Here is a 1,091,979-nt window from a genome sequence, read left to right as displayed (position 1 = left end):
CCGAACACACTCGGAGTGAAGGACCCACCGAAGACCCGCCGCCGCTTCTTCTGCTCTGGGTCTTCGGCGGCAATTCGGCGGTGGGGGGTCCTTCCGCCCCGAAGATCCAGAGTGGAAGGACCCCCGCCGCCGAAGACCCCAAGCCCCCTGAATCTTCTGGGCAGCCCTGGCCATACTAATGGGTCCTGGCTTCCTATGTTATCTCACCCCTATTCTTTAAATAGCACTGTTGTCCCAGCAATTGGGGCCACTCTTTTCTCCCTCAGGAACGGTGCCATTTGGGCCTCGTCCAGTACTGTCAGGGGCCTCCTGTCTAGCTGGTGGAGTGACAGACCCTCCCAATCTCGGCAGCATCCTCTCATGCTAGATGGGTTGTGTCACCAACAGACAGATCTGTGCAGCTTGAGGAATCAACCCTTGAGTGCACAGAACCTGCAGGGGACTGTATCCACCGACATTAATCAAAAACGTAGTGTATGCTAACGAGACACAGTGAGAGAGCACATCGCCACCATGCCTGGAGACTGGTCAAGACCTTCATCCTTTCAGGAAACACAGGACTTTTTTAACAGTGGCAGGTGGCTGGGATTAGCTCAAAGCCAAGTCATCTTGTGACTCACTGGCCCTGAGAGGCGTCAAAGTGTAAAATTCAGCATTCCACCCACTCTGCCAGCCACAGGCTCCAAGCAAATCCCTGAAGGAATCAAACTGTTTCCATGGCAACAGAGGCAATCATCTTGGGACCTCTTTGGCCTTCACCTGTTAGCATTTTACACATTTTCCCATGAATGGCTGTTGGGGGCGGGGGTATTTTTCCCAACGTCGTAGTTTGTTTAAGCACTGATTTTAAATTCTGAGAATAGAGGGTGTTTGCTAAGGAAATCAACAGTGGCATTTTCAAGGCTTTGGATGGATCTTCCTGAATTTCATCTTTTAACAACATTTGATAAGCGATATCTGATTCTGTTCCTTCCCATGATACAGGTAAATCTTCCTCACCCCACCCCACACTGCCTGGCTCAATGTAACATACAGGCATGTAGAGCAATTCTCCTCTCACACTGGCCTAACTCAAGTGACTTCTGTGGTGTCACTCCAGCCTTACACCGGTGTCAGTGAAAGTGGGACCAGACCTACACAGGGACCCAGTGCTGTCAGCTGCTGAGCACCCTTGAGGGTGACCCCACAGCAGGCAGGAGGTCCTCAGGTCCTCATAGGATTGGGCCCTCAGACACACTGGGCCAGATCCTCAGCCAGTGTAAATTAATGTGGCATCATTGATTTCACTGGAGTGAGATTGTTTCATGATAGCCAAGGAGTTGGCCCATTGACTTCAATGGAGCTACACTGGTTTACACCAGTTGGGATCTCACCCATTGATTTCAATGGATCTATGCTGATTTACACCAGTGGGGGATGTGGTCTATTGCTCTCCACAGAGCTAAGCTGATTTACACCAGGTGGGGATCTGGCCCATTGACTTCAATGGAGCTACACCGATTTACACCAGCCAAGGCTCTGGCCCACTGGGGCTGATTCTCTTCTCACCCTTCTGTAAATCAGGAGTGGCTCCCTGCAGCCAATACAGTGGCCCTGGGGTGAGTGAGCGGATATCTTACTCTGTAGCTGGCGTTTCTGCCCCCTCTCTAATGGGTTGTTTCTGTGGAGTTGGATGTGGTGGCAGGAAAGACCATGCAGGAACAAACCACCATCTCCATCAGGAGGGTGGGAATCATCATACCCACATTCCAGTGCCAGTGCATTTCAGAACTGGACCCTCTGGATTGGGAAGAGTGCGTGGGCATGGATCTGGGCAGCCCAGAGAATACCCTCACATTGATGGCACAGCTGGGTCCCACTGAGGGAAATGTGCCATGTTGGTATTCACATAATCCCTTTGCTGTTGATTCTAACTGAGTCCTGCTGTTGTTTTCAGCTCCATTTCAGTCCTTACATAACATGTTCCTTGGCCTGTGTTCAGTATTAAAATGTACCTTGCAATCATTGCAGTGGGGATTATTTATATTGCATTTCTATGAATAAAAACATACATTATTTTGAACCATGATTCTGATTTTTATATTTTCAAAGCACTGAGAGCTGGATGCTTTTTGGCACCTTTTACAAATTGCTGGGTTTTGAAGTTTTGCCATAAATACTGAAAGCATCGGAGCAGGGACCATGGTTATTATTCTGTATTGATCAAGTGACAACCAGTGCCCAGGCCTGATCTGAAGGGATCAGAATAGATTATTGGCTGCATTTACCACCCCCTCCTCCTTGTGTTGAGAGGGAGTTATTCTGGGTGGTAGTTCTCCAGCAGGTGTAAATCAGAGGAGTGCCATTGGACTTAATGGCGCTACCCTGATAGACATCAGCTGGGGGGTCTAGCCCATTGACTTCAGTGCAGCTACCCTGATCTGTACCAGCTGTGGATCTGACTCACTGACTTCAGTGGAGCTACAGTGATTTACACCAGCTGGGGACCTGGCCCATTGACTGATCTAGATATGGAGATGGCATGGGCAATGAACAAGTTGCCTCCCCAGTCAGCAATCTCCAGTCGGTCACCAGGGAGCCAGTCGGCCAGTCGGTCACCAGGGAGCCAACTGGAAAACCAAAGCCACACTTGACACCTAGAGATTGTGAGTGTTTGGCTGGGGCCAGGCACCTCCAGAACAGGTCAGCCAGGAATGCGTTTTCAGTGGAAGCCCAGATGAGACTTGAATGGGATGCAAACAGACACGTACAAGTAATAAGAGCCTCAGTCCTGTATCAGCAGACAGATAGCAGAACCCACCATATCAGGCTTGATCACTTACTGACAGAGAGCAAATATGCCTCTGCCTTAGGACAGCAGCATTTCCACTTTTCCAGCCATGCTGTGTTGCTCCTCCTCTCTGATTGCCCAGTGAGATGCTAGTTTATAATCCATGTCTTCCACCCATATCATCTACACAGCAAGGCATTTGTAGAGAATGGGTGGCTAGGCCCAAACTCAGCAAAGCATTTAAGCACATGCCTAACTTTACATTAATTCTGTGCTTAAAGTTAAACGTACTTAAGTGCCTTGCTGCATCAGGGCCTGCCTGTAGAATAAAGTCTTACACAGAGTTTAGGTCCTAGTACACCCTAGCTTCAGCTGCTTGACCTTGGATTGTTTGTTTAAACTAAAAAGAAAAGGAGGACTTGTGGCACCTTAAAGACTAACCAATTTATTTGAGCATGAGCTTTCGTGAGCTACAGCTCACTTCATCGGATGCATACCGACGGTATGTAGCTCACGAAAGCTCATGCTCAAATAAATTGGTTAGTCTCTAAGGTGCCACAAGTACTCCTTTTCTTTTTGCGAATACAGACTAACACGGCTGTTACTCTGAAACCTTTGTTTAAACTCTGATTCTTCCCTCCCCCATGACCAACATCTTTTTTCAGCTTCTGTTATTGCAAGGATGTTGCTGTATTTTGTGTTGGAAAAGGAAAAGGAAAAGGAAGTTCTCTGAGTTTCCATTTTCCTTCCACCAGAGCTGAAGACCTTAAACTGAGAGACAGGTCAAAATGTATTCTCAGTGAAGGGAAGAGGACTACTCTTGCGATGACTTTAGATGCCAGTGTTGCCAGTTCCCCCAATTTTATCCTAAGGCTTGCAGTATTTGCTGTTTTTCTCAAATCCCCAGCTCCTGGAGTCAGGTGATTACACGAGAATCTCAGTTTTAATTTAAAAAGGAAAAGGTTACTTTCTAGCCCTCATGGGAAAAGCTTCAAAACAGGAACCCAAACAGCTCAAAAACCAGAGGCAAATAAAATGAAAGAAATAATAAATTCTGGGTCCAACCTTGTGATTGTTAAACCAGTCACAGGATTTCTCTGGGCCTAGTGTGTGAGTTTGGAACTTGTGTCATTGGCAATACTGAGGTGGGCCTGAGCAGCTGATGTATTGAGAGAGTTACTATATACTGAGTTACCACTACATGGCAATATTTGACAGCTGTGAGCAAGGACATACAATCAGGGAGAAAAATGGAGACACACCTTTGAGCTCTGTTGAAATGTGTTGCTCTTCGATAGGGCCCAATTCCTCCAAGATTGACATATATGCTTACCTCTGTGCATGTTAGTAGTCTTCGTTGCAGCTCTGCACATAAAATTAACCATATGCATACAACTTTGCCAGATCGGGGCCATAGTACTTTAGAAGGACAGGGGGATGAATGGTAACTATTTTGCATTAATAAGAGCTAGACATTATTATTATTTATTAAGAAAGAGAAACTGTCCTGCCTAACTAAGAATCCTTGATCCTGTGTGGATGTGACTGCAGGATTGGGGCCTTTAAATGTATATGCTCATCTAATAGATTTGTAAGTCTGTAGCAATGTAATGATTATTATCTGTCTTGTCTTACATAGTTCATATTTAATAATCAATTAGTGGGGCATTCAGCATGAAATAGCCATCTAAATTGAATGCATATTTAGGCATCTTAATTGCCAGCGTCACAGGGTTTTTCTAGCTCTGTTAGGGAGCTTTGTGCTGCTTTACTGGGATAACTTGAACTTTCTTGATAAAACGATTTGCTGATGATAACTGTGGATTTTCTCCATGGAGACAAAGAGGCCCTTGAGTCTAAAGCGTAACCTAAAACATAACATTGCTGAAAAGAATTTCCTGATAATATTTTTAGCACCTTAAAAAAAAACACACACCATTTTTTCCTTCTTTGCCTGTGTGGGATGTTAAAAGAGAAGAAAAAATGTAATGCCCAAGGTGACGTCTGTTGGGTGCCAGGATCTAGCAGCAACAACAAAACACAGGCATTAAAGAACCCAGGGAACAAGCAGGGCTGAAATCCACTCCTACAAGCACTGAAAGCCAGAAGCTTCCCCCTTCCCTTACCTCACGGGAGGGGAAAGGCCCTCTGTTTGGTTTCCTGGCACCTGAAGATTCCAGGCGAATTCGTGTTTGAAAGGGACTCTGGGCCGAGGCAAAATTTCTTGGGAGGTTGCATTTTTCTGCACCAGAACTTTGAAACTCTGACTGGTCTTTTCTAATTGTACAGAGAGTCAGTGACAGAGGGGAGGTGAAGGACCTGACAAGTGGCTTCTGTTCAGCCTCTTTCATCCCAAACTGTCACTCCCCCTCTGGACCAATAACGAGAGTGGTTTCCAAGGATTCTGAGCTTAGGGGTCTAACAGAAACCCCTTGGTGCTTCTCACCTTCAGTGGGGCTTTTGTGGGCACGAGGGCAGTCCACGTGTAGAAAACTGCATATGGATCAATGTGCACCAGGCCATCCCCGGAAATAGGCAGATGGCACTCCTGCTTTCAGTCGCACACATGCAGCTTCCCCCTGCTGTCAATTGCTGTTGCAACAGACTGACTGGTTGTGTAGCCTCATAGGAAGAGCCCTGGCCTGGAACTCGAGAGAGCTGGCTTTATTCTGATGCTGTGTGAATATAGGCACCTCCAGATCCCTCTCTTTCCCTGTCTGGCTTGTCTGTTTAGAGTGGAAGCTCTTCAGGCTGGAACTGTCTCTCCCTAGGTGTGTGTACTGCTCCTAGCACAGAGGGGCCCTTATACTGGAAAGGCCCTTTAGGCCTTGCTGTAATACCCTATAAGGCCTGGCCCCAGGGGGCTCAGGAAGCCTATCTCCTGGGGGCGCACAATGCAGTAAGGACAAGCTGATGGTGCTGCTGTAACAGCATTTCAGGCTGTGATGGTGGCTAACAACCCCCTGGGTGCCAGGTATGTGGGTACAATTTTAGACAGGTGGCCATCTTATGGCGCACCCACTTATGTTAGCATACAGCTGTATCCTATGGAAAGAGCAGCCAACTGCCCAAGCCTAGGTCCCGTCTCCTGAATGAACCGGCTAGGTCTTGACCTGATCGTGATGTTATCTGAGAGGACATTTTCTCCTGCCACTGCAGCCCCAGTGGCTCAGGCTTCAGACTGCCCCTGTCCGAGCACTGGTAACAGAGGAAGGGAGCCTTGCCAAACATCAGATCCTTGCTGTACAGCCATCCTGGTCCTCACTGCTCACGCTCACAGAGCAGGGACCCCGCCCCAATGCCCTGCCCCCTACACCTGTGGCCGCTGAGCCTCTCAGCCTGTGAGAGGGGGCTGAAGAGCCAGAGGGGCCAGTCTGACACACACACACACACACACCGCCGCTCCCCCCTCAAGCTGGCCAGGCTATTCGCTCCAGACAAGACAACCCCTGTTCATGCACTGCAAACGCTGCATCCATGGGCAGCCCGGGCCTGTGGCTGAGGCTCTGTAGGGCTTAACATGCCCCTGGTCAGCAGGGGGCAGACCTGGCAATGACACAACTACAACCCTATCCCAGCAAGGGACCCCATGTCAGCTCTGCCTGGGGGGTCCTCCCAGATTGGTTGACATCCCCACTCACATGCCATCTAGGGTGTAAACAGCCAATTGGATCTGCTGCAGCAAGTGGGTGGAGCTCTGGCCCCTACCCTCAGGAGCCCACGCTGTTCTCATGGGCAGGATGGGGGAGCTAAGGAGCCCCACAGCTCAGGGCAGCTCTGCCCCCTCCCCTTTCCCCGCAAGCACCCAACCTGAAACAGGGAGAGGGGCCCTGCTTCAGCTGCCCCCTAGGCCTGGGAGAGGGGGTGAAGAGCCTCAGGAGCAGCAGAGGGGAGGCTGGGGGGCTGAACCGAGGGAGCTGGGGGGGCAGAGCTCCTTGCTGGGCAGCCGTGGGGTGAGAACTGCTGCAGGCGGCCCGTCTCCCCTCACCCAGTGTGTGTGGGAAGGGGGAAGTGTTGATTTTGGAGGGGCAGGACAGTTCAGCCATCAGAAGACAGGCCATAGCTACGCCTGTGGGGCCGACGGCGGGGGTGATCTCTGGACTGGACATAGCGAGGGCGTGCAGAGAACTCCGTGGCCCTGGTGAAGGGTGGGCATTGCTGGGGGCTGAGTGGGCTTGCACAGAGCCACCCACACCATTTGTGTATGTAAATGAGAGCAGAGCACCTTTGAGACTCTGGCCCCTCACTCTCTGAGCCCAGTGCCACTAGGTGTCCAATGGAGCTAACAATCCTTCCTTCCCCTGGGGTCTATCTGGTTTCTTTACCTGGGACCTTCTTTGGGGCAGGGCCTGCCCCTCATGTATGTATGTATGCAGCGTGGCCCAGCCATCCTACAAACACTAACACCAGACTGGGGTGTACTGGGTGATTGCTGCAGCAGCCTTCCTGTTCTCCCTCCTGCATTATGCCTCACGGCCTGTCTTCCTATCTTATAGCTCAGTGGTTTGAGCATCGGCCTGCTAAACCCAGGGTTGTGAGTTCAATCCTTGAGGGGGCCATTTAGGGATCTGGGGCAAAAATTGGGGATTGGTCCTGCTTTGAGCAGGGGGTTGGACTAGATGACCTCCTGAGGTCCCTTCCAACCCTGAGATTCTATGATTCTATGATTCCCCGGGACTGGTCAGGCATTCCTGGGCAAGTAGTGCTGGGGAGCATTTGACAGAGGAGCCTGGGGCTGCCTTACTTTGCACATCATCAGCTCTATCCTGCCCATGTGTCATCATGGCACTTGGGGCACCATTCCCCCAGCACGCTTACATTCCTCTGGGTTCTGACCTGGCTGGGCCCAGCTCCTGCACAGGCAAGTCTGGCCTCAGGGCATAGCCCCAGCATACCTCTCCACACTTCAGCCTGCACACAGACAGGGCAGGGGGCATTTGCTGCCTCATCAAATTCTGTTCCTTTATGATTCCCTTACTATAGCCCAGCAGTGTGGCCAGGAAGCACAGCCCCTTGTTTTGGACTGTAAGCTGTTACGGGCAGGGAGTGTGCCCACCTCTTTGTACAGCACCTCCCACAATGGGGGGCCCAATCCTGAATGGGCACCAGGGTGCCACTGTAACAGACAATAAGAGGCAATAATAATAGTAATACAGAATGATAAAAGCTCAATGAGACAATTCCAGCCCCAGTGCCCCAAGCCCATTCAGCTGCCTCTTTCCTACTGATTGCATCATGCAGAGACTCTCCCTGACACAGCCAGCAGGATGGGGCCAGGAGCCCGTGAGACCAGATCCCTTTGTGGTTCATTCATTTCTTTGTTGCCACATGGGGAGGTTAACAGCTGGACAGTAATGGACAGCAGGAATTCAGGCAATGGGAAAGAGAAAGAAACCAGCAGCCACGAGAATACAACATACCTCTATAAGGCTGGAGTTCTGATGAGAAGCTTGTTGTTGGCGGGAAGGTAACACCCACGCACACGCACACTTACACGCATACATATAAATGCATATATGAAACACACACGGACATTCACACAAGTACACACGCACACACAGGCATTCATATAAATGCACGTACACAGCACACACACACACATATTGCTGTGCATCATGTTCACGCACACACGTTTACCAGACAGCAGTTTTGCATGGGATGTTTTTAGGTGCGCCAGTCATTAAACCAGGAGAAATTAATTAAAAAGCGGGAGAATATGGACATCAAGCTCCAAAATCCACTTGAAACATTCATTTGCTTTGCATAGCCACTTGGTTGCTCACTATCAGTGTTACGTTCTGGGATGTTCACAGGTTTGGCCCTCAAAGAGTTAATATAAAAGGCTTTGGAGGGTTCAGTGTGTAGCCTTTATAAAAAAAAATTGCTTCCTGCAGGGAGTTTGTGTTAAGTTGTGAGAATCTGTCCCCAGCTCAGCCTCTAAAATTAGATTTTGCCTCTTTAACCTCTTCACTCCCAAATCAGACTAAAGGCAAGCTGGTTTCTCATCCATGTTTCTGTGCTATCCAGGGTGACCACAGGGTGATGCTGCCCAGGGGAAGCTGGCATCAGCTCTGACCATAGGTGCTGGAACTAGGGGGCCTGCGGGGGGACTGCCGCACCCCCTGTTTTCCATCATATCCAGGGTTTGCAGTTTGGTTCAATGCATCTCAGCACCCCCACCATACAAATTGTTCCAGCACCACTGGCTCTGTCCTCTCCGCGTGGTCTGTGCCATCATGTCTCTGTCCTTGTGGGGCTGGTCTGAGCAGGACTCTCCCACCCAGTGTTGGCTTCTCCCTTGCAGGATGCTGTTCCTAGAAGCCAACAATCACAATTGTCCCTTCTGGCCTTGGAACCTCTGAAGCTATAATCCTGCCAGCGGCTCAGCAATGGGAATTCTGGCCTTGGGATTGAACCACATGCCTCCTGTGGCTCCTACCCCATGTGGTCCTTCCCCCCTAACCTCCCCAAACCGTGGGAATCCAGTACAGTCGTGAAGCATGGGGTGCTCAAATTCCTGACCTTGACTGATGAACAGGATGATATGACTCAGACAGGGTCACCTTTGAAGTGCTGTACTCAGGGTTGGCCATAAGCACAGTCAAAGCAGATGACTACTTCTGGAGTCTGCAAATTCTAGCAGGCCTGGGCCAGCTCCACATTGCTCTCTTACTGGGAGCAAACGGCTCCTTGCCAGCCCCTTCCTGCAGCAGCACCAGTAGCAATGACAATGTAGGTTCTGATCTCCCCTTCTGAACTCCCCAGACCTTAAGGCTGGCCCTGGACTGTGCCTGTATGCTCCATAGTCTGGACAAGCTGCTGAGAAGCAGCTGCAGGAGTCTTTTGCTTTCTACGCTCTCCATTCTCAGGGGCCTCTGGATGCTGCTGGCACAGCCTGTCAAAATGAATGGCACCCATTAGTAATGTGGGTGAGTGGCTGGGTAAGTCTGTAACCCCAGTGTGCTCTGCTTTGAGCCCTAGGGCACATAATTCTGCCCTCCCACCTTCCAAAGGATCAGAACCATCAGGGTTCTCGGGTGGGGGGGACGGGGGGAGTGAGGATGGTGGTGGCTTGGCCAAACACCAGAGCCCCAGGCCCAGTGGGGTTTCAGGCTGCATGTGTGAATGTGGGCTCTGCCCCTGGTGAGAAGCAGACCCATACTTCTGTTAGCTCCCTGGGACTCCTGCCTGTTTGAGAACCCCGCAAACCCTGAGGCTGTGCCCGAGTACTCCCTGCCAGTGAAGCCTCCAGAGTATTTCATCCCCATGCCAGGATGACCCATCGCACCCTCCCTCTGTGCCCTGTTCCCCAAGTACGCTAACCCCAACCCCTGGCACAGGCCCTGCCCCTGCCCCCACCCCACTGCAGGAGCAAGCCACGCAGGGGGCACCTAAAAGTGAACCCAGCCCTTCCTTCTTCCCCAACTGCTGGTTCTGGCCCTCGCTCTTTAAGAACAGCCTTTCATTTACATAGCCCCACCCCTAAGATCCCTGATTGGCTGGCCATGTCCTGACTATTAAAGCATGGCCAGCCGGGGTGGAGTTTGTTCTGTGAATGAACCCCCCCCTCAGCCCCCCCCCTCAGCTAAACAGAGACATTAGTGTAGCTGAGAGTGAAGAATCAGTGGAGAGAGACCCACAGCGACTGGCCTGCGACTCTGGGACCTTTCTGTTTATACAGAGATTCTAGCTCTCTTCAGTGGTGCCTAACTCTCCCCACGCTACACTGCCTAGGAGGGGGGAAGCGGGGGGACTCTGGCTTTTCCACCATTGAGCTCTGTGCCTTTTTATTCCTGCTAGGGAGTTTGCAGCTCTGCCTGTTTTTTTATCGCATTCCCCTCCCTACTCCATCCCCTCCAAACAAAACCAAATCGTACCAGCATTAAAAACCCAACCAGCCTGCGCGAGGACAGATAGAAAGGTTTTGCAAAGTTCTGCTTGATGAAAGCCAAAAAAAAAAAAGTCCCGGTGTAACTCTGAGTTAAACTAAGCGACAGCCAGTGTGTTGTGGAGATGCGGGGCCTGGATGGCTGGCTGGTGATCCTAGCCCTGGGGAAATGGGTTTGGGTCGAGGGTGTTGTGCCTCTGGCTGACTTTTACCCCTTTGGCTTGGAGCAGGGGGACGCTGTCACTTTGAAACAGGATGATGGAGGCTCCGGGCTTCAACCGATCTCAGTGAAATTCCCTTTCTTTGGAGTGGGACACACAGGACTGTATGTAAGTAGTAGTTTCTTTACTTGGGTTCTGGAGGAGGCTGAGGGCTCTGGGTGGCTTCTTGGCAAAGGGGCTTTGCTCGGGCATCACATTGTGCCCTGCAAGCTGCCAGTTCCTGGCACGATGGTGTGGCCAGCCCGCTGCCCATGTTGGGATGCTTATGCCCCCATGGCAAGCCCTCTATGGAGCTCGCCCAGAGGGAGAGAGACTCCGGGCAGAGTTTTAGTTCTCTTGAATACCAAGCTGAGTGGAGAGAAAGAGCCAGGAGAAAAAAAGTGACATAGAGTGAGTGACAAGTTGCTTTTGGCATGGAAACAGCCCCCAAGGCAGGTGAAGGGACCGGGCAGGGTGGCACTGGGGAGCCTACACTTTTCTCCCAGACCCTGCTCTGACTTTTTCTTTCCACAAGTCAGAGCCTGGTGCCTGTGAGAGGGAGCGAGATGCAAGGGGAGAAACTGAAGTTGTGCAGAGTCTGGGTCCAGTACAGCCTGCTGCAGTGCAACCCTTCCCCGCAGCTCCACCACTCCTGGAACTGCAGGGAGAGAATCAGTCCATCTACACAGGCGCTGGTTTTAGGGACATGGACACCTGTCCATTGGGAACCAGACTGAAACTGCCACCTTATTCCAAACAGGCTACTGATGATACAAAGACTCTGTGACTGAAGTACAGTCTAGACAAGGAAGGGTTTTCCAGGATAGCTATATAGCTATACCAGCAAACCCTCCTAGTGTAGATTCTGCTTACACTGGCTAAAAAGGCCTTTTGCCAGGATAGCTTATACCAGTTTGGCAAGCGAAACAAGCTATGCTGGCAAAAGGACTTTTAGGCCCGTGTAACTGCATGGACACTGGGGCTTGTGCTGGTATAGAAATGTCCTTTCGAAATCACAACCAATCAGTGGGGCTGCACCAACGAGTGCTTTGAATGTAGATCAGGCCTTGGTGTGTCTGAGGGCATTTGGGGGGTGGCAAGTCTAGCATTATGAATGATTGGTAGTGTGGGTTTTGCCAGAGTATGGACAGTGTTACAACCTCCAGCCATGGCACTCTGTTTCTGAAGGACACCTGTCCAGCATGCCTCAGACACTGCCCAGCTTCGTTCTCGCCCACCATTCAAATATTATCATCAAGCAAGATGATTAACCCTGGCAAGGAATAAGACACAATGGGCCAGTTTTTCTGCAGATGTAAATGGGCTTTGCTCCACTGAAACTATTGGGGTGACTCTCATTTACACCAGCTGAGGATCTGGCCCATTAAGAGTCCAGCTCAGGAGGAGGGGGGCAATAGATAAATGAGCAGTAGGGAGCGTATCAGATCTGAGCGACCAGGGTCATATTAAGAGATAAGCCCTGTGAGCAAAGCTTTTGAGGTGTTGGTTCCATGCTGAGCTCGTGGTTCTGAGTTGTTCCCAAGTTGGAAAGTTTGAATTCACAACAGAAAGTGTTCACCAAAAAAATTTTGAATTTTTTTTGCAAGTGTAATTCACAAAGGTTGATGGAAACTTGTGCCTTATTTTTCACTTGTCCCCATTCAGTGAGCAGTCGTAGGACGAGAGGATGGAAATGGATGCCAAAGGGGAAGCCAGGTCTATAGGCCAGGCTCTCTCTTAGCAAAGGCCCAATCTCTCACCAAAAGGCTGGGGCGGAGGATGCAGATGGGGTGACAATCTGCAATGCAGGTAGAGCCTGCACCTGCAAACCCTGGTGCCATCTCCTCATCTCACCTGCTTTTGAGCATTCATTTGGACTGAAAGATAGACCTTGACCAAATGCCATTCATGGATGGTAACTCAGCAGGTCCTTGGACAATCTAGGAACAGGCATATCTGCTCACTGTATTGGGTTTTTATCAGTCCACTGATATAGGTCCATTAGAGAAGCTCTTATCACTTGTATATGTTTGTCAGCTTCCCATTAAAGTCTCATGTCTGGGTCTCCATTGAAAAAACCCATTCATTCCCTGCTGACCTGGTGTGGAGGTACCTGGCCGCAGCCGAACGCTCGCAATTGCTACATGTTGAGAGTGGCTTCGGGTTGCCCGCTTGGTTCCCCGGTGACCGACTGGCATGGAGATCACTGACCAGGGAGGCACTTGTTTCACTTGGGGCAGCTCTCCTCCATCAGTTCCCTTAGGATGAGCAGGCGGGGGGGGCCAACAGGGAGCACAGCGAGTGGAAGGAGCGATTCAGTCGCTCATCCTATTTCCATCTTCTTGTGCAAACAGACAGAATTTCCCCCAATTACTGTGTTCCAAAATGACATTCCAATTTAACATTTACATTGGTGCAGAGTTGGTGGGAAGGTACACCAGAGAACCCCCACAAAGTCTCTGTGGCAGTCTGAACTAGGGACTGGAACATAAGAACAGCCAGACTAGGTCAGACCAGTGGTCCATCCAACCCTGTATCCTGTCTTCTGACAGTACCTAGTGCCAGGTGCTTCAGAGGCAACGAACAGAGCAGGCAATCATTGAGTGATCCATCCCCTGTCGTCCAGTCCCAGCATCTGGACACCCAGAGCCCGTGGTTGTGTCCCTGACCATCTTGGCTAATAGCCATTGATGGAACTATCCTGCATGAACTTACCTAACTCTTTTTTGAACCCAGTGATAGTTTTGGCCATCACAACATCTCCTGGCAATGAGTTCCAAAGGGTAACTGTGGACAGACACACTTGGTGTGTAGTGTGCACAGAGGGTGAATCTAGCATCACATCCCAGATGAATTAGGGTTTTCACAGCTCTAGAATTGGTGTTCATGTTCAGGGAGTGGAATGCCCTTGCAGTCACCAACTCCGATCTGGACGAGCAGCCAAGGTCAAGACCATGTAGCCACCCTACAGCTGTGCAAAAGGGACCTACAGCTGTCAGAAGCGATTCCTGTGATAGGCAACGTCCAGTGGTGCAGGAGCATTTGGGGGAGACGAAGCGGTGGCTGGAGCACGGTCAAGGGGCATGGTGAGAGCACAGTGTGTTCCAGTGGTTCTGGGCTGGCTGAACAGCCCCTGTGGAACATGGGCTAAAGTAGCCCTGTGACCATTTTCGTTACTTTCACTAGACCAGAGCCCCCTTTTGCTAGGTACAAACTCTCAGTGAGAGAGTCCCTGTGCCAGAGAACTTGCTGTTAAAAAGACTAAGGGTGGGAGGAGAAGCAGAGGCCCAGAGAGGCAGAGGGACTTGCCCATGGTCAGACTACAAGTTGGTGGCAGAGCCAGGAATGGAACCCAATTCCCCTGAGTCCCTATGCAGCACTAGACCAGAGATTCCTAAGCTTTTTTTTTTCTTTGCTCCCCTTCTCTGTGGGAGTCACATCACAGTCTCCCCTCCCCCAACCAACTCCTGCTCAAGGACTAACTGAGGGGAACAGGCGACTCATGGCCGGGGTGGCAGCATGACACAGCTGGCTCCATCCCCAGAGGAGCCCATGGCAGTATGGTGCAGAGGGGCCTGGGGCTCCTGGCATTCCTTCCCCCTGTCCACAGCCTCTCATTCCCGCAGGCTGTGGAGGGTTTGAAATACGCAGGGCTGCAGTCAGGTCAGGGCAGCAGGGAGAAGACACAGGAAGTGCCCAGCCATCTGGGCGGGGAGGAGGGGGAGCAGCAGGCTGCTGTCAGGGCATAGCTGGGCAGGGTGGGGCTACGCTCTCGCCCACCCTGATGACTCCCTGCGTGCCCTCCTTGGTGTGGCACCCAGCCGGCCGTGGCCCTGTGGCCCAACTTCCGTCCCCCTGATGCCTTGTCGCATCCCACAGTGTGAAAAGCAATGTACTCACCACACTGCCTCCTTACAATCAGTCTGTGCAGTGCTTGGTTAGTTAGGGCCGCTCCACTCCCATTGATGTCAGCGTGAGCCACGCGCCTGGGAGCTTGCTGAACTGGGCACGTGGCATGAGCCATATTCCTTGCCCTGAAGGGCTCACAGGGAAGACCCCATTCTTGGACAGGTTTCCATGAGCAAGGACCTGCGGGGCTCCAGTGGGACTTGGCCTAGGGCTAAGGATCCCTACTTCAGCTCTCTGGGCAGGTGCAGGGCCTGTGCTGGACCAGGCAGGTACAAGTAGTCAGGAAATGGGGGGGAGCACCGGTGCGAAGCAATGGCTAACTAGGATTCCTGACAGCAGTGGGGTTGAGAAGGGGTGGGAAGGAGAAGAGAGGGTGAGTGCTCCCAGGGTAGGGAGAGCAGACTAGAAAGAACCAAGCTGAGGGTGGCCAAAGGGTAGGGAAAGGTTTCGGGGGGACCCATTATGGGACAGTCATGTGGCATTGGACAAAGAATGGTAATGTCTCTGTACGGCTCAAACCACCCCACGTGAGCCTGTTCTCTGCAAAAACCTGAAGGTTTGGGGAGTAATGTCTCAAGACCCCACTTCCCTTTCCATAACACCCTGTCAGGTTCCCTATTATTTCCTGTCAGACTTGTCTGTCAGGGGTGTGACTGAAGAGAAGGCAGTGAGCTCAGAGACATAGGTAGAGCGAGGGGATGTATGCCCTTAAAGGCGGGGGAAGGAGGTGCTGTGACAGAGGGTAGCAGCAGGAGAAAGCTAATGGTGGTGCTCAGAGTCTTGGGGATTCATAGATTCATAGATATTAAGGTCAGAAGGGACCATTATGATCATCTAGTCTGACCTCCTGCACAATGTAGGCCACAGAATCTCACCCACCTGTGAGTCCTGTGATAAACCTCCCACCTATGTCTGAGCCATTGAAGTCCTCAAATCATGGTTTAAAGACTTCAAGGTGCAGAGAATCTTCCAGCAAGTGACCCGTGCCCCATGCTGCAGAGGAAGGCAAAAAACCTCCAAGGCCTTTTCCAATCTGCCCTGGAGGAAAATTCCTTCCCGACTCCAAATATGGCGATCAGCTGAACCCTGAGCATATGGGCAAGGTTCACCAGCCAGATACCCAGGAAAGAATTCTCTGTAGTAACTCAGATCCCACCCCATCTAACATCCCATCACAGGCCATTGGGCCTATTTACCATGAATAGTTAAAGATCAATTAATTGCCAAAATCATATTATCCCATCATACCATCTCCTCCTTAAACTTATCGAGTTTAATCTTAAAACCAGATAAGTCTTTTGCCCCCACTGCTTCCCTTGGAAGGCTATTCCAAAACTTCACTCCTCTGATGGTTAGAAACCTTTGTCTAATTTCAAGTCTAAACTTCCCAATGGCCAATTTATATCCATTTGTTCTTCTGTCCACATTGGTACTGAACTTAAATAATTCCTCTCCCTCTCCGGTATTTATCCCTCTGATATATTTACAGAGAGCAATCATATTTCCCCTCAACCTTCTTTTGGTTAGGCCAAACAAGCCAAGCTCCTTGAGTCTCCTTTCATAAGACAGGTTTTCCATTCCTCGGATCATCCTAGTAGCCCTCTCTGTACCTGTTCCATTTTGAATTCATCGTTCTTAAACATGGGAGACCAGAATTGCACACAGTATTCCAGGTGAGGTCTCACCAGTGCCTTGTATAATGGTACTAACTTCTCCTTATCTCTACTGGAAATACCTTGCCTAATGCATCCCAGCACCTTGAGATGTTACCAAGGGCAAGCTGGGAGGAAGGAGAAGAGGGGAGGCGAAAAGTCACTATTACAATAGCGAAGGCAAGCGGGGATAAGCCATGGGGGCAGGGAGAGGGAGGGAGCTGAGTGAGGTTAAAGAGGAAGAAGTGCTAGAATGTGAGACGCAGTATCATGAACTCATAGAATATCAGGGTTGGAAGGGACCTCAGGAGGTCATCTAGTCCAACCCCCTGCTCAAAGCAGGACCAATCCCCAACTAAATTATCCCAGCCAGGGCTTTGTCAAGCCTGACCTTAAAAGCCTCTAAGGAAGGCGATTCCACCACCTCCCTAGGTAACCCATTCCAGTGCTTCACCACCCTCCTAGTGAAAAAGTTTTTCCTAATATCCAACCTAAACCTCCCCCACTGCAACATAAGACCATTACTGCTTGTTATGTCATCTGCTACCACTGAGAACAGTCTAGGTCCATCCTCTTTGGAACCCCCATTCAGGTAGTTGAAAGCAGCTATTAAATCTCCCCTCATTCTTCTCTTAAAGAAGTATGGGCTGGATGAATGCACTGTAAAGGTGGGTAGAAAGTTAGCTAGATTGTCGGGATCAACGGGTAGTGATCAATGGCTCCATGTCTAGATGGCAGCCGGTATCAAGTGGAGTGCCCCAAGGGTCGGTTCTGGGGCCGGTTTTGTTCAATATCTTCATAAATGATCTGGAGGATGGTGTGGATTGCACTCTCAGCAAATTTGTGGATGATACTAAACTAGGAGGAGTGGTAGATACGGTGGCAGGTAGGGATAGGATACAGAGGGACCTAGACAAATTGGAGGATTGGGCCCCCCTGATTCTTCTGCAGACTAAATAATACCAGTTCTCTCAGCCTCTCCTCATAAATCATGTGCTCCAGCCCCCTAATCATTTTTACAGGTTTCAGAGTAACAGCCATGTTAGTCTGTATCCTCAAAAAGAAAAGGAGTACTTGTGGCACCTTAGAGACTAACAAATTTATTTGAGCATAAGCTTTCATGAGCTACAGCTCACTTCATCGGATACATGCAGTGGCAAATACAGTGGGGAGATTTATATACACAGAGAACATGAAACAGTGGGTGTTACCATACACACTGTAACAAGAGTGATCGGGTAAGGTGAGCTATTACTAGCAGGAGAGCAGGGGGGAAAAAAACCTTTTATAGTGGTAATCAAGGTGGGCCATTTCCAGCAGTTGACAAGAACATGTGAGGAATGGCAGGGGGCCGGGGGGGTTGGCCTTCTTGGCAACAAGGGCACACTGTTGACTGATATCCAGCTTCTCATCCACTGTCACCCCTAGTTTGCAAATTAATTCCAATTCGCAGTCTCTCGTTGGAGTGTGTTTTTGAAGTTTTTTTGTTGAAGAATTGCCACTTTTAGGTCTGTAATCGAGTGACCAGAGAGATTGAAGTGTTCTCCAACTGGTTTTTGAATGTTCTAATTCTTGATGTCTGATTTGTGTCCATTTATTCTTTTACGTAGAGACTGTCCAGTTTGGCCAATGTACATGGCAGAGGGGCATTGCTGGCACATGATGGCATATATCACATTGGTAGATGTGCAGGTGAACGAGCCTCTGATAGTGTGGCTGGTGTAATTAGGCCCTATGATGGTGTCCCCTGAATAGATATGTGGACACAGTTGGCAATGGGCTTTGTTGCAAGGATAGGTTCCTGGGTTAATGGTTTTGTTGTGTGGTGTGTGGTTGCTGCTGAGTATTTGCTTCAGGTTGGGGAGTTGTCTGTAAGCAAGCACTGGCCTGTCTCCCAAGATCTGTGAGAGTGATGGGTTGTCCTTCAGAATAGGTTGTAGATCCTTGATGATGTGTTAGAATCATAGAATCATAGAATATCAGGGTTGGAAGGGACCTCAGGAGGTCATCTAGTCCAACCCCCTCCTCAAAGCAGGACCAATCCCCAATTAAATCATCCCAGCCAGGGCTTTGTCAAGCCTGACCTTAAAAACTTCTAAGGAAGGAGATTCTACCACCTCCCTAGGTAACGCATTCCAGTGTTTCACCACCCTCCTAGTGAAAAAGTTTTTCCTAATATCCAACCTAAACCTCCCCCACTGCAACTTGAGACCATTACTCCTTGTCCTGTCCTCTTCTACCACTGAGAATAGTCTAGAACCATCGTCTTTGGAACCACCTCTCACGTAGTTGAAAGCAGCTATCAAATCCCCCCTCATTCTTCTCTTCTGCAGACTAAACAATCCCAGTTCCCTCAGCCTCTCCTCAGAAGTCATGTGTACCAGACTCCTAATCATTTTTGCTGCCCTCCGCTGGACTCTCTCCAATTTATCCACATCCTTGTTGTGGTTTGGGGCCTAAAACTAGACACAGTACTCCAGATGAGGCCTCACCAATGTCGAATAGAGGGGAACGATCACGTCCCTCGATCTGCTGGCTATGCCCCTACTTATACATCCCAAAATGCCATTGGCTTTTTTGGCAACAAGGGCACACTGTTGACTCATATCCAGCTTCTCGTCCACTGTCACCCCTAGGTCCTTTTCCGCAGAACTGCTGCCTAGCCATTCGGTCCCTAGTCTGTAGCGGTGCATTGGATTCTTCCGTCCTAAGTGCAAAACCCTACACTTATCCTTGTTGAACCTCATCAGATTTCTTTTGGCCCAATCCTCCAATTTGTTTAGGTCCATCTGTATGCTATCCCTACCTGCTACCATATCTACCACTCCTCCTAGTTTAGTATCATCCACAAATTTGCTGAGAGTGCAATCCACACCATCCTCCAGATCATTTCTGAAGATATTGAACAAAACCGGCCCCAGGACCGACCCTTGGGGCACTCCACTTGATACCAGCTGCCAACTAGACATGGAGCCATTGATCACTACCCGTTGATCCCGACAATATAGCCAACTTTCTGCCCACCTTATGGTGCATTCATCCAGCCCATATTTCTTTAACTTGCTGACAAGAATACTGTGGGAGACCATGTCAAAAGCTTTGCTAAAGTCAAGAAACAATACATCCACTGTTTTTCCTTCATCCACAGAACCAGTAATCTCATCATAGAAGGCGATTAGATTAGTCAGGCATGACCTTCCCTGGGTGAATCCATGCTGACTGTTCCTGATGACTTTCCTCTCGTGTAAGTGCTTCAGGATAGATTCCTTGAGGACCTGCTCCATGATTTTTCCGGGGACTGAGGTAAGGCTGACTGGCCTGTAGTTCCCAGGATCCTCCTTCTTCCCTTTTTTAAAGATTGGCCCTACATTAGCCTTTTTTCAGTCATCCGGGACTTCTCCCGTTCACCACGAGTTTTCAAAGATAATGGCCAATGGCTCTGCAATCACAGCCGCCAATTCCTTTAGCACTCTCGGATGCAACGCATCCGGCCCCATGGACTTGTGCACATCCAGCTTTTCTAAATAGTCCCTAACCACCTCTTTCTCCACAGAGGGCTGGCCACCTACTCCCCATGCTGTGTTGCCCAGCGCAGCAGTCTGGGAGCTGACCTTGTTAGTGAAGACAGAGGCAAAAAAAGCATTGAGTACATTTTTCCACATCCTCTGTCACTAGGTTGCCTCCCTCATTCAGTAAGGGGCCCACACTTTCCTTGACTTTCTTCTTGTTGCTAACATACCTGAAGAAACCCTTCTTGTTACTCTTAACATCTCTTGCAAGCTGCAGCTCCAGGTGCGATTTGGCCCTCCTGATTTCATTCCTACATGCCCAAGCAATATTTTTATACTCTTCCCTGGTCATTTGTCCAATCTTCCACTTCTTGTAAGCTTCTTTTTTATGTTTAAGATCCGCAAGGATTTCACCGTTAAGCCAAGCTGGTCGCCTGCCATATTTACTATTCTTTCAACACATCGGGATGGTTTGTCCCTGTAACCTCAATAGGGATTCTTTGAAATACAGCCAGCTCTCCTGGACTCCTTTTCCCCTCATGTTATTCTCCCAGGGGATCCTTCCCATCAGTTCCCTGAGGGAGTCGAAATCTGCTTTTCTGAAGTCCAGGGTCCGTATTCTGCTGCTTAGGTTTCTTCCCTGTGTCAGGATCTTGAACTCGACCAACTCATGGTCACTGCCTCCCAGATTCCCATCCACCTTTGCTTCCCCTGCTAATTCTTCCCGGTTTGTGAGCAGCAGGTCAAGAAAAGCTCCCCCCTAGTTGGCTCCTCCAGCACTTGCACCAGGAAATTGTCCCCTACATTTTCCAAAAACTTCCTGGATTGTCTATGCACCGCTGTAGTGCTCTCCCAGCAGATATCAGGATGATTAAAGTCGCCCATGAGAACCAGAGCGTGCGATCTAGTAGCTTCTGCGAGTTGCCAGAAGAAAGCCTCATCCACCTCATCCCCCTGGTCCGGTGGTCTGTAGCAGACTCCCACCACTACTTCACTCTTGTTGCTCACACTTCTAAACTTAATCCAGAGACACTCAGGTTTTTCTGCAGTTTCATACCGGAGCTCTGAGCAGTCATACTGCTCCCTTACATACAGTGCTCCTTTACATACAGTGCTCCTCCCCCACCTTTTCTGCCCTGCCTGTCCTTCCTGAAAAGTTTATAACCATCCATGACAGTACTCCAGTCATGTGAGTTACCCCACCAAGTCTCTGTTATTCCAATCACGTCATAATTCCTTGACATCACCAGGACCTCCAGTTCTCCCTGCTTGTTTCCAAGGCTTTGTGCATTTGTATATAGGCACTTGAGATAACCTGCTGATCGCCCCTCATTCTCAGTATGAGGTAGGAGACCTCCCCTCACAGACGTTCCTGCCTGTGCTTCCTCCCGTTATCCCGCTTGCCCACTTACTTCAGGGCTTTGGTCTCCTTCTCCCGGTGAACCTAGTTTAAAGCCCTCCTCACTAGGTTAGTCAGCCTGCTCGCAAAGATGCTCTTCCCTCTCTTCGTTAGGTGGAGCCCGTCTCTGTCCAGTACTCCTCCTTCATGGAACACCATCCCATGGTCAAAGAATCCAAAGCCTTCTCTCCGACACCACCTGCGTAGCCATTCGTTGACTTCCACGATTCGATGGTCCCTACCCCGGCCTTTTCCTTCCATGGGGAGGATGGACGAGAACACCACTTGCGCCTCAAACTCCTTTATCCTTCTTCCCAGAGCCACGTAGTCCGCAGTGATCTGCTCAAGGTCATTCTTGGCAGTATCATTGGTGCCCACGTGGAGAAGTTTTAATTGGGGGCTGAAGGTGATGGCTAGTGTCGTTCTGTTATTTTCTTTGTTGGACCTGTCCTGTAGTAGGTAACTTCTGGGTACTCTTCTGGCTCTGTCAGTCTGTTTCTTCACTTCAGCAGGTGGGTATTGTAGTTGTAAGAACGCTTGATACAGATCTTGTAGATGTTTGTCTCTGTCTGAGGGGTTGGAGCAAATGCGGTTGTATCGCAGAGCTTGGCTGTAGACAATGGATCGTGTGGTGTGGTCTGGATGAAAGCTGGAGGCATTTAGGTAGGCATAGCGGTCAGTAGGTTTCCAGTATAGGGTGGTGTTTATGTGACCATCGCTTATTAGCACCATAGTGTCCAGGAAGTGGATCTCTTGTGTGAACTGATCCAGGCTGAGGTGGGTGGTGGGATGGAAATAGTTGAAATCATGGTAGAATTCCTCAAGGGCTTCTTTTCCATGGGTCCAGATGATGAAGATATCATCAGTGTAGCGCAAGTAGAGTAGGGGCATTAGGGATTGAGAGCTGAGGAACCACACACCACACAACAAAATCACTAATCCAGGAACTTATCCTTGCAACAAAGCCCGTTGCCAACTGTGTCCACATATCTATTCAGGGGACACCATCATAGGGCCTAATCACACTATCGGAGGCTCGTTCACCTGCACATCTACCAATGTGATATATGCCATCATGTGCCAGCAATGCCCCTCTGCCATGTACATTGACCAAACTGGACAGTCTCTACGTAAAAGAATAAATGGACACAAATCAGACGTCAAGAATTAGAACTTTCAAAAACCAGTTGGAGAACACTTCAATCTCTTTGGTCACTCGATTACAGACCTAAAAGTGGCAATTCTTCAACAAAAAAATGTCAGAAACAGACTCCAATGAGAGACTGCTGAATTGGAATTAATTTGCAAACTGGATACAATTAACTTAGGCTTAAATAAAGACTGGGAGTGGATGTGTCATTACACAAAGTAAAACTATTTCCCCATGTTTATTCCCCCCTTCCCACTGTTCCTCACATGTTCTTGTCAACTGCTGGAAATGGCCCACCTTGATTACCACTATAAAAGGTTCCCCCGCCCCTCCTGCTGGTAATATTTCACCTTACCTGATCACTCTTGTTACAGTATGTATGGTAACACCCATTGTTTCATGTTCTCTGTGTATATAAATCTCCCCACTGTATTTTCCACTGCATGTATTCGATGAAGTGAGCTGTAGCTCACGAAAGCTTATTCTCAAATAAATTTGTTAGTCTCTAAGGTGCCACAAGTACTCCTTTTCTTATAATTTTTGTTACCCTCTGCTGGACTCTTTCCAATTTTTCCACATCCTTCTTGTAGTGTGGGGCCCAAAACTGGACATAGTACTCTAGATGAGGCCTCACCAATGCTGAATAGAGGGAAATGATCATGTCCCTCAATCTGCTGGCAATGCTCCTACTTATATAGCCCAAAATGCTGTGAGCCTTCTTGGGAACAGGAGCACACTGTTGACTCATATCCAGCTTCTCATCCACAGTAACCCCTAGGTCTTTTTCTGCAGTTTGCCACTCGGTCCCTAGTCTGTAGCAATGCATGGGATTCTTCCGTCCTAAGTGCAGGACTCTGCACTTGTCCTTGTTGAACCGCATCAGATTTCTTTTGGCCCAATCCTCTAATTTGTCTAGGTCCCTCTGTATCCTATCCCTACCCTCCAGCGTATCTCCCTCTCCTCCCAGTTTAGTGTCGTCTGCAAACTTGCTGAGCGTGCAGTCCACGCCGTCCTTCAGATCATTAATGAAGATATTGAAGAAAAACCAGCCCCAGGACCAACCCTTGGGGGACTCTGCTTGATACCGGCTGCCATCTAGACATGGAGCCTTTGATCACTACCCATTGAGCCTAATGATCTAGCCAGCTTTCTATCCACCTTATAGTCCATTCATCCAGCCCATATCTCTTTAACTTGCTGGCAAGAATACTGTGGGAGACTGTATCAAAAGCTTTACTAAAGTCAAGGAATAACACGTCCACTGCTTTCCCCTCATCCACAGAGCCAGTTATCTCATCATTGAAGGCAATTAGGTTAGTCAGGCATGACTTGCCCTTGGTGAATCCATGCTGACTATTCAGAGACAAAGCTCTTGTTTTCATTCCAAATATCCCTGAGGGAGAAGAAATATAAAGATATGACCTATAAATTATACCCTAGAAGATTGAATGGGGCTTGATTCTCCGCTCCTTGTGCTGACGTTTACATCAGATTGCTAGCAGAGCAGAATGGCAGAGAGTTACGCACTCTCTGCACCAATGTAAATGACAACGCCAGGTGCAGGGCAAGAATCAGCCCCACGTGTTCCTGATCTACCAATCCCACCATGTCATCACAGGTCTGGAGATTCAGCACCAAACCATATGCCTCTACTACTTGAGCTAAAGGAATAACTTTATTTGCTGGTAACAGTAATAGGCTCTTGTCCTCCATGTGGAACCAGTCACTGAGTGGACTGACACTCCTAGCTAGCATCTAAGTATCTAACCAGTGAAGGTAATTCATCACTGGAACAACTTACCCAGGGATGTGCTAGGTTCTCCATCACGCAATCTATCAGTCAAGATGGGGTATCTTTAATGGAGATGCTGTAGCTCAGTGAGAAGTTCCAGGCTTGATGCACAGATTATGGCTAAGGTTCTCTGGCCAGACTAGATGATGGCAATTGTCCCTTTTGGCATTAACATCTGTGAGTCTATCTGAGGCTCACAGGAGTTCAGATCTCCATATTTTGCTGCCACCTTCACCACCAGGGGCCAGAAAGGAGAGAACCAGGACCATTGCTCCTCGTGTTAAGGGATTTCCTTTGTCAGTGCAGCAGGATCCAGGATCAAGGGACAGCCCAGTCCTAAGTGGGTAAACTAACAAAGATTTTGTCTAATCTATGTAATTTGTTAGAAATCCAAGATGGTGGCAGCGACAGAAAGGGCTGAAGAGCTGGGTGTTTCAATGCACATATCTCTGTGATCGCTTGAAACCCCAGCTGGTGCTCAGTCTCATGTGAGAGCTCAGCATTTCTGCATGGCTGTGGGAATGTCAGCATTTGAGCAGATGTCATAAGGCTTTTGCCAGATTGAAAACTGACATGCAGATGTTGAGGGCTGGGGGGAGGGCCTTCCAATCCACAGGGAGAGACCGGAACCAAACTGGGAATAATAATCTGCATCATTGGACTGTTATAGCATTGTGCTGCTTCCAAGAAAACTGCAAGAGCTTTTTCTTCATGGGACTGGGCCATCCCTCAGTCACACGCTTTGTGGGCTCTCCTACAGCCTCTGTCCAAAGACAATGTCTGGTCCATCATAAGGTGCACATGTGCCATCAGCACTGCAGATGCCCTTCCATGCAGTCAGTCTTCCACCTCCAATCTACTTCTCCCATCAAATTGTACAGCACAATTGTAGGCCATGACCCAGCAGAGGGATCCATTCTCATGCTCTGTGGAGTTCCACAGGCTTGATGTTTAATCATAGAATCATAGAATATCAGGGTTGGAAGGGACCCCAGAAGGTCATCTAGTCCAACCCCCTGCTCAAAGCAGGACCAATTCCCAATTCCCAGTTAAATCATCAGTTTAGGTCTAAGGCATCAATTCAACAAGGCTCTGATTCAGGAAAGCACTTGCCTTAAGCATGTGTGTATGTGCAGTCCTGAGCAGAGCTGCTTTCCTGAATCAGGTCTGTTTTTGTAACCCAAAGCACATACTGGCACACCGTGCTGAGCTGAAGCCCAGGAGAGGCTTGCTGGAAGCTTGCATTTAGGACAAAGCATGTGCCTGGAAATTAGGAGCTGAAGATTTGAAGCTCCCCCCTGCCGCCAATGTGTTGTGGGGCTTTGGATACATCACCCCGCCTGTCTCTGTACCTTTGTGTCCCATCAGTAAAATGGGGCTCAGGCTGCCCTACCTAACAGGGTTTGGGCTATTGTTTCTGAAGTGCTTTGAGAGCTTTCAGTGGAAGAAGCAATGGAAATGCCTAGTGTTCTCTTTATTACATGTAGGAGTGCTCACCCTGCATAGGATCCACACTGCTCCGTAGAAACCCTCCAATCTCCTGGAGTTCCTGCCACACTCTACCAAGATCGTTCTGTTTGTATGGTGACTAGCACCATAAGCACCACCTTTACACTGACTTTCCAGGGCAATAGGAGACGTGTGATTATTCAGATAACTCTGGGCTGGATCCAGATACCCTTACTCATGTGGAATAATGCCTGTGTGACATCCTGGCCCTGCTGAAGTCAATGGGAGTTTTGCCATTGATTTCAATAGGCCCAGGATTTCAACTCATGAGAGCACCTATGGAGTAAGATGGTACCTAGCATGAGTAAAGGTCTCAGAATCTGGCTCTTCAAACCAAGCAGCAAAAGAGTTAACTGCTTCCGGAGTACAGATTTGTATGTTCCTCTGCTTTCGCCTTGCCACTTAGGAGAGACACTAGGCAGGGGTATTAAAATGCACAGGGACAAATGTTGGCATCATCCAGTCCTTAATACTCAGGGAAACAAGTGTGGAAATCAGTGGTCCCAGCCCTGGTTCCACTGATGCCAGCGACAAAAGTCCCTTGACTGTGATGGGACCAGAATTTGGTCCAGTGGAACTTTGCCTGACTAAGAACTAAATCCAGATGGAGTCCAGACATCAGGACTTGGCCCATGGAGATGATGGCAGGGCACTGGAGGGAAATGTGAGGAGGGAAGACATGTGGGGGTAGACTTTTGGGTACTCATCATCCAGCATGAAGGGTTAACTTTTCAATAGCTCAGTTGCCATTTGTCTCAGTGCGGGGAGTCTCTGTTTGTCTCAATGGGGGCAGATGGATGCTAAGCTCTTGAAAATTGCCCCCAGTTGTGAGTGCTGAGACTGTCTGAAAATTCTGACCCTGAGGACCCCAAGTGAAAATGTGATGAATTTCAGCTTGATCCTGCTCCCATTAAAGCCACGGGCTAAAATCCATTGAATTTATGGTGCAGGATCAGGCCCCAGGTCAGCGTCGGTCATGGCTCTATGGCATGGGCAGTGCCTGCTTGTTAAGCTGGCCTCTGCAGGGGTCCTAGGGCTTCTCCTTTCCAAACTGTTGAGGCTTCTAATGAATTAAGCAACATTAGCCATTCTGCAGTTGGACCACACACCATGTGTGTGTTGCTAATTGCCAGGGCAGTTACTCATGTCAGGTAACAGTTTGTCACTGAACTGCTCAGAATTAGCAAATATGATGTGGCATCCCAGATTACCCTCCCCATTTCATTTTAGGACCAGCCTACAGGACATAGGAAGCTTGTGTCACTGAGCAGCATAATCAGGGCTTACACTGGGCTGCTGGAGCACAAACCTGGGGGCTCAACAAGGAGGGGCAGCATAGGGAAAGAGACAAGTGTGCAAAAGGGAAGGTGGGCGACAGGATCTGCCAGGAGTGTGGCAGATACTGACCCCAGTGGGAGTGGTCATGCTCATCAGCTGGGGCTCCAGCTGACTGCTCCTGCTTCCCTCCCTTCCTTGATTTCAGCTCTTGTTGGGTGCCTTGCATTACTGGCCTTGTACCCTATCGCGGGCAGCCTGAGTCAGCCAGCAACCAAGTTCAGGCAAGGGATTTCTTTCTTTTTTAACCTCTGGGATTAAACCTCTGACTGTTTCAAGCCAGTGCTCTGGGGGAGCTGAGGAAATCAATGTGTTTGGAAAACCAATGATTGATTGAAACCTGAGCCAAAACATTGCAAAGCAGCTGCAAAGCTGCAGGGAACCTCTGAGGAGACAGGCTGGGGGGTCCCCTAGGGAACCGTGACTGCAGCTTGCTGACGCAGCACGGATAAGCAGAGAGAACCCTTCTGTGCGGAGGAGCCTATGAGCGGACATAGCATGGGGTCATGCCTGCCACTGCCCGCTTAGGTTTTTCTACCTGCCCTGATCCTGTGCTTTGCCAGCTGGGGATGATAAAACCAGACCCCTTTAAAGAGCTCCTTGGGGTACCACAAGCAGGATCAGGGGGAGAGAGTTTTCACTGAGCTCTTAGGTTATGTAGAACACTGAAGCCGTCAGGGCATGTGGCTAGCAGAAGAGAGGGTGAGAGTGCTGGCAAATGGAGGGGGCCCATAGGAATGGCTAGGCTTGCAGTCTTGGGGACCAAGTTGCTGGGTGATGAATTGACAGAGAGCAGGCATTCTCAAATGCTCCTCTTCCCTTGGGTCTTAGAGTTCGGTATCCACAGAAGTGTCTGGGAGGTCCCAGAGCTGCACGATTCCTAGAGGCCAGTGATTTGGGTACATACCTTACATGCACCCTGAATCATTCCCTGCTTCTCAGTATTATTCAGCCATCAGTCTGTGCCTATGAAAATCCAGCTCCATGATGGCTAAGGTCCCGCTGGTGACCCAGAACCTACCAGGCCTTCTGTGCTTGCAGATCGGTCAGTGCCTGAACTGGGTTTTAGAGACTCAATTCACTGGGCTAAATCTAGATGTGGTTAAGCAGGCACAACTCGGCTGACTTCAGTAGCATGTTACTTGCTTACACCAGGTCTGAATTTGGCCAATCCTGTAGCATGGGAAGAAACCTGTCCCGCTTCCAAGCACCACCTCCTTCCCATGAACGATTCTTCTGCTACTGGAACGGGAGGTCACTCATCCCTGTGGTGATGTGCTGCAGGGGGCATGGGGGCAGCACAAAGGGAATACTTCTAAAGAGCCAACAAGTCTCTGTGACTGGAATCTGCATTCCCCGCTCCTGAGAGTCAGGGCCAGGTTTCACAATGTTATTTCAGGCTTTGGTGACTGTGAGGGGCCATGCAGGGGCCTTGAAAAAGGCTGAGGCACCACTCAGCATCCTACTTAAACACTGTGGGCCTCAAGTAAGACCTCAGCGGGGCCTCAGCCTTGCACTGGTTCTGTGCAGGAGGAAGGAACGAGGTCTATGATTGCTACTGATGGCCTCAGGGGGCCATATCCCCAGCTGGTGTACATTAGTGTAACACCATTGAGATCAAAGTACTCCAGCTGGGGATCTGGCCCATTGACTCCAATGGAGCTGTAGATGATTTACACCAGCTGGAGTACTGGCCCCAGTCATCCAGGAATTTTTCTATACAAGAGCAAGGGCTCAATTTTTCTATACAAGAGCAGAGGTAACTGGGTTCTCTGGCCTGTGATATACAGGAGGTCAAACTAGATCAGTGATACTCAGACCTCAGTGGTTTAAGAGCCAACTTAGCGATCAGCATTACCCAAAAGAACCACAGGAGTGTGAATTCATTGTTTATTTTCTTTAGTACCATATATTCATATTTAAACAGTACAGCACGGAAATATTTAGTTTAGTATATATGTGTGTGTGTGTGTATATATATATATAATTCTCCCAGCAAAATGACTGACCAAGTATTATTATTTTATTAACTATAATTGGTTAATAACATAGTAAAAGCACATCCTGACTGGTTAATAACTTAGATTGGTCAATAATTAAATCACATGGGGCTTTAATACCATCTGCTGCAAAGAGCCACAGGAGACGCATTTTAGAGCCACTTGTGGCTCACGAGCCTCAGTCTGAGGATCACTGAAGTAGATGATCTAATTGTCCCCTTCTGGCCTTAAAATCTAGGAGAAATAACATGACCTTGCAGCTCGGTGCTTTTGAACAGGAAGAGAGCCTGTCCTGCCATGGGTTAAAAGCTTGGTGCAGGTGCCCTAGCTCAGCTCTGCCTGATCCGATGTCTTCCTCACCTTGCTGAGGTGACCAGCTGTCTGGTAGGGGTATTACAGCAGGGGTTGGGCTTTATCTCCTGAGAAAAAGGAAAAAGACTGGGAAATTTTTTGGAGCGCTATTTTCCAATTCCATGTGCCTCCCTTTTGAAAAGTGCTGCAGGAGGGAACAAAATTCTGTTCCCCAGGCCGAGAGCAAGACTCCATGTCCTGGTTAATGAGGGAGGTGCCCAAATGAGAATCGTAACCAGGGCACATTCAAGTCAGATATGGGATTTAATGTGGCAGAGATACAGCTGTGCTGGATAAAACCTATTGCCAGAAAGACTCATGCACTTCTATTGGTCATGCAATGTTTGCACAGCACTAAAAGAGATGCATGCACATGTGATATATCTGCCTGTCCTCCACTTCCACAATGGATAGAGACAGCTTGACTCCTTGCTTCAGTTCAGGAGCCAGTCCCACCCTGTCATTCTGCAGCTCTGCCACCTGTCTACTTTATGAAAGTCAGCCTGCCCTTCAGCACTTCAGCAGAGAGCAGGTGTGTTTAACATTCAGGTCATTGCTAGCCAAAGTCGGCACAACAGGGAATGACCCCAGATTCCAGCTGCTAACTCAGGCTGAGAAGTGAAGGTGCTGTTACCAGGGGGTTGGTTTGCACTGGAGTTTACTTTAATCACTGATTGGGAGGTCTTAAAATTACCTGCTTCGCTATGGCCTTTTTACATTGTGGGCCAGAGTCCCCATTGGTGTAAATTGGTGTCACTCCATTGTAGTCAGTTGGGCCAGATCCCCAGCTGGTGTAAATCGGTGTCACTCCATTGAAATCAAGGCTGATTTATACCAGCTGGAGATCTGGCTTTACAGTTACCTCCCTCTTGGAAAAGCCAATCACAGCCCAGTTGCACCTAGCCTATGTTCTTGCACATTTTGTGTTTGCCTGTGTAGACCAGACCAACTCTTAGAGCACCATCTGTAGCCTACCACACCCAGCCATGGTGCACTTAGGACAGCACTTACTAAGGCCTCAATGTCCCCCTGCTACCACTTCCTAAAGACAAAGGCCATTGAGGAGGAGCTGCTCCTTCACCCCTCTCCCCACCTGTCTTGCTGGCTCTTGTTCTCTCTTCCTGTTATCTTACTCTGGGCCAAAGTCTGTGTGTAAGCGGCTGCAGTGCCATTGGCTCTGGCAACATGGGCTGAAAGTGTCTCTCTCTCTCTTCTTCACCGTGCTTTTGTTTCCTTTGTCTCCTCACACCTATCTCATTCTCCCCTCCCCAACATCCTGAATTGTCTCCTCCAGTTCATGCCTTAGCCCTTCTCGCTGTGACACCAGGGCCGTGCTGCCGTCCACTTCACGCCTCTTGTTTCCTCATAAGGAGCCCCTTGATGCTCTGGGCAGGGGCAACAGAGGATGCTGGGATGGCGCAGGAACCTCCACTCCACTCCACTTCCATTCTAGCCCTTCACAGTTTTCCCTTCTCTTTGTATTTGGCGAGGCAAAGGGAAAAGGGGGGTCTAAGCTGTGCGGGGGTCCAGTGTGTTAGTGGTGGAGGCCAGCTGGCCTTTGGGGATGATGAGAACTTGTCAGTTCTTCAGAGGGAAGCTGGTGGCTTTCTCAGGACTCTCAAAAAGACAAAAAAGGAAAAGCTGCAGTAGAGAAGATAAGGTCTCCCTGCTTATGGGAAATACATTCCTGAGGAGGAGGATGTTCTGTGCCCCTGAGGAATACACAGGGTTACGCTTTCAATACACATTCCCCAAGAGGGGTATTTCCCCAGTTCTGTGTGAGACCTTGTTTCCTCACTCGGATCTCCCCCTCCAGAATACAAGGGATTAAAAACCTTCAAACCAGGCATTCCTGCGCAGCGTCAGGTTTACTCATCCACCTTTGGTTAAGAGTGCTTTTCCCAGCTCTTGTTTAGGGGCTGTTTTCACCAAACGGTCTCTTGCTTCAGCACAGAAGGGAAACGTTCTTAATTTCTCCTTACCAGAGAGAGGTTTCTCCCTTGAGAAGAAAGGGGACGCTTTTCTCAGGCCAGTCTCTCCTGTCAGAACATGCAGGGGTAAGCTTTCCACCCTGAATTCTTTAAGGGGAAGAGAAAGCTGTGATCCAGTCAAGGGATTCATCTTAATCCCAATTTCTTCAGAAAGAATATTCCCCAAACTGGCTCATTCTGGTCCAAACTGCATGGACAGGCCATTTTCAAGGACATCCCAATGTCCATTTGCATCAGTGCATTCTCTGCCTTTATAGAGTAAAGGCAGAAAACTTTGGCTAGCTACCATGGGACCCTAAAAGGGACACTGTCAATTTGAAAATCCCAATCCATTCTACCTAATAGTACATGTACAAGTAACACCTAACAAATACAAGTAACGCCAAATGCCCGTGATTCACCTGTGAGTTCACTCTGCGTTGTGCAGTGCCTAGCACAATAGATTCAATTATTAGGGCCCCTGGGTTCTACAGTAGAATCATAGAAATATAGAATATCAGGGTTGGAAGGGACCTCAGGAGGTCATCTAGTCCAACCCCCTGCTCAAAGCAGGACCGATCCCCAATTAAATCATCCCAGCCAGGGCTTTGTCAAGCCTGACCTTAAAAACTTCTAAGGAAGGAGATTCTACCACTTCCCTAGGTAACGCATTCCAGTGTTTCACCACCCTCCTAGTGAAAAAGGGTTTTCTAATATCCAACCTAAATCTCCCTCACTGCAACTTGAGAGCATTACTCCTTGTTCTGTCATCAGCTACCACTGAGAACAGTCTAGATTCATCCTCTTTGGAACCCCCTTTCAGGTAGTTGAAAGCAACTATCAAATCCCCCCTCATTCTTCTCTTCCGTAGACTAAACATCCCCAGTTCCCTCAGCCTCTCCTCATAAGTCATGTGTTCCAGTCCCCTAATCATTTTTGTTGCCCTCCGCTGGACTCTTTCCAATTTTTCCACATCCTTCTTATAGTGCGGGGCCCAAAACTGGACACTGTACTCCAGATGAGGCCTCACCAGTGTCGAATAGAGGGGAACGATCACGTCCCTCAATCTGCTGGCAGTGCCCCTACTTATACATCCCAAAATGCCATTGGCCTTCTTGGCAACAAGGGCACACTGTTGACTCATATCCAGCTTCTCGTCCACTGTAACCCCTAGGTCCTTTTCTGCAGAACTGCTGCCGAGCCATTCGGTCCCTATTCTGTAGCGGTGCATGGGATTCTTCCGTCCTAATTGCAGGACTCTGCACTTGTCCTTGTTGAACCTCATCAGATTTGTTTTGGCCCAATCCTCTAATTTGTCTAGGTCCCTCTGTATCCTATCCCTACCCTCCAGTGTATCTCCCTCTCCTTCCAGTTTAGTGTCATCTGCAACCTTGCTGAGGGTGCAGTCCACACCATCCTCCAGATCATTTATGAAGATATTGAACAAAACCAGCCCCAGGACCGACCCTTGGGGCACTCCACTTGATACCAGCTGCCAACTAGACATGGAGCCATTGATTACTACCCGTTGAGCCTGACAATCTAGCCAGCTTTCTATCCACCTTATAGTCCATTCATCCAGCCCATACTTCTTTAACTTGCTGGCAAGAATACTGTGGGAGACAGTGTCAAAAGCTTTGCTAAAGTCAAGGAACAACACATCCACTGCTTCCCCTTCATCTACAGAGCCAGTTATCTCATCATAGAAGGCAATTAAATTAGTCAGGCATGACTTGCCCTTGGTGAATCCATGCTGACTGTTCTGATCACTTTCCTCTCCTCTAAATGCTTCAAAATTGATTCCTTAAGGACCTGCTCCATGATTTTTCCAGGAATTGAGGTGAGGCTGACTGGCCTGTAGTTCCCAGGATCCTTCTCCTTCCCTTTTTTAAAGATGGGCACTACATTAGCCTTTTTCCAGTTGTCCGGGACTTCCCCGGATTGACATGAGTTTTCAAAGACAATGGCCAATGGCTCTGCAATCACATCTGCCAACTCCTTTAGCACTCTCAGATGCAACGCATCCGGCCCCATGGACTTGTGCACATCCAGCTTTTCTAAATAGTCCCGAACCACTTCTTTCTCCACAGAGGGCTTGTCCTCTCCTCCTCATGCTGTGCTGCCCAGTGCAGCAGTCTGGGAGCTGACCTTGTTCGTGAAGACAGAGGCAAAAAAAGCATTGAGTACATTAGCTTTTTCCACATCCTCTGTCACTAGGTTGCCTCCCTCATTCAGTAAGGGGCCCACACTTTCCTTGACTTTCTTCTTGTTGCTAACATACCTGAAGAAACCCTTCTTGTTACTCTTAACATCTCTTGCTAGCTGCAACTGCAAGTGTGATTTGGCCTTCCTGATTTCACTCCTGCAAGCCCGAGCAATACTTTTATACTCTTCCCTGATCATTTGTCCAATCTTCCACTTCTTGTAAGCTTCTTTTTTGTATTTAAGATCAGGAAGAATTTCACTGTTAAGCCAAGCTGTTCGCCTGCCATATTTACTGTTCTTTCTACACATCAGGATGGTTTGTCCCTGTAACCTCAATAAGGATTCTTTAAAATACAGCCAGCTCTCCTGGACTCCTTTCCCCCTCATGTTATTCTCCCAGGGGATCTTGCCCATCAGTTCCCTGAGGGAGTCAAAGCCTGCTTTTCTGAAGTCCAGGGTCTGTATTCTGCTGCTTTCCTTTCTTCCTTGTGTCAGGATCCTGAACTCGACCATCTCATGGTCACTGCCTCCCAGGTTCCCATCCACTTTTGCTTCCCCTACTAATTCTTCCCGGTTTGTGAGCAGCAGGTCAAGAAGAGCTCTGCCCCTAATTGGTTCCTCTAGCACTTGCACCAGGAAATTGTCCCCTACACTTTCCAAAAACTTCCTGGATTGTCTGTGCACTGCTGTATTGCTCTCCCAGCAGATATCAGGGTGATTGAAGTCTCCCATGAGAACCAGGGTGTGCGATCTACCACCTCCCAGGGTGTGCGATTCTACCATCTCCCTAGGTAATGCATTCCAGTGGTGAAACACTGGAATGCGTTACCTAGGGAAGTGGTAGAATCTCCTTCCTTAGAAGTTTTTAAGGTCAGGCTTGACAAAGCCCTGGCTGGGATGATTTAATTGGGGATTGGTCCTGCTTTGAGCAGGGGGTTGGACTAGATGACCTCCTGAGGTCCCTTCCAACCCTGATATTCTATGATTCTATGATCTAGTAACTTCTGCGAGTTGCCGGAAGAAAGCCTCGTCCAACTCATCCCTCTGGTCCGGTGGTCTATAGTAGACTCCCACCACGACATCACCCTTGTTGCTCACACTTCTAAATTTAATATAGAGACTCTCAGGTTTTTCTGCAGTTTCATACTTGAGCTCTGAGCAGTCATACCGCTCTCTTACATACAGTTCAACTCCCCCACCTTTTCTGCCCTGCCTGTCCTTCCTGAACAGCTTATATCCATCCATGACAGCACTCCAGTTATGTGAGCTATCCCACCAAGTCTCTGTTTTCCAATCACATCATAATTTCTTGACTTTGCCAGGACTTCCAGTTCTCCCTACTTGTTTCCGAGGCTTTGTGCATTTGTCTATAGGCACTTGAGATAACCTGCTGATCGCCCCTCTTTCTCAGTATGAGGCAGGAGCCATCCCCTCTCACACGCTCCTGCACGTGCTTCCTCCCGGTGTCCGACTTCCCCACTTACCTCAGGGCTTTGGTCTCCTTCCCCCGGTGAACCTAGTTTAAAGCCCTCCTCACTAGGTTAGCCAGCCTCTTTGGAAGATGCTCTTCCCTCTCTTTGTTAGGTGGAGCCTGTCTCTGCCTAGCACTCCTCCTTCTTGGAACACCATCCCATGGTCAAAGAATCCAAAGCTTTCTCTCCGACACCACCTGTGTAGCCATTCGTTGACTTTCACAATTCGACGGTCTCTACCCAGGCCTTTTTCTTCCACAGGGAGGATGGGCGAGAACACCACTTGCACCTCAAACTCCTTTATCCTTCTTCCCAGAGCCACGTAGTCTGCAGTGATCCGCTCAAGGTCATTCTTGGCAGTATCATTGGTGCCCATGTGGAGAAGCAGAAAGGGGTAGTGATCCGAGGGCATGATGAGTCTCGGCAGTCTCTCCGTCACATTGCAAATCTTAGCTCCTGGCAAGCAGCAGACTTCTCAGTTTTCCCGGTTGGGGTGGCAGATAGATGACCCAGTCCCCCTGAGGAGAGACTGATGATACAACTGATAAATACGAATCCCAGTGCAGCCAGTTATGCATGCCTGTAAATTTTGGCTGGACCAGGGCCTAAGATGCTAAAAGGAGTTAGTTAAAAAATGAATGGTCTTTGTTTTTTCCAGTTTGTTTACTTGGGGCATTTGACAGCCCTTTGGCCCAGATCCTCAAAGGTATGTAGGCTCCTAATTCCCACTGAAATCCCTGGAAGTTAGGAGCCTGAAAACCTTTGAGGATCTTGGCCTTTGTGTCTAACCAGTTTCATGTTTCTCTGTCAACTGGTTAGCAAAAGACCCTTTTAAACATCAACAGGGGGGCATGAAACCCCTTATACAAAGCTGAAAGGGAATTTTAAAAATCTAATTTAAAGGGCACTCTCCCAGAAGAGCCTGGAAATTAGTGAATATTTTTAAATACATAGAAGCTAGTCCCTTTAACTCTCTGGATAAGGATGGGGATTTTATTATTGCATGAGGATTTCCCTGGATTCCTGCCTTTTAGATTTCTCTGCCCCCTTTTCTTTTAGGGGAGATACAAAACAGCTCTTGGAGCAGAAACACCCAGGAGAGCCATATGTTTCTGGAAATGTGCATGTGCTTTTGGGGCTGGGGGAGCGGGGTGGACATTAAGCTCCAGTAGCCATGCATTGCCACATTGTCAGAGCTGGCCTCTTTGTTCATGGGGCTCTGCCCCATTTCAGGCCAGTGGCAGGAGCATCTGGTCCATGTTGGCATTGCCCTGCCCAAAGGGGAACTGGATTAATCTGTTGCATTAGTGATTCTAAAGAGGCATGTCAGGGATAAGAGGGTCAGGACATGGGGAAGGAGGGGCACTAATTTCATAGATTCATAGACTTTAAGGTCAGAAGGGATCATTATGATCATCTAGTCTGACCTCCTGCACAACACAGGCCACAGAATCTCACCCACCCACTCCTGTAATAAATCCCTAACCTACATCTGAGCTATTGAAGTCCTCAAATCATGGTTTAAAGACTTCAAGGTGCAGAGAATCCTCCAGCAAGTGACCCGTGCCCCATGCTACAGAGGAAGGCAAAAAAAACCCCTGGGCCTCTGCCAGTCTGCCCTGGAGGAAAATTCCTTCCTGACCCCAAATATGGCTATCCGCTAAACCCTGAGCATGTGGGCTAGACTCACCAGCCAGACATCCAGGACAGAATTCTCTGTAGTAACTCAGATCCCACCCCATCTAACATCCCATCATAGGCCATTGGGCATATTTGCTACTAATAGTCAAAGATCAATTAATTGCCAAAATTAGGCTTTCCCATCATACCATCCCCTCCATAAACTTATCAATCTTAGTCTTGAAGCCAGATATGTCTTTTGCCCCCACTGCTCCCCTTGGAAGGCTATTCCAGAACCTCACTCCTCTGATGGTTAGAAACCTTTGACTAATTTCAAGTCTAAACTTCCTGATGGCCACTTTATATCCATTTGTTCTTGTGTCCACATTGGTACTGAGCTTAAATAATTCCTCTCCCTCTCTGGTATTTATCCCTCTGGTATATTTATAAAGATATAGATATAGATATAGATATAGATATTATCTCCCCTCAGCCTTCTTTTGGTTAGGCTAAACAAGCCAAGCTCTTTGAGTCTCCTTTCATAAGACAGGTTTTCCATTCCTCGGATCATCCTAGTAGCCCTTCTCTGTACCTGTTGCAGTTTGAATACATCCTTCTTAAACATGGGAGACCAGAACTGCACACAGTATTCCAGGTGAGGCCTCACCAGTGCCCTGTATAATGGTACTAACACCTTCTTATCTCTACTGGAAATACCTCGCCTGATGCATCCCAAGACTGCATTAGGTTTTTTCATGGCCATATCACATTGGCGGCTCATAGTCATCCTGTGATCAACCAATACTCAGAGATCCTTCTCCTCCTCTGTTACTTCCAACTGATGAGTCCTCAACTTATAACAAAAATTCTTATTAGTCCCTAAATGCGTGACCTTGCACTTTTCACTATTAAATTTCATCCTATTACTATTACTCCAATTTACAAAATCATCCAGATCTTCCTGTATGATATCCCAGTCCTTCTCTGTATTGGCAATACCTCCCAGCTTTGTGTCATCTGCAGACTTCATTAGCACACTCCCACTTTTTGTGCCAAGGTCAGTAATAAAAAGATTAAATGAGATTGGTCCCAAAACCAATCCCTGAGGAACTGCACTAATAACCTCCCTCCAGCCTGACAGTTCACCTTTCAGTATGACCTGTTTAGTCGCCCCTTTAACTAGTTCCTTATCCACCTTTCAATTTTCATATTGATCCCCATCTTTTCCAATTTAGCTAACAATTCCCCATGTGGAACAGTATCAAATGCCTTACTGAAATCGAGGTAAATTAGATCCACTGGGTTTCCTTTGTCTAAAATTTGTAGGGCCTCGGCACTCAAGAGGTTGATCCAGCCCTGCTGGCATGACTGTCTCCTAACTCGTGTGGGCAGCTTGGGACAGCTGAACTGTCTCAGCAGATTGCTACAAGATGGCATTAGTGTGGGGAGGGATTCTCCCCCGGGGAGCCTGGTGATTTAATAAGAACCCAACCGTGGGCATACACAATGAAGGCTGTGTGCTCAGAGATTAGAAGATTCCTGGAGGAGCACAGCCTCCGTAATTATATCAGGCACAAAAATTTCTCACTAGAGAAAAACTGCTAGGTGCAGCGCAGTCCTCTGAGAGAGCTCAGGGTGACAGAAAGGTGAAGGGTGAGCTTAGTCTGGGAAGCAGGGGATTTCTGTGGCGTGGGACAAAAGTGCTGTCAGTAAGAAGCCGCCTAGCCTTTGCTCTTCTCTACTCAGACAGGAATAACAACAGTGCTTAGCATTTATAGAGCACTTTACCATCATTCACCCCTCACCACATCTCTATGATCAGGCCCGGCATGGATCTGACTTGACTTACTCAAGGCCATGCAGTAAATTAAATGACAGAACCCAGATTAGAACCCCCGCAACCCAGTGTTTATGCCTTCAGATCACACACTCTCTCTCTCTCGAAGGAAGCTTGGCACCCCATTGCATAGCTAGTCTTAGTGCCCTCACTGTGCTTGCAAAATATCATCCTGTTCTCAAACCATCTAAGAAACTATTGGGTTCATGCTGGCACCTGGATCCCAGGTGGCTGATAACACACAGCACATTTCCCCACCTGCCTGTGGCCTCATTTGCATCATGTTAAAAAAATGCTAACTCCTCCTTCCAATCAAACCTTTAGCCAGAAAGAAAATTAGCAGTAGGTTGTTTGTATCTACACTGAGACCAAGTAATGACCTTACAACATTCAGTGTTTTTTCTCCATATTCCTTTTAACTCTTTACAAGTACACTAGTTTGGCAAAACTAGGGCCCCATCTCACAGTCCTTATTCAGGCAAGAAGCCATTAGTTATTGGCTCCAGCCTTGTCAACTCTTGCATGGATGAAATTGCTAGCTCAGGCCCCTAGTTCTCTGAAATGCTTGTTCAGCTGAACAAGTTAAAAGAAAACCCAACCCTTTGCCTGCTGCCCTGCTGGCAGGTTAAAAAATGCCCTGTCACTCATAGTTTCCAGTACACACTGCAAGGAAAACATCTGAGATTGTTGAGACTGACATAGGTGGATCTGGCAGCCTTTCCATGTTTCCTTGGATTGGGAGAGCTTTGAATTTGGTCTCTCTAAGAAAAAGACTGTTGCGTCACTGCTATCTGAATAAGTCTTTGTTATGGATCAGGCACAGCTCTACAGTGTGTTTGTCAGATAGGGAGGATCTTCAGCCTAGATTGTGCAGGTCCACTTTTCTTCACGTGCCACTGCACCCTGAGATGTGGGTGCATGTCGGGTTTGCGTGCACAACCCTCCCTGGAGTTGTCCATGTAAATCAGATGCTGGTTACCAGGGATTTTCCTAGGACCACCCCCCCATAGGGGGTGTACACCACCCCCTGAATTTCCCCAACGCTCCCCCCATCCAGTTACATGCAAGTGATGCCAATTTAGTCATTGGTTAGAAATTTGAATTGAAATTGAAACATTCATACACACTTTAAAAGCATATACAATATATGAGAAAATATACAGTATATGAGAAAGTACCTAAGAAATCATAATGGGTTTGAAAAGTATAAACAAAGACTAGCTTCCTCATATAGCTGTTATTTAGGAGGATGTCAGCACATTTGTTTTGGCTACAATTGGCCTACCTAATAATTTCAAATGATTATTTATAAGCAAGTGTGACAAGAGGGCCAATGTTCATATGGTGGGTCCCATGCTTTTCTTGGTGTGGGGGGACTAAGACACCACCCCTTGCTCCTGGTCTTGGGTGCCGAGGGCCCCACTACTGGCCTGGGAAGCAGGGGAGAGGTCTGGTTTGCTCCTCACTCTGAGTCCCAGCCCCTCTCAACCCCTTCAGTGAGGTTACTCTCAGTCCTTAGACACTGCGGGAGGAAGTCTCCCTTACTTCAGTTCTCTGGTCTTTCAACTCTCACAACACACCTCCAAGCTGTAGTCCTCACTCTCCTTCCCCCTCCTCCCTGACTGCCTGAAGCAGGGAGTTTTAATGGGTTCCTGACAGGGCCTTAATTGACTACAGGTGTTCCAATTACCCTGTAGCAACCCTCCCTAGTCTACAGGGAACCACACCATAATTAGCCTAGCGCTCACCCGCGTCCTGCTGCTCAAAAGGACAACTCTACCACTGCTCCCTGGCCCTCCTGTATCACACAAGATCTGAATGAGCTCTCCCCTGACAGCTAGTGATGAGCCAGGGTTGGGTGGAAAGGCTTCAGGGCCAGATTGTGTTTACATGAACACACCTACTCTGCCTAGGTATCCACCAGACAGAGCTGTGCTACCCAAATGATCGATTTTGGCTGGTGTTGAATTACAAATCACTTAAGTATTAAATGAGGGGGTCATGAAATGTTGTTGTTCTTATTGTATGATTAAAGGGCAGCAGAACTGTACTTAGCCTGACTGAATGAGGGGATCTCCCTCAGTGCTTAATTTGTGCTAGGGCTTGCCAGAGCTGAGCCCCAGAACCTCTAGGCTCAGCAGTTCATAGCCCTGGGATCTCTGGGCTTGTCACATTAGTTATGAAAGTAACAAACTTGCTTGAGTCCCAGCACCTCTTTCATTACAAATTAAGCACTGGTCACCCGCAACTGAACTGCACTCCCCAAGCAGGAGGTTTGGATGCCAGATCCTAGTGAAGAGAGAGAGGGTGGGGCACAGGGGTTTTGCTCCGTGGTGTGGGCTCTGCCTAAGAGTCACAGGCACTATTTGACCTGCCCCTCTGTCCTGTTTAGAGAGCAAGCTGATTAGGCTTCATAAGTGACCACTAGAGCTGAAATCACTGGTAATCAGGTCTAAGTGCTTAGACCTGCTGTGGGACAGTGTTTCTGTGGAAGAGACAGCCCAACCTGCACTAGCAGCAAGGTTCCCTCCTGAAAACTGAAATCACTGAGAGTTGGGGTGGAACTGCGAGAGACTGACTTGCAGAGGTCACAGTGGCAGGTGGCAGAAGAAGATGAGAGTGCAGGGCCATTGGGGATGAAGCGGTAGAGTGAATGGTGGCATGACAAACAACAGCGGCCAGAGCATTGGACTATGTTTTAGTGACTTCACTACAGAATGTTAGATTTGTGACTGGGAAACTTATATAAATACTTTTCCTAGTAGGCCAAGATTTTTAAAATGCATTATTTGCCAAGGTCATTATCTCACATCATTGTTATCTCAATAAGTCATTATCTTGGGGAGTTTCTGTACTAAGCTTTTCTATTATAATTATTTTTATGTAAGAACGGCCATATTGGGTCAGACCAATGGTCCATCTATCCCAGTATCCTGTCTTCGGACTGTGACTATTCCAGGTGCTTCAGAGGGAATGAACAGAACAGGGAATCATCGAGTGACATCCCCTGTCATCCACTCCCAGCTTCTGGCGAACAGACGCTAGGGACACTCAGAGCATGGTGTTGCATCCCTGCCCACCCTGGCTAATAGCCATTGATGGACCTAACCTCCATGAACTTATCTAGTTCTTTTTTGAATTTTGGCCTTAACAACATCCCTGGCAAAAAGTTCCATGCGTGACTATGTATTGTGTGAAGAAATACTTCCTTTTGTTTGTTTTAAACTTACTGCCTATTAATTTCATTAGGTGACCCCTGGTTCTTGTGTTAAGTGAAGGGATAAATGACACTTCCTTATTTATTTTATCCACACCAGTCAAGATTTTATAAGCCTCTATCATATCCCCTCTTAGTCATCTCTTTTCCAAGCTGAAAAGTCCCAGTCTTTTTAATCTCTCCTCATATGGACTCTGTTCCATACCCCTAATCATTTCTGTTGCCCCTCTCTGTACCTTTTTCAATTCCAATATATCTTTTTTGAGATGGGGTGACCAAAACTGCAATGCAGTATTCAAGATGTGGGCATATCATGGATTTATATAGTAAAAGTGGAGGAGCTTGGTTTGCCAGACTGATCAGCTAAACCAATACAGACAACCTATATGAAAAGGCTGCAAAACACCATGCCTTTGGACTGCATCAACATGCAGAAAGCCTTATGAGCCAGTCACTGTCAAAGCCAATTTTAGAAGAACTTAATGAGGCTATTAAGAATGCTGGAGACACAACTCAGTTTATGTGAACCAACATGGCTGTTGCACCATACTTTCTATTTAAGTCAGAGATACCACACATTACAAACTGGAGGCCAATGTAAAGTGCATTGTCACTTGTTAATCCTGAAGTTGGACGCTGGTTTCTAACAAGACGGGCAAATGCTCACTATCTTTCTGAAAAAACTCAGCTGACTCTCTGGAAGCATGCAGTGCAACAGTGAAAGACTCAGCAGTTGAAAAAGTGAAGAACTCTCTCACCATATTCAAAATATGTGCATACATGGCTGATGATGCACCAATGCAAATAGGCATCAAGTATTAAGTCATTGTGTATGTTGTTTTGATGTCCGTGGTAGGCCAATAGATGCATTCTAGATGTTCAGGTTATAGAAGACACATCAGCTGCATCTGTGACATCTTAGAAGAGTTAAATGCTTGTAAATTGAACCCCAAACAGATGGCTGCTTGTGCATTTGATGGAGTTACAAACTTCTCCGGAAGACATAGTGGAGTACAAGCTTTGCTCAGAGAAAAGTGTAACCCTAATCTCTCCTATACACACTACAGAGACCATCTACTCTAGCTAGTGCTAGTACAAGCTGCAGAATCTTAAAAAGACATTAAAAAGCCACAGATTGAATGGCTTTTTTATACTCTTTTTTTCAGCAAGAGTCCAAAAGGACTGAACGTCTTGGAAACAAATAGAAGATACACTGGGATTGAAGTTCAAATTAGTCCAACCTGGGAAAACATGCGCTTTCTCATGAGTGATTCTTGGCTGTTGTCCTAAAATTACTGCAGCTGTTATTATTGGCTTTGGAAAGTATCCACCAAGATAGGACAGATCTAAGTAGTGAGGTTGGTGGACTACTTTTGTTACTAAGTTCAGAGAAGACTATCACAATTCTCTCTCTTGTAAATCTACTGTTGAAACCACTTGGGTCATTAAACAATGTAATCCAGGCATCTGCTTCAACAGCAGTAGATCTTTGTCCAGCAATAGAATCTACCCTTGGATCAATCATAAATATCCATTGAAAATGTACTGGAAGAAGCAAAAACTTCAGTCCAGAAGTTAACTAATGAAGGTACTTATATTGACTCCTTAAGTGAAGAGGACAAGAAGTGCTTGCTAAGCCAGCTGAAAAAGTACACAGACTTGATTCTTACAAATCTACATTAGCAATTTCTGGAAATATAATACAGATGCCTGTCTTATAAAACACCTACAGTTGAGTGAGTGAGGCACTACCAGCAATAGGGCTGCCATGTGATCAGGACAGAATAGAGAATTTTGAACACAGAGTGGAATATCATATGACAAACGAATGAAGATTTAACTTCAACTTCTTTCTCATCACTAGTAGTTCAGCCCAATCTTTGTGCTATGTTTCCTGGGATGAAAGAAGTAGGAATCCATCTCTTGCTACTCCCAGTAACAAGAGCTACAGCTGAGCATACTTTTTCTTCATGGAATAGAATTTTGTGTTCTGAAAGAAGTCACCTTATGTCTGATCATGAGCATATCATGAAGGTCTGGAAGTAACGGACACACAAGAAGACACCAAAGAGTGCAAAATTACAACAAGAAACCAAGACAGGTGTAGTGCTTCATAGCAGGCTTGGGTAGCCAACTTTAATTTTTGTGATGATTTTAAAACATGAGTTAAATCTGATAAAATGGTCATGAAACATTTTTCAGCTTTTACTATGGTGCCATACAGCCCACCTTTGCCCTCACAGTCTCAACCCTCATCAGCCCTCCCTCGCTCCCCCCCAAATATTCCAACACCCCCCCCCAATTTCAATTCTTGGGGAAAACACTGCTGTTTACCCTGCCACCGTCTTTACATATATAAACAGCTGGTTGGGTGACCAAGATGGGGGTGGTATGCACACTTTGAGTCTGCCGTTAGTTGCTCATGCAAATATAGGTGTAGTCCGCACTGAGAGGGTGGCTCTTTATCCCAGTCTGTTGGCTGGTGCACGTAGGAGATTTCTGAGTCTACCACCGCTACTAGCTACCACAGCAAGCTCTGTAGCTGAAGCAGCAGATGCTCATGCTGTTAGTTCTGGAGGTTCCAGATAGAGGTCCTCCTGCTGACCTGAGTGGGGTCAATTATACAGGCATGCAAAAAGACCAGCCAGAACTGGCTACTTGGCCCTCTAATTGGGTTGCCACCCCTGCTTTATCCCAGTCGGGGGTTTTGTGGTTATGTTTTTAACTTTTTAAAACTTTAAAACAAAAGAAATTGGAAGTATGAGGTAGTTGCTGAATTTGGATGCTTTATATGTATGTGAGTGCTTAACCCTGGGAAGTTTAAGGAGGAATTTACTCGTCTTGAGGCCTCTGGGTTGTAGATGTAAGCTGAATTGAAATCAATGGGAGTTAAGTGCCTAAACATCTTTTGAGGATCTGGCCTATGACTCCTTGTCCTCTCCTCCTGATTCCTTTCCCTGTGAATATGGGCCATTAGCAGAGCTGTCCTATGTTAGAAGTCATTGGCAGCCAGAAGGCAGGGAAGACCTACGGAACCAGTTGCCATTGTTGCTGGTGAATGAATTCCTATAAAATGTTGTGCATAAGCACCATGTTTTTCTAATCATCCATGACACACACCTGATTTGTATCTTCCTGTTTAGGCTCTTGGTTTCTGTGGCATTATACCTGCTGATGAGCAGGCCCAGGAAGTGTTTTGGGGCTCCCCTAGTGTCGGTTAGTAGCTTTCATACCCTGAAGAGTTACTTGCTGGAAATATTATATATCTAAGCCTGCTACAATAAGGACAATCAAATCGACGGCTGCATGGCAAGCTTATTGCTGCAGGGATCAGGAAGGAATTTTTGCCCGTGCACAGTGTTGCACAATCAGCCAGGTGCATTTGGAGAGGTGCTGACCTAAGGAAGAGGGAGCGATGCTGGCTGCAGGGAAGGGGACAGGTTGGGACTCCTAGGACCAGTGAACCTTGACCTGACCTGCCTCCGTCCTGATGAGAAGCCTCTTTCCTTGGCCTGCCCTCTCTCATGACCTGCCTTCCTTAGCTGTTGGGCCCTGAGCACTCCCTTGGCCTGGGAAGGAGCTGGGAGGGGAGATCAGGAGCTGACGCCTTGGGGAGCTGGCATGGGACCCAGAATGGTGGAGCATAGCATGGAGATGTCAGCCAGTCTTGCCAGGGGTGGGGGCAGGGACTTTGACCCTCAATGAAGGGATGGGGCAGGCTGGGGAAAAGAGAGGTGCTTTTGCTGATGGAGCAGAGGGGCTGGGTCAGACTCAGTGACATATATTCCACTCCCATCCCTCCCTAAAGAAACCTGGACTCACAAACACTCATCCGGAAGGATGGAAGAGTTAAATGTACACTGGTATAATTGCATGCTTGATGGGATGAATAACTATCTGCTATCGGGCAGGCATCACAGCAACTTCCAAAATGTTGCCCCAGGTGACTAACGGGTATTGGTGGTAGCCTGGGAGCAGACTGCTTGCCCAGCTAAATGAGTCACTGCTATGTAATCACTAGTATTGGTGAGAAGGGGGTCTTTTAAATGTTTTTTCAGTGAAAAAAGGCTTTTTCATCCCAAACAACAGTTCCACAGGAAATGGCTGTTTTCAAGTCATTTATTTCTCCCCCAGCCCCTGGGGGGTTGCTGAAAAATGTTCAGCTTTTGGTGACCAAAAATGTCTTGAAAAAACTTTTTTTGCTTTTTAGCAACCTAAAGCTGGAATTTCAGCTGATTGGGCCAAACTTTTCACTGAAACCAAACCTCCCAAAAGCCTCTGTAGGAAACTTGCCAAAATTGATCATTTTGTCATTTTTGTCAAGATGTCACCTGGGGGGAAAAATCCTGAGCAGCTCTAATAATCCAGTGATTCTCTTGTGATAAGCATGGGCGAGGGAGATTCGGGCTTAGCAAGGAAAATAGGCCTATAAAGCAGTAAGGAATTGACGATATATATTATTTGCTGGTCAGTTTTTTGGCATATGTATGAGTTTTGCACATCTCACGCTCCACCACTATCTAGGTGCGTCTAACTCCTCGGCTTTGGTGAGCTCCACCCCTTCCCTCATGTCTCTCTGTTATTGCCCCCACCAATTAGCAGCAGTCATGGCACTTGCAGTGCAGCAGCATCTCCTGCTGGAGGGCTGAATCCATTATCCGTTCTTTGTTGTTTGAAAGAAGCAGTGAGGGCAAGTGACAGGTGATCAGTGATGTCTTGGTGGGGTGAACACTGCACTGGGAGACCCCCCTCCCCCGACCTAATCTGAAGAGATGGGCTGTTTTCCAGAGCTCTGGCGAAAGGACAAGTTGCCTGAGAAGTGTGCACTGATGCCAGTCCTAGAGATGCTGCCCTTCAAGTGCAGCTGCAAACCCAGGCTCCTGGTTGGTTAGCAGAAAGTTGCCTCTGCCTGCCCTGCTCAGTGAAGCAACCTCAGCATTCCCATGGTGGAGAGCACTCAGCGTGGACTGGGCTATATCCTCAGCTGCTGTAAATGGGTGCGGGTCACTTGAAGTCAATGGAACACCATAGATTTAGAGCAGCCGAAGCTCTGTGCATAGTTGCCAGTTACATTGCCAGTAGTGCAGCTGGTGGCCATCTGCCTGCCAAAAAGGCCCTTGTTTTGTGCCACTGGCAGCATGGGGGCCCCAGAGCAGGGGGCTGTCACGCAGTTTCCATCCCACTTCAGCGAGCCAAAGCACAGGAGAGTGAAAATGCAAACACACTGTTTGCATGTGAATCCTGGACAGCTGTGTTTGGTTCACTAACCCAGCATTGCAGCAGGAAAGAACGCAGGGGCCAGCTTTTCTGTTAGGGAACTGGAACCTGTGCAAGTTTAGCCCCTTGGGGCCAGCTTCCCAACTGCCATGTGCAGCCCCCGACCCCTGTGCACAGTGGGTGTAAAATGCTCCTGCCAGGGGGAGTGAGTTGAGTGTTCAGACTGTGCACTGGGGTAAATCACAACACAAGGAGCTGGGCAGCAGCAAATCAGAGCCAGGGAGTCCCTACCATTCACTTTCCATAGGTCAATGGAGGAGTGAGGTAAGTGTCTGAGCATAGATTTGTCCTTTCCCCCTTTTGTCGGACTCCTAGAATCATGTGATCCTGTAAGAATCCCAGCGTACTGCTCTTTTCTACATACCCCTCTTGCCCTCCATGCAGGCAGAGAAAAGTGTGAAAATGGGAACCCCGAAAGGCAAATTTTATTGATTTTCTTTCTTTTAAATGTCATGATTTGTAAGACAATTTCATGACTTCTTTGGACCCTCACATAGAATTTTTGAGCACTTGGAGTTGGTAATACTGGACTTATTCCCATTTGTAAATATGACCTGTGTTGTGATCCATACATAGGAGGAGAGATGGCTGGGGCAGGCTATGGTCTCCTGTGCTGCAAGCCTAGAATCTGTCACCTTGTACATTTGATGACTCCATTTCATAAAAGAATAAGTGATTGTGGAGAAGCTACTCACCAGGCATGTGTGCTTTAATGATAGCTCAGTGTTCTGAGGAACTAACAGAGACAATTCAGTGTAAATTCAGATACCAATTCACTTGGGGTGTTGAAGAGAATTGCACTACAAAGTGGTGACTAGTCCTGAGACTCATGTTAAATACCCCTGTCTACCTGTGTGAAATCTGCACTTCAATCTGTACATAAGACATTTTGGGGGGTAGTGGATTCTTTGAGTTGAAGTAAAGGTCCAGGTTTCTTGGTCTGGTATGATTGAATATATAAATGAGCTACATAGTAAAGAGGATAGCTGGCCTCAACAGCCGGAGGAGTGTAGTGGGTATTTACTAGCAGTCCCTGTATGTTGGGTGTTTCATTCACGGAAGAGGTGCCCAGCGGATAGTGTAGGGGTGTAGATATTCCTTATAAATTTGAACAAATATAAATGAATTATTAACTCTCTGTATTATGGTAGGGAAGGTCATGGGACCTTCCAAGGGAAGGTCATGCCTGACTAATCTAATCGCCTTTTATGATGAGATTACTGGTTCTGTGGATGAAGGGAAAGCAGTGGATGTATTGTTTCTTGACTTTAGCAAAACTTTTGACACGGTCTCCCACAGTATTCCTGTCAGCAAGTTAAGGAAGTATGGGCTGGATGAATGCACTATAAGGTGGGTAGAAAGCTGGCTAGATTGTCAGGCTCAACGGGTAGTGATCAATGGCTCCATGTCTAGTTGGCAGCCGGTATCAAGTGGAGTGCCCCAAGGGTCAGTCCTGGGGCCGGTTTTGTTCAATATCTTCATAAATGATCTGGAGGATGGTGTGGATTGCACTCTCAGCAAATTTGCGGATGATACTAAACTGGGAGGAGTGGTAGATACGCTGGAGGGGAGGGATAGGATACAGAAGGACCTAGACAAATTGGAGGATTGGGCCAAAAGAAATCTGATGAGGTTCAATAAGGATAAGTTCAATAAGGAAGAATCCAATGCACCGCTACAGACTAGGGACCGAATGGCTAGGCAGCAGTTCTGCGGAAAAGGACCTAGGGGTGACAGTGGACGAGAAGCTAGATATGAGTCAGCAGTGTGCCCTTGTTGCCAAGAAGGCCATGGCATTTTGGGATGTAAGTAGGGGCATAGCGAGCAGATCGAGGGACGTGATCGTTCCCCTCTATTCGACATTGGTGAGGCCTCATCTGGAGTACTGTGTCCAGTTTTGGGCCCCACACTACAAGAAGGATGTGGATAAATTGGAGATAGTCCAGCGAAGGGCAACAAAAATTATTAGGGGTCTAGAACACATGACTTATGAGGAGAGGCTGAGGGAGCTGGGATTGTTTAGCCTGCAGAAGAGAAGAATGAGGGGGGATTTGATAGCTGCTTTCAACTACCTGAAAGGGGGTTCCAAAGAGGATGGCTCTAGACTGTTCTCAATGGTAGCAGATGACAGAACGAGGAGTAATGGTCTCAAGTTGCAATGGGGGAGGTTTAGATTGGATGTTAGGAAACACTTTTTCACTAAGAGGGTGGTGAAATACTGGAATGCATTACCTAGGGAGGTGGTAGAATCTCCTTCCTTAGAGGTTTTTAAGGTCAGGCTTGACAAAGCCCTGGCTGGGATGATTTAACTGGGAATTGGTCCTGCTTCGAGCAGGGGGTTGGACTAGATGACCTTCAGGGGTCCCTTCCAACCCTGATATTCTATGATTCTATGGTAGCACCAGAGACTGTGACTGAGATCAGGGCTCCAGGTGCTTGGTGCTGTACCTAGTAATAGACATTCCCTGCCTCAAAGAGCTTCTAAAAAGACATCTAGAACTCTAAATAGACAAAAGGTGGGAGGGGAAACTGAGGCATAGAGGGGGAAAATGACTTGCTCACAGTCCCACAGCCAATCACCAGTAGAGCTGGAAATAGAACCAAAGTCTCCTGACACCCAGTGTCCTATCCACGCTGCCGCTCTGAAGTGAAAAACCCTTGGATTTGTCTTGAGGATGGTTGCTCCTAGCTGCCATTACTACTGGATGTCATGGGATGTACTGTTAGTGGTATTCTCTAGGGGATAAAATAGTGATGTTACTAAGAATAGTGGTAACATACTGGCTGTCCAAAACATGAGAAGCACACCAGAGCCTTTTTGCATTGTTTTGTCCGCATGATTCAACCAAGAGACATTGGGACTACATTCCATAGAAAATAACTTGGCATAGGGGTGGGAGGAAGCAATAGTGAAGAATTGTAAGTTACATCTTGCACATATAGTGGCGCATTGAGAAACTCTGGACTTCCATTTATTTCATGTAGATGCTTGTCCCTGCCAATCCCCATGCCCGGCTCTCCAGTTGATTTCTAGAATTCTTATTCTGAAAATAAGAGATTCGACCCTTGGCTTTAGAAATCAGGGCTTCTGAGAATAATGTGTGCAGTACTAATTTATATTCTGATGGCACATGAACCTAGGTCTGAATTTCAAGCAGGGTAAGCAAAGGTGTGGTCCTTGATTTCCATTAATGCATGAATCAAGACCTAGATCCTACACTAAAAAATTCATGCTTCAGTGGTGTTTGGCTTGGCAGCCAGCAAACCAGGACAGCTTAAAGGAACTAGAGTGCACTAAAAGGAAGAAAGGAGTGTGCTGAAGGGGCCCTCTAACTGGGTGTAACTTGAAAGGAAAGCTTAGCCTTTCATTAGCATAAAGAGCTCTGCCTGCCAGCTCTGGCTGTGGCACAAGTAGCCATCTGCTGGAGCTGTGCAATTGCATTCTGTCTCTCTGTGCTGCACAGAGGAGCATTTGGTGAGCTGTGTTCCTTGAAACATGGAACATTTGGTCAGCCTCAGTCGTGCACTACAGACTTTGTTTATATATTTGTATGGTGCTTGGGTGAGACTCCCTGAAGGACAGCTCTGAGAGCATACGGATCTGGCCAAAGCCCAGCCTGCTGTTGGTCCCAGCAGCACAGAGCAGTAATGCTTGTGTAGACAAGCTGCCAACAGCTTTTCACCTGCAATGTGCCAAGCTGGGACGCCTGCTGCATGAATGGCAGAGATGCCAAGGACCAGATGTTCCTGATGACTTAAGTCGGAGCTGTGGATCCTCCCCTCTTAAAATTAGGCAGAAGGGCTCCACTGAAGTCAATGGGGGTTTGCCATTGTCTTCAAATGGGGACGGGGATTTCCCCCGAGATGTCTCAAGTGGACACCTCAAATTAGGCCAGACCCTGCATTCTGATAGGCCTGGGCAGACCGTTTTGCCTGTGCAGAGTTCCCTGGACTGACTGGTCTGCCCAAAGGGATCAGACTGCCGGATCGGGGCCTTAGCACTCTAAACCCGACCTGCCCCATCTCTGTCCCTTGCCATGGGTACTGGCCATGTGCAGCTGTCATTTTGCTTGGTATGGTATTGACTATGGCATTAAGGGGAGATTTCAGTAGGTATTTGGTGTCTCAGTTCCCACTAATCAATGGCACCATTTCGGGGGAGGTGATTCACTTGCTCATACTTCCACAGGCCATGGAGCTGGGGGTGGCCATAACCCAACCACTAGTAAGCAGTGGTCCTGTACTAAGTCCAGAGTGTCGCTCTGGCTGTGTGGGCACACCACCACTCAAATTTGACCTGGCTGTCCCTCCTTCTAGACAGAGGTGAGGCTGGGCCAAATGGCATTGTGACCTGGTGAATTGAAAAACACTATTTATTTTATTTATTTTATTTATCATTTTTACAGTGCAAATATTTGTAATAAAAAATAATATAAAGTGAGCACTGTACACATTGTATTCTGTGTTATAATAGAAATGAATATATTTGAAAACCTTGAAAAACATCCAAAAATATTTAATCAATTTCAATTGGTATTCTATTGTTTAACAGTGTGATTAATCGCAATTAATTTTTTTAATCACAGTTAATTTTTTGAGTTAATCACGTGAGTTAACTACGATTAATCGACAGCCTTAGTTCTAACTGTAGTGGGAGAGGCCCTCTGATTCCTAATCACACTGCTTGCCGTGGCATATTTAGCTTGAATGGATAGTTTGTATTGCCTGAGCAACTGGTGTGTGAAGTGTGTTTGTCTGAATGGTTCTTGTTTGATCATTTTTCCTGGATGCTTTTTTGTTTGTAGTTTGTTTTTTGGTTTTGGGTGTGGTTTTTTTTTCTCTGTAGGGGCCTGACATTAGGCACCCACCTCTCCTTTAAAAACCTTCCCATCTTGCTGCAATAATCAGAAGAATGTTGCTCTGTGGACATTGAAAGGTTACTAAGAATTTATGGAGCACTAATCTTATTCCCCTTAGTTATGGCAATAACTCACCATGTGTTTACACAGGAGGGGCTGCCTCAGCCAGAATACTGCCTGGAGAGCTCTCCGCACCAACCCCCAGCATTGCCATGTGCTCTGCTTGACTGTAGCCCTTTCACAAGGAACTGTTATGAGGAGGCTGGAAAGCCGGACTAGAGGGAATTAACCATTTCCAGTGCTTAAATGTCTCGTCTGAAGAAACAACCATGGATCCAGCTCTAACACTATGAGGCTCTCTGGGTGTGCCCAAGGGAGTTAGGAGCATAAGTCACACTGATTTTTCAGTTGGACTCATGTTTCTAACTCCTTTTGGCTGTTTTTAACCTCCACCCCTTGTCTTTATCTTCTGGGTATTCTGTGTTTCTGTATTTTATCCTTATGTCTCTGAAGGAGGCAGGGATTCTGTTCTTTGCTTGGCCTGTGCTAGCTACTGGAAAGGGCTGTGTGCATTCCCATTACATAGAATGGTGGAGTTTGTTACAACAAAAAGAAAAGGAGGACTTGTGGCACATTAGAGACTAACAAACTTATTTGAGCATAAGCTTTCATGAGCTACAGTTCACTTCATCGGATGCATCACGAAAGGTGCATCTCTAAGGTGCCACAAGTACTCCTTTTCTTTCTGCGAATACAGACTAACACGGCTGCTACTCTGAAATTTGTTACAACAGTGAGCAATTTTTTGGATGCCCAACTGGAGATGCCTTAGAGCAACGTTCCTCTGAAATCAGGCTCCTAGGTGTCTCTTGTTAGGCACCCAAATCACTAACTGCATTAGAAAATGGGGGCTGATATCTATGTTGAATCATAGCTTCCAAGACCCCACATTAGGGAGCCATCATCTAGTCTGACTTCTGCACAGGCCATTAAACCCCACCCAGTTACCCCTGTGTGGAAAAAATATAAAATAGTCAATTTAAAAACCTGTGTAGAAAGAGTCCTACATTTGCAAAGTGTAGCAGGAAATATCAACATTGAAATTGCCTGTACCAACTTAACTCTGCCCCATTATGTGTGTATGCTAGGAGAGAAGGCCCAGTACTTGGGTATGGCTGAGCCGTGCTCATGCAGAACCCAGGTGGTGAGGGGACAAATCTGGCTGTATGCTGCCTTTGCATTAGCATAACTTAGAGCAGCCTCAGAGTTGCTCTAATTCACACTAACTATTAATGGCTCTCTACGGACTGTTGTGCTGGCTGGGGATCCTTCCCACCACACCTCCTATGGCAGAGGGGATTGGAAGGGGTGTTATGGAAGTATGTCAGCCCTACACTAGCAGGGATTCTCCTATACTTAGGGAAGCTCTCCCGCCTGGATCTATCCCCGGGCATTAACCAGATATTGTGCTTTCCCCAGAACTCTACCGGCGGGTTGGACAGAGTATTAGCAATGCACCAGCTGCTTGGCTTTTCTCTGTAGTCCCTCTGTGCGGCGTGTAGGCAAAGAGCACCAGCCTGGATCCCATTCCCCTGCTGCTCTCACAGGGCCCCGCCCAGCCTGCTGACTGAGGCTGAGTCGGGCCTAGCAGACACAGTCTGTATTTGGGGCCATGAGGAGCCAGGCATTTCCCCAGGGTTGTGCAGGCAAGAGGAGTCACTTGCAACAATGGCCCTTTTGTAGGGTGCAGCGTGCTCTCCTCCATTCCCTGCCCCCCTCTTCCCCCCCACACCCCCTCCCGAGGCATTGGAGAGGTGGGAGCCAAGCCATGTCTCTGTCTACTTAAAGCTTCCTTTGGGGGGAAGCACCCTCCCTTCCCTGCTTTCCCAGACTTGTAGCCCCTTCACTCAGGGAAGCAAACATTTCCCTGCCCGTATTTGACCTTACCTGAGAGTGCTGTGCCACCCCGGGAAGAATTCCCCTCCTCTCCATTAGCCACCCCCTCCCCAACTTGGTCCCAGTGGGGCTGCCTCTCCTCCTTGCAGATAGTCCTGAGAAAGTGTGTGTGTTGGAATGGGAAAACGAAGGAAGAGCTTTCCCCAGCCCCCTGCCCTTTGCAACATAGGGACCTGTGGCCCATGAGCTGGGGGAGAAGGAGCATTTTGGCGGCATCCTCTTGTGAGTTTGAGTCCCAGGCTGGAATTCTTTTTCCTGATTTGGGCCAGAAGATTCTGTTTTCAGGGCTAGCATCAAGACACCCACAGCAGCCACTCTGCCCCCCAGCCAGGGGTGATCAAGACCCTAGCCCCCATTCTTGCCCCCTGATCAGTTATTTATGGTGTTTCCAGTTCTGCAGGGGTTTATTCTGGAGGGGTTCTGGACAGTAAAGCACTTTGGGGCATGTGACACCAATCTCCTCCTGGGATGTAAAAGGACTAGACCACATTCTAAATAAAGCCTTGTTATTTCCATCTGTCAGTGACAGATTCTAACACAAGCACCTCCAGAACCCTCAGGTCCTCTGGGGCCCAGCAGGGCACCATGGCTGCTTGCCCCTATGCTGAAGGGGAGGCACCCATTTTGCAGTGATGCATAACTCCACCCTCCCATCTGACAGCTCTGTGGACAGCTGCCCATCAGGGCAGTGGTGATAACCCTGGGGAAAGCAGTGAGAAAGGGGCAGGGCAAGGTGCCTGACCATCTCTCCTGAAATGGAGCTGCAACCCTGTGGCCTAGGGACAGGCAGGGCAGCCAAAAGCTTCACCCTTTTCCTCTAGGGCATTTGGGGAGGGGTGCAGCAGAGAGCCCCCATTGGCTACTCTCCCACCCCCACCCCTCCAGCCAGGGATGATCAAGACCCAAACCCCCAGTCTTGACCCCTCCATGCCTGCCCAGGGTTAAACTCCAGGAGCAGGAAAGCCTATTACGTGATGTAGGAGTGAGTCTCTGCTCTTGAGGCATTGCATCATTGGCCATGTTCTCCCCTCTTGCGGCATTAAAGCAGTGCTGTGCTCTATTCTGCTAGCTTGACGTGGGCCAGGAGTTGGTCTCTAGCCATCACTAATTAATTCTTTGAAAGGCCAGCTTAAAAAAGCAAGTGACCTTGGAATACAGTGAGCTGCCAAGATCAAGCCATGAGCCATGCCTGACTGTCCTGGAAGTTATGGTTGCTGGTTGGTTTTGATGAGGTGGAGGGAATATGCTGGGAAAATGTACTGCCTCTTTGGAAGGTAGCTTGGCCTAGTGGCTAGGACATGGACTGAGACTAACGAGCCCTGGGCTCTGTTGCTAGCTCTGCAACTGGCCTGCTTGGGGGCCTTCTCCATATGTCCCTGGGTTTCCCCACCTGTAAAATGCGGATAGTGATACTGACCACCTTGTAAGGCACTGTTGGGGTCTACCCCTGGAAAGTGCTAGTTATGGTTATTTGATTGATTACTATTGTGTGTCATTTGAGCCCCCAGTAGTTCCAGCTCCTGACTGATATCTTGGGACACAGGTGTATTTGCATTTCAGGGTCAGATCCTGTGCAGACAAAACTCCCTTTTGGCCATAATGAGGGTTTCCCATGCAGAAGCGGCACCCTTCTGTGTGCTGAGAACACATATGGCCCAGTTCTGCCATCGGTCACACCCTGATGGAATTGCCACTGGAGTCCATGGACGCTGCCCTCCTGAGACTCTTTGGCCCTGTTAAGTGTTCTCTGGTTCTTGTCGGGTAGCGGAGGGTGCAGGGCTCAGTGACAGACACTCCAGTTGTCACTAAAGGAGAGGCAGATGCCAAAAGAGCTGAGATGTACAAGCAATGCCACTGATGGAGAGGGAGCGGCCCCTTTGTAATGCCTCTGCTCCTTGCCCTTTGGCTGCCAGGAAGAATCTGTTTGGACTTGGAGGAGGCCATGGGTCTGCTCCAGAAATTCAGAGCTGAACAGGAAGGAGGTGAGGCAAATGCACCAACCTCTCCACCTGGTGGCAGCAAAGCCCAAATCCGACCTTCCAGCAGGCCTTGCTGAAAGCTGAGCGCAGCCTTGGAGCACCCTGGAGGGAACTGGTATCAGCTGGCATTGCTGCTGGGTCATGCACAGAACACTGCTGAGTGATGGGCTGATGATAAAAGGGAATGCATCGCTCTCTCCTATTAGCAGCCTCAAGATTTGATTGGTCTCACAGCAAAGGTGAGATGAGATTGGTCTTGCTCCTGTCACTTGGGGGTATAGGCAAAGCTGTGCCGTGATGCAGTGCTCTGTAGGACTCAGTCCTAGACTAACGGGTGTGGGTCAGGACTGCCAGGGATCAGCAGGAGGCCCAGCTCTGACATGGCAGAGATGTCTGAGGTTCAGGTCTGCAGCTGGAGGGGCTGGAGCTGGAGTGCAGGGTCAAGTGCAGCAGGTCAGCACTGAAACGTCTGTGGGGCTCTGAGTGTGAAAGGGCTGAGCAGCTCTCCGCAGTGCTGCGGCGGCTGCTGGGCAGATCCCCATTCCAGCAGCCAGCCTTGAACAGGGAGAGAAAGAAAACCTCCCCCTCACGCTTCAAGATGAATCCCAGCCTATTTCAAGGGAGGAAGTGAAAGCCAGTGAAAGCCTTCCCTCCCGGCGACGCATGAACGATCCAAGTGAACTGGGCACTGCTTGTTTAAACTGCTGTGGCTGCTGCAGTTTTCTCAGCTGTTGCTCCTTCCTCTGGCCCATCTCCGGCAAGAGAACAGAGCCTGGTTTGTTCTGTCCTCCTTCCCAGACCCCCAGGCTATGGCTCTGCAACCCGCCCCTCAGTCACAGCCAGCGAGGGCAAGGCGGGCAGCAGAGCGAGGGGGTGGCAGGGAGGGGCGGCCATTTCCTGGCAGGGCCTCATCACGCTGTTTTTCATCTGCAGCCCATCAGCACCTAAGTGAGGGGCAGTCTGTGCTTCAAAGGGCAGGAAGGGGAAAAGCTCAAATGTTTATGGAAAAAACTCTCTCAAATAAGAATCCAGCCCATGCCCTGCAGCCATCAGGCCATTCAGTCAGCCACAGCAAGGGAAGGCAGCTCTCTACTCCAAAAGGTCAAAGTATGAAAGAGTCACTCAACAGCTTTTAGGGAATGATTTATGTTAGGCCCTTTGGCTCATTACCATAGTAATGAGCACCTCACAATCTTTACAACATTCCTGGGAGGCGGGGCAGTGCTAACACCCCATTGTACAGACAGAGAACTGAGGCACAGATAAGCTAAGTGACTTGCCCAAGATCACACAGGAAGTCTGTGGCAAAGCAGGGAACTGCACCCAGGTCTCCCAATTCCTAGGCTAGTGCCCTACCCACTGGGCAATCCTTCCTCTCTCACACTGGCTGTCTCTTTCTCCCATGTCTAATTCTTCTTCTTCCCCTAACAGGTAAACAACAATGGAATCATCTCTTTCTTGAAGGAGGTTTCCCAGTTTACGCCAGTTGCTTTCCCAATCTCCAAAGACCGGCGTGTGGTAGCAGCTTTCTGGGCTGATGTGGATAACCGACAGGCAGGCGAAGTGTATTACCGGGAAAGTAAGGACCAGACCATCTTGCAGAGAGCCACCAAGGACATTGGACAGTATTTCCCTGAATTCCTGGAGTTCTCTGCCCTATGGGTTTTTGTGGCCACTTGGCACCGGGTGACCTTCTTTGGAGGAAGTTCCTTTTCTCCAGTGAGTTGTTGGCATTCAATGCTGGGTGGAGGATGGGATGGGAAAGGGTCAAGGTATGGAGTCCTACATTATACTCTCTGAGTTGCCCAAATTAATTAAATTTGACCTAGCTAAGACCCCTCAGAGTCTAGAACTCAAAGGCAGACCCCTCTCACCTGCACAGCTGCACTTAGGAACAAAGGAACTGTGTATATTAATGAGGGAGTTTATATCTGAAATTTCATGGGAAGAATGTGAGTCATAATTTGGAATAATTTAAGAACACCTTACTACATGCCTAAAAAGCCACAATCGAATCATAGAATCATACACTATCAGGGTTGGAAGGGACCTCAGGAGGTCATCTAGTCCAACCCCCTGCTCAAAGCAGGACCGATCCCCGACTAAATCATCCCAGCCAGGGCTTTGTCAAGCCTGACCTTAAAAACTTCTAGGGAAGGAGATTCCACCACCTCCCTAGGTAACTCATTCCAGTGTTTCAGCACCCTCCTAGTGAAAAAGTGTTTCCTAATATCCAACCTAAATCTCCCCCACTGCAACTTGAGACCATTACTCCTTGTTCTGTCATCAGCTACCACTGAGAACAGTCCAGATCCATCCTCTTTGGAACCCCCTTTCAGGTAGTTGAAAGCAGCTATCAAATCCCCCCCTCATTCTTCTCTTCTGCAGACTAAACAATCCCAGTTCCCTCAGCCTCTGCTCATAAGTCATGTGGTCCAGTCCCCTAATCATTTTTGTTGCACTCCGCTGGATGTTTTCCATGTTTCCACATCCTTCTTGTAGTGTGGGGCCCAAAACTGGACACAGTACTCCAGATGAGGCCTCACCAATGTCGAATAGAGGGGAACGATCACGTCCCTCGATCTGCTGGCAATGCCCCTACTTATACATCCCAAAATGCCATTGGCCTTCTTGGCAACAAGGGCATACTGTTGACTCATATCCAACTTCTCATCCACTGTAACGCCTAGGTCCTTTTCTGCAGAACTGTTGCCGAGCCATTCGGTCCCTATTCTGTAGCGGTGCATTGGATTCTTCCGTCCTAAGTGCAGGACTCTGCACTTGTCCTTGTTGAACCTCATCAGATTTGTTTTGGCCCAATCCTCCAATTTGTCTAGGTCCCTCTGTATCCTATCCCTACCCTCCAGCATATCTACCACTCCTCCGAGTTTAGTGTCATCTGCAAACTTGCTGAGGGTGCAATCCACACCATCCTCCAGATCATTTATGAAGATATTGAACAAAACCGGCCACAGGACCGACCCCTGGGGCACTCCACTTGATACCGGCTTCCAACTAGACATGGAGCCATTGATCACTACCCGTTGAGCCCGACAATCTAGCCAGCTTTCTATCCACCTTATAGTCCATTCATCCAGCCCATACTTCTTTAACTTGCTGGCAAGAATACTGTGGGAGACCGTGTCAAAAGCTTTGCTAAAGTCAAGGAACAACACATCCACTGCTTTTCCTTCATCCACAGAACCAGTTATCTCATCATAGAAGGCAATTAGATTAGTCAGGCATGACTTGCCCTTGGTGAATCCATGCTGACTGTTCCTGATCACTTTCCTCTCCTCTAAGTGCTTCAGAATTGATTCCTTGACGACCTGCTCCATGATTTTTCCAGGAAATGAGGTGAGGCTGGCTGGTCTGTAGTTCCCAGGAACCTCCTTCTTCCCTTTTTTAAAGATGGGCACTACATTAGCCTTTTTCCAGTCCCCCCGATCGCCATGAGTTTTCAAAGATAATGGCCAATGGCTCTGCAATCACATCCACCAACTCCTTTAGCATTCTAGGATGCAGCGCATCCGGCCCCATGGACTTGTGCTCATCCAGCTTTTCTAAATAGTCCCGAACCACTTTTTTCTCCACAGAGTGCTGGTCACCTCCTCCCCATGCTGTGCTGCCCAGTGCAGTAGTCTGGGAACTGACCTTGCTCGTGAAGACCGAGGCAAAAAAAGCATTGAGTACATTAGCTTTTTCCACATCCTCTGTCACTAGGTTGCCTCCCTCATTCAGTAAGGGGCCCACACTTTCCTTGACTTTCTTCTTGTTGCCAACATACCTGAAGAAACCCTTCTTGTTACTCTTAACATCTCTTGCTAGCTGCAACTCCAGGTCTGATTTGGCCTTCCTGATTTCACTCCTGCAAGCCCGAGCAATACTTTTATACTCTTCCCTGGTCATTTGTCCAATCTTCCACTTCTTGTAAGCTTCTTTTTTGTTTTTAAGATCAGGAAGGATTTCACTGTTAAGCCAAGCTGTTCACCTGCCATATTTACTATTCTTTCTACACATCGGGATGGTTTGTCCCTGTAACCTCAATAAGGATTCTTTAAAATACAGCCAGCTCTCCTGGACTCCTTTCCCCCTCATGTTATTCTCCCAGGGGATCTTGCCCATCAGTTCCCTGAGGGAGTCAAAGTCTGCTTTTCTGAAGTCCAGGGTCTGTATTCTGCTGCTCTCCTTTCTTCCTTGTGTTAGGATCCTGAACTCGACCATTTCATGGTCACTGCCTCCCAGGTTCTCATCCACTTTTGCTTCCCCTACTAATTCTTCCCGGTTTGTGAGCAGCAGGTCAAGAAGAGCTCTGCCCCTAGTTGGTTCCTCCAGCACTTGCACCAGGAAATTGTCCCCTACATTTTCCAAAAACTTCCTGGATTGCCTGTGCACCGCTGTACTGCTCTCCCAGCAGATATCAGGGTGATTGAAGTCTCCCATGAGAACCAGGGTGTGCGATCTAGTAACTTCTGTGAGTTGCCGGAAGAAAGCCTCGTCCACCTCATCCCCCGGTCTGGTGGTCTATAGTAGACTCCCACCACAACATCACCCTTTTTGCTCACACTTCTAAACTTAATCCAGAGACTCTCAGGTTTTTCTGCAGTTTCATATTTGAGCTCTGAGCAGTCAAACTGCTCCCTTACATACAGTGCAACTCCCCCACCTTTTCTTCCCTTCCTGTCCTTCCTGAACAGCTTATATCCATCCATGACAGTACTCCAGTTATGTGAGTTATCCCACCAAGTCTCTGTTATTCCAATCACATCATAATTGAGGAAGAAGACCTAGGTTAAAAAATCAACCTGATTTAGAGAAGAAGTGAAGACAGTGATTTGGAAGAAGAGGGAAGTTAATAGTAACAAATATAAATCAGAAGTTAGGAACGTAGAAAATTGTTAAGGGAACCAAAGGGACATGAGGAGAAACGTATGGCCAGCAGCATTAAGGACAATAAGAAGCCATTTTAAAGATATATTAGGAACAAAAAGAATCCTGACAAAGGTATTGCTCCATTACTAGATGGAAATGGTAGAATTATCTATAATAATACAGAAAAGGCAGAAGTGATCCAAAAATATTGCTGTTCTGTATGTGGGGGAAAAACAGATAATATAGTCTCATCATATGGTGATCTTTCACTTCCTCTAGTATCTCTGGAGGATATTAAACAGAAGCTACTAAAGTTAGACATTTTTAAACTAGCAGATCCAGATAACTTGCATCCAAGAATTTTAAAAGAGCTGTCTGAGGAGCCTGCTGGCCCATTAATGCTGACTTTCAATAAGTCTTGGGGTACTGAGGAAGTTCTGGAAGAAAGCTAATGATGTGTCAATTTTTAAAAAGGATAAATGGGGCTACCAGGGTAATTATAGATCTGTCAGCCAGACATTGATCCCGGGCAAAACAATGGAGCTGCTGATACAGGACTCGATAATAAGGAATTAAAGGAGGGCAATGTAACTAATTCAAATCAACATAGGTTTATGGAAAACAAAGCCTGTTAAACTAGCTTGATATCTTTTTTTGATGAGATTACAAGTTTGATTGATAAAGGTAAAAATGTTGACATAATATGCTTAGACTTCTTTGAGAGAGTCAAGGTGAGTGAGGTCATATGTTTTATTGGACCAGCTTCTGTTAGCGAAAGAGACAAGCTTTCAAGCTCACACAGAGCTGCTCTTCAGGTCTGGGAAAGGTATTAGGATCATCACAGCTAAATACAAGGTGGAATAGATTGCTTAACATAAGGACTTAACACATATTTCAAGGGGCCATTCAAAGTGCAGTGGCCTGTTAATGCTCCACCATTCATAGAGGGGGAAGGAAGGGGGAAAGACAGGTGGGAGGAGTTGTTAATGGGTTGTTGTAATGAGCCATAAATCCAGTCTCTGTTCAGTCCATGGTTTTAAGTGTCTATCAAAGTTATGAATTCGCATGTAGCCTACTAACAGCCCCCCCCTTCCAAGCTGCCTCACTTCCTTTTCCCCCTGTAACTGGAGGGGAGTTAACGAGCAACTTCACCTTGAATGGTATTCCTTGAAATATGTTAACTATGTGGGGATAAGAGGCTTGGGGAGGCTAAACCTCCCCAAATGGGGCAAAAAATGCCAGATGCAGCACACCTCCCTTTGGAGGCACGCCACCTGCTGCCTTTGGAGCACCACAGCCGGAAGCTCCCAAGAAGTGGGGGGGGGGGGGGCCACCAGTGCCTGGACTGTGGCCCCACCTACGCACCATCCCCTTTCCACCCTGAGGCCCTGCTTCCACTCGGCCTCTTCCCCCGTGGCCCCACCCATGCTGTGCCTCTTCCCCACAATGCCCCGCCTGCACTCCGCCTCTTCCGACTTTTGTTCCATCTCTTCCCCTGAGGCCCCACTGCCAGCTGCTCACTCCTCTCCACCCTCTTCCCGCCCACCGTTGCTCACCCTTAAGGCAGAAGGGGGTTGAGAGGAGCAAGCAGCAGGTGGGGGGGTCTTATGGGCGGAGAGGCGTGGGTGGGGGGCCTCTGGAGAGGGGGCAGAGAGGAGCAAGTGGGGGGAGCCTCAGGGGAAGAGGCAGAAAGGGGGTGGGAAACGCAGAACGGGGGCAGTGTCTTGGGGTGTAGCCAGGATAGAGTGAGGGGCGGGGCCACAGTTCTTGCACTGGTTGGCCCCACACAAACACTTCTAGGGAGCTTCTGGCACTCATGCCCAGCCTCCCCAAATGCAAAATTCACGCACTACCTATGCATAGGGTTGCCAATTTTGGTTGGATGTATTCCTAGAGGTTTCATCACATGAATCTTGCCCATATGCTCAGGGTTTAGCTGATCGCCATATTTGGGGTCAGGAAGGAATTTTCCTCCAGGGCAGATTGGAAGAGGCCCTGGAGGTTTTTCGCCTTCCTCTGTAGCATGGGGCAAAGGTCACTTGCTGGAGGATTCTCTGCTCCTTGAAGTCTTTAAACCACGATTTGAGGACTTCAATAGCTCAGACATAGGTGAGGTTTTTCAGGAGTGAGTGAGTGAGATTCTATGGCCTGCGTTGTGCAGGAGGTCAGACTAGATGATCATAATGGTCCCTTCTGACCTTAGTATCTATGACATAATCTTTAATTAAAGATTAATCTTTCATTCCTGGTGATTTCAGGACAATGCTAGAGGACTGGCAACCCTACCTATGCTTATGCTAAACAATCTGTTCCATCTAGTATTTAGCTGTGACACTCTGAGTACGTTTCCCAGACTTGAAGAAGAGCTTTGTGTAAGCTTGAAAGCTTGTCTCTCTTACCAACAGACATTGGTCCAATCAAAGATATTACCTCACCTACCCTCTCTCCAGTATCTTGGAACCAACATGGCTACAACAACACTGTAGACTTCTATAAGGCATTTGACTTGACATCACATGACATTTTGATTAAAAAACTATATATAACTCTCTATATAATATTAACATGGCACACATGAAATGGATTGAAAAGTGGCTAACTGATAGGTTTCAAAATGTAATTGTAAGCAAGAAATTGTCATCAAGTGGGTGTGTTTCCAGTGGAGTCCCATGTGGATCAGTTCTTAGCCCTACATGGTTTAGCATTTTTATCAATGATCTAGAAGAAAACATAAAATCAAATATTCACTGATAAAGTTTGCAGATGACACAGAAATTGGGGTGGTGATAAATAATGAAGAGGACAGGTCACTGATTGAGAGAGATCTGGATCACTTGGTAAGGTGGGGCCAAGCAAACAATATGTGTTTTAACACTGCTAAATGTAACTGTATATATCTGGGAACAAAGAATCCAGACCACACGTACGGGATGGAGGGTTCTATCCTGGGAAGCAGTGGCTCTGAAAAAGATTTGGGGGTTGTGGTGGATAATCAGCTGAACATGAGCTCCCAGTGTGATGCTGTGGCCAAAAGAGCTAGTGTGCTCCTGGGATGCATAAACAGGAGGAATCTTGTGCAACTGGTGCTGGAATACTGTGTCCGGTGCATAATTCAAGGACACTGGCGAATTGCAGCCACAAGAATGATTAAAACAACGAGGAGTCTGGTGGCACCTTAAAGACTAACAGATTTAATTGGGCATAAGCTTTCGTGGGTATAAAACCCACTTCTTCAGATGCATGGAGTGAAAATTACAGATAGAGGCATAAATATACTGACACATGAAGAGAAGGGAGTTACCTTACAAGTGGAGAACCAGTACTGACAAAGCCAATTCAAATAGGGTGGATTTGGTCCACTCCCAATAATTGATGAGTAGGTGTCAATACCAAGAGAGGGAAAATTGCTTTTGTAGTGAGCCAGCCACTCTCAGTCCCTATTCAAGCCCAAATTAATGGTGTTAAATTTGCAAATTAATTGTAGCTCTGCATTTTCTCTTTGAAGTCTGTTTTTGAAGGGTTTTTCTTTTCTTTTTTTTTGTTAAGTATGGCTACTTTTAAATCTGTTGTTGAATGTCCAGGGAGATTGAAGTGTTCTCCTACTGGCTTTTGTATGTTACCATTCCTGATGTCTGATTTGTGTCCATTTTTTCTTTTACATAAAGACTGTCCGGTTTGGCCAATGTACATGGCAGAGGGGCATTGCTGGCACATGATGGCATATATCACAGTAGATGTGCAGGTGAATGAGCCCTTGATGGTGTGGCTGATGTGGCTGGGCCCTCTGACGGTGTCGCTAGAGTAGATATGGGGACAGAGTAGGCAATGGGGTTTGTTAAAGGGATTGGTTCCTGGGTTAGAGTTTCTGTGGTTTGGTGTGTAGTTGCTGGTGAGTATTTGCTTCAGGTTGGGGAGCTGTCTGTAAGCGAGGACTGGCCTGCCTCCCAAGGTCTGTGAGAGTGAGAGATTGTTTTCCAGGGTAGGTTGTAGATCGTTGATGATGTGCTGGAGAGGGTTTAGCTGGGGGCTGTACATGATGGCCAGTGGTATTCTGTTATTTTCCTTGTTGGGCCTGTCCTGTCGTAGGTGACTTCTGGGTACCCATCTCTCTCTCTGTCAATCTGTTTCCTCACTTCCCCAGGTTGATATTGTAGTTTTAAAAAGTCACCTACTACAGGACAGGTCCAACAAGGAAAATAACAGGCCCCAACCCATCACAAGCAAAGCCAAGAGGGATGCATTCAGCTTTCTCCATAGTTTCTCAGTGCTGCCGCTGGCTTAGTGTCTCCCCTTCCTTAGCCAGCCACTCCACAGAGCTATCTGCAATGATACCATCGTGCTCTTAGTCTCCACTGGCCCAAGAAACAAGTGTCATCTCTGAACCTCTCTGCCTGTCTCTGTCATTGTTTCTGTCTCACAAACAACAGTGACATAGTTAGTTGTAGAGGGCCAGAACCAAGCCATGGTCCTGTGATTCCTGAAACACTTGGGTGACAACCGAGCCAGCTGGGTTCTACCTCTTTAGATTAGTTATATGTTTTACTGTACCCTTATTGTGACAATGAAGGTTTACAAAAAAACCCTCCCCATCTAATTGGAAGGGAAAATCCTGACCAATGAAAAATTCCTGCTCCTACCCCCCAGAGAGTGATTGGTTACTACCAAACACCATCTGTTTTAACTCAATTTGATGTTGTCATCCAGTTTTCACTCTTAGGCTATGTCTACACTAGTACATTTGTCAGCATAACTTTTGTTGGGCAGGGCTGTGAAAAAATACCCTTGACCAACATAAGTGTCACTGACAGAAGCACCAACGTGGACAGCGCTATGTCAGTAGGAGAGTGTCTCCTGCCAAAATAGCTACCGCCAGTGGTTGGGGGTGGTTTAATTATGCTAGTGGGAGAGATCTCTCCTGCCAGCATAGAGCAGCTACACAGGAGATCTTGCAGTAGTGCATCTGCAGCAGTACAGCTGTGCTGCTGTAAGGTCCATAGTGTAGCCATAGCCTTAGTTGCAGTGATAATTCCTCACTTCAGCGGCAAATCTGTTCCACCTATTCAATACCCTCCCTGTGACATAATACCAAACTGTCAAATCTACCTTTTGTGTGCCCCAAAAGGGTATGAAAATCCTAGTGTTCTCAGATTTCAGTGGGTGTGCCGACTGGAGTTTGACTAAACTCCGATTTACACAAGGAGTGCGTGCACTGGGAGTTGTGCACATCTTAATCAGAGGATTAATGTTGGCTTTTGCAAATCTGATCCTAAATTCTTCCTTCTTAACTTAGATCTGTGTCATCTTATTCTGATCTGCCAAATGACCTCATATAGATACTTCTTTTTATAGTAATCCTTATTTTATAGCCATCACTTAATAATAACCCTTGGCCAATATGTTTAGGTTTTTGATTCCAAGATCTAAGCATCCAAACCCAAATTTAGGTACCTAAAGAAGTGGCTTGATTCTCAGAATCACAAATCCTAGAGAACCTAAAGGTGTCCTTATCTTTCCTCCCAAGCCCAAATTCATATGCTTTGATCATGTCCCCTTTTAATAGTCTCCTCCCAAGACTAAATAATCCCATTGTTAATCTCCCTTTCCATGTAAAACACTCCATTCCAGGATTCCTCTTTAGTTTTTTTTACACTGAATTCCTGAGAGCTGATTGAAAAATCGAATTGTTATCCCGTGGAGAGTGTTGAAAAATCAACATTTGTTTTCATCCCAAATCAGGACAAAAAGTCTAAATATCAAAGTTTTTTACACAATGAAAAGTTCCAAAGAGTTTCAATTCAATTGAATGAACATGTCAATTGAAATGAAATGTTTCGACATTCCACAGGCAGAGACTGCAGTGCATCATGGGAGATGTTGTCCAGCCAGGGAGCAGGGTCAATAGGTTAGAATGCAGGCACAAAGGACCCAGAACTACAATTCTGATAAGGCACTGCAGCAGCAATGCAAGAAGACTTGATGCTTAAGGTCAACGCAAAACAAAACAAAACATCTCATTGATTTTCTTCATGGAACATTCTGTGGAAATCTATCTTTTCCCATGGAAAAAATTCAGTGCAACAAAACCCCATTTTCTAATGGCAAAATGTTCCACCTGAATAGATTCCACTAGCTTTAGTCCTTTCTAAAGGCAAAGTGTCTTTCTCCAATGAGTTCTCCCAAACTAAACAGGCTGACCCAAATGGGTCAATCTATTTTCTCTCTATTCCCGGCTATTTCTTCCTCTGCCAGTCTCCCTCCTCTGCTGTAGCTCCTCCTTCCTTAACCTGGATGTTTCTCCTGCTCTTGTAGGTAAACACCTTCCAGATTGTCCTCATCACTGATGGTAAACTCTCCTTTACCATCTTCAACTATGAGTCTATCACTTGGACCACAGGAATGCATGCCAGTAGCGGGGGAGATTTTGCTGGCCTGGGAGGCATCGCAGCACAGGTAAGCTCTGCCATTGCAGACGCCACTTCCTTTCCAATGCCTGGCACCGTAAGTCTTCAGAGCCTCCTGGTGCTATTTCTTTTACTATATTATTAATTTCTTGCCAGGATCATGAAGCAACTGAGGAAATTTAGATGGATTTTTTTTTCTGAAGTTCTTAAATATCCATGTGTTCTCTCCCTCGTTGATGCTAAAGCCATATAGGGGGCTTTGTTATAGCAAAACCACAGTTCTTTATGTAACCCTTCTGCCCGTCAGAGTTGGCAGCAACAAGGGCCGGGTTCAATATCTAGGGGATCCATTCGAATAACACAATGCAAACCGGCTCGAGCCCCCACCCAGTGACCTGGAACAAATATATACCACCCCCGCTGGACGCCTCCAAGAGGCAATACTTCCCCTCTCGCAAGCACATAGTCTGAGTGTAGCAAAAGCCTTTTAATAACAGAGAGAAACAATGTGGCATTATGTTGGGGAAACACCACCAACAGGATTCGTAACACAACCCATGAGCAAAAAAAAACCCACCCCAAGCAAATTGGGGCATGCCCTTTTCCCTTTGGTTCTTGAGTCCAGCAACCCCAAATCACCCAAAGTCCCAAAAGTCCAATGCCCCAAAAGTCTCTGTCCCTGGTCAGGGCAGCCCCAGAGTTCGAAAGTTTATCTGCGGAGCTTTACCTCCCAACCTGGGTGGAAATGGGACGGGGGTAAGAGGCACCTTACATGATCTGAAGCTGACCGCCCCATAGCTCCATAGCAGTGCTCCGCTCCGCCAGCCGCCCCACGAACTCCTTCACTCAGCTCCACGGCCCACAAGCAGCTCCTGCCATCCACAAACTGCTCTGCGTCGAACTGCTTCACCAGCCGGTCCGCAAGGCACTCCAGCCGTCCCGCAAACTGCTCCACAATATATCTTCAGGCTCTCCCACTACTTAACACAACACTCAGTGATTTCAGCTCTTAGGTGAATTCAGCTTGTAGTAGGGGAGCCCCAGTGCTGGTGCACTGTCAGCCCAAAATGAGCTCAGCAGCCTATAACTAGACTTCTAATGAAATCAAAATTAGCTCTGATATTCCACAGTGGAGAGAGGAGGAAGTGCAATTAGCATGTAAGGCCCTCATCAAGGGGCCCATGCCACCAAGTATTAATACTTGTCCCCAGCCTCTCTCTATTCACACAGAGTTGGAACCCATGACCCTTGCCTAGCGAGTGCTACTTAGTTGATGGTGAATCCCTCCATCATAACAAAAGGCCACGTACAGTTCCAAGCACAGTTCCCATAATCAGGGTAATAACAATTTATTCTTTCTGCCCCAATAACAGAGACACTGGGGATCCCACAGCAGCCAAAGTGACCATTTGGGCAGCTATGGTCTCATTCTAGGCGTGGTGGGTGTGCCTATGCAAATGAGATCGGCCCCTGAAGTTCTTTTCCACAACTTGCCACACCTCACCACCAGATGTCAGGGTGGAGCTCATCCTGACACTGCTTACATCTACATTGGCCAATGCCTCTTAATTCCTTTCCTTCTTAACCTCAGACTTCAAGAGCAGCCCAGCAGCTGTAGCAGCAGGCATCGTTTTCCATTGTATTTTTATTCCAGCCCTGTGTGGTGGGGTGGTGTTGTTTTTTTGAAACCACTGTCCGCTCGGATGTGTGAATTTCCCACAGTTGCTCTGTCCTTGGCCCGTTGCCTGCTCTCATTTGAGAGTCTCCAGAAAGCAGGAAATCACAGGTGTAAAGGAAACGGACACGTTTCAAATCCCAGAATTCAAAAGTGTGGATTTTATGGCTGTTATCAGAGCAGTAACCACATGCCTTGGAAGGCAGACAGCGTTCCAGGAATACCCCACCCTAACACTGGCCAAAGAGAAGGGAAGTCTCAGAAAAGTCTCACCCAGTGGCAGTTTGTTAGTGAGTTTGCAAGAGTGAGCTGCAGCCACTCAGAGTGAGACAAAGCAGCTGGGCTCTGTTTAGGAACAGCAGGGCTCCACATGGCAAAGGAGCCTGCTTGGCCTTTGCTAGCAGAGCTGTTCCCCGGACTTCTTTGTGTCCAAAATTTGTCTGCACACACATAATGCCAGGTGCAGAGGAGAATGAAAATAGAATAGACATCATATGCTTTTTCCAAGAAGTGAGTCATCAACGTGAGGGGATTGCTAAGACAGCAAATGCTTCTGTTTGCTGAGGCTGCTATGCTGAGCTGTGCAGGAGGAGTGTTTCAGTGGGCAGGCCTTTGAATTCCCTTTCTTTTAAAGCTGTCATCAGTAGGTAGACTGGCTCTGTGTCCTGCTCTTTATTCATAACCATTTTGTGTGCAGCCATGCAGGACTTCCTACCAACCAGGATTGTGTATTCCTTACATTGTTGTTTGTGTTCCTAGAAGGCCCAGCTGAGATCAGGGCTTTGTTGTGCTGGGTGCTGTGCAGATGTGTGGGATACGCCTCCAGTGCACCTGGAAGTGTAACTTCTAGGCAGGTAGATGTACATGCGCTAGCTTTGATGGAGCTAGCATGCTAAAAATAGCAGTGAGAGCGGGCAGCACGGCCTAGCCACCTGCATACAATGGTACTCAGGTGGCTAGATCATTGGTAGAGCCAGGATTAAAACTGCCTTAACTACTAGACCACACTATTTTCAGGGCCTTGTTGTGCTGGGCCCTGTATACATGTGACCAGCACCCCCAGAGCATAAGCTAATAGTGAGATGATAGTGAAATAAATAGCAGTCAAAGAAACCAACTTCTTCCCTTTTTTATTTCGTTGTGGATTTCTTCTTCTCAGGGTGCTGGACCATGGTGAAAATGAGGCATTCCTGTCTCTTTCCCTTCCCCCCACTAGAGTTTTCACTTTCCGCCCTTGTCCTCCTAGGCAGGTTTCAATGCCGGTGATGGAAAGCGCTACTTCAACATTCCTGGATCCCGCACTGATGACATCGTCGACGTGGAGATGACTACAAATGTGGGTATCCCCGGGCGCTGGGTGTTCAGAATCGATGATGCCCAGGTGCAAGTGGGGGGCTGCAACAACACAAGTAAGAGGACAGCAGTTAGGTTTGTTTAAACAAACAATTCTTCACTCCCTTCTCTAGGTTTTCTTTCTTTCCCTGGGTAATGCCAGTGCCCATGAAAAGAGGGAAGAGAGCAGCCATGCAGTGGGATTTATCAGGAAAAAGAGCTAAGGGTATTGTGGGAGGAAATCCTAGAAACCACCAGCCCAATGAATGGCTGCAATAAAATAAATGGCCAACAGAATACTGGATGCATTGACATAAGGCCAGAGTATAAAGCAAACCAAAGTGAGGTGGTTACTGTACCATGCACTGGCTGAGCCAAGTTCAAGGCCATACACCTCTTGCCGAGGTCAATGGGAGTTGTCCTCCTATACCATGGCTGAGTGGCTCGTTGTGTTTGCTTATGGGAAGGCTGCTCTCGCCCTTGAAGGGGGGCACCATAGAACAATAAGGCTACATCTTTAATGAGAAAAGGGCTAATGATGTCAGGCCAAATTCAACCCCCTTAAGCAAGGCAGGGCTCTGTTGCAATGAATGGAGTTGTGCCTGCTTCTCCTAGGACTGCATTTGGCACATTGGCCCTCTCTGCATTGGGGAAGAGACAGTACAGGCAGAACCCCCAATTCATCGCAATAACTACTGCACTTCAGAGTTGCACCATACCTTATGTAAGCGGGGGGTTGGTCCTGCTATTGTGGGGAACTTTCCTAGCTTCTGCACTACCCTGGTGGAATCGGCTTGCGAAAGGATCTGAGTCCTCACTCCCACTTCCTTTACCCAGAGGCCTGCCTGACCTCAAGGACTCCCCTTCCTCCCTCCTGTGTGGCAGAGTCCTCATGACCCCAACAAGTCTGGGCCCAGGATTCCTGGGAGGCTGAATTCCCAGTCTCGTTATGGTCACTTAGGATAGGGGCTAGGGTGTCCCCACTATGTTCCTAGGGTGTTCAGTCTGTTCCTCAGCTGTCCCAGGCCTCCCCCCAGGCCCTGGCTGTGCTGCGGTGACACTACGGATCAGATCCTGCTCTGGCGGTGGTCACACACCCTCAGGCGCTAGGTGGTAGGGACCCCTCTCCCCAGTGTCACCATTGGGATCATGTCCCCCCACTGAGTCCGGCCTGCAAGTCTCCCTGCACTGGGCCCTCTGCCAAGGGCCCCCCTCACTCTCTGCAGCTGCTAGCCATGCTTGGCTCCAGTGTTATTTGTGGCACAGCTGGTGTCTGCTCCCCAGCTCTGGGCCCGCAGCTCCCGCAGTAGCTCAGCCCTGGCTCCCCGTTGGCATGGCAGGTCTGTGCGGTGCCAGCTCCGGCTGCTCCAGCTCCCCAGCTCTGCCTCCTCTGGCTCAGAGCTGCTGCTTCTCTGCCCCCAGCTCAGCCCTGGCTGCTGCTCTCCCCTTAGCTCTTCCCTACTCTTGTTCAGGCAGCTCCCGCTCACACATAGGATGGGCCCTGGGCTCCTGACTCTCTCATTGGCCTGCCTGCCATGTCAATCAGGCTGACCTGGAGTGTGGCCTCTCCCCATTGGGCCTGGAGGCTGTCAGTCTCAGGATCCTGATTTCTCTTCATCCCTTCCCCTTTCTTTTGGTACTGGGAGAGGGCTGACCAAAAACCCAACTATGTTTCAGGGAGGGGCCAACAGCCCCCCACATTTATACTGGTATGTCCTATATAGATAGGCCCCTAGCCACTCTGTGCCTCAGTTCCCCATCTGTACAATGGGGATAACAGCTCTACCATGTCTCCCAGAGGTGCCGTGAGGATAGCTACATTAAAGACTATGAGGTGCCCAGACACCATGGTAACAGGGGCCATATGAGTACTATAGCCAGAATGTGTTGCCAAATAAATGCACTGAAACAAACCAAATAGCTATGTTATGGCATGGCTGGGGCTGGAAGTCCCTAGGCATGCAGGAAGAAGTTGGTTCAGTCCAATGCTATTGTTGCTAAGACATATTGTAGGAGTCCTGTGGCGCGCGTTCTCTTCCATTAAAAGGTGTGCTACCTTGGTTTGCAGCCTCCGTGTGTTTGACGTTACGCCCCTGTTTGAATGGGGGAAAGTGTATTGAGGACTGCATCACGGGAAATCCCTCCTACACCTGCTCCTGCCTTGCAGGCTTCACGGGCAAGAGATGTCATCTTGGTAAGTGCTCTCTGCACCATCCTGCATGCACATGTTAATGGGGTACAAACATTTCTCCTCCCTCTGAAGCTTGCACCTCCATGTTAGCATCTTCCCTTCTGGAGACCTGCCTCAAACTAACTGCCATTATCCTGTGCTGCTTAGAAGAAAATTCTCCCAGTCCCAGGAACAATTAGCCAACAAAAGGGTACTTCTGTTCCATAGGAAGGATGGTCTAGTGGCTAGCTTAGGACTCAGAAGACCTGGGTTCAGTTTTTGTGATCTGCCTCAGATTGTCTGTGGAATCTTGGACAAGTCACTTAGTCTCTTTGTGCCTCAGTTCCCCATCTGTACAATGGGGATAATGGCACTGCCCCGCTTCTCAGGGGGCGTTGCAAGGATAAGTAATTAATGATTTGGAAGCGCTTGGGTACTATGGGAATGGGGCCTGTATACGTACCATACAGTCTGGGAACAGGAAGATATGCCTGGGATGGAATGATGCTTTCTGGTCAGCCAGCCACAGGCCGAGAATACCAGTGATGCCCTACTCATCCTTATGGCCCCCGTAGTCTGTGGCTGACGTATGACAGAAATGGGGACAGTTGTGGGGGTGAAGCGGAGTCTGTCTGTAGCTCTGTTCTGCCCCAGGCCAGGGAGCACTCTATGCCACATGGAGCGATAGTGACCTGAGATCTGTCCAGGTGTTGGTGAGCATGAGCGGCAGGTGAAGCTTCCCTTGGGGAAGGCTAGCTCCCTGTCCTGCCTCTTCTGCCCATGGCCCCTTGCCCTCCCCACTTACCCCCCCCAACAGCCACTTGCCGCGTCCCTCCTCTCCTCCACATCCCCTCTTCCCCCAAGGCCCTCACCCCTTGCACTCTCTGTTTCCCTCCTCTTCTCCACCCCCCTCCACCATGAGGCCCCTGCTCCTGCCTGCAGGGACACAGCAAGCAGCGGGGACCTCCGGAGAGCAGGGGTGGAGTGCAGGAGAGGAGGGACTCATCCATGCAGCGGCGGGTGGTGGAGGTCTCAAGGAAGGGGCAGAGAAGGGAGGGGAAGAGATGGAGCGCAGGCAGGGCAACCATGGCCCAGGCGTCTGGTGGCAGGTCTGGCAGCAGCTGTGCCAGGGGAGGCTTAGCCTCCCCTAAGCCTCCCCTAACCTGTTATATCCACCACCTATGTCGGTGAGCCCTCCTGGCCATGGGGCCGCTCTGGTGTTCCATGTTTCTTTGCTGCTTTTCCCCTTGCCACAGGGCGGGTGTCACATGCCCCTAACCCTCGGCTCCACCGCTATTCTCTTTCAGATTTGGATGAGTGTCTTTCCCACCCGTGTCAGAACAGTGCCACCTGCATCAATGGCATTAACAGCTTCAGCTGTCAGTGCCCACCAGGGTTCAAAGGATCCATGTGTGAGACAGGTGCGTTGGGCTGCCCAGCTAGACATGTGGCCCACAATGCATTGCAGATGGGCTAAAAACCAAATACAGCTTGGCTGAGAGAGTGCAAACTCAGTGCACTCTGGGAGAGGATCCTTTGTTCTGTTCACACATGGGAATGTGGAGTGAGGAACCTCCACTAGTGTCTGCCCACCTGGGACCGACTCTGGGCACTGGCTCGCTTCCTGCACATGCAGCTGGATTCAACAGCTATTCCGGCCAATGGAAAGACTTCCTTTAGCTGCACAGGGCTTTGAGTCAGACCTTTTCCTTGGGAACATGGCAATGCCCCCACAGTGAAGTCCTCTGCATATAAATTGGTGGAGTGGAAACACACACGAAGGAAAGCCTCAAAGGCTGCATTGATTGTATTCTAAGGCTTGGCTTCCAGTTCTAGTCTAGAGGCAGGATAATGGGATGGGGAGATAGGAACTCCTGAGTTCTGATCCCAGCTCTGACACGGACTCCTGCTGGGGCCTCAGACAAGTCGCTTAGTGCAATGTTCTCCCATCCTAACTCTCTGTGACATAAATGGGAACGCTCCCGGAGGGAGGCACCAAATCAGCATGGGTAAGAGTGATTGGAATGGGCCTTTAACCTCCCACTGTCAGTTTCCCCTCTGTCAGAGGGGGATAACAGGACGTACCTTTCAGAGTGGACAGGCAGCCTGTGGAACTCACTGCCTGGGGATGTTGTGAACGCCAAAAGCATAACTGGATTCAAAAAAGAACTGGATACATTCATGGAGGATAGGTCCATCCATGGCTATTAGCCAAGATGGGCAGAGATGCAACCCCATGCCTTGGGTGTCCCTAAGCCTCTGACTGCCAAATACTGAGAGTGGATTACAGGGGATGGGTCACTCAATAATTGCTTTGTTCTGTTCATTCCCTCTGAAGCATCTGGCACCAGCCACAGTGAGGGAGAGGATACTGGGCTAGACGGACCATTGGTCAGACCCAGTATGGCTGTTCATAGAATCATAGAATATCAGGGTTGGAAGGGATCTCAGGAGCTCATCTAGTCCAACCCCCTGCTCAAAGCAGGACCAATCCCCAACTAAATCATCCCAGCCAGGGCTTTGTCATGCCTGACCTCAAAAACCTGAAAGGAACGAGATTCCACCACATCCCTAGGTAACCCATTCCAGTTCTTCACCACCCTCCTAGTGAAAAAGCTTTTCCCTAATATCCAACCTAAACCTCTCCCAGTGCAACCTGAGACCATTATTCCTTGTTCTGTCATCTGCTACCACTGAGAACAGCCTAGATGCATCCTCTTTGGAACCCCCTTTCAGGTAGTTGAAAGCAGCTATCAAATCCCCCCTGATTCTTCTCTTCTGCAGACTAAATAATCCCAGTTCCCTCAGCTTCTCCTCATAAATCATGTGCTCCAGTCCCCTAATCATTTTTGTTGCCAATTTTTCCACATCGTTCTTGTAGTGTAGGGCCCAAAACTGGACACAGTACTCCAAATGAGGCCTCACCAATGCCGAATAGAGGGGAACGATCACATCCCTCAATCTACTGGCAATGCTCCTACTTATACAGCCCAAAATGCCGTTAGCCTTCTTGGCAACAAGGGCACACTGTTGCCGCATATCCAGCTTCTCGTCCACTGTAACTGCTAGGTCCTTTTCTGTAGAACTGCTGCCTAGCTACTTAGTCCCTAGTCTGTAGCAGTGAATGGGATTCTTCCATCCTAAATGCATCATCAGATTTCTTTTGGCCCAATCCTCTAATTTGTCTAGGTCTCTCTGTATCCTATCTCTACCCTCCAGCATATCTATCACTCCTCCCAGTTTAGTGTCATCTGCAAACTTGCTGAGGGTGCAGTCCACACCGTTCTCCAGATCCTTAATGAAGATATTGAACAAAACCAGCCGCAGGACTGACCCTTGGGGCACGCCGCTGGATACCGGCTACCAACTAGACATGAAGCCATTGATCACTACCCGTTGAGCCTGATGATCTAGCCAGCTTTCTATCCACCTTATAGTCCACTCATCCAGCCCATATTTCTTTAACTTGCTGGCAAGAATACTGTGGGAGACCGTATCAAAAGCTTTGCTTTGCCGTTCTTATGAATGTGAGGGACAAGGCTGAGGCTGGGCAACTCCCTTAGGCTCTCCTGAAAAGTTAGGGTCAGATCCTCCCCACCCCCCACTCTCCATTGAGTAATATCTACCTCTGCAAATAACCCCACTGAAGAAATGGGCTTCTTGTGGAACGAAGCGTGGCTGCACGAAGGGGCAGGATCTGGCTCTTGAGGCCTGTCAATGCTCTGTAGTTTTTATCCAGCAGGAACCTTCAACTAGCTTAAAGAAACACCCACCGAGCTCAGTGGCATGGTCCAGAAGCAGTTCTGAGCTCCTTGTAGAGAGCTACATGCATCCTGGATTTGGACTTTGCAAATCCAAATGAAACTGGTGTGGCTGCAAGTGCCTCTTATCTGACACTGATGGTGCATTTCTGAGCAGTCTGGGTGTTAGCACAGTGCATGTCAGCAAGTCATTTTGAAGCCCTCTCCACTGTTGGTAGGTCCTGCTTAATGAAATAAGCTAGGTGTTGTTTAATTAGAATGCAAGTGGCCCTGCTCTCTGCAAGACTTTCACCAGTTCAGGTTTGGTCCAGAGCCCTTTGAAGTCAAGGGGAACCTTTCCATTGGTTTAGTGAACTTTGGCTAAGCCCGTGTTGTACTGAGTTGAGGCTAATCCACGCAGCAATATAGTCAAGAATTAGCATATCCACCCAGTCATGTGACATGTGCAGACTCCTCTGGGCATGAGGATGGCAGCAAGGGCCATATTTTAAGAGCTCAACGGCAGATGTTCAAGTTCTCAGCACCCACAATCAGAGCCAGATTTTCAGAGGAGCTCAGCTTCCCTTTAGACACCTAAATAAGGGGCAGAGTTTCAAGAGTGCTCAGCACGCAGTGTGGCTCCTGAGTCTGCATCCTTTGTCATGGAACCCCATCAAGACACTCCAGCCTCCAGGCTGTGTATTTTATAAGAGGGTATCTTATGTGCCCTGGGACAGTTAAGCCAATAAACAGTGAGGGAAATTCTGAACCAACCTACTGAAAAATCAGCCATCTTATAGGCCTGTGTAAGCCTCTACAGAGCTGTATCCAAAGAGGAGACCCATTCACTGAGTTCTCAGAGATCTTAAAACAAAGAACAGAAGCTTAGCTCCAAGCTATTCAAGTCTGGACACATCCGTGTCCATGTCCTCAGCCATCCTGTCTGATCTCCTGATCCCTTGGGACGGGAAGTGGTTGGCATTCTCTAGAGAGGCAAGAAGATATTACAGCCCTGGCTGAGTTCTCCCTTGCAGTTGGACACCAGACTGCTGTATTGGATCCAACCTTTGGATCTCATGTACTTCCAAGCCTACTGAGTCTGAGCAGTGTCCAGACTCTGCCTCTAAGTCTGGCTTCTCTGGAACCCTTCCAAGGTACAGTCCCCTGCTGCCTTCTCAGGATGTGGGATCCCACGGTCCAGCTGCCTAGACTCCAAGGCCAGTGCTGCTCCATAAGTCTCCCCAAAACTTAAGCATGTCCTCCGCAGAGCTTTTCCTAAAGTTTTTTCTAATATGTAACCTAAGTCTCCCTTGCAGCAGATTAAACCCATTAATTCTTGTCCTACCTTCAGTAGATGTTCAGAGTAGTTAATCACAGTCCTTTTTAAAACAGCCCTTAACATATTTGATTAGTTATCAGATCCCCCTCAGTTGTCTTTTCTCAAGACTAAACATGCCTAAGTTTTTTAGGTCAGGTTTTTAAAACCTTTTATCAGAACTGGACACTCTGCTCCCACTGAGGCCTCAGAAATGCTGATTAGAGCAGGATAATTACCTCCCGTGTCTTACATCCCACACTCCTGTTCTATAATTTCCTGGGTCCTCTTTGTTCCTTTTTTTAATGATCGGTACTGTTTGCCCTTCTTCAGTCCTTGTGACCTCACCTGTCCTCCAGAAGTTCTCAAAGATAATTGGTAACAGTTCCCAGATTACTTCAGCTAGTTCTTTAACAATCTTAGGATGAATTTCATCAGACACTAATGACTTGAATATATCTAATTTATCTAAGTATTCTTTAAACTGTTCTATCCTTATTTTGGCTTCTGTTCCTTCCTTCCCTTTTTACCCAATCGGTCCTTCCTTCCATAGAGAACCATACTTCTCTATGCCAATATTTCAGTCATCTAAATTGCCAAGCAGATTTCCCTACTGATTTCCCTCTTGTTGCTCCTATGATCCATGCACTTCCAGTGTGTCAACCTTCAGAAGTGCTGATGCTTCTCCCCTTCAGAGCAGATGAGGGTGTTCAGAGGCCTAATTTTGGAAAGGTGAGGCTCTTGTGATAGCTCAGCTGAGTGGTGATGGGACAGCAGAGGGCAATGGGGTAAATCTGCAAGGTGTGAATATGCTTCTTGCCTTCCAGCTGGGGAGAGTGAGAGCCGGCCAGCAGGGACAATTCAGTGGCAACTGGAGAACATTGGAGAGGAGGGGTCACAGAGGCTGGGTGCCTGGGGCCCTGGGAGGACCGTGGCAAATGGGGATAGGGTGTCCACCTTTGTTGGCTGGAAATAAGGGAGAGCCACATGAAAAATAAGGGACAACACTTTATTTTAAGGGACATTGCAGGGAAACACCATTTCTCTTAACATAGCATGTATTTGTCTCTCAAGTATACATTTCTGCTGCCCTCAAGAATACAATGCAATTGTCATAAATTTCAATTTAATGTTTCAAATGGTAAAGGGACAGTCCCTTAAAATAAGGGATGGCTGGTCCCCCTAGTTGGGGTATGCATATCTGTCCCATAGAGCCCTATAGCACATGCCTCAGCTTTGGCCACCTGGGGCTCTAGAGGGACTGTGTCAAGCTTATGTTTGGCACCCCGCCCCAAATGAGTAGGGTTCCCACATCCAGGTTATAAAAGACCGGGACATCCAGGGTGATCCAGAGTCCATACAGCTGAACAGCTGGCATTGTGCACTGAATACTCATCCCAGGCCAGCTGTCTAAAAAGGCAAGGTGCTGTTCAGGATGCACAATGGTTTGATGGGGCCCACAGTCATTCTACGAATCCAAGCTGGAGGGGTTGGGGTGCATAAGAGCTGTAGGATTGGGGTCGGTTGTGTACAAAGCATGCTGCCATGGCAGATGATGATTCTGATATTGGGGCCTCATCTGGAGCCGACTGAAATCCAAGGGGTCTTTACATTGACTCCAGTGGGCTTTGGCTCAGTTCTTTACGGGGAGCCATCAGGCAGAAACTGGACAAAAAGCTACACCTGCCTGGCAGGCAGCTGTCATTTAGGGTTAGAGCAAGCCAAACATGAGGGCTTCCTTCCAGAAACACCAAGCAGGAGAAATTGCAAACAGACACTGACCAGAGTTTCTATTGGGGGCTGTTCTCAGAGTGACATATAGCTGCACCTGCCCAGTGCAATGGACTCCTCTGGATGAGCCACCTCAGTCCGAGCACAGGCCCATGGTACTACCACGGGCCTCAGCAATTTTCCCTAAATAGCTGCAGTATCTTGGCCTCCAATAAGATAACTTGTCCTAGGGAGCGAATAAGAAAGTGGATGTTTACTAAAGGAAAACACATCCAAGAGCAAACATGGCACCAGCACCCAAAAGAAGAAGGTAAATGAACCAGCTGAACTGTCTAAGTCAGGAATTATTGTCTGATTTGCCCCAGTGTGATAATAGCATCCTACATGGTCCACATCTCTGTATAACTCCTTCCTCCTTGCATGTCACTGTTGAACCAGACTTCAGGGGAGCAAGTGCTAAAGGGGAGGGAAATGTAATGCAAAGGTACGTGATTTACTTTAAAAAAAAAAAACAAAAAACTAATGTGTAAGAATTGGAGAGAGTTAATTAGTGCTGCCCCCTGCTGGTGTGATGGTGCTTGGCTCCCTGGGATGGTATGATTTTTGATGGTAGGGCTAGTGGCTTCTATAAAGATGAGCAAAAGACCCTACACTTTGAGGACCTGTCATTCCATAAAGGCCCTGGGATTCACAAGCTATCCTTCTCCCTTTCTCCAGCAGTAGGACTTGAATGGGAGGAAAAACACCAGCAGTCCAGTTCCCTTTCCAGCCAAAGTATCTGATGGGGAGGCAGTGCCTGGGAGACGGGTCCTTATGGCAACCATGGGGGTGGGCTTGGAAGGTGCGAGGGCTCCAGGTTGGGAGGGGAATGTTCTGAGCTTTGCGTGTCATTCCCCAGCACCAGATTCAATCTCTCGTTTGTTTATTTTGAATATTGCAGTGGAGTCACCCTGTGAAATGAAGGAGTGCCAGAATGGCGGGCAGTGCCAAGTGGCAAACAAGACAGCGGTGTGTGTGTGTCAGGCAGGATATACAGGAGACTCCTGCGAGATAGGTAAGAAGTCAATTGGATGACCATGTGTTGGAATGGCCTCAAGTGAGAGGTGAAGTCTTAGGGTGAAATCTCATATGTTCCACTTGAACTGAGGTGACTTTATGGGCCTTCCAGCAGGTGTCGGATTGTTCCCAGGGAGGTACCCCCTGCATGTTTGGGTTGGCTTTTCCTACCTCCCTAATTCCTCAAATTAGCAGTATTGGGAGGGCGACGCTTTGTATTATTGTATGTTTAGTTGATTTTCAACTCCATCCCTGCCCAACTGGGTCCATATAGATCATTACTCTCCTCTGAAAGCATTCACAAGGATCTTAGAGGAAGTGAAGACCCCAAAAGATGTATGTGTAGGCCAGAGATGAGACCACACCTAATACCGGAGAGGTCCACGTGGGTGGGTGGGGGGTCAATAATGAAAGTGGAGTGAGCTAGATCAAAACGTGCCTGAGGGCAGAGACAAAGAAGTACACTAGAACTGATGCATAAAGCAAGCATCTGGGAGTCAGAGGAGGGTAGAGTGCTAGGTTTTCGCTAGGAGACAGTGCAGGGGTCAGAGGCAAGTCAGAAATCTAGAACCTGGCAGATGCATTCATCTGAAGGAGGAGCTAGAGAAGAGATCTAGCCCTAAGGAGATGCACACACGTGGAGTTGGAGTCAGAACAAGGATAGAGCTCTAGAATCATAGAATATCAGGGGTTGGAAGGGACCTCAGGAGCTCATCTAGTCCAACCCCCTGCTCAAAGCAGGACCAATCCCCAACTAAATCATCCCAGCCAGAGTTTTATCAAGCCTAACCTTAAAAACTTTAAAGGAAGGAGATTCCACCACCTCCCTAGATAACGCATTCCAGTGCTTCACCACCCTCTTAGTGAAAAAGTTTTTCCTAATATCCAACCTAAACCTCCCCCATTGCAACATGAGACAATTACTCCTTGTTCTGTCATCTGCTACCACTGAGAACAGCCTAGATCCACCCTCTTTGGAACCCCCTTTCAGGTAGTTGAAAGCAGCTATCAAATCCCCCCCTCATTCTTCTCTTCCGCAGACTAAACAACCCCAGTTCCCTCAGCCTCTCCTCATAAGTCATGTGTTCCAGTCCCCTAATCATTTTTGTTGCCCTCCACTGGATGCTTTCCACTTTTTTCACATCCTTCTCATACTGTGGGGCCCAAAACTGGACACAGTACTCCAGATGAGGCCTCACCAATGTCGAATGGAGGGGTCTCTCGATCAAGTCCGTCGATCTGCTGGCAATGCCCCTACTTATACCGCCCAAAATGCCGTTAGCCTTTTTGGCAACAAGAGCACACTGTTGATGCATATCCAGCTTCTCGTCCATTGTAACCCCTAGGTCCTTTTCTGCAGAACTGCTGCCTAGCCATTTGGTGGGATTCTTCTGTCCTAAGTGCAGGACTCTGCACTTGTCCTTGTTGAACCTCATCAGATTTCTTTTGGCCCAAACCTCTAATTTGTCTAGGTCCCTCTGTATCCTATCCTTACCCTCCAGGGTATCTCCCTCTCCTCCCAGTTTAGTGTCATCTGCAAAATTGCTGAGGATGCAGTCCATGCCATCCTTCAGAACATTTATGAAGATATTGAACAAAACCAGCCTCAGGACCGACCCTTGGGGCACTCCACTTGATACTGGCTGCCAACTAGACATGGAGCCATTGATCACTACCCGTTGAGCCCGACAATCTAGCCAGCTTTCTATCCACCTTATAGTCCATTCATCCAGCCCATACTTCTTTAACTTGCTGGCAAGAATACTGTGGGAGACCATATCAAAAGCTTTGCTAAAATCAAGGAATAACACCTCCACTGCTTTCCCCTCATCCACAGAGCCAGTTATCTCATCATAGAAGTCAATTAGGTTAGTCAGGCATGACTTGCCCTTGGTGAATCCATGCTGACTCTTCCTGATCACTTTCCTCTCCTCTAAGTGCTTAGGAATTGATTCCTTGAGGACCTGCTCCATGATTTTTCCAGAGACTGAGGTGAGGCTGACTGGCCTGTAGTTCCCAGGATCCTCCTTCTTCCCTTTTTTAAAGATGGGCACTACATTAGCTTTTTTCCAGTCTTCCGGGACCTCCCCCGATCACCATGAGTTTTCAAAGATAATGGCCAATGGCTCCGCAATCACATCCGCCAACTCCTTGAACACTCTCGGATGCAGCACATCCAGCCCCATGAACTTTTTCTCGTCCAGGTTTTCTAAATAGTCCCGAACCACTTTTTTCTCCACAGAGTGCTGGTCACCTCCTCCCCATGCTGTGCTGCCCAGGGCAGTAGTCTGGGAACTGACCTTGTTCGTGAAGACCGAGGCAAAAAAAGCACTGAGTACATTAGCTTTTTCCACATCCTTTGTCACTAGGTTGCCTCCCTCATTCAGTAAGGGGCCCACACTTTCTTTGACTTTCTTCTTGTTGCTAACATACCTGAAGTAACCCTTCTTGTTACTCTTAACATCTCTTGCTAGCTGCAACTCCAGGTGTGATTTGGCCTTCCTGCTTTCACTCCTGCATGCCTGAGCAATATTTTTATACTCCTCTCTGGTCATTTGTCCAATCTTCCACTTCTTGTCAGCTTCTTTTCTGTGTTTAAGATCAGCAAGGATTTCACTGTTGAGCCAAGCTGGTCACCTGCCTCTAGGAGAGGGTTGGCCTTTTTATACGTCCGGTGGTAAGAGACAGAGCTCCAGACACAGAGCTAACAAGCAGGGGGCCTTAACCACATCCATAGATATGCATGTTGGGTTTTAGCCTGTCCTGGAGCCAGGGTTAGCCCTGAGCCCCTTGCTGTTCTTCACCTACAGAAATAAACGAGTGCGAATCCAGCCCCTGCCTGCACAGGGGGCGCTGCATCGACCTGGTGGATAACTACACATGTGTGTGTGTGGAGCCCTTCGTGGGACAGCGCTGTGAGACAGGTGCCCTTCTCTTATCTGCTCATAGCAAGAGCCCCAGTGTAGGGCTGGGATCAGTCCGTGGCTGACCCTTCGCCATTCCTGCCTGCCCATGTGTGGCTGTCCCTCCCCAGGCTCCATCCAGCCATGCTCTTAGCACTCCTGAGTCAGCGGGGCTGAGCCAAGGCTCCCTCTCTCCCACTCCAGACCCCTCGCCATGTGAGGACAGGAGCTGCAGGAACCGGCAGACCTGTAACTACATTCGCCCAGGACGCTACATCTGCACATGTTCGCCGGGCTACTACGGCAACAACTGCCAGTATGGTGAGCTCGGCCTTGCTCCTTCCCCCTCAGCCATGGATGTGGGGCTCGACTCTGAGCAGCTTTGTGCTGCTCCTGGTGGAAACCCCCTTGGGATTTACCCTGGGCGGGAAACCCCCAGACAGGAGAGCTTTATGTCACACCGCCTCCCAGCACCCAGAATCAGGCCTGGCCAGGGAGAAGGAGATTGCCTGGGCAGTCCCCAGCCCTTGGGGGTCTCTTGGCAGCAGGCTGTATGCCATGGATCGGATCAGCCCCCAGCTGACCTCAGGGGAGCACAGAAGGGATCCTCCCCAAGTCCTACCCCCAAGCACCACTCAGGGGAGCGAGCAGCAGATTCGGTAGAACTCCTCCTGGACCGTGGCAGGAGGTGAAGGTGCAGGGCCAGGTGTCCCACAGAGGGACTCATCTGAAATGAGCCATTTCACCAAGGCTCCTGCCAGGTCACTTGTGGGAAGCGATCACAAAAGGGTTATGGCCGGGGTTCTCAAACCTTTCAGGGGTCACAAGGTTATTACATGGAGGTCATGAGCTGTGAGCCTCCATCCCAAACCCCCTTTTCCTCCAGCATTTATAATGGTGTTAAATATATTAAAAAGTATTTTTAATTTATAAGGAGGGGGTAGAATTCAGAGGCTTTCTGTGTGAAACGGGTCACCAATACAAAATTTTGAAGTCAGCTGGGGGCTGATCCAATCCGTGGCATGGCAACCAGTGTTTTCCGGGAGGACCTGCCTGGCTGTTGGAGCTGACCCTGCTGGCCAATCTGACCCGATTCATCTCTGGAGTTACTCCCATTAACATCCTGGAGGGATACTGTGGGGTGTTTTGACCCCTCCTTGGCTTAAATGACTGACTTTTCCTGCCCAGTCTTTCATTGATGTTCACTCTTTGCAGGTGGGCCCAGAATGCCAAGTGCTTGTCTCTCCAGTCCATGCCAGCATGGGGGGAACTGTCTGGAAACCGAACAAGGCTATGTCTGTGAATGCCCAGAGGGATATACGGGCACTGACTGCAGAGACAGTAAGTAGCAGAGGTGGGGGTTTCTTGAGCCAGAGGTTGATCATAGAATCATAGCATATTAGGGTTGGAAGGGACCTCAGAAGGTCATTTAGTCCAACCTCCTGCTCAAAGCAGGACCAATCCCAAACTAAATCATCCCTGCCAGAGCTTTGTCAAGCCTTACCGTAAAAACCTCAAAGGAACGAGATTCCACCACCTCCCTAGGTAACCCATTCCAGTGTTTCACCACCCTCCTAGTGAAAAAGTTTTTCCAAATATCCAACCTAAACCTCCCCCACTGCAACTTGAGACCATTACTCCTTGTGCTATCACTGAGAACAGTATAGATCCATCCTCTTTGGAACGCCCTTTCAGGTAGTTGAAAGCAGCTATCAAATCCCCCCTCATTCTTCTCTTCCGCAGACTAAACAATCCCAGTTCCTTCAGCCTCTCCTCATAAGTCATGTGTTCCAGCCCCCTAATTATTTTTGTTGCCCTCCGCTGGACTCTTTCCAATTTTTCCACATTCTTCTTGTAGTGTGGGGCCCAAAACTGGACACAGTACTCCAGATAAGGCCTCACCAATTTCGAATAGAGGGGAACGATCACATCCCTTGATCTGCTGGCAGTGCCCCTACTGATACATCCCAAAATGCCGTTAGCCTTCTTGGCAACAAGGGCACACTGTTGACTCATATCCAGCTTCTCGTCCACCGTAACCCCTTGGTCCTTTTCTACAGAACTGCTGCCTAGCCATTTGGTCCCTAGTCTGTAACGGTGCATGGGATTCTTCCGTCCTAAGTGCAGGACTCTGCACTTGTCCTTGTTGAACCTCATCAGATTTCTGTTGGCCCAATCCTCTAATTTCTCTAGGTCCCTCTGTATCCTATCCCTACCCTCCAGCGTATCTACCACTCCTCCCAGTTTAGTGTCACCTGCAAACTTGCTGAGGGTGCAGTCCACGCCATCCTCCAGATCATTAATGAAGATATTGAATAAAACCAGCCCCAGGACCGACTCTTGGGGCACTCCACTTGATACTGGCTGCCAACTAGACATGGAGCCATTGATCACTACCCGTTGAGCCCGACAATCTAGCCAGCTTTCTATCCACCTTATAGTCCATTCATCCAGCCCATACTTCTTCAACTTGCTGGCAAGAATACTGTGGGAGACCATGTCAAAAGCTTTGCTAAAATCAAGGAATAACACCTCCACTGCTTTCCCCTCATCCACAGAGCCAGTTATCTCATCATAGAAGGCAATTAGATTAGTCAGGCAAGACTTGCCCTTGGTGAATCCAGGCTGACTCTTCCTGATCACTTTCCTCTCCTCTAAGTGCTTCAGAATTGATTCCTTGAGGACCTGCTCCATGATTTTTCCAGGGACTGAGGTGAGGCTGACTGGCCTGTAGTTCCCAGGATCCTCCTTCTTCCCTTTTTTAAAGATGGGCACTACATTAGCTTTTTTCCAGTCTTCCGGGACCTCCCCCGATCACCATGAGTTTTCAAAGATAATGGCCAATGGCTCCGCAATCACATCCGCCAACTCCTTGAACACTCTCGGATGCAGCACATCCAGCCCCATGAACTTTTTCTCGTCCAGGTTTTCTAAATAGTCCCGAACCACTTTTTTCTCCACAGAGTGCTGGTCACCTCCTCCCCATGCTGTGCTGCCCAGGGCAGTAGTCTGGGAACTGACCTTGTTCGTGAAGACTGAGGCAAAAAAAGCACTGAGTACATTAGCTTTTTCCACATCCTTTGTCACTAGGTTGCCTCCCTCATTCAGTAAGGGGCCCACACTTTCTTTGACTTTCTTCTTGTTGCTAACATACCTGAAGTAACCCTTCTTGTTACTCTTAACATCTCTTGCTAGCTGCAACTCCAGGTGTGATTTGGCCTTCCTGCTTTCACTCCTGCATGCCTGAGCAATATTTTTATACTCCTCCCTGGTCATTTGTCCAATCTTCCACTTCTTGTCAGCTTCTTTTTTGTGTTTAAGATCAGCAAGGATTTCACTGTTGAGCCAAGCTGGTCACCTGCCATATTTACTATTCTTTCTATACATCGGGATGGTTTGTTCCTGCAACCTCAATATGGATTCTTTAAAATACAGCCAGCTGTCCTGGACTCCTTTCCCCCTCATGTTATTCTCCCAGGGGATCCTGCCCATCAGTTCCCTGAGGGAGTCAATGTCTGCATTTCTGAAGTCCGTATTCTGCTGCTCTCCTTTCTTCCTTGTGTCAGGATCCTGAACTCGACTATCTCATGGTCACTGCCTCCCAGGTTCCCATCCACTTTTATCTCTGGATAATGTCTGTCTTGAACAGTTTTACTGTTACATTTGAGATCAGGTCAGTTAGATCAAGGGTTGATCAGAGTTCAGGATGTCCTCAGATAAGCAGTGGCTCTCCTCTCCAACAGGGAGGTGCAGCTAGCTCGGGATTTGCCATCTCCTAGAGGTTAATTAGATTAAAGTTCTGATGTCCTAGATGAAGAAAGGGGAGGTTCTGCTGGGAGGCTGAATGAAATGCAGGTTCCTCTCTCAAGGGAATCTGTGTGGGCCTCCATGTTTACTCCTCGTCAGAGTCACTTGGTTTCCACAGTGATGAGCAACTTGATAAATACCTAACTATCTAGCTAGAGCATGGACTCAGCTGTCCGAAAAGAGCCTCCATTTGCCATCTCTGTCTGTACAGAGCTCTCTGAGGACTGCGAGTGTCGGAATGGGGGCAAGTGTCTGGATGGAAACTTCACCATCTGCCAGTGTCCACCCGGATATTTTGGACTTCTCTGTGAATTTGGTAAGAGCAAAGATCTCCCAGTTTATCAAATGCCCATATTTCCTTTCTTTCCCCTTTCTTTTATAATTGAAAATAGAGAGAGAAGCTAGGAGTCCTGCGGGTCCCACAGCCATTGATGGAGTGCTAGCCCTCAGAGACTATTCTCTATCACAGACATCTGCTGTTCCACCAACCAACCTCTGCTCTGCTCTAGAGCCAAAGGGAGACTACATTCCGAGGTCCTCCCCTTCCCACTCTTCTCCACTGGAGCCCCTGGCTGAGCACCAGAGAGTCACCTCCTCTGGGGCAAAGGAAAATAGACTATTTCCCATTTGTTCAGTCCTTAGCTCCACACCCTGCAGCCCGTGGACCCTCCCTAACTTGGCTGCTTTCTCCTGGAGGAGAGGAAGGTTTGGGTTTCCATACACATTCACTCCTGAGCTCTCCGCACTGATCCAAATAAAGCTGCAATAGCCCCGCCTTGGCAAGAGGGATGGTGGGATTCGAACAGGGTCACTTCCTCCTCCAGCTCCTTCTTAGCAGAAAAAGAGTAAAAAATCGCTGTAGAATGTCCTTCCCAGGCCCTGAGCTGGCTGAGCAGATGGCTGGACTCTGACCTATGGCTGGCACACTGTGGGGGGTGGCACTCACTGGATGTTGGCCTCTGGCTGGCACACTGGGGGTCACTGACCAGACATTGGCCTCTGGCTGCTGCACTGGGGGGTCACTCACAGGACACTGGCTATTGTTGCTGTTCTCACAGAAGTGACCACTACACCTTGCAATATGAACACACAGTGTCCGGATGGGGGCTACTGCATGGAGTACAGTGGGAGCTACCTGTGCGTGTGTCATACGGACTATGGCACCAACCACTGTGAGTCCGGCCTGGTCTGGGCACAGGGAGGGGCTGGGGGGCGATGGAATGGGTGCAGTGTGACCTGGGCGGGGCAGGCACTCGTAATATGGCTGAAGGGATCCGAGCTGCAGGGTGTGGGGCTGTCAGAGTGCCTACAGTGATAGAGGAGCAGCAGAGGAGAGGGCAGGGCAGTGGGTGGGGGGAGTGGCAATGGAGGAGGTCAGGCATTTGTGACATGGCTTGGTGAGCTGCTACAGCACAAGGCAGGGACAGGGAGCACATCAAAGGGATGAGCCATCCCGGTAGGACAGCGTGGGACACCAGGGAGCCAGACTCCTAGCATCTCCTATAGGGAGTAGATCTCCCCAGCCCCACTCATTCAGGGGTGTCAGAGGCCCTCATCCTCCCTCGTGTCGCCCAGGCAGTGTCCCTGAAGTGGTGGTGATGACAACACCTCATTCCTATCTGGACATGCTGGGTCAGCTCTTTGTCCCCATTGCACAGCTGGGCAGAGCAAGGTGCCAAGTCCTGCAGAGAGGGCCTGACCCACAACTCAATGGGGAGAGTCCCATGGGCTCTGGGTGATTTGCTGTGTGGGACCTGGTCATGCCACTGCAGGAACTCTGGAAGCTCGGCCTAATCCTAGCAGCCCTGCAAATGGCTACAGTGTAAACGCTAGTGGCCCACAGTAGGGTGCAGGCCACAACAAGCCCTGCAACGATAAAGCCAGGGAGGAACACCAGGGAGCCAGCCAGCCAGCCCTGCCACAAGGAAGGAGCAGATTAGATGCACCTGTGGGGTTTTGCCACTCTGACCTGCTCTGCCTGGTAGGACTTATATTGATCATCTTAACTGTTTGGTCCCATCTGTGGTTTTTCAGCTGTGCCATCTCCCTGCGACTCAGAGCCCTGCCTGAACGGGGGGTCCTGCGAAGCCCATGATGACTCATACACCTGTGAATGTCCCCGGGGCTTCAACGGCAGGCACTGCGAGAAAGGTACTCCCGAGGCATGGGCTGGAGAGACGGGGCAGGGAGGGGTCCTTGGCATATCCCACCTGCCATGCATTCTGGTTAGTCTGTGTTCAGGAGACTCCAGCCCCATGCAGCGTAGCAGCACAGGAGCGGGAAACATCTGCATCCAGCATTCCTGCTCCCCTTCCTGTCACTGTGTTGGGCAGCTCGGTCGAGCTGGGGAATGGTCACCTACAAAGAGTTCTGGCTACAGACCAGAGTTTGGAGCAAAATTAAAGTCCCTTAAGGCAGATGAGTAGTCTAGAGATCCTTCTGCTGTAAGAGCCAGTGCAATATCTCCTGGCTCTTCATAGTGGGGAAACTCCACTCCTGGCTATGGGGGCAGGGGAAGGTGAGAGATTGGGACAGAACTAACAGCCTTGGCCTCTAGGAAACCACCGAGGAACAGAGATGCTAAGTGGGACAGTAAAATCAGAATGGCGCGTCAGCCTGTTCAGGTCTCTTCCCTTCAGGACATCTCTTGGGACTGTCTGGCTCCCCCAGCACTGAGCAGATTCTGTAGCTCATTTCAGGACGGAGTGAAAGATGCACCCGAGGGTCCCACCCTGCTTGCATTCCCCTCTGCCATGGCAACTTCGGTCTCGGGAAGCACAGGTGGCTCTCCCAAAGCTATCGGCTTTCAATGGTTAATCCGCTCTGATATCTGAAGTTGTGCATGGCTCATGTGCTATGCAATCCATCCAAGGAGTCTTTGCCTCATTGGGGAGCAGTGGGTGACTTGCCCAGTTCAAACGATAGACAGGTGGTAGCATTGCTGTGCAGGGCAGATATACATGGGAGTCGCTGCAGCTGCTTCTGATGTAGAGCACAAGCTGTGTCAAGGCACACAGCGACGCTGTGGAACAGCTTAGGCGAAGAGTGGATGTGCTGATTTTCCAACACTTTCAAACCTAGGCAGGGCCTAAAGTCAGGATCTTAAATCCATATTTAGGCTCCTAAATGTTTAAGTGGCCTGTGTGTCCACAGTGCTGAGCTCCTACCTGCAGCGCCATTGGCTTCCGTGGAGCTGTGCGTGCTCTGCGTCGTTGACAATTGGGCCAATCAGGTACCTGACTGGATTTCTTTAAACCTGACTTTGCGCCCCCAGATAGGAGATTGTGGCTGTTTCTGAGTAGCTGGAGAATGTAACCCCCAGTGGCCCCACCAGGAGGGGGTGGCTGGGCTGTGGGAGAAGCAGCCAGCCCATGAGAGGGGGTGAATTGAAGCCATCCCCGCTCCTGTTGATGAAAGCACAAGGGGTGATGCTTTCTCACACGTGGCCCCTCCACCTGTGTTCTCTTTCCTCAGTCAGGCCAAGGCTGTGCAGCTCCGGGCCATGTCGGAACGGGGGGACATGTAAGGAGGCAGACGGAGAATACCACTGTGCCTGCCCCTACCGATTCACTGGGAAGCACTGCGAGATAGGTACCCACAATGCTGAGCGCTGGTGAGGGGAAAGCTGGGAAGGCATTAGTTGCTGTTTAACATGGCTTTCTTTGTGCCCACAGGTAAACCAGACTCCTGTGCCTCTGGGCCATGTCAGAACGGGGGCACATGTTTCCACTACATCGGCAAATACAAGTGTGACTGCCCCCCAGGCTACACGGGCCGGCACTGTGAGATAGGTACGAGCGTGGCAGACTGGCAAGGAGGAGAAACTAGGGGTCTGGCTCCAATGCTCAGCTCAGAGCCACTGTCCAGAGACCCAGTGTCTGCCGTTCAATGCTTGGCTACTAGGCCGGCAATCAACGGGCTTGGAGTCATTCACGGGCTCTGAACATTGACCAGGGGAGCATCCTCAGCTGGAGAAGCCACAGTCAGGCAGTTTGGGGTACTGGGTGCCATTGCCCAGTCAATGGTGTCTCTGGCCATTTAACAGAGGGCGTGTGTTCAATCCCTGATTGCTGAAGCACACAAGCAGAGAGCTGTGCTCAGTCTGTGGCAGTATCCACAGAGACTGAGTTCAATGGCTGGCTAGTGTAATCGCTGCCCAGTGAGTCCAGCACCCATCCAGTCGTAACCCAACTCCTCCATAGCCCTGGCTGGGTGCCCTAGAAAATCCTCTGAGAGCTGAGTACGCTGGCACTGGTTTGTGTTAGTGGAGTTGAAAGGCAGTTGCTTTAATGCTCCTAGGAACTCTTCCCTACATCCCCATGGCCTGGCAGCGTCTCCAGGTAGCACTGTAGATGCAGCACGGAGAGGGAGGAAGGGCTCCAGGCAGCTTGTCCATGGCCATTTGTGATACTCTTTTCCAGCCCCTTCTCCTTGTTTCCTGAGTCCATGTGAAAACGGAGCCACCTGCGAGGACAATGGCAGCAACTACACCTGCGCGTGCCCTGCAGGATATGTGGGAAAGCTCTGCCAGTCAGGTAACAGCCAAGAAGCCTCAACACCAGGAGCAGCCCAGAGAACTAACCCTGCTCTTGAGCAAGACCGGCTTAGAGCGCTTCCCAAGCCTGCCCATCGACAAGGGGAGAGTCCTGAACATCAACCCTCTAGCATTAGACAGCCCAGCATGGCTCCATCATCCTGGCTGAATGCAGGGGGTGGGGTGGAGTGGGGGTGGGGGTTTGCTAGAGGAAGAATGGGAGTTGGAAGACACGGCTTCTCTTTGCAGTTCTACACAAATCCCCAGGTGATCTCAGGCAGTCCCTTAATCTGGCAGTGGAGTTCCTCTGAACCGACACCTGCATAACAAGCAACAGTTTGGCCCAAACTTCATACTAAAGGTGCCATCTTCTTAAAGAAGAAAACTTTTTAAAACAAAGAGATCATGGAAGCAAAAGGCCCTGTGAAGATGGGTCTCAGGAATGTCTCAGCCCTGTTGACAGTGTAACTTCAGCCCTAGAAAGGCTGTTCTGTGTATCCCCAATATATAGGTACTTCACTGTGGCAGGGCTCCCCCTTCCCCAGATCATTTATGGCCTGGTGCAATGGCACCATGTATTGAATAGTTTCCTCCCTGCAAGTAATGTCTTCGGCAACCATTGGAGGTGCTGGGAGAGGGTGGGAACCGAGGCCACTGGTGCTGTTCCTGGATCCCCACAACCCTACCAACAGCAGTAGGTGATTAGGAGCACTAGTGAAGGCGCGTGGGTTCCTAATGCCTGCTGCTGGGCTTTCCCATGCCTCACACACACACACACACTTGCTTTGGCATATTTCAGGGCATGAGCATGGTGCCAATGTCAACTTCTTTAAGGGGATGCTATAGAAATGCCTTGGGTTGCAGCCCCAGCATTGGAGTCTGCAGGGTTGTCTCCAGGCTCAAGCTGCTCTCTGAGGCCAATTCTCGGGTACGGCAGGGTTCACCTCCCCAGGCAGAGCCAAGGTTCTGTGGGCTGGAGCTGGACAGCTCTCTGGAGCTCACAAGCACAGCTCTGGACTGCAGAGCCATCATGCTGTCTAGACTTGGCCCAGCTTGCCGCCTCTTGAAGAGAGAGGGAGCAACTGCTCCTTAGACAACTGGGTTCCAGCTTTGGCTCAAGGATGCCTGCTGTTCACATGCCTTGTTATTCATGCTTCTCCTCTTTCCCCAGAGGTGGACTGCGGCATTCCCAACGAGGTGAAGCATGCCCAGGTGCTGTTTAACTCCACCCGCATGGGCTCTCTGGCTGAATACCAGTGTGAGCGAGGCTACATCTTGAGCCCTCAGAACAACCCCCGTGTCTGCAGAGCACAGGGCATCTGGAGTGACCCCCCAGAGTGTGACGGTAAGTTGGTGCGATGTGGAAAGGGGCCTAAACAGACTGAGCTGTCCTGCCAGAATGGCTGCTTCCTGGGGCCTGGCTGGGCCTGGAGCCCCCTTAGCAGCCATGAGATGTGGCCATTTTTTCTTGTGGCACAGCCTGTGTGGTGCCCCTGGGGATGCTCAGGAACACCCCTCCCTGATTAGACCAGACTTTTTTCAGCCTGTACTAAGATACCCAGGGCCCCATACCCCCTCAGAGGCAAACAACTCCTGGGGGGACATAGGGTCAGGATGTGTTCTTCGTGCTGTCCTTGAGACCTCTGCTCGATGCACATCTCTGCCTGGCAGCCACGCTTCTGGGATGTGCAGCACCTGCAAAGGACATGCAGCTGCTGGGAAAGGAGAGATCAAGCCACTGTTCCGTGTGGTACCACGGAGCGAGAGGGGAGCAGCATTGTGGGGGCAGATTGGGATCAGCAGAGAGCAGGTGCCTGCAGCACGGGACACAGAGGATAGTGCTGACGGTGTCCATCAGAGCTTCCAGAGGAGGGAAAGGATGGGCCTCCTGGCAGGAGCACAGTCCAGATGAGCAGCACTGTGGGATGGAATATCACTCCAGACCAATGGCTGGTTCACTATCACTAGCCACGCTCCCCTGGAAACCACTGCTCTGGCCCACTCCTGGGCTGGCTAGCTGGTGTATCTGCAGCTGGCATGTGTACTGGGCAGCACTGCGCTTTACCCTCTGCTCTGTCTCCGAGTTATGGCTCTGACTTGGCCCTATCCTAGCTGCCATCCACGTCCATGGTTACTGTCACTACGATCCCTTAGTGATCCTGGTGAGGTCCTCAGCCATGTGTCCTGCTCCGTTTCTGAGTTGCCCTCCCAGTTTCTGTACTTCATCCAAGAGACAATAGACCAAAAATGACATTGCCTTCCCTGTGCCCATCCCACAACTCTCTCCTCCTTCTCCCTTTCAGTGACTCCATCCCGTCTCCTGATCCAGTGACTCCATCCCATCTCCTGATCTCCCTGTGCCCACTCTTATCCCCGCCCTCACTCTGCTCCAGAACCTCTCCCCCCAGATCTTCCACTCACAAAACAAACATGCTTTAGCTTCTCCCAAAGCCACCTTCCACATCTTCCTTATCTCTTTCACCTCTAAGCTCATTGAATGTGCTGACTAAAATGGCTGTTTGGAGTTCCTCATCTCCAGTTCCATCTAGCACCCTACTCCAGGCCTGTCTCCGTCTGTCCAAGCTAAAATCTCAGCCTGTGTCTCTGACATCTTGGGTGCGCAGCCATCAGCTCAAACTCAACACGGCTAAAACAGAGCTCTTAATTTTTTCCCCTCCCAAGTCCTCCCCATCACCTCCTTTCTCAGTCACTGTGGACAACACCATCATCCTGTCTGTCCCTCAGACCTGTAACCTGGGCACCCTCTTCAACTCAGCCTGGGTGTGAGTGTGACGGGTTCCCCCCAGGGTGCCACCTGGAACTGGGGTACCACTGAGCCCTCTGACCCACCATCCTGGGCTCCCTCTCACACTTAGCTGCTGTGACAAGCTGCAAAGCCCTCCAGGCTGCACTTTCACCAGCATTCACACAGGTAAGGACACACCCAGCTGCAGTTACATGCAGACTCTCTAACCACCAGCTTCCCAGCCTAGGACCCCAGAGCAGTACCATCCTGCCCTGGTCAAATCTGGACAGTATATGGGTTTAGCACCCACCTCTCCTTCAATGTGAAGAGGACAATGCACACTTGTGGTAGCCAAGCAGAGATTTTCCCTGAGCACTTCAGTCAAAGCCCACTGGTTTAGATTAACACAAAGAAAGTGTATTGACTACAGAAGATAGATTTTAAGTGATTATAAGTGATAGCAAACAGATCAAAACAGATTAGCAAATGAAAACTAAGCTTAATATACTAAATAGAGTGGATATGAATTAGCAGATTCTCCCCCTGAGAAATGATACAAACAGGCTGCAGATTCTTAGTACCTTTGCAGCTTGGAATTCCCAGGTTTCAGTCTTTGGAACAAGTGTTTCCAGGAGTCTTCTTGTGTGGGGAGTGAAGATGATGTCATTCCCTGCCTTATATAGCTTTTGCATATGGTGGGAACCCTTTGTTCCAAAGCTGTGGACAAATATTGGCATCCCAAGATGGAGTCCGGCATCATATGGCCTGGTCACATGTCCTTGTACAGTCATAGCAGCCATCACTCACAGGCTGTCTGTAGTGTTCTCAGGAAGGCTCACCAGGTGGGAGATAAGCTTCTCCTAAGGCTATTGTTTTTAATGGCCCCTTACTATGAATAGGTCCTTTACAACCAGCTATTTAGACTGAAAGCATCTTGTCTAGGGGCTGTTACCCAGCTGTAACTACATTTACAGTATAGATACAGGTTTCAGAGTAACAGCCGTGTTAGTCTGTATTCGCAAAAAGAAAAGGAGTACTTGTGGCACCTTAGAGACTAACCAATTTATTTGAGCATAAGCTTTCGTGAGCTACAGCTCACTTCATCAGATGCATCCAATGAAGTGAGCTGTAGCTCACGAAAGCTTATGCTCAAATAAATTGGTTAGTCTCTAAGGTACCACAAGTACTCCTTTTCTTTTTGAGTATAGATACATCGTGAGTATTTATAACTTCAGATACAAAAATGACACATGCGAACAAATAGGATAATCATATTCAGCAAATCATAACATTTGCAATGACATCTCACGTGACCTGTCTTGCATAAAATGCATCATAATTACTCTATAACCATATCATAGTAATGCCACTATGAAGACTATGGTATGCAGTGTTACAGTGAGGACCTAGAGAGAAGTCTAAATCTTCCTGATTCTCTCTGCATAACCCCTAAGGAACAGCCTTTCCTATCCCTCCACACATCTAAAGCTCTCATCAGCTCATGCCTCAATTACTGCAGCATCCTTTCACAAGTGGAATCCTGCCCTGCTCATGTCCATTCAGACTGCTGCTGCAAAAATTGTTCTCTTAGCCCAGCCTTTGTCCATGTCATGCCTCTCTTTGCATCCCTCCCTTGGCTCCCCCTTCTCTAGTGCATCGAACATGAGCTACTTCTCTTCACTTCCAAGGCCCTTTACAGCCTATCACCAGCCTGTGTATCATCTCTCATTCACAAATGAGTGATCAACTCCCACCACCGATCGGTCCACAAAGCCAACCTTCACTGCCACCGGTTAAGTTTTCAAACTAGTCCTGTGGGGCTGTCATCCTCCCAGGATACACAGGCCTCCCATGCTTCCCCTTGCACATGGGATAAGTGCCTTGCAAGCGTGCGATGCATTCCATCTTCATCCCCTTTAAAGTCCTCCTCAAAACACTCATCTGCTGTGAAGCCAACAAAACAGTTGCCGGTGGTTAGGCCATGGCTGCTCACAGCACTGACTCATAGCCTCTCATTGTTCCTTTGTGCTCCTCAATTGTCTGTCTACACCTGCTGGGTCCGGTCTTAGATTCCAGCTCTTATTATTCTCTTTTTGTATGGAACTGATGCAATGGGATCCTAAGCCATGATTGGGGCTCCTTGGTGTTACCATAAGACGCCTAATAAATAGTATACGGCACCTGGTGCAATGGGGTCCTGAGCCATGACTGGGGCTCCTTGGTGCTACTGTAATTTTTCCCACCCATGTGCAGAATGAATTTTGTTATGTGATATGTGATACATCACCTTCATATTGGTGCAAATAACAAAATTCATGTGGTGGGGATGAGGCAGAGGGGTTCTGAGTGTTAGAGGAGGCTCAGGGCTGGGGCAGTGCATTGGGGTCTAGGGGTGTGAGGGTTTCGGCTGGGGGTGAGGGCTCTAGGGTGGGGCCAGGGATTAGAGGTTTGGTGTTCCAGGGCTATGGCAGGGAAAGAGACTCCCTCCAGCTCTCTCTCCCTGCAGCAGCACCTGGGCTGGTGGGGAGAGGCGCCTTTCCCCATCACGGCGGCTCTGGGGGTAGGGCCACAGGATAGGTGCCTCTCCCCCAGCCGCGGCAGGTCCAGGCCAGGGGAGGAGCGCTGCAGCAGATCCGGGCTGGAGCTGGGTTCGGGCCGGGGGAGGGGCATCCCGGCCACAGCTGGATTCGGGCCGCCTTGGCCGCGGCAGAGTTGGGGCTGGGGGAGGGGCACCCCTGCAGGGCTGGGGCTAGGGCTGCAGGATAGGTGCCCCTCCCCTGTACCTGGCAGGTCTGGGCTGGGTTTGGGCCAGGGGAAGGGCGCCACAGCAGGTCTGGGACGAGGTGCCCGAGCCGTGGCAGGTCCAGGTCGCAGCAGAGTTGGGGCTGGGAGAGGGGTGCCCTGGGCCAGGGCAGAACTGAGGGCGTGGGAGGGTGCCCAAGCCACAGCAGGTCTGGGCCACAGCAGAATTGGGGCCAGGGGAGGGTGCCCCAGACACAGCAGGCCGTGCTACCCCTCCCCTGGCCATGGCAGGTTGCGGGCCTGGCTAAATTGGGGCTGGGGGAGGGGCACCCCTCCCCCATCCGCAGCAGGTCCATGGGCGGGTTCCCTAAAGTCAACATGGGCTGTGCTTGCTCCTTTAGGCACGGTTAGCAGTGAGGCCTACTTCACTGCATGCACCTCTGTGTGGGATGGGACAGTCATGGCCATCAAAGATGGTCCTGTCTGGCTTGGATATTTCACTGACTATAATCCCCTCTCTCTCTTCCCCCCCATGCTTCCCTCCCCAGAAATTAACGAGTGCCTTTCTCAGCCCTGTTTCAACAGAGGCTTATGCAAGGATCGTATCGCCGAGTTCCTGTGCCTGTGTGAAGCAGGATACACAGGCCCCCACTGTGAGTTGGGTAAGAGAATATGAAAAATACACTTACGGGGACCCCATCCAATGGTGAGCAAGACAGGGAGATACCCCTGCCTGGATTGGCCCTCAAAGCTGCTTCAGAAATGGCCTGGGAGGGAGGTGTTACCCAGGGATGGCCTCACCCAGCAGCCCATCTGGAAAGCATAACAGCCAGGGCAGCCAAAAGCCAGTTAGGCAGCTCCAAGATCCATACCACTGGTGCTGCTCCTTAGAGTCATATGCGCCTTAGAGTAATACCCTTAGCTTAGAGTCATGCAAGAGCTACAGTACTCATAGAATCATAGAATATCAGGGTTGGAAGGGACCTCAGGAGGTCATCTAGTCCAACCCCCTGCTCAAAGCAAGACCAATCCCCAACTAAATCATCCCAGCCAGGGCTTTGTCAAGCCTGACCTTAAAAACTTCTAAGGAAGGAGATTCTACCACCTCCCTAGGTAACGCATTCCAGTGTTTCACCACCCTCCTAGTGAAAAAGTTTTTCCTAATATCCAACCTAAACCTCCCCCACTGCAACTTGAGACCATTACTCCTTGTCCTGTCCTCTTCTACCACTGAGAATAGTCTAGAACCATCCTCTCTGGAACCACCTCTCAGGTAGTTGAAAGCAGCTATCAAATCCCCCCTCATTCTTCTCTTCTGCAGACTAAACAATCCCAGTTCCCTCAGCCTCTCCTCATAAGTCATGTGTTCCAGACCCCTAATCATTTTTGTTGCCCTTCGCTGGACTCTCTCCAATTTATCCACATCCTTCTTGTAGTGTGGGACCCAAAACTGGACACAGTACTCCAGATGAGGCCTCACCAATGTCGAATAGAGGGGAACAATCACGTCCTTCGATCTGCTGGCTATGCCCCTACTTATACATCCCAAAATGCCATTGGCCTTCTTGGCAACAAGGGCACACTGCTGACTCATATCCAGCTTCTTGTCTACTGTCACCCCTAGGTCCTTTTCCGCAGAACTGCTGCCTAGCCATTCGGTCCCTAGTCTGTAGCTGTGCATTGGGTTCTTCCGTCCTAAGTGCAGGACCCTGCACTTATCCTTATTGAACCTCATCAGATTTCTTTTGGCCCAATCCTCCAATTTGTCTAGGTCCCTCTGTATCCTATCCCTGCCCTCCAGTGTATCTACTACTCCTCCTAGTTTAGTATCATCCGCAAATTTGCTGAGAGTGCAATCCACACCATCCTCCAGATCATTTATGAAGATATTGAACAAAACCGGCCCCAGGACCAACCCCTGGGGCACTCCACTGGATACCAGCTGCCAACTAGACATGGAGCCATTGATCACTACCCGCTGAGCTCGACAATCTAGCCAACTTTCTACCCACCTTATAGTGCATTCATCCAGCCCATACTTCTTTAACTTGCTGACAAGAATACTGTGGGAAACCGTGTCAAAAGCTTTGCTAAAGTCAAGAAACAATACATCTTCTGCTTTCCCTTCATCCACAGAACCAGTAATCTCATCATAGAAGGCAATTAGATTAGTCAGGCATGACCTTCGCTTGGTGAATCCATGCTGACTGTTCCTGATCACTTTCCTGATCATCCAGCATACAACCCTGCTAGCAGCTGGGGCAAAAAGAGTTCCGAGGTGCTTATCATCATGGATCTGTGCCTTACAGGGGGGATGAACATCCATGCCACCACACACGTGTGTGATCAGTCTCCTAGAGCTATAGAGGAGAATGTGGCTGAGTTTTTCAGTGCAGCCAAATGGATTTAGATTCATAGTCCCCTTTTAAGAAAATGGGAATTGTGTGTCTATATCCCCTAGTCAGCTTTAGGTCTGTATGTGTTGGGGGTATAAACAGCCACATGTACCCTGCACCTTCTTATTCTCTTTAATGGAGCTGATTGGGACTTTGTTTTTAGAAATGTTTCATTTTAATAATTGTAATATTTTTGAGATTTCATTTAAAAGAATGGCCTTCGGCAACCAAAAACTGAAAAAATTCAGCAGGTCAGGAGAAAAATATTCAGTAAAACCAATAATTTTTTGCTCAGTTTTCCAAAATGTTTTGTTTTTTCAATGAAAGTCTGAAAAATGTGATTGAAATTGGACACTTCCCGTGGGCAGCGGGGAGGGGGGACCCAAAGCTTTCCCCCAGCTCAGTTCCTTGTACCTGCCCGGCTTGTGCTTGTGCCCAGTGTACTCATGAAGAGCACCAGCCCTCTTTAATGGGTACCAGCCTAAGGGAGCAAATTCTTTCTGTGTGGTAGGAGCGTTGGCAATGCCCTTTTCAATGGGGCATGTGTATGTTTTAATGGCACAAATTACACACACAGCTGAAGGGGAGCTATGAAAAGGAAGAAAAGTGGCTGTGTTCTCTAGGTGCACCATGGGCACACACAACCCAATGTCAAACCCACAGCATATACCAGCAAAAATACACCCCAATATTCACAGTGTCCCCCCTGAATAACAAGGCATTTGATTGTGGTTTCAGACTGCTCCTTCCCTATGTGAGGCTCTTGTTATTCAGACAGGGTTTTAATGACTGTCCAAGCCTGAAATCAGAACTGGATTAACGCAAGTGCCAGGGGTTCTAGCACAGCAGCCTGGCCTTTCAGGACTGACCCAGTTGTGCAGTTCTTACTCATGTTGGTGAGCACTTAAACCAGTAGCCCCAAGTCAGTGAGGCTACTTGTGTGTGGGTAAGCGCCCAGGGTGGTGAGTAAGGGCCATCCGATCTAGCTCTGTGTTGTCAGTACATGCTGTGCTGAGGATGGGTTTCTGGTCAGTGCATGAGTGTTTCCTTTTGCCTCTACACAGAGATTGATGAATGTCAGTCTGACCCCTGTAAGAACGGAGGAACCTGCAAGGATCTCCCAGGATCCTTTGCTTGTCAATGTCCTGATGGCTTCATGGGAATCCAGTGCGAAACAGGTAGAAATTTCACAGGGTAAAGCTCAACCCAAGTCCTCCAAGGCCACTGCTGGGATTTCCAGTCTGATGCCCCTGGACTAGTCTAAGAGAGAGCCATGGAGGCAATACTGGCCTGCTCAGCCTAGTCCATCCTCACAAAGCTTGACAGGGTTGCCTGGAGTTTCCAGGCATGCTCGCTTGTAGGAGGACAACCTTGTCAGGGCTGGGATGGGAATTCAGCAGCCCTGCGCTGTCCTGCTGGAGCATGAGTTTCAGTTTCCATGCTCTTGAGCTCCACCAGCAGGCTCTGATTCTGCCCTGGGAAATGCCCCTGCATCTTCCCTGCAGAGCGGTGTAACCTGCGTCCAGTTAGCCTGCCCAAGGTCACCCAGGCAGTCTGGGCTACAGCAGGGACTCAAAGCCAGATCTGCAGTGTCCTAGGCTGGTGCCTTAACTACTGGCCCAGCCTTCCTCCCTCAGTCATGGCACTGTCTTAGCTAGTGCTGGGCAGTCCCCAGCACTGATACTTTTTTCACATTTTGTCACCAATGGGGAGGTGGGAAATTTGGTGACATTTTTGTGATTCTCCCCCCCCCCCTTATTTTTCAATAAACCCTAGAGCTGGCCAGCATTTATTTTTTAATTTTGAAATTTCAAATTTTGACCAAAAAAAAGTGAGGAAAAATTTCTAAAATCTATTTTCTGATTTGTGTTGATTAATTTTTTACCAGCTGTGGTGATAAGCATGAGTTGCTGACCGTGACCTTTCAGTGGCTATCACTGTGCATAGTAAGCTCCATGTATCTGTGCATCATGTCTGTATTGAAAGACACCTGGTCACCTTTTAAGCTACCTTCTGCTTGGGTTTTTGATGGCAATCAAACATACACAGTGACTTTTAAGTATCAGCCCTGCCTCTGTGCAGAAGGCAGGGGCCTCCTTGGGACTCTCATTCACATCAATGAGCACTTAACCAGGGGGTCTGCTGGCATCAGTACGTGCTCACCCGCCTATCCCGGTGAGCAGACAGAGGCAGGTGCCATATTCAGTGTGACCTGCTGACACACATTACCAGTTCCGTAGTAAGCTTTGATTGAGTGGTTTTGAAATGGGACTAATCAAAGTGCATTAATGAACTGTTAACATGTGTCAGCGGCCTGCTCGCTGCACACTAACTGTTCGTGCAGACCAGCCCGCACTGTGTGATGATTTTGCCCTACTTTCATGAAAATGATTCCAGCGAGCACACTGCTGTGCTGTGCTGAGACCAGGTGTGCTGTGCCAACCTCAATGCCCCACGTCACCAAGTCCTTACCGTCACTGACATTTGTGGGGTTTTTCCCAAGAAATGACCCAGAGCCTGATCCAGAGCCTACTGAGGTCAATGGAGAGAGTCTTTGGACTTTGGATCCTTCCCTAAGTAGGGACTTGAGGCTCTGGTCCACAGATTGTAAACAAAGCAAATTACAGTCGGCTAGTAAATAGATTTAGCTAGTGATCTACAGGATATAGGCTCAATTAGCTGGATAATTTGATGTTGGTTCCAAGACATACCTTTCTCCCCGCCACCACAAAAGACTGTCATAGAAAAATCTATGCACTCAAATGGCTTGTCTGCATGTAAAAGTGAATCTGGAATAAGGTAGGATGTGATGGAATAAGAATTTCCACACATGAAGTTAAATCAGGAATAGCTATCAGGAATAACTCCCCATATAGACAAGCCCTTAAATTAGTGCAGTGACACTGAGTTAGCTTTTCACCATTGGAGTAATGCGTGAGTTTTGCAGTGAGATCATTCATCATAAGTAACCAATAGACAATGATCCTCCTGTGTCAGTGTGCTGGACTTTGGGCAATGAATTCTGGGAGCTGTAACCCAATGGTTTGGGACACTACTTCAGAGCTTGGATATGCTGAATGTGAGGGGCTCATAGGATGAATATGTGTCCTGCATTTAGCCCATGGGCTGCACAGTATGTGCATCTGGACTATCTTGAGTGAGTCACCAATTTCACTTCCCCTGGAAACAGATGCATGTTCTGTGCATGGCCCATGGTTTGCACAAATACTTCACCTGCTGCATCTGCAGCAAGAGTCCCCACAAGGGATCCAGAGTGTCCTCTAATGTCCATGCTGTCTCTGGCAGATGTTTGACTGAGTGTTTCTGTGCCCTCTAGAAGTGGATGCCTGCGAATCAGCTCCCTGCCGTAATGGAGGGGACTGTGAAAACTATGGTGGTTCCTACCTGTGTGTCTGCCCAGAGGGTTTCTTTGGCTACCACTGCGAGACGGGTAAGCTTTGGCTAGGTGTGAGAGATTTAGCTAACGATCTCCCAGAGCCCCTGTTACATTAGCACTGGCTGGTTAATGCAATGTGGTTGTATGCACTGAACCTGGCTACTAGTTTGCCAGCCTTGAGCAGTAATTAACATTTTTTATTCAGCTTTCTTGGGCAACGCGAGCCATAACCCTTGATCTTGCTCCTCTCCCCCAGCCAGCGATCCTTGTTTCTACAGCCCGTGTGGGAGCCGAGGCTATTGCCTGCCTAGCAATGGATCCCACAGCTGCACCTGCAAGGTGGGCTACACAGGCAAGAGCTGCGAAAAAGGTAAAGGGGCTGGATGGCTACTCAAGTGAGTCCGGTCTGTCACCACAGACAGCATACGCTGCCACATGCATTGCCAGGATGCAGCCGTGTGTGCCCACTGTGAGGGGGAATCCATGCCTGGGCGAGACCCACTGACAACAGGCTGGCACTGCCGGGCTTAGCCATCAGGGCAAATCGCTGCCTCGTCTTAGAGTGTGGTGATACGCGCAGACAGAAGGTGTCAGAGGGGCTTGATCTTGCTGGGTGCTGAGCAACTCCTGGAGGTGCTGAAGTCAGTCTGAGAGAGGAAGGATGGTACTGGACTGGCACTCGCGAGGCCTGGATTCAGTTCCCAGCTCTGCTGCGCACTCCCTGTGTGAATGTGGGCAAGTCTCTGTGTCTGGGCCTCAGATCTCTATCTGTAAAATGGGGATTGATAACCTCTGTCTGGCTCATCTGCTTTTAAACTGCCAGCTCTTCAGGACAATGCCCATCTCAGACTGGGTGGGTAATCCCTAGCACAATGGGGCCCTGATCCCAGCTTATGCCCCAGGGTCCTTCTTCAGGACTCAAACAGGATAATAAGGAGCAGCAGGCACCAGCCTTTGGGCCTGTGTGAACCCCCTGGGAGTGTAGAGCGCTCAGCGCCATGCAGGCTCATGCCCCAGCAGTGCACACTCCCTGCGCTGTGCATGACTGTTGTGCTGTATATCAGTGCTGCTCTCACAGCTGCCTTGACACAATCCTGTCAGCAAGTGTTTGTGTGCTGGAGGGTCAGTCCCAGGGGTTTAGTGCCTAAAGATTTACCATGTTACTTCTTCCCTTTGCTTTGATTGATATCCTGAAGAACTGCTGCCACCAACATCATTAAAGGTGGTCAGGGTGGAGGACACAGGGGTGTCGATTTCTTGGTACCCCCCCGAAGACCCAGTCGCCAGGCTGATGATTGACGGCTACGCCGTGACGTACGTATCCTTCGACGGCTCTTACCGCAGGACAGATTTTGTGGACCGAAGTCATTCTGCCCACCAATTGCGGGCACTAGCCTCTGGCAGAGCCTACAATATTTCTGTCTTTTCAGTCAAACGCAACGTGAACAACAAGAACGACATCAGCAGGCCTGTCATGCTCATCACGCGCACTAGTGAGTAGTGTCGGAAGGGGAATACAAACGTGAGCATGCACGCCTCTGTCCAACACCTAGGTTAATGCTCCAACGCCAGCTGGGGGCTGCTACTGCTCAGACAGCTCATGGAGACCCACCAGCCAATGCTACCTCCTAACGGATGGCAGGACCTGCTTCCCAGCTATCCAAGCTTGCTTTCCACCACCTAACGCTACAGCAAAATTTTCAGCTAGCTGTGCACGGGTCTAAAAGCCCCCTCAGCCCACAGGACAATCTGTCCTGCACCACAACCCACTTTGGAGTGCATTAGGCAACATGGAAGCTCGGGGGTGGCCTCCGAAGACCAGAAGCTGTATGAAAAACATTATGTTTTGCATACAAATATTTTCTTGCACCTATGAGCATTATTTGAGAAATATCAATTTAGATCTAAAACCAGCATCCTTATGTATACATAGCAACCTCTTAATGAAAAAGGCCCTCCCACCAACCTAATAGCCCAGTGGCAAGCCTCTGGCAAGGAAAATCTCCTCATTCACTGAATGTGTCAATAGACTAGTGTCTCAAGGAGAACTGATTGAGATCATTGAGTTGGGCTTTTGAAGTGTCTGTTAAGGAAACTAAGCAGCCACAGATTGAGAGGTGACCTATTGAAATGGATCAGGAACTGGCTAAGAGACAAGAAGCAAAGAAGGACTAACAGGTCAATTTTCATATGGCATAAGGTTAGCAGTGGGCACCTAGTGGCTCCTTGCTGGGATCTGCAGTTAATATTATTTATTAACGATTGGGAAGGGGGGGGCAGCAAGGTTGCACAGTTTATTTAGATCAGAGAGGACTGAGAGGAACACCAGAGACCTGAGCAAGCCAGGGGAATGGGCACCACACCAGCAGAGGAAATTCAGTGTCGATAAATGCAAAGTAATGCCAATTGGAAGGAGTGATTTGAATTACTCCTACACTGCTCAGGGTTGTAAGTTTAGTGTGCCAATTCAGGAAAGGGACCTAGGATCACTGGAGACAGGTCAATGAATACCTCTCTGCTCAGTGTGCAGCAGTGGTCAAAAGAGCAACAAAATGTTGGAGTGCATAAGAAGTGGGATGGTGAATCTGTAAAATAGTCTCATGCCTTTAGAAAACTCAGTGGTGCAGCCCCACCTGGGAACTGTCTCCAGGACTGGTCATCCCCTCTCCAAAAGCGTACTGCAGGACTAGAGGGGAGTTCAAAGCTGAGCACTGAAAACAATTAGAGCCCTGGAAAGAATTCCCTATAAAGAGAGGGTGCAAAGATGGAGGAGACAAATCAGAGCAGGCATGGTAAAGGTGCATAATGAGTGGTCTAGAGAGGGTATCTCAGGGACTTCTGGTCGCCCTATCTCCTAGCACTAGAACAAGGGGACGTTCAAAGAAACTGAAAGGCAAGAACCGTAAAAATGACTAGAGGAAATACTTTTACCCACCACGTAACTGACCTGTGGGATTCCCTGCTACAGGATATCATTGAGACCAAGGCTTTCTTAGGGTTCAAAACAGGCCTGGACCTCTTATGGACAGTGAGGGGATCAGAGTTGCATGACAGACTAATGTAGAAAGGATCAAAATCCCCCTCCATCAGGCATAAGCCAACCACCAACTGACAAGGGCAGGAAAACACTTCCCTGAGGGCAGCTGATGCCATGGTTGTCCATTCTGGGGTTTCCTGTCCTCCACTGAATCAGCTGGTGCTGGCCACTTTTATAGGCAGAGTAAATGGGCCACGGGGCTGATCCAGGCTGGCAATTCCTGTATTGCCCAGAGTTCAACCATCCTGCTAAAGCTGGGGCACAGAGAATGGTGCCCACCTTGAGCTTTCACCCCTGGCATGCTGTTTGGAGAGAGAAACAGTGTAGCCGGCTCTGAGCAGGCCCTAGAGGGAAGGGCAGCCCTCCCAGCTGGTAGGGCGGGGGCACCGAGGATGATAAGAAAGGGTGAGTGACCATTGCACAGCACCCTCCTGCTTTCAGCAGAGTCACCCATTCTGAGTCAGATGGGAGCCCCCCCTTGGCACATATTTAGCCTGGGTCCCCTGCACAGCCTGGGTCCCCTGCACAGCCACTAAGTCATTAGAAATCGGAACATACTGAGCACCCTGTGCGCATCAGCTGAGAAAGCTCCCGGTTGGTCTGGTCCCGCAGCAAGCTGCAGGACTCCTCCCAGCTGTGTGTTAGGCCACTGCACAGCAATGCAAGTACAGTCCTGAGCTGCATGTGAGCATTAGCAGGGTAGAGCCTGGGTCTCCTCTGGGAACAGAGTAGCAGGCCCCAGGCTGATTGCTGTGTTCTCGCTCTCTGGCAGGCTCACAACTCACAGCTCCTTCCAGCTACTGTGTATCCCATTAATGCGGAGTCCATTTTGCCCTGGGTTGGGCCTGTGCTCCCTCAGCTCCTACTATGTATTTTACAGTAGCACCTAGAGGTCCCAGCTGAGGATGGGGTCTTCTGATGAGAGACAGACAGCAAAGAGCTTACTGAAACAGCTGAGATAGCCAAAAGGTGGGAGGGGAAACAGAGGCACGGGGAGGGGACGTACTCACTCAGCTAGGAACAGGACCCAGGTGTCTTGAGTTCCAGTCCAGTGCTCTACCCACTGGACCACACCATCTCCCTTGCCCTGTTCTAGGAAACTCCTGGCCCTTTGAAAGACAAGTATTTCAAAGACTGGGAGTAAGCTTTCCTATCCTACAGCCACCTTCTGGCATGTGCACCACAAACCAGAGTAGCCTGCTAGGACTCAGTGAGGGTGATGCCTACCTGATTAGCACTGCCATGTGCCCACACCCAAACTTTACCCAGCTCCCCTGCTGGAGTGCAGAGACTCCCACACAAACACACAGGCCCGTGCCCTGTGCTGCCGGTTCAGCTGCTCTTTCTCTCTCTTGCCTGGAGAGCCGAACTTGGTCCTGAAAGTCCTCAGGAAGCATCAGAAACGGCAGCTTCTGGGTTCTCTCTCATTGGTGCCGTTAAGTGCCATGCTGGCAGGCCCCAGGCTGGTGCTTGGGGGATGGGCTCGGCTGCCTTGCAGGTACTAAGGGCCAAAACAGTGGGGGATGGGAGCCTGCCCAGAGATGTCACTATGTGCTGGGCTGGCGAGGGTCAGGCCCCAGCCTTCGGCTGTGCTCCCTGGCACCTAGTGGAGCGAACCTCCCACTCTGTCTGTCAGCAGCACTGCAAGTGCTGGGAGGTCCAGGGATGCCTGGCCAAGCAGCTGGGCTGAGATGCGATGCTCTGACAGGAAGATTTCAAAGGGGCAGGAGAAGAGTCGTGGGGATGCACACATGGGCACAGGCCCCATAGGGATGGGAGGCAGCACCATGTCTGGCTTCCGAGGGGCTCTCGAGGCTATTGTTCACCGCCCCTTGCCTTCACTTCCTCCCCCCACAGGACCTCGCACAGTGGAGGGATTTGATATCGCCAACGTGACGGCCAGCACCATCACGGTGCAGTGGGCACTCCACAGGCTCCAACACTCCTCCATCAGCAAGGTGCGCATCTCCATCCGCCAGCCCGGGGACCTGGAGGACCGCACCGTGGAGCTGAACAGCACTGTGGCCAAGTACACATTCAGGTGAGGGAGGGCATGGCACAGGCTAAGAGAAGGGGCTAGACACTGAGAGAAACAAGGGAAAATAATTCCCCAAGTTCTGGGCTGTGACTGAGCTGAGCTTGGCACCGGCCTGGGGCTGCGGGCAAAGGTGGCCATCCAGCAGATAGTGCAACTGGAGATCAGTGCTCTCTAGCCAAACTCTTCTCTCCCTCAGCTGCTCCCCAGCCCCTCCATAGGGACTGTGAGTCAGAGGTGGCCTAATGCTTTGGCTAGAGTTGCCCCTGGTGGGGATCTGCTGGCTTCACATACCCAGGATCCTGCACATGGGACTGCAGCCTAGGGCAGAGTGCGGACCAATGAGAGTAGGCAGTTAATGATCCTAGGAGAAATTTAAAGGGATGCTGTTGACTTAAGAACCACCAGGCTGCCTGAGCATTGCTTAACCCACTTCTGTAACAGGTATCTCTGAGGAGTCCTAAAAATGGAGAGGAATTATAAAGGAAAAATCTCTCTCTCTCTGTTCAGTGCATTTGCATCATGCATTTTACAGCACTTTATATCTAATCAGTCCCACTGCTTTCTTGGGTAACTAGTCACTGTTTGTGTGGGTAGTTCCTGTTGCCAACCTGGCTGATTCCTAGGGGAACTCCTGTTTTGTATGGGCCTTTTCACTCAGCAACAAGGCAGAAAGAGAGAACATGGTTGTAAAACAGAGGAACATGTGATTGTAAAACCCACAAAACTGGCAGAGAGGTTGGAGTACCTCCTTCTTAAACTGACCACACACTTCAATGTGATGGTCTCCCACTGGACACAAACTGAAATCAGCTTCAATGTACAAGTGCATTTATGTTCGGCAGACAGGGAGAGATCAGTGCTAACCCAGGGGTTTACCTTCCACCCAGTTTCTCTTCATTAAGATTTTTTAACCTAGTTTTTAGTAAGCTGTTGGCCATGTGAGGCTGTGAGCGCTGGTGCTAGCCTACCTCAAAAGGGCATTGTGAGTGAATGTCTCTCAGATGAAAGGTGCTGGGTAGCTACCAAGTATCAGCACTAAGCAAGTTTCAGGATGAGGTGAAGAACCAAGCAAATGCAGTGATGCTGTAATTTCTGCCATGCTGGCAGACGGCTGTGTACAGGGAGAACCCCACCAACTTTGATGGGACTCTCTTCAGGTATGTTGTAAATTGCAGGATTGAGGTCCAAGCTGTTACATCCCCTCAATATTGTTAATAAGCAGACACGCTAATGTGCTAGTGATGCTGACAGCGGCCTCTCTACCTACCAGTGACAGACACTTCAGACCCAGCAGTCAGTTTGGGTGCTTGAGAACAAATAATATCTGACAGATGTAAGCCACATTGCTCAATGCCCTACTGGAAGGTGCTCAGTTCCTACAGCAATAAGTGGTGTATAAGAATGTGTATGCAACAGAAGAAGGAGCCCTACAGTCAGACAGTTTGCGTGATTCCTGACCCTTATCTATTTGCCACACTTGGTTTCTGGAACTCCTTACTCAGCTAGTCCAGCTCTCAGTGGAGCTCCAGTGGGGTCAGGATCATGCTCTGAATCATGGGCTTGGGTGTTTCACAAATGTAATCAGTGAAAAGTCCTTTGCAGGTTCTCATCACCCAGGATCTCGCGACCTGTCTGTGATAACTTAGCTATTCCGTGGGGTTTGATTGATGTGTTTGTAAAGCACTCTGAGATCCTTAGGTGAAAGGTCCTGGAAGGGTAAAGTGCTGTTTATGGGTTGTGTCTGTTGTCACGGCAGTGATGGTGAAACCAGCCATCGTAGTCACTGCAGCACATGCTCCCCGCCTTGTCCCGGCCATTGGAAGCAGTTGCCAGAGGGAGCAGACTGGCTCCTGCTCTAACTCCCTCTCCTTTGCTCTCAGCTCTGGACCCTGCTCCTGCTCCTCCATTCTAGGGGGATGCGTGACAGGCCCCTCTGTCCACCCAGCCCAAACCCACTACAGTGCAGACAACTGCAGTGTGAAAACCACACCACGTCTGCAGGGAGCAGCACACACCGGCAGAAACCTATATCCCACATGCTCAGGACCCAGAACCCCCCTCACCCCTTCCATGGACTCTCGTTACAAGGGGTGTGCGGAGGACCACAGCTGACGGCACTAGCTGTGATCACATGCCCACCCATGCTGGTAACAGGGAGAGTGGGCAACGTGGCTCTCCCTGCAACACTACATATGGCAGTAATTTAAAACCGATCCCCCGCACACACACACGCACACACACACACCCATGGTGCAGAGACTGAGTGACCATGGGGACACTGATCGCCACAGAGAGGTTGTGTAGTAAAGAGTCTATCACACTCTGCAGTCAGGTTTCTGCCCCATCCCAGGCTCCTTGGAAATCATATCAGAGCTCCTGCTTTCTTAGCTCGGGGGTCAAAGCTACTGGGGTTGAGGAAGCGTAGTGAGTATTTCTGTCAGGAACCCAGTCAGGGGCCCGTTCTGCTGGGTGCCATCCAGACATGGGGAAGATGCAATCTCTGCCTGGAAATCTCTGCCATAATAGCTAATCAACCCTACGTTCCTTCCCTCTGCCTCCTCTGCCTCAGGGACCTCCAGCCAGGGGAGAGGTATCTCATCCACGTGTCAACCCTGAGTGGGCTGGAGACGGAAGATCATCCCTCAGAGAGCCTGGCCATGCCACCCTTCCACGTGTGGACTCGTGAGTGCGACCAGATGTTCCCTTGCCTCTTCCTCAGGGCCGGAGCCTAAATGGCCATTCCCTGAGGAGGAGCCTGTGCTGTCCCAAGGGATGTGAGGGACTCATTCCAACCCCCTGGCCCTTCGGGGTGCCCTGCCAGCGTAGAGCAGCCCAGCCCCAGATGGCCTGCATGGCTGAGGCTCAGTATGGAGTGGCTATGTTTAGAAGGTGCTCACCACATTTTGGCTGGAAGCCGATGGGACCATAGGGCTAAAGCAGTGAGCCCACAGACAGCAGCCTCTGCTTCCAGCTGGAGAGCGGGCACCTGCTCAAAAGCCAGCATCCCACCCAGGGAAGGGGAAATTCTGACCAATGGTCAGCACATCCAGCATGATGCACACACCCAGCCAGCACCTGCTCACACTATCCCACTGCCTGGAGAGCAGTGACAGCAGCCACTGTTTCTCTGGGCTGTGTGCCTCTCCCTGGACGCAGCATGGCTGCCTGCACTGCAGGGGGGCTGGTGGGACCAGTGTCATTGGGTCCATGCTGCATCCTGACAAACCATCCTTGGTTCCACTTCTGAGCTTGGTCTGGTTCTGGAGGGTGTCAGGAGCATGCTGTGGCTGTGTATGGCCCACGGGCTGGTGGGGGCTGGCCCACTGACCCATGCTCAGAAGTACCCTTTGCTTCCCAAGGCCCTGACTGCTCCTTGACCGTCAGCAGGGCTGTTCCACTGGCTGACCTGCTGCACCTGTGTCCAATCTCACACGAACAGTGATAGACAGAGACAGGGGCAGCCCCACCCTGCCACTGGCTGTGGGACCATTTGATGCTCCCCGGATCCCCAGATCATGGCAAAAGCAAATTGCTTGCCAACTGGCTTAACATCAGGGGGAGCAGCCACTCCCTGAGACAACCAGCCCTCGCTCCAGCCTAGCTGTCCTACCTAGGGGCCCGATTCATCCCTCGAGCCTGCAGGACCAACTCCATCAGCCTCAGTGGAGAAGGCATTGTTCACAGATTTGCTCTGATTTGAAACTAAGTGTGGGGAACAGAAGAAGGTATCTTCTGATATCTGCTGGGAGAGCAATACAGTGGTGCATAGACAATCCAGGAAGTTTTTGGAAAGCGTAGGGGACAATTTCCTGGAGCAAGTGCTAGAGGAGCCAACTAGGGGGGGCGCTTTTCTTGACCTGCTGCTCACAAACTGGGTAGAATTAGTGGGGGAAGCAAAAGTGGATGGGAATCTGGGAGGCAGTGACCATGAGTTGGTTGAGTTCAGGATCCTGACGCAGGGAAGAAAGGTAAGCAGCAGGATACGGACCCTGGACTTCAGGAAAGCAGACTTCGACTCCCTCAGGGAACGGATGGCCAGGATCCCCTGGGGGACTAATTTGAAGGGGAAAGGAGTCCAGGAGAGCTGGCTGTATTTCAAGGAATCCCTGTTGAGGTTACAGGGACAAACCATCCCAATGAGTCGAAAGAATAGTAAATATTGCAGGCGACCAGCTTGGCTTAATGGTGAAATCCTAGCGGATCTTAAACATAAAAAAGAAGCTTACAAGAAGTGGAAGGTTGGACTTATGACCAGGGAAGAGTATAAAAATATTGCTCGGGCATGTAGGAATGATATCAGGAGGGCCAAATCGCACCTGGAGCTGCAGCTAGCCAGAGATGTCAAGAATAACAAGAAGGGTTTCTTCAGGTATGTTGGCAACAAGAAGAAAGTCAAGGAATGTGTGGGCCCCTTACTGAATGAGGGAGGCAACCTAGTGACAGAGGATGTGGAAAAAGCTAATGTACTCAATGCTTTTTTGCCTCTGTTTTCACTAACAAGGTCAGCTCCCAGACTGCTGCGCTGGGCATCACAAAATGGGGAAGAGATGGCCAGCCCTCTGTGGAGATAGAGGTGGTTAGGGACTATTTAGAAAAGCTGGACGTGCACAAGTCCATGGGGCCGGACGAGTTGCATCCGAGAGTGCTGAAGGAATTGGCGGCTGTGATTGCAGAGCCATTGGCCATTATCTTTGAAAACTCGTGGCGAACCGGGGAAGTCCCGGATGACTGGAAAAAGGCTAATGTAGTGCCAATCTTTAAAAAAGGGAAGAAGGAGGATCCTGGGAACTACAGGCCAGTCAGCCTCACCTCAGTCCCTGGAAAAATCATGGAGCAGGTCCTCAAAGAATCAATCCTGAAGCACTTGCATGAGAGGAAAGTGATCAGGAACAGCCAGCATGGATTCACCAAGGGAAGGTCATGCCTGACTAATCTAATCGCCTTTTATGATGAGATTACTGGTTCTGTGGATGAAGGGAAAGCAGTGGATGTATTGTTTCTAGACTTTAGCAAAGCTTTTGACACGGTCTCTCCCACAGTATTCTTGTCAGCAAGTTAAGGAAGTATGGGCTGGATGAATGCACTATAAGGTGGGTAGAAAGCTGGCTAGATTGTCGGGCTCAACGGGTAGTGATCAATGGCTCCATGTCTAGTTGGCAGCCGGTGTCAAGTGGAGTGCCCCAGGGGTCGGTCCTGGGGCCGGTTTTGTTCAATATCTTCATAAATGATCTGGAGGATGGTGTGGATTGCACTCTCAGCAAATTTGCGGATGATACTAAACTGGGAGGAGTGGTGGATACGCTGGAGGGGAGGGATAGGCTACAGAGGGACCTAGACAAATTGGAGGATTGGGCCAAAAGAAATCTGATGAGGTTCAATAAGGATAAGTGCAGGGTCCTGCACTTAGGACGAAAGAACCCAATGCACAGCTACAGACTAGGGACCGAATGGCTAGGCAGCAGTTCTGCGGAAAAGGACCTAGGGGTGACAGTGGACGAGAAGCTGGATATGAGTCAGCAGTGTGCCCTTGTTGCCAAGAAGGCCAATGGCATTTTGGGATGTATAAGTAGGGGCATAGCGAGCAGATCGAGGGATGTGATCGTTCCCCTCTATTCGACATTGGTGAGGCCTCATCTGGAGTACTGTGTCCAGTTTTGGGCCCCACACTTCAAGAAGGATGTGGATAAATTGGAGAGAGTCCAGTGAAGGGCAACAAAAATGATTAGGGGACTGGAACACATGAGTTATGAGGAGAGGCTGAGGGAGCGGGGATTGTTTAGCCTGCAGAAGAGAAGAATGAGGGGGGATTTGATAGCTGCTTTCAACTACCTGAAAGGGGGTTCCAAAGAGGATGGCTCTAGACTGTTCTCAATGGTAGCAGATGACAGAACGAGGAGTAATGGTCTCAAGTTGCAGTGGGGGAGGTTTAGATTGGATATTAGGAAAAACTTTTTCACTAAGAGGGTGGTGAAACACTGGAATGCGTTACCTAGGGAGGTGGTAGAATCTCCTTCCTTAGAGGATTTTAAGGTCAGGCTTGACAAAGCCCTGGCTGGGATGATTTAACTGGGAATTGGTCCTGCTTCGAGCAGGGGGTCGGACTAGATGACCTTCTGGGGTCCCTTCCAACCCTGATATTCTATGATTCTATGATTCTAAGGTTGTGGGGATTGCCTTAAACTGGGAGCTGTGTGGCAGATTCTTCATACGCCCTTGTTATTTGTAGTCAGAAAAGGGGAGAACCTCTAGGTTCGCTCCTTGCTGTGCCCAGTGAATACCGAGTGCAACTGCTTGCAGCTCTCTTCCTCCCTCCCTCCACTTGACGCTGATTCTGCACCATCCCTGACTATAGAGCCATGCTGGAGCTATGGCCAGCCTGCAGCTGGGCTGGGCATCACCCACACCCGCTGCCCCGGGCCCTGGGGTGGTGGTGTAGGAGCTGACCCCACAGTAATTCTGTGCCGGGGCACTCACCAGGTAGCCCTCTAACCTGGCGTTGCAGCACCATGGTGCCGCTGGTGCGAGGCTGAGGATCTGGCCCTGCATTTTCAGCTCTAGACTAGAGATATCCTGGAGAAGGGGCTGAAGCAACAAAACAGGAGTGCTGCAGAGGTCTGGAGATGGACCCCGTCCTGGCAAGTGGGGTGCTGGAGGGGCTCCCTAGAGTTGTCACTCGCTGTGGGTCCTGGCTGCAGTCAAGACACTTGCCCCATTGTAACTACATTGCTGTCGTTAGCCTGGCACAACCTGTATGTGGCCTCGCTGCAACAGTGCAGCAGGGTTTACATCAGTGCTGCTCACTTCACTGCACCAGGGTCACCCCTGTGCTAGGGTCTGCCCCAGACGGTTACAATGGTGCCCATTGCCAGGCTCACAGCTAGCCCAGGCCTGAGCATCCAGATTAGCCTAGCCTGGGGGTGAGCAGCCATGCTGCACAGCCAGAGCCTGTTTACTGGGTCCTTGCTGCTGCTGTGTCCCCTGCAGTCTCACTAGGACTGCTGGGGTCATTCCAGCAGTGAGCTGAGCCCCTCTCTGAATCCGTCCCAGTGAACTGGGGGAGAACTGGGCACCTGGCAGGAACTGTAGAAAGACATCAGAGGTAGGGTGACCAGATGTGCCATTTTTAAAGGAACAGTCCCATTTTGGGGGACTTTTTCTTATATAGGTGCCTATTACCCTGCACCCCCTGTCCTGTTTTTTCACAGTTGCTGTCTGGTCACCCTAATCAGAGGGCTTTAGCCAGTGTGAAAGCAGCATGTGGGCTCTAAGCCCTGCCCCCACCAGGTCGGCAAGGCTGGGAGCACGAAGCTGTCCCAGGAGCAGAGATCACAGGCAGCTTGAGCCATGTAATCAGCGAAGGGACACTCCATTGAGACCATTCAGACTGATGTTTCCTTCCCACCGGCACAGGGCCTCTTCCTCCCCGGAACCTCACTGCCTCCAGAGTCAGCGCCACCTCTGTCTACATGACCTGGGATCAGCCGCTGGCGGGGTCTGTGGAGGGTTACATCATCAACGTCACCACTAACCAGAGCATCAAGAGCCGCTATGTGCCCAACGGGAAGCTATCGTCCTACACGGTGCGTGACCTGCTTCCCGGTCAGAGGTATCGCTTGTCCATGACAGCCATCCAGAACACCGAGCAAGGCCAAGGGCACAGTGAGCCAGCCCATGTCTACATCTTGACCCGTAAGTCCATGATCCCGACATGGCCTTCCCTGAGCCTGGCAGGGAAATGTTATGCTAGGGGGACAGAGCATACACAAGGGAACAGGTGCCTCTGCTGGAGGAGTTCTGATGGGGAGAACAGGCATTGAACTAGTGATGTGACAACAGGGCATGGGAACATCAGCTTGTCCATGAGAGCCAGCATAGCCACCCGGGAATGTAAATTGCCCACGAGCTGGAAACGCCATGCACTGCAGGTTTTCCACCGAGCTGGAGGAAACACTGCTTCCATGCAGTGTTCTCCACTTGAAAGCCAGCAGGGAGCCTGTATGGTTCTTCCTTTGCTACATTGGGTGTGTGAGACCCCTTCTGTATTTGGGCACGCAGTGAGATGAGGGAGCTCTCTCACAAGGCACGGTCTGGCATGGGGTGGAAGCAGAGCCATCATGGTGGTCTGGACATTTCCCGGGGCCATGCTGGCTGTACATATACTGATTCTCACAGATGCCATGGCTGCTCAGCGGGAGAATCCCCAGCCAGTTGGGGGTGGGCTTTCTCGGAGGCTGTGGCTTGATGGTAGAATTACACTCCATTTATTCCACTGATTCACTGCTTCGTCCTGGCTAAGCCTAATCCTTTGTGGCCTGCAGTGCAGAGGGATGGGACCCCTGAGAGGCGATGGGGCCAAGCAGGACACCCACGGGTGCTCAGGAACAGGCTCCTCCCAGCATTGCTGCCAGAACTGCGCCTGCTTGCTGATCATGACATCCTGGAGGAACCCTCGCAGGCCCCCAGGTAGGCTCAGCAGCAATTGCACAGCCCTGCTTGAAGTCTGAGCACTAACAAATAACATGTGGTGGTGGGAGCTGGATGAGAGCGGGAATGGGCTACTTCTGCTGAACCCTTGTGTTCCAGTACAGATCAGGTCACATGTAAGCCACATTTCCTGGCCACATTTCCTCTAGTCCTCAGTGTATATTTGGCCACATCACAAACCCACTGTATAATCTCATGATTGGTGGCCAGCACTAGAACAGTCTGGTTAGTGCATGGGGGATGCTCCCAGCAAATCCCCTGTCGCCCTGGCTCTGATCCTTGGGAACTGGAGAGCATCTGCCTCTCCCACATGTACAAAGGGTGGGTGGGATGTTAACAGCTGGTGGGTGGCTCTGGATGCCTGATTTCCATTAGTGGCCTGAGCATCCAGCCCCACTTCCATGGCAGCTTTAAACAGCCCACCCCAGGTGCCCTATTCAAATGGAACCTCTCCTTGAAATTGCTACAACTTATGCAACCCAGTGCTGATCAGTTGCTCTGCTGTTTGAGCATGGAATCTCTCCTCCCTCTGCCCACCCCGGTGGACACTGGCTGCCTGGCCCATGTTTCAGATCTTCAGCCATCTCCTTACTGCTGTGCCCACCTTGGATCCAGCCTGCTGCACCCCTTCCTGGAGCCAGTAACACAGACCAGGCCTGCTTCTCCTGGGCAAGGGAGAGATCTGCATTTTAAATAGAAGCTCTTTAGATTTTTTAAGTGGGGTGAGAAGCTGGAGGAGACGGAACACAATCAACCAGGAGGAGAAAATGGATACTGGGGTGCAGACTGGCTGAATGCCCTGGAAATGCATGGTGGGACACAGGAGAATGTAGTAGAGGTGCCCTCTGCTGCACAATGCATCTGTATCATGGCCACATACACCCTTTCTGCTAATCTCTGCAACTCCTCAGACAGGAAACTGTCAAGGGCAGTCAGACTCCAAAACCTACATGAAGCGCCAGATTCCACAGTGGGCTATGTGGCAGCCAGTGTAGCTGCCATGTGATTGGCTCCCCCTGGCAGTTATACCCACATCACTGAGTAGAATGTGCCCCTAGTTATTTGTCTGCATCTCAGTTCTCACTTGCTGCAGTGTTAATGCAGCACTTCAGGAGTGTGCACCTCAGGCTTCCTGCATTGATGCTGATTGTTTGTGTCCCAGTAGTGCCTTGAAGCCCCACTTGATAACGGAACCTCTCTGTGCCTGCATGTCACGAAGAGGAACAGTACAGGACTGCGAGAGCAAGTTCACTTTGCAAACAGCCTTCACTTTGCAGGCTCCAGGATGGCACTGGAAACAAAACAAATTGAAACAAGATTTTGTGCAGTTTAAATGACCAGCATATTCATCCCCTGGCTGACGCTCCGCTCAGCGTGGTCCATCACAGTTCCTTTCCACAGGCTGCTCTCTGCACTCAGAATGCCACTGCTAGGGCCCACCAGCTGAATGAGCAATCTTGTCGGCAAACCATATAACTGTGTGCTGTAGCCCACTGATTTCTGTGGGGGAGCACGAACGCCCTCTGGGCCACTGTACGAGGGCTAGTAATTCTTTCCTTTTCCAGGTTTACTGAGCTGGTGGATGGCAGACGGAGGATCAGTGCCAAGTTCAGCAGCTTGCCAAGCAAATCCGTCACTGTGAGAACACGTAAGTACTCTCCATCCTCCCCAGCCCCTTGTCTGTTGCCTGGGCCCCTGTCCCACAGAGGGTGTGAAAGCAACACTGGCACAGTTGCCTGCTGGACTGCAGGAGGTGTAACTCTGAAACGGTTATAGGATTGAAGTGTGCAGCACCTGACCCACAGGGGTGTGAAAAGTCTCTGTCTCACTTTCTCTACACACAGCCCCCAGCTGGCTTTAGAGAAGGGCCAATCCCACAGCCCAGCACAGATGTGAGGTGACTCCATGGGCAGGACAAAGCCGGGGGAAATGCTGGCAGGGGCAATGGCTCAGCTCTCTAGAAAGAAGATCCCTGGGTTGGAATGGCCAGGGGTCCTGGCACTGCATGTGTGAAGCCACAATGCCCTGGCGATGAAGCAGCACAGGCTGACCCTGAATGCCATGGAAGAGCCCCAGAGCCATGCTGCTTCCCCACCAGTCTGTGGCTTGTTGGGGCAGGGGTCACTCCCAGCTGACCGCTGCAGGGCCTGGTCCATACCTGCTGCTAAGAGCATTGTCAGACTGGCGCTGCCCAAGGTGCAGCTCTCCCTGTATCCTGTCTCGGACAGTGGCCGGCTCCAGCTGCCTCTGAAGAGAATCCTGCTGTAGGCAGCTGCCCCATGTAACTCCCTGCCATGCTCAGACACGGTAACCCTCTGAATTGTAACCAAGGCCCAGGATGCAGATGCCCAGCCCCTGCCCCCCCTTCCCCCCCGCCAGCCCAGCCTGGGCTAAGGGATGGAGACTGGAGAATGAGAGCGGAAATGGGCAGGGTGCCCGAATGAGCAGCTGTGCTGAATACAGTCCTGCAGCCATCTTTTGACTCCCTGAACCATGCACATCACCAGGAGGTTTTGCTGGCGGTAGCTGTGCTGGGGTTTACATGCAGGGATGCAAATCCTGTTGCCCCACATGGTGAAAGGGGAGGGAGATAACATGTCTAGAAAAATGTAAATCCCATTTGGTGTACCCCTCTGAAATGGCACCTGGCTGTGTCTCCTGAGGGGAGAGCAGGGCACCGAGTCACCTGAGTTCTAGTCCCAGTTCTGACTTCCTGGGTGACAGTGGCTAAGTCCCTTTCTTTTCTGCACAATGGGGCTAGTTGTTCTCCCCCGCCCTGAGGAAGTGCTGAGAGATCACTGTGGGAGAGGGTCTTTGGAGAGGAGCTGAATATGAATGGCCATGCCAAAGGCATGCAGCACAGCAAACGGTATGTGAAAGTCAGCAAAACTAAGAGCTGAGAAAAGGTGGCAATATCACACACGCATACCCCTACCCCTCCCTGTGAAACTCATTGCCACAAGAGATCTCTGAGGCCAAGAGCTTAGCGGGGTTCCCAAACAGACTGGACATTTGATAAAAATGGCCAGAATGACAGGAGCCAGGATTTAAAAAACAAAAACTAGGCATTTTGGAAGGAATAAATCTTCATGCTTCAGACCTTAATGCAGCCTCTGCCTGTTGGGGTTTAGGAAGAAAGCGTCTTTCTGAGCAGATTACAGCTGCCTCCTGTGGGGTCCTTCCACCTGCCACTGAAGCAGCTGGTGCTGGTGACTGGGCTGGATGGCCCTTGGGGCTGATCCTGTCTGGCACTGCCTAGGTTCTAATATAAAAGGGATACATATTCTTGGTTGTTCTCCTAGAATCTGAGGCACCAGTGAAGCTGGAAAACATGGAGGAATCAACCAATTGGGTTGGCCTGGCACTGCAGTTGCTGGAGTCTGAGAACCAGAAGGGAAACTGTAAGTCTGGCGAGTGGGGGATTTATGTTTGCAGTTGGGACTCTACTGTTAAAGCTGGTCCCAAACCATAGTCCCTGTGCTAGACAGCCCCAAACTTTGGGGAGATTTGCAACCCAAACCTGAATCCACAGCTCAACTTTGCAAATGATCCAAATGGTTATTGTGGGTCAGACCCAAACGCTGAGTAATAGCCTTGGCTCCCTGGGGATCAGCCCTTTACAGCGTGGCTGCGTCACCCCACATGTGCATGAATTGCTGTCTCTGGCCAGCAGCATGGCCCAGGGCAGCTGTCCTGAACTTGAGGGCTCCAGCTGCCATGAGGACAGCTGCCAGGTTCAGGGAAGAACCAGTGGGAGACAACCCATTGCTTGGCTGGCAATTTCTGATTTTCCATGCAGGAGGCTAGAGACTAGTCCTTGGGTGCAGGCAGCTCACTGCGAAAGTGCTAGCCCAGGGGGCACCCTTAAGTCAGGGCCTGATCCAGAGATTCTGAGCACCCACAACACTCAGCACCTCTCGGGATCAGACCCTCCATGCCACCACGGGGCTCTCTCTGAAGCCTCCTGCTCGGACCTCTGAACCCCTGCGTGAGGGGGTACAGCACAGCACTTTATAAACTCCCCCCTCCCAGACCCCACCCCACAACCCTCTGGCTGGGTACACTGTGGCACTCTGTCTGGGCCATACACTTCGTCCCCTGGATGTGCGTCCTCTGCCAAAGGCTGGAGCGGCCTGATGTTGGTGTTTGTGTTTGCAGACGATAGCCGGAACTGCTCCACAAACCCCTGCAAAAATGGGGGGACCTGTGTCCCGGGTGTCGAGGTCTACATCTGCGACTGCATCCCCGGCTTCAAGGGCAGACGCTGTGAACTAGGTGAGGCTACAGCTGCCCTGCGTCTCAGCCCTAGCCCAGCTGCCCGCCAGCAGTAAGACAAGAGAGTGGGAGGCGGGGGTGAGCCAATGCTAGGGTTGCAGCAGTCAGTCACACCAGGGAGCAGGGCCCAGGCCAGCAGGGAGCCCCTGTCCTGCAGGCTGAGGGGGCGCCAGGAGCAGCAGTGCCAAGGCAGGCTATGGTGTGCAGAGTCAGTAATGCCCAACAGCAGGCTAGAGGCCAGGAGGGGCCCTGGATTAGTGAGTCCTGTGCTCACGTGACTGAGGACAGGCTGCTTTGATGCTTGCTGGGCCAGAGGAAGAGAGAATTCCACCCTCCCGGGCTCCATCAGACTGAGCAGTCCCCAGCCCCCTCACCTCTCCTCCAAAGGCATTAGGCTGCTGATGCTCAAGGGGAGAAGAGCCTGCTTGCTGCTAGCACCTGTTTTGGGAAGGGCAGATTTGAGACCCAGCCTGCCCCTCCCTCCCAGAGAAAAGCTTGCTTGTATGCCCCTCCCCTGCTGTCTGGCACAGCTCCCATCTGCCCCTGGAGCACTTGTGTCTGGGATTTGCAGCAGCTGCTGCCTCCTGTCCTAGGTCTCCTCAGAGATATCAGGGCAGTGCTGCAGCCCCCAGGCAGCGGGATTAGAGCCATTGTCCCTGAAATACTCATCTCTGCTGGGAAACCGGGGCTATGGACCTCAGGCCTTGTCAAATTGGCAAGCGCTGTGGGAGGTGAGAGCAGCATTTCAGCAGAGGGGGCGGCAACCTGGGTCAAGACTAAGGGTAGGGACAGGAGCTGCTTTCTCTGTGCACAGTGGGGCCTGGGTCCCATAGCTAGCCCTGTATGCTGCTGGAGGGGTTAGTTCATACCCCACGCTGGGGTGTACAGTCCAAGGAGCTAGAGTTCCTGGAGATGGTGCCCATAAGAGCTGGGGCTAAGATTTTTCAAGAGTGACCAATGACTTTGGGGATGGAGCTGGGGGCACCTCAGATGGGCCTGATTTTCAGAGCGGGCGCTCAGCCCATGCCAAAAGCCAGGCCTCCCTGAGTGCCCCAAGTCACGTGCTGCTTTTGGAAACCTTCTGTCGAAGTACTGACATGGTCCAGTTGGGAATTGAATGCAGGTGGGCCCCTTAAGCCTGTGCTCTAGCCACTAGCCCCTCTTCCCTGGCCTTGGGCCCAAGGTCTTACTTGGAGTCCAGTTCTACCCCCACCCCCCCAGGTACCATAAACCTCTGCAGTGGTAGTCGTCTCGAGCGTGGAGCTGGTGCCTTACTTACAGCAGCTTTACCATGGCACCTTGGGAAGAGCAGCAGTGCTTCGGTCACCATCAGCCACTGTGCTGATAACATGCACATTATATGGCCCCCTGGCTAAAGAAAACTCAGCCAGCCTCACATAACAAACCCTGCTGGGCAGCGAGCCCCCTGGGCTGCCGGCCCTAGGAAATGTCACTGGGCATGTACTGCCATCCAGGGCAGGAGCCTGGCGCTAAGCCATGCTGTGCAGCCTCAGATGTCAGGCAGGCCCTGGGATGGCACAGAGTACAGCACGTATAAGGGCAAATATTTCACAGATGCACAAAGGAAATTCAGTGGGGGAATAAACTCAGCTGCCTGATTTCTGGACCCCCTCATGCAGTGCTGCTACCAGGGCTCTCACCCTCTGCTTGGTGTCAAGCAGAAAGCAGGATCAGTTTTCCTGTCCTCAGCTGCTAAGTCCCCATCTTGCTTCCCCCTTTATAGGCCTGCTTTAAAACCCAGCCCCCAATTGCCATGCACCCAGGCTGGGACTTGGCTGGCTGGCTGAGCAGTTCCTGGAGGCAGGGAATATGCCTCGCTTGGGATAAATGTATGCTGCTAGGAAGGTGGGTTTGAGCAGTTAGTGTTATTCATTTCATGACCGATTTTTCTCCATAATTGGGGTGTCCTGTTGCTAATAGGGCATCAAATTAACCCTTTCTCCCCTTCTCTCTGCTTAGCCTGCAAGAAGTTGCCCCACTCCTGCACTCGGCTGTACTCAGAAACCAAGTCGTTTCCTGTCTGGGAAGGCGGCATCTGCCACTACCTGTGAGTATAGCTTGCCTTTTGCACTTCCCCCTTCCTGTTTACATTTGGCCATGTGGAGAGCTCGTGGGCAGTGGCTGAGGTTTGGAAACCCAAGGAGGAGGAATGAGGATCAGCTGCTTCCGGATGTAGTTTGTCTCATTTCTGTTACCTTGTCTGGCCATGTCTTATGGGGGGGGGAGGGGAAGCTGCAGTATGGGGGCAGCTATAGCAGCCAAAAACAGTCCACATGCTGTCCTAGCACCTTCACTGATGTTTGGCATAGGTGTGGTTCTGCACTCAAGGGACAGCTCCAGGCTGTGCTGCAGTGGGTTGGGTTTTTATCAGTGTGGTGAAGGCAAGTGGTAGGCTAGTGTGTGATACTAGAAATGTTGGCTCTGTTGGAGCATCTAGAAAACGTGACACTGTACCACCCCTCGCCTCTACCAGGCATTGGGGTGTTTGCACATGTTGTACTAATGCAAAGTCAACCAGTGCCTTTTCCCCCAGGAGTTGGGCAGGGAGGAGGGAGAGAGCGAGCTGGTTGGAGGGTGGCTGGCTGGCTGTCATCTTCTCCAGTTTCCCTTTCTCCCTTACAAGCAAAAGATTTCTCTCTCTTGCCATCAATTAGGGCCACAGCCAGTCTGACAGCGAGTATTTCCCATCCGCTGAACCCGTCTCAACATGCTCTCCCACTCCAGAATGCAGCTGGCACTGCTGTTTCACTAGGCAGCAGTGCCGATGATCTTCTAGTTGTAATCATGGGGTCAGTTACTCAAATGTTTCTGGGCTGTAGTTTGACGCTCTTGGCCCATCGTCTGTCTGTTTGGCTTCCATGATCTATCTGAAGCGTTGTGGGAAAGGCTAGCCATTAAGCATGCAATAGCAGAGCTGTGTTTTAGTTGAATTGCGCTGTGGTGCTTAATTTCTTTAAGCATTTCCATCTATATAAGGCATTGTTAACCCCTCTCCTCCTCGCAGAATAGAGAAATAAAGTAGCTGACGGTGCAGTCATATTTTAAGCAGGGTGGTAACCGGTGGGTCTTTAATGGCAGCCAGACCCTAGAGTCCAGGCTACGTTTGTTAACTGTGTTACCCTCTGTACCAGCCCCCTCTTAGCTATGCCCCAGACCCACGCACCATTTCTGGAAGGGTCTCGTCTCACTCCCCAAACTGTGCTGCCCTAATTACCAGCCAGAAAACTGGCTCCCTCCCCCACTCTAAGAGTAGCTGGGATTCCACTAAGAATTAGGAGTCCATTCTGAACCTGGCCAACAGACCCTGCAGCTGGTGGTTGAGTGGCCAGTGCTCTCCCCTCACGGTGCTGGTGGTGAGCTTGACCAACATTGGACATGACACCAGTCTTTTGATCAGGACTGACCAAACCCCACTGCACAAGCGACCTCAGGGATCCAGTGCTTGCGGCCAGGCAGGGAATTTCAATGTCTGTCTACAGCAAATTGTTCTGCTGTGTCCTCTTTGTACTAACAGATACAAGAGGGTCTACAAAGTCCACCAGGACATCTGCTACAAGGAGAGCTGTGAGAGCACTGCTTCAAAGAAGACAGGCAGCAGGTAGGGTCGGTTGACGGCTACTGCAATGGCTTTGCAACACTGCAACGTACAGACACAATGGAAAACAGCGCTCACATTTTCAATAGAAACTAGTCATTATGGGTGCGCAGTCTGAGACACAGTGACAGGGGGCTGATTTTCAGAAAATGCCGAGTGCCTACCTTCCGGAAACCAACTCCTTTAACCCAGCTCAAAGTGGGCCCCCAAAATCAGTCACAGCTGAAAATTTAGGCCTAGATGCCTGAAGATGTAGCAAGGGCTGGTACACCAAAATTGTTTGCATGGGAGGCTGGTTAGGATCAATAAGTGTGTGCTATCGCTCCTCCTCAGAGCATGAAAATACAGAGCCGAGCCCTAGGCTGTCTGGGCATTAGTCACCTTGGAGACAACATTTGTGGGTGTCTGCCATTGTGAGCAACATTAGTCCTTTAGAAATGATGAGTTGGGTTTATGGGATAACTTTCAGAGTCATGAACACTGGGAGTCCCATTAATACAGGGACTGAACTGCTGAATTGCACCTCACTTCTATGGAAACGTACCTGTTAGTGTGAACAAAAAGAAAAAGGTCAGCTGTCTTGTATACTGAGACCTCTCTCTTTCCTTCTTCCAGAAAACAAAGTAACAATCACGCACTGAAGAAGCCATAGAGTAAGTGATCTTTCTCCCTGAGAGGCTTTTAGAAGGTAGAAGGGTGCTGCACTGAGGAGTCTGCCATCATTCGTAGCACCTGCCAAGGACAGATAGTTTCACAACGGGGTGGGGTGTGAGACAATCATTCTCCAGGGTTAAAAGGGCAGTCAGGCAGCCTCCTACCTGGAGAGCTGTAAAAAGGACGGCTGATAGGGCATGGCCCCAGTCTGTAACCACAGCAAGCATGTCAAAAACCCATGACATGCTGCTCACTGGTACCTGTGATGGACCCCCAAACTACTCCCATGCAGAAATGGCACATGGGCAAGACCATCTCGACTGAAGATGGCAGAAAGCTGAAATCCATTGCTAGAGTAATGTGGAGCGCCCTGGACTGAACAAATAGTGCCCTGGCTCCCTGGAAGTCATCATCAAGCTGGTATTTGCTATGGATTCTGGCCCCACTGATTTTCTATGTTGATTTCCTCCCCCTCACCGCAACACATGGACCAGCCTCTTACAGACAAACATTTTCTTGCTAGCTTCAAATAAGAGTTAAGCCTTGGTTTCAAGACCTTAAACTTCACTTGTGTGTGTTTGTGCAAGGCTAATGTAAAGGCATAGCTGGGGGTCAGGTAAGCCACCCTAGACTAGAAGGATGGCTCTGAGAGCTCTGGGAAGGGGAATACTGACCATTGTGCTTAAGCTGGTTAAATATTGCCACAGATACCATCCAAATCATATAAGCATGCAGTGCCTACAAGGAAGAGTGTGCACTTACTTTATTTGGAGTAGACTCAAAGTTTGACCCCTCAGTTCATCTTTATTTACTGTAGTCGAGTGCTGCATGGTCCTTGCTTCCTATTATCCTGGTGCTTTTGTCTAGAAACTGTGCATTCCATCCACCTCCTCCTTTTAAGAGAATGCTTGCTGTGCTGTCGAAAGTTAATCTAACACCTTTTACAAATCTGCCAAGAGTTGTTGGAGACTATCCTCTAACAGGCCCAACTCCCACAGACCCTTCCCTGGCTTTTGACAAAATCTGCCATGCCATGGATGCAGCAGCCACCACCACCCACAACTCCACTTCTGCAGTTGACTGCTGGAGCCTTTTAGGTGGGAAGGAACAGCCTGGAGATGCAGTGATCCAGTTTCTGTTGGCAGGACTCCTATAGAGCCTCTGCTCCCATCTATCTAGCCTCCCTGAGGATGCCCAGGCCAAGGCAGTAGTACATTATTGTTGTATTTGTATTATGGGAATACAGAGCCCTAAATGGCCTGTGGTTTGTGATGTCAGAATTAGCCAGACAGAGTTCCTGCCTTGCAGAGCTGCATATTAGTGAAATGAACAATTCAGACAAAGCATGGGAGGGAAAGTGACTTGCCCCAGGTAGAAATCAAGGAAATCTGAAGGCACAGGAAAAACTGAAATATCAACAGCCATTACCTGCTTCTCAAAACTAAGCTTCCTTTACTTCTTTCAGAATGAGAAATGTATTATGTGTACTTCAGTTAGCCCATAAACAAGTGCTGGTTGGAGAAGTATATATTCTTTAGCTTTGATATGAATAACAACAACAAATTTACCTAGTGTGAGAGAGGAAGTTGCAGCTGCACCCCCTTAGGGTGCTCAGATGCATTTTTTCCAAAATCTCTTTCTTGAGTGGGGTCTGAATTAGCTGTTACCAGTCAAGAAAGAGGTCTTGGAGTCACTGTGGATAGTTCTCTGAAAACATCCGTGCAGTGGCAGTCAAAAAAGCAAACAGAATGTTGGGAATCATCAAGAAAGGGATAGATAATAAGACAGACAATATCATGTTGCCTCTATATAAATCCATGGTACACCCACACCTTGAATACTGCGTGCATCCCATCTGAAAAAAAAGATATATTGGAATTGGAAAAGGTTCAGCAGAGGGCAACAAAAATGATTAGGGGTATGTAACAGCTTCCATATGAGGAGAGATTAATAAGATTGGGACTTTTCAGTTTGGAAAAATGACAACTAAGGGGGAATATGATAGAGGTCTATAAAATTATGACTGGTGTGGAGAAAGTAAATAAGGAAGTGTTATTTACTCCTTCTCATAACACAAGAACTATAGGTCACCCAAATGAAATTAATAGACAGCAGGTTTAAAACAAACAAAAGGAAGTATTTTTTCACACAACGTACAGTCAACCTGTGGAACTCCCTGCCAGAGGATGTTGTGAAGGCTAAGACTATAACAGGATTAAAAAAAAACTAGATAAGTTCATGGAGGATAGGTCCATCAATGGCTATGAGCCAGAATGGACATGGCTAATGTCCCTAGCCTCTGTTTGGCGGAAGCTGGGAATGGGCAACAGGGAATGGATCACTTGATGATTACCTGTTCTGTTCATTCCCTCTGGGGCACCTGGCATTGGCCACTGTCAGAAGACAGGATACTGGACTAGATGGACCTTTGGTCTGACCCAGAATGGTCATTCTTATATTCCCTAGTGGGTGGCATATAGGAAAAAGAAATGTAAAGTGTGAAAGATGGTTATAAACAAAAGGGAAGGTTAACTAAATAGACCTGACCTGCCACACTCACACAGAGTACAGAAGAAACTCCCGTTTCTAGAGAGAAAGCTCAGGAAATGAACCTCCCTAAGATGTAATTTAACCGAGCATAATAATAAGGACTACCAATAAATTCAGGTATATACCCAAACTTTATAGTAACACCACCACTAGACTCTTTAGTAGTGGAGTGACGTGCGCACACACACACACACACAGAGTAAATGTGGTAAATATAGACAAAACTAGCCATCCTGTGAACCACTATAATATCATGTAAACAGTTACTAATGTCGCCTTGGATATGCTAGCATAGTTCAAGCATTTCCTTTTTTTTCCTTCTTCTTTCCCTGTTAATTCTGAGAGAAAATATTTCATATAAGTTTCTTCACAATTTTTCCCAAAATTTCAAATGTTTCCATTCCAGGTCTTGAAGGTCTAAAAGTTTCCACTTGTTTTCCAAGACCTCCCCCAGGTCAGCAGCAGAGCTGGAAACCGAATCCCAGTCTTCAAGGCCTGTTCCTATGGCCTTTCCACTCCCTACCCTTGCCTCCTTGTGGCAGAGCTGACCCAGGCACAGACATTTCAGGGTGCTACACAGGGGTGGATCTCACATACTTAGAGGCCAGAAGGCACCATCATGATCATCTCTGACCTCCTGCACTAGTTTAAGCCTGCAAGTGACCAGTGTCCCATGCTGCAGAGGAAGGCGAAAAACCCCCAGGGTCTCTGCCAATCTTACATGGAGAGAAATTCCTTCCCAACCATAGAATCATAGACTCATAGAAGATTAGGGTTGGAAGAGACCTCAGGTCATCTAGTTCAACCCCCTGTTCAAAGCAGGACAAACCCAACTAATCATCCCAGCCAGGGCTTTGTCAAGCTGGGCTTAAAACCCTCTAAGGATAGAGATTCCACCACCTTCCTAGGTAATCCATTCCAGTGTTTCATCACCCTCCTAGTGAAATAGTTTTTCCTAATATCCAACCTAGACCTCCCACACTGCAACTTGAGACCGTTTCTTCTTCTTCTGTCATCTGCCACCACTGAGCACAGCCAAGCTCCATCCTCTTTAGAACCCCCCTTCAGGTAACTGAAGGCTGCTATCAAATCCCCCCTCACTCTTCTCTTCTGTAGACTAAATAAGCCCACCTCCCTCAGCCAATCCTTGTAAGTCACATGCCACAGCCTCCTAATACTTGTTGCCTTCCGCTGGACTCTCTCCAAATTGTCCACATCCTTTCTGTAGTGGGGGGCCCAAAACTGGACACAATAGTCCAGGTGTGACCTCACCAGTGCTGAATAGAGGGGAATGATCACTTCCCTCAACCTGCTGGCAATGCGCCTACTAATGCAGCCCAATATGCCGTTAGCCTTTTTGGCAAAAAGGGCACACTGTTGACTCATATCCAGCTTCTCGTCCACTTTAATCCCCAGGTCCTTTTCTGCAGAACTGCCTCTTAGCCAGTCGCTCCCCAGCCTGTAGCACTGCATGGGATTCTTCCGTCCTAAGTGCAGGACTCTACACTTGGTCTTGTTGAACCTCATCAGATTTCTTTTGGCCCAGTCCTCCAATTTGTCTAGGTCACTCTGAACTCTATCCCTACCCTCCAGCGTATCTACCTCTCCCCGCAGCTTAGTGTCATCTGCGAACTTGCAGAGGGTGCAATCCATCCCATCATCCAGATCATTAATGAAGATGTTGAACAAAACTGGCCCCAGGACCGACCCCTGGGGCACTCCGCCTGATACTGGCTGCCAACTAGACATCGAGCCGTTGATCACTACCCATTGATCTAGCCAGCTTTCTATCCACCTTATAGTCCATTCATCCAGCCCTTACTTCTTTAACTTGCTGGCAAGAATACTGTGGGAGTCGGTATCAAAAGCTTTGCTAAAGTCAAGGAATAATACATCCACTGCTTTCCCCTCATCCACAGAGCCAGTTATCTCATCATAGAAGGCAATCAGGTTGGTCAGGCATGACTTGTCCTTGGCGAATCCATGTTGACTGTTCCTGATCACTTTCCTCTCCTCCAAGTGCTTCAAAATGGATTCCTTGAGGACCTGCTCCATGAGGATTCTCCTTCTTCCTTTTTTTAAAGATGGGCACTATATTTGCCTTTTTCCAATCATGCGGGACCTCCCCCGATAGCCACGAGTTTTCAAAGATAATGGCCAATGGCTCTGCAGTCACATCAGCCAACTCCCTCAGCACCCTTGGATGCATTGCATGGACTTGTGCATGTCCAGCTTTTCTAAATAGTCCTTAACCTGTTCTTTCACCACTGAGGGCTGTTCATCTCCTCCCCATACTGTGCTGCTCACTGCAGCAGTCTGGGAGCTGACTTTGTCTGTGAAGACTGAGGCAAAAACAGCATTGAGTACTTCAGCTTTTTCCATATCATGTCACTAGGTTGCCTCCCCCATTCAGTAAGGATCCTACACTTTCCCTGACCTCCTTCTTGTTGGTAATATACCTGTAGAAATCCTTCTTGTTCCTCTTCACATCCCTTGCTAGGTGCAATGCCAATTGTGCTTTGGCCTTCCTGATTACACCCCTGCATGCTTGAGCAATATTTTTATACTCCTCCCTACTCATCTGTTCAAGTTTCCACTTCTTGTAAGCTTCCTTTTTGTGTTTGCTCACTGAAGATTTCTCTGTTAAGCCAAGCTGGTCGCCTGCCATATTTGCTATTGTTTCTGCACATCGGGATGATTTGTTCCTGCGTCCTCAACAAGGCTTCTTTAAAATACAGCCAGCTCTCCTGGACTCCTTTCCCCCATTAGCCTCCCAGGGGATCCTGCCCATCAGTTCCCTGAGGGAGTCAAAGTCTGCTTTTCTGAAGTCCAGGGTCCATATTCTGCTGTTCTTTTTTCCTTTTGTCAGGATCCTGAACTCAACCATCTCATGGTCACTGCTGCCAAAGTTGCCACGAACTTCCACTTCCCCTATCAAATTCTTCCCTGTTCGTGAGCAGCAGGTGAAGAGGAGCACAGCCCCATCAGCACTTGCACAAGAATGTTGTCCCTAACACTCTCTAAAAGCTTTCTGGATTGTCTGCGCACTGCTGTATTGCTGTCCCAGCAGATGTCAGGGTGATTGAAGTGCCCCATGAGAACCAGGGCCTGTGATCTGGAAACTTCTATTAGTTATCCTCAGAAAGCCTCGTCTACCTCGTCCTCCTGGTCTGGTGGGCTATAGCAGACGCCCACCATGACGTCATCCTTGTTGCTCTCACCTCTAACCCAAAGACTCTCAACAGTTTCAAACTGGAGCTCTGAGCAGTCATACTGCTCCCTTACATACAGTGCAACTCCCCCACCTTTTCTCCCCTGCCTGTCCTTCCTGAACAGTTTATACCCATCCCTGACAGTGCTCCAGTCCTGTGAACTGCCCCCACCAAGTCTCTGTTATTCCAATTACATCATAGTTCCTTGACTGTGCCAGGACTTCCAATTCTTCCTGCTTGTTTCCCAGGCTTTTTGCGTTTGTGTTCAGGCACCTAAGATAACTAGCCGATTGCCCTACTTTCTCAGTATGAATCCAGAGGCCTCCCGTTCCATCCTCCTCCTTGTGTTTCCTCCCAATATCCCACTTCCCCACTTACCTCTGGGTCTAGGTCACCTGGCGAACCTAGTATAAAGCCCTCCTCTCTAGGTTAGGAAGCCTGCCTGTGAAGATGCTCTTCCCTCTCTTCGTTAGGTGGATCCCATCTCTTCCTAGCAATCCTTCTTCCTGGAACAACATGGTTGAAGAATCCAAAACCCTCTCTCCAACACCACTTGTGTAACCACACATTTACCTCAACAATTCAATGGACCCTACCTGGGCCTTTTCCTTCAACAGAGAGAATATGGTTCTTTCAACCCCAAATATGGTGATCAGTTAGACCCAACAACCAGAAATCACGGAAAGAATTCTTTGTAGTAGTAGTAACTCAGAGCCCTCCCCATCTAATCTGCCCCATTATCTTTATTTTAAATATTACTTGTCAAACAGGAGAAGCACAAAATCAAATGCTCCGACCCCCCTTGCTTGTGCGTATGACCCTGCATCCTATAGCTTTGCCTTTCTCTGCTAGAGCAAATAAATGTGCACTAGCAAACACTAGGGGCCAGATTTACACACTTGTCACTTGCAACTGTAAAGAGCAGCAGCCCAGAAATCTTTAAGAACCAAAGGGCCAAAACCACCACTGACTTCAATAGGGAAAAAGGGGATACACAAGAAAGCATTAATATGGTTTCCAAGCTCTTATGGGGCAAGTATACTCCATCAGCCAAACTGCATGGGAGCAAGAGTGGGTCACTCCCTCAGACAAAAAGAAATTGAAGTTGGAGTGCTTTCAGCTGATTCTAATGTTCTCTCTCTCTTTCATAGGGTTCAAAGCACTAAGAGCTTCATTTTACCAGATCTAAGGGCTTTCAAACACCAGGAAGATCGGATCTACAAATAATGGGGGAGACCTTCCTACGTGGAGTCACTGCCCTTCCCTCTCCTCCAGCCTGTTAGGGACACACTCAGACTGGCACACCACACAGCCATTTCCCCTCCGGGCAGCAGGCGCACCGGAGCCCTCACATGGGCTTTCCTTATTGCGGGCGCCCTTCTTCCCATCACCAGAATCCATGTAGGGACAAGCAACATCACATTAGAATGGCTGACTGTCTTGTACGGGGGTTAGCCTATCTTTGTAACCCAGGCCTGTTCATGTGAGTCCCTCCTCTGCATGGGCATTTACAGGGCTGAAATCCAGCCCCCTCTTACCAGCATATGCACCGATCTGTTAAATTACAAATCACCCATAAATCAAGTTTAATACAGCACTACGCTCCTGAGCTATGAACTGACACCTGACCTACACAGCCCTGGCAGAGAAGTAAAATATTCCCCTGCAGAGTCAAGTAAAAGAAAAATCCTAACTATTTGAACAGATTAGGGTGGAAAATAAAGTAGAAGACACATTTCCCCTTCTTTTGTACCTTAAATATTTGGGTTTTAAGAACACTGTGCTGAACAGCAGTCAATATTGGTTATTTTCCTCAAGTTATTAATGTTTTAACTGAGTTTCAGTGGGTAACTTAGAAAAATGTCTACAGCACCTAACAATGATGAAATTCCCCCCCCCCCCCAAAAAAAAAAAGGTGAAGGCTTAGAAATGGGTTTGCTCCCATACTCATTTTTATAGCACATGAACACACTGGTCACTGAAATCATTCCAGGGCACTATAGCCGTGTTCAGCAAAGAAAATGTTTAAAGTCCTCATCTCCAGCTGAAACAGATTTAGTAAGTGTCCAAAGCATGTCAGCTGTAATCCACTTCTCTGCAGCTGTATATTTTAAACCAGGCGGTACCAGGAAACTGACACACAAACACTGATACAGCTGTGACACCAACTGGTATCCAAGCACTAATTCCCTGAATTACAGCAGAGCTGGCTGCAGTGGTGCTTAGATATTGGCAGCAATACCAGCTGGGCAGGCTCAAGGAAAGCACGTCTGGCTTTTAAGATTTCCTAGCTTTTGAGAGTTTGTATGAGTATGACACTAGTTACACATAGATTTGTGTATTACTATACACAGTGTATATTATAAATTAATACATACCAGAGATATAGTTTAGCAATGGTACTAGAGTGTTGTTTCAGAAGCAGTATATGGGTGCACCGCTAGGAGGCTGTTTGTGACTCATGGCGCAGGATACAGCAGCCTTTCCCCACTGCCTAGAGCTAATAGTCAAGGGGGTGTAAAGTGTAAATACAGTTTCTTTAGCGAAGGAAAGAATGGTTCTGAGCAGAACACAGCACAGGCGTTAAGCAGCTCCCCTCAGCAGGTGTCCTCCCCATTCTGAGCACCTCGCCGAACACCCCTCAGAGCAAGAGAATGTCAGGGTGCTGAGGAACCTGGCCAGCCACAGCAGCCAGCTGGAAAATCAGGCTCCTTTCCAGGCAGTGAGGGTAATGCTACTACCCACAAGGGATGAGGAAAACCCAAATCACGGATCTCTGCTGCAGTGGAATATTCCCTTTGCCTCCCAACGCCATCAGGCCACTGCTGCAAAGATCAGGCACAAGAACGACCCATTTGAGAGATGCTGCTGGAAACCAAACTGGGAAGTGGACTGGTTGACAGGTAATAAAGCTTCCTAAGGGCCCACCCCACAACTCTAGAGTCTCAGTTATTCTGAGCTCATTTCACATGGGAAAGCTTAGAATCACTAGCCCTTAAACGCCCTTCACGTGGTCATGGGGGAGGGGTGGCGGCACTGCTTCTGGGACATGGGAGGAGGGTGTCAGAAATTTGGAAAGCCCTTGTCATTACCTGGGGAGAGAAGAGAGTTGAGACCAGAACCCCAGGGGTCAAATCATCCAGCATTCCAAGTCAGGACCCCTTTCCCCAGGTGTTCTGTCACCTGAGTCCAAGATGGTGGCGGTGGCGAAGGACATGCAACCCTTCTGCGACGTTGCCTGAAAATAGGATCACTGAATGCATATGCAGACAGTGTGGTTCAAAAGAAGCCTGCAGCTTGTTAAAATCTCGAGTTTTCATGCAAACCTTTAACTGGAAACTAAAGCAATCCTGCAAGCAGACGGTGCATGTTCCCTTCCAGTCCACCTATGGCACCCTTTGAGCTATAGGACAGGAGAGTAGACTCTCACTGCAAATCCAGGAGTTGGCACTCCCACCCACCTCATGTTCCCCCAGCAAGACCACCATGTTCACACGGACCGTCAGCCTGAGAGCTGCTGCCCAGAACAGACCCATGGCCCGGCAGCAGCAACGCGGTTGCAGCAGCTTGCTTCCCTTCTGCCATACAAGGAGTCTCCACTCTTGGTACGTGTTGTAATGTAGCTACCTGAGAGCTAGATCCAGGTCAAACCATATGCTACACAGAGACTAAGCACAGTATGTAACGCAGCAGAAAAAGATTTTATCTTGTTCAAAAAAGTTAGTTATTTTGTTTTTTAAATAAAAATACAATTGCTAGCCATTGGGTCCTTTGTTTAGTGGGTGGTGGAGAAGAGGCAGAAGGAAGGGGAGAGTCAATCCCTTTTCCCCAACCCACAGTGCCCACATGCACCAGAGGCATCTCCTCAACACCAGCCACACACACACGTGCCTCACATCAAACCCCCCAATCTACTCACCAACCTTCTCAGCCCACAACCAAACCACTTTTCTCAAACCAGCAGTTCACCTGCTCACACAATGTCTCCTTTCCTGGGCCCAACCCCAAGCTCTCTCCTCCTCCCTTGACCATTTGCCCCACATCCGTCTCCTCTCCTGCCTCTGAAGCTCAGTGGGCTCTTTCCTTCCACAGCCAAAAAATCCATCGTCTTGTCCTCCTGAACTCTGATCCTAAGCTGCCTCATCGCCTCCCCTCATTACAGAGCCCAGGTCTCTCAGTCTCCAACCCCAAAATCCAGCTTCTCTCCAGGACCCCACACAATCCAGCCCCTCTACTCAGGGCCATGCTAAACATTTACACTCCCTAAGGCAGCAGACAGCTCTCACGTTCCTGGCTCCTAGCAGGGGTAGCCATCCCTTCTTCCACTGACAGCTATCTTTGTGGGGAAAGGTTTGGGCAGGACAGACCTGTGCTTGCGCAGCATTTCCTAGTGCTGGCCCTGGCCACCATTGCTGGTGTGGCAGTGCCATTGGCGGGGCAGCCCCACCCCCGTCAAAGAAGGCTGTGCTGTAAAGGGTGACCAGGCGAGAGCTACCAATGCCCAGAACTACCCTCTGATGTGTGGCAACCAGGGCTCGTCTACCAGCTGCACCAACTTTGGGCAACAGTCCCCAGCCTAGAGTTGCCCCTTCCCCTCACTGAGCCCATCTGGCAAATAGCAGATTCCTCTTGAGCTGGGGTGTCCCACCACGCTCGGGTGGGGAAATCAGGCCAAGTGACAGAGAAGGGCACTTGCTTCCTGAAGGGTCTGAGCTTTATTGGTTTTACACAGCCACCTGGAACAAAGGCCTCAGCTCAATGAGGAAAACAGGGACAGGACTGTCGGCCCCCAGGCAGCAGTCAAGTTTCAGGCTGTGGCTCCGGGGACCTGTTTCCAGTGAATGTTTCCGAACTAGTGATGTCATGGCAACACCATTAAACACACAGGTCAGAAGGGAATGTCTAGGAGCAGCCAAGATGTGTGGTAACCCCAGCAGCTGGTTTCCACCAATGACTCTTTGGCCAAGCCCTTACTGAAGCTTGAGGATAAGAGTTCAGTTTCCTTCTTCGCTGTCAGACCTTTTCCCTTCCCTTTCGCTGGCTGAGTCTGTCTCTTCAGAGGCTATATCCTGATCCCCCTCCCCCTCCCCCTCCTCCCGAGCCAGCAGCTTCTTAAAGACCTCAAACTCCTCCAGGGAGGAGTGGGCTATCTTGGCCAGGAAGTCCCTTTCCGAAACGCCGATGATTTCCTTCAGTTTCGGGTTGACGATCTGGGTCTGGCCTTTCTTGTCAGGGGTTTGATAAAGCCCCAGGCGCTCTAAGAAGATATGCCGGTTCTTGACCTCAGCTATTGGAGTTCGGAAGAGACCAGATTTCACCACTGCTTTGTGCTTTACTCCCATTCTGAAGTGCACGTACTGCAGGAAAGACAAAGGGAGATAAAAATATATCCTGTTTAGCTGATATCAGCATATCCCAGGAAATACACTGGGTTGGAGCTAAGGTGCTATAAAAGTTGTGCTTCACTTTTCCTATAGACATACACAGGTAACTAGCCGCAGAGAAATCTGAATCGAGGACTTCTAATGCACCTACTCTGAATGCTTAGTACTGTGCACACTGGCAGTACATTTACCAAGATACAGTCCCTGCTCCATAGAGCACTATATCAGATACACACTAGGTGACGGATGAACTCAAAAGAAGAGCAGAGGTCTTGATGGGATCACTGCTGATGAGGGTGTTTTGAGGAGGGTGGAAGAGTACATGCATTAAACACAAATGCACTTCAGCTGTTACATTTTGGAGGTCATCCTTTTTTTATGAAGACTTGGGGGAGAACAGTGGAGCAGACACCAAGCAAGTAAAATACTGCAGCTCAGTTCCTCTAACCTGGCCTCTGTAAAAGAAGACAGCACTTTGAAGTATTAGCATCAACAGTACAGTCAGACCCAGTTAAGCAGAACCTGTCTGCACACTGCATGTGTATCTCCACTGAATTCACATGCATGCTGCTCCATGCAGGCCAAGAAATTGGTCTCTCCTTCAGATCTCTCAGATTGAGAGGCACGAGAGAAGCCAATCCCATGACACTCAGATGTCGGTGTGCGGCAGAGGACAGATACATGTGGGGAGATAAACCTGGTGATTCCCACTCTGGTTTGATTTCTCCATGTGCCACGGAGTTTAAACCACCAGCCAGACTTTCAGATGGGTTCATGCTACTGCAAGCCCTTAAGGAAGGAGTTCTGCAGCCCCCCACAGGCCCAGCCTCACCTGGAATTTGTACTCCAGGTCATGCGGTTCCTCCAATAGGACATTGGAGTAGCGATGCAGAATCTCCGTCACCTGATCTGCTGTGAAAATACACTTCTCCTTGAACACCCGCACCACTGCATCTATTTTCTTCCAGGACAAGGTGAAGATTCTGGGGCAGTGGCTCACCACTTGCTGCAGGTTCTCTGCGTCAGAGGAAAGGGCAGATAGTGAGATATGCTCAGCATGCAGGAGAGGATGATTTACTGGGGACAGGGATTCAGGCAATGGAACTGCACAGTCAAATCACAGAATCACAGAATCATAGAATATCAGGGTTGGAAGGGACCTCAGGAGGTCATCTAGTGCAACCTCCTGCTCAAAAGCAGGACCCATCCCCAATTAAATCATCATGGAGCAGGTCCTCAAAGAATCAATCCTGAAGCACTTGCATGAGAGGAAAGTGATCAGGAACAGCCAGCATGGATTCACCAAGGGAAGGTCATGCCTGACTAATCTAATCGCCTTTTATGATGAGATTACTGGTTCTGTGGATGAAGGGAAAGCAGTGGATGTATTGTTTCTTGACTTTAGCAAAGCTTTTGACACCGTCTCCCACAGTATTCTTGTCGGCAAGTTAAGGAAGTATGGGCTGGATGAATGCACTATAAGGTGGGTAGAAAGCTGGCTAGATTGTCGGGCTCAACGGGTAGTGATCAATGGCTCCATGTCTAGTTGGCAGCCGGTATCAAGTGGAGTGCCTCAAGGGTCGGTCCTGGGGCCGGTTTTGTTCAATATCTTCATAAATGATCTGGAGGATGGTGTGGATTGCACTCTCAGCAAATTTGCGGATGATACTAAACTGGGAGGAGTGGTAGATACGCTGGAGGGGAGGGATAGGATACAGAAGGACCTAGACAAATTGGAGGATTGGGCCAAAAGAAATCTGATGAGGTTCAAAAAGGATAAGTGCAGGGTCCTGCACTTAGGACAGAAGAACCCAATGCACAGCTACAGACTAGGGACCGAATGGCTAGGCAGCAGTTCTGCGGAAAAGGACCTAGGGGTGACAGTGGACGAGAAGCTGGATATGAGTCAGCAGTGTGCCCTTGTTGCAAAGAAGGCCAATGGCATTTTGGGATGTATAAGTAGGGGCATAGCGAGCAGATCGAGGGACGTGATCGTTCCCCTCTATTCGACATTGGTGAGGCCTCATCTGGAGTACTGTGTCCAGTTTTGGGCCCCACACTTCAAGAAGGATGTGGATAAATTAGAGAGAGTCCAGCGAAGGGCAACAAAAATGATTAGGGGACTGGAACACATGAGTTATGAGGAGAGGCTGAGGGAGCTGGGATTGTTTAGCCTGCAGAAGAGAAGAATGAGGGGGGATTTGATAGCTGCTTTCAACTACCTGAAAGGGGGTTCCAAAGAGGATGGCTCTAGACTGTTCTCAATGGTAGCAGATGACAGAACGAGGAGTAATGGTCTCAAGTTGCAGTGGGGGAGGTTTAGATTGGATATTAGGAAAAACTTTTTCACTAAGAGGGTGGTGAAACACTGGAATGCGTTACCTAGGGAGGTGGTAGAATCTCCTTCCTTAGAGGTTTTTAAGGTCAGGCTTGACAAAGCCCTGGCTGGGATGATTTAACTGGGAATTGGTCCTGCTTTGAGCAGGGGGTTGGACTAGATGACCTTCTGGGGTCCCTTCCAACCCTGATATTCTATGATTCTATGATTCTATGAATTGATCAAATTAAAAGAGAGGCAGCTCTAGGCAACTCCACAGCCTGTCGTGGCTGTAGCTTCACGCTCTCCCAGGGTTCCCAAAACAACTACGATGAAATGCTCTAGCTGCTGTGAGTGGAGCGCTCTATTCTGGGCTGCTGTGATGATAGCAGGCTCCCTCCCGCACATCATTTAACACACAGAGGTTTAAGAGTCCTGGGGTAAAATTCTGACCCTGCTAAAACCAATGGAAGTTTTGTCATTGCCTTGAGTGGGTCAGGGATTTTACCCCAGTCTGTATACAGGTGCAGTGTGATGGCCACCCAGAGCCCTCTGCCTTTCTCCAGCGCAGTAGGTGGTTTGAGAGCATTAGGGGTGGGACAGGGAGAAGGTGCGCTGCTTAGCTCTCAGAGGGAGCACAATGTGTTCTCAAGGGCAAGAGGAACTGAGGTCCAGATCCTCCCAGTCCATGGCAGTTAGGTGCCTAAATACTTCTGAGAATATGGCCTTAATCCCAAAACCATCCGCCCTGGGTTAATAAAACAGCAGTGCACTACGGCCGGCACAAGGGTAGCTGAGGGCAGCCTGTAAGCACGCAGCCCAGTGCATTTCTGGCAGTGCGCACAGCAGCCAGCCTGCCTCTCCCTGCCCCGCTCATAAACTCCAGGCCACTGCCTAGGAAGGGTTTTGTTGCATTCCAGGCATACCACTGATCTCACATACTAGCAGCTTATTGATTTGTAGTCCCAGCAGCAACTCTTCCTTCACATATGCCCAGTCACTGCTGCAAGCCATTTCCCAGCAGGGCACCAGGCCCTGGGACGTGGCTTAGAGGAGAGAATACTGTTGCTCTTGCCCTCTTTCTGCAGTTGGTTCAGTCTCCTCTTCTTGTCAGTTTCATGGTACAAAGATTTGTTGTTTACCCCAGTGTCTGGCTCTACCCTTAGTGTTGGAGACAGCTCCCACCAGTGGTGAAGGAGGGGAGCACTGATCAGGCTGAACTGAGGGAGAGATAGCTCAGTGGTTTGAGCATTGGCCTGCTAACTCAAGGGTTGTGAGTTCAATTCTTGAGGGGGCCATTTAGGGATCTGGGGCTAAAATTGGGGATTGGTCCTGCTTAGAGAGGGGGTTGGACTAGATGGCCTCCTGAGGTCCCTTCCAACCCTGATATTCTATGATTCTATCCCAGCCAAGGCTTTGTCAAGCCTGACCTTAAAAACTTCTAAGGAAGGAGATTCCACCACCTCCCTAGGCAACACATTCCAGTGTTTCACCACCCTCCTAGTGAAAAAGTTTTTCCTAATATCCAACCTAAACCTCCCCCACTGCAACTTGAAACCATTACTCCTTGTCCTGTCCTCTTCCACCACTGAGAATAGTCTAGATTTGAAGCACAGGTGGATTGGTCTGCCTCTCCCTTCTCACAAGCAGCATATCACAGAATATCAGGGTTGGAAGGGACCTTAGGAGGTCATCTAGTCCAACCCCCTGCTCAAAGCAGGACCAATCCCCAACTAACTCATCCCAGCCAGGGCTTTGTCAAGCCTGACTTTGAAAACCTCTAAGGAAGGAGATTCCACCACCTCCCTAGGTAACCCATACGGAATCAGGAGTCTCATGCAGGACAAACAGCCTGAGCTACCTGCCTCTCCCAGCAGGGTGCTCTGTAAACAGATCCCAGACTCTCTCTCAGTTATCCGCTAAGACCTGGACCGCTACCCCCGTCCTCACACTCACTGGTAGAGACCCCTCCCCAGAGCCACAGGTTTGCTAAGCTGCAGGAGAACAGGCAGTTTGCTACTATGTTTAATTAGTGGCAGAAGCATAAGGGGGAAATTTACAGCTATAGAAAATTAGTCTCCATCAAATGAAACACATTCCTGTCAGGGCCAGGGGAGAGGGGCGAAGAGCACTGCAACACACAAGTAACGCAGGGATTGATCTGTCAGCAGCAATTCAGTTGGGACAGAGATGCTTGGGATGGCAGAAATGGTCTGAAAACAGAAGCCCTGCCCCCTGGTACAGATCAGCATTTGCAGAGGGCTGGAGAGAGATGGCATACATTTCTGGGAGGTGGGGGAGAGTAGGCTGGAGCTGGGATAGTGTTAATGAATCTGCTGACTTTGCTTCCCATAACCCTGACTCTGTGCGATTTCTGGCAGCAGGAACAACTGCTGAAGCACTCAAGGTGCAAGTACTTTCACACTGGGTGATTATATGAACCCCACCATAGGCAGAGCTAGAAGCTGCTTGAGTTCTTGTTCATCATTTTGGTAGGTAACATCGCTCGGGTCAACTCTCCCATCTCTTACACAAGAGTTTTTTCCTAACATGCTGCAAGAGATCTGAGGGTGTGCTGCCAGGACACCAGAGTTAAACAGCTCTCAATCCAGCTCTTACTCCAGTAACTGCAGAGAGGGGATCATCTGAGGGCACCAAGTACTTTTAGCAGCATTTCAGCATTGTATCTCATATAAGGCAGAGAACATGCAACACCGTGTTACCTTCTCCGAGGTCCAGTCTCCGCAGGTAGTCTGCACGATGCCTCAGTTGCTGGGCCGTCATCCTTAGCACCTCAGGGCTCTTCTGCAAGGCCCTCAGTGTGGAGTCAGCATCCAAGCCCAACAGGAGGAGCTCGGAAACCAATGCCAGCCGTGTCTGAGGAGCCAGCTTGGGCTGCAACCCGAACAGCTCCATTATCTGGGCATTACTGAATCCCATGTCAGAGAATGAATCCAACATCTTCCCCAGCTCTGAGCTCCCTATATCAGCTTGTCTCTGCTGTGCCGCCAGGGACAGACGGACAGCTTCCAGGAGCTTTCTACTCGGTTCTGGCTCATTGCTGTCCTGCTCCCAACCAGCAGAGGACAAACTCCCACCACTCCATTCTGATGAGGCTACAGATGCCAGTCTACAACCACTACTTAACAGAGGGCAGAAAGAGGCAGGCAATCCAGCAGATGGAGAGGCACACAACCATGACTGTCTTGTAACAGGGGGATGGGTGCTGGGGACCAGCCTGCATCCCCACAGGACCTGCAGAAACACACCACAAAACAAGCTGATTGGAAAGAGTCAGTGTGACGGGTTGGATTAGAGAAACCCCCTTGGGGCTGCCAACTGATGTGCCAAGACTACTTCTGCTCCTGCTTTCCCTGCCCTCCCATCTTAGGACTTCAGTGTCCTGCCTGGTTTGAGCCAGACCCGCTAGCCTGCTGCAAACCCAGACCCAGGTCTGAACTATGTCCCCTAACAGCTGTAGGCTTAATTGAAAACAGCTTAAGAAGTGTTCCTGTCTTTAACACTCAGGTGCTCAACTCCCAATGGGGTCCAAACCCCAAATAAATCCGTTTTACCCAGTATAAAGCTTATACAGGGTAAACTCATAAATTGTTCGCCCTCTATAACACTGATAGAGAGATATGCACAGCTGTGTCCCCCCCCCCCGGGGTATTAATACATACTCTGGGTTAATGAATAAGTAAAAAGTGATTTTATTAAATACAGAAAGTACCATTTAAGTGGTTCCAAGTAGTAACAGACAGACCAAAGTGAATTACCACGTAAAATAAAATAGAACACGCAAGTTTATGCCTAATACAGTAAGAAAACTGAATACAGATAAAAACTCACCCTCAGAGATGTTTCAATAAGTTTCTTTCACAGACCAGACACCTTCCTAGTCTGGGCACAATCCTTTCCCCTGGTATAGCCCTTGTTCCAGCTCAGGTGGTAGCTAGGGGATTTCTCATGATTGCCAACCCCTTTGTTTGGTTCCACCCACTTACATATCTTTTGCATAAGGCGGGAATCCTTTGTCCCTCTCTGGGTTCTCACCCCTGGTTCTAAATGGAAAAGCACCAGGTTAAAGATGGATTCCAGTTCAGGTGACATGATCACATGTCACTGTAAGACTTCATTACCCACTTGCCAGCACATACATATACAGGAAGACTTACAAGTAAAACAGAGCCATCTACAGACAATTGTCCTGGTTAATGGAAGCCATCAAGATTCCAACCACCATTAATGGCCCACATTTTGCATAATTACAATAGGCCCTCAGAGTTATATTTCATATTTCTAGTTTCAGATACCAGAATGATACGTTCATACAAATAGGATGAACACACTCAGTAGATTATAAGCTTTGTAATGATACCTTACAAGAGACCTTTTGCATGAAGCATATTCCAGTTACATTATATTCACAGGTTTCAGAGTAGCAGCCATTTTAGTCTGTATCCGCAAAAAGAAAAGGAATATTTGTGGCACATTAGAGACCAACAAATTTATTTGAGCATAAGCTGATAGAACCTCCTGTGGTTTGTTTTTCACAATTTTGCCTTATATGAAGTATCCAAGTCAAAATAAAATACATCCTTTCTGAGGTCTATTATCTAGTTTATGCAATCGGAAGCTCTATCAGACCAGAAGTCCAATAGTTAAGATGACTGAAACTGCTCCAGTAAACACTTGATTATACAGACTACTACGTTACAACTAAAAAAGAAAAAGAGTACATGTTAAAAGTTCAGGTTGCAAAATCAAACACTAATAAACTAGGAAATGCCTGGATTAAGGATACCCTTGCAACTTTAACAACAAGGAGTCCGGTGGCACCTTAAAGACTAACAGATTTATTTGGGCATAAGCTTTTGTGGGTAAAAAACCACTTCTTCAGGTGCATGGGGTGAAAATTACAGATGCAGGCATTATATAATGACACATGAAGAGAAGGGAGTTACCTCACAAGTGGAGAACAAGTGTTGACAGGGCCAAATCAATCAGGGTGGATGTAGTCCACTCCCAATAATAGATGAGGAGGTGTCAATTCCAGGAGAGGCAAAGCTACTTTTGTAATGAGCCAGCCACTTCCAGTCCCTACTCAAGCCCAAATTAATGGTGTTAAATTTGCAAATGAATTGTAGCTCTGCAGTTTCTCTTTGAAGTCTCAGAATAGCAGCCCTGTTTGTCTGTATCCACAAAAAGACAAGGAGTACTTGTGGCACCTTAGAGACTAACAAATTTATTTGAGCATAAGCTTTTATGAGCTACTGAATGCATCCGATGAAGTGAGCTGTAGCTCACGAAAGCTTATGCTCAAACAAATTTGTTAGTCTCTAAGGTGCCGCAAGTCCTCCTTTTCTTTGAAGTCTGTTTCTGAAGTTTTTTTTGTTCAAGTATAGCTACTTTTAAATCTGTTATAGAATGTCCAGGAAGATTGAAGTGTTCTCCTACTGGCTTTTGTACGTTACCATTCCTGATGTCCGATTTGTGTCCATTTATTCTTTTACATAGGGACTGTCTGGTTTGGCCAAAGTACATGTACAAAAGCAGCTTTGCCTCTCCTGGAATTGACACCTCCTCATCTATTATTGGGAGTGGACTACATCCACCTTGTTGTTTTTGTGGATACAGACTAACACGGCTACCCCCTGATACCTGCAACTTTAGTTTGGCCCCCTTGTGCACCATACACATTATGAAAGTCTTTAATTCCATGATCACCTGCTATTTTTCCCACAGGAATCCTGCTCCATTCCGTGCACAGGATGGACAGTGCTCGCTGAATAGGTGGCTGTTAGGGCTGTCAAGCGATTAAAAATATTAATCATGATTAATCGCGCAATTAAAAAATTAATTGCGATTAATCAGACTATTAAAAATAATAGAATACCATTTATTTAAAAGTTTTAGGATGCTTTCTACATTTTCAAATATATTGATTTCAATTACAACACAGAATACAAAGTGTACAGTGCTCACTTTATATTTACTTTTGATTACAAATATTTGCACTGTAAAAAACAAAAGAAATAGTATATTTCTATTCACTTAAAAGAAGTGCTGTAGTACAATCTCTTTATAATGTACGTTGAACTTACAAATGTAGAATTATGCACAAAAAATAACTGCACTCAAAAACAAAACAATATAAAACTTTAGAGCCTACAAGTTCATTCAGTCCTACTTCAGCCAATCGCTCAGACAAATAAGTTTGGTTACAATTTGCAGGAGATAATGCTGCTGGCTTCTTGTTTACAACGTGACCTGAAAGTAAGAACAGGTGTTCGCATGGCACTGTTGTAGCCGGCATCGCAAGATATTTACATGCCAGATGCGGTAACGATTCAGATGCCCCTTCATGCTTCAACCACCATTCCAGAGGACATGCGTCCATGCTGATCACGGGTTCTGCTTGATAACAATCCAAAGCAATGTGGATTTACGCACCTTCATTTTCATCATCTGAGTCAGATGCCGCCAGCAGAAGGTTTATTTTCTTTTTTCGTGGTTCAGGTTCTGTAATTTCTGCATCTGAGTGTTGCTCTTTTAAGACATCTGAAAGCAAGCTCCACACCTTGTCCCTCTCAGATTTTGGAAGGCACTTCAGATTCTTAAACCTTGGGTCGAGTACTGTAGCTATCTTTAGAAATCTCACATTGGTACCTTTTTTGCATTTTGTCAAATCTGCAGCGAAAGTGTTCTTAAAACGAACAACGCGTGCTGGGTCATCATCTGAGACTGCCACAACACGAAATATATGGCAGAACACGGGTAAAACAGAGCAGGAGACATACAGTTCTCCCCCAAGGAGTTCAGTCACAAATTGAATTAAGGCATTTTTTTTTAACGAGTATCATCAGCATAGAAACATGTCTTCTGGAATGGTGGCCAAAGCGTGAAGGGACATTAGAATGTTTAGCATATCTGGCATGTAAATACCTTGCAATGCCAGCTACAAAAGTGCCATGCAAATGCCTGTTCTCACTATGAGGTGATATTGTAAATAAGGAGAGCAGCATTATGTCCCATAAATGTAAACAAACTTGTTTGTCTTAGTGATTGGCTGAACAAGAAGTAGAACTGAGTGGACTAGTAGGCTCTGAAGTTTTACATTGTTTTGGTTTTGAGTGCAGTTATGTAAAAAAAAAAATCTACATTTGTAAGTTACACTTTCACAGTACAGAGATTGCACTATCGTACTTGAATGAGCTTAATTAAAAATACTATTTCTTTTATCATTTGTATAGTGCAAATATTTGTAATAAAAATAACAATGTAAAGCGAGTACTGTATTCTGTGTTTTAATTGAAATCAATATATTTGAAAATGTAGAAAAACATCCAAAAATATTTAATAAATTTCAACTGGTACTCTATTGTTCAACAGTGAGATTAATCGCGATTAATTTTTTTTAGTTAATTGCGTGAGTTAATAGCGATTAATCAACAGCCCTAGTAGCTATTCAGTATTTTGCTTTGTCTTCATCATTCACTGTGTGGTCCCATGTCTTAATTGCTGCACACTATTCAAATCCTGCACTGAGTACAGAATTAATCCCTCAGAGCCTTTTCTGTAGCACTTCACAAACACTGACTAACTTCCCAACATCCCTGTGAGGTACAGTTTGTATCAGTATCCCCAGGTTATAGACAGGGGCCTGAAGCACAAGGGATTAAGGTCAGAAGTGTCCACTAATTTCAGGTGACCAACTGGAGACACCCGAGACCTGATTTTCTTGGCATTACATGTTCTATGTTCAAAGCACAGCTCCCAATGACCAGCTGCAACAGTGAGTGCTCTGCATGGCTGCAAATCAGACTCTTTGGGTCTCAAGTTTGGGGTGCAAAAAAGGAAGAACACCTGTGAAAATTTGCATGTAAGTGACTTGCCCAGAATCACATAGAAACTCCGTGGCAGAGGCAGGGATAGAATCCACTTCTCCAAGGCAGTGTTCAAGTGCAATGGGACTATCCTTTCTCCTTCTGGAATCCCATACTTCATTCCCTACACACCTTCCAACTTCTGCAACAAAACAGGCAGGGGGCCTTCACTACACAATCCTGATGCAGCCATCACATGTAGCTGTCCACCCCATGCTACCTGTCGGTCATGTGCTCCAGGTGGTGAGGGCAGCCTTGCCTCCTGCTTCTCTTGCTTTCCCTTAAGCAAGCCTTGCAGGACTTTGCTCCCTGCCCGCCTCTCACCCCTGGCCCCCCAGAACATGCCATCGGGGCCATCCTGCAAGTCTCCCCAGCCACCTCCAACATGCCACCAGAACCAGCTGCACAATATCCAGCCAGACCACCTCCAAACTGTGCCCAAGAAACATCTGTACACACCTCTCCTCCATCCTATTCACATCTTCACCCTCGTGTCTCCCCCCAACACCGAGCAATGGGGCCCGCTGCAACCAGTGGAGAGCAAGGAACCCAGTGAGCCAGCCTGTACTCCATTCTGATCCCAGGGCGCACTGGGGATATCAGCTGGTGGCTTCCTCACGGAGCTGTGAGTGCAGGCGTGTACCTGGTGTGGTTTACAAAATCCCCCGATCCCTGCCTCTGTTGTGTGTCCTCTCGCTCTATCTACATAGGGTGGGACAGGCTGCAGCCCCTCTTCCAGCTCTTCCAGAACCTCCTGCACTGTCCCCTGCACCTCCCAATTCATACACAGCCTATCTGTGGCCCCACAAACTTGCTAAACCTCCTCGTCAACCTACTCCTAGTTCTGGCCAAGATAGACATCCACCACTCTAGGAGGAGAAAGCTGGATGGGGAGAGCCTATTTCCTTTCCCTAGTACAGCCATGTCTCCATGCAGACTTGCTCTGGGCAGCGTCCACTGGACTTCTCTGAGGAGCAGTGGCTGTTGTCGGAGCTCTCTGCTCCATATCCCCCACTGGATCCCTGAGTTTTGCCCTGTGACCTTCACTCCCATTACTGTTTTTTCATTTGTTGCCCCCTGTAGTCAAGTGGAGCCTGAATTTAGTGGTTCCTCCCCTTTGTGAAGGGCGAGGGCCTTTAGTTTTGGGCAGGCCTAGACCCACCCATACCAGTACTTCAAATAGGGCACAATGCTGATTCATCCACAGCGGTACCAACTTGGTACTGCATTCATCTATTCCTCTCTTGGTTGTCTCCATGCCACCCACCTATGCACAGCATGCCCTCCCTACTGCAGGCCACTGAGATGCCAGCCCAGGCTCCCTGCTCAAGACTCACCTCATCTGTGATAGCGACTAGAAAGGAATCAAATCACATTAACAATGTATTTTTAAAAACCACAGGCATTCCCATGCACTCTCACTCGGGCTTGTTTAGACTGGAAGCTTTTTGGGACAGGGAACAGTGTTTATATTGCAAATCAGGTCTAACCCTCCTGGGAATAACGTCCAGAAGGGTTCAGTCCCTCCCCGCAACGGAATGTCAGCGGGCCGGGCAGACGGATACCTCTCTCCATATAGACTGTGAGTTCAGGAAGGATTCAGCAACCAGCAGGAGCGGTGGGTACAGGTCAAGGACAGGTGGGGGCTGAGTTAGCAGCTGGTGCTTAGGGGCTGGGCCCAACATGGTGAGACAAGGGGAGCCCGCCCGGACTGTCATGCCTACGCGTTCAGAAACCAAACTGGGGGGAAGAGTTTCCCTTCTCTCCGCATTGCAAGGCCGGGCCGCGCCGCTCACCCTGCCCCGCACTCTCCGCATTGCACGGCCGGGCCGCGCCGCTCACCCTGCCCCCCGCTCTCCGCATTGCACGGCCGGGCCGCTCACCCTAACCCCCGCTCCCCGCATTGCAGGGCCGGGCCGCGCCGCTCACCCTGCCCCCCGCTCCCCGCATTGCACGGCCTGGCCGCGCCGCTCACCCTGCCCCCCGCTCTCCGCATTGCACGGCCGGGCCGCGCCGCTCACCCTGCCCCCCGCTCCCCGCATTGCAGGGCCGGGCCGCTCACCCTGCCCCCCGCTCCCCGCATTGCAGGGCCGGGCTGCGCCGCTCACCCTGCCCCCCGCTCCCCGCATTGCACGGCCGGGCCGCGCCGCTCACCCTGCCCCCCGCTCTCCGCATTGCACGGCCGGGCCGCTCACCCTGCCCCCCGCTCTCCGCATTGCAGGGCCGGGCTGCGCCGCTCACCCTGCCCCCCGCTCTCCGCATTGCACGGCCGGGCCGCGCCGCTCACCCTGCCCCCCGCTCCCCGCATTGCACGGCCTGGCCGCGCCGCTCACCCTGCCCCCCGCTCCCCGCATTGCAGGGCCGGGCCGCTCACCCTGCCCCCCGCTCCCCGCATTGCACGGCCGGGCCGCGCCGCTCACCCTGCCCCCCGCTCCCCGCATTGTGCGCTCACCCAGGCCGCGTGACTCGGTAACCACCTTATCGGGCCCAGGCTGCTGCTGTGCATGTCGCAGGGCAGATGCAGCCCGCAACCCGCCTGGAAACTGGAAGCGGCGCGTTCCGCAGTCCCGGGCCACACTCCCTGCGGCAGCGGCTTCCCCGCCTCTCCCGCAGGGCCACACAGGCCTCCTTCGGCGGCAGCTCCCCCGTGCGCGCCGGACTGGAGGCGTCCTGTGCTACAGCCCTGGGCCTTCGCTCGGCTCGCTAGAAGCTGGCCCGTTTCCGCAGCTCTGCTGCCCCACAGGGACGGGACGGGGTGAACAGCCCCGCCAAGCTCGATCACAGCGGGCCGGGGAACACGGGGTGTGAGGGGCTGCGCTGAGATCGCATTGGCAATGGACCCACCAGGCCGGGCCCGCACGGTGTTGGGTGGCGGGAGAACACCAAGCCATGGTCCTAGGTGTGCACAGTTTACAGCAGTGTGCTTCTTAACCTTTTCCTGCTGGCGACCCTCTTTGGACTTAAAAAATTATCCCTCCCCCTGCGCCTTAAGCTTGGGGTTTCAGACTTCAGCAGCCCTCCCAGAGCACAGGGTTCAGGGTTTCACCCCAGCATAGGGCTGAAACATGTAAATTAGCTTTCTGGGGCCTCAGGCAATTGCCCTGCTACCTACCCACTCCTGCTTGGGACCCCCTTGAAGTTCCCCTTCTGCAGCCCCCAGATTGAGAAACACTGGTTTAGAGAACATGCATAAGAACAGCCATATTGGGTCAGTTCAGTGATCCATCTAGCCCAGTATCCTGTCTTCAGACAAAAAGAAAAGGAGTACTTGTGGCACCTTAGAGACTAACCAATTTATTTGAGCATGAGCTTTCGTGAGCTACAGCTCACTTCATCGGATGCATACCGTGGAAACTGCAGCAGACTTTATATACACACAGAGATCATGAAACAATACCTCCTCCCACCCCACTGTCCTGCTGGTAATAGCTTATCTAAAGTGATCATCAAGTTGGGCCATTTCCAGCACAAATCCAGGTTTTCTCACCCTCCACCCCCCCCACACACAAATTCACTCTCCTGCTGGTGATAGCGCATCCAAAGTGACAACTCTCTACACAATGTGCATGATAATCAAGTTGGGCCATTTCCTGCACAAATCCAGGTTCTCTCACCCCCTCACCCCCCTCCCAAAAACCACACACACAAACTCACTATCCTGCTGGTAATAGCTCATCCAAAGTGACCACTCTCCCTACAATGTGCATGATAATCAAGGTGGGCCATTTCCAGCACAAATCCAGGTTTTCTCACCAACCCCCCACCCCCATACACACACAAACTCACTCTTCAGACAGTGGCCAGTGCCAGGTGCCCCAGAGGGAATGAACAGAACAGGTAATCACCAAGTAATCCATTCCCTTTTGCCCATTCCCAGCTTCTGGCAAACAGAGGCTAGGGACACCATCCCTGCCCATCTGATGGACCGAGCCTCCATTAATTTAGCTAGCTCTTGTGTGTGTATTAAGACTCATTTTAGGATGATTTTAGGAGAAGGAGTTTTCTGACCTGATGCTTCTCTGCTTTCCCAGGGAACACACAAAACAAAGAGCACAAACAAAGCCTTCTCCCCCATCCAGATTTGAAAGTATCTTCTTTCCCCATTGGTCCTTTTGGTCAGGTGCCAACCAGGTTATTTGAGCTTCTAACCCCTTAGAATCATAGAATATCAGGGTTGGAAGGGACCTCAGGAGGTCATCTAGTCCAACCCCCCGCTCAAAGCAGGACCAATCCCCAATTATATCACCCCAGCCAGGGCTTTGTCAAGCCCAACCTTAAAAACTTCTGAGGAAGGAGATTCTACCACCTCCCTAGGTAACCCATTCCAGTGTTTCACCACCCTCCTAGTGAAAAAGTTTTTCCTAATATCCAACCTAAACCTCCCCCACTGCAACTTGAAACCATTACTCCTTGTCCTGTCCTCTTCTACCACTGAGAACAGTCTAGAACCATCCTCTCTGGAACCACCTCTCAGGTAGTTGAAAGCAGCTATCAAATCCCCCCTCATTCTTCTCTTCTGCAGACTAAACAATCCCAGTTCCCTCAGCCTCTCCTCATAAGTCATGTGTTCCAGAGCCCTAATCAATTTCGTTGCCCTTCGCTGGACTCTCTCCAATTTCTCCACATCCTTCTTGTAGTGTGGGGCCCAAAACTGGACACAGTACTCCAGATGAGGCCTCACCAATGTCGAATAGAGGGGGATGATCACGTCCCTCGATCTGCTCGCTATGCCCCTACTTATACATCCCAAAATGCCATTGGCCTTCTTGGCAACAAGGGCACACTGCTGACACATATCCAGCTTCTCGTCCACTGTCACCCCTAGGTCCTTTTCCGCAGAACTGCTGCCTAGCCATTCGGTCCCTAGTCTGTAGCTGTGCATTGGGTTCTTCCGTCCTAAGTGCAGGACCCTGCACTTATCCTTATTGAACCTCATCAGATTTCTTTTGGCCCAATCCTCCAATTTGTCTAGGTCCCTCTGTATCCTATCCCTGCCCTCCAGCGTATCTACCACTCCTCCCAGTTTAGTATCATCTGCAAATTTGCTGAGAGTGCAATCCACACCATCCTCCAGATCATTTATGAAGATATTGAACAAAACCGGCCCCAAGACCTGGGGCACTCCACTTGACACTGGCTGCCAACTAGACATGGAGCCATTGATCACTACCCATTGAGCCCGACAATCTAGCCAACTTTCTACCCACCTTATATTGCATTCATCCAGCCCATACTTCTTTAACTTGCTGACAAGAATACTGTGGGAGACCATGTCAAAAGCTTTGCTAAAGTCAAGAAACAATACATCCACTGCTTTCCCTTCATCCACAGAACCAGTAATCTCATCATAGAAGGCGATTAGATTAGTCAGGCATGACCTTCCCTTGGTGAATCCATGCTGGCTGTTCCTGATCACTTTCCTCTCATGCAAGTGCTTCAGGATTGATTCTTTGAGGACCTGCTCCATGATTTTTCCAGGGACTGAGGTGAGGCTGACTGGCCTGTAGTTCCCAGGATCCTCCTTCTTCCCTTTTTTAAAGTTTGGCACTACATTAGCCTTTTTCCAGTCATCCGGGACTTCCCCCGTTTGCCACGAGTTTTCAAAGATAATGGCCAATGGCTCTGCAATCACAGCCGCCAATTCCTTTAGCACTCTCGGATGAAACTCGTCCGGCCCCATGGACTTGTGCACGTCCAGTTTTTCTAAATAGTCCCTAACCACCTCTTTCTCCACAGAGGGCTGGACATCTATTCCCCCTGTTGTGATGCCCAGCGCAGCAGTCTGGGAGCTGACCTTGTTAGTGAACACAGAGGCAAAAAAAGCATTGAGTACATTAGCTTTTTCCACATCCTCTGTAACTAGGTTGCCTCCCTCATTCATTAAGGGTCCCACACTTACCTTGGCTTTCTTCTTGTTGCCAACATACCTGAAGAAACCCTTCTTGTTACTCTTGACATCTCTCGCTAGCTGCAGCTCCAGGTGCGATTTGGCCCTCCTGATTTCATTCCTACATGCCTGAGCAATATTTTTATACTCTTCCCTGGTCATATGTCCAACCTTCCACTTCTTGTAAGCTTCTTTTTTATGTTTAAGATGCGCTAGGATTTCACCGTTAAGCCAAGCTGGTCGCTTGCCATATTTACTATTCTTTCGACACATCGGGATGGTTTGTCCCTGTAACCTCAACAGGGATTCCTTGAAATACAGCCAGCTCTCCTGGACTCCTTTCCCCTTCATGTTATTCCCCCAGGGGATCCTACCCATCCGTTCCCTGAGGGAGTCAAAGTCTGCTTTCCTGAAGTCCAGGGTCCGTATCCTGCTGCTTACCTTTCTTCCCTGTGTCAGGATCCTGAACTCAACCAACTCATGGTCACTGCCTCCCAGATTCCCATCCACTTTTGCTTCCCCTACTAATTCTTCCCGGTTTGTGAGCAGCACAAACCTTACAGGTAAGGAGGAGTTCTAAGCTACCCTTAGCTGTATGGTTATGACAAGGCTTGCACATACTGCAAGGTAATGCACCAAGTGTTTACAATGCTCACAAAAGCAGTGTGCAGCTGAGCAGGCTCCATGCTTGCTGTGCTATGGTGTTTGCACGGATAACCCAGGAAAAAAGGCACAAAATGATTGTTTGCCCTTGCTTTCAGGGAGGGAGGGGAAACTGACAACATGTACCCAAAACCACCAGCAACAATGTTTTTGCCCCATCAGGAATTGGGAGCTTAACCCAGAATTCCGATGGACAGCGGGGACTACCCACAGTGCACCACTCTGAGAGTCGATGCTAGCCACGGTGTTGAGGATGCACTCCACCGACCTAATGTGCTTAGTGGGGACATGCACAATTGACTGAGGGCAAGGATAGCTCAATGGTTTGAGCATTAGCCTGCTCAACCCAGGGTTGTGAATTCAATCCTTGAGGGGGGCCATTTAGGGATCTGGGGCAAAAAATTAGGGATCAGCCTTGCTTTGAGCAGGGGGTTGGACTAGATGACCTCTTGAGGTCCCTTCCAACTCTGATATTCTATGACTGTATAAAATCAGTTGCTAAAGATCGACTTCTATAAAATTGACCTAATTTTGTAGTGTAGACATGCCCTCAATCTCATCCCTGCCTTCCCTACCACTCACAGCACATGCTGCAGAGCATGTCACTACACATACACACATGTGCTGCATTTGCCAACCTGCTCTTCACATTCCCTAATCACCATGCACAACATGCTTCACAATGACAATTTGCAGCTCTTGGCTATAGTTCACCTCCTAAATAGGGCTGTCTGTTTTGGTTGGACATATTCCAGGAGATTTCATGGCATGACAATCTAATTAAAGATTAATCTTTAATTCCAGCAGACTCCAGGACAATCCTGGAGGATTGGCAACCCTACTTCTAAACCAACTCCACAAACACTGGGCAAGACCCTTCAATACTCTGCAGCGTTGTACTTCAAAACAATCCCTCCCCCTCCTCAAACCCCCGCAACCTAATTCAAGACATACACATGATTAATGTGGCTTGCTCCATACCGTCCCATATATTTCACACACCATACATACAATTCATAGTGCTTGCTGCATGCCCTCCAGAATTAACACACTTACACACACACACTTACACACACCTACACACCCACACACACCCCTCTTCCACCCCTGGTGAACACAGAGGTCTACACATGGCCGATTACCCCATAAAAACCACAACACACACATTGCAGTCCCTTCACTCACACACAATTCTCTGTCCCACCCCCTCAAAAACATCTACACACAATAAATGTTGTTTGATCCAGTTCCTCCCTAAAACATCCCTCACACACACCCCTCCCCAACTACACCCACCCAACCTCACAGTGCAGACCCCGCAACCTTGCAGTTCATACACACAGACATGTATTGTATAATGCCTTCCCTCCCTCTCTCTCTCTCTCTCACACACGCACACAAATTAGTACAACCTGCAGCTCCCTACACTCAATTCATACACACCCTCTGCAGACCCATCCCTGCACAGTTCTGTCTCTCTCACACACAACCCTTGCTGCTGCCTACTGCATTTCCTCCATATTTAAGGCTAAGATTTAGTCATGGGTATTCTTAGTAAGAGTCATGGATAAGTCATGGCAATAAACAAAAACTAATGGCCCCTGACCTGTCCATAACTTTTACTATAAATACCCCTGACTAAATCTTAGTTGCTCCTAGGGTGGTGCTGCTCTGGGGGACCCTGCGGGCCAATGACTGGCTCCTGCTCCAGGGACCGACTGCCTTCAGCCACCCGCTGCTCCAAGGCCCCCCAGGGACCGCTCTCCAATGGTCTCCGGGGCTGCCACTCTGGCCGCCCCCAGGACCACCCACTGGTCATGGCTCAGGCCGACCCCAAGACCACTGGTGCTCTGGAGGTCCCCGGGCCGTCCCTGGGACCGCTGCTTGGCTAGTGTGGTGAAGTGGGACTGTTCTTAATGTTTCCTCTGAATAGTGTGGGGGTGCCTCAGTTTCCCCTATGCAGTTCTTAAGTATCTAGGTGGTGGGGTAAGGGTGTATGATCATTGCAGAGCAGAGGGCAGGTGTGTGCAGGGGTCTGGACAGAGAGAATGGCCAGCACCCTGTTTCCTGGCAACTGATGGCCTGGCCCTTCCCCCCTGCAAGGTGAGAGCTAAAGGGTTGGAGAACAAAGGAATCAGGTGACCTCCTGGCCCGGGAAAGGGGAAAGCCCAGAGGAGGAGGGGCTGGAGGGAGTTTCAGTTTGAGGCTGGCTGGGGACATGGAGTGAAGTACAGACATGGTTGTCTGGCTCACTGCCCCACAAAATGGACCCAGCTGAGGGGTCCTGTTCTCTGCACCTACAAGCTCTGTGTTAGACCATGTGTCTGTCGTCTAATAAACCTCTGTTTTACTGGCTGGCTGAGAGTCACGTCTGACTGCGGAGTTGGGGTGCAGGACCCTCTGGCTTCCCCAGGAGCCCCCTGGGTGGACTCGTGGGAAGCGCACGGAGGGGCAGAGGATGCTGAATGCTCCGAGGTCAGACCCAGGAAGGTGGAAGCTGTGTGAGCTTTGTGTCCTGCAGACAGTCTGCTCACAGAAAGGAGACTTCCCCAGAGTCCTGCCTGGCTTCGTAGGGAGCAGTTCCAGAGCATCGCCCAGGGACTCCACCACAACTGCTGGTCCCTGAGGCCAGCTGCCCAAGCAGTGACTGGTACGGCTGGCCCCGGGGCCGCTCCAGCAATGGCCAGTGCAGTTGGCCCCAGGGCCAGCCACGCTGGCCGCTGCAGCTGTGGAAGTCACGGAATCTGTGAATTCCATGACCTCCATGACAGACTCACAGCCATAATTAACACATCCCTCACATACTCTGCACCACATACACACACCACTCTGCACACAATTTATAAATCCTACACACTGTCATCCCCCTTGCACCCAACTCTCATATACTGCATTCCTGCTCTTCCACAATTGATGCATCCCCACACACTTTGCAAACCTCCTCCTCCTCTACACCCACTTATTCCTGCCCCAGAGAAGAAAGCAAGGGAGCGGTAGGACCTCCAGTGGAGGGAGATGGAGAAGAAAGAGTGGAATTTGAAGGGAGGCAGTGGTTATGTTCTCCTTGACAAGAGCTTTCCTCTGCAAGCAACTGATATTTCCAGATCTGCGTGCAGCATACCAGCTGCTTTTGACTGGAAATGGAGGGTGGGGGAAAAGGAGGAAGCAAGAGAATTTGTGAGGTAGAAAAGTGGGTTCGAGAGGTGACTGCACAGGTGGGTTTTAGAAGTGTAGCCAAAAGCCTACAGCACCAGGTATTCCCAGTCAGTTTCCTATACAAGTACTAACCAGGTCTGATGCTGCTTGGTTTAGAGATCAGACAAGATTGGGTGCATGGACCTGGCTGCCTCAGCTTTAAACTTTGCCCCTTTTCAGCCTGATTTCGGCCTCTCCCCTGCCACTCACACAGTGCCCACTGCAGGACACATTGCGACACACACACAAAAATCTCACTTGTTCTCCTTACCCATGCACATGCCCCATTCTTTACACACTTCCACATATGCCAGACTTCACAACCGCAACAACAATGGCTCAAACACATTTCTTTGCAGCTCTTGGCTACAGTTCACCGCCTAAACCAGCTCTAGGAACAAATCCTGGAGAAGACTCAGACCTGTCAATAGACGACATGACTTCAATTAAAAAAAAAAAAATCTCATACACAGTCCAAACCATTGCATCCTTCAAACCTATTACAGGATGCACACAATTAATGCTGCCCTGCTCCATTCCCTATTTTAGTCTATGCAAGTTCTTATACCATGCTCTTCATCATGGTATCTGAGCACCTTCCAGCAGTGCATAAAACAGTGTCACTGCACATGTCACACATTGGTTGTTCTCTGATCCTCTCCCCAGAGGAAGAAGCATGTGCAGTGGAGTGTCATCTTTTGATAGCCTGGGGGTGGGGTGGAGGAGGGTTCTTGTTTCTGTTACATAATTATACCGTTGCAATGTGTTTATGGTACAGGAGGCAGGTCAAAGAAATGGACCTTGCACTTGGAGCAGAACATGAGGAGGTTTGGGGTGGCCTGTAGTTGCTGGGGGAATTCACTCTAGTGTCTTGGACCAGCCCCCAGGAAAACTCTCCCTCCCACACAGATGGCCTTTACTCTATTGAGAGCTCCATTATGCTAGAGGAGCATAGTCAGTGTTGCCAACTCTCATTTGATGAGCCATCAGGAAGGAACAAAACCAATATCTCTCTCTCCGTCCTGGGAGGCGTCCGGGGACATAACTGTGACACTACTAGATCAGGTGGTCTTGTCACCTGATACTAAACATTACCTAGGACTTCTTGTAACTTTCCACTGGAAGGAAAGTTTGGAAACAAAGGATTCCTGCCTTATGTAAATCCTATTTAAGGGTGGGGAGGAAGGCAAATGTGGCTCCTCCTCTCCATGGCCTGTCTGCCCAAGAAGAAAGACTGCTAAAGCCAGATGAAGGGAAGGCTGGGGTGGGGGAGGAGGGAGTCCAGACTGAGTCAGGGGTACAGTCTGAAAAGGAATATAACTGGAACTCTGAACCACAGGAACTTTGCAACCTACCTAAATAATATTTAGGGTAAGAAATTACATTTTGTAACCTGTTTCTTTAGTATATTGAGCCTAGCTTGCGTATTTTGCTTTATTTGGTCAGTAATCTGCTTTGTTCTGTCTGTTCTCTCTTATATTCATGTAAAATTCAACTTTTGTAGTTAATAAACTTATTTCTTGATTATAATATAACCCAGTTTATGTAATTTCAAACGGGGGGGGGGGAGAGTGGAGGAGAAGTTGTGCATATCTCCCGCCACATTGAGGCAGAGGGCAAATTTAAAAAAACCTTTGGGTTTGTACCCCTTAAAGGAAGTGGGCATGTGAGCGCTGAGGGAGCCCTCCCACACAGAGCTGACTTCAGTCTGTGTCTGCAGCAGGGTGTGGCCCTACCCGTGTGTGTGCTGCAAGAGGCCCAAGAGCCTAACCCAGCAAAACACTAAAAGGGAATCCAGGCTAATTGAGCAGGTGTGACGTTATTGACATAAACTGTGACTGTATAGATTATTGTTGCAACCACTGTTATATATTTTCAGCAAATATTGTACATGGGTTGTTGTGTAAGGTATCTATGAAGAGGTTATGATTTACTGGTTATGATTATGCTATCTGTATGTATGTACCATTTTTGAAGTTATGAATATTGGCTATGTACTTGTATCTCAATGTGTTTTGATTCTAAGGGCTTGTCTACATGGGCAATTTACAGCATTGCAACTTTCTCGCTCCGGGGTGTGAAAAAACACACCTCTGAGCGCAGCAAGTTGCAGTGCTGTAAAGCACCAATGTAGACAGTGCACCAACTGTGGGAGCCACGCTCCCAGCACTAGTAGCTACGCCCCTCGTGGAGGTGGTTTTTTTTTTAGCCATGACCACACAAGGCATGTTAATGCGCTGCCACGGCAGCACTTCAGCGTTGCCAGTGTAGACTAGCCCTAAGTAGCCTCAGTGAAGCATTTGGTCAGCTTCTTGAGAAAGGACTATTCTCAGTAAGTGCCCAGTCGAGAAGTACTTAACTGACAATGAACTTTGGGAGATGCCAATCCACATCTGAGCTTTCCTGGGAACATTCATACTAACATGTAAACAATGGCATCGGCCTGCAAACTGAGTCATAGAATCATAGAATCATAGAATATCAGGGTTGGAAGGGACCCCAGAAGGTCATCTAGTCCAACCCCCTGCTCAAAGCAGGACCAATTCCCAGTTAAATCATCCCAGCCAGGGCTTTGTCAAGCCTGACCTTAAAAACCTCTAAGGAAGGAGATTCTACCACCTCCCTAGGTAACGCATTCCAGTGTTTCACCACCCTCTTAGTGAAAAAGTTTTTCCTAATATCCAATCTAAACCTCCCCCACTGCAACTTGAGACCATTACTCCTCGTTCTGTCATCTGCTACCATTGAGAACAGTCTAGAGCCATCCTCTTTGGAACCCCCTTTCAGGTAGTTGAAAGCAGCTATCAAATCCCCCCTCATTCTTCTCTTCTGCAGGCTAAACAATCCCAGCTCCCTCAGCCTCTCCTCATAACTCATGTGTTCCAGTCCCCTAATCATTTTTGTTGCCCTTCGCTGGACTCTCTCCAATTTATCCACATCCTTCTTGAAGTGTGGGGCCCAAAACTGGACACAGTACTCCAGATGAGGCCTCACCAATGTCGAATAGTCGTGCATGGACATGTGACTTGCCCATGTGATTCCATCTTGCTGCTGTGATTTTCCACAGTAAGAACAAAGGGGTGTCCTTCCACGGGCAGAGAATATAAGAGGCCCTGGAAACCCCTCCATCTTGTCTTCAGTCCTGCTTCTGACCTCTGGAGGAACCTTGCTACAAACTGGAGCTCTTAACAAAGGACTGAATGACCCATCCCAGCTGTGGATGTACTACAGAAACTTGATTTGAACCTGCAGTTTATCCCACCACTGCTACAAGCCTGAACCAGGAACTTTGCCATTACTATATGTAATTGATTCCATTTAACCAATTTTAGCTCTCATCTATATCTTTTTCCTTTTATGAATAAACCTCTAGATTTTAGATGCTAAAGGATTGGCAACAGCGTGATTTGTGGGTAAGATCTAATTTGTATAGTGACCTGGGTCTGAGGCTTTGGGATTGGGAGAACCTTTTTTCTTTTACTGGGGTATTGGTCTTTGTTAGGACATAGATATTCAGACCTGTCTGCAAAGGCCTATACTTTAAGAATTTAGGTATATGTTTATCATTTAGCTAGTTATAGAGGTATAAAAGAAAGAATCAAAATTACTGTCTGACTGTATAAGGCCTTTTCTCACTGTGACAGTCTGAGGCCCTGGTCTTAGGCTAAGGCCTTTGGCTAAGCAGCAGAGGCAGCCATAAGCTGGGAAGCGAACGGTCACATCCTCACATTCCAAACTAGCCACATTGAAATAAGGTGCTATTGGGCTGTTAGGAATACAATCCTGTCCTAATAATGCCTATCACCTCCAGAGAAAGGGAAGTGCCTAGAAGATGTAAAAGGAAACTTAGTTTGATAGCATCCTGTCTGGCAAGAACTCACTTATGAATAGCTGGGATGTGAAATCCTCATTTCTGTGTTGTTCTATCATTGTTGTCCCCATTTCCCTATTGTTTGTCTGTATAATCTGTCTGGTTCTGTGATTGTTTCTGCCTGCTGTATAATTAAGTTTGGTGGGTGTAAACTAATTAAGGTGGTGGGATATAACTGGTTACATAATCATGTTACAATATGTTAGGATTGGTTAAATTTCAGTAAAATGATTGATTAAGGTATAGCTAAGCAAAACTCAAGTTCTACTATACAGTCTGCAGTCAATCAGGAAGCTTTGGGTTGGTGGAATTGGAATCATGTTTTGCTAAAGGGGGGAATGGGAACAGGGATGCTGGGAAGAGGGACACTAAGGAAGGAAACTGGAATCATGCTTGCTGGAAGTTCACCCCAATAAACATCAAATTGTTTGCACCTTTGGACTTCGGGTATTGTTTCTCTTTGTTCATGTGAGAAGGACCAGGGAAGTAAGTGGGTGAAGGAATAAGCCTCCTAACAGTCTCCATAACCATTTGTTCCCATAATGAGTGGCACTGGTGGTGATACTGGGAAACTGGAGTGTCTAAAGGTGCTTGTATGACTTACGGTTAGCCAGTGGGGTAAAACCAAAGTCCTCTCTGGTTGACTGGTTTGGTGTGCGTTAGAAGTGAAGAAACCCCAGCCTTGGGCTGTAACTGCCCTGCTCTAAGCAATTTGTCCTGAATTGATACTTTCAAAAGTGTCCCACCAAAGGCAGCATCATTACAGCAGAGGAAGCTCAATTAAATCCCAGCACATCACAGGGCATCCCAGAAGAGGGGTCCAACCCATCACAGTGGCGTAGTCGAGCAGGATAGTGTGCACAGTTTGTTGCTCTTGGACACTGGTGGTGATTCTAAATGAGTTTTAAGTGTGGTGACTAGAGAACAGACAAAGTGGTTACTAGCTTGTTATTTTCTGTTTGCTTATTTCGGGCAAGAGAAGTAGGGATAGAAAAGTAGGAAAATGAGTGAAAGTTGGAGCTCTACAGGTTGCAGGTAGAGGAAAATGAAAAAATACACCAGAGACAGATAGAATTAAAACATATGGAAATTTAATGAGCAAAAGGCTGCACACCAGAGAGCCATGGAAGCAAAAAATGCCCAGCCAGACGCAGAAAAAGCCAGACAGAAAGCTGACCACGAGAGAGCCATGGAGATCCAGAAGCAAGCACTGGAGTTGAAAGACAAAGAAACTGAGGCACAGAAGCAAGCCATGGCACTGAGACACAAAGAAATGATACATGAACTGGCTGTAATGTAGTGGAGGAGAAAGAACCCCCCACCAGGGGACTCCACCTCTCCAAAAATCCATGAGTGGGAGTGACTGCATATAGTGAATCTGCGGACATTGCTGAATACTTCATCACCTTTGAGAGACTGTGTGTATGCTCCATGCAATTCCTGACAATCAAAAGATGACCACTTTGGTTGCAAAATTGACTGGGAGAGCTCTGGACTTATTCAATAAGATAGCAATGGGTGATGTTTCCAATTATGTTAATTTTAAGCATTTGGTTTTGAAACAGTTTCAGATTACACCTGAAATTTATAGAGTAAAATTTAGAAGCCTTAAGAGAGGGGCTGGATTAAGTAATGTGGCTTATGTGAACCAAATGAGAGATCTACTGGATAAGTGGGTGAGGGGAAAAGCAATTACAAACTTTGAAGGAATGTGTGATTTGATTGCACAGGAACAGTTCCTGAATATGTCTAGTGATGATGTATAAAAAAAACCAAAACAGATACTTACCTTCTTGTAACTGTTGTTCTTAGAGATGTGTTGTTCATGTCCATTCCAACCAGGTGTGTGCGCGCCGAGTGCACACCAGCTGGAAGATTTTCTCTTAGCAGTGTCCGTAGGGTCGGCCTGGGCGTCTCCTGGAGTGGCACCTTCATGGCACCCAATATAGGGCCCTGCCGACCCTCCACACCCTCAGTTCCTTGCCGGCTACTCCAACATAGGGGTAGGAGGGTGGGTATTGGAATGGACATGAACAGTTACGAGAAGGTGAGTACGCATTTTTTCTTCTTCAAGTGATTGTTCATGTCCATTCCAATCAGGTGACTCATAAGCCAAAGCTCAGGAGGTGGGGTCAGAGTCATCCACTGATTGGAGCACAGCTCATCCAAAGGCCGCATTGTGTCTGGCCTGTTGTGTAATCGCATATTGGGTTGTGAATGTATGTATCGAGGATCATGTAGCTGCCCTGCAGGTTTCCTGAGTAGGGACTTGCGCCAGGAATGCCGTAGAGGAGGCCTGGGCCCTGGTGGAGTGAGCAGTAATTGGCACAGCAGGCACCTTCGCCAGACCGTAACACTCCCGAATGCAGGATGTGATCCATGACAAGATACGTTGAGAAGAGAAGGGATGCCTTTCATTCTGTCCACCACAGCCATGAAAAGTTGGACGGACTTCTGGAATGGCTTAGTCCTTTCTATGTAGAAGGCTAGCGCCCTACATACATCCAGTGAGTGAAGCCTGCGCTCCCTATCGCAGGAGTGTGGCTTGGGGTAAAACACTGGGAGGAAGATGTCCTGGCTCATGTGGAACTGGGAGACAACCTTAGGGAGAAAGGACTGGTGAGGTCTGAGTTGGTCCTTGTCCTTATGAAAAATTGTAAGGGGGCTTGGACGTGAGGGCCCTGAGCTCTGACACCCTCCTAGCCGAGGTTATTGCCACAAGAAACACAACCTTGTACGAGAGAGAGAGCGAGCAGGGAGCACGCTGCCAGTGGTTCAAATGGAGGGCCCCTAAGTTTGGAGAGGACCAGATTAAAGTCCCAGGCTGGAACAGGCTGATGCGTTTGGGGGAAGAGTCTGTCCAGACCTTTGAGGAAACAGCTGACCAAGGGGTTTGCAAAGACCGAGAATCCGTCTGCGCCCGGATGGAAGGTGCAGATGGCAGCTAAGTGGACCCTTATTGATGACAGGGACAGGCCTTGTTTCAGGTTAAGGAGGTAGTCCAGTATGAATGGTATGGGGCGAGCAGTGGCGACTGCCCAGATGGAGAACCTTTTCCACTTGGCAAGGTATGTAGCCCTAGTGGAGGGCTTCCTAGTGCCAAGGAGGACTTGCCTGACTTGATCTGAGCAGGTCAGCTCCACAGTGTTTAACTATGGAGCATCCAGGCCATGAGGTGGAGCGACTCCAGGTTCGGGTGCCGAGTTGGCTGTGGTCCTGCGTGATCAGGTCCAGTATCAAGGTAGCGTGAGCAGTGCCACCACAGACGTTTCCAGGAGCGATCTGAACCAATGCTTGCGCGGCCATGCCCGCTATCAGTATGACCCGGACCCTGCGGATCTTGAGGAGCACCTTGTGGACCAGCAAAATCAGAGGGAATGCATAGAGCAGGTTGCCCCCCAGCCCCCATAGGAGAAGGAAAGCATCCATGATGGACCCTGGGCTGTGATTCCTGAAGGAGCAGAAGAGATGACATTTCTTGTTGCAGCAAGTGGCAAACAGGTCTATCTGGGGAGAGCTCCAGAGACGGAAGATTGAGCTCACTAAGTCCGGCCGGAGGGACCACTCGTGGCCATGAAAGGTCCGGCTGAGGCGGTCTGCCAGCTTGTTCTGCACTCTTGGGAGGTATGACACCTGCAGCTGTATCGAGTGCTCTATGTAGAAGTCTCACAGCACGAGGGCTTCTTGGCACAGGGGAGAGGAGCGTGCACACCGCCCCCCATTTGTTGATATAGAACATCGCCAAGGTGTTGTCTGTGAGGACGGAAATGCACCTGCCTGCTATGTGGGTTTTGAAAACCTGGCATGCGAGGCGAACTGCTCTCAGCTGTCTGACATTGATATGCAGGGACAGATCTGCCTGAGACCAGAGGCCTTGAGTACTGAAGCCCCCTAGGTGAGCCCCCCAGCCCAGGTCCGAGGCGTCTGTCACCGATGAGAGAGACGGCGGAGGGCTGATGAAGGACACACCCGAACAAACCACCTGTGGCTCAAGCCACCACAGGAGGGAGTCTGACACCGGGTGGGGCAGGGTTACAATGCTGTCCAGCATGTCCTGGGCTGGCCGATACACCGACGCCAGCCAAGACCGAAGTGGGTGAAGTCTGAGTCTGGCATGCTACACTACGTAGGTACATGCAGCCATGTACCCCAGCAGTTTCTCACTGTGGTCATGGGGAACTGTCTGAGGCCCCATATAATGTCCGATAGAGAGTGAAACCTGGTCTCCGGGAGGTACGCCCTGACCTGAGTCGAGTCCAGGACTGCACCTATGAACTCTATCCTTTGCATCGGGGACAGAGTGGATTTGGCCTCGCTGAGGAGGAGACCTAGTTTGAGAAAGGTCCTTCTTATGAAGTCGACCTAACCCTCCACTTGGGCTCTGGAGCAGCCTTTGATCAGCCAGTCATTGAGGTATGGAAAACCCTGTATCTGGCGCTTGTGCATGAACACTGCGACAACTGCCATGCATTTGGTGAGGACTCAAGGAACTGCCAACAGGCCGAAAGGGAGGACTGCAAACTGATAGTGGCCGCTGCTCACCACAAACCTGAGGTAGCGTCTGTGATGTGGGATTATTACAAAGTGAAAATACGCTTCCTTCAAGTTGAGGGCGGCGTACCAGTCCCCTGGATCCAGTGATGGGATAATGGAGGTTAGCAAGACCATGTGGAATCTGAGTCTTTTTACAAGCTTGTTGAGCTGCCGCAGGTCCAGGATGGGTCTGAGGTCCCACCCTTGGCTTTTGGTATTAGGAAATACTGGGAGGAGAACCCCTTGCCCCTTAGCTCCCGAGGAACCTCTTCCACTGCCCCCACTGAAAGGAGGGACTGCACTTCTTGAATTAGAAGTTGCTTGTGAGAGGGGTCCCTGAAGAGGGATGGGGAAGGGGGTTGGAGGGGTGAGAGGGTAAAGAATTGGATGGCATATCCCCTGTCTACCATGTGGAGCACCCAGCGGTCTGAAGTGATGCAGGACCAGGCACAGTAGAAAGGAGATAGACGGGACAAGAAGGTAAGAGGGGAAGGATCCAGACTCCGTACTGGTGAGCCGTCCTCGAATGCACCTTCAAAAGGGTGGTCTGGGCCTGTACGGAGGCTTGGGCTGGCCAGAGTTTTGCTCCAAGGAGGGATGTTGTCTCCTTCTACCATTCCTGCTCCACCTGCACGGAGCATCCTGGTGGTTCTGCAGCTGGGAAGGCCGAGGAAAAGCTGAGGGCTAAAATGCCTGCGCTGGGTGGCTGGTGTGTGGCGCCCCAGAGGGCGCAGAGTAGCCCTAGAGTCCTTCGAACTGTGAAGTCTCTTATCAGTTTTCTGAGAGAAGAGGAGGGAGGATCTCTCGAAGGGGAGGTCCTGTATGGTCTGCTGGACCTCATGGGGCAGTCCAGAAATCTGTAGCAGGAGCCCCTCCTCATCACCACCCCCATGGCCAGGGTGTGTGAGGCTGCGTCCGCCACATCTAGGCCCACCTGCAGAGAGGCCCGGGAGTCCAACTTCCCCTCCTCCACCAGTTCGGTCTTCTTGGCCATAGGGGCCAGAGAAGCGGGGGTCTGCCACAAAGTTTTGGACATGTCTACCACTGTCTTAATCAGTGGCAGAGCAACCCTTGATGGACCAGAGGGAGAGAGGATGTCCACCACAGGGTCCAATTCCTCCTCCACTTCCTCGGCCTGTATTGCCAGGCTTTGAGTGGCCCATCTCAACAGCTGCTGGAGAACACGATTGTCCTCGAGAGCTGGGGCCATCGATTTCCCCACAACTGCTTCATCAGGTGAGGACGAGGATGAGAGAACCGGCGGTGGACCCTGCTTGCTGCCTTCTGCCCCCTTCGGGTCCCTGGACACATGGCACTTGAGCTGTGGTGCTGATGTGGGGTTCGGTACCGCAGCCAGTACCGGGGCCGATAAATCTGGCAATGCTGAGCCCGATGGTGCTGACGGGGTCGAAGCTGGAGCCCTTGGCAGTGCCATTGTCTCAACCTCAGGGGTTCCCCTGGGGAAAGCACTGCATGTTGCTAATGCTTTTGCAAGCATCGCAAAGCATTTTGGGGAGGGTCAAAGGTGTGAGTGGGGAGTGGAAGATTCTTTTGCAGGCTGCAAGAGGCCAAAGGGGGAGGAAGAAAGAGAGCAGAAAACGGGTTAACTCAATACTGCAGCTAATAAGCTCAGTCCAATGATAAGACGTTGGCCCCATTTGGCCCCAGTCCTAGGTCATGGCCCTAGACGAGAAGTTTATCTCTCGCCCAGCCACGAGAAAACCAGGGCTGCAGAGATGGAAAACACAGGCGAGACGATGAGGCGGGGAGGAGAGCTTCACATCCCTGGAGCCGTTGTGTTTTGGGAAAGCGAAGACGACCACAGAAAGCTGATTTGGACTGGCACAAAGAGCACCAGAAACAGAGGTCGCGGAATGGAACACCCCCAAAGGAACCCTCCTGAGAGCTGGAGTAATTCGGAGATCACAGCGGACCCCGGACGACCTGGGCCCAGGACAGAACTCCTATCCACCATTCCTCCTCTTCTGCTTACGTTACACCCAGGCTTGGCCAGCCTCGAGTAGAGCGTGTGTGAGTATGAAAGTGGGTTAGGGCTTGGGACACTAATGCTTTCTTCCTTCCTCTGAGTGACATGGGGAGCACCCTCACTCTCCACTGTTTTATTATTATTTTATCAATAAAGCTTTAAAATTCAGACATTTGGTGTGTTTCGTCATCTCCTCCCCAAACGATCCTGCAGCTTCAGCCTGATCACCTGACACCTCAGGCAGATTGGTAACAGAAATCTGTCACAGTTTTGGTGGGGAGATGGTACCGGAGCTGATTGTGCCAGCGGTGCCGCTCCCTGAGACGACGGTACCGCTGTCGGCAGTGCCAGCATTGTCTGTGGCACAAAGGAGGCTGAAGACACCGAGGCTGTCCTGGATCGCGAACTGTGGACTTGACCCTGGCTCTGGTGGTAAGCCCAGGGTGTCCAAAAGGGCCATTGGGCAGATGGCTGCCGCTGCTGCGGCCATGGTGCCGGGTATGGCTGGTGACTCCAGCGTGACCTGGATCTCCTACTCCACGATCTGCTGGAATGATAAGAGTCCACCTCCGACTCTGAGGTCTCCGAGTAGGAGGACCACGGAGGAGCAGTACCCTGGGTCGCCGGCGAGCGGTGCTGTGAATCCAGGGAATGGTGCGGCCCTTCTGTCTGCATGGGTGGGACCGGAGGTGCTGGGGATGGAGAGTGACGGGCCCCTGGAGTGGAATGGGGGGCATGCAGTCACCAGCGACTTGTCCCTCCTCTGTGGGGAGGACGGCACTGGGAGGTGCATCAGGTCTGTGGCCGCCTCGAACGCCTCCGGCGTCGATGGGAGCTGTATGTTCCCCTGGCGATCCAGGGACTGAGGAGGGTTCAGACTCAACTGGACCCCGGCTGGGGCAGGAGTCAACAAGACCCTGGGAGATTGCAGGGAGGGGGCAGTCTGCCCCGATATGCTCGTGGACACCGCAGGCCCCTTAGGTTTTGAATTAGGAGACCGACCCCTCTCCAGCCTCTTCTTCTTTACTGGCACTGGAGGTTGGGAGCGGTGCCACGCTGAGGTCTGCTTCTTATGGCCTGAGCCGTGGTGGTGCCGGGGGGGCCTTAGAGTCCTTAGTTGGTGCCATTTCGCGCACCTTTGGCACCGGAGCACTGCACACTGATGAGGACATGCTCAGTGCCGGATCGGCGGGTCCCGGGTCAGAGTGTGGCCTTAAAGCCGCCTCTATCACCAGAATTTTTAGTCTCTGTTCCCGGTCCTTCAGGGTTTTGGGATGGAAACCCTTGCAGATACAGCACTTCTCTTTCTGGTGACTGTCTCCGAGGCACCGCAGGCAGGAAGAGTGAGGGTCAGTCTTGGGCATAAACTTGCCACAGTCCTCGCAGAGCCTGAACCCTGGAGACCCAGGCATACCCCAAAAGGGGAAAACATTGTCGGGGGGACCCCCCAAACCAACTAACTACTACAATAAAGAACAACTATTAACTAACTGAGAAACTATATACATGGTATACTATGAGACACTGCTAGAGCGCTTGCTATAGGAGCAAGCAGTGTTCAAACTAGCCATCACTGGGGGTAAGAAGGAACTCAGGGGGTGGAGGGTCGGCAGGGCCCTATATTCGGCGCCATGAAGGCACCACTCCAGGGGCCACCCAGGCCAACCCTACAGATGCTGCTAAGGGAAAATCTTCCGGGTGGCATGCACACACCTGGTTGGAATGGATCTGAACAAATCACTTGAAGAAGAACAGTATTTATGGGATATAAAGGTGGAAATGGTCAATAAATTTGCAGTTTTTGCAGATAAATTTGAGCAATCACAAGCACCTAGTAGGAATAAACCACAAGGAAAGGGGTTAAAGTTTGGTGGGAAGCAAGGTCCTCGTTTTGCCCCTGGGAAGAAGGAGGGTGGATGGGAGGCTGGACGCTCACCCCACACCCCCAAGTTCACTCCTCCAGTCCTCATCCCAAATCTCCTGTGAAAGCAGAAGAGCCCAGAAGGTGCTATCATTGTAATTCCACTGAGCACCTGAGGAATAAATGCCCTGTGCTAAGTGGGAACAGGCATCACGCAACTCCTGGAAATGCTGCTACTCAGAGCACAGAGGCACCTCAGGCAGTTGCCACTTATCACATAGGATTTGTAAAGGTTGCCACTGCACAGCCAGGCAGTAAGCTCATGAAGGTTGTCAAAGTAAATGGCAAAGAACCCCCTGCATGGAGAGATACTGGTGCAGAAATCTCTGTGTTCAGGAGAAAGACATACTGCCAGGACAGATGGCAGAGCTTTTGTTAGTAGGGGGTCACAAAGTCCTTGTGCCTTTGGCTAAGGTGCACATGGAAACTGAGGATTTGCAAGCTGAGTTGACCGTGGTTGCAGTTTCTCAAAATCCTACACAAATTCTTCTTGGAAATGGCCTTCTCAATATGGCTAGGGCTATCCAAGGATCTGTCAGCAGCGAGGAGAAATCTTGTGCTGAAGCCCCAGTGGGAAGGAGCAAAGCTACAGAAACTGCTGAGGAAATGAGTGTCTTTCTAATTCCTCTACTGCCCTGCAAGGGGCACAAGGGGTGGGTAGAATCAGCTCCTGTCCGGTGGCTGTTCCCTCAGGGAAGGGGAACGTTTTGCCTGATGGTAGGGAGACTGTCCAGGTTGCTGGCTGCCAGGAAATTGCAGTTAAGCAAGGGATAAATCTGGCTCTAGGATGCATAGGGAAATGTGTCCTGGAAGAAACCCTAGAGGGGGAAGATGGAATCCGAGAAACTGCTGTGGGGGGTGAGGATTCTATGGGCTCTGTAACTGGAGGCCAGCCTAATTCAAAGACAGAGTAGGGTTCAGGGCTTCCAGTGAAAGGTCTGTCATGGCTGGTAGCTGTGAGCCCACAGCTGAACATGGGACAGGTTACCCTGAAGGAGACACAGGTGTGTATGCCTTGGTGGGGGGCTCAGAGAAAGAGATTAAGAAGGAATGTTTGGGAGTACAAGAGTTTCTCCCCACTCATTACAGGGAAGGGTTTGCCCAAGAGAAATTTGCTGGATCTGCATCTGTAATTCCAGGCACCTCACCTGTGGCTCATGTTTTAAGGGGGAAACTGTGTATCTGACCTCCCTAAGGGGAGCAGCCATACAGCTGACCTCTTGGGAACAGCAAGAGGGGTGATCAAGGGTACCCCAACCCAGGTCCCACTTTTGAAAAATGTTTTTCCTGCTGTACTTGTGAAAACTAAGCCTTGGTCTACACTAGGAGTTGAGGTCAAATTTAGCAGCGTTAAATCATTTTAACCCTGCACCCGTCCACACGACAAAGCCCTTTTTTTCGTCTTAAAGGGCTCTTAAAATCGATTTCCTTACTCCACCCCCGACAAGGGGATTAGCGCTGAAATCAGCTTTGCAGGGTCGAATTTGGGGTACTGTGGACGCAATTAGATGGTATTGGCCTCCGGGAGCTATGCCAGAGTGCTCCATTGTGACCACTCTGGACAGCACTCTCAACTCAGATGCACTGGCCAGGTAGACAGGAAAAGGCCCGCAAACTTTTGAATTTCAATTTCCTGTTTGGCCAGCCTGGCGAGCTGCAGGTGAATGCAGAGCTCATCAGCAGAGGTGACCCTGATGAAGTCCTAGAATCGCAAAAGAGCTCCAGCATGGACCAAACGGGGGGTACGGGATCTGATCACTGTATGGGGAGAGGAATCCGTGCTATCAGAACTCCATTCCAGTTTTTGAAATGCCAAAACATTTGTCAAAATCTCCCAGGGCATGAAGGACAGAGGCCATAACAGGGACCCGAAGCAGTGCAGTGTGAAACTTAAGGAGCTGAGGCAAGCCTACCAGAAAACCGAGAGGCAAATGGCCGCTCCGGGTCAGAGCCCCAAACATGTCGCTTCTATGATGAGCTGCATGCCATTTTAGGGGGTTCAGCCACCACTACCCTAGCCATGTTGTCTGACCCTGTGAAAGTAGAATGAATTATACTGAAATTATAATTCATTAAAGAAATGCTACTTGAAGGGTTTGTTGAAATATAGTTGTCAGGAAGAGAAACATTAAGGAGTATGAGACAATGGGTCCTCAAACTAATTAACTTAGAGCTCCTACTGAGCTAGGAGATTGGTAAACGTTAGTATGCAAATAAGATATGTATGTATATTTGTCAGTTTCTGCTTTCTTTCGTCTCTTATATTAAATTGGTTTTGGCTTAGCTGTATAAATAAGTTATCTTGAGCCTCAGAGAGGGGCTCACATCTGGGTGCATTGGCAAAGCAATTTGCTAATAAACAGAGTGGTCTGACAAATTATGTGAGTCCTGAATCTGACTTTGACAACCCCTTCAATGAAGATGGAGGCAACACGGAAGCAGGTTTTGGGGACGAGGAATATGATAATGATGAAGTTGTAGATAGCTCACAGCAAGCAAGCAGAGAAACTGGTTTTCTCGACAGCCAGGAACTGTTTCTCACCCTGGACCTGGAGCCAGTACCCCCTGAACCCACCCAAGGCTGCCTCCCAGACCCGCCAGGCGGAGAAGGGACCTCTGGTGAGTGTACCTTTTAAAATAGTATACATGGTTTAAAAGCAAGCATGTTTAATGATTAATTTGCCCTGGCATTCACGGCTCTCCTGGCTGTACTCCCAAAGCCTTTGCAAAAGGTTTCTAGGGCGGGCAGCCTTATTCCGTCCACCATGGTAGGACACTTTACCACTCCAGGCCAGTAGCACATACTCGGGAATCATTGTAGAACAAAGCATTGCAGTGTATGTTTGCTGGTGTTCAAACAATATCCGTTCTTTCTCTCTCTGTGTTATCCTCAGGAGAGTGATATCATTCATGGTCACCTGGTTGAAATAGGGTGCTTTTCTTAAGGGGACATTCAGAGGTGCCCCTTCCTACTGGGCTGCTTGCCTGTGGCTGAACAGAAATGTTCCCTGCTGTTAGCCACGGGGAGGGAGGGAGGGGTGAGGGGCTAGCCACGTGGTGGTGGGACGCAAAATGCGACCCTGGAACGAAAGCACACGTGCTATCTATGTAATGTTAACAGTAAGGTTTACCGTGAAAGAGTGTACCCACTGTTCTATAAAATGTGTCTTTTTAAATACCACTGTACCCTTTTTTTTTTCCTCCACTAGCTGCATGTGTTTCAAGGATCACAGGATCTTCTCCTTCCCAGAGGCTAAAGAAGATTAGAAGGCGAAAAAAAAAGCACTCACACTGAAATGTTCTCTGAGCTCATGCTGTCCTCCCACACTGACAGAGCACAGACAAATGTTTGGAGGCAGACAATGTCAGAGTGCAGGAAAGCAAAAAATGACCAGGAGGAGAGGTGGCGGGCTGAGGAGAGTAAGTGGCGGGCTGAAGAGAGGGCTGAAGCTGAAAGGTGGCAGCAGTGTGATGAGAGGAGGCAGGATTCAATGGTGAGGCTGCTGGAGGATCAAACTAATATGCTCCAGCATATGTTTGAGCTGCAGGAAAGGCAGCTGGAGCACAGACCGCCGCTACAGCCCCTGTGTAACCAACCGCCCTCCTCCCCAAGTTCCATAGCCTCCTCACCCAGACACCCAAGAACGCGGTGGGGGGGGGCTCTGGCCATCCAGCCACTCCACCCCAGAGGATTGCCCAAGCAACAGAAGGCTGGCATTCAATAAGTTTTAAAATTTTAAACTTTTAAAGTGCTGTGTGGCCTTGTTCTTCCCTCCTGATCCACCCCTCCCGGTGCGTCTCTCCTCCACCACCCCTCCTGGGCTACCTTGGCAGTTATCCCCCTATTTGTGTGATGAATTAATAAAGAATGCATGAATGTGAAGCAACAATGATTGTATTGCCTCTGCAAGCGGTGATCGAAGGGAGGAGGGGAGGGTGGTTAGCTTACAGGGAAGTAGAGTGAACCAAGGGGCGGGGGGGTTCATCAAGGCGAAAGAAACAGAACTTTCACACCATAGCCGGGCCAGTCATGAAACTGGTTTTCAAAGCTTCTCTGATGCGTACCGCGCCCTCCTGTGCTCTTCTAACCGCCCTGGTGTCTGGCTGTGTGTAACCAGGGGCCAGGCGATTAGCCTCAACCTCCCACCCCGCCATAAACGTCTCCCCCTTACTCTCACAGATATTGTGGAGTGCACAGCAACCAGGTCAAGGTGCCCCTGACAGACCTCACCAAAACGATTGTCGGCCATTGATTTCATGGAGGGAGTGGGGAGCAAATGAGTACAAAACAAATCTGGTCTATTTCTTGTTTTGATCCACTCCATCTATCTTTTACATCTTTGGCTGGCAGCAGACGGTGCAATAGGACTGCTAGCCATCCTCATCTCCTGCCTGCTCACCATAAGATGGTACAATAGGACTGCCTGCAGGACTGAAGAGAATGACCTGGTTGAGTCACTCCTAATTTAGTCCCTGCGCCCATGTCTGCCCAGGTGCTCCTGACTGACCTGACCCAGGAGCACCTCAGACACGATGAGGATGGTTTTCAGGCCTATTGCACCGTCTGCTGCCACAAGGCAATGGGTTGCTGCTGCTGTGTAGCAATGCAGTACCACATCTGCCAGCACCCAGGAGACATACGGTGACAATGAGCTGAGCGGGCTCCATGCGTGGTATGGTGTCTGTACAGGTAACTCAGGAAAAATGGCACGAAATGATTGTCTGAAGTTGCTTTCACAGAGGGAGGGAGGGCCTGACGACGTGTACCCAGAACCACCTGCGATAATGTTTTTTGCCCCATCAGGCATTAGGATCTCAACCCAGAATTCCAATGGGCAGCGGAGACTGCAGGAACTGTGGGATAGCTACCCACAGTTGGAAGTCGACTCTAGCCTCGGTACTGTGGAAGCACTCTGACGCGTTAATGCACTTAATGCACTTAGAGCATTTTGTGTGGGGACACACACAATCAACTATATAAAAACGATTTATAAAAAGACGACTTCTATAAATTTGACCTAATTTCGTAGTGTAGACATACCCTAAGTCTGTCTCTTTAAGATGCGGTGCGGAGATTCTTCCAAGCATTTTGATGTCTGTGAACATGCTAATGACCCACCTGATAAAGGGGCGGAGACAGCCACTTCCCAGGCAGGTAAACGCCGCCCCACAGCTAAGCATCAGACACTGCGTGATGGGTGTGAACAACACAAAGGAATCTCAGGAGAGGGGGTGGATTCTTCACATGGGCTTAATCCTGGAGAGGAAATGCAACTCCCCAGGGGATGGGCCAGTAACATACAAGGTCTCCTTGCACCCTTTCCTTGCCAAAGACATACCCAAAGTAAGAACCTTTACTGAGGGGATGAGAAATACAATGAATGCTAAACAAACTGATCTGTTTAGACAAAAGGTGCGGTATGATGATCATACTTGGACGTGCTTCTCTGTCATGAATTTTGCTGGTAATTTTAATGTCTCTTACTACACACACTATGGGTTAAGACAAAGAATTTGATACTGGTGGTAAATACTTTAAAAATTGTAACATGCATAATTTTTGGAAGAAAAAACAGTTATTCACCTTTGTAACGGTTGTTCTTCGAGATGTGTTGCTCATATCCATTCCAATTAAGTGTGCGCGCGCTGTGTGCACGGCCGTCAAAGAATTTTTACCCTAGCAATAGCCGGTGGGTCGGCTGTGGAGCCCCCTGGACTGGCACCTTCATGGTGCTTGATAGATACCCCAGCCGACCCAGCGCCCCCGCAGTTCCTTCTTGCTGGCTACTCCAACAGAGGAGAAGGCGGGAAGGGGGGAGGGTTTGGTTTGGAATGGATATGAGCAACTCATCTCAAAGAATAACAGTTACAAAAGTAACTGTTTTTTATTCTTCGAGTGCTTGCTCATTTCGATTCCAGTTTAGGTGACTCCCAAGCCTTACCTAGGCGGTGGGGTCGGAGTGAATCAATGTGAATTGTAGGACTGCTCTACCAAATGCTCCGTCGTCTCTGGCATGCTGGACGATGGCATAGTGCCAAGCGAAAGTGTGTACCGAGGACCAAGTTGCGGCTCTGAAGATCTCCTGGATTGGCACCTGGGCCAGAAAAGCTGCCGATGAGGCTTGGGCCCTTGTGGAGTGAACAGTGAGGGGCGGGATCAATACACCGGCCAGATCATAGCAAGCGCAGATACAGGACATGATCCACAAGGAGATCCGCTGAGATGAAACTGGGAGGCCTTTCATCCGGTCCGCCACCACGATGAAGAGCTGGGTCGTCTTCCTGAACGGTTTTGTATGCTCAGTGTAGAAGGCGAGGGCCCTACGGACATCGAGGGAATGCAGCCGCTGTTCCTGGTGACTGGCGTGCGGTTTTGGATAAAAAACTGGAAGAAATATGTCCTGGCTGATATGGAAGGCCAATACAACCTTCGGAAGAAAGGCCAGATGAGGCCGAAGCTGCACTTTATCTTTATGAAAGATAGTGTAGGGTGGTTCAGAGGAAAGGGCTCTGAGCTCGGAGACATGCTGCACAAACGTGATAGCGACAAGGAAAGCTGTTTTCCAGGAGAGGTAGAGGAGGGAGCAGGTGGCCAGCGGATCGCATGGGGGCCCCATGAGTCTCGAGAGGACCAGGTTAAGGTCCCATGTGGGGACTGCGTGTCGAACTTGTGGGTAGAGACAGTCCAGGCCCTTAAGGAACCTGCCAACCATGGGATTGGTGAAGACAGAACAGCCATACGCACCCAGGTGAAAAGCCGAGATGGCCGCAAGGTGAACTCTGACGGAGGATGCCGCCAGGCCCTGCTGTTTTAGGCCCAGTGGGTATTCCAAAATGAGAGGCACGGATGCCTGGAGAGGGGGCGTGTTGTGCTGAGTGCACCAGCACGAGAACCAGTTCCACTTAGCTGTATTTGTGGCCCTAGTGGAGGGCTTCCTGCTGCCCATCAATAGTTGTTGCACAGATTCTGAACAGCGAAGTTCTGCAGGGTTCAGCCACGCAGCATCCATGCCGTAAGGTGGAGAGATCGTACATCAGGATGGCAGAGGTGACCGTGATCCTGAGTTATCAGGTCTGGAAGAAGAGGCAATGGGACTGGAGCATCCACAGAGAGTTCGAGGAGCGTGGTATACCAATGCTGTCTGGGCCACAAGGGAGCTACCAGAATCACTTGCAGCCTGTCCCTGCATACTTTGAGCAAAACACTGTGCACTGGGGGAAAAAGGGGAAAGGTGTAAAATAGATGACTCATCCAGGGGAGCAGGAAGGTGTCTGTGAGAGAACCCAAGGAGTGGCCCTGGAGGGAGCAGAAAGCTGGACATTTTCGATTGCTGCTGGAGGAAAACAGGTCAACCTGGGGAAGCCCCCCACCTTCAGAAGATTGGGTGGATGACATCTGGTCGAAGGGACCACTCATGTGAGTGGAAGGATCTGCTCAGGTGGTCCGCCAGCGTGTTCTGGACCCCAGGTAGAAAGGAAGCCACTAGGTGAATGGAATGGGCTATACAGAATTCCCACAGTCGAACAGCCTCCTGACAGAGTGAGGAGGAGCGGGTCCCGCCTTGTTTGTTGATGTAGAACATGGCTTTGGCTTTGTCTGTGAGGAATGCCACACAATGACCCTGCAGCCGCTCCCGGAAGGCTTGACAGGCAAGCCGCACTGCCATCAGCTCCCGAATGTTGATATGAAGGGAGAGCATGGACAGGGGCCATAGGACCTGGGTCTGAATGTCCCCGAGGTGGGCACCACATCCCAGAGCTGACGCATCCGTGACCAGGGACAAGGAAGGTTGCAGGCTGTGAAATGGGACTCCTTCGCAAACCACCTGGGGATTTAGCCACCAGCGGAGGGAGGCGAGGACCTGCTCTGGGACAGTGACCACCAAGTTCAGGCTGTCTCAACCTGGGCGATAGACTGATGCCAGCCAGGCTTGTAAGGGGCGGAGTCGAAGTCTGGCATGCCCGTTCACATATGTGCAGGAAGCCATGTGGCAAAGAAGACTCAAGCAACTTCTTGCTAATGAGGTTGGGAAGCTCTGAAGGCTCCGGACAAGAGCCACTAAAGTCCGGAAATGGGCGTCCAGCAGGAGGGCTCGTGCCTGCACGGAGTCCAGAACCGCCCTGATTAATTCTATTCTCTGGGTCGGTTCTAGTGTCAACTTTGCCACATTGAGAAGGAGGCCTAACCGAAGAAACATGTCCCTGACCAAGCAGAGGTGGGACTGCACCTGCTCTTTGGTGCTTCCCCGGATAAGCCAGTCATCGAGGTAAGGATATACCTGCACCCGCTGACTATGAAGGAAGACCACCACGACAACCATACATTTGGTAAACACTCCGGGGGGGGGAGGGGGGAGCGTGGAGAGACCGAAGGGAAGGGCCGTGAACTGATAATGTTCGCGGCTGACCACAAAGCAGGGGAAGCTTCTGTGTGCCGGATGAATTGCTACATAGAAATACGCGTCCCTCATGTCGAGGGCGGCGTACCAGTCTCCAAAGAAGGCATGATGGTGTCCAAGAAAACCATGCGGAATTTCAACTTTACTATGAACTTGTTGAGGCTGCACAGGTCCAGAATGGGCCAAAGCCCTCCTGTCGCCTTGGGGATTAGGAAATATTGGGAGTAAAACCCTCTGCCCCTTAGCTCCCTTGGGACCTCCTCGATAGCCCCCATGGCAAGGAGTGTCTGAACCTCCTGAATAAGGAGTTGCTTGTGAGAAGGGTCCCTGAAGAGGGATGGGAAAGGAGAGTGGGAGGGTGGGGAGGAAGAAAATTGGAGAGCGTATCCCACTTCCACCGTGTGGAGGACCCAGCGGTCCGTAGTTATGTGGGACCAGGCACGGTGGAAGCTGGATAAACTATTCAAGAAGGGTGAGGTAGGATCCTGAATGAGGTCCGGTACATCGTCCTCGAGCATCCCTTCAAAAGGCCTGTTTTGAGCCTGACGAAGGCTTGGACAGGCCCAGAATGGGGATTGGAGGGCTTCCTCCTGCCATTACACCCCCATCTCCTATAAAAATCCTGCCTGGGTCGAGGGGGAGGATAGGAGCATCTTTGTGGCTGCTGGGGTTTGAAGGGTTTCCGCTGGGTAGCTGGTGTGTGCACGCCCAGGGACTTCATTATTGCCCTTGCGTCTTCAAGGCTTTGTAGCCTGGAATCGGTCTTCTCCGAAAACAGGCTCTCTCCATCAAAGGGGAGGTCCTGCAGTGTTTGCTGAAGCTCCGGTGGCAGGTTGGAGGCTTGCAGACAGGAGATACGCCTCATTGCTATCCCTGAGGACAAAGTACATGCGGCAGAATCCGCAGCGCCCAGTGAGGCCTGCAACGAGGTCCGTGCCACTGTTTGCCCTCATCAACCAAGGCCCCCAAACTCCTCTCTGGACTCAGGAGGTATTAACTCCTTAAATTTCAGCATGGAGTTCCAGGAGTTAAAACTGTAGCCGCTCAGGAGCGCTTGCTGATTAGCGATCCTGAGCTGAAGACCCTCCGAGGAATAAACTTTGCGCCCAAACAGATCAAGGTGCTTGGCATCCTTTGATTTGGGAGCTGGGGCCTGCTGGCCATGCCGTTCTCTCTCGTTCACCGATGCTACCACTAGCGAACAAGGCTGTGGGTGGGTGAACAAATAATCGTACCCCTTTGAGGGGTTCTGCTCCCCTTAGCAGTCAGTGGGATGGATGTTGGTATTTGCCAGATTGTTCTGGTGGTGGATTGGATAGTCCAAATAAGGGTTAGGGCTACCCTTGACGGAGCTTCCACTGACAGAATATCCACCACCGGGTCCTCCACCTCTACCACCTCCTCTGCTTGCAAGTTCATAGTGCGGGCCACCCTGCACAGGAGGTCCTGGTGGGCATGGAGGTCTATGGGAGGGGGGCCCAAGACTGTAGTGCCTGCCACCACTTCGTCAGGGGAGGACGGGGCCACCGGGGGGAAGAGGGTCATCTAAGGTCTCTTGGGGAACTGGGCCCAGCTGTCTTGTGCCAGTGACCTAAAGGCCCAGAGCAGGAACTGGTGTTGGAGGAGGTCCTGTAGCGGGAAGAGGAGCCACCATGGTCTCCATGCCTCCTAGGGCAGGCCGAGTGGTAGCGGCTTCTGACACTCATGGCTCGGACGGGGCTGAGCGAGAAGCCCCAGATGGAGCACCCTGGGCCTGGTGGTACACCCAGGGTGTCCAGAATGACCATTAGGTGGGCCTTTGAGCAGGACCCTGCTCCTGCACCTCCCAATGCCCAGCCCCTGACCCCAGGTGGCTATAGTCCACGCGGTGGCAGTCCGAGACACGCAACCTTGCCTCCAATCCCGAAGAATGGGAGATGGAACAGGAAGGCCAGGTGGTGCCAAGCGAATCTGCACTGGGTCACGCCGACGGGGCGATGGTGAACGGTGCCGCGACACTGGGGAGCGGTGCCAGGACCTGGAACGGTACCAGGACCTAGAACGGTGTCTGGATCTGGACCTGGATCTAGACGATGAGCAGCGTTGAGAGCAGCATCGGGTCTGGGATCTGCTCCTCGATGGTGACCGGTGGGCAGAACAGTGCTGCGAGCGGGACCAGCGCCGGGAGTCAGAACGGAGCCGTGAGTATGACCGGCGCTGGGACTGCGAGTGATGCTGGGAGTGCGAGCAGCATCAGGAGCAGGAACGGTGCAGAGAATGAGACCAGTGCCGTGGCTCAACCAAACAGTGCCTACGGGTAGATCAGGGCTGGCTTGCCTCGGGATGGTGCTGTGCATGCAGGTATTGGTGCCTTGGCATGGGGCTGAGGGGATGCAGATTTGCCGTCATGGCAATAAGGTCCCTTGCAGACACAAAGGTATTCGGAGTGGACGGCAACTGGACCTCGACCACGCTGCATACTGGGAGTCCAAGGGCACCGGACTCAACAACTCTCCTCCTGGGGCCAGAGTCAACGATGCCAAGGCCATAGACTGTGCCCCTAGATGCTCCCCTGCAGGACGCGCCTCCAGAGGTGGTTCCAAGGGGATGGCCTCTGTGGAGGTGGGCCAGCCTTTTCCAGGTTCCAGTGCCGCTTCTGGGCAGGAAAGTGGGAGCGTTGGTGCCACGGGTCTCAGTCTGAGTCCAACCGCGGTGCCGCTCCTACCGCTGCCGCCAGGGCACTGCGCACCAAGGCGCTCGGTGCCGGATCTTGGCATGCTGCAGGAGGTTGAGGGCTAAGAGCCACCTCCATAAGGTTGAGACAAAAGTCCCGCTCCTTCTTGGTCCGGGGACGAAAACCTCCGCAGATCCTGCACTTGTCTGCTTGATGAGACTCCCCCAGACACTTTAGGCAAGAGTCATGGGGCTCACCCGTTGGCACGGGCTTAGAGCAGGAACCACAAGGCTTGAATCCCGGAGGTCTGGGCATGAGCCCAATAGAAAATCAGGAAGGAAGGGAAACCCCCCAACCCACTAATACTAACTAACTACAACGAAAACTGTGAACTACTATCAACTATGAACTATTATAAACTAAAAACTGCAAGTGCTAGGGAGAGTGGAGACCACCAAAGCCGAACTCCACAGTTCCAATGACCGTCACGGGTGGTAAGAAGAAACTGAGGGGGCGCTGGGTTGGCAAGGGTTTATATTGAGCGCCATTAAGGTACCACTCTGGGGGGCTCCACAGCCGACCCACCAGGTGTTGCTAGGGTAAAAATTCTCTGACAACCACGCACGCAGCATGCACACAGCTAAATTGGAATCGATATGAGCAAGCACTTGAAGAAGAATCTTTGGTAAGGACTTGGAGTGGTAGCAAAGTCCTATAACGATACTGCTTCTCAGATAGTACCTGTAAACAGGCTTAGAGCTGGGCAGAACAGAGAAAGCATAACCAATCTAGACTTCTGTGTGGAAGGGAAAACTGAGGCACGCTGCCTCAATGCATTGGTGGCTAAATGCCAAGGCACCTACACTTTAAAATGTATTGACAGCTGCATTATGTACACAATACTACACACCACAATGTTTTCTGGCAACCTGGGAACAGAAATCCAGAACTTTGCAAAAGCACCTATGAATGACATTTACAGTGTTTTGGGGAGAGGGATAGCTCTGTGGTTTGAGTATTGGCCTGTTAAACCCAGGGTTGTGAGTTCAAACCTTGAGGGGGCTATTTAGGGATCTGGGGCAAAAATTGGGGATTGGTCCTGCTTTGAGCAGGGGATTGGACTAGATGACCTCCTGAGGTCCCTTCCAACCCTGATATTCTATGATTCTATGAACAGTGGGAGGTTGTACAATCAATGCCAAAAAGGGATTTTAGGCATACTGCCTCCACATTGGTCAGTGACCAATCCTCTGGCAGTAATCTCTGGGGGAAGGTGTGACGTTTCACTCCATATTCTTTATGAAAATATGCTATGATATGAATATGACATAACTGAGATATACTTAATGCAAGATGGGACTTGTAAGGTATCATTTGGAAGGTTATGATTTACTGAATGTGATTATCCAATTTGTATCCATGTATCATTTCTGCATCTAAAGTTAGAGATATGGACTATGTAACTATTTTAACTGGGTGTGTATTGGGAAGACACCCACCAGATGACAGGCCATCAAATTTGATGAGCCATTAGGAAGGAACAACAAAACTATGAAGATACTAATTTCTCTCCCTCCTGGGAGGCATCCGGGGACCTAACTGTGACACTACTAGGTCAGGTAGTCTAAACATTACCTGGGACTTCTTGTAACTTTCCCCTGGAAGGGAAGGGAAGGAGGGGGGGCAAGTTTGGGAAACAAAGGATTCCCACCTTATGTAAATCCTATTTAAGGGTGGGGAGGAAGGCAAACTTGGCTCCTCCTCGCCCTGGCCTGTCTGCCCAAGAAGAAAGACTGCTAAAGCCAGCTGAAGGGAAGGCAGGGTTGGGAGTCCAGACTGAGACAGGGGTCCAGTCTGAAAAGAAATACAACTGGAACTCTAAACCACAGAAACTTTGTAACCTGCCTAAAGTTACAAAATGTAATTTCTTACCCTAAATGTAACATGTTTCTGAAGTATATTGAGCCTAGCTTGTATATTTTGCTTTATTTGGTCAGTAATCTGTTTTGGTCAGTCTGTTCCCTCTTATATTCACTTAAAATTCACCTTTTGTAGTTGTTAAACTTGTTTCTTGATTATAATATAACCCAGTTTATTTAATTTCCAATTTCCTGCACATTGAGGGAGGGGGCAAATTTCATAAAATCTTTGGGTTAAAGGGAGTGGGCACGTGAGCGCTGGGGGAGCCCTCTCACACAGAGCTGACTTCAGACTGTGTCTGCAGTGGGGTGTGGCCCTACCTGTGTGCGTGTGCTGCAAGAGGCCGGAGAGCCTATTACAGCAAAGCACTAAGAGGAAACCCAGGCTGATTGAGCAGGAGAGGCTTGGTTAAACCACAGCAAAACAGGTGGCATCCTAGAAGGGGGGGTCCAACCCATCACACTCATCACTACTCATTGTGTGTGTCCCTCCAGAAAGAACTCTCACAATTTTAGTGCGTTACTCTGGACCCCCTGCCACCTCGCCTTGTAGGCAAGACAACAGAATTTCATGGTCAACAGGACTGAATGTTGCAGAGAGGTCCAGGAGGATGAGAATTGATATCTATTCTCTAGCCACTGAAAGGTCATCCAGAAGTACCAATAACGCAATTTCGGTTCTATGTCCTGGCCTGAATCCAGATTGCAGCAGCTGAGAGCTCAGTTAGGTGAGTTTATAGCTGGCCTTCTGCTAGCTTCTCTGTGAGCTTGCTCAGGACTGGGAGGTTTGGCACTGAGCAACTGTTGGCTATAACTGAAGTTTGCAGGGTGGGTTTCTTCTGCATCAGTCAGCCTATGGCAGGTTTGAAAGAGGAAGGGAAAATTCCTTCTCTCAGCGAGATGTTGGCTATTTCAGTCAACAGTTGACCAGTTAAAAGAATGAGGAGTACTTGTGGCACCTTAGAGACTAACAAATATATTTGGTCAGAAGCTCTTGTGAGCTAAAACCCACTTCATCAGATGCATACAGTGGAAAATACAGTAGGAAGATATATATATATATATACACACACACACACACACACACAATGAAAAAATGGGTGTTGCCATACCAACTTTAACAAGACTAATCAATTAAGGTGGGCTATTAACAGGAAAACAAACTTTTGTAGTGATAATCAGGATGGCCCATTTCAAACAGTTGACAAGAAGGTGTGAGTAACAGTAGTGGAAAAATTAGCATGGGGAAATAGTTTTTAGTTTGTGTAATGACTCATCCACTCCCAGTTTTTATTCAAGCCTAATTTAATAGTGTCCAATTTGCAAATTAACTCCAATTCTGCTGTTTCTTGGAGTCTGCTTTTGAAGTTTTTTTGTTGAAGAATTGCGACTTTTAGGTCTCTAATTGAGTGTCCAGGGAGGTTGAAGTGTTCTCCAACTGGTTTTTGAATGTTATAATTCTTGACGTCTGATTTGTGTCCATTTATTCTTTTGCGTAGAGACTGCCTGGTCTGGCCAAGGTACATGGCAGAGAGGCATTGCTGGCACATGATGGCATATATCACATTGGTAGATGTGCAGGTGAACGAGTCCTTGACGGTGTGGCTGATGTGATTAGGTTTTATGAAGGTGTCCCTTGAATAGATATGTGGACAGAGTTGGCAACGGGCTTTGTTGCAAGGATAGGTTCCTGAGTTAGTGTTAGTTGTTCATGGCTCTCTTTCATAAGCCAGGAAGGATATAGGTCAGATTAACAAGCCTTGGGGGAAGACTCCTTTAGGGTGTCCAGAACTTCTTTTATGAGTGAAGGTACTAAACTCTGAGAATACAGGTGAGCTGCTTGATTAGTGAGTAGGCAGAGTGGATCCATGCTGCCCATTCCTCCATAATTAACAATTCCCTCACACACATAATTAACAGATGCTGCAGACCCCCTAAACCTCACACACATATATACCCCCCAGAGAAGACAAAGAGGGAATGGCAGGGCTTTGGGTGGAGGGAGATGGAGAAGAAAGAGGGTCCATATGAAACACTTTTCAGGGCTGCCCTGCTCTAGAGGGGAATCTGAAGGAGGGAATGGTCATGTTCTCCTCAACAAGGGCTTTCCTTCAGCAGCACCATAGTGGGTGCGATATCTAGCTCTGTGTGCAGAGTGTTGGGTACTTTTGATTAAAAATTGGACAGCAGAGGGGAGAAAAAAAGCCAAAGAACTTGGGAGGTAGAGAAGTGAGTTTGAGAGGTGGCTGGGCAGGCATGTTTCGGAAGCATGGGCATAAGCCAGTATTCCCAGAGAGTCTCCCAAAAAGCACATACCAGGCCCAAGGCTGTTGAGATCAGGTACATTTCAGGGTGGAAGGGCAATAGACAGCCTCAGCTCTAACTTTTCCCCTTTCCAGTCTGGTTACTGTCTCTTCCCTTCTGCTCACACAGCACATACACTGCAGGGCACAGTGCTACCCAGAGCACTGTGTCTCCATAAGGCCTGCTGCCCACTCAGGTGCTCTGCTGCTTGCTCCCCAACAGGCCTGCTGGGGCTGATCTTACCTCATTCACCCTGCTGCCAGCCAGGAGGCACCGCAGGCACGCAAAGTTATACTTTCTCCTCCTGTACAGCCTGGTTTGAAAATCAGACCCAACAGCTTCAGTCTTGACAAAGGCAGGGGAACAGAACCCACCTTCCCCCAGCAAATTTAGGACTTGGGAGGGTAGGCAGAGAAACACCCACCCATACAAAGCACATTCCCCACAAATCATCCCTTTTCCCGAGAGGCTCAATGCGAATGGCAGAATTAGTAGGGGAAGCGAAAGTGGATGGGAACCTGGGAGGCAGTGACCATGAGATGGTCGAGTTCAGGATCCTGACACAAGGAAGAAAGAAGAGCAGCGGAATATGGACCCTGGACTTCAGAAAAGCAGACTTTGACTCCCTCAGGGAACTGATGGGCAGGATCCTCTGGGAGAATAAGATGAAGGTGAAAGGAGTCCAGAAGAGCTGACTATATTTTAAAGACTCCTTATTGAGGTTACAGGGACAAATCATCCCGATGTGTAGAAAGAATAGTAAATATGGCAGGCGACCAGCTTGGCTTAACAGTGAAATCCTTGCTGATCTTAAACACAGAAAAGAAGCCTACAAGAAGAGGAAGATTGGACAAATGACCAGGGAAGAGTATAAAAATATTGCTCAGCCATGCAGGAGTGAAATCAGGAAGGCCAAATCACACCTGGAGTTGCAGCTAGCAAGGGATGTCAAGAGTAACAAGAAGGGTTTCTTCAGGTATGTTAGCAACAAGAAGAAAGCCAAGGAAAGCGTGGGCCCCTTACTGAATGGGGGTGGCAACCTAGTGACAGAGGATGTGGAAAAAGGAAATATACTCAGTGCTTTTTTTGCCTCTGTCTTCACGAACAAGATCAGCTCCCAGACGGCTGCACTGGGCAGCACAGCATGGAGAGGAGGTGGTGACCAGCCCTCTGTGAAGAAAGAAATGGTTTGGGACTATTTAGAAAAGCTGGACGAGCATAAGACCATGGGACCAGATGCACTGCATCCAAGGGTGCTAAAGGAGTTGGTGGATGTGATTGCAGAGCCATTGACCATTATCTTTCAAAACTCATGGCGACGGGGGGAGGTTCTGGAAGACTGAAAAAGGCTAATGTAGTGCCCATCTTTAAAAAAGAGAAGGAGGATCTGGGGAACTACAGGCCAGTCAGCCTCACCTCAGTCCCTGGAAAAATCATGGAGCAGGTCCTCAAGGAATCAATTCTGAAGCACTTAGAGGAGAGGAAAGTGATCAGGAACAGTCAGCATGAATTCACCCAGGGCAAGTCATGCTTGACTAACCTAATTGCCTTCCATGACGAGATAACTGGCTCTGTGGATGAGGGGAAAGCAGTGGATGTGTAATTCCTTGACTTTAGCAAAGCTTTTGTTACCATCTCCCACAGTACTCTTGCCAGCAAGTTAAAGAGGTAAGGGCTGGATGAATGGACGATAAGGTGGATAGAAAACTGGCTAGATTGTCGGGCTCAATGGGTAGTGATCAATGGCTCCATGTCTAGTTGGCAGCCGGTATCAAGAGGAGTGCCCCAAGGGTCGGACCTGGGGTCAGTTTTGTTCAGTATCTTCATTAATGATCTGGAGGATGCTGTGGATTGCACCCTCAGCAAGTTTGCAGATGACACTAAACTGGGAGGAATGGTAGATACGCTGGAGGGTAGGGATACAATACAGAGCACAGGTGGGCAAACTACGACCCGTGGGACCGTTCTGCCCAGCCCCCGAGCTCCAGCCTCCTCTGCTGTCCTCCCAGCCCCCTGCAGCCTCACCTCGCTGCACCGCCAGCGTAATGCTCTGGGCGGCAGGGGGGGGCGCAAACTCCTGGGGCGGGGCAGCTGCAGAGCCTGGCCTGACCCAGTGCTCTGTGCTGCGTGGCGTGGCTGCTTGTCCTGGTGTAGCCACGCTGTCAGCCACTAGTGCTCCAGGAAGCATGGTAAGGGAGCAGAGAGCAGAGGAGGGGAGTGGTCAGAGGGCAGGGAATAGGGCAGTTCAATGGGGACAGGGGTTCAGGAGCAGTTAGGGAGAAGGGGTGGTTGCATGGGGCAGGGGTCCTGGGGGGGGCAGTCAGGAATGAGAGGAGGGGTTGGATGGGGTGGCAGGGGACAGTGAGGGGTGGGGGTTCTGGAGGTTGTCAGGGGACAGGAAGAAGGGGTGGTTGGATGGGGCAGAGGTCCTGGGGGGGCCATCAGGGAACGGGGGGGGTTGGATGAGGCAGGAGTTCCGAGGGGCTGTCAGGGGTGAGAAGCAGGGGGCAGGCCCATCCTTACCCATACGCAAAGCACACAACAGCGTAGAGCACCAGGAAATTTGGACCACCACATATCCTGGTGCCCTGCACAGCTGCGTGCTGCTCTAGCCCCTGCTCTGGCTCTTCCCCAGGCCCTGCCTCCTGCTCTGCCCCGTCTCTTCCCTGCCCCAGCCCCAGCCCCACCCAAGCAGCGTGGCTGAGGCCGGGTCACTGCACTTCCGCTGCCAGCCATGCCTGGCTGTTTGGGGAGGCACAGCCTCCCGTAACAGGCGCTCCATACAGTTTCTGAAACCAGATGCAGCCCTCAGGCCAAAAAGTTTGCCTGCCCCAATACAGAGGGACCTAGACAAATTAGAGGATTGGGCCAAAGGAAATCTGATGAGGTTCAACAAGGGCAAGTGCAGAGTCCTGCACTTGGGACAAAAGAATCCCATGCACCGCTACAGACTAGGGACCGAATGGCTCGGCAGGAGTTCTGCAGAAAAGGACCTAGGGGTGACAGTGCACGAGAAGCTTGATATGAGGCAACGTGTCCTTTTTGCCAAGAAGGCTAATGACATTTTGGGCTGTATAAGTAGGGGCATTGCCAGCAGATTGAGGGACATGATAGTTTCCCTGTATTCGACATTGGTGAGGCCTCATAGAATCATAGAATATCAGGATTGGAAGGGACCTCAGGAGGTCATCTAGTCCAACCCCCTGCTCAAAGCAGGACCAATCCCCAATTTTTGCCCTGATCCCTAAATGGCCCCCTCAAGGATTGAACTCACAACCCTGGGTTTAGCAGGCCAATACTCAAACCACTGAGCTATCCCTCCCCCCAAGGGGAGTACTCTGGAGTACTCTGTCCAGTTTTGGGCCCCACACTACAAGAAGAATGTGGAAAAACTGGAAAGAGTCCAGCGGAGGGCAACAAAAATAATTAGGGGGCTGGAGCACATGACTTATGAGGGGAGGCTGAAGGAACCGAAATTGTTTAGTCTGCAGAAGAGAAGAATGAGGGGGGATTTGATAGCTGCTTTCAACTACCTGAAGGGGGGATCCAAAGAGGATGGATCTAGACTGTTCTCAGTGGTACCAGATGACAGTACAAGGAGTAATGGTCTCAAGTTGCGGTAGGGGGAGGTTTAGATTGGATGTTAGGAAAATCTTTTTCACTAGGAGGGTGGTGAAGCACTGGAATGGGTTACCTAGGGAGGTGGTGGAATCTCCTTCCTTAGAGGTTTTCAAGGTCAGGCTTGACAAAGCCCTGGCTGGGATGATTTAGTTGGGGAATTGGTCCTGCTTTGAGCAGGGGGTTGGATTAGATGACCTCCTAAGGTCCCTTTTAACCCTGATATTCTATGAGCTGACAGGGAGCAGGAGACTCTTTATTCAGTAAAGTCTTCTGTTTTCCTGCAGTAGGTGCAATCCTGGAGCAGGTGTGAGCTCCAGCTCTCTGTGCAGCATGGCAGGCACTGAGTGCTGTCCCTGAATTGGAGAAGATGGGGAAGAAAGTTGGTCTACGGATAGGGCTCCTAGTACTAGAGCAAGACACTTAATACATAACTCAACTCAGTTAGAAAAGAGGTTGGAGAGCCTGGGCAGGTGATCGCAACAAGGAAAAGCAAAAAGCTTACAGCACCTAGTATTCCCAGCAGGTAAGTCTCCCATCCAGGTACTAATCAGGGCCTGACCCTGCTTAGCTTCCAAGAACAGGGGCATTCACATCTCCAGCTAAGCCCCTTTTCAGCCTCATCACCACCCCCAGCTGCTGCTCACACAGCACAGGATCTCACTCCACGCGAACACAACTCACATGTCCTCTCCTTACCCACAACCTCTCCACATTCCTTACCTCGCTTACCATGCACAACACGCTTCACAACTGCAGCAGCACCAACTCCTTATCTTATTCATTGAGCTCTTCACTCCAGTTCCCTGCCAGAACCAACTAAAGCAACAAACACTGAGCAAGACAGACTCTTCAACACAACATGGCTACACTGAGCGGGTGGGAGGGGAGAGGGGAAAACCAGCGCACACCCTCTATTTAATACAGGATACACACATAATCAACACTGCTCTCTCCATAATTAACACATCCCTCACATGGACAATATGCAGACACACACTGCAGACCCATCATCCCCAACACAGAGTAGAGCCCCACCTTGACAATTCATATGCACAATAATATGTGCAATTCATTTGCTCCATAAATGCATTCCTCAAACACTACTTACCTCCCAAAATTCTCACTTATTTGTATTGATTTTGTGCCTTCCATCACATACACATTGCCCCTTTAATTAGAACCACCTGAATCTCCCCACTCCTCAAATTTCACACTCAGACTGCACACCCTCTCCCCCACTTCACACATACAATGCGGCTCATTCCATTGACCTATACTTAATATACACTGACACACACTGCAGACTCCCACCATACAGAATTCACACCCAAACTCCTTCCCTCCCCACAATTCTCATACTGCAGACCCCCCACTCGCACAATTTAGACGCACAACTCCCCCACCAACAGTGCAGATCCCCATCCCGCACAATTCTCTCACGGATGCTGCACCTCCTCAGCCCCACCACACCTAGTTCATCCCCACACACTGATTATTTCCATTGGGGTAGTGCCCAAAATCCTGAAAAGAGGAGCAAAGCTGTGTTGTGTGGGGCACTGCAGACAAGGAGACTTTAATTGCCCCAAGGAGGTAACGTGATAGACCCCTCCCTGCTCACACAGTGGAGACCCCCCTCCCACTCCTACAATTCACAGACACACTTGTTTGTATACTGCTGCAGTGTTTTCCCTCTCACATACAACTAGTACTATTTGCAGTTCCCCACCCTAATTTACACACACTGCAGCAGCCCCCTCATGTGCATAGTTCACCACACAATTAATTATGGAGGGAATGAAGTGAGCAGCATTAACACATCCTTCACCCACACTGCTCCCTACACACCATTCACACTGCAGACCCCCACCTTCATTCCCCAAACTCCTATCACCATCCCAGAGGAGAGAATAAGAGAACTTCAGGACCACAGTCGGGGGAGATGGAGCAGAAAGTGGTTCAACATGAAGTCCTTTCCTGGGCAGCCCTGATCTACGGGGAATCAGAAGAGAGGAATTGTCGTGTTCTCTTCGACAAGGCACTGCCATCTGGAAGCAGGTGTGATTGCCAGCTCTGTATGCAGGTTGGCAGATGCTTTCAACTGGAAATCAGAGGAGACAGGTAAAACATCCAAACAGCTTGGGAGGTAGAAAAATAGGATTGAGAGGTGGCTGTGCATGCAGTTTATGAAAGTGAGGGCAAAAGCCTACCCATCCAGTATTCCTAGGCAATCTCCCATCCAAATACCAACCAGGCCCAATCCTGCTTGACTTCTGAGACCAGACAAGATCAGGGACATTCAAAGTGGTATGGCCATAGATGGTCTTAGCTCTAACTCTTCCATTTTTCAGCTCCAACACAGCTGCTTTTCTACTATCCTCATAGCTGACTTTGCATAGTACATGGCTACACATACACTACACCGCACCCTCCTCATTCATGCACAACTTACTCTTTTTCCATAACTTTTGGACTTTCCTCTTTCAAGCAGCAATTGAACATCAAGTGGAGCTTTGCAGAGTTTTTTCAGCTCTTTGTTAAATTTGACCTGCAAAGGAAACTACAGGAAACAATAAGTAAGCATGGCCAGAAATTCTTCATGAGTCTGGCCTGGCCAGTACTGAGGGTATATCTGAGCCAGAGTATAACATCTTTTATGAGGGTCATCAGAAATCAATGCAGCAATATTAATATGTGACCAATATCTATAAACATAGTAGCCACATTACACATAGCCTCATTTGAATGGCCAAGTTGAATGTTCCCTAATGAGGGTTTCTGAACCAAAGGCAGTCCAACCTCAGTATCGTACTCAGGCTAAAAGTTAAACCCTCTTATTTGTGGACTTCTGAGCAGTTCAGAGTGCACAGAACAAAGTCACACATGACAAAGATGACAACTGGAACTGAGAGCTTTTTGTTTCTTTAACCTTCTAGGTAGTCTTGGAAAAAAGATTATAAATCTAGAAATTCAGATCTATCCTACCCAGTTTTTCCTGGCAGAGTCTATGGATGACTAGAGAACTATTAAGTTTATGACATCACAGATACCAAGTGGAATTATGGTTGAATTGAGAGGGGAAGTAATTTTTATTCTGCATGTTTCAACATTTGTATTTTGGTTAAAACCAGGCTCTCTGTTAGAAGGAAGAAAAAAATCCCAAACCTTAAATTTAACATCTCAGGTCCCTACAAATTAAGGGCTAAAAGCTTCCAAGTGAGGAGCCAGTGGAGTCCTCTGGCAAAAAGAGGAAAGAGAAGACCAGGCTTAATTTTATATATATATATTTTTTTTTTTTTCTCTCTCTCTCTATATATATATCTATCTATATCTATCTTTATTTATTTATTTTTAAAGGAAACAAGCCTTTCATCGTAAGTCAACAGTTCACACAGCAACACAAGTGAAAGACACAACCAAAGAGATACTTTAAGAACTAAAATGTTTATTCTGTTCACTTTTAGGAAACAGTGAAACAGCACAATTTGGATAAAAACATAGCAAATAAAAATATATTGCAAAAAACTAAACAGGGTGTTAAAATTTCTTCACTTTACATTTTAAAATGTAATCCACTCAGTAGATTAAGAGACACACATTGGCTATAGGATTTTCCTGAAGAAACCTTTTAGATACAGCTGCAGTCAGTGTAAACAGAGTGATTTTGCTACAGGAAAACAAGGTTCAAGTGAGGTTTCTCTTGTACCTTTCATTTGTGTGCACATCTTGTGTGCGCACGTGTCCAGAATCGTTCAAACCTGCAGCATCATACATGAAACATCTATTAGTGAGGGCAGCTATACAGAGTTCAGTGAGCAAGCCAGTCCCATAACACTGGAATTATGTACTGCAATACAGCATCTACAAATACGTATTTAGATGTATAAATCCTGTTACTGCCCTGGGCTTTTGTATCCAATTCCACACACAGTGCACTAAAATCAGGTCCTTTAAATACTCTCTCTCGCTCTTTTATCTACAGAATGACAGCTCCTGGGAGGATGGAGGGGAGAAGGTATAAGTGAGATTTTGCAGCACAGCCAAAATCTGGGAGGTCACTCTGAGGAAGTGTGACCTAGGCCTAGACAAAAAATTAAAAGAGAATTAAGAAAAAAGTCTAGTTCAGTAAAAGACTCGACTGATGGAGCTATATTATGGAGGCCTCCGTGCCATTTGCCCTAGACAAAGCCATTCATTAAATCTCTTTTCAGCATGTGCACCCACCACCTTGTTTACAGAGCAATAAACAAGCATTCAGGCTTGATTTGATTTTGTGATGCAGCATGGATCACTTGACAAACCAAGCTGCATTTCTGAAATCCTTAAACCAAGATTTACAAGAGAACTACAAACCAAGTAAGTCAATTTCTAAGCTTGACATCTCAGTCTTTCTGTCGAGAGAAAAGCACCACCACACGCTCATATTCCTGAACCAAGTGCTATTAAACAGAGAAACAAAGTCAAAACCAACTGACCACACTGGGGTTTTCCACTGTATGGATTCTGTCAAAATCCAAGCCCCTTGAAAAAGGGGCTGACTCAGCTTCCCACTGCCATTACAGCGACAGAGGATGATGATCAACTGGGGTACTTTCCATCCTCAGCTTCAATCAGCAAACATTAGGACTCCAGATTCTAGACGTGAATGAGCTAAGCAACAGATAGTAGCAAAAGTAATCTTTCCATTTGCAAGAGAATGCTTGCCTCAAACCACATTCTAACAATTGCTGCAGGAAGGCTCATCCGCAACCACTGTGCCAAGCCTCATTCACAAGAATAGGATTTCAACCAGAGTCCCAACTCTTGGGAAGAGCGCATGCCCTGCAGTCTCCTGGCCTGAGCTAATTTTACTTCCAAACAGCTACTGGTGGGAGAGTTGCAGTTTCAGATAAGCAGAGGTTTGGGCCAGACCAGAAACTGTATCTGAGTGTGTGGTGGTCTCCTGAATAGAACTCAATTTTACACTAGGAAGACAAATCCTAAAGTCAGATGGGTAAGTGTACTGCTGGATTCTGTTTCATTAACACGATAGACGTCTCAGGCTCACAGGACCTGTCCAGATGAAGTGCTGATGGCTCAAGGACAGTAAGAAAAGAAAGGCACATTTGGATCCAATCAGTGCTAGGGATATCCAGAAAAGCTCATCTGGAGAAAGTGAAAAGCTTCTGCATTTAAGAGTCTAGAATGGATCAGCCTGAAGTCAAAGATTGGCTCTTTCACGTGACTATCAAACCCCTTCATATCAAAGGCCTCTGTTACAGTAAGCACATGAAGCAATGGTGTACCAGCGGAGAGATTTCTCTCAACAGTGAGCAACTCCTGTCTTCTAGTACCTAAGGTTGATCTGTCTGTTAAAACAGAAGTGCTTAATGTGAAGCTTCTTTTAGTTCTTGGGAGGACAGTAATTGCTGTCCAGATGATGACTAGGGAGCTGTTCTCCAGCAGGTGGGGAAATCTGCAATATGCGTCCTCCGCATGTCAGTCCTAACACTGAAGATAGGCCAACAGATCTTGTTCCAAAGCAGTGGCTGTTCCTTCCAGTTGGGGATCTATGAGCTCACTGTCACAGGCATCATGGCTCAGTCTCTGCTCACTCTGCAACCAAAGAGCTGGTTGGCTGGCTCTGCGGCTGTGCTCAATACAGTGATTTCTGAAATTATTGCTTTCTGAGGAGGAAGAAAAACAAAGGGTGGAACAGGAATTTAGGGATGAGCCATAAACACTGTTTATCAGCCAGCATGTACGTAGGTGATGAGTTTTTCTTTTCCCTGGGGGTGCTCTACCCCTGCTCGGCCCTAAATACACACCCCTACTGCACCCTTCCCCAAGGCTCCGCCTCTTCCTGCCCCCACTCCTCCCCTCACCCAAAGCCCCACCCCACTCTGCCTCTTTTCACCCCCTCCTCTGTCCCCTCCGTGAGGCCTCTGCCCGCTCGCTGCCCTCCCAGCAAGCCTCGCCACCAGCCACCAAACAGCTGTAGCTGGTGGGTGCTGAACACCCACTATTTTTTTTTCCTTGGATGCTCCAATCCTGGAGCACCCATGAAATCGGCACCTATGAACATGTATCTCAAACACAGATGCACAGATTCCAGAAACTAAGCCTTAATCTGCAGTTAGGAAGCAGGTAGGAGCCAAATCTCTGTAAGAACTAAGGTCTATCTTAAAGCACTGCCAACTGACATGGCCTAGTTATTAGAGCTGTACTAATACCAGCTATGATTCTAGTTATATGAGCTTCCCCACTACACTATCTTCTCTACACCAGCCAAGATTCCATTAACATGATGACTGTACCTAGTCTGCACCATTTAGGATTTCACTGGCAAGTGTTTAGCAGAAGTCCATCTATCAACAGCAGCCATATTTGAGACAATCACAAGAGTAACTTCCACACAACTCCTATTCACATTTCCACCTCCTCTTGAAAATCTTATTCAAAAGATACTTTGGGGAGAGGTGGGGAAAGGAGTCATTTTCAGAATGATGTCTTACCTGGCCTGGCCGAGACATACACCTCTTCCCATGTATAATTAGCCAAGTTCACAGGCTGCAGCACCCAAGGATCCTTTATTAGGTTTTCCAGGGTTGTGCGCTGCTCTGGAGCAGCTTGCAGGAGCCCAGACACCAGAACCATCAGAGCTGAGCAAAAAAATATATATATACACACACATAAAGTTAGAGACAATAATAGGTGTGGCTTTGTCTTTGTCCTAGGTGATGTCTACACTGCGCAACTTAGAGTGGCACAGCTGTACCGCTAAAGCCTTACCACTATAAAGCATGCAGTGTAGCAGCTCATTGTCAGCAGGAGAGCTCTCCCGCCAACAAAGTGCTGTCCACACCTGCCCTTTTTGTTGTTAAAATACTTGGCAGTGACCCCACCTCCACTGCAAAAGCCACTGTGGATACTTTTGTGGCTCGCATACCAGTTGACCAAGCCAGTAGGAGGAAATCTTGGATGAGGATGTGGAGGGGGACCAGAGGCAGAGAATGACTCGGAGGACAGCGATGCATGCCTCTAGGAGCTCTTTTCTACCCAGAGGAGGCTAGCCAGTCACAGCTGTCAGATCTTGGAGAAGCACGAACAGGAAAGGAGGCCCATGGTAAGTGGATTTGATTTTGGAAACCGCTGAAGTCTGTAGCAGTGCACGGGATTCTTCCGTCCTAAGTGCAGGACTCTGTACTTGTTCTTGTTGAACCTCAGATTTCTTTTGGCCCAATCCTCTAATGTGTCTAAGCACAGCTGGTCGCCTGCCATATTTACTATTCTTTCTACACATCAGGATGGTTTCTTCCTGCAACCTCAATAAGGATTGGAGAAGACCCTCCCTTGATTCCCTGCTCAGCCTCAGCAGCAAGATATCTTCCATAATGAACACAGCCTGTGGAAAATGTGGGGACAGGAATGATTATCAGGCTCCCTCTACAGTGCTGACTCTCCCGAAGAGCCATGTGCCCAGTATACAGTAGAGTCCGGGAACACTGATTTACCCTGCCCCTGAGGCTACTCACCATTTTGGGGGTTTTTTTGGGCTCATGTGTGCTTGCCTGGAGTCAGCCAATTAGTGACAGGTATGTGAATAGTGGCTGTGTTTTAAATCACTGTATCAGTGTTCTGTGTGTTGCAAACAATACTGCTTCTGTAAAATGTTGCGTTTTGGCTTCACAGAGATGACCTTGGGAGCCCAGCCTCCCTCTTTATCGCTGGCTGAACAGCTGAGCAGAATTAGAAAGAGTCCACAAAAAACTAAAGAGGGCTTTCTGCATGATGTTATGATGCACTCCGCGGACAAAAAACAGGAATTGAAGGAGTTGCGGAACAGCGAGAAGAGAGACCAAAAGGAGAACGCGGCAGATCAGAATGAAGCCACGGAGCAGCTCTTAAAGATTATGGAGCGCCAAGCAGACATGCTTCAGGCATGTACTGTACTGTGATACTAGCACTGGAAACCCAGCAGCTCCGCGCCTGCCCTCCCCTGCAGCTGCTGTCACAAAACTCTCTCTCATGAGTCCCCCAGATGCCGCCAACTCTGATCAACTTCCTGGCTCCAGTCTGTACCCGCGGCATTCCATTCCTCCCTCATCACAGTCCAGCACTACGGACTCCCAGTACCCACTGCACTCAGCACCCATCCCCCTGCAGTTTGGCCCTGCTAAAGTACAGTACCCGCTGCACTGTACTCCAAAGGAGAAAGTTGGTTATGATCCCTGGACATACAAAAATCTTTAACCATCCCAGGACCCCACCTTCTCCTGTGACCTTCCCTTCTCCGACACCCCTCAGTGCTGATGTGTTTTTTTTGATTGACCTCTCCTCTGGTTGTTGTTTTTTGACAAAAGAATTGTGTTAGTTTGAAAGCAATCTTTATTCTATTAATTGAAAGGAAACAGAGCCCTGCAAAGCAACAGACAACTATCTTAAGCCTTCATATTGCATCGTCTGCATCAATCACAATCACCTCCTAGCATTATAAGCACTGCACTCCCAAGCATAGCAACAAATATTAGTGGCTTTCAGCTTCAAATTGCTGCCTCAAGGCATCCCTGATCCTTATGGCCCTGTGCTGCGCCCCTGTAAAAGCCCTGATTTCTGGCTGTTCAAATTCAGCCTCCAGGCACTGAGCCTCAGCAGTACAGCCTTGAGTGAAGCTTTCATCCTTCCCTTCACAAATATTATGGAGAGTACACCACGCGGCTATAAACATAGAAATGTTGTCATCAGCCAGGTCCAGCTTCCCATATAGACAGCGCCAGCAGGCCTTTAAACAGCCAAAAGCACACTCAACAGTCATTCTGCACTTGCTCAGCCTGTTGTTGAACTGCTCCTTACAGCTGTCAAGGTGCCCCATGTATGGCTTCATAAGCCACGGCATTAAGAGGTAGGCGGGGCGTCTCCCAGGATCACAATGGGCATTTCAACTTCTCCCTGGTGATCTTCTGGTCCAGGAAGAAAGTCCCTGAATGCAGCTTCCTGAACAGGCCAGTGCACTGAAAGATGTGTGCATCATGCATCTTTCCAGCCCAGCTTCCGTTAATGTCTGTGAAACACCCATGGTGATCCACAAGCACCAGGAGAACCATTGAGAAATACCCCTTCCAATTAATGTACTCAGTGGCTAGGTGGTCTGGTGCCAGAGTTGGAATGTGTGTGCCATCTATCGCCCCTCCGCAGTTAGGGAAGCCCATTTGTGCAAAGCCATCTGGAATGTCACGCACGTTGCCCAGAGTCATGGTCTTTCGGAGCGGGATGCGATTAATGGCCCTGCACACTTCCATCAACACAAGTCCAATGGTTAGACTTTCCCACTCCGTCGGTAGGAGTCTGGAGTAGCCAGCTTCCACAGTGCAATCGCCACATACTTCTCCAACTGCAAGGCAGCTCTCATTCGCGTGTCCTTGCGCCACAGGGCTGGGGCGAGCTCACCACACAGTCCCATGAATGTGGCTTTCCTCATCTGAAAGTTCTGTAGCCATGGCTAGTCATCCCAGATGTGCATCACGATGTGATCCCACCACTCAGTGCTTGTTTCCCGAGCCCAAAAGCAGCGTTCCACTGTGGTCAGTATCTCCGTGAATGCCACAAGCAATTTCGTGTCACAGCTACTATGCGTGGCGAGATCAACGTTGCACTCCCCTCGCCTTTGTAGTTTAAGGAATAACTCCACTGCCACTCATGACGTGTTAGTCAGAGCGAGCAGCATACCGGTCAACAGTGTGGGATCCATTCCTGCAGACCAAAGAGGCAGAGCGCGCAGTACACAAACCGTTGAAAGATGGTGCCAAATGCGGAGGGAAGCACAGGGATTGCTGGGATGTGAAGCAATGTATCACAGGGCATTGGGACAGGACCCAGGATGCCCCACGACCCTATCTGCCTTCCCACAACTCTTAGCGGCAGAAGAGGAAGAGATGCTCTATGGGATAGCTGCCCAGAGTGCACCATTCCAAATACCGCAACTGTGAACACGCTATTGCACAGGCAGTTAACAGTGTGAACACACAAGAGCGGTTTCCCTTCAGTGCTCTCTGAGCGGCGCTGTAACTCTGTCAGTGTAGATATACCCTTAGTAAATTAGGTTCAATACCCATAAGTAGGTAAAATTGTAACCCCAGATCCCTCCAGCCCTTCTGCCTTACTGTCAGGATTTCTCTGTCTTGTTTCATTCACTTAGGGCTGTGTTTGCTTGGCTTGGAGAATGATTTAAGCCTTTCACATTGTGTAAATAGCAAACTGAAAAGAGGTAAGACACCGGGGGGGGGGGAGGGGAGGTAGAAAGAAACAGACAGACAGACTATGCATGGAAGACTTTTTTTGGACACCATTCCTTTTATAACTTTGGTGCCCCTCGTGGGCACCCACCCACTCCAAGACCAGTCCTTTTCTAGACATTCTTAAATGAGGTCTTATGTTTTCTTTCCAGGGCATATACCAGTGGCTTAGGGAAAACACCAAGAAATTCCTAACTGCAAAGCTATAGAGGCTCTTTATGGGACTACAAGACTCCTAAGATCACCTACAGAGAGGTTGCTGATGAAAGATGCATCAACCCACCACATGCTTGTTCTCTTCAACACCTCCACCAGGAAGCAAGATGAACAATATCTTTCTTTTAGTCCAGATCATGAAACAAATTCTGAAGCTACAAATGCAAACAAACACCCTCCACATTCCTAAGGGCCCCACTGAGGCGAGGAAGTTACCAGCAAGATCTCTTAAGCCAACAATACTGGTTGGCAATGGTTAAATCAAGGAATTATGATGTGATTGGAAAAACAGACTTGGTGGGATAACTCACATGACTGGAGTACCATCATGGATGGATATAAACTGTTCAGGAAGGACAGGCAGGGCAGAAAAGGTGGGGGAGTTGCACTGTATGTAAGAGAACAGTATGACTGCTCAGAGCTCAGGTACGAAACTACAGAAAAACCTGAGAGTCTCTGGATTAAGCTTAGAAGTGTGAGCAACAAGGGTGATGTCGTGGTGGGAGCCTGCTATAGACCACCAGACCAGGGGGGATGAGGCTTTCTTCAGGCAACTAACAAAAGTTACTAGATCACAGTCCCTGGTTCTCATGGGGGACTTCAAACACCCCAGTATCTGCTGGGAGAGCAATACAGCAGTGCACAGACAATCCAGGAAGTTTTTGGAAAGTGTAGGGGACAATTTCCTGGTGCAAGTCCTGGAGGAACCAACAAGGGGCACAGCTCTTCTTGACCTGCTGCTCACAAAAAGGGAAGAATTAGGGGAAGCAAAAGTGGATGGGAACCTGGGAGGCAGTGACCATGAGATGGTCGAGTTCAGGATCCTGACACAAGGAAGAAAGAAGAGCAGCAGAATACAGACCCTGGACTTCAGAAAAGCAGACTTTGACTCCCTCGGGGAACTGATGGGCAGTATCCCCTGGGAGAACAACATGAGGGGGAAAGGAGTCCAGGAGAGCTGGCTGTATTTTAAAGAATCCTTATTGAGGTTACAGGGACAAACCAACCCGATGTATAGAAAGAATAGTAAATATGGCAGGCGTCCAGCTTGGCTTAACAGTGAAATCCTTGCTGATCTTAAACACAAAAAAGAAGCTGACAAGAAGTGGAAGATTTGACAAATGACCAGGGAAGAGTATAAAAATATTGCTTAGGCATGCAGCAGTGAAATCAGGAAGGCCAAATCACACCTGGAGTTGCAGCTAGCAAGAGATGTCAAGAGTAATAAGAAGGGTTTCTTCAGGTATGTTAGCAACAAGAAGAAAGTCAAGGAAAGTGTGGGCCCCTTACTGAATGAGGGAGGCAACCTAGTTACAGAGGATGTGGAAAAAGCTAATGTTCTCAATGCTTTTTTTGCCTCTGTCTTAACGAACAAGGTCAGCTCCCACACTACTGCACTGGGCAGCGCAGTGTGGGGAGGAGGTGACCAGCCCTCTGTGAAGAAAGAAGTGGTTCGGGACTATTTAGAAAAGCTGGACGAGCACAACTCCATGGGGTCGGATGCACTGTATCCGAGGGTGCTAAAGGAGTTGGCAGATGTGATTGCAGAACCATTGGCCATTATCTTTGAAAACTCATGGCGATCCGGGGAAGTCCCAGATGACTAGAAAAAAGCTAATGTAGTGCCCATCTTTAAAAAGGGAAAGAAGGATGATCCTGGGAACTACAGGCCAGTCAGCCTCACCTCAGTACTAAAGGAATCAATTTTGAAGCACTTAGAGGAGAGGAAAGTGATCAGAAACAGCACGGATTCACCAAGGGCAAGTCATGCCTGACTAACTTAATTGCCTTCCATGATGAGATAACTGGCTCTGTGGATGAGGGGAAAGCAGTGGATGTGTTATTCCTTGAATTTAGGAAAGGTTTTGATATGGTCTCCCACAGTATTCTTGCCAGCAAGTTAAAGAAGTATGGGCTGGATGAATGGACTATAAGGTGGATAGAAAGCTGGGTAGATCGTCAGGCTTAACAGGTAGTGATCAATGGCTCCATGTCTAGTTGGCAGCCGGTATCAAGTGGAGTGCCCCAAGGGTCGGTCCTGGGGCCAGTTTTGTTCAATATCTTCATTAATGATCTGGAGGATGGTGTGGATTGCACCCTCAGCAAGTTTGCAGATGACACTACACTGGGAGGAGTGATAGATACATGCTGGACTGTAGGGATAGGATACAGAGGGTATAACGATGCTGGTTCTGATGGGACCCAACTGAGAGTGCCAATTCAGGACAAATTGCTTAAAACAGGGCAGTTACAGCCCAAGGCTGGGGTTTCTATGCACACCAAGGCAAACAAAACCACCCAGACAGAGAGGACTTTGGTTTTACCCCACTGGATAACCACAAGTCACACAAGCAATTTCCTTAGACACTCCAGTTTCCCAGTATCACCACCAGTGCCACTCGTTATGGGGACAAATGGTTATGAAAACCAATATCCCAGTAAAAGAGAAGAAGTTCTCTCAATACCAAAGAACCAAGCCCCAAACCCACGTCAATATACAAATCAGATCTTACCCACAAATCACGTTGTTGCCAATCCTTTAGAACAGTGGTCTCCAAAGTGGGGTGTGCAAGACCATCCCTGGGGGTGCTCGGCAGAAGGAGCGCCGCCGAAGGAGTGCCGCTGGCACGGTGGCAGCAGCGCTCCTAGACCTTTGATTCCTCGGCGGCACGCCAGCAGCAGCTCCTCTTTTTTTTTTTGCTTCCCTAGAGCTGGCTCTAGGGGTGTGCGATCCAAAAAGTTTGGAGACCACTGCTTTAGAATCTAAAGGTTTATTCATAATAGGAAAAAGATATAGATGAGAGCTAAAATTGGTTAAATGGAATCAATTACATACAGTAATGGCAAAGTTCTTGGTTCAGGCTTGTAGCAGTGATGAAATAAACTGCAGATTCAAATCAAGTCTCTGGAGTACATCCACAGCTGGGATGGGTCATTCAGTCCTTTGTTTAGAGCTTCAGTTTGTAGCAAAGACCCTTCAGAGGTATGAAGCAGGATTCAAGACAAGATGGAGATGAGGCATCAACCTTTTATAGTCATTTCCATGTGTAAGAACACCTCTTTGTTATTACTGTGGAAAATTACAGCAAAATGGAGTTTGGAGTCATATGGGCAAGTCACATGTCCATGCATGACTCAGTTCTTTACAGGTGGCAGCCATTGCTTACATGCTACCTTGCACGTCCCCAGGAAGACAGCTTATGTGGATTGGAGTCTTCCAAGATCCATTGTCAGTTAAGTTCCACTGAATGCATCCGATGAAGTGAGCTGTAGCTCACGAAAGCTTATGCTCAAATAAATTTGTTAGTCTGTAAGGTGCCACAAGTACTCCTTCTCTTTTTGTCAGTTAAGTGTTTCTTGATTAGGCACTTACTTGCACATTCCTTTCTCAAGACACTGACCAAATGCTTTACCAAGGCTATGTCTACACTACGAAATTAGGTCAAATTTATAGAAGTTGATTTTTTAGAAATCGATTTTATACAGTCGATTGTGTATGTCCCCACTTAAGACCATTAAGTCAGCGGAGCGTATCCACAGTACAGAGGCTAGTGTTGACTTCCGGAGTGTTGCACTGTGGGTAGCTATCCCACAGTTCCCGCAGTCTCCACCGCCCATTGGAATTCTGCGTTGAGATCCCAATGCCTGATGGGGCAAAAAACATTGTCGCGGGTGGTTCTGGGTACATGTCGTCAGACCCCCCCTTCCCTCCATGAAAGCAACAGCAGTTTATCATTTCGCGACTTTTTTCCTGGGTTACCCGTGCAGACGCCATACCACGGCGAGCATGGAGCCCGCTCAGCTCACCATCACCGTACGTCTCCTGGGTGCTGGCAGACGCAGGACTGCGTTGCTACACAGCAGCAACTTTGGAGATGTTGAAATGCCTTGTGGCAGCAGATGGTGCATTACGACTGGTATCTGTCCTTGTCGTCTCCTGGGTGCTCTTGGCTGGCCTTGGCGAGGTCGGTCGGGGCGCCTGGGCGGACATGGGTGCTCCTGGAAGACCTTGGTGAGATCTGTCAGGGGCGCCTGGACATAAATGGGAGTGACTCAGGTCATTCTCTTCTTTAAGTTTTGTCTAATGGAGATTCAGTCTTGCCTGGAATATCAGCAGAGGGATAGCTCTGTGGTTTGAGCACTGGCCTGCTAAAACCAGGGTTGTAAATTCAATCCTTGAGGGGGCCACTCTGCATCAGGCTGCTCTCCCAGCCAGCAGCACTGTGAGCACCCAGGAGACTATGACAGCTAGCAGTCATACTGTACTGTCTGCTGCCAGCCTACCCTGTGCTCCTCCCTCCGTGAAAGCAATGGCCAACAATCGTTTCATGCCTTTTTCTGTGCGGGCGCCATATTGCTGTCAGCATCATCATCCACCCACTGCTTCCACTGCCACTCTGCTCTCGCCATACCATGGCAAGCATGGAGCCTGCTCAGATCACCACGGCAGTTATGACCATTCTAAACACCACGCGCATTATCCAGCAGTATATGAAGAACCAGAACCTGCAAAAGCAGGCGAGCAGGCAACAGCAGAGCGGTGAGGAGAGTAATAAGGACATGGACACAGACTTCTCTCAAAGTACGAGCCCCAGCAACGTGGACATCTTGGTGGTAATGGGGCAGGTTCATGCTGTGGAACGCCAATTCTGGGCCTGGGAAACAAGCACAGACTGGTGGGACCGCATAGTGTTGCGGGTCTGGGACGATTCCCAATGGCTGTAAAACTTTTGCATGCGTAAGGGCACTTCCATGGAACTTTGTGACTTGCTTTCCCCTGCCCTGAAGCACACGAATACCAAGATGAGAGCAGCCCTCCCAGTTCACACGTGACTGGTGATAGCCCTCTGGAAGCTTGCAATGCGAGACAGCTACCAGTCAGTCGGGAATCAATTTGGAGTGGGCAAATCTACTGTGGGGGCTGCTGTGATCCAAGTAGCTAACGCAATCACTGAGCTGCTGCTACCAAGGGTAGTGACTCTGGGAAACGTGCAGGTCATAGTGGATGGCTTTGCTGCAATGGGATTCCCTAACTGTGGTGGGGCCATAGACGGAACCCATATCCCTATCTTGGCACTGGAGCACCAAGGCAGCGAGTACATAAACCGAAAGGGGTACTTTTCAATGGTGCTACAAGCACTGGTGGATCACAAGGGACGTCTCACCAACATCAACGTGGGATGGCTGGGAAAGGTACAGGATGCTCGCATCTTCAGGAACTCTGGTCTGTTTCAACAGCTGCAGCAAGGGACTTTCTTCCCAGACCAGAAAATAACTGTTGGAGATGTTGAAATGCCTATAGTTATCCTTGGGGACCCAGCCTACCCCTTAATGGCTTGGCTCATGAAGCCATACACAGGCACCCTGGACAGTAGTCGGGAGCTATTCAACTATAGGCTGAGCAAGTGCAGAATGGTGGTAGAACGTACCTTCGGATGTTTAAAAGCGCGCTGGCCCAGTTTACTGACTTGTTCAGATCTCATCGAAACCAATATTCCCATCGTTATTACTGCTTGCTGTGCACTCCACAATCTCTGTGAGAGTAAGGGGGAGACGTTTATGGTGGGGTGAGAGGTTGAGGCAAATCGCCTGGCCACTGATTATGCGCAGCCAGGCACCAGGGTGGTTAGAAGAGTACAGGAGCGCGCAGTGTGCATCAGAGAAGCTTTTAAAACCAATTTCATGACTGGCCAGGCTACGGTGTGAAAGTTCTGTTTGTTTCTCCTTGATGAAAACTTCTGCCCCTTGGTTCACTGTACTTCCCTGTAAGCTAGCCACCCTCCCCTCCGGCCTTCCATCACCGCTTGCAGAGGCAATAAAGTCATTGCTGCTTCAAATTCATGCATTCTTTATTAATTCATCACACAAATAGGGGGATAACTGCCAAGGTAGTCCAGGAGGGGTGAGGGAGGATGGAAGGACAAGGCCACACTGCACTTTAAAACTTATTGAATGCCAGCTTTCTGTTGCATGGGCAGTCCTCCGGGGTGGAGTGGTTGGGTGCCTGGAGGCCCCCCCACCACGTTTTTGGGCGTCTGGGTGAGGAGGCTATGGAACTTGGGGAGGAGGGTGGTTGGTTACACAGGGGCTGTAGCAGCAGTCTGTGCTCATGCTGCCTTTCCTGCACCTCAACCATACGCCAGAGCATATCACTTTGATCCACCAGTAGCCTCAGCATTGACTCCTGCCTTCTGTCAGCAAGCTGACACCATCTGTCATCTTCAACCCGCCACCTGTCCTCGCATTCATATTGTGCCGTCCTGGACTCTACCACTGTCTGCCTCCTCGCATTCTGCTGGGCTCTTTCAGTGTGGGAGGACTGCATGAGCTCAGAGAACAATTTGCAGCTGCAGGAGGAAAAAAAAGGGAGAGTAGTAGTTAAAAAGACATTCTAGATAACAATGGATAGACTCTTTCAGGGTGAACCTTGCTGTTAACATTACATAGCACATGTGCATTCGGTACAAGGTCGCATTTTGCCTCTTATATTGAGGGTCTGCTGGTCTGGTGTGAGAGATCACACACGCAGGGCTGGCAGGCAACAGAATTCAGCTTGCAGGTAGCCATGGTAAGCCACAGTCTTTTGGCTTCTTTAACCTTCATAACATTTGGGAATGATTTCAAAACAGCAGCGCCCTCATTTCCCATACCAAACAGACGTTCGGTTGGCCATTTAAAATGGGTTGGCAATTTAGAAGGAGGGTCTGCGGTTTTCGGGTTAACATGCAGCACAACCCAACTAAACCGCCCACCTCCCCCCCACCACACCCAATTCTCTGGGATGATCGCTTCACCCCTCCCCACACCGTGTGGCTAACAGCAGGGAAGATTTCTGTTCAACCACAGGCAAACAGCCCAGCAGGAACGACCACCTCTGAATGTCCTCTTAATAAAATTACCCTATTTCAACCAGGTGACCATGAATGATATCACTCTCCTGAGGACAACACAGAGAGATAAAGAACAGCTGTTGCTTGAATGCCAGCAAACATCAGGACCATATGCTGCCATGCTTTGTTTTGCAATGCCCCCAGACTACGAGCTACTGGCCTGGTGTGGTAAAAGTGTCCTACTATGGAGGACGCAATAAGGCTGCCCTCCCCAGAAACCTTTTGCAAAGGCTTTGGGAGTACATCCAGGACAGCTTCATTGAGAGGATTTCCACGCCATCCCCAGACACGTTAACAAACTTTTCCAGTAGCTGTACTGGCCGCAAATCAATCATTAAACATGCTTGCTTTTAAAGCATGTATTATATTCACAAAGGTACACTCACCAGAGGTCCCTTCTCCACCTGGTGTGTCCGGGAGTCCACCTTGGGTGGGTTCGAGGGGTAACGGCTCCGGGTCCAGGGTGAGAAACAGTTCCTGGCTCTCGGGAAAAATGGTTTCTCCGCTTGCTTGCCATGCGCTATCATCTTCCTCGTCCGCAAAATGCACATCCCTGTTGCGTGATAATCCACTGACAGAGTCAAAGCACAGGGTTGGGGAAGTGGTGGCTGCACCCCCAAGAATGGCATGCAGCTTATCATAGAAGCGGCATGTCTGGGGTTCTGACCCAGAGCAGCCGTTTGCCTCTCTGGTTTTTTGGTAGGCTTGCCTGAGCTCCTTAAGTTTCATGAGGCACTGCTGCGGGTCCCTGTTATAGCCTCTGTCCTTCATGCCCTTTGAGATTTTTTCAAATATTTCGGCATTTCATCTTTTGGAACGGAGTTCTGATAGCACAGATTCCTCTCCCCATACAGTGATCAGATCCCGTACCTCCCGTTCGGTCCATGACGGAGCTCTTTTGCAATTCTGGGACTCCATCATGGTCACCTCTGCTGATGAGATCTGCACTCACCTGCAGCTTGCCATGCTGGCCAAACAGGAAATGAGATTCAAAAGTTTGCGGGCCTTTTCCTGTCTACCTGGCCAGTGCATCTGAGTTGAGAGCGCTGTCCAGAGCGGTCACAACGGAGCACTCTGGGATAGCTCCCGGAGGCCAATACCATCAAATTGCGACCCGGGAAGGTCGATTTCAGCGCTAATCCCCTCGTCGAGGGAGGAGTACAGAAAACGATTTTTAGAGCCCTTTCAGTCAAAGTAAATGGCTTCGTTATGTGGACAGGTGAAGGTTTAAAATCGATCTAACGCTGCTAAATTCGACCTAAACTCGTAGTGTAGACCAGGGCCAAGGCTACTTCAGAATCAAAATTCATTGATATACAAGTACATAGCCAATATTCATAACTTTAACTATGAAAATGATACACCCATACAGATAGGATAATCATACCCAGCAAATTATAACCTTTTCACAGACACCTTACATGACAACCTTTGTACAATATTTGCTGCAAATATATAGCAGTGGTTGCCACAACGATCTATACGGTCATAGCTTATGTCAGTAACATCACAGAGGGACCTAGACAAATTAGAGGATTGGGCCGAAAGAAATCTGATGAGGTTCAACAAGGACAAGTGCAGAGTCCTGCACTTAGGAAGGAAGAATCCCACGCATTGCTACAGACTAGAGACCGACTGGCTAGGCAGCAGTTCTGTAGAAAAGGACCTAGGGGTTACGGTGGACAAGAAGCTCGATATGAGTCAACAGTGTGCCCTTGTTGCCAAGAAGGCTAACGACATTTTGGGCTGTATAAGTAAGAGCACTGCCAGCAGATCGAGGGACGTGATCGTTCCCCTCTATTCGGCATTGGTGAGGCCTCATCTGGAGAGCTGTGTCCAGTTTTGGGCCCCACACTACAACAAGGATGTGGAAAAATTGGAGAGAGTCCAGCGAAGGGCAACAAAAATGATTAGGGGGCTGGAACACATGGACTTATGAGGAGAGGTTGAGGGAACTGGGATTGTTTAGTCTGCAGAAGAGAAGAATGAGGGGGGATTTGATAGCTGCTTTCAACAACCTGAAAGGGGGTTCCAAAGAGGATGGATCTAGACTGTTCTCAGTGGTACCAGATGACAGAACAAGGAGTAATGGTCTCAAGTTGACGTGTGGGAGGTTTAGGTTGGATATTAGGAAAAACTATTTCATTAGGAGGGGGGTGAAGCACTGGAATGCGTTACCTAGGGAGGTGGTGGAATCTCCTTCCTCAGAGACTTTTAAGGTCAGGTGTGACAAAGCCCTGGCTGGGATGATTTAGTTCAGGATTTATCCTGCTTTGAGCAGGGGGTTGGACTAGATGACCTCCTGAGGTCCCTTCCAACTTTGATATTCTATGATTCTAAGTAAAGCAAAGCCTGAGTTTGCATTCAAGCCTCCTGAGGACCACTGGTAATCACTGGACTTTAAACTTACCTAGTAGGCTGAAATTTCCTATTACATTATTTGTTCCAGTTCACTCAGTTTTTAACTCCTCTGTGGTCTGGGATAATGAATGAAGAAGTGAACTCACCACAGTGAAGACCTGGAATTTGAAATACTGCCAGTACAGGTAGTACACAGATACTTCCGTGTGTGTAAAGAACTAGAGTACTTTCCCTAAAGCAGGTGAATATACAGATTTACACGTCATAGCCCTTTTTCAGATGAGAACTGATGTTTAATAAACTGAGAGCATGTGTAAGACAGACTCCCAAGAAGAGAGCAAAACCTGGAGAAATTTATATACACTGTGCGCTTCCAGCTACACAAAGGTTCTTTCTAGGGCAATGTTTTCAAACTTTTTTTTCTGGCCAATGGGAGTGTGGAGCTGGTTCTCAGGGCAGGAGCAGGGCACAGAGCCCCATGGCCCCCACACCTAGGAGCCAGACCTGCAGCTGGCCGCTTCCGAGGTGCAGCATGGTGTCGCAACCAGCAGGCACTAGCCTGCCTTAGCCGGGCAGCACTGCTGACAGGACTTTTAACGGCCTGGTCAGCAGTGCTGATCAGAGCCACCACGACCCAGTGCTGGGTCACAACCCAGTTTGAAAACTACTGTTCTAGAGCAATCTCGTCCACTATGGTCAGTTCCATTGGTAATGAATGGCATGAATAAATGAAAACACACCTTCTGACACCGTGTAAGGAGGATTTAGTACAGCCTCCATGGTCTCCTCTAATTCACAGAAGGGATTCTCTCCAAATACTAGGGTATAAAGGGTGATGCCAAGCGACCACATCTCCAGCTCTGGTCCCTGGTACCTACACAAAAATACAGAAGCCTGCATAAACTCGAAGTACAAATACACTAAGATATATGAAAGAACACACATTTATAATGTGCGTATATCATAGAATATCAGGGTTGGAAAGGACCTCACGAGGTCATCTAGTCCAACTCCCTGCTCAAAGCAGGACCAATCCCCAATTTTTGCCCCAAATCCCTAAATGGCCCCCTCAAGGATTGAACTCACAACCTGGGTTTAGCAGGCCAATGCTCAAACCACTGAGTTATCCCTCCCCCTAATTTGTGGTTCTGAATTTCATTTTAAAGGCAGGAAAGATAATATGCAAATATTTTAGGAGTTCTACACAACTATATAAATGCTTAAGCAGAAAAATATACACTACCGTCATGCACATGATCCCTGGCCCTCTCCCACCCTCATTCCCCCAACACTTGGTATTCAGTTTCACAAGTCAGAACTAGCAAAAGTGAGAGCACTTATCACTGGGAGCCACCACACAAGCTTCCTTCATGCAGCTCTGTATTTTAACTCAAATACAACACTTCCAATAATTTTAGTCTTGGGTCTCTCCTAAACAGAAACTAATAAATTATGCCAAACTGCAAACAAATTATGCAACATGAATTAACAGCCACTAAAGGAACACCCACCTTGTTATACCTAGTCTCTAGGCGAAATCAGAACCTAGCCTTCCTGAACAAAGAAGGCTAGTATAGCTACAACATATATCTCATCAGAGGAGCGAAGTTTTGGAATAGCCTTCCAAGGGAAGCAGTGGGGGCAAAAGACCTATCTGGCTTCAAGATTAAACTCGATAAGTTTATGGAGGAGACGGTATAATGGGATAACATGATTTTGGCTATTAACTATCTTTAAATATTCATGGTAAACAGGCCCAAAGGCCTGTGATGGGATGTTAGATGGGGTGGGATCTGAGTTACTACAGAGAATTCTTTCCTGGGTATCTGGCTGGTGAACCTTGCCCATATGCTCAGCGTTCAGCTGATCACCATATTGGGGGTTGGGAAGGAATTTTCCTCCAGGGCAGATTGGAAGAGGCCCTGGAGGTTTTTCGCCTTATAGCATGGGGCACGGGTGACTTGCTGGACGATTCTCTGCTCCTTGAAGTCTTTAAGCCATGATTTGAGGACTTCAATAGCTCAGACATAGGTGAGAGGTTTATCGCAGGAGTGGGTGGGTGAGATTCTGTGGCCTGCGTTGTGCAGGAGGTCAGACTAGATGATCATAATGGTCCCTTCTGACCTTAATATCCATGAATCTATTAAGCTGTTTTAGGGTCAATGTCGCACTGGTGACCAGAAGACTAGTGCCCATATTTAAAAATGGGAAGAAAGAGAACCCACGGAATTACAGACCAGTCAGCCTCACTTCAGTCCCCAGCAAAATCATGGAGCAGGTCCTCAAGGAATTCATTTTGAAGCACTTGGAGGAAAGGAAGGTGATTAGGAACAGTCAACATGAATTCACCAAGGGCAAGTCATGCCTGACCAACCTGATTGCCTTCTATGATGAGATAACTGGCTCTGGAGATATGGGGAAAGTGGTGGATGTGATATATCTTGAGTTTAGCAAAACTTCTGATACGATCTCCCACAGTATTCTTGCCAGCAAGTATGGATTGGATGAATGAACTATAAGGCAGATAGAAAGCTGGCTAGATTATGGGGCTCAATGGGTAGTGATCAAGAGCTCGATATCTAGTTGGCAGCTGGTATCAAGCGGAGTGCCCCAGGGGTCAGTCCTGGGGCCGGTTTTGTTCAATGATCTGGATGATGGGATTAATTGCACCCTCAGCAATTTTACAGATGACACTAAGCTGGGGAGAGAGGTAGATATGCTGGAGGGTAGGGATAGGGTCCAGAGTGACCTACACAAATTGGAGGATTGGGCCAAAAGAAATCTGATGAGGTTCAACAAGGACAAGTGCAGAGTCCTGCACTTAGGAAGGAAGAATCCCATGCACTGCTACAGGCTGGGGACTGACGGACTAAGATGCAGTTCTGCAAAAAAGGACCTGGGGATTACAGTGGACAAGAAGCTGGATATGAGTCAGCAGTGTGCCCTTGTTGCCAAGAAGGCCAACAGCATATTGGGCTATATTAGTAGCACTACCAGCAAATCGAGGGAAGTGATCATTCCCCTCTATTCAGCACTGGTGAGTCCACACCTGGAATACTGCATCCAGTTTTGGCCCACCCCCACTACAGAAGGGATGTGGACAAATTGGAGAGTCCAGTGGAGGAAAACAAAAATGATTAGGAGGCTATGGCACATGACTTACAAGGAGAGGCTGAGGGAACTGTGGTTATTTAATCTGCAGAAGAGAAGAGTGAGGGGGGATTTGATAGCTGCTTTCAACTACCTGAAGGGGGGTTCCAAAGAGAATGGAACTCGGCTGTTCTCAGTGGTGGCAGATGACAGAACAAGAAGCAATGGTCTCAAGTTGCAGTGGGGGAGGTCCAGGTTGGATATTAGGAAAAACTATTTAACTAGGAGGGTGATGAAGCACTGGAATGGGTTACCTAGGGAGGTGGTGGAATCGCCATTCTTAGAGGTTTTTAAGGCCCGGCTTGACAAAGCCTTGGCTGGGATGATTTAGTTGGTGTTGGTCTTGATTTGAGCAGGATACTGGACTAGATGACCTCCTGAGGTCTCTTCCAACCCTAGTAGTTTATGAAGACAAGACTAACTACTGAACCCAGGCCAAAATTAGGGCTTGACTACACTTACAGCACTGCAGGTGCACCAGTGCCACTACCCAGTGAAGACATTACCTATGCTGGTGGGAGAGCTTTTCTCGTCAGCATAGGTACGCCACTTCCTTATCAGGCAGTAGCAATGTCAATAGGATAAGTCCTCCTGTCAATATAGCGCTGTCTAACACCAAAAGTTTGGCCAGTATAGCTGCATTGCTCATTCCACACCCGAGTGACGTCACTATACCTACTTAAGTTTGTAGTGTAGACCAGGGCTTGCCAACCAGAGTTTCAAACTACAGGTTACACAGCTCAGTGGACACCCCACACATCACTCTGAAACACCCTCTTCCAAGAGAGAGTCCCACCACTTGACATCCCATCTGGGAAGGAAGGTAACTTGCTTCACACAAGGCTAGAAGTGGGAGACACTCTGTACCTTGAGGAAACACCCTGCACTCCCATGTTCATCCTTGTAATATGATTGTGTGGTATCCAGTGCAAAGTTTGTCATGTCGGGTGTCTCTGGAAGGCTTATGATGCCCTGAGCATTGTTGTTATAGTAATGTTACACGTTGTAATTTCATGTATAAAGTTATGAGGCTGAAAATGTGTCCTCATGGCTTAAAACAAGCCAAGGCAAAACTCTCCAGGAGCAGAGGGGCAGTTCACACCTCATCAGGGCATGTATGGGACAAACCCAGCCCAGCCTCACAGGAACAAAGGACACTGGCCTAGGCAACAACAAAGGGTCAGTTGGACTCTCGAGTGAGTCACTCCCCCTCCCTTGGTCAGTTTGGGACTACAATGAGGTAATGCTCACCTGACTCTGAAGGGGGGGCAGCACAAAGCCAAGAGGGAAGAAAGAACATGATAAAAGAGAGAGAGAGAGAGAGAGAGAGAGAGAGAGACACGTTTGCCATGCTCCTCCTCTCTTCCACCTCCATCTACAGACACCACCACCAAGCGACTGAAGAGCGACTGATCAAAGGGGAGAGTCTGGCTGAAGGGCAACCAGCCAGCCTATGGTGAGAAGCATCTAAGCTTGTAAGGGCACTGAAAGTGTTAAGATCAGCTTAGAATGCTTTTATTTCATTTGACCAAATCTGACTTCTTGTGCTTTGACTTATAATCACTTAAAATCTATCTTTTGTAGTTAATACATTTGTTTGTTTATTCTACCTGAAGCAGCGTGTTTGGTTTGAAGTGTGTCACAGACTCCCCTTGGGATAACTAGCTTGGTATGTATCAATTTCTTTGTTAAACTGACGAACTCATACAAACTTGCAGTGTCCGGTGGGTATAATTGGACACCTCAAGATGGAGGTTCCTAGGATTGTGTCTGGGACCGGAGATATTGACTGGAGTCATTCGGTTGCACAAGCCAAGCAGCGGCTGGCCACTCACATAGCTGGGAGCAGCTTATATACCAGAGGCTGTGTGGGACCAACTTGGGAGTGGGGGTTCTCACAGCAGAGCTCCCAGAGTCAAGGATTTGAGTGACCTAGCAGATCACCAGTCCAGATAACACCAGGGGAACGTCACAAAGTGACATTGGTTAATTTACTGGTAACACAGCTTAGTCATCAGTCTACTCAAAGCAGCTGTTCCTAGACTGTGGACTGCACAAAGGGCTTGCTGCTGCCCTGGAGAAAAGGACTGGCTCTCCTCCTTTTTTACAGCTGCTGCTATGTATGTCGAGTTTTTCCCATTAGAAAGAAGAGCCTGGAGAGGGGACCCAGGGGAACAGCTAGAAACAAGGAGGAAGAGCTAACCTACATGTCCCTAATAGTAGTCCTTGCTCCTAGGAAGAGGAACTGTAATTCTTCTTCAGGGGCTGAATCCATAACCTGCCAATCTCCACTTGGAAAGGAATTTTCAGAGGAGATGGGGGATGAGACAACCTGATGCCTGGACCATACGTCCAGGGGAGCAATGAACCAATCAGCATGGAGATACACGTAATGGGAGAGGAAGCCCAGACTATGGGACAGCATGATCAAGGAGAGGACAACAAACTGATCAAGCAGCAGAGAAGTACATGCCAGAAAGCAAGTAGAGAAGGGAGACAGAACTGATGGGAGTGGGATATGACAAGATTTCATTCTTCAAAATAGGGCAAGTTAAAGGACAGCTACAACACAAATACTTCCCTGATACCCTGTTTCTCCATGTAAACAATTGCCAAAAAGAGATGTGTGTTCATAAAAAGACTTGAATGGGAGGGGTGGTGGGTCACCAAGACCCATCTATTAAGATTTAGATGTAGATAGTGAGAAACACAGAACAGATTAAGTTGTAATAGGATTCACCTAGACCCTACCAGCCTAGGGATAAAAATCTTAAACCTGTTTGTTAACTTGGTTGTACAGCATGGCAGTCAGAAGCTCACCCAGCATGCTATTTTTAATAAAGCCCCGCATAAGCAACAATAGTTCAGCTTGAAGTGGCACTTGCATTCTAGATCACACCAGACAGGTAGTCCCTCTTTGTCTGGGAACATTGATGCTTGTGTTGAGCACAGAGAATTTGTTTATGATCTTGATAAAGGACGTATGGAAAATGATCAAGACATTTCGAGATGCTTAGATTGCATTTGGACAACTGACAAAACTTACAGCAGTATTTCCCAACATGAGGGTGCACACCACTGAAGGGGCAAGAAGGACTAATGGGCAGGGGCCCACATATAGCTTTCATTTGAAAGAGAGAAATGAAGTCTCTGCAACAGCAGTGAAGACAATTTTCAAAAGATGTGAGCCAAATGCAACCTATGCAGCAATGTCCGGGAGTTTGCAGAGTACCTGAAAGAAGAGCTTTGAGGTATGAAATACCCAATTCATTTCAATGGGTCTAGCATAGATGCTAATGACAATAGTTTAAGCATCATTCTGTCAGCCGTTCTACCGCCCTGGCCTTACAAGTGCATTGCTAACAAGGAACACAAGAGCAGTTTTCACTCAGGCCCAGTACGTACGGATTGCCTGAGAGCACTTCTGGTGAGCAGTACTCAATTGTCCCACAGAAGGTGTAGAACAGCTTGCCAGGTTCCAAGTAAGCAACTGAGCCAAAATCCACCAGTTTGATTGTGAAATCTTCAGCAATGATGATGTTCTCATCCTTGATGTCTCTATGGAGGATATTTCTGCAGTGGAGATATCCCACTGCTGACACTAGCTGAAGCACAAAGATTGAGGTCACAATACAAAGAAGTTTACATGAGGGACACTTATCCAGAACACAACAGAACTCTGATAGGCATATTTTGGGGGTTTGTTTACATCTCATCTATACAAAATGAGGAGCTGCATCCAACCGGAGATGGTGGTCATCATATTGAAGTAATGCTCTCTGGGAAATATATTTGGAAGCAAACTAAGGTTTCACCTTCTCCAAATGTGTACAGGTTAGGGTGCCTTTTAGCCATGTTTGTTCATCCCTTGGGGTTAGGAGCACCAGTGATTAGTCACAATCCAGCAAGTTAATGTTTTTTTTTTAAATCCAAACTTTGACCAAAGAATAATTTAGTCTTCCCACATTTCCTTCCCCATCATTGCAGGCTTATGAGGTCTGAGTATTTGGGAGTGAACTTTTATATAAATAAGATAACTCACTCATAAATACTGAGGCCTGGTCTACATTAGAAAATTCGGTCAGTGTAACTACATAGCTCAGGGGTGTGAAAAATCCACATCCCTGAGCAACACAGTTAAGCCAGCCTAATTCCCCACGTAGACAGCACTAGGTCAACAGAAGAATTCTTCCTTGCAATCCACCTCCCTGAGAGGTGGTAAACTACGCTGACGGGAGAACCCCTCCTGTCTACACTCAAGAGACACAACGGTGCAGCTTCAGCTCTGCAATGTTTCAAGGATAGAAAACTCTCAGTCACTTCGTTCTGCACAATCATTCTGTGATGCCATAATTAAGTATAGCATCACAATTTGCAAACAAACAAATCTGATAAAGTGTTAATTTTGTGACACCTCAGTCCAATCAAGCAGGCTGAGCAGGAAAGTAAACGGGAGTTTCAGTTGACACAAACCTTTGTGTGCCAGCAGTAAATGAAAAGTACATAAAAATACCAGATTCATTAATGAGACTTGGGGAAACCTCACTTAATGTTACCCCACTTGTGGCAGCAGTCTTTTAAAGGTTACTATGAGTGACATTTCAGACCACTAGAAATCAGCCTTCCAAAATGTTCAAGTGGTACTCTCTAAATACCGCACACTATCATAGAAACAGAGCAGTGCATACAGATTAATTGACTAATCTTATCTCAACTTTCCAGTGAAACGGGATTTTTGTATTAGCCAAGTTTCCCCCATCACAACTGTCAAACTGGCACATTCTCAGAAACACACTTTACTTCAAAAGTAGCTCCCACCTGTCTGAATATATAGCTTGCCAAAGGCTCATCCAAGTCAGGCTGATTGTCAATGAATGTGAAAAGATCTAGACCCGATCCATGCTTCTCCATCACGAATTGGAAAAAACGTTCATTTTCAAATACATCCAGCACCTATAAATAACAGGTTTCAGAGTAACAGCCGTGTTAGTCTGTATTCGCAAAAAGAAAAGGAGGACTTGTGGCACCTTAGAGACTAACCAATTTATTAGAGCATAAGCTTTCTTGAGCTACAGCTCACTTCTTCAGATGCATATCGTGGAAACTGCAGCAGGCTTTATATATACACAGAGAATATGAAACAATACCTATTCCCACCCCACTGTCCTGCTGGTAATAGCTTATCTATTAATAGCTAAGCTATTACCAGCAGGACAGTGGGGTGGGAATAGGTATTGTTTCATATTCTCTGTGTATATATAAAGCCTGCTGCAGTTTCCACGATATGCATCTGAAGAAGTGAGCTGTAGCTCACGAAAGCTTATGCTCTAATAAATTGGTTAGTCTCTAAGGTGCCACAAGTCCTCCTTTTCTTTTTCTATAAATAACAGGCACTTCTATAATGCCTTTGATCCTTACAGCATTCTACAAACATTAACCTCCAAGAAGGGCAGTGATAAAAGCATATTATTATCTTTAGGGAATTAAATCTCTCTAAACTTGTCAGCATTAAATTGCCCAACTCGTAACATCATCCAGGGTAAGCGGGGCAAGAATTTAGAAAGGGAGCATCAGTTTCTGGTCTAAAGCTCTCTTATGTCACCAAATCACTGCCACCAGAAATAAAGTCTCCTCTGAACCCTGAAGTATACAAGAAGTTCAGAGGAAGGCCTCCTCAGTCTTGTGATGATCAGCTTGAACCTCCTGAGAAGGGTAAATTTCAACAAAATAAGGTTCTCATGTCTTGTGGAGAATTAGCTAACCTAAACAGCAGGTAAAGGACTCAGGAATTCAGTCCTGAATCCTTTACAAGATAAATCAAGACCTTCTGTTTAATGGTATTAGCTACTGTTCTCTTTAACTGCAGGGACAACCAGATGAAGGCTTTGATGATCGTGACAGATATCTCGGACTAATTAAAAATCTACTCTTAATTGAAAATGGTCTCTTTCATGTCACCAAGCCAGCATATCCTGGAGGGAATTCTGAACACTGACAGGATCAGAGAACCCCTGTATGGTCTGAACATAGACACACAGAATTCAGTAAGGCAATGTTACAATGCCCCTAATTCTCCAAAGACTATTGCAGCAATCTGGCTCACATCTATATCTTTGCCTCTGAGTAAAGACTGCAAGCCATGCCAAATCTTGCCAAGGTCTTCTGACCTGAATAGTCAGAATGCAAGATTTTTTAAGTGAGTCATGTCTAATAAGTCTGTAACAGACTTCAAAGGGTTTATTGTGATGAGAGAGTGGGTTTGGTAAATTTGTAATAATCCTAGAATCAATTTAGTAAAGCTAAGTTAATTATATACAAAAATGTAAACACTATGATCATTACCAAAAAAAAAAAATCAGGAAGGACACAGAGTTCCATATGTGGAAGCCTTTATTCCCCAAATACTGGCTTTTCCTTGTTGGGGGTTGAAATAGTATTTAAAAAGAATCAACTGTTAGTTATCTTGCATTGATAATTTTGAAGAACTAATTTGATCAGATAAATCGATGGGTATATTTTAGGGACAATACTATATATTAAACAAGCAACTTTAGAGCATTTATTGTATTACGTACTTTGCATTAAGAAAATGTCAGTAAGAGTTATTAGCTACTAGACAACAGCCTGATGGAAGATCAGTTTGAAAGATGGGAGGAAGTGAAGAATAATTCAAACTACGACTGTACCTTAAAAGCTATGTGCTTTGAATTAGATTATACCTTAATAATACTGGGGTGCTGCAGCTTCAGCAGGATTGCGATCTCCTGAGTAACTTTCCCCAGCTCAGGATCCTCTACCCAGCAGTCTTCCAGCACCTTCTCCTTCCAAATGAACTTTACTACAACCTACACAAATAACAGAATGCAAGAGGGCCCAGGATGATTAAAAGGAAGATTATTTTCTCTACAAGCTCACTAAAAGGCCATTGCCAGTAGCCCAGAAAGCTGCTGATAGTTATAAAAGCCAGAGCTACACTGGATTGGCAGCACAACTGCACCTGTTGCTATTAACATACACTCCCTATTTTGCTTTCAGCTGGTTCACTGAACTCTGTAAAACTTCTCCCATGGATCAAAACTAGGGCCCCAAGACTTCAGTAAGTCTACTCTAGGCATATTCTTAAATCTTTGAAGGAGCTGAGCCATCATTTGCAGTTTGTCCTCTCTGCTTACTGACAACTTAATTTTACAGCATTGTTAAGATCTGCAATACCACTGCTCTCAGACTTTCAGTGGGCTGAATTAGACACAGAATTGTTACCAGTCACAAAATGAGGCTGGCCACAGAGATTAATATTCTTTTTAAAGAATGTATTACATCAGTGTCAATACCTTTCTAGGTTTTTGTTTGTTTGTCTTTTTAAAAGAGCTAAGAAGTTCAGATTTAATTTTGTGTTTTTGATAGTCTGAGGTAGACATTTCATTACAGAATAACCTTTGCTCTTGCAATAAATGGTCATATTATAAAAGATATGGTGAGGTAGACATCACCATATCTGAGGTAGAAGCGAAACTCAAACAGCTTAATGGGGCTAAATCGGGGGGCCCAGATAATCTTCATCCAAGAATATTAAAAGAATTGGCACAAGAAATTGCAAGCCCATTAGCAAGAATTTTTAATGAATCTGTAAATTCAGGGGTTGTACCATATGATTGGAGAATTGCTAACATAGTTCCTATTTTTAAGAAAGGGAAAAAAAGTGATCCAAGTAATTATAGGCCTGTTAGTTTGACATCTGTAGTATGCAAGGTCTTGGAAAAAATTTTGAAGGAGAAGGTAGTTAAGGACATTGAAGTCAATGGTAAATGGGACAAAATACAACATGGTTTTACAAAAGGTAGATCGTGCCAAACCAACCTGATTTCCTTCTTTGAGAGAGTAACAGATTTTTTAGATAAAGGAAACGCAGTGGATCTAATTTATTTAGATTTTAGTAAGGCGTTTGATACTGTGCCACATGGGGAATTATTAGTTAAATTGGATAAGATGGGCATCAATAGGAAAATTGAAAGGTGGATAGGGAATTGGTTAAAGGGGAGACTACAACGGGTCCTACTGAAAGGTGAACTGTCAAGTTGGAGGGAGGTTACCAGTGGAGTTCCTCAAGGATCAGTTTTGGGACCAATCTTATTTAATCTTTTTATTACTGACCTGGGCACAAAAAGTGGGAGTGTGCTAATAAAGTTTGCAGATGATACAAAGCTGGGAGGTATTGCTAATTTAGAGAAGGACAGGGATACCCTACAGGAGGATCTGGATGACCTTGTAAACTGGAGTAATAGGAATAGGATGAAATTTAATAGTGAGAAGTGTAAGGTCATGCATTTAGGGATTAATAACAAGAATTTTAGTTATAAGCTAGGGACGCATCAACTAGAAGTAACGGAGGAGGAAAAGGACCTTGGAGTATTGGTTGATCATAGGTTGACTATGAGCTGCCAATGTGATATGGCTGTGAAAAAAGCTAATGTCGTCTTGGGATGCATCAGGAGAGGTATTTCCAGTAGGGATAAGGAGGTTTTAGTACCGTTATATAAGGCACTGGTGAGACCTCACCTGGAATACTGTGTGCAGTTCTGGTCTCCCATGTTTAAGAAGGATGAATTCAAACTGGAACAGGTACAGAGAAGGGCTACTAGGATGATCCGAGGAATGGAAAACTTGTCTTATGAAAGGAGACTCAGGGAGCTTGGCTTGTTTAGCCTAACTAAAAGAAGGTTGAGGGGAGATATGATTGCTCTCTATAAATATATCAGAGGGATAAATACCAGAGAGGGAGAGGAATTATTTAAACTCAATACCAATGTGGACACAAGAACAAATGGATATAAACTGGCCACTAGGAAATTTAGATTAGAAATTAGACGAAGGTTTCTAACCATCAGAGGAGTGAAGTTTTGGAATAGCCTTCCGAGGGAAGTAGTGGGGGCAAAAGATCTATCTTGCTTTAAGATTAAACTCGATAAGTTTATGGAGGAGATGGTATGATGGGATAACATGGTTTTGGTAATTAAATATTCATGGTAAATAGGCCCAATGGCCTGTGATGGGTTTTTAGATGGGGTAAGATCCAAGTTACCCGGGAAAGAATTTTCTGTAGTATCTGGCTGATGAATCTTGCCCATATGCTCAGGGTTTAGCTGATCGCCATATTTGGGGTCGGGAAGGAATTTTCCTCCAGGGCAGATTGGAAGGCCCTGGAGGTTTTTCGCCTTCCTCTGTAGCATGGGGCACGGGTCACTTGCTGGAGGATTCTCTGCTCCTTGAGGTCTTCAAACTACAATTTGAGGACTTCAATAGCACAGATATAGGTGTGAGGTCTTTTTTAGGAGTGGTGGGTGAAATTCTGTGGCCTGCATTGTGCAGGAGGTCAGACTAGATGATCATAATGGTCCCTTCTGACCTAAATATCTATGAATCTATGAAAAAAATAACTAGAAGAGTAAATTAAATAAATTTTTCCTCCTTAACCTCCTTATTATCTTTCTTGCATCTGGCAGTCCGGACAAAGCCAAAAGCTCCTTTGCCAATGAGATTGAGAGTGTCATATTTCTCTGCATATTCTCCATCACATGCCTGCAATCTTTCCAGATCTTCAGCTCTTTGGGAATTTTCAAACAATGGCATTGTCCTGATCACCTGCAATAAGGAGGAAGAGACACCAAAAAACTGAAATGAGCCAGTGAGGTTTATAAAATAAAGAGATATAATGAAATAAGATATTTAGAGGAAGACGCTTTTTCACTGTAGTTGTGAAAATGTGTTATTTTAACTCTAATGCCAAAAGCTGTCTGTCCTCGGAATTACCACAACGAACTAGAGTGCTGGTTCATCTAGTTCAGCAGCCTAACTCCAGCAGTCACCAATACCACACACTTCAGTGGAAAGAGAAGAAACAGAAGAAAATGTACCTAGATAATTTTGTAAACTGCTGTGTATGGAGAAAGTTGTCTTCTTCAACTACCATCAAGCATACATAATCATGTTACATTCTGAGCAAAATTTTAGATTATTTTTCATGTTTTAACTTGACCAGTAGGATCAGAGTCACACAAGTTTTTAAACTCAGTCACAACAGTTTGTCTCACTGACCTAAAACTCAGCAGTGAATTCCACAGATATAAACACCGTATCAAGAATATTCATACAAACGGCCATACTGGGTCAGACCAAAAGTCTGTCTAGCACAGTATCCTGTCTTCCGACAGTGGCCAATGCCAGGTGCCCCAGAAGGAAAGAATAGAACAGGTAATCATCAAATGATCCATACCCTGTCGCCCATTCCCTGCTTCTGTCAAACAGAGGCTAAAGATACCATTCTTTCACTGGTTCTAAGTTTAATGCCCTTAAGTTTCATAGACTGTCACCTTGTTCTCCTTGGAGACAGCAAATAGATACTGATGAGTTTTGGGATACATTTCAGAATTCTGAATAGCTCCATCAAGTTCATTCTATTTTCTCCTTTACCACGCGCTCCCCCTGCCCCAAAGGCAGGGAGATTAGAATGTAAGTCCCCCAGTACTCTGAACTATGTCAGGGGAGGGTGTTTATAAGTGACCAGCAGGTTTCCTCTTTCTTAAGAGGAGGCAACTGGAAGTGGATAGAGTATTCCACATGAAGGAATTGTTGTATTTCTAAAAAGAACCAACAAATACTCTATTTTTTTGAAGTGTGAAATGCTGCTTTATATTGACTTATCCATGCCAAACAGTGACAAGGACAGATATCAGCAGTTTAAACTATTTTCAAAATTGAAATTTCATGAGACATTTTGCTGCCTAACTCTCCACTGTCTTGAAGGAAGATTGCAAGAAACAAAAAAAAATAAAGTATCATTGTAAAAATTAAGTAACTCCTCCCCTTTCTCTTCCAAGTAATAATTACTTCTGCAAATACACTGTAGTATTTCTCTTTGCTCTGAGGAGCAGTTATTCATTAAGACATTTTGTTTATCATCATTCAATCAGTTTTTAAATTTAACCCTTACCTTGGTGTGTGTGTTCTTTAACTCTTAAAATAACCTTACCATAAACCTTTGGAAAATGCAGGTAAACATCATCTGTAAGGTCATCATCATCTATTTTAACTGATTAGACATTATTTTCTCTTATAGGAACTGCACTGGGAGGAGCATATCATCAGATTTATTATTAACAGGTCCTCAACGGAATTTTTAGGGTTTTTTTTAGTTTAAGATTGCCACTGTTCTTCTCACACAGACATTACTCTGTGCTTAAGTACTGTGATACCATGCCAAATGCAACACTGGAGTTGCAGATGAAACCTGCCATTTAATTTCCTTTTGTCAATGTAAGTCAGTCCATTAATATTTGTTCAACCTAATATTTCCTTTTAAAAATGAAAATTTCATACAATGGAACCCAGCAAAACACTAAATCAACCTTAAGCCACAACTAGATGAGATGACAGAGGTTCTGTGCATCATGCAAATCCTAGCTTTTGGGGTAGCACTGTTCTAGGCCTTGTGTATATTAGGAAATAGAAGCCAGTGAGATTAAATTGATTTAAAAATTGGTCTAGTTACACTGGTGCAAACCTCTAACAGATACACTTAAAATGGTTTTAGGGAATTTATATTAGATGCACGTAGACCATTTTATGTTATCCTTATATTAATTTAGCTTAATGCAATAAGTTACCAAATCTCAACAAGAGAGATCCTTTAAAGCATTAAGGTGCACCAAGAAAAAATCCAAAATATGAATGAGTAGTTAAAACTACTTTGTCTTCTCTCTCTCATGACAGTTAAATACTTCCTGCGATACACATTACATCAAAAAAATTCTCACTTCAGCTTCACCCAGAGAAGGGTGCAACAAGAACTGAGAAGCATTTTCAAACACTAAGTCAGGGTGGCCAAACTTACTGGCCCTCTGAGCCACATATGACAAACTTCAGAATTTCGAGAGCTGGGGTGCGCCTGCCAGGGCTTGGGGCTTCAGCCTTGTGTGTGTGTGTGTGGGGGGGTGTCTTGGAGCTTTAGCCCTGTGGGAGGTACCTGCTTTGTCACTCCACAAGGAACAAATACCTGGGAGAGCAGGGAGGGGCCGCTGAGGGCAAGGGTAGATGTGCCTGGGGGTTGTGACTCAAGATGTTGGGGGAGCTGAACCTCTAAATTGTGCTTCCCCTCACTCTCAGCAGGCACCGGTCATGTCTGGCAGAAGCCCCTATCCCCACCATCCCACTGGAGGGCAGAAGCCTTGAACTCTCCTCCCAGTCCGGTAAGTGGAAAATGAGGGGGAAACAGGAAGGGGAACTTTGCAGGCCACACTTTAACTGTAAAAGGGTTTGGCAACCCCCACATTACATGATGGCAGAGATACTCACTTCTCCCAGGCTGAATGCGGAGAGATCCTCTATAGACTGGGAAGAACTGGCTAGACTGGAGAGCAGAAGCTGAGTCCTTGCTGCTGCTTCTTTCTGGCTCCGAAGGAGGTCTCTCACCACCCAGACACAGAAGAGAACTGCAGGGTCTTGCAATTCTACACGCTTCACTTCAAAAAGTATACCTTCAGAAACACATATCCCAGAAGAAAGATATTCAGATCCATTTAAACAGTGAACATAGGTAAAGAAAAAAGTTACCAATGCAGAGAAAGCATTGAGGCCAGCTTTATTCCTGGCACTCCTAAATTTAGAAGATTTGGAAGAGCAGTGACTGCACCCTTAGAAGTGGCAGGTTAAAGAAAATGCCTGTCAAAGGGTGAAGCTATGGATGCAGACTTTAGGTGACACATAAATAGGAGCTGTACATCAGAAGCTGTTGGATCAAACTGTAGGAGTGGATGAAAGGTCTTCAAACACACAACTCAACTCAGGTACTATATTAAATGCTAGCAGCTTTTCGATTAAAGGTTATTGTCACATAAAATATCTGGCAAAAAAAAAAAAAACACCCCAAGATTCCTTAATTGTGTTTTGAACACCACCGGAGATTACTAAATCAATGAATTTTAGAAAAATTCACTCTTCATCATTTATGCTACTTACTTTGCATTTCACTCCACTTGGACAATGGAAACAGACTGGCCCACAGATTAACCTTTTTCCTCCTGCAATTCCAAAGCCTCCTTCCTCCTTTATCCCAGAATCATTTGCATTCTTCCAGAAAGGAAAGAAAGTGTGTCTAATCAAGAGCTTCAGAGGGTCAGAAATGGTCATTGGTTTAAACTTACTTAGTTGTGAACCATCTCTGTGATAGCAGTTCCCAGCGTAGCTGCCTTCCAGGATCTTGGAGATAAGCAAAGGAACTGATGGAGATAATGTAGCTTCTGGTTTTACAGGGGTGGATGTTACTTGCATTTTCAAGTTCTGCTGCTTGAACAGCAGAAAGTCTTCTTGGGGATTCGCATCATTGTTCAGAGGGCTTCTGTTCAGGTGATCCCCCATGTTCTCTGCAGCACTTTTAGGAACTGAAGGAGATGTTCTGGAGGAATCCTCTTGAATATTTTCCAAATGCCTGCTGGAATTCAACCACTCCTGGCCACTCTTTGGGGAAGTGCTATTCAACAGGAGCTCTTCCTGTTCAATTGTAGAGGAGTTAGTCTTCTGGGCCAGGAGGCTGCCCATATCTAAGTCACAATCCACCACATCAGGCAAGTGTGTCCTTAGAAGATCTGAAGTAGCATCTGAACAACTGGCTGAAGTCAGCTCTGCGCCAATGTTCAGGTCCAGTTCCTCAAGGCCTTCGCAAATGCAATTTACCTTAGTGCCCAGTACTTGGATTGCTTTGAAATTAATGGCAGCCCCCAAAGCAGAGGCATCACAAGCTAGTAAACTTCCTGAACAAACATCTTGAATATTATTCCTTCCAACAGGAAGGAAAGATGATCCGTCAGTCAGTTTGGAGTCTTCTATTGTCATCTGCTCAAAGCTGGAGTTTCTTGTCCCACTCATCGACTTTGTATTTGCGAACTGCTCTGTAATCACATTGGCTTGCATATCTTGTCTGCGGTAAGATGTTGCCCCAAGCCACGGTTCATCTAGTGTTGGTGTCCCAAATGAGAGACAAGTAGCATCACACAAAGATCTATTCAAATCGCTGGTCTCAGTTTCTTCTAATCGGCAGGGAACAGGCATCTGAGAGTCCATTAGTGAAGTAGCCTTTCCCTGAGGTTCAGTGGAAGATTGACACTTCATGGTTTCATATGGTAACCTAGAGCTCAGTTGCCTATCTAAATTCACAAGGACTTGATGTTCTTCCTGCAGCAGGTCAGATAAGCTACCGGTCACATCAACGTTCACCTGCCGAGTCTCAGATGGTACTGGACCACCACTGTCTCTCACTGCGTCTTCTGTATCCTGACAGAAAACTGATGGTTTTGAATTAGATGGTTTGGGAGAGTCTGCTGCAGAGAGGCTCTGGGGTGAGTTATTAGTTTCTGCAGTTTCCAACACAGTGAAGACTCCATCATGCTGACTCTCAGGCAATGGCTGTTCATCTGTGGCAGGCAGGCCACCAGTAGCAATGCAGTCCACACTATAGGGATTCAAATGTGTCATTCATGTCAGGGCCAGAAAAGAATGAGAGAGAATTCATTGATACACAACTTGCACTTTTTTACAAGATTCAGTAGGAAACTCTTGGTGCAGACTTCCCAGTTCATGGCAAATCCAAAGTCTTAATGCAAAGGAATTGCTAAAGTTAGCATATGGCACAGGCTGCTAAACATTGTACCAATAAGAAAAGGAGTACTTGTGGCACCTTAGAGACTAAAAAATTTATTTGAGCATAAGCTTTCGTGAGCTACAGCTCACTTCATCCAATAGATGGTCTACGAAATAGGATCTACAACAGGAGTGAATTTACCACAATTAAATGGAAACAAGCTACAGCACATGGCAGAATAAGTTAATGAAAGATCCGTATTGGGTTCCCAGATATTTTTATACACAGTTTTATCTATGATAATACAAATGACCTTTAGATTACTGTAAATTTACAAAGGCAGTAACAATTCTAACTCAAGTAAAACATTAAATGAAGGAGAGTGCAGATATAAAGGGTTTTAGAGTCTGTACTTAAACAGTGGATGACAAATACAGTTCTGTTTAATGTAGAATTATCATTCTTGTAGTGAAAAGAAGAGAGAGAAGACTGACCCACAGTATTCTTGCCAGCAAGTTAAAGAAGTATGGGCTGGATGAATGGACGATAAGGTGGATAGAAAGCTGGCTAGATCATTGGGCTCAACGGGTAGTGATCAATGGCTCCATGTCTAATTCACAGCCGGTATCAAGCGGCGTGCCTCAAGGGTCAGTCCTAGGGCAGGTTTTGTTCAATATCTTCATTAATGAACTGGAAGATGGTGTGGATTGCACCCTCAGCAAGTTTGCAGATGACACTAAACTGGGAGGAGTGGGAAATACGCTGGAGGATAGGGATAGAACATAAGAATGGCCATACTGGGTCAGACCAAAAGGTCCATCCAGCCCAGCATCCTGTCTACCAACAGTGGCCAATGCCAGGTGCCCAGGAGGGAGTGAACCTAACAGGTAATGATCAAGTGATCTCTCTCCTGCCATCCATCTCCACCCTCTGACAAACAGAGGCTAGGGACATCTTTCCTTCCCCATCCTGGCTAATAGCCATTAATGGACTTAACTTCCATGAATTTATCCAGTTCTCTTTTAAACCCTGTTATAGTCCTAGCCTTCACAACCTCTTCAGGCAAGGAGTTCCACAGGTTGACTGTGCACTGAGTGAAGAAGAACTTCCTTTTATTTGTTTTAAACTTGCTGCCCATTAATTTCATTTGGTGGCCCCTAGTTCTTATATTATGGGAACAAGTAAATAACTTTTCCTTATTCCCCTTCTCCACACCACCTCATGATTTTATATACCTCTATCATACCCCCCGTAGTCTCCTCTTTTCCAAGCTGAAAAGTCCTAACCTCTTTAATCTCTCCTCATATGGGACCTGTTCCAAACCCCTAATCATTTTAGTTGCCCTTTTCTGAACCTTTTCTAATGCCAGTATATCTTTTTTGAGATGAGGGGACCACATCTGTACGCAGTATTCAAGATGTGGGCGTACCATGGATTTATATAAGGGCAATAAGATATTCTCCATCTTATTCTCTATCCCTTTTTAAATTATTCCTAACATCCCATTTGCTTTTTTGACTGCTGCTGCACACTGCGTGGATGTCTTCAGAGAACTATCCACGATGACTCCAAGATCTTTCTCCTGATTAACTGTAGCTAAATTAGCCCTCTTCATATTGTATGCATATTTGGGGTTATTTTTTCCCAATGTGCATTACTTTACATTTAGCCACATTAAATTTCATTTGCCATTTTGTTGTCCAATCACTTAGTTTTGTGAGATCTTTTTGAAGTTCTTCACAGTCTGCTTTGGTCTTCACTATCTTGAGCAGTTTAGTATCATCTGCAAACTTTACCACCTCACTGTTTACCCCTTTCTCCAGATCATTTATGAATAAATTGAATAGGATTGGTCCTAGGCCTGACCCCTAGTTACCCCTCTCCATTCTGAAAATTTACCTTTATTCCTACCCTTTGTTCCCTGACTTTTAAGCAGTTCTCAGCCCATGAAAGGATCTTCCCTCTTATCCCATGACAACTTAATTTACGTTAAGAGCCTTTGGTGACAGACCTTGTCAAAGGCTTTCTGGAAATCTAAGTACACTATGTCCACTAGATCCCCCTTGTCCATGTTTGTTGACCCCTTCAAAGAACTCTAATAGATTAATAAGACATGGATTTCCCTTTACAGAAACCATGGATACAGAGGGACCTAGACAAATTAGAGGACTGGGCCAAAAGAAATCTGATGAGGTTCAACAAGGACAAGTACAGAGTCCTGCATTTAGGATGGAAGAATCCCATGCACCGCTACAGATTAGGGACTGAGCGGCTAGACAGCAGTTCTGCAGAAAAGGACCTAGGGGTTACGGTGAACAAGAAGCTCGATATGAGTCAACAGTGTGCCCTTGTTGCCAAGAAAGCTAACAGCATTTTGGGCTGTATAAATAGGAGCATTGCCAGCAGATCGAGGGATGTGATCATTCCCCTCTATTCGGCACTGATGAGGCCTCATCTGGAGTACTGTGTCCAGTTTTGGGCCCCACACTACAAGAAGGATGTGGAAAAATTGGAAAGCGTCCAGCGGAGGGCAACAAAATGATTAGGGGGCTGGAACACGTGACTTATGAGGGGAGATTGAGGGAACTGGGAATATTTAGTCTGCAGAAGAGAAGAATGAGGAGGGATTTGATAGCTGCTTTCAACTACCTGAAAGGGGGTTCTAAAAAGGATGGATCTAGACTGTTCTCAGTGGTAGCAGATGACAGAACAAGGAGTAATGGTCTCAAGTTGCAGTGGGGGAGGTTTAGATTGGATGTTAGGAAACACTTTTTCACTAGGAGGGTGGTGAAGCACTGGAATGGGTTACCTAGGGAGGTGGTGGAATCTCTATCCTTAGAGGGTTTTAAGGCCCAGCTTGACAAAGCCATGGCTGGGATAATTTAATTGGGGATTGATCCTGCTTTGAGCAGGGGGTTGGACTAGATGACATGCGGAGGTCCCTTCCATCCCTGATATTCTAGGATTCTATGACCTAAAGAGATCCAGCGGAGACAGTTGGGCTTCCCTGCTAATAGAGTGCAAAGTTCTGTGGGAAGATGAAGTACTAAATGAACCAAGACTTTTACATAGCATATAGTGACTCTCAGAAGGAAGGAACACTGTTTAAAACATAGTTCCAGCTAGACTAGTTCCCAGAACACTTTTGCTGGATAGCATGAATGAGGCCAAGCAATGTTAGAAATTGGTTTAGCTGGAATTGTATTTAAACATTTCTTTAAATCTGCTCCTGACCTAGTGCAGACAGAAGCTAGATATCACTTCTGGCTGGGGAGAAAGTGACCCTTACAGGTCAGAGTGGTGGTAGTGGGTAATCTAACTGGCTGAGTATGGGTAGGACTAAAGAAGCAGCAGAGATGGACAAGATGATTTACCTGCCTTGCAGATAGCCCCTCAGCTGCAAAAAAACAAGTACAGGAGGCTAACGCTCTCCTGACCCCACCCAGTTCAGTTTTACAAATAAAGAAACACTATTTCTTGCAGTTGTTGCTAATTGGCTTGATTTATAGAAGCTTTGACAGTGCGCATATAAAACCTACCCACTGAAATGTGTGGATGTCACTGCAGGTGACGAGAAAGTAGATGGCAAACTGCTCCCACTGTCCAGCCAGGTCTCTGCACTAGTGAAAATCTCTTCTGCCTGGCTCCTTGATAGTTTCTGCTTCTCGTGTAGCAGAAGGACTGCATCTCCAGGAAGCAAGAGGCTGGCACCTGTACCAAACACAATGAGACAATTCTTCACATTTAGTCTTGATTGGAAATATATCAGCTTTCATAGCTCAAGAAGCCTGGGAATGGCCCTGCTCTGTATCTAGTACCTAATAGTTTAAAGGGTAGAACTGACCCAGGTGACAAAGGTGGGGGGGAGGAGGTCGTCACAACCTAACTTCCCAGAGAAGCATGGTCGAGTGCTAAAGCATCAAACACATAGGTGGAGAAAAAACAGAAGAAAGCAACAGCCCTGAAACCACTGGGTAGGTGAAGAACCTGAGCACTACTTTTGGATTTTCCATTCTGTTCAAACCTGGGACAGTGAATCTGAGCCCATGCTCAGATCCCCAGGAAAAGCCTATGACAAATGCAATACAAGAAAATTTACATTATTTAACATTAAAGTTATTTCAAACCACTCCAAAATCAAGAAAAAAACCACAAAAGTTCAGTTTGCTATGGTAACCTTAATTCACCCAAATTACACGTCTAGGATAGAAAGAAGAACAAAGCTCAAAAGGTTTAAGGAAAGACTCAAAGAACAGAAACAGTGGTCTGTTACAATGCAAAAATATCCAAAGGGAATCAGAATGCAAGTGAGGATGCCAGGTAAAGTAAAGTAAACAGACACTGCCAAAACTACATACAGCTAAACTAGGCTGTATACAGCTACAAAATGAAGATACAAAGTGACTAAATCTCGACTAAAAACCAAGAAAAGCTCCCCCCAGAATCTATTTGGTAGAGACTGAAAGCACTGTCCACCAATTCCTTTTGGTTCCTGTCACCACATCCAAAAAGGAACCAGAGGACAAAGCTGAGAGCTAGAGGGAACTGTGAAGCCAATAACCCTAAGTCCTCAAACAGCTACCATTTGCCTTGTGCAAATGACCAACATAGTTCATGCATCTCAGATCTCTAATTTTATTATTTAGGACCAAAATTCTCTGCTGGCATAATTCCATTAGAGTTACTCCTGTAGCTAATTTAGCCCTTAATGGATTACCAAAGGGCGTATAACAGTAACTCCTCATTTAATGTTGTAGTTATGTTCCTAAAAAAATGCGACTTTATGTGAAACGATGTTAAACTAATCCAATTTCCCCATAAGAATGAACGTAAATGGGGGGGGGGCTTAGGTTCCAGGGAAAAATTTTTTTGCCATACAGTACAGTATTATAGTTCGGAGGTGTCCCCGCCTTACCCCACACAGGTACAATCCACTGGCACTAGAGACAATGAGGCAGGCAAGGAGGCTGAAGAGGCTATAGGCTAGGAGAAGCACGTTGCACAGCAGCAGCGGCAGCTTCCCCTAATCTGCAAGCACCAGGGGTGGGGGGCTCAACCCTCGGCCCACCCACTCCCCCAAACCCCCACCCTTAACCCGCCTTTTCTTCCCCCCCACCCTTTACTCCACACTCGCACCTCCCCCCCCCTCCTGCCCTCCCCCCCCTCCTGCCCTCGGCTATCAGCTGGCTTGCAGCATTCAGGAGGGAGGGGGAGGAGCGAGGACACAGCAGGCAGGCTCCCCCTCCCTCCCCTGCCTCCTGAATGCCACAAGCCAGCTGATTGCCGTGGGCAGGAGGCAGGGGAGGCGTGCTGTGTCCTTGCTCCTCCCCCCTCCCTCCTGCCCACTGCAATCAGCTGGCTTGAGACATTCAGAGGGCAGGAGCGAGGACTTGACATGCAACCTCCCCCCTCCCTCCCTCCCCTGCATCCTGCCCACGGCAATCAGCTGGTTTGTAGCGTTTGGGAGGTAGAGGAGGGAAGGGGAGCCTGCATGCTAAATCCTTGCTTCTCCCCGCTCCCTCCTGAATGCCGCTGATCGCTGCGGGCAGGAGGAGGAAGGGGAAGGCACTGATCTGCAAGGTCTGCCAGCAGACAGGAGGAGCTGTGGGGGGGCAGGGGGCATAGGGGAGCTGATGGGGGCTGCCAGCTGTGGACAAAGCAGGCAGCCAAACGATGTTATAGCGAAGCATAGCAGAACTTTAAATGGAGCATGTTCTGTAATTGAGCAGGGACGTAAGATCAGAACAGCTTTAAGTGAGAGGACGTTAAGTGGGGAGTTACTGTACCAAAATACTCGAATACAGACTCATACTATAATTTGAACCTCTACCATTTGCAGAAAAGGAGAAATCAGAGTCCTTTGTCTTGAATTATAACATGGAATCAATCTGGGATTTACTGTAGAAAAGCCAACCTTCTGAAACACTTTAAGACTTTGTTTCACTCAATTTCTAAGTTACTTCTCACCTGTACAATATACACACAAGGTCACGTTTGTCCACAAAGGTTGTTTTATGCTCAGACGCTCTTTAAAATATCTTCATCTATCTTTGCATTAAGACCCAGCATGGAAAATAGACTTTTAGAAGTATTCTTCCTCTGCATGGGTGAGATTCTGAAGACAGGGGTTATAATGGAAACTTCGACATTACCATATCCAGAATCCTCACAGAAGCAAATGCTATCCAGAGCAGCCAAACCACCAGGATTTGGAAGTAGTTTTATGAGTCAAGTCCACTACACTAATAAAAGCTATATGCACTGGAGGTCATGGGTTTGCTTTCAAAAGGAAAGCTCTAAGTTATTTCATTAACAGATGACAATAGCACTGTTGAAAAGCCACTAATCCTCATCCATACACACATATTTGGTGTTAGAGAGCAGCTGCTACAAAGGAAAAGGGAAAAGAAGAGAATGAAAGGAAAAGAAGAGAGTCAAAACAGAGTGGGTGGGAAGACATACTGCTGAAATGTGATCAGAGTAAGCAGCCTGAGATACTTTTAAGTATAAGGAATCTTATAGAATGGTTGTGTGTATCAGTAACAGCTAGAAGTTTGCTGAACACAGTAACCAAAAATCATTCCCCTCTCCTTTTCTGCTTCAAAAAGAAGCATGCAAAATAAAGCCACATACCTTAAGAATTTGCTATAAGAAAAACAGTGTGGTTAGCAAGAATACCTCAGATTACCGTAATTGCATATTTGTTAGATAAAAGTGAATTTCCAGGAGAATTTTTAGAAATACTCGCCACTGTTTCCAGCTGAGACTGATCACAGTGGTAGCTGCCATTTCATAGCTATTTCTCCGAAGGAGCTCATTTTGGACGATGTAGATGCAATGGCACCAGCCGGGGCAGTTGTGGGCACCCACAGGACACCGCACTGTCGAAATGCCGCTGCTGAGCGCGGCCGCCGGAGAACCGCCCGCCGAAATGCCACCGAGAAGCGTTGCCATTTCTCGGCGGCATTTTGGCGGCCGGGTGTCTGGCACCCGACACAGTCTTCTGGGAATAGAAATATGATATTCCCACAGAAAGGTTGACATAGACTATGACTTTGGAAATACAGCTCTGATTTCAATGCATGAAAAAGCAAGGAATTTAGCAAGACACTGTAACACCAGGTCTATTATTTTAACAGCTCCATTAAGCAGTAAAACTAACTAACACCAACAAGAGCTCTTTTGTTAAACTAGAATTTTAACTAGGACAACAAACAGACTGAACATACCTTACAGTAACTTGATAAATTTCTTGCTTCCCCCACCCCAGGTATTCAGCTCACAGATGCATTCTCGAACATGGAAACTCTACTTGATTGAGAATTCTTCTGTCATATTTAAAATACTTTTACTGTTCTTTTGTAGTTGACTTACATTGAAGGACGTTGCTAGCCAACAACAAGGGTGTATTTGATACACAGACAATCAGACTGCTGAAGGGCATGCAGGCTGCCCTTTATTCTGACTGAATGGAAGAAGCAATTGAACTCATTTATGGAGTATGATAGCTGAAACAATAGAAGCCACCATCCAAAGCACAGGCCACACAGAAGGCCTGAACATGAACTAACTCAGGGAGAAGAAGAGTATCCCTGGGAACAGATTTCAAATGCAGGGACTGGAGCACGGTTTGGAATACAGCTGTGCGTGGCAGCAAGAAAAGCCATGAGAAAGCCAGAGAAGCAGTGATAACAAGGAAGCCAAATGAGAAAGTGCTTCTTGTAGACAGGGCCCTGGCTGGAAAGGTACGCTTGGAAACTGTGAACAAAGAAAAACACTGTCTCCTCTTTGTTCCTACTGTGTTCAGGGGAACAGGAATGTGTGTCCATTCTTTGTAAATGGACAGGATTGCACCAAATAATATACCTGACTCATCAGCACTTTCTCCTGTTAACAGAAACAAACCAGCAAAGCTCCAAATATTGGCTAACCAATATTAAGGTTCTCCTTCAAAATGCTAATACAGTAGACTTCTGCATACCGACACCTCTGTCAAGCCAGTTACATTTCAGACATTTTAAAGTGCTTTGAGATCATTGAGAAAAAAGGATGCTATACAGGCAAAGTATTATTTATTCTTGGTATAATTATTTCTGAACTGGCATGTTCTTTGGTTTCTTGCCATTAGAAATGCAGAGGGAAGAAGAAGTAAAATAAAGTTTCCATCAATGCAATGTAACTGATTATTTCAAACATGTGCTTTCAACTATACAGAAATCCAGTCATTTCGTAGCACACACAACCATTTTCAGTGACATGCTTCTCCTCTTTCAGATCATTTTACCTTCTCTACTATCTGCTATACAACAGTCTCCCTGCTGGGCTCTTTTAATATCTCCAGAGGTAAGTCCATTTTCTGTCTCCATGCAGTCATCAAGAGGTGGAAATGGCAAGGAGGATTCATCAGTTCTATCCATGTGGTTACAGAAACCAGGAATCAGGAAGGTGATGTTCTAAAATACAGAATACAACAGTATGAATCAGACTGACTCCTCACTGGTTGGTGACAGATGCCAATAACCTTTGCTGGTGGAGAAAGCAATCCAATCTGATCCTTGTGGTTCATGTTTGTCTGACTTACCACCACAACAACAACGAGTCCGGTGGCACCTTAAAGACTAAGATTTATTTGGTCTTTATTTTGTCCTTATTTTATTAGTCTCTAAGGTGCCACCAGACTCCTTGTTGTTTTTGTGGAGACAGACTAACAAGGCTACCCCCAATACATGATCCACAACAGTGATGGAAGAAGAGAGATTACAGAGTCTGCTTCCGCATACTTAAAATTTGTTCTAATCCTTTGGCAATCCTTTGTTCAGAAGTTAACTTATGCACCAACGACCACCCCACACTTATTTGTTGACTACAGCAGTTCTAACTGAGCAAGTGGAATAGATTCTTTTGCTGGCAGACTTGAGATCATTAAGACACACCAATCATTTCTGGGGGGGGGAGGGGTGAAAATTCAGGCCTCACCTTTCCCAGCAGCTCCTTTTTCTCATAGCCAAACAGCATTAAAGCAAAACTGTTGTTGATGCCATAGATGCTCCCATCTCGTTGGAGTGTGATAAGCCCACTGAGGGCGGTGAAAACCCAGACAGTGGCAGAGTAAGAACAGTCTGTGGAAGATCCTGTCTTGAACTCCTGAAAGAGTCCATCCTCAATCACTGAGACTTGGTCCTCATCAGGAAGACTAGCCCTCAGCTTTAAACTGAGAGGAAATGTTGTGCCCTCCCTGGCTCGACCTATAGATCTCTGGATCTTGAGATTCTAAAAAGAGAAACACTGTTTACACATCAAGTTATGCACAGGAAAGCTTTCCAGGGGGTGGAGGGGAGAATGTGTTATTTCACTAGGAGAGCTCCTGCAGTGAAAGCCCTAGCTCATTACTTAGCTAGGAAACACCTGAACAGCAACCAACAACTGCATAGCCATTATCAGGAGACTTAGGTCTTAGGTGCTAAATCTGCCACCAGAGGCTCTATTTGTTACCCAACTAGAGAAAGCCAACATATGAAATATGAAGACTGTGCAGTATTTATATCACAAGTGAGAAGAGCAAGGAACAGCTTAGTTGATAGACCACACAGTACCTTTGGAATTTTCTTGCCAGGAGCAGGGATCTGCACCGAAGGAATCAGGTCTGTTATGTAGTGACCAACTACTTCTTCCAATGATGTGTAACCATGGAGATGAGCAAAAAGAAGGTCACACGATGTAATCTCTCCCTTAAAAAGAGTTCACATGACCCTCATCATTATAATGTTTTAACCACGGGCCACACCACTCCTAAAGAGCAGTTTATGCTAATATCAAACAATATGGCTGGACGTGCCCATGAAGAGAGTCAATACCAATAACAAACACTGATTCAGTAAGCAGATGCAGTATAATACAGTGCCACTCTGACACTATTTTTATACACGGAAACTACATGTAGCTAAAATCCATGTGAGGCAAGTGGAAAAACAGTATCTGAGATTTCCCCCAACAAAAAGTGTTTGTACACAAAGATTTACAACCATGTCTGTTAATTCACCTGCAGTATTCTATCTATACTGAGAGACCACTGAGCTAATCATGTTAGAAACTGCAAGTCAAGACTGAGATCAACTGGCACGGCTGTGTGGGAGAAACTTGCAGAGTCTGCCCACACTACACCTGGCTCCAGCCAGTGCTATCTACATCTTTCATATTCATGAGTACTAAATTGTCTGTTAAAGCTTTTAAGATCCCCTCACTTGCACAAAAGCTCTTTTGTCAAATTGCTCTCACATTTTGTGACTAATAGAACAGAACACTCACATCACTTCTGAAGGAAACAGAGGCAGAGAGTCTTTCCACTGGTTCCAGCACAACCACACAGCACTGGTTGTCCTTGCTTCTCATTTTCCTCATCCAGACTGAGACAGGGATCTTCTCATTGCTACGTCCTATAACATCCACCTGTTAACAGAAATCAACATTAAATACAGTGTTCTGATATGTCTCTTTACCTACCAACAGCTTCAGGGCAATGAGAGCTGAATAAGATTTCAATCTGAGATGTGACTCTCCTGCTGTTAGAAATGCAAGATAAGGGATCTTTCTATTAATTTTTCGAACAGGGCAAAGTGAAAAAGTCTTCCTTAATGGTGCCAATTCCTCTTGCATTCTCCAAAACATTCAATTAAATGGAAACCTCCATTTGTATTATAGGGGGTATGACAAACAGTTCTGGACTATAGGATTGCTCCGCTCCAGCTACAGGCAAAAACCTGCAGCTCCACTGCTCCGGAGCTGCTCAGAGCTCTAGCTCCGGGCTCTGCTCCAAAGCCCTGCATTCAATGAATGCATAATATCAATATGCAAGCTGCATATTTATACATTTGTATCTCCAATATTGCGGCTTTGCTGAAATGCTGTTATAAATAAAGTTGTTTGAGTTACTCGGCCATTGAAAGAGCATGTAACATTAAAACTTCTCTGTGCTTGCATAACAGCTTTGTTTTTAAACCTCACATCTGACATGCACAATCAACATGGAGTCCCCAATAAGATCCAGTGCTTTTGCTCTGTTAGAATATAAAGGGCTGAAGGTTTGCAAATAGTTTACCGATCTCACACACACACACACACACACACACACACACTTATTCTCTTCAACCTCAGAAAAAAGATCAAGGTGTTTCCCCAACTTTTGTATGCCTTTTAAAAAGTGATACTCTAACACCATACCAGGTTTCAGAGTAGCAGCCGTGTTAGTCTGTATTCGCAAAAAGAAAAGGAGTACTTGTGGCACCTTAGAGACTGACAAATTTATCTGAGCATAAAATTTTGTGAGCTACAGCTCACTTCATCGGATGCATTCAGTGGATCCACTGAATGCATCCGATGAAGTGAGCTGTAGCTCACAAAAGCTTATGCTCAGATAAATTTGTCAGTCTCTAAGGTGCCACAAGTACTCCTTTTCTTTATTCTAACACCATACACTCAAAGATGCATTCCTTATGGGAATCTCAGTAAATTACAATAACCAAAACAGCAGCTGGATCCTTGCAAGAAGAGTTAGCACTGTGGAAATAAACCAGCAGACTTAACTTCAATGGTAGCTATATTAATTTCAACTGCAAAAATGCCAGTTTTATTTCTTGTTGGAATAGATTCCTCTAAAATAAGATGATTCTTTCACATGAGGTTTACTCACTTTTTCCCCTGTCCTGTTCATATCAGGCCTTACTAGCATTGCGATAGAAAGAGTTTATGCATTTACTACACCATAAGAAGTCTCTGAAATACATTTAATAGCACAAATTTTGAGTTGAACAACTGTCAGACATGCTAATTTCTATTCTGGGGCCTCAGCCAACCAAACCTTCACTTTACTCCCCAAACTTGTTTTAGGACTGAGAAAGCTGTAGTTCTGAGGTGCTGTAAATCTCTTTTAAAAGAGAAGACCTGCTGAGAGGCTATGAGCTCATTTTCCCTCCAGAATATTTGCACATGCAATAACTGGACAATAGAAACAAAAAAATGCTTTTTTTGAGACATTTCTCTCAGACAGTTCCATATACTTTATGGCTTATATTCCCTTGAAGGCAAGATATCGTTTTTTCATTTTCAGTTAAGTGTTTTGCCATATATATCCTCAGATATTTCATCGCATTTGACTGCTTTGATAACTATTTAATTCATGGAATGCAATTTAAAGTTTAATTTTTTTTTTTAAATTACATTGAGACAGTCCTTGGGAATCTTGCATTAGTATTAATGGCTCAACTTGGAGCAGTTTAACATTTTTGCTCAAATTAATTCATAATGGACGTTAGATAGAGAAACAGTCATCCTGACTATACAAGTTGACACAGGGATGACTCTTACGAGTGCCTCCCAAGTGGACTTCATAAGCCAGAATTAAAAAAGGCAAAACATGTTTATAAGCTTCTTTTAAAAAAAGAAATGCCTCCACTGTCAAAGAGTGACAAAAGGTTACCCAGGGACATGTACTGGACAACACTGAAGAGTTAAGTTGAAATAATCACACAAGTGTATTTCTGTAAGGGATTATTTGCTTGAACATCTCACACACCACTGTTCCAGAAACCACAGCTGCATATCCATCATCTTCCACATGTTCCTCCCCTAGAGCCTCCACTACACCCTGAGTAGATTTTGATATCAACTGGGACAGCTTCTGGCCAATCAGCTCGTGACTACTGTACCCAAGGAGCTTGCAGGCTGTGTCACTGGCAACAAGAATCTAGGAGAGGAAAAAGAATGCAGTAAGAATTTTGTTTCTAGTTCTCCTACTAGATGACTGGTCTAATATTTCGTTACATCACATCTTCTCTCAATGGAAGTTGGAAACGATAGGTCCTACTTTTATTCTGAAACCTGATACGTATTTCACTTCATACTTAGTCGTATTCCTATGTCTGTTTCAATTTTATGACAATCCGCTGCTTTGGGCTTTGTCTACACTGCCAATTGAACAAAATTTTGTCGTTCACAGGTGCTTAAAAAAACAACTCTCCCGCCCCACAAAAAAAGACAAAAGTTTTGCCGCAGCAAGTGGCAGCGTAAACGGCTCATTGTCAGCAGGAGCGCTCTCCTGCTGACAACGCTTGTAGGGGGGTGAAAATATTTTGTTGGCAAAAGTGTCGACAAAAACCGTTTACACTGCCCAACTTTTTATGTAGTCTAGACAAAGCCATAGTCACTTATCTGGTAAACGAAACAGAGACACTGCTTTCATCTTTTCCTCTTTCTTGTATACTACTCAGCACCCTCCAGCCATTTGGCTTGTGAAAACAAAACTATCTAGTGGAATAAAATTATGTTATATTTACAAGTAAATCCTAAATAGGACTATAGTTTTAGATGTATCTAACAGCAAAAACAACTGATCAGCAACCTGCAGACTAGTATCCAAAATCCAGTTAGCCAACCCTTGCTTTTAACTTAACTATAATTCCTTTAAATTGATTACAGTAAAATAATCCAGTTAGCACAGTGAAAGGGTCCTTCGTTACAGCTACATCAAGCCACAGTTCAGTCTTCAGTTCAATTTCCAGCTTACTGTAGCTGCAACTGCTGATTCTAGCTGACGAGTCTTTTTTGTTTTAAATAAAGTGACCTGCTCCAGACCTTCAAAAGGTGCATTAACCACATAATGTCTACAGTTCTTAAAGTGATTCTGCACCACAAAGAGCATTTTACAGTGTAGGACCTATGTCTGCATGAGGAAAGCCTAAACTTTCAGACAGCTAGATACACTGGCCATAAGCTTATATGAATACAGCATTAAGTGCAAAGAACTCCAAGTATATTTCAATTTGTATTAACCTTTGTCCTAAAGTTTTATTTTCCCCTTCTCTGCTTGAAAAGGGCTCAATAGATCAGTGTTCTGTCTGATCTTGTCTTGTGTGCATTTTGCCAATTATAAACTATTCCTGGGATACATAAATCTCACATACTTTTAAGACTTGTGAATGACTATGAGTTCCATTACATATACAAGTAAAAATTACACAAGTCTGAATCTACATAAAACTATGTGGTTTATAACAGAACTATACAAAGCTCATTTTTAATGGGTGGTCCTGCTACAGCCATGGTAAAAGGCTGGTACAGGCGGTTCTTGGACTTAAGACACAATTGGTTCCTGAAAATTGCGTCGTAAGTCAAAACTTCGTAACTCGGAACAGCAGTCCACTCCATTGTGGGACCGAGCGTCATAACGTCGAAACCAACTGTCGTATGTCAAATCAGGGTGTCAATTCAGAAACGTCGTAAGTGCCTTTCGTCATAAGGCGAACGTCGTAAAGTCGAGGACTCCCTGTACCTCTGTTGTCCTGACATCCACAGTGAAGACAGCTTTATTTGGGTTGCGCACAGCAGCTGGGAGCGACGGGAGGGATTCCTCTACACTCATGACATTCAAGAAGGAACAAGAGGTGCTACCGACTGAACAGGATAAGGAGGCAAGTTCCAAATGAGCCCAAGGGTTACCAAGATTGCCAGAACAAATGTTATGAGCAGCCAGTGAAGATAAGCAATAGGAAGTCCATTCATCCTCTAAAGGAAAAAAGATGAGCATCTCTGTAGTTAAAGAAGTCTGATATAAAAGAACATTTAGTGGGGAGACAATTTTCAGGGAAAGATCACCAACTGAAGCAATTGTCAAGTAGTTTACATATAAAAACTTTAAATTTTTAGACTAAAGAAAGATTTTCAAAGCCTAATATTAAATACAAATGTTTTCAATATTTTTAATGTTAATACGAACAGTTGTTTTGATCAGATTTAAGTATTCCAGTACTTATGACTCAAAGGCTGGAAAAATGCAATGTTACTGGTTCTCATGCACTGTTTCGCTAGTCTTATTTTCTTTTGGCCAACCTGAGAAAAGACCAAATGATGATTTTAAAAATTCTATCCGTTTTAATAATCTAAGCTGTTATTAATAATTTTTACATAGACAGTGTTCCATTAAATATTTGTTTAGTCAGAAACTAGTTAATTACCTGCTTGTAACTACAACAGCACTGGAACTGGTGAGGAAGCGCTGTTCACCCACCGATACTTTTGACTACTAACAAACAAAAATCTGTAGGGCACATCTTGCCAAGTGACTCTGCTGAAATTCTCAGAAGTCCTACATCGAAAGGGAGGTACTTCAGGAAATATCATAGCGTCACCTATAAAGTCATTTCACTCCCAAAAGAACAAGCAGGGGTAGGCAGTACTGAGGAAGGTGTCTAAAACAGTGGTTCTCAAACTTTTTTTTCCCCATGCACCACTTGAAAATTGCTGAGGGTCTCAGTGGACCACTTAATGATCTTTCCAAATGTTGTTTGTATCGTTAGATAACTACTGTAAAGGACTTTGGATAAAAGCATTATATACAAAAAAAACAAAAAAAATTTTTTGTTCTACAAATAAAAGCACACAACTCGTTTTAATATCAATAGTATTACCTTTCTAAATCGATGGATGTGCCCTCTTCCCCCTGCCCCCCGTTGTGGAAGCCCCCAAGCTGGGGCTGGAAAGGAGGGGGGTCTCCAGCACCATGGCAGCAACCGAGCTGGGCTGGGAAGGATGGGGGTCTCTCCCTCTCTCTCCTGCCGCGGCAGCTAGGGCTGGCAAGGAGGAGAGTCTCTCTCTCTCCACCACAGCAGCCCCCAAGCTGGGGCTCGGAAGGAGTGGGGGTCTCTCCAGAAGCCGCAGCCCTGGAGCTGGGGAAAGTCACTTCTTTCCCTGGCCACTGCAGCCCTGCATGTCCCAAATTCCCCCCACCCCCTCTTCTTACCCCACTGCTCCCTCTCAACTACCCGCTATTTCCCCCAAGGCTACCACCTCACCTTACATATGCATCTTCTCCAGGGTCCAGGGACCTAATCAGTGGAGCCATGCTTGCACAGCTCCACTAATTAGATGGGTGGCCATTCTCTCTTGTGTGCAGCTGCCCAGGCATGCACCTTAGAGGGAATTATCCACAGACCACCTGAATGGAGCTCAGACCACAGTTTGAGAACCTCTGGTCTAAAACAAGGCAACTTAAGGGTATGTAAACCGTTATGCTGGTAATAGTCACCATGTAGTAAGACCTTCATCCAACCCATGGATATGCTCTGGGTTCAGAAGTAGTCAAATTCGTTCCCCATCCCTATCACCTCCTCCTCCTCACTCCTTTGGTACAACTTCCTGAACACATTATCTTTTTTTTGCAATTACTTCTTTAACTGTGTCATTTCTAATTTATGGGGAAAGTCTTAAGGCGGGGTGGCCAGCCTGAGAAGGAGCCATAATTTACCCACGTACATTGCCAAAGAGCCACAGTAATATGTCAGCAGCTCCCCCCATCGGCTCCCTCACCCCGCTCCCAGCGCCTCGCACCCACCGGCAGCCCTACCGATCAGCACCTCCCCCTCCTTCCCCACACCTTCCGATCAGCTGTTTCATGGCATGCAGGAGGCTCTGACCGGGAGGGGGAAGAGCGAGGGCACTGCAGGCTCAGGGGAAGGGACGGGAAGGGGTGGAGTGGGAGTAGGGCCTGTGGCAGAGCCAGGGGTTGAGCAGTGAGCACTCCCCGGCACATTGGAAAGTTGGTGCGTGTAGCTCCACCCCCGGAGTCGGTGCCTATACAAGGAGCCGCATATTAACTTCTGAAGAGCCACATGTGGCTCTGGAGCCACAGGTTGTCCACCCCGTCTTAAGGCATTGGAAAGAACAGATATCTTGATTCATAAGTTCACACTGTCAAATTCAGAGTGCTACATGATAATCACCAGACAAAGAAGCTTTACTCTGGCAGAGTCTGGAAAGCCCACTTTTTCTACTCTTGTTGGTCCAAGGGTAGGATTTGCTCAGCTCATCAGAGTCACTCAGTCCTGGAAGGGGTAATCCTAATGAGGTGCCCTCTTCAGAGGGGACACAATCCTTGGTTGCCATAGTCAGACCCTCGCTGGAACACCACAGTTAGGAGTCCATCTATAATGGAAATATAGAAGGGACCAATGAGATCAATGATTGAGAGAACACTCCACAGCATACAGACAGCCATCAGTGTTCCCCAGTTTGCACCATGAAAAATAAAGACGGTGTGAGATGAGGACAAGATTTTCCATGGAGAGATGAGCCTTTGGTGGGGCTCTCCGCTGCTCACACAATACTTTTACTGTTGTTCCAGTATTAGTCTTCCTTAAGGAGACCCACTTTTCCCTGAAAGATTCATTTCTCAACAATCTTTATTATATATAACTAGCTGTTTAGTAGTTTCCAAATTCACAATGGAAGAGACAAATTAAATGCTACATTCTACATTAACAGTCTCTCCTCTACTGATATCACTTTCTTTAAACAGTAAAGTGTTAGGGCTTCAGACAAGTCTTAGAGGTTTTGTAACTATCCATAGAGAGTACAATCTAGCCACACCACTGTTAGATTGATGAAGCTATCGGACTAACAACTGGAGACACAAAAGAGGTACACATGTCCCCACGGAATTTGTGTGCTTGATCTTAACACACACACACAGATATATATGTATATATGCAAAAGAGAATTAAATGGGGGCAGTTACAAATAGTTAAAAGTTAGGGTTGTGGATTAGTTGCAGTTAACTCATGCGATTAACTCAAAAAAATTAATCGCGATTAAATCACACTGTTAAACAATAGAATACCAATTGAAATGTATTAAATATTTTTGGATATTTTTCTACATTTTCAAATATATTGATTTCAATTAAAACACAGAATACAAAGTTTACAAAAATATTTGCACGGTAAAAATGATAAAATAAATAGCATTTTCAACTCACCTCATACAAGTACTGTAGTGCAATCTCTTTATTGTGAAAGTGTAACTTACAAATATAGATTTTTTTCTTATATAACTGCACTCAAAAACAAAACAATGTAAAACTTTAGAGCCTACAAGTTCATTCAGTCCTACTTCTTGTTCAGCCAATCACTAAGACAAAAGTTTGTTTACATTTACAGGAAATACTGCTGCCTGCTTCTTATTTATGTCACCTGGAAGTAAGAATAGGCTTTCACATGGCACTTTTGTAGCCAGTGTTGCAAGGTATTTACGTGCCAGATATGCTAAACATTCGTATACCCCTTTATGTGTTGGCCACCATTCCAGAGGACATGCTTCCATGCTGATGATGCTTGTTAAATATATAGTGTGTTAATTAAATTTGTGACTGAACTCCTTGGAAGAGAACTGTAGGTCTCCTGCTCTGTTTTACCCGCATTCTGCCATATATTTCATGTTATAGCAGTCTCGGATGATGACCCAACACATGATGTTCATTTTAAGAATACTTTCACGCAGATTTGACAAAACGCAAAGAAGTGTGAGATTTCTAAAAATAGCTACAGCACTCAACCCAAGATTTAAGAATCTGAAGTACCTTCCAAAAATCTGATTGGGATGGGGTGTGGAGCATGCTTTCAAGACTTCTGAAAGAGCAACATTCCGATGCGGACACTACAGAACCTGAACCACCAAAAAAAAAGAAAAATCGAACTACTGGTGGTATCTGACTCAGATGATGAAAATGAACATATGTCAGTCCACTCTGCTTTGGATCGTTATCGAGCAAAACCCATCATCAGCATGGACGCATGTCCTCTAGAATGGTGGCTGAAGCATGAAGGGACATATGAATCTTTATTGCATCTGGCACGTAAATATCTTGTGATGCTGGCTACAACAGTGTCATGTGAATACCTGTTCTCACTTTCAGGTGACATTGTAAACAAGAAGCAGGCAATGTTATCTCCTGCAAATTGTAACCAAACTTGTTTGTTTGAGCCACTGGCTGAAGTAGGACTGAGTGGACTTGTAGGCTCTAAAGTTTTACATTGTTTTATTTTTGAATGCAGTTATTTTTTTAACATAATTCTATATTTGTAAGTTCAACTTTCATGATAGAGATTGCACTACAGTACTTGTACTAGGTGAATTGAAAACGACTATTTCTTTTGTTTTTTACTGTGAAAATATTTATAATAAAAAATATAAAGTGAACACTGTACACTTTGTATTCTGGGCTGTAAATGAAATCAATATATTTGAAAATGTAGACAACACCCACAAATATTTAAATAAATGGTATTCTATTATTTTTTATTAATCGCTTAACAGTCCTATTAAAAATATATTGATTATGCATAATCTATTTGCTAATGTGGCATTTTTATAGTTGCCCTCCAAATGCCCTTGTTTATACATCATTAAGAAGCAAAGGCTGGAAGAATTTTTTCTGCTTCAAAAACAACCCCCCCCCCCACAATTTCCCACCCTAGAGGACTGGTTTGATGTTTCAGACACAAATTGTTAGACCTCACACCTTAACTGAAGGAGTTAGGGTGCTGAAGCTGTTACAAAAAGCATGCTTTCTCCAAAATATTAGTCACTGAAGTTAACTAAGCCTTAACACACAACAAAACAAACTCCCCATCTCACCTGCTCAGCTTCTGCTCTCTTATTACCTCCCAAATCATCCTTTCACTGCTTTTCCAGGCCCATGAGTTTTGTCTATGCAAAGAAAAGAACACACACTGTCAACGGAGTCAGGAAGAGGTGCCGCGGAAAAGAAAGGTGGGAGGGGACCGCGGCTCGGGCTGCAGCCTGAGCACAAACAGCGCCCCCTGAACCCGAGCACTGCGAACCCGAGCCAGCTCGCAGCATAGCCATACCGGGAGGCAAACCGTACTCCACCCCAGTTCAGAAACTATGGCTACAACAGGCGCCACAGGAACCTGTCCCCAATAACACCCACAGCAAGGAAACCTGAGGCCAAACCAGCAGAGACCCTGTCCTGACCCCCGCAACACTCCCAATCCAAGGGAACATCTTTCACTCCCCGCCCCCCAACACCTCCCATCCCAGAGAACATCTTTCACTCCCCCCCTGCTCCCCCCCCCGCCACCGGGCGACCCACCCTCTTCCCCCCGAGGATCCCTGCCCCCCATGGCCAATCTCCTCCCTACAAGGTCCCAGACCCGCCACCATGGGGACTATCCTGCTCTCCAATGTCCCCCGGGGCCCATAACCACCTCGGACCCAAGGCGGCCCGCTCCCTGCCCCGCCCCCACCTCGAGGCGCCGGTCACTTGAGAACCGGTGGCGCACATTAGCGCGAAGGGAAGAAGGAAAAAGCATCGCCCCCACCGAGCCCAATCAAGATGGTAAGAAACGGAAGGGTCCAGATTGACAGCCAGAGAAGCCAATCGGCTGCCGAGGCGGTACCCACTCTGGCCCTGAATGGCAAAAACCGGCATAAATAGTTGCTAGGGTGTCCTTGGACCCCGGCGACGGCATGTCACATGAGGCAAAATTAATTAAGCATCTGAAATCGCGCTCCCCTCCACGTGTCACGAAAGACTGCGACGCAGCCAGGGTTGCCAATTCAGTTGGATGTATTCCATATTGACTGGGTTGGTACATGTCATCTCAAGACACAATGCAGAGATAAAGTTTCTTGACACCTTACATGACTGCTTCTTGCAGCAGCTGGTCCTGAAACCCACCAGAGGAGAGGCAATTCTTGATTTAGTCTTAAGTGGAGCACAGGATCAAGTCCAAGAGGTGAATATGACTGGACTGCTTGGTAACTGACCATAATATAATTAAATTTAATATCCCTGTGCAGGGCCATCCCTAGCTATTCTGGGACCCGATGCAGCCCCCCCATCGGGGTGGGGGGGCAGGCCTGAGCAAGGGCGGCTCTCCCCAGGCCTGTGCAGAGGGGACTGGCTTGGGGGGCAGTGAGGAACCACCCACCAGCACTCAACGGCGGCATGGCTGGGACCGGGTCTGCACTTCCCACTGCTGGTGAGTACAGGCTCAGCCCTGCTGCAGAGCTTAGGGGAATGGGGGCGGGGCTGGGGCAGAGCAGGGGCAGAAAGAGGTGGGGAAGGGATGGGGCGGAGCAGGGGCTGAAACAGGGCACCCCTACACCGCTGCGTGTTTTGCGTATGGGTAAGGAAGGCCCTGTCCCTGTGGCAGGAAAAACACCGCAGTGGCCCAACACTGAAGCATCTAATTTCAGAAAGGGGAATTACACAAAAATTAGATGGTTAGTTAAACAGAAATTAAAGGATACAGTGCCAAAAGTGAAATCTCTGCAAGCTACATGGAAACTTTTTAAAGACACCATAATAGAGGCTCAACTTAAATGTATACCCTAAATTAAAAAACATAGTAAGAGAACCAGAAAAGAACCACTGTGGCTAAACAACAAAGTAAAAGAAGCAGTGAGAGGCAAAAGGGCATTCTTTAAAAAGTGGAAGTTAAATCTTAGTGAGGAAAATAGAAAGGAGCATAAACACTGGCAAATGAAGTGTGAAAATACAATTAGGAAGACCAAAAAAGAATTTGAGGAACAGTTAGCCAAAGACTCAAAAAGTAATAGCAAAAAAATTTTTAGTACATCAAAAGCAGGAAGCCTGCTAAACAACCAGTGGGGCCACTGGACAATCAAGGTGCGAAAGGAGCACTCAAGGACGATAACACCATTGCGGAGAAACTGAATGAATTCTTTGCATTAGTCTTCACGGCTGAGGATGTGAGGGAGATTCCCAAACCTGAGCCATTCTTTTTAGGGGACAGATCTGAGGAACTGTCCCAGAGTGAGGTATCATTAGAGGAGGTTTTGGAACAAATTGATAAATTAAACAGCAGTAAGTCATGAGGACCAGATGGTATTCACCCAAGAGTTCTGAAGGAACTCAAATGTGAAATTGCAGACCTACTAACTGTAGTCTGTAACCTGTCATTTAAATCATCTTCTGTACCAGACGACTGGAAGATAGCTAATGTGATGCCAATTTTTAAAAAGGGCTCCAGAGGTGATCCCAGCAATTACAGGCCTGTAAACCTGACTTCAGTACTGGGCAAACTGGTTGAAAGAACAGTAGTGTCAGACATATAGATGAACATAATTTGTTGAGGAAGGGTCAACGTGGTTTTAGTAAAGGGAAATCATGCCTCACCAATCTACTAGAATTCTTTGAGGGGGTCAACAAGCATGTTGACCAATGGGATCCAGTGCACATAGTGTACTTAGATTTTCAGAAAGCCTTTGACAAGGTCCCTCACCAAAGGCTCTTATGCAAAGTAAGCTCCCATGGGATAAGAGGGAAGGGTATGGATTGGTAACTGGTTAAAAGATAGGAAACAAAGGGTAGGTATAAATGGTCAGTTTTCAGAATGGAGAGAGGTAAACTCTGTTCTGGGGCCAGTCCTATTCAACATATTCATAAATGATCTGGAAAAAGGTTAAACACTGAGGTGGCAAAATTTGTAGGTGATACAAAATGACTAAAGATAGTTAAGACACAGGCAGACTGTGAAGAGCTACAAAAAGATATCTCAAAACTGGGTGACTGGGCAACAAAATGGCAGATGAAATTTAATGTTGATACATTCAAAGTAATGCACATTGGAAAGCATAATCCCAACTATACATATAAAATGATGGGGTCTAAATTAGCTGTTACCACTCAAGAAAGAAATCTTGGAGTCATTGTGGATAGTTCTCTGAAAACATCCACTCAATGTGCAGCAGCAGTCAACAAAAATGAACAGAATGCTGAGAATAATTAAGTAAGGGATAAATAATAGGACAGATAATATCATGTTGCCTCTATATATATCCATGATATGCCCACATCTTGAATACTGTGTGCAGATGTGGTCGCCCCATCTCAAAAAAGATATATTGCAACTGGAAAAGGTTCAGAAAAGTGCAACAAAAATGATAGGGGTATTGAATGGCTTCCATATGAGGAGAGATTAATAAGACTGGGACTTTTCATCTTGGAAAAGAGACGGCTAAAGGGAGATATGATTGAGGTCTATTACCATGTATAAAATCATAACTGGTGTAGAGAAAGTAGATAAGGAAGTGTTGTTTACTACTTCTCATAACACAAGAACTAGGGGTCATCAAATGAAATTAATAGGTAGCAGGTTTAAAACAAATAAAAGGAAGTATTTCTTCACACAACACACAGTCAACCTGTGGAACTCCTTGCCAGAGGACCTTGTGAAGGCCAAGACCATGACAGGGTTCAAAAAAGAACTAGATAAATTCATGGAGGATAGGTCCATCAATGGCTATTAGCCAGGATGGGCAGTAATGGTGTCCCTAGCCTCTGTTTGCCAGAAGCTGGGAATGAGCGAAAGGGGATGGATCACTTGATGATTACCTGTTCTGTTCATTCCCTCTGGGGCACCTGGCACTGGCCACTGTCGGAAGACAGGATACTGGGCTAGATGGACCTTTGGTCTGACCCAGTAGGGCCATTTTTATGTTCTAATGAGGTTTCACCGCATAACATAATATTTAATTGAATATTAATATTTAATTCATAGAGACTCCAGGACAATCCTGTGCTAAGGTTAAACCACCTTAAAAATCTAAACACTGCCCCGGGGCAGAGCTACCTCATCCCAGTTTTACACTGGGAGGGGGGGCATAACTACTCTATCCCAGTGTCACAATGTGGGGGGAGGAGCAGAGCTACCCATCCCAGTGTCACACTCGGGGGCGGGCAGAGCTACCCCATCCCACTGTCACACTGCGGGTGTGTGACGTTATTGACATAAACTGTGACCGTATAGCTCATTGCTGCAACCACTGTTATATATTTGCAGCAAATATTGTACAAAGGTTGTCATGTGAGGTGTCTAAGACAAGGTTATGATTTGCTGGTTATGATTATGCTATCTGTATGCATGTATCCTTTTTGTATTTAAAGTTATAAGTATTGGCTCTATACTGTCCGTATTTCAAACTTGTGCTATGCTTCTGGGTGACACCCCAGACAATGTGGCATCAGCACTGCCTAGCCTGCTTGACGGCCCATTAAGGTCCATCAGCTATACAACTGACCCATTGAGAGAAGGCAGATACACTTTGTGACTAAGGAAGGCACGCAGGGACATGCCTATGGACTGAAACACTTCGGTTTTTCCATGCCATGCGCTGGGTGGCTTGTTGCTGGAACAAAGAAAGCACAAGCCACATGGCAAAAGGACTATAAAAGGCAGCAGCAGGATCTCCATTTTGTCTTCAATCCTGCTTCATACCTCTGGAGGAATTTTGCTACACTGAAGCTCTGCACAAAGGACTGAATGACCCATCCAAGCTGTGGATGTACTCCAGAGGTTTGATTTGAGCCTGCAGTTTATTCCATCACTGCTACAAGCCTAAACCAAGAACTTTGCCATTACTGTATGCAATTGATTCCATTTAACCTATTCTAACTCTCATCTATATTTCCTTCTTTTTATAAATAAACCTTTAGATTTTAGATTCTAAAGGATTGGCAACATCGTGATTTGTAGGTAAGATCTGACTTGTATATTGACCTGGGTGTGGGACTTGGTCCTTTGGAATCAGGAGACCTTTTTTTTTCTTTTACTGGGGTATTGGTTTTCATAACCATTCGTCCCCATAAGGAGTGACACTGGTGGTGATACTGGGAAACTGGAGTGTCAAAGGGAATTGCTTGTATGACTTCTGAATAGCCACTGGGGTAAAACCAAAGTCTTCTCTGTTTGGCTGGTTTGGTTTGCGTTACTAGTAAAAAGAAAAAGAGTACTTGTGGCACCTTAGAGACTAACAAATTTATTTGAGCATAAGCTTTCGTGAGCTACAGCTCACTTCATCGGATGCATGCAGTAGAAAATACAGTGGGGAGATTTTATATACACAGAGAACATGAAACAATGGGTGTTACCACACACACTGTAACGAGAGTGATCAGGGAAGGTGAGCTATTACCAGTAGGAGAGAAAAAAAAACCCTTTTGTAGTGATAATCAAGGTGGGCCATTTCCAGCAGTTGACAAGAACATGTGAGGAACAGTGGGGGGGGGGAATAGTTTTGCTTTGCGTAATGACACATCCATTCCCAGTCTTTAATCAAGCCTAAGTTAATTGTGTCCAGTTTGCAAATTAATTCCAATTCAGCAGTCTCTCATTGGAGTGTGGTTTTGAAGTTTTTTTATTGAAGAATTGCCACTTTTAGGTCTGTAATCGAGTGATGAAAGAGATTAAAGTGTTCTCTGACTGGTTTTTGAATGTTATAATTCTTGATATCTGATTTCTGTCCATTTATTCTTTTATGTAGAGACTGTCCAGTTTGTCCAATGTACATGGCAGAGGGACATTGCTAGTACATGATGGCATATATCACATTGGTAGATGTGCATGTGAACGAGCCTCTGATAGTGTGGCTTCCTGGACACTACAGTGCTAATAAGCTGTCAAGGTTCCTTCCCCACTCTGAACTGTAGGGTACAGATGTGGGGACCTGCATGAAAGCCCCCCTAAGCTTATTTTTACCAGCTTAGGTTAAACCTTCCCCTAAGGTACAAACTTTGTGTTGTCCTTGAACCATATGCTGCCACCACCAAGTGTGTTAAACAAAGAACAGGGAAAGAGCCCACTTGGAGACGTCTTCCCCCAAATATCCCCCCAAACCCTACACGCCCTTTCCTGGGGAAGGCTTGATAAAAATCCTCACCAATTTGTACAGTTGAACACAGACCCAAACCCTTGGATCTCAAGAACAATGAAAAATCAATCAGGTTCTTAAAAGAAGAATTTTAATTAAAGAAAAGGTAAGAGAATTACCTCTGTAAAATCAGGATGGTAAATACCTTACAGGATAATCAGATTCAAAACACAGAGAATCCCTCTAGGCAAAACCTTAAGTTACAAAAAGACACAAAAACAGGAATATACTTTCCCTCCAGCAGAGCTTATTTTACCAGCCATTAAACAAGAGGAAATCTAACACATTTCTAGCTAGATTACTTACTAACAGAAGTTCTGAGACTGCATTCCTGATCTGTTCCCGGCAAAAGCATCACACAGACAAACCCTTTGTTTCCCCCGCCCCCTCCTGATTTGAACGTATCTTGTCTTCTCATTGGTCATTTTGGTCAGGTGCCAGCGAGGTTATCTTAGCTTCTTAACCCTTTCCAGGTGAAAGGGTTTTGCCTCTGGCCAGGAGGGATTTTATAGCGCTGTATATGGAAAGGCGGTTACCCTTCCCTTTAGTTTTATGACATAAGCGATGGTCACATATTCACTTCCTGGACACAACAGTGCTAATAAGCGATGGTCACATAAACCCCACCCTATACCGGAAACCTACTGACTACCTACGTGCTTCCAGCTTTCATCCAGACCACACCACACGATCCATTGTCTACAGCCAAGCTCTAGGATACAACTGCATTTGCTCCAACCCCTCAGACAGAGACAAACACCCACAAGATCTCTATCAAGCGTTCTTACAACTACAGTACCCACCTGCTGAAGTGAAGAAAACAGATTGACAGAGCCAGAAGAGAACCCAGAAGTTAACTACTACAGGACAGGCCCAACAAAGAAAATAACAGAACACCACTAGCCATCACCTTCAGCCCCCAACGAAAACCTCTCCAATGCATCATCAGGGATCTACAACCTATCCTGAAGGACGACCCATCACTCTCACAGATCTTGAGAGACAGGCCAGTCCTTGCTTACAGACAGCCCCCCAATCTGAAGCAAATACTCACTAGCAACTGCACACCACGCAACAAAACCACTAACCCAGGAACCTACCCTTGCAACAAAGCCCGTTGCCAACTGTGTCCACATATCTATTCAGGGAACACCATCATAGGGCCTAATCACATCAGCCACACTATCAGAGGCTCGTTCACATGCACATCTACCAATGTGATATGTGCCAGCAATGCCCTTCTGCCATGTACGTTTGCCAAACTGGACAGTCTCTACGTAAAAGAATAAATGGACAGAAATCAGATATCAAGAATTATAACATTCAAAAACCAGTCGGAGAACACTTCAGTCTCTTTGGTCACTTGACTACAGACCTAAAAGTGGCAATTCTTCAATAAAAAAACTTCAAAACCACACTCCAACAAGAGACTGCTGAATTGGAATTAATTTGCAAACTGGACACAATTAACTTAGGCTTGATTAAAGACTGGGAGTGGATGTGTCATTACACAAAGTAAAACTATTTCCCCATGTTTATTCCCCCCCACCCCACTGTTCATCACAAGTTCTTGTCAACTGCTGGAAATGGCCCACCTTGATTATCACTACAAAAGGGGTTTTTTATCTCCTGCTGATAATAGCTCACCTTCCCTGATCACTCTCGTTACAGTGTGTATGGTAACTCCCATTGTTTCATGTTCTCTGTGCATATAAAATCTCCCCACAGTATTTTCTACTCTATGCATCCGATGAAGTGAGCTGTAGTTCACGAAAGCTTATGCTCAAATAAATTTGTTAGTCTCTAAGGTGCCACAAGTACTCCTTTTCTTATTGCGGATACAGACTAACACGGCTGCTACTCTGAAACCTTAATAGTAAAGGACCTCCAGTTTTGGGCTGTAACTGCCCTGCTCTAAGCAATTTGTCCTGAATTGATACTCTCAGCTGTGTCCCGTCAGAGGCAGCATCATTATAGGGGGACAGAGCTACTCTACCCCAGTGTCACACTCGGGGGTGAGGGACAAAGCTATTCCATCCCAGTGTCACACTCGGGGGGAGGGGCAGAGCTATCGCATCCCAGTGTCACACTCGGGGGTGGTGGGCAGCTACCCCATCCCAGTGTCACATGGGGGGAAGGGGCAGAGCTACACCATCCCAGTGTCACACTTGGGATGGGGAGGCAGAGCTACAGTAGGGTTACTACAAAAACTAATTTCCCTCTGCTGATACATCTTGTTAACTGTTTGAAATGAGCCACCTTGATTACATTGGCCTCATTAGCACTACAAAAGTGATTTCCACCCCTTCTTGTCAACTGTTGAGAATAGCCCACTTCCAGCTTAATGGAATTGGCTCTTTAGCACTGACCCTCCACTTCGTAAGGCAACTCCTAAAGGAACTGGCGGCTGTGATTGCAGAGCCATTGGCCATTATTTTTGAAAACTCGTGGCGAATGGGGGAAGTCCCGGATTACTGGAAAAAGGCTAATGTAGTGCCAATCTTTAAAAAAGGGAAGAAGAAGGATCCTGGGAACTACAGGCCAGTCAGCCTCACTTCAGTCCCCGGAAAAATCATGTCGCAGGTCCTCAAAGAATCAATCCTGAAGCACTTACATGAGAGGAAAGTGATCAGGAACAGTCAGCATGGATTCACTAAGGGAAGGTCATGCCTGACTAATCTAATCGCCTTCTATGATGAGATTACTGGTTCTGTGGATGAAGGGAAAGCAGTGGATGTATTGTATCTTGACTTTAGCAAAGCTTTTGACATGGTCTCACACAGTATTCTTGTCAGCAAGTTAAAGAAGTATGGGCTGGATGAATGCACTATAAGGTAGATAGAAAGTTGGCTAGATTGTCAGGCTCAACGGGTAGTGATCAATGGCTCCATGTCTAGTTGGCAGCCGGTGTCAAGTAGAGTGCCCCAGGGGTCGGTCCTGGAGCCGGTTTTGTTCAATATCTTCACAAATGATCTGGAGGATGGTGTGGATCGCACTCTCCGCAAATTTGCGGATGATACTAAACTGGGAGGAGTGGTAGATACGCTGGAGGGCAGGGATAGGATAGAGAGGGACCTAGACAAATTGGAGGATTGGGCCAAAAGAAATCTGATGAGGTTCAATAAGGATAAGTGCAGGGTCCTGCACTTAGGACGGAAGAACCCAATGCACAGCTACAGACTAGGGACCGAACGGCTAGGCAGCAGTTCTGCGGAAAAGGACCTAGGGGTGACAGTGGACGAGAAGCTGGATATGAGTCAGCAGTGTGCCCTTGTTGCCAAGAAGGCCAATGGCATTTTGGGATGTATAAGTAGGGGCATAGCGAGCAGATCGAGGGACGTGATCGTCCCCCTCTATTCGACATTGGTGAGGCCTCATCTGGAGTACTGTGTCCAGTTTTGGGCTCCACAATACAAGAAGGATGTGGATAAATTGGAAAGAGTCCAGCGAAGGGCAACAAAAATGATTAGGGGTCTGGAACACATGACTTATGAGGAGAGGCTGAGGGAACTGGGATTGTTTAGTCTGCGGAAGAGAAGAATGAGGGGGGATTTGATAACTGCTTTCAACTACCTGAGAGGTGGTTCCAGAGAGGATGGTTCTAGACTATTCTCAGTGGTGGAAGAGGACAGGACAAGGAGTAAGTCTCAAGTTGCAGTGGGGGAGGTTTAGGTTGGATATTAGGAAAAACTTTTTCACTAGGAGGGTGGTGAAACACTGGAATGCGTTGCCTAGGGAGGTGGTGGAATCTCCTTCCTTAGAAGTTTTTAAGGTCAGGCTTGACAAAGCCCTGGCTGGGATGATTTAATTGGGGATGGGTCCTGCTTTTGAGCAGGAGGTTGGACTAGATGACCTCCTGAGGTCCCTTCCAACCCTGATATTCTATGATTCCTACCTTTTCATATGCAGTGTATTTATACCTCCCTACTTTAGTTTCCACTCCATGATTCTGATGAAGTGGGTTTTAGCCCACAAAAGCTTATGCCCAAATAAATTTGTTAGTCTCTAAGGTGCCACAAGGACGCCTTGTTGTTTTTGCTGATACAGACTAACACAGCTTTTCACAAAGTGTTCACTACATAGCTGACTTCTCAGTCCTTGTCCTCAAAAGAAAGCTGCACATGTTAAAAAGTTGAGCCTGGGAACTTGACTTCATAAGTGCTAGACATTAAAAACCATGGACTTAACAGAGACAATGATTTTGAGGCTCATTACAACAATTTGTAACACACCCTGCTGCCCACTATCTCTCAATTGCCCTAGAACTGCAGAGGTATTAATTGCCCACTTAGGGCATGGCTACACTTGCAGATGCAGAGCACTGTGAGTTAAACCAGCCCGCAGAGACCACAGGAGGGAAAACGCTGCAGTGTGTTCACACTGTCAGCTGCAAGTGCACTGGTGTGGCCACATTTGCGGCACTTGCAGCGGCATTGGGAGCGGTGCATTATGGGCAGCTATCCCACAGAGCACCTCTTCCCATTCTGGTGCTGTGGTTTGTGGGAAGGGGGCGGGGGAGTGCGGGGTATTCTGGTTCCTGTTCCAATGCCCTGTGATGCATCGCTTCGCATCCCAGCAGTCCCTATGCTTCTGTCCACATTTGGCACCATCTTTCAACGTTTTTTGTACTGCATGCTCTGTCTTCCCTTTCAGTTTGCAGGAATGGATCCCGAACTGCTGAGGAATATGCTGATGGGTCTTGCCAGCACGTCACGAATTGCAGCCGAGTTACTCCTTAAGCTACAAACTGACAGTGAGGAGTCCAACGATGATGTTGACTCACATAATGCATACGACATGAGATTGCTTGTGACATTCATGGACATGCTCACCAAAGTGGAATGCCGCTTTTGGGCTCAGGAAACAAGCACCGAGTGGTGGATCACATTGTCATGCCAGTCTGGGATGGCGAGCAGTGGCTGCAGAACTTTCGGATGAGAAAAGCCACTTTCATGGGACTGTGTGATGAGCTTGCAGCACAAGGACACGAGATTGAGAGCTGCCCTGCGGGTGGAGAAGCGGGTGGCTGTTGCAATCTGGGAGCTGGCAACTCCAGACAGTTTGAAGTGGGAAAGTCAACCATTGGAATTGTTTCGATGCAAGTTTGCGGGGCCATTAATCGCATCCTGCTCAGAAGAACCATGACTCTGGGTAACATGCATGACATTGTGGCTGGCTTTGCACAAATGCGTTTCCCTAGCTGTGGAGGGGCGATTCTGGCACCAGCCCACCTAGCCTCCAAGTACATAAATCGGAAGGGGTATTTCTCTATGTTTCTCCAGGCGCTTGTGGATCATTGTGGGCATTTTATTGACATTAACTCAGGCTGGTCCGGAAAGGTGCATCTTTCGGAACACAGGCCTGTTCAGGAAGCTGCAAGATGGGACTTTCTTCCCAGACCAGAAGATCACTGTAGGGGAAGTCGAAATGCCCATTGCGATCCTTAGAGACCCCGCTTACCCTTTAATGCTGTGGCTCATGAAACCCAGTGAACCTTGACAGGAGCAAGAAGAGGTTCAACAACGGGCTGAGTTGGTGTGGAATGACTGTGGAGTGTGCTTTTGGCTGTTCAAAGGGCCGCTGGCGCTGTCTGTATGGGAAGCTGGACCTGGCCAATGACAACATCCCCACGGTTATATCCATGTGCTGTACCCTCCATAATATTTGTGAAGGGAAGGGTGAAAGATTCACTCAGGCATGGACTTCTGAGGTTTAATACCTGGAGGCTGAATTTGAACAGCCAGAGAGCAGGGCTATTAGAGGGGCCCAGCTGCAAGGATAAGGGATGCCTTGAGGGAGCAATTTGGGGCTTAAAGCCAGCACTAATGTTTGGTGCCCTGCACGGGAGTGTAGTGCAGTGGTTCCAATGTTAGTAGAAATCTCTGTTTGCTACGTATGATGCACTGACTTTTGCTTTCCTGGACTACGGTATCTTTTACTTAATGCAATAATAAAGAATGTTTTCAAAGGCAAAAGATTCATTTATTGAAAAGAAACACAACTGCTTGGGAAACAGAAAGGGCATGACACATCTGTGCTGTGTGGGACGAGGGAAGGGGGTGGGGTGGGGTGGGGAACGGGACAATCACAGATTTGCGTATGTCCTGTTATCATACTCAGCCTTCCTGTCTGGAGTGCCGTACAATGAGTGTTGCACTTCAGGCTGGCTAAAATGCATGGTGATGGGGGTTAAGTGCAGTGGGTAAGAGTCAGAGTTTGCAGGGCTGGGTGGTGAAGCTACATGTGTTGGAGGTGGCTGGTGGTGATAAGAACCCGGATGTTGGGGAAAGTGAGTTGGTAGTGACATAGGGGCACACGGGAAAGAGTTTTGGGACAAGGGCTGCAGGGGTAGATGAGCGTGGAAGTGCTCCGCCTGCATTGCTACGAGCGCCTGTATCGAGTCCGCTTGGTGCTGCATGATGCTTAGCAGCCACTCCGTGCTTTGGTGCTGGCAATCCGCATTCTGCTGGCAGACCCTCCTTTCCCTCCTGCACTTTTTGATTTTCATTAAGGGACTGCTGCATGACTTCATGCAGCATGTCCTCTTTGCTTCTTCGTGGATGCTTCCTGATTCTTTGGAGTCTTTCGACGGTTGATAACAAGGATGGCTTGGATCTCAAGGCTGCATCTGTAAAGCCAAAATGCAACACTTAATAGAGGCAGCATTGTTCACACCAGACAGAGCAATGATTCGGCTGTATTTAAAGACAAGCACAGTGTACACAATAGCAGAAATTACGCGTCCCAAAGCAAGCGCACCTAACCCACAGGAGCCCCAAAATGGTGAGTAAGCACAGGGACAAGAGGGACTGATTGTTTCACAGCTGTACTGTCCTCTGGGGTTCTGTGCCTTGGGGACAGCCAACAGCTGCAGGGGGCCCCCTTACTGAACACTGTCCCCACATTTTCCACAGGATGAGTTCATCCTGGAAGATATCTCGCTGCTGAGGGTGACCTGGGAAGCAACGGAGTGTCTTCTACTAAAATGCAGCTTCTGCCCTGGCCCATATGTAGCTTGCCTCTGTGCAGCAATGGTCCCCCTGCCTGTCACGGCACAGTGGTGCAGACATAGAATCATAGAATATCAGGGTTGGAAGGGACCTCAGGAGGTCATCTAGTCCAACCCCCTGCTAAACCAATCCCCAACTAAATCATCCCAGCCAGGGCTTTGTCAAGCCTGACCTTAAAAACTTCTAAGAAAGGAGATTCCACCACCTCCCTAGGTGATGCATTCCAGTGCTTCACCACCCTCCTAGTGAAAAAGTTTTTCCTAATATCCAACCTAAACCGCCCCTGCTGCAACTTGAGACCATTACTCCTCGTTCTGTCATCTGCTACCACTGAGAACAGCCTAGATCCATCCTCTTTGGAACCCCCTTTCAGGTAGTTGAAAGCAGCTATCAAATCCCCCCTCATTCTTCTCTTCCACAAGACTAAACAATCCCAGTTCCCTCAGCCTCTCCTCATAAGTCATGTGTTCCGGTCCCCTAATCATTTTTGTTGCCCTCCACTGAATGCTTTCCAATTTTTTCACATCCTTCTTGTAGTGTGGGGCTAAAACTGGACACAGTACTCCAGATGAGGCCTCACCAATGTCGAATAGAGGGGAACGATCACGTCCCTCGATCTGCTGGCAATGCCCCTACTTATACAGCCCAAAATGCCGTTAGCCTTCTTGGCAACAAGGGCATACTGTTGACTCATATCCAGCTTCTCGTCCACTGTAACCCCTAGGTCCTTTTCTGCAGAACTCCTGCCTAGCCATTCGGTCCCTAGTCTGTAGGGATTCTTCCATCCTAAATGCAGGACTCTGCACTTGTCCTTGTTGAACCTCATCAGATTTCTTTTGGCCCAATCCTCTAATTTGTCTACGTCCCTCTGTATCCTATCTCTACCCTCCAGCATGTTAGGGAGCTTATTCCTTCACCCACTTACCTGATCCTTCTTGCATGAACAGAGAGCAACAATACCCGAAGTCCGAAGGTGCAAACAATTCGATGTTTATTGGGGTGAACTTCCAGTAAGCATGATTCCAGTTTCCTTCATTAGTTTCCCCCATCCTAGCTCTGACACCACAGAGGCTTACCTGTGTCCCTGTTCCCATTTTCCCCTTTAGCTAAACATGATTCCAATTTCCCCACCCCCATTCGCTGTTCCCATTTCCCCCACACACATCCACCCACTTCCTGATTGACTGCAGACTGTATAGTAAAACTTGAGTTCTTCTTAGTTATACCTTAACCAATCATTTTCCTGAAATTTAACTAACCAATCCTAACATATTGTAACATGATTATTTAACCAATTATATCCCACCACCTTAATTAGTTTACACCCAGCAAAATTAATTATACAGCAGACAGGAACAATCACAGAACCAGACAGAGATTATACAGACAAACAATAGCAAAGTGGGAACTATAATGACAAAAAAAACCAGAAGTGAGGATTTCACATCCCAGCTATTGATAAGTGAGTTCTTGCCAGACAGGATGCTATCAAACTAAGTTTCCTTTTACATCTTCTAGGCACTTCCCTTTATCTGGAGGCGATAGGCATTATCAGGATAGGATTGTATTCCTAACAGCTCAATAGCACCTTATTTCAGTGTGACCAGTTTGGAATGTGAGGATGTGACCTGTCGCTTCCCAGCTTATGGCTGCCTCTGTTGCTTAGCCAAAGGCCTTAGCCTAAGAACAGGGCCTCAGACTGTCACAGTAAGAGAAGTCCCTTACACCGGCAGACTGATTTTGATTCTTTCTTTTATACCTCTAGAACTAGCTAAGTGATAAGAATACACCTAAATTCTTAGCATATAGGCCTTTACAAACAGGCCTGAATATCTATATCCTAACACAGTGTATCTACCTCTCCTCCCAGTTTAGTGTCATCTGCAAATTCGCTGAGGGTGCAATCCACGCCATCCTCCAGATCATTAATGAAGATATTGAACAAAAGCGGCCCCAGGACCGACCCCTGGGGTACTCCGCTTGATACCGGCTGCCAACTATACATGGAGCCATTGATCACTACCCGTTGAGCCCGACAATGTAGCCGGCTTTCTGTTCACCTTATAGTCCATTCATCCAGCCCATACTTCTTTAACTCGTTAGCTTTACTGGGACAAGGAGCACAGTAGCTCTGCCAAGGAACCTGCACAAGCGCATTGCCCACCTTCTGCATGAGACCTTTGAAGAGATCACTGAGGCCGATTACTGTGATATGAGAGAGCACATCAACACCTTATTCCGCATCTAGGCATGCATGCAGCCCTAACCCTCCTCGCCCCATGAGCCCGCACCAAACAACTTCCTTCCCAAAATAAAAACTGCCTACCAGGCACCTCCTCAAGTGTTTGTTCTTTCCCAAGCACCGTCCATTGCGGCTGGCTACCTTCCTCCTGGCTTGAAAACAGCTCCTGCATGCATCTAGGGATGCTGGGCTGTCTCCCTCCTCTTCAGCACCCTTGCTCCCGCTTTCCTCCTCCTCCTGCCTTGTTGAACTGGGCTCTGAAGTGTCCATGGTGGTCTAAAGAGTAGAGGTGGGGTCACCCCCAAGTATTGCTTCCAGCTCTTTGTAGAAACAGCAGGTTGCGGGGGCAGCACTGGAGTGGCAGTTTGCATTGCGCACTTTGCGATAGGCATTCCGCAGCTCCTTCACTTTAACCCTGCACTGCAGTGCATCCCGGTCATGGCCCCTTTCCATCATGTCCCTCGATATCTGCCCTAAGGTATCGTAATTCGTACGGCTGGAGCGCAGCTAGGACTGGACAGCTTCCTCCACCCAAACACTGATGAGGTCCAGGACTTTGCCATTGCTCCATACCGGGGATCACCTGGCGTGTGGAGGCATGGTCACCTGGAAAGATTCGCTGAGAGCACTCCACGCCTCGCTGAGCAAACAGGAAGGGGATTTTCAAAATTCCCAGAGAATTTAAAGGGTGGGTCTGATGGTTGGTCACCTAAGGGCAGGGCAGTAGAGTTCAAAGTGATAACCAGAGTGGCTAGAATAGGCATTGTGGGACACTTCTGGAGGCTGATCAGAGTGCATTAGTAGACCAAGGCGTCCACATTGGAGCCGCGGCGCCCCAGGTGGAGCGCAGCAAGCGTTATGCTTCTCGTAGAGGTGGATTACCAGGAGCGCTCCAGCTGTGGAGTCCGGGCACTCTACACGCCTTGCCAGTGTGGACACATCATGAGTTAGGGCGCCCAGGGCTGCTTTAATGCGCTCTAACTCGCAAATGTAGCCAAGCCCTTAGTTCTAAGCAGTATCCTACATGTATCCTACCCTTGTGTTTAACAAGCTGTTTCACGTTGTATTTGGTCTCCATCCCCCCCTCTAGATAGAATAAATTCAGATTTGCATAATTTGCATATACTGTTACCACAGTGGCATACATGTAGAAGTGCACTTGTGGAATTATTAAAATTTGTGTGATATCAAATTATATAGCTAGAAAATCAGTCAGTATAAGGAGATTTTCACAATAAGCAAATCTTCACACTTCTATAATGACTTCCTTCCAAGTCAGTCTCATATCACTCCAGTACACTGAGTAAATATTAAAATCTCCATTTTAAATGAGGAAACCGAGGTGTGGCAAGGTTGTGACAACTGGACAATGCAAGGGGGAGAGATAGCTCAGTGGTGTGAGCATTGGCCTGCTAAACCCAAGGTTGTGAGCTCAATCCTTGAGGTGACCTTTTAGGGATCTGGGGCAAAAATTGGGGATTGGTCCTGCTTTGAGCAGGAGGTTGGACTAGATGACCTCCTGAGGTCCCTTCCAACCCTGATATTCTATGATTCTAAAGTTGGCATCATTGCCAGAGGAAAGGCAAGGGTTGACATTACAATAGCATTTAAGAGATCATATGTAGAGTGGAGATACTCTACGAAGGGCCTTAAAAGTGAAGACAAGTAGCATATGTTTAACCTAATGGAGAAATGGGAGCCAGTGGAGGGATGCAAGGAGGAGGGCGGGGGTGTAAGATGGCATGTGTGAATATGATCTTTGCAGCATCATTATGAATGGATGTAAGTGGGACGATATAGCATCTATTAAAGCCAGAGAGAAGGTTGCTGTAGTTGAAATTCAAGAAAATGAAGTTTACCAGTGTAAGTTCTTTGGGGCAGGGACTGTCTTTTGTTCTGTGTTTGTACAGAACCCTGTACACTGGTCCATGACTATGGCTCCTAATCTCTATGATGATAAATAAGAGCCATGTAAGTGCAAAGGAAACGCTGGATCTTATAGATATGTAGTAAAGCAGCATCAAGATTTAAATACATCTACCTAAACTACAGTTGCCTAACAACCATCAGATAAGCACCATAGAGTAAAATAAAACAAAACATTAAAATCAGAAATAGAGATCAATTAGCCCACTAGGTAAAAGGATCAATAGACCATTTGCCCTCAGGCAAAGCACCACTGATCAACGTGCAAAGTAGGGAGCTGCACAAGATGTAAATTGATGCACCATTTGGCCTCAACATTTTTCTTGTCAAATTCTTTTGATCTCTTTTTTATATGCCAAATGGGAGAAGAAGCAGCCGCCGGAACCCTGCAGCGGTGCTAGCGCTGAGGCTGCTGCCGCCGCCAATGAAGCAGCGTGGGTGGACACCACCTCCACCTCTCAGCACGCTAGTCAGGGTCTTCATAATCTAGCCAGCGGAGAACTACATCTCCCATGAGGCTGCGGAAACTATACACATGCGCTTGGGGTCCTAGGAGGCCTCTGCGAAAACAGTAGTTGAGCTGATTGGCGGAAATCCTTGCCCCGCTCATTGGTTGTGCCCGTTGCTGCGACGGGGAGTGGGTGGGGGTCAGGAAAAGCGACATGGCGGCGGCAAGAGGAGAAGGGCCGCTGCAGGAGATGATGGAGGGTGAGAGCCCGGCCGTGTCTGGGGGAGCCGAGCCGAGCCCGAGCCCCCGGTCCCGGCCGTTCGCTTGTTCGCAGCAGCCGGGGACGCCAGCCCTGCGGTCGGGGGTAGACGGGGCTGGGCCCCTGGGGCAGCCGGCTAAAGGGGGCGAGGGCTGGGGGCCGATGGGGGGAGGCCCGTGGGGCGAGCGGGGCCTGAGGGGAAGGAGGCAGCTGAGGGCCGGGGACTCGGGCCGGCCCTGGGTAGCGGCGCGACCGTGTCTGAGGTGACAGCCCGGGCTGGGAATGGCGGGGGGAGCCGGGGTCTGGGGCGATGCTTGGGGCATCAGGCCAGCTTCCCTGCGGGGTGCGGTCGGGCTGGGCCGAAGTCCTGGGCCCGGAGCGGAGCGACCCCGGCTAGGCAAGGGGAGAGGTAGCAGGGTTGGGCCTGTGGGAAAGGAGGGGACTGCTGGCTGGAGGGGCAGGGTCTGTCTGGGGTGATGGTGCCCGGAGAGCAGAGGGCTTGTTGCCGGGGTGCTGGCAGCGGGGGGCAGGTGGGGCTAGGCAGAGCTGTGGCCTGGCAAGAAGGGAACGGCTGGGGTGCCGAACGGGAGAGCGATTCCGAAGCAGGCTTGAGGGATGGGGTTTGAAGCTGTACTTTTTGTTAGTTTCCTACTGGGAGGAGTTAGGGCTAAACTTGTTAAGGATTTTGGGATTCTGCACTTGCGGACTGGAGATGAGCATAGTGTAGTGGTTAAAATATGGGATTTGTAAGGGGACTGGGTCCTACTGCACTTCTGGGTCTAGGTGTTCTTGGTGAAGTTGCTTGTCCTTTTTGTGAATCACCTAAGCTATTAATAAAATGGGGAGTGTTGGGAGGCTAATTAATCACTATGCAGTGTCTTTTGATCATCAAATGAAAGGTGCTATAGAAATACAGCTTATTTGTAACTACGATTGAATCATCTTTCCCCTACTCTCTCCCCCCAAAATGGGATGATGTCATATTTAAGGTCATTCACAGTCACATAAAGTTCTGTCCAAACCTTTGAGCAAGATGAACCTCAGTGCACAAGAGGCCTTTGCTTTACACTGAATTGAAGAAGGCATGTAATGAAATTATGAAGTGATCTCATGAGTTGTTGCTGGGGAGGTGAGGTGGCCTTGTGGGTTGCAACAGGGTTGGAAACTTTTACCACTGTAGTACCTGGCATTAGTGATATTGGTCTGTAAAGTGTCACCATTGTAAATTATCTTTAAATGTCACAGTTCTAATTCCATCACCTTAATCTTTGGATTTGCATTCCATCGGTCTAAGAAATTTCCTTTTTCCTCCAGTCTTCTTCCCAGATTGTTGGTTTAGGAAGAGGTGAAGGGAGGAAAAAGTGCTTCAAAAATCAAAGTAAAAACAAGGGGTAAGAGGACTTTTATTTAAGACTAAACCTTTAATTTAGTAAATTTTAGGATCTCTACTAACCTCATAAAGGTTTATGTGACTCTTGGTTACTGTATGTACTTGTGGCTACTGTTTTCTGAAAGTAGCCTAACCCTGCTGTTATGTATCTTGCACAGTTGACAGGCGGGTAGAGTCAGAAGAGTCAGGAGATGAAGAAGGGAAGAAGCAAGCAGGTTGCATAGTAACAGACCTCAGTCAGCAGAGCCTGAGAGATGAGCAGAATGGGGAGAATTTAACAGGTACCTAAGCGACCCTAATCATATTTTAAAGATGGACTTCTTAATGCCATGTGTAATAAAATGTTTGTACCATTCCCAATTTTGCAGTTACTCTGATCATGTATTATATTTTAGTTAATTAATTACATCTGTTCTATGGATCTATTTTTTTTAGGTTCACTTTAATGTTGGTCTTTTGTAGTATCTTTGTTTTTATTTATCTGCAAACATGTTTGACTTTAAAATATTCAAAGAGTTTACGGTATCAAAGAGAATAGGATTTTTCTGATGTACTTCATTATTACTTTTACTGTGAAGAGGTTGCAGGCATTGCTTTAAAGTCCTATTTTGCTCCTCTCTGGAATCCTCTGAGCTCAAAACTAGCACCATTATTATTTTATTGTTTGTAATAGTGCTTAGTGGCTTTAGTTGTCCTGATGGCTGTGCAGGCGAGTAGGTCTTGTTTAGCAATCTATTTAAGATCTGCACAAAGGGATCTGCTCGGACAGATCTCATATGCCAATATCATTTAAACTTTTGGGACTTCCTTTTTTTAAAAAGGAGGGAAATTCTCCAATAAAAACTTAGTCAAGAAAGAGTTACAGGCTGAAGTGTTTTAGTGAAGTCCAGATAATGCTCAGAAACACAGTTACACTTTTTTGGGTAGAAATTCTACACGCGCTTTTTTTAAAATTAGGGGTTCCAGCCAGTTCTCCATTGCCATATAATCCTTCCTCTCTGACTAACACATCACTAGTTATAGAAACCACCCAATCTTAGTATTGCCCTTTAAAATTTGCAAAGGTATAGTTAGGTCAAAATAGCAAATTATTAGGGAAGTTTAAAATCCCATGTCCCATTTAAAGGATCCATTCCAATATACTATAACTCTGCATTAGTCACTGTAAAAAGTACATATGGGAACTGCTGTACAATTTACATAAACCTTCAGCACCATATAATTAGGGCTTTTGTTTTTAGGAGTTTATTAATTTAATTTATTGCAGGTTATTCTTAACAATTTTTGAATTTATGTATGTCCAAAAATTGGAGGGTTTGGGAGCTTTTTCTTTGTATATCTGTAATGAGTTACATATATTATACATTATTAATTACAGTAGGACATACTGTAGTGCAGGGGTAGTCAATAGGCGGACCGCAGTCCAAATCTGGACTGACAGATGCGTTACAAAAAGAAAAGGAGTACTTGTGGCACCTTAGAGACTAACAAATATATTTGAGCATAAGCTTTCGTGAGCTACAGCTACAGCTCCCCCAGATTTTTCTGGATGCCCCTGGAGGGTATGTCCAGAAGCGAGGAGGCAGCACTCTCCCTGTGTTGGTGCAGTGCAGGGGGGGAGCTGGTTGAGCTCCTCCCCTCTCCTCCTCTTCTCTTCCCCCCTCCCTTGCTTTCACTGGAGTCTCGGCACTGCTGCCTGCTTTGCAGACCATCTGCAGGTGAAAGGCAGGGAATGCTAAACAGCCCCATGGGTGGACCTAGTGGGGAGGAGCTCAGCCAGCAACCATGCTCTCTCCGTCCCTGCACTGCACGGACACACACGGAGAGTCCTGCTGCCATGGGAAGTACTGCCTCCTCACTTTTGGGTGTCTTGAGAAATCTGAGGGTGGAGAGGGGGGTACGTGACCCCCCCAGAACTTTCATTTGTGCCCCCCTCCACTAGCCACAGCTACATGTTGCCTCTGTGTGCAAACTGAAGCTGAGCTGGAGGCAAGCGGAGCTATGCTTGTGCTCCAGATAGTTCCCAGAGGCCCCCCACTCTTGTGTCTCCCGCCCTCAAGTGGTTCCTGGAGTCCCCACCCTGACCCTGAGTGGTCCCCGGAGCCTCCACTCTGGCCTTATGACCTCCCTCTCCTTTTTCCCGCCCCCATCCTTCTGGGGTCAGTCCCTGAAGTCCTCTCCAGCCGCCCCCCCTGCCCCCCCCCCCGAGTCCCCTACCCCACTCTTTTCCTCCCAGTCCGTTTCCAGTCACCTGCTTCCGTCACATCCCAGCTTCCCCACATCTCACCAGAGCTGCTATCTGGAGTCTACTTTGGCCCTCCCACTTCCTGCCTCCTTCCTGCTCCTCTGCTATCCTAGCCCCCAAAAAGGTATTGCACCACTAGCTAGATCACAGTCCAACAGCTTCACCTCCTGGCTCCAAACTCAAAAGTACTCTCGCACAGTCACACACTGCTTTACTGCCCAGATCCCAGTACATACCTATTCCTCTTACTGTCTGCCCCATCTCTGCTACTTGGCTCAATTCGGGGCACAGAGGAACATTTTTGTGTGTGTGTGTGGAGGAGCGGCAAAGCCAGGTGGCTCAGGCCTGCCCCTTGCTTCCTGTTTTCAGTTCAGGAAAATAAAGTCACCTTACTTTCCTGGCAGGGCAGGCAGAGAGCCGGCAAGCAATCAGAGTTTGGAGAGAGTAGCTGTGTGGCAGTCTGGACTTTGACTATACCTTGACCAAGAAATTTGGACCTTGATAAAAAATAATTGACTATCCCTACTTGCAACGCTTTAGTGCTTGTTAAAAATCATACCCCCAATAGTCCACATGTAGACAAACACATAGATATAAGTAACCATTTCCAGTGTGTTTCTGATTTTAATTGGATAAACTCTGATTTTTTTTGTAATATCGGGAGTCATTTATCAATATTTATTGGTTAAAACCATAAATCAGAAGCCCTACTTTTATAATCAACATATTTGATAATGCCAAACAGATCAATCCTTCATAAAATTCTTCTCTACCAACACAGTACATTATGAGTGTACATAGAACTGACATAGCTTAAATGTACCCTGGGAGTAGATTTTATGTTTGTTCCTTTGGACATCTTCATTACACAATTAATAAACAGTATATATAAAGCGGCATATTTCCATTACAGAGCAAAACAAGGAGACAAGGTTTAGATTGGATGGACAGTATAAATTTGGAGCTTATTTAATGTTTCCATCTAGGTTTCATCTTTCCATCCAAAGCTATCAGTAAAAAATAAAAATACCTGTTCTCTGCCGTGGTTGAAATATTTGTAGTTAAATCCAGCCAACCAGTTTCTGAGTTATACAGCTGAAAGGTAAATTTAAATATGGATAGATCAAATGGCTGAGATTTCAGATTTCACATGCAATCAGTTCTCTAAGGAATAGCATATGTGTTTTAAGTAACTTAGTTGTAAGTAATCTAGTTTTTTTTTTTCATGCATTTACAGTTAAAGAAAAGTGCAGTTATGTTTGTAATTACAAGTGCCTGTGGTACTGTGGACTTACATAAACCAGTAGTTTTGTAATGTGGAACCCAATCTTACAGAAAAAACCTACATATGGACTCTGTAGAGTTTTGTAGCTTGCAATCAGTGAAGTTGCACAACTCTGCAGAGTTGGAGAATTTTTTTATTTTTTTCTCAGAAAACAGTTAAATATTAAAAAAAATTGTGCTAAACCAATATTAGCATATTTTAATACACATAAGTTAAAGTGCAGTTCTATTCTTAGCAATGACTGTAAAAATACCAGTATAGGGGTATGTGTTTGATGCCTATTAGTGATGCTATATCACTTTTGCTCAGTTTACAAGTAAAAACCTGTTATTTTTCTATCTAGTGCATTGATTCTGAAAATCAAGCAGGGTTCTTTCTAGCTCCAGTACCACCACAGATATCTAAAGATTCTGCAGTCAGAACATAATAGTTCTGGTGATGATGCAGGAGCCAGTATTGGATATAAAGTGCTAACAGGAGTAAAGAGCAGTAAAAACTTATTTTTGTTACAGAAATAAGATTACAGACAGACTACCCATAGGAAGTAGATCTGTTAGTACTGTTTTTATTACTTTCCAGAGTCAAAATACAATTTAAGGTTCCTATAGCAATGTTATATCACCTGTGTTGCACGTATATAGATGTGTGTGGTTAGACTAGTAAATGTGTAACCCATCTTAATGTGTAGGATATGGAATGTGGTGGTGGGGGCGGAGTCAGCGTTGCTATGTAAACCTTAACTATTTTATATTTCCTGACTTTTGTGTGTTCGATTTTAAATTGCATGTCTGTAGGTTGTTACACTTGATATATATTCACATGTGATTATGACAACTATGAAATACACTATCTATATTTATTTGGCACCTTAGGACTTCTCATGTGCTGTCTGCCTGGACTATTTAAAAAATACCAACCCTGTTAGAAGATTGCCGTTAAATAAATCCGCAATCTATCTTTATTTATAATTTCCCTTTTCTATTTGTGGCAGCTAAAAAGTCCTCCAACTTCTCCAGTTGCACAGTGGTTCTTCCAGCCCACTCTGTCTCTCTCAACCCATGGGAAAGTAGGTCGTGTACAGCTTCTTTGCTGTAACTACAATGGGGATGAATGCTTGTAGGCGAGGAGAATAGAAGGAGGAGGGAATGAGAGGGTTTCTTGCTGTCTCCTTTAAAAAACTACTCTTGAAACATTTTATCTGGCTTATTTATGTATTGATAACTCTTGCTCTGGCTCTAAAGCTGGATTACTTTAAATAGCAGGACTTAAAGTAACTAAGGCAACCGAGTTTTGCAAGCAGATAGATACAGAACATACAGGAATATGTTTAACATGACATGTTAATCGCAAACCTAAGTAACATTTAGGAATTCTAAAGATTGTCTCTAACGTGCCATATCCAGCAGTTCTCAACCAGGGGTCCACAACCCTCTAGTGGTCTGTGATCTCTTTCAAAGGGGCCGCGGAGCCCCATGGCTGAAACCTGGTGCCCCGAGCCCCAGTGCTGAAGCCCGAAGCGTCACAGGGCTGAAGCTGGCGCCCCCTCTCCCTCCGCCCCCAAGCCGGGAGCGTCGTGGGGCTGAAGCTGGCACCCTCTCCCCCTCCCCCCCCCCAAGCTGGAACCGTCGTGGGGCTGAAGCCGGCGTGACAGCTCCCCTCCCCCCCAAAGCTGGGAGCGGTGCAGGGCTGAAGCTGGTGCCCCCTCTCCACCGTGCGGCGCCCCCCCCCCCCAAAAAAAATCTGGGAGAGTCGCAGGGCTGAGGCCGGCGCCCCCTCCCACCCCGCCCCCAAGGTTGAAGGGCTGAATCAAGTGGGGGGGGCTACCCTTCCCAAGCCAGGAGCGTTGCGAGGCTGAAGCCGGCGCCCCCTCTTTCTCCCACCCCCCAAGCCGGGAGTGTCACAGGGCCAAAGCTGGCGCCCCCGGCCCATCCCCCTCAAGCCGGGAGTGCTGCGGGGCTGAAGCTGGCGGCTTCCCCCCCCACATCCACCCCCAGGCCGGGAGCGGCGCAGGGCTGAAGCCAGCGCTTCCTCCCCCACTCCCCGCTGGGCACAGGGCTGATGCCAGCACCCTCCCTTCAAGCATCCCAAGCCAGGAACAGCACTGGAAGACCACCCCACCTGTACACAGCCCTAGCTACCCCCTGCCAGCATCCTGAGCAATTTTCAAACTTTTTGAACTGAGTTCCCCCTTTTTTTTGTTTCATCCCCCCACAGCCCAGACAGGCTGAGTGGCCTCTTGAGTGAGTCAGGGGGTGGAGGCAGTGCTCCCTCCCTGGACCCGGCTGTGCTTGAGCCCCCGGCGGGCCCTGATGTTTTATTAGCATGTTGAGGGGGGTCTTAGCAAGAAAAAAGTTGAGAACCCCTGCCATAAGATAAATGCTAGTGTGGTGACAAGTTTTATTGGCACTTGTTTGGGATAACATGAATTATGTATGAGTAGCGAAATCAGGTGGGCAGCCATGTTCTTCCCAATGAAATCTTTATTTATACTCATGGTGTTAGCATAGCATGTACAAGTACGTAGAGTGTTCTGGGAAGGGCAGCCTTTGTCATTAAGAAGCTCCATTAAGCACACGACTGGGGGTCAGATGTGGTTTCGGTTCCTGGTTCTGCCACAGAATTTGCGTGTGACCTTGAGTAAACCATCTAACCTGGCTGTGGCTTATTTTACCCAAATGTCAAATGGTGACAGTACAGGGATTTTTGAGGGGTTTTATTAATGTCTGTTTAGTGCACTTAAATTGAGCCTTCCAATCATGGCTCACCAGTTATAGTATTGTATTAATTCATTGCCACCAAAGAAAGCACCGTCAGTACCAAGGTGATCCTAAGGGAGCTTGTCATGTCATATGGGAAGGAACAGAGCACAGTAAGGTTGTGAATAATGCTAGTGTTTGTTAATCACAATGATCTACCAGCTGTATCGCTTTGGTAATGTTGTCATTGGAGAATTCTGGAGATACAGTGAAGTGGCCTCCCGTACCTTGTGCCCTGCAACAGGCTCTTTATACTTCTTAATACAAGGAGAATGTGTTAGTTTCAAGTGAGATCTCAAATAATTGTTGTTCCTGTCTTGCCCTGCAATTCTGTAGTTGGCTGGCTGCAAATTAAATTGGGCTGTTTGTTGCAGCATAATTTGTTTGGGCTGAGGCTATTGGCAGTTTGGCACCCTTTTTTACCCTAGTCATCCATAGAACGCGTACAGCTTTGGCAGTGGCAGAGCATGCTTCTCCACAAGGCTCTAACAAGGTGTTTCAACCCAAACAAGAAAGGATTGCCTGGAAGGATCACAGGATAATTCATCCTTTGGCATCTGCTGAGGCTGCCAACCAGCATATTGATTGGTGTCAGTTGTGGCCGAGTTTTTTGTGATGCCACTCAGCTCCCAAACCACAAGCTTGTTTCACATCAGAAGTCTACAAGCTGGAGTCACTGCTGATTTATGTTGTATTCAAATTAGAAAGATAGAGGTCAAACGCTTCATATCACTCACCAATTCCCCTGAGTCAGTCAATCCTCCCATTCTGAATTGATGAAATAGGGGCAATAGTAGAATACAGAATTTGAGAATATTAGCAAATCTGTCTGCTAGACTCTATTGAGTTTGAATTCTGTACCATGAATCCCTTCAGTGCTGGAGGGTGTGTCAGGTATGTCTAGGAAATGCACTTGTCCAGTGTAGTTAGATGTTAGTCATTTGAATGGATGTTTGACTGAACCAAAATACAAATAAGATCAGGTATTACTGAAGGGGCTAATGGAGTGAGATTGCATAAAGCGTTGCAAGGATTAATCCAAAGTCTGTGTGCTCAGCGGTAGTTAACAATTCCTGTAGGTTTCCTTCAGCATAAGGGGACCATAGGTTTGAAATGTGATCTGTTCGTATGTTGTATATCTGTCTTTTGAAATCCTATACTGAAATTGATACACCCAACCCACCCTCTTCACCAAATGGGAAACACACATGAATTACTCAACATGAATCTCTCCACTAAATACCTCTCCCTCTAATGCTGTGCTAGAAGTGCATGAAAATACTGGGCTGTGTTCCAGAGATGTAAGAGCATTTCCCAGAACAACATACCCAGCATAACAAATGCTGCATTCTAAAATATTGGTGAGCTCATTTAAACAAAAAGGAAAAACCATTCAAGAAGGCATGCAAACTAGTAACTTATGCTTTCAGTATTCCAATAAGGGTGGAATTCTTCAGGTGGTTGAACATGCAGGTCAATGTGTTTCCACCAGACAACCTGTGTGTGCTAGTTTTCCCCCTGGGAGCATTGTACTGAGTTATCTGAGGAGAGCAGTTATTTCAGCAACTGTGACTGTTTACAAGGGAAGATGGAGAATGTGCAGGAGTAAATCAGCTAAATGTCATGGTAGCTGAAAAATCAACAGTCCTGCTAAAACCTGGCATCTCAGTATTAGACACTACTTCAGCAAAGACCCCCATCATACCTGGCTGTTGAGTCAGCAGCATTTACCAGCTTCACTAGAGCTAGGCTGGAGAATTATAATTATTTTCTGCACTGTGCATCAAAGTATGAAATTCTATTGTTAGTGACTTTTGCATTCTCAACTAGATGGACAGTGTTCATAGAATATCAGGTTTGGAAGGGACCTCACAAGGTCATCTAGTAGTCAAAGCAGGACCAATCCCCAGTTTTTGCCCCAGATCCCTAAATGGCCCCCTCAAGGATTGAACTCACAACCCTGGGTTTAGCAGGCCACTGCTCAAACCACTGAGCTATCCCTCCCCCGTTCATGTACCTGCAGCTTCTGTCCAGTGCAGCAGAGACTCAAAGCAGTATCTTTCTCACCTTCCTACATTGCCTAAGGAGCATTTACTCCTGCACCTCCCCACCCAGTGGAGAAGCACTGCAGCCTTTCCATCAGTTGATGTATAACTTGAGTTTATACTGTATGTTCTCATTCTGCTGCAGGAGAGGCAGAGACACCAGTGGATATGGAGACAATTAATCTGGACCCGGAAGCTGAGGTAATGCTGGTTGCACTCATATCGGACTTATTTAAAGAAGGAAAGGTAGGCAAAGGATGACTAGTTCTATGGGAAAGTATCTGAACCTTGGACAAGAGGAATAATTCTTCCGGAAGTGTTGGCTGTCCAGATCTCCCCAAAATTGAATCTGAGTTTTACAGTCAGAAGCAAAAAAGTACTTTTTAAATCAATAGCTGGAATCTTTTTGTAATAACTTGGGATATTAGGACAAAGTCCTTTTAAAGCAGAGATGGTATAAACATCAAGCAACATGTTGTAAGCATTTGTTAGACTGTCTTTAAAGATCTCCTTGCTGTTGCAAAACTTTATTCTGTCAGCACACATAGGAAGTTATCCACCCAGCCTGTCAGATAAATGAATTGTGAGAGACTGTTTACAGAGCAATGTGCTGAACTTTGGCAGGTGTTGTATTTACATTTTGTTTGTATGTTTCTCTGGCAAAAACTGAACAGCAGGGGCTAGGCAGCACAGATGGTAAATGTATTAGCTGTTCACCTATTTACACCTGTAGTCCCAAAACCACCAAATAATTAGACACAATTGGCAATTTCTGCCAGCAGAGGCCCAGGACTGGAATAGAAAAGGATGCTCTAGTTGGGATTGAGGTAACACTAGAAAGGTATGTATGGGAAGCCTGTGCAGTACCTGGCTCTAGCCAATAGAATTAGCGCTTTATCTGCATAAGAACAAAACTCACCCAAAAAACTTCCCTTCTGTTAAATGAACACAGGTTGATATAACCACTATTAATATTCTCTAGTTCAGACTTTTTCAGCTGTAGGCAGACATGCTGTCAAGGTTCCCTCCCCACTCTGAACTCTGGGGTACAGATGTGGGGACCCGCATGAAAGACCCCCTAAGCTTATTTCTACCAGTTTTGGGTTAAAAACTTCCCCAAGGCACAAATTCCTTTCCTTGTCCTTGGACAGTATTGCTGCCATCACCAAGTGATTTAGACAAAGATTCAGGAAAAGGACCCTTGGAGTTCCTATTTCCCCAAAATATTCCCCCAAACCCCTTCACCCCCTTTCCTGGGGAGACTTAGAATAATATATCAACCAGTTGCCTTTAATAAAAGTACAGACCAGACCCTTTATGTTTAGGACACTAAAATCAATCAGGTTCTTAAAAGAAGAACTTTATTATAAAGAAAAAGGTAAAAGAAGCACCTCTGTAAAATCAGGATGGAAAGTAATTTTACAGGGTAATAAGATTTAAAACACAGAGGATTCCCCTCTAGGCTCAACTTCAAAGTTACAAAAATAGGAATAAACCTCCCTCTTAGCATAGGGAAAATTCACATGCTAAAACAAGAGATAATCTAATGCATTTCCTTGCTATTACTTACAATTTCTATAATTTTAGATGTATCATTTCAGTAGGAGCTGGGTTACCTGCTTGGTCTCTCTTTGTGCCGAGAGAGAACAAAAAAAAAAAGAGCACCAAACACCCCCCCACCCCACCCCCCGATTTGAAAGTGTCTTCTTTCCCCATTGGTCCTTCTGGTCAGGTGCCAACTAGGTTAATTGAACTGATTAACCCCTTACAGGTAAGTGATTCTGTACCTCTGGCCAGGAGGGATTTGATGTTACTGCATACATAAAGGTTGTTACCCTTCCCTCTATATTTATGACACGTGTCATCTTGGGCAACAAACCCAAGCTTCCCCTCATATTTAATGGCACTCAGTTGCCCGCAAGACCAGAGTTTTGCAAGATTTTTAAGAAGGGGTCTTATTGAGGTCTATATACTCTATGAACCTACAGTCTCCCTTTCAAGGCAATGCACAAGCAGCATTTTCACTCTGGACTTGGAAGACACTATCATGAAACAAACCTTCAACCCTAAACAGCCGGTGGATGAGTCCAAGTCTTCTCTGGGGAGGGATAGCTCAGTGGTTTGAGCATTGGCCTACTAAACCCAGGGTTGTGAGTTCAATCCTTGAGGGAACCATTTAGGGATCTGGGGCAAAAATTGGGGATTGGTCCTGCTTTGAGCTGGGGGTTGGACTAGATGACCTCCTGAGGTCCCTTCCAACCCTGATATTCTATGATTCTCTTTAGGATGTTGACCTGAATCACTTCCGAATTGGAAAGATTGAGGGATTTGAAGTGCTCAAGAAAGTGAAGGTGAGACTCAGAAGGAATGGTGAGCATCAAGGTACAAGCAACTCTAGGAGCTGCAACTCTTATGTCATTTATCTGTAAGCCAACCAGTATGATGAGTCTTTCTCTGGCTGGGAACCAGCAGAGATTCTAATGAGCAATAACCTTTTAAGATGTGTCTGTAAAGAATGTAACTGCTCCTCTGCCAAGCAGTAGCAGATGTCAGGGCCTTGTAAGATTGCTTCCCAGAGGAGGAGAAATCAGTGACGTGGAATCTAGGTTTATTCCAAGTGTAACTTGCTTTATTTACACCTACATGTCAGTCCTGGAACAGAGGTTCAGGCAACTCCCTTCTTTCAGGAATCTCAGCTCAGCACAAACTCTGCTTCAAGATTTGAAACTGAGGCAGAGAGCAATCTCTCCTACTACTTCTACAACTCCCTCTCCTCTCAAAGCTGCCTCAACACAGAACCTTGCACAACCAAAACCTAACACCACTACAAGCATTTCTTCCAAGACTAAAAACTTGCTTGCACGCTATCAAACTTGGAAGACTTTAACAGTGTGACCTGGTGACATCTGCCATAACAATAACTTTTGAGGGCTTTCTCAAAATCACTGTTGTGCATTTTGAGACTATAGTATGCTCTATGATAGGCTGAAACATAAAATACGTCTTTGTTGAGAGACTAGTAAGTTGCAAGTAAGTTCTTTGGTCTTTGGACCAGCAAACTGTGATGCTGAACCCCAATTTGAAGAGTAACTAGCTCCAGAAAGTCTGCTATTAACAAAACTAGAGAAGCAAAATTCTGTAGAAAAATGTATTGACTGTATAGCTTTTTTCAGCATTGCAAGGATTCTTCCTGTGTGGTGGTCCATCCTTTCAGCCAGAATGTCCTGTCCTTGCTGTGCAAGTCTGTGGCATAACAGAATCCTTTCAACAAGATAATGGGACCCAGGTTCCTCCCTTCTTCTAGAACATGACTCCCTTTGAGTTGAAGCCTGCAATCCTTGAAGTCCATGATTAAATTCCTGTTGACTTCAGGGGGAGCAGAACTGGGCCTTTAGTTAATAGGCTAGCCATAGCATCAGTTCCATGTGCTCCTTCCTCACCCTATACCTGGCATGGCTGTGCTTCTCTTGTCCTTAAAGAAACTGGATCAACATTTCCTCCTCCTCATGGTAATGGGGGTGAACTATAAAATGGAGTCTGATGGTAACCCCAAAGAAGGGGTGCATATTGTCTTTTTCAGGTGCAATTTTTTTCTCGTGGGGTTTTTCTCACTTTGTTGTGGCTTTTTTTAACTTCTCCCCAAAACTCAGACTCTGTGTCTGCGTCAGAATTTGGTTAAGTGCATCGAGAACCTGGAACAGTTGCAGACTCTCAGAGAACTGGATCTCTATGACAATCAGATCCGGAAGATTGAGAACTTAGAGGACCTGACAGACCTTGAGTGAGTATCCAGTGAGGAGGGAATGACCAGGACTGGGTGGTGATGTGATGAATGAGGCTGCCAGTCTGCAGGCTTTCTATGAAGTGGTTGTCAAGCAAAATGTATCATTAGGTATTTTTTTAAAAAAAACAAAACCTTAATTACACAAGCTGCACTCTCTGCTTGTGGAGATTCACATGGGTGCTACATGCAGGACAACGTCTTGTGTTCACTAGGATTTAGGTCTTGCTGTAAGCTGGTTTCATTACTCTGGAGGCGATCAGGGACAGTTTTTTGTTAAAACCAAAAATTAAATGTACTGTAGATGTGTGGCTGGAGTGCTGCGTGGCGGCAGAGGACTTCTACCCCAGAGAAGAGGAGTGTAGCCTCCTGTTGTTCTGTGGTGACCACTGTAACTAGAATTTGCATTATAGAAGCAGCTATTGGCCCTGAGTGAGATCAGAAGCCCATTGTGCAGAGCCCTGTACAAACACAGTTCCTGCCCTGAAGAGCTTCCAGTCTAACTAAGCAAGGCAGACAAGGTCGCGGAAAGAAAGTATTGTTATCCCCATTATACAGTGACTTGCTCAAGGTCACAGTGGAAGTCTATAGCAGGGAACTGAATCCCAGTCAAGTATCCTAACCACAAGCTCATCCTTCATTCAAGCAGCTGAATTCTGTACTGTCCTCCTGGCTAGAGGACATGAGGCCTTGCGAGAGGTGATAAATTGTTGGGGATACTGAAATTCACCTTAATTTAGACTGAGTACACAAATGCCTCCACTAGTAGTGATTGTCTAGTGCTTAAGGGAGGTTTTGATCTGGTGCTTTTCAGAGGGAATTTCCATAGGGACATGCTGGGTTGGGAAAAGCATGTTGTAGTCGTATTTTTAAAATTGGAGGCTGAAGTGCCACTGTTGGGTTGGGTTCAGGTGATGAAGTAAAACTAGTGCCAATTCTTTGTTTTTTTTTCTTCAGACCCTGTTTTAAGCATGTATTTAATCTCCTGTATGGTAAACAAATGTTATTTCTGACTCCCTATAGCTTAGTGTGCTAACAAAGTGCTTGAGCTCCATAGGTGATGGGAAATTTATTTTAGATCCTTCCCCCCCCCCCTCACCCCCCCCCCCCCGCCCCGTATGCAAGTGTCCTTTCCATGGACTCCCTTTGCTTTTGCCTTGGATTGATGAGGTCTTTATTTGCTTTGCTTATGGCAGGATCCTGGATATCTCTTTTAACTTGCTGCGACACATTGAAGGACTAGACCGGCTCACCCAGCTTAAAAAACTCTTCCTGGTCAACAATAAAATCGGCAAAATTGAGAACCTGAGCAACTTACAGCAATTACAGATGTTAGAGCTGGGATCCAATCGAATCCGGGTAGGCACGACTGCAAAATGTATAGTAGAAGCAAAATTAACATCTACTCTATGTGGTGAAAGTAGATGGGGATCCAGTAATAGCTGGCTAGATACAACTGAGACAACCCAGTGTATTGCATAGAAATGAGGAAAGGGCAGATAGAAGTAATGCGCGTATTTTTGGAGAAAAAGAGAGTACCTGTAATATCTGCTATGCAATATCTGGAGTGGTAGGGAATGGCTTAGTCTTTTCCATGTCCTCTTCCTTGCACACTCACTCATTTGTTGTTGACCAGTCCCGTCTCTAGAGATGAGGTCAGAAACCAGTCTAGAAAGGGAGCAGCTGCTCCTCTCTTCTTCTGTCTTGTTCTGCATACATCTTGGAGACTGGAAAGCTCTGTTCTAGTTGAACTATCTGAGGCAATCCAGCCGTGCTGCTTTCCTTTGATTGGGATTTTTTACTCTGTAATTCTTTAGCTCTTATATATAACTGATTAGGCATAACCGAAATGGTCCATTTTATTTCTTGTGTGCTTTTGAAAATTTTACCCAGAGTTCTATTTTCAGGTGTCACTTAGGAGCCTACATTCTGTTGACTTGCTGCCTCAATGACTTTTTAACTTAGGTTTTAGATGCACTGTGCACATCTGAAAATGTGACTCACTTTGTTCCATAAAGGGACAGTGCACCCTAGGAAAAGAAGATCATGGGCATCATAAAGAGAAAAGCTGATTTCTGTCTCGAAAATACTCAGGTTCTTTTAACAATGTAATCATACTGGAATAGTGTCATGAACTTGCCAGTAATTTAGGCAGTAACACTTTTGATACAAGAATCAAAACTGTCTCACAGGAATACAGCAGGAGAAGCCAGCCTCCCATCCAAGTGTTGTGTTGGTTGTGGAGAGGGACTCAGATGTCCAATAGGTCTTCAGTTTCCTTTCATCTTTTTGGAGCAAGGCAGGTATAAGTGTTTGAGTATTGAAATCTGTTAAGATTAGATATGTTTTTTCACTTCTGGTTTATGCTGCTTCATGCAGGTGTTTCTAACCTATAGTAAGAATTAGTTATTTTACTTCACTTATAGCCTGAAATGCCTGTACATCTCCTATCCTACGACTGACTTTTCCTTTCTATCATTTGTCTTTGCCGATGTGGTTCTCCTGACTTTAGAGACATGGTCAACTTCAAGAAGATGAATGAATGGTTTCAGATACTACATACCTCTGCAAATTGTGTGTTCTCTTGCTGTTCCTGGGTGTGAGATCCACACAAACAAGGGAACATGGGAAATACTGAAGCTGACTGCACATAAAGTGTTGTCAAATGCTCAAGATAAAAAATGTGAAATAGACAGAAATACTTCCCTAATCTCTTTCAGTATAGAAATCTTATGGAATGCTTGTAACAATAGTAGGTAGAAAAATGTCAGTCTGAAAGATGATTTCTAAGTTGACAGTACCCCTTTAACCCAACTTCTTTGGTAAACCAGCTGTTTTGCTGAAGGAAATAATAAGAAAAGAAGGAAAGCATCTGAGGTGGGGAGAGTTCTTGGTTTTCTTTTTTTTATAACCACCTGGGAGCATGTTTCTCTTCATGGAACCAGGGTGCAATTCCTTCCCCTCTTCTGTGGTCAGCCTTTTTCTTAGGCTGAAGGGGAGGAGCGCTTTGCTTGCATTATAGTCAATAGATTTGCCTTCACAGCTAAAAGAGAGACTCCAGTCCATTTCTCCTCAATAGAGGGAAATATTCCTTGTGAAATGAAACAGCTGTGGGGAATAACACTGCAGTTTTGGGGCTGCAGCCAGTTAAATGATTGGGAATCTTGGACTTTGCAGAAACAAGGCAATGGGATCTCCATAGGTGGCCTGGAGAGGCAGGCAGGAATCCAGCAAACTGAATTCAGTGGTCTAGCTTCTATCCCACATCTATGGGTATGTGAGGCAATTTGAGAAAGACAGAAGATCCAGGTAGAGAAAGACAGAAGATCCAGTTATGTTCTTATACTTATAGTGAGATAGGGTCTAGCCAGACAATCTCTTCCAGCAACTTAAAAATAAGTACAAATTTTGGTGAATTGACCTTCATGGTAAAGGACTGAAAGGTATGTGGAGATAAGTTACATCAGATTATGTAATCGCTAAAGCTTATTTTAATGGGGGGGAAAAATTAGAAACACGGTACTTGTGTTTGTAGATTGATTGTATTCTGACTTCTCAAAGTGCCTCCATCCTAAGTGGCTGAATGCTGCAGCTCAATGTTGAGAGGAGTCAACTTCCAGGCAGACAACAAGGAAGTAGCTCCTGTCCCTGTTGGGTTTGTGGGCAATAAAAACCTTTGATTGCTGTAGCTCTCTTCTGCACTGTAACTTGTGGACAAATTCCTGGAGATAAATCTGTAGGATGAAGACCTAAAAAAGAACTTTTGAAATTTCAGTCTTTAACAAGGTCATATCAATATTTTGATGCTTGGAACTTTTCTGACTTGCTGATGGTACATTAGAATGAATGACAAGAGCACTTGTAGCAAAGGGTTGTAGTTGCTTTGCAAAATTCTCTCACTTGACGTCAAGTAATTCTTCTTTGTGATGGATAGGTAAAATGCTGCTAATTATCTGATTGGTGGTGTCATGGTAAGCGTGGGCAAGTAAATTTATTTTGTGCCTGCTCTGGTATGTTTTTATGCTGAGGCTGGGCTAAGCCAATTATCAAACAGATATTTAACTGATGACGTACCTCTTATGTCTCCCATCTGCACTTGTTCGATAATATTCTCACTAAAATAAGCATCTCATTGCTTTAAGGAGATATTCCCCTTCTTCTCCCCCGCCTGTTTTCTTCTTCTTACATATCCCCAGAGCGCTAAGCAATTTTTTCCCAATTACTACAGCAGGAGTTGCCAGTGAGGGGCAGAGGTGGTATCAGCTGCAGGTTTCTCCCATTGCTGAGCTGAACTCGGGGAACAGACTGCTCAGGGACCTGGCAGAACACAGTCCTTGGCAGGGACACAGGCTATGAAGTGTGATAGAGTCCCCATGTGAGCTGTTACCAGAATGTATTTATTTGTTGATGACTACATGGCAAACATAGAAAAGCCTTTTCAGTTATGACACTCTCGTTGTTCGAATATTTTTCTGACCTGGCAATCTAAGCTACTTTAGAGTCAATTATAAGTTGTTGTATATGGTTTGTCTGATCAATGTTATATGCCTTTAAGGCTCCAGAAGAAGGAAAAGAAAATTTCTTCAGTTATTTATGTGCTGAAGTTCCCTTTTTTTTTTTTAAAGCCTGCTTGTGTTTCCTTTTCTTTATAGGAGTCTCTGGGATCCTCCCTTTCACACTTTCCTGCCCTCTGATACTTTCTCTGATGAGGAGGGCTGGACACATCTCTTTTTAGAAACAAAGAATACAGTTCTTTTGATCATCCAGAGGGAAACCACCTCATTTCCCTTTCCCCCCCTTCAGTACTTAAACTAGAATGGCACATGTTGTACTAATAGTAATATTTGGCATATGTGTAGCATTTTCATCTTCAAAGCACTGTCTCATTATGAACTAAACAGCCCTATGAAACCAAAAAAGCATTATCATCTTTATTTTATTATAGGGAAACTGAGACACAGAAGCTGAATGACTTGCCTCAGGCTACACATCACAACAATGGCAGAGTCAGGATTAAGACTCAGGAGTTCCTAGCTCCCACTCCTGGATTCATTCCATGAAAGCATGCTGGCATTTGTGCTGCTCCTGTGCCCCCAGGGCAGGCCCCAGCTTGTGTGAACTAGGTGTTGCAGAATCATTCGGGGTCATGATTCTCAACTGCACAGCTGTGGATGAATGCAATAGTTAATCTCAATGGAATGTGGTGTTTGTAATATTGAAAATGCTGCCATCCTCAGAAACCTTTTTAAAAACAAGTCCAATGTATCTGCCAAGGACAACAACTTCCATTCTCATTCAGTTGGGTTGGCTGTAATGTGTTTGTCTTCTGAAGTTATTTATTATGTTAAGAGTGAATTTTCTAAATGGATTCAGCTCACTATTTGTTCTGGGTGAGGTGGGATAATGGCTTCTGCCTTCTAAGGACTTGCTCATCAGACTATTACATTTCTTTGGGGATTATAAAGAGTAATGTGAACTCTACCAGAAGAATTGGATCTTTCCATAGACTGTCTCCCTTTTCCTTTCCGCCTAGTTGGGGATGCCAGCTTCATTAACACAACGGTTCTCAAATTGTGGGTCAGGGCCCCAAAGTGGGTTGTGAAGCCCAAGCCCCACCCCCACCAGGAGCAGCAGGGCTCGGGCTCTTGCTGCCGCCTCTTCCCCCCCCCCTCCCCCCCGGCAGCTGGGTTCTCTTCTCCCCCCAGCCCCTGGGATCATGTAATTTTTTTTATCAAAGGCGGGTTGTGGTGCAATGAAGTTCGAGAACTGCTGCAGGAACATTTATAACATTGCTTGTTTCTAACATTGATTGCTTTCTTTCAAAACTCGAGGTGGAAAATCATCTGGATGGTATGGCATAAGGGTTCTAATCTGAATAGTCATTTTAGGACTCCATAGATCCAGAAGGACAGAATGCTTGAATTGATCAGGAGATCTAGGTTTGCTTGCTGTGTTCCCACCATCTGAACTCTCTCTCTAAATGAGTCTGGAGATGGCACTTAAGGCTGGGAGTAGTGCCCAGAGCAGTAACACTGCCTCCTTTGGTCATTTTACAGGCAATTGAGAATACTGACACACTGACTAACCTGGACAGCCTGTTCCTGGGAAAGAACAAAATTACCAAGCTCCAGAATTTGGATGCACTGACAAACTTGACAGTGCTAAGTATACAGGTATTGATCCTCCTTGGGCTCCTCATTCCACCTTGACAAGGGAACATGTAAATCACAACTCAGCCTGAATCAGCAGATCTGCAATCTTTCTTCAGCTAATTTTTTTTAAAGACTGTGACATTCTCTGTGCTCAGTATTTTGTTTCATGCCTTTTGAAAATGGAAATGCCAGCACTTTATAAGTGCATCAGATGGGTATCTAGATCTACTTTGGTTGAGGGAAAGAAGAAAGAAATACTTCTGCATCCTTGGCTCAACTACAGTTTAATAACTACTTCTAAAAAGAAAAGGAGTACTTGTGGCACCTTAGAGACTATCCAATTTATTTGAGCATAAGCTTTCATGAGCTACAGCTCACTTCATCGGATGCATAAAGCGACTGAAAAAGTTCTTATATCAGGTTTGAAGCAGCAAAAGAATAAAACTGCTAGTTTGCAAAAGTCTCTTTGGAAATTACCTCAATAGCTTGGGGGTCATCAACTGGTCATCAACTGGATTTCTAACCAGGAAGCACTAAATAAGGACTGATGACCCCCAAGCTATTGAGGTAATTTCTAGAGAGACTTTTGCAAGCTAGCAGTTTTATTCTTTTGCTGCTTCAAACCTGATATAAGAACTTTTTCAGTCGCTTTATGCATCCGATGAAGTGAGCTGTAGCTCACGAAAGCTTATGCTCAAATAAATTGGTTAGTCCTAAGGTGCCACAAGTACTCCTTTTCTTTTTGCAAATACAGACTAACACGGCTGTTACTCTGTAACTTCTTCTAGTAATTGTAATGAAAGAGGTGCCAGGGAGGTAGGGATAGGATACAGAGGGACCTAGACAAGTTAGAGGATTGGGCCAACAGAAATCTGATGAGGTTCAACAAGGACAAGTGCAGAGTCCTGCACTTAAGACAAGAATCCCATGCACTGCTACAGACTAAGAACCGAGTGGCTAGGCAGCAGTTCTGCAGAAAAGGACCTAGGGGTTACAGTGGGTGAGAAGCTGGATATGAGTCAACAGTGTGCCCTTGTTGCCAAGAAGTCCAATGGCATTTTGGGATGTATAAGTAGGGGCATTGCCAGCAGATTGAGGGACGTGATCTTTCCCCTCTATTCGGCATTGGTGAGGCCTCATCTGGAGTACTGTGTCCAGTTTTGGGCCCCACACTACAAGGATGTGGAGAAATTGGAAAGAGTCCAGCAATGGGCAACAAAAATGATTAGAGGGCTGGAGCACATGTCTTATGAGGGGAGACTGAGGGAACTGGGCTTATTTAGTCTGCGGAAAAGAAGAATGAGGGAGGATATGATAGCTGATTTCAACTACCTGAAAGGGGGTTCCAAAGAGGATGGATCTAGGCTGTTCTCAGTGGTAGCAGATGACAGAATGAGGAGTAATGGTCTCAAATTGCAGTGGGGGAGGTTTAGGTTGGATATTAGGAAAAAGATTTTCACTAGAAGGGTGGTGAAGCGCTGGAATTTGTTACCTTGGGAGGTAGTGGAATCTCTCCTTCCTTAGAGGTTTTTAAGGTCAGGCTTGACAAAGCCCTGGCTGGGATGATTTAATTCGGGATTGGCCCTGCTTTGAGCAGGGGGTTGGACTAGATGACCTCCTGAGGTCCCTTCCAACCCTGATATTCTATGGTTCTAAGGCTGTGCAAAATGAGGGGGTTTATCCTTTTTGCCCTGATACCAAGTGTCTCACTTTTAACATGCAGAGCTAATAAAAGTAGTAAAAAGCATTTAATAGAATATCAGGGTTGGAAGGGACCTCAGGAGGTCACCTAGTCCAACCCCCTGCTCAAAGCAGGACCAATCCCCAATTTTTGCCCCAGATCCCGAAATGGCCTCCTCAAGGATTGAACTCACAACCCTGGGTTTAGCAGGCCAATGCTCAAACCATTGAGCTATCCTTCCCCACCAATATATAAGACCCATACTGAGTCAGACCAATGGTCCATCTAGCCCAGTATCCTGTCTTCTGACAGTGGCCACTGCCCACGTACCCCAGAGGGAATGAACAGAACAGGTAGTCATAGAGTGATTCATCCCCTGTCGCCCATTCCCAGCTTCTGGCAAACAGAGGTTAGGGACACCATCGCTGCCCATCCTGGCTCATAGCCATTGATGGACCTATCCTCCATGAACATACCTAATTCTTTTTTGAACCCTGTTAACGTCTTGGTCTTCACAATATTCTCTGGCAAAGAGTTTCACAACACTGTCTGTGCATTGTGTGAAGAATTATTTCCTTTAGTTTGTTTTAAACCTGCTGCCTATTAATTTCATGTGGTGACCCCTAGTTCTTGTGTTATGAGAAGGAGTAAACAACACTTCCTTAATTACTTCTCCATGCCAGTCATGATTTTATAGACCTCATTCATATCCCCCCTTAGCCGTCTCTTTTCCAAGATGAAAAGTTCTGGTCTTATTAATCTCTCCTCCTACAGCAGCCATTCCATATCTCTAATAATTTTTGTTGCCCTTTTCTGTACTTTTCCAAGTCAAATATATCTTTTTGGAGATGGGGCAACCGCATTTGTGCGCAGTGTTCAAGATGTGGGTGTACCTTGGATTTATATAGAGGCAATATGATATTTTCTGTTGTATTATCTATCCCTTTCCTAATGATTCCCCACATTCTGTTTCTTTTTTGACTGCCGCTGCACATTGAGTGGATGTTGAACTATCCACAATGACTCCAAGATCTCTTTCTTAAGTGGTAACAGCTAATTTAGACCCCATCATTTTATGTGTATAGTTGGGATTGTTTTCAGTGTACATTACTTTGCATTTATCAACATTAAATTTCATCTGCCATTTTGTTGCTCAGTCACCCATCCCTTTGTAACTCTTGCTTAGGACTTAACTATCTTCTTTAGTATTCTATCATCTGCAAATTTTGCCATCTCACTGTTTACCCCTTTTTCCAGATCATTTATGAATAAGGCTACGATTTTGTCTCCATTGACCTCCGTGACATTTTCAGCCTGGGAGCTGGACTATTTACTATTTTCCGCTCTCCATTCCGAAAACTGATCATTTATTCCTACCCTTTGTTTCCTGTCTTTTAACCAGTTATCCATGAGAGGACCGTCCCTCTTATCCCATGACAGCTTACTTTAAGAGCCTTTGGTGAGGGACCTTGTCAAAGGCTTTCTGAAAATCTAAGTACACTATATCTACTGGATTTCCCCTTGTCCACATGCGTGTTGACTCCCCCAAAGAATTCTAGTAGATTGGTGAGGCAGGATTTCCCTTTACAAAAACCATGCTGACTCTTCCCTAACAAATCATGTTCATCTGTGTGTCTGATAATTGTTTACTTTAGTTTCAACCAGTTTGCCCGACATTGAAGTTAGGCTTACTGGCCTGTAATTGCTGGGATTGTGTCTGGAACCTTTTTAAAAAATTGGCGTCACATTAGCTATCCTCCAATCATCTGGTACAAAAGCTGATTGAAATGATAAATTACATACCACAGTTAGTAGTTCTGCAATTTAATATTTGAGTTCCTTCAGAATTGTTGGGTAAATACCATCTGGTCCTGGTGACTTATTACTGTTTAATTTATCAATTTGTTCCAAAACCACCTCTAAAGACACCTCAGTCTGGGTCAGAGAAACAATCTCTTTTCCTCTGCACACCAATATAGCAGCCTGGCAAGTTCCAGCAGGGGGTATAGCAATCAGATGTTCATACACACACACACACACACACACTGTTTCACTGCCAATAAAAACTTGTCATGTATGACAGACACAGTAAGCGTATCACAGATGTATTTGGGGGTCTGTTTATAATTGCTACATCATCCTCTTCCCCAGCTCATAAAAGAGCAATATAAAATGAGTGCTGTTGAAGTCCTTGCCTGGTCTTCTAAAGAAACTAAAAAGAAAAGGCCTTCAGGGTTGCAGCTGTCATAAGTAGGGGGAGAATCAGAGATCCTGCCAGGTTTGAAGGAACTCTGGCTCGCCTGGAACTTGCTTGTGAGTTGGTTACAAAAGTTTCAAAGTAATTGAATGTCCCACATCCATCAAGTACAGTGTTGTCCTTCCTCTGTAACAGGCAAAGTCCTTCCTTCCCATCCACTTTATTTCTATCTAAATGATCTGTGCTCTGTAGAAATGTTCTTGAAATTCTTTCTTGTGTAAGAGTTCACTCTGGGTTCATTCCTTTGGACTGGACTTTCACTCCCTCCTGTACAATTTCAGAGCAACCGGCTGACCAAGATCGAGGGTCTGCAGAACCTGGTGAATCTGCGTGAGCTGTACCTTAGCCACAATGGCATAGAAGTCATCGAGGGACTGGAGAACAATGTGAGCGTCTCATTTGGCTTTCTTTAAGAAGGGCTGGCCTCACAGTACTTCGCAGAATGGCTGGGTTCATCTTACATTGGTGTTGCTGGGAAGTTCCTGTTTTCCTTAAGTTACCCAAAGAAAGTTGAGCTTCTTGGAAAACCGTATAAATTGTTTGTCTGTTATACCTAAAAGAACAAAACATGAGCCGCCGCCTCTTCTGCTGGGAACCGGCATGTTTTCTAGTCAGTCTGGAGTGGACTGTAAAACTGTACCAGCTAGATGGAGTCTTGAAGCAGTTAATGTAACAATTTGGCTGATAACTAGCACAGGGAGGCCTGACAGCACTTCTGCTGATTATCTCTGCTGCTAAACTGCTGAGTTGAAAGATGAATTGGATCTGCAATAGGTAGCCATGAGTTTCTCTTACACGGGCACCAGAAATGACTAAGTGAGTTGTCATGGGTCAGAAGAGGCAAACCATGCCATCTTGCTCTTTTAAATCAGTCCAACTTTCTGTATTTCTGCTTTGGATTGTCCTTATGGAGAAGCCTGTGATGTGTTCATGCCCTTTTACCAATAGGTGGCATTGTGAGGCACCCATGGGGATCAGAGGAATCTGAGTAATTTAGCTGATCTCCTGCATACACACGTTAAGGGTTACATATTCTAAAACTCTTGGGCTTCCTAATGCATAGAATTCCTGTCTTCAAATATGCCACCTGAGAGAGTTCTTTGGTTAGCGCTGACCCCCCACTTGGTAAGGCAACTCCCATCTTTTCATATGCTGTGTATGTATACCACCCTACTGTATGTTCCACTCCATGCATCTGATGAACTGGGTTTTAGCCCACAAAAGCTTATGCCCAAATAAATTTGTTAGTCTCTAAAGTGCCACAAGGACTCCTCGTTGTTTTTGCTGATACAGACTAACACAGCTACCACTCTGAAACCTTCTTTTAATCAGATTTTTTGTAGATTTCAAAACGTCGTCTTGGAATGTCTGATTACTAATCTTAAAATATTACAAAGAAAGCTCACTGCTCAGGAGTAATTAGTTTGTCAGCAACTACTGGCCAGCTAGTAATTGTTTTCAGTTGCTTCTGAGAAGTTGGCAAGCTGTCTTGATTTAAAAACTATCTTTTCTGCTATAGTTAAACAGTGAGAGTTCTCCTTGCACTGAATGTGTTTTCTCTCATATTCAGAAGTTTTATAATTCTGGGGAGGAGTATAGGACAATACTAATTAGAGCCTAATTAACCAATTGTACTTTTGCTAGCTAACCATAATAGCCAGCTGGCAGTGGTTTACTAGTGCTCCTCAGAATTTTCAGCCCTCGGGCTCAGAGTGGGGTAGAGGAGGAAATGAGGAAATCCAAGCTAAAGTTTTTTCATTTGCTTATTTCAGAACAAACTTACAATGCTGGACATTGCATCCAATAGGATCAAAAAGATTGAAAATGTCAGCCATCTAACAGAGCTGCAGGAATTCTGGGTAAGTGCAGGCCTTGCTGAAATAGATACGTACTAAAAGAAATCCTTCTTGATTGGGTGTGAAGAGGGTTTAAAATGGTGAGTTGTACATCTCTTAGATTCCGGCTCCAGTGCTCATTAGATGTGGACTGAGTTTTTTTTCAGGTGTCCCCTTTGTTCTGGTGACAAGGTTGTAAGCCCCTCTTCTCCTTACCTGTCTGCATGGGGGGAGGGTCATCACAGTTAATTCATTTTACAGGTTTTTAATGATAGCAGGCCCTTAATTATGTCAGGTGCCTATCTCCTTAGAATACTGATCTTGCCACTGTGCTCGGGTTATGGCTTTGAAGTATAGAGCTCTGCCTTCCCCCATTTTTGCACAGCTAGCTTTTCTGTAAGTTACAGTATGGCTGTGTAATAGAAGTAGATATAATGCATTTTGGTGCAGAGGTGAGCCAAAGTGTTTAAAAGCAGTTTTAGAGCAGAGCCAGTTTGGTCAGTTTCTTGTAACCACTTAGGAAAAATTCAGCTGTCCTCTGGGTGTTTCCACTCCTGCTAGCCAGATCAAAATACTGAGCTGGCTCTGGTTGGTGGCATCCTGGATGGCTAAGCCCCACATTTTGTTTCTGTAGTTTCTGTCAGGAAGGGAACAACGTTTGAACAGAGGAGTAGATATCCACCTGGAATCTCAGTGCTCCAGCCCCCATAGTATACAGTGTTTCTTGCTATGTTCAGTTAGGGAATGTCTGGACTTGCTCTGCTAGTGCTTAATAAATAGAAGCCTTAGAAGCCACATTTTTCTGTTTCACATTTTCATCATTTGGAACTTTTCACTATCTGAGCCCTTGAATGAAGGCTTTGGCTGCAGGACTGAGAAGTAGCTGGACATGAAATCAAGCTAGAATCCAATATAGAGGCTTCTTGGATGGTGCTTTTCCAACCCTTGAATATAACCTTTCAGAGGCTGTATTAGTCAGGTTTGTGGTTCCCATCTGTGCCTACTCATGCCAGAATGAACTGCCTTTGTACACCAAGGAGCTCAGGCATCCTATGAAGTGTGGCCTACTACTGTCTTCAAAGTGAGACATTACAGACTAGCTTGCGTGTGCAGAATGTGGTGCGATTCTTTTCAAGTTACTAGACTCTCCCTTTGAACCAAATGGAGACATTTACAAAGCATTTTGCTCCCAGAAGAAAAAGTTGCTCCAGCTGCTGTTGTTTCTTCCTCAGGAGGGAAAGGGAGCAACCTAATTCTATAGGACTTTACCTTTGTTGAGCCCACTACTGAACTGGACAGCAGTGCATTGGTAAAGGTCTGCTCATGATCTCTAACTCCCTTCCTCATCTAAGCCTCCAGTTTTCCCATTTAATACTCTTTTAATTTGCCCCTACATCCCTCCTGATGGAGAGAACTGAGTGAGGTATGAAGCCCACCTTAAAGAATTATTTTTTTATTAATTGCAGGGTTCCAGTTCCTAAATGCTGTATGCATCTTTCTGACCCTATTTAGTGCCCTAAATAAGGGTATTAAAGTTAGCACAGATGTAGTATCACTTGTTAAGTCCAGGAATGTTGCAGATAGTTTGTCCTACTCTAACTAGGTATTTATATGGCTTCTGGCACAATAGTATATGAATGCCTCTCTATCACCCTTCTGAGATAGGGGAAAAATTACTCCCATGTTATGGATGGGGCAGGGGCGATTGAGGCACCAACAGATAGACTTATCTGAGGTCACACAGAGACTCTGTGGCAGAGCTGAGAAGTTATTTCCAGAGGCCCAGTCCAGTGTCTTAACCCCATGACCATCCTTTGGTGACACATGGTCCCTGTTGTTAGAGCAGCTGTCTTTCCCTGGGGTGGTGGGAAGTAGGCACTTCAATGAAAAACACTGCTTTTCCACTTCACAATTGCAATTTTGGGGAAGTTGGGAGTCCTCAGTGCTGCTTGCCTTGGTTGCATGATGTGAGTTGGGAGCAGTGTGCTGAAAAAGGTCTGATCTCTTATTTTGAGAGTAAAGATGCTGCTGCTGCAGTAACTTCCTCTGAACCTCCAGGCTCTGCTTGCAGGAGCAAAGGAGAGCTGAAGCTTTCACATCTGGGATAGGGGAATTGTGGCTGCATGGTATGCTTCTCCCTTCCTCTGACACCCCCACTGGAATTCGGCCAGGATCCAAATGTGGGATGGAATGATAACACTGAATGGCATGTTTGTATCCCTCCCCCTTGCCAACTGTGGTTCAAAGCACTGCTGCATACTGTCTACAGTGACATGCATGAAGTCTCTGTGCTATGGAAGCCATCCTGCTTTCCAGTGGGTGTATTTTGGGCAGCAGTGCCCAGCTGTCAAGAGACCACAGTTAACCCTGCGGGGGTTTGGCTGCAGTGGGGGGGCATGAAGCCTCCATGGTAGGTGGCACTGAGATCTGAGCAGGTCTTATGTTTATAGCTTGAACCATGCAGCCTCTTCTGTGGGAGTCAGACTGCCTCCCAGTGGAGACACGAGAGGAAACCTGCTGAAGCGAGGCTTAGAGCATTTCCACCCCTACATGAGAATGTCCTGCCTAGGAAAGATTGGTGCCCTTAGACTGGAGAACTCAAGCTTTGCCATGTCAGGCAGGAGCTGGCTTTAAGGGAACAATATTAAAGGGGAACCTATGAAGCCTTGAGGCCAAAACTGCAGCAATGTGCTGAAGGGACAAGTCACGAGGGAGTGAGGTTTGCAGTGAGTAAGGCATTCCTGTGATGCTCTGTAGACAAGAGAGAGCCAATAGGTGGCATTTCCATGGATCCTCTAAACGGGCAAGGTATGTTAAAGCCTGTCGAGTTGAGTTCTGGTTACACTTTACCAGGGGGCGAGGTCTTGTGGTGGATATTGCTGAAGAATAACTGTGCTTGGAGTAGGGAACAGAGAAGGCTCAGCAAGGCTTCACACTGAAGAAGCTTATACGGTGTCATTCTTTCTAGCTAGATTCTATCAGGCTGGTAACCGCACAGCCTAACTGCCCCCTGGTTCTTGGTAACCCCTCATGAGCGGTGTCTGTCTGGGTTATGTTCTCACTAATGAAGCTTTGCTGGGAGTGTTCGTGTGTGTGCTTCACAGATGAATGATAATCTCATTGAGAGTTGGAGCGACCTGGATGAGCTGAAGGGAGCCAAGAATTTGGAAACTGTATATCTGGAGAGAAACCCCCTGCAGAAGGATCCTCAGTACCGGCGCAAAATCATGCTGGCTCTTCCTTCTGTCCGGCAGATTGATGCCACGTTTGTCCGATTCTGAACTTCCTGCCTACCCTCTCTCCTTCCTTCCTTGGAGAAATGTCCCAGTTGGGTTTTTTATCCACTTACCACTACCCAAGTCTTCAGTACACTGGCACAGAGAAAACAGCCAATAAAAAGCACTGAGTACCAGATCTTGTGTATAATGCACTCTCTCTCGTTGTTTTTGAAAAATTATGATGATGATGATGATTATTATTATTAATAAATCTTAACACATGATATTTCCTGGTTGTACCAGTGTTTATTTGTATTGGGTATTTCGTCAGCAAGCTTCTGTGTTCAGTCTAAGCCAGCAGCTGTCTCTCGTGTGTCAGAATTAAGTAACCATGTTGGTAAACAGGAGTGAAAAGTCTTCAAGTCAGTAACACCCCCGTGAATAGAGCTTCAGTTTTTGTAGTGGGACAGATGGGGGTGATAATCCTTTAAAGGCACTGAACTGTGTTAACACTCCTACCCTTGTCCAGAGTTTCTATCTTTTCTGATCCTTTTTAAGATAAGCATTCATCGATTTAGAATATTGCTTAAAAACCTGAGCTAAGTAGGATATGTGTGCGCGAGCAGATGGATGAACTGCCAGTCCACACACTGCTATGGTGATGGGAAGTGATAACTGTTACATGCTGCCACTCTAAGTAGTTGGTTGGGGAAGGAGCTAGAGGCGGGAGGGACTATGAATTTGACTTAGGGATTTTGGGGGGAATTTAGGGAATTTGGGGGGAGGGATAGCTCAGTGGTTTGAGCATTAGCCTACTAAACCCAGGGTTGTCAGTTCAATCCTTGAGGGGGCCATTTAGGGATCTGGGGCAAAAATTGGGGATTGGCCCTGCTTTGAGCAGGGGGTTGGACTAGATGACCTCCTGAGGTCCCTTCCAACCCTGATATTCTATGATTCTATGATTCTATGACTTTTGAATCTAAGGAGGCCTAAATCTGTGCCTTACATTATTTCCCCCACATTTGTGACTTAAATTTGCCTCAGGAATTCCTCAGAATTAGCCATAACAAAATATAGCTTTCAGTGTATGTGGCAACTCCCTGCTATGCTGAGGCAGAGGCATTCAGAGATCCGAAAGAAGGGTAGTCTGCTTTAAAGTAAAGGCATCTTCAACATTCACCCTACTTTGATTTTTATACCATATCCACTTTTGTGGTATTGGAGCCCCATCATTTGCTAAAGCTAGGACAAGGAGTTGAATTCAGAGGGCACTGTATTCTGTTTTGTATTGTGTACATACCATTCTGTTTTTGTTTGGCCTGGTACCTCACTATCTAATGCAGTTGGGATTTTACCATTAAACTTTTCCATTGTTTGTATAATGCACTTTTCAGTAAGAAAATGTTTTCCAGATTCTGCATTCTCCTTAGCACACTCAGCATGTAAATCCTCATATTCTAAACTTCACACGTTAACCAATCCTAGAAGAAGTCTTGGCAGCACAGTTACCCATCAGGAAGTCTTCTAGGTGACATCAAATAATGGGATCCAGTGGACCCATTGCTTCAAGCAAAGTTGTGAAGCATCCAGCAAGAACAAAGTTGCAGAGTTCCTGATGCCATGTTCTCCAGTATGCCAGCCAAGCAAAAATATCTCCTCCACTCCTTTGGTTTTGAGGTAGTCTACTCTGTGGCACAGAACTGCACTGTCCTTGTTAATTTTGGTGAATGTAGCATTATACCCTAATGCAGAACCCTCCGAATCACATGGAGCTATAACTCCCAAATCTGGCAGTTTCCTACTGCTTCCACTTTCCTTTCCAAAGCAGAAATGTCATCCAAATGTGTATGAATAAGAGAGAAACTCTGGAGCAAAGGATTTCAGTTCAACTGGTGCTGATTCCTGGGTGACTTCCTGAGTCAGTCTCAAAGGTGTGGGTATAGCCTTTCTTCTCTGACATTCAGGACTTCAGATGGATTCTTAACGCCGATTCTTCAGTCTGGGTATTTCTGCCAGGCTGCTACAAAAATGCTGAAGGTGACAGAGCCTGATGTAATCTAAGAATCGTAGAAATGAGGGGCTGAAAAGGACTTAGAAGTCGTCAAGTCCAGCCCCGTGTGCTGAGGCAGGACCACATATACCTAGACCATCCCTGACAGGTGTTTGTCAAATCTGTTCTTAAAAACCTCCAGTGATGGGGATTCCACAACCTCCGTTGGAAGCCTGTTCCAGAGCTTAACTACCCTTAGAGTTGGAAAGGTTTTCGTCATATATAACCTAAATCTCCATTGCTGCAGATTAAGCCCGTTACTACTTGTCCTGCCTTCAGTGGACATGGAGAACAATTGATCCCTGTCCTCTTTATAACCACCCTTTACACATTTGAGGATATCATAGAATATCAGGGTTGGAAGGGACCTCAGGAGGTCATCTAGTCCAACCCCCTGCTCAAAGCAGGACCAATCCCCAATTTTTGCCCCAGATCCCTAAATGGCCCCCTCAAGGATTGAACTCTCAACCCTGGGTTTAGCAGGCCAATGCTCAAACCACTGAGCTATCCTTCCCCCCAAAGCCAGTTCCTCCTATCAGCACTCCTGCCCCTCCAATCTTCTTTTCTCAAAACTAAACATGCCTATTTTAAAAAACTTTTTCTGATAGGCCAGATTTAGTAAACCTTTTATTGTTTGTGCTGCTCTCTGGACACACTCCGGTTTGTCCACTTCTTTCCCAAAGTGTGGCACCCAGAATTGGACACAATACTCAGCAGAAGGAAACTTCAAAGAAGAGTCTAGAGTAAGAAGGTGCTCTCCATAAGTGAATCATACCCAGTATTGAACTGTAAAGGCAGGATAGGGAATTTCTCTACCTCTGGTAGAGTTCACCCCACTCTTTGGATATTGCTGAACCATTCCTGCCAGAGAGGTCTCTTCTCCCTTGTGCCTAAAGATACTTCAAATAAGCAGGTATTGTCAAAACCTTTTTCCACCAGAGCGTACCACCTCTGAGAGCTTTATTCCTATAGTCTGCCTCTGTCCTTTCTCTGCAAACTATTGTTTGAGCTGTTGCTCAATGCTGTTGCTTAGAGTCATCACATGAGTAATATTTATGGTTTGTCCATGTGGACCTGAAAAGTAGGTGACATTGTTCCTTTAAAAGTGTCTCCTTTCTGATTACTTTAGAACCCAGGAAACACACAATTGTTTGTTTGTCGGAAACTGGATGGTAAATCCTGCTAGTTTAAAAATTATGGGGCCCAAATACAGAGCAGCCATCACTCACCAGGATTTCAGGGAACACAGTGCTGTTCTGCGCTGACCCTCAGTGAACCTTCTATTAGCTGCCACACAATCTTTTCATTAGCAAAGTTGAGCAAGCTTGTCATAGACTGTGCACAGGAGCTCCCTTTTGTTGACACCATACACAAAGGAATCCTGCCATATGGCTTGCCCGTAATGATGATGGACATGAAGTGGCAGGAGTGCTGGTGGTGGTCTGTAGATGAGACCGGTTCTTGCCCCAAGAGATTTACAGTTGAATCAACATGACACAACAGGGATTGCCAGTAAACAAAGGATGGGGAGCTAGAAGGATGAGGGTTACCATGGTGAAAATAATGAAGTATGTTAATTGTAACACACACTCTGTTAGTTCCTCTTACTCTTAAAATGTGAAATCTAACTAGAATGGGGTTTCTCAATCTAGGGGTCACAAACAGGGTAGAGGTTATGACCACCACACCCTTCCCACTGCTGAATAGGAGGGGGTTCTGGCTAGGTCCCAAGTAGGTGGGGGAGGTCCCAGGATGGAAAATGTTGAGAACCACTAATCTAGATAAATGAGTTTGTTGGGGCAGGGACTCTCTCTTACTGTGTTTGTGCAGTACCCCACACAATGGCCTTGGTTCTGACTGCATTGTTGCAATCTATTTGTATCCTCTAAAAAAATAATAGTGCCTCTGCACTGGCCTATTGGGTGACTTCAGGCAAGCCTCTTGCCTCTCTCTGGCCTTGTCAACACTGGTTCTCCGCTTGTAAGGTTCTCCCTCCTCTTCCTGTGCTAGTATATATTTATGCCTGTATCTAATTTTCACTCAATGCATCTGAAGAAGTGGGATTTTTACCCACGAAAGCTTATGCCCAAATAAATCTGTTAAGTCTTTAAGGTGCCACCAGACTCCTCGTTGCTTTTGCCTCTCTGTTCAGCTTCTCCAGCTGGATAATGATCTGACCTTTGTAAACCACTGGAGAGCTATGGAAGGAAAGAGTTATAGAAGAGCCAGGTATTATTTATTACTGTCTTTTTTTGCTATCTAGACACTTGTACATCTCTCACCATCATGGTATCTGAGCATCTTGCAAACAACCAGGTATTTCATCACAGGTTCCTTTACTCATCCAGAGGAGTGTTTGATGTTTTCAGTCTCTTGGGTAGTTGTCACCAGTAGCGAGAACTTACCAAACCAGAGCCGACTTGCGCCTCATTTTCAACTCTGCAACCCCACTGATCTTATGCACAAGCTTTTAAATGGTCACTGAAGCCAATAGGGCTGCATGAGTGTCCCTGGGGGGCACAATTTGACCCAAACTGGTTTTCACTTAACCAGAAACTGGATTTTCTGGTTTTGGTGGGGTTTATTTTTAAACAGGGCCCGTGAGTTAAAAATCCAAAGCAGAAGTACAGTCATACCCCAGGTGAGTGAAGAGTTAACTGAATATGTGAGTCAGACAGTGAGCTCTGTACTACTTGCTCCAAGCTGCTTTCAGTTTCTTGATCAGCAAGGTAAGAATTTGGTGACATTCTGCATCTGTCAATATTTGCACTCAGAAAGCATCATGAATCACATCCTGGTTCCTATTAAATACAGAGACGTGGCTTTGTCATTCACATACACCTATGTTTACCCTATTGCATTGGACATTGATTTAGTAAATTTAACTTCTTCAAGTCTTACTGTGAAACCTGTTAGTTACCATATATTAATGTATTGTGCAATACATGTAAAAAATATTTATATAACTTCTCTCTCCAGTAAAATTCAGTGAAGTAGACACAGCCTGAGGCAGGTCAGTGTGGAAATATAATTTGTGCTAATCGGTGCAAGGCACAGGCTGTGAGAAATGCATTATACATGGGAATGACCTGTTCTGCAATATACTTGTGACTGAATTCTGACTGTGTGGATGTATCTTTAACAATGCTTTTATCTAACCAATCCCTTCAGTATTTGTAATGCATTTCTCTTGTGGGCTTCATGCACACAGCATTGATAAAGAAAACCAGTAAGAATGGTAAGTATTTTTAATATCAAAGCCCCAGTTGTTCTAAGCCCAGAAGGGGAAATAATTCATTGTGCACAGTCACTCCTATGATTTTCCTCTGCTGAGGCTGCAAACAAGTATGCTGATTGTGGTGGTGGCTCTCTTTAACAGAACCCATTGCGATATGGGCTGAGATCAGTAGCTCCCATCCCAAAAGCAACTGAACAACTATTATTTGTATTGCAGTAGCCCCACTGGGCTGTACAAACACAGAACAAAAAAGTGCGTGCCTTGTACAGCTTGTGATCTAAGCCAAGAAGCAACAGGTGGAGACAGATAGTTGAGGGAGCACAAGTGGACAGTGAGACAATGCTGGTCACAGCACACCGTTCATTTTTTTTTATTTTATTTTATTTTATTTTATTTTGGTAGGCATCACGGCAGAGGAGAGTTTTAAGGTGAGATATGAAAGGGGGATAATGAGGTAACTTTGCAGAGATTTATGGGAAGCTCTTCCCATGTATGAGGAGCCACAGGAAAGTGCTTGTTTGGAAAAAGTGAGAGAAAGTATGAAGTTGCGTGTATGAAAACGTAACATTGTATTTGTTTAACATTTACAGTAATAACTGGCTAATACTAACTTGAAGAGGATTTGAACCCATGAAATGAGATGCATGGTTCTCTGTCCCTTTAGCAGACCTGCATAGCCGTCCAATTTCATGATTGTAAGTGGTATTCATTGGCACCTTCTAATGGTCTCAGTGGCCAGCTGTGAATGGCTGTGGAGACTGAGCGCACCTTTCCAGGATGAATGGTGAAGTACATTCGTGGAGCAACATGAGGACGCTCCTGTTTATGCCCTATCTGCTTTGAGCGGAAAGAGATTTAGTGCTTAGCATTCTTGAGCCATAACATCGCTTCAAGATAAGCTTTAAACTCCTCTTGGAGATTTGGGATTTTTAATTGATGAGGGGCTTGTAGCATTGCAATGCTATGCAAACTGTTCACAGACACTGCTGTGGTCTGTTGCAGGAGAGGACAGGACTTGAGGTTCGCCCACCATTGTCCAGTCCTAAGTCAGGCCGGAAACTGCAGGGCAGCTTTATGATATGCCTACATGAGGACAAGGGTGAGAGTACTAGGTTCATTTTCACATGTGAACAGAATGAAGATGTTCAACTCCTATTCCCAGCAGCTAGATGCCCCATTATGTCATTCCACACTGCTCCCCATCAATCAACATGCATTGTCTCCATCTTTGTTAAGAACTCACTGCAAGCATATGTCTCACTCCTCCAGTACCATCCATCTGAGAATATCAACAAATGGAGATAATTCCCCTCTTCAAAACTCACTCCTTCCATGTAGCCTTCTGAAACTAACCTTCCACTCCTATCTCAAATTATACTAGCTTATATTACAAATTATAAGAGGCTCTAACAAGCCATGTAGACTCCAAAAAGCATATCTTAATTTTACCATCCTCATCCCTTCCCATAAGCCACCTGTTCCCCTGCTCTTTGGGCTGTGTCCAGTGAAGGTGAGGACCTGGCTTTTTCACTCCTCTGTAAGTCACTATACACACCTGTGGTACTGCATAGTTATGAATAAAGTGCTGAAGCTTGTGGTATTTCACAATCTGAAAATAGACAAGGTGATATCCTTGACAAGTCGTGAGATCTGTTGGCATAGCCATAAATGGATATGATGATTCTCTGATTGCCTGAAGACTATTCCCCTGTCATACACTGTATCTAGACTTGCTGTGTTCATTTCAAAGGCCATTTTAACTTTTAAGTAGAGCCCCTTAATGCAGTGGGAATTCATTCTGGGGTGGTGGTGAGGTGCACCAAGGCAACAGCAGACTTAGGAATCCCTGAGGATGTAATTCTGTCTGTGCCGTGCTGCCAGGGAGTCAATAAGGGACAGCCAGAACTTGTCACAGGGGCCTTGCACGGATGGCTTTAACCTCCCCTAGCCCCCCCCCAAGGTCCACGCAGATCTCAGGGGAACTGTACGTTCTGGAGACTGCATCCCCTGCTCGTTTCCTAGTGAGACGCAAATCCTCCTTCCCTAGTAAAGTGATCTGGTGAAAATGCTCCAAAATCAAGTTCCTCAAGTTTTCCTGGACCCTCCTGTGTTCCTTTTCTGCAGAAGAAGGCAATCTGGATCTATGGACATAATACTGCTTCAGTTAAAGGTGATTGAGGTGACACCAGTTGATTTTACCAAGAGCAGGCTTGGACTTGCAAAAGCTTCCCCACTCTGATTTGTGAGAGACTAGTTCAAATTGTGCTTTGATGATTTCAGTGTCAATTAGTTCCCCTAATGATGTGTTTCATCTTCCCCCGCATTATGATATCACAGATGACAACATCAGAACTTGCCAGTAGGACAGCAGGAGGAGGTAAGGTTCTGATTGCACTGAGAAGGGTGGAAGGCTGGGCTTGTGGTTAAGACACTGGACTGGGACTCGAGCTGCATTTAATCCCAGCTCTGTCAGATTTACTGTTTTGAGTCTGGACAAGCCACTTAGTCTCTCTGTGACTCAGTCCCTATCTGTAAAATGAGGATAAGAACACTGCCCTGCCTCACATGGGTGTATTGAGGTGCTGATAGTACACCGTAGAACTGGCCTAAACCCTTCATGTCTAACTCCCTTCTTGGGGTGCTGATCTCTGTTCTTGCCAGTGGAAGTTGTCTCAGTGTGAATGGGGGAATCTATCACTCAGCTGGGCTGCTCCTGGATTCTTGCATTTCACAGGGTTTGCCTCATATGCTCTATTCTTTGGCAACTGGGAATCTCAGCTGTCTAGTAACTCCCACACCTGCAAACTATGATCTTTCTCAGTGCTTCCATGCTGGCTGCTTTTATCGTAGTTGTCACATTTCAGTAAAGACCTGAGGAGAAGTTGATTTGGGATGATATCAGCCTTTTTTGTCCCATCCTCTCATAAAATAGAATTAATAATAATGAATAAATTGTGTCTTCCTAATATAGCCCTTTCCCACTATTTTTATTATTACATGTATTGCGGTAGCACCCAAGAAGCTGAGGCTCACGGTGGTGCTGCACAGTGATGCTCTTGACACTCATGCAGGCTAGAGAAGCACAACACTTCCAGTGACTTGAAATCTTTAACCTGGCCAAGACACACACAGCCAGATCAGCTTGAGGGCAGAAATACTAGGGTTGTTCCGCATTTCCTTCTGGTATTGGCTCTTTAAATTTTTCTCATCAAAGCTTTATTAAAATATGGCTATGCTAATTTGTGCAGGGACATGCAAATCCACACCCCCATCGCAAACAAAGGCAGGTCCTGCTAGAGGCAATAAGCAGGAAAGTGATTATAAACCTGCTGCCTCCACTGCTTTATCTCCATTTCTTGGTCTTACGCACGCACGCACACTCACTGGCTGGTGTTTCCCAAGACAGAAAGCTGCCATAAACCGATGTTTAAAAGCAACCAAGTGGAGATGAAGTGAGACCACTTCCCTGTCTCTAGAAATTCCAGGGGAGGCGGAGGGAGAGCGGAGCTTTGGACAATAACCTAGAAGGACCCTTTATGGTCTTGCTTGCACTTGGAATGCAGCAGGATTACTTCAGTGCAAACAGTCAGCATGGAGCTAACGGCTGGAGTCTGCACACTGTCTAGGAGGGCTGTCCAGCTGCAGTAACCCCCAGTATCAGGTACAGTAGAAGGACAGGACTTCATGAAAGCACAGAGGCTGTTCCTGTTCTTGCTGACTGCCTCTCTCTCTAAGGCTGGGGCAGGAATCCTGCTTCTTGGAGGGATCAGTGTATGCTGCAACAGAGAGGCTAAAAGAATGTGCATGGTACTGGGCACTAGGAACTTGGGAGTGCTGATTTGGCTCTGTTACTGGTTTGCTGTGTGGCCAATCCCTGCAACTCTTTCTTAGAGCTGGGGAGCTTAACATGGGGTTAATACCTCACAGTTGTGCGGATTAACTGTTAGTTTTACTGCTTGGGCAGGGGTTACTGTGAGACTGCTCTGAAATAACTATAGCATAGTGAACTATACTGGGAATGTGTCATTCCATTACTACTAATTTAATCAACTCATAAAAGACATACGTACACCTTGGCTTCACACACAGCCAGCATGGTTGAGGAGCGGCTGAATGTAGAGCTGACTGCAAGTAGGAACTTTCAAGGGAACATTTTGCCCCTAAACTGTAGGCAGTTGCAAATTGCCAGGGGAAAATATTTCCTGAAAATCTTCATATATTTTACCAGAGGTCCATCTCCTTTACTCATAGGATTTTACACCCTTGCTGACTTCCTCTCTTCCCCAATCCAAAAACCTTCAATGCTGATTAAAATATAGCAGTACTCATATTGGGTCCATATTCTGCACTGACAGTTTCATTTGCCTTCTGAGAGCTGCGAGGGGTGTAAGCCAGGGCTGAATTTGGCCCATGGTTTGAAGACTTAGGCTATCATGTTCAAAGGTGCCTAGGGGATTTGGGCACTGGAATGGAACAAGGGATGCATTTTCCTGAGGAGGCTTTGCCAAGCTAAGCCTTAAATCAGCACTTCTCGGGTTTTGTTTGTTTTTTGTCCAGCTTCTGGTTGTGATTGGAACTTGTCTTTATTTGCGGACTCCAATCACTCTTCCCAAGAGCCTTCCACCAGGTTCTTTTCATTAAAAGGAAGCTTTTCTGCTGGAGAGTTACCAGTGTGTGTCTGATCTCAGCTTCCATCTACTGCACAGCTGAGAATCTGGGGCCCAACAGAGGAAGGAGGCAGAAATAATTTCCTGGGCTATCCTGCTGTTTACCTGCACCCCAATTCCTGCTCAGGTAAAGGCAGAGAGCCATTAGCTTACTGTGGCTATTTTAGTTTAGTGTTTCTCACATAAGCTCAGACTGGTACATTATATTGGTCCATTGTATATGAGCCTAAGAAACTTTTTTTATTGCTTTCTAATCTCCTAGTTGCTCATTCTTGGCTCACTATGATTTGGGGTGAAAAAAAAACATTAAAATGGCAATGTAAACCATAAGGAACCTCTAGGTTGGAGCACCTGGTTGAGGTAAAATCCAATAGCTTTTGATTGCCTTCTGCTTCTCTTTCATATATTTGACCATGTCTACATGATTGAGCTAACTACAGTCAGTTAACATGTTTTTAAATATGACTGCCTCTGTGCCAAGTCATATTTAACATGGGGTTTGTTAGTAAGCCTTCTGACATGGGGCTTTTTCCCAGCATGGACAAGACCAAGGTTTTCAGAAAAGTGACTAGCAATTTGGGGGCGCTCAATATGAGATGCATTAGAGGGGCTTGATTTCCAGAAAGGGCTGGGCACCCACCTGCAAACCAGATCTCAAACTGGACATCCCTAAATCATTAATCACTATCTTGGCTGAGATGCTCATCAGAGGCTGCCTGGAACCCAGACCCATAATGGGCCACAACAGGAAGGTAAAGTTTTTCACATTAAACAAAAATAGTCCCCTACTATATGAATAGGGGAGGTGTCTGTCTGTGACCGACTTGCTTTCAAGGAGCCTCTCAGGGTAGAGGGATTCTTCGGACATATTTAGCATGTTTCTTCCTCTAGACAGCAAGCAAGAAAACTGTTGCAGCAGCAGCATTACTTGCATGATGTGGATTGTTGCATCATTTTTTCTTCACTACATTTTATCTTGCCCAGGCTGGTTTTCACAGAACCTTTTGGTGCATTTAGACCCAATCTGCATTCTGGGACTCCTGGCGCAAATACCCTACGGTGCCTGGCAGTGCTGCATGTGGAGGAAGGTTTGGCTAACTTCCATATGTGAAGCACTGCATTGTGGGTTGGGGTTATGAGCAGCATCTGAAGTGCCACAGCTGTGATGCTTGGGGAAGCGGTTGCGGGTAGGGGGGAGTGTATCACACATTTGGATGGAAATGGTTGAAGATTGCAGCAGTTCAGCTGGCCCTCAGCTAGAGACCTCTCCACAGGCATTAGACCCAAATGGCAGATCCATTGCTTGTAGAACACCTGAGAGAGCTCATAAAAGGCATGTGTGGGGGCATTAGGCATTGCAAACTCAAGGCATTTGAGCCAATCATTTGTAACACCTAATAACCTACTATAGAAGGCACCAGTGGTTACAATGGGATTCAGAGCCCTGGGGCTAAAGTGATGCTCCTGAGACACAGCTGAGGCTGCTTATGTCCTGTCTGTGTCATGCCCAGCCTGAAATGCGCACTTCATACAAGAGATTCCCAGATCTCCCACCTCTAATTACCTTCTGAGTTTGGGACTCTTTGCACTTACTGCACAGTTCATTTAATGTGCAATGAAAAACAAGCCCCTTTGTATTCTCTCTGGGCAAGTTTCTTTTTTTTGTGAAGTTGATCAAGAAAGGTAGCTATGTATCATCCTGTGATGTGGGGTCCCAAAGCAGCACTCTGCGTGTTGTGGCTTAGGTACTGAACTTGGTGTCGGAAGACCTTGGTTCTATTTCCAGTTCTGCCACAAACTTACTGTGTATTCTTGATCAAGTCACGCCATTGCTCTGTGCCTCAGTTTCCCTTGTGTAAAATAGGGATAATATTTAGTGTTGGGATGCTAATCTCATTTTCTTAAATAACAAAGTTATATCTACTAAAACGTAAATTCTATATCAGATTCTTTAAAAGCACTAATAACAAATATATTTTATAATAAATGATTTAACACTTTACAAAAGAAATCTTTAAACTTAAGATCAAATAGAGGTCCCCTAACTTGTTAAATATCTCTGAAGATGACCTCTGAGCCAAACTATAATATGACTACTATTGTCACATGCCATGGAAAGTGTTACAGAATGTCCCACCCCACCTCACCCAGACATGGAACGAGGCACTTAATTCATAGAATCATAGAATATCAGGGTTGGAAGGGACCCCAGAAGGTCATCTAGTCCCTAAATTGTCCCTAAAGCTACTTCATCTCTCTTTTTGCTTCACTGCAGAGCTTCTTCCTAAAACCTTTCCCAGCCTCTCCTGAATGGCTTCTTGATAAACAATTGAAGAAAGCTCACATATCCTTGTAATGCATGAATGTGTTCACTTAAACCACTCTGATACAAAAGGTAATAATTCGTTTGTCCAGGGTCTCAACCTAAATTCTCGCTGCTAGCAATCCTGCTCTCATAGATGTCCCTTGATATCTTTTAATAAAACTCCTACATTTATTTAAAACAAAATGCATCAGGTAAGTCTTATACATAGTGAATAACTGTCAAGCAAGGTAACAAAAGACATTTATAATGTACCACAGCAGAACAGGAGAGGAAAGAAGCAGCTCACCACTAGAGCACTCCTGTACCTCTACCATCAGGACCAGAAAGTGAGGCAGCCCGTGTCTTGATCTCTCCCGGCATGTTGGGACCCCAAACATTGTAAGGCCTGGTCTGCTGCCTCCTATGAGAGGGAGCTTTGGCCCGTCCATGCTGCACTCACATCTTGCTGATTTGTTCCTAAACAGCAGAAGGTGCTGGTGGCATGAAGGATCAAGATGCAGCGAAAAAAGATCAAAGCAGATGATCATGCCAACCTGATGGGTGAAGACCAAAATGCCAAAGGGCCTTATTACGGGAGTCTGAGCCAGGATCCTATTGAAATCTCAGAGGTAGGCATATAAAATCTACTGTGGGTGGATATTTAGAGCAGTGAGGGGGAAGGGCGGGTCAGTCTGCGCCCATCACCTCCTGCCACATGGGGGATGACTAGGGAGCTATCTGGGGAGCACAGCTCCTGTTCCTGTTGAAGGGGGCGGGGGGTGTGGAGCAACACCAGGGGTGCCTGCATCCAAAGGAAAGATGAAGGAGAGGGTGCTCAGGGAGATCAGCTGCTCCAAGCAATGGACAAGCTTGCATAGAGAGCCACCCACTTCCAAACTGGGTGAGGCTGGCTGGCCATTGTTTGTGGGCCCTGTCTCCTGGCAGTCACTAAATGCACTGAGACTGGTTTGCAAACAGCAGTTCCCACTGTATGCACATGACTTATTTCGTATTACCGTGGTAGTGGCATATGCCCACTGTAAGAGGGCAGCCCTGTAGCCCATTGCCTTCTTTACAGATGAAAGTTTAGATAAGTCCTAGCTAGCACCCCGGTGGGGTCACACTTGCTCCTGGAATCCTGGTGGGGACTGCATGACGCCAGCAGCACCTTCCCTTCCTTTTGCTAGTTCCTGTCAGCATTCTGCAGGGCTGATGCGGATGCAAGCCCAAGCCTCTTATGAGTTAATGCTTTTTTTCTAGCTGAGCAAACCAAGTCAAGTGACCCATGTTCCTCAGAGCACTGCAAATGTCTTCAGTGATGGACGCACCAGGATAGGTGAGGGCACAGTGCAGGGAGAAATGGTGATGTTGGGGGAGGTGGTTTTGAGGTTGGTGGCCTTTCTATTTATTTACTTATTTTATAGAAGGAAACCTGTAAATAAGGGGTGAAGTCCTTAGCCCTGCTCTCAACACCGCGCACACCCTTGGGTTGGGATGTGCCCGCCAGTCCCCACGGACAGGGCAGAACTGAATGGGTTCTGCTGGTTGAAGTAGTTCTGTTAGGCATATCTGGAGTCCACTAGGCCCCTGTCTAGCTTGACTGACTGTCCTGGTTTGTCTCAGGACCCCTGGTCCTTGTGGCTGCAGTAAGAAAGTACCTCTTCCTGTAGCCACATGTGGTAGACTCATTCCATAAACGGCAGGGCTCTTAGGTTTATAATCCCCAGCCTGCTCCTCTCTGCACATGCCCGTTTCTGCAGGCTGCTCGTCTTACTCCACCAAGATTTAGCCCTGTGACAAGAATCAGCTGGGCACTGGGCAGGAGTGGATGGAGAAGCAGATGAAGCAATAGATGTGCATGAGCTGGGTGGTTTTGAAGAGCTTTGCCCCCATGTGCCTTGCAGTGTCCATTTTCTGTGATGTGGACACAAGCTGTCTCTTCTTGTCCCAGACTTCGTCCTGGTATGGGAAGCAGACCCTAAGACTCAGGAGCAGGAGGGACAGAGTGAAGGAACCAGTGCTGAGAGCAAGGTACCCCGGTGGGGAAGAGCTGTCGATGTCCGCAGGACTTGGCGGAAGAAGTTTCTGAACAAGCTCCAGGCTGCTGGAATCTGTATAGAAAAGGTAGCTGGGTCCTTTCTGGTGCCCAGGCAGGCGTCGTCCCTGTGTACCAGCGCACTAGCCTAGCTCTGCAGGGCCCTCTGTCCTGGGGGGAAGAGTTGCTTTGTTCACTGAGTCCTGGTCTTTCCCCCTCAGCCCAGTAATCTACATCTGGATGCGTCGGGGTCACCCCCTCCAGAAAGGGGAACTCATTGTCCACCTTGGCTTGGTCCTGGCTTCTCTCAGAGGGGAAAGGAAAGCAAAGGGCCAGCTAGCTGGGCAGTCTGAGGAGGAGGCTGGAAATGCAGCCATCTGTCAGCAACACAGGCAGCCTGCCAGCATGTGGTGATAAATTGAGCCTTCTTCCCCCACTGGAGCCAGGACACATGGTCAGTCTACTCTGCATCACTTACCCTGCAGAGGAAACCTAGTTCACGTAGAAACAGGGCCCTGTGTATGATGCAGCATGTTAGAGCTAAGGGTCCATGTTATAGGCATGGTCCCCTGGGCCAGCTGAGCTGTGATTGGCACAGGAGGAGGGCAAAGGTACCTTTCTATTGTGTCATGTTAGATACCATCACCATGGTATCTGCACACCTTCCAGCAGAGCATTAAGTGACACAAATGACTAATGTCTGTAAACCACCTTCCCACTTCCTTATCCTGAACCTGGTCAGGGGCCCATAGAGCCCCCAGCATAGCCTAGCCTGCCCGCACCTGCCACACCATTTATCTGTCATTAGGGATAACAGGTGGTGCCTCTTGAGGCAGATCTCCCACCCCTTTTCACTGCCAGAGTACCACAGAGTGGATGGAGCCTGGGGCCAGAACTTTACCCAGTTCCAAAATGGCCCCCTCCCCAGTCAGTGGGCCAGGGCGGCAGTGGGCATTTCAGCCTACTGGGAACGAGGCAGAGCTGCGGGGGGAACATCTACGCTATTTTTAGCCTCATCATGTGAGCCTGAGCTCTGCCGTGGGTTTTTCTTTGCAGTGTAGACATCCCCCTCTGTAGATGCTTAGGAATGGCACAGCCAGGGTGAGCTCTGCATGGCTGGCCGCTTGCTGCTATGAATCAACATAGCAGCCTCAATTTCAAGGGAGCCTTGTTGATTCACCGCAGCGGAGGATCCAGCCTATAAACGCCAGGCCTGAGTACAACAGGTGGCTAATGCCATCTTTCCCTCTCCTCTCCCAGCATGTGGTCCAGGATGAGAAGAAGGTGGTGCACTATGTGCTGCTGAACGCTCCCTGGAGCGTGCTGTGTTATTACGCAGAGGATCTACGGCTGAGGCTCCCCCTGCAGGTGAGGGTCTTTCCGAGACTCGTTCCTCTTCCCTCTAGGGCCCAGTTCACCCCTGCAGGAAATGAGGAACTCCTAGTTGCCAGGGTGAAGCCATCCCACTGCTCCCATGTGTCACAGTGGGGGGGGGAGTTGTGGGGGAGGTATCTCCGCGCTGTCTGATTGGTGTACGCGCTGGGGGGGGCAGGCACCGGAGGTCGCCCGGGAGGAGCTTCCTTATCCCTTCAGTGCTTCCCCACTCACCCTCTTTCACATGCCAGTGCTCCCAGCCTCTCGTGTCATTGTGCATGCAGCTGGGGCACTCGTCTCTTCCTCCACCCTCCTCTGTCCCCGGATGCTGACTCGGCACCATGCTGCTGCTGTTGTCCTCCTCCTGAGCCTTTTCCTCTTGCTTGTGCCCAGGCCCTGCCGAATCAGGCTTCAAACTGGTCTGACAGAGTGGTGAAGAGGCTGGGTGTCCCCAGCCTGCTGAGTGAGGAGGTTCCAAACATGCCCCTGGACTACTACACTTGTCACTTCAAGGTGAACAAGTTAACATGGTAAGAGCCCGGGGGGCCTGTAGAACGCATTCACTCCTGCTTCCTTGTGCTGATCACCTTTCCTCTTTCCCATCTGGAATGAGCTTCCTGCTGTCTCCCTGAGGGCAAGGGCTGTCGGACAGACAGTTACCCAAGTGAATTTTAATGAATCTGTAAACTCAGGGGTTGTACCTGTATGATTGGAGAATTGCTAACATAGTTCCTATCTTTAAGAAAGGGAAAAAAGATGATCCGGGTAATTATAGGCCTGTTAGTTTGACATCTGTAGTATGCATGGTCTTGGAAAAAATTTTGAAGGAGAAGGTAGTTAAGGACATTGAAGTAAATGGGACAAAATACAACATGGTTTTACAAAAGGTAGATCATGCCAAACCAACCTGATCTCCTCCTTCTTTGAGAAAGTAACAGATTTTTTTAGACAAAGGAAATGCAGTGGATCTAATTTAGCTAGATTTCAGTAAGGCGTTTGATACCGTACCACCTGGGGAATTATTAGTTAAATTGGATAAGATGGGGATCAATAAGAAAATTGAAAGGTGGATAAGGAATTGGTTAAAGGGGAGACTACAACGGGTCCTACTGAAAGGTGAACTGTCAGGCTGGAGGGAGGTTACCAGTGGAGTTCCTCAAGGATCAGTTTTGGGACGAATCTTATTTAATCTTTTTATTACTGACCTCAGCACAAAAAGTGGGAGTGTGCTAATAAAGTTTGCAGATGATACAAAGCTGGGAGGTATTGCCAATTTAGAGAAGGACAGGGATATCCTACAGGAGGATCTGGATGACCTTGTAAACTGGAGTAATAGTAATAGGATGAAATTTAATAGTGAAAAGTGTAAGGTCATGCATTCAGGGATTAATAACAAGAATTTTAGTTATAAGCTAGGGACGCATCAATTAGAAGTAACGGAGGAGGAAAAGGACCTTGGAGTATTGGTTGATCATAGGATGGTTATGAGCCGCCAATGTGATATGGCCATGAAAAAAGCTAATGCAGTCTTGGGATGCATCAGGAGAGGTATTTCCAGTAGGGATAAGGAGGTTTTTGTACCGTTATACAAGGCACTGGTGAGACCTCACCTGGAATACTGTGTGCAGTTCTGGTCTCCCATGTTTAAGAAGGATGAATTCAAAGTGGAACAGGTACAGAGAAGGGCTACTAGGATGATCCGAGGAATGGAGAACTTGGCTTATGAAAGGAGACTCAAGGAGCTTCACTTGTTTAGCCTAACTAAAAGAAGGTTGAGGGGAGATATGATTGCTCTCTATAAATATATCAGACTGATAAATACCGGAGAGGGAGAGGAATCATTTAAGCTCAGTACCAATGTGGACAGAAGAACAAATGGATATAAACTGGCCACCAGGAAATTTAGACTAGAAATTAGACAAAGGTTTTTAACCATCAGAGGAGTGAAGTTTTGGAATAGCCTTCCAAGGGAAGCAGTGGGGGCAAAAGACCTATCTGGCTTTAAGATTAAACTCGATAAGTTTATGGAGGAGATGGTATGATGGGATAACATGGTTTTGGTAATTAAATATTCATGGTAAATAGGCCCAATGGCCTGTGATGGGATATTAGATGGGGTGGGATCCGACTTACCCACGAAAGAATTTTCTGTAGTATCTGGCTGATGAATCTTGCCCATATGCTCAGGGTTTAGCTGATCGCCATATTGGGGGTCGGGAAGGAATTTTCCTCCAGAGCAGATTGGAAGAGGCCCTGGAGGTTTTTCGCCTTCCTCTGTAGCACGGGTCACGGGTCACTTGCTGGAGGATTCTCTGCTCCTTGAAGTCTTTAAACTACGATTTGAGGACTTCAATGGCACAGATATAGGTGTGAGGTTTTTCGCAGGAGTGGATGGGTGAAATTCTGTGGCCTGCGTTGTGCAGGAGGTCAGACTAGATGATCATAATGGTCCCTTCTGACCTAAATATCTATGAATCTATAAGTGGCTCTGAGAGGAGACCTCTTCTCCCACTCCCTGTCTAACAGGCCTGCAGAGCACCCACAGGGAAGCCTGTTACACCACCTGCTGGAGTGCTCATCCAGGCAGCTGCCTGTGCACGTTGTTTGCCTAGATCATAAACTCTTCAGGGCAGGAAGCACATTGGTGTCAGTGTCCCTGAGACCCCTAGTGCACTGCCGAAGCTATCGGAGCAATAAAGGGATAAGAATTAAATACCACCACTTGGCGGGGCACAGGGTACCTATAGGGAGGAGGAGCCATGTCTGCACACAGGGTCGGATGAGGTGGGTAGGTTGACGATCAGCAGAGCAAGGCTGCTGTGAGGGGACTACCCCGGGAGAGTGACTCTATAGGCTGCCCCTCTGAGCTGATGGGTGAAGCCAAGGAGGTGACCTGCTGTTGGAACTGCCCCTGCAAGTGCCTTCTCTTTGCAGCTGGGCTGGCAGGGGCAGGGGCAGGGAGGTGCTGTCCTCGGTTGGATGGGTGAGGTGCAGGGCTTTACCTGTGGCAAAATGGGGTGGGGAAGTGGATGGCCCTGGGCTTGGGGAGAGGAAACAGGATGGCTCGTCCTGTGGGTTGCACTTTTGGGGGCATGTTCCCATCATGGTTCTGGTGTATGTGATTGCAGGTTCCTAGGGAGCAATGAGCAAGACACCTTCTTCAGCAGCACGCAGCGGCACAGGATAGTGAGTAGCCAGTCCAGGGGTCTCCTGGGGAGGGAGAGGTCCCGCAGGGCCTGGGGCTGAGATGTGCCCTTCCTTCTTGGCTTCTGGTTCAATTCTTTACATGCTAATTCATTGCTTTTGTGTCAGCCCAGCTGGGAAGGGCTCGAGTGTTCTGGCCTGGGCAGAAAGGGCCACGCAGGGGGAAGGCTTTGGGTGCAGCAAGTTTGGGACGCTGGCGAGGCTTGGGTTTGGGCTAGGAGGAGAGGTGGGTGTCATGGAGAAGGCCCCACTTGAATCTGGATGGTGCAGGCCTTCCAGGGAGGCATGGGCTTAGGTTGGGGGCAAGTATGGTGGCCTCTAGGGAGGTTGACATTTAAGCAGAGGGAAGACTCAGTTTAGGGGGTAGCTTGAGTAACGAGTAGGCTTGTGACCCTGGCTGTTTGGGCACTAGGCACATCCCAGATCCTGATCAGTCTAAAGAAAGACGGTCACTTACTCGTGTGCAAAGTGGGTGTAAAATGTTACCAAATCAGACGTCTCTGCTCTGCTGCCCAGGTGGTAGCATGGTATGCCCACCTTGCACAAGTGTGAATGGCTGCACTGCGCAAGGTAGTGGGGAATCAGCTATCTATTTTAGGGACTTAGAGGGTCTCCCTCTTCATTGTATCTGAGCACCTCACAACCTTTAAAGCTTATGAGGCAGGGCAGAGCTATTATCGCCATTTACAGGTGGGGAACTGAGGCACAGAAAGGCTAGGTGACTTGCCCAAGTTCACACACACAGTCTGTGGTGGAACAGGACCAGGTCTCACAAGTCCTAGACTACTGCCCTAACTACTGGACCATCCTGCCTCTCTCAGCTCCTGCAAGTCTCTCAGTCTCTGAACATGCTGGTCATGTCCTGCCACATCCCTTCTGTAGTGGGGGGACCAAAACTGGACGCAATACTCCAGGTGTGGCCTCACCAGTGCCAAATAGAGGGGAATAATCACTTCCCTCGATCTGCGGGCAATGCTCCTACTAATACAGCCCAATATGCCATTGGTCTTCTTGGCAACTAGGGCACGCTGCTGACTCATATCCAGCTTCTCGTCCACTGTAGTCCCCAGCTCCTTTTCTTCAGAACTGCTGCTTAGCCATTCGGTCCCCAGCCTGTAGCAGTGCATGGGATTCTTCCTTCCTAAGTGCAGAACTCTGCACTTGTCCTTGTTGAACCTCATCAGATTTCTTTTAGCCCAGTCCTCCAATTTGTCTAGGTCACTCTGGACCCTATCCCTACCCTCCAGCATATCTACCTCTCCACCCCTGCTTAGTGTCATCTGCGAATTTGCTGAGGGTGCAATTAATCCCATCATCCTGATCATTAATAAAGATGTTGAACAAAACCGGCCCCAGGACCGACCCCTGGGGCGCTCCGCTTGATACCGGCTGCCAACTAGACATCGAGCCGTTGATCGCTACCCGTTGAGCCCGACAATCTAGCCAGCTTTCTATCCACCTTATAGTCCATTCATCCAATCCATACTTTTTTAACTTGCTGGCAAGAATACTGTGGGAGACCGTATCAAAAGCTTTGCTAAAGTCAAGATATATCACATCCACCGCTTTCCCCATATCCACAGAGCCAGTCATCCCATCATAGAAGGTAATCAGGTTGGTCAGGCATGACTTGCCCTTGGTGAATCCATGTTGCCTGTTCCTGATCACCTTCCTCTCCAAGTACTTCAAAATGGATTACTTAAGGACCTGCTCCATGATTTTGCCAGGGACCGAAGTGAGGCTGTAGTTCCCTGGGTTCTCTTTTTTTAAATATGGGCACTATATTTGCATTTTTCCAATCATCCAGGACCTCCCCTGATCACCACGAATTTTCAAAAACAGTGGCTAATGGCTCTGCAATCACATCAGCCAACTCCCTCAGCACCCTTGGATGCATTGCATGGACTTGTGCATGTCCAGCTTTTCTAAATAGTCCTTAACCTGTTCTTTCACCACTGAGGGCTGCTCACCTACTCCCCATATGGTGTTACCCAGTGCAGCAGTCTGGGAGCTGCCCTTGTCTGTGAAGACCGAGGCAAAAAAGCATTGAGTACTTCAGCTTTTTCCATATCATCTGTCACTATGTTGCCTCCCCCATTCTGTAAGGGTTGCACACTTTCCCTGACCACCTTCTTGTTGCTAACATACCTGAAGAAACCCTTCTTGTTACCCTTCACATTACTTTGCTAGATGCAACTCCAGTTGTGCCTTGGCCTTCCTGATTACAACCCTGCATGCTCTAGCAATATTTTTATACTCCTCCCTAATTATCTGTCCAAATCTCCACTTTTTGTAAGCTTCCTTTTTGAGTTTAAGCTGACCAAAGATTTCATTGTTAAGCCAACCTGGTCGCCTGCCATATTTGCTATTCTTTCTGTACTTCGGGATGGTTTCATAGAATCCTAGAATCATAGAATATCAGCGTTGGAAGGGACCTCAGGAGGTCATCTAATCCAACCCTCTGCTCAAAGCAGGACCAATCCCCAACTAAATCATCCCAGCCAGGGCTTCGTCAAGCCTGACCTTAAAAATATCTAAGGAAGGAGATTCCACCACCTCCCTAGGTAACACATTCCAGTGTTTCACCACCGTCCTAGTGAAAAAGTTTTTCCTAATATCCAACCTAAACCTCCCCCACTGCAACTTGAGACCATTACTCCTTGTTCTGTCATCAGCTACCACTGAGAACAGTCTAGATCCATCCTCTTTGGAACCACCTCTCAGGTAGTTGAAAGCAGCTATCAAATCCCCCCTCATTCTTCTTTTCTGCAGACTAAACAATCCCAGTTCCCTCAGCCTCTCCTCATAAGTCATGTGTTCCAGTCCCCTAATCATTTTTGTTGCCCTCTGCTGGACTCTTTCCAATGTTTCCACATCCTTCTTGTAGTGTGGGGCCCAAAACTGGACACAGTACTCCAGATGAGGCCTCACCAATGTCGAATAGAGGGGGACGATCACGTCCCTCGATCTGCTGGCAATGCCCCTACATATACATCCCAAAATGCCATTGGCCTTCTTGGCAACAAGGGCACACTGTTGACTCATATCCAGCTTCTCGTCCACTGTAACCCCTAGGTCCTTTTCTGCTGCCGAGCCATTCGGTCCCTAGTCTGTAGCGGTGCATGGGATTCTTCTGTCCTAAGTGCAGGACTCTGCACTTGTCCTTGTTGAACCTCATCAGATTTCTTTTGGCCCAATCCTCTAATTTGTCTAGGTCCCTCTGTATCCTATCCCTGCCCTCCAGCATATCTACCTCTCCTCCCAGTTTAGTGTCATCTGCAAACTTGCTGAGGGTGTAATCCACACCATCCTCCAGATCATTTATGAAGATATTGAACAACACCGGCCCCAAGACTGACCCTTGGGGCACTCCACTTGATACCGGCTGCCAACTAGACATGGAGCCATTGATCACTACCCGTTGAGCCCGACAATCTAGCCAACTTTCTATCCACCTTATAGTCCATTCATCCAGCGTTGTTTGCTGCGCCCTCAATAAGGCTTTTTTAAAATGCAGCCAGCTCTCCTGGACTCCTTGCCCCCTCATATTAGCCTCCCAGGGGATCCTGCCCATCAGTTCCCTAAGGGAGTCTGTTTTTCTGAAGTTCAGGGTCCGTATTTTGCCACTCTCCTTTCTTCCTTTTTTCAGAATCCTGAACTCAACCATCTCATGGTCACTGCTGTCCAAGTTGCCACCCACTTCTACTTCCCCTACCAATTCTTCCCTATTTGTAAGCAGCAGGTCAAGAGGAGCACGGCCCCTAGTCAGTTCCTCCAGCACTTGTACCAGACAATTTTTCTTCCAAGTGTTCACTGGCAATTGGAGTTAAATAGATTTTAATACACGCAAAGTTTAAAGAGGCTGACTAAAAACCAACCCTTCTCTCTCCGTTTTCCATGTCCGGGGAAGGGAATGTTACAATGCCTATGAGAGTCAGGCTTGAAATTGGTGGCAAAAATCAACTTCCTGTACCTGAATTTATTTGAACTTGTTGAGTCTCTTTCCACCCAAATTCTCCTTTTCCCCCTCGAAAGGGTTGAACGGTGGTTGCTGACTGAGAACCTTTGAGGCACGGGTCTCCGTAGCGCAGTGCGGAGCATGGTGTCGGTGCTTAGAGAGAGATCACGGGGTTCTCGCTGTATCTTTTGACAGTGTGACAGTGGCTAGTTACCACCTCTTTGCTTCCCCCAGCTGTACGAGATCCTGGCCACGACGCCATATGGCCACTTGAAGCAGGGGGAGGTTGGGGTGGATCGGCTGCTGAGCGAGGATGTCTTTGCAGCTGCATTCCCCCTGCATGAGGTAAGTCAGGAGACGGTCTCTTTCCAGCACCAGTTCCCTGTTACCTCAGCCAGACTGGACTTTGGTCATGTCCTGATCTCCAGCTCAGGGGGCAGCAGGGAGTTCTGGCCAAGACAGAGCACTTGCATGGCCTCTGCCCAGGAGGGGGCCGGACTGTTCAAAAAGCTCCTTATTCAGCCTTTCTGAAAGAATGCAGAGGTAACTGGGGGTGGGGGAGCTTGGCTGTGGGGAGCTGGAGAGGCAGGGGGCTTTTGTTAAGCCCCTCTCCCCAGTCCAGCCAGGTGCTCTGCTCTGCATGGGCAGCTGCAATGCTTTCACCAGCCTAAGTCGGAACCTCCCTGCTTCTCCCCTGCAGGGTCCCTTTGCGGTACCTGCTGACAGGCTGGCCCCTGAGAACCTGACCGAGCGCCAGGTCCTCTTCCAGTACTGGGCAAGGTGGCGGAAATGGAACAGATACCAGCCACTGGATCACATCCGCAGGTACTTCGGAGAGAAGATCGCACTCTACTTTGCCTGGCTGGGTGAGTACAATGCTCTTCAGAGCCCTCCCAACAACTTACCTTCATCCCTGGCCCCAACCAGACCTGTCAATATGCATCCCTGGATCTTCTGCCCCATTCTCTTTAGCCTTGAGCCTGCACCTCTGTCTCCGACCAATTCCTGAGCTGCAATAGCTGTGTGTACCTCATGCCCACTGGAAAAGGAACTGCAGCCTCACTGATCAGGAGATGAGACCGTCCAATCTCTTAGAAATCACGCTTGGTGAAGAATAATGCCTCCTGCAGCCATGCTGCACAAAGGGGATGGGTTCTAGCCAGCAGTGGAAGGGCACCACCAGCACCAGTATGCATTATTCTGTCCTGCTCCTTACTGCTTCTTCAACCACCTCCTGTGGCACCCAGCTCTGCCCTAACCTAGTACCTTCTCCAGAAAGGGCTAATGCTTCCCTGGAGCGTCGGCCTCCTTGTGTTCTGCTGAAGGGAATGCTGGGATCGGCGCAGAGAATATCAATTGCTTGAGTAAGCAGAGTGATTTGCTTCACCAGTGCAGACCAAGGACAGGCTGTACTGTAGTAAGGAGCACCCTTTACATCAGGTGCATGGGTGTCATTGCCAGAGGAGTAGGGAGGATTCTTCTCAGATTGCCATTTTTCACTAATCATCCTTTTTGCCCCTTTCCTACTGTGGCTTGTTAAAGAGAAGTTAGCTTAGGGTGTGTGTGTTTACCTTGTACTGGGATTGTCTGCCGTATCCCAGGCAAGGAAAGCTGTCCCTCTTGCACAGAGCAGCAGCCCGAAAGCTCCCATGGCCAGAAGCCCTTCCTGTCATGTCCAAGCTGTGGGATGCATTTGATGGAGAAGGGATAGCTCAGCGGTTTGAGCATTGGCCTGCAAAACCCAGGGTTGTGAGTTCAATCCTTGAGGGGGCCATTCAGGGATCTGGGGCAAAAACTGGGGATTGGTCCTGCTTTGAGCAGGGGGTTGGACTAGATCTCCTGAGGTCCCTTCCAACTCTGATATTCTATGAAAGAGTCTATGAAATGGACGTGGCTGGCTGATCAAGCAGGAGCAATGGATGCTTTGCTGGTCCCTGTCTGTGGTGGGGCTGAGTTTCAAGTCCTAGTCCTAACTACAAAACCCTCCATAGACCAGGACACTCATCTCTTGACCACAGCCCATCAAGAGAAGATGGGACAGATGTTCTCCATGATGGGATCCCAGCGGTGGCACTCCTGATCAGAGGAGCTCGTAGCTGGAGCCTAGATCTACATGCAAGCCCCCGCTTTTCTCTGAGGCTTCCCCCAGGAACACCATCCATTTCCACTGCCTGTCGTTATGTTAATGTTACTTTGGTTTACTCTAGATAGCCATAAAATGTAATGATTTTTTTTGGCTGTTATTAGGGGGGGAGAGGGGGGTTGAAAATTTCCCCCCCTTCTCTTAATTTATCATTTAAAAATCGGAGGCTGTTATTGCAAATGCACAATTCATGTTTTGCAATCAGAATATTTAATAAAGTATCCCATTCTGTTGCAAACACAATCTGTCAGTTTAGGAGAGAGCTAGAGGGGAATGCCAAGCCAAACAGATAACCTTAGCTTTAGGATCCTGTATATTTGCAATATGAACTGGTCTCCAGTTTCTCTGTGTATATTTACATAACTGTTTAGGTTATGAAGGCTAGGACTATAACAGGGTTTAAAAGAGAACTGGATAAATTCATGGAGGTTAAGTTCATTAATGGCTATTAGCCAGGATGGGCAAGGAATGGTGTCCCTAGCCTCTGTTTGTCAGAGGATGGAGATGGATGGCAGGAGAGAGATCACTTAATCATTATCTGTTAGGTTCGCTTCCTCTGGGGCACCTGGCATTGGCCCCTGTCAGTAGACAGGATACTGGGCTGGATGGACTTTTGGTCTGACCCAGTATGGCCGTTCTTATGTTTTGTCACTGAGGAGAGGAGGGAGAAGGTGCAATAGGAAGGGAGGGAAGGAATACAAGAAGAAAAAGGAGAGAGAAATAGACAAAATTAATTAAAAATAGGTCTAGAAGGGGGAGAAAAAAAGTTGAGGCATCCTTCGTTTGTGTGTGCGCTACATGCAGCTAGTTGGCATTTAGAGGCCATGGTGATAACACCTGAACCAGATCAAGGGTTTCAGCCATTCTCAGCCAGAAACATGGCGCTCACAACATGAGAAAAGGAGAGTGTAGTCCATCCCCTCCTGCCAAGAAAGGGAATCTGGGCCTCTTGGGGGGCTGGGCGTATGGCCAAAGAACGTAATCGCTGGCTAGCATAACAGACTCCACCCTGCCTCCAGACTTGATTAACATGGATCATTGTCCCTGTGCGTTAAACACAAAGGTGGGGTTCCCACTGCCACTCGGCACTGGGTAAGCTCTGCTCCATGGGAGCAGAACTGAGCCAGCACTGAATGGCTTTGAAAGTCCTGCCCTGTGGCCCTTATCAAACCCAGCCTCTCTGGAGGTCACGTCTCAGGGTGACAACACAGCCAGCAGGAGGCTCTTGAAGTCAATGCCAGGGTGGGATAACCCTTAACCTCCCCTTTCATCCGCATGTAGATAGGATAATGACCGCAAATGACCTCTGGGAACATGTGGTGCAGAACATGGTAGGAACCCTCCTTTACAATGGCTGGCAGGGGACTCTCCTTCAGCTGCTGGGATGCAATGCCTCGCTCCGCAGTTGGTTTCACTTGGAATGTGGGGCTCTGAATTGGGCTCTTCTGCTGCAATGAGGGTGCAGGTTGGCTACAGGTCCTGTGTTTGCAATGAGACTCCCACTCTGAGGGGCTGGCCTTCTCTCCTCCCTCTCTTTAGGTTTCTACACTGGTTGGCTCTTGCCTGCTGCAGTTGTGGGGTCACTGGTTTTCATCACAGGCATATTTCTGATGCTGAGCGACATACCTGTGTAAGTGCCAGCCTTTCTCCCCTTTCTGTCCCTACCTTCTCCTTCCCTTTCCCACTGGCTGTCTGCAGCCTGGAGGATGTGGGGGAAGCCCCAGGGTGGCTGGAAGTCAGCAATTCCTGGCTGCCTCCCCTGAGGTCAGTCCACTAGGCCACAGCACCCTCAACTAGCATGCTCACTGTCAAGCAAACCTGGCTTCTCACAGGCTTCTGAGCAAAACTCCTGGTGAACAACCCAACTTCGAGGGGGTCAAAGTCCCCTTAACACCCTACAGGGAAGTGTCACCCTGGTCTTCACAGCATGTGGCCACCCGCTCCTCCCAGCACCATGGGTTTGCTGTCTGGCCCAGGTTCCAACATGGCAGGGCAATGGCTAAACTTTAACTAGTGGAAACTGTTGGGGGGAAGCTCCATGAGGTGTTTCTGTCCAGGCCAAGGAGAGGCAGAAAAGGGCCCGTGCTCTATGCTGCCATGTGAACATCCCAGCTTTGATCCTGAGTGCCGCACACTCACCTGGGGACCTGCAGGAGAAAAGTGCTCAGCAGCTTTGCTCCCCCAGAACCCTCTGGCTGGTTTAAGGAGCAGTGTTTATGGGCTCTCATGGCATCCTGGCTAGTCCCTCATCACTGGAAAGAATGAGGCCTCAAAAGGTGTGAAAGGGTGGCCTTCAGCAAAGAATGTACCATGGTCCTGATTTCTTTCTTTGTCTGCCTCCCCGCTACCCCAGGCAGGAGATCTGTGACAGTGAGGATCAGTACCAGATGTGCCCGCTGTGCAAGGAGTGCCCACACTGGCAGCTCTCCAGCATCTGCAGTATGTTCAAGGTGAGGTTTGTGGCTCCCAGTGGTTAATTTCCAGAGGGTAGGGCCAGGAAGAGAGAATATCCTGCAGTCTGCCCTGTAGATGGTGCTTGCTAGAGTGCCCAGGTGTGCACAGCTCTCACTCCTGCGCCAGGGCCTGGCTGAGCTGGGAGGTGCTGTGTTTATGCACTGGGAGGGGCGATAACCAGGCTGTTTGCACAAGCACAATGCCCTGGGATTTGCTCTCTGCCTTTTCATCTTAATGACACTAGAGGAGACACCTCAGGGGGCATGCTTCTGTGTGAGAGGAGAGAGCACCAGGACTCGCCTCCCCCAGGACTTCTCACCCCCTCCCATCAGCAGTGTTGGACCCTTTCCCCTCTTTCTAGTCTCCCTCCTCCCAGCCGTGCACATTCGCTGGCATCCCACATCCCCAAACCATCCCTCTCCAGCTCCTCCTCCCCCTTTCACCTTCTCTTCTCCCTTGCATCCCCTCCCTGGTCTGTTCCTCCCCAGGTCCGCTGCCTCTTCCTTGGCTTCCCCCTGCTAAAGGAATTGGCGGCTGTGATTGCAGAGCCATTGGCCATTATCTTTGAAAACTCGTGGCAAACGGGGTAAGTCCCGGATGACTGGAAAAAGGCTAATGTAGTGCCAATCTTTAAAAAAGGGAGGAAGGAGGATCCTGGGAACTACAGGCCAGTCAGTCTCACCTCAGTTCCCGGAAAAATCATGGAGCAGGTCCTCAAAGAATCAATCCTGAAGCACTTACATGAGAGGAAAGTGATCAGGAACAGTCAGAATGGATTCACCAAGGGCAAGTCATGCTTGACTAATCTAATTGCCTTCTATGATGAGATTACTGGTTCTGTGGATGAAGGGAAAGCAGTGGATGTATTGTTCCTTGACTTTAGCAAAGCTTTTGACATGGTCTCCCACAGTATTCTTGTCAGCAAGTTAAAGAAGTATGGGCTGGATGAATGGACTATAAGGTGGGTAGAAAGTTGGCTAGATTGTCGGGCTCAATGGGTAGTGATCAATGGCTCCATGTCTAGTTGGCAGCCAGTGTCAAGTGGAGTGCCCCAGGGGTCGGTCCTGGGGCCGGTTTTGTTCAATATCTTCATAAATGATCTGGAGGATGGTGTGGGTTGCACTCTCAGCAAATTTGCGGATGATACTAAACTGGGAGGAGTGGTAGATACGCTGGAGGGCAGGGATAGGATAGAGAGGGACCTAGACAAATTGGAGGATTGGGCCAAAAGAAATCTGATGAGGTTCAATATGGATAAGTGCAGGGTCCTGCACTTAGGACGGAAGAACCCAATGCACAGCTACAGACTAGAGACCGAATGGCGAGGCAGCAGTTCTGCGGAAAAGGACTTAGGGGTGACAGTGGACGAGAAGCTGGATATGAGTCAGCAGTGTGCCCTTGTTGCCAACAAGGCCAATGGCATTTTGGGATGTATAAGTAGGGGCATAGCGAGCAGATGGAGGGACGTGATCGTCCCCCTCTATTCGACATTGGTGAGGCCTCATCTGGAGTACTGTGTCCAGTTTTGGGCCCCACACTACAAGAAAGATGTGGAGAAATTGGAGAGAGTCCAGCGAAGGGCAACAAAAATAATTAGGGGGCTGGAGCACATGACTTATGAGGGGAGGCTGAAAGAACCGAAATTGTTTAGCCTGCAGAAGAGAAGAATGAGGGGGGATTTGATAGCTGCTTTCAACTACCTGAGAGGTGGTTCCAGAGAGGATGGTTCTAGACTATTCTCAGTGGTAGAAGAGGACAGGAAAAGGAGTAATGGTCTCAAGTTACAGTGGGGGAGGTTTAGGTTGGATATTAAGAAAAACTTTTTCATTAGGAGGGTGGTGAAACACTGGAATGCGTTACCTAGGGAGGTGGTATAATCTCCTTCCTTAGAAGTTTAAGGTCAGGCTTGACAAAGCCCTGGCTGGGACGATTTAATTGGGGATTGGTCCTGCTTTGAGCAGAGGGTTGGACTAGATGACCTCCTGAGGTCCCTTCCAACCATGATATTCTATGATTCTATGCTATCCCTCCCCTGCATTCCCTGTCTGATTCCCTCCCACGTCTCCTCTCTCTGTGTGTACAAGGTCTCTCCTTTCTGGTGCTGGAGCAGGTCATGCTGCAGAGATGAGAAAAGGGTCTGTTTCACTTTGCTGCTTGCACATGGAGTGGAGCAGCAGAGACAGATCTCAGGGACAGCTCCTCCTCAGGTGCTGCTCCAGTGTGTGTGGAAAGCACTGCAGAGCACGGAAGAGGCTTTGTGAAGCTTGAACTGGCTATGCAGATTCACACTACCGCATGGACATTTCTTGCCTCAGGACGTAGATCTGCTCTGCACAGGAAGCCTCTGCTGTGCTGGGTAGTCGCAAGATCCTACGCTTAAGGGATTATGGTTGTTGGGCTAATCTGATTGGCTCCTCCCTCTGTAAACTACATAATGGACCAGTTCCCCCAGCTGATGTAAATTGGCACGGCTCCATTGACTTCAGTTTTGGTCCAGTCTTGCACCAGGTGGGGATCTGGCCCATTGGCTCCAGTGGAGCTAGGGCTGATTTACACCAGCTGGGGATCTGGCCTATTGGCTCCAAGTGGAGCTAGGGCTGATTTACACCACCTGGGGATCTGGCCCAACACTCTTTCTCTTGCCAGCAGGAGAGTTTCATAGCGCTGAGGTAAGGTTCCTCAGACAGCGAGGGTGACCTCTCCGTGTGGTTCCAACCTCTTTCCAGGGAGATTCAAGCAAATCCAGAGAGAATAAGGAAAGACTCTCTCCCTTTGTGCCTGTCTGGAGCTGAGGCCCCCTCCCTGTGCAGGGAGAGATGAATGCTCAGAGTGGGAGGGGTCCTGCTCTGAGCCTGGGGATGAAGCCTGTAAAGGGCCCCAAGCTGTGAACTGCTCCCAGCACATCCCAAAGCCACACCCTGCTGTCACCTTCTCAGCACAGCACAGGCAGCTCTGGTTGATCAGATACACAGGAATCCCAATCCCTGTCTGCCCTGTCCCTATGCCTCTGTTCCTGCACACCACGACTTGCATTTCGGAGCAGCCTGGGTCTGGTACTGGCAACAGGTGGGCAAATCAGCTGTGCACTGTGTTGCCACTGATCAGTGACTCCCTGCTGCCTCAGGAGTGCTCCGGTGTGGGTCCAAGGACTCAGACTGGTCCAGCACTCTGATTCTTGTAGATCAGTTCCAGTGCTGCTTTCTCTTACCGAAACCCCTATGCTTCCCCTGGGGAACCTGTCTGTCCCAGAGAGAAACTCATTCTCTCTCTCCTGCCCTCACCCCCTTCACACACCCAGTAAGTTAGCACTCTGCTGCTCTCAGGATCCAACCTAGCAGCCCTTTCCTCCTGCAGGTTCCCTGAGCATTTCTTTCACTCTCCCTGCTTTGCTCCATAGGCTGGTCGCCTCTTCGACCACGGTGGGACCATCTTCTTCAGCATTTTCATGTCCCTGTGGGCGGTGACATTCCTGGAGTACTGGAAGCGGATGAACGCCACCCTGGCACACCGGTGGGACTGCTCCGACTTCGAGGACATTGAGGTACAGGCCTGACCCTCTGTCACACAGCTGAACTCCCAAGGCCTTACAAAGCCAAATCAAGGCAATGCCTTTTCCCACTGTCCTAGGAGCGGCCGCGACCCCAGTTCACTGCCATGGCTCCCATGACAATGGAGAACCCAATTACTGGAGCAGAGGAGCCATATTTTCCCAAGCGGAACCGCGTAAAACGGGTCATGGCTGGACTGATGATCATCATCATGATGGTAAGGGCACTGTAGGTCTCTGCCCTGTGCCTGGCTTTGAAGGTCTTCCATGGGGTCTGCAGCTCCTGGCATGACTGCATCCTCTCTGCATGCTGATTGCCTCTTACTGCCTGCATGACTCTCCCATAGCTGCCAGTGCCCCCAGAGATCAGAGCAAGCCCAGCTCCCCCAAACACACTAGTTCCTGATGGCAAGTTGATGGCCACTGGGTTGTGTTTGCAGATTGCTGTGGTTGTGATGTTCCTGATCTCCATTATCCTGTACCGGGCAATCATCAGCATCCTTGTGTCAAGATCCGGGAACTTCCTCTTTGTGGCATCGGTAAGAGGTAGATGCAGCCAGCTCTGCCCTGGGGTTTTATTGGCTTGCGCAAGCCCCGTGGGATGTTCTGGTTCATTCCCTCTGCTCTCCTCTTTTCTAGGCGTCTCGTATTGCCAGCCTCACAGGCTCAGTGGTGAATCTAATCTTCATCCTCATCCTTTCTAAAATTTACATTGCACTGGCCCATTTCCTTACTAAGTGGGGTAAGTGGTGGAAGGGAAATTGCACAGACTTCAACTGTGGTTCCCTGGGACAGTTCCTGACAAACCTGGCTCCCCATTCCTTTGCTACTTGTACATTGCAGTCACATTCACCTGCACAAAGTGAGTGTGAAACACTGCCATCCGATTTGAGAGGGAGTCACACCCACTCACACAGGAGGGGAGAATCTGATCCATTGTCTTCAGCTGGATTCTTACGCAATTAAGCAGGGGCTGCTAAAAGAAATTGGATTTAGGTGCAGAAGGGAAAAGGCGGAAAGACAAGGATCCCAACAGATCAGGAACTGAGGAAGGGCTCAGATCAAAGTAGAGAGGTACCAAGGCAGGGAATGAGTGCAGGTGTTCGGTGTAGCGTCACAAGGTTGCCACCTTTCGCAGTTTTCCTGGGCGCTGTCTTAGGTCCTGCAAGCTAGATAGTGTGACACAAGGAAGGAATTTGTCTCATACGGCAAAACATCAAAAGTTGCAATGCAGGAGTCCTGCAGTCAGGTGTCCAATGGCTTTCTGCGGGTCCAGGGCTAATGCTGGTGGATGCCTGGGGAAAGCATTGTGTGTAGAGGGATGCTGGAAATAATTAGAGAGGGCTGAATTGTTTTAACAATCTTTTTGATTAACATTTTCATTTTGATTGAAATTTTCTTTTTTTTTTTTAGCTTGGGTTTTCATTTAATCAATAAACCGAAATTTAGTGACAGTTGCTGTATATTTTCTGCCAAAAATTTCTAACTTGCATGGAATGAAAATGTTTTCGTTAATTTTTTTGCAGAAATATATACCAATTTTTTTGACCAGCTCTAGAAATAATATTAAAGGATAAGATCTTTATTAGCCTTTTTAAAAAGAAAAATAATTTTAATGAATTTGCTAGTAGCTAGTTTATATGTACAGTACAACATTATTGCCCTCTGCTGAACAGAATCAGAACTGTACAAGTGTGTGTCATAGGCCCTTTACTGCTAACTGCTAATTGAGATTCTCCATAGGGTCAAGAAGCAGGGCTGTGGGCTTGTGCATAAGGGGAACTGGGTTCTATCCTGGTTGTCGCCATGACGTTCTGCATGGTCATACCATGTAATATAACACCTGTGAAATCCTAGGTGACCATGCAGTTGTTGGGAGTTTTAAAAATACAGACATCTTAAAGATCAAACAAAAAAGCCTCCTAAACAACACACAGTCATCCAGCTTCTTCTGTTACGGATGCTGTTGCCATGGTTACTGGGTGACAGGAGTAAGTGCTGGTAGTCTCCTTGAATGGTGCCGCAGGGCAGAGCTGATGCTGTCTGTGTGTGTTGCTCTGCCACAGAGATGCACCGGACTCAGACGAAGTACGAAGATGCTTTCACCTTCAAAGTGTTTGTCTTCCAGTTTGTCAATTTCTACTCTTCTCCCATCTACATTGCGTTCTTCAAGGGCAGGTAAAGCATCTCCAGGGGAGGGCAGCTCTCACCTCCCCCACCCATCCCCCAGCTCTGGCCCCCTCCTCCAAATGTAATCCCATCTCAACTGGTGGCTGGAGTTCCTGCGGCTGGCCGAGAGGTAAGCGGCTTTGGGACCTGGTGATGTGCAGTTCCAGTGGATAGCCCTAGAGCAGTGGTTCTCAAACTGTGGTCCGCGGACCATCAGTGATCCATGAGCTCCATTCAAGTGGGGGTCTATGGATAGTTCCCTCTGGTGTGTGCGGCTGCACAAGAGAGAATGAAGGACTGCTGCGCAGGCATGGCTCCACTAATTAGGTGCTTGGACCCTGGAGAAGACACACATGTAAGGTGAGGTGGTGGCCTTGGGGGGAATGGAGGTAGGTAGGAGCAGGCAGTGGGGTGAGAAGAGAGGGGGTGGGGGGAATTTGGGACATGCAGGGCTGCGGCAGCCAGAGAAAAAGGCAACTTTCCCCAGCTCCAGGGCTGCGGCTGCCAGGGAGAGACCCCTCCTCCTTCCCAGCCTCAGCTCTGTGGTGGGGTAGAGAGGGCACATTCTTCACATTAGAAAGGTAAGACTACTGATATTAGTTGTGTGCTTTTATTTGTAGAACAAAAAAAGTTAATTATTATTGTTTTTTTAACATAGCACTTTTATCTAAAGCGCTTTACAATAGTTAGCTAATGGTACAAACAACATTTGGAAAGATCATTAAACGGTCCATCAAGACCCTCAGCAATTTTCAAGTGGTATGTGGGGAAAAGAAAAATTTGAGAACCACTGCAAGAGAGAGACAGGGAAGCTGCAGCACTGCTGCCATCTAAAGGCAATGAGCGGCATGCGAGGGAACGTGGGGGTTCCCGGCACTATTCTAATGTGGGAAGGAGCAACTAGAAATCCCCTTTGTGCCTGTGTAGCTCTAAAACAGCCCTGTATCCATCCAGGCATGCAGTGAGCATGTCAGAGAGCTATATGGCTTTTCCAAAAAGAACAGGAGTACTTGTGGCCCCTTAGAGACTAACACATTTATTTGAGCATAAGCTTTCATGGGCTAAAATCTACTTCATCGGATGCATGCAGTGGGAAATACAGTAGGAAAATAGATATAGATAGATATACACAGAGAACATGAAACAATGGGTGCTATCATACACACTATAATGAGAGCGATCAGTTAAGGTGAGCTATACACGGCTGCTACTCTGAAACATGGCCTTTTCAGTGTATGATCCCATGGGGCACACAGCCAGTTGTTCAGACTGTTGAGGGGCTGGGGGTCCTGTATCAGAGGGGTCTCTGTGGGAACAGGGCAGCTCAGTTTGGGAAGTACATGCCCGTGGGGAAGCCCCTCCAAAGCGTAGAGCTGAGACTTCTTGGGCTACTCGGGACTTCTGCTCCCTGGTGGTGATGAGGGTGCTTGTGTGCAGAGCTTGGATTCTGAAAGGAAGACAGACTCTCGCTGTGTTGCATGGGGAAGGTCTGCTGTATCAGCAGCTGGCAGACCCTGTTGCAAGGCCCCAACCGCCACTATTTTATATAAAGACCCCCCGCTAAGATCATGGCCCCATTGTGTTGCTGAGCACTGCATGTGCAGTGAGACCCAGACCTGAGGAGCATAAAACTGAAACAGACAGTGGGTGGGAGAGGGAACAGGCACAGGCGAGTGACATGACCTGCCCAGATCTCCCAGCATGGCAGTGACAAAGCTGGGGATGGCATGCAGGGCTGGAGTCCCAGCTTGGGCCTGATCCAGGACTATGCTGCTCCCCAGAACTGATAGAAACAGGGGATCTGAAGTAGAGGGGTAAGCAGGAGAGTGTTGGGGGTAACTGCAGCCAGCAATGTTTTGCTTCAAATACCTTTCACATGTGGACAAGATGAAATTAACATGAGGGGCAGGTCCGCGGGTGCCCTTTGATCTCCTTTCAGTCAGTCAGGCACCCTTGCACTGTGTCCCTCCTTTCCCCTCTGTTGGGAAGAACAGGGCACTGGGGGAGGGAGAAATTTCTGATATACATGCTTCCATCGCGGGATGTTCCTGGCAGGCTGGGCTGGCCTCTGTGCACATCCACAAGGTATCATCAGCGCTGGCTTCAGATGTGGGCAGAGGGAGATGATGATGAAGTAGATCTGACCTTGTCCCATTCAATCCAGCAGGACTGGCTGAGCAGCATCCTCAGCCTCCCAATGGACAAGGGTGACTGGGGTGTGGGAGCAGGGCACGGTGCACGACAGCACCACATCCCGAGTAGCCTCAGGAGGTATAAGAGATTGATGGGAGAGGGAGCAAGGGGTTCAGCTGTGGATTTATTGCTATCTCTTGCCATCCTGGATTTCCCAGATTTGTAGGCTATCCAGGAAACTACAAGACCTTGCTTGGGATTCGCAACGAGGATGTGAGTATCCGCTGATAAAGGTTGAGAACACAGGAAGGGCCATGCTGGGTCAGACCAATGGTCCCTCTGGTCTAGGGCCTGACACTGGCCAGTGCCAGGTGCTTCAGAGGGAGTGAACAGAACAGGGCAATTAGCGAGTGTCCATCCCCCATCATCCAGTAGCAGTGTCTGGCAGTTGGACGTTTAGGGACACCAGAGCACGGGGTTAAAAGGAGGTGGGAGTCTCAGGTGAGGGACTGTGTGAGGTAACCTGCCAAACAGAATGGGGACCCTTTGCTGGGGTGGCAGGAAACGCCCCAGCCGCTGCCCAGCTCTGTGCACAGGGAAAGGCTCCACAGCTCTCAGGACAGCCCTGGCCAGAGGAGGAGGGAGGCCATGGCCAGCTTCAGTGCCAGTGTAGTGGGCTCCCGGCCTGCCCCGTGCTCCCCCCCACCTCAAGCTTGCTCGCTGCCTCCGAGGCCTTTGATAGGAACCACATACAGACTCCTCTGAGAGTGCAGAGGGCCCAGGCAGGATGTGGGCATAGCACAGAGAGGAGCAGTGGCATGCCTGGGGAATCCCTGTCTCTGGCTGCCCATCCCCCCAGGACCAAAGAGAAGTGGGGGTGGTCAGACTCCATCCCTGCCCCAGCAACCTCAGGGGTCCCCCGCTGCCCATCTGCTCAAAGACTAGTGGCAGCAACTGGGGCCCCTCATTCCTGGCCCACCCTTCCCAGAAGTCGGCCCCTGGTGCTACCCTGAGGGTTGGGAATGGCAGCCGGGGGCTTGGTGCTGCAGGCTGCCTCCTCCCCAGGCTCCACTGACTCCAGGATGCGGCGATGGTGCTGGGTGTGTTAGGGCAGCGTGTGTGGCTCAGGAGTAGCCTTTCCTGTGGGAGGTGGAACCTAGAGGACCTCCCCACCCCCGCCTCATCTGAGTTTGAGGGGAACGTGCAGCAAAGCTGATGTGCCTCTGTCCTTCCCACTCAGTGCGGGGCTGGCGGCTGTCTCATTGAACTCGCCCAGGAGCTGCTGGTCATCATGGTGGGAAAGCAAGTCATTAACAATGTGCAAGAAATCGTCATCCCGTAAGCACTGAGTGCGCTACCGGGCAGGGGGAGGGGAGAGTTGGTCTGACTTCTGGCAGACCATCAAAGGCATCAAAGGGAGCTGCTGCCCAAGCTCTATAACAAGGATCTATGGGGCAGCAGGTGGGGATGTCTCCATGCAGGGGCACTGTGATAGATTTGGAACGAGGGGAGGGCTCAGTCAGTGTGAAGGCACCTGTATGTGTGTCCCCCATCTGCTTGGCTTGTGCTTGGCAGGTGGCTGCATCACCTATCCCAAGTGGTCTGACGGCTATGGTTTGAACTATGGGCCCCAGCTCAGACAGGGCCAGTGCCCAGATGTGCCAGGGCCTGTCACCACAGCCCTCTCCTCCCACTAGTGAAGGAAGAGGGGAAAGTCACAGGTTGTGACTGCTGGTAGGCTTTGGGGTGACAGATGGTCACTGAGGATGGGGGACCCACAGCTGACATGGACAAGTCAAAGCAGAACAAAGTTGCTTTGCAACAGGTCTCATGGCAAATTAGCCGTGTGCACTATGGAGCCTCTGGCTTCTCACTGCCACTGCCCTGCCTCCTGCCCGCAAACTCTGTCTGCCCACAGATTCTCCGGCATGAGCTCCTGCAGAGGAGGCGTTGCGGGAAGCAAACCAGGCCAGGAATGCCCTTCCCGTGACCACTTCTTTCTCTGCTCCCCCAGGAAGCTGAAAGGCTGGTGGCAAAAGTACAAGCTTCACTCCCAAAAGAGGAAAAGCAAGGTGGACCAATTGGGCCTGGTGCAGCAGGCACCCTGGGAGAGCAACTACGAGCTCCTGGTCTGTGAGGGGCTGTTTGACGAGTACCTGGAAATGGGTAGGGACCAAAGGCTGAGTCTGCCACCTTGGGAGACCACTAGCAAAGTGTCCTGGCCAGGTAGGGTCACTTGATCACTGACCACACCAGAAGAGGCTGGAGGTCAGAGACTTCCTCAAGGGAGGAAACTTTTGCAGTCAATAGTGTTGATGGCGTGTGCATCAATCACTTATCCCGCTGATGTGCCCTCTGGTGCCCGCTAGTGGTGATGGTTTGGGAAGCAGCACTTTCTCTAGCACGTTCACTTGAGTGAAGCCCTAGAGAAAGAGTGAACTCAACTGCCTAGTCTTGGTGTTGAATATTCTGAGCTCTGGGATTGCAGTCAAAGGTCTAAGGAAACCCTCCATTAGAGGTAGTAGCCTTGTGAAACTGACTCCAGAGACACAACTCTGCCTCCTGGAAGGGAAATTGCAGTCCAGGCAGAGAATTTCTCCTCTTTCCCCAGCAGAAATTGGGTTATACAGCAGGTTCTATTGCCCCGTCTCACCCTGGCCAAACAGCCCTGCTGGGTCTGGCTTGATATACAGAATATCCCACAGGAAGCCTCCATCTCAGGCTTGGTTACCCAGGGCTCCAGCCCAATCTGTTCCACATCCCAGCTTCCTCTGCCTGAAGGCTCCTCTCAGCTTCCTTATGGAGCCAGTCACAGCAGTGAGTCAGCGCTAGCTCTCCAAACCCTTTGCTCGGCCATGGCTGCACTATGGATGCTGCCAGCCCAGGTGTGTCAGCCAGGTGCCCAGGGGTGATGGCTGACAGAGCTGTGCCAGCAGAAGGCCACGCAGACATAGCTATACCAGCACAGCAGTGCTTTTACCAGTCTAGCTTGTTTGGCTCATGGGTGGAGGTTTCACTAACCTGGTACCCCCAGGTCTAGCTGCATTCATGCCAGGAGTGCCTGGCCGGTACACAATACAGGCATCCCTATACTAGTAAAGCGTGCCTCGTGGCCTACCAGGGTCTGTCAGGTGATGCTGGCAGCCTATTACAGATGGAAAGCAGAGACAGTACATCTCCAGAAACAAACAGGGGCCCACAAAGATCTTTGGATTGCAACATATTCCCCGGGTACTCCCTGTTCTCATCCTTCGGAAACCAGAGACGGTGGGGAGGGGAAGGGGGACCAGAAAGGCCACGATCACTGCTGAACACAGCTCACAGAAGCCATCCTCTGCTCCCCTTGCCCACTGTGAATGTGAGCTCTGATGATTCTTTCCTTCTGCACAACAGTCCTGCAGTTTGGATTCATCACCATATTTGTGGCAGCTTGTCCTCTGGCGCCCCTTTTCGCCTTGCTCAACAACTGGGTGGAGATCCGCCTTGATGCACAGAAGTTTGTCTGCGAGTACCGTCGTCCTGTGGCCGAGCGGGCCCAGGGCATTGGCATCTGGTTTTATATCCTGGAGGTCATCACCCACTTGGCTGTCATCAGTAACGTGAGTTGTGCTGGGCAGTGAGGGAGAGGGAGAAGCCAGCTCCCAGCATTCAGACGCAGCCAGCCACGTTGCTGACACTTGGTTAATATAATCATGTAGCATCGTGGTCTCTTGTTTACAGATTGAAGGTAGCCACTGTGCAGGTCGGTATCAGGGACAGGGGACTGAAAGCCAGAACTAAAGAAAATGTTACTGAAATTCTACTTGGCAAATGCAAATCTGTAGACATGATATAGTAACTGGACACAGAGCTGTCGTATGTGACAGAACCACACTCAGATTCAAGGGCTGCTGCAGCTCGGGCCTCTGGCTCAGTAACCCCTATTGGAGCAGCGTTGCCTGACACAGCCTGCTCTGACAGGCTCCTCATCTCTGTGGCTTAATTCCCAAGCATGACAGGCCTGGTTTTCAATGACCAGTGAGAGCTGTGCAGTATTGAAGGGTGTGTCTGCATTTGAAGAATAAATGCTTGCAGCTATAATTGCTAGTGAGCAGAAACCCTGCAGGGATGGCAAGTCTCAATCCAAACTTTCACTGGGGACTTGCCTCAGTAGGAAGTGCAGGGTCAGAGTTTGAGTGGGGAGTTGGTGTCTGGGAGAGGCGGTCCAGCAAACTCAAGAGTCACACAAGGCTTCAGAGTAACAACGTTTAGCCTGAGGCTCAAGCAGGTATGTGGACATCTGTAATGTGGTAGGAACCTGGCTGTAGCACTAGTGTTTTCCTCGTTTCAGGCTTTCCTGATTGCCTTCACTTCAGACTTCTTGCCCCGTCTGTATTATCAGTACACCCGCGCCAGTGACCTGCAGGGCTATGTTAACTTCACCCTGGCGTATGCTCCAAAGCACTTTGCCTCGCAGCACAATGTCACGTGCAGGTAGGAGTCCCAGCTCAGCTGCCTGGGGGGGCCTCAGGACAAAGCTCCTTCCCATTCTCCATTTGAATTGCAACCTCTGATTTTTTCCTAGTGTTTGTTTTCTCTTCAGGACAGTCTCCTCTGTGGGGCCGCAGCTATGTTTGGGAGTGAAAGATGGGCTCAGGAAGGCACATGCTTTGTTTCCACTTAATCCTGTGTGAGACCTGTGCTAAAGTATTTCTCACCAATTATTGAGCATACTGCCCCATCCAGCTGGGGGTGGGAGAGGGAAGGGAGACCTAAAGGCTAGTTCAATTTATTAGGGGACAAAAGATACACTATTTCATAGACACACCCAGTTTACACCTGAGTTAGGAAGTGCAGCATTAGCTTCTCTAGGGGAGTGCCACTCGGGTCCTCCTTTATGTACGGGGGGCTCACCTGTTTGTGCTCTTCTCGTAAATCAGTCTTGAAGGAACTTAAATGTGTTTTTTAATTGAGCTACTTCTACTCTGATTTACCTTGCTGCTGCTTGCCAGTCCTGGAGGAATGGGCACATACTCCCTGCTGGAGAGCCAGCATTAGTCATGCCTTACCCTGATGGTTCATGGGCCACATAAATGCCATCAGTTATTAATTCTTAAGAGTGATTACATATGTGGAGGAAGTTACAGAAGGCAAAGTCGGGGGAGTGAAACTACCAGTGGTTGCCCTGAGGATGTTGACATGCAATCAAGAGGGCTGGAGGGCTCCTCTTTCCCAGCTGTGACCCCCTCTAGGTGTAATGTCATCTTCTCTTCCCCAGGTACCGTGCATACAGGGATGAGAGCGGCAGGTACTCGCTAACCTATTGGAACCTACTAGCAATCCGCCTGGGCTTTATTATAGTGTTTGAGGTATCTCCCTCTCGTTTTCCTCAACCAGTTCCTCCGGCCAAGGTTTTTTCCCTTTGCTGTCCAATTTCTCATTTTAAGTTCTTTCTTTCTTTCTTTCTACACCTGTCCCCAGGGCATGTACTGTCCGGCTCAGCATAGACATTGCCCTTGTGGGGTTGAAGAGAGTGTGCTCTCTGGGGGATACTTCTTGGTTCAAGTCCTTTCAGTGCCTGTCTCGTTCTCTGCAGTGCTCCTGTTGCTTGGCTGAGAACTCCACCCTGCATGGGTCAGGCACCTCCATGCTGTTCCTTACTCATCTGGTCTTGCTTCAGAAAGAATCAGCTGTCTGATTGGACACATTGCTCTTTTCCTCTTGTTTTCAGCATGTGGTTTTCTTTATTGCTCGTGTGATAGACCTGATGGTGCCCGACATTCCTGAGTCACTGCAGATCAAGGTGAAGCGTGAACGTTATCTGGCCAAGCAGGCACTGGCTGAGAACAAGGTAAATCTCAGGGGCAGTGGTCTTTATTCTACATCGGGGTAGTCAGTAGATGATCTGTGGGCCACATCTGGACTGTCAGATGCTTTTGAACAGACCCTGAAATCTTTTTATTTACGTTGGAGTCCTGAGTTTCTGTGGGCATCCCACTGCCCATGCCTGGAAGATGTCCAGATGAAATGCACTAAAGTAACACCCTATGCCTTTTGGTCTTCAGATGTTCATTAGCAGCTGGGGGGCTCCCTGTTCATAACACCTTTCTCCATGGTCATTGATAATCTCTTCACTCATTTCTGTTGCTCTCCAAGTTTCGTTGTGGCTGTAGTTTCTAGACAGGCTTATCGGTCAGTTCTGCCCCCTAGGTCTTAAAATTCCAGGCTTCATTGGTTACGTAACTCATGCCTTCCTCCCTTAAACATAACTGATGCCAAAGCAGTTTGGTCACTGTCTGTAGGATAGCTTTCTAACTCTCTAATGCTGTGGATACTAATTGTCCTTTCTCCTTTTGATCCATTGCTGAGGTAGGCCCTCTTTGAGAGAAAGGAAGTCAGAGCCACCTCCAGCACTACGCAAACAGCACCTAAAGACTGGGAGCTAGATGGGGTGCATGAAAACCAGGAGCCTACCCAACTGCGGATGATGACATCTACACACGCATTAGCTGCTAGTCCTGAAGCTCATCCTCAGCAGCAGTTTGATCCTGAAGCAGAACCCCCATGAATTGCTGTTGAATCTGTTTTAGAACACACATGGTGACTGCTTCCATGTGGGTGCGAATAAAACTGAGTTCAGCCGTGGAGCACGTGATTTCTAGCACTCTCTCTTTTGGAAGAGATGAACGCAACTTGACTCTGATCCTGAGCTGGGTGTCTGTGTGTAAGAAACCTTGCAGAGGAATGAATTATTTTAGTGAAATTTCAGAGTGGATAAAATGAAGCACTCCAATTAACAGTACAGTGACAGGCATACTTGAATACCAGCTAAGTCCTTAGAGCCCTGCAGGTTAAAGTTAGACACCTGGCAAAAGCCTGGAGCTGCCTGACTGGGGTTGGAAGAAATAATTTATGGAATGTCCTCTGAAGAAATTCCTTCTTGCTCTGAGCTATGGTAGAGGACAGGTGGGCTGTATGTCCCCCAGCTGGCATGAGGTCAGTGTGTAGGAGAAGCAGCGCTTCAGGCTGAAATGAAGCAAGGCCCACTGCTCCAGTGAAGTAGGAAGCAGCAATTCACCAGGCCTGGCTCTTACACAGCTGCAGCAGGGACTTAAGGGAAGTCTAACAACCACAGCATGTTGTCAGACAGGAGCAAGCCTTGCTTCCTCTTCCTGTTATTAGAGAGAGGAAGCTTGGAGTTATGCACTCTATTCCCTTACAGAAGAGAGAGGGGGAGAGCCTGGGTACTAGCTGGGGTTCTTTACACTAGTAGGCATGGAGAGGGGGCTTTGAGGGAACCTACTTACACTAGTGCTGGCCTGGTTAATACCTTTTCCTCCCTGGGGCCTGCACTCCGGTAGGACCACTCAGCCTAGTTATTAGGTAGTAAATCCAGACAGGGAACAACTGACGCTTTAAGATGACAGCTTAAAGTCGTAAAGAACTGTCAAAGGTTATGCTAGCCCCTGCCCTGATGTACATGGAAAAGCAATCTCTTTGAGCATGGGCAGAGAAATACAACACTCCAAGCTGTTTCAGGTTTTTATTTTAGAATTTATAAAATTCCAGTGTCATCCATACTCATGAGCCTTTTTACATGTTTGCATATAGTCTCCAAATTCCAAAGTTAAGGCCAAGGGATCATTGCCATGGAAACATACACTATGGAAGACATTGAAAATAAAGGAAACGGAGCACATACCAGAGCATCTGCTACAGACTGAGGGGCAGCAGGAGACAGTACTAGGTACAATCACTTCATGACCTCTAGCATATAGGGGACCCTGAATTTAACTCAAGCCAAGCTAGGCAACTGATGGGGTTTTTTGTTGTTTTTTTTGGGTAGGGAAGGAAGAGGGTGGCAGGCTTGATGACCTCAAGATGTACCCGTACCCCTTCCCCATCTGGGTTATCTAGCCCTTTTCAGAGCCCCTTTTGCTGGAAAGGAGGGAATACTACCCATGTTCGGTGAGCCACCCCTTTAGACATCTACCATGGGGCCAAAGAGTGGTCAAGTTATTCACCACTGCCTTTGCATAGCCCTGGGACCTGGCTTTTTTCAGTTGACAGCAATTCTCCACTTCACTGTGAGCAACAGGACATTTTGGTATCTGACTTCTGGGCTAGGGTCCTCTTCCAGAGGAGTTTGGGGGGGAAAAAAGAAAGTCAGCATTTCTAAGCCTCACTTGACACAGGTGCAGCATTGGGAACAGCAAGAGGACTGGGGCAAGCCTTCCAATGTAATGACCCTTGCCCCAGTCAGCATTATTGGGGAGAGATTGGGGACTTGCTTGCACAGGAGCTAAAACAGACAGGAAATGGAGGTATGGAAGGAGGACACCCTACTTCCCCACCCCACCAACACAATTTCTCTCTGTGGCTGAGTAAGCAGCTCACTTGAAGCCTCCTTCAAGCAAGCTGTGGCAGTGCTTAGGGTTCAGCAGCTCAGGGGCCAAGATGCTACAGTACAGAGCATGGGATTTACCACATACCGTGGCAAGCCCTGGGCCTTAATTCTCCTGATGCTCTTTGCCTCTGAGCTACAGAAAGTCAAGCTGCTCTAAAGTATTCAGAGTGGACATGCAACCTGCCTCTCTTGAAACCAAACCCACCTTCTGGCTCAGAGTCCTACAGCTCTGAAAGAGGGGGGGACGGTAGGGGAAGAGAGCATGCATTACCCTAACCTTGCTCTTACTTTCATGTGTGTGTTTCTAACAGCTACATGTGCTGATTGATGCTCTTCCACTCTCCCTGCACCTGGTGCAGATAATTCAGCTCTGGCCTCCACAGTGAGATGAGCAGGTTAGAGCATCAGCACTACTGCTAGACTTGGAGGCCACCCACAGACTGGTTTTTGAGGTAGAAAGAAGGCAATAGTAAATAGTGACAAATTCCCTACCCCTTGTGTCTAAATGCTGTCAGAGGGAGGGGGAAATTATGTAGCTTCAGCATTGCAGTTCCCATCAGCTGGCTCCTGGGCCATGTTACCATAGCAAATTGGGCTGACCCAAATTCTGTTGCACCCCATAATACTGTCATGTCCTGGCTCCGACCAGCTCTGCTGCTGTTGGGAAGAACAAACTAGGGGTGAAGGGGGAACACTGGGAAGTAGCCATATTTTTACTCTCACATGTTGGAAGACTCATCAAGTGTGCATGAGACTCTAGAGTCTCAATGCTACACATGGACATGCTCAGTGCCATATATCACTCAAGGCTTTTCTACTTGACCAGGGGATCCCTTGTGTCACTGCTGGTCCCTTCCACTGTCATTGCTTCTACAGATTATTGTATTGTTCTTTAAGCAGTTTCTGATCTTTAGACTTTTAGCTCACTCCACACATCCACTATCACTGTTAGATGGATTTTTGGCAGTTCAAAGGAAAAGCTGATTGCACTCTACGACAGTAAAATAAGGCCCGGGATAAACACAAAGGAAAAAGGGCAAACGTTTTGGCTTTTTAGAAAGTCAAGGAAATTTATTTCCTGAGGTCATGAGACAGGAAGTTGATTCCTAGCCACAGTAAAGGAGGTCTCCTAATGAAGACTGGAGTGCCTAGCAAGACATGCTCAAGGTATCTGATCACTGTCACCACTTTGGCAGTTGTGAAGCTTAGCAGATGAAAGTCACTTATGACACTTCAAACAAAAAGCTGTGTCTGAGTTGGGGGGGTGGAAGGAACTATCCATTTATAGTAGGTCCTAAACCCAGTTACAACAGACAAGTAGAATGGGTTCTAGCACTCCACACAGCATTAGGAGACCTCGCAGGGCAATTTACTTGTGGTCCAGCCGCTGGGTCAGAATTCAAACAGGAAGTATTTGTGGCAGGTTAGTGTCAGGTCAGCTGGCTGGAGGAGATGTTTCTGCTTCCAGGTCATTATCGTTTAGGGCCCCAGGGAAGAGTCTTAGGGGCCACTTGAGCCCCAAAGCTGGGGAAATCTTCCGAACTGCTCATATCAGGGGCCTAGAGCAAAGGAGAGAGAATGGTCCAAGTTATATAGGCTAGCTGCAGTTCTATACAACACTCAAGAAGCTCAGAGACAACTGAAGCATTCAAGAAATATCACATGTGCAAACAACATGAAGATGTCATGAGTGAGGCCACATATGGAAGAATGTTCTAGGATATCAAAGGTTTCAGAGTAGCAGCTGTGTTAGGCTGTATTCGCAAAAAGAAAAAGGAGGACTTGTGGCACCTTAGAGACTAACCAATTTATTTGAGCATAAGCTTTCGTGAGCTACAGCCGATGAAGTGAGCTGTAGCTCACGAAAGCTTATGCTCAAATAAATTGGTTAGTCTCTAAGGTGCCACAAGTACTCCTTTTCTTTTTAGGATATCAAAGTTCTTGAAAGGTACAGAGGACATGGACAATACAGCAACAGGGTTTTAGTAGGACCCAAGAAAACAGCAGGTAATTCATTAAGATGGGTCACAAAAGGATCATGATCTGAATTAACCAAATCAATTCAGAGTATCAGGGAAGCAGATTCTGCAGGAAGGTCGGAAGGACGTCTACGTCTTGGGGAGACTGACACCAAGTATAGTTTGCCCACTGTTTCCTCAGTGGTGCCAGATCTACCTTAATACTCAAATGCTATCCTCCTCATTGCTGTAATATGCAGTAGTATTGAAGTATTCCTGCTAACAGGCAAGGCTTTTCTGTACAGTGGCAGGAGAGACACTAGCTGGGTCAGAGGTTCTTGACACCCCTTAATTTTTATGGCTCAGGCAAGCTTTAGAACTGAGACCTGCCAAGTCCTCAGTGCACCCTGGGAGGACCAAGTGGCCAAGAAGAAGGTATTTGGCTTAGTAGCTTATCCCCTGCCTTTCAGATAATGGTCAGAAATGGTCACCCTAACCTTGAGTTCCACAATAACAAAGTGCCAACCACAGCCGCTTTGGCAGGCAATCTCCGCTCCAGGGGCTGTGGAGGAGAGATTCGCCAGGCTAGCAGCTCCTTTCAGAGCCTCTACAGGAGGATTCTGGTGTTCCTAGCAGAGGGGAGAGTGACAGCAGCAGAGGAAAGCTGGGCAATTTAGAAACCCAACATACTAACATCTAGGGGCCTAGCACATACTGTCGGCAAGCTCTCCAGGTGATGAGAGAGATTCTTGACACCTCCCAATTGTCAGGAAAGGCCTAGAAATCCACTAAAAAAAAAGGGAAGAACATAATTCTGAAACAAGTTACCTACCTTTCATAACTGTTGTTCTTTGAGATGTGTTGCTCATGTCCATTCCATTCTAGGTGTGTGCGCACCCACGTGCAGAGTTGTCAGAATTTTTTGCTTTAGTGATAGCCGCAGGGTCAGCTGTGGTGCCCTCTGGAGTGCCACGCTCATGTGGCAACGTATCAGGCGCCGCTAGCCCTGTGCCCTCAGTTCCTTCTTGCTGGGCAACTCCGACAGAGGGGTAGGCAGGTAGTGGAACGGACATAAGCAACGCATCTCAAAGAACAGTTACAAAAGGAAGGTAACAGTTTTTTCTTCAAATGCTTGCTCATGTCAATTCCATTCTAGGGGACTCACAAACAGTATCCCAGGAGGTGGGCTTGGAGTTCCCGGCTGTGTGGCTTGCAACACCGCTCTACCAAAGCCAGCATCGTCCTGGGCTTTCTGGGTAAGCGCGTAATGGAATGTGAATGTGTGGACAGACGATCAGGTAGCGACCCTGCTGATATTTTGGATCAGCACCGGGCCACGAAGGCTGCTGCAGCTTGCGCCCTGGTTGAATGGGTGATCACAATTGCCAGTGGTGGCACTTTCACCTGTTCATAGCAAAAATAAATATACAGGCAGTGACCCATGACGACACTCTGGGTGACCACAGGAATGCCCTTCATCCTGTCTGCCTCCACAACAAATAGTTGCATCGACTTACAGAATGGCTTAGTCCTTTCTATGTAAAAGGCTAGTACACTCTCTGGACATCAGGAGGGTGATCTATGGTCCTCATCTGATTTATGAGGTTTTTGGAAAGAAGATGGTAAGTATATGTCTTGACTAGTATGAAACTGTGAAACTACTGTGGGCTTGAAAGCTTGGTGCTGCCGCAGTTGGACCTCGTAGAATACCATATAGGGCAGTTCTCAGGTAAGTGCCCTAATCTCAGAGACCCTACAGGCTAACGTTATTGCCACCAGGAGAATTGCAGAGTGTAGCCCAGAGGTATTATACTGAGCACCCAATGGTTTGAAGTTACTTGCGACTATGCTGACTGGAAGCGATGCAGACGGTTGAAGGAGTAGGAAGGTGGATCCTGAGAACTGACTGCAGTGCCGTCCTTGAGTGCACCTCAAAATGAGTGCTTCTGGCCACCCCGGTGTTTCGCTGGACCACGCTGAGTAGGCAAACAGGAGGTGGAGGGGTGACCATGATTGAACCTCTCTCTCTTCCTCCTAAAGAAGCCTTGCCAGAGAGGCCAAGGTCTAGGAGGTAGCAGGAATTGCATACGCCACAAACGGCAAGAAAACAAGCCTAGTGAGCAGAGTGGCTCGAGAATCCTCAAATCCATGTAGCTTCACATCCGTTTGCTCTGAAAAGAGCCCATTGCCTTTGAAGGGAAGGTCCTGGATGGAGGACTGCCTCTGCTAACACAGACCCAAGGATTGAAGCCAGGAACTGCGCCTCATAACTACAGCCAAGACAAAGACCCTGGCCACCGAATTGGCTGCCCCAGGCCATCTGGAGAGAGCCCCTCGCCACCGTGGTACCTTCCTCCAGGATGGTAGCAACCTCCTGAGGCACGGAGTCCCACAAGTTACAGTTGTATCTCCCCAACAAAGACTGGTGGTTCGATACTCTGAACTGAAAGCTGGCTGTAGAATAAACTTTTCTTCCAGAAAGGAAACAGACACGCCAGGAAGCTGGACCTATGTGGCACTCACTTGCCCTTGCCTGTCCCTTTCATTGGCCGCAGATATGATTAGCGACCCTGGGGGTGGATGGGTATACAAATATTTGAATGCATTAGCAGGGACAAATATTTCTTTTCTGCCCAGGTGGGCAGGATAAGAGATGGGATTTGCCACAGGGCCTTGGCTATCTTCAAAATCTCCTCATGTATCAGCAGTGTGGTTCATGATGGGGCTGCCACTGTTAGAATGTTGAACAAGTTGCCCGACTGCTCCGCCAGTTCCTCCACTTCCAAGCCCAAGTTTGAGGTCACCCTTCTAAGCAGGGCTTGGTGCTCGTTAAAGTCCTCACAGGGACTGACGTGTGAGGGCCCTGCTACTGCTTCGGCTGACGAGGATGATGATTGCACCACTGGGGGAGGACCTGGGGCATTGTCCCCCATAGGGGAGGGCTCCCTTGGAGTAGGCACTTGCTCTTCTACCCCAACATCGGAGTCCGGGCCGTGCACTGAGTCTGGTACAGTCATTGCAGGGGGTTGCTTCTCCAAAGCAGCAAGGGAAGAATGGTGTGAGAGAGGCATTAGCATCACCAGCATGCCCCACACATTCCAATTGGGCCATTGGTCTGGCCACTGACCCTACAACCATCCCGGCAGTGTGGAAGCAGAGAGAGCCTCCGGTGCCCACAAGATTTGCTGCTGCCATGGCAAGGGGCTAAAGTCCCACTCTGACCTAGACGAGTCCCTTTCCAGTGACCAAGGCAGGACTGTAGATGCGTGTGTCTGGCAGCTGACCATAGGTGCCAGGGAGTGGTCCCTCAAGTAAGATGATCAGTGTCTCTCAGAGGACTGGTGCCGGGGTGTGGAGACCAGTGCTGGAAAGGTGAGATGTCCCGTACCAGCGGAGACCTGCGCCAGGACATCGGCTGGTGAAAGGACGATCAGTGCTGGGTGTACAGAGACTGATGCCTCACTGAAGGTCACCTGTGCTGTTGGAGACCAGGACCGCAGTGACGGCGACCTGAGCCGTCTGACCAGAGACTTAGGTTGCGGAGTCAGGGATCTTGGTCATGGAATACTGCCTCTGCTCCGGGGAGGGATGGCATTCAACTGCCCTCTGAGGTGGTCTTATGGCTGGCTTGCCCTTAGAACGGGGAGCCTTAGCCACCTCCAATGCGCTGGAAGGGCTCTCTGGTCCCTAGCTGCCTGGAGGGCCTCAGACATCGAAGGTACAACCAGGTGCCAGGGTCCCTACTGCTCCCAGGAGTGGGATCCCTGGGGGATCCAGCCTGAGAGGTAACCCCTTGAAGCTCCAGAGAGGGCAGTCAGGCCTGTCTCTCCTTGTTTGGTGCCAGGGAGCCTTGCTTTTTCAGGTGCTTCTTGGACACCGGCAGAGCTCAGTGCTGGGCAGAACACTCTTCACCAACCCCAAGGAGCTAAGTGTAGAGTTGCAGCATGAAGGCTCTGACACTGGATGAAGTGCAGCCTCCATAAGAAGGGCCCTTAGACGAATGTCCCGCTCCTTTTGAGTTTGGGTCGAAAGTCCTTGCAAATTTGATACCTGTCCTTTATGTGCGACTCTCCCAAGCACTTCAGGCAGTGGCGGGGAGGGTTGCTAACAGGCACAGGCCTATTGCAGGTTGAACAAGGCTTGAAACCCGGGGACGGGGCATGCCCCACCCCGGGGCAAAGTCCCTACTGAGACTAACCCTTAACATCTAATTACTAACTACTGTAAACAACTATATACAAAGAAAACAAACAATAGGTGCTGGAGAAAAAACTTGTCCACTTGCGAGGCAAGGAGAAGTTGCTCCGACCAACCACCAGGGGCAGTAAGAAGGAACTGAGGACATAAGGCCGGCGACTCCTCATATACCAGCACACGAGTGCGGCACTCCAGAGCGTGCCACAGCTGGCCCTCCGGATACCACGAAGACAAAAAATTCCAACACCTGTGCACATGGGCATGCACACACCTAGCATGGAATAGACATGAGAAAGCACTAAAAGAAGAACAGGCATTGATCCCCAATGAACAGTGAGATGACCCTCCGGTTCATATCCTGGCCATGCAGAGTCCATGGCACAGGAACAGTCTCTGGGAAGAGGAACCTCTGGAGGTGCAATAGCAGAAGCAGCACTCACCTTCTCATTGCTGCCAGCTGCCCAGGGGGCATCTCTCACCACAAATCCCTTGGATGGGGCCTTGGACTCCTCATGTGCGGAGGGTTTCATGTACACCTGCATTGCCTCATTGTCCACCACATCAGCTAGCTGCAGGGAGAGGAGTTCTCTTTGTATGGTGATGTACCTTGTGTTCCCTACTTAGTCAATGAAGTCTCCCCTGCCCCACAGCATCAAACAGCAATTGCTGCCAGTAGCAGCTTAAGACTAGCATGCTGCACCCCTCAGAGAGGCAGATGACACCCATTTTATTGGCTGCTCTATTCATTCATTTACCCCCCTCACTTCAGTTGCACATGGCAGTGGCCACATAGACTGCCTTGACACTGCTTCACAATCCAACACCTACTCGGGGTTCTAATTTCTAGGGACAGCTGCACAGAACAGCTGAAATTGCCATGAGCACAGTAGTGTTTTCCTCCTCCTATCCGTCTCTCACAGATTCCTCTCCCAAGTGGCAGGAGACAGAGAGATCTGGACATTCAGTGATTATCATGCAGCAGTATGCCCGTAATAGCGAGCTGAGCTCCCTGCACACACAGCAGGGACTTACAGTTTTTAGGCCCATAGTCTCCACTACGAAGGAAGTTAATTAACTGGGCTGTTTATGCCACAGACCAGAGCCATTCTTCTGGCCTTCACTTCCCTTCCTCCTCCACTACTCACATATTCCTCCTCCAGGTTCAGGATATGATCGATTGCTTCCTCCACATTATCAGGGAGCCCAGTCACAGTCACACAGTTGGGGTCAGATGCACCACTCTGGGGGAAGCGGATATCCACCTGGAATGCAAGGCACAGCAGAGGGTTTTAGATGTGCACCAGCCCCTCTCAGGTGGCTCATCATTCTGGAGGTCCATGGCTAGGCTGCAGTGATGACCCCACAGGTGCTCACAGTCAGAGGGTTCATTTGCACTGGACCATACCAAGCCCTGGTGGGGAGTGTTTGGTTTCCAGTACAAGGAAGTGCTGAGCTGGAACCCATACATAATAGGAAGCCTCATTCCCAGCAGAATGGAGACTGATCAGCTTGGGAGCGGGGGGCTCTGACCCTTCTCCAGCCACTGCTGCCGTTTGCTCAGCATCATAGAATATCAGGGTTGGAAGGGACCCCAGAAGGTCATCTAGTCCAACCCCCTGCTCGAAGCAGGACCAATTCCCAGTTAAATCATCCCAGCCAGGGCTTTGTCAGGCCATCCTGCAGCTTCATAGTGTTGTGCAGCCCAGAGCCCAGTAGGGCTGAGCTGCTCTACCACAAGCACCTGCCCGGGGCAGAGTCCCCACTTCTGCAAAGCGCTTAGAACTGTGGCAGCCAGCGTGCAGGTGATGGCTCCCACTGCCATTACAGCCTGCCATGCTTTACCAGCCACTATGGTGGTGGGAGGTCTAACCACTGCGTCCTCAGCTATCTCCACCTCTGTCAAACTACTGCTAGTGCCGCCTCACAACACTAGACTGCTGGCAAAAACCAGCGGGTTCTAGTGAGCTTCTAGGATTCTCCAGCAGCTCTCAGCTTGTTTTGGACACTAGAGCCCCATGGACAGAGTGGTACTTGAGATGCCACAATTTCCTCTTCAAAGAGCAGCTTTCCAGCCTTCCCAATTTTCAAGAGACAGAAGGGAAGTGTAGGTCTGCAGCCTGACACAGACTCAGAGGTCTGAGCTCCCCCCAGGGCTATCAGTGGGCTGTTCACGGCAAAGCTAAAAGACAAATGCAGCGTCAGTGATGTTCATTATTTCACTGCTGATCATTTCAAGAGACAAACCTTGCTAAAGCCTTTCTTCCAAGAGCCCAAACAATCCTAATCCAGCCTGAGACAGGTACATGGCCTGTTGCTTTGGACACTGCTGGAAGGTAATCCAGTATTACAGTGAAGCCGTCTAGAACAGAAGTGTCTCCCACACACTCAGAGGGACCCAAGAACCCAAGCTGCCCCCTACTCGGCTCCCCTCAGTCACAAACAGCTTCCATAAAGCAGCTGTGTTTTCAACAGGAAAATCTGAATCCACTGAAAGTGTCAGAAGATGTAAGGGCACCACAAACACTGAATCCAACAGCAAATTCAATACAGAGCGTATGGGACTCTTTGGATTTTTATCTAAAGCTGCCAGATTTCCAGGGTCCTGGGTACTCAGCTCTGCGAGACCACTGGGGAATGTCAAACTCCCCTCAAAGAGTTGCCTAGATGATAGCACTGGTTCCCCACAGGCTCCAAGCAGGGGGAACCAGGAGGCCATGGTCCCATCACTTTTAAAAAGCCATAAGGGCGAGCGTGGTGGGGGAGAAAGAGGAGTGAAAGCAGGGGGCAGAGCCTCAGGGGAAGGGACAGGCCCCCATTCGGGCACCAGTGGGGAGGCCACCCACACTTTTAGGAAGCTTCTGCCACTCCTGGCTCCATAATCAGTGACAGGGCAGCAGATAAAAGCTGTTCCCTCTCACTCGGAAGAGCCATTCAGCTCAGGTCTGAAAGTGTGAAATGATCAGACCATTATGATTGTGATGGACAGGTGCCACTGACAGAGGCAGTTGAACAGTTGTGGCTTAGCCCTGGGAACAGCACAGAGGGAACACACAGAAGCAGGTCTGCCAGATTAAATCCACCCAGGCCACAGACACTCAGGATACATCTACACTGCAACTGACCACCTGCATCTGTCCCACGTCAGCCGACGAGGGTTCAGGCTGCAGGACTATGCAATTGCAAGGTAGCTGCTTGGCTCAGGCTGGAGCCAGGGCCCACCAACCTGAGCATCTATCCTGCAGTTAAACAGCTCTGTAGCCCCAGGCAGCTGACAGGCCAGCCTCAGGTGTTCAACTGCAGTGCAGACACAGCCTAAGGGCTCAGTGGAGTTCTCTCTCGGCCTACGTATGGAACACTGGAGTCGTGTGCCCCACCCTGGGAAGAGCTCCAGAAACCAACGGGAACTCAGGCACCCTGGGTCACCATTTCCAGAGATACCATTTTGCTCCAGGGGAGGCGGGGGGGGGGGGGGGGGGAGAGAAGAAGAAGAGAGAGAGGGAAGGGAGGAGAGCAGGCTGCTTTAACCCATTCCTAATTGTGGTGTCCAATCAACTTTGCTGCTTGGGGTGTATGAAGGAGCCATAGGTCCATCTATGCCCTGGCATGCAGCCCTGACTCAGACTACAGTAAGCACAGGAAGAGAGCAAGGCCTGTACAGCTAGACAGGCTGGGGCCTTGCCTTGCCTCCCATCACCTAACTCCTACGTGCAGCCATCTCCAGCTCAGTCACAGTCAAGCCCTCAGAGAGATGCCCTGTAACACAGCAGCACCATCATCCCTCCAGCCTTTGCAGCCCAGGTCAGGGTTTTGCAGAGGGCAGAAAGCATGGGCATTAAGAGCACCAAAGTCCTGGGTTTGAAGTAGTTCAAGCTACCCCAGCCATTGTACAGCAGCCCCCGCAATGGATCCAGCGTACTCTCCATGCCCACCTTGAACTCATCCATGATTTTGCGGATGGCTTTGCCCCGTGCTCCAATGATGCGGGCATGAACACGATGGTCAAGCGTCACATCCTCAGAGACCATCTGCTCCAGCTCGCCCACAATCTTCATGATGGCGTCTCGGGCTGCCTCTGTGTTCTTCTCATAGCCAGTTATGGTGATCTGATCCTGGGACTAGGAAAGCAGGTGGGGGAGGAAGTTAGAATGGAGTTGCTGGGAGCAAACCCATCCTGGACCTCTAAGGGAGAGGTCTGACTGGAAGGCAACACTACAGGAGACTCTGGGCTGGAAACCAAGTGCAGTGTTAGACTGGCCTGCCTGGGCAGGCTCGGGGTTGTTTTTCTTTGATCAGCATTTTGCAGTGAGCAGCTGCTGGAAATGTCACGCATGCTCTATTCAGAGTCCAGAGCCTCTATTATGCCCCAGAAGGCTTTATCCCCCTCCAGTCCTCACCTGGTTATCATCATCCTTATCCGGGAACTGGATGTTGACCTCATGCTCTGTGCGGATCTGGGTGATCACTGCCCCCTTTCTTCCAATAATTTTAGGGTGGTATTTGGGGTCAACACTGACAGTGAGCTTGAAGCTTCGCAAGGCCTGTAACGAGAAGGGAGACCCTCTCAAGCGCTATAGCAGAGTATACACCAAGGTTTGACCAATTGCATCTATTCCTGTCTATGTCAAACTTCTCCCTCCATCTTTCAAGTATCCTGCCTGTAAGGGGACACCACACATTTAGGCAGATTCTGGGGGAGTTTTCTGCTCTCCCTGTGACATGCCCTAGGTTGTCCCACAGTGGCTGCTCTGGGTGGCACTACCTGAACATGTGCACATGACTGCAGAGCCAAAGTACTTGTGTGCACATCTGCCACTGGCCTGTGCTTCTGTTGAACCTCTGCTCATTTACTCATAGCTCCCTGCTCATGACAGTGCCTCGTTGTTCTGTGCTGGGGACTGTAGAGAGGAAACCCAACAGAGCAGAGGAGCCAGGGAGGATGACCAAACTACCACACTTCACGTGAAGAGGATAGAGAATGGGACTCGGAAGCATTCCTCACAGAGCGAGGATTAAAAGCTGTTGGGTGAAATCCTGGTTTCACTGAAGTTGATAGCAGAACTCCCCAGATGACTTCAAAAATCAGCCAAGATTTCACCCATTGTCTACACAGCAGATTCCACTTCCAGGTCAGATGGAGGAGTGATGGAACACAAGCCACTGGCCAAACCAGTTACTGTATGCATTGTGTCACTGCAGAAAGATTGCCCCATTCCAAATGCCTCGCCTATTGGGGATAAAAAACTGGACAGACCGATCACTACCTTTTCATCAGCTCACACTGTGCAGATGGGCTTTTTAGAATCCACTTGTTCTTTTTAATTAAAGTTACATTTGGAGTAACACAAAGTGGAATGGACTCTTACCATCAGGTTAGTAGCTAATGTGGCTGTAACTGCCATAGTTACAGTGCAGCAACTTGGGTTACGGGAGCTTGTAACTCAGCCTTCAAGTTCACTTGAGGCAGAAGCAAACAAGCCATTGTAACTCTAAATTCCTTATCTTAGGCCAAGGAAGCTGCCTCCAATAGTGCTGCAGAGCCCAATCCATCGGCGCTTCCACTTTGCTGCCAGCTAGGTGAACGTTGTTCTGGAGGCCACTGATCATTTTCACATTACTGCCCAGGTTCAGAGGGCAGTGTCCAGCTGTCAGAGGCAGCAGAGGGGGGTCTGAAAGGGTGATCCCATGTGCCTACCCTAAGAGCTCAGATATCAGGCCAAACACACACTATTTACAAGGGTGCGTTCTGCCTCTATACATCCTCCAGTATCACTGACCCCTTTTACACAAAGCTAGAGACAACACTTGGGCTGGGGGCGGAGGGGGCTAGTTCTCCTAGGAGCAAGAGGGACAAGGAAGCAGGCCGTGCCACTAGGGCTTACCCGATCTTCTTGCTCAGCCTGCAGTTCCTTCACTCTCTCCAGCAGTCCGGCCTTTGCGCGGTCCAAGTTTGCAGCGAGCCCAGTGATACTGATGACATCAGACCGAAGTTCAGGGGCAGGGACTTGGATGTTCACCTAAATGACAAACACCTGTTTTCACTTTGGGCCAATAGACAGCCAGTTCACATGCCACTTCACTGCTGAGGGAAGAGCCTGAGGTTGCAGCATCACTGCCACGGCCACCACCACCACCACACCAAAGCAAAACTTCAGTTCATCACTGTGTGACTAGTTCTTGACTGTGCAGCTAGTATGTGGTAGCTCTTGCACCAAACTAGAGAGGTTTAGGAAAGGGAAAGGTTTGAGCAACAGGGCCCTGTTGCTACCAGTACACACAGGAATGGCCAGTCTTGGTCAAGACATAGGTCCACCTAGTCCAGTATCCTGTCTGACAGTGGCTAGTACCAGTTGCTTCAGAAGAGCCCTGCAATAGGCAGATGTGGAATAACCTGCCTCCAGGGCATCAGCCAGGAGGCTGCAGAAATCAAACACTAGTGCCACTATTCCAGGTGGATTCTAACTGCATCTCATGGACTTTAAGGCCAGAAGGGACCACTGTGATCTAGTCTGACCTCCTGCACATTGCAGGCCACAGAACCTCACCCACCCACTCCTGTAATCAGGGTGGATTTGATTTAAAATCACTAGTCACCAAGACATGTGACATGCATCTGATGAAATGGGTATTCACCCATGAAAGCTTATGCTCCAATACGTCTGTTAATCTATAAGGTGCCACAGGACTCTGCCGCTTTTAGTCACCAAGACAGAATTTAATCATGGATTTCTATACAAAAAGTGCATTCTTGTTGGTTATAACCTTAATTCATATTCTTCACAACTCAGATGTAGGTTTCATTTTTAGAAGGTTCACACTATACATTTTTAAAGTTATTTATTTTGAAAACTTTTCAGATTAGTTTTACAGCTATATCAGAAAATGAATGATTGGTTGGTTACTTCAAAAGTTACCAAAAGGTAACTGAAGCGGATATTTATGAAGTTCTCCTCCCAACGACTATCAATATTTGGAGGATTTTCTTGCAATGCTGTATTAGGATGAGAAAAACCACCAGACAGTCATTTAAATTGTTTTATTTAACTAAAACATTACGTATTCTGGATTTTTCCTTCAACAGCAAATATTTTAACAAAACAAGTATACGATTTTTTTGAATTTAGTTAAATGTTCAAGTTTTTTAAAATCAGCTTTGTCTTTATTAAAATTTTTTTTTTTTAAACAAAAAGTAAAATAGACTACGTCAGCAAGCTCAGCATGAGAAACTTAAAATATTGGCTTCTGCAGCTAACTCAGTCATCTTCACCTTCATTTTCTTGTTTGTTCATAATCTGGAAAAGAAAAACAAGCTTTCCTGCTTTTTCAGATCCCAAACAAATTTCTCAATTTGGAATGAATTAGTCCAAAGGAAGAAAAGGTTCTTTCTACACTAGCAGAAGCAGCTACTGCTGTTAAAAGTGAGATCATCACTTCAACAGTCTCTGAATCCAGTTGCTTAAGTGACTTCCACCAGTTCGCTGGTGTGATTATATGTTTGCTGTTTTAAAGACATTTCTTGAACGGGTCACCCTTAACTCTGAAGTTTATTATAGTTGGCATTATGGAGGGATGATTGCTGGGTGTCCATGTCATAGCCAACTCCTCTTCTTCAGCAGTTAAGGTTTGACCCTGGTACCGAGTATTGAGAATATCGGCAAGAAAATGAGCTGGAGATAGTGCTTGTCTTATTTGTTTTTTTAATGCTTGTAATTTAACTCTGTCATTGCATATTTCTCTTTGTAAAGATCTCTCAGTTCCTTCTAGATTTCAACAGCATCAGCAATAAAACAGCTATTTCCCTGCATTTTGTTCAAGGCTACAAAAATAGGCTTCAGGGTACTCAGCATGTGTACAACATTTCTCTTAAGCCCAACGTTGAGAACTTTGGCTGTGACAGTGCCATCTATTTTTTCATGATTTTGTTCATAAACTGTCATCAGATTAGGCCAGTGCTTGATACAGTGCTCAAAACAGTCCACCACTGAGTTCCATCGCACGTCTTGTTGGAGAGTTAGCTTGGTTCCTCACACTTTTTTCAGAGCAGCTGCTGCAAAGTGGTGTTACGGATGTATTTTGCAATTTCAACAACATTAGCCTTTATTTCTGGAACACTGAAGTCTTTGGCTAGGAGATGCATCAAATGAGCACTGCAACCCTACGTTATTAGCTTGGGACTCTCTTCACCCTCTTCTAAATAATTTCTCATCTTGATACACTTGCAGCATTGTCTGTGACCAAGCTACATACTAGACATTTGCATTTTTTTTCCCCCCAGTTTGTTATAGCTTTTACTGTTTCTTCCTGTAAGTATTCTGCTGTGTGTCCATTTCCTGATGTATCAATTATTTCTGTAAGGACGACATTCCCTTCTTCTGTTTTCACACAAGCACATACAACAGGATCATTGTGGACATTGCTCCACCCATCAAGACTCAGGTTAACAATTTTACCCTCTAGACCTTTTGCACACTGCTCAGTTTCCTTTCATACACTTTATCCAGCAATTTGCCTGTGACATTTGCTCTGTTGGGTGGACTGTATCCTGGTCTTAATGACTGAACCATGTTAATGAAGTGTGGGTTCTCAATCATTCAGAAGAGAGACTTTGTTGCAGAAACAAACCGGGCAATTTTTTCATCAATTACCTTTCTGTAATCTGCTGGTTCTTATCACAAACTTATCTATGGTTGTTTCTGGATGATGATTTTTTTCTTTTCTTTTTGCTATAGGTGATCTACTGTGGCTACATGACATACATGATGTGACAAACACTATCACTGGCAGATAACCTGAAACTATAGAAAACGATGGTGACCTTGAAGGTGGATAGTCTTCAGAATCCTGTATGTTGAGGACGGATTCTCCTAAACAAAATAAGTCAATGCAGTTAATTATTATTACCACCATACTGCTCATTTAGTATTACTGATCGCATTCATTGACACTCAGTACTACTTTAAGGTGAAATTGTAAACGGAAGATCTGCCTATTTCAGCTATTTATTTTTTATCACAACCGCATCTAAAATGATAGTACCATAGAGTAACTATATATTTTGCTCCAACATGAGAATTCAAGAATAGTCCAGAAGGAAGACAGGCAGTCCTTAACAAGTATGAAATAAAAAAGTTGACCAACCTGAAGATTCTGCATGTTCAGACATGTTCCTTTCATCATCTTCAATGCAGCTTCCTCCTGAGAAGGAACACTTCTCATGATGTTGTTTCATTTGGGCAACCAGGCCTTGCATTTCTTTGTTGCACTCTTTCCATTTTGCACGCATGCTTCTCTTACCCACAGGTAGAGGAACTTCATTAAAATACTCCCAAACTGGATCTCATTTATGGCCTGCTGCCATTATAGGTTTTCCTTTATAGTGAGTGAATGGTGTGGTAGATCTCAAATCAATGAAGGCTATGCTCAGAAAGACCTCAAGACTTCTGTAATATGCTTTTGATTCTACTGCCTATCCCTCCCTTCTCACATTTATCTCCAGATTTCTTCTCCTTGTCCAGATCTATTCTGCCCCCAACAGTCTTCTATTCATTGAACTTTTTGAAACTTTGCACTTTTAGAGAGGTAAGGGATTGACTCTGTGTACACAAATTCGCAAAGGGACAATAGGGTTGAGGTCTGTTATTTCTCACCTCTCTGTATAGTTTATTAATTTAAAAACAAGCATGTTAACAAGCATGTTATCTCTGGAGAGACAAATCCAGAGTTTGAGAACTGCAAAACTAAGCATCTCTGATGGTATCTTCTGGACTGAGCACTGAGTCCCACTGGGTAGATAGAAAGATTAACCTAAATCTATATAGAAGTGCCTGAAATCCCATAAGATTGGGTCCCTAATTCATGAACTATTGGAACTCATTTACAAAACGTTTCTTAAACACTACATGAATATGTTGTCTTATACTATAGAATTAAAATTTATAATCCCTACTCTATGAGGAGATATCTTTGAGCTATAACGTATCTATCTTTAGATAAGTTTTTTCCTCAAAAAGCATCATCAAAAAATCAGATTTAAATTAAAAATCAGATTTGATTTTTTTTTTTTTAAATCATTGATTTTTATCCACCCTGCCTCTGGCTGAGTTACTGAAGTTCTCAAATCATGGTTTAAAGACTTCGAGTTAGAGAATCCACCATTTACACTAGTTTAAACCTGCAAGTGACCCATGCCCCAGGCTGCAGAGGAAGGCAAAAAAACCCAGGGTCTCTGCCAATCTGACCTGGTGGAAAATTCCATCTGGACCCCAAACACAGCGATCAGTTAGACTAAGCATGTGGGCAAGACCCACCAGGCAGACACCTGAGAAAGCATTATCTGTAGTAACTCAGAGCCCTCCCCACCTAGTGTCCTGTTTCTGGCCACGGAATTTTTGCTACTAGCAGTCTTTGATAGGCCATATGCTATTGTAGGAAATCCCATCACTAGGGCCCTAACAAATTCATGGTCCATTTTGGTCAATTTCAGTCACAGGATTTTAAAAATAATAAATTTCATGGTGTAATTGTAGGGTCCTAACCTAAAAAGGAGTTGGGGGCATCACAAGGTTATTGTGTGGGGATTGCGATACTGTTACCCTTACTTCAGCACTGCTTCTGGTGACGGCACTGCCTTCAGAGCTCGGCAGCTGGAGAGCAGCGGTTGCAGGCCGGGAGCCCAGCTCTGAAGGCAGAGCCACCACCAGCAGCGCAGTGCAGAAGGATGGCATAGTGTGGTATTGCCACCCTTACTTCTGCACTGCTGTCTGCAGAGCTGGGCCGGCAGTCAGCAACCGCCACTCTCTGGCCACCCGGCTCTGAAGGCAGCAGTAAGGGTGGCAATACTGCAACCCCCTTAAAATAACCTTGTGACCCCCTCCCTGCAACTCCCTTTGGGATCAGGATCACCAATTTGAGAAATGCTGGTCTCCCCCGTGAAATCTGGGGGGTGGGGTGGGGTGGGGGGAGAGTTGGGGAGGGAGAAATTAGATTTCACAGTCCAGGACTCATTTTTCACGACTGAATTTGGTAGGGCCCTACCTATCACCATCCCCTCCACAAACTTATCAAGCTCAGGTCTTGAAGTCAGTTCAATATTTTGCCCCCACTGCTCCCTTTGGAAGGCTGTTCCAGAACCTCACTCCTCTGATGGTTAGAAACCTCCGCCTAAATTTTGAGCCTAAGCTTGTCGATGGCTAGTTTATAGCCATTTGTTCGTGTGTCCAAACTGGCACTTAAGTAACTCCTCTTCCTCCCTGGTATTTATCCCTCTGACGTGGCCTATGAATCCAATCATATCTCCCCTCAGCCTTTATTTGGTTACACTAAACAAGCCACGCTCTTTGAGTCTCCTCTCATAAGATAGGTTTTCCATTCCTCAGATCATCCTAGTTCTTCTCTGCACCTGTTCCAGTTTGAATTCATCTTTCTTAAACATGGGAGACCAGAACTGCACACAGTATTCCAGGTGAGGTCTCACCAGTACTTGTATAATGGTAACGACACTTCCCTGTCTCTACTGGAAATACTTCACCTGATGCACCGTAGAACTGTATTAGCTTTTTTCCATAGCTGCATCACATTGACAGCTCATAGTCATCCTTTGATCAACCAATCACCCAGGTCTTTCTCCTCCCATCACTTACAACTGATACAGAATCATAGAATATCAGGGTTGGAAGGGACCTCAGGAGGTCATCTAGTCCAACCCCCTGCTCGAAGCAGGACCAATTCCCAGTTAAATCATCCCAGCCAGGGCTTTGTCAAGCCTGACCTTAAAAACTTCTAAGGAAGGAGATTCTACCACCTCCCTAGGTAACGCATTCCAGTGTTTCACCACCCTCTTAGTGAAAAAGTTTTTCCTAATATCCAATCTAAACCTCCCCCACTGCAACTTGAGACCATTACTCCTCGTTCTGTCATCTGCTACCATTGAGAACAATCTAGAGCCATCCTCTTTGGAACCCCCTTTCAGGTAGTTGAAAGCAGCTATCAAATCCCCCCTCATTCTTCTCTTCTGCAGGCTAAACAATCCCAGCTCCCTCAGCCTCTCCTCATAAGTCATGTGTTCTAGACCCCTCATCATTTTTGTTGCCCTTCGCTAGACTCTCTCCAATTTCTCCACATCCTTCTTGTAGTGTGGGGCCCAAAACTGGACACAGTACTCCAGATGAGGCCTCACCAATGTCGAATAGAGGGGAACAATCACGTCCCTCGATCTGCTCGCTATGCCCCTACTTATACATCCCAAAATGCCATTGGCCTTCTTGGCAACAAGGGCACACTGCTGACTCATATCCAGCTTCTCGTCCACTGTCACTCCTAGGTCCTTTTCCGCAGAACTGCTGCCTAGCCATTGGGTCCCTAGTCTGTAGCGGTGCATTGGTTCTTCCATCCTAAGTGCAGGACCCTGCACTTATCCTTATTGAACCTCAGATTTCTTTTGGCCCAATCCTCCAATTTGTCTAGGTCCTTCTGTATCCTATCCCTCCCCTCCAGCGTATCTACCACTCCTCCCAGTTTAGTATCATCCGCAAATTTGCTGAGAGTGCAATCCACACCATCCTCCAGATCATTTATGAAGATATTGAATAAAACCGGCCCCAGGACTGACCCTTGGGGCACTCCACTTGATACCGGCTGCCAACTAGACATGGAGCCATTGATCACTACCCATTGAGCCCGACAATCTAGCCAGCTTTCTACCCACCTTATAGTGCATTCATCCAGCCCATACTTCCTTAACTTGCTGACAAGAATACTGTGGGAGACCGTGTCAAAAGCTTTACTGAAGTCAAGAAACAATACAGCCACTGCTTTCCCTTCATCCACAGAACCAGTAATCTCATCATAAAAGGCGATTAGATTAGTCAGGCATGACCTTCCCTTGGTGAATCCATGCTGGCTGTACCTGATCACTTTCCTCTCATGCAAGTGCTTCAGGATTGATTCCTTGAGGACCTGCTCCATGATTTTTCCAGGGACTGAGGTGAGGCTGACTGGCCTGTAGTTCCCAGGATCCTCCTTCTTCCCTTTTTTAAAGATTGGCACTACATTAGCCTTTTTCCAGTCATCCGGGACTTCCCCCGTTTGCCACGAGTTTTCAAAGATAATGGCCAATGGCTCTGCAATCACAGCCGCCAATTCCTTCAGCACTCTCGGATGCAACTCGTCCGGCCCCATGGACTTGTGCACGTCCAGCTTTTCTAAATAGTCCCTAACCACCTCTATCTCCACAGAGGGCTGGCCATCTCTTCCCCATTTTGTGATGCCCAGCGCAGCAGTCTGGGAGCTGACCTTGTTAGTGAAAACAGAGGCAAAAAAAGCATTGAGTGCATTAGCTTTTTCCACATCCTCTGTCACTAGGTTGCCTCCCTCATTCAGTAAGGGGCCCACACTTTCCTTGGCTTTCTTCTTGTTGCCAACATACCTGAAGAAACCCTTCTTGTTACTCTTGACATCTCTTGCTAGCTGCAGCTCCAGGTGCGATTTGGCCCTCCTGATATCATTCCTACATGCCCGAGCAATATTTTTATACTCTTCCCTGGTCATATGTCCAACCTTCCACTTCTTGTGAGCTTCTTTTTTATGTTTAAGATCCGCTAGGATTTCACCATTAAGCCAAGCTGGTCGCCTGCCATATTTACTATTCTTTCGACTCATCGGGATGGTTTGTCCCTGTAACCTCAACAGGGATTCCTTGAAATACAGCCAGCTCTCCTGGACTCCTTTCCCCTTCAAGTTATTCCCCCAGGGGATCCTGGCCATCCGTTCCCTGAGGGAGTCGAAGTCGGCTTTCCTGAAGTCCAGGGTCTGTATCCTGCTGCTTACCTTTCTTCCCTGCGTCAGGATCCTGAACTCAACCAACTCATGGTCACTGCCTCCCAGATTCCCATCCACTTTTGCTTCCCCCACTAATTCTACCCAGTTTGTGAGCAGCAGGTCAAGAAAAGCGCCCCCCCTAGTTGGCTCCTCTAGCACTTGCGCCAGGAAATTGTCCCCTACGCTTTCCAAAAACTTCCTGGATTGTCTATGCACCACTGTATTGCTCTCCCAGCAGATATCAGGAAAATTAAAGTCACCCATGAGAATCCGGGCATGCGATCTAGTAGCTTCCGTGAGCTGCCGGAAGAAAGCCTCATCTACCTCATCCCCCTGGTCTGGTGGTCTATAGCAGACTGCCACCACTACATCACTCTTGTTGCACACACTTCTAAACTTAATCCAGAGACACTCAGGTTTTTCTGCAGTTCCGTACCGGAGCTCTGAGCAGTCATACTGCTCCCTTACATACAGTGCTACTCCCCCACCTTTTCTGCCCTGCCTGTCCTTCCTGAACAGTTTATAACCATCCATGACAGTACTCCAGTCATGTGAGTTATCCCACCAAGTCTCTGTTATTCCAATCACGTCATAGTTCCTTGACATCACCAGGACCTCCAGTTCTCCCTGCTTGATATGTCCCCAGGTTATAGCAGAAATTCTTGTTGTTAATCCCTAAATGCATGATCTTGCACTCTGCACTATTAAATTCATCCGATTTACATTACTCCAGTTTACAAGGTCATCCAGATCCTCTTGTATGATATTCTGGTCCTTCTCCATACTGGCAATCCCTCCCAACTGTGTGTCACTCACAAATTTTATTAGCACACTCCCACTTTTTGCACCAAGGTCAGTCATAAAAGTGTTACATAAGATTGGTCCCAAGACTGATCCCTGAGAAACTCCACTAGTAATCTCCCTCCAGCCTGACCATTCACCTTTCAGTATGACCTGTTGTAGTCACCCCTTTTACCAATTCCTTATCCACCTTTCAAGTCTCCTATTAATCCCCATGTTCTCCAATTTAACTAATAATGTCTCATGTGGACTGTATCAAATACAATACTGAAATCCAAGTAGATTAGATAGATTGAGAATCACTGTATTAGACAATGGAAATGCAAACTTTTGCATTAGTGACCACTTTCACACAGCAAGCCTCTGAGTCCCAGCCTTATAAATTAAAAACATTTTTTATATTTAATTATAAATGCTGGAGGAGAAGCTGGGTTTGGGGGGGGTAGGCTGATGGCTTCAGACCCCCCCCCACGTAATAACCTTGCAACCCCCTGAGGGGTCACAACCCCCAGTTTGAGAACCCCTGGTCTAATAGATCAGTTATCCTCTCAAAGAAGGAGATCAGGTTGGTCTGGCAGGATCTGCCTTTTGTTAATCCATGTTGTATTTTATCCCAATCACCATTCACCTCTATATCCTAAACTACTTTCTGTGACAAACTTTGAAAGAGAAAGATGGTGACATTTGGTAATGATTCAGTTCAGAACTTCAGTGCATAGCCCATTCCTCCCACTCCTGGGGGAAGGGGAGGAGGGATCAAATACAAGACTCATGTTCTTACTGCAGCTTCCTAGTGGCTGAATCAAACAAATGGTCTAACCAAAAGAAGGCAGAGGGGAGATCTGATTGCTCTCTATAAATAGATCAGAGGATTAAATACCACGGAGGGAGAATTATTTAAGCTCAGTATCAATGTGGACACAAGAACAAATGGACATAAACATACCATCAGAAAGTTTAGACCTGAAATTAGACGAAGGTTTCTAACCATCAGAGGACTGAAGTTCCAGAACAGCCTTCCAAGGGAAGCAGTGGGGACAAAAGACATGTGGCTTCAAGACTAAGCTTGATAAGTTTATGGAAGGCATGATATGATGGAATAGCCTAATTTTGGCAATTAATTGATCTTCAACTATTAGCGGTAGATATGCCCAATGGCCTGTGATGAGATGTTAGATGGGGTGAGATCTGAGCTACTACAGAGAATTCTTTTCTGGGTGTCTGGCTGGTGAGTCTTGCCCACATGCTCAGGGTTTAGCTGATCATCATATTTGGGGTCGGGAAGGAATTTACCTCCAGGGCAGATTGGCAGAGGCCCCGGGGATTTTTCACCTTCCTCTGCAGCGTGGGTCACAGGGTCACTTGCTGGAGGATTCTCTGCACCTCGAAGTCTTTAAACCATGATTTGAGGACTTCAGTAGCTCAGACATAGGTGAGAGGTTTGTTACAGGAGTGGGTGGGTGAGATTCTGTGGACTGTGTTGTGCAGGAAGTCAGACTAGATGATCATAATGGTCCCTTCTGACCTTAAAGTCTATGAATTTATGAAACATTTTGTCCAGTACCTGCCATACCAGTGGCACACTAGTGACTGCTGGGGCCATGGATTTGGCCATGTTCCTGGCACTCCCAAAAGGCAACATTCACAGCAACAGGATCTCTGGGATCCAGGGATGGGAGGGAGACAAAACCCAGCTTACTTCAAACTCATCCATCATTTTGCGGATTCCACTTCCTTTCTGACCAATGATGTAACGGTGAAGGTCAAAGGGCACTTCCACCTCAGTGGTGACAGGAACCAGAGCCTGCACGGGGGAGGAAGAGCACAGAGTTTACCCAGCAGAAACACTTTGCAGAGTCAAGGGTCAGATTTCTCTCAAAGCCTTTTGAATGACAGCCCTGCTGTGATTTAGATTAGCTACATCTGTCCTAAAAGGGAGAGAGATCTGGCACTTCCTGAATCCCCCAGAGTGGAATACATTTGATCAAAAGATCATTAAACCATTGATTAGGAAAGAGACCATGTAGTCTTCATGGGGAGGTCAAGAAGAAAGCCTAACAGCAGCAGCGAAAGCTATGAGAATACATTGGATACTAAAGAACATACTCAGAATTAACAATGGTGCCTCCTCTGGAGTACAGTGCTCCATTTTCATAGCCTCACCTTAAAATATAGTGAAGGCTGAAAAGGCCCAGAAAGAAAGTCATTAGATTAAGGATGGAAACACTTAGGTCTGGTCTCCATTAGAGTTAGGATGACTCAAGGCAGCTTATGTCAACCTAACTGTGGAAGCGTCTATACTTAAATTTTGCTCCCGCCAATGTAATTTCCCCGCTATGCCAACTTAACTCCAGCTCCATGAGCGTCAGAGTCAAAGTCAATGTAGTTTGGTCAACGCAGTGTCAGTGTAGACCCTGTGGTGCTTTTGTCAACTGTTACTGGCTTTCAGGAGCAGTCCCACAATGCCCTGCACTGACAGTACAATTGATACAAGCACTTCTTCTTGTGTCAGCGGTGTGCGTCCTCACCAGCCAAGTGTAGACATGGTTAAGCAAAGTGTAGACATGTAATTACTGTGGCAGCTGTATGCCAACCTAAGTTAGGTTGACTTAATTTTGTAGTTGAGACATGGCCTTAGCTCTGATGAGAACTTGTCAAGGCTGGAACTAGTCAGCCTGGAAAAGGTTCGAAGGGACTTTATTGAGGAACAATATAGAAAACAACGATTGCTCTTGTATTACGGGGCAGGGTTGAAAGGACAAGTCATAAAAAAGTCTTATGCATAAGCAACTCCCACTACTGCTTAGAGCCTTTAACACCAACTGAGCCAGGTCAATTCACACCCACCCTGCAAGTCATTAAAGGGCAGAAAGTTTAGGTGCAATAAAGGGAATCCCTTTCCTTTAGGCTACATAATCTACCTATGCCACATTAGCCCCAGGATGACACCAACTTGAGCAAGGCCACCTGGCACCAGAGCCCAAAGTATTCAAATAGAGCCTCCTGCTGCAGGGCACAAGCAGAATACAAGAGCTTTGAGAGTCTGCTGAGAGCCAGCAGCACCACATACCTGCAGCGCCTCTTTGGCTACCTCACATTTCTCTCTGCGGCCAGAGATGATGATAATGTCACACTTCTTTGGGGAAGTGGGGTCAGCCTCCTTAGCTTCTTTTCCTTCCCCACTCTCCTCTCCATTCTCCTGCATGGCTGGTTCTGTGGCAGGGGCTGAGAGCATGGAAACAAACAGAATAAGAATCTTATCAGTGAATACAGAACTTAGTTTCCATAAGTGGTATTACTCCCACAGAGATCAGTACACACCCTCCACCTTGCCCAGCAGGACCCCAAGGCACACAGGGAGGACAACGGACATTCACCATAAAGAAAGTGAGATTTTAATAGCATTTCAGTAGTATGAGAGGTTACCTACCATCAGTACTAACTCTGCCTTGGCTCCATCCTGGATTGTAGAGTGTCCACCATTATGCCCTGCTCTTTACATAGGAACACAGCCTCTCTCCAGCCCAAAAAAAAGAGTTCCTTTTATTGCCCCTTCTGTATGGCACTCTCTCCTTACTCAGCAGCAGATTATTGTATTAAGCATTACACATAGTCCACCATTGCTGTCTGAGAACCCACATTCCCAGTAGCTTTTCTTTCAGCTGTTATGAAGTGCACAGACCCAGAATATTTCATATTAAAAGCAATATATTCTACATCAGTCAGGACTGTGGTCTAGTTTCATGGTCGGTTCACCACCTCCTAGTGGTAGAAGGCCCTCCCCCACACCTTATTTAACAGGTGTGGTTAAACATAAGGCAGCCAGGAACCAATGAGCCTTGCTGTGTGTGGTATACTTGAGACCAAACTTGGCAATATGTAGTGGAGCAAACAAGCCATTCTCCTTTCACTTGTGGGAGGGGAAGAGCGGTAAGGAGAGCTGGTTTGTTTAAAAGTTCTCCCTCTCCAAAAGAGTTTAAAGGTAAAAGACCTGAAGTTTATAGAAACTCTACTGCTGTTTGGTGTAGACCAAACAATAGCTCTCTCCTGCCATTGCAGTTTGGCCTGGTTCTTAAAGGAGCCTAAGGAGGCAGAAGCAAAAGGACAGCAGTTCTAGTCCATATTGAGTACGAGACACGGTCATAGTTGCCTGTTTTAGTATTAGGCTTGGAGGAGGGTTAAGGACTGCACAGCTCAAAGCAGAAGTGTCCACTTGCAAGGCTGCCTCCTGCCCAGCCACATTGCCTCTCTGCAGGGAGAGACTTAAACTGCATGACTTGTGAACTTGGCTGGGGTTCCCTCCGAAGCAGCAGCACAACCCCCAGTGATCTGAGTAGCTCAGAGCACCCCACCAACACTTCCAGTGCAGTAGAGTTCTCAAAGCATCATACCTGGGTTCTCCTCCCTGTCGGGGAATTTGATCTGAACACCATAGTCGCGGGTGATCTGCTGAATTCGGGAACCTTTGGGGCCCATGATGGAGCGGTGAAACTTCTGGGGGATGGTGCACTCTATTGTCACCTGAGCTTCCTGCATGTTTGACAGAGAAAGCAGGTGAATTATTCAGGTGACACCTGTTGTCACATACTCCCTCCTATTTGATCAAAATGTGATTCTCAAAGATTTGTCACCATAGTAAGTTCATATAGCCATGTGTGTCATAGGCAGGAAGGGAGCAGGGTGGAGGCAAAAGGTTGGGACAAGGGCTGTCAAGCAATTTAAAAAAAAATTTAAATTGCAATTAAATGCGCTGTTAAACAATAGAATACATTTTATTTAAATATTTTTGGATGTTTTCTACATTTTAAAATATATTGATTTCAACACAACAGTATACAAAGTGTACAGTGCTCACTTCATATTTATTTTTGATTACAAGTGTTTGCACTGTAAAAAGACAAGAAATTGTGTTTTTCAATTCCCCTAATACAAATACTGTAATGCAATCTCTATCATGAAAGCTGAACTTACAAATATAGAATTATGTACAAAAATACTTTTTAAAATTTTTGAATGCAGAATAAAATTTTAGACCTTGCAAGTCCACTCAGTCCTTCTTCTTGTTCAGCCACTCACTCACCCAAACAAGTTTGTTTACATTTTCAGGAGATAATGCTGCCCGCCTCTTGTTTACAATGTTACCTGAAAGCAAGAACAGGCACTCTCACGGCCCTGTTGTAACCGGCGTCGCAAGTTATTTATGTGCCAGATGCACATGCTTCAGCTACAATTCCAGGGGCATGCGTCCATGTTGATGACGGGTTCTGCTCAAAAACCATCCAAAGCAGTGTGGACCAACACGTGTTCATTATCCAAGTCAGATGCCAGAAGGTTGATTCTCTTTTTTTGGTGGTTTGGGTTCTGTAGTTTTCGCACTGGAGCATTGCTCTTTTAAGACTTCTGAAAGCATGCTCTCTACCTCGTCCTGCTCAGATTTTGGAAGGCACTTCAGATTCTTAAATCTTGGATCGAGTGCTGTAGCCATCTTTACAAATCTCACATTGGTGCCTTCTTTGCATTTTGTCAAATCAGCAGTGGAAAGTGTTCTTAAAATGAAAACCATGTGCAGGGTCATCACTGAGACTGCTAGAACATGAAATTTATGCCAGAATGAGGGTAAAACAGAGCAGGGGACATACAATTCTCCCCCAAGGAGTTCAGTCACAAATTTAATTAATGCCTGTTCTCTCTTTCTGGTGACATTGTAAATAAGAAGAGGGCAGCATTATCTCCTGTAAATGTAAACAAACTTGTTTGTCTTAGTGATTGGCTGAACAAGAAGTAGAACTGAATGGACCTGTAGCCTCTGAAGTTTTACATTGTTTTGTTTTTGAGCGCAGTTATGTAACACACACACAAAAATCTACATTTGTAAATTGCACTTTCAGGACAAAGATTGCACTACCTTACTTGTAGGAAGTGAACTGAAAAATACTATTTCTTGTTTATCTTTTTACAGTGCAAATATTTGTAATCAAAATATACACTTTGATTTCAATTACAACACAGAATACAAGATATATATATGAAAATGTAGAAAAACATCCAAAATATTTAATAAATTTCAATTGGTCATCTCTTGTTTAAGTGTGATTAATCAGGATTAATTTTTTTGAGTTAATTGTGAGAGTTAACTACGATTAATCGACAGCCCTAGTTGGGACAGAGCAACAATTATTCTGTCCAATACATTTCCAGAATCCCTCATACCTCCGCGCCCAAGAAACAAAAGGCAGCCTGTCCTCCAAATGCTACCCCACACCTGACTAATGGCCACAGACCAGAACTCCATTCCCATACCTCTCCCTCGAGAGGCTCTTCAGGGGGAGGGAGGGTGAACAGCCTGTCATGGAGGCAAGGACAAGAGCACAGACACTTAACAGCTGGTGAGTTGTAAGAGCCAGCCTTGGGAGGATTGGCTCCAATTCTTGAGCCAGGAACCCCAAAGTTAGTACCCAATGCCTGAAGTGCTCTGTGCATCATCTCCCAGATCAGTATGTGCCAGAGTCGGGAGCAAGCGAAAGCTACCCTTTAATAAGACAGTGTTGAAAGTACAGCTCCTCACCTCCCCCAGAAGACAGCAAAGGGCTGAACAGAGCATGCCAGAAAGATACCTAGAAGAGAATTAGAGACCCCTAACCACCACCCTTCTGCTCCTACAATGAGAGGGGAGGATGGGACCTTGAGCAGAGGAGGACTCCTAAGCATTAAGGAACTGAAATGCACAGGAAACACAGCAGAGTCTTGGCCAAGAAGAAACTGCCACCCCCAACAGCTGGCTAAGGAAGGCCAAAAGGGGATGTATATCTCCTCCCAGCCAGGCCGCTGGGGAGGCTAGACATCTTTCCTAGGCTAGGATCTAAATAGGGGGTTACCCTGGATATTCCTAGGTTTTGACCCAGGCTCGGAGTGCCAATACCTGGGGCCCATGTGACCTGCCACAGTGTTCCTCAGGTCAGAGACTGGGCAAAAACAGGACCCTCCACATGACATGGAGCAGGGGATTTTTTTTGGGGGGGGGGGTGGGGGGGAGGGAGGGAGGAAGGTACTTGTGACATGTGTAAGAAACAGAACGGTTGCTTCTTAAAACAAGCCTGCTGGGACACACACCAGGTCCTCAATGATCTCCAGGATGCGCTTCTTGGCAGCCTCCACGCAGTCCTTGGCCCCCTTGAGGGTGACCTTGTCACTCTGGGTGCCAGAGCGGGGGAAACTGACCATCACACCACCATACTCATCAGCAATCTCACGGAGAACCTGCCCTCTCCGGATTACAAAGTGTCGGTGGTGCTTGGGGTCCACCACCATGGAGTCCTCAACCACGTTATCCTGCAGAGAGGAGACATTACACAGTGGTGTTTCTTCATTACACTCTACTTCTGGATTAGAAAATCCCTTCCACAGCTCACAATGTGGGACCACTCCTCTATCATTAGAGAAGTGGGTTGTGTGCAGTGTAAACACACATATCTTAATTCTTGAGTTCCTACCAGGGCCTCCCAAATAGACATGTTACCCTTATCCAGGGCCAAGCAATTCCTCCCAACTGACAGGTTAGCACCTGCTACCACCTACGCTGCAGAGATGCACACATGGGAAGTGTGGGTAGAAAGACAAGTGAATGGAGGAAGCCTCCCTCACCAGGTTCTGGATGAGTGCCTCCAACTCCTTCTGAGCCTCCTTGACAGCCCCCTCGGTCCCCATGATGGTAATCAGCTCTTGGTCTTTGTCTTCAGAGGTTGGGAAGATGATGCGAGCCCCTGTGTTATCACGCACCTTGCGGATATTGCCACCACCTTTGCCAATCAGGAACTTGTGGTACTCTGGCTTGGCACGAAGGTCCACTGTGTAACTCTTAGTTTGCTAATAGAGGTCAGCCCCCGCACAGAGAACAAAGCACAAATGAGTACTTGCAAACACAATTTCACCATTAGAATATATGGAGAAACTTCTGGAATAAGTTTGTGCACATGCACATTTGGCTAAGCGTGACTAGTGTCACAGCCTAGAAATCCAATCTTCCAAAGTAAAAGCAAACTAGAAGAATTCTGGTATCTGAAATCAGAAGATGTTACTTCACATTCTCCAGGCATCAGAATATTCGCACCATGAGAACTTGCATTTGGGAGGATGTCACCTTACTTCTGATATGTCACAACACAATCCAGTAAGAATGCATCAGGATTAAATGGTGCTGAGAGCAGACAGGAGAAGGACCAAGTGAGCCAGAGAACTGCTCATTCACATGGGCCAGACCCATAGCGGATAAGCCAGTGTCATGCTACCTGCCAGCTACGCAGGCTTACTGCAGCTGTGAATCTGGCCCATAACATGAGAGTACACAGCACTTTCACCAGGCAGCCATTTCCAAGAAAGTTTTTGTTAATAAATAAAGTGGCCAGTTATGCATCTTAGAGTAACTCCTGTCACTTGAGACCTTAATTACATCCATAATTATATCAAGGGATGTGAAAAAAAAGAATGCCACTCATTTGGAATTTGTAGGCACGGGCTAAGGCCAGACAGGAGGGAGGAGTGAAGGAAAGTTGCCTCTCGGAGTAAAACCAACTCCAGTCACACACCAGTGTGCTTCAATTCCAAGTAAGGCGGGGGGTAAGGGGGGGCGAGAGGAGGACATTTCTGCTCCTTCATCTGGACCCAAAGAGGCATTTAAGCAAAGAGCAGATCAAACAAACAAAGGGGTTAAGTCACTTTGTTGGCAGAGTAGCTAGTTCTTTTACTAACTCGAACGCCACTAGGATCAGGGTCTCTTGTCCTAGGAGCAGTGGTACCAATGTTCCAACTGTGTTTACAATAGGAGTATAATGACCCAAAAGACAGGGTCCCCCCCTTACACTGTCCACCCCACCCAGCACCTCTCTGTGGTAAGGCACACAGTGTGGGATCGATCACACATTAAGAGGGAAGAGACTGTGGTTGGATCTGATCTTTCTACCTAGTTGCAGGGCTCACCTTCTCCTCTGCCAAATGCAGCAGCTGTTTCTTGGCCTTCTCCACATCCTGAGCAGGGCCCCTGATGGTGACTGTATCGCTGCCAGAGCCCTCTGTGGGAAAGTGGATGTGGACCCCACCACACTCCTCCATGATTGAGCGAATGAAGCGACCTTTGGCACCAATGAGGGAGTTGTGGAGCTTGGAGGGGATGGAGACCTCCACCTCTGTGATGTCAGCCTAGGGGAAGAAGCCAGGGCATTAAGGTTGGATTGTATGGCAAGCTGTTGGGAGGGAATTGTTTGGGTGAGGGGGAAGCAGACCCATGCAGTCTGTTCCTCTTCTGGAGATATCAGAATACTGAGATTATTGGGATTTTAGTACTGGGAGATGACCACACAACCACTTATTAAGAAGCAAATCTGAGCAGAGGATCTGCAATATCTGCCAAGCAGCAGCTGGATGTGCCAGCACATGCCAGACTCCCAGAACAATAATGGGCACTGGGGAAAGTATTCCCCCCCCCCCAGCACTGTTACCGTTTGGGCACAAAGAAAAAAGTTTCAGTAGATGAGGATTCTTTCAGAAGAGAAGTGAATAATGCAGATTCAATAAGATTCTGGTCAGAAGTATTGGCTGGATTCATGAAAACCTCCACATGGAGACAAGTGGCTGCACTACATGCCACTGGAAATTGTATCCTGGACTTGTCTTTCCTAAATGTTCTCAGGATTAGGCAAGTAGATTTCTTTGCCTACTTTGGTGACCTGAAGAAGCTTGCTATGTTTTGAGGACTCAGTCCAATTTGGTGGTCTTCAATTATCTGGGGAGATTGGTCTCAAATTAAAGCAACCTCTGTATTAAACGTTTTATTAAGCAGTTCAGTTGCTAGTACTGTTAACATTCAGAATTTGAACCAAAAAAAAAATTCTTTCAAAGTTTCCTTGAGTTCAGCTGTCTTTAATATGGCATTTTTAGTATCAGCTCTCAGAATTTGCAACCTAGCAAGCTGGATACGGAGGCCTGCCTAAAGAGACTGCCAAGACAATTAGGCCTAAGACAAGAACCTCTTCGGAAAGGACCATAAGTATCTTTTGCTGAGAAGCTGGGCTCTTTGATCTTAAGCATGCTAATCTTCAAGCTATGAACTCAACACATAAGAGACTGTATTCTTTAAGTTTAACTATCTCCTGTATAATTTGTTTGCTTTGTTTTTGTGAATTTTGTCAAGTCACCTATGTTTTGTTAGGCCTCTGTACTCCATTTATAACACCTTAAATTAACCAGTTCCTGTTACCAGCTCTTTTTGGATGGATAGAATTCGGTGGCGAGCGGCTTCACAGTTTGCTCTCTTGCCAGTGATGATGATTGTCTCTGAGTTGCTGTTCTCTGCTGGGAGATCAATCTTGGTGTTGCTTTCCTCACGGATCTGCAGTAAGAAACAAATACATGTTTGAGGTGGAGCATGCAAGAGGAAGCTCTGGAAGGTTAAGTTTTACTTCACCACTGAGCAGGTGGGATTGATGACTGGAAGGTACCTGAAAGCAGAGAGTACAAAGGAACTTTGTAGAACATTTGAGGGCCAGTAGCAACCTCACCTTTTTGATGTTAGCACCTCCTTTCCCAATGATGTTCTTGTGGAATTGTTTGAAGATGGGAACAGAAATAGAAAAGCTGTTTTCAACCTTACAAAGAGAAAGAAGAGAATTAGTTCGCTGACGAGATGAAGTCACAACAGGCTTGGTCATGCCTCACCCTTTCTATTTCTGTTAGGATTTCTTAAAACACCTGGAAAAGAGCCTCTTTGTTTACCATTCTGCCTAGAAGGTGCCTGACTGCTTATGAGAGAAGGTCAGAAAAGTAAATTCACTCAAAACAGACTAGGAGTACTTGTGGCACCTTAGAGACTAACCAATTTATTTGAGCATGAGCTTTCGTGAGCTACAGCTCACTTCATCGGATGCATACCGTGGAAACTGCAGCAGACATTATATACACACAGAGATCATGAAACAATACCTCCTCCCACCCCACTGTCCTGCTGGTAATAGCTTATCTAAAGTGATCATCAAGTTGGGCCATTTCCAGCACAAATCCAGGTTCTCTCACCCTCCACCCCCCCACACACAAACCCACTCTCCTGCTGGTAATAGCCCATCCAAAGTGACAACTCTCTTCACAATGTGTATGATAATCAAGGTGGGCCATTTCCTGCACAAATTCAGGTTCTCTATTCAGGGGACACCATCACAGGGCCTAATAACATCAGCCACACTATCAGAGGCTCGTTCACCTGCACATCCACCAATGTGATATATGCCATCATGTGCCAGCAATGCCCCTCTGCCATGTACATTGACCAAACTGGACAGTCTCTACGTAAAAGAATAAATGGACACAAATCAGATGTCAAGAATTATAACATTCATAAACCAGTCGGAGAACACTTCAATCTCTCTGGTCACGCAATCACAGACATGAAGGTCGCTATCTTAAAACAAAAAAACTTCATATCCAGACTCCAGCGAGAAACTGCTGAATTGGAATTCATTTGCAAATTGGATACTATTAATTTAGGCTTAAATAGAGACTGGGAGTGGCTAAGTCATTATGCAAGGTAGCCTATTTCCCCTTGTTTTTTCCTACCATCCCCCCCCGACGTTCTGGTTAAACTTGGATTTAAACTTATAGAATGGTCAGTTTGGATGAGCTATTGCCAGCAGGCGAGTGAGCGTGAGCGTCCGTCCCCGGGAAAAGGGGGCGGGGCGGGTGAGAAAGCCTGGATTTGTGCTGGACATGGCCCACCTTGATTACCATGCACATTGTAGGGAGAGTGGTCACTTTGGATAAGCTATTACCAGCAGGAGAGTGAGTTTGTGTGTGTGGTTTTTGGAGGGGGGTGAGAGAACCTGGATTTATGCAGGCAATGGCCAACCTTGATCATCACACACATTGTGAAGAGAGTGGTCACTTTGGATGGGCTATTACCAGCAGGAGAGTGAGTTTGTGTGTGGGGGGGTGGAGGGTGAGAAAACCTGGATTTGTGCTGGAAATGGCCCAACCTGATGATCACTTTAGATAAGCTATTACCAGCAGGACAGTGGGGTGGGAGGAGGTATTGTTTCATGATCTCTGTGTGTATATAATGTCTGCTGCAGTTTCCACGGTATGCATCCGATGAAGTGAGCTGTAGCTCACGAAAGCTCATGCTCAAATAAATTGGTTAGTCTCTAAGGTGCCACAAGTACTCCTTTTCTTTTTGCGAATACAGACTAACACGGCTGTTACTCTGAAACCTGTCAAAACAGACTGAAGCTATGGGTTTGGGAGGTGGATCCCCTTCTCACTCAGTTACCCTAGAGCCACTGTAAGAAGAGCTGTCCCTTCATTACTAAATATCAGCACAATGCAGGTGTCTCACCCACCTGCTGTACATTCTAAGGTTTCAGACAAAGCTTAAGTGTGATGTCAGCACACAGTTATCCTCTGTCCCAAAACTAAAGACTGGGAGGTGGGGAAGATAACACAAGAAGCTCTCATACCAGGTCTGCCACCATCTTCTGCATGTACTTTGTGCATTTTTCCACCTCATTCTTGGGTCCTCTAAGTTGGACAATGTCGCTCTTGTGTGCTGGGTCTGGGAAGTTGATGATCACCTGCAAGAGATGGTCACTTAATGGCAGAATCACATAACATACAAAGGTATGATTGGCAGGATAGAAGATCCATAGCACAGCACAGTTCCTCTGTCCCAAGAATCAGTAACCCTTCAGTAGAAAGGGTCTTTGTGTTAAAGAACATTCTTGCTAAGGGTCCCCTCTAATGGTTGGTACACGGGAGTCATAGGCTCTTATCCACTACAAGCTAACAGTTGTGCCTTTAGCTCAAGTGGTAGAGGCCTGTGCTTTTGGTGCCAAAGGTCCCAGGTTCTAACCCCATGATGACCCACAGGCCGGTGGGGGACCCCCCACAATTTATTCGTTCAGCCAGATACACAGATTTTAGTCAGCACCCCAATATAAGAGCACCTCAAAAAGGAGGGACATTCACACACAGATTGCAAATTGCAGCTTGCTAGGAGAAGCCTTACCTCTGGGAATTTATCTCGGATTTCCCGGATGCGCTCGCCCTTCTGCCCAATGATGGTTCGATGGAATCTCTGCTCAATAATTAGGTCCTTGGTGCGTTCGTTTTCCTGAGAATATACAGATGACAATTATGTTTTCATCAAGATGAGTTCCATGCCCTTTATTTACTCCATTTTGCTACATGGCAATTGATCAGGCAGTCATGTCTTTCAGAACTCATCTTCTATGCCAGACCAGAGTTCCCTTTCCCTAAAGCTGAAAAGTGGACTCAAACACCCATAGACAGACATTAAATTTACTCTGCTTCCAGCAAGAGTAAAGTATGGTACACAAGTGCTGGTTGTGGGGAAAGGTCACCTTTGCTCTAATTCCAGAAGTAGACATAAAAAATGGTACAGACACATTGCCAATAGGGGTCTCTGTTAGTCAAAGTCAGTTGTGTAGTGCTTTATTGCTCACCATACGTGAAGCGAGTTCCAGCAGCTCTTTCTTGGCCTGGTGGACACCTTGAGGGTCTCCTTCAATTCTGATCAGGTTGCTCTTCTCATTGTCCGGAGGGATACGCACAGACACCTTATACTGGTCCTTGATCCTGTTAACTGCAAGAGAAGGATTTTGCTGAAACACTTGTTCATTCTGTCACACCTACCAGTGCAGGACTGAAAGCCAGGTGGTATCATTATAGCAGCTCTCTTATACAGGGATTACCTGAACCCTAGGCCAGCCTCTCCAAAGAGGCTTCAGCCACTTGAAAAGGAGTTAGTCAAGTACAGGGGGTGGAAGGAGAAGACAGGGATTTTTAAAAAGAGGTGGTGAGGTAAAGCTTTTCCACCTGTGAGCTCAGCAAAAGCAGGACTGTCTATTGCACAATAGAAAACATCCAGCAAGAACCTACAAGGACAGAAAGCACAGTGCCCACAGATATAAGGAATGCAGTATCTGCCACTTTTATTCCTGGAACAACAACAACTTGAATCAGATGTTCCTTCTGCAGGCACAAATGGGCATGAACTCAGTCTACCCTCCAGGACCATCTTCCCAGCTCATTAATATAGTTTTTTTTCTATGAGTTAACTCAAGAGGAAAGGTTTAACTCTCCACCCTGATCTGGAGGGAAGCTCCTCATCTTGGATGAAGGTTTCACATCCATCTAATCCTCCAGGATAACTTCACAGAGTTAAAATAAGCCTTACAGCTTGCTCCTCATCTAATGTTCCTTGAGCGAATAGCCCTTTTGAGAAGCTGCTGATCAGTGTAAAGACACCAAGTAATATTAACACGGCCCGTGGAATTTCAGCCATTGTCTAATGAAGATTAAGGAGATGGACAAAATACGGCTGTAAGAGCATATTCAATTGCCCATAAAAAGGCATCTCACTCACTATTGGCTCCATTCTTTCCAATGAGGTGTCGGTGGAACTTGTGGTCAACACTGATCTCCACATAATCCATCCGGTTGATCTGCAGAAGAGCAGTGCAGCGTTAGGCAGACTGCAGAGCACAAGTTCTTGCATCTGTTGTCCATAATAATTGAATATCAATGCTAGGCCTTTGACAACTAACCACAAAAACACTCCTACTGCTGCTGAGTTGAACAGTGCCATTAAGTTACTCTGGTCTGTACTAGTAGCGCCCAGTGTGTGAAACACTAAGCCCCCATGCAATCTCACCAATCCTAAAGTGAAAACCTTCTCTTGTGCAGCTATCACCACCCGGAAGACTCTTCTGGTATTGATCAACACCACTCCATCTCTTAGCAAGTCTTAAGGCAAATTACTGAGGGGCAGAGAGAGAGAGAGGACGCTTCATGATGAATGCTTTAATTTCAACTCACTGCACAAAGTCTCTAGACTGCTTGCTTTTTGTCACATCCCTGTCCCCCATCTGGGGGCATTATATATATATATAAGAGGCTATGCAAGCTAGCTCTTGTTTCTTGTTACTGCCACCTCCGCATTCTTCTTACTTTTACCACAGCTCGGAGTCTTACCCAACTGAAGCCACAACAAGCCAACTCACCAGATCCTTGACCATGACCTCAATCTGTTCCTGAGCCACATTCACGTCCTCTGTGGGTCCCTCAAGGGTGATTTTATCCTCCCCTTCAGTGAACTCGATGTGAACCTTTAAACAAGACAAGGAATACCGTAAGAGCTTCAAGACACGCAACCCAGATCAATGCTGCTGGCCATGACAAAGCCATCCATCTTTGCTGCTGAAAGCTGGTTCGTTTCCCTCCCACTTCGGGAGTACACAAGTTGCAGGTTATCCTTTGCTTATTTTTATGAAGGGACAGCCACCTATATCAAAGGCCACTTGGTTGAGTGTCTAGAGCAGGTGCCCCGAGTTCTACTCCTGACTCCCACAGTGACTTTGGGCATTCGCTCCACCTATGATCTCCATTTTACAGATGGACAAAAATCAGCTTACTCACCCTTTGAAGCCCTTGGATGACAGCACCATATAGTGATGCAATTACTACATCTTGTAGTTGTTTAATAAGAATCGTACAAACTTCCATATGAAGGGTTCAACCTGTCTTACTGGTTATTTGAACCTATATAAAAAGGAGATATTCTGAAGGGAAAAGTGATATTACTGATCCCAACTGCAAGAGCATCTTGTAAAGTAGTATGCTCTCTTCTCCATTCTCATCCATTTGTAGAGACATTTGTCTAGTATTTACCAGAAATCTAGACCTTTTAGAGAGGTTTGGAGAGAAAGGACAGAGACCATCTCTTGTTAAGGGAAGGCAGAGGAGTCAAGTGGAGTGGGTGAGGCTGCCATGAACTGTCTATACCTTTGGCATCTGCTGAGTAATTTTGGCCAGATTTTGTCCCTTCTTGCCAATGATGAAACGGTGAAGCCAAGAGGGGGCAGAGACTGAGGAGACGGTGAAGCTGTTAGCCTATGGAAGAGGAAAGACTATGAACACAAAGTGACTATGAAGGCCCATCACAACATACCCACCATACAAGGGCTATTCCAGCTTGCATCTCAGCACCAGCCTTGTTAGTACAGAGTTCTCAAGTTAGCTATCCATATACAAGAGCATAATGGAGATGCTCATGGCCTCCAAATGCTCTGGGATCCATTCAAATCTATGCTTTTTAAGCCAGAGCAGTGCAGAAAGTTGCTTATGGCCCCCCCCCAATCTAAAAATCATGGCTTGGCAACTTAAGCTGACATGTTATTTATGCATTACCTTGGCATAGACTTCAGTCAATGCCTGCCCAAGTTTTTCAGGCTCGCCACGCAGTATCACCGTCTCAGAGCTGCTATCAGTGGGTGGGATCTCAACTGAGACTCCAGTTTTCTCCAGGATCTCCTGTAGGGAATTCCCCTTGGGGCCGATGACATATTTGTGCTGGGACTTTTTCACCTCCACTGCGATGGTCGTAGTCTTTTTTTTCTGTGTGGGGAAGAGGCGTGAGGGCAATCAATCACAAGTGGCAGGGAAAGAAAAGGGGGGAAGCCACCAGACACAGTAAAACTCTTCCTTACCCTTCCTTTCTGGGCAAAGAATTAATGAACCAGTTGTAGGGTAATCCAGGACAATTTAAAAAAAAAAATTAAAATAAATGTTTGGGTCTTGCCGGGATCTATGATCAAATCTGGTGTGTATAAGGATTTTGAAGTAAAGCATGCCATCTGCTATTAGACTAAACTCCCTGAGGCAAGGACAACCATACTTGCATGCACACATGTATATCATACCTACCCTGATTCCCAATTGTGTCTTCAAGGTGATACCCAAACTGCAATAAGTACATGAGTTATACGCTAGGGATTTCAGCGAAGGTACAGTATTCAGAATCTGCCATGGGAGAGCAGTCCTGCAATTCATAGCTGGAATGTCAATAGCAGCTAATGGAAAGTTAACAGGAAAGACATGTTACGATAGCTGCAGAGTACAAGCCAGCTAGTCTCCAAGCCCCATTTGTCCTGAAATTCCTCCTTCCCTCAGTTTTGGGTTTTGTTTTTTTAAAATTTAAATCAGATGCAACTCCTTGTGGCAGGCTGACCACAGAAGTTTTAGGAGCTGAACATTCAATACCTCACACCACCACAAGACCCACTTTTCTCCAACAGTGGATGGGCAACACTGCTAACCAGATCCAACAAACGTAACTTTTACTGGGAAGGACAACAGGTCAACATGAGGAACATATGGTGGGTAACATACATAGGGAGGAAGAGGTAGCTATGAATGCAAGAGATTCTCTCTAGAGCACCCATACCTTCTCCTCGTAGATCTTCTTAATACGCGCTACAGCTTGGGCCAGCTGCTCCTTTTCACCTGTGAAGACTATCTCCGTCTTGTTGATGCTGGGTGGTGGAATGTTGATGCGCGTCCCTGTCTCCTGCATGATCTCGCTCACCAGCTTGTTAAAAGGGCCAGCAATGAAGGGGTGGTACACTTTATCCACATCCAGTCTCTCCACTGCACGCTTATCCTTCACAAAGGCAAAACAAGACAGATTAATCACAGAGCTCCATGGCTATGTTCGAGGTAAAGTGTGCTGGAAAGTCCCCACTCTGGAGAACAGAATTCTTAAGTATGACTTCTTACTGCTCTACAAGAGTGCCCTATACCCCCGGATACAAGTATCCCTTGTGTTCATATTCCTTTTAAAAATCCACCCCTTAAATCTTCAGCTACTGTAATTGGCACAAATATGGGCAGTAAGAGCCTTAATACCCATATCATGACCCCATTCCCATTCATGAAACCCCTCCTCCTTTCACCTGGCACCTATAGCCTTTTTCACCCAAGGATATCATACCATTTTAAAATGGTAATACTCCCTATCCATCTTTATGGAAACAGAAAGGTGGAGGAACAAAGCCAGTGGCACTCAGGGCTTGACGCCAGGGCTCCTAACTCCTAGACCTGCACTTTGACCACTGAATACAATGTCTTTCCACTGAACTATGATCCTTTTGTACAATGAGGCTGCACCATCTTGTGCGACAGCATGCATCTACCTGTTCCCAGGAGGCAGGGAAAATGAAGGTGCCACTCAGATACCTGCTCGGCGGAGATCAGCAGGATCTCATGTCGAGCCTTCTCTATTCCTTCCTTAGTGCCGGTGATCTTGATCTGGTTGCTGGGGTCATCTGGGCGGGGGATCTGGATTTTGGTTGCAGTTTTGAGCTCCAGGTCCTGCAGCTTCTCTCCATTCTTGCCAATGACAAAGCGATGATGCTCCTTGGGAATAGCAACTGTCGCTGAGGCCTACAACAAAGGAACCAAACACTAGAATGAGTACACTCATCTGTCATGGTCAGAAACAGATGACCCAAGTTAGTTCCTCTCAGGATGGTGATACAGAACAAGACAAGTCCCCTTAGCCAGTGGCTATATTCTGTCTCAGAAATAAGATACTGATGATTTCCCTCTGTGGAGCCTGTATTATAAACAAAAATGAAAGATTAATTGCTTTCCTCACCCAAATAGCAGTATTTTGAGTTAATTTAGATCTTGTAAGAGATACGAGAAGGAAGCTCTGGAGACCAAAGTCCCCTAGTTGCTGATGGCAAAGTCCCCAAGATACACCATGGGCAGTAGCAGAGCAAGCAACTTTGTACTGCAGCTACAGTTTAAAGAGAATGCCTTGAGGGTGAGTGTTGATTCAGACTTTTGGCCTCTGCTGCTAAGGTTGTCAAGACCTTAGCATGTGGGCACTTGTCACTAGGGACTCGATCAAGACCATACTTATTTCACAGAGAGCAGACAGCTATTAGATGGTAATCTTTGCTCATTACTCAAGTGATATGTTTGAACATGTGCTCTGCTAGTGAAAGGCCCTGTTCCTGGAGTCATCCCAGGACTGTAGAGGCTACTTTTTCAGAACCTATTCTCTGAATCTGCCATTAAGGGTTAGGTATGTGCTTTGGAATATTTCCTTTTCTTGTATATCCCATCACTTCAGTTTTACCCTTTTTGCTATCTTGGTGGCTTATAACCCTATGTGATCTCTTGATGCCAGTTCATATATATTAAGACTTTAGAAGTTACACACACACCCTCGAAAGTCAAGGAAAACACAAAAATCCTTAGTGGGGTAGCCCACAGACACAACTTGGGCTTCAACTCTACTGCCTGCTACTTTTTTTTTTTTTTGAAACCAGGGATGAGGAAGGGGTGGACAAAGACTCTGGGCAAGTGCGATAGGAAACCTTAACCCAATGTCCCCAAATGTACTATAGTCAAGCAAAAAGTGCTCTTCTACAGCACTCCCAGATGCACCCTATTCTAGGCCTTGTATCATTGTTTGCCATCTGGTTGGGTGCGATGTGTGGGTGGAAAGGTACTGTTGTGGTGTGTATGTTAGTGTTATCACTGGCAACTGCCTCAACTGGAAATGCATTTGAGAAACCTTAATGGCAAGTCAAAAATGAGCTGAGACATGTTAAAAAATAGAAAGAAAGCCTTGATAATACTCTTGTCCTCAGACAGATTATAAAAATATGCAGCAGTGAGAGGAGGAAACAATTGCATCTATGGGGTTCTGGTAACTCAAGCCCCACTTGTAAGCGGTGTCATCAGAAACCCCTGATTGTATTACTTTCTGTAACTCACTGCAGCCTATCTAGTAATGCCTCTCCTTCACCTCCCTGATTTATCTGTATGTATATACTATGCTAACAGTTAACCGTCTCCCAGACAATACCAGCTTCTTGTGAGGGGTCTGCATTCTCTCCAGGTGCAGTGTCTTGTTTGTACAGCAGATGTTGCAGGGATCTAGCTGGGGAGGAGTTTACACCATGGCCTGTAATTAGCTTTGAACCCTATTTCAAGCCTGGTCTCCATCGCGATTCATCATTTGTGCATTTTGAAAGAGGCAAGGCAAAACTAGATTAGTCATCTAATTACAACCCTTCAGTTTATGAGCACCCACACCCAAAGGCCTCCAAGCAGCAGGGCATCTTGGGAGAGGAGCAAAGACAAGTAGAAGAGAACAGTTAGATACACTCACCTGTGTCTGAAGCCGAGCAACAATCTCCTTCCGAGCTTTCATGACTGCTTCCAGCTTGCCAGAGACCATGATTGAAAGGCCCTGGTCCTTTGCGAGAGAGAGCTCCAGATGAGCTCCAGTCTTCTGCATGATGTCCAGGCAGATCTTGGCCTGCTCTCCTTCTCCGAACTGGTTCATGTCCTTGTATTTCCTTTCCTCCAGTGGTACATGAAACACCTGCTCAATCCATACAACAGGTGAGGAGAGAGTGCAGATTATTCAGCGTGACAGGCTGTTGAGTTGTATGGGCAAGCCCTACCACTTAGACTACAAGTTGGGTTACTATAGTAGATCTTCACCCTTCACAATAATTAAGATACTCATGCAGTAGGCTGAGCCATCAATTCTGGGCAGTTTTAATAAGATGCTTTATTTATGTCACAGGAATCCTCTGCATACCAGACAATAGTAACTGCCCTACTGAATCAGAGTTGAGGTCCCCCTCTTGCACTTTCCTCTGAAAGCACGTAATGCTGGACAAGAACCCCACAGCAGGCAGATGTGAGATAGTCTGTTCCCGGAAAGGTCTCATTCTAGCTCCCTGACTCCAGTTAGAGATGAGCGTAAGCCCTGAAGCATAAGCTTTTATATCCTTTCAAAATTTTAGTATTAGCTATTAGAACTCAGGATATTCTTGTCCATTCTCAGGAATACCAATACTATTTATCAAATGAGGATGTATGGAAAAGAATAAGACTCTTTTAGATAACTCCTTTCCCACTGAACTCTCTATCAGCAATGCTGGGCATACTCCTCTCTGCAAGCAGTGCCCTTTGGTTTAACCCTCTTGGCATATCACTTTCACCTGCAGTACTTCCTCTCCCTGTACCCTGGGTCACTGGAAAGGAGAAAGCCACTCTCCACCCTCCCTCAGCATACTACCTAATGAGTTCTTAAGGGATGCTCATCTGTATTATTTTTAGAACGGGGAGGAGACACACTGTTGTGGCAGGAGGGAAGAGATGAGAAGTTTGGCTTCCACCAACCTGAGTGATGACAGAAGCCTTGATCGGTCGAATTTTGCTCCAGGCACCAGCTGGTTCCTGGGCGGTTTCCAAACATGCTGCTTTCTCAGGGAGTGGAGGAAAGGCATCCTTATAAGTTGGAGGGTCATTTTCCTCTTCAGAGTTTAAAGCTGCAACTGCAGTGAGGCAAACAATACAAAGTTTTAATTGCCAGCAATTCTCCCATTCATGCCCATTGCAGAGATCTATTTAAGTAGGGTTGAAAGAAGCAGGCTGTGCACTATTGGGAATCATCATTAATAATTAGGTTTATTATGGCAGTGCCCAAGGACCAACCCAGAACAGGGCTCCATTGTGGTAGGTACTGTACAGAGACGTAAACAAGTCCCTGCTCCAAAGAGATTTCAATCTAAATAGACATGACAGACACAGGGTGGGGGAAAAGAGCAAAACACACCAGCAGAGTGAACAAAGTGATAGCAGCAAACTGCACATTAGTGCCACAATATGCATTTATTTAGGGTGGGTTTAGTTAAGAGGGGGATCAGCTATATGTAAAGAAAAGTAAAGAGGATGAGGCAGACAGGGCAAGGGAGAAGAAGGTAGGAGGGACAGGTGTGGAGTCAAGCTGAGGTGAAGAGACTGATGGAGATGGAGGGTTGGAGCAAACACAGAGCAGAGAAAGTCCAGCAAAATCCTGGATATTGGGCAAGGTGGTGGTTGGGGGATGGGGAGGAGGAGAAGAGAAGAGAAGAGCTCAGGTATGATCCATTAGGGAACTAGCAAGAGCTCTAGGTATACTGGACCAAGACAAGACCTGTTGTGAAGTAGGTACAAACGCTTCTGAAGTTAGAGTTGGCCCACTGTGTTGGAAGGATGGAAGACAGAGTCCATCAGTAGCTTCTCCCGCATAGCTGCGGCCAGGACAATCTGCATGAGCATGGTAGGAAACCACCCACTGTGCTTGACCCGGCTACTAAGAGAGCAAGTGCTCTCACATCACTGTGTGTTGCTCTCCCAGATACACGCTGTAGAACAGGGTGTACCACTGTCACAATCTGCTTAAAAGGAGGATTCCTTCTAGAGGCTGAGGGCCTGATTCTCTCAGGTCATTTACACCTGGGCAAAACAGATATGAAATACTACCATTCTACTCTAGATGGGTAACCATGATCTGATGGACCAACCACATTATGAATAAGGAGACCTCTTCTTTGGCTGCCCACAAGTAGCCTAGCACTTCTGAACCACTTGTAGGCAGTAAGAGGGACCCCATCTGTGCAGCAGATATTAAGTGGGATTTCATAGGAACTTTGTGACTATCTTACCTTTCACCTCCTGCTGAGCCAGGCCGCTGCGGTGTTCAGCGAAGCTCTCCTGGGTCAAAACTGCCACAGAGCTCATTGTCAATTTCCCACCTACACACAATCCGGGTATGCCACTGGGAGAGAGAAGGGTGCACTGCTTATCACCAGCATCACCATAATCAAAACCAGGGAGAAGTGGACTTCCCCCATGGGCAGAATTTAAGAGACTAATTAAGAATTTCATTTGGAGTGAAGGGGCCACTGTGTTTACCTGAGAGCTTCCATAAAAGTGAAAACACCTCCCCCATACCATGCCCAGGAAGGAAGCAGGGACTTTAAGAGATGCTTGTCAGTATCAAGGGAAAACCATTTCTCGTTTGTACATATGTCATCTAGGGACAAATTGATGGTAAGTGTCATATCATACATACACAAGAGTTCATTAGTAGAGCCCCGCATGGATACAAAATTTGTATCTGCAACCAATCTGCAAACATGGTCCGCGGATATAAAGTGAATATCTGCAGATTTGCAGGGCTCTATTCATTAGAAACCACACTTCTGCATGACAAGGAAATGAAAAATCCACTTCTAAGAATTTTTTTCCTATTTATCAATGGATTTGATTCTGCAGTGATCAAAGGACAGTACAGATACTGAGGAAGCCCCTGCCTCTAGTTTCTACTATGTAGAATCTTGTCCTCTCCCCACTGCTTTCTATGCTTGGAATACTATCACAGAACAAACATAAGCAACAAATCTAGATTTTAAGCATTTAGCCAGCTTCTCTCTCAGATTCATCCTTGGCACACCTCATGCCCTTACCTGGTCAACTACAGCTTCACCTCACCTCTAGCTTGGCAAGCCAGAATCACTATGACCAACACCCTCACAAGCTGTGTGAAAGTCACTTCATGAGCGAGATTGGAATTAAGTCCCTCTCCTGACAAAGAGCCCTGAAAAACAGTTGCTTTAAAGGAGCAAAGCGGTCTATGGCAGCTCCCAGTCTCAAGCTTTTCATTCAATCCAGTAACAGAACTTCTTGACCTTAACACAGCCCAACATTCCACATTCTAAACTCAGTGCTCAGAGTTCAGAGGGTGGGATGTCCACAGCCTATGCCTACAGAAGAGGGGAACACAAGTAGACTAGCACCCTCTAATCATCCTATCAACATTTATTGTTGAGGTGGGTATTTTTTGTTGTTTTTAAATTCAATGACCATACATTGACTCTGGATGGAATAAAGCTACAGAAAGATGCTCTCTAAGGTACAGGTCCATCATGCAAGCATTAAAAGGCTTAATGAGAAAAGACAGCTGTGGGCAGATGGTCACTGCAGAACACTGGTAATTTCTCTTTGCTGAGCAAGTGGCCCAGGAACAGGAAAGTCTGATATATACAATCAGTAACTTACCAGCTAAATGGTCAGTAGCCAGAAAGTCCGTCCTGTAAGCTGCCCGTCAGCCTGCCAGCTTTTGCTTTATAGAAAGAAAAAAGTAGTTATTAACTCTGCTCCAAGACAAAAGAAAATATGACACACACACCCCCCCTCCAATCCTGTAGGATTTCAAAAGTGTTGCCTTTACTGTATTTTTTGTTTCAAACTAAGTAAGGCTCTGTGCCATCTCAAACTTGCCCATCATCAAGGAAGCTCAAACACTGACTCACACATTGCTGCATTACTTCCATATTGTTTAACCACAACCATAGGGAATCACAAGGACAAAGCTAAATCCCACAGGAAATTTTGTTTGGTTACCCTGCCTACAAAAGCCTATATAGTGTAAGGCTGGAATACAGCAGATTAGTAACAGATGTAGGTTATGAATTGGAAGTTTCAGGGCTGAAAACCATAGCATCAACAGCAATCCATCTAGTTGGAGGAAACAACCTGAAAAACGGCCAATAAAATTGACAGTAGTCAGAAGTTAGGAATGTAGCTTAGTGAAGCCCGGGTGAAACAATGCACAGACTCTTCCTCAGAACGAGAGAGAGACACACACACACAGACACACCCCACTGCATGCAGACAGGTGCTGGCTAGAACACACCAGACACTAAACTTGAGTCTTTAAACATATTCTAAATGCCCCTGCCAGGTATACCCACCTTGTCGAGAGAGCCTCCCCTAGAACTAAAGAGATTTTGAAGTTAGCATACAGGCAACCCCAAAAGCGAACATCTAATCATCAGTTGGAGGCACAATGCCACTTTTTAAATCCAAGTACTGCAGTTTTCCTTTGAAGAGGCTTTCACTAAGTGATCCACAAATGACGCTCATCTCCTAAATCCTTTCCCTACCTTCTCAATAACCCAGTACATCTATCATTTCTTTGACTGCCTCAAAGCACGCTAGAAGTCTTAGAAAAGTCAAGACTCAGTCTTTGCTGCTAAGAGGTCACAACCTAAATGAGATATGACACAATAAGTGATGGTGATTGACCGGGGGGTAGGGAGGGAGAGAAGGGGAGGAGGAAAGGACAAGAGTAGCAAGAAGATCAATAAGTTTTGGATCAGGCCCTTACATTGTGAAGATCTTTGGGAGTCTTTCCACTGTCTTCAGTTAGCTTTGGGGTCAGGCCTAGACACAATGGTTCCCTTAGTTTTTGGTTTTACAAAAAACAGTTACTTCTCATAACTATTGTTCTTCAAGATGTGTTGTTCATGTCAATTCTGATCAAGTGTGTGCACGTGCATGTGCACAGTAGCTGGAAGATTCTTCCCCTATCAGCATTTCTCGGATTGGCCTGGGCGCCCCCTGGAGTCACACCTTCACGGTGCCCAATAAAGGGCCCTGCCAACCCACCACCTCCACCTCCTTCTTACCAGCTGCTCCGACAGAGAGGGAGGAGGGTGGGTATTGAAATGGACATGAACATCACATCTCTAACAACAGTTACGAGAAGGCAAGTAACTGGTTTTTTTTCTTCAAGCGCTTGTTCATGTCAATTCCAAATCAGGTGACTCACAAGCCCAAGTTCAGGAGGTGGGGTCAGAGTTATCCACTGAATGGAGCACTGCTCATCCGAAGGCCGCATTTTCTCTGGCCTGCTGTGTAATCGCATAGTGTGTGGCAAAAGTATGGATGGAGGACCACGTCACTACTCTGCAGATTTCTTGAGTGGGAATGTGAGCCAGGAACACTGTTGATGAACCCTGCACCCTGGTGGAATGTGCAGTGATTGGAAGGGCAGGAACCCCTGCCAGGTTGTAGAACTCACAAATACAGGACGCTATCCATGACAAGATGCGTTGTGACAATATCAACTGACCTTTCGTTCTGTCTGCCACTGCCACGAATACCTGGACTGACTTTCTGAACAGCTTCATTCTCTCCATGTAGAAGGCTAGCGCCCTGAGGACATCCAATGAGTGAAGTCGCTTCTCTCTGCCACTAGAATGCGGCTTAGGGTAGAACACCAGGAGAAAGATGTACTAGGAGCGGGATCTCTGGTGCCTGGGTCTGATTGAGGTTGGAGAGCTGCCTCCATGAGGAGGCTTTTAAGCCACTGCTCCCTCTGGTTAAGAGTTTTCAGTCAGAATTCCCGACAGATCTTGCAGCGGTCTTTTTGGTGACCCTCACCCAGACACTAAACAGGAGGTGTGGGGGTCACTTTTTGGCAGTCCTGGCAAGTCTTGAAGGCTGGGGATCGCGGCATGTCCCAGTGACAAATAAGAGACGGGGGTAACCACCACTAACTGTCTATAGCAAAAATTGAAGTACTGCTAAGCTGCTACCCAAAGAAAGAGCAAGGGGAAGTTTCAGCTACCATCACTGGCAGTAAGAAGGAATTGAGGGGGTGGTGGGTCAGCAGGGCAGTTTATAGGGCGCCATGAAGGCGTGATTCCAGGGGGCGTCCAGGCTGACCCCACAGATGTGGCTAGGGGAAAAATCTTCCTGCTACTGTGCACATGCACGCACACACACCTGACTGGAATTGACATGAACAAGCATTCGAAGAGCATTAAAGTTACTTTGATTATAGTTATTGTAGCCAGTGGGTAATTCAAGGGGAAAAAGCTGATGGAAAGTGAAGCTAGCCATTCTGTTAAGTTAGAGCACTGCCAACAACATGTTCTGGAAGGAATATGCCAATATATTTGTATGTCTGGCTAATACTCTAACCTAAGAGACAAAGCCCTGGCTGGGATGATTTAGTTGGGGATTGGTCCTACTTTGAGCAGGAGGTTGGACTAGATGACCTCCTGAGGTTCCTTTCAACCCTGATATTCTATGACACACTCTAGTCTAGTCAATGGTAAGAATGAGAGAGTCAGTGTGATAACATCAAGGTTTACAGCCCCAAGCAGGTTAAGCCATGATGGTACAGTCAAAGAAAAAGTGTGTTAACTAGGTCACACCCTTAACATAAGAATGGCCATACTGGGTCAGACTAAAGGTCCATCCAGCCCAGTAACCTGTCTGCCGACAGGGGCCAAGGCCAGGTGCCCCAGAGGAAGCGAACTTAACAGATAATGATCAAGTGATCTCTCTCCTACCATCCATCTCCACCCTCTGACCAACAGAGGCTAGGGACACCATTCCTTACCCATCCTGGCTAATAGCCATTAATGGACTTAATCTCCATGAATGTATCCAATTCTCTTTTAAACCCTGTTATAGTCCTAGCCTTCACAACCTCCTCAGGTAAGGAGTTCCACAGGTTGACTGTGCGCTGAGTGAAGAAGAACTTCCTTTTACTTGTTTTAAACCTGCTACCCATTAATTTCATTTGGTGGCCCCTAGTTCTTATATGGGAACAATACATAACTTTTCCTTGTTCACTTTCTCCACACCACTCATGATTTTATACACCTCTATCAAATCCCCCCTCTGTCATCTCTTTTCCAAGCTGAAAAGTCCTAGCCTCTAATCTCTCCGCATATGGGACCTGTTCCAAACCCCTAATCATTTTAGTTGCCCTTCTCTGAACCTTTTCTAATGCCAGTATATATTTTTTGAGATGAGCAGACCACATATGTATGCAGTATTCAAGATGTGTGCATACCATGGATCTATATAAGGACAATAAGATATTTGTCCTAAGGACCAGAGTTTCAGCCAGAGGTATTGACATGATGGACACGAGTATGGCTGAAGAGGTCTTCCCAACCATGACCTGTGAATAGCAGTAAGGCTACAGAAGGAATATTACTATCCCAGCCATAAGCAGCGGGGTGGGGACAGGGATAGCTCAGTGGTTTGAGCATTGGCCTGCTAAACCCAGGGCTATGAGTTCAATCCTTGAGGGGGCCATTTAGGGATCTGGGGCAAACATTGGGGACTGGTCCTGCTTTGAGCAGGGGGTTGGACTAGATGACAGCCTGAGATCCCTTCCAACTCCGATATTCTATGATCTATCTATGATACCAGTCCCGGTCTACACAGAAGTCACAGATTTCTGTACTGCCTAGAACCTGAATCCATTCATGTTGAAGACTGCAGTGCTTTGGTGTCTGGAAAGGATTCAGATTTCCCAGAAGAAAACAATTTCCTGCTAACCAGGAGCGGGTTTACTTTGCACATACTCTGCTCCTCAGTGGTTATGGTTAAGGACAAGGTGTTGGTGCACTGTGACCTAATTTAGTGCCCGTCTGACAAGGACTTTGGAGCACAGCTGCTGGCTTCACTGAGTCCACACCAGCTGCAGTGATTCTCCTTGCAGTCAACACCAGAGCAATGTATTTAGGAACAGGAATCTCTGAGGTTTAGCAGTGTGAATTACTGCTTTATTATTGGTACAGCAGACTGAGTGGACATTGTTAGTCTCCACAATTACCCAAGCCATGAGATACATTGCAGGCCTCAGAGGGTCATGCCAGGCCAGAACTGAAGTGGCCCTCAAGTCCGTACATTCAGATAATGGGCCACTTATTAAACCACAGGGCATGCCCCACCTTTTGGGGAAGTATGGACATACTTTCTTTTCACCCAATAAGCCATGCACTCATGTTTTAAATGGCTTAGTGCCACTGGAAATTTCAGATGCCCACTGGATGAACTGCAGTTCCTAGGCAAAGGGGATCAACATGGTACTCTCAGAAGCTTTTATTAAAATTTTGTTCTGAAAAAGGATTTATAAACAAGAGGCAGACTCTTCCCTATATGGGAAATGTGTGTATGCAAGAACAAATACATATAAGACTACATGGCAAGCCACGATTTAGATTTTCAATAGGATCAGCATTTTTGGACAGCAGTAGCAAATCATGTGCCATTTTAATCTATTTTTAATTAAAATGGTTTGTATTTGGGTAATCAAATTAAATTACATCACATATATAATCAACGTATAATCAAATGCACAGAAAACAAAAAGATTTCCACCCTGCAAAGCTCTCGTGTCCAGTCATTTGCCCCAAGGTGCAACTCCATTCATGGACCTGATTACAGATGAAGTCCCTACTCCGAAAATGGATATTTCTTGTACGTACTTTACAAAACATGCTGAAAAAAGTGCTTTAAGCTAGATGCACTCCTAAATATAACCAGCCTAGAGACTGATTAGTTAAGAACATTATGACACATTTCTACTCCCTGACCGCTCCTATTTTATAACTAGCCACCTTAAAACTCAATTCTTGTCCATGGTCAGTAGTTGTTTCCCATACATCTGTCAGACCACAGCCCTGACAGCAACACCCACTATGAGAGTGGAGTCCCTAGTTCTGCACCCTTCTGACGTAGGGTATGTCTACACAGTAATTAAATACTCACAGCTCATTGGGCGCTTAGGCTGCAGGGCTGTAAAACTGTGGTGCAGACATCCAGGTTTGGGCTGGAGCCTGAGCTTTGGGACCCCGCAAGGCTGTCCCAAACTCAGGCTCCAGCCCAAGTATCTACACCAGAATTTTACAGCCCCACAGCCCAAGCCTAAATCAGCTGCCAGGGCCAGCCATGGGTGTTTAATTACTGTGTAGACATACCCTGATAGCCCGGACAGAGCAGTGTAGGCTTCCTTCCGAGGTTGAAAATTAATTCACCTTTCCAGGATGGTCTGTGAAAGTCCCCCAAAGACAATCTAAGATCCAACTGGTCTAATTAAAAACAAGCTATGCTGACAAGAGGAGATTAAAATACAACAGTTTGGTCTTGCAGTGTGACATGGTAGACAGGTTATGCGGTACAGACAGGTTAGTTGCAGTGAATGCAAGCTGCCTCTCTATTTTTGGAAGTGCGCCTTCTCTCCCCATGCCCTCACTCCTGCCCTCCCATTTTCAGCCTGAGTGCCATCACTCTAGCCCCACTTGGTCACGCAGCCTCAAGAGTCTCTCTGACTGCAGGTGTCTTATGCTGCCTCACAGATCCCATATAGCCTGTGCCCTTTTTGATGTTAAAGGTGGGACAGAATATACTGTCCCATCAGGCATGTCGGTTAAACTTACACCAGCGTTTCATTAATGCAATATCTGATCTGGGGGAAATTTGTCTGTTCTTCATGCGACAGAGTATCCTTGATCTCATCCCCACCCCCAATCTAACTTTGGAATCATTTCCATTTCTTCCCATGAAACCTTACATTTCAAATACACCTTTGATCTTGCCTGCATGTTAGTCAGCTTAAGACAGGGGTAGTCAATAGGTGGAGGGTGGGCCAAATCTGGACAGCCAGATGTTTTGGAATGGACCTTGAATTTTTTTTTATTTACTCATTATTTTCTCTGGAGACTGGACCTGGATTATACCTTGACCAAGAAATTTGGACCCTTGACAAAAAATAATTGACTACCCCTGTATGACTGGTTTACATGTCACTTCTCCTAAGGCTGAAGCTGTTAAACTGACTCAAGCTTCAGCTGCCTTCAAAGTGACAAGATTTACTTTTTTTGTAGTTTCCTCTTACCAGCGTTTCTAATAAATTGTTACTTGACAGATGAAAAGCAATCTATCCCGATCACACATAGATCAAGAGTAATTCAGACAATTTGTTATAATGCAAGCATATTCTAACAAAGACATTCATAACAGATTCCAAATGGGACTGGATGTTTTGCTTAAGTGAAGCCTTATGCTAAAGTAAAGAGAAGAAAGGCTAATTACCTATTTTTAAAAAATGACTTATCTGAAATCTGTACATGTGCACACCTGTGAGGGGATGCAGGCAGACTTCCAAACCATTCTGAAATTTAGAAAGACTTTAGGAGTGCCCTGCAAAGCAAGCTGTGTCAGCGTAGAGCAGAAAGTAATTTTCACAAATGCCACCTCAGCACTGCCTGTACCAGTGACCATTCATAGCTTCAGAGAGGGGGAGGGGAAAGAGATGAGGGGGAGGTGCAACCTTAAAGGGCCAGTAAACCTATCACAAATCTCTCCCTAGTTAACGATCTACAAGACTACTTTATTCACAAAAGCTTGAGTTTTATACAGGCCACCCAGGAAGACTAACAGTAGTTAAACACCAGATAATGCCCCTTACAATAATCTTGTCCTCTTCAGTATGGTCAATTATAAATTGATTAACAAACTTCATTTGTGTCAGGTTTCAGAGTAACAGCCGTGTCATTTGTGTGTTAGTCTAACCAGTGTTTAAGTGCTCTGAAAAGCTACTGTACTATTCCCAACTCCGATGAAGTTTAATCCATTTCTCCTTGATCACTAAACAAGTTTATAAATACATACATCCAAGATGCCCAGTCCCTAAGGACAGTTAGATCACAAGCCCTAGAGAAGTATAAATATGGCACAAAATAATAGTGAGACTAAAGATTGAGGGGGGTAGTGAATAGTCAAACAGATATTCACTGTTTGGAGAGGAACCAGGGACATGGTAATACTGAAAAAAAGATGTGGAGTTGATAGAGATCAAATTATATGAGTTTGCAATGTGATACATCAACAAAGAAAAAAGGCTAAGTCAGTTTTGAACTGCAGATGAAGAGTAATCATGTAATGGAGGGGAAAAAGGTAACAATCCCTCTCTATAGGAGGGCACCACATCAGGAATAGTGTGTCCAGTTCTGTGTACTGAGATTACTAGGAAGTTACTGAAGAATTGGAGTCTCACTACAGAAGAGCAACCCAAATGATTAGGAGGCTGTAGGGATTAATTTGTGAGGCATGTAACATTTATAGTATGGCTAAGAGATGACATGATCTTCTACAAGTATTTGACATACACACCAAGGAAGGACAGGAATTCTTTAGGGAAGGTAACTAGGAGTAACAGGATAACATTAAAGGGAAAAGCTAGTAAGTTACTCTGATATTCATTCTAACAGTGATACGTACATAGAAATAACCTTTTAAAGGAAGTGGTTGCAATGAATCACCTGAGACTCTAAAACTAAAGTCACTTGGGAGAGGGGGATGGGGGAAAGAAGAGGAGGGGGCAAGAGAAGAGACACAAATACCAGAACCCTGAACTTGCAGTTATATGAACCAAATTACTGAAAGCCTTGTCATACATTAATATCTATTATTTAAATCAGCCTTGCAAAATTGTCACAAAGAAATCACCAGCTAAAGCACCTCACCTGCTCTTCACTATGAAACTCATGAAAAAGCTTTACTTACTCATTTTCCTTCCCCCTAAAAAAAAAAAAAAGTTACCCTGGGCAAATAGCATTTTGCAAGTCTGATCTGGCATTGGACAAGATCCCAAGGCAGGCCATTTTGTTACAATTAAAGATTTCAGTACACCAGGTCTAACGGGGTGTAAAGCTCCTCTAGTCAGCTTCTGGTGGTAGGTGGAGGGCAGTGGTTCAAATACCTCTTTTCTTCATAAAAAGGAGAGTCATCCAGAAAACCTTCTCATTAATAAAACCTAACCAGAATCTCTCTGCCATGCCTGACCACCACTCAGTCTCACCTACACATTGCCATTCAGGGGAACACTCCTTTCATATAGATATGGGGTTCTCAAACTGGGGGTCAGGACCCCTCACGGGGTCACGAGGTTATTAAATGGGCGGTCGCAAGTTGTCAGCCTACACCCCAAACCCCACTTTGCATCCAGCATTTATAATGTTAAATATATAAAAAAAGATTTTTTAATGTATAAGGGGGTCGCACTCAGAGGCTTGCTATGCGAAAGGGATCACCAGTACAAAAGTTTGAGAACCACTGATATAGATCCCATCCATGAACTCTGGCTCTTGTCTAGGCTAGGATAAGAGGCATAACTAGTGACTGACATTCTAGGAGTCAGACAAGACACGATATACTTTAACATTTGTTATACTACTATAAAGTGCAAGTTAAACCATAGGTGGGAGCCTAACACACAGAGCACACATTAAAAGCAGTTTTCAGAGTAGCAGCCGTGTTAGAAAAACACAAAAAGAAAATGTAGCTCACGAAAGCTTATGCTCAAATAAATTTGTTAGTCTCTAAGGTGCCACAAGTACTCCTTTTTTTCTTTTATTAAAAGCAGTGTGCTTTCTCTATACTAGATTACTGGACATGTTAGCACTACCTTAAATCCTAGTCTAGACAAAGGCTAAATCTTCCCTCCCCCTAGACAGCCACATCCCAGAAACCACATTTTATTCCCCCCCCCAAAAAAAACATTTCTGTAAAGCCATCCTCATCCAGTCCCCCCAAAACACTCCGGATAAAGTAATTTCAAATGATAAGATTGGGTCTATGAGTCAGCCACCCTCATTCTCAATTAAAAGCAGAACATTGATTTTGTAACGAGCATCCCACAATTCCTTATGCCTTGCTTTTATTTACAGTCATTATTTCATCCTCTCCAAATACATATAGACAAATAAGATCAAGGTAGGTAATTAAACCCAGTCTTACTCAAATATACCTACCCAGAAACCCATTAACTCACCTTATGGGACTTTCTTGGTGCACACTAAAACCTTATTTGTGCTGTACAGATTAACGAACTATGGAGTGGTTTCCAGCAAAGAGGTCTAAAAGACCAAAGTAAGTCTGCAAAGATCCTGATAGGGAGAACTGATTTTTGTACGCTTCTTACAAATATCAGATAAGAACAATGCCAGAAATTTCACAATCCCAGCTCCAAAAATATGACTAGCTTGCAACAATCTTAAAAAGTAAACCAGTCAAAGCGACACAGAAAGTTAGTAGCAACACCACAATGAAGTTATACTTCGTCCTTCTTATTAAAGGTTTGTTGAGCTGTTTTGGGGGTGGGAGGGATGTTGGCTGGGCTGATTTAAGAAGGGAATTATCACGCAGCCCTGAAACCGAGGTGGAGGGGAGGGTGCTGGGCTGCTCTCTTGTGGCCACTGCCAGCGTCATCATCAAAATCCCACGTTAATTCACCGATGCACCCCTCCCCCCTCGAGCAAAAGAGAAGAAAAAAGAAAACGGTGAAAATGGAGCCAGGCGCCGCGAGTAGCAGGTCTGGGAACAGCCCCACGTGCAAGGCGCAGACCCAGCTAACACACGAACAGCAGGTGGGCGCCCAGCTAACACCGCGGGCGGTAGGGGCCCAGCCAGAAGATGCCCTCCGCGGGCAGGCAGCGAGCCCGAGCCCGGTCTGTGCCAGCGCAGAGCGTCCTGCCCGGCGCGGGAGGCAAGCGCAGTAGAGAGAACCGCTCCCCGCGGGGGTCCTCGGCCCCGAGCCCGTTCGGGACAAGGCCGGGCAAAAAGTTCGTGCAAAGTTCGGCGGCGGCAGCGCCGGCCGAGCCCGGGCCCATGCGCAGTAGTGACACGTAGGTCTTGCCCCCTCCCCCTCCCCCTCCCCCTCACCGTGGGGCTACTGGAGCGCAGCTCTAAACGGCGGCGCGGGGCTGTGGGCAGGGAGGGGGCGCGACCCGCGCGGGGGGAGCGGGACAGACAGCTCCCTTTGCCGCTGCCGCGTCTCAGCTTCCACGTCGGCAGCTCAGCTCCGCTGCCCGCGCCACCCTTTCCAGCCAACTTGGTGCCGTGGGCCCAGCCCGGCGCCTCGGCTGCAGCGGGTGAGGGGTGACGGGGCTGGGGGTGCCCCGAGTCCCGGTCCCGGCCCGGCCCGGCATGCAACTTACTCCGGCCGGTGCCCTGCTAGCTCTCTCTGCTGGAGAAGCCCCGAAACGCTCCTGGGAAAACTGCGAGGCACCTTCCCCGGTTGCTATATAGGGCGGGCGGCTGCCAATCCCAGCCACGCACGTCAGAGCCATGCCCCTTCCCTTCCAGGGCAGGCCTGGCCCTGCAACCGCAGCGCCGCCGGCAGGGCGCTGCCCGGTCGGGTCCAGAGGGGCAACCAGGCCTCAGGGGGAAGGAAGAGCTGGTCCCCGCTGCCGGACCTTGGCTCTCAGCCCGCCCGTCCCCTTGAGGGAGGCGGTAGGTCCTCAGCTGCCCTGAAGATCAGCATGATAACCTTCCTCTACCTCCCTCCCCATCTGCAAAGTAGGAAGAGGTGAGCTCAGCGGGTGTGACCCCCAATTAGCTGAGAGCCAGGAGTGTCCCCCCCAGAATTCCACTTCCCCACATTCTGACAGTCCAGTCAAACGTCAGGGTTGACCTGTCGTTTTGGAAAGTACAGGTACATCAGCTTAAGGGAAAAAGTCACTTTGATTTCTGGACCAGTGTCCCAGGGAATAGTTACAGTTCTAGAGCTGTACTGGTAAATTATACCACTATAGTTCTGCTGCTTTCCCTGTTTAGGCAAGCCCGTAGTGTTAATTCACTAATGTGTGGAGTGTGTTTTGAAAAGCAAAGACCCAAAGTGCTAATATAAGGTCTACATACTATTTTAGTACCTATGTTTCCTATGGCTCACCTTTTACATATAGCACTTTACACAACGTTATCTTTTGCTGCTTTGAACACTCTCACCCTACACTCTAAATAGCTAGCCTCTACTCAGTCACACCTGTCTTTAAAGCATACTTCTGTAAAATATCTGAACATTAATCTAAACAAGGATATAAAAATACATTTGCTTGGTACAGAGATTAACCTAGTGAGGAGGGCTTAAAACTAGGTTCACCGGGGGAAGGAGACCAAAGGCCTGAGGTAAGTGGGCAAACAGGATACCTGGAGGAAGCACAGGCAGGAACGTCTGTGAGGGGAGGGCTCATACCGAGAATGAGGGGCGATCAGCAGGTTATCTCAAGTGCCTATATACAAATGCACAAAGCCTTGGAAACAAGCAGGGAGAACTGGAGGTCCTGGTGAAGGCAAGGAATTATGACGTGATTGGAATAACAGAGACTTGGTGGGATAATTCACATAACTGGAGTACTGTCATGGATGGTTATAAACTGTTCTGGAAGGACAGGCAGGGCAGAAAAGGTGGAGGAGTAGCACTGTATGTAAGGGAGCAGTATGACTGCTCAGAGCTCCGGTATGAAACTGTAGAAAAACCTGAGTGTCTCTAGATTAAGTTTAGAAGTGTGAGCAACAAGAGTGATGTAGTGGTGGGAGTCTGCTATAGACCACTGGACCAGGGGGATGAGGTGGATGAGGCTTTCTTCCAGCAACTCGCAGAAGCTACTAGATCGCCCATGAGAACCAGGACGTGCGACTTCAATCACCCTGATATCTGCTGGGAGAGCACTACAGCTGTGCACAGACAATCCAGGAAGTTTTTGGAAAATGTAGGGGACAATTTCCTGGTGTAAGTGCTGGAGGAGCCAACTAGGGGGAGAGCGTTTCTTGACCTGCTGCTCACAAACCGGGAAGAAATAGTAGGGGAAACAAAAGTGGATGGGAACCTGGGAGTTGGTCGAGTTCAGGATCCTGACACAGGGAAGAAAGGTAAGCAGCAGAATACGGACCCTGAACTTTAGGAAAGCAGACTTCGACTCACTCAGGGAACAGATGGGTAGGATCCCCTGGGGGAATAACATGAGGGGGAAAGGAGTCCAGGAGAGCTGGCTGTATTTCAAAGAATCCCTATTGAGGTTATAGGGACAAACCATCCCAATGTGTCAAAAGACTAGTAAATATGGCAGGCGACCAGCTTGGCTTAACAGTGAAATCCTTGCGGATCTTAAACATAAAAAAGAAGCTTACAAGAAGTGGAAGATTGGACAAATGACCAGGGAAGAGTATAAAAATGTTGCTCGGGCATGTAGGGCCAAATCGCACCTGGAGCTGTAGCTAGCAAGAGATGTTAAGAGTAACAAGAAGGGTTTCTTCAGGTATGTTGGCAACAAGAAGAAAGTCAAGAAAAGTGTGGGCCCCTTACTGAATGAGGGAGGCAACCTAGTGACAGAGGATGTGGAAAAAGCTAATGTACTCAATGCTTTTTTTGCCTCTGTCTTCACGAACAAGGTCAGCTCCCAGACTGCTGCGCTGCGCAACACAGCATGGGGAGTAGGTGGCCAGCCCTCTGTGGAGAAAGAAGTGGTTAGGGACTGTTTAGAAAAGCTGGACGTGCACAAGTCCATGGGGCTGGATGCGTTGCATCCGAGAGTACTAAAGGAATTGGCGGCTGTGATTGCAGAGCCATTGGCCATTATCTTTGAAAACATGGCAATCCGGGGAAGTCCTGGACGACTGGAAAAAGGCTAATGTAGTGCCAATCTTTAAAAAAGGGAAGAAGGAGGATCCTGGGAACTACAGACCAGTCAGCCTCACCTCAGTCCCTGGAAAAATCATGGAGCAGGTCCTCAAGGAATCAATCCTGAAGCACTTACACGAGAGGAAAGTGATCAGGAACAGTCAGCATGGATTCACCAAGGGCAAGTCTTGCCTGACTAATCTAATTGCCTTCTATGACGAGATAACTGGCTCTGTGGATGAAGGGAAAGCAGTGGACGTGTTGTTCCTTGATTTTAGCAAAGCTTTTGACACGGTCTCGCACAGTATTCTTGTCAGCAAGTTAAAGAAGTATGGGCTGGATGAATGCACTATAAGGTGGGTAGAAAGTTGGCTAGATTGTCCGGCTCAATGGGTAGTGATCAATGGCTCCATGTCTGGATGGCAGCCGGTATCAAGTGGAGTGCCCCAAGGGTCGGTCCTGGGGCCGGTTTTGTTCAATATCTTCATAAATGATCTGGAGGATGGTGTGGATTGCACTCTCAGCAAATTTGCGGATGATACTAAACTAGGAGGAGTGGTAGATACGGTGGCAGTTAGGGATAGGATACAGAGGGACCTAGACAAATTGGAGGATTGGGCCAAAAGAAATCTGATGAGGTTCAATAAGGATAAGTGCAGGGTCCTGCACTTAGGATGGAAGAATCCAATGCACCGCTACAGACTAGGGACCCAAAGGCTAGGCAGCAGTTCTGCGGAAAAGGACCTAGGGGTGACAGTGAACAAGCTGGATATGAGTCAGCAGTATGCCCTTGTTGCCAAGAAGGCCAATGGCATTTTGGGATGTATAAGTAGGGGCATCTTATACTTATGATGCCTAGGGGGTCATCTAGTCCAACCCCCTGCTCAAAGCAGGACCAATCCCCAATTAAATCATCCCAGCCAGGGCTTTGGTCAAGCCTGACCTTAAAAACTTCTAAGGAAGGAGATTGTACCACCTCCCTAGGTAACGCATTCCAGTGTTTCACCACCCTCCTAGTGAAAAAGTTTTTCCTAATATCCAACCTAAACCTCCCACACTGCAACTTGAGACCATTACTCCTTGTCCTGTCCTCTTCTACCACTGAGAATAGTCTAGAACCATCCTCTCTGGAACCACCTCTCAGGTAGTTGAAAGCAGCTATCAAATCCCCCCTCATTCTTCTCTTCTGCAGACTAAACAATCCCAGTTCCCTCAGCCTCTCCTCATAACTCATGTGTTCCAGACCCCTAATCATTTTTGTTGCCCTTCGCTGGACTCTCTCCAATTTATCCACAGCCTTCTTGTAGTGTGGGGCCCAAAACTGGACACAGTACTCCAAATGAGGCCTCACCAATGTCGAATAGAGGGGAACGATCACGTCCCTCAATCTGCTGGCTATGCCCCTACTTATACATCCCCAAATGCCATTGGCCTTCTTGGCAACAAGGGCATACTGCTGACTCATATCCAGCTTGTTCTCTGTCACCCCTAGGTCCTTTTCCGCAGAACTGCTGCCTAGCCATTGGGTCCCTAGTCTGTAGCGGTGCATTGGATTCTTCCATCCTAAGTGCAGGACCCTGCACTTATCCTTATTGAACCTCATCAGATTTCTTTTGGCCCAATCCTCCAATTTGTCTAGGTCCCTCTGTAGCCTATCCCTACCTGCCACCATATCTACCACTCCTCCTAGTTTAGTATCATCCGCAAATTTGCTGAGAGTGCAATCCACACCATCCTCCAGATCATTTATGAAGATATTGAACAAAACCGGCCCCAGGACCGACCCTTGGGGCACTCCACTTGATACCGGCTGCCATCCAGACATGGAGCCATTGATCACTACCCATTGAGCCGGACAATCTAGCCAACTTTCTACCCACCTTATAGTGCATTCATCCAGCCCATACTTCTTTAACTTGCTGACAAGAATACTGTGCGAGACCGTGTCAAAAGCTTTGCTAAAGTCAAGAAACAATACATCCACTGCTTTCCCTTCATCCACAAAACCAGTAATCTCATCATAGAAGGCGATTAGATTAGTCAGGCATGACCTTCCCTTGGTGAATCCATGCTGACTGTTCCTGATCACTTTCCTCTCGTGTAAGTGCTTCAGGATTGATTCCTTGAGGACCTGCTCCATGATTTTTCCAGGGATTGAGGTGAGGCTGACTGGTCTGTAGTTCCCAGGATCCTCCTTCTTCCCTTTTTTAAAGATTGGCACTACATTAGCCTTTTTCCAGTCATCTGGGACTTCCCCCGTTCGCCACGAGTTTTCAAAGATAATGGCCAATGGCTCTGCAATCACAGCCGCCAATTCCTTTAGCACTCTCGGATGCAACTCGTCCGGCCCCATGGACTTGTGCACGTCCAGCTTTCCTAAATAGTCCCTAACCACCTCTTTCTCCACAGAGGGCTGGCCACCTACTCCCCATGCTGTGTTGCGCAGCGCAGCAGTCTGGGAGCTGACCTTGTTCGTGAAGACAGAGGCAAAAAAAGCATTGAGTACATTAGCTTTTTCCACATCCTCTGTCACTAGGTTGCCTCCCTCATTCAGTAAGGGGCCCACACTTTCCTTGAGTTTCTTCTTGTTGCCAACATACCTGAAGAAACCCTTCTTGTTACTCTTGACATCTCTTGCTAGCTGCAGCTCCAGGTGCGATTTTGCCCTCCTGATTTCATTCCTACATGCCCGAGCAATATTTTTATACTCTTCCCTGGTCATATGTCCAACCTTCCACTTCTTGTAAGCTTCTTTTTTATGTTTAAGATCCGCTAGGATTTCACCATTAAGCCAAGCTGGTCATTGTATATTTAATACTAATATAAATGCTGGAGGCAAAGCAGGGTTTGGGGTGGAGGGTGACAGCTTGCGCTCCCATGTAATAACCTCGTGACCCCCTGAGGGGTCCCGACCCCCAGTTTGAGAACCCCTGCATTAGGGCATCTAGGTCATCCCCTGGAAGCTAAAAGCAATAAACTTTCATATGCGTCAGCACACAGTATATATCCACTGGTCCTCCCACGAGCACATTTTCACTTCTGCTGTTGTATGTGGCAGAGGCAAGGTCCATGCAGCTGGCCTGACACAGCACAAGTCCCAGGCAAAACAGAGAAACCCTCCTCACCATTTCAGATTCAGTTATAGTTTAAGGTGCAACCAAAAATCAACCATATGTAAAATCTCTGGCCCTATTCCCTTCATACAACTAAGCAGCATCTAAACACTACACTAATATTAAACAAGGCAGTTCTAGTGTCTCCCTGGCCTGGTTTCCAGGAAGCTGGACCCACATCCTCAACTTTTTAGGCTCCTAGCTTCCACTGATTTAAATGGGAGTTATGGGCCTAAATACCTTTGAGCATCAGAGCCTTATTTCCATCCATTTTCTCTGTGAAGAGACAAGCCCTTTTTAAGGCTCTGAGTGCAACTAGCTTCAGCTACACCCAATTAGCTCTTGTGCAGGTAGGAAGCCTAGCGTTGCCCAGGTTACCCTCAGCGCAGAGAGGCACTGCCAGATGAAATCCCAGTCTGGAAACCCCTACTGGGATTTATCTTCCTTTCCCCAAATCTCCATCTCATTGTCTGGCTCAATAGGGCATTCCTTAGGGATATACTGCATCATATCAGTGATGGGGGTCCACATACACCTATCACATTGTAGTTATCCACATGAAGTTACAGGCTCTCAGACATTACAGGTTTGTGGATCTCCTTCCAACATCCCCTCAACAACTGTATCCTTCGGGAATCCTCAAGTAGCTTGGCTTTTTTACCATATGGCTCCAGCTACAGAACAGCGACACACAGCATGTGCCACCAGGCTTTGTGGCAGAGGAGGTTCTGGAAGGGTCTATCACTGCCTCCACTTCTGGAGTGCAGATTTCTGTTGGGGAGAAAACCTGTCACAGGCTGTTCTCCTCATAAGTATAAAAGCTTCCATAGAGGGAGACAGCCTGTCATCACCGATTCCTCACACACACACACCCAAGTGGTATAGAGATTTCCTGTGGGAGGATAAAGAGAAAAAGCTTCAGGGATGCTCTGAGGCCTGTTGTGACCTGGTTCCCTGTCCTCCCACTGCAACCACACCAGTGGGAGCAACCTGTCATGGTCACTTCCCTTCCCTCCACAGAGTTCTTGAAGGGTTGTTTAGAGCCTGCTCTTCTCATCATTCCCTGTCAGGGTGACCACACATTGAAAACAAGAAAACAGGCCATCTGTCATGAAGGCATGTATAGGGTGGGTTTGGTAAGGCCTAGCAAGGAGAGCTGAGGCATCAGGGGAGAAGAGGGTGCTCGGCTCATCATGACAAGCAATGCCCAACCTCTCCTTTTCCTGGTACCCTGTGGATTTGGCTGTGTAAAGAGAGGGAGACTGGCTTGAGGATTAGTGAGAAGAAGAGCCGACAACCAGGCATCATGGGAAAGATGTTAACGTGACAAGTGGACCAGTTCTTGATAAGAACATATGCTCCAGCAAACTATCATCAGTTTCCCTGGCTCAGCTGCAGGCAGTTCCTGCTTACGGCCAAGCTGAAGGAATGCACAGAAATTGCCACAAAACAGAAACCCTCAGGGACATTGGGTCAGGCCCTAAAAACAGGACATGTCACGACATTCTGAGAATGGAGAACTGGGGAGAAAGAAGCCTCTCTGAGTCCTGCTCTCCTTAGGAACAGAGATTTCTAGGCAGGGAAAAACTTGTGGCCCCTCAACTTCTGGTGCAAAGATGCTGGTCTTTCATGGCGCATTCACCCTCGGACAACCTGGGATTTTGTTGCGGAGGGCAACAAAAATGATTAGGGGGCTGGAGCACATGACTTATGAGGAGAGGCTGAGGGAACTGGAATTATTTAGTCTGCAGAAGAGAAGAATGAGGCGGGATCTGATAGCTGCTTTCAACTACCTGAAAGGGGGTTCCAAAGAGGATGGACCTAGACTGTTCTCAGGTGGTAGCAGATGACAGAACAAGGAGTAATGTTCTCAAGTTGCAGTGGGGGAGGTTTAGATTGGATATTAGGAAAAACTTTTTCACTAGGAGGGTGGTGAAGCACTGGAATGGGTTACCTAAGGATGTGGAGGAATCTCCTTCTTTTGAGGTTCTTAAGGTCAGGCTTGAGAAAGTCCTGGCTAGGACGGTTTAGTTGGGGATTGGTCCTGCCTTGAGCAGGTGGTTGGACTAGATGACCTCCTGAGGTCCCTTCCAACCCTGATATTCTATGATCTTTCCAGGGTCTTTTCAATTGTTTTCTGGTGTTGCAAGGGATGCATACTCTATTTTGCAGCCAGGAACTGCAGGTCTTGTTTTGAACTCAACCCAAATGAGCTAAAAAATAAAAAAGTGTTGAATATGAATGTATGATTCATTATATCTTAAGATTTCTAAAATGTAACGAGTAAGTACCCATCTTGTGCTCTGGGTGCTTATCCCACACACTGAAATCACAAAATAATGCAAGAGAACTGCCCAGAAATAGATCTACCTCAGTTGCATTAGAGAAGAGAAAAAAAGATGGGCTTTGCAGCATGCTCAAAAGGTTAACAAATCTAGGCTCTACAGCACAGTTTCTCAAAGGTATTTAGGCTCCTAACTTCAATTGATTTCAATGGATGTTAGGATCCTAAATACCTTTGAGGATCTGGGCCCAGCAGACCAAGGAGGGAAGTGAGTTCCAAAACAGAGGACTAGTCATAAAGAGCACCTTGCAAGTTCCCTCTCGTTTATATTGAAGGAGTTCCAGCTTTACCAGCTCTGCTGATCTCGATTTTGGCAGTACTAAGGCTGCGTTAGAAAGTACTTGTTTATTTCTTTTAGGCAGACTACTGTTTTAAAAGAAGGTGGAAGGAAAACTCAGAATGAAAGCCTTACACAAGTCAGAGCATACGGAAACTCTCCCATAAGCAAAGCAAGTTACTCCATGGAGCCAATAATTTGGCATGTTTTCATAGTATACACTCAGATATAAATATTGTTTATCCCTGAAGAAAACCTTTGATAAGGTTGTAATAATGAAGATCACTGGGGGGGGGGAGAGGAAGAAGAGAGAGAAAAAAGTAGTTTGCTGTAAAAAGTGACTCAGAGTGGCATAACAGCATTCTATGCTTCCTATGTCAATGACTTCCAGACCAAATTTGCATCATTTACAACTAGATAGGAAAGAAGTTCTCACGGAGATCTAGAAGTGAAGCTGTGTTCCTTTTGATTCATACATCATCACCAGTAATAAAGATTCCATTGGCCAAATTCTGCCATAGGTTACACCTACGCAACCCCACTGTCTTCAGTTGTCCACTGTCTACACTTGAGTGAAGGGGCAGGTTTGTATCCCTAAATGGTGCTCCTGTTGAAAAGAAAAGCATCCATACCTAGTATGAATGAATAGCCTAATCCTAACCAAGTAGCTTTATAAAGAAGTTCCCTTGCCATAGTAAGAAAGCTGACCAAAGAGTCTGAGATCAGGGTGAATTTATGAGACTGTTTAACCTGACTGGGCTTCTCTGTCAGAAGTCTGTTTATTGATTACTTTACTTTCTGGGCACGTTGACACTAAAATGATGTATCTATCAGCCTATAAGCAATGCAGTGTACTTCTTATAGTATCACTGAATGCTCCACAGAAAAGGCCAAGCAAAATAGGTTTGAAAAATGAAAGTAACGTATTGGTTTAGAAAGAGTTCTAAAGTGAGCAGGATAGATAAGAGCAACCCCCCCCCCCTGCAGAAAGAGAAACTGCAGCAGGTTGGAGAGTAGGTGGTCATGATTTACCTATGGTAAAGTGAGAGGAAGCACTGTGTAGTGGTCTGACTAAGTGGGGGATTTTTTTAGTGTTCTGCATTAATATGGCATGTGCCTCTTTCCCCTATGTGTTTAACGAGGTGGTGGGAGAGGGTGTTCGTTGTTGCAAAGGGCCAGGTGTGACTACACATAGCAGTCTGGACCCTGGACAACAGCCAGGACACTGTGGAATTTGGTAACCAGTGTGACCTAGAGTCCCACCCCATCTTGGGAGCTAGTCAGTTCTGGCCAGTGGGAGGACAAAGGGCTGAGGAGAGAGGGCCCCAATGATCTGACCAGCTGGTTCTGGCCAGTGGGAACAAAGGATAGAAGAGAGGGCCCTGGACGGGTGATCTGTTTGCCCAGGACTGAAGATAAAGGATGGAGGAGGGGCTGTTGGGAAGGTGATATATATAGGATGATCGACTGGAAGGACGTGGCTTCTGGACTAAGGCAAAGGGCAGCCTGAGCCACTTGGATGCTGGACAGACCCAGATGGACAGTGCTGGGACTTCCTAGGCTTGAGGGCCCTGAGAACTTTTTGTGCTGTGTCCAGACGTACAGTAAACCCTTCTGTTTTACGCTGGCAATCTAGAGATCGGGGTTGCATTGCTCCCTCTGAATGTGGAGGTCCTGGGGGCCCAGAGCAAATAGACTCCCTGAGGAGAGTCATGGAGACAGACAGGTGTGCTGAAGGCTCAGAGAGGTGAGGTTCCAGGAGGCGGTGGAGCTCAGGGCTTAACCCCCAAGAGAGAAAGTGACTCCCAACAAGTGCTGTCACACACTGAAGGGGGTTCCTCCCAGGGAATGTACAGAGCCGAGAGTGCATGGGTCCTGTGAGACTATGACAAGTGGTTAATGCAGAAGGCAAAGTCAGGAAACATGAACTCCATTTCCAACACTGCCATGTCTTGCTGTGTTGGCTTGGGAAAGGCTCAACATCTGTGTCTCAGTTTCACCAGCTATAAAAAGGAGAAGACAAGGATTATCTACCTCACAGATTGTGATTTAATTGCAGGTTGTACAGCACTCTGTTCTTTGGATGGAAGATACCATAGAAGAACAGTTATTATATGTGGCTAGAGAGAGAGAGAAAGCGGAGAGCTTGCAAAACCAAGCCCATTCTAAATGGATTTACAAAGCAAGAGAAAGCAGCAGGCGCTTGTGTGAGATAGTCCTGCTATTTAATGCAAGAGAGCAATCTGGCTGCTGTTTTGTATTAACCAAGGATTTGGGAAGACCAAAGCAGAAACTGCTAGAGTTAAAATGGGGTGTAATTAAATACAAGTAAGGATTTCAGCACAGGGATGACTCTCAAGTAGCGTTTTCTAGCAATATTCCAGAGATGTTAATAGGCAGACTTATGAATCAGGGAGATATGGAAAAAGATTGCCATGCCTAAGGAAAACTCCAGGATTCTGGTCTGTATTAAGGGGAAATGTTTGTCAAACATAAGGGACAAAGAAAGGAAGCATTCGTTTGTGGAAAGTTATATTGCTTCACTTTAAGTTAAGAGCTGATTGAGTCAAGAATGGGAGAAGAAGCTTTCAGAAAATGAGTCACATGAAGTCTAGATTTAAGTTTCAACTGGATAGGAGTAATGGCATAGGGTAGCAGGAAGGGGAAGAAAGTCACAGAAATTCAAGAAAATTGAAGTTTATGCTATTAAACTTCCCATTATGTTTGCTGTTTTCTGCAGATTACATTTTGCCCTTTAAAAAATACTGTTTTAGCTGTTCATCTTGCAAAGAGACCCTTTGTAATGGAGCTGCGCTATTGTTCTTCTTTCTGTTAAGCCAACACTGCAGAAAAACCATCTCCAGACAATAATTAGCAGAAAAGTGTGTTGCAAAGCGTAAATGGTGGCTTGCATTTTTAAGCAACAGTTCCCCAAGAAATTAATATTGGACTGATATCACAGAACAAAACATGATCTTTCTGCTCAACATCCACCACTTATTTCCACTTTCTCAGTTTCTGGGATAGTTTATTCATTAAGAATATAAGAGCGGCCATACTGGGTCAGACCAAAGGTACATCTAGCCCAGTATCCTGTCTTCCGATAGAGGCCGATGCCAGGTGCCCCAGAGGGAATGAACAGAACAGGCAATCAAGTGATACTTCCAAATGGGATTTGTATCTCATTCTGCATTGGCTGGTAGACTGACATTCCTTGTCCATTCAACCTTGCAGTGTTTCTTGTTTCCCAATTTCCCCTCCTCTAGCAATTGCAATTTAGAATGAACATGTGGCACTTTTTTGTATGCTGTTGCCAGAAGGTGCAGTAAATATCATGTAGCATGAGAATACTAGGGTCTCACAGCCTGTGCCTTTTCTTCTGGAGGCTATCTCCTAGCACAGATCTGGGGAGTGAAAAACAGGGTCCATATCTTAGCTTGGGGTCTCCCAATGTGCTGTCTGATACACATAATGTACAAGCACCCCTTGCTGATGCTTTACAGAGCAGACTGATCTAAAAGGACCAGTTTACAGCATTTTTAAAAGACCATAACACTCCCTCCCCCACTGACTTGATTTAGGTAAGTAATTATGAGCAACCACTGCAATAAACTGTGAAAGAGTAAAGAAAAATGTCAAGAGATTACAGAAAGACATCCCAGATGGACAAGGAGAAGGGAGCAAGGACAAAGAGTTAACTCCACAGTGGAAGGAACAGTAGAAAGCAACCCACTACAAAGGAGTGATTAGATAGGTATTGAGGATTTAAATGTGGAAATTGTGATTAGAGAGAGGCAAAGAGTCCTGTGGCACCTTATAGACTAACAGACGTATTGGAGCATAAGCTTTCATGGGTGAATACCCTCTTAATCGGATGCATGTAGTGGAAATTTCCAGAGGCAGGTATAAATATGCAAGCAAGAATCAGGCTAGGGATAACAAGGTTAGTTCAGTCAGGGAGGATGAGGCCCTCTTCTAGCAGTTGAGGTGTGAACACCAAGGGAAGAGAAACTGCTTTTGTAGTTGGCTAGCCATTCACAGTCTTTGTTTAATCCTGAGCTGATGGTGTCAAATTTGCAAATGAACTGAAGCTCATGGTTCAACCACCATTCCAGAGGACATGCTTATATGCTGATGATGGGTTCTGCTTGATAACGATCCAAAGCAGTGCGGACTGACTGACGCATGTTCATTTTCATCATTTGAGTCAGATACCATCAGCAGAAGGACAGGTTTCAGAGTAACAGCCGTGTTAGTCTGTATTCGCAAAAAGAAAAGGAGTACTTGTGGCACCTTAGAGACTAACCAATTTATTAGAACATAAGCTTTCGTGAGCTGCAGCTCACTTCATCAGATGCATATCGTGGAAACTGCAGCAGACTTTATATATACACAGAGAATATGAACCAATACCTCCTCCCACCCCACTGTCCTGCTGGTAATAGCTTATCTAAAGTGATCATCAGGTGGGCCATTTCCAGTACAAATCCAGGTTTTCTCACCCTCCACCCCCCCACACAAATTCACTCTCCTGCTGGTGATAGCCCATCCAAAGTGACAACTCTTTACACAATGTGCATGACAATCAAGTTGGGCTATTTCCTGCACAAATCCAGGTTTTCTCACATCCCCCCCACCCCCATACACACACAAACTCACTCTCCTGCTGGTAATAGCTCATCCAAACTGACCACTTTTCAAGTTTAAATCCAAGTTAAACCAGAACATCTGGGGGGGGGGGTAGGAAAAAACAAGAGGAAACAGGCTACCTTGCATAATGACTTAGCCACTCCAAGTCTCTATTTAAGCCTAAATTAATAGTATCCAATTTGCAAATGAATTCCAATTCAGCAGTTTCTCGCTGGAGTCTGGATTTGAAGTTTTTTTGTTTTAAGATAGCGACCTTCATGTCTGTGATCGCGTGACCAGAGAGATTGAAGTGTTCTCCGACTGGTTTATGAATGTTATAATTCTTGACATCTGATTTGTGTCCATTTATTCTTTTACGTAGAGACTGTCCAGTTTGACCAATGTACATGGCAGAGGGGCATTGCTGGCACATGATGGCATATATCACATTGGTGGATGTGCAGGTGAACGAGCCTCTGATAGTGTGGCTGATGTTATTAGGCCCTGTGATGGTGTCCCCTGAATAGATATGTGGACACAATTGGCAACGGGCTTTATTGCAACTTGGATTTAAACTTGGAGAGTGGTCAGTTTGGATGAGCTATTACCAGCAGGAGAGTGAGTTTGTGTGTGTATGGGGGTGGGGGGGATGTGAGAAAACCTGGATTTGTGCAGGAAATAGCCCAACTTGATTGTCATGCACATTGTGTAAAGAGTTGTCACTTTGGATGGGCTATCACCAGCAGGAGAGTGAATTTGTGGGGGGGGGGTGGAGGGTGAGAAAACCTGGATTTGTGCTGGAAATGTCCCACCTGATGATCACTTTAGATAAGCTATTACCAGCAGGACAGTGGGGTGGGAGGAGGTGTTGGTTCATATTCTCTGTGTATATATAAAGTCTGCTGCAGTTTCCACGATATGCATCTGATGAAGTGAGCTGTAGCTCACGAAAGCTTATGCTCTAATAAATTGGTTAGTCTCTAAGGTGCCACAAGTACTCCTTTTCCATCAGCAGAAGGTTGATTTTCTTTTTTTGTGTTTCAGGTTCTGTAGTTTCCACATCAGAGTGTTGCTCTTTTAAGACTTCTAAAAGCATGCTCCACATCTTGTCCCTCTCGGATTTTGGACAGCACTTCAGAGTCTTAAACCTTGGGTCGAGTGCTGTAGCTATTTTTAGAAATCTCACATCGGTACTTCTTTGCGTTTTGTCAAATCTACTGTGAAAGTGTTCTTAAAACGAACATGTGCTGGGTCATCATCCGAGACTGCTATGACATGAAATATATGCAGAATGCGGGTAAAACGGAGCAGGAGACATACAATTCTCCCTCCAAGGAGTACAATCACAAATTTAATTGACACATTTTTTAATGAGCATCATCAGCATGGAAGCATATCCTCTGGAATGGTGGCTGAAGCATGGAAGGGGCATATGAATGTTTAGCATATCTGGCTTGTAAACACCTTACAACGCCAGCTACAAAAGTGTCATGTGAACATCTGTTCTCACTTTCAGGTGACATTGTTGTGACGCTCTGTGCCTTGGGGGGATGCCCCACACCCCCATGTTCATCTTTATAAAATGATTGTGTGGTATCCAATGCAAAGTTTGTCATGTTGGGTGTTTTCGGAAGACTCATAATGCACTGAGCATGGTTATTATAGTGATGTTATAGTAATTGTTACAGTAATGTTATAGTAAGGTTATAGGTTATAATTTCATGTATATAATTATGAGGCTAAAAATGTATCCTCATGGCTTAAAGCAAGCCCATGCAAAAACTCTTGAAGAACAAAGAGGCAGTTCACACCTTGTCAGGGCATGGATGGGACAAACCCAGCCCAGCCTCACAGGAACAATGGACACTGGCTTAGGCAGCAACAAAAATAATCTGTTAGAGCCTTCAGGGAGTCACCCACTTCCTTTGGGCAGTTTGGGACTGTGATGAGGTAATGCTCACCTGACTCTGAAGGGGCGGAGTGGGGCAAAGCCAAGAGGAAAGAAAGGATATGATAAAAGGGAGAGACATTTTGCCATGCTCCCTCTCTTCCACCTACATCTACAGACACCACCACCACCAAGCAACTGAAATGCTGATCAAAGAGGAGAGCTGACTGAAAAGCCAGCCTGTGGTGAGAAGCATCTAGGTTTGTAAGGACATTGAAAGTGTTAAGATCAGCTTAGAATGCGTTTTGCTTTTATTTCATTTGACCAAATCTGATTTGTTATGCTTTGACTTATAATCATTTAAATCTACCTTTATAGTTAATAAATCTGTTTGTTTATTCTACCTGAAGCAGTGCATGTTGTTTGCAGTGTGTCAGAGACTCCCCTGGGGAGAACAAGCCTGGTACATATCAATTTCTTTGTTACATTGATGAAATTATATAAACTTGCAGCGACCAGCAGGCATAACTGAACACTGCAAGATGGAGGTTCCCAGGGTTGTGTCTGGGACTGGAGATATTGGCTAATGTCATTTGCTTGCAAGTAGCTGGGAGCAGCTTACATGCCAGAGGCTGTTCATGAACAGCCCAGGAGTGGGGATCCTCACAGCAGAGCGGGGTAAGGCTGGCTCCCAGAGTCAAGGATTGGAGGGGCCTAGCAGATCACCGGTCCAGATAACACCAGAGGGGAACGTGACAATTGTAAATAAGAAGCAGGCAGCAGTATCTCCCGTCAATGTAAACAAACTTGTTTGTCTTAGCAATTGGCAGAATAAGACGTAGGACTGAGTGGACTTGTAGGCTCTAAAGTTTTACACTGTTTTGTTTTTGAGTGCAGTTATGTAACCAAAAAAAAAAAATCTGCATTTGTAAATTACACTTTCACAATAAAGAGATTGCATTTCAGTACTTGTATGGGGTGAACTGAAAAATACTATTTCTTTTGTTTATCAATTTTACCATGCATATATTTTTAATAAAAAATAATAATATAAAGTGAGCACTATGCACTTTGTATTCTGTGTTGTAATTGAAATCAATATTGAATATGTAGAAAAACATCCACAAATATTTAATACATTTCAATTGGTATTCTATTATTATAAGTGCAATTAATCACGATTAATTTTTTGAGTTAATCCTGTGAGTTAACTGTGATTAATTGGCAGCCTTAATAATATTGTATCCAGTTTTGCCACTTCTTCAGATTTTGTTGCAAGTCTCAAAAATATTTGATGTTTTCCTTAAAGCCCCAGCTCCTGGAGTCATGTGATTACATGAGAACCTCAGCTGCTTGTGTTGTTAAGTTTCTGGCTGTCTTGGTTATAGAGAAAAGCTTGAAAGTATGAACTGTAAAAGCTCAAACATCAGAAGGCAGTTATAAGCACAATGTTGTCCTGCTCCATATATAGGGCTCCTCGGTGCAATACAAATAATAATAAACAACAGTCTCCTGGATGTGGTGTTCTGTCCCATTCAGTGGCACTGAGACACAAAGAGCAAGAGAGAGAAAAAGGAGTTTGCTCTACAGCCTTAGCTAACAAGCAGTTGGCTTTTAGCTCACGTAGTAAGCTCCAGAGGTTCCAGGTTCGATCCTGACGACCGGGGTCTGTCGACATTACACATGCACGAGGGGGCTCACTATATCCACAGACAAACACTAATTCCTAATCTCTACCAATCCAAAAAAGGGTTTCTCCATGTGTTAGATGCAGTTATATAATGGTACAGGGTGGATAAAAATCAATTATTTAAAAAAAAAAAAGATTTTTTTAAATGTGAATGGGATTTTTTTGATAAAATGCTTTTTGAGGAAAAAAACCTATCTAAAGATAGTTTTAATTAAGATACATTGTAGCTCAACGATATCTCATCATGGAATAGGGATTATAAATTCTAATTCTATAGTATGAGACAATATATTCATGGAATGTTTAAGAAAAGTTTTGTAAATGAATTCTAATAGGGACCCAATCTTATGGAGTACCACAGGCTTCTGTATAGATTATTTAGGTTAATCTTTCTATCTACCCAGTGGGACTCAGTGCTCATTCTACAAGATACCATCAGAGATGCTTAGTTTTGCTGTTGAAGAAAAAATCCACAATACAAAACGTCGTTGTTTTAGTTAAATAAAACAATTTAAATGTCTGTCTGATGATGTTCTCCTCCTAATACAGCACGGCAAGAAAATCCTCCAAATATTAATGATTAACCTGTTGAATTGGAGATAGTTCACCTCCCAATGACTTCATAAATATCTGCTTCAGTTACCTTTGGGAAATGAAATAATCAAACAATCATTCATTTTCTGATACAGCTGTAAAACTAATCTGAAAAGTTTTCAAAATAAATCACTTTAAAAATGTATAGTGTGTACCTTCTAAAAATGAAACCTATGTCTATCTCTGAATTGTGAAGAATATGAATTAAGGTTATAACAACCAACAAGAATGCACTTTTATGTAGAAATCCATGATTAAATTGAGTCTTCCTGACTAGTGACTTAAATCAAATTTGATTTAAATCTAATCCACCCTGTTATGGCAATCTAAACTGGCAGTAAAGAAACCAGACTGACTCTCTCTCCCAAAGCTGCAAGGCCCCTCTAAGCTAGCTGTGGTGGAAGAGAGAAAGCTTTGAGTACAGCTAGTCACACTATTTGTTATCAATAACATTTGTTATGGATTGAGGTTAGTGACTCGTTCCTCATCTTCTTCAAATGTATGTATTCACCATACAAGTTGGAATTTATAAATAATTTTTCAGCTTGTGTTACTAACTGTTCACTTTGACTAGTCATTATTTCCGGTCACCCGCACAGCACTCTGTATTGCAGGGGTCTCAAACTCAATTTGCCTTAGGGCAAGTGCCAGTCCTCAAATCCTCCCAGCGGGCCAATAATGTCACTGAAGATGGTGTTCAGAAAAGAAAACATTTACACTGTATTTTTTATTTTGAATTTCTTAGAAATAATAAAGCTGTCATACAACTTTATACAATTCTTCACCTGCCAAAGAGTTTTTAGTGTTTGCCTGACATCAATTTGTTGATGTTTGGCCTCTGTGACTGCAGTTGAAACCTTCAGGATTGCAGCAAGGTGTGCATCAGATAGCTGTGTTCGGTATTTTGACTTGTTTATATTCATTATGGAAAAAAAATGATGCTGCCTCCATGGCTGACTCTGCCGGGCAACTAACGATGATATCTCTGTCCCTCTCCCCCAGCCAATGGGAGCTACGGGGGGCGGCGCCTACAACGGACATTGCGGCCAGCATGTCCCCACTGTGTCTCTCCTCCAGTCTCTACTCCACAGGCCGCAGTGGGGAGGTTCTCGGGCCGCAGATGCCCCACGGGCCGGGAGTTTGAGACCCCTGCTGTATTGTTTCTGCTCCCTGGTGGATAACTGAAACTTTTACTGCACTATGCATTGTGGGTTTTCAGACAACAGACAATCATTTTTTTTAAATTAAATACTCGGTAGCTGTCCTCATCCTTGTCACAGAATATCAGGGTTGGAAGGAACCTCAGGAGGTCATCTAGTCCAACCCCCTGCTCAGAGCAGGACCAATCCCCAACTAAATCATTTCAGCCAGGGCTTTGTCACACAGCCCAGTCAATGACAGCCCACTGCACTCAACACTTTAATCAGAAAATATTTATGAATCAGGTGTTTGTTTTTTTTTGTTTTTTTTTACTGTTTGGCCAGCTCTACTTTTAAGCAATGCACCAGTCCCTCCTCAGACTCGGAGATCCCCTCAAACACATGCCTCTACATAGTAACTGCTGAACTCTTAGTTGTGAGCCTGTAAGCATATGTAACAATAGGCCTAATGTAATTTGTACCTTAAATTTAAACATGCTATTTTCACTCTGCCAGGCCAGTGATATCCCCTTTCTCTGTGGCTTTTCGTTCAATAGTTGTTAAACAAGTTTGAGTCCAACTCTGTCTCTTACAAACAGAGATAAATACAAATCTGTACATAAGTGAGCAACTGAAACAATTAGGGCCTGATCTGAATAGGTGCAGAGCACCCCCAATTCCCTTTGAGGATAGCAGGGCTGGCTCAAAAAGGGTGTCCAGCCTGCAATCCCCCGGGGAGGGAGACGGACGGATAGACTCTCTCTCTCTCTTCTCCTTTGCGCTCCATACAGGACTGCCGCTGGGGCAAAGAGGAACACTGACAAATGCATTTAAGTAGTTCCTGGCACCTTCCTCTGTCCAGGTGTGCTCTGCTGCCCCAGTTAGGGCTTTCTCTGATCCCACCTCTGCAGCTGCTGCCTCACTGCTGCCTCTGTTAGGCCAATTCCTTCATCTGACTCCATCCCTTCCCTGCAACCTTATGTTACCTGCTGCATTCTCTCACCCTCCTCTCCTCATGCCCCCACAGCCTGTCCTTGCCATGCTGCTGCATCCTTGCCACATAGCCTCTCTTCTACCTAGAGCCTAAAATCAGGCTTGTCTTTAATTCATTGTAGAAGATGCATAGAATATACAGGTTTAATTCGAAGCACATGGGAGTGCATGGATGGTTATGTAGGAGGGGCCTCAATTGTGGGGAATTGCAGGTGGCCTGGAAGTGCTTGAACCAGCTCGAGCTAATGGATGTTGTGAATGCTCAGCCACCTGTCAGACACAGGCTTTTAATTAGAAGTTTCATACAAACCACTGCAAATTCTGTTAGAAAAGATGTGGAGAGACTGATATTAGCATAGGCCTCGCTCATGCAAGCTATTTACCCACACACCAAACCTACTCTGCCATTTGCTGAAAGCTGCTATGTGTGTTTGATGAAATCATGCCACTGGTCACATTAGTTCTATAAAAATAAGCTATTTCTACTTCACAAATATCGTTTACTATGTGAATATTCAAGATGGAGCCAAGCATCATCTTTCCTTTAAGTGTTTGATTACTGACATGCGTTTGAGATACCTGTGTCAATTTTGAGTGTGAAGGTACTATTACTGGGTAAAAAGAGAGTTGCAGAGAAACAATTCATAGAATATCAGGGTTGGAAGGGACCTCAGGAGGTCATCTAGTCCAACCCCCTGCTCAAAGCAGGACCAATCCCCAACTAAATCATCCCAGCCAGGGCTATAAGTCTACTACTTCAAGAAGAATCTGAGGTTGGTTTATAGCAAGTCTCCCTCCAAGACAATAATGACCAAAGAACTGACATGATTTCAACTCTTTCTTGTTAAGGTGTAGTGTTTAGTTACTGAGGAAATACCTTGCTAGATACATAGCTACTATGTAACAGCAGAATTTAGCTCGTGTATAAACAAGCCTAATTTCTGTGAATTTTGCATTCACTGATATTAAGTGCTGAAAGATGTGGACATGTGGTATACATATTGCTTCTGTGTATGTATGCTTCATTCTGACCACCACCTGCAAGACTTATAACATTCTTCCCCTAAGGGAGAGCAGAGCATCACTGGAAAACAAGTCCAGACATTGGACTTCTTACAACAGAGGGCAAAAATCTGGCCCTATTTCCACTTTTCACGCACAGATAACAAATCTGTTTTACTTTACAGTAATCCAGCAGCACTCTCTATCAAGAGATGTCCCCTCCACATTACCTCAGTATGAAACAATCAAGTAGGTGTATTTACACAAGGGGGGAGGGATAGCTCAGTGGTTTGAGCATTGGCCTGTTAAACCCAGGGTTGTGAGTTCAATCCTTAATGGGGCCATTTAGGGGTCATGGGCAAAAATTGGGGATTGGCCCTGCTTTGAGCAGGGGGTTGGACTAGATGACCTCCTGAGGTCCCTTCCAACCCTGATATTCTATGATTCTAAGTTTGATTTCTTTCAGCTACTGAACTAGTAGCCAAAATCCTCCTCCCCAGAACAATCTCTCCCCTGAAATTAACCTATAAACATCTTTCCCTTGGATTTCTTCTAGTGTTTCCTATTTTTGGAGATCTCCCAGCATCTTTCTCTTTCTACATTCAGTAACCCTCTAAGCTGGACATGGCTCCTTTCATCAGCCTTTGCTGTTGAATAAAGAGTGACAAATCACATGCTTCCACCAGAGGCAAAGCACGCTGCCTCAGCAATGTAATCAGTGTCTATGTATGCGGAGCGCGAGACCAATGTCAGCCCTACATGCTGCTGCTATTAGAACACAAGACCTAGTCCAGTGTTTCTCAAATGTGGCCACCATGGCCGCATGCGGCCACCAGAGGCTTTTCTTGCAGCCACAGCCTCCTGGGTGGTGACTGGAGGGGGGAGAGCAGTGGCCCTTCCTCCAGGGCCACCAGAAGTGGTTGGGTCCTGGCCCCATCTGGAGCCAGAAACACCGGAGGAGCAGGCAGCCGGTGTGAGTTCCCCACCTTCCTGGGGGCAGTAAGGCTCGGGCTTTCGGCTTCAGCCCTGGGGTGGTGGGTGGCAAGCTCCAACTGTGAGCATAGGTGCCGACTCTGTGGGTGCTCCGGGGCTGGAGCACCCATGGGGAAAAATTGCCCCACACCCCACCTTATCTCCGCCTCCTCTCCTGAGTGCACCTTCCCTGCTTCTCCTCCCAGCACTTGCCACCGCGAAACAGCTGTTTTGCAGCGTAACAACCTGTGGGAGGGAGGGGGAGGAGCAGGAACATGGCACACTAAGGGGAGGAGGTGGAGAAGAGGCAGGGCCAGGGCAGGGATTTGGAGAAGTAGTCCAATAGGGACGGGGGGGCGGAGTTGGGGCTGGAGTCCCATCCATTGCCCCTGGCCCCGCTGCTTCCCTATCCACCTCCCAATCTGGGGCTTAATTTGTCCCCCAGCTTGCTGGGGCTGAGTAATTCTGCTGTGAAAAAGTGATATTTGTATGTTTGTTAATATCACTTTTCACTGCTTCCCAGTTAGCCAGCAAGTCTGATTCTGTGAAAAATGCTATTAACAAACATATAAATATCACTTTTCACAGCAGCAGGCTTACTAGCTAGCAAGTCTAAAAAAAAAAAATACCAAAAAAGCAAAAGAAAATAAACACAAGACAAGAACATGCAAAGCATCTTATTTTTTGTTTCTATTCTGTTTAGGTCCAGTAAAGAATAGAAACAACTGTATTTTATTGTTATTATTGAGTTTGCAAAACAAAACAAAACACCCCACAACCCTACATAAATAAATTACAATGATTTGGACATGTATATGTGCATATTTATTTGTTTTTCCCTAACGTTAATTAAGTATTTTAGGAAAAACTGTCAGAGTGGCCACCAGCAAGAGTTGGTGGCCGCGCTCTGAAGCAATAAAAAAATTTGTTGTGAGAATTCCTGGCCTAGTCCCTCCATCACTGTCTGTTTGTGTGCCTTTCTGAGCTGTGCTGGTACCCCTGCAGGGTACAGCACAGTAACAATAGTTCTAGACTCTGCTTCTGCACAGGGACTTCTTCCCTAATCCAACAGTTGCTGGAAGGCCAATTACATGAGCCTAGTTAAGTGTCTCTTTGGTAAGAGCATTGCTAGGAAAATGATAATTACAACAGTAATTAGACAAGAGGAACGGGAGAGACTAAAGATTAGGACCATTTTGTTTTTTAAGAAGTTGAAGTTTTTAAAAGAGACACATTGATCTTCCTCTTCCCTCATGTATCTTGTCGCAGGAACTAAACTACTTATATTTCCCAATAATCAAATGAGCACACAATAAATTGTGACATATTTAAATCAAAAGTCTACCTGTGAACTCACTGCTGCAAGGCATTACTACATTAATACTATTTTGCACTTCCACATGTTTTTGATCAATGGATGAACAGTAGCTATCTTCACATCTTGAAAATTTACCTGACATGTACTACAAGTCAGAAGACTGAATTTACTAGCCAAAGACAAGAGGGTTCCCACCAGCAATGTCCAGAAATGAGTGTCTGATAAGAAACTCAACACCCTGCTACCTTCAGGTACGAGGAAGGATGTTGGCATTTCTATTATGCTGCTTAAGGCAATTCCAGAATCTGTGTTGCTGGAGAGAAACTTCACAGAAGGCCTGGGTTCCTGTGTTAAGTAAAAAGAGCAGCCTCTTCAGGTTTAATGGAAAGCAAAAATTCTTATTGTAGACAAACACAAAACAAAACCTATCACAGACTGGCCACATTGTCTTCATGCAACTTAAATCCTTAAACACACACAAATCCTCCAACAATCCAGAACTTTCCAAAAGCATAGAAATGATCTAAGTAGGGAAGATTTTATTTCTCTAGTACTGTCTCCCATTTATAGATAGCAATAGATTTCTTTCACCTGAAACACAGCTCTTTAAGTGCTGTCTCACTAGAGTCACAATATGCGAGCTGTGGGGCACTGACTCATAAGTGCAGTGAAAGGAAACAGGAAAAAAAAATAGAGTAAGGGAGTTTTAATTTAAGATCCTTTGGGAAACATATTAGTTTAAGTTACAAAAGCAACTTCAAAAGAAACAAGCCTTCCTTTAAGGCAGTAGTTCTCAAACATTTGTACTGGTGACCCCTTTCACATAGGAAGTCTCTAAGTGCGACCCCCCCCTTAAATATATAAAAAAGTGTTTTTAATTTTTAACACCATTATAAATGCTGGAGGCAAAGCGGCGTTTGGGGTGGAGACTGATAGCTCACGAACCCCCAATACCCTTGCGACCCCCTGAAGGGTCCCAATCCCCAGTTTGAGAACCCCTGACCTGGGATATTCTATCTACTACCCAACATCCATAAACCTGGAAATCCTGGGCGCCCCATCATCTCAGGCATTGGCACCCTGACAGCAGGATTGTCTGGCTATGTAGACTCCCTCCTCAGGCCCTACGCTACCAGCACTCCCAGCTACCTTCGAGACACCACTGACTTCCTGAGGAAACTTCAATCCATCGGTGATCTTCCTGATAACACCATCCTGGCCACTATGGATGTAGAAGCCCTCTACACCAACATTCCACACAAAGATGGACTACAAGCCGTCAGGAACACTATCCCCGATAATGTCACAGCTAACCTGGTGGCTGAACTTTGTGACTTTGTCCTTACCCATAACTATTTCACATTTGGGGACAATGTATACCTTCAGATCAGCGGCACTGCTATGGGTACCCGCATGGCCCCACAGTATGCCAACATTTTTATGGCTGATTTAGAACAACGCTTCCTCAGCTCTCGTCCCCTAAAGCCCCTACTCTACTTGCGCTATATTGATGACATCTTCATCATCTGGACCCATGGAAAAGAAGCCCTTGAGGAATTCCACCATGATTTCAACAATTTCCATCTCACCACCAACCTCAGCCTGGTCCAGTCCACACAAGAGATCCACTTCCTGGACACTACAGTGCTAATAAACAATGGTCACATAAACACCACCCTATACCGGAAACCTACTGACCGCTATTCCTACCTGCATGCCTCCAGCTTTCACCCTGACCACACCACACGATCCATCGTCTACAGCCAAGCTCTGCGATACAACCGCATTTGCTCCAACCCCTCAGACAGAGACAAACACCTACAAGATCTCTGTCAAGCTTTCTTACAACTACAATACTCACCTGCAGAAGTAAAGAAACAGATTGATAGAGCCAGAAGAGTTCCCAGAAGTTACCTACTACAGGACAGGCCTAACAAAGAAAATAACAGAACGCCACTAGCCGTCACCTTCAGCCCCCAACTAAAACCCCTCCAACGCATTATTAAGGATCTACAACCTATCCTAAAGGATGACCCAACACTCTCACAAATCTTGGGAGACAGGCCAGTCCTTGTCTACAGACAGCCCCGCAACCTGAAGCAAATACTCACCAACAACCACATACCACACAACAGAACCACTAACCCAGGAACTTATCCTTGCAACAAAGCCCGTTGCCAACTGTGTCCACATATCTATTCAGGGGACACCATCACAGGGCCTAATAACATCAGCCACACTATCAGAGGCTCGTATACCTGCACATCCACCAATGTGATATATGCCATCATGTGCCAGCAATGCCCCTCTGCCATGTACATTGGTCAAACTGGACAGTCTCTACGTAAAAGAATAAATGGACACAAATCAGATGTCAAGAATTATAACATTCATAAACCAGTCGGAGAACACTTCAATCTCTCTGGTCACTCAATCACAGACATGATGGTTGCTATCTTAAAACAAAAAAACTTCAAATCCAGACTCCAGCGAGAAACTGCTGAATTGGAATTCATTTGCAAATTGGATACTATTAATTTAGGCTTAAATAGAGACTGGGAGTGGCTAAGTCATTATGCAAGGTAGCCTATTTCCTCTTGTTTTTTCCTACCCCCCCCCCCCAGATGTTCTGGTTTAACTTGGATTTAAACTTGGAGAGTGGTCAGTTTGGATGAGCTATTACCAGCAGGAGAGTGAGTTTGTGTGTGTGGTTTTTGGGAGGGGGGTGAGAGAACCTGGATTTGTGCAGGAAATGGCCCAACTTTATTATCATGCACATTGTGTAAAGAGTTGTCACTTTGGATGGGCTATCACCAGCAGGAGAGTGAATTTGTGGAGGGTGAGAAAACCTGGATTTGTGCTGGAAATGGCCCACCTGATGATCACTTTAGATAAGCTATTACCAGCTGGACAATGGGGTGGGAGGAGGTATTTTTTCATATTCTCTGTGTATATATAAAGTCTGCTGCAGTTTCCACGGCATGCATCTGATGAAGTGAGCTGTAGCTCACGAAAGCTTATGCTCAAATAAATTGGTTAGTCTCTAAGGTGCCACAAGTACTCCTTTTCTTTTTGCTTTAAGGCAAAGAGGCTGATAAATCAAACCCTTAACGGAAGTCTTCCCACTGTAGGTCCCAGTCCAGGATGAATTCCTAACCCACACTAAGCTTCTAAAACTAGGATAGAGAGCTGAACTGGAGAGAGCTCTCTAAAGCTAGAGCAAGCACAGAAGCTATGTTAAATTCCCAGGGTAGAGAAAGTTTTTAGGCTATACTTGTAAACTAAAATAAACCTCTGAGTTATGAACCTCTAAAGTTTAATCCGACAAAGTTCCCAAAGTAAAATGCACTGCTTTTCAATCCTGGAGATCAATTTGATAAATCCCTTAACTCTGCCCTTTATAAATTCTGGCCAGTCAGTCCCCTGTATCTGACTCAAAATGGAGTCTCACAGCCAGTAATAAACAGTGTCTCCCAACATTAAAGAAAGTTCCACTAACATGTTACCTTAAAATACCTACTCTATTATTTCAGGGTAAGAACAGTTAGGAGGACGAACAGAGATGCTACCTTTACAGCATACATCCTGCAACTGAATTCTACTTTCCTATCTTTTTTGGGGACTTGGTAAGGTATTTTAATATAAATAACAACACTCATCTAACTATTTCACAGCTCTAGTCCTGGGTCTGTATGCTGTCTGTGACAGACTATTGGATAAATAGTTCTTATCCAAACTAGGCTCACTACTTCCTGGCTAGATGTGTCTTCCTCAGATGACTAAAAACTTTGCTGGGATTTAAGTTAATGCCCCAGGCCACTGTTAAGATTGCTGGGGCTCTCTTATAGGGTTGCTACTAGGTGGGATGTATCATGACCATGGGGTCCTCTACAGGGGGTCCTAAAAGGCCTGTACTTCTTGACATGGTGCTTTCCCTGGACTTCAGTATCCATATTCACAGCTTGCATATGCATAAACCAAGGCCTGATCTAAGCAGTTTTTGTACCAGTATAACTGTTTTTGTTAGTGCTGTGACTTTTTTCTTCCAAAATAACTACTGATATAAAGATGCCTTATACCAGTTTACCACATTCCCATACCATAAGGGAAATAAACTATACTGGTACAACTACATCCACACTGGGTGGGAGGTGGCTTACCACTTTAGTTATGCTGGTACAGTACAACTTTAGATCACAGTATACATCAGTAGCAGATTTCAGAGTAACAGCCGTGTTAGTCTGTATTCGCAAAAAGAAAAGGAGTTGGTTAGTCTCTAAGGTGCCACAAGTACTCCACATCAGTAGCAGAGTAAGAGATAGAACCCAAGTTCACCCACTTCCTCTTCTAAACCCTACCATAGTGTCTGTATTAAATAGCATAATGAGTACCTCACTAGATATGTGACTAAGAAGAATATCTGCAGTTCTACTAGCTGAATTGCTACTACTACAATTACCATTTCTGATGCTTTGGGCATATACTTATCAGATGTTGGGATCAAGGAGGAATTCCCTCTCCCTCTCATGGTTAATATTACAATGGGGGCTAGAAGCCTCAGCTATGATTAGGGTTGCCAACTTTCTAATCCCCACAAAACTGAACACCTTAGTCCTGCCTCTTCCCCGAGGCCATGCCCCCCGCCCCTTCCTTGAGGCCCTGCTCCCCACTTACTTCATTCCTCCTCCCTCGGTGGCTCACTCTCTCCCACCCTCGCTCACTTTCACTGGGTGCGGCAGGGGGTTGAGATCCAGGAGAGGGTGCAGGCTCTAACTGGGGATGAGGGCTCTGGGTTGGGGCCAAAAATGAGGGGTTCAGGGTGCAGGAGGGGGCTCCAGGCTGGGGTAAGGGTGTGGGAGGGGGTGAAGGCTTCAGCTGGGGGTGCGGGAGGGGGCTGTGGGTTGAGGCAGGGGGTTGGGTTGCAGGGGGGTGAGGTCTCTGGCTGGGGGTGTAGGCTCTGGGGTGGGGCCAGGGATGAGGGGCTTGGAGTGCAGGAGGGGGCTCCAGACTGTGGGGTAGGGCAGAGGGGTTAAGGGTGTGCGAGGGGGTTCTGGGCTCAAGGTTGGGGTGTACAGGGGTGAGGGCTCCATCTGGGGGTGCAGGCTTTGGGGTGGAGCCAGGGATGAAGGGTTTGGGGTGCAGGAGGGGGCTCAGGGTTTGGGGGGGTTGGGGCATAGGCTTACCTGTGGCAGCTCCCGATCAGCGATGCAGGGGCAAGGCTAAGGCAGGCTTCCTGCATGTCCTGGCACCGTGGACTGTGCTGCGCCCTGGAAGCGGCCGGCAGGTTCGACTCCTAGCCGGAGGTGCGGCAGGAGGCTCTGTGCCCCGTTGCTCTTGCCCGCTGGCACCACCCCCCAGCTCCCATTGGCTGCAGTTCCCGGCCAATGAGAGTGCAGAGCCAGTGCTTGGGGTGGGGGTGGGGGTAGCGTGCGGAGCCCCACGGCCCCCCCACCTAAGAGTCGGACCTTCTGGCCGCTTCCAGGGCACAGCGCAGTGCCAGGACAGGTAGGGGCTAGCCTGTCTTAGCTCCACAGCACTGCTGACCTGACTTTTAACAGCCCAGTCGGTGATGCTGACTGGAGCTGCCAGGGTCCCTTTTCAACCTGGTGTTCTAGTCGAAAACCAGACACCTGGTCACCTAGTCACCTAGCTATGATCTTGAGCTCTATTGTGTTAGAGACTGTTTATACACATAGTTATAGACACTCTCTTCCAAAGAGCTTACAATCTAGACAACGCAGATAAAGAGTGGGAGAAGATAGGTGACTTGCCCAACATAACTGACAGATTCAGTCACAGAGACCCCCTTGAGACTGTCACCTGACATGCTGAAACTACCTCTTAGCCCGTTTTCCCTGGCAGCTTGGGACTCCAGAACCCTGTCTTGTTGAGCCAGACATGCTACTCCGTTGCAACACAGACCCAGGTTCTGAACCATGCCCCCAAAGCTGCAGGCTTTAACCAAAAACTGCTCAGCAGGTTTCCTATCTCCAGCACCCAGACACTCAGCTCCCAATGGGATCCAAACCCCAAATAAATCCATTTGGATTCAAGTGAGCTGTAGCTCACGAAAGCTCATGCTCAAATAAATTGGTTAGTCTCTAAGGTGCCACAAGTATTCCTTTTCTTTTTGCGAATACAGACTAACAAAGCTGTTACTCTGAAGTGTGTATGGTAACACCCATTGTTTCATGTTCTCTGTGTATATAAAATCTCCCCACTGGATTTTCTACTGTATGCATCCAATGAAGTGAGCTGCAGCTCATGAAAGCTTATGCTCAAATAAATTTGTTAGTCTCTAAGGTGCCACAAGTCCTCCTTTTCTTTTTGCAGATACAGAATAACACAGCTGCTACTCTGAAACCTGTCATTATGCAAGATTTGTAATGATACCTTACAAGAGACCTTTTGCATAAAGCATATTCCAGTTACATTATATTCACACTCAGGATAGCATATTTCCATAAATCATATAGAATGCAACGTCACAGTCACACTGCAGCTCAGTGAGAGAGCCAGGAATAGGGCCCATGACTCTTGACTCCCAGTCCAATACCCTGTTCATTAGACCACCTGCTTCTATAAAGGATAGTCTTGCACACTTAGCTGTTCAATAGGGTTTTACTCCTACCTCTGAAATGTCACTCACAAGCCATGTTTTAACTTAGTTCATAGACTTTAAGGCCATTATGATCATCTAGTCTGACCTGCAGGCCACAAAACCTCGCTCACCCACTCCTAGATTCCTAACCTCTAGATGAGTTACTGAGGTCTTAAAATCATGATTTAAAGACTTCAAGTAACAGAGAATCCACCATTTACACTAGTTTAAACCTGCAAGTTACCGGTGCCCCACACTGCAGAGGAAAGTGAAAACCCCCCAGGGTGTCTGCCAATCTGACTTGGGGAGAAATTCCTTCCTGACTCCAAATATGATGGACCCTGAGCATTTCGGCAAGGCCCAACAATCAGACATCAGAGAAAGAATTTTCTGTAGTAAGTCAGAACCCTCCCATTCTAGTGTCCCATCACTGGCCACTAGAGATATTTGCTACTAGCAGTCACAGATCAGCTACATGCCATTGTAGGCAGTCTCATCATATCATCCCCCCCGTAAACTTATCAAAATCAGTTTTGAAGCCAGTTAGGTTTTTACTCCCACCACTCCCCTTGAAAGGCTGTTCCAGCTCCTCTGATGGTTAAAAACTTTTGTCCAATTTCAAGCCTAAATTTGTTGATGGTCATTTTATAACCCTTTGTTCTTGTGTCCACATTGGTGTTTAACTTAACTCCTCTCCCTGCCTGGTATTTAACCCTCTGATGTGTTTATAGAGAGCAATCATATCATCCCCAGCCTTCATTTGGTTAGGCTAATTAAGTCAAGTTCCTCGAGTTTCCTCTCGTAAGGTAGGTTTTCCATTCCTCTGATCATCCTAGTAGCACTTCTCTGCAACTGTTCCAGTTGAATTAATCTTTCTTTAACATGGGAGACCAGAATTGCACACAGTATTCTAGATAAGTCTCACCAGTGCCTTGTATAATGGTAATAACACTTCCCTATCTCTACTGGACATACCCATTAGCCTTTTTCATGGCCGCATCAGATTGGCAGCTCATAGTCATCCTTTGATTAACCAATACACCCAGGTCTTTCTCCTCTGTGGCTTCCAATGGGATAAGTCCCCAATTTAAAGCAAAAATTCTTCTTGTTAGTCCTTAAGTGCATGACTTTGTACTATTAAATTGCATCTTATTTCTATTACTCCAGTTTTCAAGGTCATCCAGATCTTCTAGTATTGTATTCTGATCCTCCTCTGTATTGGCAATACCTCACCAACTTTGTGTCACCCACAAATGTTATTAGCGCACTCCCACTTTGTGTGTCAAGGTCATTAATAAAAGTGTTAAATAAGATTGGTCCCAAGACTGATCTCTGAGGAACTCCACTAGTAATCTCCCTCCAGCCTGACAGTTCACCTTTCAGCATGACCCACTGTAGTGTCCCCTTTAACCAGTTCCTTATCTACCTTAAAATTCTCATATTAATCCCCATCTTCTCCAATTTAAATAATAATTTTCTCATGTGGAACTATGTCAAATACCTTAGTGAAATCCAAGTAGATTAGATCTACAGCATTTCCTTTGTCTAAAATAATCAGTTATCTTCTCAAAGGAGAAGATCAGGTTAGTATGGCATGATCTACTTTTTGTGAAACCATATTGTATTTTTATCCCAATAACTGTCTACCTTTATGTCCGTGAGTACTTTCTATTTCAAAATTTGTTCTTAGACTTTACATAAGGCACCCCCGTCATCGGCAGCCAGGATTGAACCTGGGACTTCTGAAGCTTGTGTATGAGCCTCTGCTGCATGAGCTAAAAGCCACATGCCTCTTAACCAAGACTGTAGAAGACACATCAATCTCTAGGTGGTCTAGGTGTCACTAAAGCGGGATAAAGTGCCGCACCAAACAGGCATGAGTTACACTTACATACAACTGAGATTAAACTAATAGGCCTGTAATTTCCCTGATCACTTTTTCCCCTCTCTTAAAAATAGGTATTAGATAAGCCTCCAATCACAAGGTACGACCCAAAGTTTACAGATTTGTTAAAAATCCTTGCTATTGGGCTTGCAGTTTCATGTACCAGTTCCTTTAATATTCTTGGGTGGATATTAAATGGGCCCCCCGATTTAGTTCCATTGAGCTGTTTTAAGTTTGACTTCCACCTTGCATGTGATAATTTCTACTTCCGTATCCTCATTTCCACTAGCCAGCCTGCCAGTACCGCAAAGCTTCTCATTACTTTGCCTCCATTTTTAATAAAGGTATTTGTTTAGGTGTTGGGCCATCCCTAAATTATCCTCAATGCTTAGCGGTTCCACTTCCTTTTACTATTGGTTTTAATTTCCCTTGCAAGGTCCAATTCTGTTTGGCTTTTGAAAGTTCACTTTTCCCCTTCGCTTTCTGACCTCCAAGAGATAGCTTTCCTTGTTGATCCATCCCATCTTCCATTCTTTGTAGGCTCTCTTAATCACCTGTTTGAGATGCTTGCTCTTCCAGCTTGGTCTGCAACATTTACCTATACATTTTTTCCACCACCTGGGATGCAGGCTTCAGATAGCCTTTGCAACTTTGACTTAAAAAAAAAAAAAAAAGAGTACTTGTGGCACCTTAGAGACTAACAAATTTAGTATTCCTTTTCTTTTTGCGAATACAGACTAACACGGCTGCTACTCTGAAATTTGACTTAAAAGTAATTCCAAGCCTCCTCCACATTCAGATCCTTGAGTTCTTGAGCCCAGTCCACTTTCCTAACTAATTCCCTTAATCTTTTTAAGTTTGCCCTTTTGAAATCAAGGACCCTAGTTGTAGATCTATTTTTGTTTATCTTTCCATTTAGTTTAAACTGAATTAGTTCATGACCACTTTAACCATGGTTGTCCCCTACAACCAATTCTTCTATGACATCCTCACTACTCACCAATACCAAATCTAAAATGGCATCACCTCCTGTAGATTCAGCAACTATTTGGTGAAGAAATCGGTCAGTTATCACCGCCATAGATGCTGATTAGCAGGTGCTTAACACACACTGGCAGCCAGCTCCTCCCTTCCCCCAGCGCCTCCCGCCCACCGGTGACCCCACCAATCAACTCCTCCCCCTCCCTACCAGCACACCTACCACCTACCTACCACACACTGCAATCAGCTGTTTCATGGTGTGCAGGAGGCTCTGGGAGGAGTAGGGACAAGGTGCACTCAGGGGAGGGGGCAGAACTGGGTGGGAAGAGGTAGGGTGGGGGCAGGGACTTGGGAGAAGGGATGGGGTGGGGTCAGAAAGAGGCGAAACAGGGTGGGGGCTTGGGGGAAGGAAGCAGGTGGGAGCTTGAGCACCCCTAGGCCCAGAGGAAGCCAGCGCCTACGATCACATCCAGGAAAATGTGGGCCTTATTATTATTAGTAGCACTTGCCCTCCAATCTATATCTGGGAAGTTAAAGCCTCTCATAATCACACAATTTCCAGAAGGTTTTTATTGTATTAAAAATATTAAAGAGGTCTCTATCCATATCTAGATTGGATCATGGGGGTCTGTAGCATACCCCAAGCACTATCACAGGGGAGCCTCTGGTAGCTTTCTTCCCCAATGTAATTTGGTCTCAAACAGACCGTGTTATCCATTCCCATCACTTCTAAATTTCTTTACAGTCTACCTCATCATTAACATACAATGCTACTCCATCACCTTTACTTCTGTTTTTCCTGAATAGCATATACCCTTCAATACCTGTACTCCAGTCATGGCTACTATTCCACCATGTTTCTGTTATCCCTATAATATCTGGTTTCATCTTCCAGCACCAGTAGTTCTTGTTCCTCCATTTTGTTACCCAGGCTCCTTGCATTGATGTACAGACATCTTAGTTGTTCCTGCTTGGCTTCAACCAAATTCTTCACCTGCTTAGATACAGTCATTCTATTGCCAGTATTGCAGTCTGGCTTCAATGGTAACGGCACTATCTTTCCTCTTAATGTCCATTCTCCTACCCACTGCTGTTAGTTTCTCCATTGCAATATTCTCTCTTTCTTGATTTTTTCCTCCCGGTCAATATTCAAATTAGGCATGGAGATTACATGAGTATATCTCCCAACCATCTCCCAGATTCCTAGTTTAAAGCTCTTTTGATCAGCTGTGCCAACCTCCATCAAAGTCTATTTCCCTCACTACTCAGGTGGAGTCAATCCGATGAGAACAGTCCTGTGTCCATGAATCCTCCCAGTGGTTGAACATCCCAAAGTCCTCCACTGCCCGAGCCATCTGTTGATCATCATAATCTTGTCTCACCTTTGTTCTCCTCCTCTAAGGACAGGTAGAATCCCACTGAAGATCACTTAAGTCTTCACTTCTTTAAGAATCTTCCCCAGCCTGGCACTGTCTCCACTGATGCGTTCTACTGAGAATCTAGCAGTATCATGTGTTCCCATGCAAAGGTCAATGAGTGAATTATTTCCTGCTCCTATTAGTATATTCTCCAGCCTCAGGTCCACATCCCACATCTTAGCTCCCTGCAGACAGCACACCTTTCTGTTCTCTGGATCAGCTCTGGTGCCAGGTCTGTCCTTCTTAGTAGGGGGTCACCAATGATGTAGACCCACTTCATCCGGGTATTGGTGCAATTCTCTGGCCCGCCTCCTGTTCTTTCTGGCTGCAAGTCCTCTGGTCTTTGTTCTCTCTTGCAATCTTCTATGAGTTAGTCTCTATCCTCCAGTGGCTCCCAACTCCGCCTATCTTCATTGACGCTTCCCCTCTTCTTCTAGGACTAGTTGTCCTTCTCTTCTTCCTTGCCCTCCCACTTTCTGTTACTGCCTGCTGTGGCCCTTCTTCATTTTCCAGATCAGCAAACCTGTACCTGAGCTCTATTTCTCTTTGAATAGCCTTCTTTTAACAAAGATGTAAAATGGTATTTAAATTGTTTTATGTGAATAGATTCTGGATTAGATAAGCATGTGGTGGAAGGTGCTAAATGATCTGTGTTGGTCACAGGGCTTTTGTCTGAGGGTGGGAGGTTGTGGAGCAGATGGCAGATGTGCCTCAAGACAATAGTAATGGAAATGACAACTCTAATACCAAATCAGAAGTTTAGTGGAATAAGATCTTCACCCAACTTACTAAAACATAAGTAATAAAACCCACAAGAAGCAACCCCTAACATGTACAGCATCAATCAAGCATGTTGAGTCGCTCATAGTATAAACCTCTGGGGGCTTAGAACGTGTCTTTAACCTCTGGCTACAGTGCTATGCATATCTGTGGACACATACCCAAGCACTAAATAATAAATGCAATGAGTTGGAGGGTTTTGCCCCTGTTCCCAAGGGACAGGTGTTGACATGACTAAAGCCACTAGCACAAGTTTCTTTGTTTCCTGTTTCAGCGGAAAGGAGATTGAACTACCCTTTCCAGGTCTGATTCCCTCAAGGCTAGAGAGGGAGAGGGACAGGGGCAGGACATCATGGGGGAAGCTTATGCTGCAGCTAGGTGCTAGGGAGTAGAGAATTTAGAGAATCTCTAAGGCTGCCTTTGCTGCAGGGGACGGGAGAAGTTAAACTCCAAGCCCCAGTGTAATAATTTTCCAAGGGAATGCAAAGGCAGGCCCAATGGAGCTGGGAGCAGAGCCACCAAGTTAAATGAGGGAACACTGTCTCCTCACCCCACTTAGTGCCTAATCTCCCTCTATAGATATAGCCTTAAGCCCTAGAGTATGGGAATGCATCAGAATATCCACTTTTTAAAATTTTGTTTTAGCTCATGGTTTTTGTAGAACAGCATAAAAATCTGCCTCCAATGCTGCACAAACCAGATGGCAAATAAAAATCACCCCATATGCATTTACAATCTCATTAATTTGGCAGTGTGGGGGAAGCAGGGCACACTTATGTATTTTAAATACTTGCGGTTGGCAACATTGCATCCGACCCCCTGCCACTGATCTACGGGGGGAGGGTGAAGCAACCACCCAGTTAAAAGTGGGGGGCAGGGGTGAGACAGCAACCACTCTGCACCCACAACTGGGAGGGGTGGGGGGGACCGGACAATGGCTGCATACGACCCTCTCTTGTGCAGTGGACGTGGCCACTCCCATAGCCCCCACCGGAAGGCGGCTGCCTCTCCCTCCGCCGCGCTCTATGGTAACGGGGGATGAGGGGGAGTACCACTGGCACGTGGCCCACCAGCACCAATAGAAAAGGAACAAACCATCGAGCGAAGATGAGTGCTGGCTAGATATTGCGGGCTCTAAGCCCGTCTCTCTGCTGCCGTCAGCTTGTTGGAGGCAACAGAGTCGTCCCAGCCCCCTAGGGTGGGGGATCGTGTTCAGCTGTCCAGCCCCTCTTACCTGATGCGTCCCTGACCCCCCATTTTATCGCGCTGCTATACCGAGTGTGAGCGGAGATCGGAATTACCTCTAATAGGCCTACGGCGAAGCTTATGCTGGGTACGAGGCCGAGAGGCCAGCCGCCATCTTGGTAAAGGAGAGAGATGTGCGTAACCTGCCAGCATAAGGGTGGCCCCACCCCCACACACCCTTGTCCTGTCAAATCGCCACAGGAATAGCGTGTGCGTCCGCACAGTCAGTTAAGCTCATGCGCTTTTAGGGCTCTTGAGGCGCGCAGGCGCGCATTTATTCTGAGGCTGCCGCTCGAGCTTGCGTCCCTTCGTTGTGAGTCCCCGACTCCGACTTTAGGGCGGGGTCTGCGGAGGCGCGCGCGACTGTAGTTAGCGAGCCTGAGTGGAGAGAGACTCGTAGCGAGTGCGCGAGCCTGAGGAACTGTTGGAAGAGCTTGGTTCCGCGGTCGCTCTGTACAGCCCAGGCTGCCAGGTGAGGGGCGCGGCGGCGGCTCCCGGCTCCCCAGGGGGAAGGGGGGCTCTAGGGCCGCTCAGGGGCGGGCGGTCCAGGGCGAGGAGTCTGGGCTCCGGAGCCAGACGGGCGAGTTTCCTCGCCCCTCCCCCGCCCCCCTTCTTCCCCCATTCGCGGCTTGCAGCTTCCGCGGGGTTAGGCCCCGCAGTGTCCCGTGGTGCTGGTTCCGCGTCCTGCTTTCGGGCCGCTGCCTGGCGATGCTGGAGGGGGGTGAGAATCCCCGGGCGCCGCACTTCCTAGCTGTCCGGTAGCCCCAGCCCGATGTCTCTCAGGGCTTCAGAGATGCAATGCCGGGGACCGCCGGAGGACTCCCTCGTCCCTTCTGCGGTCAGAAGGTAGCCGGCAGGCCGACTTCGCCTTTGCTTGATACCGTCCTCCCCGGTGGGCGAGCGGGAGGAGAGATGGCTGTACGGTTGGGGGAGGTGGGGTTTTTTCTCTTAGCGTTTCAAAATTGAAGGCTAACGTGCTTTTCAAATACTATGCACTTAACACCCCTCGCAGCTTTGGAGAAGCCTTGTGGCTTTCTAGCCGTAGCTGTAGCTACCTAAACTTACTCCTGCAAAAGGTAGTTTGGAAACAGAATGTGTTTCAATTACGCCACTGTGAATTTTCACTGTTTGAATGGATCACTGTCAGCAAAGTTACAGTGTACAGCTTCACACACACAAGTTTACGTGTTTACAATTAAATGTAAGCATTAACTGCTTAGCCTTTAAAATGTAAATTACTTTAGTTCTTCTTGGTCTGTAGAACTAACAGACCTGGTGAAACTCTAGCTGTAGAGGAAAGTTCAGGTCCAGTGGCAACGCAGGGCAGGTTCACAGGCTGTTAGGGGTGGAATTTACTGGGCTGTGGAAGTGAGGGTTGTGAACCAGGTGGGACTAGGACTTAGTGCCAGGGATGGAGCAAAGGAAAGAAGCTAGGGAGCTACAGCTGGAGACTGATGACTATAAGGGTGGAAATTAGAGCTGACCAAAGAGCAGGGTTAAAGAGGTAGCAAAGAGCCTTGCAGCCTAAATGCTCATTACACCAAGTAGAAGAAGATGGAGCAACTATAAGGTTAGAGCTTTCTATGCCACGTGTGAAGTTTTTACAGACAGCATCTAAAGTGTCAGAGAAGCAAGTTACTTATCTTCATCTGCATTTGAAATGAGATCTAACAGTGGCTTAGATGTGATTTAATAGCAATCTATCGTTAACCTAGTTCAAAGTCTGCTCAAACCTCCTCTTTGATCATGCAAGACACATGTATAATGTCTTCCGTAGGGTTTTAGAACAGCTGTAAGGGAAGATCTAGGATGCTCTCAAATTGGAAACTGCTTATGAATTGTATTGCTGCCTGCATGAGAGAACTTAATCACAGTATTAAAACATCTTCCATGCAGTATTCCCTGTTGTGAAAGCTTTCTATGTTGGTTGCCTACAGCAGTGGCTTCCAACCTTTCCAGACTACTGTACCCCTTTCAGAAGAAATCAGACATTAAAAATACAAAAGTGTCCCAGCACACTATTACTGAAAAATTGCTTACTTGTATGGTAAATATGAGAAAGTATAAAAAACAATTGGAATATAAATGTTGTACTTGTATTTCAGTGTATAGTATATAGAGCAGTATAAACAAGTCATTCTAGGAAATTTTAGTTTGTACTAACTTCACTAGTGCTTTTTATGTAGCCTGTTGTAAAACTAAGCAAACATCTAGGTGAGTTGATATGCTCCTTGGAAGACCCTTGCGTACCCCCAGGGGTATGTGTACCCCTGGTTGAGAACCAGTGGCCAACAGGAACCCTAAATGAATAAATGGTTATGCTAGAGAAGCCTAGATTGGACCAGACAGTACAGCGTATCCAATACAAAATAGTGTGATCCTATAACTATAACAGAAAATTCAAGGTGCTTTTGTTTTAAATCCCACCGCTGACATGGACTTGCAGTGTGATCCTGAGTGAAGGACACGGTCCTCTTTCTGCCTCAGTTTCCTTCTCTGTACAATGGAGATAATGAAACTTAACTCAAGGATGTTGAGATTTGATCAGTTAATATTTGAAGTTCTTGAAGATCCATATGGAAGGTAATTCATTGTCTTAAGTAATTCAGTACCCTTGGACCTACTTGCACAGAATTTAAAGAGAAAGTTACTACTAGGTAGAGGTCTTTTAATTTACCTTTTGTGCAGTTTGATATAATGGTAACTCTCCATATTTTTTGTTTAGATTTATAAAATAAGCACCTGTTTGTAATCTCAATTTCACAATGAATATCTCCAGGACTCTTATCTTTAGCAATAAATATACAGATATGTATCAGCAAATGTAAATACCCCTTTCCACCAAGCAGCCATAATAAAATTCCTCCAACCCACAACCTGCGCGCCCCCACACTTCGTGGGTGGAAAGATGGCCCTTGCAGTGTGCCTGGAAAACCAATGTGGTCCTTGGACCAACAGGGAGAAGATTTTCTAAAGTTGAGAACACCCTGCTAGTAACTCCCTTTTTCTTTCTGAGAGTTTGTCATCTGAGCACTGCCTCTGATCCTAGCCACAGCAGTGTAGCTTAAGGAGTCGAAATCTCTTGACTAATATCAAACAATTTAGGACTCGATCGGTTTAAACCAGCTCCTTGAATTCCACTTGGAAACTGATTGTTGACCGTTGATCATTGTCCATAGATCACGGAGCACTGATGTTACATAATTATAGCATGGAACTCCACCTAACAAACACAATGTCATATATTGCACTAGCTTTTATTTCTTAGGCTTTGTCTGCCCTGTACTTTCATTGTTAAAACTTCTGTTGCTCAGAGGTGTGGAAACCCCCATCCCTCCTGAATAACAAAAGTTTTAACGACAAAGTTCTGGTGTGCACGATAGGCAGCTGGTGACCCGGGCATTGTGGAAGCCTAGACCTCAGCTCCTCTGCTTGTGCCCGAAGCTCTGCCCCTCACCCTCCTCGTCTGCACCTCCACTGTAGCCCCAGTCAGCGCAGCGACAGCAGCCCCCAGCCCTGGTGTGCCACCGCAATGGCAGCAGCCAGGGCAAAGGGCTGGGGGGAACTGCAGGAAGGGACCTGGCCTGGAGGCAGGGTGTGGGTGGGGCCATGCTAGGCTGTTTGGGGAGGCACAGCTTCCCACAGCCTACGATTTCCATGCCCATGGTGTGGACAGTGCTTCATCCGTGGAAGCCACTCTCCTGTTGACTAAGATACCGCCCCGCATTAGTGTTTTATTTTATTGTCAGGAGAGCTTTCTCCCATCGACAAAGAGCGACTACGTTGTGTGCCTTACAAGGCGCAGCTGTAGCAGCACATCCGCACTGTTATAAGGTGCATGGTGTAGACATACACTGAAGCCACTCAGGCTGTTTCCTTCACACATGCGCGCACACACACAATGTGTAACAGTAATTCAGTCCTGAAGGCACAGTTAACTGTGGCAGGTAAATTTGCACTCTTCTTGCTACGCAGATAGCAAATTTGGATACATCTGCTTCCTGAAGTCCCTGGTAATAACTAAACTCCCTAGTAAATATTCTATTTTGGTAAACACCGCTTGTTCTTGTGAAAATTACTATTGAACATTTAGTAACCACAAAGGGTCAAGGCCTCTGGTTTTATATCTTGGTTAAGATGACATATTGTAGGCAGTCAGTAGCAATCATCACAGTTCTCTACCTGTCTAGCCATTGTCAGGTTTCAGTTTAAGATATATATTATGGAAGAGATGAGTTTTGGGGGACTTGAAGGAGGATTAGGTGGTGGTTTATGGTTTTTAATTGGAAGCCTCCCCCCCCCTTTAAGGAGTGGCATGGGGGAAGGAATGCAAGTGCTTGGAGAACGAGCAGAAAATTGGGTGATCAAATTTGGCATCAGTGATAGTGAAGGTGGGAGTCAGTCTGGTAGAGTGGGGCTATAAATTATGGAGACTTTTTGTGAGTAAGGACAAGAAGTTAGTTTTTGACATGGTAGATGAAGGGGGAGCTAAAGGAGAAACTGGGGGGAGGAGCTGGCAGAGCTATGAGGCAAAAAGATTTTAGCAGCATTTTAAATGGTAGGATTAGGTTGTAGACATTTTTCAGAGTAGCAGCCGTGTTAGTCTGTATTCACAAAAAGAAAAGGAGTACTTGTGGCACCTTAGAGACTAACCAATTTATTTGAGCATAAGCTTTCATGAGTTACAGCTCACTTCATCGCATATAGCTCACTTCATCGGATGTGATGAAGTGAGCTGTAACTCACGAAAGCTTATGCTCAGATAAATTTGTTAGTCTCTAAGGTGCCACAAGTACTCCTTTTCTTGTTGTAGACATTGTGATTTAGAGAGGAGGAGATGATGATTTTTCTAATTTTGCTTACCCTATCACATTTCAAAGTTCATAGAACATCAGGGTTGGAAGGGACCTTAGGAGGTCATCTAGTCCAACCCCCTGCTCAAAGCAGGGCCAATCCCCAATTTTTGCCCCAGATCCCTAAATGGCCCCCTCAAGGATTGAACTCACAGCCCTGGGTTTAGCAGGCTAATGCTCAAACCACTAAGCTGTCCCTCTCCCCCAAAGAGTTGTTGAACCTCTTCCTTTAATGATTATTTACAGGACACTTAAAAGTGTGGGGGAGGAGAGAAAGCTGTATTTGTCTGAATTCTGAAAATTTTATCTGAATTCTGAAAAGGCAATTTCCTGTAAACTCTAATAGTTTCTTTTAGAGAAACAAGGTAGGTGAGGTCATATCTTTTACTAGTCCAACTTCTGTTGGTATACGATGCAAGCTTTTGAGCTACATAAAGCTCTTCTTTAGATTTTACTTCAGTTGGTTTTTGTAAAAGGTGTAAGCTTTATAATTTTTCCAGATGCAAAAGATTTTTTTTCTTCTCGTATAGTTTGAGTGGAATTTTCTGAAGCACACAGTGTTGGCTTAACTTTGATTCCAATGAATTAAATAAAATTGGAGTTAGGCATTCAGTGTTAATCTTTGAATATGGAGTGAGATTTTCATAACAAAGGTAAAGATAAAAATGGTATTTGACAGGAAATCATTTGAGGTGGTCCAGAAGCTGGGTAATACATGCAAGTAGTTTAGAATGGTCTCTGTCTTGCTCACTGTCAAGAGACCATTAAAATTTGATTGCACAGTGGTGGTTTTAGTAGGTGTTTTGGTCTTCATATTATCCTGTTTGTAACAAACTAAAAAACATTTTGTTCACAGAGTGGCTGACCTTCCATAAGGATGGCCAAGGTAAGAACAGCATTTGTATTTTCATTAATTACAACATAAAAGCATAGTTTTTTATTAAGGTTTTTAGATAGTGCAACCGTTCCTTCATGTGCAATGAATATAAAGTTTTTAGAGTGTGGGATCCACAGTCAAGTGTATAGAATATTTCAAATTTAGAGATGAATGAAAATAAACTTTGAACAGTTTGGTAACAGATGAAATTATGCAAAACACTGTTTATGAAAGTTGTTTCCCTATTGAGGTTATAAAGGGAAACCATGTAGCTTTTTTCCGCTGAGGTAATGTCCCTCACTTGAGCAAACCCTTTACCCCAACTGTACTATTTTGTATTTGAACTTCTCTTCTGCCACTGTGTACCCAGTTTTGCAGTCAGCAATGAACATTCAGGAAAAGGATGAACACCAGTTTAATTGGCTTTTGCCCCAAAAGCAAGCTGGGGGATGGACAGATCCTTTAAGCAAGATTATAAAAGCAACAATAGAGAATTTAAACGAAAAGATCATATAAATGTAACAATCAGCATATAAAATTCAGATTTCTTGTTCCACCCATTTTGTGTCAAAAGTAGAAATCGGAATGGCCCATATTAACCTATTGTCACTGACATAAATTGTGTAAAGTGTTTGAGTAGTATGTTTGGGGAGAATAACCAATATGTCTGAAAACTTTTTCTGCTATTCTTTAATGTTGGATGTGTTTATACATTGTAAATTGAAAATGAAAGTTGAGTCCTTTCCAGAGCACCCTCTAGTTTTCCTTCTGATTTTAATGAACTGATCACAGATTACTTTGAGCTAGAAGGGACACCTGTATTAAGTCAATCCTCTTGCTTTATTATAAGATTTCAAATAGATTATCATCAGATAACAGGTAGCTTTTAATTTTTTTTATTTGTATGTGTCAGAACTGACTAGAAATGTAGAGTTGCAATTTGATTTAGCGTGTGCATAAGTCCCATCCACACAACCACTTTTAAATTGGCGTTAAACACCACACATTTTTAAAAGTAGTTAGTATGATTACTACACAAGCATAGTCTGCTGAGGGTAATATTGAATATAATTTACTATAATTCTTGGAAGGATAGTTGGAATAAACTACACTAGTTGTGAAAACTTTCACTTAGCACAGTTAATCTATTCTGTGTTGTAAAATTGTCTTCAAAATTGTTTAACCATTATGGTAGTGTGAATATAGCTGTAGTGGGTTTCTGCACAACATGTAGTAGTAGTAGTGAGAAACGCATCCCATGAATTTTCAGTTTCATTTAAACTCTTGGAGGAAAAACATGCCATTTATTTTAATCTGGAAATGAAACAGATATAATAAAGCTGTTGCTATCTAATTTGTCAGTGAAAACTTTGATATGTAAATGTTTTTTAGGTTTACATTGTGCATGTGCAGCCAGTCATTTATGTATCTACACTTATAACAATATAATATACAAAAAAGGATTCCTATATTTACTTCAGGCACCTTTTGACAGTTATTTAGAAAAACAATGCAAATAAAATCAGCAGTGAAGTCACAACCAAAACCAAATCATGAATCCTTTCCATTCCCTAAAGCCTGAGTGGAAAAAGTAGGCCTTGCAATGTGTGATACACACCAACAGGTTTGGGTTCTTTCAGACCAAAGGTTGGGGTGTAAGTTCCAAAGGTGAGGGCCTTTTACAGAAAACACTCCTGCCAGCTCCCTCTGTTTTAACTTACGGTGACTCAAACTTGAGTGCCTATTCTGTAGAGAACAGTGTGAGCAATAAAGACTGAAGACTTCAAATATTTTCCCGCTCTGCCTCTAATTTGTAATTACAAGCTTCAGAACTGTCCTCAGTTATTTCAGCCTATAGCATATATAATCTTCTGATTATTTTATTTAGCAACCGCCTGCCCAATTTACCAATCCAGAAACTCCTGGCTATGTTGGATTTGCAAACCTTCCCAACCAGGTTCATCGGAAGTCTGTGAAAAAGGGCTTTGAGTTCACTCTCATGGTGGTTGGTAAGAGAATATTTTTAATAAATTCTTCTAATTAGAATTTAGAAAACTGGGGATTAGGCTGAATGCAATGTAACTTCTTGCGTGAAGGAAGTCTTCATATACTTTATATAGTATCCAGTGGTTCAGTCCTGTATAGTTGTATAGTTTAAAGATGATAATTAAACTCAAGTATACTTCAACGTGTTAATGAGCTAGCTGTTCCACATAAGTAGTAATACATCCAAACATTGTGTGTGGTAGCTAATTCTGTAGGTAAGATTAAGAAGGTCTTCTCACACCTTTTGTACTCATTACTTCCTCCTGTTTTGTCCTTTGGGACTTAAACTTTCTGTGCTTAAATGGGTTTAAAAAAAAAGTTTGAGGAAAAGTCTTATTTTGCTGTTTTGAGTTGGGACAACCTTTTTTTTTTTTTCCCCCTCACATATCCCTATTTGAACCATTTATTGTGCTCAGATAATGCAAAAATGGGTGAACTTTGAAACTCAGCATGTGGCCAGTCAGTGAGTAGTAGTGACTAAGCATGAAGAAAATTGGTGTAGCAATTTTCAAGTTTTAAATGTTCCATCCTTGCACATTTAGTTTTCCATTATTTGTTGTAATCGTAATTGTATTATGCATGCCCAGCAGTGTATGGGAGCTGATACAATTTCACTTGGAAAAAATGTCTGTAGGCATAAAATGATTAACTGTACAATTTTTTTTTAATGTACATTTAAATGGGAAATTGACAGGCCATTAAAATGAGATAGATAACTTTAGTGTTGCATAAGGAATAGCAGAAGAGGTCAAAAGAAACCCTTTCATACCAAACTGACCACCTCATTTGGCTCTGCAATTCAGCAGTCCTCAGACTGTCTCTTCACTCCCCACCAGGCTCCCAAGTCAAGGTTAACTCAAAAAGAAAAGTACTTGTAGCACCTTAGAGACTAACAAATTTATTTGAGCAAGCTTATGCTCAAATAAATTTGTTAGTCTCTAAGGTGCTACAAGTACTTCTTTTCTTTTTGCAGATACAGGCTAACACGGCTGCTACTCTGAAACCTGTCATTATGTAAGGTTAACTCAGACACATTACACTTACGTATCCATGTTACTGTGGAAACCATAACTTTTGAATTTCTGGATTTTGAGCATACTAGTTCTCAACCTTATAATATGTTTACTGAAAAGTGACATTTCAGGGTTCTATCCATCTGTTCCAGACTACCAGTAAAATTGTGGTTTTTAAAAACAAAAACAACCCAACCCAGCAGCCCAATCCCAGATCTGAAAACAAAGCTGTGTTATATCTTTCACACGTCGTTACTAGTAATAAAAACTCCCTTTCATTATTTGCTTCTGTCAGATGTACCTCACTGCAGGAGTTGGCTTGTGAGTCATGGAACTATTTGGTGGTAGAACCGTTAGTGGTTGTTTATGTACCACCTGAGTTGTAATCATTCTAGAGCCCAAGACTTATAAAAGACCACCTCGAATCCATAATTATTTCCTTGTTTTCTGCCAACAGAGCAGCCACAGCATTACGTCTGTCCTGTTTTTGTAGCTTACAGTTGAATGCTAGGAAAGCTTTGCTTTTCACATTTTATTAGAATAATTCATGAGAGCCTGCTTGCATTACCTAGAGTGAGAATTCAAAAAAATTTTAAATCAGTTATACTGTATTGAATGTCTGTTCCTTGCTAGTTTGGGTTTTCATCAGCTCTGCTGGCTTTGTTTTGGATAAAATCTTTACAGGATACATTTAAACAGCTTTTATATAAAATGTCAGTTTACTTTCTAAAACTTTATCTGCTAAGAAACCCCAATTCTCAAATTATTTATTTTTAACCTTTTTTGAAGTCTACTATTCTGTAATCCAAAACATTTAAACAATTAAGAGAACTATAAACACACTTTCTCTGCTGCAGCTAAATTTAATTCCCAGCACTCTGTGACATCAGCTGAAAATACAACTATGTAAAGTGGCTTTGGCATAGAGCCACGTATAAATTATTAAACAAAACAACCCAGTGTCTGCTCCATTCAAAAACAAATTCATGTATGGAAAAGAGACAACATTAGTAAAGGAGAAGACACTTATTTGAAAGTTTCTGTGTGGGATAGCAATGCTTACTGTATGTTACCTATCTGCCAATAGTTTTAAGGTATAAATAAAGATATTTGAGGAGAAAAATTAGGGAAAACAACTTCATTGAAATGCATTGTATTAGGAGAGTTTGGATGATACTTTGCTAACCTAGAGGGGCAGTAGATGTGAGTTAAAAATAAATTACTCAAAATTCTGATTATTTCAGTAATTTGGCCTGAATGTGTCTATCTTCTGTTCAGATATGTATAGGTAAACAAAGAGGGGGTTTAACTTTTTCTTCTGTTGTGAATCATATTTAATGTCTTTATTCTTTTGACCTATAATCTTATTCTTTAAAGTCAAATGTCTTCATTCCCAGGAAACTGGGATGGGATGGGATAAACCAAAAGGAAGCTTGTGTTAATTGACCAATTTAAGGTTTCCAGCACTAAACTACTGCCTTGTCTAGGTTTGGGATTAGCCCCAAATTCATTAATTGGTGGTCAGTTGCCAGTGTAGCTGCACTTATTCAAACTTTTAAAGTAGATAAGGAAAACTGTGGCTTGTTTTGGTGTGGAGCTTAGCCCAGTTTCAAGCAGTAGTAAACTCCATCAATAAAAATCATGGCTTTCTTGTTGCATGAAACTGTTCAGCCAGCAAGCTCCATTCCTGAATCAGCTGATTGTAGGAACTGGTTGTAATTTTTCAGTTTGAAAAATGGCCATTTTTCTAAAACATTTGACCACCTATTTAGCTGGTTGGGTTTTTCATTTTGTTATAGGTTTTTAATTTTCATTTTGGTCTTCATATTCAGTCATCACATTTGTGTTTGATCAGTGTCATTGGTCATATAGCCCAGGGGGATTGACAGGCCCATCTTTCGCTCTTTTTTCATTTTTATTTTTATTTTTTTTTGTTCAGTTCTGTTGATCAGTTTAATGAAGAACAGGATCTTTGACAAATCAGTTGGATACATTGTCAAAGATCCTCCCCACCACCTCCCCCTTTGAAACAGTTTGGCTACATCAGAAGCTGAGCAGTTTGACAGAGGTCAGGGTCTTCATCAAAGCAAATGGCTAAAGTGTCAAAGATCCTGGTCTTCAACTATGTAGCCATTCCGTTGTTGAAGATCCTTTTTGTCTGATGCAACATAAATGCCCTGAACTAGCAAACCTATTAATCACACATTGTGTTAGCCTTCAATTACAGGAAACATTATTCGGTGCATATGCCAAAAGGTAGTGTTGTACACCACTCTGTAACAGTTTCAAAAGACTTCTGCATACCATATCAGACAATATAAGTAGCAGATATAATTGTTTTCCATTGGCTAACCACAGCACAAAGATTTGATTGTGATGTATACCAGTAACATTTTTTTTCAATCAGTGACAGTTATTAAATAATCCCAGATGTACTTCAAACTCTTACTATATGCAAAAATTTCACTACAACTTTTAGTTTAAAAGCTACAGGAGACTGAAAAATCATAAGACTCAGACTGTGAATTTAAGGTCAATTAAAAAATTAGAGCTCTAACAGATTTACATGTAAGTCTTCAAATATCAAGCTTTACTTAGAGCTTATGTGCTAAAAATTTGGAATATATAAAATGAACTCCTGCTTTAAGCGCATAATAGTGGCCTGACTCTATCATTACCACTCCATGTCAGTTTAATCCACAATTTGAAAGACTTGGTTACATTTAACTTAAGAAAAATATCTATAATCAGATGTTATATATCATTTCTGAAAGGTTAATTATGTAGAACGTATTTATGATCAGCATATTTTCAAAATGAATCATAGGTGAATCTGGATTGGGAAAATCTACTCTAATAAACAGCCTGTTCTTGACAGATCTCTACCCAGAAAGGATAATCCCAGGAGCAGCCGGTAAACATTTTTATTTCCTAATGTCTCTTCAGTGTGAATGAACATAACATAAGAATGGCCCTACTGGGTCAGACCAAAGGTCCATCTAGCCCAGTATCCTGTCTTCCGACAGAGGCCAATGACTGGTGCCCCAGAGGGAATGAACGGAACAGGTAATCATCAAGTGATCCATTCCCTATCACGCATTTCCAGCTTCTGGCAAACAGAGGCTAGGGACACCATCCCTCCCCATCCTGGCTTATAGCCATTGACGGACCTATTCTCCATGAATTTATCTAGTTCTTTTTTGAACCCTGTTGTAGTCTTGGCCGAGAGTGGCCAACCTGAGCCTGAGAAGGAGCTAGAATTTACCAATGTACATGGCCAAAGAGCCACAGCAATATGTCAGCAGCCCCCCTTCAGTTCCCCACCCTGCTCCCAGTGTCTACCACCCACTGACCACCCTGCCGATCAGCGCCTCCCCCTCCCTCCTCGCACCTCCCGATCAGCTGTTTTGTGGCGTGCAGGAGGCTCTGGGGGAGGAGTGAGGGCACGACAGGCTCAGGGGTGGGCTCAGGAAGGGTTGGAGTGGGGACAGGGCCTATGGCAGAGCCAGGGGTTGAGCAGTGAGAGCCCGCCCTGTCACATTGGAAAGTTGGCACCTGTAGTTTCAGCCCCAGAGTCAGTGCCTATACAAAGAGCCATATATTAACTTCTGAAGAGCCGCTCCGGAGCCACAGGTTGGCCACCCCTGGTCTTGGCTTTCGCAATATCCTCTGGCAGAGTTCCACAGGTTGACTGCATTGTGTGAAGAAATACTTCCTTTTGTTTGTTTTAAACCTGCTGCCTATTTTTATTTGGTGACCCTTAGCTCTCATGTTATGAGAAGGAGTAAATAACACTTTCTCCACGCCAGTCATGATTTTATAGACCTCAATCATATCCACCCTTAGTCGTCTCTTCCAAATATGGTTGCATATTTGTGCTAGTGTAGCTGCGATAGGCATTTGTGACTGGAATACTGCAAACAGTATTCAAACTGCATTGGCTGGAGAGCCCTACTTGCTTATTATCTACTTTATGCGTGCTAGGGAGGCAGTACACTTCACCCCAGGAAACATGAGCCCTTTGCATCTGTTAATGAGCCCATGTGGTCAAGTGAGGAATGATGATGAATAGTACCAAAGAGTCTGCTTAGTTCTTTTTGGAAAAAAATGCCTTCATGGCACAGGAAGAAGGGAGGACAGAAGTCTTTTTGAAAATAAAGTCAACTTGAACAAAGATGCAGAAAATTCTCATAATACCTCCCTTAGCACTACAAAAGTGATTTCCACCCCTTCTTGTCAACTGTTGAGAATAGCCCACTTCCACCTTACTTGAATTGGCTCATTAGCACTGACCCCCACACACACTTGGTAAGGCAACTCCCATCTTTTCATACGCTGTGTATGTATACCTCCCTATTGTATTTTCCACTCCATGCATCTGATGAAGTGAGGTTTAGCCCACGAAAGCATATGCCCAAATAAATTTGTTAGTCTCTAAGGCGCCACAAGGACTCCTCGTTTTTGCTGATGCAGACTAACATGGCTATCACTCTGAAACCTCCCTTAGAGAAATTCTAAGTATAGGCATCACTTGGCTTCTTGCCTTGATAGACACACTGCTAATTTTCTTTATTTTTTTCTGCACATGCTTCCACTGAGTGTGCATAATTTATCTGTCCTGCATTCTCATTTGTCACACACCTGCCACATTTCTGCCAAAGGAATTTGAAGCTGTTAATGGATATTTTTTGTTTCCCTCTTCTGGGAATCTTCTCTTTTTTTTTTTTTTTTTTTTTTGGGTGGGGGGTGTTCTTTTTGCATTGCAGTTCCACTGCTTTCTTGTTGAGTGACTCATTTTCATTAGCTAAGCATGTCATGTGGCATGTCTGTCATTTTCTTCCAACAATGGAAAAGAACCTTCCCTATAAAAATAAAAGTACTCCGAAAGCTACTGTCTGTTTCTCATTCTATCTAAACTCATCCTGCCTGGCTTTCTGCTACAGATTTAAAGAAACAGTACACATCCTCAGATGTCTTGAAAAAACGCTTCTATGGAAAATTTTGTGTCTGCTTCTGATGTCATGTGACCCCAAGAATAAGGTTATTAGTAGAGAGAGCCTCTTAAATGGTTCCACTTGCTGGATATTCTTGATCTAGCCTTAGAATTAACTAAATTTATGAGATTTCTTTTTAAGATCAAGTTTGCTGTTTTATAGAAAAAATTGAAAGGACTGTGCAGATTGAAGCTTCAACAGTTGAAATCGAGGAAAGGGGTGTTAAGCTCCGTTTGACAGTTGTAGATACACCAGGTTATGGTGATGCCATCAATTGCCGAGACTGGTATGTATATAAAGGGTTTATTGACCTATAGAAAAGAGGATTTACGTCTCCCTTTGGATTCTTTGAAGTTCATTCTCATACTCTTTTCTCAGGACTAAATCGCTGAAGTGCAGGTACATTGTGCGCCTAGCACAATCACAGAAATGTAGGGTTGGAAGAGATCTTTGGAGGTCATCCAAGCCCATTCCCCTGTGTTGGGGCAGGACCAAGTATACCTAGACTATCTCTGATAAGTGTGTGTCTAACTTAAAAACCTCCGTTGCTGGGGATTCCACAATCTTCCCTTGGTAACCGATTCCAGTACTTAACTATATTTTGTGTTAAAGTTTTCCTTAAAATGTAAACTAAATCTCCCGAGCTTCAGGTTAAGCCCATTACTACTTGTCCTACCTTCAGTGAACATGGACAGCAATTGATCAGTGTCCTTTATAACTCCCCTTAATATATCTGAAGATTATCAGCCCCCCCCTCATTTTTTCTTTCCCCCCCCCCTCCGAGGCTAAACATGCCAGGTTTTTAACTTTTCCTCCTAGGTTTTCTAAACCTTTTGTCGTTTTTGTTGCTCTTCTCTACTCTCTCCAATTTGTCCATATCTACCTTAAAGTGTTGTGCCCAGAACAGAACACAGTACTCCAACTGAGACTTCACTAGTGTGAGTAGAACAGGACAATTACCTCCTGTTTCTGACATACTGCACTCCTGTTAACAACCCCCACCCGGAATAGTAGCTTTTTTTTTTTTTTTTTTTTTGCAACTGTGTCACCTTGTCGGCTTATATTCAATTTGTGATCCACTCTCACCCCCAAGTTATTTTGTACAGAACTATTGTCTAGCCAGTTGTTTTTTATTTGATTTTTCCTTTTAGTGTAGTAGTTTGCACTTGTCTTTATTGACTTTCAACTTGTTGATTTCAGACCAGCTCTCCAGTTTGTCAAGGTTGTTCAGAATTCTAATCCTGTCCTCCAAAGGATTTGTACCCCTCCCAGCTTGGTGTCCTCCACAAATTTTATAAGCATGCTCTCCATTCCATTATCCAAGTCATTAATGAAAATATTGAATAGTACCGCAGCCCAGAACTTTTCACTGGGGGTAACCCATGCAGTGTACCCACTAGATACATCCTCCCAGTCTGGCAATGAGTCATTGATACTGAGTGTGGTTTTTTTTCAACCAGTTATGCACCCCTTCCCTATAGTAGTTCCATCTAAACCACGTGGCAGTTAACGTACCAGTAATGGCACATTTAGGTACTATATTAAAACATAAAAGGCAGTTTGTTGTAACATAAATACTTTTATAATTCAGTTATTGTATCTTTCTACTAATTTATGTATTTGAAGTGTTGAATCTGAAACATGACTTAGCGGAAAGACAGGCTTGCTTTATTGCTTTGAAGGGATCTCATTTGGGTGTGTTTTTAAAAATCCTTATTTTTACAAATCGATCGTGTATGTTCCAGACCAATAGGATAAAGAGTATTTTAGCACTCTGATAAAATTACTCTTCTGTAGTGCCCAGTGTTTTGCACAGTCCTTGATAATCATGAACTCTTGCCAGATATGATACCTTAGCATTTGCTTGAGTCATGATAACAAGGAGTCCGGTGGCACCTTAAAGACAAACAGATTTATTTGGGCATAAGCGTTTGTGGGTAAAAAACCACTTCAGGTATATGGAGAAGTGTTTTTTTACCCTTGAAAGCTTATGCCCAAATAAATCTGTTAGTCTTTAGTTGCCACTAGACTCCTTGTTGTTTTCTGTGGATACAGACTAACACGGCTACCCCCTGATACTTGACTCATGATGTTATACTTGCCTTTAAAGTTCTGGGCATGCGGTATATTGGAGTGAATTAAATCAGCACTACTTTTTGTTGTGTGGGGGGTTATAACTCTTTATAAAATTTATATGCATGATGAGATTTTAGCAAGAATATTGAAGTTTTTATAAAACTACAATACTGGAAGAAAATCTTGCCTTGCTTCTTTAGGAAAAATCTGCATTTTACAGAGTAACTTATATAACTTAATTACAAAATAAAAGCTGGTGAGTAACTAGGGTGACTGCTGGTGACTTTCAAGGACCTGTTAAAGGAATTAACTTATTCAGATTTATTAAACTATTGTAAGAGTGCCCATCCATGATCTCTGCATGCCCATGACAGTCTTAAAGATGCACTAATAAATAGACCTGTCACTTACTTTAGATCAAATAACCCAGCAACAAAATATAGGAAATTAATTGACGTTCCCCACACAATCCTTCATAAATAGGGTGAAATTCCTTTTATTCTCTGTTCTGAGCTTTGTCATCTAATTCCAATTTTGTTTTCATGCTTTTTAAGGTGAACAGGGAATTTGCAAGGCTTTAAGTGAGCTATAGTGCAGCCCATTATGTACTCTTTCTAATTGAAAATGACTAAGATGGGAAGTGGGACTTGGATCATAGATAGCAGCAAGCAGTTCAGCAGAATTTAATTAGAAAATGGTTCATACCATCTTTTTTTGGGTACAAAATGTTCAAATTCCTCTCTCTTACAGAAAGTGATGAACTACCATGTCTGCAGATGTGCTGGAGATACAAAAGAAAAAGCCCACATCTTGATTTGTCTTAACTCAGGCCTTGCCTACACTAAAGGGAAAAGTCAATCTAAGCTATGCAATTTGAGTTACATAAATAACATAACTCAAATCAACATAGCTTAGATCTTACTGTGGGTTCCACGCTATGCAACATCGATGGGAGACGCTGTGCTGTCTACTCCCCCTACTCTGCTCTGTCCGTATAGAAGTTGACCGGAGAGTGATCTGCGGTCAATTTAGTGGGTCTTCACTAGAACCGCTAAATCGACCACCAATGCATTGACCACCACTCATGGATCCCCCAGTAAGTGTAGACAGGCCCTCGGTCAAGCCTCTTGCCTCCCAAGTTTCATATGCTAAGTGTAATCGCCTCACATTCAGACTTTCAAAAATAAACAAAAAGTCCTCTCTAAAAGGTACTGGAGAGAAATGATAAGCAATTCCCTGGCAAACATTTTTAAGATACAGTTAAAGGTAAAGATAAACAAGAAATAAAAATATTTATTTTTGAGTTTTAAATTAAATTGTCAGATTTCTACATACAACTTTAACTGATCTATTGCTGGTCAAATATCTTATGGGTGAAATCAAGAAGATTCAAATATGGTTTACTGCAGCCAATACATACTCTGGAGTGTGCCTCAGGTAGATTAGGGTTCTTTGACTTACAGTGGAAAGATGACCATAAGACACTGTCTGGACTGTATGTAGAGGTAAGACTTGCAGAAGTGTTGTTTCTTGCTGCTGTTAAGTGAATGAAGTGGACAAAGGCTGATGTAGCTAGTCCACCCCTCAGATATGGAATTAAAAGGAAGTTTGGTTGGGTCTATAGGTTCTCTTGCAAGAGCAGAGACCGTTTGGACAGGCAATATAATGTATATGCAAGGGGGCAGACAATAATAGCAGCTCCAGTACTGCTTTCCTACCTCTGAGCATATATCATATCCATGTTAAAAGCAGGCATAAATGCTAGTGCAGATCTGTTGTGGAACAGATGTAGTCTTAAATCTTGTATAAGTGACTTAAAGCTGAGCTTTATTTCTTACGAAAATTTAAGTAAATGTCAGTCCATAAATATAACTGGAATTTCTCAAAGCCCCTTCATGGGCACTAGTAATTACTCTCCATAAGTACTTATGTTTATAGTTATGTATGCCAACATTTTAGACTGTATAGCCACCACACGGTTTTACAGAACTGATATTTATGATCAAATAAACTGATTGCTTATGACATAGATGTGATAAGCAATTGGATGCATTTTCTCAGATCTGTTGCATCGCAGTTCAACAGGCCTGCTACTACACCACCAAAGCTGACTTATTTTTTTTTCCCCAAACTGAGTTGGAACGTTTAAGTCAAGAGTATCTTGAACATCTGTTTAATATTAACCCAAGAGGAAATCTCAGGAGAAAGTCACTAGAGGAATAAATATAGTACTGATTTTTTCACTACCCTTGTGCATTTTCTATATATATAATCATTAAAGCAGGAGTTTGACTTGCCTAATGTCCAAGAGTGTATACTATTGTGGTCTCCAATCTTGTTAGCTTATCTTATTTTCACGGCCCCAGTACTTGCTTGATATTGGGGGGTAGATATTAGGTTGGCTGGTTAAGAGATAACTTGGTGGTTTATTTTTTCTTTGAAAAAATACTATAAAACCCCCCTTCAGAATATGGAGTGTGAGCATCTAAATGGTCAGCATAGCTGTATTAATCCACATGTTTCTTACAGTTTTAAGACCATAATTTCTTATACTGATGAGCAGTTTGAGCGGTATCTGCATGATGAGAGTGGCTTGAACAGGCGGCATATTGTAGATAACCGGGTACACTGTTGCTTCTACTTTGTTTCACCATTTGGTCATGGGTAAGTATCAATGCACTTTATTTTATATTTTATTTTATTTTACTTTTTTTTTTTTTTGGACAACTTTTACTCTAAGAGTTTTTGCTCACTAAGTTTTGAAAAACAAGACAGATCATATAGAAACCGTTACATATCACTATTAGAGGTGGTGAATTTACCCTTTTGGGGAGAAGTAGGGGACGTTTAGGATGACAATCTAGAATTGTTGAAAATGGAAACTTTTTAATAATTGTTAGAAAAAACCTCATCTTTATAAGATTGTGCGTGTGTTCATTTTAGTGTAAAAATAAGTTAGGCATTTAAATACCTGACACTCTTTTAAATTTCAACGTTATTTTTAGTCTTAAACCCTTGGATGTTGAGTTTATGAAGGCCATACACAACAAAGTGAATATTGTACCTGTAATTGCAAAAGCTGATACACTTACTCTGAAGGAACGGGAAAGGCTGAAGAAAAGGGTAAGTTCTAATTTTGTTTGTGTTAATGTTGGCTACTAGTAACCCTAGTGTAGGTGAGCAGGGAGACTTCAGCCAAGAAAAGTGCTGTTCTCCCACATGACACTGTACAGGCATGGTGTACTGTGGTTTAAAATTTGCCAGAAAACACAGACAGTCTTTGGCATCCTGAGGATTCTGATTCTTGATTTGACTGGGGGTATTATTCTTTTTTTAAATTCAGCAATGGTCATCTGTCAGTGGGAGCGGCGATTTGACTGTATTGCGGTACAAATCGGCTGTAATATCCGGCCAAGCCTAAGAAGGATTGGACCTGTTTCTTTCACTTTGGGTCAGATTGGCTATGCACACTAGTTTTAAATTATAAAATGAATTTTGAAATGTTGGGGCTGACTGATGGAAGCAATGGATTAACATAAGAACATAAACATTAGCACTAGCAAACAAGCTTATTTAAAGTAGGTGACTCCATTATCATTTAAATACTTAACTGTTTAAATGTGTTTTAAGTATAAAAATCATACCCCTAAGATATGTTATCGCTTTCTTTATGTGTTGACACCCCCTACACCCACTGCTTGGTACCAGTTTATTCCACCCCTTCTTAGACACAGTGTCAGATCCTTATAGCCTTGAAGAGCTTTTATGTTTTACTCTTTAATTTTTAAATCAAGCAATAGGTGATTATACCTGTTTGAGTTTTACAATGCAAAGTGTAATTAACTTGTTAAAGAGGCCCTGGTGACCCAACAACCACTCTTAAATTGAAAACTTCCACTCATTCTGTAAATCCTTTCAACTTGTTTCCTGAAGTCTGGTCAGTGAGTTAATTACACTTGGCTTTGAAATACAGGTACTGCTAGAATTTTGCAAAAATCAGCTCTTAATTGAGGGAGGGGAAGAAATCAGCATAGAAGGCCAGTCTTTAAACTCGTGGCCCCATATCTCTGCAAAGCTTTCCCCTAAGTTTCTTATGTTTTACTTTGCTTTGAAAATGTAACTGGGAGCAATAAGCCGTTCCAAGTTGAGTTGTTTTGAAGTAAATCTCTGATTTCCCCCTGCTTCCCCCCCACCCCCGAAATTCAGAATCATACTGGGTTTTTTCCCCTCTTTACTTTTATTTGACTTTTAAAATATATATATATATATAGTCTTTAACAATAAACATGGTAGAACTTAATTCATGGATGCTACAATTTTCCTTGTAAACAGTATCCATCATGTTTGGACTATTGTTGACTGTGGTGAGAAAGCATTTTCACTCTACACTATTTATAGGTAAACTGAAATGTATGTTGTTTAAATGTGGCTACACATGACTGTTTCGAATTTCATCTGTTTAGTGCCAGATTGAATCCAGGAGTTAGGTCCGTTACCTTACTCCTTCATATACAACATGTCTTTTTTTCTTCCCTCCCCTCATGGATGGAGTGGTTCCATCATTCAGCTCTTCAATTTTCAGTGAATCTTCTGAGCTAAAAAGGAGAGAAATCTTTTCTCCACTCCAGCCCAGAAGAGAATAAGTCTGCTCACTGTCTTGGAGGGAGTGTTTGTCTGTTTATATCAGTGGCTTCCAAATTGTGATCCATGAACCACCAGTAGCCCACCCAAAGCTAGTTCTTGCATCATGCTGACTCTCCCTGGTTTCCTGCTGCTACATCATACTGACCACTAAAAATATATGGCAAGGCAACATTAAGAAAGTCAGTAATTGCTGTAGTTGCCACAGAGATTCTATCACCAGTGGGAGAGGAGTGTCAATGAGACACTCTCATAGTGACAGGTTTCAGAGTAGCAGCCGTGTTAGTCTGTATTCGCAAGAAGAAAAGGAGTACTTGTGGCACCTTAGAGACTAACCAATTTATCTGAGCATAAGCTTTCGTGAGCTACAGCTCACTTCATCGGATGCATCCAATGAAGTGAGCTGTAGCTCACGAAAGCTTATGCTCAGATAAATTGGTTAGTTTCTAAGGTGCCACAAGTACTCCTTTTCTTTTCTCATAGTGTGGCTCATGTCTTAGTAGAGTGAGGTTGAGAACTCCAAGCATATTTTTACTCTGTAATTCTTGACCCCATCTGCCCAGAAAGTGTAAAAATTGATATAAAAACTAAAATACATTTGCTCACAAATTACTATTCAGTTAGTGACTTCTCCCTATGGAAAATTCTCTCCAGCACAACTCATCATGAAGGTGGCAGTCTCCATACCATAAAACAAATGTGATTTGTTTTTTTATATATATAATATTTATATACATTTTGCTATGCAGTCATGGAAGGTGAAAAGTTTTCTTCTAAAGCAAAAGTTAACACTTAGGATATGCTGGCTACAGCTAGCCTAAGGCTATGTCTACACTACACAGCTCTTAGCAACATAGCAGTATCACCACAGCCGTGCTGTTAAGTCGCGCAGTGTAGCCGCTGTTCATTGGCTGTCCTGCCAACAAAAAACTTCTACCCTTCCCCCCGAACGAGCGGCGTTCGCATTGTTGGCAGGGCTAGGAGAGTGCTCCTGCCGACAACACGCTGTTCACACTGGCACTTGCCCCGGCAAAACTTTTGTCCTTTGCAAGGGTGGGTTTAAACACCTGAAAAACAAAAAAAAAATTGCAAAAAGAAAAGGAGTACTTGTGGCACCTTAGAGACTAACCAATTTATTTGAGCATGAGCTTTCGTGAGCTACAGCTCATGCTCAAATAAATTGGTTAGTCTCTAAGGTGCCACAAGTACTCCTTTTCTTTTTGCGAATACAGACTAACACGGCTGTTCTGAAAAAAAAATGTCGTTCAATTGCCAGTGTAGACATAGCTTGAGAGAGGGATATTAAATGTGGAAGGGGATATTGCACTTGCATTAGTTTTAAACAAATTTTATAAACAAACTTTAGAGATTACTATTTTTATACTCACTTCATAATCTCAAAATGACATTGTAGCAGTGATAAAACACAATAGTGAGTTAATTGCAAAGGCTTATGCCTCACTATGAACAATTGCTACATTAATCAGTGCTATCATTTTTGGGGTAAATTTATGTGTATCTCTCTACAATGTAAACCTGAATTCTCCAAGAAAGTGACAGGAATTTTCCAAAACGCTAACATGGTGGAGTTGGAAGGAACAGAATTGTCATTTGTCTCAAATTTGAGAGAAAGATTTGTATGTTATGATAGGATTAAGTAATTTTTGTCAGTGTTTAGAACAACTCAGGATAACTAAAAGTCAGTTTACAGTAAGTCTCTCCAATTATGGCCTTTATTTTAAAACACACACAAATTAGGCAAGTAATTAAGACTTCTAAAAATCTAGACTTTCTTTGGACATGGTTCTTGCGCAATTAGTTTACCTTGAAAGTTAAAGGATTGACTTGTGTATATTACCTTCATTCCTGATGTACTCTTTCAGATTCTGGATGAAATTGAACAACATGGCATCAAGATTTATCACCTGCCCGATGCAGAATCAGATGAGGATGAAGATTTTAAAGAACAGACCAGGCTCCTGAAGGTAGGAATAGTTTTTAGATTAGACATAGTTGTGATGGATACAGCTCTTGAGCTAGAAGTGGTATATCCTGTTTTACCAGACTTTCCAAGGTGAATATATAATTTTAAAACAAGACCTGGATTCTGTTCCAGGCTTTGCCACTGACCTGCTGTCTGACCTCAGGTAAGTCACTTTAACTCTGTGCCCAAGTTTCCACATCTGAAAAATGGGGATAATGATGCTTGCCATTCATTGTAAATTATTTTGAGAATTATAGACGAAAAGTACTACACAAAGCTTATTGCTTTTTTTCTGCAATTTCTAGTGAAACTGATTACTGGTTCTAGTTTGGTTCTAGTTCATTCTTGGTGACTCTTGATTTTTTTTCAGGTCAGTATCCCATTTTGTGTAGTGGGATCCAATCAGTTGATTGAAGCCAAAGGTAAAAAAGTTAGAGGTCGTCTCTATCCATGGGGTGTAGTTGAAGTGGAGAATCCAGAACACAACGACTTCCTGAAGCTGAGAACCATGCTAATGTAAGACTATTACACTTCTAACAAAACTTAATCTTGTGTTCAAACCTCTTTCTTAGGATACAAGAGGTAGTACTGTCATCCTTTTGTCAAAGTCTCAAGAACCTCAAGATTGAGCAGCACTCCCTACATATTAAAAGTGCAATCAAAATATCTGCACAGAACTAAAACCTACAAAAAGTTAATAGCATTTTCTCGTGCCTTGTTGCTCAGCAGTCCTATTTGGGGGACCTACCACCATCAAAAGCTGAGCCTGGTTTTAAGGTTTGCATTTCAGAGTCTAGGGCCTGCTAGATCTGTTAAAAAGTCAATTTAAGTTTAAACTGGTTCAAAACCCTGTGCGGACACTTATTTTGATAAGTGTTTTTGGTTGAAAGTTAAACCTGTTCCCAGTCACCTTAAGTTGACACTGAAAGAAGTGTCCACACTGGAGTTTATACTGGTTTAAATTCACACCTTGGGTGTGTCATTTTCCTCATGTAGAGAAGACCTAAGAAAGCTAATGGGGTAGCCCATTATGTTGCCATACACTTGACCATGTAAGTGAGTTCTTAGTTTGGCCTGTCTATCCCATCTTAAAAGGAAACTAGAGAGAGAAGGTGGGTGAGGTAATAATTGGTCCAGTAAAAGTTATTACCTCACCTGTCTTGTCTCCGTAATATCCTGGGACCAACACGACTACAACAACACTACATACATACAAAGAAACTTCAAGGCAACAACTGGGCCTTCAGTACATACGTTCTCAAAACCCTACAAAATAGACTTCTTGTTCTATGTAGATATATAGCCCTTTGGTAGGAAAGGTCTCTAAACTTTTTTAATACGCTAATATGTAGTTATTCCTCCCTCAAAAGGATATTCATTATTAAGATATTCATTTTTAAGGTCAGGCTTGACAAAGCCCTGGCTGGGATGATTTAGTTGGGGATTGGTCCTGCTTTGAGCAGGGGGTTGGACTAGATGACCTCCTGAGGTCCCTTCCAACCCTGATATTCTATGATTCTAAGAGCCCCTAACTATACAGACTTCAGGCTGTGCAAAGGAAATTCTTAGGTGACAATAAAATTTTCTTTTCTCAGACCTTTCATGTCCAGCAGTCTGACCTAACCATCAGGGGTTAAATTAGTCTTTCATCAAAGCTGAGAGACTTTAGCAACTTTCTTACAAACATTTTAAATTTTGAAGGGAATAAACAGTATTACTGAAGTATACATCAGTGTACTGAAGCTTTTTGAAGCAATGTGCTTGGGTTAGAGCTTCTGTGAGGGATAGAACTTAAGGTCAGCCTGTGATCAAACTGCAGCCAGGCAAATGGAGTCACATACTGAACTATTCTGGTAGCAGTGATAGGGAGTTGTAAGCCACCCTGCTCTGAAGATAGAGAACCAAAATCCTGATGGTATCACTAAACCTCATTTCCAGAAGGTGGAATTAAAGATGAAAAAGTATCAATACCTTTGTGTGTAACTAATGAACGTTGTTTTTGTTATTTAAGTGTCAACTGACAGTTTCACAGAAGGGGAGCATACGGCTGTCTTCACTAGAAACGCTGCAGTGCTACAGCCGTGCTGCTGTAGTGCTTCAGAGTAGACACTCACTATATCACCAGGAGGGGTTCGCCCATCAGTGTGGGTAACCCACCTCGCCGAGAGGTGGTAGCTAGGTTGATGAAAGAATTACTCTGTCGACTTAGCACTGTCTACATGGGGGGTTAGGTCAGTATAACTATATCGCTCAAGGCTGTGGATTTTTCACACCCCTGATAGAAGTAGTGATGTTGACCTAACTTTTTAATGTATACTTACCTTCCTTCAGAAGAGGGAGAACATACGTAGTGGATTGCATAAGACAAGAAATGCTCGCCGTTATCTTTCTCACTGGAGGAGCTGAGGTGGGAAAGAGCAGTGGGAATGTGACCTGGTGTGCCTGGGGATAGTCCTCACTGAAAATGCCAAGATCCTGGCAAGCTGCAAAAGAGAGAGCAGATATTCCCAGAACTGTGGTTTACACTGAAGTTAAACTCACCAACCAGTCACAAAGTGTGCTTCTGATTTCCCCACCCCCCACCCCCCGATGCCTTGCTGACTCATAAGGTATATCCCCTGGCGCCTTTCATAGAATATCGGGGTTGGAAGGGACCTTAGGAGGTCATCTAGTCCAACCCCTGCTTAAAGCAGGACCAATCCCTGATTTTTGCCCCAGATCCCTAAATGGCCCCCTCAAGGATTGAGCTCACAACCCTGGGTTTAGCAGGCCAATGCTCAAACCACTGAGCTATTCCTCCCCCCAATGGGTTCATTGTACAGCTGATGACTCTTGATGGGCCAACAAGCAGGCTTAGTGCTGAGGTCATTCTGTCTGGGGGTGTCACTCAGAAACACTGCACAAGTTTTGAAATGCAGATATACCATGCATATCTACAACTCACAATACAAGGGTGATACAAACATATAAACAAGATTATCATACTGGGCAAATTATAACATTTTTGCAGCTACTTTACACAGCATATCTGGTCAGATTGATAGCAATTTTATAATATTGGTATCAATATCACAAAGTGTTCCACATATTCCATATAGGTCACAGGGGCCTGGGAGACTTGCCCTGTCTAATAGTCAGGGATGATACTGCCCTGTCTAATATTCAAGGCAGTAGTATCCCTTTCACAGGGCCCTGGATGGACCTTGCCACCTGAGCCTTCCCAAGGAAGAGGAAGTAATTCTTTTGGGAGCGGTCTTTCCTCATTCTTCCACACTGAAGGATAGCTGTTGTACCTCCTTACCCCCATGTCTGGGGTGAGAAGGTAACACTTGCTGCTGTTGCTCTTCTCTTTACAAATGGCAAGAAACCTTCATGTTCTCTATACTAGTGCGCTCTCTCACCTTACTTTCAGTACTTGGACTGCTGGTTGTTGTGACCTACTACTGTTCAAGAGAAATAAACATTGTAAAAAATGAATGTTAATGTCATGAGGTGAGGAGGGGACGTGTAGAGGTTCAGTGACATGAGGGTTGTAAAAAAATGCGCTTGTATTTTTGCATGTTGGGTTCAAATGACCAGACTATCCTTATTCATACTATATTTGAGTCACGCATCAAGAAAGTGCCTCAGCAAGTTATGATTCGGCACAGGGCACGGTTTCACTATCAACTTTTTTTTGCTCCTTCCAGTACCCATATGCAGGATCTTCAGGAGGTGACCCAGGACCTTCACTATGAGAACTTCCGCTCTGAGAGACTTAAAAGAGGCGGCAGGTTGTCAGTACATGGTTACAGTCTACCATTGTCTCCTCTGAGTCTACCTTTCTGTCTGTCCTTCCCCCTTCTCATGCTGACCTTTCAGTAGCAGGATCTGATGTACCATAGGATGTTCAGGAGCTGTAATCAAAAACTGGAAGCTGATGGATCAGTCTCTAACACCTTAGATTTAAACATGAATAGAGGAAATGAATTGTTAGTAAATCTGGATAGACAATTGAGTTATACTTTTGCTTCTGGTTTCATTGGGATTTGTCCCTCTTCTTCCCCCACCCCCCCACTCGTTATGTAACACACCCTGTCCATCCCCTACCATTGTCCTGTCACCAGCTATTTGACCTAGCTAGCTGCCTCTTAAATTTTTTCTTCCAGGAAAAGTGATGGCAGAAATAACCCCTTACTCACCAGATCTGCTTCCTGTGTATTCAGAATTCTATTTGCTGATTTCATTGACTAAAATAATTTTGTGCAGGTTTTATGCCTATTAATGTTGCATAGCCAACAAAATTGAGAGATTCTACTCTCTTAAAGTTTGACTGCTGATATAGTATCTAAGAACCAGATAGTATCCTTGTGCATCACTAGAATTGATTAGTACCATCTAACTAAAAACTGGACAGTCTTGTTTGTGCAACTCTTTTGAAGGCATTGGTGTGCAGGTGTCACTAGTTTGGCCTGCAGAACTTTCTATGGTGATGGTCTGTCAAGGCAGGTTTCCCCCACTCTGGCACTTCGAGTGCAGAAATTTTAAAAATTAATACTTGCCACTCCAGGCTTGTATTAAACTCCCAAGGTTACAGCTTTTCTCTGACTTTGGCTTGGTAAACACTGCCACTAACCAAATGCAAAACCCCTTTTGGAACCCCAGGAAGACGTACCTGGGAATTCCTTCCTGTGGGGTACCCTCAAGCCCTTTCACCCTTCTCCATCCCCTCCCCCCAGCCTTCTGGGGAAGAGCTGAGAAAGAAAACAAAAGAAATTAGCTGTTGCCACCAGCTAATTAAACAACATATGCACCAACCTCTTAAGACACCAAAAATCCAATCCTGTTTTTTAAAAAAGGTAAATTTTATTAAAACCAAAAAGAAAGAAAATACATTTGGAACCTAGGCTTTTGCTAGATTTTAAAGAGCAATTCCAAAAATTAAGCACCCATAATAGCTTTCTTGGGGGTTCAGCTTAAAGGTTACAAGCAAACAAAAGCATCTGGGGTTAGTACAGAGGATTCAATTAGCCATAAGAAATAAACAGAAATAAAGCAAATTGCGTCTTTCTAAACATTTCTGATCTACTTGCACATTTGGGAGTTCCAAATAAGTACTAGGTATGATCTGATGATTTATGATCATACCTGGCCTAAAGCTTCTCATAGCATAACTGCTCCCTGTTCCCCTCTTTCCCGGAGAAAAAAATAACAGACAGAAAGGGGAAGTTTTTTCCCATTTTAAAAAGTTCTAGCCTTCCCATTGGCTCTTTTGGTCAGGTGCCCACTCCTTTTCCTTTACCTGTGGGACTTTAACAACCCTTTACAGGTAAAGCAAGCAGAGACCAGCCACCAAGAGGGACTTTATAGCTAGCTGGCTGGCTGGGTGCCCATAAAAGGGAGCTTACACCCCCCTCCCCTTCATTTATCACATGGTCTTTGAGAAGGAAAGAACTGAATTTGTCTCTGAGGCAAGGCTAGCATTCACTGGGATGGGGAAAGAGATTCTTGTAAAGTGAAAATAGTTGATCCCGGAGTCATTGTAAAGATACCTATGGAATGCCATGGTCTGTCTTTGTACAAAATCCCTTTTCAGAGTAGCACTTTACTACTCTGAAGGATCAGAAACAGCTGTAGCTGATCTAAAGCTTTAGGTTCTATCCGTTGTTCTCTGTTCAGAATGCATGTTACACTGGGTATATGCAAACCACACTTCCCACTACTAAAAATTGAATTCTAACTAGTTTACTGTCCTCAGGACTCAGTTGGGTGCAGGTAGAGCCAGTGGATGTGAAATGAAGCTGTGGCAGCAGCCACTAATAAACTCTTAGGCTTCCTCACAAGCACCCATTGCCCACTGGCAGGTAGGCTCTACAGCTCCCTCAACCTTGCTGGATTAAGCCTTTAATAAGGAGTGATTACCTTTAGTATGCTGGTTTGCTAATCAAGAACTTGTAATGCCTTACCTGTGAGGAATTCCCAATAGTTTTTAGCACCACAGCTTTCTTTTCCTCCAACAGCTGTTTGGCCCTCCATTCTGAAAGGGTTTCCATGGTAGTTTCCTGAGAGGGAGGAATGGGAAAATGAGAAGGAGTTCTGTTCTCTCCCTCTTTCCCTTATGTTCTTTTAAATTCTCCCTACCATTCTCAAAGAAAGGGGATAGGGTGGTGGTAATACTGTGAAATGGAGGCAAAAGAGATTATATTCTTGAAAGTGCCTCCAGGGTTAGAAATCAGTCTTGGCAGTCTACTTTGAAAAGGAATTTAATGTTCTCACCAGATTCTACTGTGTGGGCAGGTGTTTTCTTTTCTTTAAAAACACCAGGTAAACCTGAGGTTCCACTACAAGCACTTCATCTTACCTCCTGCAAACTGCATGGTTTTCCTATATTGCGGAGTAGTTGCCAGATGATGCCTACTTTAAATATGCTAGTTCCCTTTTCTCTGGCAGGTTAGAGGGTTAGAGAAACAGAGCTAGATCCTTCACAGCAGGAGTGAAGGGGACAGGGACTGCTCTCATTTTGATTAAAAATTCATGTTTGTTTTGAGTTGGGGGAGATCTGAGTTTCAGGTAGAAATTAATCAGGTATGTCTTGGCTTAAAAAAGTTGAAAACTGCTTTTGTACATTTCAGCCACTAGAGGGTTACATGATCACACACTAACAGGGCTGACAATCTTTCACAACCAGCAGTGGATTTTCCCTGCTGTTAAGACTGGAGAGAGAACCTAATGGGTCAGAATAGAAATGGGTTCCAACCCCTCTATGATAGTAGTTCAGTTCTTTCTCCAGGCAAACCAGCAAGCTATTAATCTGTTTTCAGCCACCTTGTTTTTTGAAATTGGAACCCCTCTCTAGTCTTTAAAGGGATTTTGGTTGAACTGGATTCCTGTTATCTAGCAAGTGTTTCTAGAGCTTGATGTCTATATATAGCTTTAATATAGAACTGGTCTAACTGGGATTGTGTGTTGCTCAGAATCTCATGGAGATTAAAAGTAGAGTTAAAACTGCTGAGCTTTCTGCCTCATAATCTTGAAAACAGGAAATAGGTAGTGTACACCAAGATACTCTGACAGATTGATGAGGATAGTCAATATGTTTTGTTTAGATTACACTAAAGATGTTTTTTGTCTCCTATCTAGTTATAAGTTTAGGGGTTGTATCTTACTTTGAGTATTATGAAGTGTTGGGTGTCAAATTACTACCTTTTTAGTAAACATCAGTTTGTTGTCAGGTGCATAAAGTAAACACTTAATGTATGGCATACTTGTGGCACCTTAGAGACCAACACATTTATTTGAGCATAAGCTTTCGTGAGCTACAGCTCACTTCATCGGATGCATTCCGAATGAAGTGAGCTGTAGCTCACGAAAGCTTATGCTCAAATAAATGTGTTGGTCTCTAAGGTGCCACAAGTCCTCCTTTTCTTTTTGCAAATACAGACTAACATGGCTGCTACTCTGAAACTTAATGTATGGTTAGATATGCATACTTCGCTCTGGACTCATGCCCGCAACACTACGCAACAGCTAGAGAAGTGTATCAGCTGCCGCTGGATGAGGTGTGAGGAATACCAGGAGCTGGGAGTCCTTGTGCCACACTAGCATCACTCCAGGGTCCTCTCCAGCATGGTTCTAGCTCTCGAAGGATGCCATCTGCTGGCAATACATGGAAAACCTGAATGGAAGGCGGACCAGGGCAAGGCATTCGAGGTGACATGCAAGTGGGAAGCCAGCAACCACTTCCTCCCCGGGGGCAGCTTCATCCAATTTGCCGACTGGAGGTTCATCCACGGGGCCTGGCTCAACTGCATCCCATTGAATGGAGCCGTCCTTCATGGGAATCGGGACGAGCAATGCAGGAAGTGCAGCTATGCCAATGAGACGCTACCCCATGTCCTGTGTAGCTGAAAGCCCCATTCCAGAGCCTGGCAGCTGCGACACACCACCATACAAGATCGCCTGGTCAGAGCCATCCCACCACCCGTAGAGAAGGTTGCCGTGAACTCCACTATCCCCGGAACCGACAGCCAACTGCGACCTGACGTAGTCATCACCAGTGAGGACTGGAAGAAGATCATCATGGTGGACATCTCAGTGCCCTTGGAGAGCAGGACCCCAGCCTTCCGCAACACCAGAACTCAAAAGATGGAGAAATTAGCCCCTCTGGGCGACGCCTTGAGAGCTAAGGATTACCAGATTCAGACATGCTGATCGTCGGAGCCCTGGGCATATGGGACCCCAGTAATGAGCAAGTGAGAGAATGTGGAATTGGTCAGTGCTACACTCTGCTGATGTGGCAACTCATGGTGTCAGATGCCATCAGGTGGTTGAGGGACATCTGCATAGAACACATCACCAGACATCGGCAATACCAGAAGGGATGAGCTGGAGTGCCAATGAGAAGTACAGTGGGGAAAGTAACTGAAATACTTTCCTCATGGGTTGTATTTTCCAAATGGACAATCTACCCTAAATGCTCAATTTCTGAGGTTCAGTCTACACTCATTCCTATATTTGCTTTCTGCAACCAACTCTCAAACACTTTTCATGAGTGATGTACCAGAGTATTCGGATTCTAAATCTAAACTGTATTGTTAAATTTATTCACCTTAATTTGGGTTATTGCAGATTATGCACTATATGTATCTTATGACTTTTTTAAAACAAACTATGTATTGTGGATAATCTAAGCATTATACCGAGATGTACAGACATTCTTTTCTTAACCTGTGTACTATATAATTTTGTTAACATTCGCTTTAATAAACATTTTTAAATTTGTATGGGTCTTTCACGCTGCAGAGGGGAGTGGAGGAAAAAAACGGCAGGGAAACTTGGGCATGTGTAGTACTTGAAACTACTTCTAACACCTTGACATTGGCTAAATTTCAAGTTGAAGTGGCCCTTGTAACTTGCATTGGATTACTTACACAGTAGTTAAAATTTAAACCTTCTTTGCAAGTGCTATTGGCTCCTGAAGCCAGGCTGATTGTTGACAGCATCATCACTCTTCTGTAGCCTACATAGGTGATAAGCGTACTTTTTAGTTTCAGAGTAACAGCCGTGTTAGTCTGTATTCGCAAAAAGTACAGGAGTACTTGTGGCACCTTAGAGACTAACCAATTTATTTGAGCATAAGCTTTTGTGAGCTACAGCTCACTTCATCGGATGCATACCATGGAAACTGCAGCAGACTTTATATATACACAGAGAATATGAAACAATACCTCCTCCCACCCCACTGTCCTGCTGGTAATAGCTTATCTAAAGTGATCATCAGGTGGGCCATTTCCAGCACAAATCCAGGTTCTCTCACCCTCCACCCCCCCACACAAATTCACTCTCCTGCTGGTGATAGCCCATCGAAAGTGACAACTCTTTACACAATGTGCATGGCAATCAAGTTGGGCTATTTCCTGCACAAATCCAGGTTCTCTCACATCCCCCCCACCCCCATACACACACAAACTCACTCTCCTGCTGGTAATAGCTCATCCAAACTGACCACTCTCCAAGTTTAAATCCAAGTGAAACCGGAACATCTGGGGGGGGGGTAGGAAAAAACAAGAGGACACAGGCTACCTTGCATAATGACTTAGCCACTCCCAGTCTCTATTTAAGCCTAAATTAATAGTATCCAATTTGCAAATGAATTCCAATTCAGCAGTTTCTCGCTGGAGTCTGGATTTGAAGTTTTTTTGTTTTAAGATAGCAACCTTCATGTCTGTGATTGCGTGACCAGAGAGATTGAAGTGTTCTCCGACTGGTTTATGAATGTTATAATTCTTGACATCTGATTTGTGTCCATTTATTCTTTTACGTAGAGACTGTCCAGTTTGACCAATGTACATGGCAGAGGGGCATTGCTGGCACATGATGGCATATATCACATTGGTGGATGTGCAGGTGAACGAGCCTCTGATAGTGTGGCTGATGTTATTAGGCCCTGTGATGGTGTCCCCTGAATAGATATGTGGACACAGTTGGCAACGGGCTTTGTTGCAAGGATAAGTTCCTGGGTTAGTGGTTCTGTTGTGTGGTATGTGGTTGTTGGTGAGTATTTGCTTCAGGTTGCAGGGCTGTCTGTAGGCAAGGACTGGCCTGTCTCCCAAGATTTGTGAGAGTGCTGGGTCATCCTTTAGGATAGGTTGTAGATCCTTAATAATGCGTTGGAGGGTTTTAGTTGGGGGCTGAAGGTGACGGCTAGTGGCGTTCTGTTATTTTCTTTGTTAGGCCTGTCCTGTAGTAGGTAACTTCTGGGAACTCTTCTGGCTCTATCAATCTGTTTCTTTACTTCTGCAGGTGGGTATTGTAGTTGTAAGAGAGCTTGACAGAGATCTTGTAGGTGTTTGTCTCTGTCTGAGGGGTTGGAGCAAATGCGGTTGTATCGCAGAGCTTGGCTGTAGACGATGGATCGTGTGGTGTGGTCAGGGTGAAAGCTGGAGGCATGCAGGTAGGAATAGCGGTCAGTAGGTTTCCGGTATAGGGTGGTGTTTGTGACCATTGTTTATTAGCACTGTAGTGTCCAGGAAGTGGATCTCTTGTGTGGACTGGACCAGGCTGAGGTTGGTGGTGGGATGGAAATTGTTGAAATCATGGTGGAATTCCTCAAGGGCTTCTTTTCCATGGGTCCAGATGATGAAGATGTCATCAATATAGCGCAAGTAGAGTAGGGGCTTTAGGGGACGAGAGCTGAGGAAGCGTTGTTCTAAATCAGCCATAAAAATGTTGGCATACTGTGGGGCCATGCGGGTACCCATAGCAGTGCCGCTGATCTGAAGGTATAAATTGTCCCCGAATGTGAAATAGTTGTGGGTAAGGACAAAGTCACAAAGTTCAGCCACCAGGTTAGCCGTGACATTATTGGGGATAGTGTTCTTGACGGCTTGTAGTCCATCTTTGTGTGGAATGTTGGTGTAGAGGGCTTCTACATCCACGAACATGATACAGTTCTGTGGTGACCTAGAATCCTATTTTCGACGTCTCCGACTCACCTTCACTCCGACCTTCGAGACACCACTGACTTCCTGAGGAAACTTCAATCCATCGGTGATCTTCCTGATAACACCATCCTGGCCACTATGGATGTAGAAGCCCTCTACACCAACATTCCACACAAAGATGGACTACAAGCCGTCAGGAACACTATCCCCGATAATGTCACGGCTAACCTGGTGGCTGAACTTTGTGACTTTGTCCTTACCCATAACTATTTCACATTTGGGGACAATGTATACCTTCAGATCAGCGGCACTGCTATGGGTACCCGCATGGCCCCACAGTATGCCAACATTTTTATGGCTGATTTAGAACGCTTCCTCAGCTCTCGTCCCCTAAAGCCCCTACTCTACTTGTGCTATATTGATGACATCTTCATCATCTGGACCCATGGAAAAGAAGCCCTTGAGGAATTCCACCATGATTTCAACAATTTCCATCCCACCACCAACCTCAGCCTGGTCCAGTCCACACAAGAGATCCACTTCCTGGACACTACAGTGCTAATAAACAATGGTCACATAAACACCACCCTATACCGGAAACCTACTGACCGCTATTCCTACCTGCATGCCTCCAGCTTTCACCCTGACCACACCACACGATCCATCGTCTACAGCCAAGCTCTGCGATACAACCGCATTTGCTCCAACCCCTCAGACAGAGACAAACACCTACAAGATCTCTGTCAAGCTTTCTTACAACTACAATACCCACCTGCAGAAGTAAAGAAACAGATTGATAGAGCCAGAAGAGTTCCCAGAAGTTACCTACTACAGGACAGGCCTAACAAAGAAAATAACAGAACGCCACTAGCCGTCACCTTCAGCCCCCAACTAAAACCCTCCAACGCATTATTAAGGATCTACAACCTATCCTAAAGGATGACCCAGCACTCACAAATCTTGGGAGACAGGCCAGTCCTTGCCTACAGACAGCCCTGCAACCTGAAGCAAATACTCACCAACAACCACATACCACACAACAGAACCACTAACCCAGGAACTTATCCTTGCAACAAAGCCCGTTGCCAACTGTGTCCACATATCTATTCAGAGGACACCATCACAGGGCCTAATAACATCAGCCACACTATCAGAGGCTCGTTCACCTGCACATCCACCAATGTGATATATGCCATCATGTGCCAGCAATGCCCCTCTGCCATGTACATTGGTCAAACTGGACAGTCTCTACGTAAAAGAATAAATGGACACAAATCAGATGTCAAGAATTATAACATTCATAAACCAGTCGGAGAACACTTCAATCTCTCTGGTCACGCAATCACAGACATGAAGGTTGCTATCTTAAAACAAAAAAACTTCAAATCCAGACTCCAGCGAGAAACTGCTGAATTGGAATTCATTTGCAAATTGGATACTATTAATTTAGGCTTAAATAGAGACTGGGAGTGGCTAAGTCATTATGCAAGGTAGCCTGTGTCCTCTTGTTTTTTCCTACTCCCCCCCCCAGATGTTCTGGTTTCACTTGGATTTAAACTTGGAGAGTGGTCAGTTTGGATGAGCTATTACCAGCAGGAGAGTGAGTTTGTGTGTGTATGGGGGTGGGGGGGATGTGAGAGAACCTGGATTTGTGCAGGAAATAGCCCAACTTGATTGTCATGCACATTGTGTAAAGAGTTGTCACTTTGGATGGGCTATCACCAGCAGGAGAGTGAATTTGTGTGGGGGGGTGGAGGGTGAGAGAACCTGGATTTGTGCTGGAAATGGCCCACCTGATGATCACTTTAGATAAGCTATTACCAGCAGGACAGTGGGGTGGGAGGAGGTATTGTTTCATATTCTCTGTGTATATATAAAGTCTGCTGCAGTTTCCACGGTATGCATCCGATGAAGTGAGCTGTAGCTCACGAAAGCTTATGCTCAAATAAATTGGTTAGTCTCTAAGGTGCCACAAGTACTCCTGTACTTTTTAGTGGTTGTTAGCATTTGATGCTGTGTTAACAATATATATTGCTCTTTGTACCACTTCCGCTTACCCCTCTACACATGACTGCAAAACTGATCTTAGACTGATTTGCTTGGAGCTTGCTTTTTCCCAGTAAGATCTCCAAACAGATGTATACGCACTTTTAAAAAACCTGTATTCTGTTGTGTCTCTCAAACTGCCCCATAGGTGGAGAAAGGGAAGAATGCTGCTCTGCCCTCATTTTGGGAGGCTTTCAGATATGTATATCAATGAGCACCATATAAAATATCTAGGGTTTATATCATATTTAAGTCACTTAATCAGGCGTGCATGTGTTTTGTAACAGGTCTTACCAGATACATTGCTAAATGCACCCACTTATTGAGCAAGTTGAATTATGTATGGAATATATAGCAGAGTAAAGGAATTAAGGTGTTGGTCCCACTGAGTCAATGGTAAATGCAAATAAAATTCCCAGGTTATTGGAATGGCAGTGATATGCTACATGAAATTCAGCTCTGAATTAAATGGCAAGGTATTTAGAAGCCATGAGGAATTGTGAAGGATCTTTCTTCTGAAAAAGCTCTAGGTTTGCACTTGGTACTTTGAGAAGACATTTTGCTTGGTCTTAAATCTTGATAGTAATGTATGGCTTTTCATATGGTTGATCAAACCTGTGGCATATGCTAGTTCTATTTCATGTCTCTGATCTTATAGGAAACAGTTCTAGCTGCAGGGGCAGCCAAATTCCTGACACAGATCCTAGTGGGCCTCTAGGAAAACCCAAAACTGATGCCCAGTTATTTTAACATGTCACTTCTGAACTCATGCTCATAGTTTGTTCATCTTAAACTTCTGCTTTGCTTCAGTCATGTCAATATATGAACCTTAGCACCTCTTCTGAGATGGGTCTACCTGTGCTACTCTGACATGGTTTTAGAAAATAAGGTGGTTGAACTTGTGAAGGACAGAGGAGAACACTGGAGTACTTGTAGCATCTCTAGTAAATTGTATTTAGGTGCTGGTGAACAAATTTTGTTTGATATTAGTATACCTCTGTTGTGGTAATCAAATACCTGCATGGACACAACTTTATCTTTATTGTATCAATTACTGCACTTAAACACTGTTCAAAAATAGTACTGAGTCTTGCATATAGATCAAGGATGACAGCTGTCTTAATTCACAGCAAGTAACCTTCTGCATTCCTCACTTGTGCCTGTGTTAAGCTCCTTTGTTCGTTTTTCTTTTTCTATTTTTGGGAGGTGGATGGGGGGGAAAAGCGGTGTACTTGCTCTGAAAAAGGTTCATTCTTATGAAAAATGTTTTTCAGTTGATGTGAGGAAAGTGCCTAAATCCTGTGTGTATTTAAAGAAACTGCATGTGAGAGAGAAGACTGCAAGTCTGGTTCAGAATGAGACTCTCGGTTGCGTAGTCATAAGATTAAGATTTTTGTCAGTTATTTTTAGTAAAAGTCAGGGACTGGTCACAGGCAATAAACAAAAATTCACGGAAGACCTTGACTTTTTTGGGTTTTTTTTTTTTTTTTTTTTTTAACTGACAAAATGAGACTAATGTGGGATGAGAGCCCAAGCCCTGCTGTGGAAGGAGGGGAGGGCTTCCCTGGTAGCCTGAAGCTGAAGCAGAAAATGTCATAGGGGTCTCTGGAAGTCATGAAATCCATGACTTCCAAGACCTTAGTGACATAATCTTAGCCTTACCTATGGACAGATATAAAACTGCCACTTTAAGTAAATGAACCAGAAGGCACACACATTGATGAATGTTTATGCCTCTTTGTTTTAATCTTAGGAAAGTTGAAGATGAGGAAGTGAATAAAGATCAGATTTTGCTGGAAAAAGAAGCTGAAGTAAGACTGCTTTCCTTATAGACAAGCTGTGTATTGCAAAAATGCCCACTTTTCATTCCTTAATTATTTTCTTTGGGGCTAAATATTTCATTGTGGTCTCAGTGCAGAAGTTTTTTTAGGTTTTGTTTTTGTTTAACAGTTAAAACAATTTCAGTAGTGAGTGACAGGAGTATGAAAACTTTCTCTCTTAAGAATGGTCACAACTGCTTGCTTGCTTGCTCTGGTAATTCCAAAGCTTATTTTTTTTTCAAAATTCCAACTTGGAGGGGACTGGATAGCTCAAGGTAATGAAAAGAAAAGGAGTACTTGTGGCACCTTAGAGACTAACCAGTTTATTTGAGCATGAGCTTTCATGAGCTACAGCTCACTTCATCGGATGCATACCGTGGAAACTGCAGCAGACATTATATACACACAGAGATCATGAAACAATACCTCCTCCCACCCCACTGTCCTGCTGGTAATAGCTTATCTAAAGTGATCATCAAGTTGGGCCATTTCCAGCACAAATCCAGGTTTTCTCACCCTCCGCCCCCCCCCACACACACACTCACTCTCCTGCTGGTAATAGCCCATCCAAAGTGACAACTCTCTTCACAATGTGTATGATAATCAAGGTGGACCATTTCCTGCACAAATCCAGGTTCTCTCACCCCCTCACCTCCCTCCAAAAACCACACACACAAACTCACTCCTGCTGGTAGTGACTGTACCTTGGGAACCTTTAATCTCCTGGCTGCCGGCTCATATCTGTTTTGGATCAGAAAGTAGTTTGCCATCTGCTGGTTGTTTTAAGTCCTTTGTGAAATGAGCCTGGGCTCACTCCAATTTATAGTGAGCATATGTGACCATATTACAAAATCCCTGCTACAACTGACATCAGTCTGCACCTTCAGAGCATTCTTAGGCACCAGGTTATTGAATGGACAGTTGACACTGAATTATCTTCTTGCCTCTGATACAGTTCTGCTAAGCCAGGATTATCCACATATCAGGGCAGTGGGGAGAAGCTTGTCTTGTAATTATAGAATTTCAGCACTTTAATAGGGCACCTTTCCATGTGAGTTTAATTTCACAAAAAGTTTAATTTCACACTTAGCATATAGTTGTTACTCAGCGTTGACAAGTGTGAACAGCATTACAAGCAAAAGGAGATTGCATACTGCAATTAGAATTTGCATTTGAACATGCACTCTGATAATCAGTCAAATAACTTCCTTTCATTACTAACTCCCCCCCACTAATCTGATGACGTTCAAGTGCAGAGTCCTGCACTTAGGAAAGAAGAATCCCATGCACTGCTACAGACTAGGGACCGAGGGGCTAGGCAGCAGTTCTGCAGAAAAGGACCTAGGGGTGGACAAGAAGTTCAATATGAGTAAACAGTGTGCCCTCATTGCCAAGAAGGCTAACAGCATTTTGGGATGTATAAGTAGGAGCATTGCCAGCAGATCGAGGGACGTGATCATTCCCCTCTGTTCAACATTGGTGAGGCCTCGTCTGGAGTACTGTGTCCAGTTTTGGGCCCCACACTACAAGAAGGATGTGAAAAAATTGGGAAGAGTCCAGCGGAGGGCAACAAAAATGATTAGGGGACTGGAGCACATGATTTATGAGGAGAGGCTGAGGGAACTGGGATTGTTTAGTCTGCAGAAGAGAAGAATGAGGGGGGATTTGATAGCTGCTTTCAACTACCTGAAAGGGGGTTCCTAAGAGGATGGAACTAGGCCAGAGGCAGGCAAACTCCGGCCTGCGGGCCGCGTCTGGCCCGCGGGACCATCCTGGCTGGCCCTTGAGCTCCTGGCCAGGGAGGCTAGCCCCCGGCACCTCCCTCACTGTTCCTCCTCCTCCCCTGTAGTGACACTGCCACGCGGGCAGTGCGGCTTGCTCTGTCCAGGCAACGGGGCTGCAGACTCCTGTTGCTCTGAGCGGCCTGGTAAGGGGGTGGTGGCAGGGGGAGGTTGGATAAGGGGCAGGGGGTCCCGGGGGCAGTCAGGGAACAGAGCAGGGGGTGGTTGGATGGGGTGTAGCTTCTGGGGCAGGGAAAAGGGGGTTGATAGTGTGTGGGAGTCAGGAGGCAGGGGTGTGGATAGGGGTCAGGGCAATCTGGGGGTGGGGGGGGAGGGTTGGATAACATGCTGGGTCCCTGGGGGCCTGTCAGAGGGTGGGGGTGTGGATGGCGGGGGCAGTCAGGTGACAGGGAGTAGGGGGTGTTGAATGGGGGTGGGGTCCCGGGGGGGGGCAGTTAGGGGTGGGAGGTGGTGGTCAGGGGACAAGGAGCGGGAGAGAGGGGGTGTATGGGTCAGAGGTTCTGAGAGGGGCAGGAACTGGGAGGGGGGGCAGGGGCCAGGCTGTTTGGGGGGGCACAGCCTTCACTACCCAGCCCTCCATACAGTTTTGCGCCCTGATGTGGCCCTCTGGCCAAAAAGTTTGCCTATCCCTGATCTAGACTGTTCTCAGTGGTACCAGATGATAGAACAAGGAATAATGGTCTCAAGTTGCAGTGGGGGAGGTTTAGGTTGGCTATTAGGAAAAACCTTTTCACTAGAAGGGTGGTAAAGCTCTGGAATGGGTTACCTAGGGAGGTGGTGGAATCTCCTTCCTTTGAGGTTTTTACGTCAGGCTTGACAAAGTCCTGGCTGGGATGATTTAGTTGGGGATTAGGCCCTACTTTGAGCAGGGGGTTGGACTAGATCAGGGGTCGGCAACCTATGGCACGTATGCCAAAGACGGCACATGAGCCTTTTTTTTTTTTTTTTTTTTTTTTTAATGGCACGCTGCTGCCTGCTGGGTCCCAGCCACCAGCCCCACTCAGCCGGCTGCCGAACCCAGGCCAGGATCCAAGCAGGCAACAGCGTGCCATTAAAAATCCTGCCCACCCTGGCCTGCTCTTCTCTGTGCGCCCCCCTCTTCCCCCCCCCCCCCCACGGGGGCAGGGTGAAGAAGCTTGGTCCTGCTGGCTGCTGCTGCAGGGCAGGCAAGCTTCCCCCTCCCCAGCCTCTTCCCTAGCGTGCTGTGTTCCTGCCTCTCCCTCCCTGCTGCCAATCAACTGATGGCCCTTGCGAGGGAGGGGGAGAAGCGGAGTCGCAGAGCACTCTCTGCTCCAGGGAGGAGGCAGAGAAGAGGTGGAGACAGGGCCTTGGGGAAGGGGTGGTGGAATCAGGGCATATCCCCTCCAGCGCCCTGCCGTGATCTGCTCTGGGCAGGGGGCTAGAAGCACACCCAACCCTCTACCCTGATCCCTACACCCCCTGACACACACCCAGCTCTGACTCCAGCACCCCCCACACACCCTAGCCTCCTGCCCTGACCCCTGGGCCCCTGACATTCCCACCCCCACCCTGAGCACCAAATGGGTGCTCCTGCACACACACCCGCGCACACACATTCCCACCTGTGCCCCTCACACCAAATGGGAGCTGCCCTGGTAAGCACTCCACACCCAAACCTCCTGCCCCAACCCTGAGTCCCCTCCCTCATTCTAGCTCCTGGCCAGACCCTACACCCCAGCCCCCAGCCTGCTCCTTCACTCCCAGCCCTATGGTCAGTGCACTCCCACCCTCAGCTCAGTGCAGAGAGAAAGGAGGAGAACGGGCTAGAACCAGGGAGAACGTAGGTACCCCCTCTGTGGGCAGGGCCAGGATCCCAAACCGGCAGCAGGCTGAGTGGGGCCAGCAGCTAGGATCCTGACTGACAGGAGCCAGCGGATGGAACCCCAGACTGGCTGCCAGTCTGGGGTTCTGGCTGCTGGCCCCTTGCCAGCCGGGGTCCCGGCCGCAGGCCCCATTCAGCCTGCTGCTGGCCTAGGTGAACGGAATCCCAGGCTGACAGCGGGCTGAGCGGGCCAGCAGCATAAGATCAGCATTTTAATTTAATTTTAAATGAAGCTTCTTTTGAAAACCTTGTTTACTTTATATACAATAGTTTAGTTATATAATATATAGACTTATAGAGAGACCTTCTAAAAAAGTTAAAATGTATTACTGGCACGCAAAACCTCAAATTAAGGTGAATAAATGAAGACTCGGCACACCACTTTTGAAAGGTTGCCGACCCCTGGACTAGATGACCTCCTGAGGTCCCTTCCAACCCTGATATTCTATGGTTCTAGAGATGAGCTTGTAGTCCTTCACAGCAGGAAAAACATCTTGCTCCCCACAATTGCAGAAACCCTTCTCTGTGTCCTTTTAACAAGGACAAGACCCCTTCTGAACCCCCTGCCTTCTACTGGTGCTCTTGTCACTGGAGTGGGGATGATCTCTTGAGGAGGACTGTAGTTAACATAGGGGTGGCAGGCTTGTCAATGTGGGGAGTGGCTGGGATGGAGTAAGGTTGTTGGGGTCATTATGCTAACTTCATTAAAAAAAATAAATTGCAGAAACGTATTAATGCAGCAATAAGGGTGAAAACTTAAATGCACAAAAGCAAGGGCATAATAAAACCAAAGTTCCTAGAGCAATATTGGCTCCATTATTTTAAATCTATCAAGAGCATCATTCAATAGCCTAAATAGAACTTAAGACGACTACATGTATGCAATATGGTTGGGTTAATCTCAACAGTTGTTTCCTGACTTGTGCATTTAAACACTCAAACATTTTAGGATTATTGAATTGTATTTGTAGAACCCCAATCTAAGTTTTTCTTAGTTTTAATATCCTATATGTTTGTCTGGATAGATGGATTACCAGCACTACTGGGTTCCTGGCAGCAATCCCTGTCTGCCACAGAAGAAGTTGTCTGAATTATTTCACTAGCTGGAATGCTTCATGTATTGCCTCTTTCTGTCAAGGATCAAGGAATGGGTGGAGGGGACATAAGTCAGCTTGCAGACTGGGGCTTTACTAATAACTTCAGTGACTGTAAATACTGTAGTTTAATTCAGCTCTTCAACACCACCACACACAATCCATTTTAATGTATTGCTGTAACTAAGAAAATAACACCAAAAGGAAATAGAGGAAGTAGAAGCTTCTGCTGAGACACACTTTGGAAACTGGTGCCAAATATCAAAAGTGATGCCTGTTGTTTTGATCAGTAAATTACTTACATATTTTTGTGAGTGAAGAAAAGCAATATTTTTTTAATGTTACAACTAACCATCAAAAAAGTATTAGTGAAGATCAAAATTAGTTGTCATTGAATAGGAACCAATCCGTTGTGGCAGTGAAGAACCACTTGCTTAGGAGAGAGGGCTAAAGGGCTTTTTCTGTACTATTTGTCTTTTTCAGCTTCGTCGCATGCAAGAGATGATTGCAAGGATGCAGGCTCAGATGCAAATGCAGATGCAAGGTGGTGAGGGAGACAGCAGTGCAGTTCCTGGACACCATGTTTAAATTCTTTGGTAAGACCTTCATTTGATTATAATTGCAATAAGAAAAATAAATTGTCCATAGTAGATGTTTCAAGGCATTGGAAAGTCAATCAGTTGACCTGAGATTGTTTAAGAGGTTCAGTCCATTTCATGTTACATTTTTAAATATTCACACAAGTGTTTTTTAAAGTGAAGTGACTCAGTACCTTGAAGACCGAATAAGCATATTTAAACTTACTTAATTGAGTATTGATGCTCTGATTGAAAAAGGTATTATGAAAACTTGATTTCATTTTTTCAAATGTAACTTTCAATTTCCAGAAAAACGTAGAGAACTGTATTCAGTTCTTAATTTCTGTTTTGAGCTTTGTCTTGAGAACACGGTCATGTGCTCCTGTTCTAATAGTGGGGATAGCTTCCATCTGGCGAACAGTTCTGACAATCTGGCTTAGTTCAGTTCTGACAATTACTAAAGACAATTAAAGAATGGTGACAGTGAACTTAAAGCAATGCATTTTAGTATGTATTTTAAATAGCTATCTGAAAATATTCATTCAAACTTTGTCTACTTTGTCTAACCCATTCTTTTGCTTTCTTAGGACAAGTAAGAATTTTTATGGATAAATAATTATTTAATACACATCTCCTCCTCCTCCCTGACTGTGTAGACCATTGAAATCCTTGGCCAGGCTGTTCTTCCCGACATCTTTCTGTCAAGTGCATATTTTTTTCCCATTGATGGTAATTCACATTAAGAGCACTTAAATTTTTTTCCTCCATCTTCTCTTTGGTCAGACACCACAACTATGTCCTTACAAGAGATGCTTAGTTGGTCTGTCTTCCGTCATCCTAATTACATGTCCTGCCCATTGGAGTCCTCAGGGTTTCACTACTATTATACTTGCTTCTCCATAGACCTCCTGCAATTCCCTGTTATATCTTCTTTTGGCCTTACTAGCCAAAAACTTCATCTCAACCATGTATTTTTGAAGGTATTTATAAGCTGTCTTTCTTCCTTCTTAGTAAGTGCCTGTGTCTCTCACATCCATATAAAACAATAGGCCTTACAATGGCCTCAGATCTGATCTTTCTCAGTTGTTGCAAGCTGAAAAAATTCCATGTAGAGGCATTTCCCCTCTCTAATCATGACTTCTATTTCCTCCCTCACCTAACTGTTGTTTTAAATGCCTAGGAGCATTAATTACCATCTAACTTGTTTATCAATTGTTAAGTAAGCTTGTCTCACCAGCAACCACATACCACACAACAGAACCACTAACCCAGGAACCTATCCTTGCAACAAAGCCCGTTGCCAACTGTGTCCACATATCTATTCAAGGGACACCATCACAGGGCCTAATAACATCAGCCACGCTATCAGAGGCTCGTTCACCTGCACATCCACCAATGTGATATATGCCATTATGTGCCAGCAATGCTCCTCTGCCATGTACATTGGTCAAACTGGACAGTCTCTACGTAAAAGAATAAATGGACACAAATCAGATGTCAAGAATTATAACATTCATAAACCAGTTGAAGAACACTTCAATCTCTCTAGTCATGCGATTACAGACATGAAAGTTGTGATATTACAACAAAAAAACTTCAAATCCAGACTCCAGCGAGAAACTGTTGAATTGGAATTCATTTGCAAATTTGATACAATTAACTTAGGCTTGAATAGAGACTGGGAGTGGCTAAGTCATTATGCAAGGTAACCTATTTCCCCTTGTTTTTTCCTACCCCCCCCCCCCACCGACGTTCCTGTTAAACCCTGGATTTGTGCTGGAAATGACCCACCTTGATTATCATACACATTGTAAGGAGAGTGATCACTTTAGATAAACTATTACCAGCAGGAGAGTGGGGTGGGAGGAGGTATTTTTTTTCATGCTTTGTGTGTATATAAAAAGATCTTCTACACTTTCCACAGTATGTATCCGATGAAGTGAGCTGTAGCTCACGAAAGCTTATGCTCAAATAAATTGGTTAGTCTCTAAGGTGCCACTCCTTTTCTTTTTGCAAATACAGACTAACACAGCTGTTACTCTGAAACTTGTCCAAGATTATCATTTTACAACCATATATTTGGTCTAAAGTCCCATTTTTCTTGCCACATCCTTCAAGTCTCCAGTCCTTTGTACCTTCTGTCTTTTGGCCCTGGTCTACACTAGGAGTTGAGGTCGAATTTAGCAGCGTTAAATCGATTTAACCCTGTACCTGTCCACACGATGAAGCCCTTTTTTCGACTTAGAGGGCTCTTAAAATCAATTTCCTTACTCCACCCCCGACAAGGGGATTAGCACTGAAATCGGCCTTGCTGGGTCGAATTTGGGGTCCTGTGGACACAATTAGACGGTATTGGCCTCCAGGAGCTATCCCAGAGTGCTTCATTGTGACCACTCTGGACAGCACTCTCAACTCAGATGCACTTGCCAGGTAGACGGGAAAAGGCCCGCAAACTTTTGAATTTCAATTTCCTGTTTGGCCAGAGTGGCAAGCTGCAGGTGACCATGCAGAGCTCATCAGCAGAGGTAACCATGATGGAGTCCCAGAATCGCAAAAGACCTCCAGCATGGACCGAACGGGAGGTACGGAATCTGATCGCTGTATGGGGAGAGGAATCCGTGCTATCAGAACTCCGTTCCAATTTTCAAAACGCCAAAACATTTGTCAAAATCTCCCAAGGCATGAAGGACAGAGGCCATAACAGGGACCTGAAGCAGTGCCGCGTGAAACTTAAGGAGCTGAGGCAAGCTTACCAGAAAACCAGAGAGGCAAACAGCCGCTCCGGGTCAGAGCCCAAAACGTGCTGCTTCTATGATGAGCTGCATGCCATTTTAGGGGGTTCAGCCACCACTACCCCAGCCATGTTGTTTGACTCCTTCAATGGAGATGGAGGCAAAACAGAAGCAAGTTTTGGGGACGAGGAAGATAGCTCACAGCAAGCAAGTGGAGAAACCAGTTTTCCCAGCAGCCAGGAACTGTTTTTCACCCTGGACCTGGAGCCAGTACCCCCTGAACCCACCCAAGGCTGCCTCCTGGAGCCGCCAGGCAGAGAAGGGACCTCTGGTGAGTGTACCTTTTAAAATAGTACACGTGGTTTAAAAGCAAGCATGTTTAATTATTAATGTGCCCTGGCATTCGCGGCTCTCCTGGATGTACTCCCAAAGCCTTTGCAAAAGGTTTCTGGGGAGGGCAGCCTTATTCCGTCCACCATGGTAGGACACTTTACCACTCCAGGCCAGTAGCATGTACTCAGGAATCATTGTAAAACGAAGCATTGCAGTGTATGTTTGCTGGCATTCGAACAACATCCATTCTTTCTCTCTGTTATCCTCAGGAGAGTGATATCATTCATGGTCACCGGGTTGAAATAGGGTCCTTTTCTTAAAGGGGCATTCAGACGTGCCTGTTCCTGCTGGGCTGTTTGCCTGTGGCTGAACAGAAATGTTCCCCGCTGTTAGCCACGGGGAGGGTGTAGGGGCTAGCCACGCGCTTGGGGGAGGCAAAATGCGACCTTGGAACGAAAGCACATGTGCTATGTATGTAATATTAACAGCAAGGTTTACCATGAAAGAGTGTACCCATTGTTCTATAAAATGTCTTTTTAAATACCACTGTCCCTTTTTTTCTCCACCAGCTGCATGTGTTTCAAGGATCACAGGATCTTCTCCTTCCCAGAGGCTAGCGAAGATTAGAAGGCGGAAAAAACACACTCACGATGAAATGTTCTGAGCTCATGCTGTCCTCCCACACCGACAGAGCACAGAGGAATGCGTGGAGGCAGACTATGTCAGAGTGCAGGAAAGCACAAAATGACCGGAAGGAGAGGTAGCGGGCTGAAGCTGAAAGGTGGCAGCAATCTGATGAGAGGAGGCAGGATTCAATGGTGAGGCTGCTGGAGGATCAAACTAATATGCTCCAGTATATGGTTGAGCTGTAGGAAAGGCAGCAGGAGCACAGACCGCCGCTACAGCCCCTGTGTAACCAACCGCCCTCCTCCAAGTTCCATAGCCTCCTCACCCAGACATCCAAGAATGCGGTGGGGGGGCCTCCGGCCACCCAGCCACTCCACCCCAGAGGATTGCCCAAGCAACAGAAGGCTGGCATTCAATAAGTTTTAACTTTTAAAGTGCTGTGTGGCCTTGTCCTTCCCTCCTCCCCCACCCCTCCTGGGCTACCTTGGCAGTTATCCCCCTATTCGTGTGATGAATTAATAAAGAATGCATGAATGTGAAGCAACAGTGACTTTATTGCCTCTGCAAGTGGTGATCGAAGGGAGGAGGGGAGGATGGTTAGCTTACAGGGAAGTACAGTGAACCAAGGGGCAAGGGTTTTCATCAAGGAGAAACAAACAGAACTTTCACACTGTAGCCTGGCCAGTCATGAAACTGGTTTTCAAAACTTCTCTGATGCGCACTGCACCCTCCTGTGCTCTTCTAACCGCCCTGGTGTCTGGCTGTGCATAACCAGCAGCAAGGCGATTAGCCTCAACCTCCCACCCCGCCATAAACATCTCCCCCTCACTCTCACAGATATTGTGGAGCGCACAGCAAGTGGTAATAATAGTGGGAATATTGGTTTCGCTGAGGTCTAACCAAGTCAGTAAACTGCGCCAGTGCGCCTTTAAACATCCAAATGCACATTCTACCACCATTCTGCACTTGCTCAGCCTGTGGTTGAACAGCTCCTGACTACTGTCCAGGGCGCCTGTGTATGGCTTCATGAGCCGTGGCATTAAGGGGTAGGCTGGGTCCCCAAGGATAACTATAGGCATTTCAACATCCCCAATGGTTATTTTCTGGTCTGGGAAGAAAGTCCCTTCCTGCAGCTTTTGAAACAGACCAGAGTTCCTGAAGATGCGAGCGTCATGTACCTTTCCCGGCCATCCCACGTTGATGTTGGTGAAACATCCCTTGTGATCCACCAGTGCTTGCAGCACTGTTGAAAAGTACCCCTTGCGGTTTATGTACTTGCCGGCTTATTGCTCCGGTCCCAAGATAGGGATATGGGTTCCGTCTAAGGCCCCACCACAGTTAGGGAACCCCATTGCAGCAAAGCCATGCACTATGACCTGCACATTTCCCAGGGTCACTACCCTTTATCAGCAGATCTTTGATTGCGTTGGCTACTTGCATCACAGTAGATTTGCCCACTCCAAATTGATTTCCGACTGACTGGTAGCTGTCTGGCATTGCAAGCTTCCACAGGGCTGTTGCCACTTGCTTCTGAACTGTGAGGGCTGCTCTCATCTTGGTATTCTTGTGCCTCAGGGCAGGGGAAGGCAAGTCACAAAGTTCCATGAAAGTGCCCTTATGCATGCAAAAGTTTCGCAGCCACTGGGAATCGTCCCAGACCCGCAACACTATGTGGTCCCACCAGTCTGTGCTTGTTTCCCAAGCCCAGAATCGGCGTTCCACCACATGAACCTGCCCCATTAGCACCATGATGCCCACATTGCCAGGGCCCGTGCTTTGAGAGAAGTCTGTGTCCATGTCCTCATCACTCTCGTCACCACGCTGACATCGCCTACTCGCCCAGTTTTGCTTTGCCAGGTTCTGGTGCCGCATATACTGCTGGATAATGCATGTGGTGTTTAATGTGCTCCTAATTGCCAGAGTGATCTGAGCGGGCTCCATGCTTGCCGTGCTATGGTGTCTGCACAGAAAAAAGGCGCGGAACGATTGTCTGCCATTGCCCTGACGGAGGGAGGGGTGACTGACGACATGACTTACAGGGAATTAAAATCAACAAAGGGGGTGGCTTTGCGAAAAACAGAATGGCCCCCTCAAGGATAGAACTCAAAACCTCTTTCTACTGGAAAGTTGAATTACCAGCCTCAAGATTGAGACTCATGAGTGCAGGAGACCACACTTTCTTGGCAAGTGCCCCATGGCTATGTAACTTGCTGCCAGCATAGGTTGGAGGAAAATGTTACAGCTCACTTTGAGGTATCCATTCTACAATAACATTAAAAACAATTATTTGACTGAAAAATGGAGATGAGGGAACAAAACTTCATGTCCTTGCTTTAATGCAGTCTCAGTGATGGGGGTAGTATGAATATCCAAATCCATGAATATTAAAATGGATGTGGTTAATTCTAGTAGTTGATTCAGGACAGCATCTGATTTTGACAATTCATGATACTTGATTGCACAGGTCTATTGCTAATTAGCATCTGAAAATTGAATGGGGATTGTTTGGAGGCTCTCCATCTGTAGTACTGGGCCCTCTCAATCATATGGACATCAGCTTTATCTTCATGATGCTGATGAGGGTGGTAGCTGCTCCCTTGAGAAAGGGAGGCATGGTGGGTGACATGTTGTGTCACAGAAGTTTGGCTGCCTCAGGGCTCTTTTATCCTGAAAGCAGTTGTCTGTATCTAGAACAGATATAGAGCTCTTGAATCTGGGACTTGAAGTGATCAAATCTATCATCCCTCTCCCTTTAGAAATTATTTAATCTAGAGATGCACCAGAATAGAGGTTTTTGTCCCCTTCAGAAAGGGTGTTAAAACACTGAGGCAGTGTCCTGGTTCCCATTCTGCTCGGTTATTTGGTTGGCTGTCATGGGTGTATTCTTCTCGTGGGGGGGGGGGATGAAAAAATGGTGCTCTGTTCTCTGAGGTGTTCTGCATGATCATGAACAGAAGGGAAGGTGGTCTACAAGATAATATCTCAGGGTATGGGCCTTACTTCAAATGTTTGAGAAACCTCTAGAGAACATTCATAGTAGGGATGTAAAACATTAAACAGTAAGCATTAGTCTTACCGGTTAACCCAGCCTAACCATTAACCACCAGCCAGAGTGGCCCAGGTCCCTTTTCACTTTAATTAGTTAAACAATATAATTGTAATCGTTTAAATGGTTAACTTATTAAATATTTACATCCCTAATTCATAGTATGTTTTACTGTGCACATCTCACACTTTTTGCACATATTCTGTTAAATGTACACAAACATTTCTACTGGCTCTATTACTATTTCCCAGTTTAACTGCACACACCCTATATAAATACAAAGCATATTTTTATAGGGAACTATTCCTATAAATGATTATCTTTCCCAGTGGAGGAAACTTAAGTACAATCACTAAGTTCTTGTAGGAAAAAATGGCATTTCAGAAATATCACATGATTAGGCTTTGTGCAAGTGAGCAAGGTTAAGGTTATACATTCAGCCTTAAATTTCACATTTCCTTAGTTATGGGTTCTTAGGTATGCAACCTTAGCTTTGTGTTAACACTTTTTTTTTATGTTCAGTTATTTTCAGTGTATCTTCTTCTGAATTTGGGAGTCACTACTCTGTCTTGTGTTGGTGTGTAACAATTTGTATAGTGTTCCAGAATGCCATAGAGAAGGGGTCTTCAGACTTTCATAGTGTAGACCATGCATCCTCCTCTCCTTTCAATCACATGGTCTACCTCCCTTCCCAGTGGTGATCAAATAAGAGCCCTTTGGTGACCACAGCAAGTGCTTACTTGGGAAATGTTTAGTATGCTTTGAATTCAGTTTAGCACCTGGAAACAGATCCAGCACTATGTGACTAACCTGCTCTCTGCCTACTCCCAGAAAATTCTCCCTGGGTCACCATTTGAGACACTGCTTTAGGAACTGTAGGGATTTGGGGGAGTAGGGACGAAAAGGTTATGTCCTCAGTTTTGAGATAGAAAATCTGTCACATTATCAAACTTCCCCCATTGGATGTCACACAATGCATTTAAATAGTGATGTCCCAACATTGTTAGGCATAAAGGAAATCCATTTTTCCAACATTGCCTGGATCTAAGGTTTTAAATCTTAATGCTAGTCTTTGTTGTGTTTATGAACCATTAGAAAAAACAAACTTGCCTTATCCCCATTATGAACCATTAGAAAAAACAAACTTGCCTTATCCCCACAGGCAGTGTCTCATGCTCCAGAATTCAGAGGGGGTGGTTGGTGTGTCTGGCAAAGTGTGTTCTGGTGAGGCTGATGGAAGGAATCTTAGACATCATGTAGACTGCACCTTAATAGATCCACATGTGGAATATCGAAGATGATCTTTGACTGTTAGCACTGAGTAATGGATACACACACCATAGTTCAGTTTCTTAAATACAAGGTGTAGTTACAAAACAGCTAACAGTTAACTTTCCATATTTCTGCCTTCTTTGCAGATGACTTCATATGCAGATTAAGAGGAAACATTCCAGTGTTGGGATGCAATGGTGTCTCTCACTGGGAAGGATGTCTTTCACTTTGCCTATGACTTGGAGGTCATGTTAGTATGTTATGTACAAATGCATGGTAACATTTGTAATATGTACTTTGTAACAGATTGTATTCAGTCAGTATTTTATTCATTATATAGAGATTGTGATAAGTTTTAGTTTAGTAATTTAGTATTTTATTGAGCTCATTTTATGTAATCCAGTATATTAGGAATGCAAAATGGATGATACTGAGCCTTTCCTAACCTGACTTAGCAGTGGTCAATCTATTTGCATAGCTCAGTAGCACCATTATTCATACTACTTATTACACCTAGAAAGACGTGACCGTTGCTATAGGTTGTCCAGTGGTGTAATATTTGACTACTTAGGGAGTCCAATGCCAAGTTAAGTTATTCTCTTTCCTATTTCTTACATTGTTTAAATGTGTACCTGTGAGACTCTTGGCCATTCCTCATTTCTTGTCCAGTGCTGAATAGCCATTGCCTTGGCATCACAAGTGTCTAATTATAAAAGAGGTATGCTTTGTCTTAACTAGGAGAGAGGAGATAAGAGCGAATTCCTTGTCAAAGGGGACACTGTAGTTTAGGGAGCAAATGTTTATTGCATTTACGTTTTATCTTGAGGGAAATATCTTCTGGATTCTGTTTCATTAATTAAAATCCTCCAGTTTATTGAAGGGAACTTCTTAAAAGCAATTTGCTGTAGGGCAGCACAAAGTAGTAGTGTGTTCCAGTGGTGCCTCTGCAGCAAAAGTAAACCAGAATAATGCTGATATTGGTACACAAGGCGGGGTTGGAAAAGAGAAATCTGCCTTCATTTCAGATGCTTTCCAAAAAATAGTTTTCCTAATGTAATAGGGGAAGAACTTTCAAGCTACTTTCATTAGATATTAAGGTGGTAGTAAGGGATACTTTTTGCCTGAGTTAGGCTTGTACTACACCTTTCAATCTAGTTATGTTATGTTTTTTTTGCTTATGGCAGGGTATGATATAGCCATTACAGCACAGGCCCAGTTGCTGACATAGTGATACTGCTTGCTGAATGACTCCTCTTGTCTACTTACCCCTCCAGAGCCAACAGTCAGATTTCATAACATGATGTGCTACTGCAAAATTAGTTACCAGTGGTGTTTACAACCCACCAGTGCCAAAGAGATAATACAAGTGGCACCATCACAAAATGCTGAGATCTTTCTGATCTCCTGCACAGCAGTGCCCTTGTTCATCCTCTTCTACATTGATATCAGAGATGTGGAATAACATAACCTAATCCTGCAGTTAAATTCCACAAATTGTTGCTTTAATGGTCACTAAATTACTAATTTAAAGGAGTCCTGCTACTGAGCAGATCAGATTTTGATCTACCTTAAAATTGCTGCAGTTTATAAATTGCTTTATATTCTGAGTATCTTTTTACTATCTAAAGCAAAACCCACCACAATAGCCTCTGTGTTGAACTCCTGTGCTGCCTCTAGAGCAGCTGTCATTTCATAGAGCTGCTCATCTTCCTACTCATCTAAGTAGCAGCCTTACTGATTTGTGCTTTGTCAGAAACACAGGAGTAATGAGTCCTTTCTTGCTAAATGGATGAATACAAAATTAGTAGGGAAAGAAATGTAAATGTTTAAATTTTGCCTTTTCCATAGAGAAAAGATAGTAATAAGGCATTTCAGTATTGCCAGAGAAAAATGTCAAGCCATGTTAATTAAATCTTTCAATATATTGAGCAGACTGGTTTACTGAAGAAGTGACCATAAAAGGATCAGAAATAATATTAACCTTCAGTGAAGTCATTAGAATAACTACTTTAAAATACCCCCCCCCCCCAGTGTTTTTTGTTCAAATAGTGCAGCTGAGCACCTCTGTGCTCTTTTAGGGTTCTCAAATGGTCTCAGTTACAATAGAATTCTTACTGTCATGTTACATACATTGGACATAGCACATTTTGAAGTGCTGTCCATTTTGCAAGGAAAACCTGTTGCATAACATTTCAGTGAATTTCATCTGCAGTTAGTACTGTCATCTAAACTGCAATAGTATTTATAACCAGTATTAGGAAAAAATCTATGAAAGCTTTTTTTATTTTATATATATAATATGTGTGTATAATATTTCACAAGTGACAAGTACATATTTAACCCTGTGGATAACCTTTGTTGAGGAACCGCTCCCTTCCTGTAGTCCTTACTTAAGCCAACTTCTGTTTTGGAATAAAAATATACTATGCAGTTAGTGCAGATAGCACAGGTTGAGCTCTACCTGTGGAATTGTCTGAGTAAAACTACAATTTAGTCATGGAGGTCACGGCAGTCACAAATTCCGTGACTTAACCAGATCTCTGTGACTTCAGCAGCTGAAGCCAGGGATGGAGGCAGGACTGTGCCCCTGCTCTGCAACTGGGGCTGGATGGCTGGAACCAGTACCCTGCAGCCCCTGCCCTGTGGCTTGGAGGGTGTGGGGGGCTGGAGCCAGGCTGTTAGCCCCTGTCCAGGAGTTGCGGCCAGCTCTGGAGCAAGAGCTGTGCACTCCTCGTGGCTGCTCTCCCCCGCTGCATCCCAGCCCTGTGGCTTCGGCCAGGGGCTGCAGCAGGGACCATTCTACAGCTGGGGCCGTGTGCCCCAGCCCTATGTTGGGGGCTGCAGAGGGAGCCGTGCACCCCCCTTGTGGCGTTCCAGGACCGTGAGCCGTCCCTCTCCCTGCACTGTGGCCATAGGTTGGCAGAGGCTGCAGCTGCGCACCGCTGTCCCACAGCTGTGGCCAACTCCGGAGTGGGGTCTGTGTGCCCCGCCATGACTGTGCCCCCTGCCGCTGCACCCCTGCCCCATGGCTTCTGCTGCAGCTGCAGTTGGGACCATTCTGCAGCTGGGGCTGTGTGCCCTTGCCCGGCAGCTGCAGTGGGGGCCGTGTGCCCCCCTCACAGCTTCCCAGGGCTGCAGCCAGGGCTGTGCACCTCTGTCCCACAGCTGTGGCCAGCTCTGGAGCGGGGGCTGCATGCCCCCCGTGCTGTGCCCCCATTGCAGCCACTGGAACCAGAGCTTTCACCTGCCGTGGTTCTTCCTGTCTGTCTACCCCCTCTCCTGACTCCATTCCTCCCCCGCAACTTAACCCTGACCCCCGTTATTTTTAGTAAAGTCACAGACAGGTCATGGGCTCTGAACTTTTTATTGCCTCTGACTTGTCTGACTTTTACTAAAAATAACCGTAACAAAATCTTAGCCTTACTTATGAGAGATCTTGGGGTTTGGGGGGTAATATGCATTCATTGAACAGCTAGCTTTAGTAGAGCATTATGGTTAGTTATTGAGTGAGTTTTAAATTACTGATTCTAGTGAGGAAATGTTCTCACTTTTTTCCAACGGAAGTGTAAATTCTTGCGATTTGCTATCTTAATGAATGGAATTTATATGTTTGCTAATTGCTTCCACACATACACTCCTTTGGTGGAAAAGTCCTGTGTGCCCGACAGCTCTGAGGAGCTCTTCTCTTCTGCACTTGGCTTTTGATGCTCCTGATTGCAACTGCCATTCACTTACGTAATGACTTGATGGGAAACATAAAAAATAAGCCATTCTTTCTCAAACCTCTTTTTTTTTTTTTTACCTGAAGCTAACCCAGACTGGAGGAATTGAGACTTTGGAGTCAAGCATTATCACTGGCCCACTGAGCTGGCCACAATGGTTTTATTTTCTTTACTAGAAGTAATTTTACAGTTATTTCAGGAGTCAGAGTACTGGTACACTTGCAGTGCTTTATATTTGGCTATTAAAAGGGTTATTTCTTTGTATACAAACATCTTAAATTTCTGTATTCAGATTCTGTATTATCATTAGCCAAGACTATATTAATAAAAATATCAAAATATACAGTGGGTCTTTATTGAATTCCTTGTATAGTCTAACCAGGAATCATTAAGTAGCATGATGGGGTTGGTGTTCTAATTTCTTCTTCACAGTCCAGTTTGTTGGACTCATGTAAGTGAAGGGTGATATATTGATGGAGCTGCACAAAAATATGGGAATTAAATAAAACCTGCACAGCACTGACAGTATACTCTTCATGCAGGTAATCCTGAGTTTGTAGAACTGTAAGTATTAAGTGATGCTCTTGTCCTTCCAGCAACCTCTTACAACTTCCTGTGGCCCCTATTGATAACTTAGTGATAACTTAGTGCAGAATGCAGCAGCCCACTTACATTCAGGCAGAGTGAGTTACAGCAAGGTGCCCTGGGGCTGTTGACTCTCACCTAGGAATGTGTATATTATTTTGGGGCCTGGCTACCAGTGGACTGCTTCTCTGTATGTAGTGATTGTGCAAATCAAAAGCACTGAAGCGAACTACCTGATTGAAAAGTTATTGAGCTAGTGGCAGAATATTTCATGTGAGTGATTCTTGATTTTTGGAACTGAATAACATTCTCACTCACGCTTGGTCTGAAAGAGCTCAAATTCCCACTTGGAAGGGGAAGCACTGTGTGAAGCTAAATGTCTACTGCACAATGGAACAAGGGGGGTGAGGTGATATCTTCTATTGGACCAGCTTCTGTTGGTGAGGGGGGCAAGCTTTTGAGCTACACAGAGCTCTTCTTCAGGTCTGGGAAAGGTACTTATGTGTTACAGCTAAATACAAGGTGGAACAGATTGCTTAGCATAAGTAGTTAACACATTCTAAGAGAAGAGCTCTGTGTAGCTGAAAAGTTTCTCTTTTACCAACACAAGTTGATCCAATAAAAGATATTCTTACCCGCCTTTTCTCTAATATCTGGGATCAACATGAAGAAAGGATGTAACACAGACATGATGTTTCTTGCATTTGCTCAAGAAATGCATCCTCCAGCCAGCAGCGGCAGGAGTTTGGGCGGGTGGGGGTTCTCAGGGCTGAGGCAGCGGGTTGGGGGATGGGATGGGTAGTGCTTACCTTGGGGGGCTCCCTGGAAGCGGCCAGCATGTCTGGCTCCTAGATAGGGAGGCAGCGCACAGAGTCCCTTGGCCATGCCTCCACCTAGGGCCTGCAGGGGCAGGCCAACCACTTCCAGGAGCAGGTTAGGGAGCCTGCCAGCCCTCCTTCTGTGCCCTGCATGAGCAGGAGTCCTGGGCCACACACCACTGCCTGCTCCCCTTCCCCACCAGCAGCAGCTGTGTACTTGGGCTGCCCCCCTCAGCACCCACAGTGCCCCCAGGCTGTACCTCTCCTCCCCCAGAGCACACACGGTACCCCTGAGCTGCCACTTTCCCTCCCCATCCCCCGAGCAACCAAGTTTCAGTCAAGAGTGTGTAGTAAAAGACATGGACCGGTCACGGGCCATGAATTTTTCTTTATTCCCCATGACCTGCCCATGACTTTTTACTAAAAATACCTGTGACTAAAACGCAGCCTCATCAATGACAGGGTACTCTTCCCAGACCAGAAGATGATCTGTGTAGCTCAAAAGCTTCTCTTTCACAAACAGAAGAATAAGATATCTTCCGCACTGTATCTCTCTCATCCTGGCACCAACACAGCTACAACAGTACTACACAGTGGAGCAGATTTCTGCTGCACTCTAGCTCTGCCCCTTTTTAGCTGCTAGTGCTGCCTGCTAACCAGGGATGGGAAGTGTTCCAGGGTGCACAAGTTTTTTCTGTTTCTTTATTTGCAGGTGATTATCCAGTGATCCATCCTCTGTTGCTCATTCCCAGCTTCTGGCAAACAGAGGCTAGGGACACCATCCCTGTTCATCCTGGCTAATAGCCATTGATGGACCTATCTTTCATAAACTGATGTAGTTCTTTTTTGAACTCTGTTATGATCTTGGCCTTCACAACATCCTCTGGCAAGAAGTTCCACAGGCTGACTGCATTATGTGAAGAAATACTTCCTTTTATTTGTTTTAAACATGCTGCCTATTAATTTCATTTGGTGACCCTCTAGTTCTTGTGTTCTGAGAAGTAGTAAACAACACTTCTTTATCTACATTCGCTACACCAGTCATGATTTTATAGACCTCAATCATATCTCCCCTTAGCCGTCTCTTTTCCGAGCTGAAAAGTCCCAGTCTTATTAATCTCTCCTCATACCGAAGCAGTTCCATACCCCTAATTCCAATATATGTTTTTTGAGATGGGGCGATCAGATATGCACACACTATTCAAGATGTGGGCGTACCATGGGTTTATATAGAGGCAGCATGATATTTTCTGTCCTATTATCTATCTCTTTCTTAATCACTCCAAGCATTCTGTTTGCATTTTTGACTGCTGAAAAGTTTTTCAGTGAACTGTCCACAGTGACTCCAAGATCTCTTTCTTGGGTGGTAACAGCTAATTTAGACCCCATCATTTTATATGTATAGTTGGGATTATGCTTTCCAATGTGCATTACTTTGCATTTATCAACATTAAATTTCATCTGCCATTTTGTTGCCCAGTCGCCCAGTTTTGAGAGATCCTTTTGTAGCTCTTTGCAGTCTGCCTGGGTCTGAACTATCTTTAGTAAGTTCTATCATTAGAAACATAGATAGCTGGGTTTGCAATGACCCAGAGAACCTCATGGTGACTTGTCTGCCTGGTGTGAAGGTTACAGATCTCTCGAGACATCTAGATAGACTTATGCATAGTGCTGGGGAGCAGCCGCTGCTTGTGGTACTGTAGGTACCAATGACATAGGGAAGGATAGGAGAGAGGTCCTGGAGGCCAAATTTAGGCTGCTAGGTAAGAGATTGAAGTCCAGGACCTCCATGGTAGCATTCTCTGAGATGCTCCCAGTTCCACACGCAGGGCCTGTTAGACAGGCAAAACAGCAGAGTCTCAATGCATGGATGAGATGATGGTGTAGGGAGGAGGGGTTTAGATTTATTAGGAACTGGGGAAACTTGAGAAAGCGGGAGCCTATACAGGAAGGATGGGCTCCACCTAAACCAAAATGAAACCAGATTGCTGGCGCTTAAAATTAAAAAGGTTGCAGAGCAGTTTTTAAACTAAGGGCTGGGGGAAAGCTGACAGGTTTGGAGGAGCAAGTGGTTCGGACATCCTTTAGGGGAGGATCTATTAATAGAGAATCTCTATGTCCTAATGAGGATGAGAGGATGGAAAATGATAAAATACAGGCAGGGTTTGATCAGAAACAGTCGTATAAAAAAAAGACTCATTCAATTACATTGTGTAACGGCGGACAGTTAAAAGGAGACAAGTTTTTAAAGTGCTTATATACGAATGCGAGAAATCTAAATAAAATGGGTGAACTACAGTACCTTGTATTAAATGAGGATATTAATATAATAGGCATCACGGAAACTTGGTGGAATGAGGATAAGCAATGGGATACAGTAATACCACGATACAAAATATATCAGAAGGACAGAACAGGTCATGCTGGTGAGGGAGTGGCACTATATCTGAAAGAAAACGTAGAATCAAATTAAGTAAAAATCGTAAATGAATCAAACTGTATCACAGAATCTCTATGGATAGTAATTTCATGTTCTAATAATAAGAATATAGCGGTAGGGATATGTTATCGACCACCTGACCAGGATGGTGATCATGACTGTGAAATGCTCAGGGAGATTAGCGAGGCTATTAAAATAAAAAACTCAATAATAATGATGGGGGATTTCAATTATCCCCATATTGCCTGGGTACATGTCACCTCAGGACGGGAGGCAGAGATAAAGTTTCTCAACACCTTAATGACTGCTTCTTGGAGCAGCTGGTCCTGGAACCCTCCAGAGAAGAGGCAATTCTTGATTTAATCCTAAGTGGAGTACAGGATCTGGTCCAAGTGGTGAATATAGCTGGACCACTTGGTAATAGTGACCAGAATATGATTAAATTTAATATCCCTGTGTTAGGAAAAACTCGACAGCAGCCCAACACTCTAGCATTTAATTTCAGAAAGGGGAACTACACAAAAATGAGATTAGTTAAACAGAAATTAAAGGGTACAATGCCAACAGTGAAATCTCTGCAAGCTGTGTGGAAACTTTTTAAAGACACCATAATAGAGGCTCAACTTAACTATATACCCCAAATTAAAAAACATAGTAAGAGAACCAAAAAAGAGCCACAGTGGCTAAATAGCAAAGTAAAAGAAGCAGTGAGAGGCAAAAAGGCGTCCTTTAAAAAGTGGAAGTTAAATCCTAGTAAGGAAAATAGAAAGGAGCATAAACACTGGCAAGTGAAGTGTAAAAATACAATTAGGAAGGCCAAAAAATAATTTGAGGAACAGTTAGCCTAACACTCAAAAGTAATAGCAAATTTAAGTACATCAGAAGCGGGAAGTCTGCTAAACAACTAGTAGGGCTACTGAATGATCGAGGTGCTAAAGGAGCACTCAAGGACAATAAGGCCATTGCGGAGAAACTAAATTAATTTTTTGCCTCCATCCCTGTTTGCTGGAGGTCACAGTTTGCTGTGTCCCTGCCGGCAAGGATCCCACCCAGCCCTCCCCATGGCACACATCATCTTTGCAACTTTAAATGCCTGGGGCTGTAGGATGAGTTTCTGCAGGTGCCAGGTGCTCTCCTTCCTTCGGGAGGGGGGGCACTCTGTGGTTTTCCTGCAGGGGACCCATACAGATCTGGCCACTGAAGCTAGCTGGTGGCTGTAGTGGGGGGACAGGGTCTATTTTAGCCACCTCACAGTTCATACGGCTGGCGTGGTGACCCTGTTCTCCCCAGACCTACGGCCCGAGGTGGTGGGGGTTGCTGAGGCTGTGCCAGACCACCTGCTGCACCTCCGGGTCCACGTGGAGGGGCTAGTGGTAAATCTTGTCAACATTTACACCCCAACATCGGGCCCGGAGCAGCTGCGCTTTTATCAGCAGGCATCTGCCTTCCTCGGCTCCTTGGATCCTCACGAGTGCCTGGTCCTGGGTGGGGACTTTAACACCACCCTCGATGAGCAGGACTGCTCGGGGACCGAGCAGTGCCCGGCCGCCGCGGATGTCTTCTGGGAGATTGTCAACCATCACTCCCTAGTGGACGTCTGGCGCAACCGCCACCCGGATGATGTCTCGATGTTCACCTTTGTCTGGGTGGAGGCCCATTGGTCGCACTACTCCCGGTTGGACCGCATTTACTTATCATGCTGTCACCTTTCACGGGCCCGCTCCTCCAGCATCCGGCAAGCCCTGTTCTCGGATCACCTGTGACAGCCTCTCTCTGCGGGGAGAGGCAGGGGCCAGCACTTTAATAACAGCTTGTTGGAGGATGAGAGCTTCGTGGCGTCCTTCCGGTAGTTCTGGATGGCCTGGTGAGGGCAGAGATGCACCTTTTCCTCAGCGTGGCAGTGGTGGGATGTGGGGAAGGTGCGTGCCCAGCTCTTCTGCTGCGACTACGCCCAGGGCACCAGCCGACGGAGGGATGCAGCGATAGAGCAGTTGGAATGGGAGGTCTTAGAGCTGGAGAGGCATCTGTCTGCCAGCTCCGTGGATCCATCCCTCTGTGGAGCATGCCAGGAGAAGTGGGAGGAGCTCCAGGCCCTCAAGGACCATTGGGCCCAGGGCACCTTTGTTCGATCTTGAATCTGCCTCCTTCAGGAGATGGATCACAGCTCCCACTTCTTCTATGCCCTGGAGAAACAGAGTGGGAGCCAAGAAGCACGTCACTTGCCTCCTCGCAGAGGACAGCACCCCTGTCATGGATCTGGCAGAGATGTGTGGGAGGCCCAGGACCTTCTGTGCAGGCCTTTTCTCCCCGGATCCGACCAATCCTGATGCTTGCAGCGTGCTCTGGGACGGACTCCTGATGGTCAGCGCAGGCGACTGAGACCAGCTAGAGCTGCCTCTCACTCTGGCCGAATTCTCGGAAGCCCTTCGCTGCATGCCCACCGATAAATCCCTGGGGATGGACAGGCTGATCGTGGAGTTCTACCATGTGTTCTGGGATGCTCTCGGCCCAGACCTTGTCACAGTCTAGGCCAAATCCTTGGAGAACGGGGCCCTCCCCCTGTCATGCAGGTGAGCCATGCTCACCTTGCTTCCGAAGAAGGAGGACCCCCGTAACCTTTGGAATTGACTTTGTAGTCCCATCTCGCTCCTCAGCACGGACTACAAAGTCGTAGTGAAGGTCATCTCACTGCGGCTGGGGTCTGTGTTGGTGGATGTGGTCCACCCCAAGCAGACCTACACCGTCCCAGGCTGTACCTTCTTTTATAATCTCTATTTGGTCTGGGATCTCTTGGAGCTTGGGTGTAGGGATGGTCTATTGTTTGCCCTTCTGTCCCTGGATCAGGAGAAGGCGTTCAACAGGGTGGACCACGGGTATCTCCTGGGCACTCTGCAAGCTTTTGGCTTCGGACCCCAGTTTATGGGCTTTCTCCAGGTGCTGTACGCCTCTGTGGAGTGCCTGGTAGGGCTCAACTGGACCCTGACTGAGCCAGTCAGCTTCGGGTGGGGAGTATGGCAGGAGTGTCCCCTCTCAGGCCAGCTGTATGCTCTGGTGATCGAGCCCTTCCTCTGTCTCCTCTGCCAGAGGCTGATGGGGTTGGTGCTGCAAGAGCCAGAGCTGCGGCTGGTCCTGTCAGCGTATGCCGACGACGTGCTCCTCGAGGTCCAGGACCTGGGCGACTTGGTGCCGGTGGGGGCTTGCCAGGCCATCTACTCGGCAACCTCCTTTGCCTGGGTCAAGAGCTCTTGCCTACTGGTCGGAGACGAGTGGCAGGCGAGCTCCCTCCCACCCGCGCTTCAAGCCATCCAGTGGACCACGGGTCCGCTGCTCAATCTTGGCGTTTACCTTTCTGCCACTCATCCATCTCCGCCAAAGAACTGGCAAGGTTTAGAGGGCAGGGTGGCAGAGCGGCTCCAGAAATGGACAGGATTGCTCCAGTGCCTCTCCTTCTGAGGGAGGGCACTGGTGCTCAATCAGCTAGTCCTGTCCATGCGCTGGCACCAGCTCAACACCCTGGTCCCGGCCCCGTGCTTACTGGCCAACCTCCAGACATCGATTCTGGAGTTCTTCTGGCCAGGGCTGCACTGGGTCTCTGCAGGGGTCCTCCACTTGCCCCTGGAGGAGGGAGGACAGGGCCTGAAGTGCCTGCGCACTCAGGTCCACGTCTTCCACCTCCAGGCCCTGTAGAGGCTCCTTTATGGTGTGGGTAGTCCAGCGTGGAGTGTACTGGCGCACATCTTCCTGCACCGCTTCCGCGGGTTCCAATACAACTGGCAGCTCCTTTTTCTCCATCCAAGAGGTCTTTCATGAAACTTCTCCAGGTTGCCAGCCTGAGTGTGACCCCCTCTTATAAATTAAAAACACTTTTTAAATATTTAACACTACTATAAATGCTGGAGGCAAAGTGGGGTTTGGGGGTGGAGGCTGACAGCTCGTGACCCCCCCATGTTATAACCTGTGACCCTCTGAGGGGTCATGACCCCCCAGTTTGAGAACCACTGTTCTACCAGGACCTCCTCCAGACCTGGAAACTGCTCTCAGTGACCAGATCCATGGCGGTCACTGAGGGGGCGGATCTCCTCGCGGAGCCCCTGCTACACAACCCCCAGCTCCGTGTGCAGGTGCTGAAGTCCCCCTCAGTGTGCCAGAGGTTGGTCCTGGCAGAAGTCACCAGAGCTGGAGACCTCCTGGACTACGACCGGGGAGACTGGCTGGATCCCCGACGCTCACTCAGTGCATGCGGCTCTCCAGACCTCGTACTCCCCAGCACACTTCAGGAGGTGTGCTGCTCGGGGTTTCCTCGACCAGGTCCTGCAAGAGGGCACACCCCGCCCACTGTCCACCCCAGGCCCTCCGGACCTTTTTATCAGACCCCTGCCCCATGGACCTACCCAGCCATCCCACCCCTTTACTGTGAGCTGGCTGCATGGCTTGTAGCCAGTTCGGTTCCACACCATGCCAAGAAAACATCTGTACACACTTGTGCTCCACACTCTTCACGTCCTCACCCTCGCGTCCCACCCTGACACAAAGTAGCGGGACCTCCTGCCACCTCTGGAGGGTGAGAAGCCCCGGTGGGCCAGCCTATGTTCCACCCTGATCCCAAGGCCCACCGGGGACATCAGCTGGCGGCTCCTTCATGGAGCCATGAGCATGGGCGTGTACTTGGCATGGTTCACCCCTGTCTCGGACACCTGCCCCTTCTGCGGCATGAGGGAGACCCTGGCGCACGTTTACCTGGAGTGCGCCAGGTTGCAGCCCCTATTCCGGCTCCTCTTGAACATCATGTTATGTTTTCGGTTGCACTTTTCTCCTCACCTTCTCATCTATGCACTCCCTATCTGTGGCCCCACGAAGTCACGGGACCTCCTTGTCAACCTCCTTCTAGCCCTGGCTAAAATGGCCATCTACAAAACCAGGGAGAGGAAGTTGGCTGACGAGGTCTCCTGTGACTGTGGGGCCTATTTCAGATCCTTCATCTGCTCATGCATCCGGGCAGAGTTCCTCTGGGCGGTGTCCGCTGGCTCCCTTGATACCTTTTGAGGAGTAGTGGGTACTGTCTGGGGTTCTCTGCTTGGTGTCCCCATCAGGTTCCCTTCGTTTAGCCCTCTGACCTCACCTGTCCCTGTTTTATCCTTAGCTGTCCCCCATACTCGCTTGGTATCCCGGACCTGTAGATCCTCCCTTTAGGCTAGTGGGAGGTCCTTTAGTAGTGGGCGGGCTTCCGCCTGCCCACTTCCTGGATCCCAATAGGATCACTCTCCTGTAGACCTCTTGGCTGACCCTGTCACATTACATATAAAGCCAGCATCTAGTACATCTGGGATGAGGGGTGTGATTCAGCCAGCACTTTACACAACTTCTCATGGGTTAAGCATATTTGAAGAGCAAAAAGTAACCATCTTGCTCTAACAGGTGGATGAGAGGTTTGATCTGCTGCCCATAGAAATGCATTAGTGTAAAATTCCTCATGGTGTTATAGACTGTGTCTAGGAGCCAGTTATTTATAGGAATTACTGAGTATTTGGAATGATAAAATATGACCTGAATGCATGTTAGTGTCTAAAATTCTCTAATTCATTAGAGTTGCTGCTCCACCAGGGAGCGGTATAAAATTTTTTTGAGACCCTATGTCTCTAGCCCACCTCTGTTTACAAGGTCTTTGCCTACTTTTTAGAAACTGGCTCTGAATAAGTCAGCTTTGCCCAATTACTTTTAGCTCCCAGCAACTTCATTGCCACCCTTTTTGCTCATGGCTGTTGTTCCGCTGAGAGCTAACAAGTCTCAGTGACCAGAAATATCTGCAAGCAACCTCCATTATTACAGTTAGAGCTTTTAGATACTACCAACATCCAGCCCCCCTCTGTGCTAGGCTCTGTACAAACAGTGAGACAAGCCTCTGCCCCAAAGAGCTCAGACAAGACAAAGGGTGGGAGAGGAAAGAGGCACAAAGATGTAGAAACTTGTCAAGATCACAAAGGCAAGTGACAGGAGAAATAGAACTCAGGTGTCCTGACTTCCAGTCCAGTGTCTGATTTAATAGACCATGGCACCTCTCTAACAGCTGTATCAGTGGTTCCCAGACACTGGGACATGTACTAGTATTCACCAATGATACTTGAGCTGGCTGTCATCTCACTAGTGATCTCAATGCAACATTCCTCCTTTCATTAGGGCCCAACTGGAAAAAGCAACCATTGCTCAGAAAAGGTTGTGACCCACTGCATTAGCCATACCAGGTGGGAATACTTGAAACAAGCAATTTTAGTACGAGAAACAACACTGAGGGTGGGTGTCACTTTGTGAATCAGTCCTGCACAGTGTCACTCTTAGTGCAACTGCACAGAATGGCCTTGAAGTTAAGGCTAGAGTGCATTATCTGCTCATAGTAAAATATGCTACAAAGGCACAAAGTATTTTAAGTAGCACTCAATACTGGCAAATCCACCTCCATAGCAATGGAGAAAGGGTTGTTGCAGCTACATTGTTAATAGTAAATTAAAAATGTGTTACCTTGGGGCCTGGAGCAGCTCTCCTTTCACATTCCTCCAGGACCTGGCTTGTAGTGAGTGAAATACAGTCTGTCTGCCATGTTTCATCTTGATGCAAAGGATGTAATACTGGAAAATCGGGACATTTAGACTCTCTCATACTCTTTCCATTAAAAGCTCTGAAAAGGGAAGACATGTCCACTCATCAGGCAAGGAAATCTGACCTGTCCTTCATTGCTTTCCCATCTCACCTTCCTATATACTGGAAACGGATCTTTAAGTCTGTGTTGCTCACCACAGGCTTTTCTTGCAGCCACACCTCCTGGGCTGTTATGGGGGGGGAATAGCAGCCCCTCCCTGTTGCTCCTGGATGCACTGCCTTGGGACCGCCAGCAGTGGTTGCGCCCTGCTCCCCGCATGGACACTTGGGGCACAATGCTGGAGGACCAGGCAGTTGGTGAGTTCCCCAACTTCCCAGGGGTGGTGGGGTTCAGGCTTTGGGCAGGAGGCAGCAGGCTCTGGCCACAGGGCTTCAGGTTCCAGTCCCCCACTGCTTCCCCCCATCCATTGCCTCTGGCCCTCTCTGCCTCCCTAGACCCCCCCCCCCTTCAGGGCTTAATTTGTCCCCAGGCTTGACAGGGCTTAGTAAGTCTGTTGTGAAAAGTGATACTTGTATGCCTGTTAATCACTTTTCACAACAGACTTACTATCTAGCAATAAATAAATTACAATGATTTGGACACATATATGTGCATATTTATTTGTTTTTCCTGAAGCTAATTAAGTATTTTAGGAAAAAGTATGAGAGCGGCCACCAGCAAGAGTTGATGGCCGCAATGAGGCCATCAAAAAGTTTGTCCTGAGAACCCCTGAAAGTTTTAGTTATTAGTTCCACAAATTACAGTACCTCCCCCATATGATGTCTATGGGATCAACAACTACCAAAATGGGTTTCATTCTGTAACTCTTAATACTTTAAAGAAAAGAAAAAAAGCATTCTATTCTCTGGCACCCTCCAAGAAGAAAAGTGACATCTGAAAAGGCATATTCTAAAATGGATTTCATGCTCCAAAGCTATTTTGCCTCTTCCCCATCACCCATCTTCTCTGCTTACTTTACATAAGAATGGCCCTATTGGGTCAGACCAAAGGTCCATTTAGCCCAGTATCCTGTCTTCCAACAATGTCCAGTGCCAGGTGACCCAAAGGGAATTAACAGAACATTAATTTCATTTGGTGACCCCTAGTTCTTGTGTTATGAGAAGTAGTAAACAACACTTCCTTATCTACTTTCTCTACACCAGTCATGATTTTATAGTCCTCAATCATATCTCCCCTTAGCCATCTCTTTTTCAAGCTGAAAAATCCCAGTCTTATTAATTTCTCCACATACAGAAGCTGTTCCATACCCCTAATAATTTTTGTTGCCCTTTTTTGAACCTTTTCCAATTCCAATATATGTTCTTTGAGATGGGGCAATCACATATGCCACACACTATTCAAGATGTGGGCATACCATGGATTTATATAGAGGCAACATGATATTTTCTGTCCTGTTATCTATCCATTTCTTAATTATTCCCAGCATTCTACTTACTTTTTTGACTGCCAAAAGTTTCTCAGAGAACTATCCACAATGACTCCAAGATCTCTTTCTTGAGTGATGTCATAAATGTATAGCTGAGGGTAGCATAAAATCCCTCCTTGACCTGTAAGGGGTTAAGAAGCTCAAATAACCTGGTTGGCACCTGACCAAAAGGACCAATAATGGAAGAAGTTACTTTCAAATCTGTGGTGGGAGGTTGTGCTCTCTTTGTTGTTCTCTCTTGGACAGAGAGGGACCAGGGCAGGAAAAAAACATGTCCTAAAACCCTATCTGAAATAAGCATCTAGGTTAACAAAAATTGTAAGTAAAGGCAAGAAGATGTGCTAGATTATCTTTTGTTTTAGCTTGTGAGTTTTCCCAATGCTAAGAGGGAGGTTTATTCCTGTTTTTGTAACTTTGAAGTTGAGCCTAGAGGGGAATCCTCTGTGTTTTAAATCTTTTTAGTACCCTGTAAAATTACCTTCCATCCTGATTTTACAGCGGTGCTTCTTTTACCATTTTCTTTATAATAAAGTTCTTCTTTTAAGAACCTGATTGATTTTAGTGTCCTAAAGAAAGGGTCTGTTCTATAATCTGGCAACATGTGACCTCCAGAAGAAGAAGGGGGAACGTCCATGTACCAGCAACGAGGATACAGGTAAGTAACCGTTTTCATGTTCTCTCCACAGGTACCATTGTGGGGAGTGGCCCAGATGATATGTCTGGGGGAAGGGAGCAGAAGGAGACTCCACCAGTTGAAAGGCATGAAATGCACAGTCCTAAGGTTGGGGATTCCACGACCACCACTCCCAAGAGAAGGAGGCGGGTGGTGGTGGTCGGGGACTCTCTCCTCAGGGGGACTGAGTCATCTATCTGCCGCCCTGACCGGGAAAACAGAGAAGTCTGCTGCTTGCCAGGTGCTAAGATTCGCGATGTGACTGAGAGTCTGCTGAGACTCATCAAGCCCTCGGACCGCTACCCCTTCCTGCTTTTCCACATGGGCACCAATGATACTGCCAAGAATGACCTTGAGCGGATCACTGCAGACTATGTGGCTCTGGGAAGCAGGATAAAGGAGTATGAGGCGCAAGTGGTGTTCTCATCCATCCTCCCCGTGGAAGGAAAAGGCCGGGGTAGGGATTGTCGAATCGTGGAAGTCAATGAATGGCTACGCAGGTGCTGTTGGAGAGAAGGCTTTGGATTCTTCGACCATGGGATGGTGTTCCAAGAAGGAGGAGTGCTAGGCAGAGATGGGCTCCACTTAACGAAGAGGGGGAAGAGCATCTTCACAAGCAGGCTGGCTAACCTCGTGAGGAGGGCTTTAAACTCGGTTCACCGGAGGAAGGAGACCAAAGCCCTGAGGTAAGTGGGGAAGCGGGATACTGGGAGGAAGCACAAGCAGGATCGTGTGAGAGGGGAGGGCTCCTGCCTCATACTGAGAACAAGGGGGTGATCAGCGGGTTATCTCAAGTGCCTATATACAAACGCACAAAGCCTGGGAAACAAGCAGGGAGAACTGGAGGTCCTGGCAAAGTCAGGGAATTATGATGAGATTGGAATAATGGAGACTTGGTGGGATAACTCGCATGACTGGAGTACTGTCATGGATGGGTATAAACTGTTCAGGAAGGACAGGGAGGCCAGAAAAGGTGGGGGAGTTGCACTGTATGTAAGAGAGCAGTATGACTGCTCAGAGCTCAAGTATGAAACTGCAGAAAAACCTGAGAGTGTCTGGATTAAGTTTAGAAGCCTGAGCAACAAGGGTAATATCGTGGTGGGAGTCTGCTATAGACCACCGGAGTAGGGGGATGAGGTGGATGAGGCTTTCTTCCGGCAACTCGCAGAAGCTACTAGATCGCACGCCCTGGTTCTCATGGGTGACTTCAATCATCCTGATATCTGCTGGGAGAGCAATACAGTGGTCCACAGACAATCCAGGAAGTTTTTCGAAAGTGTAGGGGACAATTTCCTGGTGCAAGTGCTGGAGGAACCAACTAGGGGCAGAGCTCTTCTTGACCTGCTGCTCACAAACCGGGAAGAATTAGTAGGGGAAACAAAAGTGGATGGGAACCTGGGAGGCAGTGACCATGAGATGGTTGAGTTCAGGATCCTGACACAAGGAAGAAAGGAAAGCAGCAGAATACGGACCCTGGACTTCAGAAAAGCAGACTTTGACTCCCTCAGGGAACTGATGGGCAAGATCCCCTGGGAGAATAATATGAGGGGGAAAGGAGTCCAGGAGAGCTGGCTGTATTTTAAAGAATCCTTATTGAGGTTACAGGGACAAACCATCCCGATGTGTAGAAAGAATAGTAAATAAGGCAGGTGACCAACTTGGCTTAACAGTGAAATCCTTGCTGATCTTAAACACAAAAAAGAGGCTTACAAGAAGTGGAAGATTGGACAAATGACCAGGGATGAGTATATAAATATTGCTCGGGCATGTAGGAATGGAATCAGGAAGGCTAAATAACACCTGGAGTTGCAGCTAGCGAGGGATGTTAAGAGTAACAAGAAGGGTTTCTTCAGGTATGTTGGCAATAAGAAGAAAGCCAAGGAAAGTGTGGGTCCCTTACTAAATGAGGGAGGCAACCTAGTGACAGAGGATGTGGAAAAAGCTAATGTACTCAATGCTTTTTTTGCCTCTGTCTTCACGAACAAGGTCAGCTCCCAGACTACTGCCCTGGGCAGCACAGCATGGGGAGGAGGTGGCCAGCCCTCTGTGAAGGAAGAAGTGGTTCGGGACTATTTAGAAAAACTGGACGTGTACAAGTCCATGGGGCTGGATGCGTTGCATCCGAGAGTGCTAAAGGAACTGGCGGATGTGATTGCAGAGCCATTGGCCATTATCTTTGAAAACTCGTGGCGATTGGGGTAAGTCCCAGAAGATTGGAAAAAGGCTAATGTAGTGCCCATCTTTAAAAAAGGGAAGAGGATGATCCTGGGAACTACAGGCCGGTTAGCCTCACCTCAGTCCCCAGCAAAATCATGGAACATGTCCTCAAGGAATCAATTCTGAAGCACTTAGACGAGAGGAAAGTGATCAGGAACAGTCAGCATGGATTCACCAAGGGAAAGTCATGCCTGACTAAGCTAACTGCCTTCTATGATGAGATAACTGGTTCTGTGGATGAAGGGAAAGCAGTGGATGTGTTATTCCTCGACTTTAGCAAAGCTTTTCTGGTCAGCAAGTTAAAGAAGTATGGGCTGGATGGATGCACTACAAGGTGGGTAGAAAGTTGGCTAGATTGTCGGGCTCAACGGGTAGTGATCAATGGCTCCATGTCTAGTTGGCAGCTGGTAGCTAGCGGAGTGCCCCAAGGGTCAGTCCTGGGGCCGGTTTTGTTCAATATCTTCATTAATGATCTGGAGGATGGTGTGGATTGCACCCTCAGCAAGTTTGCGGATGATACTAAACTGGGAGGAGTGGTAGATACGCTGGAGGGTAGGGATAGGATACAGAGGGACCTAGACAAATTGGAGGATTGGGCCAAAAGAAATCTGATGAGGTTCAACAAGGACAAGTGCAAAATTCTGCACTTAGGACGGAAGAATCCAATGCACCGCTACAGACTAGGGACCGAAGGGCTAGGCAGCAGTTCTGCAGAGAAGGACCTAGGGGTGACAGTGGACGAGAAACTGGATATGAGTCAACAGTGTGCCCTTGTTGCCAAGAAGGCCAATGGCATTTTGGGGTGTATAAGTAGGGGCATTGCCAGCAGATCGAGGGACGTGATTGTTCCCCTCTATTCGACATTGGTGAGGCCTCATCTGGAGTACTGTGTCCAGTTTTGGGCCCCACACTACAAGAAGGATGTGGATAAATTGGAGAGAGTCCAGCGAAGGGCAACAAAAATGATTAGGGGACTGGAACACATGAGTTATGAGGAGAGGCTGAGGGAACTGGGATTGTTTAGTCTACGGAAAAGAAGAATGAGGGGGGATTTGATAGCTGCTTTTAACTACCTGACAGGTGGATCCAAAGAGGATGGATCTAGACTATTCTCAGTGGTAGAAGAGGACAGGACAAGCAGTAATGGTCTCAAGTTGCAGTGGGGGAGGTTTAGGTTGGATATTAGGAAAAACTTTTTCACTAGGAGGGTGGTGAAACACTGGAATGCGTTACCTAGGGAGGTGGTGGAATCCCCTTCCTTAGAAGTTTTTAAGGTCAGGCTTGAGAAAGCCCTGGTTGGGATGATTTAGTTGGGATTGGTCCTGCTCTGGGCAGGGGGTTGGACTAGATGGCCTCCAGAGGTCCCTTCTAACTCTGTTATTCTATGATTCTAAATGAATTCTTTCTATGAGTCACGGAAGCTGCAGATCTGCTGGTAGGCTGAAGCGGCCTGCCCCCCAGTCCCTTTACCCTCCTCCAAGAGGGTCCTCACGGCCCGGAGGATTTGATGGAAATCCCCCTATCACTGGAGAGCGAGCTGCACCTTGTTGCGGGACCCATGGACGTCTTCGAGAAACTCATGCATCTCTTCTTGCAGCAGATGGGGGGGCGGGGTCACTGGCCCCCGGCCATCCTCCGTTGGGGCCCCTGTCACAGCCCCGTGGCCTGCCAGGACGGGCAAGCAGCGGGCGGACCCCTGGCGGGGCGCTCGATGGACTGGTGCCACAGGGCCCGCCTCAGGCCTCGGTTCAATAGGGGGCGGCGGAGGGAAAATAGCAGCCCCTAGGGAGTCAGGACAGGGGAACACGAAGGCTGCTCCCTGGGGGTCGTCCTCCGGGAAGGGGAAGGAGATGGCCCCGGGGCGGCAATAGCAGCACGGGAGGTGGAGGAGAGGGTGGCGGGGTCAGCATCAGGGGCAGAGCAGGGTCGGGGAGAGGGGCGGAAGTGGGATCGTGGGCCTCAGCAGCCGAGCCACTGGGGGTTGGCACCACAGACCCCTAAGCCCAGCCGAGAGGAGTGGGAAGGGGGTCTTCGACAATACCAGGCTCACGCTCCAAGACAGGTGTTGTGGCCACGGTATCCTTAGGTGGAGAATCAGCAGTGGGGCCCCCGCCCAGGAAGGAGGTCGGCTACCCTGCAGCAGCAAGGGATGCCCCTGGTGACTCAGGTCCCGGCTGTGTGGCACTGGCCATCACCTCAATAGGCTTGGTGACCGTTAGCAAGGTGCCATTTGCGGCCGGGCTGGTGGAAGAGTCCAGGGGTTCCTCAGAGGCGGGAGCAGAAGCAGCGGTTGGGGGAGGGAGCATGGGAAGAGGGGGGCCAGGGTGAGGTCGCCCAGATTGAGGCCCGTTGGCAGAGGATCATCCTCCCCCTGGGTGACTGGGGTCAGACCCAGGGCCTCAATCTCCTCGAAGATGGAGGGGAAATCACCACCCACCACCCTGGGGACCTCTTCGCTGGCACCTGAAGCGACGCTTGCCTCGGATCTTGCGGGGGCCTTAGGTGGGAAGGGGCTACATCAGTGGCCCCCTTGAGGAGGGACTCCAGAGGAGGGGCAGTGCTACCCTCCATTGCTGCCATGTCATCCCCAGCTGGCTGGGGCAAGGCAGAAGGCTTGGTGTCGGTGGCCCCCTTCCTGGTCTTTCAGGGGGCCTCCTCATCAGATGGGAAGAGCGGAGCTCGAGCCTTCCGCTTGCCCCGCTTCCCCTCCACTTGGACCCAGCCCTCCATGGCGTCATCTTTGGGCTGGCTAGCAGGGGTCGGGTCAAGGGCAAGGGCGATGGTACGGGGAGGTAGCGGTGGGATGGTACAAGGGAGGAAAGATTCCCCCTGGGGTAGGCCCTCTCCCATGCCTGCCGGTACCCTCACTGCACCCTCCTCCACAGGCCCCGCCAGAGTGCATGCAGCAGAGGCGGGACTCTTCCACTCATCTGGGCACACTGAGGGAGGTACCCCTAGGGCCCAAGCTGGGAAGGAGGAGGGCGGCTCTGGGCGCCGGGCAGCCAGGAGCGCCGGCAATGAAGGGGCTGGCACCTGGGGAGGTTTGAGAATAAACAAGATGAGCACAGACCAGCCTTGGATTTTTAACACCCTGAAAACCCAATTAGATTCTTAAAAAACAGAACTTTATTAGAAGAACTAAAAAAAAAAAAAAAAAAGATAAGAGAACAACTCTGTAAAATCAGAATGGAAGATAATCTTACAGGCAGTCAGATTCAAAACATAGAGAATCCTTCTAGGCAAAACCTTAAGTTGCAAAAAGACACAAAAACAGGAATACACATTTCCTTCAGCACAGCAAATTTCACAAGCCAAAACAAAGAAAACCTAATGCATTTTCTAGCTAGATTACTTACTAACTTTGCAGGAGTTGGAGGGCTTGCATCCTTGATCTGTTCCCGGCAAAGGTATCACACAGACAGACAAAAGCCTTTTCCCCCCATCCAGATTTGAAAGTATCTTGATCCCTCATTGGCCATTTTGGGTCAGGTGCCAGCCAGGTTACCTAAGTTTCTTAACTCTTTACAGGTAAAAGGACTTTGCCTCTGGCCAGGAGGGATTTTATAGCACTGTATACAGAAAGGTGGTTACCTGTCTCTTTATATTTATGACAAGGAGTAAGGAATGAAGTTGTTTGATCCAGTCCCTGTAGTCTGCCTCTTCTTTAACAAACAACACAATTCTGCACCTGTGGCACCAATCCTGGAAGCTGTGGTATAGAAGAGGCTCCAATATTTTACCACCAGATTTTCCACAAAGATTAGTAAACACTGGTGACATCTGAATCCTGTCTACATTAGTTTCCACCACTTCCTCCACTGGTGATGAAGCTTGCTAATGTAACAAGACCAGGCAGCACATCTACTCTAGAGAGCTACTGCATTGCTAACTGAACCAGTGGGATTGCCCTAGTGCCAATGGCAAGGGTGCAGTTCTATCCGACACAACACAGCTCTCTAGTCATATGTTACAGGTGTCTTCTCTTCTGTATACCTAGCCCATAGCTGTCCACACGGGCATATTGTGTCTCTTGGTTTTGGCTCTACAGAGCTCTTGCTTCTGAAGCCTTGTTTCCATGCCATGGTGGCACTCCATGGCTTTTCTGGGCTCGTCTCTGCACTTGTCTTGGTGCTCAAAAGCAAAGTGACACTGTCCTCAAATTCTTGTTTCTTGAACTCCATCTCATAAATCCCTTTCAGTGTTACTCTGAAGGCCAAGATTCTCTCATTCTTTGCATGCAGTTTAGGCCAGTGGTCTGCCCTTCATGGGGGTTGGAGGCTAGGCTGATCTATTCTGTGTTGGGCCATCTTTCTAGAATCTAGATTTGTCCTTGGTGATGGCGGTGGTCTGAAAGGAGGAGAAAGAGGAAAAGAGGCCTACTGATACATTAGCCACCAGCACATATCCAACACTAGGACCCAAGCAACTTTTTCAGTTCTTTATGGAAGTCATTCCATCTTGGAATTCAGCACGGTAAGGACCATGGACTCCCTTACATTTGATTTACTGTTGTCCCCTTGATAGACGTGCATAGGTGTGGGGAGGGGGGGAACTGTATAGAGAAGTACAAAGGTACTGACATTGGGTTACTTAGTGCAGGAGTCTGGACAGAACCCCTTTACTGAGGGTTAACACCTCTCTGCTGAGGGTTTCTATTAGAGTGAATGGTGATGATCTCACACAGATGACACAGGATCCACTCTGGAACTGCTTAGGCCTAGTGAGTTTCTGCAGTGGCATGGGGAAATGAATATTCCCTCTTAAATTAAGTGCCACGCTAGATCTTGGGTTTTAATGGAGATTTTCTCAGATTACCCTGAGGACTGTGGGAGAGTAAAATCTAAAATCAACTGCCAGGTTAGTTTGTTGCCCCATACCTGATGGCTGGCAGTAGGGGTCTCCGAAATAGCTGTATTTCCACCAGCACCACCCCCTTGCCTGTATGCAATGACTGGAAGATAGCTAATGTTACACAAATATTTAAGAAGGGCTCTAAAGGTGATCCTGGCAATTACAAACCGGTAAGTCTAATGTCAGTACCGGGCAAATTAGTTGAAACAATAGTAAAGAATAAAATTGTCAGACACATAGAAGATGATTTAGTTGGATGATTTAGTTGGGGATTGGTCCTGCTTTGAGCAGGGGGTTGGACTAGATGACCTCCTGAGGTCCCTTCCAACCCTGATATTCTAAGATTCTAAGATCATAAATTGTAGCACAGAAGTCAACATGGTTTCTGTAAAGGGAGATCATGTCTTACTAATCCATTAGAGTTCTTTAAGGGGGTCAACAAACATGTGGACAAGGGGGTCCAGTGGACATAGTGTATTTAGATTTCCAGAAAGTCTTTGACAAGGTCCCTCACCAAAGGCTCTTATGTAAATTAAATTGTCATGGGATAAGAGGGAAGATCCTTTCATGGGCTGAGAACTGGTTAAAAGACAGGGAACAAAGGGTAGGAATAAATGGTAAATTTTCAGAATGGAGAGGGGTAACTAGTGGTGTTCCCCAAGGGTCAGTCCTAGGACCAATCCTATTCAACTTATTCATAAATGATCTGGAGAAAGGGGTAAACAGTGAGGTGGCAAAGTTTGCAAATGATACTAAACTGCTCAAGATTGTTAAGACCAAAGCAGACTGTGAAGAACTTCAAAAAGATCTCACAAAACTAAGTAATTGGGCAACCAAATTGCAAATGAAATTTAATGTGGATAAATGTAAAGTAATGCACATTGCAAAAAATAACCCCAACTATACATACAATATGATGGGGGCTAATTTAGCTACAACTAATCAGGAGAAAGATCTTGGAGTCATTGTGGATAGTTCTCTGAAGTTGTCCATGCAGTGTGCAGGGGCAGTCAAAAGAGCAAACGGGATGTTAGGAATCATTTAAAAAGAGATAGAGAATAAGACGGAGAATATCTTATTGCCCTTATTTCAATCTATGGTACACCCACATCTTGAATACTGCATACAGATGTGGTCCCCTCATCTCAAAAAAGATATACTGCCCTTCAGAAAAGGGCAGCTAAAATGATTAGGGTTTTGGAACGGGTCCCATATGAGGAGAGATTAAAGAGGCTTTTCAGCTTGGAAAAGAGGAGACTAAGGGGGGATATGATAGAGATATATAAAATCATGAGTGGTGTGGAGAAAGTGAATAAGGAAAAGTTATTTATTTGTTCCCATAATATAAGAACTAGGGACCACCGAATGAAATTAATGGGTAGCGGGTTTAAAACAAATAAAAGGAAGTTCTTCTTCACTCAGTGCACAGTCAACCTGTGGAACTCCTTGCCTGAAGAGGTTGTGAAGGCTAGGACTATAACAGGGTTTAAAAGAGAACTGGATAAATTCATGAAGGTTAAGTCCATTAATGGCTATCAGCCACAATGGGTAAGGAATGGTGTCCCAAGCCTCTGTTTGTCAGAGGGTGGAGATGGATGGCAGGAGAGAGATCACTTGATGATTACCTGTTAGGTTCACTCCCTCTGGGGCACCTGGCATTGGCCACTGTCGGTAGACAGGATACTGGGCTGAATGGACCTTTGGTCTGACCTAGTATGGCCGTTCTTATGTTCTTATGTGATTGTTTTTGAGCAAATGGCAGGATGACTTAGTATTGTCCGAAACTAACTCCAAAACTAACACATCTACACTGGCAAAGATACAGAGCCGGCAGTTACAGCGCTGCTCAGAGAGCACAGAAGGAAAACCGCTGTTGTGTGTTCTCACTGCCAGCTGCCTGCGCAATAGTGTGTTCACGCTTGCAGCACTTGTGGCGCTATTTGGAGCGGTGCACTCTGGGCAGTTATTCCACAGAGCACCTTTTTCTCTTCTGCCACTAAGACTTGTGGGAAGGCGGAAGGGGTCACAGGGCATCCTGGGTTCTGTCCCAATGCCCTGTGATGCATTGTTTTGCATCCCAACAATCCCTGTGCTTCCGCCTGCGTTTGGCACCATATTTCAATGGTTTGTGTACTGCGTGCCCTGCCTCTTTCTGGCTACAGGAATGGATCCCGAGCTGTTGACAAGAATGCTGTTCAGACTGACCAATACATCATGAGTGACAGTGGAGTTATTCCTTAAACTACAAAGGCAAGAGGAGTGCAACATTGATCTCGCCATGCGAAGTAGCTACGACACAAGATTTCTTGTAGCTCTCACAGAGGTGCTGACCACAGTGGAACGCCACTTCTGGGCTCAGGAAACAAGCACTGAGTGGTGGGATCACATCGTGATGCACATCTGGGGTGACGAGCAGTGGCTGCAGAACGTTTGCATGAGGAAAGCTACATTCATGGGACTGTGTGATGAGCTCCCACCAACCCTGCGGCACAAGGACACAAGAATGAGAGCTGCCCTGTCGCTGATTGCACTGTGAAAGCTGACTATTCCAGACTGCCTCTGATCAGTCACTAACCAGTTTGGAGTCAAGGAGTCGACTGTTGGACTTGTGTCGATGGAAGTGTGCAGGGCCATTAATCGCATCCTGCTCCAAAAGACTGACTCTGGGCAACGTGCATGACATTCTGGATGGCTTTGCACAAATGGGCTTCCCTAACTGCGGAGGGGCGATAGATGGCAGGCGCATTCCAATTCTGGCACCAGACCATCTAGCCACCGACTAATTTAATCACAAGGGGTATTTCTCAGTGGTTCTCCAGGTGCTTGTGGATCACCATGGGCATTTCACAGACATAAACGCAGGCTGGTCCGGAAAGGTGCATGACACATGCATCTTTCGGAACATTGGCCTGTTCAAGAAGCTGCAAGCAGGGACTTTCTTCCCGGACCAGAAGATCACCATAGGGGAAGTCGAAATGCCCATTGTGATCCTGGGAGACCTGCCTACCCCTTAATGCCATGGCTCATGAAGCCATACACGGGGCAACTTGACAGCAGCAAGGAGCAGTTCAACAACAGGCTGAGTGGGTGCTGTACTTCAGCAGGGCCAAACTGCAGATGGATGGATGTTGAGTGCAGTGGATATTGGGAGTCCACACTACTGGACTCTGAGGAGGGAGGAATGGAATGCTGTAGGTAGAGAGTGGAGCCAGAAGGTTGATAAGAGTGTGTTGGCGGTGTGGGGGGGCGCACCTGGGAAAGAGTTTTGCAATAGCGGCTGCAGGGGAGGGTGGGCACGGAGCTGCTCAGTTTGAAGAGCTAGTATCTCCTGGAGCGTGTCTGCTTGGCCCTCCATAACTGTTAAGAGCCGCTCCGTGGCTTCTTTCTGGTGTGCCGCGTTCTCCTTTCATTCCCTCTTCTCGCTGTCCCGCCACTCTTTCACTTCCTTTTTCTCAGCGACGGAGTGCATCGTAACCTCATGCATAAAGTCCTCCTTAGTTCTTCTGGATGCTTTCTAATTCTTTGCAACCGTTCTGCCGCCAGTAACAAAGAGGGAGGCTGTGTTCCCAAGGTCATCTCTGAAGTTTAAATGCAACATTTTACAGAAGCAGTATTGTTTGCAACACAGACAACACTGTTTCTGTGCTTTAAAACACAGCCAGTACTCATACACCTGACACTAACTGGCTGACCCCAGGCAAACACACATAAGCCACAAAATCCCCAAAATGTGAGTAGCCCCAGGGGCAGGGTCAATTATTGTTCCCGGACCCTGCTGTACACTGAGTACGTGGCTCATGGGCACTTGGGGAGAGCCAGCACTGTAGGGGGGGCCTGATAATAATTTCTGTCCCACACTTTCCACAAGACGTGATCATAATGGAAGATATCTTGCTGCTGAAGGTGAGCAGGGAATCAAGGGATGGTCTTCTCCAAGCCTGCAGCTTCCGCCCTGGCCCCTATGTGGCTAGCCTCTGTGCAGCTATGGTCCCATCTGCCCCCCTCGTGACAGCACAGTGGCATGGGAAAGTTACCGTTAATAGGGCAAGAAACAAAGCAGCTCTGCTGAGGAACCTGCGGGAGTGGATTGCCCAGTATCTCCACGAGAGTGTCCTGAAGATATCTGGGGGAGATTCACATGATGTGAGGGAGTGTATCGACAGCCTGTTATGCTGCTCAAACTAGGCATGAGGGGGAGACAAGCCTGCTTTCTGCAACCTTCCTGCCCCCAACAACTCTCTTCAGCAATTCCCAAAATCAGATCCACTTACCAGGGGCCTCCTCTCCTGTTTGCACTTTGCCAAGTTCCGACTGCTGTGACTGGCTAGGCTCCTCCGGGGTAGAAAAGAGCTCCCGACTGCATACATCTCTGGCCTCCGAGTCATCCTCTGCCTCTGGGTCCCCCTCCCCCTCTTCATCCAAGATTGCCTCCTCCTGACTTGGTCCACTCTCGACTGGCAACGAAGCCAACGAAGTATCCACAGGGGACTTCAGAGTGGAGGTGGGGTCACCACTGAATATCGCGTCCAGCTCTTTGTAGAACAGGCAGCTCGTGGGCACAGCACCAGAGCAGCGGTTTGCCTCCCGCACCTTGTGGTAGGCATTCCACAACTCCTTCACTTTGACCCTGCACTGCAATGTGTCCTTATCATGGCCCTTTTCTATCATGAATCTAGAAATCTGTCCATAGATATAATAATTCTGACGGTTGGAGTGCAGCTGTGACTGCACTGCCTCCTCTCCCCAAATACTGATGAGGTCCAGCAGCTCTGCATTGTTGCAAGTGGGGGATCGCCTGGTGCGTGGAGCAGGCATGGCCACTTTGCCAAGAAGGCCAATGGCATTTTGGGCTGTATAAGTAGGGGCATTGCCAGGAGATTGAGGGATGTGATCATTCCCCTCTATTTGGCATTGGTGAGGCCTCATCTGGAGTACTGTATCCAGTTTTGGGCCCCACACTACAAGAAGGATATGAAAAAATTGGAAAGCTTCCAGCGGAGGGCAACAAAAATGATTAGGAGACTGGAACACATGACTTATAAGGAGAGGCTGAGGGAACTGGGATTGTTTAATCTTGTGAAGAGAAGAATGAGGGGGGATTTGATAGCTGCTTTCAACTACCTGAAAGGGGTTTCCAAAGAGGATGGATCTAGACTGTTCTCAGTAGTAGCAGATGACAGAACAAGGAGTAATGGTCTCAAGTTGCAGTGGGGAAGGTTTAGGTTGGATATTGGGAAAATCTTTTTCACTAAGAGGGTGGTGAAGCACTGGAATGCATTACCTAGGGAGGTGGTGGAATCTCCTTCCTTAGAGGTTTTTAAGGTCAGGCTTGACAAAGCCCTGGCTGGGATGATTTAGTTGGGGATTGGTCCTGCTTTGAGCAGGGGGTTGGACTAGATGACCTCCTGAGGTCCCTTCCAACCCTGATATTCTTTGATTCTATGATCAAAGATGTGCTGAGACCACTGCATGCATCACTGAGCAAACAGGAAGGGGACTTTCAAATTTGCAAAGGAATGTATAGGGTGGGGCTGACGGTTGGTCACCTGAGGGCAGGGCAGTAGAGTTCAAACCGATGGCCAGAGAGTGAGAACAGGCATTGTGGGACACCTCCCGGAGGGCAATCGCAGCGCTGTAATCACCACAGCATCTACACTGGCACCGCAGCACTGTAGCCATGGCGCAGAAAGCTCTATGCCTCCCCTCAAGGTGGTTTTTTTAGAATGCTGCATCTGCGCAGTTTCTGTGCAGTAAGTGGCTTGGCAGTGTGTGCACCTTGGAGTTACAGCACTTAAAGCTGCTTTACTGTGCACAAACTTGCCAGTGTAGATGGGGCCTCAAGCTTCACAGATGGCTGAAGTGCTAGAATGTTGTTCGGCTCAATACCAATGAGGCAGGTTTTTCTCCCAGTTCTGGAGCAGCTGATGGCATCCTATCTTTCTTGGATTGCACCTTCTTTTTTTTGCACAATGTCCTGAAATGATACTCTGCTGGGCAGAACTGTTAGGTCTGCAGTTGTAAACCAAGGTATTCCAAACCATAAGCTCAGTAGGGGGCCATATCTCTTAATCACCCCGAATATGAACAAGTGCCTTGTCATCTGCCTTGTGCCAGCTTTCAGCTTAGTTGTATGATGGCTTCTTCTGAGACATGCCCCAAAATCGGCTGTCGCGTTGATCTAAAAGGAGTGGTTACTGGTGACAGGTGCATGCAAATAGGATCTAAAGTTTGTGGAGCCCAATAACAGGTGATGTTGGGCCAGCAAAGTCCAGAAATTTGCAGGAGGGGATACGTAAGGGTTAGTTGGTGCACTGTGGTGGAAAAGCTAATTGCACCAGTAAAGCTATTATGCCAGTATTTGATGTCTACCCTGGCACAGCACCAATGTAAATTGACACAGGGGGAAGGGGACGGAGAAGGGAGGACTAGAGACAACACCGTATTGTTAGCCTTTCTCAGAGCAAGTGCAGTCCAGTTGTAGTATGATTGCCTGTATCTGGTTCATAGCAATTTTGGATGTCTAATGTGACAGGCATGCTGGGAAGTTCATACTTAGCTTGCCAATATGCTCTCATGCAGACAGTTTGTCAGCTGAGTTTCATTGCTTGAAGCATGCCAATCACTAAGTTCATTTCCTCCCACATGAAGGTGATTGCTGCACATCTGGCAAGTCAAGTGAGGTGTCATCTATCTCTTATGGGGAGAACACTGCGTGTTTCACCAACTTCCTCTAGGCTAACAGAGGTAGCCCTGCAGACACTTCATCTTGACAACCTGGAAGATGGAATAGGTTCCTTAAACCAGGAAGTGTTGGGCGTTGATCATTGTGGGAAAGATTATAGACCCCTTGGCAAGCAAGGACTGTGGGGAGTTGTTAGCTCAGCAGAAACTGGCTAACTCCAGAGTTGTCTGGAACTCAGTATAGCTTCACAGAATAGACACAACCTACGTGTTTATGCTAAAGGAAACCCTACAGTCTTGCCGTCCTTCCGTGACAAGCCTAACTCTGTGCACATCAACTGCAGTGATGCAACACAGTTATGTAGGCTGAAGTATGGCCACACCCTAATAAAGCCCAACCTGCCAGATACAAAGTAGTTCTCAACCACAGTGGTCACACTGAGGAAATTGGTGGCAGAAGGAAAAGGGCTCTGGATTGACATGTCCAGCAAAAATATCTTGCTGATGGTGGTATGCAGTCCCTCTTGTCTCACCTTTTGCTGAAAAACCTGCTAGATCACCAGTTGAAAAATTACCTAATTTTATAAGTTATAGCCAAAAATTCCTGAGAAAACTCCCACAGCAGTATGAGCAAGCAACCCCAATCTTTCACAGTGAGCTAATCTCTGTATCTGAGATATGAGTGAGTAGACACACCCTGGGAGCTAATGCAAAAAATCCATTAAAACCTAGAATGGGAATATTCCTCACTGTCCCTTTGCCTTTATTAAAATACACTAAGGGAAGTGCAGGCAGTAAAATGCTATGTCCAGTACATATCACTGTTGCTGAGCAGAATTAGGATCTCCTCTGTCATCTTCAGTTAAATGTCTCCACTTTTAAAATGTGCTATCAGTTGCATAGGATCAAGCCTGGATAACTGTTGCAAAATCTGCCTTTAGTGATAGGTTCTGTACATCCAGATGTAAACAAGTGTTACAGAGAGCTGAGTCTGGTTTTCTGACTACTACGCAGTTTGGTAAGACATCAAATTGAAACAGGTAAGCTAGTAAAAAACAACCTTTATAAATAAAAAATAAAACTAGCTCACAGCCACTAATTTACCTGCTTCCAAATATAAAAACTGTACCGCAAGAGTTGATACCACAACTCTATAAAGACTGCTGGATATATTCCATTTCCTTGATTTACACATCTGAAGGAAGTTATGTTCTCCAACCCAAATAATTGGAAACATTCCTCTGGAATTCAACAATTAAAATTCTCATTTTAAAAGTATCTTGCATATACTGAATAACATTGATCCTTTCCCTCTTTTTCTCATGTTCTTTTGGCATATTACATATTGTGGCAGAGTCCTTAAATATCTTTGTATATATTTGTGCATACTTGTCATGTATAATGACAATTTCAGTCAGAGAAAAATTATATAATCCCACTATCCATTTCAAAGTAACTAATACATACAATTAGAGAAGGTCAAAACAGAAAAAATTGGTGACTATTCTTGAGCAAATGTGTCCCTTTTCTTTTGTACAATTTTGAAAATTAGTTATTTTAACCACCTATATGTACGATGTTCTTTACATGTTCAATGTAGATCATGCAACCTCCCCTTTGAGGGAGCTAAGTGTTAGACCCACTTTGCAGATGGGAAATTGAAGCAAGTCTTTGTCAGAACCAGGATTAAAACTCAGGACTTCCCGACTCCCAAATGTGTGTTCATTTCTCTCGTGTAGGCCATGCTCAGTGGATAATCTCAATGTTTGCCAGTTCTTCTTCAAGTGCTGTTCCTGTTGGTGCTCCACTCCAGGTGACGATGCATCCTGGTGCCGTTGATCATAGATGTTTGGTAGCAGTGCCTGGTTGGGCTGCATGTGCACAGCTGTTGTCTCGCACCATTGTTTGAGTCTGTGCAGTGCGTGCACGGCCCGACCCCCTCAGTTCCTTCTCAGCTGTCCTCGGCTGAAGATGGAGCTCGGGGCAGTTAGTTTCTTCCCCTATTAACAGAAAAATTAGATAAGATTAACTAGTTTTACCCTTCCCTTTAGATAAGTTAGTTAATAGTTAAAAAAACCAACCAACCAAACTTTTTTCCCCGTTTTTCTTCAAGCTCTCTGCTCCCATGGAGCAAAAACCTTGATACGTATTTTTGGTCCACTGTGACCTCTCACTCTTTTACTTTAACTTGCCAAGCTCTCCTGGTTTTAAAAAATGCAGCTCCTTCAATGAGGCAGTGCTGCAGTCCAACGGACACTCACTCTGAGTACGGTGCCTCGGAGAGACGCACATTCCAGCCAAATGCGCCCACTTAAAAAACTTAAAGGTGAAGGCCTGACGGGACCAAGACCTGCACCTGAAAATGAACCTTATGGAGAAATCTCTCCAGCCCAGACCAGAGAAGGATGTATCTAAACTTTCTCCCAAGTGCTCTCCCTCCTGGTGGGAACCGACCAAGAGCACGGCTCCACCCTCTTAGGTGAAGAGGAAGCAAGCCTTGACCTCCCCACACAGGGAACTGACTAGAAAGAAGCGGTCCCCTGCGAGGTCACTATCAGTGGTGCTGACAGCCTCAGCAGTCAGCATGTAGGACTCTCCCAGCTCCTCCGGCACCAGGCGCACTGCCCATAAGACAAAAGAGGCGAGACATGAAACGACCTGTGTCTCCTCAGTGCTGACAGCACTGACACCCGCGTTGGAATCGGTACTGGACACACAGCCGCCTCCAGTGCTGATACAACCGTCGGTACTGGCACCGACAAACCTCCCGGCACCGGCAGACAGCACAGCAATGGGGCCACCGGCACCTACTAAAGCGAAATACAAGATACCTAAACCATCGGAATCCAATCACAACCCACCAGTGCCAAAACAATTCTTAACGCAGAAAGACATTTCTGTAGCACTGGTGCCAGAATCACCTGTACTCGGAACCGGGGGTTCTATTTTAACCCAACCAACTTCACCTATGGCATATTCAGTATTCACCAATAGCGATAATGATGACCAAAACCAAGAGGCGCAAGTGTTCTCACCGCCAGATTCTCCTACACCCCCACAAAAACACACCACTGGGGCTTTCCAATACAAAGAACAAGCGCAATGGCCATGGTATGGCCCACCATGGATGGGCCTCCACATGCCATATCCAATGCAATGGCCACCTTATAAGGCTCACCATGCCTGCATTTCCTCACCACCCAGGGCACAACTTCGGTGCCAACCAGTATCCCCTGTGCAGCTTACATCCATGGACACAGAGGACCCATCAGAGGAGCCTGAAGAAGAGGCCATATCTGAGACAGTGTCCCCAGAACACAACTCCTCCTAGTCTCCAGATGAAGCTGTCATGCCACCTTCACCCACTCCGGCGGACTACTTCAAACAGTTTCAGGAGCTGTTCAAACGAATAACAATCAGTCAGGACATTCCATTAGAGGAGGTTCAAGAGAATTAACACAAGCTCTTAAAATTTTTGCAACACTCTTTGGCATAAAAAATTGCGCTTCCTATAAATGATGCCATCCTAGAACCTGCTGAAAACATATGGCAGACCCCGGCTAGAGCTCCACCAACATGAAAGAGGGCGGATCACAAATGTTACATCCCGGCCAAGGGCATGGACTACCTATTTGCCCACCCACAACCCAATTCCCTGGTGGTAGAGGCAGCAACCCACAGGGCAAAACAACCTCAACACCAACCCATGCCACAAGATAAGGACCACAAGCATTTAGACCTCCTAGGCTGCAAGGTATATACATCATCCACACTACAATTCAGAATAGCCAACTACAGCGCCCTCCTTGACAAGTATGATTTTGATAACAATGGCAAACTTTTCAAATTTACCATAGATATAGCAGAGGACAGGAGAGCCCAATTCAAATTGGTCCTGGTCAAGGGACAGCTGGTTGCCAGAATGGCCCTACAGGCTTCCCTGGACAGGCTGATATGGCAGCCTGTACTACAGCTTCTATGCACAGAGCTTCATGGCTATCATCGTCTGGCATCACATAGGAGCTCCAATTAAGGTAGAGGACCTGCCCTTCAACAAGAAGAAACTATTTTTAGCAAAAACAGACAAGGTCCTGTACACAATGAAGGACTCGCGAGCTACCCTGCATACCCTGGGCATATACACTGCACTCCCCAAAAGAAAGAGGTATCAGCCATACTGGAGACTCAGGGCACCACAATACAACCGCCCGCAATCCAGACTGTATGAAGCGGCAAGAAACTGCAATAGACCATCCATGCGCAGACAGAACAAATCACACCAGTCGGCATCCCAACCATCAATTGGAAACAAACCACAATTTTGAAGGATTGGGTGAGGGTCTGAGTGACCACCCCCTAACACCAGCATTTACCTGCCCATTTGGCCACCGCCTACGTCATTTCCACAATGGCAGCAAATCACGCAAGACCACTGGATTCTGGAGATAATGTATTTGGGCTACTCCATCCCTTTTACTTCCTGTCCACCTACCCTACCCCCTTCCCTGTCCCTCTGCAGGGACCCTTCTAACAAGCACCTACTACGACTCAGCGTTTATCATCTTCTTCGGCTAGGTGCCACAGAACCAGTACCTGAGGGAACTGGGATTGTTTAGTCTACGGAAGAGAAGAATGAGGGGGGATTTGATAGCTGCTTTTAACTACCTGACAGGTGGATCCAAAGAGGATGGATCTAGACTATTCTCAGTGATAGCAGATGACAGGACAAGGAGTAATGGTCTCAAGTTGCAGTGGGGGAGATTTAGGTTGGATATTAGGAAAATCTTTTTCACTAGGAGGGTGGTGAAACACTGGAATGCGTTACCTAGGGAGGTGGTGGAATCCCCTTCCTTAGAAGTTTTTAAGGTCAGGCTTGATAAAGCCCTGGCTGGGATGATTTAGTTGGAGATTGGTCCTGCTCTGGGCAGGGGGTTGGACTAGATGACCTTCAGAGGTCCCTTCCAACTCCGTTATTCTATGATTCTATACCAACACCATACAGAGGGTGGGAATAGAATTCCTTCCATTTCCTAACCCAGAAGAAAAGTGGTGGATGGCGACCGATACTAGACCTACGAAGACTCAACAAATGCATATACTCCCAAAAATTCAAGATGGTCACATTGGGCACAATAATCCCAGCACTGGAACAGGGGGACTGGTTCTCAGCCCTTGACTTACAAGATGCATGTTAGGATATATATATTCAGACCTGTCTGTAATGGCCTATACTCTAAGAATTTAGGTGTATTCTTATCACTTGTCTAGTTATAGAGGTATAAAAGAAGAATCAAAATCAATGTCTGCGGTGTAAGAGCCTTCTCTTACTGTGACAGTCTGAGGCCCTATGCTTAGGCTAAGGCCTTTGGCTAAGCAGCAGAGGTAGCCATAAGCTGCGAAGCGAACGATCACATCCTCACATTCCAAACTAGTCACATTGAAATAAGGTGCTATTGTGCTGTTAGGAATACAATCCTGTCCTGATAATGCCTATCACCTCCAGAGAAAGGGAAGTGCCTAGAAGATGTAAAAGGAAACTTAGTTTGATAGCATCCTGTCTGGCAAGAACTCACTTATCAATAGCTGGGATGTGAAATCCTCACTTCTGTATTGTTTTGTCATTATAGTTCCCACTTTGCTATTGTTTGTCTGTATAATCTCTGTCTGGTTCTGTGACTGTTTCTGTCTGCTGTATAATTAATTTTGCTGGGGGTAAACTAATTAAGGTGGTGGGATATAATTGGTTACATAATCATGTTACAATAAGTTAGGATTGGTTAGTTAAATTTCAGTAAAATGATTGGTTAAGGTATAGCTAAGCAGAACTCAAGTTTTACTATATAGTCTGCAATCAATCAGGAAGTGGGTGGTGGAAGGGAACACCATTCAGTAATTAGGTATAATTCGTAGCATTTGTTTGAGTGTCCTACCAGGTGTAATTCGTAGCAGTTGTGTGCGTGTCCTACCAGGTGTAATTTGCAACAGTTGTGTGCGTGTCCTATCAGGTATAATTCGTAACAGTTTTGGCAATCACGAAGGGACCCTAGGCTCATCCCGACAAGCGAGACTGCACTCCTCCTCTCGGACAGCTCCAGCCGGCACAGGGTGAGTTCACCTTTGAGAACTCCGAGGAGGGGGGGGTGTGAGCCGTCGCTTAGGCGATAAGGTGGCACATTTGGTGTCCTTTTGGTAGCCCATTATGGGTTCTGGGCAGAGTGTAAGTAAGGGGACCCCTTTGGCTGAAGTTCTCGAGAATTGGAGAAATGTTTCTGGTACCCATGGGTTAGGTAGGAAGAAAGCTGTAATTTTATGTAAGGTTGAGTGGCCAGCACTAACAACTCAAACATCTATTGAATGGCCACCGGATGGGTCCTTTGCTGGGGATAAATGAACAGTGCTTAGGAGGAGGCTGGAGGACAAAGCCCCAGCCCAGATGGATTATTGGTATGTATGGGACAACTGGGCTTATGCGCGTGCGAAAGGACGTCCTCTTTCCTCCTCCTTTTCCTATCTGTCTCAGGGGTCTTCAGCCCCGCTCTGTGCTATGCCTGTTTCTTCTCCTCCCCGGCCTGCTTCTGCCCCTCCCCCAGCTTACCCTTGGCTTTCTGACTTATGTCTATCACCTCCTTGCTTGCCACCTCCCAACTCGTATGGGCCCACCATTGACCCGCTGGTTACTCTGCAAGCTCCCCTCATACAGCAACCCCTTGTTACTCATGGTACAGACGGCAGTGAATGGCTAGCCTTCCCCTATGTTCACCGCCTCTTTGGCCCAGGCAATTTAGTAACATGGCAACAGCAGAGGCCTCGCCTGCGTGACGATCCAGAGAAGGTTCTGCAAACCATTCGGTCTGTATTTACCACATTTAATCCTACATGGGGAGATGTCCAGGTAATCCTGGACACACTTTTTACCCCTGACAAGAAATATTCCATTCTGGATGCTAATAAGTGCTGGGCAGGGGAGGATAGTACCCGGGCTTCTTGGCCCCTGACTGATCCCAATTGGAATCCTAATGTGCCTACTCAAATGGGCCTTTTAAAGGCGGGTAGAAGTGGCCTTTTAGAAGCTATACGCAAAGCTGGTAGTAAAACGGCTAACTGGTCTAAAATCCGCGAATGTCAGCAAGAGCTTACTGAGCACCCCTCCTCCTTTTTGGCTTGGTTGTCCAAACAAGTTCGTGTATATGGGGGCGGTATAAACCCTGAGGCGGAGGAAAACTGTCCTATGATGGTCTCCTTTTATGTCGATCGGGCAGCATCAGATATAAAAAAATATTTTTCTAAGCATGTTCCTCCAGGAGGTAGTCCACCTGGCTACCTTTATGTTTAATGGCAGAGACGAGGAGAAAGCATGGGAAAAATGTAAACAGAAGAAGGAGGAAGTAAGTATGTTAGCTGCTGCCTTGCAGGTTCCTTCGGGAAACCAGCATTGTCAAGGGCGCGGAGAGATGAGAGGAAGGGGGCATGGACGGGGGACAGGAGGAGGGGGAGGTTGGGGTAAAGTGAGGGATGGAAATTGTAGTTATTATAAGCAACCAGGGCACTGGAGGAGGGAGTGTCCCCTGCTTCCCCGAGGAGCTCCTTGGAAGAGCCAGGTAGAGGCTAATCCTTCTTTTCCCCCTAACGCCCCCCAGAACCTTGTTGACCCCCAGTGACTAGAGGCGGAGGTTTTGGGAACCTTGGGAGAGTTGGAATGGGATTTGGGGTTACAGTCGCAAATTTATTTGAAAGTTGGGGAACAGCTTGTGCCTTTTTTAGTAGATACCAGGGCCACCCTCTCCACTTTAACTTTTGTTCCGGGCTCTCTGTCCGATACCAGGGTTTGGGTGCAGGGTATAGAAGGCAATCCCTGCCTGGCTCCTTTATCCTACCCTGTCCCTATTGAGCTTGGTTCTTTAAAGCTATCACATAGGTTTGTTGTAATGCTGGAGGGTCCCGCGAACTTCCTCGGGTGGGATGTGCTGGGCAAACTGGGGGCACACGTATTGCGCCCCCGAGGGGCTCCGCATGTCTGTTCCGGACTTGGCGGTTGCTTCTCTTATGGCATCGGTTACCCCTATTCCTGGTGTGTCCTCTGAATTGTCCAGTGTTCCCCACACTTCGTGGAGCACAAATCCTACTGATGTGGGTCTTCTTAAATCAACCATTCCAGTGAGTCTGGAAGCAAGGGGCGGACCACCTCCGTCTGTAAAACAATACCCCTTGCCGAGGAAGGCGGAAGAAGGCATCTCACTTCTTATTGACAGCTATTTGACTCAGGGGGTTTTAGTCCCCTGCAGTTCGCCCTGTAATACCCCCATTCTTCCAGTAAGGAAGACTAAACTGGGACAGACGGGCATCCAGTCTATCGATTTGTTCAGGATCTACGGGCTATAAATGGTTATGTTATAGCCCCCCATCCAGTTGTCCCTGATCCGAGCGCCATTCTAACACTGATTCCTCAGTCAGCCACTTGCTTTACTGTCATAGATTTGTGTGTGTGTCCTACCAGGTGTAATTCACAGCAGTTGTGTGCGTGTCCTGTCAGGTATAATTCGCAGCAGTTGTGTGTGTGTCCTCTCAGGTATAACTCGTAACACCTTCTCTTTCTTTTTCAGTCATAAAATTTAAGCTATACACTGGAGCAGATCTTCTTGTTATTGTTGTGTTTGTACAGTGCCTTGGGCAATGGGATCCTGGTCCATTAGAGGGGTTCTTAGATACAACTGCAGTTCTAATAATATAGTTTCATTCTAAGGCTAATGCAGATGTTGGAGCTGATGCTTTTTTGTCATGTAATTAGGGTCACTTACCACTAGGGGCCAATATATTACTGTATTTCAGATACCTGACTCTAGTTTACTCATGCCTCTACATACAGGATATGTGTAGAACAATCTGCTTTTCTAGTCTCAATTCTCGACTGGGCTTCAGAATAAGATGTACATATGGATCAGTAACCATCTTTGCTTTTGCATGCCTCATTGTATGTATGTCTTTCATTTTGCATTGTTGGGACAGAACTGCTGCCTGCTGTAGGCTGAATTTTCCAGGCAGTAGGAACTATTTTGATCATGTAAACTGATCAACCTAGAAGGAGAAGTTGTATAGCAAGTGTCTGCATGTGTGCGTGTGCACATACTAACACATGTTGCATTTAATTTGTTTCTTTTAATTGTGTGACTTTCACTGATGACTTTTCATAGACAAGTCTGTAGTTTCAGTTAAGGTATGTGATGAAATCAAAGAACACTTTCTATAGTATCTGTTGTTTCTATCAGCATGCTTACAGAAATTTTTCCCACATGTATGTGCATGCACCAGTTTAACAGAATGGCAGAGTAAGGAAAGTTTAAAGCCAGACACATAGCCCAAGGCCAATGGGTTTTAAGCTTTTAATTAAAAGTGAACCGTAACATGTTAAAAGTGGGTTGAGCAATTTTTATCTACACCATGTTTTTTTTAAATCTGTGTTAGAGCTGTGTTCAGATCCTGCTGGGGGAAGTCTCCGGTGCAGTGTTCTAAAGGGGAATATTTTGAAAGCCTTGTTCAGCATTAGTGTGCTGTAAGGATACTGAAACAACATGGTGGTAAAAACACCAGTGCCCAGTCTGTAGGATAGCTTCCTCTAGGGTAGAATCATAGAATATCAGGGTTGGAAGGGACCTCAGGAGGTCATCTAGTCCAACCCCCTGCTCAAAGCAGGACCGATCCCCGACTAAATCATCCCAGCCAGGGCTTTGTCAAGCCTGACCTTAAAAACTTCTAGGGAAGGAGATTCCACCACCTCCCTAGGTAACGCATTCCAGTGTTTCACCACCCTCCTAGTGAAAAAGTGTTTCCTAATATCCAACCTAAATCTCCCCCACTGCAACTTTAGACCATTACTCCTTGTTCTGTCATCTGCTACCACTGAGAACAGTCTAGAGCCTTCCTCTTTGGAACCCCCTTTCAGGTAGTTGAAAGCAGCTATCAAATCCCCCCTCATTCTTCTCTTCTGCAGACTAAACAATCCCAGTTCCCTCAGCCTCTCCTCATAAGTCATGTGTTCCAGTCCCCTAATCATTTTTGTTGCCCTCTGCTGGACGCTTTCCAATTTTTCCACATCCTTCTTGTAGTGTGGGGCCCAAAACTGGACACAGTACTCCAGATGAGGCCTCACCAATGTCGAATAGAGGGGAACGATCACGTCCCTCGATCTGCTGGCAATGCCCCTACTTATACATCCCAAAATGCCATTGGCCTTCTTGGCAACAAGGGCACACTGTTGACTCATATCCAACTTCTCGTCCACTGTCACCCCTAGGTCCTTTTCTGCAGAACTGCTGCCGAGCCATTCGGTCCCTAGTCTGTAGCGGTGCATTGGATTCTTCCGTCCTAAGTGCAGGACTCTGCACTTGTCCTTGTTGAACCTCATCAGATTTCTTTTGGCCGAATCCTCCAATTTGTCTAGGTCCCTCTGTATCCTATCCCTATCCTCCAGTGTATCTACCACTCCTCCCTACATTTTCCAAAAACTTCCTGGATTGCCTGTGCACTGCTGTATTGCTCTCCCAGCAGATATCAGGGTGATTAAAGTCTCTCATGAGAACCAGGGCCTGCGATCTAGTAACTTCTGCGAGTTGCCGGAAGAAAGCCTCGTCCACCTCATCCCCCTGGTCTGGTGGTCTATAGTAGACTCCCACCACGACATCACCCTTGCTGCTCACAGTTCTAAACTTAATCCAGAGACTCTCAGGTTTTTCTGCAGCTTCATACTTGAGCTCTGAGCAGTCATACTGCTCCCTTACATACAGTGCAACTCCTCCACCTTTTCTTCCCTTCCTGTCCTTCCTGAACAGCTTATATCCATCCATGACGGTAGAAAAATGCTTAGGAATTTCCCTAGTTGGAGCCAGCAGGTTTTTGCTAACATTTAGCATATCTGACGCCATCCCCATGTGGATAATGCGGATGTGATCAGTCCGTTTTGAAAGTAGTTTCCTTTAACATTGTTTTGGTAATACTATTTAACTTTCTCAATTAAGCCCACCTTATTGATTAGTCTCGTTATAGTTGGTATGGCAACACCCATTTTTTCATGTTCTCTGTGTATATGTATCTTCCTACTGTAGTTCCCACTGCATGCATCTGATGAAGTGTGTTTTAGCTCACGAAAGCTAATGCCCAAATAAATTTGTTAGTCTCTAAGGTGCCACAAGTACTCCTCGTTCTTTTTTCTCAATCTAGGTTCACTTGGCATTAATGGGGTCAGCACTTTTATTGAAATTTAGTGTTTGAAAGGAAAAGTCATGAAAGAATTCATACAGGAAAATTTGCTTTTACTACTCATCATTCATACTGATCATTTGGATCAAAGCTCAGTTTGCCCCAAACAGTTCCTCTTTGCCTTTTGCTTATTATGGCCAGTGTAAGGATCAACTTAGAATTTCCTTTGATATTTTCACAGACAGAAACAAGCTTTGCACCATCTGGAGTACAACAGGGCTGCAAATAAAAAAAAATGTGACTAATTGTGCAGTGCTAATTGAAACTTGATTGACTTCCCTTGGCTCTCTAGGTGATTTTGTTTGGCATACACATGGCTGCCTGAGGAAGCTCATATGTCTAGGGATTCAAATAGGCCACATCTACTCTGAGGTGGCTGCATCCAATTGGTGGAGGCTATTCCAGTGGGTGTACTTGTGAAGAGTTAGAGAGAACACAGCAGTTCACAGAATTATCAATGCAACAGTCGCTCCCCCACCCCGCCCCCGCCCCCGGAATAGACAGATCCACACACTACTTGAAGGATGTTATTCACCAGATGGAATGCTGCTTTCGGGTCAGGACCAAGATCACAGACTGGTGATGCCAAATATATGCATGTGTTCCCCAAACTTGGGACACATGGCAATGACTGCAAAACTTCCAGATAAGGAAGGAGAATTTCTGTACCTCTGTAGTGGGCTACAACTGACACTGCAGCATTGGCCCATGAGGGAGAGAGTTCTCCTCATGGAAAAGAATGGTAGTTGCCTTGCAGAAAATGTCTATCCTGGGGATTATTCCTAGCCAATTGATCATCAGATTGGGGTAGAACAGTCAACCGTGGGTGCTGTTGTCATGGAAGGTGTACATGGCAATACACTGTGAGCTGTAGCAGACACGTGACCAAAATGCTAGAGAATTACAGTTGGGGTGTTCTGCCTAAGGCCTTGTCTACACAGGGACATCCAGGAAAGTGGATTTGAAGTGAATAAATTCAACCACACTAACCTCCTGTGTGAACATCCTCATTCAGGTGTTCACACAAATACAGATTAATTTTCCTGGATGGCCATGTGTAGACAAGCCCTAAATTAGCAATGTGCAGTGCACACACTGAGATGGATGGTGGGGAACTGGGGATGGATTGTACAAATCATTGGCCTAAATGTTATTGGTTGTTTCTATTTTAAGCCATATCTTCCTCTTGTGGGGTGCTTCTGTGTGTGTAGTAAATCAGTTTTAATAGTTGTCTGTATGTTTCCCTTGCATGGTGAGGGACTTTATGAAGTAGAGAGAATTTGAGATGTATTAATTGCACAATACTCATTATCATTTGCAGCTCTGTTTCTATTTATATATGCCTTTTGGTTTTCTGTGACTTATTAATATTTTTTATTTGTTCTGGTGAGATATTAGGAGGAGGGAGTTGCTGTTGAATTGATATTAAACTACAGTATGATTATACTAGAAAGACACTTTTAATCATCTACTTTGTTATACAAACTCAAGTATATAGTGCAGTTGCAATATCAAACCAAGGTACCATATTTAACTACAAGGGCAATACAGTTGAGTCAGAGGACCCTAGGTAGACATGGTTAACCGCAAGCTAGCAGGGTTTCTGTAGAATTGAGCCACCTGATAACCTGGCTGCTTTCAATAAACCACAGGAAGGAATGTGAGTAAGTACTGCCTCTTAGATGAATGTTATAACCCAGAGCAGTGACTTAGCTAGTGGCTTTATTTTGTTAACTAGAGTTCAGTGCCGTTTGCCAAAAGCCTTACGGAGACACAACCTGTGCGTCTGGATGAAAAAACCCTGTTGTTGTTTTTTGCTTTAGTCTGATCAAAGAAAGCCCATTTGTTTTTCACTTTATGTCCAGACTGTGGCTAAAGACTTTTTCCTAATGCATGACTGGAGACCTTAAAAGGAAGGGCGTTTGCAAATAAACGGCGTCTTGCTAGTATTAAAACACTACTCTGCTCATCATGGTCTCATCGCATAACTGCAGCTGTCCAGTTGACTAATTAGGCCTTGTCTGCACTAGCAAAACTCACACTTACATTTCTTCACTGGTGCAACTGTAGACAGAGTGTGCCAGACTTAGACTACATGGGTGTTAAAAATGCCTGAATCCTATCTACACTACAGCTTGCACCAGTAGGGAATTACAGGTCCAAGTTTTCCCAGCATAAGTGCACCTGTGCATTTTTAAAAGCATAACTCAAGTGGTGAACAAGTTGATAGTGAGTGTGTGTGCCTATTTACTCCAACTGGTTGGGTTTTTTGGTTTTGTTTTGTTTTTGTCTCTTTGAAGAGAATTGAGCTGGGTCTGTTTAGCTTGGGAGGGAAATGCCACAAAATAAAACTCCTTCAATGCATCAAACTTTTCATCCTCTACTGTGGTTGCAGAGATGGTGGCACTTCTCCACAGCTCTCATTCAAGGCAGCTGTACTGAAACAGATATGCTGGCTTTAAAATCCAAGGGCCAGGAAATGATCTGCAAGTATCTGGGTATTGTAAAATAACTCCTGCTAATGTGCATAGAAACACTTTTGGGGGGAGGAGGCAGGGAGAGAATGGGGAGCAAAATACTTAAATTGAGGCAGTGTGCTGCAGAAACTAAGGTAATAGTGAAGAAGATGTGGTTAGGAGAAGGATAAGACCGGATAACACCGAACACAGCTTTTACATTAACTATCTGTAAAGTTTCAGAGTGGTAGCCATGTTAGTCTGTATCAGCAAAAACAATGAGGAGTCCTTGTGGCACCTTAGAGACAAACAAATTTATTTGGGCATAAGCTTTCGTGAGCTAGAACCCACTTCATCAGATGCATAGAGTGGAAAATACAGGAGCAGGTATAAATACATGAAAGGATGGGAAATGCCTTACCAAGTGTGAGGTCAGTCTAACAAGACAATTCAATTAACAGCAGGATACCAAGGGAGGAAAAATTACTTTTGAAGTGGAAATGAGAGTGGCCCATTTCAGACAATTGACAAGAAGGTGTGAGTAACAGTAGGGGAAAATTAGTATTGGGGAAATTAGTATTAGGTTTAGGTAAAGTAAAGTGTCTCCTGATTATCCCCCAGTCCTGCTTTCCACATCAGAAAAGTGGTTTTGGAAAGAGACAGGCTGATAATTAGGTGAATTTATCTCAATTTAATAGCTCTGTGTCCAGCTAAACTCCATGTGCCATCATGAACCTATAGTACGTGTTCGGGAGATCCAAGTTTTCTGCTTCAGTGGTGAGCAAAATGGCTAACTATAGGCAGAACAGAGAAACCTGTGCATTGGATATGTGGGTACAATAATAAGCAGATTTTTTGTTTAGTGCCATCTCATTACTACAATCATAGAATCATAGAATATCAGGGTTGAAAGGGACCTCAGGAGGTCATCTAGTCCAACCCCCTGCTCAAAGCAGGACCAATCCCCAACTAAATCATCCCAGCCAGGGCTTTGTCAAGCCTGACCTTAAAAACCTCTACCTTCCTAGGAATCCATTCCAGTGCTTCACCACCTTCCTAGTGAAAAAGTTTTTCCTAATATCCAACCTAAACCTCCCCCACTGCAACTTGAGACCATTGCTCCTTGTTCTGTCATCTGCTACTCCTGAGAACAGCCTAGCTCCATCCTCTTTGGAACCCCCTTTCAGGTAGTTGAAAGCAGCTATCAAATCCCCCCTCATTCTTCTCTTCTGCAGACTAAACAATCCCAGTTCCCTCAGCTTCTCCTCGTAAGTCATGTGCTCCAGCCCCCTAACATAGACAGTTGGAGCTTAGGAAATTACACTAGTTTGTGTAAGCAGCAGGGTGTTGACGCTTCTAAGGAATTTGCTCTTTAATGATTGTTTCATCTCTTTAATTGTTGTTGTGTTTTTCTTTTAAGGGAGTTTTTCAAGATGGACTCTACAAATTTACACTCATGGGTTGTGCCAACTGGCTGCAGCTGAGGCTATGCACTTAAACTGCTGCACTGTAGCACTTCAGTGTAGACACACCCACTACAATGACAGGAAGGGTTCTTCCATCACTGTAATTAATCCATCTCCCCAAGAGGCAGTAGCTAGGTTGAGTAAAGAATTTTTCTGTCAGTCTAGCACTGTCTACAGCAGGGGTTAGGTGGCTTAACCACATCGCTCCAGGGTGTTGATTTTTCACATCCCTGAGTGATGTAGCAGGGTTGACTTAAATTTTTAGTGTGGACCTGGCCTTAGATAGTGTAACTGTAACAAGCAGAGCCCATTGGAGTGCTCACATACATCTCCCTTCAGCGTTCTGAACAGACTATAAACAGAGGCATGGTGTTCCAGCCCCCTCAGTTCTTTTTAATAATTTACCAGATCCCACTTGTGAACCAGTCAATTCTCACCAGCCCGAGGGAGTTTGGCAGATGATTAAGAAGATGATTTGACCCACCAGCTAAAACCCAAATCCCGCAGCTCCAACTGTGACAAAGCTATTGCCTGGTGGACTAGCATGATCCTCCAGGATCTCCAACTGTGCATTCTTTTCTGTAATGGGCCAGTTCTGCAGGAGGATATCCGTATGGCACTTACATAGCTTCCTTTCATAGAATCATAGAATATCAGGATTGCAAGGGACCTCAGGAGGTCATCTAGTCCAACCCCCTGTTCAAAGCAGGACCAATCCCCAATTAAATCATCCCAGCCAGGGCTTTGTCAAGCTTGACCTTAAAAACTTCTAAGGAAGGAGATTCTACCACCTCCCTAGGTAACGCATTCCAGTGTTTCACCACCCTCCTAGTGAAAAAGTTTTTCCTAATATCCAACCTAAACCTTCCCCACTGCAACTTGAGACCATTACTCCTTATCCTGTCCTCTTCTACCACTGAGAATAGTCTAGAACCATCCTCTCTGGAATAACCTCTCAGGTAGTTGAAAGCAGCTATCAAATCCCCCCTCATTCTTCTCTTCTGCAGACTAAACAATCCCAGTTCCCTCAGCCTCTCCTCATAAGTCATGTGTTCCAGACCCCTAATCATTTTTGTTGCCCTTTGCTGGACTCTCTCCAATTTCTCCACATCCTTCTTGTAGTGTGGGGCCCAAAACTGGACACAGTACTCCAGATGAGGCCTCACCAATGTCGAATAGAGGGGGATGATCACGTCCCTCGATCTGCTCACTATGCCCCTACTTATACATCCCAAAATGCCATTCTTGGCATTCTTGGCAACAAGGGCACACTGCTGACTCATATCCAGCTTCTCGTCCACTGTCACCCCTAGGTCCTTTTCCGCAGAACTGCTGCCTAGCCATTCGGTCCCTAGTCTGTAGCGGTACATTGGGTTCTTCCGTCCTAAGTGCAGGACCCTGCACTTATCCTTATTGAACCTCATCAGATTTCTTTTGGCCCAATCCTCCAATTTGTCTAGGTCCCTCTGTATCCTATCCCTGCCCTCCAGCATATCTACCACTCCTCCTAGTTTAGTATCATCCACATCCTCCTAGTTTAGTATCTTTCCTGCTGCAACTCCTGTTGCAGAGAAGCTACATGAATTATTTGCATCAGTCTTCACTGCAGAGGATGTGGGGGATATCCCCACACCTGAGTCATGCTTTTTAGGTGACAAATCTGAGCAACTGTCCCAGATTGAGGTGCTAATATAGGTGGGTTTTGGAACAAATGGATAAATTAAACAATAATAAGTTACCAAGACCAGATGGTATTTTCCCGAGAGTTCTCAAGGAACTGAAGTATGAAGTTGCAGAACTAACAGCTGTGGAATGTAATCTATTGCTTAAATCAGCCTCTGTACCAGATGACTGGAGGGTAGCTAATGTAAGTCCAACTTTTAGAAAAAGGTTCCAGGGGTGATGCTGGCAATTACAGGCCAGTAAACTTAACTTCAGTACTAGGCAAATTGGTTGAAACTGTAAGAACAAAATTATAAGACAGAGGTATACACCATATGCTAGAAGTCAACATGGCTTTTGTAAATGGAAATCATGCCTCACCAATCTCTGAGAATTCTCTGATGGAGTCAACGAGCATGTGGACAAGGATGATCCAGTGCATAATATAGTGTACTTGGCCTTTTAAAAAGCCTTTGACAAGGTCCCTCACAAAGGCTCTGAAGCAAACTAAGCAGTCATGGGGTAAGAGAGAAGGTCCTCTCATGGATCAGTAACCGGTTAAAATATAGGAAACAAAGGGGAGGAATAAAGAATCAGTTTTCAGAATGGTGAGAGGTAAATAGCAGGGTCCCTTAAGAACCTGTACTGGACCTGTGCTGTGCAACATATTCATTATTTATCTGGAAAAGAGAGTGAACAAGTGGCAAAATTTGCAGACAATACAAAATTATTTGAGAGAGTTAAGTCCAATGCTGATTGCATAGTTACAAAGGGATCTCACAAAACTGGGTGCCTGGACGACAAAATGGCAGATCACATTAAATGTTGATAAATGCAAAGTAATGCACATTGGGAAAACCTAATCCCAACTATACATACAAAATGATGGGATCTAAATTAGCTGTTACCACTCAAGACAGAGATCTTGGAGTCATTGTGTATAACATCTTGATCGATCGGTCCTTCAGCCCTCATATAGTTTGCACCAATCACAACACATCTTCCATTCTTCTCTTATCCCGGCCTTCCTTCTCCATGTGCGGCCATGCCTTTTTGCAGTAAAATCTTCCCATCTCTTTGGAAGTCAGCCGAGTGGTTGTTTTAGTTCCCTTGGGTACCACTTGGCGACAGTGAGCCTAGCTATATGCCCGGCCCATTGCATTTTACTGTACCTGCTTTCAACAATGACATCCTACACTCCATTCTGCTTCATTGGGGACTCAGTCATGGACTGAAATCCTCAGAATTCTTCTTTCCATTGCCCTCTCTGTGACAGACAGTTGTTGCTCCTCTATCTTTGTCAGAGCCCATGTTTTGCTGCTCTACAACATTGCTGGCAGTATTGTTGAGTTAAAGAAGTTGGCATGTGTTGCCTTGTTGTTTTTTCCTTAGAGGACATCCTTGATAGAATTGAATGTGCACAAACCAGCTTTCTTTCTTCGTGAGAGTTCGCCTTCCTGATCGTGGCTCATGTTAATTTCTTGGCCCAAATAGACGTATTGTTCAACTTCTTTTATTTGTTCTCCCTTGACTATTATTTGGGCTTTTGGCAAGGCGTCAGATCACATAAATTTCATTTTAGAGCAGTTCATTTTCAGTCCTACTTGGCTGCTTTTTGCGTCAAGTTCTTGCAGCATTTTCTGTAGTTTGATAGTGTTTTTAGCAATCAACACGATATTGTTCATGAATATGAGGTGGTTTAACTGCTCTCCATTGACGCTGATTCCACCCTTTCAGTTCGTCCGCCTCATTACCATTTTGAGGCAGGTTGTGAAGAGTTTTGGTGAACTGTCTCCTTGCTTCACTCCTTTTTTGACTGGAATGCAAAGGGGAGTGTCGAACAGAGTTTGCTTCCTTTAGTAGCTTGATGTAATTTGTGTTGATACCCTGCTCTACAACAGCTTTCAGCACTGCATTGATCTCTACTCTGTCAAACGCTTTTTCATTGTTGATGAAGGCAATGTATAAAGGGCATTTGTATTCCCTTGGGCTCTCAAATAGCTGGTTTATAGTGAAGATATGGTCCAATGTGCTGAAATTCCTTCAAAAACCTGTCTGTTCTCTCGGCTGCTGCTCATCCACACTCTGTAAGAGTCATTTGTTATTATTTTGGTCAATAGCTTGTAAACTCCTTCCAGCTGGATAGTATCTTCTGCATTTCCAAGTAATGGCTAAACCTCTGAGCAAGGGTTTTCCAGAGGTCATGGTCTCCAGCTCTTATCATTTTGGTTGTCAGTCCATCTTTTCCTGGAGCTTTTCCTTCCTTCATTTGGTAAATTGCATGTCTAACTTTGCGGCCGAGAACTGGGAGTACGTGCTCATTGGTCTGTTGAAGTGTTGGTAGTGGGACATTTATTTGAGATGTCAACAGTTCGGTGTAGAAATCTTTACAAACCACTTCTGTTCCTGTTCTGTCAATTACTGCTTTACTGTCCTTGTTCTTCAGTGCCATTATTGTTGACCTGTACAGCATCAGTCCCTGTTTGCATTTTTTGAGGTTTCTATAATCTTCAGATGTCTTTAAGAGCCTTTAATTTCAGTACTTCTCGAAGTCCTCCTTTAGTCGTCATCTTATCAGCTTGCAGAGGAGGGAGCACTTGAGTTTGTCACCATCATTTTGCTTTATATTCCTCTTCCTCTCTTGCAAGAAAAGCAGACTTTGATTCCCTTAGGGAACTGATGGGCAGGATCCTCTGGGAAGCTAATATGAGGGGGCAAGGAGTCCAGGAGAGCTGGCTGCATTTTAAAGAAGCCTTATTGAGGGCGCAGGAACAAACCATCCCGAAGTGCAGAAAAAATAGCAAATATGGCAGGCGACCAGCTTGGCTTAACAGTGAAATCTTCAGTGAGCTTAAACTCAGAAAGGAAGCTTACGAGAAGTGGAAATTTGGACAGATGACTAGGGAGGAGTATAAAAATATTGCTAGAGCATGCAGGGGTGTAATCAGGAAGGCCAAGGCACAACTGGAGTTGCAGCTAGCAAGGGATGTGAAGGGTAACAAGAAGGGTTTCTACAGGTATGTTAGCAACAACAAGAAGGTCAGGGAAAGTGGGGGACCCTTACTGAATGTGGGAGGCTACCTAGTGACAGACGATGTGATAAAAGCTGAAGTACTCAATGCTTTTTTTGCCTCCGTCTTCACAGACAAGGTCAGCTCCACTGGGCAACGCAGTATGGGGAGGAGGTGAGCAGTCGCTAGTGGTGAAAGAACAGGTTAAGGACTATTTAGAAAAGCTGGACATGCACAAGTCCATGGGTCCAGATCTAATGCATCCAAGGGTGCTGAGGGAGTTGGCTGATGTGATTGCAGAGCCATTGACCATTACTTTGAAAATTCGTGATGATCGGGGGAGGTCCCGCATGATTGGAAAAAGGCAAATATAGTGCCCATATTTAAAAAAGGGAAGAAAGAGAACCCAGGGAACTGCAGACCGGTCAGCCTCACTTCAGTCTCTGGAAAAATCATGGAGCAGGTCCTCAAGGAATCCATTTTGAAGCACTTGGAGGAGAGGAAGGTGGTCAGGAACAGTCAACATGGATTCACGAAGGGCAAGCCATGCCTGACCAACCTGATTGCCTTCTATGATGAGATAACTGGCTCTGTGGATATGGGGAAAGCAGTGGATGTGATACAGCTCGACTTTAGCAAAGCTTTTGATACCGACTCCCACAGTATTCTTGCCAGCAAGTTAAAAAAGTATGGATTGGATAAATGGACTATAAGGTGGATAGAAAGCTGGCTAGATTGTCAGGCTCAATGGGGAGTGATCAATGGCTCGATGTCTAGTTGGCAGCTGGTATCAAGCGGAGTACTGGTCCTGGGGCTGGTTTTGTTCAATATCTTTATCAAGGATCTGGATGATGGGATTAATTGCACCCTCAACAAGTTCGCAGATGACACTAAGCTGGGGGGAGAGGTACAGATAGGGTCCAGAGTGACCTAGACAAATTAGAGGATTGGGCCATAAGAAATCTGATGAAGTTCAACAAGGACAAGTGCAGAGTCCTGCACTTAGGAAGGAAGAATCCCATGCACTAGCAAGGTGGAGAAAACGGGGAGCGGAGATAAAAAGGCGCCACCCACTTGTACTCACCCGGCAGTGCTCTGGGTCTTCAGCTGAGGGTCAGGCGGTGCTCCGGGTCTTCAGCGGCTCTTCAGTGTAGGGTCCTTCACTCGCTCCGGTCTTCTGTGGCACTGAAGGACTTCCCCACCCCCCAGCCACCGAAATGCTGCCGAAGACTGGAGCGAGTGAAGGACCCGACGCCAAAGAGCCACTGAAGACCCAGAGCACCGCCTGACCCGCTGCCGAAGACCTGGAGCACCGGCTGGGTGAGTAAAAATTAAAAAGGCGCCAAAAAATTAAAAAGGCGCCATTTGTGCTTGGTGGGGGAGTGGCTGCTGCCCTGCTCCCCCCTAGCTACGCTACTAGCACTGCTACAGCCTGGGGACCGACTGGCTAAGCAGCAGTTCTGGAGAAAAGGATCTGAGGATTACAGTGGATGAGAAGCTGGATATGAGTCAGCAGTGTGCCCTCATTGCCAAGAAGGCCAATGGCATATTGGGCTGTATTACTAGGAGCATTGCCCGCAGATCGAGGGAAGTGATTATTCCCCTCTATTCGGCACTGGTGAGGCCACACCTGGAATATTGCGTCCAGTTTTGGTCCCCCCACTACAGCAGGGATGTGGACAAATTGGAGAGAGTCCAGCGGAAGGCAACGAAAATGATTAGGGGCCTGGGGCACATGACTTACGAGGAGAGGCTGAGGGAACAGGGGTTATTTAGTGTACAGAAGAGAAGAGTTAGGGGAGATTTGATAGCAGCCTTCAACTACCTGAACAGGGGTTCCAAAGAGGATGGAGCTTGACTGTTCTCAGTGGTGGCAGATGACAGAACAAGAAACAATGATCTTAAGTTGCAGTGGGGGAGGTCTAGGTTGGATATAAGGAAACATTATTTCACTAGGAGGGTGGTGAAGCACTGGAATGGGTTACCTAGGGAGGTGGTGGAATCTCCATCCTTAGAGGATTTTAAGGCCCGGCTTGACAAAACCCTGGCTGGGATCATTTAGTAGGTGTTGGTCCTGCTTTGAGCAGGGGATTGGACTAGACGACCTCCTGAGGTCTCTTCCAACCCTAATATTCTATGATGCTATGAAACAACTTCAAGCCCGGGGGTACAGCAGCACCCCCAGCACTCCTAGTTCCAGCATCTATGCGTTGAGGAGTGTTGTCTCTTTGGCATGCAATACACAAATTTCAGATCCTTCTTTGGAGTCAGTTTTCTTTAAGAATGTTGAATCCATCTGGCTTAGCTCTCAGTGCCTCCTTCAGCACTATTACTTGTAACCTGGTCTGCCTCTCTTTACAAGCCTTCTGAGTGAAAATGTCAAACAACTTGATGGAGTTTACTTTTCCAAAACATGCCAACCATCTTGTGTGTGCATTGGAGTTGGGAAAACCAAAGGGGATGAGTCTGTCTCTTAAATTCTAGCTGCTTGATCTTTGGATCCATATTCCTGGAATCAAAAGATGATTGTATCGAACTATGTCTAAAAACCTAAACTAAGCTATTTAGATAATGTTTTTGTTCTTAGTGTAAAACTTTCCCAGTCTAAAAGGCACTGAAGAAAAGGATCCAGGTGAAGCATAATGGAGCAGTTCCTGAACAGTCAACTAGACACAGTAGGAAGGAACCGTGGCAACTGGAGTACTTCACTCTCAGAAAGTTCATGAACGCTGAGGGGAGGGAAGGAAGGAGTGTGTGAATGTTCCAGCGGCCCCCTACTAGTTAAACTGCCACTGTGTAAGATGCTCCTGGTGGCTGCATTCCATGAGCAGGAATATACAGGGGCCACTCAAAGATGGTGATTTCTCAGTTCAATTCCAGTTGTGTATGGAAGCATTAATGATGTGTATCTCTTGTTTTGTGCTAGATTTTCTGGGCGATGGCAGTGGTGCAGGGATTTCTGCTTACGAACTGTCAAATACAATTTGTAGTTTTCCTTTTATTGGACCAATGATGGGGAGATCAGTGAAGATTCTACAGGCTAAAGGAGCTGTGATGTCTATTTTGTTTGGTGCATGGTTTACATTGCATGTGTGGGTTTTCTATTTCTATAACTGGGAACTACAGCGGATCTCCGGGAGACAATGCAAAGTTATTCTCAGCATTTCCTTTGTCTTTAACCCCCAATTTTTTGTCTTATTCCTATTACCTTTACTTCCTGTTTAAGGGTAGAACCTGGTGAGATCACCCGATCATATAAAAAATGCTATTATGTAGCATTTCTAGGTGGGTGAAGTTTTTGTTGCTGGCCACTGTATGAAGGAATAAGGCCCTGACCCCTCCTGGGGCACCCAGTGGGTGGAGTTTTGAAATCAACAAGGCTCCATTGCAGCACCAATGTCCCAAATTGCAGTATTCACCTTTTGAAACAAGCATATAATTGTGCATGAAAAAGCTGAATAACACACACAACTTTTAATGTTATGTTTTGTTTGAAGCAAAACATGTATTTCATGATTTTTGTTTACTGGCTGAACCTAGGATCTATTGGATATTTGAATAACACCACAGACCATGGTATATCTTTGCAAATAGGATTGTCAGTTTCTTGGATTCCTCAACTCCTGTGTCTCCTGTGGGTTTCTCTTCATCTACATTGCATTTGAACTGTTTCCCCCCACCTTCCCAGCAAGCCAACTGCCTTTTAATATTGGCAGGAAAGGCTAAACATTTTTAAAGGCAGCTTTAAGCCCTCACCCTGGAAAAGTGCACACTGTTTATGCATATTTGAAAGCGATAGGGAAATGAATTAAACGGAGCCACCTTGGAGAAAAAATAGTCCCCGATACTGGAATAGGAGTTCTAGATCCTCTTTCATTATTAGGAATATCTTCCTTGCTTATGTATCAGTGGGTATGCCATACCTCCATCCTTTTGAGTGGCAGTATATTGGTTCTTAGGGTGTGAGATATGTAGGGCCCTGAACCTGCAGTCTTATTCATGGGGCCAGACTCTAGTGTCCACATAAAGCCCTATTAACTTCAGTCCTACTCTGTGTGCATGGAAGGGTCTGTACATGTGGATCAGATTGTAGGCTTGGTGGTTAAGGTTGCATATTTGTAATTTGACAAAGACACAAACATGTCAATGGGTGTTGCATAAAAGTGTCTTTTTAAAGTGGACTGTGAAATCTTAACAGCTTCAGTGGTATAACTATCACTGCACTTAAGAAAGTGGGATTGAACAGATAGAGCAGGCATATAGAAGCCAAACATAAGGCTTGGGTTCATATAATTAACTTTTGTTTTAACTTTAACAAATTCTTGTATTTATTTCTAGAGGGAAAAGGAACCAGAAGAAAGGCAGGCTGTGGTAGTGTGGTGTTTACATATTGCTTGTAATTATTAGAATGGGGAGCACTGGCTGTTAGGAGTCTGAAAGGACAGGAAACAGGAAGGGGGGGAGGAGTTGAAGAGGCTGAGGGAGAGCTACTGACGGTGCAACAACAGCTTGGAAAAGAGGTTTCCACTTTAAAAAATAAAGTCCTGTTGAAGTTTGTTAGTACCTTGCCTGGCCACTAGCTACTCCTCCTAAAGGGCACTGAGGTTTAAACGTCATTGCTTTGTCTCTGTTGCTGTGCATAAGGCCCAGCTCCATGGCGCAGCAGCAGGTCCATGGCTAGACAGCCCCTTACTGTAGCTTGTATGGGGGCAGCACCACACAAACTGGGAGTGAAATGGGCCGCCTCGTGGGCGTGGTACCGTGCCTGGCATTAATCTCATTGCTCGCTCAGCTACCCGGGTAACTGTCCCCACACAGCTAGACTCTTAACTATTCCTCCCGTCACAGAAGGAGGGTGACAGCCGGAGTCTGGACCTCAACCCGCACCTCCTGATGCCTCCGGACTGCGCTCTAGCTGCTAGGAGCCGCTCGGCTCGGCCCCGCCTACGTGGGCTTGTAGGGAGCCAGTTGGTAAGCTACAGCCTCCCAACTTGTGGGAAGCGCGGGTGTGGCTCCGCCCCGTCCCACCAGATCGTGGGGTTTGTGCTGGCCAATCAGGGCTGGGTCCGCTGGGACTGCGGTTGGGCTCGTGATGGCCGCCTGAGGGGCCAGTGTGCGAGAGAAAGGGCCGGGATCCAGGGCGGGCGCGAGAGCCGGCGCGGACGGTTGGAAACAGTGACGTATGAGGTAGGCGCGCGGTAGGCTGCGGGGGGCTGTGCAGACAGTGGGGGTCTGGGAGTGCTGGGACGGCTGAGTTTGGAGACCCGTCCCCGGCGGGGCTCCGGCCCTGAGCAAGGGCCACGCGGGTCTCTGCCTAATAGCCGGGCTGCTCCTCCCACTCTTCGGCCGTTCTCGGGGTGGGGTGAGCTGGTACCTCTTACTTCCGCAGCCGAGAGGGGATGTGGGGCTCATAGGGCTACGGGGACCGGGAGCGAGCCTCTGTCCCGGGCCCGAGGGGTCGAGTAGCGCTTGGGGACTCTGGATGCGGTGACAGCTCCTATCCTGCGCTCCTGGGGGGCCGCACGGGAACCGGCCCTGCAGCTCCTTTCCTTGCCCTCGGTGCCCCTTTTCGTTTCCCCCATGGGACAGGCAGAGCCAGCAAGCCGAGGGTGTGCCGGAACAGATGGTGCCCACTGCCTTCTGGGCGTGGAGAAAGGTGCTCCTTTTCTGTCCTGTAGTTATGGCCCACAAGCTGGGTGGGGGCGGGGAGAGCCAGGGACGTGTTCATAAACAAGTTCTCGGTACCGGTGGTAGTGGCAGCAAATCAGTTTCCCTGTCTGGCTGCTGAAAGGGTATGCCCATCTTCCCTGATCATGGGTTGGCTGTTAACATTAGCTGGTGCCAGCTCCTTGGGGATATGTCCCGTGGAAATGTTCACTTACTCTCTGACTAGCTTTTGGAAACTTAAAAACATCCCCTTCTTACCCCCCACCTAAAAAATCCAACCCACCACATAACAAAAAAGTTGAGTGCATTTCATTGTTACAGAAGCTTCTTTTATTACACTCTAAATTAGGGATGTAAAATATTAAATGGCTAACCAGTAAGGATTAGTCTTACTGTTAACCTGTCCTAACCATTAACCCCCTGGCTGGCCACCCCAGGCGTGGTCCCAACCGGTCTCCATTTAATCTGATTAAACAATAACCATTTAAACTGTTAAAATTATAACATTTTAAAAGATATTTACATCCCCTACTCTAAACACTTCTAACTGGCTTTTAGGGTTTAGCGCTTTGCCTACCGCTGAACTTCTGGAGGCTCCTATAGAGAGAAGGATCACAGTTGTTTAAAGTGCACAATGATGACATTATTCTGCACTGTAAGACAAAAAGTGAAGAAATATTGATAGTCTGTTTGAAAGAGCAAGATGTGAATGTGCCAGAGAATCAAGATGTCATTTATAGTAGCTTATTTTCTTGCCAAACAATATTTTAAAATAAATTGCAAAATATGGAACATTCTTCAAAAAGTTCCTGCCCATGTGTATCAAAATCGTAGTGACGTTTTCATACTGACTTTGTGGGAAATGTTCTGTGTGTTCCAAATGAACCAGCTGGGAAATGCAAGGCACCCTGTAACATGTTTTTCAGGAATTATGCTTGAAAATTCACCACAGGTTCCTTTAACACACTGCACAGAGGGGTTTTTTTTTTTTTTTTTTGCTTGTATATGTAAACTATTTTGCAGTTGTGACGTTTTTATAATAGCTTTAAATTTCTTAGCTAGAAAAAATGTTATGGTCTTATAATGTAGTGGCCCAAAATTAAAAATTACATTCTGCATTAAATATAAAAATTAAAGGCAGATTGCAAGTTTTTTCTTATTTTAAAAACTGCTTCAGATTTTAAATCCTTGGTTTAAAAAAAAAAAGAAGGTAACGTTTTATTTTGAGTCCAGCAATTAAAAAAAATCAGAAGTACTTCTCACTATGTAAGGCTGGAAATCTGTTTCCAAGTAAAATTTTAAATTTGGTTTTCCAAGTATTGTACTTATACTGTGCTTATCACTATGGTATCTGAATGCCTTTACAGCATTATCTAAACATCTAATTGAAAATGGCATTTCAGAGTTTACTGCTGCTGTTGACTATCTTACTGCAAAGTATGTTTCTACATATCAAATTTGTTATTTATTATGAGTTTAACACTTAAATGATCACTTTTAAAGTTAAATATTTGTGTCTTTCCTAATAACTGATCATTTATTTGATTGTTACAGTAGAATCCCCACTTTAAATGTTGGTAGCAGTAGAGAGGACAGATTAGGGAAAGGGAGAAAAAGGTAAAATAGAGGGGAACATAGGCAACTTCATGGCAACCACAGGGAAAGGTTTAATTGATTATGTGCAGTTTAAGGCTAGAAGGGACCATTAGATGATCTAGTATGACCTCCTGTATGTCACAGGCCATTCAATTTCACCTGGTTACTCCTGTCCTGAGTCAGAATTTCACTCCTCAGAAGACTGAATTGTTGTATGCCATAGGCAGAGAACAGGAGAGACGGAAATGCTGCCAGTTGTGGGAGCCCTTGCAAGTGTCAGGAAATTGATTAGATGGGATGTGGCCCAATGATCCTAGCTAGTGATCCATGCTGGGGAGGAAGGTGACAAACTTCTCAAGGTCCCTGCCAATCTGACCAGAGAGAAAACTCCTTCATAACCTTAAATCTGTAAATCAGTTGAACCGTGAGCATGTGAGAGAGAGACACCAGTTAAGCATTTAAGAGAATATTCTTTATACCACCTCAAATATGGTCCATCCTCTCTGGTGTCCCATGTTCAGCAGTGGCCAATGCCTGATGCCTCAGTTGAAGGTGAAAAAAATAAAATAAGTAAATCCCAGACTATATCTGGCCAATTGTGCATCAGAGGAAAAAATTACTTCTTGACCCCTGGCGGCAACTGACTGAAACCCAGCAGTATGAAATTTGGTTATAATCATTGTCTTAAAGTGGAGCTGCAAGTGTTACATGCATGCTGAGAGTGATGCAGAGCTACCTGTTCTCTCTGTGGCTCATGAAAGGAGGGAATGAACAGGGGGATTCATAGACACCAAGGCCAGAAGGTACCACCACAACCCTCCAGCCTGACCTCTTGCACCAACAGGTGATAGAATTTTTCCCAGAAGCTGGATTAAAGCACATCTTCTAGAAAGATATTTAATCTTGTTTTAAAGGCTCCAAGCAATGATGAGTCCAGTACCTCCCTTTGTGAGGTGTGTGTTTCAATATTTAATCCCTCTCACTGCTAGGAAACTGTTTTATATCACGGTTGAGTGTGTATAACTTCAGTTTCCAGCCAGTGGCTCTTGTTATGCCTTTGTCTAGGACAGGGGTGGGCAAACTATGGCTCGCTCCGAGAAGTGGCTGGTACCACAACCCTGCGGTCCCTGGGGGAGGGGGAGATCGAAGGCTCTGTGTGCTGCCCTTGCCTGTGGGTACCTCCCCCAAAGCTCCCATTGGTTGGGAACGGGGAACCGCGGACAATGGGAGCTTTGGGATAGGTACCTAGTGCACGGAGCCCTCTGTCCCCCTTCCCCCAGGGGATGCAGGGATGTGGTGCCGGCCGCTTCCTGGAGTGGCGCGGGGTCAGGGCAGGCAGGCAGGGAGCCTGCCCTGGCCCCCGGTGCACACTGCTGCCACCCTGGAGCTGCTCCAGGTAAGCAGTACCGGGCTGGAGCTCACACCCCAAACCCCTCCTGCACCCCAGCTCTCTGCCCTGAGCCCCCTGCCTGCACACCAACCCTCTTCCGCAACCTGCACCCCAACCCCCTTCCACAACCCGCACCCCTCCTGCACCCCAACCCCCTGCCTTGAGCCGCCTGCTGCACCTCGCACCCCTTCTGCACCCCAGGCCCCTGCCCTGAGCCCCCTGCTGCACCTTGCACCCCTCCTCTGCCCCAACTCCTTGCTCTGAGCCCCTTCCTGCACATCACACCCCCTCCCACGACCCGCACTCCCTCCCGCTCCCCAACCCCCTGCCCCAGCCCTACATTCATGGCCCTGCATGCTATTTCCCCACCCAGATGCAGCCCTTGGGCCAAAAAGTTTACCCACCGCTGGTCTAGCAGATTGAAAAGCCCCTCACAATCAGATATCTTTTCCACATGTGATTACCTGTGCACAGTGATCAAGTCACATCTCAACTGTCTCTCCAATAAGCTGAATAAACTGAGCTCCTTAAGCATCATATTATAAGGTTTGGTTTTCAGTCCTATCATAATTTTTGTGGCCCTTCTTTGTACTCTCTCCAGTATTTCCACATGCTTCTTGAAGTGTGGGCACAGAATTGGACACAGGATTCTAGTAGCGGTCTTACAAATGCTTTGTACGTAGGCAAGTTCACTTCCCTAGTTCTAATTGATACTCCCCTTGATATAAATCTAGTTATTGCATTAGTCCTTTTGCCACAGCATTGCACTGAGAACTCACGCTGAAGTTTTTATCCATGATTCCTAAGTCCTTTTCTGACTCACTGCTTTCCAAGACCCTCTTATTCTGCAGGCATAGCCCATGTTCTTTGTTCCGATGTGTATTATGTTGCAGTTGGCTGTATTAAAATGCATTTTGTTGGCAGAAATAATACAGATGGGGGGAGTGGGGCTTGCAGGAATAAAGCCCTAAAGCAGGACTCATTCCCATGAGCCAGCCACATCCGCTCTTATTCCTCACCATCCTTTTCAGTGTCTTCATTGGGAGTGGCTCTGAGATGTTACCACCTCCAGGGTTACTGATTAGCGAATGATACTGCTGTACATATTTCTCATCAGAGGCAATGGGTTGTCATTACATGATACAAGTAAGCATATGGTTTATCCTTGTAAACTTTGAATGGAGTGGGTAAGGGAGGGATAGGGGGACTCTTTGAGGAGCTGGCCAGGGTAGCAACTTCACCCCCTATCGAGGCACCTGCCCTCTGATCCTTAAAATGGCTTGTAATCTTTAGGTCCTATTGAAATTGTTATGAGGGCCAAAGTTAAGTGTGAATTACCTGATAATAACTAGTTGGGGATGCTACCTGAACTGGGGCCAAGAAAAGCTGTGGCCCATTTCCAGACTGGGGGGGGTACTTCTTGGGGAAACTCAGATTATGTCATACTGGCACTTTGCATGCCTCACGGGCAGCTGTGTTAGATTGTGAATCCAATTCAGGGTCTTAGTTCTAATGTATAGAGTCCTTTATGGACTAAAGTGTAGGTGTCTTGATGACCATATCTCCATCAGTGACTCCAAAGACTGCTGTGCTTAGAAGGGGCCCTATAACTGACTGAGAGCTTACTTAGGGATGAGTTCTTTAAAGCCTGGGCTGGGCATTTGGAAGGTCTTTGACTGTGGAAATGTATCACCATGCATCAGGAGGAACCTGAGTCTGATGTATTAAATTTAAGGAGTGTTGCAGAGCACCTGAAATGAGGAGTCATGGGTATGTGCATCGGCTTCTGGCTAGTAGCCATATAGTAAATTTGAAGTTCTAACCGCTGGCAGAAATTAAGAGTTTTCTGTATCATTAGTTGCTTCAAACCCTTCTGGGTTCTGTTAGGTTAGAGGTTTTTTGCTGCAAGATGAGATGTCTCCACTACTCTACTCCTTCCTCAATTTCCCTTGTTTGGGTCTTTTTCCTCTGAGAATAACTTAACTTGCTACTGCTGCTAATAACTTTCTCTTCAGAATAGGGACCATGTCTAATGCTACATCTATATAGTGCCTAATATAGTAATGGTGCTGTAATATAAACAATAATTGCAGTAGAATGAAACGGACTTGATTCTTGACATTTCACAGTTGCCTGCAAGGTTCTGAATAGAAGTAGTGAAAACATCAGAGCGTTAATTTCATTTAAAGGGACACTGTCTCAATTTAAAGGGACATGTCAGTTTGAAATCCAGTCACTTTAAAAAAGGTAATAGACTTGGTGCTAGTCATTCCCTGTTCAAGTTTCTTCTCACTGCTTGCTCCCATGTTCTCTGCCCATACTTTCCTGTTTCCTGTCCAAATTCCTGATTGACTGTTTGGTTTGTTACTGCTTGTTTTTTGTCTCTGTTTTTGTTTTTTAACTTCCCCAGTAGTTGGCTTTTTCAAACTCATTTTGATCAATTTTATTTTTTTAAATATTGAAATTTGATTATTTTGGTAGTTGAACAAATAAGTACATGAGGACTCCATGTATAATTTTTTAATGTAGAATTATGCTTTCCGTTTGTGGAATCTTCATTTTGAAATGTTATTTAATGAAAAATATCTATCTATTTTTTGTTAGCCATTTGTCTCTATATTCCCCTGTAGGTATTTGGACATTGCTGTTGAATAATGGGAGAGATAGAAGGAACGTACAGAATACTGCAGACTCCTGGTTCTCGTTTGGGAGTCCAGAAGAATACTGGAGTGAGTACGCTGGAGCCAGCGCAGAACCTTTCTACAGCAATGGCAATGACACCTGCCAAAATGCATGAGAGGGATCTACCGATCAAAATAAAACTTTTGGACAACACTGTGGAAGTACTTGATGTTGAGGTAAGAAAGAGGTTCAGTCTGATTTCAGATAAGTTTAGTTTCAGGTAATGTAGAATTTACTGTATATACTGGTGTATAAACTGACAAAATTTCAAGGGAACTTCTGGAGTGGAGGTTCATATAAGACTCAAGGCAAGGGAAGAGAGAAGCCTCTGATCCTCCTTCAGATAATAGAGCAGGTCCCCAAACAGCTCACTTGTAAATAGACCTAATTTGCTTATCTAAGACCTGCAAGTGTGGAGCTTATAAGGAGCATAGATGTTAGTATCAGAATTATGTATTTAAAATAACTTCAGTTTCACTGAACAAATATCATAAAGATGTCACACTGGTATGAGAGTTTGTTAATATGAAGGAATGTACAGTAATTTAAGAATGTTATTGGTTTTTTTTTTTTTTTTTGCATTGCTGGAGCTTCAGGTATCCAGATGTGACCACTTCGTTTTAAACTTTCATGTCTCTCTTGGAGATCTTGCAAAATTATTTTTAATTTCCCGATTAAAGACGTAGTGCTCTCTTGACTTGGAGGTGGGGAAAGCCTGAAATCTGTTTTCTTAAGTCCAACTTTTTGCACCTTCTTCAAATGAATTTGTGACATCAAACCACACAGCTTGGCAATTTTGAGTGTCCTTTCCACAGTGACCTGACAGTGCTCCCTGAAAGGTTAGCCTTGGCATCTAGGTCTTTGATGCTGGGTCAGTATTATGGGTGCTGAGTAATTGAGGCAACCTTTAAAAATTAAAAATTGTGGGGTTGCTGTAGGAACAACTGAACGTAATCTGTTTCTCCTCTTTACTTCTTCTTCCCTCCTCTCTTCCTCCCCTTCCCCACCCACCCAGAAAGTAAACTAAAAATATTTCACAAATAATAGGGTTAGAAAACACCTTTCTATTTCAGTTAAGATACACTCAACTTTCAGGTTATTCTACATTAGTAAAATCCTGACTCTTTTAGAGCAAATGTACAAAGCTTTAAATTGCTGTGCAGACTTCAGCCGGTTTTACTAAAAATAAGCAAGAAGAATGACCTCACTTAGAAATGTAGAAATTGGTAGTTTTAATTTGCGTGATTGTTTGGATGTTTAATGGGGCAAGAAACAAAAGCAGCTCTGCCGAGGAACCTGCGGGAGCGAATTACCCAGTATCTCCATGAGAGTTTCCTGGAGATCTCTGAGGGAAATTCCCATGAAGTGAGTGAGTCTATCAACAGCCTGTTCCGCCGCTCAGGATAGGCATGCTGTGGGAGACGAGCCTGATTTCTGCAACCCTTCTGCCCCCAACAGATTGCTTCAGCAATTCTCAAAATCAGATCCACTTTCCAGGGGTCTCCTCTCCTATTTGCGCTTCACCAAGATCCGACTGCTGTGACTGGCTAGGCTCCTCTGGGGTAGAAAAGAGCTCCTGACTGCATGCATCTCTGGCCTCTGAGCCATCCTCTGCCTCTTCCTCCCCTCCCCCTCTTCATCCAAGATTTCCTCCTCCTGACTTGGTCCACTCTCAGCTGGCACGTGAGCCAACAAAGTATCCACAGGGGCCTTCGCAGTGGAGGTGGGGTTGCCACCGAGTATTGTATCCAGCTCTTTGTAGAACTGGCAGCTTGTGGGCGCAGCACTGGAACGGCGGTTTGCCTCCCGCGCCTTCTGCAGCTCCTTCACTTTTACCCTATACTGAAATGTGTCCAGGTCATGGCCCCTTTCTGTCATGCACTGTGAAATCTGTCTGTAGTTATCATAATTCCTACGGCTGGAGCGCAGCTGGGACTGCACAGCTTCCTCTCCCCAAATGCTGATTAGGTCCAGCAGCTCGGCATTGCTGCAAGCGGGGGATCGTCTGGTGAGTGGAGCAGGCATGGCCATCTGGAAGGATGCGCTTGGCAGTGTGGACGCCTCGGGAGTTATAGTTCAGAAAGCTGCTTTATTGCACAGAAACTTGCCAGTGTAGACGGGGCCTAACTCATTAGCCTCCTCAAAACTCTTCTCTGCTGTGATGTCTACAAAAAACTTGACAATGTTTAGGCTGCTAGTGTGTTGAGACCACTGCTTATCATGCTTATTAATATTTTCTCACTGACTGTATCCATCTGTTATCTCTTGTCTTATGCTTAGATTGTAAGCTCCTTGGGGTGGGCACTCTCTTTTTGTTCAGTGTTTGTACAGCACTCAGCACAATGGAATCCTGGACTGTGAATGGGGCTCCTAGGCAGTATGGTAATAAAAATAATAACTAAAAGCAGAGTAGACTATATGAATAGTGTCACAGCATAGCAGACATCCTATTGGGCTGCTGTATTAGTTGAGTACAAAGCTCCCCTTTCCTTCCTCTCTTTAAAAGTTAATTTGTCAGATATCTGGAGAGAGGAGTAACAGCCACATACTGCTGATTGTGAAGAAGTATTTGACATTCTCCAGCTTCTCAGAGTGGTGTAGGGCTATGAATAAGGAATGACATTAGCACCAGCTAGCTAGAGAAGATGGATCAGGGAATAAGGACAAGCTGAGTGGCTACTTTTGTAAAGCAGCCCTGAGAACAGGGGAAGAACAGTCCTCTGAGCAGCTGCTCCAGGATCAGACGCCAGTAACATGTGACTCTTGCCCACTCTCTCTTTGTGCATGTGAGGAGTTTTCATAGAATTAAACAGGTGGAAATTACTAACCGTTTGTGTTTTTCACAAATACAAAATAACACAAAATAAAGTGAAAAACTGCTATTAAAACGATGCCTGTGTCTCCTGTACCATGGGGCTGGCCCTGGCTCTGGGCATTGTGATTTGGTGTGCAGGCTTGCAGTGCTGTTCAGGTTTGGCCCAGGTGCCCCCTGTCATGATGATGGGTGGAGAGATGGCTGGCCAGATTTGAGTGAGTGGCTGGCACTGCAACCCTGCAGGCCAAGTTGCAATGCCAAGAGCAGGGGCTGGGGCCAGCCCTGCAGGACAGGAGCTGCTGCTGCAGGGTGAGCGTGGGGTGGTCTTGCTCTGTAGGGCCTCCCCTCCTCTGGGGGCAGGACACAACAAAATTCCCAAAAAATTAAACAAAAAAATAAAATAAAAAGAATTTCATTGGGCTCTAGAAATTATTGAGTCTGGGAGTGGAATCCTGAATTTTTAGCTAACTACTTCAGATAAAAATGCTTCTGCATGACTCATGGCTTGTTGGTTCAAGTAGCAGGAAAAGTTTTTGAATAATCTGGGGCCAAGAGCTCTGTTATGGAGGACTAAATAGGAACACTGCACATAAAGGACAAAAACTCATAACAACAACCCATGAGCTTGTCTTCAAACTCCCTAACAGTGGAGGGTGTGTGTGTGGAAGATAGGAAGAATACATCAGAGCAGACTAAGTGGATGTTTGATATCAGTTGCTGATAGACACACAAACTTGTATGTGCAAAAAGAGAGGTCTTAAGTGAACTAGTTATTTGTACATCTGTCTGGACTTCACTTCTTACAGCTCTCTAAGGAGTGAAGGGGGAATAGAAGGTTTGTGAGACCAATACAGCTGAGAACAAGGGTTGTTGATTTTCAGTCAGTCACTGGAAGTTACATACACAGGAGCTTGTGAGCCTTTTGGAGTATAAGACGGAAAGCAGGCCACAATTTCTAGGAATGGCTCACTCTGAGTTCTTAAGCATATCTTTATTATAGAGTGGAGCCTAACTGTTTTGGCATTTTGCGCAAGGCAGAGTTAAGGTTGTCTGTGTCTGACCTGGTGACTTAGTAGAGCTGACTTGCTAAAGGACTTGCGAGTATGTATGACTTTATTCCTTATTTCTGTACTTTTGGTTTTGGTTTTGAGTTTGGCATTACCGTCCCTTTTGCAAACTTAAGTGGTTCTCACAAAGTATCTTATCTGAGTTTATTTCAGTTCCTCTCAAAGGAGATGATTTAATTTACTTTAAATAAAATTTCTACGCACCTAATTCCTTACAGATTATAAATGCAGTTCGGTCAACGTTCAGGTGTATAAGCAGGCAAAATTGTACTGTTTAGTAGTTTTCAGATTTTTCTGTGGATTTGGAAGGCCTTGTTGCTTATCAATTAAAAGTCCATCATTCCTGAAGAAATACTCCCTGCAATTTTATATGTAATACTTATATATTTAAGTTGAGGAAAAGAAATTCCACTGGATCCTCTTGCTTCTTCAGCTGGTAGCATCATTTGTACTGGCAAATTGTCACCAAATTGAGGATAAGTTTGGGTTTCAGAAACCATACCCTCTAGCTGTTGCAGGTATGTGTTGCATTCAGGCACAGTTGTGCAAGATTGGAAAAGGGTACTAGTAATACAAGCCAGAAAAATGATGTCCTGCAATGAAGGGCAAGATGCCAAAAAACACTTTCTGTGCCAAACTGATGGATATTATTCACTTAGGACAAGGCCTTGCTTTTGAAATAAAGGCTTGGCAAATAAAAACCCAGAAATGTCTGGCATTTGTTATCTTCTGGATTTATATTTTATCACTAAATTTATTTTTTCTCAGATTTTGAAACAAATGTAGCTGCTTGTATCTGCAACTTGATAGATATATAGGCTTGAGTGCTCTTATCTCTGGGTTGTGCTTGATTTCAGTCCTGAGCTTATTACTTTGTTCAGTTCACTCACTTTTTTATTGTATCTGAATTTAAATGTCCAGTTCAGCTGAAGTTAGGCTCTTTTCGCTAACCTGCTTTTAGATTCCTGAAGGGTTGCTGTAGAGACTTAAAATGCCTTGGAAACCATAACATTTGAGCTCTTCAGTATGAATGAGGTGGATAATGGGAAAGCCACTTGAGATCAGAGAGGTAGGAGCATGTCAAATAACTTTCATTTTACCTCATCTGATTTAAGGTAGTTGAATATACATGGCACAAAATATAATGGCTGGCATAAAGAGACAAGGCAGTACAATACACAACAGTGTAAACATTGTCTCTTGTTATGTTGAAAAGTTATGTTCTATGTATTTGAGCTTCTGCACTTATGTTAATTTTATGACTTTGTTTATAACCTTTGTACTTTTCCTAAATCTAATGGTGTAGTACAGTAACTCCTCACTTAATGTTGTCCCGGTTAATGTTGTTACGTTGCTGATCAGTTAGAGAACATGCTCGTTTAAAGTTGTTCAGTGCTCCCTTATAACGTTGTTGGGCAGTCGCCTGCTTTGTCCACTGCTTTCAGAAAGAGTAGCCCATTAGAGCTAGCTGGCAGCCCCCCATCAGCTCCCCTAAGTTTCCTGTGCAGCAGCCGCCCAGCAGGCTATCAATTGCCTGGCAGTTCAGGTATCCCTCCCCGCACTGCCATGTGCTGCTCCTGACCTCTACCTTGGAGCTGCTCCTGGGAGCCTCCTGCTTGCTGTGCAGAGGAGGGGGAAGCGGGGTGCTAATGTCAGGGTCTCACAATATAAGTGTCCCCTGGGTAAGCACCAGCATTGTATATTGCTAATGCTTTTATATGCACTGGAAAGGATCTTGGGAAGGGTTGAAGGTGTGAGTGTGGCGTGAAAGATTCCTTTGCAGATTGCGAGAGGCCAAAGGGGGAGGAAGGGAGAAAGGATCGGGTTAACTCGATGCTCCAGCTAGGTCCAAAGATAAGAAGCTGACTCCTGCCCAAGGCCACTGCACACAACAGATTCTCTGCTACCTGCCAAGAAAGACAGCCTAGATTCCAACCCCGACCAGCCGTGAGAAAGGAGAATTGAATGATCAGAACTGCAGGGGCTGAGAAAACAAGTGAGACTGTGAAGGTCAGCGACTGGGGAAAACAACAATCTTGTGTCCCTGAAGCTGGTGTGTTTTGGGAAAGCTGAGGAAACTGCAGAAAGGCGGTTTGGACTGGTACAAAGAGCATGGGGGACAGAAGTCCCTGAATGAAACGCCCCGAGAAGAACCCAAGACTTAAAAATCCTCTCAAGAGCCAAAGTAAATCGGAGATCAACAGCGGACCCTGGACGGCCTCTGCACAGGACAGAACTCTTGTCCACCCTTCCCCCTCTTCTTCTCACGTTAGACCCTGGCCAGCCCTGGGTTGTGCGTCTGTGAGTATGAAAGTGGGTGCGGGCTCGGGCACTAATGCTTTCTTCCTTCCTCTGAGTGACATGGGAAGCACCTAGCACTCACCACTGTTATTTTATTAATAAAGCTTTAGAACTTAGTTACTCCCCTAAAGATCCTGTGGCCTCAGCCTGATCACCTGACGCCTCAGGCAGATTGGTAACTTAAATCTATCACAAGTGTGTCTCCCTTCCCCCGACTCCTGTACCCCTTCTCCACAGAGCAGGGGGCGGGACACGACAGGACTCAGGATGGAGGGAGCTTGCTGGCAGCAGCAGCTGTCTCAACTTGCTGATCTACTTAAAAAGGCAGTGTACTTAGAGTGAGGTTGGCGTACTTAAAGGGGCAACATGCGTCCATCTCTTCTCACACACACACACACACACACGGTGTGTGTCTGTCTCTCTCTGCCATGCTGTATCTCCTTCTTCCATTCTTGCTGCCTTGTAGAGTGTGAGGCTACATTAACAACAATGTTAACCCTTGAGGGCTCATCCGAGGGCTAGTTCATCATTTAGCAGTAAGGCATTCCCTGGGAAATATCCCACCCTCTGACTCCACCACCTCAACCAAGCTTCACAATCATCATTGCTGTATACAGTATTAAATCGTTTGTTTAAAACTTATTGTGTGTGTGTGTGTTTATATATATATATATATATATAAAAAACACACACACACATACATACATAGTCTTTTGTCTGGCAAAAAAAATTTCCCTGGAACCTAACCCCCCTATTTACATTAATTCTTATGGGGAAATAGGATTTGCTTAACATCGTTTTACGTAGCCCTGGTCCACACTATGAGTTTAGGTCGAATTTAGCAGTGTTAGATCGATTTAACCATGCACCCATCCACACAACGAAGCCATTTTTGTCAACTTAATGGGCTCTTAAAATCAATTTCTGTACTCCTCCCCAACAAGGGGATTAGCGCTGAAATCAACATTGCCAGGTCGAATTTGGGTTAGTGTGGATGCAATTCGACAATATTGGCCTCCAGGAGCTATCCCCCAGTGCTCCATTGTGACTACTCTGGACAGCACTCTCAACTCAGATGCACTGGCCAGGTAGACAGGAAAAGCCCCGGGAACTTTTGAATTTCATTTCCTGTTTGGCCACCGTGGCGTGACCAAGCAGAGCTGATCAGCAGAGATGACCATGGAGTCCCAGAATTACAAAAGAGCTCCAGCATGGACCGAACGGGAGGTACTGGATCTGATCGCTGTATGGGGAGATGAATCCGTGCTATCAGAACTCTGTTCCAAAAGACGAAATGCTGAAATATTTGAAAAAATCTCCAAGGGCATGAAGGACAGAGGAGAGGAGCGAAGGACAGAAGCGAGGAGTTACTGTACTGCTAGATTGGATATATTGTGCTTGTCTTGTTACATTGTACTTTATTTTTTATGATGGGTCATCAGAAGTACATAGCTTACATATAAGAATTTGATTTGACCTAGGTCAGGCTATATTACAATAGATAAGACATTGATTTTAATCTGAATCTTTCCAAGATTTGTTTGTCCAGGTCAAATATATCCATGCTGAATTAAATTAAATGAAGTTAAACCCAGAATATTTGGGCTTTCTGAATTTTGTGAAGAGCTTCCCAGCTGAGACTTCAGAACTGCAGGTAGAGCTGGAGGAAAGTAATTGAATGGCGGAATGGGGGAATGCTAACTTGGAGGCAGCTGAACGTAATTGTCATGTGGAGAGGGTCCCCTTCAAGTGTGTATCTCAGGGCATGTCTACACTTACCTCCAGAGCGATCGATCCAGCGGGTGGGGGCGGTGGGTCGATTTATCGCGTCTAGTGAAGACGCAATAGATTGACTGCTGAGCGCTCTCCCTTCGACTCCGGTACTCCACTGGAGTGAGAAGCATAGACAGAATCGATGGGGGAGCATCAGCAGTTGACCTACCACAGTGAAGACACCGCGGTAAGGAGATCTAAGTACATCAACTTCAGCTATGTTATTCACGTAGCTGAACTTGTGTAACTTAGATTGATTCCCTCCTGCCCTCCCCGCAGTGTAGACCAGGCCTCAGAGTGGGTGAGGGGAAACAATTGGGTCTCCTTTATTTGTGGAAAGCACACTTGATCATTGTTGCATAATTTTTTTTTTAATTGCACAGATAACTGAAATAATCTGCACAGACTATCTGCATATGGGAGGTATGGTTTTGTGGCTGAACCACTGGACTGGGATTTAGAAGTTCTGGGTTCAGTTCCTGGCTCTCCCACAGACTAGCTGTGTGAACTTGGGGAAGTCACTGAAACTTCACTTCACTTCATTTTACCCATCCAAATAATAGAGAACTATATTCTTTCCTCTTGTTTGTCTGATCTATTTAGATCATAAGCTCTTTGGGACTGAAATTGTCTCTTATTGCATGGTTGTACAGCGTCTCAGCTGTTGGCACTTTAAGTGCTACAGGAATGCAGTTTTTTTTACAATTTTATTTTTGTTGTAGTACCTTGTCAGATTGGTTTAGGAGTGGGTCAGTTAACATTAGCATCCCAGAAAATGTAATTTAATTAGATGGAGATCATGCATAATTTATTTCTGCATAGAATATGACTTCAGTTTTCTTCACTGGTAACTTTTTTTTTTTTAATCATAGCAAATTTGCATCTCTTGGTCTAGGTCTTAGACTCAAGTTAACAAGATGGATAAAAATCAATGCTTTTTTTGGGAAAAAAATAGGATTTTTTGGATTTAAAAGAGAAATTGAGCAGTGTGCAAAAGGTCTAGAGGGTAAAAATGTTAACCTGAGTCTTGATGGGTGGAGCAATGTCCACAATGATCCTGTTGTGTGTGCTTGTGTGACAACATAAGAAGGGAATGTCTTCCTTACAGAAACAATTGATACATCAGGAAATGCACACACAGCAGAATACTTACAAGAAGTACCAGTAAAAGCTATAACAAACTGGGGAAAAAACATTCAACTATCTAGTATGCAGCTTGGTCACAGACAATGCTGCAAATGTATCCAAGATGAGAAGAAATTATTTAGAAGAGAGTTCCAAACTAATAACATACAGTTGCAATGATCATTTGATGCACCTCCTAGCCAAAGACTTCAGTGTTCCAGAAATAAAGGCTAATGTTGATGAAATTGCAAAATACTTCCGTAGCAACCACTTTGCAGCAGCTGCTCTGAAAAAAGTGGGAGGAACCAAGCTAACTCTCCCATAAGACGTGCAATGGAACTCAGTAGTGGACTGTTTTGAGCACTATATCAAGAGCTGGCCTAATTTGATGACAGTTTGTGAACAAAATCCTAAAAAAATAGATGGCACTTTCACAGTCAAAGTTCTCAACATTGGGCTTAAGAGAAATGTTGGACACATGCTGAGTACCCTGAAGCCTATTTCTGTAGCCTTGAACAAAATGCAGGGAAATAGCTGTTTTATTTGGAAATTTGGAAGGAACTGGGTGAGATCTTTACAAAGAGAAATATGCAATGACAGAGTTAAATTACAAGCGTTAAAAAACAAATGGGACAAGCACTATCTCCAGCTCATTTTCTTGCAAATATTCTCAATACTAGGTACCAGGGTCAAACCTTAACTGCTGAAGAAGAGGAGTTGGCTATGACCTGGACACCCAGCAATCATCCCTCCATAATGCCAACTATAATAAACTTGAGAGCTAAAGGTGAACCATTCAAGAAATGTCTTTAAAACAGCAAACATATAATCACACCAGCGAACTGGTGGAAGTCACTTAAGCACCTGGATTCAGAGACTGTTGAAGTGATAATCTCACTTTTAACAGCAGTAGCTGCTTCTGCCAGTGTAGAAAGAATCTTTTCTTCCTTTGGACTAATTCATTCCAAATTGAGAAATTGTTTGGGATCTGAAAAAGCAGGAAAGCTTGTTTTTCTTTTCCAGATTATGAACAAACAGGAAAATGAAGGTGAAGACAACTGAGTTAGCTGCAGAAGCCAGTATTTTAAAAAAACAGGAGTACTTGTGGCACCATAGAGACTAACTCATTTATTTGAGCTTAAGATTTCAGCCCACTTCATCAGATGCATAGAATGGAACATATAGTACGGAAACCGGAGCAAATTTACCACATCAATCTTCTAAAACCTTGGCACGATCGTGAGGCATGCTTAGTCGCACAGGAGACCCTTCCCCAGGAGGATAACTTACACGAGCAAGTGAGGATATCATCCGACTTGACGCCGATCTAAAAGATCGAGGCAGTCGACATGATTAATCGCAACCGAGATGTGTTCTCTACAAAATTGGGGCAGATGACTGAGACCTATCACCATATCCGCATGATCCCCGGAGCCAAGGTAACGTTGAGACCCTACCGAATCCCAGCAGCCAAAAGAGAAGAAATCAAGGCCGAAGTAAAGAAAATGTTAGAATTAGGGTTTATTGAAGAATCTTGCAGTCAGTGATCCAGTCCAGTTGTTCTAGTGCCTAAACCTGACAGTACCACGAGATTCTGTAATGACTTTCGCTGACTGAATGAAATATCCCAGTTTGATGCATACCCCATACCACGCATTGACGAACTGGTTGACTGACTGGGTAGTGCCTGATCCTTGACTACACTGGATCTGACAAAAGGGTACTGGCAGATTCCGCTGACCAAAGAAGCTAAAGAAAAGACAGCGTTCTCCACCCCAGACAGGCTATTCCAGTACACCGTCCCCCACTTCCCCCTACATGGGGCCCCGGCCACATTCCAGCGCCTCATGGATAAGCTGCTGCGCCCCCATACTAGTTATGCAGCTGCATACCTAGATGATGTCATCATCTATACGCCAGACTGGGGAACCCACTTGGAGAAAGTTCAGGCAGTACTGCGTACCTTAAGGCGGGCTGGCCCCACTGCTAATCCCGCTAAATGCGCCATAAGGCTAGCAGAGGCTAGGTACCTGGGATATATTGTGGGAAGGGGCATAGTGAAGCCCCGAATGAATAAGCTAGAGGCAATTCAAAACTGGCCCTGGCTGACCCGAAAGAAGGAGGTGCGTGCGTTCCTAGGCGTGGTAGGCTACTAACGACATTTTATTCCCCACTTCACCACTAGGGCAAGTCCCCTAATGGATCTGGTGAAGGCCCGAGGTCCAGACATGGTAAAGTGGACCGACGCAGCAGAGGGGGCATTCACAGACCTTTGGATGGCCCTCTGTAATGACCCCGTACTCATAGCCCCAGACCTTAACAAGGAATTTATTTTACAAACAGATGCTTCCAAGGTGGGGTTGGGGTGGTTCTGTCGCAAATGGTGGGAGAAGAGGAACACCCAATCCTCTACCTAAGCAGAAAGCTTCTCCCAAGAGAACAGAAATACGCAGTAGTCAAGAGAGAATGCCTTGCTGTCAAATGAGCTATGGAGACACTGTGTTATTACCTCTTAGGCTGGCGATTTACTCTTGTGACGGACCAAGCACCCCTCCAGTGGATGCAGCGGAATAAGGAAAAGAATGCAAGGGTCACGAGGTGGTTCTTATCCCTCCAACCATTCCAGTTCTGCATACGGCACAGGTTTGGATGCCACCATGGCAACACTGGTGGTCTGTCATGAGCATACTGCCTGGCGTCCCAAGTTGCCCAACTCTATGGTGTTGAGCGGGGGGGGATATGTGACGGGGCAAGGCCAGATGGCTATAGAAAAATAGTGGGAGATAGATATATTAGCTCCAGGCTAAACAAATCCCTGGTGCCAGGATAAGTTAAATGGCATCTGCTCCAGGTCAATTAAGACACCTGGGGCCAATTAAGAACTTTCCAGAAGGCAGGGAGAATGCTAGGTTGATTGGGACACTTGAAGCCAATCGGGCTGGCTGAAACTAGTTAAAAGCCTCCCAGTTAGTCAGGTGGGTGCAGATGTCAGGAGCTGTGGGAGGAAGTTGCGCTGTTGGAGAGACTGAGCAGTACACACCATATCAGGCTCAAGGAAGGAGACCCTGAGGTAAGGGTGAAGTGGAGCTTGAGGAAGTGGAGGCTGCAGTGAGGAGGTAGCCCAGAGAATTGTACATGTCATGTTTCTAAAAGGTCAGCTACCATAGCTGATGCTATTAGGGTCCCTAGGCTGGAGCCCAGAGTAGAGGGCGGGTCCGGGCTCCCCACTTTGCCTCCCCCCCCCGATTAATCACTGAGGATAGCTTCTCCTCACCTCCCTTGCTGGCTTATGATGAAAATGGCTCAGTAGACTGTGACCCTTGTCTCTAGAGAGAGAAGGGTTACATGGAGGGTCACAGTGAGCCTCTGAGGTTAGCGAAATCCTCCAGGAAACGTGGAACCCACAGAGACAAGGACAGAGGTTTGTCACTAATATATATATATACACACACACACACACACACAACATGAAAAGGTGGAGTAAGAGGCTAATTAATTAAAATGAGCTATTATCAGCAGGAGAAAAAAACTTTTGTAGTGATAATCAAGTTGGCCCATTTAGATAGTTGACAAGACGGTGTGAGGATACTTAACATGGGGAAATAGATTCTCACACCTTCTTGTCAGCTAACACAGCTGCTACTCTGAAACCTGTCAATATTTTGGCTCGTGCACCTGCACATCTACCAATGTGATATATGCCATCATGTGCCAGCAGTGCCCCTCTGCCATGTAGATTGGCCAAACTGGACAGTCTCTACGTAAAAGAATCAATGAACACAAATCAGATGTCAAGAATTATAACATTCAAAAACCAGTCGGAGAACACTTCAATCTCTTTGGTCACTCGATTACAGACCTAAAAGTGGCAATTCTTCAACAAAAAAACTTCAAAAACACACTCCAACGAGAGACTGCTGAATTGGAATTAATTTGCAAACTGGATACAATTAACTTAGGCTTGAATAAAGACTGGGAGTGGATGGGTCTTACACAGTAAAACTATTTCCCCATGTTTATTCCCCCTCCCCGCTGTTCCTCAGATGTTCTTGTCAACTGCTGGAAATGGCCCACCTTGATTATCACTACAAAAGGTTTCTGCCCCCCTCCCCCCCGCTCTCCTGCTGGTAATAGCTCATCTTAAGTGATCACTCTCGTTACAGTGTGTATGGTAACACCCATTGTTTCATGTTTTCTGTGTATATAAATCTCCCCACCGTATTTTCCACTGAATGCATCTGATGAAGTGAGCTGTAGCTCACGAAAGCTTGTGCTCAAATAAATTTGTTAGTCTCTAGGTGCCACAAGACCTCCTTTTCAATATTTTAAGTTTCTCATGTTGACCTGGCTGACATAGTCGATTTTATTTTTTTTTTAATTTCATTTAACTATTTTACTTAAAAACAATTTTAACAAAAACAAACCTGATTTAAAAAGACTAGAATGTTTATATTCAAAAATTCATATGCTTATTTTGTTAAAATATTATATGTTTGCTGTTGAAGAAAAAAATCCAGAATATATAAACGTTGTTTTAGTTAAATAAAACAATTTAAATGTCTGTCTGGTGATGTTCTCCTCCTAATACAGCATGGCAAGAAAATCCTTCAAATATTAATTTTTAACCTGTTGAATTGGAGATAGTTCACCTCCCAATGATTTCATAAATATCTGCTTCAATGACCTTTGGTAAATGAAATAACCAACCCAATCATTCATTTTCTGATATAGCTGTAAAGCTAATCCGAAAAGTTTTCAAAATAGATAACTTAAATATATAGTGTGTACCTTCTAAAAATTAAACCGACATCTATCTCTGAGTTGTGAAGAATATGTATGAAGGTTATAACAATCAACAAGAATGTACTTTTATGTAGAAATCCATGATTAGATCGAGTCTTCGTGACTAGTGATTTAAATCATGATTTAAATCAAATCCACCCTGCAAGTTTAAAGGAAGTCTCTTCTCCCCTTCAAATATTGTATTCCAATTCTGGGCTTTGTTACTCCTCCTATTGTGTGCAATGACTCTATCTGTAATATTATAAAATGTTAGAATAAAACCATACCATTTGAGACCTCTGACCAACTCAAGAGGAAGTCCTCTTCCATGCACGAGACTTAATTGTGGCAGAGCTTTTAAAATATTCAACATATCCAAGTAGATCTACCAATTCTATTTTATATCAGCCCCAAAATTATGTTTTGTGCGAGAATTGGCTTTGTTGTTTCATTCTCCTCTCCCTTGTTATGATGCTTTTAGTAAGTGAATGAGAAATGTCTTTATTAGAGGGAAATAGTGTGCTTCTCAACTAAGTGAAGGTATTTATCAGTGCGGAGTACATATTTATTCACTTCATTAAATTTCATTGGTTTTTTTTGGGGGGGGGTTTGCCCGACAGTTATAGTTCTCAAAAAAAAAAGAGTACTTGTGGCGCCTTAGAGACTAACAAATTTTACTCCTTTTCTTTTTGCGAATACAGACTAACACGGCTGCTACTCTGAAACCAGTTATAGTTCTGTAAATTTTCACTCCTTATGCTGGAAGAAGTACTTGCATCTTGTCATGTTTCCCTGCTCTTTATAGTCAGGGATTATTCTAGGTCCTTGCTGTGGGTTTGGCTGGTGTTGTAGGTGTTTTTGTTCCATAGACTCATAACAATGCAGTTATACATTGGGGAAAATAATTTTTTCTGCTTTTTTTTTCACTTTTTGGCACTTCTGCCACTGACTTTGTTTTCATATAATTAACTTAAAGCTTTATGAGCTTATTGCAGACACTTTTTATTTTTTCTCATTTTTGAGTACTGTAAGGCCAGAGTATATTCAACATATCTACTATGTTGTTTGATTTGGCTGTGTCCCTTTTGGACATTAAAGGAAAAAACAGAAGTAAAGTACTACTGTTGCCTACTGTACAATAGAATAATGTAGTAGAGCTGGATTCATGTTTTTCTCATTCTTTTGTGATGCATTATAACTTCATGGCTTTTTTTTTTTTTTTTGGCATTGCATAAACTTTAAGACTCCAAAGTTGCATTAATACAGAGCTAAAACGTCCCTTCCCATGTTGAGCTGGGGGCAGTTACTTGATACGCAGTCTGGTGAATTTTTTGAAGCTCCCAGTATCCCTTGAAGGGTAACAGAAGGATATTAAAGAAGTTACAGAGGGAGCATGATTCTCTAATCACATAGCTATCCTAAGATCTATGGAGAATCACACAGATTTTAGGGCAGTGGCACACCTGAGGCAGAACAGCTCACTCAGGAGCTGTCTGTTACTGGTTTCCTGCCCACATCTATAAACCATCTCCAAGGGAGGTAGGTGTAGAGTGGGAGTTAATGCTGAAAGAGGAGAGTGTTAATCTGTGTTGAAACTTTCTATGGAGATTCCATGGGTTTGCCAGGGCATTTAGGGGGTTGTCTTGGCTCCAACCCCTATCCTTAGGGCTGGTAGCTCCAGCTCCAAAAGCTGTGGAGATTGATCATGGACTCTGGAGAATGAGGAGGAGGAGGAATAATTCTTGTTGGACTCTGCTCCATCCCTGACCTAACTGGTATATACATGCTTTGTTCCTTTAGTGTCTCTTGCAGGGATGATTTGGCATGTATTTAATTTGCATTGTATAATGTTTGTTTAATATCCTTGTGTTGTCATAGAAACTAAATGTATTAATCTATAACTGTGGAAGAGTTTCAAACTTTTGAATGCCTCACCTGAAATTAGGTGCAGTTTAAAAAACCATAGAGAAGACGTGAGAGTTTGGAAAAAGATTTGAAATTAAAATTGCTCAAACTGCCTTTAGTTTGTGTTTCCAGTTCTGTTAAGGTTTCATTTCTTTATCAAAACAGATATTGCATTATTTCCAAGCTCAGTGGAATACATTGGTATCTTTTATTGTTGATAGCTATTCTATTTTAGCTAGATATCTTAACTATGCTAAGATACAGTACTTAGTGCTGGCAAGAAGATTCCCCCCCTCCTCCCCCATTTTTTCTTGGCATGGCATTTTGAAGTATTGAACAAAGCAGATGATGTCTCCACAAATTAGTTTCACTAAATTTGTTTGACTTGTTTAAAAGCACGTAATTTTCCCCTTTATTAAAGCTACTTGTACTTTAACATCTTATTTGAAAGGCTTATTTTAGGCATATTTGTTTTTATATGGTTTTCATGCACCTTTAATTTAAAAGGCGTGGAATGAAATTGTGTATACTTAGATATTCATTGTCATATTCAAAGTACATTCAGTGGTCTGCTGTGGTCTGTAACTCACCACATTCTTAGACCTTAAAATCAGGAGCTGGCTTAGGACCTTTGGGGCTGCTTACAGGGCAGGCAGTCATCTGGAAGGTTGTACGCCAGTCAGTGATTTCCTTGGTTTTTAAAGAAGTATTTTCAGCCTCTAGCCAGTATATGATGTTATTGATATTTTTAACATCAGTACATGCTAACAATAAAAACTGCATTGAAGTTTAAGCATCAGCAAAAATTGCCATAATTTATTACAGGGAAGTTGTGAAGAAAGAGATGTAAATACTAATACATACTTATCAAGGAATCAAAATGCAAACTTGCTGCAATGGGAAATGTGTAAAGGGAACCCCAAAAAGCTTACTTGGACATAACTATTGAGAGATGCTCTGTATTGTATATAATGAGTGTAGTTTGGGAGAAGGCCTGGCAAATCCTCAGTCTTTCTAAGAAGAGGCCCTCCTATAGGAGGAAACAGTGTAACTTTTGGTCTTTCTGGCAAAGAGAGAAAGCTCTAAACATGAAGCTTCTTTTGTGCTCTCTCCCCGCCTCCCCCCCCCCCTTGCTCTCTCTTGCTTCATGTATTTAGGACTTCATTTCATAGTGGATTTTTCTGTGTTGTAAAAGTATTAACAGCTTAAATATGTGGGAAGTGGGAGGACAGACTGCTTCTGAATCCTATTAAACTATACACTAAAAGAATCTAAATGCTATATTAGTAAGCTCAATGTTTTTCTTTTTGACAAGGGAAAAATAAACAAAGAAAGAATCATAGCCAGATGTTTGTCATTGCTCCTGCTTGACTATCCTAAATATGGCAAATAAATGGCCATAGAACTTTTTTGTCTGACCTCAGAAGAAAAAGTTAGTAATTCACTATTTGAAATTTGAAGATATTATAGGGTTTAAAAAGAAAGTAATTCAAGCTTTCCAATCTACATATTATATGATTCTGCTGTACTTTTTGAAACCTGTTATTTTGTGTTTGGTGGCTTGACTTTCATTTTTCCCATCAGTGCCACTGTTCAGTCTAAGATTCCTGGGACCTAAACATATCCATAATAGTGGACCTTTGACATAATATTATGTGGGAATGTTGTAGTTTTTGTAGTAGTTAGTTTCTTTTATATCAGTCCAGCTAGATAGCATAAAGTCTAATTCAGTCCCTTTTAAAATAAGAGACTTGCAAAGAAGAATAGCTGCTGTAAATTGTCACTGGTTACTCTTCTGATTGTATTAATCTGTACAACTCAGTATATTAGGGAAATGTGATTAGTACTGTCTTGAAAATGAGATTTCTTCTGCATTAGGCTGAAGACCGTCATTTTGTGTTAAGCTGGGGCTTGTGTGAAACCTCTGTGATTGTGTGGCGGCTGTGATTGCAGAGCCATTGGCCATTATCTTTGAAAACTCGTGGTGAACGGGGGAAGTCCCGGATGACTGGAAAAAGGCTAATGTAGTGCCAATCTTTAAAAAAGGGAAGAAGGAGGATCCTGGGAACTACAGGCCAGTCAGCCTCACTTCAGTCCCTGGAAAAATCATGGAGCAGGTCCTCAAAGAATCAATCCTGAAGCACTTACATGAGAGGAAAGTGATCAGGAACAGTCAGCATGGATTCACCAAGGGAAGGTCATGCCTGACTAATCTAATTGCCTTCTGTGATGAGATTACTGGTTCTGTGGATGAAGGGAAAGCAGTGGATGTATTGTTTCTTGACTTTAGCAAAGCTTTTGACACGGTCTCGCACAGTATTCTTGTCAGCAAGTTAAAGAAGTATGGGCTGGATGAATGCACTATAAGGTGGGTAGAAAGTTGGCTAGATTGTCGGGCTCAACGGGTAGTGATCAATGGCTCCAGGTCTAGTTGGCAGCCGGTATCAAGTGGAGTGCCCCAGGGGTCAGTCCTGGGGCCGGTTTTGTTCAATATCTTCATAAATGATCTGGAGGATGGTGTGGATTGCACTCTCAGCAAATTTGCGGATGATACTAAACTGGGAGGAGTGGTAGATACGCTGGAGGGCAGGGATAGGATACAGAGGGACCTAGACAAATTGGAGGATTGGGCCAAAAGAAATTTGATGAGGTTCAGTAAGGATAAGTGCAGGGTCCTGCACTTAGGACGGAAGAACCCAATGCACAGCTACAGACTAGGGAATGAATGGCTAGGCAGCCGTTCTGCGGAAAAGGACCTAGGGGTGACAGTGGACGAGAAGCTGGATATGAGTCAGCAGTGTGCCCTTGTTGCCAAGAAGGCCAATGGCATTTTGGGATGTATAAGTAGGGGCATAGCGAGCAGATCGAGGGACGTGATCATCCCCCTCTATTTGACATTGGTGAGGCCTCATCTGGAGTACTGTGTCAAGTTTTGGGCCCCACACTACAAGAAGGATGTGGATAAATTGGAGAGAGTCCAGCGAAGGGCAACAAAAATGATTAGGGGTCTGGAAAACATGACTTATGAGGAAAGGCTGAGGGAACTGGGATTGTTTAGCCTGCAGAAGAGAAGAATGAGGGGGGATTTGATAGCTGCTTTCAACTACCTGAGAGGTGATTCCAGAGAGGATGGTTCTAGACTATTCTCGGTGGTGGAAGAGGACAGGACAAGGAGTAATGGTCTCAAGTTGCAGTGGGGAAGGTTTAGGTTGGATATTAGGAAAAACTTTTTCACTAGGAGGGTGGTGAAACACTGGAATGCGTTACCTAGGGAGGTGGTGGAATCTCCTTCCTTAGAAGTTTTTAAGGTCAGGCTTGACAAAGCTCTGGCTGGGATGATTTAATTGGGGATTGGTCCTGCTTTTGAGCAGGGGGTTGGACTAGATGACCTCCTGAGGTCCCTTCCAACCCTGATATTCTATGATTCTATGATTCTCTGCATGTGATAGCTGCCCGTCATTCAGGAGAAATGTAAGAAATGCAGGTAAGCTGCTTTTGAAGTAAAATAGTTAAAACAATAGATTCATAGATACTAAGGTCAGAAGGGACCATTATGATCATCTAGTCTGACCTCCTGCACAACGCAGGCCACAGAATTTCACCCATCCACTCCTGCGAAAAACCTCTCACCTGTGTCTGAGCTATTGAAGTCCTCAAATCGTGGTTTAAAGACTTCAAGGTGCAGAGAATCCTCCAGCAAGTGACCTGTGCCCCATGCTACAGAGGAAGGCGAAAAACCTCCAGGGCCTCTTCCAATCTGCCCTGGAGGAAAATTCCTTCCTGACCCCAAATATGGCGATCAGCTAGACCCTGAGCATATGGGCAAGATTCACCAGCCAGATACTACAGAAAATTCTTTCCTGGGTAACTCAGATCCCACCCCATCTAATATCCCATCACAGGCCATTGGGCCTATTTACTATGAATATTTAATTACCAAAATCATGTTATTCCATCATATATCTCCTCCATAAACTTATCAAGTTTAATCTTAAAGCCAGATAGATCTTTTGCCCCCACTGCTTCCCTTGGAAGGCTATTCCAAAACTTCACTCCTCTGATGGTTAGAAACCTTCGTCTAAGTTCAAGTCTAAACTTCCTGGTGGCCAGTTTATATCCATTTGTTCTTGTGTACACACTGGTACTGAGCTTAAATAATTCCTCTCCCTCTCCAGTATTTATCCCTTTGATATATTTATAGAGAGCAATCATATCTCCCCTCAACCTTCTTTTAGTTAGGCTAAACAAGCCAAGCTCCTTGAGTCTCCTTTCATAAGACAAGTTTTCCATTCCTCGGAATAGGAGCCACTTCCCAAAACACAGACCACATACAAGGCCTGTCAGGAACTCGTGTGGGCAGAGGGGTTACGCTGGGGGCTGAATGCAAATGTTGAGGGCCTCACGTTGTTTTGGTGGAGCTGGCTGTGAGTGAGAGACGGCGGCCGCAGCCGTAAACACTAGAGCACCAGACGGAAGGAAGCAGAAAGCCAAGATCAGACATAGAAGCACATCGGAGAAAGCTTTTGGGTCAGGTGCTGGCTGGAAAGAGGCTTGGAATATTGAGCAAGGAGGCTATTTCATAGAATCATAGAATATCAGGGTTGGAAGGGACCCCTGAAGGTCATCTAGTCCAACCCCCTGCTCGAAGCAGGACCAATTCCCAGTTAAATCATCCCAGCCAGGGCTTTGTCAAACCTGACCTTAAAAACCTCTAAGGAAGGAGATTCTACCACCTCCCTAGGTAACGCATTCCAGTGTTTCACCACCCTCTTAGTGAAAAAGTTTTTCCTAATATCCAATCTAACCTCCCCCACTGCAACTTGAGACCATTACTCCTCGTTCTGTCATCTGCTACCATTGAGAACAGTCTAGAGCCATCCTCTTTGGAACCCCCTTTCAGATAGTTGAAAGCAGCTATCAAATCCCCCCTCATTCTTCTCTTCTGCAGGCTAAACAATCCCAGCTCCCTCAGCCTCTCCTCATAAGTCATGTGTTCTAGACCCCTAATCATTTTTGTTGCCCTTCGCTGGACTCTCTCCAATTTATCCACATCCTTCTTGTAGTGTGGGGCCCAAAACTGGACACAGTACTCCAGATGAGGCCTCACCAATGTCGAATAGAGGGGAACGATCACGTCCCTCGATCTGCTCGCTATGCCCCTACTTATACATCCCAAAATGCCATTGGCCTTCTTGGCAACAAGGGCACACTGCTGACTCATATCCAGCTTCTCGTCCACTGTCACCCCTAGGTCCTTTTCCGCAGAACTGCTGCCTAGCCATTCGGTCCCTAGTCTGTAGCGGTGCATTGGATTCTTCCGTCCTAAGTGCAGGACCCTGCACTTATCCTTGTTGAACCTCATCAGATTTCTTTTGGCCCAATCCTGCAATTTGTCTAGGTCCTTCTGTATCCTATCCCTCCCCTCCAGCGTATCTACCACTCCTCCCAGTTTAGTATCATCCGCAAATTTGCTGAGAGTGCAATCCACACCATCCTCCAGATCATTTATGAAGATATTGAACAAAACCGGCCCCAGGACCGACCCTTGGGGCACTCCACTTGATACCGGCTGCCAACTAGACCTGGAGCCATTGATCACTACCCATTGAGCCTGACAATCTAGCGAGCTTTCTACCCACCTTATAGTGCTTTCATCCAGCCCATACTTCCTTAACTTGCTGACAAGAATACTGTGGGAGACCGTGTCAAAAGCTTTTCCTTTTGTTTGATTTCCTGTTGTTTGATTGTTACTGTGTTCAAGGAAACAGGACATTGTGTGCATTCTTTATATATAAACAGTATTGCATCAAAGAAACACCTGACTCTATCCTCAGTTTCTCCTTCTAATGGAAATAACCTGCAAGACCTCAAACGTTAGCTTACCTCTTGGGTCGAAGGGTAACAACATAAAAACTAACATGGAAACTAAACAGCTATGTGCATGAAGTACATTATCTTATAAGTAACATCTGATTTTCTTATCTAAAACTCTAGCTTTGGATATTTTGAAAAAGCCTTTATCTTTGTGCATTTGACATCAGGGTGGATTGATTTTAATTTAAATAAATGATTTTAATTGATTTATTTTATGATTTTAAATACAGTAGGAAATACTGATTTAAATTTATTTTAATTGTTTTACATTTTTTCTTTTTATTTTCCTAAAGAAAAGTTGATTCTCATTGTTTAGTAACCATTAAAACATGTTTAAGTAATTACATAGCTTACATTTATTCAGATACTTCATTTTTATATTTTGTTAGAAAATGGTGAATGATGCATTTATTTTTTAGATTAATTTTTCCTTGTTTGTGTCAAGCTCTATTTGGATGGAAATTCAAACTCAAAAGTGCACAAACAAGCATTTTAGGGTTTTTTTTATTAAATGAAATGTAATCTGAAATAAGAAAAGTATCAAAACATGTTTTGCATTTAAAACTAACGGATTTATTAAGCAAAGGAAGTATTATCTGTAATTAGTGAACTGAACTGATTGTTTTTGGTTACTTTGTCCCTCAAGATTTTAGAAAGAGTAGATCTCATCCCCTCACACCTAGTTTTTATTCATAGTTTTGAAGAGAAAAACAAAATTTCTGGCTTTTTCAACTTCCAGTTGGCTTCTTAACTTTGTATGAACCAGTCATTGAGCTGAACCAGTTGAATAAACAGAAATGAAGAAAATATTTTCTCTGCATCCACAGGACAGGCTACTGCCGTTAAAAGCTGGTTTCACATTTCGGGACACTCTGGTTACTTCACTATTTACTTCTACTGGTTCGGTGGTTTGACTTTCTTTAAAATTTGGCAAGGCATATTTACTACTTAATATTTTATTTTATTTAAATAATGTTAATAAATTATAAAAAGTTTAGGCCTTAACATAAATTTTAAATTTCAAATTTAAAGATTTATCTTAAATAAGCCTTTATCTAATTTAAATATAAAAGACCAATTAAATCACAAAAATCAGATTTAAATAAAAATCTGACTTTTAAAAATATACTTTAAAAATAATTGATTTTTATCCACCTTAAATAAAAATCTGACTTTTAAAAATATACTTTAAAAAATAATTGATTTTTATCCACCTTGCTGGAGAATTTATCTGAAAACTAAAGACTGATTTAAGATTGACCTTATTCTAACACTAACGTCAGTTGCTAATGTTTGAATGCATTACACAGGCCCATATTCTGGCTTTGGGTATCTGCACACGTTGCACAGAATATAACCCATGGTCTTTATTAATGTTCTAGATTTAGAGCAAAAAGTGAAACTTGTGGATGGAGACCTGGATATTAGCATTGAGGCCCAGGCAATAGTAATTGAAAAACTTATGTTGTTCAGTAAACTTTCCTTATTCATCATATTTTTGTGAACGTACAGTGGTAAAAGTCTGCATGTACAAATGCTGTTAGTAAGAACCATATAGCACATGTAAATTATCTGTGTTATGTAAATGCCTGGAGACTTCAAAAGTGAGATTAGGACCCCATTGTACAAACACAAAAAGACCCTGAAGAGCTTTTAGTGTAAGTAGACAAGACAGATAGGATGGGAAAGGAAACAGGCACAGAGAGGAGAGATGACTTGCCCAAAGTCATATAGCCTGGCAGTGGCAGAGCCAGGAATGGAACCAGCTGTCCTGTGCCTGTCCAGTGCCCTTCTCACTACACTATGATGCCTCCCTAAACCCTTTGGGGGATTCCAAAGTAGTTTTTTCAGGAAAGGCTGATCTCTTGGTAGGGGGTGGGAGGGAAATGAAAATGCATTGTTAAAAATAAATCCAAGTTCACCAATCCATGGTACTTGTTTGTTCCATTGTTGTCAGCTGCATGTTTGAATGCATCCTAGATGACGATTCAAATGCTGGACTGTTGAAATATTTGACATTTCAAATAGCTGAAACTATCAAGCCTGTAAGGTAACACATCCATGAGTCTAAGGGTAAGTCTGCACTGCAATTAAAAAAAAACCGAGGCGTCCTTGTGGCACCTTAGAGACTAACAAATTTATTTGGGCATAAGCTTTCATGGGCTAAGACCCACTTCCTCAGATGCATGGAGTGGAACATACAGTAGGGAGGTATAAATACACAGCATATGAAAAGATGGGAGTTGCCTTACCAAGTTGGGGGTCAGTGCTAACGAGCCAATTCAGTTAAGGTGGAAGTGGGCTATTCTCAACAGTTGACAAGAAGGAGTGGAAATCACTTTTGTGGTGCTAATGAGGCCAATGTAATCAAGGTGGCCCATTTCAAACAGTTAACAAGAAGGTGTGAGTATGAGCAGGAGGAAATTAGCTTTTGTAGTGACCCATCCACTCCCAGTCTTTATACAGGCCTAATTTTCCCTCCCAACTGTGGTGGAACAAAGTTGCCTCTTACTTGCTCAAGTAATGAATTTAGTGAGCTTAACAATCAAAAGGTTAGGAGTACTTGTGGCACCTTAGAGACTAACCAATTTATTTGAGCATAAGCTTTCGTGAGCTACAGCTCACTTCATCGGATGCATACTGTGGAAAGTGTAGAAGATCTTTTATACACACAAAGCATGAAAAAATACCTCCCCCCACCCCACTCTCCTGCTGGCAATAGCTTATCTAAAGTGATCACTCTCCTTACAATGTGTATGATAATCAAGGTGGGCCATTTCCAGCACAAATCCAGGGTTTAACAAGAACGTTTGGGGGGGGGGGGTTAGGAAAAAACAAGGGGAAATACGTTACCTTGCATAATGACTTAGCCATTCCCAGTCTCTATTCAAGCCTAAGTTAATTGTATCCAATTTGCAAATGAATTCCAATTCAACAGTTTCTCGCTGGAGTCTGGATTTGAAGTTTTTTTGCTGAAGAATTGCAACTTTCATGTCTGTAATCGCGTGACCAGAGAGATTGAAGTGTTCTCCGACTGGCTTATGAATGTTATAATTCTTGACATCTGATTTGTGTCCATTTATTCTTTTACGTAGAGACTGTCCAGTTTGACCAATGTACATGGCAGAGGGGCATTGCTGGCACATGATGGCATATATCACATTGGTGGATGTGCAGGTGAACGAGCCTCTGATAGTGTGGCTGATGTTTTTAGGCCCTGTGATGGTGTCCCCTGAATAGATATGTGGGCACAGTTGGCAACGGACAGACATCATCTTCCTTTCCAAATGCAAACAGATGGACATCGTACCAGAAGGACTGAAGGTAAAAAATCTATTACAATCTACATACCACACAGACTATGCTGACAGCTTGTGCCACACGCTCTCAAAGAAACTGCGGAATCACCTGATCAACATCCTCTACAGCAAACAGGGAGAGATTAAGAATGAGCTCTCAAAAATGGATACTCTCATAAAAAATCAACCTTCCACACAAACTTCCTCGTGGCTGGACTTTACTAAAACTAGACAAGCCATTTACAACACACACTTTGCTTCTCTACAAAAGAAAAAGGACACTAAACTTTCTAAACTACTGCATGCCACAAGGGGCCACAGCAATGGGTCCCTCAACCCACCCAGCAATATTGTTAACCTATCCAACTATACTCTCAGCCCAGCAGAAGCAGCTGTCCTATCTCAGGGCCTCTCCTTCTGCCCCTCCACCCCCACGAACATGATACAGTTCTGTGGTGACCTAGAATCCTATTTTCGACGTCTCCGACTCCAGGAATATTTCCAACATACCTCTGAACAACATACTAATCCACAGAGACCTCCCTACCAACACTACAAAAAGAAGGATTCTAGGTGGACTCCTCCTGAAGGTCGAAACAGCAGACTGGACTTCTACATAGAGTGCTTCCGCCGACGTGCATGGGCTGAAATTGTGGAAAAGCAGCATCATTTGCCCCATAACCTCAGCCGTGCGGAACACAATGCCATCCACAGCCTCAGAAACAACTCTGACATCATAATCAAAAAGGCTGACAAAGGAGGTGCTGTTGTCATCATGAATAGGTCGGAATATGAACAAGAGGCTGCTCGGCAGCTCTCCAACACCACTTTCTACAAGCCATTACCCTCTGATCCCACTGAGAGTTACCAAAAGAAACTACAGCATTTGCTCAAGAAACTTCCTGAAAAAGCACAAGATCAAATCCACACAGACACCCCTGGAACCCCGACCTGGGATATTCTATCTACTACTGAAGATCTATAAACCTGGAAATCCTGGGCACCCCGTCATCTCAGGCATTGGCACCCTGACAGCAGGATTGTCTGGCTATGTAGACTGCCTCCTCAGGCCCTATGCTACCAGCACTCCCAGCTACCTTCGAGACACCACTGACTTCCTGAGGAAACTACAATCCATCGGTGATCTTCCTGAAAACACCATCCTGGCCACTATGGATGTAGAAGCCCTCTACACCAACATTCCACACAAAGATGGAGTACAAGCTGTCAAGAACACTATCCCCAATAATGTCACGGCTAACCTGGTGGCTGAACTTTGTGACTTTGTCCTTACCCATAACTATTTTACATTTGGGGACAATGTATACCTTCAGATCAGCGGCACTGCTATGGGTACCCGCATGGCCCCACAGTATGCCAACATTTTTATGGCTGACTTAGAACAACGCTTCCTCAGCTCTCATCCCCTAATGCCCCTACTCTACTTGCGCTATATTGATGACATCTTCATCATCTGGACCCATGGAAAAGAAGCCCTTGAGGAATTCCACCATGATTTCACAATTTGCATCCCACCATCAACCTCAGCTTGGTCCAGTCCACACAAGAGATCCACTTCCTGGACACTAAAGTGCTAATAAACGATGGTCACATAAACACCACCCTATACCGGCAACCTACTGACCGCTATTCCTACCTACACCTTCCTGACCACACCACACGATCCATCGTCTACAGCCAAGCTCTGCGATACAACCGCATTTGCTCCAACCCCTCAGACGGAGACAAACACCTACAAGATCTCTATCAAGCATTCTTACAACTACAGTACCCACCTGCGGAAGTGAAGAAACAGATTGATAGAGCCAGAAGAGTTCCCAGAAGTCACCTACTACAGGACAGGCCTAACAAAGAAAATAACAGAAAGCCACTAGCCGTCACCTTCAGCCCCCAACTAAAACCTCTCCAACGCATTATTAAGGATCTACAACCTATCCTGAAGGATGACCGAACACACTCACAAATCCTGGGAGACAGGCCAGTCCTAACCTACAGACAGCCCCCCAGCCTGTAGCAAATACTCAGCAGCAACCACATACCACACAACAGAACCACTAACCCAGGAACCTATCCTTGCAACAAAGCCCGTTGCCAACTGTGCCCACATATCTATTCAGGGGACACCATCACAGGGCCTAATAACATCAGCCACACTATCAGAGGCTCGTTCACCTGCACATCCACCAATGTGATATGTGCCAGCAATGCCCCTCTGCCATGTACATTGGTCAAACTGGACAGTCTCTACGTAAAAGAATAAATGGACACAAATCAGATGTCAAGAATTATAACATTCATAAACCAGTTGGAGAACACTTCAATCTCTCTGGTCACGCGATTACAGACATGAAAGTTGCGATATTACAACAAAAAAACTTCAAATCCAGACTCCAGCGAGAGACTGCTGAATTGGAATTCATTTGCAAATTGGATACAATTAACTTAGGCTTGAATAGAGACTGGGAGTGGCTAAGTCATTATGCAAGGTAACGTATTTCCCCTAGTTTTTTCCTAATTCCCCCTTCCCCCCTCCCCCCCAGACGTTCTTGTTAAACCCTGGATTTGTGCTGGAAATGGCCCAACTTGATTATCATTCACATTGTAAGGAGAGTGATCACTTTAGATAAGGTATTGCCAGCAGGAGAGTGGGGTGGGGGGAGGTATTTTTTCATGCTTTGTGTGTATATAAAAAGATCTTCTACACTTTCCACAGTATGCATCCGATGAAGTGAACTGTAGCTCATGAAAGCTTATGCTCAAATAAATTGGTTAGTCTCTAAGGTGCCACAAGTCCTCCTTTTCTTTTTGCGAATACAGACTAACACGGCTGTTACTCTGAATCCAATCAAAAGGTTATTTTTCTAAATGAGTTCCTGCTCCACCTTCAACAAGCTCTGTGGATCTGTTGAGTATTGACCTTCTTTAGGTCACAGAGGAGAGATTGTTGACTGGTTGCACCTTATTCAGTATGACTTCTGTATTTTCACAAGTACAGATTAGTACAGTTGCTGTATGGTATCTCTAGATGCCCAAATACTGCAATGCTAGAGTCCTTTTGAAACTCAGCATTTAGTGTCAAATAATGGTCTCCTTTACTTAGATGTACCGCAAGCCAAAAGTACAGTACAATTTCATCCCAGTTTCTCTTTTGCATAAAACCCCCATCTTTTATAACCTCCCCATGTCAACAAATGAGTATCTGAAATTAGGAAAAGGTCCAATATACCTAGCCACTCTGGAAAAATGTATTTGCTGTGTAGAATTGATACCTCCAGCAGTGAAGTGGTTCAACTCTTATAAGCAGTTAAGTGGTCACAAGTAGGTTTGATGCTAAAACCTCATTAAGATGACCACAGAAGTCACCTATTACAGGACAGGTCCAACAAAGAAAATAACAGAACGCCACTAGCTGTCACCTTCAGCCCCCAACTAAAACCTCTCTGGCGTATCATCAAAGATTTACAACCTATCCTGAAAAATGATCCCTCACTCTCACAGATCTTGGGAGACAGACCAGTCCTCGCTTACAGACAGCCCCCCAACCTGAAGCAAATGCTCTCCAGCAACCACACAACAAAAACACTAACCCAGGAATCTATTCTTGCAACAAAGCCCGATGCTAACTCTGTCCACATATTTATTCATGTGACACCATCATAGGACCTAATCACATTAGCTACGCCATCAGGGGCTCGTTCACCTGCACATCTACCAATGTGATATATGCCATCGTGTGCCAGCAATGCCCCTCTGCCATGTACATTGGCCAGACCGGACAGTCTCTACACAAAAGAATAAATGGACACAAATCTGACATCAGGAATCATAACATTCACCAGTAGGAGAACACTTCAACCTCTCTGGCCACTCAGTAAAAGATTTAAGGGTGGCAATTTTGCAACAGAAAAGCTTCAAAAACAGACTTCAATGAGAAACTGCTGAGCTTGAATTAATATGCAAGCTTGATACCATTAACTTGGGTTTGAATAGAGACTGGGAGTGGCTGGGTCATTACACATTGATTCTATTTCCCTATGTTAAGTATCCTCACACCTTCTTGTCAACTGTCTAAATGGGCCATCTTGATTATCATTACAAAAGTTTTTTTTCTGCTGCTGATAATAGCTCATCTTAATTAATTAGCCTCTTACAGTTTGTATGGCAACTTCCATCTTCTCTGTATATATATATATATCTTCTGTATATATGTGTATATATATATATGTTCCATTCTATGCATCCGATGAAGTGGGCTGTAGCCCACGAAAGCTTATGTTCTAATAAATTTGTTAGTCTCTAAGGTGCCACAAGTACTGTTCTTTTTGCAGATACAGACTAACACGGCTACTACTGTGAAACCTATTGAGATAAATGAGAGACTGAATTTGTAGCCAGACTGAAACAAATTACACAAGACAGCAGATTTGAGAAGTTAAGCTTTCTTGTAAAGAAAAGACTTAGATCAGGTCTACAGTTAAGAATTAAAAGGAGTTAGCTGTGTTGCTCAGGACTGTGAAAAATTTTGCTCCCTGAGCATTGTAGTTAAGTTTACCTAACCTTTGGTATAGGTACAGAAGAATTCTTCTGTTGATCTACCAAACAAGCCTTGGAAAAGGGGATTAACTTTGTTGATGGACTAACCCCTTCCATTGATGTAAGAAACATCTACAGCTGAGAATTTTAGAGCTACTACAATTTTGAGTGAAGTAATGTAGATTTTTAAATGTTACTAAAGGGTTTGTATTTAATCAGTCCATTTTAAATTGTGTAAGGAAACAAATAGAAGTTTTGATTGGTGACTTTTCATTTGAAAAATGTTATATCATACTTGGAGATCTATAGATGGAAGGTACTCTAGAAATGCAGAGTATCTTCTATCCCTGTGAGAGAGATACTAACTCTAATACTAACTAATACTAACAGTATTAGTCCTGTTTCACAGCTGAAGAAATGAGGCCTGTGGGAAAAATGTGATGTGTCCCCGAAGTCACAGGTCTGAAAATGAAAATAGAATCCTGGCTTCTAATTCTCTGCTTTAATAACTAGACTATGCTCCCTCTCTATTTTGACAGAGTTGAATGTGGTTATGGGAGTGCCCTGGCATACAGCTGTGCATACGTATTTTATTTTAGCAGGCATATAATTTTATATTCTATGTAACGCATGCTAATTTAAGTTTGCCACAGTGGCAATTCAATTATAAATGTTGTTAAAAAGGAATGCTTGGGAAAGATGACTGATGGAAAAACTGATTCGCTTTGCTTTTTTATTTAAATAAAAATTATTTAAAGAAAAATTAAACTTGAATGTAGTCAGGTCAGAGGTACCAGACCACAGCAGTGGAAGCTAAGGAGCTCTTTATTTTAGCCATAGAACAGATACAGTAGCACTGGCAATGAAGGTTTCCCCACATTTTTTCATTGCTGAACTTTGGAAGTTTTTTCCCTTTTTTGGAAGGCTCTCTTACAGAAATGTGAGTCACTTAGTTCTGTTGGCCATTTAACATTCAATCCTTGGACTATTGGCTGACACTTTTAAGGTACTGTTTGTCATGTATTTGAGGACATTGGTACTTTAGGAAATGGACTGAGATTACCAACTCACTTCACATAAAGCCACGTAACAGCCATCTAATGGTAATGATTTTCAGTCACTGCTTACCTGGAACAAACTCACACTAATGACCAAGAAGCTAGAATGTTCTTCAGCTTTTAACAGTACCATTCATCCATTTCCTGGTGATTGCTCTAATTCAGGGATTCTCAAACTTCATTGCACACATGACCCCTGGGAGGGGGTGGGGGGCAAAGCCCAAGCCCCTCCACGCCAGACTGGGGGCCAGGAGGGGGAACACCCAAGCCCCACCACCCAGGGTGGGGGAAAAGGGGGCAAAGCCCAGGGGCTTCTGCCCCAGGCAGGAGGCCTGTAACCTGAGCCCTGTGTGACGGGTTTGGTCACAGAGACCCACTTGGGACTGCCACCTGACGTGCTGAATTTACCTCTGAGCCTGTTTTCCTTGCCAGCTTGGGACTCCAGAACCCTACCTAGTTGAGCCAGACACGCTAGCCTGCTGCAACACAGACCCAGGTCTGGTCCATGCCCCCAAAGCGGCAGACTTTAACCAAAAACTGCTCAGCAGGTCACGTATCTCCAGCATCCAGACACCCAGCTTCCAATGGGATCCAAACCCCAAATAAATCTGTTTTACCCTGTATAAAGCTTATACAAGGTAAACTCATGAATTGTCTGCCCTCTATAACACTGATAGAGAGGGATGCACAGTTGTTTGCTCCCCCAGGTATTAATCTCTGGGTTTGTTAATAAACAATAGTGATTTTATTAAGTATAAAAAGTAAGTTTTAAGTGGTTCCAAGTAATAACAGACAGAACAAAGTAAGTCACCAAGCAAAATAAAGCAAAAACATGCAAGTCTAAGCCTAATACATTAAGAAACTGATTACAGGTAAAATCTCACCCTCAGAGATGTTCCAATAAGACTCCTTCCTAGTCTGGGCCCATTCCTTTCCCCTGGAACAGTCCTTGTTAGTTCCTGCTGACAGCTTAGTTGGAAAGCAGGGGTGTTCTTATGACTGGCAGTTCCCTTTGTTCTGTTCCACCCCCTTTATAGCTTTGGCGCAAGGTGGGAATCTTTTGTGTCTCTGGGTCCCCACCCCTCCTTCTAAATGGAAAAGCACCAGGTTTAAGATAGGTTCCAGTATCGGGTGACCTAATCACATGTCCTATGAGATCACAGCCTCCATTCTTCCTGGGCTGGCCTACCTGTACACAGGAAGGTTTGTAAGTAAACAGAGCCATTTACAACCAGTTGTCCTAGTCGATGGGAGCCGTCAAGATTCTAAGCCACCATTAATGGTTCACACATCGCATAATTAGAATAGGACCTTGGAGTTATACTTCATATTTCTAGCTTCAGATACGAGAATGATACGTACATACAAATAGGAGGAGTATATTGAGTAGGTTATAACCTTTGTTATGATACCTTACGAGAGACCATTTGCGTAAAGCATATTTCAGTTACATCATATTCACACTCATAAGCATATTTCCATAAAACATATGGAGTGCAATGTCATACCCTGCCAGCCAGTACTGAAGCCTTCGGGCTTTGGCCCTGAGCGGGGGGGCTCGGGCTTCAGCACCAGCCCTGGTGACCCTGGACATAGAGGTAGTTTTATTGATTTGTAGACTTTTTTCCATGATAAGAGGGAGACAATGGAGAAAGTGTGAAGATGTCTTTCAGCTGTTGCTGTCAATTAATTGCAGTTAACTCATGGGATTAACTCAAAAAAATTAATTGCGATTAATCACAGTTTTAATCGCACTAGTAATAATAGAATTGAAATTATTAAATATTTTGGGATGTTTCTACATTTTCAAATATATTGATTTCAATTACAACACAGAATACAAAGTATACAGTACTCACTTTATATTATTATTTTTCATTACAAATATTTACACTGTAAAATGATAAAAGAAATACTAGTATTTTTCAGTTCACCTCATACAAGTACTGTAGTGCAATCTCTTTATAGTGAAAGTGCAACTTACAACTCTTTGTTACATTACTTCACTCAAAAACAAAACAATGTAAAACTTTAGAGCCTACAAGTCTACTTAGTCCTGTTTCTTGGTCAGCCAATCGCTAAGACAAACAAGCTTGTTTACATTTACGGGACATAATGCTGCCCACTTCTTATTTACAGTGTTGCAAGGTATTTATGTGCCAGATATGCTAAAAATTCATATTCCCCTTCATCCTTTGGCCACCATTCCAGAGAACATGCTAACATATGAATCTTTAGCGCATCTGGCATGTAAATATTTTGCGACACTGGCTACAACAATGCCATGCGAATGCCTGTTCTCACTTTCAGGTGACATTGTAAACAAGAAGCGGGCAGCATGGTCTCCCACAAATGTAAACAAACTTGTTTGAGTGATTGGCTGAACAAGAAGTAGGACTGAGCGGACTTGTAGGCTCTAAAGTTCTACATAGTTTTATTTTTGAGTGCAGTTATTTTTTTGAACATAATTCCACATTTGTAAGTTCAGCTTTCATGATAAAGAGATTACACTACAATACTTTTATTAGGTGAATTGAAATACTATTTTTTTACATTGCAAATATTTGTAATAAAAAATAGTGAGGACTGTACACTTTGTATTGTGTTGTAATTGAAATAAATATATTTGAAAATTTAGAAAACATCCCAAAATATTTAAATAAATGGTGTTCTATTATTGTTTAACAGTGCAATTAATCATGATTAATTTTTTTAATCGCTTGTCAGTCCTACTTTCAACACAACAAAACATTAATAGTAAGAGTGCCCAAAAGTTCCATGCTAGAATGTTTGCAGTAAAGTGGCAAAACCTGCTGATGATACCCTTGCACAATTGTTTAGGTTAGCTGAGACTAAATAATTTTATAAGATACTTGAGAATCCTAACTGAGAACTTGTCTTTACTGCAATATTTGCTTTAGGTATAACTTGCCCCTAATAAGACTCCTGATTCTTGTCAGCAAGTTAAAGAAGTATGGGCTGGATGAATGCACTATAAGGTGGGTAGAAAGTTGGCTAGATTGTCGGGCTCAACGGGTAGTGATCAATGGCTCCATGTCTAGTTAGCAGCCGGTGTCAAGTGGAGTGCCCCAAGGGTCAGTCCTGGGGCCGGTTTTGTTCAATATCTTCATAAATGATCTGGAGGATGGTGTGGATTGCACTCTCAGCAAATTTGCGGATGATACTAAACTGGGAGGAGTGGTAGATACGCTGGAAGGCAGGGATAGGATACAGAGGGACCTAGACAAATTGGAGGATTGGGCCAAAAGAAATCTGATGAGGTTCAATAAGGATAAGTGCAGGGTCCTGCACTTAGGACGGAAGAACCCAATGCACAGCTACAGACTAGGGACCGAATGGCTAGGCAGCAGTTCTGCGGAAAAGGACCTAGGGGTGACAGTGGACGAGAAGCTGGATATGAGTCAGCAGTGTACCCTTGTTGCCAAGAAGGCCAATGGCATTTTGGGATGTATAAGTAGGGGCATAGCGAGCAGATCGAGGGACGTGATCGTCCCCCTCTCTTCGACATTGGTGAGGCCTCATCTGGAGTACTGTGTCCAGTTTTGGGCCCCACACTACAAGAAGGATGTGGATAAATTGGAGAGAGTCCAGCGAAGGGCAACAAAAATGATTAGGGGTCTGGAACACATGATTTATGAGGAAAGGCTGAGGGAACTGGGATTGTTTAGTCTGCGGAAGAGAAGAATGAGGGGGGATTTGATAGCTGCTTTCAACTACCTGAGAGGTGGTTCCAGAGAGGATGGTTCTAGACTATTCTCAGTGGTAGAAGAGGACAGGACAAGGAGTAATGGTCTCAAGTTGCAGTGGGGGAGGTTTAGGTTGGATATTAGGAAAAACTTTTTCACTAGGAGGGTGGTGAAACACTGGAATGCGTTGCCTAGGGAGGTGGTGGAATCTCCTTCCTTAGAAGTTTTTAAGGTCAGGCTTGACAAAGCCCTGGCTGGGATGATTTAGTTGAGGATGGGTCCTGCTTTTGAGCAGGGGGTTGGACTAGATGACCTCCTGAGGTCCCTTCCAATCCTGATATTCTATGATTCTATGATTCCTGCTCTCACACACAGATCTCTATCTTGACTTAAATGGTGCTTTAAACTCAAGGTAGCTGGCCTTTCGGGAGGTGTAGCTTGATGCCCCAGTGCTGCTGATACTTGAGCTAGTAGTGTCCTGGGGATTCAGCTACAGATTACAGTTTAAGTTAATGCACCTCATTAGTTGCTAATCTAATCCCTGTGTGTGGCTGAAATTGTGCTTTGCAGCGTGGCTGCTCCTTTGAAATGTGTTAGCTCAAATGGAGTAACTTGACATAACTACTGTAGTGAAGACAAGCCCTGAATGTGTAGAATGGGGCTGATGAAATTCAGTGTTGACTGATGCCATGATCTTGGTGATTCCCTAGGCCTCTATAATACAAATAATACACTGTTCTTCTCTATATAAGTGGCATTTTGGGGTTCCATATTTGTTTCCAGTGACTCAATTGTGAACATTTAAGATGCTTTTTTTATCTCTTTGCAGGCCCAGAAACTCTACCTGAGATCTGAAAACCAAGTTATATTCTTTCTGGCTCATGTGCTATCACCAATAATAAAAATTCCGTAGACTAAATTCTGTCCTTATTTACATCTGTTGTCTTATTGGTTTGCATAGGTGTACTGGGGGCACAATATAGTTGTGTAATTGGAATTTGGTTACCAAATCTGATGATGCATGAGCTAGAGTAGGTTCAAACTCTCACTCCCATAGATGTAGTGGCTTTGCTAGGCAATGCTGGGGGTGGGGAAGAGGTGACAGAATTTACTTTTGTGATTAAGCAGGTAGGACCTACTTTATGATATGAACCTATGACAGGAATCTGACCTGTGGAGGGGAAAGGTGCTGTTTTCAGGTGGACAGTTTTTTTATCATATTACACTTTACAATTATTTGGTGTCTTTTTCAATCATTGAGCGCATGATTCTAAAAAGGTTAGTTCTTAAAAAGCCAAACCTTACATGTTCTTAGACTTAACTGATTAATGTGTGCTTTGCTAGATTTGTAAGAACTTGATAAAATTTAGGACAGTTTGAAAATAACTTATTGAGCGTGGACAGTACAATATTTTCCTGACAAGATAAACTTTGTCTGACTTTTTGAGAGTTTAGACGAAACGAGTGTTCTCAGGAACACGTGGGCTCCCCGCAGTGCAGCACTACATTAATATTGCTTTGTTTTCTATCTTTTCCTTTTGTGGTGGTGTCCATAACAACTTTGTTTGATATAGCCTTCCTGCATTAACAGACAATGGAGAACTATGTGCTCTCACACACATGCAAAGCATCCTCAAACTGAGAGAAGAGATGGAAAAGCAGAATGTGCCTTAATGTTCTGAATGGAGAATGCTCTAAAATTGTAAATGTTTTAAGTGCTAACATACTTCATGGACATATGTGCTATAAATATCTTAAATAAAATAGAATTTAAATATTAAAGTTAGTAGTAAAACAAACCCAAGTAAATAACAGATGCACTAATAAATTCTGGAATATATATATATTTTTTGAACAGGGGTATTGGTGTTGAGGTTTGGAGGAGAGCGTTGGCCTGTACAGTAGTGGAAGCTTGAGCTTAGATGTCTAGGATACTCCCAAGGAAAAACTGCTTTAGTTAGTTGTTATTTTGGGATAAAGTTCTGTGAAAACTTCAGCTGGAGCAGCTTCTTACAAGTGAAATTGTTTCAAAGAAAATTAATTTTTCCATTTGAAAATGTGATTGACACTCATTTTGGCATCATTTCATTGCACACAGTGTGTATCTTAATATCACCAAAACTATGTGCTATTAATTTTTATTAAACAAGTAATTGTATCTGAAACACTTGCTTTTAAACATTTTTATTCTGTTTTTTGTTGTGAAATGCTTACTATAAGAGACTTTTTCTCATTGTCTAACGAAAAACACAAAAATACTCTCAAATACTTAAATTGTTGTCAAACTGCATATGAAAATATGTAATTAAAAAGTAGCATCTTGAAGCGAGGTGGTGACAACCCTAAATAAGGTCCATAATGTGTCGTCAGAATTAGAGATGAATTTGGGTGGAGGGGCATACAAAACAGGTTGTGGAATTTATTTTATGTTTGCATTCAGAACTCCGATGAGTCATATGAAGGTCTATTTAGGCATTGTATGGAAGATGTCTGATATGTCCAAGCATAGAAATCTATCTGTGGAATGCAGGGGCTTCTGTATCAGTCCATTTTTTCAATATACCATTTTTTCTAAGTTAAGGATACAAGTTACAGTCCTTACTTTGGGAGATGGTGTAGCGATCAAAGTATACACAACATGGGAGATGATAATTAATCCAATGATCTGGTTCGTAAGTTATTTGAAACAAAATATTTACATCCCAATAGTTCTAGTAACAGGGGTGAAAAAGGACCGCACCTGGTATTTACATTTGTGACATAACTGAGTCTCAAATACCCAGTTGGAAATGTTGAGCTTCGTTGTGTGGACGGATGTAGGTTTAATTCGATTTAACACTGCTAAATCTGACAAACTCTTAGTGTAGACCCGGAGACTTAGGTTTTCCTTTAATTTGCTTGCCAACAGAGGGTCAAATCCTGATGCCATTGAAGTCGAGGGAAATTTTGCCATTGACTTCAGTGGGAGCAGGATTATGCTCTAGGTATTTGAGTTATAGGTGAAAATAACTGAGCTCCAATTTTTCCATTAATTAGAATAATAGAATATAAGGGTTGGAAGGGACCTCAGGAGGTCATCTAGTCCAACCCCCTGCTCAAAGTAGGACCAATCCCCAGTTTTTGCCCCAGATCCCTAAATGGCCCCCTCAAGGATTGAATTCACAACTCTGGATTTAGCGGGCCAAGGCTCAAACCACTGAACTATCCCTCCCCCCGTGTTGTTGAAACATCATTCATCCTTTGTCTTTCATTACATATACCAAAAATGTTCAATTCTTCACAAGGTCAAAATTGTAGCAACATTTTTTATCTAGTTTCATCAGGTGCAGTGGCTGCCACATATCTCTGGTATCTGTATATTAAAGGAAGCAGTATCCTTTCCCAAATTCTAGGGCTATCAAAGTCTCGCAAGTTACTTATTTGTATTCAGTATTTGAGTAAGGCTGCTAGTTATAATTGGTATTTGAATATCAAAAAGTGGATTAGTTATTTTATTCTGAGGTATGATCAGATTCACAACAGCATTTTCTAGGAGTCTAACAGACTAGCTTTACCAGAAGGTTCCTCATATCATTAAAAGAATTTTATTTTAAGGTTATCTGCTCCATCACAGTCCATTCCCACAACCCTCTTATGCTGCTGTTGCCGCCTTAGGCTTCTGGCAAGTTGCCCAGGCAACAAGTGGCCATCACTAGCGTAATTTGTAGGGCTGTCATGCAATTAAAAAATTTAATTGAGATTAATCGCACTGTTAAACAATAATAGAATACCATTTATTTAAATATTTTTGGATGTTTTCTACATTTTCAAATATATTGATTTCAGTTACAACACAGAATACAAAGTGTACAGTGCTCATTTATATTTATTTGATTACAATTATTTGCACTGTAAAAAACAAAACAAATAATATTTTTTAATTCACCTAATACAAGTACTGTAGTACAATCTCTTTATCATGAAAGTTGAACTTACAAATGTAGAATTATGTACAAAAAAAACCTGCATTCAAAAATAAAACAATGTAAAATTTTAGACCCTGCAAGTCCACTCAGTCCTACTTCTTTTTCAGCCAATCGTTCAGACAAACAAGTTTGTTTACATTTGCAGGAGATAATTCTACCCGCTTCTTGTTTTCAGTGTCACCTGAAATTGAGAACAGGCGTTCTGATGGCACTGTTGTAGCTGGCATTGCAAGATAGTTACGTGTCAGATGCGCTAAAGATTCATATGTCCCTTCATGCTTCAACCACCATTCCAGGGGACGTGTGTTCATGCTGGTGATGGGTTCTGCTTGATAACGATCCAAAGCAATGCAGACCGACGCATGTTCATTTTCATTATCTGAGTATGATGCCACCAGCAGAAGGTTGATTTTCTTTATTGGTGGTTTGGGTTCTATAGTTTCTGCATTGGAGTGTTGCTCTTTTAAGACTTCCGAAAGCATGCTCCACACCTTGTCCCTCTCAGGCACTTCAGATTCTTAAACCTTGGGTCGAGTGCTGTAGGTGTCTTTAGAAATCTCACATTAGTACTGTGACAAAGCTCTGTCCTTGTCTCTGTGGGTCCCACATTTCCTTGTGGATTTTGCTAGCCTCAGAGGCTCACTGTGACCCTCCTCATTGCCCTTCTCTCTCTAGAGGCAAGGGTCACAGCCTACTGAGCCATTTTCATCATAAGCCAGCAAGGGAGGTGAGGAGAAGTTACCCTCCCTTGCACAGTCTCTGTTGTCTCCCAGTCTCAATGGTTAATTGGGGGGTAAAGGAGGAGCCCAGGCCCGCCCTCTGCTCCGAACTCCAGCCCAGGGACTCTTATAGTATCAGCTATGGTAGCTGACTTTTTAGAAACAGGATGCATACAATTCCCTAGGCCACTTCCCCACAGCAGCCCCCACTTCCTCAAGGTCCACTTCACCTTTACCTCAGGGCCTCCTTCCTTGTGCCTGATATGGTTTGTACTGCTCAGTCTCTCCGACAGTACAGCTTTCTCCTACAGCTCCTGACACGCATGCCCACCTGACTAACTGGGAGGCTTTTAACTAGTTTCAGTCAGCCCCTGATTGGCTTCAGGTGTCTCAATCAACCTAGCTGTCCTACCTGCCTTCTGGAAAGATCTTAATTGGCCCCAGGTGTCTTAAATTGACCTGGAGCAGCTGCCACTTGCTTATCCTGGTAATAGGGATTTGTTTAGCCTGTGGCTAATCTCTCTGTCTCCCACTATTTTCCTATAGCCCTCTGGCCTGGAAGGAGGTGGGAGGCGGCGGCGGCGGCTGCTAGGCCCTGGGCTCTTGCTGCTCCTTCTCCAGCTACTCCCCTCGCTGGGCCAGACAACTCCCCCCAGCTTCTTTGCTACCTAGCTGCTAGACTCCCCCCGGTTGTTGCTGCTCCTGCTGCAGCCCCTTGAGGGTGGCCTGCTCCCCAGAGGAGGGGAGTGAGGGACCCCAGCCCCAGCTGTTGCTACTGCTGCTGTGGACGATGACACCACCACCGCCTATGAGTCCCTCCTGCTTGGCCGGCTGACTGTTGCTTGCTGCTGCTGCTGCATCGGAGCCACGGCTGCCTTTGAGGAGGACTACTCCTGCTGAGGGACTTTGTGGTGGGGGTTTGTTTACAAACTGAGTGACTTTCCACGTCTCTGCTCCTGAGGTGGTGGTGACTTCTATTGCTGCTGTGGGGAGCCAGGGGGAGAGGCGTGGAGCCCACCCCCTCGCCCATCTGCTCTCCCCCTACCACCACCACTGCTGCCCCCTCCACCACCCTGCCTACCAACTGGACCTGTTTTTTGCCCCTCGATGTAGCTGTTTTGTTCCCCCCATTTACCATCTGGGACTGTTTGCAGCAGGGAGCAGCATGGACTGAGTTACACTGGTGCATGTGGGTGCACTTGCCTCCCCACCTTGGACTTACCCTCCCACCAGCTGCTTTTGGCTTGTGGGGCCCCCTTCCTGCTGTGCCCCCCAGCGTCCCTGCATTAGTTTGCTCCTCCCCTCCCTGCAGCCTGCCCCACCTGCCACTTGCTTTGACCCTCTGGGATTTTCCCTTTCTGTTAGTTTCCTGCCCCGCCCCAACCCTTCAGTGTTTGCTACTTGCCCCGGCCCAAACGTTTGGTTTTGGTTTGGTTGCCTGCCCCGCCCTTACACTTGAAGTTCCCTTTTGTGGTTTGCCTGGCCCCCCTGGTTCCCTTGCTCTCCCCAGCTCAGCCCCTCTTACCTGTGCGCCTGTGCCCCCTCCATAAGTGCTTGTGTTCCCCTTCAATTGCCCCTCCCCCGCACTGTTCACAGCCTTCCCGATGAAACTGTAGTCCCTGCCCTTCCCAGTGCAGCAGGAGCAGCCAGTATCCCTACTCCATGCTTGTAACTATGCCCCCGCTTTTTGCTCCTGTGCTCCCCCCACCTCTGGCGCCCTTCTCCCCTGCCTATAGCCTAGCAGGGAGGAGTGGTTGCTTCTTCCCTTTCTTCCTGTGCCCCCTGCTGTACTTTCCAACCCCCCAACCTGGTACCCTCCTTCACTGAACACAACCTAGCAGGGAGGAGTGGTTAGCCCTGTTCCCTCTTCCCCCATCCCCCTGCCCCTCCCACTGGACCCTCCTCCCCAACGTGTTGCTTCGCGGAGAGGATTGGTTGCCCATCTCTCCACCCCCATATTGGGGCCTCCTTTTGCTACCGTGGAGGAGGACCCTGCCCCTGCTTCCGCCCCTGCTGACCCTGTGGCCCCCCCTTTGCCACTGTCCCTGCCTGCCCCTGCGGCTGACCTCTTGGCCACCACTGGTCTGGACTCTGCCACTGCCATGCCCCCCCCCCCCTTTCCATGAGCAGAAAGGGCCAGGGGAACAAGAAGGGCAAGGGCCCCGCCCGGAAAACAAAATTTCCTGCTGGCGGGGCTGCCCTCCCATCCTTCCTTCCACCAGCTCTGGGGGCACTCCATCTCAGGCCCCCAGAGCGTATGCCCAGTTGGCCACTGCCATCCCGCCACGTGCCACCGTGTCAACCACTCTGACCCCCGCCTCCAATACCATCTCTGGCAGCCGGGGTCCCTTCCCCTCGCTGACCAGGAGGCACGGTGTCCACTGCCTCCTGGCGCCCACCTTGCCCCATGTCGAAACGTATGTGCGGGCGTTGGCGCGGGTGGTGGAGCCCACGGCCATCATGGTAGCCTCCAAAATGTATGGGAAGGTCGTATTCTTCCTGGTGTTGGAGACCATCACTCAGGAGGCTGTTGAGAAGGGCCTGTGGTGGGGGGCGTGTTCATCCCCCTAGAATCCCTGGAGGACCTGGGTGTACAGGTGGTGTTGACCTCCGTCCCACCCTTCCTTCCCAAGGCTGCCCTGTTACCTGCCCTCTCCACCCTGGGGAAACCCATTTCAATCATCAGCCCTCTCCTGCTGGGCTGTAAGGACCCCGCCGTCCGTCATGTCCTATCCTTCCGCTGGCAGGTCCAACTCCAGATGCCACCGGCAGCGCGTGACGGGGTGGCGCTCGAGGGGTCCTTCCTGGTGCTTTACCAGGAGCCCCACTACTGGATCCATTATACAATGGGGGAGGCCCGGTGCTTCCTCTGCTGAGCAACGGGGCATGTTCGGAGGGACTGCCCCCTGGCCCGGCATAGAGGGGTGCCTGGGACCCCCGAGACCTGGGAGGGCGCCGGCCCAGTCATTGCCGGTGACCCTGGTGGCGTCGCTGCCTCTCCTCCTCCTGCCGTAGCCTCCACTTGGGCCACGGGGACAGCCCCTCGCCCACCCCCGGTCACGCTCAGAGGAGCGGGCAGGCCTCGTTTCCATCAGCTGTAGGTTGGCGGGGCCTGTGGAGGAGAGGGCGGCGAGACCCCCACCAGCCAAGGGAGAGGGCCCACCCAAGGGGGAGGTTTCCCTTCCCCCTGCTGTCCTACCCTCGCTGCACTGAGCCCCAGAACCATCGCCCTCGTCCCCTTGCCCTCCACCTGCTGACCGGCTCTCCACCTCAGAGGGCTGGGTGCTCGTCCTGGGGAAGTGCGGTGCCCACAAATTGCGGGCTCGATTCCCTCCCCTCTAACGAGGAGGGAGAGGAGGTGTGGGGGGCTGATGCTGCTAAATCTTCAGCTGCGCCCCCGGATGGAGCCCAGCAGGAGACGCTGACTATGGAAGCCATGGCAGCAGACAGAGGCGATCCTGGTCCCCTTGCCGAGTCCCCCCCGAGGAGGCCTGTGTAGGAGTTCCCCCAGCCCATATGACACCTGTGCCCCCCCGCCACCGTTGATGCCAGGGCGCTCATTGCCCCGGTTACTGGTGGGGAGGACTCTGGGGCCGCGAGGACTGATTTTACGTCCATTTTTGAGGAGATCGAGGCCCTGGGTCTGACCCCGGTCACCCAAGGGGAGGACGACTCCCTGCCAGTGGGCCTCGATCTAGTCGGCAGCTTAGTCCTGCTGCCCCCTGCTCCTCCCTGCCTCTCATCCCAAGCTGTCACCCCCACTCTGTTCCTTGGGGTGCCCCTGGGCTTACCTATCTGCCCGGCCGCGGTTAGCACTCCATCTGACGCCACCGAGCCCCATGGGGCGACAGCCGATGCTGAGCGGCCGGGCCCTGACCCTGTAGGCGCACCCTCTACGACCTGGAGAGAGTGGCTAGCCTCCCCTCCAGAGGGGAGCCCCACTGTTGACTCCACCATGCCTAACACCATGGCTGTGGGTGAAGGACTTACGGCAACTCCCATGTCCAGCATCAGCAAAAGCCCCCCTCCTGCCCACGTCCCCTTGGCCCTGAGCCCTGGTCAAGAGGAGCTGCAACTCAGCTGCTGGGGACCATGAATTCACCTCTGTCCCTGCTCCCGCTCCTATCCCTGCCCCTAATCCTGCTCCTGGCCCCTCTCCTGCCCCAGCCTTAGTCCATGCTCCCCCGTTAGTCCCTGCCCCATGTCCCACTCCCGCCCTTGCTCCTGCCCCTGATCCTGATCCCGCTCCTGGCCCCAAAACACCGCCTGCCCCGCCCCCTACCTTCCACCTCCTGTGCTATTGCCACCCCCGAGGTTGTCTCGTTTCCGCTACCCACGGACAACCCTCAGGGGGCAGTTTTCATCTCTCCTTTTTCCGACACTATGGGGGCTGCAATATTCCCTCTGCCGCCCCCTCCCTTGCCGGGGATGGGGACGGGCTGCCCGGCGCAGTTGCATTGGGGCTCTGCCCCCTGTTTGCCCGTCTCCACAGGCTGTGAGGAGCTCTCAGGGGCCCCACCGGAGGATGGCAGCGGTTTGGCTGCAACATCCCCCTCTGTGCTGAGGGATGAGCTGCTCCGTTTCCTAATGACAGCCCATAGATCGAAGGGCAAGGTGCAGCTTGCCCTCCAGCACTGGGGGGACTTCCATTGTGTCCTCCGGGCCGTGAAGGCCCTTTTGGGGTAGGGGAAAGGGACTGGGAGGCAGGACATTGCAGGTGCGCTTTTACCAGCAGGTGTCGGCCTTCCTTGGCACTTTGGATCCTCACCAGTGCCAGGTCCTGGGCAGGGACTTCAACACCACCCTTGAGGACTGGGACTGCTTGGGACTCGAGAGTTCCCCAGCCGCCGCAGGCATCCACAGGGAGATTGTGGACTATGACTTCCTGATGGATGTCTGGCGCGACCACCACCCGGACGATGATACTGCCTTCACCTATGCCCGGGTGGAGGACGATCGGTCACGCCACTCCTGGTTGGACCGAAATTATTTCTCACGTTTCCATCTGGCATGGGCACACGCCTCTGGGCTGGCCCCATTCATGGATCACCACTTGGTGACCATGACGGCCTCTCTCAGTTCGGAGAGGGTGGGTCCGGCCTACTGGCATTTCAATACCAGCTTGCTGGAGGATGTGGGCTTCATGGTGTCCTTCCGGGAGTTTTGGCTGGTCTGGCGGGGGCAGTGATGCGCCTTTCCCTTGGTACGGCTGCGGTGGGATGTGGGGAATGTACGTATGCAGCTCTTCTGCCGAGACTACACCCGGGACGCCAGCCAGCAGAGGGATGCGTGATAGGGCAGTTGGAGAGGGAGGTTAGAGCTAGGTTGCAGCTAGAGAGGCATCTGGCCTCCGGCCCTGAGGATTCACCCCTCTGCGCAGCATGCCGGGAGAAGCGGGAGGAGCTCTGGGCTCTGGAGGACCATTGGGCGCGGGGTGCCTTTGTTTGATCCCGCATCTGCCTCCTTCGGGAGATGGATCGCGGCTCCCGCTTTTTCTATGCCCTGGAGAAAAAGAGGGGGGCCAAAAAACATGTCACCAGCCTCCTGGCAGAGGACGGCACCCCCCTCACGATTCCAGAGGAAATGTGCGGAAGAGCCAGGGCCTTCTATGTCAGCCTTTTCTCCCCTGATCCGACCGACACCGAAGCCTGTAGGGTGCTCTGGACCGAACTCCTGATGGTCAGTGTGGGCGACTGAGACCAGCTGGAGCTGCCTCTTTCTCTCTGCCTGAGTTCTCGGAAGCCCTCTGTCTCATGCCCACCAACAAATCTCCGGGCATGGACGGGCTGACTGTGGAGTTCTATCGTGTGTTCTGGGACGTCGTCGGCCCAGACCTTGTCACTGTCTGGGCCAAGTCATTGAAAAGCGGGGTCCTCCATCTTTCATGCAGGCGAGCCGTGCTTGCCTTATTGCCGAACAAGGGGGACCTCTGCGACTTATGGAACTGGCGTCCCATCTCACTCCTCAGCACGGACTACAAGGTCATAGCGAAGGCCATCTTGCTGTGGCTGGGGTCCAGGCTGGCGGACATGGTCTATCCCGACCAGACCTGCATGGTCCAGGACCGGACTATCTTTGATAACTTGTACTTGGTCTGGGACCTCCTGTAGGGATGGTCTGTCGTTCGCCCTCCTGTCCCTGGACCAGGAGGAAGGCGTTCAACATGATGGACCACGGGTATCTCCTGGGCACTCTGCGGGCGTTTGGCTTTGGGCCCCAGTTTGTGGGCTTTCTCCAGGTGCTGTACACCTCTGTGGAGTGTCTGGTCAGGTTCAACTGGACCCTGACTGAGCCGGTCAGCTTCAGGCGGGGAGTACGGCAGGGGTGTCCCCTCTCAGGCCAGCTGTACGTGCTGGCGATTGAGCCCTTCCTCTGTCTCCCCCGCTGGAGGTTGATGGGGTTGGTTCTTCGGGAGCCGGAGCTGCGGCTGGTCCTGTCGGCATACGCTGATGACCTGCTTCTTGTGGTCCAGGACCTGGGTCACCTGGTGCGGGTGGAGGCATGCCAGACTGTTTACTCGGCAGCCTCCTCTGCCCGGGTCAACTGGGTCAAGAGCTCTGGCCTGGTGGTCGGGGACGGGTGGCAGGCAAGCTCCCTCCCACCCGCGCTTCAAGCCATCCGGTGGAGCACGGGTCCGCTGCTTTATCTTGGCGTTTACCTTTCCGCCACGCATCCTTCTCTGCCGGAGAACTGGCAGGTTTTGGAGGCCAGGGTGGGTGAGCAGCTGCGGAGCAGGACAGGATTGCTCCAGTGTCTCTCCCTGTGAGGGAGGGCACTGGTGCTGAACCAGCTAGTCCTGTCCATGCTCTGGTACTGGCTCAACACCCTGAGCCCGGCCCCGGGGATCCTGGCCAGGCTACAAAGGACAGCCCTGGAGTTTTTCTGGCCAGGACTGCACTGGGTCTCTGCAGGGGTTCCGCGTCTTCCCCTGGAGGAGGGAGGACAGGGCCTGTTCTGCCTGCGTAGCCAGGTCCATGTCTTCCGCCTCCAGGCCCTGCAGAGATTCCTTTATGGTGCAGGTAGTCCGGCGTGGAGCGTGCTGGCGCACGCCTTCCTCTGCCACCTCCGAGGGCTCCGATACAACTGGCATCTCTTTTTTCTTCACCTGCGGGGTCTTCCGTGAGGCCTCTCAGAGCTGCCGGTCTTCTACCAGGACCTCCTTCAGAGCTGGAAGCTCTTTTCAGCAACCAGGTCCATTGTGGCCACCGAGGGGGCGGACGCCGATCTACATGTGCAGGTGGTGGAGTCTCCCTCAGTGTGCCGGAGGTTGGTCCTTGCAGAAATCAGTAAGGTTGGAGACTTCCTGGGCTACGACAGGGTGGACTTGGTGGATCCCCGTGCGCTCGGTCGGCGCATGGGGGTCTCCACCCTTCCGACCCCCCTGTGCATACTCCAGGAGGTGGTCACTGCCTTGTCGCCCCCTTCTCTCGTCTTCCTATGGCGGGCCCTGCGAGAGGGCACTCCCCGCTCACCCCTCACCCCGGGCCCTCCGGATCTTTTTATCGGGCCCCTGTTCCACGAGCCCCCCCAGCTTCCCGCTCCCATACTCTGAGCCGGCTGTGCACCCTGCAGCCGGTTCGCTTCCGAACCGCACCCAGGGACCAACTGTAGATGCTTGTGCTCCACACGTTGCATTTCCTCACCTTCTCGTCCCGCCCTGACACCAAGTGGAACCCCCCGCCTGCTGCTACGCCACCTCACCCAGCCACCGCCTCTGCTTTCATCTCTGGTGGCCGGGGTTCCTCCCCCACCTTGACCAGGAAGCACGGCATCTGTTGCCTCCTGGTGCCCGCCTTGCCCCACATGGAGACCTACGTATGGGCGCTGGCGAGCATGGTGGGGCCCACGGCCATTGTGGTGGCCTCCAAAATGTACGGGAAAGTAGTCTTCTTCGTGGCGTTGGAGGCCACTTCCCCGGAGGCGGTAGAAACGGGCTTTGTGGTGGGGAAGACCTGGGCGTCCGACTGGTCCTGATCTCCATCCCTCCCTCCTTCCCCAGTGCTGCCCTCCTACCTGCTCTCTCTGTCCTGGGAAAACCCCTCTCCTTTGTCAGCCCTCTCCCGCTGGGCTGCAAAGACCCCGACCTCCGTCACGTCCTCTCATTCTGCCGGCAGGTGCAGCTTCAACTGCTGCTGGTGGCACGTGACAGAGAGGTGCTCAAGGGGTCTTTTCTGGTCCCCTACCAGGGGGCCCATTACTGGGTTCATTATTCTACAGGGGAAGCCTGGTGCTACCTCTGCCGGACTATGGGACATGTCCAGAGGGACTGCCCCTTGGCCTGGCATGGAGGAGTGTCTGGGACTCCCGAGCCCTGGCAGGGTGCTGACCCTGTCATCGCCAGCGCCCTGCTGCCTGGTGCCCGGAGCCGCCTCTCCTCCTTCTCAGCCCACCACTGCTCCTGCTCGGGCCCTAGAGGCATCTCCCCCAGCACGCCCAGATGAGCAGGAGAGCCCCGCCTCTGCTGCATGCAGTCTGGCGGGGCCTATGGAGGAGAGTGCAGTGGGATTATTGCCAGGCATGGGAGGGGGCTTGCTCCAGGGGGAATCTTCCCTCCTTTGTACCACCCCACCGTTAGCTCCTTGAGTATCCATGCCAGCGCCCCTGCCCCCCAGTCCGATCCCTCTTAGCCAGCCCACCAGTGGTACCATGGAGGGCTGGGTTCTAGTAAGGGGGAAGCGAGGCAAGTGGAAGGCTCAGGCTCTACTCCTCCTGTCAAGATTCCTTCCACACTCTGAACTCTAGATCATTGTGAACCAAAGATCATTTTGAACCAAAAGCACAGACCTGAAGAGGTTTTTTTTAACTGAAAGCAGTTAATTTTTTCTGTCCCTTTTGCCTGGAGGCAGAGGTGTTAGTGGTTTTAACAAAAGGATTTTTCTGTAGGCTGGGAACAGCTATCAGAGACAAAGGTATCGGGTTACAATATACCAAATTTTACAAGCCAGGTTTTCTTTTTCTTTCTAACTCTTGGGTATAGCTAGGTTAAAAACAGAGGGGCTAAGAAGACAGAAAGCAAAGTCCAGCAGAAACTGTATTTAGCCAGACTGGAAGCAGAAGAGAAAGAACAGGAACACCAGAGATGGGTCGAATTAAAATGACTCGATATAGATGCAGTGAAAGAGGCAGAAAAAGCCAGGGCAAAGACAGAGGAGGCTGCCCAAGAGGCTGCTCACAGGAGAGCTATGGAGGCAAAAGAAAAAGGAATGGAGGCTGCCCACCAGAGAGCTATGGAGGCAGTGAAAGAGGCAGAGAAAGCCCAGGAGGTTGCCCACCAGAGAGCTATAGAGGCAAAAGAAAAAGAAATGAAGGAGAGGGAAAAAGAGAGGAAGCATTCACTGGAGATAGAGAAGTCAAGGGTCCAGCAGAATATACTGAATAACCCTAACCATCCTTCCCCAACAATCCACAAATGGGAGCGACTATGTCCACAGTATGATGAATCCAGTGATATTGCTGAATATTTTCTCACCTTTGAGAGACTGTGCACACTCCATAAAATTCCTGACGCTCACAAGGTGACCACATTGGTCGCAAAATTGACTGGAAGAGCTCTGGACATATTCAATAAGATGCCTATTGATGAGGTTTCTGACTATGATAAATTCAAGGATTTGGTTTTAAAACAATTTTAAGTTACACCTGAAACTTACAGAGTAAAATTTTGAACCCTTAAGAGAGGACCTGGACTAAGCAATGTGGCTTATGTTAACCAGATGACAGATCTGTTTGATAAATGGCTCAAAGGACGGGATGTAACTAGCTTTGGAGGAATGCGGGATTTGATGATATAAAAGGATGATATAAAACAGTGTTTATGGGACAAGAAAATGGTCTCAGCAGAAAATCTTGCTTCTTATGCTTATCAATATGAGCAGTCCCAGACCACCAGAGAGGTGGGGCAAACTGGAACAAAACGGGTTGAGGGAGGAGAGAGAAACAACCCTGGTCGCAGTTTGAGCGGATATCAGAAGGGACACCCTCAGATAACACCCTACTACCGGGGGCAATCCAAAGCCCCGACTGCACCCCAAGAAAAATCCCAGACACCTTATCGTCTCACCACCCTGTTCTCCAGGAACCCACCTCGCCCCAGTGACCAGTCAGCTGGGCGATGTTTTAAATGTAATGAGCTGGGGCATGTAAAGGCCAACTGCTCCAAGAACTCCAACAGATTACAGTTCATTGCACCAGGGTCACACCAAAGGTCCTCAGGCCCAGATGCCTCCCAGATACCCTCAGAGCAGAGGGAAACTGTGAGTGTGGGCTCAAAGGTTACAGTTTGGAGGGAAACCGGAGCACAAGTGTTGGCTATCCACACTTCCTTAATCAACCCAGAGGTCCAAGTGACGATTCAACCCTTCAAGTCAAACTCTTTTGACTTGCCTACAGCCAAGTTGCCAGTCCAGTACAAGGGCTGGTCAGGAACATGGACTTTTGAAGTTTGTGTTGACTATCCCATCCCCATGGTGTTGCGGGAAGACTTGGCCAATCATGTGAAGCTAGCCAAGAGGGTGGGAATGGTCACCTGCAGCCAGGCTAAGCAAGCTGTCACACCTAGCTCTGTTCCGGAGACTTCTACCAGGACCCAGTCAGAGGTGATGGAACTGGACCCCATGCCAACGTCTGCAACAGCAGTAGTGGATCCAGTCCCAGAACCGGAACTGGCAGAACAACCAGCACCAGAACCATTGCCAGCACTGAATCCAGTGCTTGCAACCCCAGCACCAGAGGGCCCCACTGAACCTGCAGTGGCAGCAGCAGATAACCCTACACAAGAGGCTCAGCCGGAGTCTGAACCCCAACATAGTGCACCAGCGGAGAGCGGGTCACAGTCAACGGAAACAGCCTCATCACCTGCATCACTTCCAGAGGGACCAAGCCCAGGTCCACAATCCAATGAGGAACTGATGTCTCCAGCATCAAGGGAACAGTTCCAGACCAAACAGGAAGCAGATGAAAGCCTCCAGAGAGCTTGGATGGCAGCACAGAGCAACCCACCGCCTCTCAGCTCTTCTGATAGATCCAGAGAATTAAAGGTTTGTCAGTTTACAGTCCAGGGAGGAGATGACACTCAGTGGTCTGAAGGTGCTGCTGGGGCCCATGATCCCACTTCCACCCCTCTCCGTGACCCTATTCCTGACCTCTCCCCTGCCCTTGGTGCCGACTCCGGCCCCCTCCCCACCACCCTTCATGCTGCTGCTGCCCCTTGGGCCGTCTCCTTCCCCTTCCCAGAGGACAACCCCCAGGAAGCAGCCTTCGTGTTAGAATCATAGAATATCAGGGTTGGAAGGGACCCCAGAAAGTCATCTAGTCCAACCCCCTGCTCAAAGCAGGAAAAGTGTTCTCCTATCCCGACCCCTAGTGGCTGCTATTTTCCCTCCACCACCCCCTATTATGCTGAGGCTTGAGGCGGGCCCTATGGTGCTGGCACATCGGGTGCCACGCCAGGGGTCCACCCCCTGCCTGTCCGTCTTCGTAGGCCATGGGGCTGTGATCGGGGGCCAGTGACCCTGCCCCCCCCCCCCGCGAGAAGAGGTGCGGGAGTTTCTCGAAGACGTCCATGGGTTCTGCAACAAGGTGCAGCTCGCTCTCCAGCGATGGGGGGATTGTTGACTGTCACTTCCTGGTGGACATCTGGCGCAACCACCACACGGACAAAGTCTCAATGTTCACCTTTGTCTGGGTGGACGCCCATTGGTCGTGCCACTCTGGGTTGGACCGCATTTACTTATCACGCTGTCACCTTTCTCGGGCCCACTCCTCCAGCATCCAACTGGCCCCATTCTCAGATCACCATCTGGAGACCGTGACGGTCTCTCTCTGCGCGGAGAGGCCAGGGCCGGCCTATTTGCACTTTAATAACAGCTTGTTGGAGGATGTGGGCTTTGTGGCATCCTTCTGGGAGTTCTGGCTTGCCTGGCGAGGGCAGAGGCGTGCCTTTCCCTTGGTGCAGTGATGGTGGGACATGGGGAAGGTGCGCGCCCAGCTCTTCTGCCATAACTACACCCGACGGATGGATGCGGTGATAGAGGAATTGGAACGGGAGGTCTTAGAGCTAGAGAGGCGTCTGTCCACCAGCCCCGAGGATCCATTCCTCTGCAGAGTGTGCTGGAAGAAGCGGGAAGAGCTCCGGGCCCTCAAGGACCATCGGGCCTGGGGTGACTTTGTTCAACCCTGCATCTGCCTCCTCTGGGAGATGGATCACGGCTCCCACTTCTTCTATGCCCTGGAGAAATGGAGGGGGGCCAAGAAGCACGTCACCTGCCTCCTGGCAGAGAATGGCACCCCCCTCATGGGTCCAGAGGAGATGCGTGGGAAGGCCAGGGCCTTATCATAGAATAGAATCATAGAATATCCGGTTTGGAAGGGACCTCAGGAGGTCATCTAGTCCAACCCCCTGCTCAAAGCAGGACCAATCCCCAATTAAATCATACCAGCCAGGGCTTTGTCAAGCCTGACCTTAAAAACTTCTAAGGAAGGAGATTCCACCACCTCCCTAAGTAACGCATTCTAGTGTTTCACCACCCTCCTAGTAAAAAAGTTTTTCCTAATATCCAACCTAAATCTCCCCCACTGCAACTCCATCCCCTTCTACATGGGCCTTTTCTCCCCGGATCTGACCAATCCCGATGCTTGCAGAATGCTCTGGAACGGACTCCCAACGGTCAGCGTGGGTGACTGTGGCAGGCTAGAGCTGCCTCTCACTCTGGCCGAGTTCTCAGAAGCCCTCCGTTGCATGCCCACCAATAAATCCCCGGGGATGGACGGGCTGACCGTGGAGTTCTACCGCGTGTTCTGGGATGTCCTTGGCCCGGACCTTGTCACAGTCTGTGTTGAGTCCTTGGCAAGCGGAGTTCTTCCCCTGTTTTGCAGGCAAGCCGTGCTCGCCTTGCTCCCAAAGAAGGGGGCCCCCCGCGACCTTCGGAATTGACATCCCATCTTGCTCCTCAGCACAGACTACAAAATTGTAGTGAAGGCCATCTCGCTATGGCTGGGGTCCGTGCTGGCAAACGTGGTCCACCTCGACCAGACCTACACCGTCTGGGGCGGTACCATCTTTGATAATCTCTATTTGGTCCAGGATCTCTTGGAGCTCGGGTGTAGGGATGGTCTGTCATTCGCCCTTCTGTCCCTGATCAGGAGCGTTCAACGGGGTGGACCATGGTATCTCCTGGGCACTCTGTGAGCATTTTGGCTTTGGACCCCAGTTTGTGGCCTTTCTCCAGTTGCGGTATGCCAGTGCGGAGTGCCTGGTCAGGCTCAACTGGACCCTGACCGAGCCGGTCAGCTTCGGGTGGGGAGTACGGCAGGGGTGCCCCCTCTCAGGCCAGCTGTACATTCTGGTGATCGAGCCCTTCCTCTGTCGCTTCTGTCGGAGGCTGACGGGGTTGTTGCTGGAAGAGCCGGAGCTGCGGCTGGTCCTGTCGGCGTACGCCAATGACGTGCTCCTTGTGGTCCAGGACCCGGGCGACTTGGTGCGGGTGGAGGCTTGCCAGGCCATCTACTCGGCAGCCTCTTTCTGGGTCAGCTGGGTCAAGAGCTCTTGCATGGTGGTCAGGGACGGGTGGCAGGTGAGCTCCCTCCCGCCCACGCTTCAGGCCATCTGGTGGAGCGTGGGTCCGCTGCTCTATCTTGGCATTTACCTTTCTGCCATACATCCATCTCCGCCAGAGAATCGACAAGGTTTAGAGTGCAGGGTGGCAGAGTGGCTCCGGAAATGTACTGGACTACTCCTGGTGCCTCTCCCACTGAGGGAGGGCACTGGTGCTCAATCAGCTAGTCCTGTCCATGCTCAGGCACCAGCTCAACATCCTGGTCCCGGTGTCACAAGATGGCGGGGTCCCCTGGGTAAACACCAGCCTCATATTATTGCTAATGCTGTTGTATGTATTGGAAAGAATTTTGAAAAGGGTTAAAGTTATGAATGCAGAATGAAAGGTTTCTTTACAGGTGGCGAAAGGCCGAATGGGGGGAAAGGAGAAAGGAACGGGTTAACTTGATGTTCCAGCTAAACCCAAAGATAAGGAGCTGACTCCAGCCCAAGGCCATTGCACACACTCTGATACCTGCCAAGACAGAAGTGGGGAGTCCACCACCCCCCCGCCAGCTCTGAGAAAGGAGAGTTGCTGAACAAAATTGCAGGGGCCGTGAAAAGGAGTGAGACAACAAGGTCACTGAGAGAAAAATAAGCCTCTCACGGCCCTGAAGCTGGTGTGTTTTGGGAAAGCTGAGGGAACCATGTCCGGCCGGTTTGAACTGGTACACAGCGCTTGGGGAACAAAGATCCCGGAAGGAGACGCACCCATGAGACCCCAGGGACTTAAAAACTCTCCTGGGAACTGAGGCAAATCGGAGATCAGCAACGGACCCTGGACGACCCGTGCCCGGGACAAGAACTCCTGTCCACCCCTCCCCCTCTTCTTCTTACGTTACGCCCAGGCTTGGCCAGCCTCGGATAGTGCGGGTGTGAGTATGAAAGTGGGTTAGGGCTTGGGGCAGAATCGCTTTCTTCCTTCCTCTGAGTGACATGGGGGAACTCCCAGCGCTCTCCGCTGTTGTTTTATTATTTTATCAATAAAGCTTTAAAACTCAGTTACTTGGTGTGCTCCATCATCTCCTCCCCTAACAATCCTGCAGCCTCAGCCTGATCACCTAACGCCTCAGGCAGATTGGTAACATAAGTCTGTCACACCGGTCCCAGGCTTCCTGGCCAGCCTCCGGACAACTACACACTCCCTATCCAAGGCCCCACAAAGTCGCGGGACCTCCTTGTCAGCCTCCTCCTAGCCCTGGCCAAAATGGCCATCTACAAAACCAGGGAGAGGTTGGCCGATGGGGTCTCCTGTGACTGTGGGGCGTATTTCCGTTCTTCAGTTCGTTCACGCATCCAGGCAGAGTTCCTCTGGGTGACGTCCGCTGGCTCCCTTGACACCTTCGAGGAGCAGTGGGCACTGTCTGGGGTTATCTGCTCAGTGGCCCCCTTAGGTTCCCTTCATTTAGCCCTGTGACCTCTCTCCTGTTCCTGTTATCTTCTTAGTTGTCCCCTGCAATTATTTGGAATCCTGGACCTGTGGATCCTCCCCTTAGGCTGGGGGGAGTTTCTTTAGCTGTGGATCCCAACAGGATTACTTTACTATAGCCATCTGGCCTTTCCCCATCACAGTACCTTCTTTGTATTTTGTCAAATCTGCAGTGAAAGTGTTCTTAAGATGAACAACACTTGCTGGGTCATCCTCTGAGACTATTAGAACATGAAATATATGGCAGAATACGGTAAAACACAGCAGGAGACATACAGTTCTCCTCAAGGAGTTCAGTCACAAATTTAATTAATGCATTTTTGTTTAACAAGCATTATCAGCATGTCCTCTGGAATAGTGACCGAAGCATGGAGAAGTATACAAATGTTTAGCATATCTGGCATGTAAATACCTTTCAGTGCAGGCTACAAAAATGCCATGCAAATGCCTGTCTGTTCTCACTTTCTAGTGACATTGTAAATAAGAAGAGGGCAGCTTTATCCCCTGTAAATGTAAACAAACTTGTTTTAGCAATTGGCTGAACAAGGAGTAGGACTGAGTGGACTTGTAGGCTCTGAAGTTTTATATTGTTTTGTTTTTGAGTGTGGTTATGGATCACAAAATTTACTTTTTAAAGGTTGTAATTTCACGACAAAGAGATTGCACTACAAACTTGTATGAGGTGAATTGAAAAATATTATTTCTTTTGTTTATCATTTTTACAGTCCAAATATTTATAATAAAAATAATATACACTTTGATTTTAATTACAACACAGAATACTATATATATATATAAAAAAATGGAGAAAATCATCCAAAATATATAATGCATTTTAATTGGTATTCTGTTGTTTAACAGTGCGATTTAAAACTGTGATAAATCGCGATTAATTTTTTTGAGTTAATCGTGTGAGTTAACTGCGATTAATCAACAGCCCTAATAATTTGTTAAGGCTATGGAGGTTAATCTCTTGGAGGGAAGTTTAAATGTGTTGTGTTTGTACTTTGTTTTGGTTAGAAACAGGTTGCTTTCTTTCAGACTCATTGTGGGGAAAAGAATACTTTTGAAAGTGAAAATATAGATGTAATAATGTGAGTCTGACAAGTACACAGCCCAAAATAATTGTAATCTGGCCCCAGAAGAGGTGGAAGAACGTAACACTACTTTTCTGTTGCTTATCCCTTAGACAGCTAAATCACACAACACCCAGTGGATGAGATGCATTTCCAGCTATCACTGATACTAATTTATCACTCAGAGGTACGTTCTCTGAATTCAGCTTGTGCCCTGGAAGAATGCTGGTGAGACATCTCTTTTCCATGAACACTGCTATCAGTTGTGTTGAATCAAAAGTATTCCTTTTTGTCACAAGTTTGCTGTCTGATTTACAATAAAATCATTTTGGAGATTACAGATTGGGCACTTCATAAAGGAAATACAAATATGAAAATCAATCCATTCACTAATTTACCCGGCAATGGAAAATGTACCAGTGTGCTTCCGTTGGGATGTAGAATTGCAGATTGTATTCATTACATATTCCATTTAGTAAGCAAAACAAAAAAGAGGTAGAAAGTTTATTGGTCTTTCAGTTTTGGTACAAAATTGGTGCCGGATTTATTACCACTGAATATTTTTGCAGGAGCAATGCTTTCCTCTGCAATCTCAACCTGTAAGAGATCCCATTTGACTCCAGATTCCTGGACAGTAATCTGTATTGTCAGGGAGGCAGGGCTGTAGAGATAAGTGTAACTAAATAGATTGTCCTTCTGTTAATGTGACGGGGAATTTGCTCAAAGGGTAGTGTAGCCCAAGGATGTATTATTTTTCTCCCAAAGACCCTTTATTCTGTGGGGCCCTCTTTAAGGAGGTTTTTTGGGGCAGCAGCAAGTAGAGAATCGGGAGTGGAGGGCGGGGGGGGGGGGGGTTGGAGTGGTGCAGGGCCAGGAGGGAATGTGAAGGCATAGGGCCCTCTGCATGGATTGCCATGGCTTCTGGACTAAACTCCTTCCCAGTTCTTCATGGACCAATGCCTTGTGGAATCTTCCTCCCATATGGCCCACTTTCTAAGATATATTATTTTTGCAGGAAAGGTGATCGGGCCCTTATGACTTTAAAGTCTAATCAGAATTATTTCTAGAACTCTAATAATTCTGCAGAAATATAGATTTGATAATCTCAACAGAGCCCCTTTGTGAAACATTGTTATAACACCACAGCTGAAGTTCATAGGGCCAGGTTTTGCCCTCAATGTATGTATACAACTGCCATGGCAGAAGCTTAGTCGTGACAGTATTTGGCCCATGTAATTCCAAATCCTGAAGGGCTAGACACCTGTAACTCCCACTGAGGTCAAACCAGGATTGCGCCTATGATGAGAAATTTGCAGTATTTGAACACTTTTGGGTGTCTCTTCAAGCCTGAACTGAATATTCAAGTTCATACAAATTTTACTATATGTTGCTGATTCGATTTCCTTTCGGAACATGAATTTTATTATTAAAAGTAAGTAATTGTGTCTAAAGCTGAAGCACCATATCCTTTTATCTGCCTGCCACTTTATTTTTCTTTTACAGAAATCTTTATGAACTTCTATAATAATTCTGTAATGTTAGTTGTAGTAGACTGTTGGCAGAGCATAAGGAATGCGACAATTTCAGAACTTGAGGAATTCCTATTGAAATGTTTGTGACCTTTAAAGAATCTAGTATGCATTCATATACACAGTTTCCTACACTATCAAAATTCTAAGCACATTATAGAACATGTTTAAGAGAACTTGCCTGGTGCAGCTCTTATGCAGGCATAACTGATATGAAACTGACAGTACGAAATCTAATTTTGAAATTTACAAAATCAAAAGACTTAGGAGTCTTGTCAAACAGTGGAGTTGTATCTTGGCAGATGAACTGGAAATGGGTAAATGCAACAAACAACTTGAGAAACTAAATCAAATTCTCCCAGGCAAAATTTTCCCACAGGACTTGAAACAAAGAATAATGAAATACTTTGTTCGGTCCCAAGCTTTTCTAACTTATTTTCATCAACACATTACTTAATCCTACTGTTTGTAAATGCAACATTGTTTGATACATTTTATATTTAAAGGGAACGCAGTCAACTTAACGATCACACTGCTATCTGAATTTTTACTTAGTACTGTTGCTAGTAACTCCAGAGCTACTGTAATTAAAAGATGGGAGAAATATTTTTCTCCATGTTTTTCATTTTTAACAATTTGATAGTACTTTATATAATTTACAAATTTTATTGTTTCCCTGTAGAGTCGTTAAGTTGGTCAGTTTTCCCCTGTGAGTGTCTTTCACACAAGGTGTGGAGAGAGAAAGAAGTATTTGGGAAATAGGAAAAAAGAAAATAATTTGTTTTTAAAAAAAGACAGGAGAACTCAGGAGGCAGGTTTAGTACCTGAACATTTTCTACTTTTTTGTTTTGAAATTGACTAGATATCAGTATTATAGTGCCTTCTAAGCTTTGGAGAGGGATTCCTACAGTAGGGCAAACTTGAAAATGAAAACATTCAAACAACATGATTCTTTACCAAAAATCTTCTGTATTTTACCTTGCTATAATTAGTACTGTAATTATATATGAATTTAGCAGTTTTTAAATAGAAGTTAGCTTCCTGTTACCTATTAAACCTACTGATGAAGACATTGAGAGAAGAGGCATAAGAAACAAGATAATTTAACAATTCTTCAAATTATTTACTTAGAAAAAGTTGTTTATATGCAGAATGCACTGAATAAATAAAATTGACCAACGTATTAAAATGGCAGTAAACATATGTTTTTGAAGAAGTTTTCCATTCTGATAAGAAATATTAATTACATAAGAACGGCCATACTGGGTCAGACCAAAGGTTCATCTAGCCCAGTATCCTGTCTTCCGACAGTGGCCAATGCCAGGTGCCACAGAGGGAATGAACAGAACAGGTAATCATCAAGTGATCCATTCCTTGCTGCTCATTCACAGCTTCTGGCAAACAGAAGCTAGGGACATCATCCCTGCTCTTCCTGGCTAATAGCCATTGATGAACCTATCCTCCATGAATTTATGTAGTTCTTTTTTGAACCCTGTTATAGTCTTGGCCTTTACAGCATCCTCTGGGAAAGGTTTCCACAGGTTGACTGTACGTTGTGTGAAGAAATACTTCCTTTGTTTGTTTTTAACCAAAATCATATGAACATCCAGAGATCTGACTCATTCAAGTATACACAATCTCTTTTGAGCAATACAGATTCCTTTAGGGTACTCAACTGGAAAATCTTACTACCAAGACTAAGGTAAAATACTTTATCAAGGGCATATTGGACGTTCTCCTTCACAGTACCAGAATTACCTGCTGAAATCTAGACTGAAGGAGAAACTGATTATTATCACTGAGTCTTGAACATAAATATTAATAAACAGAAAGGGAAAAACTAGAATTGTTTTTTCTAGAAAACACCTTTTTATAGAGGGTGGGGGCGGTGGTTTGAGTTTCCATTTCTCATTTAGTTTGTATTGCAGTGTTTTATACAGTGATAGCACAGCGATGTGCTGCCAAAATTTGAACAAAGTGCTTCCTCAAAAATGTTCCACCTCATTCATTCATACATGCATTTCCCAGGGTGAAATATATTCCTGCCCCATCCAAAAATCCATTAGTTCCATACTCTTCCTCCTTATCTTGTTAAATAAAAATGTATGTATTCCATATTTCCTCACTCCCCAAACTAATCATTCTCTAATTCTCTCCCCTCCCCCCAAGGTACAAGTATTTCTTGTCCTGCCTTGCTTATCCCTTGTCCTTCCATCTCAAGTAGGTTCCTTTAGGTGGCTCCTCTACCTGGCTACCTTCCATCAGCATTGATAGTGACAGATGTTTTGTACTGTGGCCTCTGCTGGCAGCAATGGTGGTAGGCAAGCAGTCATAGTATCTGGTTTTGAGGTGGTTGGTTGGATGTGGGTCAGGTTCTCTCTGGTAGTGAGCTAGATTCTTAACTTGGAGAATAGATTCCGTTTGGTTTTTGAGTGTGTAAGCTCTCCTAGTTGGTGCTTATGATAGACCTAGCTCAGCGAGAGAGATGGGTTTTCGGTGGCTACAGAACTTCTGCCCCATGTGGCTTCAGCTTAGCCTTGTCTCTTTCCTTATCTCTTTTCCTTTTGTGTTGCTGGAGCTGTAAGTTTCCTCATCCCTATATCCACTATGTGGAATATTCCCCATGCAATCTAGATACACTGACTGATGGGGGAATTCACGAAAGGCGTTCCCCCTTGCAGCAGCTGTTAGTCATGCAATAGTGGGAGCAGAGAGACAGCTGAAAATTTGAATAAGTAGGTCCAACTTTAGCATTTTGGGTAGGTTATGAAATTTTTTGCTGTTTCCTCCACTTAACATAATCAATTTGTATCCATGATGGTTGTGTCTCTGTGCAAAATTGGTATAAAGATTGTGGGGAAAGTTAGCGAGTTGATTCTTTGGGATGTGTCGCAAATTAATTTTACACACACAGCATGTGTGAGAGAGATGGAGATATTTAGGCTCCAGAAGCTTCCTGACACAGAAGTGGAGCCCAGGTGTGTATACCTTAAGACCTTAGCAATCATGTTGTGTTTTTTCCTGGATGTCCTTGCAAGAAAAAAAGCTAGACGTGAAAGCTGAGATTCTCCATCACAGAGCCCATATTCTAGCTCTGTCAGTGAGGGACTTGTGTGTGGGTCCTCCAGCTCATTCGTGGACCAGCATCCTGTGAATCTTTTCAAATATACATTAGAGGCCATATCTTTGGCCCCACTAAGTCCCACTGTATTGCTCTGGAAGTACAAGGGGGACTTAAAGCTGCCTCAAGTTGCCAGCTGAGGATTTCCTAGTTGAGGGTGAATTCTCATTCAGCATAGCCAACTCTGTGCAATTGCAAGTAATTATAAATTAGAGTAGCACTAAGGTGTTATAACTTATATTGCTGCTCTGGTTTAAAACTATCTCTCCACTCCCCCTTCAGGTGCACTCAGGATCTGTGCTAATTTATTGAAATACCCACTCGTAATTTTAACTGAGTTAGGCTCTGTACAAACACACACTAATGCTGGTTGGGGCTTTCAAATGCTACAGTAATATTAATGATCAGTAATACAAAAGTGTTTTGAAACATTTTTTCCACTGCTTTTAAAAGTTAATACATTTTGTTTCCACTTTGTAATAAACTTTGAATTATACTTAATCTTGTTATACTTCTTATTTTTACTCTTCCAGTCAAAGTGCTATGGCCAGACGTTGCTGACAGAGGTTTATAAGCATTTGAATTTGGTTGAGTCCGACTACTTTGGAATTGAGTTCCAGAACATCCAGTCATATTGGGTATGTCATGGTTCCTGATTAATTCATTATAAAAAGAATTCAGCTTGGATGAATGCTGCCACCTGACAGTCAGAAGAAGTTTGTGTATACTTGTGGCTATAAAGCTGGTTCACCTATCAGTCAGGTCAATGTACTACTTCACAAAATATGTAATTTAAAAAGATACATAGGAAGAGAATCTGATTCATCTTACTCCCCCTCCATCCCAAAATAAAAATAAAAATAAATTATCCATTTACTGATGCTTCTACTCAATAAAGGTGTTTGATCACATTAATTAAATCTTGTGGGCTATCAGCCCAGATATTCCAATTGCTCTTTTTTCTTTTATTCCTTATTCTCCTTGTATTGTTTGAACTCAGTCCTTTCCTTTCTCAAAATTTACATCAGAAGCATAGGAACTTTTTGAATGGCTTCTTTACCAACTTTGTGTTTTAAGAGAAGGAATTGACCACACACAGACTCTTCTTTATTATCTTTACACGGTATTGTAGCTTCAAAGTATATATTCCAGACTATGATGAATGTTATAGGTTTTTTGTTCTATTTATGCTGCCCCCATATATTCAAAATTTATTAATTTTTGTCTGAAAATTCAAAGATGTAATACCCTCCCTCTGTGAAAATTAAGTTGCTCAAAATACAGAGTCTCCACACAACATTACGCAGGCGTAATTTGGTCTAGTTAATGTCTTTCATTGCTGCTGTTTTTTCAGTGTTTATATTGGTGGTAGCTTTTTAAAAATATGAGTGCACATATGTAGGGATTATACTTTCTTTCGCTATAAAAGAGGAATAATTTTGTGGAAAACTATGAAGTCACACTTTTTAGTCAAGCTTTGCATCACCATAGTTAAGTGAGCCAGGCCAAATGTAGAAGGGAAAGGGGAGGGCTGGCACTTAGCCTCCATCATACATGTAAAGCTGAGAATCTAAAGGTATGAGTTGCCCAAATTCCACACACTTTTTGATGTTTGTGTGCAGTGGTGTGGTTTCAACATGGTTCCATGGCCCACTCCTTTCAGCATTGGTGGCACAGTTTGCTCCCTTTCTCGTGTGACTCCTTCCATACATTGACGAAGGAAACTTAGCACTATACTTATCACAGTGGTTTTTTTTGCAATATATCTTTGTTGTTGATATATACCTACTTCAGGGGTGGCCAACCTGAGCTTGAGAAGGAGCTAGAATTTACCAATGTACATTGCCAAAGAGCCACAGTAATAAGTCAGCAGCCCTCCATCAGCTCCCGCACCCTGCTCCCAGTGCCTACTACCCACCGACAGCCCTGCCAATCTGCACCTCCCCCTCCCTCCCTGCCCCTCCCAATCAGCTGTTTTAAGGCTTTGTGGGGGGAGAGGAGTGAGGGCAAGGCAGGCTCGGGGAAGGGGTGGAGTGGGGGAAAGGCCTGTGGCAGAGCCAGGGGTTGAGCAGTGAGCACTCCCCGACACATTGGAAAGTTGGCACTTGTAGCTCCAGTCCCGGAGTCGGTGCCTATGCAAGGAGCCGCATATAAACTTCTGAAGAGCCGCATGTGACTCTGGAGCCACAGGTTGGCCACCCCTGACCTACTCCTTAAGATTAAATCATGGCTAAGCATATTTGTTTAACTGGTGGAAGAAAATTGTTATGCTATTCAGTGAAATAGGGAGGGATAAATACATGTTCATTTAGTAAGTACTTCTTACAGTTGGTTTTTGGTTTTGATGTTTTACAACATTTATGACAGGTTTCAGAGTAGCAGCCATGTTAGTCTGTATTCGCAAAAAGAAAAGGAGTACTTGTGGCACCTTAGAGACTAACAAATTTATTTGAGCATAAGCTTTCATGAGCTACACAAAGTAAAACTATTTCCCCATGTTTATTCCCCCCTCCACTGTTCCTCAGACGTTCTTGTGAACTGCTGGAAATGGCCCACCTTGATTATCACTACAAAAGGTCCCCCCCACGCCCCGCTCTCCTTTGCTGGTATTAACTCATCTTAAGTGATCACTCTCCTTACAGTGTGTATGAAACCCATTGTTTCATGTTCTCTGTGTATATAAACCTCCCCACTGTATTTTCCACTGAATGCATCCGATGAAGTGAGCTGTAGCTCACGAAAGCTTATGCTCAAATAAATTTAGTCTCTAAGGTGCCACAAGTACTCCTTTTCTTTTTACAACATTTATGTAGCATTAGAGTATGGATATTAATTTTTAACTTTTGTCTCACTTCCAGATTTGGCTTGAACCTATGAAACCTGTCATTAAACAAGTACGAAGTAAGTACATATTTAATTTTTTTAAAAAGTTTTCCTTTAATTTTCAGGAATTTAATTTGGTTTGTTTTCATAGTTGTTACTTGATTTTTATAGTCAGGTTTGCTGGTTTTGTGCTTGTCATTACCATACATAGTTGATTAAACATACATCTACAAACTCAAACCTTCAAGATGGCTTCAAGCCCTCTAATAGTATCAAAAATTTCTAGAATATATGGCATTCATAGTTTTACTACCCTATTGAATTACTGCATGCTTTGTGGGCTATTTTGAATTAAATGTAGATGTTTTTTTTTCTAGAAAGCTAACTTGCTGCGTCCTCAGAGACGTAAATCTTGTCCAGTGAATTGCTTGCTATTTGTCCATAAAGTCTCCGTTCTGTGAGGTTTGAATACCCACGTCCATTCACTTAAGTGGAGGCTGAGTGTGTTCAGTATCTCATATATGATTAAGCTCTAAGACAGCCAACAAATGGAAAACTTATTTTCCTCCTTATAAGCCTTCCTTGTATCTAAACCCCAATATATGCTTTTCTTTGATACAGTTAATTTATAAAATGTGACTATCTTGTGTTGTGTTAGACCACAAAACGATAAAGCACTCAATTGCTTCCATTGTGGTAACACGTAGTAGCCATAAACCACACAATCTTGGTCTTGTTCCTTATGGACTCTGCAGTAGGGGATTACATTCTTAACATCTTTGAGATATCCTTCTCTAAATGTGGCACGCCATCTCTACAGATAGTGTGAAGTGTATACACAAACTTGAGTCTGATACCAGCTAATGTCTGGAATGCGGGAAATCTAAAGTCCTTAGTTGTGTTGTGATAAGCCATGACTAACGGCCCTGTTCAACATGAATTCAGAAGGCAGCTATCTATTTAGTTATTTAGGGGATATTTGGAAAATATTTTTTGGAAGAAGGAAATAAAGGGTTCATATTTGGACTTGTAAACCTTATTCTGGGTGGAACTTCAAATTACGGAGAACCTGTCACTTTGCAATGATATACATCTGGGTAGATTGGATCAGATGCTGTTAGTTTTAGGTGAAGAATATCAGTCACTTTGTTGGAGCTTTGTTTAGCTTAGGTTGTTTTGATGTAGAAAGAAACAGGAATGTTCTGGTTTACTACACCCATTATGTAGGAGGAGGACAATCTCTGTGGTGAAATTGCTTCCAGTCTTTGCCCAATAAGAGAGAGTTGCAGCACGGACATTCTCTGCTTTATTTTTCATCAAAGGCCCAAAGAAAGGATGGAAATGTGAGCCAATATCATTTGAAATCTAGCATGTGCAGCCTAATTCTTCAACCATGTAAAAGACATTCCGCTTCTAGAACAGGATCAAATTGGATACTCATTTGCTTTCTGTAATAATTTTTGGAGTTATTTTTTTCCGTTGCTGACAGTAGTCTGCGGAGTCTTACGTTAAGGAAGGAGGTCTTTGGCAAATGGCCCCAGAACACTGTAGAAAGTTAGTATTTGGAGGTTCATAGAATCATAGAATCATAGAATATCAGGGTTGGAAGGGACCCCAGAAGGTCATCTAGTCCAACCCCCTGCTCAAAGCAGGACCAATTCCCAGTTAAATCATCCCAGCCAGGGCTTTGTCAAGCCTGACCTTTAGAAAGAAACCTTTAGGTTTCTTTAGAAATTCTTCAATATAAACTGACCAACAAGAAATTGAGATGAACTGACTTTTTTAGCTTAAAGCCATGGTGCAAGTTTCCAACTTTCATCCTCTTCAACCTTAGAAAAATAAATAAATAGGCATAGTACTAGCTATAGAGAGAGGTTCTCCTGAAGAGACTAAGTTCATTGTTCTGTAGAATTGCCAATGGCAAGTTTCCCTTTTAAAGGAACATCTCCTTATGCATGCCAGATGATAGCTCCTGTGTATTCAAATGGTTTCTCTCTTGGGAAAGGAATTCTCTCCCAAGGAGAACAGTTGACAAAAAATTGGTGGGACCGTCACGCTGTCTGAAGTGGCTTACGACCGAGTGTGCCAATCTCAGGGCAGATTGTCAAAAAGCAGGGCAGACAATCCAACCTGGTTGTATGTTCTATAATTACATTTCACCAACCCAGTAACAAATTTGAACTCTCAAAGTACTACAATAGGCTTATAACGGAGTCACAGACAATTCCCTTGGACATTTCAGTCTGTCTTGCCACCGCAAACTGGAATATATGATAAATGGTCACTTACACCAAAAATCACAAAATATTCAGGTTGCTTCCCATCCCAAGAGACCAGTCACTTACCTCAGATCAATTTGTACCTTAGATCTCACACTAAAGAAAATGTTGGTAGCCAATCCTGTAATAAATTAGCTAAAAGTTTATCATCAGTGATTTGAGCATTGGCCTGCTAAACCCAGGGTTGTGAGTTCAATCCTTGAGGGGTCATTTAGGGATCTGGGGCAAAAATTGGGGATTGGTCCTGCTTTGAGCAGGGGGTTGGACTAGATGACCTCCTGAGGTCCCTTCCAACCCTGATATGCTATGATTCTATGAAATGAGTTTGTCTGAGTTTCAAAAGGTGACACAGTTGTAGTAATCTGTCAATTCAAAATGTGTTTTAGGGCTAACCCATGCCAAACAGCATGGGGATTTCTTTGCTTATGTTTAGGAATCTTTGTCCTTCAGTGTCCAGACAGCATGAAGGAGATTGTTTCTCCTCATCAGGGATTTTTATCCACTCCAGTTTCCAAACTGATGGGATGAGTTCATGTGTAGATCTCTCCTTGCTGGAGAGAATTAGGAATACAATCAACAAGGTCTCTGTCCGTTGATGCTATACATGTCATTTGCTAATAATGGACCATGTTGTGTGCTGAGCACTTTACCTTAATCAATGCTGCTCCTCCTGTTTGTTGAGTTACACAATTACAGAGGTTTACTAGGCAAACACTCAATATAAATCTATACCATGGGCTTTAGAGATTATAAGTGAGATCAATACATGCAGCATCCTACAGGCATTTTATAAAAGGCTAAACACATTCTTATCAACTTGACATCTAATATCTATTTTGACAATGCTAACGCACGGGCAAGCAAGACTGGTTTCCAGCTATACATTCGTAAGTGTTCAGTGAGGCCCAGGGCATTGGCTTGAGCTGGCACCTGGTTTGCCAGCATCACAGAGACACTTACAGGCATCAGCTGTGCAGTCATGCATCTAGCAAGTGCCTGTTCATTCTGTGTGCATCATGTACCATACTAGAATAGACTGGGGAAACTTAGATTTATACTAATATCTGCTACCTAATCATACTGATGGCCAGGTGCTACCTGGTAAATAGTTTCATCAAAATACTGTCTTTGCAGACCATGGCCTAGAACATGGTGACATGCTAACCTATGGCTGAGGCCATTATCTGCTGACCTAAAGTCTATATTAAATTGAGTCTTTTTTTAGGTCAACTAGATTTTTAGGCCCTAAAAGACATTGGTTGTGGTGGTGATTGTCTTTTGTCCCATGTTAAACCTGCAACTGCTGGAAAAGGAGTTTCAGTTTTTTAAAGCTGTTTTTGGGTAACTCCCAAGAGAGTGGTTTTCTTAAGTTAGTGCTGAATTCTGGAACCTCCTTTCCACACTCTCCTACTTTAAAAATTGACTTGAGAAACAAAACTTGCAGTGTGTGCATTCATGCAGAGAACTTTGAAAGTGTCACTTGTCTGCATGAACAATTTATTTTAGCTATTCTTATGGCATGCTGTGCACAAGGACATTTTGAATGGAAGAATTCTAACAGAACTTATATTGCATGTATAGAATCATAGAATATCAGGGTTGGAAGGGACCCCAGAAGGTCATCTAGTCCAACCCCCTGCTCAAAGCAGGACCAATTCCCAGTTAAATCATCCCAGCCAGGGCTTTGTCAAGCCTGACCTTAAAAACCTCTAAGGAAGGAGATTCTACCACCTCCCTAGGTAACGCATTCCAGTGTTTCACCACCCTCTTAGTGAAAAAGTTTTTCCTAATATCCAATCTAAACCTCCCCCACTGCAACTTGAGACCATTACTCCTCGTTCTGTCATCTGCTACCATTGAGAACAGTCTAGAGCCATCCTCTTTGGAACCCCCTTTCAGGTAGTTGAAAGCAGCTATCAAATCCCCCCTCATTCTTCTCTTCTGCAGGCTAAACAATCCCAGCTCCCTCAGCCTCTCCTCATAACTCATGTGTTGCAGTCCCCTAATCATTTTTGTTGCCCTTCGCTGGACTCTCTCCAATTTATCCACATCCTTCTTGAAGTGTGGGGCCCAAAACTGGACACAGTACTCCAGATGAGGCCTCACCAATGTCGAATAGAGGGGAACGATCACGTCCCTCGATCTGCTCGCTATGCCCCTACTTATACATCCCAAAATGCCATTGGCCTTCTTGGCAACAAGGGCACACTGCTGACTCATATCCAGCTTCTCGTCCACTGTCACCCCTAGGTCCTTTTCCGCAGAACTGCTGCCTAGCCATTCGGTCCCTAGTCTGTAGCTGTGCATTGGGTTCTTCCGTCCTAAGTGCAGGACCCTGCACTTATCCTTATTGAACCTCATCAGATTCCTTTTGGCCCAATCTTCTAATTGGTCTAGGTCCTTCTGTATCCTATCCCTCCCCTCCAGCGTATCTACCACTCCTCCCAGTTTAGTATCATCCGCAAATTTGCTGAGAGTGCAATCCACACCATCCTTCAGATCATTTATGAAGATATTGAATAAAACCGGCCCCAGGACCGACCCTTGGGGCACTCCACTTGATACCGGCTGCCACTTGGGAGTTCCAGAGGCCCTTCTTTTATCCCTGTGGCTCTCTGCTTATTTAAAGTAGACTGTCTCCAGCCTTTTGGGGGCTGAAAGTGGAAGGATGTGTACATCTGGTAGGGATCCCAGTTTCTGTCCCTTGTCTGTCTGTGTAAGCGCTGTGGGGGTGAATCATCTGGGTGGTGGCAATGGTCCTGGGCCCCTTCTTCGGTTAAGAACCTGTCAGGTTTCCTGCTGGCCTGTCACTGAAAACTGAAAATTTGGAGGCAGCATAAAATGAAATTAACAAAAACAAGGAACACTAGACCATTTGGACACGGGGAGTGGGCTATAATTTTAAATTTCCTTAAATTCGTGCCATGACATTCTCACCTATAATATTACATTATGTAGTTTTTGGTATTGATAGCCCAGGGTGGTAAAATGACACATGGATTGAATTGCATTGTATTATATGAAAATGGTGTTCTGGTGATAAAGCATGAGAGTAATGATTAAATAATTGTCATTATTATCTCAGTGGAATTACTGTAATTCCTTGTAAGACAGTATATATCTATTAATAAACGTACAATATACTTTTTAAATGAAGATTGGCTAGTGTTCCGCTTGGCTGAAGAACATTAAGCCTTTTCTTTGATAATCAGAATGCTGGTATTTAGTAACAGTACAGTAAGCAATTGTAATATTCAGATCTAGTGACAACATCTCTTAATTAGAGGTGACACAGTTCAATGATCTGAAGTGCTAAATTGAAAGTTAACACAATATTACTGCTATTGCTAAGTTTTTTTATATCATAGGTCATTACAGAACATTCTGTAATTCAAACTGCCTGTTTTGTCTCATTCATTTAAAATTCTATTGTTATAAGTCCTTCCCTTATTCTTTATAGAGATATTTAAGTTTGTAAAACTGTTTAATATTTTTTCATAGGACCAAAGAATACAATGCTTCATCTAGCTGTAAAGTTTTTCCCTCCTGACCCTGGTCAACTGCAAGAGGAATATACCAGGTAAAATATCTTTCAAAGTAATTAATGTTCGTTAGTGGTTAAAAATATGGAAATGAAGGGAAGACAGAAATAAGCTCGCCTAAGAGGATATTTTCTCTGTTATAACAATAAAGATTATCTTTTAGGGAAGGTTGGGGAGCATTTCTGTTAGAAAGTCACATTTCTAACAGAAATACCTATCTTAATGATACAGGTGGTAGATGATCCCTGTGGCTGTAAAAACTGGTGAAAGTTTGCATGAATAGATAACAGTGCAGGTCAGCTGGGACAATTTCTGCCTACCGAACATGTGATGTGTTACCATTGAAGGAGGCAGTTGTATAGAGGAAACAGTCACTCTTTATATCGTACATTTATAAATAGTTTCTAGAAGGATTAAGTGATAAATGTTTTAATAAATGGTTAATTATCAAATTGTAAGAATCCAACAGGTTAGTAGCAGATTACATCTATAACAGCTTCTGCTGATATGCTTATCATATTTAGCATGTTACTTATGTCAGATTTTTAAAAGTTAGTAAATAATTGATATCTTAAGCAGTTACTATCTGTAAATGTACTCTGGTCCTGTCCCTTCATCACCAACAGGTAATGTGATTGGAGAGATCTACCTGTAACAGATCTTCCCTAGGATAGTTGTAATCTTGTCCATCTGCCTCTCACCACACCTTTGTTCTGCATCATAGCAGCTGTCTTCCTCCTTCCCCCAACTGGCTCCATCTCTCCTTCCTGGTTACCCCCACCTCTCTATAGTTCTCACCACCTCTACCTTCTCCTCTTCCTCTCTTCACTTTGATTTTCCATCCTCTCGTCCTGCCAGCACAAACCTAGGTCCCACATCTGTGTCGTCCTCATAATCTTAGGTGACTCAGGCTTGTAACCTGGGTTTCATATCAGACTTGGACCTCTCTCTAAGGTCCTGAATCCAGGCTATGTCTAAATGTTGTTGATTTTTTTTCTTCATAACATCTCTAAGGCACAGCCTTTTCTATTCATCCTCACAGCTAAAAGTTTGTCCTGTTTTGATTACTGTAACATCCTTTTCTCTAGCCTTGTCAAATGTGATCTTGCCCTGCTCATATCTATTCAAAACGTTGCTTCAAAGAGCATTTCCTAGCCCAATGCTTTGACTGTGTCACCCATTTCTGAATGCATCCGATGAAGTGAGCTGTAGCTCACGAAAGCTTATGCTCAAATAAATTCGTTAGTCTCTAAGGTGCCACAAGTACTCCTTTTCTTTTTACCCATTTCTTTGCATCCCTCCACTTACTCTCCGTTCTCTATTGCACTGAACATAAGCTACTTGTCCTCCCTTGCCAGGCCTTTCCAGATTTATCACTACCATCTCTGTCACTATCAAAATGTCATGTCCCACCTGCAGTAAGGCCATGATGCCACTCTTCATCATCCACTTTCATTAAGCATCTTGGTACCTTCTCCCATGCTGCTCCACTTTTAATGTGTGTTAGGATGGATCCCACTGTAGGTGCATATTTATGCAATATTGGAATCTTTTGAACAGCAGGGTCTGTCAGGGTCATGCATGTGCCCTGTAATACCTTGGAGTCCTGTGCAAGGTCATAAAGGATGGAGTGGCCGGGACTCTCCCTCAGTTCACTATTACCTGTGGCAGCAAGATGAAACCAACTACTTTATTAGAGTTTCAAATTCATTCCTTTTTGCTAATTGGGTGAAGAAATTTCATTTTCATTTTCTTTCTTCTCCTTCCTCAAGTTGGACTTAAAGTCTGGTGTCTCTCTTCCCGCACAGTGGGATGAGGCGCTTTGTGCCAACCTTCTTGCCTTATGGCTGACTCAAAACCATTAGGGTTCAAACCCTGCCAGTCTTGTGACTGCCTCATTCCCCTCACTGATGGACAAAGTCATTGCATCTTCTGCCTGGGGGAGAGCCACATCTTGGACAGGTGTTCAGTGTGCTGGTAATTTTCTTTGAGGACCTGCAAGCACAGGCACCGGCTTCCTCCGGGTCCTGGAGCTGCTCAATCTCCCACTCCGCCTGAGGCCCTGCCCCCACCCGACCCCGTCCCCCAAACTTCCACCCCATCTTGCCTCTTTCTGCTCTGCATCAGGCCCTGCCTCCACCCCACCCTTTCTCCCAAGCCCCCACCCCTGCCCCTCTTCTTCCCACTCCCGCTTCTCTTCCACCCTCCCTCGAGCATGCACTGTCCCTGTTCCATCCTCTCTCCCCCTCCCCCGCCCAGTGCCTCCTGCATGCTGTGGAACAGCTGATTGTGGCAGGTGGGAGGTGCTGGGAGGGAGGGGGAGGAGTTGATCGTCGGGCTGCAGGCGGACGGGAGGCACTGGAGCGGAGGTGGGGAGCTGGCTGCCGGTGGGTGCTAAGCACCAACTAATATTTTAGTGGGTGCCTATGGCTGCAAATCCATGCATGTTAGGCTCATATGATGTCATCTTGAGCAATCCATACAGGTGACTTTAGACCCAGAGGAAATGACACCAAAATGAGGGCAAAAGAGTCTGTGTCAGCCAGCAAATCCATCAAGCAGACATCATACCCAGCAATAGGGTGTTAAACAAGAAATGTGTGAAGAGGATCATGTTGAAGCCAGTACCGACAATGTCAATCTCAGCACTGGCAGAGATAGAACCAGCCACCCCATACCCTTTTTACAGAAGACTGACTCCCAGAGGCAAAGTGGGACGGAGCAAAAATGTAACTCCAAACACCATTCAGGATCATTCTGCAAGGAGGACATAGAACATCGCTTTCTTCAAAAACACAGCCTTCAGATCCTCCACGAAGATGGGAGTGCACTTGGAAAAGGAGACGTACTACTAGCACAAATGGTCAAGCTTATCAAGAGCGTGAGATATGCATTCATAGAAGCACTGATGTTGCCTCCAGACAGACTGTGCATTGAATCAGTGACTGTCACTGGAACCAGTACAGAGGTCTCCTCAGTGCTGTTTCAGCAGCACTGAGTAAGATTTCTTCTCCCCTATCCTCAGAGCGTGACCCCAAGGATGGTATTGAATGATACAGTTTTGCCTCAGGTGAGGCATGAGGATATTGGCTAGTTAAGTACCACAGGTAGGGATTGCTCTAGACAAGACCAGGAAGTCCTGGTACAGATCAGGAGATCCCGATACATCCACAGAAATGGAAGAGGTTCTGAGTATAGGCAGCAGAACACGTCCTGGACACCATGCAGGCATTAGTGCCACAGAATACTTGCTTCATCTGAAACACTGCACCCTTTTGTTCAGCTCCTTTACAGTCCACCTTGCAATGATCTGTGCATGCTGTCTACATGTATGGTTGTGCTGTCTTCTCCTACTCAATGGTATCTAAGTTCCTCAAAGATCTATTGAAGACCTACCTACTGTGGTTAGATGTTCAGCTTTGCATGGAGGGGATAAGGGGGTTCCCTAGCTCATGGTATTCTGTCATGTTAGATTGTGATTTCTACAAAGGACAGCTCGCTTACTTACCAGATCAGCGGTCATTGGTCACCAGTATGATTAGATGTTTGGCTGTGTGTGTATCTGTGTGTGTGTGTGTTCTCCCTGTGTGCTGCCCCAGCTCTGCGCAAACAGCCAGTATAGCAAACCTTGAGCAAACCATCCAATAACCACAAAATCAGTTAAGATACGAAGACACCAGGCCAGGTTTACTGTCAACAAAGCATGGTAATAGCACCTGGAAAACGCTACAAAAATATTGAAACATGTATGCCCATAACAATAAACGCAGCTCAGTGAGTGGCAGGACTTTCCATTCCTCCCTTGGCTGGACCAAAACACTCTCTCAAAAATACGTCTTCATACCCTATGTGATGGGGCAAAGCCAGATGGCTAAGGAAAGTAGTGGGAGACAGATATATTAGCCCCAGGCTAAACAAATACCTGTTACCAGGGTAAGCAATTGGCAGTTGCTCCAGGTCAGTTAAGACACCTGGGGCCAATTAAGATCCTTCCAAAAAGCAGTGAAGATAGCTAGGTTAACTGGGACACCTGAAGCCAATCAGGGGCTGGCTGAAACTAGTTAAAAGCCTCCCAGTTAGTCAGGTGGGCGCATGTGTCAGGAGCAGTAGGAGGAAGCCGCGCTGCTGGAGAAACTGAGCAGTAGAAACCGAATCAGGCACAAGGAAGGAGGCCCTGAGGTAAGGGTTAAGTAGATATTGAGGCAGTGGGGGCTGCTGTGGGTAAGTGGCCTGGGGAATTGTACTCATCCTGTTTCCAAAAAGCCAGCTACCAATAGCTGCTACTATTAGGTCCCTGGGCCGAAGCCTGGAGTAAAGGGCGGGCCCAGGCTCCCCCCTTCCCCGATTAATTCAGTGAGACTGTGAGACAACAGAGACTGTGCAATGGAGGGTTGCTTCTCTTCACCTCCCTTGCTGGCTTACAATGAAAATGGCTCAGTAGGCTGTGACCCTTGCCTCTAGAGAGAGAAGGGCTATGTGGAAAGTCACAATGAGCCTCTGAAGCTACCGTAATCCTCCAGGAAGGACCCACTGAGACCAGGTCGGAGCTTTGTCACAACTGGTGTTACCAGTGGGATAGTCTTTCAGAGAATGGCGGAAGAGAGAGGTTTAAAAAAAAAAAGCGCACTGGGGTTTTGGGGTTTTGTTTTGTACCACAATGGACGAGGTGGTGTGAGCTCTGGTGCAAGCCACAGTGGTCCAACAGGAGGCTACACGGTTTCAGGCAATGGCACAACAGGAGTCTATGTGGCTACAGTAGGAAACCAATCAATTATTAATGGGCCAGGCAACCCAAGATCATGCCCTCTTGCGAGAGGTAACGGACCAGTTGAAAATCCTCACCACCCAGGTCCGGGGGTCCAATGGGACGCGAACCCTGAGGGCCACTGGTTGTCTGCAAAGGTGATGTTGGAAGATGAAGTAGAGGCATATCTCCTCTGATTTGAAAGGACTGCTCAGCATGAGGCGTGGCCCCAGGAGCAGTGGACCAGCATTCTCACTCCTTTTTTGTACAGAGAGGCCCAGAAGGCCTACTTTGACCTGCCTCCCACGGATGCCATTGACTATTCCCGGCTGAAGGCAGAGATCCTATCATGATCAGGGATGATGGCAGTGGTACGGGTCCAGAGGTTCCATGAGTGGAAATACCAGGAGAACAAACCCCTGAGGTCCCAGCTATTCGACCTCATACATCTCGCACGGATGTGGTTACAGCCCGAGGCATGTAGCCCAGAGGAGATTTTGGGGACCCTGCTCATGGCCCATTACATGTGGTGACTGCCACCAGATCTCCGCAAATGGGTAGGCCAGATAATCCATCCACCTATGATGAGATGATCATGCTGCTAAAAAGACGGATGACAGTGAGAGAATTGACCCGACTGCCCAAGGAAGGCCCCTTTTGGAGCAAGCTCCCAACCCCAACCCTGGAAGGTTGGGTGGCCAAATCTCCGGGGAGTCCTAGGTGGAAGGTGGGGGAGCGAAAACCAGCGGGGACCGCAGAAGGAAGGGATTGGCCTGAGTGGGGAGATCCCTGGGACTAAACCCCCAACTCACGCGATAGGAGAGTGACTAGAAGCAATTATAGATGTTATGCATGTGGGGAATGGGGTCACATAGCAGCACAGTGTCCCAGCACCGAGGATCCTATACAATTTAATTTTGGGGGATTGGGAGGTCCCGTGCTCCCTTATCCACCTCATGGGGGTCGCCTTAGCCCTGCATAAGTCCACCAGGCCGGTGAGGATAAACGGAGCAGAGACTACAGCGCTTGTGGACTCTGGGAGTGCAATCACCCTCATATTGGGTAAGCTGGTAAAAAGTAGCCAGCTGCTACAAGCCAAACATGTAGCAGTGATGTGCATGCATGGGGCTGTGGGCCATTACCCCACCATCCAAATGTGGAGACAGAGGTTCAGGGGAACCCCATTGAGGTGACAGTGGGCATAGTTCCTAAACTCCCATATCCTGTAGTCCTTAGGAGGGACTAACCAGGGTTTGATAATTTACTTCCCCCCCCTGCCCCTTGCTCCCCGGAGAGCCTGGAGGGAGGTGGGGACCCTGAGGGCAGCGACTCGTTGCCGGAGGAATGTCAACCCCTCACGTTTGCTGAGATTTCTCAGGATCTGTTCTCAGCCCCCTGAAAGACCAGGAAGACAAAAAAAGAGAGGAAGGCCACGAAGGCCTTGGGGTCACAGTTAGCTTCTGTGGCTAGCGTAATCCACCAAGAAGAGCAGGACCCGCTGAGACAAGGTCAGAACTTTTTGTCACACCTAATACAAACAAGTTATGTACTGCCCCTCTAACATAGTTAGTTACTGCCCCTTGACGTGCCTTGTCATCACCCATCTCCTTGTACATATTGGTTCAGTCAAAACATCTCTATTACACTGTCACCCTGACCGTATCTTTTAAAAGCGGTCAGTATGTTCCTGTTATCCTTGGGAAATATTTTTGTACCATTCTTAATATAGGGATGTTTTGGTACCACTCTTCTGAAATGTGTTTGCTTAAGTACTCTGTGTCTAGCACTTTTCAAAAATGTATGTTTCTGCAATATTAGCCCTGTTCTTGCCAAATTCTGTAAACTTTCAAATAGCAGAGCCTGACATTTGCTCACAGCTTAACTTTTGCTAACTTCGCTTTATATCAGCAAAGCTTGCCCACTACTTTAGCTCAAGCCTCATACCAGGCCTCTAATACAAGGGTTTATATCTCAGGCTTTCTTCCTATTACACCTATCAGTCAGACTCTTGAGGTGCTGTCGATAGGTCACCCAGGTTTCGCATCCATAAAGGAGTGTAGGAATAACAATTGTCTTATTGACCTGGATCTTGGTGTTCTGCCTTAGGTCACGGGCCGTGAAAATGTGTCCGAGTAATTTCCTAAAGGAAACACTTGCACACTGGATCCTGTGCTGGATCTCTCTGTTGATTTTTGCGTTTTGAGAAAGTTGGCTACCGAGGTAGCAGAAGTCAGAGAACTTGCTGCTGCCTGGGACCTCCATGTTGTTCTGTTGATACTCAAGGCGCTTCCCTGCAAGCCCCTTTCAGAATGCTTCTTTCTTCATCTCACTGAAGATTGTCTTCCTAGTTGCTATCACTTCAGCCAGGAGAGAGAGTGAGCTTCAAGCACTTATGGGTGACCCTTCCTACATGGCATTTCATAGGCACAAGGCAGTGCTGAAACTTCATCCCCAAGGTGGTCTGAGTTCTATTTTAATCAGTTACTCCTGGGGGAATTTTGCACCAAAAAATTAAAAATTATGTGCGCGATATTTTAAAATTCTGCAAAATTCTGCATGTTTTATTTGTCAAAATAAGGCAATATAATCACTCTGGTTTCCATTATTTCGGTAATTTATTTAAACTACAATACAATGGATGGAGAATGGGAGTGGGGAGCACTGGAGGAAATCCTCAAACCCCCTTGCCTGATCGTAATGTAGCTAGGTTTGACTTTTTATTTCTAGTTATTAGTCAACAAATATATGCAGCCATATGCTCAGTGTTACATCATAGCGAATGAGGGCTGGGGAATCAAACTCACAATTTACACTGGCTACTGATCATCTCCAGAAAGGTCAGTAGCAAACCGTTCATGGAGCACATTTTGATAGGACATTTTTTCAGTCCAAAAATTTAGACCAGTTCAAATCACGAAAACCCCAGAAGCATTTATAAGGCCATACTGTCCTTTACACCCCTCTGGCAATGTGAAGGAGCCTTAAAACTTTTATACCTGTTTTATACTCCTGGGGGAATTCAAAAAGACAATGGGAGCAATTTACTTAGCAGGCAGGCTGATACATTCTTCTCTGCCTGAAGGGACAGAGCCTGTCCCATGCCTGCCTCCTCAGAAACACTCTGAAGCCCTGCCCCTCCACGCCGAGTGCAGAGAGTCAGTCTCTCTCTCTCACACATGACTGCCCAGCCCTCCGCTCCCGCGGCGGTGATTTACATCTCTACTGAGTCAAGCTGCCTGTGTTGCTGAGGGGGGCGCATGATGGCTCTTGCAGTTTCCCTTTGCTTTCCTGTGAGCAGTCATTTTTCTGTGGGGAAGCAAAGAAATCTGAGGGGGACATGAATTCTGCACAAGTACAGTGATGCAGAATTCCCCCAGGAATAAAAATTAGGTAACTTGCATTAACTTCTTCATGAAGCTCCATGCTATATCAGGAGAGAAGTTGCATACACTGGATGTTTCCAGAGCCTTATATTACTTCATCAACAAAACCAAGCTGTTCAGACTGTCTCCTGGGTTATTTCTGGCTATAGTTGGGCAGTCCAAAGGCCAGGCCATCACATCGAATATCTAAGTGGATAACACAATGTATCTTACTGTAACCAATTGGCTGGTGTACATCTCTTACTGAACATCAAGGCTTACTCCATCAGAGCTCAAGTGACATCCTCCCCCTGTTTCAGAAATTTGCCAGTTTCTGAATGTGGCAAGGCAGCGATATGGAGTAATTCTCCCCCCTCCCCCCGATTCTTGTCAAGCATTCTACACTGTACCTAGCTGACAGGGTAGATGCCAACTTCAATAGAGCAGTACTACAATCTCTGTTTGACAGAGGCAGCTGATACTTCTCATCCGAACATCCCGAAGATGTACTGCTGGCCGGTCACCTACACTAGGATCTGTGACGGGTTGGATCACAGAAACTCCCTGGGAGCTGCCACCTGATGTGCCAAGACTACTTCTGCTCCTGCTTTCTTTCCCTGTCAGCTTAGGACTTCACTGCCCTGCATGGTTTGAGCCAGACCCGCTAGCCTGCTGCAAACCCAGACCCAGGTCTAAACAATGTCCCCTAACTGCTGTAGGCTTAACTGAAAGCAGCTTATAGAAGTGTTCCTGTCTTTAACACTCAGATGCCCAACTACCAATTGGGTCCAAATCCTAAATAAATCCGTTTTACCGTGTATAAAGCTTATACAGGGTAAATTCATGAATTGTTTGCCCTCTATAACACTGATAGAGAGAGATGCACAGCTGTGTGGCCCCCCCAGGTATTAATACATACTCTGGGTTAATTAATAAGTAAAAAGTGATTTTATTAAATACCGAAAGTAGGATTTGAGTGATTCCAAGTAGTAACAGACAGAGCAAAGTGAATTACTAAGCAAAATAAAACAAAACACGCAAGTCTAACTCAAGTACAGTAATAAAAACTGAATACAGATAAAATCTCACCCTTAGAGATGTTTCAATAAGTTTATTTCACAGACCAGACACCTTTCTAGTCTGGGCACAATCCTTTCCCTTGGTACAGCCCTTGTTCCAGCTCAGGTGGTAGCTAGGGGATTTCTCATGATGGCTGCCGCTTCTTGGTCTGTTCCATCCACTTATATATCTTTTGCATAAGACGGGAATCCTTTGTTCCTCTGGATTCCCACCCCTCCTTCTCAATGGAAAAACACCAGGTTAAAGATGGATTCCAGTTCAGGTGATGTGATCACATGTCCTGTGAGACCCCAAGACTTCATTCCTCCCAGCCTGACTCACAGGAAGGCCTGTCTGCAAACAGAAAAGGAGTACTTGTGGCACCTTAGAGACTAACCAATTTATTTGAGCATGAGCTTTCGTGAGCTACAGCTCACTTCGGATGAAGTGAGCTGTAGCTCACGAAAGCTCATGCTCAAATAAATTGGTTAGTCTCTAAGGTGCCACAAGTACTCCTTTTCTTTTTGCGAATACAGACTAACACGGCTGTTACTCTGAAATCTGCAAACAGAGCCATCGACAGTCAATTGTCCTGGCTGGTGGGAGCCATCAAGATTCCAAACCACCATTAATGGCCCACACTTTGCATAATTACAATAGGCCCTCAGAGTTGTATTTCATATTTCTAGTTTCAGATACAAGAGTGATACATTTATACAAATAGGATGACCACACTCAGTAGATTATAAGTTTTGTAATCTTACAAGAGACCTTTTGCATGAAGCATATTTTAGTTACATTATATTCACACTCATCAGCATACTTTCATAAAATCATATAGAGTGCAGCGTCACAGGATCCACACTGACACATACTCAAAGAATAAAGAACTGTTACTTATCCTACAGTAACTGCGTCTTTGAGATGTGAGTGTGAATTGTGCAACCCACCCTCTATCCCAGGGGTGGGCAAACTTTTTGGCCTGGGGGCCACATCTGGCTATGGACATTATATGGCAGGTCATGAATGCTCACGAAATTGGGGGTTGAGGTGAGGGCTCTGGCTGGAGATAGGGGCTCTGGGGTGGGGTAAGAAATGAAGAGTTCAAGGTGTGGGAGAGGGCTCCAGGCTGGGACAGGGGGTTGGGAGGCGGTGAGGGCTCCAGCTGCGGGTGCAGATTCTGGGGTGGGGCTGGGGATGAAGGGTTTGGGGAGCAGGAGGATGTTCCGGGCTGGGACTGAGGGGTTTGGAGGGAGGGAGGGGGATCAAGGCTGGCAGTTGGGACATGGGAGGATGTCAGGGATGCAGGCTCCTGGTGATGCTTACCTCGAGCAGCTTCCAGAAGCAGCGGCATGTCCCCCCTCCGGCTCCTATGTGGAGGCACTGGCCAGACAGCTCTGCACGCCGCCCCTGAAGCTCCCATTGGCCATGGCTCCCGGCCAGTGGGAGCTGCAGAGCTGGTGCTTGGGGCAGGGGTAGTGTGCAGAGCCCCCTGGCTGCCTCTACGCTTAGGACCCAAAGGGGGGACATGCGGCTGGTTCTGGGAGCCACGCAGAGCCACAGCACATGTGGAACAGGGCAAGCCCCCAACCCCACTCCCTGGCAGGAGCTTGAGGGTCAGATTAAAAGGCCTGACGGGCCGGATGTGGCCCATGGACCGTAGTTTGCCCACCCCTGCTTTATCCCTGCTTTTGGTGATCTCAGCTAACATGCACTTTGAATTGCACAGGAACTGAGGAAGTGTGATGACCATTACACCCTTTATGCCCTTGCATAGAAGCATGAGGAGCTACAGGGCACATGCTCAATCCTGACAGAACTGCTATTCAAAAGACTGTTATCTCGTGCACAGGAGATACATGTGCACCTACAATGGGCTCTACACTGACTATATCAAAGAACCTTAATTATTCTAATATAAATATATAGTTGGGTGTTTTCCCCAACTATAAATTAAGAGTAATGTGTACCTAGCAGGTTTTGTGATAGATCAAGAAGAAAACTGATAGTATGCTCATTTTAGAATTTTTTTTGAAGTGGGAAGTTGAGAGAGTCTGTTTCAATTTCAAGTAAAGCTTCTACACAAAGTCCCAAACCATCTGAACAGTGGTCTGAAGGATGGGCTGAGCAGTTAAATTAAAGGCTCTGATGTTACTCCCACAGAATGAATAGCAAGTCAGTTTGTAGGTTTGATGGCTGAGGTTACAAAGGGATAGTATCAATTCTTAAAACAGAGATTGGGGGTAAAAATGCACTTATCACCAGGTACTCACTGTTGAGCCAAGATGGTTTGCCTACGACATAAGGGCAGGGATGGGGGACAAACTGACAAGTTCTTAAAACACAAGTATTACATCAGCAGACTCACCCATTGCATTCAGTCACATTTCTCCACAACTACTGGTATATCGGCTTGCCTAAAGTTTTTACTCACTGAACAGTCCATGGTTTCTTTAAATAGGTAAGCTCCAGCCAAAGTCTCAAATCCAATATCATCTGTCCCCAGTGCTGTATCTTCTCAGGCTGAGTTAGAAGTTTTAGAAGACCCCAGACTCCTCCCATTCTCTGCATACTTTGCTAATAAAATATTAGTAGCCATGCACGTCCCCCACTGTGTGGGTAGGTGAAACCCTCTGAACCATGACCGAGATCTAATCCTGAGGTCGAAACAAACTTTCTAAAACCTGCTTTCTGATAAGCCAAGCTTTTCAAAGAGCTAGGCTTTTCCTTTCTTTGGTTCCTCTATGTCAGTTGACTCCATCACACTATTAAATTGCTTTATGTGGCCAGATTGGTTAGGGATTTGACGTAGCTATGTTATCTACTTCTTTTTTAATTTTATGTGATTGTCATTGATAAATGAAGAGTTCTGTTTTATGTACTTTTTGAAGAATATTTGTAGAAGCTGCTTATTATGTAAGTAGTGTTGAGTTGTTTTCTTTAGCTCATCAAAAGATTGAACTTTTCCTTTTTAGGTATCTGTTTGCATTACAAATCAAGAGAGACTTGGCAGAGGAACGACTAACCTGCAGTGACAACACAGCAGCTCTGATCATCTCTCATCTTCTGCAGTGTTAGTATGTTGGCTGTCCCAGCATCAACTGATATTGCCACTGCTAAACTGAACCAGATCATATATCAGCATATACAAAGCATTACCTGCACGTTGATAATTAAAAAACAAAAACAAAAAAAACCCCCTAAAACAAGTATTTTCTATTTCACAAGTCGAATATTGATAAACTTAACTGGTTAATCTTTAACCTTTTGCATACTGGATAATCACCATGTGTTTAACACAATGAGGATTGGCCAGTTTTAATGGGGTTGAGAAGGAGGCCACTTTGGAGTGTTGTGCTTAAAAGCAATATCGTTTTGGCTGCTGGAAGATGGGGCTGAGTCAAGACTCTTATCTGTTGTAACTCTCACCTGGCTCTGCCTCCCACTGCCAGTAACCTTGCTCATTTTCTGGCCTGCCCTTCTTATCTGCCTTAATTACTCCCAATGCCAGTTTCCAAATCAACTTCAGGCTACAAGGCAGCGAACATGTGGAGGGCAGGCAGGAAGTGGAGGGAATTAGAGCAGGAATCTGGCAACACAAGAAAACAGGCCTGATAGTGTGAATATCGTCCTTCTGGGGAAGGACTTGTTGCTAGGAAGAGTTAGAAGGGAGAATTGGAAAAGTAGGTGGTGGGCTCCTGTTTGGGAGTGAGGGTGGAGGCTGAATGGACTTGGTTTCTGTTTAGGACCCTCAAGATGCTTGTCCTGAGGGCCCTAAACCCAGATTTTCAAAGGCATTTAGGTGCCAAAATAGCATTGAAAATCTGGCCCTGAGGATTAAAGGAGACAAGCAATGATATATGTATTTACAAATCTTAAATATAAGACAAAGGGGATACATTCTTCCTTTCTGCTTTCCCACCCAAACCAAAAATGTTTGAGAAACACCTCTTCAGACACAATAATAAAATATGACTCCATTTATTGGAAGGCCAAATTTATCTTACATAATGTCCAATGATTTGTGCTATGAAAACTTGCCAAGGATTTTCTAGCACGACCTTGTGTTTTTGAGAGAACTTCAAATCAACATGGAACAGCTGAGTAAGTATCAACACCTGCGGCCAGGTTGTTTCAGGAGTGAATCTTAGGATGCTGGAAAAGCAAAGGTGACAAAGGAATATCAATATTTTGGGCTTAATATATTTACAAGATGCTCATGGTTAAAACCTCTAGGTTTTATAGGTCAGCCTAATTTTAAACAGGATACTTTCATGGTATTTTTCATAACTATGTTTAAAATAATTCTGATGTTTTTATAACAATCCTTTTTGAAGCTTAAACTGAAATATGTTTATCATGGTTCTACAAAACTACTCTGAGCTTGTCTACACAGAAATTGCACTGGTTTAACTTAAATCTGTTTAAAACTAATTTAATTAAAAGATGCAAAGCCCTATGTGGACACTCATCAGTTTAAACCTTGTTTAAATACATTTAGTTTGCACCTGTAAATTACAGATGCAAGCTAAACACGAAGTTGCATTTAAACTGCCCTGCAGCTTTGTATGTAGACCATACTTAAGTCCCAACCATGGTTTCCGAATTCACAGTACTGGAAGGAATTAGTCTGATACGACTTTTTAGAGATAAAGTTAACTCATTGATAGTTTGTTCCTGTCTCTTATGGGAAACCCCCCATGTGAAAACTTGTAAATGTGGGAATGCCAATAAATGTCATAAAAACAAATAAACAAGTTAAAGTACTATGTAAATGGTATTTTATAGAAAAGTTAGAATTGAAGATTATTAACTTTATTTTCTTTACTCAAGTATTGTTTCTTTAAATTCTGACATGTTCTATTACTTTGTATCGTAGCTGAGATTGGGGATTTTGATGAATCTGTGGATCGTGATCACCTTAAAACAAACCAATACTTGCCAAACCAGGAAAGACTACAAGGAAAGATACTGGAGTTTCACAGGAAGCACTTGTAAGTGCAGATTATTAGTGGGCTCTTTGGAAATGTTATAGTATTACAGCATACTGGTGAAACAGTGCAGGGAAATTAGATGATAATTGTTTGATGGAGTTCAAATATCATGGTGATGGGGGCAGTAAGAGAATCTAGATGCAGGAGCACTGAGTTAGGCCTCATCTACAGCTAAAAAAAACCCCGTTTTTAACGCCCAAAATTACTTATTTATGTGTTTAAAAAGTTCTAGTGCAGTTTGTCTAATTGTTGTGTAAATAGTGCCAAACTGTCAGGGAATGTCTTTTCCCTAGGAGACTGAAGTACAGGCTATTTACAGTTTTACATATGCTTGCTTCTTCATATAGATGGCGTAAGCTAAATGCTGTTGGTAGGTGGAAGCAAAACCACAATAATGGGATCAATTTATACTCTAAACTTTGCCAAATATAGTAGACTACAGCAACCTCATTAGTGGTCACTCATACAAGGTGCATTTTTTCTTTTAACTGCCATTCATTTTTCTTAGACAAATGAACTCTCATTAGATCTAATAATGTTCTTAACTTTGTGGGATGTAGGGGGAAATAAGGAGGATGAAAACATGCTGTTCACGTGCAATAACTTTACAATACAGTTTTACTAGTGTATGCATTATCATGATGGCCTTCTTTGCTGAAGACCTTATAGTCTGAATAGTAATGGTTTTAAACTAATTCCGTTTACATTTTAATTTCTTTAAATGTTTTATAGTTTGAGTAAGACTGTCCCAGAATTTCCAGTTCCAGCATATAATTTCCACTTGCCACTGGTTACATGGGGCGATGCTTATAATTCAGTAATTATAAATAAATTCCATGGTATGGACATTTTATACTCTGCAAAGTATAAAGAGAATAGAAAAGTTGGAAATCTGTGGGACAGAAGTGACCATAAAATAGTACAGTAGAACCTCAGAGGTACGAAAACCTCGGGAATGGAGGTTGTTCAGAACTTCTAAATGTTCGTAACTCTGAACAAAATATTATAGTTCTTTCAAAAGTTTACAACTGAACAGTTACTTAATACAGCTTTGAAACTTTACTATGCAGAAGAAAAATGCTGCTTTCCCTTTATTTTGTAGTAGTTTACATTTAATACATAACTGTACTGTATTTGTGATTTTTTTGGTCTCTGCTGCTGCCTGATTGTGTACTTCCAGTTCCAAATGAACTGGTCAGTTTGTATCTCTGGAGCTCATAACTCTGAGGTTCTACTATACTGAGAAAGTACAGAAATCTGGTGCTACATATTGTGGGATCTTTTAAAAAGTATTTTTGAAGTAAACAGCAAATCCAGTTGCAAATACATTTTTACCACAAGTTTAAGATGAATGTGAACACAGAATGGTCAGGAACTGTAAAAATTAATGTTCTCTAGAAATAACTCACTCACGTTGCACATACTATATAATAAAGTATATATTTAACACTCTGATTCAGCACATCTTACCTGTGGTCTATTTGTTTGCAAAATGAAGTACTTTGAGAAGCAAGCAGTGGGAAATGAGGGTATAGGGCATGAAAGGAGGTTCATAAGCGGCGTTCGCTCACAAAATGGTACACGGAATTTTAAACACATATTAAACGTTAACATTAAAGTTAGAGAACCACTGGTCCTAATAAAAACAACAAAGAGTCCTTGTGGCACCTTAGAGACTAACACATTTATTTGGGCATAAACTTTCGTGGGCTAAAACCCACTTCATCAAGTGCATGGAATGGAAAATACAGTAGGCAGGTATAAATACACAGCACATGAAAAGATGGGAGTTGCCTAACCAAGTGTGTGGGGGGGGGGCAGTGCTAACAAGCCAATTCAACTAAGGTGGAAGTGGCCTATTTTCAACAGTTGACAAGAAGGGGTGAATACCAAGGGAGGGAAAATCATTTTTGTAGGGCTAATGAGGCCAATGCAATCAAGGTGGCCCATTTCAAACAGTTGACAAGAAGGTGTGAGTATCAGCAGAGGGAAATTAGTTTTTGTAGTGCATCAAGGACTCCTTGTTCATTTTTGCTGATACAGACTAACACGGCTACCACTCTGAAACCTGGTCCTAATAAGTAATCAAGAACACAATATACATGCAAGATGAGTGAATTAACGTTCTTCTTTGAGTGTTGTCCCTGTGGGTGCTCCACTCTAGGTGTCGGTGTGTCCCTGCGCCAGAGATTGGAGATTTCTCACAGCAGTACTCGGTTGGGGGAAGGGCGCACACAGGAGTTGTCTCGTGTAGCCGTTGGCACGTCCTGTAGTGTGCGCTCCCCCGACCGTTCCCTCAGTTCCTTCTCAACCATCCTCGGCTGCAGACGGAGCTCCGTGGTATTGCTCTCTCTGATACTTTCTGGGGAAAAAAAAAGTTACGTAGGAACTTCTTTGTAGTCTATATTTAGTACATTGTTTAGTTAGTCTGAGTCCATACATAGTTACATAGTTTCCTTAGTTCCTCTTAGAGGTTTTTCTTTAATAAAAAAAAAAAAAAAAAAAAGGAGAATCATAGAATATCAGGGTTGGAAGGGACCTCAGGAGGTCATCTAGTCCAACCCCCTGCTCAAAGCAGGACCAGTCCCCAACTAAATCATCCCAGCCAGGTCTTTGTCAAGCCTGACCTTAAAAATATCTAAGGAAGGAGATTCCACGACCTCCCTAGGTAACACATCCCAGTGTTTCACCACCCTCCTAGTGAAAAAGTTTTTCCTAATATCCAAACTAAACCTCCCCCACTGCAACTTGAGACCATTACTCCTTGTTCTGTCATCAGCTACCACTGAGAACAGTCTAGATCCATCCTCTTTGGAACCCCCTTTTAGGTAGTTGAAAGCAGGAAAAGAAAAGGAAAAGAGAAGAAAGAAGAAGACTTTTTCTTTCCTTAACTCCCCATTTTGAAACAGTTTCTCCAGTTTACCATTACAATTAACTCCCACCCTTATCTCTTGAGAGGTGGGAGAGGCTTAACTGCAGTCATGCTAGGCTCAACAGGATTTTAAAAGTGTGACTCCTGCTGTGAAACGATGCCGGTCTCTGACGGCCACACATCCTGCATTCGCTGTCTGGGAGAAACTCATATCTCCCAGAAATGCAAACATTGCACCAAGTTAATAACAAAGGCAAGACGTGACATGGATCTCTGCTTGAAAATGCTTCTGCTGGAGAAATCCCTTTAACCTCTGCAAGAGACGTCCTCCGGGGAGTCTCATAAACCGAGATCCCTGAGCTCTGATAAGGCTCCGACTTCCAAAACTGTCAGGAAGCGAGCCTCGACCCCTCGAGCAAGGGTCCCTCAGAAAAAGAGAGCTTCCCCAGCAAGGTTTTTACCCTCAGTGCTCTACTCATCCAGGGTGAGCACTTACGAGGCACCGGGCTCCTTCGACACCGTCCCTCAGTGGACCCTTGCTGAGTCCCAATGCACAACACTGGAGTTGAGATGTCTAGTCTCCTCCACGGCACCGACTACCCCGGTGCAGAGCGCGGCACAGGCAGCGGCACTGAGATCAATGCTGCCGCCACTGGCACTGACCCAAGACTTGCTGCCGCCTAACAAGCCGAATCCAGCGCTCCAATGCTCGATTGCAACTGCAAGGTAGGACCAGCACAACTCCTGCGTCCTGCTGACATAGCAGTTTCTTCAGCACCGCAGTCACCACTGCTTGGCACCGAACACTCCCCGAGCTACATAGCACGGTACCATCCTTCATCTCTTGCACCACTCTCCATGCAAAGTGGTGAGGAAGGAGATGTGCAGGACAACTGCTTCGCCTCTCAACGTTCATCTCCATCACAGATGAGACCTACATGGAATGCTGTGAAGCCTAAGCCTCATCCCTCGGAGCATTCACAGCCCTGGTATGCGCAGCACTGATCTTACTCGTTACCACCTTACCCCATGCAGTGGCCACAGTGGGGTCCTTGGCCCACATACCAGAACCCCTATTCTGGTCCCCCTTCCTCAGCAACAAGAGGTTCCAGAGTACACCCATCATTACCACATAGAGAAACCTCTGACCCCCCTGAGACGAGATAGAAGAGGAAGAGATACTATCACAGGCAGACCTGGATGATTCACCACCTGCCCCACACTCATCTTCTGCACCAGACGAAGTGGTGACACCGTCCACCCCTACGACACCAGATGACTTCAAACAGTTCCAAGAACTCTTCAGAAGAGTAGCAAACAGCCAAGAAATTGCCTTACATGAAGTGCAGGAGAAACAACATAAGTTGTTAAAAATCTTACAACCGGCATCATCGACCAAGATTGCCCTCCCCATGGATGAGGCTATAATAGAGCCTGTGAAAGTAGTATGGCAAACACTGGCATTGGCACCACCCACCAACAAAAGGGCTGACAGAAAATACTTCATTCCAGCCAAAGGCATGGAATTTTTGTTTTCACATCCTCAAGCCTGTTCTCTAGTAGTAGACGCTTCCAATCAGCACAGGAAACAGCCTCATATCCGCTCCTCAGTGCAAGATAAAGAACACAAGAGATGGACTTCTTTGGGCGGAAAGTTTACTCGTCACCCACTCTTTTGCTTAGAGTTGCCAACGATTCTGCTCTACTAGCAAATTACAACTACTCTAACTATAGTAAAATAAAAGAGCTCATGGAGGACCTCCCCGAGCATAAACGTCCTCAACTCAACGCCATTATCAACAACGGTCAGTTAATAGCCCGCACAGCGCTGCAAGCCTCAATAAATGTAGTGGACACAGCTGCCTGAACAACCGCAACAGCTGTGGTTATGAGAAGAACAGCATGGTTGCAGGCTTCGGGAATTCCAAAAGAACTACAGCTAAAAGTGGAGAACCTCCCCTTCAATAGAGAGAAATTTTTCTCGTCTCAAACAGATGATGTGCTCCATACCATGAAGGCCACCCGTGTGACACTGCATACACTAGGCATATACCCACTGCCTGACAAACGCCCTCAGTTTACACCATACCAGAAGTCATGAGACACCTCGTTTAACCATCAACAACCACGATACTTCACTCAGAACAGATCCAGACAACGGGCTCAGAGACGACGAGCTCCACAGAACCAGGCCTCATCCATCTACAGCTAAGCCACAATTTTGAAGTCTTGGTTGAGGGTATGCACGACCTCCCCACACCTGTAGCGCCAACAGATACCCCATCCCACAATTTTGGTCACTGCCTATGTCCATTTTACCATGCCTGGGCTGCAATAACCACAGATCCATGGGTTTTGGAGATCATACAGTCTTGCGACACCATTCCTTTCACAGCCATCTCCCCTACCCTCCATCCTTCCCTGTCCCTCTTCAGGGCCCCTCTCACAAGCACCTTCTGCAACAGAAAGTAGACCACCTCCTACTGCTGTGTGCTGAAGAACCAGGGAGGGGTTTTTATTCCAAATATTTCCTGACAGAGAAGAAAGGAGGGGGATGGAGACCAATCTTAGATCTCTGAAAACTCAACAGGTTCGTACTCAACCACAGGTTCAAAATGGTCACTCTGGCCACAATAATCCCAGCGCTAGATGCGCGGTACTGGTTTGCAGCCCTCGACCTACAAGATGCATACTTCTGTATTACAATACATCCTGCCCACAGACGGTTCCTGAGGTTCACAGTAGGACCCAACCACTACCAATACAGGTCCTTCCCTTCGGACTGTCCACTGCTCCCCCCGTATTCTCAAAAACGCTTGCGGTAGTAGCAGCACATTTATGAAGCAAAGGAATCATAATCTTCCCCTATTTGGACGATTGCCTTCTCAGGGGTGCCAACTGACAAGAAACGGCAGGCATGCTGAAGACCACAATAGACCTGTTTCACCAGCTAGGTCTACAGATAAACTAAAAGAAATCCACCCCGGAACCAACCCAGCGATTGGAGTTTATTGGAGCTGACCTAGACTCCATACAAGCCAAGGCAATGTTGGCAAACCACAGATTCACTACATTGACCCATCTTATTTACACGGTGACCATCAGCCCACAAACTTCAGTGAGGACATGCCTTCAGATTCTGAGACATATGGCAGCTACGACTTTTGTAGCAAAGTATGCCAGACTCCATATGCGCTATCTGCAGCACTGGTTGAGCACAGTCTATGCACCCAGCAAACTCTCTCTCAACAGACGTGTGACACTACCTCCAAGGGTTATCCTTTCCCTACAATGGTGGACACAGCCAGGGAATGTATGCTCCAGGGTTCCCTTTCAACAAGACCCCCCATCAGTGACTATTACAACAGATGCCTCCCTGATAGGTTGGGGTGCCCACTTGGGTCACCACAGTGTACAAGGCAAGTGGTCTGTGACAGAAACCCGACTACATATCAATCTCCTGGAACTCCGCATGGTACACAATGCATGCCGACACTTCCTCCCACTCATACGCGAAACCTCAATCTCTATTCTCTCCGACAATGTGGCGTGCATGTTTTACATCAATCGCCAAGGAGGAGCCAGGTCTTACTTGCTATGCGTAGAAGCCATGAATTTATGGAACTCCTCATCCGCAACAATATAAACATTGCAGCATCATTCCTACCAGGGTGCCCAAACACTGCAGCTGACCACCTCAGCAAGCACTTCTCACAGGAACATGAGTGGGAAATCCACGACAGTGTTCTCGACACAATATTCCAAAAATGGGGTCACCCAGTAATTGACCTTTTCGCCTCAGCGACAAATCACAAATGTCCACTATTTTGCTCTAGGGCAGGCCTGGCACTGATAGGACAGATTCTTCTGCTGGGCTAAGAGTATAGTTGGATAGATTAACAATATTGCTGGGTGGGTTAAGGGAACCACTGTTGTGGCCCCTTGTGGCATGTAGTAGTTTAGATAGTTTAGTGTCCTTTTTCTTTTGTAGAGAAGCAAAGTGTGTGTTGTAAATGGCTTGTCTAGTTTTTGTAAAGTCCAGCCATGAGGAAGTTTGTGTGGAAGGTTGTTTTTTTATGAGGGTATCCAGTTTTGAGAGCTCATTCTTAATCTCTCCCTGTTTGCTGTAGAGGATGTTGATCAGGTGGTTCCGCAGTTTCTTTGAGAATGTGCGGCACAAGCTGTCAGCATAGTCTGTGTGGTATGTAGACTGTAATGGATTTTTTTACCTTCAGTCCTTTTGGTATGATGTCCATCTGTTTGCATTTGGAGAGTGGGGAAAACTCAGAATGAAGACAAGCAGCTCACACTGCACAGAAAACATTTACAAATGAGAAGCAGTTTAAAAGTAATTATCCTCAGACGTTAGCTGTAGACTAATCTGCACAGACTGGTCTGAAAACAATCTGGTCTAATTTTGTTCATCCATTAAGTAGATAAATCTACTTAGGGTTCCCCAAGTCAATGGATGACAACCTGCCAATTAAAAGTAATTTCCAACAAGAACTGCCTTCAGGACAGAAGGTCTCAATGCAAGGTTTCTTTACAGCTGTATCCATATGTAGACAATATTTATTATTATCACAAAAAGAAAAGGAGTACTTATGGCACCTTAGAGACTAACCAATTTATTTGAGCATGAGCTTTCGTGAGCTACAGCTCACTTCATCAGATGTTTACCGTGGAAACTGCAGCAGACTTTATATACACACAGAAATCATGAAACAATACCTCCTTCCATTTCCATTTCCAGAAATGGCCCACCTGTTGATCACTTTAGATAAGCTATTACCAGCAGGACAGTGGGGTGGGAGGAGGTATTGTTTCATGATTTCTGTGTGTATATAAAGTCTGCTGCAGTTTCCACGGTAAACATCTGATGAAGTGAGCTGTAGCTCACGAAAGCTCATGCTCAAATAAATTGGTTAGTCTCTAAGGTGCCACAAGTACTCCTTTTCTTTTTGCGAATACAGACTAACACGGCTGTTCCTCTGAAACCTATTATTATCACAACATCCATACAGTAATGGGGAAGATCAAAGTCAAACCCAGATACTGATAAGTGTCCTCTGCTTTATATAGTTTTTAAAACCTACAATTAATTTAGATTTTATGGCTTGAAGAGGCAAAAGCATTGCATATTTAGAAATTGCATGTGGCAAAGTATCTTGTTCACCTCAGCAGGCTCAGTTCTTTTTAGCCTTGGAGACACAGCTTTGGGCAAGACAGTCCTTCTAGCTGGTACAAGGTCAGGCTATACCTTTCCTCAATCAGTCCCTTGTGTCTGTTTTCCTTTCCCTTCTGGGGAGGGAATGCAGCCTCCCTTCCTGGAAAGGTTCGGTGTCTTGCTGCACCCAGCCTACTGGCAGCTTCCCTGCTTTCCTCACTCCCCCCCATTTCCTAACAGGGGAGGGTTTTAAAAGGGCTCAAGCAGTTGGAGTCAGCTGAACCCAACTGGTTCTCTAGCAACCACTTTTCATCTGAACCTTATTAACCTGTGGTCACCTCTCCTCAGTGGATAGGGAGGGGCCTTTTAACATTCTGGGGTGGATTCCCCCCCCCCCCCCCCGCTTTGTAGCTGTTTGTCCTGGGTTTACCACATCACTTATTGAGTGCTGTTTAAATCCTAAATTGTGAACTGTGTGAGGCAGGAACTGTCCTTGTGTTGTTTGTATAATGTATAATGCGTAGTACAAGAGAAGTGTAATCCCTGTTTGGGGTCCTTAGGTATACTAGAATATAAAGTGTTCATCTTCGGATCTTGCATTTGCTCCAATCCCTCAGTCAGAGACAAACACCTACAAGATCTCTATCAAGCGTTCTTACAACTACAATACCCACCTGATAAAGTGAAGAAACAGATTGACAGAGCCAAAAGAGTACCCAGAAGTTACCTACTACAGGACAGGCCCAACAAAGAAAATAACAGAACGCCACTAGCCATCACCTTCAGCCCCCAACCAAAACCTCTCCAACGCATCATCAAGGATCTACAACCTATCCTGAAGGACAACCCATCACTCTCACTTGGGATCTTGGGAGACAGGCCAGTCCTTGCTTACAGACAGCCCCCCAACCTGAAGCAAATAGCAACCGCACACCACACAACAAAAACACTAACCCAGGAACCTATCCTTGCAACACAGCCCGTTGCCAACTGTGTCCACATATCTATTCAGGGGACACCATCATAGGGCCTAATCACATCAGCCACACTATCAGAGGCTCGTTCACCTGCACATCTACCAATGTGATATATGCCATCACGTGCCAGCAATGCCCCTCTGCCATGTACATTGGTCACACTGGACAGTCTCTACGTAAAAGAATAAATGGACACAGATCAGACGTCAAGAATTATAACATTCAAAAACCAGTCGGAGAACACTTCAGTCTCTTTGGTCACTTGACTACAGACCTAAAAGTGGCAATTCTTCAACAAAAAAACTTCAAAAACAGACTCCCAACAGGAGACTGCTGAATTGGAATTAATTTGCAAACTGGATACAATTAACTTAGGCTTGAATAAAGACTGGGAGGGGATGTGTCATTACACAAAGTAAAACTATTTCCCCATGTTTATTCCCCCCCACTGTTCCTCAGACGTTCTTGTCAACTGCTGGAAATGGCCCACCTTGATTATCACTACAAAAACTCCCCCTCACCCTCCCCCGGTCTCCTGTGCTGGTAATAGCTCACCTTACCTGATCACCCTTGTTACAGTGTGTATGGTAACACCCATTGTTTCATGTTCTCTGTGTATATAAATCTCCCCACTGTATTTTCCACTGAATGCATCCGATGAAGTGAGCTGTAGCTCATGAAAGCTTATGCTCAAATAAATTTGTTAGTCTCTAAGGTGCCACAAGTACTCCTTTTCTTTTTGCGGATACAGACTAACACGGCTGCTACTCTGAAACCACTTTAGAAAGTTCCTTCTTTTGTAGGTGCAGGCAATTTTTTAAAAATTCTATTATTTCTGACAAGTATTGTGCTCTTAACTTTATTAGTTAAATTTGAATAGTTAAACTCTGGCGGTTTTTATACGTAATAAAATAGTACTCAAGTTACTCACCTGAGTTTGTGCCTAGAAGTTTTATTCGATATACATTATTCCACATTCTTCAGCCACCATGTTGTAACCTCATTTCAGTAATTTTATTTTTTACCACATGAAGCCCTAACATCCTCTTTCTGAGATTGTGGCATTACACCAGGAATGAGTTTGGCCCATTGTGTTGTACACACTAAGCTTGAAGTTGGGTAACTTGTGAATTTATGGCCAAAATTTACATTTCCAACCTTTTATCACTTATCCCACAGAGATGCAACTTTGGCCTTATCTGCTCACAAAAGTCATACTGTTGTAATTATACTTTGTATATAAAGTTTATTTGGCTACATCATACCCAAATTTGATGAAAAACACAATATAGACTAAATCTTTGAAAATATTGAACTCCTTTTACCCCTGAAATTTTTGTATTTGGGAAAAAATCTTTTCATGATTTTCCATTTTGAAGATTGATATTTTTTCAAAGTCAATACAGAATAAAGAAGTAGAAAATAGACTGAATGTTTTAACCACCTCATACTCACCCAGAACCTGTGTAGCACAATGATTTTCCAGTATGTAACCAGTTGTAAAAGTCAGAGAATCATTATACCTGCAGTACTTTTTCATATTTAAAAGGATTGCATTCTGAATGGGTTCTGTGGTTGTACTCGTATTAATTTTAAAGATGGTCCATACATGCAGTTAAGAGGTCCCTATTTCCATAAATTCTACTTTAATTATTAATAATTCATCTGAACATGTTCAACAGAAAAACTTTACTTTTTAGAAATAGAACAAAAGATATCTGGTCTTAATGGTAACTCTATAAACTGTTAGGAGTAGGCATCTTTAAGAAAAAAGGCTAGAATAAGGAAAGGGTATTGCAGGAAAATATTATTCATTTATTTAATGCTATTCATTTATTTAATGTTCATGTTACACTTGGCATAGGATAGTACACAAAAATAGACAGATCATACCCTAAATAGCATATGGTCTATTCTAAAGGAATTAAATATCTATTATGGGGGGAGAGCTGTTCCCTGGGAAAAAAAAATTCTGAAAGAGCGTTTTAACATGGCATACATAAATCCAGCCTGTGTTGAGGCTAGTCAGTTCTAAGCAAAAATTGCTTAGTTCCTTTACTTTTTCCCAGCCCCCTACCCTTCCTCAATCATCCAGTTTCCTTCCATTAAACTGTTGTATGAAAAATTCCATTTGTTGCCTTTTTTATATTCAGTGCACTAATGTATATGGCAAAGACCGCACTTGATCAGAAATAGTGCTATAGTAATCATTGTGGGATCTTTTAGTATAGTGTTATGTTGCCGAACCTCTAAATTTTGAGGTTGCCTTTGTCAGCCAGTTACACCAAACTCCTATTATAATCAGACCTTTGTGTATTCTGCAGCACTGTGGGACTAAATTGTGTGGCAAGAACTCCTAAATTCCATGGCAATGTTCTTTTTATTCTGGCTTTGTGAAATATCCTCAATTCCCATCTCCATGAGGGTTGTCACCCTCAAACTCACAAACAACTATGACTTACAGTTGAAAACACTAATTTGATGTAAATTTGGCAGTCATTATTTTCAGCAAGGGTTACTTTTGAAGCTTGTGTTTTTCACTGTTTTCTGGGCAGTCCACATCTATGGGTCTCAGCAGTTAAAATGTTGTCCAGGTAGCCTTGCTCAATAGCTCCTTACCTCAGTATGTATCATGGAAATGGTGATCTTGAAGCCAGCTTCAGTATCTCATCTTCTCTGCTCCTGGGGTATTGTCTGTCTATTGTGGTGTTCATCCTGGGAAGCTCAGCTGGACAGTCTACACTTCAGGTTCCACCCAGTCCCTGTCAGCAAGCTAGACTTGACTTGTTTTCCTGCTGCCCTGCTGCTGTGCTCTATAGAAGGGTATGCTGAAATCCAGTTGATTTCCCCAGGTGGGGAAAGATGGAAAACAAGAGAAGGTGCAGGCATGTTTTGGCAGTGCAGGAAGATCGGGGGGAATGTCAGATGAATGGATGCAGGAAACTGACAAATTCCATAGCAAAAAACGTGCTGAATTCTGTGACTGTGGCATCATGAAGTCTGATGGCAAGTCCTGAGGGCAAGTCACACCTCTCTGAACTATTATTTCAGGCTCTTTGCAAACTCAGAAAGTTTGCAAACCCCATTGGTTTTCACCATTGTGTAAGCAACTGTAAGGGGTATAAATGTGATATTTTTAAAAGAGAGACCTAGGGGTTTGGATTACAGTTCTGTGGCAGTGGGTAAATTCTACGACCATAGAATCATGGAATGCATAGGGCCTGATTATATTAAGTTTTCCTAGATTTTTTTTAAAATGAAGTGCATATGCTTCGAATGTACTGGATACTTAATTTCATACAATGTTATCTGGATAATTCTAATCTGATTTTATAATCCCATTTTAGATTGTCCTGTGTTGTTGCAACATTTGCTGTGTTTCTGTCATGCTGTTTTGCAATATTCTCAACTTCCCCCTTGTTTTCTGGGTATATCGATGCATACCTAAGCAGGAAATAAAAACTGAACAGGATTCCTGTTTGGACAGTGATCTATTGACCTCTTTCTGGGTTTTGAATCAGATAACCTTCATACCAGTTTTCAATTGCTTCTCTGTATCAGTTTCTCTTCTCTATATTTTGTTAGTCTATATTTTGTTAGTCATATTTCAAAGGTAGCAGTAATACTTTTATGGAGTGAAATTGTCAATGTAAATTAGGCAGAAAATTATTGCTTAGTTCTGGACATATAGATTAATTACTTTGGACCCTTTGGAAGTATTATAATATCATGTTGTTTTTAATATTCTGTATTTTTATGCTTTTGTTCCTCACTGGAGGGGCCAAACTCCTGCTGAGTCAGATTTCCAGGTGCTTGAAATTGCTCGGAAACTGGAGATGTATGGCCTTAGATTTCACCTTGCATCTGACCGTGAGGGGTCGAAAATTAACCTGGCTGTTTCACACATGGGCATACTAGTATTCCAGGTAGGTTGGGGAAATGACACCAGATAAGTACATCTTCCTTTTGATTATAATTCCTTAAGTAACTGTCAGTAACTTTAATCTACAAAGCTTTTCTGACTTTTTTTAATAGCTGACCTTAAATCAAAGAACTGTAGGGTCAGAAGGGACCACAAGGGTCAACCTGTCTAACCCTCTGCCAAGATGCAGGATTTGTTGTCTCTAAACCATCCAGGACAGATGGCTATCCAGCCTCCTTTTGAAAACTTCCAGTGAAGGAGCTGCTACAACCACCCTTGGCAGTCTGTTCCCATTGTCCTACTGTTCTTACAGTTAGGAAGTTTTCCCTGAGATTTAATCTAAATCTGCTATGCTGTAGTTTGAACCCATTGCCTCTTGTGCTGCCCTCTGTGGCAAGAGAGAAGAACCTTTCTCCATCTTTTTTATGGCAGCTTTTCAAGTATTTGAAGACGGCTATCATGTCCCCCCTTAATCTCCTCTTTTTCCAAATTAAACATATCCAGTTCCTTCAGCATTTGCTCATATGGCCCTATGCTTTGAGCAGACGGTTGGACTAGATGACCTCCTGAGGTCCCTTCCAACCCTGATATTCTATGATTCTATGGGTGCTCCACTGTAGGTGTGTCTACTTCCCTGTGCTGCTGATTAGAAAACTTTGGTAGCTGTGTCTATTGGTCCCGCACATGCATTGTCTCTCCTCATGCCGCACCACCAGGCTAGACACAGTGTGTGGGCATTTACAAACTCAATGACTTTACTGACAAACTGCTCAAGGGACACCGGCAATCATAGAATCATAGAATATCAGGGTTGGAAGGGACCTCAGGAGGTCATCTAGTCCAACCCCCTGCTCAAAGCAGGACCAATCCCCAATTTTTGCCCCAGATCCCAAATGGCCCCCTCAAGGATTGAACTCACAATCCTGGGTTTAGCAGGCCAATGCTCAAACCACTGAGCTATCCCTCCCCCCTTTAAAGCCATCATAGAAGAGGGAAAATTAGTAGCAAAAACATCTCTACAATCGGCCCTCAATGCCACCAACACAGCAGCTAGGTCCATCTCCATGGCGATGGTGATGCAATGAGCATCATGGCTCCACTTATCAGGATTCCCGAAAGAGGTGCGGTCTATAGTGGAAGATCTCCCTTTTGAGGGTACGAAGCTCTTCACCAAAAAGACCAACGCCTCCCTTCATATCCTAAAGGATTCCATGGCTATCCTGAGGTCGCAGGTAATCTGTACACTGGAGGAAAAGAGGCACTTTAGTCCCCAATCTCAGCAGAGACCATATGCGGCTCAGTATTAACCTCAGCGCCATTACGAACCACAGAGGAAGAATGGGAAATTCCTGAAGCGCAAACTGTCTGGCCTGTAAACCGCATCCCAACCAACCGCATATAAACACCCCTTTTGACGGGCAGGTCGAGGCGCCACGAGACCACTCGCTACAACTGATGCAACCACCTATGGTTGTATACCCATTTGGCCCATGATCGGCAGTGTTCTGCAGTGCCTGGGAATGCATAACGTCGGACTGATGGGTTTTAGAGATCATCCGATCTGGGTACTCCAGTCACTTCACCTCCATAACTCCTCCACAACCCCTTTCCCCGACCCTATTCAGGGACCCTTCTCACAAGAGTTACTACGACTGGAGATAGATTGCTTCCTCCAGTTAGGGGTCATAGAACCAGTCTCATAGCATCTGAGAGGCAAGGGGTTCTCCCCTCATTACTTCCTAATATCCAAAAGAAAGGGAGGTTGGAGACCCATATTAGATCTCAGAGCTCTCAACAAGTTTGTCAAGGCTCAGAAGTTCAAGATAGGGTACCTTATCAACAATCATTCCAACATTGGAAAAGGGAGACTGGATTCTTCTTCGAGTGCTTGTTCATGTCAATTCCAATCAGGTGTGTGCGCGCACGTGCATGATGGCCGGAAGATTTTTCCCTTAGCAGCATCCATCGGGTTGGCCTCGGCACCCCCTGGAATCGCGCCCTTATGGCGTCTAATATATAGCCCTGCTGACCTGCCACCCCTTCAGTTCGTTCTTACCGCCGGTGACAGTGGCTGGAACTTCCCTTGGCTCTTGCTCAGCAAGTTTTCTTCGTTATTCTGTGTATATAGTTAGTTAGTTGTTAGTAGTACCAGTTTAAAGTTTAGCATAGTATAGTAGTTGGGGGTTTCCCACCAACCACTCTGGCCCCAGCGCCGTGGCATGCCACGGTCCCCAGGATTTAAGAACTGTGCGGCTTGAGCCAAGTGCATGCCTCAGAGTCATCCGCACTCATCGTGTCTTTGGTGCCTGGGGGAGACTCATCAGAAAGATCGTTGCAAGATCTGCTGTGAGTTCTGCCTGAGAATGCTTAAAGAATGGGAACAGCAGCTGAAGGTGATCGTCATGGAGGCAGCCTTGCGCCCCCACTCTGACCCGGGCTCGAGAGACCTGATCCCGACGGCGTCGTCCTCGACGCGGAACGCCCCGGCGCCATCGGCAACTTCGGCACCAAGGAAGGACTCCTCCAGGGACGCTCGGCACCGCCACATCGGTGGGGGGAGGGATAGCTCAGTGGTTTGAGCATTGGCCTGCTAAACCCAGGGTTGTGAGTTCAATCCTTGAGGGGGCCTTTTAGGGATTTGGGGCAAAAATTGGGGGTTGGTCCTGCTTTGAGCAGGGGGTTGGACTATATGACCTCCGGAGGTCACTTCCAATCCTGATATTCTATGATTCATTCTGATAGTAGGCACCGCTCCCATTCACCGGTGCCCCAAAAGAAGAAAAAGCCGGATGACCATTCTCCGGCTAAGCCTTGAGAAGTGCAACCCGAGGCGAGCGTCTCCTTCCGGGGCTTTGTCGACTCCTGTCCAGGTAAGGCAGTCGAGTCTGGCCCCACCTCAATCTCCGGCACCTACACAGCAGCTTCAGCTCCCGTCCATGCCGGAAGTGTACCAGGCCACCAGAGATCTCCTCCACCTGACAGCACCATTCTCACCTACCAGGGAGGAACCCTCAACGCCGACAGAGCCCTGTCCTTTGGTGCATTCTAAGGGAAAGGGATATCGAGGCACGCCCCTTCGCCTTGTCCATCGGCACCTGCACACTCCGACAGAGAGCTTTCCTGCTCTCTGAGCTCTCGCCATTCGAAACACCAAGGATCGGCTCCTCCATGGTCTTCAGTGTCTGAGACCTCGGAGTCAGAGCCCGACTCCTATAGCTCCCAAGTAGGAGCAGAAGCCATAGAGTGAGGTCAGGCAGAGACAGAAGGGAGCATCAGGTGTGGCCTCCACAGTGGCAGAACCCACCTCATTGGCCCTTCTGGACTCCCTGGGCTTATCACTAGGGCCAGGGAGGAACCCAGGGTCTACGCTCAGCGGCATCTTTAGTTGCCTCCACCACTTATGTACCACCTTCCGCTGTGCATCCACACCCGGTGCCTACGTTCCCAACACTTTTTCCTCCGGCACTGTCGTCGGCACTGTGCTCGACTTCGACTTCGGCACCGGCCTTCACGACATCGACACACCTGTCTCCCATTCCTGCACCATTGTCAACGTTGACCTCGATACAGGCACCTACGGCCCAGGTGCCGATCTCAGTACCGGGCCCCCCGACCCCAGCAGCTCCTGTGAGTGTGCCGATGCAGCTCCCTCCTGTGAGACTACTGCTGACACTGACTTTGGCTATGACGCCTACGGCCCCAGCACCATTATCTGCACCACCTCCTCCGATGCTGCCCCAGGAATCACGTGACCCCTCTGGGGCAGACGGTAGGGAGCTTCCACCACTGGCACACGCTTCCTCCTCCTCGTTGCCGGATGAAGCATTGGCAGGGACATCCATAGCCCCTGCGTTAGAGGAGAACAGAGTTTTACAGCAGTTGCTCTGCAGGGCTGCCCAAGGCTTGGGCATCAAGGCCGAGGAGGTGGTTGAGGACATGGATCCCGTGGTGGACATCCTAGCACCCTTGGGGCCCTCACGGGTAGCTTTACCCCTTATAAAGATGGTGGTGGATACCACCAAAACTCTATGGCAGATGCCGGCATCTCTGCCACCCACTGCCAAATGCAATGAGCGCCGGTATTTCGTCCCCTCCAGAGGCTTTGAGCATCTCTACTCTCATCCACCTCCAAACTCATTGGTTGTCGATGCGACTAACCAGCTGGAGAGACAAGGTTTCCAAGATCCTTCCTCAAAGAATAGGGATGCTAAACGTCTGGACCTCGTGGGTAGAAAAATCTACTCCACTGGCAGTCTACAACTCCATATTGCTAACCAGCAGGCCATTGTGAGCAGGTACTCTTATAACACCTGTGCTTCCATGGCTAAGTTCATGGAACTCATCCCTTTGGACTCTCGGTCAGAGTTCACCGCCTTGGTGGAAGAAGGAAAATTAGTCTTCCGCACTTCACTGCAGGCAGCCTTAGATGCTGCAGACGCTGCCACAAGTGTCATGGCGACAGGAGTGGCTATGCGATGGTGGGGGGTTGGTTGCAAGTCTCAGGGTTACCCTATGAAGTCCAACAAACGATTCAGGACCTCCCATTTGAGGGTGAGACTCTGTTTTCAGAGAAGACAGACAAACGACTCCACAGCCTAAAAGATTCCCGAGCCACCCTCAGATCCTTGGGCTTGCATACCACCACCACATAGCACAGACATTTCCTCCACAACCTCCTCAAAGGTTCCAACAGCAGAATCACCAGGACAACTCTAGGAGGAGGAACCGGAGTGGTAGGAGAAGACAACATCCCTCCGCTAATCAAGGCCTGCCCAAACCGCCATCTGGCCCTAAACCGACATTTTGAGGGTGCGATCAAGGACAGCACACCAGACCAGAGACTGGATTCACCCCGCCTTATCTTTTCCTACCCTTTCTACAGTTCGTGGTCCCGTATAACTTTGGACCGCTGGGTGCTTCGCACGGTAGAGAGGGGATACTCCATCCAGTTCTGTGTCCTCCCTCCCTTCCTCCCCCATCCCTCTTCAGGGACCCTTCTCACAAGCAACTTCTCATTCAGGAGGTTCAATTGCTCCTAGCGCTAAGGGCTGTGGAGGAGGTTCCACTGGAGCACTGGGACGAGGGTTTCTATTCCCACTATTTCCTAATGCCAAAGGCAGTCTAAGGCCTATCCTGGACCTGCACGACCTCAACAAGTTTATGAGGAAACTCAGGTTTCTCATGGTCTCCTTGACCTCCGTTATCCCTTCATTGAATCCAGCAGACTGGTATGCCACCCTCGACTTGAAGGACGCGTATTTTCACATAGTAATACCGCAAAACAACAATCGGTTCCCATTACCAATTTATGGTCCTCCCTTTCGGCCTGTCAGCGGCACCTCGAGTCTTCACCAAGTGCATGGCAGTCATCGCCGCCTTTCTGCGGAAACATCAGGTACAGGTGTTCCCATACCTCGATGACTGGCTGATCAAAGGCCGATCCAGGGCTCAGGTGGCATTCATCAGAGCCACCTTCGAGAATCTGGGCCTCCTACTGAACGAGGCAAAATCGACTCTATCCCCGGTCCAGAGGATAGAGTTCATAGAAGCGGTTCTGGACTCAACTCAAGTCAGAGTATTCCTCCCGCAGGCGAGATTCCAGGCTCTCGATGCCATGATCCAGGGACTCAGGCAGTTCCCCACCACCACCGTGAGAAATTGTCTCAAACTACTCGGCCACATGGCGGCCTGTACATACATGGTTCAGCACGCCAGACTCAGGCTTCGGCCGCTTCAGTCATGACTTGCGTCAGTGTACAGACCTGCCAGGGACAGCTTGGACAGGATCATGATCCTGCCTTGCCCCATCCTCGACTCGCTCCTGTGGTGGACAGATGCTTAGCAGGTGTGCTCAGGAGTCCCCTTCACTGCTCCACAAACATCCCTGACTGTAGTAACGGATGCGTCAGATTTGGGAGGCGGACTCTTCTGAGGGACCACAGGACTCGGGGCCTCTGGTCACAGACAGATCTCTGTCTTCATATCAATGTCAGGGAGCTCAGGGCGTATGCCTAGCATGTCAGTCATTCTGCCCGTATCTAGCAGGTCGATGTGTATCAGTCATGATGGACAATACAACCGCGATGTTCTACATCAACAAACAGGGGTGCACGCTCCTCTCCCCTGTGCCAGGAAGCCCTCAGGTTATGGGACTTTTGTATAGAGCACTCAGTTGATCGACAGGCGTCGTACCTTCCAGGGGTCAAAAATGAGCTGGCAGACAGCCTCAGCACATCTTTTCACAGCCACGAGTGGTCCCCTCACTCAGACGTAGCATCTTTGCTCTTCCAGAGGTGGGGCTGTCCCCTGATTGACCTCTTCGCCAGGAAGTGTCAGCAGTTCTGCACCTTCAAGAATCTCAGTCCGGGCTCTACAGCGGACGAGTTCCTCCTCCTTCTATACGCCTTCCCACCCATACCGCTCATCCACAAGGTCCTGCTCAAGATCTGCAGAGACCGGGCTCAGGTCATTCTCATAGCACCAGCCTGGCCCCGCCAGCATTGGTACACGTCTCTCCTAGACATAACAGTGGGAGCCCCGATTACCCTGCCATTTTTCCCGGACCTTCTCACGCAGGATCATGGGCGGCTCCAGTGCCCGAAGCTGCAGTCGCTGCATCTCACAGCCTGGAGGCTCCGTGGCTGAATCCATCCAAGCTCTCCTGTTCAGAACAAGTCAGAGAGGTTCTCTTGGGCAGTAGGAAACCCTCCACTAGGGCCACATACCTGGACAAGTGGAAGAGATTTTCAGCCTGGTCAGCTCAGCGAGACTTTCCCCCGGTGCTAGCCTCAGTGCCCCAAATTTGGATTAATTTTTCCACCTAAAGCAGGAAGGTCTCCTCTTTGTCTTCTATAAGAGTACGCCTGGCTGCCATCTCGGCTTTCCCCCTGGGGGTACAGGGCTGCTTGGTTTTTGCTAACCCCCTGGTTAGTCGCTTCCTGAAAGGCTTGGGATCTTAACTTGGTCCTCTCTAGGCTCATGGGGCATACCTTTGAGCCTCTAGCAGCATGCTTCCTGCTCTACCTCTTCTACAAGGTCACATTTCTGGTGGCGATAACTTCAGCCTGGAGGGTGTCTGAGCTTAGGGCTCTAACGTCCGAGCCTGCCTACACCGTGTTTTTTAAGGACAAGATTCAGCTCAGACCCATCTGGCCTTCCTCCCGAAGGTGGTATCGCAGTTCCACATCAACCAGGAAATTTTCCTCCTGGTGTTCTACCCCAAGCCTCATGCGAGTAGCATGGAGCAGAGACTCCACACCCTTGACGTCAGCAGAGTACTGGCTTTTTAAGTAGAAAGGACGAAACCGTTCAGGAAGTAGGTACAGCTCTTTGTCGCGGTAGCAGACAGAATGAAGGGCCAGCCTGTTTCGACACAGTGCATTTCATCATGGATTGTGGCCTGCATTACCGAGTGCTATAATCTAACAGGGATCCCAGTGCCCCCAATAACGGTGCACTCTACAAGAGCACAAGCTTCATCAACAGTTTTCCTGGCCCAAGTCCCCACCCAGGAAATTTGCAGGGCGGCGACATGGTCATCGATACACACTTTCGCTACACACTACGCAATTACTAGACAGGCCAGAGTCAGTGGACAGCTCCTACTCCACCTCCTAATTTTGCTTGGGAGTCACCTGACTGGGATCAATATGAACAGCACTCGAAGAAGAAAAAGTGGTTACTCACCTTCTCGTAACTGTTGTTCTTCGAGATGTGTTGTTCATGTCCATTCCAATACCCACCCTTCTACCCCTCTGGCAGAGTAGCCGGCAAGATGAAACTGAAGGGGTGGTGGGTCAGTAGGGCTATATACTAGGCGCCATAAGGGCACGACTCCAGAGGGCGCGCAGACTGATCCGACGGATGCTGCTAAGGGAAAAATCTTCTGGCCATCGTGCACGTGTGCTCGCACCTGATAGGAAGGGACATGAACAACACATCTCAAAGAGCAACAGTTATGAGAAGGTGAGTAACCATTCTTTTTGTCCCTCGATTGCCAGGATGCCTACTTTCACATCTCGATCCTACTAGCTCACAGACCATTTCTCAGGTTCGCTCTGGGACACGACCATTATCAGTACAGAGTCCTCCCCTTTGGGCTGTCATCAGCGCCAAGAATATTTTCCAAAGTTCTCTCAGAGGTAGCTGTTCACTTATGCTTGCAAGGCATAATGGTTTACTCAGAACAGGACATCTGTCTCCTCAGAGCCCCATCTCTGGAAGAGGACATCTACACTACAATACATTTGTTCACACAACTGGGTTTTACAGATCAACACCCAGAAATCAAACCTTACCCCAGTGCAATGCCTGGAATTCATAGGGGCTGACCTAGGGCCCTGTTGGGGGGTATGCTCACCCTGTTCCTCTTTGGAGAATGTAGGGGGATGATCATGGTTGCGATACCACTTTGCTAGCAGTCTACCATACTGTTCTTAGGCTGACAGCAGTAAGGCTCGCAGGTCAGAGGGGAGGGATAGCTCAGTGGTTTGAGCATTGGCCTGCTAAACCCAGGGTCGTGAGTTCAATCCTTGAGGGGGCCGTTTAGGGATCTGGGTCAAAAATTGGGGATTGGTCCTGCTTTGAGCAGGGGGTTGGATTAGATGACCTTCTGAGGTCCCTCCAACCCTGATATTCTAAGATTCTATGACTGACTGCCCTCGGCTTCAGGACTTAAGAGATACCAACCTGACACAGCTTGCGATGTGTCTGCTGATCTCTCTCCCGACCTATCTGCACCTCCTTTCACAGGCTCCTGCTTGGTTCCAGCACCTAGAAAGTTCACGCTTAAAGGAGGTACAGGAGGTTCTGTTTACACAGTACAAAGCCCTCCACACAACGTACTTACTGTCAGAAATGGTCCAGGTTTCAGATTTGATGCATGTCCCAACAAATCTCTCCAGCCTCAGTAACTCTTCCACATATTTTAGTCTATGCTCTGACCCTTAAAAAGTCAGGATTATTCCTAAGCTCTCTTAGGGTCCATCTATCAGCTATTACAGCCTTTTATTGGTGCTGTCACACCCAACCACAAAAAGATTCCTTAAGGGTATCATAAATCTCTTCCCTCAAACTCGATTCCCTACGCTTATGTCGGAGCTAAACCTGGTTAAGAAAGGGCTGATTAGGCCCCCGCTTTGAACCAGTGGCCACCTGTTTGCTTAGATACCTGTCAGTGAAAACGGCCTTCCTGATAACAATTACCTCAGCCAGAAGAATAGGAGAGATAGCAGCTCTGATGACGCATCCCCCTTAAACAATATTCTTTCCAGACAAGGTTTTACCCAGGCTGCATCCAAAATGCATCCCTAAGGTAACCTCCCTGTTTCACATGAATCAATCAATTCACTTTCCAATCTTCTACGCCAAGCCTCACCAAGACAATAGGGAGGTTATACTACATTCCCCAGATGTCAGGAGAGCCATGGCCTTCTACCTTGATAGGACAAAGGCCTTCAGGAAGTCCCCTAGACTTTTCACCTCTGTGGTGGAAGGATCCAAGGGCTCAGCAATATCAGCCCAAAGATTCTCTTAAGTCTTAAGAGCATCTTCGCAAGCAGGCTGGCTAACCCAGTGAGGAGGGCTTTAAACTAGGTTCACCGGGAGAAGGAGACCAAAGCCCTGAGGTAAATGGGGAAGTGGGATACCGGGTGGAAGCACAAGCAGCAGAGTGCAAGAGGGGAGGGCTCCTGCCTCATACTGAGAAAGCGAGACAATCAGCAAGTTATCTCAAGTGCCTATACACAAATGCAAGAAGCCTGGGAAACAAGCAGGGAGAACTGGAAGTCCTGGCACAGTCAAGGAATTATGATGTGATTGGAATCACAGAGGCTTGGTGGGATAACTCATATGACTGGAGTACTGTCATGGATGGATATAAACTGTTCAGGAAGGACAGGCAGGGCAGAAAAGGTGGGGGAGTTGCACTGTATGTAAGAGAACAGTATGACTGCTCAGAGCTCCGGTATGAAACTACAGAAAAACCTGAGAGTCTCTGGATTAAGCTTAGAAGTGTGAGCAACAAAGGTGATGTTGTGATGGGAGTCTGCTATAGAGCACCAGACCAGGGGGATGAGGTGGACGAAGCTTTCTTCTGGCAACTAATGGAAGTTACTAGATTGCAGGCCCTGGTTCTCATGGGAGACTTCAATCACCCTGATATCTGCTGGGAGACCAATACAGCAATGCACAAACAATCCAAGTTGTTTTTGGAAAGTGTAGGGGACAATTTCCTGGTGCAAGTGCTGGAGGAACCAACCAGGGGCAGAGCTCTTCTTGACCTGCTGCTCACAAACTGGGAAGAATTAGTAGGGGAAGCAAAAGTGGATGGGAACCTGGGAGGCAGTGACCATGAGATGGTCGAGTTCAGGATCCTGACACAGGGAAGAAAGGAGAGCAGCAGAATACAGACCCTGGACTTCAGAAAAGCAGACTTTGACTCCCTCAGGGAACTGATGGTCAGGATCCCCTGGGAGAATAACATGAGGGGGAAAGGAGTCCAGGAGAGCTGGCTGTATTTTAAAGAATCCTTATTGAGGTCACAGGAACATACCATTCCGATGTGTAGAAAGAATAGTAAATATGGCAGGTGGCCAGCTTGACTTAACAGTGAAATCCTTGCTGATGTTAAACACGAAAAAGAAGCTTACAAGAAGTGGAAGATTGGACAAATGACCAGGGAGGAGTATAAAAATATTGCTCAGGCATGCAGGAGTGAAATCAGGAAGGCCAAATCACACCTGGAGTTGCAGCTAGCAAGAGAAGTTAAGAGTAACAAGAAGGGTTTCTTCAGGTATGTTAGCAACAAGAAGAAAGTCAAGGAAAGTATGGTCCCCTTACTGAATGAGGGAGGCAACCTAGTGACAGAGGATGTGGAAAAAGCTAATGTACTCAATGCTTTTTTTGCCTCTGTCTTCACAAACAAGGTCAGCTCCCAGACTACTGCCCTGGGCAGCACAGCATGGGGAGGAGGTCACTAGCCCTCTGTGGAGAACAAAGTGGTTCGGGATTATTTAGAAAAGCTGGACGAGCACAAGTCCATGGGGCCAGGTGCACTGCATCCGAGAGTGCTAACGGAGTTGGTGGATGTGATTGCAAAGCCATTGGCCATTATCTTTGAAAATTCATGGCGATTGGGGGAGGTCCCGGACGACTGGAAAAAGGCTAATGTAGTGCCCATCTTTAAAAAAGGGAAAAAGGTGGATCTGGGGAATTACAAGCCAGTCAACCTAACCTCAGACCCTGGAAAAATCGTGTAGCAGGTTGTCAAGGAATTAATTCTGAAGCACTTAGAGGAGAGGAAAGTGATGAGGAACAGTCAGCACGGATTCACCAAGGGCAAGTCATGCCTGACTAATCTAATTGCCTTCTATGATGATATAACTGGCTCTGTGGATGAGGGGAAAGCAGTGGATGTGTTATTCCTTGACTTTAGCAAAGCTTGTGACATGGTCTCCCACAGTATTCTTGCCAGCACGTTAAAGAAGTATGGGCTGGATGAATGGACTCTAAGGTGGATAGAAAGCTGGCTAGATTGTCAGGCTCAAAGGGTAGTGATCAATGGCTCCATGTCTAGTTGGCAGTCAGTGTCAAGCGGAGTGCCCCAAGGGTTGATCCTGGGGCTGGTTTGGTTCAATATCTTCATTAATGATCTGGAGGATGGGATTAATTGCACCCTCAGCAAGTTTCCAGATGACACTAAACTGGGAGGAGTGGTAGATACACTGGAGAGGAGGATGGGGAGGGATAGCTCAGTGGTTTGAGCATTGGCCTGTTAAACCCAGGGTTGTGAGTTCAATGCTTGAGGGGGCCATTTAGGGATCCGGGCAAAAATTGGGGATTGGTCCTGCTTTGAGCAGGGGATTGGACTAGATGACCTCCTGAGGTCCCTTCCAACCCTGATATTCTATGATTAAGTGAGTCTTGAATTGCATCAGACAGTGCTACCAAATTCTTAACATGACCTCCTGCCCCGACCACCGATCTGTACACGTTCCACAAGATTGATCTCCTCATCTGTTGCTTTTTTCAAGGATGCCCCATCACAGAGATCTGCAGAGTGGGGACATGGGCATCAGTACACACTTTTGCAGAACGCTAAACAATCACTGGGGACTCCACCTCCGATGCCATCTTCGCCATCACAGTACTGTCATCTGTAACTGACCTGACTCCGAAGTCCCAGCCCTCCAAAAGGGGTACTGCTTGGGAGTCACCTAAAGTGGAGTACGCATCGAGATCCTACTCGAAGAAGAAGTTACTCACCTTGTGCAGTAACGATGGTTCTTCAAGATGTGTCCCTCTGTGGGTGCTCCACAACCTGCTCTCCTCCCTTTTAATTCGGAGTTCTCATTTATGACTCGGCGGTTGAGAAGGCATTGAGGACGATTAGCCTGTGCGCACTGGCTAGACTCATGGCACAGTACAAGGAGAGATCGTGCATGTGCGGGCCCAATGGACACTGCTACTGAAGTTCTCCGATCAGCAGCACAGGGATGTAGACACACCTATGGTGGACCATCCATAGGGGGACACATCTCGAAGAAGCATCGTTACTGCACAAGATGACTAACTTCTACTTCTGAAGATATTGATAGCACCTGAGAAACTCAACCCAGGTGAACAGTTAAATTGGATTTCGTAGAGTTGCCCTTGGGTAGAATGAATAACAGAAAATTTACAAAAAAACAAAAATACCTATCTAAAACTTATATATACCACAAAGTACCTGATATTGTCCTTCAATATCTGCTTGAAGACTATGTTTTCTATTAATCTATGAATGATATTGCAAAGCAGCTAAAGCCTGATCAAAGGAATAAATTGAAAATAGATTTGACTACAATGAATTGTGGGGGCAAGGAGGGACATTTGTTGCTGTTTAAGATACAACTTGACAGTGTAAACATTTCTTGCTAGCCATAAATAATTTTGTTTTTCATTTAGGGTACCACAAAAATCAACACCTTCAACTGGTCTAAAGTCCGTAAATTAAGCTTCAAGAGAAAAAGGTTTCTTATCAAGCTCCACCCAGAAGTCCATGTAAGTCTAGTCATACCTATAGCCATGGCACTGTTTGAAAGAAGTCTTCTAAATGTTAGTAGAAATGCTTAAGTCTATAATTTTGTAAAGCAAGTGGATGTATCCTTTTGTAAAGCAAGTGGATTTTATCGTAAAGGATACTTTTTGGCTTCATCCTTCAGTTATTGTAGTAAAGGTCTCCCCCCACCTCCTTAATATCCCTACTTTTCTCTTTTAAGGTTTTCCACTTCCTGTATCTGTCTTGGCCCTCATTAGACATAAGCAAGTGTATTTTAAAATATCAAATAGTAACAAGAGTTATGAGTAAATTATTCAGTATGTAATTCCTGTGTATTTTCTTTTTAATAGGAGTGTTGCTTATAGTACTTTTGCTTCAGATGTAAATTTGCCTACAGCTAAAACTAGTGTTTTGGGGCCTTGTGCTCCCTTTGCTGCATGGTGGGGAGAGAAACAAAAGTTTACAAAAGAGGTCTGTTTGGATTGGGTGATGAGGATGAGAGACTGTTAGGCAGGCCTACCACCAACTGTGAAGTGCTGGCCAATCCTGTTTACAGTGACATGTGTTGTCAAATATGCAAGACTGAAGAAGGCATGGCCAGCCATAAGGGGTCAGAATTTCTGAGCAGACACTCTATACACCATGAGCCCAGAACTTTGGAGCTCAATTATGGGGCAAATTGCCACTTGGGAGCTAATGCTGCTTGTTTCAGCTTGCTGCTAGTTTTTTTCTGTGGCTTTAATGTACTTCTGAGTGTTATGTAGTATGTAGTTGTGGCAGCTGTGTGAGTCATGCCGCCCATTGCTGGAGTTAAGGGTATGAGAGGTTCATAAAAGAGCAGGCACTCCTGCAGCAGATGTTTGGAGATCTGTAGGGTTTGGGGCCAGAATTTGCTTCAGATTCCTGGGCTCCACATGGTTGCCAGATTACAGACTGCACCTGCACGCCATTGCTAATCACATATGAAAGGGGAGAATGTGGCATGTTTACCCCAATTTACAGCCCCCTAAATTTTTGCAGTAAACTTTTTTCTTCTGTAGGTTTTTCATGGAAGGGAATGAACAGAAATATCCAAAACTGGAGACATGGTAGTAATGGGAGACTTTAACTACCCAGACATCTGTTTGAAAAGTAGTATGACAAAATACATTTCCAAAAAATTCTTGGAACGTATTAGGGACAAATTCGTGTTTTAGAAAGTGGAGGAAGTAACCAGGGAAACAGTCATTTGAGACTTGATTCTGATCAACACGAAGGAATTAGTAGTGAATCTGAAAGTGGAAGACAGTATGGGTGAAAATGGTCATGAAATAATAGATTTCATGATCCTAAGAAAAGGAAGGAGTGAGAGCAGCAGAATAAGGACAATGGACTTCAAAAAAGCAGACTTTAACAAACTCAGAACTGGGAAGAAAATCTAAGGGATAAAGGAGTTCAGGATAGCTGGCAGTTTCTTAAGGAGACAATATTGAACTTACAACTGCAAACTATCCTGATGCAAAGGAAAGATAGGAAGACTACTAAGAGGCCAATATGGCTCTATCAGGAGCTCTTTAATGACCTGAAGGTCAAAAAGGAAACCTATAAAAAGTGAAAACATGGACAAATCGCTAAGGAGGAGCACCAAAGAATAACATGAACAAAATCAGGGACAAAATCAGAAAGACTTAGGCACAAAATGAGTTATACTTAGAAAGGAACATAAAAACGAATAAGAAGAGGTTCTTTAAACACATTAGAAGCAAGGGAAAGACTAAGGAAAGTGTAGGCCCTCTACTTAGTGGGGAAGGAGAGCTAATAACTGATGGCATCAATAAGGCTGAGTTGTTTAATACGTCTTTTGCTTCAGTCTTCACTAAAAAGGTTAATAGTGACCAGATACTCAAAATAATATTAATGACAAGGGGGAAGGAGTGGAAGCCAAAATAGGGAAAGGTTAAACAATATTCAGATAAGTTAGATGTATGTTGGCAGGGCCCAATGAAATTCATCCTAGGGTACTTAAGGAACTAGCTACAGCAATTTTGAACTGTTAGCAATTACCTTTTGAGAACTCAGGGTGTGGTCTCCGAGGACAGGAAAAAGGCCAACATAGTACCTATCTTAAAAAAGGGGAACAAAGACAACTTGGGAAATTATAGACTAGTCAGCCTAACTTTGAAACATAGAAAGATACTGGAACAAATTATTAAACAATCAAGCTGTAAGCACATAAAGGATAATAGTTATAAGGAATAGCCAGCATGGATTTGTCAAAAATAAATCATGCCAAGTCAACTTAATTTCTTCTTTGATGGGGTTACTGGCGGAGTGGATAGGAGCGAGTGGTATTATCTTGATTTTAGTAAAGATTTAGACATAGTCCCACATGAACAAACTAAAGAAATATGGCTAAAATAAATTACTGTAAGGTGGGTGAACAACTGGTTGAAAGACCATACTCAAAAAGTAGTTATCAATGGTTGGCTGTAAAACTAAGAGGATGTATTTGGTGGGGTCCCAGAGAGTCAGCCCTGGGTCTAGTAATATTCAGTATTTTTACTAATTACTTGGATAATGGGGTGGATGGTATACTTAAAAAATTTGTGGATGACACCATGCTGGGAGAAGATGCAAACACTTCGGGGGACAGGATTAGAATTCAAACTGACCTTGAAAAATTGGAGAATTGGTCTGAATTTAACAAGATGAAATTCAATAAGGATAAGGCAAAGTACTGTAGTCATGGCATCTAGCAAGTACTTCACTTAAGAAGGAAAAATCAAATGCCACAACAGCAAAATGGGGACTAACTGGCTAAGTGGTAGTACTGCTAAAAAGGACCTGGGGTTATAGTGCATCACAAATTGAATATGCATGAACAATGTGATGTGGTTGCAAAAAAAAAAGGCTCATATTAATGTATTAAAAGGAGCGTTGTATGTAAGACATGGGAGGTCATTGTTCCACTCTACTTGGCTCTGGTGAGGCCTCACCTGGAGTACGGTGTCCAATTCTGGGCACCACACTAGGAAAGATGTGAACAAACTGAGAAGAGTCCAAAGGAAAGCACCCAAAATGATAAAGGTTTTAGAAAACCTGATCTTTGAGGAGAGGTTAAGAAAAGGCATGTTTTGAGAAAAGAAGACCAGGTGGGAGGGGGGACCTGAGAAGAGTATTCAAATATGCTAAAGACTGTGATCAGTTATTCGCCATGTACATTGAAGGTAGGACAAGAAGTAGTGGGCTTAATTTGCAACAAGAGGGATTTAGGTTAGGAATTAGGAAAAACTGTCTAACTATATGGGTAGTTAAGCTCTGGAATAGGTTTCCCAAGGAAGTTCGTGGAATCCCTGTCATTAAATCAATACCACATTTAGATGGAGTCTATGCAGTACACAGAATTACCATTGAATTAAAGTTATACTTAAATCTCATGATTTTAATATTGAAGCTTATGTCAAAAAGTTGTTTGCATATTTGATTTCAATAGACACAATTTTTTTCTGGTAAATTCATAGTATTTTAGAGTGTGTAGTTACAGAACAGTGCTGTCTGTGAGCCCAGTTACTATAATTTTATGGTAGGTGTGTTGAGGAATATAATTGCACCTGAGGGTTCTTTGAGTGCTTGCTCATGTCGATTCCATTCTAGGTTTGTGCACGCCCATGTGCACAGTTGTCAGAGACTTTTGCCTTAGCAGTATCTGTAGGGTCAGCTGTGGTGCCCCCTTGAGTGCTGTGCTCATGTGTCAGTATATCAGGCACTGCTGGCCCCTATGCCCTCTCGGTTCCTTCTTACCGCCCATGGTGGTTGGTCAGAGCACCTCTCTCTCCCTTGCTTCGCAAGTGGTCAGTGGTTTTTCCTACTCTTCAAACCTCGTGTTTCAGCTGTAAATAGTTTGATATATTGTAGATTAGTTAGTAAGTAGCTGTTAAGTACTGTAGTTAATTAGGGTCCAGATGGGGACTTTGCCCTAGGCAGGGCATGCCCTGGTCTCTGGGTTTTAAGCCCTGCTCTGACTGCAACAGGTCTATGCCTGTTAGTGTCCCGTGTGGTAGCTGTCTGAAGTGCCTGAGGGAATCCCACGTTAAAGAAAAATATCACATCTGTAAGAACTTTCCTCCCAGGACATAGAAAGAACATGACATTCGCTTGAGGGCCCTCCTCACGGAGGCCACTCTTCATCCAGCCTCGGAGTCAGCCTGGCTAGACACAACACCCAGCACTTTGGCCTCGGTGAGTAGTGCTCCCCTAGCACCGGGCTTTCCCCGGCACTGGTCCCCTTTGCTGGTGCCAAGAAAAAGATCAAAAAGAGGGACCCGGCACTGAGCAAGTTGGACCAAGGAGCATTGGGCAAAGGCCAAGGCTTGAGCCACGTCCCTGAGACAACGTCCTTACCCCACTAAGGGATCCGCCACTGACTCCAGGGAGCAGGAGGGGACCTAGACTGATGGCTCAGTCAACACCTTATCAGCTCCTGGCACCCAGAGAACAAAGGACTCTTCCACCCCAGCCGGCACCACGTGCGGTGTTGGAGCCAGTGAAGGCTCCCTACGAGGGCAAGCCAGCCATTAAAGCCTCCCAGAAGGCGAGTGAGCACCACCAGTCTCTGGAGCCAAGGCAGAGCCCTTTGTCGCCATCCCTTAGTCTCTGCATCAGCCCAGGTCACCGGTTCACTGCTTCAGATTGCTGGTACCATGCTCCTGATCTCTGCCCTTGTGCTGGGCCTCACCAGAGGGAAGCACCGGACGCCGTACAGACAGCTCTGGTCATCTTCGTGCCAACGGTCAGTGTCACCGAGACCTCAGGGATGCTCCCCAACAAGGCACCATTCCCTCTACTCCCAGCACTGGTCTGACTATTTGAGCCACTGGCCACACATAGAGACAGTTAGCTGCTAGTCTCAGGTGTTGATGGCCCCGCCCTGGTCACTGGAGGATTTCTATGGCATGGAGAGGGAGTTCAGCCCCTTGCCGAGACAGTACCATTGCGACTGGGCTCCGGACGTTGCATCCGCCTCAGAGATACCAACCTGGCAGCAGGGCCAGTGGGCAGTGCAATAGCCTTACTAGAATGCCTGGGGAATGCCAGTTATACCTATGCCCCTGTCTCACCAGTCATCGGTTGCCGTGTCAGACAGATTCCAATAGACACTGGCGGCACCAGGCTTGGTGCAGGAAGTGCTGGAAGGCACTGAGATGGAGTGACAGGTACCCACCCGAGACCCCCTACCTGTGCAGGGGATGTTGCCCCGGGCCCTCCCCTGGTGGTTCAGTCATCATTGTCCTCTCCAGACAAGTTGGTGGTGGAACCCTCCCGTGCGAGCCCACTGGACGACTTTAAGGAGCACCAAGTCCTGCTCCAACGGGTGGCTGCTAACTTAGGCCTAGAGGCGGAAGAGATGACAGAGCAATCAGACACTTTGTTCAATGTGCTCTCTGCATCCACCACTGCACGTGTTGCGCTCCTGGTGCCCAAAGGGATCCTGAACATTGCCAAAGCCCTCTGTCAAAGCCTGTTCTCCATCCCACCCACTTCCAAGAGGTCCAAGAAAAATTTTGTCCCTGCCAAGGGGTTTGAATACTTATATACCCACCTGCTCCCGGGGTCATTGGTTGTGTCAACGGCCAACAAAAAGGACAAGCAAGGACATGCTAGTTCCACTCCCAAAAATAAGGAGGCCAACAGACTGGACCTTTTTGGGAGGAAAATGTATTCCATGGCCAGTCTCCAATTCCGGGTCGCGAACCACCAGGTTCTTTTGGGTGTTATAATTTTAACCTGTGGGACTCCCTCCACAAGTTTAAAGATTCCTTGCCCCACGAGGTGGCCCAAGAGTTTGGGGCCCTTGTTGAGGAGTTACAGCAGCGGCTGAGTGTTCCCTCCAGATTGCCTGGGATGCGGATGATTCGGCAGCTGGGGTGGTTGCCTTGGTGGTGGTCATGAGGCGCAGTTCCTGTCTTCAGACCGCCGGCTTTTTCCAGGAGTTGCAGTCCTCCATAAAAGATCTCCTGTTGGATGAAGTTGGGCTGTTTTCGGAACAGATGAACTCGAGGCTGCGTGGTCTGAAGGACGCTCGGGCCACCCTCCGCTCCCTGGGGCTGGATACACCTCAGTCAGCGAGGAAGCAATTCTGGCTGACCCCGCCGCCAAGGCCCTGGTAGCCTCAGCAGGGATCTGCGAGGAGAAGGGACACTGGGTTTAGTCGCTGCTGCCTTTCCTCCTCCCGTTCACCTGTGCAACCGAACACCATGGCGGCCAGAAACGGTCATATTGAGGGTTCACTCGAGAGCGATGCCCCAGTCACCTCCTGGCGCCCGCCTTATCTTTTCCTCAGCCATCTCCGTCCCTACTGTTTGGCCTGGTCGAGAGTCACCTTGGACCGTTGGGTGCTAGAAATTGTGTCACTGGGCTACATCCTTCAGTTTTCGGCTATCCCCTCTTCCCCATCCCTCTTCAGGGACCCTTCTCATGAGCAATTCCTCATTGAGGAGGTGGACAACCTCCTACAACTGGGGGGTGGTGGAGGAGGTCCCTCAGGAAATGAGGGGGAAAAGGTTTCTACTCTTGCTATTTCCTGATCCCAAAAGTAAACAAGGGCCTACGACCCATTCTGGACCTGTGACGGCTCAACAAGTATCTCACGAATTTGAAGTTTTGCATGGTATCCTTGGACTCCCTCATCCCCTCCCTGGATCTGGGAGACTGGTCTCTCTACTTGAAAGATACTTATTTCCATATCTCTATCTTCCAAGGACAGAGACAATTCCCTCGTTTTATGGTGGGCCAGCACCATTTCCAGTCCATGGTGCTTCCCTTTGGCCTCTCCTCGGCCTTGTGGGTCTTTACAAAACGTATGGCCCCAGTAGCTGCTTACCTGAGGCATCGGAGGGTCCAGGTCTGTCCTTATCTCAACAATTGGCTCATCAAGGGCAGATTGCAGGATTAAGTGCAGAGCAGCCTCGATCTGGTGTGGCACCTGGGCCTGTTAGTGAACAAAAAGTAATGGACCCTTGTACCAGTGCAATGGGTAGAGTTCATCGGGCAGTCCTTGATTCCACACAGGCCAGGGCATTCCTTCCAGAGGCCCGTTTCTGAGCCATGTCGGATATAATCTCCCATGTGAGGGGCACCTGCTCACCACTGCCTGCACTTGCCTAAGGTTGCTATGCCACATGGCTGCCTGTACTCACATGGTCCATCATGCCCAGCTTCACCTCCGGCTGCTGCGGGCATAGTTGACGTTGGTCTACATCCTCAGCAGCCATGACCTGGACCTGGTAGTCAAGATGCTCGACCACATCCAGTCATCACTGGTGTGGTGGTTGGACCCCAAATTGGTGTTGCAGGGAGTCCCCTTCATGGCCCCACCCCAGTCGCTAACTCTGATGTCTGATGCCTCGGACCTGGGCTGGGGAGCCAACTTGGGTGAGCTCAGTACACCGGGCCATTGGTCAGAAGTCGATGCTTCCTCCACATAAATCATAGAATCATAGAATATCAGGGTTGGAAGGGACCTCAGGAGGTCATCTAGTCCAACCCCCTGCTCAAAGCAGGACCAATCCCCAATTTTTGCCCCAGATCCCTAAATGGCCCCCTCAAGGATTGAACTCACAACCCTGGGTTTAGCAGGCCAACGCTCAAACCACTGAGCTATCCCTCCCCCCCACTATACCAAGCTATACCAAATGTCAGGAGCTCAGGGCAGTCTTTTCGGTCCCAGTTACAAGACCTGCCAGTCTTTTCAGTCCCAGTTACAAGACAAAGTGGTTCAAGTCCTGCTGGACAATATCGCCCCAATGTTTCATATCAACAAGCAAGGCAGAGCCAGGTTGTCAGCCCTCTGCCAGGAAGCCTTCTGGCTCTGGGACTTTTGTGTGCAGCATGCCATTCATCTTGTGGCAGCACACCTCCCAGGAACCAGAAAAGTATCGGCAGATCACCTTAGCAGAACTTTCTCGTCTCGCTACGAGTGGTCACTCCAGCCTGATGTGATCTACTAGAACTTCTGAAAGTGGGGGTCTCCCTCAGTGGATTTGTTCACAACGTGTCAGAACAGGAAGCGTCTGTTACAGGTTCTGCTCGTTTCAGGGGCTCGACAGGTGCTCCTTGCCAGACGCCTTCTTACTTCCATGGTTGAGGGCCTCTGATGTACGCTTTCCTGCTGGTGCTGTTGTTTCACAGAGTCCTCATTAAGATCAAGCAGAACAAGGCCAAGGTTATCCTGATAGCCCTGGCTTGGCCTCGCCAGCACCGGTTCAGCTGATGGACCTGCCTGTGACAACCCCGATGCAGTTGCCAGATCTTCTGTTGCAGAATCACAGCCGGCTCCTGCACCTGAATCTGGCAGTGCTGCACTTCACAGTTTGGTTGCTCCGTGGTTAACTACTGAAGAGCAGGAGTGCTCGGCCCGAATCCAGCAGGTCCTACTGGGTAGTAGAAAGCCCTCCACTAGAGTGATCTGTCTTGCCAAATGGAAACGATTCACGTGCTGGGCCTCGGCCCAAGAGGTTAGGCCTGAGCAGCCCTTGCTGCAGTTAATCTTGGACTACCTTATGAACCTGAAGCTCCAGGGTTTGTTCCTTTCATCAGTTAAGGTCCACTTGGTCACTATATCAGCCTTTCACCCTCCATTCCAGGGCAGGTCTGTCTTCACTCATAACCTGACGGTCCGGTTCTTAAAAGGTCTGGAGTGGCTCTACCGCCAAGTCTGGGACTCAGTCCCTCCATGAGACCTGAATCTGGTGCTCGCGTGGCTCATGAAAGCCCGCTTTGACCCCTTTGCACCCTGTTCCCTTCTTGTAACCATGCTTTAGTGGGTCACAACTGAGGATGCCAAATTCAGGACGAACTGCTGAGAAATAGGGCAAACACAACCCAAAACTGGTGGTTATTCTTTTATAAGCTATACCAAACCAGCCACAAAAGTAAACTCCTGTTTCACCACACTGGCTAACAAAAAACCATAAAGGCAGTTTCCTCAGGCATTCCAGTTCTTATATCACCACCAAAAACACTGGATTCAGAGATGAATGGTTCTTTATAACCAGTCTCATCAAATAATAGGTTCTTCTGATCCCAAAGGACCAGCCACACACCCAGATCAATATATATCTTAGATCTTATCCAAAAATCGCGCTGATGCCAATCCCTTAGTATCTAAGATCTAAAGGTTTATTTATAAAAAGAAAGAAAGAAAGGTGAGAGTTAAAATTGGTTAAAGGAATCAGTTACATACAGTAATGGCGAAGTTCTTGGTTCAGTGATGGAATAAACTGCTGGCTTAGGTCAAGTCTCTAGAATACATCCACAGCTTGGATGGATCATTCAGTCCTTTGTTCAGAACTTCAGTTTGTAGCAAAGTTCCTCCAGAGGTAAGTAGCAGGATTGAAGACCAAATAGAGGTGTTTCCAGGGCCTTTTATAACATTTGCCATGTGGAGGGCATCCCATTGTTCCTACTGTGGAAAATTACAGCAACAAGATGGAGTTTGGAGTCACATGGGCAAGTCACATATTCTCTCAGTCATTGCAAGAAACCATTACCTACACTCCAGAGAGCATGTTTACATGACAGTCCACTCAGTGTAGGTGGTCCTTTGTCAACCAAGTGTTTCTTGATGAGCCACTTAATTTGAATAGGCCCTCCAAGATGTGCAGGGCGTTATCTTGTGGGCGTTTCCCCAGGAGCAAACATTTGAAATCCAAGTATAGAGCCAATACTTATAAATTCACATACAAAAATGATACATGCTACAGATTGCATAACCCTAACCAGCAAATCATAACCTTTTCATAGACACCTCACTCGACCTGTATCCTTTTAGATCCTTGTGTGAGCAATGCACTGTAGTGATAGTATTAAAATACTTACATTCTATTTTATATTTAATTACATTTCCTGTATAAACTTGAATGTGATGCTTAGATAAAAAGCTGTTCTTCTTTGAGTAGATGCAACTGTGTATTCTCCCCGCCTTAAATCATGACTGTTTGATGTTCTGGACTTGCAGGATACTTATTTCCACGTAGCGATCCTCCCAAGCCACAGGAAGTTCCTCAGATTTATTGCGGCTGGCTGGCACTACCAGTACATTGTGCAACTTTTTGGCCAGTCTTCCACTCCACAGATTTATATCAAGTGCATGATTGTGGTAGCAGTGTACCTCAGGAACAGGGGAATTCATATCTTTCCATATTTAGATGGTGGGTTATTGAAGGGCAAGTCCAGAGAGGGAGTCCTCTGTCACATTCATGTCACACTATACCTACTCAGTCATCTAGGTCTCATCCTAAACAGCGGAAAGTCAACACTGATTCCAACTCAGAGTCAAGTTTATTAGGGCCCTGATAGACTCTACATGTTTGAGACTGTTTCTGCCAACCAAGTGATTACAAGCAATTTGCCACCCATGTCTGGCGCTTCAGTCTCAACCCTCACCCCCAGCCTGAGTATGTCTGAGATTGCTAGGCCATATGGCTTCATGCACACAGGTAGTCCAACATTCCAGATTGAGCCTATGTCCTCTTCAGATGTGGCTGAGGTCAGTCAATCAACCGAGTTATCATCCCTTGGACAGACTGGTCTGACTTCCTCTGCCAGTACTGGACTCCTTATGATAGTGGACAGTTCAAGACAATGTGTGCCAGGGTGTTCCCTTCGCTTGGTCTCCACCAACCGGGACTTTTGTCATCAATGCCTGCTTAATAGGAGCACATCTGGGGTTGCTGAAAGTTCAAAGCCTGTGGTCAGAACAGGAAACCTCTGTGCATATAAATGTTCTGGAACTTTGTGGCATCTACAATGCCTGTCAGGCCCTTTGAGATCACATCAGGGACTTGGCAGCACACATCCTTACCGACTATACCACCGTGATATATTATGTGAACAGACAGGAGGGACCTGGCAATCTTCAGGGTGCTGTGTCAGTAGGCGATCAGGCTCTTGACAGTTTTGCATTGGGGAAAACTTTACCCTCCTGGCCGATTCTCTTACCTGGGATCCAGAATCACCTGGTGGATCACCTCAGGAGAAATTTCTCTTTGAATCAGAAATAGTCCGTGAAGCCCAGCATCCTGCACTCCATTTTTTTAAGTTTGGGCATCCCACCAATCAAACTGCTTGCCATTAGAGATGACAAGAAATGTCAGCTCTTTTAATCCCAGGGGTGGGGTCTCAGTCTGGGCTCCTTCCCTGATGCTTTTCACCTGAGCTGGGAATTGGCACTTTTGTACGCTTTTCTTCCAATTCTGATCATTGTGCAGGTCATTCTCAAGCTGAAGTTGGACCATGCCAAGCTTATTCTCATTGCTTCAGCATGGCCGAAGCAATGTTGTTGGTTCTCTGATCTCTTCATATTAATGATTTGCCTTCTTGTATCTGTTCTTTTCATTCCGACCTCCTGACTTAGCATCATGGTTGGGTTTTGCATTCAGCACTCAGTTTCCTGCATCTCACAGCATGGATACTGCATGGTTAGATGAGGAGGAGGAATTATGTTTGGAGATGGTGTTGGCAAGTCTTGCTCAATAGTAGGGAGCCCTCCAGCAAAGTGATCTGTTTGTCACAATGGAATCAGTTCTGGATTTGGTCATTAGCCTGTGGAGTTCGTCTGAAGTTGTCTTGTATCCATAGCATTTTGTAGTACCTGTTACACCTTCAGTCTTCTGGTCTTGCACTTAGTTCATTGAAAGTCCACCTGGCAATGACTTAGGGTCTCATCTGTCCATCCACGGAAAAGTCGATGGTTTCAAACTCCATGGCAGTGAGGTTCTTGAAAGGAGTCACTTGTCTCTACACGTTGGTTAAAGAGCAAATTTCTTTGTGAGACCTTAATACTGTCTTAGCTACTCCTTTGGGGCCTCCATTCGAGCCTCTAGTAACTTCTTCTTTTTCCCTTCTGTGTCAGAAAATTGCTTTCCATGTGTTGATAACATTCACCAGGAGGGTGGGTGAGTTGTAGGCTTTGATGGTGGATCCCCATTACACTCAATTTTCTAAAGATAGGGTATGGCCGCAGCGTTACTTTATGTGTTTATCCAGAGTTGTTTCCCAGTTTCACCTGAACCAAGCTTTATTTATATTTACCAGTGTTCTTCCCTAAGCAGCATTCACCCCCAGAGGAACATCATCGTCACACACTGGACATCAACCAATGTTTAGCTTTTTCTCAATAGGAGAAAATAGGACTGAATCTCAGTAGGACCAAACGTTTCTGCTCCTTATCTTGTTTGTTTATTTCATATGCAGACCAAATTAAGCATTAAGCAGTCTGTTCAGAGATGATCTCCAGGTTGATCTTCCTGTATATGCTGCCTCAAAGGGTACATACTCATTCCACAACAGGCTAGGCAACATTGACGGCATTTCTAAGTGACATTCCTATATTGGATGTTTGCAGGGCTGCCACTTGGTCATCTGTGCATACTGTCATAAACCACTATGCCATTACTGCTGCATCCAGATCAGATGCAAACTTTCGGAAGGCAATCCTGTAGTCCTTGTTTAAATAGACTGCAACCTCTCTCCTCCTATGAGTACTACTTGTGAGTCACCTAAGTAGAAAACATGGCTGCATCTACTCAAAGAAGAAAAAATTGTAACCTACTTGTAACTTTTTTGAGATGTGATGCAGACGTGTATTCCACAACTCACCCTCCACCCCATTGTGTCAGAGTCTGTACTTCTGACGTTTGGTACAGAGCCACTGAGGGAGTTCAGGGTGGCGCTGCCCTTGGTGTGGGGCTTGGGCTGCAGGGCATGAGCGCCTCTCCTACAGGTACTTCTAGGCAAAGTTCTCTGGCTCCAGTGTGCTGAGCGCACACTGCCTAAATTGAATACACGTCTGCATTGCATCTTGAAGAACAACAATTACAGATAGAAAAGGAGTACTTGTGGCACCTTAGAGACTAACACATTTATTTGAGCATAAGCTTTCGTGAGCTACAGCTTACTTCATTGGATGCGTGTAGTGGAAAGTACAGTGAGGTGATTTTATATACACAGAGAACATGAAACAATGGGTGTTACCATACACACTGTAACAAGAGTGATCAGGTAAGGAGAGCTATTACTAGCAGGAGAGTGGGGGTGGGGGAGAAACCTTTTGTAGTTATGATCAAGGTGGGCCATTTCCAGCAGTTGACAAGAACATGTGAGGAACAGTGGGGAAATAGTTTTACTTTGTGTAATGACACATCCACTCCCAGTCTTTATTCAAGCCTAAGTTAATTGTATCCAGTTTTCAAATTAATTCCAATTCAGCAGTCTCTTGTTGGAGTCTGTTTTTGAAGTTTTTTTGTTGAAGAATTGCCACTTTTAGGTCTGTAGTAGAGTGACCAAAGAGATTGAAGTGTTCTCCGACTGGTTTTTGAATGTAATAATTCTTGACGTCTGACTTGTGTCCATTTATTCTTTTACGTAGTGATTAGGCCCTATGATCACATCAGCCACACTATCAGAGGCTCGTTCACCTGCACATCTACCAAAGTGATATATGCCATCATGTGCCAGCAGTGCCCCTCTGCCGTGTACATTGGCCAGACTGGTCAGTCCCATTGTTTCATGTTCTCTGTGTATATAAAATCTCCCCACTGTATTTTCCACTACATGCATCCAATGAAGTGAGCTGTAGCTCACAAAAACTTATGCTCAAATAAATTTGTTAGTCTCTAAGGTGCCGCAAGTACTCCTTTTCTTTTTACAGTTACAGACTAACACGGCTGCTACTCTGAAACCAGTTACAGATAGATAACCATCTCAGTTCAGTTAAAAATATAGTGATCCTGAAAGACCTAGGGAAACAAATAGAAGATATGGCAGAGGCGATATCATTAGCACTTCCAGTTGAGGCAGTTTGTCTGCCTTATGTGACTCAGGTTCACAACATAAGATGCTTATTAGATTTTCATCTGTTTCTGAATGTCCATATAGCAGTAGTGGCCAAGAGTGCGTATTTTGTTTTCTGTGCTTGGCCATGAGATTGTGGCACTTTCCTTTTGACAGGTTTCAGAGTAGCAGCCATGTTAGTCTGTATCTGCAAAAAGAACAAGAGTACTTGTGGCACCTTAGAGACTAACAAATTTATTAGAGCATAAGCTTTTGTGGGCTACAGCCCACTTCATCGGATGCATAGAATGGAACATATATATATACACACACACACACATACAGATAAGTTGTAAGTTACCATACAAACTGTGAAAGGCTAATTAGTTAAGATGAGCTATTATCAGCAGGAGAAAAAAACTTTTGTAGTGATAATCAAGATGGCCCGTTTAGACAGGTGACAAAAAGGTGTGAGGATACTTAACATAGGGAAATAGAGTCAATGTGTAATGACCCAGCCACTCCCAGTCTCTATTCAAGCCAAGTTAATGGTATCTAGTTTGCATATTAATTCAAGCTCAGCAGTTTCTTGGTGGTGTCTGTTTTTGAAGTTTTTCTGATGCAAAATTGCCACCTTTAAATCTTTTACTGAGTGGCCAGAGAGGTTGAAGTGTTCTCCTACCGGTTTTTGAATGTTATGATTTCTGATGTCAGATTTGTGTCCATTTATTCTTTTGTGTAGAGACTGTCCGGTTTGGCCAATGTACATGGCAGAGGGGCATTGCTGGCACATGATGGCATATATCACATTGGTAGATGGGCAGGTGAACGAGCCCCTGATGGCATGGCTAATGTGATTAGGTACTATGATGGTGTCACATGAATAAATATGTGGACAGAGTTAGCATCGGGCTTTGTTGCAAGGGTAGGTTTCTGGGTTAGTGTGTTTTTTGTGTGGTGTGTGGTTGCTGGTGAGTATTTGCTTCAGGTTGGGGGGCTGTCTGTAAGCGAGGACTGGTCTGTCTCCCAAAATCTGTGAGAGTGAGGGATCATTTTTCAGGATAGGTTGTAAATCTTTGATGATGTGCCGGAGAGGTTTTAGTTGGGGGCTGAAGGTGACAGCTAGTGGCGTTCTGTTATTTTCTTTGTTGGACCTGTCCTGTAGTAGGTGACTTCTGGATACTCTTCTGGCTCTATCATTCTGTTTTTTCACTTCATCAGGTGGGTATTGTAGTTGTAAGAACACTTGATAGAGATCTTGTAGGCGTTTGTCTCTGTCTGAGGGATTGGAGCAAATGCGGTTGTATCTTAGAGCTTGTGTGTAGACAGTGGATCGTGTGGTGTGTCCTGGATGGAAGCTGGAGGCATGTAGGTAAGTATAGCGGTCAGTAGGTTTCTGGTACAGGGTGGTGTTTATGTGACCATCGCTTATTAGCACAGTAGTGTCCAGGAAATGGACCGCTTGTGTGGATTGGTCTATTAATATGCAAACTAGATACCATTAAGTTGGGTTTGAATAGAGACTGGGAGTGGCTGGGTCATTACACATATTGAATCTATTTCCTTAAATTAAGTATCCTTACACCTTCTTGTCAACTGTCTAAATGGGCCATCTTGATTATCACTGCAAAAGTTTTTTTTTCTCCTGCTGACAATAGCTCATCTTAACTAATTAGATTCTCACAGTTTGTATGGTAACTTCCAACTTATCTGTGTGTGTGTATATGTATATGTATATGTATATATGTATATATATATATATATATATATATATATATATATATATATATATATATCTTACTGTATGTTCCATTCTATGCATCCGATGAAGTGGGCTGTAGCCCACGAAAGATTATGCTCTAATAAATTTGTTAGTCTCTAAGGTGCCACAAGTACTCCTGTTCTTTTTTCTTTTGAATACAGATGAATTCATGGTTAAGGCTACTATTTAGTCATGGATATTTTTAGTAAAAGTCATGGACAGGTCCCGGGCAATAAACAAAATGTCACAGCCAGTGACCTGTCCATGACTTTTACTAAAAATACCCCTAACTAAATCTTAGGTGCTGGGGAAGTGGGACGCTCCAGTGGACACTGCTGCTCCTAGGGTGGGGGGAACCCAGGGCCTGCTGCTGGGCAGGGGGGTGGCCTGGGCCCCCGCCGCTGCTGGAGGAGGGGCTGCTCGGGCTGCCCTGGGGTCAGCTGCATCAGCCGCTGCAGCTGCAGAGGTCATGGTGGTCCTGGAAAGTCACGGAATCTGTGACTTCTGTGACCTCCATGAAAGGCTCACAGCTTTACTCATGATTATTCATGCCTTTGTCACTTCAAGATTAGATTACTATAATATGCTGTACATGGGACTATATTTTAAGATTACTTAGAAACTTCACTTAGAATCATAGAATCATAGAATATCAGGGTTGGAAGGGACCCCAGAAGGTCATCTAGTCCAACCCTCTGCTCGAAGCAGGACCAATTCCCAGTTAAATCATCCCAGCCAGGGCTTTGTCAAGCCTGACCTTAAAAACCTCTAAGGAAGGAGATTCTACCACCTCCCTAGGTAACGCATTCCAGTGTTTCACCACCCTCTTAGTGAAAAAGTTTTTCCTAATATCCAATCTAAACCTCCCCCACTGCAACTTGAGACCATTACTCCTCGTTCTGTCATCTGCTACCATTGAGAACAGTCTAGAGCCATCCTCTTTGGAACCCCCTTTCAGGTAGTTGAAAGCAGCTATCAAATCCCCCCTCATTCTTCTCTTCTGCAGGCTAAACAATCCCAGCTCCCTCAGCCTCTCCTCATAACTCATGTGTTGCAGTCCCCTAATCATTTTTGTTGCCCTTCGCTGGACTCTCTCCAATTTATCCACATCCTTCTTGAAGTGTGGGGCCCAAAACTGGACACAGTACTCCAGATGAGGCCTCACCAATGTCGAATAGAGGGGAACGATCACGTCCCTCGATCTGCTCGCTATGCCCCTACTTATACATCCCAAAATGCCATTGGCCTTCTTGGCAACAAGGGCACACTGCTGACTCATATCCAGCTTCTCGTCCACTGTCACCCCTAGGTCCTTTTCCGCAGAACTGCTGCCTAGCCATTCGGTCCCTAGTCTGTAGCTGTGCATTGGGTTCTTCCGTCCTAAGTGCAGGACCCTGCACTTATCCTTATTGAACCTCATCAGATTTCTTTTGGCCCAATCCTCCAATTTGTCTAGGTCCTTCTGTATCCTATCCCTCCCCTCCAGCGTATCTACCACTCCTCCCAGTTTAGTATCATCCGCAAATTTGCTGAGAGTGCAATCCACACCATCCTCCAGATCATTTATGAAGATATTGAACAAAACCGGCCCCAGGACCGACCCTTGGGGCACTCCACTTGATACCGGCTGCCAACTAGACATGGAGCCATTGATCACTACCCGTTGAGCCCGACAATCTAGCCAGCTTTCTACCCACCTTATAGTGCATTCATCCAGCCCATACTTCCTTAACTTGCTGACAAGAATACTGTGGGAGACCGTGTCAAAAGTTTTGCTAAAGTCAAGAAACAATACATCCACTGCTTTCCCTTCATCCACAGAACCAGTAATCTCATCATAAAAGGCGATTAGATTAGTCAGGCATGACCTTCCCTTGGTGAATCCATGCTGGCTGTTCCTGATCACTTTCCTCTCATGCAAGTGCTTCAGGATTGATTCTTTGAGGACCTGCTCCATGATTTTTCCAGGGACTGAGGTGAGGCTGACTGGCCTGTAGTTCCCAGGATCCTCCTTCTTCCCTTTTTTAAAGATTGGCACTACATTAGCCTTTTTCCAGTCATCCGGGACTTCCCCGGTTCGCCACGAGTTTTCAAAGATAATGGCCAATGGCTCTGCAATCACAGCCGCCAATTCCTTCAGCACTCTCGGATGCAACTCGTCCGGCCCCATGGACCTGTGCACGTCCAGCTTTTCTAAATAGTCCCTAACCACCTCTATCTCCACAGAGGGCTGGCCATCTCTTCCCCATTTTGTGATGCCCAGCGCAGCAGTCTGGGAGCTGACCTTGTTAGTGAAAACAGAGGCAAAAAAAGCATTGAGTACATTAGCTTTTTCCACATCCTCTGTCACTAGGTTGCCTCCCTCATTCAGTAAGGGGCCCACACATTCCTTGGCTTTCTTCTTGTTGCCAACATACCTGAAGAAACCCTTCTTGTTACTCTTGACATCTCTGGCTAGCTGCAGCTCCAGGTGCGATTTGGCCCTCCTGATATCATTCCTACATGCCCGAGCAATATTTTTATACTCTTCCCTGGTCATATGTCCAACCTTCCACTTCTTGTAAGCTTCTTTTTTATGTTTAAGATCCGCTAGGATTTCACCATTAAGCCAAGCTGGTCGCGTGCGATATTTACTATTCTTTCGACTCATTGGGATGGTTTGTCCCTGTAACCTCAACAGGGATTCCTTGAAATACAGCCAGCTCTCCTGGACTCCTTTCCCCTTCAAGTTAGTCCCCCAGGGGATCCTGGCCATCCGTTCCCTGAGGGAGTCGAAGTCTGCTTTCCTGAAGTCCAGGGTCCGTATCCTGCTGCTTACCTTTCTTCCCTGTGTCAGGATTCTGAACTCAACCAACTCATGGTCACTGCCTCCCAGATTCCCATCCACTTTTGCTTCCCCCACTAATTCTACCCGGTTTGTGAGCAGCAGGTCAAGAAAAGCGCCCCCCCCCCCCCAGTTGGCTCCTCTAGCACTTGCGCCAGGAAATTGTCCCCTACGCTTTCCAAAAACTTCCTGGATTGTCTATGCACCTCTGTATTGCTCTCCCAGCAGATATCAGGAAAATTAAAGTCACCCATGAGAATCAGGGCATGCGATCTAGTAGCTTCCGTGAGCTGCCGGAAGAAAGCCTCATCTACCTCATCCCCCTGGTCCGGTGGTCTATAGCAGACTCCCACCACTACATCACTCTTGTTGCACACACTTCTAAACTTAATCCAGAGACACTCAGGTTTTTCTGCAGTTTCGTACCGGAGCTCTGAGCAGTCATACTGCTCCCTTACATACAGTGCTACTCCCCCACCTTTTCTGCCCTGCCTGTCCTTCCTGAACAGTTTATAACCATCCATGACAGTACTCCAGTCATGTGAGTTATCCCACCAAGTCTCTGTTATTCCGATCACGTCATAGTTCCTTGACATCACCAGGACCTCCAGTTCTCCCTGCTTGTTTCCAAGGCTTTGTGCATTTGTATATAAGCACTTGAGATAACCTGTTGATCGCCCCTCATTCCCAGTATGAGGCAGGAGCCCTCCCCTCACAGACATTCCTGCCTGTGCTTCCTCCCGGTATCCCGCTTTCCCACTTACCTCAGGGCTTTGGTCTCCTTCCCCCGGTGAACCTAGTTTAAAGCCCTCCTCACTAGGTTAGCCAGCCTGCTGGCAAAGATGCTCTTCCCTCTCTTCGTAAGATGGAGCCCGTCTCTGCCCAGCACTCCTCCTTCATGGAACACCATCCCATGGTCAAAGAAACCAAAGCCTTCTCTCCAACACCACCTGCGTAGCCATTCGTTGACTTCCACGATTCGACGCTCCCTACCTAGGCCTTTTCCTTCCACGGGGAGGATGGACGAGAACACCACTTGCGCCTCCAACTCCTTTATCCTTCTTACTAGAGCCACATAGTCCGCAGTGATCCGCTCAAGGTCATTCTTGGCAGTATCATTGGTGCCCACGTGGAGAAGCAGGAAGGGGTAGCGATCCGAGGGCTTGATGAGTCTCGGCAGTCTCTCCATCACATTACGAATCTTAGCCCCTGGCAAGCAGCAGACTTCTCGGTTTTCCCGGTCAGGGCAGCAGATAGATGACTCAGTCCCCCTGAGGAGAGAGTCCCCGACCACCACCACCCGCCTTCTCCTCTTGGGAGTGGTGGTCGTGGAACCCCCAACCTCAGGACATCGCATCTCATGCCTTCCAACCAGCGGAGTCTCCTTCTGCTTTCTTGCCCCAGACATATCATCTGGTCCACTCTCCGCTTGGTGCGGAATGCCTGCTTGCTAAGTAGTGCTTATCAGAGAGAGTTCATCATACCTGTGCCATCCAATCTGCACCAGCTTATGGCTTGTTTCCAGGTGTAATTGATGATGTTGGTTTTAATGTACATTATCCCTATATAGTTGGCGGCTGTGGGTACCTCTGAAGCCACTTAACTCCTCATGTGATACTATGCCAATTGAGATAAGCTAAGACTCTTAAAAGTATGACACACACACACACCCCCAGTGTTCAATGGAAGGGGGCTGGTAGGAAGAGTTTTTTCAGTGAGATATCCTCTACTTTGGATTTGCTTTCCCGCAAATTTGCATCATCAGTTACAAAACCTAGACATCTGTTTTTATCTTTGGTGGATTTTTTTAGGTGCAGCCAAGTCTATTAGTAGTTCTTAAGTTCAAACAGTTAAATGAAAGAAGAAATCTAACAAACCCCAGGAAGTAAGATAACCATTAGCACTTTTAAGAAAACATATTTTAAAATAAGCCTTGTGATTAAATATCTTCATTATTTCTTTCAGACACATTACTAATTTAATAATCCACTTTTACTAATATGATCTATATTTAATATAATTTTAAAAGTTTTTATCAAGTTTATTTTAAAGCACTTTTGCATTTTTCTAAAGCATGAATAAAAACATTTTAGGATGTTTCAGATTGCACATTTTAAAACTACATTCAAAACTTTACCAAATGCCCCAAGGGCTTACTAAAATAAAGATTTTTATATGTGACATGGCTCAGACCACATGGAGACAAAAATATTGCAGCCCATTGCAATTCAGTATCTGTGCCATCTGTGGTGGAGTGTACATGCTATTTTCTTGCCTTTCTTCAGTGTTCTTGTGTGTGTTACTTGAGTGTCTGTTTTGCTCCTAGGGTCCATATCAGGATACGCTGGAGTTTCTGTTTGGCAGTAGGGATGAGTGTAAAAACTTCTGGAAAATCTGTGTGGAATATCACACTTTCTTCAGGTTGTTTGATCAACCAAAACCAAAGGCTAAAGCAGTCTTCTTCAGCAGAGGGTCTTCATTCAGATACAGGTATGACGTAGCATAACTCAGCATATTTATAGCACAACCTTTTATAGTTAGGAAATTAAATCATGATGAAAAAGTGCTTTAAAGTAATTCACTGAAGTTAAAAGTTTCAGAATCTGTTCCTGATGCATAACCATTCTTTGTTCCAAACCTGGACATTTTTATCTACTCCTTCTGTGATGATTTTTATAATATTTGTACTTTGCATGGGTTCACAGTGGACGAACACAGAAACAGCTGGTGGATTATGTTAAAGACAGTGGGATGAAGAAAACTCCCTATGAAAGGTAAAACCCATGATTTTTAAAATGTGACATTAATTTGAGACTCTTGGAGCCCCTAGGTTGATATCCTAAATCTCACTTTTAATGAAATTGCTGCTTTGAGACATTTCTTTTTTTAATTATACAATTCTAAGGAACAGAGGCACAGAGAGGCTAAGTGACTTGCCCAAAGTCACACAGGAAGTTTGTGGCAGAGCAGGGACTTGAAATTGTATTCTGCCTTTGATTTATTTTTTGAATCTCTCTCTCTCTCTCAAGTGTGCACACACACTCTAACTACTAGTAGGAAATGTTTCAAGGAGATGTCATCCTTCCTTTTAGTCCATGTGGTTTTCTTGCGGGTGTATGGTTTACATGAAATGCAGTTAGAAAATGCATTCCAAAGGCAGTTTTCACAAAATAAGAAAAGGTCTACGGGACATTAATCTGAGTGATAAAACCGTGGAAAATTCCATAAAAAATGTATATTGACGATTTGGACTTCTGATCAGCTTCCTGTCTTGAGCAGGGATTTTCTGAAACCGTTACATGGGCTCAGATCACCAGCTTGTATAATTTATAAAAAGGGCTTTTTTTTTTCATGGAAAATGGGTACTATTACATACCATATATTGTATACAGTTAACCAACAATGTACTTAGCATAAGTGTTGCACATGAATTGACTTGCTCTCTGTTTTGACACCATATTAATTTATGGATATTTGTGTGCTTTGATGAGAAGAGAAATTTTTTAAAAAAAGAACAGACATCTTTATGCTGCCTCATTCTTCTATTCTCCCATGCCCTTGCAGTTGCCTTTGCGTTCTCCTTTGAAGACATGAATGGTCTGAATCTAGAGTCTCTGTTTTCTGTAATTGTCTTCTGTGTTTTGTAGTAATTCACAAATATTTCATGTCTTTGCTGTACCTTCATTTACTCATCGCTGAATGGGGGATATAACATCTTTTTACTCTTTTGTGTGGGTGGGTAGAATGAGTGAAGTTGAGTAGGGGAGAAGAAAGGCTGATTGATTTCTTAGTTCCTTACAGCATACTCTGTCTTTCAGGAGGCACAGCAAAGCTAGAGTGTTTGCTCACACTTCGAACACAGATGTGCCAAAACAGGTTAGTCCTGCACCACTCTAAATATTCTGGTCAGTAAGACTGATAGCCAGCTTTCCAGTTTGGCAGTATAGGGAAAGTTGATTATGTTGTCTTGTTGATCCAGAATCACTTTCACTGTTTAATCTTCATGCCTGTGCATAATTTTTTTCCTGTGGTACTAATTTTAGTGGGTACTTCAGATAGGTTGAATTGACTCACATGGCTCATCTTTCACACTTCACATAATTGAAAAGTAATTTTCATACTTATTCCTTGAGATACTCAGTCCTGTTCATGTGTCTCAGATCAAATGTCTCTGTCATACAAGCATGTGTTGAAGCAAGCACTTCAGGACTTGGCCCTAAATGTTTTGTGAATTCCCTCCAATCCCATGTGGGTATTTTCTTGTTTGCTCTGTTGGCAGAGGGTTTAAAAATTACGGGAATAATTTGATAACTGATCATCAGAAGTTGTAAAAGGTGAGTTTTTATCTTTCTGGAGATTTTGGTCTTTTTTTCTATATGAGCTGTATTTGTAGAAAATCTTTCTAGTACACACTCTTACTGAATCAGATATCAGAGGTAGTATTTTTTCTGTGTATGATAAAAACACTTTTTTACCTATTCTATTTTTTTTCCACTTCAGAGTGTCTCATTTACCGAGGGCTTAGGTGCTCCTGAGTCCCATGCCTCAGTATCTGCCTCCTTCCATTCAGTTTATACATCATTCACTACCACTACTGACCTGCCCATCTGTACAGAGATGAATCGTTCCTTCTTGGACCCCAGAGCACCGTACACGAGGAGCTCAACAACAGAAAAGAGTATTGCAACACCATCTGAAGAAACTGAGAAGAAAGCGACACAGCAGCCTGGATCTCCCATACTCCAGTCATTCCAAGGTGTTGGGTTTTGTAATGTTGTAGGAAACTGCAGCCTCGCTTGTCCTGGTGTTGAGAATAGTTGTGGTTTAGATCTAGAAATAGAGAAGGGTAACAAGGAGAGCAGGGTTATCTGTAAAAATGACAATGATGAGGATGACTGTACCACAGGTGTTTTTATTACTGATAAAAAGCATCAGTATTGTGGTAGGGGTGACCCTCTTTTCACATTGACGAATTCCCAGCTGCAGGTTTCAGAAGAATTTATTGATGATGACCCAACAGAAATCTCCTTTTTTGCTGGGGGATCTGAGGCATTTTCATATGTGTACAGTGGCTTAGACCTAATAGGGTCTGATTTATCTAGGCATGCATCAGATTCAACTAAACTAACTAAGGATATGCTTCAGCAAAATATGGTGTCTTCTCAGTCAAGCCCTGACAGATACTCCACAGAAGCAGTAGATATGAACATGGAAGATGAATTTGAATTTGAAGAAGGAAGTGATTTCAATGGCAATGAGAGACCATCAGATACATCGGAATTGTTTGAGGTTAAAGCACAAGCAAGCAGAATGCAAAGTCTTTTGAGTCCTTCTGAAACCAGTTCACTCATAAACAACCGTTCTGAAAGCAGTTCCCTCAATAATTTGCCACTGAATGGTACATCATCCTTTCACACATATAGCTCTGCTAATCATTCTGAAGCTAGTTCTATGGTGAACTTTCCAGCCTACTCGGTTCGCTCTGAATCCAGCTCAGCCTTTCAGTTCACTGACATCATTGACCAGTTGGAGCAGCTAAGCTATCCACTTACCACTACAGAAGACTCTACCAGTACAGATACAGATTCCTGGGATTCGGAAGGTGCAGCTCCAGTGGATATAAGCCACTTCTTCAGCAACCCCTTTGTTCAAGCAACTGGTGAGAACTTCACTTTTGATTTTCAGAATAATTTAAAGAATCTTGCCCAAGAAGACCAAACAGGAAAAACGCACATCAATAATTGATTGATAGTTTGATGTTTGAGGTATCCACCTATGCTGTTTGGAACTAGGTTTCAATTCAGAGGTATAATTTAAATAATTTTTGAGGTGGAAAACTTTTATTTCAGTGGCTGGATTTTAATTTGCATAATATAGTTGATTTTTGTTTCTCTCCTCCTCTTTATTTTCCCTTGAAGTATCCCAGCTTTGTTATTGAAATATGTGTATCCACAAAGTCTATAACCAGCTGTGATTTATGCAAAATGCTAAATTTAAGAAACTTCCAAAAGGATTAGTATTGTCAGTTGGGCCAACCAGAATTAAGAAAAATTATAGTCCTATTATAGCTTACTTTCACGGAAACATGTTTATGTCATGTCAGATTTAGTCTGGTGTGCACTTTCTCTGACATCAGTATGAGATGCTGCTGCTTGTAGGTCAGTTGTTAACAGGCCAGATCCAATACATAGGTTGTGGTCCTGCAATGCAGTAAGACTCTGTGCTGTTTCTTGAGACAAAGGTGGACAATCTGTGAATCAACCATGAAGATAATTCTTAAAATGTCAAGTTTATGCAACAAAAATGTGGCATACACCTCAAAGAATCAAACTCTTAGATGGCAATTTAGAAGAGGAGCATGTGTACAGGAGCAAATGCATGTTGGGCATCACCTGATCTACCCCTGAAGAGGATTGTTGAACTTAAAGGCACATTGTGATCAACAACAGTCCAGCAATGAACAAGTTCCTTGCTGTTTTTCAGCTGTTTGGAGGGAGACACATAGATTATAAAGGCACTTAACTCCTTATTGAACTTTCTCATCTTCTTTGTCTTAATTTAATCAATTACACTGCAGAAAAATGGCTGCAATTTAATGTAATTAAAGCTTGCTTGGTCTGGGAGAAATGTTAAAAGATAAAACAGGCAATAGCTGTCTTTAATTTAAACTCTGCACTGTATTCAGCAGAACGCTATTGAAATAAGATGGTTCCTTTCAGGGAAATAAAGAGTTGGTGTAAAGTTAAAAAAAAAAAAAGTGAATACCATCAGCCACTGTTTTAATCTTCACAGGCATTTTTAGACAGGTGACTTTATATGAAATGATTCATAGTGAAAGTATAATTGAAAAGGTGAAAATATAGATTTTAGTGATTGTATCTATTGTACTTATTCATTAAATTAGTGATGGTGAAGGTTATCAAACTAACTTACTCTCAGTCCACCTAATAAATATTCTTGGTAGGGGCTGGAATTCTGAGATGCAAAATTTTGAGGGCCTTGTGCAAGAAACAAGTTTAAAATAAAAAATATCCCTGTAGCAGGTTTGGGGTCAAAAGCATCGCCTCTTGAGGCAATTTGGTTTATATTCCCTGTAGTCCAGATTCTGAACCCGCCTTTCTTAAATGGGATAACAGTTCAATATCACTTCATTGCATTCCCTCCAAAATAAACAGGGTGCATAAATTAGCATAATTAATTTATTCATATTATGTGCTTTCCATTAATGTTTATATGGTGTTTCCTGTGTAAGGGACTGATGTGTTGCAAAGGAACCTTCATACTTGGTAGGCCACTTAAAAATCTCTTAGGGAATCCTAATGAAACATTGCAAGGAAAGTTCTTTCAATGTGCAATAAAACTTAATGGGGTGATTGTCCCTCATTCACTTATTCTTTTCTTGTTTGTAGTCTATTCTAATTATTCCTTCTACAGACATGATCGTTCCTTAAAGCATTCAGTATGTGTACTCATTCCACTGATTGTGTTTGAGTGGAATCCCTATTGTTGCACTAGGAGGTGTCAGGAGTTTGCATTTGCTGACTGGCATTAGAAAATCAAAGCATACCTATACCACCATATGGTGAAGTATTAGCTGTGCCATTTTTCAAGTGTTTGTGGCTGTTCTGTTTCTTTAAATCGCAGTTCTCTCTCTCTGTCTGTCTCTCTCTCTCCCCTCTATATGTTAATCATTTTGCCTCTTGTTGTTGAGCTGATTTCTATTTGTGGAAATGTCAGGAATGTGGAATATGGCATCAGTAAATAGGCAGCTGAAGGAGACAAACTTTTTGTTCTTTGGCTATCTCACCGAGCTGGTGCTGGTCATGCAATAATTAGTTTATTTTTTCATTGAAAAAGGCTTTAATTGGAGAATTCTCTTTTAGGGGATGGAGAGTGGGAGGCAAGTCTTTGGATAGTAATATAGGCAGGGACAATTTCTGATTCTTTTGAAAAATTCCAAGATATTAAAGGTTAAAAATTGCCTTTTGTCTATATGTAGGACTTTGTGTCACAAGGGCTTTCCTAAGGATTGACTGAGTCTGTATTTTAAAAAAAAACCACAAAGTTCCACTCCAAATTCTCAGAAGCACTTTGAAAAAGCTCTTTATAATGATATATGAAAGCTTACTAATATTTTTTTCTTGAGATGTAGTTAGTCTTTAAAAGGTAGGGGTAGAAAAGTTTAAAACTATCTGCACTTTGCAATCCTGTGTATCTTTTAATGGCATTTACAAACCCCAGGATTTGTTAAAAAAAAACAAAAGGTAATGCTTTAATTTAAACTCATGCTTCATTCTTGAAAGATACCATAATGACTGGATTCCAGTTCTTGATTCTTTGGCTTCTAGTATGAGACAGATAGACAATTTTTTGGGGCAAAAAATATGAATCCATTAAAATAGTATTTTTAGTGACGCATAACAGCAGGTAAGTCATTTTTTCTTCCACAGCATCTGACTCCAGTTTTTTTCCAAAGACCGGGGTTGGGAATACTCTGATAAGGACATGCTGATCAAAACCACACAAGCAGAGCTAAAAGGCAGTATCCAGCTGCTAAAATAGCACACTAGAGTGGGCAACAGGTATTTCTCCTTTTACATTCTCCTCCAGGAAGCTGGGATGTGGGAGACAGAATGGGGAAACACTCTTCTAATGCTGACCTAAATACCATAAAGGGGCTAGGTAACCAAAACTTAAGTGTTGGCTAGCAGACTGATGGAGGGACTTCAAACCCCTGTGCTATTGGTGGGGGCAGATGGAGATGTTTCTCTTACGGTTTTTATAATACCACCCATAATTCTAGAATCTGAATGCCTCCATGTAAAATCAATTAGCAGTACAAAATCCCAAATGAATTTTATAATCTCTGGTTCTTTTCCCTTTTTAGAGTATACAAACTTGGCTTGGGGTAGAGTTGTGTGTTTGTCTATTTAATTTTAGTTAATCGTGAGAGGTTTTGTGTGTTGTTTTTGGGGGCAGGTAGAAGCGGGATGTTAGTCTTCTAGTGTCTTGTGACAGGCTTTGTCAAAGAAGAATGTTTTGTAGCATTTCCTACAGATGGTCAGACTTCAAATTCACTTAATCTTGCTGATCTATTGTCAGGGGAGAGACAGACTCTCAGAAGCATCCTCGTGGGTGGTGCAAAGATACAGTCCTCTTCTAGAGAGATTATTGGGTTCAGTGCCTTTCAGCAGTCTAGGTGTCAGTTCTAGCATAAACCAGTGTGGCTAGCTAGCTCTTTTCCCTGGCAGCAGTCACAGCATCCTGCCACACCTACTCCTCTCCCCATGGATGTGTCTCTGGTTGGACCAGCCCAGGAAGAAGGTGAGAAGGCAGGCTCTCAATTCTCCACTAAGGCTGTTTTACCTTGCTAGTACAGTTTGTTATGTGGTGCAATGTGTATTTCAATACCTAAGCATAACATCCTAAATGTTAAACACGCTAGCAGACTTTCAGTTTTGTTTTCGGTTTCTCACAACTTCAGTTCTATTAAATAATAGTTGTTGATATTGAATATTTTTAATCTGAACATAAAAATGGTTGTTTAAAGAAAGTTAATAGTGTGCTACTCAATTTTAAAAGAAGGTGCTGGATACTTACATAGAGAACTATGGTTTTTGGAGTGAAAGGAGAACGTGAGTATGAAAATAAGTTATGGGCACCATGTTACAGATGGATTGGGGTGGGGGTGGGGGAAAGGAATTACATGGGAAACTTTAGAAGATGATCCTTGCGGAGTCTCTTATCCAAGTTCCCCTGAACAGGGAAGATTTTGAAAAATAATGGTGGGAAGCCTGGACACAAGACTCATTTGTTCGGATTTGGGCAGTGGCAAGCCAAAGGCTAGCAGCCTTTCCATGGTACTTCCTGGCAGCATCACTTCTAAGGATGATTTCTGACCTCATGAATGGAAGGCATGGAAGGGACGTAATGTTGGTCAGCTGTCATTAACTACTGCGCAGGTTTCACCTCTACTGGGCCAATAGCCAAGCCATGATGCGAAAAGCAGCTATTCACCTATACATACTCCAGTATACTATTCTACCCCACAGTCCATGTCCTCATACTTGCAAATGAAGGGGGAGCATGCCATAGAAACACTGCTCTCCTTCCTCTGAGAGATTTGGGGCCATTCATCCCTTCTGCCTCTGAATTCCCCTACATGGCATGGGACCCTGCATTAACAACTGCTAAATGTTTAATCAGGTATTTGTATATAAACAAATGCATTTATAGAATAGACATAAACAATAGTGATTCTTCACCACTGTAGCTATAGCCTACTAATGGATTTAGGTCTAGACATAAGGTATTTGACTGCATTTCACAGTTCAACAGAAAGCTATTTAAAAATGCATTGCAGGGCTTAGAGCTCCATAAAATAATATGTACCTATATTTCTCTGTATGTATATTTACACCCACTCATCACTTAAGAATATGTTTTTCACCAAATGTGAAGCACTGTAAGAGCACATTTTAGTCTTGGTATGTGTAGTTATTGTAGTTCATTTGATTTACAAAACAAAGGTCAGAGAACATTCTGTGATCAAACAGCCATCCAGTTAAGTCTTGGTAAAGTTTACTACATTCGTATTAGTGTGTTGTGGTATATACTTCGTAATTTTAAAATAATCATGAGTCATTAAAGTAACATTTTGTCTATTTCCCAGAAATTATTCATATTTTATCATTCATATGGAGTAGGAAATATATTGATTTTTCTATCAAGTTTCACTTAAAAGCCCAGTAACCTCAGAGTTAATGGATAAAACAAGTATTGAACTCCCTTATCCTGTGATATTAGGTGGTGGTGGTTTTTTGTTTAATTTTGTTTCTTGCAAGTCTTGATAAGATTGTGGGAAAACAGTAACAAAAAAAAAATCCTGTTAATTATTATGTTGTTGTTTTGCTGCAAACCTGTTGGTAAGTCATTCCTATTATTGTCATTTTGCAAAGGGTGCTCAGCCTTAATTATTAGATATTAATGCACTGAATAGGTATATAGCACAATTCTCAGTGCAAACTCTCATAGTTGTCATCTGCACTGTAGCTGTTCTAACACTGAACTCATCACAAATGCTATGTGTATATGTATGAGTATACATACGTACCAAATATATGGATATTGTGAGATTTTTACAGCTCCAAATGTATATTGCAAAGTACATTTAATTCACTTACCTCTCTGTGGGTTATTAGAAGATTAATCTACTGAGTGAAGAATAACTTAGTGGGTTTTGAATCTGGAGTGCTTCTCAAATAACTAAAACTAAGATGTGTAACCTGTGGAAAGACAAAAAGAAAAGGAGTACTTGTGGCACCTTAGAGACTAACCAATTTATTTGAGCATGAGCTTTCGTGAGCTACAACTCACTTCATCGGATGGAAAGACATTACTGTAAATTCTATGAAATCACAATATTCTACTATAGCTTCAATGTGTAGGGCTCTGACTTCAGTCAGTAATACTATTTGTGGCAGAGTTCTAAACATTGGTAAGAAAGTCCAAAGACCTATCACCAGAATGTGCAGGTGTACTGTACGTTCAGCTCACAAAACCACTTGTGCCTTAGCCTGAAGTGATCCCCAGTTTAATAGGTGCTAATCTTTGCAGAAACTAACAATGCAAAGGGGACTGGAATTTCTTAATACATTGATCTTTTGGAACTTGATCTTTTTTTTTTTATACAGTAAACGTTGTTGTTGAATTATTTGTTTGGGGAGTTTTACATCTTTGTTTTCTGTTGAAATTGCTGATTATAAACCTAAAGATTTGTACTTATTCAGAACTTTTTAAGTTGTGTGTACAATAAAATGAGGAAACCTTTGATATGAATGACAAAATGGGCTTTTTAGCTTTTATTTTTCTTTACACTTGTGTTTCAAATAGATTAAATGTTGGTTCTCCTCGGCTAAGACTCCCAGGAGTTTTATTATCGGATTTCCCAGCTTAGTTTTCTTTTTGTAGGCATTTGGGAGGGTAGTGTAGACGAGGCAAATAGTGCTCAAGTTACTGTTTTGTTTGAATCCCTTTATTACGAGTACAGATGAGAAGAAAAATTCAGATTTCATCCTAAAAGCACCATTTATGTCAGAGACATTCTCCTATTAGCTCTGGTTCAGCCTCTCTTAGGCAATCTGCTCTATATCCTTATAACTAACCATCAGTGATTGTAGCATAATGCATGGCGACAAGTAGGTCATGTACTCATATTTTCTGTGTTACATGTTCTCCTCCAGAACAGCATACTTAATATACAGCTAAATCTTGCTTGCCTTACTCATGCAAGGTAGTCCCTTTGAAATCAGTGCATCTGGTTACATAACTAAGGCGAACTGGATTTTTTTTTTTTTTTTTTTTTTTTAACTATTGGTTTTAGAACTTTCTGAAAAGTAGAATTGCTTTCCATACTTGAACTGCTTAGATGTAAAAAAAACCTGTTGCATTGTTTTCTTAGTAGTCAAGGAGATGTCTCTGATTCCATGCCAAAAGTGTGATCTAGCATAAAAAGATATTAGAACATTAGTCCTATTATGTTGTTACAATATCTGAATTTGAGCTGCTATTTTCATTGCAACATGTAGCTGTTTCAGAGGTTCATAAGTTAAGCCCCAAACTGGATATAAACACAGTAGTCTTGCATGATCAAGTTGCATGATGGCAGCCTCACCTTAGACTGTCATGCTGAAGTAAATATTATACTATATTGATATAACATTTTATAAAAGTTTTTAATATATGCTACCTATGATACTAAGATACTATGACAGGTTTCAGAGTGGTAGCTGTGTTAGTCTGTATCAGCAAAAACAATGAAGAGTCCTTGTGGCACCTTAGAGACAAACAAATTTATTTGCAAATAAGTTTTTGTGGGCTAAAACCGACTTCATGGAGTGAAAAGTAAGAGAAGATATTATGACAAATGCAATATGATCTTTGAAGATGCTTTGGTTACTCAAGTATATTTTTAGAAATATGAAAATCAGTAAATTCACATTCTGATCATAACCTTTAAAATTAAGAGTGAAAATTTTTAAAACAAATTGGGCCGCTCCAGTAAAGTTCTTAAGCAGGAGCAAAACTTTTACGTGTGAGTAGTTCCATTAAGTTATAGTTGTGTTTAAAAGTGCTTTAGTGGGTCAAAGCCATAGTGTGTGAAAAAAGAGTGGAAAATCTATGAATTAAAAATTGTAGAGGCAAAAGAAATTGCTGAGGGTTTTTTTTATGCCTCTATAGCCCACCTGTTTTTTAAATGATTTTAAAGAACAGTTTTGCAGAGAATAAGTTCAGATTATGGTCTTTGTTTGTTTGTTTTAATTAAAAGCAGTATTTTGAAATATCCAGGAAAAGGAACACGTTACATTAAAATGGTCGTAGAGCAGTTTTTAAACTAAGGGCTGGGAGAAAGCCGACAGGTACAGAGGAGCACATGGTACGAACATGCCTTAGGGGAGAATCTATAAATGGAGATTCCCTATGTCCTAATAAGGAGGCGAGGATGGAAGATGATAAAATACAGGTAGGATCTGATGAGAAATAGTCAAAAGAAAAAAAGTCCCATTCAATTACATCATGTAATGGCAGACAGCTAAAAAGTGACAAGTTTTTAAAGTGCTTATATACCAGTGTTAGAAGTCTAAATAATAAGATAAGTGGACTAGAGTGCCTCTATTAAATGAGGATATTGATATAATAGGCATCACAGAAACTTGGTGGAATGAGGATAATCAATGGGACACAATAATACCAGGATACAAAATATATTGAAAGGACAGAATAGGTCATGCTGGTGAGGGAGTGGCACTGTATGTGAAAGAAAACGTAGAATCAAATGAAGTAAAAATCTTAAATGAACCAAACTGTACCATAGAATCTCTATGGATAGTAATTCCATGCTTGAATAATAAGAATATAGCAGTAGGGATATATTACAGATCACCTGACCAGGATGGTGATAGTGACCATGAAATGCTCAGGGAGATTAGAGAGGCTATTAAAATAAAAAACTCAATAATAATGGGGGATTTCAACTATCCCCATATTGACTGGGTACATGTCAGCGGATGCAGAAATAAAGTTTCTTGACACCTTAAATTACTGCTTCTTGGAGCAGCTAGTCCTGGAACCCTCAAGAGGAGTTGATATAATATAATTAAATTTAATATCCATGTGGCAGGAAAACACCACAATGGCCCAACACTGTAGCATTTAATTTCAGAAAGGGGAACTACACAAAAATTAGGTTAGTTAAACAGAAATTAAAAGGTACAGCACCAAAAGTAAAATCTCTGCAAGCTGCATGGAAACTTTTTAAAGACACCATAATAGAAGCTCAACTTAAATGTATACTGCAAATTAAAAAACATAATAAGAGAACCAAGAAAGAGCCACCATGGCTAAACAACAAAGTAAAAGAAGCAGTGAGAAGCAAAAAGGCATCCTTTAAAAAGTGAAAGTTAAATCTTAATGAGGAAAATAGAAAGAAGCATAAACTCTGGCAAATGAAGTATAAAAATATAATTAGGAAGGCCCAAAAAGAATTTGAAGAACAGCTAAGCAAAGACTCAAAAAATTTTGCTATTACTTTTTAAGTACGTCAGAATCAGGAAGCCTGCTAAACAACCAGTGGGGCCACTGGATGATCAAGATGCTAAAGGAGTACTCAAGGATGATAAGGCCATTGCAGCGAAACTAAATGAATTCTTTGCATTGGTCTTCACTGTTGAGGATGTGAGTGAGATTCCCAAACCTGAACCATTCTTTTTAGGTGACAAAAACTGGTTGAAACTATAGTAAAGAACAAAATAGTCAGACACACAGGTGAACATAATTTGTTGGGGAATAGTTAACATGGTTTTTGTAAAGGGAAATCATGCCTCACCAATCTACTAGAATTCTTTGAGGTTGTCAACAAGCATGTGGACAAGGGCGATCAAGTGGATATAGTATATTTAGATTTTCAGAAAGCCTTTGACAAGGTCCCTCACCAAAGGCTATTAAGTGAAGTAAGCAGTCATGGGATAAGACGGAAGGTTCTCTTATGGATTGGTAACTGGTTAAAAGATAGGATACAAAGGGTAGGAATAAATGGTCAGTTTTCAGAATGGACAGAGGTAAATAGTGATGTACCCAAGGGGTCTGTACAGGGCCAAGTCCTATTTAACATATTCATAAATGATCTGGAAAAAGGGGTAAACAGTGAGGTGGCAAAATTTGCAGATGATACAAAACTACTCAAGATAGTTAAGTCCCAGGAAGATTGCGAAGAGCAACAAAGGGATCTCTCAAAACTGGGTAACTGGGCAACAAAATGGCAGATGAAATTCAGTGTTAATAAATGCAAAGTAATACACATTAGAAAACATAATCCCAACTATATATATAAAATGATGCTGTCTAAATTAGCTGTTACCGCTCAAGAAAGAGATCTTGTAGTCATTGTGGATAGTTCTCTGAAAACATCCACTCAATGTGCAGGGGCAGTCAAAAAAGCAAACAGAATGTTGGGAATCATTAAGAAAGGGATAGATAATAAGATAGAAAATATCATATTGCCTCTATATAAATCCATGATATGCCCACATCTTGAATACTGTGTGCAGATGTGGTCGCCCCATCTCAAAAAAGATATATTGGACTTGGAAAAGGTTCAGAAAAGGGTAACAAAAAATTATTAGGGGTATGGAATTGCTGCCGTATGAGGAGCGACTAGGATTTTTCAGCTTGGAAAAGAGACGACTCAGGGAGGATATGATAGAAGTCTATAAAATAATGACTGGCCTGGAGAAAGTAAATAAGGAAGTGTCATTTCCTCCTCCTCCTAACACATGAAGTAGGTACCACCAAATGAAATTAATGGGCATCAGGTTTAAAACAAACAAAAGGAAGTATTTTTTCACACAGCGCACAGTCAGCCTGTGGAACTCTTTGCCAGAGATGTTGGGAAGGCCAAGACTATAACAGGGCTCAAAAAAGAACTAGATAAATTCATGGAGGATAGGTCCATCAATGGTTGTTAGCCAGGATGGGCAGGGATGGTGTCCCTAGCCTCTGTTTGCCAGAAGCTGGGAATGGGCGACGGGAGATGGATCACTTTATTACCTGTTTTGTTCATTCTGGAGTACCTGGCATTGGCCACTGTTGGAATACAGGATACTGGGCTAGATGGACCTTTGGTCTGACCCAGTATGGCTGTTCTTATGTTCTTACATGATGATGTGTAATGTGCATTAAAATGTGCTCTTAGCACAGTGGTGTCACTATTCAAATAATACTTTACTATTCAGATATTCAAGGATTGGTCCAAAGCCCATCTGAAGTCAGTGGGAGTCTTTCAGTGGTGTTTGGATCGTGTCCTAATAGTGCAAAGTGAAACTTTATTCCACACGCTATATTACTTAAAAGAAATTCACATGTAAAATAATATTAAAAATGCAATTAATGGAATGAAAAGCGGCAAAAATAAGCAACGAATACCTAAAGGGAAAGCATAGTGCAAGATATGTCCTCTGGTTGTTTAGACCAGTGTTTCTCAATGACTGATTCATGGACCAGCGCCTGTCCCTGAGATCTCCCTGACACAGTTTAGGAAGGCAGCAAGCCATTCCCTGGTGTCAAAAGGGTTGAGAAACACTGGCTTAGACACAGTGGGGCACTGCCTTTTAATGGTAAATTGAAAGAGTATATTGTCTGCCAAAACAAATTGTGTTGCTTCCTCTGCAGCAACTAATGACCTCATTAACACCTCAGCAATTAAAGAACCTGAATTCACTGCATTCATTACATTACTTTAGGTGTTAGTAATCGCTTCAAGTGTAGAATGTTTTCAGAATGTAATCTACACATCCCAAATTATTTATTTTTATATCTGTGTCAAGAACCACATTCAGATATATAGTTTTAAAATGTATTTATTTGTGATTTTTGTAATTTTAGTTTGGGATCTTTGAGTGGAGAACTACTCTGAAAAATAACTGTAAAATGGCATCATAGGCTTTCCAGCTACATTGTGGCTCACTGACTCTGAATGAAATGAGCTCTGCTTGCATGTCAAAAGACTTTTAACTGTCAGATCCTAGCCTGAGTTTGCAGTTCTGGAAGCCAAACTGTGTTCTTTTTGGCTTGTGCATCATTTGTAGGCCAGATTTAATAATTCTGTAGCCCAGGTTCTACCCTCAGATCTGCACAACCTCATTCTTTTTAATGGGGATACACATTTGTAACCAAGGGCAGAATGTGGCCCTAGTAACTAGAAATTTCTTTCAGAGTAACAGCCGTGTTAGTCTGTCTTTGCAAAAAAAAAAAAGGAGTACTTGTGGCACCTTAAGAGACTAACCAATTTATTTGAGCATGAGCTTTCGTGATGCATACCGTGGAAACTGCAGTAGACATTATATACACACAGAGACCATGAAACAATACCCCCTCCCACCCCACTGTCCTGCTGGTAATAGCTTATCTAAAGTGATCATCAAGTTGGGCCATTTCCAGCACAAATCCAGGTTTTCTCACCCTCCGCCCCCCGACACACAAACTCACTCTCCTGCTGGTAATAGCCCATCCAAAGTGACCACTCTCTTCACAATGTGCATGATAATCAAGGTGGGCCATTTCCAGCATAAATCCAGGTTTTCTCACCCCCTACCCCCATACACACTTAAACTCACTCTCCTGCTGGTAATAGCTCATCCAAAGTGACCACTCTCCCTACAATAAGAAAAGGAGTACTTGTGGCACCTTAGAGACTAACCAATTTATTTGAGCATGAGCTTTCGTGAGCTACAGCTCACTTCATCAGATGTTTACCGTGGAAACTGCAGCAGACTTTATATACACACAGAAATCATGAAACAATCATGATTTCTGTGTGTATATAAAGTCTGCTGCAGTTTCCACGGTAAACATCTGATGAAGTGAGCTGTAGCTCACGAAAGCTCATGCTCAAATAAATTGGTTAGTCTCTAAGGTGCCACAAGTACTCCTTTTCTTTTTGCGAATACAGACTAACACGGCTGTTCCTCTGAAATCTCCCTACAATGTGCATGGTAATCAAGGTGGGTCATTTCCAGCACAGATCCAGGCCCCCCCCCCCCCCGGGGGAACACACACACACATAAACTCACTCTCCTGCTGGCAATAGCTCATCCAAACTGACCACTCTCCAAGTTTAAATCCAAGTTTAACCAGAACGTCTCGGGGGGGGAGGGGGGGTCAGGAAAAAGCAAGGGGAAATAGGCTACCTTGCATAATGACTTAGCCACTCCCAGTCTCTATTTAAGCCTAAATTAATAGTATCCAATTTGCAAATGAATTCCAATTCAGCAGTTTCTCGCTGGAGTCTGGATTTGAAGTTTTTTTGTTGTAAGATAGTGACCTTCATGTCGGTGATTGCATGACCAGAGAGATTGAAGTGTTCTCCGACTGGTTTATGAATGTTATAATTCTTGACATCTGATTTGTGTCCATTTATTCTTTTACGTAGAGATTGTCCAGTTTGACCAATGTAAATGGCAGAGGGGCATTGCTGGCACATGATGGCATATATCACATTGGTGGATGTGCATGTGAACGAGCCTCTGATAGTGTGGCTGATGTTATTAGGCCCTGTGATGGTGTCCCCTGAATAGATATGTGGGCACAGTTGGCAACGGGCTTTGTTGCAAGGATAGGTTCCTGGGCTAGTGGTTCTGTTGTGTGGTATGTGGTTGTTGGTGAGTATTTGCTTCAGGTTGGGGGGCTGTCTGTAGGCAAGGACTGGCCTGTCTCCCAAGATTTGTGAGAGTGTTGGGTCATCCTTCAGGATAGGTTGTAGATCCTTAATAATTCGTTGGAGGGGTTTTAGTTGGGGGCTGAAGGTGACGGCTAGTGGCTTTCTGTTATTTTCTTTGTTAGGCCTGTCCTGTAGTAGGTGACTTCTGGGAACTCTTCTGGCTCTATCAATCTGTTTCTTCACTTCCGCAGGTGGGTATTGTAGTTGTAAGAAAGCTTGATAGAGATCTTGTAGGTGTTTGTCTCTGTCTGAGGGGTTGGAGCAAATGCGGTTGTATCGCAGAGCTTGGCTGTAGACGATGGATCGTGTGGTGTGGTCAGGAAGGTGTAGGTAGGAATAGCGGTCAGTAGGTTGCCGGTATAGGGTGGTGTTTATGTGACCATTGTTTATTAGCACTGTAGTGTCCAGGAAGTGGATCTCTTGTGTGGACTGGACCAGGCTGAGGTTGATGGTGGGATGGAAATTGTTGAAATCATGGTGGAATTCCACAAGGGCTTCTTTTCCATGGGTCCAGATGATGATGTCATCAGTGTAGCGCAAGTAGAGTAGGGGCTTTAGGGGACGAGAGCTGAGGAAGCGTTGTTCTAAATCAGCCATAAAAATGTTGGCATACTGTGGGGCCATGCGGGTACCCATAGCAGTGCCGCTGATCTGAAGGTATACATTGTCCCCAAATGTAAAATAGTTATGGGTAAGGACAAAGTCACAAAGTTCAGCCACCAGGTTAGCCGTGACATTATCGGGGATAGTGTTCTTGACGGCTTGTAGTCCATCTTTGTGTGGAATGTTGGTGTAGAGGGCTTCTACATCCATAGTGGCCAGGATGGTGTTATCAGGAAGATCGCCGATGGATTGAAGTTTCCTCAGGAAGTCAGTGGTGTCTCGAAGGTAGCTGGGAGTGCTGGAAGCGTAGGGCCTGAGGAGGCAGTCTACATAGCCAGACAATCCTGCTGTCAGGGTGCCAATGCCTGAGATGATGGGGTGCCCAGGATTTCCAGGTTTATGGATCTTGGGTAGTAGATAGAATATCCCAGGTCGGGGTTCCAGGGGTGTGTCTGTGCGGATTTGATCTTGTGCTTTTTCAGGAAGTTTCTTGAGCAAATGCTGTAGTTGCTTTTGGTAACTCTCAGTGGGATCAGAGGGTAATGGCTTGTAGAAAGTGGTGTTGGAGAGCTGCCAAGCAGCCTCTTGTTCATATTCCGACCTATTCATGATGACAACAGCACCTCCTTTTTCAGCCTTTTTGATTATGATGTCAGAGTTGTTTCTGAGGCTGTGGATGGCATTGTGTTCCACACGGCTGAGGTTATGGGGCAAATGATGCTGCTTTTCCACAATTTCATCCCATGCACGTCGGCGGAAGCACTCTATGTAGAAGTCCAGTTTGCTGTTTCGACCTTCAGGAGGAGTCCACCTAGAATCCTTCTTTTTGTAGTGTTGGTAGGGAGGCCTCTGTGGATTAGTATGTTGTTCAGAGGTATTTTGGAAATATTCCTTGAGTCGGAGACGTCGAAAATGGGATTCTAGGTCACCACAGAACTGTATCATGTTCGTGGGGGTGGAGGGGCAGAAGGAGAGGCCCCGAGATAGGACAGCTGCTTCTGCTGGGCTGAGAGTATAGTTGGATAGATTAACAATATTGGTGGGTGGGTTGAGGGAACCATTGCTGTGGCCCCTTGTAGCATGTAGTAGTTTAGAAAGTTTAGTGTCCTTTTTCTTTTGTAGAGAAGCAAAGTGTGCATTGTAAATTGCTTGTCTAGTTTTAGTAAAATCCAGCCACGAGGAACTTTGTGTGGAAGGTTGGTTTTTTATGAGAGTATCCATTTTTGAGAGCTCATTCTTAATCTTTCCCTGTTTGCTGTAGAGGATGTTGATCAGGTGATTCCGCAGTTTCTTTGAGAGCGTGTGGCAAAAGCTGTCAGCATAGTCTGTGTGGTATGTAGATTGTAATGGATTTTTTACCTTCAGTCCTTTTGGTACGATGTCCATCTGTTTGCATTTGGAAAGGAAGATGATGTCTGTCTGTATCTGTACAAGTTTTTTCATGCAGTTGATAGATTTCCACTCCATACGGCTAAATGCAGTGCCTTGCATAATGACAGGTTTCAGAGTAACAGCCGTGTTAGTCTGTCTTTGCAAAAAGAAAAGGAGTACTTGTGGCACCTTAGAGACTAACCAATTTATTTGAGCATGAGCTTTCGTGAGCTATAGCTCACTTCATTGGATGCATACCGTGGAAACTGCAGTAGACATTATATACACACAGAGACCATGAAACAATACCCCCTCTCACCCCACTGTCCTGCTGGTAATAGCTTATCTAAAGTGATCATCAGGTTGGGCCATTTCCAGCACAAATCCAGGTTTTCTCACCCTCCGCCCCCCCCCCCCACACACACACACAAACTCACTCTCCTGCTGGTAATAGCCCATCCGAAGTGACCACTCTCTTCACAATGTGTGTAATAATCAAGGTGGGCCATTTCCTGCACAAATCCAGGTTCTCTCACCCCCTCACCCCCCTCCAAAAACCACACACACAAACTCAATCTCCTGCTGGTAATAGCTTATCCAAAGTGACCACTCTCCCTACAATGTGCATGGTAATCAAGGTGGGTCATTTCCAGCACAGATCCAGGCTTTCTCACCCCCCCTCCCTGGGGGCACACACACACACACACACACACACACATAAACTCACTCTCCTGCTGGCAATAGCTCATCCAAACTGACCACTCTCCAAGTTTAAATCCAAGTTTAACCCGTTGCCAACTGTGCCCACATATCTATTCAGGGGACACCATCACAGGGCCTAATAACATCAGCCACACTATCAGAGGCTTGTTCACCTGCACATCCACCAATGTGATATATGCCATCATGTGCCAGCAATGCCCCTCTGCCATTTACATTGGTCAAACTGGACAGTCTCTCCGTAAAAGAATAAATGGACACAAATCAGATGTCAAGAATTATTCATAAACCAGTCGGAGAACACTTCAATCTCTCTGGTCACGCAATCACCGACATGAAGGTCACTATCTTACAACAAAAAAACTTCAAATCCAGACTCCAGCGAGAAACTGCTGAATTGGAATTCATTTGCAAATTGGATACTATTAATTTAGGCTTAAATAGAGACTGGGAGTGGCTAAGTCATTATGCAAGGTAGCCTATTTCCCCTTGCTTTTTCCTGACCCCCCCTCCCCCCCCGAGACGTTCTGGTTAAACTTGGATTTAAACTTGGAGAGTGGTCAGTTTGGATGAGCTATTGCCAGCAGGAGAGTGAGTTTAAGTGTGTATGGGGGTAGGGGGTGAGAAAACCTGGATTTATGCTGGAAATGGTGCACATTGTAGGGAGAGTGGTCACTTTGGATAAGCTATTACCAGCAGGAGATTGAGTTTGTGTGTGTGGTTTTTGGAGGGGGGTGAGGGGGTGAGAGAACCTGGATTTGTGCAGGAAATGGCCCACCTTGATTATCATACACATTGTGAAGAGATGTTTCAGAGTAACAGCCGTGTTAGTCTGTATTCGCAAAAAGAAAAGGAGGACTTGTGGCACCTTAGAGACTAACCAATTTATTAGAGCATAAGCTTTCGTGAGCTACAGCTCACTTCTTCAGAAGTGAGCTGTAGCTCACGAAAGCTTATGCTCTAATAAATTGGTTAGTCTCTAAGGTGCCACAAGTCCTCCTTTTCTTATTGTGAAGAGAGTGGTCACTTTGGATGGGCTATTACCAGCAGGAGAGTGAGTTTGTGTGTGGGGGGGGGCGGAGGGTGAGAAAACCTAGATTTGTGCTGGAAATGGCCCAACTTGATGATCACTTTAGATAAGCTATTACCAGCAGGACAGTGAGGTGGGAGGGGGTATTGTTTCATGGTCTCTGTGTGTATATAACGTCTACTGCAGTTTCCACGGTATGCATCCGATGAAGTGAGCTGTAGCTCACGAAAGCTCATGCTCAAATAAATTGGTTAGTCTCTAAGGTGCCACAAGTACTCCTTTTCTTTTTAGAACTTTCTTAACTCTGATGTGTGAAAAGAAATAGAACTGAGCTCACCCCCCTAAAGCTGTAAAAGCTTTACATAGCTGACCAGAGGGAAAAAAGAATATAAATATATTTTTGTCACTAATGTGACGAATGGCTCTGAATGCACACAGAAAACATATCTGTTGAGGGTGCTATTTTTGCAGTCACTTTTAAGAGAAGAACCACACTTTAAACAGCCTTTTATGTATTGTATGTATTTTCAAATACTTTCTGTTCATCTTCCTTTTCCACGCTATTGTATAGGCATTGGAAGACATACATAATATTTTCCTTCCTAAATACTGTGAATTTGATTTATTTTGTTTATTTCATAGCTATAACATTAATTTTATGTGGCTTACTATGTATGTGAATGTTTTTTAACAATTTATTACATCTCAATAAACACAGTCCTTGGCTCTAAATTCAAGGGATTTTAAGAGGTATTATCTCCTGATTGTTTTCCAGTTCAAACTATGAAATATGGATAGTACAGTAAAAATGAAAGTGGCAATCTAGTTGATAGCACTAGAGGAAGACAAACTGGAGAGTATAGAAAGTGGCTGTCGTGCATCGTTGTCAGTTTCACTTTAGTCTTTAAACCTGACCATTACAATAGTGATATCTCTCTGATGTGGCCTCGTGCTGTTGTCCCTAATGCTGAGCCAGATGCAGTTTTGTGCTGATTTAACAAATTTGTGCCTCGAAGAATCATAGAATATTAGGGTTGGAAGAGACCTCAGGAGGTCATCTAGTCCAATTCCCTGCTCAAAGCAGGACCAACACCAACTGAATCATCCCAGCCAAGGCTTTGTCAAGCCGGACCTTAAAAACCTAAGGATGGAGATTCCACCACCTCCCTAGGTAACCCATTCCAGAGTTTTACCACCCTCCTAGTGAAATAGTGTTTCCTAATATCCAACCTAGACCTCCCCCACTGCAACTTGAGACCATTGCTCCTTGTTCTGTCATCTTCCACCACTGAGAGCAGCCAAGCTCCATCCTCTTTGGAACCCCCGTTCAGGTAGTTGAAGGCTATCAAATCCCACCCCACTCTTCTCTTCTGCAGACTAAATAACCCCAGTTCCCTCAGCCTCTCCTCGTAAGTCATGTGCCGCAGCCCCCTAATCATTTTTGTTGCCTTCCGCTGGACTCTCTCCAATTTGTCCACATCCCTTATGTAGTGGGGGACCAAAACAGGACGCAATACTGCAGGTGTGGCCTCACCAGTGCCGAATAGAGGGAAATAATCACGCCCCTCGATCTGCGGGCAATGCTTCTAGTCATACAGCCCAATATGCCTTGTTGGCAACGAGGGCACACTGCTGACTCTCCTCCAGCTTCTCGTCCACTGTAATCTCCAGGTCCTTTTCTCCAGAACTGCTGCTCAGCCAGTCAGTCCTCAGCCTGTAGCGGTTCATGGGATTCTTCCTTCCCAAGTGCAGGACTCTGCGTTTGTCCTCGTTGAACCTCATCAGATTTCTTTTGGCCCAATCCTCCAATTCGTCTAGGTCACTTTGGACCCTATCCCTACCCTCCAGCATATCTACTTCTCCCCCCAGTTTAGTGTCATCTGTGAACTTGCTGAGGGTGCAATTAGTCCCATCATCCAGATCATTGATAAAGATGTTGAACAAAACCGGCCCCAGGACTGACCCCTGGGGTACTCCACTTGATACCGGCTGCCAATTAGACATCTAGCCGTTGATCACTACCCATTGAGCTTGACAATCTAGCCAGTTTCCTATCCACCTTATAGTCCATTCATCCAGTCCATACTTTTTTAACTTGCTGGCTGGAATACTGTGCTAAAATCAAGATATATCACATCACTGCTTTCCCCATATCCATAGAGCCAGTTATCTCATCATAGAAGACAATCAGGTTGGTCAGGCATGACTTGCCCTTGGTGAATCCACATTGACTGTTCCTGATCACCTTCGTCTCCTCCAAGTGCTTCAAAATGGATTCCTCAGACTTAGAACCATGCCCCTCTGGCGTGCCTCCCACCCTTTTTTTCCTGGCACTACTGGTTGAATGAGCACGTGGTTCTTCATGTCATGTAACAACTTTCCAGATCTTTGCCTCCTATCCTCCTCCCTACCCTCACTTCCCAAGTTTCAACTGGACAGGGGGATAAATTCCTAGTAGTTCAGGGAAGTAATAACTACTGATACTCTGAGCACACTACTTGGCCAAGCTAACGAGGAGCCCTGTGGCTAATAAGCTCCTTATTCTTCAACAAACTAGTCTGGATTTTAGAGAACAGAAAAGTACTTTAAACACATTTTAATGGGGAAAAAACATACATTTTAAGAAGATAATTATGTTGAAAAGGGTTATGAATCAACTGTGTCCTTGAAGAAAACATTAAAGGTTGGATATAGTAATTAGAGCAACTGAGTTAAAAGCAAAGTATTTTTTAAATGAGCAGACCCCAAACAACCAAATCCTGCTAATGACCAATGTTGTATACAGTCCTAAACTGTATTTTTTCCCCACGAACTTCAGTTTGGCTGCTCACATCCCTCTTCAATGAAGGTAATCAACTATTAGAAAATGGATTCCCAGTCCACATGTAGAACGTGTTTAAGGTATTTCAGTAATGGCTGTGTCCAAACAAAATCTTTGGCATGTTTGGATATATTTAAAAAAACTGTAGGTGAACAAGTTTTGATTTTATGATTATATATTGGTCTGGGATGTTAGCTTCTTAGATAAAGGCCATCGCTCTTCCTTATGGCCTTGTGAAAGACGATCTTATGAGCAAACACCAATGCAATAATTAACATTTTACTAATATTTGTACAGCAGCTATAGGATAGAAATTTTCAAAAGCAATCCACATCGGACTAATTTTGCATCCATTGAAAACAACGGTAAGGTTCAGGCAATATTGAGGGCTTTAAATTTCCCACCCATATCTATAATTTTATATACACACACCTATACTAGCCCTTTAGGACAATTCATATACGTCTTTGTTTGAAACACGTATCACTATTTTTAAAGTAGCAGTATTTTTAAAGGTACTGAGTTCTTGGTTTAGAGCATACAGCTTGTTGTGTCAAACATACATGCAAAGTTTATTGATTTCAGTGTGATTGCGCAGGATGTGAGAGCATAATTTTATTCATTATATCTAGAGCAAGAGCAAATTGAGAGTTTTTTGCATGCTTGTATGTGCATCCCAGTTTCATAATGCATCCCCCATTCCTGCTTTATATTAAGAGAAAAACTGCAGTGAGTAATTGCTCATTCTTACTGTCCTGTGTTCTGGCTTGATGAAGAAGATTAAAGAGGCTCTGTCAACTAGATACCAAAATCTGCCTTTCTTAAGTAAAGTAATTCTCTTGTAATATCCATTGATACTGATGCCTCCTTTTTAGGGTGGGAATCCTTCATATCCATCATCTGCCCAGAACAGAAACCAAACAAACATTTTGATCTTATTGCCACCTACTTATAAATATTTATCAGGTTTCTACCTTAAACAGCTGCTGAAAATGATGGGCACTTCCTGAACTACTACTTGGATCCTTCCATTATCTTCTCTCCACCAGAAGAGGCTACAGAGCCACTCCATGACTTGCCAGAGGATTTCCTCACTGCTGCTCTAGTAAAAGTTCATATTAAATTTGTAATAGGTTTCTGAGAGAAATGAAATTGAAATCTGCATTTGTAATGTATTTTAACCCATTTTGCTGACTGTAACAGGTGGTATGTGCATTTGTATCAAACTCTTAAAGTCACATTTCAAATAAAAAAAGTTCCTAAAAAATTAGGGTGTTGTGTGAGATTTTACAATCCTTTCTAGAAAAGAGAAGATTGGGGTCCTAAATAGGTTGCTATTGTCCCTTTAAAGAATTTTCCAGTAGCATAATCCTACATATTATAAAACTGCAATTGTTGTAACATCTTCCATGAATAAGTCATTGTATCCCAGTGACACAAACATGATAGACACTGTTGCCCTACACCCCCAATGCATAAGGACACAGGGGAGAATGGTCCCTGCCTAGAAGAGCTTACAGCCTAAGAAATATATTGCATTTAGACCTAGTTTATCCCTTTTCTAAAAATCTTACTTGAAAGAAAACACCTGGTATCTACATTTTTGAATGTATATATTTTCAGACTTAATTAGTTGAATATGCCTTGAATTTCATAATCTTAATTTAACGTCAAGAAAAATAGTATTTGAAATCAGATAAAGAAGAACAAATGTCTATTTTGATTAATTTCCTGGGTTTCTCCCCAAATTTTGAGCTGGTAACGTGAGTCAATACTGGAACAACTCATTTGAAATAGGCTGCAGGAAATTATACCTTGTTCTCCCCTTGTCTCTGAATATTATTGCTTCCATCAGGAAGTGTTGGAACAGTTGCAGCCTGGTGCTAATTTCTGAGTACATAGGAAGTCTTTATGATTTCTATGGCACTTTTGCTGCACTTTTTTAATGTTAAAAAGGGTAATTATTTTCCATCTCATTTTAACTTCCTTCATTCACATATAAAGGCAAACTTCCAGTAAACTACTTTCCCTGCAGTATTTTCATATGTAAAAACAAATGTTACCTATTGTTACTTTCCTGTGTTGTAGGTCTGGTAGACTAAAAGCAATTGAAATGAGAAAATACACAGGGGCAGAAACAATAGGCACTTGATAATGATTTTGCTGAAGCGTGTTAATAGTTAACTTTATAGCCTTGATAATCTGAATCTCTTCCAGGTGACCGAGTGCAATGGCGTTTAGCTTCCTGCATTTGTCAGTGTGAAAATATGCATTTGCTTCCTCATCATTGTCATGCTGCAGCCACGCAATTAAGTGGTTTTGCTTCCTGAGTCAAACAGCAACCATCTCTTGCCAAAAGTGTATCAAAAAGCTTATAACTGGCTCTCCTTCAATCAGTTAATCTCTGCTTTTTATTTTTTGTTAAAAGATATTGGGTGTCTCATTTACAGTTCTGTTCCTGTGGACTGATATTTTTTGCAATGCATATAGTGTAGGGGTTTTTTTAATTGATTGTAGTAATCTGACTACAGGAAGAGAATCTGTCTGAAAAGCTAGTATTGAAATAAGAAAGGTCACAGTATGTGCTGAGGTTACACAAAGTGGATTTTAAAGTGGGAGTACTAGTGTGGAGAGGAGCATTACCTGGTGTCAACCTGGAATCTGTTTTATACTGACAACATGTAATCCCTTGAAAATAGGGGTTTATAATGGGAAAGATGGATTATTATGTAGAGAATATTGTGTAAATTATAGCAAGTTTCAGAAAAGCGATTGAGCTGTGTCTTCGGAGGAATGAGCACTCGCTGTATAGCCCATTCTTCCAGTAGTAGCTCTGAGGCAGTTTGGTCTAATGGACGGAACACAGGTATCGGAGAAAGGACCTCCTGCGTTCTAATCCTTAACTGTCACTTATTTGCTAAGTGGCCTTGGGCAAGTTACTTAGCCCCTGTTTCCCATCTGTTCCCATTTGTTCCATCCCAAACAAAAATAATAATACCTACATACCACAGTGGGGTGTTGCAAGCATAGGTTAGTGTTTGTAGAGCATTTTGAGGGTGGAAAGCATTACATCTTTAACTGGAGTATTGTGTCCAGTTCTGGGTGCCGCATTTCAGGAAAGATGTGGACAAATTGGAGAAAGTCCAGAGAAGAGAAACAAAAATGATTATAAAGGTCTAGAAAACATGACCTATGAGGGAAGATTGAAAATATTGGGTTTGTTTAATCTGGAAAAGAGAAGACTCAGAGGGGACATGATAACAGTTTTCAAGTACATAAAAGGTTGTTACAAGGAGGAGGGAGCAGAATTGTTGTTCTTAACCTCTGAGGAAAGGACAAGAAGCAATGGGCTTAAATTGCAGCAATGGAGGTTTAGGTTGGAAAAACTTCCTAACTGTCAGGGTGGTTAAGCACTGAAATAAATTTCCCAGGGAGGTTGTGGAATCTCCATAATTGGAGATTTTTAAGAGCAGGTTAGACCAACACCTGTCAGGAATGGTCTAGATAATACTTAGTCCTGCCATGAGTGCAGGGCACTGGGCTAGAGGACCTCTCGAGGTCCCTTCCAGGCCTATGATTCTATGATGAGTTCTTAGTACTGGTTCAAAGGTCTAGTTCTACAGAGTTTCACTCCTTATCAGGGGGAGGGTTTAGGAAAACAACATTTTACTTTGTCTGAAAAATTGTGGTCATGATAATTTGAATAACACATGTCCCTGTCTTTATTTTTTGCCCCCACAAAATAAATCATCTAGAGCAAAGCATCTTTGTCTAGTTATTTGCTCCTTGTACCATCCATACCCTTTGAATTACTGATGAATGCTGCAAGATTTTCTTCTACGTAGCTAAAAATTCTGTATGCTGCAAAGTTACAAGATCCGTTTCATTTGTTGAAGCCAGTAAAACATTTAGCTCAAATATTGAACAACTTTTGTAGATTTAGAGAACCAAAAGGGAAATATAGTATGTGGTCCCTGTATGTCTAGCAACATATTTCCCACTTCCACAAACACAGATATTGAGATCAGATTTTCCACAAATTCTGAATGCATGAAAGATTTTTCCATTCCTTCCTTCCCCACCTCCCTTTGCTCCCTGCTTTCTAGACATTTGATTGTTTTCTGAAGGAATACAACTACAATAATGTGTCCTCGCTTCTCTCTGGGGCTAAAGAGAATTCTAATTTTAAAAAAGAAAAATGTACTCTTCTGTAAAAGTAATCCACAGTGATCACTATTTAACACAATAAGGGGGAATTGAGCCATTTTATTAGTCCCTATCCAGTTTCTGTTCAATAACTCAAACTATATCTGCCAGCTAATAGCTCAATTGTATAGATTACTCAATTATTTCAAGAGATTTCAATCTGCTTGAAAATGTTCGTGTGCTAATTTCTTTGGCATTTTTGAAGTAATATAAAATTACAGTTTTTGGCTAATAATGTCTACGTTGCTGGTAGGCAAGTGGGCTTTTTTAGATGAAGCATTGTCATAACATATGTTTTCTCATTTCCCAATCCATCTTCCCTTCCTTCTTCAATTCTAGGCCTCTCAATGGATCACCCCCAGCTCTCTTCCTTCACATTGAAGAGTCCACAGAGCTTGAACCCCACATTTCAGGTGAATTTGAACCCAGCTGGCCAGGGTTCATCTCCTCTTCTGAGTCCTGTCCTGAGTGATGCTGGCAATGCCCGGGTAGAAGAGGAAGAGGAAGTAAAACGCAAGGTAAGGCAATGGCACTACAGAGAACCTAAGCAATGAGTGAGGAGCGTGTACTAATTTAGCATGGATTCCGATGCAATTCTCTGTATATTCTTCATTACTATTAACGATATTCTTTGTGCTAATACGAACTTAGTGTTAGTGTTTGCAAGCTCCTACATCGAAAATTCAGTGGGAGTATGTTGACCCTTGGATCCCAGAGTCTCATGCATTAGAACCTCATGACAGGATAGTCCTCCTCGTTGCTGTTATTGGAGTCGTGTGTGTGTTGTTAAGCACAGCATAATCCTTGTCTATGCACAGTGTTGTTGTATTTAACATTGTCAACTGATTGGAATGTCCTTGTCTACACTGAAAGTTTAACGTCATGTTAGTTAAAAATTTGTTCTAATCCGATTTAATTTCCCAGGGTGGACAACGCCACAGAGCTAAAATCTGTTCACCTACAGGGCACACAGCAAAAACTACTTAGGCTTTATCAGAAGGTGAGGTTAGAGTGCGGAGCTTTCAGTTATTTTTGAGGGTTGGTGAGTGAACTGTTTTTGACACTGTATCAGCTAATAATTACTTTGTTATATGTCTTTTTTTAAATATTGACCTGCGCTCAGTTCTATGACAGGCATATCATATATAAAAGGAAATAATAAAACAATCGTGACATGTGTGTGTATGTGTATTATAGTGGCACTCAGTCTTTTTCCATTTCTGTCACATGTACCTCATTTTTCAAAAGTGTAATATCTTAGCAATTCCCTTTGTATTGAAACTCATTTATAAAAGTTTTTAAGCCTTGGGGTGAATTTTTGTTGCTAATTGATTTTAGTATGGTCAACTTCTGAGAGTTCTAAAGCTTCAGTTTCCTCTTGAAAATAATTTCTTAAAATGAAACTCATCTTAAGTTTCATGGTAAATTTTTACAGGCTATTTATGAATACCTGGAAGATGGAGACTTACAATGGGAATACTAATATAAATGTGTTGGTGCTGATAGGTGCTGCTGTAATTTTATAGAAATATCAGGGCATGAATGTGTCACTTAAGTTTTTATATGCTAAGAATTGTCTTGTATTTTAAAATCATAGTTCCATTTACTAAAATTAAATCATTGCACAAGTACAGGTAAGTCTTCTCCAGCATTTCTCTAAATTACAAAACTCTTGTCCTGAGTCTGAAAATGTTCAGTAGCCCTTAGTTTCTCATTGCTTTCATGTGGCACCATGTGCTTGCAGAACTGCAGTGTTAACTCTTTTTTGGCACTTGCACTGGGTTTCAGGAAAGGGAAAGAGGCTCAGTGGTGGGGAAAGAACAATAGAATTTGAGAGGGAAAATAGAAATAGCGCTGTAGTTGGCACCTGACAGACAATTTAAAAGATGTCATTACCATGCCTGCTCTGCAGTGTAAAGGGCATCAGGTGAGGGTTGGTACACTATCTAGAGTAATAAATACCTTTTTCCTTCTTATAAATATTTATTTTTAAAAGAATAATGAAATGTTAAAGACTCTTCAAAGGGAGCATTCAGAGACGTGTAAAGGTTAGAAAATAAATTCAAAAAGATGCTAAAGTGGAGCAACTCCCGCCCTTCCCCCCCCCCCCCCCCCCCCCCGCCAGATTTTAGCTTGGAAATGTTTGTGGTGGCCAGGAAGCCACACATCATCATCCTGCCATTGCTGCTGCAGGCACTGTGTGAGTTCTCTGCATGCTGGTTCCACACCATATGCCCTTGTTCCATCTAGGATGGGTGCACCCCTCTCTACCTATTAGGTTACAAAGAATGTAGCAGATTTGAGCAGAATGAGATATTCAGAACTAATGCCAGGCACTTACTACAGCTGCCCCTTATAAGATGGAGGGGAGAGAAGAAAGGTGGAGGATTGTGTATGAGGAACATTTGAGGAAGAGAACTCAGATTCTAAGTTCTTCAGGGCAGAGACCATCTTTTTGTTTTATGTTCATACAGCACCTAGCACGACGTTTGGAGCTACTACAATACAAATAATGATAGAGTTAGAGGAGACAGAAGAAAGTTGAATAACTTTGATCTTGTCAATAATGAGGAGAGCCAGTCCATGCATGAGGGAGGGCAACAACAATAGTCAGAGCCTTAATTACCTGGTTTACAGGAGGAAATGTGGGTCTGAGTGGACGTTGTAAATCTAAGGCCTGGTCTATACTATAGAGTTAGGTCGTAGGAAGCCGCCTTATGTAGCCCTGTTAATGTATGTGTCTACACTACCGGGTCCTTTATGCAGACCTAAGTCACCTCTAATATCCACTTCTGTAATCCACTTCTGCAAGAGGCATAGCACTTAATTCAATTTTCATGGGTTGACAGCGAGGTAGTGCAGACACAGTGTTGTGTAATGCGAGTGCTCATCTGTGACTGCTCTGGAGATCAGTCTCAACTCTTCTGCACTGCAGCCAGATACACAGGAAACAGCCCCTCCTCTGCTAAAGCCCTGGAAATTTTTGATTTCCCATTTCCTGTTTGATCAGCATTGGGAGCATGCCAGCTTGAGCACAGGTGATCATAGTGACTACACGCCCAAACATGCTCCAGCCTGGTCTGCACAGGAGGTGGTGGATCTCATCGCTGTGTGGGGAGAAGAGTCTGTGCAGGCAGAGCTCCGATCCAGCAGAAGAAATGCTGACATCTGTGCAGAAATAGCTCATGGAATGGGAGAGAAGGGCTAGACAAGGGACACATAGCAATGACTTGTGAAAATAAAAGAACTTCACCAAGTGTACCAGAAGGCACGGGAGGCGAACAGTTGTTCTGGTGCTGAACCCCACACATGCCGGTTCTATAATGAGCTGCATGAGATTCTCGGGGGTGACACTACCAGTACCCCCACAAGCAACGTGGACACCTCACAGATGTGAGTGTCTAGGAACAACAGGGAGGACAATATGGTGGATGAGGAAGAGGAGGAGGAGGAGAATGGGAGCAGGCACGTGGTGGATCCATTCTCCCCAAGAGCCATGAAATATTTTTAACCCTGGAGCCCTGTGGGTCGCAGGATATCACAGTGACCAACTGTGATGCCGGGGAAGGCACCTCTGGTGAGTTCACAGTTATAATCAAAGTCCAATTAAACTTTAGCAGGCACACACATTCGGTGGTATTGCATGTTTACTGTGAAGAAAAAGTAAGCTGCTTTGGTTTTCTGCTTACAAGAGGCCGCTCCCGCTATGCAGAGGGTGGTCCCCGGAAAAGACTGTTTATGTGGACTGGGATAGTCTGGGAATCCTCCATTGATATCTCTCGGAAACTTTCATGGAGGTACTCTACAGTTCTTTGCATAACATTTTTGGGCAGGGAAGTCTTATTTTTTTGCAGGGGTAGGACACTTTCCCATGCAACCCCTGAATTAATTCTGCTGGCATCATTGCAGTACACAGCATAGCAACATAAGGACCAGGTCTATTCCAGGACACTTGCAACATCATCTTCCTTTCCACCTCTGTTACCCTCAGGAGACTGATATCACATAGGGTCACCCAGAGGAAACAGGGGAATTTCTCATTAAAAGTGATTTTACCGGAAAAGAGCATGTAGACCAACCCCCCACCACCCCATTCCGGATTGCCAAACCACGTGGCCACTAATGTGCCTTTACTGTGGTCGGCATGGGTCAGCAAGTTTTTTAAGTGGCTGATAGGGGACTGGGGCCCCACATGTGAGATTCTGCAATTCGGGAGTGAAAATGTCTCTCTCCCCCCCACAACCCTTCCCCCCGCCCCTTCATAAACAGCTTCCCATGGTGCTATGGGGAGGGGCAATTGTTTGACTAGCTACCTCTGTTCCTGTCATGAGCCTTCCATAAACTTCATTAAAAGTGCGGTCACCCATGACCTGGGGGTGGGAGCTACTCCCCATGGCTGGAACAGCAAAACGGTGCAGTGAATGGTTACAGATTCTGATTGTTATGGCTTGCACCTAGTGTAATGGGGAGGGGGGGATTATGAAAACGGCCTTGCTATGGAAACATTTTATGCATGTAAAATGGTCCCTTTCTTTTTTCCCATGACTGACAGCTGGAAATGCATCCTTAAGCATGTCATCAACACCTGAAAGCAGACTTTAGCTGATTAGAAGGAGGAGAAAGAGAACACAGGAGGACATGTTCACCGAGATAACGAACGCCTCTGGGACAGCTGACCCAGAGCTGAGAGCTTGGAGGATTTCACTGTCTGAGAAGTTAGACATGGACATGGAGAGCAGAAAAGCTTCCCATGAGCATGAGTGTGTGGCACAAGATGAGATGCTTCACATTATGAGGGACCAATCAGACATGTTGAGGCATCTGTTTGAACTGCAGGAACAGAAGCAGGAGGGTAGAGTCCCTCTGCAGACCCTGGTGGACAGCCAGCCAGTCAACATCGCCTGGTGCAGAATCACCCTCCCCAAAGCGTTCCACGAGGCATGGGAGAAAAGTCCATTATCCCTTTCACTTAACGCAGGGGGTGGGTACAAGGAACAGAAGGTGCCCATTCACAGAGCTTTGATGTTGACTAGAATGCAGTGCTGTGTTACACAGCTGAAAATGTTTCTCCCGTTCCAACTTTACAACCCCTTTCCCCAAGGCTAACTTTTTTTTTCTGTTCTCCCTCTTTACTTATGTTTGTTAAATAAAGTAAATGGATTTGAGAAATAAATGTTCTTTATTGAGTGGAAGCTGTAGGCTTGGGTGGGGGTGGTGGCTTTAAAAGGCAAGTGAAGCTTTGGGAAAGCACAATGTAGACAAGAAGCTCACATTACTGTGACTCATTGTTGAAACGGCTTTCAAAGCCTTGCGGATACGTAGCACCTGGGCTTTTCTTATCGACTTGGTGTCTGGCTGCTTAAAAATGGCTGCCATGCGATCTGTCTCAACTGCGCACCCCTGTGGAAAATTTCCCCCTTTTTCTCCCCACAGATACTATGGAGCACACAGCAGGCAGCTATAACCATGGGGATGTTCTCTTCACTAAGATCCAACATTGTTAGTAAGCTTCTTCAGTGCCCTTTTAAATGACCAAAGGCACATTCAACCACCATTCTGCACTTGCTGAGCCTATAGTGAACTGTTCCTTACTGTTGTCCAGACAGCCAGTGTATGGCTTCATGAACCATGGGAGCAAGGGATAGGCTGGGTCCCCCAGGATAACTATAGGCATCTCAACATCATCAATGTTCAGTTTGTGGTCTGGAAAGAAAGTCCCGGATTGCAGCTTTTTGAACAGACCTGAGTTCCTAAAGATGCACGTGTCATGAATCTTTCCCAACCATCCTACGTTGATGCTGGTGAAACGCCCCCTGTGATCTACCAGCACTTGTAACACCATTGAGAAGTATCCCTTTTGGTTTATGTACTCTTTGGCAAAGTGGTCTGGTGCCAAGATGGATATGCATGTCACCTATCGCCCCAACGCAATTAAGGAACCCCATTGCAGCAAAACCATCCACTATGTCCTGCACATTTCCCAGACACACTACCCTTCATAGCAGAAGTTGATTAATGGCCCTGCACATTTGGAGCACAGCAGCTCACACAGTTGATTTACCTACCCCAAATTGATTCCCCACTGACCGGTAACTGTCTGGTGTTGCAAGCTTCCAAATAGTGATCACCACTTGCTTCTCCACTGTTAGAGGAGCTCTCATTTTTGTGTTGCTGAACTGCAGGGCAGGGGAAAGCTCTTCACAAAGTTCCTGGAAGGTGGCTTTCTGCATTCAAAAGTTCTGCAGCCACTGTTTGTCATCCCATACCTGCAAAACGATGTGGTCCCCCCAATCAGTGCTTGTTTCATAGGACCAGAAACAGTGCTCAACAGAGTGCAGCTGCACTGTGACTGCCAGCAGCAACTGTGAATTGTTTTTTTTTCAATGGCTTGCAGCAGGGCTGCTTGTAGGGCATTGCTATGTTCCACACAGCGGACCCTACTTCGCCTCTGGAAATAATGCAGGAGAAGACGCGAGGTGTTTGAGATGCTCACAGCAAAAGTGCACAACTGAGCAGGTTCCATTCTTCTGGGGTTATGGCGTACACACGGCAATTTTAAGATGCGAAAACCACTGGATTGTTTGCCATTGATTCGAGGGAGGGAGGACAGTGCATTATGGGATACTGATGCAATATTCCCATTCTCCCCTGCGACAATGTTTTGGTCCCATGAGGCATTGCACAAACTTCCCAAAGCACACTGTGGCAAATTACACTTTGGGATAGCTACCCATGATGCACTGCTTTGTGCACTGATGCAGGCACTGCTAGTGACACACTCAATCGAGACAATGAGCATGTTGTGACCATGCCCAATTGACTTAATTAATTCGGAGGCTTGAGGTCAAATCAGATCAAGTCGACTTAATTTGGTAGTGTAGACAAGCCCTAAGACAAAAGGAAAGAAGGGAATGAGTGTCACATTTATCATGCTAATAAGGTGCTTCCAAAGATTATTCACTTTTAAAATATTTTCTGGGACAGAATCCCCAATCTCCTTCCCCATCCGTTTCCTCCCTGAAAAAATTTAGCATGTTGTTTTTTCCTCTCTCTGAACTTCTTTCCTCCTCAGTTGGATTCTGATTTGGCTGCTGCTCAGGTAAAGATAGTGATATATAGGCCAGCCTATGAGTGGTATGTACATGTATCAATCAACTGTCTGACCTCTTCGACAGATAGTGGCCTCTCTACCTGCCCTGTATGATTAAGCACAAAGCAGAGCCTAAAAAAAATAGCATCTCTTATATATATATAACCCTGTCTAAAAGCCTGTTTGATTTATTTCTTCCACTTCTTGGGTCCCAGTTTGTGTTCAAATAATTGAAATCTCTCATTAATACCATTATGTTCCTTTTGCAAAGCTTTTTAATTTTTGCTGACTTTTCTATTGCTCCTTCTGATGAAGCATCTTATAGCAAGCTCCTCTGTCAACTTATTTCCTTTATTGCATTTAATCTCAAAATAAAATAATTCTACCTCATCCAGAGTGGTCTCACCAATCTCCTTATTTCACTGCTTCCTTCCTTTACATATAAGTTACTTATCCTGTCCTGCCCCTTCTCATCTGAACAATATATCTTTCAGTATTAACAATGTTGTTGCTCTCCAAGTATGTCTCTTCCTTGCATTCATTTATCATCCTCCAAATTAGTGCTGGCATATAATAATTTTGGAAGGCACCTGCACTACCCCCCTACATCTTTCCTCCTTCCCTGACATCTCCATCTCTATTCTTCCTTCACTTCTCCTTTCCAAACCACCCTCTTCCCCACACATGCTCAGTTTTCCTTTCTTACTCACTTACCCCAGGTTCTTCTGTCTTTCCATTGAGACCACAGCAGGCTTGAAAACCCTCCTTGTATGGCTGGGGGTGGAGGGGGGTGGGGAGAATTGCAAAGGAGAGAAAAAAGAAAAGGAGTACTTGTGGCACCTTAGAGACTAACCAATTTATTTGAACATAAGCTTTCGTGAGCTACAGCTCACTTCATCGGATGCATACTGTGGAAAATACAGAAGATGTTTTTATACACACAAACCATGAAAAAATGGGTGTTTATCACTACAAAAGGTTTTCTCTCCCTCCACCCCACTCTCCTGCTGGTAATAGCTTGTGTAAAGTGATCACTCTCCTTACAATGTGTATGATAATCAAGGTGGGCCATTTCCAGTACAAATCCAGGTTTTCTCCCCACCCCAACCCCCCACAAACCCACTCTCTTGTTGGTAATAGCTTATCTAAAGTGATCATTTTCCTTACAATGTGTATGATCATCAAGGTGGGCCATTTCCAGCACAAAAGGGGGTGGGAGAAAACCTGTATTTGTGCTGGAAATGGCCCACCTTGATTATCATACACATTGTAAGGAGAGTGATCATTTTACATAAGCTATTACCAGCAGGAGGGTGGGGTGGGGGGAGAGAAAACCTTTTGTAGTGATAAACACCCATTTTTTCATGGTTTGTGTGTATAAAAACATCTTCTGTATTTTCCACAGTATGCATGAAGTGAGCTGTAGTTCACGAAAGCTTATGCTCAAATAAATTGGTTAGTCTCTAAGGTGCCACAAGTACTCCTTTTCTTTTTGCGAATACAGACTAACACGGCTGTTACTCTGAAAGGAGAGAAAGGAGCCTGGAGGCCCAAAGAACCTCCCGTAGGTAGGTGGGTGGCCAAGATGGGACTTGCAGCAGCCTGTAGATGAGGTAAGTGGCAGCTGCTGGGAGACCAGCGTTGAGAGAAGCGGAGCAGAGCTGTCTGGTCAGCCAGGCTCGAGGGACCTGCTGTGCAGAAGCTCACAGCACAGCAGTACCATTGGTGCAGAGGTCAAAGGCAGGCTGTTCCATCTGGTACTCCTTTTGTCACTGCCTTTGTCACCTACGCTGAATGCATTGCTGACATCACACGACCATTCCTAGGAGCACCCTGTGCATAGTTTGCATGTCCCTAAGTGGATCTCAGCTCACAATAGTCACTTTGACTTTTCCTGCTTTGACAAATCTATGACTTTTCCTAAAATTTACTCCTATAAACTTAGAGCCCTAATTGTGTTCTGTGATATACTGAGCACTCACAGTAACTATGGCAGTGATGAGTAGATGTGAACACCTCTAGCACAATATTTACTTGTAATTTAAAGAGCGGAATAATGAAGATGACTGGATTGTACAAAATGGCATCTTGTTTCTCTTAGCAGAAATTATTCTAGCAATGTATAAGGAATTAGTAAGGCCACATTTGAAATGTGATGTATTGTTCAACCTGTTTATAAATAGAATATTTTTAGAAATGAAAAAAAGTACAACAGAAGGGAGTCAGAAAGTTAAAGGAACTATGAGATCTCTGTTGTTCAGAGAGGTTAGAGAAACTATGGTGTATTGTGGAAAGACTGTTTATGAGAGGGAGCCCTACTGAGGTTTTACTGTTTTTTGACGGGAATAGAAAATTGATAAAATAAGACTCTTTAGGTTAATGTCAGGTAAAATTATGCAAGATGATTATAGGTGTCTAAAGTAAAGCTACCAAAGGACCAGATTCTGATGCCTTATTCACATTGACTAGTTTCTTATTCCGCAAGTGATCCCATTGAAGTTTAATGGGATGACTCCTGGAGGAAAGCACTCCTGAACTGGAGTAAGGGTATTAGAAATTACAAGAATTTGAGAATTTCTTTACATCAGTAGGAGTCAAGAGCTTTGCTAATTAGTGTCACCTTTGAGTAAATGAAAGCAGAGTGATTCGGAAGCTGACAAAACACTGATGCTGTTGTATTAGAAACACAAGTCGTACTTAAATTTATTACAGAATCGTTTAAAATCTGTCAAAGCTGAAAAAATACCTTTCCCACTTTTGTAAAGTGCTTTGAGATTTTGGAATGAAAAGCGCTATCTAAGTGTAAGTGGTATTGTTATCTAATTTAGTTTAGAGGTTTCTTTTAGACTCAAATAAAAAATACTTTACAACAAATTTGTTTGTTTGAGAAATCCAACACTGATCTGGCTACCAGTACTCTGGAAATGAAACATTCCATTTTCGGAGCAGGAGGTAACAGTTTTGCCAAAGTAACATTACTTGAATTCTCCCCAGAGAGATACAGTAACTGGTTGAAAGTGAGTTCATGATTAAACATAAGAAATGTAATATATGTATGTTTGTTTAATTCTAATTGGTAGTTTTCTTTTCTTTCAGCAATGTCCAACAGACAAGGTGTATTTCATAGCAAAGGAGATTCTTGCTACTGAACGGACATATGTGAAAGACCTAGAAGTTATTACAGTAGTAAGAGTGTTAAACTTTCTTTAATGTTCTTGTTCCTTGGACCAGGTTTTTAACCATTAACTTGAAAAAATAGAAATTCTTCTTTGAGTGCTGTCCCTGTGGGTGCTCCACTTCAGGTGTCGGTGCATCCTGGCACCGTCCATTGGAGATTTATGGTAGCAGTGTCCGTGTGGGTCGCATGTGCGCAGTAGGCATCTTGCTGTGCCATTGGTGCCGTGTCTAGCGCGCGCATGACCTGAGCCATCCAGTTCCTTCTCAGCCATCCTCTGCTGAAGACTGAGCTCAGGGGCACTGTTCATCACTCTCGCCAAACTTTTAAAAATAGCAGTTTAAGTAGTTAGTCTTTCTAATAGTTGTAATTAGAGTTAGTGATAGTTTTAGTAAAACAAAAAAAAACGTTTATATTCCCAGCTTACCCTCCCCATAGTTTCCCCACACCGAAGTCAGTTAACCGTTAAGATGCCTGACTCCCCAGGCTTTAAGCAATGTGGCTCTTGCCGCGAAGCAGTGCCTGTTTTGGACAGACACTGTGTGTGTGTCTGAAGTCTTCAGGAGGCGCATATCCTGCAAAAGTGCACCCTCTGCAGTAATCAGAAAGTGAGAACCGTGCGTGACTGAAATCTCTGCTTGAAAATGATACTGATGGAGAAATCTCCAACCAGAGACAGACCAACAGACCTCCTCTCCGGGCACCCCCCGCCCATCCCCCTGCAGGGACAGGAGACGTACCTCCTTCTAAAAGACTGAGGAAGAGGGTGCAGGCGTCTATGCAGAGAGCACCGCAGAAACATAGGTGGTCTCCTGCCAGGTCACTACTGACACATGCTCAAGTGAGCACCTACGATGCTCCAGGCACCACCGAGTCCCGAGCGAAGGAGACAGAGTCAAGGCACAGACAGCGAGGTGTCTCCTCCACAGCACCGAATTCACCCATAAGAGACTCGGTACCAAGCATCTCCTCAGGCACCATGCCCCCCACACCTCCTCCCCACAGCACCAACATCGCAGTCGGCACTGGTTGAGAAAACCAAGTTGGCACTGACCGTGCCAACTAAACCAACACAACAACTGATGGCACCGGTGTCATCATCGATAAGAGTGCCCTGACGGTACCGATATCAGAATCATCACAGAATCTACTGCAACAGAGTGACTTAACTGTCTCGTAGGCACCGCCGTCCCCACTATTCGGTACTGAGGGCTCTCCTGTAAGTTATAGAGGAGATCGCCATACTGCTCATGACGCAGTACACTTGTCCAGTGAAGATGATGATGATGTGCAGGAACCATTCACTTTCTCACTGCACCACTCATCACCGAAAGACCACTGACCATCCTGGAGCCAGATGGGGCCCAAATACTCTTAAAACCATTCGGTTCAACCGTGATACGGACTGCAGTGGATGTATCCACTGATGGCCTTCCCAATGCAATGGACACATTGGGAACCCTGGGCAACTTACTGGGGCCCCCACTCCAGGCCATCCATGGCGCATAGAGGCAAGCTGAGGTCTAATCCCAGGTCTCCCACCCCACAGCCAAGTGAGGATCAGGATGTTGGGGTTAACACAGAAACAGGCACTGATCAGGAAGCGACATCTCCTGCTCACAATTCTTCCTCCTGCCTGGATGAGGTAATCATGCCACCACCGCCTACCTTGGCAGATGACTTCAAACAGTTTCAGGAACAGTTTAAGCAAGTCGACCAAAGCCAGGACATCCCATTGGAGGAAGTGCAGACAAACCAGCATAAGTTGGTACAAATGTTACAACCTTCATCTACTTCCAAAATTGCATCATTGATGGGCAGAGCAATTTTGGAACCCGCAGAAACAGTCTGGCAGACACTGGCCGCAATTTCTCCGACATGCAAAAGGGCAGATAGAAAGTGATATGTGGGTGGACTTGCTCTTCTTGCTCCTACCTCCCAACTCCTTGGTAGTTGATGCCGCTAATCAGTGTGGCAAACAACAACAGTTTAGATCGACCCCATAAGATAAAGAACCACAAAAGGCTCAACATCTTCGGGCGAAAAATTTACTCCTCAGCGACATTACAGTTCCAAATCGCCAACTATTTGGCCTTGCTGGCTAAATAAAATTGAATAAAATTTTGCAGTGCTGGAAGTATCGTGCCAATGTGATCATCTTGAACTTTTGAATGCGTACAAACTTGTTGAGCTTCCTGAGATCCAAGATAGGTCTCCTTGCCCCATTCTTATTCTGGGTCAAGGAGTACTGGGAGTAGAATCCCTTCCCCCATACTGTTAAGGTACTCATTCCACGGCACCTAGTTGTAGAAAATGATTGACTTCTTGCCAGAACAGGTGCTTGTGAGAAGGTTCCCTAAAGATGGTCGGGAGGTAAATGAGATGGTATATCCAATCCTACGATCTCTAAAACACCCATTGGTCCATGGTTATTAACGCCCAGATGTGGTAGAATGGGTAAAGCTGGTGACCAAAGCATGGGGACAGATCTGGTATAAGCACTGCAAAATGAAATTGTAAGTAAGGCAAGGAAATGCATCAGGTTATCTTTTGTTTTAGCTTGTGAATTTTTCCTATGTACAGAGGTAGTTTTATTCCTGTTTTTGTAACTGTGAAGCTGAGCCTAGAGGGGAATCCTCTGTGTTTTAAATCTTTTTCTTACCCTGTAAAGTTCCCTTCCATTATGATTTTGCAGGTGTGATTCTTTTACTTTTTTCTTTATAATAGAGTTCTTCTTTTAAGAATCTGATTGATTTTTAGTGTCCTGAAGAAAAGGGTCTGGTCTGTGCTCACATTACTCAGGCAATTGGTTGTATATTATTCTCAAGCCTCCCCAGGAAAGGGAGTGAGAGGGCTTGGGGGGATATTTTGCGAGGATAGGGATTCCAAGTGACCCTGCCCTGAATTTTTGTGTAAATTATTTGGTGGTGGCAACAATACCATCCAAGGACAAGGAAAGGAATTTGTGCCTTGGGGAAGTTTTAACCTAAGATGGTAGAATATTAGCTTAGGGGGGGTCTTTCAGAGTGGGGGGGAACCCTGACAAACTCCGTATACATACCCAGCAAGCACAGACTGCACAAACGACTTACAGTACCACCCCGTATCCTGGACTCTTTACACTAGTGGACAAGACCAGCAAATGTATGCATGGACATCCTGTTCCAACAGGAACCCACATCAATAGTAATCATGACGGATGCTTCGCTGATAGGCTGGGGCACCCACATGCATCAGCACATGGTTCCAGGCAAATGGTCTTTTGCAGAGTCTCAGCTACACATCAAAATACTAGAGCTATGCATGGTCCGCAGTGCCAGCAGACACTTCCTGCCTCACATAAACAACGAATCAATTCGCATAATGACTGACAACATTGCCTGCATGTTTTACATCAGTTGCCAACGGGGTCATCAATCTCATTCATTATGCACCGAAACCATGAAACTGTGGAACTGGTGCATACACCACAACATAAACATTTCAACATCCTACCTTCCTGGCTGTCAGAACACGAAGGCAGTGGTGAGCTGGAGCTGATTCGCACCGGTTCGCTAGAACCGGTCGTTAAATTTAGAAGCCCTTTTAGAACAGCTGATTTGCGGGAAGCCGGGGGAGAGGGGCATGGAGAAGCAGAGCGGGGCGGTGTGTTCAGGGGAGGAGGCGGAGCAGAGGTGAGGTGAGCTGGGGCCAGGCTTGGGGTGGGGAGCTGCCAGTGGGTGCTCTGCACCCACCAATTTTCCCCGTGGGTGCTCCAGCCCCGGACCACCCAGGGAGTCAGCGCCTAAGACGCCACTTTTGATATGATCAGTCGGGGAGCAGCCGCTCCCCCTGCTCCCCCCCAGATATGCTTCCCTGCCCCTAGGAGCCAGAGGGACCTGTCGGATGCTTCCTAGGAGCTGCCCCAGGTAAACGCCGCTGGGACTCCACATCTTGCCCCCCGGCAGGTGCCTCTGGCTCTTGGGGGAGGGGTGGGCACCCACTACGGTGGCCCACGAGACCCTCCTGCCCGGTTCTGGGGGCAGTCAGGGGACAGGGAAAGGGGGTGGATGGGACAGGGATCCTCGGGGTGGGGGTGGGCAACGACCCCCTCATGGGGTGAGGAGGGAACCCGTTGTTAAGATTTTGGCAGCTCATCACTGCACGAAGGTAGACACGCTCAGCAGATACTTCTCTTGAGACCACAAATGGGAAATGAACGAAGGAGTCCTGCTATCCATATTCTGCCAGTGGGGCATTCCCCTCATTGACCTGTTCGCATCGCCAACAAACCACAAATGTGCAATGTTCTGCTCGAGAGCAGGAATGGGACCACAGTCACTGGGGGACGCCTTCCTCATCAAATGGGATGTACAACTCATGTACATGTTCCCACCGATTCCCCTAATATCATGTGTGGTACACAAGATATGCCTAGACAAGGCCAAGGTCATCTTCAGAGTCCTGGTGTAGTCCAGGCAAGCATGGTAGGGATATGGCGCACATGGCGATATGTGCCCCTCAAGCTCTCCCTTGCCAAATGGACCCACTGACTCAGAACAACGGTTGCACTCTTCACCCAAATCTGGAGAAACTCCATCTACAAATGTGGTTCCTGCATGGTTCCATTATGGCGAACTAGCCTGCTCGGAACAAGTCAAACATGTATTACTAAACAGCAGGAAAGCGACCACGTGTAATACTTACCTTCAAAATGGAAGAGATTCTCCTCCTGGTGTCAAGAAAAACACATACCGGCCTCCACAACACTGCTACCATTAGTGCTGGAGTACCTGCTGGAGCTGAAATGCTCGGGTTTAGCAACAAGCTCAATGGAAGTCCACCTTGCGGCCATTAGAGCATTCCATCATAAGATTGATGGGACCTCAGTCTTCGCTCACCCCATCGTAAACGCTTCCTCAGGGGTCTCCAGAACATTTACCCAGAGGTTTGCCAACCTACTCCGGCCTGGGACCTCAGTCTGGTATTGAAAGGACTCACCAGAACACCATTTGAGCCACCTGTTCCCTCCTACACTTGGTCACTATTGCTTCTGCCAGAAGGATGAGTGAGATAGGGGTTCTCATGGCCGATCCTCCTTACACAATATTCTTCAAAGACAAGGTCATGCTACGTCCGCACCCAAATTTTCTACCAAAGGTAACATCATCCTTTCATATGAACCAACCAATCCATCTTCCTACGTTCTATCCCAAGCCTCATGAGACTCCAGCAGAGACTGTCTTGCATACATTGGACATCAGGGGGCCATTAGCGTTTTACCTGGAAAGGACCAAACCTTTCCAGAAATCTCCTAGACTTTTTTCATTTCTACTACCAAGTGTTTGAAAGGCTGTGCAATATCCACTCACTAGTCTAAATGAATCTCTACATGCATTCAACATTTGCTGTCATATTCGGAATGCGGACTCTTCTACCCACATCAGAGTGCATTCCACAGGATCAGTTTCAACCTCTATAGCGTTCCTAAACAATGTTCCAATACTAGAGATTTGTAGGGTGGCCACTTGGACCTCTGTCCACACATTCACTGAGCCCTATGCAATCACACAAGATTCCAGGGCTGATGCCATAGCTGGCCTAAGCATACTTACCTCTACGACTCAAATGAACCTGAAGTTCCTCCTGCCTTCCGAGGGGCACTGCTTTACAGTCACCTGAATTGGAGCACCCACAGCACTCAAAGAAGAAGAGAGGGTTACTCACCTTGTGCAGTAACTGAGGTTCTTCAAAATGTGTGTCCCCGTGGGTGCTCCATTACCCACCCTCCTCACCTCTACTTTGGAGTTCGTCGCTAGGACTCTGTAATAGAGAAGGAAATGGAGGGCTTGGGTTGTGAGCATGCTAGACGCAGCACCAACGGCACCACATGATGCCTACTGCGCACGCACAAACTGTGAGGACACTGCTACCATAAGTCTCCGGTTGATGGTGCCAAGACACATCGATATCTGAAGTGGAGCACCCACAGGGACACACATCTCGAAGAAACTCAGTTACTGCACAAGGTAACTGTTTGGGAGTCACCTACAGTGGAGCATCCATAGGGACACTACCCGAAGACAAAGAAGAAGTTACTCACTTTGTGCAGTAACGATGGTTCTTTGAGATGTTTGTCTCCATGGGTGCTCCACATCCTACCCTCCTACCCTCTACTTTGGAGTTTCGCTAATAAACACTGTGGTAGCGAAGGTACTGAGAGGGAAATGCCTGCGCATGTTAGCTGGCCTCATGGTGGGTGAGGCAATGCACATGTGTGGATGGGACGGACTGCTATTGAAATTCTCTGATCGGCAGTGTGGGAATGCATGCACACCTACAGTGAAGCACCCATAGGGGGGACATATCTCAAAGAACCATCATTACTGCACAATGTGAGTAACTTCCTCTTCTTTCACCTGAGAAATTCTAAACTGTACATAAGATAACTGAAATACCTGGCTCCTCAAAGACATAAGGTATGTTCCCTTCCTCCCTGTGAAAACACTGAGAACTAAAGATATTAAGAAAAAATATATAATACAAAGCAAAATGTCTCCAACTGCTGAATAACTCAGTTTACTGTTACAAGCTTTACAAAAGAACCATTACATTAGTGCTGAAATAAAAGCAGTTATATAACACTGGTTGTGGGAAAGTTACCTAGGGAGGTGGTAGAATCTCCTTCCTTAGAAGTTTTTAAGGTCAGGCTTGACAAAGCCCTGGCTGGGATGATTTAATTGGGGATTGGTCCTGCTTTGAGCAGGGGGTTGGACTAGATGACCTCTTGAGGTCCCTTCCAACCCTGATATTCTATGATTCTATGAAAGTTCCAGAATCACATAATTTACTATGGTTGTAGAATGGTCTATCTGCATCTTGCCACTGGAACATGGAATATGCCTATGGCTGGGGCCAAATGACTTGCTTCAAGTTTTTGAAGCTTGACGAGGAGAGAAATTGCATCTTTCTTTATATTCTTTAGATGATCTCTTCCCTCGATGTTTCCCCTTCCCTCCTGCTCTGTCTCTCCTCGTATCTTCAGGAGCTAAAATTCAGATTGTCTGTTAATAACATTTGACAAATGATCGTTATTTATATTTTCTCCTGCAGTGGTTCCGCAGTGCAGTCATCAAGGAGAACGCCATGCCTGAAGGTCTGATGACACTGCTCTTCTCTAACATAGATCCAATCTATGAGTTTCACCGAAGTTTCCTGAAAGAAATGGAGCAAAGGCTAGCACTCTGGTAAGAATTAATAGAGCCGTATGCTCAGCAAAGGCTGTAGATGATCCTTCAAATCTGTACAATTTGGCACTTCTGAAACTGTGTAAAAGGAATAAATGAAGAGGTGTTTTTAAAAATATAAATTATGGCAGGGAAAAAACTACAGCTGGAATACTCTTAAAAGGCCACAGTTTCATGCATTGTCCCCACAATCCCTCAGATTTGTACATGTAAATTATATAATGGCATGCCTGACCACACTTTTTGTGTATAGTTATGTACTCAGCACGCACAGATTTGAGTTTTTTGTAGCAGAACCTATTGCTCCCTGTTTCAAAATTTTGACCCCATTTTCCTGGCCCTAGCAAAGAGAAGAAACACAAGGTCAAAAGGATAATAGTACATGTTTTTTGGGGTATTTTACTTTGTCTGGTTAAAGTAACTGGAAAACAAATGTTTCTATGAATAAAAAATGCATAAGCAAAGCTATTATTTCTCACAGAACAGCTTTTCTGATTTTAGAGAAGGGATTCCAGGACCAATGACCTTTGTGTTATTTTCTGTAGCCCGAGACATAGCATACTGGAATCCAACTAGCCATCATAGGTCCAATGTGCTACGTTCTGTTCATGGAATTTAATTGATTTAGTGATTTTTCTACCTCTTTATAGTAGCAAACCAAATTTTCCCTTTGTAGACCATGGATTTCATGACTTGGTGGTTGTGCCTCAGCTTGTGAAGATTATGCCATAGAGGGCATAAGCCAAATAATTGTATTCGGTTTCAGCAGCCTAGTTCTGAAAGAGCAGAAGTGAACAAATACAGTGTACAAAAACTAACAAAAATAACTCAAACTCAGATGTACCCTGTCAAGACTATTTTTACAAATCTCTGAACAGTTATACTAACCTCATCATGGAGTTAATTTCTGATCCTTTCCTCATGTGATTGTGGGGTAGGTGTGGTTGTGGTTGGTTGTCCTTTTTTGTGGCCGCCATATTTGCTGTTCCCCATTATTTCAACTGAAGTAGGAAGCATGGGGAGATGGATGGCAAGGCAGAATACTAGTCTTGTCTCCTTTTGTTATCCAAAAGTCATCTTTAGTACACTCAAAAAATTGTGTATCCAGGGCCCTCATCTTAGTACAGTTTCTCATTCCATTGTTTGTGTTTATTTCAGGGAAGGACGATCCAACGCTTATGTGAAAGGAGATTGTCAACGGATTGGAGATGTCATGCTGAGGAACATGTGCATGCTGAAGGTAGAAGAATTGACTCTTGACATTCTGAGATTTTAAGTTCAGCATCACTTATTGACAGGGTAGTAGTTCCAGTTGTAGCATTTTCACCCAACTCAGTGATGTGTAAATTAATTGATTATGGTTTGTAAATTACTTTAAAACCAAATTTAACAGGAGACTATTTGCAGCAACTAACACTGCCATTGTATTTTATTCCACCTACATCTAAGACCAGATAAGAGCTGGCTGCTTAGAAGACTAAGCATTTGTCTGCATGAGGAGATTAAATAGCATAGATATAAAGGAACAATTATTCCACTATAGTGATGCCAGTATAACTCTGCTCTTTTTTTTTTTAAACTCTGGAGTAATTATTCTGGAATGAAATAATTTTTATTTGGGAATAGTGTTCACACACAGTTATACCAGCATAGTTGTAGCAAAATAATTATTCCACTATAGCTATACTGGTCAATTTCCCCATGTAGACAAGTCCTAAGAAAGAAAATTCCCAGGACACCTCTGCCTGTTCTGGTCATTCCATAGATGCAATTGCTGTTTTCATATTGGGGTATTTTGATGTCCCTCAGTCATGTTCTTTTCATTTTTCTTATCCACAATATACTGTGGAAAAGTAACAGTATACTGGGTTCTTCAGTCATTGGAGTTATCCATATCTGCCTTTTTGATCTATCTTTAGTTTGTTTTTATAACATGAACTGTAAGAGATGGTTAAAAATACCATGGTTTTGATGCAACCAGTCTCTACCATAGTAACTAATTTCTACAGAATTTTTTATCCTCTGTCTCAGTGGACATCTGGTTTTGTTTGATTTTTGTGGTGTGTGTGTGTGTGTGTGGGGGGGGGGGTGTCAGTCCCGCTGTCTTTAAACTACCTTAACTTTGGGTTCCATTCCAGGTTCTGGAGAGGAGTCTTTACTATAATGGGCACAAATCCTTTTGCCAGTCTCTTCCATACTCCTGAATCCTCGACCCTGTCTCCACCCCTCTGAGTTCTAGTCTCTCTCGGGCTTGCAGTCAGTCCCAAAGCTTACTCTGCTTAAACTGGTTTTTCATTTGCTTGCAACCTTTACACATGTCCACATTGCCAGTACTAGCTCCTTTCTCTTTGATTGTTAAATATTATGTAAACTCTTCGTAGATTGTAAATTGTAACTACTACTAAGCAGCAATAGCAACTGTATTGTAACTTTTTAATTTTTTCTTTCCAGATTCATGTTACTGTTTTGTATGGCATATACTCAAAAATTAGGAAACACCAGAATTAAGGCTGCCTCTGCAACCCTAATTCAGCCCCCTTGTGTTATATGCATTATGATAGTCATTAATTATCTGATCACATACTGTTTTTTCCACAGGATGCCTGCCTCATTCAGGGCACAGGATGGCTCTCTTAATGAACAATTATTCAGTATTTCCTTTTATCCTTGTTGTTTAATATATGGTCCCAGGCCATCCTGTGAGATGGAGGGTCATCTGCATTTTAGAAATTGGGAACTGAGTCACAGAGAAATAAATATGAAAAATATCTCTTAATCTTGGAATGTCCCATTTGAAATACCTTGGACCTAATTTTTCAGCATAATTGGCATCATATATCACTTTATATAGAATCATAGAAAATTAAGGTTGGAAGAGACCTCAGGAGGCCATCTAGTCCAACCCCTTGCTCAAAGGAGGACCAACCCCAACTAAATCATCCCAGCCAGGGCTTTGTCAGGCCGGGCCTTAAAAACCTCTAAGGATGGAGATTCCACCACCTCCCTAAGTAACCAATTCCAGTGCTTCAGCACCCTCCTAGTGAAATAGTGTTTCCTAATATCCAACCTAGACCTCCCCCACTGCAACTTGAGACCATTGCTTCCTGTTCTGTCATCTGCCACCACTAAGAACAGCCTAGCTCCATTCTCTTTGGAACCCCACTTCAGGTAGTTGAAGGCTCTTCCCCCTTTTAGTTAGGTGCATCCCATCTCTTCCTAGCTATCCTCCTTCCTGGAACAACATCCCATGGTTGAAGAATCCAAAGCCCTCTCTCTGACACCACCTGTGTAACCACGCATTTACCTCCACAATTCCATAGTCCCTACCTGGGCCTTTTCCTTCAACAGGGAGGATGGACAAGAACACAACTTGCGCCTCAGACTCCTTTATCCTTCTTCCCAGAGCCACATAGTCTGCAGTGACCCGCTCAAGGTCATTCTTGGCAGTATCATTGGTGCCTATGTGGAGAAGTAGGAAGGGGTAGTGGTCTGAGGGCTTGAACAGTCTCGGCAGACACTCAGTCACATCCTGAATTCTAGCTCCAGACAAGCAGCACACTACTCAAGTCTCCTGGTCTGGACAGGAGGCAGATGGATGACTCCATCCCTCTTAGGAGGGACTTCGTGACCACCACCACCACCCTTCTCCTCCTCTTGGGAGTGGTGGTCATGGAACCCCCATCTCTAGGACAATGCATCCCATGCCTTCTGGTCAATGGGGTCTCCTTCTGATCTCTTCCCTCAGATGACTCTTCCAAACCATTCTCCGCCATAGTACCTGAGCAGAGAGCCTCCATCTGCGTTGGGGGTACATGGGTTCTCCTCTTTCTTCTTTTGGAGGTCACATGCCACCAATTTTCTTCCACGTTCTGCACTGCCCTCTCTGATTCTTCAGCATGCTGTGCCTGCAGTACCAAATGCTGACTTCTGTCAAGAAAATCTTCATTTTCTCTGATGCAACGCAGGGTTGATACTTGGGTCTTTAGTTCTTTAACCTTCTCTTCCAATATGGAGACCAACTTGCACTTCGTACAGACGAAGTTGATTCTACCCTCTGCGAGAAAGACAAACTATATGCTATATGTTCAAAGCACTGCTCCCATTGACTTCAGTTGCAGCTGAGTGGTTAGCACTTCTGTAACCCACATCCCAGGGTCTCAAGTCAGACACCCAGAAAATGAAGAACATGCCATCAGTGATCACCTATCAAAAGTTTGGTTTAAGTGACTTGCCCAGCATCACATTGGAACTCTGTGTCAGAGGCAGGGATAGAATCTCCAAGGCAGCATTCAAATGCCCTAGCCATGAGACCCTCCTTTTTCCCCCTACAATCCCACGCCTCATTGCTACATACCATACAAATTCTGCAACAAATGAAGCAAGGATCCTACAGACAACAGCCTCCTTGGCCATACAGTGCTAATGCATCCCCAGATCAGGCCCAGCCTGTGCACCAAATGAGGCAGGTGTCCTGTGGAAAAAACAGTATGTGAACAGATAATTAAAGACTTTATCATAATGAATATACACAAGGGAGGCAAATTGTATAGGCTGAGATTCAGGAATCTTGGGTTCTATTTCAAGTTCGGGAGGGGAGTGTTCTCTGTCCTTTCTGGTCCCCTTCTGCCCCAACCTCTCCAACCTGTCCTTGGTCTGATCTCTTCCACACCCCTGGTTCCTTATCCCAATTTCCTCACCTTAGGCTTCTCATCACGGACCTAGTTGTCTTGCCCACCACGTCTCTCCCTTTTGGGCTCACTGTCAGAGTCCCAATCTCACCCCCACCCCAACTCCCAGTCCCAGTTTCCTTGCCCAGGCAGTGCCAGTTCTCCCCTCCCAACTCCTCATCTGATCTCTTTCCACTCTTCCCCACTCAACCTCTGCCCTCCAGTCATGTCCATGTCTCCCCATCACCACCATCGGTTGGTTCCCAGTCCCAGTATCCCTCCTTCGGCTCCTTGTCCAATCTTAGTCTCCCCCATCATCTTCCTGTCTCCTTATCCCAGTTCTTCCCCAGCTTCTTGTTTGATCTGTCTCCTTGGCCCCCCAATACCCATTTCCCTCACCCCACCTCCATCTGGTTTCAAGTCATAGAATCATAGAATATCAGGGTTGGAAGGGACCTCAGGAGGTCATCTAGTCCAATCCCCTGCTCAAAGCAGGACCGATCCCCAATTAAATCATCCCAGCCAGGGCTTTGTCAAGTCCCAGTCCCTTTATACAGCCAGTCTTAGTTTCACCTTCGCTTCCCAGCTCCTTGTCCAATCTCAGAGTTCCTCCCCCATATTGGCTTCAGGTTTCCTCCCTGGTTCTCCTACCCACTCCTGGTCTCTCCCACAATGTCTCCCAGCCTCCCCTTCATCCTGTTCCCCAGCTCCCGCTCTCAATCTCCTTGCCCAACCACTACCAGTCTCACCTGTCTTCTTGTACCAATATACTCCTTTCCCTCCCTCCAGTCCGGCTCTTGTCCCCTTTGCATTCGAGTCAGGTGCCTTTCTCCTCCACTCTGTCTGGGAATCAGAAATAGCTAAACTGTTTTGATTGAAATTTTCCAGAAAAAAAAATTCAGCCTGAGGCAGACTTCCAGCAGGAAAAATTTCAGCCCAAACAGTTAAAGTTTGGGAAAGTTAAAAGCAACTGAAAACAGGGTCTTGTAGTGGGAAGTGTCAGGCAACCTTAATAATAGGCAGTGCTACCAACACCACCTATAAAATGTAAGTAATGACGCTGTCCAGAGAACAAAAGCCAGCTAGCCATATATGAATATATTTATTAGAGATTTTTAATAGAGCAATTACGATATATGGTACAGTATTGCGAATGTTTATTTTTACCAACAGTCAGGGCATATGCAGTTTTTGTTTATATTGTTCATGTTTCAGTATTGTAAATAAAACTGAAGATGAGGGACAAGGGGATGCTAGTGTTTCTTGGTGTCCATTGGTCAAATCTAGACCATGTTAAGGGTTTTTCCCAAGTTTCTAGTCATTCCTGTGTCTCTTGTGATCCAACAGGAGTTTACCAGCTACTTGCAGAAACATGATGAGGTCCTGACAGAACTGGAGAAAGCAACTAAGCGCTTAAAGAAACTGGAAATGGTTTATAAGGAGTTTGAATTGCAGAAGGTTTGCTATCTGCCACTCAACACTTTCCTGCTCAAGCCCATCCAGAGGCTGATACACTACAAGCTGATCCTGGGGAGACTTTGCAAGCATTACACAGTAGAACACCAGGACTATGCCGACTGCAGGAGTGAGTGAGCAGTGAGCTAGTCTGAATTCTGTTCTCTCCTTTATATCCTTTGTATTTCAGCATCTCTTAGTGAATCCAGAAGTATTGCAGCTCAGAACTAAATGCGAAACTCCTTTCCTTGACCTAGCTTACCTCAAAAATTTCATTATACACAGAACTCACCATCTCTTTCTCTCTGTCATGTGGATGCACAAGCAAGCTTGACACCTAGAAGCTATCCTGTTTCTCCTGCAGGCTGAGATGGAAGAGAGTGTTTCTATTTTTATGGATGTGACAGTTGCTCACATAGCTATGGAGATGGGAGCTGTATAGGTATCTAGCTCTCTTGACTGAGATTTGCAAAGCAGTCTATGAGATTTAGATACATCTTCTATTAAATTTAATCCCTTAGATGGCCTTGAAAATCTCAGACTAAATATGTATTTTTCTTATGAAGATATGTCTTGTAATTGTTCCGTCTGGGTTCTGCCCTTTAGCTTAGGAGACATTCTTCAGAACTGTCAATAACAGGCAATCTGGTCCATCCTCCCTCTTCGATATTTCTGCTTCCACTGAAGAACTCTAGATTACCTGTCCAGTGTTTGAGTGTGACCAGCACCACTCAGACAAGTGCCTAGCAGTGAGTTTCCCTTGCAGAGGCTACCATGTTCTCAGATGTGCTAGCTCCTTTTGCACTTTTATTTGGCTTCCCTTCTGTGTTACAGACAGACAGAATCATAGAAGATTAGGGTTGGAAGAGACCTCAGGAGGTCATCTAGTCCAACCTCCTGCTCAAAGCAGGACCGACACCAACTAAATCATCCCAGACAGGGTTTTGTCAATCCGGGCCTTAAAAACCTCCAAGGATGGAGATTCCACGACCTCCCTAGGTAACCCATTCCAGAGCTTCACCACCCTCCTAGTGAAATACTGTTTCCTAATATCCAATCTAGACCTCCTCCACTGCAACTTGAGACCATTGCTTCTTGTTCTGTCATCTGCCACCACTGAGAACAGCCACGCTCCATCCTCTTTGAAACCCCACTTCAGGTAGTTGAAGGCTGCTATCAAATCCCCCCTCACTCTTCTCTTCTGCAGACTAAACAAGCCCAGTTCCCTCAGCCTCTTCTCATAAGTCATGTACCCCAGCCCCCTGATCATTTTCATTGCTCTCCGCTGGACTCTCTCCAAATTGTCCACATCCTTTCTGTACTGGGGGGCCCAAAACTGGATGCAATACTCCAGTTGTGGCCTCACCAGTGCCGAATAGAGGGAAATAATCACTTCCCTCAGTCTGCTGGCAATGCTCCTATTGATGCAGCCCAATATGCCGTTAGCCTTCTTTGCAACAAGAGCACACTGCTGACTCGTATCCAGCTTCTCATCCACTATAATCCCCACGTCCTTTTCTGCAGAACTGCTTCTTAGCCAGTTGGTCCCCAGCCTGTAGCCGTGCAAGGGATTCTTCCGTCCTAAGTGCAGGACTCTGCACCTGTCTTCGGTGAACCTCATCAGATTTCTTTTGGCCCAATCCTCCAATTTGTCTAGGTCACTCTGGACACTTATGGGGAGGGATAGCTCAGTGGTTTGAGCATTGGCCTGCTAAATCTAGGGTTGTGAGTTCAATCCTTGAGGGGGCCATTTAGGGATCTGGGGCCAAAAAAAAAAAAAAAAGCTATATTTGCTATGCTTTTCTGAAGTTCAGGGTCCCTATTTTGCTAATCTCCTTTCTTTCTTTTGTGTGGATCCTGAATTCAACCAACTCATGGTCATTGCTGCCCAGGTAGCCGCCCACTTCTATTTCCAATTCTTCCCTGTTCGTAAGCAGCAGGTCAAGAGGAGAAAGGCTCCTGGTTGGTTCCTCCAGTAGTTGCACCATCTCCCTGTATACTACTGACAGGTGCCATTTGAGCACCTAAAGAGCAGGGAATCTCTTTGTTCAGCTACTGCTGGTGGAGGTGAGAGTGTCTTTTCTCTGAATGGTGCCCTGTTGGCATAGCACTCAAGCAACCCTTTTTCAGAGTGGCTCATTCTTATTTCTGGTGTGATTAGAAGCAACCTTCTCCCAGGCCACTGAGCTCATGTTTCCAGGCAGTTCCCTGCTTTTGGCCACTCTCTCTGAGAAGCTCACCTTCCCACTACAGGGTACATTGCAACACCATGTCTGAAGTACCTTTGTTTCAGCCCAGCACAGGTGAGCTGCCCATCAGAAGCAGCTGATTGCAGCACGGCAGATCAGCAAAAGGGACCACAAGCAGAAAAGAAGCTGGTATAAAGGGCATCCAGCTCACTCCTCCCTGGCCTACTGTTCATCTACCAACCCAAGACAATGATATCAGTGAGAGCAGATAGCTACATCCCCATCAGCAGCATGTTCAGGATGCAGTTGAGCAGCTGCCAGAATTGTAATAGGATTCACCACTTTTTCTGCATGTGAAGAATTGTCTTCAGTCCAACCCCCAAGTTCCTGAAGGAAAGGAAACGATCAATCATCTTGTGAAAGCTTGTAGACTTTGATTCTGGTAGACATGGTCATCTGATACCCAGTTCTAATACCTCTCTGATGTAACTTTCTGTCTCAAAAATCAGTGTTTCACCACAGTACAAAGTTTGACAGCTAAATTATGAAAGGCTCGTTCTCAAAGCCAAGGGATATTTGAATCAGACTGGTGTTCTTTTTAATGATGGCAAGGCAGAAATTCATCTCCATGAAGTATGCAAGGGTGTGAATAAGATACAGACATGGTGTGTGGAACCTGGGACATGAGGATTACAGCATCCCACAAATTCTCCCATTCAAACTCATTGGCCTGGAGTTGGGAGTGTTCACTAGTTTCCTGAAAGTGCAGTATCTGCACTGGATGATGTGACACTCAAATAACGGAAAACTGGTGCTGCAACCATATATAATGGGATTTCTGAGGCCATCCAAATTACTGAAGTCTCCCAACCTAGTTTTTTCTTTATTGAATGAAAAGTCATTTTAACTATTCCAAGAAGTATCTTGCCACTTTGCCTATAAAAATGGGTTTCCTTATTTCTTTTACTCCTGCCAGGAGGGCATCTGAACTACAAACACTGCCTATCTTCCACTGGGACAGGAGGTGCTGTGTTTTTCCATCTGGCTTCATGGCTAAAGGTCCACAGAGTTTTACTGTTTTTTTCATCTTTTTGCCATCACACAAAAAAAACAAAAAATGACACATGCTTAATGTCTGGAGAGCTGTCTACACTGAACTAAGAAACTTGGCTAGTCACCAGCACTATTCCTCAAATGCTATTCAAAATGCAGGGAAAAGACCTCAAATTCCCATTGATAAATGGAGCCTGGTGTGCATCACAGAATCATGTATGACAAAGAGCATTATATGACCGTTAGACATAATGTACGTTTTAGGAGGTTAGCATAAATAGAAGAAAACTGTGGAATCAATATCTGGTTACCGGACACTGCTAATCAGACCTTATGGTCTCCATTGAAGACATTTTTGGGAGAAAGAGCCTGCATGCTGTGATTGAAAATTAAGATAACACACCTGAATTAAATTTCCCTTAATTATAAATATATTGTTAGGTAATATGTGTTTCACACACTGACCCCAGTCACTTTCCAGGCACAAAAGGATTACCAGAAGTGCCTTCCTGAAACACAGAAATTACCAGCTAATTTATTCTCTTGGATAGCATGTCTGGTAATTCTTCCCTCTTTTGAGTAAATATATAGCTTTCAAATGCCCCTTTCACACAAGTAAACTGAAAGTATTGGTTAGTCAATGTTGAGTTTGACAAGTTAGAAGAGGGAAGGGAGAGGGGGAAAAAAGTACTTCTGATATTATTGCATGTGATTGACAGCTCTGGAGACTGAACTCTGTCCTTTCCCAGGACAGACAAAATGATTAGCAAATTTGCTATTGAAGAGAAAATAAATTAAAGTGTGAGAAAGAGCGTGCACGCGTGTGTGTAAAATTTTTTTTTGTTGGACCTACAAAAAGTATGGTTTGCTCATTCTACTTGTTCTACAGTCATTTAACAGTGATAATATTAGTCCACAAAGAAAGATGTTTTGGCTTAAAATGCTGTAAATTCAAGTTGTGAAATTAATACAGTCTAGTAAATTCAATACCATTTAAAATTAATAGAAAATGCTAAATGGAAAAGTACAAAACTGAAAGGAAAATGTTTAAGGTCAAAGCATGTGTTCACTTGTGTTTTAAAATTGCTTTAGTTTGGGGCTTTATCAGTCTCATGCCATACTCTGGTACCATTGTCCCTGTATTAAAGCAACATCATCTTCAAAAGCACCATCCCAGAATAGGAGATTATATTAACAGCTGTTAGTAGCAGAAAGAAAAAGATAGCTTTAATGAATACCGTTCTATTTGAATAGAAAAATCCTTTTCTCCTCTGCCATTGCCCAAAGCTTTTTTCCTTTTCACTTTTGACAGTCTTTAATATTTTTAAGCCAAGTTGGAAAATGAGTCCTTGCTTCCTACTGTGGAGGACAAGATGTAATACTCATTCAGAAACTCTTGCTTGGTTAAATATATAAATGTAGCAAAGAAGTTGCCATACCATATAGTGTAATATTTTCTAACTTTCAAAGTAACGTATTGGTTACATGGTAATTACTTTTGGATTTACAAATTGTAATTACCTGGTAATCTCCAGAAACATGTAATTACCATGAAGTTGCATGATATTCTCCATGTGATTAAAAATAAATGCATACATAAATTTGAGCCCTTTTAACTGAGTGTTACAAAATAACTGATGGTAGATTGATGGCTAGGACCTCTGGCTTTGTCTGCGGAGCCCTGATCTGTGTTGGTGTTGCTTTTCCTGCAGATGCACTGAAGGAGGTTACAGAGATGACAACTCAGCTCCAAAACAGCTTGATCCACCTGGAGAATTTCCAGAAGCTGACAGAGCTACAACATGACTTGATTGGCATTGATAACCTCATAGCACCTGACAGAGTAGGTAACTTTCTTTGCTTAACTTCTAAAGCCTTTATTTGATTACTTAGGAACAACGTTTATATGACCTACTTATTTACCTGCCACAGACTTTAACTATGTGTTTATCTTAAAGCCTGTAAGGGTTCTCACAGGATATGTGCCTGTATATCAGGTCACATTTTCCCCCTGTAATGGTACTGTAAGGAACAAAAACAAAAATAGTTCAACTTAGGTTGATATTCCATTGCAATACTCTGAGTACAACAGGTACTCGGTGAGCTGTTATGATTGGCCCTTGGATAAGAGGCAATACATTACGTCACCAAACAATGACCACACTGCTAGGTCTCTACTGGTTCAGTCTCTGATTTACCTCTGCTTTAGAGTGGCCTGAGAGAATATGGAGAATATAGCATTGATGAGAGGAACATCAACAGAGTAGGGACCACAGTGTTAGCATTAACCCTGAGTATCCGTGACTTTGGGAGGATTTTTTAGATTCTAGGTATATTATTCTTCTGAATGCATCCGATTAAGTGAGCTGTAGCTCACGAAAGCTTATGCTCAAATAAATTTGTTAGTCTCTAAGGTGCCACAAGTACTCCTTTTCTTTTTACATATTAGTAGTGTGGCACATCAGAGAACTAATGGACAGTTTAGTGTTCTATAAGGTTAATGGGGCATTAGTTCAGTAGCCAGTATGCTGAAGTCCAGCCTTTTATCACTTACTCCAAATGGTGTTGGCAACAAAGAGAAAGTTGGAAAAAGGAAGAGACCTCAAAACTCTGTGCACTTGGAGAAAGGCAAAGCTTGATGTAACTTTCTTTTTCCCCACAGGAATTTATCCGGGAGGGTTGCTTGTACAAGCTCACTAAAAAAGGTTTACAGCAGAGGATGTTCTTTCTGGTGAGTGCTTCCTTTGCTGTCTACACATCAAGTGTCCTCAAGGCATAGCCACAAACCAAGCTGTTTTTCAGGGATTGAGTCCCAGTACAGAGGTGATGGAGCTCAACATGCTAACCAAAAGTTCACTGATTCTCTTCTCATGGTATATGGAGGACAACAGTAATCCAGTCCATTTTCTGACTGTTTATTTACACCCATTTATTTAATTTAAGTACATTTAAAAAGCCATGTTAATATCAAGCTCCATTAGAGAAACAAAGCAAATTTTTTAATGGAAATGGACAAAATTAGTAGAGAAAGAAACTTTATTTTCATGCTTTTAAAAGGTATTACAAACAATGGTGAACTTAAATGAAACATCTGTATGAAAAAAGTACCTGGTAATATCTTTTTAGGCATACAGGTTATATTCCTCCTTCCTCTGTCAGTTCTCAGATATGCTGCTGTACACAAGCAAAGGAGTCACGGGTACCAATCAGTTCAAAATTCATGGATACCTCCCTCTGCATGGCATGCTGGTAAGTAATTTCTTTCAAAGGGCACCACAGCATTGGTTAAATAAATAAATAAGCCACTGTGCACTGAGGCCTCTTGGTACATTCACTTCATGCAGTTATGCTGAACTAAAGTCTCATGTGCTGGTCGGGAGTGAGGCGCTTCCAGGCTGTTGAAAACAGCCTCGCTGCCAGGGTTCTCAAAGACCATGGAGATGTATGAGTAGTGATCAATGGGTGATCAATGGCTCGATGTCTAGTTGGCAGCCGGTATCAAGCGGAGTGCCCCAGGGGTCGGTCCTGGGGCCAGTTTTGTTCAACATCTTTATCAGTGATCTGGATGATGGGATTAATGGCACCCTCAGCAAGTTCACAGATGACAGTAAGCTGGGGGAGAGGTAGATACGCTGGAGGTTAGGGATAGGGTCCAGAGTGACCTAGACAAATTGGAGGATTGGGCCAAAAGAAATCTGATGAGGTTCAACAAGGACAAGTGCAGAGTCCTGCATTTAGGAAGGAAGAATCACATGCACTGCTATAGGCTGGGGACCGACTCGCTAAGCAGCAGTTCTGGAGAAAAGGACCTGGGGATTACAGTGGACGAGAAGCTGGAAGAGAGTCAGCAGTGTACCTTCATTGCCAAGAAGGCCAACAGCATATTGGGCTGTATTAGAAGGAGTGTTGCCAGCAGATCGAGGGAAGTAATTATTCCCCTCTATTTGGCACTGGTGAGGCCACACCTGGAGTATTGTGTCCAATTTTGGTCACCCCCCACTACAGAAGGGATGTGGACAAATTGGAGAGAGTCCGGCTGAGGGCAACGAAAATTATTAGGGATCTGAGCACATGACTTATGAGGAGATGCTGCTGGAACTGGGGTTATTTAGTCTGCAGAAGAGAAGAGTGAGAGAGGATTTGATAGCAGCCTTCAACTACCTGGAGGGGGGTTCCAAAGAGGATGGAGCTAGGAGGATGTTCTCAGTGGTGGCAGATGACAGAACAAGAAGCAATGGTCTCAAGTTGCAGTGGAGGAGGTCTAGGTTGGATATTAGGAAACAGTATTTCACTAGGAGGGTGGTGAAGCACTGGAATGGGTTACCTAGGGAGGTGGTGGAACCTCCATCCTTAGAGGTTTTTAAGGTCCGGCTTGACAAAGACTTGGCTGGGGTGATTTAGTTGATGTTGGTCCTGCTTTGAGCAGCGGATTGGACTAGATGACCTCCTGAGGTCTCTTCCAACCCTAATCTTCTATGATTCTATGTGGACTGGACCTTTTTCATGCTTTAGTCTGTGAGTGAAACCAGCGGATGAAGGGTTCATTCTTTTCACCTCACTAGCAAAGCAATCTGAAGAGAAATCTTGTTTAACTCTTAACTTTTGCATGACTGTTTGAGACTGATCTGGGAATGCTGATCTGTGCTGTTGTTTTTCACAACTAGCCATATCAGTTCTTCTACCTCTTCTTCTAATGGAGCTATTCTTTGTCTGTTTGACTTACAGTTAATAGTGCTGGATCCTCCGGTGAGTAATAAGATGTACCCTGGTTGGAGTTGCTCCTTTCCGACCCCATTGGCTATGGCATTTACACAGCCTTCAGATGTTGCACTAGAATTATAACACATAGATTCCTGTGTAGAACCAAAATAGACTTTGGGTGCTTCTGAAGTAGCTGACTTCCATACTTGTTGCAACTCTGAAGTCATGGTGTTGTGAATTAGTTCCTATCCAACCAGAGAGAACAACTTGGGTACATACCATTGCACAGTGAGTGATGAGAGAAACCATTTTTCTTCATGTTAGGTGGAAGAGAGTGAGAATGAATGGTCTGTCCCACACTGCTTCACAATCTATTCAGCTCAGAAAACCATAGTAGTGGCAGCAAGGTATGTAGTTCTTCTTCCCAGCCACAAGCAGGTAAGAGCCCTTGGATTAAACATTTGGCTGCTGATTGCAGGGGCCAGGGGAGTGCTTCATGGGCCCTCAGGAAAGCATGGTTTTGACAATAGATATAAAACATTCAGTATTTACATACCTTTTATTAATGTCATGTCACAGAAAGGAGTATTTGATCTAACCAAACCATGAGTTCTTAAAGGGACAGCAGCAGAAGTGACATTGCTAGTGCATTGTTTCCTGATGAGCTGGCTGAGCTTGCAGTGAAAGCCTTTAACCAATTGATTTAAAACAGGAAAAGGGGGAAAGATACAAGTAATGCTATTTGGCAATCTAAACATGAACATATTTTAGAGAGCCAAGAAAACCCTAACCCCAGTTAAAATGTAGAAAATGAAAATGGGATTAAGAAGTGCAGAATTCCTGGGCATTGCACAAGCCAGGAAATGAGATGAGTTCAAGGATGGCTTGTAAAGTAAACAAAGTTCTTTTCAACTTAGCTCTTTCCTCTTTTAGAAAATTGAGTGTTAGCAGCTATCGCTCTCCCTGCTGGACAACACAACAATAAATCAAGACCCTTCCCTCATATTACAGCATTCAGGCAGATAGTAAAAGACGTGATCTAGAAGGACTGGTACATAAGCCAGAGAACTGATTTACAAAAGTAAACTTTTCTTCTGCACAATATTCAGTTCTCTGTAATTTTCTTTTTTTGTAAGTGATTAGAAAACAGAATATTTTCATGACCTATCAGATAAATCTTGCAGTCTTTATTCAGTCATTACTGAGGGAAGTCTCCAGTTAATTCAGTCTGAGCTTTGCAGTTGGGATTGATATGTTTGTATGTCAATTTTGCAAGGCAAAACTTTACACTAAGGTGATAAATATATGCTGTAGAAAGGACAGGATGTACAAAGAGCTTGGCTAAATTAGTGAGAACCTAAACTTTTCCATTTCCAGATTTGGAGCATTATAAATTTGTTACCTCAATGTTACAGTAAGGTTGTATTTCATTGTATTTCACTACAAAATTTGTAATATTTGTTGTTAAAAAGACTCTTTTAAATCTGGATTGGTTTATTGGTTTACTCTCACTCCGGTTTATTGTTTTTCTTTATACTCAAGATGTAATCTCTCTATACTCCAGATGTAAAATTTAATTTAGCATTTCTACAGTCTCCTAGAAACAGACCCTAGTTGTTCTTGTGCATCTAAAATTCCCATGGGATTCAGTTGAAGTTATGCATGCACGGGTGAGGCAGAATTGGAGCCCTTAATCTAAAGGTTACATATTCTTTGTAGTTTTTTTTATTCAGCTAGTTTCATAGCTCCTAATGTTAGCAAAAGCTATTGCCAAACATTTGTGAAATCAAGTTTTTAATGGCTTACCAGTCACTTATTTTATATTTTGCATATTAGCAGAAGGACTAAACTAACCCTTTTCGAGTGCTAGCTTACCTAAAAATGTCAGTTTTGAAGTTCAGCCATTTTTTAGTCAATTGTGAGCCAAAAAAAGCTTAGAAATATGCTTAAAATCAGAAGAATATATAATTTTTTTCATCCTGTCATAACTTGGAAATGTTTGACAGGATTTTTCTAAAACTTAAAAAAGAGCAAATGCTTTGTCTTGATACTAAAAGGAAAAAATTACTCTGTAGCCACTATTCATATATAAATATGACCTATGAAGTTCTTACCCAGTAATCACAGTGTCATCCATATAATCTATAAATGGTTTCCATATGCTCTGGAATAAATCTTCAGCATCCTGCATTCTCTATTTTACTCTGAAGATGAAAGCTAAAATAGATATACTTTTTAAAAGGAGTGCCATCCTTCAAATGCTTCAGTATTATCATTTTCAGTGTCATTCTACCTACCCAGTTTAAGATACCTTCCTTTAATATGGTCTTCAGTCTGAAAATATTTCTTATCTCAAAAAGTAGATTAGTCATAAAGCCCATATAAAGAATGATGATATTCCTTATAATTTCATCTCAAGATTTGTGTGGGCACACAACCCTAGAACATGCTGTTAAAATTATACAGCAGTTGAGTCTTACAGGTCCACTGTCAGTTGACACTGCTGTCTATTCATTCTCTTACCTTTTCAGTATAGATTGTGTATGATTTTTAAACTTGTGTCTTCAACTGCTTGTTAATCATAAACTCTTAACTTCTCCCTACTCCACCCTCCCATTCTGTGTCTTACATTTTAATGGCATGCTGCAATATATTTACCAGGATTATTTGTAATTAGATGTTTGGTGAGCCCTAAACTTGATTTTCTGCATTTAAAAGGCCAGATCCCCATCAGAAGGCTTCATAAGGAATCACTTAGTAAGTGGTCACCAACTAAAAAGTCAGCTTTTGCCAGCAGTTACCATACATAATTATCTGAGGTTACTAGCTTTTCCTTATATTTAGTTGGGGATTGGTCCTGCTTTGAGCAGGGGGTTGGACTAGATGACCTCCTGAGGTCCCTTCCAACTCTGATATTCTATGATAGTTACCACCAATGTCTCCTATTCTGTGTGATATAGGTTGGAAAATGTTGTTTTTTTTAAAAGGGCTTCTGTTTTAAAAATGTAGGTACATCAGCTCCCTTGAGAGTAGTGTCATAGCTCAGGTCTGGAGGGAATTAGGTTCGGGGGAGATCAACTTAACTAAGTTACCATTGCACAGGATGGGCCAGTGAGCATTGCAACTGTTCTCTATACTTTCCTAACAAGCCCCGATGGATTTCAGATGGGGAGGAGTGAAATTTTCTATGACTTTGCACACATGAAGTTGTGGAACGTAAATCCCTGTCAGGAAAGCTGCTTCTGTTGCTATATGATAAACTGTGAACAAACATCATATTTTGGTAGCTCAGAATGCTGGGATATCAAAGTTTATCTTCATTCAAAAATCTGGCACTAAATCCCAGTCCAAAATCAGGATGCTTAGCCAGCAGCACTCTTTATTTTGCAGTACCCGTCAGGAGATGGGGAAGTGGATGGAAGACCTTAACATGGCAATTGAAATGGCCAAAAAATCTAGTGAGAAATATGACACGTTTTTGGAAAGCTCCATGTATAATCGTTCTAACAGTAAGTAGCATTTTGCTTTGTTATTAATATGATGCCAGTGGTGCTGTGATCCCTGCATCCTTCCTGTCTGAGAATTTGGAAGATAAGTGGTATATACTAATGGAGTGCTCTTTCCTCTTTTTCCTTATAGTAGACTCCCTTAGCTAGAATGAGTTTCTGGTATTTTGAGACTCAGCAGATAGAAGTTTGTGCTGCAAAACAATAATATGTTATGCATGATCCATAATCCACTTAAGCCAGAGGTGGGCAAACTACGGCCCGAGGGCCACATCCGGCCTGCAGGACTGTCCTGCCAGGCCCCTGAGCTCCTGGCACAGGAGGCTGTCCCTCCTCCCCCGCAGCCACGCCGCTGTGCAGTGCAGTTCTCTGGGCAGCGCAGCTGCAGAGCCCAGCCTGATCTGACCTTTCAACTACCTGAAAGGGGTTTCCAAAGAGGATGGCTCTAGACTGTTCTTAGTGGTAGCAGATGACAGAACAAGAAGTAATGGTCTCAAGTGCAGTGGGGGAGATTTAGGTTGGATGTTAGGAAAAACTTTTTCACTAGGAGGGTGGTAAAACACTGGAATGCATTACCTAGAGAGGTGGTGGAATCTCCTTCCTTAGAAGTTTTTACAGTCAGGCTTGACAAAGCCCTGGCTGGGATGATTTAGTTGGTGTTGGTCCTGCTTTGAGCAGAGGGTTGGACTAGATGACCTCCTGAGGTCCCTTCTAACCCTGATATTCTATGATTCTATGGTGCTCTGTGCTGCGCAGCACCGCTGCCTGTCCTGGTGCAGCCGCGCCAGTGCTCCAGGCAATGTAGTAAGGGGGCAGGGAGCGGGGGGGGGTTTGGCTAGAGAGCAGGGGAGTTTGGGGGGTGGTCAGGGGCGTGGATAGGGGTTGGGGCGGTCAGAGTGCGGGGAACGGCGGCTGGGAGGGGCAGGAGTCCCGGGGGGGGCAGTCAGGAAGGAGGGGAGGGTTTGGATGGGGCAGCGGGGGGCGGTCAGGGGTTAGGGAGCAGGGGGTGGATGGGGCAGGGGTCCTGGGGGGGCAGTCAGGAAGGAGGGGAGGGGGTTGAATGGGGTGGTGGGGGGCAGTTAGGGGCAAGGAGTCCAGGGGTGGTCAGGGAGAAGGTGGTTGGATGGGGCAGGGATCCCAGCGGGCAGTCAGGAAGGAGGGGGGGTTCGATGGGGTTGTGGGGGGCAGTTAGGGGTGGGAGGTCTGGGGGCGGTCAAGGGACCGAGAGCAGGGGGGACGGATGGGGCAGAGGTTCCCAGGGGGCTGTCAGGAAACAGTGGGGGTTGGATGGGGCAGGAGTCCTGGGGGGGCCATCAGGAGGCAAGAAGCAGGGGGGGTCAGATGGGGGCGGGGGCCGGGCCATGCCTGGCTGGTTTGGGAGGCACAGCCTCCCCTAACCGGCCCTCCATACGATTTCAGAAACCCAATGCGGCCCTCAGGCCAAAAAGTTTGCCCGCCCCTGCCTTAACTATCTCTTATTTTGGAGAATATTCCTCTGTTTAATCACACAGTGCTTTTTCCCGTCCATAGAACCTGGTATCTGTGATGGACAAGAAGTTCCTGACACATTCTTGTCAGTCTACAAGAGGCTGTTTTTACCATGGTCTGTGATGAAGCATGTGACATTCCTTTTTTCAGTGAATTTTCTCTGTTGCACAGTGAGAAGGGGCTCTTTCCAAGTCAGATTCTTCTCTGGATGTGATATTGTAAAACACATGCTCAGCGTTTTAATACAAGCTGCATTTTTGATTTCTGTGAGTCAGATCCCCCAAACACAGTTGGATTGTGACAGCCAGAATGATCAGTTCAGTGTGACTTTCAGGAGCTGTGTAACAAATTCATGCTGATGTCTGTTAGTGTTGGGTAGATTCAAGAAAAAGTTGCAGACATTCCGAGGAATCCCAGGTTCTGCCACAGGCTGTGTATCACAGTTTTCTTAAAACTGCCGCTGAATTCTCCTTCCCCAGGATCCTCTGATGAGGTCTCTCTAGAGCAGGAATCTGAAGATGACATAAAGTCTTCTCGTAGCTCCCTGGACAGGCAGAGCCACCACCGTGCCAACACTACAATGCACGTGTGCTGGTATCGCAACACCAGTGTCTCCATGACTGACCACAGTGTGGCCGTTGAGGTACCCTATAGGACACAGCTCTCACATCTCAATGTCTGTCTCAGCTCATTCACCACCTGATCTTCCTCCAGTATATGTTTCTGTTGCTATCAATCATTTCTGTGGTCATCAGAGAGTGAGTGAGTGAAAGGTTAATAAATGTTTGAACATGCATGTGTGTCTGTGTGTGTATATATGTATATATACACATGTTGCTACCCCCACCACAGTGTTCTTATTCAAGAGAGTGTTTTGAAGAAAAAAAATGTAAAAGGAAAACTAGGAAACTTCTAGGACAGAATTTTTAACGTGAGGCTTCCTTTGGGAGGCAGTTCTGCAATCCTTGTTTAGTTAGACCTCCCCTGCCTACCTTCCAGGAGGATTGTACTGCTTGCTAGATTCCCACAAGTAGGAATATGTAGTAGTTGCCTTGAAGGAGAAAACATGGTTACTTTAGTAACTGCAGTTCTTCAAGAATGTTACCTTTGCATATTTCCACCTTCCTATCTTCCTGAGAGTTCTATTCTCAAAGCATTCAGGTTTAATGGAAGGAAGTGCAGCTGGGCATTAAACCGGAGCACCTAGATTTTCATGGTTTACATAGCAAACTAATAAGCTCATTGCTGGAAGTTTTATAAACCTTTTACATGGGCATGGAGACCCTTTGTCTGTCATCTTGCCAGCAGTCAAACTGGATCCCATTTGAAGGAAGCTGGCCTTGGTTCCTTTAGCAAATTTATGAGTGCCACCAGATCACTGGTTTCAGAGTAACAGCCGTGTTAGTCTGTATTCGCAAAAAGAAAAGGAGTACTTGTGGCACCTTAGACACTAACCAATTTATTTGAGCATAAGCTTTCGTGAGCTACAGCTCACTTCATTGGATGCACACTGTGGAAAGTGTAGAAGATCTTTTTATACACACAAAGCATGAAAAATACCTCCCCCCACCCCACTCTCCTGCAGGTAATAGCTTATCTAAAGTGATCACTCTCCTTACAATGTGTATGATAATCAAGTTGGGCCATTTCCAGCACAAATCCAGGTTTTCTCATCCCCCCCCCACACACACACACAAACCCACTCTCCTTCTGGTAATAGCTTATCTAAAGTGACCACTCTCCTTACAATGTGTATGATAATCAAGGTGGGCCATTTCCAGCACAAATCCAGGGTTTAACAATTTGTGCTGGAAATGGCCCACCTTGATTATCATACACATTGTAAGAAGCGTGGTCACTTTAGATAAGCTATTACCAGCAGGAGAGTGGGTTTGTGTATGTGTGTGTGGGGGGGGGGGGGAGAGAAAACCTGGATTTGTGCTGGAAATGGCCCAACTTGATTATCATACACATTGTAAGGAGAGTGATCACTTTAGATAAGCTATTACCAGCAGGAGAGTGGGGTGGGGGGAGGTATTTTTTCACGCTTTGTGTGTATAAAAAGATCTTCTACACTTTCCACAGTATGCATCTGATGAAGTGAGCTGTAGCTCACGAAAGCTTATGCTCAAATAAATTGGTTAGTGTCTAAGGTGCCACAAGTACTCCTTTTCTTTTCACCAGATCACTGTTATAGCTGAAGTGCTGTGAGCTTTATATCACTGACTCTAGGATTGCAGTATGAGTTCTCCCAGCACCATTTTGCTTTGCTCTGTATTTCAGATTCTAATACAATGACTTTTTCACATTCCTTTGTTATTTAACAGATGCTTTTCTTACATCACTTTTTCTTCTTCTAAAGCTCTACTTTCTCTCTCTCTCTCTTTCTCTGCTCAGTTTTCTGCTCTCTTGCTGTTTCTCCAGAGCTTCCTCCTCGCTATTTGCTGGGCCAGACCCGTCGGCCCAACACAATCACCCATGTTTGCTGGTATCGGAACCAGAGCCTATCCCTGTCTGATTACTTATGCATGATTCAGGTAAAAACACCTCTAAAACACTGAGTTGAGTCCAAAGCAGAAAAAAATTTTAGTTCCTCTCACCTTCTTCCCTTCTCACCTGCACCCTAAACATTGTGCAAGTGTGAGAATGCCTGACGCATGCAGAATGGAAGTTGTAATGATTGGTGATTGGTGTGGAAGTCCATTGATATCTTTGCCTCACCTTCCAAAAATAGCCCTGTTATCCTTTCAGTTTATGCTACACCAACCTAAACTTTGGGCTTTCTTTTTTCTTTTTCATTAGATATAAAACTACTATGCTGTCATTTCTTCCTGTAGTTTTAGCCATATCTATTTCTCTTCTCATTGTACCACTATTCTATTACTCAGGTTCCAGTATACTAGTATATTAACTTAAATAATGCTTCCTTGCAACATGCTGTCCACTCCTAGCTCAGCTTTATGTAGTCATATCCTAGTCCAGAACTCCAGTGTCAATCAAGAATCCTCTTTTTCTTGTTTCTTCTCATGTTTTATTTTTGATCTCACACAAATAAACTGAATGCAGGGTCTTGGTGGATGTTGCCAATTAGTTCTTAGCATGTTTCAGGAAGACAGGATGCAGATGACGACAATGGTAGGGCTAGATTTTTGGGAAGCTCAAGATCATTCTCTTCTTAATGAGGTGCTATGGATGGTAAATCATTGGTATAATAAAATTAAAAACCCATACAGTAACAACTGGTAAATAATCACATAATCAAGTTGAACCATTTTCTGTTGAGATGAAAATGCCATGCATATTTAACTGTTTTGCAATGTGAAAGGAGACCATTTTGTGTAGATGTCAAATTGACAATACAAAAATGCGCTAAGGCATTCCATCAGTAACTGAAACATCTCAGAAGCCTCTCAAAGCATAGGAACAGGACTCTCTGTTAATTGTTCTGCATTATCTAGAAGCAGCCACAATGGGGAACGTCAGTCAGGATATGGAATAGTGCCAACAGCAGCATTTATCTTGTTCATGGGGAGAGTGATCTGTGATCTCATATTGGTTTTCTTTTTCTTCATTGCTAGAATCAGCTTTCAGGGTACCTGCTGAGGAAATTCAAAAATAGTAATGGCTGGCAAAAGCTCTGGGTTGTCTTCACCAACTTCTGTTTGTTCTTCTACAAAACTCACCAGGTATGCTATAGTAGTGGAAAGGGGTGAGATACTGGACAGAAGACACAGGTATAGCTCTTTACTGTCCTCTAGGTGCATTTTGCAACCATCTATCATCTGTACTGAATTGCCTAACTCCAAAGGCATGTAGCAAGAAAAATAGCAAGCAGCAATTAATGGAGTCAGGCTACATAAGGCTACGGACCTTTTTCTCGCAGCGTTAATCAGGATATCCTGTTTTGTAAGTGGCACTGAACTTGGAAGTGTGACGGGTGGGAGTCTCTTGAAGTAGTGACTAAAGGAGAGGTCAAATTGATTAATGAACCTTTCACCTACACCTTTCTTTTTCCTTTGTGTTTAGATGCCAGTCCAATCTCCTGACTCCTTTTAAAGTTCAGCACAACTAACAATTTGAAATAGGCCTCAGGAATTCCTGTGACAGTGGAGAGGTTTCTGCATGTTTCTGTAGTGAATGTTTCCACAATGCTACCTGCACCTTCAGTGCTCATTAGCCCAATAAACCTCTTTCATTTCATATGGGCTTCTTGCCTTAAGGAAACAGTGTTATTGGGAACAAAATCTTTGTTTTGGTGTGGGAATAGTCCTCTGGATTTGAGAGAGACAGTGGGGGAAATCCAGGAGACAGTGAGTGGCAGGGGAATAGAGGCATGTAATTTTATTAAAATAATTAAGCAAGCTTGGGGAAAGTTTCATCATGATTTACAACATACGGGTCTCAAAATAGATGGAAAGGCAGCTTCTCTTCTCACCTCCTGCTTAGAGAAAGTAAAGCCATTCTTGACTGTACAGTATGAAAGATCAAACATGTGTTCTGCGATTGCTGTCCATGTGCTGACTGGTAAAGGCTGGCTTTCACCAAGAACTGCACTGTTTGGCTATGTTCCAGGATGATTATCCGTTGGCCAGTCTCCCACTACTTGGCTACACAGTCAGCACCCCAGTGGAGGCAGATGGCATTCAGAAGGATTATGTCTTCAAGTTGCAGTTCAAGTCCCATGTATATTTCTTCAGGGCCGAGAGCAAGTATACCTTTGAGAGGTAACTTTATGCTTCCTCCATCCATCTCAGAGTCTATATTTGTTTTAACCACAAGTGGGTAGTCCAGAATTGAGATTTTAGATTCCAATCGTTGTTGCTCTGCACAATCCACATACCCCCATGGGGATCCACTGCATTCCTAGAAAGAGAGAATCCTTTCCCTCACCATCCCTGATGGCTGCAAAGCTCCTCTGTGGTCACTGCTTCAGACCTTTACACCCTTCCGAGGGGAATAGCTGGTGGCACAGGTGCCAGCTTCCAAGTTTCCCCGGGGGTGCCCAGGGCCCACCCCCCCCTCCACCCTTTTCCCCCAGCTCCCTCTCCTGCCTCTTCCCGCCCCCACTCCGCCTCCACTCCCGCCCCTTCCTGCCCAATTCCACCCCCGAGTGTGCCCCATCCTCGCTCCTCCCCCTCCCTCCCAGAACCTACTGCATGCCGTGGAACAGCTGATCCACAGCAGGCAGGAGGGGGAGGAGTTGATTGGCGGGCCACCAGCAGGCAAGAAATGCTGGGAGGGATGGGAGCTTGGCTGCTGGTGGGTCCTGGAGCACCCACAGAGTCGGCGCCTATGGCTGGTGGTTCTGCCTAGTTGGAGATCCAACTTCCTTCTCCACTATGACATACTAGAAATCCCAATGAATCTGGGTAACGTAGCTTGTGTGGAGGTATATACCCCCTGTGTGGGCACCCATCACCTTGCTCACCATGTCCCATAGTATATCCACACTGGGCCCAGGCAGCCTTTGACATACAGTTCATTGAGAGAGGTTATTATTTAGGTACAGCAGAAATCTTTTTGTTTTTCAAAGAGAGAGGGGGCATGGTCTACAGGCTAGAACACAAGGCTGGGAGTTAGGAGTTCTGCGTTCTATTGCTGTCTTTGCAACTGTCTTGTCCTGTGACATTTTTTTGAATGTTGTTTATACTGTAATACATTCATACTCAGAACTTACATTTTTAAATTATACTGTATGCAAGAGAACTACGTGCAATCTTATACACCAGTCAATTGAACCAGAAAACTGAGTTACTTCTAGAAACCAGGAAATCTCTTGGGCCAATATTATTTTGTGTTCTCCCTATATTCCCTTCTGCCTCCTGTAAGGAAAGAGAAGTCTTCCCATCCCTACTTGAGAGCATCAAACTCTTGCCAGCAAGTTCCAAATTGTATGGGTCACAGTGTTATGGAATAGTTCCAACCCTGAGTCCCTATCTTTTTGACTTTTTCAGAAAGTGAGTTTAAGAAAAATCTCCAAGCCACATATAATTGATTTAGAGTTTTTCTCATTATTGCCATGTTTCTCCCAGTAACAGGATTCCTAAGTATTGATTTCCAGAATGATAGCGAGAGTGGGACATTTTTTACCCATTTTATAAGAGTTTCTTTCCATACTGTAAAGAAGAACAGTCTCAAATAGTTCTCAGTGGCCAAGGATAACCTCTTAAATGAAGAGAGCTTTCCTAATAAAAATACAGGAGAATCCAGTGAGCCTGACTACAAAACCAGGTATATGGTGCTAACTTCCCCAAACAGGACTGCCCTTGGGCACCATCACCCACGGTGGGTTCAGTCTTCTCTTCAGGTGGGGTGCAAGCCCAGTACAGTTTACTCCACGGAACAGGAGAGAGACAATTTCTGTATAATTTTCATACTGAGTTTTTCTAATACAATCTCTAGTGGATATTTTAGGTATTGCCTTGTGGCCTCCACTCCAATGTTGGTTATCTCCAGAGGTATCCTCCCAGGTTTCTTCTGATCTAACAAAAGATCTGGTTTAGTTTAGTAACTTGTTCATGGAAGATATTAATCCTTTTCATGGTCCTAAAACACTTAGAATAGATTTTAGGGGCTTGAAAGTGTTAGATATTTACCTAAGAACATGAGTCAGTGAAATGTCTCAACTGGAGAAAGGCAATTAAATTAGATCTAGGGCAGGGGTTCTCAAACTGGGGGTCGTGACCCCTCAGGGGCTCGCGAGGTTATTACATGGGGGGTCGCAAGCTGTCAGCCTCCATTCCCAAACCCCACTTCACCTCCAGCATTTATAATAATGTTCAATATAAAAATAGTGTTTTTAATTTATAAAGGGGGTCACATTCAAAGGCTTACTGTGTGAAAGGGGTCACCAGTATGAAAGTTTGAGAGCCACTGTTCTAGGAACTCTTTATGTAAGTCTGTGAATGATTATCCAAAGGGCCAAATATGTCTGCAAATTATTTGGTGCCAGCTGCACTCCATACCTTGAATATAAAGTTGGCTGTTTGATTGAAATAGGGAGTGGTTCAAAATAAACTTCCATGGTGTTAGTGATGAGAAATCACCTGACTGTTTGCAGGTTGTCCTCCCATGTAACTACTGGGGAAAGAGTCTGATAATCAAGGTAATTGCCATGTTGAAGGAAGAAAACATAAAACTTCCTCACTCCTGGAGACTGCTGACTCCTGAAGAGAATTACACTCCCTCTAATGCAATGCAGTTGATAAGCCAAGTAATACCTGCTTCAAGTCCACAACTACTTGACCTCCCTCTTTTTTATTTATTTTTCTAGGTTGCAACAGGCTAGTTAGCATCCTGTGTGGGACTTTAACTTTCCAAAAGAAGGTTAAAAACAGACTATTCTGAAAGCAACATAACTGATCATGTGTATATGGTACTGTGTATTATATACAAGACATAATTGTCACTTTGGCTACTTTGATCCTGTCAAATAGTGTTCTGATTCTGAGCCATTTTAACATGTTACTCTCAGTTTGTTCATTAATGTAAGGACATTACATACACTGTGTGATGCTGATCAGGTCCCTTCACCTCTCTTTGTACCCCTTTTTCCCCTCGGCAGTAAAGTGGTGTTCAGACTGCCTACCTCACAGGGGTTTGCAAGCTTTAGTGTTTTTAAAGGGTATGTGTCTGCACTTTGATTCGGGGGGTGATTCCCAGCTTGAGGAGACATCCAGCACTAGCTCTGATTGAGGTAGCTCACTAAAAATAGAATGTAGTCATGGCAGGGGAGCAATGGGAAGGGCTAGCTGACCTGAGTACATATCTAGCAACTGATGGGCATGTACTTGGGTTGGGTAGTGCCTCCCCTACTCATGCTACCATGGCTATGCCCTCTATTCAACATGCTAGCTCAGGTCTCCTCAAGCTGGGAATCTCTCCCTCCCACCCCAGCTCAAAGTGAAGACATACCCAGAAATGTTTTTTAAGCAAAGGACGTGGCCTTGAATGTTATAAATGTTCTGTTTTTCTCTCTTGCCAGGTGGATGGAAGTGATTAAGAGAGCCACAGATTCTCCAGGGAGATCAAGCCTGTTGATTCCCATGGATGAAAAGGATATTCACACAAACTGAAGGGGGCAGAGCTGGGTCTCTGCTGTCGACATCTGTAGTGAGGGGGATGGAACCAGGAGTGAGGGGTTGATAAAGCAGTAACATGAGATGCTTGTTTCCACCTGGTGTGGAAGTTAGATGAACAAGGGGAGTGATGAACTGGGGTCACATCAGGTTAGACTGGACTAGAAGATGTAAAGTCTGCTACAGTCAAAGCTAACTGGAGAGGTAATGAACCTTAACAATGGCTGCAAAATTCCCACTCTGTGGGAATCCCATGGTTTGCTGTGTCCGAGAATTAGGTTCCAGTTATGGGTTCTGTATGGTATACAATGGCATGTCCTGATGGAGACAGATGACCATGTTCATTATGATTGGGTGTGTCAATTGTGTTTCTTGGTCCATAACTGCAGATATCAGGCTTTCTGGCTCCCAGGAGTTCCCTTCTGACCCTTAGTGTTGCTAAACCTCTGGACTGTCAGCTGCTATAGCTTCAACCTGCTGGCCACAAACTTCTTGGACTAACTGAGGATCTGCAGATGTACCCAGCCGGAAGGCCTGAATTCACTTTAATTTCAAACAGAAAATACAGCTGCTGTAGAATTATGGAGCTCTTCAGCAAATTGCCATGGCAACAACTTCACTTTTTTGTAGAGGTGTGGGGAAATGGGGAGAACATGAAGCTTTTAGTTTTATAGGTGTCACATTTTACAGCTTGGAGCAGGAGACCTGTATGAGAGAACACACACGGTTTCCTTAGAGCTCAGAGCCTGCTCTGCTGCATGCTGAGAGGGGCCTACCAGACATAGTTATTATACCTCCAGAGTCCTCTGCATCCCTCATGGAGGGGAGGGCTCCTCTTACAAACCCTTTAATCACCCTCCGCTAGTGACGCATTATTTAAGGCAGGGATGGCCAAAGTACTAACCAAAACATCCTCCAATGCAATATTGTTGCTGCTCTTGAGTGGTATTTTCAAAGGTTCCTAAGTGATGTAGGAGTATAAGCCCCATTGAAAGTCACTGATACTTGTGTTCCTATGCTACTTAGGTGTGTTTGAAAATCCCAGCCCTTATCTCTCTGGAGGTGCCATCCATCTTCAGTTTTAACACAGTGTGACAGTCACTTGCATCAAGGTTGAGCATTATACCCTGGCACCTGCTCTCTGTGGGTTGTGCCACCATATTCAAGATAAAAATCGTTTCAATCTGCCCCACTTCCTGCAGATTTGCTGTTTCCTTTGGCTGCTGTGCAATGCAGCACTTGGTTGGGCAAATTATGGATGCCCCTGATATGAAGACTGGTAAAGTTGTTATAAGCTAAAAGTAATAAATGCTGTTGATAGGTAACATGGCTTAAAGGGGCTGATTTATATTTTAGGTGGAAAAATATTTGTGTCAGGGAAGAAACAATAAGGTGTTAGAGATTGATAAGAAAGTGCTGTGTGTTGCGAGGATGGCAGAAACAAGAGGAAAGCAGACACCTGTGGAACATGGGAGGTGCAGGGGCTTGCATGTACAACTGTTTCCCTTGAGAGAGAGAGACTCCTGAGTTGTGTTGGTTCGAAGTCTTATATATGCTGGATGGGAAAGGACTAGGATCCCAGATAGAGGATTCTAGGTAGAAGATTTCTTGACCTTTCACTTGGCACCTTCTCCCATAAAGAAGCAGGGACTGGATCAGTGCATCATAATAACTGTTGTCCATTGTAAGTTAGATGTACTTTTTAAAATGTATTAGTGTCTTTAACTAAAATGTAGATGTATAAATGTGTGTTTCTTAGCCATTTCAGCTGTAACCTAGCTGAGTGTAAATGTCATGGTGTTGGAAATAAACAGCTGCTCAGTGTTAAGCTCTATCAGTGTGCCTGTGTTCACTCTAAAGCTTTCCTATCTTGGGAAGGTATGTGACATCTGCATGCAAGCTGGGTAGTTAGGTCCTTTAGAAAGAGACACTGGTGGGACAGTCATCTGTTCTAGGCGAAATACATTATTCATGAGCTTTGCAGTGATCTCCGTGGACCCAGAGTAGGAAGCCTGTGTGATGGCATCTTCAAAGAATTACATGTGTGATTTTTCTCCTCTTCAGAGCTGATTAAACCCTCTTTTTCCTTAGCTCTGCAGCTTAAGGGAAGAGGCTTTGGACTCCGTAACAGGTGGTTGAGCTTCTCATGTCTTCATCTGTTTTTCTGGATGATGCTCTGCTCGCCTCTTCTTCCCAAGAATAGTAATGCACGGTATGAACATCCAGGGTCTGTTTGAAAGGAATGAGTGAAACCAGTTTAGAGTGGAGCTTCTCTTTTTAAATGAGAAGTCCCCAGCCTTCCTCCTTGGGATTTCAACTGCTTGTTAATCTCCTGCAGTGGGGATCTGCAGAGCAATTTTCATGAAGGAGAAAAGAGGATTACCTATCAGTAATTGGAGTTTTCTGAGTATGTCCACACTGACTCTCCTCTATAGTCTTTTGCTTAAACTTTAAGACAGAGAGGAGCAAAGAGACTGTTAGGAGCAAAGGGCCTTTTACAGCAATGGTTTAAACCATGCTCAAATAAATTGGTTAGTCTCTAAGGTGCCACAAGTACTCCTTTTCTTTTTGCGAATACAGACTAACACGGCTGTTACTCTGAAAATTGTTTTTTGTATAGCCCTGATTATCTGCTATTGCTTTTACTTCTTTAAATGATTCCATGGCTTGTGAGTGTGGCATGCAACTTCTGTAGATGTGCAGAGGCAATGTGTCTGAAAACCCTGTTACTGGTAAGTTAGATGCCTTTCTCAGCCTTGCCCCAAGTGGACATTTTCTCACATCATCTGGTATTACTGATCACCTGCTCTGAAGAGACAGAGACCTGGAATAGCAGGGAGGATTATGTTACATTGGCAGAGCTGTATAGAAAGAGCTTGCACAACACCTCTGTACAATGACTGGCAGTGATTTGCTTTCTCAAGAACCAGAGTTTGCCACTCTGCAAGCAAAAAGACTCAGTGACATCATATATTGCATACATGCTGACTGGGCCTTTTAGTGCCTCATTGATTTAGTACAAAGATTGGCAACTGTGGCCCAGAGGCCATACTAGACCCAGTGGATCATTTTATTTGGCCCACCACAGCCCAGCTTGGGGTAGTTGATCTGGCAGCACCAGAGCCAGGAAGAGGAAGGGGTGGCACATCCTGGGGCGAAGGCCCTGAGTGTGCACAGACACATTTGTCACATGATGCTGTGGTGAAAGCCAACAGATCAGAGCAGGGGGTTGGGTCCAGTTCTCAGCAGACAGGAGCTGCTGCTGCAGAATGAGTACAGGATGGGCTTGCTCTCTAGTTCACCCTGGTGCGTCCCACCCCCGCATCACACCGCCTGGCCCACAAAAGTGTGTTAGAGGATTCTTTAGCCCTCTACTACCTGAAAGTTGCCCATATCTGATTTAGTCTCTTCAAAGTTTTCTAGCCTTAAGCAACCCAGTGCACTACCATCTACCTTGTATATTAAAAGAGGAAAGCCCTGAAGAATCATAGAATATTAGGGTTGGAAGAGTAAGTTATGTGCATTGACAAGTATTGCATTATTGATTTTCACCTGATTTCACCTGATACTGTTTGAAAAAGCTCTTGAAAAAAACTAGGACTGTTGATTAATCAGTTAACTCATGCGATTTAACTAAAAAAAAATTAATCGTGATTAAAAACTTAATTGCGATTAATCACAGTTTTAATCACAGTGTTAAACAACAGAATACCAATTGAAATTTATTAAATATTTGAGATGTTTTTCTATGTTTTCAAATATTTTATTTCAATTTACAACACAGAATACAAAGTGTATAGTGCTTACTTTATATTGTTATTTTGATATTTGCATTGTAAAAATGATAAAAGAAATAGCATTTTTCAATTCACCTCATACAAGTACTGTAGTGCAATCTCTTTATGGTGAAAGTGCAACTTACAAATGTAGATTTTTTGGGGGGAGTTACATTACTGCACTCCAAACAATGTAAAATTTTGAGCCTACATGTCCACTTAGTCCTACTTCTTCTTCATCCAATCATGAAGATAAACAAGTTTGTTTACATTTACGGGAGATGCTGCTGCTTACTTCTTATTTACAATGTCACCTGAAAATGAGAACAGGTGTTTGCATGGTACTGTTTTAGCCGTCATTGCTAGGTATTTATGTGCCAGGTATGCTAAACATTCATCTGCTGCTTCATGCTTTGGCCACCATACCAGAGGACATGCTTTCATGCTGATGATGCTCGTTAAAAAAATAATGCATTAAAGACTGCACTCTTTGGGGGAGAATTGTATGTCTGCTACTCTGTTTTACCTGCATTCTACCATATATTTCGTGTTGTGGCAGTCTCGGATGATGACCCAGCACGTTACTCATTTTAAGAACACGTTAACTGCCCATTTGACAAAACGCAAGAAGGTACCAATGTGAGATTTCTAAAAGTAGCTACAGCACTCGACCCAAGTGCCTTCCAAAATCTGAGAGGGACGAGGTGTGGAGCATGTTTTCAGAAGTCTTAAAAGAGCATCAGTCCGATGTGGAAACTACAGAACCTGAACCACCAAAAAAGAAAATCAGCCATCTGCTGGTGGCATCTGACTCAGATGATGAAAATGAACATGCGTCAGTCCGTGCTGCTTTAGATCATTATCGAGCAGAACCTGTCATCAGCATGAACGCACGACCTCCGGAGTGGTGGGCATGAAGAGACATGTGAATCTTTACCATATCTGGCACGTAAATATCTTGTGACACTGGCTACAACAGTGCCATGCAAACACCTGTTCTCACTTTCAGGTGACACTGTAAACAAGAAGCGGGCAACATTATCTCCTTCAAATCTAAACAGACTTGTTAGTCTGAGCAATTGACTGAACAAGAAGTAGGACTGAGTGGACTTGTAGGCTCTAAAGTTTTACATTGTTTTATTTTTTTAATGCAGTTATTTTTTTGTACATAATTCTACATTTGTAAGTTCAACTTTCATGACACAGAGAGTGCACTACAGTACTTGTATTAGGAGAATTGAAAAATACTATTTTGTTTTTAACAATGGAAATATTTGTAATAAAAATAAATATAAACTGAGCACTGTACACTTTGTATTCTGTGTTGTAATTGAAATCAATATATTTGAAAATGGTTTTAACAGAGCAATTAATCGCGATTAATTTTTTAATCGCTTGACAGCCCTAAAAAAATATTTGGAATCAGCCACTTTCCACCCCTATCCTGGTTGTCAGTTACAAAAAATGTGATCTCTCAGGGACTGGGATGTGGGTGGCAACAGCTACGCTAGTATTTTGGAGAGTACAGGGGTTCTACAAGGATGTGAGTTTCTATGCCAAGAGCCTGTTGTGTAAAAGTTATGGTTCTAGTTCATTATAAAGGGGAAAAAGTCATTGCTGGTGGCATTCAGGTCGTGAGGTGGGAAGCCTGCTTTTAATGGAGATCAAAGTAACCATTGCAGGCCAGACCAGCCAACCAGATGAGAGCAACATGTGGGTTATTAGTTCGTGTAACCTCCTGGGTTTTCATGTACAGTTCTCCTTTCAGGGAGACTTGACACACGTTTGCTTTTATATCTCCCATATTGTGGGGCACAGCGCTTAAGTTCAACAGTAGGTAGTAGCTTTCACCAGCTCTGGAAAAGTTATCAATTAAATACCTAATGGGGAAGTCTGATGAATTTTCTACATAGAAAAATGACACCCTAAAGGATTCTTTATTGATCTTGGCTACTTATATGGTCCCCATTACCACAGTATCTCAGTGTCTCACAGTCTCTAATGTATTTACGCTCAGAGCACTTGTGTTTGGCAGAGCAGTGCTCTTGTGCCCATTTTACACACAAGGAACTGAGAGCCAGAGAGGTTAAGTGACTCGGCCAAGGTCACACACGGAGTCTGGCAGGGCAGTGAGTTGAATCTGCTTCCTGATTTCCAGGGTAGCTGCCTAATCATTGGACTAGCCTTATCTATGGCAGGAGGGTTTTGAGAGTTGATATTTGCTGACTTCTGCCCTGCACGCATGCAGTCTGCAAAGGCTCTAGTCTCGGCTGCTGGAGAGGCACAGCCTTCCCTAGAACTGGAGGCTTGCTGATCTCATGGAGCACCACCCTGGTACCAAGCGATCAGAAAGTGGATGAAATGTTCTCCCATCACTGGAAGAAAAATGCAGAAGCCATTAAAGTGAATAAGGAAAAAATGATAGCAGAATTTGTTCCTTGGAGGAAGCACAGATCATAAACGGTGTGTATGCAATTAAAGGCCAGGCATGTGGACTGCAAAACAGAACTTACATTAATGAGAGCAAAACACGGCGGGGGGAAGGTAGACAGGCACAGCCCTTTGTAAATTTCAGAGGTGAAATTTTGTCCTAGATTGCTTGATAAGGAGGCGGCTATGCAAAGGAAGGCAACAGGCATAAAAGCCAATGGAAGAACAGTGACAGCCCATCAGAAGAGTTCGAAAGAGAGTGAGGAAAAGAATGTGTTCTATATACTTCTACAGAGAGCAGGGGCAGTCCCTCTGTAATGGTGAGAGTGAGAACAGGAGTACACTGGAAGATTTCTTCAAGGAGTAAGTACTTATCTACCAGGATGCTGTCTGGCTCTCATCTATTGGCAAACATCCAAGCTGGTATTAGCATGAGCTATAATCCTGTAGCTTCTTAAACATGTTACTAACATTTACTGGATTGAGTGACTGCTTAACACAAATGTCCTCTTGTTCCACTATAAACGCTTCAAAACTGAATAGTATAACTGCTTCAGTTCAGAAAACCACGACACACTCAGTCCTGATTTGTTAGTCCCTATTGTATTTGCTTGTGCGTTAGAATGAAACTATTTCTTTAGCTGCCCTTTGAAAGAATACCTACTTCTGTAGCCTCATTTTGCAGGATGTTAATTTCCTTAGCTGATTTAAATGTTCTTCACCTCCTAGCATTCTGGATAATTTCATGTGTGTCTCCTGTTTGTTTCATGTTGGTCAGACCAGTGCAACAGCATGTCTGCTGAAGTTTTTTCAGCACATGCTGGATTACCAGGTGCCCACCTTGTAGGCATGTGTTTGTTTGTGCAGCGCCACCCCACCTTCAGCTCCAAGAGGACAACTACTCTCAGTGTGCCACATGCAGCTGTGTGAGGCGAAAACACCCCATCATTTAGCTGTGAACATCTAAGATTTCAAACAGGATCCAAGGTAGAGGAAGTGTCAGAGAGAGAGAGTGCACTTTCAACCCTCCTACTTTAGCTGGCTGTAAGCCTAGTTTAGAAAGAGTGGCTACCCTATTTCACAGAAACTACCTTCATCTCATTGTTACCTCCCATACCGAGCCTCTCCTCTAGCCAGTATGCTAGACAATGTAACAGTATTCAAAGGTGTTGATGTTATTGGACTAAACATGCTGTCCTATTTTATTTCCAGTTAAATAAAAGGTTTTGCATCTGTTTTTTAAACTGGTTGTTGGACTGACCCAATCACTGTCCCCTAGCTGAGAACCAGATTCTGCTTTTCTCTTGCTCAGAATTCAGTAAACTGTGACTAGATTAGGAAATACTTAGCGCTTAATCCACTACCACAGCAGCAGTGTGAAGCCTGATCCCAACCAGCTATAATTGTTTGCATGTTCCAGTATGGATATTTTTGACTTGCCAGAAACTATGACCATGAGTGTGACTTTGAGCAAATAGTTCTCTCTCAACCATTTCTCCCTTAAGTAAAACCGTGTAGGCAGAGCTATCCTATAGTAGTTTACAATATGGGGCTTAAGCCTAAAAACTGCAGCTCTGAAAACATTCAGCAGAAACTGTAGTGAATGCTTCCAAGCAGCTCAGTGTTTCTTTGGAGCACTACAGTGAGTAAGTGAGCTGTAGCTCACGAAAGCTTATGCTCAAATAAATTGGTTGGTTTCTGAGGTGCCACAAGTACTCCTTTTCTTTTTGTTCTTAGCACTGTTGTTTTGCTGTATAAAGAGCTATGGCAAAAAGCTTTCATTGTATTATATTTCTCCCCAAGCAAGGATACTTGAGGTGCCCCAGATCCAATAGAACTTTCACTTTACATCAGAGGCCTGATCTCTCATCCCAGGACTGTATTTTTCCCCCAAGTCACTCAACTACAGGGATTCCCAATTTCCTGTTGGGTGACAGGCCACCCCACCAAAGTGCATAGGCTAGCAGATGAATAGCTTCCTTGATGCTCTAGCATCAGTTGTTGTTTTGTCTCATTTCCTTCTGGTTCGCTGTAGCTGTTTTATGCTATCCCTCCTCCCCGTACAGCTATATTCTGCTTGTGCAGCAGATTCTCTTGGCGGTGGTGCGCTACAGGAGAACAGAGTAAATGTTCTTCCACTACATTTTTATGCAGAATTGCCATTCCTGGGTTTGGATAGAAGAGTTGCATCTTTAGAGCAGGAATGGGGAAAGATCTTAAGCTGGCAGCTGCTTTAGAAGCAGGGTAGACATCAGGGTCAGGCAGCTTTCTCTGCCACACAGTCACCCTCATAAACCATCATTTTTCACTGCTGAAGTCATCTTATGTTACATTGCAGCTGTGAGCCAACATTCCTGCAATGTAAAGACCACTGAAGCAACTTCAAGGGAATAGAGCAAGTATTTCCTTCCCTAAAAAGGTGGCACATGAGAGAGCTTGACCTGTAATTTTCAACTCCGCTCTGGCTCAGCGGTGCTGAGGGCAGGGAGGGTACACTCATACATCAGCAGAAGTCCATTTGGTTTATGAAAGGTCTGTGATGTTTGCTGAAGCTTTCAAGGCTTTGCATTCTGTGTAATTGAAAGCTACAATAACCACTACTTTAATTTGTTACTTTATTGAAAGTGGCAGATCCCTTTCAATGCTCTCTTAAAAACTAAGACCACTGTTGCTTTGAATATTGCAGGAATTTATGGGGATTGTTTCCTTAAAAATCATCTTTACTCATGACACTGCAGTGCATGTGAAGAATAATACAAGGTACCTTATTAATACAGTATGCTACCATCATGAACAGCATAAAGTTAAAAGCAGCAGGAGACTCTCTCTTTGTTGAGGGTTCCCTTTACTTGTCATTGTGCATAAATACAGGCTCCATGGCTACCTCTGTACACAAAATAAACTCTGCTCCACAACTGAGCTCTATGCAAGAGATGACAACAGCAGCTATTTTCTACAAGACAAGCAGCATTAACACATTGAGCCTGTATTTATACATCAGAGGAGCAGGTAGGAAGCATAATCCACATTTACCTGTTAAGTGGTCTAATTTTTTAGAGGTGCTGAGCATCTGCAGCTCCCACTGGCTTCTAGGGAAGCTGTAGGAGCTACCTGAAGTCACATCACTTATGTGAATATAGATTTAGCTGCTTAGCTTTAGGTACCCAGCTTTCAAAATTTCAACCCTGTCTCTTTACAAGCCTGGTTTCCTTCCAGATCCTTGGAGTATCTTGTATACAAATCTATGAAATAAAATGGAGAACTGAAATTCCTGGCTAAACTAGCATTGTCAAGAAAGCAAAACTAGTTGAAGTTGCTCCATGGGAATACCCTGAATGACCAAAGTATCTATCAACATTTCAAAGCAATGAGAGATGCAGCTTATTATCTGGACTGTACTTCTGGCTGAGACTGTGGGCTTCAAGTCATTTAGAGCAGAGTTTTAAGAAATGGTTCATGAGAGTAAAGAGGGGGAGAAATTGACTTTGGTATCCCAATCACAGCATTTGGGATATAGCCACCGAGGAGCAATGATACCAGCCCTTTAATAGGTAAAGTAAAAGCTGAATTTTCTTCAATTGAGAATCATTGTAAAGAATTTCAGACTAACCTTTTAAACATCTTTGCATGTCAAAGGTCCCTCTTCTAATGTACTTTAATCTTAGTGTTTAGTCTGTCTCACCTTAGGAGAGTCATGGCGCTTAGTCTGCCACAAGCCAATGCACCTGGTATGTCTACTGGCCACGTGAGAAGCAGCAGGAGGCTCTGAAGGGAGCATAAGCAACTCCTAACCCCCATTTGAGAGAGTTTTAAACCAAATGCAGCTGCCTTGTCCCTTCTGCTCTATGGAAGTGAGGCAAACTTTGCTCTGGTGTAGCTTAAGTAAAGCAAGTTAAAGAGTGATATCCCCAGAACCGCTGGCAGAGCAGTCAGCAAACCCATCCTGTAAAAGTGACAAAACAACGCAGCTGCTCTTGAATGAAAAGTAGAGGGACAGCAGCAAACTTACTTTCACTGCTACTAGTTAAAGCCTTTGTTCCACTAGTGTCTGAAGGAGTTGAAAAAAACCCTTGTGGGGCTAGAGTGCTGCTCTGACTCCACTAGAATGCTGTAGTGTATGGAAAGCCTGGAGCCATCTGCACTCCTTGTGGATTACCATTTACCTACACTTCCTTGGGGGAGAGGAGAAGGCTGAACCCAACATACTTCCCTTTTGAAACATATGAGTACAGGAGAACTTCCCTCTTGCTCCACCAGCCAGGATTTTACCTTTTAACAAGCTCAGAATCAAATAAAAAGGATACGTCCACAGAGAGAACAATTAAAAACTCCATTAAGAACAGTGTAAAAACAATTAGACCACCCCTCCTTGGGCTCTGCAAAATGTCTAAATTGTACTTGCATTGTGACCCCCACCCTTGGTTGTCATGGAAACATGTATAGATGAAGGCTCTGAAATGTCCTGGAGTCACAATGTTACATCCAACAGCAGATGATGGTGGTCTGGATTAGAGATGTAGTTCTTATGATGTTGGGAAAATCCTCCCTCCCCATTAAAGAACAGCAATGACTGTACTGGTCAGCGGGCTGAAGTCAGGTGGTTCCGGCTATGTGAAAACCTGGGGAGAAGGCAGGAAAAGGACAGATAGGTGATATTGGCTGTACTCACCCATTTGAATGACACATTAAGAGGTTACAACCCCCCACACCCACCAGAGACTATGATGGACGAGACACACTGCATACTCCTGAGTTTCATTTGATAGACTAGCAAAGCAATGGCAGTTGTCTAGCTAGGCAAAAAATAAAAGCAAAGCCCTTGAAAAAGGTGATGATTAGATAACAGTACAGGAGGGCATTTTCTGCCATGTGGTTTGAGTAAGCAAGCAACTCAGAACATTACCCAACTGCAAGGGTAATGCTTAAGTGGGATGGGAGTGTCAACTTAGCTCCAGGAAGGAACTCTAGAAAATTAATCAGTATTCAAAGGTGATGACATTTCTGGATTCATATACAGCCCAATCCCACCACACCTAGGCAGCTGCTAGAAAGAATGCCTTTGACTTCATCCTAGATAGTAGTACTGCAGCCCATTGGCTTGTCTGGCAGTTAAGATAGACTGAAAAAATTGTGGCTTTGTAAAAGATATTCTCTGACTCAGGTGTATAATGGGCTTGCTACAGGCATCACTGGGTGAAATTCTATGGCTTAGAATCATAGAATATCAGGGTTGGAAGGGACCCCAGAAGGTCATCTAGTCCAACCCCCTGCTCGAAGCAGGACCAATTCCCAGTTAAATCATCCCAGCCAGGGCTTTGTCAAGCCTGACCTTAAAAACCTCTAAGGAAGGAGATTCTACCACCTCCCTAGGTAACGCATTCCAGTGTTTCACCACCCTCTTAGTGAAAAAGTTTTTCCTAATATCCAATCTAAACCTCCCCCACTGCAACTTGAGACCATTACTCCTCGTTCTGTCATCTGCTACCATTGAGAACAGTCTAGAGCCATCCTCTTTGGAACCCCCTTTCAGGTAGTTGAAAGCAGCTATCAAATCCCCCCTCATTCTTCTCTTCTGCAGGCTAAACAATCCCAGCTCCCTCAGCCTCTCCTCATAAGTCATGTGTTCCAGTCCCCTAATCATTTTTGTTGCCCTTCGCTGGACTCTCTCCAATTTATCCACATCCTTCTTGAAGTGTGGGGCCCAAAACTGGACACAGTACTCCAGATGAGGCCTCACCAATGTCGAATAGAGGGGAACGATCACGTCCCTCGATCTGCTGGCAATGCCCCTACTTATACATCCCAAAATGCCATTGGCCTTCTTGGCAACAAGGGCACACTGCTGACTCATATCCAGCTTCTCGTCCACTGTCACCCCTAGGTCCTTTTCCGCAGAACTGCTGCCTAGCCATTCGGTCCCTAGTCTGTAGCTGTGCATTGGGTTCTTCCGTCCTAAGTGCAGGACCCTGCACTTATCCTTATTGAACCTCATCAGATTTCTTTTGGCCCAATCCTCCAATTTGTCTAGGTCTTTCTGTATCCTATCCCTCCCCTCCAGCGTATCTACCGCTCCTCCCAGTTTAGTATCATCCGCAAATTTGCTGAGAGTGCAATCCACACCATCCTCCAGATCATTTATGAAGATATTGAACAAAACCGGCCCCAGGACCGACCCCTGGGGCACTCCACTTGATACCGGCTGCCAACTAGATATGGAGCCATTGATCACTACCCGTTGAGCCCGACAATCTAGCCAGCTTTCTACCCACCTTGTAGTGCATTCATCCAGCCCATACTTCCTTAACTTGCTGACAAGAAAGCTTGTGTTAAAGCTTGTGGCTTGTGTTATGCAGGTCAGGTTAGTTATCAATATTGCCCAATATAATAATAGGTTTTAAGAACCTGAAACCCTATACTTCAACTTTTTTGCTTCACCTTTACTTATAAACTTTAAAGGATTTAGCAGCAAAGGACATCAAGGGTTCTCTCTCTCTCTAAATTAGAATTATTGAGTTTCAATTTCAGTCTGCCAGCAAAAACAGGGAACTAGCAGTGTGATCACGAGCGACAGCTTAAGCTTTTACTTTCTCAGCCCTCAAAAACTGATATTAAGATCCCCAAATAAAAAACACAGAAAAGAACCATGTCTATATATTAAAGGTAATGGCAAAAGCAAAAAAGGCAACATGTCATATTTAAAACTATTCTTGTTATTTAGTTCCTTTTACATTTCTGTTGAGACACACAGGCACTCTGGTGGTTCATTATTCTGTCAGCAACTCCTGTCAGGCCTGACATACTCACTAGACTTGTGTACAAAGTTATAAATATGTGCTAGAATTATGTTCTTCAAATGTGTTTTGCAAGCAATGCATAAGCCCAGTTTGCCCTAGACAAAGGAATGGGTGTTCAATTGTCTGATCAGCCTGACAGATGCAATGATAGTACATTTATATATGAGGTAAACAAAACTAACAAGCCTGGGGTGGGGGGACAGCATGGCATCTACACCCTAACAGGAGGGAGAAAAACTTTGTCTAGGCTTACTTTTCAAAGAATACATTCAAAGGTTTATAGGACTATCAAAAGAAGGAAGACAACCCCATAGTTATTCTTTACCTAAAGAGTCAAAGAAACCAAGCATATGTTGGGTCCATATTTGGGAGGATGCAGGGGGTTAGTTTCTTGGCTCAGAATATTAATGGAAGCAAAATCAGCACTCAGTTTTTTGCCAACAGCAGAGCCTCCAAAGTATCATAGCTTCAAAATGACATGAAGAAGTTACACCTCATCTGCTTAAGGAGTTCTGCTTAAAATCTAGCAGAGTTTTAAGAAATGATGCGTTATTAAACATTTCTTTGTGTATAAGCAGATCAAAGGATAAAAATACTCAGCAATACAGATGAAATACTACATGCAGTTTTAAATCCTTGCAAATACAACAGAACATCCAAATACATACAGAAGATGTTCCATTTCCACTGTTTGTTACTGTTTGTTTTGTCTTATTCCCCTTCAGCTGCCATGGTGTATGTAAATCCAAGACAAGGTGCATCCCCTTCCCTTCATTCCTCTGAAACTGACATAGTTCAACTCTAATCTCTTCAGACCAACATGACTACAACCACACTGCATCCATAGCTCCACTGGTTAGTCCAAGCAAGCTGCAGTTAGCTTTCATGGCTCACATGTGTTTGAGCTCCAACAGTTCTTGAAAACCGATTTTGAGAGGATGTGGTGAATGCTCTGAAGTATAAATGAATGATATGGTACACAGTCGCACTAGCTGGGCTAGTAACAACCCATGACACATCATGCATCAGAGCTGAAAGTGGCTAGTGGCAGTATCACTTGATGCTCAGGACACCAGTCATATGCTCTACACAGCTATGTTCAGCATTACCACACATCATAATGGAGAATGAGTCAAAGTAGTGTCTTAGACACCTCAAGGTTTCCTTCAGTCAACACACATGCTTCTTGGATGTTTGGGCTACTGAATGACAAATCCATACCAGTCCTGTGATGTTACCATAACACATCCAAGCCACTGAATTTTCAATGCATGCCCCTAATCCCCTTCCCACATGTCAGAGTTTTTTTTTTACCTCTGTACGCGTTCCACCATGTGTGCTATCAGTTTGTCAGAGATGCCTGGGCAGGATTCCTCAGCCAAGCTAAAGGCATTCTCCAGCTCCTCCATAGCTCCCACATTCCCTCCAGTCTGCTTGTGCTTGTCTTTGAGCTGCAAGCCAGAAACACTGTGTTAACAGCCTGTGACATCTGAAAGCATTCACCAAGCAGATCATCTTAGAATGAATATTAAGGAGTCTTCCTTTTCAGTGTGGTTTTGTTGGGGGACCCAGGCAACTAACATGTAGGTTCCTACAAGCCTTACACCTCAGGGTTTTCTCCTCTCTGCATAGGAATAAGGGCAGACCAAGCAGAGCGAGTTTTCACACACTTTCTGAACATATTCCTCCACGTGCTACTTAGCTTCCCACCTCACATAGCGAGACAGTCACAGCCAAGCCTTTAACAAAGCAAAACACCTTGCCAAGTTTTCCCCCACACAAAGTAAGTGTGCTGTATACTGCACTGGACTGACAGCCCTGAGGTCCAAAGACCAGGAACCACATAGCAATGCAAGCTTCTCTACATCACACTGCCAACCTGCCTCAGTGTGGCTACCTTTAGAGCAGATGAACCTTTAGTTCATCGTCCATGCTCACTCACTCACTGATCTCTACAGAGGCTACTCAGAGCGGTGCCAAGTGTGGTGATGGATTTTGTGAAGAACAGATACTGGATTGACACAACAGAACACTCCCCATAACAACCTGGGTTTGTTTTGAACTAATTACCTAGTTGGAAGGTGGATTGCTGACAAGTCTCAGACCTTGTGCTAGCCGGTCCCTCAATCTAACATAATCCCGAAAGAGAGAGATTCCCCCATGCAGAACATTGACATAAGGCCCGTGTGCCACTTAAATGCTCAAGAGTGGAGCACAGGCCTTGTCCTAGCCTCTGCTTAGGGGGGAATTTTATCTTACATGAGAACTCTTTGTTCCATCTTTCATGAGCTCATGCAAGTTGCATGGTGCAGTCATTTATTTAAAGTACACAAAGAGCAGAACATTCAGCATTAGGAAACTCTAAGCCAAGCACCATTGCTATATCAAGACAGAACTGGACAACCTATTCGCTGCTTATGACATAACAAATTTTCCAGGCCATGAATAGCTTGTCTGCTATAGCCTCTTTCCCCCCTCATTTGGGTAACTTTCTTCAAGTCCAGCCTGCAAGAGTACCCTGCACGATCAGCTTGAACTCTGTGCCTTTCCTATAGTATATTCCACTAAACAAAAAGCAAAGCTGAAAGAAGAAGCTCCTCTTGACACTGCAATATCTATGCCAACTAACCACCATCTAGGTCAGTTAAAAACCTTCTTTACCTTCATCTCGACTATGCTGATTAAGTGGCTTTAACTTGTCCTCATAGTTCCTTGCATGTAATCGTAGGAGCAACCTAATTCTTTGAGTTCACGTTCCCTCTCACAAAGACAGAAACCAGGACAAGGCAAATCTTAATGCTAATCTGAGGCTGGGACCATCCCTATACTCACAGTCCCCCTGCTGGACGAAAACTAACTTCATTTAACAAGATACACATCTGCCTTCCCTCAATGAGTGAACTGCCATTTCACACACAAAAAAAGCCTCAGCTGTCACAGCCACCCACGTACTTCACTATTTATTTATGTGCAGCAACCAAGGTTGGGGAACGACAGACAAGCAGCACTGAGAACTGCTGGACTGAAAAGTCATTCACAATCTCACTTAAGGATCTACTTTCACCTCCACTTGATGAAAGAACTCAAGTGCAGAGTCTCAGGGGAAGGACAGTGGGATATGAGGCCTTTCCTTTGCTAAGCTCAAGTGGTAGAAACCCACAAGCCACTAACATCTAATGACCAACTGTTCAGTCAGACCTATATAGAGCTCTGTGTAGCTCAAAAGCTTGTTTCTTTCACCAACAGAAGTTGGTCCAATAAAGATATTACATCACCCACTTTGTTCAGTGGTCTGTGATGGGAGCTGGTTTGGTTTTTCAAGGTAAGGAAGGGAAAGTGCTTTAAATATTTTGTGCATTTTGTAAGTGTGTTCTAAAAGTTACCCTATAAAATGCAAGCCAAATGGAAGAGCCTTCTGGAACTTAACAGGGTTGAAGCCAATGTGATTCTGCAAACCTATGAAATTTAATAGCGGACTTCCTATAAGCTAGTTAAAAAAAACCCTCGAAAGGCTGTAGGTCATTAAATTTTATAGGTCTGCAGAATCACACTGGCTCATCCCTGTTAGGTTCTAGAGGGCTTTTCCACCAGGGTAAAAAATAAAACTAGTTTTGAAAATGTGCACAATCTATTCACACACACTTACCAGTGCCCCTGGCCTGAGGCTTTATCCCAGTCACATAGGGATGGAAGCTGTGACAGGCAGGTTTCTTTTTGAGGCAAGTCTACTTGACACTGGCCTAGAGGCTTTGGGGATATTATTTTCAAGTGTGGGTGCCTGAAGAATCCACTCCTACAGAAGCCAGTGGGAATTGCTGATGCTCAGCACCTCTGAAAATCAGGTTACTTTCTCTCAGATGCCTGCCTTCGGACACCTGAATCTGAAAGCACTTGCTGAGGGGTGTGACTCTCACTGGGATTTCACAGTGCTAAGATATTATGAGGGCCACAGAAGCACAGGAGATATGTAGACAGGACCTTGACTCTCCTGTCCCCCACCAGTTACGTGCATACTGTTAATCACATAATAGAAGCTCTAAAAGGCACCAACATTGCAGCAATTAGGACAAGTTTATGTTTTATAGTTACTTCAGGTTCTCTGCACCTCCCCCCACTCCATCGCTTGCATATGGCTAATTCCTTAGCAATTCCTCTGCGAATCACAGCCAGGCCCAGCTATTAAAGAACCAGGATAAAATGTGGGACAGATGGAAGGAAGGTCTAGAACTCACAGAAGGCCAGTTCTAGATCTAACTTCTCTCACTGGAAAAATGCAGTTTTGGTGACCTGCTGTGGGCAGCAGCATGTAACGGGAAGACAAAGTGGGTGCAGATGGCATTAGGCAGGGGATTTAAACAGAGTAACAAATAAATAAAGTTGCCCAGTGTTGGCAAACCCTGATTCCTGCTCTGCCCAAGCAGGACATGTCTTAACCTCACACAGGTGAGGGGACTGCTGAAATCAGGCATTCTCCTAGCACTAGGCATGTGAGGGAATCTGTATTGGGAGAGGGACTTGAGGAAGGCCAGGCTACCAGGCAATCAGAGAGGATGATGCAGAGAAGGACAGACATTCTGTAACCTGGGCTCATGAGGCTCACGTAGAAGAGGGAAGAGCTGAAAAAAGAAGGGCAAGAAACTGTAGGCAGCACTGTACTCCTGCCCAGGGTAGGTTTAGGCAGGACAGGTATATTAGGGACAGCTCTTTTAAGCAGTACATACAGAGTTGGCTTTTCTAAACTAAGAGATGTTTCACTACCCCCTGGCCCCGCCAGGCGCCCTGCTCTTCTTCACCCTCAAGGATCCCTCCCATTTACATGTTTCCCGAACAACTACCCAGCTGCTACCCCTTTACCTGCAGGCATCGCAAACAAAGAAAATGGCCTTCTCACCTCCCCAAAGACTGGGTGGACAAGCGTGGAGAGACACTGTGATCGGGGCTGCCGCTTGATGGGCTCAGCAGACTGGAAAGCAAAACACGGAGAGATGATGAATACATGCAGCAGACATACCCATGGAAGGGTGCATCCCAGCCCACAAAGGTGCTTCAATCTGCCATTTCCTTTGTGTCTGAAACACATCTCCTCCCAGAGATCAACATTAGCTATTCTCCTTTACAACTGGAGGAATGAGACTGGTTGGCTAGAAAGGCTAGTGCTGACTCCTACTGGGGAGTCTCCATCATCAGTAGCATCCATTTACTCAGAGAGAGAGACAGGACAAGAGGTGCTACAGTGTCAGCAGAGGTGATGCACTAGGCACTTGTGAGCACCAAACTGTTCCACATTCTAGTAGCTGTTACAGCAGCATTACCGGCATCCTTAGGGGGGCTCCCCAACCCATCCTCAGAGAATGAGCCTTAATTGTCAGCATCCTGGGGGCATGGAATATGCACCCCTATAATACTGCCCACACCATGCTCAGGTGCCAGGCTGGGGGCAACATTAGAAAATTAAGAACAAAGAATGTCATACAAGTGCACCGAAAAGGTGGCTGTCCCTGCTCCTAGGCTCAACCCATTTCCTGATCACCCTGTTTTTTGATGACAAGGTCAGCAGACTGACCTTCTGGGAGCCATGGAGAGCTATTCCTTTGTGCAGTTTAAGGGAACTGGGGCGAATAGTTGGTGGGAACGTCCAGATTGGACCCTGGTCTCCATCTTCTGCGTCTCCATCACTAGAAACAGAAGGAGAAGGAGTTCGACATACAGCCTGCACGATGTACCACACACACAGAGGACATGAACCCTTCCATTTCTGAGCCCTTGTGCTCCCAGATGATGCACTACAGCCAGCCATAGTTACCTTTCACCCCAGGGCTCTGGGCATTTTGCAAGGGGGCAGAACAACAGCTGCCACTCTAGGTGCACTGGGGAAATTTAATTCAAGTCAGTCTAGAAAATCTGATTTGATCCAAACTGAAACACCTTCAGATTATCAGACTCTCTGGTCCATACTGCTCATTGCATAGAGCCAGGCTCACTACCATTTTAGTTCTTCTAGTTCCCAGATCCCTGCATGAACCAAAGACATAAATCTGGTCTGTCAGAGACCTATAGTAAAGATTCAGGAGTAACTAGCAATTCTAGATGCCCAATTTGAGGCACTAATAGGGTTTGATTTTCATTAAGTTCTAATCACCCAATTCAGAAGAGTCAGGCCCCTTTAAAGGGTCTGAAATTGCCCATCCCAAAAAAACAAAAATCCACTTGTCACTGTTAAGCATTTTAACCTCCTTATATCAGTTTAGCTACAGGTAGGACCATCCAGCTACTGCAGGGGTGGCCAACCTCAGCCTGAGAAGGAGCCAGAATTTACCAACGTACATTGCCAGAGAGCTACAGTAATACGTCAGCAGCCCCCCATCAGCTCCTTCACCCACCCCCTGCTCCCAGCACCTCCCACCCACCAGCAGCCCCGCCGATCAGCACCTCCCCATCCCTGCCTGCACCTCCCAATCAGCTGTTTTGTGGCATGCAGGAGGCTCTAAGTGGGAGGAGCGAAGGCACTGCAGGCTGAGGGGAGGGGAAGGGGTGGAGTGGGAGCAGGGCCTGTGGCAGAGTCAGGAGTTGAGCAGTGAGCACCCCCCAGCACATTAGAAAGTTGGTGCCTGTAGCTCCACCCCTGGAGTCGGAACCTATACAAGGAGCCGCATATTAACTTCTGAAGAGCTGAACGTGGCTCCGGAGCCACAGGTTGGCCACCCCTGAGCTACTGCAATATGGTCTCAGAGCTACATGCTCTGAACATAAGAACGGCCATACTGGGTCAGACCAAAAGGTCCATCTAACCCAATATCCTTTCTTCCGACAGTCGCCAATGCCAGGTGCCCCAGAGGGAACGGGCAGAAAAGGTAATCACCAAGTGATCCATGCCCTGTCACCCATTCCCAGCTTCTAGCAAACAGAGGCTAGGGACACCATCCCTGCCCATCAACCACTGATGGACCTATCCTCCATGAAGGCTCTTCTGAAGTTAGGTAATGTGTTTAGCTGAATGCCTGTTAGAGATAAAGAAGGTAAAAGAGTAGGAGTGCTCTATGGGCTAGGTGGCACAGTGGGTTAACCTACTAGCCTTACACATTTTGGGACCTGGATCCAAGCCCTATAGTACTTAGCTCATAAAACATTTCTTTTCTCCAGCCAATACTTTTAGCTCCTCACCTACATTGATCCAAAACTGAGCAAAGGCTCCACAGTAGCATATGAGGAGGTCCAAATGCAAAGAGAACTGCAATACTATATACTCACATATCTATATGTTGCTCCCCTAACCAGGGCTTGAAAGTCTATCAGATGCTCACTACCACGAAGAAGATGGGGAACAGTCACACCAACCTGGCTCAGGGATCCTCCCTCTCCCTTCCCCACTTCATTGGGTCTCTGTGCTCTGAAGTGGTAGTGAATAGGATTTGGGAGGATAGGCCACAGCAGGGTATTGAGGCGAGCACCAGGGCAGGTGGCATACGCACATGTCAGAATCACCAGAGCTGGAGTCCTCTCCATGGCCCTCTGACTTCCAGCGCTTGAATCGGTCAATCAGCTCCATGAGGAATGAGGTTTTCTTGGTATAGCGTGTGATGAACTTGTGCTTTAGCAACTCTTTAGCAGTTGGCCTCTGTGGCAAATCAGGAAACAGAGAGTATGCTAAACATTACAGTAGCCAAGATCTGCAAGAGCCATGACTAACACCCAAAAGCTTTCTGCCATGCCTGCTTTTTCATTTTGCAACCTGCTGCTAATTTCTCTCCAAGACTGTAGCACTAACATGTCCTTCTGCTGAGGATTTCTAGGCACCTTTGGACTCTGGAGTTCTATGTCCCAGACATTCCATTCTATCTGCAGCAAGAGGAAGGAAATTATACTTACAAATCTAGGGTCCTTGTTGAGACAGGCTTCCACAAATTCTTTGAAGGGCTTGCTGTGATGTCCCTCCAGTGTTGGAGGGTTGTTTTTGGGGATCAGAAAGAGCACCCGCATAGGATGCAGGTCAGAATTCGGGGGCTCTCCCTTTGCGAGTTCAATGGCTGTGATTCCAAGGGACCAGATATCTGCCTGAGAGAGGAGTGAGAAGAGTGACGTCAGAGGAGCGAGAAGTGCTATGCTATGCACTTGGCGGCTAGCAGAAGGTGCATGCAACATTCACTTCACTGAAGGGACCAGCCTCACCTGAGGTCTATGGGGCATTTAGTCACAGGCTTCCCCAACAGACCCCAATCCCTCATATGATGAGACCTCTCTCTTGAGACAAGGCTCCAATCTTTATGTTCATCCTAGTGTTAACATAAGCATGTAGTATTACCTAAGTAATGCAGCAATAAAGTGTAAGAGCCCTTCATCTACCCCACCAACTCACCTTAAAGTCATAGGCAGACTGTTTGATGACCTCTGGGGCCATCCAGAAGGGAGTCCCAACAAATGTATTTCTTTTGATCTGGGTGTCCGTCAGCTGTCCAGCCACACCAAAGTCAGCCAGTTTCACATCCCCTTGTTCCGATAGCAGCACATTGGCAGCTGTTCACACAAACAAGAGTAAGTCAAATGGTTCCTGAAACTCCTGTAACCAACAAGGAATCTAGTGGCTCAGGTTTTTGAGACAGAACTCCCAGCTTTGATTTCCAGATTCAGTATCTCAAGCAACTCGAAGCAGGTTCATGCATTTAGGGGAAGAAGGGGAACATTTATCTGGCAGCTCCATGACTAGTTTTGAAGGAATTCCTGGAGGCTGAAGGAGGCCCTACAGCACAGGGCCTCATGAAGAGTCACTGGAGACCCATCTTGAAACACCCTGAAAGGGCCTGATTTTCAGTGGGTGAGTGCTCAGCACTGGTTGAATATTAGGCCCATCTCAAGTTGGGCCCCAAGTCACTAGCCACTATGTTCTTTGAATATTCAATGCTCTCACCCTCTCTGCCCAGTCAGATACTCTTATTGAGGTCACCATATCCCTCCTGCCCCATGCCCCCACGACTGTTTGATCTCAAGCATGATGCAATGGAAGGAAAGTAGTCCAGCTAAGCTTTTGGGGGCAGGAACTTTGTCTCAGTACCGCATGGCATCTAGTATACTTGGATGCTGTAAGATGAGAAGCAGGAGGCAATAATGGCAGCAGCCCTTCTGTTTCTAGCATAGTTGTGCTCTTCTCATGCAGGCTTCAGAGCTCTCGGTGGGGCAGCTCCAGTCACACATACCGAAAAAGTTTCCAGCCACAACAATAGAGCCACACACAAGTCGTGTCCATAATGATCAGCACTCAGACTACTCAGGGTCTTACATACAGAAACAGAAGCTCCAACTCTAACCAACAACAGTCAGCAGGCAGTTGAGCAATTCTGCTATCTCCCCTTGTTCCATGTCCTCACCCAAATCACAGGTGCCAGACTGGTGCTGCTGACCCTCCACCCCACCCCAAGTCCTAGACATAGGCAGAAACTCATCCTCATCTGCAAGAATATGAGGTTTATGATCTCAGGAACAAAGTACTGATAGTAAACGTAGTGGATTACAAAGCAATTCTGGTTGTACCCTCAGTTTGCTTCTGTACGTTTGTCTAAGGGCTGGTGGGATCATCACTCAAGAACAAAGAGGCTGTGTTCTCCAAGCCTGACCTTTGATGTCCCTGTGAATCTTCCTCTCAGAGTGCAGGTAATCTAAGCCCTTGAGGATTTCTCGCAGGATAGTGGCAATGTAGGTCTCTTCCAAGGGTCCTGGCTTTAGCTAAACATGGAAGAAAAGTGGGGAGAGGAATGAATGAGAGTGTTTGGAGGGAAAAAAGGAAGGAACATAGGCATTAAATAGAAGTGAAGAGGTGAGAGAATGACAGAGGGAAAAATAAGTTGGAGGAGGGAGGGGAGATGATCTGAAATTTCCTACACAACTTTTATGACAGATATTCACACACCACTAGAGTGATTCCTAGCAGGTTCCACATTTCCTGACCTCCGTTTGTAACACAAAATCTCCTCCATAGCAGTGTCAGACACCTACTGGCAGACATGCCAATCAGGAAGTCTACTTCTGTGTTTTATACCCCCACCATTAAATATAAGAATCAAAATCAAGGTTTGCCACACTCATCTGCTTTAGGCTGGGAATACATTACACACACAGAAATATAAAGATCCAATCTGTCCAAGTCTCTGGGTGCATGCGTGCAAGCGCACAGCATTTCAGCTGGTGCAACAGCAAGAGAGGTGCTTCTGAGACAAAGTAGGATGACAAAATCCCACCCTAGCTGAGTTCTCAGCCTTTCCAATGTAGTAACTGAGGCCCTGACCCTTCAATGAACTCTGTGCAAATGCCCCCCTGAAGTCAGTGGGGTCCAACAGCATTGTTCTTATTGCAGGCTCAGGGCATCAGTTATTGCACTGGAAAGGCTGAGAACTCAAAGAATTCTCTGCTAAGGTGAGTGTCACGGTGTGACTGTCCCCTTTAAGAGGGAGCAGGGTCCAGTACACCTCTGTCTGAATTGCTGCTGCCCAATTGGGCTTAAGAGAAGGCAACTGGTTTTTATAAAGAGGCAAACAGGATGTGCTAGGGGGAAGACAGAGTGAAGATGCAAAGACTTAGAAGGCTCCTGGAAGCTGCAGTAGAGTCTTAATACTTCAGGGCTATCCACTGCCCTCTCTCAACCCAGGCAGGTAAGGAGAGAAGCCTGAAAAGCTCTGGAAGAGACAGTCAGAGAGCAGACTTCAGGGAACAAGATTCCACCTAGGTAGGGCTGAGAAGGATGATATTGGGTCTGTGAGAACTTTATTTTGATTGGCACAGTTTATGATAATAAACCAGGGTATTAATGGAATTCCTGTATGGAGTTTTTAAGGAGTTCAAGAAAGGAAACTAAGGCAGAGTATGGTTGAGCCACACTTGCCCAGATAGGGGCGCTATAGGTCAGGCATGCCTTTTTATATAGAAGAACAAGATTTGACACTGGAATTCCATCACCCCACCCACTCTTCACAGATAGGCAGGGCAGGAACACCCCAAAGTTTAGATTCATTCTATTTAATCAATTGTGTATCACAGCTGGTATACAAACATCTGTTAAGTGTGACTGAGGACTGCCTGTGGAGTGTTTGAATCATCCCATTTTAGTTAGGACACACTAAAGGAGTTACCAACATGTGCAAGAAAAATGAGTTATCCCAGTCCTTCCATTGTCCCACTTACACATGCATTAGATCAATGGAGGTGCAGGGGTGTCACACAGCAAAGTTGAGACCCACATGTGTTCTGCATCTCTATTCTTTAGCGCAGAAGGGGGCAAACTATGGCCCAACAGCCACATCCGGCCTGTGGGACCGTCCTGCCCGGCCCTTGAGCTCCTGGCCGGGGAGGCTAGCCCCCGGCCCTCCCCTACTGTCCCCCATCCCTCACTGTCCCCCCCCCCCTCCTCAGCCTCAGCTCGTCATGCAGGCAGCAAGGCTGGTTCCTTCCGGGCAGCTCCTGCTGCTCTGAGCAGCATGGTAAGGGGGTGACGGCGGCAGTGTGGTTTGTATAAGGGGTAGGGAGTCCCGGGAGGCAGTCAGGGGACAGGGAGCAGGGGGCGGTTGGATGGGGCGGAGGTTTGGGGAGGGGGGGCGGTCAGGGGATGGGGAACGGGGCAGGGGTTGGATAAGGTGTGGGAGTCCTGGGGGCCGGTCAGGGGGCAGGGGTGTGGATATGGGACAGGGCAGTCTAGGGACAGGGAGGGTTGGTTAGGGAGTGGGAGTCCTGGGGGGCCTGTCAGGAGACAGGGAGCAGGGGGGTTGGATAGGTGGTGGGGTCGGGGAGGGGGAGCAGTTTGGGGCAGAGGGTGCTGGGAAGGGGCAGTCAGGGGACACGGAGCGGGGGGTTGGATGGGTCAGGGGTTCTGAGGGGGGCAGTCAGGGGGCGGGAAGTGGGAGGGGACAAATAGGGGGTGGGGGCCAGGCTATCTGGAGGGCACAGCCTTCCCTACCCAGCCCTCCATACAGTTTCGCATCCCGATGTGGCCTTCTGGCCAAAAAGTTTGCCCACCCCTGCTTTAGCATCTGGTGTAGCATGGATATAGTGTCATTCTAACAGGACAAGCCAACACTGATTGTAGGTGACAGGTTATCTCAGAAATAGAGCAGCAGGGTGTGTTGTACAATGGTGCTTAGATAGGTGGGTACAGACTTCCCAGAAGGTCAAAGAGCAAATGATTTCTCCATCCTGGCATAAAACAGGCTTTGTAGCCAGCATGCCTGCTCTGCATTTTCTACTCCTTAGGCAAATGGCTCTGAATAAGACTTAGTAGGGCTAATAAAAACCAACTTTATGGTTGTTTCACAAACTAAGGTTCCAGCCTCTGGTTGTGGGCCACATGTGTCCATGTGTTAATAGATTAGGACTGACCAAGCTGCTTACCAAATCCAGTGCTGAGCCTCCACCCAAGTACTCCATGATTATCCACAGCTTGGTACTCTGCAAGAGAGGCAGGAAAACATGTTTGGGTGAGCACTGGGCAGTGTGTTAAGATTAAAACAAAAATCAAACCTCAATCGGGCCCTACCCCACCAGCCATGAAACTTGTGCACAGCTCTTCACTCAATAGACCAAACAGGCACTCAACCTCCACAGCCAGATTAGGACCAAGTCAGGCAAGCTTCCATTCATCCCTCATTGACACAATACTGCTGCACAGAAATTAGACCCTGGGAGGAATCCCATCACATACTTCCCTTCCAACCTTTATTTTTTTCTAAGTGAATTTAGTGCTCAGTCTGGCACCTTGGAGACAGGCAGCAGCCATGCAATCTTCCCCATGTGCCTCTATCAATGTATCTCCAGCTGATCCTAGAAACAACCTCCCTAAGGAAGGGAGGGTAGTTTTTCAGTCCTTGGCCTCAGTAGAGGCTGCCAACAGGGATGGTGGTTGAGCAGCAGCCACATTTTTTCACTAGACTATCAACTCATCTTAGATACGTCTCCAAACAGCCACCAGATAGTGGTGACTTCCAGTCACTAGTGGCAGCTGAGATAAAAAGCTCCTGACCCCATTATCGTTCCCACAGCAGACCTAGTCTCCTACTCAACCCAACATTGTTTCTAAGTGTTACACTTGGTCTATTTCATTGTTCCCTCAATCTCCCCGTTCTCATGCACCCTGTGTTTCACTGACCTGTTGTATTCTGTGCAACCCCTAGAGTGGGAGCTCTCTGGGGTAGGGAGTGTTTTCTCTGTCATGTCTGTACAGTGTCTAGCACAACAGGGCCCTGATCCTTGACTGGGGTTCCTAAATGTTACCGTCATATACGTCAACAGTAAAAGCAATACCTTGCTGTTCATCCCTTACAGTATTACAGACTGGTTTAAGTGAGAAGCTGAATGAGTCTGGCAGCCTCAAACCATTTGAGCACCCAATCCCACTTGCAGGGTTCAGTGAGATTGACAGCCTTTGTTCAGACAAGCCAAGGTAACTGGCAGGTGTGCTGAGACAAGGGCTGGGCTGCCACTTCACACTGCCATGCAGGGAATTCATGCAGAGAAGAGTGGAGGCAGACTGGGCTCTACTAGAAGTAGTGCTTTCTGCAACTGCCATGGTAGCCTCTACAAGAAACCCAAGTTAGGGCCCCAAACCCTGAGAATAACCTGGCTCCCTTCCTCGGCGGTTCTGCACAACTCATAGCATTCCTGAAAGTGCCTGTTGAAGGAGCAACTCCCAGAAGGAAGGGAATGGGGATGGAAGAAAGATGGAGCATAGACTATCACAGAACTGTCAAATCAAAGTCTCAGACCTTCTGCTTGCTAAACACGGATACACAATGCCAGGGGAAAACCAGAGAGAAAAGCCAGACAGCAGTTTATGGGTACAGGCAACATATCTTCCAAAGCTGTATTGGAAGTGGCGATTCTCCTTTTTGGAGACAAAGTTTGGGTCCCCAGAGATGCAAAGGCAACATCACTGAGGACTCTAAAGCCAGAAAGAGAATCCTCTAGGTGAAGGTGGGTGGGAGCTACCTCCTTTATAGGAAATCTGTTTGGGGGCCTGTCTCTTTGATGGAGCACTCTCGTTCTAGCAGAGCCCCCACTTCTTTGGGTGAATTGTATATATGAAGATCATTACAGTGTGTTCTGCAACAGCCAAGATCCACAATAGGGCAGGTAAACACAATGGAAATTGCCATTACACCCTTCCCGCAGATATGATGTTCTTTGCTGACAGTGGAGCCCACCCCTGCTGGACATCCATCCTGCAGCTATTAGTCACAAACCCCAGCCTGCTTCCTGCTGTTCTAGGATACCATCCCCACCCACAGATTTGAGCTAGAGTACGAGGGAGGCTCTCCCCTGTAGAAGCTTTGACTACCTTCAGATAGGACCCATAGTAGCGGGTTATGTAGGGACTGTCACACTGACTGAGCACAGTGATCTCCTGTTGGATGTCCTCAATTTCATCCTCCGCCTCCTCCAGGTCAATGATCTTGATGGCAACCACCTCCTTGGTGCGGTTGTCGATTCCTTTGTACACCTCACCGAACGAGCCTTTACCAATCCTCTCCAGCTTGGTGAACAGTTCTTCTGGGTCCACCCTGGAGTGCTAACCGAAAGGCAGAGACAAGGTGAAAGGGTCAAACCATAAGCCACCCACAGGGTTCTCTATTCTAAAACAGGGTTATTGTCACCACACTGACCCCCACTACCCTTCTATGAGAGAGCTCATCTTATAAGGCATCCTCAAGGTCCATAATAGACCTCCAGATATATGACAAGAGGTCTTCCCGCACACAGACTTACCATGGTACCACCCCATGCCTGGGAGAAACGAAAAACGATCTTAGACCAGTGGTTCCAAAACTGTGGGGCATGCCCCCTAGGGGGCATGGGGAATGTTCTGAGGGGTGTAACGGGACCCAGCCAGCCCCAGGGGCAGGTAGGGAGCGCCAGCCAGCCCCTCTCTGCCCCTGCCCCACCCCCATCCGCGGCCCCTGACTGCAGCCCATCTGCAGCTCTACACCCGACCGCGGCCCCAGCTGCTGGCCCTCACTGTGGTCCAGCCCCGGTTCTGCTCCCAGCCCCACCCCCAGTCTTGGCCGCGCCCCACACTGTGGCCCCAGCCTTGCCCCCTTACCCCGTCCAGATCCCTCCCTCCCCCAACAAGCAGCACCCCCTCTCCCAATCCCTGGGTGGGCATGGACAAGGGGGGGACGCGACCCTAAAAGTTTGGGGACCGCTACCTTAGCCCTCCAAGTGCATAGAAAGGGGTCTCTGAAAAAACTGTCAGCTCTTCGGGCGAGGGACTGTGTATTGCAAAGGATCTCTGTACAGTGCCTAGGACAATGGGGCCCTGACCTGACTGACCTCTAAGCAGTACTAGACTAGAAGTGTTTAATAACAATGAAAGATTGTTTGCTGTATGCGTATAGAAATGTAGACTCTGGAGTGTCAGATCCAGCCTTCTGTTCCTACAGCTTAGTGAGCATGTTGTAACTGAGCCAAATGGTATCCCAAGACCAGGGCAAATAGAAATCCAGTGGGATATCCTCCCACCCCAAGTCTGCAGTGTTTTTTGCAGGGAGATTAAGAGGGGGATGTTTTCTCTCCCTTTTGCCCCTTCATTTTACTATCAGATTTCACAATAACACAAGGGCAGCTGCTCAGACTTACTGATTACACCACCCCAGTGGAGTGCACCATTCTTTTGCTGTTGGCAAGGTAAGCGCCACTCCATTCTGAAGGAAAGCAGCAAGGATCCCAGAAACCTGAATACATCAAAAAAGTAGCTGATCTGCTGCTGAGTATTTCTTCTGGACAAGCCTTTCAAATGAATGGCATGTCCAGATGTGACAAGCACATTCAGCCTCACTAAATAAGCACATTAACTGGGATGCTTCTAATGTGATGACCCACCGAGTAATATTGGCATTTACATGGTCATAATTAGGCCTCAGAGTTAATACTTCATTACTATGAATGTGGGTGGCTGGGAAGTCTGCATCACTCTTTGATGCCATTTCATTCGGCCCAACTGCAGACTCAGAGGTATTGCATTGCTTTGTAATGGTAAAAGGCTCTTTGTGATCAGAAGGGCTTTCTTAAAGGCAAGTCTAGGTTCTGGAAAATCCTGCGTGACTTGTGGGAAATAACCAAGCAATTACGATGTATGGGTTTTCACACCCATGGCTTCTCAGAACAAGCACATGATACATACTAACCTACAAACACCTCAGTGAGGGACCACTCCCTAGCTAAACTTTGAATTCAACTGAGATTTTATCTGAGGTCAGGACAGCTGCATTTTCCCATTTCCTCACCGGGTTCTTGCAGCTGGTCCTCAATGAGTGCCTCAGTTGATGTTTAATAATTAAACCAATTGGGCATATTAAGAAGCCTTTGGACCGGGCACAGCAGATAAACAACCCTTCCCAACAATATTACATCTCCACACAGGGCAATAGACAAGGGCAGTCAGCAAACTCAGCTAGCTGAACAGGATTTTAATGTGCTTTTTAATCTAAGATACCAAACATCCTCATGCAACCATGGCAACACCCAAACAGTGCTGCACTTTCAACAAATATATGTTGGAAATGGAGTCGGGGGGGTGAAGAAGTGCAGCACTGAACAGTAGAGGTGAAACGAACTAGAGATACAAGCAAGGAAGATGATCTAAGCTAGAGAACATGGGTGATAGGACAGCATGGCCACAGTCTTGATGAATGGTCAGATGTGCTGTCTGCAACCCACTGCACCTGCAGGATTCAGCTTACCCTTGCACCAGTAGGGATGGAGCAGACTATTAAGGATACTTGGCTCAGAAAGGGAAGTACTATCCACATGGCCCCCTGTGCAGACACTCCCAGGCCCTCCTGTCTGAAGAGTGATCAGCATTCATGGAGGGAGAGGGCAACATCCATATTGAACACTGCATCTTGAAAGAAAGAACACTATAAAAGGGACGGGGGGGGAGGGGGGAATGGGGACTGGGGAGTTTGATGTAGAGCCAGGACCAATACCTTCCTGTTCATCAAGTCTGATTGAAACAGGCAGGGGGGTGGGAGGGGGAAGATATGCAGTTAATATGCAGTTGGCTGCCCTCACATTGCTCACTCTGCCGGTGTTTTCTACCCCATCCCCATCCTGTGTCTGGCTGGCTGTTAGCTCATCAGGGCAGGGACCATCTACTACTGGTTGTTTACTGCCTAGGACAATGGGTCCCATTCTTGGTTGGCCCTTATGCATATGAATAATAGTCATTAATGAAGTGACACTGGAGCAACCATTGCAGAATGTTGTTTGGGGACTGACAAGGGTATGTTGTGGGCTCAGTGATCTGATCCAGATCCCAGTCTCATTGTTAACAAAACAGGCGGGCGATATTTAGTTCTGGTTTTGTCTTGAGTTTCATGAGCACTACAGAGACTGAAGTGGGCAGCAGGGGGCTAAGCTTCTGTAACAAACATAACACAGTTTAGAGTATTGCTGTATTGGCCAAAGGTGTGGGAGACTGCACAATTCCTAAAGGCAGGAATTGTGTCCCATCAAGTTACACAAAAGTCAGCACCTAGAATGGGAAACTCCAAAGTTCCCAGCTGCTTTAGTGCAGACCCAAGAACCACTCATACTTGTAGCAGACTACCCTTTGCCCAGGTCTGGGAGTGGCACATGCCTGCCTCAAGCCTTCTTTGTTTGAGGAGAGGACGACCAAATGAGACCACCAGGAGCTGATGAAAAGTTTCTCACATGTATTTCTGAACAGGTCAGTACAAGTCCCTCAGCTGCAGCAAAGCCGTGACCTAGTGAGTTACTCTGCCAATGAGTGAAAATTCAAAGGCCAAATCCAGCAGTTACTCTGGACACTGACCTCCCACTGGAGACCAGGAGAGTTTGGCATGCAGACTGAATGCAGGAACAGGTCACTCATGCCTTCGCCCTACCTATACAGAACAGAAACAGGAATAACATTGTGACGGGTTCGGTCACAGAGATCCCCTTGGGACTGTCATCTGATTTGCTGGAATTACCTCTCTGAGCTAGTTTTCCCTGCCAGCTTGGGACTTCAGAACCCTGCCTTGTTGAGCCAGATGTGCTTGCCTACTGCATCACAGACCCAGGTCTGATCCACGCCCCCAAAGCTGCAGACTTTAACCAAAAACTGCTCAGCAGGTCACCTATCTCCAGCACCCAGACACCCAGTTCCCAATGGGATCCAAACTCCAAATAAAATCTATTTTACTCTGTATAAAGCGCATACAGGGTAAACTCATAAATTGTTTGCCCTCTATAACACAGAGAGATAAAATCACTTTTGTTTAAGTATAAAAAAGTAGGATTTAAGTGGTTTCAAGTAATGACAGACAGAATAAAGTAATGACAGGTTTCAGAGTAGCAGCTGTGTTAGTCTGTATCCGCAAAAAGAAAAGGAGGATTTGTGGTACCTTAGAGACTAACAAATTTATTTGAGCATAAGCTTTCGTGATGCATCCGATGAAGTGAGCTGTAGCTCACGAAAGCTTATGCTCAAATAAATTTGTTAGTCTCTAAGGTGCCACAAGTCCTTACTTTTTTTTTTGGAGAATAAAGTAAGTCACCAAGCAAAATAAAGCAAAAACACACAAGTCTAAGCCTAATACATTAAGAAACTGAATACGGGTAAATCTCACCCTCAGAGATGTTCCAACAAGCTTCTTTCACAGACTAGACCTCTTCCTAGTCTGGGCCCAATCCTTTCCCCTGATACAGTCCTGGTTAGTTCCAGCAGACATCTCAGGTGAAAAACATGGGGTTCTCTCTGACTGGGACCATCCTTTGTTCTCGTCTACCCCCTTTTATAGCTTTGGCACAAGGTGGGAATCTTTTATCTCTCTGGATTCTGTTAGGATATAGATATTCAGGCCTGTCTGTAAAGGCCTATACTCTAAGAATTTAGGTGTATTCTTATCACTTGGCTAGTGATAGAGGTATAAAAGAAAGAATCAAAATCACTGTCTGCTGGTGTAAGGGCCTTCTCTTACTGTGACAGTCTGAGGCCCTGTTCTTAGGCTAAGGCCTTTGGCTAAGCAGCAGAGGCAGCCATAAGCTGGGAAGCAAACAGTCACATCCTCACATTCCAAACTAGTCACATTGAAATAAGGTGCTATTGGGCTGTTAGGCACTATCAGGACAGGATTGTATTCCTATCACCTCCAGAGAAAGGGAAGTGCCTAGAAAATGTAAAAGGAAACTTAGTTTGATAGCATCCTGTCTGGCAAGAACTCACTTATCAATAGCTGGGATGGGAAATCCTCACTTCTGTGTTGTCTTGTCATTGTAGTTCCCACTTTGCTATTGTTTGTCTGTATAATCTCTGTCTGGTTCTGTGATTGTTCCTGTCTGCTGTATAATTAATTTTGCTGGGTGTAAACTAATTAAGGTGGTAGGATATAATTGGTTACATAATCATGTTACAATATGTTAGGATTGGTTAGTTAAATTTCAGGAAAATGATTGGTTAAGGTATAGCTAAGCAGAACTCAAGTTTTACTATATAATCTGTCAATGAGGAAGTGACGGGGTGTGGGTGTGTGAGATGGGAACAGGGAATGGGGGTAAGAAAATTGGAATCATGTTTTGCTAAAGGGGGAGATGGGAATGGGAGTAAGGAAGTTGGAATCATGTTTGGCTAAGGGTAGGAATGGGAACAGGGACACAGGTGTAAGGCTCTGTGGTGTCAGAGCTGAGAAGGAGGATACTAAGGAAGGAAACTGGAATCATGCTTGCTGGAAGTTCACCCCAATAAACATCAAATTGTTTGCACCTTTGGACTTCGGGTATTGTTGCTCTCTGTTCATGTGAGAAGGACCAGGGAAGTAAGTGGGTGAAGGAATAAGCCCTCTAACAGATTCCCACCCCTCCTTCTAAATGGAAAAGCACCACGTTGAAGATGATTCCACCATTCTTCCTGGGTTGGCTTACACAAACACAGAAAGGCTTGCAAGTAAACAGAGCCATTTACAATCAATTGTACTAGTCAATGGAAGCCATGAAGATTCTAAACCATCATCAGTGGCCCACACTTTGCATAATTACAATAGTACCTCAAAGTTATACTTTTTATTTCTAGCTTCAGATACAAGAATGATACATATATACAAATAGGATGAACACACTCAGTAGATTATAAGCTTTGTAATGATACCTTACTAGAGACCTTTTGCATACGGCATATTCCAGTTACATCATATTTACCTTCATAAGCATATTTCCATAAAACATTATGAAGTGCAACGTCACAAACATAACTCAAGTACTGATAGTCCAGACATATCAATTCCGATATAAGCTAATACTACCCAGTAGGAAAGCTCTACTGATTTGCAGCTACTGCTACCTCACAATATATGACAGGAACAGTAAGGGTCCATGCTCAGATTGCCTACAACAGAATTCTGTCCAGCCTGTGGCACAGTAACATAAGTGAAACTCAGCGAGATTACACCAGGTTAATGAAATATCTCTTCAGATGTCCCCTGTGTAATACTGTTCCATATCTGTACAGCACCTAACACAATGGGATCCTGGTTCATGACCAGCAACAAGTAATAGTGAGAGAGAAAAACTCTATTTGAAATGCCACATTACAACTTGCTGAGCCTTTGCACAGATGCTCTAGTTGGCTTGCAGGCAAGCTTCATGCACGTGCTCACACAGTGCTGAGAGACGGAGTGGAGAAAAATCTCAGCATTACCAATTTGAATGCCAACCGGTCTATATGCTGTTCTCAATGCTAAGAAATGAACTGTCCCATGCTTCACAAAGACAGCAGCCAAACACAGGTCAGGCTAACTTAACTATGGTGCATTACAAGAGCCCACCTGGAATCCTTCACCACAAGGCAACACAATCGAAGTGAGCAAAGACAGCTCAAATATAAATTCCTTAGCATCCATCCCACAGCTGCCAACCACGTTGAAATCTGGGATGGAGGGAGACAATGCTCTATGAGACTCTGTTGGGGGGAAGGGGAGAGAAAGAACATTTCATCCTGACTGCTTGAAATAGGAGAGAACATTCCACTCTGATCTCAAGGGAGAGGAGGACAATTATATCAAGGCAGCTCAGGGCAAAGAACAATTTATCGTGCCAGTTGAGGGGTGGGGGAGAAAGGCACTCTATTGTGACAGCTGTGGGGGAACTTTCCATCGTGACTGAAGTAGCTATGTTTTAAACAAAGCAAAACACTGCAGACGTCAGGAATTAAGAAAAGCGACATTTTAAGAGCCAACTTGGCCGCAATCCCAAGCTTTTCACTGTGAGAAACCCAGGCTTGGCAGCTCTATTGGGTCTTGCTGCTGAGGTGAAAAGTTGTAGATGTGACACCTTTAAGCTCTGGGAGTGGGCTGGAGAAGGGAAAGTCCCCGCTTTGAACAGGCTCTAAGTACAGATGAGCATATTTGGCAGACACAGAAACCAAAACTTTTCATATCCAACCAAGAGCCTCAATACCAGGCAAAGCCCTGCTTTGCTGCAGTTCAACTGGCCCTCTAAACAGATCTGCCTACAGCATCACCTGCTGGAGTCATGCTCCAGGCTGATGTGAAGGAACCCAAAGGTGCTTATATACAATGAGAGAAGTCAGAGTTCTCAATCTGGGGCAGACCCATATACAAGAATTGGGGGGCACAGCATCTCTACCCTTTCCACGTTTCTATCCTGGGCCCTCTTCCCATTTAGCAAACAATGGGAATCACAGATTTAAGCCAGGAGTTAAGACTTCCTCATCTATGCCACAACAATTTAGAAAATAAACACTGCTGATGCCACACCCTACAGCACGAGGGTGAGTGGTTGCAGAACTCCAGGCTCCCCAGAGATTAACACCAGTGTATTTTAATTGTGTACAGTCCTTGGGCTCAGGTACTCTCTAACCACGAGGGCAAATATTCAGGGTTTCTCTATGCCACAGCTGGAGGAGGGAATCAAGTTTAAGGGAGTGCAGCAATACCTTGTGTAACATATTAACCTTTCAATTCTCGAATGGAAATCAGTGCTTTTGCAGCAGACCAGAGGTATTGTATGTGGAGATGTTTAAAAGCCACTTGTCAGTATCATTTTAGTGCAGTTTTTCCATTGTCTGCTGATTCACAGAGGGAGGGTCTCACTGATTTTTACAGTCCAGCTAAATAGGGCAATTCCTATTATAAAAATACTTTGCAACCTTCTATCCGAGTGCTTTCCCGACACTAGTTCTCATAACAGCTATCAGATAGTGACGTATTACTGAGGCACAATCTCTTAAGACTTTTACAAGGTCACATAGGAAGCCTGCAGCAGAAGTGGGAGTAAACCCAGATCTGAGCTTCAGCCACAAGTTATTACTTGCATTACAACAGGGCCTGGAGGCCCCACCAGAGAATGGGGCCCATTGTGGGGGTCCTGTACAAACTCAGTGAGTGCCCTCCCTTGAAGATATTACAATCTAAGTAGACAGGACAGACAATGGACAGAAGGGGACAGAGGCACAGAGATGGGAGTTGAATTGCTCAGCATCACATAGAAGGTCCGAGACAGACCAGGGAATAGAACCTGAGTCCCAACCCAGTGCCCTATTTGCTGGAACACCCTGCCTCTCTCAAGTCTATCCTTAGTCTTCAGTCAGCTCTTGACATCAACAAGCCAATCTCTGAACATGGGTGGACATTCTTTACTTAACAAATTCTTGCTGACCCTCTACAGACCCCTACTTATGTAGAGCATTGGTTCACAGTCTGGGGTTATGAGCAGCTCTGGGGGTTGCTTTCTTGATGACTAGGTGGAAGGGGAGTCCCGAACACTCTTTAATTTGTTAAGCATTGGAACAAATTGCCTACAGAGATTATAGCATCTCTATCATTGGAGGTTTTAAAGAACAGGTTAGACACACACCTACCAGTAATGGTTTAGTTATTCAATAGTCCTGCCTTGAGTGCAAGGGACTGGACTTGATGATCTATTAAGGTCCTTTCCAGTCCTACACTTCTACGATTCTGTTGGAACATGGGGTCATGGTATGGAAAAGGCTGAGAAACCCTGATGCAGACTATAATAATGAAAAGATTAGGCATAATTTATACTGGCAACTTTGGATCCAGTATTCACAGATACAATCTTGCAGCAACTAAATCCAGCCAAACAACCCCACCAGTTTCTCTTGCTATTTGTGATCCAAGTCAAAATTACTCTTCTTGCTTCTGATTAACTTCCTTCAGCCTTAGTCCACTATCCCTTCATCTAGTGCAAGCTTCCTACCTGTCCCTACACATTGATGCAGGAGCCTTCACCTTCACAGCGCCTGCATCTAACAGCCTCATCAATTCATCTGCTGCATGCTTACATATAAGACACATTTCACATGAGAATGGCCAAACTGGATCAGAAAACGATCTATCTAACCCATTATCCTATCTCTAACAGTAGCCAGTGCCAGGTGCCTTCAGAGGGAATTAATAGAATAGGGCAATTTCAAGTAATCCATCCCGTTGTCCACTCCCAGATACTGACAGTTAGAGGCTTAGGAACACCCAGATCATGGCGTTGTGTCCCTCACCATCTTGGCTAAAACCCATTGATAGATGCATCCTCCATGATTGTATCTAATTATTTTTTTAACCAAATTATACTTTTGACCTTTACAATATCCCCTGGCAATGAGTTCCACAGGCTGACAGTGTGTTGTGTGAAGAAGTACTTCCTTTTGTTTGTTTTAAAATATTAATTTCATTGGATGACTCCTGGTTCTTGTGTTATGTGAAGGGGCAAATAACACTTCCTTATTAACTTTCTCCACATCATTCATTATTTTATAGACCGCTCTCATATCCCCCCTTAGTCATCTCTTTTCTAAGCTGAACAGTCCCAGTCTTTTTAATCTCTCCTCATACGGAAGCTGTTCCATACCCTTAATCATTCTTGTTGCCTCTCTCTGTACCTTTTCCAATTCTAATATGTTTTTTGATTACTAGAACTGCATGCAGTATTTAAGGTGTGGGCATACCATAGATTTATATAGTAGCATTATGATACTTTGTCTTATTATCAATCCCTTTCCTAATGGTTCCTAATATGGTTAGCTTTTTTGACTGCCACTGTACATTGACTGAATGTTTTCAGAGAACTATCCATGACTCCAAGATCTTTTTAAGTGGTGACAGCTAATTTAGAACCCATCATTTTGTATGTATAATTTAGTGTCAAACAGAACAGCCTCTCATCCATCTCCAAAGTTACAGGCTCCATCTACTTAGTACAGGATGCCCACTGTGGATGTTACTGATGTACATATAGTCTATTATACTAGGAGGCAGTCATTCTATAACTCAGACTTTGTGGGTCTGTCCCATTTCTTATTCTGCTTCCCCTCAAATGCTGCGAGAGAAAAATACTCGCTACTTCCCTAAGGAGGACACAGTTATATTTAGGGAGGTACTGTATCTATGCCAGTCTCATGCTTCCTGCCTCCATGTTCTTGCAGTGTCAAAGTCTGATATCATCAGGGAGCATGACAGCAATCACTTAGATAAGAAGAGCACAGCTGAGAACACACTCAGGACATTCCCAGTTTGGTAAATAACGGTACAGTTCTTAAAAGATTTTGCTTTAAGGATTTTTATAATGTTTCACAAACAAATTCTTATCACCTACCTCGTTAGCAAAATCCCTCAGATGAGCCATGGCACAAGGATGCTAAGACATCCACTTCTGTAAAACCGGGTGTCTGGGGTCCTGTAGCACAGGGATGGAGCAGCGCTATTTCAGCCACCAAACAGCTGTGATGGGCAAGAATACAGCAGCTATACTCGGAACTCCTGGAGTCTAGCTTGCTCCCCAAAATGCTACCTCCTCCTTTATCTACTACTTCAGGGTGATCTTCCCAACCCATTCCCAAAAGCACCAACCCCTTCTCTTATCAGCAAAACAGCCCTGGATGTTTCAAAGACATGAGAAACTTGGTTTAAACAGGAAGGAACAGTGCCAATGTCCTTAACGCCCCCTACCACCTCCACTTCCGATGCTGCTCTGCAAGAGTCCTGCACTGGCCCCCTCTCCCTAGTGCCAAGCCTTCCCCCCTTCCCCTAATAGCCTGGACCCATCTCCCCAGCCTGCCCTGAGCCGTCCCCTCAGGCCAGCCTGCCCTGACACCCCTCCCCAGGGCCCAGCGTGCCCCCTCCCCCTCACAGTCTGCCCTGACACCCCTCCCCAGGGCCCAGCGTGCCCCCTTCCCCTCACAGCCTGCCTCGACACCCCTTGGCCCAGCCTGCCCCCTCCCGCTCATACCCTCCCCTGATGCCCCTCCCCTCACGCCCCTCCCCTCCAGTGCCCAGCCTGCCCGCCACGCCTTGCCCGTGCCCAGCTCCCTGCGGCCAGGCGGGGCTGCCCCAGCCCAGGCTGCCGACAGCCCCACCTGACAGCGGCCCGAGGCCCCGCGCTCAGAACCCCCCCCACAGGGACTCCATGGCGAGCTCTCGTCCCGCGCGCAGCCGGTTTCTATGGGAGCTACCCTGCCCGGGACACCGAACTCAGCAGCAGCGGCGGGGGGAGACGCAACAACACCGAAAGGGCAGGCACGCCGCACAGCCTCCTGGGACGTGCAGTTCTCTCTCGGCCGCCCGCCAGGGCGGAGTCAGGCTACAGCCTATAATACCCGGCAGGCAAAAGGGAGCGATGGGCGAGGGACGGGAGAGAATGGAGGCTTCTGGGACTTGTAGTTCGTTAGCCCTCCTGCTCTGCGAGAGTGCGACGGCCTCTGGGGGAAGCGAGGACTACAGCCCCCAGCAGGGGGGAGGCCTGCCTGCCTGCCTGCCGGCCTGCCTTGTTTCCCAGACTTGAGTAATGCTCTCACACCTTTGCTGGTTTAACAGCAGGCGTAGGCAAACGTTTTGGCTCGAGGGCCACATCTGAGTGGGGAAATTGCATGCAGGGCCATGAATGTAGGGTTGGAGCAGGGGGCTGGGGTGAAGGAGGGAGTGCAGGATGTGGGAGGGGGTGTGCTGTGCAGGAAGGGGCGGAGGTCAGGGGGTGTGGCGTGCGGGAGGGGGTGCAGGGTACAGCAGGGGGCTCAGGGCAGAAGGTTGGGGTGTGGTGGGGGTTAGGGTGCAGAGTGTGGGCACCAGGGTGGCAGCAGTATGCAGCGGGGCTAAGACAGGCTCCCGACCTGCCTTGGCCCCGTGCTGCACCACTCCTGGAAGCAGCCAGCAGCACGTCCCTGTGGCCCCTCTGTGTGCTGCCCTCCCCTGCGTTCCCGGCCAATGGGAGCTGTGGGGGGCGGTGCCTGGAGGCAAGGGCAGTGCACGGAGCTCTCTAACCCCCCTCCCCCAGGGGCCACAGGGACGTGGTGCCGGCCGCTTCCATCAGCAGCGCGGGGCCTGGGCACCATGGGGGTGGCAAGCCCCCGGGCCAGATCCAAAGCTCTGATGGGCCAAACCCCTTTCCGAGAGGTGCGTGAACACACGCCCCTGATTCCCTGGCCCTGGGGTTCCGCCTGCCCCTGACACCCTCTGTAGGGCCCTTATGGGGAGGAGGGGAGAACCCCTCACACCAAGGCACCTTTTCCTTACGCTAAAAGCGTACTGGACAAAGCAAAGTCCCTCAGTACAAATCCCATCCAAGGTAGAAAGAAAAATGGTGTTCACTACCCTCTGGTTTAGCATCTTCTGTGGGCCTCTCAGCTTTCCTGCTCCCCACATCCCATCTACCTGTCCTCATGTTTTCCCCCTCCTGGCTAAAAATTAATACAGGTCCCAAAGGGACAATTGGACTGAGGTTAGAAAGAGGACAGTTAGTGGTCATCAAAGGCAATAAAAAGTAGGTGTAGAGGAAAACTGTGGAGGAGAGGAGCATGGAAGCCTATTGACCCAAAACAAGAATGTGTTTGGGAAGAACAGCTATGCAGTTAGAGCATGAGGGAATGTCACCCAACCTGCTGCTCTTCCTGTTAACACCATCTCTCCCATGGAAGAGACTCACTGCTGTCCTTTGCCTTATTAAAAAGTCAAATCTGGCACCTCCAACAATTGCTTACACCCATGCTGCTTATTTGCACACACTGGCCTTTGTTAGGTCCCCATATCATTTCACACACTCCCTTATACTCCCTAGGGGTAGAGAGCTTGACTTTTTAAGGTTTCAGAGTAACAGCTGAGTTAGTCTGTATTCGCAAAAAGAAAAGGAGTACCTGTGGCACCTTCAAGACTAACCAATTTATTTGAGCATAAGCTTTCGTGAGCTACAGCTCACTTCATCGGATGCATACTGTGGAAAGTGTAGAAGATCTTTTTATACACCCAAAGCATGAAAAAATACCTTCCCCCACCCCACTCTCCTGCTGGTAATAGCTTATCTAAAGTGATCACTCTCCTTACAATGTGTATGATAATCAAGTTGGGCCATTTCCAGCACAAATCCAGGGTTTAACAAGAACGTCTGAGGAGGGGGAGGGGGGTAGGAAAAAACAAGGGGAAATAGGCTTGATTAGATACTGGGAGTGGCTGAATCATTATGCAAGGTAACCTAAGTTAATTGTATCCAATTTGCAAATTAATTCCAATTCAGCAGTTTCTCACTGGAGTCTGGATTTGAAGTTTTTTTGTTGTAGTATTGCAACTTTCATGTCTGTAATCGCATGACCAGAGATTGAAGTGTTCTCTGACTGGTTTATGAATGTTATAATTCTTGACATCTGATGTGTCCATTTATTCTTTCACGTAGAGACTGTCCAGTTTGACTAATGTACATGGCAGAGGGGCATTGCTTGCACATGATGGCATATATCACATTGGTGGATGTGCAGGTGAACGAGCCTCTGATAGTGTGGCTGATGTTATTAGGCCCTGTGATGGTGTCCCCTGAATAGATGTGGGTGCAGTTGGCAACGGGCTTTGTTGCAAGGATGGTTCCTGGGTTAGTGGTTCTGTTGTGTGGTATGTAGTTGCTGGTGAGTATTTGCTTCAGGTTGGGGGGCTGTCTGTAGGCAAGGACTGGCCTGTCTCCCAAGATTTGAGAGAGTGATGGGGTTGTCCTTCAGGATAGGTTGTAGATCCTTGATAATGCGTTGGAGAGGTTTTAGTTGGGGGCTGAAGGTGACGGCTAGTGGCGTTCTGTTATTTTCTTTGTTAGGCCTGTTCTGTAGTAGGTGACTTCTGGGTACTCTTCTGGCTCTGTCAATCTGTTTCTTCACTTCAGCAGGTGGGTATTGTAGTTGTAAGAATGCTTGATAGAGATCTTGTAGGTGTTTGTCTCTGTCTGAGGGGTTGGAGCAAATGCAGCTGTATCGTGGAGCTTGGCTGTAGACAATGGACTGTGTGGTGTGGTCTGGATGAAAGCTGGAGGCATGTAGGTAAGAATAGCGGTCAGTAGGTTTCCGGTATAGGGTGGTGTTTATGTGACCATCGCTTATTAGCACTGTAGTGTCCAGGAAGTGGATTTCTTGAGTGGACTGGTCCAGACTGAGGTTGATGGTGGGATGGAAATTGTTGAAATCATGGTGGAATTCCTCAAGGGCTTCTTTTCCATGGGTCCAGATGATGAAGATGTCATCAATATTGTTAGGGGGCTTATTCCTTCACCCACTTACTTCCCTGGTCCTTCTCGCATGAACAGAGAGCAACAATACCCGAAGTCCAAAGGTGCAAACAATTCGATGTTTATTGGGGTGAACTTCCAGCAAGCATGATTCCAGTTTCCTTCCTTAGTATCCTCCTTCCCAGCTCTGACACCACAAAGCCTTACACCTGTCCCTGTTCCCATTCCTGCCCTTAGCCAAACATGATTCCAACTTCCTTACTCCCATTCCCTGTTCCCATTTCCCTCTTTAGCAAAACATGATTCCAATTTTCTTACCCCCATTCCCATCTCACACACCCACATGCCCACCCCCAGTCACTTCCTCATTGACAGATTATATAGTAAAACTTGAGTTCTGCTTAGCTATACCTTAACCAATCATTTTCCTGAAATTTAACTAACCAATCCTAACATATTGTAACATGATTATGTAACCAATTATATCCCACCACCTCAATTAGTTTACACCCAGCAAAATTAATTATACAGCAGACAGGAACAATCACAGAACCAGACAGAGATTATACAGACAAACAATAGCAAAGTGGGAACTACAATGACAAGACAACACAGAAGTGAGGATTTCCCATCCCAGCTATTGATAAGTGAGTTCTTGCCAGACAGGATGCTATCAAACTAAGTTTCCTTTTACATTTTCTAGGCACTTCCCTTTCTCTGGAGGTGATAGGAATACAATCCTGTCCTGATAGTGCCTAACAGCCCAATAGCACCTTATTTCAATGTGACTAGTTTGGAATGTGAGGATGTGACTGTTTGCTTCCCAGCTTATGGCTGCCTCTGCTGCTTAGCCAAAGGCCTTAGCCTAAGAACAGGGCCTCAGACTGTCACAGTAAGAGAAGGCCCTTACACCAGCAGACAGTGATTTTGATTCTTTCTTTTATACCTCTATCACTAGCCAAGTGATAAGAATACACCTAAATTCTTAGAGTATAGGCCTTTACAGACAGGCCTGAATATCTATATCCTAACAAATATAGCACAAGTAGGAGTAGGGGCATTAGGGGACGAGAGCTGAGGAAGTGTTGTTCTAAGTCAGCCATAAAAATGTTGGCATACTGTGGGGCCATGCAGTGCCACTGATTTGAAGGTATACATTGTCTCCAAATGTGAAATTGTCCTCACCCATAACTAAGTCACAAAGTTCAGCCACCAGGTTAAAATGTTGGCATATTGTGGGGCCATGCGGGTGCCCATAGCAGTACCACTGGTCTGGAGGTATATATTGTCACCAAATTTGAAATAATTGTGCATGAGGATAAAGTCACAGAGCTCAGCAACCAGTTGTGCTGTGGCATCATCAGGGATACTGTTCCTGACAGCTTGTATTCCATCTGTGTGTGGGATGTTTGTGTAGAGAGCCTCTACATCCATGGTGGCTAGGATGGTGTTTTCTGGAAGTGCATTGCAGTTTTCTGGAATCAGAAAATCAGGAATCAGTGTTGTCACAGAGATAGCTGGGAGTGCTGGTAGCATAGGGTCTGAGTAGAGAGTCCACATATCCGGACAGTCCTTCAGTGAGAGTGCCAACGCCCAAGATGATGCGGCGTCCAGGATTTCCAAGTTTGTGGATCTTGGGTAGTAGATAGAATAGCCCTGGTCGGAGCTCTAAGGGTATGTTGATTTGTTCCTGTGTTAGTGTAGGGAGTGTCCTGAGTATATGGTGTAGTTTCTTAGTGTATTCCTCAGTGAGATCTGAGGAAAGTGGCCTGTAGAATTTGGTATTGGAGAGTTTTTTGGCAGCTTCCTTTTGGTAGTCAGACCTGTTCATGACGACAACCGCACCTCCTTTATCAGCCTCTTTGATTATAATGTCAGGGTTGTTTCTGAGGCTGTGGATGACATTGCGTTCTGCGCGACTTAGGTTATGAGGCAAGTGATGTTGTTTTTCCATAATTTCTGCCTGTCCACATCGGCGGAAGCATTCTATGTGTAGGTCCAGACTGTCGTTTTGACCCTCAGGAGTCGTCCATGTGGAGTTCTTTTTCTTTTGCTGTTGGTGGGAGGGTATCTGTGTACCAGTGTGCTGTTCAGTGTTATCTTGAAAGTATTCTTTCAGTCGGAGATGGCAAAAGTAGGCTTCTCTACACAAACATCCCACACACAGATGGAATACAAGCTGTCAGGAACAGTATCCCTGATGATGCCACAGCACAACTGGTTGCTGAGCTCTGTGACTTTATCCTCATGCACAATTATTTCAAATTTGGTGACAATATATACCTCCAGACCAGTGGTACTGCTATGGGCACCCGCATGGCCCCACAATATGCCAACATTTTTATGGCTGACCTGGAATAACACTTCCTCACCTCTCATCCACTCACGCCCCTTCTCTACCTACGCTACATTGATGACATCATCTGGACCCATAGAAAGGAAACCCTGGAAGAATTCCACCACAATTTCAACAGCTTCCATCCCACCATCAGCCTCAGCCTGGACCAATCTACATGGGAGGTCCACTTCCTAGACACCAGGGTGCAAATAAGTGATGGTCACATTAACACCACCCTATACTGAAAACCCACCGACTGCTGTGCCTACCTTCATGCCTCCAGCTTCCATCTCGGACACACCACACAATCCATTGTCTACAGCCAAGCGCTGAGATACAACCACATTTGCTCCAACCCCTCAAGACAGAGACCAACACCTACAAGATCTTCACCAAGCATTCTCAAAACTATGATACCTGCACAAGGAAATATGGAAACAGATCAACAGAGCCAGATGTGTATCCAGAAGCCTCCTGCTGTGAGACAAGCCCAAGAAAGAAACCAACAGAACTCCACTGGCCAGCACATATAGTCCTCAGCTAAAACCTCTCCAATGCATCAGTGAGTGATCTACAACCCATCCTGGACAACGATCCCTCACTTTCACAGGCCTTGGGAGGCAGGCCAGTCCTCGCCCACAGAGAACCTGCCAACCTGAAGCATATTCTCACCAGCAATGACACACCGCACCATAGTAACTCTAACTCAGGAACCAATCCATGCAACAAACCTCGATGCCAACTCTTCCCACATATCTACACCAGCGACATCATCACAGGACCTAACCAGATCAGCCACACCATCCCCGGTTCACTCACCTGCACGTCCACCAATGTAATATACGCCATCACGTGCCAGCAATGCCCCTCTGCTATGTACATCGGCCAAGCTGGACAGTCCCTACATAAAAGGATAAATGGACACAAATCAGATATTAGGAATGGCAATATACAAAAACCTGTAGGAGAACACTTCAACCTCCCTGGACACACAACAGCAGATTTAAAGGTAGCTGTCCTGCAGCAAAAAAACTTCAGGACCAGACTTCAGAGAGAAACTGCTGAGCTTCAGTTCATTTGCAAATTCGACACCATCAGCTCAGGATTAAACAAAGACTGTGAATGGCTCGCCAGCTACAAAAGCAGTTTCTCCTCCCTTGGTGCTCACACCTCAACTGCTAGAAGAGGGCCTCATCCTCCCTGATTGAACTAACCAAGTTATCCCTAGCCTGATTCTTGCTTGCATATTTATACCTGCGTCTGGAAATTTCCACTACATGCATCTGACGAAGTGGGTGTTCACCCACGAAAGCTTATGCTCCAATACGTCTGTTAGTCTATAAGGTGCCACAGGACTCTTTGCCGCTTTCACTTATGTATTATTAACCTCAGACTATTAAAATCTTTGCTTTGAAATTCTCTCGTTTCCCCATGTACTTACAGACAGAGGGACAGAACAGCAAAATAATGTAAGAAAAGTCAGCAATACAGACAATCCATTTGCCACAAACTGAAGAAAGTAATTGCAGAGAAAACACAACATAAAGCTAGTCAGTGTAGCATCCCCTGGAATGGAATTGCACAGCATCAGCACACCTGTTTTCCTTCCCCCAGGGATGCAGTGTATTGGGTACATATACCCCACATGCATGTCCATTTGTGAATTGCATTGAGTGGCTTATTCCCCACCTGGAATTGTCTATTGGCTGCAGGATGTGGTATTGTAGAGAGGAGGTTATTGAACAGGTTGGATCATGGCAGGGGCTAGATGTCATGTTCTGCTGGCCATACATTCAAAGCAGCTGCTTGAATAGTTCCTTCTGGAGATAGTGGTCCTGCTCCTTTATTGCCTGGTTGTGGTCAATGTAGTCCATGGCAATCATTTTCTAGGTCTCCCACATGGCCCATGCTACAGCCTGGTTTCTCTGGTTTTATTCCAACATCTTCTTTTGCAGTCCCAGGACCTGATCCCACCCTCTGGACAAGTCCTTCTGCATCTCCTGCACCAGATGGTCCCTGGCCTTGTTTCTTTTCCTCTGGAGATTCTGGACCACATGGATGACCATCAGTGCCCTCCTAGGTGCATGCCTCACCTCCCATGGGGTAGATGGCTCTGAAAAGTAATGAAACAGCCCATTCCTTTTCTGTCCTGGGAGGTGGGGAGGGAGGAGGAGAGAATAAAAGTTCACAGCAAGGTAAAAGCTGAAGCTATTATCACCGTGGCCTGCATTCTCCTCTCTCCCTGTCCTTTTCCGACTCATGTGATTGTGACTTGGCAGGTCATGCCTAGTGGTCAGAGCAGGAATCAGAGTTGGAGTCAGAGGTTAGGTGACAGAGCCAAGAGTCAGAGGCCAAGAATGGGAGCCAGGTTACCAGAAATGAGGCAAGGCAGGGAATGCACAGGAGCTATCCCAGCCATGGTCAAACACTCAGCTGGTCTGCTGACTCTTCCCACAGTTCAGGCTGTGGAGCCAATCAGGCAGCCTGCTATAGGCCACTTTGCTCCATAGATTGGCCGGAGACTGGCTGGGCTGCAGGCCCTGATTCTTGACTCTTGGCTCTGGAACTGCAGCTTCCCAGGGTTCTTCCCCATCAAGACAATGGCAAGTCCTTTATATTGATTGACTGACTGAGTTTTAATGGGCTTTTGTGGACTTGAAGGGGTGGGGGATAGGACAGGCAGTCTTACTAATGATGCTTTTAACAGTATTTCAGGTTGTGGTCGTATTGGAAGATGGGAACTTGTTGGAGGTCCCTGAGTAGAAGAGAATGACAGTTTCAGGCGTGTGCTAGAAAACCATCCACCTATGCCAGAGACCCTTTTTCATCACCTTGTGACTCAGAGGCAAATTAAAGATTGGAGGTGTCATAAATATAAAGGGAAGGGTAAACCCCTTTGAAATCCCTCCTGGCCAGGGGAAAGCTCCTCTCACCTATAAAGGGTTAAGAAGCTAAAGGTAACCTCGCTGGCACCTGACCAAAATGACCAATGAGGAGACAAGATACTTTCAAAAGCTGGGAGGAGGGAGAGAAACAAAGGGTCTGAATCTGTCTGTATGCTGCTCTTGCCAGGGACAGAACAGGAATGGAGTCTTAGAACTTTTAGTAAGTAATCTAGCTAGGTATGTGTTAGATTATGATTTCTTTAAATGGCTGAGAAAAGAATTGTGCTGAATAGAATAACTATTTCTGTCTGTATCTTTTTTGTAACTTAAGGTTTTGCCTAGAGGGGTTCTCTATGTTTTTGAATCTAATTACCCTGTAAGATATCTACCATCCTGATTTTACAGGGGGGATTTCTTTATTTCTATTTACTTCTATTTTTATTAAAAGTCTTCTTGTAAGAAAACTGAATGCCTTTTCATTGTTCTCAGATCCAAGGGTTTGGGTCTGTGGTCACCTATGCAAATTGGTGAGGCTTTTATTCCAACATTTCCCAGGAAAGGGGGGGTGCAAGGTTTTGGGAAGTATTTTGGGGGGAAGGACGCGTCCAAACAGCTCTTCCCCAGTAACCAGTATTAGTTTGGTGGTGGTAGCGGCCAGTCCAAGGACAACGGGGGGAATATTTTGTACCTTGGGGAAGTTTTGACCTAAGCTGGTAAAGATAAGCTTAGGAGGTTTTTTCATGCAGGTCCCCACATCTGTACCCTAGAGTTCAGAGTGGGGGAGGAACCTTGACAGGAGGGGACTAGTGAGGCACTGGGGGGCACATAGGAAGTTTGTTCTACCTAGTAACCTAACAGATGGTTTGGAGTTCCTGCTGCATGAAAAGCTCTCCTGCATCTAGGAGTGAACCAAAATCTGGGCCCACATAAAGAGGATGCCAAACTAGGATGCAGCAGCAGCAGAGCCCACTCGGATATACCATTACACACACACCCCTATCACCCACGACGTGTAGTAACAAGAGACGTTGCAAGAGCCCTGGACTTCATACTAGTGTCGGTCATGCAGTGGACTTAATATCTGAGCTGTCTCTGAAAATACAGCACTTGGGCTTTAGCCTATAGCCCCAGGCAGGCCAGCTAGCCCCAGGTAGAAAGCACCAACCAACTGGGATGCGAGAGCTTTGTGAGTGGATGGGAGAGGGGCTAGGGGCACCACCTCAGTAAAAACCCAAGCTAACTGCTGTGAAGACAGACCCTTGGAGACGGAGTGTTAGGGCTTATCCCCATTACAAACATTCCCTGTTGCCCACCATGGATGTCAGCAGCCCCTGCAGCTGAGCCATGGCCAAAATTGGTTTAGCTGCACATGTAGATAAGGACACTGTGCTCAGCACAGTGTTGGTCCAGATACTGGGGTCAAACCTGCAGAGCTGAACATAGTTTATCCTAAACTACATGTGAGCAGAGCAGACAACTGAGCACCAGTGACTGAGATCCTGCTATGTCAAAGGCAAGTGGCCCTTTAAGGCAAGCTGGCTCAGCCTTGCCTGTGACCACCAGCTGAGTGGGATAGTGACTGAATTATAATGAGTGATCCCAGCTGTGGGGGGAGGGGAAATTAGTGAGAGGGCTACTTGAGCAGGCTGTGTGGGAAGAGCTGGAGGAAGGTAATTGGGAAGAAATCTATGGGGGAGTAGGTTAGGATATAGAGGGGACTGAGTCAGGGCCTGTAGGGAGATCCTGGAGGCAGTTGGGGGAAGTTGCAGAGCTTCTCCTATACTACTGCCTTCCAGCAAGGGCTAAGAAGCAGAGGAGATCAATGTAGCCTGAATGATCATAGACGCTTATTTGGATTTACAATTGGCTCTTTTGTTGGCCCACAAGGAGATTGAACTTCTATATGACCAGGCTGGAGTCCCAGGCCATGGGAGAGTGGGTCAGAGACAGGTCATTGTATACCTAGGAAGTGGCCAGTGGGGCACTAGAGGCGAAGTCCCCTGCAATGCCATGATCTGATGCCAGGAGGTGCTATGGTGGTCTGAATGATGTGACTTATAAGTAGTGTTTTTGGTTTTAGCCACTAAATACTGATAAACACCACAATACACAATAAATACTAGTGTTTATTAGGTAAACACTGGAAATTGTTATGCATAGCCAAGTCCTTAAATGCACAGAGCAGTAATGCAGATTATAGGGTATGACAAAGTTCTGTCCTTGCCTCCGTGGGTCCCGCATTTCCTGGCAGATTTCGCTAGCCTCAGAGGCTCACTGTGACCCTCCATGTAACCTTTCTTTCTCTAGGGAAAAAGGGTCACAGTCTACTGCGCCATTTTCCATCATAAGCCAGCAAGGGAGGTGAGGAGAAGTTATCCTTCCTTGCACAATCTGTTGCCTCCCAGTCTCAGTGATTAATCAGGGGGGCAAAGGTGGGGGGGAGCCTGGGCCCACCCTCTACTCCAGGCTCCAGCCCAGGGACCCTAATAGTATCAGCTGTGGTAGCTGACCTTTTAGAAACATGACACGTAGAATTCCCTGGGCTACTTCCCCCACAGCAGCCCTCACTTCCTCAAGCTCCACTTCACCCTTACCTCAGGGCCTCCTTCCTTGAGCCTGATATGGTGTGTACTACTCAGCCTCTCCAACAGCACAACTTCCTTCCACAGCTCCTGACACACACCCCCACCTGACTGGCTGGGAGGCTTTTAACTAGTTTCAGCCAGCCCCTGATTGGCTTCAGGTGTCCCAATCAACCTAGCCTTCTCCCTGCCTTCTGGAAAGTTCTTAATTGGCCCCAGGTGTCTTAATTGACCTGGAGCAGCTTCCATTTCACTTAACCTGGTACCAGGGATTTGTTTAGCCTGGAGCTAATATATCTATCTCCCACTACTTTTCTATAGCTATCTGGCCTTGCCCCATCAGAAGGGATATGATTGCTAAAACTTTCTAATGTGTTGTGAATTAATTGGTCTGTAGATCCTGCGGGTGTGCACTAGAGGTTTCCTAATGTGCTTTAAGGTAGTAATGCAGCAGTCCCCAAACTTTTGAGGGTGGTGCCCCCCCCCCTTGCCCCTGTCTGTGCCTCCTGATCCCCATGGAGCTGAGCTAGGCAAGGGTGGGAACGGACAGGGTAAGGAGTCTGGGGCTGCAGCTGGAGATAGGTGTGGGGCTGGGAGTGGGGCCACAGCCAGGGGCTGAGACTGGGGGTGGGAGTAGAGCCCCAACTGGCCTGTGGTGGGAGGTGAGAGTCGGCAGCCGGTGCTATGGCCAGGTGTGGCTGTGCTCCCAACCTTGCCCCTAGTCTTGGCCCTGGGCCAGGAATGGAGCTGTGCTGAGGCTGAGGATGAGGGCCAGGAGCAGGAGACATGGCTGGTGGTGGGAGGGGCTGGGTGGTGCTTTCTCCCTGCCTCTGTGGGTGTTGGCCTGGGCTCTGCCATGCCCCCACAGATGGTCCTCCCTTCCCCCCCCCGGGGGTTTGCCCCACACTTTGAGGTCCTCTGTAGTAATGTATAAAACTCAACCTAGGCCAGACCAAAGTGATGCTGGGAAGAAGAGAGAGGGAGACCTTGAAAACATGGCCAGGATGCTGTCCTTCCCCTTCCTCATTCAGTGAGTGGTGAGATGCCCCCAGCTCCTGTTTGACTTGCTACTAAGCCTAGATGATCAAGCAGCATAAATAGCAATATATCCCTTCTTCCTACAGCTCTGTAGGAAACTCTGCCCTTTCCCCTTTGATGAGGATCTGACTGCATTGATCCATACAAACTGGGTTAATGTCTCTGACTGTGGCTGGGTGAGGCTGAATGTGGATGTGGGGCTGAGGCTCTCTCTCTTGCAGCCTGCGATAGCCCACTTCAATGGGACAGGCTGCCATGAGCATATCACACTTATTACTTGCTCAAGGCCTTGGTGCTGATGTCAGTAACCACATCTCCATCCCTGACTGCCTCCCCAAGACAGCTGGGCTCCTCTGGGATAATGCAGATTGCTAAGTGCTGGATGAAGCATGTGAGAGCTAGGGACAAAGCAGCCATAGCTGAGGGTATCTGGCTGTGAAACACACTTCCAGTGGAGACTAGATCTATGCAGACTCTTAGGTCATGGTGCTGGTCCCTCCTCTTTGACAGAGCTTAGGGGTCTGCTAGGGACCTTGCTGAGCTGACTTACCTGGGATGTACTTAGATACTACAAAGATGGCACTAAAGAAAATCCTTTAGCTGGTCTAGGTACCTAATGCAAGAGTTTAGAATACCCTTTTTCTCTAAGGGCTTGTTGGCATTTATTGCCCTCAGCCTGCACACCCTGATGCACATGAGTTCCTTTACACACTTGGGTGTCTCCACTGAACTCAGTGGAACTACTCATATGCCTAGAGCTACTCATGTGTAAAGTGTCTGCAGGATCAGGGCCATAAACCTTAATCTTATTATAGTTAGGGTTGTTTCATTGGCTTTTGCTTGAGTTAGTCATTCTGACTGGGCTGTCAAGACCCATTCTGTTTTTGGAGCCTGGAAAGTCTCCAGCAGCACTAGGGGCTTCCCCTGACTACCAGGGGCCTCCCCTGACTGCCAGATCCCTCACAAAATGGACTTATTTATCTGTGTTACAAATGTATATGTTAGCTCTACCACTCTTATAAAATTGGGTTTCAGAGTAGCAGCCGTGTTAGTCTGTATTCGCAAAAAGAAAAGGAGTACTTGTGGCACCTTAAAGACTAACCAATTTATTTGAGCATAAGCTTTCGTGAGCTACAGCTCACTTCATCAGATAAAATTGGATGTCATTCTAAAGAACCTCCACAAGAGGGCATTCAACTAGCACTTACTGTATAACTTCTCTGCTAGCATTATGTGCTCTTGTGTGGGCGTGAGCAGGGGGCTGTGTTTGGGAGCAGGGGGCTGTGTTTGGGAGCCAGAGGCTAGGAGGAGACTCCCCTCTGAGCAGGTTATTCCAAAATTGTCCATTAGGTCAGAATTTTCAGAAGGGCTCAGTAATGCCAGTTGGGGATGGGTTTTCCAGAGAGCTTAGCCTTTAGGATGTTGAGCCTTTTTGAGAACCTGGCCCTAATCCTGGGTGCTGAGCCCTTGCAAATCCGGCCTGCTGGGTTTCCTGGTACCTTCTTCCAGTACTGCTCACTCGTGGAGACAGGTAGCTGTGCTAGGGGAGCGATTAATCTACCCTGGGGTATCCACTGCTAAATTTCTCTGTTCCCTAGCTCTATAATAAAATATCATCCCTCCATGAAGTGGATCTTTATTACCCCCAGAACATTGCTAAGCAGAACTTATCTATGATCACAAAATACCCTTCCTTCTTTCCACCCATAGCATATCCTCTCTGAGTCTCCTGCAACTGCAGCCTCCTGCAGCCTCAGTCCCAATGAAAAGAAGGGGCAGCAAATTCTTTCATTTCCCAGTCAGGCCAGGAGCCAGGGCTTCTTCCTCTCCACCCCTTCCCACATGGGGTAATGCCAGTGGCTCTTCTCCTGCCTGAGTGGAGTGGAGACTGGGGAAATAAGCTCTATGAAATACTTAAAGCACAGCATCTAACACCAACGGGACTAGCTGCATTCCAAGGTGATTAGCTGCTGCTTATTACTCTGGAGGGTTTGTCTCCAGCCCTGCTGGTGCAGACTGTGACACTGTCCCTGCTTCCTTTGGCCTGTTAGCATTAGCACTGGTATAAAACTAAATACAGCAAGTCTCAGACCTCAAAACTTTTATTCCCTACCTGACCCTTAAGAAATGGGCTGTTGCCCAGGAGGGTGGTGCCTGGGAACTAGCCTCAAGGGCAGAGGTTCTCAAACTTTTTGTTGTTGTTGGTCCCCTTTGCAAAAGCAATGTTAATTGTTAATCATAGACAAACTTTATTAAGAAGTTTATGTGTACTTCATATAAACATGTACTGTTAGTAATGCTTTAAGAAAAAGAGTAGAAGAGCACTTCCAAATGGGTGTACCTCAGTGATTCTCAAACTTTTGTACTGGTGACCCTTTTCAAATAGCAAGGCTCCGAGGGTCCCCCCCCCCCCCACACTTATAAATTAAAAACACTTTTAAATATATTTAACACCATTATAAATGCTGGATGCAAAGTGGGGTTTGGGGTGGATACTGGCAGCTCGTGACCCCCATGTAATAACCTTGTGATCCCCTGAGGGGTCCCAACTCCCAGTTTGAGAACCCCTGGTGTACCTGCTTCTTACTGTGGAGTCTGTCTATCCTTAGCTTGATGGTTGACATTTTGCAGATGCCACGTGCAGTCTCTAAGGCCCCTTGGGGTCCCTGGAACACAGTTTGAGAACTGCTGATTTAAAGCAGGTCTTAATTTTTTTCTGTAAAATATGTGGCACATGCTGAATCCATGATGTAGTGGTGGAAAGGTTTTATTGGAATGAGTCAGAGGTGGCCTGCATAAGTCTCAGGGCTTCTGTATTCTTTTGAGCTTGACTTGTTTAGCCTAACCAAATGAAGGCTGAGGGGAGATAAGATTCCTCTCTATAAACACATCAGAGGGATAAACACCAGGGAGGGAAAGGGGTTATTTTAAATTAAGTGTCAATGTGGACACAAGTACAAATGGCTATAAACTGGCCATCAAGAAGTTTAGACTTGAAATTAGAGGAAGGTTTCTAACCATCAGGGGAGTGAAGTTCTGGAACAGCCTTCCAAGGGGAGTAGTGAGGGCAAAAAACCTAACTGGCTTCAAGGCTGAGCCTGATAAGTTTATGGAGGGGATGGTAAGATGGGACTGTCTACAAGGGCATGTTGCCGATCTGCAACTGCTAGCAGCAAATATCTCCAGTGGCTGGTGACAGGACACTAGATGGGGAGAGCTCTGAGTTACTACCTTGAATTCTTTCCCAGGTAGTCTTGCCCACATGCTCAGGGTCTAACTGATCGCCATGTTTGGGGTCAGGAAGGAATTTCTCCCCAGGTCAGATTGGCAGAGCCCCTGGGGCTTTTTCACCTTCCTCTGCAGCCTGGGGCCCAGGTCACTTGCAGGTTTAAACTAGTGCAAATGGTGGATTCTCAGTAACTTGAAGTCTTTAAGCCATGATTTGAGGACTTCAATAACTCAGCCAGAGGTTAGGGGTCTGTTATAGGAGTGGGTGGACAAGGTTCTGTGGCCTGCGATGTGCAGGAGGTCAGACTAGATGGTCACAATGGTCCCTTCAAACGTTAGTCTATGGGTTTACCAGCGAGCAATGTAGCCATACCAAAAAAACCCTTTATATCTCATCATGCCTATGTGTTTTTGTTACAATAATACAGCTATTTTTGAATTTAATATGGGGACTTTGCATTTAACATGGGGATTCATTTATATAGGAACTGCCAGAGTGGATCACAGCAGGGATCAGAGTCCAGTTTCCTATTGCCAAGAGTGGCCAAAACCAGATGATTCAGAGAAAGAAATAAGAAACCTTGCAGTGTGCAGTTATGGAATAGCCTGCCTATTAAAGGTAAAGATGTTGCAGTCTGTAAAGGGTTAACAGGTCCCTGCCTGTTTCATGGCTGCTTAGGGGTGGAGGTTAAAAGGAAGGGGAAGCTGAATCAAGGGAAAACCTAAAGGAAGGCTATCCTCACAGCTTCAGGCTAGTTAAAGCAGGGAAATCTTCTGGGAATTATTGAAACATAGGGAGCACTTTAATTTGCCTTCGGTTTGTAGATTGTACTCTGGCCAAAACAAGCCCTGAAGAAAAAGCCTTAAAAACAAATCCTTGGAGCTTAATTTCCCTTCTCTGTCTAGTGAAACGGCTTCCAAGGAAATCCCATCAGTAGCTGCTTTCAGCTCTGAGGCAGGAGGGTTTAGATCCCTTCCAAGACTCCTGGCTATTTTTAATCCATTTTAGAATATCCAGGATTATAAATAGTCCTGTCCTTTTGTTGAACTGTGCTGAGCTGTGGCAATGAGTTCCACAAGCTGACGTAGAATTTGTCAGGTGCTTTGGAATTTGTCAGGTGCTCCTCCTGGATGAACAGTGCTCTGTAAAGAAGAGAGTTGCTTGGATGCAGATGTAAATTATGGTTGCCTTCTGTAACCTGAAGGTGGCAACAAGATATCATAGGTCCCCCGGGGCTGTTGGGGACTCTTATTCCACTTGCTGCCTCCTCTTCCAAATTTGGGCTACCTTGTTATATTCTGACTCCCTTTCCTGTGCACATTTCATTGTGCACATCTGCTGTCCCTAGTTCTGAGAGATCCAGGTAACTACCCATTGAGTGCTCTAGCAGGAACGCCAAGTTAGCCTTTCAGCAGCACGTGGTGCAGAGCAGAATGTTCTTGCTTTCAGAGTGGAATGTACATGCCAGTCATCTCCCCAGTCCTACCTGCTCCTCCATGGTGAGAAGTGGGAATGCTGATCCAGTGGCTGGGGCTCTAGCCTGTGATTCAGATGTGGGTTTCGTTCCCTGTTCCACTAGATTTCCTATGTGACATTGGGCCCCACCTGTACGGTGGGAGTGGGGGCAGAACAACACTGCCTGCCTCGGGTGTGTGGTGAGGATAAGCATGATAACAATGGAGGCACATAGATCCTGCGCTACCAGGTGCCATGCAAGTACCACAGACAGAAGCAACAGCAAAAGAAAATGGTGATATGGCTGGATCGGAATTTCCCTGTGTGAGAAAACTGCACCTACATATATTAGGAAATTGCTCACGTGGGTGCACTTGTCTCCTGTACAGATAGCCCTGCAGGTCTGCATCTGAGCTCTGTACAAGGTAAAACAGCCCCATCACTCCTGTGTGGACTTCCAGCACTCCTGGCCACAGCCCAGAGCTCAGCCCCAGAGGGCAGGGGGTTCCCTGGAGTCACCAGTCTGTCCGTTTAATCAGCGACACGGCACATTTCTGCTGCTTCCCAACCAGTTAACATTAATAGAAAAAGTTAATCCTTGATGGGACTTTAAGTCCCTGGCCCAAAGAATTCTCTTTCTCTCCATGTGTCTACTGCCTAGCACCAAGGGGTCCTGATCCCTTAGGGGAAGCTGTAGGCACCCCATAATGCAACAAGAAGCTGGGTGAGAGGAAGTGATTTGAAGTGACTGCTAATTTAACTGACTGTAAAGCAACTACAAAAGAACATCAGCTTGTGGCTGGCCCTGCCTCGGTGCACGAGTTGGGTCAAGAGCACAAGGTGTCTTCTCTGTGCCCCTGCACAAAGCTACACTGCTCCTGAGGAGCACACATGTGACTGTGCAAGGCTGATATTGGTATGGGGAAGATGTAGGCCTTGTATCCCATTCCCCCAGGCAGCATGGCTGACTGGGTGTAGGGGCAAGAACCTGTTGGACACTTGTTGAAGTGGCAGCTTGGACAGCTGCTGTGTGGACAGCCCTACAATGAATTGTGGCTGAATCAGGGGCTCCCACTCAACTCAAATCTCCTCCTCACCTCCCAGCTGCAACTAGTGCTTGGATTGCAACATTATTTCCAACAGCAAACCTTGGTCTGTGAGCTTAAAATGACTAAAAAAGAAAGCTGTAACAGCTTGATCTCTCTAGCAGTGCCAGTACATGCTGTAGGTGCTGTCCTGTTGGTGTCTGTACTGCACCAACTAGGTAGGCCACTGTTAATGTGGCTGTTGCCTCAGTTTCCCCTTGCCAACTTAGCCCTCTGTCTAAACCAAAACTTCACTGCTTCCAGCTGTTCCCATTTTGGCTCAGCTCCACCTGCGTTGGCAACATCAGACACCCTAGTGCAGATGGACAGGCAGCTGGTGTTCTATGTGCTGTCTCCCAACCCTGTTGAGACTAGGTCTAATCTACACAGTGCTTAAAATGTGGGTAGCCCACCTGCCCTAGGGCTTTAGAAGCAGCTCAGCCCATGGTAGCAACATTAGAATCATAGAATATCAGGGTTGGAAGGGACCCCAGAAGGTCATCTAGTCCAACCCCCTGCTCAAAGCAGGACCAATCCCCAACTAAATCATCCCAGCCAGGGCTTTGTCAAGCTTGATCTTGAAAACCTCTAAAGAAGGAGATTCCACCACCTCCTTAGGTAACACGTTCCACCCTACTAGTGAAAAAGTTTTTCCTAATATCCAACCTAAACCTCCCCCACTGCAACTTGAGACCATTACTCCTCGTTCTGTTATCAGCTACGACTGAGAACAGTCTAGATCCATCCTCTTTGGAACCCCTTTTCAGGTAGTTAAAAGCAGCTATCAAATCCCCCCTCATTCTTCTCTTCTGCAGACTAAACAATCCCAGCTCCCTCAGCCTCTCCTCGTAACTCGTGTGTTCCAGTCCCCTAATCATTTTTGTTGCCCTTCGCTGGACTCTCTCTAATTTATCCACATCCTTCTTGAAGTGTGGGGCCCAAAACTGGACACAGTACTCCAGATGAGGCCTCACCAATATCGAATAGAGGGGAACGATCACGTCCCTCGATCTGTTCGCTATGCCCCTACTTATACATCCCAAAATGCCATTGGCCTTCTTGGCAACAAGGCACACTGCTGACTCATATCCAGCTTCTCGTCCACTGTCACCCCTAGGTCCTTTTCCGCAGAACTGCTGCCTAGCCATTCGGTCCCTAGTCTGTAGCTGTGCATTGGGTTCTTCCGTCCTAAGTGCAGGACCCTGCACTTATCCTTATTGAACCTCATCAGATTTCTTTTGGCCCAATCCTCCAATTTGTCTAGGTCCTTCTGTATCCTATCCCTCCCCTCCAGCATATCTACCACTCCTCCCAGTTTAGTATCATCCGCAAATTTGCTGAGAGTGCAATCCACACCATCCTCCAGATCATTTATGAAGATATTGAACAAAACCGGCCCCAGGACCGACCCTTGGGGCACTCCACTTGATACCGGCTGCCAACTAGACATGGAGCCATTGATCACTACCCGTTGAGCCCGACAATCTAGCCAGCTTTCTACCCACCTTATAGTGCATTCATCCAGCCCATACTTCCTTAACTTGCTGACAAGAATACTGTGGGAGACCGTGTCAAAAGCTTTGCTAAAGTCAAGAAACAATACATCCACTGCTTTCCCTTCATCCACAGAACCAGTAATCTCATCATAAAAGGCGATTAGATTAGTCAGGCATGACCTTCCCTTGGTGAATCCATGCTGGCTGTTCCTGATCACTTTCCTCTCATGCAAGTGCTTCAGGATTGATTCTTTGAGGACCTGCTCCATGATTTTTCCAGGGACTGAGGTGAGGCTGACTGGCCTGTAGTTCCCAGGATCCTCCTTCTTCCCTTTTTTAAAGATTGGCACTACATTAGCCTTTTTCCAGTCATCCAGGACTTCCCCCGTTCGCCATTGGGAAACACTTGCTGAATTTTCCCAGTGTAGTCAGGGCCATGGAGTCCTGGGACAGCAGTGAGAAGCAGAATCTTACAGGGAATGGTCATAAGCAGCCTGTGAACTCTAACTTAGCCCTGGGTTCGTGGGAGCTCTGAAAGATGGGCTATTTGCACGTTTAGTGCACGTTAATATCAATGGGCAAAAGGGCATGAAAAATAGAGATTTCCCTCTGAAGACTTCAAAGCCTCTTATGTCAGCTGGAGCTATTTAGGGCTTCATTACCACACCGCAGTGCTTTCTGAACCATTCCTCCCCCGAGCCTGGCTGTACAACCTGGTTCGCTGTGCCTTGGTGGTGAAATAGCAGAATGGAACAAAAGCCTCTTATGCAGATCAAATCCTCTTACTCGAGTCTCTTTCTATGTGAGGGACAAGAGTGCTGCACTCTACCAGCACCATCGCCCCCATGCCACCCTCTGTCTCAGGGCAGCCATGGCTAGAGTTGCCATCTGAGATAAGGGCACCAGCACTAACAAGCTTCAACAGGACTTTATTTTCAAAGTGGAAACCTCTTTAACACCACAGGGCCTTAAAAACCTCTAAGGATGGAGATTCCACCACCTCCCTAGGTAACCCATTCCAGTGCTTCACCACCCTCCTAGTGAAATAGTGTTTCCCAATATCCAACCTAGACCTCCCCCACTGCAACTTGAGACCATTTCTCCTTGTTCTACTATGACTTGCTCAAGGCAACTGAACCCAGCTCACCTAGATCCTAGGCCACATGCTGCTGTGCTCCTAGTTTGGGAGCCATGGGGTCATGGGTAACAACCTACCAGCTCCATTCTCTTACTGGAAGTTGGGTCAAGGCCACTAAACCAGCAGCACAAAAACACTCCTTTCTTCTGGCAAGCACTGGCTCGCCTCAGCCTGAAATCATCCTCCTTGTGCAGATGGGAATGGGTGTTAGAAACTGATCCTCCCCCAGCCTCTGCAGACATCACTGCTCCTTTGGAAGAAGGAGCTACCGTCAGCTGCCCTGTGTCTGGAATCTCAGCTAATGTGGGGCAATGAGGTCTGCTTCCCTCCCTCCCTTCCATGTCTGTGCCATTCCTGCACAGCCCACTCACTGGTGTGCATTATGCTCATTCATCTGTTATGCCCTGACAAATACCCTACCAAAATAAAGGTGCCAGCCATCTGCTTGAGTCCCTGTGGCCAGCACCATAATGTACCCACCCCAGCAGCTGCTTTGCAGTCAATCCCAGATCAAGACCTAACTAAAATGTGCAGCAAGGCACAAATGAGCAATGACCTTTTAAATGTGTCCTAGAGTTTCAGGGAAGTGCTTGGGTGTAAAATCGACCCAGCTAGATAAAATACATAATCACTTGAGTCAAGGCTGCTCAGGACCTGCTGTCAGTAACACTTTTACCTGTCTCTTCACTCCAGGAGGCTATGGGAGGAACACAGCTGCCCAGACAGCCACAAGAGAGCAGCAGGCTGGGAAAAGTTGGAAAACTCTCTCGCTCAGTCCCGCTGGGGATGACTGTGTGTCACTGCAAATCTCACCGTGGCTGCTGCTGCCTGGGCTCATCACTCCCTCTTTGGTGGGGGGAATGGGTAACTCTCCTGAGGCTGTTTCTCTCTCTTTGAAAATACAGCAAACAGACCTTCATCTCGCTCACCCACTGGCAAAGCATCTAGGCTGTCAGTATGATATCTGCACCTCCACTGGTCCTCTTTTGCTACTGCTGAGCTCACACAGCATGTACTTGGCTGTCTTGTGAGCTCCGTATTTCCCAGCCTGAACTTGGACCAGCAGTGCTGGAGTCTTAAGCTGAAAGCTCTTTCATGAGCTGCGGTCCCACCATGTTACAATTTGCTCTGGATGAGGTGCAGTAGCTTCGCCAAGTTGCTTTCAGGTGCCTATTCCCGACTGGGAAACTGTGGCAGAAGGGGCCAAAGCAGCCCATGCTGAATGCCTGGGAGTTGTGTAGGCTTTGTGCTGTGTTGTACTAGGGCAGGAGTGTGTATGGCTAATGCTGTCCCGGAGCTCTTTTCCAGCCAGTCTGTTAGAAAGCGATAGTGTTATGTAACAGGATCAGCAGCAGTGCCCTGCACCAGGAAACTCTTCCTAGAGGGAATGTGTGGCAATGTCAAAAGCAGGGCGCTGTGTATGGATACATAGCTGTGTCTAATCAGATCCCCAGCTGAGCAGGATTCACTAGATTACCTCATATGAATCGTGGAATCTGGAGATGGAGAAGACCAGTGAGGTCATCCACTCAGTCTCCCTACCAATGCAGGCTTGCTCCCTCCAATAGACTTTCTGCAGAGTGTTGACCAGTATAAAAGAAAAGTCCTTAATGATGGGGTTTCCATCACTTCCTGTGGGAAACTATTCCACAGCGCCCCCACCCTTCACTCTCTGGAGCTTTCCCTGACATTCACCCTGCTAGTCTCAGGCTTTAATCCCATAGTCCCAGTGTGCCACACTAAATTCCTCCCCCTCTTGGGTGTTTATGTAATCCTTCAAATGTCTATGCTCCCTTCCCCCTTACATTGTGTCAACACTGGACAGTTAAACCAGATGATTGACACTTGGGTTAGCCTTGCCTGAGTGTGAGTGGCCCCACTGCAGAGCATTGTGCTATTCTCACTGTTTCAGCATGTGGCTGTATGTCTGGGGCCATAGCCCATGGTTCTGTGTGCTGAGACATGCTAGGATTCTTCTCCAGCCAATTCTGTTAATTGAGGGAAAGCTTCTGTCCTGGGTGCAGGGGGAAAGAGGAGATTGCAGGAAGGCAATGAAGGCCTGTTAGCACCTGAGCGATCTGACCTACCTCCTCGCTGCAAAGGGTGAGAGTTCCAGCATGAGCTAAAGCACAGCTTGGGCTCTAACGCCTATCCCCAGCTATGCAAGCAATCTTGGGGTTCAAAGCACACATAAGCACATGCATGAGGGCAGGGCCGGCCCACAACATTTTGGCACCTGAGGCGGGGAGCTCAAATGATGCCCCCATATCCCCTCACTTGGGCCAAAACTTTGAAAGGTCTCATTTCTGCCTTTTTCCTGTTCTGCTCCTCTCATGGTATTATTGCACATGTCGTCATGTGTCAACACTGTCTCTAGTGCGCTGCATTGCTGGTGTAGGTCTTCTTCAGGTATAGCGAGGAGTTTTGGAATATCATACAACATCCCAAATATACTGCTGTGTTCCCTGAGCTGCACAAAACGTTCTTCAAGTGACTGTATTGCACAATCTAGCACCTGGTTAAAGAATTCAACTTTGAATTGTTGTTTGGGATCTCTTATGGGATTATCCCGTGCCTCGTAATCAAAATGTCTTCTTCTTTGGTGACTCTTGTATTCTTGAATGGATGGGAAAATAGCTTAAGTGTGAAGTTCCTCTGCCAAGTTCTGTGCACTCTTCGGAACGTTTTGAAATCCCTCATCTGACCGGTAAGACTGTAGGTATGACTTTGCTTTGTCCAGTTTTTCCATTGCTCCAGATATATCAAGGTCAACACCTTGGAGTCTCTTGCTTACATCATTTATGTCAAACGGTATGTCATGCCACAACACTAAGCCACACAGAAATTTGAAGTTGTGTATGTGTAACCCTTCTGTCCGTCAGAGTTGGCAGCAACAAGGGCCGGGTTCAGTATCTAGGGGTTTCATTCCAATAACACAATGCAAAACCGGCTCGAGCCACCACCCAGTGACCTGGGACAAATATATACCACCACCGCTGGGCGCCTCCAAGAGGCAATACTTCCCCTCTCGCAAGCATAGAGTCTGAGTGTAGCAAAAGCCTTTTAATAACAGAGAGAAACAATGTGGCATTATGGTGGGGAAACACCACCAACAGGATTCATAACACAACCCCTGAGCAAAAAAAAAAACCCACCCCAAGCAAATTGGGGCGTGACATTTCCCTTGGGTTCTTGAGCCCAGCAACCCAAAGTCACCCAAAGTCCCAAAAGTCTCTGTCCCTGGTCAGTGCAGCACCAGAGTTCGAAAGTTTATCTGCAGAGTTTCCCCTCCCAACCTGGGTGGAGATGGAGGGGAGGGGTTTAAGGGGCACCTTATGTGGTCCAAAGCCGATTGCCCCAACCTCTCCATGGGGCTCCGCTCCGCTCCACCAGCTGTCCCACGAATTGCTCCGTTCTGCCAGCTGCCCCCATGAACTACTCCAGCCGTCCCGTGAACCGCTGTGCTCCAAGAGCCGCTCTGCTCTGCCAGCCTACCCACAAACTTCTCCACAATATATCTCCAGGCTCCCGCACTACTTAACACAACACTCAGTGATTTCAGCTCTTTTGTGATTTCAGCTTGTAGTAGGGGAGCCTCAGTGCTGGTGCACCATTAGCCCAAAGTGAATTCAGCTCAGCAGTCTGCAACTAGACTCCCAAGGGAATCAAAATTAGCTCTGATATTCCACAGTGGAGAGAGGAGGAAGTGCAATTAGCATGTAAAGCCCTCACCAGGGGGCCCATACCACCAGATATTAATACCTGTCCTCAGCCTCTCTCTATTCACTAAGTCGTGGAACCCATGTCCCTTGCTTAGCGAGTGCTACTTAGTTGATGGCGAGTCCCTCCTTCATAACAAAAGGCCAAGTACAGTTCCACTGTCCTTGATTCACACAATCAGGATAATAACAATTTATTCTTCCTGCCCCAATAACAGAGAAACTGGAGATCCCACAGCAGCCAAAGTGACCATTTGGGCAGCTATAGGCTCATGCTAGGCGGGGTGGGTGTGCCTATGCAATTGAGATCAGCCCCTGAAGTTCTTTTCCACAACTCACCACCAGATGTCAGGGTGGAGCTCATCCTGACACTGCTTACATCTGTTTCTGGTGATTCCATTTCCCTCTGCCACTGTTCTCCCACAAACAGTTCCTGTCATAGCATTATCCTCCATAATGGCAACTATGGCAACATCTATCTTCCCAATTTGGTGTTTGATAGGCTTTATCGCCTCCACTCGAGTTTCCCATTGTGTGGCACTCAGTGGTTTCAGTGTCAGAAAGGATGTTTCCAGATGTTGCTTCAAAATTTGCCATCGATGAGTTGATGCAGAGAAAAATACATAGATGTTTTGAATTACATTAAAAAATTCAGCAGCCTCACTAGAAGCTGATGCTGCATCACTGACCACCAAGTTCGATGAATGAGAACTGCATGGGATCAAAAAGCTTCAGGGTTTAACTCTTGGATCCATGTCTGCACTCCTCTGTTCTTCCTTCTCATGTTGGCACCATTATTGTAGCCCTGACCTCTCATGTCAGCTATCGCAATTCCCGTATCTTCCAGCTTTTTAAGAAGCACATTTGTCATACCAGCTCCTGTAGTATCATCAATGTCAATGAATTCTAGAAAATGCTCTCTGACAGTCACCATTGCAGAGAAATTTTCACTAGGTTCTGTTGTTACAAAACACACCATTAAAGTCATTTGTTCCGTATGGCTGATGTCAGGTATGCAGTCCAGAATAACAGAGTAATATCTTGATGACTTCAGATCTGCCATAGTCTTCTGTTTGGCTTTTGTTGCAGTAACTGTATGATCTCATTTTGAATTGTTTTTCCAAGGTAGTGGTGTGTGTACGTTTCTTGGGTGGTGACTCGTCTTAGATGCTCCTGGAGTACAGCATCAAACTCAGCCATCAGCTCCACAATGTTCAGGAAGTTTCCATTGTTTGGCACATACAGCTGATCTGAAGTGCCACGCAGTGCTAGGTTTTGGGTAGCAAGTATTCTCACAATGGCAATGAGCCTTTTCAGAACATTTTGCCAGTAAAGAGACTCTGATGAAATCTTCTCTTGATGCTGATCATCTATGGTGGCCTTTAATCTGAGTCTCATTTCAAGGTCTTTCCACCTATGATTCCTCTCTAGTGATTTGCTGCCTTGTCATGGCATGCCAGTTTTCTAGCCAGATTTTTCCAGTCCTTTGTTCCTATAGAACCCAATGTAGCTGGAACATTAGACTGGAAGAGTTTGCAACAAAAACAGTATGCAGCATTCTGGGTTTTTGAGTACATAAGCCATGGCCTCTCCACTTTGTCACCATTGGGGATTTCACGCCAGTAATGTGTTGGATGGAAACTTAGTTAGTGATCAATGGCTCCATGTCTAGTTGGCAGCCGGTGTCAAGTGGAGTGCCCCAAGGGTCGGTCCTGGGGCCGGTTTTGTTCAATATCTTCATAAATGATCTGGAGGATGGTGTGGATTGCACTCTCAGCAAATTTGCGGATGATACTAAACTGGGAGGAGTGGTAGATACGCTGGAGGGAAGGGATAGGATACAGAAGGACCTAGACAAATTGGAGGATTGGGCCAAAAGAAATCTGATGAGGTTCAATAAGGATAAGTGCAGGGTCCTGCACTTAGGACGGAAGAACCCAATGCACAGCTACAGACTAGGGACCGAATGGCTAGGCAGCAGTTCTGCGGAAAAGGACCTAGGGGTGACAGTGGACGAGAAGCTGGATATGAGTCAGCAGTGTGCCCTTGTTGCCAAAAAGGCCAATGGCATTTTGGGATGTATAAGTAGGGGCATAGCGAGCAGATCGAGGGACATGATCGTTCCCCTCTATTCGACATTGGTGAGGCCTCATCTGGAGTACTGTGTCCAGTTTTGGGCCCCACACTTCAAGAAGGATGTGGATAAATTGGAGAGAGTCCAGCGAAGGGCAACAAAAATGATTAGGGGACTGGAACACATGAGTTACGAGGAGAGGCTGAGGGAGCTGGGATTGTTTAGCCTGCAGAAGACAAGAATGAGGGGGGATTTGATAGCTGCTTTCAACTACCTGAAAGGGGGTTCCAAAGAGGATGGCTCTAGACTGTTCTCAATGGTAGCAGATGACAGAACGAGGAGTAATGGTCTCAAGTTGCAGTGGGGGAGGTTTAGATTGGATATTAGGAAAAACTTTTTCACTAAGAGGGTGGTGAAACACTGGAATGCGTTACCTAGGGAGGTGGTAGAATCTCCTTCCTTAGAGGTTTTTAAGGTCAGGCTTGACAAAGCCCTGGCTGGGATGATTTAACTGGGAATTGGTCCTGCTTCGAGCGGGGGGTTGGACTAGATGACCTTCTGGGGTCCCTTCCAACCCTGATATTCTATGATTCTATGATTCTATTTTCATTGTCTTTGAGGAACATGAAGTTTTTCACTTGCTGTGGCCCAGGCAGTACAAGGAAGTCCCTCAGGCTACTGCTCAAGTGGGTCCACAGTCCTGCATCATCTAGACTTAAGGAACTAAACTCAACAGCAGCTGTTTCTTGCGCCTCCACCACACTCTTCTCTGATCTACACTTTTCTTCAGGAATGTGCATGGTTACATCCATTTGAGATGGAGATATGGATGCTGCAGTAGCTGCCAGGTCACCTGCACTCTGACTAACTGGAAGATCAGGCATCTCCTCACCACTCACATCCTCACTGGGGCCAGAAGGCTCACCGTGAACATTTGTGTCTATGTATCTCAGGAGAGCTCCTTCCTGCTTAGAGAGAAAAACTTCCTTTGCTTGCTTTCTTTTTCTGAATACTGCCCCAGAGGAGCGTTTTCTTCTTTCACTCATGTCTGCTGTTCTGTGCCAGCTATAGTGGCTCTCAACGCTCAATTGAAGGGGACAAATAAGCAGGCTGGTAGCAGGGCCTGAGTAAGGGAAGATATCAGCGTCTTAAGGCCTAACTGGCTCCTACTACTTCAGTTGACTGCCTGTTCTCCTCAAGTGGGTTCAGGGAAGCAGCAGGAAACAGGAAGCCCTCTGAGAAGCTGGTGTTAATCAGCCCAGGCTCCTGGAGGTGCTAGAGAGATACATAAGAGGCTCCTCTTCCTCTCTCTCCCTGCAGCTCCTGCTGCTTTCTGTTATTCCCTCTCACCTTTTCTTCTGCCTGCCTGTTATGTCTCTTGTGCCCTCCTTCCTCCAGCACATCACTCATAGAATCATAGAACATCAGGGTAGGAAGGGAACTCAGGAGGTCATCTAGTCCAACCCCCTGCTCAAAGCAGGACCAATCCCCAACTAAATCACTCCAACATCTCTGTGCATCTAGAGCAGAGAGAATACATATGCACCAGCAGCAGACACAATTTTCTACACTCTTGGTCCTAGTGCCCTCCGTCCCTCCCAGTCTGGCACCTGAGGTGGCCGCCTCAGTTTGCATCATGGTAAGACCAGCCCTGCATGAGGGTTTTGTGTGTGGATGGTTGGGCTGTTTGGGCCAAACACATGTATGAGCCTGGGCTAGGACTAAGGTGTAGACATACCCTTACTCACGCAGAGAGGAGGAAAGGTTGAGTCAGCCACTCTGGCTTTTGTTCTCTAGCTCATCCAGTTTCTCTCTTGTTGTGGTAATGGGTTGACTGGAACTGAACATAATATTCCAGGGGCATCCCCTTCAGAGCACAGAAGAGCTGTGATAGGATGCCTTGGTGTATACAGCTGTCCTTTCACCCAGAGTTCTCCTTCAGCATTGATACTGTCCAGGATTTTCTCTCCTGTAGCATCGGCCCCAGATGCCCAGCCTGAGCCATGTTGATTTCAATAGAATTCCTGGCATGAGTACAAACTCCCAAGTGTGACTTGGTGTTGGACAACTGGGGACGACTTGTGGGAGTAAGTGCTCGCTCATGTGAGTTGGGTTGCCCAGTTAGGTCCTCCATGTATGTCAAACTTTCCTGCAGTGGTGCTGATTTTGATCGTCCTTGTACAGGAGTGACTTGACTGACATCTTTGTGGCTACACTGACCCACAGATGGGGTGAACAAAGGCATAAACAGTCACATCCCTTCCTCTCATCTCACTGCCCCCACGTCAGGAAGCTGAGTCATACACTTAATGGAGAGAGAAGAGGTTTCAAAGGAAAAAGTGTTCTGAACTTTGATACTCAGACCTCAGTGGTTCAGGAGCCAAATTAGCCATTAGCATTACCCACGAGGCATAGTCACGTGAATTCATTGGTTCATTTACTATAGAGCTATAGATTCATATTTACACAGTATGATGGGAAAAATTAGTTTTTATATCTATAATTCTCACAGCAAAATGGCTGACCAAGTATTATTATTTTAAACAATGAAATAACAAAGGAATATGGTTAATAACATAGGATAAGCATCCTGAGTGGTCAATAACTTAGATCAGTTAATAGTTAAATCACACAGTGTTTTAATATCATGTGCTGTAAAGAGCTGCAGGAGATTAAAGAGCCACTTGCAGCTCTCAAGCCTCAGTCTGAGTCTCACTAGTTCAGAGGTTATTCACTGAGTGCTCAGTCTCCTTAGAAACAGATGACTTGAGCCACAGATCTGAACTCCCCCAGTATTCAGGAGCTCTTAGGATCCAAGGTTTTTGGTTTGGCTCATTCTGGAGGTTGGTGTAAACTGCTAACTTCTGATCCAGATTCAAACTTCCTCAGCTATGTGATAAGCACAGCATGACTTCACTGGGACTGAAGTGATTTGCTGGATTGAGGTCAAGGATAAGGGGTGGCATGGAAAGTGCACATATGAGAGGAGGACATACAGTGGGTGTTTAGGAGGAGGGCAGGAAATGGGAGAGGATGCAGAGAGGGGAAGTGCAGGGCTATGAAGATGAGAAACATGAGTTTGATGCAAAAGGCTTGAAGTCACTAAAGACATTTGAAGAGGGGTTACATAGGCAGAGTAGTGCAAAAGAAGCTCTTTGGACTGACTGCAGGGGGCTGAGGTGAGAAGCAGGAACTCTGCAGTCAAGGTGAATGAGAACAAAAGGCAGGCTTGGGAGAGGCTGGTAGATGGTGAGATCACTAACTTTGTGGAACAGGAGCAGAAAGAAGGGAAGAATGTTGCGTGGGGAGGAAGCTTAAAAGAAGAGAACAACTTCACCCACCACCTTATGAAGGGAAGATCTGCCTCTGAGGTGGATATGGGTAGGGTTGGGCCTGTCACTCTCTGCACATGCTGCTCTCTGGCAATTTAAAGATGAAACTATTATGTCTTGCCATGTGGATGTGTTGTGAGACAAGCTGCTGGGCAGCCACAGCTCAGCCATCTTGGCTATAGCGCAGTTGGATGAGAGAATACCAAAGAGTTTACACAAACACAGGTGCACTTGTAGTGAGGACAGCCCGTTACTGATAAAAAGGTTCAAGGGTGGAATCCATTCTAATCACTCACATAATCCAAGGGTGGAGCTACTCAGGGAGATAAAGGATCTACATATTTCAGACAATTAAAAGTGTAACTGTTTACTGAAACCAAGGTCAAAACGAAGGCTGGAACCAATGGCAATTACCCTCCAGGGCACAGTTACCTATTGGATTCACAGATGGAGCTAGTCACTGGACTCAATGGTAAAATGATGCCAAATTAGTAAGAATTATCCAGTGAAGAAAAAAGCAAGGCAAATGGAGAGGTTAGCTTCAGCCTGATCTCAGCTGGAAAAGCTCATCTAAGTAGCCTTCAAATTAGGCAGGTATAAGGTCAGTTTATGCATGGGAGGAGAATGTTTAATAGGAGTGCAGCCTCCTGAGGCCTTTTTCAGGGGCTGCAGGAAGAGGGCAGAGGATTACTAGAGGGAGTGTCTTGCTGCTTTGTCATTTAATTCTCCAAATGAACTAAAATATCAAATCACTGACTTTGTCCATGTCCATGTGGTACCATCTTCTGGAACCAGTCACAGATATACCTTAGGAGTCTTGGCTGTGCGGATAGAAAGGAGAGAGAGCCAAGAGCAGACGAACTGAATTTACTCTTCATATGGCTTTTAGCAGTATGTTGGAGGAGCTTCTCTGCTCTCACCTCCCCATATTGTCACAATATCATAATCTCTTTCCTACTGAGGGGAAAGGCTAGAGACTGCTACTTGTTCAGTGATGGACCTGATCAGAAGCCTATTGATGTCAGCGGAAGCCTTTCCCTACAGCTGTATCGGCTCAAATATTTGTGCACAAAGGCACCTTCTGCTGGGAGCTAGGACAATCGACCTGAATGGGGCTAGCCACGTGTTCATGTGCAAGGCAGCTAACATACCATCCCACACTGCAGCCTCCATGGTCCCGGCCCAGGGAACCTAAGAGATCAATTAAAGCTCTGGGATGAAGACTGTTGTTGGCAACTTTGCTCCTCTGGCCCCGTGGAACTTTCTGCAATAAGGGTACATCTCATCTGTGCAGGATCCAGAGCTTTCCTGAGGCAGTCCAAGACTGTAGCATTAACATCCCCAGGAACTAAGGACCATCCCAAACCTCCCCATTTTCTGCTCCAACTGAAAGGAGCATTGCTTTGACCTGCCTTCTCTAATAGATATGTAGCAATGTGTATATATTTTAAGAATCCAAAACAAGACATTCCACAGCACATACTTTTCTGCCTGGGGAGAGGATGAGCGAACAAACAGATGGCTGATGTCAGTCACATTACTTAATGCCCTAGTGGAAGGCGCTCAGGGCTTGTCTTTACTTGAAACACTACAGCCGCAGCTGTAGCGCATCAACATAGACACTACCTACACTGATGGGAGGGGTTCTCTTGCCTGTGTAGGAAATCCACCTCCCTGAGAGGGTAGGTAGATGAAGAATTATTCTGTCAATTCTTCTGTCAACCTAGCGCTGTCTACACTGAGGGTTAGGTTGGCTTCATTATGCCACTCCGGGGTGTGGATTTTTCACACCCCTGAGCAATGTACCTGTGTTGACCTAACTTTTTAGTATAGACCAGGCCTCAAATACTAGTGATGAGGATGGCATAAGAACCTAGAGAGAATTAGAATCTCAGCACTCCTGACCAAGACGAAGCTGTGGGACTTCAACTGGAATAAAAACACGTTCTTACCAGCCTGTCTATCTGAGTCTGATACACAATGCTTTCATATATACATTAAAGGGGATAGTCCTGTTTTTATTTTATAGCTTGCTTGACATAACTGTGTGTCCATTTTACAAAGGAAACTGCTTTCATGTGTCTATTTGAGTTCTGAGCTATTCACCCGAGGTGTTTCCTGGTCAAAGCTCTGTGTGCTGTGTGATCTCTCTGAGAATCACCATGTAATAGTTTATCTAACACAATTGACTCTGTCTCCAAAGAGGAAGCTTCCATGTTGTCTCCTAATGTCAGGCAGAGCACAGCAAGTTATTCCTCGACAGGGCTTGGAACAATAGCGTGAGCGTACACCACACTTTCAATAGGGTTTTGATGTGGGCGTTGAACCTTTTTGTCTTATTGAAATTATGGTAATTTTATCTTCCCATCCTTCCAACAAACCTGAACCTGGCTAAACCATCTGTATTCTGCTATTATCAATAAACAAGTATGTTTTTCTTTGCTGGCCGGCAGCAAATATTATTAGTTAACTCCTCTGTTTATATGGCTGCATCACCATAGTATCTGAGCACCTCTCAGGTAATGAATTTATTCTAAATAGGTGCTAAAGGGTCGGAACTTCTATCCGAGTTATACAGCTGAGGCATAGCATGGCTAAGTGACTTGCCCAGGGCCAGACTGTAAATTTGGAAGAAGCAGGAATCAAACCCAGATCTCCAGTTCCAGTCCACTGGTTTAGTCACAAGCCCATCTTTACAATGATAATGAATCTTTGTGACTCATCACAAGACTAATCAGGTTTTTTTAAGATGCTGCTTTTTTATTCCTTATGTGAAGGGGCATAGTGATTGCAATGGCCTCTGGTTTCTGCAGTGTATCTTTAATTGACAGCAAGGCAACCTGGGGTAAAATCAGCTCTGAAGAAGAGCAGTCTAGGTCAGCCTTTCATCCAGTTTTAAGATCGACAGTCCTGTTTTTAAATGGTTTGCCCCTGTCTAGTGCTGAGACAAAACTGGATGCAGTTTTGTCTGGTATCAGGGCAGAGGCACCAGAACTGGGAGGGCCAGGAGTCCATTGCTCCCCCACTTTTTAACGTGGGCATAGTTTGGGGGGTAGGGGGCTGCGTTGCTCTCCCCCTCAACTACAAGTCTTGGGCAGGCATGGAATGGTGCAGGCAGCGGCTGCACTTCATGGCGTGGGAGCTGATAAAGTGATAAACTCCCCTGTTGCAAAGTGCAACCCTTACCTGCAGAGCCAGCCCTTCTCCCTGGCCCCACCCCTGCTCCTCCTCTTCCCTCTGAGATCCCGCCCCTTGGCCAGGCCGGAAGCTGGGCTGTGGTAAGAGCCATCCAGGGAGCCTGGGCCGCTGTGGGGAGCCCCGGACCCTCCACCTGCCCATGAGCAGCCCCTGGCCTGTGTCCCCACCCAGAAGAGGAGGAGCAGGGGGTGGGGCCATGGAGGGGACAGGGCCACAGGGGGAGGCAGAGCCTTGTGGGTCCCCAACCCCATTGAGGTTCCAGTGCTCCTGGGCTGGGGATGCTATTTTGAAAACCACCCCGCTGTTGTGACCTAGCACGTGTGAGGGACCCATTTTGAAGAACGTGCCAGGTAGGGTTACCACCTTTAAAAAGCAAAAAAACTGGCAACCCTGCCCCACAAAAGACAAGCCTGCCGCAACCTGAATCCCCAACCACAAGGCAATTCCGCAACACCCCCCTCAACAGTCACTTAGTGTATTTAGAGAGAGAACACCTATAGATACGATTGGTAACATCACAGGTCTCCTCACTCTCACATGACTCAAACCCTCTCTCACACGTGCGGTGTGCTTACATGTTGGTGGGCAGACAGCTGCTGTATTTTCAACGGTTTTGCTCTGTTATCGCTTAAACTGTGAAAGTGGGAACTCTGCAGCATCTTTAGCTGGACACAGAAACTTTTAACATTAGATATCCCAGGGTATTATGATAATAATGCAAATTTTTATACCCAAGCAAGGAAAACAGCAGATTAAATTATTTTTCTGGCAACTGGCAAACCCACAAAAAACCCAGTCAGGCCAGTCAAATACCAACCAGGTGGTAACTCTAGTGCCAGCCTGTTCCTGGTGGCATCCTTGCACGTGTCCAGGAGGCCATTTTGGAGAATACCTACACCGCCCCTGTGACTTTGCGTGTATGTGTGCGGTCACGCTGGTGGGGATGGACCCATGCTGTTCCTGGCAATTTGGAATGTCCAGTAATCTGGGGATGTGCAAGTTGGCACCTAGACCAGGCCTTGTGCTGAAGTCCCACTAAAGCTTTATTTTTGGCATTTCAGCAGTGCCTAGGCCTTGTGCTGGTGCTCTGTGTGGGATGGATTCCTCTCCTATAGGTCAGGAGAGGCATTCCCAGTTCTCCAATTAAATCCAAATACACAACTGTGCCTCTTGCAATAACAGTTTCGTTTCTGCAAAAATACCTATTGGAATTTCCCAATCAATCTGAACATGCTCTCATGCGGAACAATAGCTCTGTTTGAGGTATCCTTCTGCCCTCGCAGACGTCTGCAATGGGGAAGTGCTCCTGAGGAACTACTAGATCACTTCAGGTGGCTGAGAGGCCTAGTCAGAATCCATAGCAGCTGCTAGAGTTCACTGCACGTGAGGCTCAATCACATGGACTGTTCCTCTATCTGTAAATCAGTGGCTGTTGCATGAATGCTCCTTTATCCAGAATTACCCAGAAGTAAGGAAAATACAGCAAGGCAGTAAGTTTCCACAACACTGACTCCTTCCTCTCTCACTGTCCAGTGGGGTCAAGCTGAGACAGGGTTTCATGCACCCCATGGCAGTTTAAAGCTGACATACAGTGTCTAGCTTGAACACTGCTGGTGTTTTCCTAGCTTACTTGCTTGAATTGTCGGATCTCCTGTTGCCACTGCCAGTTCTCTTGCATCTTTGGCTTTGGTTTGCAGCTTCTGGGAAGATACTGAATGGCTGGCATGAGAGCCAGGGCTGGAATCAGTCTGATGGTAGCAGGAGGGTTGGAGGTTGGGAAGCCATGTATGCTGGGAAAGGGAAACAAAAGAGCTTCCTGTTCCTCAGTGAGCAGAAGACTGGGAAGGGATAAGACCTGCAGTGACGGTAATGATCCTTCTGTTAGAGCCTATAAGGGGGATGGGGTGTGCTAGACAGCCTGGGAAGGCTTAGGCTATGGGTCTGCACTGAAGTGGGAGACAGAGCAGGAGCTCTGGGAGAGGCAAGTCTATGGCAGTGGGGGATAAGGCTGGTTTGGGTAGGCCCATTAAAGGGTAGGCATAAGGGGCTGTGGGAATGTCCCTGTGCTGGGGCTGAGGAGGCTTAGGCAGGCTGCAGAAGTGGGTGGTGGAAGCGACCCTGAGTACATCAGTTTGCACCTTGCTTAGGGTGAGCATTTGCTTCCTTTTGGGGCCAATGGGCAGAGCTTCCAGCAGAGGGAGGAAGACCCTCTTCACCCAGTCCCCAGTGCATATGAGTAAGGCTGCTCCTAAGACTGGCAGAGGTTTGGACCAGAGCAGCCAGGAGCCAGCTGAGAGCCATCTAGCTTGGATCCTGCAACCTGTTAAGTCTGAAGGTCACATGAACCCTAGGGACAGGACCATGGCCCACAAGGCAAAGAATGGCTGGTTGGGGTCTTTGTTTGTCTGGATTTCTCAGTGGACTCTGTTTACCCGGGAAGGAGGGGACTTGACGGTTTGGCTGGCATGCTAGACCAAACCAGAAGGGGACTGTGGCTCAGAAGGGGGACAGACACAAGTTCACAATTAATGCCAGAAAGGCAGGTAACCCTGTGATGGGACCTATTTAGCTTGACTTCCCATTGCAGAAGGTTTCAGGACCACTCTTGACCTTACCAGGGTTGAATGCTGGCATAACTCCAACACTGTCTGGTGGGGAGACTGCTAACAGCATTTTTATTAAAACACTTTAAAGCTCTCTGTCCCTTTCTGGGGTAGGGAGGGGGTTTGTAACACTTCACCCCAAACATCAGACTCGCACAGACCAGCCACTGCTCAGCATTTTCTTCTCTTTTTCCAGTTAGGGAAACCTTGGCTGGAGGGTTCATAGACCCAAGATTAGGGGAGATGTTGAATTTAAGAGCAATCCCAGCAAATGTGGTCTAATCTTACTCTTGTTTATGTTTATTTCATCAAGCTTTGGCTTCTTGGTCTGGCCAGGAAGAAATGTCCTCTTTGCTCTGCCTCTCTCTGCTGTATCTGGATTCAAACGTTGCACAGGTAAGGCAATAAAAGTTACTACAGCTTCCTTTCTGAGCTCTTTTCTATCTTAACTGATAGAGGATTATTTTAGAAGTGTTGAATTTGTGGAAAGCTAAATACATCATTGTGATGTGTGTACAGCTGCTGCTCTGACAAGAAAATAAACTGTGGATCCCATTGCATTAGTGAACTTTCTTGCTTCCTTAATTGAACCACTGAAGAAACCCCAAATTATAACATCCGTGTTCTTAGGCAAAAAATAAGACTCCATTGTCACAAGGGCCACATTCTTCTAGTCTTACTCAAGCTGAGTAGAACTTTCTGCTGTGAATAGTTCCGCTGAAATCCATGAAACAATATCAGAAGTAAGGTAATATTCAGTAAGGTAAGGTAATACTGAGTCAGGGTAGCAGTATCTGGCTCCAAATTATTAAAATATTGGATGGTATAACCAACCTCACATGAGCCAACAGCAGTGTTAGAAGCTGGGACCTACAGGCTAAAAGCATACTACTTGAGCTAAAGGACTGAGGGCTTGTCTACACATGGAATTATTTTAGTATAGCCATTCCTGAATAACTTCATATGGGGATGCTTATTCCAGAATAAGAGTGCCTTCTTCTGGCTTAATTTAAATCCACTTTGAAGGTGGATTTAAACTAAACCAGAAAGAGGTACTCTTATTCTGGAATAAGCATCTACACATGGAATTATTCAGAATAGCTTATCCTTGAGTCCCTTGGATGGAAGCAGGAACAGATTCATAAAGCTCTTCGGTGGACCAACCACGAGAAGAGAACAAAGGCAAAACGCAATGGCTCTATCTCTGTGTGGATGGTAACCATTCCAGGAGCCATTTCTTCCATTCCTGGTTCTCCTTTTCTTTTCTGAGGTATCATTACTATATAAATGTTTTCTTTATGCATTTCAAATGGCTAGAGCAGGCCTGTTTCAACTGAACAGACTGTCACAGTATATTATTTATGGAAAGTAAAAATATTTGAAAAGGAAGATCTCTTCTCTCTGCCTGGTTTGTAGGATGTTTCATTACTCTGTAAAATATGTGTTTAAAACAAATTACAGGAAATGTTTAAAAAGAAATGCAGTCAATCACTCTCTCAACTAAATTACTGTTAGCCTAAAGACTGTTTATCAAATTATGTTCATTATGCTGATAAGAACCTTTTCATGTTTACCTGTGTTTTGAATGTGACCCTGTCTAGAGGTCGGTGGTGACAAAATATGACTACCACCTGACAGCTAGTCAGTGGCCTATGGAAAATGAGCAAGTGCTCTCAGTCCACTTCCTAGTGAACATTTGCCCATTTATTCAAACCTATTTGCCCTCAGTGGCAAGCAGGGAGGTAGGAATTCAGGATTTCACTGGGAGAACCATAGAATAATAGGGCTCAAGAGACCTCAAGAGTTCAAGGCCAGCCATGTGAGCTGAGGCAGGACCAAGTAACCTACTCTGTTCAAGCGAGGGGCAACGGATTCTTCCTAAAAGTGAAGGGGCCATGAGGGTCTGCCCACTCCATGGCCCCACCCCTCCTTCTCCTTTTCCCCCTGAGGCCCCACACCCTGGCCAAACCAGAAGCTGGTGCCAGGTCAGGGAACTCGGGCCCCTCCACTTGCCCAGTGTGGGGTGGGGCACGAGAGCAGCCTCTGGTCTGTGTTCCTGCTCCCCCAATCCCCTGCCCAGGGCAGGTGGAGGGTCCGTGGCTCCCCACATCTGGCTGCATGGCTCTTACCCTGACCCAGCTCCAGCTTCCGGCCTTGGGGTGGGGCCTCGAGGGCCGAAGAGCTGCAGCTGGGCCATGGTAAGAGCTGCCGGGCAGCTGTGGGGAGCTGTGGACCCTCCACCTGTCCAGGGCAGGATCTGGTGGGGGTGGGGACACAGGCCTAAATCTCTTGCTGCAGATTAAGCTCATTACTTCTTTTCCTACGTTCAGTGGACATGGAGAACAATTGATTACTGTCCCCTTTATAAGAATCCTTCACATACTTCAAGACGTATCAGGTCCCCCCTCGATTGTCTTTTCTCAAGACCAAACCTGACATACAGGGTAACAAGAAAACATTTTACAAATATATGAAAAGCAAGAAGAAGACCTAGAACAGGTTAGGCCCATTACGCAGTGAGGAGAGAAAGACAATAAAAGAAAATGCAGCATTGGCCAAAGTATGTTAAAAGACTCTTTTGTTTCAGTTTTCACCAAAAACGTAAATGGGGTAGCAGCTGAGGCTAAAATAGGAAAAGAGCAAATTAAGAATTACTTAGACAAGTTAGATGTCTTCAGGTCGGCAGGGCTGGATGAAATACATCCTAGCATGCTTAAGGAACTGGCTGAAGAGATCTCTGAGCCATTAGCAATTATCTTTGAGAACTTTTTGGGGAAGGGAGAGATCTGAGAGGACTGAAAAAGAGCAAATATAGTACCTATCTATAAAAAGAGGAATAAAGACAACCCAGGGAATTAGAGACCAATCAGCTTAACTTCTGTACCTGGAAAGATAATGGAGCAAATAAACAATAAACCTGTAAGCACCTGGAAGGAAATAAGGTGATAAGTAACAGTCATAGAATCAATCATAGAATCGTAGAATATCAGGGTTGGAAGGGAACTCAGGAGGTCATCTAGTCCAATCCCCTGCTCAAAGCAGGACCAATCCCCAACTAAATCATCCCAGCCAGGGCTTTGTCATGACTGGTATGATTTACTTGGGGATTGGCCCTGCTTTGAGCAGAGGGTTGAACTAGATGACCTCCTGAGGTTGCTTCCAACCCTGATATTCTATTCTATGATTCCATGATTTGAGAGGCCTGACCTTAAAAACCTCAAAGGAAGGAGATTCCACCACCTCCCTAGGTAACGCATTCCAATGCTTCACCACCCTCCTAGTGAAAAAGTTTTTCCTAATATCCAACCTAAACCTCCCCCACTGCAATTTGAGACCATTACTTCTCATTCTGTCATCTGCTACCACCAAGAACAGCCTAGATCCATCCTCTTTGGAACCCCCTTTCAGGTAGCTGAAAGCAGCTATCAAATCCCCCCTCATTCTTCTCTTCCGCAGACTAAACAATCCCAGTTCCCTCAGCCTCTCCTCATAAGTCATGTGTTCCAGTCCCCTAATAATTTTTGTTGCCCTCCGCTGGACGTTTTCCAATTTTTCGCATCCTTCTTGTAGTGTGGGGCCCAAAACTGGACACAGTACTCCAGATGAGGCCTCACCAATATCGAATAGAGGGGAACAATCACGTCCCTCGATCTGCTGGCAGTGCCCCTACTTATACATCCCAAAATGACATTGGCCTTCTTGGCAACAAGGAAAGGAAACAACACTGTTGACTCATATCCAGCTTCTTGTCCACTTTAACCCCTAGGTCCTTTTCTGCAGAACTGCTGCCTAGCCATTCGGTCCCTAGTCTGTAGCAGTGCATGGCATTCTTCCGTCCTAAGTGCAGGAGTCTGCACTTGTCTTTGTTGAACCTCATCAGATTTCTTTTGGCCCAATCCTCCAATTTGTCTAGGTCCCTCTGTATTCACCTGCAAACTTGCTGAGGGTGCAGTCTACGCCATCCTCATAAATATGGCAGGTGACCAGCTTGGCTTAACAGTGAAATCCTTGCTGATCTTAAACACAAAAAAGAAGCTTACAAGAAGTGGAAGATTGGACAAATGACCAGGAAAGAGTATAAAAATATTGCTCGGGCATGCAGGAGTGAAATCAGGAAGGCCAAATCACACCTGGAGTTGCAGCTAGCAAGAGATGTTAAGAGTAACAAGAAGGGTTTCTTCAGGTATGTTAGTAACAAGAAGAAAGTCAAGGAAAGAGTGGGCTCCTTACTGAATGAGGGAGGCAACGCAGTGACAGAGGATGTGGAAAAAGCTAATGTACTCAATGCTTTTTTTGCCTCTGTCTTCACGAACAAGGTCAGCTCCCAGCTCCTGTGCACTGGGCAGCACAGCATGGGGAGGAGGTGACCAGCCCTCTGTGGAGAAAGAAGTGGTTTGGGATTTTTAGAAAAGCTGGATGAGCACAAGTCCATGGGACCGGATGCGCTGCATCCGAGAGTGCTAAAGGAGTTGGCGGATGTGATTGCAGAGCCACTGGCCATTATCTTTGAAAAGTCATAGTGATCGGGGGAAGTCCCGGACGACTGGAAAAAGGCTAATGTAGTGCCCATCTTTTAAAAAGGGAAGAAGGAGGATCCTGGGAACTACAGACCAGTCAGCCTCACCTCAGTCCCTGGAAAAATCATAGAACAGGTCCTCAAGGAATCAATTATGAAGCACTTAGAGGAGAGGAAAGTGATCAGGAACAGTCAGCATGGATTCACCAAGGGCAAGTCAAGCCTGACTAATCTATTTGCCTTCTATGACGAGATAACTGGCTCTGTGGATGAGGGGAAAGCAGTGGACATGTTGTTCCTTGACTTTAGCAAAGCTTTTGACACTGTCTCCCACAGTATTCTTGCCAGCAAGTTAAAGAAGTATGGGCTGGATGAATGGACTCTCAGGTGGATAGAAAGTTGGCTAGATTGTCGGGCTCAACGGGTAGTGATCAATGGCTCCATGTGTAGCTGGCAGCCGGTATCAAGTGGAGTGCCCCAAGGGTCGGTCCTGGAGCCGGTTTTGTTCAATATCTTCATTAATGATCTGGAGGATGGTGTGGATTGCATCCTCAGCAAGTTTGCAGATGACACTAAACTGGGAAGAGAGGTAGATACGCTGGAGGGTAGGGATAGGATACAGAGGAACCTAGACAAATTGGAGGATTGGGCCAAAAGAAATCTGATGAGGTTCAACAAGGACAAGTGCAGAGTCCTGCACTTAGGACGGAAGAATCCCATGCACCACTACAGACTAGGGTCCAAATGGCTAGGCAGCAGTTCTGCAGAGAAGAACCTAGGGGTGACAGTGGACAAGAAGCTGGATATGAGTCAACAGTGTGCCCTTGTTGCCAAGAAGGCCAATGGCATTTTGGGGTGTATAAGTAGGGGCATTGCCAGCAGATCGAGGGACATGATTGTTCCCCTCTATTCAACATTGGTGAGGCCTCATCTGGAGTACTGTGTCCAATTTTGGCCCCACACTACAAGAAGGATGTGGAGAAATTGGAGAGAGTCCAACAAAGGCCAACAAAAATGATTAGGGGTCTGGAACACATGACTTACGAGGAGAGGCTGAGGGAACTGGGATTGTTTAGTCTACGGAAGAGAAGAATGAGGGGGGATTTGATAGCTGCTTTCAACTACCTGAAAGGTGGATCCAAAGAGGTTGGATCTAGACTATTCTCAGTGATAGCAGATGACAGGACAAGGAGTAATGGTTTCAAGTTGCAGTGGGGGAGATTTAGGTTGGATATTAGGAAAAAATTTTCACTAGGAGGGTGGTGAAAGACTGGAATGCGTTACCTAGGGAGGTGGTGGAATCCCCTTCCTTAGAAGTTTTTAAGGTCAGGCTTGATAAAGCCCTGGCTGGGATGATTTAGTTGGGGATTGGTCCTGCTCTGGGCAGGGTGTTGGACTAGATGACCTCCAGAGGTCCCTTCCAACTCTGATATTCTATGATTAGGAAAAGCTTCCTAATTGTAAGGGTAGTCAAGCACTGACACAAGTTATCTAGTGAATCTGTGGAATCTCCATCACTGGAGGTGTTTTAAGAACAGGTTAGACAAACCCCTGTCAGGGATGGTCTAGATCAGGGGTTCCAAAGCTTGGTTCATGGCTTCTTCAGGGAAAGCTCCTGGCAGGCTGCGAGATGCTTTGTTTAGCTGAGTGTCTGCAGGTATGGCAGGCTGCGGTTTGCCATTCCTGGCCAATGGGAGCTGCGGGAAGTGACACGGGCCAGGCTACCGCTTCCTGCAGCTCCTATTGGTGGGAACGGCAAACCACGGCCAGTGGGAGCTGCGAGCAGCCGTACCTGCGGATGCTCAGGTAAACAAAGCATCTTGCGGCCTGCCAGGGGCTTACCCTGAACAAACCATGAACCAAGTTTGGGAACCCCTGATCTAGATAATACTTAGTCCTACCTCTGTGCAGTGGCCTGGACTAGATGACCTATCAAGGTCCCTTCCAGTCCTACATTTCTGTGATTCTATGCTCATTTTTTTTAACTTTTCCTCACAAGTTGGGTTTTCTAAACCTTTGATCATTTTTTGTTGCTGTCCTCTGGACTCTCTCCAATTTATCTACATCTCTCCTAAAATGTGGTGCCCAGAATTAGACACTGTACTCCAGCTGAGGCTTCACTAGTGTCAAATAGAGCAGGAGAGTTATCTCCCATGTCTTACCTATGACAATCCTAACAGTACACCTCAGAATGACATTGGCCTTTCTCAACTACATCACATTGTTGATTCATATTCAATTTGTGATCCACTATAACCCCCAAATCTTTTACTACCCCCATTTTGTAATTGGGCATTTGATTTTTTCCCTTCCCCAGTGAAGTACTTAGTACTTGTCTCTATTCAATGTAATCTCATTTATTTCAGACCAATTCTCTAACTTGTCAAGGTCGTCCTAAATTCTAATACTGTCCAAAGTGTTTCCACCCCCTCCCAGCTTGGTGTACGTATAAACTTTGCAGATGACAATCTTCACTCCATTCTCCAAGTCATTAATGAAAATACTTTATAGTACTGGACCCAGGAGAGACCCCATGGGACCCTACTAGATATGCCCTCCCAGTTTGACAGCAAACCCATCAATAACTACTCTTTGAGTGTGGTCTTTCAACCAGCTGTGCACCCACCTTATATTAATTTAATCTAGACCGCATTTCCCTGTTTTGCTCATGAGAATGTTATGTGAAACTATGTGCAATGTTGTAGCCATGTTGGTCCCAGGATATTAGAAAGACAAGGTGGGTGAGGTAATATTTTTTATTGGATTGACTTCTGTTGCTGTGAGAGAGCTGAAGAAGCTGTGAGAGAGACAAGCTTTCAAGCTCTTCTTCGGGTCTGTGAAACTGTCAAGCCTTACTAAAATCAAGATATCGCATCTACTACTCCCCCCCATCCACTAGGCCAGTAATCCTTTTAAAGAAGGAAATTAGGTTGGCTTGGCATGACTTGTTCTTGACAAATCCGTGCTGGCTATTCCTTATCACCCTATTATCTTCCAGGTGCTTACAAATTGATTGTTTAATAATTTGTTCCAGTGTCTTTCCAGGTATTGAAGTTAGGCTGACTGGTCTATAATTCCCCAGGTCCTCTTTGTTATTCTTTTTAAAGATAGGTACTATTTTTGCTCTTCTCCAGTCCTCTGGGTCCTCACCCATCCTCCACGTATTCTCAAAGATTATTGCTCATGGTTCAGAAATTGCTTCAGCTAGTTTCATAAGTAGTATGTAGTAGGATGAATTTCATCAGACCTTGCTGACTTGACTACATCCAACTTATCTAACTATTTTTTAACTTGTTCTCTCCCTATTTTGGCTTGTGTTCCTTCCCCCTTGTTGTTAATATTAATTATGGAAGCTGATGATACACGGCACCTTGGGGAATGGACTCAGCACCTTGATGGATTGGGTCCTGAATAAAGATGGAAAATTATCCTCTCTTCCCCAAGAGGCCCCTCCAGATTAAGGTGCAGATACAATGGTGGGGAAGTGTGGGAATTATCCATTGCTGTACCTGTTCTTTGAATAAACGGAACTGATAACTCTATGGCTCCTGGCATTAGCACTAATAACATGCTATCATTTGCCACAGACTTGTATGTATTTCTGTTCTGCAGGATGTATCCAGTGGTACTGTCTTCAATCTCTTCTCCTCCATCACCCTTTCTATGGTGAAAGGTGTGTGTCTGTCTACTGAAGTGGCATGCATTGCAATTTTCTCCTACAGGGAAAATTTGTTACCCTGTGTGAGTCCATGCCAGCTGTAGTTCTAAAGGGCAGTCTATACTATATATGACTGAAGTGGGTAGCTACAAATATTTCCGTATAGCAGTAATTTGGGATCTAAACTTGCTGCAGTTTAGGGCATGAGCAAGCCCTAAAACATGAAGACCACTGAAGTCTGCAGGAGCCCTTACTTTAGATGTAAGTTGTTTGGGGGCAGGAACAGTCTCTTTGTCCTGCATTTATACAGTGCAGCACAATGGGGTCCTGGGACCATGACTGGGGTGCTAGGTGCTATCGCAATACAAAGAATAAATAAGAATTCTGTGTGGGCTTTTGATCAGGCCCTTGAAGAATGAAAGCAAAAGTTCAGAAAACCTGAATATTTTGCCAAAGCCCTATTAAACCATCACTTTCATTTACCGTGTCTTCTTGTCACAAACAATTAACAAAATACTTGTAGGTGAAGCGAGCTGCCTCCTCTCCTCCTCCAGTCCATTAACTTAGTGGTATCTGTCCAGAGTCTGTGACATCATAATTGCTTCCATAATGATGGGTGATGATTTCACAAACACTGGACTGAAGTATTACTCAATGAATCAGGCAGGAGGAGGCAGTTGCAAGAATGAGAGCATGTTTACAAACACATGCCTAGGTAACCAACAAACTCAGAGGAGCTAAGGAGCTAAGTTAATTAGTTTAATGGGGGTCTCAATCAAACTAAAATATTAATGTTCGGCCAACTAAAATATTAATGTTTGGCCAAACAACTGTCAGTCCTCTAAATGTACAACTGTAGCAGGCAGAGGACTGAACCAGTCCTTGGCCTAACGGGAATGTTCACAATGCCAGTCTCATGCTTCAAAAGCTGAACCTTAGAACCCTGACTTCCCCCAGTAAAAACTGGCTTTTATTGTTGCGTTCTCCCTGACCCAGTATACATTCCACAGCAAGGGCATTGTTTCTGTTGGAATTGCTCTATAAGTTTGTGTATGTAAAAATGGGAACAACAGGCTAATATCAAAGAGAAGTCAGGGTATTTCTGTGACTTACAATAATGGCTACAATGAGCTTAAATGAGACTTCCATTGCTGAATGAAAAATCTTATTCAAAAATGTAAATAGTGACTTTTAACTATTAAGGCTGCAAGACACATTGTCTAAAGATAGGAAAGTTGGATTTTAAACTTGTAACGTGTCCTCGGCCCAACCCTTTGTACCAGTGTAGGGACTTACGTGGTATGTGAAGTGTCATCACTAGTGTGGTGTTTCACCCTTGAAATAGCCAAGCTCAGTAAAGTGTATTAGGAACCTATTTTCAACTTGAATTGTTATCTTCTCTTGTAAGCTGAGGCCAGGTGTCCATTAGGACTTTTGCCAACAGAGCAATGTCAGTTACTTCAATCGCAGCAGAGGACTTGTGTACACTTTTATGCCGGTGTAAGAGTGCTTATTTCGCTCACCGAACTGGCGGAGTTTATAATGAGAAAAGTACTTTCTGCCAGTATAAAATGCATCTATGCTAGGTGGGTTGACTTTATATTATAACCAGCAAACTTTTTCTGGTGTGGACTAGGCCTATATCTAGCTATGTTTATCTATTTCAAGGCCCTGTGTATCCTGTGGCAAACTAGTCTTAAATTCCACTGCAAGGACCCTGAATTGGTGTGCTCTGTTCTTGTGTGGCAGACTAGAAATTATGGTGCTGCTTCAATAGACTCAGATTAGCTGTCTCCGTCTTGATATGAAATTCCAATTACTTTACACAGCCCTGACACCGTCACTTTTCGATGAGCCACAGACTGTTGTATTTAACTCACAATGGCATTGCAGAAACTGAAGAGGGCGTGAGAAGCTTGGACAGATGGATAGAGGACAGCTATGGGGGGGGCTTTTGGCATCTGAGGGAAGTGGAAGGCAATGTGTAGTAATTATATTAGCTGGCATTCTGGTTGAATGATCAGCTAAATAATATCGATGCTAAATCTTCACCTTTGTTTCAGAGCACCATTGAGTTAATGGGGACAATTTAAACTGGGACTACTGTTTCAAGCTATCTGCAGATTCAAGAAGGCAACACTGCCTCAGTTATACTGATGCCATGAAGGCTAGAAACATGACTTTAAAAAACGCCTTATATTCTGGACCACATTCTGCAACAAATGGTGGGCAGATGGCAGGTTCTGTGATCACAGAATCCTGGAATACGTTACGTCTTGGACTAGATATTATCGAGATATAAATCTCTTTTGGTGAAGAGCTAGTCAAGAAATTCCATGGGTTTCTTCCTCCCTCCCACTAAGCAAAACTGAATTTGCAGTGAGACTGGCTGGGCTCAGGGATTGTTTGAGACACAGACCTGGTTTGGACACTTTTGAATTTCTTGACCAGCTCTACTAATAACCTTTTGGGAATTACAACTGATCTGGTCTGTTGTTTCACCTCAGTGTTGTTGAGCACCTGTGTTGCTTATAGTTCAACTTTACAACCTGTTCAAAATCTAGCATCACAGCCACCCACTCCAGGTGCTGCATTCCATGATTTGGCACTTTGGGTTCTATGGGCAAATAACTATCACAGATTCTGCAAAAGCGGTCCAAGGAATACACTTTAATCAGGGAATAATACTTCTCCTTGGGAGTGTTCTCAGTGGTACATCAGAGCATGCTCTCCCTGGAGCTCAGCCACCTGTTTAAAAAAGTCCCTCTTAACCTAGCAGTACAACTGCCTAGAGCCTCCTTAACTGAGGAAAAAATGGGAGGGGAGATTCTTGCTAGCCGGCTTGCATAACCCCGCCCCTGGTTATTTCATCTTCCTTACAAGGCTAAAGCAAGAGGCTTTCCTTTCTCTGTCTGCCCCCAGCTCTCAAAAGCAGCAGAACAAGTGGTAGGATCCTACTAGAGTGCAGACGGGATGTGGAGGCTGGCAGAGATGGGGAGAGAATAAAGAACTGAGCAAGCAGCTGCACTCTAGCTCCAGCGGAGGATGGGAGCGGAGAATCATTATAATCTTTACAAATCCTAAAACAGATTGTTTGAACCAGTTCTTCCAAAGAAATATTAGAAGCAGCTGAAACCGACAAAAGATCACTGAAAGGAAGGAAATGCAACATGAGAGGTAAATATGTCCTTTGCTGGGAAGTTTTTAAGAATTTGGCATTGTTTTCTTTATGGTAAAAACTTTCAAATATGGGTTCCTAAAATGAGGGTCTCAAACCCATCTATAGGCACCTGACTAAAACTTTGGTCTGATTTTTTTTTAGGGGTGTTGCTCACCTGCAGCTCCATTGAAGTCAGACCCAAAGCTTTCATTCAGGTTCTTCTAAATGAATTTTAAGTCTCTTACTGTAGGTAAAAAGAAAAGGAGGACTTGTGGCACCTTAGAGACTAACAAATTTATTTGAGCATAAGCTTTCGTGAGCTACAGCTCACTTCATCTGATGAAGCTGTAGCTCACAAAAGCTTATGCTCAAATAAATGTGTTAGTCTCTAAGGTGCCACAAGTCCTCCTTTTCTTTTTGCAGATACAGACTAACACGGCTGCTACTCTGAAACCTGTCATTACTGTAGGTATTGGCACTTCTGCTTTTCCACTTTGCTGAGACAATTGCAGTTGAAAGGGTTGGGAGAAAAAGCCAGTAGAGTGTATCGTTTAAAGAAGTCACAGGAACAAAAACTAATTTAGGATTGCAGTAAACACGAACCTTTTGTCTCTGAGGATAAGGGAGATCCTTATGGTGGGAGATTTGAAAATTGAAACACTATTATAGCACAGTATTTATGTGTATAGGTGACGTCCTTCCTTCAACATCCACATTCTGATGTGCTGGAATTCTTGTGTCTCTGCTTCTGCTTGAGGTACTGTAGCTGGAATGTAGGACTCTGGTTTGATTTCCTAGATTATTTAATTGAAGCAAGCTGGTCTTGTCTACATATTCTGAAAATTGTTTCCAGATTCTAACTATTTAGTCTCTTTGAAATTTAATTTCAGAACTGCTGAATCTTAAAGGAGAAAAAGAGAAAATATCTTATTAGTGCAAATCTTGCCGTTCATACCCATGCAAAACTCCCACACTGCTCTCGGTGGGCACCTAAGAACTGCAAGATTTGGCCTATTCGCTGTAAGATTCAATGGACCTGATCTTCAGCTGGTGTAGATCAGTGTAGCAGCAATGACTTCCATGGCACTATGATTTAGATTGCTGGGGGATTTGGCCCTATGTTCCTTTTTCTTTCCGGGTGAGCTGATGGATTTCCATATGCTCTTATCCACCAGGTAAAGCTAATGAAGGTTAATTCAAGAACCTTGCTGGAAACTGTGACGAATCACGAGCCCAGTGTATTATTTCCCTTAAACGATAGCTACAGATTCCTGTCAAAGGCTTCAGGGCAGACTTCAGATAGGCACACCTTGAGTCGGTGAATTCAGCTGTCAGGGATGGAGGTGCTACGCCGTTCCTCAGTCTTTGCTGCGGAGGTGATGGAGGTTTTTGATCGGTCTCCCACTGACAAGGAGCTGGTATCCCAGGCCAAGGTGCTCTGCAGAGACTACATACATTCCCGGCTGCTTCGGGCTGGCATTGGCTGGAGCAAACCAGAGCACAGTGCACCCATGCCCGGTGGCAGACTGGCTGAGGTGTCCAGCGTGCTTCTGCGACTAGGTAAGCATCCATGCTGTGGCTGCGATCAGGGGACCTGTGTGGGTCCCTTCAGGGCACTTCTGACTAGACCAGGAACGGGTGAAAGGCAGGGACTCCTTGGGACTCCCTGGGACTCCAGTTGGGACTCCCTGCCTGCCCTGGCTCTGTGCTGCTCCTGGAAGCGGCTGCCATGTTCTGCCCCTTGGCTGGAGGTGTGGCCAGGTGTGGCCACCCCCGCAGCTTCCATTGGTCATGGTTCCCAGCCAGTGGGAGCTGTGGAGCTGGCACGGGGGGTGGGGACAGTGCATGGAACTTCCCTGTTCACCCCTGTGGCTAGAGTCCACAGGGACATGCCGGCTGCTTCCGGGGAGCTGTGCAGAGCCAGGGCAGGCAGGGAGCCTGCCTTAGCCCCGCTGCGCCCGCCATCCAGACTTTTAATGGCCCGGTCAGTGGTACTGGTCAAAAACCGGATGCCTGGCAACCAGTGTTCCCTCTACTTTTCCCACATATGTGAGGAATGAATTTTGTTATGTACACCAATATGGAGGTGACACATCACCTCCATATTGGTGCACATAACATAATTAATGTGATGACAGTGGGGCCGAGGGGTTCAGAGTGTGGGAGGAGGATCAGGGCTGGGGCAGAGGGTTGGGGTGCAGGGGTGTGAGGGCTCTGGTTGTGGGTGGAGGCTCTCAGGTGGGGCCAGGGATGAGGTGTTTGGGGTGCAGGCTGCCCCATGGCTTCGGCGGGGAGTAAGGACTTCCCCCAGCTCTCTCTCCCCGCGGAGGTTGGGGGCAGGGCTAGGTTGGGGCCAGGGGAGGGGCACCCCTCCCCCAGCTGCAGCAGGTCCTGGTAGGGTGGGTTCCCTGAGTGCCTGCGCAGAACTTAATAGGCTGCTGTGTGGCCATGTGACCGCACAGCTTACAGGGAATGTAGCTGGCAACCCTATCTACACCGCGCTGCGTCGACGGGAGACACTATCCTGTCAACTTCCCTTTAGGGTTTCCAGGTGTCCAGTTTTCAAGTGGAATGACCAGTCGAAAAGGGACCATGGCTGCTCCGGTCAGCACCACTGACTGGGCTGTTAAAAGTCTGGTCGGCAGCCAGGGGGCTTTGCACACTGTCCCCACCCCAAGTGCCAGCTCCACAGCTCCCATTGGCCAGGAACTGTGGCCAATGGGAGCTACGGGGGTGGTGCCTGTAGACAGGGCAGCATGCAGAGCCACCTGACTGCGCCTCTGCCTAAGAGCCAGAGAGGAGACATGCCGCTGCTTCCGGGAGCTGTCTGAGCCTCTACCCCAACCCCCTTCCATGCCCCAACTCCCTGTGCCAGCCCTGATCCCCTCCACTCTCCTAACCCGTCAATCCCAGCCCAGAGCATCCTCCTGAACCCCAAACCCATCATACCCAGCCCCACCCCATAGCCCATATCCCCAGCTGGAGATGGAGCCCCCTCCCACACCCCAGCCCCCTGCCCCAGCCCAGAGCCCCCTCCCGCAGCCCAAACCCTTCATTCCCAGTCCCACCCCAGAGTCTGCATCACCAGCCGCAGCCCTCACACCCCCTTCCACACCCCAACCCCCCGTCCCAGCCCTGATCCCCCTCCTGCCCTCCGAACCTCTCGATCCCAGCCCAGAACACCGTCCTGCACTCCAAACCTCTTATCCCCAGCTCCACCCCAGAGCCTGCACCCCCAGCTGGAGCCCTCACACCCTCCTGCATCCCAACCCCCTGCTCCAGCCCCGTGAAAACGAGGGTGGGGAGAGCGAGCAACAAAGGGAGGGGGAATGAAGTGAGTGGGGGCGGGGCCTCAGAGGAGGGGCAGGACAGGGGTGGGGCAAAGGTGTTCAGTTTTGTGCGAGTAGAAATTTGGCAACCCTACTTCCTTTACTCTTTTCATTCCGGTGGAATAACGGAGTCAACAGAGAGCGCTCTGCCATCGAGTTAGTGGGTCTTCACCAGACCCACTAAATCAACCCCTGCTGCATCGATCACAGCAGCGTGGGTCTCTGGTAAATGTAGACATGGCCTAATTGCCAGAATGTTCTCTTGCAGAGAGGAGTGATAAGAAGGGGAGCATGGTTCATTGGGCCAACCAGTGGCATCCTGCCCTATATCAGCTTGTACTAGATGTACAGGCATGCTGGGGGTACCGACAGCTGGCCATGCTGCATGACTTTTTGCCCATCCTATTAATATTTAGCCTTTGTTGTCTTAAAGTCAGTCAGTTCTCTCCTAGTCTCCTCCTGTCACCATGGTTTGGAGAGTACTTTAGTGTCTAGTAGCCCTCCCTGTCCAAATGATCTTCAGCTCACTTTTGGCCAGAACACTACCATTAAACTAGGGATTCAAAATGCTGCCTGAAGCAAACTTCCTGTAAAATAAATCCTGTGGACCTGACCCTCTGCTGGTCTACTTCCATTGACTTCACTATCTGTCTGCTTGCAGTGTGCTTTGCTGATTTACATGTGCTGAGGATCTAGTCCAGTATCTCTCCCAGCTTCTCTCCCTCTTGTCCCTTCTGACTTCTCCTTCCCCTTTCTGTATCCTGGTGACTCTTTTCTTTGGTCTTTGTTTTAGAGGCTGCGGTTTTCCCCTCAGATGAATTTTTCATCCTTTTCTATTGTTTCATTTATTTTTTCCCTCTAAGTTTCTCTCTCCCTCAGACATATTCTTCTCTCCTGTTTTGGTTTTTCCTCTCTTTTGCCATCTGTGTCTTTTCTTTCCTTTTCCTTCCATTCCCTTTCACCTTTTTGGTCTTCTCTCTTTCTCCCCCATCTGCTCAGGTGGGGTCAAATGTGGGTGGCAGAAGTGTTTTGGAGGGCGAGCAGATGGCAGAGTGAATTTGAAGGCGTCTCCTTGACGACTGTCCTGACTCTGTCACTGTGCTTATATTCAGATGGAAGGATTTGGCTGATAGTCCTAAGAACTTGGCTTCTCTAAGCAAACCTGCTTGGAATGGAACCACATATAGGGGATACAAGGGGAAAATCATCCTTCATATTAAGCTATATGGTCATTTCCTGATCACTTGTTCAGAAACATTGCTGCCCACATGGCCTTTTGCTCTTCCTTCCCTTTTCCTGTCGTAAATAGTCAACTGCAGCAAAAGGTGTTAAACCACTGCTGTTTCCCAGGCATGTGCCGGGAACCTGAGCCCCAAACTGCTGCATCAACTGGTACAGCCAGCTAAACCAGTTCTTGCCCAGTGACAGTTGCTGTGAGCACTCTGTGTATGTGAAGGAACAAAGCATTCCTAGTTCTTTTGCTTATGCATATGGATGGTAAGGTAAGCTGGCAAGTGAGCATGGTGAGCCAGCGAGTGGGCATGGACATACAGTGGATAAAGGGAATTCTGTACTGATGCTCTTACAGAGCTCACAGCTGAGGAACAGTGGCACAGAGCAGTGAGACACTGTGGCTGCTAATAGGACTAACTGGTTACAAACAGTAAAAATAAGTGTGCAGCTTTATTATAAAAAACTCCTACAAACCAGCCGTCCATCTATGTCTGGAACTACCACAATCATTGTATCAGCCTTGCCACCACCAGCTGCATGTCCGCCTGGCTCCTGGTGCGAGCAGACTCGCAGGCATTAGTTGATGAAGGGAAGACCAGCAGTGCTCACGCTGGAGTACTGTCAGTGAATCCTCGGCCGCCCTTGGGGGCAAGGTCCCCAGTTGCTGTAAACTACCATGGTGCCATTGATGTCAGTGGCATTGCATCAGTTGCACACTGTCCCCACCCCAAGTGCCAGCTCCACAGCTCCCATTGGCCGGGAACTGCGGCCAATGGGAGCTACGGGGGTGGCACCTGTGGACAGGGCAGCATGCAGAGCCACCTGGCCGCGCCTCAGTTGACACCAGCTGAGAAACTGGCCTTCCTGAGCTTAACTAGAATCAGCGCAGTACTCTGAGCTCCCCATGCACTGTAAATCCCCTGTGTTCTGCTGGCCAACCATTAGTTGGTGTGTCTGTTCTTCCTTGGCAAAGGGAAGATTTTTGGGGACCAGCACAGGCCATAAAATGAAAAAATTATCCCTTAGAGTTCTCTCTGTCCTACTGGTTCCCCCTCTGCAATCTGTTGTGGCTTCCATCAGTATTCAGTGCTGTGTAGATGTGCCCATCTGCTTTCTCACAGTTTTCTTCTCAAGCCTGCTGGATGATCATAGAATCATAGAATATCCGGGTTGGAAGGGACCTCAGGAGGTCATCTAGTCCAACCCACTGCTCAAAGCAGGACCGATCCCCAATTAAATCATCCCAGCCAGGGATTTGTCAAACCTGACCTTAAAAACTTCTAAGGAAGGAGATTCCACCACCTCCCTAGGTAACGCATTCCAGTGTTTCACCACCCTCCTAGTGAAAAAGTTTTTCCTAATATCCAACCTAAATCTCCCCCACTGCAACTTGAGACCATTACTCCTTGTTCTGTCATCTGCTACCACTGAGAACAGTCTAGAGCCATTCTCTTTGGAACCCCCTTTCAGGTAATTGAAAACAACTATCAAATCCCCCCTCATTCTTCTCTTCCGTAGACTAAACATCCCCAGTTCCCTCAGCCTCTCCTCATAAGTCACGTGTTCCAGTCCCCTAATCATTTTTGTTGCCGTCCGCTGGACTCTTTCCAATTTTTCCACATCCTTCTTGTAGTGTGGGGCCCAAAACTGGACACAGTACTCCAGATGAGGCCTCACCAGTGTCGAATAGAGGAGAACGATCATGTCCCTCGATCTGCTGATGTTTACTTCAGACCCAGGGGCAAATGACCAGAACAGCTGCTCAAGTGGACAGTCTATTCCAGAATACAGAATTTTGGAATGAGTGTGCTTCCCAATTGTTCCAGAATAAAGTAATTTTTATTCCAGAATAAGAGTGTCCATACCGGAAGCTATTCTGGATAAGCTATTCTGGTCAGTTTCCCCACATAGACAAGCCCTTACTTGTTGGGAATTGCCTCCAGCCTGGAATGAGAGGGGGATGTAGATCTTCAGCAAGAGAAGAGGAACTTTAGGTCCTCAATTCCCAGCACCAGTTTTGTAACTCAGAGCCCAATCAGATTCCTAGATCCACAGACAGAGGGTCCTTCCATGTGTGGATCTGACCTTACCTTGTGGCAGATTGTGGTCAGCCTCTCCACAGCACACAGTCCTTCTCTGGGCCCTACAGAGGGTGCTTTGTGGGTCCTGGGATCTGTATTGTGGGTGAGGGCAGGCGGAGGCAGATATTTCCACCCCCGTTCCCCCCCCCCACTGTGAACATTGTTAAGTACAGGGTGGGCAGATAACACATCCATAGTCTCGCCTCTGCTCCACAATGGGGTTGTGTGTCCTTGAGGCAGCTGTTGGCTGCACTGCCAGGGAAAGGGTTGCTGAAGTTGGCTTGACACCTCCCATGGGCTCCATGCACCTGGGAAATGTTTGGACACCACTGCATCCTGCTGGCATGTGACATTAGTGGTGTACGCTCACTCTCTAAGGCCAATTCTACACTACAGAGCCTATGTTGGCATAGCTAAGCCAGTACATGCCTATGCCAACAGAAGGAGCTCTGGCAACATGGTAACACCACCTCCCCCAACATCAGCTAAGCTGAAAGACTTCAGAGTAGCAGCCGTGTTAGTCTGTCTTCGCAAAAAGACAAGGAGGACTTGTGGCACCTCAGAGACTAACACATTTATTTGAGCATGAGCTTTCGTGAGCTACAGCATCCGATGAAGTGAGCTGTAGCTCACGAAAGCTCATGCTCAAATAAATTGGTTAGTCTCTAAGGTGCCACAAGTCCTCCTTTTCTTTAAGCTGAAAGAAGCGCTCTTCTCTCGGCACAGCTGCATCTACACGGGGGGGTTTGTTGGCATAGATATGTCAGCTAGGGGGTTTTTTTTCACACCCCAACTGACGTAGCTATGCTGACAAATTTAGCTGTGTAAACCTGGCCTAATGCTAGCATGGACTTTGCAGTTCGGGTGAAATACGCTCTTGTATTCAGGAAACTTTTTTATCTTAAAAGGATAAAGGCTAGATTCTAATCTCTGTTAGGCCCATGTGTGTTGGGAATAAGCCCAGTGAAGCGAATAATTATTCCTGATTTGATGTTCATGCGGCTGAGACAAATCTAAGTCAGGTTTCCTCAGGGTATCCTATGACATGAAAGTACTCTCATCCTGGAGGCAGGTAGGGGAGAGGGCGTTCAAGACAATCCCCACTAAATAGAAATCTCAGGCACCAAGATATGCAGCTTTCAGTGTCTAATGCTATGACTGGAGACAATGTGTTTTCACTGAGTTCTTGTTACACTTAACTAGCTAAGGAGCAGTTGCCACCTTTGCCTAGGAGTAGAGGAGACGTGACAAGCAGGGTGAAATGTTAGACCTTGGCAGTGTTTCTTTGAAAATAGCCATTTTAAGGAAACCTTACTTCATGGGGAACAACTTCTCCTGCTTACTAACGTTGACAAATCTGTGCTGAAGGGGGATAGGATAGCCCAGCAGTTGGTAATGGGGGATACGAAATCTTTCATCTCTTGGTTGCCAATTCAAATCAATCCCCACTCAAAAGTTAGAGCAGAGGAAAGTGAGATGGGACTTCTGTGTCCTTTACCCAGCTTTGCCAATGGCTTCCTCTGTGACTCTGTCAGTCACTTATCCTCCCTGCCTCGGTTTACCCAGCTGTGAAAAGGCTATAATACCTACCCTGTAGGACTGTAGTAAGGCTTTTCTAGGCCATGCCATAAAGCACTTTGAGAATCTCAGAGAACAGGCGCAAAGTAGGAGAGGTTGAAAGCCACAATCCATCTGGTAGCAGTTCAATGACTTAGGGGAACTTCGTGGCATTCTTGGTCTAGTTCCATTATCCTGGGCACTGGTCCTAGGCAGTCTAGTACAGGGGCAGGATCTATATTTATTTAATAAGAATGGCAGCGGAGACTAAATATAGACAAAGCTTAGGCATGCCAAGGTCATTCAAAGTTGCACCTGTTCAACTAAACTAGCGTAAGTGGTGATTTGGTTAAAACAGTGTGGAAACTTATCATCTGATTTAAACCTGGTTTATATCGGTTTTGCTTACTTCAGTAAGTGATATAAATCACATTTAAATCAGATGATGAGTGTCCACACTGTCTGGCACTAGTTTAAAATAGCTTTCGTTGAACTGGTCCCACACTTAATAGAGCCAAGGCCACAGAAGGGGCCCGTCCAGGTCTATGTGACGAAGCTGCCATTTCTCCTCTTCGTGCTCTTTCACAGCTGTGGGGGGAGGGGGGAGAAATGATGACAAGCTGATTGCTGAGATCACAACATTCATTACACATGATCCCAGCTGAGCATGGAGAGAGAAGGCTGCCGCCAGTGTAATGTGCTCTCAGAAGCAGCATGACCTTGTGGGTAGGAGCTGGCTTGGGAGTAAGAAGACCAGGGTAATGTCCCCAGCTCTGCCCCTGACTTGCTGTGTGACCTTGGGGGAATTGCTTCCCCGCTCTGTACCTTTGTTTTCCTGGTCTATTTATTTAGCTCCTCAGGACGGGGATTCTTGCTATGTGCATGTACAGCACCTAGCACCACGGGCCCTCCTGTAATAAAACCAATAATGAAGAATAATAGTGCTCTGCCAAGTGCTTATCCTATTCCCCTCCTCCACCATACAGATATTTCAGCTAGCTCAGGGTGAGGCTATCCCTCTGTTCCTCATGTTCGGAGGTAAGGCTGTGTAACCCTGAGATGGAGGAACAGTTCTCCCATATCGTATGTAACATTCCCTCTTATCAGCCTCAGCCATGCATTGCTGGGTTTCCTTTGTTAATCAGATTGCATGGAACAATTGAACCCTCAGAAGAGTTGAAACACTTTATGGAATACTGTGAAGCTGTGGGGTTGCCTGCTTAAATATTTAAAAACTGATGTCAGAGGTTGTATAAATGGGGTAAGGTTTAGTAGCTAATAATGACGCTTCCAGAGTCTTTAATTTGGTCAGGGGAAATCCTGCCTTTTCGATCCCATCTATGCTACAGAACCAGATGTACAGGAGGATCTGGTCACAAACAGCTGAGACGTGGTTCTGCCTTGTGGTGTAAATGGGACCTGAACATGTTTTAAGTGTTTGTCCCATGCCATGTGCACACAACCCACCCCAAAAGTTTTTTGCACAATGCTGGAAGTTGAGTAACTCCCACCTAGACTACCAAGGTATGTCCACGCTGCGAGTGAAGATGCGACTGTAGCATGGGTGGGCACACCTGAGTGAGCCCTAGCATAGGTACCAGTAGCAGTGAAGACATGGCAGCATGGGCTAGCAACCAGAGTACATATGGTCCCCAGTGGACTTGTACACTGGTTGTTAAGCCCATGCTGAAGCCTGTGCCACCACATCTGCACTGCTGTTGTTACCCAGGCTAGCTAGATTAAAGGTAGCACAGATATAACCCCCTGTGCTATAGTGAGACCTTCACTTGCAGTGTAGACATAACAGAAACCAGCTTGGGGACCATTTATGTTCTGCGAGGGTCCTGCAACATAGTTCATTGACATTTGTGGTGGAGACAGGACTTCCTTTTCTCTTGGTGGTCTTCATGCCGATACATGCCTCAGGCTCCCATCCTGGAGAACTACCTGGAGGCCTGAGTGTTCTGAAGTTTAAGAGTCAGCCAGGCAGATGGCAAACCATGTAGCCCTCTGAAGAACACCCAGGTCTCCAGATCTTCCTCTCTGCCCATGTTAGTGTAAAATAGCTGAACTGACACTCTTTGCTCTGCCCGTTGAATGTTTCACAGCCCCAGGCCTCAGTTTTCATCAGCTTCCAGGGCTAGTAAGGCCCTTTCCTCCCAAGGCTTTTCTTGTTGTGTAGAACAGGGTGTGCCCCAGGAGAGCTAAAATAAAGGGAGGCACTTGCACCTCAAGTATAAAAAAACAAGATATTTTTGCTTCTGTTGATCCTTCTCCTGCCATGAGACGAAACCACAGTCACTGTGGTGAGATCTGCCAGGGCAAGAGAAAAGGAGGGTGGGCTCCAGTGGCTTAGTAGAGGATTAGGATAGAGTTCCTGAGTTCAAATCCCACCCCAACACTGGCTCCCTCTGTGGCCTTGAGAACACCCCTTGGGCTGCAATTCTGCAAAGGAGCTGGGAAGCAGAGGTGAGCCTTTCCTCCATGAATGCCAGCAGCATAGGGCGGGGGGAGCTCTCTGCCACATGCAGCACTGGCACCTCTGGTTGTGCTCCCCTACAGGAGCTTTTGCTGCGCAGGAGGCAGCAGAGGCTTGTGGAGGTCAGGAGGAAGTGGGGCTGGCTGGGGCAATATGCTCACAGGTACTACCAGTGCTAATGGCCAAGCGGCCCCAGAAATGTGTGTGCATGCAACCAGCCGCCCCCTGGTCCCTGGCCTGACCTCAGTACCAGTGCGGGGATGGATTTCCTCTTTCACCCCTGCGCCCTGACTCGGTGTTCCCATCTGCAGAATGGGGGCTGAAGGGGAGGAATATCCTCTCCGGAGGCATGGTGGCCGGGTTGATGTCGTCTCCCTCAAGGGGATGAGCGGAATGCAGTGTGGCTGCACTGGCATGTGCTGACTCCAAGTCCTTGTTTCCAGGGGATGAGCTGGAATACATCCGACCAAATGTTTACCGGAATATCGCCCGCCAGCTGAACATCTCACTGCATTCTGAGACCGTGGTGACTGATGCCTTCTTGGCAGTAGCTGCCCAGATCTTCACGGCAGGTACAGATGTCTGTCTGGGCTGGCAGGGGGAGGAGCAGGGATGGTGCTGGCTTTGAGTGCAGGGCTAGACCAGAGGGTGGGGGCTGTGTTGCAAATCTGCCTGGAGCTGGGCTCTTTTGTAGCACACACTGCACTACTCATTTAGAAAAGAACTCCTCTGGACTGTCTCTACCTATCATACCACTGGCTGGGAAATGCCCCATTATCTGGGAGGACTCTCTCATTCTGGAAGGGCTTTCTCATTCCAGGAATATAGTAGCAGGGATCTATTATCAACCACCTGACCAGGACAGTGATAGTGACGATGAAATACTAAGGGAGATTAGAGAGGCTATCAAAATAAAGAACTCAATAATAGTGGCGGATTTCACTTATCCCCATATTGACTGGGTACATGTCACCTCAGGACGAAATGCAGAGACAAAATTTCTCGATACTTTAAATGACTGCTTCTTGGAGCAGCTGGTACAGGAACCCACAAGGGGAGAGGCAACTCTTGATTTAGTCCTGAGTGGAGCGCAGGATCTGGTCCAAGACGTAACTATAACAGGACCGCTTGGAAATAGTGACCATAATATAATAACATTTAACATTCCTGTGGTGGGAAGAGCACCTCAACAGCCCAACACTGTGGCATTTAATTTCAGAACAGGGAACTATGCAAAAATGAGGAGGTTAGTTAAACAGAAATTAAAAGGTACAGTGACTAGAGTGAAATCCCTGCAAGCTTCATGGACACTTTTCAAAGACACCATAATAGAGGCTCAACTTAAATGTATACTCCAAATTAAAAAACACAGTAAAAGAACTAAAAAAGAGCCACTGTGGCTTAACAACCATGTAAAAGAAGCAGTGAGAGATAAAAAGGCATCTTTTAAAAAGTGGAAGTCATATCCTAGTGAGGTAAATAGAAAGGAGCATAAACACTGCCAAATTAAATGTAAAAATGTAATAAGAAAAGCCAAAAAGGAGTTTGAAGAACAGCTAGCCAAAAACTCAAAAGGTAATAACAAAATGTTTTTAAGTACATCAGAAGCAGGAAGCCTGCTAAACAACCAGTGGGGCCCCTGGACGATCGAGATACAAAAGGAGCACTTAAAGATGATAAAATCATCTCAGAGAAACTAAATGAATTATTTGCTTCAGTCTTCACGGCTGAGGATGTTAGGGAGATTCCCAAACATGAGCCATCTTTTGTAGGTGACAAATCTGAGGAATTGTCACAGATTGAAGTGTCACTAGAGGAGGTTTTGGAATTAATTGAGAAACTTAACAGTAACAAGTCACCGGGACCAGATGACATTCACCCAAGAGTTCTGAAAGAACTCAAATGTGAAATTGCAGGACTATTAACTATGGTTTGTAATCTGTCCTTTAAATCAGCTACTGTACCCAATGACAGGAAGATAGCTAATGTAATGCCAATATTTAAGATGGGCTCTAAAGGTGATTCTGGCAATTACAGACCGGTAAGTCTAACATCAGTACCAGGCAAATTAGTTGAAACAATAGTAAAGAATAAAATTGTCAGACACATAGACATAAATTGTTGCGCAAAAGTCAACATGGCTTCTGTAAAGGGAGATCATGTCTTACTAATCTATTACAGTTCTTTGAGGGGGTCAACAAACATGAGGACAAGGGGGATCCAGTGGACATAGTGTACTTAGATTTCCAGAAAGCCTTTGACAAGGTCCCTCACCAAAGGCTCTTACGTAAATTAAGTTGTCATGGGATAAGAGGGAAGATCCTTTCATGGATTGAGAACTGGTTAAAAGACAGGGAACAAAAGGTAGGAATAAATGGTAAATTTTCAGAATGGTAACTAGTGGTGATCCCCAAGGGTCAGTCCTAGGACCAATCCTATTCAACTTATTCATAAATGATCTGGAGAAAGGGGTAAACAATGAGGTGGCAAAGTTTGCAGATATACTAAACTGCTCAAGATAGTTAAGACCAAAGCAGACTGTGAAGAACTTCAAAAAGATCTCACAAAACTAAGTGACTGGGCAACAAAATGGCAAATGAAATTTAATGTGGATAAATGTAAAGTAATGCACATTGCAAAAAATAACCCCAACTATACATACAATATGATGGGGCTAATTTAGTGACAACTAATCAGGAAAAAGATTTTGGAGTCATTGTGGATAGTTCCCTGAAGACGTCCACGCAGTGTGCAGCAGCAGTCAAAAAAGCAAACGGGATGTTAGGAATCATTAAAAACAGGATAGAGAATAAGACGGAGACTATTTTATTGCCCTTATATAAATCCATGGTACGCCCACATCTTGAATACTGCGTGCAGATGTGGTCCCCGCATCTCAAAAAAGATATACTGGCATTAGAAAAGGTTCAAAAAAGGGCAACTAAAATGATTAGGGGTTTGGAATGGATCCCATATGAGGAGAGATTAAAGAGGAAAGGATTTTTCAGCTTGGAAAAGAGGAGACTAAGGGGGGATATGATAGAGGTATATAAAATCATGAGTGGTGTGGAGAAAGTGAATAAGGAAAAGTTATTTAGTTGTTTCCATAATATAAGAACTAGGGGCCACCAAATGAAATTAATAGGCAGCAGGTTTAAAACAAATAAAAGGAAGTTCTTCACTCAGTGCACAGTCAACCTCTGGAACTCCTTGCCTGAGGAGATTGTGAAGGCTGAAGGCTAGGACTATAAGAGGGTCTTTAAGAGAACTGGATAAATTCATGGCGGTTAAGTCCATTAATGGCTATTAGCCAGGATGGGTAAGAAATGGTGTCCCTAGCCTCTGATTGTCAGAGGGTGGAGATGGATGGCAGGAGAGAGATCACTTGATCATTACCTGTTAAGTTCACTCCCTCTGGGGCACCTGGCATTGGCCATTTTCGGTAGACGGGATACTGGGCTGGATGGACCTTTGGTCTGACCCAGTATGGCCATTCTTATGTTCTTATGTTCTTAGGGCCTCTCACTCTCCTTCCGGGAGGAGCCCGTATTGCCTCATCACCCCAGGGAGTTACTCTGATTCCAGGTTTCTCTCCCCACTGCTGGCATCTGGAGAAGCCTCATTACAAGGGAGTCTCCCTCATTCCAGCCCTTGCTCCTCATGTTAGGACCCAGAACTGACCCACTGCATGTGTCTCCCCTTCTCCTGGCTTCTCTTTTTCCAGCTATAGCCGGCACTTCCTCCTTGCAAGGGAGTCTGCTTCCATCTAGCTTCCTCTGCTTTTTGGAGCAGCCAGAACTGTTCCACCACATGGGAGCCTAAGACACTCCATGGTGCTCTGTCATTTCATTAGACTTGTTCCTGAATGAGTCGGTGTCTGGAGACTTTTGATTTGTCAGATACAAGTTAGTTAATGACTCGGCCCATGTGGTGTTGACGGAAATGTATGCACAATCTGTGCTGTGCTCCTTCAAGGCAGCCTTTGTCCCCACTGAAAACACCCCTCCTCCACCCCAGTTCTGCTTTGGTGATACCTGGCTGGTGTGGAGATGGACTTGACAAAGCCTTCTGTCTACTCTCTTTCCAGACAGTCCTGGCATAACCATGAGAGGTCTGCAATGCCCTGCACATTTTGTGAGCAGCCTAGCAATAACTAAGAGGCTGGTGGAAATACTAGCAGTGTATGAAAACAGGGGAGACTGAAACAAAGCAGGGCTGGCATGCAATTAACCATCAGCAGAACTGTGTGAAACACTTGCATGGGGGGCACCTAGGTGTGAGCTGGAGTGGATGGTTCTGCTCCCCAGGCTCCTTTCTTCATGCTTGAGTAGTGGCTTTGAGCTGGTGCTGCTGTGGGGAACCTTGGAAGGGGAAAAGTAAAGATCCCAGGTTTCTAATATGCCCTCAAATAAGCTTCCTCCACTACTCCAGAAATCTTCACCCCCAAACATGCACAGCTGAGTGGAGATCCCAGTGGGGCCACAGTCACTGTGTGAGAACCTGCACTTTGTATCTGAAGCACACCTTGATACAGTGCAGACTGATTTCTCCCACGAAACAATACCAGCAATAAATAAGAAAGGGGAATCTCTTTCCCAGAGATTCCATCAGGGTGAATCCAGAATAACCTGCAGAGCTCTTGTACTGTTCACCAAGAGATTTACTCCTTTGCTCAGGGATTTAAAAAAATGGATGAGGTGGATTGCAGTGCTAGCCTCAGAAACCTAAGACTACACAGTGTGCTTGGAATGAAGAGACTTCCTGTGCACAGTGAGGTGGAGCACGGCTGGCTTGGAAACTAGTGGAGCTGGGCAACTATGGAGCTGGGCAACTATGACAAAATGTTTGAGTATTGGTGTGGACTGCAGAATAAATTCACCCAGGCTGTGCTCATGCCTCTTTGTGCTCATTTGGCAGCTGAGGTTTGCTTGCACTGAGGCTCACAGAAAACTATGTTGAGCATGCACGTTCAAGTGTTTGCAGGGGAAGTGGTTATTTTATTAGCTTGGCACTAGTTACTACAGCAGGGGAATGGGGGTCTCAGTTTTCCTGTTCCAGAGCTCTGACCCACAGGAAATTAAACAAGCCAGAAGAGAACTTGACTGCACCTTTGGTAGCTAGGACTTCATGCACACAACTATATGTGTGACTGTGACAGAGGAGAGAGTCATTGCTGTGGGTCCCAGCGTTGCCAACGCTTGTGACTTATTGTGAATCTCGTGATATTGGGTCCCAGCTCCTGGAGTCAGTGACTAGGTGAGAACCTTGGATAGCTTTTTAAATTAGTTTCTAGAAGCTTGAAAATGTGCCCCAGCTGTGCCCCAAAGGCTCAAAACCCTGAAGACAAATAAAAAAGCCCCCAAATTGAAGGTTTTTATCATGACTTTTTTAAGACAATTCCATGATTTTTGGGGGTGGGGGGAAATTAATCATGATTTTTTAACAGGGGCTGGCAATACTGGAATCTCCAACTATGAAACCTAGGCCCAGTCACCTGGGGAGCAGCCACAAGGCACATCACCAGGGTTTCCCCAAGCTGTGCACTTGTGTAGCCACACCGCGCTACCAGGCACCCCCCACGATTAAGCGCCAGCTAGACAGGGGAGCTGCCCACCGTTGGGCTCGCCTTTACCCTGGCTGCTTCCAGTGCCACTGGCAGCTCAGGAAGGTGCTCCAGGGTTCTACCCCACCCTTGCCTCAAGTGCCGCAAAGATGACAGCCTATGAGCAGAAAAAGAAGCCATATTTGTTGAGTGAGTTATGTGCTCCTCTGCTACTCACACAGATTTCTGGCTGGGGGGAAGGAGCAGATTCTGCTAGTTCTAACATTCCTGGATCCAAGCTACAGTTGCAAGACTTGCTGAATCCAGCAAAATTAAGCATTAAGCCTGTGGCCGCCAGACATTCCATTTTTTGGAATGCAGAGGAAAGAGGCCTTGATTCTCAAAAGAAGACAGATCTCAAATACTGTCTGAGTTGTCAGAGCCAATCACTGACGGCTCAGTGCTGGAAACAGACTGAGATACAAACTCTGCTACTTAGCGTTCAGTTTATTAAGAAAACAGTCCAGGTCTGGGACTACAGACATGCTCAGGTGCCCACTCTCTGTACCTTCCTGCTGGGCAGATTTTCTTTCTTTACCCCTTCTCCTCCCTTCTCCATTCTTACAATTTCTTCCTCAACCCCTAGTGCAGCACCGAACCCCCCCCCCCGCCCCAGCCCCTAAAACAAAGCTTGTATAATATAAATAAAATGCCTATCATCAATATTAGAGAGACAAGACAGGTGAGATAATACCCTTTTTTCTTGGATCAACTTCTATTGGTGAGAGAGACAAACTTTCAGACTTATACAGAGAACTTACTGAGCTTGTTTCTGTATTTGTGATGTGCTGAGGTTTTGGAAAGAACTGCTGAGTTTGGACAATAATGTCTACAGGAGATCAGTAGATACCACAAGATGACCACTGGCAGTCGGGGTAAAATGTGAGAGACTTCCTTAAGGTAACCTCCTGTTACTATGGTGATAAGGTAATATACATGTTAATTAGTATAAGAGAAACTAACCATGAAGAATTGGACATCCCAAAAGCAGCAGGGTGTGGAACTCAAATAAGGAAAAAGGGTTAAAACCTTCATAAATATGTCTGAACCCTGGTGGGTGTCAGCGTAACACATGATTTAAGCTATGTCCTGGCCTGCGTGCCTTGGGGGGAAACCAGCATGCTGATCTTAGTGGTGGGGCGCATGGTGAGGATGATGACTGACACTTTGGGTTCCTCCGCCAGGACTGGTGTGAGTAATGCAAATGCTAGACGTTGTGTATTGTTTCTTTTCTTTACCAGATTGCAGGGTGTGTATTGACACTGGTTGGTTAATAAAAGTAATTAGTACAGAAAGAGCACTGTGTAGTCTCTGTTGTGCACCAGGGGGGCCCCCTTCTTTTGATAACCTCTTGACTGTAGTTATTTTGGGGGCTGAATTCTCACAGATTAAAGTAGGTGTGAGCCCTCACCTTGGGTAGGTAATTAGCTAAAGTAACCCATATCCACAGATGCAGATACAGCAGTATAAACTATGGCTCAGGGCTAGTGCTCCCCCACAAACACACTCTGGTGCTACAGTGGCCCTAATCCAGCTCTGCAATATCTTCAGCTCTGAATCTGGGGCTTGACCCAAAGCCCTTTTGGAGTCAGTAGGAGACTTTCCTTTGATTTCAGGGAGCTTTGCATCAGGACCTGGGTTATCTTTAGTTTACCTTCAACATTTTCCAGCAAAACACATCCCAAAAGGAAGGTTTTTTCCGTGGGAAACTGAAAGGAAAAATTTAAAAAACCTGGTTTTTTCCCCCTAACTGAAACACTTGATGGTCGCTACTGGTGTGGTAGGTAGGGCTGCTGGCCCCTAGAACACAGAACTTTTACTCTCTAAAGGGGAGTCATTCTTGTTCTGTGACACTTTGTTTCCAGTGGGGTTTTGGTTAGGAATCTTTGGGCCTATGTGTCCCATTCCCTTGTCCTGTAGAGTCTGTATGACTTCAGGTTGCCCCCCAAACTGCCAGTTGGGTAAATGCTCACCCCTTCTAGTGGGAATGCAGTAAGAAGTGGTTCTCTCTCTGCTGTCTTTTGTTTTAGGCCATATGAAACTGAGCCTCCAATCAGACTCCCTTGTGTATTTATTTACTGATCTCCCTCTATCTGCAATACCAGAGAGGACTGTGGTGTGTCCGTACATATTCCCCCAGCTGTTGAAATGTGGCTTATGATAAACATTGCTTTTAGATCTGAATTGGGAGTCCTGCTTTGATACTAAAGTGAGGAGGTTTATTTAAATAGGCAAAGGAAACACTGCGAAGTGAGCTCCGACACTGACCAGATCCCCGTTGTCACATGGCCTCCCGAGTTCTCTCCAGCAGCAGGGAAGATGGTATGCAGCGGGAGAACTCTCAAAAGCAACCCTTTCTCATTAGTTCATTTTCCCTTGGCTAGCCAGTAATTACATACCTACAGCTCCACAACTGGCTGCAAGTCTGCTACTTAAAAAAACAAAACAAACTAATTCCAGGCAGCTTTTCACGTCTTCTGTGTCCTTTTGGAGTTCTAGTTCCACTCCCAAGGGCAGATGTGTGCAAGTCTCACCTTGGTCTAGTGCTCTCCTTTCTGGACAGGTTTTCCATTCACTTGTGACTTCAGCTCCAAGGCATGCTGAAGATACAATTGAACTTGCCTGTGTTTCCCGCAGTTGGAGGTCACTGACGATCTGTTTGATTGCACTTAGAATCATAGAATCATAGAATATCAGGGTTGGAAGGGACCCCTGAAGGTCATCTAGTCCAACCCCCTGCTCGAAGCAGGACCAATTCCCAGTTAAATCATCCCAGCCAGGGCTTTGTCAAGCCTGACCTTAAAAACCTCTAAGGAAGGAGATTCTACCACCTCCCTAGGTAACGCATTCCAGTGTTTCACCACCCTCTTAGTGAAAAAGTTTTTCCTAATATCCAATCTAAACCTCCCCCACTGCAACTTGAGACCATTACTCCTCGTTCTGTCATCTGCTACCATTGAGAACAGTCTAGAGCCATCCTCTTTGGAACCCCCTTTCAGGTAGTTGAAAGCAGCTATCAAATCCCCCCTCATTCTTCTCTTCTGCAAGCTAAACAATCCCAGCTCCCTCAGCCTCTCCTCATAAGTCATGTGTTCTAGACCCCTAATCATTTTTGTTGCCCTTCGCTGGACTCTCTCCAATTTATCCACATCCTTCTTGTAGTGTGGGGCCCAAAACTGGACACAGTACTCCAGATGAGGCCTCACCAATGTCGAATAGAGGGGAACGATCACGTCCCTCGATCTGCTGGCAATGCCCCTACTTATACATCCCAAAATGCCATTGGCCTTCTTGGCAACAAGGGCACACTGCTGACTCATATCCAGCTTCTCGTCCACTGTCACCCCTCGGTCCTTTTCCGCAGAACTGCTGCCTAGCCATTCGGTCCCTAGTCTGTAGCGGTGCATTGGATTCTTCCATCCTAAGTGCAGAACCCTGCACTTATCCTTATTGAACCTCATCAGATTTCTTTTGGCCCAATCCTCCAATTTGTCTAGGTCCTTCTGTATCCTATCCCTCCCCTCCAGCGTATCTACCACTCCTCCCAGTTTAGTATCATCCGCAAATTTGCTGAGAGTGCAATCCACACCATTTATGAAGATATTGAACAAAACCGGCCCCAGGACCGACCCTTGGGGCACTCCACTTGATACCGGCTGCCAACTAGACATGGAGCCATTGATCACTACCCGTTGAGCCCGACAATCTAGCCGGCTTTCTACCCACCTTATAGTGCATTCATCCAGCCCATACTTCCTTAACTTGCTGACAAGAATACTGTGGGAGACCGTGTCAAAAGCTTTGCTAAAGTCAAGATACAATACATCCACTGCTTTCCCTTCATCCACAGAACCAGTAATCTCATCATAAAAGGCAATTAGATTAGTCAGGCATGACCTTCCCTTGGTGAATCCATGCTGGCTGTTCCTGATCACTTTCCTCTCATGCAAGTGCTTCAGGATTGATTCTTTGAGGACCTGCTCCATGACTTGTAGATGAGCAGCATGGTTACCCCCCCTCAACATGGATGGGTGCTGCAAACATTCTGTAGGACGTGGGGCCAGAGTGTGTCTGGCTCAGTGTGGGTGTGCAGGCAGCAGAGACAGAACTGGAACCTTCTCTGCTCCTGACCAGTGCTCAGATGCAAACCCAGCTCTTGTACTCAGAAACGTGTGACAGGTCCTGATGAGGTCACAGTGGCTGTAGCATAGTGAGAAGGGAGGAGCTGGTAGTGTATTGCCCTCAGTGCCTCCAAACTGCCAGCAAAGGTGGTTCCATGGCAGGGGAACTGGATAGTGGATCCTGTGAAAGTCAGGAATAGGTACTTCTGTGACCTCTGCCACACTAGAAATCCTGGAGTAATTGTGCCCTTCTGCAGCATGGGGCTGCCTGGGAGCTCATGCTGGGGCAGTGAACTTCTCCATATCCCACCTTGCTGCTGTGGGCACAATCTAGTCCTTAATCCTTGGAATGGCTTAGGGTTTGCCAGTTGGGGTAAGGTGCCAAACCCTGTCAGTCCCCATCCCACTTTCGGCAGGAATTCTTAACTGGAATCAGTAAGGTGTACACAGCGCAAGTATTGTAGCTATTTGTACCACCAGCATTGCTATTGCATATAGTGATGGCTGAACAGGTGCCATGTGGCCTGGCTGTGCCTTCACCATGACAGGGGCAAACTGAGTGAGGGGCTGAACCTACATTGCAGGTTGTCTGTTGGAGGCATGGGGGAGGCACTCAGCACAAATACACTTTCACGTGCCTTTGTAACAACTCTTTCCCCCCTGCCTGCAAAAATTCTCAGCCTCTTCCTGCTTTTCTGGTGCTGTCCCAGAACACATCCCTCTGACACCACAGATATGAAAGGTTGGTATTCAAAACAAATAATCTGAAACTAGTATTTGATGTGAGAACATGCTGCAGTCTGGGATATCTTCAGCAAACTAAGAAGCAGAGAATTCCTCAGGGCAGGGAAAACCTATTTATAAAGGTAGGTTTCTGTGATGAATGTCCCTCAGCTGGGAAGGCACTGGGTCCCCAGGACCCGTGTATAAAGTTAGATGGTTTAGTTCTTTCTCACCTGAGACTAGGCCCCCAGCCTTCCTGTTTATCTGGCAGTCCAACACTGCATCCTGCCAAATAGAGGAGCCAGGTAGAAGGCTGGGGTGCAAGGCAAGGAGATGGCACAATGACAAGTCTGTAGTGTCAGCCTCAGACTGCAGATGGACGACGAGGGAACAAGGACACAGGCCACGGTGGGAGTGGCTGTTCTGTGGCACCTGTTGGTACAGATGTCCAGTGTTCTGGGAGGGCTGTGTGCAGGGCCCAAGGTCCCCATGGCCTGGCTGGTGGAACATACATCTGTGTGTGTGTTGATGGTGGGGGCTGGGCTGTAACATGTCAGTAGCCTGGGCACGCTATGTTGTGCAGACATGCCGTACGATGAATTCAGCATGGCTTTGGAGTGCGCCTTTAAGTAATAGCTCTGCTTTTCCGGAACAGGGGAATTCTCCTCCCAGCAAATCCATCAGTGATGGATAGCTTTTCAATAACAGGGAAAAGGAGGCTTAAAGATTCAGACAACATGTACAGCTATTCCCAGTAAGGGGCTGCTAGTGTGACTGCAGAGACTTTCAAATTAGTCACTGGTCTAACCTCTGGACCAGTCAACGGGTTGTTATCCTTCTGCAGCCTATGGAAATGGGTTTGGGCTCTGTCCGTGTCCTCGTGGATAAGAGTCCACATCACAGACCCCATTGCAGCTGGTACTGACTGGCCACCTTGCTTGCAATTGTAGCAGAGCGCCCAAGTAGTGAACAGATTTGGAGACTAAACTGTCTTTCCACAGATACCAGCCCCTCACCGCACCTTCACAGCAGGTTCATAGGGAGGGAAGCTGGTACAGCCACTGCTTTGTTCCGTATTTAGTCTGTGGACAAATAAGAAATTTGGCTCTAGATCTGTCAAGTCATCCCCTTTTTATGGGCACTGATCTGAAGCTTATTAAAATCGAGGGAAAGACTTGACAAGATATAGTTTAAAATAAAACTAACCATAACCACAGGCATCTTCCTCTAGGGGTGGCCTAAATTCTCATCTCAGTTACTCCCAGGTAAACCCCTTGCAGCCACTGGATTTACTGCAGATGTACGTGGGTGTAAATGAAAGCAGAATCTGAGTCGGTATCAGTAAAGGCTTGGAACTGCACCAGTAAATTTGTTCCCATAATTGTGGGTGACTACCCACAGAACCAAAAAGGGCCAGATCCCAGTGCGGAAATCAGTATAGTGGAGTTATGCCAACACTATGCATACACTAGCTGAGGTTCTGACCCAAGATGTCATGAATGGGGGGGATACTGAAGAATTCTGAAGGGCTCATTAGATGGCTAGAGAGTGTATTGAAAAGAGTAGCATTTCCTTCAATGGTATAAACACCTACGTGCACCCACTGTCTATGGCTCTTCCTTTCCTGTGGTCTTTGTAGCCTCTTCCTGGCTCACCCTTGTGGCTGTCATGGTGACAAATAACACAGATGAGAACAATAGCCAAATGTTGACTGAGAATACCACAGGGATGCTGAAATACACAAGTGAGGGCCATGCAGCAGGGGCTCTCCTGGGCTAATCTGATGAGAACAAAAATGCAATCGAATTGGCTATTAATTTGGATTACTGATATTTCCTTCTGCTCCCAAACATGCAGGATTGGTGAGGGAAGGAGGAATGCAAGGGGACTCTGAATTGCAGCTAGGTTATTATCACAAGGACTTCTATTCAAGAGCACTTTGTGGTTTTTGACCTCCTACAAGACATGACTGGAACAAGCAGCCTCTTGTTATCAGATGAAGCATGCATAGATGATTTTTGTTTCACTCATTTTAACCAATTCCACGCCGTCTACCTACATTTGAAGTTTAAAGAGCCGTTTGTTTTAATCAGATTTCACTAAAGAAAGGCAACTCTGCAGAATCCATTTGTAGGTCCCTTTTGGTCACTGAGTAGAATTATCCTCTGTTGAAATTCACATGTGCTGTGCAATGGAGTGGAGTAAATGGAGAGGAGAGAAGAGGAGCTCCAATGTAAAAAGCAAGAGAGACTCCTGAATCTGTCTCTTGCTCTCCAGCGTCTCAGGTGCTGATGGCTTTGGAAGTACTCTGAAGGCAAGAGGTGGAGCTCTCTGCAGCAGAAATGCTGCACCAGCCAACGTGTGTTTCATAATTTGCTTTCTTATGAAATGACATTTCCCTGAGCACATCCAATTTCTTGTCCCTGGCTCGTCTCCTTTTCACTCCTGAAATATGTTGAATAAGATAATTCCTCTCCTCTCTTGTATGGCTGTGTTTTCCTTCAGACCATCTTCAGGCAACAGCTTCTCTGCATGGCTTTGCACTACCAGTGCTTCACATGGGTTCTTCTTGCAGCTGGGAGAGGCCTTGATCAGGCTACACAGAACTCTAGAACTGTAAAATGTCTCACCGCCTATTTGTTAACAATTGCTATCTAAAATACTAGAGTAATTGGAAAATGTTCCTCTCATTCAGCTCTGAGGTTTAGAGAGACAACGCTATTGTGCTGTGCTGCTTCTCTTGCATGGCTGGGAGAGGGTCAAGTTTCTGGGTCATAGTTCACCTTAATAGCACTGCAGGGGATCTCTGGCCGTAGCTCTTCAGCATTGAGGAGCTGTCCATTGCCGCCCAGTGGCAAAGCACATGGGAGGCACACTGGGTTGGACTGTGCCCAGTGCTGAGCTCATGGTTGTGGAGTGCTTATCAGTAGCGCTAACAGAACAGGAAGATGAATGCTGCTGGGATGACTTCCAGGGGGCACTTGCGTCTGGCAGGTCAGCTTGCAGGAAGCTCTGCTGTCAGGGAGATTAGATAACTGACCAACATTCCACTCCCCCAACACACACATGCCAGTTCCTAGGGCCGTACAGTGCCATTCGAACTAGATCTAGGCATGGCACCAAAACCTTTGGGGGGGTTCATTTAATTTCCAGTATGTGGTATTGTGCGTAGGATATCCATGCCTTCTGGCACATGCTCTAGGCCCTGCATCCTTGCCTCCCTTTCAGATGAATATTGGGCCATAAATCACTGTGAAGAAGTCCTCCCTCTGCAGTGTGCCAAGTTGTCATTGTGCTGCAACTGCCTGACTGTGCGGCTTGGTCTAGTGATGTAACAGTAAAGCTGAGTCCGCACTGGAGAGGTGTGGAGTACTAGCCAGGGTCTGGGCCTCTTAGGGTGCTGTAACACACTTCAGAGAATCATAGAATATTAGGATTGGAAGAGACCTCAGGAGGTCATCTAGTCCAATCCCCGGCTCAAAGCAGGACCAATCCCCAACTAAATCATCCCAGCCAGGGCTTTGTCAAGCTGGGCCTTAAAAACCTCTAAGGATGGAGATTCTACCACCTCCTTAGGTAACCCATTCCAGTGCTTCACCACCCTTCTAGTAGAACAGAAACATCACACACATGCTCCCAGCAGGGCACAGAGGATCACACTGCTGTTTGGCTAGGACGTTCATTGAGCATGACTAACCACCATGTGGTCCTCTCATGTCGGGCTCCACTGGTGCAGTGTGGGTATGGGTGAGAATCAATGGCGTAATAGCCCCACTGGTATAGCTACACCTCCTACTTCTGTCCCACAATGCACCAGTCACTGCTTTGGTGATCTGTCTGGTCAGCTTTCTGCACTCTGCTGCACAGGGGTCAAGTGTGCTGGTAGCCATTTAACTGTAGAACTGTGGCTGATGTGAGATCAAAGCACATCTAGGGATGGATATGTGTTAAAGTCCCCCTGCTTCAAGAGTGAAGGTGGGGCACCACTTCCCCAGTCGCTGCACCCAATTCACCTTAGTGTAGTCTACACTCCCCAGCGCAGGAAGATGCAGAGGTGCTACTGCACCTGAACTAGGAAAGCTGCACAAACATAGAGAGAAACTCATCTCGGCTTCTAAACAGCATGCCTTTTGCCAGCCCCAACTCCCAACTTCACATGTGCGTGAAAATGACTGTTATCCCATCTTCGTGCAGGTGTAACATGGGGCAAGGTCGTGTCTCTCTATGCTGTGGCTGCTGGGCTGGCTGTGGACTGTGTCAGACAGGCCCAGCCAGCAATGGTGCATGCCATTGTGGACTGCCTGGGAGAGTTTGTCCGCAAGACCTTGGTGACGTGGCTGAAGAGGAGAGGAGGCTGGGTAAGAGGTGTTGAATTTCTCATGCTTGCTTTAAATTGTGAATGATTATGAGGATGTTCCTAGTGTTAGTGAAACCAAGAGTGATCCCTTAAGCTATAGCTAGGTTTTTGCAAGCTTCCCTGCCACTGCTCTGCCAACCGACTTCAGTTCTGACCTCCAGTAGTCTTGTTTACACCAGTACTGGCCTCAGCACAGCTTTGTTCCTACATCTCAGTCCTGTCTTGAAACAACTCCGGCTATTCTAATCCTCTACTTCCTGCGCCACTCTGATAGCCTAACTGCATCCTGCCTGCAAGTACCTTTTCTCTTCCAGTCCTGAGCCTCTCTGGTGCCACCTGCTAGTGGTCGTGAGAGCATGCAAACTGCAGGAGTCTTGTAACATGAACAACTGCTACTGGCCCCTTCGTTCAGTTTCTAGGAAAATTATTTAATCTGTAAGCTGCCTGCACGGTTCCAAAAGAGAAGGTTTAGAAAGTAAACATAACTTGTTTATGTAGCTATTAAAAACCTCTCACTTCATGCCCCAGCCCAGACCCAGCTTTGTGGTGCTACATGTATAACTAAATGTGTAACTCTCCCTGGTGTACCTGTGGACTGGTTCATTAGGCAAATGCCACTGTGTACACACTTTGTGGTGCTTATTAGTGATAAACATTGATAGGGCCCTGGAATGGCAGTCTGGAGACCTGGGTTCTGTTCCTGGCTCTGCTACTGAGCTGCTCTGTGGCCTTGAACAACTCAGTTTGCTGCTGTGCCTCAGTTTTCCCACCTGTCTGATGAGGACAATGGGGACTCTCCTGCCTTTGAGACCTACAGATGGAAAGCATTGTCAGAGAGATCATTTGTTCCCCATTCTGAGGGAAATTTTGACTTGTTTCATTCTGAATCAGAACAAAACCAAATTGTGAAATGTTGCAATTCCCGTGGAATAGGAACTCTGTTGTCAGACCAGTGCCAGCTACCTGCAGTCGATGTGAACAGACCCCTGCTTCTTTTCAATTCCCTGAGCCTAGCAGCCCTACATGAGGGGTCAGAGCCCCGGATGGTGCAATTAGTGGAGTTCCATTGAATTTGATGAAGCTAGGCTGATTTATACTAGCTGCTGGTCCCTTATTTTAAAAACTAGGAGCTACAAGTCTGACACACCAAACTAATATATTGTAACTGCTGCCTGCACTCCGGGTTGCAGGCTGTCTCTGACATGCGCTTGTCAGCGAGTAGCTGACCCTGGGCTGGAGGAAGGTGACACTTCCCTTTCGAAGTGCAAAAATGGTTTCTTCTGAGCAGTGGACTGCTGCCAATCCTCTCTTTGAGGCTGCACTTGTTTCCCTGAGTGTTCTTCACCTTGACCTGGGCATTTCTGTGGGCGACGTCCCAGCCCTGCTCACAAACTGGCCAAAACGAAATGGCTGTTCCAGGAGGGCCATTAATCTGCTGCCTGCCTTGCCCTGCCCTTCATTTGTCTTGGCACTGAATCCAAGTTTCCCCTGTGCACCCGCCTCCTGTTTCACACGCACACACCAGGGATGGGGCTGCCAAGGGGGGCCACTGTACTCTGTGCTGGTACAGGAAAGCCCGTATGGAGACCTCGACTGAAAGACTGCAGCAGGCAGCCAGCTCCCACGCTCCCCCTTCATTGGGGGAAAACAGTAATTAACCCTTTAGGGTGTCATCCCACATGGGAAGAGTTCACAGCCTCAGGAATCACCTCCAGCAGGAGTCTCTTCACAATGAAAATCCCCACGGAATATAACAAATTCCAGTTGCTACAAACTAGTAACAGTAGAATCATAGAATATCAGGGTTGGAAGGGACCTCAGGAGGTCATCTAGTCCAACCCCCTGCTCAAAGCAGGACCAATCCCCAACTAAATCATCCCTCCAGGGCTTTGTCAAACCTGATCTTAAAAACCCTCAAAGGAAGGAGATTCCACCACCTCCCTAGCTAACACATTCCAGTGCTTCACCACCCTTCTAGTGAAAAAGTTTTTCCTAATATCCAACCTAAACCTCCCCCACTGCAACTTGAGGCCATTACTCCTTGTTCTGTCATCTGCTACCAGTGAGAACAGTCTAGATCCATCCTCTTTGGAACCCCCTTTCAGATAGTTGAAAGCAGCTATCAAATCCCCCCTCATTCTTCTCTTCCACAGACTAAACAATCCCAGTTCCCTCAGCCTCTCCTCATAACTCATGTGTTCCAGTCCCCTAATCATTTACTTCTCTTCCCAGTTTAGTGTCATCTGCAAACTTGCTGAGGGTGCAATCCACACCATCCTCCAGATCATTAATGAAGATATTGAACAAAACCGGCCCCAGGACCGACCCTTGGGGCACTCCGCTTGATACCGGCTGCCAGCTACACATGGAGCCATTGATCACTACCCGTTGAGCCCACGATCTAGCCAGCTTTCTATCCACCTTATAGTCCATTCATCCAGCCCATACTTCTTTAACTTGCTGGCAAGAATACTGTGGGAGACCGTGTCAAATCTTTGCTAAAGTCAAGGAATAATACATCCACTGCTTTCCCCTCATCCACAGAGCCAGTTATCTCGTCATAGAAGGCAGTTAGTCAGGCATGACTTGTCCTTGGTGAATCCATGCTGACTGTTCCTGATCACTTTCCTCTTCTCTAAGTGCTTCAGAATTGATTCCTTGAGGACCTGCTCCATGATTTTTCCAGGGACTGAGGTGAGGCTGACTGGCCAGTAGTTCCCAGGATCCTCCTCCTTCCCTTTTTAAAAGATGGGCACTACATTAGCCTTTTTCCATTCACCCGGGACCTCCCCCGATTGGCATGAGTTTTCAAACATAATGGCCAATGGCTCTGCAATCACATCCGCCAACTCCTATAGCACTCTCAGATGCAGCACATCCGTCTCCATGGACTTCTGCTCGTCCAGCTTTTCTAAATAGTCCCAAACCACTTCTTTTTCCACAGAGGGCTGGTCACCTCCTCCCCATGCTGTGCTGCCCAGGGCAGTAGTCTGGGAGCTGATCTTGTTTGTGAAGACAGAGGCAAAAAAAGCATTGAGTACATTAGCTTTTTCCACGTCCTCCGTCACTAGGTTGCCTCCATCATTCAGTAAGGGGCCCACACTTTCCTTACTTTCTTCTTGTTGCTAACATACCTGAAGAAACCCTTCTTGTTATTCTTAACATCTCTTGCTAGCTGCAACTCTAGGTGTGATTTGGCCTTCCTGATTTCACTCCTGCATGTCTGAGCAATATTTTTATACTCTTCCCTGGTCATTTGTCCAATCTTCCACTTCTTGTCAGCTTCTTTTTTGTGTTTAAGATCAGCAAGGATTTCACTGTTAAGCCAAGCTGGTCGCCTGCCATATTTACTATTCTTTCTACACATCGGGATGGTTTGTCCCTGTAACCTCAGTAAGGATTCTTTAAAATACAACAAGCTTTCCTGGACTCCTTTCCCCCTCATGTTATTCTCCCAGGGGATCCTGTCCATCAGTTCCCTGAGGGAGTCAAACTCTGCTTTTCTGAAGTCCAGGGTTCGTATTCTGCTGCTCTCCTTTCTTCCTTGTGTCAGGATCCTGAACTCGATCATCTCATGGTCACTGCCTCCCAGGTTCCCATCCACTTTTGCTTCCCCTACTAATTCTTCCCGGTTTGTCAAGAAGATCTCTGCCCCTAGTTGGTTCCTCCAGCACGTGCACCAGGAAATTGTCCCCTACACTTTCCAAAAACTTCCTGGATTGCCTGTGCACCACTGTATTGGTTTCCCAGCAGATATCAGGGTGATTGAAGTCTCCCATGAGAACCAGGGCCTGCGATCTAGTAACTTCCGTTAATTGCCAGAAGAAAGGCTCGTCCACCTCATACCCCTGGTCTGGTGGTCTATAGCAGACTCCCACCACGACATCACCCTTGTTGCTCACACTTCTAATCTTAATCCAGAGACTCTCAGGTTTTTCTGGAGTTTCATACCAGAGCTCTGAGCAGTAAAGAAGAGCAAGTTGCTAAACAATGTTTGCTGAATAGCAGTAAGCCAGCGAAGTGCTGTCACAATGGCTTATCGGAGCCCAGCGCTACTGAAATAATGATTTCATTAACAGCTTTGAAACTCTCATTTCCGATGCTTTATCAGGTAAACGTTGGTTAATTTAACACTTGGCTGAAGTGCTGTTAACCAAATAATGTTTGGAAAAAAGCAGGCACCTTCCAACTTTGAAACGTTTGGCTTTCCAGTGCTTTGGACTGGGAAAGCAAGTTCTTTCAGGCCAAGCAGGCCTCAGACATGTAGGGGTCCCTGATGGGAAGAGTTATTAACAAGGGGGTCTGTGAGTGAGGCAATGGTTCCATCCATTGACTGGAGATACAGACCAATGATGTTTCCACCAATGCACTGATTTGTAGACTAGATGGTATTCTCAGTTAGTTGTGCTGATTGGTAACTTACTCCAAGAGTAACCCTGGCAGAAATGGGCCCTCAGTTGATATGTACTTAGAGTATGCAGTGTAGTGTTGGCCCCAGGATGTTAGAGAGACAAGGTAGGTCTGATAAACGACATTGCCTCATCCACCTTATCTCTCCAGTTGCCTTAGAGTGGCAGATTCAGGCCCTTAGTAATCTAAATAATTCAGATTAATTGCAACGATCTTTCTGCTCCTGACAGATGTGTAAATGTCACCTTGTTGAAGAGCCATAGATACACACAGATAGCATTGCTGCATCCAGAAGGATTATATAACAACGGAGGTGGGGGGCACACACTTCATTGTTCATTGCACACACCAAGGACACCCTACTTCCCTCCCAGTCCCCATTGCAGGGGCTCTGTGTGTGTCCCCCTGCTTTCCCCCTGTGCCAGGTGTTCTGTATTCCCCCCTGTAGGGAGTCAGGGTGACTTCCCTCCGAACCAGAGGGTAAAGAGCCACCCTCTCAGCCTGAGTGGGCGGGGCCAGACCAAGCTTACACCAATCCCCGGAAGGGGAGGGGTGGGACAGGAAGTACAAAGGGCGGGGCCCTTTGCCCAGTGAGGAGAGCACCAGGGAGGGAGGGAGACACAGGCTGCTGGCTGCTCCCTCGCGATCCTGCTGCCGACCCCGGGGAGGCCCTGGGCCAGGAGCAACCTGACCGGGAGGAAGGCCTGTGGCGACCAGGACTGCCAGCCGCTGAGTACCCAGAGGACCTGGAGGGGCCTGGCTGTAGCCCGGGCCAGTGTGAGTCCGACACAGAGTGGGAGCTGGAGCTGCCAGCAGCGGAATACCCGGACGAGCTGGAGGGACTAGAGAGACCCGCTTGAGAGACAGGGTAGGAAGTAGCCCAGGGACAGAACTGCTCCGTGGGGTGGATGTGTTTGGTCAGCGGGCGCGGATGGCCCCCCGCTGACCCAGCGGCAGGACCTTCGCCTCCCGCCACCATGAGAGCCCTGGGCTGGAACGCAGTGGAGTTGAGTGGGCCTGCGTTCCCCTACCCCGGCCAACCTGCCTTGGGTAGCAGAACTGTGCGCCACAAACCCATACCGGCGCTCCCCTGTCTGAGGGGCGCGCTGCAGACTCATACCGGTGCTCCCCTGCCTGAGGGGCGTGCTGCAGACTCATACCGGTGCTTCCCTACCAGTGCTCCCCTGCCTGCGGGGCACGCTACAGACTCATACCGGCGCTTCCCTACCAGCGCTCCCCTGCCTGAGGGGCGCGCTACAGACTCGTGCCAGCGCTCCCCTGCCTGAGGGGCGTGCTACAGACTCATACGGGTTTCAGTTGGGTTTCAGGAAAAGGTCTACCCACCGGGCGCCGGGCCGTGGCCCAGGAACTGAAGGACGCAGATACCTGATGGCTCCAACCTGAGCGTCGAACAGCAGCTGAGGTGACGGAACAGGTCATCCTCGAACAATTCGTGCACATCCTCCCGCCCCAGGGGAGGGCTTGGGTGTTGCGGCACCGGCCACAAAGTCTGAGCATGGCCGTCGCGCTTATGGAGGACTTTCTCAAGGCAGAGGCCCCGATAGGACCGGCCGCCCGCCCCCCAAACCCTGGACCCAATGCACAGAAACTTGAAAAGAGGGGGCCCACCTCCCAAACCAACGCACCCCACCGTACCCAACGACCAGATGGCGGCAGGACCGAGTTTTCCCGACGTCCCGAGTCCACACCACTCTCTGGCCCTGGACGTTAACCCGACCACTGGGCCCCAGCCAACTCTGCAGCCCCACTGGTGCCCCCATGTGGCCGGCGCGCCCAGAGGTAGGACCTTGTTTCCGATGTGGCGAGTACTGTCATCTGCAACGGGGCTGTCCTGCGATGGACTGCAACTTTGGCCTGGTGTGCACCGGGGAGCGACGGACCCGTCTGCCCTCTGTGGTCAAACTGACAGCTCCCATGGAAGTCGCCGGGGTCCCCGTGGTGGGTCTAGTTGATTCGAGCTGTGGGCAGACCCTTGTCCGCCAGGCGCTCTTCTCGGACACCAAGCGGACCATTGGGGAAGTACGGATTCAGTGCATCCACGGAGAAGTAAAATCATACCCCACGGTTCGGGTCCCCATCACGGTGAACGGAGCAACTCAGTTAATGAATGTGGTGGTGGCGTCATCCCTCGCCTATCCAGTGATCCTGGGCCGTGACTGGCCAGACCTCGCTGAGGTGCTCCAATCCCTACCCACCAAAGAGACGTTCGAGGGAGCCCCGCCTGAGAGGAAGACAGGACCTGACTCGAGCTCCGACCCTGAGCTGACCCAGGTCTCACCCCCGGGCAGGATGGTCTGGAAATGGCTGGTCCCCCTCCTGACCTGGTGGACTTTAGCTGGGATCAAAGGGAGGACCCTACGCTCCGGTTTGCCTATGAGCAGCTGGCCCAGGTGGTGAGGTCATGGAGGTGCGGCGCACCACCCAATGGCCCAGGTTTGAACTCAACCACGAGAGGCTCTACCGCCTTGACCGAGACCCCCAGGCTCAAGAGGTCCGGACCCAACTCGTGGTCCCCCGCATTCATCGTCGGGCTGTCCTGAAGCTTGCACATGACATCCCGGCTGCCGGCCATTTAGGGCAGGAAAAAACTGTGGCCAGGGTCCTGGCCAGGGTCTTCTGGCCCGGTGTCCACCGTGAGGTGAAGGATTACTGTGTGTCGTGCCCGGACTGCCAACATGCAGCTCCGGCAGGGGTACGGAAGGCCCCCCTGGTCCCTTTACCAGTCGTAGGTGTACCATTTGAGCAGGTAGCAATGGACCTGGTCGGGCCTTTTCCAAAAAATAAGGCGGGCCATCAATACATCCTCGTCCTGATGGACTACGCCACCCACTTCCGCGAGGCCGTCCCCTTAAGAAGTATCACAGCCCGCACTATCGCTGCGGAGCTCGTGAAGATCTTTGCAAGGGTGGGCCTCCCACGGGAGATACTCACTGATCAAGGGACCAATTTCACATCTAAGCTGTTCCGTCAGGTATGTGCCCTATTGGGGATTAACAAATTGCAGACCTCGGTCTACCATCCCCAGACTGACGGATTGGTCGAACAGTTTAACCGGACCCTGAAGGAAATGTTGCGGCATTTCCCCACCCAGGACCTCTGCCAGTGGGACCAGCTGCTCCCTTCTTTACTACTGGCAATTTGAGAAGTCCCCCAGGCATCCACGAAGTTCTCCCCGTTTGAGCTCCTCTATGGGCGGTGACCCCGCGGGGTGTTGGACCTCTTGAAGGAGACTTGGGAACACAACCCGTCTGCAACACAGGGTCTCTTGCAATACGGCTTACAACTGCAGGGGCAGCTGGTGCGGGCGGGCGAGCTCGCCAGGGAGAACTTAAACACAGCCCAAAGAGCCCAGGAGCAGCACTACAATCGGGGCGCCCAGGCTCGATCATTTGGGCCAGGAGACCGAGTACTCCTCCTGCTTCCCTCGGAGGAATCAAAACTTTTTGCCCTCTGGCCGGGTCCGTATGAGGTCTTCTGCCAGGTAGGGCCTGTCACCTACAAAATTCGGCAACCTGGTTACCGTAAGGAAAAGCAGATTTATCACGTAAATCTCCTAAAACCCTGGCAGGACCGGGAAGGGCTCCTAGTTGCCCCATATCCCCCTGAACCGGACCTGGGGCCCCAACTGCCTGAGGAGTTGGATAATGGTGAGCCCCAGCTAGTAGAGACACTCACAGTCGAGCAGCAAGAGCAGGCACTCTGCTTAGTAAGGGCATTCCCCAAGACATTCACCATGAAACCCGGGTGGACTACGCTCACCTACCATGTGATCCAGATGGAACCCGGGGTGGTGGTCCGAGATCACATTGCCTAGGCGAATGCGGGAGGCCGTAGAGGAGGAAGTCCAGGCGATGTTGGATCTGGGTGTTATTGAGCGCTCCCAGAGTGAGTGGCGGAGCCCCGTCATCCTCGTAAAAAAGCCAGATGGGAGCCAGCGGTTTTGCATTGACTTCCGGAGGGTAAACGCTATTTCAAAATTTGATGCCTATCCAATGCCCCGCGTCGATGAACTCCTCGACCGGCTCAGGGAGGCCTGTTATATCACCACTTTAGATCTCACCAAGGGGTACTGGCAGATCCCCTTGGATCTCAGGTCCAAGGAGAAGACCGCATTTGCCACCCCTTCAGGGTTATACCATTTCACCCGGATGCCTTTCGGCCTACATGGGGCCCCAGCAACCTTCCAGCGTTTGATGGACCGGGTGTTGCAACCACACACGAAGTACGCTGTGGCCTACCTGGACGATGTGGTCATCTATGGCAATAACTGGGAGGAGCATCTTAACCAAGCACAGCTGGGCTTATGGCCAATCCAAAAAAATGCCGAATCGGGCGGGAGGAAACCACTTACCTGGGGTACACCTTGGGCCAGGGACAGGTCCGCCCCCTCATCGGGAAAGTCCAAGCACTCCAGGAATGTCCGGCGCCGACCATGAAGAGGCAGGTGCGTCAATTCTTGGGCTTAGCTGGTTATTACTGGCGGTTTGTACCCCAAACATTCGCAAGCATTAGGGCCCCGCTAACGGAGCTCCTGACCAAGGACAATCCCCGCCGGGTGCATTGGTCCAACGAGTGCGAGACGGCCTTTTGAACTATCAAAGAACGGCTGTGTAGCGATCCAGTACTCTTCAGCCCTGACTTTCATCGTGACTTTATCGTTCAGACTGATGCCTCAGGTGTAGGGCTTGGGGCAGTCCTCTCACAGGAGGTGGATGGGGAGGAACACCCTATTGTTTACCTCAGTTGGAAGCTGTTCCCCAGAGAATGGAACTACTCCGTTGTGGAGAAAGAGGCCCTAGCCGTTAAGTGTGCAGTCGATGCTCTCCGCTACTACATCCTCGGGGCCCCCTTTATACTGGTTACGGACCACGCACCCCTGAAGTGGCTTAATAAGATGGACAATAATGCCAGGCTAATGCGGTGGTATCTAGCTCTGCAGCCCTATGCCTTCACGATTCACCATCAGGCGGGACCAGACAACGCCAATGCAGATTTCCTATCCCGCCTCTGAGAGGGTGAGGATGCCAGCTCCGAAGATCGGGAGCTGGATTTGAGGGGTAGGGTACATAGGGAGTAAGGGTGACTTCCCTCTGAATCAGAGGGTAAAGAGCCACCCTCTCAGCCTGAGTGGGCAGGGCCAGACCAAGCTTACGCCAATCCCCGGAAGGGGAGGGGTGGGACAGGAAGTACAAAGGGCGGGGCCCTTTGCCCAGTGAGGAGAGCACCAAGGAGGGAGACAGACACAGGTTGCTGGCTGCTCCCTTGCGATCCTGCTGCTGACACAGGGGAGGCCCTGGGCCAGGAGGAACCTGACCGGGAGGAAGGCCTGTGGCGACCAGGACTGTCAGCCGCTGAGTACCCGGAGGACCTGGAAGGGCCCGGTTGTAGCCCGGGCCAGTGTGAGTCCGACACAGAGTGGGAGCTGGAGCTACCAGCAGCAGAATACCCGGACGAGCTGGAGGGACCGGAGAGACCCACTTGAGAGACAGGGTAGGAAGTAGCCCAGGGGCAGAACTGCACCGTGGGGTGGATGTGTTTGGTCAGCGGGCGCGGATGGCCCCCCGCTGACCCACTGGCGGGACCTTCATCTCCCGCCACTGTCAGGGCCCTGGGCTGGAACGCAGTGGAGTTGAGTGGGCCTGCGTTCCCCTACCCCGGCCAACCTGCCTTGGGTAGCAGAACTGTGCGCCACAAACCCATACCGGCGCTCCCCTGCCTGAGGGGCGCGCTGCAGACTCATACCGGCGCTCCCCTGCCTGAGGGGCGCGCTGCAGACTCATACCGGCGCTCCCCTGCCTGAGGGGCGCGCTGCAGACTCATACCGGCGCTCCCCTGCCTGAGGGGCGCGCTGCAGACTCCGGCTGGCACACCTTCCCCACTAATTCCCCAGCACCCAAAAGGTGTGACTAAGGCCTGCCAGTGGGACCATAGCTCTCCACCGCCTCCTAGGGGCTCGGAGGACCAACTGAAACCTTCACACCCCCATACCCTCTTATTCCCTCCTTCCTCCCATTCCAAGGCCTCTTGGTGTTCCTCACCCCCTGCCCCATTTTTATTTATTTTCTTTCTGTCAGAGAGAAGTCATTCATGGTGTCACCATTTTAAATTCAATTGGGATGGACAGAGCTGAGATGGGGGTAGGTATTGCTATACTGGAAGGTGTTAATGGCTCCCATCAACTGGTTCTTAGATCTCTAAGCAGTTACATAGGTGGCTGATGTTGTGCTCTGCTAATCAGATGTCAGGAGCGCTAAGTGTCCCCCCCCCTTTCCCCTTCCTGGTTCTTCAATTTCACCAAAATCAATAGACTTCTGCCCATTGATACCAAGACCATTCCATGCAATTTTGAAGTTGATGAGATGGGGCATTCAAAAGCTCTCTCTTTACAGCCAGACAAACAAAGAAATGCCATCATGTTGAGTGTAAGACCTCACTTTGCATGGCCTATTAGCCCCATCTTGGAATGTAGATTTCTCACAATGCTGCACCAAGGTTACTGTTGGCACACTAGCTCTGATTTTCCTAACTCTTATAACATCAGGCACAGATGACATTAATGTAGGGGTTTGCATATACCTTTACATTGTTTGGGATAGTTCGTATCACAGTTCCCCATGAAGGGGTCAACTCTGCTCCCACTGATGTCACTGCCTCAACAAGCAGTGCCTTCAATCGGTGCAAGCCCTACATCAACCCCTGCTCACCAGAGCTCCCTGTTAGAGAATTGGGATGCTCTAGGAATGGACTGAAGGGCGTATGAAAAACTGAGGTAATCCTAAACCTGGGAGGCCAGGCTACTGGGCAAGGTAGGAGTGTGGTTATAACATAATACTTTACTTTTCTACACTGCCTTCCATCTAAGAGGCTCAGACAGCTCTTCAAACAGTAATAAATTAAAACTCACAATACTTCCATGAGCTCTGTCAGCATTAGCCTCATTTTACAGATGGGGAACTAGAGGCACAGAATAAGGCCCAAACTTCCCACTAGCTTTAGGTGACCAAGTTGAGATGCACATAGGGGCTCATTTTCAAAGGTGTTGAGCATCTGAAGCCCCCAAAGACTAAGACTGTAGCATTATGAGAAAATACTGGACTTGGGCATAAATTGGGCATCCCAAAATCTGTGGCCATGTCTGCAACCACTTGGGACATGTTAATTTGCTAAAGGTCACCAGGAAATCTGTGGCAGAAGCAGAAAGAGAATCCAGATCTTCTGACTCAGTTCACAAAGCCAGCTATTTTGCATTGCTGGGACAATCTACAGTTGGGTTTTTTCTCCAAAGATGCAGTTTTCTGTGCAACTCAGTCCTGTTCATTCCTGCCCTCTAAAGGTTTTCCACCCTCACCTTTTCAGTGCCAGAAGATATCCCTTCTAACACGAATTTGCTGTTAGGTTGGTTCCTCCTCTTGCCCTCTCCCTTTCAGGCTAGCTTACATTCCCCTAACTACTTAAGGATCACTCTGGGCAGCTGGTTTTGAGGTCAGCCCACATGTCTAGGAGGCATCTGTGCTAATGCACACGTCAACAAATAAAGCTTAAGCCGGGGGGGTTGATTTGGCCAACTGAGATCCAAATAAAACGTTAAGGCAAGAGAAAAAGTAAAAGCAATCTGAGCTGAAATTAAACAGCCCGATCTTTGGGCAGAATCTGGTTGTTACTAAGGAGGCAGGAAGGTAGGTGAAGAGGGTATCCTTTTTGAAAGGGGAGAGAGTTTATTTTGCTGTCACATGAGCTGAATGTTCAGCAACCCAGTTGGAAGACAGTGTGAATGAAGATGGTGCAGAATAATATGAATAAATCTTTCAGAGCTCGCTAGTGCCTTCAGGCATCATTTAACAGCTTACAGGGGGTGGCAATGCCAGAGATGGTGCTCATAGCACTCGTTGCTGCAAGGAGGCACCACAGGGGAAATGGTGTAATATTGCTGGCTGGGGGCAGCGGTGGGCCAGTCCCAGCTTCACCCAGCAGGAGGCATGGTGTGAGACAGTCTTCGAGGCCAGGATGTGCCATTGGAGGTGGTAGGGGAGAGTGTGGTTCTGTGTGTTCTGATGATCTGTTTCCTTCTCCTTAGGCAGACATCACAAAATGTGTGGTGAATACTGATCCCAGCCTTCGCTCCCATTGGCTTGTGGCTGCCATTTGTAGCTTTGGTCACTTCCTGAAGGCCATCTTCTTTGTGCTGTTACCAGAGAGATGATTCCAGTCACCAAATGTGGCCCCAAGCCCCAGCTCCTCCCACACCCAGAAGCAACAATAACCATAGACCTGTCTGATGCTGAAGAAGAGGAAGAGAAGAGAGGCTGGGATCAACAGAAACATTTCTCTCCTCTCCCTTCAGCAGGGAGCAGCTATCCAACTGTAAACATCCTTTTCTCTGTGACAGGAGGATCCAGAGTAATCCTTTGAAGCCCTTGTTTTTCCCAGGGCAGACTGATGGGCTAATCTCTTACTAGTGTGTGATATGGATATTCATACATGTATTTATTTTCTGGTCATGTCACACAGTTGCACTTCTGTACCAGGGGGACATGGAGATGGTATCAGAGGGAAAAATGTGCCCCTCACTTGAAAAATGGATTGTCCCTTTAAGTCCCCTTTGTTAGGCTCTTCTCAGTATATCAGTGGCTAATGCAGTCTTCAACTTTGTACCCAAGCCTGACTGTTGTGCCCTTGTGCATGGTACATTGTGGTTGAGGGGATACCTTTGTAGGCTGTGAAGTGGTGGATTATTGACTGAGCTGCCCTCTTCAGCTGATGCCCCTGCTAAAGTAATTTACAAACCAGTTGTGACTTTGGGAGTGTAAGGACTACCAGAACAACTCAATCTGGGGGATACAGCATGCTTTAACTGACCAACTTACTGTATTGTAACAAGTAATTGTAAAGGGGACAGCAGGGGCAGAGACTGTTTAGAAATCAATCAGTGTGATTTACACAGGTGAACAAAATGATGGGAGCAAAGCATCAATTCTCACATGACAGCTTTGTCTGAGCATTATAGAAGGAGATTCAGATGGAGCCAAAGAACAAGAGCATGTAAGTACAATGTGGGGTGGGGGGAATGTGGAGAAAAGTCACAAGTGAGCAGCATGATGTGAGTGGGAAAAACTGTATTGAGTGTGACAAATGTTTCTCCTTTAGCAAATTATAAATTCTGACTTGCAATTTTCTCTTGTGGTAGATAATAAAAATAGATGGAGTTTGGCTTCTGTGAACTAATGTGGTGTTTTTTAAACAAATACAAGAACAGTCTAAAGTGGTGTAGAGAGAGAGAGACATACACACAGGTCAGGTCACTGCTGGTGAAAAAGGGTATTTAACATGTTAAAACTACAATTTGCCTTGTCTGCACTGGGATATTAATACATTAGCTGGGTGAAGTAAATGCTGAGCTCCCCTCTGTGGTTTACCCACAGCCAGCTAACCTGTTAAAACTACAGCTTGCCTGGTTCAACTCACATTAGTTAACACATCTTAAAAAATATCTCTGTCTCCAAAGGCATAATGGCTGAGTAGCCTCAGCTGAGCTGCACTGACAACAGATTAGTCCTGGGTCAAGATCCTGCCAGCTGCCTTGCTCCTAAGGTTAGACCTACTCAGAAAACCAGTTTCTCTGGAGTAGGAACATGCATGAATATTGGGGAGGTGGATATCTTTACCCTATATTTATATGGGGAAAAACAGCATTTTCCCTTCTGAAGGTGTGAAAGCTCATGGAGCTTTGGGCTTGAAGAAAGCAAACAGCCTTCTTCTGGCTGCCTCCACATTAATAATAATTAATAAAAAAACAAACAAAAAAAAACAGTAACCCACATCACACCCCTTCTACTGAATCTGCATAAGCCTTGTTTACACTGGAAAGGGTTTGCAGGTAGAACTATACCAGAATCCCTCCCAGTGTAGACATTGCACTCCAGCAAGACTTCTTTTGCACTACACGTTATACCAATTCCCCCCAGCAAGACATGGACAAAAGGACTTTTTTTGCTGAAATCACGACATGTACACTAGGGTTATTGCCAGCAGAACTGTGTCAGTTAGGGATGTGATTATTTTTTCACATTCCTAACAGGCAGCTATGCCAGCAAAATTTTTAAATGTAGACCTGGCCTAGGATTGTCATAGATCGAGCTAGCTAACACTTCAGGACTGGTCTAAATGTCGTTTTTGTATTGCTAGAATTGTCTGTTCAGAAGTAGATCTAGTTAAGGCAGTACAATGCCTTAGTGTGAAGACCGTTCTACTGGTATAAAGTGCTTATCAGTATAGCTTATTCCTTAAATGTACAGTAAACTTTGGTTTCTAAACCAAAGAGTTAGAATGGTACAAAATCTGTAGACCAGTTCCACGTCACTAGTAATACCTATACTAGCCGCCAGGCTTTATCTCAACTAATTTAGCATATCGTAAAATACAACCTGCCTTTTTTTTTGTCTTGACTGGCATTTTAGTCTACGTGTGGGTTAATCAAACTAGCTAACCCAATCCAGTGCTGCACCATTAAATCTTTGTCTAGATTAGGATTTAGAAGCTGCTTTGAATTACAATGCTGCAGGCTACAAATGTGTTGTAAGTAAAGCACTAGCACTAAGGGAGAATGCACGAAATTAAGGCACTTGATGAGTTAAATGCACCAATTAAGGCAGTATAACAAAAAGATAAGAATAAACAAACAAACAAGCATTGCTCAAGAGGAGTGTGTGTGTGGGGGGGTTATATATACAGGCAGCCAGTGATTAAAACAGGAAACACTACTGATAGTGAAGTGATACAGAAAGGTATTCTACTAATCTTGTTTTGAGAAGAGCTCCAGAAAGGATTTGGGTTTTTTTTGATCACCTGTATCTAAAAACTGCCTTTGTGCGTACAATACGTCTTCTATTAAAGTCCATAGAGGGCCCCCGCCATGGGACTATAGGCAGCACTTGCCCCTGCAAGAGGAGTTTTTTTGACAGAGGCAGACATAAGAGGAGCATCTTCTTGGAGAAAGCTGTGAAAATTCACTCTGGGGAGGAAAATCTGGTTTTGCAGTTTATAGGGAATTTGTAAAGGTGGTTTCCCTGAACTCTAATCCTTGAAGTAGTGGACTGTGACTTTACGATCACACTCTTCTCGCATTCCATGCTCCCTAAACCAAGTGCAATGGACCCTCCTGAAAGTGCCACTGTTCGTCATTCACCTAACATTTTAAGCTAGCATCATATTACTTATAGTCTATTTTGTACAGCTGCTGCTAAGTTGGGAATCTCTTATCTGGAAAAACTATGCACAATAGGACATGGCAGAGTTATTTTAACCAACAGCTCTCAGGGAATGGCAGAACATGTTCCACAGCAGACTCTCTTCTCTCTTTCTTCTCTGGGACTGGAGGTTTTGGAGCAGTAATAATGCTTATGCAGCTGCTCCTGAGGCCAATGCTATGCAGTTCTTCATACCCCATGCAGTAATGTACGGACAATAATAATTGTTAGTGAAACAGATGTTATACCTGCAGTAGTGCACAACATGGCAGTTATACTGGAATGCCCTGATGCAGCAAGGTGCTTAAATACTACACTGTTCAAAGAATAATATTTAGGTATGGTGGGGTATTCTTCCTTATTTCTCCTTCCCTATTTAGGGAGGGAAGGTTACTCCTGGTTTCTTGGTTTAAATTTTTTGTGTGTTTTTTAAATGATTGGTAAGGGTACCTACAGTGTTAGGTAATTTCTCCACTTTATTTAGCTTAATAAGAAAAGGAGTAAGTTGTATATATTATTACTATTAATAACTTGCTTTCCATTTAAAACCTGATACTGATAAGTCATCATCCACCTTATTTGTAAATAATAATAATTAAAAAATTCCACCTTACATTTATCTGTGGTCCTTAGCCAGAAGAGTTTTCTGTGATTCGTGAGCTGGTTGGGAAATGCTTATTCTTCCCCACCCTACATGAAAAGCTGACAAAAATTAAAGTTTTGTTTTGTCAATTTTCTGTACTCTTGATGAAAATCCAAACCCCAATAATTTTCATTTTTGAAGTCTCTCGATGAAATTCCCAATATTTGGCCAACGGAAATTGTTTTCTAAAAGATGAAGAGCCATTTTCAGTCCAGCATCTTTCAACAGCAATATTTTGACCAGCTCTCATCTTGAGGTGGATTGAACACCTCAGCAGCTGTATGCCACCCTCTAACTAGTAGTGGTTGTAGACTCTGCATGCCCAGCTCCATCAAAGCAGCTAAGAGAGCTAAGCTGACCTTACCTTTTCTACACAGGAGAGAGCTGAGAGTTGCATTATTTTCCCCATTATTAATAATTCAGAAAAACTGAAAAGTAATACAGTTATCAGACCTGCATTTTCATTACTTGGATGAAGCATAGTACAGTGGGACAAGGGAGAAAAAGTTCAGAGCTTATGTAAAATCTTAACTCCAAACTTCCTCACTTTCCCTCCCCCCCCCCTTTTTTAAAGAAACACTGAAAATCTCAATCTAAGTCTAATTTAAAAAAAATCCTCATGAGAATGTACAAAGCCACTAAGGGATTTGGATGGCCAATTAAAATGAATGAAAACTGTGTCCAAATCCCCTAGATGACTTTGAGAATCTCAGTCTAACAGCATGTTCACACACCTGTCTCAGAATTTTCTTGATTTATAATTTCTTTAAGTTTTTGTTTTTAAACCAAGTATTTATGATCATTGGTATGTAAAAATTTGCTGTAGATGGGTTAGTTTCTTAGAGATGTGGTATGACGACTATATGTGCTATTCAGTTAAACACAATAAAATGTAGTATTCAAATCTAATACGCTTCTGACAGCATCTATAACCATCTTGAACCCAAGTGGTTTGGCAGATTGAGCTTAAAACCTCACAAAAGAGAGTAACCTCTTTGAATCTGAGCATTGTGGCCCCACTTGGTGAACTTTATACAATCCTCCATAACCTGATGGTGTGGTAAATGCTCAAATAAAATCTGTAGGGAACAAACAGCCAGCCTTACCAAAATTAGGCCCATGCCATATAGCTCATCAAGAAATCTTGAATAAAATTCATTTGAAATGTTTAGGCAAAGTTATAGCTTCCCCTTCATATAAAGTGAGTTACAATTTTTTCAGTCCCATGTCTCAGAAAACTTTGTCTGATCCCTCTTCCCCACACTGAAAAGGTAGTTGTTTCACTATCTTTCAAACTGCCTCACGTGTATTAAGGCTTTAATTTTAGATTCAAATTTATCTCCATTGCACAAAGACCTACTGATATTTCTAATATTATATATCAGCTACCATCAAAGGCTGAACCATGAAACCAAGGTCACTGAAAATGCTGCAGAAACTAGTCCCTCATTATTTAAAGCTTCTGGAGCTTTTCTTTATCATGTGCCTGTCAATCTGAGTTTTATTGTGTTCTGCATTTAAACTAGAGAAGGTGTGGCTCTTATCTCTAGAGCTCCCTCCATCCTGTACTGGGAGGGGATTTGTTCTGGGCCTGACCGAAACCCACTGAGGTCAATGGAATGACTCCTAGTGATTCAGATCAGATTCTCTATTGGCTTCATCCTGCTATCTACTCAGCTCCCTCCACTCCCACTGAAGTAAAGGGGGTAAGGGTATTTGCCACTTCTGGGTGGTTGCTGAGCACCTTGCAGGTTTAGGCCCCAGGGCAGTTCTCTCTGTCCTGCAGTAGGAGGTGTTCTCTCCTAACCTTTAGCGTGTATTGCGTTAGATGGAATGGAGAGTTCTGTCTGTCACACCCTGTACTGCTGCTGCTTTTATCTTCCTGTTTTGTTTTTGTGGCGATCCGTTTAGATCATATAAGAGATTAGAAGGCTGAATCTGCCAGCCCTCCTAACTCACTAGGGAACAGGCCTGAGAAACCCCTTGTTTAATCACTGCCAGAGCAGAGGAATTTACAGCCCCCACAGCAATAAGGTCCAAAGCTACAGCCATAAAAATAAAGGCTTTTTATTTGGTTTTTATATATACGGTTACAGAAACATCTGCATAACATTTCCAACAGCATGTGTAGCTCACCTGCCTCCCCCTCCTGTAATCAGGTGTGAATATGGGTCACCAAGATGGAAGAGTGCTTCTGTCCTTAGGTTCCAGGCTCCGCCTTTTCTGCAGGGAAACCCTACCCTCCTGTTTTTAAGGTGTCACCTTTTTGTAGGTAATGTGAAGGTGCTGAGTCATTGGCTGCGCAGTGGTTGCCATGGAGACGGTCTGTTCTAGTTTCCCATCGGAATTGAGCCTAAATTTTCTGGTAATCTGAGAGGGAAATAAACACACACAGCCCTTTATTTTGTTCTAGTTAGCATTTTTTTTTTAATAATGTAAACCAACATCTGGGGCTAGAATAAGCTTGGCTCTTATTTCCTTAGCTGAAAGCTACTGGCCCAGCCCTTCTCATGTCTGACAGACTTCCACAGGCAAAATCTTAAGGACTGTTGCAATCCTCCCTTCCCTATGCCTTCAAATAGGTTGGTTTGTTACAGGAGCACCTGGAGAAACTGGGAATAATCACACTGTACCCTCCAATAAAGCAGAGAGCAGCTTTCTCCCCTAAGAGAAAGCACCACTGTCAGAGTGATGGCTGCCACTGTACTGCACAGCTGGGTCCTACACTGAGAACCGTGTACACTAAGAGGGATGCCTGAAGTATAGCAGACAAGATTTGCCACCTCTGGGTGGTTGCTGAGCACCTTGCAGGTTTTAGGCCCCAGGGCAGTTCTCTCTGTCCTGCAGTAGGACCGATGGAAAATAAAATATGCCAGTCATCAAACGGAAACAAACACACTAATAAACAGGCTGTGTGTCAGAGGTTACACACTCTTTAAAAGCATCTCCTGCTGCAGAATAGCAGCAGCCATTAGGGCTTTGGCCATTCTTACCTCATTTCCAGTTTGCTAAATTTCAAATACAAATCACTACCTCTGACGGAAAATGAATGCTCACATAAAGCAAAGCCAAATTCCATCTCTGATGATTATTAGCAGCAAGCTCCAATGTACTCTGTAACAAGCTGGACCTAAATTCTGCAGCATGTTTCCTGAATTCTGCAGCAGCCAGCTGGGGCAGACTGGAAATTATGAAGTAGCTTCATTTAAATGAAAACATTAGGCCTGTAATTAAGAGAGTTAATAATACAATCAGTACAGCAGCTCCTTAGGTTAGTTATTTTGACATCAGATTCACACACTGGCAGCTTTCACTACATCCAAAAGTTTTGTGTTGACCATGATTAATTGCACTGAAGAAATTATCAGAGGGAAGCTGGATGTTTGGGCAGCTGAGGGAGAAGCAGTCTGGCCCAGCTCCTCAGAGATATTTAAAATCTTAAATTAGAAACCTAAATCCCTTGGAGGAGCTGGGCCTTTGGAATTAAACACATTATCTTCTGCTAAAATGATCAGCAGTGAAATAGTTAATATTGACACTTCACTCATCTCATTTGTAGTGGTGCCGCTGGTGTAATATGGGGTAAGCCACATCAGTGCAGAGCATATATATGGGGACCTGGCACTGCTGTAGCTACACTGCCACAAATATCCCTAGTAAAGACAGGCTTAGATCAGAGATTTAACCCATCGAGTTGAACAGGGCAGTTTACATTTCTCAGAGCTATTGTTTCAGAATGTAAGCAGATGCAGGAAGATGCACTGTATTGGTTTACATCTTCAAGGTACCGTAAAGGCTTCCTTCAAGTCAGTGAGCTACACCAGCATAAAACTGGTGGAAGAGAGTGGAGAATCAGGCCCATCATTTTGAAAGCTTTGATCCTGGAACACAATTCTGCAGCAAGAGGTGGAATATATGGAGCTGCAGCTATGGATTATATGGAGCCTTGCATAGAAGTGATCATATGACCCCACATATAAGTGCACAGGACTGCCCTGAGTTATCAGCGGTGCCTGAAAGTATCTTGGCATAGACTCCACACGCTCAGCAGTTTGGCCCTTTGACTTATTTCAGTGCAGATTTTCTGCACGTCATCCACAAGATTTGTTTATGTTATTTGGCCCCCGTTGCTCCTTCTCATGGTGAACACAGTCCCAGAGATTAGCGGAAATGAAGTCTCAGGGACTGAGGGAGCTCAGTCTGATAGCTCTGCCAAGTGGTTACATTTAATGCGATCAACTAGTCAAATTGAAAAATTCATTACATGTGGTGCATTCAACTGAAAGGAAGAACGGAAAATGCAAAGGACAGTGTTACAGTCAAAAAGTTTCCCAATGGATCCACAATTTTGGACCATACTGTATAAAATACTTTCCAAAAGATATATATCTTAATGAGATGCTGTTGTCAGCTGTATATATTTATATCTACAGACTCCAAGATTTAGATCAAACTCTTTCTTGCTTTTAAAAACAAACAGCTTGAAAAACATTTGTCCTTCTTCTAATGGCTTTATTTACATTATCATCTCAGAGTGGTTCAGCATTGGAGACACCAAACATAACAGGAACATTTGTTATGATGGAGGCATTGGTTGTGACTCCAGAGTTAGGACTGTGTTGAGATCTGTAGTTAAAGCAGGATGTAATCCTGATATTTCTCTCCTTAAGGATTTAACAATGGGCCCCAATTTAACACAATCTCTTTCCTGAGGACAGTGGAATTTTCCATAATTTTTAGAGTCAAATATTCAGGCTCTTTTGCAGAGGAAAGGTTTTTTAAATGATGCCTTTTGTAAATTTGACATTTGACTCTGCCAGTCTCACCATTTTTTATCCCCATCTAGCTAAAGAAGCACAGTCCCCTGAAGCTCCAAACTCCACCCATATGCACACTTTCAAAATACCTTGGACATATGCCACTTTTCAAAAGCGACTCTTTAAAACAAACAGTTATTGCCCTAATTTAAAAAAACCTTACTTATCTCTACCAAGAAAAGTTCAGCTCCATCAGAGAATGGAAGCAGCCAGTAGTAGAGGGGGCAGCTGCCTCTGCAGCAGAACTGTATGTTCCATGTTTCTGACAATGTGGGCTATAATTCCCTCCTGCTCTGTCCTAGTCCCTAGGATTAACAGGGGGCCATAGAAAAGGTGGATTTGGAGGGAGGGTAAGAATGACAATGTAAAAATATACACGTTCTCACAGATACAGAGTTTTCCATTGTGCTCCAAAGGCAGCTGCTCCCTTCAAGAGGATCCTGGTCTGATAGATCTGAGGAAGTCTGTTGGCCTGGGAGTGAGCGGCTGAGGTTTAACAAGTGACAGGGATAATGTGTGCGGGGTAACATACAACATCCATGTTATCATAGGGGTGAGGTGAGCTGTGTTAGGCTGTAGGACTTCTTGCTGCCCATGAAATAGTTATGGACAGGGAGAAAGAAGAAAGAATGAGGCTTTCACAAAAACACTGTCATACTGTTAAGACTGCTCAAATGCATTTCCCATCAACACAATTACTAAAAAACAAGACATTCACACAACTTGCATCCCTTAGCACACACTCACCCATGCACATACATGCGCGCACACACACACACAAAGTAACACATCAACACAGTGCAGCAACACAACAAACCCACTTTCAATTCCATCACAGAACCAATCACAATGTGAACCTCCAGTTCCTGACAGCCACTCATAAGCTGAAGTCCAACCTCCGCCATTTTCCTCTACAGCTAATACACTAGACTTTTCACCAGTACATGTATGTCTATAGGCAATTTATTGTAATCTGTCTGAGGCTGGGGTTTAGCTTGTGCATTTCAGTATGATTGTGAGGAAGTGGTTCTATGTTAGACTGAAAATGTATCTGTTATGGGGCTGTTTGGGCATTTTGATATCTGGGTGGGATGGCATACAGATTGAGGCTGGATGTGAATGCTGGATTAAGTGGTGATTGTCTTGATTTTTATTGCCTGAGCAACCTTAGCAACACAACTGCATTTCCTAACTAATGGAAACGAATGACAATTTGGTGGGGGAGATGATATAACACAGGTTGTACAGGCTGGGCACCACACTGCTTTATCATTCATAATGATCTGTACTTTTCATTGAGAAAACCTCAGTGCACTTTAATAAAGGCAGGAAGTGTTATCTCCAATTTATGGAAGCTGAAGTACAGAAAGGCTTTATGACTTGCCAAGTTCATAAGTCAGATCAGTGGGGCAGCAAGGACTAGACCATCCCTTTTTGATATTGCTAGCATACTGGTGTGTCCTGGGATGAATCAATTATGGGAAACATGAAGCTGCAACTGAAAATTCCTATTCATAGAATCATAGAATATCAGGGTTGGAAGGGACCTCAGGAGGTCATCTAGTCCAACCCCCTGCTCAAAGCAGGACCAATCCCCAACTAAATCAACTATTCTGTTCTAATCTCAAAACTAACTCAGTCTGGACCGGTTAGACCACATGCGATGTGCTTCTCTGCAATAGAAATGGCTGATCTTAATGATTAGTCAGATATCTAGAAAAAGAAAAGTGATGTACCTCAGCAAATACAAATGAACTGCACCATTTCCTGATAGCCTTACAAGGGCTTATGCCACATTTTGTCTTTCTACACACACTGTAAAAATTACACTGTATTGTGTATTGTGTATTGTGTAATTGCACAATGAAAGATTGCAATGTAAGCAACAAAATATGGTGCGAGAACCTTACTTTAAAATTTCCTGACTTTTGTGTTTAAGTTCTTAAACTTCCTTTAACATTAACAATATTTTTGAAGGGGTTCTTTTGTTTCAGTGTTTATGACATATTTTAAGATGTCAAGTAATCACCTCTATATTATGCATAAGAACGGCCATACTAGGTCAGACCAAAGGTCCATCTAGCCCAGTATCTTGTCTTCCGACAGTGTCCAATGCCAGGTGCTTCAGAGGGAATGCAAAATTGCTAATTCTCATGCATGTACTGCAGGTCTCATGATATTTGGGTTTTTTTTTAAAAGCTTCAACTGTTGAAATGATTTTATTTCCCAAGAATCTCAGCTTTTTCTTATTTTTTAGTAAGTTTCTAGTGCTCAGAGTGTAGCAAAAAGCTTGAAAATGTGAACCCTAAATACTTCAGCATTAGAAGACATAAAAAGAATACAAATTACAAATTTTTAAATCTCATGATTTCTAACACAAACTCACTATTTCAGGCCCTGACTCATGATCTTTGAATGCTTGGAGTTGGCAACACTGATATACTTCAAATCTAATCATCCCAATTCTGATCCCATTATCCAAATCCTAAAAAAATAAGAAGGAATCTTCTACAGACAGGGGAATGAATTGAATGACATAATCCTTTAGGTCTTTTCCAGCTCTGATTTCTATGGTTCCACAACTGGACATTTCAAACAAGGCAGAGTAGTGAGTCTCTGCATTTGCAGGGTATGCTATTTCCTGGTATTAGTGCTTTGCATGCTAAGAAGCTCTTCTCAGCAAGCTGAGTGCTCAGTTATGCCTGTAAGGTGCTGGCCTGTGGTGAGCCACACAGCCCACAAGGAATTCTCAGGGGCATTGCCCCTCATGGAGCACTAGTCTCTGGGAGCTCTCAGGAGTGCAGCCATTGCTGTGTACACTCTCCTCTGCCATGGTCCTTTATGTGTGGCTAGCGAGAGTAAGCCACTGCAGCTGCGGCTGGCTCCTGTGTGAGAGGCACATGAAGGGAAGCTCTCTGTGCCCTCCTTCCTTGAGCACAGGGGCCAGCCTCTATCTGGCTCCAAGGCATCATGTGGCAGGAGAGGCTAATTTTCAGGAGAGTTAAGTTTTGTTTAAAAAGCTTATGGGAGATGTAGAATCTTGTGTGCATTGAGGAATGGAATTCCAAACTTCACACTGCAGGGGTCTGTCTGGCTTTGTTCTCCCTCAGGTGACCAATGGCCTGAGATCAAAGGATTAAAGGGAGTAAAGCTGGTCAAAGCAAAATGAAAAGTTGCTGCCAATCTTGTACTGCACTGGGAGAAAATTAAAGGACAATAAATGTTCCAATGAATTTTACAGCAACCAGAGGGAGAATAATTCCAGTAGAACCTGATGGGTTCCTAGAGTTTACCAGTTGCAGGTGGGTTTGTACTCAATGTGGCTCAGCTGGGCCTCTGCTGCTGCTACCAGTGCTACTGTGTATGCAAACTAGATACCATTAACTTGCATTTGAATAGAGACTGGGAGTGGCTGGGTCATTACACATATTGAATCTATTTCCCTTTAAAGTTAAGTATCCTCACACCTTCTTGTCAACTGTCTAAATGGGCCATCTCGATTATCACTACAAAAGTTTTTTTTCTCCTGCTGATAATAGCTCATCTTAACTAATTAGCCTCTCACAGTTTGTATGGTAACTTCCAACTTATCTGTATGTATATTGTGACAGGGTCAGGCCAGGTGGCTACAGGAGAGTGACAGAAGGCAGATATATTAGCCCCAGGTTAAGTAGGTCCCTTTTCCCTGGGTAAGGTAACAGGGAGGGTTTTGTTTTTTTTTTTTCTGGGAGGAAGAATTTAATCAGAAAAACATCAAGGATAATTGGGAAATATTTCAGAACACTTTACTAGATGCCCCAAAAGCCACCATCTCACAATCAAGTGTGACAGGGTCGGGCCAGATGGCTACTGGAGAGTAATTGAGAGTAATAGAAGGCAGATATATTAGCCCCAGGTTAAGTAGGTCCCTTTTCCCTGCGTAAGGTAACAGGGAAGTTTCCAGAACAATCAGGAACCTTCTGGCAACAAGACAGACAGGCTGATTAAAACACCTGCAGCCAATCAAGAAGCTTCTAGAATCAAGACAGGCTAATCAGGGCACCTGGGTTTAAAAAGGAGCTCACTTCAGTTTGTGGTAGGGCGTGTGAGGAGCTGGAAGTAAGAGGTGCTAGGAGCTGAGAGTGAGAATGTGGACTGTTGGAGGACTGAGGAGTACAAGCATTATCAGACACCAGGAGGAAGGTCCTATGGTAAAAATAAAGAAAGTGTTGGGAGGAGGCCATGGGGAAGTAGCCCAGGGAGTTGTAGCTGTCGCACAGCTGTTCCAGGAGGCACTCTAGACAGCTGCATTCTACAGGGCCCTGGGCTGGAACCCAGAGTAGAGGACGGGCCTGGGTTTCCCCCAAACCGCCCAACTCCTGGTCAGACACAGGAGAAGTTGACCTGGACTGTGGGTTCATGAAAATGGCCAAACTGAGGGCTGCTGTGAATCTCTGAAGCGAGCAAATCCGCCAATAAGCGTAAGACCCACCAAGGTAAAGGAGGAACTTTGTCACTATATATATGTTCCATTCTATGCATCCGGTGAAGTGAGCTGTAGCTCACGAAAGCTTATGCTCTAATAAATTTGTTAGTCTCTAAGGTGCCACAAGTACTCCTGTTCTTTTTGCGGATACAGACTAACCCGGCTGCTACTCTGAAACCTGTGGCTACATTGCTATTTATACTTGTGCTAACTCTTATGTGTATATCAGCAAGAGTCACACCCCTACCTCGAAGTGTAGACACAGCCTTAGTTAGCTGCTCTCTGAGCTACACAGTCTGAGGTACCCATTGTTACCATCATCAGCACATCAGTTACTTTCCCTCCTTTGAATGTACTATTCAGGCTTTCTCTGCGCAGCTTTCATCATTTTTCACCCATGTTACCCTGTTTCAAAAGGGAGGTAGCTAGCAAAATGCAAATCTTTTCCTTCTGGACAGTGTGTGTCTGTGATTTCATATATGTGGAGGGAAGTTGCTTATATATCTGAGGATCTCCTAATCCCCCAAGTTTAAGATCTCTCACCTTTAAAGCCTCACTGCAGAACAATACTCATTTTAGCTAATGAGGACTGGACAGGACTATTATAGTAGCCAGTCAATGGTACCCCCAAAATTACAGGGAGATGTCACAGTTCAGCAATACAAACTGATTCATTAAAAATCAGAGAGTGTTGCCTCAACAGCAGTCCCAGTCATTGCTGACCCAGAGCAACAAACACTAGGAGCAACCACAAATGGACCCTGAATCAGTCCTACCTACACATGTTTTTCATCCTTCCACACAGCAGTTCTATGGATTCCCATTTCCACATCCCCAACCCCAAAGGACCTAGGGGTTACAGTGGACAAGAAGCTGGATATGAGTCAACAGTGTGCCCTTGTTGCCAAGAAGGCTAACGGCATTTTGGGCTGTTGTCATAAATATAAACGAAAGGGTAAACCCCTTTAAAATCTCTCCTGGCCAGAGGAAAAATCCTCACCTGTAAAGGGTTAAGAAGCTAAAGGTAACCTCACTGGCACCTGAAAAATGACCAATGAGGAGACAAGATACTTTCAAAAGCTGGGAGGAGGGAGAGAAACAAAGGGTCTGTGTCTGTCTGTATGCTGCTTATGCCGGGGATAGACCAGGAATGGAGTCTTAGAACTTTAGTAAGTAATCTAGCTAGGTATGTGTTAGATTATGATTTCTTTAAATGGCTGAGAAAAGAACTGTGCTGAATAGAATGACTATTCCTGTCTGTGTGTCCTTTTTGTAACTTAAAGTTTTGCCTAGAGGGATTCTCTATGTTTTGAATCTAATTACCCTGTAAGATATCTACCATCCTGATTTTACAGAGGTGATTTCTTTACTTCTATTAAAAGTCTTCTTGTAAGAAAACTGAATGCTTTTTCATTGTTCTCAGATCCAAGGGTTTGGGTCTGTGGTTACCTATGCAAATTGGTGAGGATTTTTACCAAACCTTCCCCAGGAAGTGGGGTGCAAGGGTTGGGAGGTTTTTGGGGGGAAAGACGTGTCCAAACTAAGTTTTCCAGTAAACCCAGTTAGAGTTTGGTGGTGGCAGTGGAGATCCAGGGACAAAGGATAAAATTAATTTGTACCTTGGGGAAGTTTTAACCTAAGCTAGTGAAAGTAAGCTTAGGAGGTTTTCATGCAGGTCCCCACATCTGTACCCTAGAGTTCAGAGTGGGGGAGGAACCTTGACAGCTGTATAAATAGGGGCACTGCCAGCAGATCGAGGGACATGATCGTTCCCTTCTATTCGACATTGGTGAGGCCTCATCTGGAGTACTGTGTCCAGTTTTGGGCCCCACATTACAAGAAGGATGTGGAAAAATTGGAAGTGTCCAGCGGAGGGCAACAAAAATGATTAGGGGGCTGGAACACATGACTTATGAGGAGAGGCTGAGGGAACTGGGATTGTTTAGTCTGCGGAAGAGAAGAATGAGGGGGGATTTGATAGCTGCTTTCAACTATCTGAAAGGGGGTTCCAAAGAGGATGGATCTAGACTGTTCTCAGTGGTAGCAGATGACAGAACGAGGAGTAATGGTCTCAAGTTGCAGTGGGGGAGGTTTAGGTTGGATATTAGGAAAAACTTTTTCCACTAGGAGGGTGGTGAAACACTGGAATGGGTTACCTAGGGAGGTGGTGGAATCTCCTTCCTTTGAGGTTTTTAAGGTCAGGCTTGACAAAGCCCTGGCTGGGATGATTTAGTTGGGGATTGGTCCTGCTTTGAGCAGGGGGTTGGACTAGATGACCTCCTGAGGTCCCTTCCAACCCTGATATTCTATGGTAACTCCAGAGAGCAAATGACTCTGAAATCTAGTGTGCAAGAAAGGGTTTTTATAGAATAATGTTGTTTAGAAAGGACTGTACTGAGACAAGAAGGTTTCTTTCTCTTTCATGATCACAACGGAACAGGTTGGCCCTCAGGCTGGTTTTGTGACTGAGTCAGTCTTTCTTTACTTTGACATTAAAGTCAGTTAAAGCAAAGCCAAAGTCATCCTTTTAAAAACATCATGAATATGTATGCAAATAAAAATGAAAGGTTCTCTATGGGTGTGTTTAATGCTTGTGGAAAGAACCAGAGCCGTGAAATATATACCCACAATTTCCAGAAAAAACACCAGCCCATTGATCTAGCAGACATTCAAATAACTACTACCTTGGCCAGCTACCACCTTGTAACAGGTAGCTGTTTATTGGACAAAATAGGATACCCTCCCATAAGAGGAGATGAGGGTCATTAATTTTCAAAATGAGTCTTGTTGACTGCTCTCTAGCATGGACCCTGCCAAATCACAGAAGGATGCCATGCAGATGCCATGACTGCTGAGGCTTAAAATTGGCAGGTTAAATAGAGCAATACTTACTCGCTGGTGTGCCAGAGTACTCATCACATGGGCTCTGCAGTGCCACTAGAAGGACCTTTATTATGTCTCAGCAAAAGCACTGTGACATGCAGTGCTCTGCTTTAGCTCAGGGGTTTTCATCCTATTCAAAAACTAACCTGTTTAAAAACAAGTACATTCATAAAATCCATAATGTTTTCTTATTATGGGTAGTAGATTGTACGCTCTTTAGGGCAGGGTCTTTTTGTTCTGTGTTTGTACAGAGCCTACTGTAATGGGGTTCTGGTCCACAACCAGGGGTCCTAGATGCTACCACAATACAAATAATGGATAATGATAGCTGAATGTTGGAAGAAGGAAACAAAGTGAATAATTTGTTACTCCTATTAACTATAAGTTTTTTTTCTTAAACTTAGTTTGATTCAAAAGGACATTTGGGTCCCTGACGGAGACAAAAAGCCATTGCACATCATGGAAGCCAAGGGAGTTCACTGCTTCTCAAAAAATAAGGAAACAAACATGGAGTAAAGGGAAATGGGCATAGAGAGGAGGTAGTATGCACGGAGGGATGCCTCTTTTGGAGCAGAAGGTACTGTATGTGGGAGGGGTGAAGGTTGATTGCCTCACATAAAGCGTATTCGTGGCAATGGGTGTGGGTAGGTCTATGACAAAAGGCATTTATTTTCTGTCGGGTCATTTGTCACATCTATAGGTGTTGGGGGAAGCATTAGCAGCCTCTCATGAACAATCTTGGTTTTGGAAGTGGGCTACTGGAAGTCTCCAACCCTGCTTCCCATTATCTTGTGTCTAGGGGTATGTCTACACTAAAGTAGCTACAGCAGTGCAGATATGGCACTGCAGCTGTGATACAGCAGTTGCTGTAGAGGTGTTTCCTGTGTTGAACAAAGTGGATTTCTGTTGCACAAACGTCAACATGGTTTCTGTAAAGGGAACTCATGTCTTACTAATCTATTACAGTTCTTTGAAGGGGTCAACAAGCATGTGGACAAGGGGGATCCTGATGGTGTACTTAGATTTCCAGAAAGCCTTTGACAAGATCCCTCACCAAAGGCTCTTATGTAAATTAAGTTGTCATGGGATAAGAGGGAAGATCCTTTCCTGGATTGAGGACTGATTAAAATACAGGAAACAAAGGGTAGGAATAAATGGTAAATTTTCAGAATGGAGAGGGGTGGTGGAGTAGAGATGTTCCCCAAGGGGCAGTCCTAGGACGAATCCTATTCAACTTATTCATAAATGATCTGGAGAAAGGGGTAAACAATGAGGTGGCAAAGTTTGCAGATGATACTAAACTGCTCAAGATAGTGAAGACCAAAGCAGACTGTGAAGAACTTCAAAAAGATCTCACAAAACTAAGTGATTGGGCAACAAAATGGCAAATGAAATTTAATGTGGATAAATGTAAAGTAATGCACATTGGAAAAAATAACCCCAATTATACATACAATATGATGGGGGCTAATTTAGCTACAACTAATCAGGAGAAAGATCTTGGAGTCATTGTGGATAGTTCTCTGAAGAAGTCCACACAGTGTGCAGCGGCAGTCAAAAAAGCAAACGGGATGTTAGGAATCATTAAAAAAGGATAGAGAATAAGACGGAGAATATCTTATTGCCCTTATATAAATCCATGGTACGCCCACATCTTGAATACTGCGTACAGATGTTGTCCCCCTCATCTCAAAAAAGATATACTGCCATTAGAAAAGGGTAACTAAAATGATTAGGGGTTTGGAATGTGTCCCATATGAGGAGAGATTAAAGAGATTAGGACTTTTCAGCTTGGAAAAGAGGAGACTAAGGGGGGATATGACAGAGGTACATAAAATCATGAGTGATGTGGAGAAAGTGAACAAGGAAGTGTTATTTACTTGTTCCCATAAGAACTATGGGCCACCAAATGAAATTAATGGGTAACAGGTTTAAAACAAAAGGAAATTCTTCTTCACTCAGTGCACAGTCAACCTGTGGAACTCCTTGCCTGAGGAAGTTGTGAAGGCTAGGACTATAACAGGGTTTAAAAGAGAACTGGATAAATTCATGGAGGTTAAGTCCATTAATTGCTATTAGCCAGGATGGATAAGGAAAGGTGTCCCTAGCTTCTGTTTGTCAGAGGGTGGAGATGGGTCGCAGGAGAGAGAGCATTTGATCATTTCCTGTTAGGTTCACTCCCTCTGGGGCACCTGGCATTGGCCACTGTCGGTAGACCGGATACTGGGCTGGATGGACCTTTGGTCTGACCCAGTATGGCCATTCTTATGTTCTGTTTGTGTAGGTAATCCACCTCTCAGAGAGGCAGTAGCTAGATCAATGGCAGAATTCTTCCATCTACCGAGCTGCATCTACAGTGGAGGCTAGCTTGAACTAACTCTGTTGCACAGGACATGACATGTTCACAGCCCTGTGCAATATAGCTAGAACCACCTAATTTTTAAGTGTAGACCAGCCCTACGGGATAGGAGAGTGGCCCAGAAGCAGTGATCCTCCCACAGATCTGTGCTACATGAGCTCCATTTCACATGCATCACCTTGTTTTATTACTCTTGTACCAAAGCAAGGAAGAGACTGTTGAGCTGCTTTACAAACACAATCACCCCCCAAAGAATAACACATCTTCAGCATTCTAGCCTCAGCAAATTGGGTTCAGTACATCAGTTTCTCTAGGGCACGCTTGCAGGGGAAGTTCTAATGAGCAAGTTACTCCTTGTGAGCCCCAGCTGTTTACACACAGTATAAACTAATGATGGATATTTAAAATCTTTGGCTTAGTAGTGCTGTTCTCCACGTACAGGAGTGTCAAGATTTTGTACGTAGGTTTTAACGAACAGCTTTTAAAAAAAGTAAAAATATTTAGAAATCAATCTTTTCCACAGACACTCTGAGGAGAATATAAATGTTTTCTTTTTCAGCTTTGGCCCTACCTCTTTTGACAGTTCAGGAATCACTTTGAAATCTTAATGGTTGAAAATGTGTTTTTTAGCTTTTAAAAAAACCTGTAAATATCATTCTCCTCCCCATTTGGTGTGACTCTCAGATATAAAATGTTCATTGGTGGCCCAGATAGATTATTGACTTGCTGATGATGCCCTATGGAAAGTTTGACTAATTCTGTTCATGGTTCACGTAAATGAGAAATACAAAAGGTAAAGAACCAGAATCTTTGCTATTTCTGGCTTCCCCAGCCACTTTTCGCACCTGAAGTCCTAATGCAATCATTTGTGACCTCACAATTAGCGACTGTCAAAAGGGTTTTGATGTCAAAGTATATAGATTTCAGATGAGAAATAAGTGACAGTAGTAGGTGAACTAAGAAGGCTCTACTAATCAAAAGCAGCAACACTGTTATTAAACAGAACATTTGTCAGGACTGAGACCTGTACAACCTTTAGAATTGTGGAGTCATTGAAGTGCTGATGAGTCAGCTGTATGTCTCCTTTTCAACACAGTTACTACAGTGGTCATCGCTCCCCGAGTGACTGACCAAGTTGGTGGGGACTGAAATGTTGAAAGTGATTCACTCTACATAAGTGATGCTTCCAAGCTAGAAGAAGCATTTGGAGGAATAAGCAGGAGTAAGATCTATGCTGTCAACTGAGGATGAATGTCCTCACCGAAATGGCTCACAGATTTGGGACTATTGCTACCCCACGGTTCTCTGCAAAGGTGACAGTGATAGAGCAGACAGACCCCACAATGGCAATGAGAGGGTTAATGAGATCCTGTGGACCCAATTGTTCCCACCCTACTACACCTGCAACAGGTATCAGGCATGGAGAAGGAAGTTAAAAGGAGAAGACCTAGGCCCATTCAGGGCAGAGTAGGAAGGAGTGTAGTGTTCTCCTTCTCCTGATATGAGAGACACCTGGTTGCAGCCCAGAGACTGGGCTAGCTTGCCAGTTGGACAAGCCTCCCGGTAGAAAGGATGACCAGACCCTGAGGGACCAGCAAAAGTACTGACTGCTTGCAAACAAGCCCTGAACAGAAGGGTGGGGGTCTTGCCAAAGCACAGCTACATCAAACCTTTGAAGAGACAGCAACCTACCAGAGGAGGCCCAGGGCTGGGAGAGTTGTGCCCTGATAGGCCACAAGGGAGTGCTACAGAGACAAACCTGGTCACAAGGACTGCAGTGCCTTTTATCCTTTGTATCTAGCTAGGAAACTGCAACTGCTCCTCTCTAATACAGACCTAGTAACAGTCATCTATGCCTTAGTCAGCTTTCCGTGAAACTACATAATGAGCTCTACTTAGGACCACTCCTATAACAGAAGCTTCAGCTGGTACAGAATTTAGCCGCCAGCCTCTCAAGTGGAATAAACAGCCAAAAGAACACAATGCTCACCCTTGTCTTTGCACTGGGCTTCTATTTCTTTCCAGGTGAAAGGCAAGGTGTTGGTGATCATTTTAAAACTCTGAATGGTCTGGGAGCCAACTACCTGAGGAACCACCTTTTGCCTTAGACCTCAACACTTCAATAAGAGCCTTTCAGCTGATTTTAACTTTCAGAGCTTGGGACTGAACTCTTGTGAACTCTCTTAGTAGAGGGCCCTCACTTCTGGAATTCCTATCCCTTGGCAGAGTTGTACAAACTTTAGGGAATGAAGACAGACACTTATTTTATTCAGCTGTATGCTAATTTTTCCCCCTCTCCTGACAATATTTCAGCCAGCAGCAGCGATTGAGTAGTTCTACCCATTTTATTTTAAAATTTTGTAAGAGCTCAATAAATCACTAAGAATAAAAAAATCATAACTAGAAAGATGCCAGCAGCTCTTGAAGAATATCTACACCGATGAGATAATTCATAAGAATGGCTATACTGGGTCAGACCAATTGTCTCCCTAGCCCAGTATGTCATCCAACAGTGGCTAATGCCAGATATTACAGAGGGAGTGAACAGAACACGGACAATTTTTGAGCAATCCATCCCTAGTCATCCAGCCCCACCTTGTAGCAGTTAGAGGTCTAGGTACACTCAGAGCATAGGGTTGTGTCCCTGGCCATCTTGGTTACTAACCATTGATGGAACTATCCACCATGAACTTATGTAATTCTTTTTTGAACCCAGCTATACTTCTGGCCTTCACAACATCCTCTGGCAACAAGTTCCACAGGATGACTGTGCATTGTGTGAAGAAGTACTTCCTTATGTGGTGGGTTTCTTTGGTATTTCCCCCCTGCAATGATGTTAAATTTAATTACATTATGGTTGCTATTACTCAGCGGTTCTGCTATATTTATCTCTTAAACCAGATCCTTGGAGGACTAAATCAAGAATTGCCTCTCCCCTTATGGGTTCCAGGACTACCTGATCCATGAAGCAGTCATTAATAGTTTCTAGAAATTGTTGTTGGGTTTTCTTTTTTTGTACCCTCTCTAGTCAGCCTGAGCTTTTCCCGGTCACGGTCACCATCTTGGACAGGTGGTCAGTAGTATATTTCTACTGCTATACTCTTATAGCATGGAATTTCTATCCATAGAGTTTCTATGGTACTGTTTGATTAATTTAAGATTTTTACTATGCTTGTCTCTGCTTTCTTTCATACTCCCCTGACAGCATGACTTACAAAATATATAGAAATGACAGAGTATCCTGGTATTACCATGTGCCATTGCTTATCACTGTTCCAAGTTTCTGTGGCACCTACTATTCTCATTTAATACTGTGACAAAGTTCCTCCTCTACCTTGGTGGCTCTGGCGCTTGTTGGCAGATTTGCTCGCCTTCACAGCAGCCCTCAGCTTGGCCGTTTTTCTGAACCCACAGTCCAGGTCGACTCCTCCTGTGTCTGACCAGAAGTTGGGAGGTTTGGGAGGAACCCGGGCCGGCCCTCTACTCTGGGTTCCAGCCCAGGGCCCTGTGGAATGCAGCTGTCTAGAGAGCCTCCTGGAACAGCTGTGCGACAGCTACAACTCCCTGGGCTACTTCCCCATGGCCTCCTCCCAACACCTTCTTTATTCTCACCATAGGACCTTCCTCCTGGCATCTGATAATGCTTGTCCTCCAACAGTCCGCGTTCTCACTCTGAGCTCCTAGTGCCTCTTGCTCCCAGCCCCTCACATGCGCACCACAAACTGAAGTGAGCTCCTTTTTAAACCCAGGTGCCCTGATTAGCCTGCCTTGATTCTAGCAGCTTCTTGATTGGCTGCAGGTGTTCTAATCAGCCTGTCTGTCTTAATTGTTTCCAGAAGGTTCCTGATTGTTCTGGAAACTTCCCTGTTACTTTACCCAGGGAAAAGGGACCTACTTAACCTGGGGCTAATATATCTGCCTTCTGTCACTCTCCTGTAGCCATCTGGCCCGACCCTGTCACAATACCAAGCACTCAAATTCACCCATCTTAGTATTTAGACTTTGCTCATTTGTATACAAGCACTTATAAAATTTGTCAATATTTAGTTTGTCTGCCTTCATGTGATGTCATTGAATGGGACTCTTTCATTTGACTCTCTCTCGTCTGCTCCTACCTGTACTTTATCAACTTCTACCCTCTCCTCTTTACTAGGCTATTCAGTATCCCCTTTAATAAATCATCCCCTAAGGGATGTGTCTGTCTGAACTGTGTGCTCCTCCAAACCTGTCAGCTTTCTCCCAGCCCTTAGTTTTAAAAACTCCTCTAACCCTTTTAATTTGACGTGATAGCCAAGACCAGTCTTTCAGACACTGGTCTCCATTTTTGCAGGTCCAAACAATTATGGGTACAATTTTGTGTATGCAAATCAGACCACACACACTTAGGACCCAAACTGTGTCTGTGCAAATTTTGGCCCACAGTTATCTGCCAGTGCAATCTTTATGCTGGCACTAAAGTGAGATCAGTTAAAGCCAGGCTGCAGGCTTGAGCCTTAAAGTCCAGAATAAAATAGCACTGTGTTTTCTGTAGTCAGAGGAGATCAGCGAGTATTATCAGTACTTAACACCATTTTTCTCTATCTACATTAGAGTGACCAGACAGCAAGAGTGAAAAATTGGGACAGGGGGTGGTGGGTAATAGGCACCTATATAAAATAAAGTCCCAAATATTGGGACTGTCCCTATAAAATTGGGACATCTGGTCACCCTAAGCTACATCCAATCTCAAACATTTTAGATACTGAAGTAATTAAACTTTAATAGTCAATATCTCTCGGTAAAATACATGCAAGACTGGATTGGTACCTTTTTATTTTTGGGGGAGACAGTTTTTAGGTTTGCTTCTTGCTGTTACTCTGCAACTGCGACTTCACAAACAGCAGTTAGGACTCATGCTGTGCCCTCAATATGCCAGCACTAACTCCAGCAGTGTAGGCTTCCTCACAGCAGTGTCCTATTAACTCCAGCTCTAGGGCTCTGGCAGAGAGTTTCCTCACAGCGAAGCCCAAGTCACAGTACCATATCTCCTGCTTCCTCACACAGCAAGGCCAGCTAACATTCTGGCAGTTCCAAGCCTCCTTGCCGTAGTGTCTGGCCTATGACATACAAGATCTCGAGGAGAAAGGCACCTGACTAGAATGCAAAGGGGACAAGAGCCGGACTGGAGGGAGGGAAAGGAGTATATTGGTACAAGAAGACAGGTGAGACTGGTAGTGGTTGGGCAAGGAGATTGAGAGCGGGAGCTGGGGAACAGGATGAAGGGGAGGCTGGGAGACATTGTGGGAGAGACCAGGAGTGGGTAGGAGAACCAGGGAGGAAACCTGAAGCCAATATGGGGGAGGAACTCTGAGATTGGACAAGGAGCTGGGAAGCGAAGGTGAAACTAAGACTGGCTGTATAAAGGGACTGGGACTTGACAAAGCCCTGGCTGGGATGATTTAATTGGGGATCGGTCCTGCTTTGAGCAGGGGATTGGACTAGATGACCTCCTGAGGTCCCTTCCAACCCTGATATTCTATGATTCTATGATCTCAGTGGTTTGGGCTTTGTTCCCTAGTCAGTTTCTGCTCTGCTCTCATGCTTTGGGTATATCTTCTCTGCACTGTTATACCAATGATCCAAACTCAGGTTAGCCAAGCCTGGTTGTGAGCAGCCACACTGCAAAGCCAGACCCCCGTTACTGGGTCCTCACTGGTGCTGTGGCTAGGACTTCTGGGGGCATATCTCTTGGTTCTTTGTGCTGCAGTGAGCTGAGCTGCTCTATGATTCTTTCCCAGTGAATTGTGGGAGAACTTGCCTTTCTCACAGTTTCCCCCGGACACTCAGAAGGAAAGCACTGGAGAACTAAGAGGGCACAAGTAATTTAGCTTGTGTCTGCACTGCAAAGTGATGGATTACTAGGCCAAGTTGAACCTGCACTCTAACCCATACCCTTCCCCACCCCGCCAGGCCAGCTAGCCTGGAGTGAAAGCACCACTAAAGTTGAATGAGAGGGTTGTATGTGTAGATGGGAAGGGGGTTAGGGCCAACACTGGAGTAAGAGTCTGGGGAACTCTGCAGTGAAGATAGACACCAACAGAGCTTGGGCACTATACTGAAGAAGTATTTTTAAAATTGGGAAAAAAACTTCCCCTTTGTCTGTCTGTTGTTCTCGGAGAAAAGCAAAGACAGGGCTGAAACTATACTGAAAGAAGCTTGGGGCCAGGTATGAAAAATCATCTAAATCATACCTAAAAACTACTAATTTGAAACCCCCAGATATGTAAGTAGATCAGAAAATGTCTAGGAAGATGCAATTAGGTTTATTTATTTTTATTTCTTTATGGCTTGTGGACTTCTCTGTGCTAACCCCAAATGCTTTTGTTTTGCTTGTAACCTTTAAGCTGGACCTCAAAAAGGTTATTCTTGATGCTTAATTTTTGTAAGTGCGTTTTTTAAATCTAGCAATAGGCTGAGTTTTCACATGTATTTCTTTCTTTTTGTTTTTAATAAAATTTACCTTTTTTAAGAACAGGATTGAATTTTGTGTCCTAAAAGGTTTGTGCACATGCTGTTTAATTAGCTGGTGGCAACAGCTAATTTCCTTTGTTTTCTTTCTCAGGGTGAAAGGGCTTAAGGGTACCCCACAGGTACCCAGCCACTGCTACAGAAGAGCCTATGCTTCACTGGCACTGCATGTAATAAATCATTAACTTAGCATTGCTTTCAGAGTGATCATTATAGTGGGTATGGCAACACCCATTTTTTCATGTTCTCTGTGTGCATATATATATATATATCTTCTTACTTTATTTTCCACTGCATGCATCTGATGAAGTGGGTTTTAGCCCACGAAAGCTTATGCTCAAATAAATTTGTTAGTCTCTAAGGTGCCACAAGTACTCCTCGTTCTCTTAGCATTTCTATAACCTCTTCCCTCCAAGTATCTCAACACACGTCACAACATTCAACTGGATTAAACCTTATAGCACCCTTCAGGTTAGTTTGGGCTCTTTGTAATAGGTTCTCTCTTATTCCCAAACATACAGGGCCTGATTCTCATTTACCCCAAGGCCCCTTTACACTTCCAGAGCAAGAGAAAGGTGTAAAGGGGCCTTTGTGTAAATGAGAATCAGGACCATGGAAGTATCCTGAAGAGATGTTTAGGGATAATGTCCCCCTTAAGGATTCCTAAAAGGGATGGAAAAAAATAAATACACTCTGAAGACTACAGAGGAAATGTGAGAGGAAAGAGACTGAAGTATTTCTGTGAATATCCTAAAGTTTGTGTGTGAAGTTTTTTTGTTTTGATTAAAAGGATGTTTTTCAATGCGTCTCCTTCACTGGCAGTCTCTGGGGTGATGCGATGTTGGGCAGGTATTCATCACAGCTAACTGAGTGGTTGTGTCATACCCCAGGACACTCACCTGCTCCACATGGGGCTTCTTAGCAAAGGAGATCCTGGCTATAGAGTGAGAAGCTATAGACAGCTCCTGTCCGTTCACTTCCCCTTCCTCCACCTCCACAAGACCTGGAGCGAGAGGAGATATTATTAACATCATTATAAGCTACAAAAGGCTAACTATAGTGCAACCACACATGTAGATCTGTATAAGAGTACACAGCTCTCCCTGTTGGTATCTACCAGTGCAAACAGCTTAGTTAACAATTTGAAAGACAAACTGGCAAACCTAGTGCTCCCTGCCTACATGATATTGTCACCTGCCAGGATATGCCACGCCATTACTAGCAGTGGAATCAATAGCATGAAAGTGCAGTTCAGTAGAGAGCTAGCAGAGTGCTCAAAGGCAGACTGCTAGGTAGTTTTAGATGCAATTTGAGAAGTTGACTGGATTTTAAAATTCTTTCACTTCTAATAATTTGGGTGAGGTTCTCACCCCAGCTCTGTCCCCTTTAAGCAGCCTGGGAAGGCCACTGTAAATTAGGACTGTCTAAATTATGCTAGGGGCACCTGAGCAGCCCAGGATAGAGAGGGTGCAAAGGTGGCTTAAAGTCACAGTGGGCTCTGAGTTCTGTGATGCACCCCTATGAGGTGGACCCCTGGAGTGTCGTTAACACAAGTAAGAACTTTTTAAAAAGAAATGTGACCTGCCAAAGTCTCTAAGGAGTCACCTGGCAATTAGCCAAATAACATGACAGCTGCAATAGGAAGAGTTGCATCCTCAAAACAGAAAATTGTGAATCATGGTGTGCGCCTTCCTACACCCACAGTGGGATCTACAGTTTCCAGAACACTTGTGTTTCAAGTAGGGAGTAATAGATGAGAGAAGGACACCATCAAGGGAATGGAAATGTTACAGCTTACATTTAACTTGGCAGGCTGCTTGCCTTCTGCTATCTTCAAGGCTCCAGACCTGTATTTGATTTTCAGTTTTATTAGTCATCCTTTGTTTATAAAGCTGTGCTTGAAAATTGGAAGGTATTTTGGGGAGCTTCATCCCCATCCAACTTATTGTTCTATTCAAAAAGAGGACACTCCCTAACCTCGCATAGGACTCGAGTGGTATCCTGGTTTAGAGTCCTCTGACGCTCTTGGAGAAAGCTGGGGGCCTAGTTCTTCTCCCAAAGAACTACATGAATCACTGGCAACTTGTCACTCACAACAGGTTTCACAGTGCAGGAGCTCATTCGTACCAGAGGTAGAAGTACTGCTTCCTGGTGCCGGATTATCAATTAAAACAGATTATATGAAAACCTCACACAGGCCCAATAATGTTCTGAAGCATAGATGTAGGAGACTGCTGGTCCTTCTTCCCTCTCCCACAGAACCCAAATGTAAAGCAATAGTGCAAATTGGTAGGGTATCAGGCCAGTACCTGTGTTCTGGGCACTGATGAAGGCCACCTTGTTAGTGTCAGGTTTGAGGCGGATGAATCCACATTCTCTGTGCATTGGCTTCCTGGTGTCTGGATGGAAAGCATTAAACCTGTTGGGAAATCAGGATGCAAAAACTACAATATTTCTGCCATGGAAGAATAGCAAAATGCAAGGTGTTCAGCCCAGTCTCATCACCGAGAGAATGATACTTTATTCAATGGAGTGGTCACCAGCTGTACCTACATTATGAATAGAAGAATACAAAAAACATCTCCACACTATGGATGCACCAGTGCTTGACACAGCAGTAAAGCTGCATTTCAGCACTGGAAGTTCTAAACCTGTATAAGATACATCATGTTATGCCTAGCTAACATTTACAGAGATACTTTGCTTTTCATACTAATGCTTGGAATTTTCCACAGCTCATCTGTCTCAATACAAGGACTTGTTGAGAGGGATCTTTGGGAATTCCGCCCTTTCATTGATTGGGGGCCACCTATATACTCCTCCTTACTCAATTAAATGTCTGATCTTATATCATCTATCTTCCAGTTTGCAAGGCTGGCTGGCTGGTCGCCTCCTCCAAATATCAGTCTGCAAGAGCCATTAAGTCATTGCTCTTCTCCACAAAGTACAAATACACCAACTTGGAGACACATGTGGTCTCCATCAGCCCCTGCAATTATGTATTCTGGTCAGTTCTACTCTGGGTCTTGTGTGCAACACTAAATTGCATTAGTGCAGCTGCACCACTGAGTCTGCCTTCACTTTTGATTATTAATTAAATACTGTCAGACTAGCAGAGCATACTTTTTCTGCTTCTTTCTTATTTCCCATGTCACTAGATGGCATTTCCAACCCCTCATTTGCATAAATGATAGGGGGTGGTGGGGCTTCCTCTGAGCTGTTGCTAATTCTGCTCCAGGAATTCCCTACTCTGGCTGTCATCTACAGACACATCTCAGTAGTACTCCTCCCCAACTCTGACATGCACACTTACCACAAACCTATGGAATGCTTAGACCGTACTAGGTCACAGAAATCTGACCCCCTTCTCAAAACTAAACTATCGCCAGGGCCTGCAAAGTGTTCCATTTCATTAGTTGAAGTCCAAACGTTAACAGCATAAGTACAAAACGTACCCATGAACACTCAGCAGAGTTACACACTAGAGACTGTCACAACAGCTACTAATCACAAAAGACGGTCAACGTGAAATATTCAAAGAACACATTTTACATGTGTAATAAGTATAAGTAAGCATGCAAGATCATTTCATGACAGACATACAGCCTGGGGTGCCCAAGAAATAGACTATCAACATATCTTAACATGATCTAAGTACTCTTAATGTAATGAGAAATAAGGAATTGTGTGCAGAGCTAGGCACACAAACAAGGAAAGTTTTGTGTGTTTGCAGTTGCACTCTGATCAATAATCTCCTTTGTTTATGAACATGTTATCTCTCCTGTTTGGCCTTATCTAGACAGAAAAGTTGTACTGCTTTAACTATACCAGTATAGTTAAAGAGGTACAATTCTCCTAGTGGAATGCAGTTATACTGGTATGAATGTGCTTCTACTGGTATAGCTTATTCCTGTATGTGAAGGGCAATAAAGCAATACATGTAAGGGGCATCTTGACACAGTATAACTGCATCCACACTAGGGGTTATACCAGTATAATAATATCAGTTAAAAAAAACAATACCCCAACCAACCTATTTATATTACTATAAAAACTGCATGTAGTCTAGGTGTGCGTCATCTTTTGCATTATGTTAAGAACTTGTAATTATTCCTTTCTCCTGCATTCAGAGCAATAACCTTTGTAATCTGAGTAGCAGGCAAAACTGAGTAGCAGGCAAAAAGCTTATTTTTACTAACATGAATACTAAAATGTTAGCTAAAAGATCTATCTTCCTCCAAATCTCTTTTTTTCTTGCACACAATTTCTTAAACCTACATGTCCAAAATGGCTAAATAATTAGCTCTTTACCCTATATGCCCTACTAAGCACTTCATTTAATCACTCTATTTTTTTTCATTATCTACAATATAGACAGATTGCCAAGATTTAAATGGACAGATTTAGCAGCCTCTTCACAGTTGCTTGTGTGAGGACACATGGACTGTTTGTTTAAATTTATAGCAGAAAGGGTCTGGGTCTAGGCACAAGCTCTACAGTGAAGCAGAGAGAGTAGCTCTAGGGATAATCTTAATAAAGTGCCTAGCTCAGCATTAAGAATATTGTCTGTCTCGTGCCTTAGGCCAGTGTAAATCTGTGGCTATATACATACACGTACACACACACACCAGGTTTAAGTGTCCAGAAAGTTAAAAACCTACTGATACTCAAAATATGATGATTCTTTGGACCACTCAAATAAATCTCTCTCATGGAACCACTCTCTTGCCCAACCTCCCAAGTCCTCTGCTGCGTGGCTCTCAAAACTTTGCACTTTGTGGACCACATGGATGTGCTCTATTAACTGCTTGTGGTCCTTTGGCAACAGGTCACTAGCATGTGCACACTTAAAATTATCATCATGCTCCCCGGCCTGCCCACTTATTTCTGCATTCCCATTGAGGTGTGTAGCGATTTGTAAACATTTAAGTGAACAGAAATGCAGATGAATGTTTAATCAAGAACAGCAGTTGCCAGATTTAGGTGTGTAACCCAGGCACATGTTGCAATGGAGTTGTTACTGCTCAGCACCTCTAAAAATCAGGCCACCCAGTCAGATCCAATCATATCCTCTCTTCTGACAGGTGAATAATTTTTACTATACCACTTTTTTTTTTTATGTGCAGCCGGTAAACCTGTTGGGGTTTACGCACACTCAATCCAAAGGCACTGCCATGACAAACTAAGTTTTAGACTTACGAAAAGTTCAGCATGGGCTGCCCCACGTGAGAGATGTGCACCTCTTCCAGGTACTGAAAGGGCTTCATTGTAGGGAAGTCACCATCTCCCGGTGGGTCTGACAGCCAGGTGCCCAGCATCCAGGACAGAGGCTCAATCACAGGGTTTAGCTGGGGGGTCTCTGTTGAGAAGGAGGAAAGAATCAGGAACTTTTGACTCAGAGATCTGCTTAAGAGGTCTCTGTCAACTGTGTAGAATGTGGGAGAGTTTATGGAAAAGCATCTCACAGATGTTAGGATACATCATCACTGCTTCTTGCTAGATCAGTGGCACCTTCAAAGTATGAATGGAGCTGGGAACAAAGGACAACAGTTGTGGAGAACAAGTCTGACTTAAAATCTGCTTCTTGGTCTTGCAGTTAATACAGCATGTGACTGCATGTAGAGCTCACCAACCTCAGGCTTCCCCAATCAATGTTGATAAAGAATAGGTGTATGTTCAAGGGAAAACTGTGAAACTTCAGGGCTGCAAGTTAGGCACTAAAAACATATTTAGATACCTTCATTACATGGCCTGATTTTCAGAAGTGCTGAGTATCTGCACCTCCTCCTGGCTTAAGATGGAGGAGATGTGACTATTCATCACCTCAGAAAACATTCTGCCCAACATCAGGTGCACAACTTCAGTCATCCAACTTTCAGAAGTTTGGCATAAGTAAGGGTCAGGAAGTAGGATGCAGTGCCATTAGGGACCCTTCTCGTGGCTAGTCTAAATGCAGTGTCACAAGAGAGGACAGACAGTAGCAGCCATGAATGTAGCAATGAACTATACATGGAAGAGGACGGGGATTTAATAGAGGAGAATGAAGGTGGTTAAAGGATCTCCTGAATATAGTATAGCTATATTCTGCAAGAATGCTTGAAAGAGTGGTACCTTCACACCCTTGCCAAGTTAAGTTACAGCATTGATACAAAACATGGGACTGCAAACTAGGCTATTTACAAAACCTAAAAAGGTTAGAATTCCATTTAAAAGAGCATAGGGATGGCAAACATGAAACACAGATGACTGTTGTTTTCAACAACCCGATATATCCCTGTTCAACAATATTTCACCTAGGCATCCCATTTAAGCCACCGACCCACAGCAGGATACCGTGTAGAAAAATTCATAAGCACATAAGAACAGCGATACTGGGTCAGACCAAAGATCCATCAAGCCCAGTATCCTGTCTTCTGACAGTGGCCAATGGCAGGTGCCCCAAAGGGAATGAACAGACAGGTTATCATCAAGTGATCCATGCCCTGTCACCGAATCCCAGCTTCTGGCAAACAAAGGCCAGGGACACCATTCCTGCCCATCCTGGCTAATAGCCATTGATGGACCTATCTTCCATGAATCTATTTAGCTCCCTTTTGAACCCTGTTATAGTATTTGCCATCACAACACCCTCTGGCAAGGAGTTCCAGAGGTTGACAGTGTATTGCATGAAAAAATACTTTCTTGTGTTTGTTTTAAACCTACTACCTTTTAATTTCATTTGGTGGCCCCTTGTTCTTATATTATGAGGAGTAAATAACACTTCCTTATTTACTTTCTCTATACCACTCATGATTTTATAGACCTCTATCACATCCCGCCTTAGTTGCCTCTTTTCCAAGCTGAAAAGTCCCAGTCTTATTAATCTCTCCTCATACAGAAGCCGTTCTATACCCCTAATAATTTTTGTTGCCCTTTTCTGAACATTTTCCAATTCCAATATATCTTTTTTGAGATGGGGTGACCACATCTGCATGTGGTATTCAAGATGTGGGCGTACCATGGATTTATATAGAGGCAAGATGATATTTTCTGTCTTATTATCTATCCCTTTCTTGATGATTCCCATTCATCAGAAAACTGATTGACAGACCCACCTCACAAACATTTTCGGTGCTCCAAGCCAAACCAAAAAATACAGTAATGCATGTCTGGATGAAGAATGACAAAGATATAATCAGGGCCAACTTGTGGATGTGCAAGAGGCCAATCAAAACTTGGGCACAAACTCTTGGAAGGGGCTAATGAGGCCATAATTTGCCTCCCCTCTGCTGGAAACTCACAGCGAATTGTTTCCCCACTGCTAGACAGGAATAAGGGTTAGTCCAAGAGTTGCTTTGCTTATGCTTAAGGCCCAGGCTGGGTAAAAGCCAATTAAGACACTATGGCACGCAGGCTAAAGTAGAAATGGACCAGAAAGCTGCTCTGTGATGGGAATAGCTCTATTCCATTATTACATTTATATGGAACCTTTGTCTCATGACACAAAGACACCTTCTTTAATGAGTCACTGTAAGAGGAACAGCTTTGGTAAATAACAATTGTGCACTTTTTATTGTGTAATGTGATTTTAATAGGGTATGCACTGTAAAAAAAACAAAAAACAACCTCTCTCACCCCAAGAAATTAATTGAGATGCACTGACACCATTTCAGGTCCCTGTGAATGGCAAAGCATTTCGTACTGATGATGCGAGTAAGAAAAGGGATACATTACCCCTATTACATCAGGGAAGACCAAAACAAACATAACTGGATATGCTCACTGCACGGTCTAGAGTGGTGACGTTAAGCGTTGTGAAGCCAGAGATCCAAATTCAGGAGTCAATGTAGTATGTTCCTCTCCCACACTAGCTAAAAGAGTCCACACACTCAACCCAATGGGAAAAGAGTTTATACACCTACTGCCATCATTACCTGGCAACAAGCAGGAATGTGATACAGGTTTGGCTAGGCTGGAAGGTAGAGACAAAATTATGAAGAAAATCGAGGACCTAAACGGGTGATGTCATAGGTGAAAACTTGCTAGGCCAGTGTGAAACTCACTGTGCCTCAATCCCAAATTGCTTGTTAAAAGTAGTGGGAAAGGGAGGAGAGAGAGTCCATGTTTAGAGGAGCAGACTGAAAGGTAAGGGAATGATGCATCCGAGGGTGCTGAGGAAATTGGCTGATGTGATTGCGGAGCCATTGGCCATTATCTTTGAAAACTCATGGCAATTGGGGGAGGTCCCGGACGACTGGAAAATGGCAAATATGGTGTCCATCTTTTAAAAAGGGAAGAAGGAGAACCGGAGGAACTACAGACCTGTCAGCCTCACCTTAGTCCCTGGAAAAATCATGGAGCAGGTCCTCAAGAAAACCATTTTGAAGCACTTGGAGGAGAGGAAGGTGATCAGGAACAGTCAACATGGATTCACCAAGGGCAAGTCATGCCTGACCAACCTGATTGCCTGATGTGATAACTGGCTCTGTGGATATAGGGAAAGCAGTGGATGTGATATATCTTGACTTCAGTAAAGCTTTTGATACCGTCTCCCACAGTATTTTTGCCAGCAAGTTAAAAAAACTATGGATTGGATGAATGGACTATGAGGTGGATAGAAAACTGGCTAGATGGTCGGGCTCAATGGGTAGTGACCAACGGCTCGATGTCTAGCTAGCAGTCAGTATCAAGTGGAGTACCACAGGGGTAGGTCCTGAGGCCGGTTTTGTTCAACATCTTTATTAATGATCTGGATGATGGGATGGATTGCACCCTCAGCAAGTTCGCAGATGAAACTAAACTAGGGGGAGAGGTAGATACACTGGAGGGTAGGGATCGGGTCCAGAGTGACCTAGACAAATTGGAGGATTGGGCCAAAAGAAATCTGATGAGGTTCAACAAGGACAAGTGCAGAGTCCTGCACTTAGGACGGAAGAATCCCATGCACTGTTACAGGCTGGGGACCGACTGGCTAAGCAGCAGTTCTGCAGAAAAGGACCTGGAGATTACAGTGGATGAGAAGCTGGATATGAGTCAGCAGTGTGCCCTTGTTGCAAAGAAGGCTAACAGCATATTGGGCTGCATTAGAAGGAGCACTGCCAGCAGATCGAGGGAAGTGATTATTCCCCTCTATTCGGACCTGGTGAGGCCACATCTGGAGTATTGCATCCAGTTTTGGGCCCCCCACCACAGAAAGGATGTGGACAAATTGGAGAGAGTCCAGCGGAGGGCAACGAAAATGACCAGGGGGCGAGGACACATGACTTACGAGGAGAGGCTGAGGGAACTAGGCTTGTTTAGTCTGCGGAAGAGAAGAGTGAGGGGGGATTTGATAGCCGCCTTCAACTACTTGAAGGGGGGTTCCAAAAAGGATGGAGTGCGGCTGTTCTCAGTGGTGGAAGATGACAAAACAAGAAGCAATGGTCTCAAGTTGCAGTGGAGGAGGTCTAGGTTGGATATTAGGAAACACTATTTCACTAGGAGGGTGGTGAAGCACTGGAATGGGTTACCTAGGGAGGTGGTTGAATCTCCATCCTTGGAGATTTTTAAGGCCCGGCTTGACAAAACCCTGGCTGGGATGATTTAGTTGGTGTTAGTCCTGCTTTGGGCAGGAGGTTTGACTAGATGACCTGCTGAGGTCTCTTCCAACCCTAATCTTCTATGATTCTAATGAAAATTTTCCCCATCAAGAGAGGATTTTCATTTCTGTCACCTGTGGGGTCTCTCTTCTTGTGGCATCTCAGGTTCTGTACCAAAAGACTGGAGGATAGCTAATGTGATGCCAATTTTTAAAAAGGGCTCCAGAGGTGATGCCGGCAATTACAGGCCAGTAAGCCTGACTTCAGTACCGGGCAAACTGGTTGAAACAACAGTAAAAAACAAAATTGTCAGACACACAGATGAACATAATTTGTTGGGGAATAGTCAAGGTGGTATTTGTAAAGGGAAATCATGCCTCACTAATATATTAGAATTCTTTGAGGGGGACAACAAGCATGTAGACAAGGGGGATCCAGTGGGTATAGTGTATTTAGATTTTCAGCAAGCCTTTGACAAGGTCCCTCACCAAAGGCTATTAAGCAAAATAAGCAGTCATGGGATAAAGAGGGAAGGTTCTCTCATGGATTGGTAACTGGTTAAAAGACAGGAAACAAAGGGTAGGAATAAATGGTTAGTTTTCAGAATGGAGAGAAGTAAATAGTGGTGTCCCCCTGGTGTCTGTACTGGGACCAGTCCTATTCAACATATTCATAAATGATCTGGAAAAAGGGGTAAACAGTGATGTGGCAAAATCTGCAGATGATACAACACTACTCAAGTTAGTTAAGTCCCAGGCAGACAGCGAAGAGCTACAAAAGGATCTCTCAAAACTGGGTGACTGGGCAACAAAATGGCAGATGAAATTCAACATTGATAAATGCAAAGTAATGCTCATTGGAAAACATAATCCCAACTATACATATAAAATGATGGGTTCTAAATTAGCTGTCACCACTCAAGAAAGTAATCTTGGAGTCACTGTGGATAATTATCTGAAAACATCCGCTCAATGTGCAGTGGCAGTCCAAAAAGCAAACAATGTTGGGAATCATTAAGAAAGGGATAGCTAATAAGTCAGAAAATATCATATTGCCTCTAAATAAATCCATGGTATGCCCACATCTTGAATACTGCATGCAGATGTGGTCGCCCCAGCTCAAAAAAGATATATTGGAATTGGAAAAGGTTCAGAAAAGGACAACAAAAATGATTAGCGGCATGGAATGTCTGCCATAGGAAGAGAAATTAATAAGACTGGGGCTTTGCAGCTTGGAAAAAAGACGACTAAGGGGGGATATGATAGAGGTCTATAAAATCATGGCTGGTGTGGCAAAAGTAAACAAGGAAGTGTTATTTACTCCTCCTCATTACACAAGAACTTGGGGTCACCAAATGAAATTAATAGGCCGCAGGTTTAAAACAAACAAAAGGAAGTATTTTTTCACACAACGCAGTCAACCTGTGGAACTCCTTGTCAGAGGATGTTGTGAAGGCCAAGACCATAACAGGGTTAAAAAAAAACAAACAGATAAATTCATGGAGGACAGTTCCCTCAACGGCTATTAGCCAGGATGGGCAAGGATGGTGTCCTTAGCCTCTGTTTGCCAGAAGCTGGGAATGGCTGACAGGGGATGGATCACTTGATTACCTGTTCTGTTCATTTCCTCTGGGTCACCTGGCATTGGCCACTGTTGGAAGACAGGATACTGGCCTAGGTGGACCTTTGGTCTGACCCAGTATGGCCGTTCTTATGTTCTCTCTCCTCAAGTTTAGAGAGTGTTAAAACAGTTTTAAAACAAATATAATGCCCCTAATTACATTTCATTCTCCTGAAACACACTGAGATAGAATAACGAGATATTTGCATCAGATCCCACAGTGAGGTTGATGGGATTTCTATAGAACTATAGCAATAGTTTGCAAAGATTGTCAGATCAGTTTGCACTCTTCACAGCTGACAGTACTGGCAATAAGGGGTTCTCAAACTGGGGGCAGAAACATTAAATGTTTATATTTCACATTTTTAGGTACTGACTTTTTACTTATATAGGGAAGAATATCTGCAGGCTCTCCACATTATTTGCCATGTATGTAAATAAACACATACATAATCAAATGTTTTTTAGCTTAGATACTATTATTTGTGCTGGAAATGGCCCACCTTGATTATCATACACATTGTAAGGAGAGTGATCACTTTAGATAAGCTATTACCAGCAGGAGAGTAGGGTGGGGGGGAGAGAAAACCTTTTGTAGTGATAAACACCCATTTTTTTCATGGTTTGTGTGTATAAAAACATCTTCTGTATTTTCCATAGTATACATCTGATGAAGTGAGCTGTAGCTCACAAAAGCTTATGCTCAAATAAATTGGTTAGTCTCTAAGGTGCCACAAGTACTCCTTTTCTTTCTTTGCACTTTGTAACAGGAAAAGTCCCAGGTTTAAGTGAACAGGGAAGCTTTGGGAACAATGGCTTTTGGTCTGCAGCGTAGGCTTTTGCTCCCCTCTAGTGGAGCAAGTGATATTGCAGCAATTCAAAGTCCTCTCTTCTGTGCAAAAGATAAAGCAGGCAGTGAATTTCAGTTTTTGACTGTGTGAAAAGAGATACCTATTTTCAGACAACCTGAGCACCGGGAGTAGCCTCCACTGGGGGTGGGGCTGGTTCCAGAGTTTGTGCGGGGTCCGAAGGTGGGTTGCTGAGAGTTGGTTGAGAGTTGCCTCGGGAAGGCGGGACCCCAAACGTGGCGGTAGAGGGACACCCTGGGCCTGGTGGTACGCTCAGGGGGTCCAGAACTGCCACTGGGGTTGCCAGTGGGGTACTGAGGTGTCCTGTCTGAGGCTGCCCGGGCCTGACTGGGGTATGTCCGAAGCTCCCGATGCCCTACCTGACCTAAGGGAGGGAGACTGGGAGCGGGATGGCAAAAGGGGGGCGATGCTCGAGTGCACCAAGGAAGGCTCTGAGTCCCCTGACGGGCGGGATGGGTACCACGAGGAATGGCGAGATCTGGGCAGTGGCTGGTGCCGTTGTGGAGAGCGGTACTGTGAGGTTGACAGGTGCCAAGAAGTTGGACCTCGCCTCGATGGGGAGCGGCATCGAGAGAGTGACTGGTGCCGTGCTGGAGATCTGCGCTGTGCCGGAGAGCGGTGCTGTAATTGACAACTTGGAGAGGTGCGGTGCCGCTATGGAGAGCGATGCACGGAATGATGACCGTCTGAGCGGTGCCACGAGGTCTCAGACCATGACCTAGACCTCGAGTGGGACCATGACCTATCAGCTGACAACCATCTTGAGTGGGAACGGCTCCAAGGATCAGGGTTGCAAGACCAGTGCCGCGAGTCGGACCAGAGCTGTGAGTTAGACCAATGCGTAACATACGTGTGGTGCCAAGACTCAGAATGGTGCTGGGACTCAGAGCGGCGCGGTGATGCTGGTCTGGGGCAGATAGCCCAAACATTGTTGGTTTGCCCCTTGACGGTACCGAGGCTCGAGCTGGTGGAGGCCTCGAGACCAGGGACACAGGCGCAGTCATCTCAATGAGCCCTCTAGCGGCCTCAAAAGTGTCCAGAGTGGAGGGCAGTGTGACCTCCTCCACCTGCAGGGGATCCGGGGCTGCCCAGGGAACCGAGGGCCCTTGTGGGCTGAGGCCTACTGGAGGGTCTGTCAGTCTTATGGGTATGGTCTGCACCGTGTCCTGCTGGGGCCGCAGCGTCCGCTTCAAACCTCTGAGGGGGTCCTCCCATGGCCTGCTTTTTACGGGCGGCCGGGGAGTGGGAGCGGTGCCTGGCGGAGCGCTTCTGGATCCCGGGAGATTGCCAGCTCCTAGGAGGGCATGCCGAGTCCTTTTGTGGTGCTGTAGATGGTGCCGGTGGAGGAGCGCTCTGCACCGAGGGGTTCAGGCCCAAATCTTGTGGCAGATGGAGAACAGACTCCATGAGGAGTTGTTTCAGGCGAATGTCCCTCTCCTTTCTGGTATAGGGTTTAAATGCCTTGGAAATTTTACACTTGTCCGCCTGGTGGGCCTCTCCCAGACACCAAAGACAGCAGTTGTGGGGATTGCCCATGGGCATAGGCTTGCCGCAGGAGCTACAAGGTTTGAAGCCCTGGGACAGCATGCCCCGGAGCCCCACAGGGCACTTGTTGAAGGGGAAAACTCCCCAACTGCTATAAATTATACTTAACACTAGAGATAATGACTAACAATTAACTAACAATGGGTAACTATATACAGAGATAAGTAAGGTAGCTAGGGAGTAGTGGAGTACTTGAGAACAAGAGACCACTGTTCCAACAACCGTCATTGGCTAAGAAGGAACTGAAGGGTGGGGTTGGGCTGGCAGGATCGTATATAGAGCACCATATCGGTGCCACTCCAGGGGGCTCCACAGCCAGCCCAACGGGAAGCTGCTAGGGAAAAGTTTCTGACTTCTGTGCAAGCAGCACGCGCACACCTAACTCGAATAGATATAAGCAAGCACTCGGAGAAGAACAAGTTTAATCTTTCTCTGACTCTCCCCCCCACAACATTTCTAGATCAAGAGGCAGACTGTACCTGATGGATGGAAGAAATGGCTTCAGGTGCAAGGAGCAATTTTATTGTTCCTAATGACCATTTCTTTAAACATTTACATGCCTGGGGAAATTATATAGCTTTTCTGGCAAGTGTCACCAACTTCTGCAGAACGTATTTATTTTTTCAATTGGGTTTCTAGCCCTTAAGTTTGTGAAAATAACTTTCCAGATGTAAACTAAGTATAAATTAATGCAGTCATGTCTTCCTAAGTCTGCAGACAGACAGCTTTAATTGTCTTTGCTGCACCTTCGGAAAGCACCAAATTGAAGAGTAATAATTGCCACTATTCAGAACAGCAGTGACTATTCAGAACTATTCAGTGGACAGCAGTGAGACTGACAAGAATCATTCATGCATTGTGTTGCTTGGGAAAGCTAGAAGCAGATGCAAAGGCAGACAGAGGAATCACTAATGGGGCATGAAGACTCCAAAACAGAGGCTGTGGCAGGGAAAGAGCAGTGGAGACCCATCCTCCTCTCAAAAGCTAGAGGCTGAGGAAAGACAGAGCAGCAGATGAACAAAACAACACCTCTCCCCTGCCACTTGTTGTAGCTAGAAGGGAGAGAGGAGGAGCAGATATTTCATCCACCTTTGAAGCAGTTGGCAGATTCTAGGGTGGGAGGTGGAGGTGGTGGGAGAAGCAAAAGAATCCTCTTTCTCCTGAGTAGTCAGAGGAGTTTGGGGATTCAAGTTTATCAGGCACCTACTACCCCACAGAGGATTTGAAAGACAAAGCCCCTGAGTAAAGTCCAGGAACAGCATCATTAAGAATTTGAGCACACAAAAAACCTTTCCCAGCAGCTGGGGCACAGGTTTATTTCTCACCTGGGTGTTGCCTCTGGGCGATGATGCACTCAGACCTCTTGCATCAGTCTTTTGGCAAGCAGGTTTAGTTCCCTGATCTCTGATAAATTTTAAGCCTTGTGTGTGAGTGGATGGAGGTAAATGAGTTGGGCTGGGTGCGTAAGGGAGTAGGAGGGAGACAGAGACAGATGGAATGAATTAGAAAAGAGATGAATGATTTTAAAAGAGAGAGACTGAGAAATTGAGGGAGAGGGGGAAGCAATGGGAGAAGAAAGAAGCAGCAGAAAATAAAGGCAGCAGCAGAGAACACAACATAGGGAAGTGATATAATGCGGTGGAGGAGAGAGAGAAAATAAGAAGCTAACTGACAATGAAAACAAAGGAGAAAGGGATAAACCGTGATCTGTGATAGGAAAGAAAGGAAAGTGGAGTGAAGCCAGGATGGAAAAGAGGGTAGGAGAGGAGCAAGAAAGATGCAGTAAGTAGCATTTTAAACAAATTATTAAGATAGAAGGTTGATTGAGAACATCTTAGAATTAAGTACAAGTGCTTTATTCTTTTACATTGCAGAGGGAATAGCTAGCAGACTTCACTCTTCAGCTGGGAGATGTTGGTAAATTCTTCAACCTTGCTAACAGCTTGCATTATTTGGTGACACAACTGATTTTAAAAGCCTGGGAGTTTAATGGAGCTGAAATAAAGTATTTCATTGGAATGTGATTTATTATTTATGACTGAACTGGCTTATGCTGGTTTTCTTACCAGCTGATCTGTACTATACCTTGTATAGCAAGTGAAGGCTGGAGTACTTTAAGAGGGAGGCTAACTGCCTGTGGGATCATGGTTAGGGTGAGTAGAGCTAGATGATCGTTGTGGTAGAACATAAAGTGGTGTTTGCAAAGGAAAGGGAAATGTATCTCTGGCATGCTGGGTTGATTTGTTTTAAATATCAGTGTTATCAATGTAATCCTTGTTTAGAGGAATCACTCTAAAGAGGTGATGAATATTTTCCTTATTATGGAGCTAAGCTTCAAGCAGGACTCTTGCAAACATTCTACCAGCTGCATTATCAAAAGGTGCCTCATAGTACTGGGGAATGTGAATTTTAGTTTAAGGACTTTGTTGCAAAGGAGAGAACTACTAACATTCTGGACATCAGAGGTAAAACATTGGGATGAAATCCACCAATAGTATAATTCATAGTGTGTGAGATCATGTGATGCAGTAAAGACATAATAAAACCTATAAACTCACTGTCCTCTCCCAATTCCTTAACTATGTGGTGGTGAAATAGGTCAGAAAAAGCCAGGGGAAGATAAAATGCTCCGTCTTCTAGTCTGGGTAATTAACCAGTGGAACAACTTATCCAGGGTCATGGTGGATTCTCCATCACGGGCAATTTTAAAATCAAGACAGGATGTTTCTTCTAAAAGATCTGCTCTAGGAATTATTTTGGGAAATTGTATGGCCTGAGTTATACAGGTCAGACTAGAGGAGCACAATGATCCCTTCTGAACTTGGAATCTGTGAAAACCATGTCCACTGAAAAAATTTAAAGGTGCATGCATGCTGCAGACTGACTCATAGAACACAACCTAAATTTGAAGATATCATCCTCTGTTGAAATGATAAGGGAATTCACTGTGATGTTAGTTTAGCTACTATTGACCTTCTCCATACTGCTCCCCCACTGTAGATATACTTTCCCCCCTTGCATATTTTCATCTTCTTCCAGTGTTATTGCCTCTCTTTCCAAGCACAATGCCACTGCTTCTTCCCTTCCCTACACACTATCCCAGCATCCCCTACCCCCCACCCTGGGTCCTCTCCTCATACATGCATCTCCATTGACCAACTCTAGTATTCCTAGCCTGGTTGTTCACCAGATATACAATTTCTGCTCCTTCCCACTTTGGGGAGCCACGAGGTCCGCAACACTCCTAACCCAATCACCAAATCCACTCCCTGTTGACAGACAAGCTATGCCAAGATCTCTTGGTTTCCATTTCCCCTTCCAAACTAAACAAACAAGGTGCTTTATCACCTGACCTCACCTCACCGTTCAAAATTCACAGACAAGCTGTCATCTGATCTTTCCCATTCAAAGACAGGCCTTGATGGTAAATTCCCACCTACATCAAAAACAAGCTTAAAAGTGAGTGACTCCTTTCGCTTTGCTATAGGAGCCAGTGCAGTCCCCAATCTTCCAGACTCATACTGAGGCACAGATACAATCCCTATCCTTCTGACTGGTTTCCACTACTCTGTGACTAGTCATTCTCCTTTCCTGCCTCTGCAACATTGTTTTACAGAACTACCAAACTCTGTCCCCATTTTTAGACATTCACAAGATTTGTATTTTGTTATGAATGAAGATTGCATAACCAGGGTCAGCGTGTGCTACAGCTACAGCATACTGTATCAAAATGCTGCAGGAAGACTTTCTGACTTCTGCAGCCTGCTAGTACTAATTCACAGAATATAGAAAAAAATGTTCAAATTACATATTTTGGAACTCCCCAACATCCTAAGGCAGCAGTGGGCAAACTTTTTGGCCTGAGGGCCACATCTGGGAATAGAAATTGTATGGCAGGCCATGAATGCTCACAAAATTGGGGTTGGGATGTGGGAGGGGGGTCAGAGCTCTGGTTGTGGGTGTGGGCTCTGGGCTGAGGCCAGAAATAAGGAGTTCAAGGTGCAGGAGGGGGCTCCGGGCTGGAGGAGGATGCGGGGGTGAGCGCTCCGGTTGGGGGTGCAGGCTCTGGGGTGGGGCTGGGGATGAGAGGTTTGGGGTGCAGGAGGGTGCTCCAGGCTGGGATCAAGGGGTTTGGAGGGTGGGAGGGGGATAGGGCCGGGGCAGGGGGTTGGGGCGTGGAGGGAGGCTCAGGGGTGCAGGCTCCAGGCAGCGCTTTCCTCAAGTGGCTCCCAGAAGCAGCGGCATGTCCCTTCTCTGGCTCCTATGTGGAGGTGTGGCCAGGCAGCTCTGCACGCTGCCTCGTCCGCAGGCACCGTCCCTGCAGTTCCCATTCGCCGCAGTTCCTGGCCAACGGGAGCTGCGGGGGTGGCGGTGGGGGTGCCGTGCAGAGTGGAGCCCCCTGGGTGCCCCTACGCGAAGGGGCCGGGGGGGGGGGGCCATGAGCTCCTTCTGGGAGCCACGTGGAGCGGCCCCTGACCCTGCTCCCCGGCTGAAGCAACGGAGGGGGGTAAGCCCCAGACCCCACTCCCCAGCGCAAACTCGAGGGCCAGATTAAAACGGCTGGTGGGCCAGATTCGGCCCGTGAGCCGCAGTTTGCCCACTCCTGTCCTAAGGAAACTGTGCATTTATAAGTGATATAAGCTTTCTTTTAGGTCTTCCTTAATTAACATTTTTAATTGTTTTCTAATACAAGCTGTGGAATTCAGAGGTTTTGCTGCAAGCTTACTTTCCCTCCACTGTACAGTATAGAACTGCTTCTATTTTAATTCATATTATATAGTTTATTATGACGAAGTTTGTGATCTCACCAAGAGAAAGGGGAGAAACAATACAAATGGACAAAAAAGGGGATGGAAGAAACAGGAGCATCTCTACCATGGCCAGAAGCATACTTTTACGTTCCCCGTCACTGTATATGAGCATCTCACAATCTTTAATGTATTTACCCTCACAACACCCTGTTCAGGTAGAGAACATAAGAACGGCCATATTGGGTCAGACCAAAGGTCCATCTAGCCCAGTATCCTGTCTTCCGACAGTGGCCAATGCCAGGTGCCCCAGAGGGAATGAACAGAACAGATAATCATCAAGTGATCCATTCCCTGTCTCCCATTCCCAGCTTCTGGCAAACAGAGACACCATCCCTGCCCATCCTGGCTAATAGCCATTGATGGACCTATCCTCCATGAATTTATCTAATTCTTTTTTAAACCCTGTTATAGTTTTGAACTGAACAAATCCCCCGAACAAATCCCCCCTCCTAAATATTTGCTAAACTGCCCCCCTCAGGTATTAGGCTGACTCAACACCAGCACACAGTGTGAGGGATTGTTAAATCTTTCCCTAGTTTCATACCAGTTAAGGTGAGAAGATTCCATTATGATAATCTAGTCTGTCCTGCTGCATAACACAGGCTATCAAATTTCACCCAGGAATTTCTGCATCAAGCTCATAGCTTCTGGCTCAGCTAGAGGAGACAGAGTCCAGTGAAAGGAAGGGGAGGCCTCAGATTGGATATAATTGCCTGATATCCCTCCCATCCAACTCCTAACACACATTCCTATATTTAAGAAGCAAGATCACAAAAAGTGTTGTCCGATTTTGCTACCTCCTGAGACCATTGGGTCAGAGATAGATTAATTTTCAGCTCATTTTAGCATCAGTCTGGAGCCCTGCATTCTGCTTTTTAAATTAAATTAAATTTTAAATGAATTTAGTGCTGATGACAGGTTTATGTCAGACAGTCTCAGAGACTGAGACCCTCCCTTTGTCCAAAGAACAGGTATTGCAGAGAAATCAGCAGGGCGACATCCCCCACACTGCCCCAGCAATGTGCTACTGCCCTGATTTGGAGCAACCACTTAAAGGGATGAGAGTATTCAGCCTCCAGGATTGTTCAACTCTTGGTCTCTGACATCATCAATAAAGACATGGATTTTGCTGACTGGCTTTCTAATGCTAACCCAGTCTGGATTGGGAACGCCTGCTCACTTCACACAGACCACTGAAGAGGTGTCAGATTCAACTAGTGCACAAAAATAAAAGCCCCACATTTATATCCTATTACCAGTCTCAAAAGCCATCCAATTCACCCAAAACTGTTTTCATTCAAGTGCAAGAATTATGAAAACTAATGTATGTATATTAGGTTTAGTAAGACTTCTAAAACAAACCTAATTTGGGGGAAGTCTAAATGTTATACTCATTTTTCAAATAATTCAGGTAGCTTCAGATGTGAATCAATTCTTCACTGTTTTTGTTTTTAATAACACAGCCTTCACAAAAGCAGACACTAGATTCAAAAGGGGTTCCAGTGAAGCAAAAACCTTTGAATGGTAGAATTTTAACTCTTTGACTAATAAATAGAGTATTTTAGCTGCATTTAACCATACCTTTGGTTGCTGCACTGCTGGCCATATTTCCCAGGGTTATTTTTAGACTGCTCACCTTAGCTCCCTATTCTCTCCTTGGTCACCAGGAAATGTTTTACACTTGGTTGATAAGATAGTAATATAGAAAATGATCTCACGATTAGGTGAAAATGTTATCCCAGTTTCTGCTGCGAGTTGTAGTTTAATTTAAAACAGGCTCTTACAAAAGTAACCGACCTGATACACAGCAGTTGCACAATTAGCACGACCCAACTTTCAAAACAGAAAACCTGGACTGCTCTAAATATAGTCAAAGGGGATGAGGTGTAGAAGGATTTGGTAGTTAAGAGACGCCTTCAAGAACGACAAGAGGATTTGGCAGTAATTGTCTCCAATCAGAGCAGGCTGTTCATAACATTCTCCTCCTCTCCTGACCCTCCACTGGCTTTTCAGCAACATTTCCCCAATGCTTTAGATTAAGATCCTTATTTCTTTCCCCCAATATCCTTACTCTCCCTCAGGAGATGAATTTTGGTCCCAGCTGCCTTTTTCTAGGACTCTGGCACCTATCAAATGATTTACTGCATGCTCTGACATGCAGTAAAATCTTGAACACTTCAGATTCCAGGCTCTCACACTGGCACGCTCTGGGCTATGAGGAATCCCAGACTCCAAAACATGTCAGAATATATAACAATTCAATAGGGAGACTCCATGCTGAGGCCAGTTGCAGATGGGCCTAAGGTTCGTCTTGGCATCAGCAGTTTTAGTGGGGTGGCAGAATGCCAGGAAGCAGGGGTGGTCAGCCGGCTGGCTTGCTGTACTGGAACCAGGGCATAAAATAATTAGCATACACAACCTGCAAAATCAGTCTGCCTAGTCACCTTACACACACCCTCATAGGCCATATGTTTAGAAAAGAAACATGGAAGTTTGCCTGTACATTTTCACAGGAAATATACCACATTCTGGCTGAGATGCAAACTGATAAAACTGCTGTGGTAAGGGAGACATGCCCTTCCCTACTCAGGTTTCAGAGTAACAGCCATGTTAGTCTGTATTTGCAAAAAGAAAAGGAGTACTTGTGGCACCTTAGAGACTAACCAATTTATTTGAGCATGAGCTTTCGTGAGCTACAGCTCACTTCATCGGATGCATACCGTGGAAACTGCAGAAGACATTATATACACACAGAGACCATGAAACAGTACCTCCTCCCGCCCCACTGTCCTCCTGGTAATAGCTTATCTAAAGTGATCATCAAGTTGGGCCATTTCCAGCACAAATCCAGGTTTTCTCACCCTCCGCCCCCCCCCCCCCCAAACTCACTCTCCTGCTGGTAATAGCCCATCCAAAGTGACCACTCTCTTCACAATGTGTATGATAATCAAGGTGGGCCATTTCCTGCACAAATCCAGGTTCTCTCACCCTCCGCCCGCCCCCCCCCCCCCCCACAAACTCACTCTCCTGCTGGTAACAGCCCATCCAAAGTGACCACTCTCTTCACAATGTGTATGATAATCAAGGTGGGCCATTTCCTGCACCATTTACAACGCACACTTTGCTTCTCTGCAAAAGAAAAAGGACACAAGGGGCCACAGCAATGGTTCCCTCAACCCACCCACCAATATTGTTAACCTATCCAACTGTATAACCTATCCAACCAGCAGAAGCAGCTGTCCTATCTCGGGGCCTCTCCTTCTGCCCCTCCACCCCCATGAACATGATACAGTTCTGTGGTGACCTAGAATCCTATTTTCGACGTCTTCGACTCAAGGAATACTTCCAACACACCTCTGAACAACATACTAATCCACAGAGACCTCCCTACCAACACTACAAAAAGAAGGATTCTAGGTGGACTCCTCCTGAAGGTCGAAACAGCAGACTGGACTTCTACATAGAGTGCTTCCGCCGACATGCACGGGCTGAAATTGTGGAAAAGCAGCATCACTTGCCCCATAACCTCAGCCGTGCGGAACACAATGCCATCCACAGCCCCAGAAACAACTCTGACATCATAATCAAAAAGGCTGACAAAGGAGGTGCTGTTGTCATCATGAATAGGTCGGAATATGAACAAGAGGCTGCTCGGCAGCTCTCCAGCACCACTTTCTACAAGCCATTACCCTCTGATCCCACTGAGAGTTACCAAAAGCAACTACAGCATTTGCTCAAGAAACTTCCTGAAAAAGCACAAGATCAAATCCGCACAGACACACCCCTGGAACCCCGACCTGGGATATTCTATCTACTACCCAAGATCCATAAACCTGGAAATCCTGGGCACCACATCATCTCAGGCATTGGCACACTGACAGCAGGATTGTCTGGCTATGTAGATTCCCTCATCAGGCCCTACGCTACCAGTACTCCCAGCTACCTTCGAGACACCACTGACTTCCTGAGGAAACTTCAATCCATCGGTGATCTTCCTGAAAATACCATCCTGGCCACTATGGATGTAGAAGCTCTCTACACCAACATTCCACACAAAGATGGACTACAAGCCGTCAAGAACACTATCCCCGATAATGTCACGGCTAACCTGGTGGCTGAACTTTGTGACTTTGTCCTTACCCATAACTATTTTACATTTGGGGACAACGTATACCTTCAGATCAGTGGCACTGCTATGGGTATACTCCTTTTTTTCTTCCCAACTCAGAGTTCAGACAAAACAAAGCAACATTTCACCCTTAACTGCTTGTTTCCCAAGCTGTCATTCATGGCCACACAGACCTGAAGAAGAACTCTGGGTAGCTCAAAAGCTAGTCTCTTCCACCCCCGGCAATTGTACAATAAAAGATATTACCTAATTCACCTTCTCTCTTCCAATACTATTATTATTTAACTGATAAATTATGGAGTCTCCTTTATGGGATTCTCAGGAAACCAAAAGCACTCTCAATTTAGTTTTTGTATCAATCTACCCTTAGCACTCACACAAAATATAAACTGCCCAACTCGACAGTTGGCTTCAGTTTCATTAGTGGTTTTTTAAGACTATATAAACAAGAAGACAGAAGCGTGAATAGGTGGTACATGCCAACAGGATGCTAATATTAAAACAAACTCTTCTTTAAGATTTATGGACAGCAGTTAAAACTTTACCAATGTAAACTTTACGCAGTAAACAATTTATAATCACTTAGAATTTGATTATCTAAATATTGCTTTCTATCTTGAGAAAATATTAGATCTGGCAATTTTCAGAATTCCTATTAAAAAGGTTTGATTCTTGTCCTTCAATAAACAGCACATGTATCTCAGAAAATCAGTCATGGTGCTTACTAAATTAGGGCAAAGCATCTTTCAAAGGATCAATTTTATAAAAAGCTCATTTGTAGGAGTTCCAACAAATGTGAACTTATTAAAAATATATTAAGACAATTTATGTAAACCTAAAAAAATTTGTCTAGCAGTTTAGATTAAGGTAATTCTTTTATATTGACACACAAAGAGAATATAAAAATATGCACCAAAAGGTACCAATCACAAGGCTGTTGCAGGGTTTTAGTTACATGTACTAGTAGCTATTTAAGCTTTGATTTTGTGGTTTATAGTATTGTTGGAAACCCTGGATGAAGTTACAAATTTTGAACGATTTCACTTCTACTATGTAGTCCTGCAGGGACAAACAAACAAAAAACACCCAACCTTGACATCATTTCAGTGATTTTTTTCCACTTACATTAAAATGTGGGATTTTTCCATGGGAAAGACCTATTAAAATTGGGACCTTATCATGGAAAAATAAGGTTGGGTGGCAACCCTAAATATAAGCAGGTAGTTTATATTCTCTTAGTTGAGTTTAGAGATAGGAATTGCCACAATGGATTAGAGCAGTGGGGTCCATTTACACCAGTATCCTGTCTCTGACACTTGCTAGTACTAGAAGCTTCAGAGGAAGAGGTAAGAAACCCCACAATGGAATACCCCTAGGGAAAGTTTTTCTTCCGAACACTGTCAGTTGGGGGCTGGGCTTATGCTCTGAAGAATGAGTCTTTGCCATCCTGAACAGGAAGCAGCAGCAGTGCCAGGATGCAGAGAGGAGGCTTGGAGTGCTCCAGGTGTCCACACTGCACTTGCCATGGCAAGAGAGAGGCGATGCTGACTTGCCTAGCCTGATGTGTGGGCTGGCTAGCTGGGCAGGCTCAATGCTTGCCCCGAGAAAGCCATATGGGCAGAGGCACTAGAGATGTCCGGAGCCACTGCCCAGTGGCCAAGATCCCTGGAGGAGTGCTTCTAGGACTGGCCACCCCAGTGCTGCAGGAAGGAGCTTTGGTGGAGTGTGATGTATCACATAGAATCTGCACCCAGCAATACCACGGCTGGAGCCTCCCACAGGATAAGCAGAGTGTGGGGTTGGGGTGAGGGATCCAGGGCTCCCGAGCCCAAAGTCCAGCACAATGGGGATAGGAAGCCATGGGCTGGGTGGAGACAGCATTGTCAGGTAGACGCTTTCAACCCTACCCAAACCCAATGGGACCCACCTTACAACAAGTGTCAAATTCAGGTCATTATGAAACAACTCAACGAGCTAGGGTTAGGCTCAGATTTGCTGTGGTCTAGTTGGGCTTTAAAATTAGGCCCTAGCAGACTTCTAGCTCCTTAAACATGACAAATAAATCCTTGTGGCCTTTATGATCAGTTTCTACTTGAAGCTGAACTAGTTAAAAATGGCTGGGGAAGGGAAAGTAGAGTCTAATTGGAGTACTTTCTATTTAGAAGCAAGGCAAAACACATTACCCTAGATCAGAGATGACCTTAAAGCGCACCTCTTTTGTAAGACTTTAACTAGATAGCCTCTTACTTTAGCCAAAAGAATGAATTCTGCCCCAATTACAAAGGCACTGAGGGTACTGACCACAGTCCTGGGACAGCAGACTGTTCAAGTATGGGAAACTGATCTTCTCTAGTTCATCCAGCTTCTCCTTCAGCTTCTTGACTTGGCTGTCAGAACGGCTGATTCTCTGCCTCAACAGCTTCAGCTCTCCATTCTTTTTCTCCACCTGTTCCCGTAAGCAGCACACTTCGTTTTTGCTTTGCCTAGAGGAGAAACAGTATGAATGGAGGGAGTCAATGAGCTTGCAAGCTCCTGAGGCTGAGATGATGACCTCATTGATTGACATGGGGTTGGCATCTGTCTCTCCCTTCTGACCTACCACAGCCTCTGTTGCTGGCTGAGGGGTAAGGTCTGCAGGGGATGCTGACAAACTTTGGGAAGGTTTCTGAGGGGTTGCAGTAAGTGATGAATTAGGGGAGCTTTCTGCTAAGGTCTTATTGTGCCCCATGATGTTGCTACTGCAGCTTGGTTCCACATCTCTCTTTGGCCTTTTCTTCTCAAGTTGCTCTTTTGGGAAAGATGGCTTCTCTCTGGTGTGCTTAGAGGAAAAGCTGTAAGAGTGGAGGGAGCCAATAAATTTGCAAGCCCCAGATACTGGAGGTGTGAAGTCATCAATTGATATACCACTTCTATCTGTTATCCAGCTTTCAGTATGGACTGTGCTTCCAGGACAATCATCCACAGATGGTCTTTCTGGCTTTTTCTGGAGTCCTGTCTTTGTGACTAAATTATCAACTAACATCCTTCTCAGAGGCCCTTCCAACTGGCCACAGACATTCTCTTCTTGCTCAGACATTGACCCAATTTCAGTTTGCAGAGTCACCTGCTCCATCTCTTTAGTCCCTTGCATTATCATAAAGTCTTGGCCAAAATATGAGGTTCTCTCAACTACCTCACAGCCTCCTTCCCTTGGTTGATCTCCATCCCTCGCAGGTATTTGGCTTGCTATTTTAATTCTACTTTTGACATAATCCTGGTTGTCGTCTTTCTTCTCTGTGAGCTGGAAGATAGTTGGCACAGCTGTCGGCTTGAGTAGCCGATGCTGATCTTCCAGCCGTTTGGAGAAACTATCTTTGGTGAAATGCTCACTGCAGAGAAAGGAGTACTTGGTGGGAGTCCAGTTGTCCCTTTGAACTGCTTTTAACCACTGGATCAGACGTTTTGAGTCCTTTAGAGGGAATCTGCAAACAAGAAGCATAAAAAGGGTAAAATAAATGGATATTTCTATAATCAAAGAAGTTCAGTGTTAGCAGACCATAAGTTTTGGAAACCAAAATTATCTAGAAAGCAGTATAGTACTGGTTATGCCTGGTTGATGATTGATTATTGAAAGTTTCAGCGGAATGCTAAATATTCATTTCCTTGGCTGGCAGTTAAATTCCCCTGAGAGGACATAACCAGTTAGCTTTGTGCTACTGTCTATTAAAATCAGCTAGCAAGCAACTGACCACTTCACTATGTATTTATACCAGTCAGACACCATGACTCTCCTTGTAAGTGAAGAAAGACAAGATGTGAATAATGAAACCCTCTGCCCCGAACAACAATCTAATCCATCTACAGTCTTCAGGAACTGACTGGTGTTTACACTGAGTAATGAAGGGATATTAAACAAGATATAAAACATCCTACATTCAGGCCTCAATGCCAAGAAATCATAACATTTACACACACTGTATTTCTTATAGTTGACACAAATGCTTGTTTTAGACTGTTAACGGCACCTATCCAGAAAAAACAAACACATAGCCAGGGACTTCACACACAATCATTTTCATAGAGGAATTCAGTAGATTTTCATATCCCATGAGGGAAGAAAAATTAAACTAGGCATACAAGATACAGTTTGAAATGGGCTCGCAAAAGTCATCTTAATTTTGAATTTTTGCTTAGCATTACCAATGCTAAGGTTATATTTGGATCTAGGCAGATGGATCCCCGCACCTACACAGAGACCATGGGCTGCATGCAGGTACAGGTGTCTGCCTGCATAGTTCCATTTGCATGTTTGCGACTTTGGACCATATGGCCCACTAGTTTAAGAGAGCATCTGAGGTGAATGTGTTCAGGCAGGAATACCAATATTACTCAAACCAGCTATGATTATTCAGCAACCTTACAAACCAAAAATAATCAGAAGAACTTTCTGAAATTTCAGAAGATGGCAAAACAAATCACAAAATTCATACAATGAAGCATAATGGATACAAAGATTATTAACAGCTTTGCATAATAAAAAAAGACAGCTTACTGTATTTGCAGATTTTAAGTAAGAGACATACAGAACAGAATCAGCATAGTTAGTATTACTATGTTAGTATTACTTATTTCGTGCACAGGAAACATGATTACCTCAATTTTATTACAAACAAGCGTTGTATATAATTTGCTCTTGAGTTGTCTTCAGTTTCTAACTACAAGAGGAAAGCAATATTTTTATCCTGGGTTTTTTGGAAGAGAAAAAGACTACTACTACAGAACATTTCTTTAATGGAGTTTCTCTTGGATGCCACCTGCAGTAATAGAATACATCCCAGAAAGAAAGCGGTTTGCATGCAACTCATGGAACCTCTTTCCCTACTGTTCATTCTGGGCCAAGCTGTCTTATTGTTCAGCAAAGGCATAAGAGGAGGGCAAGATTGTGTGCATCCCACATCACCAGCATGAGGGTACATGATGACAAAACTATTACACGTACTAGCTGAGATATGCAGTGGGAGAAATGTGCGTGTGTACAGTCCTTAATGCCAGCCTTGGGCTGTAACAAGACTAAGCTGCAGTTTCAGTAGCCAGTGGAGACCTCGGAGGGGGTGAAATCCAAGCGTGTGTGTTCCTCATCAATAGCATAAGCAGAGTTACTATGGGCAGGTCTACACTAGAAACTTTTGCTAGAATAGCAATGTGAGAGATGGGTGTGATTTTTTTTTTTTACAACATTTTTATACCAAGAGAAGCCCTAATGTAGACATAATTATATCAGCAAAAAAAAAATGCTTTTGTCGGTATAACTTATACCAGCTCCCTGAACAAAATAAACTATACCAGTAAAAGCATCCTTGACAGTATAAGCTGCATCTTAACTAGGAGAGTTTGCCAGTGTAGTTATACCAGCAAAGTTTTTATAATGTAGACTGGACACACATCTAGGGGGAGACCTGCAGGGAAGAAAACACATTGGAGAGTGGGAAGGGAATGCATTTTAGGTCTTGTTTATATTAGGAAATGTTACTGTGTTTAATCATGATTTTTAACAACACAGTTAGCCAACATAGACTGACCAGTGCTTTGCGGTCAGTGCAGACAACTCATGTTCAACAAGATGTTAGCTAGACTTCATGATTACTATGTCATCATATCAAACATGGTATGTCTTTGTCTATCCTGACCACAGTCATGGTCAGTTAACTCAACTGTTAAAAATGATTAAATGCTTTCTTAAACACCACACTTTCTAATGTAGACAAGGCCAAAGCGGTAAAGAGTGAAAACATAAGGACCGTGGGGAAGGGAAGCATGCATCCCTCATTCATCAACAGCCTAAGAACATAACAGTTGGGATGTCTGGTATAGGAAAATCTGCTGGGGTGGGGATATTGGAAAGTGTGGAGAAGGAGAAAAGTAGATTGCAGGGGGGTGAAGTAGGGAAGGGAGATGTAAGAGACAGAGATGCATGTTCTGTCCCCCATATCAACAACTTTAAGTGCACAGCAGAATTAAGCAGCTATACTGGCTGGTAGCAGATATTGGGGTGCAATGTGTGTCAGGGAATCATGGCCCTAAAGGTACAGCAAGATTAAACACTTATATGCTGTACAGTTAGAGATTTGTCGAGGTGCAGGATATACATGGGCTGGGGCAGGAGAAAAAGGGGAGGATAAAATTTGTGCAGCTGACAGGACAGGAAGAAACATGAGAGTCCCTCATCAAACATCTAAGAATGTAGCAGGACTAAACAGCTACACTGGTCAGTGGGAAACCTGCAAAGAGTGGAAGGCAGGGATAGGTGAGTATTTGGCAGTCTGAGGAGGGGAAAATGAGAAGGTGTATGTGCATCTGGGGATAGCTGTAACTTTCCATCTTAGGAGGATGGAGGACAGATGCAGCTCTGTGTATTTCTGTTGGATGGATAGGACAGGAGTTTGGCATGTCTAACTTCCTGTCTGGTTGGGGACAAAGAAAGGGGGCATCTGTCTAGTGGAGGAGAAAGGTGTGAGTCTATCTGTGTGAGGGTAGGGGTGAATGTGTGTCTGTGTGCAGGGGCCAGGACGGAATGGAGGTAGGTACATTTGTCTCTGCCCATGACAATGGAGAGGTAGAGGTGTGTGTGTTGGGGGCGGGGAGAGGGAGGCAGGGGTGTACCCAGAGGTAAGTGTAAGTGTGTCAGATTGTGGGAGATACATGTGTTCCTGTTAGGGGGTAGATGAACCTGTCTGTGTGTGAGGGGGGAGCGACAAGTGCACACCAGGTGTAGCTCTGCAAGGGGAGAGGAGTAGGTGAGTGTCTGTCTGGGGGGGGGGGCACAGAGAGTGTTTCGGGGGAGTGGGGAGGTGTTTGTCAAAGTGTGGCAGTAGGAAGGGACGAGAGGGGTGTGTGGAGGGGGAAAGGGAAGAAAGCGGATAGCTGCCTGTCCGGGGGGTGGGTGGGTAGATGGCTTTACCTGTGAAGGATAAGCAGGTGTGTGTCTGTCAGTCTGTGAAGGCAGATGTGGGTAGATGTCTGTCTATCGGGGAGATCTCTCAAGTTGGGACCAGAAAGGGGATCAGTGTCTGACTGTCGTCGGGGGAGGGCGATGAGTTAATGTCTGTCTGTCGGGGGGATGAGTCGGTGTCTGTCTGTACAGTCTGTCACTCAGTCAAGGGGTGGGGGAGAGGTCCGGGAAGGGGCGGCTCTGTGCCCCGCAATTCCAGCGGGAGCCGGGCTTGGCGGTCGGGGCGGGGGTACTGGGCCGGCTGAAGCGGCCGCTGTTACCTGTGGAAGGAGACGGCTCCTCTATGCACCTTCCCCTGCCGGTTAGAGCAATTCACCGCCGCGCAGCAGATCACCATCTCCGGCCGGTTGGCCCTTCCCCCCACTCCCCTCACCCCTCCCAACACAGGGGCCGAGGCCAGCCGTACAACAAGATGGCGGAGCCAGGTCACGTCAGCTGCCCCCCTTCCCTGGAACAGGGGTTTCAGTACGATGGTGCCGTCAACAAAGATGGCGACCACCATAAGGCCGCCGCCATTTTGGTCGAGGCACCGCCGTACACCACTATCTCCGCAGAGGAGAACTTCCTAGTACCCCTCTCTGTGCCCTCACTGGGTCTTTCTTTGAGGCGAGGGTTGGGCTTGTGGGGAGCGGATAGGAATGGGAGAATCGAGGGGTTCAAATGAAGCTCAACTGAGGCAGCCATGTTGGAAACAGGGGGCGGGGTTTTGCTGACCGTACTACATGATGGCGGCGCCCACGTATCACACCTGCTCCGGGTAGGTAAGGGTGGGGTTGGGCATAGGGCTGAGATCCGGTAATGGGCAAAGCATTTAAAGATCATTCCCTGCTCATTCCCCAACACTGGCTTCAGCCTGGTACCATATGACTCCACCTCACCTGAATTCTTCGTTCCGTACAGCAAAATGGCGGCCCCTCTATGGATGAGGAAGCCGTGCGGCGCAGCTGAACGCGGCGAGCTCCCCTCTCGACCTATCCCGACTGAGAAGCGCTGTGAGCCGCTCTCTGATTGGACGCGCTGGGCTCCTCGTCAGGCGCGGACGGGCTACGCTGCGGCCTGTGTGAGTATGTGGAGGAGGCAGTAGCTGCAGCCTACTTGGTCCTGGGGCTGGTTAGAGGCAGGAGTCACAGGATGGACGCAGGTGAGCGGCGGCGGGACCCTTGCCAGAGCTCTGGGCCGGCTCCGCCCCGCCGCTCGGCGTGTCGGGCTGGCTGTGTCCCTGCTTCCCTGAGCGCCGGTGTTCTCCCCTAACCCACCACGGGGGAGTAAAGGTGGTGGTGTGTGTGGGAGGGAGGGAGGCCCTAGGGTGGGGTGTAGGCTGGTCAATCTCCCTTGATGGTTCCCTTGGTAGGGGTTGAGGGGAAGGTCGTGTAGGGATCTATGGGGTGGCTGGGGATCTCCAAGGCAGGAGGTGGGGGTAGTAGGGTGTGGAGGTGTGAGCTGGGGATCCCCAAGGCAGGGGTTAAGAGCTTGGGATCCCCAAGGTAGGGGATGTGCAGGTGGGGTCCCATACTGCGGTCCATTGTTCATTCAGGGCTAGTTGATCCCATCGTGATGCTTTCTCACATCTTGCTGCTAACTCACATTGAAAGTTAAAAATACTCTAGGTCATACACTTTACTTCTCTTCTATATAGGTTCTTATACCACACTTATCAATGTAGTAGCTGTAGACCAAGCTTACTACACACAGTAAGAGGCTCTTTGCATTACTACTTTCTCTCCTATAAGAGAATGCCTGTGTTTCATCCTCCCATCCACCTTTATTTCAGGGACTCCCTGTAACCTGATCCCTTCCCCATACAGGGGTTCTCTGTGACCCCCATTCCAACATGTCAGGGTTTCTGTGTGTACCCTCCTTTTCCAGGTCTCCCTGTTTTCTTTCTCACAACGTCAATATTTTAAGCTCAGTGGAGACATGGGCAAAGCTAAAATGAGGGCTACTGTTATGCTAGAATGTGTTCATCTCTGCTATCAACCTTGTATGCTCACGTGGGGAGAGATGTCCACAGGACAGTCTCTATTAAAATATGGTCCATGTTATGAAAAAGTTCTGCAGAACTTGGCATAGGATGTGTCAGGCATGATATGTATAAGATACCCCCTCAACCATGCACACTCCCTGGGCTCCCTGTGGCAATTAGAGGAAGGGGTGTGGCTTGCATTAGGAAGGTCACAAGATTTTCTCTTAAAGTGATGAGGAAAATGTAACTGTAGGAGAAAGACAGGAGGGATAGCATGTTGTCATGTAGCACCCTGATAACAAATCAGCAATGGACACTGTTACAACTTCAAAAAAAAACAATGAGTACTTGTGGCACCTTAGAGACTAACAAATTTATTTGGGCATAAGCTTTTGTGAGCTAAAACCCACTTCATCGGATGTATGCAGTGGATAATTGCCCACCTTAATTAATTGGTCTCATTACAGTTGTTATGGCAACACCCATTTTTTCATGTTCTCTGTGTATATATGTCTTCCTATTGTATTTTCCACTGCATGCATCCGATGAAATGGGTTTTAGCCCACGAAAGCTTATGCCCAAATAAATGTTAGTCTCTAAGGTGCCAGAAGTACTCCTCAGTTTTTTGGTGATACAGGCTACCACTCTGAAACCTGCTACAACTTCAAACACACTGCAGATCCTTGATACGTTGTCTGTTTCTGACAGAGTCCTAAGGTTTGGCTTTTATATTTGGCAACACTTACATAACTTTTTATGCCAACAAAGTGCCTTGAATTGAAACAGAACACTGTCCTCCTCCACAACCCCACGTTGTACATGGCAGTTTGGGAAAGGCTGAGTGTATGCATGGAGTGGGAATAGTCTGCTCCTGTTAGGAATGGTTCAGCATTTGAAATTAACTTGGTCAATCATCAGTACCACTCCCTGGAAGCAGCATTTCTTGTTCCACAGGACACCCTTCTTTCTTCTGCAGCTTTGGGGTGTGTGTGGCCTGATGCATGCCATAGAGTATACTGGCTTACAGACTTCAGAAAAGTTTCCTCCTTCCAATTTTCTCTAGTTTCTTTTGTAATTGGGATAACGGAAAAGGGCACCTCACTGCTTCAGTGATGCTGGCTTGACTGCCCTGGATGTGGAAATTCACTGTATAGCAAGAGCAATTGGCTATACAGTCTTTCTCTGCTGTCCTGGTACTATTTTTGCAGCCCTGTTGTGGAGATACCACTTCCAGAGTGAAATGGTTGGTTGCTCTCCATGACTGTTCATTTCTTGCCTTCTCTGCTCAGAATGCCAACAAGGAAGACAATTAAGGCCAATTGCAGTAGTGGTTTTTGATATGGACAAGTATCCATTAGGAAATGAACTAACTCTTTGCAAAGAATCATCTGACCGCCATGGTAGAGTGGTAATTTTGATCCCTTCTTTTTAGGGCCACATGTAAGCCACTGACCCATTGGTGAAGGACTCCATATCCAACTCTGATTAATACTCTCCTGACATTCAGCCTCTGCTTATTTTCCACCTTGGACCCAGAACTCCTGTGCTCCAGGGCTTCTGCCACCTTTATTTTTCTTCCTCAGTGCTAGTAGTATTACAACCAGAGTTCTACAGCTGTAGGTATCAAACTGGCTTCCAGTCAGGCTCCCTGACCAGTGCATCATTGCACATAAAATCACAATATTTGGTTGCATTTAGCCTACTGTGCCTGTTGACTGGAAACAAGATGAATTAACTGAATTTTTCCACTGAATGCATCCGATGAAGTGAGCTGTAGCTCATGAAAGCTTATGCTCAAATAAATGTGTTAGTCTCTAAGGTGCCACAAGTCCTCCTTTTCTTTTTGCGAATACAGACTAACACGGCTGCTACTCTGAAATGTTCATGTATGTTTTCCCATTCTTCTCATACTCTCAAATAGCAGAACTGTTTTGTTCAAATGTAATATTTGCCTTTGGGTGTATACCAGGTCTGGAGAATTTCAGCCCAATGGGTGGAACTTTTGGGAAGTTATGATCACCTGAAAATGGGGTTTATAGTGAAAATACTCTGGTAACCTTAAATATACCTGGAGCGCTAGTGTGCCCATTATGATGTGCCATAATTATACTCACTAAGAACCATAACTTTGACTGTCTTGACTCCTTTGCATGTAAATTCTTGACTGCTGTTGAATGGATGTCATGTCTCACATTTGATTACCTGTGTTTTCTTTCTTAATAAGCAAGAGACGTGCTGGTGTATCTGACTGACATCTGTTGAGTGTGCAGTCTGAGGTTCCAATTGTGTGGCTGGATCTCCATGGGTGAACCCCTGCATCTTCAGAGAGCCCAGTTGAGGCTCCATGCCAATGTAGGGAACTGTGTGCACAGATCCAGTTGCGGGAGTGGGGCCTTGGAGCTCTCATCCTCGGCGTGCATAGTGACTGTGTTCAGATCAAATTTTGTGTGCTCTGAGGCTTTGGATTCCCTGAGCACACTGAGTTCTGTAGTGTGCAGCTTGGGAATCCAGTAGACCTGCTTAGCCTCTTCCCATGGCAGCTTTCATTGAATCAGAGCAGGCCCAGCAGGTCCCTCACTCACCAGTCTGCCAGCTTCAAATCACGTGGCCCTTGTAGAATAGAAAGTTGCAGAACATGTGAAATTTGAATTGAATGTTGATTGGAAATTCAATTAAGTGTGGGGGCAAAAGGGAGAGGGATGACTTTCCAGGGTGCAGGTTGGTTCCAGAGCAGCCCTGAGTAAGAAGGACCCTCTAGGCAAAGTTTAACTTGGCCATCTGAACCAGCTAGCATGCAGTGTTCGAGATATATGGGAAGTGGTGTATATTGCTGACTGAAAGGGGGACAAAGTGGAGAGTCATGTATTATGTAAATACAGTCCCCGTCTTTCCAATTTACTTAAACAAGTATTTTCACTGAGTGTTTAATCCATGGCAAGTTTGAAAATCTAAAAATAAGCCATCTTTGAGTAATGAGCTCTAAAACTTGTCTGAAAAGTGTTTTAAAATAAAAAAATGTTAAGACTATCTCAAGCGACCGCACAGAGTTATGCGAAACTTAATAATAAATCCACCTTTGGGTGGCAAATAAGCCTGTGAATCGGGGGGGATGGGGGAGCCAGGGGAGAAGGTTATTTTTGACTCAAAAATACAGGCTTATGAAAATACCATCTGTCAGAAATAGCACCAAACACACAAGGACTTCATGCTATCAATGCTTGTCTGTCTACACAATTATCAATTGGTTGTAGTAAGGAGAAGGTGAAAGAAGATAAACCAAAGTGTGGACTGTTGGTGGTTCCTGAAAATCTGCCTTGTTACATGGGTCTGGCTCTAATCCTGGCTGCTACATCATATTAATATTTTCCTATTGAAAGAATTGCTGTGCTTGCAGGGGAGATGTAGCCAATGGGAAGAGGAGACCATTATCTTTATTAAGATGTGGTCCATACTGTGAAAAAGTTTGAGAACTTTGGTACAGGTAATCTACTTGCTTGTCTGTCCAATCAGGTGTTAATTTGGAATTAGTCCCCCATTTATGTTGACAGGGCCCCATTCCTCAAAGAAAACTACAGTTTAACCCAGTGATGGCAGTTTTCTGCTGCTTTTGTTTTCCCTTTGACACTCAAATCATGCTATTCCCAGTTAGAAAGACCGGGGGGGGGGGGGGGGGGCAGAAGATCTAAGTGAGATCTGTGGGGTCTCATTGACAAAAACATCTTGTTTGTCTTGTTTTTCTGAATGTAATATAGATTAACCTACATGGCTAAAAGGAAGAGTAGAATCTCTTTGTGACCCTCTGTGTGCTAATATATTTTTTTAGCACAAACTGTAGAGGAGTTATTGACCACACCTGTAAAACTGGGATAACACTTAGCAAGGCTGACGGCTTCTCTACACAGTGGTGTTCACAAATATCTATTATGCTTTAAATTCATAACCTAACTTAATCCAAACTAACCTTCAAGTGTAGGCAAGCCCTACATGCACTGGTGATAGCACCAATTTCTAAGTTCAGGAAAAACTGAATTTATGTATACAGAATTCTACTCATGAAATTAGAATGAAGGACAATGAAATCAGCAGCACAGATGGTGACTGAGAAATGGCTGCTGAGTCACACCAGAAAGCTAAGAGATTACACCCCCAGTTAGAGGGAAATGGAGTGTGCTGTGTGTTGTTCATGTCAGCTGTATCACTGGGTAATGTATTGAATCTTGTGTCAGCTAAAATAGCTGCTGAGAATATCTTGTCTGTATAGCATAACTAAATAAAGCTGTTACAATTTGATGTGTAGCTTGCTCAGGTTTATTCAAGAATAACGTGCAAGTAAAAAGTGATTTGAACTGAATCTTCTGACAGTTTTATTAGGAACATTTTCCTTGGAGCTCATTCCCAAGGCACATAGTGGAGCCCTGTTTCCACTAAAACATTGCGTAGAAGCTCCCAACATCTTGCCTATCCACTCCTGTGGAGAGGACCACAGCCCTGATTAGGAACGCCTTGCAATAGACTACACTGCTGGATTGTTTTGTAATGTGCAATCAGAGCTGGATACTTATATTAGAAAAGACAGATGTTGAAGTATTGAGCAAGGTCATGTTTTGAAGGAAACTAGTAGAGTGGATCATGTACAAGCCTGCAACCTCTAGATTGGATGCCTCAGCATAGCTCCCATTGTTTCCCGTGACTTATTGTGTGACATGCATAAAGAACATCTCGCCTTTTCCCCCACCCTGCAAACTTTTTTTTTTTGAGCAAAGACCTTTGCATGTTTGATTCTAATGAGGGAGCAATTTTTAGAACCCTCAGAAGGGACTGACTGTCTTTGAGAGGGATATTTAGTATCCATGTTAATTTAATCCTAGGCTTCTCCCTGCACCACCAAAAAACATTTACTCTGGGAAGAAGGGACTTGTTTGTTAATAACAAACCTGGAAATTCCAGAAGGATATTAAACCTCCTACTTCAAGGTTTAAACAAATCTCAAATTATTAGAGACCAGGTTGAGACCTGTGTTGGGAAGGGGCAGATTATCCCACATCTGCCTGTTGCAGGGTTCTTACACTTCCCTCTGAAGCAGCTGATACTGGCCACTGTCAGAGACAGGGTACTGGACTAGATCAGACCCAAGATCCATCAAGTTTGGCAATTCCTGTGTTTTGGTTCAATCCTGAGCTTTTCCTCACTGATGTGAATTTTTTCACAGTTGCTGATTTCATCAAAGCACTGTGGTCTAATGGGTAGAGCATGGGATTGAGACTCAGGAGACCTGCGTTCTGTTCCTGACTCTATTAATAGCCCGACTGGGTGACATTAGGCAACTCATTTCCCCACTCTGTGCCTCAGTTTCCCCATTTGTAAAATGGGAATGATACTGAGCACCTTTATAAAGTGCTTTGAGATCAACTCATGAAATGCATTATATAAGAGTTAGGTGGTATTTATTATTGTGATCAGTAGAGCTCTTATCAGAGCTCAGACCAGCTGCTCAACATGTAGGCATGTTACTATAACATTGGAATTGTGAAGTGATCTGTCCTGTATTATTATATCTTACGTTATTTTAAACCGGAAAAAAAAAAACCACAATGCATGTGTTTTCTGTTTCTCACCAGCTACTCTGACCTATGATACTCTCAGGTTTGAGTATGAAGACTTCCCTGAGACCAAAGACCCTGTTTGGATACTGGGGAGAACATACAGTGTGTTCACAGGTACTTCACTCACATGCTAGTACTTACACAGTGCTTTTCAGGGCTTGAGGGCTTTACATACATCTAACCATCCCATGTAGTGTTTTGAACTCTTATGTGATCCCAGCTTTTTCTAAATAGCATCCTGCAGAAGTGTAGCCCCTGCTTGCTAGTGCAGTTGTGTGTTCCCCTGCATGTTGTCAGGATAGCCTTTCCTGCTGCCCTCAGACACTCCTACTGCATTTTTGGAGAAAATTGTCTTTTTTTTTTTTTTGGCTACAGGGGTTGTAGAACACCCTCTCCTTCCGCTTTCCTGCCTGGAGATACAGGGTTGTGATGCTTAAAGCTAGGGAAGACTAACACTGGAAAGGAGAGACTGAAGTAGCAAAGACTGTTTCCCCCAAACATGGCCCTGTTTTTTCTTCCCAGGCCTCTCCTGCCCTGTAGGCCGGATCTTTGACTGGTCTTCGTGCAATAGTCCCCTGCTCCTGTCAAGCCAGGCACTTTCATCAGTGAAAGTTATTAAGGGGTGGGATTTAGGTAGGGTTGATGCCTTTCTCAGGGATGTCACATATGTGTGTTTGTTTATTTCTGAAAATCCTTCAGAGAAGGAGGAGATCCTGTTGGATGTGACCTCTCGGTTTTGGTTCACATACAGAAAGAACTTTCCTGCCATTGGTAAGTAGCACAGATACAGTTAAGAAAATAACTATACTGTAAAGGAGTCTGGCTTGTCTCTTAGGGCCTGACCCAATGGGAGCATTGCCACTGACCTCACTAGGCTTTGGATCTGTACAGGGTGCCATCTCATGAGAAATAAGCATCTGAAGTGCAGTGGATTGGCAGTAAAGTACTGGAGTGCTTTCAGAAAACACCATTTTAAAGAGAGACCTGAACTGTGAACAACGACCTACTGCAGTGCTAACGTAGCTTCCCAAGGCGTGAGCAGAGCACCTGTCAAAGTCACTGCATTTAGCACCTATCCCTGGCCTCTTAGTAACATTTGGTTACATCTTGGGCAGTGATGGATGTGGAGGAAGTGTACTACTTTGCCATAAGAGGGAAGTGGAAGGTCCAGTGGTTAGGGTGCTAGCTTGGGACTCAGGAGAAACAGGTTCAATTCCTTGCTCTTCCACAGACTCCCTATATGTCCTTGGCCATCTCAGCCTCTCTCTGCCTCAGTTCCCTACCTGTACAATGTTGAGAATAGCACTGCCCTGCCTCACCAGGGTGTTGTGAGGATAATTCCATTAAAGACTGAGGTGCTCATATACTCCATTAACAGGGGCCAGATAAACACCACTCTAGGCAATGCCAAATTGGTGTCCTGAGCCCCTTTTGTTAGGCAACCCTGCAGTGTTGCTTTTAAATGGTAATCCAGACTTCCAGAAAGGGCAGGTAGCTAGCATTAATTTTGTAGGTGATTTTTCTGGATAAAATTATCTTAAATCCTTCCAATAACTGAAGCAATTTACTCTTCTTATAAGCAGGGTGGATTTGATTTAAATCTCTAGTCAGGAAGACTCTATTTAATCATGGATTTCTACATAAAAGTGCATTCTTGTTGTTGTTTGATTATTTAATTTACCAAAGGTAATTGAAGTAGTTCACCTCCCAGTGACTTCATAAATATCTATCTCCAATTCAACAGGTTAATCATGAATATTTGGAGGATTTCCTTGCCATGCTGTATTAGGAGGAGAACATCACCAGACAGACACTTAAATTGTTTTATTTAACTAAAACAACAACATTATGTATTCTGGATTTTTTTCTTCAACAGCAAACATAATAATTTAACAAAACAAGCCTATGAATTTTTGAATTTAGTTAAACATTCAAGTTTTTTAAAATTAGGTTTGTTTTTTGTTAAAATGGTTTTTAACTAAAATAGTTAAATCGACTGTCAGCAAGGTCAACATGAGAAATTTAAAATATTGGCTTCTGCAGCTAACTCAGTTGTCTTCACCTTCATTTTCCTGTTTGTTCATAATCTGGAAAAGAAAATCAAGCTTTCCTGCTTTTTCAGGTCCCAAACGATTTCTCAATTTGGAATGAATTAATCCAAGGGAAGAAAATATTCTTTCTACACCAACAGAAGAAGCTAGTGCTGTTAAAAGTGAGATTATCACTTCAGCAGTCTCTGAATCCAAGTGCTTAAGTGACTTCCATCAGTTCACTGGTGTGACTTTCTTTAAAACATCAACAAACATATTTCTTGAATAGTTCATCCTTAGCTCTGAAGTTTATTATAATTGGCATTATGGAGGGATGATTGCTAGATGTCCATGTCATAGCCATCTCCCCTTCATCAGCAGTTAAGGTTTGACCCTGGTACCGAATATTGAGAATACTTTCAAGAAAACGAGCTGGAGATGGTGCTTGTCCCATTCATTTTTTAATGCTTGTAATTTAACTCTGTCATTGCATATGTCTCTTTAAGATCTCACTCAGTTTCTTCCAAATTTCAACAGCGTCAGCAATAAAACATCTATTTCCCTGCATTTTGTTCAAGGCTACAGAAATAGGCTTCAGGGTACTCAGCATGTGTTCAACATTTCTGTTAAGCCCAACATTGAGAACTTTGGCTGTGACAGTGCCATCTATTTTTTCCACAAATGGTCATCAGATTAGGCCAGTTCTTGATATAATGCTCAAAACAGTCCACTACTGAGTTCCATCACACATCTTGTGGGAGAGTTAGCTTGGTTCCTCCCACTTTTTTCAGAGCAGCTGCTGCAAAGTGGTGTTACGGAAGTATTTTGCAATTTCAACAACATTAGCCTTTATTTCTGGAACACTGAAGTCTTTGGCTAGGAGATGCGTCAAATGAGCACTGCAACCGTATGTTGTTAGCTTGGGACTCTCTTCACTCTCTTGGATACATTTGCAGCATTGTCTGTGACCAAGCTACATACTAGACATTTGAATTGTTTTTCAGTTTGTTATAGCTTTTACTGCTACTTCCTGTAAGTATTCTGCTGTGTGTGCATTTCCGGATGTATCAATTGTTTCCGTAGGGAAGACATTCCCTTCTTCTGTTGTCACACAAGCACATACAATAGGATCATTGTGGACATTGCTCCACCCATCAAGACTAAGGTTACCAATTTTACCCTCTAGACCTTTTGCACACTGCTCAGTTTCTCTTTCATACACTTTATCCAGCAATTTGCCTGCAACATCTATTCTGTTGGGTGGACTGTATTGGGTTTTAATGGCTGAACCATGTTAATGAAGTGTGGTTTCTCAATCATACGGAAAGGAGAGTTTGTTGCATAAACAAACTGGGCAATTTTTTCATCAATTACCACTCTTTGTAATCTGTTGGTTCTTATCACAAATTTATTTGTGGTTGTTTCTGGATGATGGAGATCTTTTTCTTTTTGCTACAGGTGATATACTGTGGCTATGTGACATACATGATGTGACTGAAACGCTATCATTGGCTATCCTGAAACTTTAGAAAATGATGGTGTTTTTGAAGGTGGATAGTCTTCAGAATCCTGTATGTTGAGGATGGATTCTCCTAAACAAAATAAATCAATGCAGCTATTTAATTATTATTACCGTACTGCTCAGTTAGTATTACTCGTTGCATTAGCTGACACTCAGTACTACTTTAAAGGTGAAATCGTAAAAGGAAGGTTTTCCTATTTCAGCTATTTTTTATCCCAACTGCATCTAAAATGATAGTAAAATAGAGTAACAACTACATTTTTTGCTCAAACATGAGAATTCAAGACTAGTCCAGAAGGAAGATACGCAGTGCTTAAGAAAGAAGTATGAAATAAAAAAGTTGACCAACCTGAAGATCCTGCATGTTCAGACATGTTGCTTTCATCATCTTCAATGCAGCTTCCTCCTGGGAAGGAACACTTCTCATGAAGTTGTTTCATTCGGGCAACCAGGTCTTGCATTTCTTCGTTGCATTTTGCACACATGCCTGTTTTACCCACAGGTAGAGAACATCATTAAAATATTCCCAAAGTGGGTCTCTTTTACAGCCTGCTCCCATTATAGGCTCTCCCTTCTAGTGAGACAATGGTATGGGAGATCTCAAATCAATGAAGGATACACTCAGAAAGATCTCAAGACTTCTGGAATATGCTGCTCAAACAGTTTCACTTTTGTTTCTACTGCCTGTCCTTCCCTTCTCACATTTATCTCCAGACTTTTTCTCCTTGTCCAGATCTATTCTGCCCCAACAGTCTTCTATTCATTGAAGTTTTTGAAACTTTGCACTTTTAGAGAGAGAGGTAAGGGATTGACTCTGTGTACACAAATTTGCAGAGGGACAATAGGGTTGAGGTCTGTTATGTCTCACCTCTGTTTATTTATTTACTTATTTAAAACCATTTTTGCTGTTAACAAGCATGTTATCTCTGGAGACACAAATCCACAGTTTGAGAACTGCAACACTAAGCATCTCTGATGGTATCTTCTAAACTAAGCACTGAATCCCATTGGGTAGATAGAAAGATTAACCTCAATAATCTATACAGAAACCCCTGGAACCACATAAGATTGGGTCCCTAATCCATGAACTATTGGAACTCATTTACAAAACGTTTCTTAAACATTACATGACTATATTGTCTCATACTATAGATTTAGAATTTATAATCCCTATTCCATGATGAGATATGTTATAGCTCAAAGATACCTTAATTAAAACTATCTTTAGATCAGATTTTTTTGATAAAATGCTTTTTGAGGAAAAAAACTATTTTATTTTTTTTAAAAAAAATCATTTATTTTTATCCATCCTGTTAAGTTCTTATCAATCCCTACAAATACAGTATTGGGTTATTTCCACTTCATAGAGAGTTGAATACTCCAAATTTAACTGGTAGGATAGAATAGTTAATGCTTGATGCACTTGCTCTAACTAAATTTTTCTCCTGGAAATAAGGCAACTATTGATACAATTGATAAACAAAGATGTATGTAGGAGACTCTTTCCCTTGCTGGAAGAAAGGAAGAATTCTTGTGCTTAACACAAAATGAAGTAATACAATCTATTGTACTCAAACTGAAGCAAAGAGCTGAGATAAAAGCTAGAGGTGGAATAAAGAAATTGCACCTTAAAGCATCTACCATGGAATTGTGTATAACATACTAGGAATATGTGCAAACAGGGGATGAACTGTAGTGATAGAATGAAAATTTTCCTCTGGATCAATGGCTAGTTTTCATGGGTCCTCTTCCTGAAGATGATTCTGCTATTTTCTTCTTGTGCAATTTTATACATAAAAATTGGATAGAAATCCGAGGACAATTTAATACAGGCTAGCTGGTTGCATTGAAGCTAAGGCTACATCTACACTAGAAACTTCAAAGCGCTGCTGCGGGAGCGTTTTGAAGTGTGTGTGTGTGGTCCTGCGTGAGTGCTGGGAGAGAGCTCTCCCAGTGTTACTGGTAACCCACCTCCTTGAGGGGAATAGCTCTGAGTGCTGGGAGTCTGTCCACACTAGCACTTTAAAGCGCTCAAACTTGCTTTTCACCCCCCCTGAGCCAGCAAGTTAGAGCGCTATAAAATGTAAGTGTAGACAAGCCGTTAGACTGATTCCTGGGGGTTAACATTGACTGAGTACATAGGTTAACTCCTTTCACTTCTATGTCTACACTAGGGAAAAGGTTGAGGTTAGATCAGGGTTAGCTAATGTTTTAGCAAGTCTCAATCTGATCTCAACCTCTCTGTGTAAATTAAACACACCCTAGATGAACTTAACTTGTTCCCCTGAACTCAGTATAGTTGTAGCTGTAGCTGTGTCGGTCTCAAGATATTAGAGACAAAAGGAGTGTGAGGTAATGTTTGTTGTTGGACCAACTTCTGTTGAGGGGGAGAGAGACAAGCTTTCGAGCCACATAGAGCTCTTCTGCAGGTCTGGGAAAGGTACTCCACGTGTTGCAGCTAAATGCAAGGTGGAACAGGTCGTTTAGTGTAAGTAGTTAGCACGTTCTAAGGGACCGTTTTAAAGTAGAGTGGCCCCGTTAACACCTCTGCAGTCACAGAACCAAAAATGGGGTTAGTGGGTTACAGATTGTTGTAATAAGCCATAAATCCAGTTTGTTCAGTCCATGATTTTTAGTGTCTAGCAGAGTTATGAATTTAAGATCCCAGGCTCATCTTTTGCAAGTGTTTGTGCAGGTTTCCTTTGATAGGTCAGATATAGAGTGATTGATCACATTGTGAAAAGTGTTCACCCACAGGTGATAGGGTGTTTGTCTTATTTTCCAGTCTGAGTTCATTCGAGAGTGTACGGATTGATTTCACCCACATGGTGGTGGTTGGGGCATTTAGTGTACTGGATGAGGTATACCACATGTTGTGATAGGTGTGTGTAGGATCCATGGGTCTTGAAAGATAATGTTGGGGGGTGGGTGTTGATCTTTTTAGCTGTGGACCTATGTCTGCAGATATTGCATCTGTTCTGGCAGGGGATGGTGCCGCTTTGAGTTGGTATGTTGTGGTCTGTGGGGAGCTTGCTTCTGATGAGCTTGGAGAGTTTGGGGGGTTGTTTGAATGCCAGAATAGGGGTTCAGGAGATTTCTTTCAGGATGGGATCCCCACTGAGTATGGGTTGTAGTAGGATACCCCATATGAGTTTCAGTATGGGGTAGTAGGCAATACTAGGGGGTTTATTTCTGTATTGAAGCAGGTTATCTCCTGGGTATTTAGGTGGCCCATTCCATGATGCAATCTACTTCTCTGGTGGAAAATCCTTGTTTGGTGAAGGCAGTTTTAAGTGTGTTAAGGTGTATATCCCGGACTTTCTCCTCCAAGCATATTCTGTGGTATCTGAGTGTCTGGCTGTAGATAACGGATTTCTTGGTGTATTAAGGGTGGTCATTGGATCTATGAAGGTAGGTGTGGTGATCTGTGGGTTTCTTGTGTGGTTGTCTGTAGGATTCCCTTACTGAAGCTGGTTGGTATTTAGGAAGTTGATACTAATGTGGGAGTGTTCCAGAAAGAGTTTAATGGACATGTGGTGGTGGTTGAAGCCGTGGTGGGAAATCTATAAGGGAGTTTAAGCCATCTGTCCAGAAGATGAGAAGATCCTTAATTTTTATGTCATCGGTTTCGTGGTACATTTGTCAAGACATTTTTCTTCAAGGTAGCTCGTGAAGGGGTTGGCATATTGGGGAGCCATCCTAGTACCCAGGGCTGCTCCCATGGTTTGGAGAAAGTGTGTGTTTGTTGAATGTAAAATTGATATGGGTGAGGATGGAATGAATGAGTTTGGCGATGTGTTTGGGGTGGATATCTAAGGGTTGTCCATTGTCTTGTAAATATTTGAGGTAGGCAGCTATGCCGTCATTGTGAGGGATGTTGCATAGGGAAATGACATCCATGGTGGTGAGGATGGTGTTCTGAGGGCGGTTGTTAATGTTGTGGAGGAAGTCTGTGTGTCGAGGAAGCTGGTCTTTTGTTTGAGTGGTTTGAGGATGGTTTATGAGTCCCAGTATTCCTTCAGTAAGAGTGTTGTGACCAGATATGATGGATCTGTCTGGATTCCCTTGTTTGTGTATCTTAGAAAGGATGTAGAAGCTCCCTGGGGTGAGTTCCTGGGGATGAAGTTGTAGAGTTTCTCTTGAAGTTGTTTGGGGAAGGATTTGAAGATATCCCTAAGTTCCCGGGTAAATCATGGTGTGGGGTCGTCTTTCAGTTCTTTATAGTAGGTGGTGCTGGAGAGTTGTCAGTTGGCCTCATCAATGACCTCATGGTTGAGGACTACCATGGCACCGCCTTCATCTGCTGGCTTGATCTCTATCTTGTGGTTAGATTTTACGGACTTTATGGGTGTCCTCTTAGTAATGGAGAGATTACGGTGGATGTGATGTTTAAGGATTTTTGCAGTCAATTTTTTTCCCCTAAAGCAATCAATGTAATGATCACGAGTGCAGTTTCATCCGCTCTGTGGTGCCCACTCAGATCATTTTTTTTTCTTATGATTGTTGGTGGGGATGTGGTCATTGTGAGTGGTGTCATTGTTGTGAAAGAATTCTTTGAGGCAGAGACGGTAGAAGAAGAGGACCTGAAGAAGAGTTCTGCGTGGCTCAAAAGTTGTCTCTCCCCAACAGAAGGTGATCAAATTAAAAAAAAAAAAAAAATTACCTCACTCACTTCGTGTCTCTGTTCCCGTGAATATCAGAACTTAAAATTCTACCAATTTATTTGAGCATAAGCTTTCGTGAGCTACAGCTCACTTTATCGGTTGCATACTGTGGAAAGTGTAGAAGATCTTTTATACACACAAAGCATGAAAAAATACCTCCCCCACCCCACTCTCCTGCTGGTAATACTTATCTAAAGTGACCATTCTCCTTACAATGTGTATGATAATCAAGCCATTTCCAGCACAAATCCAGGGTTTAACAAGAACGTCTGGGGGGAGTAGGAAAAAACAAGGGGAAATAGGTTACCTTGCATAATGACTTAGGCTTGAATAGAGACTGGGAGTGGCTAAGTTAATTGTATCCAATTTGCAAATGAATTCCAATTTAGCAGTCTCTCGCTGGAGTCTGGATTTGAAGTTTTTTTTGTTGTAATATTGCAACTTTCATGTCTGTAATCGCGTGACCAGAGAGATTGAAGTGTTCTCCAACTGGTTTATGAATGTTATAATTCTTGACATCTGATTTGTGTCAGAGCTTCTACAGCTCTTTCGCTCTTTTCCATTCCCATTTCTGTGCTGCTTCCATGCAAGCAGTGACTTTCCAAGAAAGCCCCAAGATGTGCCCGTGCTATAATCGAGTAACCATTTGATCTTATTACTGCTGTAAACCTTGTCCTCACCCCTTCTCCCCGCTACCCCATCCATTGTTGGCTGCTCCCATCCATTCTGACATCTAAAATTTTGATCTCAAACTTTTGAGGACCAGGGCAATGCATTTGTTCTGTACAGCACCTAGCATGTTTTTGGGTCCTCTGTAAGTGACAGATCACCAGCCTGGTTAAAGGAGAGCTGACCAAATAGGAGAAATTGATCTAACACACTGGCATGAGTCTGGGTGGTGACCTGGAGGATCTCCTCTTTGGCTCCTTTACTGTCTATTTCCGTACACCCTGGATATAAAGTGACCAGAGAGAAGAGAAAATAGTTGCAAAAAATTTTGTGCTACCAGTGTATTAAGGAGCAGCTGAGTCTGTAAAACCAGCCCACTAGTTCTGGTCACTCTGTGTTCTAAACTTTATCTTAACAGCTGGCTGTGAAATGGCCTAGCCTGGAAGGGGGAAGTGGCAGCTTTCTTTGAAGTTCTGCCATAGGATGTGCTTTTAAAGCCTTTTGGCTTTTAGCCTCTGAATAGCGATAACACGAACCAACAGTCTAATTACCCTCTGTCTTTTTGGCTTATTTCTGTATTGTTCACTTGGGAACCTTGTCTAGCCATCAGCAGCTGTGGAGAGTCCTCACCTTGTTTTCATGGCAAGGTGCCTTAGCAGGTGTAGGATTTGGGTGAGGATTATGGGGAAAATAGTCCATAAAACACCTTTATCTGAAATATATAAATAGATTTCTGGTAGCTTGGGCTGGAGACCTAAGGGCTGGTGTGATCCCATGTCTCATTCCCCAGTCTGAATTGGATATTTACTTGAAACTCACCCCTGTCTTCCGTAAGTGCCTGGCTTTATTTTTCTTAAAGGTCAGGTGGTAGGGTTTGCCTCTTAAATCTGTATTTATTCCTCAGCATCATTGTCTGGCAGATGAGTCTCTGTTGTCATAACGCCCACCTTGCATACCTAGAGCGCTCCAAGTTCTCCCTCTCTCCCCTCCCATTGTATTGCACTGTGACTAGACAGCCGGTCTAACCCTTACATTCTGTTCTGATTGTTTTGCTTGGCTACAGGAGGAACAGGTCCCACATCTGATACCGGCTGGGGCTGCATGTTGAGGTGTGGTCAGATGATCTTCGCACAGGCATTGGTCTGCCGGCACTTAGGCAGAGGTAAATCAATGCATCTTTAAGGGAGGTGTCCAGAGCCAGTCCAAATGATGGTGAACTTGTTAGGGCAACAAAGAGAGACGGCACAACTTGATAGTGCTGTGGGCTCCATGTAAAGTTTCCCTAGCTCTTCTCACCTGAAGAGCTAGATGATGAAGCAGCCCCAATGGAAACATCCTAGTGAGTTGCACTAGCATCTCTTCCTTCCAAATCAACATCAATAAATCTGTATGGACAATTGGCCAGGGCTGTGCTAGCCAGTAAAAAGTGTTCTTGTAAATTCCTCTGCACCAGTGGAGCAGCTTGCTTTCCCCTTGTACCAGTGGGTGTTTGGAGACAAGATCATGTCATTCTGTGGGGGGGGACACCCCTAGCATTTGGATTTATTGCTATGGCAGCCTGCAGATATTCTGTTGACTGTTAGACTGTGGTTTTGTTTGCGGAGCTTTTTTAAATTACTGCAAAACCTCTTCCCCATTCCCCAAGATGAGTGGAATGCCATTTCATGTTTGAGACCCCTGAAAGTGCTAGCCAAGAGAGCCCCAAACTTCCCAGATTTGTATGCCTGAAACTTTGACGCTGGTTAAACTTGTTATACAGTAGGCAACTGTTACTTTTATTTTTAACCTTCTGCTGAGATACCTTGCAGCCTCTCCCTGAATCCCACCTTTCTAGAAGTGACACCCGTAGCCAGCTGATGCTTTGTGATACATGGTCTCTTCTGTGGCTGCTGCTGCTAAAGTTCTGTGGATTGGCAGGAGACACCTTTTGGCACTGGCATCCTGTCCTTCCCAAACCAACTGCCCCACTTCTGCAATGACTTTCTGGGCACTAGAAATTCCAATGTTCTTTCATGCTTGTGGGATTTTTGGGGTGCGTGATATTCCCTCTCCTTGGGAGCCAATGCATCCTTACAGAGAAGGGTCAATGCATGTCCTGGAATTGATTTTTACCATGTCTTCAATTCCCACCTCTGAAAAGACCCTTTTACTTGTGTTTAAATGTGATCCTTTTTTGGGATCTCCACAGGTCCCTAGTAATAAGACTTCTGACTCATAGCCTGAAGGAAGTCCTACTAAGCAGTGACATGCGAAGAAGTATACTAGTAAGTAACCTATTTTTTTTTTCCCCCTGCATCTCTTAGATTGGAGGTGGGTGAAAGGGAAGAGGCAGACGGATAATTACTTCAACATACTTAATGCCTTCATTGACAAAAAAGACAGCTACTACTCCGTCCACCAGATAGGTAAGAGGCAGTTGTAGATAGGAGTGTCCTGCCCTGGGCTTCCCTGAATGTTACAGAACAGCAACAGATTCTTCAGGATTATTTTAGTAGCACAGCAACTTCAGAAGTAATCTACTTGTGAGAGATTGATGTAATAAAAATTTGCTAAGGACTGTGGTAAAGTGTGTCCAGATCAGCTTCTATGTTTTTGTGTTGCTGTGTATGAATGAAAAATATACAGCACTGCTTCCTATGTGGTGTTGCCTAAAACTAAGGCTATTCATTTTAAGGGTTGAAGGATTTGTGACATGAAAACCCTTTCAGCCTAATGCCAGTATCCTTATCTCCCTTGTACTTGCTGTCTTGAGACAGGGGAGAATATGACTGTCATGCTCACAGCAGCTACATAGGAATCTTGCAAGCAAAAAGATTGCATCAGGTGGGGGAATGAGTAGGAGGCGCTCATGAACTCCACAAGGATCCTGTCTGAGTGCAAGTGTTCTAAGGATGAAGGAAAAGCAAAGCAAAAATGGCAATGGGCCTGTTTTTGGGAGGAGCGAAGTACCTGCACTCTCGTTAGACAGTGGGAATGGTGGGTGCTCAGCACCTCTGAAAAATCAGGCGTTGTTTTAAATAGAATTGCTCCTAAATAGCATTTCCTCTGAGGCATCTGCAGTTCTTAGCCTTTTTAAGAATTCCCTTTGTCTTGTTCCTGAGTCCTGAACCCATCTTGCTTCCAGCAGAGTATGACTGAGACTCCTTTTTGAAGCCTATTAACATGGCTTCTTAATTGACTGGGAGGACCATTGTTATAGTCACATGAAGTGCTATGATCTCTTCACACCCCTGGCAAGATGGCATGATCTGACTCCAAAGCATGTCTAAGGGCTTGTCTACACTTGCAATGCTGCAGTAGTAGTACTGCAGTGTAGACGCTACCTATGCTGACAGGAGGGGTTCTCCTGTCAGTGTATCATAATCCACTTCCCCGAGAGGCAGGAGCTAGGTTGACAGAAGAATTCTTCTGTTGACTTAGTGCTGTCTACGCTGGGATTAGGTCAGTTTAACTACATCGCTTAGGGGTGTGGATTTTTCACACCCCTGATAGACATGGCTGGGCTTCACCTAACCTTTTAGTGTAGCCCAGACTCAAGCTGTAGCTCTTCCCATAAAATCCTTTTTTGTAACCGATCATGACTAACAACATCAAACTCCAGCAGTAGGACACTAGGGGCTGTGAGAAGGAGCAAGGGGTGGAGGCTGCTGACTAATTTGGTTGTCTACTTGGTGCAGCCCAGATGGGAGTTGGAGAGGGCAAATCGATAGGCCAGTGGTACGGACCAAACACAGTTGCACAAGTGCTCAAGTAAGTGCTGGGCTTTACCTTTTGTTCCTTCTGTGCAATGCAATGGGGTAGTTTTTTACTTTTCGGTGTGCAGTATAAAAGCAATTGTGCTGAATAGTGTGGTGTCCCAACCAAATAGTCTCCCACCTCCCTGTGAAATCAATCCCAGTGGGGCAAAAACTTGAGAGAGGAGATGGAGTTTACCCCTTGCTCCCAGGCTTGGTGGACCAGAAAGACAAGTCAACTCCAATGGAGGACAGTCCTCTAAGAATCTGTCTCTAGGCCTGGCAAGGTATTGGGCTTGCTGCTGGAATCTCTGCTTGTATTGTACAGGACTAGGTGATGAGTTCTCTTCTGGCTTTAATATCTCTGAATCTGTGTTCACATCTGAGGACTGCCTTTGCAGATCTTGACGGCAGTGGCATTCCCTAAGAGTCAAGGACAGAGGCAGTCTCACCATTTGAGTGACTAATGCAGTGGCAGAATAAAGCATAAACCTTTATTATTTATTTATTTTTCCCACTGTGGTGGTGAGCCCAGGGAGAGAGCTGTGTAGGAGTACCCTGTTACCTTCAGGAATTAGACATGATAATACTGCACTGTTGTTCAATCACCAGTGTAGGTTAGAGGCATTTTCTCTCCCTACAGCATTTTCCTCACTGCTTTGATTGGATAAGCTGTGAATTCTTGCAGTGAGTTCTACTGAGAGGAGATAGGACTGGCACAAACTGTGAAAGCCAGTCCTATCTTCTCTAATTCAGTATCTCGTTTAATGAAAATTATAGGGGAAATAGTGAAAGTTCTTCTCCGCTAGAACACTGAGTTTGCTTAGTGCCTTGTAGTTAGTCCTCTATTTACTTCTCTCTCTTTCCTGTAGAAAACTTGCAACTTTTGATACATGGAGCTCATTGGCAGTGCACATAGCCATGGACAACACTGTAGTGATGGAAGAGATCAGTAAGTATAACAGATGCAGTCAAAGTTGTGTGCCTTGGCTGCAGGATGTATGGAAGGAACCAGGAGAGCAATTGCATTATAACACAACTAAACTTATAGTAAAAGCCCTTTCCAAAACCTCAGCCAGGTGGGTTAGAAACAAAGGGTATGCCTACGCAGCGCAAAAAACCCCACAGCTAGCCTGTACCAGGTGTGCAGGTCTTGGGCTGCTGTACTGATTCATTGCTGTGTAGACTTCTGGGCTTGGACTGGAGCCCAGGCTCTAGGATGCTGCAGAGTGGGAGGGTCCCAAGCTCAGGCCAAGCCTGGAAGTCTACACAGCAATGAGACCGCTCCACAGTTCAAGCCCTGCAAGACCAGGCCAGCTGTGGGTTTTTTTTTTTTGCTTTGAAGGTATACCCAAAATGGGAACTACTGCTTTTAGAAGCAAAAAGCAAAGCCTTAGAAGCAATGCTATTGCTCTTATGGTAAAGCCTGGATTGATCTGGCATGTGAATTCTGGCTCTGGAGAGAAAAATAGCTAGCCCCGAGACAATGTTTAGGAGCTACTTGAAGGTTGGTGTTGGCAAATACGTTTAGGTGACCACCAGGGCTGGCCTTACCATGAGACGAACTGAGGCGGCCGCCTCAGGTGCCAAACTGGGGGGGGGGGGTGCCACTAGGACCCTGAGTGTAGAAAATTGTATCTGCTGCTGGTGCATATGTATTATCTCTGCTCTAGATGCACAGAGATGGTGAAGTGCTGTGCTGGAGGAAGGAGGGCACAAGACACACAACAGGCAGGAGAAAAGATGAGGGAATAACAGAAAGCAGCAGGAGCTGCAGGGAGAGAAAGGAGGAGGAGCCTCTTATGTACCTCTCTAGCACCCCTAGGAGCCTAGACTGATTAACACCAGATTCTCAGGGAGCTTCCTGTTTCCTGCTGCTTCCCTGAACCCACTTGAGGAGAACAGGCAGTCAACTGAAGTAGTAGGAGCCAGTTTGGCCTTTGACGCTGATATCTTCCCTTAGGCCCTGCTACCAGCCTGCTTATTTGTCCCCTTCAATTGAGTGTTCAGAGCCACTATAGCTGGCACAGAACAGCAGACATGAGTGAAAGAAGAAAACCCCTCTGGGGCAGCATTCAGAAAAAGAAAGAAAGCAAAGGAAGTTTTCCTATCTAAGCAGGAAGGAGCTCTCATAAGATACATAGACACAAATGTTCACGGTGAGCGTTCCAGCCCCAGTGAGGATGTGAGTGGTGAGGAGATGCCTGATCTTCCAGTTAGTCAGAGTGCAGGTGACCTGGTAGCTTCTGCAGCATCCATATCTCCATCTCAAATGGATGTAACCATGCACATTCCTGAAGAAAAGTGTAGATCAGAGAAGAGTGTGGTGGAGGCGCAAGAAACAGCTGCTGTTGAGTTTAGTTCCTTAAGTCCTAGATGATCCAGGACTGTGGACCCACTTGAGCAGTAGCCTGAGGGACTTCCTTGTACTGCCTGGGCCACAGCAAGTGAAAAACTTCATGTTCCCCAAAGACAATGAAAATAGAAGTTTCCATCCAACACATTACTGGTGTGAAATCCCCAATGGTGACAAAGTGGAGAGGCCATGGCTTATGTACTCAAAAACCCAGAATGCTGCATACTGTTTTTGTTGCAAATTCTTCCAGTCTAATGTTCCAGCCCCATTGGGTTCTATAGGAACAAAGGACTGGAAAAATCTGGCTAGAAATTCGGCATGCCATGAGAAGGCAGCAAATCACCAGAGAGCATTCCATAGGTGAAAAGAGCTTGAGATGAGACTAAGGTTAAAGGCCACCATAGATTGCATCAGTCTCTCTTTACTGGCAAAATGTTCTGAAAAGGCACATTGCCATTGTGAGAGTGCTTGCTACCCAAAATATAGCACTGTGTGGCACTTTCATCAGCTGTATGTGCCAAACAATGGAAACTTCCTTAACATTGTGGAGCTGATGGCTAAGTTTGATGCTGTACTCCAGGAGCATCTAAGACGAGTCACCACCCAAGAAACGTACACACACCACTACCTTGGAAAAACAATTCAAAATGAGATCATACAGTTATTGCAACAAAAGTCAAACAGAAGACTGTGGTAGATCTGAAGTCATCAAGATATTACTCTGTTGTTCTGAACTGCATACCTGACATCAGCCATACAGAACAAATGAATGGTGTGTTTTGTAACAACAACAACTTAGTGAAAATGTTCCTGCAATGGTGATGGTCAGGACATTTTCTAGAATTTATTGACATTGATGATACTATAGGAGCTGGTATGGCAAATTGCTTCTTAAAAAGCTGGAAGATACGGGAATTGCGATAGCTGACATGAGAGGTCAGGGCTACGATAATGGTGCCAATGTGAGAGGAAAGAACAGAGGAGTGCAGACACAGATCCGAGAGTTAAACCCTGAAGCTTTTTTGGTCCCATGCAGTTCTCATTCATTGAACTTGGTGGTCAGCTTCTAGTGAGGCTGCTGAATTTTTTTAATGTAATTCAAAACATCTATGTATTTTTCTCTGCATCAACTCATCGATGACAAATTTTGAAGCAACATCTGGGAACATCCTCTCTGACACTGAAACCACTGAGTGCCACACGATGGGAAAGTCAAGTGGAGGCGATAAAGCCTATCAAACACCAAATTGGGAAGATAGATAATGCCATAGTTGCCATTATGGAGGATAATGCTATGACAGGAACTGTTTGTGGGAGAACAGTGGCAGCGGGAAATGGAATCACCAGAAACATACATAATTTCAAATTTCTGTGTGGCTTAGTGTTGTGGCATGACATACTGTTTGAAATAAATGATGTAAGCAAGAGACTCCAAGGTGTTGACCTTGCTATATCTGGAGCAATGGAACAACTGGACAAAGCAAAGTCATACCTACAGTCTTACCGGTCAGATGAGGGATTTCAAAACGTTCTGAAGAGTGCACAGAACTTGGCAGAGGAACTTCACACTGAAGATATTTTCCCACCCGTTCAAGAATACAAGAGTCACTGAAGAAGACATTTTGATTATGATGCATGGGATAATCCCATAAGAGACCCCAAACGACAATTCAAAGCTGAATTCTTTAACCAGGTGCTAGATTGTGCAATACAGTCAGTTTTAAGAATGTTTTGTGTGTGTATATATCTATTTATATAAATATAAAATATGTATAATTTGTATATTTGGGATGTTGTATGATATTCCAAAACTCCTCACTATACCTGAAGACCTACACCCACAATGCAGCGCAATAGAGACAGTGACACATGAAGACGTGCGATATTGATGCGAGTGATTTAGGTGATGAACTGAAAGCCCTTTCAAGATACATTTCAGCAGGATCAACTCCAAAGGCTGTTCTGGAATATATGTGCACAAATAAGATGACCACCTTCTTTCCAAATGCTTTTGCTGTCTGCACATACTTCTAACACTTCTTGTAACAGTTGCCAGTGGAGAACACAGCTTCTCCAAGCTGAAGTTAATAAAAACACATCTACGCTCCACAATGACACAGGAGAGGCTGGTCGGCCTTATAACCATCTCAGTGAGCTAGCCCAGACTGTGGACCTTCAGCAGGAAGCAGTTCAAATCTTTGCAGCCAAGAAGGCATGGAAAGCACCACTTTGATTATTCAAACAGATGAAAAATGCCAGTGTTTACTATGCAGACAAGAAAAGTTACATTTGCTGTTCAAGCGTTCGAAAGTTGTGTTACTTAAATTTTTTGAACAAGGCATTTTAAGTTGTTAGTGCTCCTTTATTGGGGTAGGTAGCAGAGCAGTACCATGAGAGGAGTAGAACAGGGAAAAAGGCAGAACTGAGACCTTTCAAAGTTTTGGCCCAAGCGAGGGGGAATGGGGGCGTCATTTCAATGCCCCACCTCAAGTGCCAAAACGTTGTGGGCCGGCCCTGGTGACCATGTTGTTTGTAAATGGTTGTCTGTCTGTCTTTCTCTTGGAATTGAGAGCTGCAGTGTCTCTACCAAACAGGAAGAAAACAAGAACAAATTTGTTGAGGGGGAGGAAAAAATAAGCAAAATTGCATTGAAAATCCCTTGCCAGGGAGGGAGCAAGGAAAGAGTGAAGGAAATACTGGCTAATAGAGATCTTTTAGAGAGAAATGATTAGCTGTTCCTTTCTGGGATGGCAGAAAGAACTGGATGGCTCAACACTGGTAATCAGCAGTGTTTAATTTGATAGTTCATAGTCCCGGCACCTTTGGGCTTGCTGCATCAGTTATAAATGTAAAAAAAGATTGCTTGAGTCCTGGCACCTCTTTCATTACAAATTAAGCACTGGTAATCAGCCTTGGAAACTTTCACCTGTAGATCACTGGTTCAGATCAGCTGTAGGTCAGTAGTGGCTAAAATTGATCAGCCTGTCAGGGCATTGTGGCCCTAGAGTGCAAGTGTTTATATTACAAAAAACCTCTGTCCTTCAACAGTCTCTGCAGAAACGCCAAGGATTTGAGGCCCTGACTCAGCAAAGTATTGAAGCACCTGCTTAACTTTAAGCATGTGAGTAGCCACATGGAAGTTATGTGCCTTAAGTGGCTTGCTATGCCAGGGCCTGAATGGGCATAGAGTCTGAACTAACCTTCCCTCTCTGGAGGTAATGTGTTCAGGCTAGGATTGAGGGACATTGTTAAGAAGGTATGGGGAAGCTGTAACTGTTGCTGCCTGTTGTTTGGGCTTCATTCTGCAGGGCTGTCGGGCTGATGCTTTATAGAAGCAATATATTCCCTAATTTGTAAAACGCTTTTGAAATGCTAATGATTAAATGCTATTCCCAGTCACTTCAATCTGAAGACAGTTAAATAAATCTGTTGATCTGCATTTATTCATATGATTATTATATAACAAACACCTAAAAGATATGCAGACAGTGACACAATTCAGAAGTTAATGGTGTTTTCCACAAATGTAGAAATTAGCAGTTAACATTTGTACTGTACAGCTATTCTTTCCAAAGTGAATAGAAAATGTCTTTTGTTAGAATGGTGAAAAGCATTCATCTATTTTCCTTTCTGAATTAGTCCATTGTATCAAAAAGACCAGGGTGGTGGTGTGCTGTAAAGAGACATTAAGAAACCAGGAGAGTGAAACTAGTGAGAGAGAATTGGCAGATGTCATGGCAGCAAAATCATATTGTCAAATTACTGGAACATGCTCTGAGTAAATCACTTAAACCTAAATCACTGTTAGGAAGTTTCAGTTTAAAGGAGGCTGGGACATAAGGAGCACATGAGATCAAAGATAAAGAATTTCAGATCTATAAATGGGATGAAAGCACAGAATGGTTGGAAATAACTACATCTAGATAGTGATTTGTAATGCAACAGAGCAAATAGCTGCAATAAGAGTGACATGGTTTTCAGACTGCTGGAAGGAAAACCAAATAATGCTTCTGAGGATATGGAATAAATCCAAAAAGTTTTACAGGATGGTCAGATCAGTCCACTAACCCAGCGATGGCAAGTGAAAAAATAAATGGACTCAGATAGGAGAAGTACCTTAGAGAAGGGTCTGCAAATAGCCCAAACAAAAAGGTGTACTGCCCAGTCATTCATATCCCTAGTACGACGCAAACAAGTGTCTCCAAATGCTTCCATTCCATCTAGTGCATTTATGCATTGTGAATGCCGTGTCCTTATAGTACCTTCTCTTGGTCCAGTTGGGGTATAGGGTCTGGCAAACAAGTGTCCTGCTTGAACTGAAGATGCCTGGAAGTACTTACACACTGCTGTGCCATACATGGCTGTAGCTTCTTGTTTGGGCCACCTTTTCTGTTTGTTTTTGCATTTGTTAATCTGCATCACTTTACCATAAAAAAAAAAAAAACAAAACACAGTTTTCTATGGCGCGGTAGACTTGGCAAGTGAGGCGGTAAGGCCTAGAGAGGTGTAAGTGGGGGTAGGGGTCAGAAACTCCCAGGTAATGGGAAAATCTGTTTGTCACTGAGTTGCTGGGTGGCCTTCAGCAACCTGGTTAAACTTTCTGCCTCGGTTTCCCCATCTGTAAAATGGGGGTACTCAGTGCTCACTTCACAGGTGTGCTGTGAGTATCGGCATTTGTACAGTACTCTAAATGGACAGCTGTTTGTGCTAAGTGTCACTGTTAAAACATGAAGTCACCTTGACATGTGCCTCCCAATTATAATAATGTTTTCCCTCCTCCACTTCCCTTAGGGCTCTTAAAGTAGCTTCTGAATGATCCCTGACTTCACAGCATGCATTGTGTTTATAGTATCCCTCACATTACCCTCCTAGGCAGACTCCACTTGTCAATATCCTCACTGGTATGGTGCAAGCTGGGAGGTCTCATGGAGTGGAAAATTTGGGATTGCTTGGAAGCTATTTTGTGGAACCAGACAACCCAAAAAAGGTATTAGAACTGAAAGCTTTCTTGAAATACCCCTTATCGTAGACAACTCTGCTGCTTGTAAAGACACTGTCATGGTTTATTATAGCTGATGCAGGTGTTTTGTTTTAAGGGACCTTAGTTAACTGAGGTTCCAGAATTTTTAAACACTCCCAACACTTTTGGATACCCCTGGAATTGCCTCTTGGACTCCTTTCACCTGACTTGCCTGAGCTTGGCAAGAATACTTGCCAGAAATCCTGTGTTCTTTGTCTTTGAAGACTAAGTACCGCAATGGATCCTGTAAGACTTAGTGTGACTATTTATATCGTGGAAACTGCAGCAGGCTTTATATATACACAGAGAATATGAAACAATACCTACTCCCACCCCACATAAAGCCTGCTGCAGTTTCCACGATATGCATCTGAGGAAGTGAGCTGTAGCTCACGAAAGCTTATGCTCTAATAAATTGGTTAGTCTCTAAGGTGCCACAAGTACTCCTTTTCTTTTTGCGAATACAGACTAACACGGCTGTTACTCTGAAACCTGTGACTATTTAGTGCTCCGTTTGTATCTTATTACAGATAAAGACCTCCTGTGTTCAGCCCCAGTGTCCTGACCAAATTACAACTCAAGCACTTACATTCTTTCTACCTAAATTCTCCCTGTGATTTGAATTGCATAGTTCTGCCTCTCCTCACAAGTGTACTGTTTAATCTTGCTGGCACAGGGCAGTTGCTGGTTCCTGCATTGCTGCCCTAAAGATGGCTGCTTTTTAATGGTGCCCCAAGTGATCCCTGTGGGTATGTCTACACAGCAATAAAACACCCATGGCTGGCCTGTGTCAGCTGACTTGGGCTCAGACTGTGGGACTCTAAAATTGCAATGTAGATGTTGGGGCTCTGGAACCCTCCCTGCTCGTGGGGTCCCAGAGTCCTGGCTCCAGCCTGGATATCTGCACTACAATTGTATAGCCCTGCACCCAAGCCCAAGTCAGCTAACACAAGCCAGCCATGGGTGTTTTATTGATGTGTAGACATACCATGAGTGTTCTAAGTGCTTTGATGTAAAAGGCTTGATGTACGGCATTTCTAAAATAAGTTTACCAGAGGGTTCTGGAGTGAATATGTAATTCAAGCAAAGCGCTTGCTCTTTAAACCAGCTGCTTATTTAAGTGTCATGTAGCTCTGAGAAATTAGATGGCAGTTTCTGTTGAGCACTGAGGTGGTGGGAGCGGGGGAATTAGGGAGGGGAAGTACTCATCAAGGACTAGAAGCTGTTTGATGCTTTTCCTGAAACCATTTCTGCTTGTGTGTGTGTGCTCCCTTTCTGTAGGAAGGTTATGCAAGTCCAATTTCTTGTGTGCTGGGGCTGCAGCATTCCCTGCTGCAGAGTCAGACCTGTTCTATAATGGGTACCCGGATGGAGCAGAGGTTACAGATAGGTTGTCGCTATGGAAACCATTGGTGCTGCTGATACCTCTTCGCCTTGGGCTCACGGATATCAATGAAGCTTATATTGAAACACTAAAGGTAGGGGAATTAGTGCTGTTCGGTATGGCCATGGAGGAGCAGACTTCCCGGTGTTTTACTGCTGAGCGCCAAGGAATAAGTCTTGATTAGGTCAGGTGTAAAACTGGTTCTGGGGCAAAATGTTCGCAAGTGCCCAAGTTCCAGTTGCAAGAGAGACATTGGTGTTTATGTGCCTAAGTCTCCTTGACAATCAATGTGACTTAAGAGCCAAAGTGGTTAAGTCACTCTTAAAAAAGAGATTTAGGTGCTTCTGAGAATTTTACCCAGGGTCTAATCTCAGTCCCTACCTGTGTCTGTACCCAACCCAAGCCACTAGAGCATTCAGCATGACTGCCAGTCTCTGCTTGGCAGCAGCCTGAGCTTTAAGTGCTATGTGCTGCAAGTCCACATCTGGCAAGTCAGAGCTGTGTGTGCTGCAAATCAAATTTAGGTGAGCAGAATTCTGGGATTCCAGACCAGCCTTTGGAGCAGCCGAGGCTGGCAGAGATCAGATTCTGAGGGGCACACGTTGACTTCGTGAAGAAGGTTGCACAGTATCTTGCTCTAACAATGGTGTCAGTCCCTCAGCTGTATGAGTATGGGCACTCTGAATTTAGGGTGGATACACGGTCTGAATTGTGCTTGGATTCAGCAACATGGATGCTAAATTCTCTCATCCATTTCCCAAGAACATTCAGAACAATGTAATTCCCTTGGGAGTGCTATTGCAGATCCATTGACAAATGATTTAGGGTAAAATCCTGACCCTATTGAAGTCAATGGGAGTTTTGTCATTGACTTTGTGGAGTGAGGGTTTTGCTCAGTTGCTTGTGGAATTTGTGACTATAGTGCAGATTGCACCATGCAATGTCCGGAGTCTCATCTCTTCTCCTTCCTCCTCCTGCCCCTTTTTCTTGGTCTACTTCTCCCCCAGGGCTCTAAGGCTTCTCTGAGCCTCTTTCCCTTGAAGTTTACATGTTGCAGCATCCTTCCCTCTTGGCAGAGACCTTCTACCATAAACCGTTGCTTCTGCTGCTGGACTTGCTCACGGTTCAGAAGCCCAGCATGTGCCAGTATCACAGTGATTGCCTTTGAGTTTGATTTCTGATCACTTGCTCTAGTTGCTGCTGCCTGCCAGCTGCTCATGTTCAGTCTTGCTTTCCAGCACTGTTTCATGATGCCTCAGTCCCTGGGAGTGATTGGAGGGAAACCCAACAGTGCTCATTACTTCATTGGCTATGTAGGTGAGTGACTAACCAGCCTAGCTTTGTGCCATGTTAGGGAGGTGTCCAATCTGTCTTGATGTCTGCCCACAGATAGGGGAGTGACTGCAGAGCAATGCAGCCCTCCCAAACTTGCCCTCACCTTCCCCAGAGTGGTGTTCCCCCTTTACTTTAGAACAGCTTGAGGGTGCTATGAGATAAGCCTCCTTGTGAGCGAGGATCTAGGGGTGACTGCAGCCATGGGTATAAGCTCTCTTACACAAACCCTAAAGTGCTATTCCTTGTGGAACATTCCTTACGTAGAATTAAATTGTAGCAGATGGGTCGCTCTGTCTGACCTTGTCCTAGATCCGGAGCTGACTTCCCTTCATGGGTTTTGTGTAACATGTTTACCCTCTCCTCCCCATTTTCGTTTGTGAGCACCTGTCTGTTTTCCTCTTCCTTCTGTTCTCCAAATCATGAGCCGATTATGAAAGGACAAAGGCTGTGTTAGTGGCATGCATGCATGCACGCACGCACTCACTCAGGCACAAGGTGCTCATCTGGTGTGACATACCCTGTTAATTTCTCCTCTATTTGTCCAGGTGAGGAGCTAATTTACTTGGACCCCCACACTACACAGCCTGCAGTGGAACCCAGTGATAACAGCTGTATCCCTGATGAGAGCTTCCACTGCCAGCACCCGCCCTGCCGAATGAGCATTGCTGAACTCGACCCATCCATCGCAGTGGTGTGTACCTGTGACTTATTTCTGTCCCAGCTGTTGAGAGCTTGACCCTGTCTTTGCAGTTGTGCCACTGTTAGCAGCTGGAACAGTCTTTTTCAGCCTTCCCTTCTTTTCTGGCTGTTTCCTCTCCCTACAAGTCTGCAGATGCTATTTACTTGCCAGTCCTATTGGCAAACGCTTTGATACCCTGACTTAAGTTATAACTTTGGTCAAAAACAACTCTCCTGCATGAAACAATTCAGTAGTGGGGAAAACTCCCTTACACTGCTACATCTACACAGTGACTAATTGCTAAGGGTCTGTCATGCAGTGTGGCAAGTGCTACAGGCAACTCTGAAATAAAGTGAATGCATTGATAAGGCCATTGTGGAGAAACTAAATGAATTCTTTGCATCGGTCTTCACTGTTGAGGATGTGAGGGAGATTCCCAAACCTGAGCCATTCTTTTTGGGTGACAGATCTGAGGCACTGTCCCAGACTGAGGTATCATTAGAGGAGGTTTTGGAACAAATTGATAAACTAAACAGTAATAAATCTCCAGGACCGGATGGTATCCACCCAAGAGTTCTGAAGGAATTCCAATGTGAAATTGCAGGACTACTAACTGTCATCTGTAACCTATCATTTAAATCAGCTTCTGTACCAGATAACTGGAGGATAGCTAATGTGACTCCAATTTTTAAAAAGGGCTCCAGGGGTGACCCCAGCAACTACTGGGGAATAGTCAACATGGTTTTTGTAAAGGGAAATCGTGCCTCATCAATCTACTAGAATTCTTTGAGGGGGTCAATAAGCATGCAGACAAAGGAGATCCAGTGGATATAGTGTATTTAGATTTTCAGCAAGCCTTAGACAAGGTCCCTTACCAAAGGCTATTAAGCAAAATAAGCAGTCATGGGATAAAGAGGGAAGGTTCTCTCATGGATTGGTAACTGGTTGAAAGATAGGAAACAAAGGGTAGGAATAAATGGTCAGTTTTCAGAATGGAGAGGGGTAAATACTGGTGCCCCCCAGGGATCTGTACTGGGTCCAGTCCTATTTAACATATTCATAAACAATCTGGAAAAAGGGGTAAACAGTGAGGTGGCAAAATTTGCAGATGATCCAACACTACTCAAGATAGTTAAGTCCCAGGCAGACAGCGAAGAGCTACAAAAGGATCTCGCAAAATTGGGTCACTGGGCAACAAAATGGCAGATGAAATTTAATGTTGATAAATGCGAAGTAATGCACATTGGAAAACATAATCCTAACTATACATATACAATGATGGGGTCTAAATTAGCTGTTACCACTCAAGAAAGAGATCTTGGAGTCATTGTGGATAGTTCTCTGAAATCATCCACTCAATGTGCAGCGGTAGTCAAAAAAGCAAACAATATTGGGAATAGTCGAGAAAGGGATAGATAAGAGAGAAAATATATTGCCTCTATATAAATCCATGGTACGCCCACACCTTGAATACTGTGTGCAGATGTGGTCGCCCCAGCTCAAAAAAGATATAATTGGGATTGGAAAAGATTCAGAAAAGGGCAACAAAAATCATTAGGGGTATAGAACGGTTTCCGTATGAGGAGAGATTGATAAGACTGGGACTTTTCAGCTTGGAAAAGAGGCAACAAAGGCAGGATATGATAGAGGTTAAAAAATCATGAATGGTATAGAGAAAGTAAATAAGAAAAAGTGTTATTTACTCCTCATAATACAAGAACAAGGGGCCACCAAATGAAATTAAAAGGTAGCTGGTTTAAACCAAACACAAAAAAGTATTTTTTCACACAACACACTGTCAACTTCTGGAACTCCTTGCCAGAGGGTGTTGTGAAGGTCAGTACTATTAACGGGGTTCAAAAGGGAGCTTCATGATAGATTCATGGAAGATAGGTCCATCGATAGCTATTAGCCAGGATGGGCGGGAATGGTGTCCCTAGCCTCTGATTTCCAGAAGCTGGGATTTGGTGACAAGGCATGGATCACTTGATAATAACCTGTCTGTTCATTCCTTTTGGGGAACCTGCCATTGGCCACTGTCAGAGGACTGGATACTGGGCTTGATGGACCTTTGGTCTGACCCAGTATGGACGTTCTTGTGTTCTTATGGAGATCATAACAGTCCCAGCATTCACTCCAGCCCAAGGGTATAGTAAAGGGTACCTAGAGAAAAGTTGCCTCTTCTGTACCCCTGACTTTATCTTCATGCAGTTGTACTTACAATTGCCTTTCTGACAGAAGCCTAATAACTCCTAGGTTCTGCCATCTCTGAATTGCAGTCTGGATTTGCATCCTGCCTTGTGGTGAAGTAGATGACCCAAGCATAGGCGCCAACTTCGTGGGTGTTCCTCTCGTCAGCTCCTGTGCCGCCCGCCCGCCAGCAGCCCCGCTGATCGGCACCTCCCCCTCCTTCCCAGCACCTCCTGCCACTGCAGTTCAGCTGTTCTGTGGCATGCAGGAAATGCTGGGGGGAGGAAGAGAAGCAAGGGTGGGGCATGCTCAGAGGAGAGAAGAGGCAGGGTGGAGCGGGGATGGGAAGTGGGGGGCTTGTGGGAAGGGGTGGAGTGGGGGCAGAACCATTGGAAAGTTGGCACCTCTGGACCCACGTGCAGTTGTAACACTCTATTTTCAGATTTGAAATATCTGAACTGTGTCCAATTGAGCTGGCTCTGTCCCCATATCACTTCCATCATAGAAGATTACGGTTGGAAGAGACCTCAGGAGGTCATCTAGTTCAACCCCCTGCTCAAAGCAGGATCATCCCAGCCAGGGCTTTGTCAAGCCGGGCCTTAAAAACCTCTAAGGAAGGAGGTTTCACCACCCTCCTAGTGAAATAGTTTTTCCTAATATCCAACCTAGACCTTCCCCACTGCAACTTGAGACCATTGCTCCTTGTTCTGTCACTGCCACCACTGAGAACAGCCTACCTCCATCCTCTTTGGAACACCCCTTTCAGGTAGTTGAAGGCTGCTATCAAATTCCCCCTCACTCTTCTCTTCTGGAGACTAAATAAGCCCCGTTCCCTCAGCCTCTCCTTGCAAGTCATGTGCCCCACTTGAGACCATAGTCAGTGTTTCCAGCATTGGAAGAGACTGGCCTGAGTAAGTCAATGAGAAGTAGCCAGTTTTGCTACATCTGAATTGCAGTTTAAAGTCAGGTAGCTTGAATTACAAAAAATATTCTCAAATTTTTGGCTCTGTCACTACATGAAAAACAAACATTTTTATTGGCATAGCTGACGTTCAGAATGTATATTTCATATAATTGCTTGGCATTACTCTGTGAGGCTTTGATAGACACTATCCACAAATTGTTTTATTTTTATTCTAAGCTAATAAAGATTGTACAATTCTTTTTAGGGCTTTTTCTGCAACACAGAGGAAGACTTTAATGACTGGTGCCAGGAAATCAAAAAGGTTTGTGTTCAGCCATGTCACTGGTAAAGGGCATTGTCTACATTATTTTCTAACTTCTGCAAATGCATCCAGCACACTCTGCAGGGTGACAACCTTTTAAAGAGTACACAACTAGTTTAATAATTAAAACCAAAAAATTCAGTCCCCCACATTTAACTAGCGAACGCCTGAGAGGTCATCTTCTATGCCTTGCCTTGAAGGCCAGCAGATTGGCACCGTCTGACCAGTGTGGGGGGACTAGCTCAGTTATGATCTCTAAGCACCCTTACAACCATTAATGTGTGAAGCTCTGCAAGGTTGAAAATAGGAGTTATCACTTCAAAAAGTTATAATCACTTTTAGAAAAATTAGGCAGGTCTGTGAGTGAGATTCGTAACTTGCCCAGGGCATCACAGGAAGTCTGCCAGAGACTGGGAAAGACTCCTGGTCTCCTCAGTCAGTCCCCACAGCAGCAGTTTATCAAAGTAGCAATGAGAAAAGGAATTGAAGTGCACCACAACCTTCTGAAACTGCATAAGGAATTTGGGGTGAGCAAAACAGAATTACCAAAACAGGACACTGTGGGATCTCTGTGGAACACAAGGAACACCCTTGGTTTATTCCTTGGACGTATGTGGGGAAGGGGGTAGATGGGAGTCTCAGGTCTGTACAGTAACCATGCCCCATCCTTACCTAATTTGAGATCTGGTGGCTTTGACAGTCCCAGGTGGTAGAGATACAGTTAAGCTGTGGTTTAGTTAGGGGCTTAGAAGCTGAACCCTCAGAACTAATAACTCATTTAGCTTGAAGAACAAATAACTCCCTGATGATGTCTTCAGTATTTCCCAAGGCAAGCCCTACTATTTGCTCTGGATGCTGTGAGGCTCTAGTTCCTCTTCTTGGTGCTTGTGTGTATTCTGCTCTCAATCTTCACACCAGAAATCTCTATCCATGAATTCCCTTTAAAATAAGTACTCTGCTGTACTGCTCTTCCAGGACCTTTCCTTACCAACTGGGAGGAAGGCCAAAGGAATTATAGATCCTCTTTGCCATCCCTTGCTGTTGAGTGATAGAAACCAGCTAGCTGAATGCTCCCTTCCAGAAAAGGCAGGGGTTTAAAGGTAGAGAAGAGGAACATATTAGTCAGACTTTCTGTCAGATTCTTCACGTTTCTTCCAGCTCCTGAGTGAAGAGGCTGTCACTACTACCCTTGATTGGTGATGTGTTTGTGCTAACAGGCTGGCTTTTGTGTTCACTCCACAGCTGTCCCTGCTAAAAGGAGTTCTGCCAATGTTTGAACTGGTAGAACATCAGCCTTCACACTTCTCCAGCCCTGATGTTCTGAATCTCACACCAGGTAAGGCCCAGCCATCTGGTCGTTTTTGGTAGAAAACCCCTGGGGTGGGCTTATCTCTTCAGCTTCCTTGGAAGCTTGCATGGTTCTTCCTGTTGGAACTGCATGATGACTTTTGGCTCTTTGCTTCCCTGAAGCCTAGAGAATGTTTTGGCACTCTAGAAATAGAAACGGCCTTGAAAGAATGACTTCTTATTGATTTCTTCCCCTTTGTGCTAACAGGGCTGTGGTGGGTAATTGGCACATGCACAGGAGAAACAACTGCCACGCAATTCCCCTGCCGCCAGTCCCTGTGTGTGTTTAATAATAGGCATGGACATTGCAGAAGCATTTAACAACTTCTTTGAGTGGTGTCCCTCTGAGTGCTCCACTGTAGGTGTGCATGTGCCCCTGCACTGCTGATCAGAGAATTTCAATAACAGTTTGTCCCGCCTGTGCATGTGTGGCTCCCAGCCTGCCTTGTAGCTAGTCAGCATGCATGGGCATTTCTTCCTCAGTTCCTTCTCAATGGCCTTAAGCTAGAGACCAGCTTAGAGGTGTCTGTTCACAAATTAACTCCTGATAGTTTTGCAAATTTCTTTGTTTCTTGAAGCCACTTTCTTTTAATATTTGTTTTAGCTGGCCATGCCAAAAAAAGAAAAGGAGGGGGGGAAGGGAGGAAAGAAAACTATGCCTCCTGCCAACTGGGTGGGGCGGAAATCCCCCTGGACAAGGGTGTGCCTGGCTCCCTAGGCTTCAAAAAGCATCTGAGCTTTAAAGACTCCGTCCCGGTAATGGACAGACACTTGCAGTGTGTTCACTGCCTTGGGGAAAAGCACAATCCACAAAAGTGTGGCTGGTGCCAGCAGCTAAAACCCAGGTCTAGAAAGGACAGAGTTAAGGCTAAAACTCCTGCTCGTAGAATCAGTCCTTCAATCTCTGAAGTCCTGGAGTGAAGGATCACCGCAACCTTCTATGTCGAAGGCAGGTGATCTTAAGGAATTTACGCACTCATGAAAGACTGGTAAGAAGAGGTCTGTGAGTCCACATAGCAAGCCCAGATCAAGCTGGAAACGTTCTCTGGCTCCATCTGTATCTTCGGTACCGATGGTGTTGAAGCCATCGGTACCCAGGGCACACACAGTACTGACCCAACAGGCATGGGCAGAGAGATACCGGTACCATGAGGGCGAGACAAACATAGTCTATCTGCCCCGGTGAAGGATACGTCAAGGAGAGCACCGGTATTGATGCTGGTGTGCGTGGCACAAAAGGACCATATAGCCAGGTCTACATCTCCAACTCCTTTGGTGCAGGCTCCTTGGCACTGGCAGCCTTCAGCACTGATATTGTCCGTACTGGTACTACAAGTGCACACTGGACCTCTCTCTGAATCCAAGTGTGATAGGTTCAGTCACAGGGATCCCCTTGGGACTGTCACATGGTGTGCTGAGATTACTTCTGAGCCCATTTTCCCTGCCAGCTTGGAACTCCAGAACCCTGCCTTGTTGAGCCAGACACACTAGCCTGCTGCAACACAGACCCAGGTCTGGTCCACACCCCCAAAGCTGCAGACTTTAACTAAAAACTGCTCAGCAGGTTACTTGCCTCCAGCACCCAGACTCCCAGCTCCCATGGGATCCAAACCCCAAATAAATTCATTTTACTGTTGTATAAAGATTATACAGGGTAAACTCATAAATTGTCCACCCTCTATAACACTGATAGAGAGATGCACAGCTGTTTGCTCCCCAGGTATTAATCACTTACTTACTAATAAACAAAAGTGATTTTATTAAGTATAAAAAGTAGGATTTAAGTGGTTTCAAGTAATAACAGACAACAAAGTAAGTCACAAAGTAAAATAAGATACACAAGACTAAGCTTAATACCTTAAGAAACTGAATATAAGTAATACCTTACCCTCAGATGTTTCAATAAGCTTCTTTCACAGACTAGACTCCTTCCTAGTCTAGGCCTAATCCTTTCCCCTGGTACAGTTCTTGTTAGTTCCAGCAGACCTCTTAGGTGGAAAACAGGGGCTTTGTAATAACTGCCCTCCTTTGTTCTGCTCCACTCCCTTTTATAGCTTTGGCACAAGGCAGGAGTCTTTTTTTTCTCTCTGGGTCCCCACCCCTCCTTCTAAATGGAAAAGTACCAGATTTAAGATGGATTCCATTATCAGGTGACATGGTCACATGTCCCTGTGAGACCTCATTCTTAATTACCCACGGACTGGCCCACATGTACACAGGAAGGCTTGCAGGTAAATAAACCATTTACAACCAATTATCCTAATCAATGGGAGCCATCAAGATTCTAAACCACAATTAATGGCCCACACTTTGCATAGTTACAATAGGACCTCAGAGTTATACTTCATATTTCTAGCTTCAGATACAAGAATGATACATGCATACAAACAGGATGAACACACTCAATAGATTATAAGCATTATAATGATGCCTTACAAGAGACCTTTTGCATAAAGCATATTTCAGTTACATCCTATTCACATTCATAAGCATATTTTCATAAAGCATATGGAGAGCAATGTTACACCAATGCACCGGACTCGCCCCTTCTCACACTGGGACCCTGGTACCAACCTCGTCAGGAGCAGTGGATGTAATGGTGTCTCCATGCCATGCGCTGCCTCTTTCCCATTCCTACTCAGATAGCGAGCCAGGAGGAACTGGGTTCTCATCGGTCATCTTACCCACCATACAGACCCCAATCCCATCAAGAGTACCGGGGTACCACCCAGCCCTCAACCTCCCTGGTATGGGCAACCGTGGACCCAGCCACCGGCTCCCTACCCACAGTGTCCTTACTGGGACCTCGGGCTGCCCCAGCGTGTAATTTACCAGCAGGCAGAGAGATATCCCCCTTCAGTGTCAACATCAAGGGCACCAGACCTGCCGGAATTTTTGGAAGAATGGGAAATGGAGGCAGAAAAGGAAGAGGCCCCTCAAACTTACCTCTCATCATCCTCACCTGATGAGGCAGTGATGCCTCCCCCGCCATCTCTGGCGGATGACTTTAGGTTGTTCTGGGACCTAATTCAAAAAGTGGCTGAGACCCTGCAAGTGTAACTACATGCAACTTCATCACAAGCTGGTGGACATTCTTCAACCTCTGCCAGAGTAGCCCTCCCAGTTAACAAGGTGCTCCTAGACCCCAATAAGGTCATATGGCAGGCCCTGGCATCCATCCCACTGATGTGTAAGCAGGTGGACAAAAAGTACTATGTGCCTGCAAAGGGCACCGATTTTCTATTCACCCGTTTGACTCCGAATTCCATCATAGTGGACATGGTCAATTCAAGGGGTCATCAATATCAATTTAAATCTACCCCATATGACCAAGATGGGAAATGTTTGGACTTTTTTGGCAGAAAAGCCTATTCTTCAGCCACCCTCCAATTTCTAGTAGCTAACTATCAGGCCCTAGTGGTCAGATATGATTATCAAAACTATACAAAATTAAACTTCTTTATTGAGCAGCTTCCAGATAGATATAAAGAATCATAGAATAACAGAGTTGGAAGGGACCTCTGGAGGCCATCTAGTCCAACCCCCTGCCCAGAGCAGGACCAATCCCAACTAAATCATCCCAGCCAAGGCTTTGTCAAGCCTGACCTTAAAAACCCCTAAGGAAGGGGATTCCACCACCTCCCTAGGTAACGCATTCCAGTGTTTCACCACCCTCCCAGTGAAAAAGTTTTTCCTAATATCCAACCTTAACCTCCCCCACTGCAACTTGAGACCATTACTCCTTGTCCTGTCATCTGCTATCACTGAGAACAGTCTAGATCCATCCTCTTTGGATCCACCTTTCAGGTAGTTAAAAGCAGCTATCAAATCCCCCCTCATTCTTCTCTTCCGTAGACTAAACAATCCCAGTTCCCTCAGCCTCTCCTCATAATTCATGTGTTCCAGTCCCCTAATAATTTTTGTTGCCCTTCACTGGACTCTCTCCAATTTTTCCACATCCTTCTTGTAGTGTGGGGCCCAAAACTGGACACAGTACTCCAGATGAGGCCTCACCAATGTCGAATAGAGGGGAACGATCACATCCCTCGATCTGCTGGCAATGCCCCTACTTATACACCCCAAAATGCCATTGGCCTCCTTGGCAACAAGGGCACACTGTCGACTCATATCCAGCTTCTCGTCCACTGTCACCCCTAGGTCCTTCTCTGCAGAACTGCTGCCTAGCCATTCGGTCCCTAGTCTGTAGCGGTGCATTGGATTCTTCCATCCTAAGTGCAGGACTCTGCACTTGTCCTTGTTGAACCTCATCAGATTTCTTTTGGCCCAATCCTCCAATTTGTCTAGGTCCCTCTGTATTCTATCCCTACCCTCCAGTGTATCTACCACTCCTCCCAGTTTAGTGTCGTCTGCAAACTTGCTGAGGGTGCAATCCACACCATCCTCCAGATCATTAATGAAGATATTGAACAAAACCGGCCCCAGGACGGACCCTTGGGGCACTCCGCTAGATACTGGCTGCCAACTAGACATGGAGCCATTGATCACTGCCCGTTGAGCCCGACAATCTAGTCAACTCTCTGCCCACCTTGTAGTGCATCCATCCAGCCCATACTTCTTTAACCAATTCTTGGCCATCATTAAGGAAGACCAGCTAGTTGCAAAAACGTCTCTAGCGCACATCGGATGCGGCCAACATGGCAGCGTGCTCTATCTCCGTGGTGGTGGTTATGAGGAGGGCGTCTTGGCTCCATTTGTCTGGCTTTGGCCAACACTCCAGGGAGACATGCTCCTCCTCCTGTGGAACAAGAGCTTTCTTTACATCTTTCCTCCATTCCCTGTATTATTAAAGGTGCTGCTGAAGATAAAAAGGGAAAAACCAAATATTCTGATTGATCCTACCAGACCCAGACAGACATGATTCCCTTGCCTGTCCCAGCTGGCATGATGTCCTCCGGTGACCCTACCAATCACCCCATGCTGTCTGTCACAAAACAGGGGTCACATCCTTCACCCTAATCCATGGATCCTACATCTCAAAGCATAGCTTCTTCATGGTTCTGGTTCATAAAAGCATCTTGCTCAGAGGAGGTGCAGGAGGTAGTACTGGACGTAGAAAGGGTTCTACTAGTTCACCTACCTGCAGAAATGGAAGAGATTCCAGATATGGTGCCAGTCCAAGTCCTAATTCAGCCACCTTGCCAGTGATCCTGGACTATCTGTTATCCTGACAGAAGTCGGGTCTTTCTACTGGCTTGCTGAAGGTTCACTTGGCAGTAACTGCTACCTTCCAGCAAATAGATGCTACTCAATCTTCTCTCACCCAACTATGAAAAGATTTCCGAAAGGTATAGCAAACCTTTTCCCACAACCCAGGACCCCTACTCCCTAATGAGACCTCGCCTAGTGCCAAAGGACTGACTAGACTGCCATTCGAACCCAGGCCACTTGTTCGTTAACTCACCTTTCCATGAAGATGGCGTTCCTCATCACCATCACTTATGCCAGAAGGATAGGAGAGATACCAGCTTTGATGGTACATCCCCCATTTACAGTGTTCTTCCTGGACAAGGTCACGCTCAGAACACACCCGAAATTCACTCCCCAAATAACTTCTGCATTTCACATGTATCAACTCTTTCAACTCCCAATATTCTATCCAAAACCTCATATGGACAATAGGGAGGCCATCCTCCATATACTCTGGGAGAAGAGCTTTGGCCTTCTATTTAGGCAGGGCGAAGGCCTTCTGAAAATCTCCAAGACTCTCTTCCTTTCCGTTATGGATAAATCAAAGGTGCGGCGATGTCTGCTCAGACATTGTCCAAATGGGTCTCTAGCTTTATTAGATTCTGCCACCAATTGTGTTTGAGGGGGGAGGGTGTAACCCCCCCATCTTCGGTAGCCACACATTCCACAAGGGCAGTCTCCTCGTTGATCGCCTTCTCTAAGGGTATCCCCATATCCGAGAAATGCAGGGCAGCTACACAGACCTCTGTGCATACCTTTGCAGAACAATATGCCATTCTGAGTGATTCAGCTTCAGACGCCCAATTCAGGGCCACTGTACTATCATCTGTATCAGCCTTGACTCTAAAGTCCCAGCCTCCTGCGGTGGGTACTGCTTGGGAGTCACCTAGTGTGGAGCACCCATAGGGATGCTATTTGAAGACTAAGGTACTCATCTTGTGCAGTAACAATGGTTCAAGATGTGTCCCCCTATTGGTGCTCCATGACTGACCCTCTGACAGTTTATTTTGCCGTTCTCTATATGGCTCTGCGGTAGAGAAGGAATTGAGAGGGAAATGCCCATGCACACTGACTAGACTCATGGCAGGTGGGGAGCCGCGTGTGCAGGACAGACTGCTATTGAAATTCTCTGAAGAGCAGTGCAGGGATGCAGACGTACCTATAGTGGAACACCCACAGGGGGACACATCTCAGAACCATTGTTACTGCACAAGGTGAGTAACTTCTTCTGCCAAGAGGAGTATCTGTGGACAAACATGTCTGTAGTTACCAGGAACTGGATGTGTCTTGTCATTTGTACCCTGTGCTCTTATCTATTTCTCTCTGCTGTGACACTCAGTTCTGTCACTGCCTTTCTCACAGCCTCCCTTAGCTCGCTCTGTTCATTCCTCCTTCAAGAAAGCTTTTCCTTTCCCTTATTTTTAATCCTTCTCGGTTCAAATTTTCCCTATTTCCCATCTCTTTTTCGTCCCTAAAATGTTGGAATGGGCTGCTCACCTTCAGTTCTCCCTCCCCTTACCAATCCATTATTTTTTCTGCTCATCTTATTGCCATGGCCCTCACTAGAATTACTGATTTGCTTGTGATTTAATTCAGTCTCACTTAGTTCTTACTGCAATCGTTGTCCTCCTTGAGATATTGGCTGCTTTTTCCCTTATTGCCTCAGTTGAGAGTACTTCCCTTTGGGTATCTTCTGTATTGATACATCCATGCTCTTGGTGCACATGTAGGCTCTCAATCTAGTTAGAACACTGGAAAGCAGTAACCATTGGGCTATTGTATATGCTCCCTCATCCAACTGAATGCGCCACAACCCAGAGCCCCACCACTTCTTAGTTGACTAGTGTCCTCTGTTCCTGCTGTGCAGTCAGCATTTCACTAGCTGTTGGTTACTCTGGTAAAACCTAAAACACACATTCTTGTTGCTTTAGATAGTGTTGGTCTCTGTAAGGTCCACTCTGTTCCACTTCTCTCCCCTCTCTGAGTTTTCCCCTATGCTCAGCTCCAAATTTGGAGGGTTCAGTTGGCATGCCTGCTGTAATGGTAAAACTGACATAGACCAACACACACACGCTGCCTTCAGTGCTTCTGTGCTGGGCATTCACTAATGCCTGCTCCATCAGCGTGGCCTGCACTCTTCAAATCAGTAGAGAACATGACTCTGCATCAGTTGCAGCTCCCTGATAGAGCTGGCCTCAGCTGAGTCAGTAACATCTGTGGTGTGGTGTTGCCCTTTCCTCATGTTCTGGGTCAAAGGCATTAATAAAAGGAAATCTTTTTCGTCAACTCATGTTGGGATGTGTGACATCTCCTAATACTAGGGACAGAGGATTGAGTATGGTCCATATAAAGCCTCAAGACAGCACTGGTCTACTCTTTCCAAAGATATAGTTGAACCCAGCCTCTCTTTAATCAGAACTCTCTCTATATTGTGTACAGCATATATATTTATGGGTGTATAGAGTCTATACATTTGACACTTCTACATACAGCCACCAGATGTTTCAGCACAAGGTTGTGCCATATTAAGGCTATTAGACACAAACTGTCCAGCGCTGAGGAACATACCATTTAGGGATAGCTAATATATTCTGTGCCACACATACTGTAGGTGTAATGTGGATTGTCCATTGTTACTTGCTATTAAAGCATGCCCCGTCCTCTTCTTCAGTCATGCCCCCTGCTTCGTATGCTTGACACCCATAATTTCCCCCTCATACAGCTTGGGCTGGTGAGTGGTTTTGGTGTAAATCTGTTTTAAGCAATGGGCACATTAAACAGAGGTGGTTTTGTCTCTTGTCTTTCAGACTCTTCTGATGCAGACAGGTTGGAAAGATTCTTTGACTCTGAGGATGAAGACTTTGAAATTTTATCTCTTTGAAAATAGATAGGAAACTGACTGCACATCTGTGTTTGGGGGTGGGGGGTGAAAAGTTCCTTCAAGCACCTGGGCCCTTACTGGTTTTCATAGGTGCTTGCTGACATCCCTGCCTCCTATCCATCCTAGCATTCTGTGCAGTCTGAAGCACAGTGTGCACTCTCTGCATTGGGATCAAGAAACAAGTCATCATTAAGGCTTCAGTGACCAGAGTCAGGATTTCTCAGTGCAAAACACATGCAAGAAGTGGATGCAGTGGTGCCTAGGAGTTCAGAGTTTTGTTTGTTACAGCAACAGCTCAACTGGCCCTCTAGGAATAACAGCAGAAACCCCACATGGAGCTAGACCCTTATGAGTACTTCCTAGTGATATTTAATAAGTGCTATTCCTCTTTTGAGAGGCAAAACCTATACTGTTAGTTCCTTCCACAGCTTTCCTGCTTATGGCTGACTTGGGCTAAACTTAGATTTATGGAAAGCAATGTAAATTAATACCAGGCATGTCCCATACAGAGGCTCCAGCCCAGTAGTATGTGAGCTAGTCACCTGGATGGTCATGTTTTCCTTAGTAATAGGCCACACGTTGCTGATGATGCTTAATAGTAGTTGCAGTGGTTTCTCACAAACACAGTGCTGCCTGTCTTCTCACCATACCCAGAAGCTGCCTGCTCTTATAAAGGGCAACCTTCTCTCAGAGGCGAAAGCACTTCCTTGATGTGGAAAACCTCATGGTAATGTCCAAGGTCTAAAGATGACAACCAAAAGGGGAGGAGAATCCCAGTTTAAATAAAAGGAATCTCACTGGATGAGTCCTCAAATCACCAAGGCTGTGAAAAAGATGGATTGACAACTCTAGCAGTGAGGTGTCTTCATTAAAGTATCTGTTAAGAGAACCAGACAGTCCTGTGAGAGGTTGACATGTTTTTAAATCTTAAGAGCCTGATGTTGCTTTTGGTTTTTGGTGCCACAAGCGCTAAACAGAAAAGGAGTACTTGTGGCACCTTAGAGACTAACCAATTTATTTGAGCATAAGCTTTCGTGAGCTACAGCTCATTTCATCAGATGTAGTTCACAAAAGCTTATGCTCAAATAAATTTGTTAGTCTCTAAGGTGCCACAAGTACTCCTTTTCTTTTTGCAAATACAGACTAACACGGCTGTTACTCTGAAAGCGCCAAGCAGTTTTTAGTGCCACAAAGCATCCTATGTAGTGTGGTCACTCCTCCTTGGTTGATTGAATAGTTCCAGGTACTATTCCAATTGGACTCCCTGCATTCAAAATGATGTACAAGGGGGCTTGAAATTTAATTAGACATAGAATATGTTTCTTAGCTGATTGGTACCATTTCACATGCTATTCTGCAACTTCCCTTTATGATGATTTAGTTGGGGATTGGTCCTGGTTTGAGCAGGAGGTTGGACTAGATGACCTCCTGAGGTCCCTTCCAACCCTGATATTCTATGGTCCTTCTAGCACTGTGTGGCAAATGCATACTGTAGAAGCTAGGCCAAAGAAACCCATTTTAAGTGATCATCTGAAGATGTCAGGAAAAAAAATGGTTGCCTAGAAAAGTTGATAGTTAAACATCAAACACCCTTGTACTAAAAACCTTGGAGTTACTTTAACTTTACAGGAGCTTGCCTGTGGCCCATAATATCTATTTAGTAAAAATGAGAGCTGGATTGAAAACAGATGCATAGGAGAACTGAGTCCTGATGTAAGCCACCATAGAAGCTACTCAAGTCTTCTCCGTTCTCCAGGGCTGCTGCAGGTGGCAAATCCATGTTTGCAATGCATTTTCCTGCATTTGGGAACAGCACTTGTCAGTTGATGCTTTTGTACCCAGAAGGTACATAAAGTGGCCATAAATGCTGTCCTCCATGACAAGGCTGACTGACCTATTGATGTTAATCTTATTATCTGCCCCTAATCTCCCAGAGAGCCAGAGATTTTAACTCTTGAGCCATGATGCTTCTGTCACTAAATTACTTGCTGCTTTCTCTCTGTTGCTGTTCCTTGTCATCTCTCTTGCATTAATTTTAAGGGGGAGGGGAGATGGTGGAGGAAGTGGGGCTGTGCTCCATTCATCAGCTGCTTTCAATTTGTATTTAAATAAACAAATTTAAAATCTTTTGTTTTTTAATACTTATTTCTGAGGAGCAGCCCATGCTGTTATGGATGGGGAAGGTGTATTTTACCCCTTACTCCTTGTCCAGAGATTCTTATGCCATAGTATGGAAAACCCTTTTGAAGCAGTTCTAGGGCATCTAGTTTTAACCAGGCTTTGGGTGGCAAAAGTGGATGGGGCTAACCTGTTAAGAGATTTCAGGTGGTGCAAAGCATATCTGATAGTCCAGTGGAAGTAGGCCTAGCTAAGCTACCATGCCTCAAACATAGTTGAGAATCATGGACCAGTTGGCTCAAATCCTTGTCAGGCTCAAGATAACTGAGCCATTTCCTGTATGCTTCCTTGGAAAGGGTTTTTTTTTTTAAAAAGGGTGAGGTGGAAGAGACAGGAGAACATAACTCCTGAGGTTGAGAAGAGCACATTCATCTTCCCTTACTGCAGTGCTAATGCCAGTCTCTTTGCCTCCCAAAGTTATCGCAAGCTTCTGTAAGAATACAGGGCCTAGTCCTGGACTGCTAGAGCTTCTTAAAGAGAAACAAGTTGGTGAAAAATTCACCATCCTCCAATAAGCTTTAAAGGCAGATAGCATGGGAAAGATGAACGTATCCAGTGTAAGGACAAAATAAAGACCACTCTGTGCTTTTAAACTGCTCTAACACATGCAGTGCTTTCCTAAACACCTATCACTATGCTTATTTGCAGTACCAACAGCAAAGCTAGACTAGCAGCTACAGTCAGGATCCCATGTGTGCTATTTATTTTCTAGAACAGAGTTCTGTGTTTTCATTTATCAAAATTAGGTTGCTAGTCCTCATGCCTACAATGATAACTTTAAAAATATGAAGTGTCCCATTTATCTCTCTGGGTATTTAACTTTGAAGCCTAAAGATAATATCGGTACTTGACTATTTTACTGCTAATGACGATAGCAGAGCTGCTCTTCCCTTTAAAGGATCCAGATGCTGACAGGGATCCCTTTTAATCTGTTGTGACAAGGAATCTGGCTACAAAAGAGGGATATGAAATCATTTTTCTCAGCTACGTTTGCGTAGAGTCAGTTTAACCCTCACCCCTTTGGCTGTTCATAAATTCATCCTTAGACTAGCCTGTTCAGGCCGAGGAAGTATTACTCCCATTTGCAGACAGGAACTAAAGTCAGAGAACAAAGTAACGTGCCTGAGGTCACATTAAGGTTGCAGAAGAGCTAGGACCCTAGGTCTCTGCTTCCCAGTCCTGTACCTCAGCCACACAGGCCCTCCTTTCTCAACAAACTTTATGGTAAAAATAAGTCTACTGCAGCAGATACTCTCAATAATGACACACAACTGTTATAAACAGACTTTAATTTAGCTATCAAAAGGAGAAGTCTGCAATAGACTCCTACTTAAAGAAACAGTTCCAGTAAAACAGGAGTTTACCCAATTTCTTTTCATCATATTGTATCTTGTCAGCATAGCCTCATCTAAACTTTAGATCTCCATAGCTGAATTTCTGTGTCTGCTGGGTCAAGGAGTTCAACCCTAATTTCCAGCTAGCAGAAGAGAAACCTTTAGCGCCAGACATAACTAAGAGCTGCAGTGTTGACCTCTCATCAAATGAGGTGAGCTGTTTCCAAGGTATGTTAAACTAGTGTTCAACCTATCAAAAAGCCAACAGTTTAATAGAAATGCAACATAAAATATAAACTGACTTGACAGATTTTTTTTAAAGTGACCCATAGATACAGAAACTAAAACCCTTCCAATATTTTAATTTTACATCCAATCAAGCCTCCTGCTTGATGTAAGAACACAGAAGACGCTATTCTAGAAATATCACCATGGAATCTGGTTTTAGCCAGGAAGGAGCTGAGAGAGTCAGGTAAGACCACAGTCCCTAGCAGGTGTGACATGCTGGGGCATTACCCACAAAACAAGGACATCAGGATCTGTAAAACAAGAAAGCCTAACTTTAAGGTGCTGACACGTTATCCTGGCTATGTAGGGAACTCAACTCAGTTTAAAGATAATTATGGTTTCAGTGTGCAGATCACCTTTCAAACCAGTCCCACGCTATAGCAACCTACCTAGCCACGGTTCTTACTGGCACCCTCATCTGAGCACCTCACAATCTCTAATGTATTTATCCTCACAACACCCCTATGAGATAGGAGTGACAGGTATTATTTTATAGCTGGGGAACTGAGGCCCAGAGACACTAATTGACCTGGTCACAATGAAAGTCTGTAGCAGAGCAGGAAACTGAACCTAGGTCTCCCACATCCCAGACCGGTGTTTGAAATACTGGATCACCCTCCCGCTAAGGAAGAGTACAGCCTTGGGTTGATACTCTTCCAAAAGTGATTTCAAACCAGTTTACTTAAATAAATACTTGCTGCTGCTGCAAAAAAGGACACTAAAATAAAAGGCACTAATTTATTAGCAAGACTTCCACGAATTAAGAGTTTGAGTTAGTATGTTAAATAAGTTATAGGAAGGGGAGTCCCACAGGTATATGATTGTGAAAAATGACAATTCTCTAAAGTACAAATGTAAAAAAAAACCCTTTTCCCTTCTCTCGATTCACAACTCTATCCCTCCCCTCTGCTCCTCCTTATGTCCCACTACCATAACTCAGCCTGGTAATTAGCCAACAGCTCCAGTTTTATACATTTTGTCATTGCTCCAGCACAAGGCTTGTGCCTGGATTATAGGAAGATTTACAAAAAAGTCTGCATTTATAAAATACATCAGGAAGATGGCTTGTAAGATCCAATTTACAGAGGAATTAGATAAAACCAGAGATCTCCAAGGTATTTTTGGTCTATCAAAACAATTCTCTGTGATCTAAACTGCAGCTATTAAAGGTGAAGGAGTCTGTCTGAGGAAGATCTGAGAGATGCCAGTTTCCCTTCAATCAGATCTGGAGCAGAATATGCTGCAGGAAGAGGATGGAATAAGAGCCAATTCTAGTTCCAGAGTTCTCCTATGGGCTTATTCTGAACCTCCTGCATGACCTCCTCAGTGAAAGACTTAATTTCATTATGCAACTCTTCAATGCTCTTCGAAGCATCAATTGTCTGTTTCCAAAATAAAAGCATTGTATTTAAAACATTTCTCAGTACCCAACACTTTCATTAGAGGAGAAAATAAGACAGTGAAGTGTTTAGAAAGGGGAAGCCACTGACTGTCTTGAACTTATTTCCATCCTTTCCCCACTATATTAAACCTTTTACATCAGCTATGGCTATTCCAAATTCATGAATCAAGGAGAATAGTGAAGAATGTTGAATTTTACCTCTTGTGCACAATTTCTGTCCTGGAATTGGAAGAGACAGAAATTGAATGCAGCGAAGAACACCTAACGAGTGTGGAGTGGCATGAGGGAAAACACAGACAGCTATTCATGAACAGGATTTGTTAGTGACAGAGGCTATTAGGCATTGGACCCAAGTTATTTTACAACCCCAGCTCTAAAGAAATCTCCTAAAGGATACAAATTTGACTATTATTTGGACAAAATGTTAATCTTTCACTGGGTGTGCAAAAGTTTTACTCTTGCTGGAGATGTGGGATGGGGATATGTACTCTCCAGCTGTTTTCTGAAACGTGAAGAGCTGAATTCAACAGAAATAATATGCTGCACTTGTATAGTGCTATCTAAGTGAGGATCCTGAAACATTAATGAATTAAGCCTCATCATACCCCTGTAAAAGTATAAAAATAATATCCCCATTCTAGAGCTGAAAAAACGGGACACACCAGTCTAGCTTAGCCTATCTTCCAATGCACCGCCCCTGTTGCAGGAGACACTGTTTAACTCTGATTTCTATGAAGAAGGGTGGTCAAAAAAAGGAAATCTACTGTCAAAGTGAAACACCAATGTGCTAGTATCTGTTAAACAGACATTCCAGACCACCATTAAGCCAGGAAATTATGGCGTTTTTGCAATTTGGAGCAAAACAATTGAGTTTTAAAAGACAATCTGATGACTTTTTGCTCAAATTACTGCTCACTCATTGCTACAAATCTATGGTAATTGGTAAGGTCAACACATTTCCATGGCTTTAGACTATTTAGACAATGAGCAGAATGAAGTTAGCACTTGATGGATGAATTGTTACAAGATACTGATTTTGTTTCTTTATAAATGACCTAATCCTGGAACGCACAAGGTAGAGATGGAAACTGGCAGGTAAAAAATTCTCAGATCACTAAATCCACGGTTAACAGATGGATTTAGAGTTGAGCTGAGTGAACAATTCACAATAGTTTATCCAGCCTTGTTTTCTCCTCATCCACAAACAGATTGCAATATCCTCAATGTATTTATTATTTGAAAGTATTCAACTTGCTTTTAAATCTACACTGTGAACAGTTCTCTGTGAGTGGCTGATATTCTATCCAGTGATCACTGTAATACCTTTAACAGCTTACATATTGACTTTATAAGAATATTCAGACGGATTTTCAAAACCATTTTAGGAACACTTGACACTATTTCAGGCTCTGTTCAGTGCTTAGAGTTGTTGTTCTGCAAAAACTGACATTTTGCTGATACTTGAGACTGGAACTCTAGCTGACCAGTAGATCCAGACCAAGGAAATGCAGGTCACCATCTGCATGAATGGGAAGTCAGGTTTTCAAGGCAGTTGTACATAATTAACCACATTTTTAAAAAAATACAGAATTTAACAGTAGTTTAATATCTGCTGAAATGATCACTTACTTTTTTGACCTAGTTTTATATCACCTTGATAGCTTATTGTTTCAGTCATTCAAATGGTGAGTTGCAATTCCTGCATCCTAACTATATGAGAAGATCAAGATGGCATCTCCCTGTGACTGTGCTACACTGTAGCAGTTTTGTCTTCAATGTTTAATTTCAAGGATTAGAAAACCCTTTACATTATAGAACAGTTTTTCCTTGAAGTAGGCTCCAAAAGATAAAATCTTGAGAAGTTTAGTTTTAATTCACTGGCCCATCTACAGCCTTCCTGGAAGGTTATTCCCTTACCTTCCAGTTTAAAGTCTTGTCCTTTATCAGATGGTAGTAGTTCTTTAAAACTTTCTCCTGGAAGGAGCTGTTCTCATAGCGTTCGTTTCCGAAGTCCCCTCGTTTTGCTGCCTCCAATGTGCTCAACTGAAGAAATAGGATCAAATCTGGCTTTGGGAGCCCTACATCAGGCTGTTTGCACCAATCCAAGGAGAAATTCTGTCCAAAGTGAGAAGGAGAAATAAATCGGAGATGGAAGAAAAATCAATGAAAATGAGAAAAAGCAGATCAACAAGAGAGACCAGAAGGAAAAGGACTTGGGGAAAATGAACAGCCACTGAAGAAGTACTACTAACAAGTGGACCAGATTCTCATTTGGTGTAAATCAATGTAGCTCCATTGACTTCAAAGGAGCTATGCCAATTTACATCAGCTGAGAATAGCCCAGTTTATGTGTACTAGAAAAGATACCCAAATACTTATGGCCTCATCATCAGAGGTGCTGTGCACCTGTAGCTGTCACTAAAGTCAACATGAACTACAGGTGCTCAGCACCTCGGTAAATGAGATCACAGACACTTAAACGCGGAGTCACTTTTTCAAATAATTACATGGGCCTTTTTAATGTCTAGGTAGTTCTATCCAACAAATAGCTGCTTTTTCATGAAAAAACCTGAAACCACTCTGAAACCTTTACCAAAACAGTATTTCTATGCCCAGGCAGACAGTGTTAGAAAATGTATGGCTTGCCATGTTCACTGATCTAGCCAGAGAACATCTTTTAGAGCATCTTTGCTAATATAGTACTTATTTTTAAGAAAGGGGGAAAAAAAGTGATTCAAGAAACTACAGGCCTGTTAGTTTGACCTCAATTGTATACAAGGTCTTGGAACAAATTTGGAAAGAGTAAGTAGTTAAGGACATAGACGTAAATCGTAACTGGGATAAAACACAATATGTTTTTACAAAAGCTAGATCATGCCAGAACAACCTGATCTTTCTTTAAGATAACAGAATTTTTTTAGACAAAGGACATGTAATCTACCACTTCAGTAAGCTATTTGATACAGTTCCACATGGGAAATTATTAGTTACATTAGGGAAGATGGGGATTAATACAAGAATCTAAAGGTGGATAAGGAACTGGTTAAAGGAGAGACTACAACGCGTCATGCTGACAAGTGAACAGTCAGACTGGAGGGAGGTTACTAATGGAGTCCTGGGACCAATCTTATTTAACATTTTCATTCACGACCATGGCACAAAAAGTGGAAGTGTGGTAATAAAATTTCCAGATGACACAAAGTTGAGAGGTATTGCCAATATAGAGGAGGACTGGATTATCATACAGGAAGAACTGGATGATCCTGAAAACTGTAGTAATAGAAATGGGATGAAATTTAATAGTGCAAAGTCATGCACTTAGGAACTATCGATAAGAATTTTTGCTATAAGCTGAGGACTTATCAATTGGAATAAACAGGAGGAGGAGAACGGTCTTTGTGTATTAGTTGATCAAAGGATGACTATGAGCAGCCAATGTGATGCGGCTGTGCAAAAAGCTAATGCATCAGGCAAAGTATTTCCAGTAGAGATAGGCAGTGTTAGTACCATTATACAAGACATCGGTGAGACCTCATCTAGAATACTGTGTGCAATTCTGGTCTCCCATGTGTAAGAAAGATGAATTCAAACTGGAACAGGTACAGAGACGGGCTACTAGGGTAATCAGAGGAATGGAGAACATACCTTACAGAGGAGACTTAAGGAGCTTGGCTTGTTTAGTATAACTAAACAAAGGCTGAGGGGAGATAAATCCATCAGAGGGATAAACAGGAAGGGAGAGGAGTTATTTAAGTTAAAGGCCAATGTGGACACAAGAATATGTGGCTATAAACTGGCAATCAACAAGTTTAGGCTTGAAATATGCGAAGGTTTCTAACCATCAGAGGAGTGACGTTCTGGAACAGCCTTCCAAGGGGAGCAGTGGGGGCAAAAATCCTAACTGGTGTGGAGATTGAACTTGGTAAGTTTATGGAAGGAGTGGTATGTTGAGGTTGCCTATAATGGCATGTAGCTGTTTTGTGACTACTAGTAGCAAATATCTCCCAAGCCTGGAGATGGGACACTACTAGATAGGAAGGGCTCTGAGTTACTACAAAAAGAAAAGGAGTACTTGTGGCACCTTAGAGACTAACAAATCTATTTGAGCATAAGCTTTCGTGAGCTACAGCCACAAGTACTCCTAAGGTGCCACAAGTACTCCTTTTCTTTTTGCAAATACAGACTAACACAGCTGCTACTCTGAAACCTGAGTTACTACAGTGAATTCTTTCTCAAGAGTCTGGCTGGTGGGTCTTACCCACATGCTCAGGTTCTGCTTGCCATGTTTGGGGTCAGGAAAGAATTTCCTCCCAGGCCAGATTGGCAGAGACTCTGGGGATTTTTCACCTTCCTTTGAAGCATGGGTCACAGGTGACTTGCAGGTGTAAACTAGAGTAAATGGTGGATTCTCTGTAACTTGAAGTCTTTAAATCATGATTTGAAAACTTCAGTACCTCAGCCAGACATTATGGTTCTGTTATAGGAGTGGGTGGGTGAGGTTCTGTGCTCTGTGATGTGCAGGAGGTCAGACTAGCTGATCACAATGGTCCATTCTGGCCTTGAAATCTATGAGTTCCTGAAGATGGCAGAAAGTCAATTAGTTAAACCAGGTATCGGCAAACTTTGGCCCCCGGCGGGCCAGGCCGGTTTGTTTACCTGCTGCATCCGCAGGTTCCGCCGATCGCAACTCCCACTGACTGCGGTTTGCCACTCCAGGTCAATGGGATCTGCGAGAAGCAGCAGCCAGTACATCCCTTGGCCCGTGCCGCTTCCCACAGCCCCCATTGGCCTGGAGCGGCAAACCGCAGTCAGTGGGAGCTGTGATCGGCCGAACCTGAGGACGCGGCAGGTAAACAAACTGGCCCGGCCTGCCAGGGAGCTTATCTTGGTGGGCCGTGGGCCAAAGGTTGCCGATCCCTGAGTTAAACGTACAAAGCTTTTGCCCCTCACTTACAAATATCAATCCTTTCATTAGTCTCCTTGAAGATTTCAGGGCTGGAGGCAAATTCTTAAATAGCCTCCAATTTCTCTGGGTTAGCAGAGCAGATGAAGGTCTTGAATGAACGACTCTTCTAAGCAGAAGTGAGTAGTAATTACCATAAATTAGGGCTGTCGAACGATTAAAAAAATTTATCGCACTGTTAAACAATAGAATACCATTTATTTAAATATTTTTGGATGTTTTCTACATTTTCAAATACAGCGGACCCCCACTAGAATGCGCATCGTTATAGTGCGGATTCGCATATAGCGCGGTCGCAGCAATGGATCCCAAATTTAAATATTTAAAGTGGGATCCATGGTAATGCAGTCCCCGCGTTAACGTGGTCTCATGCATGGATCCTGAACCCCACGTTCTAGCGAGGGTCCAGTGTATGCGGATTTCAATTACAACACAAAATACAAAGTGTACAGTGCTCACTTTGTATTTATTTTTGATTACAAATATTTGCACTGTAAAAAACAAAAGAAACTATTTTTAATTCACCTAATATAAGTACTGTAGTACAATCTCTTTATCATAAAAGTTGAACTTACAAATGTCAAATTATGTACAAAAAAATAACTGCATTCAAAAATCAAACATTCAAAGATCAAACAATGTAAAACTTTAGAGCTGTCAAGGTTTTGCCTACTCTGAACTCTAGGGTACAGATGTGGGGACCTGCATGAAAAACCCCCTAAGCTTATTTTTACCAGCTTAGGTTAAAACTTCCCCAAGGTACAAACTATTTTACCTTTTGTCCCTGGACCTTATTGCTGCCACCACTGAGCGTCTAACAAATACAACAGGGAAAGAGCCCACTTGGAAACGTCTTTCCCCCAAAATTCCCCCAAGCCCTACACTCCCTTTCCTGGGGAAGGCTTGATAAAAAATCCTCACCAATTTGCATAGGTGAACACAGACCCAAACCCTTGGATCTTAAGAACAATGAAAAAGCAATCAGGTTCTTAAAAGAAGAATTTTAATTAAAGAAAAAGTAAAAGAATCACCCCTATAAAATCAGGATGGTAAATACCTTACAGGGTAATCAGATTCAAAACACAGAGAATCCCTCTAGGCAAAACCTTAAGTTACAAAGAGACACAAAAACAGGAATATACATTCCATTCAGCAGAACTTATTTTATCAGCTATTTAAACAAAACAGAATCTAACGCATATCTAACTAGATTGCTTATTAACCCTTTACAGGAGTTCTGACCTGCATTCCTGCTCTGGTCCCGGCAAAAGACAACAGAGACAGAGAGAACTCTTTGTCCCCCCCTCCAGCTTTGAAAGTATCTTGTCTCCTCATTGGTCATTTCGGTCAGGTGCCAGCGAGGTTGTCTTAGGTTCTTAACCCTTTACAGGTGAAAGGGTTTTTCCTCTGGCCAGGAGGGATTTAAAGGTGTTTACCCTTCCTTTATTTTTATGACAAGAGCCTACAAGTCCACTCAGTCCTATTTCAGCCAATCGCTCAAACAAACAAGTTTGGTTACATTTGCAGGAGATAATGGTGCCCGCTTCTTGTTTACAATGTCACCTGAAAGTGCTAACAGGCGTTTGCTTAGCACTGCTGTAACCGGTGTCGCAAGATATTTACGTGCCAGATGCGCTAAAGATTCATATGTCCCTTAATGCTTTAACCACCATTCCAGAGGATATGCATCCATGCTGATGATGGGTTCTGCTTGATAATGATCCACAGCAGAGAGGACCGATGCATGTTCATTTTCATCATCTGAGTCAGATGCCACCAGCAGAAGGTTGATTATCTTTTTTGGTGGTTCAGGTTGTGTCATTTCTGCATCTGAATGTTGCTCTTTTAAGACTTCTGAAAGCATGCTCCACACCTCGTCCCTCTCGGATTTTGGACAGCACTTGAGATTCTTAAACTTTGGATCGAGTGCTGTAGCTATTTTAGAAATCTCACATTGGTACCTTCTTTGCATTTTGTCTAATCTGCAGTGCCTGTTCGTAAATCAAACAACATGTGCTGGGTCATCATCCGAGACTGCTATAATATGAAATATATGGCAGAATGCAGGTAAAACAGAGCAGGGGACATACAATTCTCCCCAAAGGAGTTCAGTCACAAATTTAATTAACACATTTTTTTTTTAAACGAACATCAGCAACATGGAATGGTGGCTAAAGCATGATGGAGCATATGAATGTTTAGCATATCTGGCACTTAAATACCTTGCAACACCGGCTACAAAATGCCATGCGAACATATTAAGGCACTTTCAGGTAACAGTGTAAATAAGAAGCGGGCACCATTATCTCCTGCAACTGTAACGAAACTTGTTTGTTTGAGCGATTGACTGAACAAGTAGTAGCACTGAGTGGACATGTAGGGTCTAAAGTTTTACATTGTTTTGTTTTTGAGTGCAGTTATATAACAAAAAAAATCTGCATTTGTAAGTTACACTTTCAGGATAGAAATTGCACTACAGTACTTGTATGAGGTGAACTGAAAAATATTATTTCTTTTGTTTATCATTTTTACAGTGCCCTTCCAATTAGACACAGACACTGCCTTTCTGTTCATTCACTCACCTCTTTGGCACTTGTGAAGGCCACCCCGGAAAAGGCGTACCTGTCCACCACTAGAGTGATGCCTTGATTTAATTTCTCTTTAATCAACGGCCTGAACAACAACAAAAAGAAGAGACACTTTACACTCCATTGTACCCAGGCAGAAATGCAAACAACTCAACACAGAGGACACAGTAGGTGGGCTCTTTTCAATTAGTTGATGCACTTTGCTATAGTGATCTCTAGCAACTGTAGGGGTTACAGCAGTTTATCAGTCGAAGTGTGATTTTTGTTTTTAAGCTCTGTCACCCACAGTCTCTCAATGCTCTGAAAATCTCCTCCAACCTTGTTGCATCACTATCCTTCCAGCCAAGGAGGAATGGATGGGACTCTTTTCAGAGACAGACAGTTCTGCAGGAAGGGTGCTTGCTGTGGCTGCTGCTGCCTGAAACAATGCTACTTTCATCCTGCCCTTTATTAGGGCCTGAACAAATAACCTTCCATCGCCCAGTGTAAAAAGCAAGTTCCAGAGGCACAAACCCCAAGTCTCCTGCATGGCAATGCAGAGCACTAGTTCATCCAATTAAATGACCTATGGAGAAAGTCAGAGCCAAGCTGAAAGTATCCACAGAATTGGGACCAAACGAGTGGTTTAGTTCAATTTTTCTATTTAGTGTAGCAGATACAATACAGGACTGTGTGTCTCTTGGGCAAGAAATCACTTGAACTTCATCCAAAATGGACAATAATGTGTCAAGACTCACTCATCTGTCTTCCATGCTGAGAATTCTGGCATGTTCTCAATCTGCTTGGCACTAGATAAGAATGAGCTACCACCACCCTCAGCAGGATCAGAAAAGCCTTTGGAAAATGCAGCTTTTAAAAAGTGAAACATATTTTCTATTTTACAGATTTCGAGCTAACAGCACCATTTTTCACAAATTTAAACCATTACACTTGAAAAGTCTGGTTTGGCTAAAACCCTACATCATTCTACCACTTTTATTGCACAAAAGGAGTAGCATCCAGGATGAACTGTCAATAGGAGATCATATTAAAGGCAGTACCCACTCTCTGTAATAAATAGTGTAGTGCATTCTTCCTCAAAAAGCAAGAGAGCTGAAGCTTAACTTGAAAAATGAAGGGAAGAACACCAGTTCTTTAAGAGCATCTCAGCAGCAAGAGATTTAGTGAGACTGCACTCTAAGGCTTCAATTCTGCACTTGGATCCATGTGAGAGCAGGGACTAAGAATGTTTTACCCTCTGATGCCAGGAAGCAGATATGGGGGCTGATCCTGAGAGTTCTCACACTACATTAATTTCAACCGGAGTTAAGGGGCCTCAGCGCACAGAAAATCAGGCCAGATCCTGTAACAAGCTCTCCATTGGTGGACCCCATGTATGCCCAGAGACCCACTGCAATCAACGGGCCTCCACACAAGTGCCAGTGTCAGCCTGCGGAGAGCTCACTGCAGCCTTGGGGCCTTATTTCAGTTCAAATGTAGGCACCAAAGTTTGGAAGTTTTAGCCTGGGGGAGTTTGTTCCAAAGAGGTGTTAAGCACCTGCTGCTCTCACTGAACTTCTAATGAGAGAGGCTCATCATCAAGTCATAAGCTTGCAATAGCATTTGTTAGGTGGCAGAGCAGTGAACCGCTCACAAATGAGCAGTTCTTACATTTTCTTCTTATATATGGATGCTGAAGTAGAAAGCTGTCCCTGGGCCACTCCCGCCCCTCTTAAATCACTCAGAAGTTTTATCACAATTTCCCTTGATCAAAGTTCAGGGAGTATGACTCAATCAGAAGTCCTAGGGACTAGTCAGAATCATGTTGAATATTGTTAACCATGAATTTTATCATCATACAGGACAGTCGCATAATACATGATTTAGAAGGGAAATGGCATTTTTTAATTGTATGAAAAACACAGAATCCATGCCCTAGCTCCTTACAACCATGCCACTTATGCCAAGCTCCACTGGGAGAAGCTGTGGTTCTCTGTGGCTGCCACAGAGTCACATTTACTCACTCAGTGCTCTCCTCTGAGCTCAATCCACCCTGTGATTGTTGCTGTTCCCTCTGCTTAAGAACAGGCAGAGGAAATACAACAGACCTGGTAACATTAAAGAAATATTCCCACATCACAGGCAGGCATCTGACCCCCCCAAAAGATTAATAGACTAGATCAGGGATTCAGAACAGATGCTCTGGTCAGAACACAGGCAAGTTATCCCCATAGTTTAGAGGGCTATATACATAAACTACAAATCAAGAAATCATGGGAACCCATGATTAAGAATACCTGTGTGAGAAATCTAAATCAGTCTTGTTGGTATGGCAAATTCAGAGCTGGAGAAAAGCTCCACATCAGTCTCTGTGCCTTCAGCTACAACATTAGGAAAAGCATGACGTCTTTTTTAATTTTAGCATTAATTAATTTAGTGTTCATAAAGTGATGGATTTCTAGTTCTAGCCTAATTCAAGATGATGCTAGCAGATGTTTCGGTACACCTCAATCCTAACTTAAGATACTCTTAATATTGTTCCAGGCTGCTCTTAAGAATGCCGATCAGATCATACTGGGAGATGACTCTGTGATACACACAGAAGTGGTAGGAGGAGGAGACTACCAAAACCAAATTCTCTTTCACCTATAGTTGAGCTTTTAACTATGATTTCAAGAGATTAACAAGGTAACATGTTAATCCACTGTGTGATGGAGTCTCCTAAAACCTCATGTAAGGTCTAAGGCCTTTTTCTGCAGCCACGTAAGGAGAGCAGCCGAGAAGCGGAAAGTCACATCCTCACCTTCCTTTTAAGTTATATCAAAACAATGTAATATTGGGCTGTTAAGAAGGCACCCCTAATAGTACCCACCAAAGAATCTCTTAAGATGTTTAAAGAAAATTTTGTTTGACAACATTCTGTCTGGCAAGGAATCACTTATCAACAGTTTGGGTATGAAATCTCTACTTCTTTATTGTTTTGCCTTCAGGATCCCTACTTCTCTATTGTTTAATCTGTTATATAACTAATTTTGCTAGGTGTAAATCAACTATGGTGGTGGGGTGTGATTGGTTAAAGATATTTTCATAATGAGCTAGGATTGGTGAAAGATACAGTTTTAGAGTACTTTAGTTTAAAATGATTGGTTAAGGCACAGCTAAGCAGGATTCAAGTTTCACTATATAGACTGGGGTCCAAAAGGAAGTTCTTTGGAACCAACTCCAGGACACAGCCCCAAGATCAGAGCTGCCAGATCTCAACAGCCTGCCAATCACACCATGCAGAAGCTGCAGTCCCCGGGTGACCTGATCCTGACTGGCCATCAGGAAAAGGAGGAGACTTCTTGGGAGTGGTGTGCATTGTATTCTTAGCATGTGCATTCTGTTTTGGTGATTGTTAATAAATAGAGGTTAAGGATATTGCCGTGTAAGGCTCTTTCACGAATAAATGACCATGCAAACCCACAGAAGAGTATGCTCTGAGCCCTAGGAATTGGGTATGGATGGCCCTGAGCCCTAGGAACTGGCTAAAGGTAGGTGCCTTTTGCCTGGAGCCCTAGGAACTGGGAAAGGGTTGAGGTGCCTAAGTCAACTGGATTATGCCTTGAGCCCTAGGAACCGGGTGAAGGTGAATGCCCTAGAGCGTGCAGGTAACAAATCTGGTGGAGAATGCAGGTATCCTATGGTCATTTAGACTGAACTGATAGAGCTTCACACAGTGAATAATTGTAGAAAAGTAATAGCAGCAGAATACCTGTGCATTTTGTCAATAAGGGTCGCTACCTACTTGACAGAATGACCATTCTGAAGCTTCAGGAGGGAACAACGCAAAAGAAAAGGAGCAGGAGAGGTGAGGGTTAGCTGAATAGCCCACCTTCCTTGCTAAATGGGTAGCAGAACAAGGTCCGTGCCCATGGGGACAAGATTCTTTCCAGGGGAGGGATGTCCTTGAGTCTGCCTGTAAGGGGTTTAAAGTAGGGCTGTTGATTAATCACAGTTAACTCACATGATTAACTAAAAAAAAATTAAATTGCGATTAATTGCACTGTTAAACAATAGAATACCGACTGACATTTATTAAATATTTTTGATGTTTTTCTACTTTTTCAAATATATCGATTGCAATTACAACACAGAATACAAGTGTACAGTGCTCACGTTGTATTATTTTTTATTACAAATATCTGCATCGTAAAAAAAGATATTATATTTTTCAATGTACCTCATACAAGTACTGTAGTGAAATATTTTTATCATGAAAATGCAACTTACAAATGTAGAGTTTTTTGTTACATAACTGCACTCAAAAACAAAACAATGTAAAACTTTAGAGCCTACAAGTCCACTCAGTCCTACTTCTTGTGCAGCCAATTGCTAAGACAAACAAGTCTGTTTACATTTACGGGAGATAATGCTGCCCACTTCTAAATTACATCACCTGAAAGTGAGAACAGGCTGTCACATTGCACTGTTGTAGCTGCCATTGCAAGGTATTTACGTGCAAGATGAGCTAAAGATTCATATGCCTCTTCCTGCTTTGGCCATCATTCCAGAGGACATACTTCCATGCTGATGATGCTTATTAAAAAAAAAAAATGCATTAATTAAATTTGTGACTTAACTCCTTGGGGAAGAATTGTATGTTTCCTGCTCTGTTTTATCCACATTCTGCCATATATTTCATGTTAGAGCAGTCTCAGATGATGACCCACCACATGTTGTTCATTTTAAGAACATTTTCACTGCAAATTTCACAAAATGCAAAAGAAGATACCAATGTGAAATTTCTAAAGATACCTACAGCACTTGACCCAAGATTTATGAATCTGAAGAGCCTTCCAAAAATCTGAGAGGGATGAGATGTGGAGCACGCTTTAGAAGTCTTAGAAGAGCAACACTCTGATGCAGAAACTACAGAACCCACCAAAAAAGAAAATCAACCTTCTGCTGGTAGCATCTGACTCAGGTGATGTAAATGAACATGCATCGGTCCGCACTTCTTTGGATCGCTATCGAGAAGAACCTGTCATCAGCATGGACGCACGTCTTCTGGAATGGTGGTTGAAGCATTAAGGGACATAAGAATCTTAAGTGCATTTGGCATATAAATATCTTGCGACAACGGCTACAACAGTGCCATGCAAATGCCTGTTCTCACTTTCAGATGACACTGTAAACAAGAAGCAGGCAGCACTATCTTCTGCAAATGTAAACAAACTTGTTTGAACAAGTGGCTGAACAAGAAGTATGACTGAGTGGACTTGTAGGCTCTAAAATTTTACTTTTTATTTTTGAATGCAGGTTTTTGTTTTTTTTTACATAATTCTACATTTGTAGGTTCAACTTTCATGATAAAGAGATTGCACTATAGTACTTGTATTAGGTGAATTGAAAAATACTATTTCTTTTGTTTTTTTTAAGGTGCAAATACTTGTAGTCAAAAATAAAGTGAGCACTGTACACTTTGTATTCTGTGTTGTAATTGAAATCAATATATTTGAAAATGTACAAAACATCTACAAATATTTAAGTAAATGGCTTAAGTAACTTACTTAAGTAAGTAAGTTCTATTATTGTTTAATCGCGCGATTAATTGTGATTAATTTGACAGCCCCTTAACTTGACAGCCCTAGTTTAAAGCATTTTGTAAATGCATGAAACCAAAACCAAAGAAAAAAGGCTAACAAAGCAACAGCAGTATGGGCATTATGGAAAGCTGTCACTAATCTTTCCAGCCTGGTAACACTCCAGGAAAGACAACTGGAGGATTACAAATTTGAGTTGGATATAGTTAAGGATAATTTGCCTCAGTATATGGCAATGTAGTGTACCAGTGCAGCTTCAGCATTACAGAATGCAACAGCTCTATAGGCAAAAAACAGGAGAGTGTGAACATTTAAAACTGAAAGTAGAAAACCTGAATGGGGATATATCTACATTGCACATGAAACTGGGGGACATTCAGGCAGCTGTCAGAACAGTGTTATAAGAAAATACAGTAACTCCTTACTTAAAGTCGTCCCGGTTAACGTTGTTTCGTTGCTGATCAATGAGAGAACATGCTCATTTAAAGTTGTGCAATACTCCCTTATAAAGTCGTTTGGCAGCCACCTGCTTTGTCCACTGCTTGCAGGAAGAGCAGCCCGTTGGAGCTAGCTGGTGCAGGCTTGGAACCAGGGCGGACCGGCAGCCCTCCATAAGCTCCCCACCCCCCTAAGATTCCCTGTGCAGCAGCTGCCCAGCAGGCTATCAATTGCTGGCAGTTCAGCTGTCCCTCCCCCACACTGCCGTGTGCTGCTCCTGCCCTCTGCCTTGGAGCTGCACTTGGAAGCCTCCTGCTTGCTGTGCGGGGGGAGAGAGAAGGGGACTAATGGCAGGGTGTCCCCCTGCCCCCTACTTACCCTATCTCCATGTGGGGGCACGACACAACAGGGCTCAGAATGGAGGGAACTTCCTGGGAGCAGCTGCTGTCTCAACTTGCTGATCTACTTAACAAGGCAGTGTACTTAGAGTGGAGTCAGCCTACTTAAAGGGGCAATGCACATCTCTATCTTTCACACACAGGGTGTGTGTCTCTGTCTGCCATGCTGTCTCCCTTCCCTCCATTCGTGCTGCCTTGTAGAGTGTGAGGCTACATTAACAACAATGGGTAACCCTTGAGGACTCAGCCAGAACCTAGTTCATCATTTAGCAGTAAGACGTTCCCTGGGAAATATCCCACTCTCCTCCACCTTCTGACTTCACCACCTCAACCAAGCTTCATGATCATCATCGCTGTGTACAGTTTGTTTAAAACTTGTACTGTGTGTATATGTATGTGTATATACACATACACACAGTATAAGTTTTAAACAAACAATTTAATGTGTATATAATATAGTCTTCTGTCTGGTGAAAAAAATTTCCCTGGAACCTAACCCCCCCTATTTACATTAATTCTTATGGGGAAATTGGATTCACTTAACATCATTTTGCTTAAATTCGCATTTTTCAGAAACATAATTACAAGGTTAAGCGAGGAGTTTCTGTAAGGCTCGGGCCCGGATAAGCAGTGACCAGGTATGGGTGGCTGCTCAGCTTCTCGGTGGGCAGCCTCCTGGGCTTTTTTTGCCTCCATAGCTTTCTGGTGTGTAGCCTCCTGGGCTTTTTCTGCCTTTTTTGCTGCCTTGATTTTTTTTTTTTTTTTTTTTGGCTTCCAATCTAGCTAACTTCAGCCTCTGTTTGGTCTTGCTTTTGGTCATCCTAGCCCCTCTGTTTTTAACCTAGCTATTCCTAAGAGTTAGAAAGAAAAAGAAAAAAAAACCCTGGCTTGTAAAATTTTTCTGTGCTGTAACCTGATAACTTTTGTCTCTGATAGCTGTTCTCAGCTTACAGAAAAATTCTTTTGTTATGGAGATGCTCTGTCCCCAGGCAAAGAGACAGAATAAACTAACTGCTTTTAGCTTAAAACCTGCTTTCAAGCAGTCCAAAGGGGGAAAAAATTGTTCTTTTAAAATCCTACTGTGCTTCTGTTCAAAATGATCTTTGGTTCAAAATGATCCCACCGCTCTGCCACCATGTCAAGGTTCCTTCCCCACTCTGAATTTTAGGGTACAGATGTGGGGATCTGCATGAAAGACCTCCTAAGCTCATTTTTATCAGTTTAGGTTAAAAACTTTACCAAGGTAAAACTTTGCCTTGTCCTTGAACAGTATGCTGCCACCACCAAGCGTTTTAAACAAAGAACAGGAAAAGAGACCACTTGCAGACGTCTTCCCCCAAAATATTCCCCCCCCAAACCCTACACCCCCTTTCCTGGGGAAGGCTTGATAATAATCCTCACCAATTGGTACAGGTGAACACAGATCCAAACCCTTGGATTTTAAGAACAATGAAAAATTAATTAGGTTTTTAAAAGAAGAATTTTAATTAAAGAAAAGGTAAAAGAATCACCTCTGTAAAATCAGGATGGTAAATACCTTACAGGGTAATCAGATTTAAAACATAGAGAATCCCTCTAGGCAAAACCTTAAGTTACAAAAAGACACAAAAACAGGAATATACATTCCCTCCAGCACAGCTTATTTTACAAGCCATTAAACAAAAGAAAATCTAACGCATTTCTAGCTAGATTACTTACTAACTTTACAGGAGTTGTAAAGCTTGCATTCCTGATCTGTTCCCGGCAAAAGCATCACACAGACAGACAGAACCCTTTGTTCCACCCCCCTCCAGATCTGAAAGTATCTTGTCCCCTTATTGGTCATTTTGGGTCAGGTGCCAGTGAGGTTACCTTAGCTTCTTAACCCTTTACAGGTGAAAGGGTTTTCCTCTGGCCAGGAGGGATTTTTATAGCACTGTATACAGAAAGGTGGTACCCTTCCCTTTATATTTATGACATATGTCATTAAAAAGGAGATACTGGCCATAACTGCCGGGGTTGTGCCAATAGTAACTGGAACCCAGCCGGATTTCAATGCTTTAGCTTTTAAGACTGCATTGTTAGAGGGTTTGAATTCAAAAATGAAGGTGAATTTAGGACCCATAGATCCAGCTAGTGGGTACCCAGAGTTAAAACAGGACATTTTTTGAGCAGTTATAGTTTTTCAAGACACACTGGGACAACTGGAAAAAGGAATTGACAGGAGAATGGAACCTATCCAGGTGGTAACTTTTGCCAACAACAGGCCCCCAGATCTCCAAGGGGAAACAGGGGAAAAGGGGCCCGATGCACAATGGCATGTTAGAGGAAGAGAATAGGGAGATGCAAGAGACAGCAGAGGAGCAAAAGGAAGAAATGGATATGGGTATCAGATGCAGAATAGAGGATATATGGCACTGAGAATGAAGGCATGGAGAAAGCTCATGATGTCATGAGAACCAAAAGAGAAATGGGATGGCAAGCCCACAAGTGAGTTATTGTAGAGGGTTGTCCAGTTAGAAAGGCAAGAGGAATTGACTGACAGGGCTTCTGTAACTCTCATAATGGACCCTGTATCATTGGTGCCACCCCAGTAGTGGTGCCCACCTCCTTGGACTTCCCCTGAGGTAGTAGCCCAACTACAGTATGACAAATGGGGGCGTCCCATTGTAGGGGCAATAACAGGGAGATTTGGGAAACAAACATGCCCCACAATGTTAATTCACACAGATGCATTGGTATGTGTGCTTGGAGAGCAGTGGCTTCCCAGGAATGCTTTGGAAACTGAAAATTCAACACAACTAATATCATATACAGGGGAGACAATGAAAGCATTTCTCACAAGACCATTCCTGACCTGCGTAGGAAATCAGGAGTCATGGGTAAAATATTTTTTTCAGAAGCAGGATCAAATTGGGAATGGGGCTGCCTAAATCAACCAAGTTATGCCTTGAGCTCTAGGAACTGGGTTAAGGTGGGTGCCCTAAAGTGTGCAGGTAATACTCAGGATTCAAAGCTGTGCACATTACTTTAAAACTCAAAAAGAATTATATTTACACTTGTTCCCAGCGGTTAGCAGAGAAAAGCAGATGCACTGTGTGGTCCTCCAAATTGCTCTTGTTCTCCAAGTAGGAGCTAATTAGCCGCCCAATTTCTGTTGTTCTGTCTGTAAGAAAGAGTACAAGAACAAATCTGGTGAGTTATGCAGTCTCCTGCTTCAGTTACTGTGCAATATGATTTAAGATTTACTCAATGTACAAATTCCATGGAACAAATATTTTAAACCCAAAACTAAAACCAGTCACGCTTGGACATACATGCAGCTGTTCTGAAAATCCAAGTGTTCAATTTTTTAAAATTGCTATGCAAAGAGAATATTCAAGTTGCAATATAAACAAACCAAAAACCAGGAGGTGCCATAATATGGGAAGCACAACCTCAATGGCAGAGTAAAAATAAAAGGGACAGAGAGGAGTAAATGCACTCAATGTAGGGAAACATGACAGAAAAGCCATGTGAACTGGCCTTTCTAGTGCGGCAATACATTTCCACCCCAAAGGATTCACTGTGACAGTCAAGGGACCATGCAACGCCACAGCTGAAAATGCAGCTGGTGTTATATTCCCCCAATGTTTTCAGTAGCCTTTCCCCAAGTGGGGGGGAGGGGGCACGTCCCAGGACAAAGCAAACACTAGCCAAGAGTGTGAATGGGTACAGAAGAAGTATACCTTTAAGATGACTAGACATGGCAGGCATAAAAAGGGGGGCAAGACACAGCACCATTGGTTTTATTTTCCTGAACGGAAGGCTAGCTTTCAAACTTTGGGGAACACTGCTCACTGGAAAGCCACAGCAATCACCAGCCATTGGTGTGCACCTCTCAGGGCCCCCCACTCCTTGCTAAATGGGTGCCCCACCCTGCATCAGTGGAGTTAATGTTGCTAACGCCTCCCCTGACTTCCCCACTCCCGTCAGTGGGGCTAGTGGCATCTCCCCCATCCATGTCACTGTGGTTGGCGGTGACCCCTATGTCATGGCGGTAACTGTACCGCACCCTCCTATGTCATAGCGGTAACCGTGCCCCACCCTCCCCTCCATGTCACGGGTGTTGGCAGTATTCCCCCCATTACAGGGGTCAGCGTTTCCCCCCACTTCCCTTTCATGTTACTTGGATTGGTGGTGTCCACCCACCTCTAGTGCCTCTCATATCACGGAGATGGGTGGTAACCCCCACCTCCCCTCCCTTCCGAGTCACAGGAGTAACGGTGCCCCCAGACCTCCCCAGGGTTAGGGCCAGGCTCCCCCCATACCCGGGAATCGCAGGAGCTCGGCGAGGTGCCCAGATTCCCGCAACGCTTCCACCAGCCTCCGGCTCTGCGTGGTCTTCCCGGTCCGGTCCACCCCCTCCAGCACCACCAGCGCCCCGCGTCTGCAGGCCATGACCGTTACCAACCCCGGCGACACAGGCACGAGAAGGGGGAGCATCCCACTTCCGGCGAACCATAGAGAGCCGCACGGGGACAGTCTAGACAGCAAAGACTGCCGCAGGCCTCCAAATCAGCCAAGGCGGAGCTCCGCCCGCTGCTCCACCCCATCTGTCTAGCGCCGCCGGGGGGCAAGACCGCACGAGGGGCGGGGCGCAGGGTTTACCTAGAGTACGTGCCTATCGGCAGCTACACGGGAGAAGGCCCACTGGCGCCGGGGGCTCTGTCCTTAGACGGAGGGCTGTGGGGGAGACACTGTTGCGGCCCCGTTGCTCTAGACTGGGGTGGGGGAAGAGTTACTGGCTGTCACTGTCCCGGGCTGGGGGGGGAGGAGAGGCTGTCACTGTCCCGGGCTGTGGCTGGGTGTGTGAGAGGCTGTCACTGACCCCGGGGTGGGGAGAGGAGAAGCTGTCGCTGCTCCGGAGGGGGAGGGGTTAGAGGCGGTCACTGCCCCAGGCTGGGGGCTAGTTACAGGTTGTCATTGCCCGGGGCTGGGGAAGAGGGAGGCTGTCACTTCCAAGGGCGGGGCGGGCTACAGGCTAGCACTGCCCAGGGCAGGGGTGGAAAAGAGGCTGAAGGGAAGGTGGGTCTGCATGAGGGAAGGCTAGTGGCGCGCACATGCCGGTACCACCTCCCAGTCCCTGGGTGATACCTGCCCCTTCCTGCTTTGGCGCCTATGCTGTTGCCCCGCCTCCTTATTGATATACAGCTGGCGGTGTCCCGGGCGGCCAATCAGCGGCGGCAGCTCCTGAATATGGAATGAGGCCGGGGCTGCGGCCCTTGTCATGCGGGCCCGAGCGACCGGGTAACAACGCGGCAGGGAGCGGGACACAAGATGGCGACAGCCATGTACCTGGAGCACTATCTGGACAGTGAGTGGCGGGCCCGGCGCGGTGAGCGGGGCGCCAAACCCCCTTTGGAAGGAGAGGGAATGGGGACAGGCGCCAGGGACGGGGCGCCTGCGGAGGGAGGGTCCCCAAGGCGGGGCGGGCGGGGGTACTGGAAGGGGGGAGCGGACGCGGTGACACCGCCCAGCTTGGGAGGGGTGGCCCTTGGAGCGAGTGCTGTTGTTACCGCAGCTGGCTGCGGGAATTACAACTGCGTCACTCTCCTGCGGGGGGCGTGGCCTTGTGTGCGTCATCAACCGCGTCTTTTGCTTGTGTCATCTTTAGGTGCGGAGGGCGGGAGTAGTTCAATCTGTTCTCTTTAGTGCCCCTCCCTTGTTCTGAGCGCCGCTGTTTGTTCTCTGGACTGCCCTTCCCTGCCCCAGGAGCCTTCCCCATCCCCCTGTCTCCGCTCCCCCTCCCATCCCCAGGGTGCTGACACCCACACCGTGGCTGCCTCAGCTCTCCTTCCTTTCTTTATGGATAGGGACCAACCAAATTCATGGCCATGAAAAATGTATCACAGACTGTGAAATCTTGTCTCCTGCTGTGAAATCTGATGTTTTGTGTGCTTTTAGCCTACTCTACACAGATTTCATGGGGTAGAGCAGCATTTCTCAAATGGCGGGTCGTGACCCAAAAGGGAGTTGCAGGGGGGTACATAGTATTGCCACTCTTACTTCTTCACTGCCTTCAGAGCTGGGCAACCAGAGAGCAGCAGCTGTTGGCTGGGCAACCAGCTCTGAAGGCAGCGTCCTACCAACAGCAGCACAGAAGTAAGGGTGCCAATACCATACCATGCCACCCTTACTTCTGTGCAGCTGCCTTCAGAGCTGGGCGGCCAGAGAGTGGTGGCTGCTAACTGAGGGCGTAGCGCTGCACGCTGCAGCGCAGAAGTAAAGGTGGTAATACCATGCCGTGCCAGCCTTACTTGTGCGCTGCTGCCGGTGGCAGTGCTGCCTTCAGAGCTGGTCTCCCAGCCAATTGCCACCAGTCTACAGCTGCCACCAGTCTACAGCAGTACTGTAACTCCCCCTACAATATTCTTGTGACCCCCCCACACACACACACCAACACTCCTTTTTGGATCAGGATCCCTAGAATTACAACCTTCTGAAATTCAGATATAAATAGCTGAAATCATGACATGATTTTTTAAATCCTATGACCATGAAATTGACAAAAATGGGCTGAATTTGGTAGGGACTTACTTACGGGGCTGCCCTTGTTCCCCAGCTCCCCCTCCCCATGGGGACTGCCACAGCTTCCCCAGCCTATGGGGGGGCTTGTTATGTTGTGGTATGCAGTCCACACCATTGAAGAGTTGTCACCTCTTATTCTAAAACCTTAAGTTCCTTAAAGGTTTACCACTGTAGCTTTCTGGCTGGGATGCCCACAGTCAGCAACAAGCATGCTCCCTGTGTCTGTGTGTTGGGCAGCCCTGGTCCAATGCTTTGAATCCAGGAGTCTGGCTACAATACCAGACTTCCACCAGTATTGGTTAACAACTGGTAAGGTGATGCAACACTCTCCCCAGTCCCAAATTTCTCCAGAAATATGTGTTCTAAAATACCCAATCCTGACCTGGAATAATCGAAGGAATGGTAAGGTTTGTTGCTCTTTTGAAGAGTCAGTATCCAACAGTTTGTTACTTTAAGTAGTTACCAAACAGTTCAGTTCAACAGCAATGGGTTGATTTAGATTAAAAATAAAACAAGAATGCAAGTATAAGAACTAAAGTCAGAAATGGTTACAAAAGAAATAAAGATAAAACATTTTCTAGTAACTAAAATCTAACAAGCTTGGTTCCAGGTAAAATCCTCACCACATTTCCGTCAAGATGGCTGACCAAATCCCTGCGTCAGACTCTATCCCCCAAAGTCAAAGGGCTGGTATCTTTTGGCACGTCCACACTATCAAATTAAGTTAACCAAAGTGATGTACAACCAAAACAGAAATTGAATCAGTTTTACACGTCCACATTGTGTTCCTTGTGTCAGCTGAGCGCACCCTCACCAGGAGCGCTTGCGCTGATTTAACTGCCAATGTGGGGCATTGTGGGATGATTTCTGAAAGGCAGCAACAGTCAATGTAAGCAACACAGTGTCTACGCTGATACTGCATCGACGTAACTACATTGACTTAAGCGTTATTCTTCTCGCAGAGGTGGAGTTATTAAGTAGGGCAAGTTACATTGTTGGGAGCTACATTTTAGTGTAGATGTGTAGAGTTAGTTTGATGTAAGCTGCCTGAGTCTTCTTTGGTGAAAGATAGATAACTTGTGGGTTGTTCCTCTTTTATAGTTTAGTGAACCTTTGAAATAGATTCTTCCCCTTTATAAAGTTCATTCAAGCAGTGAGGAAGGCAACATGCAGTCTCCTGTGGCTCTGTGGATGAGGGGAAAGCAGTCGACGTGTTGTTCCTTGACTTTAGCAAAGCTTTTGATACGGTCTCCCACAGTATTCTTGCCAGTAAGTTAAAGAAGTATGGGCTGGATGAATAGACGATAAGGTGGATAGAAAGCTGGCTACATTGTTGGGCTCAACGGGTAGTGATCAATGGCTCCATGTCTAGTTGGTAGCCGGTATCAAGCGGAGTGCCCCAAGGGTCGGTCCTCGGGCCAGTTTTGTTCAATATCTTCATTAATGATCTGGAGGATGGTGTGGATTGCACTCTCAGCAAAAAGAAAAGGAGTACTTGTGGCACCGTAGAGACTAACCAATTTATTTGAGCATAAGCTTTCGTGAGCTACAGCTCACTTCATTGGATGCATATTGTGGAAAGTATAGAAGATCTTTTTATACACACAAAGCATGAAAAAATGGGTGTTTACCACTACAAAAGGATTTCTTTCCCCCCACCCCACTCTCCTGCTGGTAATAGCTTATCTAAAGTGATCACTCTCCTTACAATGTGTATGATAATCAAGGTGGGCCATTCCCAGCACAAATCCAGGGTTTAACAAGAACATCTGAGGAGGGGGGGTAGGAAAAAACAAGGGGAAATAGGTTACCTTGCATAATGACTTAGCCATTCCCAGTCTCTATTCAAGCCTAAGTTAATTGTATCCAATTTCCAAATGAATTCCAATTCAACAGTCTCTCGCTGGAGTCTGGTTTTGAAGTTTTTTTGTTGTAATATCGCAACTTTCATGTCTGTAATCGCATGACCAGAGAGATTGAAGTGTTCTCCGACTGGTTTATGAATGTTATAATTCTTGACATCTGATTTGTGTCCATTTATTCTTTTACGTAGAGACTGTCCAGTTTGACCAATGCACATGGCAGAGGGGCATTGCTGGCACATGATGGCATATATCACATTGGTGGATGTGCAGGTGAACGAGCCTCTGATAGTGTGGCTGATGTTATTAGGCCCTGTGATGGTGTCCCCTGAATAGATATGTGGGCACAGTTGGCAACGGGCTTTGTTGCAAGGATAGGTTCCCGGGTTAGTGGTTCTGTTGTGTGGTATGTGATTGTTGGTGAGTATTTGCTTCAGGTTGGGGGGCTGTCTGTAGGCAAGGACTGGCCTGTCTCCCAAGATTTGTGAGAGTGTTGGGTCATCCTTCAGGATAGGCTGTAGATCCTTAATAATGCGTTGGAGGGGTTTTAGTTGGGGGCTGAAGGTGACGGCTAGTGGCGTTCTGTTATTTTCTTTGTTTGGCCTGTCCTGTAGTAGGTGACTTCTGGGAACTCTTCTGGCTTTATCAGTCTGTTTCTTCACTTCCACAGGTGGGTATTGTAGTTGTAAGAATGCTTGATAGAGATCTTGTAGGTGTTTGTCTCTGTCTGAGGGGTTGGAGCAAATGCGGTTGTATCGCAGAGCTTGGCTGTAGACAATGGATCGTGTGGTGTGGTCAGGGTGAAAGCTGGAGGCATGTAGGTAGGAATAGCCGTCAGTAGGTTTCCGGCATATAGTGGTGTTTATGTGACCATCGTTTATTAGCACTGTAGTGTCCAGGAAGTGGATCTCTTGTATGGACTGGACCAGGCTGAGGTTGATGGTGGGATGGAAATTGTTGAAATCATGGTGGAATTCCTCAAGGGCTTCTTTTCCATGGATCCAGATGATGAAGATGTCATCAATATAGCGCAAGTAGAGTAGGGGCGTTAGGGGACAAGAGCTGAGGAAGCGTTGTTCTAAGTCAGTCATAAAAATGTTGGCATACTGAGGGGCCATGCGGGTACCCATAGCAGTGCCGCTGATTTGAAGGTATACATTGTCCCCAAATGTAAAATAGTTATTTGTAAGGACAAAGTCACAAAGTTCAGCCACCAGGTTAGCCGTGACATTATCAGGGATAGTGTTCTTGACGGCTTGTAGTCCATCTTTGTGTGGAATGTTGGTGTAGAGGGCTTCTACATCCATAGTGGCCAGGATGGTGTTATCAGGAAGATCACCGATGGACTGTAGTTTCCTCAGGAAGTCAGTGGTGTCTCGAAGGTAGCTGGGAGTGCTGGTAGCACAGGGCCTGAGGAGGGAGTCTACATAGCCAGACAATCCTGCTGTCAGGGTGCCAATGCCTGAGATGATGGGACGCCCAGAATTTCCAGGTTTATGGATCTTGGGTAGTAGATAGAATATCCCAGGTCGGGGTTCCAGGGGTGTGTCTGTGCGGATTTGATCTTGTGCTTTTTCAGGGAGTTTCTTGAGCAAATGCTGTAGTTTCTTTTGGTAACTCTCAGTGGGATCAGAGGGTGATGGCTTGTAGAAAGTGGTGCTGGAGAGCTGCCGAGCCCTGGGCGCCCCATCATCTCAGGCATTTGGGGAAAATGTATACCTTCAGATCATGGAAAAGAACATTGGTCAAACTGGACAGTCTCTACGTAAAAGAATAAATGGACACAAATCAGATGTCAAGAATTATAACATTCATAAACCAGTCGGAGAACACTTCATAGAATCATAGAATATCAGGGTTGGAAGGGACCTCAGGAGGTCATCTAGTCCAATACCTGCTCAAAGCAGGACCAATCCCCAATTAAATCATCCCAGCCAGGGCTTTGTCAAGCCTGACCTTAAAAACTTCTAAGGAAGGAGATTCTACCACCTCCCTAGGTAACGCATTCCAGTGTTTCACCACCCTCCTAGTGAAAAAGTTTTTCCTAATATCCAACCTGAACCTCCCCCACTGCAACTTGAGACCATTACTCCTCGTTCTGTCCTCTGCTACCACTGAGAACAGCCTAGAACCATCCTCTCTGGAACCACCTCTCAGGTAGTTGAAAGCAGCTATCAAATCCCCCCCCATTCTTCTCTACCGCAGACTAAACAATCCCAGTTCCCTCAGCTCTTCCTCATAACTCATGTGTTCCAGACCCCTAATCATTTTTGTTGCCCTTTGCTGGACTCTCTCCAATTTCTCCACATCCTTCTTGTAGTGTGGGGCCCAAAACTGGACACAGTACTCCAGATGAGGCCTCACTAATGTCGAATAGAGGGGAACGATCACGTCCCTCGATCTGCTGGCAACGCTCCTACCTATACATCCCAAAATGCCGTTGGCCTCCTTGGCAACAAGGGCACACTGTTGACTCATATCCAACTTCTCATCCACTGTAACCACTAGGTCCTTTTCTGCAGAACTGCTGCCTAGCCATTCGGTCCCTAGTCTGTAGCAGTGCATGGGATTCTTCCATCCTAAGTGCAGAACCCTGCACTTATCCTTATTGAACCTCATCAGATTTCTTTTGGCCCAATCCTCCAATTTGTCTAGGTCCCTCTGTATCCTATCCCTGCCCTTTGGGCCATTTCCAGCACAAATCCAGGGTTTAACAAGAATGTCTGAGGAGGGAGTGGGTCACTAAACTGGGAGGAGAGGTAGATACGCTGGAGGGTAGGGATAGGATGCAGAGGGCCCTAGACAAATTAGAAGATTGGTCCAAAAGAAATCTGAGGAGGTTCAATAAGGATAAGTGCAGGGTTCTGTTCTCAGTGGTAGCAGATGACAGAACGAGGAGTAATGGTCTCAAGTTGCAGTGGGGGAGGTTTAGGTTGAATATGAGGAAAAACTTTTTCACTAGGAGGGTGGTGAAACACTGGAATGCGTTACCTAGGGAGGTGGTAGAATCTCCTTCCTTAGAAGTTTTTAAGGTCAGGCTTGACAAAGCCCTGGCTGGGATGATTTATTTGGGGAATTGGTCCTGCTTTGAGCAGGGGGTTGGACTAGATGACCTCCTGAGGTCCCTTCCAACCCTGATATTCTATGATTCTATGTGTCCATGTGAGTATTTTGCCATATGTTTTTTCGCCTATTGAAAGCTTAAGAGGAAATAAAACAAAAGGGAAAGATTCAAGGGAGTTTGCCCAAATCTTACCTTCTGAATCTCTCGTCATATGTAACTTTCAGTCCATGGGTCTGGCTGAGCTGGCAAGTGGCAGCATGACATGAGGAGACTTATCCATATTAGAGAAATGAGTCCAAATAAAAATATATTGTACTTGTGTAGCTCCAAAGCAGAAGTTTTGTTCCTTTGCAAGTTTAATTACAACTTTTTTTAAAAAGGAGTGCAGAACTGGCATTTAAATTTCTCTGCTTCCTTGAAGCCATAGAATTTAGAGGCTATTTTAAAAAAAATAAATCCCCCTATCCCCCAAAAAATTCAGTCTCCTGGTGAGGGAAGTTTCTTGCTGGGGTTGTCTGCTGAAATTATTTAGTTCCTTCCCCCTCCAGTGTAATTGGATGAGCATGAAACATGTACTTGCCTATCTCCTTCCCCACTGTGATAGTGTGAGGTTTGCTGCTACCCCTTGTTACCCAGAGGGATCTGTTTATGTGATAATGTAAATACATTCTCATTGTCTTTGAAAGTACCTAGGCTCCATACCAGGTGGAAAAACTACAGTCCTTTGTCTAGGATGGAGTATCTCCTGCATGGCTGGCAAACAAATTTTAAGAGTTATAATTTCAGTTTATGTCCATAATTTTGCATCACTTGATTGCACCTACATTACACAATTATATTAATCAGTGAGTTATGAGCTTTTCATTGGCACCTTGCATGACACTTACCAGATATATTTCATGACATTGAACAATTGGTACAGTAGAACTGGTTAAGCCAGCTGCAGTTCATTACCAGCTATCTGGGTGCCCCCTTGCTCTTGGGTTATTCTTAATGTCACAGGGTTACACTCCCTCTGCAATAGCAGTCCTAGTTCCCACAGCTTATATAGGGGCTGCATAATAGCAGTCTTCAGCGACTTGCAAGGCTGCCATAAAAAAGATGCAGAAAAGTTGTTGCCTTTTGCCACATAGGGCAGGACAAGAAGCAGTGGGTTTAAACTACAGCGTAGTAGATTTAGATTAAATCTCAGGAAAAACTTCCTAACTGTAAGAACAATAGGACAATGGACCAGACTGCCTCAGGAAGTCTGGGAAGCTCCTTTACTGGAGGTTTTCAAAAAGAGGCTGGATAACCATCTGTCTTGGATGGTTTAGATACAACAAATCCTTCATTTTGGCAGGGGGTTTACTCCGGGAGGAATTCTGCACCAAAAAATTAAAAATTCTGCACACAATATTTTGAAATTCTGTATATTCTATTTGTCAAAATAACACAATATAATCATGCCACTTACAATTATTTTGTTAATGTATGTCTGTAACAATACAGACAAAAAAAATAAAAAAAATTCTGGTAAATTTTTTTGGACAGATTCCTTACTAGGCATATTAATACACAATTTTGCATAAGTCATTTAAATTACAATACAGACCTGTATTTCCTGCACCTGTCAGAAGCAGTGCAAAGGCTTTGGGGGAGGCAGGGGTAATGGAGGAGCTGAGGGAGAGGAAAGGAGCCTGGGAGTGAACCTGGAGGGTGCTGGGTGTGGGTGGGAGGTTTTCCTTTGGGGTTGGGGTGGTATTGTTATGGTGTTGGGAAGCCTCCCCCATGCCGTCCCTGGCTGACCCCAAGCCTCTCCCATTCAGTCAGGCACGTCTGCCCCTGTCCCGACACCCCCCATCTCCATCGGTCTCTGCAGCCATCCTCCCACATCCCCAGGCTCAACGCTGTCAGCCCACTAGCTGCTGAGCCCATGCTCCAGTCTGTCCTGTCCCCCCACTAGCCATTCTGAGCCTCAGTCTGTGACCCCCCCCCCATCAGCCCTGCGTGCCCCACTGTAACAATGCTGGTTCTGGTGGGACCCAACTGAGAGTGCCAATTCAGGACAAATTGCTTAAAGCAGGGCAGTTACAGCCCAAGGCTGTGGTTTCTATGCACGCCAAGGCAAACCAAACCAGCCAAACAGAGAAGACTTTGGTTTTACCCCACTGGCTAACCACAAGTCACACAAGCAGTTCCCTTAGACACTCCAGTTTCCCAGTATCACCATCAGTGCCACTCATTATGGGGACAAATGGTTATGAAAACCAATACCCCAGTAAAAGAAAAAGGGTTCTTTCTATCCCAAAGGACCAAGCCCCAGACCCAGGTCAATATACAAATCAGATCTTACCCACAAATCACACTGCTGCCAATCCTTTAGAATCTAAAATGTAAAGGTTTATTCATAAAAGGAAAAAGATATAGATGAGAGCAAGAATTGGTTAAATGGAATCAATTACATACAGTAATGGCAAAGTTCTTGGTTCAGGCATGTAGCAGTGGTGGAATAAACTGTAGGTTCAAATCAAGTCTCTGGAGTACATCCACAGCTGGGATGGGTCTTTCAGTCCTTGGTTCAAATCTTCAGTGTAGCAAAGTTCCTCCAGAGGTCAGAAGCAGGATTGAAGACAAGATGGAGGAGCTGCAGCAGCTTTTTATATTCTCTTGCCATGTGGTCTTTCTTTCTTTGTTCCAAAGACAAGCTGTCCATCACATGGCATGGCAAAACCTCAGAGTTCTGTCCATAGGCACCTCCCTGCATACCTTGCTGAGTCCCAAGGCGTGTCTGCCTTCTCTCAATGGGTCAGTTGTATAGCTGATGGTCCTTAATGGGCCACCAAGCAGACTAGGCAGAGCTGACACCAACTTGCCCGGGGTGTCACCCAGAAGCATAGCATAAGTTTGAAATACAGCCAGTATAGTGCCAATATTCATAACTTCAACTACAAAAATGATACACACATATAGACAGCATAATCATAATCAGAAAACCGTAACCTTGTCTTAGACACCTTATTTGACCCCCTTTATATAAGATTTGGTGCCACTACAGGACCTTGGTTGCAACAATGATCTGTACGGTCCCAGATTATGTCAATAACGTCACACCCACTCTGTCCTAACCTGGCTCTGTGGGCAGGATCCTGTGATGAACTCTACACTTGGGGGAATTCTGCCGCACTGGGCATAGAATTTTGTATTTTCCTGCATAAAATGCATTTTGCCTAAGAAGTGCTGCAGTTCCATGTTTTGCTCACCAGAGGCCAATGTGGCACTAGAACAGCCGGCATGAATGCAGTTGGCTGCTCTGGTGCCACAGCGATCTCTGGTGGGCAAAAAGCAGAACTGTAGCATTTCTTATTCAAAAAGTTTTTTATGCAGGAAAATTCAAAATTATGCGAGACAGATTAATTCTGCGCATCCACAGATGCACAGAATTCCCCCAGAAGTAGGGATTAGACTAGATGACCCTTGTGGTCCCTTCTAATATGATTCTAAGATAACAAAAAGTTTAAATAAATATGTATAACAAAGAGTGGTGGAATCCGTATTAGCCAGTGCTGGAGGCGATGGTGATAAAATCCACCTGATGAGCTTCCCAGTTGTAATTGATCACAACTTGCTGAGTGTTTTGCCTAATAAAAATTTGTTAGACCCATCTATTGAGTAAATGGATTTCAATCCTATAAGGGGCTGTCTCTACATCCCCAGTTCTTTACAGACTCTCTCTCCACCCCTCTTTATAAAAGTGTTCCTCTCCTTGTGTAGCTGTTTCTCATAGGTTGCAGGGCCACAAGGAACCCCTGTGATCATGTATTCTGACCTCCTGTATGACACAGGCCATAGAAATTCTCCAAAATAATTCCCAGAGCAGATCTTTTAGAGAAACATCCAGTCCTGATTTACAAATTGTCGGTGATGGAGAATCTACCATAATCCTTGGTAAGTTATTCCAGAAGTTAATTACTCTCACTGTTAAAAATATATGCCCTATTATCAGTCTGAATTTGTCTAGCTTCAACTTCTAGACGTTGGATCTTGTTATACCTTTGTCTGCTTGCTTGAGGAGCCAATTGTTAAATATTTGTTCCCCAACTAGGTTCTTATAAACTGTAATCAAGACACCACTTAACCTTCTCTTTGTTAATGTAAATAGATAAACTCAGGGAGGTCACTCATATCAGGCACTTTGTCTAATCCTTTAATCATTCTTGTGACTCTTTTCTGAACCCTTTCCAATTTATCAACTTCTTTCTTGAACTGTGGGCACCTGAACTGGATACTTCCAACAGCAGCTGCACTAGTGTCAGCTACAGAGATAAAATAGCCTCTCTATTCCTACTCAAGATTCCTCTGTTTTTGCATCCAGTGATCACATTTGCTCTTTTGGCCACAGCATTGCACTGGGAGCTCATGTTTAGCTGATTATCCACCTCCGACCCCAAATCTTATTCAGAATCCTTGCTTCCTGCGATAGTCCACAGTCACCCAGACTCATATTGTGTGCTGGCACCTGTCATACCAAATGATCCAGATTGCTGTATATCAGTTACCTGTCTCTTCATGGTTTACCATGCCCCCATTATTGTGGGTCTGTGACCAGGGTCCAAAGGGGGGGGCCACACTGAGGTTACTCAATTAGGGCAAACTGCAAAGAATGGAGCAAACAATCCCCAAAACTGGTGGTTATTTTAATACTTAGATTAACCAAGATAGCAACAAAATGGTTTCCATAATAGCTTACTGGTTACACAGAAGCCAAAACACAGTTCCCTGAAAAGCAACCCAGCCTTTGGGCTCCCTCCCAGACAGCCAAGTCAAATATGAAGGTTCTATCACAAAGGATTGGACACATTACCTCCCAGGTTAATATTTCAGATTTTACACAAATACACACTTACAGCCAATTCTTATTAACTAAACTAAAATTTATTAAAAAAAGAAAAGAGTATTGGTTAAAAGACCATTATACATACAGACATGATTACAGTTCTATCAGTTTCATACTAGAGATGGTGAATTTTGGAGTTGCAAAGATTTCTTAGAATAAGTCCACAGGTTCAGTCCAATGTTCCATACCAGGTTGATCCAAATTAAATTGGAGACCTCAGTCTTGTAGCTCAATGCGTCCCCTTATAAAGGATAAGCAGATTTGAGATAAAAAGGATCAGAACCCAAGAGTCCTTTATTCAGTTCCAGGCCTCCTCTTGACATCACGGTGTCCTCAGGTGAACAATAGGCAATCATCGCAACTTTGAAGTAGACCTATTTCCTAAACATCACTAGTAATGAGCTACACGGATTAACATAAGGCTATTGCCTGTCTTCCACCATTTGCAGGTGATATGCTATATAATTCAAAGAGAAATCAATACAGTAATATCACTGTATTTTAAAAAAAACGAGGCGTACTTGTGGCACGTTAGAGACTAACAAATTTATGCCCAAATAAATTTGTTAGTCTCTAAGGTGCCACAAGTACTCCTCCTTTTTTTGCTGGTACAGACTAACACGGCTACCACTCTGAAAACTGTATTTACAATTCATTTAAATGTTAAGATCTTTTGATTTCAGAATTAACAGAATACATACAGCATAGACAGGAACTGTTAGATTACATTGTCAACCTCTAACAATATATAAACACTCAAATTATCTATCAATATGTAATAGGTTGAATCTGGATCAATTAGCCTGCAAGCTGCTCCTTCCTGGCCATGTGTCAGAGTTATCTGCAACTTTTATTAGTGATAATTTTATGTTTTCTTCCAGGTCATTGATAAAAATGTTAAATATGATTAACATTTCCATCTAGTAATGGATCAGTACCATTGTTAGGATATCTTTTGTACCCAATACACTTGAAAAACTCCTCCTTTTCCTCAACTCTGCTGACTATAGATTTCTCCCTCTGTCCCTTTTTGTTTCCTTTATAAACCTTCTATAATTCTTAACTTCTGATTTACATTCATTATTGTCAGCTTCACCTTACTTCAGTTTGTTCCATTTAAAAAAAAATTGTATAGATGCCTTCACTTCTCTGTAAACCAGGTCAATTATTTTAAATCAGTAAGGCCTTTTCCTTAATTATGACATTTTGGGCTTCTAGAAAAGTGTCCTTAAACAATTCCCTATTATTATTCACATTTTCCTGATTAACTTTTTCCTTCCAGCTGATTTGGCTCACAGTTGTTTCATCTTTGTGAAATTGGTCCTTTTAAAGCACATATTACTGATCTGGACTTCATTCTGTTTGCACACTATAAATTTTGAATTTGTGAGTTTGCTTTTCCTGGAAGTTTTTGTGGGTTTCATCTTCTTCTCCAGAATTTGGAATTTCAGATTGAAAAAGAGGAAGTGACTCACCTTGTGCAGTAACGATGGTTCTTTGAGATGTGTCCCTATGGGTGCTCCACTGTAGCTGTCTGTGTGCCCCTGTGCCTCTAATCAGAGATTTTTGGTAATAATGTCCCTCTGAGCCCACACATGCGCCCTCCCTCCCTCATGGTTTGCCTCGAGGCTATTTAGCACTGCACGGGTGAACCCCCCTTACTTCCTTCTCTACCGCAGAGCCCTACAGAGAACTCCGAAGTAGTGGGGAGGAGAGCGGGTTGTGGAGCACCCATAGGGACACACATCTCGAAGAACCATCATTACTGCACAAGGTGAGTAACTTCCTCTTCTTCTTCGAGTAGTGTCCCTATGGGTGCTGCACTGTAGGTGACTCCCGAGCAGTACCCACCACTGGAGGCTGGGACTTCGGAGTGGAGTCTTTTACTACAGAGAGCTCTGTGGAGTCAAAGATGGTGTCAGCAGCCAAATCTTTAGTGATCGCATAATTTTCTGCGTAAGTATAGGCAGAGGCCCAGGTCGTTGCTCTATAGATTGCTGAGATAGGGGTATCCCTACGGAATGTGATTGAGGTAGAAACTGACCTCGTGAAGTGCATATGGACTCTGGACGGAAGCAAGTTGTGCCCTTGATAAGTGATTAATGCAATTAGAGACCCTTTTGGATAGTCTTTGAGCCGATATCACAGAGCTTTTGGATCTTTCTTTGGACAAAAGGAAGAGTTTAGGGGATTTTGTGAGAGATTTAAGTTACCAGTCTGCCTGTGGCGTCAGGTGAACAGGCTGAGGCCGCAGGATTTTTAGGGGATGAGATGAAGGAGCACACCAAGTGACTAAGTTTAAAGCTTTATTAATAAAACAACAGCGGTGAGTGCTGGGTTCTCCCCACGTCGCTCAAAGGAAGGAAGAGAGCGTTAGTGCCCAAGCCTGTGAGTGCTGTGGTTTTTTTACATTACTTAAAGGGAGGAAGAAAGCGTTAGTGCCCGAGCCCTTGCCCACTTTTATACTTACACATGCACAACCCAGGGCTGGCCAAGCCCGGGTGTAATGTAAGAAGAAGACGGAGAAAGGTGGACGAGAATTCTGTCCTGTGCACAGGCTGTCCAGGGTCTGGTATTGATCTCCGACTTGTTTTGGCTTTTGAGAGGATTTTTAAGCCCTGGGTTCTTCTGGGGGCATTTCATTTAGGGACCTTTGTTTTCCATGCTTTTTGTACCAGTTTAAACCAGCTTTTTGCAGCTTTCTGGGGTTGGAATTTAGGTTCCCGTCTTTCTTGGCAGGTAGCAGAGAATCTGTTGTGTGCAGTGACCTTGGGCTGGAGTTAGCTTTTTATTTTCGGACCTAGCTGAAGCGTCGAGTTAACCCGTTCCTTTCTCCCTTCCTCTCCCTTCAGCCTCTCGCAACCTGCAAAGGAATCTTGTGAGGGGTTACCATTTAGGTTTTTACCCTCCCTCTGACACGGTGGCTAGTGTTACCGTTGGCCTCCTACACAAACAGCAATATAGCACAAACAAAATTGTGAGGGCAGCAACAATTGCATAGACCAGCCAGTAGTGGCTTTTGGCTTTATTAGTAACATAGCTTAGCACATTTTTTTGTTGGCGTAGATGCCCCATCTGGATGGCTGTGGCAAAGGTAGCTTTTTTTAGATTAAATGTGTGCTGCACCACTGTAAAGGAGGAGGCATTTGTGTGGAACATGGTTAGTTGTTTCCAGGTGTGCGTTAATAGAAGAAAAACATTGGGTGTGATTTATGAAAAATTAAACACAATATAATTAGAAACATTAACACTACTTTGGATAACAGCGGGCCAATGCACCGAAAAATTTTGCGCTTGAAATTGGAACCGCAAATTGAGGGGCACCCTGGGGTAGGTGGTCCTCCAAACACACACGGAGGTATTGGTAAACAGATGTGCTTTGGTGGGGGCATATTTTGATGCCTCCCCTTCCCAGCAGATATGTTGACCCACTTCATAAACCGGCCTGGTATTGCCTTTTTTATATATATTATTTGAGGGGGCTTTATAGTCCATAGCTACCAGATTTTGCCCTTTGCAATTTATGTGTGCTGATAGTTAGGGGCTGCAGTCAGCACATACTGCATAGCCTTGTCATTGGAGGGAGCCGCCTTCCACACGTTACGATGGACCACCCAGTTTTAGAGTCTTTTTAAAGGCCTGGCTGGATTTTTATAGCAGGGGCCCACACTTTTTTTATGGGGCCAAAGGCCATGAAGGAGCAGGCTATGCCTGTGCAGTTTTAGTAAGTGAGCCTTTAGGAATAGCGAAAAGGCCATTGCTTTTGGGGAATTTCTGAGTGGGAATGGATTTCCCTGGGCCAGGCTTTGTGGAGCAAATTTTTTTGGATGCCACGGACTTCTTAGATTAAATATTATTGAAGCTGGGAGCACACAGAATTTTAAGCTAGATGGTTTTTGGCCTTAATTAGTCCCCACAAGGTGTCCCGCATGTGGAGGGCCAATTTGGCAGTGTGTTTGAGGGTGGAGGTGGCTACTGTAAGGTGAGTGAGATTTGCATTTGTGACCAGCCCCATGGCCTTTTTTAACTGTTTTAACCGTTGGTTTTTAATGGCCCCTTGCTGAATATTTTAAATACTAGCTGTCGTATTGGCCCCATCCCACAAGGAGTTTACTAAGGTTTGCCTTTTTGTGGGGGACAAGGACAACGTTTGCCTAAGGAGGGCAACTTGCAGGGTGGTCCCCCTTGTACAATTAGGAAGGAAGGCAGGGACCTGAAAGTGTGTTAGGGGCAGGTAAATATTTAAAGCTCCCAAGGTGGCATTAAGGAGGATTTAGCGTTGAGTGGCTGCTTTTTATTTGGTGGCCGGTAACATCTGCCACCACCACTGGTGGGGGGGAGATGTGGAGGTGCTTTTTTAGAGTTGTTTTTTGAAGACTAGGGGCTAAGCAGAGAAGGCTACAATTTAAAAGGGATGCTGGAAATTGTTTGGGGCATGTAATATCTACCTTTCCACACTGGCGGGATGTTTGTGTGGATGAGTGAGTGATATATGTGATATACCAATATTTGGAACTGTGGGGGTTAGGTTGAACCCTACACCATTTGGGGTCCAACATTGCAACCACGTTTTGATGCTAACTGTTAATGTGAAGCATTAACTTAGATGGCATATTGAACTTTTTTATGACATTGAAAACCTTTTTATGTACCCTTCCATCGATAGTTTACTTGAGCCATTGTTTTTAGATTTTCTTTTTAGTAAAACCATAAGCGCTGGCAGTATGGATGGAGATTTTTTTTTTTTAAAGGTGGGGACCATTTTTTTTTAAGGGGACATAAACTTTTTGGGAGGGGGGTTTGGACGGCGATGGGACATAGTGTTGTTTTATGTGGTGTTGTCTGGCGGGGTAAGGAGCCCTTTTGGAGTAATTCCGTTTGGGATTTAATTGCAGGGGGATATGCAGGGCCAGGAGACCTGGGGCTTTTGGCAGGGGGATGCCCCTGGGAACATACCCAGGTAGTACATGGTGCCCACAATTGCCCCCAGGATGATGTGCCACAATTGCCCCCCTGCCAATGGATAACTGACCTTTTTTTTTAATTAGGGCCAGTTTTGGACAGTGGTAAAATTAACAAAAGAGAGGGAAAATGTTGGAAACCAAGGATTTTTATAGATATGCGCCACCAAATATACACTGTTTTGCTCTGACGAATTTTGCTGGCCTGAAGCAGCAAGAGTGGTTTTACCACTTTTGTTTAGGGTGTTTTTGGGCTTTTGCTATTACTGCCTTGTTTTGTTAACAAAGCAAAAAGGGAAAGGAAAAGAACATTGCAAATGCATTTATTGGGGAAACTGAGGCATGGATGATAAATTTTTAAAGTTATTAGTTGTTTTGCGACAGCCCTTTTTGGCTTTTGTTATGGATATTGTTTGCTTGGTTTAGGAGGTTACGGCAACAATATTGTGTTTAGGGATTGCTATTGCTTGCCAAAGGGCCTCCCATTCTGCTCCAGGCCACCACATGAGGAAAATGAGAACATAAGAATGGCCATATTGGATCAGACCAAAGGTTCATCCAGCCCAGTATCCTGTCTACCGACAATGTCCAACTCCAGGTGCCCCAGAGGGAGTGAACTTAACAGGTAATAATCAAGTGATCTCTCTCCTGCCATCCATCTCCACCCTCTGACAAACAGAGGCTAGGGACACCATTCCTTACCCATCCTGGCTAATAGCCATTAATGGACTTAACCTCCATGAATTTATCCAGTTCTCTTTTAAACCCTGTTATAGTCCTAGCTTTCACAACCTCCTCAGGCAAGGAGTTCCACAGGTTGACTGTGTGCTGAGTGAAGAAGAACTTCCTTTTATTTGTTTTAAACCTGCTACCCATTAATTTCATTTGGTGGCTCCTAGTTCTTATATTATGGGAACAAGTAAATAACTTTTCCTTATTCACTTTCTCCACACCACTCATGATTTTATACACCTCTATCATACCCCCCATAGTCTCCTCTTTTCCAAGCTGAAAAGTCCTAACCTCTTTAATATCTCCTCATATGGGACCTGTTCCAAACCCCTAATCATTTTAGTTGCCCTTTTCTCAACCTTTTCTAATACCAGTATATCTTTTTTGAGATGCGGGGACCACATCTGTACACAGTATTCAAGATGTGGGCGTGCCATGGATTTATATAAGGGCAATAAGATAGTCTCCCTCTTATTCTCTATCCCTTTTTTAATGATTCCTAACATCCCGTTTGCTTTTTTGACTTTTTTGACGCTGCACACTGCGTGGACATCTTCAGAGAACTATCCACGATGACTCCAAAATCTTTCTCCTGATTAGTTATAGCTAAATTAGCCCCCATCATGTTGTATGTATAGTTGGGGTTATTTTTTCCAATGTGCATTACTTTACATTTATTCACATTAAATTTCATTTGCCATTTTGTTGCCCAATCACTTAGTTTTGTGAGATCTTTTTGAAGTTCTTCACAGTCTGCTTTGGTCTTCACTGTCTTGAGCAGTTTAGTATCATCTGCAAACTTTGCCACCTCGCTGTTTACCCCTTTCTCCAGATCATTTATGAATAAGTTGAATAGGTTTTTTTCCTCTGGGATTTCAGGGAGGCTTGGGGCCACCCACCAGGTATTTTGCCGTGGCCCTATAATGTTTATTTGCACTGCAGCCGAGGCACCTTTTTTTTTTCTTTTTTTGCTTTTTGCCACGCTGTGGCCCAGGCCCCAGTGGCAGCTTGGATCATGGAGGGCCTTTGGAGGTATATATATATTTTTATAATAATTATTATTTAGATAATTTTATGGGTAGCTGAAGACCCAGATGGTCCAGGCCGGTGGCTGGTTTACAATTGAGGCCCATGACACCATGACCAGAAACCTAGGAAGAAACATATGTTTTGAGCTGATTGGCATGCACTTATTTTACTTTTTTGGGCAGCTGAAGCTGGTACACTACCGGAGAGATGCAGTTTACAATGGGATACGGGCCCATCCACTTAACGTCCAAGGTGTGGGTCGCTTTTTTTAGTTTTTGCAATATTATCTTGTTTTTAATTTGCTGGGTTTGGACGTTTTTAATGACAGTGTTTTTGCGTTTAGCCTTTTTTTTTTTTGTTTAAAACGGTTTTTATGGCTTTGCAGGTTTTACAGATTCCTCCCTTAGCTGGGCAGTGTACCCATTTGTAACCGTTTGGTGAATTGGCAGGTAAATTTTTTTTTTATTTTTACAGATTGCCCCACATTATTGGGTGACCAAAAAGAATATGGTAGGAGGTGTACTCAGTGCCTAGGCGGTTAGAGTTGTGTAAAGCTTCCAAAATAGTCGACAGCTTTTGGGGCCAATTTGTTTTTGAAGTTGAGCACATTTTACGGAGGGCATTTTTAAAATTTTGGTTTTGTTTTTTTACAGTGCCGCTGCTTTGTGGCCAATAACTGATGTGTATTTGTTGCTTGATGTTTAGGGCAGCAAGCAAGGATTTAAGAACCTTTGGGTGAGAAACAGGGTTTACTGTGCCAAGCGGATGTTTGAGATCAAACTTATTTGGGACCAGGTTAAAATGTATTTTAGGGAGGGTGTGGGGTTTGCAGTATTATTGGCGCCGCTTTGGAGTATGCCTGAAAAGTCTGTGCCGCCCATACTGCTGCCAAGCACTTTTTTTTACAGGGGCTATATTTTACCTTTGGCTGCTGTAGTACTCGGGAATTGTATGCAGCCGGGATTAGCCAGCCCTCTGCATTTTTCTGGAGGAGGACGGCACCCAGCGCCTCCAGACCGCATGATAGTCGAAAGTAAAAAGGCTTGGTAGTGTTTGGGAAAGCGAGGGCCGGCACCCACAAGGCAGCTTGCTTCAAGGCGTTAAAGGCAGTTTTTTGCGGTCCCCTCCAGTGCCACTATGCCCTTTTTTTGAGCAGTGTCCATAAGGGGTGAGGGAGGGTAGCAAAGTTGGGAATGTGATTTCGAATAAAATTAACCCCCGCAAAATGGTGCACAATTGTTTCAAAGTGGTGGGTTTATTTTGCACAATGCATGGACCTTTGCCACTTTTACTAGCCTATCTTTTTCCCCCAGGGGGACTGAACACTGGACCAATTGCACTTTTTTTAACGACACCTTGAACCCAGTTTTTTTAATTTTATTTAAAACAGTTTTGGTGATATTTTGCACCTGGGGTTTTGTTTTCTTATGCACTAACAAATTGTTTACATATGAAATGACGTGGCAACGGACCTTAGGAGGCAGTTTGTTCAGCATAGCTACCACATGTTGGTGTGCAATGGAGGGGGCATCGTGGAATTTTATGGGGACTTGCATGAAGGTGAACTGTTTTCCCCTAAACTGAAACACAAAGCAGTCCTGGGAGGCAAGGGTAAAGCAAAAAAGCAATTAGCCAGATTAGTAACCGAAAACCACCTATTTTGCAGCTGCACATGGAGCAGGGCCTTGGGCATTGAGGTGACCACCAGGGCCATTATAGGGGTGCCTTGGTTTATTTTTTGGTCATTTATGGTGAGGCGCCAGGCCTGACCCCCGCTTTCAGCACCGGGAAGGTATCGTTGTTCAGGCCCTCGACCAGCTCATCAAAAGTGCTTATAAGAGGCAGTTTGAGAGGTCACGTGATGGGGTGCAGACCGTTCCCAATTTGAGCCCTGGTCTTCTTACACTGTGGCTCATAACAGCACTGAGATGGTGGGTATTGAGAAGATTGTGACTTGTGGTGTGGTTGAGAGGTATATCTTCTCTTCTGTCCCACAGTGTAGATTCCTAAGGAGTGTAACGTGCTCTGAGAATCCTTTGGGATATGGAGAGAAAATCTGTCTTCTCCACAAAGAGTTTGGCCCTTCGAACTGGAAGTCTGTAGCTCTTTGGGCAATCTAGAGAGGTGTAGCCCAAAAAAAACCAACAACCGAACCCACCTCAGTACCACTGTCATGGAGACTGGGCGGGCAGCTCTAACAGCTACATCCAGTGCTGTCTCTCGGACCAGTCTGGCTATTAACTGACCATCTCTAAGAACGGTCTGAATCTGTTCCTTTTGTGTTTCCCGTAATGTTCCAGAAACACATTGGGTTTCCCATAATTAATAAAATTGTATTTGGCCATGACAGTTTGGTAATTTATGACTCTAAACAGATGAATATGCCATCTTGCCAAGCCTGATCGTATGGAGTTGACTTGGCATCATGTTGCTTGCTTCGTGCATTAATCACATCTGCTATGATGGAGTTGGGTTGTGGATGTTGAAAACAAAGTCTGCCTCTTTGCATAGAGATATAGGGGTTTGTTTTGTTTTATTTGTTTGTTTGTCTGGTTTTTTTTTTTTACACTCTGTTGCTGGATGGTGCGATGGAGACTGGTGTCTGCCAGATGAATTTGGTAGGATCTAGCATCGCCTCATTAATTAGGAGGACAATTCTAGATGAGAAAGTGGTGTGCAGAATTTCCACCAACTTGTGATGTGTATCTGCCACCTCCTATAGGGGAATCTGCAGCTCGTCTGCCACCCTGTTGGTAAGATCCAAAAAGTTCTTAAAATCTTACCTAGTGATGAGGACTGGGCAGCACAGCCTCATCTGGGAGAGATGAGGAGAAGTGTGCTGGAGGGGTAGCTTCCTCTTCAGGTTCTTTTTCCTGTTCTGAAAAAGCTTCCTCCTGCACTGACTCAGGTGCTCTAGACAGCCAGGCTGAAGCAAACCATCTGGTGGACTCTCCCTGAGAGACACTGGGGATGGGTTCGACGTGTGTTGTACGTCACACAACAATTACAGTATGGCCTTGTGGGGGGTGAGGGAGGAAGGCAGGCATGGGCGGTGGGCTTACCTCAGGGGGCTCGTACTGCGATTGTAGGTTGGCTTGATGGAATTGGGGAGGACCCTTGTAGTGTGACAGTGGGCCACAGTGAGGGCCAGGGAAATGATCTCCTCCTGGCTAGTGCCAGATTCTTCAGTGGGTAAGGGTGACGCTGACTGGGGTATTAGCAGTATACAGCCCGGTGCCAAGAGCGATTCTGTGCTCGATATCGGGCTCGATATCGGGGTCCTCAATATCAGGGTCCTAGTACCAGGGCCAGCTGTAGGATTTTTGCTGCCTCAAGCAAAAAAATTTTTGGCCACTCCCACTTTCTTTCTGTGCCCTCCCCCCGCCCCTGGCTCCACCCCAACTTCACCCATTCCCAACCCCTTCCCCAAATCCCCAGCCCCACCTCCTACCCAGGGCGTGCCGCATTTTCCGCCTCCCCATTGCTTCCTGCGGCTCCCCCCGCAACCCCTCTGCCCTAGCTCACCTCCATTCCACCTGCTCCGCTTCTCCCGCCTCCCTCTCAGGGGAGGGAGAGGCAGCGTGTTCAGGGGAGCAGGTGGAGTGGAGGTGAGTGAGGGTGGGGGGAAGCACAGGAAGTAATGGGGAGGGGTAGAGGAACCGCTCCCTGCCCCAGCTCACCTCCTCTCCACCACCGCTGCCTCCCCCGAGCGCTCCGCCGCTTGGCTTCTCCTCCCTCCCTCCCAGGCTTGCTGCCCGTGAAATATGTGTTTCACGTGGCAAGCCTGGGAGGGAGGGGGAGAAGCGGAGCGGTGGCGGCGCACTCAGGGGAGCAGGTGGAGGTGGAGCGGAGGCGAGCTGGGCTGGCGCCAGAATGCTGCCCCTAGAAATGTGCCGCCCCAAGCACCTGCTTGTTTTGCTGGTGCCTAGAGCCGGCCCTGCATGGTACCAAGTAATGGGGTTTGTGGTTCTTCCCCAACCATCAGGTCTCCAGGGTACCAGAGCTCATGCAGTACCATGGGTTCATTTGGTACCACAGAGGAGTGTCTGTGGTACGTTGTCAGTACCGATAGTTGGGCAGAGCACTCCCTAAATGAGAGTTTTGTTGTGCCCAGCACTGTTCCCTCTAAGCTGTGCGCGTGTGTGTGCGCACACAGATCTTAAACCCCGCACACATGGCGAAACTCCGGCTTTGGCGGCGGCTTTTTTTTTTGCTTTGGCGGCATCACAGAAGAAATTTTTTGCACACATGGCCTGTTAAAAATTAGAGGGACATTGGTGCCCAGTACAGAAAGTTTGTTGGTGCCACTGTTTTAGAGATGGTATGGTAATTGTCTTTCTCTGGGTACTGAGGCCACAGGTCTCCAGAGTACCAGAGCACATGTGTTACCATGGGCTCACATGGTACCACAGAGGAGTGTCTGTAGTATGTTGTCAGTATCGATGGTTGGGAAGGTGCAGAACACTTCCTAGATGGGAGTTCTGTTGCACCTGGTACCAAAGGATTTCTCTGTGCCGCTCTTTTAGAGATGGTATGGTAATTGTCCCCTCTCCTTAGGGGTCCATACAGTTGCATGAGAGCCTAACTGTGGAAGCCCCTCAGTGCTGCCTGCAGCAGAGCTCACAGTAGGACAGAGCTCACAGCAGGAGACCCCTTCTCGGGTGCCTGCTTCAGAGCTAGGGTGTGGCAGCAGAGCTTACAGCTGTGCTTCAGAGCTGCTGGTGTCGTCCTACTGAGGTGGCTGCTCTGGGGAGCCCTACTGGCTGGCCAGCTGCTCGGAACCCATGTGTTTGGATCGGTGCCAAGATGGCCGCACTGGGGAACCCCTCTGGCTGGCCAGTAACAAGAAGGGTTTCTTCAGGTATGTTGGCAACAAGAAGAAAGCCAAGGAAAGTGTGGGCCCCCTACTGAATGAGGGAGGCAACCTAGTGACAGAGGATGTGGAAAAAGCTAATGTACTCAATGCTTTTTTTGCCTCTGTCTTCATGAACAAGGTCAGCTCCCAGACTACTGCACTGGGCAACACAGCATGGGGAGGAGGTGACTAGCCCTCTGTGGAGAAAGAAGTGGTTTGGGACAATTTAGAAAAGCTGGACGTGCACAAGTCCATGGGGCTGGATGCATTGCATCCGAGAGTGCTAAAGGAATTGGCGGATGTGATTGCAGAGCCATTGGCCATTATCTTTGAAAACTCATGGCGATTGGGAGAAGTCCCGGAAGACTGGAAAAAGACTAATGTAGTGTCAATCTTTAAAAAAGGGAAGGAGGAGGATCCTGGGAACTATAGGCCAGTCAGCCTCACCTCAGTCCCTAGAAAAATCATGGAGCAGGTCCTCAAGGAATCAATTCTGAAGCACTTAGAGGAGAGGAAAGTGATCAGGAACAGTCAGCATGGATTCACCAAAGGAAAGCCATGCCTGACTAATCTAATTGCCTTCTATGATGAGATAACTGGTTCTGTGGATGAAGGGAAAGCAGTGGACTTGTTATTCCTTGACTTTAGCAAAGCTTTTGACACGGTCTCCCACAATATTCTTGTCAGCAAGTTAAAGAAGTATGGGCTGGATGGATGCACTACAAGGTGGGTAGAAAGTTGGCTAGATTGTCAGGCTCAACGGGTAGTGATCAATGGCTCCATGTCTAGTTGGCAGCTGGTATCTAGCGGAATGCCCCAAGGGTCAGTCTTGGGGCCGGTTTTGTTCAGTATCTTCATTAATGATCTGGAGGATGGTGTGGATTGCACCCTCAGCAAGTTTGCGGATGACACTAAACTGGGAGGAGTGGTAGATACGCTGGAGGGTAGGGATAGGTTACAGAGGGACCTAGACAAATTGGAGGATTGGGCCAAAAGAAATCTGATGAGGTTCAACAAGGACAAGTGCAGAGTCCTGCTAGGACAGAAGAATCCAATGCACCGCTACAGACTAGGGACCAAATGGCTAGGCAGCAGTTCTGCAGAGAAGGACCTAGGGGTGACAGTGGACAAGAAGCTGGATATGAGTCAACAGTGTGCCCTTGTTGCCAAGAAGGCCAGTGGCATTTTGGGGTGTATAAGTAGGGGCATTGCCAGCAGATCGAGGGACGTGATCGTTCCACTCTATTGGACATTGGTGAGGCCTCATCTGGAGTACTGTGTCCAGTTTTGGGCCCCACACTACAAGAAGGATGTGGAGAAATTGGAGAGAGTCCAGCGAAGGGCAACAAAAATTATTAGGGGTCTAGAACACATGACTTATGAGGAGAAGCTGAGGAAACTGGGATTGTTTAGTCTACGGAAGAGAAGAATGAGGGGCGATTTGATAGCTGCTTTTAACTATCTGACAGGTGGATCCAAAGAGAATGGATCTAGACTATTCTCAGTGATAGCAGATGACAGGACAAGCAGTAATGGTCTCAAGTTGCAGTGGGGGAGATTTAGCTTGGATATTAGGACATTATTAACTTTTTCACTAGGAGGGTGGTGAAACACTGGAATGCGTTACCTAGGGAGGTGGTAGAATCTCCTTCCTTAGAAGTTTTTAAGGTCAGGCTTGACAAAGCCCTGGCTGGGATGAGATAGTTGGGGATTGGTCCTGCTCTGGGCAGGGGGTTGGACTAGATGGCCTCCACAGATCCCTTCCAACTCTGATATTCTATGATTCTATGATTCTCTAGTTGCTTGGAGGAGCTCTTTTTATGAGCCTTTCCAGGGGGAGTCTGCTGGTGGCTTTTTTTCTCTCTCTCTTCTTCTCCTCTTCAAAACTGGACCCCTTTTGAAAGGGAGTAAAGGCTCTGGGGATGATCCAGGGTCAGCACCCACCGGAGTCCCCTGCAGACTGAAGTGTTTTTTCCATAGGGAGGAGTTTTAACTTCAGCTCCCAGCTCCTGCCCCCAAATTGCCACCGAAGACCCGGACATGCCGCCCTGATGACGGACGGAGTGCCGCCCCTTTCTAGTGACTGCCCCAGGCACCTGCTTCCTTCACTGGTGCCTGAAGCCAGCCCTGCTAATGACACAGATAGAGAAGGGACAACTGCTCATTCTGTCTGAGGCCAAAGGTGGTAGAGAAGGAAGTGAGGGGGGTTTGTCCATGCAGTGTTAAATAGCCTTGAGGCAGACCATGAGGGAGAGAGGGCACATGCGCGGGCTCAACGGGACACTGCTACCAAAAATCTCTGATTAGAGGTGCAGGGGCACACATACAGCTATAGTGGAGCACCCATAGGGACACACATCTTGAAGAAGAATGGAAATTTCCTGGTCCCAGGGACTGTGCAGAGCATTGGGAAAGTCAGGGAATAGGAAGTTGGTGCTGCGCGTGCAGCCATGAGTCTGCCGCCACAAACGTGAATTACAATGCCACCTCTAATTATAGACTTACATAGTATTCCTCACTTAAATCCCATGCCCTCTGGTCATCATTGTCTGTGACAGTCTGATCACATAATCACAAATGGCATTATATGAAATGCAGCGTAGGAGCACCATCTTTGTGCTCACTATTCCTTACTTCTGAGAATTCTCTGTGTAACCATAGCAGTGCAATGTTAACTTTTTGCATTTAATTTTCTTTGTCACTTTAAATATTTTAATAGAAAAGCAAAAAGTTTCCTTTTTTCATATCAACATGAGTCACTGGTTAACTGGTACTTATCAGTATTATTAATAAATTGTGCATGTGGGGTCAAAGTCTAGTCAGTGGCCTTTGGATCTGATCATTGTAAACTACACAGCAGGGGACTAGAGGTTCCTTATTTGAGATTATATATCAGCATGGAGGAATTGCAGATGCACAATGCAATCTTGTGGCCTGAAATTAACACTGTATGTACCTCGTGTATCAAATAATAATGTAGGTGTGTCATGCCCCACATACTGTTCATGAGGTTAGCTGCATATCATGTAGCAGAATCCCTCCCATTTGGAAAAGTTTGCAAATGAGTGGTGTGACGGGTTAGCCCCCCCATCCAGGATGCCACCTGATGTGCTGGGGTCCCATTGTTCCACCAGCCTGGATTTCCTCATCCTATCCTAGCTGTGCCAGGCCCTCAAGCCTTCTCTGGCACACACACACTCAGGTAGGTACACACCCAGCTGCAAATGGACACAGAGACACTGAGCTCTGTGTGGGAGGAATCGGCTTAGGGATTCACCCAGGACTCGTACATACCCCCTTTGGGGAGTAAACCCAAAATAATATTGTCTTGCACTGTATAGAAAAATCTGCACAGCACAAGCTCATAAAAATCGCCCTCTACCTCAATGTGGAAAGAGATAGGCACAGCTTTTCACTCCCCCCGCCCCCGATATGAATTGCACAAACTGGGTTATGGTATAAACAAGAAATAAGTTTATTAACTACAAAAGGTAAATTTTAAGTGATTATGAGGAATAGCAAAAAGAACAAAGCAGATTACTGAGCAAATAAAATAAAACATGCAAACTCAGTTTAATACACTCAAGACACAGATTACAAAATGTAATTTCGCACTGTAAATATTGTTTTAAGCACGTTGCAGAGTTTCTGTAGCTTAGAGTTCCAGTTGTTTCTTTTTACAGACTAGACTCCTGTCTAGTAGACTACACTACACAGCTTTTAGCGACATGGCTGTGTCGCTACAGCCGTGACACTAGAAGTCGTGCAGTGTAGCTGCTGTTTGTCTGCTCTCCTGACAGAATTTACACCCCCAATGAGCGGCGTTTGCGTTGCTGCCGACCACGTGCTGTTCACACTGGCACTTGTCGGGACAAAACTTTAGTCTTTCAGGGGGGAGGATTTAACACCTCTGAGAGACAAAAGTTTTGTTGTTTAATTGCCAGTGTAGACATAGCCTTAATCTGGACTCAGCCCTTCCCTTTCTCTCAGCTCGGCTCCTTTGTCTCTTCAGGTACCTTAAGCAGTCTTTCTTCTTGGGCAGGAAGGCATTGGAGAATAGTCCTGTTTGTCTTACTCCCCTGCCTTAAATAGAATTTACATAAGGCGGGAAGCCTTTGTCTCCAGTGGAAAAGTACCAGCAGTGTCAAGGTGGTACTTTGTACCAGGTGACAATATCACCTGACCTTGTAGTATCAAAGCAACCATGAAACCTGATTTATTTGCAATGTCCACAGGAAGGAACTCCCCCAAAGATAGGAGAGCCACATCTTTGAAGACTCATTGTCTTTCCCTAATGGCAATTTCAGATTGCAGTTCCACTTATCCAGTTGAATTTTAGGATTTACTAGTAGTAGAAATGTAATCCATTTGAACATTTTCAAAAGTGGCCTATGATTTTGGTTATCTCTGTCTTTAAGTACCCACCTTGGACTTGACTTTCAGAAGTGCTGAACACCCCCCATTTTCTCCAGTTAAGTCAATGGAAGCTTTGAATACTCACCATCTCTTAAAATTGGGCCTAAATTTTCACAAGTTGGCTAGCCAAAAATTGAGGCAACCTGAATCATGGCATTACTATCCTTGATGCATGGGGGAGTGCCCACTTTTCTTGTGTCTATGTAATCTTATGCCAAAAAGACTGAAATGAAATAGACATGTTACTGATTATAACCACTGTCCCCAATCCTGCAGAGATTTACTCACATGCTTAATTTTGTGCACTATACGTAGCTCTGTTGATTTCAGTGCGACTATTCATGGTGTGTAAAGTTATGCATGTATTACTCATTGCAGGATCAGGGCCTTCACATTCTCAAGGCTTTCTTTGTAGTAGGAAGGGTTAGAATCTTCATTTTATTTATGTTTATTTTAACCACAATCTTAGATTCTTGAGAGCACAGCAAGTTCCAAAGAAACTTCTGTGTTTCAGTGAACATGTACGGTTATTGTCATAATTGTGGCTAGTTATCTTCTTAACTGTATATCACTAGGTGGTGGATGTAACTCTTTTTTTGTTATACATGGTGGGCATTTGATCAATGTTCTGTATCAGAGATGACGATTCGTGCTTTGATGGAGGGGAGGAGGGACTGCAATCTCTGTGCCTTTTTGTTTCAGGTATTGAAAACCTGCCCTGTGATTTGCGAAGGAACTTCCAGCTGATGCGTGAACTGGATCAGAGAACAGAAGGTATGCTAAGGTATTCCAGTAAGCAGTCAGAATAGAGATCCTTCGTCTGAAGGGTCATAACAATCCCACTGCGCCTTGGCATGACTATGAAGTATGGAACAGCAAAGCTTTGTCTTTGAAGACAAGATTTACCCATGCTGTAAAGGTACAAGTGCTAATGTACTCACATAGTAAATGTGAGAACTTATACTCTCCTTCTTTCCAAGCTCTAGTCAATAAATCTAACCAATGGACTTCGATTTTTTTTAACCAGTTATAGCCATGTTTAATATCAAATTGTTCCAGTAGCAATGCCTCACTACATATAGGTGGAGAGTCTTTCTTAATCTTTATTCTACAACATTTTATTTTGTGATAGATTCAGGTGGCAGCATTTATACTTTTGGAGGTCACACATAAGTAGCTTCTGTAGTGTCTGTCCATATATAAATATACCCTATAAAACTGACGTGAACAACACATGGATATCATCATAACAGAGGAGGGAAAGTATGTGTAACCTGATGGCAAAGTAGTAGAATGTTGCATATCTTGTCAGAGATTCATGTTTAATTTTTGGATCTGAGCTTTCAAACAGTATGTGTCTGTTATTGCCAAATGGGTTTCCCTTCTGTTGAAATGGCACTGGAAGGAAAGGGAGATGGTAGCATAGAAGTGAAAAAATTCTCACACTCAGAATAAAGCTGAAGAAATGTTGAAACCCATGAACTGGAGTCAGTGAATTCAGTTCTGATCTCACACCAGTGTAAATCAAGAGTAGCTCCACTGAGGTCAGTGGAATGGCACTGGTGAAAACTGCTGAGTGCAGTATCAGATCTGGGTAGGGTGAATCCTTTTTGTGATTTTCTAAAAAAGATACATTAGTTTTTGAAGGGGTTCAGGCACTATGGTAATTGGGATCATAAGGTAAGTACCATCACTAGCTAGAAAGTATTTCATTCATGAAATTAATTCTCATGTAATTGTACTGTCTGTTTTCTTTTCAGACAAGAAAGCAGAAATTGACAGCCTTGCAGCAGAGTACATTTCAACAGTGAAGCACTTGTTGCCAGAGCAGCGTGTGGAGTACCTCCAGAAGATTCAGAACGCTTATTGTAAATGTAAGGAGTACAGTGATGACAAAGTGCAGCTAGCCATGCAGACCTATGAGATGGTGAGAATTAAGTGCACATGTGCTGTGATTGTGTGATCAGTGACATTCTTGCAAGTGTAATCATAAACTAAGAAGGAGCTTTTGGGTTTTTTGCTATATTTAAGTATCTATATTTGGGTTAACTTTGTTACTGACAGAGAGCAGCAGTTCCCTTAAAACACATTCTTTTCTGTTTTCATAGAATCATAGAATATCAGAGTTGGATGGGACCTCAGGAGGTCATCTAGTCCAACCCCCTGCTCAAAGCAGGACCGATCCCCAATTAAATCCTCCCAGCCAGGGCTTTGTCAAGCCTGACCTTAAAAACTTCTAAGGAAGGAGATTCCACCACCTCCCTAGGTAACGCATTCCAGTGTTTCACCACCATCCTAGTGAAAAAGTTTTTCCTAATATCCAAGCTAAATCTCCCCCACTGCAACTTGAGACCATTACTGCTTGTCCTGTCATCCACTACCACTGAGAATAGTCTAGATCCATCCTCTTTATCCTTAGTCTAGATTCATCCTCTATATCCTTTTTTAGGTTGGATATTAGGAAAAACTTTTTCACTAGGAGGTTGGTGAAACATTGGAATGCGTTACCTAGGGAGGTGGTAGAATCTCCTTCCTTAGAAGTTTTTAAGGTCAGGCTTGACAAAGCCCTGGCTGGGATGATTTAATTGGGGATTGGTCCTGCTTTGAGCAGGGGGTTAGACTAGATGACCTCCTGAGGTCCCTTCCAACCCTGATATTCTCTGATTCTATGATTCTTTGGAACCACCTTTCAGGTAGTTGAAAGCAGCTATCAAATCTCCCCTCATTCTTCTCTTCCGTAGACTAAACAATCCCAGTTCCCTCAGCCTCTCCTCATAAGTCATGTGTTCCAGTCCCCTAATCATTTTTGTTGCCCTCCACTGGACTCTCTCCAATTTTTCCACATCCTTCTTGTAGTGTGGGGCCCAAAATTGGACACAGAACTCCAGATGAGGCCTCACCAATGTCGAAAAGAGGGGAATGATCACGTCCCTCGATCTGCTGGCAGTGCCCCCACTTATACATCCCAAAATGCCATTGGCCTTCTTGGCAACAAGGGCACACTGCTGACTCATATCCAGCTTCTCGTCCACTGTAACCCCTAGGTCCTTTTCTGCAGAACTGCTGCCTAGCCATTCGGTCCCTAGTCTGTAGCTGTGCATTGGATTCTTCCGTCCTAAGTGCAGGACTCTGCACTTGTCCTTGTTGAACCTCATCAGATTTCTTTTGGCCCAATCCTCCAATTTGTCTAGGTCCCTCTGTATCCTATCCCTACCCTCCAGGGTATCTACCACTCCTCCCAGTTTAGTGTCGTCTGCAAACTTGCTGAGGGTGCAATCCACACCATCCTCCAGATCATTAATGAAGATATTGAACAAAACCAGCCCCCAGACCGACCCTTGGGGCACTCCACTTGATACTGGCTGCCAACTAGACATCGAGCCGTTGATCACTACCCGTTGAGCCCAACAATCTTGCCAATTTTCTACCCACCTTATAGTGCATTCATCCAGCCCATACTTCTTAACTTGCTGACAAGAATACTGTGGGAGACCCTGTCAAAAGCTTTGCTAAAGTCAAGGAACACCACGTCCACTGCTTTCCCTTCATCCACAGAACCAGTTATCTCGTCATAGAAGGCAATTAGATTAGTCAGGAAGGAAAAGGCCGGGGTCGAGACTGTCGAATCATGGAAGTCAACGAATGGCTACGCAGGTGGTGTCGGAGAGAAGGCTTTGGATTCTTTGACCATGGGATGGTGTTCCAAGAAGGAGGAGTGCTAGGCAGAGACGGGCTCCACCTAACGAAGAGCGGGAAGAGCATCTTCGCGAGGAGGCTGGCTAACCTAGTGAGGAGGGCTTTAAACTAGGTTTACCGGGGGAAGGAGACCAAAGCCCTGAGGTAAGTGGGGAAGTGGGATACCGGGAGGAAGCATGAGCAGGAGCGTGTGAGAGGGGAGGGCTCCTGCCTCCTACTGAAAAAGAGGGGCGATCAGCGGGTTATCTCAAGAGCCTATACACAAATGCACAAAGCCTGGGAAACAAGCAGGGAGAACTGGAAGTCCTGGCAAAGTCAAGGAATTATGATGTGATTGGAATAACAGAGATTTGGTGGGATAACTCCCATGACTGGAGTACTGTCATGGACAGATATAAGCTGTTCAGGAAGGACAGGCAGGGCAGAAAAGGTGGGGGAGTTGCACTGTATGTAAGAGAGCAGTATGACTGCTCAGAGCTCCGATATGAAACTGCAGAAAAACCTGAGAGTCTCTGGATTAAGTTTAGAAGTGTGAGCAGCAAGGTTGATGTCGTGGTGGGAGTCTGCTATAGACCACCGGACCAGGGGGATGAGGTGGACAAGGCTTTCTTCCGGCAACTCGCAGAACCTACTAGATTGCACGTCCTGGTTCTCATGGGAGACTTCAATCACCCTGATATCTGCTGGGAGAGCAATACAGCGGTGCACACACAATCCAGGAAGTTTTTGGAAAATGTAGGGGACAATTTCCTGGTGCAAGTGCTGGAGGAAGCAACTAGGGGCAGAACTCTTCTTGACCTGCTGCTCACAAACTGGGAAGAATTAGTAGGGGAAGCAAAATTGGATGGGAACCTGGGAGGCAGTGACCATGAGATGGTTGAGTTCAGGATCCTGACACAAGGAGGAAAGGAAAGCAGCAGAATTCGGACCCTGGACTTCAGAAAAGCAGACCTTGGCTCCCTCAGGGAACTGATGGGTAAGATCCCCTGGGAGAATAACATGAGGGGGAAAGGAGTCCAGGAGAGCTGGCTGTATTTTAAAGAATCCTTATTGATGTTATAGGGGCAAACCATCCCGATGTGTAGAAAGAATAGTAAATATAGCAGGCAGCCAGCTTGGCTTAACAATGAAATCCTTGCTGATCTTAAACACAAAAAAGAAGCTTACAAGAAGTGGAAGATTGGACAAATGACCAGGGATGAGTATAAAAATATTACTCGGGCATGCAGGAGTGAAATCAGGAAGGCCAGATCACACCTGGAGTTGCAGCTAGCAAGAGATGTTAAAAGTAACAAGAAGGGTTTCTTCAGGTATGTTGGCAACAAGAAGAAAGTCAAGGAAAGTGTGGACCCCTTACTGAATGAGGGAGGCAACCTAGTGACAGAGGATGTGGAAAAAGCTAATGTACTCAATGCTTTTTTTGCCTCTGTCTTCACGAACAAGGTCAGCTCCCAGACTACTGCACTGGGCAGCACAGCATGGGGAGGAGGTGACCAGCCCTCTGTGGAGAAAGAGGTGGTTTGGGACTATTTAGAAAAGCTGGACGTGCACAAGTCCATGGGGCCGGATGCATAGCATCCGAGAGTGCTAAAGGAGTTGGCGGATGTGGTTGCAGAGCCATTGGCCATTATCTTTGAAAACTCATGGCGATCGCAGGAAGTCCCAGATGACTGGAAAAAGGCTAATGTATTGCCCATCTTTAAAAAAGGGAAGAAGGAGGATCCCGGGAACTACAGGCCAGTCAGTCTCACCTCAGTCCCTAGAAAAATCATGGAGCAGGTCCTCAAGGAATCAGTTCTGAAGCACTTAGAGGAGAGGAAAGTGATCAGGAACAGTCAGCATGGATTCACCAAGGGCAAGTCGTGCCTAACTAATCTAATTCCCTTCTATGACGAGATAACTGGTTCTGTGGATGAAGGGAAAACAGTGGACGTGGTGTTCCTTGACTTTAGCAAAGCTTTTGACACTGTCTCCCACAGTATTCTTGTCAGCCAGTTAAAGAAGTATGGGCTGGATGAATGCACTATAAGGTGGGTAGAAAACTGGCTAGATTGTCGGGCTCAATGGGTAGTGATCAACGGCTTGATGTCTAGTTGGCAGCCAGTATCAAGTGGAGTGCCCCAAGGGTCGGTCCGTGGGCCGGTTTTGTTCAATATCTTCATTAATGATCTGGAGGATGGTGTGGATTGCACCCTCAGCAAGTTTGCGGATGGCACTAAACTGGGAGGAGTGGGAGATAGGCTGGATGGTAGGGATAGGATACAGAGGGACCTAGACAAATTGGAGGATTGAGCCAAAAGAAATCTGACGAAGTTCTACAAGGACAAGTGCAGAGTCCTGCACTTAGGACGGAAGAATCCAATGCACTGTTACAGACTAGGGACTAAATGGCTCGGCAGCAGTTCTGCAGAAAAGGACCTAGGGGTTACAGTGGTTTTTACCGTTGTCTTACCAAGAAAACTCCAGTTTTCCTTTCATTCTGTTAGGTTGTGTGTCAAACAAACTTCCATTGTGAGTACCCCATAGCTGTATGGTTTGTTAGTCACTGCTGTGATTTGTACTGCCCATCTGCAGTGTAATATAGCACCAGCAACTTGAAATTGCTCCCATTCTTTGCTGTTTCCCATTGCAATTGTTGAGTTGACATCAAAAGTGATGTTGGTAAATGGGGGGAAATATGGGGAATATGAAGGATTAAGGGAAAGTGTCTGTCATTACTTTAGTATCTAGATGACTAAAAGATGTTAATTTCATGCCAAAGTCCCTTCCTCCTTATTACAGCCTGAACACTAAACTATTTGCCTTTTCTCTATGGACCCGGGGGAGAAATATTCTGGTCCTTGAGAGAAGAGCTTCTTGCTAGCACTGTTTTCTTGTAAGGGACCCTGGTGGCACTCACCACTGTGTTTATTTTATTGACTTTTGAGTGGTGCTCCTTTCCCTGCTTATTTTTCCGCTGACATGATTCACATAGAATGAGGACTGCCTTTGTGACTTACACTTACACACTTTGGCTTGCTACAAGAGAGGATGCAGAATAAGTTGGGCCGTGAATAGAAGCAGTTGGACATGTCTGCCTGTGGTTGCAGTGCCCTCTATTGTAGTCCCACAGAAAGAGTGATGAGTGGGGTGCAGGACTTGAAAAGATGACCTTGTAGCCCAAAGACTAAGCATACCAGTTAGAGTAACAAAAAAAAAAATGTACCACCACTCCACTACCTCCCAAAGCCACGCCTTTCAAACTACACTCCTGCAGTTGTAACACTGACAGGTGGTTTTGTATTTTGTACATTTTTTTAAATGTAACAGTACTAAGCTGGTCAATTAGCAGAAAAATATATTTGACTGTATTATTCAAGAATTTTGCTAATGTTCATCAAATTGCTAATCTGCCAAATAGTATTTGATAGTTCTAGAGCTGGTTAGATAGTGAAATAAAAATATTGTTAAACAAATTATTCAACTAATAATTAGTGAAATTTGTTGAAAATATACTTATTGGCTTGCTCAACCAGCCCTACTCGTAAAAGCAAGAGATGTTAGATCTTCTTTCCTTGTCTTGCTTTTCTCCACTGCTACTTTGTCCAAGTTGTCTTTAGAGTCTGCTTCCTCATCTCTCACTCTAGGCTCCCTTATTTCTTTCTTCCTTCCACACCCCCTACCCCCACATTGGGACCTCTACCTTCTTTCCTTTTTTCTCCCCCTTCTCCCACATCCAGATCTCTCTGTAAATACACCATACTTCTCTTTTCTAATTTTTCCTTCCTTCTCTCATGCCCACCCTCACACCTATGCATGAGTTTACAAAAAGGACTTGGAATTTTTACCAGAGATCTAGTAGACAAAGATGCGAAAGGTATCCTTAGACCTTGTTCCCCTTTTTCCATCCCAGAGACTCCTGGCTGCTATATGAGTCAGTTGGGATGTCTGTTTTGTGCAACTTCTCTGTTTAGACAAGCTCTTTTTAACTGGAGGCAGGGCGGATAAAAATCAATTATTTTTTTAAAAAAAATATAAAAAATCATATTTTTTTTAAATTTGATTATTTTATTTAAATCGGATTTTTTGATAAAATGCTTTTTGAGGAAAAAACTTATCTAAAGATAGTTTTAATGAAGATACATTATAGCTCAAGGATATCTCATCATGTAATAGGGATTATAAATTCTAATTCTATAGTATGAGACAATATATTCATGTAATGTTTAAGAAAAGTTTTGTAAATGAGTTCTAATAGTTCATGGATTAGGGACCCAATCTTATGAGGTTCCACAGGCTTCTGTATAGATTATTTAGGTTAATCTTTCTATCTACCCAATGGGACTCAGTGCTCTCAGTCTAGAAGATACCATCAGAGATACTTAGTTTTGCAGTTCTCAGACTGTGGATTTGTGTCTCCAGAGGTAACATGCTTGTTAACAGCAAAAATGTTTTTAAATAAATAATTTATAGAGGTAAGAAATAACAGACCTCAATTCTACTGTCCCTCTGCAAATTTGTGTACACAGAGTCAATTACCCTTGCCTCTCTCTCGAAGTGCAAAGTTTCAAAAAGTTCAATGAATAGAAGATTTTTGGGGGCGGAATAGATCTGGACAAGGAGAAAAAGTCTGGAGATAAATGTGAGAAGCTAGGGATATATGCTTGTTTTCTTAAAATATTATTTGTTTGCTGTAGAAGAAAAAAATCCAGAATACTTAACGCTGTTGTTTTAGTTAAATAAAACAATTTAAATGTCTGTCTTTTGATGTTCTCCTCCTAATACAGCATGGCAAGAAAATCCTGCAAATATTAATGATTAACCTGTTGAGTTGGAGATAGTTCACCTCCCAATGACTTCATAAAAATCTGCTTCAGTTACCTTTGGTAAAAGAAATAACCAAACAATCATTCATTTTTTGATATAGCTGTAAAACTGATCTGAAAAGTTTTCAAAATAAATTACTGTTTAAAAATGTATAGTGTGTACCTTCTAAAAATGAAACCTAAATCTATCTCTGAGTTGTGAAGAAGATGTATTAAGGCAGTGTTTCCCAAACTTGGACACTGCTTGTTCAGGGAAAGCCCTTGGTGAGCCAGGCTGGTTTGTTTACCTGCCGCTTCCGCAGGTTTGGCTGATCGCAGCTCCCACTGGCCGCGGTTCTCTGCTCCAGGCCAATGGGAGCTTCTAGAAGCGGCGCAGGCTGAGGGACGTACTGGCCACCACTTCCAGCACCTCCCATTGGCCTGGAGCAGCGAACCGCGGCCACTGGGAGCCACAATTGGCCGAACCTGCAGACGTAGCTGGTAAACAAACTGGCCCGGACCGCCAGGGGCTTTCCCTGCACAAGCAGTGGAACAAATTTGGGAACCACTGTATTAAAGTAATAACAACCAACAAGAATGCACTTTTATGTAGAAAACCATGATTAAATCGAGTCTTCCTGACTAGTGATTTAAATCAAATCCGTTTGTGTGTAGGCTAGTGCAGGCCTTACTCTGCCTCTCCCTCAGTCTTGGTTCTTGAATTCTCCTCTCCAGTGAAGCATTTCGCTGCCTGCCTCTGTTACTAATCATGGCTTACCAGTAGCAGCAGAATGCTGCTTACCTGTTTTTTTATAGGTTTCACTGCATACCTAAAGAAAAAAAAATTTTTAAATAGACAATGGCCTTTTAAATATTTTATATGAGTATCTGGACTGTTTAGTTCAGATAAAGTTAATGAAGATTTTGTTTATGTTGTGGAAAGTTTGAACTGAAATTTGCGATAGTATCTTACTCAAAGGGCATAGCAGACCTAGGGCAGAGATTACTTTTAGAATAGTGATGTGACCCCAGAAGGGATTCTTAGCTTTTGAGTTCTCCAGACTTCATTTTGTTCTCTATTTTTTATTTTTCAAAGAGAGTTGATTGTGAAGGAAAGAAGATTTTTTTTCAAGTGAGGAAAGAAGTTCCGTTCATTTGGTTAATTTCAAAAGAATATTTGTCATGGAGCTATCTGGGACAGAGGCAAAAGTTTTGATTTTTTTTTTTTAATCCCCATCTTATTTTGTAATCTGTGAAGCTCCTAAAAGCTGCGATCAGTTCCAGAAAATTAAGAATCTATTTTGATAGATTAAGTAGTGTCATCTGCATATGTTGAGATCTTATAGGAGGAAGGTCTTATGGTGATACAAGAGATACATGAGTGAGCTGTTAGTTTAATTGCTGGTGGTTCTAGTGCTGTGTAGAACAGGAAAGAATATAGCTTTGTCTGGTACTTCTCCCATTATCTTTTTCCCAATTTTTTTCAAAAAGGGTCCATGAATACGTTCAGATTGATAACCTTGAAGTCTAAAGTCAGATATGCACAGGGAGCATGAATGTAAGCTTTCCTGCACTATCCAAGCCATGTGCCGCAACCTTGACCTGGTGGGTGAGATAGGAAAGTAGTTAATTCTTAATCTTTGTTCCTGGTACTGACTTAGACTGCCAAACATGATGTCAGTTGAGATGGTGGCTCTTGAAGTGTGTTCACTAGTTTTGGAATCAAGTCAGAATTCATTTCAGGCTGATTAATAGTAACAACTTCTGATCCTTGCTGACTTCACTCAGTTTTGAATTAATAAACCAGAAGTGAAAGACTCTATGTCCCATTACAAATCTCCTGAGCTGTGCAGTCCCCAAGTATCAGTGATGTAGTATTTTTGGGGGTTTTAAATAAGTGGTGTTGAAAGATTCCAGATTGATGGCACTAGAGTCCTCTCTTTATCCACAGCACAGGCAGAGCTTTCTCTTGTCATGCCTTAGCCCTGACGTTAGAATGATCATCCCTAAAGGCAAGCAAGTTCTTCACCAGCCCATTTGACTTTGACCTCTTTTTAGAAATTGCTACCAATGTCTTTTGTGAGGAGGACACCTGCCCATAGGGACTGGAGTGAGACCAGCTCAGTTTCACATAGACCGCAGAACAGGTGTCAATACTAACTTTCAAACGCTATCATCTTGTCAAGTTTGATTCCAATCCATCATGCCATTCAATCCTCCTCTAGTAGTAATATTTTATTAGGTGATTATTTTTATTTAAATACTGTTGTCACACTCTGTATTGATGCTTCATTTATAAATAATTCATAAAGAGTTAGTACATGATTATTAAATGTTTAATTAATTGTTATAAAGTGCAGCGAGTCAATAGATTGCTTTTAACTAGGGCTTACAGCCATCTGTGATAACACTTTCTACTGACGTGCTTTGAACCATCTATAACACATACTACTCATGTCTGCAGATGTTTATAACATCTATTAATACTTTATTAACCTATTATAAATAATATATAATGTACCCTTTACTGTAGAGTGTAACCGCAAATCAATCCAAGGAAGGGCGTGCTTAGTACGGGTGAGCTGTCTCAGTGTGCCCTGAACTGTTAGGGTCCCACCTGCTAGAATAGCTGGGATTTTTTTGGTGGGTTGGTTGAATTTTTTTTCAGCCGTGTAGTTTCTCTCCCATGCAGGTGGATAAACACATCCGACGGCTGGATGCAGACTTGGCACGATTTGAAGCAGATCTGAAGGATAAGTTGGAAGGCAGTGACTTTGAAAGCCCTGGAGGTCGAGGCCTGAAAAGTGCGTGAGTTATTTTTAATGTGACCACACTGTCTCGCTCAGTGCTGGAAAACCTTGCTGTAAAATACGCATATCCAGTGTAGAGCAGAAGGGCTGTGATGGAGCATACATTACTTTCTTTTGAAGCTTTGGTGTGTGTTTTTTTATTTTATTTAATGCTTTTAAAAAGTTTAGGTCATTTTGACAAGGTGCCACCATTTGGTGGGCAGAGGAAGAAAGAATCTAGTTTAGAGCCCTCTTAACCTTTCTTGCTGGAAGCTGGTCCCTTGCCTCGCTGAGTCAGCACATCCTGAAATAGTCCTTTCTGTAAGTCATTGGTTATAAGCACTGCTACAAATGAAGCTGAGTTGTGGTGGCAAAAGTGGTATCCACAGTCTGTAGCTCTTAAAACTTTGAAACTAAAGAGTCTACTCTGAGTTGAGCAAACTTTGCATCAGCTGTGCCTTGCCTTGAGAAGTAAAAGACATTGTGGTGGGAGAGGATGATTTTTTCATTAAGGAAAAATATTAATTAAAATAATGTTAGGATTTTATTTCTGACTTAAGAGTCCAATGTAACCTGATGACAGTAGGAAATTTTAAGCGTTAAAGGAAAATTCCTGTTTCTTTAATATAGATTAGAAATTTTAAATGGCAAAAAGCCAAATTAAGTACAGTAAACAATGAATGCTGTATAACTTTTCTCTCCTTTAAATTACTGAAGACATGGTTTTGAGGTCTGTTTAGTGGGTGCTGGTGATGGCATGTGTATGTTGCACCCTGATTAACAACGCATAGTCCTTGGATGGGAAGATGTTGAGTGTAGGGAGGTGGTAGAATCTCCTTCCTTAGAGGTTTTTAAGGTCAGGCTTGACAAAGCCCTGGCTGGGATGATTTAACTGGGAATTGGTCCTGCTTCGAGCAGGGGGTTGGACTAGATGACCTTCTGGGGTCCCTTCCAACCCTGATATTCTATGATTCTATTTTTAAAGCACTCTTTTACTAAATGATTCGTTGAATATACAGTACCAGGCCAAGTTCCAGGTGACTCGTGTGCAATTCTATTGACTTGTGTTATGGGGCTGAACAAGCTGCAATCCAGAACAGAAGTTGGCACTGTGTGTGATATAGTATGTGTAAATCATACATATTTTTAATATCCAAAGAGCCTTGTACATAAAGAGTCTGCAAAACAGAAGTTTAAAATAATAGATGCACACAAAAAAAGCATCCAGTGCTTTTTCTGGGGTGCCCTTAATTTGAAATAATTCTGGCTTTCAGAGGGACGAAGTCAAAAGGACAAGAGAAGTTCCCGGGGCCGAGGCAGGCGAACATCAGAAGAAGATACTCCAAAGAAGAAAAAACTAAAGGGAGGGTAAGAGATAAACAGTTACAGCTTTCATGGCTTTATGGAAAAGCTTTGTAAATTTATAAAATACTAAGTCAAACCTTCCTGGCCCTTTTGATGATACTTCCAGCTGAACAGTTTGTATTCCCAGAGCATTCTTCTACTCAGACTCCATTTTAAATATGTCCTCTCTTCACGCTTTCTCCTGGCACCAGTGTCAAGATATCTTTGAATTATTAAGTTCTCATACACTGAGCAAGGAGTTAATATGGCTGGAACAGTATCTGTATCTGAGGTGGCAGGAATGCAGTCTCCATTGCTTTCTGCTAACGTAAAGAAAAGTAGCTTAGCATTTTTGTGTGTGGCCATTTGTATTAGTTTACACTGAGTTGGCTTGCAGAAAATGGTGACCTACTCATTCTGAGGTATATTTGATGTTGCATCACTCTCCCAGAAATCCTGGGGCATTCTTGGAATCATTTCCTGGTATTCTACATCATAGGGTAGGTATCCTAAATAATCTTGAGTCACCTAATCCAGGACAGTGTCAATTTGAATGTTTTGAAAGTGATGACAAAAATAATTCCAGTTTCTTATAAAGCATCCTTAAATAGCATTACATGATACCATAAAAACATTATTTTAAAAATTATAAGGCTTGTATTGTTCCTGTTAATTTGTATAATGGTCTTTTCAGCAACTGTTTATATGCAAAATACTGCCAAATGCATGAATAAATGAACTGGAAAGATAAATATTGCATTCTTTCAGTTGTAGCAATCTTGGCTGTTACTTGAAACCAGAGTTCAAAATTTTCTGATAGAAATACGATTTTTAAGCTACTACTGAAAAGGATAGACACATTCCTGTTTCTAGTTGGTCATCAACTCAATTTTTCTATGCTTATCATTGCTATCTAAGTAGTACTCCCTTTTTTGTATGTATTGTATGCTGCAAATTATTCTTCCAGTTCTTTACATTAAACCTCATATAATTTTGCTTTGACCAATGCTTAAAATTATCCAAATCCATTTGTATTTTTAATTAATATATTTCCTAAACCTTCATAATTGATTTTAAGCTTAAGACATATTTAAAGCTAAATTTTCAAGTGAAACTAGTTATCTATGAAATATTCAGTTTTAAATGAGCAAAAGTAATTTGCTCTCACTGAATATTCAATAGTATTGTTTCTTCCACAGTTCTGAGTTTGCTGATGCCATCCTGTCTGTTCACCCCTCGGATGTCCTAGACATGCCAGTGGATCCCAATGAGCCCACATATTGCTTGTGCCACCAGGTGTCCTATGGAGAAATGATTGGCTGTGACAATCCCGATGTAAGTGCCCAAGATGAGTTATACCTCGCAAGGGACATAAAATGCAATAAGAAGAGGTTCTTTAAATACATTAGGAGCAAGGGAAAGACAAAGGAAAGTGTAGGTCCTCTGCTTAGCAGGGAAGGGGAACTAATAACTGATGACATCTAGAAAGCTGAGGTACTTAATGCCTATTTTGCTTTATTCTTCACTAAAAAGGTTAATGATGACAAGATACTCAACACAATTAATATTAGGAGTACTTGTGGCACCTTAGAGACTAACAAATTTATATGAGCATAAGCTTTCATGGGCTACAACCCACTTCATCAGATGCATAGAATGGAACATATAGTAAGAAGATATATATACATACAGAAAACATGAAAAGGTGGAAGATGCCATACCAACTCTAAGAGGCTAATTAATTAAGATGAGCTATTATTAGCAGGAGAAAAAAAATACTTTTGTAGTGATAATCAAGATGGCCCATTTCACACAGTTGACAAGAAGGTGAAATAGACTTAACATGGGGAAATAGAGTCAATTTATGTAATGACCCAGCCACTCTTAGTCTCTATTCAAGCCCAAGTTAACGGTATCTAATTTGCAAATTAATACCAGTTTAGCAGTTTCTCATTGGAGTCTGTTTCTGAAGCTTCTCTGTTGCAAAATTGCCACCTTTAAGTCTGTTACTGAGTGACCAGAGAGGTTGAAGTGTTCTCCTACTGGTTTTTGAATGTTATGATTCCTGATGTCAGATTTGTATCCTTTTATTCTTTTGTATAGAGACTGTCAGGTTTGGCCAATGTACATGGCAGAGGGGCATTGCTGGCACATGATGGCATATATCACATTGGTAGATGTGCAGGTGAACGAGCCCCTGATGGCATGGCTGATGTGATTAGGTCCTATAATGGTGTCACTTGAATATCTATAGTGGATGGGGGAAAGAAGTAGATGTGATATATCTTAATTTTAGTAAGGCTTTTCTACAGTTCCACACGGCATTCTCATAAGCAAACTAAGGATAAGTGGTCTAGATGAAATTACTATAAGGTGGGTGCACAACTGGTTGAAAGACCATATTCAAAGAGTAGTTATCAATGGTTTGCTGTCAAATGGGAGGGTGTATCTAATGGGGTCCAGCAGATGTCCATCCTGGTTAGTTCTCTTCAATATTTTCATTAATGACCTGGGTAGTGGAGTGGAGAGTATGCTTATAATATTTGCAGATGACACCAAATTCGGAGGGGGTGTGGGTTCGTAAGCATTTTGGAAGACAGGTTTAAAATTCAAAATGACTTTGACAAATTGGAGAATTGGTTTGAATTCAACAAGATGAAATTCAATAAAGACAAGTGCAAAATACTTCACTTAGGAAGGAAAAATCAAATGCACAACTACAAAATGGGGAATAACTAGCTAGGTGGTAGTACTGCTGAAAAAAATCAGGGGGGTTAGAGTGGATCACAAATTGAATATGAGTCAACAGCGTGATGCAGTAATGAAAAAGGCTAATATTCTGGGCTGTATTAACAGTATGTGAGACATGGGAGGTAATTGTCACACTCTACTTGGCACTGGTGAGATCACAGATGGAGTACTGTGTCCCCCACACCTTAGGAAAGATGAGGACCAACTAGAGAGAGTCCAGAGGAGAGCAACAAAAATGATAAGAGGTTTAGAAACCCTGGACTATGAGGAAAGGTTAAAAAAAAATGGGCATGTTTAGTTTTGAGTAAAGAAGACTGAGGGGGGATCTGATAACAGTCTTCAAATATGTGAAGGACTGTTAGAAAGAGGACGGAGTTCAATTGTTCTCCATCTCCACTGAAGGTAGGAAAAAAGTAATAGGTTTAATCTGCAGCAAGGGATATTTAGGTTAGATATTAGAAAAAACCTTCTAACTATAGAGGTTGTTAAACTCTGGAATAGGTTTCCAAAGGAGTTCATGGAGTCCTCATCATTGGAAGCTTTTAAAAACAAGTTAGACAAACACCTGTCAAGGGTGGTTTAGGTTTACTTGGTCCTGCCACGGTGCGGGGGACTGGACTTTAATTTCTCAAGGGCTCTTTCAGCCCTACATTTCTGTAATTCTATGAAGATGGCTTATATTTTTTGAAGGTACACTCTGTATATCTGTTCTTACAGTGCCCTGCACAACTTCACAGCACAAATACATTTGATGAAATAACCTGCATTAGTAGGCCATCCTTTCCTAGTTTTACATGTGCAAAATCCTAAGTGTCTCTCTTCTTTCTTTTTTTCCTGAACTGCAGTGTCCAATTGAGTGGTTTCACTTCGCTTGTGTGGACCTCACCACAAAACCAAAAGGAAAATGGTAAGTAGAATCATAGAATATCATGGTTGGAAGGGACCTCAGGAGGTCATCTAATCCAACCCCCTGCTCAAAGCAGGACCAATCCCCAACTAAATCATCCCAACCAGGACTTTGTCAAGCCTGACCTTAAAAACCTCTAAGGAAGGAGATTCCACCACCTCCCTAGGTAAGCCATTCCAGTGCTTCACCACCCTCCTAGTGAAAAAGTTTTTCCTAATATCCAACCTAAACCTCCCCCACTGCAACTTGAGATCATTACTCCTCGTTCTGTCATCTCGTAACACTGAGAACAGTCTAAATCCATCCTCTTTGGAACCCCCTTTCAGGTAGTTAAAAGCAGCTATCAAATCCCCCCTCATTCTTCTCTTCCGCAGACTAAACAATCCCAGTTCCCTCAGCTTCTCCTCATAAGTCATGTGTTCCAGTCCCCTAATCATTTCTGTTGCCCTCTGCTGGACTCTCACCAATTTTTCCACATCTTTCTTGTAGTGTGCGGCTCAAAACTGGACACAGTTCTCCAGATGAGGCCTCACCAATGCCAAATAGAGGGGAATGATCACGTCCCTTGATCTGCTGGCAACGCTCCCACTTATACCGCCCAAAATGCCATTGGCCTTCTTGGCAATGAGGGCACACTGTTGACTCATATCCAGCTTCTCATCCACTGTAACACCTATGTCCTTTTCTGCAGAACTACAGCCTAGCCACTCACTCCCTAGTCTGTACCAGTGCATGGGATTCTTCCGTCCTCAGTGCAGGACTCTGCACTTGTCCTTGTTGAACCTCATCAGATTTCTTTTGGCCCAATCTTCTAATTTGTCTAGGTCCCTCTGTATTCTATCACTACCCTCCAGCGTATCTACCACTCCTCCCAGTTTAGTGTCATCTGTAAACTTGCTGAGGGTGCAATCCACACCATCCTCCATTAATGAAGATATTGAACAAAACTGGCCCCAGGACCGACCCTTGGGGCACTCCGCTTGATACCAGCTGCCAACTAGACATGGAGCCATTGATCACTACTCGTTGAGCCCAATGATCTAGCCAGCTTTCTGTCCACCTGAGAGTCTATTCATCCAGCCCATACTTCTTTAACTTGCTGGCAAGAATACTGTGGGAGACCTGTATCAAAATCTTTGGTAAAGTCAAGGAATAACACGTCCACTGCTTTCCCCTCATCCACAGAGCCAGTTCTCTCGTCATAGAAAGCAGTTAGATTAGTCAGGCATGACTTGCCCTTGGTGAATCCATGCTGACTGTTTCTGATCACTTTCCTCTCCTCTAAGTGCATCAGAATTGATTCCTTGAGGACCTACTCCATTGTTTTTCTGGGGACTGAGGTGAGGCTGACTGGCCTGTAGTTCCCAGGATCCTCCTCCTTCCCTTTTTTAAAGATGGGCACTACATTAGCCTTTTTCCAGTCATCCGGGACCTCCCCCAATCGCCATGAGTTTTCAAAGATAATGGCCAATGGCTCTGCAATCACATCCGCCAACTCCTTTAGCACCCTCGGATGCAGTGCGTCCGGTCCCATGGACGTGTGCTCATCCAGCTTTTCTAAATAGTCCTGAATCACTTCTTTCTCCACAGAGTGCTGGTCACCTCTTCCCCATGCTGTGCTGCCCAGTGTAGTATTCTGGGAGCTGACCTTGTTCGTGAAGACAGAGGCAAAAAAAGCATTGAGTGTGTTAGCTTTTTCCACATCCTCTGTCACTAGGTTGCCTCCCTCATTCAGTGAGGGGCCCACACTTTCCTTAACTTTCTTGTTGCTAACATACCTGAAGAAACCCTTCTTTTTACTCTTAACATCCCTTGCTAGCTGCAACTCCAAGTGTGATTTGGCCTCCCTGATTTCACTTCTGCATGCCCGAGCAATATTTTTATACTCTTCCCTGGTCATTTGTCCAATCTTTCACTTCTTGTAAGCTTCCTTTTTGTGTTTAAGATCAGCAAGGATTTCATTGTTAAGCCAAGCTGGTCGCCTGCCATATTTACTGTTCTTTCTATACATCGGGATGGTTTGCCCCTATAACATCAATAAGGATTCGTTAAAATACAGCCAATAATCCTGGACTCCTTTCCCCTTCATATTATTCTCCCAGGGGAGCCTGCCCATCAGTTCCCTGAGGGAGTCAAAGTCTGCTTTTCTGAAGTCCAGGGTCCATATTATGCTGCTCTCCTTTCTTCCTTGTGACAGGATCCTGAACTCAACCATCTCATGGTCACTGCCTCCCAGGTTCCCATCCACTTTTGCTTCCCCTACTAATTCTTCCCAGTTCGTGAGCAGCAGGTCAAGAAGAGCTCTGCCCCTACTTGGTTCTCCAGCACTTGCACCAGGAAATTGTCCCTATACTTTCCAAAAACTTCCTGGATTGTTTGTGCACTACTGTATTGCTCTCCCAGCAGATATGGGGGTGATTGAAGTCCCCCATGAGAATCAGAGCCTGCGATCTAGTAACTTCTGTTAGTTGCCAGAAGAAAGCCTCTTCCACCTCATCCCCCTGGTCTGGTAGTCTATAGCAGACTCTCACCACATCACCTTGTTGCTCACTCTTCTGAACTTAATCCAAAGATTCTCAGGTTTTTCTGCAGTTTCATACTGGAGCTCTGAGGAGTCATACTGTTCTCTTACATACAGTGCGACTCCCCCAACCTTTTCTGCCCTGCCTGTCCTTCCTGAACATATCCATCCATGACCGTACTCCAGCCATGTGAGTTATCCCACCAAGTCTCTGTTATTCCAATCACATCATAATTCCTTGACTGTGCCAGGACTTCCAGTTCTCCCTGCTTGTTTCCCAGGGTTCTTGCATTTGTGTATAAGCACTTAAGATAACTCGCTGATTGTCCTGCTTTCTCAGTATGAGGCAGGAGCCCTCCCCTTTTGCGCTCTCCTGCTCGTGCTTCCTCCTGGTATCCCACTTCCCCACTTAGCTCAGGGCTTTGGTCTCCTGGTTTTGGAGGCACAGGTTCTGTTTGTTGATTCTCTTCTTGACTGCCTCTCTCCAATCATGAAGAAAATTAAATTCTGACACCTTAATCAGTCTTGATGCATGAATTTTGCTCTCACTAATATAGAAATCATAGAATCATACAACTTGAAGGGACCTCAAGAGGTCATCTAGTCCAGTACCCTGCACTGGATGAGATGCAGGCTTGTAACATACGTTGTTAGGGAATTGTATTTGTGTGGATGTACACGATACATTAGGAAACATCTATTCTCATCTCTAAAGGCTGCTTCCATTGAAGTCCATGGCAAAACTCCCATAGATTTTAATAGGCTTAGGCCATATCTATGCTACCAGCTAAATCAGCACCGCTGCAATCGATGCAGCAGTGTCAATTCAGCAGGTCTGGTGAAGACGCACTAAGTCGATGGGAGAGCACTCTCCCGTCAATCTCTGTACTTAACCTCCCCCAGAGGTGGAAGCTATGTCACCGGGAGAGCATCTGCCATGAACATAGCGCAGTGTAAACGCCACTGTAAGTCGACCTAAGCAGAATACGGACCCTTGACTTCAGAAAAGCAGACTTTGATTCCCTCAGGGAACTGATGGGCAGGATCCCCTGGGAGAATAACATGAGGGGGAAAGGAGTCCAGGAGAGCTGGCTGTATTTTAAAGAATCCTTATTGAGGTTACAGGGACAAACCATTCCGATGTGTAGAAAGAATAGTAAATATGGCAGGCGACCAGCTTGGCTTAACAGTGAAATCCTTGCTGATCTTAAACACAAAAAAGAAGCTTACAAGAAGTGGAAGAGTTGGACAAATGACCAGGGAAGAGTATAAAAATATTGCTCGGGCATGCAGGAGTGAAATCAGGAAGGCCGAATCACACCTGGAGTTGCAGCTAGCAAGAGATGTTAAGAGTAACAAGAAGGGTTTCTTCAGGTATGTTAGTAACAAGAAGAAAGTCAAGGAAAGTGTGGACCCCTTACTGAATGAGGGAGGCAACCTAGTGACAGAGGATGTGGAAAAAGCTAACACACTCAATGCTTTTTTTGCCTCTGTCTTCACGAACAAGGTCACCTCCCAGAATACTGCACTGGGCAGCACAGCATGGGGAGGAGGTGACCAGCCCTCTGTGGAGAAAGAAGTTGTTCGAAACTATTTAGAAAAGCTGGATGAGCACAAGTCTATGGGGCCAGATGCGCTGCATCCGAGAGTGCTGAAGGAATTGGCGGATGTGATTGCAGAGCCATTGGCCATTATCTTTGAAAACTCATGGCGATCGTGGGAAGTCCCGGACGACTGGAAAAAGACTAATGTAGTGCCCATCTTTAAAAAAGGGAAGAAGGAGGATCTCGGGAACTACAGGCCAGTCAGCCTCACCTCAGTCCCTGGAAAAATCATGGAGCAGGTCCTCAAGGAATCAATTCTGAAGCACTTAGAGGAGAAGAAAGTAATCAGGATTAGTCAGTATGGATTCACCAAGGGAAAGTCATGCCTGACTAATCTAATTGCCTTCTATGATGAGATAACTGGCTCTGTGGATGAGGGGAAAGCGGTGGATGTGTTGTTCCTTGACTTTAGCAGAGCTTTTGACACGGTCTCCCACAGTATTCTTGCCAGCAAGTTAAAGAAGTATGGGCTGGATGAATGGACTCTCAGGTGGATAGAAAGTTGGCTAGATTGTCGGGCTCAATGGGTAGCGATCAATGGCTCCATGTCTAGTTGGCAGCCGGTATCAAGTGGAGTGCCCCAAGGGTCAGTCCGGGGGCCGGTTTTGTTCAATATCTTCATAAATGATCTGGAGGATGGTGTGGATTGCACCCTCAGCAAGTTTGCAGATGACACTAAACTGGGAGGAGTGGTAGATACGCTGGAGGGTAGGGATAGGATACAGAGGGACCTAGACAAATTAGAGGATTGGGCCAAAAGAAATCTGATGAGGTTCAACAAGGACAAGTGCAGAGTCCTGCACTTAGGACGGAAGAATCCCATGCTCCGCTACAGACTGGGGACCAAATGGCTCGGCAGCAGTTCTGCAGAAAAGGACCTAGGGGTTACAGTGGACGAGAAGCTGGATATGAGTCAACAGTGTGCCCTTGTTGCCAGGAAGGCCAATGGCATTTTGGGATGTATATGTAGGGGCACTGCCAGCAGATCGAGGAACGTGATTGTCCCTCTCTATTTGACATTGGTGAGGCCACATCTGGAGTACTGTGTCCAGTTTGGGGCCCCACAATACAAGAAGGATGTGGAAAAATTGGAGAGAGTCCAGCGGAGGGCAACAAAAATGATTAGGGGACTGGAACACATGACTTATGAGGAGAGGCTGAGGGAATTGGGATTGTTTAGTCTGCGGAAGAGAAGAATGAGAGGGGATTTGATAGCTGCTTTCAACTACCTGAAAGGGGGTTCCAAAGAGGATGGATCTGGACTGTTCTCAGTGGTAGCAGATGACAGAACAAGGAGTAATGGTCTCAAGTTGCAGTGGGGGAGGTTTAGGTTGGGTATTAGGAAACACTCTTTCACTAGGAGAGTGGTGAAAGACTGGAATGTGTTACCTAGGGAGGTGGTGGAATCTCCTTCCTTAGATATTTTTAAGACCAGGCTTGACAAAGCCCTGGCTGGGATGATTTAGTTGGGGATTGGGTCCTGCTTTGAGCAGGGGGTTGGACTAGATGACCCCCTGAGGTCCCTTCTCACCCTAATTTTCTATAATTCTATGTTACATGGACTTTGGTCACATAACTTACGTAATTGAACTAGTGTAACTTAGGTCGACTTATAGAGTTAGTGTAGACCAGCCCTCAGAGTAAAGCCCTAACAGATATTTCAGGTTGCAAGCATTTACAATATATCAGCCTAATCAAAACAGTTTACAAACAAAACATGTATTTGCACAGCTGTATGTACATCACATTCCTGCATGGCATATGTACTATATAATTGAGTAGCAACTGCAGTGCTATCGTTAAAATTGAGCGAGTATGTTTGTACTTTCCACCCTGTTCTTGGGAGCTTGTAACTTTTATGATATATTTTCCCTTTGAGCTATTTTTTGTGTGTGTGGTCTCATCTTAAAGAGAAGGGGTAATTTATCTGGTTCATCTGTTTTTTAAGAACATACAAGTTATGGCAAGGAGGTGTCTTCACACTTAAAAAAATTCAGTTTTTTTCTGTTCAGATAACTAAAACCAACTTTGTTTTAAAACGAGGCTGAGGATCCCCCTTCTGCCACTTTTACCCTCCAAACACCCTAACTCTTTTGCTAGTTGTTCAAATTTCCTGGACCCATCGCAATTAAATGTCTTTCCCCCAGATTTGTGCTCTGTAATATTACAGCGTCAACAAAAGAAATTGACGTCCATATAGCTGATTTTATTTTCTCTTCCTCCAAAATAGTGAAGAGCTCCCAGGCAAAATATTTATCTGTTGAAGCTTAATACTACGCTTTTCTGTCCTAGGTTCTGTCCCCGTTGTGTTCAGGAAAGGAAGAAAAAGAAGTAAGGAAGGGGAATGTACACCAAATCCAGAAGAAGAGTTTAATATATTCTTTCTTATATGTTGCAATATTATCTTTTAGTTTTTGACCTATCTTCCTTCTTGTTTTGATTTGATATTTAATTGTCCAACAGCCAGTTGTAATTCTTATTTAAAAAGAAGATGATGACTTGGTGAGGGAGGGTAGGATTTTTGAGAAAGTTGCCACAGGGATTTTATTTAAGTTATTTTCACACAGCACTGACAGCTGTTACTATGAAATACTTAGAGCAGCCAACAGCTGGAATTTTTGCTAATGCATTGGAATCTATGAATCTGCCTAAGGCATTTCAGGGGAATGAGAAAGCTGTATTTTCAGCATGGTGTATTGCCACTACCTAAATAATGTAGGCATGAAGTTATGCATAACGTATATGAAGGATCTCTATAAAACTGCAACCTGCATGAAGTACATTCATATATTTAGGAGTGAAGTCCATTTTTTGTGTTTGTACAGTCCTGTAGCACTGAAGGCAACACGCAGACCAGTGAACTATTTTCAGTGTCTTATTTCCCCAAAGCAAAGTATTGTACGTAATTTTGGTGAAGCGTGCTCTGTGTATCTGAAGTTGCACATCTCTTCTTATTGAGAATTATTTCTGTTTAATTTTGCATTGCTGCCTTTGGACTTGATCTGGCTCCCACATCGAGACCCCTCTTTTGAATTCCTTTCTCCTCTCATAAACATTTGTCCATTCTGGAGGAAAATCATTTTTAAGTAGCAAGAGATCTGCCCTGGGTTGTGTCATAGTGACAGTGGTAGCAAGAGAGAGTGCAGACCTTCCTGCCAACATCCCATTTCTCTAGAAATACCTTAAGTTCTTTACAGTGAAGACAAAAACCTAGTGTGGTATTATGAAGATAGTAGGGTCAGATTTAATCATGAAATAAAATGAAGGCCTGTTTACATTACTTATATCTCTTTGTTGCACTTTGGTAAATAATCAGGAAAACAAGTTTTAGGAGGAGAATAATATAGTAATAAGATATAGATTCTTGTGATGGTGCATCAAACCTAAGATGAAGTCATTGACTTTAATCCTATTGCAGTTTTTCTGATTTTAATCAGCACCCATCATGAACCACTGCTAATAAAACAGAAGTCCACACAGCAGGAATGTTTTAAAAGGGACATCTTGCATGCTTTTGATTTGAGTTGCCTTTCAGGTTGACAGATAAAATGTGAATCTTGCTGTCATTAAAGTCTCATACCCTACAGTGAAAGGAAGACAGAAATCCAAGAGGAGGAAAAGAAAATATTACACACAAGTCCCTTATTCTCTTCCCCTCCTCCTGACCCCTCACCCACTACTGAGCTATGCTTAGTGTAGGAACTAAGAAGAGAGGTAAAGATGGGTTTGTTGCTTTTGTACTTCCCATATTCTGGGATTCCACTACCTATGGCCACAAGTGGCTGTAATGGTGTAGCCCACTGTATAGACCATTAGAGTGTCAGAAAGGGGCTACAATATAACAGAATCAGGCCCACAGTGTTACAACAAAGCAGAACAATTAATTCAAAAGACAGAGTTATATAGCACAATTCTAGCTGAAAAAACAAAAGGATAGTTTTTCTCTTACAGGAGGACCACTGAATGGTGTCCTTTGTGTACATTTTGTGATTTAAGAATATAAAACACAACTTCTGCTGTGTCTCCTTTCTTGCAGTCACACTATTTGCATTTGGCTTTGTAGGAGATAGCAGTTAAACAAAAATGTCATACCTCTTGGTATCAGTGTAGTTATCTGTGAATGTATTTTGATTGTCACTTCAGCTATGGAAAAAAGTGTCTCCGGAGTTCTGTATTTTAAAATGTGATGTACATATCCCTGTTATATCACATCACTCCATATGGTGTATATGAAGTTTTCATGTTCACAGGACTATGTTTTTTGCCATTTTAAAACACACACACAGCAAAAATATGTGCATAGAACTTAGCAACAGATTGTTGGAGGGAAGTGGGGAGAAAGCACAATTGCACAAAGTTGGCTCTGGGAACGTAGTCAGCCCTTTTTTGTTTCTCATCACAGAATGTAAGAAGTGGCTCTGCCTCTGTCTGGAGAGTAAACCTTTTTGCAAATCAGCATGTAGTTGAGTAGCCAGTGAATACACCCATACCTCATTATCCTGTTACACTGGATTACAAGTAGGAGTGTCACTGTCTTGAAGATGGTAATATTGATGAAGACTCAGGCTCCATTTCCCCATCCATCCAATGATACAATATTGTAGGCAACACTTATTTAAAAAAAAATACTTTGTGAAATAACTACCATAGATTATAATTGTTTGGTTAAACTGATTCTCAAAAGCCAACACATCTCTTTGGAGGTGTTGCTGCAAAACCAAGCAGTTACAGATCTATCAATGCAAAGTTGATTACCATAAATTTAGAGATAGTTGCCTAGGGCAGCAAATTATTTAGTGATTCTTGTCTGAGTGGCTGTAGCCTGAAACAATGGATGCTTTCTATTTTAATCAAGGAAGCTAAAAACCTAGAGCTAGCACTATGTTATCAGTCCTAAGAATGAAAAGTATCTATGGGGACAACAAACACTAGGTAAGATGACAGATGTACTTTGCAGCACCTCTCAAATGTTTCAGATCATCTGAGTTGGAACAGAGTTTGAGCAATAAAGCTGTCCCATATGGAACTCACCCTAACAAACAGAGGTTCTAATAGTTATCACAGACTTAATAGTATCTGTTTGCCCATTCATTTCTGGATTTAGGGTTTTTTGCTCCTCTTTAGACAGGAAGATCAGTAGCCTTGATCTTGGCCATTAAAGAATTTTAAAGTCCTGTATTTTGAATGTGCAGTGTTAAATATACATTACTTTTGTGGAGAGGGATCGACAGAACTATGAGAGATTTAAAAGGAATGTTCCACTAAAGATTATCAAGAAAAGCTTTTTCAGACACCTGTATATTTTGTGGTGTTCAGCTTTATCACAATTCATCCAAATTGGAGATGATGTAACTTTAACCTGAATGTTATGTTTTATTCTCAAAGGAATTAGATATGTTCCCTTCGTAAATGGAAGAGAATATTATAAATCTTTTTATTAAAAAATGTAAAAATGTATAGCAGTATTTTTTGATTATGTTATAGATAATGGATATATTGTTATAAATAAAGTATTTTTGGGAATAAAAGTTTGAAATCACATTGTTTCAGGGTTCCCAGCTAGAGCTTCAAATCCCTGCACAAAGGGAACGTACATAGATACTGCCATAAATAATGGGATGGATGTACATATATCTCAAACTCACATCTCGGTCCCAAGACTAACTATTATTAGCTCTAACCAATTTATTAGAGCATAAGCTTTTGTGAGCTACAGCTCACTTCCTCAGATGCATATCGTGGAAACTGCAGCAGGCTTTATATATACACAGAGAATATAAAACAATACCTATTCCCACCCCACTGTCCTGCTGGTAATAGCTTATCTAAAGTGATTTCCAGCACAAATCCAGGTTTTCTCACCCTCCATATTCTCTGTGTATATATAAAGCCTGCTGCAGTTTCCACGATATGCATCTGAGGAAGTGAGCTGTAGCTCACGAAAGCTTATGCTCTAATAAATTGGTTAGTCTCTAAGGTGCCACAAGTCCTCCTTTTCTTTTTGCGAATACAGACTAACACGGCTGTTACTCTGAAACCTGTTATTATTAGCTCTGTTAACTTTGAATTTAACAAAGGGTTTTATGGCAGGAGTGGGACCCATTTCATATGCTTAAAATCTGGGTGGCAAATCTTATCCATTCTCTGCATGGTGGCGATGGAGTGAGGGTTATACTGCTACTCACTGGCTCCAACAGTTGTAGCCAATGTGTTGCCAGTCCCAGTTAAGCAATGTCTCTGTGGCTGCTGCACTTGCCTTAGAGGCTAGTAGTATAGGGTTGCCACTGGTCCAGGTTTTCCCAAGATTAATCCTATTTTTGAGGTGGCTGTCCTTGGGAATCTTGTAAGGGTTCTCCATATACACTGCCAGCTGTCCAGTATTATCAGCTCAGGATCATCCTGGATGTCCTGGGCTTTTTTTTGTACCTTAGAGGTGACAACCCAAAGTGATGCTGCCAATGTTCAAACTTAAAATATACAAAAAGAAAAGGAGTACTTGTGGCACCTTGTGGCTGTAGCTCACGAAAGCTCATGCTCAAATAAATTGGTTAGTCTCTAAGGTGCCACAAGTACTCCTTTTCTTTTTGCGAATACAGACTAACACGGCTGTTACTCTGAAACTTAAAATATACATACCTTGTGCAACAACATTTGGCTCTCCCCATGCTCATGTCTCTTGCCAGCAATTTTATGGCGCCTGTTCGAGGATAGGGACTGCAGCGTCTGTGAGTGAGGCCTTTTAATCAAGTAGTTACCTACTTCTTTCTGTCTCCTTTGTCAGGTCATGGTACTTTGTGGGGACATTAGTTATAAACTACCCCAAATCAGTTTTCAAAGTGCAAGGTAAGTATAATATGGTACCAAGACAAAACAGTAGCATTTTGTGCGTGTCAACAACTAAAAGTGCAAAGCAGAGGAGAATCAGGCCCATCTGACCCAATACTATCCACTATGCCTGTAATGACTGTGTTTGGAGGGGGGTACTGGCTAGATGCTGCTTTTTGAGCAGATCAGATGAAATTCTGAAGCCTGAAATCAGGCAAACTCTTGGTATGTTTTTTGGCTGGGCTTGATTTGGTGTAAACCACTGTATTTGTGGAGAAACTCTGAGTGACTGGATCACAGAGGTAGGGAGCAGGGAAGTTGGGAAGGAGCCTATTATTTATTTGGGGGTTGAAAGGGAAGCAGCAATGGGATATGGGAAAGGGAACTGACCTGTATAAATACAGTGTTTGTAATATTAAAGCCTAATAGAAGAAAAATCCACATTCATAAAAGTAGTAGTATTTAAGTCCTCAGAGTATCATAGAAACCAGAAAGAGACTCGATCCCTACTCCATGGAGCTGACACTATAAATAGCTAAATAGAACAAATGCATAATAAATCAAAATGTTGATGAATGTACTACAGTTCAAATCTTTGAAAGCACAGTGGTTCTCCCATAGCTGAAGAAAAGTTCTCTCATAGGGGGTCAAGAAGACTTCAGCACATTGATGACTTCATGTTGGGGGATACAATGATGCAAACACACTATAATTTTCATAACTATACATGCAAATCAGATTTCACTTGTACAGTATCAATGAGGATGTTAGTAAAGGGAAATACAAGGTTTTTAAATTGATCCTTTAAGTATCAATGGTTCAATCCCTTGCAGGGCTGTGTTTTGGGTTTTTTGGGCAGTGTTTTTTTTTTTTTTTTTAGTTTATACTGACTTATGCATCACACCAATTGTCCTAAATTATTATAGGCAGGGCTGTTGGCACCACCTATTACATAGGTTGCCTGACACTTCTCATTCAAAGACAGATCCTGTTTTCAGTTATTTATGACTTTCGCAAACTTAATCCATTTGGCCTGGAGTTTTCCACACTGGGCGTCTGCCTCAGACTAAATGGTTTTTGTTTTTTTTTTGTTTTTTTTTAATTTTAGCCAAAGCAGCCATTTCCAAGAATGAATCATAGAATCATAGAATATCAGGGTTGGAAGGGACCCCAGAAGGTCATCTAGTCCAACCCCCTGCTCGAAGCAGGACCAATTCCCAGATAAATCATCCCAGCCAGGGCTTTGTCAAGCCTGACCTTAAAAACCTCTAAGGAAGGAGATTCTACCACCTCCCTAGGTAAGCCATTCCAGTGTTTCACCACCCTCATAGTGAAAAAGTTTTTCCTAATATCCAATCTAAACCTCCCCCACTGCAACTTGAGACCATTACTCCTCGTTCTGTCATCTGCTACCATTGAGAACAGTCTAGAGCCATCCTCTTTGGAACCCCCTTTCAGGTAGTTGAAAGTAGCTATCAAATCCCCCCTCATTCTTCTCTTCTGCAGACTAAACAATCCCAGCTCCCTCAGTCTCTCCTCATAAGTCATGTGTTCTAGACCCCTAATCATTTTTGTTGCCCTTCGCTGGACTCTCTCCAATTTCTCCACATCCTTCTTGTAGTGTGGGGCCCAAAACTGGACACAGTACTCCAGATGAGGCCTCACCAATGTCAAATAGAGGGGAACGATCACGTCCCTCGATCTGCTCGCTATGCCCCTACTTATACATCCCAAAATGCCATTGGCCTTCTTGGCAACAAGGGCACACTGCTGACTCATATCCAGCTTCTCGTCCACTGTCACCCCTAGGTCCTTTTCCGCAGAACTGCTGCCTAGCCATTCGGCCCCTAGTCTGTAGCAGTGCATTGGATTCTTCCGTCCTAAGTGCAGGACCCTGCACTTATCCTTATTGAACCTCATCAGATTTCTTTTGGCCCAATCCTCCAATTTGTCTAGGTCCCTCTGTATCCTATCCCTCCCCTCCAGCGTACCTACCACTCCTCCCAGTTTAGTATCATCCGCAAATTTGCTGAGAGTGCAATCTACACCATCCTCCAGATCATTTATGAAGATATTGAACAAAACCGGCCCCAGGACTGACCCCTGGGGCACTCCACTTGACACCGGCTGCCAACTAGACATGGAGCCATTGATCACTACCCATTGAGCCCGACAATCTAGCCAGCTTTCTACCCACCTTAGGCTAAGAGGCTATGGAATAATGTTTTGCCTGTGTTAAAAAATTCTGTTGACCTTTTGAGCAGGGATTTGAAATTAGGCAGGGACATGGCCTTTGTGTCAAGTAAGTGCCCCTTCAACCACCTGCCCCTAACCCTGAGCCCTCTCCCACGCACCCAAACTGTTGCTGCTGGTCCCCAGCACCAGCAGAAGTCACAGAAAGTCATAGAATCCATGACAGACTAGCAGCCTTACTTATAATCACTTAAAATTTTACCTCTTATAGTTAATAAACTTGTTTTTGTCTATTCCAAAACCCACTTTGTGCAATTCATATGGGGGTAGGGGTGGGGGCAAAAAGCTGGCATATCTCCCTCCACATTCAGGGAGGGGGTAATTTTTATGAGCATACGTTGTACAGATCTCTCAATACAGCGCAAGACATTGCTGACACACACTGAACTTCATACGCATCAGACACTGCAGCAGTGACTCAAGATAGGTTTCACACTGTCACAGAGACTGCGTCTTGCCAGAGCCCACGGCCCTCCTGCAGCCCCAAGCACTCCTGGCTCACCACGAGCATTTTGACAGGAAATACCAAGCAGTAACAACAACAGCAATAATACAAGTGTGTGTGCATGTGTGCAAATGTTTGTGTGTGTGTGTGTATTGTGTGTGAGAGAGAGCCAGGGCGTGTGAGAGAGACATGTTAATTACAGCCCTGCCCAATTCTTGGGGAAGGCACACACCCAGTTGGATTTTAGGGCATTGTTTATTAGGTGGCCATCTTGATCTGGATAAGAACAAGGTGATCTCCATGTTGTGTCAGTTTCTTGTTCCCCTATACTGGGCAAAAAGTGGGAATCAGTTATTGCTAAGTAACCGGTTTCTAAATAAACAAATGAAGGGAGGGGCCAAGGGCTCTTGAATGCTGGAATCTTTGGGGCTCAGGTGTCAAAAAGCTCTCTCTATACCTTCCACACTGGCTACTGCAGGCCAATAACCACTCACTGAACGAAGTTGTTATCTTGGGGTTTATTATTTTCTTTTGGGGAGCAGACGTGCACTCTCGGACTAGATCCAGTTAGTTAGATCTGACACTTACCCATAAACGACGTAAAGAGGGATAGGATGGGTCTGAGATAGGGTTACTTACCTGTCTTCGACACCTGTGATCCACTGTTGGTGTCCATCGCTGATCTCACCAGTCCGAATTCTGCAGGCTCGCCACAAGCAGTACCCGAAGGAGGTAGAAAAACATCTTTGCTTTATTGAGTGTGTGTGCGCATGTGTATGTTTATATTCCAAATCTCCAGTGTCCTTAATCCATCCCCCTCCCCTTCCTTCCTTCTCCTTTAGTAAATAAAGTGTTGTTGTGAGTTAATATCAATCTGGTTTCTTTTATTCCAGCTCTGATAAATGGGCTTAAGGGGAGACCTAGCCGGAGGTATACTATAAGGGTATGTCTACACTACGGAATAAGGTCGAATTTATAGAAGTCGTTTTTTTAGAAATCGGTTTTATATATTCGAGTGTGTGTGTCCCCACAGAAAATGCTCTAAGTGCATTAAGTGCATTAACTCGGCGGAGTGCTTCCACAGTACCGAGGCTAGAGTCGACTTCCGGAGCATTGCACTGTGGATAGCTATCCCACAGTTCCCGCAGTCTCCGCTGCCCATTGGAATTCTGGGTTGAGATCCCAATGCCTGATGGGGCTAAAACATTGTCGCGGGTGGTTCTGGGTACATATCGTCAGGCCCCCGTTCCCTCCCTCCCTCCGTGAAAGCAAGGGCAGACAATCGTTTCGCGCCTTTTTTCCTGAGTTACCTGTGCAGACGCCATACCATGGCAAGCATAGAGCCTGCTCAGGTAACCGTCACCCTATGTCTCCTGGGTGCTGGCAGACGCGGTACGGCTTTGCTACACAGTAGCAGCAACCCATTGCTTTCTGGCAGCAGACAGTGCAGTATGACTGGTAGTCGTCCTCGTCGTGTCCGAGGTGCTCCTGGCCACGTCGGCTGGGAGCGCCTGGGTAGACATGGGCACAGGGACTAAATTTGGAGTGACTTGACCAGGTCATTCTCTTTAGTCCTGCAGTAGGTCCTATTGAACCATCTTATGGTGAGCAGCCAGGCGATACGGATTGCTAGCAGTCGTATTGTACCATCTTCTGCCAGGCAGGCAAGAGATGAGGATGGCTAGCAGTCATACTGTACCATCTTCTGCTGAGCAGCCATGAGATGTGGATGGCATGCAGTCCTTCTGCACCATCTGCTGCCAGCCAAAGATGTAAAAGATAGATGGAATGGATCAAAACAAGAAATAGACCAGATTTGTTTTGTACTCATTTGCCTGCTCCCCTGTCTAGGGGACTCATTCCTCTAGGTTACACTGCAGTCACTCACAGAGAAGGTGCAGCGAGGTAAATCTAGCCATGTATCAATCAGAGGCCAGGCTAACCTCCTTGTTCCAATAAGAACAATAACTTAGGTGCACCATTTCTTTTTGGAACCCTCGGTGAAGTCCTGCCTGAAATACTCCTTGATGTACAGACACCCCCTTTGTTGATTTTAGCTCCCTGAAGCCAACCCTGTAAGCCATGTCGTCAGTCGCCCCTCCCTCCGTCAGAGCAACGGCAGACAATCATTCCGCGCCTTTTTTCTGTGCGGACGCCATACCAAGGCAAGCATGGAGGCCGCTCAGCTCACTTTGGCAATTAGGAGCACATTAAACACCACACGCATTATCCAGCAGTATATGCAGCACCAGAACCTGGCAAAGTGATACCGGGCGAGGAGGCGACGTCTGCGAGGTCACATGAGTGATCAGGACATGGACACAGATTTCTCTGAAAGCATGGGCCCTGCCAATGCATGCATCATGGTGCTAATGGGGCAGGTTCATGCTGTGGAACGCCAATTCTGGGCTCGGGAAACAAGCACAGACTGGTGGGACCGCATAGTGTTGCAGGTCTGGGACAATTCCCAGTGGCTGCGAAACTTTCGCATGCGTAAGGGCACTTTCATGGAACTTTGTGACTTGCTTTCCCCTGCCCTGAAGCGCATGAATACCAGGATGAGAGCAGCCCTCACAGTTGAGAAGCGAGTGGCGATAGCCCTGTGGAAGCTTGCAACGCCAGACAGCTACCGGTCAGTTGGGAATCAATTTGGAGTGGGCAAATCTACTGTGGGGGCAGCTGTGATGCAAGTAGCCCACGCAATCAAAGATCTGCTGATATCAAGGGTAGTGACCCTGGGAAATGTGCAGGTCATAGTGGATGGCTTTGCTGCAATGGGATTCCCTAACTGTGGTGGGGCCATAGACGGAACCCATATCCCTATCTTGGCACCGGAGCATGAAGCCGCCGAGTACATAAACCACAAGGGGTACTTTTCGATAGTGCTGCAAGCTCTGGTGGATCACAAGGGACGTTTCACCAACATCAACATGGGATGGCCAGGAAAGGTACATGACGCTCGCATCTTCAGGAACTCTGGTCCGTTTCAAAAGCTGCAGGAAGGGACTTTATTCCCAGACCAGAAAATAACTGTTGGGGATGTTGAAATGCCTATATGTATCCTTGGGGACCCAGCCTACCCCTTAATGCCATGGCTCATGAAGCCGAACACAGGCAGCCTGGACAGTAGTCAGGAGCTGTTCAACTACAGGCTGAGCAAGTGCAGAATGGTGGTAGAATGGGCATTTGGATGTTTAAAGGCGCGCTGGCGCAGTTAACTGACTTGGTTAGACCTCAGCAAAACCAATATTCCCACTGTTATTACTGCTTGCTGTGTGCTCCACAATATCTGTGAGAGTAAGGGGGAGACGTTTATGGCGGGGTGGGAGGTTGAGGCAAATCGCCTGGCTGCTGGTTACGCGCAGCCAGACACCAGGGCGGTTAGAAGAGCACAGGAGGGCGCGGTACGCATCAGAGAAGCTTTGAAAACCAGTTTCATGACTGGCCAGGCTACGCTGTGAAAGTTCTGTTTGTTTCTCCTTGATGAAACCCCCCGCCCCTTGGTTCACTCTACTTCCCTGTAAGCTAACCACCTGCCCCTCCTCCCTTCAATCACCGCTTGCAGAGGCAATAAAGTCATTGTTGCTTCACATTCATGCATTCTTTATTCATTCATCACACAAATAGGGGGATGACTACCAAGGTAGCCCAGGAGGGGTGGTGGAGGAGGGAAGGAAAATGCCACACAGCACTTTAAGCACAGCACTTTAAAAGTTTACAACTTTAAAATTTATTGAATGACAACCTTCTTTTTTTTGGGCAATCCTCTGTGGTGGAGTGGCTGGTTGGCCGGAGGCCCCCCCACCGCGTTCTCGGGCGTCTGGGTGTGGAGGCTATGGAACTTGGGGAGGAGGGCGGTTGGTTACAGAGGGGCAGCAGTGGCAGTCTGTGCTCCAGCTGCCTTTGCTGCAGCTCAACCATGCACTTGAGCATACTGGTTTGGTCCTCCAGCAGCCTCAGCATTGAATCCTGCCTCCTCTCATCACGCTGCCGCCACATTTGAGCTTCAGCCCTGTCTTCAGCCCGCCACTTACTCTCTTCAGCCCGCCACCTCTCCTCCCGGTCATTTTGTGCTTTTCTGCACTCGGACATTATTTGCCTCCACTCATTCGTCTGTGCTCTGTCAGTGTGGGAGGACAGCATGAGCTCGGAGAACATTTCATCGTGAGTGCGTTTTTTTTTCTTTCTAAGCTTCACTAGCCTCTGGGAAGGAGAAGATCCTGTGATCATTGAAACACATGCAGCTGGTGGAGAAAAAAAAAGGGACAGCGGTCTTTAAAAAGACACATTTTATAAAACAGTGGCTACACTCTTTCAGGGTAAACCTTGCTGTTAACATTACATACATAGCACATGTGGTTTCGTTACAAGGTCGCATTTTGCCTCCCCCCACCGCGTGGCTACCCCCTCAACCTTCCCCCCTCCCTGTGGCTAAAAGCGGGGAACATTTCTGTTTAGTCACAGGCAAACAGCCCAGCAGGAATGGGCTCCTCTGAGTGTCCCCTGAAGAAAAGCACTCTATTTCAACCAGGTGACCATGAATTATATCTCACTCTCCTGAGGATAACACAGAGAGATAAAGAACGGATGTTGTTTGAATGCCAGCAAACATACACTGCAATGCTTTGTTCTACAATGATTCCCGAGTACATGTTACTGGCCTGGAGTGGTAAAGTGTCCTACCATGAAGGACGCAATAAGGCTGCCCTCCCCAGAAACCTTTTGCAAAGGCTTTAGGACTACATCTAGGAGAACCGTGAATGCCAGGGCAAAGTAATCCTTTCACATGCTTGCTTTTAAACCATGTATAGTATTTTAAAAGGTACACTCACCAGAGGTCCCTTCTCCGCCTGCTGGGTCCAGGAGGCAGCCTTGGGTGGGTTCGGGGGTACTGGCTCCAGGTCTAGGGTGAGAAACAGTTCCTGGCTGTCGGGAAAACCGGTTTCTCCGCTTGCTTGCTGTGAGCTATCTACAACCTCCTCCTCCTCATCATCTTCTTCGTCCCCAAAACCTGCTTCCGTATTGCCTCCATCTCCATTGAAGGAGTCAAACAACACGGCTGGGGTAGTGGTGGCTGAACCCCCTAAAATGGCATGCAGCTCATCATAGAAGCGGCATGTTTGGGGCTCTGACCCGGAGCGGCCGTTCGCCTCTCTGGTTTTCTGGTAGGCTTGCCTCAGCTCCTTCAGTTTCACGCGGCACTGCTTCGGGTCCCTGTTATGGCCTCTGTCCTTCATGCCCTGGGAGATTTTGACAAAGGTTTTGGTATTTTGAAAACTGGAACGGAGTTCTGATAGCACGGATTCCTCTCCCCAAACAGCGATCAGATCCCGTACCTCCCGTTCGGTCCATGCTGGAGCTCTTTTGCAATTCTGGGACTCCATCATGGTCACCTGTGCTGATGAGCTCTGCATGGTCACCTGCAGCTTGCCACGCTGGCCAAACAGGAAATGAGATTTAAAAGTTCGCGGTTCTTTTCCTGTCTACCTGGCCAGTGCATCTGAGTTGAGAGTGCTGTCCAGAGCGGTCAGAATGGAGCACTCTGGGATAGCTCCCGGAGGCCAATACCATCGAATTGTGTCCACAGTACCCCAAATTCGAGCCGGCAAGGTCGATTTAAGCGCTAATCCACTTGTCAGGGGTGGAGTAAGGAAATTGATTTTAAGAGCCCTTTAAGTCGAAATAAAGGGCTTCATTGTGTGGATGGGTGCAGGTTTACATCGATTTAACGCTGCTAAATTCGACCTAAAGTCCTAGTGTAGACCAGGGCTAAGGCTCCCCAAAGTCTTCTGGTCATATAGACTGTAAAAAATCCTTACAGAGAGAGAGAGAGACTGTGTGTGTTTGTGTGTGACTGTGTGTTGGTGGACTGTGTGACAGAGTGTGTGTTGGGGAGTGTGAGACTGTGTGTGTGTGACAATCTGTATTGGGGTTCTGTAACTCATGAGAGGCAGAGTATATGTGGGTGTGAGAGCCAGTCTGTGTGTGTGTTAGGGAAGTGTGAGAGACAGTGAGTGCACTGCCACTTTAAGTCCCCCCATTTCTCCCTCCTCCCCCTTTCCCCCCGACTCACATGGAAGTTTCGCTCCTCCTGGCCTGGCCCCTGCCGGAGACCAAGTGGTGCTGCAGGCAAGGTCCAGGGAGAAACTCCACTCCGTTCAGTGGTGGGCCTGGGCTGTGCTGCTCTGGGCTCCCCGAGGCTGGATCGGCAGAGCCAGAGGCTGAAGTCCTCAGCCAGCTGGCAGAGGAATGTGGGAGGGAGGGGGCAGGGTTAGGGTTGGGGAGAAACCCCCAGCGCGGGGGAGGGGCCAGAGAAGAGAGGATTCCAGCTGCGGCCAGCGAGGGGAATGGTGCCCCAAATTTTCGGGTGCCCTACGCAGCCGCATATGCCTAGGGACGGTCCTGTGTGCATGTGAGTGCTGGGTGAATCATAGAAGATTAGGGTTGGAAGAGACCTCAGGAGGTCATCTAGTCCAACCCCCTGCTCAAAGCAGGACCAATCCCCAACTAAATCATCCCAGCCAGGGCTTTGTCAAGCCGGGCCTTAAAAACCTCTAAAGGATGGAGATTCCACCACCTCCCTAGGTAACCCATTCCAGTGCTTCACCACCCTCCTAGTGACATAGTGTTTCCTAATATCCAACCTAGACCTACCCCACTGTAACTTGAGACCATTGTTCCTTGTTCTGTCATGTGCCACCACTGAGAACAGCCTAGCTCTATCCTCTTTGGAAACTCCCTTCTGGTAGTTGAAGCCTGCTATCAAATCCCACCGCCCCCCGCCTTCTCTTCTGCAGACTAAATAAAACCAGTTTCCTCAGACTCTCCAGTCTATGAGTTGCTTCATAAGTCATGTGCCCCAGTCCCCTGATCTTTTTGAGTGGTAACAGCTAATTTAGACCCCATCATTTTATATGTATAGTTGGGATTATGCTTTCCAATGTGCATTACTTTGCATTTATCAACATTAAATTTCATCTGCCATTTTGTTGCCCAGTGACCCAATTTTGAGAGATCCTTTTGTAGCTCTTCGCAGTCTGCCTGGATCTTAACTTTCTGTAGTAATTTTGCATCATCTGCAAATTTTGCCACCTCACTGTTTATGCCTTTTCCACATCATTTATGAACATGTTGAATAGGACTGGTCCCAGAACAGACCCCTGGGGGACACCACTATTTACCTCTCTCCATTCTGAAAACTGACCATTTATACCTACCCTTTGTTTCCTATCTTTTAATCAATTACCAATCCATGAGAGAACCTTCCCTCTTATCCCGTGGCAGCTTACTTTGCATAAGAGCCTTTGGTGAGGGACCTTGTCAAAGGCTTTCTGAAAACTTAATACACTATATCCGCTGGATCCCCCTTGGTCCACATGCTTGTTGACTTCCTCAAAGAATTCTAGTAGATTGGTGAGGCATGATTTCCCTTTACTAAAATCATGTTGACCCTTCCTCAACAAATTATGTTCCTCTATATGTCTGACAATATTGTTCTTTATTATAGTTTCAACTAGCTTGTCCGGTACTGAAGTCAGGCTTACAGGCGTGTAATTGCCGGGATCACCTCTGGAGCCCTTTTAAAAAATTGGCGTCACATTAGCTATCCTCCAGTCATCTGGTATAGAACCTGATTTAAATGATAGGTTACAGACTACAGTTAGTAGTTCTGCAATTTCACATTTGAGTTCATTCAGAACTCTTGGGTGAATACCATCTGGTCCTAGTGACTTATTGCTATTTAATTTATCAATTTGTTCCAAAACCTCCTCTAATGATACCTCAATCTGGGACAGTTCCTCAGATCTGTCCCCTAAAAAGAATGGCTCAGGTTTGGGAGTCTCCCTCACACCCTCAGCCGTGAAGACTAATGTAAAGAATTCATTTAGTTTCTCCACAATGGCCTTATCGTGCTTGAGTGCTCCTTTAGCATCTCGAACGTCCAGTGGCCCCACTGGTTGTTTAGCAGGCTTCCTGCTTTTGATGTATTTAAAAAAAAAATTATTATTTTTTGAGTCTTTGGCTAACTGTTCCTCAAATTCTTTTTTGGCCTTCCTAATTGTATTTTTACACTTCATTTGCCAGTGTTTATGCTCCTTTCTATTTTCCTCACTAGGATTTAACTTCCACTTTTTAAAGGATGCCCTTTTGCCTCTCACTGCTTCTTTTACTTTGTTGTTTAGCCACGGTGGCTCTTTTTTGGTTCTCTATGTTTTTTAATTTGGGGTATGCATTTAAGTTCAGCCTCTATTATGGTGTCTTTAAAAAGTTTCCACGCAGCTTGCAGATCTTTCACTTTTGGCCCTGTACCCTTACATTTCTGTTTAACTAACCTCCTCATTTTTGTGTAGTTCCCCTTTCTAAAATTAAATGCTACAGTGTTGGGCCTCTGTGGTGTTTTTCCTGCCACAGGGATATTAAATTTAATTATATTATGGTCACTATTACCAAGCCTTATTATTATAGCCAAGCCTTATTATATTCACCTTTTGGACCAGATCCTGTGCTCCACTTACGACTAGATCAAGAATTGCCTCTCCTCTGGTGGGTTCCAGGACCAGCTGCTCCAAGAAGCAGTCATTTAAGGTGTCAAGAAACTTTATCTCTGCATCCCGTCCTGAGGTGACATGTATCCAGTCAATTTTAATTTTCGTTGCCCTCCACTAGACTCTCTCCAATTTGTCCACATCCTTTCTGTAGTGGGGGGCCCCAAACTGGACACAGTACACCAGATGGGGCCTCACCAGTGCTGAATACAGCGGAATAATCACTTCCCTCTATCTGTTGGCAAGGCTCCTACTAATGCAGCCCAATATGCCGTTAGCCTTCCTGGCAACAAGGGCACAAGCTGGATATGAGTCAGCAGTCTCGTCCACTGTAATCCCCAGGTCCTTTTCTGAAGAACTCCTGCTTAGCCACTCTGTCTCCAGCCTGTAGCAGTGCATGGGATTCTTCTGTCCTTAGTACAGGACTCTGCACTTGTCCTTGTTGAACCTCATCAGATTTCTTTTGGCCCAATCCTCCAATTTGTCTAGGTCACTCTCAACCCAATCCCTACCCTCCAGCATATCTACCTCTTCCCACAGTTTACTGTCATCCGTAAACTTGCTGAGGGTGCAATCCATCCCATCATCCAGATCATTAATAAAGATGAACAAAATCGGCCCCAGGACCGACCCCTGGGGCAATCCGCTTGCTACTGGTTGCAAGCTAGACATCGAGCCATTGATCACTACCTGTTGAGCCCAACAATCTAGCCATCTTTCTATCCACCTTATAGTCCATTCATCCAATCTGTATGTTTTTAACTTGCTGGCAAGAATACTGTGGGAGACCGTATCAAAAGCTTTGCTAAAGTCAAGATATATCACATCCACTGCTTTCCTCATATCCAAAGAGCCAGTTATCTCATCATAGAAGGCAATCAGGTTGGTCAGGCATGACTTGCCTTTGGTGACTCCATGTTGACTGTTCCTGATCACCTTCCTCTCCTCCTCCTATCTGGTTTTAAGATTAAACGCGATAAGTTTATGGAGGAGATGGTATTATGGGATAACATGATTTTGGCATTAATTGATCTTTAAATATTCATGGGAAATAAGCCCAATGGCCTGTAATGGGATGTTAGATGGGGTAGGATCTGAGTTACTACAGAGAATTTTTCCTGGGTATCTGGCTTGTGAATCTTGCCCATATGCTCAGGGTTCAGCTGATCGCCATATTTGGGGTCAGGAATGAATTTTCCTCCAGGGCAGATTGGAAGAGGCCCTGGGGTTTTTTCGCCTTCCTCTGTAGCATGGGGCACGGGGCACTTGCTGGAGGATTCTCTGCACCTTGAAGTCTTTAAACCATGATTTGAGGACTTCAATAGCTCAGACATAGGTGAGAGGTTTATCGCAAGAGTGCGTGGGTGAGATTCTGCAGCCTGCATTGTGCAGGAAGTCAGACTAGATGATCATAATGGTCCCTGCTGACCTTAATATCTATGAATCTATGTGCTCCAAAATGGTTTCCTTGAGGACATGCTCCATTATTTTTCCAGGGACTGAGGTGAGCCTGACAGGTCTGTAGTTCCCCGGGTTCTCCTTCTTCCCTTTTTAAAAGATAGGCACTATACCTGCCTTTTTTCAATCATCCGGGACCTCCCCCGATTGCCATGAGTTTTCAAAGATAATGGCCAAAGGCTCTGCAATCACATCAGCCAATGTCCTTCGCACCCTTGGATACATTAGATATGGACCCATGGACTTGTGCATGTCCAGCTTTTCTAAATAGTCCTTAACCTGTTCTTTCACCCCTGAGGGCTGCTCACCTCCTTCCCATACTGTTGTATGTGTTGCCCAGGACAGCAGTGTGGGAGCTGACCTTGTGTGTGAAGACCAAGGCAAAAAAAGCATTGAGTACTTCAGCTTTTTCCACATCATCCGTCACTAGGTTGCCTTCCCCATTCAGTAAGGGACCCAGACTTTCCCTGATCTTCTTCTTGTTGCTAACATACCTGTAGACACCCTTCTTGTTACCCTTCACATCCCTTGCTAGCTGCAACTCCAATTGTGCCTTGGTCTTTCTGATTACACCCCTGCATTCTTGAGCAATATTTTTATACTCCTCCCTAGTCATCTGTCCAAGTTTCCACTTCTTATAAGCTTCCTTTTTGTGTTTAAGCTCACTGAAGATTTCTCTGTTAAGCCAAGCTGGTCACTTGCTATATTCGCTATTCTTTCTGCACATCGAGATGCTTTGTTCCTACGCCCTCAATAAGGCATTTTTAAAATACAGCCAGCTCTCCTGGACTCCTTTCCCCCTCATATTAGCCTCCCAGGGGCTCCTGCCCATCAGTTCCCTAAAGGAGTCAAAGTCTGCTTTTCTGAAGTCCAGGAGCCGTATTTTGCTACTCTTCTTTCTTCCTTTTGTGGGGATCCTGAACTTAACCATCTCATGGTCACTGTTTCCCAGGTTGCCACCCTACTTCCCCTACCAATTCTTCCCTGTTTGTAAACAGCAGGTCAAGAGGAGAATGGCCCCTGGCTGGTTCCTCCACTAATTGAACCAGGAAGTTGTCCACAACACTCTCCAAAAACTTCCTGGATTTTCTGTGCACTGCTGTATTGCTCTCCCAGAAGATGTCAGGGTGATTGAAGTCCCCCATTAGAACCAGGGCCTGTGTTCTGGAAACTTCAGTTAATTGTCCGAAGAAAGCCTCGTCTACCTCATCCTCCTAGCCCGGTGGTCTATAGCAGTGGTCTCCAAACTTTTTTGATTGTGCACCCCTATAAGTAAAAAGAATTTTGAGCACGCACCCCCAATATATGTATATTTATTTATGTATAAATGATATACATGTACTACTGTACTAATACATTGTGTAAATTATAAAAATACACAAAAATAGACATTAAAAAAGATGAGATAAAGATGAAATAAACAATATTTTTAAAATATTTTTTATTTATTAACAGTACAAAAAACCTTTTTGCTCTCACTAAAAAAAATTATTAATAATATTTTTAGTGAGAGCAATGTGATTGAATATGCTTTATTATTTTTGAAAATCTTGGTTTAACACTTTGTGATACAGCAGGCGTTCAGGGTGGGGTGCTGGGTCTGGGAGGGAGTTACGGTGCAGGAGGGCACTCAGGGTGGGGATGCGGGAGGAGGCTCAGGGCTGGGGCAGGCAGGACATGCAGAGCACTTACCTGGGGCAGCTCCTGTTTGGTGCAGGGGGCATGTAGGTGGCTCTGTGCAGCGCAGCACCACCCACATGGCCACGATTCTGGGAGCCGCGATTCTGGGACCTGCCCCCCCACGGCAGACAGGGCCATCCGGAACACAGGGGCTCTAGGGCCCTGGGCTAAGGGGGCCCCGGGGCCCTGGCCTGCAGCTCTAAAGCCCCTTTCCGAATACAACCCTGCAAGCATGGGCTGGAGGACTCAGGAGGAGCAGGGGAAGCCGCACAGCCCGAGGCCGGAGAGAAGCGGCGCTTTCCCCTTCAAAGCGCCGCTTCTCTCCGGACGGCTTTGAAGGGGAAAGTGCCGCTTCTTTCTGGTCGCTGGCTGTGCGGCTGCCCCTGCTCCTCCACAGGCCAGAGGACTCAGGGCCGCCCCCCTTTTTTTCCTTCTGGCAGCGCGCCTCCTGCCGCGCCACCCTTTTGCTCCAGCAACGCTCCTCCTGCTGCACCCCCAATCGACCGTCTTCCCCTCCCCGGGTGTGCACACCCTACTTTGGAGACCACTGGTCTATAGCGCACACCCACCATAACATCACTCTTGTTGTTCTCGCTTCTAAACTTAACTCAAAGACTCTCAACAGGCTTTTCTCCAGTTTCAGACCGGACCTCTAAGCCGTCATACTGCTCTTGTCTACACAGCGCAACTCCTCACCTTGTCTCCCCCACCTGTCCTTCCTCAACAGTTTACACCAGTAGGGCGCCAGTCTATCAGGGGCCACCCCGCACTGCGGGGGCCTAACGCGTCATACCCACCCCTATCCCCATCCCGCCCCTTCACCTACTCCCTCTGCCCCCCGCCCGGCATCCGCAGCCTCATCCTCTATCTGCCCGAGAGGTCGCGCTGGACCAGCTGTGCGCATGTGTAGCGCTTTGCGTCACAGCTCCTGGGCCCGCCCCGTGAGTCCCTTCTCAGGAGGCTGCGCGCTGGAGACCGGTCGGCCGGACGCAAAGCGGCTGAGGGGCGCCTTTGTGTGACGTGGCGGGCGAAGCGGCCGCAGTCCCGGCCTCGGTAATGGGGCGAGTGGCCGGCGTCGCGCGGGCGCTACGGGCGGGCAACGTACCACAGCCCCGTGCGGGCAGCAGCTGCTGGGTCGCCCCTGTCAGCGTGCACCCCCCCCCGAGGCAGTGTGCAGTGATCCCCCCACCCCCACATCTTGGCAGTGTGGAGTGCGCCTCGTCCCCCCCTCCCCGAGGCAGGGTGCAATGCTTTCCCCCCACCCCCACATCTTGGCAGTGTGGATTGCGCCTCGCCCCCCCCCCCCGAGGCAGGGTGCAATGCTTTCCCCCCACCCCCACATCTTGGCAGTGTGGATTGCGCCTCGCCCCCCCCCCGAGGCAGTGTGCAGTGATCCCCCCACCCCCATATCTTGGCAGTGTGGAGTGGGCCTCGTCCCCCCCTCCCCGAGGCAGGGTGCAATGCTTTCCCCCCACCCCCACATCTTGGCAGTGTGGATTGCGCCTCGCCCCCCCCCCCCGAGGCAGGGTGCAATGCTTTCCCCCCACCCCCACATCTTGGCAGTGTGGATTGCGCCTCGCCCCCCCCCCGAGGCAGTGTGCAGTGATCCCCCCACCCCCATATCTTGGCAGTGTGGAGTGGGCCTCGTCCCCCCCTCCCCGAGGCAGGGTGCAATGCTTTCCCCCCACCCCCACATCTTGGCAGTGTGGATTGCGCCTCGCCCCCCCCCCGAGGCAGTGTGTAGTGCTTTCCCCCCCATCCCCGTATCTTGGCAGTGTGGATTGCGCCTGGCCCCCCCCCCCGAGGCAGTGTGTAGTGCTTTCCCCCCCATCCCCGTATCTTGGCAGTGTGGAGTGCGCCTCGTCCCCCCCTCCCCGAGGCAGGGTGCAGTGCTTTCCCCCCACCCCCACATCTTGGCAGTGTGGATTGCGCTTCGCCCCCCCCCCCCCCCGAGGCAGTGTGCAGTGCTTTCCCCCCCATCCCCGTATCTTGGCAGTGTGGAGTGCGCCTCATTCCCCCCCTTCCCCGAGGCAGTGTGCAATGCTTTCACCCCCACCCCCATATCTTGGCAATGTGCGTTCTTTGTTTGACTTATCAGTTTGCACTAAGGCTTTAGATCTTCCACACCCCCTTCGTTGGTCGTTGGCATAGTTTACATCTGCTCCTTGTTGGTGGGAGTTATCTGAATTGTAATTTCTATGCATGCATAAACACCACCCATGCAGTCTCTGTTCCAGACAGCCACCAAATGGTGTTGATTGGTCAGATATTTGTTCTTTGGATTCTTACAGATTAATAAGTATCCCAGTTTATAGATTCTTACAGATCTACCCAATGTCATGGGAGACACACAGACAGGGATCTGATTCTCCATTGCATTGTGCCTTGGAGGGAAGAATCAGGCTTCAGGAGTTTATATGTGGGTACCGTCTCAAGGGCAAGATGCAGGGGAAAAGCAGGCTTGAGCTGTGGGTAGAATCTGTGAAAAAGACCAATTATGTCATGTGCAGCATAAGGGCTGAGGGTGTATGTCCTCAGGAAGCAGCACATGACTTGGTGCATTAAACATGAAGCTCTGTCCTTCAGTGAAAACTGCTTTGAAGGACCTTTAGAGCACATTATAACACATGCATTTCTCAATGAAAGACATGATATATCATCAAAAACAATGAGGAGTCCTTGTGGCACCTTAGAGACTCACAAATTCACTTGGGCATAAGCTTTCATGGGCTAGAACCCACTTCATCAGATGCATGGAGTGGAAAATACAGTAGCAGGTATAAATACACAGCACATGAAAAGATGGGAAATTAGTATGGGGGAAATTAGAATCATAGAATATCAGGGTTGGAAGGGACCTCAGGAGGTCATCTAGTCCAACCCCCTGCTCAAAGCAAGACCAATCCCCAACTAAATCATCCCAGCCAGGGCTTTGTCAAGCCTGACCTTAAAAACTTCTGAGGAAGGAGATTCCACCACCTCCCTAGGTAACGCGTTCACTGTTTCACCACCCTCCTAGTGAAAAAGTTTTTCCTAATATCCAACCTAAACCTCCCCCACTGCAACTTGAGACCATTACTCCTCATTCTGTCATCTGTTACCACTGAGAACTGTCTAGAGCCATCTTCTTTGGAACCCCCTTTCAGGTAGTTGAAAGCAGCTATCAAATCCCCCCTCATTCTTCTCTTCTACAGACTAAACAATCCCAGTTCCCTCAGCCTCTCCTCATAAGTCATGTGTTCCAGTCCCCTAATCATTTTTGTTGCCCCTCGATCTGCTGGCAATGCCCCTACTTATACATCCCAAAATGCCATTGGCCTTGGCAGTCCAGAACTCAAGTTGTTTTGCTCCATAATGGGAAGAATGAAAGTGGTTGCTTCTGGATTTCTCAGACTGGGTCCCCAGCTTGAGAGAAAATCTGTCAGGATGGAAGGGTTGCTGTTCAAGATAAACGCCAGGGGTCAGATGCACTGAAGGGTGGTACCAGCACAGCTGAGCACTGGTGAGGGCCATTTCTGCAGGGAAACTAACAGGAACTTTTTGGTCATAATCTTTTGGGTGATTTTTTTTACCCGGGTAGTTTTTCTTTTCATGCCATTTTAGGAGTCTGCTCTGGGCAACAAAGCCTGTGAAAAGGCAAGAAGCCCTTTCCCTCAGAATTTCCCCCTCGGCACCTGGACTCGATGTAGAATTGACCACTCCTGAGAACTCAGGATGTCTGGTGTGGGTTACACGCACATACCCACTATTACATGTGACATGCCCCACATTTCCCTGGTGTTCAAGACCATGAGCTCAAGGGAGTGGGAGGAGCCCACCTCCATCATGTCCCTCATCTTGTATAATGAATGGCACCACATCCCACTAGGCTGTGCTCTGCCCCCAGGGAAGGCAATGGAGCAACAGCTGAGGATCCTGGCCCAGATGTCCCCAAGGGGAATAAAGCGGTGCACCCCACCTCCCTAACCTTTGGCATATGGAGCAGGAAGGGGGTGTGGCTGAGGTACTGCTGCAAGCTCCAGCCAGTCATGTCCAGCACATTGAGAGTGGGAGAGCAAGGGGAGAAGGGGGGAGGACGTCCAAGTCCTGCACATATCAGCCCAGGGAAGCAGGGAGATATGACACCCTCCCTGCTCCCCTCAACCCCCACCTAGTGTAGATCTTGTAGCAGGAGATTCCAGCCAGTATGTGATCTTTGGCAACTGAAGTGAGCTGTAGCTCACGAAAGCTTATGCTCAAATAAATTGGTTAGTCTCTAAGGTGCCACAAGTACTCCTTTTCTTTTTGCATATTCTGAGTGTACCAGGTTATGGGTGCAGTACTGCTGGCCCCGCTGCAGCCTGGCCTGCTTCTCCCCACACAGTTCCCTACCCACACTGGGTGCTCGTGCATGCAACAGAGTCAGATGTGTCTGTTGTGAGGGGGCTGGCATTCCCACCATTCTTCCTGAGCCAACAAAGGGAAGCGCCAGTGACACAGATGCCAGCTTTACTGTCAGTGTGGCAAGGTGCCCTGGGCCATGGGGTGGCTGACATGGACTTGGGCAAGGTAGGGAGGGCAGCGTGTACCCCAGCAAATGCCAGCAGTCAAGAATAGGCAGGATATCTCCTTGACTACATGTGCTGCGCAGCAGTGCCAGCAGCAGCTGAGGCCTGCCCCCTGTCTTGTGCCCCAGCAGGATCCCACTACTGTCCCTGTGAGCACTGAGCCAATGGCCTAAGGATGAGTTTTGATTTAGTTGGGGATCGGTCCTGCCTTGAGCAGGGGGCTGGACAAGACGACCTCCTTATGACCTCCTAATGACCCATCCACTCCCAATCTTTACAAAACCTAATTTCCGTCATACTAATTTCCCCCTACTGTTACTCACACCTTCTTGTCAACTGTTTGAAATGGGCCACTCTCATTACCAGTACAAAAGTGATTTTTTCTCCCTTAGTATCCTACTGTTAATTGAATTGTCTTGTTAGACTGACCTCCCACTTGGTATGGCAACTCCCATCTTTTCATGTGCTGTGTATTTATACCTGCTGCTGTATTTTCCATTCCATGCATCCGATGGAGTGGGTTCTAGCCCATGAAAGCTTATGCCCAAATGAATTTGTGAGTCTCTAAGGGTATGTCTACACTACGGAATAAGGTCGAATTTATAGAAGTCGGTTTTTTAGAAATCGGTTTTATATATTCGAGTGTGTGTGTCCCCACAGAAAATGCTCTAAGTGCATTAAGTGCATTAACTCGGCGGAGCGCTTCCACAGTACCGAGGCTAGAGTCGACTTCCGGAGCGTTGCACTGTGGATAGCTATCCCACAGTTCCCGCAGTCTCCGCTGCCCATTGGAATTCTGGATTCAGATCCCAATGCCTGATGGGGCTAAAACATTGTCGCGGGTGGTTCTGGGTACATATCGTCAGGCCCCCGTTCCCTCCCTCCCTCCGTAAAAGCAAGGGCAGACAATCATTTCGCGCCTTTTTTCCTGAGTTACCTGTGCAGATGCCATACCACTGCAAGCATGGAGCCCGCTCAGGTAACCGTCACCCTATGTCTCCTGGGTGCTGGCAGATGTGGTACGGCATTGCTACACAGTAGCAGCAACCCCTTGCCTTGTGGCAGCAGACGGTACAGTACGACTGGTAGCCGTCATCGTCATGTCCGAGGTGCTCCTGGCCACGTCGGCTGGGAGCGCCTGGGCAGACATGGGCGCAGGGACTAAATTTGGAGTGACTTGACCAGGTCATTCTCTTTAGTCCTGCAGTCAGTCCTATTGAACCGTCTTATGGTGAGCAGCCAGGCGATACGGACTGCTAGCAGTCGTACTGTACCATCTTCTGCCAGGCAGGCAAGAGATGAGGATTGCTAGTAGTCGTATTGTACCATCTTCTGCCAGGCAGGCAAGAGATGAGGATGGCTAGCAGTCGTACTGTACCATCTTCTGCCGAGCAGCCATGAGATGTGGATGGCATGCAGTCCTTCTGCACTGTCTGCTGCCAGCCAAAGATGTAAAAGATAGATGGAGTGGGTCAAAACAAGAAATAGACCAGATTTGTTTTGTACTCATTTGCCTCCTCCCCTGTCTAGGGGACTCATTCCTCTAGCGTACTCATTCGTCAGCGCGGTCACGTGAGTGATCAGGACATGGACACAGATTTCTCTGAAAGCATGGGCCCTGCCAATGCATGCATCATGGTGCTAATGGGGCAGGTTCATGCTGTGGAACGCCGATTCTGGGCTCGGGAAACAAGCACAGACTGGTGGGACCGCATAGTGTTGCAGGTCTGGGACGATTCCCAGTGGCTGCGAAACTTTCACATGAGTAAGGGCACTTTCATGGAACTTTGTGACTTGCTTTCCCCTGCCCTGAGGCGCATGAATACCAAGATGAGAGCAGCCCTCACAGTTGAGAAGCGAGTGGCGATAGCCCTGTGGAAGCTTGCAACGCCAGACAGCTACCGGTCAGTTGGGAATCAATTTGGAGTGGGCAAATCTACTGTGGGGGCTGCTGTGATGCAAGTAGCCCACGCAATCAAAGATCTGCTGATATCAAGGATAGTGACTCTGGGAAATGTGCAGGTCATAGTGGATGGCTTTGCTGCAATGGGATTCCCTAACTGTGGTGGGGCTATAGACGGAACCCATATCCCTATCTTGGCACCAGAGCATCAAGCCGCCGAGTGCATAAACCGCAAGGGGTACTTTTCGATAGTGCTGCAAGCTCTGGTGGATCACAAGGGATGTTTCACCAACATCAACGTGGGATGGCCGGGAAAGGTGCATGATGCTCGCATCTTCAGGAACTCTGGTCTGTTTCAAAAGCTGCAGGAAGGGACTTTATTCCCAGACCAGAAAATAACTGTTGGGGATGTTGAAATGCCTATATGTATCCTTGGGGACCCAGCCTACCCCTTAATGCCATGGCTCATGAAGCCGTACACAGGCAGCCTGGACAGTAGTCAGGAGCTGTTCAACTACAGGCTGAGCAAGTGCAGAATGGTGGTAGAATGTGCATTTGGACGTTTAAAGGCACGCTGGCGCAGTTTACTGACTCGCTTAGACCTCAGCAAAACCAATATTCCCACTGTTATTACTGCTTGCTGTGTGCTCCACAATATCTGTGAGAGTAAGGGGGAGACATTTATGGCGGGGTGGGAGGTTGAGGCAAATCACCTGGCTGCTGGTTACGCGCAGCCAGACACCAGGGCGGTTAGAAGAGCACAGGAGGGCGCGGTACGCATCAGAGAAGCTTTGAAAACCAGGCCAGGCTACGGTGTGAAAGTTCTGTTTGTTTCTCCTTGATGAAACCCCCCGCCCCTTGGTTCACTCTACTTCCCTGTAAGCTAACCACCTGCCCCTCCTCCCTTCAATCACCGCTTGCAGAGGCAATAAAGTCATTGTTGCTTCACATTCATGCATTCTTTATTCATTCATCACACAAATAGGGGGATGACTACCAAGGTAGCCCAGGAGGGGTGGTGGAGGAGGGAAGGAAAATGCCACACAGCACTTTAAGCACAACACTTTAAAAGTTTACAACTTTAAAATTTATTGAATGACAGCCTTCTTTTTTTTGGGCAATCCTCTGTGGTGGAGTGGCTGGTTGGCCGGAGGCCCCCCCACCGCGTTCTTGGGCGTCTGGGTGTGGAGGCTATGGAACTTGGGGAGGAGGGCGGTTGGTTACAGAGGGGCAGCAGTGGCAGTCTGTGCTCCAGCTGCCTTTGCTGCAGCTCAACCATACACTGGAGCATACTGGTTTGGTCCTGCAGCAGCCTCAGCATTGAATCCTGCCTCCTCTCATCACGCTGCCGCCACATTTGAGCTTCAGCCCTGTCTTCAGCCCGCCACTTACTCTCTTCAGCCCGCCACCTCTCCTCCCGGTCATTTTGTGCTTTTCTGCACTCGGACATTATTTGCCTCCACTCATTCGTCTGTGCTCTGTCAGTGTGGGAGGACAGCATGAGCTCGGAGAACATTTCATCGTGAGTGCGTTTTTTTTTCTTTTTAAGCTTCACTAGCCTCTGGGAAGGAGAAGATCCTGTGATCATTGAAACACATGCAGCTGGTGGAGAAAAAAAAAGGGACAGCGGTCTTTAAAAAGACACATTTTATAAAACAGTGGCTACACTCTTTCAGGGTAAACCTTGCTGTTAACATTACATACATAGCACATGTGGTTTCGTTACAAGGTCGCATTTCGCCTCCCCCCACCGCGTGGCTACCCCCTCAACCTTCCCCCCTCCCTGTGGCTAAAAGCGGGGAACATTTCTGTTTAGCCACAGGCAAACAGCCCAGCAGGAATGGGCTCCTCTGAGTGTCCCCTGAAGAAAAGCACTCTATTTCAACCAGGTGACCATGAATTATATCTCACTCTCCTAAGGATAACACAGAGAGATAAAGAACGGATTTGGTTGAATGCCAGCAAACATACACTGCAATGCTTTGTTCTACAGTGATTCCCGAGTACGTGTTACTGGCCTGGAGTTGTAAAGTGTCCTACCATGAAGGACGCAATAAGGCTGCCCTCCCCAGAAACCTTTTGCAAAGGCTTTAGGACTACATCTAGGAGAACCGTGAATGCCAGGGCAAAGTAATCCTTTCACATGCTTGCTTTTAAACCATGTATAGTATTTTAAAAGGTACACTCACCAGAGGTCCCTTCTCCGCCTGCTGGGTCCAGGAGGCAGCCTTGGGTGGGTTCGGGGGTACTGGCTCCAGGTCTAGGGTGAGAAACAGTTCCTGGCTGTCGGGAAAACCGGTTTCTCCGCTTGCTTGCTGTGAGCTATCTACAACCTCCTCCTCATCATCATCTTCTTCGTCCCCAAAACCTGCTTCCGTATTGCCTCCATCTCCATTGAAGGAGTCAAACAACACGGCTGGGGTAGTGGTGGCTGAACCCCCTAAAATGGCATGCAGCTCATCATAGAAGCGGCATGTTTGGGGCTCTGACCCAGAGCGGCTGTTCGCCTCTCTGGTTTTCTGGTAGGCTTGCCTCAGCTCCTTCAGTTTCACGCGGCACTGCTTCGGGTCCCTGTTATGGCCTCTGTCCTTCATGCCCTGGGAGATTTTGACAAAGGTTTTGGCATTTCGAAAACTGGAACGGAGTTCTGATAGCAGGGATTCCTCTCCCCAAACAGCGATCAGATCCCGTACCTCCCGTTCGGTCCATGCTGGAGCTCTTTTGCGATTCTGGGACTCCATCATGGTCACCTGTGCTGATGAGCTCTGCATGGTCACCTGCAGCTTGCCACGCTGGCCAAACAGGAAATGAGATTCAAAAGTTCGTGGTTCTTTTCCTGTCTACCTGGCCAGTGCATCTGAGTTGAGAGTGCTGTCCAGAGCGGTCAGAATGGAGCACTCTGGGATAGCTCCCGGAGGCCAATACCATCGAATTGTGTCCACAGTACCTCAAATTCGAGCCGGCAACGTCGATTTAAGCACTAATCCACTTGTCAGGGGTGGAGTAAGGAAATCGATTTTAAGAGCCCTTTAAGTCGAAATAAAGGGCTTCATTGTGTGGACGGGTGCAGGTTTACATCGATTTAACGCTGCTAAATTCGACCTAAAGTCCTAGTGTAGACCAGGGCTAAGGTGCCACAAGGACTCCTCGTTGTTTTTGCGGATACAGACTAACACGGCTACCACTCTGAAACATGATATATCATGTATATTTCATTGGGAATTTCCAGTGATACTCGAAGCTTTGGTTTCCCTCCTGCTTAAGTCTGGATTTTCCTAGATATTAGATGGGTTGATTGTGTGCAAAATATAATGATGATGCTGAAACTATCCTATCTGCAAATATGAACAACCTTTTACTCCCTAAGGGAGCTAGGTTTTCCCTATAGTTCTGCCTCCATAAAGAACAGTAGCAAGTCAGTTAGTTGAAAAATCTAGTTTTTTATGCATACAGGAATCATAGAATAACAGAGTTGGAAGGGACCTCTGGAGGCCATCTAGTCCAACCCCCTGCCCAGAGCAGGACCAATCCCAATTAAATCATCCCAGCCAGCGCTTTGTCAAGCCTGACCTTAAAAACTTCTAAGGAAGGGGATTCCACCACCTCCCTAGGTAACGCATTCCAGTGTTTCACCACCGTCCTAGTGAAAAAGTTTTTCCTAATATCCAACCTAAATCTCCCCCACTGCAACTTGAGACCATTACTCCTTGTTCTGTAATCTGCTATCACTGAGAACAGTCTAGATCCATCCTCTTTGGATCCACCTTTCAGGTAGTTGAAAGCAGCTATCAAATCCCCCCTCATTCTTCTCTTCCGTAGACTAAACAATCCCAGTTCCCTCAGCCTCTCCTCATAACTCATGTGTTCCAGTCCCCTAATCATTTTTGTTGCCCTTCGCTGGACTCTCTCCAGTTTCTCCACATCCTTCTTGTAGTGTGGGGCCCCAAACTGGACACAGTACTCCAGATGTGGCCTCACCAATGTCAAATAGAGAGGGACAATCACGTCCCTCGATCTGCTGGCAGTGCCCCTACATATACATCCCAAAATGCCATTGGCCTTCTTGGCAACAAGGGCACACTGTTGACTCATATCCAGCTTCTTGTCCACTGTCACCCGTAGGTCCTTCTCTGCAGAACTGCTGCCTAGCCATTCGGTCCGTAGTCTGTAGCGGTGCATTGGATTCTTCCGTCCTAAGTGCAGGACTCTGCACTTGTCCTTGTTGAACCTCATCAGATTTCTTTTGGCCCAATCCTCCATTTGTCTAGGTCCCTCTGTATTCTATCCCTACCCTCTAGCGTATCTACCACTCCTCCCAGTTTAGTGTCGTCTGCAGACTTGTTGAGGGTGCAATCCACACCATCCTCCAGATCATTAATGAAGATATTGAACAAAACCGGCCCCAGGACCGACCCTTGGGGCATTCCGCTAGATACCAGCTGCCAACTAGACATGGAGCCATTGATCACTACCCGTTGAGCCCGACAATCTAGCCAACTTTCTACCCATCTTGTAGTGCATCCATCCAGCCCATACTTCTTTAACTTGCTGAAAAGAATACTGTGGGAGACCGTGTCAAAAGCTTTGCTAAAGTCGAGGAATAACACGTCCACTGCTTTCCCTTCATCCACAGAACCAGTTATCTCATCATAGAAGGCAATTAGATTAGTCAGGCATGACTTTCCCTGGACCTGAAGAGCAGCAGGAAGAATTGAAACTGTGTGTTAATCCTCTGTTTGCATTTCAGGGCAACCATGACAGTTTCCTCTCTCGTCCAGCTTCGTTTGGTTTGGTGCTGTTGGACCCTACCAAGATGGCAGATGAACGGCCATAAGAGATCCTTGGCAGTGTGGACCAGTGCTACTGCTAAGTGGACACTTAAGCAGAAGAAACTAGCAGAGCTATACAGGATACCAGTGTCCAGGCCACCCATCCTATCGGGCACCAGTCTGCTGGGCAAGGGAGCTCTCTCTACAACCTCCATCAGCCCCAAGGAAGTGATGCTGACTAGTGAGCGGTATGGTGTGCAGAGGCTGCCCTTCTCTCATGTTTCTGATAGTGATTTAGCTTTTTTTGAGCACCTTATACCTGGTAGAGTCATCACAGACCCAGATGAACTGAGACTGTTTAATGTGGACTGGCTGCAGTCAGTCCGAGGTAGGTGTTTTAACATTTTGACACACCCTACCCCCTTTTCACCATGATTAGCAGGATGAAAAATCTGTAGGCAGAAACATCAACTCTGGTGCCAAGTTACTTATACAAATCCTACAGAATCAAGTTTGGTTATTAGAGCTGGTTGAAATTTTTATTTCAAAAATACTTTCCTATGAATTTTTTTGGGTCAAAACTCTCATTTTTGTCAGAATTTTTCATTGGAACAAAAAATATTTCCCAATCAGCTCTTTTGGTTAACTGTTAAATTATGTTTTTGTTTACATATACCCAAAGTTTTACCTTGCTTTTGAAATAGTTCATTTATAGTGAAATTCATCCACTAAGCAGTCAATTATGTTTTATTTTTTTCTTTTAGAGTATGGTATCCATCTTAAAAATAAGGATGTTCATTTGAAATCTTCAGATAGTCAAATCTTCCTTTGATTATCCTCAAGATGGAGCTATTGGATGTTGTCCCTGAAAATTAGTCTAAAAATGCAAGGGTGCCTGTAGATATGTGAGAGCTCTATAAAGTACTTGCCTTGTATCATCATTAAACTCACTGACCCAGTGAGTATTTAGAGCAAGGTGTTAAAATACCCTACAGTAGGGTATTATTCTTCAGTCTTCAACACAGCTAACTTATTTTTGAGAGGGTGATTGTTATTGGAGTTTTCGTGTCTCTTATTTATTCTCTTAGCATGGAAAATGGCATACGTTTTTCATGGTTGCCAGTGCCAAGGCAATGAAGCAGAATGCCAGACTGAGCAGAGCTAATTTAGGAAATTTAAGATTTGTCTCTGTGGAGCAGACCAATGATTAGGGCCCTAACACATTCATGATCCATTTTGGTCATTTCATGATCATAGGATTTTTAAAATCATAAGCTTCATGATTTCAGCTATTTAAATATAAAATGTCATGGTGTTGTAATTGTAGGCATCTTGACCCAAAAAGGAGTTGTGTGTGTGTGTGTGTGTGTGTGTAAAAGATTATTGTAGGGGGTGTTGTGGTACTGCTATCCTTACTTCTGTGCTGCCTTCAGAGCTGGACAGCTGGAGAGCAGTGGCTGCTGGCCAGGATCCCAACTCTGAAGGCAGAGCCACCACCAGCAGCAGCGCAGAAGTAAGGATGGCAAGGTATGGTATTGCCACCCTTCTTCTGCTCTGCTGCCTGCAGCGCTAAACCTTCAGTCAGTAGCCGCCACTCTCTGGCTGCCCAGCTCTGAAGGCTGCAGTGCGGAAGGTTGACATGGTATGGTATGTCACCCTTACTTCTGCACTGCTGATGGTAGGGTATTGCCTTCAGAGCTGAGCACCCAGCCAATAGCTGCCACTCTGTGGCCACCCAGCTCTGCAGGCAGCATAGAAGTAATAGTGGCAATACTGTGACCCCCCCGTAAAATAACCTTCCAACCCCTAGAAACTCCCTTTTGGGTCAGGACCCCCAATATGAGAAACACTGGTCTCCCCCCATGAAATCTGTATAGTATAGGGTAAAAGCACACAAAAGACCAGATTTCACGGGAGGAGACCAGATTTCACGGTCCGTGACACGTTTTTGATAGCCGAGAATTTGGTAGGGCCTTACCAGTGATTTACCTCGTTATGAACCCTGCTTTTTCTAGCAGACTATGTGTACAGTACTTCAGGGAGAGGTGAAAGTCACCCATTATTACATCTGGCCAATTATCCAAGTTCTTCTGTGGGAAAAAATCCAGTCACATGAGAGCTGGTATTTGCCAAAACTATTGCCATTTAATCTCTTTTATTTTCTGACCATCTCATGTCCTCACCATAGCAACGTACTCTGACTAATTGTAAAATGAGAATAATGATATTTACCTCTTTAGTAAAGTGCTTGGAAAGCATAGATAAAAAACACTATATAAGAGCTCGGTATTATTCCTGTTATTATAGGACTGCTCCCTTTGCAGCCGATCAATGTCATTTCTGATCAGTGAGTTTGGTTACTATTGGAGCATTGCAGGAACATGTTTCTTCCATGATTTTTCCTGTGCTCCTAGACCAAGGAACAAGTAACCTCACCTCATAATTGAACCTCATGGTGCAGGTGGCCCTGGCATGTTCTGTTGCCACTAGTGTCAGAAATACCAAAAGATGTCAGGTTTTTCTTTTTGGCCACAGTCTTTGCTTCAGATTGATTTTACCATACCTTACTTCCATTGCAGGCTGCAGTACTATGTTGCTGAGGCCACGGACAGCAGCAGAGGTATCTGAGATTCTCAGGTAATTTACATCTTTTTAACTGATCTTTGCTACTTAGTGCTTCTGTTTTATTATCTCTGAATTCTGTCTTTGCTCTGTTCTACTAACTTTCTCATTATATCATTTGACATTGATACCAGATTTAATCAAGAAACCAGGTAATGTGCATGAATGAGCAAAATCCAGTCTAACTATAAAAGCTAGACCAAGAGAGCTTTCAAATGGTTAGGAAAGGTAATGGTTTCCTAACTAGCAATGTGATCACTGAGAACAAGTAACAAATATAAATGCCAAATGGGAAACATCTGGCTTCTCAGGTCCACACCCCTGTGGCCCTGATTAGAAAATACTAAGTAGTAGAGTGTGTGTGTGCAGCAGGGGAGGGTTTAGAGGGCGACGTCTCATCACTAGTGATTTCTCTGCTCCACTGAACTGACCTAATTGGAAACAGTGCCAATAGTAGGAAGGGACCACCCTCGGAAGGTCACAACAAGCTCAGGCTGAAGGAGAAAAATAGCCAAAGGGGAAAAAGGAGATTAGGAGAACAAAAGGAAGATAAAATAAGAGATTCAAAATAAATCCTCCCAGAGAAACCTTGAGCCTGATCCCAGCTTCAAACAGCTCCTGAACCTGAAGATCTGATTCTATATCTTTTGAAGTCAATGACAGTACTTTCCTAGGTGTCACTGGGTGTAGAATCGAGCCCTAATTTAGCAGCAGTACACAGGCTCACCACTTGGTGGTTCAGACAGTTAAAAAGGTTGATCATATTTTACAACAGTGTATGAGCCCAATACCAGGTGTGTTACAACAAAATGTAAAGTGACCCTAAAACCTTCTACCATCAAGATCTGCATTTTTGAAATATTTTCTAGTACACTGCAGCTTTGTACACTTAATACAACTGGAACTTGCAGGATTCAGGATATCTCTTGGTTCAGCAACAAAAGAACACCATATTTTCCGAGTTCTAAAAGGTTTTAGAGGGGATTTTTAAAGTCCATTAGTTACAAGAGAAACTAAAAATATTTTTACATAACTACATAGTCCTTATCCTGAGATGCATCACAGCTGTGTAAGAACTGGTTGTGGCACTTTACCTTCTTGAAGGCCCCTTGCTAGTAAACAGCTGTTCCTGATAGTATCCTGTATTCCCTCTAAGAGTCTGAATTGGCCTTCTGTTCTTGGTCCTTTCTTAATCCTCCACCCTGTACATGTGTATGAGGTCTAAGCAGGGAATTAACTTAGACTGCAATTTTGGAATTAGATTGTAAGCTCTGTGGGGCAGAGACCTGTCTTTTTACTTGTTCTGTAAGATGTCCTGCACGCACCCATAGTTCTCTATAAATAAGGCTACGATGAGGTCACAGAAGTCGCGGATTCCATGACTTCCATTGACCTCCATGACATTTTCTAACCTGGGGCTAGAGCTCCCAGCCAGCCCTGCCCCCACAGCTCCCAGCCTTCACCCTGGTGGGGGGGACTCCGTAGCTGCCCAGCTGTGGCAGGTAGCCGGCGGATCCCGCAGCTGCCTAGCCGTGGCAGGAGGCCCCCTGCAGCTGCCCAGCCGCAGGTCGGAGAACTCCCCGCAGCTGCCCAGCAGGCAGCGGGTGGCTGACAGATGCTGCAGTTGACCGGTGGCGGGGGAACTCCCCGCTGCTGCCCAGTCCCATGGGCAGGGGGACCCTGGAGCTCCCACACACCGCTGCGCTGGGGGACACGGAGCCCCAGCAAAACCAAAGAAATGAAAATCCCATGTGATGAGGTGGAAAGAACATGCAGCAGTGTGATAGAGATTTGCTAACAAAGGCAGCCTCATGAAGAATTAGTTTCTAAAAGGAATTGACTGCTGTTGGGAGTAAAAATATTGTATTGGTCCTACATTTATATTCCTTTATTCAAGGCCTATTGGCATCAGCAGGAGTTGTGTTTTCTCACTCGCTATCTGAAACTGGCCCTTCATCTCAAATTCAGTTTTTAGGACTGAAACAATTAGTGTTGGTGAGGACAACCGATTCATCCAACTGCACATGTGCATGTGAGAACAAATCTCCCAGAGGCATGCAGAAGGGAGGTGGGGCATGGCTCTGAGCAGTGTGACCTTTGAACAATGTGTTCCCTTTCAGGTATTGTAACAAAAGGAACTTGGCGGTAAACCCCCAGGGAGGTAACACTGGCCTTGTGGGGGGCAGCGTTCCTGTCTTTGATGAGATTATTCTCTCCACAGCTCTGATGAACCAGGTCATCAGCTTCAACAGTGTGTCTGGTAAATATATTTCTTCTAATGTAAAAGGGCTCATCTTTTAGTCCTCTGAATCCTGCCCTCCTTCAGAGAGGTGCTTAGTGTAGTATCAGCAGGGATCCAGACCAGCAGCACCACGAGGAGGCAGCAGGGGCTTCCTGAATCCAGGATTCTTCTGATGTTGTTTCTGATAGTACATGGAGACTGGGGGAAGGAAAAGGACTACCTGAACTCATCCCAGTATCTGTTTAAGAAATCCATATGGGATACTATCTGGATCTGATAGTAAAGGGTAGGACATAAATTACAGCTGTATTGAAGAAAGGATCTGCCAGGTTTATGGCCAGTCTGCACTGGCATTTGTGGAGGAGAGAAATGGGAAAAGTATGCATATGTGGTTGGACTTGGGGAATGAGAAAACCTCTGGTTGATGTGAACATTAAAGTTCTTAAAAAGTTGAGGTAAGGGAAAATTAAAGGGAGAGAAATATTTGGTACCGCGGTGTTCCAGATACCAATCCAGGACCTTTGCCTCCTGAAGTCAGTGTCAAAACTCCCATAGACTTCAGTAGGAGGGAGATAGAGCCATGACAAGAGTTGTTTTGGATTTGAATTGTACCATCAGGGTAGAAGTTTTGGAGAAAGAGGAGGTCCTAGTTGCTTACCGCTGTCCTGCCTCTTTAGGAGACCATTTCTGTGTGTCAAATTGTAGCTTGATTCTTTTGTTTTCAGGAATCCTTGTTTGCCAGGCTGGCTGTATTTTAGAGAACCTGAACACGTATCTTGAGGAGCTGGACTTCATCATGCCACTTGACCTTGGGGCAAAGGGCAGCTGCCACATTGGTGGTAATGTGGCAACAAATGCAGGAGGCCTGAGGCTGTTGAGGTACGGCTCTCTCCGAGGGACAGTTCTGGGACTGGAAGTGGTAAGATGAGTGTCTTGTAGCTGCTTTCTGTATCTGAACTTCTTTCCATCCTGTATCCTGCCACCATCCTGTTTTTATATTCCTGTTATTCTAGAAATGTACATCACGACACCAAGCTGGGAGAGGTTGCAAGCACTTTGGAGAATGGGATTAAAATTTAAAATGACCTTGACAAATTCGAGAATTAGTCAGAAATCAACAAGATGAAGTTTAATAAAGACAAGTACAAAGTACTATGCTTAGGAACGAAAAATCAAATGCACAACTACAAAATGGGGCATAATTAGTTCGGTGGTAGTACTGCTGAATAGAATCGGAGGTTATAGTGGATCACTAATTGCGTACGAGTTAACAGTGTGATGCAGTTGTGAAAAAGGCTAATGTAATTCTAGGGTGTATTAACAGGAGTGTGCTATGTAAGACATGAGAAGTAGTTGTCCTGCTCTATTCAGCACTGGTGAGGCCTCAGCTGGAGTACTGTGTGTCCAGTTGTCGGCCCACACTTTGAGAGAGGTGGACAAACTGGAGAGAGTCCAGAGCTAAATTCCCCTGTAAGCTGTGCAGCTGCACTGCAGGCTATCAAGGCCCGCTGGAGCTTCTGGGGAGAGAAGTCCCTCACCCAGCCCAGGCCCGCTGGAATGGCCGCAGCCGGGAAGAGGAGCCCTTCCCCTGACCCAGCCAAGACCCGCTGGAGCTGCCGAGGAGAGGAGCCCTTCACCCGGCCCAGGCCCGCCAGAACTGCCACAGCCGGGGAGAGGAGCCCTGGCCCAGTCCAGGCCCGCTGGAGCTGTCATGGAGAGGATCCCCTCCCTTGGCCCAGCCCAGAGTTGCCAGGGAGAAGAGCCCCTCCCCCAGCCCAGGCATGCCAGAGCGGCCACAGCCAGGGAGAAGCGCCTCTCACCGGGTGCTGAGCTGCAGCAGAGAGAGAGGGCTGGGGGAAGTCCTCTCTCCCTGCCGCAGCCCCAGGGCAGCCTGAACCCCAAACCCCTCATCCCTGGCCCCATCCCAAAGCATTCATCCCTAATTGGAGCAGTCACCCCCTGCACCCAACTCTCTGCCCCACCTCTGAGCCCCCCTCCCGGACCCCTCATCCCCAGCCCCACCTCAAAGCCCGCACCCCTAGCCAGAGCCCTCACCCCCCCCTCCACACCCCAACCCTCTGCCCTAGCCCTGAGCCCCCTCCCACACTAAAGCCCTCGATCCCACCCCCACCATGCATCAGCTCCATATTGGTGCACATTACAAAATTCATTCTGCACATGGATCTAAAAAATTAGAGAGAACAGTGCTCTCCTCTGGACCAACAAAAATGATAAAAAGGTTTAGATAACCTGGACTATGAGAAAAGGTTAAAAAACTGGGCATGTTTAGTCTTGAGAAGAAAAGGCTGAGAGGGGAACCTGATAAGTCTTCCAGTATGTTAAGGGCTGTTATAAAGGGGACTGTGATCAATTCCCCATGTCCACTGAAGGGAGGACAAGAAGTAATGGGTGTAATGTCAGATTTTGGTTGGAGTTAGAAAGTTTTTCCTCCTCTCTAAGGGTAGTTAAGCACTGGAAAAGGCTTCCAAGAGAGGTTGTGGAATCCCTTGTTGTCTAGCCTGTTCTTAAAACCCTTCAAACACCTGTCAGGGATGGTCTAGGTTTATCTGTGTGATGGGTTGCCCTTGGGATGCTGCCTGGAACTGGGGTACCACTAAGCCCTCTGATCCACCAGCCTGGGCTCCCTCTCACACTTAACTGCTGTGACAAGCTGCAAAGCCATCCAGCCTGCACTTTCACCAGCATTCACACAGGTAGAGACATACCCAGCTGCAGTTACCGGCAGACTCTCTAACCACCAGCTTCCCAGCCTAGGACTACAGACCAGTACCGTCTTGCCCTGGTCAAATCTAGCCAGTATATGGGTTTAACACTTGGTCTGTGTCTCCCTCAATGTGAAGAGGACCATGCACACTTGTGGAAACCAAGATGAGATTTTCCCCAGACACCTTAATCAAATGTACACTGTTTTGGATTAAAACATAAAATAAGTTTATTAACTACAAAAGATAGATTTTAATTGATTATAAGTGATAGCAAACAGATCAAAGCAGATTATGCAGTAAATAAAAATGCAAACTGAGTTTAACATACTAAATAGGTAGGATATGGATTGGCAGATTCTCACCCTGAGTGATAAACAGGCTGGCAGATTCTTAAGGCACAAGCTGCCTTTGCTTAGCAGCTTCGGTTTCCCAAGTTTTCATACATAGGCTAGAAATCCCTTTAGCCTGGGACCATCACTTCCCCCAGTTCAGTCTTTGTTCCTCAGGTGTTTTCAGGTGCACAGGTTGTTATAGGGAGAGTGAGGTACCTTCATGTTGTCATTTCCCCCTTTTATATATTTTTTTCTACTTGCTGGAAAGTTCTTTTGCTGTGACCTGGGTCCAAACAGTAGTGCTGTCTCTGAGAGGTTTCTGTTGTACACAGCTCCTGGGGTAATCCTTGTGTTTGTGTGCGTTTCCTCAATAAGCCATTAACATTGTTTGGTCTTTTTATTGTTGTACCTGAAAGGTTGCTTGTGGCTGTTTTCACAACATGTTTCAGTAACACATTGTTAGCTGACGGCCAAGGATGTTTGGTGCCAGCTATGCCCGTTTATACCATCCGTGACTTTAACCGCTAGGACGCACTGTCCCTTCGCGGCAGGCAGCCCGGGCTAGGCTGACGGATGCCCCAAGGTCCTAACCACCCGTGACTTTAACTGCTAGAGCTCAGAGCTCCTTCGCAGCGGGCAGTCAATACTGACTGACAGGTGCCCCAATGGCAGCACTAAGAGCCTCTCCACACCCGTGACTTTAACTGCTAGAGCTCAGAGCTCCTTCGCAGTGGGCAGCCAGGATTGACTGACAGGTGCCCCAAGAGTTTGCCCCGTGGAGGCGGCACAACTCAACGCTAGGCTCTTAGTACTCTCACCTAATGGCCAGGCTTTAGAGCCAAAATGGCTGAGGTTCTTTAATTGTGTTGGCTGCTTTACAGTAAACCAGAGAAAACAAGTCAGGCTTATGCATAAATGGTTACCAAAATTTATTAAGCTAGATTCTAATCATGTGGTTACAAAATTGCTAGTGCCTACTTATTTAAATGTAGAGATGTTACACACACAAACAAGTTACAAAACTGAAGCCACAATCCCAAAGAAAGAAAACAAAGTATAGAGCTCTATTTCAAAATATGTGTACACTAAAGATAGGAGATCAGGTGTGGGTGCTTCTTACCCTCCTTGCATCTCTCGATTCCAGCGGTGCCAAGCCAGGATCGGTCACTCAATTCCGCAGAAAGACGAATAAGGGACAAGGCTTAGGGACCCTCTTAGCTGCAGAAGCCTTGGGAGGCTGTCACTTATCTGACCAGCAGATAGATAGTGAAAAGCACTCAAAAATCATGGTGCTGTAGGTCCCCTACTTATACCTCTGTACTCCTTTATTCTCTTTCTCCTTTCTTATGCTAAATTGAGGCTGGTCTGTTGGGGTGACGCCAGCTTTCGCAAGAGTAGTTTACACTTGCAAGGGAGAGAAACAATAAGTGTCGACTACTGGACATTTCTTTTATCAGGGTAAATATTTTCCCACCTAGGATGTTGGTGTGTGTGCATCACGCTATTAGTAGGGGCTAAGAGCCATGTCTGTCACAGGGCCTCTGCCTGCTCATAGAATCATAGAATATCAGGGTTGGAAGGGACCCCAGAAGGTCATCTAGTCCAACCCCCTGCTCAAAGCAGGACCAATTCCCACTTAAATCATCCCAGCCAGGGCTTTGTCAAGCCTGACCTTAAAAACCTCTAAGGAAGGAGATTCTACCACCTCCCTAGGTAACGCATTCCAGTGTTTCACCACCCTCTTAGTGAAAAAGTTTTTCCTAATATCCAATCTAAACCTCCCCCACTGCAACTTGAGACCATTACTCCTCGTTCTGTCATCTGCTACCATTGAGAACAGTCTAGAGCCATCCTCTTTGGAACCCCCTTTCAGGTAGTTGAAAGCAGCTATCAAATCCCCCCTCATTCTTCTCTTCTGCAGGCTAAACAATCCCAGCTCCCTCAGCCTCTCCTCATAACTCATGTGTTCCAGACCCCTAATCATTTTTGTTGCCCTTCGCTGGACTCTCTCCAATTTATCCACATCCTTCTTGAAGTGTGGGGCCCAAAACTGGACACAGTACTCCAGATGAGGCCTCACCAATGTCGAATAGAGGGGAACGATCACGTCCCTCGATCTGCTCGCTATGCCCCTACTTATACATCCCAAAATGCCATTGGCCTTCTTGGCAACAAGGGCACACTGCTGACTCATATCCAGCTTCTCGTCCACTGTCACCCCTAGGTCCTTTTCCGCAGAACTGCTGCCTAGCCATTCGGTCCCTAGTCTGTAGCTGTGCATTGGGTTCTTCCGTCCTAAGTGCAGGACCCTGCACTTATCCTTATTGAACCTCATCAGATTCCTTTTGGCCCAATCTTCCAATTGGTCTAGGTCCTTCTGTATCCTATCCCTCCCCTCCAGCGTATCTACCACTCCTCCCAGTTTAGTATCATCCGCAAATTTGCTGAGAGTGCAATCCACACCATCCTCCAGATCATTTATGAAGATATTGAATAAAACCGGCCCCAGGACCGACCCTTGGGGCACTCCACTTGATACCGGCTGCCAACTAGACATGGAGCCATTGATCACTACCCGTTGAGCCCGACAATTTAGCCAGCTTTCTACCCACCTTATAGTGCATTCATCCAGCCCATACTTCCTTAACTTGCTGACAAGAATACTATGGGAGACCGTGTCAAAAGCTTTGCTAAAGTCAAGAAACAATACATCCACTGCTTTCCCTTCATCCACAGAACCAGTAATCTCATCATAAAAGGCGATTAGATTAGTCAGGCATGACCTTCCCTTGGTGAATCCATGCTGGCTGTTCCTGATCACTTTCCTCTCATGCAAGTGCTTCAGGATTGATTCTTTGAGGACCTGCTCCATGATTTTTCCAGGGACTGAGGTGAGGCTGACTGGCCTGTAGTTCCCAGGATCTTCCTTCTTCCCTTTTTTAAAGATTGGCACTACATTAGCCTTTTTCCAGTCATCCGGGACTTCCCCGGTTCGCCACGAGTTTTCAAAGATAATGGCCAGTGGCTCTGCAATCACAGCCGCCAATTCCTTCAGCACTCTCGGATGCAACTCGTCCGGCCCCATGGACTTGTGCACGTCCAGCTTTTCTAAATAGTCCCTAACCGCCTCTATCTCCACAGAGGGCTGGGGTGGGCTGCTGTGAGCTTAATCCTTGTATCTGTTCCCAGAGGCACATTGTAGCAGCACACCTGTGCTTTCACAGCTTCAAAGGCTGCGCTGGAATATATGTTAAGTGCCCTGTTCCGGCTTCCTCCTGTGTTTCCAGCAATGCTGGTCTGAGGGGGGCGGGGGGGGGGCTGTCTGTCTGTCTGGCTACACACATACCTAGCCAAATTTCATAACTTCACATACAATGGTAGCACATATAATCCAACGAGAGATTAACGTCTATCAGATCAAGACTTTTAGAATGGTACCTCACAAGGCATACTTTGTGCAAAACATATCCTAATTATGTGATGGTGAATAAGAGGGTGCCAGGGTGTCACAACTTGGTCCTGCCTCAGCACAGGGGGCTGGACTTGATGATTTTTGAGGTTACTTCCTGCCCTACATTTGAGTGGTTCTGTGCTGTCAGATTCTCCAGATTTCCAGCCATCCTTAAAATATTACTTTTCTAGCTCTCCTGAATAGTGTTGTTAAAAGACTTTACATGAGTATTTTTTGATACAGAGATATTTTAAAAGTTAACTCTCAACCTCCTATTTTAACCATTGTCTTACTGGTAACATCCAATGATGTTAGATGGCCTTGTAGTGCTAAGAAGTGGGGAGAGAGCTCTTTTAGTTAAAACTTGGAAATTGTAACTTCGTACCTCTGCTTACAGAGATCCTACCTGTAGCTATCTCTTAGTGGCCGCTTGCTATATAATCTTAAAACCAGCAGGGAACTGGGCTTATTTAGTCTGTAGAGGAGAAGAGTGAGGGGGGATTTGATAGCAGCCTTCAACTACCTGAAGGAGGGTTCAAAAGAGGATGAAGCTAGGCTGTTCTCAGTGGTGGCAGATGACAGAACGAGAAGCAATGGTCTCAAGTTGCAGTGAGGGAGGTCTAGATTGGATATTAGGAAAAAACTATTTCACTAGGAGGGTGGTGAAGCACTGGAAGGGGTTATCTAGGGAGGCGGTAGAATCTCCATCCTTAGAGGTTTTTAAGGCCCGGCTTGACAAAGCCCTGGCTGGGATGATTTAGTTGGTGTTGGTCCTGCTTTGAGCAGGGGGTTGGACTAGATGACCTCCTGAGGTCTCTTCCAACCCTAATCTTCTATGATTCTATGATACAGGGCTGAGGCAGACAACGTGCATGGAAAATATCAGCGCAAACCGTTAAGGTCTGGCAAAATACGTTGTGCTACCAGCCTATTAGTGAAGTTCACTTAAAACACAGAAAAGTGTTGGCTGAATGCCTTATAGTTCTATTAGGTTGTAAAATAGTCTGCTTACTTTTGGAAATCCTGGTGTTTGGAACATTTAAAGATAGACTGAAAAATTCACTAGTATGTTTGTTGTAAAGAACAGTATTGGCAGGAGAGAGGATTACATGACACAGGTGGTCTTTTTCATCTCTAATGTGTCTAAGAAGTCAAGGCAATCTTTAACTAGAGCATACCTGTTAGAAACCCATCCAATCTTGGTTTAAGGACTCAAATGATGGAGAACTTACTACTTCTGATGATTAATTACCCTCACTGTTTTAAAACTGGCACTTTACTTTCATTGGTTACATCAGCTGTCCTAAGCTAAAATCTACGTACTGTGGCTGATTATGTCCATTGGAGAAAGATCACTGATTGGTATGAAAAACATTTCTGTTCTTATTGGTGTAACTGTTCCTTGCTTTACATGAGACACATGAGCAGAGCATGTAAGGAAGAGAGGAATTTGATGGAGCAAAATGGGCAGGATGTAGATGAGAGAGAGCCTTGGACGGGGAGAGCTATGTGGAAGAAGTGATAGGGAAAAAGCGTGGGGAGGGACAACGACTGGAGAAGGAAAAAAGCATATAACCACTTTGCAGCACTGAGGGGTAGAGCCCTGCAAATCTGTGGATATCTGCAGACCATTTTTATGGATCAGATGTATCCATGCAGGGCTCTCTTGAGAGGTTTGCTGCAGCTTCTGATCATCTTATCTCTTCACACCAGCTCATCACCTGTGTGTATTTATGTAATTGGAAATGAAGGGTTTATCAGTATTGTTTCTTTGTCCTCTGCCAGGTCTTGGCTGATGGCTCCATTCTGAACTGCTTGGCTTCTCTGCGGAAGGATAATACTGGCTATGATTTGAAGCAGCTTTTCATTGGGTCAGAGGGGACTTTGGGGGTCATTACTGCTGTCTCTATCCTCTGTCCACGGAAACCCAAGTCTGTGAATCTGGCCTTCCTAGGTAGGCTCTGTCCCTCTCTCACTCTTCAGCTGTGGTGTTGGTAACCAGAAACAATATGCAATGCTGTTCATACAGTATCAGAGGACCAAGAGATTGATTTGGGGTATATTACTGGAGATGAAGCTGTCCGGTGATCCTGGGGGCTGTTATTTAATAACTTTACTGCTGAAACCAGTGACAGAAGAAGCAGGGAAAGAATGAGAATTGAGAGAGTCACAAGTTAGTAAACTGCTGTAAACCACCAACTTGATTTTATTTCTAATAACAAAATATTTGAGAGAGTTTGGTGGTGTGTATTAAAATACTTGTGGTCATGGATTTAGCAAAACTCTCTTATCTGTGGTATTCCCAAGGGACCTGTCACCATGCCATTTGAGCTTTAGCTTAGCTCTGGCAGGCAAAATGTCATTCTCCGGTAGAAAAATGGTAGGTAGAAGTAGAGAAGGGAAGGGATCCAGTGCTTAGCTGTACTGGTTATATTTTGCCTGACCACTTCCTTGCTTCACCACCCTTCTGGCCCAGATAATTAGGGAATAGGGAAATGGTGCCCTAAGTATCTTGATAGGATCCAAGGTGTCCTGTTTGCTAAAAATCATTGGTATGAAAAAGACCAGTCAGGTAAGAGGTGTACTTGCATGGTCTACTCTAAACATTTACCATCACAAACATTTCTAACAGCGTTCTGTGTAGCATACATCATTAATTATTTACTGGACCCTGGACAAACTATTTTGAGCCAGGTAATATTTTTTAGTATGTTAGCAGTTTTAATTTTTTCTGTGTTTGTTGTCTGTGGAAAGGTTGTCAGAGTTTCTCTCAAGTTCTTGGAACTTTCACTACCTGCAAAGGCATGTTGGGAGAGATCCTGTCTGCATACGAATTCATGGATGACAAGTGCATGAAATTGGTTGAGAGCCACCTCAAACTGTCCAAACCAGTGACAGGTACTAGAATTAATGTACTGTGCATAGACAGGTGATCTGGAGTATAAGGCTTTGCTATGAACCCAGGTATCTTGATGTTTTATTGTGCTGTGGAAAAAGACCTAATATCTTCTGGGGATTTCTTTTGGGAGGAGGTAGGGAATGGTGGGCTAAATACTTAGTTGATCTAAAGAGAGGTCTCTCCAAAGGTGAGAAGGGAGTCCAGTATCCAGGTTAACTGAGGTTTGGACTTCCCCACACTGTTCCACCACTGCACTCCAACCTTGCCAAGGAGCAGCTAGTCTTCTGCTAGGGCAAGAGAAGTGTTTAGCCTACATGTTCAGTTATTAAGGGGTCTCTCCAGAGATAGCAAAAAGACAGTTTTTCATAGGGACTATGTCTGGTCCTGTGGAGTAGGAAGGAGACAGTAACCTAATAAATAGACTGAATAAATTCCAGTAACATTGTAACAATTTATCACTGAGCAAACTTCCCTGTCTCCCCAGCTTAGTCATTCTGAGACATTCAAACAAACATCACATGAATCATAATTTTTTGTATTATTGGGGGGGGGGCGTATTTTATTTTAAGTTATTGGCCCCATCGCAACAGCAGCTGCTACAATAAAGAGTGATTAAAACAAGGGCAGTGCATAGAGCAACTGATGTAGCATCAAGGCTATAGAGTAACAGAGAGCGATTCCTCAGAGGGAACCTATGTGAAATGCAGCAGGAAAGTGCATCGTTCCAGAATTTTGGACTTTATTTACATTGGTTAACTTGAAGGAAGCAGTAGATTAGCTGCATGCCTTGTAGCAGAGTTTATTTCCATACAGATGGATAGTATCACTCTGAAATACTCACTTTCAAACACAAAGCAGATACTCTGACAAGATCAAAAATATTTGCAGAATTTCCAACTGTCGAGGACATCGCATCCATTGTGCTCTGTCTAGAGCTCTGTGCGCTCTAGCCAATGCAGAGTGCAGAGCAGCTGTTCATGAGGGGGGTCTTCCCACATATCACAGCTCTGGAGGCATTCCCAGCTATTTCAGTCCTGCCTTGGCCAGCAGAATTCCTATAGGGAATGGTGAAAGGATGCTGAAGCTTGGGAAGATCAGTTATCTCAGCCCTCTACCTTATACAAAAGGAGTCACTGTAGAGAATGTTGCTTTATTTTTAACCCACTGACTTCTCAAGATGACCTTTTAATCGTCTGAATTAAATCCCTATCTTCTACTGGCTGTTCTCTTTTTCTGCCCTCTCTCATTTCCAGGAAGCCCCTTTTATATTTTAATTGAAACATCAGGCTCCAATTCTGCCCATGATGAAGAAAAGCTGAACAATTTCTTGGAACATGTCATGGCCTCTGGTTTGGTGACAGATGGGACTGTGGCCACAGAGGATAAGAAAATAAAGGTGATTCCCTGTCCTACACAAACACTCATGGAATAATTCTCTATTTGGGTTTGTACTTTACACTGATGAATGATTAAACAATTTGTTCTGTGGCTTAGGAGTTCCCAAGTCTCCTGACATCAGGAGGACAAGCTGTAGCTTGGTTTATGTGGTGAAACATATGCCAACAATTTTTTTGGCTGTTTTCAAATGTTCTGCCAATATTTTCCTCATAGCCCTCTCTTATGGTGTTAATGAGGAGGTGCTGAATCTTCTTTCTCTGGGCATGCAATTTTGCTTGAGCACAAAGTAGTAGAGAAATTCCTCATTTCCTTAGCCAGCAAAACAAAACAATAGAGAGAGGCTGACAGGTGATGGAGTAGAATAACCCTATTCCTCTTTAGAAGTGGGAAGATTTGCAGTGCTGGACAACACCTTGACCCTCACTTCCTTGGAATATGTTACAGTGGTGTGTATAGTGGAAGATCTTGTGTTGGACTGGACTCTCAGTCTCAGCAGCATGTTGCACTCATGTATGGGAAGCAAACTTTGAGTACTAGCATAGAGCTGAGATGATTATTATTTACATTATAGTAGCACCTAGGGTCCTGTATTAGGGCCCTATTGTGCCAAGCACTGTATCAGCACATAATAGAGATGCCACCGTCCCAAGGAGTTTACAATTTAAATACAAGACAAGAGACAACAGATAGATACAGCAAACAACAGGAGAGCACAAGGAAACAATGAGACACTCCTGGTCAGTATGATAAGTAGTGGTCATTGCACACCAGTTGCCTAACCATTGTGGTTTTTTGTTGCCCTGTTGGCAATGGAGAGTTTAAAGAGGACAGTGAGGTGGCTTTGTGAATGTTTATGGGGAGATGCTTCCATAGTCTTTCCCTTCCCTTGCAGCCAGTGCATTGGCAGGAGATCTGAGTATTGACTCTAGACAGAAAAATAGCCATTCTAAAATATCCAGGAAAATGAAATTACATGTTTTCTCCTTTCTCTGAGACAGGAACTAAACACAGTCAAAGTTGGATAGGAGCCCCGTATGTAGAGCCAGAGGCTGCTGTGGGTCAAGGCTGAGATGGTTTGTATGGGCTGAGATAGCAGGGTACTGGTAAGGCAGGACTGAGGTGCATGGGAACCAAAGACTGCAGTGGCAGGGTACTGAGCAAGTCCGTTATTTTAACCAGTACTGCTTTATCTGAAATTGATGAATTTAGAGACCTCATGCATAGTTCCACCATATGATGGTGCCAATTTGCCAAACAAATATAAATGGATGTTTCTGAGAGCTGTAAGATAGTACATATGCAGAGGGAGGACATAAGGCCATCACAGTAGCTTATATAGTTGGATAACAGTTCCCTGCCCCTCTCCCCGTATCCCCAAACTTAATGAAGAGTGAAATCTGATGTATTTGGTTCATTTTAATTTTCTCGCTCCACTTTATCCTGTTTGATCCAATGAACCACAGATATTGTGGTCTCTGAGGGAGCGGATCACAGAGGCCCTAACTCATGATGGCTGTGTTTACAAATATGACATCTCACTCCCTGTGGAGAGACTATATGACCTTGTGATTGATACCAGGGCTCGACTGGGCAAGACTGCCAAGAATGTGGTTGGCTATGGCCATCTAGGTGAGTTGGGAAACATTACAGATTTCCTTTTGTAGTTTAGCTTCTAAGAAACGGAAACTAGATGGTATTGGCTGACTGAGAGCTATAGCTCTAGTCGGAGATGTGAGGATTTGTGGGAATCCACTAATTTCAGACATGATCCCTATGCTTAATGGAAAAATTGATTTCATAACATTAACAATTACTAACAAAAATAGCACAGTATAAGAAGTTATTCAAAGAGATGTTGCCTTGTAGCTCCTTATCTAGTGTTTTGAGTAGATTTAATTGGGCAATAAGTTTGATCTGCACAGTCAAATAATAAATGTAAATGTTTGGTAGGTAACCACTGTCCTTGTTAGAGGGAGTAGCAATATTTGTAAACCAATTATGACTGAGCCATTAGCCACCAGAAGAAAGTGATTAAAATAATACAATTCAGATAAAAAGGCCTTGGAATTTGCAAAGGGATATTTTGAAATTTATGTAGTGAAACTTGACTTCAGCTACTCCGGAGACAGACAAATGGATTGCTTAACAGAGCTGAGCTGTCATTAGAAGTGGAGCACTGTTACGCACTCTCTGTTTGAAGATATTTTAGAGCAATGTCTTTAAAGAGGAGGTTGCTTAATAAAGGTTGTCTTTTGTACACATTTGACTATATAACAAATTGGATTATTATTTTTAATTCTACTTATTAATGTCAAGAGTCATGTTCCCTTTTGGGAGAGCTTTCAAAGTGAACATGAATCACTAAAAACTTTAGATTTATCTTGATTCCCAAATAGTCAATAGATATTTAGATGTTAATCAAAGATCATTATTCAGAGGCAGCCCAAAAGAAAACATAACTCTATTAATGTAACCCAGAGGTACATTTAAATCAGTGGTTCTCAAACTTTTGTACTGGTGACCTCTTTCACACAGCAAGCCTCTGAGTGCAACCCCCCCCTTTATAAATTAAAAACACTTTTAAATATATTTAACACCATTATAAATGCTGGAGGCAAAGCAGAGTTTGGGATAGAGGCTGACAGCTCATGACCCCCCATGTAATAACTTCGTGACCCTCTGAGGGGTCCCGACACCCAGTCTGAGAACCCCTGATTTAAATGGTTGCAAAAATATAATTGGAAGAGATTGAATAATGTGGTATGGGTAAATTAAAATGTCACAATCCTAATGAAGTAACTTTTAGATAAATCTTTGCCACAAGAAATATTGTGGCTGAAGTTCTAAAAGCACTAAATCAGGAAATGGAAAGTTATTTTACTCTACATTGTGAGGGCTTTCTGACAGACTGTACTTCTTAGAGATGGCACAATAGCTAGGAAACCTTCTGAGTTATTCAAGCACATAACTGTCTGAAGAGAGGAACCACTGTTTGTAGAATACTAATGGACAGCTGCTCTCAGGACATAACACAGATTCTGCTGTTTTGTTACACAGCAGAGCCAATGATAAATTTCCATAGCAGGGTCATTCAGTTTCTCTATCAGAATCATCTCAGACCCAGCTCTGTTATGCTTTCTTCCAGGAGATGGAAACCTGCACTTGAACATCACAGCTGAGTCCTACAGCCATTCCCTGCTGAATGCCATTGAGCCATTTGTGTACAAGTGGACTGCACAGTATAATGGCAGTATCAGTGCAGAGCATGGACTGGGCTTCAAGAAGAAGCATTACATTCAATACAGTAAGCCACAGGAGGCAGTCCTTCTCATGCAGCAAGTCAAGGCCATGTTGGACCCCAAAGGGATTCTGAACCCTTACAAGACACTGCCAGCTAGTTCCTGAGAGCTTCGTGCTGCTGAGAAACAGGGGAATGTCCTGCTGTATCGACTGTATCTCTAGCTCATAACTGCACTTTAGACACTGACAGACTGAACAACAATTTTCAAAGCTGCTTTGCTCACTTTATGATTGTAATGAAATGGTAAAGGACTGTATATATGGGGCTTACCTGCCAGTCCCTCCCATGCTGCAGTGCTTAGAATTATCTCCCATCCCAGTCCAGCTGGTGGAACCCTTGAAAAGCCTTAACTCTCTAATGCTCTGTTGATGGCTTTTCCTCTGTACTTTAGATTGTTTTTTTATTTCATTCATAGTCCGTGCTCGTGGATGTTAGTAAGAGCTACACGCAGCAAGAAGAAAGTGTAAGCAGTGTCTAGATTTGGTAGACCATCTGTGCTTTCTATCACTTTCTGGCAGTGGGGCAGTTTAAAATCTCTGTGTTGCTTACTCTGCATAGGAAGACAATTTACAGCCTGTTTTCAAACACAGGCCTACAATTTTACATGTGCAAATTATTACACCTGCAGCTTAGGCCTCTTCAATCTAGGTATGTGATTTGTGGGTGCAGTCAGCTATGGAAATGGAAGATTAAATTCTGGTTAATCTCTGGAGTGTAAATGGCAGGATTATGGCAGTGCTGTTCCTGATCCTGGAATTATAGGTATTTGCCCCTCACTTGCTCATAGTTGTATGTATGTGGGGTAATCCTGGCACAGTTGGTAAATTCATGGCAGTGGTAATAATTTGCTAAGCTCCACTAGGTGTCCAACAGGCAGCTCTTAGTGGGCATCATGATCATATCTTTGTCCCTATAACTCCCAGCGGAGATCAGCTGTGTTTAGGGCTTCTTTATAGCATTTGCCTCACTAGCGCCAAGCCAGAGCTAGCAATTCGTGCTGACACTTGGATACTACAGTTACAGGCACACTAGAAATACTGTAGTTGGTACCCAGAGTAGGGTTTCCAGTAATGTCAACCCCTCTGTAATCTTTCTTTTCACACAGATATTACAAACCTGAGATCAGAGGTATAAACAGCATCCCATCAACAACACCCTGAGCCAAAGACAGCTTTGGACTAACCAGGCCAGAATTTTACCCCTTTACCAGGACAGAATTTTGCCTCTTCCATTCACCGTGCCCTCGCTTGGTTTAACAGAGAATGTAATCATCCTGCCCACAGATCTTGTAAATTCATGGAAGTAGACTGCAGTTTTTCATTAGATTTTGGCTAAACTGGTGATTATGTATCAAACTAGGCTGTTTTGATGGCAAAGATCGTATTGGGGCATCATGGAATAGAAGAGGCCAGTTTATAAAGACAGCATCTGGTTATGCTTGCATTTTGGTAATCCGCAAGGAAGGGAAAGGAGAAAATATACGTGTTAACTAGGGTATATACATTAATTTTCTTCGTGGATTGGGGCTATTAGCTGCTTGACCGACATCTCTACTCCCTTCCTCTCTGTTGCACAGCAGAGAGGGGAATGTAGGTGCATTGATTGTACAGAAATAGGAGTTAAGAAGCTGGGCAGCAGGAAAGGTGACTACACATCGGTAGCATGATTCCATACCTCTTAGTCACTGGCAGCTCCTCAGCACCAAAAATATGCAAATAAAACCCCATTTGAAATGCGGGGCTTGGCCTGCTGAAGGGCAGTGGAATTGAGGAACAGATTGTTCCTCAAACCTAAATCCATAAGATCCCCTTGTAACGACCATGAACTCTTCCCCCTCTGGCCACAATACACCAATAGGCAGAGCGCAACCAATGGCAGTGATACATGGGAAGTAGCCATGCTGGCCAGAGGCCTGAGAGAAGTGCAGAAGGGCATGTGTTTACCAGGCCAGGCTTGTGAGATTTCATTGTCCTCACTGAAAACAAGTCTGAGCTGAACCTTTTCTGGATCAGGACAAACATTTACATTTAATGAGAACATTTTACAGTGAATGTATGATTATCTGGCAGGGACTTGGGGTTTGACTATTTAAAACTTGATCAGAATTAAAAAAAAATTGCACTATTTTAATTCACAAAACCTTGTATAATGTTTTGCCAGTATTATACCCTAGTCTAACTGGAGACCTCGTAATCTTTCTTAGGAGAACAGCTTGAGGATCTTGGTGTTATTTCCAGTGATCTTCTAATAAATGTATGTTTTTTTATGACTATAAGAAGCTTGATAAAACATAAGAGTTAATAAAAATAAAGACTGATTTGTTTTTAATATGATGGCACCAATCAGGTTTTATTCCTTGTGTCCTTATTGTAAGCAGAAGCTCCTATTATGCTCTGACCAAAACCTACACAACCTGGTCTGATACAGCCCCTTTGTACAACTCAGTGCCACAGAAACTGTAACTCAAACAGATCTGCTCCTGCAGGAATTCCTCTGGCTGAGTGAGTTTCCCAGGGGATATATAGTGGGCACGGCCAGAGTACTGCTATGTTCTATTTCTGTCTGCTTCAGTGGCTCTTCGGGGGCAGGAGAGTGCAATTTAAAGGTGCCAAAACCTGGGAAGCACAAAGGTAGCATATAGCGTCCTTTGTATGAGTCCTGCATCAAGTGCAACTTGGCCACTCCCACAGTCTGAGTAACTGTGTTTACTCCAAACATATACCCCTTCCTGGGAATTGGCTTTATTGGTAACATGAATCTATGTCTTCTCCCCAAGTTTGGCTGTTCCTAGGGTTTCTGTGCACACACTTCTCTGTTGTAGACCCCAGTTCTCACTTCTAAAAAGAGCAGCCTCCACCTCCCTTGTAACCAGGTTGGAATTAGCGAGCTACACCTGCCAGTGAGATTCCTTCCCCTTATCCTTTCTCTCAGGGCAGGGAAGCAGTCAGGCTGTCCATAGTTTGGAAACCAAACTTGGTGAAACAAATCCTGTGCATGAGTTCTTCATGAGGGCTAAGGTGTTGATCCATTTTGCACAGCAAGGTCTTTGACTTAAAAGTGAAATGAGAAATGGTTGGACCAGTCTTGGAAAATGAGCAGTTACTCCGAGTCACATACCTCAAAAATGGCGTGACTGGATAACTTCCAACTTAGATAGAATTCCACAGGAGCTTCAGACAGGGCAGGAAAGAGACATCAGGTGGAAAGAATTTATCAGGATAGCCAGTGTGACTCAATTCAGGCTTAGAATGGAAATGCTTTCAGATTTTGCCATAAAGTCACTATTATGACTCCATAAAAATCAATGCATCCTAAAAAGACAGAAAAATTGAAAACAATTTAGGTACTTATTGAATTGGAAGAGATTGGCACTAAACAACTGTAAGTCCATGGTAAGTATAAAATGCTACATTTCCATTTGATTATGTTTCATATTTTACACTGGAGAAGAGGAATCAAAGAAACAGATAATTCTAGGAAATGCTGGTTATGCATTCAATAGCACTTTGTGTGTAGACAGTTTCACTGCTTCCCCTAGTCGAATGGGAGAGGGGCTATGTAAGGGGATTGTAAAACCACACGCGTTGGCACAGGGCCTCTGGAGAAAAGGTTAGCGCTGAAACTGCTTTTAAATCCTTTTGTGAAACTAACTAGCTTTTCAGTTAGGAGTCTCTGTAAGAATGGATCCCTACAGAATGAAGATGTGCATATTACTGTCTAGGACTCCCATTATCGTAGAATTAGAGTACATCAGTCTTTTGATGTATTCATCACAATACCCATTGTACAGTTGGCGAGCTGAGGCCTAGAGACACGGAGAGCTAGATCCACCTAACTAGGTGCCTAAGATGCCACCTACATGCCTAAGTCCAATGTTCAAGCCCTATTGCTCTCCTAAAAACTCCTGCTCAGCTGCTGCCTCACCCGGTGGACACCTAAAGTCCTACATTTCTGCTGGTAAAGTCCCCTAGCTGCCTAAAAATCTGCCAGGGAGCATGTGCACAGCTATTCATGCATTTAGGCACCTATCTCAGGGGGGAGGGATAGCTCAGTAGTTTGAGCATTGGCCTGCTAAACCCAGGATTGTGAGTTCAATCCTTGAGGGGCCCATTTAGGGGTCTGGGGATTGGTCCTTGTCACGGAGTGTGGGGGAGTCAGGGTCCTGCACCCTCACTTCCTGCGATTCACTGTGACTATCAGCCAGTCAGTAACACAGAAGGTTTATTAGATGACAGGAACACAGTTCCAAGCAGGGCTTGTAAGTACAACCAGGACCCCTCAGCCAGGTCCCTCTGGGGGGCAAGGAGCTTAGACCCCAGACTTGGGGTTCCCTGCATCTTCCCAGCCAGCCCAAAACTAAAGCCCCCTGCCCGCAGTCTCACTCCTCCCCCCGCCTTTGTCCAGTTTCCCGGACAAAGGTGTCTCCTGGGTCCAACCCCCTCCCAGCTCAGGGTACAGGCTCAGGTATCCTCACTCAAGTAGGGTCATCCCCTGCTCTCCCATCCCCCATGCAGACATTCCCAGCAGAACTAGATGACATTCCCTGGTCAATCCACCCCGCTCCCTACTGTGTCACAGTCCTGCTTTGTGACCTCCTGAGGTCCCTTCCAACCCTGATATTCTATGATTCTATGATCTCATGCCGGAGCCTCAAGCAAAGGGCTTGCCTACACTACCACGTGGGGTCAATCTAAGATACGCAACTTCAGCTATGTGAATAGTGTAACTGAAGATGACGTACTTAGACCTACTTACCGCAATGTCTTCACTGCAGTAAGTCAACAGCTGATGCTCTCCCGTCAACTCCAATTGCGCTCTTTGTTCTGGTGGAGTACCAGAGTGGACGGGAGAGCACTCAGCGTTCGATTTATCACATCTATACTGGACGCAATAAATCGACCCCGGCTGGATCGATCGCTGCCCGCCGATCCAGCAGGTAGTGTAGACAAGCCCTAAATATTCCCCACTTAGCTTGCCTACAGAGTCTGATCCAGTAGGCATTCTCAAAGCACGCCTAGCTCCACACAAAATGTTTAACTCAGTGGTTAGAATGCTCAGCCAGGATGTGGAAGACAGAGTGTTCAATTCTGCCCTCTGCCTACTGAGAAGAGATTTGAACTTGTGTCCTCCACCACTCACTAGGTATATTCTGGGAAAGGTCTCTCTCAATCTCTCCTGATGAAACTGTTCCACTGTGTATAAATCAGTGATGCTCACAAGTGGCTCTTTAATGTGTCTTTTGCAGCAGATGGTTTTAAAACACTGTGATTTAATTTTTAACCAATCAAGATGTGCTTTTACTATATTATTATATTATATTTACTATATTATTATCCAATTGTAGTTGATAAAATAATAATACTTGGTCAGTTATTTTGCTGTGAGAAATTTATATATAAATATATATATTTCCCCTGTCATACTGTTTAAATATGAATCTATAGCACTATATTAAATGAAACTCTGAATTCACACTTCTGTGGCTCTTTTGGGTAATGTTGATCACGAATTTGGCTCCTGAAGCACTGTCTGAGTATCGCTGTGTATAAATAATTAAATATGTACTGGGCCAATGTGTGAAAGAGACTATAGTTCAGCAGTTAAGGCACTCAGCTGGAAAGTGGGAGACTAAGGTTCCCATCCCCTTGTTTCTAATGCAGGGGTGGGCAAACTTTTTGGCCCAAGAGCCACATCTAGGTATGGAAATTATATGGTGGGTCATAAATGCTCATGAAATTGGGGGTTGGGTGTGGTGGGGGGTGTGAGGGCTCTGGCTGGTGGTGCGGGCTCTAGGGTGCAGGAGGATGGGACTGAGGGGTTCGGAGAACGGGAGGGGTATCAGGGCTGGGGCAAAGGATTGGGGCGCAGGAGGGGATCAGAGGTGTAGGCTCTGGACAGTGCTTAAGCAGCTCCCAGAAGCAGTGGCATGCCCCCCCCCCAGCTCCTATGTGGAGGCACGGCCAGGTGGCGCTGCCTGCTGCCCATCTGCAGGCACCGCCCCTGCAGCTCCCATTGGCCCCATTTGGTGGCCAATGGGAGCTGCAGAGGTTGCGCTTGGGGCAGGGGCAGTGTGTGGAGCCCCCTGGCTGCCCCTATGCATAGGAGTCGGAGCTGGGACGTGCCGCTGCTTCCGGGAGCCCCCGACCTTGCTCCCCGACAGGAGTTCGAGGGCCAGATTAAAACATCTGAAGGGCTGGATGTGGCCCCCAGGCCATAGTTTGCCCACCCCTGTTCTAATGCATAGTTAATTACTTGTAATATAGATGAAGAGGAGAAGGAGTGAGAGTAGAGACAAAAAAAGCCAAAAAAGCCCTGGTGAGGTGCAGCCACCACACCAAAGTGCAACATGGAGAAACTGAAAGAAACAGAAAGAGAGGTAGAACCTACAACTGAGCAGGTGGAGGAAGGAATAGGGGTGCTTCCAACTGGTGGGGACCTCCAGCTCATAACCTGATTGGTCTCACACCTTTAGAGATGTCATTGCTATAGATTTCTAAGGATCTTCCCTCAACACTATGGCAGTGATTTAACTTACTGTCTTGGGGAAAAGAGACGTAGCTGAGACTGGACAAGGAGGAGGAACTCTTACCAGGTTGCATCTGGTCTAGATGCAGTGCTATAAAATACTGACCAGCTGAAAGAAAACTAATTGAAGACCATGAGCCTGATTGCCACTCTCTTACTCAATTTACAACAAAGTAAATCCATTGAAATTGGACGGTAGTATAAAGCCTGTGTGCCCCACCCCCAATATTGCCCAAGCTAAGCAGTCTGTTGCCTTATGATTATTGCCTGATCTATTTTCTCGCTTCCATCTTAAGATGTTTTTTACTTGCTATTTGCAAAATAAATCAGAGGCACCCATTTTATTGTATTTATATATGTAAGTGGCCGAATGATCCTGCTATTATGGGGAACTTTTCTGGCTTAAAAATTACCCCAGTGAAACGGGCTAGTGGAAGGATCTGAGTCCTCTCTCCCACTTTTTTTCACCCAGAGGCCTGTCTGACCTCAAGGGCTCCCCTTCCAATCTCCTGTGTGGCAGAGTCCTTGTAACCCCAACAAGTGTGGGCCCAGGATTCCTGGGGGGGCTTAACCCCCAACCTTGTTGTGGTCACTTAGGGCAGGGTCTAGGGTGTCCCCACTGCAGGGTGCTCTCTCTGCACTGGATGCTTCCCTGACCCACTGATCATTGCATATTGTTCAAGCAAACACAATTTATTAAACACCAATCAATTTTAAAAATAAGGAAAAAATGGGAAAGGTTAAAGGAAAATCCATCACCCTGCTCTGTGGGCATGAGGACACCACAACCAGCTGTCACTGGAATGTAAGGGCAGTTCACAGTCTGTTCCTCACATGTCCCAGGCCTCCTGCCCAGGCCCTGGCTGTGCTGCAGAGATGCTGCAGGTCAGTCACTTGCTCTGGCGGTGAGCACACGCCCTCAGGCTGTAGGCGGCAGGACCCTTCTTCACAGCATCAGGCTCCCCCCACACCCGTTGGGGTTACGATCCCCCTCCCAAGTCTGGCCTGTAAAGCCTCTTGGCTGGGGGTGTCTCCCTGCACTGGGCCTGCTGCCCAAGGACCCCCTCACTTTCCCCAGCTGCTCACCACACCTGGTTCTGGACTGCTGCTGCTCTGCCTCCAGTGCGGCTCCCTGGGCTGCTTCTCTGGCCCCTCTGGCTCTGGTTACTGCAGTTCTCCTCCCAGCACAGATCTGTTCCCTGGGCTTCTTCTGTGGCTCTGCTCCCAGCACTGACCTGCTCCCTGGGCTGCTTCTCTGGTTCTCTCTAAAGGAAGTTTCCAGATCACAGGCCTTGGTTCTCATGGGGAACTTCAAGCACCCTGACATCTATGGAGAGAGCAATATAGCAGTGCACAGACAATCCAGTAAGTTTTTTGAGTGTTAGTGATAACTTCCTGGTGCAAGTACTGGAGGAACCAATGAGGGGCCATGCTCCTCTTGACCTGCTGCTCACAAACAGGGAAGAATTGGTAGGGGAAGTAGAAGTGGGTGGCAACCTGGGCAACAGTGATCATGAGATGGTCGAGTTCAGGATCCTGATAAAAGGAAGAAAGAAGAGTAGCAAAATACGGCTCCTGGACTTCAGAAAAGCAGACTTTGACTCCTTTAGGGAACTGATGGGCAGGAGCCCCTGGGAGGCTAATATGAGGGGGAAAGGAGTCCAGGAGAGCTGGCTGTATTTTAAAAATGCCTTATTGAGGGCGCAGGAACAAAGCATCTCGATGTGCAGAAAGAATAGCGAATATAGCAAGCAACCAGCTTGGCTTAACAGAGAAATCTTCAGTGAACTTAAACACAAAAAGGAAGCTTATAAGAAGTGAAAACTTGGACAGATGACTAGGGAGGAGTATGAAAATATTGCTCGAGCATTCAGGGGCGTAATCAGGAAGGCCAAGGCACAATTGGAGTTGCAGCTAGCAAGGGATGTGAAGGGTAACAGGAAGAGTGTCTACAGGTATGTTAGCAACAAGAAGAAGATCAGGGAAAGTCTGGGACCCTTACTGAATGGGGTAGGCAACCTAGTGACAGATTATGTGGAAAAAGCTGAAGTACTCAATGTTTTCTTTGTCTCGATCTTCACGCACAAGGTCAGCTCCCAGACTGCTGCACTGGGCAGCACAGTATGGGGAGGAGGTGAGCAGCCCTCAGTGGTGAAAGAACAGGTTAAGGATTATTTAGAAAAGCTGGACATACACAAGTCCATGGGGCTGGATGCAATGCAGCTGAGGGTGCTAAGGGAATTGCAGACGTGATTGCAGAGCCATTGGCCATTATTTTTGAAAACTCATGGCAATCGGAAGAGGTCCCTGATGATTGAAAAAAGGCAAATATAGTGCCCATCATTAAAAAAGGGAAGAAGGATAATCCAGAGAACTATAGACCGATCACCCTTACCTCAGTCCCTGGAAAAATCATGCAGCACATCCTCAAGGAATCCATTTTGAAGCACTTGGAGGAGAGGAAGGTGATCAGGAGCAGTCAACATAGATTCACCTCGGGGAAGTCATGCTTGACCAACCTGATTGCCTTCTATGGTAAGATAACTGGCTCTGAGGATATGGGGAAAGCGGTGGATGTGATATACCTTGACTTTAGCAAAGCTTTCGATAAGGTCTCCCATAGTATTCTTGCCAGCAAGTTAAAGAAGAATGGATTGGATGAATGGACCATAAGGTGGATAGAAAGCTGTTTAGATCGTCGGGCTCAGTGGGTAGTGATCAATGGCTCAATGGCTAGTTGGCAGCCGGTATCAAGCGGAGTGCCTTAAGGGTCAGTTCTGAGGCTGGTTTTGTTCAACATCTTCATTAATGATCTGATTATGGGATGGATTGCACCCTCAGCAAGTTTGCAGGTGACACTAAGCTAGCGGGAGAGGTAGATATGCTGGAGGGTAGGGATTGGGTTGAGAGTGACCTAGACAAATTGGAGGATTGGGCCAAAAGAAATCTAATGAGGTTCAACAAGGACAAGTGCAGAGTCCTCTCTTAGGACAGAAGAATCCCGTTATTATGGGTTCGGTCACAGAGACCCCTTTAGGACTGTTACCTGATGTGCTGAGACTACCTCTGAGCCCATTTTCTCTGCCAGTTTGGACCTCCAGAACCCTGCCTTGATGAGCCTGACACGCAAGCCTGCTCAACACAGACCCAGAGTCTGAACCACACTCCCAAAGTTGCAGACTTAACTGAAAACATCTTAGCAAGTGCTCCTGTCTCCAGCACCCAGACACCCATCTCCCAATGGGATCCAAACTCCAAATAAATCTGTTTTACTCTGTATAAAGCTTATATAGGGTAAACTCATAAATTGTCCACCCTTTATAACACTGATTGAGAGATATGCACAGCTGTTTGCTCCCCCAGGTATTAATCACTTCCTCTGGGCTAATTAATAAACAAAAGTATAAAAAGTAGGATTTAAGTGGTTTCAAGTAATAACAGATAGAACAAGGTAAGTTACTAAATAAAAT

At 45.8% G+C, this 1,091,979-nt stretch overlaps 17 protein-coding genes across 94 annotated transcripts; 9 read left to right on the top strand and 8 right to left on the bottom strand.

Moving 5' to 3' along the window:
- Nucleotides 1–10,372: 10,372 nt before the first annotated feature.
- On the top strand, nucleotides 10,373–134,299 carry SNED1 (sushi, nidogen and EGF like domains 1). 5 transcript variants are annotated; one of them, XM_073360482.2, is made up of 33 exons: nucleotides 10,373–10,987; nucleotides 57,288–57,575; nucleotides 67,038–67,178; nucleotides 70,051–70,213; nucleotides 72,205–72,330; nucleotides 73,614–73,727; nucleotides 80,033–80,146; nucleotides 82,959–83,072; nucleotides 83,256–83,372; nucleotides 84,267–84,392; nucleotides 87,070–87,174; nucleotides 87,917–88,030; nucleotides 88,893–89,009; nucleotides 90,333–90,449; nucleotides 90,533–90,649; nucleotides 91,280–91,393; nucleotides 92,564–92,737; nucleotides 97,429–97,542; nucleotides 100,341–100,454; nucleotides 102,614–102,727; nucleotides 102,930–103,043; nucleotides 103,870–104,166; nucleotides 107,568–107,751; nucleotides 110,318–110,430; nucleotides 115,159–115,437; nucleotides 116,067–116,211; nucleotides 117,798–117,880; nucleotides 119,535–119,633; nucleotides 120,391–120,507; nucleotides 122,488–122,575; nucleotides 124,043–124,126; nucleotides 124,739–124,776; nucleotides 131,691–134,299. In XM_073360482.2, the coding sequence occupies exons 1-32, from the start codon at nucleotides 10,784–10,786 to the stop codon at nucleotides 124,773–124,775; spliced, it is 4,347 nt and encodes a 1,448-aa protein (XP_073216583.2). In that variant the 5' UTR covers nucleotides 10,373–10,783; the 3' UTR covers nucleotide 124,776; nucleotides 131,691–134,299. The 5 variants fall into 5 exon arrangements, with proteins under 5 accessions (XP_073216583.2, XP_073216585.2, XP_073216584.2 ...); XM_073360484.2 differs by lacking the exon at nucleotides 73,614–73,727; XM_073360483.2 differs by lacking the exon at nucleotides 82,959–83,072.
- On the bottom strand, nucleotides 134,222–148,973 carry MTERF4 (mitochondrial transcription termination factor 4). Its single transcript, XM_073360488.2, is given in 5 exon segments — nucleotides 134,222–135,896; nucleotides 136,756–136,940; nucleotides 140,964–141,495; nucleotides 148,582–148,910; nucleotides 148,913–148,973. Coding segments are annotated over 5 exon segments (1,455 nt in total). The 5' UTR covers nucleotides 148,959–148,973; the 3' UTR covers nucleotides 134,222–135,533.
- A 42,093-nt stretch (nucleotides 148,974–191,066) lies between these two features.
- PASK (PAS domain containing serine/threonine kinase) lies at nucleotides 191,067–244,774 on the bottom strand. 15 transcript variants are annotated; one of them, XM_073360471.2, is made up of 19 exons: nucleotides 244,690–244,774; nucleotides 244,058–244,129; nucleotides 241,366–241,567; nucleotides 238,920–239,152; nucleotides 237,165–237,335; nucleotides 234,902–235,042; nucleotides 234,190–234,324; nucleotides 233,573–233,866; nucleotides 232,881–233,049; nucleotides 228,136–228,307; nucleotides 223,164–224,467; nucleotides 222,316–222,497; nucleotides 219,439–219,606; nucleotides 216,687–216,812; nucleotides 214,786–214,920; nucleotides 213,373–213,572; nucleotides 207,558–207,691; nucleotides 193,574–193,720; nucleotides 191,067–192,745 (listed from the first exon to the last, which is right to left on the bottom strand). In XM_073360471.2, the coding sequence occupies exons 3-19, from the start codon at nucleotides 241,526–241,528 to the stop codon at nucleotides 192,564–192,566; spliced, it is 4,056 nt and encodes a 1,351-aa protein (XP_073216572.2). In that variant the 5' UTR covers nucleotides 241,529–241,567; nucleotides 244,058–244,129; nucleotides 244,690–244,774; the 3' UTR covers nucleotides 191,067–192,563. The 15 variants fall into 15 exon arrangements, 10 of the variants coding, with proteins under 10 accessions (XP_073216572.2, XP_073216575.2, XP_073216574.2 ...); XM_073360474.2 differs by having other exon boundaries at nucleotides 219,544–219,606; XM_073360473.2 differs by having other exon boundaries at nucleotides 244,651–244,753.
- A 17,123-nt stretch (nucleotides 244,775–261,897) lies between these two features.
- On the top strand, nucleotides 261,898–303,479 carry PPP1R7 (protein phosphatase 1 regulatory subunit 7). Of its 3 annotated transcripts, XM_073360470.2 has the most exons (11): nucleotides 261,908–262,006; nucleotides 263,320–263,396; nucleotides 263,554–263,676; nucleotides 271,872–271,927; nucleotides 274,012–274,077; nucleotides 275,377–275,507; nucleotides 276,704–276,866; nucleotides 281,564–281,680; nucleotides 285,879–285,983; nucleotides 287,370–287,456; nucleotides 290,537–290,936. In XM_073360470.2, exons 4-11 carry the CDS (start codon nucleotides 271,895–271,897, stop codon nucleotides 290,711–290,713), a joined length of 879 nt encoding a protein of 292 aa, XP_073216571.1. In that variant the 5' UTR covers nucleotides 261,908–262,006; nucleotides 263,320–263,396; nucleotides 263,554–263,676; nucleotides 271,872–271,894; the 3' UTR covers nucleotides 290,714–290,936. The 3 variants fall into 3 exon arrangements, with proteins under 3 accessions (XP_073216570.1, XP_073216569.1, XP_073216571.1); XM_073360469.2 differs by lacking the exons at nucleotides 263,320–263,396; nucleotides 290,537–290,936 and adding an exon at nucleotides 303,396–303,479 and having other exon boundaries at nucleotides 261,898–262,006; XM_073360468.2 differs by lacking the exon at nucleotides 263,320–263,396 and having other exon boundaries at nucleotides 261,898–262,006.
- ANO7 (anoctamin 7) lies at nucleotides 303,426–337,716 on the top strand. Of its 2 annotated transcripts, none has more exons than XM_073360455.1 (23): nucleotides 303,426–303,539; nucleotides 304,171–304,246; nucleotides 304,862–305,034; nucleotides 306,206–306,313; nucleotides 306,713–306,849; nucleotides 309,448–309,505; nucleotides 313,716–313,826; nucleotides 314,182–314,347; nucleotides 317,164–317,254; nucleotides 317,978–318,074; nucleotides 321,476–321,619; nucleotides 321,706–321,843; nucleotides 322,066–322,164; nucleotides 322,265–322,367; nucleotides 323,692–323,803; nucleotides 326,146–326,200; nucleotides 327,168–327,265; nucleotides 327,942–328,093; nucleotides 329,321–329,526; nucleotides 330,258–330,400; nucleotides 331,185–331,275; nucleotides 331,638–331,757; nucleotides 337,428–337,716. In XM_073360455.1, the coding sequence occupies exons 1-23, from the start codon at nucleotides 303,426–303,428 to the stop codon at nucleotides 337,683–337,685; spliced, it is 2,850 nt and encodes a 949-aa protein (XP_073216556.1). In that variant the 3' UTR covers nucleotides 337,686–337,716. The 2 variants fall into 2 exon arrangements, with proteins under 2 accessions (XP_073216556.1, XP_073216555.1); XM_073360454.1 differs by lacking the exon at nucleotides 337,428–337,716 and adding an exon at nucleotides 332,280–333,825.
- On the bottom strand, nucleotides 333,436–424,860 carry HDLBP (high density lipoprotein binding protein). Of its 3 annotated transcripts, none has more exons than XM_073360450.2 (28): nucleotides 424,752–424,860; nucleotides 378,833–378,896; nucleotides 377,437–377,549; nucleotides 376,130–376,284; nucleotides 375,105–375,320; nucleotides 373,154–373,360; nucleotides 372,363–372,578; nucleotides 371,327–371,533; nucleotides 370,922–371,029; nucleotides 370,141–370,245; nucleotides 369,504–369,582; nucleotides 368,581–368,720; nucleotides 368,124–368,228; nucleotides 367,576–367,689; nucleotides 365,632–365,718; nucleotides 365,331–365,462; nucleotides 364,055–364,273; nucleotides 362,723–362,944; nucleotides 362,192–362,410; nucleotides 359,473–359,611; nucleotides 358,152–358,306; nucleotides 356,781–356,885; nucleotides 346,348–346,482; nucleotides 344,863–345,006; nucleotides 344,398–344,583; nucleotides 341,614–341,730; nucleotides 340,909–341,037; nucleotides 333,436–335,872 (listed from the first exon to the last, which is right to left on the bottom strand). In XM_073360450.2, exons 3-28 carry the CDS (start codon nucleotides 377,510–377,512, stop codon nucleotides 335,786–335,788), a joined length of 3,804 nt encoding a protein of 1,267 aa, XP_073216551.2. In that variant the 5' UTR covers nucleotides 377,513–377,549; nucleotides 378,833–378,896; nucleotides 424,752–424,860; the 3' UTR covers nucleotides 333,436–335,785. The 3 variants fall into 3 exon arrangements, with proteins under 3 accessions (XP_073216551.2, XP_073216553.2, XP_073216554.2); XM_073360452.2 differs by lacking the exon at nucleotides 424,752–424,860 and adding an exon at nucleotides 389,365–389,467; XM_073360453.2 differs by lacking the exon at nucleotides 424,752–424,860 and adding an exon at nucleotides 388,200–388,223.
- SEPTIN2 (septin 2) lies at nucleotides 424,546–536,511 on the top strand. Of its 14 annotated transcripts, XR_012160861.2 has the most exons (15): nucleotides 424,818–425,167; nucleotides 430,405–430,434; nucleotides 432,314–432,434; nucleotides 436,312–436,398; nucleotides 438,641–438,764; nucleotides 443,084–443,218; nucleotides 443,560–443,677; nucleotides 447,079–447,180; nucleotides 447,550–447,695; nucleotides 450,869–450,955; nucleotides 461,901–461,958; nucleotides 467,190–467,302; nucleotides 469,768–470,347; nucleotides 470,919–471,167; nucleotides 475,441–477,542. XR_012160861.2 is itself a non-coding variant. In XM_073360463.2 (13 exons), exons 2-12 carry the CDS (start codon nucleotides 430,426–430,428, stop codon nucleotides 467,292–467,294), a joined length of 1,092 nt encoding a protein of 363 aa, XP_073216564.1. In that variant the 5' UTR covers nucleotides 424,818–425,167; nucleotides 430,405–430,425; the 3' UTR covers nucleotides 467,295–467,302; nucleotides 536,488–536,511. The 14 variants fall into 14 exon arrangements, 6 of the variants coding, with proteins under 6 accessions (XP_073216564.1, XP_073216565.1, XP_073216563.1 ...); XR_012160860.2 differs by lacking the exon at nucleotides 475,441–477,542 and having other exon boundaries at nucleotides 470,919–471,516; XR_012160866.2 differs by lacking the exons at nucleotides 432,314–432,434; nucleotides 475,441–477,542 and adding an exon at nucleotides 427,142–427,278 and having other exon boundaries at nucleotides 470,919–471,516.
- On the top strand, nucleotides 467,232–739,387 carry FARP2 (FERM, ARH/RhoGEF and pleckstrin domain protein 2). 19 transcript variants are annotated; one of them, XM_073360435.2, is made up of 28 exons: nucleotides 530,213–530,391; nucleotides 534,889–535,003; nucleotides 536,488–536,715; nucleotides 596,763–596,867; nucleotides 599,088–599,130; nucleotides 604,833–604,911; nucleotides 617,014–617,111; nucleotides 618,918–619,032; nucleotides 631,827–631,974; nucleotides 644,916–645,011; nucleotides 665,731–665,894; nucleotides 666,110–666,178; nucleotides 667,223–667,280; nucleotides 667,905–669,063; nucleotides 693,267–693,445; nucleotides 703,114–703,203; nucleotides 710,285–710,418; nucleotides 711,577–711,658; nucleotides 716,433–716,670; nucleotides 721,495–721,625; nucleotides 722,445–722,513; nucleotides 722,942–723,031; nucleotides 724,808–724,890; nucleotides 727,874–727,992; nucleotides 729,957–730,120; nucleotides 733,056–733,163; nucleotides 734,050–734,201; nucleotides 737,462–739,387. In XM_073360435.2, exons 3-28 carry the CDS (start codon nucleotides 536,512–536,514, stop codon nucleotides 737,550–737,552), a joined length of 4,068 nt encoding a protein of 1,355 aa, XP_073216536.1. In that variant the 5' UTR covers nucleotides 530,213–530,391; nucleotides 534,889–535,003; nucleotides 536,488–536,511; the 3' UTR covers nucleotides 737,553–739,387. The 19 variants fall into 19 exon arrangements, 15 of the variants coding, with proteins under 15 accessions (XP_073216537.1, XP_073216536.1, XP_073216539.1 ...); XM_073360436.2 differs by lacking the exons at nucleotides 530,213–530,391; nucleotides 534,889–535,003 and adding an exon at nucleotides 467,232–467,302; XM_073360438.2 differs by lacking the exon at nucleotides 534,889–535,003 and having other exon boundaries at nucleotides 530,214–530,391; nucleotides 703,114–703,131.
- STK25 (serine/threonine kinase 25) lies at nucleotides 734,574–776,078 on the bottom strand. Of its 5 annotated transcripts, none has more exons than XR_012160859.2 (12): nucleotides 768,359–768,376; nucleotides 764,864–765,094; nucleotides 762,922–762,978; nucleotides 760,161–760,269; nucleotides 758,909–759,066; nucleotides 758,422–758,607; nucleotides 758,025–758,170; nucleotides 756,119–756,230; nucleotides 755,447–755,518; nucleotides 751,870–752,006; nucleotides 748,164–748,380; nucleotides 734,574–739,784 (listed from the first exon to the last, which is right to left on the bottom strand). XR_012160859.2 is itself a non-coding variant. In XM_073360458.2 (12 exons), the coding sequence occupies exons 2-12, from the start codon at nucleotides 775,180–775,182 to the stop codon at nucleotides 748,341–748,343; spliced, it is 1,278 nt and encodes a 425-aa protein (XP_073216559.1). In that variant the 5' UTR covers nucleotides 775,183–775,277; nucleotides 776,009–776,078; the 3' UTR covers nucleotides 746,434–748,340. The 5 variants fall into 5 exon arrangements, 4 of the variants coding, with proteins under 4 accessions (XP_073216559.1, XP_073216558.1, XP_073216560.1 ...); XM_073360458.2 differs by lacking the exons at nucleotides 734,574–739,784; nucleotides 768,359–768,376 and adding exons at nucleotides 775,153–775,277; nucleotides 776,009–776,078 and having other exon boundaries at nucleotides 746,434–748,380; XM_073360457.1 differs by lacking the exons at nucleotides 734,574–739,784; nucleotides 768,359–768,376 and adding exons at nucleotides 775,153–775,277; nucleotides 775,913–776,002 and having other exon boundaries at nucleotides 746,434–748,380.
- A 46,212-nt stretch (nucleotides 776,079–822,290) lies between these two features.
- On the top strand, nucleotides 822,291–861,836 carry BOK (BCL2 family apoptosis regulator BOK). The gene is made up of 5 exons (XM_073360433.1): nucleotides 822,291–822,551; nucleotides 823,710–824,094; nucleotides 833,657–833,785; nucleotides 847,854–848,017; nucleotides 860,522–861,836. Exons 2-5 carry the CDS (start codon nucleotides 823,872–823,874, stop codon nucleotides 860,645–860,647), a joined length of 642 nt encoding a protein of 213 aa, XP_073216534.1. The 5' UTR covers nucleotides 822,291–822,551; nucleotides 823,710–823,871; the 3' UTR covers nucleotides 860,648–861,836.
- THAP4 (THAP domain containing 4) lies at nucleotides 860,068–915,775 on the bottom strand. Of its 7 annotated transcripts, none has more exons than XR_013636237.1 (7): nucleotides 915,144–915,312; nucleotides 910,197–911,356; nucleotides 890,564–890,723; nucleotides 887,674–887,783; nucleotides 886,264–886,367; nucleotides 866,470–866,703; nucleotides 860,068–860,629 (listed from the first exon to the last, which is right to left on the bottom strand). XR_013636237.1 is itself a non-coding variant. In XM_073360419.1 (7 exons), the coding sequence occupies exons 3-7, from the start codon at nucleotides 911,029–911,031 to the stop codon at nucleotides 866,584–866,586; spliced, it is 1,329 nt and encodes a 442-aa protein (XP_073216520.1). In that variant the 5' UTR covers nucleotides 911,032–911,356; nucleotides 912,528–912,589; nucleotides 915,762–915,775; the 3' UTR covers nucleotides 866,385–866,583. The 7 variants fall into 7 exon arrangements, 5 of the variants coding, with proteins under 5 accessions (XP_073216520.1, XP_073216518.1, XP_078710338.1 ...); XR_013636238.1 differs by lacking the exon at nucleotides 860,068–860,629 and adding an exon at nucleotides 863,703–864,392; XM_073360419.1 differs by lacking the exons at nucleotides 860,068–860,629; nucleotides 915,144–915,312 and adding exons at nucleotides 912,528–912,589; nucleotides 915,762–915,775 and having other exon boundaries at nucleotides 866,385–866,703.
- A 109-nt stretch (nucleotides 915,776–915,884) lies between these two features.
- ATG4B (autophagy related 4B cysteine peptidase) lies at nucleotides 915,885–960,821 on the top strand. 5 transcript variants are annotated; one of them, XM_073360420.2, is made up of 13 exons: nucleotides 915,918–916,024; nucleotides 922,465–922,563; nucleotides 923,149–923,220; nucleotides 932,398–932,496; nucleotides 933,638–933,739; nucleotides 935,012–935,084; nucleotides 935,941–936,020; nucleotides 943,726–943,922; nucleotides 945,067–945,145; nucleotides 945,709–945,854; nucleotides 949,202–949,258; nucleotides 950,501–950,594; nucleotides 958,621–960,821. In XM_073360420.2, exons 1-13 carry the CDS (start codon nucleotides 916,015–916,017, stop codon nucleotides 958,692–958,694), a joined length of 1,182 nt encoding a protein of 393 aa, XP_073216521.1. In that variant the 5' UTR covers nucleotides 915,918–916,014; the 3' UTR covers nucleotides 958,695–960,821. The 5 variants fall into 5 exon arrangements, with proteins under 5 accessions (XP_073216524.1, XP_073216521.1, XP_073216522.1 ...); XM_073360423.2 differs by lacking the exon at nucleotides 923,149–923,220 and having other exon boundaries at nucleotides 915,885–915,943; XM_073360421.2 differs by lacking the exon at nucleotides 923,149–923,220.
- DTYMK (deoxythymidylate kinase) lies at nucleotides 925,429–982,421 on the bottom strand. Of its 2 annotated transcripts, XR_012160854.1 has the most exons (6): nucleotides 982,137–982,421; nucleotides 980,884–980,992; nucleotides 971,442–971,532; nucleotides 965,814–966,011; nucleotides 926,351–926,488; nucleotides 925,429–926,071 (listed from the first exon to the last, which is right to left on the bottom strand). XR_012160854.1 is itself a non-coding variant. In XM_073360432.2 (5 exons), exons 1-5 carry the CDS (start codon nucleotides 982,309–982,311, stop codon nucleotides 963,766–963,768), a joined length of 684 nt encoding a protein of 227 aa, XP_073216533.1. In that variant the 5' UTR covers nucleotides 982,312–982,417; the 3' UTR covers nucleotides 959,837–963,765. The 2 variants fall into 2 exon arrangements, 1 of the variants encoding a protein (XP_073216533.1); XM_073360432.2 differs by lacking the exons at nucleotides 925,429–926,071; nucleotides 926,351–926,488 and adding an exon at nucleotides 959,837–963,876 and having other exon boundaries at nucleotides 982,137–982,417.
- Nucleotides 982,422–982,845: 424 nt separating this feature from the next.
- ING5 (inhibitor of growth family member 5) lies at nucleotides 982,846–1,033,867 on the top strand. Of its 6 annotated transcripts, XM_073360427.2 has the most exons (8): nucleotides 982,860–983,203; nucleotides 1,010,894–1,010,965; nucleotides 1,011,952–1,012,118; nucleotides 1,021,364–1,021,475; nucleotides 1,022,735–1,022,828; nucleotides 1,024,004–1,024,139; nucleotides 1,026,401–1,026,462; nucleotides 1,032,880–1,033,005. In XM_073360427.2, exons 1-8 carry the CDS (start codon nucleotides 983,146–983,148, stop codon nucleotides 1,032,920–1,032,922), a joined length of 744 nt encoding a protein of 247 aa, XP_073216528.1. In that variant the 5' UTR covers nucleotides 982,860–983,145; the 3' UTR covers nucleotides 1,032,923–1,033,005. The 6 variants fall into 6 exon arrangements, with proteins under 6 accessions (XP_073216532.1, XP_073216526.1, XP_073216531.1 ...); XM_073360425.1 differs by lacking the exon at nucleotides 1,026,401–1,026,462 and having other exon boundaries at nucleotides 982,857–983,203; nucleotides 1,032,880–1,033,867; XM_073360426.1 differs by lacking the exon at nucleotides 1,026,401–1,026,462 and having other exon boundaries at nucleotides 982,863–983,182; nucleotides 1,032,880–1,033,867.
- Nucleotides 1,033,868–1,043,742: 9,875 nt separating this feature from the next.
- On the bottom strand, nucleotides 1,043,743–1,046,203 carry LOC140917477 (myb/SANT-like DNA-binding domain-containing protein 7). Its single transcript, XM_073360413.2, has 2 exons — nucleotides 1,044,943–1,046,203; nucleotides 1,043,743–1,044,354 (listed from the first exon to the last, which is right to left on the bottom strand). The coding sequence occupies exons 1-2, from the start codon at nucleotides 1,045,522–1,045,524 to the stop codon at nucleotides 1,044,337–1,044,339; spliced, it is 600 nt and encodes a 199-aa protein (XP_073216514.2). The 5' UTR covers nucleotides 1,045,525–1,046,203; the 3' UTR covers nucleotides 1,043,743–1,044,336.
- Nucleotides 1,046,204–1,052,747: 6,544 nt separating this feature from the next.
- Nucleotides 1,052,748–1,087,324, top strand: D2HGDH (D-2-hydroxyglutarate dehydrogenase). 4 transcript variants are annotated; one of them, XM_073360409.2, is made up of 10 exons: nucleotides 1,052,748–1,052,847; nucleotides 1,062,992–1,063,401; nucleotides 1,065,593–1,065,650; nucleotides 1,067,756–1,067,895; nucleotides 1,068,603–1,068,796; nucleotides 1,076,172–1,076,340; nucleotides 1,077,141–1,077,284; nucleotides 1,078,539–1,078,681; nucleotides 1,080,147–1,080,312; nucleotides 1,081,829–1,087,324. In XM_073360409.2, the coding sequence occupies exons 2-10, from the start codon at nucleotides 1,062,999–1,063,001 to the stop codon at nucleotides 1,082,086–1,082,088; spliced, it is 1,677 nt and encodes a 558-aa protein (XP_073216510.1). In that variant the 5' UTR covers nucleotides 1,052,748–1,052,847; nucleotides 1,062,992–1,062,998; the 3' UTR covers nucleotides 1,082,089–1,087,324. The 4 variants fall into 4 exon arrangements, with proteins under 4 accessions (XP_073216510.1, XP_073216511.1, XP_073216512.1 ...); XM_073360410.1 differs by lacking the exon at nucleotides 1,077,141–1,077,284; XM_073360411.2 differs by lacking the exon at nucleotides 1,052,748–1,052,847 and having other exon boundaries at nucleotides 1,063,222–1,063,261; nucleotides 1,081,829–1,087,323.
- LOC140916920 (myb/SANT-like DNA-binding domain-containing protein 7) lies at nucleotides 1,059,210–1,061,178 on the bottom strand. Its single transcript, XM_073358818.2, has 2 exons — nucleotides 1,060,434–1,061,178; nucleotides 1,059,210–1,059,846 (listed from the first exon to the last, which is right to left on the bottom strand). The coding sequence occupies exons 1-2, from the start codon at nucleotides 1,061,013–1,061,015 to the stop codon at nucleotides 1,059,829–1,059,831; spliced, it is 600 nt and encodes a 199-aa protein (XP_073214919.1). The 5' UTR covers nucleotides 1,061,016–1,061,178; the 3' UTR covers nucleotides 1,059,210–1,059,828.
- Nucleotides 1,087,325–1,091,979: the final 4,655 nt, after the last annotated feature.

The sequence above is a fragment of the Lepidochelys kempii genome, chromosome 9, assembly GCF_965140285.1.
Source record: "Lepidochelys kempii isolate rLepKem1 chromosome 9, rLepKem1.hap1, whole genome shotgun sequence".
NCBI classification, from domain to species: domain Eukaryota; kingdom Metazoa; phylum Chordata; order Testudines; family Cheloniidae; genus Lepidochelys; species Lepidochelys kempii.
The sequence above is the reverse complement of the archived record's forward strand: the minus strand, read 5'-3'. Positions and strand labels throughout refer to the sequence as shown.

Bases quoted from the DNA above. Each gene is read 5' to 3' on its own strand.
- SNED1 (XM_073360482.2), top strand. From the start codon at position 10,784: ATGCGGGGCCTGGATGGCTGGCTGGTGATCCTAGCCCTGGGGAAATGG. The intron at 90,650-91,279 runs GTACGAGCGTGG...ACTCTTTTCCAG, and splicing joins GGGCCGGCACTGTGAGATAG to CCCCTTCTCCTTGTTTCCTG. The intron at 107,752-110,317 runs GTGAGGGAGGGC...CCTCTGCCTCAG, and splicing joins GTGGCCAAGTACACATTCAG to GGACCTCCAGCCAGGGGAGA.
- PASK (XM_073360471.2), bottom strand. From the start codon at position 241,528: ATGGCAACCAAGGATTGTGTCCCCTCTGAAGAGGGCACCTCATTAGGA. The intron at 214,921-216,686 runs GTATAATCTAAT...TGTTATTTATAG, and splicing joins AGCACCCCAGTATTATTAAG to GTGCTGGATGTATTTGAAAA. The intron at 207,692-213,372 runs GTACGTACTGGG...ATTTTTGTGTAG, and splicing joins GAAGTGCTCTCAGGCAATCC to GTACCAGGGACCAGAGCTGG.
- PPP1R7 (XM_073360468.2), top strand. From the start codon at position 261,961: ATGGCGGCGGCAAGAGGAGAAGGGCCGCTGCAGGAGATGATGGAGG. The intron at 262,007-263,553 runs GTGAGAGCCCGG...TATCTTGCACAG, and splicing joins GCTGCAGGAGATGATGGAGG to TTGACAGGCGGGTAGAGTCA. The intron at 275,508-276,703 runs GTGAGTATCCAG...TGCTTATGGCAG, and splicing joins GAGGACCTGACAGACCTTGA to GATCCTGGATATCTCTTTTA.
- ANO7 (XM_073360455.1), top strand. From the start codon at position 303,426: ATGCAGCGAAAAAAGATCAAAGCAGATGATCATGCCAACCTGATGGGT. The intron at 306,850-309,447 runs GTAAGAGCCCGG...ATGTGATTGCAG, and splicing joins AAGGTGAACAAGTTAACATG to GTTCCTAGGGAGCAATGAGC. The intron at 327,266-327,941 runs GTAAGCACTGAG...CTGCTCCCCCAG, and splicing joins GTGCAAGAAATCGTCATCCC to GAAGCTGAAAGGCTGGTGGC.
- HDLBP (XM_073360450.2), bottom strand. From the start codon at position 377,512: ATGAGCTCTGTGGCAGTTTTGACCCAGGAGAGCTTCGCTGAACACCGC. The intron at 371,030-371,326 runs GTAATGCATAAA...CCTCTTCCATAG, and splicing joins TGACTGAAGTCTATGCCAAG to GCTAACAGCTTCACCGTCTC. The intron at 369,583-370,140 runs GTGAGTTGGCTT...GCTCTTCTGCAG, and splicing joins AGGTCATGGTCAAGGATCTG to ATCAACCGGATGGATTATGT.
- SEPTIN2 (XM_073360463.2), top strand. The intron at 436,399-438,640 runs GTAAACATTTTT...GCTGTTTTATAG, and splicing joins GATAATCCCAGGAGCAGCCG to AAAAAATTGAAAGGACTGTG. The intron at 438,765-443,083 runs GTATGTATATAA...TGTTTCTTACAG, and splicing joins GCCATCAATTGCCGAGACTG to TTTTAAGACCATAATTTCTT.
- FARP2 (XM_073360436.2), top strand. From the start codon at position 536,512: ATGGGAGAGATAGAAGGAACGTACAGAATACTGCAGACTCCTGGTTCT. The intron at 604,912-617,013 runs GTAAAATATCTT...TTTCCTTTTTAG, and splicing joins CTGCAAGAGGAATATACCAG to GTATCTGTTTGCATTACAAA. The intron at 617,112-618,917 runs GTTAGTATGTTG...TTTGTATCGTAG, and splicing joins CATCTCTCATCTTCTGCAGT to CTGAGATTGGGGATTTTGAT.
- STK25 (XM_073360458.2), bottom strand. From the start codon at position 775,182: ATGGCTCATCTGAGGGATTTTGCTAACGAG. The intron at 759,067-760,160 runs GTCAGGCTTGGA...TTGTGTGAACAG, and splicing joins GATTCACAGGGACATCAAAG to CTGCCAATGTGCTGCTATCG. The intron at 756,231-758,024 runs GTGCGTATGCCA...TTCTGTTTCTAG, and splicing joins AGCTCTGGTGATTCTGACAT to TGATGGAGACGCAGAAGATG.
- BOK (XM_073360433.1), top strand. From the start codon at position 823,872: ATGGAGGTGCTACGCCGTTCCTCAGTCTTTGCTGCGGAGGTGATGGAG. The intron at 824,095-833,656 runs GTAAGCATCCAT...CCTTGTTTCCAG, and splicing joins CAGCGTGCTTCTGCGACTAG to GGGATGAGCTGGAATACATC. The intron at 848,018-860,521 runs GTAAGAGGTGTT...CCTTCTCCTTAG, and splicing joins TGAAGAGGAGAGGAGGCTGG to GCAGACATCACAAAATGTGT.
- THAP4 (XM_073360417.1), bottom strand. From the start codon at position 915,220: ATGGTGATCTGCTGCGCGGCGGTGAATTGCTCTAACCGGCAGGGGAAG. The intron at 911,357-915,143 runs GTAACAGCGGCC...TCTTGTTTGCAG, and splicing joins GGAGCCGTCTCCTTCCACAG to ATTCCCTCTAAAGGACTCAA. The intron at 890,724-910,196 runs GTCAGTACCCTC...CCTTCTCAACAG, and splicing joins TCTGCTGTCCCAGGACTGTG to AGACCCCCCAGCTAAACCCT.
- ATG4B (XM_073360420.2), top strand. The intron at 933,740-935,011 runs GTAAGAGGCAGT...TACTTGGTGCAG, and splicing joins CTACTCCGTCCACCAGATAG to CCCAGATGGGAGTTGGAGAG. The intron at 950,595-958,620 runs GTAAGGCCCAGC...CTTGTCTTTCAG, and splicing joins TGTTCTGAATCTCACACCAG to ACTCTTCTGATGCAGACAGG.
- DTYMK (XM_073360432.2), bottom strand. From the start codon at position 982,311: ATGCTCCCCCTTCTCGTGCCTGTGTCGCCGGGGTTGGTAACGGTCATG. The intron at 966,012-971,441 runs GTGAGTGAATGA...CACTTTGGACAG, and splicing joins CCTTCACAAGTGCCAAAGAG to AATTTCTCCTTGGATTGGTG. The intron at 963,877-965,813 runs GTAAGGGAATAA...TTTTGGAAACAG, and splicing joins ACAAGACTTTAAACTGGAAG to ACAATTGATGCTTCGAAGAG.
- ING5 (XM_073360425.1), top strand. From the start codon at position 983,146: ATGGCGACAGCCATGTACCTGGAGCACTATCTGGACAGTGAGTGGCGG. The intron at 1,021,476-1,022,734 runs GTGCGTGAGTTA...TCTGGCTTTCAG, and splicing joins TGGAGGTCGAGGCCTGAAAA to AGGGACGAAGTCAAAAGGAC. The intron at 1,024,140-1,032,879 runs GTAAGTGCCCAA...TTTCTGTCCTAG, and splicing joins TTGGCTGTGACAATCCCGAT to GTTCTGTCCCCGTTGTGTTC.
- LOC140917477 (XM_073360413.2), bottom strand. From the start codon at position 1,045,524: ATGCAGAGCTCATCAGCACAGGTGACCATGATGGAGTCCCAGAATTGC.
- LOC140916920 (XM_073358818.2), bottom strand. From the start codon at position 1,061,015: ATGCAGAGCTCATCAGCACAGGTGACCATGATGGAGTCCCAGAATCGC.
- D2HGDH (XM_073360409.2), top strand. From the start codon at position 1,062,999: ATGACAGTTTCCTCTCTCGTCCAGCTTCGTTTGGTTTGGTGCTGTTGG. The intron at 1,068,797-1,076,171 runs GTAAGATGAGTG...GTCCTCTGCCAG, and splicing joins CAGTTCTGGGACTGGAAGTG to GTCTTGGCTGATGGCTCCAT. The intron at 1,077,285-1,078,538 runs GTACTAGAATTA...TCTCATTTCCAG, and splicing joins ACTGTCCAAACCAGTGACAG to GAAGCCCCTTTTATATTTTA.